This window comes from Rhinatrema bivittatum, chromosome 1 (genome assembly GCF_901001135.1).
Source record: "Rhinatrema bivittatum chromosome 1, aRhiBiv1.1, whole genome shotgun sequence".
Lineage (NCBI taxonomy): Eukaryota > Metazoa > Chordata > Amphibia > Gymnophiona > Rhinatrematidae > Rhinatrema > Rhinatrema bivittatum.
Window position 1 is genome coordinate 195,182,810 of NC_042615.1, and position 897,528 is coordinate 196,080,337.

Below are 897,528 nucleotides of genomic sequence, written 5' to 3' on the forward strand. Positions count from 1 at the left end.
ATAGTTCCGCTGGGCAGGAGTAAATTTCTTCAGGAAAAAGGAGCATGGGTGGAGTTTCCCTGAGGACGAATATTGACTCAGGAAGGCTCCTACTAGGTCAGAAGAGATGTCTACTTCCACATTAAAAGGATGTTGAGGATTGGGATGCTGAAGACAGGGTTTCGGATGAAAGCCATCTTAAGAACCTGAAAAGCTGCCATTGCCTCAGGAGGCCACAATTTAGGATTGGCCCCTTTCCAAGTCAAAGCCGTGAGTGGGGCTGCTAGCTTGGAATAGTTCTTAATAAAACTGCGATAATAATTGGTGAAGCCGAGAAATCTCTGGAGGGCTTTTAACCCAGTAGGCTAAGGCCAGTCTTGGATACACTTAAGCTTGTCAGGGTCCATATGAAAACCCTGCTGGGAAACTATGTACACCAAAAACAGGATGCTCTCCTTTTCAAATAAGCAATTCTTGAGCTTCTCGTAGAGTCGGTGGTCACGGAGGCTTGGAGTACCTGGGAAACATCTCTGCGATGAGAAAGCAGGACCTTAGAGAAAACCAAAATGTCATCTAAGTAAATGACAACACAGTCATGAAGGAGGTCCCTGAAGATCTCATTCATCAAGTTTTGGAAGACAGCTGGGGCATTAAAAAGGCCAAACGGCATGACCAAGTATTCATAATAGTTGTCTCTAGTGTTGAAAGCCGCCTTCCATTCATCACCTTCTCTGATCCTGATTAAGTTATATGCACCCCAGAGGTTCATTTTGGAAAAGACCCTCGCTCCCTGCAGGCGATCGAATAATTCCGAGATTAGCAGCAGAGGATAGTGATCCTTCCATGTGATGGCATTCAAACCATGATAATCGATGCATGGTCTGAGGGTTCCATCTTTTTTCACTACGAAAATGAAGCCTGCTCCAACTGTGGAAGTGTGAGCAATGGATGAATCCCTTGTTCAGATTCTCTTGAATGTATTCGGACATTGCCTTGGTTTCAGGTAATGACAGCGGGTAGACTCTACCCTGAGGAGGCTTAGTGCCAGGAAGCAGGTCGATGATGTAATCAAACTCTCTGTGTGGGGGCAGAACATCAGCCTCCTTTTTGGAAAAAACATCCACAAACTGTTCGTACTGAGACAGCAACCCGCCCAAACTGACTGGGGTGGAGAGACAGGGCTTGATCACTGTCAGTTCCAAGCATGACATTTGACACCCAGGCCCCCAGTGGGCCACCTACAGGGATGACCAGTCAAACCGGGGTGAATGTTGCTGGAGCCAGTGCAATTCCAGTACCAAAGGATGTATGGCCATGTCAAGCACATGCAAGGTCACATATTCCACAGTGCGCATCTTTACCGGAACCGTCATGCACATAACTCTCCCTGGGAGAGGATCTCCATGGATAGAGGAGAGAACCAGTGGAATTGGGCAAGGATCCATGACGATATGGAGATGCTCCACAAGAGCCTTCATAACGAAGTTCCCACCAGTTCCGGAATCGACCAGTGCTAAAGTGTGGAAGTCTTGAGTGCCAACCGAGAGAATTACAGGAAGTGTTAATGAGGGAGTAGGAGAGGTGAGGCCTAGGATCAGTCCCCCATTGATTTTCCTGGCCTTATGAGGCAACAAGCAAGTAAATGACTGGCTTTGGCTCAGTAGAGGCAGAGTCCGACCTATCGGTGCCGAAGGCATTCTTCCAAGGATAGTCGACCACGGCCCAACTGCATAGACTCCTCTGGTGGGACCCCTGAAGTAGAGAAACCTTCTGCAGAAGGAGAGGACCACCTTGGGTGGAGAACAATGGTTGAACGTTTCTTGGAACTTTGGAACTCCCGAGATGGTTCCTGGAGCCACTGGTCAATCCTCTCAGCCAATTCTATGAGGATGTGGGTAGTTCTCATGCCACCAACTCATCCTTAATTCTGGAGGATAGACCATCGAGGAAGATGGAGCTCAGACAGTCCTCTGTCCACTGGAGCTCTGTGGCCAGGTTCTGAAACTATAGTATACTCGGAGAGGGAACAGTTGCCCTGGTGGATGTGAAGGAGTTCCAGACCTGAGGCAGCCTGATGGCTGGGATCATCAAAGATGGTTTTGAAGACCGTCAAAAACTGGAGGATGGGGTCAGACTGCTCCCACAAGAGTGAGGCCCAAGCGAGAGCCTTGCTGTCCAGCAGAGACAAAATGTAAGTTGTTGTGGTGGCGTCATCCTGGAACAGCGAAGATTGGAGGCTAAAGTGCATATTGCACTGGATGAGGAACCCTCGACAGAACTGAAGCTCCCCAGAATAGCGAGGTGGAGCTGGAAGTGGTATGAATGAGTGTATCAGGGGTGCAGGATTGGGCTGCGCTAGCATGGATGGGTACAACCAGCCCACTGGGATGAGAGAGTTGAGGCAAGTGCTGAGATGCTCCGTGGAGGCTGCTAGAGCTTCAAGACCTGTTGCTGTTTTAATATTTTCTGGTCAAGCCTGGAATGGCCTGCAGGGCAGAAGCCTCCGCTGGGTCCATGGCCTTGGCAACCTGTTGTGCTGGTGGAGCCTTGGACTGAGGGGAGTTGGTGCTGCCTGTGGGGAGGAGCCCCATAGGCCCCCACTATCAGTTGGCAAAGAGAAAAAGGAGCAGAGGCCCTGCTGGAGCTTCACCACTACCAGCCCACGTTCCCCTTAGGTTGAGCCCTCTGTGCCAGGGCCAGCTGGACTTATGTGGGGCTTCTGCAAAGATGGGAGTCCAGATTAGAAGAGGGGCGAGAAGTAGCAGTGCAGGCTAAGCCTGGAGTTGGGAAAGGAGCCCAAAGTGATCCACGCAAGGATCAAAATGGCAGTGAACTCACAGGAAATGTCCAGGCAGAGGTTAAGGCAGGTGGCATGTCTTGTAGTTGGTATCCAGGCAAGGGTCGTGGCAGGCGGCATATCTCATAGTCCAGTCCGGTCCGAAATCAAATCCAAAGGCAGTCAGGCAAAACGAAGAGGGCAGGAACTCAGGAACTCAGGCAAAGCATGTCTCTGGAGAGAGAAGACCTATTGCCAAGGCAAAGGCTGGAAACAGGTTCCAGTCTTATATAGTGTTAAAGTGATGATGTCATCAGGAGGGGCCATGGGCATTTTCTCACTGCAGGCCCTATAAATGCCGAATAGAGACACGCAACCATGCCTAGGAGGATGCCAGGTGGAGGAAGTCGGTGGAGTCAGCAGTGCGGCAGCCAGAAAGGAGGGGGACCAATGGTGCTGGCCGGAGTCTGAGGACCACGGAGTCAGCGGCTGAGGCTCAGCGGCTCTGCGCCAGGAGGAAGGCAGTCGTGGCGGCGGTGACTCCCCACTGCTATCAGAAGGCCCGGGGCTGGCCCGAACACACTGGAATAGCATCGGGTGAGTGTGGCTGACTGCTGGGACCCAAGGCCAGCAAACGTAACACCAGGATATTCAGCAGGATAAATCTCCAGTTTAACAACCCAGATTAAAATTATCTGACTGCCTTTTGCCAGATAACTTTACACCTAACTGGATATCTTTTCAAAATCACCTGTTAGTTTTACATTTATCCAGGCTTCATGTGGTCAGATAACTTTAGCCTTAACTGGCTATATTTGGGAAAAAAAAAAAAACTCACAGGCCTAGTGGCCCAAATGACAGCCCTGTCCCACTCAAGATGTAACCATGGGCCCTGCCAGGCTAAGCATCCCTGCCCTCAAAAAACCCTCAAAGAAAATTTAAAAAGTAAAAGTTGAAGGACAACAGTGTCAGCCTCCTTACTCCCCTTGCCTGCTATCTAGTTCAATATAATTATGCCACAATCAGCCCTCCATGATCCTGGTCGGCACTTTCTGCATTCTCTTTCTGTGAATATCAAAACCGGTAACTTATGCCTCCAGCATTGTTCACATAGTGGCTCAGAAAGCGCCGGCCAGGACTGTGGTAGCAGTGTACCATAACCCCGGCTGAATATTGAAATTGGTAAGGATAACAGGAGAGTGGGAGGATTAGAGTTGGGATGGGGAGTAGGAGGGAGGGAGGTAGAGAGGGGTTATTTGTGGCATAATTATGTTGAAGTGGGGGGTGGGCAGGAGAAGTAAGGAGGCTGGCCTTGGACTCCTTCCACTTTTACTTTTAAGATCCTCTTGAAGAGTTTTACGGGGGGTGGGGATGCTTGGCCCTGCAGGAATCATCGTTTCATTTTGGGTGGGGGTGAGGGGTGGGGGGCGCTGTTAATCGGACCCCTAGGCTTATGAGATACTTTTTTCCTAAAGTTTGCATTGCCATTTCACTGGCTATATTCTTTTGAATATAACTACAAATGGCTAAAGTTTACCAGCGGCATAAACCTAGATAACTTTAAACCTGCTTGAGGGCACATTAAAAGTTAACTGTTTAACTTATTCTGTTAATAATATCGTAGTTTATTTATTTATTTATTTAAAAACTTTTATATACCGGTATTAGTATGCATACATAGCTGGATAAATTAATTGGCTAACTTACCCTGCCTTGGAATACCCTAAACAGCCCATTACTTATTTGACTAATATTTAGCCAGATATTATGACTTATCCAGCTAAAAGTTAGTCAAATAAGGACCAGCGATTTTGAAAACTTGGCATTAGTCAGATAACTAGTAAATAATCTAGCTAAATGCCTTTGAATATTGGCCTTGTTGTTTTTAGGTGAGTGAATAACCCTTTGTGGACAGGACTAGTGGAGAAGCAAAGCCCAATAATGAAGAGTATAGTTAGAATCCACCTCCTGTGCACTCCAAATATACATTTTTGGGCCCTTCTAAATAAATTTTGCAGTATTTCAAAATAGCCAGACATTTTGTTTTATAACAGTAGATATTCAGGAAATCCTGATATTCAGGCACTGTTTATTAGTGGTGGGCCAAACCTCCAGTAGTAAATTCACCCTTAATTACAACATCAGATCTTTAGATATGTCTTCTGTTAGGGTTAAAGTATGCTGCATCTGGCATGCTGAGATACCTATAGGCTCAAAAGTTCAGACCTTTTGCACTGTACTTTCAAAGCAAAAGTGTTAGCAAAAAAAAAAAAAGTGATTCTGATCCATCATTTGGTGGTTAAACTAATCAAAATCATTAAGATCCTTCTTGTTCATTTTTATTTGTATTTCTTCCTTCAGATGTCATTAAAAGTCTTTGAAAGCCTTTCCTCCTTAACCACAAACACTTTTAGGAATACAAGTAAATTGGGACACTGCTGGGCATAACTGCATGCATGCAACACCCTGAAAGAAAAACTGATGAGTGAATTCAGGGGGGGAGGGAGGGTCGGGGAGAAACAGGCAACATGGCCATAATGAAAATGGAGCACCTCTTGTTTCAAAACTGTGCAAAAATATAGACCATAAATGAAGTCAGAAAAATAAACTGATCTGGAAACTAAACCTGAAGCAGAAATACTAGATTCAAGAAACAGGCAAGCAGATATTTTGAAGATTTCCGCAAGTTTTGCGGATTTAAAATAGTTTGGATGAAAAACAGCGATGACCGCAACAATCCCGGAGGCTGCCTTCGATACAGCACACTCAGTGACATCATTGGTCAGCGACACTGTAATCCCAAACTGGGAAAGATCATGTTGAGCCGGCGGTGGACAAATATCAAGGGGCTGAGGGAAACCTCTTCCACAGCCAAAGCCAACTTCCCTCTGATAGACCCAGCAACAAAGATTTCATTTTCTATTGTCACAAGGGGATGCTGCCGATATTTCATCTTTGGATCTGGCTGGGTCATCTGAGGGTTCTGGTGCTGAGTTTCAGGCTTCTGTACAACTCTGAATGGCAAGTTTGATCCCCCTAAACCTGCAGTGGTTATGCTAGATGCATTATGGGACTTGGTGGCTTCTATTAGTTTGGTTTCTGTCAATTGCTCTGCTAAAGTTGATGCAGCCTCTAACTGCTTAGATATCCATATTTCTGCTTGTGAAGCTATGAAAAATAAATCTCAGGAGAGATTTTCCTTGATGGAGCTAGATATTTCTTCATTGAAATCTGTTCAAACAGCGATTATTAAGGAGAGAGGTATTCTTCAGAGGAGGGTAGAATTTGTTGAAAACATATTACTCTATCTCAATTTAAGATTTCCTAGAGTGGTCGGTAAGCCACCTAGAATTACCTTAAGGAAATATTTCCGTGAGGTATTAAAAATCCCTCCAGAAACTGTTTCTGCTTTGAATAAAGTTTAATGGTTACCCTCTGGGAATCAGCAGATGCAAGCAGAAACTTTAGATCTTTCAGCTTTCCTAGATTCTTCTAATTTTGACATTTCTGAAAGAATTACTTTACTGGTACCTTTTTTTTTCTGGAATGTGATCTGTTTCTAGGGATGTGCAGAACAAAAACATTTGTTTTGGTTCATTCCTTCATTTTGTGGGGACCCATATTCATTTCATTAGTTTCAAGACAAACAAATTTGTTTTGTTCATTCATTTCATTTGTTTTCTATTAAAACATATGGGAGAATTATTATAGTCTATAATAGGTTCTAGAATAGTGAATTTTATATAAATTGTAATGAAACTTGGGAGAAGAAATCATCAAAAGGGGGAAAGAGTTGCACGGTACTTTGGAAAATGGCAAAGTGGCATCAAAAAAGTGGCATAAATTAGCCTAAGGCTCTGCAAAGGGGTGCGAGGCTTACGGGATTGGCAGGAGTTCTCTAATGCAATGAAAGTGAAGCAAAGAAGCAGTAAGAGGATGGCTTCCCAACAATAGTGTCATGAACAGTTGATGGCAGCACAAGAGGCAAAGTGACACCAAAAGTGGCATCAGGACCCTAAGGCAACATGAAGGGGGAATGAAGCAGAAAAAAATCCCAAGGTACAGATAAAGGGACCAAGAATCATAAAGAGTGGTATCAAGATAACAAATTCAAAAGCATGGGAGAGGTGCATAGCAGCACCCCAGATTGGCAAGAAGTCTTCAAAGGGTAAAAGCTGGAATATGTCAGGAAGACCAGGCAGAAAGACTGCATGGCACAAGGATCTGAAGGTGTAGGACGAGGGGCATAGCATTAAGGCAGAGTGGCATGAGAGATATCAGTCATTCCGTTGGAGCACACAGACAATCATAGAGAGGGCAGATGACTCTTCCTGTTAAAGTATGGCTACACCATGTTGATCCACCAGTCCAGTAGGATATGTTTGTGTCATGGATTAAGCCACAAACGTCTTAGCTGGGTAGTAGGTAGGTAGCCAAATGCGCAGTACAGAGGAACTGCTAGTGGGCCATGAAATCAGTTATGGTTCATGAAGCGGTGCCACAAGTGTGCAAAAGAATGGATAGCCATGGCAAGAGCAAGAAATGGCAAGAAGAATGCCATAGTTGAAGAATGTTCTTAAAATCCTGAGGAGTGTTCATTAAGTTTGTAATATAATCTATGGCTAGGGCCTCAGTTGTAATATTTTAAACATGGCATGTATAACTGTAAGTGACAGACCTCAGTGGTTAGGGTTAGAAAATGGCATGCCATAGTTATGACAGGACTAATGGTTAATGTTTGGAACATGGCATGTCTTGGCTATAAGTGACAGGCCTCATTTTTAATGGTTGGAATATGGCATGCCATATCTGCAATGGACAGGCCTTGGTGTTAATGTTTGGAACATGGCATGCTGTAGCTGTAAATGACAGGCCTCATTGGTAGTGGTTGGAACATGGCATGCTGAAGATGTAAGTGACAGGCCTCAGTGGCTAGGGTTGCAGTAAGCCAGGCTGATAAAGGATAAGTTATTCTTAAGTGGTGGTTTTTGTAGACGAGGCAGAAGATCTCTGAGGAGTCATGCCCCAGTGGTGTTTACCAAACACTACCACTGATCCCACTGCCCTCCCTACTTGCTTCACCTCAATATCACTGAGGCCTGATTCCCCTGCCTCCTTCACCCCAATAGCTGTTGAGGAGAAGCAGGCAGGGGAAGACAATGGAGTCATGCCTAGGTGGTGGCATTTGGGGAAAGGAGGCAGAGGAGCTCAATGGAGCCATGCTCTGTTAAAAGGAGGCAGGTGAACTCAGCAGAGTCATGCCTTTGAGGTAGCATTTTTTGAAAAGAGACAGAGGATCTCAGCAGAGTCATGCCTTTGAGGTTGCATTTTTTGAAAAGAGACAGAGGATCTCAGCAGAGTCATGCCTTTGAGGTAGTATTTGTTAAAAGAAGGCAGAGGAACTCAGTGGAGTCATGCCTCAAAGGTTGCATTTGGGGAAAAGGAGGTAGAGGAGCTCAGTGGAGTCATGCCTCAAAGGTTGCATTTGGGGGAAAGGAGGGAGAGGAGCTCAGCAGAGTCATGCCTCAAAGGTTGCATTTGGGGAAAAGGAGGTAGAGGAGCTCAGCGGAGTCATGCCTCAAAGGTTGCATTTGGGGAAAAGGAGGTAGAGGAGCTCAGTGGAGTCATGCCTCAAAGGTTGCATTTGGGGAAAAGGATGCAGAGGAACTCAGTGGAGTCATGCCTCAAAGGTTGCATTTGGGGAAAAGGAGGTAGAGGAGCTCAGCGGAGTCATGCCTCAAAGGTTGCATTTGGGGAAAAGGAGGTAGAGGAGCTCAGTGGAGTCATGCCTCAAAGGTTGCATTTGGGGAAAAGGACGCAGAGGAACTCAGTGGAGTCATGCCTCAAAGGTTGCATTTGGGGAAAAGGAGGTAGAGGAACTCAGCGGAGTCATGCCTCAAAGGTTGCATTTGGGGAAAAGGAGGCAGAGGAACTCAGTGGAGTTATGCCTCAAAGGTTGCATTTGGGGAAAAGGAGGCAGAGGAGCTCATTGGAATCATAACTCGAAGGGTGCATCTGGGGAAAAGGAGGCTGGCTGTACCTATGGTAGTAACTGGCACAGACCTATTGCACTCTTTGTTGATGCACTGACATATCTAGGAGACACAGACACAGACAAAGAGAGTTAAAACAACCTCTCTATGTGGGATACTGTGGCAGAGTTCAGCTACAGCGCTGGTAGTACACTAGTAGCAACAGGTTTAGCATTTAATAAATCAATTAAAAAATATCCAGTACCAGCCAAGCAGGCCATGCAGCCTGGAGTGTCTTCCCCCTAAAGGGAATGGAATACTGGAGAAAACTGACCTTCCTTTGTCAGTAGCAGTGACAGCAGTGAGATTTAAAAAACAAAAAACAAAACCTGTGCAAATGAACAAAGTGTGACAGCAGTTAACAGCCAACAGGATTAGAACAGATGGAATATTTATAATCTTGAATCAAAGCATTGTTGATACAGAAAACTGTAGTAATACAGTAATAGAATTCTAAGACAACAGCAAAGCAGGATGTATCCTCCATGAGTGAGAGATAGAATCCAACTGCAAGCTGAAACAGTCAGGGATTGCAATACAAAGTATGGAATGTTCAGTGATTGGCTGGTTTAGAAAAATGCTTCCCTCTGATATGTTCCCTTGCTTTGTCAGTCTGGTTTCCTTGACAACAGATCCTATTTCTCCTCTGACCTCACACAAGTCATAGGCATGAGGGCTGGGTGCTATGGAAACTCCCACATGACTTGCCCAGCCTCAGAATCTATTGTTTTAATGCAGCTTTTCAATGGGAAAACAAACAAATAAGGCAAATGACATATGTTTCATTCATGGCACTTGCTCATATGTTTTGGGGGACAACTGAATCAAACAAATATGGAATATTTGTCATGGATAGGCCATTCATTTTAAATGAATGCACATTCCTATCTGTTTGTTATTAAGAATTTCTTTACAAATATAAATGTTCTGTTTATGGGTTCTAGTGTTCGGATTTTTTCTGATCTCTCTTGTACTACTCAAGAAAGAAGAGAGGGTTTTCTGGCATTATGCCAATAGGTCTTGGCATTAGGGGCTATTTTACATTAAGATATCCTTGCAAATGTTTTGTTAAATTGCTGGGGATAGTTATATCTTTTTTGTTCCAGAACAGTTGCAAATGTTTGTAAATTCTAGGAAAACTATTAGGGCTTCAAGTCCCTTAGCTTTGCCAGCTAATTAGAAGTCAAGTTTAATGTTCGCAGTTTCTTCCTTTTGTTTTCATGAATTTCCTTTATTCTCTCCTCTCTTTCCTGCTCCTCATATTCCTTTTTTGTGGACTAATGAGATAATAATTTGCTTTCATGTATTATTTGTCTTTCCAATAATGTACTATTCTCATGTTTCTGTGCAAAGTTTATTCTACGTAAAATAAAACATTTAATAAATATAAAATTAAACAAATAAAATAATTTGGATACAGTAATTATAATGCTATTCTTCATTATATAATCTACATGATAGAGATTTGGCTATTCAAAAATGCATATATAATAAAAACATCAGAAGGTAGAGCGCTACAAAGACAAGAAATAATAATATAATATAATATAATAATCGAAACATGAAGAATAAATCTAACGAGAGAATGTAAGATTCTCAATGCAATGCACTGACTAAGATGTGAAATTTATTATTTATTTATTTATGTATTTAATTAATTCTTTTCTATACTGACATTCATGACGTATGTCATATCACATCGGTTCAGATAGAACATGGGTATTTAACATTAATTTAATCGTAGCTAGGATGCTATTGATAAAGTTAAGAGAAGAGGTAAGTTATATTATTTTAATTGTCCATACTCCTTGCCTTATGTACTAGATCATTAATTAATATATAGCAGAAAATTTCATTTGATAGATATTAATGCCTGACTATGAATACTAACTCTGTAACCCATCATTGTTTGTTTATTTATAGCTATAAATGTCACTTTTGTAAACCGTTGTGATCTATATATGGAATGACTGTATATAAAATGTCCAAATAAATAAATAAAATACATGCTGGTATATTCTCAGCTATGGCTATGTGATCCTCTCAGCATAAAAAAGGGGCACCAAGTGAGGCTTTGTGATGCAGATACAGAAAGACGAACAAGGTTTGTTTTATACAGGAGCTGGGAACTTCTGCAGCAGAAATAGCTTCCCTGTATAGTCAATGAAGCATAGCATTCTTTTTCAAAACCTTATTAAATTAAAGAAAACGTACGCACCCTGTAAGCTTTTGTGAGTACTAATGGCTCGCATTGATGCAGTATCAGCAGTTAAAGTTGGAAAATAGAACCAAAGATGAAATTAACAAACCCGTATCATGTGAAAAGGGCAAAAATACAATTTCTGATAAAATCTGGCCTGCTTTCAAAAATGAAGACATGAAATGTTAGCCTGCATAAGCACGAGAGCATTCTTCATGCATTCTTAAATCGTTTCCTTAAAAACAAACATTTGATGGGAATGTATCAAAATGACAAAGGTACCAGATGCCGTGTTCACTGGTAAAATGAAATAAGACCATTCCTCTTATTGAGAGTAATATATGTCTGAATTCAGTGCAGCATTTCACCATAATATGTTTACCGAAAAAGAAAATGATGAATGATATCATATTTTATTTATGTTTGCTATGCTATAGTAAACCCAACATGGTTAACAAAATATGTTAAAATGATCTAAAGGATTACTAACTCATCCAATAGCAAGTCTTTGTATCTTTCAGCTTTCTAGTGCACAATTTAGCTAGATGTACTTCTATCTAAGTACTCTCTGTTCCTGTATAACCTTGAGAAGGCTATTCATCGTTATGCCAAAGAGATGCAAGAAAAACAGCGCAATGCAGTGCCCTTCCAAATCACAAGTGGATTGAGTTGGTTGGCTTTAACTCTTTCAGACATGAATTAGATTTCCATTGTTATAAGCACACACATATTTCAGTACATTTCATTCTGTTACTTATTGTTCAAATGAGCTTGCTCTCTAGCATAGGAGAGGAGGAGAGAGGAAGAAAGGGAGGACTGGTTCAGGAAGAGGCGGAGGGGTAGAGAAGGGTTGAAAAGCATTTGCCTATCATCATAGAGTTATACTATGTTTCTGGTCTTACATTCTGCTTACAAAAAATAGCCAAGTAAATAGGAAGCGCTCCATCAGTTCTTCAGGACTGCAGTGCCTTACTCTATGTACACAATCTTTGATGCCAGCTCATTAAAATAAATGACTTTCACATTTAGACAATTAAACCTATAATTAGTGCTGTTTGAATGAACTAATCATTTAATATCCTTTTAGACACAATTCTTTTTTCCTAAGCATCTTTAGCGTTAGTAAAAAACAAAAGTACTGGAAAACATATGTCGAACTATAACCATATATATATATACAGTCAAACTAGCAGTGAAAAATCATTCTTTTAAAATGTTTTCTTTTACAGTTCCTTTGAATATAAAATTAAGCATTTATCAAATATAATCAATGAAAGGGAAACATATGTTGGTTTATATGGCATTATGTATCATATCAGGTCTAGATATGGATACACACAATCTCGGACAAACATTTCTTTTACTTCTAGGAAGCCTTTACTCCACAGTTTGTTTTACAGCCTATCCAAGATCAAATTGAATGGTTCTCCTAGGGCTGCATGTGTCATGAATCGCGCTGCCCGCGGGTCCCCCCACGAGCAGGCACACTCACCACCATGTTGTCTTCACCGACGCAGCAGGACGCTGCCATCGGCTTGCCCACGCGGCCCGGAGGCCGCCTTGGATCCTCTTCTGCTCCACGGCCGGAGCCGCAGCCTTCTTCGGGGCTGGGACCACCTCCGACGCTGATTTCCTCTTCGCGGCGCTAAGGCCGCACCCCCGGGCTGGAGCCGATGCCGACGTCGGGCCTGCGTCCCAGGCCAGCCCTGCTTCCTCTGACGCACTACGTTGGTGCAGGCTGCTGTCCGCGGTCCTGCACAACTCCTGCACTCTCTCTAGGTGCATGGCCGCGTCTTCCTTCTTCATTTAAAGGGCCAGAAACAGGAAGTGTCTTGGCCCCACCTTGATGACTGTTTCCTGCTTCAGCCCTATAAAGGGCTGCTCCGTCTGTTGTTCCTGGCCTTGCATCTTCGGGAGTCTTCGCTCTGGAGGCTCCAGCCTGCCAGAGCCCATGTAAGGTCTTCTAGTCTTGTGGAGCTCCTCATCATGATGTGTTCTTGTCCTACCATGTCATGTCTTCATGCCTGAGGTCCTCGTCCAGGTGTCTCGTTCTCCTACATCCTGGTGTTCCTGCCTTCCTAGATGTTCCTTCCTCCTTCTCGACTTCAATGCTCTCAAGCCTTCTGGTCCGGTAGGCCGGGGGTCCTTCAGATGCAGTAATCCTGAGTGGACTAGCCTGCTGGTGGACGGTTGTCTTGTGCTCCTGAGCCGTCAAGTCCCGGATGTGTGTTCCTGTGCTGTCCCGCTCCCGTCGTGGTCCGTGACCAGCCTCTGGGGGCTGTGTAGGGCGCGTACTGGGACAGGGTGGTCCGCGACTCAGTCCCGCGGGTGGCCTGAGTAGGGCGCCCTGAGAGACAGTGCCAATGTCCATGCCTTGTGTTGCCTATGTGGATGTCAAGAGTCTTCGTGCCATGTGATGCCATCGCATCAACCCAAGTCTTCGCCATGGATGCCGTCGCATCAACCCTGAGTCTTCGTGCTGTATGATGCCGTCGCATCAACCCCGAGTCTTCGTGCCATGTGATGCTGTTGCATCAATCCAAGTCTTCGTGTCAAGGTCCGTCTGCCCTCAACCTTAGGCCAGGCCTGCTGCTCCATGCTGCTTGCAGCAGGTCCGAAAGGGCCCGGAATGGTCGGAGGACCATTCACCTTCCATCATCCTTGGATGTTGGCCATGGGAGCTTGCCGGCCTGGTCGAGGGCAAGCTTGTTCAGCCACGTGGAGCCACCGTCAACCCTTGGCTGGGTCCGGAAGGTCTGGGTCGGGCTGAGGCCTAAGGGTGCACTAAACCACCCGAACACAACAGCATGAGACATAGCCTCAAGAGGTTTCCTTGTGCTCCCCAGCAAAACTGTGCTAGCTTCTCTGAACAAGATGGGAATCCATCAAAAAGAAAATATTCTCTCTTCTGAGAAGCCTCCCCTACCAGCATTCCTGGTAAGGAACCTTGATTCTGCTAGCATAACAATCTGCATTTGTTAGCTCTCTGTATGTGTGTGTGTTTCCTTAGATTAGTCTGTTCATTGTAGACCCTGTTCTAATATTACTGTGTGTTCCTATGTTCAAACAGATGTGTACCCAGAGATAAAACTCAAGCTGGAGGTATAACACATGCATTTCTTTTGTTAATGAAGCTAGGTTTGCATTTATATCACAGAGAAAATAATGCATATGGAATTGGAATACCATAACTGTACATTTTTTGAATTACTCAGCATGTGTACACTGCATTACATACTTCTCTGATCAAGGCATAAAAGTAAAATAATTTTTGCCTACACTGCTCTCAATATTGAAATGTTTTTACTTTTTATTTTCATCTAGAGGCACAGAATAGGTAATTAAAGAAGTTAAGGATAACACCACAATTTGTAACCTTTAAATGCTATTGAATTTACTTTCCTATAAGAAAAGGCTGGAGGATATCCAAGAGCTAGCTACTTGCTATACACATTAAATAAAACACCTTATGTATAGATATACAAAGACTGGTAATTTTGTAAGATCATGAATAGGTTAGCTGGCAAATATTAGGGATATGTGCAGAAAAATTTTCAGTTTGATTCATTATTTCAGTTCAATTGTTTGGTTCAAACAAAAATTGTTTATTCTTGCCGTTTGTTTATTTGTTTCCCATTAAAGTAAATGGGCAAAACAATGCATCTTATTTTGGGTTCTAACATTGAGGGCTTTCATTCTAATTTTATTGAAACTTGCAAGTAGGCATCAGCCACAGAGGAACAGGATTTGAACTGTGTCGTGAAAAGACCTAGGCACCATGAGAGGGGCAAAGACGACTAAAAGTGACAAGAACAGCCTAATTCACTAAAAGAGGAGGAAAGCAGCACCAACAGTGGCATAAATAGCCCAATGCACCAAAAGAGGGAAAAGGTCACCAGCATCAATGGCAAGAGCTCACCAAGGCACTAAAAGATGGGTCAAGTGAACCCTCGAGCCACCATGAGAGAGCAAAGCAGCACAGACAGTGGCAAGAACAGCCCAAGGCACTTAAAGATGGGCATATGGCACTAATAATAGTGGTCATTAGAGATGTGAATCGGAACTGGAATGGGTTCGGATTCCGGTTCCGATTCACATGTGGGGTTTTTTTCATCAGGCCTGATCGCGGTTTTGTTTATCGGCTGCGCCCGAGCCGATAAACAAAAAACCCACCCCGACCCTTTAAAACTAATCCCTTTGCTTCCCCCACCCTCCCGACCCCCAAAAACATTTTACAGGTACCTGGTGGTCCAGCCATCGGCTGCCACTAATCAAAATGGCGCTGATGGCCCTTTGCCTTTACCATGTGACAGGGTATCCGTGCCATTGGCCGGCCTCTGTCACATGGAGAGAGCACTGGATGGCCTAGTACTTTGGCTCCGCAGGGGGCTCCTCCCCGTGGGTGTAGTCATCTGCCACAGTACCCAAGGATCCACCCAAACACCGCTCAACCATAACACACCCTCTTACAGTAGAATATATATAGCATGTCATATTGACTCTATATCAGTGATGGCCAACCTTTTGAGCTCAGTGTGTCAAAATTCATAAAAAAGCCGAGCATAACTCGAGTGGTGTGTCACTTCTAGAAAAATCCATAATTGTGATATTTGTAGCTCTAATTAATAACAAGTTATAATTTTAATATATGTACTGTATTTATTAATAAAGCAAAAACAAATAATTCTTTACCTTGCCTGCTTAGTGACTTTTTTGTTGCTGAATTTCGTCAGCTAAATCTTCAATTAAAACACTCTCTCCCCCTCCACCCCCCCTCCCACACAAACTCTTACTCCCCTGGATTTTCTCATACACACTCATGCTCTCACACTCACTGGCTCCCTCACATACACACAAACACACACACCCAGGCAGGCTCCCATTCATTTTCACACCACTCCCGCTCCATCCTCCAGGCAGGCACCAATTCATTGTCACACACACAGACCCCCAGGCAGGCACCAATTCATTCTCACACACACAGACCCCCAGGCAGGCACCAATTCAACACAGACCCCCAGGCAGGCACCTATGCATTCACACACATACACCCCCAGACAGAGTCCCATTCATTCACATGCACACACTAAAGGCAGACCCCCCTCTCTTTTGCCAGCAACCTCGGAACCTCTCTCATTCCTCTGCTGCCACTGTCACTGCTGCCACATGACTATTGGGGATGTTACTATTCTTGCACATTCCCAAAGATTACATGTGCCAATCACTAAAAATATATATATTTTTTTTAACCTTTGCTGTCTGATCTTTGTTTTCTAATTGATTGGTCACAGGCTTTTTTTTTTTCCACCTTCCCTTTCTTATTTTTTCCACCTTCCCTTTCTTATTTATTTTTTATTTTTTGCCAATTCCTTTTATATTGTCTTTTTTTCTGTTTCTTTTCTCTCCATCTTCTTCCCTCAAACACACAGTCAGGTTCTCATTCTCACATGCATTTCTCTCTCTATCACACACACAGGCTCTCTCTCACTCCCACATGCTGTCTTGCTCAAGCACAGGCTCTTACTGTCACATGCTCTCTCTCTCACACACACAGGCTCTCACTGGCACATGCTGTCTAACTCTCACACACAAAGGCTCTCTCTCACTCCCACATGCTGTCTTGCTCAAGCACAGGCTCTTACTGTCACATGCTCTCTCTCACACACACACAGGCTCTCACTGGCACATGCTGTCTAACTCTCACACACACAGGCTCTCTCTCACTCCCACATGCTGTCTTGCTCAAGCACATGCAGTCTCTGCAAACATTCAGGTCCTCACTCTCACACACAATCTCTCAACTCATCTCATACACGCGCGCACACACACAGACCCTCAGCCTCTCTCTCACCTCTGGGCCTCCTCTTCGCGGGTCGCGCAGGATGGGCTCTGCAGCGGCCCTGCTACCGGGCTTCTTCCTCTTCTCGGGCCGCTGCGATTTGAGATTCGCGGCGGCCCGTAAGTGCAAGCGATGCTCCTCTTCTGCACGCACTGATGCTTCTCCTCCTTCCTGCCCACGCGGCTCCGGCAACGTTTACTTCCGGGGCCGCACAGGGAGGAAGGAGGCGGAGCATCAGTGCGTTCAACACGATCTTTTTCTTTGGGCTGTGGTGAAGTGAGCCTCACCACGGCCCTGCCTGTCGCTGCGCCTCCCTGCGCCCGGGGGCATTGGGGGGGGGGGGCTGGAGGGATACTAAAAAACTAAAAAACTAATTTTAAAGGGTTGGCGCAGCCGAAAAAAAAAAAAGGCTCGGCACAGCCAATAAAAAAAAAAAAATCGATAGTCCCGAAACGCTAGGCGTGTCAGCAAAAACGGCTCGGCGTGTCACCTCTGACACGCGTGTCATAGGTTAGCCATCACTGCTCTATATAGAGGCTCTTTCTCTCCACTGCGATAACAGCTGCAGCAGTGCAAAAATTATCTATTCGATGCAATAACTCTACAATTTACCTAACCATGCCCATTTTTTATTGTGGGCGCTATTTCTGCTATATTTATAGCATTTTGATGAATCTAGGGGTAAATTCCCGAAAGTGTGGTGTCCACGACAGCTTAGTGTATTGATAAAACCAGCTAAAAATATATAAAGGATAATCATTCAAGCCCTAACTAAGCTGGACAGGAACAATAAGAGTGTTCATAAGTGAGTTTCTTCACTTATGCTATTTTTTTTATTCTTTTAATTCACTGGGGTATGTGTTCCATTGCAATTGAATGGGTGAGACAACAATTTGCCTCCCTTCTGAAGCAAGCTTATAACTCGTCTCTCTCTGGAAAATCTCTCATATTAGGCTAAGTGCTTTAACTTTAGCTTAGGGCTCATCTCTGTAGGTCAAACTTCAGGGAGTTTAATGTATTATAAGATGCCTCTCATGTATTATCAGTTGTCTCTTTCACACTGTAACAATATTCTGCAATCACACACTTTAATTATCAAGGCTGACAGTAAACAACAGCAGGTCAGTTATCTTTAGCATTAAATTTAACTATTCCTAAACCTTATCTTGGTTTTCTAGTTTGAAAGGTGAAGCTGCAAATGTTAAAAGTGTACAACAGGTGTGGACAATATTTAAAAATACAATCCTAGAGGCGCAGTCCAGATGTATACCATGCATTAAGAAAGGTGGAAGGAAGGCAAAACGACTATCGGCATGGTTAAAAGGTGAGGTGAAAGAGGCCATTTTAGCCAAAATAAAATCCTTCAAACATTTAAAGAAGGATCCATCTGAAGAAAATAGGAAAAAGCATAACCTTTGTCAAGTTAAGTGAAAACATTGATAAGGCAGGCTAAGAGAAATTTTGAAATTAACTTGGCTATAGAGGCAAAGCTCATAATAAAAACTTTTTAACATATATATGATGCAAGAAAACTGTGAGGGAGTTGGATGGACCATTAGATGACTGAGGGGTTAAAGGAGATCTTAGGGAAGATAAGGCCATTGCAGAAAAACTGAATTCTTTGCTTCTGTGTTTACTAATGAGGATGTTAGGGAGATACCAGTTCCAGAGATGGTTTTCAAGGGTGATGAGTCAGATGAACTGAACCAAATCACTGTGAACCTGGAAGATGTAGTAGGCCAGATAGACAAACTAAAGAGTAGCAAATCATCTGGACCAGATGGCATGCATCCCAGGGTTCTGAAGGAACTAAAAAATTAAATTTAAGATCTATTAGTTAAAATTTGTAACCTATCATTAAAATCATCCATTGTACTTGAAGATTGGAGGGTAGCTAATGTAATCCCAATATTTTAAAAGGGCTCCAGGGGTGATCCGGGAAACTATAGACCAGTAAGCCTGACTTCACTGCTGGAAAAAATAGTGGAAACTATTCTAAAGATCAAAATCCCAAGCATATTGAAATACATGGTTTAAATGAACACAGTCAGCTTGGATTTACCCAAGGGAGGACTTGATTCACAAATCTGCTTCATTTTTTTGAAGGGGTTAATAAATATGTGGATAAAGGTGAACCAGTAGATGTAGTGTATTTGGATTTTCAGAAGGCGTTTGACAAAGTTCCTCATGAGAGGCTTCTAAGAAAACTAAAAAGTCATGGGATAGGAGGTGATGTCCTTTCGTGGATTACAAAGTGGTTAAAAGACAGGTAACAGAGAGTAGGATGAAATGGTCAATTTTCTCAGTGGAAAGGGGTAAACAGTGGAGTGCCTCAGGGATCTGTATTTGATCTGGAAAGGAATTCAATGAGTGAGGTAATCAAATTTACAGATGATACACAATTATTCAGAGTAGTTACATCACAAGCGAATTGTGATAAATTGCAGGAGGACCTTGCGACACTGGAAGACTGGGCATCCAAATGATATATGAAATTTAATGTGGACAACTGCAAGGTGTTGCATATAGGGAAAAATAAACCATGCTGCAGTTAGTTACACAATGGGACTAACCACCCACGAAAAATATCTAGGCATCATAGTGAAATTGTTAGCTCAGTGTGCTGCGGCAGTCAAAAAAGCAAACAGAATGTTAGGAATTATTAGGAAGGGAATGGTGAATAAAACTGAAAATGTCATAATGCCTCTATATCACTCCATGGTGAGACTTTACCTTAAGAATGGTGAATAAAACTGAAAATGTCACAATGCCTCTATATCACTCCATGGTGAGACTTTACCTTAAGTCTCAACCTCAAAACATTCATTAACCAAACCACCAAAGATTGCTTCTACAAATTACATATCCTGAAAAGAATAAAACCGCTGTTTCACACTCAGGACTTCAGAACAATCTTGCAAGCAATAATCTTTTCCAAACTAGATTATTGCAACTCATTACTATTAGGCCTCCCAGCTTCTTACACCAAACCTTTACAAATGGTTCAGAACTCTGCAGCCAGAGTCCTTACAAATTCCAGGAAAATTGACCACATTTCACCTATTCTCAAAAACCTCCATTGGCTTCCGATCCACTATAGAATCATGTACAAAACCATTAACATCATATACAAAACTATCAACCAACACACGCAACTTGACCTACAAATACCACTTAAAAAATTCACCTCCGCCAGGCCTATCAGGGAACACTACAAAGAGTCACTCCAAATTCCAAAGGCCAAAACCTACCAACATAAATCCTTGAGTCTCAGAGCCTTCTCATCAGCAGGTCCAGCTCTCTGGAACTCGATCCCACCTGATTGAGACAAGAGCCATGCTCTTTAACATTTAGGAAAAGACTAAAAACTTGGCTTTTCAAAAAAGCATTTCCAACCCTTGAATAAAACCTCCTCTCACTAGCACTAACTCGTATGCAATAATGGAATGTAAACACGAATCAACCATCCTCAAACCCTCTCTCACTAATTCCTGCTGAATATTTATCATACTATTACCATTCACAACTGTCATATTTATTCATTTGATTACCTATGTACCGTTTCATAGTCTTATTTTTTCACTTGCTATTCTAATGTATCAATAGGCTGAAATGTAAATATTGTGCTGTTCAATTTCTCCCCTTCCATCCCAAGTTTATTTTCCTTGTTTTTTGTAACTTTCCCTCTCCCTTTTTCTGATTCACTGTATTTAAAGTTCAAGGTTCTTATTGAAAATATTGTTTTTTACGTTACGTTATGCTTTACACTCCTTGTTATTTGTAAACCGGGTTGATGTGATGCCTATCATGAAACTCGGTATAACAAAAACAATAAATAAATAAATAAATAAATAAATAAGTACTGTATCCAATTCTGGTCACTGCATCTCAAACAATATATAGTTGCACTGGAGAAGGTACAGAGAAGGGTGACCAAAATAATAAAGGGGATGGAACAGCTCCCTTATAAGGAAAGGCTAAAGAGTTTAGGGCTATTCAGCTTGGAGAAGAGACAGCTGAGAGTGGATATGATAGAGGTCCTTAAAATCATGAGAGGTCTATAATGGGTAGATGTAAATCGGTTATTTACTCTTTCGGATAATAGAAGGACTAGGGTGCACTCCATGAAGTTAGCAAGTAGCACATTTAAAACTTTTTGGAGAAAATACTTTTTCACTCAATGCACAATAAAGCTCTGGAATTTGTTGCCAGAGGATGTGGTTAGTGCATTTAGTGCAGCTGGGTTTAGAAAAGGTTTGGATAGGTTCTTGAAGGAGAGGTCCATTGATTGCTATTGATCGGGTTGTCTTGAGGAATAGCCACTGCTATTGCTGGCATCAGTAGCATGGGATCTACTTATTGTTTGGGTACTTGCCAGGTACTTGTAGCCTGTATTGGCCATGGCCACTATGGGAAACAGGATGCTGGTTTTGATGGACCCTTGGTCTGACCCAATATGGCAATTTCTTATGTTCTTAACAAAAATTAAATAATTTTCATTTACACCACACTCATTCCTGAGTGTTTATTATTGTTCCTTCCAGTTGTGATTACTTTCTGAGCACATTTTAAACATTTGGAGTGGAGCAGTAGGGTAGCGCTTCCATTTCGTCACACTGCAGCTCAGGTCTCTTTTCAAATTCTAATTCTGATACTGCCTTTTCTAGGCTTCTCATATCCCTGCTCTGTGATGTCACTGGGGCTTATTTTCTCCTTTTTCTGAACAGTATGTCACTCTCTACCAAGTGTCTGCCAACTCTCCTAAGGACCATGGGTCACTTGCTTGCGACTTTAAGAAATGTTCCTAGTCTTTTCTTCTTCTCAATGCTATTTGATGCTTTTAACGCTATCTGTAATTTAACTTTACTTTGTGTGACTATGCTGACCTCCTTCATGGTTGTAGCAAAGCCATTTCTATGGAACCCTTGGATATGACTTTGAAATTTTCTTCATTGCCATGGTGGTCCTAGTTTTTTCCTGGAATCTTTTTGACCAGTCCAACTAGCTTTGGGGGTGGTTGATGGCTAACACTGCTCATTTTTCTTTGGGCTTTTTAATTTAAAACTGTTCACAGAATTTTCTTTTGTGTGGCAATAATATTTCCCTTGCTCATCAATATATATTGTGTCGTTTCCAATTTTGAAAACTATTTTCTAGTTTGTAGCAGGCATTTACATTTTTCTTTTGTAATGTGCATTTTCTATTCATCGAATACTGTCTGGGCAAAGATTTTCGATGGCACTCCCACTCGAAATTCCCCACTTCCTGGCTATTTTAAGGAGTTTTTATTCCCATAATTAGTGGTGTGCCCATCGGGGTAAAGTTCCATTTTAAAAGTGGCTTCTCAACTGCAAAGTGGGATGAGTCAGATGGCAAGGGTCCTCTTACCTGGTCACCACCTCAGTTTTTCTAAATTTTATTTACTTCCTTTTCCTTTTATTAAAATTGGTGGCCCACTTTCACATTGCAGGTTTCCCGCTTACATCATCATTAATGTCATCGAGACCATGGCCTAGTGGTGCTCCCTCAGCATCGGGGCTTCCCCATAAATCCCGACGTCACATCTCCATTTTTTAAATTAAAACTGTGGCGACGTAATGTGGCTCGGATGCAAGAGGAGGAGGCTGCCAGCAGCAGAAGCCATTGCTAACACAGCTGGCCACTGCTGGTCCGCTGATTCCTCCTGCTTCACTACCTTTCAGCCTTTTCCCTCTCTTGCAGTCACTTCACACCCAGCGAAGTGGCAAATGGACGCCCTGCCTTCCTCTCTCGCAGGTTTCCCGGCTCCTTCATCCACCGCGGTCGTCTCTGCTTCTCCTCATGCCTGACTGCATCTGGAGGGCCGGAATTGCAGTGACCTGATCCTATTGACTCATTACAGTTCCTCCTTTTCAGCTTTTACTCTGCCCTTTTTCCTTATCAGTCCCTCCCTTTAGCAGCCCCTCTGCCTAGAGTCATGGTTTTTTTTCTTGGACTGGCACCTGCCTCCTTCCAGTGCCCAATGTCACCTCTGCCTCACCACAGCTGTGCCAGGATCTCTCTGCCATCTCTGGCAGTAACTTCAAGCCCAATGGAGGCTGCCTCCACCCAAGGGGATCCCAACATCTGAACCCAATATCATAATTCCGGCCTGGTAGATCCACAGGTAATCCATTTTTTAAATGTAATTGTTTGTATTTATCTAGGAGTACCCTATTTACAAGTACAATGAAAACTCCAGGGCACTAAGATAGAGGCAATACAACTCACAGAGAGTTAAAGCAGTATAAAGAATGTCATGCATATTTCAAGGCATTGAGTAAGGATAAGGAAAGATAACGAATCACACATACAGTAGCGTCAAAACCCTAAGGTACAGAGTAAGGATAAAGTAGCAAAAACATAACATAAGAACATAAGAAGTGCCATTCTAGGTCAGTCCAAAATCCATGTTCCATTCCCTCACATTCAGGCCGATGCAATACCGTGCGCTCGCCAAAGCGCACAGTTCAACTTACGATGGATGCACATTTTGGACGCGCGCCCATAACCCCCGATGCAAAACGGGGTTAGCATGTCCAAAACACGCATCCAATTGAGCGTATAGGTAATAGCACTCATCACATGTAAATTCAATTGACAAGGCTATTACCTATTTCCCCTCAATTAAAAAAAAAAAGTGTGCCCAACATGCACATTTTAACCTGCAAAAATTAATGCCTGCCCGGAACAGGCTTTAAGTCTTGAGAAGCCCAAAAAAATTATAGAAACGCAGAAAATATTGCTTTTCTATTCCTTTTTTTGGTTCCTCTGACTTAATATTGTTGTACTATTAAGTCAGAGGAACCGAAATAGAATTAAAAAAAAAAAAGTGTTCCAGGGATAAGGTTAAGAAAAAGGTTAAGAAAAAAGAAAATGGTTAAGAAAAAGATGCTCAATTAACGAGCGTCCATTTTCATAACCCATGGCTGTGCACAGGTTAGGAAAATGGACACTCATAAAATTGAGCATCCATTTTCCTAACCTGACCACCACCTCTCCTGGGTACCTGCTGCTGAGGAGGCACTAGGGTTACACACAATTTCCCCTAGCGCCTTCTTTTTACCATGCCACCCTATTTAAATATTAAATCAGGTGCCCGTGAGAGGTGGATCAGCATGCATTAAGGAAGGGGGCACTCAGTCATGAGCGCCCATTTAACACGCACCAATATTGCATTGGCCTGATTGTCTGGGAGAATGTAGCAATTGACTTTTATGGGCTTCTGAATAATGGCCTTTATCTACTTGTGATAGTTGATGAATAGTCAAGGAGGCCAGTATTCAAAGAAACATAAAAGAGATAAATTATCCAGCTAACTTTACCTGGATAAGTTATCAGGGATATTCAGCCAGATAAATAACCTGCTGAATATGACCAATAAAGCTAAATGGCTATCCATGGCTGGATAATTTAAATCGAACCAGTTGTTTTTTAATATCACTGGTTAAGTTTAAAGATATCCAGCTTTGGTTATCCGGGAAACTAGACTTAACCAGTTATATTCTAAGAATTATAAAACCCTTCAGATCGGTTATATGCCAATCTGAAATGTTTTGAAAACAAAAAAAAAAAGAACATGGGCTTAGTTCCCTATTACAAACCCCCTCTCTCCTGTCCCCAAGTTTCCAAATAATTGGCCATGCGGGTCTAGCTTGCAACTACTGTTGTGTGTCCCGGCCACGTGGGTGCCGTGACCAGGCCTGCTCACCTGGCATTACCATCCACTAGTGCAGGTTTACCCACTGCTGCTAACCCCCGGTGTCCCCGTCGCTCACTGCGGCCTCCCTCTACATCTCCATCCCTACAGGCCTTACAACGGAGCTCCCATCGGGACTCCACATCCTCGGCTGGCTCGGCCCCGCCCCTAGGTGTGCACGGCTAACCTCACTATACTTAAAGGGCCTAGGGCAGGAAACCTCCTGGAAGCGTGCCCCAATGACGTCATCAGCCTTCCATATATAAGGCAGGGCTCAAACCCCTGATCCCTGCCTTGGCAATCAGATTGTTCCCTGCCAAGGTCTTGAGTCATTACTCCCCTGAAGAGTTCGCCCCAGACCTCACCTCGACTGACCATCCCCGGATTACCATTCCACCCTTTGGCTCCTTCTACAATGGTCGGAGTCCCAGTCCGGCAGGATCACCACCGAGCACCACGTCGTGTCGACACCGTTGGTGTAGTGAGTTTGCCTTCATGTTCCAGTGTCTCCTATTCCAGTGTTTCCTGCTTCTGTGTCCTTCTCAGGTAGTACCTATCCAGACTGACTTCTTGGTACTGTCCTCTGCCTGCCTGACCATTCTTCTGCCTGCAGCCTGGAACTGACCTCTGCCTGTCTGACCATTCTTCTGCCTGCCACTTGGAACTGACCACTGCCTGGCTGACGATTCTTCTGCCTGCCGCCTGGAACCGACCCTCGCTTGCCATGACTACGCACGGACTGACTCTAGTATTGATCCCTGCTTTGGCTGACCTCTCTTGGACTGATATATTGGCTTTGACCCTTGCACTTCACTTGGACACTCTCTTCCGGCCCCTGGTGACCATCGAGCCTAAGCACTTGGATAACAACCACGGCTTCCATGTGGCGGGACCTGCAGGCGCTGCCTGTCTCATCCAGAGGACCTCTCTGAACTGTTGACTTCCCATGGTCTCCGGAGCTTCTGGATCTGGTCTAGTCCACTCACTCTGCATCAGCTGCGCACCCTTGCTCATGGTGGGAACACCTCTCCGGGAGACCACCGGAGGCCCTCCTAAGTCCAGGCGGTCCGGATACCCAAGGGCTCAACCTGCGGAAACCCCAGACTGTTATTGGTGAAGCTCCAGCTAGCCTCTCTTTCCTCGTGTGCTCCGCCTCCTGGTGGCAGGTGCTCTCTGGGTCTGACCAGAGGGCCGTACCAATCCTGCACCAGGCCAAGGGTCCACCTCCAGCGCAACAACTGCCCCCCCTCCAATCCCCTCTTTCTCAGTTAAATTTTAAAAAAATTGGCACCAGTCTCCTGCACCTCCAGCCTCCCAACTCCCATCTGCCTGTACCCAAGACAATCAACTCCTTGTCATAAGTTGCCTCCCGGGCTCCCCTCCCTCCCCTTCCACCCCCAGTCCCCATTCCTTATCTTTCCACCCTCCCGTTTTCTTCTGCAGTTGCTACGGGAAATAAGTTAGAAGCGTACACTTCCAGACTGCCAAAATGCAGGGTTTAAAAAGGAAAAGATAGCCAGATAAATCCTACTTATTTAGCTATCTGGTCAGTACTTATCCAGCTAAGTGGTGGTGGCTACCCGCAGCCAGATAGCAGGATAAGTCAGCAGTTATCCAGCTAAGTAGTAGCAGAGCAGCAAAGACTTCTTTTTTGTCATTTTATATGCCAGCACAGCAGCGCTGGAAATTTAATTCCATGTCGGACTAGGAGTTAAGTTTCCATCACTAAGAAAAACTGGGTTAGGCCAGCAAACGTCTTAGCATTGGGGAGTACTATATTTAATGCCTTCATTTGCATGGTATTTTCATGCAAGGGCTTTAAGCAGTAATCACATTTTTCAATGAACATTTTGTGACGGTAAAACCCCTTGCTGCATCAGCAGTAAGGTCTACGTTCACAAAATGTGTGATTAAATGAGGGTTAATTTGTGTGTTTGGCTAAATGCACCTTTCTGCATCGGCCTCTCAACCCTGCCCCAAAGTGCACCTAAGAAGTCCCATTCATATTCAGCTAAATCTTAGCCAGATAAAGACTTCTCCAGCTAACCTTTATTTGGATAAACAAGCGAAAAATTGAAAATAGCCATTTGAATGGATAGCTTGTGAGTGATTCAGCTAAATAACTTTGAATATTGACCTCAAGATATCAAATTGTGGATTTTATGTATTCATTTTCAGCTTATGCTCTTATACTTGTAGATTGCATTTTCACTGACATAGGTGTGACTTTATGTCCTAAGTCTGACAATGCTCCCCTATTCCAGGAACATGAATCTGCCAAGTTTGAACTCACTTTGGTTTTCATCACCATGGAGGTGACACCAGCTTGGCCCCAAGCCAATGGTCTTATGGAACGATTCATGGCTAACCTTAGCATTCAATAATTCCTCCACCATTACAGTGCAGTTCCACATCCTGCCACAGGGAGAACTCCTGCTTCTTTTGATATTCAGAGAACTTCTATTTATTGTTATTCAACAGGCCAATCATTAGAATGAATTTTCCAATTTACCAGAAGATTCTGATATTCAACAGTAGGATGCTCAGGCAAAGCAGAAAGCTAAATAATATACCGACAGTAAAAGATGGTTGATATTTTCTGACCTGGAACAAGAACCTATGGCTTGCAAACATGACAGCAAGTATTCTCTTGTCTCATATGGAATTGTTGATATCAAGAATTCTCAAATACCTGTAGGGCAAGAGGTCTGATGGAGGGGGAAAAACAGCAGCACTACTCCTGCACTAATAGTGCCAAGAGGCAACAGAAGACAAAATCTGTATCTATCTAGCACATCTGATCAGGACACTCCTGCTCATGGAAATGTTCAAATCAGAGAATTTATTCCAGGACAATATGTACTACCTGTTAATTCTCCTGACCTGCTCTTCTCTATGTATGGACATCACATTAAAAATCCTACTCATCTTTTTGAGCAAATGAACTAACACACCTACCTGCCCCAGTAACCTTCATGTGAACATCTTTCTTTCTTTGGAAAGCCTTTTAGACTACTTTAAAATGAAAATAAGTGTTCCTGTTATTGCTTTGTAAACTGTTTATGGTTAATGATCACATTATACGTTTTACATGACTGTTTTTTCTGCTTGTAAAAACGGGTTAGTTTTTTGTTGCACGTATAAAAAAGAGGGATTAATTGTTATATTGTATCTTTTACATACCTATAATATTGGTAATGCTGTGCCTTTAACGTTTTTAGTCCTAGCTAGCTACAGGAGATGGAAGGTCAAAAAAGAGGAAGCAGAGCATAGAGGTGGCAATTATGTTTTTCTGGCAGCTCATGAGTGTTCATGAAAAAATTATAAATAAAGAGCGTTATGTTACAGAAAAGTTTGCTGTGTGAACTAAAGCTGACAACATAACACTTCCCTTCTTCTTTCCTCCCGCTCCGCGCCCCCCCCCCCCCCCCCCCCCCCCAGTGCTTTTGTTCAAAACTGAAAAGCTTGCCCATAGCTTTCTGCTAAAGAACCAATGTGAACTTTGGCACACACACACAGCACAGAATGGCAGCTGCATTCTCTGCATATGCAGGTAATTTAAAGTTGGCATGTGGTTAATTAAAAAGGATGGCTTTTTTTAAAGATAAGTTTGTAAGTGTGGACTCAATTCATCCAGATTATATTCAGCCTGAATGGTGAAAACAGAAGATTATACTTGAAGCTGGCCTAATATCAGCAATTGCAAAATTAGGCCTGGATTTATCAAAATGCACTAAATATCGCCTGCGATAGGAAAAGGGGCATGTTTTATGGTAATAGCAGTTTATCACAAAGTGCACTATCTTAGAGCTTTGCATAGGTATTACCACAAACTGAGATAAGCTGCTGGAGATCCAGCCTCCTACAACCACTGGGAGGGGAGAGAGAGAGATGAAGATGAGGCCTACCTAGTCACTCGAGATGAGGTTTAGGTATTAGTGTGTTTAGGTATTAGTGTAGGGGGTTAGGGGCCACTTTGACATTCAAAGTGAGACATACGAACAGAACAGTTTGACTAGGTAGGCCTCATATAGAGGTATACATACCTACCTAGTATGAGGGCATTATGGCTAGGCTCTCTCTCCCCCCTCCCCCCCCCCCCCCCCCCACAGAGGTTGTAGAAGGCTGGATCTCCAGCAGCTTAAAATGGTCTCTCTCTCTCTCTCTCTCTCTCTCTCTCTCTCGTAGAAGGGCCCTGATAGCTAGGCTGGCTCTCCAGGCATTTGCTATGCAAATAAAAAAGGTGTAGTTAAAATATGCGTTAAAGCCGTGCGATATGGCTTCGCAAATCATGAAGCCAGCCCACTTGGCCACAAAACCCGCCCCAAACTCCTCACCTTTTTAAATTTGCATCGCACTATGCGTTATGGTGTTTTCGCAGGCGTTAAAGGCGTTTTTTGCATTCAAAAACGCCATATAGCAGTTTGATAAATGACCCCCATAGAAAGTTGCCATTAAAAGAAAAAGAATATTTGCCAAGCATCTCAGAAAAGATATTTGGGTCACATCTAAAACTGAAAACTCTGTAGACATGCCTTTAATAACCCTCAATTCCACATCCAAACTGCTTTAGCAATGTAAATTCTCCCAAAGTTGAATATGTCTTATAGAGGGCTCACAGAGGACACAGAGTATAAAAGATTGACCATTGCCTCAGAGAGATGTAAATCTGGTAGATTGCATCATCGGGCAGCACCAGTTATTAAGATTTTCACATTTTGTGATGACTTGATGAAGGGATTGTAGCTACTGTAAACCACTCACAGATAAATGAGGTTACTCCAAAAAAATATCACCAGCAACCTGTTTACTGTAATTGCAATGAAATTTGCTGAAAACTGATTTCTGTACTAATGCATAAATTGGAGGGATGGACTGGCACCGTTGTTAGTAATGCTCTCCTTACATAATCTGGAGAAAATGAAGGTCAAAAAGTGAAGCCTTTGTCCTGAAAACTATAGCGAGTAGATAGCCATATAGAAAACATGGGGGGAACACACTGACCATGGAAATTATCATGCTAGAAATCTGCTTCTGCTGGAATACAACTGTAAACGTTCATTTCTGCATAACAGCAAGAAAAGTTGCTTCCAGAGAAAATGTAGGGAAAATCCTGGGATACTGAAGCATTCAAAGAGAGTTGTAGATCATTATAATAACAGAAAGAGAGCATTTCTGCAGTGATAGCTTTGCAATAGTCCATTCCAACATCACTCTAGCATAGCTTTTGAAAATGAATTATCTTCATAGGTTTCATAATAATAGCATGTTCACGCAAGACCTAGAAATGCACCTACAGTAAATAATACCTTTTTTTCAGAATGCATAAAAAACAGTAAAATAGAGGAGGTCTAAAATGCTGTGCTTTGGGTTCAAATCACTTTACAATATTTATTGCTATACAATTGTGCTGTGACTCCCACGCTTTAAAAGTTCATATGGCTTTACTTAAAAACAACTATATTTTAGTAGGCGCTATTCATACCAAAAAGTCACATTTTGCAGGCAATATTTTGTTTTTTGCCTTACAAAGCAGGAAATCTAAACTAAATGTGCTAAGCTGCAGTTGTTATATCACATATACTAAGCCATCTTCAGCACCTATGCATCAAACTTTGAATTGGCTCTATCATTTCATTTGAACTTGGCAAAATATATTCTATTTGGAAATTGGTCGGTCTAGTTAATGACTGTTTAAGAAGTCACTGTTTACAAAAAGTGTAAGTCTTAGGGTCAAGGTTGGTTAGTTTCAATTTCCTTTGGTTTCGTTGCCAGAAGATGTGGTGCTTTTGAGAGTTTGTTCTTACGTAGAATTGTATAGTCCACAGCTTTCTTTTTGTTTTATTTTCTATTTATGCATTTCCAAAAAATATACAAGATGGACTCAAGAAACAAATCGGAAACCGATCCAAGATGCTGATAAGCGAAGGAACACAAGGTGATCGGTAAAAAGCAGTCTTTATTGGAATAAGCCCGACTCTGGCCGAGTTTCGCTCACGCAGAAGCTGCCTCAGGGGCTGATGAGGGCAATATATATATATATATATATATATATAAAACTCTTAAAACTAAAAATGATAAAATTCACAAATAAAATACACATACATGTAAAACATAAATAGGTGTAAATCAGCTGAAGAAGAACATGTGTATAACTTATAATACATACTGTGTAAATAAATTTTTGGAAAAATAAACGAATGACTAAAAACCAATTCAACAAAAACTATACACAAAGAGATGTGAATCAATATAACCAGTATAAGTGGGTAATTATTGATAACATACATAATGTTTTTTACCCAATATGTATATTGATGTAAAATAAATTATGGATATATATATGTATGTGTTTTTGTGTTTTTAATTGGTACAGTGGACTAAGACTCTATTGTTAATAGATAACATATGCGTATTGTGTTACGGATATGGATGTACCATGAAAGTGGGTGTCGGACAAGTCATACAAGAACACAGATATGTAAATACCTATCAATGATGAATGTCTTCAATTGTAAAAGATATAAAAGTTGTCTGAAATTCAACAGTTCAGATAAAGCAACCTGGTGTTATGATCTATTAAAATAAAGATAAAGAGTATGTAACCTAAGTTAGCAACCAGTTATACCATACAAAACAAAAAACAAAATAAAATCAAAATAAATGAAAGAAAGGAACATAGAAAAGTAAAACATAAAAAACACAAAAAAGAATGAAAATAAACCTAAACCAAAACCTCAGTGTATGTTGAAAACAGAAAGTGCAACCGTAAGAGTCCGGAGTGAAATAAATGTAAAATTGTAACCAGTAAACATTTGGGTTATATCAAGGGGTCTAAGAGATCACCGTCTCATCGCTACTTATGAAGACACTCAAGACAGGGATTCTACCATTAATTTGAAGAAAAATATAATGAGTGATATATACCTTCAATATTTGTGGAAAAAATACAATGTGTAAAACACTCTCACAGCGTTTTTTTTAGACCATTGCAGTACGATCAATTACATGACCATGGTGAGGCCACACTGTGTGTGTTCAAAATCTGCTGGAAACAAACTTTATGGATCCACAGTGTTTATCCCATGCCCCTTTGAAGTCCTTCACAGTTCTGGTCTTCACCACTTCCTCTGGAAGGGCATTCCAGGCATCCACCACCCTCTCTGTGAAGAAATACTTCCTGACATTGGTTCTGAGTCTTCCTCCCTGGAGCTTCAAATCGTGACCCCTGGTTCTGTTGATATTTTTTTGACGGAAAAGGTTTGTCATTGTCTTTGGATCATTAAAACCTTTCAAGTATCTGAAGGTCTGTATCATATCGCCTCTGCTCCTCCTTTCCTCCAGGGTGTACATATTTAGATTCTTCAATCTCTCCTCATAAGTCATTCGATGAAGACCCTCCACCTTTTTGGTCTACCTTCTCTGGACCGCCTCCATCTTGTCTCTGTCAAAAAAGGATCAAAAAAGCAAAATCTGGTAGAGTCAATAGTTATCCAATTATACACTGGAGCAGAAGTGCACTTAACACATCTGATGTATACACCACAAGTGCAAATAAAACTTTTCTTTGGTCGCAGTTTAATGCTTGTAATTCTGTGTCACAAGCTTTAGTTAGCTCCTGTGTCACAAGCTAACTAAAGCTTGTGACACAGACTGTTGTTAAAATTAGCCCCCCGAAGCAGCCGGACTGGTGAAACACGGGTTCGTGTTGGGGATTGTTGTTAAATAAATACTGTGTTTCACTGAAAGGAGTCACCACATTGAAAATAAAGGAATTACAAGCATTAAACTGTGACCAAAGAAAAGTTTTATTTGCGCTTGTGGTGTATACATCAGAGTCAATAGTTATGACACATTTACAACATAGGAACATAAGAACATAAGAAATGCCATACTGGGTCAGACCGGGTCCATCAAGCCCAGTATCCTGTTTCCAACAGTGGCCAATCCAAGTCACATGTACCTGGCAAGTACTCAAACATTAGATAGATCACAAGCTACTATTGCTTATGAATTACCATAATAGCAGTTTATGGATTTAAACTCTAGGAACTTATCAAAACCTTTTTTCAACTCAGTAACACTAACTGCTGAAACCACATCCCCTGGCAATGAATTCCAGAGTTTAACTATGTGCTGAGTGAAAAAGAATTTTGATTTGTTTTAAATGAGCTACTTGCTAACTTCATACAGTGTACCCTGGTCCTTCTATTATCTGAGAAAGTAAATAACCAATCATATATCACATGAAGTTCCTAAAGAAGAAACAACAGCTTTCATAGGCAGAAATTTCTTTCTTCATTCTTCCATCGCTCTAGATATATCTGGAAACATCCGGATCTTTTGGCTTTTAAACAAAATGTCTTTTTTACGAAAATATAAACGAAAAATGTTGTTGTGGTCTTGGATAAGGGCGAATGAGACCAAGAGAGTAGCATGATGTGTGACATTACCATCATCAGATTTTTCCAAGAAGTCCGTTAAATTAAAAGGAACTTTCACCGAGGAATTATCCACTGATTTAGGAGCAGGAAGAAAGAACACTTTCTAAATAGGAGGAAGTACATTTTCTAGAATAAGCAGAACTTATTTCAAATAAGAAGAAAAAAGGTCAAATGGTGTAATAAGTGGAATTTTTGGAAAATTAAGTAATCTCAGATTTAATGACCTGAGAGAATTTTCAATAGTCTCAATTCTACGAGAGGTAACAGACAGATCTTTAATGATGTGACATTGAACTTCTTGAACATTAGTTAAAGATGCTTCAGATTCCTTTTTCTCCAAAGAATTTAGACATTTCTCATGAGATTGAAAATGATTGTGTAAATCAGTGTTCAAAGAAACCAAGGCCAAACCAATTTATTAATTGATATCATAACTGTCCAGAGACTGTCCAGAGTGATGACTGCATGTTTAACAAAAACAGTAGAATCATGAAGTGCCGTAACAGAAGCTTTAGTTATTAGATTTGAATCCTTCATATCTGATTCAGGTGCTCTAGCTGACAGGTCAAGGAGTGGAATCGATTTTGCTGTGCCAACCTGCACCTCTCGGAGCTCTGAAGACTCCCCAGCTAAACTTCGATGCTGAAACAGCATCAGAATGGTGGATGACTCGAAGTCTGAAGATAGACTAGAGTCATCAGGAATCCCAGCCGCTTCGAATGAAGCACTGGGAGAGATGATAGCTCCCACAGGAAGGTGCAGTGTGACACAGCAGTTGGGTCTAAGTGAAACTTCCACCACTGACAGGCTGGCATACCCTATACCAGCCAAGCCAGCATCAGCCACTGAAACTTGGGGAAAAGCATGCTCAAGGATAGATGTTTGACAAAGGGCAAATGCCGAATCGGCAGTCTTGCCCTGTTGAATGGCTCCTTTGCATTTCCCCATAACAAAGAAATTAGTAGTAAAGTTCACAAGTAACGAAGAAACAGAAGAAATCTTCAGGAGCACTCGAGAACTCTACTACTGTGCAGCGGCCATCTTGGTTTTCCCCCTTTTTTGATATTTTGATTTATAAAAAGAACCATAAGCTGGAGACTAATATCTTCAAAAAACCCATGAATCACAATCAACTCCTAAGATTTGATAGTTTTCAGCCACCTCCTTTAAGAACCAATTTACCAGTCAGTCAGTTTCTATGATTACATAGATTAGAAAAGGAACAATTTATTTTTCATGCTCAGAAATTATGCACAACACTGCTACAAGATGGATATCCCATGCGAATAATCAAACCAGCATATAAAAGAGCTCTTAATGCCCAGAGAGATTGGCTTTCATTGAATAACCAAAAAAGATCAGAGGATTGGCTAGTATGCATACTGAATATTCACGTTTATCCAAGGAAGTAGGCAACACACTGCATCAGCATTGGAGAATATTGGGTTTACACACTATTTTTCAGCAGCATCCATTGATAGCATACAAGAGGGGATGTAACCTTAAAGATATGGTGGTCCAATCGATGTTATTTAATGATATTATGGACTCAAGTGACAAGGAGAAAGCACATCACCCACTATGTGCAATAATTCAGTTTCCACTTGCCTTGGGAAGATCCCAGATTGGGAGTCCTATTTAACATATATAGTTCCACCGACTGCACCTCTAAGAATGTTATTTACATGATCCAATGTCCATGCAAGCTCCTGATTATAGGGAGAACAAAGCATATGATTAGAACAAGTTTGACAGAATACAAAAGTTTTTTAACAACCTCCAAACAAAACACTCCATTGTTTCCAGAATTGAAATGGTGTGTCATTGACCAAGTTCATTTATCATCACAAGAACAAGAATGCCAAAATAAACTTGCATTTCGTGAGCAGCGGTGGATCTTCAAACTCAATTCTGTTACTCCTAATGCCTTAAATTCTGAATTAGAATGGTATTCTCTCATTTAAAAAAAACTGTGTGTGATTATTTCATTGTGGATACTTCTGACATCACAAGAAACTTTGTGATTGGTGATGCTATCAGCCACATATGTTTGGGAGGTATATAATTTCTGTGTTGCAGGGTACTTCCAGTAGCAGGTTTTGATCTTAGTGCTCAAATTTCCTTTCGTCCTGTAGTGGTATATGCAGCAGTTTATCTTTTGAGCTGAATACTGATTTTGCAATAAGCCTTGAAATTATGATCTTTTTATAGTTTGTAAATGTGAAGAAACTATAAAAAGAAACTCCTGACGCAGAGTTGATATTTCGAAACACGCATGTTAGGTGATTGTTACCAAGAATAGAGAATCTGCAGAAGCGCACATTAATAATAAGATAAGTGACTTCGAGAAATAATTTACAAACATTTTTACTTGCATAAAAAAATTGAAAAGAGTGATATATGTGGGACTGATGATTAAATATAAAGCATGAAGGTATTGTTACTGGTAGTGCTTATTATGATGGTCCTTTTTTTCTAAAAAAAAAAAACCCCTATACATCTCTATAAGTACCTTTCTTTTTTGTTTGGAGTGATTTGACAGTTGGTTCTATATTACTTCATGTCATTTTTTAAACAAAACAGTGGTAAAAATCACAAAATTTAAATTATATGAAATCCCTAATGCATAGGTTAAGATAAATGGAGGTTATCCTCATTCTTTTCCCACTGGATGGGCAATAGGCAAGGGTGCTCTCTACCTCCACTTTTGTTATGTTGACTATAGAGCCCTTTGCAGAAAGAATTAAGAGAAATCAAGGTATTAGTGGTATTCCAGTGGGCTCTAGTGAATTCAAAATTCCCCAGTTTGTAGATGATTTCCTCTTTATTAGGAGCGATCTTTTACATTTGTAGTAGATAAGATAGCTTTGTTTGGGAGCATTTCTGGATTCAAAATGAACATGGATAAATCTGAGATTTTGAATGTTAGTCTTTCCTCACATTTGGTAGAGCATTTAAAGGAACAGTTTTCTTTCATTGAACTAAGGGACATATAAAGTACCTGGGAGTACAAATTTTGGCAGATATAGCTCAACATTATTGGTTGAACTTCTCCCCATTGACTTGAGAACTGTTCAGGCTATTAGAGACCTTTTTTAAATTTAAATATTTTATTGTATCAAATACACAAAATACATACTTGATATACAACAAAAACTCCATAGATGCAAGCGTGAAATTCTTAATTTCTCCCCTCAGTACTCCCCCCCAAACCCTCCCTCCACCCCTCCCCTACAATACCCCAACCAATGCACTACCATCTCTTCATTACCGCATTTACATTACTTATGGCTTTAAGGCTTCAAGCATTCCATGCAAATGTGGCTTCCTGTCTTTGTTACCTAGTGTGACCTCATTGTAGCAATGATGATCCATTTAAAGAATCCTCGGTGTTAACATTACCATATACATAAATAAAAATTCAAAGGAGAGCTGTGACTGCACTCAGCATTAATAATACACAAAAGATAAGTGCAGAAAGAATTTAATGGTCCACATACATTTAGTCATTAGAGATTAACTATTTCATAAGGTGGCAACTCCACTGTATACACATACATCTTTAAAGGGTCCCCCGACACGGACTCTGTGTTTCGCCAAAAGGCTGCATCGGGAGGGACAGCAAATTTTAACAACAATCTGTAAAAAGATATAAAAACAAGTTACATTATAATGAGACCAAACAAATAGGGCAATACAGAAAAACATACCAATTTCCATAGCAATGCAGGTTTACAGGAAGCGCACTGGTAAAGGAAACAGAGGAAATTTAAACGCTGTCCCAATTGGAGCGAAAAACATCAACCAATCAGCAACAAGGAAAAGGATAGCCAATCATATCATGGCAGGCAAGATTCAGGTAAAGAAACTCCATTCTAACTCATTCAACCCATGTGGAGTCACAAAGAATTTTAAATCCGAAAGAGAATGAGATAAAGCGACCCAGGGATCAACTAGGGGAGCATTTTCACGGAGATTTTTTTTATATTAGAGCGATGTTCTATGATGCGTGTCTTGATCATCCGAGATGTTTTCCCCACGTATAACATCTGACATGAACAGATGATAACATAAACAATCCCTGAGGAGGTTCAGTCTGAGGTGCCAAATAAAGAAAATTTTTTTTAGAAACGGGGTGTGTAAAAGACAACATTGTGGATGTAAGAGGGCACACAGAACAGTGACCACACGACTTGTGCACTCCTGAAGCATGAGATCATATAGTACTGAACCGGTGTTCAAAATGGACCAACATGTCACGAAGGTTTTTACCCCGACAATATGTGAACCAAAGGGGACTATTGAAGGTGCCATTAAGTAAAAGTGAATACTAATGCTTACATGTAATGTTACTAATCGTGAGGCTAAGGGTTGAACAATCTTGTGGCAGAAACAACAATTCTCTGTTCATGTATACTGCTCGTTTAAAGGCCTTCTTCAAAACTTTAGAGGGGTACCCCCTTTCACTGAACTGGGCAGACATCTACTTAGCTTGTGATACAAATTCAGTTTTAGAGGAGCAGAGCCGGTGCAGTCTCAGGAACTGGCCTGTAGGAATGTTGTTCTTCAAAAGGAGTGGATGAAAACTGTCAAAGAATAATAAGGTATTGTGGTCAGCCTCTTTCCTGTAAATAGAAGTAGCGATACCATCACAGTTATGGGAAATCATAATATCAAGAAAAGGTATCTAATTCGTATGAATATTGAAGTTAAACTGAAGATTGGCATTGCAATTATTTAGCCCGTCCAGAAAAAGAAAAAATTGTAATATAACACTCTACATAAGAACATGCCATACTGGGTCAGACCAAGGGTCCATCAAGCCCAGCATCCTGCCTCCAACAATGACCAATCCAGGCCACAAGAACCTGGCAAGTACCCAAAAACCAAGTCTATTCCATGTTACCGTTGCTAGTAATAGCAGTGGCTATCCTCCAAGCCAACTTAATCAATAGCAGGCAATGGACCTCTCCTCCAAGAACTCATCCAATCCCTCTTTAAACAGAGCTATACTAACTGCACTAACCACATCCTCCGGCAACAAATTCCAGAGTTTAACTGTTCTAAATATGCCACATGCTAACTTCATGGAGTGCTCCCTAGTCCTTCTTCTGTGCCCCCATATGCAGTAGCTTATACAACTGTAAAAACAGTGAACTTGCACCACGGCTGTGGGAGGCATAGTCATTGAATTTCTTCTCCAGCTGCCGCTAGGTTCTGTGCAGCATGTGATAATTTGTTCTTCCATGAATGTGGAACAGGTGGACCTCATGTGCCACTACCAGGGATGCCAGAAGAGCTATGTCCCTGGTGGTGAAATTTTGCTGTCTCCTCCTTGCAGCCATCTTACACACACGCAGTGAAGAGGAACAGGAAGTCCCGTCCGCGTGTTTCTGTGTGTGCGCGTGAACATAGGCGCTCCATTGCTCGGCATGCGCAGGGATGCGCACAAGACCATGCACTGTGCACAAAGGATACATGCAACTCGTGCCCAAAACATGTGCATATTTTGCATAGCTCACACCCATATGTGCAAACTTTGCAAAATACTTTCCCCTTCAAATGCACTGTGCCATATGCATGTTTATAGCCACGCACACGCATGTTTTAAAATCTACCTTTTTATGTAGCCTATCTGGTGACAGATACCACCTCAGTAATACTTTATATCCATTTTCTATTAACAAGGATGAGATTGAACATTTGCTGTTGTTAAGAAAAGAGAAATCCCATTTCTCTTCTGAGATAATTTCACCAATATCCTTTTCCCAAGCTTGAAAATGGGTAGATGTGTTTAATGGTTCTTTATTTAAAATCTATATATTTTAGAAGTCGTTCCTGAAATAGTGTCAGAAAGGGTGTAATAGCCTTCAAAAAGAGATTTGCTTCTCAGCAAGTCCTCCTTGATCCTTACTCCACGCATGAAATGGGTCAATTGAGAATACAGGAAAAATTATTGAGATCCGGCGATAATCCCTCTCTGAAGTCTTCATAATTCTTCACCTCTCTCCCTTCCCATATAGTTTCATCCAATACATATTTAACCATTTATTTTAATATTACATTTGCATACCAGGAAGGAAGTCAGTGTTATGATATAGTGCAGAATTATGGAAAGTACCCTCTGTGACCCACTAATTCTACCTGTTATCTAACCCAAATACAGCATACCAAAAGTTTAACACTAACTTTCTTTAACGTCTACCATTGTTTTATTCCTATTTGATCAAACTATAAATTGTATAGGCGGTATATAAGAATTTTAAAATAAATAAACAAATAAGTTGTAGGAGGAAGAGTGTTCAAAGATCTCCGTGTGCATTTGGGTTGCCATATTAAAGCATGTAAAGGCATTTTACCAATTAAGTCCTGTTCTATGGATACCCATGATTTAATTTCTTTTTTCATGTGCTAATCAACCACTCGCAATTGAGAAGCCATGAAATACCACGTGATATTAGATTCACCCAATCCTCCCCTCAAGGCTATTAGAGACTTGGTCAAGCTTTCACCTTTCTTGGTACCTGATTCACTAAAAGGGTTTTTCCCTTAGACACAAAATGAGAGAAAAGCTTTAATGAATCTGGACCTTGGATGGACAGAATAGAGGCTGTTAAGATGTACTGGTTCCTTAAATTATGTTATTTCCAAGTCCTACCAATAAATATCCTAGATACAATTCTTAAGCTTTTGCATGCTTGCATTTATGGCTTTATTTGCAAATGCTGGCCACTGAGAATGGCTGGATCAGTATTATTTCAGAATAAGTTTTCTAGGGGGGTTGGGAACACCCAATATTAAATATTATTTTGTGGCTGCACAAGTGTGCATATTTGTGGATTGGCATAATCAAGCTAGAGGTAAACTGTGGGGGACCTGGAACAAACCTTGGCAGGTAATATCCCCCTTAAAGCTTTGTTGTGGTTACCTAGACAAGCTTTTCTTCCTGTTGCATCAGCTAGTCTTTTTACTTTATTTTCGTTGAAAGTTTGGGGCTGATGGAAATGTTTGTTTATTGGAGAAAATGATTATTCTCTTCTGACTCTTGCTTATAATAAATTTTTCCTATTTGGTCGGTGTTCATTGTTTAAGAAATGAAAACAACAGGGTCTTTGGTATTTGGGACAAATTAGGTCGCAAGGCCATTTTGTGGAACTTATGGACTTGATGAATACATTTTCTCTCAAGGATAGAGATAAGATTTACTATTTCCAAATAATGCATTATATCTCGAGAAGTAGAGTTTTAGCAGATCTTAATAAGGGAAAATTATTATTTGAAGTTTCGTGCTCTGTTTCCCAGACTTCCAAATGTCTCATTTAAATCTTCCAGTGTTTTTTCATATTGAAAGTAATCTTAGATGAAAAATTAGAATATTTCAAAATGCAATCATTGTCTGGACCATCTCTATTACCACCAGAATCAGAGTCAGTGTGTAAGCAGAGCCTGTTTAATGGTGCAACAAATCACAGGCATAGGAAACCCACACTGATGGAACTGATTTGAATAAACCTGTACCTTATATTTAAATTGAGAAGTAGATGCACATATCCTGTGATACCACAAGAATTGTGAAAATGGTAAGTTATTGCAAAAATTAAATGTGTGAAAACTAGTATAGTGCAAACCAGCATTTTGGTCAGTTGGTTTTGAAAAAATTGAAGTATCAAGACCACTTTTTGTTTTAACCATCCAAACCTTTAAAAAGTTATTGCAGTCAAAACATATGGGAAGGAAAATTAGATGGAGGGGTTACAAGAATTCAACCATCCACAAAAATCCTGAAGTGAGGCCAACGACCCATTCTATAGTAAAAAAAAATAAAATAAAAAAAAATAGCGTTTGCTTGCAAAAATACAAATGTGAGGACCAAGACGTTGAATATAGCCATCTAGATTCAAAATCAGCCATATACATATTCTCTATTGATGGAGCAAATGTTGCACCCATGGTAGTATCCAATACCTGCATATACAATTACTCTTTAAAATAGAAAAAAAATCTCCTTTAAGACTAAGGTAGCCAATGAAACAACAAATTCAAAAGGAACCTGAAATGGCCTAGGGCAATCATCTAGAACTTAATTAATTGACAACCCTAGGGCATCATCCTGAGGGATACATGTATAAAATTATGTGACATCTAAAATTGCTAGATCCAAACCTGAGATGTCACTATATTCTTGAGATAACAGATTCAAAAAATGAGTTGAAGCACATAGATAGGAGGGCGTATTAGAGACTAACGGTTGCAAAAATGTGACCATTATACACATACTGGGAAAATGATTCCAATACTGAATCATTCGATGAAATAATAGGATGTTCTGGTGGACAAGTAAGATTTTTATGAATTTTAGGTAAGATGCAAAAAAAAAAATGGGACCTGTGGCTGTGTGACATTTTGTTGGAAGTTTTAGAGCACGTTGAATTGTTTTCCTTGAAGCAGCATTTGAGAAACATGGCACACAACGGCGCTTTTTCAGATAACTACTGTTTTTGAAATGTGTAACGCAGTTTTTTCAGATAAGTACTGTATTTGGTATGCACAATCATTTTGTTTGAAAATATAATACTATTTTTTGAAAGCTGATGTGTTCATTAAAATTAACTTGAAAGGGTTTTTTCCCATGATGACAGTTATAACTGGTATATTGAGCTAATGCAGTGTTAGCTGTCTGAGGTTTATCCCTTTTAATATTGCAGTATTTTATCATTTTTTTCTGTGCTTCATTATGAAATAATTAAAAATAAAATTTAAAAAGTTTAAATGGAATTTTTTCTTTGGCCCTGCCGGCCTGGTGATCGGCTGTGCCGATCTTCTTTTCTTTGGCCACGTGATCAGCTAGACCGGCTGCGCTGATCTTCTTTCTGTGTGTGTGTGTTTCTGTGTGGGTGTATGTGAAGTGTATGTGAGAAAGGAATGGTGCTTCTGTGTGTGTGTATGTGATGTGTATGTGAGAAAGGAATGGTGCTTCTGTGTGTGAGACAGGGCCCTATACCACCAGTTTCCCGGCTGGCCTCCAGCCTGTGGCACGGAGTCTTCATATCCAGAGGCCTGTTGCCATGCAGGCCACCATAGAAAGAGAGACCCAACACTGTTTGTCCATGATCTATGGCAGTAGCTATTTAAGCGTACACCATCCTTACGCAGCAGGGTGTTTTGACCGATGACTATGGGAATAAAAACTATGAAATTTTATCCTAGATGGGATCTAAAAAAAAAGGGTACTATAATGGGAGAAACAAGGTACATAGCCCTTCTAGTAGGAAGACACTTTTTAACAAACTTGGGCCTGGATTTATCAAAATGTGATGTGTTTATGCTAATATACAAATTGCAATAATCACCTCTGCAAAGAGCTAAGTTAGTGCAAATTGCAATAACATTTTCAGACTTTGTGATAAGTGCCATACCTGATGTATTTCCTGCATTCAACCACTGGAGGGAGGGGGAGAGAGAGAGAGAGAGAGAGAGAGAGAGAGAGAGAGAGAGAGAGAGAGAGAGAGAGAGAGAGAGAGAGAGAGAGAGAGAGAGAGAGAGAGAACCTAGTCATAATGTCCTCTCCCTAGATAGGTATTTGTATCCCTATGGGAGGCCCACCTAGTAACTCGAGGTGAAGTTTAGGTATTAGTATAAGGGGTTAGGGGCCACTTTGACATTCAACGTGAGATGTATGAACAGAACAGTGGTCTCTTGTGAAGATTTGATGACCTACGGAGAGAGGAAACTCATCCAAAGATGAGATTTGTGCAGTGTTCTCTCCACCTAGCTTGATGTTACCCAGGTAGAGTGTCCATCAAGTTAGGTTGAGAGAACCTTGCACAAATATCATCTTGGAGTGAGTTTCCTCACTCCGAAGGTCATCAAACCTTCACAAGATTCAAGACATTGGCTTCTGAATTACATTGGGACTCTAGGTGCCTGAAGACCCTCTTCTTTGAAGGCCTGAACTCCTGGTTGAAAGATGAGCTGGTGGCTCGAGAGATGCCTGAAACCTTAGCAGAGCTGTTGAAGTTGGCAGCGAAGATTGATCGCCGAATTCGCCACAAGGTTCAAGAGGTCAAGAGTCCCAGAAGACCACTCCAGGGAGAGACTCAAGTCAAGTTGGTACCCCGGCCTACACCCCCAGGTCCTGTGGCTGGTAAAGAAGAACCAATGCAATTGGGCCACAGTCATTTGACTTCTAAAGAGAGACGAACTTGAAAGAGGTTGGGACTATGCATGTATTGTGGACAAGCTGAACATGCTGTTCAAACATGTCCTATATGTCCGGGAAACTGGCAGACCTATGTCCTGTGGGAGGATTCTTCTTAGGTCTAACTGCACCCTCTCCTCCACTCTCTCTTCCAGTATCCTTAATCTGTGGTCCTCTAGAATACCAGACCCTTGCCTTAGTGGATTCTGGGGCAGAGGGAAATTTTGTTTTGAAACGTCTAGTGGAACATTCACGGATCCCCACCACTACCATGACGTCTCCATTACTTTTGTCCTCAATTCATGGAGAGCCCTTGCTGGATGAAGTAACCCTGCTTTCAGAACCTGTGAGCTTACGTACCAGTGCTCTTCATACAGAGACTATTTCCTTCTTTATGCTAGAGAAGGCTATGCACTCTTTGGTACTTGGGCTACCGTGGCTGCAGAAACATATGCCACAATTCAACTGAGCCACTTTGGAGCTTTCACGTTGGGGTCCAGATTGCCATGGCAAATGCTTGATGGAAGTCTCTCCAATACCATGCATGCCAACTACCCCGTTGTTGCCTGCGTTGCTGCCTCAATATGCATCTTACCAAGATATATTCTCAAAAGAAGCTGCTGATGTTTTGTCTCCACACAGATCATACGACTGCTCAATCAATTTGAAGCCGAATACAGAACCACCCAAAGGAAGGGTCTACCCCCTCTCTGTAGTAGAGAATAAAGTGATGTCAGAGTACATCCAGGAAAATTTCCAGAAAGGCTTCATAAGACCATCCAAGTCTCCTGCCGGCGCAGGCTTTTTCTTCGTGGGGAAGAAGGATGGAACATTACGTCCATGCCTTGACTACAGAGGTCTGAATGAGATCACTATAAAGGACCACTATCCCTTACCACTTATCTCAGAGCTATTCGGCAGGTTACAGTGAGCCAAGATATTCTCCAAGCTTGACCTCAAGGGAGCATATAATTTAGTTTGCATCCGCTCTGGTGATGAACGGAAGACAGCTTTTAATACCCGGGATGGAAACTTTGAATACCTGGTGATGCCCTTCAGCTTGTGCAATGCCCCGGCTGTCTTCCAAAACATGATGAACAATATTCTGCATGATCTACTCTACCAATGTGTGTCTATCTAGACGACATCTTGATATTTTCCCAGGACCTGCAATCCCTTCAGGAAGATGTCAAAAGAGTTCTGCAGAGACTTCGCGAGAACCGCTTGTACGCCAAGTTGTCTAAATGCGAATTCCATTAGGAATCCATGCCATTCTTAGGGTACATTGTCTCCAACAAAGGCTTCCAAATGGATCTTCAGAAGCTTGATAGTATTTAAAAATGGACTCAACCCACTGGCCTGAAGGCTCTAAGACAATTTTTGGGATTTACCAACTACTACAGGACCTTCATCAAAAATTACTCTTCATTGACTGTTCCCTTAACAGCGATGACTAAGAAGGGAGCCAACTTTGCCACTTGGTCTACAGAGGCTGTGACAGCATTTCAGAAATTAAAAGATGCCTTCTCAAGCAAACCATGTCTATGCCATCCGGACCCTACATGACCCTTCATTGTGGAAGTTGATGCCTCTGACATAGGCATGGGGGGCCGTGCTAAGCCAGACCAATGATGCTAAGATCTTGCACCCCTGTTCATTCTTTTCCCGACGCTTCTCACCAGCGGAGAAGAACTACGGCATTGGGGATAAAGAACTGTTGGCAATAAAAATGGCTTTTGAAGAATGGTGTGCAACATCAGATCATTGTTTTCACAGATCACAAAAATCTGGAGTACCTCCGTCACACTCAACGCTTCAACCATAGACAGGCGAGGTGGTCCCTGTTCTTCAACAGATTTGACTTTGTGCTGAAATAGCACCCTGGTGATAGAAATGTTAGAGCAGATGCATTATCTCGCTCTTTTCTCTCAGAAGACGTACCTGATGAACCCCAACACATCATTGACCCGAAGAGAGTTATTCTCACAGTTACACATCCGGTACCGCCAGGCAAGACCATTGTACCCTGCGATCTTAGAAAGAAATTGCTAACATGGGCTTACAATTCGAAACTGGCAGGACACCCTGGTCAACAGAGAACATTGGCTAAGTTACAGAAATACTATTGGTGGCCCACCATGAAGTAAGACATTCTTGCGTTTGTAGCTTCTTGTGCCAACTGTGCCAGACAGAAACCTCTGCCTGGACGTCCTTGGGGCCTGCTTCAACCCTTGCCAGCACTGGATGAGCCCTGGACCCACATCACAACAGATTTTGTGGTGGTCTTGCCACTTTCTGGAGGAAACAATACCCTCTGGGTTACAGTGGATTGATATTCGAAGATGGCTCACTTTGTGGCTCTCCCTGGCTTGCCTTCAGCCATGGAACTTGCTAAACTTTTCATCAGTCACATATTTCGCCTACACGGCATGCCTAAACACATTGTTTCCTTCAGAGGAGCTCAATTTACAGCTAAGTTCTGGAAAGCCTTGTGCAAGAAATTCGACATCACACTTGACTTCACCTCTGCGTACCATCCTCAGTCGAATGGCCAAATGGATAGAATGAATAGACCTCTCTAACAGTTCCTCTGAGCCTATGTAGGTTCACGACAGAATGACTGAGCTGAACTGTTGCCCTGGGCTGAATTCGCCATCAATTCGCATCCAGCATCGTCCACTGGATCTACTCCTTTTGAAGTGGTCTACAGATGACAACCATTACCACCTTTACCTCTTCCACTTTCTGTGTCATCCCCGGCAGCTCAATCTACTGCCAAAGATATACAGCAGCTCTGGAAAGAGACTAAAGAGATGCTCCAGAAAGCAGGACAAAGAGCAAAGAAAGGCTATGACGCTCACCGCAGCAAGGCTCCTGAATTTCAGCCTGGTGATAAAGTCTGGCTGTCTACTAAACATCTAAGACTCAAGCTTCCATCTGCTCAATTTTCTCCACGCTTTGTCGGACCTTTTCCTATTCTCTGACAACTGGACTCACTCACCTATAGTCTGAATTTTCCACCAGCTATGAAGATTCATAATGCGTTCCATATTTCGCTGCTGAAACCGCTTGTTCTTAACGAGTTTTCCACCAAAACACCTGAACCTACTCCTGTTGATGCAGAAGAAGACATCGAGTACAAGGTTGATGCCATCCTTGATGTAAGAAAGAGAGGCAGAGTTTGGGAATACCTCCTGTCATGGCAGGGTTACTGTCCAGAAGAAAACTCTTCATTGGCTTCGACCTCTGTGCCTCACCTTTCTTCCTTATCTCTCCTCAAGCCTTAGAAAGATGGCTGCTGCCGCGTCTTCATGCCATGCTCTCCGGCATCCCCGGAATGGCAACGGCGATGATGTTCACCATGGTATTCCTGAGGGCCTCCTAGGGTGCGCGCGCGCACGCCACCCACGTCTTTATCTACGTCATGGCAGGAACCTCAGGGGCATCCCCTCCAAGTGACGTCATGCCATTTGGGTATTTAGCCTGCCCTTCGTTTGCTAACAAACTGAGTTAGCAAGGATCGTGAATGGATTGGAACGCCTCCGGTCTAAGCTGCTCTGCTGCTTCCTTGCTGCTGCTGGAAGCTCTCTCTGCCCTTCGGGGTCTTTCATCTCTAACCAGGGTACCCGCTCCTCGGGGGCCCTTATGCTTTCTTTCAGGTGCCTATCTGGGATACAGGTACTCGCTCTCCCTGCCTTGCTGCCTACAATTCAACTACTTCTGCCTGCCAGGATCTCCATCAATACAGCTATCTACTTCTGTGAGTTATCTAACCTTGTCAGTCTGTCTCACCTACAGTTCGGCTTCAGTTCCTCCTTCTGTGTTCCTGATAACATGGTTGAGATGTCTTGTCCCATCTAAATGGGTAGTTCTACTATTTTAAGATAAGTATTTGTTTCATCTTTATCACGATTTTTCTGAATCTAAAATAGTGATATTATTAATTTTTTAGGTTATTGACTCTTGGTAAAATGTTTTCCGTATGCCCCTGAAGAAACTGACAAAGCGAAACACTGACCGTGTTGGGCAATATAAATAATTCATTGTCAAGAGTCTGAGTCATCTTAAATGTTATGGATGGAGGACTATTTTAAGCAAAAAGTAAAAAAAAGCACATAAAAAATAATGTTTGATGTATTAAAGAATGATGAAGGTGAATGATTGAGAAGACTGGTTGGTGTCTTTTTGATAAGTCACACAATGACAAGCTTGCTGACACCTTCTTAGGCTACTACTTTAAATAACTTGGGTTCCACATTTTTTGATTTGATTTTCTGTTGTGGTGAAGCGACGACTCTTCTTGTATAAGTTGTGTGTCACTTTTTTGAGTCATGGAGGCTGAAGCCATTATCCCTCTGAAAAATTTAAGTTTCTCTGATGCCGACCTACAGGCTGTACTTGAGAAGCCATCTTCCTTTTCTACATCCACTGATTCAGCTTCACCCGACGTACAATGGTTTACTTTACAAAAATTGTTACGTCGATCTATTCGCAGTAATTCACACGCTGACACTCTACTGGAATATTGTCATGTGCAATGCATCCAGCGAGGTCTCTGAATTATAAAAGAACCTCATTTATATAAAGAAGACATCGAATTTGTATCGGATTGGAATGCTGTTCTCAATAAATGTAGTTTAGATCTCATGATCTTAATTATCAAGAAAGCACAATCATCTGATTTATTGATACATGAAGAAATTGAATCAACTAAAACCTTATTAGCCTCTACTGTAGATGCGGATCAATTTCCGGTTCAGATGAAATCTACTGAGGATTTAATGGACAAATTTCGATCTGATTTACGTAAATTCAAATATGAGAAGTTTTGTCGTGATGAATGAGACTACAATAAAGTAGGGATGTGAATCGGGCTTTGGACAATTGAAAATATCGTCGATATTTTCAAAATCGTCAGAAATCGGGGGCTTTCCAAAAACAATAGGAAAAACCCACGATATTGATCATGGGGCGTCCCTTATCGTTTTGGGGGAGGGCGGGAAAAACCGCACACAAAAATAACCCCTAAACCCACCCGACCCTTTACAAGTAACTCCTTAGCTTCCCCCACCCTCCCGACCCCCCCAAAACCTTTTTACAGGTACCTGGTGGTCAAGTGGGGGTCCCGGGAGAGATCTCCCGCTCCGGGCCGTCCTCCGGCTACCGGGCCGTCCTTTGCCTTTACCTTGTGACAGGGTATCCGTGCCATTGGCCGGATCCTGTCACATGGTAGGAGCACTGGATGGCCGGCACCATCTTGTGCTCCTACCATGTGACAGGGGCTGACCAATGGCACCAGTAGCCCCTGTGACATAGTAAGGGCAAGGCTATCGGCGCCATTTTGGTTCCTGGCACCCGACGGCACACATGCAGAGGATCGCTCCTGGACCCCCGCTGGACCCCCAGGGACTTTTGGCCAGATTGAGGGGGCCCCCTGACCCCCACAAGACTTGCCAAAAGTCCAGCGGGGGTCCGGGAGTGACCTCCTGCACTCGGGCCGTATTTCCAGTATTCAAAATGGTGCCGGCGCTAGCCTTTGCCCTCATATGTCACATAGTGAGGGCAAAGGTAGCGCCGGCGCCATTTTGAATACTGGCAATACGGCCCGAGTGCAGGAGTTCGCTCCCGGACCCCCGCTGGACTTTTGGCAAGTCTTATGGGGGTCAGGAGGCCCCCCCAAGCTGGTCAAAAGTCCCTGGGGGTCCAGTGTGGGTCCGGGAGCGATCTCCTGCACTCATGCCGTCGGGTGCCAGGAACCAAAATGGTGCCGATAGCCTTTCCCTTACTATGTCACAGGGGCTACCGGTGCCATTGGTCAGCCTCTGTCACATGGTAGGAGCACAGGATGGCGCCGGCCATCCAGTGCTCCTACCATGTGACAGGGTCCGGCCAATGGCATGGATACCCTGTCACAAGGTAAGGGCAAAGGACGGCCCGGTAGCCGGAGGATGGCCCAGAGTGGGAGATTGCGGGAGATCGCTCCCAGGACCCCCACTGGACCACCAGGTACCTGTAAAAAGGTTTTGGGGGGGTCGTGAGGGTGGGGGAAGCTAAGGGGTTACTTTTAAAGAGTCGGTGGGTTTTTTGTTTATTGGCTGGGCAGTCGATAAACAAAACGCGATCGGGCCCGATGGGAAAAAAACCCACATGTGAATCTGAACCGGAATCCGAATCGATTCCGGTTCCGATTCACATCTCTACAATAAAGGCTTCATTTATCCTTGGATGAATAAAGATCATACTGTCAAGACTTCAAGACATGTTACTTTCGACTCCAGTGGGGATGATTCTTCAGGAGATGATGACACCCGCTCTTGCCCACAGTGGTCTGAACCCTCATCTATTTTAAAATCCCCTGTACCTTTTTTAGGACAGAGCCTGCGAGGATCTCGTCGCCTGTATCGGAACCGATACAACCGCTATCAGTCGACAGGATATCAGGAAACTTACGAACCATGAGTAACGTGGTCACAACAAATCAAGGATCTTTGATATTAAATTTATCATCTTGGGAACTTTCATCAACTCAGTTGCAAGTTCTAGAGCGAGGGCTCTCATTTGCTCCAACCAATCGAGGTGACAAATTTTCTCTACAGGTGGCTTTATTCCGCTTTGTTCAGAATCTAAAGATCAAAAACTTTTTTGTGTCACATCCATCATCTGTATATTTATCAATTTTATCAAATCTATCTACATGGATTCCTCCCAGACCTGAAGATCCTGCATTGAAAGTTTTTTTATCAGCTTGTTTCACAGGATATTTCATCTCTTGATTTTTCTACCAATTTACCATTTTTCAGTCTGTCACGTTTGGAAAGAGTTGCTCTTCAAGAACTACAATCTGCTAAAGAATTGATTATAAAACCTGTGGATAAAGGTGGTAAAATAGTTCTGCAGGATCGGGTCAATTATGATAATGAGATTCGTCGACAATTGAGTGACACTTGCTTCTATATACATCTAGATTGAAATTCAACCACCGATATTCAACAGTTGATTTCTCTAACTGTTAAGAAGGGTATGAAGTCAGGTTTTCTGACCAGCAAGGAAGCTAATTTTTTGGTCAAGAAACACCCTCAAGTTCCTGTTTTTTATACGCTACCTAAGATTCATAAAAACATTGAACATCCTCCCGGGTGCACGATAGTGTCTGGCTGTGGTTCACTTTTAGAACCCCTTTCTCGTTTTGTTGATCAATTTTTTGGCTCCGTTTGTGCCTTTGATGCCTTCTTATGTGAAAGATTCATTGGACATGATTAAGTTTTTGGAACAATTGGAAATTGAGACCACTAATTTGAAGATGGCTACTTTGGACGTTGAAGCTCTACATACGTCTATACCACAGGATGAGGCTATTGAAATTGCAGAGGAATTTTTTGACAAGCGCCCCAGACCACATCGTATTCCTAGTGAATTTTTGTCTCAATTATTACAAATAGCTTTGAAGAAAAATTTTTTTGCTTTTAATCAAGATTTTTTTCTACAAATTTGTGGGACTGCCATGGGGGCAACCATGGCCCCTGATCTTGCAAATCTTTATGTGCATAATTTTAAGAACATAAGAACATAAGAAAATTCCATACTGGGTCAGACCAAGGGTCCATCAAGCCCAGCATCCTGTTTCCAACAGTGGCCAATCCAGGCCATAAGAACCTGGCAAGTACCCAAAAACTAAGTCTATTCCATGTAACCATTGCTAATGGCAGTGGCTATTCTCTAAGTGAACTTAATAGCAGGTAATGGACTTCTCCTCCAAGAACTTATCCAATCCTTTTTTAAACACAGCTATACTAACTGCACGAACCACATTCTCTGGCAACAAATTCCAGAGTTTAATTGTGCGTTGAGTAAAAAAGAACTTTCTCCGATTAGTTTTAAATGTGCCCCATGCTAACTTCATGGAGTGTCCCCTAGTCCTTCTACTATCCGAAAGAGTAAATAACCGATTCACATCTACCCGTTCTAGACCTCTCATGATTTTAAACACCTCTATCATATCCCCCCTCAGTCGTCTCTTCTCCAAGCTGAAAAGTCCTAACCTCTTTAGTCTTTCCTCATAGGGGAGTTGTTCCATTCCCCTTATCATTTTGGTAGCCCTTCTCTGTACCTTCTCCATCGCAATTATATCTTTTTTGAGATGCGGTGACCAGAATTGTACACAGTATTCAAGGTGCGGTCTCACCATGGAGCGATACAGAGGCATTATGACATTTTCCGTTTTATTCATCATTCCTTTTCTAATAATTCCCAACATTCTGTTTGCTTTTTTGACTGCCGCAGCACACTGAACCGACGATTTCAATGTGTTATCCACTATGACACCTAGATCTCTTTCTTGGGTTGTAGCACCTAATATGGAACCCAACATCGTGTAATTATAGCATGGGTTATTTTTCCCTATATGCATCACCTTGCACTTATCCACATTAAATTTCATCTGCCATTTGGATGCCCAATTTTCCAGTCTCACAAGGTCTTCCTGCAATTTATCACAATCTGCTTGTGATTTAACTACTCTGCACAATTTTGTGTCATCTGCAAATTTGATTATCTCACTCGTCGTATTTCTTTCCAGATCATTTATAAATATATTGAACAGTAAGGGTCCCAATACAGATCCCTGAGGCACTCCACTGTCCACTCCCTTCCACTGAGAAAATTGCCCATTTAATCCTACTCTCTGTTTCCTGTCTTTTAGCCAGTTTGCAATCCACGAAAGGACATCGCCACCTATCCCATGACTTTTTACTTTTCCTAGAAGCCTCTCATGAGGAACTTTGTCAAACGCCTTCTGAAAATCCAAGTATACTATATCTACCGGTTCCCCTTTATCCACATGTTTATTAACTCCTTCAAAAAAGTGAAGCAGATTTGTGAGGCAAGACTTGCCCTGGGTAAAGCCATGCTGACTTTGTTCCATTAAACCATGTCTTTCTATATGTTCTGTGATTTTGATGTTTAGAACACTTTCCACTATTTTTCCTGGCACTGAAGTCAGGCTAACCGGTCTGTAGTTTCCCGGATCGCCCCTGGAGCCCTTTTTAAATATTGGGGTTACATTTGCTATCCTCCAGTCTTCAGGTACAATGGATGATTTTAATGATAAGTTACAAATTTTTACTAATAGGTCTGAAATTTCATTTTTTAGTTCCTTCAGAACTCTGGGGTGTATACCATCCGGTCCAGGTGATTTACTACTCTTCAGTTTGTCAATCAGGCCTACCACATCTTCTAGGTTCACCGTGATTTGATTCAGTCCATCTGAATCATTACCCATGAAAACCTTCTCCATTACGGGTACCTCCCCAACATCCTCTTCAGTAAACACCGAAGCAAAGAAATCATTTAATCTTTCCGCGATGGCCTTATCTTCTCTAAGTGCCCCTTTAACCCCTCGATCATCTAACAGTCCAACTGACTCCCTCACAGGCTTTCTGCTTCGGATATATTTTAAAAAGATTTTACTGTGAGTTTTTGCCTCTACAGCCAACTTCTTTTCAAATTCTCTCTTAGCCTGTCTTATCAATGTCTTACATTTAACTTGCCAATGTTTATGCTTTATCCTATTTTCTTCTGTTGGATCCTTCTTCCAATTTTTGAATGAAGATCTTTTGGCTAAAATAGCTTCTTTCACCTCCCCTTTTAACCATGCCGGTAATCGTTTTGCCTTCTTTTGAAGTTTGTTGGCTGACTCATCATCCTTTAGAAGAAAATCTCATAGTTTGGAAACGATACATCGATGATGTATTTGTTCTATGGAGAGGAGATGAAGACATTTTTCAATCTTTTTTAATTTGGTTGAATTCCTGCATTTCACATCTTAAATTCACTGCTACCATTGAGTCACATTCCATTACATTTTTAGATATCCATATCACCATAGTCAATGGAAAATTTGTGGTCTCTCTTTACTGTAAACCAGTTAGTTCAAATAATTATCTACATTATTCAAGTGCTCATCCCAGAAATCTGAAAAGGAATTTACCTGTTAGTCAATATATTAGATAAAGACGTCTGTGCACAACTACAGCAGATTTTGAAATTCATTCACAAATTTTACGTGATCGTTTTCTAGCTCGAGGCTACCCGCGCTGAAGCAGACGTAAGGCCTATTTACGAGCAAAATATTCTCATCGTGAATGGCTGTTCCTTCCACATCAGGCAGATGACTCTTCGCGGCATACATGTATTCTACCCTATTCATGAGTCGCTCTGAAGATTCGTCAATCTATCCTGAAGTACTGGCATGTTTTACAGACGCATGACATTTTTAAATTACCTCCACGCATCACTTTTTCACATGCCATGAATTTGAGAGATTTGCTGGTAAGATCTGATAGCTCTGTTGATTCTAGATCATATGACACCCAGGTTGGATCACATTATCCCTGCCATACCTGTTCAGTTTGTATTTCTTCTATGACTATTCAAGATCATTTGATTGTTCACACGGGTTATAAGATTAACCTTAGATATCATACCTGTGATTCTACAATGGTTGTATACCTTAGTCAATGCCCCTGTCTGTTGCTTTATATTGGCAAAACAAAACGTCATTTGCGGACAAGAATGATTGAACATCGGTCAAATATAAAAAATAACAGGGAAGACGAACCCTTGGTTCTATATTGCATTGAACTGGGACACACCTTTGATGATTTAAGATTTTGTGTGATTGATCATGTTCCTGTGCATTGGCGTGGTAGAGATTGCGAATGTTTTCTATTACAGTCGGAACAGTGCTGGATTTACAGATTAAATACTGTTGCTCCATCGGGTTTAAAAAATGAGTTAGATTTACACACATTTCTTGGATGATTGCAATTGTTCACTGTGTTTGTTTGATTAATCCAGCAATGATACATCATGAATGATTTACCTGGTCACTGATGTCACATAAACTGCTGAGGATTTAAAGAGACGCGAGCCTCGGCTTCAGTTCCTCCTCCTGTGTTCCTGATAAGATGGTTGAGACGTCTTGTCCCGTCTAAATGGGTAGCTCTGCTATTTTAAGATAAGTATTTGTTTCATCTTTATCACGATTTTTCTGAATCTAAAATAGTGATATTATTAATTTTTTAGGTTATTGACTCTTGGTAAATTGTTTTCCGTATGCCCCTGAAGAAGCCGACAAAGCGAAACACTGACCGTGTTGGGCAATATAAATAATTCATTGTCAAGAGTCTGAGTCATCTTAAATGTTATGGATGGAGGACTATTTTAAGCAAAAAGTGAAAAACAGCACATAAAAAATAATTTTTGATGTATTAAAGAATGATGAAGGTGAATGATTGAGAAGACCAGTTGGTGTCTTTTTGATAAATCCCACAAAACATCAGGCTTGCTGACACCTTCTTAGGCTACTATTTTAAATAACTTGGGTTCCACATTTTTTGATTTGATAGATCAATTCCTGCCATGTTGGCACTGACAGAAAATTTTTCCTCTCCTCTCTGGATATAAAGTGAAGAGGCAGAAATCTGAACATATGCCACTAAACATTTTAGGTCATAGCTGTTCTTATAAGGGTATGACTTTTAAAAAGGTTTTAGATAGCCTTAAGTGTCTGGGGATCTGTTTTTATTCAGACTTAAATCTTATGATCACTAAAGGTTTGGAGTGTATTTTTGAGTAACCGTGTAACAGTATTACTGGTTGGTCTCCATTATACCTTTCCTGGTGGGATAGCTTAGATTCTATTAAAGTGGTGTTTACTCCCCAATTAATTTTATGTTGAGTATGATACCTTCCTTTTTGCTTTGCTTTTTTATACGAAACATAGAACATAGAAACATAGAAAATGATGGCAGAAAAAGACAAATCGGCCCATCCAATCTGCCTAGCAAGCTTCCACATTTATTTTCCCAAACGTATCTGTTTCATCAACCTTGTGAGTAAATGTTTGATTCAAATTTCCTGCCATCCCCTTTCAGTGATGCAGAGAGCAATGTTGGAGTTGCATCAAAGGTAAGCATAAGGCTTATGGTTAAGGGTAGTAATCGCTGCATCCAGCAAGTTACCCCGATGCTTATTTGCCCAGACTGCACAGACTGATGCTTTGTTGGATGTTGTCTGAATGTAAATCCTTTTTTCCTCATTTCCCCCTACCTTTGAAGCAGAGAGCAACGCTGTATATGCTTTCAAAGTGATGTATTAGGCTTAATTGGTTTAGGGTAGTAACCACTGTAATAAGCAAGCTACCCCCACGCTTATTTGTTTACCCAGATTATGAAGCTCAGTTCTTTTTTGTTATTGTCTGAATGCTAGAGGTGTGCATTCGTTTCCTACGTATTGGTAATCCGCAACATATAGGGCCATATTTGTTGTATTCGTGGGGAAGCGAAACATATTGCGATTCCCCGATGTTAAAAGAGGGGCTTCTCCTCTAATTACAGAATGAATACCAGCTTCAAACGATAATAAAGAGAGAGGTTTATTAATACAGATAAGTAAATAGAGGAAGGCGGATAATTCCTCTAGGAGCAGAAAAATACAGAAAGAATTTAGTACAAGCAAAGGTGTACAAGGTCTGTTTAAAATCTGCTCAGAGATCTTAACATGTGCATCAGCTTATAAAGGGTCTGGGGTCTGCTATTATCAGTCATCTGCATAATCCACACCCTTTACATTTAATAGCCAATCGATATATATGTTAACATGTGTACTTTAGCTTGCTCTTACTATAGGCCACAGGCCTCTTCTTATCAGTTAAAATAACAAACTTAGTTCCATCCTTCCAGGAATGATGTCATCTGTGCTGGATGATTCTCTGGCAAGTTCAATGATCAGTGCTTCATAGTGCTATAACTACATATGTGCAGGATATATGCAGTGCACTATTCTACATATCCCCCTGTGAAGGGTGATTGGCTAAGAACCCTTCATACCTATCTAAGTCACATATCGCCATGTCTTAGGCTGCCCAGCCTAGTTAAGGCTACTCCTTACTGGCGAGAGGCATTACCCGTCTTCGTACCGATATGCTCATTTTTCACAGATAGTCATCACAGGTGGTGGGGAATGGTACAGTGTCAGCATGAGAATCCAGAAGCATCAGGTTCAAGGTTTCAGCTTGATTAAGCATGATCCGAGTGCTAGTCTGTGTTACCAGCATTTCAGAAACTTGATCACGGCATCTTCTTAGGCAGATACAGAGACATGGTAAGCAGAGACAAACAACTAGCCCAAGTAAGGCAATTGTACACATGGAGCCAATTAGAATTTTGAATCCTGAACCTAAACTAGAAAACCATGAGCCAAGGGATCCAAATGGATCACTGACATCAAGTCATTTCAGGTTTGCACCGGTACATGTGCTATAGACATCATGTTCCGAGTGATTTCCTCAATCACTTCACCCTTGTCGTCTATTTGAAGACAACAGTTACTGAGGTTAGATTTACCACATAATCCTCTTTCTACAGCTAGATTATAATCTAATGCTAGATGAGTCTGATAAATAGCATTCCAAAAACCCTTTTGCTGAGTGGCTAATATTCTCAGTGCTTTAGCAGTTTCATTAGTAATTATTTCAACAACAGCTTGCAATCTTATAATACGATTCAACATATAAATTGGAGTTCCATAACCCCAGGAGCCATCCTAATAGGTTACAATATTGAGCCAATAAGAATTTACCATTTGAGCTTACATGGTATAGTTGAGAAAAGATTGAGATAAACAAGAAGAATTGCCTATAGCTATAGTGTGTAATACTGTGTAAGGTCTATGAATGCACTTTGTTGCAACAATGGAATGGGCCAATATCCACTGCGCTTTACATGAGATGGGATCGGTGCTTTTGCACATGGGGGTCACAAATATAGCAATCAAGAGGGATAACCTAGCAGAGCAGTTGGACATCCTTCTTAAAAGGTACAGAGAAAACATGAAGAGGTAATCCATTGAAATGGACAAGGAAGAAAAGGGAAAAACAACAAAAACATAAGGCATGTTCTGGTCATAGGTAGGAGTAGGTACAGTTGCATATCCTTGTGAGAGGAAGCCTCAGTTAGAATGGGTAAATTTCTACAAGGAGATCAATCTCAGAATAAGGACAAAGGCCACAAAACTACTAAGAAATATTTGTAAGAGGGTGTAAACAAACTCCAGGTAAAATCTGAGAGGAAGTGTTACAGGAAGAAATGTTCAAAAAGGTTACAGAGAAATCAGAGTATAAAGGGAATAGGATATTGGAATATAAAAAGCCAGCAAAGTAATTACTATAGGTACAGGCTGCAGAAGAAAGAATAAGTCAAAGAGATGCAGAGGTACCACCAGTAAGACGAGTGGGAAAATGCTAGAAATAGCTTACAGCAAATAGGACAGCATGAATGTAACGTACTCTGATGTAGCAGAAATATATATGCACATAAAAAAAGGAGAGATCCAGAGAAAAACCTGATAGTTAAAGGATAAGGGTGTGTATGGCCAAGCCAAATCATTACCACATCTATAGGTGACATCCCAGGATGCGGGTAGGGAATATACTTAAAAATTGAGGGAAACCGACCTTTCGGTAGGGAGTCAAAGGGCAAATGTCATAACTAGATCTTGAGGAGTGTCTCATTTATGGACTTGTATCCATTGTTGGGCAGGGACTTCAGTAGGGTCAAAACAGGTAATGGTTGTATGCACATACACTGTATTGTGTGGAATTATGAGAACGGTATGTAACTGTCCCTTCACAATCATAAGGGAATTTGTATAGCAGAGTAGAAGTTTTAGTCGTACCATCTATAGTTACTGTGATGCAAGCATTACAATTCGGGTCAGTGGTGCATACAGGGAGTATACCATTCCAAAAGGATAATACACAAAAAAGAATAAACATGTTAATGCAAAAAGTGAATACCAATCTGAAAATACAAAAGCAAACTAATAGTAACAAAGAAAAGAAGGCAAAGAAAAAGGGCTGTTGAAACATCAGGCAAGTGCAGTCATGTGACAAAGCATCTGTAGGCCCAATAGTGGATAAAACATTGTCCAGGGATAAGGGATTCAAGAAAACATTTGACCATACTGGGGCATATCTCGCTCTAAGAGAGCAATCAGTGGGATATAGTATGTGGGTAATGTAATCAAGGCAGCTTTCATAGACAAGGGTAATGGGTGAAGAAAAGCATATTACATAATCATATACGGATATAAGAGGTTGGGGGTTAGACAAGGAAGATACTATAAAATTTAATACAACAAATCTTTGCCAAATTATTCAGCTGTCTACAGGAGCGAGTTTAAACAAACCCCCCACCCTCCTGACCCCTCCAAGACTTACCAAAACTCCCTGGTGGTCCAGCAGGGAGTCCGGGAGCCATCTCCTGCACTAACACCCTTGGCTGCCAGTATTCAAAATGGCGCCAATAGCCTTTGACCTTACTATGTCACAGGGGCTACTGGTGCCATTGGTCAGCCCCTGTCACAAGGTAGGAGCACAAGATGTCATTTGGTGGTTGAACTCCATATGATGATATATAAATATGACTCTGTTACAAATGATAAACTTAATAGGGTGGCTAAGTGGGTGGATGTGTAGAGACCATTGGAACAATGTTTTAATTTGTAATAAAACTGTATTATTTTTGTTCTGTCAACTATGTTTCATCTTAATGTCTAACCTTATTGATAATTGTGCTTGCACTGTTATTGTATTTCCAGTTCAGAGTTTTATATTTTTGCTACTGTATTTCTTTGAAAGCAATAAAGAAATGTGAATGAAAGAGATTCTGTGTGTGGGTTTTTTTTAACTATTCACTGGGTATTCGGTCCTCCTCCACTATTAGTGCTATGTATGCAGGAGGATTACCATATTGGAGACTTTAAAAATGCAAGACTGTTGCATCCTGCAGAGGAGAAGAAATATTGGAAGAACAGCCTGTGTTTTCTATACTTCAATTCATTCTGGGGATTATGTGACCCCAAGGTACACAAACCAAAGAAGGTATGAGATGAAGGGCAGGTTCTGGGTGAACTTTGTGGACCACAGGGACTGGAGGAGTTACTCAGAGACACATGAGAGTATTGGTGGCAGCAGACATGGGCAAGCTTCCAAGATGGGGGCTTGATGCACCAGCAGAGGATCTTCCACCTTCTGCTCTGGCTCTGTGCGGTAGCAGCAGCTTTTCTTCCCATGTAGGGGAAGATGGGAGTAAGTGCACCAAACACAAAGCCAGGGGAAAGAGACGAAGGCAAGGAAGGGTACATCCTGAGTCTGTCCATCTGTTAGTCCTCACCTGTGAAGTCACATGTTATAGACAGACCGAAGGATAGACAAATGACCAAACCAAAAACATAACCATGTTTTGTTTTATAAAACAAAGCAAAAAGAAAAAGAAAGATAGTAAGTCTTAATTTCTTCTACAGGTTTGTGATTAGTTTCCTGATATGTAAAATGTTTGAAGAAAATATAACAGGTTGTTTTTTTTTACTGTAGTCCTATTAACTGTACTGAAAATAAGGAAATCTTTGTTTTCCCACTATGTATATTATATATTCAGAGGGACATGCATACTTCTGCATTGAGTGGGATCAATGCCCCTGAATCCACATAAGCAATCTAAAAGTGCATATTTTTAGCAATACAATTGTGCACAGTCATATTCATAGTCTGCCTTTGAAAAGTTTTCCCGGTAGAAATAATGGAATTTATAAACCTACTTATTAACGATCTTGAGGCAGTATCTCAAAGCAATCACATTTTTATTTTACATTTTGCTTTATGTATATTTTTTTGCCTTGCAATCATAATGTAAACTATAGCATTTCAACACAACTTAATTCACTCTAATAGATATCCTGCTTACTTAAAGTCTACAACACTGAGGGCAGGGAGGAAGATAAGATGTGACAATCAAAGAATTCCTAAAATGTCCTAAGAAATATTATCCATTCCCTCAAAAATGGGCACACTAATTGCAACACAAGAAGAGAAATATCATAAATCTAGAGAGATCAACTGAGTGGGTAACTCTTCATATTTTAAAATTTCATGAGTAGATGTTTCCTTTATGTCTGCACTCAGTCTACAGATCCTCTTTCCCTTTAATCTTAATTCCAAAAAGACTATTGCATCATTCAAGGTAGGGAAGGCATATGCAATCACAGGTACAAATCAAAGAAATGGCTTATCATTTTCATGTGTAAGGTAATCAGAAACTACCACCTGCACTTAGGATCCCTGTAGCACTTTCATGAAACTAGAAAGAAGTAACTTTTGTTATGGGGCATAGCAGCTTGTCCTCTCCCAAGTAAATTCCTGAAGTATTGTTTGAACAAACATATCATACTTCCCCCATCTTCTTGACTAGCACTTTATAAAATGGATTGCTTTATACAATTTCACAATTTTCAATTTTTTTTCTTTGGCTAATATTGTACAGAGGACTTTCAATTCATGCTTTCAGCATGCTAATAGCTAACAGTTTTCTTACAGTCACTTTATTGTAAGTGTATTGTCTCCTTACCTCTAATTTAACTATATTAATATTCATGTTAACTATTTTAGGCCTAGATTCTCTAATACTGCTGGGCTCTTTGAATCGCGCAGTACAGGGGGGCGAAGCGGGGGGCAGTCCTGAGATAGCCGGCAGCGATCGTACCTCCACGGTGCGATCACTGCCGGCTTTTGCACCCAATAGTGCCATCGTAAAAGGTGGTGCTATTGGGCGCAAAATTGGCAGCGAAAAGGGTTCTTACCTTTTCGCTGTCCGCGATGTCTTCACGGCATCCGTCCCGGTGCTGCCCCAACTCCTCCTGTTCCAGTCTTGATACCGCCCCGACTCCACCCCCATTTAGTGATTGCATGCAATCCACATAGAAAATGACCCCCTTAGTTTTAAGTCTCCATTATACTATGCTAAGTGTTTCAATGAATACATTTCCCATTCAAATATTTGATAATGTTCAACTTTAAACACTAAGTCTTCCTTATAACTTATTCATCTCACTAACACCCCACAATATTATGGATCTCTACCTTCAACACATTGGAATAGTAAACTTTTTGAAAAGGATCTAAAGGAATAGAAATCTATATATCCCACATGGCGTCTACTTGACTAACTCAAGATGTTTGCCAATGTCTTTCTCTTCCTCTTCAGAAATGTCTATTAAGTTCAAAATAATTACTACAATCTATTTCTGGTGGAGAACCCACAATAAATACCAAAATGTATCTTATTTATTTACAGGTACTTATATACCATCCCTCCAAACAGAGTATGACTGGGGTGGTTTACAACAAAAACATTCATGACATGTTTATCAAAGACTTTAACAGCATTTCCACAGTCTACAATTACAACATGCTAGCATATTAATGCAGAAATGCAAAAAGTCTGAATTTTCTCTCAGTGCATCCTTCCTTGATGCTATGTTGCTTCACTGCTTTTGATGAAATGTATTTGTGTTAAACTCTATTTCTGCATGCAGATGGAACTACTCAAAGTTTTATAAAACTGCTCAAAAAAATGTAGAGCTTTTACACTGAAAATCTGTAATAAACAAGCAAAGTTATAGGGGTCATTTATCAAAATGCTATAAGGCATTAACACATGTGATAGCACCATAATGTAATGCAAATCAGAGGAGTTGGTTTTCTGTTTTGCATGGCTTTAACTACTCCTTTTTCAGTAGTGTTATAGCTTGCATTAAGGCATGTTTTTGCTCATGCTGATTTTAGTTGGGGAGAGAGAGAGAGACTAGCTGTGATATCCTTGCCCTACATAGGTATTTATATCTCTATGGGAGGCCCACCTAGTAACGCAAGGTGAGGTTTAGGTATTAAGGTAGGGGGTTAGGGGCCATTTTGACATTCAAAGTGAGACAGAACAGTGCTCTCTTGTGAAGATTTGATGACCTTCGGAGTAAGGAAACTCACTCAAAGATGAGATTTGTGCAATGTTCTCTCAACCTAGCTTGATGTTACCCAGGTAGAGAACCACCAAGTATGCATTAAAGGTGGCTTATCGCACTTGATAAGCTTTACAAAATGACCCCCCCCCCCCCCCCCTTAGCCAGCTAGCATTGAAAATAGGTGGATTTTCATCTGAAAATTAGCTTCAGTTGAAAATTCATTAACTATAAATGGTCAGTTCCACCATTTATAGTTAATGAATTGCTAAAATGCAAAATCACGCAAAGCAGCTCCTTAACTATTAGAACATTGAAAACCTACATGTGAAATTGGCCAAATGTACTGTTACATATCAAGGACATAATTTTTTATTTACTGATCCAAGGACACCTTACAAATGTTTTCATAAGAAAAACTGGTCATTCAGTGCTGGATAGTTTATCCGGTATTTCTTGTAATGATGCTACTTTATTACATAAGATTATATAGAAGGATTTTTCTGAGTTCATTATGTTTTAGACCCATCCTTGGACCTCAAATTCTATAATTGTGTATCATGCATGGAATTAGACTATTCTCTTTTTTGTATATTTTTAATCTCCTTTTGAGGTTTTGATGTTTACTGTTTTTCTATGATTTAAAAATGTCTGGAATAATTATAAAATTATGAAAATAAAGAATAAAAAGAATAAAACATAAATAAAAAAAGATACAATGTGATATTGTAAATAATCCAGCTCAGAGGTTCTCAACTTTAGGTATTCAAGAGCCAGAAACAGAACAGGTTTTCAGGATAAAGAAAAAATGCAAATTAATTAGATTCCAAGACCAGTTAATTTTCTGGTCCTGATATCCAGGCATAAAAAAACAAATTCAAAATTCCATCGTAATGCTGCTTTAATTTAAAAAAACAAAAAACATTATTTTCAGGGACCCTTACTTTTCAAATTATCATTGGCTACAGTATAGTTCACTCTAAAATGTATTCAGATTGGTTTGCCTATACCTTTCTAACATAGCATTTCATATATTTCATTATAATGTAATTAAAAATGATAATGCTAAGTTATTTAGGAGGCAATATTTAAACAGTCTGGGTACTACATGATCTGTAAGCTCATTTGCAAATGGAAATTCCAGATACAAAGTTTGCATGGTAAAGTATATTTGCAGATTTTAAAATCAAATCCCTAGGCAAACCTTTCCTCCTCTGCCTTCACCCCCATTTTGGCCCTGCCCCTTTGTCCTGCATCAAATATCTAGCCTCTTCATGAAACTCAGCAACTGGACTTAACCACTAACTGGAAGGCAATTTTCAGCCATGGAGAATTCCCTTGGAAAATTGTCTTCAGTGGCAGACTACCACAAAATGAATCTAGTTGCTTTACAAGTATAACACATCCTTCTCAATTATGCATCAAGACATTGCTGTTTATCTCAGAACAGAATATAAAATTGCTACAGATATGATGTGATGGTGAGGAAAAGTATCACTTTTCCCTTCTAGTCCCAAGCCTTTACAAAACATATAGAGTAGAGCTACAATGGTCAAATTTGGCACATTGTGGATAAGCACAGAGGCCAAAGTGGTGTATACCACACTATGAGGGGCCACAGTCTTAAATCAAAGGGTGGCAGCAGCAGTGTCCGTAAGGGCCAGCTCAGTTTGGAAATTGTAAGTGGCAGAAGGGCAGAGAGCAGTGAGCAGCAATATCTCTGTAAGTTGACGCACTGCCGTCCAGCCAGACAGACGGGATGTGCATTTGTTTGAAACAAAGGCAAAAAATACAACAAATGAGGCTATTTTCAGTTCATTGAGAATGGAACAAACCAAAAATGGCTTCCTACAAAAATATACAAAATGTTTTGGGTATTTTTGTATTTATGGCTTTAAAAAAAACAACAGGTCTCCTGTGGACCTTGTGTTCATTACCCGAGGTCCGTATCTCTCGGGGACCTCAACACCTGAGGCCCATATCTCTCAGGCAGAAGGCTGGTACCAATGAAAACTCTCAGCCTTTGTATTACTATGAATCTTTATTAGCAAAATAGCAAGCAAGAAAGGATACAACAGTTTCTTGGGAGTAGCTGAAGCTGCCTAACAGTGGCGTGTTCCAAAAAACCTACTCAGTTTCTACAAGATACATTACTTTCTTATATACATATATTACTGACGTTTTTCTTTTTTTTTTTCTTTCTGGGACTGCTCCTTATTTGGAGTGGAATATTACTGAAACTTTTGCTAAAACTAAGGCTGCCTGGTGCAGTATCTGGTACACTACCTTCTTCCCTGTTCAGTAGTCAGGCCTTGAGACATGAGCAAATTTCTACACCATCTGTTTCAATTTCTCACTCAAGGTTATTTGCTCATATTAAACAAAAATGCATTCTTTACTTGTGCTGAGCTGTTCTTTTATTTTATTATTTAATCCAGCTTATTCTCACTGGAAACCGGAAACCCCCACCTAGCAAGCAAAATGTAAACCAGGGGCCCAGGCCTGCTTGGTTGGGCTTCTCTGAGCTCTTCTGATCCAATTTCCAGACCCCAAAATTCATCTAGCCTAGCAGAGGCCTATCTGGAGTCACCTTGAGATCTGCCCAGATCCTGCATAGGGCCAGTCCAAAGTCTGTCTGGAACTGGTCCAAAGCCAGCTGATGCCCCCATCCCCATTTAAATATTCTGAGGCTAAGGAGCTCCCAGTCTGCCCCCACTTAACTCTTCCAGGATTCTGAGTGCAGGCCCCCACTCATTTCTGCCCTGCTCCCAATCCTTTAAATATGGTGCTGTCCATCTGAAAGATGGCACTGAAATGATGTTACTTTAGCGTCTTTCTCCAGCACAGCCGGCACCATTACGGAGCACAGCCTTTTATTTGTACATCTCTGCATTATAATGGTGCCGGCTGCACTGGAAGAAAGCGCCAAAATGATGATACTTTGGTCCCATCCTCTAGGAAGTTGGTGCCATTTTTAAAAGACCCGAGTAGGAGTGAGTGGTCATTGTTTCTGCCCTTTTTTTGTAACTCAGGATCCAGAAGTGGGTAAGTGGGGGCTAGGGTAGGAACCCCCTGGCCCTGGCATGTTTAAATAGGAGAGGAGGTGCTGGGCCAGCTCAAGACAAGCTCTGGGGCAGCCACAGACAGGCTTTGGACAGGATCTGGGTCAGCCCTGAGCAGGCCCTAGGCAGGCTTTATGCCAACAATGGGCTGGCTCCAGATTGGGCATTTTCAGGCCCTAGCCAGGCCAGATTAGTTGTTTGGGCTGGGAATGAGTTTCAAAGGGGCCCAGGAGGCCTAGCTGGACAGGCCTGGGCCCCAGGTTTTCATTTTCTTGAGCAAGAGAGGGTTTCCAGGAGCACAGGAGGACCTTTTGTTAAAATTTGTTTTGTTTTTTCACATTTCATTTTTTGGGGTTTAGCAAATGAACTGAACTAAAAAAAAAAACCAAAAAAACATTCACTGGACAGAAAAACAAAATATCCCCCCCACGAAATGAAAAAACAAACCAAAATGAAACATTGGATGGCGTGCATCCTTAACAGACAGCAGAAGAGCCGGAAGCAGCAGCGTCTGTATGGGCAGAAGAGTGGGAAGCAGAAGGGTTTGCAATGTTCCGTGCAGCAGTCTGAAGCCTCTTCTCCTCCAGCAGGCTGGAAGCGTTTGCCACAATATTGGGGGTCAGGGAGGTTCTGCTGACTATACGATCAGTGCTAGCTGTAGGAGGCAGAATGTAAGAGAAACAACAGGAGTAGCAGCTGTGTGCAAACACTGCTTTTATCCAAGTCAGTGTCTAGATTAATCCACTAGATCCATTCCCTCCTCTGTCACTCCCTTTCCCAGAGAATTTCATGGTGGCAGTTATTGCTGCTGTGGGCCCCACCAGGTCTCCCCAGGATGAGCTGCTTTTCTGGCCCTCCCCTCACTGGAGGATCTCAACGATGAGAGCCATGTCTCAATGCCCTCCAAGAGAGGATATCATTGCTAAGGGCCTCCTGCTTTCCCCCGTCCTCCCCCACATCCCTAGCTGAAGGAATTCTGCAGCAGAAACAATATTTCAGTCAAAACCCCACCACCACCACCACCACCTACATACCTCTGCTTTTCAGCTCTCAGGCAGCCATCAGAAGCTGTTCATCCCACACCTTCTTTCACGAGCCTCTTACTTACTGGAGAAACATTAACACCCAGCAGGTTTTCTCCATAAACTATGCTTGGGTAATTTTTTGTCTAGGATTGTTTGAGCTCCTAAATGTCTTGTGTTTTTTTTTCCTTTTTATGTAGATTGCCCTTAGTTTACATTTTTTTATTATATAATTAATTACAAAATGTTTGTGCATTTGATTTCACTTGGGTGTGCCTTTTTTTTTCAGTTTTCTTGTGGTCTTTCATTTGGTGTGTTTGTGGGCTTTCCTGTCGGGTTTTTTTTTTTCTTTTTATTAGTTGACGGTTTCGATTTTCTTGGGGTTTTTATTTGGTTGGTTGGGTTTTCAGTTTTTCATTGTATGTACATTTTATGACAATCGCTGATGAATTAAGGGTCTTCTAGGAGGAATGGACTGAGTGCAATTTTTTCTGTTAAATTCAAGTTGAATCCTGTTTGATAGGTGTTAAATCAAATTCTCTTTTCAAGTAGCTTAATATTAAAAGACACTATGACACTAATCATGGATCCAAATTTGACAACATTCTAAGAACAAGTGTGAAAAGATAAAGTTGCAGAATTGTAAAAAAAAAAAACCAAAAAACTGTCAGATCAACAATTTTCTTTTCAAATGACAGACAGAGCTTGAGGCCTTCATAAGAGGAAGTTATGCTGTTGCTGAAATAATAGCTACAAAATTTCAAAAACCATTTTCAGATGGCAAGTCTATTAAGGAATGTTTTATATGGGGCAGATGGGGCTAAGTCCCTACCTGCCTAGGATAACCCGGGCACCAGGCTTAGCCTCATGCTGCTGCATACTGGGGAGATAGGGTCAAGTAGCTTACAGGCCCACTTGACGTGGGTGATCTATTGTCCCTGTAGTGAGTCTTGTTGACCTCTGGTTGGTATGTGAACCGCAGGGGAGCAAGGGATTAGGGCAGAGTTAGTGGGGACAAAAAGGGCATGTAATGGAGTAGTTCTGCCCTTTTTTCCTGGATGCTGCAAAGATTGTGTCACCTGAACTTGGTTGATATTACAGGGCCATCCAGGTTGACTGGATGGTCGGCAGTGGGAATTCTGGGTTTGTTGGGGTGCTGCCATGTCTGAGGTGGACTCCTTGCTGGGCTATGGCAGGAAATGTGCACTGAGGCACCAGGGGACTGCTGGACACCTACAGGCCAGGTGGCCAGGGGTGGGTTCATCTTGCTTGAGCATGACAGATGCCAACTGGGGCTTTGGGGCTATTATTTTGTACTTCTCAGGTACTGAAAGATGTACTGATTTGTAATAAAGCTGTGGCCTTTTGATTCCCAAGCATTGGAGTAGGTCTGCTGTGTTGTTTGTGGCTGATACTTGCAAATAGGGTGCATGCAGGGAAAGGCCAAACTTCTGGCAGTCCATTTATGAAAATGAAAAATATGTGCTCGAATAGTCACACCTGGTAACCAAAACAAATAGAGTTTGAATTAGCACAAGTTGGACTCTTGTGAGCGCAGTAGCATTCTGCTTCAAACTGTTATGTGTGATGAGTGCAGATAAATCCTAATAAATGCTAAATGCTAGCAGCAAGATAAAACTGAGACTGTTGCTGAAGGAATCGGACCAGAAAAGAAAGCCTATTTTTTTAAAAATAAGTCTTTCACATCAAGCTATAGCTAAACACGTGGAATTAGCTGGTGGCACTGAACAGAAGCTGAAAACCCATGCCTCGGGTTTTAAGTTTTACGCCTTGGTGCCTGATGAAAGTACAGATGTTAACCACGCTGCTCCTTGCACGCGCCGAGCCCGAGGGGAGCCCCAATGGCTTTCCTCGTTCCCTCCAAGGCTGCTCCGAAATCGGAGCAGCCTTGGAGGGAACATTTTTTTTGGTCCCCCCCATCTTCCCCTATCTAACCCACCCCCCAGCCCTACCTAAATCCCCCCTCCTACCTTATTTTATTTCTTATGCCTGCCAGAAGCAGGCGTATCTTGCACTCGCTGCCGTGTGCCAGCACGGGAACCTCCGGCACGGCCGCATGAAAAAGGCCTCGGGACCACCCCTGGACCACTGCCACGCCCCCGGACCCACCCCTGGACCCACCACCGGACCGCCAACACGTCCCCAGACCCGCCCCCTTCCCGCCTCTTTTTCGAAGCCACGGGACATACGCGCGTCTCGGAACAGAATATAAAATTGCTACAGATATGATGTGATGGTGAGGAAAAGTATCACTTTTCCCTTCTAGTCCCAAGCCTTTACAAAACATATAGAGTAGAGCTACAATGGTCAAATTTGGCACATTGTGGGTCAGCACACAGGCCAAAGTGGTGTATACCACACTATGAGGGGCCACAGTCTTAAATCAAAGGGTGGCAGCAGCAGTGTCCGTAAGGGCCAGCTCAGTTTGGAAGTTGTAAGTGGCAGAAGGGCAGAGAGCAGTGAGCAGCAATATCTCTGTAAGTTGACGCACTGCCGTCCAGCCAGACAGACGGGATGTGCATTTGTTTGAAACAAAGGCAAAAAATACAACAAATGAGGCTATTTTCAGTTCATTGAGAATGGAACAAACCAAAAATGGCTTCTTACAAAAATATACAAAATGTTTTGGGTATTTTTGTATTTATGGCTTTAAAAAAAACCAGGTCTCCTGTGGACCTGGTGTTCATTACCCGAGGTCCGTATCTCTCGGGGAGTTCAACACCTGAGGCCCATATCTCTCAGGCAGAAGGCTGGTACCAATGAAACAACACGCCTCCAGACCCGCCCCCTTACCGCCCCTTTTTCGAAGCACCGGGACATAAGCGCGTCCCGGGGCTTGCTCGCGCTGCTGAGCCTATGCAAAATAGGCTCGACACGCGCATCAACATATAGGGCTCCCAGGAGCTCTCACTCTCTGGATTCTCCATGGCTCCTCTGGTTTTGGGAGGACCCACTCCTCCCCTTGTGGCTAGGGGGAACCTATATTCTCTCTTATACTGCCCTGGCTTCCCACACCTGTGACACACACCAGAATGCTTAGTGTTTCTCGTTTCTGTATTGTCTGGCCAGTTCTTTCCCCCTCCAGTTCCTCTGCGGGGGGAGCATCCCAAATTGGAGACTCGAGTATGGTCTGAAGGGCCTCCAGCATTGACTCCAACTCATGGATCCCAGTCTGCTACTCCTTCTCTGGGGTTGAGGTGGGTTCATGGTGCCCTTCCCCACTCCTTTGTTCCCGTGGATTCTAAACCATTGCACAGGTTTTTGGATGATCCCGGAGGGTCTTAACCTCTGGTACTATTCTCTCTTCCAATTTGAGGCAGGGTCCCTCTCTGTTGGGGTAACTTAGAGAGCTCCTCATAGCCTCTTGGTCTTCCTCTTCCCTGATCCCCCTCATTACAATGGCAAAGGGAGGAAGGTCCCTTCTCTTTTCTGCTAACCCAATTTTCATCACAGTCACATCTGACTATAAGGCCCCCCCCCCCCCCCGACTATCTGTTCAATTTAATCCCTGTCCATTTCTTGTGCCAAGATTGCCCCCTTTCTCTCAGCTTTAGGTAGGACATGCTCTAGACGGAATGCATATTGAGAGAGCTTTTCCCCAGACCTCTGCATAGTAGTTTTGAAATGGATAAAGCAATCCACTTTGTCTTCTGTACTTCCATACATGCCTTCTAAAATGTCCAAGCAATCCTGGGCAGTATCATCAGGCTTGGAAAGGGTCAGAAACATTACTGCATCAAGGGCAGGGGAACGCAAATTCTCTACCACCCTCTTCTTTTTCTCCAACTCAATACATTGCCATTCTTGTAGCATCTGAATAACCAGGACCATTCAGTGGTCAAATTCCTCCTCTCCTGGTGGGGTGGGCTCAACTCCAACGAATACTCTCAACCTCTTCTATGGGCTGGTAACATAATAGGGCTGCAGGCATTTCTTTAACACCTTCCCCATGGTACCAATCAGTGTGTCAGGGGAATAGGCTGGCTGTCCCACCTGGGACATTCTGTAGAGTTTTACCTTTACTTCTTAAAATGTCCTGTAATTTTTCTTGCAAATACCAAGAGGCTGGGATAGAACATCCACCCTTCCACTGGGGCTAAAGTGAATGGACATTTTACTCCCCATAGTGACTAAGGGAACAAATACCATTTCTCCCAGCTCTCCATAGAGCAAGTACAAAAACCGTTTACATTCCCCTGTGCATCATCATAAAATCTCCCCCTAACCTTTACTTGCCCCAGTACCTGGAGTTCGTTTAGGGCATGCTCAATGGCATCTGACATCATATCCTCAGGGATACCATTCACCAATATAGCCCATGACAAGTTAATCCCTTCACCTCTACACCAATTTTTCAACACCAATACATCCTTAGCATCCATTTTTCCCCAATCTGCCAGTTCTGTTCACAGTAAGAAAGATCAAAATTAATCAAATTGATCCAGTGGTATGTCTCCAAAAATATATGTAATGTTCCCTTGACCGCTTTCCTGGGTCCGGGACTGACCTGGCGGGAGCAGACTCCTTTGATCCTCATGTTCTTGATGCCTGGTGCATCTACCTGGGGAAGAAGGTGTTAGTGGGTGGAATTTCCCTCCCTCCAAACCAGGAAACAAATGGGACTGTGAACAAGGCTTGCAGTATGTACAAATATATACAGGTTTATTAGACTATACAAGCATATACATTTCTACATGACTATTATGATGAGGTGCAAAGTGTGTCTAAGGAGAAAAACCCGGACCAGATCACCTCAGAGAAAGCCCGGGACAGAGCCAGACAACAGAGGCCATATTTCAAGACATCAAAAACACAATTCAGGAGAGTGGCTCTAGCCTCCCTCTCGACATGATTCATATACCAATGTGGCCTCTGCATCCCGCAGGGGCCCCACAAATTGACCCGAATAAAAATCACGGATGGTATTGTGACCTGGCTGTCTGAAGGTGTCACTGCTTCCTGAGCTCAGAACATGGGGGAGGGGGGTCCACTACTAGGTACACTCCCAGGGTAGGTCTTGAACAGGGGTTGGCCATCTTCATAGGCCTGGGAGGAGGGGATAGGGGGGCCTTAACCCTGGCAGGGAGGCTCTGAGGTTGCTCCTGTCTGCCCAAGTAGGACCCCGAGGCTTATGGTTGGCTAAGGGCGGGATCGCCTCACTCTTCCAGTGCACGCGCTCAGAAGAGGGCGTGCGCCATTGCCCTAAAACAAAAAAAACCCTATTCATCCTAGATGCACAAATCTAAGGAAGGCTGAGGTCCAAACGTTACCCTACAGTCCACCACCTATGGCCCACTTCCAGATGAACTCTGCAGTATTGTCCTTGGCCACAGCGCATTCAAATTCTGCTTTAACGCTGGACCGCACCATACTGTGAAAGAGGAGCCCGCAATCTTCTGGGGTACCACCTTCTAATGATTCATTCCTGGTCTTACATATTATGAGCTTCGCAGTGGCTAAGATGTAATTAACAAGGTGGTCTCTAGCCCTGGTCTGGGGCTCCTCGAGGTGGTGTGGCCATAGATGAGTAAGTGAGGACTAAACTGTAGCCAGAATTGCAGGAGGAGGGTCTTCAATTCTGCTAGGAAAGGTGTTATTCTGGGACAGCACAAGAAAATGTGAACCAGCATGTCCTCCAGACAACAGAAGCTAAAGGGGAATCAGAGGAAGACTACATTTCCCAGGCCAAGGATAAGCCAATGGGAGAAAGGAGAGAAGCTTGATTATATACCTGAGAATGGCACCCAGGGAATACACACACCTGAACCCATGATGACAGAGGAGGAAGTCACTAGAGGTACGTTGGAGTTCAAGGGGAGAGCTCGGCTCCTCAGAGGAGGAGGAAGTCATGGAAGAAGAGGTCCCCGCAGTGGAAACTGCTAGCATTGACAAGGAAACAGAGTAAGTGAGATTACTCTAAGTTTTCTTTGATTCTTTTGCCTGGTTTGTGTTTTTCTAAGGACTGGGAAGACCGTGGCTTGCAGCACAACAGAGGAGAGAAGGGAAATGTTGTACTACTTGTAACAGGACGGTTTGCTGGCTGGGAGGCTAACCACATTTGTCTCTCCCAATGAACTTAGGGGCTCTAGAACTTGTGTAGTTTTTTTCATTTTTTAACTGGAAAGGTGTGTTGGATACAAACTTGATTTTCTTCTTACATTGCTGTGGGATGGAACTTGCATGGACCTACTGCAGGGAACATTAAAGCACTTGCGTAAGGTGTGTGAGCACACCTGAAGACATTTCGGAGCTAGAGAACCTTAATGTGGAGTCCTGCAGGGTGAAAGTGCCTGGGGAAGTTTGATCTGGGGACAGCTATGCTGGGGCCTCGGAACACTACGTACATGACTAATAGGATGACAAACAGTACACTTCTCTATCGTGGTTAATAGTCTCAGACTACACAACTATATACATTTCTACAAGGTAGCAAGAACATATAGTATTTAGCAATTTGGGGTTGTTGGCCCCCATAGTATACCACCAAATAGAATAGAAGGAACCTCTTGCATTCCTGCTTACTTAAGCATTATTGTTATCCTTCCTCTTTTTTCCCAAGTCTCATCCATGTGACCTAATGCAACTGGGCTGGTGGGCAGTGTTGTCCTGGGGGGGGCGCTGTATCTAAACCGTCTCCTTCCCCTCTGCTCAAAGATCCGCGTCTGTTGCTGGAGTCCACGCCCTCCTGAGGAACCCATTTCTGCCCCCATGGACTGATGCTGGGGTCCATGCCTTCCTGGGGGAACCAACTCTGCTTTCTAATCTGCTGCTGGGGTCCATACCCTCCCGGGGGACATGACTCTATCTCCCGGTCTGACACTATGGTCCATGCCCTTCTGAGGGGCTTGACTCTGCCTCCCAGTCTGCTTCTGGGGTCCACGCTCTCCTAGGGACCTGACTCCACCTCATGGACTGCTACTGGCTCCCACCTAAGACCTGCCAGCTCCAACACCAAAAGGCTCAACCCAAGGAAAAGTGGGCTGGTAAAAATGAAGCTCCAGTTGGGCCTCTGCCTCATCTGACTCTGCCTGCTGATTGTGGGGACCCAGAGGGCTCCTTCTTGCAGGTTGTACCAACTCCACCTTTATCCAAAGGTCCATGAGTTCAACACACATTCATTGTGGATCTATTTATTTATTTATTTATTTATTTATTTAGAAAATGTATTAACTGCCTATCAACATTTCTAGGTGGTTTCCAATTAAAACATTCACACTTGCAGCACATATAAGTATACGATTAAACAATACAAGTTTAATCAAGTTCGCCCTAATAATCCCACTAGGACAATGAGAAGAGCTTATCAAGGCACTCTCTTCGTCCCTCAAGCAAAAACGTCGCTAAAGATCAGGGCCTTCTCTACCTCAGGACCCACTCAATGGAACAATCTCCCATCGGACCTCAGACAAGATCCTTGCCCAATATCCTTCAAAAAAAAATTAAAAACATGGTTATTCAACCTTGCATTTCCAGAATCTGCATTTTAACTAATCACATTCTTTCTTTGAATGCTTTAGGACATTTATGACTATGTATTGTAAATATTTTTTTCTCTGTTCAGTTACATTTTAACTGTGTTTGCCCAGTTTATAATGTATGTTCTTAGTTCCATGTATCGCCGTACAGGCAGTTTTCTTGTTCCTTGTAAACCGGTTTGATTTGTATTTAATGCAAGAAGATCGGTATATAAAAACCTAAAATAAATAAATAAATAAATACAAACATTTACACAACAAACACAATACCTAGTATTCAGTATAGCCATTATGCAGTAAACCCATCTCTTGCTGCTTCAAAAATACAATCACAGCTAATCGTAATCATATTAGCTCTTCACAGTGCTACCCTCATACTCTGGCCATAATCATATATCAAATGCCTGCTGAAAGAAGGTTTTTACCATTTTCTTGAACTTCAACAGCCCGATTACAGCCTTCAGACAATCTGGCAAAGTGTTCCAGATTGTAGGTCCCTTTACATAAAAAATTCTTTCACATGACTCGTCCAAATGTATTGTTTTGGATGATGGAACATCCAATTACATTTGCGAGCTAGATCTTAAAGCCCTTGTTGGGCGATACAGTTTCAGTACGGAATTAAAACCCTTAGAAGCCAGAAGTGCCGCTTTAAACATTCTCTAAACAGTTAACCAATGGTATTTTAACAAGTACGGTTTGTAGTAGTATATCGGGTCCTGCCACCTGGCCAGAAAATAAACCAAAGAAGGAGAATCCCACAGCAGCCAAGGTATCCACTTTCAAGAAGGAGATAGCAGGACAGTCCAGGGTTTTAGCAAACTTCATTCTAATGTATTATGATTTCAAAGGGAAGATACAGGAACTACAGATACCACACAGCTTTGGGTTGTAAATGTACATTTACGACTGGCCCAGTTTTCTTCCTTCTGGAACTGAAACACTGGTCAGCTCTGCAATAGGGTCTAGCAACAAAACCAGAAACTTTTCCCTGAGGATGTTCTTTCTCTTACCTGGATATTTACTTGTAACCATTGTCTAAATTAGTCCCTTTTTATTTCCTAATCCTTTTGTTTAACTCTTTCCGTATAGGACTTCAGCAACCCATGCACATAGGTCATGTCAGTAATATATTATTAATCTCTGCAATATGTATGCCTATTGCCTCTTGCCTTATCACAAGCCCACAATGTCCTCCCTTTGTGCCCCCTATCCCCACTCCCCACAAAACCCACTCATAACACCCTTTACCACACCCCAAAAGCCTCCTACATGTCTCCCCAAACCCACCCATAGCACCACCTATCCCCACACCCATTGCCCAAAGGCCAGGCACATGTCCCCCTAACATCCTCCTATACCTACAGCCCCCATTCATCTTCCTAATTCCCACAATGTACTTACCCCACTAGGGTGGGAAGCTCTGTGCTGGAAAGAGACCCTGCAAAGTCCTCCAGGCCTGCCGAATTCTTTGACTTTTCCTCCTGAACCCACACTAGCAGGGACGCTAGCCTTGACATGTCCCTGGTGGTAAAATCTGGGTGCCTTGCTGGAGGGGGAGGGGCATCTTGGAATGAACCCACCCAGCAAAAGAGCAAATGCGTGTGCACGTGTGTAAAAACATATATTCGTGCAAGTTTCAAGGAACACATGAACATTTCACAGTACATATGTATTTGTGCATGAATATAAAGCATACATGTGTAGTTTTGGGGGCTATAAATATGCATATTTTAGAAGCTGAGCAGATGCATTCATGCTGATTCTAAAATGCTATTGTAAATCTGCATGGACCCATAGATGCGCAAATATGGGGCTGCACAGAGACTTTGAAAGTTACCCTCATTATTTACATTTTTTTTTTTGGCAAATAGTGCACCCTACTCACAAATAGCGTGCAACATTTGCAAACAGTATGCACTACCTGCCAATATAGCACATGCTATTGGCAAAGAGAGGGCACTGTTTCCTGGAAATGAAAAAGAAAACAACAACAAAAAAATTAACAAAAAAAAAAAGGTTTTAGTGTGCACCTCCCTATTACTTTTACCCCCTGTCAGGAAACAACCCCAGGTGCATGAGTCACTTGGCCTTGTACTCTTAAGTAAGCCCCTTCATTAGACTAGCTGGTAGAGCATGACTATAGAAAGAACAATGGGGGAGGAATGAAGGAATAATGTGTGAGAAGCTCCTAGTTCTTGGATAAAAGGGAAGCACTTACATGACACTTCCTGGATATAAAACAAAAAGAAAGCAAGGTAGTGTATGCAGCTTGTGGATATCCTGAAAGCCAGACCTTTTGGTGGCACACAAGAACCAGAGTTGCCTACCCCTGTCCTAGATGAACTAACCACACTTCTCCAGGGAAAAGATCAACTTACCGTATTACCAGTTTCTTTGAGTATGTCAAATCATTCACAGATAAACTATTTGTGGGCATCACAATTGAGAGCTGGGAACTAGGCACAGAATCATGTCATTGATCCAGAAAATGATGCAAATCCAATATACAGAACAAGTTTGGTTTCAGATTTAGTGAATTCAGGGAAACCCCCTCACATTTCACTTTCTTTTTAACTCCATTCTCTGTTGCTATTGATATGGTGCCTGCAAACCTACAAATGGAGTGTGCTGACCTGCAGACTGATTTCTCACTACCATATAAATATAATCAAATAAGCCTGATAGATTTTTATAAGAATGTGTTAAATGAAAAGTATCCAGGAATCTATTGTCATGCGCTTTGAGTAAGTTCATTTTTTGACAGCTCACAGAGCTGTGAATATGCATTCTTCAGGATGAAACCATGAAGTCCAGAGCAAAATGTCATGGTGCCACTTCTTACTTATTCATAGTTCTTATTCTTATAACACAGTTCCAAGTATCTAATTGAAACATTGCAACATAAGCAAGGTACAATTTTCCTAGCATCATATTGCAAAAAAAAGATGCAAACCATGTTTTTCATGTTGCAATTTTTGGTTTGCATAGCAACAATTGCTATGCAACATGTTAATGTTCTGGAGCCATCTGCTGGCAAGAAAAGGGCACTTTTCCTACCAATAGGTGGCAGCAAAGAGGAAGAGAGATTGAAATCCAAGACCTGCATGAAAATAGAAACTGCTACAGCACACAGCTCTTGTGCACATGATCCTACCTAAAGGAGGACTTTTGACACCTTCTCCTGAGCATTTGTGTACCTGAAGTGATCATTTCAAATGTTAGGCATGTAAATACCACAATCCATTTGAATATAGGTTTTAAATCCCGGACTGACTCGAAGCTTTCTTCCACAAACCTGGCAACTCTATATGTGTTGTATATGTTATCTATAATTTTGATAATGCACACAGGGACAAGTGCTTGTTCCTTTCTTCAAGAAAAATTGTCATCTGTAGTATTTTCTACTACATTATCAGATTCTAGCAATTTTTATATGAATGTTATAGTAGATATGAAATTAAACTATTAGTTTTACTCCTTAACTAAAGAAAAGGGAGTTGAATGTGAAAAAAAGCAGAGCTGCTGTATCTGAAGAAACACAGATTGCACTGCTTGTTTTTGCAAAAATGCAACAATATGTATCAATTAAAAAAAAAGTTTCAGGAAAGACTCTCCTGAACGTTCTGTAAAAATTGATAGCTAAGGCCTACCACTTAGGAAATCCTGACTAAGTGTCTGTCCTGTAGGAAAATGACCCAGTAGTGTGTTGCATAGTCTTTCACAGGAAGCAGTTGAAGAAAACAGGAAACAAAGTCAGTACATGTTTTCAAAGGGAAGCATTTCTTAAGGTGAACAATATAAAGGTTTAGGCAGCCGAGGGCAGGTGACTGTGTCTGCTAGCATGACTGGGAGGAAAAGAGTTGGTGAGGACCCATCACATAGGCCTCTATCACAAGCATTTTCTCTTCCATGCTGTGGTAGAGTTGTCATCATCATAGCTTTATACAAGAACAACATTATAGCTTTTAACACAAATATGCAAGAAAGCAAGAGGAAACAGCTGATCAGGATAGAAACATGAGCAGAGTATCATTCACATCTCCGCAGAAGCCTCTGGAAGGCCTTTAAACATGATGCAATACGAAAATAAAGTCAACGATTTCCAGCATTAAAGGTTTCTCTTATTCTTCAAATTCTGTTTTTAGTATAGCAAAACAAAAATTTACAGATTTACCGAGCACACCGTTGTTGATGAATGGCAATAAATCTAATACCTTATCTCCTGCAAAATAAAAAAGAGGGAGATTATTTGCATTTTGTACAAATGGTTACCTAGATTTCCATGCTTCTAAAGTCACCTCTTAGAGTCTCACAATCTGTGAGACTCTAAGAAATGCATGTTGATGGCCCTATTAGTTATTCCCGCACGATACAGAAAGTAATGCCTGCCCAAAAGCTGGCGTTAATTTCGGCCGGCACCGGGGAAGTGTACAGAAAAGCAGAAAAAACTGCTATTCTGTACACCCTCTGACTTAATATCATAGCAATATTAAGTCGGAGGCCCCAAAAGTAAAAAAAAAAAGTAAAAATTAAAAAAAAAATTAAAAATTGGCCCGCGGCCCGCAGGTCGGAAGATGGATGCTCAATTATGCCGGCATCCATTTTCCGAACCCGTGGCGGTCAGCGGGTTTGAGAATCGACACCGGAAAAATTGAGCGTCGGCTGTCAAACCCGCTGACAGCCACCGCTCCTTTTACCGTGGGCCCTAATTTGCATAGGCCACCCTCCTGAATCACGCGCCTAGGAGAGTGGCCTGTGCGCATGCCAGGAGAGCCGGCACTCGCCGGCTCTCCCGCACGTTTTTCTGTATCGGCCTGTTAGTAAGCAATGGGAAGGGTGCTAGGCAAAGGAAATAATGCAATCAAAGGGTCTATCCTCTTGTTGACTATCTGGAAGATCCCTACTCCAAACACTAAATTTAGTATAGAAAACTAGAGTTTTAGCATTGGAAAAGATGTAACAAAATATGGGTTATCATACAGATTTTTAATTTACACAATTCTAAAGCTTTCATTGCAGAATGGCAAAAAAAGTAAACATAAAGGCAAGAACAAATGTGTGGTGCATCAATGGAGACAAAAATCTCTCTCTCTCTCTGTTTACATATATATATATATATATATATATATATGTGTGTGTGTGTGTGTGTGTGTGTCTATGTATATAGACCGAGAGAGAGCAATATTGTTGCAGAATTATATATATGTACATACATACATATTCACACACACATGTACACTAAGCCATATTAATGTATGGGGAGCATGAAAATGAAACTAGGGAAAAAACTACGGGAAAAAAGAAGAAACCCTGACACATATTGTACCACTTTCTCCTCAGGGTCCAAGACACCTAGAAGTCCATCTTGAGCAGTTTAATGAGCAGGAAGATACACAGGTGAAGTTACCAGGGCAATTTTTGCAGGGATATTCAGTGGAACTTAGCCAGGGAAGTCTGCCGCTGGAATATACCCTGCCTAAGGGATTTCTCAAACTGGACTTACCTAGTGAAATGTATCTGGATAGCGCTGAATAGTACACTAGCACCACCTGGATAAATGTAAGCCATGCCTCCAAAATGCCCCCTCTACGCTTGCTCTTTTCATTTTGGCTGAATTTTACCCTGGATACAATTTGACAGTCATTGGGGTGAGAAAGTTAAATCCCGGGTTTGTCCCGGTAACTTAAATGTTACTGGGAGAAACCCTTTTCAATATCGACCTCCTAAGCTTTTTTTCCCCCTGGATTGTTGGTTGTCAATGCAGAAACCAAGGGTATTATTCTCTTGCCTACAGAACAGTCTGCTGCATTGCAATTGTTGTAAAACCCCTAACCTCCCAGTTAGTCCTGTTTATTGAAGCAGTTTTTTCTAGGTCCAGAAATGAAAAAGTTTAAGAAACAACGATGTTGGCATTGTTGCCTTTTTTTTTTCCAGCCAGGGGCGATGGGAAAGATTAGCAAAAAATTGGAATTAAGAATTTAAGGACCTGATACTGTTCAGCTTTCTGTTTCATTTATGAATCTAAGATGTGATCAGTGAAATCTCTCAGTTTTATCATCCATTTCATTTTATTAAACTTGATAGTCACCAATATACAAAAGCACTCCTAACCGGGTACAACCAATAATTTCACTGTAGCGGAGAAAATGACAAAATTAAAAAAAAATAACCCAAAAATATAAAAAGGAAACCTATAAAAGAATGCTGGTAATAGTGCTGAATATTCCCACTACCTGGAGGGTTAGGGGTGGGAGGAGATGTCCTGAGGGCATGGATTATTCTAGAAAACAAAAAAATGTTTTCAGTATCAAATGTAGGAAAAATTATTCACTATTTTATGAAAAACAAAAACTTAATCCTCAAGATTTATACCTGCATATTTCAACTGTTCTTTTACTCTGTTGATTTTATTTGTGCTATCATTGCATATGTGCTAAATATAAATTATATTTTTCAGTGCAACCTATACATGTAATAATTATGGTTTCTTGCTTCACCAATACAATCTTTTGCTGTAAACTAAAAGAAGTCACAAAATTAATTCTTCAACTATAAGGACAAGTAGATTTGAACTGAATTTTACAAAAACAGGAGGATAATAGATTAACGTGTAAGTTTTACAAATATTTAATGCATTCTAGAGTCATTCCTCTAAGAAGATTGCTTATGAAAGTGAATTCATGGTTCTAAGTGTATGTATTTGCATTACTGTGTCCCGTGCTCTATGTTTTATAAAATATAAAAATCAGATTCCTGCTATTGTTGGAAGCATAATCCACTTACAGGGAGGCTGGCTCAGGCAGCAGTCAAAGTATCCATACGTTATCAAGCCCTGTTGCCTGCTTTCTAAGGGGTTTAGGCTAAGACAAATTAAAACCAAATATTAGACCTCTGTCAGGCTGGAAAGAAAATTATATTTCTGAGCTAGCCTACAGTGTGGACAGGAAATGACCCCTCCATATACTGCTTCTTTAAAAACAAGCAGTGGTGCCTGAAGCTATCCGGTCTCTTACACACACACACACGCACACACACACACACACTCCGCTCGCTCTCTTTCTCGCTGTTGGGTACTTTTGCTCTCTCTCCCTCTCGCTCTCGCCCTCTCGCTCTCTCTCTCAGTCTCAGTCTCTTGCTATAGAGGGCTCCAACAGCAGTTCCCAGTCAGTGTGATTTGTGTGTGTGTGTGTGTGTGTGTGTGTGTGCTTCCACTTTGCACTGTGAAGAGAACACGCAGCCCATGTGCTCTGTATGGATGTTGATGTTACCCCGTGCAGCTTGATCCTCGGCAAGCAGGCAAGAAGATGTCCAGCACACCACATGACCCTTTCTATTCTTCTCCTTTCGGCCCGTTCTATAGGAGACACACGCCGTACATGGTGCAACCAGAGTACCGAATATATGAAATGAATAAGAGGCTGCAGTCTCGTACGGAGGTAAGTCTGCTAAACCTCACTCTGCTCTGCATGGGCTCCTGGAGCTTTCTGGCTGAATTCAGTCAGAGGTGTCCTTGTACCTTACAATGAACGAAGCATTCTAATTAATGAGTTTAATCGGTCGATTCCGTATGGACCTACTGTTTCTATAGATGAGGCTTCAGTCTAAAATACAGCATAGTCCAGCACCTCAGCATTTATAATAGCGTTTAACAGCAAATGCCCTTACATCGCCTCTTTTTTTATTTGCTCAGCTTCTGTCATACTGTTTTAAATTAATATTTCGAGGTACCGCAAAGTCATTGCCATCAAACTTCTTTCTCAATTAATTATAACCTGAATAAGCCAGAATGTTGATTTTTTTGCTTTCTGTGGTGGTTATCACAGTTAAAACACAAAGAGCTGTAATGAAAAAATACAAACCAGTATTTGTTTGAAACTTGCTTTGGAGCCAGAGACGAATGCTTGCTGTATATACTGAAAGCACACGTGTTAGCAATAAGCTCAGGGAAGATATTGTAAATCTTGTAAGAAAAGATTTGCGTGCTGGATATGGGAAATGACCAGTTCCATTGCACACACTGATCAGAGAACTAAAGCATTTGGGCTTGTTGACACATTTTGCTTGCTTTCTCTGCTGGTATTTTGCACATATTTTTCTATTGTGCACTAATAACAACAACTCGTTCACCTAGCACTAAGCACGAATATGCAAAGTGAGAAGGCAGGATGAAGTGCCGGTACTTTTTTAAAAAGACCACCATTGCCTAATGGGAAGCAGAAAGGACTTCTTTACAATGGAATGTTTTGAGAAAGCTCCACTTTTCATTTGAGTAAAATAAGGGCTGCGTGTGTTTGTCTGTGTGTGTGTGTGTGCCGGATCAGGTTGCTTTTCTGCCCATGTGTCAGTGTTTTCATGGTAGTCATGCATGTACTGTAATCTTTTAGAGGTAGCTTTCAGGCAGCCTCTCCTCCCCCCCTCCTCCAAAAAAAAAAAAAAAGTTGTGCTTTCAAAAATACTTTTTGCAAACTTTTGCGTGCACATGATCAAGCAGACGTGTGCATGGATTCAGATTGATGGTTTCTGGAGAATTTAACAAGGGCTTTTGGTGTCTCCGAGCTCTTAAAGCGGACGGAAGATCATCAGAAAAATAAGGCACACATGTCTGAACTGACAGCTAAGCCAGGGTAAGACTTATAAACCAGACAAGATGTGACCTGCTTTTGGATTGGTCAGTTACTAGAGAAAAATCACATTTTTTCAAACCGTGTTTTGTGTAGTACTCTGTTTAACCTGCAGTTCTTTAGCACAGCTACGTAGTAACAAAAGTTGGCCAGAAGTGTTAGCTACTTTAAGATTGCTGACTGCTCTTCGATTCACTTCAAGTTGTTAAATGTTGTTGGCACTGAAAAATATTTGGAGATAGGCTGGGTGATGAGACTAGAAGGAGGAGGAACGTTTTCTTATTAATTCATCATATCCCTGCAGCTTGTTGCTAATGCTAACCTTAGATTCCTAAGCATTAACTAATACTGACAGCTAATCCTATGAACAAATAGTAACCAAAAGATGAAAAACAATGAAAATGTATTGCAGTGACTTACATGGTAAAGAGACTGATCCTTTTCAGTGATAAGCATAAAAATAAATACTTTGGTGATTACCAGGATGTGGGCAGTTAAAACTGTGATTTCAAATATTAAAATAGAAGATTTATGACTGAAGCAATGTTCCCCCTTGAAAAACATGTTCTCTGGAAGAACCTTTTGAAGATGCACAGAGGGGGAGGGTAATTTTATAACTGCACGCGGAGGGCTACAGTAAGTGAGTAAAAAGTACTCACTTACGTGTGCCAATCTGCTTTGAAAAATAGGGCTGAGAAAATCAGGGCACGCGTTCTCACGTAAGCTTGATTTTCAGAAGTACATGTGTAAGTTTACTGTGTACGTAAATGTATGCTGTATGGTGTTGATTTTTAGAAATATGCACATAAATGATTTCCGTCCCAACACCGCCCCCAGAACAGCCTCTTCTTTGTGCACCTAAAAATACAAATGTGAGTTGCTCGATAACTTTTACCCATACAACCCCCACCTGGGCAATGTTCAAAAGACCATTTGGCTCATGTAAAACCCAGTTTTATGCACGTAAATCCTTTTAGAAAGCTCAGCCCAAAGACTTTTGCCTCATCTTGCCTACCGATCTGAGTCTGACCAGGTGTATTGTATTTCCTCTTGCACTGATGCATTGCCTGAAACACAACTGGCGAATAAAGCTCCTGCAGCCTGCACTGTCCTCCAACATTCACTTACTCCAGGTCCAGGCTGAGCATAGTTGTAAGCACGCTTGTTTGCCGTCCACACATAATGCAAACCATACAATTGCAGGCTTTATTGTGATTAGTATTGGTAAGCGAATGTATTTTTTTTATGGTAAAGTGATTTCTGAATATTGCTCTCCACAATCATGCCTATTTCCCTGCAAAGGTATATTTTAGCAACCAGATCTGCCATTGCCCTCCTTGATGTCCCATTTCTAGAATGCCTGTTAGTAGGGATGTGAATCGTGTCCTCGATCGTCTTAACGATCGATTTCGGCTGGGAGGGGGAGGGAATCATATTGTTGCCGTTTGGGGGGGTAAAATATCGTGAAAAATCGTTAAAAATCGTTAAAAATCGAAAAATCGAAAAATCGAAAAACCGGCACATTAAAACCCCCTAAAACCCACCCCCGACCCTTTAAATTAAATCCCCCACCCAATAACTTAAATAACCTGCGGGTCCAGCGGCGGTCCGGAACGGCAGCGGTCCGGAACGGGCTCCTGCTCCTGAATCTTGTCGTCTTCAGCCGGCGCCATTTTCCAAAATGGCGCCGAAAAATGGCGGCGGCCATAGACGAAAAAGATTGGACAGCAGGAGGTCCTTCCGGACCCCCGCTGGACTTTTGGCAAGTCTCGTGGGGGTCAGGAGGCCCCCCACAAGCTGGCCAAAAGTTCCTGGAGGTCCAGCGGGGGTCAGGGAGCAATTTCCCGCCGCGAATCGTTTCCGTACGGAAAATGGCGCCGGCAGGAGATCGACTGCAGGAGGTCGTTCAGCGAGGCGCCGGAACCCTCGCTGAACGACCTCCTGCAGTCGATCTCCTGCCGGCGCCATTTTCCGTACGAAAACGATTCGCGGCGGGAAATCGCTCCCTGACCCCCGCTGGACCTCCAGGAACTTTTGGCCAGCTTGTGGGGGGCCTCCTGACCCCCACGAGACTTGCCAAAAGTCCAGCGGGGGTCCGGAAGGACCTCCTGCCGTCCAATCTTTTTCGTCTATGGCCGCCGCCATTTTTCGGCGCCATTTTGGAAAATGGCGCCGGCTGAAGACGACAAGATTCAGGAGCAGGAGCCCGTTCCGGACCGCTGCCGTTCCGGACCGCCGCTGGACCCGCAGGTTATTTAAGTTATTGGGGGGGGGGGGGGGTTCGGGAGGGTGGGGGATTTAATTTAAAGGGTCGGGGGTGGGTTTTAGGGGGTTTTAGTGTGCCGGCTCACGATTCTAACGATTTATAACGATAAATCGTTAGAATCTGTATTGTATTGTGTTCCATAACGGTTTAAGACGATATTAAAATTATCGGACGATAATTTTAATCGTCCTAAAACGATTCACATCCCTACCTGTTAGTAAATATACGACCATGAGAAATGCTTAAGAGGTTTTAAACATCCCAAAAAAGAACTATTAAGTAGCTTAAATATTATTTAGTCTATAATATTCTGAACTGATTGCATAGTATGTGTGTGTGTGAGTGTGTGTGTGTGTGTGTGTGTGGGGCCTGCAAACCAGCTGCAAGCCAATTTAAAACTGTAAAGGATCTGACTGCACTTATTTTGAAATGCAATGGAAAATGGTTGAAAACCAGTTTCAAATACATTGTGGAGTACAAAGTTCTAGCAGCCATCTTGGGCCTACAGAAAACTGGATTTCTCATAGGCCGTGATGCCTTTAGTTGAACCTACCCAAGAATAATCATAATAGATTGTAGTACAATGTATTATAATAAATTGGTTCTTTCTTCATCTGAAGAAAGGTTTTATGTTCAAAAGCTGATATAGTTAATATCTTTTGAATACTCTTATTTTATTTCAGTAAAAGAGTTTTAAGACAATGTGGAGAAGCTTAAATAAGGACTGAATTGTAAATAACTATCTTGAATTCTGAGGAAAGAAAATGACCACCCTCAAAATCTGTAGTTCTCAGCCTATGGATTAGAACACACTAATAGGTGGTGAACGACATCCAAGAGATTTACAAGATAAAGTACCATTAATAGCATTTAATTGTAAATGTTGGCAGAAAAAGACCCAAGTGGTCCATCCAGTCTATTTTTTTTAGAGTAATAACTGCTGCTCCATGCAGGTTACCCCATGCCTTCTGTTAACGGTGGTAACTAATGCTCATCCAGGTTACCCCAGTTAACAAAGGTTACCCCATTTCTTCATTTCTATCCATTAGCCACTAGGGATCCTCTGTGTTTATCTCACACTCTTTTGAATTCCATTACCGTTCTTGTCTTCACTTTCTTTTCTGGGAGGGCATTCTATGCATCTACCTTTTCCATGAAGAAATATTTCCCAAGGTTGTTCCTGAGTCTACCCCCCTTGGAATTTCATATCATGACCCCTAGTTCTACAGCTTTCTTTCCCTTGGAAAAGGTTTGATCCTTGTGTATTGTTAATGTCTTTCATGTAGGATGATCAAGCATAAAAATATGTTTACGGCCAGACAACTTCTGTTTTTCAAAGCTGGAAGCAAACTGTCAGCTCCAACTGTGGTCTCATTTGGAAATCTCCATATTATAGGCTTTAGAGTACTTGAAGAGCTGTGTAAAAATCTTAACCTTTGAGGGTGTGGGTGGGTGGGGGCATGATACTATTCTAGTCTGGGCCCAGACTATAAAAAAATGATGATAATGATAATGCCATGTGTTTCATTCCGAGAGGATCTTTACATGCTTTACCATTGTATTACTTTATATGCATGCAAACAGTTATGGGATGTTTTAGGAACTTTAGTTCAATGCATGGATACTGAATGACAACTCATGCGCTATATGCCTGGATAATTATATCATGCCTCCTCTCTGGACACGTTTTAAAAAAAACTTCCATTGGAGGTTGCTTTTAAATCCCAAACACTGGTTTTTCCAAGTTTAAGCCTTCTTGATATTAACCATGACCACTGTAATAAATGTATTTTCTGAAACTTGCAATTTGTCTTGTCTATGTGTCTTGGCTAGAGTGTGAGCTCTCGTATGTGTATCTGCACAGAGTTGTGCTTGTCCAGCAGTGCTGCAGAAGTGATAAATAGTGGTGGTAGTATTAGTATTTAGGGAGGAGAACGAAGAAGGAACAGCATTATTATTATTATTATTAGCCAATTGGATATAGTTATTACCAAGTTGGATATATTGAGGTACAAACTCAGAAGGAGGATTTGGATAAGGAATCCTTCCATTTAAGCCCTATTGCTTTTTATGAAGATTTGTAAGCTATGGAAGAAGATTCTACTCACATTCCTGGCTCATGGTGGATGAATGCAGGAAGAGATCAGGGGAGGTGTGAGTTTTCAGTTAGAATGACTATTGGAGATATCAAGGACCACATCTGGACTGACTTTTTGCTTAATGCCAGGCTCTGTAAGGGAAAGATCCTTACACACAAGTAATTATACCTTTCCCAAAACAATATCTGATTCACTTATAGAAGGGAAGACACTCTTCAGATACTTGTGGAGACAATGACGTATGCTGAATGAGGAATTCTTAACAAAATTCTGTTCACAAGATGTGACATTCCAGCATCAAAGCATTTGATCTAGAATTCTTGTCTTGACTGGAATTACAGTGTTTAGCCTTTTTGTGTATCTAAGCAATAAGAAAGCAAAATAGGACACATAAACAGACACATTTAGAAGAAATAATGTATAGCAAAATCCATATGCTATACGTTATTCTAATTATTGTAACATGCCAAATTTTATGACATTATGGGTCGGATTTTAATAGCTACGCATGGGCGTAGATTTGTGCGCGCAACCTGGCGTGCACAAATCTACGCCTGATTTTATAACAGCCGCGCACAGCCTCGCACATGTTATAAAATCCGGGGTCGGCGTGCGAGGTGGGTGCACACTTGTGCACCTTGCATGCACCGAGCCCTAGGGGAGCCCCAATGGCTTTCCCGGTTCCCTCCGAGGCCGCTCCGAAATCGGAGCGACCTCGGAGGGAACTTTCCTTCCGCTCCCCCCACCTTCCCCTCCCTTCCCCTATCTAACCCCCCCCACCCTACCTAAATCCCCCCCACCTTTATTTTGTTATGTATGTCTGCGGCAGGCGTAACGTGCGTGTGCTGGCTGGCTGCCGGCGCGCGATCCCCTGGCACAGCCGCTGTGCCGGAAGCCTCGGTCCCGCCCCCTGGACCACCCCCGGATCAGCTCCCCGCCCCTTCCTGCCCCTTTTTCAAAGCCCCGGGACATACACGCGTCCCTGGGCTTGTGCACATTGCCGGGCCTGTGCAAAATAGGCTTGGCGCGTGTAACCTCCCTGCGTGCGTAAATTCAGCTGGATTTATGCGTGCAGGGCTTTTAAAATCTGCCCCTATATGATTAGCTAGTTATTGTATCTTGCTAACTCAATAGCTAGATAGTATTAAAAGGACTCATTGTTCAGATTAAAATCTTGTTGATACAGTGACCTTAACCAGGCCTGAAATCTACCAAACTGATTTTTTATTATTTTTATTTTATAGGAAAGGGCAACATCCCAGAGAATATTAGTCCAGTTCTCCTAATGAGTCACATAAACCCAATGATTTTTCAAAACGTATTTAGCAATCATTGCCACTGCAATATCCTTATTTATTATTTTGAAATCATGTATGTGAAAACATGCTCAGATATATTTTATATCCTCAATGAGAGTCAAATGGTCTTCATGATTGCCTAACCCAAGTAGCAAAGTAATAAGCAATAAATCTGGATCTTACTACAGATTAATATAATCTATGTGTTATATTTTGAAGTATTCTATGCTATCTAGTCCTAAAGCATCTCTCTGCATATCAGGGATTTCAAAACCAAAGGGTATCTCATGACCTTTCACTTTATTCCATGTGGCTTTATTCAAAAATATCCTCTCCTCCTTGGTACCAGAGTCCCCAAGTTAAGTTAGGACAAAATTATGAACTTTTGCATGGAATGTAAAAATGTATTGTGTTGGTTTAAAAACAAACATATGGCAGCTAGTTTACATTACCAGGTTACCTTTATTAATATCACTTCATTTTTGAGCATTTTTATATTAACTGCTAAACTAATTGAACACTTAAAGCTGTCCATCTGATAGCAGCATTCCAACAAAAGAAAACACTGCACCATATTGGAATGTAAGTCTATGGTTTTTTTTTGCTTGGGCTTCCTTCAGCTTGCACAGTCATCTACCTCTTTGGCAACATGTTTTTAGGATACAGACTCTACATTTTTTTCCGTTTGTGACATCACATTAGCTCACAGAGCACAACCTGATGTCACAGAAAAATCACTGTCAAACATGTGCATGGTATTAGTGGGAGGGGATGATGAATTTACAGATGCAGTTGTAAAAATGCCAGAGAAAAAGCTGGGAGATGATCCATCTTCTTTGTAAGGGTGTATGGCTCTGTAATCTGGTATTTTATTAAAAAAAAAAAAAAAAAAGACGAAGAATGCAGATGCCGGTCATAAAAACAGACATAAAGAAGTATGAACCCCTCTAGGATCGGACTGTGAATAAAGGACGTGAATATAGATTTGGCTTCACATGCATTCATTTCTTTCCAAAAACAAAAGGGCAATATGCCAACAATTGAAGGTTTCTGAGACTAGAACCAAGAGAGTCACTTGCATAATGTTGCTGTTTTATTTTACTTAACTTTTTCTCCACTATATAATCCTCATATTATTCAATTGAATTTTTGCAGCTTTCAGTCTTTTAGATTTTTTTTTTTGTCACTGCACTACAGCCATAATACGCCCTTTGAATCTCACCCTCTGCCAATCAAACCCATTAGAGTTACTGCAGGCAGCTCAAGTTTGCATTGCTAACTTCAGGGGAGGGCTGGAGGAAGGATGGGGGGAAGGCAAGGAGGCCCAAGTGCAGGAAGAAATGTAAGTATAGTGAGCATTCCCCATTAGCAACCTGAAAAACAAAGCTACTAGCTAGCCTTTGGTACATGTTAGCTGGAAATAATAAATGTAGAAGGCAGCTGAAAAGAGCAGAGTGATGCAATTTGTCAATTACTCCAAATGAGTTAAAAAATATTAAACAATAAATTGCACATGCAATAAAGTCACATATCAATACATAAATTCTAACCATAAATATTTTGGCAGTTTTAGTCTGAGTTTTAGTGTCTTCACTATACTGGTCATGGTATTCTCTTTCATCCTGTTTCTTATCTCCTCAAATCTTTTCCTGGATTTCTTTTTTTTTCCTTGGTCCCAGCTGTTTTGGCTTCAAGTTGAATAGAAACTGGCTGCCTTTTGGTTAGGTGCTACGGCCTTCATTTGAAACTACCCAGACCCCATTGTATATTTTACCCAACTCACTCCTCAGCCAGCAGTCGCAGACTGCAATCTCTCTCTCTGGAACTTGGCAGCATGGATCCTGAGGATGGCTGCTAGATGTCATCACTTCTCCCCCAAGCATAGATCCAGCACTATGATGAGCACGTGAGCAGGCAAAAGGAAGACATTTCCCTGGCCCAGCTTTTGTACTGTGTCTCTCTCCCCTTGCTCCCCTTACTTGGTAGAATAAAGTTGCTCCCAGCTATGTCTGTGAATGGGTAGCAGAGCTGTCAAGACCTTTCAGAATGAGGAGGGTTTGGGTGCGGTTAGAGACCAGCAAAGTAAATGTTATGGAGGTGTGAAAGCAGATAGCAGAGATTTAAGGAGACGTTGCTACAGTTCGCTAAATTCTTCTGTGAAGGGGGCCATGCCTGTCCCGAAACATAATCCCCAGATTGTTCCCAGCTATGGGCAGTGGGAGCAAGTTTGCATTTTGAATCCTCCCCTTGCCAAACCTCTACCTTTTGGGGGAATCGGCTTCACATGGAGCATGCTCAGTAGTCAGTGTTAGGCACTGCTGGAGATGCCAGGAGGAAGGAGTTAGAGATTCCTCCCAGGATCTCAGCAGAAAGGATAAGGAGCTGGGGAGATCACCCCTTGATCTCAGAGCAGAGGTGAAATAGAGAAGGAGAGCTGGTTCTGAGATTCCTTCAGAGTCTAAACTGATTGTGAAGATTTGTCACTTCTTGGTCTGATGGGAACGGTTGCCCCCCCTGTATCCCTGAGGATTGGGATTGGATATCATTTTGCCCAAGTATTCAGTCAAGCGAGGATGGAGAGAGCTTTGGGACTCTGGAACAGAAGAACCCAGAGCTTCAACTTTGGAAGTTTGGATTACAGTTTAAGGTTTGGGAAGTTTGGAACCCATTTTTGATATTTTTGGATTGAGGATATTTTTCTACCAAATTGGCTGATGCTGGAAGCCACACTCTAGTTGTCCTGCCTCTCTGGCAAGGTTATATTGGCTGAAGATGAACGTGCAAGAGATAGGAGAATGGGGAAAAGGTTCAGCCTGGACAAGGAAACTCTATGTTTTATTTTGATTATCTGATGTATGCTGATTCTTAATTTTTGTGGTTTTTGCCTGGACCCTTTTCATTAATTTGCAGTAAAGGTTTTATATTGAACCAATTCTGAACTCATCTTGAACTATCTCCAGCTGATTCCAGTGAAATGACTGAATGGATGGACACTGGGTTGAGTCTTAATTTCTATCTATTCTACCTAGTTTCCTTGCTCCTTTTCTGTACAATATTGCACCTTGATTAGATTTTATACCTAGATTATGAGATGTGAGTAAGACAGAGAGTGATTGCACCCAGGGCCCCGAAAGATAATTCTTCTTCCTCATCTGGACTCAAACCCGGACCCATGGCACCCCTAGTTAAGAATAAAGCACCAGATGGGGGATCCCTTACACTTCATTCTCCAATAACTGTGGCTTGCAAAGGAACATGAAGGATAACAGTCCATGAGACATAACATTTATACGTTTTCTACGCTTTCTCGTTCTTAAGGTACTTAACCTCACTTCTTATACTCTGGAATCAGAATAGAAAGTTAACAGTTCAGGGTCCTGTCAGAGGTGTAGATAGAATGCCAATCAAGCATTGTTTATTTGTACACTATATAGGTGCAAAGTGATTGAAAAGCAAGCACTGGTGGTTCTTTGTGAGGCTGTCATGACTTGACATGTTTTTATAAGACTGCTGGTCTGAAAGGGAGGGGGGAGGGAGGAGGTAGTAGGAGAAGGGAAGCCATAGAGGAGAGGGAGCATGGCCGAAAGGAAGAATGTGTACAGAAAGACCAGCAAGGGAAAGAACACAGGAGAAAGAGAAGGGAACGAGTGCAGTGCGAAGGGAGGAGTGAAGACCAGAAAAGAAGAGGGAAAGAGAAAGGGGAGGAGGAAAAGGAAGGGAGCAAGAAGAAAGGAAAGAAGCAGAAGAAGAGAGAGGAACTGGAATGAAGATCTCTCTAAAGAAAAAAGAGAACGAAAGAGGCGAGGACCACCTGTATGTGAGATCCTTGGGCTATTTCCCATCTACATTCATAAAATGTAAAGATCAAGTGGTAATATATTTCTGGGACCACAGTTGTGAACCAAGAATTCTGTATGGATGGCAGGTAATCCACTTTAGGGATGTGTATTCATTTGATACAAAGGAGTAAAATGCAATAAATGAGATCATTTTCTTTTCATTCATGGACTCTGAAACAAATGGAGGCTGCCCATGAATTGAAAAAAATATTTTTCTTCCATTTGCTTATGTTTCCCATTCAAGTCTATGGCACGCAAGTCTATAGCTGTAATGAGAAAGCAGCAGATGCATGCAGGACTAATTGGTAACCATGGTTCCTTCTAAGCTGCATGCATGAGTGATTCCTCATATATTTTTGTGCATCACTCACATGTTTTTCATGATCGCTCACATACATTTTTCTTTGTGCTATATACAGAAATGCAATGCTAATACTGTCACTCAAAAATTGTTGGTTTAAAAAATTGTTGCTCACACACAAAACAATTTGCACATACCTAATCACTCCTTGGAGGGAGCATTGCTGGTAACTATAGTAATCAGCTCTTGCCTGTGTGACATAGCAGCTTCATCAAAACCATGATGGAAGAAGTTAGCAAGGAGACTGGAGGACAAATCACAGTGAAATAGCTTTTTAATTAGCCTATAGCTACCATCTGATGTCCTCCCACTGAAAAGTCTGAGCATGTGCAAAGAAAGTCCATTTGCTCTATTGGATTTTACAGAGAAGGATCTCTTTTCAAAAACTCTCTGAGAGTTAAAGAATAATTTTAAAAAGTAGGCATTGGCATAAGTAGAGTTTTTTTTTTTTATCTGATCTCTGTTGCAGTCAGTGGTTTCCCATCACTGTGACAGAAAAATAGGGGCAGTGGCACTGCTTTCTGTGTTCACTGGGGGCAGGGTAGATGTGGAGTGGATATTGAATGAGTGTCAGTGATTTTTGTGTCTATGATGAAGCACAATGCAGTGCAGTGTAGTGCAGTGAGGACATCTGCAGACAGACTGAAGGTTGAAGAGAAGCTCAGCTTTGTCATCTCTCTTGGTTCTAACAGTTTTTTTTGTATGTGAAAAAGGATCCAGTCAGTAGTGCACACACACATAATTGTATATGTATCTGTGTTTGCATGTGTGACAGGCATAGTTTTGCACACACTGTAAGGGTTAGCCCCAGAAAGACAGAGAATGAGTTTTTGCCACTACTAGCATGCTGTTGCTAACTGTGCTTGACAATTTGGCTCTGTGCTTGCTAAGCACTGATGTGAATTCAGTTTATGAAGTAGATTAAGTATGTGTGATAGACATAATCATTCAGTACTAGAGTGGTACTGTAAATGTTGGTAAAGTATCAATAAATTATATTGTGATATCAAAACCTGAGTAGGTACTTCAAATTATATCATTTTACTGTGAGGAAAGAGCAGAGGAGGGAATGGCAGGAGAGATGATTTGCTGCAGAGCCTGCCCAGCCTATGAGAAGTACAAGCCATACTAATAGCAGTGGGAAAAAAGGGAATCATGCCCCTAACATTAAAAAAGACTTAACTGTATAAAGTCAGTTCAAGTTATAAAAAATTAAAATTGTGAGACCATGAACCACCACTGCCTGTTATTTTCCCTCTTATTTTGGAACAGGTGGCGAGCCATTCAAGGCAGCATTAGCAGGACAGGGGCAAGGACAGAGCCAGCAAAAGTGCAATAACAACCCAGCAGTGCATTCCTCCATTATTACTGCTTCTGAGAAAATGGAGGTATTATTTTCAACAACTGATTCTGAGGAAGAATCTTGTCTGGAATTCCCTGAGTCAGAAGAAATTGAAGAGCTGGTAACTGAAAAAAATTTGGGAAGTCTAGTCAGTAGTATCTTAGCCTCCAGTGAGTTGATAGGGGAGATAGATGATACTGAAGGTGTTGAAATCAACCCCTAGGAAGAGCAGGTGGTGCAGGTAGAGAGCGTGAGTGATGTCTTATGGACATTTTGATGCTGGTCCACCCTGCCCTTCAATTCCAGTGCTAGCATGAGCCCCCAAGCATGCAAAGAAGCGATTGTGCAAGACATCCCTGGTATGGAATCACTTTAAAGTGAGGGAGGACCCACGATTTTGCTCAGTGTATTCACTGCAGTACAGCCATCAGTTGAGGGAAGATACTGGGGCATCTGAAAAATGCTAGTAGGCAGCATCAGCTGCAGAAGCAGCTCTTACTAGCATTGGCATCAAGGGAGGCTGACCATACTAGCCTGGGTACACTGTCTGCCACTCAAAGCAAAAGTTCTAGGAGAAGGGTTGAAAAGGGGAATATTTTTCCCAAAGCTGATCTCATGGCTCCTTCTACCAGTCAGGAAGAGACCAGCCCCCTGCCATGCATCTGCAGCAGCAACTCACCATAGAGAAAATCAGATTGCATTCTGTATCACTGTCCCAGGGGAAGAGGCAGGCAGCATCAAAAGTAGTAACAAGGTGTAAGAGGAAAATGATTACCTTGGTTGACAAGCTCTTGAAAATAGTGGAGAACCTGGGCTTTAAGCATCTGCTATACCTGTTTGCCCCCAGTTAAAAAGTGCCATCTAAGACTACATTTAATAGACAAGCTATCCCCACTGTACAACCAATGCAGTAATCTCATGCAGGCTCAGCTGGCTAAAACAGAGGAGAGTAGTATGCATTTCACCAGCAACATCTGGACTAGTATGAATGCTACACATTCTTATCACTCACTGATGACATACTGGTGGGAGATGGCAAAGGCCAACTCTGGTGGGAACCGATCGTTAGGGTACAGGTGGCCTATGCTCTACATGAGATGGTGGATAGCAGCCAAACCTCATGCCATATCCTGTCAGCCATAAAAAAAAGATGCTGGAGGATTGGCAGCTAGACTGTAGAGGCATGAGTCTTCATACAGGTTTTTTTTGTCACAGACAATGGTGCAAATATCATAAGGGCAGTGGAAGATGGGGGCTATCAAGGGATTTTATTGCTTTCATACTTGCTGCATTTAGCAGTGCGGGATGCCCTAGGGCTGGGGGCTCAAGGAACATGATTCCAGTCTGAAGGACTTAACAGAGAAATGCAGGAAAACAGCAGGGCATTTTCATTGAAGTGTGCGGGATGGGCAGGTTCTCAATGAAAAGCAGGAATAATTCAGTATGCCTTACAAGTGTCTGATTCAAGATGTTGGCATCCAGTGGAATTCCACCTATCTGATGCTGCAGAAATTAGTGGTGCAAACAGATAAGTAACCCCTTCATGATCTGTCTCTGGAAACCGACATAGGTGTGGTTCATCCACTGGGGCATCATGATTGGGTAGTGATGAGGAAGCTGATATAAATCCTGCAGCCCTTGAAGGATGCCATGGAGTATCTGAGTTCCAGAAGTGCCACACTGGGTAGGGTCATCCCTATATTAATTATTCTGGAGGAAACGTTAGAGAGTTTCTGTGGGCAAAAGGGAATGGAGGCAGAGGTGTTGCAGTTTGTGCACTTCTGAAACCTCTGACACAAAAACAATATTTACATGTCTGCTACATTTTGTGATCCATGGGTGAAAGGGATTCTCGCTCTCCAGTTCTAGCATTTCACATGCAAGAAGGAGATACTGGCAGCTAGGTTGCATGAACCATGGAGCAGAGACAGAGGCACGGTGGGGTTGTAGTACAGAAGCGAGTGGCCACCCCAGAGAGTAATGTGAGCACGAGCAGGTGAGAACGCTGTCAACTACCACATCTTCTCATGCTTTAATACACCAAAGCCACATTGCCCCACAGAACCATCTATCCTGACACAGGCTATAGCTAAAGCAGCCAGCAAGAGAGACCCTCATACTACCCCAGAAAAGGGAATTCCAGCAGAAATGTCTGTGACACGCTATATAACAAAACTCACTGAGGACATGGACATAGATCTGCTGTAATATTTGGCACAAAAGTCCGCCACATGGCTGGACATGGTGAAGGTGACTCATTTATATCTTTCCTGCCCATTAACTGGTGTCCAGTGAATATGTCTTCTCAATGTCAGGGGGACATCCTGAGCTCTCATCGTTCAAGGCTGGCACCAGTTGTTCTGTTTGAAAATCGGCCTGCCTTTGCTGGGGCTTATTCAGAATTTCCATGCCAGTGGTAAGATGACTAAAAGCACCTTGGGGGTCTTCTGCCAGTCTACCCAGCTGTTATGACCCTGATTTACCACCCTGGAAGTCTTGCTGCCAAGGCCCCTTATGTACCACCCTGGTGGTCTTGCTGTCACTCGGCTTGGCTGTCAAACTCTAGCCTTTGCATCTTGGGATCTTTCAGCCTCTATGCCTTGCTGCCATACCTTGTTTCCGTACCCCAAACTCAACAACTTTGGGGGGGGGGGGGGGGTCTTGCTGCTCTGCCTTGCTAGTATACCCCTCGTGCCGCACCTTTGGGGGGCCTTTCTGCTACTCAGCTTTGCTGCCATACCCACACTTTATATCTCGGGGTTTTGCTGCCACTCTGTCTTGCTTTCATACCCCAGATTCTACAACTTGGGGTACTTTTGCCACTGCAGGTGGCTGTTTTGCACCTGTCACAATGTCTTGGAGTCTTCATGCCACTCAGTGCCACTTTCTCCCTTTATTAGTGCCTGGGGTTTTTTTTCCTGCCATCTTTGCTGCTTTGTTCTCCCTTCATGGTGCCATAGGATGTTCATTCCATCTTAGTGCCACTTTGATCCCCTCGTGCTGCCTTTCGGGGTTCTTCTTGCCACTGTTTTTGGTGCTCTTTTTTGAAGCATTGGGGCATTCTTGACATTTTTGGAGCTGCTTTGATCTTCTGATGGTGCCTTCAAAATCTCATGCAACTTCTGGTACCCTTTTGCCCTCTTATAGTACTTTAGGTTATTCACCGTCCTGAATTTGTCAGTAGGCACCTTAAGATTTTCTGCCTCCCGATTTTGGTGAATCTCATTCAGCAGAGAACAGCCCTCTGCAAGCCTGTAACAGATCTTTACAAAAGGTGTGTGTGTGTGTGTGTGTGTGTGTGTATATGTGTGTGTGTGTGTGTGTGTGTGTGTGTGTGTGTGTGTGTGTGTGAAAGCACTAAAAGTGTCTAGGAACAGCAAAATCCTAGATCTGTCCCTCGCTATTCATGCCACTTTTGGTGCCACTTTGCCACATTCTTGGTGCCTTGGCACTTTCTTACTCCTTATGATGTGTATCCAAGTGGTTTTTTAAAATAAATAATTAGGAACCTCCGTTTTTGAATCTCAAAATAGGCTGCTTTGCTTCCCCCATTGACTTAATGTGAAATGAAAAAAAAAACAATGAAACAGTTTTTTCTTCATTTGAAACTATTGAAACAAATGGAGGAAATCTAGAAAACAAATAAACCAAAACAAAACTTTTGCCTCTGCACATCCCTAATCTACCTTTGCTTTGAAACACTGGAAGGAGAGGAGTAGTAGTAACAAAATACTCCTTTATTACCTCACATTGGAGTCACTCTCCAAGGCTTCAACTGAGCAAAATATGAATTGATTTTTCTCTCAAATCTGCAGAACAGATTTCTTTGAAGATTGTTAAATCTATGATAAAATATGGAACCATAACTGACTTTATTTACTGTTGCATAGCTACCCTGGAGTTAATTCTATATTACAGAACACTTTTGATGTCTTAATTTGCATATGGAGTAATGAAGTCATATTTGTTTATCAGCAGACCTTAGAGCTCCTGTTCCCTTCCACTAGAAAAAGCTTATTTTTTATATGTATATTTTGTTGTATTTTATTAAGGATTTTATGTGTTTGTTGGATTTTATTAGGGTGCATATTGGTTAGTTTTCAATAAAAAAGGTTTTATATTGCATTTATTGTAAGCCAATAGGATTTTACTTTGAGAGGTGGTATAATAAGATAAATAAACTGAACTCTGGCAGGGCCCTTCCTAGAATACCTGACAGTGACAGAGCTAGAGAAGAAACACAACCGAAATGGGCAAGAAAAAAGAAAAACAGACATCAGAGAGTAAAGCAATAAACAGAGGAGAAAAAAAGGGAGAAGCAGAGCAGAAAATACAACCAGAGACACTAAAGACTGTAAAATTGTTTTAGTTTATGAAAGAGAATGCTGATTCACTAATCAGTAAAAAGGATTTTGAGACCCAGCTAAAAGTAATATGGCGTGCATGTACATTTCATATAGAACGTATTTATGTTCTGAAAAAAGCTGAAATTGATGAACTGTTTTGGCTCTTTCTGGTATCGATTTTTCTTCTTGGCAGGATATATTCCAAAAGAATTAAATTGTGTCACTAATATTTTTTTTTTGGGTTAACAAAAAACAAACCTTCAATATGTTACTTAGATATCACAATGTTGCATAGTCGAGACTAGGTGATAAAGCTTTTCCCAAGGGGAAATATCCATAAATCTTGTATAAACTGCTCAGTCATTACATTCACTATGACTACCACCATAGGAACCAAACAGATGTTCCAGATTTATCTGCCCAAAAAATCTGGCAACCTTATGGCAGAAACAGAAGTGCTAGAGTAGCAATGAAAAGCCAGTGTTTGCATGGGCCAGCCAGTTAGGGGCAGCATAAAGAGCATGCTTGTGCACTGATGCTGTGATAACCCACCTCTTTCTCCCTGGTGGCACCTGCATGGGCCACTTCCTGTGTGAGTGAAAGCTTGGGTTAGCAGAGAGAGGACACAGAGTCAGGCTGTCCCCGTAGGTAGTTGTACAAATGTTCAAAAGACAGCCTGGTTTTCAGTAGGGTACCATGCTGAACCCACTGTCTCTGGGAGAATCAGGCTTGGTTAGATTCATGAGGTGAATGAAAAAAATGAAGAAGGGGAGATGGAAAAAGGATTGTAAAGGGCAAGAGAGAGGAAGAGAGAAGAGAATCAAAGGTCAAGCTGGAGAGGGAGAACAGATCCAGCAGTCAAACAGGAAGGAGAAAAGGAAAGGATGGAGTAGAAAAGACCATGGATTGAGCTAGAGGAGGAGGGAAGGAGAGAAGACTGGTTTGGGATTGAGCTAGAGAGAGAAAAGGATAGAGGAATGCTATTATATGGTGAAGCCGCATGGATCATAGAGATGTATAGGGTATGTTCACCTAGAACAATACACCTGGTTGCTACCTAGTAGCGGTACCTAATACACACTAAGCTAGTAGTTGCCAACTCAGCTAGTTGCCAACTAAGGGGGTCATTTTCTATCCCTATCGCACGCGAAAAGTCCCTTTTTGCATGCGATAGCTAGATCAGGGCAGAGTCAGGGCAGAGTCGGGACCGGAAGAGGAGGAGTCGGGGCGGCGTCAGGGTGGATGCCGTGGAAACTTCGCTGTCGGCGACAAAGTAAGACCCTTTATCACCGCCAGTAGCGCGCCCAATAGCACCACCTTTCACGGTGGCGCTACTGAGTGCGAAAGCTGGCAGCGATAACACCGCGGTGGTGCGATTGCTGCCGGCTTTCGCAGGCCCGCCCCCTGCTTCGGCCCCCCATTACCGTGCAATTCAGAAAACTTTGCAAAGATAGAAAATCCAGGCCTATGCTAGTAGTAGTTGCCAACTGGCTTCATTTTTCAGAACAGGATAATTGATTGCTGGTTTGACTTTAATTTCTGCATTGCCTCCATAGATATGGAGTTCTCATTTTACCTGAAAAAGCAGGACTGCAAGTCCATGCATGCAGCCTTATAAAACCAGAAGTGGATCAGCCTGTCCTGAAAAATTAGAACTAATTGGTAACCCTAAAACTTGTTAGTGTGATGGGTCTGCAAAGAAGGAGCTCATTTTTGTTGCTAAGAAAATCCTTGGAAAGGATTCTGGGTGGAGGATACTAATTAACTTCTACTTTGGGAATTCCAGTTGATGTTGTGGAAATTGATGGGAACTGTGGATATACTCTATGACATTGTTTCCCAACCAGTGTACATTGGCACATGGCTGCGCCTTCAGACCTCATCAGGTATGCCACTGCCTGATGCTCAGATCCAGACCAGCACCTGGGTCTGCTCTCAACACCTCTCAGTCACAACAGTCATCAGTGGTCACTCTTAAACATGTAGGACCTCCTTTCTGAGACTATGTGTGATCATGCATGCCTCTTCTTCCTAGCTACATCATGAGCCATAGAGTGTGATAATTAAATGGATAGCATGGAAGACACAGATAGCTAGGTCTAACTTGGTTTGGCACACATAGGGCCAGATTTTCAAAAGCATTTACTCGAGCAAAACTGGTTTTTGCTCGAGTAAATACACTTTACTCAAGTAAGTGGGCTTTTCAAAATTGCTACAATATATGCCTTTGAATTGTCCATAGGATTTACTCAAGTAAGTGCACTTTACTCGAGTAAATAGCTTTTGAAAATTGCTACGATAGTATGTCACATTTATATGCGTAACTCCTTTGAAAATTACCCCCATAGTGCATACAGCACCTTCTCAGCTTCCCCAAGCTGAATGAGATGGAGGGAGCATGCAAATAACACTGGACATGAATCATTCTGACTACTGGAAGAAGCAACAGTGGAGGAATTCTGGCAGCCCTGTGCGGCAGCCAAGGTAACTAACTGAACCGGTTGACCACATCATACAAGTTCATGTATCTCCACCCCCTCTCTCCCTTTATTTTAAACTTTGGAAGAGAGACTGATAGGGCCTTCAGTGCTTCCCTAACTCTTCTTTTGGCCATTCAGGTCCTTTCCATGTCTGCATTGCCTGTCCCATTGAGGACTGGGTGTACCTCACAATATTTTGGTTAATGTAGATAGGCTTGAAAAGGTTGAGAAACACTGCTGTAGAGTAGCAGAAGCTGTCAATTACTGCTAATTCAAATTGTAGTAGGTATGGTATCCTGAATAACCACTAGATGGCATCAGGTATGGTAAAATTACACAATGCATTTGTATGGAGTAAACTATGGGAAGAGTGGTTAATGGATCCGAATGGGATTTGTTCTCGTTTAAGATGGGGAGAGATGTCCTTTTAAGATATGGAGAGAAGCCAATACACTTGGCTGCTACCTAGTAGCTGTACCTAATACACACTATGCTAAATACATAGTAGTTGCCACTTGGCTTCTCCAGTATAAAATGTTAGGGATGTGCAGCAGGGACAGATATGTTCAATTCAGTATTCGTATTCCTCGGGACCCAAATCCATTACATCCGTTTTCGGGGGACCCCGATTCGTTCATTAGTTATGTATGGTATTTGTTTCCAATTAAAGTTAAAAAAAAACCAACCTATTCCAACCCTTTAAATTTAATTAACTACAACCCCCCACCCTCCTGACCCCTCCTTGCCAAAAGTCCCTGGTGGTCCAGCGGGGGTCTTGGAGCATCCTCCTGCACTCACGCTGTCAGCTGCCGGTATTCAAAATTGCACCGATAGCCTTTGCCCTTACTATGTCACAGGGGCTACCGGTGCCATTGGTCAGCCCCTGTCACATGGTAGGAGCAATGGAGTCAAGAAACCTTAGAAGGTGAGAGCCAGGGAGACAGATATCAATTGCTATTGTTTTGGTTGGGAGTTGGGAAGAAACAGTTGAATGTTTACAGAGTTCACTATTGGTACTAAAGAGAATTACTAAGTATACAGTGAGTAAGTACTGATATATTTTAAGTGGTAAACCTTCTGCTAAGACTGAGAGAACGAGGGTGTGCTAAGAAAAGGGAGGAATTGGGTCTGAAGTGAGAGGAAATTGCATTTACTGTATGTAATTTACACTGTTGGAGTGGAGAGTGGAAATGTAATTGGAAGGAGCTCTGCTAACCAAGGGGAAGGGGTATATAATTGTTAAGGAGATAATATTTAGCCTTTATTGTATTTTTTTCAACTGCTGCAGTCTAGCTGTGGAAGCCTGTGTATGATCAAATCAATGACTTTCACTTCTGGTTTTATACTCTGACTGCTGGTGGTAACTCCTGAAAATAAAAGTTTGTTTTTTTGAGTATATACCTACGGAGTAATTGACTTTTGGTTGCTGGAGGACATCGAGAAGATAGCCGTATAAGGGGTTATTTAAGGGATTCTCCCAAAGTGAGTTTCCTACCCAACTCAGGATGCTACATCCCCTTTGTTTCTGGGCCCAGGTTCACTACGCCACTATCCTATCTGTTCAACCCAAAACTGCTTAAATCCTACCCCTGCCCATGGGATTACATTTGTTTATCTGTCCACATAATTTCTTCGATAGCTATTTTGTAGAAATGTGCATGTCATACTGAGTAAGCCAGCCGAGTCTTGCTCATAGTACACATCAGACCAGACTGTACAATTCCCTGGGGGGAATGAGCAGAAGGTTATGTTAAAAGCTGGTTAATTCTCCCAGTTCAGAGAAATACAGGTTATAAACGTAGAAAAAAACACATGAACATAATAACTAGCTGTATCTGAGCACTCACTAGAGGGTCAGGTAAAGCCAGTTATTCCCAAAAAAAGATCTATTCAATGCAAGCAAATGAAATTCTCCCCCTCCCCCGTGGGTAATTTCCTTGTTTCTGTTCCCTTTGGAGATGAGACAAGCCCCGGGGTTTGGTCAGTACAGACATTTACTTCCTGAAGGAGGAGAGATTCTGAGTTTGCTTGTTCCCTTCCTCTCAGCTGAACACTCCCTTTATTACTCTCCCTGAGGTAGGATCTCTCTAATGACAGGGTGCAGCTCAGTCTCTTCTTCATTCCGGGCTCTTCCCCAGGGACAAACCTTTTTACTTTTCTCCTTTTTATTCCTGCTTAAGATGTATTCATCTCTCATTCTCTTTCATTTCTGGTCTCTCCTTTTCATTCTGTTTACGGCACAGATTGCATAGACCCAATCGCAAATATAAATCAACTTTGTAAAACTATTTTGCAATCCAGTACGATGAACCTGCAAAACATTTTAAAGGTTCACTGAAAAGGTATGCCAAAAATAGTCTTTCATGAAAATCGGAACTTACAGCAAAATCCACTTCTGATCCATGAGGAATCTGAAGTGGATTCAAGAACAGGCAGATCTGTAGGTGCATTTCTCATTTTCTGCAGCTCCACCAAAAAAAATCTAACTTAACATGCTCACGAATCCAGGGAAAAGCTGAAATATCTTTTGAAATTGATTGAGGCTGAAATCCACCTTCTTCAAATTGTTTACACACTTCTTGTTTTTGCTTTGGAAGCTGAGCACCAGACAGGAAGTGCCAGCAATCAGAGGACAGCAGAGTACACTAGCTTCTGCTTCCAAGATATATTTTTTTTTATCATTTTCTTTTCAGCTCCGCAGAATGCATTTAACAGTACACAGAGTGCAATGAAGGGGGGGAAATAAAAGCAAACCTAATTACAAAATTTATTAAATCAGCAAAACAAAATGTTTAATTAAAAGTAGTAGTCCATATTAGTTTGTAATCAATGATAGTGTGCTGGGGATTTTTTTGTACCCTGCATTTAATTACTGATTGCACATGACATGCCATATATTTTCTGGTCATTTAGAATCATATGTAAATTTTATTAAACTTACTGAATAGAATCTGTACCTTTCAGATTCTGTGCAGCATTTAAAAAGCACCCCTGAGGAGTAGCAATGCTCAGCCTGTGTTAATTTAAGAAGGTTCTTGTTGGGCTTAAATCCTTTAGAAGCATTTTCCAAAGTACTCATGGTTCCGCAGAACCTTTGGGAGCAGTCATGATAACAAGAGCAATTACAAGTGACCCTTGTACTCACTGGATCTAAATTGCCCAGGAAATCACAAACATCAAAAACACTGAATGAGCCCATTCGACGTGAGATAATTTGTGATTCTGTTCTGTAAGTGGCTTCTCCAAGATTTTTATTGTAGTTATGAAGGGGAGCTATAAAAAAAACTATAATGGCATAGTTAGATGTAGAGACCCCTTAGATCTCCACTATTCAGTTGGTCCCTAGCTCATCTAGTGCATTAGGATTTAAAAAGGGGGTAGGGGTTGGCAGACCATCCCTTGAAGGCACTTCCTGGGAGAGTGCCCTGACTGATCAGGAGCTTGCATAAAAGCAGGCAGGGCACGAGGAGCACTGTGGCATATTTTGCTAGTGAAGCTGGAGAGTTTTGCAGAATTCCCCCATTATAGGCCCCATAGCCTGATACCTGGGGAAGAGGCATATTTGTGACCAGTACCCCCTCGGTCTGGCAGGGATTTTCTCTGGGAGTGGAAGAAGAGGTTTTGTGTGGAGCCTGGTCCTACCTCAGGAGATTTTTCCCCTGGCCTGGAGGAGATCAGGATAAAAAAACTGTGATCCCCTGTCTGCTATAGCTGTGCTTTGCTAGTGTAAAAGTGAGTTGCAGTTTTTGAGAAGAGTTTTGTCCCTGTTTAGTTAGAAGGCATTTTTGTCACCATTCCTACCCATGAGAAGGAGAAAAGCTTTTGGTTTTTGCTGCCTGTTTTTGCTGTTTTGGGACTTTCTAAACCAGAGGTCCAGAGTAGCATCAGAGAAAGACATAGGATATACAGTCCCCAATAGAAGCCCATCTTTTATCACATGGGAAGTTGGGTCTCTGCCCAGTGACTGTAACTTGAAAGGGATACCAACTCAGCTGTGCAGATGAAATGCTAAGAGAAATAGGGAAGCTAACCAATTTGGCAGTGTAGTAATAAATGGGAGATTTCAATTACCTTAATATTGACTGGGTAAATGTAACATCAGTACATGATAGAGACATGAAGTACCTGGATGGAATAAACAACTGCATCATGGAGCAATTGGTTCAGGAACTGATGAAAAAGGGAGCTATTGCAGACTTAATTCTTAGTGGAACGCAGAATTTGGTAAGAGAGGTAACGGTGGTAGGGCCACTTGGCAATAGTGATCATAACATGATCAAATTTGATTTAATGAAGGGGACAATATGTAAATCTACAACTTTATCACTAAATTTTCAAAACGGGAACTTTGATAAAAATGAGGAAAATAGTTAGAAAAAGCTGAAAGGTGTAGCTGCAAAGTTAAAAGTATACAACAGGTGTGGACACTGTTTAAAAATACCATCTTAGACATGCAGTCCAGATGTATTCCACACATTAAGAAAGGTGGAAGGAAGAAAAAATGATTACTGGCATGGTTAAAAGGTGAGGTGAAAGAGGCTATTTTAGCCAAAAAAAATCCTTCAAAAATTGGAAAAATCCATCTGAAGAAAATTAGAAAATGCATAAGCATTGTCAAGTTAAGTGTAAAACATTCATAATTCAGACTAATAGAGAATTTGAAATGAAGTTGGCCGGGAGGCAAAAACTCATAAGAAAAACTTCTTAAAATATATCCGAAGCAGGAAACCTGTAAGGGAGTTGGTTGGACTGTTAGATGACCGAGGGGTTAAAGGGGCTCTTAGGGAAGATAAGGCTATTGCAGAAAGACTAAATGAATTCTTTGCTTCTGTGTTTACTAATGAGGATGTTCAGGAGATGCCGATTCCAGAGATGGTTTTCAAGAGTGATGAGTCAGATGAACAGAACCAAATCATTGTGAACCTTGAAGATGTAGTAGGCCAGATTGACAAACTAAAGAATAGCAAATCACCTGGACCAGATGGAATGTACCCAGGGTCCTGAAGAAACTTAAAAATGAAATTTCAGATCTATAAATTAAAATTTTTAACCTATCATTATCCATTGTACTTGAAGACTGGAGGGAGGCCAAGCTAATCCCAATATTTTAAAAGTGCTTCAGGAGTGATCCAGGAAACTATAGACATGTGAGCCTGACTTTGGTGCCGGGAAAAATAATAGAAACTATTCTGAACATCAAAATAAAGGGTCATATAGAAAGACATGGTTTAATGGAACACAGTCAGCATGGATTTACCCAAGTGAAGTCTTGCCTCACAAATCTGCTTCATTTTTTTGAACTGCTATTAGTCAAGTTGACTTAGGGAATAGCCACTGCTATTACTGGCATTAGAAGCATGGGATCTACTTAATGTTTTGGGTGCTTGCCAGGTACTTGTAATCTGGATTGGCCACTGTTCAGGATGTAGGGCTTGATGGACCCTTGGTCTGACCCAGTATGGCAACTTCTTATGTTCTTATATTCAGGTCTGAGACAAGTAGTACTTTTGGAATTTGTTTTTGGAACTTTTGAGATTTTGCAGCTACTTTGATTGAAAATATTTTTTGTTGCAGTAAACTATTTTGTTGGAACAACCCCCACCCCGCAGCATGGCCAATGCTTTTTGTGATTATACAAGGTGCCTCTAAAGCAAGGACATCCCAATTATGAGTACATTTGAGAGAAAAAAGACTGAGAAAATGTTAATAATGCCACCCTTATGTGCCTTGACCCTTGAGGTTGAATCCTCCTCCCTGCTAGAAAGAGGACATCCAGGGCCCATGGACTGAGAAAAAGGAGAAATAAAGTACATGATGGCATTTGTGGCCCTGTATTCAGGATACCCACCAAAGAGGGGGTTATTTAGAAAATAACTAATTTATAGAGTGTTACGATGCTGCTTGCGGCTAGGCCACAAGCAACCTTTCATCTCTCTGTGGCCACCGCTTCCGATACTGTTCTTCTGCGGCCTGGAGGCCACCACCATCTCTGCCTCTTCTCGTGGCCGGGAGGCTGTTGCCATCGTTGTTGCTGCCACTGTCCAGGTTCCCCTCCATGGCGGGCCAGACATCGCCGCCGCTCTCCATGTGGCCTGAGAGCTGCTGCCGCTTGCCCTCTTAGTGGCCTGGGGCCGCCCCTGCTCCTTCTTTGCAGCTAGGCCACTGCCAATGCTTCCTTCTTCCACGGCCAGGAGGTCGCCCTCTATGCTCCTCTTCATGGCTAGGCCACCACCAATTTTCCTCTTCTGCGGCCTGGAGGTCGCCCCCAACTCCACAGATTCTTCGCGGCCTGGAGGCCGCCTATGACGTCTTCTTCCATGGCCAGGAGGCAGCTCAGGAATTCCTCTTCATGTGGCCTGGGAGCTGCCATCATCTTCGTTCTTCGCGGCAGGGAGCCGCCGACATCAAAGCCTGCTTCCTCCTGTGTGGCAGGAAGCCACTCTACAAGGTCCTGCCTCCTCCCTCTAGGCGCGCGGCCGCGCCTCCCTGCTCCAGTTAAAGGGCCAGCAGTGGGCTGTCCTTCTGGGCTCCTCCTGCTGACATTCCAAGGCATTTCCTCTTCAGCCTTATAAAGAGGGCCTTCCTTCATTTCATCGTCACCTTCGCAAGGAGTTATTCATGGGGTCAGACTGCTCCTGGATCTTCAGTTCCATCTCTTCATTCCAGGAGTCCTCTACGATCCTTCCTCACTTCTTCAAGGCACTCTGTTCCTCATTGGTACTCCTTGTCTTCGTCCATGGTTCCTGAACTTTCGTCTTCATCTTCGTTCCATGTTCTGGTCTCTTGTCGGATCTCGTCCTCTTGTCTCCAGGTGTCCAGATGTCTTCCTGTCTTTGGATGTCAGATGTCTCCCTTTTCTTCGGATGTCCAGCCCTCTCCCTTGTCTTCAGATATCCAGACGACCCTGTTTTCTGATGTCTTCGTCCGTCATATTCCAGACGTCCCTGAGGTCCTCCTCTATGTCCAGATGCCATAGATGTCCAGACACCTTGATGTCCTGATGTCCTGAGGTATCGGTGTCCTTTCATATCCGATGTCCTACATTCCAGCCCTGATATTCCGAGTCCTGATCCTGAAGTACCATCAGTCCCTAGCTCCGGGTCCAGCTTTGCCTTGCCCCGGACCTTGTCTCACTGGGTGCACCTATTTATATCTCTATAGGAGGGCCGCTTAATAGATCGAGGTGAGATGTTAGTGGTGGTTTAGGGTTTAGGGGCCAGTTTCGCATGTAGAATGAGACGTACAACAGCACAGCACGCCTTGGTGAAGATTTAACATCATTTGGAGTGAGGAAAATCTCACAAAGATGACATTTCTACCATGTTCTCTCACACTAGCTTGATGGTACCCTGTTATAGAGTCCATCAAGCTAGGCTGAAAGAACATATTAGAAATGTCATCTTTGTGAGAACTTTCCTCACTTACATTTGTAAGTTACCACATGGTGTGGCTACTTACAAATTTCCCTAAACAGGTGTTATTAACTTTTTTGATGAATGATGGGGTTTCTTAGTTATCTCTGCCACTATTGACACCATGAATCTTGACATTTTGTTAGCGAGGTTAAAATGCTTGGCTATTTCTGGTGTTGTTTTCAGCTGATTTAAATCTTTTCTGTCGAATAGGACTCAACAAAACAGATTGGAGCATTCATGATCAGCATTGAATGTTGTAATGATTGGCATACCAGAAGGGTCTGCCTTGACAGCAACCCTATTCAATATTTACCTTGCTGGCATTTGCAAAATTTACACCGGCAATATTCAGTTTTTCATACCGTATTCATCTTTCTGGATGGTTACATTTAAATATGTTTCCTTATGCCTTCAGAGCTTTTTCATAACAAGTTACTGCTAAACATTGCAAAAACTGAAATAATCATTTTAAGCAAATTCCCACTGCATAATGTTCCTTCATTTTTTCAGTTCAGTAATTACAATATTCCAGTGAGCCATCAAATACATAACCGGGGGGGTAACTATCGATTTCAATTTATCACTTGAACCACAGACAAAAGCAGTTGTTAAATCCTCATTTTTTTAAGTTGTGGATGGTTAAACAATTGTGACCAATATTGGAACCCCAGGACTTTCGTGTGATCCTTCAGGCATTGATATTGGTTGGGCTAAACAATTGTAATGCCCTATATATAAGGGCTGCCTGCAAGTGCACTGCATTCACATTCAAATAGTACAGAATGCCGCAGCTGATATTCTGATGGGTGTGCAAATGCGGGAGCACGTAATTCCCATCTTGTATGAGCTCTATTGGATGGCTAACTATTAACTAGAGAATTTTATGTAATCATGCTTCTACAATCTACAAATTAATCCAAGGTGATTCTGACTGTTGGATAAATTCAGTCCTTAGGATTTAGAGGCCCTCACGATCCTTAAGGTCAGAAGGAAAGAGCTTTTTAGAGGGTCCCTCAATAAAGTTGGCACATTTGAACATTACAAGGGACAGAGCTTTTTCAGCAGCAGGTTCTCTTTTCTGGAAATCTTTGCATGACTCTATTCTATTGTGAGAGGTATTTCAAGAAGGCATTAAAAACTTGCCTATTCAATAAGGCAGTTAAAGACTCCTCTAAAGAGACTATTTAATAACGCCTTTATTATGGCAGATGTAGCTTGACTATTTCCTTTGCTCGTTGAATATTTTGTTTTATTTTATTATGTATGTTTCATTTCTTAGCCACCTCAAACTTGAAATCGAATATAGTGGTATGAGAGAGTTTCTCTTCTGCTTTCAACTATGCTCAGAAACTTATTGCTCTACAAACAACACATCAAACTCATTGAGTGAAAATAATAATCTGTTTACAATTTAATTAAGTTCTGTTTTTTGGAAGTAGTATTTTTGAAATTTTTACTGATAGACTATTTGAGACTGCTATTAGTTATAGACTATTTGAGACTGTTATAGACTATTTGAGACTGCTATTAGTCAAGTTGACTTAGGGAATAGCCACTGCTATTACTGGCATTAGAAGCATGGGATCTACTTAATGTTTTGGGTGCTTGCCAGGTACTTGTAATCTGGATTGGCCACTGTTCAGGATGTAGGGCTTGATGGACCCTTGGTGTGACCCAGTATGGCAACTTCTTATGTTCTTATATTCAGGTCTGAGACAAGTAGTACTTTTGGAATTTGTTTTTGGAACTTTTGAGATTTTGCAGCTACTTTGATTGAAAATATTTTTTGATAATAAGAGATGCTCACATTTAAAGCAACACTACTAGGAAGCATATTTTTGGTCATAAAGTTGGCAGTAAGACAAATAAAAATATCCTAAAATCTCATAATTTGTGCTGTTGCCTCTCATTTGCATGAAATGGAGTGGATTCAGAAAGGTATTTGCTTTAATGTGGGTGTGATCATAGGGGTACACATCTTTTTTTCTTAAAATAAAAAAATAAAAAAAATATAATAAAACATATTTGGCCAAACAGAAAGGAGACCTAAGAAGAAAAATAGAAAGAAGCAGTAGAGCAAAAAAACAAACAAACCCAAAACAGCCTATTTTGAAGAATTTAGCTAATATCCACTGCTGCTGTAAGACATTTTACTATGATAGACACATATGTCTGATGGGAGCACTGGGAGGAGAGGATCACCTTGCTGGTGGCTGAAAGGAATCAGTAAGTTTTTGCTTGGGACATTGTCTTTTTTAAAAGTATTGGGGCAAAGTTAACTATTTGGGAATATTATTTTGTGTGTTTGTGTGTTTGTGCTTTTAATAGTCAGTAAGGCAGCAAATAAACAAGTTAGACTGTATTTTCAAATAGTCAGTCAGTAAGACAGCTAGTAAGCAGTAGTTAATGTGTTTATTTTTAAAAGTCTGAAAGGCAGCTAGTAAACAGAACTGAGTGTTTGTATTAAAAAAAAAAAAAGTAGCCAGAAGCTAGAAATAAGCTAGGAGCAGTGTATAACTAAGTAAAAAGGTTGAAAGGTTCAGTTCAGTTACTCACCTTGGAAAGGTGTTGAGGTAGTGTGATTTGTTAATCAAGAGAGCAGTGAGTCACTCTGGCCGACTAACTGAAGTTAGACTGTTTGTATTTTCAAATAGTCAGTCAGTAAGGCAGCTAGTAAGCAGTAGTTAGTGTGTTTATTTTTAAAAGTCTGTAAGGCAGCTAGTAAGCAGAACTGAGTGTTTGTATTAAAAAAAAAAGTAGCCATAAGCTTTTGCATCGAGTGTCACATGTATGAATTTTACCCGCCGGTGAGAAGTTGTACATGTGCATGGCTCTCAGAGAATGAGTCAGATCTCTGGAGGCTACAGTGGCAGACCTGGAGGAGCTGAGGCAGACAGAGAGGTATATAGATGAGACCTTCAGGGACATAGTAGCCAAGTCCCTACTTCAAACAGGCAGCCCTGGTGCTACCTTGGAGGAAGAAGGTCTCATGATTGGAGAACATCAACCTGGTACAGCAGGAAAGGATCCTGTAGCAAGGACCTGCGTCACCTAAATAGGATTTTAGACAGTGCTGGGGAGGAGCCGGCTGTTGTGGTACATGTGGGCACCAACAACATAGGAAAATGTAGGAGGGATGTTATGGAAGCCAAATTTAGGCTCTTAGGTAGAAAGCTGAAATCCAGAATCTCCAGGGTAGCATTCTCTGAACTGCTCCCTGTTCCAGGCACAGGTCACCAGAGGCAGGCAGAGCTCCGGAGTCTCAATGCGTGGATGAGACGATGGTGCAAGGAAGAGGGATTCAGTTTTGTTAGGAACTGGGGAACCTTTTGGGGAAGGGGGAGTGTCTTCCAAAAGGATGGGCCCCACCTTAACCAGGGTGGAACCAGACTGCTGGCGCTAACCTTTAAAAAGGAGATAGAGCAGCTTTTAAACTAGAACAAAGGGGAAAGCCGACAGTCACTCAGCAGCGCATGGTTCGGAAAGAGGTATCTTCAAAGGATACTAATGATGCATTAGAATTAGGGCATCCCGACAGTGAGGTTCCAATAATTAGAAAAGTAGTCCAAGTGCCTGTAACTAAAAACTCATCTGAGCTAAAAAATTCTAACTTATCCCTATCAATTAAAAAGCAGAATGAAAATACAAACAAAAAACCAACTTTGAAATGTTTGTATGTTAATGCCAGAAGTCTAAGAAGTAAGATGGGAGAATTATAATGTATATCAGTGAATGATGACATAGACTTGATTGGCATCTCAGAGACATGGTGGAAGGAGGACAACCAATGGGACAGTGCTATACCGGGGTACAAATTATAAAGCAATGACAGAGAGGAGCACCCGGGAGGAGGTGTGGTGTTTTAAGTCGGGGATGGCATAGATTCCAACAGGATAAACATCCTGCATGAGACTAAATGCACAATTGAATCTTCAAGGGTTGAAATCCCTTGTGTGTTGGGGAAGACTATAGTGATAGGAGTATACTACCATCCATCTGGGCAAGATGGTGAGACTGACAGTGAAATGCTAAGAGAAATTAGGGAAGCTAACCAAATTGGTAGTGCAGTAATAATGGGAGACTTCAATTACCACACACTATGAACAGTTATATATTTGGACACAACGAGTGCAATTCTCACTAGAAAGACATCATGTAACTATGATTTTTCTTATGATTTATATTAATGTGCTATTGTTTATGGAGCCATCATAACACCTGCGGGCATACTAGCATATTTTAGCTTAAGGTTTTGCCACTGACCTGAAGTCGCAAAACCTTAAGCTAAAATATGCTGGTATGCCCGCAGGTGTTATGATGGCTCCATAAACAATTGCACATTAATATAAATCATAAGAAAAATCATAGTTACATGACGTCTTTCTAGTGAGACTTCAATTACCCCAATATTGACTGGGTAAATGTATCATCGGGACATGCTAGAGAGATAAAGTTCCTGGATGGAATAAATGATAGCTTTATGGAGCAATTGGTTCAGGAACCCAAGAGAGAGGGAGACATTTTAGATCTAATTCTCAGTGGAGCACAGGATTTGGTGAGAGAGGTAACGGTGGTGGAGCCACTTGGCAATAGTGATCATAATATGATCAAATTTGAATTAATGACTGGAAGGGGGACAGTAAGCAAATTCACGGTTTTCCTGGTAAACTTTCAAAAGGGAAACTTAGATAAAATGAGAAAAATTGTTAGAAAAAAACTGAAAGGAGCAGCTACAAAAGTAAAAAGTGTGCAAGAGGTGTGGTCATTGTTAAAAAATACCATCCTAGAAGCACAGTCCAGATGTATTCCACACATTAAGAAAGGTGGAAAGAAGGCAAAACTATTACCGGCATGGTTAAAAGGGGAGGTGAAAGAAGGTATTTTAGCCAAAAGATCTTCATGTAAAAATTGGGAAAAGGGTCCAACAGAAGAAAATAGGATAATGCATAAACATTGGCAAATTAAATGTAAGACATTGGTAAGACAGGCTAAGAGAGAATTTGAAAAGAAGTTGGCCGTAGAGGCAAAAAATCACAGTAAACATTTTTTTAAAATATATCTGAAGCAGAAAGCCTGTGAGGGAATCAGTTGGACTGTTAGATGATCAAGGAGTTAAAGGGGCAATTAGAGAAGATAAGGCCATCACTGAAAGATTAAATGATTTCTTTGCTTCGGTGTTTACTGAATAGGATGTTGGGGAGGTACCCGCACTGGAGAAGGTTTTCATGTGTAATGATTCAGATGGACTGAACCAATCACGGTGAACCTAGAAGATGTGGTAGACCTGATTGACAAACTGAAGAGTAGTAAATCACCTGGACCGGATGGTATACACCCCAGAGTTCTGAAGGAACTAAAAAATGAAATTTCAGACCTATTAGTAAAAATTTGTAACCTGTCATTAAAATCATCCATTGTACCTGAAGACTGGAGGATAGCTAATTTAACCCCAATATTTAAAAAGGGCTCCAGGAGCGATCCGGGAAACTACAGGCCAGTTAGCCTGACTTCAGTGCCAGGAAAAATAGTGGAAAATGTTCTAAACATCAAAGTCACAGAACATATAGAAGGACATGGTTTAATGGAACAAAGTCAGCATGGCTTCAGCCAAGACAAGCCTTGCCTCACAAATCTGCTTCACTTTTTTGAAGGAGTTAATAAACATATGGATAAAGGTGAACCGGTAGATGTAGTGTACTTGGATTTTCAGAAGGCATTTGACAAAATTCCTCATGAGAGGCTTCTAGGAAAAGTAAAAAGTCATTGGATAGGTGGTGATGTCCTTTCGTGGATTACAAACTGGCTAAAAGACAGGAAACAGAGAGTAGGATTAAATGGACAATTTTCTCAGTGGAAGGGAGTGGGCAGTGGAGTGCCTCAGGGATCTGTATTGGGACCCTTACTTTTCAATGTATTTATAAATGATCTGGAAAGAAATACGACGAGTGAGATAATCAAATTTGCAGATGATACAAAATTGTTCAGAGTAGTTAAATCACAAGCAGATTGTGAAATTGCAGGAAGACCTTGTGAGACTGGAAAATTGGGCATCAAAATGGCAGATGAAATTTAATGTGGATAAGTGCAAGGTGATGCATATAGGGAAAAATAACCCATGCTATAGTTACACAATGTTAGGTTCCATATTAGGTGCTACAATCCAAGAAAGAGATTTAGGCGTCATAGTGGATAACACATTGAAATCGTCGATTCAGTGTGCTGTGGCAGTCAAAAAAGGAAACAGAATGTTGGGAATTATTAGAAAGGGAATAGTGAATAAAACGGAAAATGTCATAATGACTCTGTATCGCTCCATGGTGAGACCGCACCTTGAATACTGTGTACAATTCTGGTCGCCGCATCTCAAAAAAGATATAATTGCGATGGAGAAGGTACAGAGAAGGGCTACCAAAATGATAAGGGGAATGGAACAGCTCTCCTATGAGGAAAGACTAAAGAGGTTAGGATTTTTCAGCTTGGAGGAGAGACGGCTGAGGGGGGATATGATAGAAGTGTTTAAAATCATGAGAGGTCTAGAACGGGTAGATGTGAATCGGTTATTTACTCTTTCGGATAATAGAAAAACTAGGGGGCACTCCATAAAGTTATCATGTGGTACATTTAAAACTAATCAGAGAAAGTTCTTTTTCACTCAACGCACAATTAAACTCTGGAATTTGTTGCCAGAGGATGTGGTTAGTGCAGTTAATATAGCTGTGTTTATAAAAGAATTGGATAAGTTCTTGGAGGAGAAGTCCATTACCTGCTATTAATTGAGTTGACTTAGAAAATAGCCACTGCTATTACTAGCAACGGTAACATGGAATAGACTTAGTTTTGGGGCACTTGCCAGATTCTTATGGCCTGGATTGGCCTCTGTTGGAAACAGGCTGCTGGGCTTGATGGACCCTTGGTCTGACCCAGTATGGCATGTTCTTATGTTCTTATGTTTAATGTAAGCAAGATTATTTCTTTTCAAATTCTGTAATTTCAACTGACAATGTCTTGTGTCCTGCAAGTTTGTGAGTGCATTAGTTAATGACTTCTATTTGGGAAGGAATGGGGATAATCCGAGATTTGGAGACATATTAGACCAAAGCTGTAGTTTTGGCAATGTAGTTAATGTAGTATCTTTGCTAAACATCTGTATAGCACATGCATCATCATATACTTTAAATTCACCTGGTATTTTGTTTGATTCCCCAATTTTGAATAATTTTCTGCTTGTGGAATGGATGCTGTGTTTTACGCCACCAATAACTGCATTTATGTGCTCAGTAAATAATTCACACTTGTGCTGTTTTGAGATCCATGTGGGAATGAGAAGTACTGTTTTAATATCAATAATAACAATGTGCAACAATCTGTGTACCTTGATGATATCAGTAACTGAGGCACTGCAAGTCAGATGCATGTTCCAAGGTACTAGATTTCTAGTACTTTGGATACTGGAGGAAGCTGGGTGGAAACAATACAAGAATTATCCAAAGGTTTTGTTGTACATGAACTTTTGAAGAAGAGTCCCAGTTAGTCTAGCACCGAGGCATAACATCTTTCCCTGGTTCCATAGCAAGATGGTAAGATAGTAGATGAAGGCAGAAGAAACCAACTGACTGTACTATATTGCAAGGATATATACTAGTTGTTAGCCATAAAAGGTTTGGGATTTAATTACTCACCTTTCCAAATCCAAGTTCAAGACAAGTTATGCATTCATGTACTGTTGGTATGTCCCAGCTTGTAAGATATCATTTTTATCCATGTCAGTTTTTGTTTTCTTCTTCCTTAGGCCTAGATTTATCAAAATGCAGCAAATATCACATGCTATAGGAAAAGGGGTATGTTTTATGGTAACAGTCTGTTTATAGCAAAGTGCACTCTCTTAACACTTCGCATAGGTATTACTGCAGAGTGCGATAACTTTTTTGCACTTTGCGGTAAGTACCACAATTGTTGCAATTCCTACCTACAACCACTGGGGGGGGGGAGGGGGGAGAGAGAGAGAGAGAAACTAGCTTTAAAGCTCTTATAGTAGTTAGTTATTTATACCTCTATAAGAGGCCCACCTAGTTACTCGAGGTGAGGTTTAGGTAGTAGTGTAGGGGTTAGGGGCCACTTTGACATTCAGAGTGAGATGTACGAACAGAACAGTGCACTCTTGTGAAGATTTGATGTCCTTCGGAGTGAGGAAACTCACCCAAAGATGAGATTTGTACAATGTTCTCTCAACCTAGCTTGATGGACTCATCTTTGGGTGAGTTTCTTCACTCCAAAGGACATCAAATCTTCACAAGAGTGCACTGTTCTGTTCGTACATCTCACTCTGAATGTCAAAGTGGCCCCTAACCCCTACACTTCTACCTAAACATCACCTCAAGTAACTAGGTGGGCCTCATATAGAGGTATAAATACCTAACTACTATAAGGGCCCTATAGCTAGTCTCTCTCTCTCTCTCTCTCTCTCTCACTCTCCCTCTCTCCAGTTTAAAATAGTGAAAACATTATTTGCATAAACATCACAAAGTGTAATAAAGCCATATCAAACAAATAAAAAAGGTGTAGTTATTTCCCACATTTAAACTGTGCAATATGGCATTACAAAGCCAGAAATCCCACCCCAAACTCCTCCCCTTTTCCAAATTTGCATCGCACCATGCATTAATGGTGTTTTTCACTTGCGAAAACTCCATAAAGCACTTTGATAAATGACTCCCTTAGTTCTCTACCATATTGGGAAGATAAGCATTTTGATCTTGTACTTAACAGAACACCCATCTTATCTCCAAGCTTTGCAATAATCTAAACAGCTTCCAAGGAGGAGTAAAAGGTTGTTTGTTTGCAATACTGTAACCTCCCAACTGTTTTTACCACTATCATAGAGCATAATATCAGCCAAGGACCTTTAAGCCCATCAAACCTGCTCCACCTGATTTCTGGAAGATTGCTACAGACCCCAGCATCCCCTTTGCCTTTTCACCACTAAAGATCCTCCATGTTCATCCCATGCTTTCTTGAATTCTGCTACTATTTTTGTCTTCAAACCTAACATTGTTTCACTTTGCTGATAAAAGGCAACACAGATGTTAGCACAAGAAAAGTGGAACCAGAGCCATACACAATGAAATAAGTATGAATAACTTCCAGAAATATCAACCTGCAAAAAAAAAAAAAAAAAAATCACAAAATAACCATCAAGCACTCTTTCTCTGTCTCACTCTATCATTATATCTAGAGTGTTTGACGGTTGTTTTGTGATTTGTAGGGATGTTAGTGCAGCCATGGTTGACTGCAAGGGGCTGTACAAACTTGCATTCAGTGATTATACCCACAGTGTCCAAAATGCTGACCTTGAACTCCCCAGGGCCGTGTGTACTGCGGACAGCATCGCTGAAGCTGGTTTAAAAACTCACAGAAAGGGGGTTTAGATGAGCACAGCTTCTGAGCTATATATTTTTTTAAATAGGATGTGATTATTTTTATTTGCCAAGGATGACAAATACTAGTTTTCTGCTGAAAATGTTTTAAGTCTAGAGTTGGCTTCTTTCCCCATCTCCCGTCCACAAGTCACAGAATAACGTCCCAGATTCTTTTAAGAGGGGACAATTACATTATATGGTTGGCTTAGGATGACTCCCCATCTCCTAGAAAAAAGCGCACATGTATAATGTACTCCTGGTAGCATATACGTAAAGGGAACTGAATTAGCTCGTTTAAAACATGCGAGCTGTTCTTCTAGATTTCATTCCAGCTGTGGACCATTTATGTAGGTCTCCTAAGGATTTATAACTCAGTTACTTCAAAAGAATACAAAGACTTCTAACAAAAGTAAATTTCTCATTTGATCATCTTCGATCAATAAAGAAAGCTGGATTATATACTGGTTTTGATTTTCTTAAGGACTCCCATTAAGAAATTTAAATATCAATTGGAGAAGGAGATTTGCAGGGTGATTCCCTGGGGAGGGGAGAATGCGCGCTAGGGAAATAGCACACTTGTCTCTTTATCTAAAATTGGATCTAAATGGTAGAGCAGAAAGGTGTGCACAACACCCAGTCCAGTCAGCGAAGAAAACGTAACATATGAAAAGCAATTTATCGACCAACTTTGTTCTCAGCTGTTTAAAACGTAAATGAGGAGCACACAGTAAAAAAGGTAAAAGAAAGCGCAAAATGGAAAAATTCTGCACGGGCAGGGGCAATTGACTTCAGGGCTTACTGAGCTGAAATTCATTCTCTGAGTTACAGATGCCAGTGCCCAAGCCCTACACACGTTTGCAGGAGCAGAGTCCTTCCCTTCAGACTAGCACAAATAGCTTAACCAGGCATTCTATGCCCAGAGCTCCTCCCAGAGAGGAATAAAGCAGGCAAGAAGTTAAATACAAAAATAACTCTTTCAGCAATGATACAGCCTAACTCATAAAGGATCCTGGCCCCCTGCTTAATCACTGGAAAGTTTTCTTTCACAGCTGAAACCACAAGGAGCATCTTGATCATCATCCAGTGGTGGCAAACAACACCATGGAACAAATGGGGAAAAGGCCTAAGATCTGCTATCGCCCGTCGTTCCGGTAGATTTGGGACCTCAGCTGGACCCTCAAAAGGATCAGCTGTGAAACTCCAGGGGACTTCATGCCAGCCTGTTCCGTCGTATATACACAGTACCAACCAAACCAGAAGGCTGCTGCTGCTCTAGCAGGAGCTGCTGTTCAGCAACTCCCCACTTCTAGAAAAATGCAGAGGCTTTATACCAGGGCTTTCCAGACTTTTAGCCAGTGTGACCCCATTTTACCACTTGAAAATTCACATGACCCCCAGAGGACGATCAAAACAAATTAGCAAGGGTGTGGACCCCCCTCCCAACAATTACTCATCCTTACCTTCCCCTGCACTTCATTTGATCCCCTCTCAACCTCCACTGCCTCCAGTGGGCCTCCTCTTCCAACTTCTACTCCTTTCCCAACTCATACCCTCCAGCCCAAAAAGCTTCTTATAAACGCCCCCAAAAATGTTCTTATCCCCTTCTTCGCACCTCCTCTCTTGGGGTAGGTTCAGTGGTGGGTGAGAAGAGAGGAGCAGTGGCAATCTTCACTGTCCCATGCACACTCAGCCTTCCCCTCCACCCATGGTTTGTTTATTTATATTTTTATATTTTGTGTAATTTTTAATTGAGCTTTATTTTATATTTTGCGTTTTTAAATGATATATTGTACACCGTTTTGACTAAACTTTGTTTGTAAAAGCGGTGTATAAACATTTTTAAATAAATAAATAAATGGCTGGTCCCAAGCCCGACAGTGATCTCCAAGCGGCAGCAGCAGCATTACTGTAATGAAAGTCAGCACGGGGCCTTTGGGCTAGCACAAGCCTATGGACCCTGCAGCAGCCCTGATCCCTTCTCATGCCAACTTTCCTGTTACCAGAGAAACTCATGCAAGGGCAGTGCCATTTCAGGGCCTCTGAGCACAGTTCCTTGCTGTCTTCCACCACTAATGCTGCTGCTGCTGGCACCTGAAGAGTGCTGCCATTTGAGGCACTCGTGACCCCCAGCTGAAGGTTTTCTGATCCCATTTGGGGTCCTCACCCCACTTTGGAAAATCCTGCTTTATACAATATCAAACTACTGAAGATTCCAACAGGAAACTCAAAGTTTCACAACGAGGACCTCACAACTACAACTCCAATCAATCAGAGCAACCAATATAGCTAACAAGAATTCTTTACATAACATCGGAAGGGTAACTGTCAATAGTGTGCATCATAATTCAGCACATTCACTTATAAGGAGGAGTGCCTAAAGTTATACTGCATTTTATAAACTGGGCAGTGGGAGCCAAAAGCACCTGCGCATGCTTCAGTACCTGTGCATTATTTTAATGCAGGGATCAGCTTAGTTTATACACCTGTTCTATAAAAGTACAACATATATATCTTATGCATTAAGTACTTGTAATCTGCGCGGAGGCAGGATTTTGTAAAGTCGGCTGATGTATGTGGGTATCTTGCTTATGAAAATACCTGTGGACTTCCTTCCAAGCACCAGTTCGCAGAGACCTCCACTAGTGGATCCAGACCTTCACCAGTTCAACCACACCCTCCAGCCAAAAACTGCTCCAGATCCCCCCCCCCCCCCAAAAAAAAAAAAAACGGCAGGCAAGAGAGAAGCCACGTTTAATATCCATGACTTGATTAGCAGGTATAAAAGATTAGCAACCAATGAGGGGCCCCGGCTTTTATGGTCTGTGGAAACAAATAAGTATGGGGGTAACTGGCTAATGTGGTGGTTACTACCTTAAACCAATAAGCCTGTACTTTTATGAACTCAACATTGCTCTCTGCTTCAACAGCAAGGGGTTTCGGGGAATTGGATTCAGATGGCAACCAACAAGGGCCCTGACTTTCATGGTTTGGGAAACTGATAAGCATGGGGGTAACCTACACGGCGCAGCAGATACTGCCATCAGCTTGCTGGGCAGACTCAATGGACCATTTTGACCTTTTCTGCCATCATTTCTATGTTTCTGTGTTTCTTAATGCACACATATTTGATGAAGTGTGCATGTATTCTGTTTTTAGAACATATAAATGTGCACATACTATCAAACCACACCCTTTCCGCACAAACTCCCACACTTTAAAAAATGTGCTTATTGCACACAGAGGCTATTTACACGCTTCTATACCAATTTTATGTGCACAACCCCTGCGTAAGTCTCTGAAAAGTACCCCCTAATAACACAGTAATGGTGCTCTCTACAGAGGGCCACCAGCTGTGATAGAAACGTCAGTGGCATGCCTAAAGCATTTGGAACCTGCGACTAATCATTCCTTTGGCACCTCCCCCAGATTCACTTCTCTATCCCTCCTCCCCCCTCCTCCCCAGAGATCTCTGGATCCCCTCTCCACAGGCTCCCTCTCTCTCTTGCACACACTTTTACACACCCCTGCACACAAGCTCCCTCCATTTCTCTCTCTCTCTCTCACATACACCCCCTTCACACAGCTCCCTGTCTCACACACAAACATGCATTCTCACTCCCATACACACACACACACACAGACACATACACACAGATACACACATACAGATACACACACGCACACACTCAGACGTGTTCTCACACACACGTAGACACAAACACTCTCTCACTTCCTACCCTGCTCCCCATCAGAAGCACAGCAGCAGCTTCCTCCTTCCTCCTCGTGACAGATGGGGACTCTTCATTTTTCTTGAGGCGGCATAAGGGCTGGTGCGGCTTTACTTCCTACATCTGCAGTGCGGGGGGGAGAAGCGCTATTGCTCTTCCTCCTGCCTTGGGCCACGACTGCATGACCTTTCCTTCTTCCTGCCCGTGCAGATCCACCACTTCCTCTTCCGGGCCGCGGGAGGTGTGAAGAAGAAAAGGCTATACAGTTGCCAGCTCCAGACCCGTGGCACTCTAGGTGGCTGCCCAGTGCTTCCACCACTCACAGCCTGGACGCCTCCCTCTTCTTCTTCTTCGACCTCCCGGCTGGCACCCCCCTCCTGGCTGTCACCTGGAGTGAACCGCACCCCTGCACCCCTCCTTAGTACACCATTGAGAAAGGTTGCAGGTTGAATTGACCCCATATATCCCAGTGATATATATAGGGCAGTAATCCAAGGGAAATTATGCCCATTCATGTAATATTTCTTAAATTAAACCAAGCTGGAGCACTTAGCTCACTCTCTCCATTTTTAGCATACTATGGATAGTGTATAGTTACTTTTCTGTTATGCCATTACTTAAAAAGATGGCCCCGCATTTCTGAATATCTTTGTATGTTTCAGTCTGATGTGCACTTAGGGCTTGATTTTCAAAAGCATTTACAAGCTTAAAATTGGGTTTTACACATGTAAATGTACTTTACCCATGTAAGTAAGCTTTTGAAAATTGCTACAATATATACCATTGAATTATCCATAGGATTTACTTACATGAGTGCACTTTGCTCGAATAAATGTCTTTTGAAAATTGCTAATTTTTTATATTACATTTACACATATAACTCCTTTGAAAATTACCTCCTTAGGGCAGTAACGGGGGGTGGGGGGGGCGGGCCTGCGAAAGCCGGCAGGGATCGCACCACCGCGGTGCTGTCGCTGCAGGCTTTCGCAAACCAATAGCGCCACCGTGAATGGTGGTGCTATTGGCCGCATTACTGACGGCGATAAGGCTCCTTACCTTTTTTGCCATCAGCGATGTCTTCGTGGCATCCGCCCCGGTGCCGCCCCGACTCCTCCCCTTCCGGTACGGACGCCGCCCAGAACCCGCCCCGCTCTAGGTATCGCACGCGAAAAGGGACTTTTTGCGTGCAAAAAGTCCCTTTCCGCATGCGATATCTTTGGAAAATGACCCCCTAGAGTTGTTAACTCTCCAGAATGGTTCTGGAGCCTGCGGGAATTAAACTCCATACTGCTGTAAGCAATCCTGAAGAAAACTCACAGAGAACATTCAATACAAGAGAAAATACTTGATAATAAATCAGATTTATCTTTACAGCTTCTCATTAGTTTCTTTTATACCTGATGACAATAGCCCAACTACTGTGTGCGGTGTCAAAATGTAAGGAGTAAGAAACCATAAGCATAGACATGTGGGATGTCTGTGAAATAATTTCATAACATTTGTTCATTTTTTTTTAAGTGTAATTAATGCTTTGTGGCTCTAGTGATGTGCGTGTGTGTGTGTACGTGTGTGTGTGTGTGTGTGTGTGTGTGTGTGCGCGTGTGTGTGTGTGCGATTACAGGGCTTGATTTGCGGGCAAATGGAAGTGGAACTGTGGAGTGGGCAGAGGGAGCAATGAGCAGGGCCCTGGCCATGGCCAGGTGTGACCTGTATGAGAGGGTGCGGCCAGGTGCTCGCTCCCAAACACTCCCCTCCCCCTTACCCCATTGTTTCTCCAGTCCCCATCCCCCAGCAGTGTTCAGCCTCCAGTAGTCCTTTGCCCACCAGAACTGATTTACCCCATTGGCTCTGCTCCACTTCCTCGGGTCTCAGAAAAAAGGTGGCAGAACACTGTTCTAGGCCTTTCCACCAGAAATGAAGACTGAGGTAACAGACGCAGAAAGGATTTGAATTGGCGCACGTTTGAAACTTGTAAGCCGTGAAATAGTAGCCAGGGATGAAGCCTTGATGATTGGCACTACTGCTCACGTATTTCAAGCTTCTGCTAATTTCAATCCCATTTTGTGTCTGCTTTAGGGTCACACTCTGTGCTACAGGAGAGGTGGGGGGGGGCAAAACAGCAGGGGCGGAGTGAATGCTGTCTGCTCCAGGCTCATCCCTCCCTTCCCTGCAGGCTGCCTAGCGGGGAGGGGCTGGTTGCTGAAGTCTGACAAGAAATGCTGGAACTGTGTTCCAGGCTGCACCCCCATAGATTAAGCCCTATTTTTTTTTCCCCTACCCACCATTAGCATGTCGAAGTAAACCCATCACTCTTTTACAAATAAAATATATAGATTTAGTAGAGATTTTGTAATTTTTAAAAAAAGAATATGCTTGAATGTTACGTGCACATGAAAAATCTGCCTCTCTCTCTCTCACACACACACACATACACCTGCTTGTTTACTACTGGAGGCAAACTGCACTCTCCATATTAAAAAAGCTTCAATAAGTCCAGTCCCTGAAGTCGTGACATCCAGTTAAGTAACGCTGTCATTTCCCCCTAACCCCCCCCCAAAAACAATGATGTGCCTGCGACCCGATTGTGAGCCTACCCGCACATAGATAAACAGTCCTGTCAAGCCCAGCGTCCCTCAGCCTAAAAAATGCCTAATCTTTCTCTCCCCATACCCGGAACACCTCCCACACCCCCCGGACTCCCTCATCACACCCCCTACCGCCAATGGCGAAAACCCATCCCTGCTGCACTGGAAGCGTAAACTATGCTCAGTTTACGCTTCCAGCACTGAAAGTGAACACTTGCAGCGCCGGAAGCAAAAACTGAGCATAGTTTACGCTCCCAGCACTGAAATTGAATACTTGCAGCACTGGAAGCAAAAACTGAGCATGGTTTATGCTTCCAGTGCTGCCTATTGGAAACAGCACTGGAACCACCAGGAGGGGGTGCGTGGTGGCCCTCGCTCCCCGCAGGGATGGGGGAAGTGATCCACTTTCTTTGGTGACTGCGGGGGGGGGGGGAGGGGTTCCATTGGATTCTTTCACATGTGAGACCAGATAAAGCTTGCTGTGGGGTGGGGATGGGGGTAAGGACTGGGCTCAACAAGGCCATTTATATATATATGTGTGGGTAGGCTCACAATTGGACCGTGGGCACGTTTTTGTTTTTTTTTGGGGGGGGAGGGAATTGACAGCATTACTTAATCGATATATTTGGAGGCCTGGTAACTTTAAGCCTCTTCTGGAGCAGGTCTAATGTTATCTGGGTAATGTAGCTGAATATACTGGATATTCAGCTATGTTACCAGATAACTAACCCCTCCCCGGGATGCCCCTTTTTTATCCGGCTAAATTATAGCTGTATAACTACCTATCGGGCTGTAATTTAACTGGATAAATGGCGGAATATGGCAAAACTGGCCATTTAGATGGATAACTTGTGAGCTATCCGTCTAAATAACTTTTGAATATGGACCTCTGGATTTTTTAATTGTTATAATGTTAATTTATGGAGTTTTATTAAAAATAAGCAACATGATAAGCAAAACTGAAGAAACACGGCTCCTGTAACTATCTGCCCTTTGTTTTCTCTGACCTACAGGGTGGGCTGTTTGCAATACTGCAGTGTTGCAACTCCATTGGTACTACTTTCATAGAATATGATATCAGACAAGCAGCATTAGGGCCATCCAATCCATGCCAACTCACTTCTGGAAGAAAGCCACAGACCTCCAGCCAAACCTCAGCTTCACCTTCCCCTCCTCGACACTAGGAATCCTCTGTCCTTATCCCATGCTTGTATTCTGTTTCTGTTTTTGTCATCTCCTTTCTCCTGCTCGTTATGCCCCTCCCTATGCATCCCTCTGGCTCTGGCCACCACCTTATCACATTGATTCACTACATTGAGGTCATCAGTCATGATCACCCCAGGTTTCCTTCATGGCTAGGGCACATCAGTATCTCACCCCCTGTGGTGACGTGCTCCCTTGGATTACTGCACCCCAAATGCATGACTCTGCACTGTTTTGCATCAAATCTTAACTACCAAGCCTCAAGTTTTCTTAGGTCCTCTTTGCATTATCTATTCCCTCAGGGGTATCTCCACTATGTTGCAGATCTCAGTGTAATCTGAGAAAAGGCTAACCTGTTGTATAAGAATTTTTTTTCATATCAATGGTTAACAAAGAAATCTCTTCCACTATTTTCTTCCTTCACTCAGTGCACATGCATCTTAGCAAATTACGCTGCAGCAAAATGCATTTAATATTTGGCACATAAAAAAGGAGAGTTTAAGAGAGAAACCTTGCATTTTGCTTATTTTTAATACAGTAAATGCCCCATTGTCTGGTAATTAATCAACCAGAAATCTCACCTAACCGGCATCCAGCAGCGAGGATGCCAAGAAGGTTTAAAAAGAATGCTATTCAACATTAGGGAGCAGATTAGCATTTCTATGCTCTGCTCTGTACTCTGTCCATTCCTGTATCACCCTTCCCCCCTCTTGTTCCCTGTAGCCTGCTGCCTAGAGCGGGAAGCAGTGGGCTCTCAGATAACCAGTACAGTCAGTTAAAAAGCATTGACCATTCCTCTTGCATGGGGCTTTTACTGTATGCTAGGTTATAGAGGTTTCCTAAAAATAAATATAAATAAATAAATAAATAAACAAAATAAGCAAAATTCAGATAATACTCTTTTTTTCAGTTTCAAACATTTTAACATGGATATGCGGTACTATTCAGCATCTATCAGGCTTTCCATCCCCTCCCCTCCAAATAAACCAGCAAAACACTAAGAATTGAGATTAACAAGGCCGCAGTTTATTGACACCAATCAAAACACAACCTGAGCCCAAATACAAAACGTCAAACAATGTATTAAACCAACATCCAAATCCCACACCTGGGATTACTTTCCCTCCCTTTTTCCCACCTAGTTTAAGGGCAGCCCTTCCTATCATTGCAATTGAGGCCGCCAACAGCCAATTACGGCTTCCAAAGGAGCACCAGCGGACCTCCGCCACACTAAGTGACTCCCAGCCACATCCCAACAGTGAAAGACTGAGCTTGGCTAGGGACCCTCCCACGTCGTTGCTGCCCTGGATTATTCCATGCCTCTGCTCCCTCAGGGGTAGATTTTATAAATCTACGAGCGCGTAGTTTTGTTTGTGCACCAGGCGCAAACAAAAGTACGCTGGATTTTATAAGATACGTGCGTAGCCGCGCGTATCTTATAAAATCCGGGGTCGGCGCGTGCAAGGGGGTGCACATTTGTGCACCTTGCGCGTGCCGAGCCCTGCGCGCACTGCCCGTTCCCACCGAGGCCGCTCTGAAATCGGAGCGGCCTCGGAGGGAACTTTCCTTCCACCCCCCCGCACCTTCCCCTCCCTTCCCCTACCTAACCCACCCCCCGACCCTATCTAAACCCCCCCCTACCTTTATTCGAAAAGTTACGCCTGCCTCCGGGCAGTAGAAACTTACGCGCGCCGGCTGTCTGCTGGCGAGGCAGGCCCCGACACAGGCTGCTGTGTCGGGGCACTCGGCCACGCCCCCGGACCGCCCACACGCCCCCGAACACGCCCCTGAGCTGACACCACGTCCCCCTGGCCACGCCCCCGACCGCCCCTTTTTGCAAGCCCCAGGACTTACGCGCGTCCTGGGGCTTGCGCGCACCACCGAGCCTATGCAAAATAGGCTCGGCGCGCGCAGGGGCGTTTTAAAAGGGTTACACGCGTACCTTATGCGCGTAACCCTTTTAAAATCCGGCACTCGGTGCATTAACCAAAATACATTGCTCAACTCTTGCATCAGCAATTTATACATCTTTGTCCTTAGGGCTTGGGTCCTGTGAGCTACGACAATACCAGGAACAATTATAAGAAACAAGAAGAGCCATGACAAAATGGGAGGGTGGGTGGGGAAGAAATGACTGGCATGGATGAGTAGGGGCACAGAAGTGGGGCGGACAGAGCACCTATAAAAGGACTGATTTTCCCACCTACTGGCACAGCCTCTGTGGGGACCAGCAACCAGGGGTGGTTCTGGCCCCTGCTTGGTTCAAATCTCTACAAGGGCATGCAATGCTCTAAGGGAATAAAATCAACAAAGGAGGTGGGGGAAGAGTGGACGGGTGAGAAGTGATGGGTTAATGGCCTCCAGACCGGCACTCATCACCCCTCCAACCATCTACTCCCCTCCTTCCCCGCCTCCAACAACACAAGGAAGGAAGAGAGGGCAGGAGGAGGGGAGGCCCGATTCCATGGGATATGCACTACACTTGCTCACTCTCCATTTACCATTTCCTTGTTTATTCCACTATTCACCAGACATCAATATAGATCCTTTGAAATTAATACTTTCGTTACCTTCATTCCATAGATGACACATTCTCCAATATTTCAAGATTTCAGTAGTTCCAGACTTCCAGTGTGTTTCCTTTTGGGGATATTTTTTTTTACTTCAAGTACCATGTAAAAAATATTTTATATCAATATTTTAAGTCCATTATAACAGTAGTTCAGTTTTAGTTAATGTGCTTAGAGGGCGAGAAGAAGGGAATGTATAGGCGGTCTATGATCTGTTTTCATGTGAGCTCGAAATATGGTAGTAGATGCAGATTGACATAAGATTTGATGCTGCTGTTGCTTCTGCTTCTGCTTGAAGGTGATTAGAGGATGGATGCTAGGGTTGTGCAGGACTTAAATTTTCGTTTGATTCATTTTCTCATTTTGGGGTTTGTTTGTTTTTCCATTTTTCGGTTCATTTAATGATTATTTTTAGTTTGGTTCATTTTGAGAATTGCAAAATAGATTAAATGGACAAAAAATTCCCTCAAACCAAAAAAATAAGCAGCATGTTTCTCACCGGAACATCTATGACTGCAGTCCACACTAAGTCACACTAAGTTTCATCTATCCTTTCCATCTGCCTCTTTTTTGAGGCCTTATACATCCCCTCCTTCCTAGCAAAAAAAATCCCAGGGCCCAGACCAATCTGGCTGGGCCTGCCCATGCCCCTCCAACCCCCATTGCTCATTAACATTTCCTGGACTGGAGACCTCCTCTGTCCCCACTTAGACCATCCATGGGGTCCAGTATGGTGGAAAGGGCAGAAGCAATGCCTACTTGCTTATATCCTTGCCCTTTGTGCTTGAACAATTGTGCCGTGGCCAACAGAATGACATCAAAGTGACCTCATTTTAGCATCCACTTCAGGCTGCTCGGCATGATTTTCTTGTTTGGCTGTCACTTTGGTACCATCCTGCCAGTCACCAGTACCATTTTTAAAGCACAGAGAGCATGGGTGGGAGTGAGTGGGCATTGCTCCTCCCTTTCTCCCATGCCAGAACCCATGGAGGGGTTTAGTGGGGACTATGGAGGTTCCTGGCCTGGAAATCTTTAACAGGGAGTAGTGGTTGGAGAGACCTAGGAGGCCCAGTCAGATGGGTCTGGGCTTCGGTCTAGATTTTTATCAGTGGGGATAGGGGTTAGAGTAGTCCAGCTGGTTAGATTCAAGCCTTGAGCTTCTCTTTGCTTAGCGGAAGTGGGATTAGTAGGCCTTGGGGACGCCCTTTTTTTAAAATTGTGCACAAAAACAAAAATACCTGAAAATTTTCAGATAGTTTCATAATAGGCCATTGTTTTATTCGTTCCATGCAGAATGAACCAAAAATGGTCTCATTCATCTCGTTTAGTGCATTTATTAAAAATGAATTCAAGCCCCTAATGGATGCACATTCCTTCTAAGTAAGTAATCCCATTCAATAAAGAAGCTCACTCTGGAAGTATGGTGCTAGACGAGGTCAGTCAATCCAGCAAGAACAGATTGAATGCTGACAGATTCATGCAACTCAGACTTTTAGCAGAGAGAACCCTGTGCTTAGTAATCAGAACCATGTGGTGCAGGATGCAAGGGGCAAGATGTAGTTTCTCGGAAATAGACTGGGGAGACAATGAGAGAGATGGCAAGAGGATTGAAGGAGACAATCAGGTTCAGATAGAAAAACTAGAGATTGGAAAGAAGGGATAAGTTAAGAGAAACATGTAAATGGTGAAAAAGAGGCAGATGGAAACGATCACAAAAGGATAGATGAGACTTAGTATGACCTAGTATGAACTGCAGACATAGAAGTTCTGGTGAGAAACATGATTTTATTTTCTGGAAAAGAATATTGTATCATTGAATATATCTAAACGCTTTATGGGATTTTGTGGTATGAAACCTTTAGAAATATGTTCTTCAGGTTGTAGGAAACTCCTATCTGTGAGGTTATTTTTTTTTATAAAACTTGTACAGATTCTTTAAACTTGCTCGCCATAACAGTATTTCTGATAAGAACAGACTTACTAGGCATATGGCTAGTCATGACTTAATGGGGAAGAGCCAAGATGGTTTTATCAAAAGGAAGCTACTAGCTTTTTCAAAGTTTTAAATAAGTTTTAAATAAACATGTGGATATGAATATGAATGATTTTTTCACAAGGCATTTGACACTAGAGATGTGAATCGTGTCCTCGATTGTCTTAATGATCGATTTCGGCTGGGAGGGGGAGGGAATCGTATTGTTGCCGTTTGGGTGTGTAAACTATCGTGAAAATCGTTAAAATCGTGAGCCGACACACTAAAACCCCCTAAAACCCACCCCGACCCTTTAAATTAAATCCCCCACCCTCCCGAACCCCCCCCCAAATGCTTTAAATTACCTGGGGATCCAGCGGTGGTCCAGAACGGCGGCGGTCCGGAACGGCCCCCTCAATTGAATCCTGTTGTCTTCAGCCGGCGCCATTTTGCAAAATGGCCACCGCAAAATGGTGGCGGCCATAGACAAAAATGATTCGACGCAGGAGGTCGTTCCGGACCCCCACTGGACTTTTGGCAAGTCTTGTGGGGGTCAGGAGGCCCCCCCAAGCTGGCCAAAAGTTTCTGGGAGTCCAGCGGGGTTCAGGAAGCAATTTCTTGCCGCGAATCGTTTTCCGTACGGAAAATGGCGCCGGCAGGAGATCGACTGCAGGAGGTCGTTCAGCGGGGGTTCCGGACCGCTGCTGAACGACCTCCTGCAGTCGATCTCCTGCCGGCGCCATTTTCCGTACGGAAAACGATTCGCGGCAAGAAATCGCTTCCTGAACCCCGCTGGACTCCCAGAAACTTTTGGCCAGCTTGGGGGGGCCTCCTGACCCCCACAAGACTTGCCAAAAGTCCAGCGGTGGTCCGGAATGACCTCCTGCGTCGAATCGTTTTTGTCTATGGCCGCCGCCATTTTGCGGCGGCCATTTTGCAAAATGGCGCCGGCTGAAGACAACAGGATTCAATTGAGGGGGCCGTTCCGGACCGCCGCCGTTCTGGACCACCGCTGGATCCCCAGGTAATTTAAAGCATTTGGGGGGGGGGGGTTCGGGAGGGTGGGGGATTTAATTTAAAGGGTCGGGGGTGGGTTTTAGGGGGTTTTAGTGTGCCGGTTTTCCTGCCCTCCCCCTTCCCCTGATTTACGATTTTTTAACGATAAATCGGGGGAATTGGTATTGTATCGTGGCCCTAACGATTTTTGACGATTTAAAATATATCGGACGATATTTTAAATCGTCAAAAAACGATTCACATCCCTATTTGACACAGACCCTCATGAGAGACACCTCAAGAAATTAAAATGTCATGGATTAATATACCATCTCCTATTGTGTATCAGTTACTGGTTAAAAGTTAGAAAACAGAGAATAGGACTAAGCGGCCATTTTTCCCAGGGATCTGTTCTGGGACCAGTGTTGTTTAACACATTTATTAATGATCTGGAAAAGGGATCAATGAGTCAGGTGATAAAATTTGTAGATGACACTACATTATTCAAAGAAGCTAAAACATGAACTGATTTTGAGGAATTGCAGAAAAACTTTGCAAGACTGAGAGGCTGGGAATGTAAATAACAGATGAAATTTAATGTGGACAAGTGCACCGTGATGTTCATAAGGACAAAGAATCGTTTTGTAACAGCACGCATAAGAAGTTTGGCAAATACATTCATAAGCTATACCAGTTTTTAAAGTGAACTTATGTGCATATGTTTGGTTTGAAAGTTATCTCAGCAAAGCTACCCACATACTAATTTGTGAACAAAAAATTGTTGAGAAAATGTGTGCCATACAATATTTCCCCATTCCAAGTCCATTTCTTGTAACACTTCTACTTAGTCCAGGTAAATGTATGCACATAAGGACATACCCATCTCCATTTACCCATATATTGGATGGTGTAAGATAAATTCCATTGACGCTAAGCAGGATGTGCATCATGAACCTTCGAGGCCTACTGCTATACACACAGGCTGAGTAAAAGGTGCAGGCCTAAAGCAATGCAGACATGGAGTTTTGAAGCCATGTGAAGATTTTGGCAACTTTATATGAGACTGTTTTTCACTCATAGGAGAAAAGACTGTTTATTTCTTTGTATCAGAGAGTTGTCATCAACTCCCAAATGAGAGGAGAACTTTGGACTTTGTATCCAGCCTGAGACCAGCTATGAAATGGGTACCTTTCTAACACCTGTTTTGCTGAAGGACTCTAATGAGCGTATGAGAATATACCTATGCATCAGGACCCAGATGACATCATTTGCATCCCACCAATCCTGTGTCTATAGGAGGTTGCAAAATCCAATCCAGATCATCATTGGAACTGAATATTCAACAGAGACTCTGAGTTACCCAGATGGACTTTGACATCTGACATTATCCTGGGGACATTATATGAAAGAGCCTTTGCTACGGGCTTTCCCCATGGCTTTTGCCACAGATTCTGCAAGCTCTACCAAGAGAGCTTTGTTAACAGAACTGCTGAGATAAACCTGAAAGCTAAACTGATTTTCAGGTACTCAGTACAGTCTGCTTTGTAACTGAGAGGCAGCTTTTCTTGGCAACACCCCTTGAAAGACTTTTGGCTAATTAGTATATCTTATCTTTTTTCTGCCATCACATCTCATGGAGATGTCTGTGAAATTTTGGGGGTTTTATCTGTCATACACTGCAAGGGGCTTCACCTGGACTTGTGCAGTGCTATAGAGGGTGAGAACATTGGCTTAATTACCTTTCAGTTGGGCTAATTTATCAAAGTGCTATATGGCGTTTTTGCATGCGTTAAGCACCTTAATGCATGGTGTGATGCAAATCAGAAAAATGGGAGGAGTTTGGGGCCAAGTGGGCTGGCTTCACAATTTAAGTAGCATGGCTTTAACTACAACTTTTTCATTTTTGTGATATGACTTTATCATGCTTTTGCAAATAGTGTTTTAAGCTGCTGGAGACACAGCCAAGAGAGAGAGAGAGAGTGAGCGAGAGAGCGAGAGAGAGAGAGAGAGAGAGAGAGAGAGACTAGCCATAATGGTAGGAGTGTAGGGGTTAGGGGCCACTTTGACATTCAGAGTGAGACATACGAACAGAACAGTGCTCTCTTGTGAAGATTTGATGACCTTCAGAGTGAGGAAACTCACCCAAAGATGAGATTTGTGCAATGTTCTCTCAACCTAGCTTGATGGACTCTCTAACTGGGTAACATCAACATGCAATATTTAGCGCATTTTGATAACTCCATGCCTTAGTTTGGCAATTGCATAATTCCTAATTGTAAAGATAGCATTTATGTTCTGCTTATCTTACATGACAGTGCATGCGCTGTAAAACTAAAATTGTAACAAACCAAAGAAATAATTATACCATATTACTCTTGTTTTCATATATACTGCTAATAAATTATTTGACTATCTCATAAAAAGTGTCTGTATCTGCTCCCTACAACTAATAAATTCATATCATAAGGGTAATAGTTAAAACTGATAATCTACTGTAAGGTTATCAACACCAGATCTTCCTACAGTGGGCACCTTTTTACCCATGGAAACTCTTTTAAAAATTGCCCTACCTATAAACACAATTCTAGGTTCTATATTAGGAGTTACTGCTCAACAAAAGGATCTTGGAGTCACTGTGAACAATAAATTGAAATCCTCAGCTCAGTTTGCAGCAGAGAGCAGAAAAGCAAATAGGATGTTAGGAATGCTTTGTAAGAAAATAAAAAATAAAAAAAATAGAAAACACCTTGAGAATTGAATGCATTTCTGGCTGCTCCATCTCAAGATAGTAGAGCTAGAAAAAGTACAGAGTAGGGCAACAAAAATGATAAAGAAGATAGAATGCCTTTCTTATGAAGAAAGTTAAACAGATTAGGCTTTTCACCTTGGAGAAGAGATGAGTGAGAGAATGTATATGTTTATAAAATTATATGTGATGTGGAACAAGTTAATGGAGAACAGTTAGTTTCTCTTTCAAGTAGTACCAGGACTAAAGGACACTCGATTAAATTAAATGGAAGCAGATTTAAAACTAAGAAAGTATTTTTGGGATATTATAGTTAATTGAACATCTTTAAAAAATGGAAACATGATTCAAATGAAGAAAACAGGATAAAGCATAAGCATTGGCAGGTTAGATGCAAAATATTGATAAGATAGGCAAAAAAGAAACTTGCCGTAGAAGCAAATACTCATAATAAAATCTTTTTCAAATACTTCTGAAACAGGAAGCCTGTGAAGGAGTCAGTTGGACCATTAGATAATCAAAGGGTAAAAGAAGCACTTAGGGAAGCAAGACTATAGCGGAAAGACTAAGGCCTGGATTCACTAATGCCGCAAGGCATAGTGAATCCCGGCGGTAACGGTGGGATGGGGGGGGCGAAGCAGGGGGTGGTCCTGCGCTAGCCGGCAGCGATCACAACTCCGCAGTGCAATCGCTGCTGGCATTGTGTTGAATAACTACACCATAAAAGGTGTAGTTATTCGGCGCGAAATAGGCAGCGATACGGAACCTTACCATTTTGCTGTCTGTGCCGTCTTCGTAGAGTTGGCCCCGGTGACATCCCGACTCCTCCTCTTCCAGGGCTGACTCCGCCCCGATGTAGCTAGAGCACGCGTGCGCTAAGCTTTCTAGCTATCGCACGCTTGCACCCCCTAAATGAATTATTTGCTTCAAAATTTACTGAATATGTTTAGGAGATACTTATGCCAGAAACAGTATTTAATGATGAAAATTTGGAGAGACTGAAATAAATAATGGTGAACCTGGAAGATAGAATAGGGAAAATTGACAAACTAAAAAATAGCAAATCAACTGGACCAGATGGTATACACCCCAGTGTTCTGAAAGAACTAAAAAGTGAAAATGCAGATCATTTACTAGCAATATGTAACCTTTCATGAAAATCATCTATTGTATCTGAAAACTGGAGGATGGCCAGTGTAATGTCAACCTTTAAAAGGGCTCCAGGGGTGATCTAGGAAACTATAGGCAGTAAGCCTAATGTCAGTGCTGGGAAAAATCATAGACACTATTCTAAAGAACAAAATTACTGAACATATATAGAGACATAGATTAAATCCAGATATACTAATTAAGTAAATAATTAATTATCTAATTCATAAATCATACAAACCCTAACAATACAAGTCTGAAAGAAGTAAAAATTGCTAATATACCGTCTGTATCTATATAGGTTGAACTATCTCTGACAGTACCAACTTGCTTAGACCCATAATTTTTATAACTACTCAAATTTAGACTTTTTATAAAATTATTTTAGATTTATATTCCACTTTTTGGCACTAGCATCTAGCCCATATTATAGAGAGGTATTATATAAAAAATTTTCCACAGTTTTTCAGATAAAAATTTAACTTATTAAATGCTTTGTACTGGTACCTTGATGCTATCATGAAACAGAGAAGGATTAGGGCCACGTGGAACATGAACCAAAGTGGAAGACATATTGCAGGAGATTTCCAGAACATACAAAGAATAAAAATCATTCATTTCAACTTTTTTTCTGCTGATTAGTGTGAAAATAGTATAGGATCTATTTACTGTTTGGGATCTTGCCAGGTAATTGTGAATTGGATTTGCCACTCTTGGAAACAGGATACTAGGCTTATTGGACCCTCAGTAGGATCTAGTATGGCAAGTTTTTATATTCTTATGTTCTTAACTTATCCAAACTGTTTTTAAGCCCAGCTATGCCAACTGCCTTTGCTATATCTTCCAGCAATGAATTGCAGAGCTTAATTGTGCACTGAGAAAAAATATATTTTCTCTGATTTGTTGTAAATGTACTGCTTTGCTTAGTAGCTTCATGGAATATACTAGTCTTTATATTTTTTGAAAGCGTAAACAACTGATTTTCGCATTTACCTATTCCACGCCATTCATGATGTTATAGACCTCTGTCATATGAAGAGCCCTAACCTTTTTAGATTTCCTCATAGGGGATCCTCTCCATCCCCTTTATCATTTTGGTGCCCCTTCTCTATACCTTTTCTAGTTCAGCTATATCTTTTTTGAGATGCGATGCCCAGAATTGCACACAGTACTCTAGATGTGGTTACACCATGGAGCTTTACAGAAGCATTATGATATTCTCTATTTTCTTCTCCATTCCTTTCCTAATAATGCCTAATATTTTTTAGACCACGGCTGCACACTGACCGAGCATTTTAATGTAATGTCCATGATGATAATCCCTACCTCTTTTCCTGGTTAGTGACTCCTTATATGGAACCCAACATTGTGTAACTACATGGATTTTTTTTTCCCTATGTGCATCACTTTACACTTGTCCGCATTACATTTTTTCTGCCGTTTAGATGGCCAGTCTTCCAGTTTTGCAAGCTCCTCCTACAGTTTCTCACAATCCGCCATTTGATTTAATAACTATGAATAATTTTGTCATCTGCTAATTTGATCACTTTGCTGATTTTTCCCTTTCCTATATCATTTATAAATATGTATAGATCCCTGGTGCACTTCACTGTTTACCATCCTCCACTGAGAAAACTATCCATTTAGTCCTACCTTCTGTTTTCTATCTTTTAACCAATTTGTAGTCCACAGTAGGACACTACCTCCTACACCAGGACTTTTTAAGATTCTCAGGAATCTTTTGTGATGGAGTCTGTCAAATGTCTTCTAAAAATCCAGATATACTAGATCCATGAGCACACCAATATCTATGTGTTTGGTTACCCCCTTCAAAATATGGTGAGACAAGATTTCCCTTGTGTAAATCTACGTTGACTGTTTCCCATTAATAAATCGCTGCCTCATATTTGCTCAGAGTAGTGTTCAGTGTAAACATATACAACAGGATTAAAAATATAATCAAATATCAAAAGGTAAATCTCTAAAATATTGATGAACTAAGATAAATAACATTATATATACATATTTGAAGATGAAGGATGGGTAGATTAGGGGAGGGATTTGATCTTTCTTTACTTACTTTATTTTTCATATACTTTTTCTAATTCCCACTAGAAGCATTGTAAAATATGATTTATATTGCTTTGTAAATATAGGTCAAAGTGGTTCTGTATGATTATTTTTAGATATATTTTGAAGTATGTTTGTATTTATTTTAATTTGTATTTGTATTAAATATTTTTCAAAAAATATTTGTTTTTGCCTTAGACAAAGCTTGGGAGTAAAGCTTTATAAATCGGGGCCTAAATGTATCAATATTTGAAAAGGTATCCTACTTTTTTGCACACTGAAAAATAATTGAATTAGCACAAGTTATGTAGACAAAAAGGTCAGCAAATAAGTTGTACAAATTTATGAGCAAACGTGGCAATCGTCAAGGTTTTTGCCTTAGTTACTCTAACACTTGTGTATCTTTCCTAAACAGTCGCATAGTTTTCTGTAGGTGCTATCAGGTGCCCGATATGTCAAAGGTAAACCCCAAGCTGTAAAGAAGGAATCATGGATGGCAATTATTTCCATACACTGATTTTAGGATATGTTTTAGAGCCAAAAGCATGCAGCTTAAGGATACTGAGGAGCTAGCTAGAAATGCTCCAAAATTAAAGTCCCTCAGATTTTGACAGGGTGCAAGATAGGGGACTACTAACTTAGCTTTAAAAAGCACTAATGCAGTTGTCTGCCTGTTCACTCTCGGCTCTCCTGAGGGTTCTTCCTTTTGTGACACACTTGCAAACTTTCCACAGCTGGTGAGTCTACCCCAGAGTAGACTGATTATATTGGACAGAAGAGTAAAATGTCTGCGATAAGAAGACACAAAAGCATAACCAACCAGCCAAAAGAAAAGCATGGTTTCTTTTACAACTGATAAAATAATGTGTTGTGACTTGTGGTATCTGCAAACAGTTTGTGCGTAGCTTCCAGAAGACTAGTGAATAGTATACTAGATACGGGATGTCAGGTACACACTTCTAGTTTTATTATTCATGAGATCAATAAAACTAAAGGTCACTGGGTAAACAAGCACTCAATATTTTCATTTAGCCAAGGAGCTGCTTGAAAGAAATAATACCATCAGAAGATTAAAGGTATTGGGATATCACCCTCTTTCTTTCTTTTTTTTTTTTTCTTCTTTTTTTTTAAGACTTGCAGATCATAAAAGAGTCGCAGATAAGCCTAGTCACTGGAGGACAACATATTTAAGACATCATCCAAAAGTCAACACTTGTAACCATGTAGCACAGATACCTTGTTTACTGCTGCAGAGTGTAAATCTGGTACAGTGAGTGACCTAAACAACAAACCATCGACCCAGAGAGAAGATCTAATGACTGAATCGCACTGACACCTTGTGGCAATACAACACACACATTTTTTTGTTAAAAAAAAAAAAAAAAAAAAAAAAAATCACAAGGCAAAACACAGACAACAGAAATGATGACTGTCAGTTTTGTCTAACTGCCAACAGCTTCTCTTGAGCAAAGAGGAGATGATTATACACGTGCAATATATAGCTATTATTTTTGGACTCTGATGGGTTTGTTAAATGACAATTATGAGATCAGGTCTAACGGATAGAACTTGAAGGCTGCATGCGTTCTAGTTCTGGCTTTCATTGTGGCATTGGGCCAGTCATATTACCTAAATATACCTCTTTACAAAGCTGTCGTTGGCAAAAGGAAAAATCATCATAATAATAATCACAATATTAGTCCTTCTCTCCTTTCTCTTTTGGAAGCTGTCCTGCACTATCTAAGCCAATATGTGTAACTATGGGCGCAAGGGATGGGCATAAATACTATGATTGCAAAACGTTTGGGGATCCTGTTTGGATATAAATGCAACATGTTAATGTTAGTCTTGAGCAGTATTTAATTGATTTGTTGATAGTACTGCTACTTCATTTATTTGCCATCATTCAAAAAGCAGATATACCATTGTACTACTCAAGGAATCTTGACTTAAATCCACTGTATGTTGCAATAGTGATTTCTTATTCACCGGCTTGATCAATAGCATTTCTTAGTTGACTACAATTAGGGGACCTATTTATTGAAGGGTATTAATCATAAAGCATGTATTTAGTGCCCATTAATGTCTGTGTTACTGCATAATGCAGGTAAAAGAGATATTAATGAGCGTTAAGAGATTTATTTTAAAACTAATGAGCAGATTATCCAGTTTTCACACACTAAAATGTAAAATATTTAAATGAGCTGCTAAAAAATAAAATTATGCAAAGCAGCTTATTTAAATATACTGCAACTTGCAATAGCACACATATTTGGAATTAGAACTTTGGTCCCAGTGGCAATGTCTCCCTCCACGTGACCTAGGCATATTGGGTGTTGGCGGGATTGATTCTGAGCCAATCGAGATCATGCTCAGACATATGAAGGATTGTGATGAGAACCGAGATCTCTCTGGTACAAAAGGTCAAACAACTATGTGATTTTTCTCCTGGAGCTGTGGAGAAATTGTCTGATTTGGAGTCTAAATTGGAAAAAGTTGAATCTCAGATTTCCTTATTTCCTACATTATAAGCTATCTCTACATTATAAGCTAGAGTGGATGGAAAATCGTTTGAGATAAAAAAAATGTAAGGTTGTTGAATTTCCCAAAATTGAGATTAAATCTCCTAAGGAGTTACTTAAAATATATTTTCATGAGATATTGCAGTTTGAATCTGGGAAAGAGATTTAGCTTTCACACTGTTTTTCTGTACCTGAGATGAAAAACATCTTGCAGATGGGGAAGGTGCACTAGGTGTTCTGGGGGAGCTACGTTTGGAAGTTTAGATCTTACTGGATTTCTCCAGGATTCACAAGATATCATTTCCACTAGGGCAACAGTGGTAATTTCCTCTACTTTGGAGTCAGACAAGGAGTTAATTTTGAGAAGTCATTTCAGAAGTAAGAATTTGATATTTTGTGGTCAGAAGGTATTAGTATTTCCTGATGTAGCAAGGGAGACCGACCCAGTTGAGAAGTGCTTTTTTACAACTTAAGCCAATAGTACTCTCACTGGGTGCTGTCTATAGCCTTAACTTTCCCTGTAAATGCATGTCATTTATTAGTGTAATACATTTATTTTCTTGGACCTATAACATTTGTAAACATTTCTTTTAGATAAAGTTGAGGTAAATGTTTAGGGGTACATTTTAAAACCTACGCACGTGCACGCACATGGACGCAGCAATTTTACAACACGCGCGCACCGGCACGCACAGGTCACAAAATACGATTCTCGCACCACCATGCGTGCCCGAGTTTTAATATCGGCTCACGCATGTGCAGGCGGGTGGCATCTCGCGCGCACACAAGGGGAGGGGGATTTTTTAAAAAAATACACCTGGCGATGCAATCGGGCCAACACCGGTTCCCTCCTAGTCCGCACCTTAATTGGAACGAACTAAGAGGGATCTTTCCTATCCCCTTTCCCACTCTGCCTCTCTTTTCCCCTCTCCTCCCTCACTCCTAAAACCCCCTTTTCCTACCTTTCTTTTTTTATTTGGGAACTTTCTTCATCTGACTAAATGAAATAAGTTCCACGCACTTCCCCATGACAGGGCCTAATGGCCGCTGTCCCGGGCGGCCATGCCCCCAGACCTCGCCTCCCCTCGCCCATCCCTTTCCTGGCACTTCTGCAGATACCAGGGGATACACGCGTGGCCGGGCTATTTTTAAAATGTTCTCGGCGCGTGCCCGGCCCGGCCACACACACATATCCCCCAGCCTCTGCGCACGCCAGGCTTTTAAAATTGGGGCTTTAGTGTGGTAGTAGAGTTAATGCATATGTTTTGTACATGTTGCTTGGATGGCAATTTGGTATATAAATATACTTAACAATTTTATTGTTCCCCCCTAAACGTGGACTTGGGTTAATATTGAAAAATATGTTTACTCCGTATTTGGTCCTTTGTTTTCTATATGTCTATGAATAATGGAATGCTTTTTTACTTCTTTCTGTATTGAGTAAATGCTAATAAAAAAAAAAAAAAAGTATTAAAAAAAAGAATTGTTGCAGGAAATCCATGGCCGGGTTGGTCAGCCAACAGCTGTTCCACGGCAGGAAGACGAGAGTAGCCATGGGTCAGCTGCATAATTCTCCTCTCCAGCTCTGGACCCAGCTGCTGCTTTGAATTACACAGGACTCAGTCTGTACAGCCATGCAATTCAACGCAGCAGTTGGACTAAGCGGCGGCGGAGGAGGAGGAAATGGCCTGAGGCACAACTGGTCTCCTTTTCCTGCTGGGGCCGCAGAAAGGAAAGAGAGTGAGGGGAGTAGGGGAGAGGGGGAGGGGGCGGGGCAGGAGAAAAAGAGAAAGCGAAAGTGGGGGAGCAGAGGGGGGGCAGGGAACGGGCAGAGCTTGGTTGGATTACCCCTCCCCCAACCAAACAGGAGTTCTGCTGCCCCTGCCGTATATTTGCTGCCTAAACAGTCTTGCAATGCTCAGTTCCCAGTTTATGTGTTATTTATGTCACTCCTCCCCCCCTCTTGCCAACATATGTACCGCAGGGCTCATCTTTCTTTATAATCCGCCTTTCCCAGGAAAAGATGGAATATCAAAAGGCAGCATATCTAAATAATAAAATAAACAAATTAGGATTCCGGAAGAATGAGTTTGTACCTTTATTGAGTTATTTCATCGAGTCTTGTCAGAGATTAGGTCTGGCGGCTGCTACAAACATATGGAAGGGAACTGCTCAGCTAAACCACAGTAGCTGCAAATGACTCTGAATATATCTTTAATTAATCTGTATTTGAAAATTCAATTGATAGATGTTAAGGTCTGTTTATGAATACTTCCTATGTAATCCAGCATTCTCTGCTGATTTCTACCTATGAATCTCATTATTGTAAACCGTTGTGATCTTTACATGGAACGTGGGTATATAAGATGTCTAAATAAATAAATAGGAATACATCTATAACCCCCTCAAACCTATGCTATAAAAAACACTTTCTAGAATGTACAGTAAAATATTCTCTCACAGTGCAGGAGGAAGGTATTTTTGCATTTGAATCCTCCTGATGAATGAACCTTTTGTTTAATGTAAAAGTTCCCTAAGTTGTGTCTTTAGGTGGAACACTCCCTCTTTTTTTTTGCTGGAAAAGATCTAGCCCTCCCCATTATCTCCCTACTAAAGCTCCCTTTCCATCTGATGGGTTCCAAGAGAAGATGAGGAGACTTTCCTCCAATGTCCCAAACTCTTTTGGGCCTCTGGTGGGCAAATATCAGGGAAGAAAAATAAACAGCTTTCATAACAACAGATATATGGGAGATGGTCCACAAAAAAAAAAGAGTCATGATGGTTTGATAAAATATATTCGGAGCACGGAGCAGGAGGAGTCATTGTACGTGCTCAGTGTGTGCTCTCCACCCCCACCCACGGACACACTCAGAAGCATTCTCGCCAGAACAGGCGCGCCTTGCAGTTAACCCCGCATCTGAACACACTTACTCCTGCCGGAAGCTGGCCTAGGACTGAAGCACAACACTGCTGCACCCTTGCAGCTCTCATTACCTCCCCTAGAAGTGAATTTTGACACTTTGAAAACTTTTTTTTTTTTTTTTTTAACTTTAGGGGGGAAACAAAAAAAAGAGAAAAGCAAGAAAGAGAAATAAAGAATTGGTTTTCTTCCATCAGTCAAGGCCCCTAATAAAACTTAACAACCTTCCTCTAGTTTTAATTACAGGCGAGTTTCCCTATATATGCATTTGTTTCTCAAACTTGAAGCATTCCTGTGAAATTCTCTAGAAATGGATTGCACTGAAACAAACAGTTTCCGGACATTTTAATGTGATTGATTCCATGGTCTACTTTTTTTTTTTTTTTTTAACATACTTCTAAGGAAGCCCAAAAGACAGAGTTACAGTCAAAGAAAACAGTTTGAAGCACTTACATTAAGAGGTTCATGATCTTTCAAACCAGCATTTATATATATGGTACAAACAAAAAGTGCAGTGTGTGTTTCTTGAAGTCTGTTTAGCAGCTGAACAAAGAAAGTTATTTTTGTGAAAGTTAGGCTGACGTATATACTACACGGACAGCTAAACAGAAAGTCAGACAGATAGTAATAGTGATGCATTTCTCAGTAGCTGAACAGTAGTGAAAGCCATTTCAGAGTTCAGACTGCAAATAACTTTTACCTACAGGGTCAGGAATGATGAAGGCTTGCAGGCTGACCAAGCAGGTTAAGCAGAGAAATGTTTAGACCCTACAGAAATTGGGTGTCATTCACTTGAAGTACACATCAAGTGATTTGAATTTTTCTGTGCTCGGATGTTTTCCGTAGCTTATCTCACTGCAGTGCTCATTGCTTAGCAGCCACTTTCCATTTGTATTAATGCCTTCTCTCAGATCTCACCAGGCTAGGCAGCAGTGATGCCCCCCTTGTTCTTTATTTGTTTGCACTTTGAGGAAATGCAGTTCAGACAGTGACACAGTACGTTGCAGAAGGCAATTTAACACACTGAGTGTGACCCAGCTTAGTAAAGCACAACACCCAAGCAGCAGTGGCACCAAAGGCATTGTTTAAATCATTCAGTTAGCAATAGAATAAACATAGTTATTGAAACACTTTTATTTGATTTCTTTTGTCATTTCTAAGCAAAGCTGTTCTGAAAATCTTTACTTGGTTGTGTCCATTGCATTAGATCCCAATATATTATACAGGTCTTGAATGGTATTTAGAGGTCAAAACATAGCAATGCAAACCTGATGGACCTGGCTTAGCTTCATTATTCAATATGCACCGTGTGACCTTGAGCAAAGCACAAACTCCTCCCCTCCATTTACAGGCTTCGGTTATTGAAAGATAAATAGTGACTTTTTTGTCTAAGTGGCTTCCACTGAATATCCAGCTATGTTCAGCAGTCACCACTTAGCCACACAAGCCATTTATCTGGCTAAGTAGATTGCCAGATAAGCGAGGGATGGGCATTAGCCAAAACAGGGTGGTGCCACTTATAAGCACATAAGAATTTTCCATACTGGGTCAGACCAATATCCTGTTTTCAACAGTGGCCAATCCAGATGACAAGTACCTGGCAAGAATCCAAACAGTAAATAGATCTCATGCTGCTATCGTGAAGTGATAACTACTGGCTATTTTTTAAGCATAATGTTAATAGGTTATTAACTTCTCCAAATCTTTTTTAAACCCAATTATGCTAACTACCTTAACCACATCTTACAGTAATGAATTTTGTATTGAGTGAAAAAGAATTTTCTCTGATTTGCTTGAATCTGCAACTTACTAACTTCATTGAGTGCCCCCTAGTTTTTGAATTATTTGAAAGAGTAAATAACCAATTTATATTTACCCATTCTATTCCACTCATGATTTATAGACATCTTTCTTATCCTCTTTCAGCCATATCTTCTCCAAGCTGAACAGCCCCAACTTTTTAGCCTTTCCTCATAGGGGAGCCATTCCATCCCCTTTATCATTTTGGTTGCCTTTCTGTGCCTTCTCCAATGCATGTATATCTTTTTTGAGATGAAGCAAAAGGAACTGCATACAGTACTCTAGGTATGGCCGCAACATGGAGTGATACAGACATTATCACATTTTCCATTTTATTCTTCATTCCTTTCCTAATAGAAACATAGAAACAAAGAAATGACGGCAGAAGAAGAAGACCAAACGGCCCATCCAGTCTGCCCAGCAAGCTTTCACACTTATTTTTTCATACTTAGCTGTTACTCTTGACCCTTATAATTCCTAATAATTCCTAACATTTTGTTTCCTTTCTTGACTGCCACTGCACCATGAATTAAGGATTTCAAAGTATTGTCCCAACCATTGTGGCAATCATAAATAAATCTCTCGAAGTTAAAAACTGCAACGATCAAACCAATAATAAAAAAAAAGAACCTCAATCCAGATGATTTGAACAACTACTGCCCAATCTCAAACCTACCTCTCCTTGCTAAAATGACGGAGAAAGCGGCTTTGAAGCAACTAAATGAGCATCTCAAAACCAACAACATATTACACCCCACCCAACACGGTTTCAGGAAAAATCACAGCACTGAAACCCTACTACTCAACCTATCAAACACCATAATAAGAGGTTTCGACAACAATCTAAGGCAGTGGTTCTCAACCTTTCTAATGCCGTGACCCCGCAATACAGTTCCTCATGTTGCGGTGACCCCTCGCCCCGCCCTCGCCCCATGAGGGTGGGGTGAGGGCGGGGCTTTGGTCATATGGGGGTGGGGTTATGGATGGGGTTGGATTTTAGTGCACACTTATCATTTAATTATGACATTTATAATGTGAATGTAACTCAACTCACCATAGGTTCTCACATGCATGGCACACTGACCCATGATCGTCATGGGGCTAGATGTAAAAGTACAGTTTGTATCCACAGGAACCCCCCTGACCCACAATAATGGATGTAAAGCAGAATTATGACATTCCCCATACAACTTACCCTACAAAAAAGATATTCTGGTTCTAGTGACATCTCAGTAACAGCAACTCAAACTCCTTCTATTTCCAGGCTCAATAGCCCTACTTATGAAAAGACAGCAGTTTACCACCAATGCATGTCCTCTGAGAAAACACAACAAATAAGACCGATACAAACGCTTACATGCTAGCAAAATATCTCATCTCGGTAACAGACACAGAACCGACCTAACATACTCCCAGGATCTGTAGTAATGCACATAAACTAATCCGCACACAGTTACACCTGTATTATGGAATACACTCAAACAGGAGCAACCCTATCTATGAAAAGGCAACACTACAAATATTAAATCAGGTCCTAAAAACCAATACACCTCTTATTAGGAAAACAGAACTAGCAAGCAGCTATAGATCCCCACACAGAAATAATTGTAAAACTATACTAATAAGCAGAATAAATGTTTCAAAACAGCTATGAACATCCAACAATTAAAAACGCATAAAAACTATTAAACATTCTCCAAACACCAATAAAATATTTCAAAAAAGCAGACATCAAACAATTAAAATGGCAGTCAAGAAAAATAAACTTAAAAAGCCACCCTTACTTACCCCCCTCCAGCAGCTCTCCTACTCCCCTTCCCTGCAGGCCGTGGCACTCACCAGAAGCAGCAGTAGAAGCTAAGCTCTATACTTATGGTCCTCTTCCTTAGTGCCCATGTCTCTCACACACACACACCATACCAGTCATGCCCCCATGACCAGTTTCTGTCTCTCACACACCAATCATCTCCCAAACAGTCTTTGGCACACACACACCAGTCACCTTCCTGAACAGTTTCTCTCATGCCATACACACACACACACACACACACAGGCTTCCCACTCCCGTGTTCTACTTACATATACGGGCTTCTCACTCTCATAATCACTTTCTCACACACACACACACACCAGTCACCTTCCTGATCAGTTTCTCTCATGCCATACACACACACACACACACACACACACAGGCTTCCCACTCCCGTGTTCTACTTACATATATGGGCTTCTCACTCTCATAATCACTTTCTCTGTCTCTCTCTCTCTCTCACACACACACACTCACTCACTCACCAGTCTCTCACTCCCATGCTTGTTCTCTCCACATGCACAGGCTTCTCATTCCCATAATCACTTTCTCTCTGTTACACACACACCAGTCTCTCTCATTTCCATGCTCACTCTCCACGTGCACAGGCTTCTCATTCCCTGAATCACATTCTCTCACATTCACACACACACACACACCAGTCTTTTTCTCTCACACACACCATCACCTTACCAAGCAGTCTCTCTCTCTCATGCATGCACACTCACCCTGGTTTCTCACTCCCATGCTTTCTTTCACCCCCACAACACCAGGCTTCTTACGCCCATGCTTTCTCACATACCCAGACTTCTCCCTTCCATGCTTTTTCTCTCTCTCACACACACACACATCAGTGACCTCCCTGACTAATGTCTCACACTCTCACACACACATCAGTCACCTCCCTGACTAATGTCTCACACACACATCAGTCATCTCCCTGAGCAATCACTTTCATTGTCTCTCACATACACACACACATCAGCTGTCTGACCAGTCAATCACACACAGGCTGGCTGGCTGCTTCTCTCTCTTTCTCTCACTCACTTCCTCTTCTCCCCCGAGCACAAATGGGAGCTGCAGCAGCCTCCGCTGGCCAAGAAAGAAGAATCCCATCGGCCGCGGGAGGCTCGTGCTGCTCTCTCCTTTCTCCATTACCGGCTGCTTCAACTGCTCGGGGGCCGATGCTGCAGCCGCCGCTGCTACTTTTTCGCGCGGCGCGGCTCTCTCTCCTTCCCGCGCACCACGATTCACTTCCTGTTCCGGGTCACGGGAGGGGGGGGCAGGCGCAGGAAGAAGAAAAGGCCCAGCCGCGGGTGCAGAGCTTCTTCTAGCGCCGCTGCCGTTCCCGCTGGGCTTGAACGTGCTGACAGCCCGGCGGCAACAGCAGCGGGAGAGACCGGGAGCGCGCGACCCCTGCGTTTTGGGCGTTCGACCCCCGCCGGGGTCGCGACCCATAGGTTGAGAACCGCTGATCTAAGGGGTAGATTTTCAAAGGGGTACGCGCGTAAGATACGCAAGTACCCCCCGAAAACCTACCCCAAACCCCCCCTGCGCGCGCCAAGCCTATTTTGCATAGGCTCGGCGGCGCGTGCAAGCCCGGGACGCGCGTAAGTCCCAGGGCTTGCAAAAAGAGGCGGTCAGGGGCGTGACCAGGGGGCACGGTTAGGGATCGGGGGCATGTCCGGGGGGTGTGTGGGTGGTCTGGGGGTGTGGCCGAGTGCCCCGACACAGCGGCCTGTGTCGGGGCCTGCTGCACCAGCGCGCGTAAGTTACTACTGCCCGGAGGCAGTAGTAACTTCTCCAATAAAGGTAGGGGGGGTCTAGATAGGGCCGGGGGGGGGGGGGGTTAGATAGAGGAAGGGAAGGGAAGGTATGGGGGGGGGTAGAAAAAAAGTTCCCTCCGAGGCTGCTCCGATTTCGCAGGGCTCGGCGCACGCAAGTTGCACAAATGTGCACCCCCTTGCGCGCGCCGACCCTGGATTTTATAAGATACGCTCGGCTACGCGCATATCTTATAAAATCCAGTGTACTTTTGTTCGCGCCTGGTGCGCGAACAAAAGTACGCGCGCGCGTATGTTTTTAAAATCTACCTCAGCGCTTCATCCTCATACTACTTGACCTCTCTGCTGCATTCGACACGGTGGATCACAAAAGCCTAATCTCCAGACTAGCCAACATAGGCCTCTCCAGCAAAACTCTTGATTGGTTTACATCCTTCCTCAAAAACAGATACTTCAAAGTTAACATCAACAACCACTCCTCAGAAGCCTTTCCTCTTGAAACCGGAGTACCCCAAGGGTCGGCACTTTCGGCCACACTCTTTAATATATACCTACTACCCCTCTGCCAACTCCTCTCAAGTCTCGGCGTAACATACTACATGTACGCCGACGACATCCAATTAATCATACCAATAACAACCACCATCGAAGATACTCTGAAACTCTCTGTCTCCCACCTCGAAACCATAAGAAACACGCTAAACCACATGAAGCTTTGTCTAAACATGGACAAGACCGAATGTATACTGCTAGAAAGAAAAAACTCAGGTTTAAATATGAACCAATCCATTCAAATCGACAACACATGCCTCAAATTAAAGGACAACGTTAAAGACGTCAGAATATGGATTGACCCAGAACTCAACTACAAAAAGAACATCACAATGAAAATCAAAGAAAGCTTCCACAAACTACAAAATCTCAAACAACTAAAACCACTACTGGACTACCACAATTTCAGAGCCATTCTATACACACTTATTTTCACTAGCTTTGACTATTGCAACTCACTTCTGTTGGGACTGCCCAAAATGACCATACGACCACTCCAGTTACTACAGAACGCTGCAGCCAGAATCCTCCCTGGCCACAGAAAATCTGACCACATCACCCCCGTGCTAAACAGTCTACACTGGCTACCTGTAGAAAATAAGAATAGAATATAAAACCCTAACCATCTTACATAGTACAATATACAACAATGAAAGCTCTTCCCTTAACAACATCATACAGAAACACAAATCCTAATGCAATACTAGAACCACTAGCAAAATACATCTAGACATACCATCGATCGCCACCGCCAAACTATCCACCGTTAGAAACAAAGCCATCTCCATAGCAGAACCTAAACTCTGGAATTCACTACCAAATTACCTAAGCTCACAAAAAAACACCAAAACATTTAAAAAAGAACTCAAAACATGGCTCTTCAGGCAAGCCTTCAAAGATAGTATCGGCTAAATGCACACAACACAACATAATTAACTCCAATAGTTAAATAACCTAACTGTTAATTATAATACGGATGATGGCAATTGCTATCTTTATTACGATTTAAAATGTTAGATATTTAATGTTAGTTATTCTCTTTCCCTCCACTCATTATGCTGGATGTTTCTTAATTTGTAAAATGCTGTTCCCTTTGTCTATAAACCTGTATTATTTTGTTTTTTATCAGATCGTTTTAACTTGTATAATGTTTATTAATCTGTAACATATTGTTCGACCTGTAAACCGGAGTGAAGGCCTCTAGCTAAACTTCAGTATATAAAAACATAAAATAAATAAATAAATAAATGTTGCCTAGGTCTGCACGATAACTCCTAATATGGAACCTAACATTATGTAACTACATTGTGGGTTACTTTTCCCCATGTCCATCACTTTGCACTTGCCACATTAAATTTCATATGCCATTTAAATGCCTAGTTTTCCAGTCTTGCAAGGTCCTCCTGCAATTTTTCATAAGCCACTTGTGATTTAACAACTCAGAATAATTGTGTATGGTCTGCAAATTTGATCACCTTAGTCATTGTTCCCCTTTCAATGGTCTCAGTACAGATCCATGAGGCACTCCACTGTTTACCTTTCTCCACTAAGAAAACTGACCATTAGTTCTACTCTCTGTTTTCTATCTACTAACCTGTTTGCAATCCACCTTAGGACATTGTCTCCTATCCCATGACTTTTTAAATTTCTTAGGAGTTTCTCATGGGGCATTTTGTCAAACACCTTCTGAAACTCCAAATATATTACATCCAGTGGCTCACTATTATCCACATGTTTATTGACCCCTTCAAAATAATGTAGCAGATTGATGAGGCAAAATTGCTCTTGTGCAAGTCCATGCTGGCTGTGTACCATTAAACCATGTCCTTCTATATGTTCAGTGAGTTTGCTCTTTAGAATAATTTCCATGATTTTTCCTGGCACTTATGTAAGTCAGATTCAGCTTTCTATAGTTTCCCAGATCACCCCAGAGCCTTAGAGCAAGTCTAACGTATCCAAATATTACTTATCTGGCTAAGTAGTGCTGAATATTTATTATTTATTTAATATATATTTCTATACCGGACTTCACGAATGGAATTCACATCAGGCCGGTTTACATGGAACTTAGGGGATTAACAAGTGTAACCAGACAAGAAGGCTGAAACAAGCAAAGTTACATAAAACAAGGGCATTGAACTTGGGGGCTAAAGTAGCCAGGAAGAAAGGTAGAGCGGAATTAGCAACAAATAAATAATATAAAACGGGTTATGAGATTAGTAATTATCTCATTCCTTGGGCTGAGTCCGAAGTGTCATTTTGACTAGGGGAAGGCTTGGAGGAAAAGCCACGTCTTCGGTTATATATATGAGGATAATCAGCAGCATAGCCATGATGTTGAATATCCCATGTAAGTTAACTTACACGGGATAAGGCAAAATTTAGAACAGGAGATCTGAAAAAATTGAGGAGTGCTGATATTGAAAGTAGGTACCAGAACATTAAGAAAATATAAAAATGTCTTTGGAGAAAATCTTTATAAGTTGTGATATCTTTGTTGGACCAACAAAAGACATGTTGTCGGATAAAAGCTTTGAGACCTCATAAGCCTCTTCTTTACATTAAAGACCAATGAATGATATAGAGCTAAAAATTATGGAAATTGAAATTCTGTGGACCATAGATAGCACAAATAAAACAAAGCTCTCCACAATATAGCATTTGTTTTATATAGAGCAATGACTGCCATCTAAATTACATCTACAATTAGGAGAAGTATATACTTCTGGCAATACACAAACGTGGTGCATGTCATAACTTTCTCGGAAATGCTTTCCCAGAACAGTTATTGGGAGCCTTTCCCATTCATGGACCAAATAAGGCAAGCATGAGAGAATCCCAATGGGACACTCACCTACAAAATTTCAGGTGTACCTGTGCACGGGCAGGTCCTCCGATCTATGTATACAGATGGAAGGACGTGGCAAAAGCAATAGACCCTCATCACCAGTGAAACACACCTAAATTAAATCTAAGCCATAAGTCTAGGAATCAGAACTAAAAAAAAAAAAAACCCAGGCAAAATGAAAACTGAAATCGAATCAGTAAGCAATTAATATATGTGCCACAAGCCACATATTATGTGGCATAGTGAAGAGCTCTTCTAAATTTTCAGAGCTAAAAGGATGAGATGGGAAACTGAGATGGGATATATAGTAAACTTGAATAGCAAAGGCAGGCTTAAATAACAGTGACAAAACTGGGAGAGAAGGGAAGGGACTATAAATTTAGACAGAAGGTACTGTATGTGTAGGGTACATCCATGGCAAGGTTGTCCATTAACCTGCATTAGGAAGGATAGCCCCTCATTTTGGATTTTAAAAACATTATGTTTCTATTTGATCCTTCCCAAAACTTTCTTTTGGCAATATTTTTCAATAAGGAACTGAAGGATGTCCCTTTTCACTCCAGTATGCCCAGAATGGGCTGCTGTCATCAGAGAAAAATAAGTAAAATGTAGGAGGTTCAGTTCCTATAATTCCATACTTAAAGCAGTTGGTTAGTTGTCAGGATTGTTATGGAAACAGGTTCAAATGCCTTTTGTTATTCCTTCCTTCCTTCTCTTCACTTTTCATGCTTCTGCAGTAAGTACCTACATGTTTCCCATAAAGCCTGATAATGCAGATATCCTGCTCTACAAAAGTGATGCTCATTAATAGATCATGTGAACTTGTTTTCAGTTGTTCTTGTACAGTACAATAGACTCACGTAAAGTACTAGCACAATATCAACTGATGCCATGTTAAACACTAGCCATTAGTTAAAAATCAAAGGTATACAATTACAGTGAGTGGCAACTAAACTGGGAAGGCTAAAGGGAATAGAAAAACATGATTCGCACTTGAAGAGTTAAAGTTTTATTATAAGGCCAGATGGGATTATATCTGACAATCGTTCCCTGTAATGAGGTGTCAGAAACAAACTGGCCTGGGCCTGGTTACTAGTATTTCTATTTATTAATTTATTTATTTATTTATTTATGTGATTTATATTCTGTCTTTCAGGCACTTCAAAGTGGATTACATTCAGGTACCTTGGATATTTCCCTGTGGGACTGATTTATTAAGCTTTTCCCATAAAGAAAGAATAGGAGAAAAGCCTTAGTAAATCAGGCCCTAAGGGGTAGATTTAAAAAACCTGCACGCGCGCATCCATGTGCACGCGCTACCTGGCACGCACACATGCACATGCGATTTTATAACATGCACGCACCAGTGGGCGCATGTTATAAAATCGGGGGTCGGCCCGCGCAAGTGGGGGCACATTTGTTCAACCTGCGCGCGCTGATGCCCACGGCCTTCCTCAGTTCCCTCCCAGTCCACTCCAATTTAGGAGCAGCCTGGGAGGGAACTTCCCTGCCCCCTACACAAACCTTCCTACCCCTTCCCCTAACCTTCCCACCCCCCAGCCCTATCCTAACCCCCCCAAATCCTTGTCTTACCATTTACTCCTGCCTCGGGGCAAGTTGCGCATGCCGGAACCTGCCGGCACGCGATCCCCTGGCACTGCAGCAAATGGCATATGGCAAATGGCCGCTGTGCCAGGCACCTCTAGCCACACCCTGCCCCACCCCCGGATCAGCCCTCCTCGCCCCCTCCCCGCCCCTTTCCCGAGGCCCCGAGACTTACACGCGTCCCGGGGATTTACGCGCCTTTGAAAATCGGCCCGGCGCGTGTAAGCCCGGGATTTGTGTGTGTAAGGTTTTGAAAATCTACCCCTAAGTTTGCACCTGAAGCATTGGAGGGTGAAGTGACTTGCCCAAGGTGCATGAATGGGAATCCTCCAAGGAGCACTGAGCTCTGCAGGAAGTTATGTTGATGAATCAGTGGAAAGGGGGCATCATTTAATCTGAACCAGTATGGAACCATTGTTCCCAGCAAAGTGTTGGGGTATACTGTGTGGAAAACTTCAGAGGTTCCAGCTTTGAATTTCTTTGTTAGTTGTGCAGACAGTTGTGATAAGGTTTGAGACTGCGCTGTTTAAACTAGGATTTATAGTAGAAACTACTTGGGTTTGGCACATATGACAAAGTAGGCTAAAAAGCAAGCAAACATACACCAGTAATTTAGAGGGATTCTCTGGTTAGCATCCCACTTGTATTAATTCATTGTGGCTGACAAGGCCCTGGATACACAGCTCGAAAAAGAAACTGTCTCTTTTCCTCATATAAGGCAAGGTAGCAGGGCACGCTAAAGGCTAGACAACCAAAGATGACCTATGGCTATTGCATGCAAGGGTTTAATTAAATAGATATTTCTTTAGAGGCTAAAGTTTTACCTTATTTAGAAATAAGTAAATGTTTACTGGTCAAATTGACCGATAGGACACATAGACAAAACATAAGTTTATGCATAGGTATTAGTTACAAGAATTAAGCGTAAATTCTAGGAATCTAATAAATATTGAGATATTTTGTTGCTGAGTGGTTGAGAGCTTGTTATCAATGTCTATGACCATATTTAAAGTGTTAATTTCATCTGCAATGCTCAGAGCTCTCCAGGTTTTGTCATTGACGTAACCTGTTTATTACTTTGCATGCAAATTAAGATCAAGAAAAGAGGAATTTCAACTGGCCTCTGCTGATTGCATGGTATTACAAATTTTTCTTTAAGCTTTTAACATACGACTTCAGCTGGGGAATACAAAGCCAATTTAGGGGCTTCTGGGAAATCCCCTGAGGGTTGGTCCCTTGGGATTTTCCACAACTCTGCTGCTGAGGACTTTGTCTTTTGGATACGATTTCATACTTTTATTTATTTTTTTCTTTTTACAAACAGTAGCAAAGTTCTCTCCAAATTTCCAGCCTAAGTCTGCCAAATTTTCCCCTGCAAAAAGAGCCAAATTAGTCTCTGCAAAATGTTATCCCTATTTCTTATCTCTGTATTCTCACGAGATTCTAATGTAGCCTAGGAGTACAATGAATAAATACCAGCAATAAAAAGAGTTTTCACATTTCAAGCTCTGAAACAACCTGTCCACTCTGCTGGATTAGCAGCAGGTCTGTTTTTCGTATTTGTATTCTCCCCGCTGTTTTGCGTCTACAGTATGTGTTTAGAGGCAAGAGCTGCCAAGTTAATTTTCCCTACACTTCTCTCTAACAGCAACAAGCATTTGGCGCACCACATTGCTGGGGGGGCGATGAGGAGCTGAATACATGAAATTCGTTAGCTTTCTCGTGCGTCGCTTCAGACTGTCGCTGGCAGCAGCAGCGGTTTGTGGCTTGGGAGCTGGCAGACTTGCAGCCTCCATATTGCCTTCGAGCATACACGTCCCGAGCGCTGTGCAGTCAGAAACTGAGCTTCCACAGGGCTGCAGCGTGGGCTCACTTTTTAGGAAGCTCTTCTGCTCTCCCCATCGCAAAGGAGGAAGATACCGTTGGAGTGTGTCAAAGAACCGGTTCGGTTCCCCAGCAAGCAGATGTACGGCAGTAAAGAGTTCTTGCCCTGTATTCCATTTGTTTTGCGTTTACTATCCTGGCCAATGTAGTTCTAGAATAACACCATGAATTCCTGAGCCTAGATAAATATATTTCTACTTGAGAGGGATACAAATCTTCCCCCACCATCCCCTCAAAAAATAAACAAAACAAAAGAGAGAACCTGGCATTTCGTTGAAAAAAAAGGGAGAAATGCAATTTATGAATCCATTGTCCAACTTTTTGGTTGATTATCGAACTTTCATCCCTGATCTAAGGAGAATCATTTGTAGTTCTATGAATTATTGCCAAAAGATGCAAACACATTGGACCATTCATAATTAGAATAATTTTCATTACATCCAGACCAATATATTGCATTCAAGGCTGATTCAGGTCCTGGCAATAATGTCTCAACTTCAGTTCATGGGTTCGGCACTTGAGAGAGAGAAGGTCGTTATATTGGGAAATAGTGGTAAGGAAAAGCTAATAAGCCTTCAGGAATGGACTTTCAGAACCTGGAATGGTGATCTATATCTTCTAAATGAATTAAAGATTGCCTGATTGTTTTTTTTTATTTAAATAACAAATATTATATCCTGACCCTTTAAAGGCAATCCTAATGTCCTACCAGGTGAGAGGCTTGGTATCTATGGTTAGATGCAAGGTACAAAAAAATAGTTTATCAAATTGACTGGCATGAATTTCCCAATTCTTTGCAGTTAGGCATACCTTTCCTGTGCTCAGCCACAGGAGCAACGATGTTAGCATTCCTGCTCCCTTCATTATAAAAGGCAATGAGCTAACATGATGGACTCTTCCTTCCATTGAGCTCAGGATGGATGCTGCCAGTTTACCAGCTAATTCATTATCTCTGTAACTAGCATCATCACAAAGAACCCTTCCCACCTGGCTGCACACAAGGGCAGCTTTGCTGGAAGGACATAATAGTTATTCTTTTTTTCAAGTCACCTCTGAATCAGGAAGAAGTGGAGGGTTTAGTACTCTACTGAACCATAGTCAAGTCTGTTCTTATGCAGCTCAGATCAAATCCAGGCATGATCAATTGGCACCACAGTATCTAAGCCAAAGCAAACTTGACCCTAACTCCTATGTTCACACTTCTTGTCAGATCAGGTCAACGAAGCTCTAAACAGGATACTCACTTAGGGGCCAATGCAATAAGGAGCGCTGACATTAGGACAGATTTTCACTCCTGTTTTAATGCACGTATTCCGCGGTAAGTTAACCTTGGTATTTTACAGGGATTTTAACTCCTAAAAAATGTGCATTAAAACAGGAATATAAACCAGCGCTAAAATTAGCTCGGGTGAATGCAAATCCCATGTGAAAAAAGGCATTAGCTATTCCCTAGCAATGCAGGGAGGTGTGTTAAAGGACAGACAGCTTAAAGCACATTTTCTTAATGTTGGAAATTTAGCTGTTTCTACCTGTGTGGCACAACAGTAGAATAACTTTGGCATTCAGAAATATGAGTTTGGACCTGGGAGTTTAATTTCCAGTGAAAGCTCTTGGAGCGAGCACCTACAGCTGATCAGTACACCGGTGCTGCACATCCCAACTTTGGAGTACATTTTAACTGTGGATGCCTTCCCCAGGGAGCTTACAATTTGTTCAGTTAGCTGTAGGTGCCAACCCCAGAGAGCTTATGTTTTGATTTACTTGCCATGCCTTGTCAAAATCATATTGCATGTGAGATTTATTTTATTTATTTATCTTCATTTGTCAATCGCTTTAGAGATAAAAAAAAAAAATCACCCAAAGCGATGTACAATGAAATCATATAAAACCTGAATTTCACGAACAAGTTGTCCAACTTTTGGGCACATTCTCACATCCAAGGCAATCTTGTCAAGGCATGGCAAGTAAAATTAGGCACCTACAGCTAGCTGAACAAAGCATAAAGGGCGCCTTCAGCTGAACAGTACACCAAAATCAAGATGCACATTGCCAAAATGCATTCTGTTCAGCTGAAGATGCCTACCTCAGAAAGCTTATGTTTTCTTCCACTGTAGGTGCCCATCCCAGAGAGCTTACACAGCCTTCCTTGGTTGGAGCTGCTGTAAACACATTTCTTTTGAACAATGTTATTCTATGGTTGTGCTCAGTGTGGTAGAATGCACTACCACATGGGTACAACAATGGCCACCAGAAATGTGAGTTAATTTTTAATCACATCCAGGAGTTAAACGTCCAGCATTGTGCCAGCAAAGCAATTTCAATTGCTTCAGCCATACACATGCACATAGATACATCAATCCCACCCCAACCTACAAAAGCCCCCCCTCCCCCCATGTAAACACATTCATATGGTGGAGGGAGAGTGCTCTAAAGTGGACAGAGGAAGGGGAAGAGAGAGGTGAACACACACACCGCACACACACAGACACAGACTCCGCACATTTACCTCCAGAAGCACAGTGCCAATCTTTCTGGAAAGGCCACTGTGCCTCACTGCCAGTGCATATTTTTCAGCTGTAGGTGGCTGCCTCATTGAGGCAAGGCATGGCAAGTAAAGCTGTAATGTAAGCTCTCTAGGGTAGGCATCTATAGCTGAAGAGTGCGTACTGGCACTGTGTTACAATGGCCTCTTATGCATGATTACATCTTGACTTGGGCATATACTTGCAAGTATGGCCATTTGAGCAGGGCATGCCAAGTGAAATGAAAAGGTAAGCTGTCTGGAGCAGGCACCTATAGCCATACAATTTGTACTCCTTTGTGCCCTAGTCAGGATGTACCATGCCAAAGTGCATACTGTTCAGCTGAAGGTGTCTACCCCAGAGAGCTTACCTTTGATTTCCCTTAGCATGTCTTGCCCAAATGGCCTTGCATGAGAGATTGTGCTCAAGTTGAGATGACTAAAGCCAATCTCGCATGCAAGGACATTTTGATCACACTTCTTCCAACTTCAAGCACTTATTTTCCTATTCCTGTTTTACAGCACTTTCTAAAGCACTTTTTTTTGCATTAGTGTGGACACTTAATGTTAACTCATATTTTATCACATTTTTTTTCCTTTAGCATACTTTTTAAAATCCTGCTCAGTTTGCATCCCATTAGCTTATTGCATGCTTCTTTATGCACTCCTTCATGTGCGGATACGTTTCGGATAAGCTCAGGGCTGATTATGCCTCTTACATGCCCAGGTTTTTGGCCGGGTTTCTTGTTGGGTTGGTTGGTTGGCTGGCTCTCCTAGGGTCTTTTTTGGTTGGTTAGTTTGTTAACTTTTATGTGTTTAGTGGAATCAGCAAATTGCCCTTTTGTGGGGCAGAGGTCGGTATGATCCGGTATGATCCTATATGCCCTATATGGAGGGCGATGGCAGGACTAAGACCTCATGTCTTGGTTTACCCACCCTGTAGTCCATTAATAAGTGAGAAGGCTAATGCTGAGCCGAAGATTGTTCCTTTGAGGCGCCAACAAGTATGGGTGGGGTCGCAAAGTTCAGACTGGTATGTATTAGACGTAGGGGTTCCACAAGGGTCAGTGTTATCTTTTACTTTATTTAGTCTTTATTTTCAGCTGTTATATAAACTGTTAGATTCCTTTGGTACTTTTTTTAGTGTCTTAACAGATGACATCCAATTATATTATGAAGCTGGCTCTGATTGGCAAGCAACTGATACTTTGATCTCCTCCTGTCTGTTAGCTGTTAATAACTGGCTCTTTGAGAATGCTCTTGTTCTTAATTTGGCAAAAACTGATGCTCTCTAGGTTTCGCAGAAATCATGGCCTGAAGGATTGCCTAACATTTCTATTGGTGACTTTAATCTTGAAATTTCTGATCGTGTTCAGAATTTGGGATTCTTTGGGAGAAAACAATTAAATTTGGTTCTTTCTTCGGGACACTTTAAGTTGAAGCAACTAAGACATCTTAGATCTTTAATTGATCAGGCTGATTTTGTACATTAGTTCAGCCATTTATTATGACAGTTCTGACTATGGAAATTCTTTGTACCTTGGAATTCCCAAAAATAGATTGTGCGCATTACAGCTCCTTCAGAATTTGGCCGCTAGGTTGGTATTGAATGTCTCCAGATATGTTCATGTGACACCATTGTTACGTCAGCTTCATCGGTTGCCTGTTGAACAACAGGTCAAGTTTAAGATCTTAGTGCTTATTTTTAAATCAGCTCACGATATGGCCTCAACATTTTAGTAAATTTGTTTAAGGGGTATGTTCCAAAACTAACGCTACATTCAGCTGATAAAAACTTTTAGATTTGCCTTCGGCTAAGGATATTTATTTACATGTCACAAGGTCTCGGGTCCTTTCTTTTGGGGGTGTTGTTCTGTGGAATGATTTACCTGTGCAGTTAAGGGAGCGCACTGATTTCAAACTGTTTTGTAAAACTGTCAAGGAAATTTTATTCAGAGAAGCTTTTATGTACTTTTTATTCCTGATTGTTTATTGTTTGTTTGTTTTATAATAATACTGTATGTGTTTTTTGTAATCCACTTAGTATGGCATTGCCACTATAGGCAGAATAAAAGTGTTTTAAATAAATATATAAATAAAGGCCCTCCCCCATTACTACTAGTATCTCCTGCTTGGGTTAGCCAAAATCTGTGCTAAAATGTAACACCTGTTTTAGTGCAGGTTTTATTACGTTGACCCTTTAATAACTAAGTACTGTAAGATTGCTTCCAAAAGTCAGTGATTAGTTAGGAGCGTGAATTATAGTCAGAAAAAAACTTCCTCCCTTCCCCTTTCCACACTGCTAGGCAAACCAGGAAATCTGAGTTGACCCAAGTCAAAAAGAAATCCAAGTTCACTTACTTAAATCATTCAAAATGAGGTGAGTCATACAAATCTCAGCTGGCATAGAAAATTCTGATTTTGGGCTAATTGATGTTGATGGTGCAATCTGGACAAGACTCCCATCCAGGACAATTCATCTAAGGAGGACTCTCAATCAGGTCACAACAAATTCACCCATCCCGAAACTAAAACTAAGGTAATCTGTGATTCTGCTCTATCCTTTCATACAGTGACAGATTTAGGATTTGGTTACCTCTAGACACAGTTGGTGCTGTCATCCTCACCTCCCCCCCCCCCCCCCCCCAAACAAGGGACAGCAGAGCAGAAGGTGTAAGGCACAGTGCTCTATGTTCTGTTCTGTCTGAGAGAAGTTGGATTGGAGAGCAGGGTTTTTCTTTGCTCCCTGCTGTGTTTTCTGGCCTCGACCCTCTCCTCCTGTTCCCTGCACAGGATGGTGGGAGATGTGTGGCAGGGGGAGGGGTGCTTCATAGAGAACAGAGCTGTTTTTCTTTTCTGTTCTCTGCACTAGGAGGAGAAGGGCTAGAAAAGGAAGCAGAAGACCGTTCTCTGCTGAGGGACATTTAGCATAGCTGGGAGGCAGCAAATCTTCAACTGTCCTACTGCCCCCCTCCCCCCCAGGATTTTGCCGCCTTAGGCACAGGCCTAGTGTGCCTATTGGTAAATCCAGGCCTGCTCATAGTAGAATATAACCTTCTGAGACATCATAGGTCTCAAATAAAACCTCATGTACAACCCCCACCTTTGGAGAATTCCTACGTTGGTGCTGTGAAACCCGCAAGAAATTCAGTTTTCGCTTGGACCAATACGTCTACTAAAATACAGAAATGCAGTGAAACAGAAATGATTCAGTTCTCAAATCCTGGAGCCTGAAGGTAGGAACAGCTGGTTTGCAATTTTTCCAGGAATTGTTAAAAAGAGGTTCTCCACAATCGTAATGCAATTATTTAATTGGAAGACAGATAATGAATGCGCTAATATTTTGAAATCCATTCTCACTGTGCCCTCTACATCATTTATGTATAATTTTGAGGTGCTATAATATGGCATCCATGGGAATACTTCATGGTTTAGAAGACAATGAAGCTTAATAATGTTTAAAGCTATTGCACATCTACCTCGGATAACTGGATATGGAGGAGTGTGAGTGTTGGCTCTGAAAATGGAAATTCAACAGTGTAATAATATTTTTATCTCTTCATTTTCTACAAGTGTGAAAACTTTTGAGGCACATATTTTTTTTTTCTACAAACAATTGCAAGAAAATCACAAACACAATTATGTAAGCTAATACCAGTCTGCCAACAAACATTTATTACTTGCAGACATATTGCATCCTTACAGTTTCCTATTGTACTATACAGACATATTGGTCATATATATATATTTCATTTTTTTATAATGTGCCCTAACCAGAATTATTGGTCTATCTTCTCAGTTCCTAATTACATAGTTGAAGGGTTCTGTAATAAACAGGACTTCTTTCATGTCCTTCATAAACCTTATAGAAAAGGACAGATTTGATGTGATTCCCAACCCACTCCTTGGAGACTGCCCATGCAGTCTGGTTTTCACAATATCTGCAATGAATATGCATGAGATATATTTGCATGCAGTAGTGGAAAATATATCTCATGCATATTCACTATGAATATCCTGAAAACCAGACTGATGGAGCAGTCCCTGAGGACTTATCAGAGAACCATAGCATGGTGCTGTGTAAAAATCATACGGGCCGATACAGTACAGTGCGCTCCGATGGAGCACACTGTTAACTCTTGATTGGACGCACGTTTTCGACATGCTAGTGTTACCCCTTATTCAGTAAGGGGTCGAAAACGCGCATCCAACCCCCCCGAACCTAATAGCGCCCGCAACATGCAAATGTATGTTGATGGCCCTATTAGGTATTCCCGCGCGATTCAGTAAGTAAAATGTGCAGCCAAGCCGCACATTTTACTTTAAGAAATTAGCGCCTACCCAAAGGTAGGCGCTAATTTCTGCCGGCGCCGGGAAAGTGCACAGAAAAGCAGTAAAAACTGCTTTTCTGTGCACCCTCTGACTTAATATCATGGCGATATTATGTCGGAGGTCCCGAAGGGTAAAAAAAGTTAAAAAAAAAAAAGAATAAAAAATTTGAAGTAGGCCCATGGCTTGCGGGTTGAAAACTGGATGCTCAATTTTGCCGGCGTCCGGTTTCCGAACCCATGGCTGTCAGCGGGCTCGAAAACAGACGCCGGCAAAATTGAGCGTCGGCTGTCAAACCCGCTGACAGCCGCCGCTCCTGTCCCTAAAGAGGGGCTAGGGATGAGCTAGTATCCCTAGTGCCTCTTTTTACCTGTTTCTACCGCCGGACCTAATTTGCATACTGTGTCGCGCGTACAGGAGAGTGTCCTGTGCGCGCGCTGGGAGAGCGGGCGTTTGCCCGCTCTCCCGTGGACTTTACTGTATCGGCCCGATAGTGAGCCCACATGCCTTACCCCACTGACTCAAGTACTGCAGAGAAGCTTTGAGCCAGAACAGGTTTTTTTTTCCACATTTCAACTGAAGTCAGATTTGAATTGCTGCATTTTATATGACAAAACAAATGACAAATTACATTAAGCTGAGGGCTAAGAGGTTAAATACCAGGACTGACTCAATTTGTCCTCAATGGATTGGAGTTAGTTGAGAGGCATGCTGGGTTCTTACTGCAAGAGCTTTACCTTAGAGACTGACACACAATGGGAAAATATCTTTTGAAATCAGGACACACTGTAGGCCGCACTTGTTTTAAAATCGACCCCATAGTGAGTTGCACATTGAAAGCTTTGATAAAGCATGCATTACAATTTATGCATTATAGTGCATATTTAGTACAAACACCACTGCAGCTCTAAAAGTGTAGTTGTATTATTGCATTAATAGCCAAGTTTATCTGCAGAAGGGCAACATAAAATGGATTACTTTTAGGTGAGCTGATTTGAACAATTTTGCATATTAATGAAGTCATTTAAATTTTCCTGTTAAAAAAAATCTTTGCTCACTGAAAAATGAGATGCTACCGCTACCGCTGCTTTAATGCTCGATCAGTGCTGACACAGATGTTGAAACTCAATAATGCCAGTTCTAAACAGGTCCCAGACAATGAAAAACACACATGATAAAGAGTTAGTTTCAAAATGCACAACAACATAATGCATTTGACTCCTGGTGTCGATTTTGAGATAACTTATTTATTAAAACATCTTATATTTTGTGTTATCTGACTTGGATAAATTTCTTATGTTGTCCTGGCCCTAAATCCATCCCTTTGCCACTAGGATTATGCCTACTACCTTAACTATATTTTTGTCACTTAGGGCCTCATTTTCTAAGGCTATTGCACGCTTGCACTACCAGCGCAAGCGTGTGATGGCTATAAATCATAGCGCACGCCTGAGAAGGAGACATCGGGCAGAGTCGGCCCCGGAAGAGGAGGAGTCGGGGCGTCACCGGGGCCGAGACGGAACCGAGAAGGGCGACCAAAATGATAAAGGGAATGGAACTGCTCCCCTTTGAGGAAAGACTAAAGAGGTTAGGGCTGTTCAGCTTGGAGAAGAGATGGCTGAGGGGGATATGAGAGAGGCCTTTAAAATCATGAGAGATCTAGAACGGGTAGATGTGAATCAGTTATTTACTTTTTCGGATAATGGAAGGACTAGGGGGCACTCGATGAAGTTAGCATGTGGCACATTTAAAACTTATTGGAGAAAATTCTTTTTTACTCAACGCACAATTAATCTCTGGAATTTGTTGCCAGGGGATATGGTTAGTGCAGTTAGTGTAGCTGGGTTTAAAAAAGGATTGGATAAGTTCTTGGAGGAGAAGTCCATTACCTGCTATTAATTAAGTTGACTTAGAAAATAGCCACTGCTATTACTAGCATCAGTAGGTGGGATATACTTAGTTTTTGGGTACTTGCCAGGTACTTGTAGCCTGGATTGGCCACTGTAGGAAACAGGATGCTGGGCTTGATGGACCCTTTGTCTGACCCAGTGTGGCAATTTCTTATGTTCTTATGTTCTAGCTCTATGCTCAGCTAATAAAATGTTTCTTGAATTTCCCTCCCCAAACCTGTCAGACCTATTAATAACCAGAGCCAAAGCCTTCTTTGTTGCAGGTCCCTGATTCATTGCGTACCATTTCTTGACCAAACACTTTTTAGAAAAGCTTTAAAGACTCATCTGTTTATTCAGGCCTTTGATGTACCATCAATAGCTCACAATTTTACCTCGGCACAGATGTCTGTTTTTTCTTTCCTGTTCATTTTAATTTCACATGCTTTTAAATTCTGTAAGTACATATATATAATCTGCTTTGGACAAAGGAATCATAACTTTTTCACCGGTGCAGAGCCATTGTATAACCTATGTACATATATGCGCGCATGTTATAAAATAGCCTGGCCATGCATACATGTGCGCCCAGTGGGCACGTAAATCCCGCTGCTACCGTATAAATCAAAGGATTTTTAAAGGGGCGTGCGCCGATGCCATTCCCAATCTTATCAATTTGTTCATCTGTTCACCCATTTACTAGCTTGGTTCTGTACGTTATAACAATAGGCTGGCTGTGCACACATGTGCACCAGGTTTAAGTGGGCACGTGCTTGTGCATGCAAATGCCACTTCTACCTCATAAGTGGGGGAATTGTAGAATGGGCACGTGTAGACGGCATTGCCACTAAAACCAATTTGTTCCTAGCTCACCCTGTTAAAAGATAGGTCTTCCAAATCTCCTAGTTTAATATCTTTCCTTCCCCCCAGTTAGCCCCAACCCCTAAAACCCAATGATCTGCCTAGTTTTCTTTATTTTATAACTTACACGGCATCCACAGCAGAAGTAAAATTACATGGCAGGGGGCACTGGCATATGCTGGACTGCATAAGTATTTATGTGCACATCTCAACTTCACACCCTAAAACGCCCTTTTCCAACCCAGACCACGCCTGGCCTTTTTTGGATATTTCAGAGTTGTGAGTGCTGCGGCATTTAGGCGCGTATCCAGGCGGCTTGTAAAATCCACTCGGCACACGTGAGCCTGGCATATTTGCGCATTTATATTTGCGCATTTTCTAATTAATGCATGTCGGTCTTTTAAAATTCACCTTTATAAGTGCAGAATAATCATCTTTTTAAATAATTAACTAACACAAATATATTCTAATTTGCTAAAACAGCAGCGGATTGCAAGGAACTGCAGAGGGACCTTGTGAGACTAGGAGACTGGGCAATTGAATGGCAGATTAAATCTAATATGGAAAGTGCAAAGTGATGCACATAGGGAAAAATAATTCCAAGTACAAGTACATGATGCTGGGTTCTGTATTGGGAGTTACTACCTAGGAAAAGGATCTTGGAGTCCAATACTTTGAAATCCTCAGCTCAATGTGTGGCAGTGGTCAAGAAAGCAAATAGAATATTAAGAATGATCTGAAAAGAAATGGAGAATAAAATGGAGAATATCATAATGCCTCTGTATTGAGCCATGGTGCAACCACACTCAAGAAAGACATAGTAGAACTAGAAAAGGTGCAGAAGAGGGCAACAAAATTAATAAAGGGGATGGAACATCTCTCCTATGATGAGAAACTATGCAGGTTAGGATTGTTCAGCTTTGAAAAAAGACGGCTGACAGCAGTTTATAAAATTGTGAGTGAGTGTGGAATGGATAAATAATGCATGGTTATTTACCCTTTCAAATAATACTAAAACAAGGGGACACTCCATGAAATTAACATGCAGCAGATTTAAAACAAATCGTACAATGTTCTTTTATACTCAGTGCACTATCAAGCTTTGGAGTCTGTTGCCAGAGGACATGGCCAAGTCAACTAGCATAGTTGACATGGATGAAAAGTGCATAATGCATTATTAGACAGGTAGACTAAAGAAAGCTATTGCTATCCCTGGGAGCGAGTAACAGTAATTAGATCATTATGGGATCCTCTGGGTACTTGTGACTTGGATTGAGTACTGTCGAAGAGCAGATGCTGGGTTCCATGGACCTTGGTGTGAGCCAGCATGGCAGTTCTTATGTTTTTATGTCATGTTCTTCCTTCAATTCTTTCATCCCTCTTACAGAAGTTAGTCTCTTCCCTTTTCTAGCTTCCCCTACCGAATCACTAGTTTCCAGCACACCATTCCTTCCCATATCCTTCATACTTTACATTCAGTATTGTTCCCATTCTCTCTCACTTCTTCCTGGCCATTGGCTTCTCTTCACTTCCTTCAAATTTGCTCTTGTCTCCCTAATCTTGAATAACTCTTGCTTGACTCCTCCTGATTCCCTAAGCTAGGATCAATTCCTTCTCTTCTCTTTGATCTCCAAATTTTTTGTGTACTCCCACACACTCTTGGTATCCTTTCTTCACAGTCTCTTCTTTGAGTTCCTTCAGTCTGACTTCATTGTTGCCCACTGCCCTGAAGCAACTCTCATTTATGTGTAAATGGGGTGCCCAAAGTGAATTAAAAAAAAATGGATTACCCAATTCAGGGGCTGGTGTGTTTGAGGAGCAGCGTCGGGCAGCCACTGTGCTCCCGACACTATGGTATCATCAGAAGCAAGGATCTCATAAAGAAAAGCCTGAAACTTAACTGAACAGTGCTGCTGTCATAGTGCTCTGTTGACAGGCCCTAAAAGTATATAAAAACACCAAAACAGGGAGATAGAACAATGTATACACTACGAGAGAGAATGTGTGGTGTGATTGAGATTATTTAGATAGTGTTTCCGGCCATGGTAAGGGAGACTTAGGGCCTTATTTTCTAAACGGATCGCACGCGATAAGAGACGTTTCACACGCGAAATGTCCCTTATCACGTGCGATACCAAAATGGGGGCAGAGTCGGCCCCGGATGAGGAGGAGTCGGGGTGTCACCGGGGCCGACTTCGTGAAGACGCCGCGGACGACGAAAAGGTAAGGCCCTTTTCGCGTCCTAGTTCACGCCCAATAGCTACTACACCTCCTATGGTGGCACTATTGGGTGCGAAACCGGCAGCGATCGCACCGCGACGGTGTGATCACTGACGGCTAGCACAGGCCCGCCCCCCGTTTCGGCCCCCGCCCCTCATTCCCTAAAGTATCGCAGGCCTGCGATACTTTAGAAAATGAGGCCCTTAGTGTAGAATAGTTGATAACGAAATTGCTGCACTGCATGAAATACAGAGCAGAATTTTATAGAGGCAAAATATGGGAAGTGGAAAGCCTGATTGAAAATAGATGGGCAGAACAAAATAAATAAAAAGATAAATGCTGTGCACATGAAGCATGTGAAAAGCTCCATTATTGGAGGTGTGAGTTGCCTTCTGAAAGAAAGCTTGTTTTATCTGAGGTGGTTTTTTTTACCATCATGAAAGAGGGAGGTTACTTAATGTAAATGCTGCATTCATTCTTAGAGAAATTTGGAACAGGTTCAAAGAAGAGAACAACATAATGTAGACATATTCACAAGGTAATATAACCTAGAAATGTTGTGCACTTAAAAGATACAAATGTAACAAATTTCCCTTAACTAGAGAGAGAAAGAGAGAACAAGTGTGACAGGGATGTCTGATCCTTCTCTAAGAGTAGGGACAAACTAATTATCCTTTCATTTGGTTAGTTAGACAAAAACAGTAGCAACAAGTCATCATAAAACATGTACACTTACGGGTTAATTTTCAAAGGCTGGTGTTCACCATGGGGCTTTTTAAAGGCCTGCGTCCACTCGTGTATCTCCTGGTATGAGTGGAAGAACTGACAATGCAAAAAATTGGTGAGCCGGGAATGGTGGGGAATGGGGTCTGGGTGGAGCGTGGGCAGGCTGGGACAGCGCCATTAAGCACTGTCCCGGTGAATCACACGCCAGCAGCCTGCTGGCCCGTGCAAGTTACTGTTGCTCCGGAGAGCAAGTAAGTATGAAAAAAGATAAAAACCTAGTTAGAGGGGGTTTTAGGTGTCGGGGAGGATAGGAGAAAAGGCAGGCAGGGTAGGTAGGGGTTAAAGAAGTTCCCTCCCAGTCCACTCCTTTATTGGAGTGGACAGGGAGGGAACTGGGGAAAGGTCCTATCGCGTTGCTGCGTGCATGTTACAAAATTGTCCCCCCCCTTGAGCACGTGAGTTGGCAATCGCATACACATGTGCACACCGATATAAAATAGGGCGCGCAAATGTGGACAGGTAGCGGATTTTATAACATGCGCGCATCAACGTGTGTAGGTTATAAAATTGGTGCGTCCATGTGCACATGACAGGAACAGTGCCCACATGGATGCCCACACATGTCTTTTAAAATTAACCTTTTAGCGAACATTACAGACTTATAGTTACCAAAAGAGACTCGGTGAGAGAGAGATAGTTTTCATTGTTTTTGGTTATTTAAACATTAAGGATAGTAAGTGAAAGAGAACAAAAAGAAGAAAAAGGATCCACTGAAAGAAGTGAGTCACCTAGGAAGAACCAACCCTTCAGGCACAGAGAGAGTGAAACACACTAGCAACCTACAGATAAGTGGACACTCTTTGCAAAATCACAGCCAGGCCTGAGCTAAGCAATTAAAGAAAAAATGTAAGGAATACACAAGAACAGAGAAAATAAATGAAAAAAAAAAAGAGAAAGGAAATCAAGGAAATTTATCGAAGACAATACAATTTACATTACTTACCTTGAAGAGGTTTGCTTTGGAAGGAGTTGTCAGCAGCACTGAAAGAAAAAATTAAACATAAAGCATCAATTCCTACATAATTAGAATAAGGGAGATAAAACAGTATAAAGTCAAAAAAATATATTAAGAGTTTTAAAACTACCTGATTTATCTGACAGTGTTGCTTGATAGAATTCTGGAACTCCGGACTTCTTTACTTTGTTGTATTAGAATATTAGAAGTAAAGAATGTAAAATTTTAGAGTTTATTTTACGTGTGCATTGAAAGTGATAAAAAAAGTATTGTTTTTTAAAAGAGGAAAAACTGTTGCTTGAAATTAAACCGTTAAATTTACTCCCCTGCATGCAGGTATTTATAGTCTTGTTTTTCTTAGGGAATGCAATAAGGAAATAAGAATAAGTCCCAACATGCAATGGGTTAAAAACAGGACTGGATTAACCTGTCCTGAAGAGCTGGAGCCAGTTGGCAACCCAACTTTGCTATCTCAACATGATAATTTTGCAGCTCTCAAATTTAACATAAAAGACTATGTTCCTCAGCCTACTTCCATCTTCAGTACCCTTCCTCAACCTTTTTCATTTCAGTATACTTTTTCAATATTATTCCCGTCTCCATGGCCTTCTTTCTTGAAGTCATCTTAAACACTTCCCTTTGCTTTGTTTCCCACACTTGAGTCCATATCAACCATTGCTACTTTATCTCCGTAACACAGTTAAGATATTCCCATTTTTCTTAACCTCTAGAGTGAAAACCCTAATTCAGGCTCTCATCACGTCTCTTCGTAGATACCGTAACATCCTTTTCACTAGTTTCCCAGTCTCCCATATTACCACTCTGTTAACCCACTAGAACACAGAAACAAAAGTTATTTTGATTTCCCCCCAACCACATGATTCCCTGTACTGCCTCCTAATCACCTTCTATATTAAATGCAAGTTTCTCATTCTTGCTTACAAGACTCTTTTGATCCTCAGTCCTTCCCTAACATTTCAGCCTTTGATTCTCATAATGTTCCCTCTCACGCCCTGTGCTCAACATTGGCCGCTCTCTTTCAGCCCCATGTCAACTCAGCTGATTCTCATTTTGCTTTCTATAAGGCTTACCTTGTACAACTTTGTATATGCTGCCAGTATTATGGAAAAATAAATTAATAATAATAATAATAATAATGACAGTAGTCCCACCTGATGCTGCTTTGCATTCAGTGAGTTGGATGGTGCTTTGTCAGTAGGTAATAGCACTCAGCAGGGTGCCTGGCTCTGCAGCTTATACAGATACCACCATGGATTGTGTGAACAAGACAAAACCAGCTTTCTTCAAGCTCAAGAAGTTCACACATATTGAGCATCAGTCACCAAAAAATGTAAATTCTCTTACAAAGGAGAATAATATTTATACTAAACAAATTGAATAGCTTAGGAGTTTAGGCAAATTTATAAAATACAAAATTTTCAGTGAAATTTAGTTAGAAAGTGAACTGCATGTCAAGCTGAATATATTCAATATATACAGTACACAGTTGGCTATCCTGCTGACCAATCACATTTAGTTATTTTATTTTATTTTTTTAAGAACATTTGCTATTCTGCCTTTTCCCAAGTTAGTCTCAAATTGGATTGCATGAAAAATAAAAGAACATTCTGCAGGTGGCAATGCATATGTAACAGGGCCATGTCTCTGCCACTAATTTTATCCCAGAATTTTCCATCTATGAAAGAGTTTTTGCATTTTTGGAGTCCTCCCCTTGCTTTTGGTCTCTTCCCTTGTTGGGATGTGTCTCTGGGGTATAAATTGCTCCAGAGCATGTGCAAAGGATCTTTCTACTTTCTCAAAGGATTGATCATGGAGATTTTGAGAAGGTGGTGTTTGGTGAGCCTCTAGGTTTTGTCAAGTGGAGGATTTGTGGAGAAGACATTTTGAGTTTTGAGAGTGGAGGAGATTTGAGAAGAGAGGAATTTTTGCTGTCTGGATCTTTTAACCAGTTCCTAATAGAAGGACAATTCTCCGATATCTTGAAGGACCAGATTTCAGGTTTTGTTTGTTTTTCATCTTTGTACCCAGTTAACAGTAAGGATAAAAAGAAATTGGGACTTTTGTGAAGGCATTTGTTGGAGTCATCTATTTTGGAGCAAGGGGAATTTTTCCATTCCACCCTTGTATCATGCTGGATTTTAAGGAGAATTATCCCACCCGTTGTAGTGAGGGCATCTTGGACACTGGTTTAGTTCCAAAAAGAAGAGTGATCAGAGGTTGCACTATAGATAAAGATACCATGGCCTTTGTTATTCTGATTTTAATTTTGTTGTTCATGATTTTTACAGTCCAAGCTTGGATCTTGATTTTTAAGTTAAAGTACATTTTCAGTTAAACACCATCCTTTGACTCCATGCTTTATTCCTTTCCTCCAAGAAGACATTTCTATTGTGAGTGTTTACCAAACAGTGAAAAAGCGAGAGAGTTGGGGTGTACGTTCATGACTAAGACTGAGTTACCCACTACTGCACCAGAGGCTCAGAAGGTTGGACGTCCCCCACCAGACGAACCCCGGCATTCCCAGAGGCTGGTATGGACAATGTGTGAAAGGAAGAGAGGTCTGGGATATAGAGGAGCTGCCCTGGGAACTGTGTGACCCCCTTAATCCAGTGTACCACACAATGGCGGGGCTTACACATAAATACAGATATGACTTAAAGATATAAGATAGATTTTGAACAAGTATCTTGGGCATAAATAATTGTTATGGCCGCCGGCCATGGCAAGCCGTGACCAGGGACAACTGTCATGGTCGCCGGCTGCGGCGGGCTGTGGCTGGGACCAAATACTCACCCGTGGCGTCGGGTTGGTCTAGAAGCTCCTGCAGGAGCAGGTAGCCTCCTCCGGCGTTCTTCCCGCGGCCATGGCTGCTGCTAGGTCGGCTGCAGGGCCCAGCATGGGTGGGATGACTCCTCCCCCTTCCTGGCTGCCTTAGAGCCACGCGCACGGCTGAAGATAAGATTTAAAGGGGCCACAACAGGAAGTTGTCGCGGCTCCCTCCTGAGACTCCTCCCTCACTTTGGGTATTTAAGGCAAGGTCTGCTCCTCAGACCTTGCCTTGGTATTGAGGCTCTGTGCTTGGTTTCCAGTGCCCGTGTTCCTGGACTCGCTCTGTTCCTCATCCCACTTCTGCTTCTCCTCTTCGTTGGATTGATTCTTTGGCTCCTGACCTTCGGACCGGCTATGGTGATTTTCTGGCGTTGACTTCAGATTGGCTTTGGACTCTCCTCCTGTGTTGCTCCTGGACTGGCTTTGGACCTCTCTCCCGTCTGTTACCGGACTGGCTCTGGACCACTCTCTGGACATTGACCCTTGGACCGGCTTTGGACTATCCTTCGACTTCTACTCCTGGACTATCTATGACCAGCTGGAGGCGCCAGCCATCTGGAACCCACGACCTGTAGGTGGCACCTGCATCCAGACTTTCATTAGTCTTCAGGGTGTTCCTTAAGTCCCAGCGTGATCCCCCCAGGCTCCTCCTGGGGGGATCACGAGCTTCCAGGATGAAGTCTTCTTTCAACACTTATCTCATCACACCTTGCCATCTGATGGTAGGGACCTAACGGGTTCTCTGTCCATTTGGGTAGCACCAACTCTATCTCAGAACGGGGGTCGACCTCCTGATTTCGTTACAATAATAGCTATAAGTTGATAAGACAAGGGTAATTTGGTATATTGGATAGCTATACAATAATTTAAAAATATACAATAAATAATGAGCATAATGAAAAGATAGACATGCATACATAGATAAGTAAGCATCTGAACCCATTGAATGGAATTAACCCAGTGATGGACAAAGTTGTGAGCTCAATTAAGAAAGATCTCCAGAAGCCGGATAGTGGAAGGAGGAGTCACTGTTGTAGAATCTAAGGTGAGACCTGGCTGAATAGCCAAGCTTTGATTTCTTTTTCTGAAAGATGAGGTAACAAGTTTCAAGGTGGAAGGCTATTGTATTATGTTCCATAATATAGGGAGGGAAAGCAATTTGTTTTATGACATACTGTGACCATTTTTATGAAAAAAACATAAAGGACTTAAGTCCATAAACATATCTCTGGCTTCTGGAGAGCAAATATCAGAACAAATCTTAATAATTGGTTTGGTAAACAAAACAAAACAAAAACCAGCAATTGGGCTGGTATTAAGAAAAAAATAATATTCATTATGGCCTGAAGATGATATTCAATGTGAAAAGTATAAAGAACTTCCATTGATTCTGCAGGTACATCCTCTGCTTCACTCACAGCCACACCCACATAAATTCATTCACCCCATTTCAGAAAAGATACAGCAGAATTAGAAATAGTTCAGAGAAGGGTGACCAAAATGTAAAGGGGATGGAACAATTCCCTTATGAGGAAAGGCTAAAGAGGTTAGGACTCTTCAGCCTGGAGAAGAGATGTTTACCTTTAGTTATATGCCATATTTAGAAATGTTATTAATGTAATAACAAAGAAATATTGATATGCACCACAGACATATTCATAATATATAAATCACATTAAATAATGCTAACTGATATAAATGGAATATATATAATTGCAAAGCACAACAATAAATGTGCAAGAATATACTCATATTCAGTAACTTATGTAGTGTAATTACAGGCAGCCACACAGCTGGATCTGTATGGATCTGGAGCAACTCTGGGAATGGATGTGAAGGGAGAGAGAGAGAGACAGACTCCTGGGTGGGAGAGAGGGATAGACTGGCAGGCAAGGACTGGTGGAGGGAAAGAGAGAGAGAGAGAGAGAATGTGTTTATAAATGAGGATGTTGGGGAGATACCAGTTCCGGAGATGGTTTTCAGGGGTGATGAATCAGACGAACTGAATGAAATCACTGTGAACCTAGAAGATGTAGTAGGCCAGATTGACAAACTAAAGAGTAGCAAATCACCTGGACCGGATGGTATGCATCCTAGGGTCCTGAAGGAACTAAAAAATGAAATTTCTGATCTATTAGTTAAAATGTGTAACCTATCATTAAAATCATCCATTGTACCTGAAGACTGGAGGGTGGCCAATGTAACCCCAATATTTAAAAAAGGCTCCAGGGGTGATCCAGGTAACTATAGACCAGTGAGCCTGACTTCACTGCTGGGAAAAATAGTGGAAACTATTCTCAAGAACAAAATTGTAAAGCATATAGAAAGACATGATTTAATGGAACATAGTCAACATGGATTTACCCAAGGGAAGTCTTGCCTAACAAATCTGCTTCATTTTTTTGAAGGGATTAATAAACATGTGGATAAAGGTGAACCGGTAGATGTAGTGTATTTGGATTTTCAGAAGGCGTTTGACAAAGTCCCTCATGAGAGGCTTCTACGAAACTAAAAAGTCATGGGATAGGAGGCGATGTCCTTTCGTGGATTACAAGCTGGTTAAAAGGCAGGAATCAGAGAGTAGGATTAAATGGTCAATTTTCTCAGTGGAAAAGGGTAAACAGTGGAGTGCCTCAGGGATCTGTACTTGGACCGGTGCTTTTCAATATATATATAAATGATCTGGAAAGGAATACGACGAGTGAGGTTATCATATTTGCAGATGATACAAAATTATTCAGAGTAGTTAAATCACAAGCAGACTGTGATACAGTATGCAAATGAGGTGAAGCGGTAGAATCGGAGTGGCGGCTGTCAGCGGGTTTGACAGCCGATGCTCGATTTTGCTGGCATCAGTTCTCGAGCCCGCTGACAGCCACGGGCTCGGAAACCGGACGCTGGCAAAATTGAGCGTCCGGGTTTTGGCCCGACAGCCGCGGGCCAAATTCAAATTTATTAATTTTTTTTTAAACTTTTTTTATTTTTCGGGACCTCGCCATGATAATAAGTCGGAGGGTGCACAGAAAAGCAGTTTTTACTATTCTGTGCACTTTCCCGGTGCCGGAAGAAATTAGCGCCTACCTTTGGGTCGGCGCTAATTTCTGAAAGTAAATTGTGCGGCTTGGCTGCACATTTTACTTTCTGTATCCCGTGCGCATTCCTAATAGGGCCATCAACATGCATTTGCATGTTGAGGGCGCTATTAGGTGCCGCGGGTTGGACGCGAGGAGGTGGAGGAAGCCTGGCTGGCCCGGAAGGCAGCAGCAACAGCAAGCTGGAAGCTGGAGGCTGGCAGGAGAAGGTACAGAGAAGGGCTACCAAAATGATAAGGGGAATGGAACAACTTCCCTACGAGGAAAGACTAAAGAGGTTAGGACTTTTCAGCTTGGAGAAGAGACGACTGAGGGGGATATGATAGAGGTGTTTAAAATCATGAGAGGTCTAGAACGGGTAGATGTGAATCGGTAATTTCCTTTTCGGATAGTAGAAAGACTAGGGGGCACTCCATGAAGTTAGCATGGGACACATTTAAAACTAATCGGAGAAAGTTCTTTTTTACTCAACGCACAATTAAACTCTGGAATTTGTTACCAGAGGATGTGGTCAGTGCAGTTAGTATAGCTGTGTTTAAAAAAGGATTGGATACGTTCTTGGAGGAGAAGTCCATTACCTGCTATTAAGTTCACTTAGAGAATAGCCATTGCCATTAGCAATGGTAACATGGAATAGACTTAGTTTTTGGGTACTTGCCAGGTTCTTATGGCCTGTATTGGCCACTGTTGGAAACAGGATGCTGGGCTTGATGGACCCTTGGTCTGACCCAGTATGGCATTTTCTTATGTTCTTATGTTCTTATGTAAGGAAGTCTTATTGTTTAACTGGGTGAACTGGGGATGGACTGGGGGAAAGTGTATTGCCATCGGCATGCATATCTTACAAAATCCCCCCACTTTCGTAATAGACGCGGCATTTGCGTGCACCCATATAAAATTGTGCGCACATGTATGTGCATCCTGCCGATTTTATAACGTGCATGCATATATGCGCATATGTTATAAAATGGACATTTCCATGTGCACGTGCCGGCAAACACATATACATGTGCGCCCGCGTGTCAGAATGAAAGTCATCAGCAAAATGTTTAGTAGTGCAGAGCATTTGTTTTACTGAGGTGAAACCAGAAGGTTTTATTTTTTTTTTTTTTTGCATGTTGACTTGTAATGTGAACTGCCCTATCTGTACCTATTACAAGTCTTAAGTTCTTATTGCTATTTTGATGTAGTTATATTCTCTGTCTTTCTGGAAAGAGGATTCATAAAAAAATACACTGATATTTGTTTTATTACATGATTGATTGGATCTGATGTTTCTGTTATGTGTTCTTTGCTTATTACATGATATTCTTGTATATTTATAAACTGCAGGAAATATAATATAAATTAATACAGATTAATAAGGAATTGTTAATGTTGATAGGTGCTTGAAATAATTGAGTTAAACTATTTTAAAGTGGTACTCATGCATGACAGCTGCTGCAGACTACTTAGAAATCCATTGTCAAGTGCACTCCAATGCATTATCTATGAATAAAAGTGCAACTAGTAGGGATCAGAGCTGTATGCCTACTGTGCACCCATGTTAACAGTGGGCCCTCCAAAAGAAATCAGTTCTGGCCTCACCACTGCTAAGGGGACAATGTTAGCATCTTTAAAATTTGATTATGCTAATGTAGAAACAGGAAAACTAGCTTGATCAGATTTTCTTACAAAGAACATAAGACCATACTCGTCTTCTATCACATTATTCTATCATTTCACACATCCAACAAATTTTAACAACATTGTCCTAGCTAAAATTCCCCATGCAAAAACTGAATTTAAAAACCTCTTTGACTTACACTTATTCCTACTTTAACCTATATAACAATTATACCTTCTCTCCTTTGCTATTCTAAAACTAGTTTTACTTGCATTCACATTTTTTTCTCCCTCACATACGCATTCCGTTGTACCTCATAACATTACACTTCTGTTCTACTCAGTTTACTTTCATGCAAAACCCTTTTGTTCATATACTGTACACTACTCATTGAGCCAAACAAATTATACACAATCATGATTCTATAGATCCCTGGAATATTAAGAATTATACAGTCATGGTATAGTACATTTCTACATTGGCAAGCACGACTCATTACTTCTGACTAATGACAGCACCAGCTAGCAGAACTACAAATAGTCATTTCTCAATTATATAGACATATATCACTTTCATGTCTCCCTCACATCGCACTCAGAATATCAGGTATTGGATGCAGTGACCAGACATCGTGAGTCCTACCATGATGCCCTGTGATAATGAACATTATACCACAAGTCATTAAGCTGCTGTAAAGGAATGAACGCCACAAGCAGAATATGGTAGCAATAAAGGAGGAGAAACCACCTGCAGGTAGAAAATAAATAATATTCAATTGCCAACCAACCCCAGAGAATGTCAAAAAATCAACTATGTTACGATTTGTGGGTATGTGGACCCTTGGACCGAGGTGTGAGTTATTACAGCCTGCAGGGAGGAGCCCCACAGGTTTGATTGGATCTGATGCTTCTGTTCTGTGTTCTTTGCTTATTACATGATATTCTTGTATATTTATAAACTGTACCGGTATCTCGCCAGGAGGCGAGATACCGGTACAGTGGGGAGCTCTAGGCACAGTGGTGGAGAGGTCCCAGGAACCAGGAGCTAACCCCCACAGGGTGGAAGGCTGTAGGTGGTTCTTGGAGAGAGAGGTGTCAGGCAAACCGTGGAGCGGTAGGTGCAGTCAAGTAGGAGGTTCTCCGGGATGTCAGCCCCAAGGGGGCAGAGCTGCAGCGTGGTGGACGTAGGTAAGAGACGTAGACCACCCACGGGGTAAGATAGTCCGGTCCCGAACCCAGCTGCTGACGTAGGCAGGAACCCAGAGAGCAGATGGTATTGCCAGCGGTGTAGCCAGGGACTGACCCGGGGAGCAGGACAGCTGACAGGAACAAGCTGAGGTCCAGCCCTGTAGAGCGGGGCGGTACTTGGTAGTTCTCTTGAATAGAAGTGCGGCCCAAGGAGTGGGCAAGCACAGCCAGTCTTGGTGAGGATACAGGTGTAACCCCGAGGAGCAGGGCAGGCCAAACGAGGAACTCACAGGTTGCCGCGGTGTTCCGATGGAGACCCGAGTAGCTGGAGCCAATGCAGAGTAGGACCCAAGAGGCGCAGAGCCAGTCCGAGGAGTGGTGTAGGCCAGGGGAGCGAGTCCCCGAAGGAGCACACACTGACCCCTGAGGAGAGGGTGCCAGATAGAGTCCAAGTGCGAGGCAGCAGGCGACATCTCAGGAACACAAGGCAGGAGTTCAAACCACGGATGGAACTTGTTGTCAAGTCGCTTGCTGGGGTTGAAGGTGGAGCTTAAATATGAGAGGCCGATGACATCATCACAAAGGGATGCCCCCAAGGTCCCCACCGAAGAGGCTTCAAAGGCGGGGCCTGTGACGCGCGCGCACATCTAGGAAGGCCCGGCGTCGGAGTAGGAAGTAGTGGCGTCCATGCCGCCGCGAGAAGTCCCGCAGATCGTGGCAATGCAGGCAGGCTCGCGCAGCGAGCAGCTCCGGGGAGGGCAGGAGGGCAGAAAGTGAATACTTGCAGTCGCAGCCGTCTGCGACCGACAGACTCAAAGGATCTTTGGGGCAGATATTCAGGAAGAGGGAATTCCCTACCACGCTCCCATAGGTACCTTGGAATGTAATCAAGACTAAATAAGGGATCTGACAGGAACAGAGAGACACTGGCTGTAAGCCTGGCAGGTTACAAACTAAAACCTAAAGACAGCTGACGTTTGAGGTAAATTTCTTTAAGAAACTGGCTGATACGTATTATATATTTAACTAGCTTTAGAGGACACTATTCATTAGGCTGTTTAGTGGACAAGTTCTCCAGCTAGAGTTAACTGGATAAATTGTCCTCTATATTCAGCGGGGTAAACGTCCTGCTGATTATACTTGCTTAAAGTTATCCAGCTACATGTCACTGGGTAACTTCAAAATCTAACCGGCAATGGGCTAGATTTCCTATTGTCGCGCAGCTCTGTGAATCACGTGGTACCGAGGGGCGAAGCGAGGGGGGGGGCGGGCCTGTGAAAGCCGGCAACCATGGCACCACTGCGGTGCGCTGGCTGCCGGCTTTCACACCGAATAACTACACCATAAAAGGTGTAGTTATTCGGCGAAAAACTGGCGACGCTAAGGGTCCTTACCTTTCACCGTCAGCGATGTCTTCACAGCGTCTGCCCCGGTGCCGCCCCGACTCCTCCCCTTCCAGTGCCGACGCCACCCAGAACCCACCCCGATTTAGGTATCGCATGTGAAGTCCCTTTTCGCGTGCGATCCCTTTAGAGAATGACCCCCTATGTTTGAATATAGCCAGTTAGATTTTGAAATTATCTGGCCTTGAGTGGCTGAATAACTAGCTACTTAACCGGATGTCTTCAAAGATATCCGACTAAGTAGTGATCTGTAAAAGGAAAACAAATATAAATATGTAAAATGTCCTGTGGTCAGTTTCTTTTGATCCCGTAGTGAAAGTATAAATGAGGACCTGTTGGCCTTCCAGAGGCAGGTTTAAAGTTATCCCGTTAACCTAGCCGGATCTAGCCGATATTCGACTAGGATAACCAGATATCTTAGCCCCTCCTTTGAATGCCTCCAAAATGCCCCTTTTTTATCCTCCTAAATTATAGCTAGATAGCCATTTATCCGACTATAATGTATATGGATATGTGGCTGATTATGCCACATTTTCTATTTAGAAAGATAACTTTTGAGTTATCATCTAAATGGCTTTTGAATATTGACCTCATAGCATACAACTATTCATTGGTAGCTCAAGGCGAGTTAATTTCAGGTACAGTAGGTATTTCCTCACAGGCTGATGCAGAAATCTGGGCATTAAATTTCAGCATGCAATTTTAATGCTCAGATTCTAAAAAACGTTTACTCTCTCGATGCTGTAAACTGATACTATGCAAATATACTGGGAGTTAAAAATGCGCTCTGGACTAGTGTTGTTAATGGGATGTCTTTGCAGGGTGAGTTCTGGTGAGCCTGTGTGTTGGTGAGGTGCTCAGAGTGTTTGTCGGTATGTATGGATTTTGTGTGAATGTGTGGATTGGGGGGGGGGGGGGGGGGGAGTAATACAGGACATGGGGGTAAACCCTGTGAAGCACCAGAAATAACTTGGACTCAATTTAGTTTAACTTTGCATTGTTTTCTTTTTGGTCATTGCCGTTACCAGATGTATGTTTTTTGCCCTCTGTTGAGGGCTGGTTATTGTGAATTCTGGGATCTTCGAATAAAGAGATATTTAAAAAAATGCCTATGGACTGCAAAATGTGCATTTGACCCATGCTGAATACACATTTTAACTCAGGATGTTGGGGTGGCATCCCTGAGATCACCTCAGATAACTGCAGCCATGTTAAGCCGCTGCTGCCACTTAGCCGAATTATGTCCTTATTTATCCGGTTAAATGTTCTCCATGTCATTTTTTCCTTTTTTTTCATGCCTGCAGCTTAACTCCAGTTCTGACTTGGAGTTAAGTTTCCAGTGCTAGGAAAATTGTATCTATTCCAGCCCGCCTCTCTGCCTTGGGAGGGAACAGCTAATGCCTTCCTTTACTTGGGATTTCCCTGCAGGAGCACTAAGGCCAGCGCACAGTTTTACCCTCACATTTTCCACAGGCAAAACTCCTTGCTGAGTCAGCGGTAAAGTTTACCTACAGAAAATGCTCACACAACTCAGGTAAAACCATGCATTCTGCTGAATGCACCTAGAGGGCTTACAATTGAAGGGGACTTTTATCAAGCTGTATTAAGGCTCTATATGCAGTAAACAGCATTTTCCATTTAGTAAATGCCTTGTCACAGAGAACGCACAGAATTACAAATTCATACATAGAAACATAGAAATGACGGCAGAAGAAGACCAATCGGCCCATCCAGTCTGCCCAGCAAGCCTCACACTTCTTTTTTTCTCATACTTATCTGTTTCTCTTGGCTCCTAGTAACCTTTGGTTCTATTTCCCTTCCACCCCCAGCTTTAATGTAGAGAGCAGTGATGGAGCTGCATCCAAGTGAAATATCAAGCTTGATTAGTTAGGGCTAGTAACCGCCGCAATAAGCAAGCTACACACATACTTATTTATTTACCCAGACTATGTAATTCAGCCCTTATTGGTTGTTTTACTTCTCCCCTGCCGTTGAAGCAGAGAGCTATGCTGAATAAGCGTGAAGTATTAGTTTTTCTTCTCCCCTGCCGTTGAAGCAGAGAGCTATGCTGGATATGCGTGAAGTATTAGTTTTACTTCTCCCCTGCCGTTGAAGCAGAGAGCTATGCTGGATATGCGTGAACTATTAGTTTTACTTCTCCCCTGCCGTTGAAGCAGAGAGCTATGCTGGATATGCGTGAAGTATTAGTTTTACTTCTCCCCTGCCATTGAAGCAGAGAGCTATGCTGGATATGCGTGAACTATTAGTTTTACTTCTCCCCTGCCGTTGAAGCAGAGAGCTATGCTGGATATGCGTGAAGTATTAGTTTTACTTCTCCCCTGCCGTTGAAGCAGAGAGCTGTGCTGGTCCGGATATGCGTGAACTATTAGTTTTACTTCTCCCCTGCCGTTGAAGCAGAGAGCTATGCTGGTCCGGATATGCGTGAACTATTAGTTTTACTTCTACCCTGCCGTTGAAGCAGAGAGCTATGCTGGATATGTGTGAAGTATTAGCTTTTCTTCTCCCCTGCTGTTGAAGCAGAGAGCTGTGCTGGATATGTATTGAAAGTGAAGTGTCGGTCTTCCTCCCCTGCCGTTGAAGCATGTGGATGTACATCTATTTTTTATACTCTGGGATGTCTGGGTCACCTCAAGTGCTTGCTCTGGGTTGACCCCCATTCAACTTCTTCTTTTTTCAATGTTTTATTTTGCATGGCCCGATAAATCTAACATGGGAGCTTCATTAGGCTCCCGGGGCTCCAACATTAGATTTAACAGAGAGGAGTTAATTTATCCCTGCTGACCACTTTCTCAGTCAACGGAGATAAATTATTAACATAGAATTGCCTAGTAATGAGCTACTTTGCATGTGATTTGCATACATGATTAATGCAAAGCAGCTCATTGTAACAGGGGAGGGAATCTGGACAGGGCTATGCAAAATATTGCTGTTTAACATGCATTGGAGCCACATTGTGACTTGCTGCTTCTCCCATTAAGTTTGTACCTGAGGCAACAGAGGTTAAAGTGATTTGCTTAAGGACACAAGGAGCAACAATGCGATTTTACCACTAGACTACTCCTCCAAGGAGCTCTAAATTGCTGTTCTCTTTCAAGATTCAGGAGGCTGCTGAACTTGATGCCATCCAATGTGGATAAATGCTCACCAACTATCAGTATGTAATGGAAGAATTCAATACTTACTTACTAGTGCTGAGACTGTGAGTCTTCTTAAAATTAGATTTTAAGAAAAAGCAGCTGTTTGAATTGCATCTGAAACTTTGATGTTAAAATCTCTTTGGGGCTGATGTAAAAAGCTACGCTGAACCTAATAGGTGTCGTAATCTGTGCTTTAGCATGGATTTTTCCACACCAAAGTAACCCCGGTATGCAATAGCATTTTTAGCATGGAAAATAACGTGCTGCATCCTGGGTTAAAATCCATGCTACATGCAAAATGCAGGATGATGAGTTTATTAGCTACGCAGGAAGGTGTGCAAAAACTTTTAACTCCTGCTCTGACTCCTGGGTCAGAGAGGAGTTAAACTTCCTGCAGTACTCTAAGGGCAGAGAAGCAGCAGCTGCAACAGATCCATGTCTTGCTCCTTGCTCTAGTCCTGGTTCCAGACCTGGTGTTGCAGAAAAGCATCCCCCCACCCCATGCAATGTTTTATGGGGATGGCAACCGATCGGTGCAGGGAGATGGGGGATGTTAAGGAGCCGAGTGAGAAGCAAGTCACCTGCTCAGGAAATAGCTTGTGCTAGAAAATAAAACCCAAAAAGTACAAATAAAAATCTTGATAAGGGGCGATGGTGGGAAACCTGCATGTTCAACACATTAGTGTACAATTGTGGAAGACTTCTGCACATTTGCACAGATTTTCAGTTTAATGGAATACAAACGCATCGCAATTAAAATGTGTGCTTTAGTCCATTTGTTTTCAGATCATGAGGCATTTGCATGCCATTATCTTACCTCATCCCACAGGACTGTGAGCTTCTATCGCAAGAGTAAATTAAAACCCACGCCAAAATTTTGCTCTGATTTTAGTATGGGCTTTCTTACATTGCCCTTTTATTTCTTTTTTTCAAAGCCAAAAAAAAGTACTAAACAGAACATTTGAATCCTTAGTTTTGAGAAGCAAGTTTCCATTTTTTCCGTAAAGGAGGAAAACGTTGTTCCATACTAGAGAAGAGCCATTTCCAGGAGTGCATCTGGTTCTGATCCTCAGGACAGAGTTCTGCTGAAGCCTTGTGCGACTGTTCTAAGGGAAGAGTGAAGTCTTCTTGTGTATTTATGTCGAGAAGGGATATCCTCTCATTCTCTGACTGTTAACTCCATCCTTATAGAAGACGAGCACTGGAACAGTACCCAAAGTTACTGAATACATTACCCATTCAGCCTCCTAGAATTATCTTTTGCTATGTCAGGCTCACCATAGGCTCTGCATTGCTGACTCCTGCCAAAGTGTACAATGTGCTTTAGACCTTTTTTTAAAACTATTTTTTTCTGACTTCAGCATACATAAGATACTTTCCTAACTCCGGGATTTTTGTGCAAGAAATGAAATATTTCTCTTTCCCCCTTCTTCATCCTTAGGACCTCATTTACTAAGCATTTCCCCCATAGATATAGAATGGGAGAAAGGCCTTAGTAAATCAGGCCCTTATTTTCTTAGGGCCGGATTTTCAAAAAGGTTACGCACGTAAATCTGGTGGATGTACGCGCACGGAGCCTATTTTCAAAAGGCCCAGCGATGCCCGTGTAAGTACCGGGGCTTGCAAAAAAGGGGTGGGGAGAGGGAGGGGCAGGGCAGTCCGGGGGGCGGGGTCAGAGGATCCTGGCACGGCGGCCATTTGCCGCTTGGCCGGTGCGCACAACTTACTTCAGCCCCAGGGCTGAAGTAAGTTTTACAACAAGAAAAAAGAAAAAGTGGGCGGGGGAGCTAGGGGAAGGGAAGGGAAGGTGGGGTGGGGGGTAGGGAACGGGGGAAGGCAGTGCGGCTCGGCGCGCACAAGGATCCTCGATTTTATAACATGTGCTTGCTTGCGCGTGCAAGTTATAAAATCGGGCGTACATGTGTGCGTGCCAGGTAGCGTGCGGACATGTACGCCTGAGCACTGTTTTGAAAATCTACCCCTTGTTGCTTCTGTAGAGTTGGGCTGTGTAAGTACTATTATTGAACACATTTAAAAGAGGCAGTTTGGTGACTGTAGTTTGGGCAAAAGTTGTAGTTTTTTACCCCTGTTTAAGCTGATATCTTGGTCAGCGCATATCCTTCCTTGGTTGTGTAGAGACCCATTGCTTCTCTACCAGTTCTTATTTATTTATTAGATTTATATTCTGCCTTTCAGCCACTTCAGAGAGAATTGCATTCAGGCACTGTAGGTATTTCCCTGTCCTCAGAGGTGTCACAATCCAAGTTTGCACCTTGTTTAGGGAACAGATGATATTAGTGTTGGTGGTTAGCTCCCCCATCAGATCTGGTGAGTGGTGAGTTCCTTGGATAGATAAACTCTGACTACTATGTTGCTTTGTGGGTTTTTCTTTCTGTTACTCTTCCCAGGGCAGCATGCCATGGCTGTCTTTGAAGTGTTAGTCCATCTTTAAGAAATGAGCCCTCCATTGTTTTATGGATATAGACGTTTTCCCTTCCATCCTCCCTATCCTGTCCATTTTTGGGTTCCTGTAGATTAATATAAGGTTTTGTTTTGGGGGTTTTTTGCCTTTGACCTGGCACACCTTTTGTTTAGTTTTCTTATCTTTGTCCTACACTTAGAGGGAAATAATCTGTATCTTTGAAGGAGGGATGACTTATGGTTGTCTAGAAAGAGAAGGAGAGATGAGAAGAGGAGAAGCCATCATGGATCCCTATATGGGTTCATATCCATCTGTACAAGAAGTGGGGTGAAGAAGCATTCAATGAGTACCTTTCAGCTACTGTGAGGAGACAGAGGAGTTAGCAGAAATTACTGGAAGGGAAGGAGAGATAAATGACTGTGTACCAAAAGAAATATCTGTGGAACTGTATATTTAACATTCCAACTACATGGAAAGGAAGTTCCACCCTGTCTTACTCCATGGGGAAAGGAGAGAGATGAATTGGGCACTATAGATTGAAAAACCTTTTAAGAAGTCACAAATGTGTTACGATCTATCTGTATAACATCATCACAAAGGACCAATCAGGCTGTAAAGGACATTCTATCTACTACACAGTGTTCCAGGAAAGGTAGTGTTGGAGACCAGCTTCTAGCTTAATTTTTGCGGCCCATAACATCTGAACACTCAGCAGTTCTGTATGCCTGACTTGTGAAATGGGTTTTGAGGAAGAAGGGCAATATTCAGGGCTTAGATCTCTCTCCCCCCACACCCTGCTGAGGGAGTCCTGGACAATAACTTGAAGGTAACAGCATGGAAAGGTTTCGCCTTAAAGATCACGGGTGAGATATGGGCCCTTGAGATTCAGATCCGAAACTATCTGCTCGGGGTTTATAGTGCAATTCCAGATGTTGGTGATGTCAGAAGAGCGACTCGGCATATCAGAAAAGGCATAAATGAAGACTTTAATGTATTATCTGACTCTGAGAAGGAAGGAGGTGGATTTGGTTTTGGTTTTTGCAAAATACATAGGGCTTCTGATTAGCATTCCTAACATGGGATTTGAATGTTTTCATTCAGCAAAGTCAACTAATATCTTCTCCTAGAAACTTTTTCCTGCTCTCAGATTTGGGCAAACACAAGTCCACAGCACACAGACAGGAAAACAAATTAATCTATTTTAAATGCAGTAAATATAAACAAAGCTACACTGAAAGTAACATTTTTAAAGTGATTTCATTTAATCTGATTGCATAGGGGAAAATCTTTTGAGAAGAGGGGCTACTATATATTGAAGTGAAGCACCAGCAGGTTTATGACGTGCGCAGTGTGAGTAATGCCAGAGTGCAAGTTAATTACAGCGATCTCAATTCTGCAAAATTCCTGAAGCATGTAACTAGATGAATATCTGGAGAGATTTGGCCCTCGGCATTTTCTCTCACCGCTGAAAATATATTTCAGGCCAGCGTGGAGGGTATTCAGCTCAGTCCCATCAGATTGCGTACAATGTTTTACCTGCAACTGAATTTCCTAGAATGGAGGCCAGGATCATTAGAGTTGGAGGGAAACAGATGCATTGCTCCCAGTCAATAAAAGGGAAGCAGCATGCCATTGTGACCTCAGCTCACTATTAAAGCTAAACCTTTTGCAGTCCCACAAAGCCCTGCCTCAAATCAGTTTATGGCCATTGGGAAGAAAAGAAGCTTTATCAATAGAAACCAATTTTACCAAGTAGCTATATGAGCTGCTGTCTAGATTTATTGGCGTAACAATCATTTTTTTAGTCATTTAATTGTAAATCATGTAATGAGTGGATAGGCATCGTTTTGGCTTGCTATTTCAAGAATGCCTTCATGTCCATGATTAGGCTATGGTCGGCTCAGCTTCCTCTTGCATTGTATGTGTGATGGAAGGTTTCTTTTCTGACAGAATTACACTGTTGGCACTTTACTTGGCATTTGCTTCTTAGCTGTTCACCTGAAAGGATTCCAGTATCAGACAGAATCCATCACACAGAACAGCCCTGCAAAGTGGTAGCCTAGACACCGGCTCACAGGAGGCTGCGTGCACAGCAGGCTTCAGAAGGGCAGACTGCTAAGAAAGAGCCTGCAGAAGTGGAAAACTCCTTTCAAACACAGGGATATCGCTTGCTGCTAGGGGGCCGCTCCCCTGCTTGCTTATTTATTTATTTATTTATTTATTTAGAGTTTCTTCTATACCGATAGCCGTTTGCACATCGTATCGGTTTACATACAACTAAGAACTTTTGGGCATGGCCCTTACATAGAACAATCGCAAAATATATAAAAATAGATGCAAGAGAAATATATGTCTTAAGAACAGGGAACTATATAAAGGGGTATCTTAGACAGCTACAATAAAACTAACTATATATTAATGCGTGAAATTACAATACAGGGCATCATGCCTCCCCCATTCCAGTGAGGTTGGTAAAACTTATTTTGCTTACCAACCTCACTGGAATGGGTGAGGCCCGGGGGAGCGCCACTTTGGATTCTCCGTTCATGTTTTGATGCTTTGAGAGGGTGTGGGAGATGTGTGTGTGTATGTGTGTGTGAGGTAGTGGTGGGGGACGGCTGATGTGGTATGGGGGAATGAGAGCCTGTGCCACTTGTGGGGTGTGCGACCTGTGGCAGCCGCACAAGCCACGATGCTCAAGGGGGCTCCTCTTCCCCCCCCCCCCCGCCCTCTTGCACTCTTCCATATGATGTCTGCAAGCAAAAACCTCAGGAACACAAAGTGGGAGGAAGGGGGGGGCTTCGGGGCGTGGTAGTAGGTGAAGGAAGAGCCTGAAAAGAGGAGGAGGAGAAAAGAAAAAACGATGGGGATGCTGCCGGGCAGGAAAGGGAATAACGAGAAAGAGAAGAGGCTGCTAGGGGGAAGAGAGAAGGGGACGCCCATCATTGTGAGAAGGGGGGAAAAAGCAGGGTAGAGAGTGAGGAAAGTGTGTGTGGGGGGGGGGGGGGGGGGGGAAGAGAGCCACTGCCACTGCTGAAAGAGCGTAGTGTCCGAGCTGCCGACCCGGGTGTGGGGGACCAGTTTCAGTTTGCACACAAGGTGCCAGTTAGCCTAGAGCCAGTCCTGAGTGTGAGGATGTGGGTGCTCTTTCTCCCCTTGCCATTTTTCCCACTCTCCACTCCCCACCCCCTTCCCCCAATCTTTGCACTATCCAGTTTCTGCCCCTTTCAATTCCCCTTTCTCTTCCCTCTCTGTATAGGTGGTGTTTGGGGGGAGTGGCGTAGGAGTGTGGAGGTGCACTTTTTTACCCTCCCATGCTCCACTTTGTCACCTCACCCCTGCTCTCTCCCCCTCTCACTGCTTTCATTTACATTCTCCGCTTTTTTCTCCTCCCGCTCTCTCCTTGTAAATTTTTACACAAAATGTATATTATTTTTGCACAAAAAATAGCAAATTCTGTGCACAATATTACAATTCTGCAGACTTTATGTGCTCAGATAATTGCTGTCTTTGAGTAATAATTAAGTTATATTGGGGTACAGAAAAAAGCTATTACTTAAATATGCAGATCTTTTTTATTTTTTGACCAGAATGTTCCAATCACAGGGCCTGGCCATCCAGATTGCTTTCACCTTCCCTCAGCCTCAATAATCCTCCCCAGCTCCCTTGCCCTCCCTCAGTCTCAATGTCTCTCCCCAGCTCTCTCTCTCTTATGACTTGAATCTCTTCACCATACTAATCTCTGCACCCCCGCACCCCCGGACCAATCCCCTAGTTCACTCACTACCTTCCCCTTCTTCCAGGGTTGACCCCTTTCCATCCCTTTCCCCCCAATAGCTTTGTCTCTCTGTCCCACTCTCAAATCCTCTCCCCCCCCCCCCCATTCTCTCTCTCTGTTCCCCCCACTCCCCAGGAAGACCTTCAGATCACTCTCTCTGTTCCCTCCCCAGGCTCAGACCCCCTTTCTTCCAGCTCTCTCTCTCCCCACCCCCAGCTTTCTCTCTTCTCTCCCAGGCTTGACCCCTCTCCCCCTCCAGTTCTCTATCTCTGCTTTCTCCAGCAAGACCCCAGGCCTTTTCTTTCTGCCTGCCCACAAGAATTGAACCCCTCTCCAGTTCTCTCTCCCTACCCCAGCTTTCTCTCTTCTCTCCCAGGCTTGACACCCCCCCCTTCCAGTTCTCTATCTCTGCTTTCTCCAGCAAGACCCCAGGCCCTTTATTTCTGCCTACCCATAAGAACTGAACCCCTCTCCAGTTCTCTCTCTCTCTCCTCCTCCTCCCCCCCTTCAGTCCCCTCTACTCAGCAAGACCCCCCAGCTTTCTCTATACCCTCCTCCCCCCACTTTAGGAAGACTTCCTAGCTTTCTCTCTTTCTATCACCCCATCTCTCGCCTACCTTCACCAAGTTCTCTGTCTACTTCTCTTGCTCAGGTTCCACCAGACCCCCCACTGCTCCCTCCTTTGGTCAGACCCAAGCAGAGCAAGGCTCATCTTTTCCAGCCTGCATAGGCCAATGTTGATTCTCCCTATTCTTTCCAGATCTGCATAGGGCAGCCCGCCGCTGCTGCTTTATCACAGCCAGCTGACACCCACACTATCACCTCCTCTCTTCTGGCCAACACAGGTCTCCACTGATGTAGCTGTTGCTTCCTGGGAGGGGGCAAATTCATATTTCTGCATGGAAGGAGAATTTTGTGCAAGTTCTTTTTAGCTGTGTAATGCAGAATACAACCCACGAGAAGCTGGTTATGATGAGATTGAAAAAAAAAAATAAAGGTAATTAGACAAGGGGCACGTCACAGAGAGCAGAAAGTGCTAACAAAATAGAAAGGAGAAAGCCCATACAGCAACACCTGCAAAAAGAGCATCTCTTCCATTCCAAGGTAAATCCCGGGTAATCATGCATGCACTGTTGCAAATGTGAATTGGAGGACTCGTGGTCCCTACATCATCTGCTGCATGGCATGAGCTGTCAAGGAGACAAAAGAAGAGGAAAGGGAAAAAACATTTATGTACATGAACATAGCATAAGATTAGAAAGGTCAAGTGCACAGAAGATGAAACACATACATCAATAAAAAGGCCAGGGCAGATTGTAGCTACATGACAAAACACTGATAATTGAACACAGAAATGTCACCTATCATTTACATGCCCTAGAGGACTGCATACAAAGCACATCAATGAAAGGATTCCACAGGTTACACAGGAGCATGTACTACGAAAACCTAGACCATGTTGATCACAGAAAACAGTACCTGTCACACAGGCATGCCAGACACTGTAACATACTTTGAGCCACACAAGGAGCTATGCAGGACAGTGACAGACGGGTAAAGGGAAATACCTGATCCTTCAATCCCTCATATCCTCCAGGAGCTATTACATTTGCAAACTGCCCCTCCTGAAACCCAAAAGGGAAGATACCCTTTTTTTTTTTCACAGCGGACGGCACATCCTGAAGGAGGCAACACCGGAGTCACCTGTAGGAGCTGGGAGAGAGGCCCGTGCAGCCGGCGCTTGAGCCCATCGGGGTAAGGCTTTTAACTCTCGCCCTACCTCCGTGGGCCCCTGCACCGGCCACGCGGGAGCAGCTTCTTCCTCCATCCTCTTCCCTCCGCTTCGTGCCGACCCGATCCAGCCCCCCTCCGGCCGATCGAGTAAACCAGGGAGGAGTTAATTCAGGGTTGGCCCTCTTTCTGCCGACCGACGCCGCCTCAGCACAACTAAGTTGCGCCGGTGACCTCACTCCAGCGCGACTACAGAAGATTTAAAGCGCCAATGCGCTCCCAGGCGCTGGGTGCCGGGCATCGCGTGCGACAAAGGGACCCGCCCCCTTTGTGTGCCCCTTCGTGCAGCCCCGAAGGGCCTCACTTAATCCCTGATTATACTCCTTCTAATTCCTTCTTAATCATCATTACTCTTCCCCGGCTCCCACCTGAATTGAGGTCTGCCTCCTCTTACCCTCCCTTGCTACCAGCTCCTCACGCACTTCCAGTCGTCCCAGCTGCTGGAGAACGAGTTAGAGAGAATCGTCTCAAGGAAGGGGAGGACCCCTCACCATGAGTTTGACCGTTCCCCCCTAGGGGCTCAAGGCCTATTGATAGCACCTTATATCATCAATTCTCAACCTGCACTCCAGTAGGAACGTGTTCTGAGGAGCCGGCCTCCCTGCTAATCTCTCATAACATTCTCATACAAAAGCATTCATCCAGCACTCATCTACACCATTCAACCATCCAGCATTCACCTTTTTCACCTTTTGACATCAACCTACGACCAATCCCCTCCACCAGCAACCTCCGAGCACCCCGCCTCCTCCAGCGACCATCCAGCACCATCCAACGATCATCTAACACCCGTCTCTACAATTGATTCATCCAGCACTCTCCCCCTCCAGCAATCGTTTCAGCACTCATCTATTCCAGCAAGCATCCAGCACCCTTCTCCGCCAGCAATCACTCCAGCACCCATTGTCTCCTGCACTCATCAACCACCCTGTTCTCATCACTCCCAGCAACATCCCATCATTCATCTCTTCTAGCAGCAATACTTCACTCCACGGTCCTAACCGTCATCCAGTATCATCCAAAAAGACAACATGCTACAAACCTTCCCTATTCCTATTATCCCACGCTCACTTCCTTACAGAGCTAATCAACCCATACTCAACCTAAGCTCAAAGAGATCCCTGATTCCAATCATGATCTCCCCTCTAACCCAATTCCTAGGCTTGTCTTTAATCACCTTAACCCTGCTCAACTCGCAATCACTCTCAAAAAAATCTCACTTGCTCAACGACTACCTTCTGGACACACAACCGGACATATGTGCCATTACCGAAACTTGGCTGAAAAACACAGATACTCCCCTAATCAACCAACTAGCAATACAACTATATGATTTCTTCTCTATCCCCAGACCTAAAAACAGAGGGGGAGGAATAATGTTAATCGCTAAAAAAGAACTGAGACTATCCCAGCAAGCCTTTAAATCGACGACCAAACTAGAAATCGGACTATTCAAATCCACCCAGCTTCAAATCTGCCTTATATACGCCCCCCCCCCCCCGGGGGCTACTAGAAGCCGACCCCTCTCCTCTCATTGAAATTATAGCCAAACACATCAACACCAACTCTCCTGCTATCATTTTAGGAAACTTCAACATCCATGTTGACTCCCCCTCTCCCTCATCCAATTGCGAAGTCCTTCTTTCCTTTCTCCAGGCTATGGGATTCAAACAAATTATAAACAATCCCCCACACAAGGCAGGCCACACGCTCGACCTAATATTCACGAATGAAACCATCTCGCCCATCTCCCCGCCTACCTGTACCCCCATCCCTTGGTCAGATCACTCGCTGATAGTTACTGAATTATCAATAAAACAAAAACAGACTCCCATTGTCAATAAATCTTCCATCCAAATCAGGAAACCATGTTCCATGGACACACTCAGCAACAGCCTTGCCAAAGACCTAACTAACCTGGTCCTCTCCGATGCTGACACCGCTATTAACTCCTGGCAAACTATCACACACTCAGTAGCAAACATAATCTGCCCCATGTCTTCAAAAGTTATCAACCCAGCCTGCATGAACAAAAAACCCTGGTTCTCAACCGAATTAAGAAAACACAAACAAGACCTACAACACAAAGAACAACGCTGGGGGAAGGATCCCTCCCCTACCTCACGGGCTTCCTATAAAACCTCAATGAAGAATGAACTATTATAGGACCTCCATTCTCCGCACTAAACGAGATTTCTATGCCAAAAAAATACACGGCTTCCTATACGACCCAAAAACTCTTTTCTCATATGTTGCAGCACTTACAACCCCTGTTCCTCCTACCTTCCCAGAAGAAGAAGCCCAAAACAAATCTACTGAGCTGGCAATCTTCTTTGACAACAAAATCAAAAATCTACTTGCCCCTCTGGCAACATCCAACATTTCATCAAATTCTCCGCCTCCACCCAGCCAGAATCTCTCATCAAATATCCACAAACAGATGCTAGAATCTCTTGAACCCACATCATCCCTGGAAATCGAATCGATAATCAAGAATATGAAGCCTTCATCACATCCTTTGGACCAAATTCCGACCAAACTCCTTCTCACCATTCCTAACACCATTGCTAAACCTCTGGCCGACATCATAAATTGCTCCCTCACGCAAGGATCTGTCCCTGACGCTTTAAAAATTGCTTCTCTGAAGCCCTTACTAAAAAAACCCAACCTAGACCCAGCTAACCCTGTAAATTTCTGCCCCATTGCAAACTTACCTTTTATAGCCAAGCTAATGGAAAAGCTGGTCAACATCCGACTCACAGACTACCTTGACTCTCACAACATTCTCTACCCTTCCCAATTCAGTTTCAGGAAACGCCTAAACACAGAATCCCTCCTCCTTTCATTAACGGACAACATCCTGATGGGCCTTGACAAGGGACAATCCTACCTTCTAGCTCTTCTCGACATCTCCGCGGCGTTCGACACTGTAAACCATACCATCTTCATCAACTGTCTAATGGAAATAGGCATCTCTAGCTCTGCACTGCTCTGGTTCAAATCCTTTCTGAACAACAGGCACTACAAAGTTAAAATAAATGACAAAGAATCGCACCCCATACCTTCTAAACAAGGAGTAGCACAGGGTTCATCACTCTCCCCTACCCTGTTTAATATCTATCTACTCCCTTTATGCCAATTACTTAATAGGGATGTGAATCGTTTTTTGACGATTTAAAATATCGTCCGATATATTTTAAATCGTCAAAAATCATTAGGGCCACGATACAATACCAATTCCCCCGATTTATCGTTAAAAAATCGTAAATCGGGGGAAGGGGGAGGGCAGAAAACCGGCACACTAAAACCCCCTAAAACCCACCCCCGACCCTTTAAATTAAATCCCCCACCCTCCCGAACCCCCCCCCCAAATGCTTTAAATAACCTGGGGATCCAGCGGTGGTCCAGAACGGCGGCGGTCCGGAACGGCCCCCTCAATTGAATCCTGTTGTCTTCAGCCAGCGCCATTTTGCAAAATGGCCGCCGCAAAATGGCGGCGGCCATAGACAAAAACGATTCAACGCAGGAGGTCGTTCCGGACCCCCGCTGGACTTTTGGCAAGTCTTGTGGGGGTCAGGAGGCCCCCCCAAGCTGGCCAAAAATTCAGCGGCGGTCCGGAACCCCCGCTGAACGACCTCCTGCAGTCGATCTCCTGCCGGCACCATTTTCCGTACGGAAAACGATTCGCGGCAAGAAATCGCTTCCTGAACCCCGCTGGACTCCCAGGAACTTTTGGCCAGCTTGGGGGAGCCTCCTGACCCCCACAAGACTTGCCAAAAGTCCAGCGGGGGTCCGGAACGACCTCCTGCGTCGAATCGTTTTTGTCTATGGCCGCCGCCATTTTGCGGCGGCCATTTTGCAAATGTCGCCGGCTGAAGACAACAGGATTCAATTGAGGGGGCCGTTCCGGACCGCCGCCGTTCTGGACCACCGCTGGATCCCCAGGTTATTTAAAGCATTGGGGGGGGGGTTCGGGAGGGTGGGGGATTTAATTTAAAGGGTCGGGGGTGGGTTTTAGGGGTTTTAGTGTGTCGGCTCACGATTTTAACGATTTTCACGATAGTTTACACACCCAAACGGCAACAATACGATTCCCTCCCCCTCCCAGCCGAAATCGATCGTTAAGACGATCGAGGACACGATTCACATCTCTATTACTTAATAGCCTCAACCTCACCCACTTTATATACGCAGATGATGTGCAGATCATAATCCCCATCTCAGATTCCTTCTCCACTACTCTAAACATTTGGGACAGTTGTCTACACACAATCAACCTCCTTCTTTCGAGCCTCAACCTGGTCCTTAATATGTCCAAAACAGAACTCCTGGTCATCTCCCCTAGCGATAACAACCCCTTCACCAACAATGCAATTATTCCTCTAGCAAGCCAGGTTAGAGACCTTGGGGCCACCCTTGACTCTAGATTGAACTTCAAAAAATTCATTAACTCCACAACTAATGAATGCTTCTTTAAGCTACAGGTCCTAAAGCAGCTAAGACCGCTCTTACACTTCCATGATTTCCGTTCAGTTCTTCAAGCCATTCTGTTTTCAAAGATTGACTACTGCAGCGCTCTACTACTCGGTCTCCCCGCCTCATCTACTAAACCTCTACATATGCTGCAAAACGCAGCGGCCAGGATCCTTACAAACACATGTCGTAAGGACCACATCACACCAATCCTAAAAATCCTACACTGGCTTCCCATCCATTACAGAATACTCTTCAAAACTCTTACCATCATCCACAAATCTGTCTACCAGCAACCCATACTCCAACTCTCCATTCCTCTCGAACTACATGTTTCCGCAAGGCCGATTAGATCCGCATACAAAGGCTCTCTCCAGGCTCCCCAATCAAATCCTCGGTTCACAACTCCATTCATAAACGAGCACTCTCAACAGCAGGACCGCTCCATTGGAATTCACTACCCCTGGATCTACGCCAGGAACAATGCCATCTTTCGTTCAGAAAGAAACTGAAAACATGGTTGTTCGCGCAAGCATTCAGCTGAACGAGCCTCAAATCAACCAGTACTGACTCTCTCACCCTCCCCCCTCCTTCCTACCAGTTTTCCCCACCACCTTGCCTCGCCTCGCTCCGGTCCCTGCCCTCCCCTCACCCACCCAGTTCCTCTCCTGCTCCTTTACCCACAGGAAATGTTATGCTTCTTTACCCCGCAAGAAATGTTATCCTAGTAACTGCTTATGATAAATTACCCACAGAATCAAGCAACTCTATGTTTATCTATATATGTACCGCTACTTAATTTAGTGTTCGCTGCTCAACTATATTACTCTCCAGTTGTATTCGTTTGAACTTCGTCTTCCTCTCTCCTAATGCCCAAGTTTATACTCCCTGTTTATTGTAACTTTGTCTTCTGCATAATTGTTAATGTGGTTTTTCCCCTAGTTCCATTGTAAACTGGTACAATAAGACTTGTCTTGAGCATCGGTATATTAAAAGAATTTAAATAAATAAATTAAATAAATAAATTTTGACCCCAGACCAGCAGCAGGATCTTCACATGTTCCAGATCAGTCTGGGAAACACTAGAAATACGAACATTCTTATTAGGTCACAACTTAAACAAGGTCAGAGCAACCTACATAGGCTCTATTGCACATCTCTTTCCCCTTGATAACATATATTAGAGCCATCAACAATGTATGAGAACCCTACATTTCACACTAACAGGGTCATTCATCAAAATGTATTATGGCGTTATCGCAGGTGTTAGGGCACTAATGCCCACAATAAGGCATGCATTATTTATCACATCACGAGATGAATATGCACATTTTTAAATTTTAGTGAAGGGGAAGAGTTTGGGCAGGATTTATGAAAATGAGGGACATTTAGCATTGCATGCAATCACTTAACACATGTTTTAATGCCAGAAATAACTACACCTTTTTACCTGGCATTAAGCTGTGCAATAAGCCTAAAACAGGATTTGCAATATTTATCAGAATCCCATTTGAGAAAGAGAGAAAGAGAGAAAGAGAGAGAGAGAGGGAGGGAGGGAGAGAGAGCACCTCTTGGGTGCACACACATATTACTCAACAATTTATACCACTGTAGGAGGGTCAACTAGTAACTCAAGGTGAGGTTTTGGTGGTGGTCTAGGGTTTGGAGGCCAGTTTTACATTTACAGTGAGAAATACAAACAGCACAGTATATATCAGTGAACATTTTATGTGATTTGGAATGAGGAAAGGTATACAAAGATACAAAAATTAAATTGCTACAATGTACTCTCGCCCTAGATTGAGAGTTCATCAAGCTAGGCCAAGAGTACATTGTAGAAATCTCATTGTTGTGTATCTTTCCTTATTCCAAATCACATCAAATGTTCACTGATGTGTACTGTGCTGTTCGTACGTCTCACTGTGAATGTAAAACTGGCCCCAAAAACTTAGACCATCAGCAAAACCTCACCTCGAGTTACTAGTTGACCCTCCTACAGTGATATAAATAGTTCATTTCTCTCTCTCTCAGAAATGCCTGAGTACTAAAATAGCATGCATTGCAGTAACTAAAAAATTGCCCTAACCAGGTGCCTTTTTCATCATAGGCACTATTCATGCAACAATTATAGTAAAATGATAGAATCTAGGCTTAAGTGATCTAGCAGAAGAAATGTGAACTTACTGGACCTGGCAGGGTTAATTCTTCTAGGTCCCACAGGTGCAAGTGGAAGTAGTGTGGTTGCTGTGATGGTGGTGGTGCTCCCTGCAGCTGCCATTTCTAAAATTCACTCAGGCAATGATCTTGAGCATGTGATATCTTTCTATAGTGTCCAACACCACTGCTAGGGTGACAACTCAGAGCTATTTAAGGGCATTATATCTGTTTGTCCTCTCTTGGCACTGCTTATACACATCTTCTGCCTCTTTGTGTCGGGGACCAGCAACCTATTGAAAGGCATAGCATGAGCAAGTGGCAGCTCTCCCCCATGTATCCGCAGATATGTTCATTGTTTCTTCCATGCATGATTTACATGATAATTGTCAGGTATCCTTACAAAAAGCAGGGAAGGAAGCAGTGAGTAGTGCTTTCTGTTATACAGGTTGGGTAGGAGAGAAGGAAGACAAGAAGAAACAAAAGAAACAGAGGACAGATTAATAAAGAGACAGGGAGACCGAAGACTGGGAGGGAAGGTAAGAGAGAAATGGTGGGAATGCTGGGAAAAGACGAAGGACAGTGTGGGATGGAGGGCTGGGAGAGGAAATCAGTGTGAGAGACAGAGGTGAGAAAGGGGGAGATGTGAGTGTAAGATAGAAGAGGGTAAACTTGAGAGATCATGGGAAGAGATAAATAGAAAAGGTAGAAGTGAAGAGCTATTTATGGAGGGAAGGGAGGCAAAGACCAACATATGGAGAGAAGTAACATGGGAGCCAGAGAATTAGATGATAGACAGAAGAAGGAGAAACATAAATGAAAGCAAAAGAGAACTGGGAGGAAGGATCAAATGACAGAGAAAAGCAATGGAGAGAAAGAGCAGAACGATAAAAAAAGGCAACTAAGGTAGAATAATTAATTTCTATTTAATTATAGGATTGGTTGAAATTTGAAAGCTTTAAATTAGATCTTATATGTATATATACACAATTTAAAATACTTTTAGCATTCCTTGTTTAATAGCTGTTATGCTACTGCTATAATTTTGTTAGCTCCATCTTCTGCAATATTTAACAAATGCTGTTTCTGATTTCTGCCATATTTTTCTGGAATTAAGAATGAGGAAGGAGGCTGTCTGCAGAGTACCTTCAGCTTTTCTCTCCCTTACTCTCCTGTCCACACCCCAGTGTTCCTGAAGTCAAAAGCCCAAACGTGGGCTGTCTGTTATAAGCTTAGAATTACATTTTCACAATTTGCCAGACCCGCCCCCTCCCCCAAATACCTGTTCATCACGGCCTCTTTTTTGGCCTCTAAATGGGCACGTCAAGCCCTTAATGAGCAATTTGTAATACTGTGTATTGAGAAACATAACTGTCCCCAAGTTTGATAGTTGAAATTACAGTAGAGGAAAGAAGTGACAAAGTACCCTAATAGCATGCACTTACGATAAATCAGCATGCAGTATATTTTGAATTAATGATTAGATAATGTAGTTGGAGATACCATTAATTACATACAAGACATGATATGTCCAGTTTTGGATGCAATTAATTATGTATAAGATGTTATCCATGTGCTTATGCAATCCCAAGAGCTTTCTAATGCAGAATTCAAGGAGACTGCCTACACCACCCCTACTCACGGAGGACACATATTGTTACATTATGAGTATTCATTTCTACTTAAATTAACAGAATAGAAGAGAATTCTTATCTAGCTTTGTTTCTCCTTAGAGCAGCAATAAGAGCCAGATTGTTAACAATATCAATTTGTCAGTTTCTTGATTCTGCTATGATCTCTTGAAGTCTTTTTCCTAGGTTTTCTTTCTTGGCTGTTCTCATATTTTATTTTATTTTTATTAAATGTGTTTCACTTCTTTTATTTTTTTTTTAGGTAAAAGTATACAGTTTTTGTTATGATCACAAGCTGTTTCAGGTTATTTTGTGTGTGCAAATCTCTTTCCTGCAGTTTATTCTTTAGCTGTTTATGACATTTGTTGGGGTGATGCCTGAATTGGGGTTCTAACAAGGATCGGTACAGCAGAAAACCAATTTATCTAGCTTAATAGTAGGGGTACAGGTTAAGTCAGATGGACATAAAAAATCTTTAAAACACATTTCCTTTTTTGAATTAAGCAAAAACAGAATGAAAAAGAGGTATACCCTGGTTTTGACCTGCCAAGAGGATAATCAGAAATTTCCTAGCATCATTGCTTTAACCACGTCATGCATGGTAATTCTCCTCCTCTGTTCAGTATGATTACATATGTGCATGTTTGGGGTAAATTTTCAGTAGGGCTTCCAAGTGGCACTCTACTCACTAAGGGACGGATTTTAAAAGCCCTGGATTTACGCGTGCAGGGGCTTGAAAAAAGGGGCTGGCGGGGGTGGTCCGGGGGCGGTCTGGGGGCAGGGCGGGGCATGGCCAGAGGCCTCTGTAGGGCCTCTAGGCCGGGGGATCGTGTGCTGGCACTTGGCCGGTGTATGCAACCCACGCCTGCCCAGAGGCAGGCACAACTTTAAAAACAAAGGTCAGGGGGGGTTTAGGTAGGGCTGGGGGGTGGGTTAGGTAGGGGAAGGGAGGGGAAGGTGGAGGGGGGGGGGGCGGAAGGAAAGTGCCCTCTGAGGCCGCTCTGATGTTATAAAATCCGGGGTCGGTGCGCAAGGGGGTGCATGCTGCCCTGCATGCGGGCATAGATTTGTGCGCACCGGGTTGCGTGCACGAATCTATGCCCGCACGTACCTCTTAAAATCCAGCCCTAACTTTTTAGTCTGCATGGATCCACCCAATATTCATAAAACAATGTATCAGTGTGCATTGTGTTTGAATGTTGACTCGTTATGCAGTCAAATATACGCACATATGTTTTTACTATCTAAAGTGAAGGTGTAAAGCAAGCATGCTAGTGGCTTAGCCTACCTGTGTATATCTTTGAAATATCTCCATGCACATAGTTTCCAACTACATCTCTGTTCAGCACCAAGACACATTCCTTCTGTCCGTAAGTGTGGGTTTTCTCACATGTTTATTTATATGGTGAGGTTTCCCTTCACCTTCGCCATCAGTGGATGACTATTCCAGAGACACACAAATTGATAATCAGAGCCGAAGTCCCACAGGCCATGAATTTTTTTTAGATAAATCTTAGTCATTCTCATTGTAACCCATATTCATATTTGGCTTGCCCAGTTCAGATATTTTGACTTGGTCAGAATGGGAACACTTTCAGATTTTTGTTTGAGGTTTTGTGCTATTTTTTAATATATTGAATCTGAAAATATTGATCAGTTTAAGTAAATATGGACTTAAGCAAAAATGAACTTGCCCTTATCATGTGACAGAGAATGCCTAATAGCACCGGTATCCCCATCACAAGATAAGGGCAAAGGGCGGCTGGGAGCAGAAGAATGCTCCCAGGCCCTCCTGCTAGACCACCAGGGCAGTATTGGTGAGTCCTGGGGGGGGGGGGGGGGGATCAGGAAGGTGAGCTAGGTTCTTCAGTAGGTGGGAGATTCAATATTTTACTAAAAGGGAAGGGTTGGCGCAGGTTCTTTCTTTTTTTTTTTTTTAAATAACATTTTGGTTTTTTTGGCTCCCATCCAAAAAAATGATAGAAAAAAACCCATGAAATTTCGTGTTTTATTTATATCATTTTTTGAGAGCCACGAAATGAAACAAAATAGGAAATATCAACAATATTTCCTATTTTGTTTCTAACAACTACACCCCTAGTGGATATCCTGAAAACCTGACCTGTTTGAGGCACTCCTAGACTTGAGTTGCTTACCCCTGCCTCAGGCAGTGAGGCAGCAAAGGAGACAAGAAGGATCTCTACATCAGAGATATCAGATGCCAAGAAGCGGGCGCAGCTGGTTATAGAAGAACTGGCACTTATGGTTCCACAGTTGGTCCATAAAGCACCATCGGGGTGGAATTCAAACCCAGAGCCAGCAAGGACTAAGTTAAAGAATTGGGGATGTGCACTGTGTGTTGGTCGTGACTCTGTCATGGGTAACCCTAAGAGATGGGGGTGAGTATGTCACTAAGTCCCTGTTCCAAAGCACAGCTGGTGGGAAGCCAGAGGAAGGGGAATGGAATGTCTTGGCCTCTTCAGGGTGGGATCCAGAAGAGAGTAAAGATGCTTGGCCCAATGGGTCCAAGCTGAGGAGAGGGGTATGTAAACAGTACCCCTAGTATACCTTATTTGCTTGGTCTACCTTAAATTCCTTAAAGAGAGTATGCTCTATGGGCAGGTGGGGCTCAGAGGGCATAACCAGAGTCTGAGGAATAAGAACTTGGATCCAGATGGGGATAACAGACCAGGCCCAGGTCTCCAGGAGGAAGGCAGCTCCTGTAACATAATGCTGTCCAAACACTGAGCTGAGATGAAGCTGAACTGTAAGTAAAGAGAGTACACTGCTTTGAAAAAAAGACAGTCTACTGTTGTGTAATTGTGAATCTGTAATAAAGATCAGTGTTTTAAGAAAGGCTGTAATCACACTAGTTTGTCTCCAGGCCTGTGGGAATTGCCACTCGTTCCCACATACACCAGTGTAAATGGAAGTGCCATCACACTTCTGTCTTTCCCCTTAGCATCTCTTCCTTTCCCCCACATTCACTATTTTTCAGTTACTAAGATATTGTTTTTGAGATAAAGAGCTTCTCCTCCTTTTTTACCCTATTTTCCTCAACAGATTATAGCCCAGGATGGCCATATCCCATTCATGATAGCTATAATATCCAAGTCCATCTCCACCATTAGGGCCTGAAAATCTGGAACTATGTTGCTCAGACTGTGAGCATTTATGCACATAGCTTTCCAGCTTTTGACTCATCTTTCTGCTCTTCCCAGTCACCTTTTCTGTGCTTTTTCCTAAAAGTGGACTAATTTTGTTTCTAATATCTCCCACCACTTCCTATATTTGTATGCAGTGACTTCCTTCTGCCATTCCCATTCCTTAGTTTAAATGCCTGTTGATGCATGTTTTGAATTTCTCACTTAGGATCCTTTTTCTTGCCACAGACAGAAGCAGACCATCCTTGCTGTATAGAGTTTTATTATTCCATATACTGCCCCTACACACAATGTATTCAAATCTTTTTTCATTGCACCAGGATTTGAGCCATGTATTGATGTTAGCTATACTCAAACCACTATAGAATTGACCTGGACATGTTTTTACACTCATTTAATAGTTAATCTTGTCTAAAAAACTGTTACCGAACCTTATGGCACCTATGTAAAATGAAAGATTATAATTGCATTACTTTTACGTGCCTTTATGTAAACCGTTGTGACAGTACCCACCTTAATGACGGTATAGAAAAAGATTTAAATTAAATAAAATAAATATACGACCTAACATTTCCCTTCCCTTTCCATGTACACGTCTGAAAAGACAAAAGTCTGTGTCATGTGCCCAAACTGCTTCCCCAGATTCTGGAAATCTCACTTTACTTCTTGGTTATTGGTCCCTAGATGGATGATAACATAAGTTTTATATTCCTTACTTTCTTCCTTAATGGTATTGACAATCTGATTTATATTTCTGCCAACTGAGGATCCTAGAAGGCTATTGTGTCCCTCAAACAGAATCCAGTTTCTCAGCAGAAGGAGCTTTCTGTTAGGGTGTTTGGCAGCATTTTGTGGTTTCTGTTGGACTCTGTTGTTACCCTGTCCCAGCAGAGAGAGTATTGGTATCGATGCTTGATGTTGATATCTGCTTTCAGCATTCCTTGAATGTCTCTTGTTTCAGGTACCACTTCAGCTTCTATTTTTGGAGCATCTTCATTTTTCAGTGTAGAAATGTTGTTTTGTATGGGCATCATTTGGGTGGGTAGCTATCGCCTTGTTGCACACTTCCAGAGCCCACTGTAATCCATTTATTCATAGGTTTTCAAATCCTCTGTGGGAACAGGGGCAGATATTCTGGATGTCACACAATTGGAGAGGAGTTTTTTAAACATGGACAATTTCTCTTTCAGTTGATTTAAATCCTTTTTTTTATTGAAGACAGCTGAAGGCAAATAGGACAAACCTAATGGTCTGCCTTAAGACCAAGGCACCACAATTGTTTCACCAAAGAGTTTTAATTGCTCTTATACATGTGCCCTAAAGCTATTTAAGAAAAACAAGGTAAGGGGTGGGTGGGAGACAGAGTAAGTGGAAGGGCTTTTAAGTGTCAGGGCACTTTAAACACCAAATTAAATTCCTTAACTGCTACTCAAAATGTGTTACGATTCTGCTTGTGGGATAGACCCACAAGCAGCCTCTCACCTTCTGCCAGTCAGCGTTCCTGCTCCCCAACACCGTCTGCCTGCTTGTTTCACAGCCGGAGCCGCCGCTGATGTTCCCCTGCGGTCCGGAGACCACTCACATTCAGCTTCCATACGGTGGGCCTTGCCGCCATGCCTCCATGCGGCCCAGAGGCCGCCGTGGCTCACCACTGCTGTCCTGGCCTGAAACCACCGCCGACGTCTCTCCTCCACCTCACGGCCATGAGGCTGCAGACGCTGTTCCTGTGCAGCCTGGAGGCTGCCCTGAAGCCTCCTGTCTTCACGGCAGGAGCCGCTGACATCCTCTTCCTCTTCGCGGCCCGGAGGCCACCCTGAAGTCTTCAGTCTTCGCAGCAGGAAGCCACTGATGTCAGCACCATCCTCCGCTTGGAGCTGCTCTCGTTTGGGTCCTCCCACGGCAGGGAGTGCCGCCTCCAGCTTCCTCTTCGTGGCTAGGCTGCCACTGGTGTTTCTTCAGCAACTGGAGCCGCCCCCAGTTTTTCTTTTGTGGCAGGAGCCACCTCCGACACTTTGGGCCTGATCCTTCTTCACAGCATGGCTGCTGTCCCTGGTCCTGCCTCCTACCTCCTTAGGCGTGAGGCCGCGCCTCCTCTCTGGATTTAAAGGGACAGTCCTTCTGGCTTCTCCTTGTGATGTCATCTTGGATGTTCCTCTTCAGACCTACAAAAGGGCTCAGCCTTCAGCTCCTCTTCATCTTCGCAAGGAGTCGGTTCTGGAGTTGGACTGCTCCTGGATCTTCTGTTCCAGCTCTTCGGTCCAGGAGTCTCTGATGTCATACTCCTCCGCTTCTTCAAGGCACTCTGTTCTTCGTGGGAATTCCCTTGTCTTCCTTTGAGGATCCTGATCATTCATCTACATCTTCGTTCCATGTTTGGTCTCTCGCCAGATCCTAAGTCCTTGTCTTCAAAAGTCTGCATCATCTGACCTTCCTGAAGTCCTCACCTTCAGATCTTCCTGAAGTCCTCACCTTAAGATGTCCTGTCTCTCCTGAAGTCCGTCATCCTGTTGTTCTGCCTCCCAGAGCCTCCTCGATGCTCTTGGTTGAGTGACCTGGGGGTCCAAAGTCCAGATGTCCAGATGTCTTTGATGTCTCATTCTCCAGTTCTCTCAACACCTCCTGGATGCTCTTGACTATGTGTCCTGGGGTTTGAAGTCCAGATGTCCTGATATTTCAGACATCTTCGTTTCAAGTTGTCTTCATCCTCAGATCCTTTTGACGTCCTCATCTTCAGATCTTCGCTGTCAAGCGTTCAGACCCTTTTTGGCTTCTTCATCAAAGAAGCCTTCAGACTCTTTGGCTCCCTCATCAGGGTAGCCTTCTTCTCGGATGTCTTAGTTCTGGATCTTACCTCCTAGTGGACTGTCCTCTCTTCAACTTCAGTCTTGACCTTCTGATTTGTCTTCCACACTGGGTCTAAAGCCGTTGTTTCTTCAGGTTGGCCTGCGCCAATCATGCCGGGTCTCCGAAGCTCAGTCCAGGATGGTTTGCTGCTATAAGTCTTGGCTGGATTCCTTCATACTGAGTGTTAACTCTTCTGTCATCTATCCTCTCAGCAAATGTCTTCATCAGTGTCCCTGATGTTCTTCTTTTCAGCCTTGCCTCAACCTTATCAAGTATCGTCTGATCCTGTCTTCGAGTATCATCTGATCATGTCTTCAAGAGTCCTCATCTGATTGTGTCTTCAGTGTTCAAGTCTTGTTCCAGTTCCATTGTCTGCCTTTGACCTCTGTCCATCCTGATGCATTTACGTTCCTGTACTGCAGGTACGAAAGGGCTATCGAGTGACCGGAGGGCTACCCCAGAGACCAGCATTGCATTTTTGTGTCTCTACTGATGCATCAGGTTCAGCAGAGATCTGAGTCCCTGGTCTTCTGCCTGTCCGCCTCTTCTTGGACACGTCTCGCCTGCCTCGGTGCTTCCATGGAGCTCCTTTCTGCAGTCATGTCATGGTCCAAGGGTAAACCACTCTTCCCGGAATCGGGATCGCTCTCTAATGCTCCCGCAACAAAATGTACTCCCCAAGCCTGCTTACAATAGATAAGAACACGCATCCTAGTTTCCTACAGCAAATTCTATATGAAGAAAGCCCTAGCTTTCCTGATACACTTACTTAAATTTATACAGGAAGAAGAGCAAGCTTTTCTAAGGTACTCAAAAAGCAGATTAAAAGGGAAAGCAGCCAACAGTTTTAGTAATGTTTACACAAGTAAACACAGATTAAGAAATTCTAGTTCAAAATACTACTTGATCACCAATTTTACATTCACATCCTAAAGATCCTTCGTATTTACTCCACACATTCTTGAATGATGATACTACTTTTGCCTCCACTATCTACTCAAGAGGCTTCTCTATGGATCTGCTACCCTTTGTGCGAAGAAATATTTCCTTTATCATGCTTGCATGCTTCTTGGGCATTAGTTATGCCTTTGAAGTATTTGACTGCCTATAATATCATATTCCCTCTCTCTGTTCTCTAGGTTAGGAATTTAAATCTTTAAGTCTCATTTTGCCCTGTATGTTTGGCTTGATGAGCTTGGAGGTACTACTGAGAATGGACTCTGCTATGGTTTGTGCAGTGCTGTATATGTCAAGTAGCACTGTAGAAATATTACTTAGTAGTAATTTGCTTTTACAATTTTATGATTGTTTTGTTGTAAGCCGCTCTGGTCAATTTTTGAATTGGATTTGTGAGCTATAAAATTATGTAAATAAATAAATTTCATAGGGCTTATGGACTAAGAACTACATGTAGTCCTTCTCTGGTCTTCCTCTATTCTGTCTATATCCTTTGAAAGGTACAGCCTCCATAACTGCACACATTATTCTAGATGTATTCTCATCAATGATTTGTAAATAGGCATTATAACTCCATTTTCTTCTGCTACTATCTGTCTGTGCGCAACGTGACTTTCTTCCGGTTCTTGCTACTGCTTTGTCAAACTGAGTTCATCAGACATAGTCAGCTTGAGATCTCGCTGCGGATTTGGCACAGCTCAGATTTTCACTCTCACTCATGAGCTGCTTTGTATGCCCCCAATTTTTATGCATTAAAACTTAGCTACCAACTCTTGACCAGCCCTTGAGTTGTTCTAAATCATTCTTAAATGTTTCAACTCCATTTTGATTGTTCAACCTGTGGCAGACAAACCTTTCCTTCCAGCTCCTTTACAAAACTTATGAAAATATTGAAACGAATCAGACTCAGGACTGATCACTGAAGCACTTCACCAATAACCCTACTTTTTTTTTTTTATGTTTAATATATTTTTATTGAGTGAAGCATATCAGAAAACACAATCCAGTCATCATTGAAACAGCAAACAGAAAAACATAGCATGATGACCCCACTAGAAAACAATGGCAGAACACTCTTTTCACCTTACACAAAAAAACCCCGCTACCCCCCTTCCCATCCCACCCCTAACCAACACCCCCGGAGACGTAATCCCAAACAACAGTGACCAGACATTTCCCAAAGTGGACGCTCAATCATTAAGAGCCAAACTGCGCGCTCTATGGGGCAGAGACTGTAAATATATGTCCCATGTATCCAGAAAAGTCTTCCGCCGCTTGGGTGAAGAGCGAGCATAAACGGCATCCATCTGCATCAATTTGTGGAAGTGAATTCTCCACACCCAGAAGGACGGCGGATCCGCGTCTCGCCAGTGGAGTAGGATAATCTTCTTCCCGATCAATCCAGCTTTTTGCAAGAACAACCGGGAGCCCAACTGTGCCACTAGGTGTCGCGTAATACACTGAAACAGCCAGAGATAAGGTGACATCGGTAGACTGACCCCCACCAGCTTCCCTAAATACTCAACAATACTGCCCCAGTAGTTGGCCAACAGGGGACAATCCCAAAAGACATGGGTCATACTGCCCAACTGCGCCCTGCAGCGTATACATTGATCGGTAGTGGCTATTCCCGCTTTATACCCAATCTGAGGGGCTATATACGCCCGAGACAAAAATTTAAGATGCATCTCTCGAAGGTACATATTACCAGTAAGAGGCAAGGTACTCCGTAAGCTATAAGAAATAATGCGGGAATTAAGCAGAACCGAACCATCCCTGTTCCAACGATTCGCCAATGTTTGGCACAACTCCACATGAGTGCCCCTTGCCAGTTTCGTATAATAACTGGAGAGGGAAGGCTCGTTGGTATGGTCAAAGCGCAACACCCCATTCAAAGCTTTGAATGCTGCCATGTGTTGGGCAGGGGGACCCAAGCTCCTAATATAGTGAATCAGCTGGAAATAACCAAAAAAATGTGTCCCCGGCAGCCCGTATAATTCTTGCATCTGAATAAAAGAGAGAGGACTTCCGTCCTCATCTATGGCATGCCCCAGAAACCGCACCTCTTTGCTCTCCCAAGTCTTAAAATGCGTAGTCGTGGATCCTGGGGTAAACTCCAAGTTCCCCCTAATAGGGGTTAGATATACGCATTGTCTAGAGATTCTCAAAATTTTAGTAAGGCACAACCATGTTTTCCTCAAGGGGCGGACCAAAGGATGATTAGCTAACAGGTGCGGGATCTTAGCGTCAGAGCACATCAGAACATAACTCAAAGCAAGCGGTCTCGTAAATGAGGCCTCCGCTGTAATATTAACGAAAGGTGACTGGCCCAAAAACCAGCCACGAATCAAGCGGAGATTTGCCGCAAGCCCATATTTAAACAGGCAAGGTACTCCCACGCCACCTCAACCCCATGGGTTTTGCAGGGAGTGCAAGGATATCCTGGCTTTTTTACCACGCCAGAGAAAGTGACGCAACATCCGTTCCACTCGGGAGATATCAGGAGTCGCTACCAATAGCGGGAAATTTTGGAAGACATACAACCATTTGGGCAAAATGACCATTTTAAACAAATTGATCCTACCCCCAAGGGAAAGCGGTAAGTTGTGCCAGGCCTGCAACTTCATCTGAGTCGCTCGCAACAGCCCTGAAATGTTGCGTTGATAGCAAAGGCTTAAGTCTCTGGATATAAAAATCCCCAAGTACTTAAGAGCATCTGTAGCCCACCTTAGAGGGAAGTCACCCTACTTTTTTTTGAGTAAACTCCATTTAATATTACTCTCTGTTGCCTATCATTCAACCACTTTCTAATAGTTTCCTCCCTATTTTCATCTTTATGTGGAAGAACAATGTCTGTTCATCTCTTCTACAACCTCTCATATCTCCAAAGAATGATTGAATAGTTGAACTGGCAGCACCATTTTAAACTTAATATTCTAGGATGTATCCTGTCTGACCCAAATGCCTTCTACATATTACATTTTGCTAGCTCCATGCAAATCTTCTCTTCTGTAAATGAAATAGTATCTACCGTTCTTTTGTTTGTACTCTTCAGTCCTTCTCCAACCCCCTTTGAAGTGAGAATTGAATAAAAGTATTTGTTCAGTATTGCTGCTTTTTTCATGTTACCTGCTACCATTCCTCCTTTTCTTGTGTCAGTTTTCAATCTGACCCTTACACTTTCTCCTTTTCATAATATCTATTAAAAAGTCTCAATATACATTCTAGGTTATATACCAGAGAACAGTTAAGAAACAGTAGGAAGCAGAGTCCAAGAATCACTACAGACACAGGTCAGTAAATCTTGAAAGATTATGAGAAATCATGGAATTGCCTATGACTGTATGAGGTAACTTGCATTGTCTTCATTGAAATGTTTCCTTTGTTTGTTTGGGGAAATGAAAACAGATCACTTTGCAGTTTGTAACTGGTTTAAATTCAAAAGCACTGGAGATTTTTCACATTGTGAATGCACCATGCTTAGAGAATGTGTGTAATATAAGTGATGACTTCATGATGGTTAACAGCCTATCTATTGTACATATATTAAAAAATATTTATTAGGGATGTGAATCGTTTTTTGACGATTTAAAATATCGTCCGATATATTTTAAATCGTCAAAAAATCGTTAGGGCCACGATACAATACCAATTCCCCCGATTTATCGTTAAAAAATCGTAAATCGGGGGAAGGGGGAGGGCAGGAAAACCGGCACACTAAAACCCCCTAAAACCCACCCCCGACCCTTTAAATTAAATCCCCCACCCTCCCGACCCCCCCCCCCCAATGCTTTAAATTACCTGGGGATCCGGCGGTGGTCCAGAACGGCGGCAGTCCGGGAACGGCCCCCTCAATAGAATCGTGTTGTCTTCAGCCGGCGCCATTTTTCAAAATGGCCGCCGCAAAATGGCGGCGGCCATAGACAAAAACGATTCGACGGAGGAGGTCGTTCCGGACCCCCGCTGGACTTTTGGCAAGTCTTGTGGGGGTCAGGAGGCCCCCCCAAGCTGGCCAAAAGTTTCCTGGGAGTCCAGCGGGGTTCCGGGAGCGATTTCTTGCCGCAAATCGTTTTCGTACGGAAAATGGCGCCGGCAGGAGATCGAGTGCAGGAGGTCGTTCAGCGGCGGTCCGGAACCCCCGCTGAACGACCTCCTGCAGTCGATCTCCTGCCGGCGCCATTTTCCGTACGAAAACGATTCGCGGCAAGAAATCGCTCCCGGAACCCCGCTGGACTCCCAGGAAACTTTTGGCCAGCTTGGGGGGGCCTCCTGACCCCCACAAGACTTGCCAAAAGTCCAGCGGGGGTCCGGAACGACCTCCTCCGTCGAATCGTTTTTGTCTATGGCCACCGCCATTTTGCGGCGGCCATTTTGAAAAATGGCGCCGGCTGAAGACAACACGATTCTATTGAGGGGACCGTTCCGGACCGCCGCCGTTCTGGACCACCGCCGGATCCCCAGGTAATTTAAAGCATTTGGGGGGGGTTCGGGAGGGTGGGGGATTTAATTTAAAGGGTCGGGGTGGGTTTTAGGGGGGTTTAGTGTGCCGGCTCACGATTTTAACGATTTTTCACGATAGTTTACACACCCAAACGGCAACAATACGATTCCCTCCCCCTCCCAGCCGAAATCGATCGTTAAGACGATCGAGGACACGATTCACATCTCTAATATTTATTATCCTTGCAATATAATTCTGCTGACTTCAATGCATTGACTGAAGATCATATTCAATTAAGATACTTTCACAGACTCAACCAAAGTCAAAATACAGAAACTACAATGTGATCACTCATGATGAAACTATTTCAGGAATGATGGTTTCTGATTATGCACATTATTTATTTGGTGCTTACATTCTGTTATAGGAATGTGTAATAGCCAGATTTTGTATGCACATCACAGCTCTGGAAATATTGTATGGTAAAGTAGCACTTATAGTTGTATATGCAGTACCTGAGTGTAGTAGCAGTGAAAGATTATTTCGTTTTTGCTATTAAACAACATAAAAAATATACAACAGTCTCCATGCCTTTTAAAATTTATATTAAAGACAGTAATTAATTCTCAAATAAAATTATCAAGTAATTAAAAGGTCAAATGTCCTTCCCTTATAAAAAGCCATATGGTTTCCACAATTAAGAAATCAAATCAACGGAAATACAGAAACATACAATTTGATGGCAGGGAAGACCATTATCATTCTTGATGCAGTCATAGACAACAGTTGATCTTTGATGTTCCCATCAGGTCTTCATAATGAGGATTTCTCTGTGCTTATCCTGTGCTTTTTTGAAATCCATTACTCTGCTTGGAGGCCAATCCATGCATCCGCCATCCTTTTCATGAATAAATATTTTCTAATGTTGCTCCTACGTCTAGCACCTTGAAGGCTCATATTGTAACCTCTTGGTCTAATTTAGAGTATTCTAAAAGGAGGTAGTCCCATTCAATAAATCTGGACCTTCAGACAAATGGGTTACCCTCTTGCGTATATTGTGTGCGCCGGCACGGCCGGAACGGAGGAGGGCTCTGGACACACCCCTGGACTGCCCCCGGACCACCATCACGCCCCCGGTCCACCCCCTGACCTCGGACATGCCCCTAGACACATCCCCAGAATGCCGTCACGTCCCCGGACCGCCCACTTTTGAAAGCCCCAGGACTTACGTGCGTCCCGGGGCTTGCGCGCGCTGTCGAGCCTATGCAAAATAGGCTCGGCACACGCAGGGGCAGATTTTCTCTGGTTACGTGCGTCTGTTACTCTCGTAGCCTTTGAAAATCTGCCCCATGTGAGCATAAGTTTTAAAATCTGCTCCATAATCTACAATCAAATAAACAAAGAGCTCCACGTTTCAAGGGCTCCGCATAAACTGAAATCTAATTTTGGTTAAGGAAAACCTTATTTGGGGAATAATAAATGACAATTAAATAGCTAAAAAATAATTTTGATATGGAATACTATTTTAAATATGATGAGATCTGAGATGCTGCTTTTTGCATTTTGCACATCATGTATCTCTATACAAAATAATCTATTTAATAATTTTGAGCATTGGCAGAAGAATGCAGTCACTAATATCCTATATATTCAAATCTAGTTATTTAATATGCTCCAACCAAAAGCCATTATTTATACAACTTACCTGATGACAATGACTTATCCAATAGGATATGGCTTTTCTTAAGGCAATAGTTGAAATACTTATCATACCAGTCTTGGCTTCAAGATTACTGAAAAGGTAGGATGTAGGCAGTTATAAAAGGCTATTCTAAAAAAGCATGCCAGAACTTTATGTAGTCTAGTACTTACTTATTACTTAACTACTTCTTGATTTATTCCAAAAATTTTATCTCTGAGGTTGAGAGCAAACTTTAGCTTGAAACATTTTAATTGCCATAGGAATAATGTTGTAGCCCAGTCTACCATGAAATCAGTGGTTATTTTAAATACTTGCTTCTGAGTAACTCAACTGGACTTAGGCAAGAGCAAGATCCCTACTGAGTTAATTTTCAAAGAGAATCTGTGCAGAAAAGCAGCTTGTACATGTATGCATGGTATACGCGTGCACATCAGATTTTCAAATCAGGTACAGTACAATGTGTACTGCTGCATTCATATGGAAAAGTAATGGTGCATAAAGTGGAAGTATTTAGATCATGTTGGGCATGGATTGCAAGTTTATGCATATTTTGCTATTTTATAAACAATGTGCATGTGAACATCATTAAGAATGCACGGACACTTATACACCAGCTAATTGACTAGGGCAAGTGAAATGGGACTTTTTGAGTGGGAGTTCATGATGAAGTGCTAACGGGCCTGGGTGAACTGGAGATGGACTAGTGACAGGGTGGACACCTATCAGCAAACTGGTGATTTCATGTACATGCTTAAGTTTTCAAAACAGACTGACAGTAACTTTCAAAAAGCCACGGTGGGTGTACTTTTACGTGCGTATGCGCCCAGAGATCCGACCATTTTATAACACACGTGCGTATATGCACATATGATATCAAATCGGCTGTATGCGCGTACATGTGTGCACAATTTTTATATGGACACGACCATGTGCGCGCAAAGGCCAGCTCTAATGTGTAAGTGGGAGGGGTTTTATTAGATATGGGCGCCGATACAATACCCCTTTTTCCCAGTTCATTCTCAGTTCACCCAGTTAACAGTTTGGATTTCCTAACCTCCCTGTTATTTAGCCTCTCTTTTACCCTTTTAACCCCAACCCTTAAAACCCCGCTGACTTGCCTACATTTTAAAATTTTAATACTTACACGCCGTCCGGAGCAGAAGTAAAGTTACATGGTAGGGAACCCCAGTGCGCGCTTGTGCATGTAAATACTTAAACATACATTTCAAAGTAACTTCCCGGAATGCCCATGTCCCACCCATGCTCTGCTCAGACCACGCCCATGCCCCACCCCATTTTAAAAGTGTTTTATTTGTGCACGTATCAGGAGATTTACTTGCACGCTTTTTAAAATCTGCGTGGCATGCGCCAGTCTGAGACATATTATGTATCTCCTGGCTTTGGCACATGTAGGGCTTTTAAAATCAAGCTTTTCATGCGCTTACTTGAAAATATACCTATCTCCACATATAAATCTGGGTTTTTTACAGTTGCATGTTTATAAACTTGGAAGAGAAATAAAGTGCTTTCATTGCATTGAAAATGCTCATGTATACTTAAACGTGTGTCCATTTTCAGAGCACGACTAAGCTGTATTTTATAAACTGTGCAGCCACCTGAGTGAAGCACTAGTACCAGTCATCTCATGAGCACACGGCAAGGTCATGGACAATGCAAAGCCCAATGACATAAGAACATAAGAACTTGCTATACTGGATCAGACCAAGGGTCCATCAAGCCCAGCATCCTGTTTCCAACAGTGGTCAAGGACCCAAAAAGCACAAAGGAAGGCGATCTATAAAAGCCGTCAGGATGAACAAAAGGATAGATGCCTATGGTCTTTTTCAATATCTTTATTGAAGTGGAGACACAAGAGTAGCCCGACTCTGGCCGAGTTTCGCCGTCTCAAACGGCTGCCTCAGGGGCATTCAGTGAATGTTTGACCTTTCTAGTGGAGATCCATTTCTGAACGCGACTGAAGCCCCTGAGGCAGCCGTTTGAGACGGCGAAACTCGGCCAGAGTCGGGCTACTCTTGTGTCTCCACTTCAATAAAGATATTGAAAAAGACCATAGGCATCTATCCAACAGTGGTCAATCCAGGCTATAAGAACCTGGCAAGTACCCAAAAACTAAGTCTATTTCATGTTACCGTTGCTAGGAATAGCGGTGGTTATTATCTAAGTCAACTTAATTAATAGCAGGTAATGGACTTCTCCTCTAAGAACTTATCCAATCCTTTTTTAAACACAGCTATACTAACTGCACTAATCACATCTTCTGGCAACAAATTCCAGAGTTTAATTGTGCATTGAGTGAAAAAGAACTTTCTCCAATTAGTTTTAAATGTGCCACATGCTAACTTCATGGAATGCCCCCTAGTCTTTCTATTATCTGAAAGAGTAAAAAAACGATTCACATCTATCCGTTCTAGACCTCTCATGATTTTAAACACCTCTATCATATCCCCCCTCAGCTGTCTCTTCTCCAAGCTGAAAAGTCCTAACCTCTTTAGTCTTTCCTCATAAGGGAGCTGTTTCATTCCCTCTATCATTTTGGTCGTCCTTCTCTGTACCTTCTCCATCGCAATTATATCTTTTTTGAGATGCGACAACCAGAATTGCACACAGTATTCAAGGTGCGGTCTCACCATGGAGCAATACAGAGGCATTATGACATTTTCTGTTTTATTCACCATTCCCTTTCTGATAAGTCCCAACATTCTGTTTGCTTTTTTGACTGTGGCAGCACACTGAACCAACGATTTCAATGTGTTATCCACTATGACGCTTAGATCTCTTTCTTGGGTAGTAGCACCTAATATGGAACCTAACATTGTGTAACTATAGCATGGATTATTTTTCCCTATATGCATCACCTTGAACTTGTCCACATTAAATTTCATCTGCCATTTTGATGCCCAATTTTCCAGCCTCACAAGGTCTTCCTGCAATTTATCACAATCTGCTTGTGATTTAACTACTCTGAACAATTTTGTATCATCTGCAAATGTGATTACCTCACTTGTCGTATTTCTTTCCAGATCATTTATAAATATATTGAAAAGTAAGGGTCCCAATACAAATCCCTGAGGCACTCCACTGCCCACACCCTTCCACTGAGAAAATTGTCCATTTAATCCTACTCTCTGTTTCCTGTCTTTTAGCCAGTTTGTAATCCACAAAAGGACATCGCCACCTATCCCATGACTTTTTATTTTTCCTAGAAGCCTCTCATGATGAACTTTGTCAAATGCCTTCTGAAAATCCAAGTACACTACATCTACAGGTTCACCTTTATCCACATGTTAATTAACTCCTTCAAAAAAGTGAAGCAGATTTGTGAGGCAAGACTTGCCTTGGGTAAAACCATGACCTCCTGGGTTTTCTGCACATGGTGCAAAAATTCATTCTTTTCAAGGTCATTATGGGTTTATACTCACAGGGGTCTTATGTTATTTATTTATTTATTTATTTAAATATTTATATTCCACATATTTTAGCTATGCCATGCTAGGCAGATTTTAGTAGAACATTAAACATCAACTCTTAAAACAAATCACATACAAACAATTAAACATAATAAACAACTGTCAACTGTACCATTGTTAGCTAAAATACTTCTGTAAATAAAATAGTTCTTAGTACCTTCCGAAATACTTTGTAAACAGATAAGGCTCGGATATCATTGGCCAAATTATTCCAGAGCATAGTCCCTCACCAATGAATAATGGCTGCTGCCTTGTATCCTAAAAGTGTACTGCTTTAACTGGTGGCAGCTCAAGAAGATGACTCCCAGCAGATCACAGGGTTTTTTTTAGGAACCTGTTCCTTAAAAAGTTTAAACAAAAAAGGAGCATTTCTCTGCAAAGATGTATAAACAAGCGTTAAAACCTTAAACTTGACCCTTTGCTCCACAGGCAACCAATGCAGTTCGTGAAGCAGAGGGGTGATATGCTCATGACATGGGGCCTTGAATACCAGCTGGGTTGGTATTCAAGGCCCCCCCAAAAAAGACTATGTCCAGACCAGTACAGTTCAAAATAAAAAGCTTTACTGACTGATGACAGGGAAATCAAATTCCAGAAATAGATACATTTCTGAATAGTTTTCCAACAATAACTCAATCTAAAAAGTCACTAAAATAAACAGTCTCTCTTCACTTCCTCACCCAAAGCTGGTCAGCTTTTTGGGATAGGTATCCTTCCACCCTGGGCCTGCCCAGTGCCTGTTAGGTCGCTGTAATCTTTTCCACCAAGGTCCTTTTCTCTTTCTCACTCTCTTTCTGATGTCTCAGGCTGATTGCAACTGATTCAGTCTTAAACTCTGGTGAACTTTCCCAGTCAGGATTCCCTTTTCTGGCACCTCCCAGTAAATTGGTCCACACGGTCTCCAAGCAAATCCTCCTCTCCTTAGGGATCCCAATTTCACTCCGGTAGACTTTCCCAGGCAGGCTGTTCTTCCCCTGACCCCTCCTAGTACACTCTTCCCCAACTCTCAGGACCCTCTTTCTCTCTTCTGGACTCCTAGGAACTCTTATTCTGGAATCCTTCTCCTCCAAACTTCTCTGAGCCTTCAGTGTGAAGAGAAAGGCCCTGGACCTACTTTGGGAATAGATAGTTCCATCGCAACAAGACTTCATTTCTTAAGAATTCTCTCCTTACTACCCCTCCTGCTTCATGTGGGAGCTGGGGTTTTATACTCTCCTAATACCCCTCCTTGTGGGGAGTGGTGCTCCTCCTTAGCATATTGACATTATACTGACAACACAGACAGGCAAGGCCGGGTGAGACCTCTGTCATACTGACCAGGCACATATTCCTAACGGTGGAAAATGGACATCGTCTTACACTACCATAAATCTCTTCACATCCACTTATGAATGCAAATGCAGTACCAGGAATAGGTTTAAAACTCAGACTCCCTGTGTGTATCACTCCTGGCTATCTCAGCTTTGGTTTTTTCAATCCAAAGCTTATCTTGGTATTTAACTGTCTGTTCTCTTTTTTTTAATACTGCAGTCTCCGCAGGCTCTGGATGATATGCACAAGATAGGTTTATAGGGCTTTGTATATTTTTTACTAGGATTTTTTGTCTTTAGCTTTTTCGGGCCTTTGGCTCCTCATGTTTATGCCTGCTGACGCTGTCACCTTGCCAGAAACCTTGGGATAGTTCTGGAATAGATCGTTCCTTTCCTAAACTTGCATACCTGCTGCAGCCCTGCTTTCCCATATCCCATATCCCATATCCCTTTCCTTTTCCGTATTTCGTTTCCTTTTCCCATTAGCAAGTCACTGTCCAAACTAAGTGTCCTGGAATCCTAAGAGTTTTCAGTTTAAAAATATTTTAAGTTGGCTTAAAAATCTATGTATTTTCCTTTTCAGCAGAATACTTATTTCTCATTTTCTTATCATTGTCCCCAGCTATTTCCATATCCAAATACTTTTGAGGCTGAATATTAGATCAATATCTGTTTAAATTAATTATAAAGCAATGCATTGTAAAGAATTACATCAATATACTACATGAAAGCAAACTGTCATGCATAACCATCAATATAAGTACTGAGGGTAATTTTATAACAGCCCATGTAGGACTCAAGTCCACATGTAGAAAGTAACTGCTAATTTTCAAAGGGGACTTGCACATAGAAAACCACTTTGAAAATTTGCTGTTATGCATCTATGCCTGCATGGCATGTGTGCATATGTTTACGTCTGCGTGGGACAGGTATAAAGGTGCATGCAGAGATTAACGTGCATTTTCTGAAAATCAGAAATCAGCACATAAATGGTTTCTCTTCCACAGCTCTATCCCTGGGAACACCTCTTTCAAATACACGTAAAAGTGCATGCAAAGTCCATGAGTGCATGCAAGTCCATGAGTTCTTTTACATGTACAACTCCTGGGGGAGTAATCAAACAGCACATTTACACATGCAAAACCATGTTTTGTGCACGGAAACGATTTTGATAATTACCACCCAATGTATCTATTTATAAATATTTGCAAAGTGGGACTAATAAGCCTATTTAACCATCCACCAACTATCCCAACATAAGATCTCAGTACTATCAAAAAGGCTAACATTCTGCTCTGCCACCAAGCCAGATGAAATTCAACTTTACTCTGACCTGGAATAATTCTTCAGAAAACGGCTCCTAAAGATACATTTCCACAAAAAAAAAAGAGAGAGAGAAAAGTTCCATTATGCTGGACTACAAATTCAAAGAAAGGAACCTTATCACTTCCAAGTGAATACTACCACAAATGAGAGAACTACATGGAAAGCTTTAGACACAGGGTAAAAAACACAGCTCTCCAATAAATAGAAGAAAAGCTTATACAACCTTTTCCCTGTAAAAAATGATTACAACTACACATCTGCAGAACAACCGCAACATCATCATCAAACCAGCAGACAAAGGAAGCTCCATGGTGGCTATGGACAGAGAAAAATATATAGAAGAGTGCTACAGGCAACTCTCAAATAGTACATATTATACAAAATACTTAATAAAGATCCCACCCAAAACTATTAAAAACAACTGAAAAATATCATCAACACGTCTCTGAAGCAGCTAGTCTCAGTTGGAAAACCCGATACCAATCAAGTGCCCTTATTGGAACCTTCTACATGTTAGCCCCAAATCCACAAACCTGGGAACTCTGGCAGACCAATTATTGTCTAGTATTAGCACACTAATAGAGAGAATCCTCAAATCCTAGTAAAAAACACAAACAGCTTCCTAAAGAACACTGCAGACTTTTTTAAACAGGTTAAACATCAATCAGCTCCTTGTCACAATGGATGATGAATCATTGTACACCAGCTTCCCCCATGCAGCTGGCATAGCCGCATGTTAGCAATGCCCAAGAACAACTGCCCTGGATACCAATACACTGCAGAAAAGGTTGCAAAACTAATTGAATTCATCCTAACTCAAAATTGCTTCAACTTTAATAATGACATTAACAGATTATGGGAACCACTATGGACACCAGAATGGTACTACAGTATGCCAGCTTTTTTATGTCACAATTGGAAGAGACATTCCTGAGTAGTTAGCACTTTTTTATATTGCTAGTACATTGATGACATCTTCATGATTTAGAGTGAAGGAGAAAACCAGTTTTATAATTCCTTTCAAGCATTCCATCCCACAATCAGATTCAAGATTGACTATTCCAATGAAAGAGTTAACTTTGTAGGCACTACAGCCCCAAATAGCAATCCAGCAGATAGATGCAGCTACCTTTACAGCTCCATTTTCCTTCATACACACCAAAAAAGTCCAATATACAAAGCCAAAGTATACAATAGCACCATATTTGTGTTGACCTAAAGGACAGGAGTAAATACCTGAAAGCTCTAACTCAGACCTTCAAACAATAGGGCTATTATCCTAAAATCATCACCAAGAAAATTCTTTCCTCACTCAAAACACCTAAGGAGAACCATGGAGCAGGTACCTCCTGTAGTATCATGCAATCCAGAACTAGAAAACCTATGGAAAATCATAAAAGGTCTATAACCACTACTACTGGAGGATGAATTACTGAAATAAATATTCCCTGTTCCCCAAGTTCTAGCCTTCCAACAATCACCTAATGTGAAACAAAATCTTATGCCTAAGCTCCAAACAGAAACCCAAAAAGATGAAAATGGCATAAAACCATATAAGACACCACAATGCAAGTTGTATTAACGTATATCACAGGACCCTACAGCTTCCCACATGGGAAAGACATTCAAAATAAGAAGTTCACAATCATGCAGCCCTATGATCCAATGCAGCAAAAATGTGAAGAGGGATTCATTCTACATCATTGAAACCAGCCAAATATAAAGGAGAAGAATCAGTCTTCATAGTCATAACATAAAACATTACAAAGAAAAACAGCATGACAGCTCAGACACTTCTCAAAAGAAGACCTTTCCCTTAACAACTTCACAGTGATGGTGCTTGAAGGGACCCCTTGAAGCACACAAGAATGGAAGAGATTTGAACCTGGGGAAGCCAATATTCAGCGCTACTTAGCTGGATAAGTAATGATTTATCCTGCTAAGTGGTAGCCACTGAATATCCGGCTATCTTTGGTGGCCACTATTTAGCTGAATAAGCCGTTTATCTAGCTAAGGCCTGGATTCACTAACCCCACTGGGTTTTCTGAATCCCCCGGTAATGGGAGGCGGGAGGGGCAGTCTTGTGATAGCCGGCAGCAATAGCACCACGGTGGTGTGATCGCTGCCGGTGTCGCGCCAAATAACTACACCATAAAAGGTGTAGTTATTCGGTGCGAAAATGACAGCGAAAAGGATGCGTACCTTTCGCTGTCTGAGAAGTCTTCGCAGAGTCAGCCCCGGTGCCCCCCGACTCCTCCTCTTCCGGGGCCGACTCCACCCTGAGCTAGCTATCGCACACTTGCACTAGCTTTAGAAAATAACCCCTTAAGTAGTCAGATATTCAGTGGGTGGGCAATGGTGTAGCAGGGTTGCACAACCTTTCTGGATAACTTTGCCTGATAAGTGCCGACATTTAGACTTATCCGGTCAAGTTAATTGGATAAGTTAGACCTGTCAGGATATAACATATCCAGCTAAGTAGTGCCAAATACGGGGATAATCAATAGCATAGTTTTGCTGCTGAATATCCCATGTAAGTTAGCCAGATAAAAGAATAAAGAAGCATGGTACTATCCTTACATTCTTCTTGGAGAAGGAAAACATTTCCAAAGATTGACCACTTGATCACTGAAGACCCGCATCTTTGAACATCGATCATGCATCCATTTTGTGAGGAGGCACCGTTGGTGCAGCACTGGATAGATACAGCTCATTCCCTTTCAGATTTCAAGATTTTCGCAATTGACCTGCTTACCCCTCCACCGAGAGCTGGCAATTTTTATGCACAACTTTTACAGTATGAGCAATAGTAGACTGTTGTTCTACAATCTCTGTCCCCTTGGGGATTACATTTAGAGATTGAGTGGTCCCGTTTTCTGTAAAGTCAGATACATTTTTCTGGCAACATTATCGTCTGTAATTTTTGACAATTTGCATTTTTCTTAATGACTGTGCCTTCCCAGGTGATTTACCCTCCCCACCACCACCACCTTTTGACAGCTTGTATCTGTATTCCTCGAGTAGATGTGTGATGTTATATGACTTGTTTTTCATTGGCTAGCTTGCTCCTTTCAGCACAAGAAGCTGGTTTCATTTGGTTTATAAACCTGTTTACTGTTCACATCTGTAAGAGCTCCTGTACCTACATTATCAGTGTGCCTATGATATGCACTTACTGTTTATTGTTTCTGCTGAATTGCCATTCGTTATTATGTCCTCGTATACTGATTTGAATCCTACTCTTTTGCTTTATAGCTTTTGAATTACTGTCTACTTTGACCCTTCCGACTCAGTGTTCAGGCACAACATGGGACCATGTCGGGGGGACACTTAAATCACTGAAGCATTCTAAGAACAGTAGGAGCTTTTCTAAAATAAAACAGAATTATTTGTGACTAACTCTTTGGAAATAATTTCATTCATCGAGAGGACTGTAAGGATAGTACCATGCTTCTTCTTTTTTTAATCTCAGAGTTTTTAAGCATGTTTTTTTCTCCCTATTGTTAGCAGGATAAGTCGAATCCAGCTAACTTAACATATCCAGATAACTCTGAATATTGAAGCCAGGATGATAAAACACTAAACATAAAAGGACTTCATAAGGACATCGGCTATCTTACTCATTATCAGATGTAGGCTGTTTCAACTGCAAAGTTTTACTGTCTCATCACCTCTGGCATTCACCCTCCCCCTTCCTTTATTAGATTGTAATGACATATGAAGATAGCCTAAGACCTAGATGGCTTTGTACTATTTAAACCCAGTGTATCTGCACTGTTTCTATACTGACCTGATGAAGACGAGATAACTCTCAAAAGTTCGTCATGTATGTATTAAATTAGTCCAAGAGAAAAATGTCACCCACAACTTGTTCATTGACCCTTAATTTTACATTGCCAAGTAATAAGAAATTTCAAAATGTTTGCAACATTTATAAACTGTAATGCTTAATCCAGATATTTTTTCTACTTCTTTTCTGAATAGCAGCATAAGGTAGTGCTCCAAAAAGTAGGATCAGTTCATCGCACTTGAAAAACTGCATTTCTTCATAGGCCTTACCACATAAGAAATCTCCTTTTCTTTCTCTCTCTCTATTAATCTAGTTGGTATGATGGCAGACTAAGTCAAAATGACTGACAACACTTTAGGGGATTTCCTGTATCGTGAGAACTACAGGCACATAAATGTTCAAATACAATGCTGTACTTAACTGCATGCTGCTGCTCTGCAGCACTGGAGATTTTCAGACTTGTAGCCATTTGGTAATTATGGCGAGTACTACTACTATTTGTCATTTATATTACACAACCAGACATATGCAGTGCTGTACAGAAAGGCACAAAAGACTGTCCCTCCTCCATGGAGCCTTGCAATCTCTTCATGACAGAGAGACAAATAAGAGGCTTTGATTAAATATCAACAAAGTTTGGTGAGTTTAACTAAGGAAAAGGACTACTAAACTAACAGAGTAAAGAAAAATACTAAGAGGCTTATATTCAAATGATAACTGGCTAGGGAAGTTAGCTGGATAAATATATTAGCTAACTTACGTGCCGATACAGTACAGTGTGCACTGTTAGCCCGCGTTTGGACGCATTTGGACGCGCGTTTTCGACGCGCTAGCTTTACCCCTTATACAGTAAGGGGTAATAGCGCGTCGAAAACGCGCGTCCAACCCCCCCCAAACTAATAGCGCCCGCAACATGCAAATGCATGTTGATGGCCCTATTAGTTATTCCTGTGCGATCCAGAAAGCGAAATGTGCAGTGAAGCCGCACATTTTACTTTAAAAAGTTAACACCTGCCCAAAGGCTGGCGTTAATTTCTGCCGGCGCCAGGGAAGTTACAGAAAAGCAGAAAAAACTACTTTTCTGTACACCCTCTGACTTAATTTCTTAGCGATATTAAGTCGGAGGCCCCCCCCCCCCAAAAAAATAAATAAATAAAAAATTTCAAATCATCCCGCAGCCCGTGGGTCGGAAGACGGATGCTCAATTATGCTGGTATCCGTTTTCCGAACCCGTGGCGGTCAGCAGGTATGAGAACCAACGCTGGCAAAATTGAGCGTCGGCTGTCAAAGTCGCTGACAGCCGCCGCTCCTGTCAAAAAAGAGGCGCTAGGGACATGCTAGTGTCCCTAGTGCCTCTTTTTACTGTGGGCACTCATTAGCATATTCTTCACCCCTGAATCGCGTGCACAAGAGAGTGGCCTGTGCGCGCGCCGGGAGAGCGGGCACAGGCCCGTTACTGTATCGGCCCGTTAGCCAGGATATTCTATGGTGCAGATGCACTGATGAATATACCCAGATAACTTTTTAATTAGTTGGATAAGTTTATACGGCTATCTTTAGACCTGTTCAATAACAGTAAATTAGCGTTCAGGTAGGTCAATCCCAACGAGTGGGTTATGCACCTCTGCCAGCAGTTGAAGACAGCGCAAAAGCTGACATCACAGCTATATATTTTTCAAGGGCTGGTCTGCTGAAGCGGCAGTTCCTACTAAGGTAGGTCTAGGCACTCCAAGTTCTCCTCCTCCTGTATCCACAGTCAAGTGCCATAGCACCATGCGGTCTGACAGAGCTCGAATGTAGGTATATCAGGATGATACCAATGATGATGGTAGGGGCTCTCCTGGTGAGGAAGGGGATATTTCCCCAGATTTGGAGCCATATAGAACTCTTCTACATTTCTTTCAGAGAGATGAGTTACCGGGTCTGATATCTCAGACCCTGAAGACCCTTGGAGTGGCTGGGCACTGACAACTTGGGGACGCAGAAGAAGGATCCTATTTTGGTCACATTGCATGAGGCTTCTTGTTTCTATCCCTTCTTGAATGCAATCCAGGAGTTGATTGATCTACAATGGAATGTGCCAGAAGTGTCCTTTAAAGAAGGATATGTCTTAGTGGGTTTATACCCCTTGGATCCGCAAGCTAGAGAGCAGTTCCATTTCCTTAAGGTGGATGCCTTGTTGTGTTCTGTCATGAAATGTACCACCATCCTGGTAGAAGGAGATTTGGCTCTGAAGGATGCTCAGGATAGGAGAATTGAGGCTATCCTGAAGCAAGTCTTCGAGGCAGTGACAATTAACTTGCAAATTGTTTCTTGTTGCGCCTTGGTAGCTTGGGCTACTTTGCGGCTTTGTCAAGAGTCTGGTGGCATTGGGTCCAATCTAGGGTCTATGGTAGAACTGGGGGCTGCCTTCTTTGTTGATGCAGACTGTGACTTGGTATGCACAGCTGCCAGAGGAGCTGCTTCAGTTATTGTGGCCAGGCAACAGCAGTGGCTGTGCAACTGGTCCACAGATACTATTTCAAAGTCCAATCTGACGAAGCTGCCTTTCAAAGGTTCACTTTTGTTTGGCAGTGAATTGGTAAAAATGGCAAGTAAATGGGGAGATACCCAGGTCTCGCGTTTGCCAGAGAATATGAAGCCAGTTTTCCGTTCTTCTTGAGTGAGTAGATGCTCTCAAGACTTCCGGCATTTTCAGCCTTCTAGGGGAGGTTCTTCCAGAGATCCTGTCTCTTCCACAGATCTCAGTCCTTTTGCCCCTGAGTTCCTCAAAAAGATATGGACTCCAGAGGAGGAGCTCCTTGGTCTTTCCAGTGAAGGTTTGTGGGTTCACCTGTTAGTACGGGAGATAGTTGGTCATCTATTCTGGGTTTATCACAGGTGAGCCCAGATTATTTTGGAAAAATGGGTTCTCAAACTGGTTTGGAAAGGCTATGCTTTAGAATTTCTTCACATTCCACCAGATGCCTTCATGAGTTCTCCATACAAGTGCCCTCAGAATAAGGTAGAAGTGGAAGTGACATTACAATGGCTTCTGAAAGTGGTGATCCCCCATTCCCAAATCACAGTGAAATACAGGCTGACATTCCATTTATTTAGTTGTGCCCAAGAAGAAAGGGTCGTTTTGGCCCATACTGAATCTCAACCATCATCTACGAATCACCCATTTCAGGACAGAAATGGTGCGCTCTGTCATACTGGCAGTAGAAATAGGGGAGTACAGGGGAGTACCTCACATCTCTGGATCTGATGGAAGTGTATCTGCATATTCCCTTCCAGCAAAAACATCAGTGGTTCCTCTGATTTGCCATCCTGGATTATCATTAACAGTTTCAGGCCTTGCCTTTTGGACTAGCCATAATGCCCAGGACATTTTCCAAGGTCATGATAGTGGTAGTGGTGGCCCTTTGCAAGGAGAACATTCTAGTTGACTCCTATCTGGATAACTGGTTGATTCGAGCTGAGACATTGGAAGAGAGTCTTTATATCTCCCACAGGGTAGTTTCCTTGCTACAGGAGCTAGGATGAATCTGGCCAAGAGCAATTTACAGCCATCTAAGACCCTGGAGTATCTCGGGGTTTGATTTGATGCAAGACAGGGCAGAGTGTTTCTGCCTGAATATCGAATCCACTTGATGCTGTGAGTCTGATCCCTGCTGTTCATCCAACCGTGTGGTATTATCTACAGGTCTTGGGGTTGATGGCTGCCAGATTAGAAGTGGTTCCATTGGCAAGGGAACATATGCACACTCTTCAGTGCACCTTGCTCTCCGGATGGAGTCCACAATCAGAAAACTATGCTCCTTCCGTTAGAGATGAAATCCTAGTTGGACTGGTAGTTACACACAGACTATCTCAGGAAAGGAATTTCCCTGATGATGCTGAATTGGTTGGTGCTCACAATAGATATGAGCCTCTGGAATTGGAGGGCTCACTGTCAGGAGCTGGTGGTGCAAGGGAGCTGGAATGCAGAGGAGCGGCAATGGAACATCAACAGACTGGAGTCACAAGCAGTTCGGTTGGTGTGCCTGCAGTTCGCTGAGCAGCTAGAGGCTCGGGTGATCCAGATAATATCCAACAATGCAGCAATGATGGCTTACATCATTCATCATGGTGGAAACAAGAGTCGACAGATGTCAGAGCAGTTGGATGCACTCATGGTATGGGCGGAGCAGTATTTCCTAAGCATACCCACCTCTCACATTGGTGGAAAGGACAATATCAGAGCCAATTTCCTCAGCAGAAGAAACTTGGACCCAGGAGAATGGGAACTGGTGGACAAGGCCTTTCAGCTCCTGATGGACTGCTGGGGCCTACAGGATCTAGACCTGTTGGCGAACTTCAACAACACAAAAGTTTGCAGTATACTCTCTATCTAGCTTGATGCACTCTCTACCAAGCTTCAGTCAAGCTAGGTAGAGAGTACATTGTACAAATCAAATCCTCTTTTAGCTTTCATCGCTCCAAATGACAGAAAATCTTCAGTGATGTCAACTTTGCTGTTCGTACCTCTTACTATGTATGTAAAACTGCCTCCCCAAACCTATCCCACCCCCAAACCCCATCCCGAGTTAAAAGTGTTCCCACTTACAGTGGTATAAATAGTAGAGATGTGCATTGGTTGCCCGATCGTTTCCACTTTCAGTTTCGTGTAGCCACGGGAAAAGGTTTTTTTCGTATAGAATTGTTTTTGGTTTCGCGTGCACTAACACAAACCCGATAGCGCGCACCCTGATCCTTCATATTTAATTATTTACAATTATTTACAACCCACCCCAAACCCACCCCAACCCTTCAGATCTTATTATTTACAATCCCCCACCCTCCAGACACCCCCAAAACTTGCCTAAATTCCCTGGTGGTCCAGTGGGGGGCCCGGGAGCGATCTCCTGCTCTCGGGCCGTCAGCTGCCAGTAAACAAAATGGTGCTGGTGGCCCTTTGCCCTTACCATGTGACAGGGGCTATCGGTGCCATTGGCCGGTCCCTGTCACATGGTAGGAGTAATGGACGGCCGGCGCCATCTTAAAAAATGGCACAGGCCATCCATTGCTCCATTCCCTTTATCATTTTGGTTGCCCTTCTCTGTACTTTCTCCTTCGCAATTATATATTTTTTGAGCTGTGGCGACCAGAATTGTACACAGTATTCAAGGTGCGGACTCACCATGGAGCGATACAGAGGCATTATGACATTTTCCGTTTTATTAGCCATTCCCTTTCTAATAATTCCTAACATTCTGTTTGCTTTTTTGACTGCTGCAGCACACTGAGCCAATGATTTCAAAGTATTATCCACTATGATGCTTAGATTATTTTCCTGTTTGGTAGCTCCTAATATGGAACCTACCATCATGTAACTACAGCAAGGGTTATTTTTCCCTATATGCAACACCTTGCACTTGTCCACATTAAATTTCATCTGCCATTTGCATGCGCAATCTTCCAGTCATGCAAGGTCCTCCTGTAATGTATCACAATCCTCTTGTGATTTAACTACTCTGAATAATTTTGAATCATCCACAAATTTGATAACCTCATTCGTCGTATTCTTTTCCAGATCATTTATAAATATATTGAAAAGCGCCGGTCCAAGTACAGATCCCTGAGGCACTCTACTGTTTACTCTTTTCCACTGAGAAAATTGACCATTTAATTCTACTCTCTGTTTCCTGTCTTTTAACCAGTTTGTAATCCACAAAAGTACATCGCCTCCTGTCCCATGATGTTTTAGTTTTCTTAGAAGCCTCTCATGAGGGACTTTGTCAAATGCCTTCTGAAAATCCAAATACACTACATCTACTGATTCACCTTTATCCACATGTTTATTAACCCCTTCAAAAAATGAAGCAGATTTGTTAGGCAAGACTTCTCATGAGTAAATCCATGTTGACTGTGTTCCATTAAAACATGTCTTTCTATATGCTCTATGATTTTTATCTTTAGAAAAGTTTCCACTATTTTTCCTGGCACTGAAGTCAGGCTCACTGGTCTGTAGTTTCCCAGATTGCCCCTGGAGCCCTTTTTAAATATTGGGGTTATATTGGCAACTCTCCAGTCTTCAGGTACAATAGATGATTTTAATGATAGGTTACAAATTTTAACTAATAGATCAGAAATTTCATTTTTGAGTTCCTTCAGTACCCTAGGATGCATGCCATCCAGTCCAGGTGATTTGCTACTCTTTAGTTTTGGATAATAGAAGGGCTAGGGGGCACTCCATGAAGTTAGCATGTAGAACATTTAAAATTAATCAGAGAAAATTCTTTTTCACTCAATGCTCAATTAAACTCTGGAATTTGTTGCCAGGGGATGTGGTTAGTGCAGTTAGTGTAGCTGGGTTTAAAAAAGGATTGGATATGTTTTTGGAGGAGATGTCCATTGCCTGCTATTAATCAAGTTGACTTAGAAAATAGCCACTGCTATTACTAGCACCGGTAGCTGGAATATACTTAGTTTTTGGGTACTTGCCAGGTACTTATAGCCTGGATTGGCCACTGTTGGAAACAGGATACTGGGTTTGATGGACCCTTGGTCTAGCCCAGTATGACAATTTCTTATGTTCTTATGTTCTGTTCCATGCATCTACCACCCTCCCTGTAAAGAAATATTTCCTAAGATTACTCCTTAGTCTACCCCCTAATGTGTAAGAAGGTTGTCATATTTCCATTTACTAAAACTCAGGATAGTTTCTTAGTAACTATAGCATGCATTTTTTAGATGTGAAGAAGGCGATTACAATTTTGTTTTATGATGTCCATTGTCTATTCATCACTTTTAAAAATGATATTTTACGCAGAAACCTGGGTGGTAACCTGTGGGGAAATGGCAAGCTACTGAGTTTAAGTAACAGAGCTGCCCAAGCCCATTTAGGCCAATTTAAAGTAAGCCAGAGTCCAACAAACAGGAATCTGCTTCTGCATAAGGTTCATGAACAAAAGAACATAAGAAAATGCCATACTGGGTCAGACCAAGGGTCCATCAAGCCCAGCATCCTGTTTCCAACAGTGGCCAATCCAGGCCACAAGAACCTGGCAAGTACCCAAAAACTAAGTCTATTCCATGTAACCATTGCTAATGGCAGTGGCTATTCTCTAAGTGAACTTAATAGCAGGTAATGGACTTCTCCTCCAAGAACTTATCCAATCCTTTTTTAAACACAGCTATACTAACTGCACGAACCACATTCTCTGGCAACAAATTCCAGAGTTTAATTGTGCGTTGAGTAAAAAAGAACTTTCTCCGATTAGTTTTAAATGTGCCCCATGCTAACTTCATGGAGTGCCCCCTAGTCTTTCTACTATCCGAAAGAGTAAATAACCGATTCACATCTACCCGTTCTAGACCTCTCATGATTTTAAACACCTCTATCATATCCCCCCTCAGTCGTCTCTTCTCCAAGCTGAAAAGTCCTAACCTCTTTAGTCTTTCCTCATAGGGGAGTTGTTCCATTCCCTTTATCATTTTGGTAGCCCTTCTCTGTACCTTCTCCATCGCAATTATATCTTTTTTGAGATGCGGCGACCAGAATTGTACACAGTATTCAAGGTGCGGTCTCACCATGGAGCGATACAGAGGCATTATGACATTTTCTGTTTTATTCATCATTCCTTTTCTAATAATTCCCAACATTCTGTTTGCTTTTTTGACTGCCGCAGCACACTGCACCGACGATTTCAATGTGTTATCCACTATGACACCTAGATCTCTTTCTTGGGTTGTAGCACCTAATATGGAACCCAACATTGTGTAATTATAGCATGGGTTATTTTTCCCTATATGCATCACCTTGCACTTATCCACATTAAATTTCATCTGCCATTTGGATGCCCAATTTTCCAGTCTCACAAGGTCTTCCTGCAATTTATCACAATCTGCTTGTGATTTAACTACTCTGAACAATTTTGTGTCATCTGCAAATTTGATTATCTCACTCGTCGTATTTCTTTCCAGATCATTTATAAATATATTGAACAGTAAGGGTCCCAATACAGATCCCTGAGGCACTCCACTGTCCACTCCCTTCCACTGAGAAAATTGCCCATTTAATCCTACTCTCTGTTTCCTGTCTTTCAGCCAGTTTGCAATCCACGAAAGGACATTGCCACCTATCCCATGCTTCTCTTACTCACCTGCAAATGCATTTACTCTGTAGCTCCTCATTACTTATCTTATCTCTCCCTACACCCTTCCTCACAAACTCCAGCCCAGGAAGTTGCTGTCATCTGCGCCCTTCTCCTCCTCTGACAAACCCTGCCTCCACGCTTTCCAACGTGCTGCATTATATGCCTGGAATAGGCTTCCTGAGTTAGTGCACCATGCTCTCTTCCAATCTTCATAACTACTTCAATCACCTGGTTGAGGCTCCTTTTAAATCCTAACCACTTTCCATTAATAAACTTTCCATAGACTTTTGCTTGTCAGTTACGATTGTCCTGATTAGATTGTAAGCTCCATGGAGAAGGGACTGCTTCTAATGTGTGTCTGTACAGTGCTGTGCACGTCACGCAGCATCTTAGAAATGCTAAGCAGTAGCAGTGGTAGTATAAAGAGCACTAAATTTGGTTATCAGCCAGGCTACAAATCTCCTCCCTTGCCAAACAGGCAACATATAACATAATTGAACTTTTCAGTACAGATATAAAACCAAAACTTGAACCTACTGTGCTAGGACATATGTAATCCTGTTAACAAAATCTTCTGTGAGATTTACTCCTGACTCATGGCTCTGATCATGCCACAATCCAGGATATGCAACAGCAACATCTATGTAATATTGCCGAAAAAGAAAACAATTTGAGGAATCAAACAAGCAGAGAAGGAGGGCACAAGTGATATCATTTTTGGAACATTAAAAATACCAGCATCAAGGTGCAGAGAATACAATTTATTATACCTAGTAAAACAATTTTTAAACTAGCTTTATAGATTTCTTATCTTCTGTCTAGTCAGTAGCAACTAGGAGCTCAAATCAGGTTTTAGTTTGTTTTATACGTGACACAATGAACTTAAAAGTAGACACAGTAAAGGAGGATATATATGAAGAGAAGATGCCCATTAAGCTCAAGTGAATCTATACGCTCAGAATTCAATGAGGGGTAAAAAAAAGTAAAGAGACAAAAAGAGCAGGATAAATGGAGTCCTCATCTCATTCAGTGCTGCAATCTGTCAAAGATGTAGAATCTTCAAAACTGGCAAAGTCCCTCCTATAAGAATGTGTTCCATCTTATTTAATTAGAGTTCTACTTCCTCTCTCCTGTTTCTTTACTAGGGTGCATTTCAATAGAGAAGGGGTGGCCAACTCCAGTCCTCAAAAGCCACAAACAGGCCTGGTTTCCATTATAACCACAATGAATATGTATGAGATAGATTTGTATGCATGGCCTCAATTGTATGAAAATCTTTTTCATTCATATTCATGCTGAATATCCTGAAAAAACAGACTTGTTTGTGGCTCTTGAAGACTGGAGTTGACCACCCCAATAGATAAAAAACAAAATGTGCCTGAATTAATTACATTTTATTCTCTAAACCATCTCTAAATATGTATATTATTTACCTGCTTGGTTCACGTTTTTCATCCCAAGTAGTTTATGTAATTGTGTGCCAACTTATTAAGAGAGGGGAGGAGAGGTAAAGGAGAAATAAACCAGAAAAAAGTACCAGAAAAAGACCTTAGCATAAAACCCAACCCTGTTATAGATAAGGATAGTCAGAACTTAAATCAGGAATGCACTGGAGAAACAGTAGCTTCCTCCTATCAATAAAAGATGTGAGCTGTTCTGTAACAAAAAAAATATAGCATTCATTCCTAAATTTAATGACACACTTGCAAGGATATCTGTTATGGTTATGAGGTGTTGGAGTGGATTCTTGGGTACTGCGGTGATGGCCACTCCCACAGGGAGGAGCCCCTGAGGAACCGCAGTACTAGGCTAGACTATATACACGCAGACCCAGAGAAGTTGTATTTATTGTACAGCTCAATGGTACTGCCCGGGGAGTGGGCAGCAGTGAAGGTAACCCAGTGAAGTAGTCCAGGGGTCCTCAGCTGAGGAGATCAGTCTCACACTCGAGTAGGTGATGGGCAGAGCGGTGTAGCAGGGACAGGTCCCGGATGTAGACAAGAGCGCTGAAGCTGAAGGTGAGACAGACTGAAAGGGTTAGTACTCACTGAAGCAGAAAGCTGTATTGTTGAAGGTCCTGGCAGGTAGAAGTTGTTCAATGGCAGGCACCAGATTAGGGAGAGTAGGCCCTCGAGGAGCGAGTACCCGGTATCCCAAGATAGGTACCTAAAATAGAGCAGAAGGGCCCCTGATGAGCAGGTATCCAGGTTAGTGAAGAAATACCCCGAAGGGCAGAGAGAGAGCTTCCTGCGGCAGCTGGGAAGTGGCAGAGCAGCTTAGACTGGAGGCAATCCAATCCTTGCTAACTCAGATTGTTAGCAAACGAAGGGCAGGCTAAATACCAGGATGTGATGACGTCACTCGGAGGGGACGCCCCCGAGGTTCCCGCCATGACGTGGATATAGACGTGGGTGGCATGCACACGCACCCTAGGAGGCCCTCAGGAAAATCATGGTGAACACTGTCGCTGTTGCTGATCCAGGGACACCGGAGAGAGCGGCATGAAGATGCAGTAGCAGCCATCTTCCCAAGGCTTGAGGAGAGAGAAGGAAGAAAGGTGAAGCACAGAGGTCGAAGCCATCTGAGACCGATGGATGCAACAATATCCAAGTAGAAATGAAGCTCCCAAACCCTGAACCTCTGAACACAGGGCCAAAAAATTCCTTCGTCTTTCTTGGATAGCCCTAGCAGGTCAGGATAGATCCTGACCAGAAGTCCCAGAAAATCCACTGACATAATGTAAGACTCATCATGCTCATTATAAAAGGAAACTAACAATGTTGCCCTTTCAATTATTTCAATAGAAGTAGATTCAAGAAACCTGAAGAGCATCACCCTGACTAGAATATCTCTTAAAAGGAAGGAAATACTTCTTATTTACAACAGGGACAGACTCTAAGGCAGATGCAATACCTACAGAAAGAACTTCCTGAAAGTCATTTGGGGTAATTCGCCCACAACCCTAGAAAAATTAGTAAACCACAGGTAATGAGATCTCAGTCAGTTTTCAAGCAGTTCCATTCTGCGAGCTAAAAATCCACATTCCTGAATCATAGTATCATGTACTGACTCCATTTTAGAAACAGCACTTTCCAGAAACCAAATTTTCTCTGAATGTTCAGACGCTGTTCTTTGATGGTCTTGAACAAGTGATCCCATTTCCAAGGACAAGGAGTCCTCTTTGGCACAACATTCAGAAAAACATAGTGAGGCTGGCAGTTAAATCCCACACTGCATCCAAAGTCACAACGGCTGGCTTAGTGGGTAGGGAAAATCTCTTACCTCTAGCTGACTTACCAACTGTCGCAGAGACTCCAGCAACATTCCCAACATTGAGGGAATTCACCCCCAGTGGATATTCAAACTGGGAGACCGCTTGCTCCGATAGCCCCGGCTCTTGGGTTTCTTCCTCGTAGCTCTCTCTGGCTTCGAATGCCAACAGCTCCCTCCACCGAGTCGCTCCTGATGACCTCATCATCCAGCGATACAGAAGTGTCGGTGGGGCCACAAACATGTTCACTGGGGGGCAGGCAACAATCCAACGGGCTCAGTGATGCCTCTTTCCCGGTCGAGGTAGGGGTTCCTTTTCCTGCCTCAGCAAAGGGGCTAATTACCCAAACAACTTCTGGTTTGGGGGAAACACATTTTACTGATAGTCAATTGCCTTAAAGGGAGAATAGGGTCTGGAGAAAAGACCCGAACTTGACCCTTCCTTTTCAAAGGCATGAAAAACATTTTTAAGATAGAAAGTCAAGACGAAACAATAGAGGCAAGCGGACAGGTAACCTCACACGTGGCCATTTTAACTCCTCCCCCCTATGATTCTTATATGCTGTCATAATCTATGCTTCTATGTTAGACAATGGGATGGAAAGAGGGAGGGAGGAACTAGAAAATAGAATGCAGTTGAGAGAGAGAATGGGAGGAAAGGAGAGAAAGAGAAAGGAGAAAAGGAAGGAGGAATGAATTGAGATAGAATGAGAGAGGAAGTGAAGGAGAAAGGCATGAGAAAGAAAATGCTGGGTAGAGGGGAGGGTATAGAGATAGGAGTATTAGTTCAAAGGAGAGGCAGAATGGTATTAGTGGTGGTTGAGTAATGGCTGTTGGAAACCCAGGATGATTCTCAGAGAAGAGTAAAGAATGCAGAAGGATGGGTGGAATCTGGATAATGAAAACCAAATAGGCAGCATAAGCAAACAAAGAGAAGTTGAAGATGAATAGCACAATGAAACAGGACCCAGCAGTGATGTTATTGTTAAACCTTCCTCTTGCAGCTTGGATTTTCTCAAGAGATGTATTTCTGCCATTTTGCTTAGATTACTAAAGAGATTTTCCCATTTTGAGTCTATGGGGAAAATGCTTAGCACATCTGGCTCCAAGTGTTTGTTAGAAAACATGCCTGCTCTTTAAAATAGCTTGTATGTTGCCCCACCAAATATGTGTAAGCGTAATGTTCAAAATGCACTTGAATGCTGAGATGCTTAATATGACATCTCTGTTTCACTAGTAATCACCCTCATAATAGTTCCCTTGGGGGATGGAGGGAGAGGTATTTGGGCACATAGGAAATTGGAACCCAGATTTCCGAAAACAAAAGTATTTCTCAGTAGCAAAGTATAAAGTAAGCTGTAGGATAATTTATTCTTTTTCAGGCACTGTGGATTATATTCAGGTACTGCAGGTATTTCTCTGTCCCCATAGTGCTCACAATCTAAGGACCTCATTTACTAAGCATTTTTCCCATAGACACAGAATGGGAGAAAAGCTTTAATAAATCAAGCCCTAAGGTTGTACCTGAACTAACGATGTGATTTGCCCAAGGTCACAAGGAGTGGCAGGAGAATTTGCACCCAAGCTTACCTGGTTTTCAGCCTGCTGCTTTACCCACTTCTCCACTCCACTTACTCAATTATAGTAGCTAGAAAAATGCATTTATTAAGGGCAAGCTCATCACAGTATTTATATGATTTTATGTAGCCACTGCGATCACCCACTAGTTACACTGCAAGCAAGACAAACGTATCTTTTTAACTAAACCTTTCAGCCCTGCTCCTAGTATAGAAAGAAGGGCACTTGTTGATGCAGTTTGCACAAGCCAATAAACACCACATCAGCTGCTGGTTGGAAAGAGGATGTTACAGGAATAATTATGGATGTGATGCGATAACCTTAGAAAAATAAGCCGAACAATACATTAGTGTTCTGGCCGGCAGGAAACACCAACAATGCTCCCACCTTTTTCCTGTGACTTACCCAGAGTTCCTTCCAGGCGACACAGATCACTGATAAGTGATAATACTGTGGACTACATTTTATTATGGTTAAAAAGAGAAGTATTCCTGTGACATTTAATCTGATTGCCAATGTGCCTTATCAGTCACAGTAACACCCTTGGAAAGGAAAAAACACTTTTTAAAAAATATACACTTACTGTATATACTATAGATAGCTAGATATGAGTCACTGTATACCACAATCAATGATATGACATTCCAATATTTCTCATACAATAAGACCCTATGCCTTATTTACCGGGGCTATTTGAATATCTCCACCATAGGTGCTGGTTATAGTTTACTCACATTTTCATGAACATGTTCCCGGAGTGGGATTAGGCTCAGGGAGGCAATAATACATGTAGTTTCCCATTTTCAAAACAGCACACATTTTTTTTTTTTGCTGGAAAAAGTGCAACACAGAAAAAGCAGATGTAACTTTGTGGGTGCTTTATCCTTGGGAAATATTTAAAGGGAAAGTCCATGCATACTGTTTCCTTGGGAACTGGTACACGATCTGCTGGTAAAAGCACCCGCAGTCTGCCATTTGCCCACATAGTTTTGAAAATTGCCCTGTAATCATACCTCAAAGGGAAAAAAAAAACAAACAGACAGCAGTTTGCATCTTTAAAGATTGTAAATTCCACCCTCACCTCATTACTCAGGGCTTGTAGTCTGATAAATGGTATTTAAAAAAAAAAAAAAAGAGCTGGCCATGCTTTCAGTATTAGAACTATTTAAACACTAATTAGAAAGATGTATTTAGCATAAATTAAGTGCAAAGACCTAATGAGGCTGGAAGTGCTGCAGGTTTTCATTTTCACACTCTAGGGGGTGACTAAACATGACGCTATGCGGTTTACAAGTTTTGCCTCACTAATTGAAGAAATTGCTTTACCTGTGTAATTTATCCTTCAAAAGTTAGTTGCGTGTGTGTGTGTGTGTGTGCATAAAGCATCTGTGAGAGCAGCAGAGGGGGTGGGGCTAAAATAGTGCACATACTTTTGAAAATGCCAACTGCACCCCCTGTTTTCATTCTCCTCTGTTCTAAACACCCATATACTCCTCTGTTCTGGGAATACCTCTTTGTAACCTAGCTGGATGTACAGGCACAAGTGAAACCTGTATGTATGTTTAGCTATGCCGAGGATGGCCATATTTCAGACAGGCCAATTCACCTGGGCAAATCACTAATTACCCAGGTATGTGACTTTGAAAATTGCCCTCTTAATGCACTCTTCATGCACTGAAACAGAGATTTGGAATTGATGTCACTGGCATTAGCAATGTGTAAATGAATCATGGGTAAAGTTTAAACAACCCTCATTATGGGGTCAATATTGTTGGGTCCGTGGGAATGGGTTTCTGACAGACGATGTCTTTCTCGTGATATTGGTCTATGCAATGCATGGCAAATTGTGCGCTAAATCAGACTTTAACACAGAAAAACTTAACTATCCCTTGCTGAAGGTTTAGTTAAGTTTTGCATAAAAAGATTTTGAGTACTGTATGTAATTATGTGAACATGGCTAATAAGCTGTATAAGCATACAAAGCATGCTCATTACCATTTCTGCATAGACAAAGTTGACAAATTCACAAGTGCTACATTTTGGGCACTAAAATTGCTGAGAGTGTGTTCATATAACTCTAGCTATCATGTTTGTATATTTGCCCTCAGAAGCTGCAGCTATAATTTGATCTGACCATTAACATTAGGAGAATTCATTTAAGAAAAAGTTTGACATATCCAGAAAAAATCGGCAACTTGTAGGCCAAAGGTTGCTTCTTGTTCTGTGGTCTAGAACAGTGATTCTTAACACAATACTCAGAGACCATCTGACTAGTTTGGTTTTCAGGATATTCTTTATGAATATGCAGGAGATAGATTGCCTCCAATATGCAAATACATCTCATGCATATTCAGTAGGAGTATCCTGAAAATCAGACTAGCCAATGGTCAGGCAGTCCCTGAGGACTGGTTAAGAATCTCGGGTCTAGAAGAGTTAAAGTATGCCTATGCCTGGCCAGTCCTTGGATGGGCAACCTCTGAGGATCATTAAGTGCTAGAGGAAGTAGTGTTGATGACTATGTAGGAGATACTTCAGCTGTCTTTAAAAAAAAAACCCAAACCTTACTTTTATTTTTTATTAGATATCAGTTTTGCAGAATTAAAATAAACACATGCAACATAAGATGAACAAACAAGAAAACATAACACAAATAGTTCACATAGATTTGTACTACACTGCTTAAACCTAACCCAAAATGTCAGTGTAAGAAAGATTCCAAGTTATAAAAAAACTAGCAAAAAGTGATTGGGTTGCTCTGATAGTCGGATCTATAACAACCTATGCATATGTACATATATGTGTGTGTGTGTGTGGGGGGGGTGCCTATGTGTGTGTGCATGTGTGTCTTTGTTTGATGAAGCCTGTGTGTGTGTGTCTGTTTGTCTGTGTTTATGTGTCTGTGTCTGCCTGTGCCTTTGTGTGTGTGTGTGCCTTTGTCTGCCTGTGTGTGTGTGGGTGTGGGTCGGTGTCTGTGGGTATATCTGCCTGTGTGTGTCTGTTTGATAGAGCCTGTATGTGTGTGTCTATGTCTTTGTGTGTGTGTGCCTGCCTGTGCCTATGTGTGTGTGTGCCTGTTTGTGTGTATATGTGTGTCTTTGCCTTCCTGCGTATGGGTGCTTGCTTATCCATGTACCTTTGTGTGTGTGTGTGTCTCTCTCTCTCTCTCTGGCTGTGCCTTTATGTATGTATCTCTGTCTTTGTGTGTCTGTGTGTGTGCCTGTATGTGTGAATGTGGAGCCTTTGTATGTGTGTGTGTGTGTTTGTGGGAGCCTGTGTATGTGTGTTGTTTGTCTGTGTGTGTGTGTGTGTGTGTGGGTGCCAGTGCCTGTGAGTGTGTGTAGGTGCATGTGCCTGTGTGTGTGTGGAAGCCAGACAGACAGGGCTTTGCAGATGGAGCAGACTGTTCTTCCACAGTGCACTTTTCACTGTTCCGGGTACCAGCTGGTGCCCGAACACAGACACAAGAGTGTGACTGACTGACTGACATGAAAAGTAGTGACAATATATTACCTAGACAAAACAACAGCATTCATAATTCTGTGTCAACAAGCAGAAAATGTTACATTGATTCTCCTAATCATTAAGATTATTAACACATTTGAATCTTTGGAAAAGGCTATAGTACTTATGTCATTGTAATTAGAATCTGATAGGGAAGGGTTATTTACATTATTTTTCCTAAAAGTGATTTATAGTTTCAGGGTCAGACTATTAGAACTTTTCCTGATGCTTCAAGAGAGACTCAGACAGGAAGAAACTGCTATGAGTGCTTTACTTTTTTTTAAAGCTTTTAAAATGAATATTCTTATTAGACAGATGGGTCTTCGCCAGTTGTCGCATAGCTGAACCTCTAAGTCCCAATACTTCCTTTAAATATCTCTTAAATAAGTCAGCTCCAAAAGCATTAGTCACTCTGAGAAAATTCACTAGCCTTAAATTTTTATTTTTTAAGCTAATTTTCAATTTTTCTTCTTAATATCATATTAAATTCAATTGTATTGAGGAAACCTTGGAGTTCATATCAGAAAATTTACTTGAAAAACCTTTTAATTCCCCCTCACAGGAAGCCCCTCATTCCTCAAAGTGAACCACAATTTCTTGCTACAATTCTGTTTTCTTTGCCATAACCACCACCAACAACAGATCTAAAGTTGGATTTTTAGACTTGTCCCAAAAGTATTTCTTCATTCTTTCCCAATACCAATATCTTCTTTGCAGTATCAGAATCCAGAAATTCTCCAAACTCTACTTCCCCAGTTGCCTCTTCTGATAGCATACTCCCTGAGATGTAGTTAAGTTGCATGGACTATCACCAATCTGCGCTATTTCCCATGTGAAATTTAACATTTTGACAAACGCTAATGAATTGATTTGCTTGAGTCTTCAGCTCACTGGCTATTTAGCATAGCATTTGCATTTGCTTTTCCAGATAGAAAATTCCACATGAAAGATTGGTAAATAACGTACAAAATTTCACAAATGTGATTACACATTATTTGCAGTTTCTCCACGCATTATTGTGTTTGCGAAGGCAAACGCACACTAATACATCAGCCTCCTAGAACTTTTATTTTGTGTTTTTTTCATTTGCTGATCTGAGTGAACAAAGATTTCCATGGTTGTACAACAGAATTAATCAAAGAACCTTAAATAAAATAAGTACAAACAAAATCAAGAGGCCATGCTCTAAAAGCGAAGGATTGTTTTACACACAGAGAGGTGAAATTATAGAAAATTCTGATGGCAGTAGTAGTAATGGCTACAAAACTGAATAAATTAAAAAATAAATCTGAACATTTTTAAAAGAAAAAAAATATCTGCGAGTGTAATGATACAGGTACATGTTAGGGGAAAAAATATGAATCCAGGAGTGTTAAACTGATTCCCATATCTGATGTCGGGATTGCCTACAGTCGCAAAGTGGGTGGGGATTTTTTCACTCGGACTATCATGTACAGTAATAATATAGAGGACAATTTAATAAGCTGTGCAGAGTTTCACAAAACCCATTTCACATTTAAAAATGCCAAGTCGTGTGCATAAATTACACCTACGCACACAATTTCCACTTTTAGGGGCGGATTTTAAAAGGAGCGCGAATAGCCTACTTTTGTTTGCGCTCCAGGCGCAAACAAAAGTACGCTGGATTTTAGTAGATACGCGCGGAGCCGCGCGTATCTGCTAAAAACCTGGATCGGCGCGAGCAAGGCTATGGATTTTGTATAGCCGGCGCGCGCCGAGCCACGCAGCCTACCCCCATTCCCTCCAAGGCCGCTCCGAAATCGGAGCGGCCTTGGAGGGAATCCTCTAACGCCCTCCCCTCACCTTCCCCTCCCTTCCTCTACCTAACCCACCCGCCCGGCCCTGTCTCCACCCCCCCCTTACCTTTCTCCGGGGATTTACGCCTCCCTCTGGGAGGCGTAAATCCCCGCGCGCGAGCGGGCCTCCTGCGCGCCGGGCAGCGACCTGGGGGCGGGTACGGAGGGCGCGGCCACGCCCCCGGACCGCCCCGGGCTGTAGCCACGCCCCCGTACCCGCCCCCAAAACGCTGCCGACACGCCCCCAAACGCCGCGACGACCGGGCCCGCCCCCCGACACGCCCCGACACGCCCCCCTCGGAGAACCCCGGGACTTACGCGAGTCCCGGGGCTCTGCGCGCGCCGGTAGGCCTATGTAAAATAGGCTTCCCGGCGCGCAGGGCCCTGCTCGCCTAAATCCGCCCGGTTTTGGGCGGATTTAGGCGAGCAGGGCTCTTAAAATCCGCCCCTTTATGTGTGAAGTGGATGCCACAAATTTTTTAGGCTGCACAATTAGAAACGTTATGGGGCGGATTTTAAAAGGAGCGCGAATAGCCTACTTTTGTTTGCGCTCCAGGCGCAAACAAAAGTACGCTGGATTTTAGTAGATATGCGCGGAGCCGCGCGTATCTGCTAAAAACCTAGATCGGCGCGCGCAAGGCTATGGATTTTGTATAGCCGGCGCGCGCCGAGCCGCGCAGCCTACCCCCGTTCCCTCCAAGGCTGCTCCAAAATTGGAGCGGCCTCGGAGGGAACTTTCCTTTGCCCTCCCCTCACCTTCCCCTCCCTTCCCCTACCTAACCCACCCGCCCGGCCCTGTCTAAAACCCCCCCTTACCTTTGTCGGGGGATTTACGCCTCCCGGAGGGAGGCGTAAATCCCCGCGCGTCAGCGGGCCTCCTGCGCGCCGGGACGCGACCTGGGGGCGGGTCCGGAGGGCGCGGCCACGCCCCCGGGCCGCCCCCAGAACGTTCCCGACACGCCCCGAAAACGCTGCGCGGTTCGGGCCCGCCCCCCCGACACGCCCCCCGACACGCCCCCCTGATACGCCCCCTCCGAAAACCCCGGGACCTACGCGAGTCCCGGGGCTCTGCGCGCGCCGGTAGGCCTATGTAAAATAGGCTTACCGGCGAGCAGGGCTCTGAAAATCCGCCCCACAGGGGTAGATTTTGAAAGGTCTATGCGCACGCTAAGGGCGCACACACATGGATGCGCCGATTTTATAACATGCGCGCACCGGTGCACGCATGTTCTAAAACCGTTGGGACATGCGCACATGCATGCCGGATTTTGTGATCCGTGCATGCATGTGCGTGTGGCACGTGCAAGGGGGGGACACATTAATGCAAACTTCGCGCGGCGATGCATCCCGGATTTTCCCAGTTCCTTCCAGTCCGCGCCAAACTGGGAGGGAACTTCCCACCCCCTACCCTAACCTCCCTTCCCCTTCCCCTCTCCTCCGCAACCCCTAAATCCAATTTTTTTTTTTTTACCTTTGTTGAGCAACTTACGTCAGCTCGGGAGCTGAAGTAAGTTGCGCGCGCTGGCACCCGGCCGGCGCACGAGGCTCCAGGACAGCAAACAATGGCGCTGCCCTAGCCCACCTTTTCCAAGAGGCCTGGCACATGAGTGCGTACCAGCCTTTACGCGTGTGGCCGGGCTTCTTGGAAAATTCGCCCGTCGCGCGTAAGGCCCGGCAACGTGCAAAAAGGCCAGAATTTACACACGCTGGACATTTAAAATCTGCCCAATAGTCTTTTACAGGCAAACTTTTTAAAAATGAATTATTAATGAACTGCGGTGATAAAAAAAAACAACAACTATGCAACGCAGCTCATTAATGATGAGTTCTGTGAAAACCCTGCAACAGAAACAGCTTCACAGGCCACTTTTTAGAAAAAAAAAGATAACTACACATCCCTGAGATATAGGCCTGGATTTTCTAAGGTCGCAGACCTTAGAAAATCCGGCGGGTAATGGGGGGCGGGGTGGCGAAGCGGGGTGCAGGCCTGCAAAAGCGCCATCATAAAAGGTGGTGCTATTGGGCCTCATTTTCTAAAGTATCGCAGGCCTGAGATACTTTAGGGAATGAGGGACGGGGGGCCGAAATGGGGGGCGGGCCTGCGCTAGCCGGCAGCAATTGCACCGTCGCGGTGCGATCGGTGCTGGTTTCGCACCCAATAGCGCCACCATAGAAGGTGTAGCTATTGGGCGCGAACTCGGACGCGAAAAGGGCCTTACCTTTTCGTCGTCCGCGGCGTCTTCACGGTGTCGGCCCCGGTGACACCGTGATAAGGGACTTTTCGCGTGTGAAACATCCCTTATCGCGTGCGATCCCTCTGGAAAATGAGGCCCATTGATGCTATTGGGCGCAAAACTGGCAGCAAAAAGGGTCCTTACCTTTTCACAGTAAGTGATGTTTTCGCGGCATCCGCCCTGGTGCTGCCCAAACTCCTCCCCTTCTGGTGCAGACGCCACCCACAACCCGCCCCGATTTAGCTATCGCTTTCGCGAGCGATCCGCATAGAAAATGACCCCCATAGTTATCTTTTTTGTGAAGTAGCTCATAAGATAATTTATTTATTTATTTATTTGAGTGTTTTTTTATACCGGGATACGTTGGGAACATCATCTCGGTTCACAGATAACTAAAAATAGCAACAAGCTTTTCAGTGAACAAGGAACAAAGTGAAGGTTAATAATAAAGGTAACAAAGAGAAATTCGAACAGGTAACACAACAGGTTTTGTAGCGAGCTATTTACAAAGTGTACATTAATATGAAGTCATCATGACTGATTGGAATAAGTAACAGGATGAGTTTTGCAGTGACAGTTATAATTACCCTTATAACTGTCTACCAGGATCATTTGTATACAAGACCCAGGAGAAACGTTAAGGAGTGAATAATCAAAACTTTACATATGCAAATTTTGCATATATGCCCGTAAGAAGCCTCTACTCATAGAAACATAGAAACATAGAAATGACGGCAGAAGAAGACCAAACGGCCCATCCAGTCTGCCCAGCAAGCTTCACACGTTTTTTTCTCTCATATTTATCTGTTTCTCTTAGCTCTTGGTTCTATTTCCCTTCCACCCCCACCATTGAAATATCTAGCTTGATTAGTTAGGGGTAGTAGGGGTAGTAACAAATATGTAGTCAATATTTTATAAAAGTAAAAAATAAATGTGTATTTTCACTTTTGTGTACACATAGGTGCATCTAAGGACTAGGGGCATTCTGGGTGGGACAAACACTTATGCACATCTCTGGGCGGCTTTTAAAATCCACTCTGTGCTCACGAGCCTGACATATTCTCGCATCCCCTAATTAATGCACACGTCAGGCTTTTAAAATTCACCTTTAAGTGAGTGAACTCATGACGTCTGCTTGAAAACTTTCGCACCTTAGTACATCAGCTTCTAAAGGAGGTAGCTGCAGAATTATGCAAACCTACTTTCTAGTTTTCATTTCTGGGTAGGCACATTTTGTACTAAATTATTAATAAGTACAAAAACCACTTTTGGCCAGATTCCAACCAAAATATTCAGTCATGGTACATGGGTATATTCAGTAGCAAAATATCCACAGCCAGTCAATGGGATAGCCCTGTTCAATTTTTCCAGACATATAGCAAAATATGTATGTATGAATTTGCCCCAAAAGATTTTTGCCATAGGAATAAATTAAGAAAAAATTTCTCTTCAGTGCACGTTGCATAAAAAGTCTTTAATTGACAGATAATTCATGGCTATTAACTGTGTATGCGCAATCAGAGACCAATTCAAATGTAAATTATAGGGAGTCAGTCACCTGAAGGTAAATGCTAATAATCACTTGTATTTGGACATAAGTGCTAATGTTTCCCACTTGCAAATTGCAAAAAAAAAAAAAAAACCCCTTAATAAAAAAAAGATGAAGAAACTAGAGCCTAAAAATATTGAAAATTTGGGCATTGAAGGCTAAGATCCATGGGTCCCTGCCTGTGAAGCATTAAGAGATGGTTTATAAAAAGTATCTTCCCTACAAAAAACTGTAGAGCTTGTAAATTCTATTCATTTATTGGCGAAGCAAAAAGGCTTAACTGTTAATTACAGAAGGTCAGAAAGAGTGTAAACATTTGTATTCGGCAGAGAAAGTAAAAAGGGTTTTAATAAAAGCACTGGGGAATTCTTATGATTAACTTTCAAGAATTTTCTAGGACTCTTAATGAAGAGTAAGCTTAATCCTAATAGCCACTGACATCCAGACAAGAGGACAAGGTTTCACAGCACTGGAGAAGGTTTCTCTTTACAGCCTATTTTCCAAACAAAGAAAAAAGGAGGCTAAAAAGATCACCATGTCTGTGTATGTGGGTGTCTTCCTCCCCAACAGCATGTGTGTTTGTTGTGCTATCCATACCAAATTTTTAGGCATGCTGAGTTTATTTTTTTTAGTGGGTGGAGGGTAGGGGAGCAGGAGGATAGGTGTTAGGTTTCCTTCTCCCATTGTGAGAGAGGGGGATGAGGGACAATTTTGGGATTTTTGTATTTTTATGTGTTAATTATTGTATTTTATGTGATTATATTGTTAATATATTTATTGTGTTTCCTATGATGTCTTATTATGATGTTATTGCTTGAATAGGTTATTATATTAGGGGGTCGATTTTAAGACCCGTGCGTGCATCCATGTGTATGGGGTTCCCGGCGCATGCACATGGATGCGGTGATTTTATAAAATCCACGCGCGCATGTCTAGGCCTGTGACTCTCGTGCGCGGAGGAGGAATTTTATAACTTACGCGCAGTGATGCAATCGGCCGATCCCCAGTTCCCTCTCAGTCCACTCCAATTAAGGAACGAACTGGGAGGGAACTTTCCTAACTCTAACCCTTCCCTTTCTACCTTTTCCCCTCTCCTCCCTGACCCCTAATCTAACCCTACCTAGCCCCTAATTTTTTATTTTAATGCTTACTGCTCCTCTGGAGCAGAAGTATCTTCCGCACACCAGCAGACTAATGGCGCTTTCTCGGCCCGCACCCCCCTCTCCGCCCCTCCCAGACCACGTCCTCGGCCTGCCCCTTTCAGTTAATGTGCTTTTCTTAGTACTCGTGTAATACGCAAGCAATTACTTTATGTTTATTTAAAGTATAGTTTTAATATGCATGCTAAAAATGTGCACTAATTTTATATTACTGTGATAACTTGGTGAGAGCAGCTTGGGAAACAGCCAGAAGGACTAAGGTGGCAGACAGACTCTAGCTGTTTCCTTTTGTGTAGTATTTTTACAGTGGAAAATGAAGTGCAAAGAAAAGCAAACAAATGAGGCAGCTCACCTTAAAGTTCAGGTAGCATAGAAACATCACACATAGCAAGTTTTCTATTAGAGTGGCTTCCTGCCTGCTCCTGTTTAATCTGTCTCGGCCCTGAGATCTTATACTCTGGTGTGGGGCCCCTCCTTTCACTCAGGATTCATTGTGGGTTTGGATCTTAAAGAAGACCGGGCAAGACAACTGTGCCAGGTCCCTTAAAGTAGTCTGAGGGCATTTCCTGTAGACTCCCTCACAGTCACCTTTACAAACATAGGTCACCCATGTTTGCATTGGCTTGGATTTAAAGAGTTGGTTGGTTTATAGTCCCCGGAAGTTAGTACAGTTTGTTGTTAATGGCGATGATGATGACAGTGAAATGTGGACATGAAAGTAAATAAAATGGCTAAAAAAGGGAGAACTGAGATAGAGAACAGCAAAAAGGGAAATATATAGGGGCGGATTTTAAAAGGGTTACGCACGTAATATACACACGTAACCCTTTAAAACCCCTCCTGCGTGAATCGAGCCTATTTTGCATAGGCCCGGCAACACACATGAGTCCCGGGACACGTGAGCCCCAGGACAGGGCTTGAAAGAGGGGGCGGGGTGTGGACGGGGCAGGGGTGGGGCAGGGGTGGGGCCGGAGCCTCCAGGCACAGTGGCCATTTGCCGCTGTGCCCGGGATTGCGGGCCGGCCATTGGCCGGCATGTGCAACCTATGCCTGTTCGGAGGCAGGCACAACTTCTAAGTTAAAGGTAAGGGGGAGGGTTTAGGTAGGGCTGGGGGGTGGGTTAGGTAGGGGAAGGGAGGGGGAAGGTGGGGGGGGGGCAGAAGGAAAGTTCCCTCTGAGGCCGCTCCGATTTCGGAGCGGCCTCGGAAGAAACGGAGGAAGGCTGCGCAGCTCGGCGTGCACAAGTGTGCACCCCCTTGCGCGTGCCAACCCCGGATTTTATAACATGTGTGCGGCTGTGCGCGCACATGTTATAAAATCAGGCGTAGATTTGTGTGCGCGCTGGGTTGCACGCACAAATATACGCCCACACCTAAATCTTAAAATCCGGCCGTTAATGTTGGAACCAAAAAAGATAATGGTTAAAAAAAAAAAACCCTTTATTTAATTTTTGGTCATGACCAGTTAAGACAGGGTTTTCTGTTATTTTGTTTAAAAAAAAAAAGAAAATTAGTTGTACTTTTATTTATTTATTTAAGTTTGTTAGAATTCGTTTTAATTGGCTATGTCATTCTAAGGGGGTCGATTTTTGAAAATGAGCACTTGCTTCCATGAGTGTGTGGTTCCTGGCGCGGCAATTTTATAACATGCACATGTCATCCTTATCCCCCTAACTACCCTTCCTTCTTTTTCCTCTCCCTGCCCCAACCCCTAATCCCTACCTAGCTAGTTAAAATTCTTTTGCTTTAATACGTACTGCTCCTTCAGAGCCGAAGTAACTTCCGCGCTCCTAATGGCCGCTGTCCCGGTCAGCCTCCACCCCGCTCCTCCCCACCCAGATCCTGCCCCCAACCTGCCCCTTTTGTATGGCCCCGCACTTCTGCGCGTCCCCGGGAGATACATGTGTGGCCGGGCTTGTTCTAAAATGTGCTCGGTGCGCGCACAGCCTGGCTGCAAGCATATCTGCCAGATTTTAGGCACGCGGGCTTTTTAAAATTCGGGCGTCAAGTGAGTAGGAAGTAATTATGTGCTGGCCATATAAGAGTACTCATAACTGCAAGCGTATCCTTGTGTATATATAAAATATCTAATAAAGTGGATCCGGGTCACCAACTTCAAAGCAGAACAAATCTGCTCAGCTCTATAAACAAACACCAAATCTAGATCCAGACAAAATAATCCTGAGTCTGACAGCTTTCATGCAAATAAATCAAACTGACCTGCCAGCTGGGATCTGCGCTTCTTATGAGAACTTCAGATTAAGAAATTGGCCACACTGTAACATGTTCTGCATCAGTGCTCTTTGTATGAAAAAAGCCATGACAGAGTTGGTGGCTTTATTTTAATATCATTGATTCATTGTGAGTTGTGATATTATTAGTGGACTTCCATCCTGTGATGCAGGGTTCTATGTAGTTTTGAAAGCTCGCATACATCTTGATAACAAATGGTATCAAAGAATCCTGTTTTCTCTGAGTCCCAGACAACTATTAAAATTAGACAATTTTCTATATAAGATTTATGGTCAACTAAAAAGTCTACCTGGAAATAACACACAAAACAATATTTCACCAGGAACAATATATGGTGATGTTAGTAGTTTTTGACAATTTATAGATATGGATAGTATTGACTTGGGTGATACAATAATTGCTGAAAGAAAATTATATTGCTCAAAATGTAAGGATGGGTTAATATTGTTATGGACAGGTTGGAAAAATCTCAAGTTGCCCAATTGGTACCAGCAGTTGGCTGGAAAAGCTGTGTCCAGGGCTGAGAAACAGCAGCAGCCACTGGGGCTAGAATGGATGGTGGCCACCAAGGCGAGGGACAGAAGGGCCTAGATCAGAGAATAGCCACTGAGACTGGGAGGGGCTAAAGAAGAAGGAAGTGGGGAAAGGGAAGATGTCAAGAGGAACAAAAGAAAAGAAAAATGAGCGTAAAAAATTGATTAAAATCAGCTCCTAAGAATTTTGATTGACACTTATGTTTTCTTAAAAATAAAATTCCCACCCTTGCTATGGGAAGTGACTAATTCCCTTCCAAGGGAATTATTTATTAATGAATATATCTGTCACTCTACATTACTTTTGTGAGACAACCCTACAGCTAGTTAAACTAAAAGTAGATAAAGTGATGGGGCCAGACGGTATACATTCAAGGGGGTTAAGCTCTGCTGGCTGAACTTTTCACTGCTTCTTTAGAGTCAGGAATAGTTTTGGAGGCATGAAGACAGATGGATGTGGTTTCTGTTCACAAAAGTGGAAGTAAGGAGGAGGCTGGGAACCACAGGGCAGTCTGAACTGTATGGTAAATGAATTAATGGAATTGCTGCTAATAAAAAGAGGAAAGTGCAGTATCTGGAATACAATGGATTACAAGATCCGAGGCAGCATGGTTTTACCACAGGTAGGTCTTCAGATGAATCTGATCGATTACTTTGACTGGGAGACCAGAAAGTTGGATTACAGGAGAGTGCTAGATGTAGTGTACTTGGATTTCAGTTAGGCATTTGACATGGTTCCACATAGGCGACTTATAAATGGGTTGATCGCCCTTGCTATGGACTCTAAAGTGACTGACTGGGTTAGAAATTGGTTGAGTGGGAGGTGACAAAGGGTAGTGGTAAATGGACTTCATACAGAGAAGAGGAGCGCTACTAGTAGTTTAGCTGCAGGGATTGGTCCTCAGACCAATTCTTTTCAACATTTTTAAAGTGATATTGTGGATGGACTATGAGGAAAGGTTTGTCTTTTTGCAGATTATACTAAATTCTGCAACAGTGTAGAGAACCAGGAAGATATAGAAAACACAAGAAGAGATCTAGCAAAGATGAGGAATGATTTAGAATCTAATATTGTGGACTATAAATAAACTCTAATACCAACAGCTAGAAGACAAGCACATTTAATAAGATATTTTATGGAGAGACCAATATAGCAATACACATTACCGTACAACAACCTCCAACCTAAACACCAATCATATAGTTATTCAGTTAACAAAACATGTCTTTAAGTGGCTACAACAAGCAAAACATTTATTTAAGTGGTAGATGCAAATTCCCTTTTCTTTAATATGCCAATCTTACCAGCCTGAAAGATTAGCTTAGAACTAGAATGGAATGCAGGCATCCCTGCATCTTGACCTTTATTACACTTTTGCATTCTTTTCAGTACTTTTCCACAGTAACCTTCCAGTACTAGCCATTTCTATAAACATCTCACACTGTCTGCATTTGGCAAATGATACATTCAAGACTAAGCTATATTATGTAATACATTATGGGGTAGATTTTAGGGGTGTGCATTCGTTCTCTACGAATTGGGAATCCGCAACATATAGGACCATATTCGTTGTTTTCGTGGGGAAGCAAAATGTATCGCGATTCCCCACGAATACAACGAATCTTCGCCGAATTATTTGGCCGCCTAAAGGAGCCAATTTAAACAAACTCCCCACCCTCCTGACCTCCCCAAGACTTACCAAAACTCCCTGGTGGTCCAGTGGGGGGTCCGGGAGCCATCTCCTGCACTCACACCCAAGGCTGCCAGTATTCAAAATGGTGCCAATAGCCTTTGACCTACTATGTCACAGGGGCTACCGGTGCCATTGGTCAGCCCCTGTCACATGGCCATCGGCGCCATCTTGTGCTCCTACCATGTGACAGGGGCTGACCAATGACACCGGTAGCCCCTGTGACATAGTAAGGGCAAAGGCTATCGACGCCATTTTGATTACTGGCAGTCGATGGCCCAAGTGCAGAAGATCACTCCTGGACCCCCTCTGGACCACCAGGGACTTTTGGAAAGTCTTGGGGGACCCTTTTGGGGGACCCTCCTGACCCCCACAAGACTTGCCAAAAGAGCAGCCTGAGAAGGAACTTCCCTTCCCCCTAGCCTGACCTTCCCACCCCTTCCCCTAACCTTCCTCCCCAACCCTACTCTAACCTTCCCCCGACCTATGTCTTACCTTTTGCGCCTGCCTCTGGGCAGGCGCAAGTTGCGTGCGCCAGCAGCCTGCCGGAACGCGATCCTCCGACACAACGGCAAATAGCTGCTATGTCGGAGGCCTCTAGCCCTGCCCCCAGACCGCCCCACCCCTGGACCGCCTCTTTTTGCAAGCCCCAGGACTTACACACATCCTGGGGCTTTACACTCGTCGCTGGGCCTTTTTTAAAATAGGCCCGGCGCGAGTAATCCCCCCTAAGGGCCAGATTTTAGTAGCTACGTGTGGGCATAGATTTGTGCGCGCAACCCAGCGTGCACAAATCTATGCCCGATTTTATAACATGCACGCGCAGGCGCGCATGTTATAAAATCGGGGGTCAGCACGCGCAAGGGGGTGCACAATTGGGCACCATATGCGTGCCGAGCCACGCTGCCTTCCCCCGATCCCTCCCAGGCTGCTCTGAAATCAGGGGATTTTGCGCGTCGCTGGGCCTATGCAAAATAGGCTCGGTGCACATAACTCCCCCCCCCCCCCAGTGCGTAAATCCATCTGGATTTACACGCGTAGGCTTTGAAAATCCAGCAGTATATATATAAGCATAATGACTTACAAAGGGGCTTATTCCCTGGCAGTTCTCTGCCTCTTCACTGCATTAACATATAGCTTTTATAGGTGCATTTTCATAGATATCATGTAGGATGTCCGAAAACACTAGCAGCTGATAATTAATGCTAAAAAATGCAGACATGCATTTGTACTGCAAAGACCCATGGGCACAGTACAGAATAGGGGGTGAAATTCTTCTGTGCATGAAACAAAAACAGGACCTGAGGTGGCTAAACAGGTGGATAAAGCAATGGGAAAAGCCAGTAAGATGCTTGGATCAACAGGGAGAAGAATGTTTAGCAGAAAAAAGAAGGTGATGTTCCCTTTGCATAAGTCCCCGAAGAGACCCCTTTCTGGAGTCCTCACCTTTAAAAGAAGCTGAATGAAGTGGGTCCAGAGGGTGGCTACTAAAATGGTCAGTGGTCTTCATTATAAAGCATATGGGGATAGACAAAAATATAAATATGTGGAGAACAAAATGGCGTCGATGAGAGAGGACGCGGTTAACTGAGCTCCTGAATAATCTTCGTTTTTATTGAAAAATTGCCTAAATGCCCCATACCAAAAGAAAGGGGAGGTTGAGGGAGGGAACCTCGACCCCACTCAAACCTACCCCAGTACAAACGAAGATTTGGGAGTTCTTTTCCGCAGCAGATGAATCCCCAGGAGGGTCGGCTGTAGCACAAGAGGGGGAGCAAACCTCTGTGTTCTTCGACGAAACATCTTTGAGCCCTGGGGTGCCGGTGACTCCTCCTCCCCCTGCCCTTGTCGGAATGCACGAGCCGGTGGAACCCCCAGAGCCGACGTTGCACTGTGAGGAGGAAACCGTCGAGGTGGATCTCGTTGCAGGCGCGACAGGGCAAACCCAAGGCGAGGGGTCCTTAGCCGCCTTGAGGGAAATCAACATCGGAAGAATGAGCGGCGAGGGCAGCTTGCTGCCGGTGGTAACCGCTCGTGAAAGGAGCCAAACGGAGCAGAGAGTCTTGGATACTACTGTGAAGAGCACACCGGTAAAACTACCTGATTCAAAACTTCTAAAAATGCCTGAAAAGGTAACCTTAGAAATTTTATGGAATGGATTATCAACTTTAGAAAATGCAATTATTACCTTGACAACTGCTATAAAGGATTCTCAAGAACAATTTAAATTGGTTAACCCGGTAGTTCCTGCAAATACTGTTAAAATTCAGGAAATGGATACTCAAATACATCAAATTAAAGAAATACAAACGGGTTTGATTCAAGGGGACTCCAGACTGGAAAAGAGAATGGAATATCTGGAAAATAATCTCAGATATAACAATCTGAGAATAATCAATTTTCCCAAGTGTAAATTGGTATCCCCCAAGGAGCAGCTTAAAAAATATTTCCAAGAGATATTGAACTTTTCCAGCGGTGAACTGCCTACAATTCAGCATGCTTATTTCTTATCTAGTCCAGAAAGGAGAAGTGGAGGAGAAATGGGGATTACTGAAAATCAGAGGGAGAATCCAGAGTCACTATCCCCACTTGAGAACGTGACTGGATTTCTTGAGACTACCCAAGAGGAGCAAGTTGAAAAGAGAGGTGTCCTGCTGGTTAAATTTTTGTTATCTGCTGAAAGAGATATGGTGTTAAAGAGATTTTTTTGTAATAGGATTAAGCCATACTTAGGGGGACAAATTTGGATTTATCCAGATATTGTTAGAATAACTCAATTGCGCAGAAAAAAGTTTCTCTCTTTATGCACTAGAGCTCGCCAGTTAGGAGCGAAAGTAGTGATAAAATACCCATGTAAATGTATATTAAATATCGGTAATGATAGGTTTGTATTTACTGAACCTGATCAATTGTTAATTTTCCTGAATTCAAGAACTCAAAATCAAGACGAAAGTGCTCCGCTTAATAACACTGGTATAGTCTAAACATTCTGCTACTCTCTTTTTTCCTTTTCTTTCCTTTCAGGAATTTAAGAGTATAGAGAATTGTTCCTATTTTTAGTTTTGTTCTCCCCCAATTGCATAGTAAAATAGGCAAGGAAAATTGAAAATAGATGTTGCTTTAAATGAAGTATGAATAATTTGGAAAACTATGGATAGTATATATGTAAAATTTGATTTATTTTGTTTTGGAAATATTTGTAAGTCCTGCCTAAATTTAAGGCGTGTAACAATGCTTTGTTAAATTTAAAAATCAATAAAGAGTAAATTTAAAAAAAAATAAAAAATAAATATGTATGCCTTAAAGGGAAGGTGAGATATGCGTGATGTCAATTACCTCCAAGATATAAACACACAGTAGGCAGGCCTTTTTCAATGGAAAGGAGGCTCTGGAACAAAGCGGTCATCGGATGAGGGAGAAGTGGGGTAGACTCAGGAGTAATCTAACAAAATATTTGTTTATTTAAAAAATGTATTACTCACATAATCCAAAGCCCTTTTACAATAAAACAATGCAGAGAATCAACAACAGTGTTCCTTAATCCAACTGTTTGCTGCATCTTAACAGATCCATTCGTATCCTAAGCCTCTAGAGAACACTTTCTACATCAGACTGTTCAATTATTTTATCATTTACATTTCACGCATATCAGAACTGAACCCAGATGCTGTAGTATTTTCAGAGAGGCTTTAAAATCATTATTCAGGTGATCCAAATGCCTGTTTGAAGAATAGCATTTGTAACTGCTTCTTAAACATTTGAATACAAGGTTCAGTGTACAGCTCATCTGGAAGAGAATTTCTGGCTACTCTAAAGGTTTGCTCACATGTTTCATCTGTATGCATTAAATGCGGTTGGGGGACATCCAAAACGTTATGGTTAACAGACCTTCGTGCTCGCAATGGCCTGCAATCTTTAACAGTGTTCTGATACATGCTGGAGCATCTTGATTTAATTAAGGCTTTATGAATAAGTATAAGGATCTTAAATTTAATTCTCCCTTGGACAAGCAACCAATGGAGAAATTATAAAATTGGTGGAATATAATCTGTATGTCTCATTCCTGAGTTTAGGATGACTTGTAAAGTCCTCAAAATTGTCTTTGGCAGCCTAATATAAATGGAGTTGCAGCAGTCTAAGCCTGTTAAAACAAGTGTTTGCAGCACAGTCCAAAAATCTTTATAGTTTAAGAATGGTTTACATTTTCCTTGCAATTGTATCCTAAAGAATATTCCCCTCACCATTGCTTTAAGCTTTTTTTTTATATTCCGCTTTTTGCACTTTTTTCAGTGCTTCAGAAGTGGACTACATTCAGGTACTGTAGGTACTTTTCTATCCCCAGAGAGCTTATAGTCTAAGTTTGTACCTGAGGCAATGGAGAGTAAAGTGACTTGCCCAAGATCACAAGGAGCAACAGCAGGACTCAAACGCTGGTTTCTTGGTTCATAACCCACTGCTCTAACCATTAGGCTACTCTTCCACTCCTATGCTCCTGTGCTCGTAGTGAAAGATTGGATTCTAAACTTACTCCAAGAGTTTTCACCTTTGTAGTAATAGGGACTACCCATGCCTCAAACTGGAGAAATGCAGGGATCAGAGGAGACTCAAACTTGCTAAGCACCACCACCTCCATTTTGCTGCCCGGGCGCGACCGTGCTCTCTCACCTTCTTGGGCATAACGAGTAGAAGGTAAGCTACTCTGACAACCTAATATTTGTTTTTTTTTTTTTTTTCAAAGAATGCCCAAACCCCCGAAACAAGACTGAAATAATACGGAAAATATATATTATTATTATTGTATTTATATATATATATATATTTTTTAAATACTTTAATTCCACCTCAAAGACACTAAACTTTACCCTATAAACCCCAAAAGCCTCAACCTGCTGCCTCAGCCGTTCCTCGCCAACTGAGCGCGAAACCGCTTCCCTCCAGCCCCCATACCTCCATTCACCAATCACAGCTTCCCTTTTAAATTTCTAACATTCTATTGGCTATCCTCTTCCCTCACACCTCTCTCCCCCTGGCTTTACCCAAACTGCTACAACTCCCGCTCGCTTGTCTCCAGTTATCTGCGCAGCGCGAGACAAGCTCGCTCTGCTTCTACTTATCAAACACCCATTGTTTTCTGACAATCAGGGAGGTTGAAATGTGAGCTAATGCATCAGACGGTGTTGTTGAAACTGTAAGAAAGAACTGGACATTATCAGCATAAATCCAGTAACTTACTCCCATTCCTGATAAAGTTTTCCAATTGGGCCAAGACAGATGTTAAATAAAATAGCCAATACTGCAGAACCCTGTTGAATACCTATTGTTAGTGGATACCAAGATGACACCAGTGAACCTATTCTTATCTGTTGGAAACAATTGGCTAGATAAAATGCAAACCAATTAAGTACTGTTGCTGATATCCCCAAATTGGTAAGGCAAGCCAATAAAATTTGGTGATTTGGGGGTCGATTTTAAAACCCACGTGCGCGCGGCATCCGGCATGCGCACATGTACCCGCCAATTTTATAACATGCGCGCGTCACTGCACACATGATATAAAATGCAGTGCCTGCGCGCACATGCGCACCAGAGTTTGTATCAGTGTGCGCAGGTGTCCCACTTGTGCATGCAGGGAGGATTTTTTTCAATTACGCACGGCGACACGATCAGCCTTTTTCCCAGTTCCTTCCCAGTCCGCTCCAATTAAGGACTTCCTCCGAGTAGAAATAAGTTGCATGCGCCAGCCAGCTGCCGGCGCATGAGTTACCGAGACGGCGCATCAGGAGATACGCGCGTGGCTGGGCCATTTTAAAAATGCGCTTGCTGTGCGCTCGGCCCAACCACGCATGTATCCACCGATTTTTACGCAAGTGGGGTTTTGAAAATTCACCCGTTTATGTATTGAAGGCTGCTGATATATCCAAGAGCTCAAGAATAAATTTTGGGCCACCATCAAAGCCTCGCTGAAAAGGATCTATGCTTGAAAATACTAAGATTTCTGTACTGTAGGCTGGACAAAAAACAAATTGGTAATTACTCAAAACAGAATGCTCATCTAAAATGCCAATTTAAAAATTCTTATAGTTGTTTTAGTTTTAGTTCTGCCATCTACATGCATTCTCCACCCTTTACAGAAAGGATTTTGTATTTTTTTAAGATGTGCTTTGATCCATAGTTTTTGCATTTTAGCTTACGCTGAGACAGATTTTATTTTTTAAATGAACTTGTTTTAAAAGTTATTCTCCTTTTATACGCAAATGTAGTAACCAACATTTGATTTATGTTGTAAACCGACGTGATATGTATTGACATGAATGCTGGTATTCAAAAATCATTAAAATAAAATAAAGGATTGTGGATACATGGAACAGCTGCCCAGTGGAGGTGATGGAGACAAGAAATTCTAAACTCAAGAAAGTGTTGGACAAGTGCAGAGGATCTCTCAGCAAGTGGAAGGGAGACGTTAGTGGGGATGGGTAGACTAAATAAGCCTTTGGTCTTTTTCTGCTCATATTTCTATGTTTCTATGTGCAGCAACAAAAAAGCTAGCAGTGTCACATTTTGACAATTGTATACTTTAGTGTCTTCATTGGGATCCAGTTTTTAAAATTCTTCCATATATATTTTATTACATTTAAAATGGTTGACTTAGTTTTCCTTGCTTATTAAACAAAGTTAACAGACAAATTCCACCTACAAAGTATGATCTGCATTGTGAATGACAGGATAGGATCACAAAATACAAAACAAGTCACTGGTCAGGAAGACTGTAGATCGTGATTCACCTTTAAATGATATTTTGGATCTGCCCACCCTTATTGCACATCTGTAATGAACCAAGCAACACTTGGTGGCAAGGATTATTTATGCAAAACATCTAAGAATTAAGTTAAGAAAAAAAGTACTGTGAGATAAAAGAGCAACTAGCACTCCCCACATAGCATAAATTCATAGCAAACATCGAAGACAACTGGAAAAGATTTCAGTAGAGTCACATTTTATCAGAACATTATCAGAGCTCTAGAAAAAAGTGATGAACCAAAAGATAGCATTGCTTCTCAGTGCAGCAGGTGCAGATAGATTTGATAGTTCCAATACCGAACAGCTTACAAATGAAAAACAAGAAAATGATCCTATGAATGTGCTCCAGAGATCACCCCTAGAATACGCAAAATCCTATGAAAGACACCTGTTCCATTCATGAGTAAAAGGGGGGAAAGTCAATAAAGGCATTGTGACAGCTTTCTCAGACTTGAAAGTTATGCAGTTTTGCAGGGTTAGTTAACTCTTTCATCAAGGACAAAATAGAAATCAAGGTCAGAGATAAAAAACAAAACAAAACAAGCTAGGGATTATTATAAGAAACAAAAACCACATGAAAGATGGCAAAAAATAAATTTGGCAGGCAAAGGAAATGACTCATGTACAGATTACGTCTGGACTAAGATGAAAGAACAGGATCAAGTATTTGATTATGTATGAGGTGTAAAAATCATAAACTGAGCATTGTCTAGTGTTCAGACAAGAATGTATGAAACATAGAAGTCCCAGTTATTTTGGATGGATATAGAAGTAGGAAAAGCAGGTGAGAATGTTATTTGAAGTCCATTACAATCTAAAGAACCAAGTATAATGCTGAAACATTGTTTATGTGTAAGTTGATCTGACTAAGAAATCCTCCTTCGAGGTCCAGCCCAATAGCTTAATGAAGGTGTTCTGTACTGCCACATGATGGATCATATTCAATTTCCAAACCCATTCCCTGCCCATCATGCTGTAATTGTCATCATATTACATCTAGTTTGTTTTTTTTAATTTCAATCAGATAATGATCTTGCTGAAGGCAGAGTCAAGAGACTGTGAAAAATTTCCAGAAAATAAGATGGATTCAGACCATTAAATTTTCTTGCTGATATCTTGGGCAACCCCATTAAGACATGATTTTGCATCATTATAAACATTATGATTTGTAAACTGCAGTCATATTTCCATGCATGTTAGTTTAGGATCAGGGCATTCTTTAGCTCATGATGAAATTTCTAAGTATTCAGGTCCAGTGCTAGTGGGTAGGCATACCTGGGGGGATGGGGGCAACAGAACAGATTGCAGAGTCAGCATCAGCTAGTATGGGACTTGCAGGCCATGTTCAGCACCTTCGGTTCAGCAGGTTCAATTGTAGTGGGCCAGAATGGGAAGATCAAGAGGGTGCTGGGCTGTGGCCCCTGAACATAAGAACATAAGAAAACAAGTAACCCTTCTCTACAGCAGCTTACTCCAAAGTTTTCTTAATTTCAGCACGTACATAGATCCTCAGCAAGACTAAACATGGTTCACTAACATGTCCTCTTCCATAACTTTTATAATATAACACATGCGCCCAATAAGATAAATTTTCGTTTTTCCCCCTTCTATTATGTTCCAAGTTTTTCCCCATGTACTCTGTCCCAAGTTTTATGCCCTGTTCTATGTAATTAGAATTCTCTCTTGCTTATTTTTCAGTTACAATGTAAACCGAGACGATATGCAAATTTTTACATGAATCCCTGTATATAAAAATGTTAAATAAAAAAATAAATAAGAAATAAGAAATTGCCATGCTGGGTCAGATTAAGGGTCCATCAAGCCCAGCATCCTGTTTCCAACAGAGGCCAAACCAGGCCACAAGAACCTGGCAATTACCCAAACACTAAGAAGATCCCATGCTACTGATGCAATTAATAGCAGTGGCTATTCCCTAAGTAAAATTGATTAATAGCCATTAATGGACTTCTCCTCCAAGAACTTATCCAAACCTTTTTTGAACCCAGCTACACTAACTGCACTAACCACATCCTCTGGCAACAAATTCCAGAGCTCTATTGTGCGTTGAGTGAAAAAGAATTTTCTCCGATTAGTCTTTTGAAGAGGAGCACAGAAAAATAGGCCATGCTATTAGAAGCTCTCACAAAGTTTTAAAATAAGCTTTCAAACTTTGGGATTTGGCACTGGTAAAGGCTGCTTCTGCTTTTCTCTGTGCTGCAGTGGTCTCACACACGCACTCTGCCAAAAAGAGAGGCAGTGCTCTGCTGCTGATTTCGATATTTCTCTTTACTGGGAGAGGATCAGAGTGTGAGACACTACACAGTATAGGAACTGCAGTTGCCCCAATGCTATTGATTTTTTTGTTTCTCTATCTGGACACTAGTGAGGTGAGGAGTGCACACTAAGAGACAGAAGAGAAAAATCTTTCCAGGTTGCCAGTCTTTTTTGTCTGTTACTGTTTAACAATTTTTTTTGTGTGTGGAGTTAATCAGTATTAGTGCACACAGCACAGCACACATACACAATATATGTGTGTGTCTGTGTGTGTGTGACAGAGAATTTTCCATAAAGAGAATGGTGCTATAAATGGGGGTATAGTTGCAGTATCATTTGTAATATCCAAACCTCCAGTAGGCAGTACACTTTAAAAAAAATATATCATGACAGGAGAAAGGAGAGGAGGGAATGTTGGCAGGCTGGAAATGTTGGCAAAGGCAGCAAAGGTCCTGGACCTAATTTGAAGAGGGATTTTTTTAAAGTCCAGAATGGCAAGAGAAGAAGGCAGCTCAATCTAGTAGAAATTGAAATTTGGAGAAAATGTACCACCACTGCCTGTTCTTCCTCTTGTTTTGGAGCAGAGAGAAAAGGCATAAGAGTCACCGAAGACTGGCAGAAGCAGGGTAGAAGCATGAACAGAGGCAGGGAGAGTTTAGAAGAGCTGCATGCTCTTCTACATTAGTTACTGCTTCTGATGCAATGGAAGCAATATTTTCAACAACTGACTCTGAGAAAGAATGTTGTCTGGGATTCCCCGAATCAGAACTTGAAGAGCTAGTAGGTAAAAAAATACTTGGAAGGATTAGTAAGCAGAATTTTAAGCTTCATTTCAGTGATGCAGGAGAGAGGATGCTATTGATAGTGATGAAAGCAACCCCCAGAAAGAGCAGTGCAGGTAGAGAGTTTGAGCAATGCCCCTGACTTTTATTTACCAAGGGTTCACCTTCTACTTGAACTCTGGTGCCAGCATCAGCCCTCAAGGATAAAGAGAGGATCATTTGAGAAGTCCCTGATATGGAGGCACTTTAAAGTGAGGGAAGATTGCGCTTTATTCAGTATATTCACTGCAGGAAGGATATTAGTTGAGGGAAGCAAATGGAGCATCTGTCAAGGTTGGTATGTAGCACCTCTAGCACTGGAATCTGGGGAGGATGGCAGACTTACCTTGGTGGCTCCTTCTGCCACTCCAAGTAAAAACCAGAGGAAAGGAGTTGAAAAGGGGAAGACTCTTCCCTATGCTGAATCCATGGTCTTTTCCAGCTGTCAGGTGGCAGGCCATCAGTCCCCAGCCATGCAGCCAAAGTGGCAACCCACAATAGAGGAAATGGGGTGATGTTCCTTAGCACTGTCCCGGGACAGGAGGCAGGCAGCATCTAAATAATTGCCATTGATGACCAGCCTTGCAGGTTGTGGAGAAGTGGGCTTTAAATGTCTACTGCATGTATTAGACTCCATTTAGTAGGAAGATCATCATTACCCTGTACAACCAGTGCCATAGTTGCATGCAGGGGCAGCTGGCTAAGGAAGGGGAGTAACATGTATTTTACTAGCATTATCTAGAGCAGGACGAACACTATGCACCCTTACCTTTCCCTGATAGCATACTGGTGGGACCTGGCTGAAGCAGAGGAGGGCAGCAGTTCTAGTGAGGATAGAATATCAGAGTGCAAGTAGGCATTGCTGCACACCCAGTAGATGTATAGCCCCTCATAAGAATGTAGCTCAGGAGTGGATGTTGTTTAAAAATACCATCTTGGAAGCCCAGACCAGATTTATTACACACATTATAAAAAGTGAAAGGAAGGCTAAACAACTAACGGCATGGTTGAAAGGTGAGGTGAAGGAGGCTATAATAGCTAAAAGAACATCTTTCAAAAAATGGAAAAGGGATCCAAAAGAAGAAAACCGGAAACAGAATAAGCATTGGCAAGTCAGATGCAAAGCATTGATAAGAAAGGCAAAGAGAGAATTTGAAAAGAAGCTTGCCGTGGAAGTAAAAACTTATAATAAAAATATTTTTAAGTACATTCAAGTTAAAAAGCCTGCGAGGGAGTCAGTTGGAGCATTAGATGATCAAGGGGTAAAAGGGGCACTTAGGGATGACAAAGCAATAGCAAAGAGACTGACTTAATTCTTTGCTTCAGTATTCACTGAGGAAGATGAAAGAGATATACCTATGTCAGAAATGATATCCAAAGATGATGATTCAGATGAACTGAAACAAATCTCAGTGTACCCAGAGGATGTAATGCGGAAAATTGACAAACTAAAAAGTAGCAAATCACCTGGACCAGATGGTATTGTTGTGTTTGAGGCATTGTGGACCCTTGGTTGCAATGGAGATGACTCTACCCACAGGGAAGAGCCCCGTGTGGAACCACTGCGATAGGCCGACATAGTTAGCAGACACAGAATGGATAGAGTCTTTATTGTACTGCTGTAAATAAATGGTAAAGCAGGAAGGTAAGGCACTGATCCATGAGGTGTCAATACGCTCAACAGGCTCAGAAGTATAGTCTCACCCAGATGTTCATGATAGGCAGGAGCCCGCAGTGCAGGTAACGCCGTGGCTGGTGGGTGGAGTTGGAGCACCGATTCTAGAGGTACTCACAGAGTGAAGGCGTCTTCCTGATGGTAGAATGGTGGGACTGAAGGTCCGTGGTGCAGGATATGAAGTAGTTAGGCCCTTGAGGAGTGAGTACCCAATGGTCCAATATCCTGGAATGAATAAGAGAAAAGACCCCCGAGGAGCAGTTGTCTAGGTTAGTGAGGACTCCGAAGGGAAGTTGGAAGCAAGAGACCCCCGAGGAGCGGGTGTCTAGAGCTTCTGCTGGAGTGAGGCCCTTAGCGAAAGGAGGCGACTAAGCTAGCAGCTTAGAACAGGCAGAGTGCTAACTCAAATTGGTAGTGGAAGAGGAAGCTAGTTATGCCTGGAGGTACTGACGTCATGTGGTGGGGCCGCCCCCGAGGTTCCCTCCATGACATGTATTTGAGCAGAGATGTGCGTGCTCATGCCCTAGGAGGCCCAGGAGTGAGCATGGCGGATGGGGTCACCCATGCTGGTCTGAAAACGCTGAGGCCCATGGCACTTGGCACAGGAGACAGCCATCTTGCCCAAAGAGAGGGAAAGAGGAGAAAAAGAGGTAAGGCAGAGCGGTCGCAGTCATCTGCAACCGACGGACGCAACAGTTCTTTCAGAGTGCTGAAAGAACTGAGAAATGAAATTATGGACCTGCTATTGGAAATTTGTAAACAATCAGTAACATCATCTGTGACACCTGAAGACTGGAGGTTGCCAATGCAACACCAATTTTCAAAAAGGGATCAAGGGAAACTAAAGACCTATGAGTCTGACATCTGTGCCACATAAAATGATAGAAACTATCATAAAGAACAAAATTGCTGAACTTATAGATAGGCATAATTTAATGGGACAAAGCCAGCATGGATTTAGCCAAGAGAAGTGTTGCCTCACAAATTTCATTTTTTTGAGGGCATAAATAATAGGGATGTGAATCGTGCTTCTGACGATTGAAAATATCGTATGATATTTTCAAAGTCGGCAGAAATTGGGGGCTCCCCAAAACCGATAGGAAAACCCCACAAAATTGTTCGTGGGGTTCTCTTATCTTTTTGGGGGAGGGCGGGAAAAACGGCAAACAAAAACAACCCCTAAACCCATCCCGACCCTTTAAAATGGATCCCTTAGCTTCCCCCACCCTCCTGACCCCCCCAAAAAACTTTTTACAAGTACCTGGTGGTCCAGTGGGAGCCCCGGGAACGATCTCCCGCTCTCGGGCCATCAGCTGCCACTAATAAAAATGGCACTGTTGGCCCTTTGCCCTTACCATGTGACAGGGTATCCGTGCCATTGGCCAGCCCCTGTCACATGGTAGGAGCACTGGATGGCCCGTGCCATTTTTAAAGATGGTGCCAGCTGTTCATTACTCCTACCATGTGACAGGGGCTGGCCAATGGCACGGATACCCTGTCACATGGTAAGGGCCATCAGCGCCATTTTTATTAGTGGCAGCCGAAGGCCTGAGAGCGGGAGATCGCTCCCGGGACTCCCACTGGACCACCAGGTACTTGTAAAAAGTTTTGGGTGGGTCAGGAGGGTGGGGGAAGCTAAGGGATCAATTTTAAAGGGTCGGGATGGGTTTTTTGTTTATCGACTCGGGTGCAGCCGATAAAATATAATCCGATCGGGCTGCACGAAAAAAAAAATCACGATGTGAATCGGAACCGGAATCGGAACCGATTCCGGTTCCGATTCATATCTCTAATAATTAAACATGTGGATAAAGTTGAGTCAGTTGATATAGTGCATCTGGATTTCCAGAAAGCATTTGAAGAAGTCCCTTATGAGTGAATTTTTAGAAAGTTAAAAAATCAAGGGATAATGGTCAGTATCCTATTGTGGTTTGCCAAATGGTTAAAAGATAGAAAACAGGGAGAAGGACTAAATGGTAAATTTTCCCAGTGGAGAAAGGTGAATAGTGGAGTGCCACAGGGATCTGTTCTGGGACCACTGCCTTTTAATATTTATTTATTTATTTAAGAGTTTTTATATACCTTCATTAAGTTATTCACCATCATAATGGTTTACAATAGGACACCAATATAAAAATATGGGTCGTACATTACATAGGTGGTGCCATTAGTATTCGGTAACAATAAGGTGTTTATTTGGGGATTGAGTGTTGCATAGCAATGGGTCCTGAAGGTTGCCTACAGTTAAAAAGGTTGAAATAATTCAGTAAGGATTGTTAAATTAAGTATTCGGTGCTTTATGCCACATATCTTTGCTTGGTTTCCTGCATCATTTTTCTTTCTTGAAGGCTTGTATGTAAAGCCAGATTTTGAGCTGTGTTTTGAAAAGTTTATGATTGCTCTGGAGTCTAAGGTTAAGGGGCATGGAGTTCCATAATATGGGACCGGCTAGAGACAGAGCTCGTTCCCTGACTTGGGTCTATAAATGACCTGGAAATGTAAATAACTTGTAAAATGTAAAATGTAAAATGTAAAATGTAAATAACTTGTAAAATGTAAATAACCGCTATCTGTTGAGCAGTTCTTCGTTTTATGTAAACCGGAGTGATTTGTAGTCTCTACTAGAACTTCGGTATATAAAAATTAAAAATAAATAAATAAATAACTTGGGTCTATAAATGACCTGGAAATGTAAACAACAAGTGAAGTGATCAAATTTGACGATGACAAAAAGTTATTCAGAGCTGTTGAATCACATGAGGATTGTGAGAAGTTGCATGAGGACATTGCGGGACTGGGAGACTGGGCATGCAAATGGAAAATGAAATTTAATGTGGACAAGTGCAAGATGCCTGGTCCCAAACAGCAGCAGCAGCCCTCTAGTTTTTCAGATGTTCACCTGCAGACATTCTTGACAAAACACTACTCCTTCACTCCTCTTCCCTAGTTGTCACACAACAGATGACACTCTATTCCAACAGTCACCAAGTACACTGCGGTGTCAAAGGGAAGTGCCGAAAGTGCAAAACAAAACTTGTCTATTAGATTCTTCAGCAGATATGGCTGCATCACCTCTATGTATGTACAGGGAACCTATTGACTTACATTTGACAGAAAGAAGATAGCTCTACCCTGCCAGCGTATAGAGAGGACAGAGTGAGTGTGAAAAGATGTGGCCTGGGGTGGCAGCCTCAATGTCAACTGTGCATGATATGAGCAATAGAGAGGAGGCTAAGGAGACCAGTGACTGGAAAAAGGGAATGTCAAATAGGATTGGCACCAGGCCTCAAGCACCTGCCAAGCAAACCAACCCCCCACACACAAACATACCTCTGCACCGGCTATCTCGTTACATTCTGCCACTAAACCGTCATCCAGACCATTAATTGGAATCAAGCCAACATCTATGCCATTTGAGGGTCCATGACAGTCAATGTTCCTGCCATCCCAGCAGCTCCAGGTTCAGTGGAGAGCTTCTTAACACCCACTTCTTCTCTCCATAAAGTGGCAGACTCAATGACAACTTAAGCTCTGGGTAGCCTGCACACCCCCAAATAACTGGACTATTAGGCCCACTCCAAGTACTAGGTGGAAAATGGCGAGGGTTGCACAGTATGCATTACAAGCAAATGTCAACTAATACACACACTTGTAAGACAGCATAAATGATGAGGCACACTGTCATGTTTCACACCTCTGCCCCTCTCTCTATACTAGGTATAAACAGAGGGGCGGATTTTAAGAGCCCTGCTTGCGTAAATCCGCCCAAAACCGGGCGGATTTACGCGAGCAGGGCCCTGCGCGCCGGGAAGCCTATTTTACATAGGCCTCCCGGCGCGCGCAGAGCCCCGGACTCGCGTAAGTCCCGGGGTTCTCGGAGGGGGCGTGTCGGGGGCGGGCCCGGTCGTCGCGGCGTTTCGGGGGCGTGTCGGCAGCGTTTTGGGGGCGGGTACGGGGCATGGCCGCGCCCTCCGTACCCGCCCCCAGGTCACGGCCCGGCGCGCAGGAGGCCCGCTGGCGCGCGGGGATTTACGCCTCCCTCCGGGAGGCGTAAATCCTCCGACAAAGGTAAGGGGGGGGGTTTAGACAGGGCCGGGCGGGTGGGTTAGGTAGGGGAAGGGAGGGGAAGGTGAGGGGAGGGCAAAGGAAAGTTCCCTCCGAGGCCGCTCCGATTTCGGAGCGGCCTTGGAGGGAACGGGGTAGGCTGCGCGGCTTGGCGCGCGCCGGCTATACAAAATTCATAGCCTTGCGCGCGCCGATCCAGGATTTTAGTGGATACGCGCGGCTCCGCGCGTATCTACTAAAATCCAGCGTACTTTTGTTTGCGCCTGGAGCGCAAACAAAAGTAGGCTATTCGCGCGCCTTTGAAAATCCGCCCCAGAGAGCAGACTAGGGGAAAGTTTTGAGTACAAGCCCTGAGGTCATGCATACTAAAGCCCATACAGTCGCAAAGGTGCCCCTTCTCAAGAGCGCAAGCACTCGATCAACCAATAAAATTAGCCACAAATTTTAAACATGATCATAATACTAAAAACATACAATTATTACAATTTTAAAAAAATCGGATAATTAACATCTCGTATACAACTTTTTTCTACTCTCCCAAATCCCAAAAATTTGTTTGCAAACTCATGATACTGCAAATAACACCTGAACATTAAAACTAAAAAGGATTTCACACAATCACCATCTCCAACCTGCAAATTATTTCTGATTTCCTGTTACCCTGGGATTGTTGTGGAGTAGTGGAAGTGGATTGCACTAACTTTCTCCTCTCTTTCTTATATACAGACACACACACAAGCTCCTTCACACATACATTCCCCGTCAGACAAACCCACAGGCATCTCCACCTCTTCTTTGGTTGGGATCCACCTGCAGCCCATTCTCTCTGTCTCTCTCTCTCTCTCTCTCACACACACACACACACACACAACACACACTCATTACAAGCAGCCTCCCATTCAGTCACACATACATGCAGACCCTGAAGTCTGGGTCCATAGGTCGTTCCTCCTCCGCTGCAGTTGCTGTCAGCCTGTTCTTTCTGTGTGGAGTAGCAGACGTTCTGCAGCTCCTCTTCCTGTCCTGGCCCCGAGCTAATTCAGCATTCCCTGTATTCTTTTCTCGCGAGAATACAGAAAGTTATAGCACCGCCAGTATTGAATACCACGGGGCCAGCACCGGAGGAAGAGCAGCTTCTCCCTGCTCCCAATGCCACCCCACCAGCTGTGCCGCTCTGTGCAATAGGACGGTTCCACACTCTGCCCTGATAACACATGAGGCACAGCGTAGAGGACAGCAGCTCTTCCTGATTCTACACAAGTCGTGACAGGCATGTGGATCAGCAATGGCCTGCAACCAGAAAGCTGTGGAAAAGTGTGGAGTGCCATTACCAATGGAAGTATCTGCAAGCAGTTTGGCGCTGGAGTGTTCAGTCTATGTGCTTTAAGGGTGTTTAAAGATTACACCTGGACTGTAAGAGATACTAACTATTGCTCAAAGCAAAATACTCTGCATATTTTCTGGGTACATACATACATACATACAGCTGCACCACATAACTATCAGTGAGTCAGAACGGTCAATGGCCTTGCAGCACCCTGACATCTCAATATCTCTGAAAGGCTAGCTGTGATGCCTGAGTTGAAGGCAAGAGGTTCAAACACACCTAACCATTGCCTTCTATGACATCACCTTTGATCAGGAGAGATTTGTGTGCTCTTACAATAAGGTGATGGTGACATCTTGGAGATCATTGGAAAATACAAGTGAAGGCAGGACACTATTGGATTCCCAGTTCTGCCTTCAGAGAGCTAGACATGCATCCTGGTGTAGGCTCGCCGAGAAGCTAATCGAACCTACAATACATCAAAATGGCCAAGGTCCTCACCTTCTGCAAATTATCATTGACTAATTGCATAGGCAAGTGTAGTACAGTGCATGTGTGTTGGGGTGCATGCAACCACTAAGATATATACTAGTTTGGAAGGACCTGTGCACATTGTGGGAATGGCACCAGGTAGCACAGGCGCTTTACTCAAGGCTGTGCTACTAGAGCACTCTGATGTCAGCAATAGGGTTGCCAGCTTCCTCCAATTTTCAGGAGAGGTTAATCCTGTCCTGGTTTGGAACACATTACATGCAGGGATTTCATCTTATTTGCCTATAGCTTTTCCGATCAAAACCAAGACTATCAATTCCTGCATGCATGTAAGACTAGGACTGGATTTACATATCCAGGAAATCAGGATGTAGTTGTAAAAGCTATTCAGCAGTGGCTCGGAAACTGGTGACGCAGTGGTGTCACTTGTGTGTTGCCATGCCCATGTGAGAGTAAGCCAACCCAGTACAGGTGTATAACTTCACATGCACACGTTTTTCAGCTACCGAATGAGGCAGTAAAATGGGAAATCTGTCATTGAAACCTTTAACTGTCAAGCTGTACCTTAAGGCTGTGCCTTTATGCATCAGAGAATTTGACATTTAATGCATTTTTTGAGCTGTAGCTCTCCATATGCCTCGAGCAGATGGGGTGCCATCACACTTGTGCCATTATCTCATCCACATGTTAGTGCTAGGATAAGGACCAGTGGGCAGGGCCGGCAAGCCACACAGCACTAACTAAGCCTCAAAATCTCATGCCACACATGCCTTTTTTACTGTCCCGATCAGGTAGAACAGATAATGGCACCCACATGTATGTAATTTTATGTTTACTTTCACCTCTTGTGAAATTGAAAGTAGGCACACATGTTTTCTGTTACACAGAGACTTACTCAGAGAAGCAGTGAGAGAAAGACAGCTGATAGCGAGGAGAGCAGCATCTAACAGTCTTCCTGGAAGGGGACGTGGTAGGTGAGGGTTGTCAGGAAAAGTAGCATTACATAGAAAGAAAAACATAGAAATGACGGCAGAAGAAGACCAACAGGCCCATCCATGCTGACTGTGTTGCATTAAACCATGTCTTTCTATCTGCTCTGTGATTTTGATCTTTAGAATAGTTTCCACTATTTTTCCCGGCACTGAAGTCATAGTAACCCCTTTGTCAGTGCAGACACAGTGAATATGGCAAGCCACCAACATGCACAGGACACTGTTTCTGGTTGCGGTATGTAAGGCTCAAGACAAACTGTGGCACACAATTGGCATGATACGTCAGTAACCAGCCACACGTGATCATGCACCCACATCAGTGCTGACACTTCAAGCTTGGCATTAACCAGTGAGACTGAAATAGCTCTGAATGAGAGGATAGGATTGGAACCATGTTGAAAATGAACACCGTGAAAGTATGTAATGGCTGCTCAAGCCCCAAGCTTGTTGTGGTACATCTCCTCTCTCTCATGGAGGACAAGGGCCACGTGAGTGCAGCCTATTGCTCCCAGAACACGGGGAAAGTTTGCGAAGGCATAAAAGCTTAAGTCCATCAAGCCCTGCCTGTCGAGAGGAAATGCTATGTAGTGATTAATGCAGTCAGAGACTGCTTCAGTCAGCATAAAAACATGGTTTGCGACATTCATAAGAAATTGCCATGCTGGGTCAGACCAAGGGTCCATCAAGCCCAGCATCCTGTTTCCAACAGAGGCCAAACCAGGCCACAAGAACCTGGCAATTACCCAAACACCTAGAAGATCCCATGCTACTGATGCACTGATGCAATTAATAGCAGTGGCTATTCCCTAAGTAAACTTGATTAATAGCAGTTAATGGACTTCTCTTCCAAGAACTTATCCAAACCTTTTTTGAACCCAGCTACACTAACTGCACTAACCACATCCTCTGGCAACAAATTCCAGAGCTCTATTGTGCGTTGAGTGAAAAAGAATTTTCTCCGATTAGTCTTAAATGTGCTACTTGCTAACTTCATGGAATGCCCCCTAGTCCTTCTATTATTCGAAAGTGTAAATAACCGAGTCACATCTACTCGTTCAAGACCTCTCATGATCTTAAAGACCTCTATGATATCCCCCCTCAGCCGTCTCTTCTCCAAGCTGAAAAGCCCTAACCTCTTCAGGCTTTCCTCATAGGGGAGCTGTTCCATCCCCTTTTTCATTTTGGTTGCCCTTCTCTGTACCTTCTCCATTGCAACTATATCTTTTTTGAGATACGGCGACCAGAATTGTACACAGTATTCAAGGTGTGGTCTCACCATGGAGCGATATAGAGGCATTATGACATTTTCCGTTTTATTAACCATTCCCTTCCTAATAATTCCTAACATTTTATTTGCTTTTTTGACTGCTGCAGCACACTGAGCCGACGATTTCAATGTACTATCTACTATGAAGCCTAGATCTCTTTCTTGGGTGGTAGCTCCTAATATGGAACCTAACCGTGTAACTACAGCAAGGGTTATTTTTCCCTATATGCAACACCTTGCACTTGTCCACATTAAATTTCATCTGCCATTTGGATGCCCAATCTTCCAGTCTTGCAAGGTCCTCCTGTAATGTATCACAGTCTGCTTGTGATTTAACTACTCTGAATAATTTTGTATCATCCGCAAATTTGATAACGTCACCCCCTACTATCCCTACTATTGTTTGGAAGGAGCCTCTTGCCATGAAATGCAGGGTGGCCAACAGTTTGGTGAGGCCGGGCACAGCATGGCACCTTTCTGTGACGGAATCCAGATTCCCTCGGATTTCTTCTTATAATTCCAGAATAGCCCTAGAGCTGAGGCAATACCTGCTAACCACATAGTCCTCTGGCATGCCCTGCAAGAATGTTCGTGGAGGAAATAAATGCTCTCTGTATCTTCTGCGCCATGGCTACCTTCGTGCCAGGCGCTGGGCTGGGCCCTCACTCTGCGGGGCCCTTGGCTCTGGCTGCGGTGCAGGGACTTCCCTAGGATGGCTTGGAACTAGCCTTGGTGGTTCTTGAGCTTGTTGTTGTTCCAATTGTTGTCTGTGGTAAGCCTGCCGTCGCATCCAGTATGCCACAATCATTACATTTGTCACAAACATTATGGCTTTATTTATTTATTTATTTATTTATTTATTTAGGGCTCTTATATACCGATATTCTTGTAACAAGTTACAAATCACTTCGGTTTACATTATAACAAAAACCTGTGCAAAAGAATGCATTACATTAAAACAAGGATGAGTAAACTTTGGTCAGTAACATGGTTTAACATGTGGGTTTAACATGGGGATAACTGGAAGAGATCGTCTGCAAAAAGAACAGAAAGCTAGAGATGTTGTTCTAGTGACGAGCAGCATAACTGACTCTAAGGTATAAAAAGACTATACTGTTCGTCTGAGCAAGAGAAGGCTTGGGTGAACAGCCAGGTTTTGAGTCTTTTTTAAATGTAATCGTGCATCTTTCGAGCCGGAGATCTGGTGGGAGAGAGTTCCATTGTGTTGGGCCAGATGTGGAAAGCGCTCTCTTTCTTACTGATGTTTTGATGAGGGGGGCATGGAGTGTGTCTCTATACGCTGATCTTACCGGTGGCCAAAGTGGGATCTTGAGTTCCAATGGTGTGATGTTGTGAATGGCTTTGTGAATGATCGTTAGAGTTTTGTATAAAATTCTGAATTTGATTGGGAGCCAGTGTAGATTCCGCAGGATGCGAGTAATATGGTCTCTTCTGTTGGTCTTAGTCAGAATTCTTGCCGTTGCGTTCTGCAGCATCTGTAAAGGTTTGATGGTGTTGGTAGGGAGGCCGAGGAGGAGTGAATTGCAGTAAAAAAGCTTTAGGAAGCTAGACCAGGTAAGAACAGGTGTTTTTATTGGCCAGGAAGGCCTGGTAGGTGTGTTCCATTTAATTGAACTTTTTATTGCGTGCAATCATCGCTGTGATATTACCGCGGTCCACGATATCGCCAGCAATACTTTTTTCACCCTACCGCAAAAAAAAAAAAAAGAGTAGTTATTTCCCGCATTAGATCCCACGATAGTGTGCGATACTGTATCGCATGTTACATCAGCAGACCCTCATTTCCATTAACCCCGTCCAAACTCCTCCCACTCGACTACTAATTTTGAATTTGTATACACAATTTGTGCTGCGGTATTTATCATGCACGATAAGGCCCTAACTCGCACAATAAGGCCCTAATGTGATTTCATGAATGACCCTGTAAGTTTGTTGGATATTTTAGATAACTGTGATATATCAGAGGAAAATGTTCTAGTGTTTATACGAAAGGCAATTTGCATAATAAAAAAGTGTATATAAATACAATGAATATCTGGTGATTCTCCTACCTTGGAAATGTGGCGTAACCGTATGCACAGTCTACTACTTATAAAAAGATTAACTGTGCTTAAAAGTACTATAAAAAATGTAAAAAGTTTCTAAATATTTGGGATCCATATCTAAAATCGATTTCTACTAGAATCCGCAGTATGATTGCAAATGCATTTTGTATATAAAGATCATCTGGAGGGGTTAGGGTGGGAAGAAAAAAAGGGGGGATAAAGGGGGGAAAATAAAGGCTTATGTTCTTTTTGAAGAAGATCCATAATATTTGTTAGATATTTAGCTTTGTATTATATTAATAATATTTATAATTGAAGAGTTGTATTTGTTAACTTTCTAAAGCCTTTTGCTCAATAAAGAGAATTTTCCTAAAGGTATACTAGGCATTGGTATTAGTAAATTCAAAAATATATAATGTCCATGTTTGATTTTTCTCATTGCAGAATGTTACTCTAAAACTGTTTTGCTGATTATGGATGTTTGCACTTGCATATGACTTTAACCTTTTTATGCACAGCTTGTAATGCAGTCCTAGTTCTTGCAATAATAAAAGCAGTGCTATTATTTCAGTGTGTTTGTTCGTTCACAGTTCCCCTCAGAAGTCTATTCACAGAGGGGGAATCCCTCACTACACAGGCCATACCCCTGGGTGGGGCTACAGATGATTTGTATTTCTTGATTTTATTGCTTGATGTTTTATGAGGAATGGTTATGTTTCTGTTTTTTCATTGTTGCATCGCATACAGAGTCCGGCTTTTGATTTCCAGTTCAGTTTTTGTCTGTATGTTTCTTTTTTTATATTTTATGGTCTCTTTATTCTGTATTGTGTGAGAATTTGTTCACTGCAAATGTGACGAACGTGAGGTATTCTGCTAGTGTGTAGTTTATGTGTAGGGATCTATATAGTAGTTTGGCTTGTTCGGTTTTCTTTATAGGAGATGTACTGGTATTTAAGGGACTGGTGTAATATTTGCATTATTGCCTTTTCATAGGCAATACTGTTGAGTACTAGCAATTAGGACTGTTTTGGTATGGGAGCTTTACTATATTGTAGTTGTAATTTAATGGCTTTCTGATGGCCAAGCCCAAGCCCAACACTCAATATAATAGCTCTAATACCATATGGGTTCCAAGTATCTCTTTTGCAGGATTTTCTGGTTGGCACCACAGCAGTGTTTGTAAATGTAATTACATGCTGTAAGTGATATTTTTAACTCAGAAGATGGTACCTTGAATGTTCTTTTTCATGAAAAATCTGTTATAAATGCATAATGTCAAAGTTTGCGTGTGTGGAAAGGGCCAGGTTATGTGGAGGAGGAGATGTGTGTGCAAGGCTGTAAGATTTGCCTAGGACACCTAATACCCTTCCACCGACCATGGTTCCATGAGGGGTGATATTTATTTTTATTTATTTAAAAATTTTATATACCATCGTTCCAAATCAAGATCACAATGGTGAGGCAGGAAAAAGCTGATTTCACCCTCTTATACCTTTGGAATATGAACCTCTGAGTCACAAGGGCTTTTCTGCTCTTCTGTATCTATGGGAGAAAAAAGCTTAGGGGCGGATTTTCAGAGCCCTGCTCGCCTAAATCCGCCCAAATCCGGGCGGATTTAGGCGAGCAGGGCCCTGCGCGCCGGGAAGCCTATTTTACATAGGCCTACCGCGCAGAGCCCTGGGACTCGCGTAAGTCCCGGGGTTTTCGGAGGGGGCGTGTCGGGGGGCGGGCCCGAACCGCGCGGCGTTTTCGGGGTGTGTCGGCAGCGTTTTGGGGGTGGGTATGGGGGCGTGGCTACGGCCGGGGGCGGTCCGGGGGCGTGGCCGCGCCCTCCGTACCCGCCCCAGGTCGCGGCCCGGCGCGCAAGAGGCCCGCTGGCGCGCGGGGATTTACGTCTCCCTCCGGGAGGCGTAAATCCCCCAACAAAGGTAAGGGGGGGGTTTAGACAGGGCCGGGCGGGTGGGTTAGGTAGAGGAAGGGAGGGGAAGGTGAGGGGAGGGCGTTAGAGGATTCCCTCCGAGGCCGCTCCGATTTCGGAGCGGCCTCGGAGGGAATGGGGGTAGGCTGCGTGGCTCGGCGCGCGCCAGCTATACAAAATCGATAGCCTTGCGCGCGCCGATCCAGGTTTTTAGCAGATACGCGCGGCTCCGTGCGTATCTACTAAAATCCAGCGTACTTTTGTTTGCGCCTGGAGCGCCAACAAAAGTAGGCCTATTCGCGGAGTATGAAAATCTACCCCTTAGTGAATCAGATCTAAAGAAATACGAAAAAACTTTAATATATGGAATATATATATATATATATGCATGTGTGTATATATATATATATATATATATATATATATACAGGCATATTTACATTTGTTGCTAAACATTTGGTGCGCCTACATAACTTAGCACATTGGAAAATATTGGGATGCACATATTACTTGCAAAAGAAGGGCCAGATTAAAGTTTTGGGCAAAAGTGGAGGAAAAAAAGCTACAAAAACTTGTACGTCAGTTTGGTTGCATAATTTATAAATGCTTTACAGCATCTTTTATCTGGAATGGTTGGGACCAAGGCCATTCCTATTAATGGGAGTTCCCCTCCCCCCACACAGACCCACCTGTATTAAATTTGGTGCTTAACTGTCTTTGGCCCCTTTTTCTGTTCTGTTCGTTACTGCTACAATTGCTGGAAATAGGAGAGGAGCAATGTTGCTGATCTGCAGGGGTTGAGGTTAAGATCTGGGTTATGACATCCATATGGCAGCAAATTCCAGATAAAAGTTTTTCAAGATAATGGAACTATGACTAAGAACCGCAATATTTTCCAGATATTTGGAGTTCTCAGGTAATAAATCTTAAAATGTTCTCTCCTTTAGTTCCTATTTTCCCCCATTTAATTATCTGCAATTTCTAGAAGAGGAAAGTTCCATACAAATTTTGCTCAAGAAAAAGTTTATATAAGAGCATAAGATTTGCCATACTAGGTCAGACCAAAGGTCCATCAAGCCCATTATCCAACAGTGGCCAAGCCAGGTCTCAAGTACCTGGCAGGATCCCAGGGGATAGAAGATTCCAATCTGCTTATCCCAGGCATAAGCAATGGATTTCTGCAACTCTACCTTAATAATGGACTTTTCCTCCAGGGAAAGTTTGCCCAAATCTTAACTATAATAGTTTCAGGTAAAGGTCTCACAATGCTTTCTTCTTTCACTGTTTTTCCTATGACTGCTTATTTTCCTTCCTGAAGTTACGTTAAATTAAATCATTAACCTAAAGATGCACAATTTCACAATTATGCAAACAGGTTCATTGCAATTTTTTTCCCTACTTTTGGTTCTTAAATGTTTTTTTCTCTACAGAAGTGCAAAGTAATAATATTTAAATCCCTTTAGATAAAAATAAAAGGAGTATTATGCTAAATGCTAGTAGTGTCCTTCTACCATTCAGAAATGTCAAACCAAGCTTAAAGAAGGCCAGAATTGAATTTTAACAAAGTCAGCATTGGACTTTTAATATGTGAAAAGCTGTTAATAAAGTAGTCTATGACTTTCCTACACAACATTGCACATAAAATAAAGGGATCCAGTTAACAAACTAACCATGCTATGCTGTGTACAGTGAAGGTTTTAAAGGAGCTTCCAGAACTCTACAAGTAAGTAAAAGGTGCCAACTTTTAACTAAAAGATAAGAACATAAGAAGTTGCCATACTGGGTCAGACCAAGGGTCCACAGTGGCCAATCCAGGTTACAAGTACCTGGCAAGTACCCAAATATTAAGTAGATCCCATGCTACTAATGCCAGTAATAGCAGTGGCTATTTCCTAAGTCAACTTGATTAATAACAATTAATGGACTTCTCTTCCAGGAACTTAAACCTAGTAACACTAACTGCCTTAACCATTCTCTGGCAACAAATTCAAGAGCTTAATTGTGCGTTGAGTGAAAAAGAACAGATCAAGATAATTGATCTGTTCATAATATGTAACACCCCCTGAGACCAGTCCTCAGATCTGATGGACAGACTAAATTCATGTGCATGAGGGTTGAGAAATGTGGTGAATTGGCCCCTCAGTGGAATTGGTGATTACTGACCACAAATTGCAGCAAACTCACTATCTTAGAATTCCAGTTGATTGTTTTTTTTTTTTTATTGATGTGGATAATTGTATAATCATACAATATGGGGTAGATTTTTAAAGAGAACGCACAATTTAATAAATGTGCAAGCTGGCATGTGCATGTTATAAAATCCTGGTCGGCGCACGCAAGGCGAGGTATAATTTAGCGAATTCTTATGACGCCGCATCGTCAGGCTTCCTCAATTCTCTCCCAGTCCGCTCCAATTAAGGAGCGGACTGGGAGGGAAGGGGAAGGGAGGTTAGGGTAGGGGGTAGGGAACCCTATGCTACCCACACCCTATTCCTATCCTAGCCTCCCCCCCCCCCCCCCTCCAATTTCTTAACTTACTTTTTGCTCCTGCAAAGGAGCAGGAGCAAGTTGCGCTGTACCGAGCACCTCTAGCCCCACCCCCCAGACCACCACACTGCCGAGGCCCGGCTCTTGTGCACGTAACAGGGGTTACATGTGCGGCTGGGCCCTTTTTGAAATGCGTGCGACGCGCGCAAGGCCCGGCCACACGCATAACCCCTGTGTTTTACGTGCACGGGCCATTAAATATTCAGCCTTATGTGTTCACTCGATCATGGTCTCCTTCAACTTGATCAAGGCAAAATATTTAGAATATAAGAATAGCCATACTGGGTCAAACCAAGGGTCCATCAAGCCCAGCATCCTATTTTCCAACAGTGGCCAATCCAGGTCACAAGTACCTGGCTAGATCACATACTGTAACCGTGCAGTGTTAAGTACTGGCTATTACCAAAGTCTGTTTGGTTAATAACAGTTTATGGGCTTCTCCTCCAGGAGCTTGTCCAATCCTTTGTAAAACCCAGTTACACTAACTGCCTTTACCACATCCTCCAGCAATGAATTCCAGTGCTTAATTATGCATTGAGTGAAAAATAATTTTCTCAGATTATTTTTTAATGTGCCATTTACTAACTTCTTGGAGTTTCCCCTAATCTTTGTATATTATTCAATTTCAGCTAGTTCTGGGATGCTCTGCAACATAAAAGCACTAGTAGTCTTAGAATACAGTCTATGGATAGAATTCCCAGTTCACATGGATAAATTAATTAGTGTCCTTTCCTTTGGCTGCCAGGCCACAGCAGTGAAGACTCCTTTTTGTTTTGACCCCATCAAATAGTCGGAATATTCTTTTTTTTTCTATCTGTGATATCTCCTTCCAGGGTTTCCTTGTCCCTTTCAGAAAATTTTCCACTTTTCCCACCTTCCTTCTTTGGCTAATAGTTTGCAGGGTCACAATAAACCACAGACACCCATTGTTCTCTCTGGTGTTTCCTATTTTCAAAGAGATATTCTTACTTCCCTCCCATGTTTTCAATCCTTCCAAGACTCCTTGGGCACACTGTACTCCTCTCCTGCTGCCTTTGATAGATCCAGCTCTCACAACAGTTTTCTCCTCTCTCCGAATTGTCACTCATTCTCTCTACTTCTTCTGGCACATTCTATTTTCTAGTTGCCTCTGCTGGGAGGAGGTTTAACATCTATGTCCCAAGACCATGTTAACCAAGGAGACAATTTACACGAGGTTTGTTGTTCCAAAATAAAAGATTTTACTGAAATAGTTCAAATGAAATTTGTAGTTAGAATCCACAATCAGGTACATAGATGTATCATGGAGTTTACTGCTCTTTGCTGTGTTTGAATTCCTCATTCATCTTCTTAGGGTTCATGCTTTCTTGGATAGTTGGAGGGCTACTTGCCTCCTGAAGACCCTGTTTGGGTGCCTGTTTCTCCAGTGCTTGTATCTAAGGCCTCATACTCCTTTCTTTCCTCCTCCTGGATTCTTTTGGCTACCTGATCACTGGCTATAAAGCACGATATGGGCAGTTCTCTTCTCTCCACTGCTTTTCCACACACCTAGCCACTTCTGGAGAGGCACCTGACCTCACTTCTCAATGTTCCTGTGAAGATCTTCATTCAGACACATAAATGGATCAGGGACCTCTTTCAATTATAGAAACAGAACATACAGGGTAAGCATTTATTTCCTCAGAGCAGGGATGCTGTCTAACCCACTGATAAAAACCAGGAATGGTTACTTATAATTAAGCTTCAGAAGCATCACCAAAGGGAACTGTCTCTGTGGCCGTCTATACTCATTAAACTGTAGCTGAAGAAAACTGGGACAGAAGGCAGGTTTTATCTCTTCCCATACTTCAAACTACTTCAGAGAAATGAGAGACTAGTATATCTCACTCTCAACTCCTTACCTTCTGAATAGAACATTCTCAAACTTCTCTCTCTAAACCTGATTGGCACCACTGTAGCCTCTTCTAGAGAGGATTGCCATAGCAAATGGTATAGTCCACTTAAGAACATAAGAACATGCCATACTGGGTCAGACCAAGGGTCCATCAAGCCCAGCATCCTGCTTCGAACAGTGGCCAATCCAGGCCATAAGAACCTGGCAAGTACCCAAAAACTAAGTCTATTCCATGCTACTGTTGATAGTAATAGCAGTGGCTATTTTCTACGTCAGCTTAATTAATAACAGGTAATGGACTTCTCCTCCAAGAACTTATCCAATCCTTTTTTAAACCCAGCTACACTAACTGCACTAACCACACCCTCTGGCAACAAATTCCAGCGTTTAATTGTGCGTTGAGTGAAAAAGAACTTTCTCCGATTAGTTTTAAATGCGCCACATGCTAACTTCATGGAGTGACCCCCTAGTCTTTCTATTATCTGAAAGAGTAAATAACTGATTCATATTAACCTGTTCTAGACCTTTCATGATTTTAAACACCTCTATAATATATCCCCACTCAGCCGTCTCTTCTCCAAGCTGAAAAGTCCTACCCTCTTTAGTCTTTCCTCATAGGGGAGCTGTTCCGTTCCCTTTATCATTTTGGTTGCCCTTCTCTGTACCTTCTCCATCACAACTATATCTTTTTTGAGCTGCAGCGACCAGAATTGTACACAATATTCAAGGTGTGGTCTCACCATGGAGTGATACAGAGGCATACAGAGGCACCATGGAGCGATACAGAGGCGATACAGAGGTATTTTCTACCCATTCATCCTCAAGTCCTCCCCTGCGAGAAGCATAGACTTTGTGAAGAGACCATAGGCCCCTTTACATTGTGCTCTGTCCATCACTATCTTTGTTAAACCTAATTTCATTTTTAATCAGAAACAATATTAATGGTAATATAGCATTTTAAATGTATGGTTACAACAACATCAATATATGCTCTATTCCTGTTTTGTTCTTAATTTTTTTAATTCTTTTTTATCTTGAGATTCTTCTTTCATTTATATAATCCTCCCCGTCTTTGTTATAACCTATTCAATGCAGCAACCATTCTTTTGGAAATCCACAGATTATTTCTCTCTTTGGAATATGGTGGGTGTGTGCTCTGAGCCTGACCAGTAGATGCGAATATTATGCAACTGCCAGTAATGGAATTCTAAAAGGTGTGGGATAAACACAGAGGCTCTCTACAGGCAAGTGGATGGTAATGAAGCACTGGAACTTGCATGAAGTGGTGGTTCAGCCCAAAGCAGCATTGAAATGACTACAATGTGTTTGCAAGAATGCATGGTGTGGCAGTTACATCTCCAGATACCTTGCTGGCAGATTGGAAAGGCCATATTGGCCTTTATCTGCCAGCATTTGCTATGTTACTAGTTGCTATGGAGACTAGAAGTAATAGGGAGGACAGTGAAGAGAGCGAGAATACATGAAATGGTGAGTAGCTTGTGTGATGAGTTGAGCCAGAGCGGAGTCTCTGTGCTGTAGAGCTCTGGGTGTTTTCCGGGATACCTGGCAGGAAGGAAACTACATTTCCCAGATGCCCCGGTAGTCAGCCTCAGGAAGGGTTGGGGGCAGGGAAACACAGAGGTGGTGTCTTCCTAGGGAGGGGCACTCTATCTGACATAAAGAGAGTAGCCCTCCAAAGAGAGGGATAGAGGAGAGCTGGAGGGAAGGCAAGTAAGATCCAAAGCCTGAGGCTGGGGCCCAGGCAGACCTTTTCCACTAAAAGCTAAGTCAGCTCTAACAGGGTTCCTTCACTTTTAATGTCTGTGTAACAAGTGGTATGCATAAGTATCTTCAGCAGTGCCTTGAGGGTTAATTAGAGGGATTAGCTCCAGTTGCGTTGAAGAAGCTGAGGTAGGAAGGCTTATGTAAAGGTGGGGAATGCTTATTGTGGGGTATGGAATGAAGTATGAGTTAAAAAGGAAGAATATAAAATGGTTTTAGGACTGCACAAGCCAGGGGAGCTTGTGACAGGGAAAAGAGTTGTTTTACTAAATTAAGGCAGCTGGAGGAAAAGGTAATTAGGACCTGGCAGCTGGCCTAAGGAGACATTCCTGCAGTGGGGGAGGTTTCAGTACTATGTTATAGAGATGTGAATCGTGTCCTCGATCGTCTTAACGATCGATTTCGGCTGGGAGGGGGAGGGAATCGTATTGTTGCCGTTTGGGGGGGTAAAATATCGTGATATATCGTTAAAATCGTTAAAACCCGCTAAAACCCACCCCCGACCCTTTAAATTAAATCCCCCACCCTCCCGAACCCCCTCCCAAATGACTTAAATTACCTGGTGGTCCAGCGGCGGTCCGGAACGGCAGCGGTCCGGAACGGGCTCCTGCTACTGAATCTTGTTGTCTTCGGCCGGCGCCATTTTCCAAAATGGCGCCGAAAAATGGCGGCGGCCATAGACCAACAGGATTTGACGGCAGGAGGTCCTTCCGGACCCCCGCTGGACTTTTGGCAAGTCTTGTGGGGGTCAGGAGGCCCCCCCCAAGCTGGCCAAAAGTTCCTGGAGGTCCAGCGGGGGTCAGGGAGCGATTTCCCGCCACGAATCGTTTTCCGTACGGAAAATGGCGCCGGCAGGAGATCGACTGCAGGAGGTCGTTCAGCGAGGGTTCCGGCGCCTCGCTGAACGACCTCCTGCAGTCGATCTCCTGCCGGCGCCATTTTCCGTACGGAAAACGATTCGCGGCGGGAAATTGCTCCCTGACCCCCGCTGGACCTCCAGGAACTTTTGGCCAGCTTGGGGGGGGCCTCCTGACCCCCACAAGACTTGCCAAAAGTCCAGCGGGGGTCCGGAAGGACCTCCTGCCGTCGAATCCTGTTGGTCTATGGCCGCCGCCATTTTTTGGCGCCATTTTGGAAAATGGCGCCGGCCGAAGACAACAAGATTCAGTAGCAGGAGCCCGTTCCGGACCGCTGCCGTTCCGGACCCCCAGGTAATTTAAGTCATTTGGGGGGGGGGGGATTGAAGGAGGAAGGATTTGGCAAGGAAATGTTTAAGTTATTTGGGGGGGGGTTCGGGAGGGTGGGGGATTTAATTTAAAGGGTCGGGGGTGGGTTTTAGCGGGTTTTAGTGTGCCGGCTCACGATTCTAACGATTTATAACGATAAATCGTTAGAATCTCTATTGTATTGTGTTCCATAACGGTTTAAGACGATATTAAAATTATCGGACGATAATTTTAATCGTCCTAAAACGATTCACATCCCTAGTATGTTATGCTTGGGGGAAGTAGAACGTACTGGGGGAAAAACCTACTTTGCCCACATGTTGTGCAGGGGAACGTATACTAGAAACTCAGAGTGAGAAGCTTGATGTTTTGGGGATTAGTAAATCAGGGTTTAAAGGGTGTCAAACCCGCAAGCTTACTGCTTGGTAATGCAGGTCTGGTAATACTGTTTATGTTGAGTGTTTTTCCTTTCTGTGGAGTTTGGTTTAATTAATAAACTTCAATACATAAGAAGCTTCTGCCTGAATGTAATATGTTATGTTCAAGGGCTGCCAGGGAGGTGACCCTTACTCTAGTGGAGAATGAGGGACGTTGGTCTCAGGGGCCTAGTTGTAAGAGAGCCTTCCCTTACAAGTGGTGCTGACCCATAGCCTCCTTGCCTTATGGTTATCCTCTACTCCTGTCTCGTGGGAGAAACTTCAGGAAGGGATCAGCTATAAAGGACTTTGTGGAAGCAGTCCTTGATAATTAGCCCTGCGCCTGAAGTCACCGCTGAGGACCTGCCACCAGGGGCACCATCATCGCCACACTTGACAACCAACTAGTGAGTAGCTTGACAACTGAACACACCAGTAAAATATCCTGGCTGAGGTCATGTTTCAGAAACGTGCAGTTCAATCACAATCAGACTAAGGTCCTTTGTATAAAAAGAGATTCCAGTATTCTAAACAAGCAAAAGAAAAGATAAAAGATAACAACTCCATGTTACAAGGTCAGGAAAAGAACCCCCAATTGTATAACCCTGACCCCATGGAGAAAAAACTGTGAGCCATGCTGACAACAGAGGTGGTTATTAATCTCACTGGAGATGTGGACATGGCTCCAAAGAGGCCTGAAGAGGAAGAAGAAAAGAGATATGGACCATGAATATACCTATTGGGAGACGGGGTGATCTACAAGATGTAGTAAAAGGATGAAAAGCTGCAGATTAGGTTTCAGACGTGACTTCTCCCAGTGGCACTCCTTGAAACTGAAAAATACATGATTTCCCGTTGCCTCAGATACCCATTTAGTTTGTAATCTTATTGGGCCAGGGAATTGAGTTATCTATCTTTCTATTTATATCAATATGCTAGATTTGTCATTAATTTATAGTGCAGAATTCAATAGAAGAATCTATTAGCAAGAATGTTATTGCATTGTTCTATTTAGATGTTCTTCTGTCCATCACACACAAAATTAGACCTTAAAAGCAATTATAAATGAGAAACACACATCGAAAAGAAATTCCAAAAGGAGGGACCTCAGTATTTACATTCTGTACTTGTACTTCATTGCAGCCTGAGGAGACCTTGCTTCTCTCTGCATTGGAGCCTCTGAGATTATATACAATCAGAAAAAAAACAGATGAGGAAGATCTGCAAGAAACATCACCTCAAGAGCTATAATCTGTAGAACAGAAGAGACAAGAGAGACCATTATATATCAGCCAGGCAAAGCAGCCCAATTTCAGACATCCCTTCCGCACCATCTTGCAGCTCTCTATTCTCAGGACCTCCCAAGAAAGAATGTCCATCAAATGGAGACACACATGAGATCAAAAACCTCATGGGCAGGAGAGATTGATGACCATTATCTCCAAAATAGTTAAGGCTGCTGAAAAATAGCTTGAGCACATGTGCAGGAGAGTGCATGTGATTGCCCAGATTCAGAGTGAACTTATTACCCTAAAACCCAGGTCATGACATCTGTGCAGGATTGGGCAAGCATCTTCACTTCTGGACACAGAGACATTGTCAATTTAATGAGACAGGGAATTGAAGCAGTCAGGCAATGGATTGACATCCCATCCCCCTCTACTGTTTATATTCCTACAGTTATGAACATGCCAAAAGATGCTGCCACCCCACCTCCATGATATGACTTCTAATCCAGGAGTGCTAGGGCATGTGGAACTGGTGACAAATGAGCATTTGGTAGCAAATGCACATGATTATAATATTGCATGTGTCATTTCTGTATATTATTTCTGTTATGTGAATAATACATTGTAATTAATCTTATTGGATCTGATATTCAGTGCTACTTAACTGGATAAGTAGCTACTTATCCAGCTAAGTGGCAACCACTGACTATCTGGCTACATCAGCGGTGAACACGGTCATCACTTAGATAAGATACTTATCCAGATTAGCCAGATATCTAATGGGTGGGTAGTGAGTGGATCGGGGTAGCACTACTTATCCAGCTAACTTACAGGGTCATTTATCAAATTGTGTTAGGGATTTATCGCACACGTTAGGGCCCTAATGCCTGTGATAATGCCATAATTGGCACAATAAATACCACATTGCAAAATGTGTATGAACATTTAAAATTAGTATTTGAATGGAAAGAGTAAATGGAAATGAGGGTCGGTTAATGTGCATTTGAGCATAAAAGGCAGGAAAGAGATAACTCTAAAATAAAATTAAAGAACAAATATACCCTTTCTCACAGCTTTGTCCACAATGGGAATGTCCACTGAAAGACCCTCTATATACAATTAGGCTGAATTGGGGGATGAACTGGGGGATGAAAACAATAGGCTGCAAAGAATGCACATTTAGAACAAGGTGTGCACTGCAACATAACATGGTGTTCTCTAAGCTGTGACTGCAAAAACTCAGAGTTGTTAGGAAGGGAGGGAGAAAACCTTGCAATACATTTGGACAATATACAAAATAATAAGATTAAAAACAAAATAGGGAAAACAGAGTTCTCATGAAGTATGGCAAGAGTGACAGAAATTCCAAAATAAAGCACAGGAAGGAAAACATTATTAGAAAGTAATGCTCAAATGCCGAAGAACCCCAGGTCCTCATGTTTCCCCTGCGGATTATGAGGAATTCTAATAATTATTAGTAATTCCTCAAGAGGGAGATGTAGAGATGTGAGCCCAAAGAATGACTGGTCCTTGTGTGCAGAGCCTGGTCAGCTCTGTTTCACTGAACGGAAAGACACTGATGGAGAGAACATAAGGTATAAAAAATTAATAGAACATATGAGACACTGAACAAGCCTGGAGGAAAATGTGCCTTGAACTGGCAGCTAGTGTGCCCCAGTTTACACAACGGGGGGCAGAATTTTGCATTCTGTGCCCACAGGAAAAAAAAAAATATATATAAATATAAACTGTTTTTTTTCCAGAAGATCAAAGCAAAACTAAAAAACAAAGGAAAAAAGGGAGCATATGGTCAGCAGTGTGAACAGGTTTGTTATTGCTGATCATATGCTGGACATTGGGATGTAAAAAAGGATTGCCAAGTGACTGTCCTGGCTGTCATGTACACACACACACACACACACATACACATATACACACTTATAAAAGGCAACTTGTAGCATTCTTTCCCCAGGAAGAGGGAGGGCTGGCAATAAACCTTAGCTATTAAACAGTAAGGGAGATTGAAACTGGTTTTTTCAGATAACAGTGAAAACTAAAGATCAAAGAATGGGAAGGATGTGCTTAGCAATAAAGCTGAATTGCCGGGAGTGTAACAGAGACAGGGCCTTGGAGAAGTATACCAGTTAGCCAGTCACATGCACAGAGAGTATTTAGGATGGGAGGATTCAAACAGAAACTTGTGGGACTGGTTCCTGGCACCCAGTACTTTGTGCAGATCCAGCCACTCTACCCAGGAAGAAAGGGACAGCTTTGCTTACTACTCTCACTCTCTCTCTCTCTGCTTGAGATTTAAATGATTTATTTATTTTTCTTTGTGCTTGCTGTCTGCTAAATAAATTTATTTCCATTTCTAAACATTTAAATTTTGTATCTATATGTTTTAGTTCTTCCTGTCATCAGAAGACTCAGTTAAGAACACAAAATAAAAGAAATGTAGACAAACCGGGGACAAACTTCCCAAGGTTTAGCCCTGATATATAATTGCCGAGGTTGTGAGTAAACAGGAGGATGATAAACAATCCACACTAGTGTTACTGTGTTCCCTCCCAGAACAAAAATGGTTTGCTCCTACATCTATTCCTAGTAGGGATCCAAGGGATCTCTACATAAAGTAATCAGGCCAGATTTCCAACTATTTGGAGTAGGCACCTGCATAAGAGTGCCATGCTATCCTGAACAGAGCTCCACATCCCAGTGATGCTCTGTTCAGGATGAGGAGCAGCTTCCTGTCAGACCCATCCCCTTAAAAGCACAGCGGCTCATCAATCCATCCCTTTCAGGGATGGATTGAGCCTTTCAGGATGGATTGAGCCTTTCAGGATAATTTTCAACTGAAAACTTACTGTATCTCCCAAATTTGAATAAAAATCATCCTAAATATAGATTCCTAAAATTTACTTCTATAATTTAGGATTTTTTTAAATTGGCCTCATAATAATGTCAGCAAGAATCTCTACTCACCCAGCAGCCATCCATGCCCAAATCTCCACTCCTCAAATTGCTGGAAGAATGTGCAGTGATAGAAAATTCATTGCAGAACACTGAACCTGGCTACTACTGCAGAATGTCATGTAAATAAACACCTTCCTTGCTACATGCTACTCTCTTTCCAATACTGACTATATGATCTTTTTCAAAATTTATAGGGCAGCTATGCTAATCTCATAAAGTCATTCATGTGACACCATTATCAGGTGATTCAGAATTCCTGCATGCTACACATTGATTATTGCAACGTTTAACTCATAGATCTCAACGGATAAGGAATATTGTTCAAGGTCATAGAAACATAGGATATGATGGCAGATAAGAACCCTTAAGCCCATCTAATTTATCCAATTTCATTCAAGGTGCAATGCCATAGACCCTGGTTGATCTCGATCACACTTCACACCTAACGATCCTCTGTGCATATCCCATGCTTTCTTTAATTCCATTATAGTTTTTGTTTGAGCCATCTCAACTGGGAGTCTATTCCATATATCTAGCACCCTTTCTGTGATAAAATATTTTCTGGTGTTGTCCCTAAGTTGATCACAAATGGAGCTTCATACCATGAGCTCTTGTTTCATGGTATTCTTTACTCTGAAAAATGTTTGCTTCTTGTGTCTGAATATTTCTATCATATTACCCCTGCCTTTCCTCTCAAGTCTCATAACATGTAGCTTTTAGTGTTTATCATACATCTGTCTATATCCTTTTAGAGATAAGGCCTCCAGAACCTGACAGAATATTCTAGGTAAGGTCTCAGTAGTGACCTGTAAAAAAGCATATCTCCTTTTTTTAACTCATCATTGGACCTTTCCCTATGTACTCTAGTATCCCTCTGGCACTGGTCAGTACCTTATCATACTGTAAAGCCATTTTTACAGCAGTGTGGTCAGTGGCCAGCATCTACCAACCTGCCAGCCATGATCTGGTTGGCTTCCAGGAGGGGAGGGGTAAAACCCACAAAAGTTCTCTCTTTCATATGTTCTCTCCTAGTCAAGTTGTGGTCCCATCAGTCTGTGCAGTTGTCCTCACCTACAGTGCTCAAGCTATCTGTTGTACTAACACGAGCAGCTGCAGAATATCCAAGTCAGCTTTGTTGTCTCCTTTTTCAATATGCATATACATTTCCATATCAAAGCCAACACACAGGCTCCCCATTTCTTTTACTCAACCTTTCTTCACCCCTGTTCTTACATTGCCCTCTGTGTCTGTCCCCCTCATACATCTGTCCTAAGCAACTAACTTGGAGAATCCATCACAACTAGTACAGGTTAAAATTCTTCAGCATCTTATTTGTTATTTTTGTTGTGACATACTCTTAGGGGTAGGTCTGGAAGCAAGGTAACTGAAGGTATTTTGATAAGTTTACTTGAGTGGCTTCTCGAGATGATTTATCTTTGCCCATTCAGTCTATTTGCTAGTTATTAAGGAGGGGGATAGTTGGATGACAGATTAGGATGGGAACTATTTATGATTTAAATTTGTTTTATCAAAGTATGGGTTTTGGGAAGGAGTATAATTCTGATGTAATATACATAGTAAAATATACATAATAATGGCAGCAGGAAAGGATCAAATGGTCCATCCAGCCTGCCAGAAATCTTCTTATGGTAGTAGTATCTGCCGTGCTGTGCAGGTTACCCCCCATGTTTCTCTCAAGGGAAGTAACTGATGTTACGTGCAGTTATCCCCAAGCCTTATGATAACCCATAAAAAATGTCTACTAGCAACATTTTTAATGAATGATGAGCCTTCTTGAAAATTCAGACAGTTCTGCTTGATGTGTTTTGCTTATTGACTTGCCCTTTAAAGCAGTCTTGTGCTTTTCTTTTCCCTATATCTGCATATCAGGACCCCAGACTGTAAAAGTCAAGGCCCGTGTTGGTTGACATCTGAATCCAATTCCCCTTCCCCCTGCCAATGAAGCAGAGAGCAATGTTGCTGTAGCATCAAAAGCATCAAGGCTTATTGGTTAAGAGTAGTAATTTCCATGCCTTCTGTTAAAGGTAGTAACTGCCACACCAGCAAGTTACCCCATTTATCCTTTCATTCAATTCTTAGTTTTGTTAAGTAGTCTGTTTCAGCTCTTTAATGAGATGGGGGAAGGGAAGATCAGATTGTAGTATGGATTTTTATTTTGATGCATTTTATAGTTTATACTTCTGATGTATTTGATATTGTTGTATTATGTATGTGCTGTTTGCTTTTTCGCTTAATGCAAAAAGCATTGGGTGTGGGCTTTGTCTGCAGAAAAGCACGAGTAATCTGAAATGCCACTACATTATGCCCTGTCCACCTTCCATAGATTTACTACATCTGGAAATCCTAACTTGACCCCCTACAATTCTCATATATGGCAGTTGCTTAATTGTTCTGTTGATAGTTTATAGAATGCATTGCCTGCTTTTCCAGTTCCTGCATTTCTCTTTCCTCAGATCTCATTATAATCTGCAATTTAGCCTTGACATACAATAAGTACAAAATTCTACTTCTCTCATAAGAATTATATTGCTACCTTCTGTCATTAATTCAGCCTTTATCAGTGTCGGCAGCAATTGTAATAACCTGAAGGATCTGGTCATTTTCGTAGATCATTCACTGTGTTTCATAAGAAGATCGGCATCATGCCCTTCACAAAGTCATTACCATTAGACTGTTCTTCTTTATTCCAATCAAGTTCACGGTTTTCCTTATCCTGTGTACTTATTGTTCAATCCACTGCCATACACTAAGGTACCAAATACTTTATGAGGTACATATTGAGCTGGAAAGTTATCCAGGTAAGGTTTGCCAGTAAACCTTACCTGGGTATACCCAGGAAAACTAACTTACGTGGGTAACCAGGATAATTATGATTTATCTGACCAGACTTACCCGGCTATAAGTGTATCTGGCTAGTACTGAATAACAGCAGGAACTGGATAAACTCTAGTCATCCCCCCCTCACCCACCCACAATGCACCCAACTCAGCTTCTTTTTTTTTTTTTTTATATCATTTTAAAACATATTTTCACAAGAATTACATCTTGATTGGCAACAGTAAGTTTACATACAGATATCCAATAACTAAGAAGTCCAAATTCAATATTAACTTCTCTTCTTACTTATAGTCCACAATAAAGGATCCAATACTCATAACATCTCTTATAATAGTTATACACTTAAAATAACTAAACATTATCACAATTCCAAGCGCACTACTTTAATTTTAATTGGGATATTCACTATTTTAAAGGAGTCAGTGGAGTTCAATCCTTAAGTCAATTTACTGTTGCTTTATCCTTTAAAAAGTGAATCAATTGAAGAGAAGAAAAAAACAAAGCAAAAGAATTACCCTTGTAACTAATAAGACACTTACAAGGGTGTTTTAGAAAGAAGGTTGCTCCTATTTGGAGCACCTTAGCTTTCAACAGTAAAAACTGTCTTCTTCTTTTCTGAGTTAATTTAGAAAAATCTGGATATACTCTCACACTCATAGTTAGAAATTTTTCCTTACTATGTTTGAAAAATAACTCAGCTTCTTTTTATTCAGCTAAATTTTTGCTGGGTAAATGACTTACCCAGATAATATTTCACCGGTGAGAGGGTGGGAAATTCAAATCTCAGGTTTTGGTCTGGGTAACTAAACAGTTATCTGGACAAATCCTTTTAAATATTGATCGCTGTATATTTTGAGAAATATAAAAAAAATCTGCACTCCCTGTTTGAACTAATATGCCATCTTTATAAAAAAAATATCTTCAGACTTGGGTCATATGACTTGCACTTTCTTTGAAAGAACTGTTGCCATATTCCAGGCCTCGCTTCAGTGCTTAAAGGACTGTAATGCACTGTTAACAAGCAAAATATTCTGTTTTTGAGCCTGTCACAATGCCTTATTCTTCTTAAACCATCTTGGAAACCATGATCAAGGGTTCCTATATCTGTCCTGTTGACCCCATAGTGTCTGATGCGCTGGAGTCCGTCCGTCCCCCCCATACACACATACACACACACACACACACACTTCTTCCTGCTGCTAGTTATGATGCTATATGCTCTTCCTGCCACTGGCTATGCCATGTTTCCTTCTCCTCTGACATTGGAAGGGGGGTGGGGGGAGGGTCTTCCAATTTCTGTGGCTGGTGGGGCCTCGGTTGCTCCTGCTCCTCTGGCTTTCAGTGGGAAGGGAATGAGGTTCAGTCTATGCAGCACAGTGGTCTGCCTCTCCTTCTCCTCTCCAACACCATGCATGGCCACGCTGACCCAGGGACAGTGCTCTTTGCTACCACAATCTGCCTCTTCTTTTCTATTTCAGCTAACTCCAGGGCCAGGCTGGGGCTGGAGCAGGGGCAGACTCTTCTCACTAGGGATGTGAATCGTTTTTCAACGATTAAAATTATCGTCCGATAATGTTTATATCGTCTTAAATCGTTATAGAACACGATACAATAGAAATTCTAACGATTTATCGTTAAAAATCATTAAATCGTGTTAGTGCGCACTAACTCGAGTTAGTGCGCACTAACTCCCCGTTAGTGCGCACTAACTCGATTTAGTGCGCACTAACTGAAAATGATACAAATAAACACTTTCCAGGTCACTGAAGGTCAGTTAGGAATGAATATGTGTTCCTATTGGCTGGCTGCCCTCTTATCTATTGATGTTACCACTGAGGTGATGGTTGGGGGGGGGGAAATGGAACTGGAAACTAACGAACACCAACAGAAAAATGAAACAAAGTGTTCACACTTCCCAGGTCAGTAAAGGTCACTTAGGAATGAATATGTATGTATGTATTCCTATTGGCTGGCTGTGCTCTTATCTATTGATGTTACCAATATGGTTGGGGGGATGTGAAATGGAAACAGTTGGAAGCTTGACAAAAAAAGTAATGTAATGATCAGCACTCACCTGACTAGAACTTGTTTGTTTATTATTTTTGTTAGCAGGCACCTGAAATGCTAGTGCATGTTGAATTTGCCAATCACTGTGCATTTTAGAAAGGTGGTCCTGGCTGGAACTGTACACAGTTCAAATATATGTAATTGATTGTTGGTAAGTGTATTTTTTAAGTAGCCACACTGGCACAAGTATGTTTACTTTTCCTCCTACTTAACTCACTAGCTCAGCTTTGTAAGAAGGGCTTCTCTGCTTGTGTGTTGTTTTTGTTTGGTGTGAGGAGAGCAGAAACATCAGATCTTTATTCAATCTACTACAGTCATCTCTTACAGTGCCCTATCCCTATTAATACCAGGAGTGTTGTGATCTTCCTGCACACAGTGCCCTAACCCTGATACCAGTCTGAGACAGCTCCCTCCCTGCATTACTAGTGAGAGGCTGGCTTCACAGACAGGGGGGAGCTGCCTGACCCTCACTCCTGACTTCCCCCATGTCCCAGCTAGTGAATGGTGTGTGGGGGGAGGGGGGGGGGAGAGGATGGTGAAGTCTGAGACAGCTCCCTCCCTGCATTACTAGTGAGAGGCTGGCTTCACAGACAGGGGGGAGCTGCCTGACCCTCACTCCTAACTTCCCCCATGTCCCAGCTAGTGAATGGTGTGTGGGTGAGGGGGGGGGGGGGGAGGATGGTGAAGTCTGAGACAGCTCCCTCCCTGCATTACTAGTGAGAGGCTGGCTTCGCAGACAGGGGGGAGCTGCCTGACCCTCACTCCTGACTTCCCCCATGTCCCAGCTAGTGAATGGTGTGTGGGTGAGGGGGGGGGGGGGAGGATGGTGAAGTCTGAGACAGCTCCCTCCCTGCATTACTAGTGAGAGGCTGGCTTCACAGACAGGGGGGAGCTGCCTGACCCTCACTCCTGACTTCCCCCATGTCCCAGCTAGTGAATGGTGTGTGGGTAAGGGGGGGGGGGGAGGATGGTGAAGTCTGAGACAGCTCCCTCCCTGCATTACTAGTGAGAGGCTGGCTTCACAGACAGGGGGGAGCTGCCTGACCCTCACTCCTCCGGGGTATTGTGATCTTCCTGCACACAGTGCCCTATCCCTGATACCAGGGGTGTTGTGATCTTCCTGCATGCAGTGCCCTATCCCTATTAATACCAGGAGTGTTGTGATCTTCCTGCATGCAGTGCCCTATCCCTATTAATACCAGGAGTGTTGTGATCTTCCTGCATGCAGTGCCCTATCCCTGATACCGGGATGTGTGCAAGAAGATCACAACACCCCCCGGTATCAGGAATAGGGCACTGTGTGCAGGAAGATCACAACACCCCCAGTATCAGGAATAGGGCACTGTGTGCAGGAAGATCACAACACCCCTGGTATTAGGGATAGGGCACTGTGTGCAGGAAGATCACAACACTCCTGGTATTAGTAGGGATAGGGCACTGTGTGCAGGAAGATCACAATACCCCTGGTATCAGGGTTAGGGCACAAGTTCTAGTCACATTGACTGATCACATTACTTGTTTTGTCAAGCTACCAACTGTTTCCATTTCCCATCCCCCATATACTGTCAGTAGGAAACTTGGTAACATGAATAAATAAGAGGGCAGCCAATAGGAATACATATTCATTCCTAAACTGACCTTAACTGACCTGAAAAGTGTCAAATTGTATCATTTTCAGTTAGTGCGCACTAACTCCCAGTTAGTGCGCACTAACTCCCGTTAGTGCGCACTAACTCGAGTTAGTGCGCACGAATCGGAAAAAAACGATTTTTAACGATTTTTTAACTAAAAAATCGTGCCTAAGACGATTTTCTTGCCCTGCCACACGATTTCTATCGTTAAGACGATATGGAAAACGATTCACATCCCTACTTCTCACCATCTCAGTCCCCCTGCCTTCTCCTGCTTTTCTTCAGCTACGCAGGAAGTGGATACATTGACTTTTAGGAAAAATTGACAGAGAAAGCAGAATTACAAATCTATGCATGCACTTTGGTAAAATCAGGACTTGATCAACCTTTACTGAAAAGAAATGGAGCCAGTTCGCAATCCTGTGCCAAAGGTTTTATATGCTTCCACTCCCCCTCAGTGTTATGCATATTTAACATACACATCAAATTAAGTCATTTGTTTTCTCTAATAATGCCAAGTCTTTTTAATAGCATATTTTTCTTTGGACAAATCCAGAGGCCTGTTACCTATGCAACATTTTAGCTAGAATTATAAAATAACATACAAATATTAAAAACAAATTTTCGTAAATCTCATGCTTCTTCAATGAAGAAATCATCAAATGTGTACTGTAAGGAGATATAGGAGAGAGAGGAGAGAGAGGAGATATAGGAGAGAGAGGAGAGAGAGAACCAATACACAGAATGTGAAGACAAAGATAACTTGCTGGCAGTGCCTGTGTGTTGCTATGCAACTTAGCATAAAAGGTTGCCCCAATTCTGTAGAATATATCTAGAATGAATGTTTTAACGGGCCTCTGTGAAAATTCTTTTGAAAACAAATACATGGTGAAAAAAAAAAACTCATCATGACACTGATCTGGGTGGGACACAAACCCAAGCAGTGTGGACTGACAAGCAGAGAGAGCAAGCTGAAGAGTTTGTTCACAATACATTTGTCACAGCCTCTAATAAAAGCATATCAAACAAAGCAACCATGTTTTTTTGCTACTTTTAATATACAGTTCTTCACATATTTCCTACATTAGTACTAGACAAATAGAGAAAAAGTAATAACCAAATGGTGGTTTTTGAGGTTGTAGCTTTTACCAAATAAAAATGCAGTGAGCAATGTTGGTTGCCACATCTCAAAAAAAGATATAGTAGAACTAGAAAATGTACAGGGAAGGGTATCAAAAATGATAAAGGAACTGGAACGGTTCCCCTATGAGGAAAGGCTGAACAGGTTAGTGCTTTTCAACTTGGAAAAGAGAATATTGAGATGGGATATGATAAAGGTTTATGAAACCATTAGTGGGTATCAGGTAAATAGGGAATGGTTTATAAAATCATAACATGATTCAGTATGGCAAATCTTATATTCTTAAGATATCAAAAATAAGTGAGAAAATCAAGTGCTGCAGTTATATCGAAGCTAAAGCACAGTTTATTTAACAAACCTGCAGTGCTGTTGGTATTGCAGTGTTAATTCTGAAAGCCTGAGAAAAAGACTAGGGAAAAAATACATTCTCAGCTCAACTGATTTTTATAATTGAATGAATAGTTAGACACTAGGCATGTGCATTAGTTTAAAATGAAATATAAAAATAAAATGAAAAAAGGGTCAATTCATTTATTTTGTGGGGCCTCTAAATAAATTGAGAGGGTCCCACAAATTAAAGAAATCATGTTCATTTCATTTGTTTGAAATAGAATGATTTCTATAAGTCCTTACAGCCAATGGACTCATAGAAATCACAGGAAAACAACAGGTGCATGTGTACAGTTAGAAATTGATACAATGTAGAACAGTTAGTCAGCAGGGAAGGGTAGGATGGGCATGTTGTCAAGAAGACAAGAGGAATGACATATCACAGTGAAGTAATTTGCCAGTCTGACCTATCACTACAGACCAAGTAGAATGACGCTGATCTTGAAGATTGAGCATGTCAGAGATTTGCTCACATTCCTTCTTAAAACATTGCTGCTACCCATTTTATAGTATCACTGTGCCAGTCACACATGAGAGGAAAGCAGTGATGCAGCGCTACATCACAATATCTGTGTTTCAGAGCAGATTTGTGTTGCTTGCTGTTCTTTTTTTTTTCCTTTCTGGTGACTAAAATCAGACTAGAGATATGCTTGAAGAGCTGCTAGTGATTTTCTGTCTGCCTGGGCAATGGGTAGTGTGGGTAGTGTGGGCAGTGGGCATAAGTGAACAGTGAGGGCAGGGCAGAGACTGTGTTGTGAGGCCTGTCAGTGTCAGAGATGTAGTGCAGACAGTGTGACACTCACTGCAGCAGTTTCTCTGTGTTCCCCACACATCAGCATGGTTCTAGCACAGTCAGTGGGCATTACAATTCTAATGCAAAATATCAAATCACTGAAATCTTCACATCCACAATGACAGAAAATCAATCATGTCAGGGATAAGGAAAGGCAGAGCAGTTAAAGGAAATGTGTCCAAAATTGACCATGTTGTCATGGGCAATGCCAGAAATAACCCAAAAAGTAGTCCTGCACCTACCTAAGCTGAAGCAGGATTTCTTCAAGACTACTAAGGCAGCAGGAGCCAGCTATATGCCATAGAAACTGACATATGGAGATGATCATGGGGGTTTTTTTCCCCCAAAAAAAGCCCTCAATCTGAAGGAGAAAATATTGGCACAAGACAAAAGATGCTCAAGGGAAACTATTTTGATGTACTGCATGTGATAACAGGTAGAGTAGTGCCAGAGATTTCATGCAAAACCAGGAAATGAACAGGATGGGTGCAGCTCAGTGTTGTGGGAAATGGTCTCTAAATAAAGCATCCTCACTACTTTCCTGGAAAACAACCTCACATTTACTAGAGAAACCATTGTGATATCCTAAACTGTGATAATAACCTTTACATTTGGCAAACCCATTCTACAAGAAAATCTAAATTTCACCTTGCACCTTGGAGGTATTTGTGCCACTTAGCTTTGCTTCCGTGCCCAGACCTTACATCATGGAGATCCCTTTGCTACTGTGTCTTGCTGACATACCCCAGACCTTACATCATGCCAGGCTGGGGGAGGGGGGCTGCTTTGCACCCTTTCTTGCTGTTTTGGAGTCTTGAAGTTACTGTTTGTGCTGCTGGCCCCTTTATTTGTGCCTGCCTTGGAAGTTTTACCTGCCACCTTTTCTGCTTCATTTCCCCTTCATCCTGCCATAGAATGTGAATGCCACTTTGGGTGCCAGTTTGCCACTTGAGATTCCATCAGGGGTTCATGTCAATGTTGCTGGGGCCCTCTTTTAAAGCTTGGCTTTTCTTCCCACTTTTTCTACTTCTTTGCTTCTCTTACAGTGACTTGGTGAAATCCTGCTGATGCTGGTACCCCTTTCCCTTTTTATAGAGTCATAGACTATTCATGTCAATTTTGGTTCCACTATCAAGTCTCCTTAGTCTTTCTAGGTACCTTGGAGTTCTTTCCCCCTTCTATTGATTTCTTCCCACAAGTTTTAAGACAATTGGTTAGAAAACCCTGTGCTGGAGCCCAATATAGGCTGCAAACGCTTCTCCCATTGACTTTAATGGAAAACAAAAATGATTTATTTTTTGTTTTTATTTATTTATTTATTTATGACTTTTATATACTGATATTCCTGTACAAAACTACAAATCACACCGGTTTACAGTAAACAAAACTTGCATTAGGAGCATTACATAGAACAATGTAAAAGACAAGAACAGCTTAAGAAACCAAAGTTAAAAACTTGTTGCTACACACAAACAGAGGCAATAATTCAACATAGTTAATAGATAAGTAAGTACTTTGGAGTGGGACATGATAAATAAAATACTTAATAGATCTGCAATTAACAAGATACTGATTAAGATAAATACTTAATAATATTAATAAAATAATAAAACTTAATAAATCTGAATAACCTCTTAAAAAGGCAGAATTAATCAATTATGGTGGACTTGATCAGGTAAGGACAAGGAGTCTAGCTACAAGGTGCGTCGTGATCTAAAAGAGATGATTCTCAAAGAGAGGGTTGGTTAAGTTATTGTGTTAGCTTAGTTTAATGAATCCCGAATATGAGGGATGACTATAAAACATGGTGCAATGCTTTGGTCTGACTGGTGATGTGTGACCTGGAGTCTTCAGTTTTGGGAATCTGAGCGGCAGTAATCATTCTGGGAATGCAAGTTTGAAGAGCCATGTTTTCAGTTTTTTCTTAAATGAAAGTGGGCATGGATCTTGTCCAACCAGGGGACTGAAGAATAAGGGACTGAAGAACAGTTGTTTTGAAACTAAAGAAATGAATTAGGGTCCCCTTAAAATGAATTTTAAAACAAACACATTTTTTAATTCTGCACATGCCTATTGGACACAAGGGGCTGAATTTTCAAAATTATTTACATGTATAAAACGTTTTATGTACATAAATAGCTGTTATAAAATTTCCCTGTGTCAGTGGACATAAAAGTATACACATAACCTCATTATGAACATACTTTTACACATTCTGGGGAGAGACATACCTGGATACTTGGTTGGGTCTTATATACATATTTGTGTATTTTAAAAACTGTGCCTGTATATTAACCCATACTAGTTACACCCTTGATAGAGCAGTTGTAACTTTGTGCTGGTGAGTTTGTGCATATACCAGACCACTTATGTCGAAATTTTCAAAGCAAACTTATGCATAATATAGATATGAAAACTCAGGGCAGTCTGCACATAAGAGGTACACACACACACACACACTTTTTACCTCGACTTCACGGTATTGAAATTACACTCAAGGAGTGCAATTTTCAAAGGCATTTCTGCAGGTAGAACAGGGCTTTAATGTCAGATTCCCCCTTGACAGGTACTTACAGGCTTAGGGCCAGGGTTGAGCCCTGGGTATGGGCATTCAGGTCAGGCCTAAGACAGGCTAAGAGCCTTCTGGGAATCAGGCAGGGTCAGAGCAGGAACAGGAGCTGGTAGTGAGCTGGAGTGGCAGGCCAGGAACCTGAGTCAGGAAGCAGGTCACAACGCAAAGCAGGTTCAAACAGTAAGCTGAGGTTGTAGGCCAGGAGGCAAATCATGAACTGAAGCAGGCTTGAATAATGAGCTGGAGTTGCAGGCCAGGAACTGAAGTCAAACTCAGGACATAAGCCGGAGGCAGGAAATTTAGTAGAAAAGTCCTGTTTCTCAGCAACCCCATTACACTGATCCCATGCAAATCCTGAAACCCAGGGGTGTGGCTTAAAGGGGTCTCTGAACCAGTCTTCTTTTCTGCTGCATCCACTTGCTTAAGGTTTCAGGTGGTCTGAAGGTTTGCACTCTGTCCTGTACTCTGGGGCCAACCTTCAAGCCTTTGGGATCGTGCTCTAGTATTTACTTGAAGAACTGGGCCTTTTATACAATTGCTTGTGTGTTTACCCTGGGCTGAATGGGAGCATTCCCAGGAGCAGAGCTGGAGAGGGTTTGGAACTTATGTGTAGACTTTTGCATTTTTTAAAGTATGTGTATACATTTTTCTGAAAAATGTCCATGCACATAATAGCAGGTATAATTATGTGTGGATACATTTTGGTGGGATCATTTTCAAAGGAGCCATATGCATTTTGAAAATTGGTTTAACTTTCATGTGTATTTGCTGCCTGATTTAGGTTGGCTATTAGGAAATTACTCCCAAGGTTATACAAGATGTTTAGATAGCTCCTGACTGTGGGGTAGCAGGGAGCATCATCTGTCTAGACAGAATTAAAGATCTCTGTTTTTGCTCTAAAACAAACTGTTGCTGAATGCTGATATGTGTGTATGATCTCTTCAACTGCCTTATCAAGCAAATTTACTGAAAAAATATAATCATAGACATAAAGTTATCCCAAGAAACCAAGCCCTTATTATACTCACTCTTTTCAGTTGAAACAGTGGCTCAAAAAAGAACATTTTAAAATAGTATATTTGGCCAAAAAAACCCTTACCCTGGCTTTATTTTTTAATAATTAAGGGCTCAATTTACCCAAATTCATGTTTGCATAGGGTGAATATCAGGAGACATTTGTTTTATCCTGAATTTCAACTGACATAAAAACAGATCATCAGGATGGATGAAAACAATTAAGCAAGGCTTTTCATAGAAACATAGAACAAGATGGCTGATAAAGACTACAGATGGCTTGTAAACACCTCCTGCATAGCTTTAAAATCCCTTCCTCTTCCTGAGAGATCCTGTGTGCTTATTCTGTGCTTTCTTGAACTCCAAAACTGTTCCCATTTCTACCATTTCCACTGGGAGGCCGTTTCATGTCTCCACCATCCACTCTATAAAGAAATATTTCCTTAGACTATTCATGATTTTACCTCTTTCCAGTTTCATCCAATGATCCCCCCTCCTTCTAGAATCTCCTTTCCATTGAAGGAAAGCTGCCTTCTGTGCATTTAATCCTTGGAGATATTTAAATGTCTCTGTCAAATTGTCCCATTCCCTCCTTTCCTTCAGGTTATATATATATTTAGATTTTTAACTGTGTCCCCATATATTTTATAATTAAGGTCCTTCGTTTTCAGTTTAAACCAATTTTCACCCTAATTCTAGGCTGATTAAAAATCTGCTCTAGAGCTGCAGATGCAGTGTTTCAGGGCATCCAGCCACTACTGAAAGCCAGTATAGGCCAAAGTGCATGCTGTTTTTTCAACTCCCTCCTTTCCCCAGTGAAAGCGCTCTCCCTCCAGTGCCACCCATGCCGAGTTTCAAGTCCTGGCTTCTCACCCCCGAAGCAGCTAAAGTGCCTGCTCTTTGGTGCCATGAATGCATTTCAAGGTAATACTACTAGAGAGGGTATTATCTTTCTAGTTTCCCTACATTCATATAATGACCCTACTCATAGAGAAAATATCATATTTAAATACAACAAAATGTATTCGTATAAATACATAAATCCCCATCTAACAGTTAAAAGCTATCTAGCACATTCATACTCTTCATCCATCCACATCATTAAAAAATACAATTCCTTATCATTACACTATTATCTCCAAACTTATATGTTCTTCATACAATTCAAGGTCATCTTCTTAATGTATTAAGCTTATTCTTATATATATATTCTTTCACCCAGTCCATTGCATACTATTGTAAACAATTCAATATCGTCTTCTAGACAGCCGAGGACTGTGGACAGTGTGACAGGACAATATAAGAGGAGAAGACAATATTGAATTGTTTACAATAGTATGCAATGGACTGAGTGAAAGAATATATATAAGAATAAGCTTAATACATTAAAAAGACGACCTTGAATTGTATGAAGAACATATAAGTTTGGAGATAATAGTGTAATGATAAGGAACTGCATTTTTTAATGACGTGGATGGATAAAGAGTATGAATGGGATAGATAGCTTTTAACTGTTAGATGGGGATTTATGTATTCATACGAATACATTTTGTTGTATTTAAATATGATATTTTCTCTATGAGTAGGGACATGAATGCATTTCAAGCAGGCCCTGTCCACCAGAAGCACTTTCTGGCAGGCCACCTGGCCCTGCATAAAAGCAGAAGTGCGGTACCGCAGAACGAGGGACCCTCAGTAGGCATGCTGCCGAGGGAGAGAGAAGATGCTTGGAGCCACCACCGATAAGAATGAATGCTGCTACAGTATGTGTGGGGAGGGGAGGGGAAATGAAGGGGGGAGGAGGGGGGAAAGGAGGAAGATTCTCGATAAGGTGGGAGGAGAGAGAGGGAGGGGTATGTTAGGTAGGGGATGGGGGTAGAGATGAGGATGCTGCTGAATGGGTGGGTAGGAAATCTGATAATGTTATTTTATTATCCTGGCTTCTGTCCACCAAAATAAGCTCAGATATTTACCTGAAATATAAGAGCCATTTTTCCCACTGATTTTCTCCTGTTTTTGTTCTTATCATAATAAACCCTGATAAATTCCTGGGAAAAATAAAGAAAAATATAATCTGAAAATGAAGATACCTATTTATCATGAAAACTAGTGACCACAGGATGGGGCAAGGTCTGGGGTTCGGACCTAGTCTATGTGGATTTTTGTCTCTGTGAACTCCCAGTATCTTTTGGTTGGGGGGAATAGGAGGGCCCGGTTGGTATACAGGTGTTGACACTTTTTCCAATTTCTCTACAGCCATTAAATGTTTTACTTACATGAAAGCTTTGTCCACCCATCTCCTATGATCCTGGTTTAAAGCCCTCCTAATTAGGTTTGCCAAGCTGTTTTGGAAGACACTTTTGCCCTTCTTTGACAGGTAGATCGCCGTCTCTGCTCAGCAGTCCTTGGAATATCATCCCATGTTCCAGGAGGCCAAAATGCTCTTGTCAACATCGTCTGCATAGCCATGAATTGATCTCCGGAATGCAGTCTCTTTGTCTCGGATTTTATCCTTCACCGGAATGACTGAAGAAAATACCACCTGTGCACCTGTACGCAAATTATGCATGTGCGGTTTTGCCTATAGGCATTCCCCAAATGCTCTCATCTCTGCTCACACATCTGCCTTCCAGTACTGATTACCAAAACAGAGATGTCATTTGCACACTCCAAGGGTTCTCCAAGTCAAACATATTTACTTCTGTCTCAGGCAGAACACCTGTTCTTTTAGCTGTTGTTACTGCTGGAATCATTCCTATAGGTGTTTTTTAAAAACCTTTAAAAACATTTTTTAGGCCTGGTAGTTTTGTTTTTTTTCCTGCCTCTTTGGAGTTCAGTTCAATCAGAACCAGCCTCTACAGCGTATGACACCATGAGCCTTCATTCACAAATACTTAGCCAAATATATTTCCCCATATTATTACTATAAGTCACCAATCATAAGGGAAGTTTTCAAAGACTTCCAGAACCTTCACAGATTCCTTTCTTCTCTCAAACTTATTGGAAGACTATTCCACAATTGTGAAACCACCCCAGAGAAAGATCTAGCTTGTAAGTGAGAGTTTGGAAACGCATTAACTGCATGGGCTTGTAATAAGTGTCTTTTAGTTGATCTTAAATTTCTAGTGCCCCTATACCATCTCAAATGCTTTTCCAGATGTTTTGGGCCTGTTCCTCTTAGTGTTTTGAATTCCAAGGAAAGGTTTTTTTAATTTACATCTTTCACGCACCGGGAGACAATGAAGATACAATTACAATGGACTACTGGCTGTCCTCCTAGTACTCCCCGTGAGAATACGGGCTGCCGTATTCTGAATCAGTTGTAATGTTTGCATTAACTTCATTGGAATTCCCAAAGCAGAGCATTACAATAATCAATATATGAGAGAACCAGAACATGAGCCACTTACACTGAGAAATCCAAAAAGGTTCTAATTTGCCTTGTTTTAATCCTCACTTAGCTATTTCTAACCGAGTGTTGAATCAAAGTTGAATCCACCTGAACTCCTAGTGATCTCACCACTTTCTTTGCTAAAACATCCACACCCAACAATTTCAAAGGAGCTTCCACCTTTCCATTTCCTAGGAATAAAATCTCAGTTTTTTCAGTGTTTAAAACCAGCCTATTATTATTTAACCAAATTTTCAAAGAATGCAAGCAATTCCCTAGATTCTGATAACAGTCATCGAAATCCGTCCACAGAGGGACCAAAATCTGCACATCATCTGCGTAAATATACGGTACAAAACCAGCATTTCGAATGATCTCACCCACTTGACTCATAAATATGAAACAAAATTAGTGAAAGGGAAGATCCTTGCAGTAAGGAACGATGGTAGATATTATACTGCGGATGTGTTTATTTTAAATTCTAATAAGCAAAGTTGAATTTATATTGTGCATTGCCTAGGAAGATTATATCAGTTAGGTGATTAATAAATGATTTTAAATAAATAAGTAAATGATTTTAAATAAATAAATACTCATGGATTTCTCTCTCCTCCCATTTAACCACAATGAGTCTTGGCCAAGGGCCACAGACTCCAACTTCCCCCATCCAGAAATCAGCGTCACCATTATGAGACTCATTCACCTTCCTCCCTTCCCTCCACAGCAATTTTGAACATTGTCTCTGCTTCTCTTGTACCAGCAGGCAGAGGAGCGGAGGTTATGCTCTGCAATCAAACCCAGATCTCCTGCATGCTAGCACAAGGCACTGCCACTGAGCCATTGTCCCAGCTACATTTATTTAAACACTTTTAAAATACTTCCGTGGTTTTTCAGAAATGTTTCCTTTTGTTCTACCCCTGGCATCTTTCTCATGCATTCTAAAATGCCAGCTTTAAAGATTATCGCACACTTGCCCTATCTGTCTCTCCTTTTTTTTTTTTTTTTTTCTCCTGCTCAAGCCACTGTTAAAGGACTGGCATTGCTTTCCTATGTAAATTGAGTTTCTTCAAATGTGATGTAATGCAGAATATACTTCCTGTACAGGGTTATGCAAAAATATAAAGAACTGGATTGCAGTGTGAGTCATGTATTCACTGAAAGAAGATAAGACAGTCGCTAGTGAATGTATCAATGGAGTATATCTCTCTAAATCAGGAAAGCCCCATAAGCTTTGAAATCTTGAATCATTTTATAAGCTTGATACCAGATATAAATTGTGACGTTTCCAGCAGAGCATGGACATGTACTGTTTCAAACAGAATACCACAGTCAGCAGGAACATAAATATTCAAAGACTGTTTTCCTGATAACATTCATTGAGAACATATATAGTTTGCCCAGAGATGATTTGACACCCATTAGAGCCTTTGTGAATTCTTTGAGCTGTTTCTACAATTTCTAGAGCTCTTAAAAGTGACAATAGCATTCACCTTGTGCATTATCCTTCTCTATTACTGGGACTTGGGACTATCACTGAATCTTCCCTAGACAATATTTCCTTTATGCTTTTTGTAGTCTAGTTTATAAATGAGGTTCTTCCCGTAGGGAAGTACAGTAGATGTTAACACCGAAAACGTGCTGTCTTGAATATGCAGTACAGTGATTTTTCCCAAAGTGGAGAACATCTGGCCTCTAAAAAAGGACCGTGCATGCTAGAAGCCACCCAAACAGAAGTGTGACTGAGCCTTTAAAACATATCAAGCTTACTATTTCATCAGTCTAGAATTACAGCGCAGTGTTGTGGTTCAAATGTCAGTCTTCACACTTCACTGAGCTCCTTTCAGATGCATTTAACTTGCCTATTTATATTTCTGAAAAATAATTTAAGAGATTAAAAAATAACTGCATTTTTTCATTCATTTCTGGCAGATTGAAAATTACCTAGGACAAATTACTTAGGACCTGCTTTGGACTTAGGACAAAGCTGTTTTCCTATATGGGGCAAAGAAAGCCTTAATCAATCAGGCTTTTCGACTGATAATGATGTGTATGTCTTTTTTTTTTCTTGTAAAAAGCTCTAGGATAGAAACATAGTTACTGAATTTACGTAAATGAAAAATAATACACAGGCAATAACCCATTTCTTAAAGAAAATGATCTCACTACCTAGTAGGATGCGAAGGAACGGCAGCAGAGATTTCAGTGCACATGACAGCCATTGCCAACAAGAAGTCACCTTTTCCACTTCCCAGTGAATCTGCGTATCCCCATTGCATGCCTCTGTCTGTTTATACTTCCATTCAGCTCTGAGATGGTAACTGAGCCCTCTAGCATTTTATCTGGGTGGATGAATCATTTGGTATTTTATTCTAAATGTTCTTAAATACCACAGCTTCAGTTTTGCTCCCCCCAACCTTGGCTCATTTTCTATATAGCTCAGAAAGTAATTAGCTTGCATTCCTTGTTTCCATGTGAAGTAGTATATACAATGGCGGTGACTTGGTTCTGTCCTGTGATGATCACCTTTATTAGTACAGCTTCCATGAAATTAAGCTGACTAGCCATCCATTAAAGAATGTTCACTACAGTTCCCTTTAAGGACTTATTCTGTAAGCAAAAGATCTACAATCCTCACAAGTGACCCCCCATACATACATTAATTTATTTATTTATTTATTTTGTATTTGTTTATTTAAAATTATTTATGTCCCACTGCTCCAACATTCGTTGGCAGGGTACAATCAATTATATACGCAAACACTGCTGTTAAGTAACCATCCTGCTTATTGCTACTGATATAAGATTGCACTCCAGAAGTGCAATTCCACCGAAGCTGGAAAAAGAGGATGAATGAACTTCAAGGTTTTCTTTTCACTAGAGAAAGGTTAGATGCTGATGATTTATAGCTACCCTGATAAAGAGTAGTCTACAGAACAGTGTGCAGCTACTGCTTTTCCAAACCAAAGGTTTTATATTGTCACATGATAATGTATTCCAAGAACAAATTATACAAATATGCATGACTAGCATAGGGATGAGGTGTGGCCTAGCGTGCTGAACTAAGAGACAGGAAAAGTATTAGAATGAGTCCCTCCTCAACCAGTGACTTTCTCTGTGACCTAGGGGACAAGTCATTTTATCTCACTCTGCCTCAGTATAACCAGCTTCATGAAGTAATAACAGTGTTAGGTCTGTTTTGTCAAGGCTTTTCACTCATTCTGTGCCTTTGGAAAAAATTCTTAATAAAATACAGCACCAACAGGTGAAAATTACCAGCAATCCCCAAATGTCTCTTGGATATATTGCAAAATCCTGCTGTAGATCCACTGTAGTTTTATATTTCTGGTACACTGGGTCCAGTGCTCTTTCATCTCTCATTATTTGGAAGCTTCCTTGCAACCAGGGTGGTGCTATCTGGCCATCCATCACACCTTCCCCCACATCTATCTGAAATATTAAACTGTAAAGTATATTCAGATAAAAGTACTTTTCATGCTATCTTTAGACTCACACAATTATATTATCTAGAAAAGATGAACTATTACGATGCCGTTAGAAGTTTAAGCTTCTGCATGTGTTAATGATGGGTGAGAATGTAAAATGGGAATAGTTTTGGCAGTGATGACGCTCCTTTCTCCAAATATATATTTGGAGGGAAGGCAGATGAAATCTATAAAATATAACTGTTTACACTAAAACTTTTAATTCCTAGACCAAGAGGTTGATTTTAAAATGAGCGCACATGTGCCCATACATACACATGTCAGTGCACAATCAAGGATACAATGGAATTTTTAATTGTGTGCGCACTTGCATGCATATATTTTAAAATGCACTAACCGCATGTAAGTATGGTTATAATTTTAAGAACATAAAAACATAAGATATGCCATACTGGGTCAGACCAAGGGTCCATCAAGCCCAATATCCTGTTTCCAAGAGTGGCCAATCCCAGTCACAAGTACCTGGCAAGTACCCAAACATTAGATAGATCACAAGCTACTATTGCTTATTAATTACTGCCATTGCAGTTTATGGATTTATCTTCTAGGAACTTATCCAAACCTTTTTTAAACCCAGTTATACTAACTGCTATAACCACATCCTTGCAATGAATTCCAGAGCTTAACTATGCGCTGAGTGAAAAAGAATTTTCTTCAATTTGTTTTAAATGAGCTACTTGCTAACTTCGTGGAGTGCCCCCTGGTCCTTCTATTATCCAAGTAGAGAGTCCATCAAGCTAGGTGGGGAGAACATTGCCCAAATCTCATCTTGGAGTTAGTTTCCTCTCTCCGTCGGTCCTCAGATCTTCACAGGAGACCACTGTTCTGTTCGTACGTCTCATTTTCAATGTCAAAGTGGCCCCTAACCCCCTACACTAATACCTAACCCTCACCTCGAGTTACTAGGTGGGCCTACCATAGGGATGCAAATATCTATCTAGGGAGATGACATTATGGCCAGTCTCTCTCTCCCTCTCTTTCTCTCTGTCTCTAACTCTCTAAAATACAACAGGCCTGGCACCTATCACAATTTGCACTAGCATAAACCACACCCCTTATGCAATACTTACCACATTTTGATAAATCCAGGCCTAAATGTTTTGTGATTTTATTGTTTATAATAGTTTGCACAATTTTTCCTGGCACTGAAGTCTGGCTCACCGGTCTATAGTTTCCCCATTCACTCCTGGATCCCTTCTTAAATATAGGGGTTACATTAGCCATCTTCCAATCTTTAGGTACATCGGATGATTTTAATAATAGGTTACAAATTTTTATTAATAGGTCTGAAATTTCATTTTTTAGTTCTTTCAAATCTCTTGGGGTGTATACCATCCAGTCCATGTGATTTACTACTCTTCAGTCTGTCAATCAGGCCTACCACATCTTCCAGGTTTACCTCCAGCACAGTTAATGCACATGTGTCTTCTATAGGAGCTTATCAACCTTTATGCGCATATGTCAGAGAATTTGAAAACATGCTCCCGAGAGGCACATTCCCAGTTTTGCAATTAGTCCACCAGTTTGTCCAGTTAATAATGAAGTCTTTCAGACCTCTCTAGTTCTTCATACTACACACCCCACCCAATTGACCCGTACTCCTCACCCTGTTCTATAAGCCCTAAAACTCAAGATCTACAGACTTGCTCCTCATTAGGAGCAGCAATAACGTTACGCGGATTTCTAGTGTACGTGCGCTGTGGGTTTTGGTTTTAAAATTAGGAGTTATACGTAAATCTTGGTCCCACCCATTCCCACTCCTTTATACCTTACGTGTGCATGGGTACATATGTGCATATTTTGCTGATTTTTAAAATATGCGTTGCTCACACATGGTCCACATACATGTGCATCTGGGCATTTTTGTGTGAGCAACGCTTTTAAATTCAACGTGCAGGTTGCTACAGCAGCTAGGTTCAAAAGAATTGCCCTCATGTTAAAAGACTACTGAACTGCCAAATTGTTTGACTTAGAATCTCAAGGTATTCCCATCCTTCAGCTGCAAAGAATGTGCTATAGGACTAAAATCTTTGACCTCATTTCTCTAAAATTTAGACATATGAAAAATATATGTAGAGCAGAAAATTTCCCAGTGGAGCTAAATATGAACTGAGCTCACCTAAATAAACTTTTTTTGCAATATAAGAAAAAAAATGCCACAGGCCAAATCAATTTGGTCATTTCCATGACAAAAGAATTTTACTGACTTGAAGCCTTTGAGAATAGCATGCAGATATTGGGAATAATATAAATTTATGCAGAAGAATTTACAGATTCACCAACTGCTTGCCTATAGAAGCAATAAAAGGTTTGCCCATAGGGCTCAATTCTCACAAAATCGGTGGCCAGTGAATATAAAAATGTGCATTCTGAGTTAAAAAATAAGGTGGAACTATATAGTACATCTCACCAGCCTTGTAATTGAGAATTACACGCCTTCAATGGCCAGCACCCGCTCTTGGTCATGAAATACATTAACTGTCTCATTTCATTCTCCCTTCCTCTCATTATTCCTTATTGCACATGCATTTGTCCTTCCTCGATAACATATGGAATGGTGCAAAGGAAGCCCACTATGGATGAAGGGCAAAAATTCAACTTTCCGACCCTATTTTCAACAAATTCTGGGGCTGAAGGGAGACATGAAAATCACAGCAACAAGGATGAAAGCAAGACTTTTCAGCTTCTTACGCAGGCACACACAGTGCCTTTCTTTCACATGTAGAATGATCCTCAGAGTCAGCACCCACTCACATATCTCCTCCTCAAATATTTCAACAATAGATCTAGGGAACAGATGTTACTGAAATAAAATCTGCTCCTCAGAGAACATTTCTGTAAACATAATTTGACAAGTTTGTGTGTCAGTCAAGCTCATGAAATCATGTTTGTGTTTCCTATTTAGGCTCTTTAATAACTGATTTTGTTTCTTTAGAGTAGGGTGTACTTGAATTATCCCATCCAAAACTGATCTTTATGAATCTCAGTTAATTAAAATTTATTTTGCCTTCTACACATTCCTGCTTCCGAACACTGACCAACATCCAGTGGTTAAACGTACATGAGCATACACTTCTACTTCCCCCATCCCGCGAGAAATAGTCATGTTGTCCATCCAGAGAGGAGAAAAGGGTTTCCAGGGGTGGCAGGAAGTTGGGGAAATGGGTCTGCATGCCATTTTTGCCACTGTCATTTCTAACAAGACTTTACACTAGTATATATATAGATATAGCTTTTAGGAAAATACACAACTCTCTTCCAGTAACCCTCTCACATGCCTCACATCCTCATTCCACACTGTTTGGCAGCTTGCACCTCTCCTCATCTCCCCTGACTAGGCTTGTAGGAGAACTCACACAGCCCATCACCTTATTCCTTGCAGAGACCACACCTGACACACTTCATTGTAGCCTACACGTGTTCTTCTGCTACAGGAAGTTGGACCCCACAACTGCCCTTATCACACACACATACACAGACTGTAATTCTCCCACAGTACATTGTTTCTGTATCAATGTAAATATAACATCATAAATGAAATCCTATTTTTTTGCACAAAACCTTTATTGTACTATATTTCTAGGTATTAATGTATGATTCCTTTGCAGATTTAATTTATTTTAACTTGAGGTTTCAATGGATCACAATGAAGATTAAAGGGTTAAAGCATTACAAATACAATAATTTCTCAAGTGAAAGTAACAGAAAGTTACATAGCGTAATCAGTTTACATTATTATTACAAAAATTTCAGAATAGCTAAACTCTTCTGAGCAGTGTTTTAATTTAAATAATGTTCACATGTCACCAGGCAGAGGTTGTGTACTCTCCTGGATGGCTAGGTTAAACCTTCAGAGGTAGAAATGTTTAGTCCAAGGCTCTGCTGGCTAGTGATTTGTGTTGCCATGCAGTGCTGATTTGATAGCGGAAGAGCCATGTTTGTTTTCAGCTGGCACCAAAGGTCCAAGTAATTGTTGGTGTTTTGCAGAGAGGGAGATGTGAATGCCACAAATCTGGTGTCACTACCCTGAAGACTCTGGGCCTTGTTTTCTTCACCCGGAGTGTTTGGAGAGGCAGATTGGCCAGATGTGGTTTTTGGCTTGACCACAGATTTCTGGAGGGATGATACCCATTCAGCTTCTCAGACCCAATAAACAGGGTCAAAGCCCTTCAGTGCCTTGAATGTAAGAGATTCTTCTGGCATCAATGCTGGAGGCTCACACTTCCACTGCACCTGTCAGAGCAATGCTGGAAGCCTCCAGGATTGCCATAGGAATTTACTGGAATCCCAGGGCCAGAAAGACCTTTGCAAAGGTACCGAGTGGGTGGGAGGGTAAGGAATAGGGGGAGGGTGTGGAAGGGAGGGGGGAGAGAGGGAGAAGAGGGAAGGGGGGGTTGCTGTCTTATTTGCCTAACAGGGGAGGAAATGGGAGGAGGGGTTTTACCAATGAGCCAACTCTCTGATTTTTTTATTTTTTATTTTTATTGACTACTTGGAGGAGTTTGGAGGGGCCTCAGACCGGCAGGGCCTATTTGTGTGACTTTGGGCCAGGATGGAGAGGGATCTGTGATTGAAGCCACCGGGCCTGCATGGGACTCCTTTTTTTGTTTGTTTTTTTTTACAGCTTGATCAGTTAATTGGCTGTATTATTTTGAATATAGTCAGTTAAATTTAAAGTTACCCAGGAGCATGTTCCTGGAAAAGTTTAGACCTGCTCCAGGGCACAGTTAGAGTTAGCTGAAAAACGTATTCAGCTACTCCTATTATCTGCTGGATGAGTTGCCCAGCTAACTTGTCTCCAGCCCGAAATGCCCCCCAAATGGTCATTACTTATTTGGCTAATGAGTTATCGGCTAAATGCCTTTAAATATTGACCTCAGTAGTAAGCAAAATAATATTCAATAAAAGAAGTGTACATACTTCCATGATCTGAGTGAGGCCTGATATATTAAGCCAGGCATTTAAGACTGTGTGCTGAAATTCAGTGCACAGTTTCTTATCGCATGCACTAAAAAAATGCAACTCCCAATGCAGTAAGCAAATGGTGTGCTAATACATTGGGAACTGAAGAGGCTTGCAATCAGGACACGTGCCCACAGACCGAAGTTAAAACGTGTGCTCAGCCTTTTTCATGTGGTGAGCGCCTATTTTAACTTGGGAAGCGGAAGAGTCTCCCAGACTCATAATTTATGTACACAAAGCAAGCACAAATCAAGTTTTGTGCACATAAAAATCTTCTACGCATACAAACTATTATATTACTTGTTTTGTGCAGATAAATCAAGAGGCAGTAGCGGGAAGCCTGGAGCCCAGGGGAGGGAGACCCTGACACATAGGAAGTGAGAAGCAGTAGGAAATCAGGGCACTGCGGCGGGCATTGGGGTGGGAGCCCTGGCAGAGCAGGGAGAGTAGAGCCTGTTAGCAGGTGGAGAAGGAGAAAGCCAAAATTCTGTCGAGGCTGAGAGAACGATGTTGGAGGGTCCTGATAGCTGGATTACAGATAAAAAAAAAAAGAAAAACTGGAAAATTAGAAGGCAGAAAAAAGACAGGAAAGAAGTCGGGCACTCGATAACTCCACTTACTGCTGCTGCTGTTGCCGCTCTGCAGCCTGCGTTCCTAACTGGACACTAGGATTGGAAACTTCACTGCACTGCTGCTGACCAGAAGTAAAATTTACGGTGTATGAAGAACACGAGTTCTTCATACACCGTAGGGTTGCCAACTGTCCGGCTTTTCTCCAGATGGTCCGGATTTTCAAAGCAGTGTCTGGAAGCCAGACAGAGGGTTAAATTGTCCGGAAATTGTCCAGATTTTAATCCTCCAGAAGAGCACAGCAGCTGTAATTCAAACCCGTGCCTGAAGTGGCTGTGGTACAACTCCATAGCCAAAGGTGGCACTACGCTACTATGGAGGAATTGCTAGCACATGCCCCTTCTCCCTGCTATCTTCAGCGGCTAAAGCATCTCCTTCTACTTGCAGCACAACAGAATGATGCATAGCGGGCCTTCATCATCTCTCCTCTCCTGCCTGCGGCGCAACAGTAAAAGGCCATCAGCATCTTCCTTCCCTTCCACCTTTCCTGCGGCACATCGTGCAACAGGAAGAAGCCCAGCAGGGCCCTTAGCATCTGCCCCCCACCTGCAGCACAACAAGGAGCTGCCCAACGGGGCATCTATACTTCCCATCCCACTGTGATGCAAATTCAAGAGGCCTAGCAGGGCATCTTCCTTCCTGCCCATAGCAGGAAGAAGCCCAGTGAGGCTGCAGGCATGCTGAAACAGAGGAGTCCTGGATGAAAGAACATGTTGGGAGGTGGAGAATAGAGCCTGAGGGAGATAGAGCAAGTGAGCACAAGAGCCTTTGTGTGTGTATATATGTGAGGGAGATAGAGCCAGTGAGTAAAAGAGTGTGCCTGTGTGTGTGTGTGTGTGTGTGTGTGTGAAAGAAAGCCAGTAAGTGAGAGCCCCTCTGTGTGTGTGAGGGAGAGAAAGTTTGTATGAGAGATAGAGAGAGTCTGGTGTGTGTTTGAAGTAGACAGAGCCAGAGAGTATGAGAAAGTGTGTGTGAGTGTGTATGTAAGTGTAGAGAGAGAGCCATTGTGTGTGAGAGAAGGAGAGAGAGAGCCAACAAGTGTGATAGAACCTGTGTGTGTCTATGAGAGAGAAAGCAGTGAGTGTGATAGTGTGTGTGTGTGTGTATTTGTGTGAGCATATGTGTGTATATGTAAGGGTGAGAGAGTCAGTGAATGTGAGAGACTGTGTATTTGAGGGAGAGAGATCTGGTGAATGCGTGAGAGCCTGTGTGTGTATGTGTGTATGTGTGTGTGTGAAAGAGACAGAGCCAGTGAATGTGAGAGAGCTTGCATGTGTGAGGGAAGGAGAGAGAGCGAATGATTGTAAGCGTCTGTGTATGTGTGTGTATGAGAGAGAGGAGTAGGCATGAGGGTCAACATGTGTGTGAGAGAGAATGAATATGTATGTTAGGGAGTTTGTGTATATGAGAGAGAGAGCATAAAGTGTGCACCCTCCCTTTCTTCCACTAATCCACAACAATCTTAGGATGACAGAATATCAAAAGTTCCCAGGTATGGAGAGCTGGAGTTATTTTTACCCCTATTTGCATTAACTATTGGATGTTATTTGATATGTCTGCTGTTTTGACATATTTTATTAAGGTTTAGAACATTTTTAAACATTTTAATATGAGTTATTAATTATTGGATGTTAGTCAATTTGTCAATTGTTTTGAAATATGTATACTTTTTATTTTTATGGTTTCACTATTAAGGTTTTTATATTTCTTGGTTTTATTTTTGGTTTTATGAGGAATGAAAATATTTTTTTTTCCATTTTTACACTGTATACAGCAGCTGGCTTTTTGCAGTTTCCAGTTCAGTTTTTGTCTGCATGTTTTTATTTATACTTTATGGTCTCTGTATTCTGTATTTCATGAGGATTTGTCTGTGTTCATGTGTGACCAAGTTGGAGTATTCTGCTAGCTTGTAGTTTCTGTGCAGGGATCAATAGCAGCTTGGTTTGTTCTGCTCTCCTAATAGGAAGTGTTTTGGTGCTTTTGGACCTGGTATTATATTTGCAGTATTGCATTTTCTTAGGTAGTGTTTTTATTTTTTGAATGCTGGTAGTACTCTTTTAGCTTGGTTGGAGTACTATATTGTAATTGTAATTAAGTTTATTTACGGCTTTCTGGTAGGGTTGCCAACTGGCTACAGATTTTCAGGACAGGTTGATTCAGTCCTGGTTTTACTCCCCTGCATGCAGGTACTTAGAGTCTTGCTTTTCTTAGGGACTGCAATAGGGAAATCAGAACAAATCCCAGCTTGCAATGGGGTAAAACCAGGTCTGTTTCAACCTGTCCTGAAAATCTGGAGCCAGTTGGCAACCCTACTTTCTGTTGGCCAAGCCCACACCCAACACACATTACAGTAGGCCTAATACCACATGGGTTTCAAGTGTCTGTTCTGCAGGGTTTTCTGGCTGGCACCACAGCAGTACATGTAAATATAATATGCGTATTGTAAGTGATATTTTTTCCTCAGAAGACTGTACTGTGAATGTCCTTTGCCATGGAAAATCTGTTACAATAACGACATAAAATTTTAATTGTTTGTTTGGGGAGGGCTGGGTGAAGGGGGTCACAAAAGGCTGTAAGCTTTGCCTAGGGCATCTAATACCCTTGCACTGGCCCTTGGATAACAGTGATGGGTAAAGGGGTATGATAATAGGTAAAAAAAAAGACATGGTTTCCTAATGGTGGGGGTGGGGGGGGGGGGGGGGGGGGGAGGGGGGCACGGGGCAGTTCTTAACTAATTGTAGTTTTCCTGATTGTTCTAATGAAATGTTATTGGTCATTTTTATATTTGGGGTCATTTGTTTGTACTTCTCTTTGTGCACAGTTTTCTAGTAATAAAGCAAGTAATAAAAGTTCAAAATTATTGTGTGAAAGTTCATAGGTGAAAATTTTACTCCATGCATCCATGTATTCTGAATTTTCACAGTTGAAAGTTGGCAATCCTAAGCTCGCTGCCTTGAGGGGTAATTCTCTAATGCCATCCTTTATATGGGATTTATATGAGAGGCCGCTAACCTGTAGGCACATTGGGGTAGATTTTAAAAGAAGCGCGTGCGGCCTACATGTTCGCACACTACCTGGCGCGTGCACATTTTGGCCCGATTTTATAACATGCGCGCGCAGGCACGCGCATGTTATAAAATCCGGGGTCGGCAAGCGCACAATTGTGCACCTTGCGTGCTCTGAACCGTGCTGCTTTCCTCCGTTCCCTCCCAGGCCGCTCCGAAATCGGAACGGCCTGGAAGGGAACTTCCCTTCCCATTAACCTAAACTTCCCACCCCTTCCCCTAACCTTTCCCCCCCCCCAGCCCTACTCTAACCCCCCCCCCCCAACTCTTCTCTTTCCTTTTGCGCGTGCCGGCAGCCTGCCGGCATGCAATCCTCCAACAGAGTGGCAATGGCCGCTCTGTCGGAGGCCTCTGGCCCTGTCCCCGGACCGCCCCTTTTGTAAAGCCCCGGGACTTATACGCGTCCCGGGGCTTTATGCGCATCGCCGGGCCTTTTTAAAATAGGCCTGACGCGCGCACTACTGGTTATGCATGTAAATCCTCCTGATTTACACGCGTAACCTTTTTAAAATCTGGCCCGTAGTGTTGTGCACATTTTTTGTGAAGAAAACTTCTTGTTGTATCAGAAGTAACATTTGCACACACACAAAAAAAAAATGCACAAGACTGCAGGTAAATCTGTGCTCTCTACCAAGCATAACTTATTACTTCAGCTTCTGGACTCGCAGTATCATCAGCACCTGCAATAGCTTGTAGTTTTCTCATTTGTCCCCTAGATATTAACAGCCACACTGGCCAAACGTACAACTAAATACGATATGTAATCTATGGGCCATATGTACTAAAGGGTTTTTCCTATGCTGTGTCTATGGGAAAAAAAAACTTAGGGCCTGATTTTCAAAAACATTTACACACTTAAAATTGGATTTTACACATGTAAATAAACTTTAAGTGGGCCTTTGAAAATTGCTAAAATATATTTTTTGAATTGTCTGTAGGATTTACTCTGATAAGTGTACTTTACTTGAGTAAATGGCTTTTGAAAATTGCTATGATAGTGGTTACATTTACATGCGTATCTCCTTTGAAAATTACCTCCTTTGCATAACTGGTCCTGTTTTGGTTGCTGCTCTGCTCTCTTTTGTTGAATTATTTGCCCTACCCCAAGTTGACGGGGTCTGTTTTTCACTGGTGAAAATCTAATTGGATGAGAGACAGTCAGTCAGCCTGCAGTATATTTTTGTTAATGCTGGCACTGCAGGAGAAAGAGAGCAACTGTTTTAAGCACAATGCCAAAAGACAAATTGATTCCATGTATGTATATTTTGTGATGGCTTATTGAGATGGTAATTATGTGGCCTTGACTGTGGCCATGGAATTGCAGGAGACTATGGTTATAATATTTATAAACGGTCTTTTAATTATAATGAGATGGCTTTTCCTTTTTTCTTTTAGTAGATAGAAATTCCATTATAACATTTAACTTGCTTTTGACTTTATTCCTATTCTGAATGTATTTGTTTTCTTTCTTATTTTTACCGCAGCAAATATTTCCAATATAACATATTACAGAGGACTTATGATTTTTAGTAACAGGTTTCACAATAATACCTTGCCACTTGCACTATGGTGGGCAGATTTTCATATTTTGCAAGACAAAAATGAAAACTGACATGCCACCAACAGAAAACAAATAGTGCTTGCTTTAAAAATCATTTACATATGCCAATAGCCATATAATATCGCATTGTTACACGCCAATTAACAGTGATGTGTATAGACTTTGCTGTAAAACACAGAACCTGGATCAAAAATTAAAAATATTCCTTCCAACCTTGTGACTCTACATTTCTTGAAACATGATCTTTCCCAATTATTACTAAAACATCTTTTGTGAATTTGGTATATTTCGTTTCAAAAGAAGTCAGATGTATATTGATGGGAATTTTTTGAACAGATAAACTAAATCAAGGTGTGAATTTTTTAGAGGTATCAAAACAGTGTGGTTGCTTTCACTTTGAAATAAAAGGTATTCAATTTAGTGCTGACCATTGTGACTGAATGAAAGTATGCCTGTGAGAAACTGGAAGGCTGGGGTCCCATGGATTATAAAATTGATAACATATGCATAGTATGAAAAAAACATTCTTCCCCTCCCCCTTTGGAATGTCAATCATAATACTGCAAAATGTGAATGCAGTTAATGATATCATTTTGCACAACTTAGTATTGACATACTGTCAGGCAGTAAGAGGGATGTGTCATGATGGGCTATAAGTCTCCTCCATTGCAGGGTTGCCTCTGCCTATTTAATGGAGAAATTAATTTGATTATCAGTAACCTGGTCTATTCATCTTATTTCAGGAAGGTATTTTTTCAGACTGCTAATTTGGTCCTTAAGCATCTACACCATACTAATTAGTACAGAAGTAAAAAATAAATTGATGAATAATTGACAGTTTTTATAAACAAAATGATTAAAAAAAAAAAATCAAAACACAATCGAGCATCCTGGGTCAGAGAGTAGCCTAGATAATCTTTGAATTCAGGAAGGAGGGTGTCAATGCATTCTGAAGTTCTTTCACTGTACCTTGTCAGTAGATCAAAAGAAAACTGAATGAGGTAAGGAATGTCAGTCATCGTCTTATGTATGTGAAACATTTTTACGAACCTTGCCAATCCTAAGAAATTTCTAAGTTGAGCTAACTTAGCACAATTAATTAGAATTGTCATAATGGGCTGAATTTTCAAAGTCATATACTCACAAAATCCTATGTTTTATGCATGTAAATGGCTGTTACAAAACAGCCCAGGGCTTGAGGTGCATAAAAGTATGCACATAACCTGGTTACGTGCACACTTTTACACAAATTGGATAGATGCGTTCCAGAGGTGGAGTTGGGACATAACATGCATACTTTTTTATTTTAAGAAGCATGTGCGTTAGTTAACCTGCATAAGGTATGCTCTCTGAAGAGGAAATGTAACTTTGTGCAAGTTAATCTGTGCAAATATTGTGGAATTTACCTCGGCAATTTCATAGTGAACTTATGCACATACATTTATTTAAAAAATGTTTCCTAAAGTCTGTGTGTACAAGATACACCCATTCTTTAGCCCTGCCTGCACAGTTATAAAATGACCCTCATTTACAACAACTGAAATATTATATATGGCTGTTTGTGATCTCCAGCTTTGTCTCAATTCATAAGTGACATCACAGAACATTGTGATAACAGTGAAAAATGATGATCATTTGAATGACTTGACTACAGTGATCAGATCCATTGCCATCAAGAGGGAGAGACAGAAACCATAGCAGGGAAAAAGAAAAGAAACAAAAGATCCACATAAAGCACATGGGGGCCTGATTTACTAAGGCTTTTTTTCCCCATAGTTACAGAATGGGAGAAAAGCCTCAGTAAATCAGCCCATAAACAGATTGTTGGGTTTCTTTTAAACAAATTGGATAGATGCATTCCAGCTCAATGCTATGATGTTGCAAGAAGCCCAAGATGCTTTTTAACAACCTTATGTAATCACGTATACTAATTCTGCATTTATATTAATAACAATTTTCAGCCAGTGGAGGAGAAGGAAAGAAAGTGAGAAATAATTAATAATCAAGGTTATTGCCCATTTTAAGTGACATAAACTAAGGCCCATGGAGATAAAGTCATCAGAAAAAATTAACAGGTGGCCTGAGCATTTGCTTCTATATCTTTAGAATCCTCCCTCCTAAGGCCATTCTCTAACCATAAGAACACTATTTCAATTATCCAAGAATATACTGCACTAAAGAAGGGTAGGGTTAAGAGATATTACTCTCCCTGGATTGATCATCCAGTGAAACAACCTAGGCCTTTTCTCAGATGTTGCCAAATCACAAGATCCAGGGTTCTGCAAGGTGGTGCATGGTTAGGACATATTTAAGAACGAACAGTGGATATGTTTATTGAGCGAGAGAGGATAGCACATGTTTTGAGAGTGACGGGAACCATGAGAGCAATATATTGCAAATTTATGACAAGTTGCAACTTAAAAACAAACCAATTGTTAACATGGGTTTGACAATCCATTTTTAAAGAATTAAAATGATAATTCCTGTGATGTGGCTTGTGTCATACAATGGAACTAAAAAGAAAGCATTTTGGGTGCTGGCTCAGTGACAGGGGGGACCTGGACTTAATTTCAGGATCACAATATCTGCTCCCCCTGACTGGGCCAGAGCCAGAGATGCTGTGGAGGCAGAGCTGACAGTCCTTGGTGGGAGGAACAAATAGTCATTGCACAATGCACAGTGTCAGCACCTACCGTACCTATTGGCCTGATTTAAGGTTCGTGATTGCAGGATTCTAGAAGGATCCCTAATGCCACAGCTTCCAGCCAAGGTCTGTCACTGCAATGTCTGGGCTAAATAAGATGGTAACTTTTAAACCAGCGTGCAGGCACACATGTGTACGCATTTGTTGGCCCGTGCTCAGAGATATGGCCATATTGGTAGATACACGCATATATGCATGCGTGTTATAAAATAGCCTGACAGCGTGCACGTGTGCGTGCAATTTTAAGTGGATGCGCACCTATGCGTGCAAATGCAGCTTCCACCGTGTAAGTGGGGGATTTTAAAAGATTTGCGTGCCTACTCCATTATTAGTTTTCTTAGTTCGTTCCCAGTTCACCCAGGTAAGAGATAAGACTTCCAACCCCCCCCCCCCCCCTAGTTTAATAGCCTCCCTTCTCCCCTGTTAGCTCCAACCTTTAAAACCCCGCTCATCTGCCTTGTTTTACAGCTTACATTCATCTATAGCAGAAGTAAAGTTACTTGATAGGGGGCCCTGGTGCACAAAAGTACGTGTAAGTCTTTACATGCAAATTTCAAGTTTGAATCCAGGAATGTCCATGCCCTGCCCAGACTGCACCCACGTCCTGCCCCTTTTTTAACTTTTCATTTATGGACGCAGTGGCAAGTACGCGCATATCCTGCCAGCAATTAAAATTGGCCCGACATATTCACCCATCCCCTATTTTCAGCGCACATCGGGATTTTAAAATTCATCTTCAAATTGGGAAGGGATATGAAATAGGAGAACATCCCTAGAAGCTTGCAAATGAATGCTCATGTTGACAGATCCTAGCCCTGATTCCAATTGATTTGGAAGCTCTAAAAAGCAAGTGGAAATTGCTGGGTCCATAAACCATTTTTCCATCTTTTCATCCATCTGACAGTTTAGCGAAAAATTAGACCCGAGACACATGGAGAATGAGAGTTTAAATGACAGTACTGGCCGTTATTATATCTAACAACTAAAGCTTTATAAAAGATTTAATTTATTAAAGATTCACAAAGCTTTATACCCATAGAAATGACATGGAAGAAAAATCTTAGGGGGTCGATTTTAAGACCCACGTGCAGTTCCTTGCGCTTGCACATGGACGTGGCTATTTTATAAAACTCGCAAGTTGGCACGCGTGTTCTAAAATACGATATTCATCAAGCACATGCACGACGGTTATCATTTTAACATCTTTCGCGTGCAGGGGAGGGAAATTTTAAAAGGCAACACAAAGCAATGCAAGTAGGGCTTCCCCAGTTTCCTTCCAGTCTGCTCCAGTTAAGGAGTGGACTGAGAGGGAACTTCCCTGTACTCCTACCTAACCTTCCTACTCTTTCTCCTCTCCTCCCTGACCCCTAACCATTTCCTAGCTACTCACGGTTTTTTTTTGTTTGATTATTTACTGCTCCTCGGGAGCAGAAGTAATGTCTGTACGCTGGCCGGCTGCTGGCGCACGCTTCCCCGGGACAGCAGCTAATGGCGCTGTCCCGGCTCGCCCCCCACCCCACCCCGCCCTAGCCACGCCCCTCCCCACCCCTGGTCCACCCCTTTTGCAGGGCCCAGCATTTCTGCACATAACGGGGGTTAGGCAACTGGCGCAAAAGGCCCAGCCACATGCATTATCCCCGTTTTTTACTCACGCGGACCTTTTAAAATTGGGCTGTTAGTGAACAGGCCTTAAGCACCAGTAGTTGTTCTCTGAAAAATGTGGATATCCCATATTCCCTTTTCTTTGTACAAGGGAAATGAATGTACCTCTTAATTTTACATATATTATGAAATATACAAAAACCGTATGTGGTGTGGATTCTGCATATCAAAATCATCTCTTCATGGAGTTATATGTAATGGTATATACCAAGTTTCACTGCTGCTATTGGCCACCAATGCAGGGGTGACCAACTCTGGTCCTCAAGAGCCTCAAACAACTTGGGTTTTCAGGATATTGAAAATGAATATGTATGATATAGATTTGCATGGCTGCCTCCAATGTATGCAAATCTATCTCATGCATATGTAATGCCCCTTGACCGCTTACCTGGCTGGGCGTTCCTGGGTCTGGGTCTGACCTGGCGGGAGCCCCCCAGGGCAGACTCCGTCAGTCCTCACGTTCCTAGCACCTGGTGCCTCCACCTGGGGAAGAAGGAGTTAGTGGGTGGGAATTCCCTCCCTTCACCCCAAGAAAAACAAATGGGATTGTGAACAAGGCTAGCAGTATGTAAAAATTTATACAGGTTTATTAGACTATACAAGTACATACATTTCTATATGACTATGTACATTGTTAATAGGATATCAAGCAGCACACTTATCTACTTGTGGTTACTTGTCTCAGTCTACACAACTATATATATTTCTACAAGATAGCAAGAACATTTAATATTTGGCAATTTGGGGTTGTTGGTCCCCACAGTACACGACCATATAGAATAGTAGGGACCTCTTGCGTTCCCGCTTACTCAAGCAATATTATTATCCTCCTCCTTTTATCCCAAGCCTCACCCATGTGAACAAATGCAAATGGGCTGGTAGACAATATTGGACAGGGGGATCCATTATATCGAAATCATCTCCTTCTACTCCATGCCAATGCTGGTGTCCATGCCTTCCTGGGGGAACCTGACTCCACCTCCTGGATTGCTGCTGGCATCCACATTTTCCTGAGGAAAGTGACTCTGACTTCCAGTCTGCTGCTGGGGTCCATGCCCTTCTGAGGGACCCAGTTCTATCTCCCAGACTGCTGCTGGGGTCCATGCCCTCCTGAGGGACCTGACTCTGCCTCATGGACTGCCACTGGCCTCCTCTTGCTCAAGAGGACACTCCACCTCCAGATCTGCTGCTGGAGTCCACGCTCTCCTGGGGGGACCCAATTCCACCTCCTGGACTGCCGCTGGGGTCCCCTCGCTCAAGGGGGACCGCTTGATCTCTGATCTGCCACTAGGGTCCCCACACTCAAGGGAGGGATCATTCCACCTCCAAGCCTGCTGCTATCCTTCAGTTCTCCTCCCTCAGTAAGAAGGTTTTCCCTGGCTTGGGTTTACACCTCCACTAGGCTCCTGGCTGTTTTAGCTTTCAGTGGTTCTGGCCCTCCGCAGTTTCAGCTTTCAGTGATTTTAACTTCGCTAAGCTGATGGCCAGTCATATGCTGTTACCCAGCCTGGATAAATCACCTTCTTTCAGCCTGGCTTTTGCTTTACCTGTTGTCTGACACTGTATGGGTCACTTTTTCTCAGCTAAGAGTCCAAGACCCAGGCAGGACCATGGAGAAAGAACATGTGCATGTTCCTCCTTCCTGCCTGACCAACCCTTGCTATTGTCTGGAACTCGGTACCCACGTGTCTGAATACCATTGTTAGTCAGAGTGAAAATCTCTTTGCATCCTGGGGCTGTTTTCCAGTACATTTCTCTCATAAATCCCTTTCCCAGTCATGGTTCTGGTATTTAGGAGTTTGAAGCCTCTTGATTTTTAGTGATATTTCCTACAAAATTATCAGGAGAAGTCCAGGGGCCTGTGAACTGCAAATCCCCTACCTGAACCTCTGACTAATCTATTCAATGGCCATTTCAGTACCTTCACAGTAAGGGGTCTGGCCAACTTTTCAATTTCCTGGGCTGGCAGCTCAAGTTACATAGTTGCATTGCCATCTTTTTTTTCTCTGCTGCAGATCACTTAAATGGTGGCATGCTCAAACCTCTGTCTCTTGTGAGGGGGCGTTTCACATATTTACTGTAAATATCCTGAGAACCAGGTCTGTTTGTTGCTCTTGAGGACTAGAGTTGGCCACCCCTGAACTATGGGTTATAAAAGTGGCCTTGCATCCCATCGAATGTGTGGGGAGAGGCAGTCTTGTCATGCCAGACAATCAGGCAGGTTCTGCACCTACCATTCTCTCCGTCAGAAAATGATACAAATCACATGAAGTATGCATAGGGAGAGCCTTAAAATGATCACAAGGATGGCAAGACAGAGGAATTGAAAGGAGACTTGTCCAATGTTTATTAGACAACATTTATAAGGATGATGGAATAAAGATGTTCAATAAATGACTAGCAAAATGCAAAACTTGTAGCTATAATGTGAATCCTATTCTGACTTATGAAAGAGGAAACTGTGTTAGATACACATTAGTTTTGGTCTGTAAGTAATCCTTCCCTTTAATGACCATTTCTACTGAGGTGAATTGAAAAATAAGAGAATGTTTAGTGCAATTATACATGTGTAAGAGCTAACTTGAAAATAGTGATTATCTACTAGCTTCTCTAAAAAGGATATGAGACAGAGGTGGTATTATCCTGTCCTTTGGTGAAAATATGTTAACCCCTTAATGGGTGCCATGTTTGTATACTATTTTACAGTACATCTAGGAAGACTATGGTTATATGCTAGTAAAGAGATGCCATTGAGCTATCATGAAATAGTCCTTTTGCTTATTGGGATGTTAACCTGAGAATGTTTGTCATGTCCTAGCCGGAGCAGATCTCTTTTCAAAATCCACTATACCTAACTTCCCCTGACTCCACCCCTAGCCTTCCTATTCTGTATTTTGCAGTGTATAGATGTGGCTGCTTGATATTCTGGGAAAACCGGTATAATGAATTCATCCTCCGAATTGTGCAAAGAAGAGGTGTATTTTTGTGATGGTAATAGCCCCCCTTTCTATTGCTAATGCTGTTACAAATGGAGTAAAAACTCAGCAACATATACAGTGTGGAATACAATAATAACTAGAGTGAGAAGTCTTAGTGGAAACACATGCTATGTTGATAGACTTTATTAGCAGCAGAGTCTATTTAGATGCTGCAAGAAAAGGTAATAACTGGAAGTCCTAGAGGAAAAGTCCTAGGAAATTCCATAGCCTTGTCTGTCTGGCAAGCTATGTGCACCTCGAGTTCTGGATCAATTCACGAGGTTAGTAGATGCAGGGAGCCATTCAGAAAGGTCACAGGAACCTAAAAGGCTAGATCAGGGGTTGGCAGCTCTGGATCTGGAATGCCACAGATGAATATGCATGAGACACTGTATATTTGCATACAATAGAGACAGTGCATGCAAACACGCCTTATGTATACTCATTGTAGATATTGTGGCACTCCAGGACGAACATTGCCTATCCCTTCTGAGCTAGATTTTCAGGTAACAACCATGCTAGTATTCATGGCTGTTTGGATTATTGTTGGACCTTACATTTGGAAATGGGAGGGAAAGAGTATTGATTGTAAATTTCAAAAAGGGATCTTTCATGATCAGCTACCCAGAAATGGTAGAGTATTATGAAAGAGACTTTAAAAAACAGTCTTAGATAAGGAGTGATATCCTTAAGAGAGTCACAGGCTTTGACTGTCAGCAAGAATGTATCCTTGGCAGTGTGAACAGAAATACTTGAGCAGACTGGATGCACCAATTGCCATTTTTTGGATGTCAATTACTAGGTTACTATATTACTATGAAGGTCACATTTTTGTTTTACTTGTACGTACATGTGAAACTTCCCTGGCTCATGTATAATATTTTTTTATATAAAAGTATCTATGTTGAATTATATTTTACTCTATATGGTGCATACATTTAGTACAAAAAAAATAAAGAACCCCAAATCAAACAGTCCTATCCAAAAATTCAAAAAATCAACAAAAGGACACTGTATATCATTTTCAGTACTGTGACATAATGTAAATAATCATATCTTGATAGTGATGAAACCGCATCGGCAAGCCTGACAACGGCAGTATATCAAACTGCCGTCCGGTCTAATCGTCACTTGCAGTGTTGTTCCTTTAGTCAAGGCACATTGCTATAAAAGTTATTTGGAATCAGTGTTCTTTTGTTGATTTTTTGCACACATTTAGTAGCCATATTAATCCTAGAAAAAAATCTTTGTATATTGTGATAATGTTTATTGGCCCAACATTCAGACCATATACTGTAATGAAGGGGCCAATGTGGACTTGAAATGTATGTATTACGACATCTTTTTGGTTGTTTCAGTTAGAGGTATCACAACCTACAAGAATTCATTTTTCTTCCTCAAATCCTATGAGTAGGGCCACTTAAGTGCTTTTGCTCATATTAAAATAAGAAAGTGTGCGGGCGAGCATTTTTTACTTTTTGCCATCACTTTGTGCTGACATTTTGGTGGGGGATATGTTCATTGCTCTTCTTCAACTAACAGAATTTAAACATGCTAGATGGAGAAAAGTGGAAAGAAAAAGGCTGAGAGTTTGGATAACAGACACAGGGGGGAGTTGGGAGCTGTTTATGTATGGACGTTTACTGGCTCATATTGCTCAACTATGGAACGTGGTAGAGAAGCAGAAAGGAAGAGGTTCAGCAGGGCAGACCAGGTGGGCCAATTGGTCTTGCTCTGTCGTCATTAATTATGTTTCTTTGCTACTATTCCAAATGTTGATGGCATCATGAAAGTGGTTCTTTATATTGAGAGAGTCCACAGGCTCTTTATCTCTACCCACCAACATTTGCACCTGATTTTTTGTGCAGGTAGTTTTTCTACAGAAAATAATGCTTGTAGACTTTAAAACACGGTCTACATTCATTATTCTCTGATCCCACCCAAAACAATGGAAAGGAAATCCTCCCCTAAATGTGTCGGGGGAACTTTCTGCATACTTTTAACTGTTTTGAGAGAGGACAAGTTGCATGCAGAAATTGCTATTTACCCGCATAAATGACCTTGAAAATTATCCTTATATTGTACTATTCAGAGTTAGGAATGGTTTACAATACATAGTCCTAGTATATGAGAGCAGAAAAGACCAATTAACCCCTCCAATCTGCCCAGCTGTTTCTGGCCATGCTGAAAGGATATATCCCAGCTGCCAGCTGCAGGAGTCTGGCTTCTTGTAAGATATCATTCCCTATCCAAGTCAGTTTTTTCTTTCTTCCTCCACCATCCTGGGTAGATGAACTTACAAGTTCCTATATTTAATCCAGCACTTGGCCCCCCTCCCCCCCCAAACCACATGTCTTACCACCAAGATCTGTAATAATCTATTCAGCAACCAAAACTAGTGAGGCTGTTGCCAAAACATTTGCCCTTCTAGATCCCCTGAGGCATTGCCAGACAATATCCAGCCACCACCTTCCTGACTGATTTCTAGAGAGCTGTAACCTGCTAGTTCCAAACCGGCTGCCTATGACCTAGAGCCTCGCTAGGTCATGCTTTCTTCATCTGCTTTGTTTTTCCTTATCACATCTCCCCTTGCCTCTGCTCTTGAGTGAGTGAAGGCTGGATTGTTTGCAATACCCTGTTCCTACCACTGGCCTAGCCTATAAGGACGATTGGTCCCATCCAGTTTGTCCAGTTTTATTCCTGGTACAGTACCATAGAACCCAGTTGATCTCTGGTTTTTTCCTCACTTCTTTGTAGCTAAAGATCCTTTTTGCTTATCCCATGTTTTCTTGACTTCTGGTAACTGTTTTTGTTTCCACCACCTCTCCTTGGGTTTCATTCCATGCAGAAACCACTTCTTCAGTGAAGAAATATTTTCTGATGCTTTCCCTAAGTCTACCACCCCTTTAACTTCACAATGTAACCCTTTGTGCTAGAGCACTTTTCCATGGCATTTCCAAAACAGCCTGGGTCTCTGAGCCCATATTTATTTAACATAGAATGTCAATATGTTTATTTACTGAAGTAGATGAATAGCTTTCTACTGGAAGTTTTTCTGAGTTGCAGATTTGGATGAATCAATCGCTATGCCCTTAGCGATCTCTATTCTTCTTGAGCATCCTAACATTCTAATAATGAGGAACATTTCTGTTTGATGTCGTATAATAAATACCCTTCCCTAGGCACAGTATCCAACCGTGAAAGTAAACAGCTTCAAAACAAATATTTTTAAACTCTTGTTTGAGCATTTCCATTTAGAACTTATGTCCAGCTGTTCATTTAGTTCATGGTCTCTTTGTCAATACTGACAATTAGTAGGCTAAAGATTCTATTGACTATGCTACACGAATCAATATAAGCAGTTCTTGCTAGTTATTTACCACAGAGTGTATTAAACCCTGTAGATTCCCCATAAATCCTTTAAGGCTGTCTTGCTATGATCTGTACTACAACATGCATTGCCACATCAATAAATCTTTTTGACAAGGGCGATATGTGGAAATCAATAACAGTTTCTCAGCTATTTCCATGAAGAGGTCTTTGCTAAGCCAACAAAGGTTTAAGACCATTTCCCAAAGCTGTGTAGCTGACATGGTATAGGGATAGTTTTTGTATCAGCTACACAGTCATGCTCTAACCTTGATTAAAGTCTTTCTAGTGAGGAATTTGATAAATCCCTTACAAAGAAAATTGAGCCACTACACATAGATTCTATGCAGTTCTCAGTTTCTCTCAAAGAGGAGTTCAGTCCTTTTATTTTTACAAAGGAAGGTAAAATCTTAGGGCTTGATGTTTCCCCTGAGTTTTGGCCCTCCTCTAGCATCTAAAAATCAAGTTTGTTTATATCCACTGTCATAAAATGGGATATATGCACTCTGTCTGGTATGTTTTGAAACACTCAAAAAGCTATTCAGATGAGAAGATATTTGAAGCTTGAAGGAAGAGGAGGTTGTCTATATTTTTCATTAACAGGTTTGACTCTACCCCCAGCCTTACCCCCAAAAGTTTACTCCCCCACCTAGATATGCAGCTTGTATTCACCATCCTGAAGCTTTTACCCCTGAATACATGTAATCTTTCTCAGAGCAGATGTAAGTCTAGGCTGCCTGCCTTTTTCTCCACACAGCTCCCATCAGTTCTTATAGGAGAAAAAATACCATCTTTGTTTTCTTTTCCTCCAACAGAAAAAAAATATGGGAACCAGTCTGTGCCACCATCCAATTCCTTTAGAACAAAATAAATAAAAAGACTGAGGAAGGAGTTTGGAAAAAGTCCATTCTTTGAGTCATTTCTCTGCACTTTTGAAAAGAGAGAACCGCCTCTGCACTTTGCAGCATTTGTCTGGTGAAAAACAGCTTTACTAAACCTTACCTATTTTGTAGGCATCTCACACTCTCCACACCCAAGGACAAACTCTCAGGGTAGATCTCCTTGAACCAGCCAGAATTGGCCTTTTGAGCCCTCAGACCCCTGAGGATTCTTCATTAGCCACCAAGGCACCCTTACCCCGTGTACTTCTGCCTTCTGATATCCAGGAGGCAGAACGACCTGCTCAAAATCTTAGACCAAGAGCATCAGCCTCATTGGGTGTGTGTTGTGTTGGGCTGAAAAGCAAAAAAAAAAAAAAAAGCTTTAAAAAAGAAGGATTACTAATTAGTGGACCGAGTCCCATACATGCAAAACAAAGTATTAGAGTAGAAACAAACAAAGACTCTTACTCTGGCGGCACACATTGGACCCATACACAAATCCTACGTTTCTCAAACAGAAATATAGGAGACAAGACATGGCAGGCCTACTGAAGTTGGCAGGAAGACCCATCTGGGATTGTCCTCCTTGTTCCCTTATTGGTCTGGAGGTCCAGATGGAGGAGGGTTGGTAAGTGGTGACCGGGGATTATGGAGGTGCTATCTATTCTTAACACTAAGACAGGCAATATGCATGAGCACCTAATATCTGCATGTTTATAGTGCATCCAAAACCACCATCACTGGCACTTAAAATGGACCACATCTGTTTATGCTGCACATACATTTCTCATGGACATCTTGTGTTCTTAGTTAATCATAATCAGCAGTCCTTAGCAGGGCCAGCGAAACCACTAGGCGAGCTAGGCCTGTGCCTAGGGCACTGAGACTTAGGGGGCGCCGCGGCAGGCAGCAGAATTTTGAAAGGGCAAAAAGTGCCCTTTCAAAATTCTGCCAGCCTTCGCCTCACCTAGGTGGAGACCAAGCGTCAAGATTTAGGGGGCGCCGCGGCAGGCAGCCAGCTCCCGACTCGCCCTGCCTCCCCCCGAGTGTCACCCTCCTGACACCCCCCTAGTGGCCCAGCGGAGGTCCCGCTGCTACTAAGCAAAATGGCGCCGGTTACCTTCAGCCCCTATCATGTGACAGGGGTCAACCAATGGCACCGGTGGCCTTCAGCCCCTACCATGTGACAGGGGCTACCGGTGCCATTGGTTGACCCCTGTCACATGATAGGGGCTGAAGGTAACCGGTGCCATTTTGCTTAGTGGCAGCCGAGGCCCCGGGAGCAGCAGATCGCTCCCGGGACCTCCTCTGGACCACTAGGGGGGTGTCGAGAGGGTGGCACTCTGGGGAAGGCAGGGTGAGTCGGGAGCTGGCTGGCTGCCTGCCTGCCGCGGTGCCCCCTAAGTCTCGGCGCCGATCTTCTTTCTGTGAGTGTGTGTGTATGTGAGAAAGGAATCTGCCAGTTTAAAAAATGAAATATGATAATACATATAGCTGAACTTTTGAAAAGTTGGATGAAAGATAAAATTACTAAATTTTAAGCATCCCTCTTCTGGAAAATAAAGTGGGTAGAGACATACTAAAGCAAAAAAAATTAAAGTTTTTAAAATGTTCATCTCAGCAAAATCACAAATTTAAGATACTGATGCCAGGTGGGGTTTTTTTTTGAAGCATAATTTAAGCATGAAGACTAGAATAGAATCTGAAATGGTTTTGCTTTTTTTTTTTTTTAAGCCTTTAGAAAATGTGTATTTTTAAATGACTAAGACTGGAATCTTCCCATTTAAAAGGGAAGCCGACTAAGGATGTCTTTCTGTTCCATATCTCCCACATGAATAATCATACGACTGATAGTTTGAAGAAAGACACTTGCTTTATTGCCTGGAAGCGTAAAACAAGAGAAGCTGTACTGTGTGGGTGGCTGTCTCTTGGGAGGACAGAACATGAAGGAAGGGTGTCATTTCGCCTTTTGATAGGAATGTGGTTTTCTTATTTAACGGTTGGGAGCATCATTTTCACTTTTAGTAAAAGTGAAAAATGCTGCAAGTCTGAAAGCAAGGTGCTTCTGTGAGAGTGTAATATGTATGTGAGACAGGGAGGGTGCTCCTGTATGTGTGTGTGGTGTATATGTGAGGCAGGGAGGGTGCTTGTGTGTCAATGTGTGTGTGCAAGAGAGTTGGAGCACGTTTTTGGCTGGTTTGTGGCTGTGAGAGAGGGCATGTGTGTGATTGAGCCTGTTTGTAAGTGAGATAGAACATGGGAGTGTTTGAGAGCTTGTGTGTAAGTGAAATAGAGCATGTGTGTGATTGAAAGCCTGTATGTAAGTAAGAGAGAGTGAGAGCATGTGTGATTGAGAGAGACTGGCCAGAGAGGTGACATATGTATGTGTGAGAACGGCTGATCAGGGAGATGACTGGTGTGTTTGTGTGTGTGAGATAGAGAGAGAGACTGGTTGGGGAGAGATTGGTGTGTGAGAGACAGAAACTGGTCCTGAGGGTGTGACTGGTATGTGTGTGAGAGAGAGAAGAGACTGGTTGTGGTCCCTAAGGAAGAGGTCTGTGAGGACAGCTTCAGCAGCTACTGCTGCTTCTGGTATGGCCTGCAAGGGAAAGGAGTAGGAGAACTGCTGGAGATGGTAAGTAAAGGTGGCTTTTTAAGTTCATTTTTCTTGATTGACTATCATTTTAATTATTAGGTAGTATGTGATGTGCCTGCTGTTTGAAATATTTTATTGGTGTTTTGTAAAGCTTTCAAAATTTGCATGAGTCTTTAATTATTGGATAGTCTATTCATCAGCTGTTTTGAAATTATTTTATTTGTATGATTTTATAATTATGATTAATGATTTATATATCTTTATTTTATTGATTTGTTTCACGAGGAATGGTGAAATTTTTGTTTTTCCATTGTTACACTGTATAGAGTCTGGCATGATGTGGTTTACAGTTCAGTTTTTGTCTGCACGTTTCTATTTATACTTTATGTGGCTTTATTCTGTATTTGGTGAGGGTTTGTGTTCTGCATGCAAAGACTGAGATGAAGCATTCTTTTAGCATGTGGTTTCTCTGTAGGGATCTGTAGTAGCTTAGCCTGTTCTGTTTTCCTGATAGGAGGTGTATTGGTATTTTAGATTCTGGTGTAATATTTGTAGTATTCTTTTTCACAGGTAGGGCTGTTATTCTTTGAGTGTTGGCAGATAGTACTGTGTTGATACGGGAGGACCATGCCAAAACATATCACAATAGGTATGATGCCATATGAATTCCAAGATGCAAAGGTTTCTTATTGGCATCACAACAGTGCATGAAATTATCACAACAACTTGTATATTAATTTTACCTCAGAATATCATTGTTCATGTAAAATATGTTATAAATGCATAATTTAAAATTGTGTATGGGGAGGGGGCGCCAGACTGTAAGGTTTGCCTAGGGTGCCAAATACCCTTGCACCGGCCCTGGCCCTTAGAGACGAGGCAAGAAGAGGAAGTGCCAACAAGCACTCTTCAGATTCCAGATATGTACTTTTGTGTGCACTTGGCATGGTTGCCGCCATCTTCACTAACTTACATCTTTGTTCAGAACAGTAATAGCAGGAAGTATGCAGGACATCTTAACCTAGAGAACACTATGCCAGTATATGTGGTGGATGTATGTAGAAGGTGACAGAGTGATTGTAGGAGTGGGATATATGAAGGCACAGACCCGTCTATTATGGTATAACTGCTAGAGATACAGGGTAAGTAATGCAATGATATAATCCTTATGAATGACAAATAAGGCTTTAGTGTCTAGTAGTGCCTCTAGCCTTTGCTGGCCTGTGCTAAAGTATGGAAGGGGGGTTGTGAGGCCTTGACAGCAATGCAGAGGTTGAGGATTACATGGCTTGTATAAGAGAAATGATCATGGCTAGTGTCAAGGGAATACTGTCCCTTCATGGAACAGGACAGTTGTGAGTGAAAGACTTAAGAAAAAAGAATGTGTAAATGGGAAAAAGTAGACTTTTTGTATTTGGACACATGATAGCCTTACATGCCAGCACTTCCTCATTTTATTTGTATTTAATTATTTAATTTTTATTCCGCTTTTCGGCACTTTATGCTCTGCAGCTTGCTAAGGTATTGATTTTTTTTTAAAATTCAATTGTATTAAGTGTGTTTTATATGTTTGTGAATGCTGGGGGTTTCCTCATAAACATCCCGTGGAGCTGAGACAAATAAGTGTTTCTTCAAAGCATATGCAAATATAGTAGTATAGCGCAGCAATAGGCAACTCTGGTCCTCAAGGGCTGCAAACCTGTCGGGTTTTCAGGATATCCCTAATGAATCTGCATGAAAGAGATGTGCATGCATACGGCCTCAGTTCTATGAAAGTCTATTTCGTGCATATTCATTAAGGTTATTCTTAAAACTAGATCGGTCTGTGGCCCTCAAAGTCTGGAATTGCCCATCCCTTGTGTTCAGCTTTTCAGTTCATGCTGATATTGCAGCTCATGCATGTTCGGTGCAGTTTCTCCACTTTTTACTATATGGGACCAAAATCACCTAAATGACTTGACTTGTCTGTAAAAAGATAATCAGGCTCATGCATAATGTAATAAAGGAACAAATGCATTAGGAAGCTCAGGGCGGAGTGGGCCTCCGGGCTCCAATGCTTCTTCATACTCATTATTGCCCAGTTTGTCATTATTTGTCCTCCTGAGCTGCCTCCATTCCAGCTTTGAGTTGCGACAATTTTTTAATTGCCAGCCTTTCTGGCTAGCTAGTCCTCATTGCTTCCTCCCGTTGGGTGAACTGAGCCCTTGGTATTCTTGAAGAACAAATTAAAATGTATTATATAATTTTTCTTTGACTGCCATACTCCATTAAGTAATACTAAATAAAATGGAACAATGTACAGTAAATATACTAACAAATATAAACATAGCTACTTTTCATCATACTGGTTCCTTTGCTTCCCTTCTTTAGATTTTTTACTTCCAAAAGGGAATACTGAAATCAGTTTCTGCATGCCCAATGAGCCATGTAAGAAATACGCATGCATAATATCAGTTATGATTCTTTTTTCCATCTTATGACTGATTTTCTTTTTCTGTTTAGTGTCATTGGTAGTGGTTTTTGATGATAAATTAATTGATTTATGTTTAACTTGGTTATAATATATTACATTTGGCCAGCCGTGGGACGGCCCCGCAACCAGCCACACTCACCTCGTGACACCACGGCAGCAGGAATACCGCCATACTGTTTCTCCCTCCCATAGCGACGCGCGCACAGTGCGAGCTTACCTTTAGGAGCCCCACAGCAAGAAAGCTGAAGGGTCGCTCCTTGATGATGTCAGCCCCGGCTGGGAACTTAAACCCAAGCTGTGCACCCAGCCAGTGCTTCAGCAACAGATTTTCATGCCTTGCAGTGTGTGTTGCTACCTCTCTGTGCCTTTCTGTGCCTTGCCTTGCATCTTGGTTGCTCTGCCTTACTGTTAGCTAGTCTTGCCTTGTTGCCTTGCCCTGCTGGTTCCTCCATGTCCTGGTCCCTCAGTGTCCTGTCCTTGTCTCATCTGTCCACTTCTGACTGATTCCTGGTTCTGACCTCAGAACCAGGGGTCCATTTTCTGGGGTCCTTTGTCCTGCTTGGAGTTGAATGTTTGGGAGCTGCCCAATTTTTCCTATTAGTTTCAGTATTTGGACTATTAAAGGTGAATTTTTAAAAGCCTAGCGCGCACCCTAATTAGGGGATGCACAAATAAGTCGGGCTCGTGCACACCGAGACCCCTGCCGTGCAACTTTACTTCTGCTATGGCTGGCATATAAGTTAAAATTTAAAGTAAACTAGGCAGATCTGCAGGGTTTTAAAGGTTGGGGCTAACTGGGGGAGTGAAGACTATCAATTCAGGGGCACCTGCAGGACTTTTCGCTTAACTGGGTGAACTAGGGCCGAACTGGTATAACTGGGAATGCTGTCGGCACGCACCGCTTTCAAAATTCCCCTGTTTACGCGGTAGAAGCAGGATTTGAGCACCCACTCAAAATGTGACACACGTGTGCGCGGCCAGGTTATTTTATAACATGTGCTCACAAGTTAGAAAATAGCCACGGCCCTGAGTGTGGGCTGATGCATGCGCTCACAGGTGCACCTGTGTGCACATGTTTGAAATTTACCATCCCTGGGGCAGATTTTCAAAGGGGTACACGTGTAAGATACGCCCGTACCCCCTGAGAACCTGCCCCAAACCTCCCCTGTGTGTGCCGAGCCTATGTTGCATAGGCTGTGGTGCGCGCAAAGCCCCGGGATGCGCATAAGTCCCGGGGCTTTCCAGGGGGGCGTGTCAGGGGCGTATTGCGGCCGGCACGTCATTGGGGGCGTGTCAGGGACATGTCGCGGGCGGCACGTCATCGGGGGCGTTCTGGGGGCTTGGCCGCGGCCTCCGGACCAGTCCCCAGACCAGACAATGGCGCGCCGGCAGCCGGCCCGGCACGCACAAGTTACGCCTGCCTTGGGCAGGCGTAACTTTCGCGATAAAGATGAGGGGGGGGGAATTAGGGCCGGGGGGCAGGTTAGTTAGGGGAAGGGAGTGGAACGTGTGGGGGGGGTGGAAAGAAAGTTCCCTCTGAGGCCGCTCCGATTTCGGAGCGGCCTCAGAGGGAATGGAGGGAATGGAGGCAGGCTGCATGGCTTGACGCGTGTAAGCTGCCGATTTTGTTCAGCCTTGCGCGCGCCAACCCTGAATTGTAAAAGATACGCGTGGCTACGCGTGTGTGTAAAACGTGTGTGTAAAACGTGTGTGTAAAACTTCAGCCTCCTACCTGTTCCAGGAGTTGGTTAGAATTTATATACATATACTGAATATATATGCACATAAATCCTATATAAATAAGAAACATTTATTTTAGACTAACAACTGTAGCATGATGCTAAGAATGATTGTTGCCTGTTTGACCATGCCTGAGAGCTTATGTTACTCTTTCCTGCTTTCTCTTTTTCTTGCTTACTTGTTCTCTTCCTTTGTGTCTCTCTCTTTTTTTTTATCTTGCTTTTCCTAGTACTGGTGCATGCTCAGAAAAGTTGGCTAAACCGCACTAGGCTTACAGACACAACAGGATTCATGCACTGTTCTTGAAAAGCTACTTGACCTAATTCATGGGAAGTTGGTGTAAGTCCTGGCCCTTCCTACAGACAGAATTGAAGAGATAGCACATGTAGGGCTGATTAGTAATTTAAGTACTTTGCCAAGAATTCTTAAGTATTTTTTTTAAATTCTACATCTGAATTGCTTGATTATTTGCTAGACAATGACTTGCCAAATGTATTTCTTAATAGATGTATAGTTCTCCACATTCATTCCATCTTGTCTGTAACATCTGTAAACCCCCCCCCCCCCCCCTCACAGAGAGCCACACTTCAGAGACTATTCACAACTCCTATCAGCATCTGGAAAAAAAACATGGATTTGTTCTATGGGGAACTGGATAACCTGTAAGACTCAGGGGATCACACTCAGCCATGCCAAAAAAAACAATCCTCACTTCAAGTATTGTGTTCTAAAACCGAAAAATAGTTTACTGATAACAAAAGTTCAGCAGTACAAAAATAGGCACAGTCCCCAGTGCAGAAAGCAGAAACTTCTTAAACAGTCCTCAAATCCCAAAATACACTCCTCACGCACTATGAATAAAAGATAACAGAAAAACATGGATTTCCATTGGCTCTCAAAAGGTCTCCTCTTACTCACCGAATTTAGGGATCATCTTTTCCCAACATACCTGGTTGTGCACGCATTCTTCCAGGCAAGTCTCTTTCTTCCATGGAACAGGAAAAGAAAGTCTCCAAATTCTTTTTTCCGTTGACTTCCTCCTGCAACTTTTCTCTAACCAGATGAGAATGCAAGGTGCACTATCAAAGTGAACAGGAGACTGAGCCGCTTGCCCTGGAGCCCAGAGCGCAAGCAGCCGCTTTCTGCCTCTCTCTCTCTCCAGCTCCCTCATTGATGACACCCTTAAAACTCCAGGAGTCACCTTTTTACACCTGTGGTCCACTGACCTGCCCTTTGAGGGACAGGCTCAATCACAATAGCCATTGACAGCCCTTGAAACTGCCACTGCTTGAATGCTCCTACTCTTTAACCTATAGTAAAGACTAGCCCTTTCTATACAAGAGTGAGTAAGGCATTTCAAGCCCATCTTCTTAGCCCATCTCCTTAAAACCTCAGGAATGCCTGGCCTGGTTGGAAGCCTGTTTACATGATTGCTCTAGAGCAGACAGATTAGCACTTGCCCAGAGTATCCAGGGCAAGGAGAGCGTGAAACGACAGACAATACAGTGTTGCCATAAAGTAAAGGGTTTGGTAGCTAATGCCATGAAGACCCACATAGGAAGAGGTTGGGTGGCTAGCACAGAGCTATCCCCACCATGTTAACTTTAGGCCCCCTCAAAAATTCACTTCTGGCTACACCCTTGATCCCAAGACGGAAGGAATGCATTCAACCAATGAAACCAATCAAGTAGGAAGTGGCAGAATCATGGGGACCACAATTTTCAAAAGACATTTGTTTGGTGTAAAACTGATTTAGCTGGGCATAAATTGCTACCTGAAAATTTGCCCTTCCTCTATGTGACTAAAAGCCCACTCAGTGATCCGCAATGCACACGCTTTTACCCGCATAGCAAGGCAGCACTCCCGGGCACGGGTTTAGGATGCAGATGGGAAAGAATGGACTTAGATTGAACTCTCAGATCTGTAGGTCACCCACAGGAAAAAAAAAATAGGTACATATTTCTGTGGATGCTTTTTCCTGTGGGAAGAGGGCAGGGGAAGTTTTCAAAGTGAAAGTAAGCACAGGCTTTCCCTTTCGAGAACTGATTTATTTTTTATTTATTTAAAATCTTTTCTATACCGTCGCTAAGTTATACACCATCGCAACGGTTCACAAGTAGGCACAAATTTAATGTAGGTAAAAGTGTATTATAGTACATTCTAACAGGTGCCGTCAAAGGTTCGGTTACAATATATCATTAGACAAAATAATTTTTAGAGAAGTGTGTCATGACCGAGTGTACTGAAAGTACTTTTGCGGGTAATTTATCATACATAGTGTTATCAATATGCTAGTTGTGATGTGGGGTTCATAGACTACTCTACTACTACTGATGCAAAGCCCAAACATAAAAATATGCCCACAGATTTTGTTTCCATGTGGGCAGTTAAAAAATTGCTCCCTAAATTATCACAAGAACTAATTTAGACCTTTACCTTCATCAAGGCAAGAAAAAAGTGTTTAGGGCAGCCTGCTTATCCTTCAAATTTTAGTGACTGGTGGCATGAAATGTCCCTCTCTCCTCCATATTGAGGGGGACGGGGGAGGGGAGATCTGGCAGGGGCTCAGGAGCTACCTCTTTAACTTTGTCAAGAATTTTAGCAGCAAACCTGGTATGGAAAATTATATTGTTTATCTTGGTTTTGCAAAAGGATTTGATATATTATGCCCTGAAAGATTGGCTTTCAAATTATGAAAAAAAAAAAAAAAAAGGATTCAAAGATAACATTTGTTTGGCAATAAAGACAGACACCACATCCAACTGCTACTCTTCTACTATTTATCATTTCACTATTAATACTAGACAAATGCTATGCTGCTAGTCAGAAGATACTGTATCTACTTCAATCTATTATGGAGAGCAAGAAAAGTGAGGACCAATACTATAGAGACTTATCACTCATCTTTCTGTTGCAGTTGCAGGCTTTAAATGATGTTCTGCAGACCCATTCCAATTAAAGCATCTGCAAGTTTTATTTTAAGGGAGTTCAGAGCAGCTGAAAAACATATGTTTCTAATTTTAAAAAGTATATATGTCCTCCTGAATAATCTACAGTAGATATTGATGCAAGTATGGAGATTGAAGCAGCTTCAAAATCCCATGTAATGGAAAGCGATCCATAGACTTCCCTATAGTGAAGCTAATTTTTATCCAAGGAATCAAAAGTAGGGATGTGAATCGGGCTTTGGACGATTGAAAATATCGGACGATATTTTCAAAATCATCAGAAATTGAGGGCTCCCCCAAAACGATAGGAAAACCCCACGATATTGATCGTGGGAGTTCTCTTATCGTTTTGGGGGGAGGGTGGGAAAAACGGCACACAAAAATAACCCCTAAACCCACCCCGACCCTTTAAAACTAATCCCTTAGCTTCCCCCACCCTCCCGACCTCCCCAAAAAACTTTTTACAGGTACCTGGTGGTCCAGTGGGGATCCCTAGAGCGATCTCCCACTCCCGGGCCGTCGGCTGCCACTAATCAAAATGGCGCCGATGGCCCTTTGCCCTTACCATGTGACAGGGTATCCGTGCCATTGGCCATTGGTAGGAGCACTGGATGTCCGGTGCCATCTTGTGCTCCTACCATGTGACAGGGGCTGACCAATGGCACCGGTAGCCCCTGTGACATAGTAAGGGCAAAGGCTATCGGCGCCATTTTGAATACTGGCAGCAGACGGTCGGAGTGCAGGAGGTCGCTCCTGGATCCCCGCTGGACTTTTGGCAAGTCTTGTGGGGGTCAGGAGGGTCCCCCAAAACTTGCCAAAAGCCCCTGGTGGTCCAGCGGGGGTCCAGAAGCGATCTCCTGCACTCGGGCCATCGGCTCCCAGTAATCAAAATGGCGCTGATAGCCTTTGCCCTTACTATGTCACAGGGACTACCGGTGCCATTGGTCAGCCCCTGTCACATGGTAGGAGCACAATATGGCGCGGTCAATCCAGTGCTCCTACCATGTGGCAGGGTCTGGCCAATGGCACGGATACCCTGTCACATGGTAAGGGTAAAGGGCCATCGGCGCCATTATGATTAGTGGCAGCCAGCAGCCCGGGAGCGGGAGATCGCTCCACAGACCCCCACTGGACCACCAGTTACCTGTAAAATGTTTTTTGGGGGGGTCGGGAGGGTGCGGGAAGCTAAGGTATTAGTTTTAAAGGGTCGGGGTGGGTTTTTTGTTTATCGGCTCGGGCACAGCTGATAAACAAAACTGCAATCGTGCCCAATGAAAAAAAAAACCACATGTGAATCGGAACTGGAATCCGAACCGATTTTGGTTCCGATTCACATCTCTAATCAAAAGTGCTAATATAATAGATTTAAATGTTTTAGGTAAGGAGGAAATAGACCTCAGACAGTAGAGCAAGGGCTGCAAGATGGAAAGAGCTATAATATCTCCAATCATCGATCAAAAATCCTCCTTAATTATACAAAATGGGGCGGATTTTCAGAGCCCTGCTCGCCTAAATCCGCCCAAAACCAGGCGGATTTAGGCGAGCAGGGCCCTGCGCGCCGGTAAGCCTATTTTACATAGGCCTACCGGCGCACGCAGAGCCCCGGGACTCGCGTAAGTCCCGGGGTTCTCCGAGGGGGGCGTGTTGGGGGCGTGTCGGGGGCGGTCCCGGTCGTCGCAGCGTTTTCGGGGCGTGTCGGCAGCGTTTTGGGGGCGGGTACGGGGGCGTGACTACGGCCCGGGGCGGTCCGGGGGCGTGGCTGCACCCTCTGTACCCGCCCCCAGGTCGCGGCCCGGCGCGCAGGAGGCCCGCTGGCGCGCGGGGATTTACGCCTCCCTCCGGGAGGCGTAAATCCCCCAACAAAGGTAAGGGGGGGGTATAGACAGGACCGGGCAGGTGGGTTAGGTAGAGGAAGGGAGGGGAAGGTGAGGGGAGGGTGTTAGAGGATTCCCTCCGAGGCCGCTCTGATTTCGGAGCGGCCTCGGAGGGAACCGGGGTGGGTTGCGCGGCTCGGCGCGCGCCGGCTATACAAAATCCATAGCCTTGCGCGCGCCGATCCAGGTTTTTTAGTAGATACGCGCGGCTCCGCGCGTATCTACTAAAATCCAGCGTACTTTTGTTTGCGCCTGAGCGCAAACAAAAGTAGGCCTATTCGCACTCCTTTTAAAATCCGCCCCAATGTGTATTTATATGCTGTAACAGTCAACTGAAAGCAGTGAATTATCTCCCCAGCCAAATACTGAACATAACAATTCTTACAGGAACCTAGATTAGAAAGTGAGCATGTGGAAAAATGTGCAAAATAATTTACTCATCTTTCATGAATATAGCTCACAGTTGGGCCGATACAGTAAAGCGCGGCCGCAGTTGCATGGTGTTCAGTCAGCTTTGGACCAGACAGCATCATGGACAACATGTATATATTGGCTCTGGCAATCTTTTTCATTCGGTTGAGAAACAGAATAAGAAATGCTCGGCAAGCGAATTCTACAAGGCAGATTGGAGAGGCCAACAGGGAAAGAGGCAGGAACGTCCATGAACGGAAGCCCCGACCTTGGACGTCCGGCCGGGCGCCCAAGGCAGCAGCCATGGACGTTGGAAGGCAGCGGGGCCTCTGATCATGGACTCCCGGAAAGAGGCGGGAACGTCCATGGAAGTTGGAAGGCAGCATTCCCGTATGTTTCCAGGCGTCCATGCTCAGAGGCCCCGACCTTCACAGACGCCCGGACGTCCTTGCACGTCCATGCTCGGAGGCCCCGACCTTGGACATTCAGCCGGGCACTCAAGGCAACGGCCATGGACGTTGGAAGGCAGCGTTCCCATCTCTTTCTAGGTGTCCATGCTCGGAGGCCCCGACCTTGGACGTCTGGCTGGGCACTCAAGGCAGCGGCCATGGACGTTGGAAGGCAGCGGGACCTTCCCTCCGATCATGGACGCCCGGAAAGAAGCGGGAATGTCCATGAACGGAAGCCACGACCTTGGACATCCTGCCGGGTGCTCAAGGCAGCGGCCATGAACGTTTGGAAGGCAGTCGGGCCTCCGATCATGGGTGTCCATGCTCGGAGGCCCCGACCTTCACAGACGCCCGATCATCCTTGCACGTCCTTAAGCGCCCGGACGTGGAAGGTTGGGGGTGGCTTCCAATCAAGGACGTCCGGATGCTTAGGACAGCGGCTCCGGTGTCCGTGCGGGGTCTGTAGAAAAGAACCATCCACTTACCTGCTGGAATGACATTTGAAATGACATTTGAAATGACAGGTATGGCGCCAGCGCACCCTGGATACTGTATAGGCACTGTATACCGCTCTATACAGTAAAATGGATTGCGAACGCCTACTGCTTCAGAGGCGCGCTTTTGATGCTCCTTTGCCACCGCTTGGATTTGCGTCTAATTTGAATACTGAATCGAGCGGCTTGCGAACTAAAATGTGCGCGCATCAAACGTGCTCTGCTGCACTTTTTTTTACGCGTCAGTACTGTATCGGCCTGAGTGTCTGTAAAATTCGAGATATGCCAAGAAACCTGAACAAACAGAGCCGACATGGCCCATGTTTCGTACAAACAGCTGCTTCAGGGAAACATTCTGAAACAACAAGGAGACCATAAAATAGATGAGTAATATTCACTTAAACATGGATGTAAGAAAGCTCTTATTTAATCCTGATGAAGAGCGAAAGCATCAAAGAAGCTGCATGCCTACTATTCTTGTGTGAAGAGACAGAGGTATGCAGAGTGGATAATTTTTTCAAGAAAACGTAAAGTGATAATCACAGGGCTGCCCTAAGAGGTCCTGCATTTGAATCTAATCAATCTATAATGACAAATGATTGAAACAAAGTCTACTCCAATCAGGTGCTTAGACCAAAAAACTAATGAACAAGCAGAAAAGAGAACTTTAAAGGAAACATCCAATCAAATGACAATGTTCCATATTAATCTTGCATAAAAATATGACAAATCAGAAAACATAAGAACATAAGAAATTGCCATATTGGGTCAGACGGTGGGTCCATTAAGCCCAGCATCCTGTTTCCAACAGTGGCCATTCCAGGTTACATGTACCTGGCAAGTACCCAAACATTAAATAGATTCTAAGCTACTAAAGGCGGTAATAAGCAGTGGCTATTGCCTAAGTTAACTTGATTAATAGCAATTTATGGATTTCTCCTCCAGGAACTTATCCAAACCTTTTTTATACCCAGCTAAACTAACTTCTTTAACCACATCCTCTGGCAATGAATTCCAGAGCTTAGTTGTACATTGAGTGGTCTGGAAAAATCCCTAATCATCAACCACCTGCCTCATGTCATTTTTGCTATGCCTCAATAAATTGGTTAATCTATAATGTGCTACCCACCTCGTGTCATTTTTGTATTTTTGATAGTTGACATACAGTTGAAGATTTTTGTTGCATTCAGTGATCTGCAGGCTACCCACGAGAACTGCCACACTCACCTCACCCAGCCGGGCCAACATAATTTCCCTTCAGAACAGCAAATGCTGCTGGTCAGCCACGTGCCATGCCTCCCTCTAGGTGCGTGCATGCATCACATTCGCAGATTTATAGGAACCTTAGCAGGGACGTCCCCACAGCCCCTAGTGATGATATCACCAGCACAGCTCTATAAAAGGGAAACTCCCAGGAAGCAATATTAGAAAGAAACATGCACCGAAGCAACAGGGCCTTCCCCAGTTCCCTCCCAGTCCTACCCCAACCCTATCCTTCCTCCCTCTTCCCCTCTTCCCCTCTCCTCCTCGACCCCTACACTAATGCTACCTATCCCCAATTTTTTATTTTTATACTTACTGCTCCTTGGGAGCAGAAGTAAACCCTGGGCACCAGCCGGCTGCCGGCGCACACTTCCCTGGGACAGTGGCTAAAGGCGCTATTCTGGCCCTCCCCACCCAGACCCCGCCCCCCTGGCATGCTCATTTCTTTAGGCCAGGCACTTCTGCGCGTATTGGTGGTTATGCACATGGCTGGGCCCTTTAGAAAATGTGCACGGTGCGCCTAGGGCCCAGCTATGCACGTAACTGCTGGTATTTGCGTGCGCAGGCCTCTTAAAATTCAGCTGTCAGCACATAGTTAAGCTCTGGAATTCATTGCCAGAAGATGTGGTTACAGGAGTTAGTGTAAATGGGTTTAAAAAAGGCTTGGATAAGTTCCTAGAGGAAAAATCTATAAACTGCTATTAATTAATAAGCAATAGTAGCTTGAGATTTATTTAATGTTTGGGTACTTGCCAGGTACTTGTGACTTGGATTGGCCACTGTTAGAAACAGGTTACTGGGCTTGATGGCCCTTGGTCTGACCCAGTATGGCAATTCTTATGTTCTTATGTACAGACTCCAGAGTTTTCATTGAGTTTGACTCAAGAATAGGCTTACAGGGATGGAAGGATGGATTCTTTTGTGATTCCTGGTTTCATCCTATGGTGATAATTTTGGCTTCCCTGCATCTTTTGGAATCATCAATACAGAGTATGAAGTGGTCATGGAGATTCGTGGTGGATAGCACCAGGGGCCCCAGAAGAGAAATCTTCCTTTCCACCTGGATCTGAATCCAGACCCATAGCAACCTTAGTCTAGGATAAAGCAAAGAAATGGGGGACCGGCTACATATATGTAAACTGACCACGTTTGCAGAGTCTCTTACTGGCAGCATCCAGAACTTGGCACTGAAGCAGGGAGGTGATGAGGGGACCTCCTCCTGTCTTTATGGGGCATAGAGACTAAGAGGATTGTGGGAAGGTGTAAGGATTAGCGCGGGGGTCATAGGCAAGCTGAGATCTGACACTGGGCTCTGGGTATGGACTGGAAAGGGGGGAAGTTTCTCTTGCCATTGCTGTCTTTGGGGGTGTGAGCTGGGCAGGGAGAGAGAGAGAGATTGGGGTTTGAAGGAGGGCTGATGAGTGCCAAGCTGGCTAGATTAAAGCTTGCCAAGTTAGGCAGTTAGCATTGAAAATCTGTTCTAGGTTCCTAAGTTCCTTCCCCCAACTTAACCCCACCCTCTGAGCCACCTATAATTTGAGCAGCTAAGTTTAGCCACCTAGTGAAGCTTGGAGGATATATGTAGCCACTCAGCCCTGATACATTTTCAAAGGCTTTAATCTAGCATCTAAGCCCTTAGGGGCCGATGCAATATTATTCGCGGAAAGCGGGTGCTGACTTTTCAGCGCCCGCAAGGGGGGTGTCATGCAGTACGCAAATTAGGGGGTTGCGACCTCACGCTTACCGGCGGTCTGCTGATTATGAACACCGACGCCGATAAACTCAGCATCGGTTTTCATAACGGCAGTCAGCCGGTTATGAAAACCGATGCCTAGTTTACCGGCATCGGTTTTCATTACTGCAGCCGGTCGGTTATGAAAACCGACCGGTTATGAAAACCGACCGACGCATATCTGCGTCGGTCTTCAAAGCGGCCGGCAGAGATTTTTTTTTCTTTTTTTTTTTTACTTTTAAAAAAGTACAGAAAAGCAGTTTTTTCTGCTTTTCTGTACTTTTTTTCAGTGCGCTCAGCTATTAACTCCAGCTCCAGGCAGGCAATAAAAGCTGAGCGAGAAATGTGCGTCTGAGACGCACATTTATTTTTTTGCATTTGCAGTGAATGAGTAATAGCCTCATTCACATGCATTTGCATGTGATGAGCGCTAACTCATTCACTCCGCGTCAGACGCATGTTAAATAGGCGCTAATCCCTCTATTGCATTAGGGGGTGGATTAGCGCCTATTTAACCTGCATCTGACAGCGGGTTCAACAGTGCGCTCAGCTGAGCGCACTGTATTGCATCAGCCCCTTAATTAGCCAGCTAGATACCTTTGAAAATCCACCCCCTGTGGTCAGTGTGAAAAAACCTCCTAAGAATCTGCCTGAACACTGAGCAAGTCATTTGAGACAGCAATTTGGCCCAGGTTTCCTGCATTGATTTTCATTTACCAAACACGCAGGACTTCAGTAATGTTGTCTATAAAATTGTAGTTAAGTCCCGTGATCCCTCCTGCAAATCTTTCACATGCTCCATTGTTGATCTCATCCTGCTTTCTTAAATCTGCTTTCACTTAGGGGTAGATAATCAAACTGCCTGCTTTTTTTTTAGCAAACCCCACAGATAGCTTTTACCCATGGGATTTGCAGGAATTATCAAAGCAGAACCATGCGGGTAGTGTTGCTTTATTACCTATGGAAAAGCATCTACACAAATTTATGCCTGCTTTTTGTGCTGGCAGTTTTTCAAGGCAAACTTAAGCAGTAGTTGAATGATCTAAATCTACCAGACACATCACGCTAAGAGATCGGGCATTCTCTACAGCCATTCCACCGTTATGGAACTCCATCCCCTCAAACCTCAGACTGGAAACTTGCATCTCAACTTTCAAAAAAAGACTAAAGACTTGGATATTCATACAAGCATTCCCGGACTCAAACTGACCTATCTCTCCCACGCCAATCCTTATCACCACCTTCACCATGATTAACCATCTCCTCTATTGTTTACATGTTTAAATTAATTATTTAACCTGTCCTTTCTCTTCTTTCTCCGCCAAGTTCTAATCACCCTGTTATATGTAACTGCCTTTTCCGCACCATTGTTTTAGTTGATGTTTACGATACACCCCTGTTTTATGTGAACCAGCATGATGGGACTGCGTTCTCGAATGCCGGTATATAAAAATCCTGAAATAAATAAATAAATAAATGATTTTTTTTTTCATCTTTTTTTTTCCATTTTGCTTTATGTTGTTTCATTTAAGCATGCACTAAATCTTTTTAGTGTGTTAAAACCCATTTATTGTTAACTTGATTTAACACGCGCTAAATTGATTTCGTGCACACTAAAAAAAAAAAAAAAAAATGAGCACACACTGAACAAAATGAAACAAATGACAGCACATTCCTATCAGAGAAACTGTTTTCCAAAAGCAATTTTCTGACAGCATTCAGCAGGGGGTGGACAGAGGCCAATCAGAAGCACAAAGTCCAAACGTGCTGAAAATTAATGTATGCTGGGCAAACTGCATAAGAGGATGCCGTAAAGGCATAGAATCTGTCTCATCATACAATGCTGACATTGGGTTATTTGTATTGAAGAAATTGCTGAAACCTAGTTAAGCATTTTGAATAAACACATGCATGCACTCTAAATTATTTACTGGGCTGACTGTGTCACTTATTTCCTCCGCTCTTCATGACTTAAGTTATTAATCAGAGCTATTGATAACCTATTTCCAGTCAGTCTATGCTGTCATTATAGCACGGGGTTATTTTATACTCTATAGTAAATAAAAAAAACTATACAATTCTGTTTTTATCTAATAAATTGTAATTGCCTTAGCTAGAAAACAACTTGATCATGCATATATGATGATAGTTATCAGTTTCTTGCAAGATATGATTTCTCTATACCTGACCTCCTAGGTCCCTGCCCAGCCTGCCAGACAGATCAAGTTGCTGCTGTCCTTGCAGCCTGGCAGCTGAATTCTTTCACCGCAGCCTAGTGTGTCATTGACTGAACATCCAGCCTCCTAGATTCCCTGTGTAGCTTGCCAGACAGACTAGCATTGCATTTCAGTCAGGACTTCAATTTATTATTGTATGCATGTCCTTTTCAATTAACATCTTATATTGGGAAGAAGTAGATTGTACATCATTCCACAAAAAAAAAAAAAAAAAATTCTACCAAGAGTCATGATTGTCTGGTCATAATCCTGCTTTCTTCGGTTGGATGAATAACTGCAAGAATGATCTGTAGTGAAGATTTTCTTTCTCCTAATTATGACAGGAATGTACAAAGATTGTAATTAGTGTTCTTAGTTTGTCAGTCCTATGCTTTAATTTGGAAGTAAAGAAACACCTTGGGAACATCAAGCCTGGTATGGTGATTGGTTTTTGAAAAGCAGAGTTTTGAACTGTAATGTCACTAACGGTAGGGCCTTTACATAAGTCTCCACCCCCCTCTACCCCACCATAAAAAAAAGACCCATCAAGTCTGTCTCATGTCCTGTCCCTGAGTGCTAGCAGTCCTCACTAAATAAAAGGGGAAGGGCACTACTCCTTTTTCACAGTAAAGCTGTGAGAGCATATGCAGTAATAGTTCAGTAACAAACAGTTTTTCCTTAAGAATCCGTGAAAGATATAGAATAGAAATACTGTGTAATGCAAGACTTCAAGATAGCCTCGTTTTAGAGAGGTTTTTTTCATACACACATCCTACTTGATCTCAAAGAATCAAGAAAGGTCTGCAGTATTGCACTAGGTAGAGAGAATAAGCAGAATGGAAGAGCTTTGAAATCCTTGTCTGTCACCATATTAGATGCTTCTATGATACTCACACATGTAAGATATAGGTACGGATTTAATAAAATATATTTTTTTAAATAACCTGGAATTTATTATTTTTATGTAACCCAGGTACCTTTTGCTGGTTTCTATTAAGCCCTGGTAATAGACTTGCAGTTCAGATAGAGAAAGGAATTAGGGGGAGGATCCATTCTGTGACAGCCCTCCCAGTGGTGGGGCTAAGACGGGAATCCCCTGCAGGAGGCTCCGCAAAGGGCTCTGGGGCAGTCTAAGTTGGAAGTTAAAGAGAGAGGTTGGAGATTTTCCTAAGTTACCTTTTGGCCTACCTGTTGCCTTGGAAACCCTCTAAGGCCCTCCAGGGTGGGTTTGGACTGCTATACTCTCCAACTGAGGTAGAGAGGGTTTTGTCCAGGAACTGAGTTAGATTTTGGACTTTTGAGTAAAAGAGCCCTGCTGAAGGCCTGGGGAACCCTGAGTCGAAGATGCCCAGGTTTAGGGACGTCCTGCCCCAGACGTGGTGGTGACCTGTTGCAGAGGACCTCCGAAGTTATCTATTTGAAGGAACAAAGAAGTCATTTTTTTTCCAACATCTTGGAGGGAGTGATTTTTCTGCCCCGCTTCCTACCCATCGGTGGCCCTGAAGATCCATTCAGGATCCCTTCCACCTGGGATCCATCTCCAGAGAAGATACAAATAACTGTGAGTAGCTGTCAGTTTAATAGGGAGGAGACCAACTCGGAGTCTTCGTACACCCTGGGGATAGAGACATTAACTAAATTAAAAGAGAACTGTAGAACTGGAAACATATTTATTCATGCCATTCAACCATACTGTTCACAGTAAAGTATTATTTTTGACACTAAATCCATTCTCCTTGTGTCTCATTTGGCACCCAGCACCAACTGTAGAAATTCACCTAACACAGTGAATTCAGCATAGGAAGTCAGACACCCCACACCGTGACCTGAGAGGACTTCTATCTACCCATGGTCAAAGGATCCACACCTTGTGAAGTCAGGGAGACAGAAAAGCTAGCGAGGGTCTCTTCCTCAGAGACTATAAATGACTTTATGGCCTCACCTGTGCTGGCCCTGCACACTGGGGTGGGGCAACATTTAATTCTGCCTTCCCAAATCACAAGAACACTCACATTTATTAACATGAAATTTTATTTTGAAAAAAAGAAGGTATTGAAAATCATATTTATGCATGGATTTTCCTGCATGTTTCAACTTTGACCCTATTGAAAATGACTTTACCCTTATCGGATCAAAGTTATTTCTAATGTGGTAGGTGCCCAGTCCATGCTCCACCTTCCCCACAACCCCCACTTCTCCCATTTCCCAAGTCTGGACCTGACTGGTGAATTTTATAGAAATTATTATGCCTTCAGGCAGATGGAAAAACAGATGCATTGAATTATTAGTATAGCACTTTCAGCCCTGGTTGAAAAGTGTTAACATAAAACCCCCCAAAACAAAATGATTTAATTGAACTCAAAATAGTACCACCTAATGGTGTGACCAAAAAAGTTATTGTTTCCTATGGCAAATTTACAAACAAAGGGGATCACACAGTATCAAACTCTGTAAGAAAAACAACTCAAATCAAATAGAGAACTACCTACCTTGGGCCTGGATTTATCAAAATGCACTAAATATCACATGTGATAGGAAATTGGGCGTGTTTTATGGTAATAGGCAGTTTATCGCAAAGTGCACTATCTTAGCACTTCACATGGATATTAGCGATAACTTTTTCGCACTTTGCGATAAGTGCCAGAATTGTTGTATTTCCTACATACAACCACTGGGGGGACCATTTTAAGCTGCTGGAGATCCATCCTAGCTATCAGGGCCCTTCTACAACCACTGGGGTGGGAAGGAGAGGGAGAGAGAGAGATCGAGATCCATAATGCCCTCATACTATATGAGATGTACGAACAGAACAGTGCTCTCTTGTGAAGATTTGATGACTTTTCGGAGTGAGGAAACTCACCCAAAGATGAGATTTGTGCAATGTTCTCTCAACCTAGCTTGATGGACTCTCTACTAAATCTCATCTTTGGATGAGTTTCCTCACTCTGAAGGTCATCAAATCTTCACAAGAGAGCACTGTTATGTTCGTAATTCTCATTTTGAATGTCAAAGTGGCTCCTAACCCCTACACTGATACCTAAACCTCACCTCGAGTGCCTAGGTATGTCTCATAAAGAGGTATAAATACCTACCTAGTATGAGTGCATTATGGCTCTCTCTCTCTCTCTCCAGTGGTTGTAGAAGGACCCTGATAGGCTGGATCTCCTCACATAGCATGATAAAGCCCTATCACACAGCTTTACACAAATGAAAGAGGCATAGTTAAAATACATGTTAAAGCCATGCAATATAGCTTCACAAATGATAAATCCTGCCCCATACTCATCCCCTTTTTCTAATTTGCATTGCACTATGCATTATGGCATTTTCGCATGCGTTAAAGGTTTTTCATGTGAAAATGCCTTAAGGCATGCAAAAACACCATATAGCACTTTAATAAATGACCCCCTGTCTGCAATTAACTTCAGTGTACCAGCTTTGCATTGGGATGCTTACTGAGGCATGTGGCCTAATAGCAAGAACATGGTGTGCACTGTAGGGTAGAGGAATTCATTATCTTTGCTAGATCATCCCCATGGGAGGTTGCTGCAATGGTTTATTCCTTCCTTCATATCATATAGAGTGACCCTTAGTGCCTATATAGAAAGTAAGAGCTGTATTTAATTTGCAGGTCCAAAACATTGGTGAGGAGCTTAGGGTTGGATGAGAGATTTGCTGCTAGTTCATACCCAGTGACTGGTGAGTTGTTTCTCTCTTTTGTGATTTTATTTCGGAAGGAAGTCTTTTGTCCACCTTTCCTTTCCAGCAGAGAAGAGAGAAAGGTTACCCAAGGCTTGAATGAAAGCCTCTAATCCTCTGGTTCCTAGAGGTACAGGGCCTGGAAGTATTTTCGTTAGTAAGGAATTTTCTTTGTGTGGCTGGAGGTCGCTCTGAGGTTCTTGGAACCTTTTTAGTCATCTCTGTGTCCCTCAGTCTGAGATATTCAGTGCCAACATGGCAGAAATCTGGAGGAATGTATACCCATTTGGGAGAAGGGAAAAGAATAGCTACTCATTCAGGGTTTGCCCAGCAAAGGCAGCAGAAGAAATCCCCACAAAGTAGAAGAAAGAGGAGAGGAGAAGCATGGAGTTGAATTCAAAATCAAAAAATGAATGTAAAGGTATGGAGGGCACTCCTCATTGGATAAGATGAGCCTTAGTAATCTGCCCAGGGGCAGCTCCAAATTCCAAGGGAGAAGAGAAGGGACCCTTATGGGAGAGATCAAGGGAATACAGATGCACTAATTTTACTGTTTGATTTTGCATTATGGATTCTACCAGAAAGAACTTTACAAAGTACCACATTATTCATGCCGATCAATACTTTGGTAAAGATTTATGTTGGAACATCAGCGAGGAGTGCTGACTAGTTATTTGGTACTCACAAGAGAAGAGCACACCTAATGCTTTTGGCCTTAGAGATTAAACCTTCTTTCCTCCAATGGAGAATGCACAGCAGGGCTAGAAGTGAGTGAGTCAGGGACTCAGCCTGGGTACTGAGTGCAAAGGTGAGGCCAGGTAAGGGGGGGGGGGCTGTCACATTTTGGAAAAGCTATACTACAAAACTCCAGTAGACACAATCAAACCTGGAAGTGTCTCATGTGGCCCTCAGTGAAACTAGGACCTGGTTTCTTTGTGTTCTGCCCCCTTCCCATGCACACTTCCACTACCCCTCCCTCCCATGCTTCCATCATATCTCCTCTTATCCCCCCTCAACCATTCCTGGACCTCCACCAACCTCTTACACCACACCTTCACCCATTCCTGCTATGCTCACACAGGAGCACTTTTCATTTGGCATCTCTGCTGCATGGCCGTCCAGAAACTGACTGCCGTCAGCAATGGCAGTCTGAGCATGGAGATCTTGATCCAGCACTTATCGCAGTCCCAAGGACCCTGCTCCGTCCCCTGCTGCCAGTTTTCCATTTGGGCAAGAAGCCCCCAGAAGGAAGGAAGGAGCCAGGGCCACTGCAGGAATTGTGAGGGGCCCCCGGTTTGCTGCCCCTTTGCTCATAGACTGACTGCCAGCATTGAAAGCAAATGTAGCACAGAAGGTCACTCTTACTCACATCAGTAGATATAAAGCAGAACAAAGAGAGGCACATGAAAGCAGTTGCTTAGCAAAAGACGTTTTTAGTCTGTGGTCAGAAAGATCCAAATGAGGGGAAATTGACTAGCTCAGCTCTTCATAACATAACACAAATGTATATATACATAGAACACACAACTTTATTAGCAGTACTTTGAAACAAAGAATCAATTTAATACCTCAATAGCTAATATAAAGACACTAATTAATAATACCCTGTAAAATCTTATAGACTCTTCTGAAAGTTGAAAATCAATATTTACACCATAGGACTGGTATGAATCCATCCTTTGTATCCAAAAGAAGTGGAAAAAGGCCAGATGACTGCTGGCCAGACTGTCAGCGAGGTGAAAACGGCTATTTTAGCTGTAAGAGCTTCTTTCAAAAACTGGAAAAAGGATCCAACTGAATGAAATAGGAAAAAGCATAAGCATTGGCAAATTAGATGTAAAACATTGATAAGGCAGGCTTAAAGAGAATTTGAAAAGAAGCTGGCCTTAGAGGCCACAACTGATAATAAAAACTTTAAAAAATATATCTGAAGCAGGTAGCTGGTGAGGGAATTGGTTGGACCGTTAGATGATTGTATGATTAAAGGGGCACTTAGAGAAGATAAGGCCATAGCGGAAAGACTGAATAAATTCTTTGCTTCTGTGTTTACTGAAGAGGATATTGGGGAGAGGTACCTGGGCAGGAAACTATTTTCCATGATAAAGATTCAGAGGACCTGATACAAATCACTGTGAAGCTGGAACATGTAATAAGACAGATTGACAAATTAAAGCATGGCAAATCACCTGGACCAGAGTTTTGAAAGAATAAAAAAATGAATTGCAGATCTGTTACTGGTAATTTGTAACCTATCGGGATCATCTGCCTTGCCTGAAGATTGGAGGGTGGCCAAGGTAACCCTGATATTTGTAAAGGGCTCCAGGAGTGAGCCAGGGCATTATAGACCAGTGAGTCTGACTAGTGGCAGGAAAAATTGTGGAAATGTGTATATAGGAGTGTCTACACACAAAATAGAGAGCAGAATACTTTAAACAGTCCAACACTTCATAAGTTGATAGGTAAGGTTCCTTATTTTACTTTTTCATTATTTCAAAGCGGCTACTCCAAAAGCTCAAGTGAAATACAGAGGTTTTCAACCAGGTCCCCTGAAACAGACCGTGTTTCGCTTAGAGCTGCGTCGGGAGGGACTGAGTACAGTGTATTATTTCAACCACTACAAACAAACAAAATACAAAGTTATACATTAGTAAACTAAGGACTGTAAAAAGGGCATAATAAAATATTAATGCCAGGACACATATCTTCACTCAGGTCCAAATTAAAGTTAAAGGAGAGCGGGCATTGCTTACAGAAACACTCATTTAAAGAGCTATATAATGGCGTGAAACAAGGGGCCAATCAGAAAGCAGCATCACGAATGACATCAACCAATCAGAGTAATCTACATAGAAATACAGTCAAAGAAAGTGGAACCATTCAATTTCATTGTTCAGCCCCTTTGGGGCTAGACAATCCAATCGAAAAATCCACTTCTGTTCCCTATGTGTTAAAATTTCAGCAAAGTTACCACCTCATGAAGGAGGGGAGATAATATCTATCAACTTATGAAGTGTTGGACTATTTAAAGTATTCTGCTCTCTATTTTGTGTGTGGATAATAGTTGGAGAGCAGCTGTCCTCCTTCTTTTGTATATAGGAGTGTCTAACATCTTAGAATAGCAGCAAAAGCCACATTATAACCATGTGTGCCTCAAGGCCTGACTTTAAAAAGATTCAATAATCAAGACTAATCTTGCAGAAACATAATAGAATACTAGTGATTAAACAGCAATACAGTATTAGTGACTAATTAAAAAATAAACAGCATCAAACAAAACTCTAAATTGTAGCAGTATTTTCAATACATTCCCGATGATGCCAGATGGTTTCCCATAGTCAATTTAGAAGTTTTGAGTTTCAGATATTAATGGCCTGGAAGAAGAACTAGGCTTTTATTTGTGTTCTGAAGTGGAAGTAACCATGTTTTTCTTGGAGCTCTTTTAGGAGGGAGTTCCAAAGGGCAGGTGCTGCTCCGTGAAGGATCTAATGTGGGTATCTGTTCTTCTGAATTCATGTGTCAATGGAATTGCTATTGAATCTGCTAGTTGTCTGCAGGGTATCCTTAAGGACAGCCTTTTTCTCAGGTATATAGGTCTGTCTCTTCTTAGACCTATGAATACCAATGTCAGAATTCAGAATTTTGTTCTGTATGATAATAGTAACCAGTATAGTTTGTGTAGGACATGATGTGGTCATGCAATCTGCATCCTTCTATCATTCATGCAGCACAGTTCTTTATTATCTATAGCTTGTTGAGGGCCTTATCTGTTAGACCCTTGTAAACAGCATTGCAGCAATCCAGCTATATAGTTACCATGGCTTGAACAATTACAAGTAGGTCTTTCTTCTTAATGAGTGGGCATAGTCTTCATAACTTACATAATCGAAAGTGAATGTTCTTTACTATTGCCTGGACAAATGGGAACATGGTTAGTTGTGAGTCTAGTAAAAGTCCAAAGATTTTAATCTGTGTTGTTAGTGGGTGAAAACCCAGATATGCTTAAATATAAATGTTTCAAAAAGGGCAAACCAAGAAAAGAGATAAGAGGGGTGGAAAAACTCCTATCTCAGGAAGCACAAACCATTAACAGAGTTCCAGACATGGTCTGCATTGTTCCAGACACAGTCCTTCAAATCCAATCTCCTTCAAGTCTCCTTCAAGTCCGTCAAGTCTCAATCCAAAGACCCAAGATGCCTTACTCCTTAAAATAAACAAAACCAGGGCGTGCTGTCCCTGGAAGGTCAACTTAAGATTCCTCACACTAAAATAGTGGCAAGGGTATATATACTCATAGGTGCATACCATTCAAGACTCCATATGGAGGAGCTACACACCCATAGTACTTCGATAAATTCCCCCACACAAATGGATCATTCCTCCTGTTTACTTGTAGAACTCTGATTCTGGAGACTCAGTAACTTCAGCGACATCTGTGACTATCAGTGATCTAAGGTTTAAATAAACTATTTTTGGATATTAAAAACATTTTCTGCCTTCTATACGTGATTACTATTGCAAAATGTGCATATAATGGATCTTTAACTATGACTACTGCACTTCTCATTGTTTTTCTGTTGATGCCTATGTGGTGCAGTTCTTCTCCACTTGTTTCATTGGAGTTTCTGGTAGAGCTAACAGGATCTCTTCATTTGGATCTAGGCTTGTCTTTTTTATTAGTGTTCATATCATGGCTTTTTTTTTAGATCTGTAGGAAGCATGCTTTCAGAGAGGAAGGAGTTTACAATTTTTGATGCCCAGGCTGCGAGGCCCCCACTTACTAACTTTACTAACTTGTTTGCTTTGTCCTTGGAGTATTTTTTTGGAATGACATTTTATGTATTGTTATTTTATTTTGTATGTTGTGTTAAACTCTGTTGTACATCACTATGGAGGATTTTGTTGTAAAATCTGGAAAGTGATTTATAAATTTTATAAATAAAATAAATGAATAAACTTGGATGGGCATGGATCAAGGATGCTGGTTGTTGGATGTAGGGCAGCCAAGATCTTTCCAAGGTCTTTTTCAGTGATTGGAAAAAATGATTCCCATTCTTCTAATGTTTTTGGTGGAGTTGAGCTTTCTTTTGTCTCTGAGTGAGAAATGTCTAGATGGTGTTGATGAAGGTCTTTGATTTTGTTCTTAAAGAAGGAGAAACTTTCATTTCCTATTAGTTTATATTTAGGGGAGGTGGCTGTAATAGCTCACTGACTATTTCAAATAGTTTCTTGGTTGGAATTGTGGCTTGCTCAATACAATTGGAGAAACATTTTTTAGGGTCTTTGCTATGGCCTTATGTAGGTGTCATGTGTAATTTGCACTGTAGGCTGTCCTCTTCTAGCCTATGCCTTTGACATTTTTGATCCCATTTCTTGGGAGTTTGAAGGAGAGCATCTGTGGAGGGGGCAAGGGACATTTATTTAGGGCAATTTTGCCTAGGCTTTTGCTAGGTTTTCATTCAATGCATGTCATCCAGAGAGGGGATATCTAGAGCATTTAGCAGGTTTTCCCAATGTCTCAGATTTCTTGTATTAGTTCACTTTCAAGGGATCTATTTGTATATGCCTGATTAAAGTCACTGCATAGACAGAATATAGTTAATGAGATTGGTAGTATCTTACCATCTGCCTGATGTTCTGGATTTTCCATTGTCTTATGGAAGATTAGATCAAGTATGTGTCACTTCTCATGTGTAGGTAATTTTACAGTCTGAGTGAGACTAATGTCATCATAATGGCGAAGAAGTTGGCTGGGTGTGATGTCAGATTTTCTATCTGTAAATTAGTCACCTGTGATCACTAGTTTGGTGAGTCTTAGAGTCAGATTTGTGATCAGTTCTAACAGTTCTTGAATGGATAATATCTTATTTAGAAGATGTCTTAAGACCACCAGGAGCCCTATACGGGGTTATGGAGGGAGAGGAGGATCATGGGGGAGATGGCAGGGAAAGGAGAGAACAAGGAGAGAAAAAAATGGAGACATGAAGCAAATGTGACAGAGAAGTCCCAGTTGAGTTGGGAGAGTATAGGAAGGAGGCTGCAGGAAGATGCTGAGTATGGGTAAGGAGAGATGTCATGTATGAGAAATGGAAATGAAGAAAAGTAGTGGACAGACATGGGCATCAAAAAGAGGAGGGATTATGTGAAATTGTTGATCTCTTACTAGCTCTGCAGATGCTTCATCACCCCCAATATATACATATTCTTCTTTTAAGGAATTTCAAAGCAGATTACATTCAGGCACTGTTGGTATTTCCCTATCCCCAGAGGACTTGTAATCTAAGTTTGTACCTGAGACAATAGAGAGTAAAGTGACTTGCCCAAGATCACAAGAACCAGCAGTGGGATTTGAATCCTGGTTTCCTGAGCTTATATCCCACTGCTCTAATGACTAGGCTATACCTCCACATTTCTCCTGTGTGCCTACTGATCAGGAGCTGAGAGCTACCATGCTGCAGGGAGTAGGGGAGGGCAGGCAGAACTCAGTTGGACAGTATTGAATCTCAGGCAGCAGAATCCAGTCTTCTGCTTCCTACTTCAGCTGCTCCCTTCTCAGATAGGGTGTAGAGAACAGGAAGGGAGGACTGAGCAAAGAGCAGACAGAGCAGAGAAAAGAAATGCCATTTTGTTCTCCCTAATCTAGCCCCTCTGTTCCTGTCATTCACAGATCACTGGGGGATAATATTTTTTTCTGGTCTGCCTGATGTGCTTATTCAGGGTAAGAACTGGGTGAGTTTTTGCAGCAGGGATGTTTACACCAACAGGAGAAACAGAAATGAGTCAGAGCTCTTTTGTGGTAGCAAGCAAGTATTTTTTTTTACTTTGGAAACTGAGATAGAAACAATAAACATTAAGAACATAAGAACATAAGAAATTGCCATGCTGGGTCAGACCAAGGGTCCATCAAGCCCACCATCTGTTTCCAACAGAGGCCAAAACCAGGCCACAAGAACCTGGCAATTACCCAAACACTAAGAAGATCCCATGCTACTGATGCAATTAATAGCAGTGGCTATTCCCTAAGTAAACTTGATTAATAGCCATTAATGGACTTCTCCTCCAAGAACTTATCCAAACCTTTTTTGAACCCAGCTACACTAACTGCACTAACCACCTCCTCCTTGTTACTACACAACCCTTGAAGCATTTACTGTACTTCCAAATTTTAAAAAAGGGGGCAGTGCAGCTATGAAAGCCATTTTCTATACTGTTACTCTTCTAATGCAAACTGAACTTCTCTGTGTACTGTATTTTTCGCTCCATAAGACGCACCTAGGATTCAGAGCGGGAAAATAATAAAAAAAAATGATGTGCTAAACCAGCTCTGTTCCCAGGCATCTGTGCATCTTATGGAGCAAATTAGGGGAGGGCATAACATTTTTTTGTCCCCATTTTCGGGTCTGGGGAGGGCCATTTCTGTCCACTCCCCGGATCAGAAAACTTTTATCGGTCTTTGTTGGAAACCCCCCCCCCATCCCAACCCTTTAAATTTAATTAACTACATTTTCTGTACAGATAATTGTACTGCAATATAATCAGGCAGGAAGAAAGATGGCAACTTCATTCACTAGAACAGGTTACATCCTATCTAGAAGCCCTTATAGACCCACCCTTCCCACACAGTGTCAGGTGGCAGGGCTGGAGGGACTGTTAACCCCTTCCTGTCTGTGCAGAGGTTGGCCTTCTGCTATTGGTCTGCCAACAGGGAGCAGGTGAGAATGGAATAGACTGTGGAGAACAAAGAAGAACACTCTGCCCCATAATTTTCTTTATAAACACAATCTTGCTACTGTAATCCATGCTGTTGTAGAATGTGTTCCCAGATGATTTGAAAAATATTGATGATTTAAAATTTCACAGGCAATTAAAAGCTTTCCTGTTTGTGCGAACTGATAATACCTGAAGAGGCAGTGTTTGGAAAATATTAATATTTTTATTGTTATTTTATGTTTGAGTTATGTTTTATTGTATTTTGAATTGTAATCTGCCTAGCATGGGTGACTATTATAGGCAGAATAGAAATAGTCTTTAAATAAATAAATGAATCATCAGCTGAATCGATTACTGCAATTCACTATATAATGGCATAATAGAATCTGAAGTGCCTCCAGCTTCCACAAAGTACCACTGTGAGAATTTAGGTAGATGCAAACACAACTGATCATATCAGTCCTATTCTACATCAACTTCACTGGCTCCTAATAAAAAGCAGGATGAAATTTCAAGCCCTCTGCTTTCTCTCCCAACTTCTCACCTCTTACACACCCTCAAGGAAACTCTGGGTCTGCTGAAATGGCTTCTTTTCTCTCCTTTCCTGACCACTTCCAGATTGCCCTGCATGAAAATCCATGCTTTCAGCTGTTACACACCAAACATTTGGAAAAATAGTAGCACTAATCTTGGTCCTGGAGCCTGGCTACCTTAAGTTCAGGGAAAAAAAGCTAAGGCATGGCTCTTCAGCCGGGCCTTCCCCTAAGAACTAGATCCTCGGCCCAACTTCCTGCACTCCCAATGAGGGACTGTTATACACAACAAGGGGTCAGGTTCAGTAAGCTTTTTAGTGGATAAGTTATCCTGGTAAAGTTAAGCAGATAACTTGTCACAGATATTCAGCTGGATAAAAGTCTCTATGAATATACTCGGCTAAAGTTATCTGGCTACCTTTAGCTGGATAATTTAAACCTAATAGTCCAGCTTTTGAATATGGCCAGTTAGGTCTAAAATTATCCAGCCTTGTGTGACCAGATAACTTGCTACTTAACTAGATATCTTCAACAGGTATCCAGCTAAGTAGCAGTGTAAAGATGTTTTAAGAAAGGAGCCTGCAGCCTATCTCCATTGCCCAACTTATTTTAATAGATGGCCCTGTTGGGTTATGAATCCCCCATCCTGTACATTTTCTAAATCAGTGTAAAATGCTGCAGGGGAATAATAACTTTCAATCTGGTTTCTCCAGGATCCTTCCCTACCAAAATCACATCCCTGTCAGGAATGAGGTCTAAACTCACCCACTCCCGGCGATTCAGTGCTTCTTCTGTCAAAAGCAGGCTGGAAGAGTAAACTACCAGAAGAGTAAGTTCTAGCCAGTTGTACCCACACCCTGGCCTGCCATGCTTTGGTTTATTCTTTTGGTTTTCTTTTTGACTGGAGGAACGTAAGGGGTTGAGTTGAGCACCCCCTAATCATTTTGAAAAGTTGATGCCTATGCCTACCTGTGAAATGTTCTACTTTTTACTAGGAGGGTCATTTGTGCAATACCTGTCAAAAATATAATAGTGAATAGGTCATTTATTAAAAAGGTGGAGACCCCTCTAATATATACAGATATCAAATCATAATTTGACCAATAAATAATATATATTTTGATTTTGTGTTTGATATAATAAAATAAAATAGAAATAATTCTCACAGAGAAATTAGGGAACCCTCATTTAATAAATATATTGACACATAAATATACTGTAATTCAAAGGTAATATTAATGTTTCAACTTAATAATCTGTATCAGGGATAACAATGATGAATAATTCTCTTGCACCTATAAAGGAATATATATTTCAGTAGTAATGTCATAAAACCAAAACAATTTTGTCTAAACATTTTGATCATATGGCAAGGAAATCTGGAGCAGTTGGATGCTTTTCAAAGTGTTCATATATTTATTTTAACAAATGAGTACAGAAGACAAACTCAAGTTAATGAACACTGGTTCCTTTAATTCAATATCATATTATTGAGAAAATGATAATGCAGATTATAAACCCCTTTTGTAGTCCAGCAAGACTGCAAGGGTAAGCAGTTTTTCCAACCCTCTTCAGCATGTACTGGAGTCAATATATTTGCTCTGTGAACCATCCATGCAAATTTGCCCAGAGTTCGGCAAAGGCTGTGCTTCAAGATTGTTGGTTTAAAATTAAAACAGTTATTTCACTGAGCACTTCTCCTCAGCACTACAATTTTCTTCCACTTTTCATTTTAATTGTGACATAAGTCACAATTAGGCAATTGGCCTGCTGCCTTGGAAAAGGACTGGCGTGATGTGATTACATTTTGTTTTTGGTTTTTTTTTAATGTGTGATTTGTAAAGCAGCCTGGGGACTATAGTTCCAAATAAATATCCACCGCGGGATATGTGACTCTACTACTGATCCTAAGCTCTCCCAGGGCCAGGATGCTAGGCTTGACTCCCCCCCCATGAAACTGCTGCCACCCTGGTTTTGTCCTGGTGCAAGATTGGGATAACAGACCAGCCCCACAGGCAGCTGCTGTCACTGCTGCTACCGTCCCATTGCTGGGCCAGCCTAGCAGAAGATGCTGCCACCCCCTCATTCCTGTGAGCAGGAGTGATAACAGCTGGATGGAGGAGGAAACATCGGTACACCTTGTTACAATTTGTGTACTCTGCTCTCACAGCTCTAGTTTAACACTGTTTACATCTATGCTTCACACACACACACACACACACAAGTGAATGCATAACCCACCACCAAAATACTAGATGCTTTAATTTCGTTTTCTAATTTATTTTAAGGCAAAACAGCTCAAACCTGTGAAATCTCTTCAGCCTCTTCTATCCTATAGTACCAAATTTGCAACTGTAGTTTATTCATCATTTAGCTTGAAAGACAATGCACCCAGAGACAGTTCCATCAGGAGGACAGGCTGTTGCCTTTTTTTAGACTTTGTAACTTTAAAACGGTAAAATTACATCACCGTGTCAGCTAAATATCCCTTTCAGCCTTATTTACATTTTGCAAGGTAAAAATATACTTATGTTAAGCCTGGTTTGTGCCTAGGAGCAAAATCAGATTGATTTACAAAAGGTTATCTTTTTAGGTGAGAAAGCCCCGGTGAATAACAATGAGACATTTCAACCTCTACCCAGGGATCTGGCTACATGATGATCATCAGCCAGAGCAGAACTGCAACTACAGCTCCATAAATATAATGAGTCGCGAGGAAACACCCTAGATGATAATGATAGGTACTTGTGCAAATGAATTGTTAAACCCAGGCAGCCAGAGGTGATAAGCCTCATATACACTCTGGTGAGTTCAGCTAGGGGAAAAGGAGACAGGAAAACAGCAAAAACATCTTTAATGATAAGATAGCAAAGATGCTGAGGCACATAAAAAAAACAAACCAGTATTGCAGACCACGGCAAACTCCAGATTACAATGGGGGAACCTACATTTGATTCCTTTGCCATAATGTTCTGGGCATAGTTAAAGATATTGTTGTAGAGAGACATTAATCTAGTTTGGCATAATTCAATCCAAGCTCCCTCATATGCTGCTAAGTCACTTCAATATTAACTTATAGATGTAACAATATTTTTTTATGAACCTAGGAAGCAGAGAGTCCAGAATAACCTGTCAGAGAAGGAAATCCAGCATATGCATCCAAACTGGAATTGCTCCTTATGTGAAAACACAGAGGCCAATTTTCAATAAAACTAGGTGACTAGATCCTGATGAGTGAAAAGTCCCCCCTCTCAGTGCCTAAAACAGGCCCCTAAAGATGGGCAGGCCAGGGTTAGGTTGGAAGAGATTTTCAGTGCTAGGTGCTAATTTAGAAGTCCCAAAAGCAATGCCTCGGGACCCTCCCTCTCCTTTATCCCCAATCTCTCCTTTATCCCCAATCTAAAATGACAAATCCCTCCATAGATATCAACTTTGTGGGTGCAGTGGATTTTCCAGCCTTCCCCCCTCTCCATCCCAATGAAGAACAAACTCCTTCACTGTGTCCAAGATGGAGTCATTTGTGTTGAGTTTAGCACCCCCAATCATTTTGAAAAATTGGCCCCCCATGATTCCCACTCCTGGTGCTTAATTCCTTTTCTCCCCCTCCCCCACCCACCAGAACCCCTGCCAATGTAATGTAAAACCCTGGCAGCCCCAAAATTCTCCTACCACCTGCCCCAATATCAAATAAAACATATCCCCTAGCAGCCCCATAACCCTCTCCTATCAACCTCACCTCCAGAATCACCCCAAAATTTCCCAGAACTGAGTTGGTAGAAGAACTCGCGTACATCCAATGGCCATTGTCTAGTATTGCTTTGACAGTGACTAACACAGGAAGGGAAATAACGGGGCTATGGGGTGGATTATTTAATTTTTGATATCAGGGAAGGTGGGAGAGAAGAATTGTGGGGCAAACAGGAGAATGACTTTTATCTGACATCAGGGCAAGTGGGAAGGGGGATTGCAGTGGGCCCAGGGGTTCATTAACTGTAGATCAGAGCTGGGGAGGGGGATCACTTGTTTAGGGGTGGATTCTAAGCTTAGGAACCAATTTTTCGAAAAGGCTGAGCGGCCTAACAAACCAAACACACCGTACTTATTACCACAACTGTCCAAACATAAGCCACATTATGACTTATTCTCTGTTACTTTTATATAATGATTTAACAACATTGTAATCTGGTTTAACGTGGTGGAACATAAATCACAAATTAAATTAAATTAAATCTAAGTGCATTACTTTTGTCTCCTAAATTTAGGAAATTTTTCAATTGAAAACCTAACTGCTTAGGATTATCCAAACATTTTCCTAAATCTAGGGGCCTAAACTTTAGATGTCTAGGTAGGGTTCTCAATTTCTTTGTAAAATTGACACCACAGTGAGTTCAACTGAGATACTTAAAATACTATTATAATACATTATGCTTGCTTTATTTCTTCTTTTGATGAGTTTATTCCTAGGTCATTTTTCTGTTATCTCAGCAGATTGTTACGATACTGCTCGCAGAGCCCATCCCGCGAGCAGCCTCTCACTCACCTCGGCCCACGCCAGCCCTACACCTTCATGTGGCCTAGGCAGCCCCAGGTCGCCGCCACTATCTTCTTTCTCCTGCGTGGCCCAGATGCCCTGATGCTGCGGTCTCTCCATGTGGCAGGAAGCCGCCACCTACTGTTTCATCTTTGCGGCCCTGGTGCCACCGCCGGGAAGCCTCTTCATGCGGCTCTGGTGCCGCCACTGTTGCTCCTCCTTGCAGCAGGGATGCCTTTGACTGCTCCTGTCCCCAGGCTCTGCATAGGCACGCGCACGCGTCTCTCCTCTGCAATTAAAGGGCCAGCGGCGGGAAAAGCCCTGCGGCCTGACGATGACATTATCAGGCTGCTCCTAGTCCAGCCCTATAAAAGAGCTCTCTTCCACTTCCTCAGGGCCTTTGAATTGGACTTCACAGTGGTCTGTGGTCTTCCTTCCGGTCAAGGTTCTCCATAGTCTTCTTGTGTCTTGATGGCTTCATTAGATGTCCCTGGTCCTGTTCCTTGTTGGAGCTCCTTCATTGTCTCTTCAGTGTCCTGATGTTCCTTGTCCTGGAGTCCTGATGTTCCATGTCCAGATGTTCCGATGTTCCTTGTTCCTGATGTTCCGTGTTCCAGTTCTGGTCCTGATGTCCTCATCTCCGGCTCTTCGTCCTGCTTCCAGGTTTCCTGCTTCTCCACCCTTCCTGGCATTCTACCTTCATGGTCCATGACCAGTCCATGGGGGACTGTGTAGGACGCTTTGTGGCACAAGGCTTGTCTTCATGGCTGCAGTGCAAGTCTCCGGAAGGCTCCTTGTTTTTAATTCCGAGGTCTGTTCCTGAATCCAAGTTCCGAGTCTTGAATCCTGAGTCTTGAATCCTGTTCCCGGTCTTCGGAGTACCTTGTTCCTGCTTCTGTCCATACCCAAGACTCAAGCCAGAACCTGCTCCACTTCAGCGTGGTCCACGAACAGCCATGGGCAGCTGTGTAGGGCACGCATCGGTGCAGGTGTCTCCGGAATCTTCGACATGTTTCCGGTTCCAAGTCTTCACTTTCTCACCTGGAGTCTGCTTCGACTTCGGTGTGGTCCACGACCAGCCATGGGTGGCTGAGTAGGGCGTGCTGCGGTGCAATACTCACCCTGTACTAGTGCCTGAATCCTGAATCCTCGCCTGAGTCTTCCAAGTATCCAGAAACCTTGTCTGAGTCTTCCAAGTTCCTTGAGTCCTTGTCCGAGTCTTCCAAGTATCCGGAAACCTCGTCTGAGTCTTCCAAGTTCCATGTATCCTCATCTGAGTCTTCCAAGTTCCTCGTATCCTCGTCTGAGTCTTCCAAGTCCTGAGTTCCATGTCTCATCTTGTTCCTGCCCTCAGCCTCCGTCTGGCCTCACACACCTGTTGTTCCCAAGCATCAGGTCCAAAAGGGCTACCGAGTGGCCGGAGGGCTACTCTTGAAACCAGCATTGCATTGCTGGGTCTCACCGATGCGTGCAGGTCCAGTGGAGGGTTAAGCCTGCCTTGTTCTAGTTCCTGCTGTTCCAAGTCTTGATCCTGGTCCAGCCTTGTTCCAGTTCCAGCCTGTGCCTGAACACTCTCACCTCCCACGGTGTGTGTCTTGGGGCTCCTCCCTGAGCCACGTCGTGGCCCAAGGGCTCATAATCTCTCTGAGCAAGCAACCACACCTCTGCATTCACAACACAGATTTTGTTGAGTTTCTTACTGCGTTTTTATACAGATGGTTAGAAATAAGATATGTATTATGGATATGCTACCTATTTAAAAAAAAAAAAAAAGATCTGCTGGTGAAGTTTTCACACTTATTACACATTTTGCAAAACCACAGCTTAATTTTTCCAACTGGCAATCTTAGGATTTAAAACTTTAATCTTCTTTCCTCAAACAAGGGACTTTACTAATGCATTAAAGAACAGCACCGGTGACCATGCTAAAAGGAGAACCCAATATTCTTTACTCAAGTTTCTCATATCTAATTCCTTATTACTCTAGCCTGATCAAAAGGATATAACTCACAATAACCCCATTAGACTCTGTCCAGAGTTGAGTTCAGGACCTCCATTTTGACACAACTTGTGACACATGACTAGGAGCTCTGTGGCCCTCCACTATTTAATGTTCTATGTCTCTAGGCCAAACTGGTTAAGTTTCTCTAATAACTGGGCAGCCCCCACCCAGCCAGGCTGGACTCCACCGATACAAATAATGAAAACGTGACACATAATTCAGATGAAATGGCTGCAGCCATTTATTAGAGTTCCTAACAGGGGAGTCTAATTCTGGTGCTGAGTCCAGTCAATAATGTTTAGAAATCGCCACTGGGCAGGTACCAATACCTCTGATTTCCGCCACAAGTGGAACTGTGGGGTCTTGCTCCCTGTGAGCCCCCAGACTGGCGTCGTGACCGACAACCACCAGATGGGATCTTGGCCAGAGCCGCCACAAAGCAAGCCCCGCCAGAGCCCATCTGCCAGAGGGGATCTCGACTAGGCTGCCACAGAGCAACCCTGCCAGAGCCCCTCCCCACGGCAAATGAGTGATGGCCCCTAGGCCTCTCTCACACACACAGGAACCTCCCAGCTTCCTTCTAAAGTCTCAGAATTTACAAATGATTTTCTGGACCCAGTTGCCGCCGCCAGGACAAAATAACAGATAGGCATAAACTCGCTATCTAACAATTAACTCTAACCAACACAAGGTGAGGTTGGGCGGGGAAACAGCTCCGCTCGGGGGCTGAGGAGGAAGAGGCCGAGCTAAAGAGAGCCAGCAGGTTTTAAATTGCCTGCTGGCCATCCCTTCCCCATTGGCGGTGTTGCACGCTCCCCAAAGACAATCATGTGTCCTTGCATGGGGGCTCATCTTGATTATGTCATCGTCATCGACGCTGGACTAACCCATGGGGAGCGATGTCATCAGTGGCATTGCCATGTCAAGGCACCCTGCGGTGCTGGTAGCATGATGCTGGCACCATTTATGGATCACCATGGGGGGGGGGGGGTTCGAGGATTGGACCCCCTCCCTCCCCGAGCGGAGGAAAGTTATCGGCACAGTGAGGGTGGACACCCACATGGATGCATGGGGTGCCCGGTTATTCATGGCATCCACACATCCATGCTGGGGGGCTGCCCATTAACTGGACAGCCTGGACACCTATGGCTCTATCCCACCTCCACCCAGCCAAGTTGGACTCCACCAATACAAACAATGAAAATGTGACATAAAATTTGGATGAAATGGCTGCAGCCATTTATTAGAATCCCTAACAAGGGAATCTAATTCAGGGGCTGAGTCCGATCAATAATACTTACAAATCGCCAATACCTCTGATTTCCGTCACATGCAGAACCGCAGGGTCTTGCTCACTGCGAGCCCTCATATTGGCGTTGTGACTGCCAACCACTGGATGGGATATCGGCCCGAGCCACCACAAAGCAAGCTCTGCTAGAGCTCATCTGCCAGAGAGATCTCAGCCAGGCTGCCACAGAGCAAGCCCTGCTGGAGCACCTCCCCACGGCAAACGAGTGATGGCCCCTAGACCTCTCTCGCATATACAGGCACTTCCCAGCTTCCTTCTAAAGCCTCAGTATTTACAAATGCTTTCCTGGACTCGGTCACCGCCGCCACAGGGGCTCGGCACATGTGGGCATGGTAGTACCTTTCTCCCCGCACGTGATGGGCTCCCCCCAAACAAACGGCTACAGCTCATGCATCAGATCCATGAAAAACCTCTGAATAGCTTGTAGGAACAAATAATTTCCCAAGTGTGACAAATATACTCCATCCGAAGCATATAACCTGCACATATAACTCTGCATAATGTCCGTACCCCCAATTATATCGCCAGTGATATCCGCCCTGGTATTGTATGGCTTTGACTACCTGCCAATTGTACTTGGCAGGGAATCTTCCCAATCCCCAGGGCAATTAATGATCAGTCGAGGTATGATTTCTGGCCAGTGGATTCTTGAGGACAGCCACGATGAGGCAAGGCGGCTCTAGTCTTCTGTGATTGATGCTGACGCTGTTACCTAAATTGTTGCCACCTAAATCTTCACCCTGGCCCACCAAGCATTATCTCTATATATGGTGAAGAACTGACTCGCGCAGCCCCAAATCAAAGAAATCTGAAACACAAACAAACTTACAACCTTACAAACATGTCTGTATGAACACTTTCACCTTGCAATTTGATGCTGGCAGCTTTAAATCCATTCTGAAGAGTTCTATCTTGTGTAGGCTACTGTCCCACAAGAAAGAACCAAACATATTCTTAGGTGCAAATAAGAAGAGTAGGGGGAAATACGATTTCCTTAAGAGCATAATTTGTTCTTCACCTGAAAACATTGATTTACATATCAGCAACTTTCTGTGGCTTTCTCAGCTCCCCCTCACAGCAAAGAAAGTTCTGAAACTTTCCCTGCTCACGGCCAAGTAATCTTAAAGTGAATGAAACAGAAAATGTTCCAGTATAAGTTTTCCTCTGCTGTACACCAACAGCTACTACAGCACTGATTTTGGAGGGAACTGATTTGGATTCCTAGAAACACTAATTTTCCACCGCCAATAACTTTCTGGGAGCAGAATGTCACTTTCTCTTTAAAAGTACTGATCTGCGCAGCCCATTTCCTGATTCGAGAAAACTAGAGCCACTAGGTGTGAACAAACCATGCCCTGGGTGATCCCTGAATATGTTGCTAATGAAGGACCAGCGGTTAGCAATGAGAAACGCCTTCGCTTTGTTGTAGTTGAGAATGCTGGGGCTCCATGAAGGTGGGACCAAGGATCATCCCAGCTGCTGTCCTATTCCCTTCCCCTGTCACACAATTACCAGCTGGAACTAAAAGAAAAGCCACCTAATAATGACGTCCCTCCTACCCTACACAGAGAAAGAATGCCAAACTGTAACGCTGGATGAGTTTGAACAATAAACTGCGCACCACTTGCAGATACTGTACATCTATGAAAGGAACTGTGAGCCAGCGCACAGAATCCAACAGCTTCACTCAAGGGCTGAGGAGGGAGAGGCCAAGCTAAGGGGAACTGGGTGGTTTTAAACTGCCCGCCGGCCATCCCATTCTCATCGAAGGCTTTGCACGCTCCCCTGAGCCAATCAGGTGACCCAGCATCGAGGCACATCTTGATGACATCACCGCCCCCGACACCAGATCAACCCGGGGGGAGCATGCTGTGTCAAGGAACCCTACGGCACTGGCAGCTCTATGCCGGAGCCATTTCAGGCCGCCACGAGGGGGGCGAGGATCGGACCCCCTGCCCCTCCAAGCAGAGGTAAGGCACCGGCACAGCGAGGGCAGCCACCCTCACGGGTGCATGGGGAGCCCGGTTATTTGCGGCGCCTGCACATCGTGCCGGGGGGGGGGGGGGGGGGGTGTGCAAATCTTTGCTCCCAATGTACTCCCAAGAAATCAAGTTTTAGAAGAAGGTCAGACTTTCCTCTTCCTCTAACAACCAGCTGGCTGACCTTTTCTATTGCCTTGATTACTGTTGCTGTCAGCAGGCCATAGCCAAGAGGCACCTCGGATCCACCCTCTTTCCCAGAGCTATTAACAGACAACCTAGCTGGCTTCTGCTGACCCATACTTACAACAGTATCTCTCCCTAGGGGCTGTTATCAAACCAGAAACATTTTTGGCTTTGCAGTCTCAAATTATCTTTTTTTTGGTGTAGGATTTGCTAACGCTGTCACACTCCTCCTTCATACTTCCTGTAATCAAACTTGTAATAGACCATTGTGGAGCTAGTATAACCCCCTGAAACAGGCTGTACTGGTTTGTTCCAGTTATCTGTGCAGAAGGAAATAGTCTAGCCAAATGTGTAGTGAGCATGCTCCAGAAGGTGGCAGGCTAGCTCTTGTGTGATTTTTGAAGAGTTGGGTTGGCATAGCAAAAGTTTGAGTTGAGTGAATGTAAGTTCTAGGAAGGCTCATTAGTAAGGATGTGCTGCCATTTATTTCATTTTGCTTCATTCAGTGTGCACACTAAATTGAATTAGCATGCACTAATTGAATTAGTGCACGTTGAATCATGTTAATGTGCACTAAATGGGTTTAAATTTAGAGCACGCTAAAACAAAACTACATAAAATGGACAAAACAAAAGCAAAACAAAACAATGTGTTGGCTGCATACTCCTACTTATTAGGGATGTACTTTAATTTGAAATGAAATAAGAAATGCAAAAGCATTTCCTGTTTGTTTGTTTTTTTGGTTTGGAAAAGAAGCAAACAAAAAATGATGAAATGTCATTCATTTTTTATTTATATTTAGTTTCTAAACCAGCCCCCTTTCCCACCTGCCACCAACTAAACACATCACCTGAATAAATAGTAACTGTCCCCCTAGCTTTCGCCCACTTTCCTCTCTGGAAATTCCCAACCCCCCCCCCCCCCCCCAGCTTACCCACATAGTCCAGGGTCCATACAGAGGTAGGCACTCCTATCCGCTGATGATGTATTTCAAAATGGCGCCAGCTGATCTAAGGCCAGCATCATTTTGAACTATGTCCATAATTCAAAATGGTGTCAGCCTCAGGTCTGCCAATACCATTTTGAAATACAGACTGGCAGAGCAGAGTTGTAATTGAGGGGTGTGTGTGTGTGTGTGTGAATGTGATGCTTTTTTGTGTGTGTATCCAAGAGAGAGCTTGAATTTGTGTGTGTATTTTTGTGTGGGGGCCGCAGATGCTGTAATTTGTGTGGGGTGTGTGTTTGTGTGTGAAATAAAGGATATCCATATGTATGTGTGATTGAACACGTGTTGGTGTATGGATTAGAAGAGAATTGTGTTTTGTGTGCTTGCATGAGACAGAAAGGCAATATATGTTTTTGAAATGGAAATGTGTTTAATTTTTTTTTTTTTTTGTTTCGTGGTTTGGTTCGGGTCCTCCGCGGGTAATTTCATTTTTTTCCGCGGTTCAGGATATTTTTTTTCATGGTTCCATAATTTCCTGTTAGTGTGCACTAACGGGAGTTAGTGCGCTAACTACCATTTGGGCGCACTAACCATAGTTAATGCACATTAACATTTTAAAGTTAGTGCGCACTAACATGAAATACAAATTTTCCAAAATTTCGGAAAAATTCCTTTCATTTTTGAATGCTCCCAAACCATGACAAATCAGACAATTTTGTTGAAGTTGTCTAATTTGTTTAAAATGAATGCACATCTCTGTGGAGTATATGTGTGTGCATACATGTGCTTGCAGATTTCCACCCACATGCTTATATTCATAAGTTCTGCGGCATATGAAAAAATATGCACTTATATAGACTCAGATGCAAGACAGACTTAATTTTACTGCAACCAATATTGTCAACACATCTGCCTATTTTTCTAATGCCATGAAAGTTACACATGAAATTTCCTGACAATGAAAAAGGCTATGGATGGAAATAGGTGCTGACATAAGATCTCCAGCATTTCCTGTAAAGAATGCCTGAAATCTAAGTATCAGAAAGGATATCCTAAGATGTTGTTTGTTCTGACCATTAGATAAGTTATTAACAAACTTGTTTGGATAACACTGCTGCTTTGAAATCTGACAAAACAATCAACATAGATGTTTCATCTCCTGGGAATATGCAGATATTAGTGATTCATTTTTCCCAGTGACCCTGAAAATATTCAGGACAACTGAATCCCATTAAGAGCGTTCAGGACAACTTAAAGATTGCTTTAATCCATTAAAGGAGAGATCTCACAACATTTTTTCTTGTCATATAGCATGTATTGCACACATAAAGGATCTTTATTTTTTCCTGATATTTCCTTAGTTTACTACTCTATTTAGTTAATTGTCTAAAAAATACTTGTCTCCAAGGTTTCAGTTAACCTTCATCTGAAAGTATTTTATTTACAAAAAGTATGCTACAGATCAGGGAGTAGAGGCACTAGACTTCCAAATACTGTACTTTTTAAATTCCTTTTTAAAATGTAGAGTCTTGTTATTTTGAATTCCTTAAACACTTGAATATAGAAACATGGATATATGGAATTCATTACGTTATAAAACTAAACATTTGATTGGACCCCTATTTGTTTTAATTTCAGGTACAACTCTTATAGCGGTCATTTCAATGCCATTTACCCGGATAAGTTAGGACTGGTACTGTTTCAGTATTCAGCTGTGTTTAGGTTGATAACTATTTATCTGGCTAAATAGTTTTCCAGCTAAGTGAGATTTGGGATATGGCATTCCAGGGTAGAGCTACTTACAGTATCTGGCTAATTTAACTGGATAAGTGCTGATATTCAGCCTTATCCTGCTAAGTTAACCAGATAAGTTAGACTTGATATTGATCAAGTATAAAGTTACCTGGAAAAATGTATCCAGCTGTTAGATAGCTGGGTATATTCAGCGATGAGACCGCACCACTGAATATCCGGGCCTAATTAGCTACATATATTTATTTGACTATCTTGGTCAGTCAGATATTGCCTAGGTCATTGTTGATTATTAACTACTTTTAATGGTATTATTCTGTATGAGGAGTACTATTTCAAGGTAGAAAGGAGCACTATTCCTAGCAAAAGCAGCATTGAGGAATGGTTTGCAATATCACAGTATTTCTCAGCTCTTCAGCCTATCTCATGCTTAACTTGAAGCTACAGTCCACTCTTCTATATAAATAACAGTGCTAAAACAGTTATTTCTGGTATTTTGTCTTCCTATGCTAGACATTCATATGTACCCTCTTTAAATCTGTACAAAGGCATCACCATTGTCATGCATCCTGGAAAATTTGAAGCTATTGAACAAAATAAGATGGTTACCCTTCTATCCACATTTAATTGCTCCTTACATTTTAATATTTTTATCAGTTAATTAAGATCACTAAGATTCCAAAAATGTAGTGTAAGTCTTTTTATTATTATGCATTCTAGCTTAAGAAACCTTCCATTTAAACAGAGAACTTTCACAATTCTGATAGATGAACAAATACTAGAGAATCCCATCATCTAGATATCTCATGTTTCTTGTTAGCATTTAGTCGTAAATTAGCATAGATTTGAGAGGATGATCATCATTCCATTTCTACTAGTGTTTGCCATAGTACACTACTTTTGTTTAGTTACGGACACATTATATTACTTTGCATGTGACATCCTTCCCATTCATGATCTCTAAAGAATGTTGTTGAAATCCTTTCATTTACAAGAACTTCATTTTTGCAGTGATCTATGGCTATACCCTAGCAACCACACTATTTTCAACCATTCTTAAGCATTTGTTCTAGATATTCCCTGTGAATATATGACTACAGTTTTGAGTAAGGACGTGCAGACATTTACCGCATCATTCTTCAAAATGTATTATGGCGTTAATGCACACGTTAACACCATAACGCATGCGAAAAATGCTGTAGTGCGCAACATGAATGCAAATTTTCTTGGGGGGTGAGATCAGGGAGGAGTTTTGGGTGGGAATTAGAGGACATATTGCACTGTGCAATAGCATAACACATGCTATCACATGGTCTTAACGCCAGAAAGAACTACACATATTTCCCTGGTGTTAAGCTGTGCAATATGCCCAAAATGGCCATAATACAATTTGCAATAAAATTCTGGGTGGGGGGGGAGAGAGAGCAGGGTACCGTCAAGCTAGGGTGAGAGAACATAGTACAAAATTTCATCTTTGTGAGACTTTCCTCACCCCAAATGATGTCAAATCTTCACCAAGATGTACTGTGCTGTTCGTATGTCTCATGCTACATGCGAAACTGGTCTCTAAACCCTAAGCCACCCCTAACACCTCACCTCGACCTATTAGGCAGCCCTTCTATAGAGATTTAAATTCTTAACTACTATAAACATCTTGTAGATAGTCTCAGTCAGTCTCTCTCTCACTCTTTCTCTCCCCAAAATGTCCTTAAACACACTCCCATTTTCTTCTCACTGCATTATTAAGACTTTTGGATGAATCTAGGGGTCTGTTTGTTTCATTTGCTATGCACACATAAAATCTGTATATGTAGAAAGTTGTAGTTATGTGCACAAGTATGAATTTATACATCTAAAACTGAAGTTATGTGCGTAAAGTAACACAGGAAATGTAAACAATTAAAAAACCATGACAAAATAAAAAGGAACCAAACAAGATAATTTTATTAGCTTTTATTTTAAGTGCAGATGACTTCTTTTCTGTTGTTTAAATTTTATGACTGTATCACTATACACTGACCAATTTGAACTGGAATAGTTGAATACAAAAATATATAAACAAATAAATGAAACAAACTGTGGCGTGCAGTGACATTTATATCAGGGAATTCAGTCTCACTTCCTCAGTCCCCTTCCACTCCCATACGTGCTGCCCATCTGCCCGCCCTCCCCCAGCCATGGTTTATAGCAGTCTTACTCCCTCTCCCCTAGATTCAAGAGACACATGGAACCTGTATGGCCCTCAGAAAGCCATAAATAAACAATTGCAATATAGTAAACTTCCTATTTGAAAAACAGCACTAACTGCCAGCACTCAAACTACAAACTTACCTACAAAAAAGCAACATTGCAAATATTACATGAGGCTCTAAAACACCAATATACCTCCTCTTTGGAAAACAAATCAAGTCAGGCTGCCTAAAATACCTGTAAAATTAAAAAAATTCATGTTCCTTAAAAATATCTTACAAAAACTTTTAAACTACTAAATCCCTTCTTCAGATGTCAAATCAGAAACATTCACATCTAAAGATAGGTCCTATATTGTCTCAATAACTCACATACAATATTTCTGGATAATACTTACAAGGCTCCAATAAAAGCTATCACAGCCTGCCAAGAATATAGTTTACCACAAGAGACAAATTTTCCATTTCAACACAACGCTAACTTCCAGGATTCAATACCAACAACTTTACTCAAGAAAGAGCAGCACTGCAAATATTATATCTAGCCCTAGAAGACCAATACACCTCCTATTGAAAAAACAACAAGACAGACTTCTACAGAGAGCTAGAAATTATAAACTATAAACTAGTAGAAACCCTCACCTCAATCACACATATAGAACACAGAAAGGCTCTTATGAAATACAAAATAGAGAGCAGCAAACAACAAAATAAAGAAATATAAAACATCAATCATAAAAATAAAACCATACTAATAAAAATAATAAATATATAAAAACTGAAGAATAGAATATCCAATAATCAAAACCTCATAAAAATTTATAAAATTTCCCAAAATACGAATATAATATTTCAAAACAGCAAACATATCAAATAGCCTCCAATAATGAAACTAATAAGGATTTTAAAAATCTCCCTCTCTTCATACCTGCAATATTTTGATTTCCAGCCACTCAGATTGTTGTGGATTGGGGGATGGAGAGCTGTACAAACATTTATCCTGTCACACACACACTCAGACCCTCATTCCCTCACATACATTCCCTCACACACAGGCTCTCCTCCACACACACATGCATTAGTTCTCACCCCCCCCCCCCCTCTCACATATGCATGGGCTCTCACCCATACACCCACCCAAACACACACACACACAGTCATCCACCCACTCCCAGACACTCACAGTCACACATACACACACATGCTATCTCCCACCTACCCTACACATGCACACAGGCTCTTAACCTCCAACACACATGCACAGCCTCTCACCCACAAGCATGCACCCAGGCTATCACCCATCCATCCAGGTAGTCATCCACACACAAACCCATAACCACACAGTCACACATACACACACTGGCTCTCAACCAGACACACACACACACACACACACACCCTCTCACCTACCCAGGCTCTAATCCCCCCACACACCCTCAGTCACGAACACAAGCAGTCATCCTCTCACCCCTACACACACAGCCTCTCTCACACACACAACCACACATTCTCTTACCCACACATACACAGAACTCATCTAGCCATAAACACACACCCAAGGCTCTCACCCACCCACCTAGGTAGTCATCCACACCCTCACAGGCAGTCACACATACACCCCCAACCCCACCACCCCAGGCTCTCACCCAGCCACACTCACCCACCCACACAGGCTGTCATCCCTCCATATACACATACACAGTCACCCAGCCAAACATACATACACACGCGCACCTGCACACACACACACACAGGACCTTGGCCTCTTCTTCAGCTGCCAGTGGGATGGGGGTCCATTGGTGGCCATCTTGTCCTCTTTCTCTCTTTGGTTTCCAGCGGGATGAGGTCCGCTGGAGGCCACAGCATCCTTCTCTCTTCAGCTGTCAGTGGGAAGGGGTCCGATGATGGCCACTGCATCCTTCTCTTTGGCCACCAGTGGGATGAGGTCCGCAGGTGGCCATGGTGTCAGATCTCTCTCTCTTCAGCCATTGTGGGACAGACTCCATGGTAGCCTGCTGAGATGTGGGATGGGCAACAGCAAGAGTCGCATTCATTCAAATGTCATCTTCTGCTGCTGTGAGACTGGCTCCACAGCAATAGGAGATGACTGGATAAACACGACTCCTGCTGCCCATTGGAGGGGAGGAGGTATAGCTAGATGTGACGCAATTGATCGAATCGAACAGGGTTTTGGTTTATCCCTGACCAATCCAATGAAAAATTTGGAATGACATTTGCCACCCTGAAGTGACACCTATGAGCTGTAGATTCAGTGAATCCTTGAAGGCCCTGATCGCACACCACTGAAAACAAATGAAATGACTCATATACAATTCTGCTCGAGTGCACCTCTATTTTGAGAAGGAAGACCAGGATTCTATAAAGCTTAAGAGGTGGTTCAACATGTTAATAACTAAGTTTTAATGCAAAAAAAGAATAAAGTTATACTTTTATGGTACAGAAAACAGAAAAGCAATACATAATTGGAACGAGGTATTGATGAGCATCAAACAAGAAAGGAATTCAGAAATGATAATATCTGCTGATTATACGGTTGCCAGATAGTACAAAAAAGCAATAGAGAGAGCTAATATAATACTAAGGTGCATAGGGGAGATGTAGCCAAAAAGTGAAATCATCTAGACTATTGTGTCCTATTCTAGAGGCTACATCTCCATAAAGATATAGACAGTGTAGAAACAGTCCAAAGGAGGTGTAAAGGACAAGACACCCTTAAAATACCATTTAGCCTGGTCTACTTTAAGGCACAGCCCAAAATGGAATTCTGGTCCCAGGGACTTCGTGTTCCCTCCTGGGCCTACTTTCTTATTTCTTTCCTTAGAGAAATGCTCTGTGACCAGAATTCCCTTCTGGGCTGTGCCTTAAGGTGTATCAGACTAAATGCCTAGTCCTGGTCTTTTAAAGGGGTCCTCATATACACTCTTTTATATACCCTCCTTCTCAGCTTGACCTTCCCAGAATGAGTGCAGATGCTAGCCAGGTTAAGTCCCAAGGAAGAGAATCACTGTTCCTTTTTTGGTTCTGAACTGGGACTGTACATTTCTTTTTCCAGTGGAGGCTAGGGCCAGGGTGGGGATCCCAAAGCCAGAGTTTACCTTCTCCTTTAACACCGGTGCATGCCCCTGGCCAAACTCAAAAGAACCAGTTTCAAATAAGGCTCATTTAACTCCTCCACCCTTCATGGGGAATTAGTTAATTGCCCACAGTTCCTCCTTTGTCTTAGTATTCTTCATATATTGTTCCTTCTGATCCATGTCACTATAAAGAAAGGTCCCCGGCACTCAACTTTTCCCCTTCAATTTAGGAATATAACAGCCTGTATTAGGATCAACATCTCATATAAGTCACAAAGAGTATACAAGTTCCAGTTCTCTCTTTTTAAATTTTTGTAGAGCTGTTTAATAATCCCAAGGGTCAAGTCTTCCTTTTCCACAAGAATACATTCTAAACTTCCCCAAGGACTCTTCTTCATTGTTGGCTAAGCCCACGTTAAGGTGGGCCCGCAAAATCTCAAATTCAGAAAATCACATCCCATGAGGACAACCGGTTATGAGGATTGCCTGAGTGTTCCCACTTCAAAGTTGGCCTACCCAGACATCGACCCTGGTGAGACCCGTATGTCAAGGTCTCCATAAGCAGAGGTTCATAATCAGTGCAGACTAGCTTAACTATTTCCCTTCAATGAGGGATTTTCCATTCTCAGAATAAGCTAGATGCTGTGCGAGGACACCATTCAGGTCATCTTGGACCACAAAAGCACCAAGGCTTCGGTAAGAAGTATCCACAAAGCTACAACCATGTGTTCTTCTTCAGTCCTGGGACCTTCTTTGGTGAAGTGGCCTCTCTTTCCCTACTAAAAGCACATCTGTGAGCCTAAGTCCCATGGCTATTCTTTCTCTGGGTCTTCTGACCCTCAGTGTGCGCATTTTCCTTTCTTTTTTTTATCATTCATAATAAACCTGTCTTGCTATTTCCAGCTTTTTTCCCCTCGACCTCCTCAGTGTCATCCACCTCCTTTTCTAGTCCCTTTCCTGGACCTATCTTAGGTAATGTAGGAGTACGAGGGGCACACCGGGCTAATACAGCTTGCAGGCCTTCTGTAATCCATACCAAGGAAACCTGGTACTTGTTTGAATCCTACTGTAGGACTTGCTGCTGGGGACTCCGGGTCTGTACCACAGTTTGTAGCTGTTGCTACCCCTCTGTGATGGCCTGGAGTAAACCGTCTATGCTGGTTTAGTACAAGGTCTGCTGTAGTCAAGTCTTTTCAGCTCCCAGAAGATCATCACTTTTCTCAAGAACACAGCATTAAAAATAACCCTCTACTTTTTCTTTTCTTTTGGAAAAGGGAGACAATCCTAGCTTGTCCGGCTCTGACTCACTCTGTCCTTCAGTATCTGGGCAGAGCTAGTCCTCTTGGCCCGCTATATGTACTTTCAGAGCTGCTACTGCAGCCAGGTCCCATAGAAAAAAATTATTTTTAGCACTGTTCTAGACTCTGTGATGATGCTTAGGGCAGAAGTCCTTTAACACAAGCCTTTTTTTCTGTGCAGATGCTTAGAATAGAAAGAAACTCTAAAGGTTTTTATGTCCTTTTCTTTAGCACAGGTCTCAGCTCTGTGCAGACACGTAAAACAGATATCTTATCTGACACCATATGTGATGACGTGCAAGCAGTCTGTTGCTTTATAATGGTGCCAGAGGACAGAATAGGGTGAACTTCAGCCTTTTCTCCACAGAATCAGCTTTATTATTTACAGCAATAACAGAAAACATATAGAAACGTCTGCTTACCTCAGCAGTTCTAAATCAAAATTTACGGCAATACACAATCTTGTCTTAGGAGCTACCTTCTCCTCATCTCCAGGGCCTTCCTGCACCCTCCTGGGCCTGCTGTCTTACTCCCCTGTGTAGACACATGTCCTGGGACCTGGAAATGTGTAGAGCAGGCTAAATTCCTGGCCCTGGTCTTTTAAGGGGGTTCTGATATACACTCCTTTACAGGAGGGTTACCAAAATAGTGCTGAGCTTGCAACATAAGCCCTATGAAATGAGACTTTATCTAAATATGTGTTCCTCACCAAAAACCTTACTAAGAGGTATGTCCCTATAGAAGTGTCATGCTATACAGTGTAGGCCTGAGGAATGTACCATCAGTTAACATATACCCCATGGGAGGTCGCTACAATGGTCCAATCTAGCTTCTATATCAGTGAGTGATCCCCTAGTAGTTTTTGTGAACTTATGAGTTGCAATTTGAAAGAGCAGGAACCTTTTACATTCTTCTTTCCTGCATTAGATCTGCAGGCCCAATATCTTTGCGTTTGATCCTTTGTGTTCTTTCCAGAGTATTGTTGCTAACCCATGAGAAGAGGTTGGTGAGCTAGGTCAGAGGCCTTGGTTTCCTGTGGCGGTTTTTTCAAGATTCTGTGGAAACAGGAAATTCTGTGGCAGAATTTTAAAATTTCTGTGGCAATTTTATGAAAACTTTGCATAATTTTGCATAGATTCACATCTTTGACTATGCAAAAAAAAGTCATTCTTTATTGACAACGTTCATATTATTTGTTTTTAAATAATATTTAAACTGTATACAAGTACAAAAATCAACTATTTACCAGTTACAAACATTACTGTGAAATGTCAGTTTTGTTTTTGAATTGAAATACATTGGAACCATCCTTTTTCCTCTGGCTGCAGAAACACAAGAGCCTGGGGGCACGGGGCTAGCTTTTTGTTTTGTATGTTTTGTCATGGAAGGAATTGTTCCACTCATTTCTTCCTTGGAAGAGGGGAGATAGGAAAGGCTTGCCTAAATCCTGATGAAAGCCTTTATTTCTTTAGGTTCTGGTCCCTTGTGGGAATAATCCTTGTAGCATTTGTAGAAGGAGTTTTGTTTTTGTGACTGGAGGTTGGCCCTGTGGGTGTTCTTGGGAACCTTGCAGTTCACTTCCTTCAGCTTGAGGGACTCAGTGCCAACACAACAGAAAACATTTGAACGAGTGTTCCCCCAGTTGGTATCACTTGGTAGGAGAGGAAGGTTGAGCTCTCCCCATCAGGTGCTCACCCAACAGAGACAGAGGAGGAGTCCACATGGTGCAGTGAGGAGAAGAAGACCAATTGAGACTAAGCAGTGGATGGATACCAGGTACAGAGGGGAATCCTTTTCAGGAAGGAGGAACCTTACCCATCTTGCCCAGGGTATGACCTAAAGTCCAGGAGGGAAAAGAGAGGAGTCCAGGCATAGATCCTCGGAACACAGATGCATCTATTGTTGATTTTACTTCTGCTTAATGGGTACTGCTAGAATGAAATGTACCATGTGGCAAATAATTTCTGTTGAAGGAATGCTACAATAATGTTTTAGGATGGAACACCATTGCAGAGTTCTGACATGTATCGTTTTATGCGCATATCTGCATGTGAGTATGGCACAACCCTGGAATTTTCAGTGCAGACTTACTTTCATAAATCCATTTTGAAAATATGGTCTAAAGTGTTGAAAATTGCCCTCTTCAATACAACAGCTGCTCTATAAATCCAGATTATGGAATTCAAATATATGCACAATCAAACTGAAGGAGATCTGATGCACAAGTAGGACCTTCCTGAATGGGCAAACTAGTCAACATGGCAATGCCTGAACCAAGTAGGGCATGCAACCTGGTAGATAACAAAATGATCATTATCAAACAGGACAATTCTAAAGACAAGGACATGTGCAATATACAGACCATGGAGCACCTGCCCCTTTGTAAACTCCTTGGGAAGAACTGTACAAAGGAGAGCTTTGCTTCACCAACAGATGGGCCGATACAGTAAAGTCCGCAGGAGAGCGAGCGGGCGAATGCCCGCTCTCCCGGCGCATGCACAGGCTACTCTCCTGTGCGCGTGATTCTCTATTCAAATGAGGCCCGGCGGTAAAAACAGGCAAAAAGAGGCGCTAGGGACACTAGCGCGTTCCTAGTGCCTCCTTTTGGACCGGAGCAGCGGCTGTCAGCGGGTTTGACAGCCAACACTCAATTTTGCCAGCATCGGTTCTCGAGCCCGCTGACAGCCACGGGCTCGGAAACTGGACGCCGGCAAACTTGAGTATCCGGTTTTCGACCCAACAGCTGCGGGCCGACTTCAAATTTATTTATTTATTTATTTTTTACTTTTGGAAACTTTCGGGACCTCCGACTTAATATCGCCATGATATTAAGTCAGAGGGTGCACAGAAAAGCAGTTTTTACTGCTTTTCTGTGCACCCTCTGACTTAATATCTGACCCGAAGAAATTAGCGCCTACCTTTGGGTAGGCGCTAATTTCTGAAAGCAAAATGTGCAGCTTGGCTGCACATTTTGTTTTCTGAATTGTGCGGGAATACCTAATAGGGCCATCAACATGCATTTGCATGTTGCGGGCGTTATTAGGTTCGGGGGGTTGTACACGCATTTTTGGCCCCTTACTGAATAAGGGGTAACGCTAGCGCGTCGAAAATGCACGTCCAATGGCGGGTATCGGCCCGAGAAAGAGCTATCACTTATGCACAGTTCTGGAAAAACATTAGTTTGTGACAAGGACATGAGAAGAAAGAGACATGTACAGTAAATGTTGACTCCCTTTATTGTACCTCAGAAGGAAGACAGCATTTAGACAACTACTGTAATCAATGTGTCAAATTATATTATTCATTTAATAGCAGGTGAGGCCCCAATGCGTCATAGGATCTCTCATGAAAAAGATTATCCCCAGAGCTGAATTTTTGTGTACTTAACAGTAAAACAGTTAATCACTATAGATATGCACAATATAATTATTTTGATAAACTGGACAGCATATTTTCAAAATAATTATGGGTAGCTGCTATAGCCTTAAATATATTCCATTCACTACCAGAATGTTGGTTTTCTTCATGGATTAATGGCCCATACTCTGAAGAAACCTCTCTTTGTTCACTCACTTTGGAGACAAGGATTATGTGGATTGTACTGTCAAAGTACAGAGAACACACTGTTCTTACATTTTAGAATATTAGGTCACTTCTCTGTTTCATGGATCTCTGCTTCATTAATATTTTTTTAAATTGTTATTGCATATCTGCTACATTTCTTGCTTTGGATTTTAGGTTTTATGACCGCTAGGCTGTTTGCTGCAGCCAAGTAACATTCTTTCTGGCTACCCTATGGTTCTCCAAGCAACATCGCTCACTTTTCCACAGTAGTTTAAACCTTCAAAGTATTTGAATATTAACTACATGGCGAGGTTGATGTTCAAAGACTCTGACAGGATAACTTTTAAATTTAAACTACACTTATTCCTCAATGCAAAAATCCGCTTGGTAGTCCCCAATACCAAATATCCCAATCGAACACAAGGACAGCAGTAATCAGTTTCACACGATCTCTATAACCTCATATATGCATTTCTGTATACTAAAACATTTATTATGGTTATTAGACCTAAATTTCATGTAAATTTCAAAAATTCTTTGTACAGAATTTTTAAAATATATTTAAAGCTATGAACTCGCAAACAACAATTTTCATTTCCTTTTACCATACATTAAACAATTATCAACATATCACAGACGTATTCAAATGTGTACGGATCAATGCTGTTCACCTTACATGTAATACAAAAGACACACAATTAACAAAATTAAAACATAAATTACCACATTTTAATTACATATATCACAATTTTTTGAAAAGGTTCACCCACATGATAAATCTACCACATTTTAATTACATAAACTGCATATTTTAAAAACTTTTTATTTATGCAATTTTAAATATTCAAAGCATCAAAAATCTTTGTACAAACAATACAGAGGTGATAAGCAATTACATATGAAAAAGAAACTGTTATATATCATGGCAATACAATTACCTTTAAATCAAATAAAACATTAAGGGGCCGATGCAAAAAAAAGCGCGGAAAGCGGGGGCTGAAAAGTCAGTGCCTGCTTTCTTAACGTGCGCGTGGCCCCCGCAAGGGGGGGCGCCATGCAATATGCAAATTAGGGGGTCACGCTAGCAATAACCCGCGGTGGCTTGCGGTTACGAAAACCGACGCCGATAAACTCGACGTCCATTTTCATTACTGGCAGACGGCCGGTTATGAAAACTGATGCCGAGTATACCGGCGTCAGTCTTCATAACTCAGCGGTCTGCAGAGTATTTTTTTTCTTTTTTTTTTTACTTATGAAGTACAGAAAAGCTGTTTTTTCTGCTTTTCTGTACTTCTTTTACATGCGATCAGCTATTAATGCCTGCTCCAGGCAGGCATTAATACCTGAGAGCTAAATGTACATCTGAGACGCACACTTTTTTTTTTGAATGCAGAGTGAATGAGTAATAGCCTCATTCACATGCATTTGCATGTGATAAGCGCTATCGCATTCACTCCGCGTCAGACGCACGTTAAATAGGTGCTAATTCCCCTATTGCAATAGGGGGTGGATTAGCGCCTATTTAACCCACTTCCGACTGCGGGTTATACAGTGCGCTCAGCTGAGCGCACTGTATTGTATCGGCCCCTAAGGAAAACAAAACATAGGATATCAATATTATCTTCCCCTACTTATAAGAAACATGAGAAGTGGGGGATGTAAATCTAGGGAGTAAATAAAGAAAATATAAAAGGTAAAGTACATAGCGAGTAGAGACCCCCGATATTAATTAATTAAAGACTCTAATAACTAAGGATTGGGTGGAACTGGAGAAGAAGTAATCATTTCCCTAGTATTAAGGAAAGATTGTAGCTGTTCAGGAGCAAAAAAACCCCAAAATTATCTGACTGAAACTTAAAGACACATTTGTATTAGGGATGTGAATCGTTTTCCATATCGTCTTAATGATAGAAATCGTGTGGCAGGGCAAGAAAATCGTCTTAGGCACGATTTTTTAGTTAAAAAATCGTTAAAAATCGTTTTTTCCGATTAGTGCGCACTAACTCGAGTTAGTGCGCACTAACTGGGAGTTAGTGCGCACTAACTGAAAATGATACAATTTGACACTTTTCAGGTCAGTTAAGGTCAGTTTAGGAATTAATATGTATTCCTATTGGCTGCCCTCTTATTTATTCATGTTACCAAGTTTCCTACTGACAGTATATGGGGGATGGGAAATGGAAACAGTTGGTAGCTTGACAAAACAAGTAATGTGATCAGTCAATGTGACTAGAACTTGTGCCCTAACCCTGATACCAGGGGTATTGTGATCTTCCTGCACACAGTGCCCTATCCCTATTAATACCAGGAGTGTTGTGATCTTCCTGCACACAGTGCCCTATCCCTAATACCAGGGGTGTTGTGATCTTCCTGCACACAGTGCCCTATTCCTGATACTGGGGGTGTTGTGATCTTCCTGCACACAGTGCCCTATTCCTGATACCGGGGGTGTTGTGATCTTCTTGCACACATCCCGGTATCAGGGATAGGGCACTGCATGCAGGAAGATCACAACACTCCTGGTATTAATAGGGATAGGGCACTGCATGCAGGAAGATCACAACACTCCTGGTATTAATAGGGATAGGGCACTGCATGCAGGAAGATCACAACACCCCTGGTATCAGGGATAGGGCACTGTGTGCAGGAAGATCACAATACCCCGGAGGAGTGAGGGTCAGGCAGCTCCCCCCTGTCTGTGAAGCCAGCCTCTCACTAGTAATGCAGGGAGGGAGCTGTCTCAGACTTCACCATCCTCCCCCCCCCCCTCACCCACACACCATTCACTAGCTGGGACATGGGGGAAGTCAGGAGTGAGGGTCAGGCAGCTCCCCCCTGTCTGTGAAGCCAGCCTCTCACTAGTAATGCAGGGAGGGAGCTGTCTCAGACTTCCCCATCCTCCCCCCCCCCCCTCACCCACACACCATTCACTAGCTGGGACATGGGGGAAGTCAGGAGTGAGGGTCAGGCAGCTCCCCCCTGTCTGTGAAGCCAGCCTCTCACTAGTAATGCAGGGAGGGAGCTGTCTCAGACTTCACCATCCTCCCCCCCCCTCACCCACACACCATTCACTAGCTGGGACATGGGGGAAGTCAGGAGTGAGGGTCAGGCAGCTCCCCCCTGTCTGTGAAGCCAGCCTCTCACTAGTAATGCAGGGAGGGAGCTGTCTCAGACTTCACCATCCTCCCCCCCACCCCTCACCCACACACCATTCACTAGCTGGGACATGGGGGAAGTCAGGAGTGAGGGTCAGGCAGCTCCCCCCTGTCTGTGAAGCCAGCCTCTCACTAGTAATGCAGGGAGGGAGCTGTCTCAGACTTCACCATCCTCACCCCCCCCCCCCTCACCCACACACCATTCACTAGCTGGGACATGGGGGAAGTCAGGAGTGAGGGTCAGGCAGCTCCCCCCTGTCTGTGAAGCCAGCCTCTCACTAGTAATGCAGGGAGGGAGCTGTCTCAGACTTCACCATCCTCCTCCCCCCCCCTCACCCACACACCATTCACTAGCTGGGACATGGGGGAAGTCAGGAGTGAGGGTCAGGCAGCTCCCCCCTGTCTGTGAAGCCAGCCTCTCACTAGTAATGCAGGGAGGGAGCTGTCTCAGACTTCACCATCCTCCTCCCCCCCCCCCTCACCCACACACCATTCACTAGCTGGGACATGGGGGAAGTCAGGAGTGAGGGTCAGGCAGCTCCCCCCTGTCTGTGAAGCCAGCCTCTCACTAGTAATGCAGGGAGGGAGCTGTCTCAGACTGGTATCAGGGTTAGGGCACTGTGTGCAGGAAGATCACAACACTCCTGGTATTAATAGGGATAGGGCACTGTAAGAGATGACTGTAGTAGATTGAATAAAGATCTGATGTTTCTGCTCTCCTCACACCAAACAAAAACAACACACAAGCAGAGAAGCCCTTCTTACAAAGCTGAGCTAGTGAGTTAAGTAGGAGGAAAAGTAAACATACTTGTGCCAGTGTGGCTACTTAAAAAATACACTTACCAACAATCAATTACATATATTTGAACTGTGTACAGTTCCAGCCAGGACCACCTTTCTAAAATGCACAGTGATTGGCAAATTCAACATGCACTAGCATTTCAGGTGCCTGCTAACAAAAATAATAAACAAACAAGTTCTAGTCACGTGAGTGCTGATCATTACATTACTTTTTTTGTCAAGCTTCCAACTGTTTCCATTTCACATCCCCCCAACCATTACCTCAGTATTAGCCTTGGTAACATCAATAGATAAGAGCACAGCCAGCCAATAGGAATACATACATACATATTCATTCCTAAGTGACCTTTACTGACCTGGGAAGTGTGAACACTTTGTTTCATTTTCTGTTGGTGTTCGTTAGTTTCCAGTTCCATTTCCCATCCCCCCAACCATCACCTCAGTGGTAACCTTGGTAACATCAATAGATAAGAGGGCAGCCAGCCAATAGGAACACATATTCATTCCTAACTGACCTTCAGTGACCTGGAAAGTGTTTATTTGTATCATTTTCAGTTAGTGCGCACTAACTCGAGTTAGTGCGCACTAACACGATTTAACGATTTTTAACGATAAATCGTTAGAATTTCTATTGTATCGTGTTCTATAACGATTTAAGACGATATAAACATTATCGGACGATAATTTTAATCGTTGAAAAACGATTCACATCCCTAATTTGTATGGGTAACACAATACAAAAGAAGATCCTACATCAAGAGTATCTTTCCTGAGAGCTAAAAAAACCTTTCCTCCTTAGCTGGGTAGATCTAGAGATATCAAGAAAAATACATATATTTTGCCCAAGAAAAGGAGAATATAAATTCCTAAAATATAAGGACATTACTTTAGAAAGATCTTCTGATACAAAAGACACAAGCAATGTGGCCCTATCTATTATTTCCTGATCAGATGACTCAAGAAATTCTGTAAGGTTCAAAGGGGGGAATTGATTCCCTGTTAGAGGATTGACAGAAGCTGGTGAAGGCAGAAAGGTTAATTTATTAATAGATGGAGATTCTTCAAGTGGAATACCCAGAACTTGATGGAAATATCTTTTTAAAGTAACCATCAGGAGTTTGCCCAATATCGTAGGAAAATTCAAAATTCTAAGATTCAACTGACAAGAAGAATTTTCCATCAATTCAAGCCTGCGAGATAAAACTCCAGTATCCTGAACGGAAGTAGATTGGACCACCTGAATTTTCTCAATATCTTGTTGAACAGCCACAAGTTGCTGAGTATGATCTTGAATGGAACTTTCATGCTGCACAATCATAGGATCCAGTCTAGAAATAACCAAGTCCAACTTAGAAACAGAAGAGGACAAAATCTTAGCAAAGTTCTCCATCAGTTCCCAAAGTGAATCCAAAGTTATAACCGCTGGCTTAACAGGCATCTAAAGACAGTCCTGCAGCAATGGAACCACTGGAAGACCAGAACCAGACGAAGAATAAACCTGACCTCTGGCCAAACCAGTATGGTCAAAGGAGGACAAAGAAGAAACAGGTCCTGGAGCAGTAGAATCTTCAGAAGGTGTCTGAGATGAAATGATAGATGGGACAATATCATCTGCTCCCACCTGCACTGGCTCTGGAGAAAGATCATTCGGCATACTGGCGGTGTCATCAGAAGGCAAATGTCTTACAGCCAGCGGAAGAGCCTGTTCTTGGGGGCTGAGCGCTGCAGTGGGGAGCTCATCACTTCAGGGGTCCACGATAGACGCTAAACTGGTGATAATCCTCTGACCTGGAGGTAAGGGTGGGGGGAGGGTCAATGGGAAAGACCCTTACTTTCCCCTTCCTCTTCGGTGGCATGAGTGAACACAAAACGAAAGACTTAAGGAAAAGGGAACGGTCAGTTGTGCGGTGTCTATCGATTCGCGGCCATCATGTCCTCCTTCATGAGCCATAAACTGCGTTTTTTGAAAGGCTGTCACTCGCTGTCCTTCTTTTGGTTTTCTCGTTTCTCTTAATTTAGCAAACTGCCCTACTCCTCAGGGAGCTTTTAAATTTACCTGGGCAAAAAATGAAAACTGTAAACTTTCCCTGTTTCCCCGGCTAAATTTTCTCCAGGTTGTGGAGAGAATGGTTTTCTGGGGCGGGGGGAGTTAAATCTTGGCAGTGAACAGTGATATTCAGCACTTGTTGGATAAAATTAGCCGGGTACGTCTGGTCTGAAAAATACCAGTCCTAAAGTTATCTGGGAAACTTTATCCTTGTATATTCCGTGGAATACTCTTTATCTGCGTATGTTCTTCTGAATATCTGGGTATCTCCGATAACTTTTTTTACTCATCTGCCTGTGGAATATTGACTTTGGTGTGTTTATTTTTCTGCACACAGACTGGCCCTCTTCTTTTACATTGTGCATACAGGAAATAAAATATCCAAAAACAAATAAAAAAAACCAAAAACAAATATAAACACTTTCTTCTTAACCATCTCTGGATTAAAGTATTAAGCAGTGCTTCTCCCTGCGTAAAAGGCTAGGCTTTTATTTATTTATATTTTCCTCATGCCTTTTCATTGGTTGCTCAAGGTATGTTACATTCAGGTATAGAAGGTATTTTCCCTGACCACAGGGGTCCATTTACAAAGCTACAGTATTTTTTTCAAGAGAAATTCACCTGAGTACTGTAGGTTTGTGAATCTCATGGTATTTTTCTGCTGGCAAAATACAGTGGGAGGGAAAAAATACCACGACTAAGCAGCCCGAGGCAGCAATGCACAATTGCAGTCCATCTTTGAAAGGAGCAGTTTCGGCTCAAGGGTCTTCCCCAGCAGGGTGTAAAGATTGCTGTGGATCCATTGAGATCCCCCCCACCCTCTGCTGCAGGATTCTGTGGCCAAAGAATAAAAACAGAGTTTACGCGAGGTTGAGGTACTCTCTCACCATCCTCAAGTCCATCCCCTTTTAAAGGTAGAAAGAATCTGGGCCCTCGGATCCCTTCTGGCCCCTGCAACTCCTGATACCCTTATGCACTTTACTTTTCTGCCTTGGTGGTCTAGCGGAGTGGGCTGCACCACATCCTATGCCTCTAGTGCCAGTGCCACTTTCCAAAAAAAGTGCTGGCCGGCCAGCCTCAAGAGCCCCATTGCCTCTGTCACATGATGGCAGAAAAAGGGGATGCCCAAGGCCAGCTTGTACAATTTGGAAAATGGCACTGACACCAGGGGCATAGGAGTGCTGCAGCCTACTCCACTAGAGCACCAGGGCATTAAACTAAGAGCACTGGGGTACCATGGATGGAGGGCCAGAAGATGCCTGGGGGGCATTCTTTTTACCTTCTCAAGGGATTACCTCCAGCTCATTTAAACTCTTATTTTATAATGTGGCTGCATAATCCTGTGGCAGGAGGGTGGGAGATGGGGTCTCAATATACCCTCAGTGATTTTCACACCTTGCCGGGGAAAGGAGCTCTGGAGCCACAGAGAGTCTTTTAAGACCTTAGCCTGGGGGCATTAGGACATGAATTAATATCCTGATCCTCCTGGAGAGAGTTAGCTACATCTCTTCTGAATTTTAAGACAAGCCATGTTATTTGATTTGCATTCAGTTTTACTAGCGACCAGGGCCGGTGCAAGGGGATTAGGTGCCCTAGCACCTTCTGCCTTGCACTGTCGCCCCCTCCCCCCCCCCCCCCAGTCATGCCGACACCCTCCCAGTCACACCAATACTCCCCCCATGGTCACACCGACATCCCCCCGCCCCCAGTCGCAGCCCAGACCCCTACCTCTTGTGAGCGGTGGCAGCAATGAGGAGTGGAGATTCGAATCCCATTCCCCTTTGCCGCCACCGCTGGCGGCCCCACATGGCTCGCGAGCGGCAGTGGTGCGGTGATGCCCCCTAGTGGTAGGCACCCTAAGCCCAGGCTTAGCTCGCCTCGTGCTTCCACCGGCCCTGCGAGCGATGATCTAAGTTGCATGCATTTCCATGGAAATCAGCTCATTCTAATAGTCATCTTGTACCTGTTTTTTTTTAGGGGTGGATCAGGTGGTGTATTAACACATTTACTGCATAATAAAGCCTTAACGCAGCTTAGTCAATAGGGTTGCCCACTGCCTGGTTTTGGACCGGACAGACAGGTTTTCAGACATGCTGTGCAGTGTCCAGTCAGAAGTACGGATCTGACGCTGAAAGTCCCGTTTTTACAGGTGGCTTCTCCTCTCTTCCACAGCACCCTAGTTACAGGGAGAGAAAGGCAAGGTTGGAATCTCTCAGCAGAGAGCTGTGCTGTGTCCCTTCCCCCCCCCCCCCCCCCCCCCGTCTCCTTTCTCATGCTGTGATTGGATGGCATGGGAAGAGGAGGCAGGGACACGGCACTTCCCCTCAATTCCTAGTGGCTTCACAGATCTCTGTAACAACTGCCTTCTTAGTCCCACACCCTCCCTCGCTGCATGCTGGGCCAAGACTCAAGAGAAAGGCTGCAGTCAGCCAGCTCAGACAAATACGTGGTGGGGAGAGGGGAAGATACAGAGGGGACAAAGACAAATAGGGAGGGAAAGCGAGATACACACATGAGGAGCATGGGAGGAGAGAGACAGAGGGGGCATGGAGGGAAGGAATGGGCCACAGTGGAGGAAAGGAGAAATACTCATATGGGAAGCAAGGGAGAGATATTGAAGGGTTATGGAGGGAAGTAGATGAGGGTGTGTGGGTGTGTGTATGAATTTGTGTGTGCAAGCTGATGTATGGGAGACCATGAGAGAGTGAGAGCTTGTGTGTGTGTGTGTGTGTGTGAGAGAGAGAGAGAGAGGGTGTTTGTATGAATATGTGTGCATGTGTATGAGGGTGTGTGTGTGTGTGTGTATGAGGGTGTGTGGGTATATGTGTGCCTGTGGGTGCGTATGTGTGAGAGGGTGCCTGTGTGTATGTGTGCGGTGGTAAGACTAATCATGTCTGAGAGATAAAGAGGAAGCGTGTATGTGTGAGAGAGAGACGGAGGAAACATGTGTGTCTATCTCTTTCACACACACACACTCAAGCTCCCTCTGTCTCTCACCAAGTGTGTATAGGTGTGAGAGACAGAGAGAGCATATTTTGTTTGTGTCTGTGTGTGTGTGTGTACCCCCACTTCACAACAATCTCAGGGTAACAGGTATGGAGAGTGGAGGATTTTTAAAATCCTTATTAGTTTTAATTACTGGGTATTATTTGATGTCTGCTGTTTTGAAATATTTTATCAGTGTTTAGGAAATTTTTAAAAATTTGTACAGGAGCTTCTAATTATTGAATATCATTCTATTCATCATCTATTTTGAAATTTATATTTTTTAGTATGGGTTTACTATTCTGATTCATCTATATTTCTTGATTGTACAGTTTCCAGGAATAGTGATTTTCTGCTTTTCCATTGATGCACTGCATACAGATTCTGGCTTGTGGTTTCCAGTTCAGTTTTAGTTTGCATGGTGTGTGTGTATGCCTGTGTGTGTGTGTGTGTGAGAGAGAGAGAGAGAGAGAGAGAGAGAGTGAGAAAGAGGAAGCGCACGTGTGTGTGTGTGTTAGCATGCGAGAGAGACACAGAGGAAGCGTGTGTGTATGTGTGAAAAAGATGGAGGAAGCATGTCTGTGTGTGAGAGAGGTACAGAGAAAGTGTGTGTGTCTCTCACACACAGACATGCTCCCTCTGTCTCTCACCAAGCATGTATGTGTATATGAGTGTGTGAGTGTGTGTGTGTGTGTGTGTGTGTGCACGCGTGCAACAATTTTAGGATGACAGATGGAGAGCAGGAGATTTTTAAAATCCTTATTAGTTTTAATTACTGTGTGTTATTTGATGTGTCTGCTGTTTTGAAATATTTTATCAATTTAGGACATTTTAAAATTATATATTGCGGGGTGGGGAGGAGGTGGTGCCAAAGAAGTATCCACCCCAGGTGCCAAATACTCTAGGTACGTCTCTGGATGAAAGTAGAGGAGAGTGAACAGGATGATTTGGGGGTGAAGGTAAAGATAAACATGTTTTTTTTTATTTCAAGTTAATTATCTGGTTGCATGAGTGGAAAGTGTTTACTTTTTTTATTCTTTTTTCTTTTTTAATTCTAGCTTAATTGTCCAACATCTGACATTGTCAGTGGTCTATTCTTTTTAGTTTTACGTCCTGTCATTTGGAAGAGGAGCATTGCACACAGTGTATCATTTGCTTCTCTCCCATCTTGCCCCACCAACCCCCTGTCTCCCAGAAATCTATAATTCAACCTTGGATTATAGAGGGGAGGAAAGATTTGGAAGGTAGAGTAAGAGAAAAGCCAGTGTGAGGGAGACAGAAACATGCTAGATATGCATGTCTGTGAAAGGAGGCAATGCGCTTGGTAGTATGTGTGTCTGTCTGAGAGAAAAGGCTGTGTGTATGGGATTGTGAGTGTGTCAGAGAGGAGGCTGTGTGTTTGGGAGTGTACATGTGTATGAGAGAGGAGTCTGTGTGTATGTCTGTATAAGAGAGGAGGCTATGTGTTTCTGGGGTAGGTGGGTCTGTATATGTATTAGAAAGGCGTTAGGTGTGATAGAGATCAAAACTGCATTTGAAAAGCTATGCTTGATGTGCTTATGAGGAAGTTTGAAATAAATTTTATAAAATAAACTATATGGAGGGAGTGCTTGAAAGTCAAGTGATGAGTGAATCGACAATTAACAGTAGTCTGTAATACCCCCATCTTCCCGCCCCTTCCCCCTAGTCCTAAAGCCTTAAAGTTAGTGGGGTGCCAGTTATGGTCCATGGAGAAGTTGGCCACCCTATTAGTCAATGACCCCCTAAGCTTTCTGCACTGGGTTCTTTAGGGGTGCATAATGTGCTCCATTAACATGTTTACCGCATGGTAAACCCTCAAACGACCCCCTAAGTTTGATGGAGCAGGCCATTGCAAAGCTTAGCCTTGGACATTTTCTGTACTTCTGGACAATCTCCAGTAGCAGCTTTCTTCCAACAGCCTGTCTCCTCTGGCTGTTTGCTCTTTCTTTAGCTGCTTTTTTTTTTTTTTTTAAATATAACTCTAATTTGTAGCAACACCTTGATTACAGTGGTATGGAGTCCTGCCTCGCTCACTGCTCAGGCCTTCTTTCTCAGGGACCCTTTTCAGACTATCTGTCTTTCAAGGATCTAATCTATTAATCCACTTGTTCTCCCTGATGTTGTAGTATTTCTCTTAATTACTTGTTGCCTTTAGTTTTGGGGGGTTTTTTTTGTTTGTTTGGCTACTTGCCTTTCTCTACTTTCAAAAATAGAGGCTCCTACAGCCTTTGGCAGATGCAAGACTCTGTTACACCTCAAACAAAGTTTGAGTCCTCGTCAATTGAATTCTTATGGTGTAGAAACAACCAATAGAATCCCCAAGAATAAAATTAATTCTGTTTTGAGCAATTTCTACTGATTGTTCCTATCTATCAGTAAAACAGTTGTCTCCATAATTAAACTAACATAGACTGGATACTTCAGCAGCACTAACCCATGAACTAATATGAAATTGTGGATATTGCAGCTAGTTGCATTAGAACAATGAAAAAATTCTTAAAAGGAATTGCTTATTTGATTGTTAGCTACAGTTTGATAGGCAAAGTCTTCATGTGTCTTCTGAGTTTTCACACAATCATTAAATCATAGCTTTTCTAATTGCTTTTCTGGCAGCCAAAAAACACAGCTGACTGAAATTATTTTTTTAACAAATAGAGATCTGTTACATATGTCTGCATTTCTTTTATTAAATAGTATTTCTCTGGTGAGTTTTCATTACTTTTATCAGATTTTTTAATTTGTTATGTGTAATAGCTAACTTCTGTAGCAGAATTGTTTTGCTGCATTCTTACAAATTATGTTTTATGGTCCTCTTCATTACTCTTGATACATCTGACTTTCAGCAAGGATGATGCCTTATCTATTGTGGGAGTGGACCCTTGGACCAAGGGAGAGTTGGCACAACTGCAGGAAGGAGCCCTGCAGGTCCTCACTATCGACAAGCGGAGCTGGCTGTAGCAGAGGCCCAACTGGAACTTCACCAATACCAGCCCTTGTTCCCCTTAGGTTGAGCCCTTAGGTGCCGGGGCCAGCTGGACTTAGGCGCGGGCCTCTGTAGAGGTGAAGATACATCATGTGGAAGTAGTTGCGGGTCAGCACAGTGAGGGAGAGTGGAGTCAGGTCAAACAGCAGTCAGGGCAGGTGGCAGGAAATCAGAGTCAGGCTCAGGCTGTGGTCAAGGTAAGCAGAGTTCTCTCAGTGTTGAGGTTCAGGTAGAGGTTGAGCCAAGTGGAGTTCAGTTGGTAATGGTAAACAGGCAGGTCCCCACCATTGACAGGTGGAGCTGGCTGTAGCAGAGGCCCAATAGTGGCAGGTGGAAGTCAAGTAGTATCAAGATCCAATCCGAGGTCAAAGCCAGAATTCCAATCTGGGGGAGACAAGAAACGAAGAGGAAGATGAGGAACCACAGGAACAGGAAGGGACGCTGAAGACAGATGAGGAGGACTGACCAGGAAGATAAGAATTCAAGACAAACTAGATTGCCAATGGAACCGGCAACCATACACAGGAACACAGGAACTCAGGAACACAGCAGGGTTCAGGAAGCAGGAACAGTAGTCAGGAACCAGGAACGCAGAGACAATGCACTTCTCCAAGGAGAAGACCAATTATTGAGGCACTGGAAGATACTCCATCTGAGCCCTTTATAGGGCTGGTAGGAAGACATCAGGGGATGCCCCCGGGGAATTTCCACCACTGGCCCTTTAAGTCTGGGGCAGGCATCATGTGCGCACCCTATGGGAGGGGGGCATGCTTTGGGGATACGGTAGCATCTTGCCATAAAGAAGAGAGTACTCATAGCATGGCTTCCCATTGTGCTCAGAAGAGGGGCTAATGGCAGAGAGCAGACAGGAGCTAGGAGGCAGGTGTGGCAGTCGGCAGTGTTGTTGAAAGTTGGCGTAGCATTCGGAGGGGAGGAGAGCCGGCTGGCTTGGCAGTAAAGGTGGCAGGCCACGGGATGGATCTATGGTTCGCTGAACACAACAGGACCCTCTCCTCTAAATTCTCTACCAAGGATTTGGGTTTTTGGGGGTGCGTGGCATAGAACTCCCTCAGAAGATTCTTGTCCAGTATGTTTGAGATAAGTTCCCATGTATTCTCCTTTGTGCCGTTTCCTTCCCAGGATGTAAGGTACTCTCATTTCTTGCCATGTTGCCTAACATTCAAAGTCTCTTTTAACTGAAAGGTGATGTCCTCCTCCGAGAAAACGTTTTGAGGTTCTGGGAGTCTCTTGGAGGGTCACGAGAGGATTAAGGGTTTTAGGAGGGAAATGTGGAACATGTTTTGGATTCCAAGGGAGGTAGGCAGCTGTAGCTGATGTAAAATTGGGAATGGGTTGATGTATTGGGAAGCTAGTGGCATGGATGGCATCCAGAGCCAAATATGGTGAGTACTGAGCCGGACTTTGTCCCCTGGCTTGAATTTTGGTACAGGCCTCTTGTGTGAGTCGATAGTCTTCCTGGTCTTTTGGCCACTTTATTTAGCTTCTCTGTGGTGTGTACCCAGAGATCTTGGAGCTCATGGGCTGTCAGTTGTGCTGCAGGTGAAGAGACGATCAACAGAATAGACAATGATGGTATCGGTTGCCTCCCATATATGACCTGGAAGGGCGAAGATCCTGTGGCTGTGCTGATGTGGAAGATATGAGAAAACTCTGCTCATATGCCCAGTCATCTTGGTGGTCATTGGTATAAACTCTGAAGAAGCTTTTCAGAGTGTGGTTGGTCCATTTCAACTGGACATTTCCTTGGGGGTGGTACACTGTTGTCCAGGGAAATGTTGGACTTTTTGCATAAGGTCCACCAGTATTTGGCTGTGAACTGGGCCCCACAATCAGAGACAATGTGCTTGGGCAGTCAAAATATGTGTTGCATGAATAGGTGGGCCAACTCTGAGGCCATGGAAAGTCCAGGGAGTGGAATGAAATGGACCATCTTTGAGAAATGGTCGATTAGGACCCAAATTATTTGAGAGAGGGACCAACGATTTGAGAGAGGGAGGTCCACCACAAAGTCGGTGGACAGGTGGGTCCAGGGTTCCCTAGGGTTTAGCAATGGCTGTAACAGCTCCCAGGATCATCCTGTCAGAGGTTTCTACTGTGTGCAGGTGGGACAGGAGTCCACATTGGCCCAGACACCTCTGTGCATTTGGGGCCACCAGTAGTACTGCTGGAGCATTGCGAGAGTCTGAGCTCATCCAGGGTGACCTATTACATGGGAGATGTGGGACTATAGTAACACTTTTTCTCGGAGCTTGCATGTTATGACCATCTTCCCAGGAGAAACGATCATGGAGGCTAGCAGGATCTGAGCAGGATCAATAATATGCCCGGGGGGGGGGGGGGAGGGGTGGTTCTGGGATGTCATCTGCCAGGAAAGACCAGGAGAGAGCATCTGCTCTAAGGTTCATGATGGCTGGCCAGAACCTCAACTCGAAATCAAAATGTGCAAAGAACAGAGATTAGCGAGCCTGGCGGGTGTTGAGCTGTTGGGTCTGATGAAGATGTTCTAAGCTTTTGTGATCAGTGTAGATGGTAGTGCAACATTGAGCACCTTCAAACCAATAGTATCATTCCTAAAGTGCTAGCTTGATAGCCAGCAGCTCTCTGTCTTCAATCTCATAATTGCATTCTGCAGAGGAGAATTTTCATTGAAATGATGAGCATGGATGAAAGACTCCCATATCAGAGTGCTGACTCAGTACTACTCCTACCCCCAGCTATGAGGCATCAATTTAGAGGATAAAGGGACATGTGGAATTAGGGTGATGGAGACAAGGCTTTTGAAGGAATGCATCCTTCAATTCTTGAAAAGCACTGACCGTCTCCAATGGCCAGGTTTTGGTGTTGGCTACTTTTTGAGTAAGTTCTGAGAGTGGAGCCACAATCTGGGAGTAGTTGAGGATGAAATGTTGGTAATAATTATCAAAGCCTGAGAACCTCTGCAAGGCATGGAGACTGGAGGTTTGCAGCCAGTCTTGGATGCATTTGACCTTATCTGGATCCATATGAAAGCCCTTACTAGATATGATGTATCCTAGGAAAGGAAGACTGTCTTTCTCGAAGTGGCATTTCTCCAGCTTTGTCTCTGGAGGACTAAGCGGACATGCTGGCGGTGGAAGTTCAGATCCTTAGAGAAGATGAGAATATCGTTGAGGTACACGACAACATAATCATAGAGGAGGTCTCTGAAGATTTCATTCATCATCTTCTGAAATATGGCAAGGGCATTACATAATAGGGATGTGCATCATTTTTTTGACGAATTAAAATTTTGTGCAATATTTCCTAATTTGCCATGTATCAGGGGTCCCTGAAAATGATAGGAAAAGCCCACGAAATTTCGTGTGGTTTTCTTATCATTTTGGGGGGGGGGGGGGGAGAGAAAGGGCACACAGAAAAAAACCCAACCCAAACCCACCCCAACCATTCAGATCTAATTATTCACAATCCCCCACCCTCCCGACCCCCCCAAAACTTGCCTAAAGTCCCTGGTGGTCCAGTGGGGGTCCCAGGAATGATGTCCCCCTCTCGGGCCATTGGCTGCCACTAATCAAAATGGCGCCGATGGCCCTTTGCCCTTACCATATGACAGGGGCTCTCAGTGCCATTGGCCAGCCCCTGTCACATGGTAGGAGCAATGGATGGCCTATGCCAGTAGTTTCCTGGCCTCTGTGGGCTTTATGCAAGCTGGTGCCCAGTCCTGGAGCAGTAGAAACAAAGCCCCAACTGACATTTGTGCAGCCTCTCTTCAGGGGTAAGGTGCCCATCCCAGTTGCATCAGCTCCCCCGGGTGTGCAGGGGCCGGGCTTGAGGCTGGTAGTGGAGAGATAAGATGCTGAAAACAGGGGTCTGGCATGATTGGTCTGCATGGTAGGTGGAACTCCCTGGCCCATTGCTGAAGGTGGTGGTCAATTCTCCTGGCCAAATCTATAAGGCCATCCAGGGACTCTGGGAGCTTGTGGGCAGCTAGTTTGTCTTTGATCCACGAAAACAGACCCACCATGAAAATACTACAGAGGCTGTCCTCTCCCAAGTTCAACTCCATAACCAAGGTCTGAAACTCAATTGCATAGTCTACCAGGGTCCGAGAATCCTGACATAGGTGAAAGAGATCCGAACACATCATGGCAAGTGGGCTGGGTTCATCAAAGACGAGTTTGAAGACCTTAACAAATTGTTACAGATCCTGAAGAAGAGGATCCGCTTGCTCCCATAATGGGGAGGCCCAGGCCAGGGCCTTCCTATCCAATAAGAAGAGCATGAAGGTGGTCTTGACCACGTCATTGGGGAACAGTACCGGCTGAAAAGAAAAGTGCATAAAGCATTGGTTCAGGAACCCTCAGCTTTGTTTTGGGTCAGCTGCATACCGGGAAGGAGCCGATAAGTGGATCATGAATGGAGTAATAGCTGAAGAAGCAGCGGATGTTGCTGTGGCATCTAGATGGGTGGTGAGTTGTTCCAAGGAGTGCACCAGAAGTTCAAGAAACTACTGCTGCTGCTGGATCCTCTGGGCAAGGCCAGGAATGACCTGGAGACCCGAGGCATACGCCAGGTCCATGGCCTTAGCAATCTGTTGTGGGAGTGGACCTTTGGGCCAAGGGGAATTGGCACAACCTAGAGGTCCCACCATTGACAAGTTGAGCTGGCTGTAGCAGAGGCCCAGCTGGAGCTTCACCAATATCAGCCCTCGTTCCCCTTAGGTTGAGCCCTCAGTTGTCGGGGTCAACTGGACTTAAGTGAGGGCCTCTGTGGAGGTAAAGATCCATCACATGGAAATAGTTGCAGGCCCGCACAATGAGGGAGAGCAGAGTTAGGTCAAGCAGCAGTCAGGGCAAGTAGTATGTAATCAAAGACAAGCTCAGGCTGTGGTCAAGGTGGGCAGAGTTCTCTCAGTGTCGAGGTTTACGCAGAGGTCAGGCAGGTGAAGTTCAGTCAGTAAAGGTAAACAGACAGTGGTCAGTGGCAAGTGGAGGTCAAGTAGTGTCAAGTTCCAATCTGAGGTCAAAGCCAGAAGTCCAATCTGGGGGAGAGAAGGAATGAAGAGGAGGACGAAGAACCACAGGAGCAGGAAGGGATGCTGAAGACAGACGAGGAGGACTGACCAGGAAGACAAAAACTCAAGACGAACTAGACTTCCAACAGAACCGGGAAGAAGACACAAGAACACAGGACCTCAGGAACATAGCAGGGATCAGGAACCAGGAACTGTGAGGCAATGCATTTCTGCAAGGAAACGACCTATTGCCGAGGCACTGGAAGGACTCTGTCTGAATCCTTTAAATAACTGGCTGGAAGATGTCATCAGTGGGTGCCACTGGGGAATTCTCACCACTGGCCCTTTAAGCCTGGGGTATATTACGCACACGCCCTACGGGAAGGGGGCATGCCTTGTGGATCCGGCAGCATCTTGCCGCAAAGCGGAGAGTACTCACGGTGCAGTTTCCTTCTGTGCTAAGAAGGACTAGTGCCGGGGAGCAGGCAGGAGTTAGGAAGCAGGCGCAGCAGTTGGCCGTACTGCTGAAAGTTGGCGTGGCGTTGGGATAGGAGGAGCACTGGCCTGACTTGGTGGAAAGGGCAGCGGACCACGGGACGGACCCGCAGTCCACCAAACGCAACATTATCTAGTTTGCATTCCTTTCTTTTGTTGCTTTATAGATCATTATTTTATTGTATATACGGCTTTAAAGAATGCAGATAGGTATGAATCCTTTGGTGGGAGCTATGTTTTTGCTCTAAAACAAGAGGTTGGCAACATTGTGTTATATGGCTATATACTGTATGGCTGTAGAACAAAATGGTGCTGCCCTTCGGCCTGGCTAGTGCCATTTTGAAAACTGGATCTAGTGGGGCAGAATTGACTGAGGATCGTTCTTACCCAGTGTGGACTACTGGAACCCCACAGATAGGTTAAGAGAGATTCGTAGAGGGTGGGAGGGGGAAATAGGGAAGTTCAATATTTAAAAGTCGGCTGCACAGGGTTTTTTTTTTTTGGTTACTGAAACGAAAGGAAAGAGCAAGAACAGCAACAACAACTAAAGAATTTCAGTGAGTGTTTTGTTTTTTTCATTTTGTTTTCTAAAACACAAGTCCTTTTTGTTGCATTTTTCATTTTGTTTGAAAACAAATGCACAGTCCTACTTGAAACCTGCTGTGTGATTCCCACAGTGAATGTAAATCTTCATGAAGCTAAATGTGCATTCCCTAACCTCCCTGATGGTCTGATGGGTGCTATTCTCTTCTGAGCAAGTAGATGGGTGTAGAAACCGAATTAGCAGCCATTGCCAGAGGGGATACTCATTGTCGTTTACATACACACAGAGAGGACTCATCACTGCTAATATTCACATTCCAATTTTTCCCATAATACTACACCCAAGGACTCATTCTCTTCCAAACTATCCAGCGGTGCATTATGCCAGGTCCTTATGGGTTTTGTAATGTCCATAGAATCCCATGAATCCATAATCCCAGGGATGTAGGCTTTCTGTTTGAGAAGTTGAAAGGTGTGTGGGGTGTGTCTTTCTTCATGCAAATGGTGTGCAGAGTTAAATTGTGAGTGTGTATGTGTGAGATGTGACAAAATAGGGGTAAGACAAAGAGTAACGCAGTGAATGCAAGTAAAAGTAGACTTGAGATGAGATAGGGGAGATTGTATGCATGTTAAATAGATCAAAGTGTGCATTAGGATATGCTGATGCAGTTTTAAAAAGAATGAGCACCACCGTTCCCTGGAGGAAAGGTTGCAATGACCCTTTAAATGAAGCTTTTGCCTGGGATACTTTAGCCAGTGTTTAAAAAATAGAGGAAAGTAACAAAAAATATTTCAGGGTGTTATCCGACAGAATCTAAGGAAAGGTATAGTTCTCTTACCATTTATTTATTTTTTATTTATTTAACGCTTTCATATACCGACATTTGTTTGCACATCACATCGGTTTACAGTAAAACAGAAGAAATATGAAGGGAAATTACATATTAACAATTTGAGTAACTATGTCTTAACAATTTGAACAGCTAAGGAGTTTAAGAGGAGAAAGGAGGTAGGAACCTAAGAGAGCAAAAACAGAAAGGAACAAGTAACTATAATAATTGTAACTGTAGAGGTCAACAAGTTGTAGAAGGGGAGGAGGGTTTTAGGAACGTGAGTTTCATCGGGGGAGGAGCTTGAGAGTTAGCGTCGAGAGTATGTGAAGATTATTTAGACTGTGATAAATATTTTTTTTTGTGCCAATATATCACCTGACTATCTGCTTTTCCAGAATTTCTATTCAACAAAACTCAAACATTTTCTACTGTTTGGTCTCTGAATACTAAAATGATTAGGGATGAATCAAGCCCTCTATGTGTACTTCTTAGGATCCAGAAGAAAAGGATAAAGAGGACAGACAAAATTGTCAGTAATTGTGTGAAACTCAGGGAATAGTTAAACTATTACTAAGAAGCACACATATGCTTGAAAAACTTGAGCACTTATAATGGACTGGAATGATTGTGTGTAGATAAGTAAAAGGTAGAATAAGAAATATAAAACCATGATATAATCTTATTCTTAAAAAAAAATTAATTATTGGAGTTATATATGTGATAGGGCTTTAAAATAAGCCCCGTGTTCCTAGAGTATTGCCTAGAAAGGAATCTGCATGAGAGAGTTCACTTAACCTCTACCCAGTGATCTGAAGGTGCTATTTATGGTATTAAGCATGGTGGTACTGTAAGAGGGCATTAGCTCACTAGTTCACTGTGATGCCAAGATCATGAAGAAGATAATGTCCAGAATGGCTTTCTAATGTTCTTTGAATCTGGTTACTTTTGGGAAGGAACACTATTGGGTGTATGTTAACTATGATGATGGAATGATAGTATAGATATGGTGGAATCTCCTATATGGGTTGTAGAAGTTTGCTTCTCCAGAGGAAGCATTTTTGAGTAATATAAATGTGTTCACAGTTTGGCATAAGGAACTTTATTGGATGGATCCACCAGAAGGTTGGGATACCTGGAGTGCCTTTCCTCAAGGAGAGGGATCGGCAGGGGCGTTCCCTCTCAAAGGGAAAGGCCTGAGGCTGCAGTCATGTTTCATCCCAAAGAGGAAACAACTAGGGTATCAGGATTGGTTCTGAAGATTGAGGAATGATCTGCGGTCCCACAGTCTACGGAAGACCTAGGAATGAAGAGGTACAGAGGGCATGATCTTAGGAAGCTGGGGAATCCCTTGCAAATGCCTTAGGGAGAATTCTGGAATCTATCTGGGAAGGATACTAAGGGCCTCATTTTCAAAGGAGTTTACCGCGCGCGATAAATTCGCAAATCGCGATAACGGCTGTTATCGCGATTTGCGAATGCAAATTTGTCAGGGGGGCGGAGTATATGCAAAGCTATCGTGTGCGGCGAAACAGCCGCAGTTTTAGCGCGGCTGCTATCGCGGATAATAGCTACAACCCTGAGATTTGCATTACGGGGCCACTAAAGGGTTATCGCGGTCCACGATAGTCCCGGACAGCCCGTTTCAGGCTCCGAGAGAGAGAGAGAGAGAGAGAGAGAGAGAGAGAGAGAGAGAGAGAGAGAGAGAGAGAGAGAGAGAGAGAGAGAGAGAGAGAGAGAGAGAGAGAGAGAACCTTACTATAGTGCCTATGCCCTAGACAGGTATTTTAACCCCTATGGGAGGGCCACCTACTAACTCGGGGTGGGGATTAGGTATGAGCGTCAGGGGGTTGGGGGCCACTTTCGCATTCCACATGAGACCTACGGACAGAACAGTGCTCTCTAGTGCAGATTTGCTGGCCGTCGGAGTGAGGACGCTCACTTCAAGAAGTGGTTTGGGCAACATTCTCTCCACCTAGCTTGTTGTTGCCCAGGTAGAGTGTCCATCAAGCTAGGTGGAGAGAACGTTGCCCAAACCACTTCTTGGAGTGAGCGTCCTCACTCCGACGGCCAGCAAATCTGCACTAGAGAGCACTGTTCTGTCCGTAGGTCTCATGTGGAATGCGAAAGTGGCCCCCAACCCCCGACGCTCATACCTAATCCCCACCCCTCTCTCTCTCTCTCTCTCTCTCTCTCTCTCTCTCTCTCTCTCGTTTGTGAAAAGATTGCCGCATGCAATGTTTCCCCACTGCACGAAAGAAGCCTCATTTGCATTGGTAATGCCCCCTAATGCGTTACCAATGTGATATTGGAAAATGAGGCCCTAAGTTATCTTGTGTGGAGAGAAGAGTCACATTGCAGCCAACGCAATATTGAAAGCGGGTGCTGACTTTTCAGCACCCGCTTTCTTAACGTGTGCATTGCGCCTGCAAGGGGGGCGCCATGCAATAAACAAATTAGGGGGTCGCGCTAGCAAGGAGGCACTAGGGTTGCTTGTGAGACCTTAGCACCTGCTTGCTAACGTCACCCGGTGGTCTGCCAATTATGAACACTGATGCTGATAAACTTGGCGCCGGTTTTCATAATGCAGCCGGCCGGTTATGAAAACTGATGCTGAGCATATTGGCTTCGGTCTTCAAAGCGGCCAGCAGAGGTATTTTTTTTTCTTGTTTTTCAACTTTTAAAAAAGTACAGAAAATCAATTTTTTCTGCTTTTCTGTACTTTTTTTCAGTGCGCTCAGCTATTAACTCCCTCTCCAGGCAGGTGTTAATAGCTGAGTGATAAATGTGCGTCTGAGACGCACATTTATTTTTTTGCATTTGGAGTGAATGAGTAATAGCCTCATTCACATGCATTTGCATGTGATGAGCGCTAACTCATTCACTCCGCGTCAGACGCACGTTAAATAGGCGCTAATCCCCCTATTCCATTAGGAGGTGGATTAGCGCCTATTTAACCCGCGTCCGTGGATACTGATGTAACTGAAGTTAACATGAATATTGAGAGGAATGTGAGTAACATATTCTACCAAAGTGGGGACCTGGGAAGAACTTTTGATATTTCTTTATGAAAGGATAAGAAGTATATAATTGAAAGAAAAATATTTTGTTAATCATTTATGTATTTTGTTTTTATTTTTGAGCTGCTACAGTCTTCCTATGGACACTTGTGAACCTTGATCAAATCAATGTCTCTAACATAATTTTGTAATCTCTGACTTCTGGGAACCCCAGAGATAAAAGTTGTTTGTTGAAGATACCTTTTTGTGTGATATCCTCCTTTATCCCAAGGGGTGGATCATTTAGATGCTGGTATCATACTTAAAGGCTGTTATGAATGAAAGGCAGCTGTAGAGGGGGTGTTGTAGGTACCACCTCCTGGAGTGGGGCAGGACTGGAACGGAGTGTGGATGGTCCAGTGAGGCTGGAGAGCTGGAACAAGGTGCAGGCTGAGCTGGAGCACTGGAACACTGGAACTGAGTGCTAGTAAGAGTGGAACTGGATCCACAGGAACAGAGAGAGATAAGCGTGGAACTGGATGCAGATAAGCATGGAATTGGGAGCTGAGTGCTGGTAAGGGTGATACTGGAATGCAGGAACAGAGTGAAGGTAAGCGTGGAACTTGATGCCGGTAAGCATGCACCTGGAACACTGGTGCTGGGACAGGGGCACATAGGCTAGGACAAGACAGGACAAACCAAGACAAGGACTACACAGAACATGGAATACAGAATGCCTGAAGGCAGCAGAGGCAAAAGGAGCCCTGAGGGACAAGGCAGGCAGGGCCTAGAAACAGGAAGAAGCTAAGGGAGCCTCAAGCAAAGCCAAGTCAGGAAACAGAGGGGCCTAAGGTAGGCCACCGGGCAGGGAAGGGCCAGAAGACCCACAGGCCACTGAGCAAGGCTTGGAACAGAAGGCCAGATGGCCACAGGACAGGCAAGGGAACCAGAAAACAGAAGGTCAAGGGCCAAGGAACAAGACTCAAGGAAATTAAAGTCAGTAGGCCCAGAGGCCACACAGAGATACAAGGAAAGGCCTTAGGAGGCTGCAGAGCAAGAGTGGCTAAAGCAGGGTGCCAAGAAGGACTCGATGCCAAACCAAGGAGGCATGGGAGAGATAGGACTAAATAGGGCTGCAGGGTGGGTGTGGTGCAAGGCAGCAAGAAGGGCATGGTCTGCCTGAGGGGTGTGCTTATGGTGATCCCCTGGTGGAGTGGAGGTAGTGTATAGCAGGCAGAGACAAAGGACCAAGGACATGCTGGTAGTTTAGAGCCAAGCTCAACTGGGGTCATCTGGTGGAGAGGAGGCCACGCAGTGGCTGGAATCGCCAGAAAGGCAGGTGGGGAACAGTCATAGGATTTCACAGAAGGGACAGTAATGTGCTTGGGGTTTCTTTTCCAGCTCAGTAACTGCCACCTCTGTCTCTGTGCCAGGTACTCTGCACCATCTGTTTGACCAATATTTTTAAGAACCCACAGAGATACTGATGCTCAGCTCACAGACCACAAATACCTCTCATATTTTATGCTCCCCTTTAGGGGGTTACATGCATTTTCTAGAACTAGAAGCATGAGGATCCTGTGTCCTGCACTCAACACACAGCCAGCTTCAATGCCCTGCTCCAGCTTGGATTCTGAAAGAAAGGGGTAAAAGGGTTCAGATGAAATCTAAATGCCTCTGGAACCGAGAGGGTGAGAGGTTGAAAAATCAGTTGAACCTGGACAGATTTGTATTTACAGTATATTCAAAGAGGTTGATATTCAAAGGCATTTATCCAGATAACGTCTGAGTTATCCAGAAAAATGCCAGCATTTGAATATTACCTTCCCTTATCCCAATGAATTTTTATCTGGATAAGTAGGAGATGTTTCGTGGGTGTTCTGGGATGGAGCCATAGATGTGGCTAAGATGTAGCTAAGAGCAGGGTGTTCACCGATAATTTTAACCTGAACAGGCTACATTAAAGAATAATATAGCTGGTTAAGTAGCGATAATAAGTTAAAAAGAAAACCTAGTGGGTCTACTGGCCCAATCCCCATCCCTCCCCAGGGAAACAAATCAGTCTCCTGCCTGCCAAGCACCCCCTCCCCCCCCCAAAAAAAAAAGCAAGTCACAAATGTTGCAGGCCTATAGGCTGGAAAACCCTTTTTTCCTCACCCCCAGCCCCCAAACAAAATCACTTCCAGCTTCTGGTGCATCCAGTTTTGTTATTAGAGTGATTTCGGTGGCGGAGGTGGGGGGGGGGGGGGGGGGGGCGGGGGCGTAAAGGCTTTTCAGGCAACGTTTGTGCCATATGTTGGATGGCTTGGGATGGTGGGGGCTCAGATGGCAGGGGCCTCATTTGCTTCAGTGGGGTAGGGAAGTGGCAGAGTGGACTAGCAGAGCCACTAAATTTGTTGTTTTATTTTTTAATTTACTATTGCTCCTTAAATGGCCAGATTATTTCAAACATAGCCAGTTAAGGTTAAAGTTAACCCGGTACATGTACCCGGATAATTTTGAAACCCAACCTGCAATTTTCGCAGGTTAGCTTTCAAAATGATCTGGCTTTGTATACCCAGATAACTTGCAGGACGTGTAGCCACTGATATCCCACGGTATGTTTATCCATTGACTATCCCTATCCAGCTAAATTTTGTCGGGTAAGTTATACATTGTATGGTTTTTTTTGTTTATATTGACCTCAAAGTGTTTTAAGATTAATACTCTCCTTGTGTATTTTGGATCTGAAAATATTAAAAATACATCTAAGCCAATCCAATTGAAGACCTTTTAAAAAACAAACTTGAGACAGATATATACTGCATCCAAACTGAGTCTAGAAATCTGAGGCAAAACCTTGGTGATATGAACATATGTTTAGAAAGGTCTCAAGAGGTTTGCCTATCATTAATTCCATTACAAAACTGCTTCTTGCATAGGCTCAGCCACAGGTAAGTGGCAGTGCTGAGAACTGACATTCGGAAGATCTTAGTTCTATTCTAGAGTCCGACTTCTACTGCGTGGGTTAAGCTGGGCCTGGGGATGCTGCAGAGGTGGCATTCGTAGCCCCTGGAGGGCTAGAAGGGGCCCCAGTCACCACTCAAGAATGACATCTGCTGAACAGAATCAGGGGTCCTGAGCAGCGGGTTCTGAAGGGAGCCACTCTCCCCGGTCCATGCTGAGGATTTACACTGTACTAGCCTGGAATGGGACATAAAATTTAAAAAAATATCCAGCTAGGCTTAAGGCATTATAGCCCCACGAGAGGCTGACTTCAGTTTAGCTAGAATTACAAAGTAGCAAAAAGATATTACCATACCTAAAGCCCCCAACTTCTTAAAAAAAAAAAAAAGTAATATATTTAATTTTACTTTTTTCTCTTTGTACAGTTCAGATAGTGTGTGAGTGCATGCGCGCGCCTATGTGTGTGTGTGTGTGTGTGTGTGCCATGTGGTGTGACAAGGAGGTTGCCATGGTAATTTCTCATTATTGTTGAATAGGAAAGTAATTACCCCGACAAAATCCCATATAATCTGTCAATGCACATGCTAAATCTGCCTAGGGCATCCTTTGACTTCTGCATCCTTCTTTCTTAGAAATTTTTCCTTTTTCTTCTCAAATAACCAGGCAGATTTTGGGAGCTAATATAGATGAATTCTTCTTAATAAACTAGCCTTTACGGATATAGGGGAAACGGCATTTAATGAAAAAGGATAAAGATGTTAACTAATAAATATGTATGCATTTTATGCAAAATGTGTACATTTCTTAATTTCTTTTTGTGAAGAATTATGCCAACTTAGCCAGAAATGCCCCAACTGATTCACCAATGTGTATATCATTGTTTCTATGATATCAAAGTACAGTATCATAATAATTCGATCTCCACATGTTCTTTTCCTTGGGGGAGAAGAAAGACAGAGGGAGCATAGTTTTATAACTGTGCAAATTTGGGTAATGTCTGTGGACACCTTATAAATGTAGGACTTTACCCAGAATTTTCAAAGCAAAGCTATATACATACGTTTGCTTTCAAAATTTGCAGGCAATTGGCCTGGCACGTGCACAACCTCACCCACTTGCATGTTTTTAAAAATATAAAGTAGTTACATTGTGGGCTGATGGGAGTTGTTTCCTTGTTTGTTCGACTGGATATTTTAAGGTTTTTTTTTTTTTCTTTTTCTCTTTGTAGTGAATGATATGAAAGGTTTTCCCTGAATTATTTTATACTCCTTAGTTTCTTGACAAGAATGTTCTAGTTTTGTACTTTTAAAAAATTAAATTAAAAAAAAAATTAAAGGATACACATGTTCCAGTTCCATTCCTCAGTTTGTGAAAAGGTCTGTGCTGGGTTACGCATACTTTACGCACACTGAGCCCCAGTGGTACTTTCTAACAGCCATTTCTGCTCATAAAATATGGTTTTATGCACATAAATGGCTTTGAAAATTCAGCCCATAATTGCCCTCATTAAATAACGATTTTTTTTCCCCATAATCACATGTAGATATAAATGTCATCAAGGAGTTTGTAGGCGATACTTTTTTATTTTGACTAACTTGATATATTTCTGACTAGCTTTCCAGAGCAAGGCTCCCTTTATCAAGTCAAAGTAAGACAACATGATACCGCACTCCCTTGCTTCATTGACACAGAATGGGAAAAGTTTTGTTTTTTGTTTTTTTTTTAATAATGATGTATGCAATACTCATTTCATCTGGCTTAATAATTGCATGTGAAGATGACACTTTTAGTTAATGACCAAAAATTTAACTATATACTTCATTAAAATGTAGCACTAGCATTGACGTAATCCCAACATACATCTCAAAGCACCTAAGATGGCGAGTTGGTCAGAAAAGAAGAATTTCACAGGAGTCAGAGAATTTTTAGGAGAGTGAGAGAAAGTGAAATAAATGTTGACAAAGTTGGTCATATTTAAAGGACCTCTCTTTCGTGATGAGGAGGAGGAGCTGGCAAGTCTGCCATTGGTCTTTCTAGTCCAGTGCATAGCTTTTAACCATTGTGTGTATGTTATATTTCTGACTTCTCTGCTTTGCTAATGAAACAGCATAAGTAAGCAGACACACACATAACAGCACATTCACAAGCATAGAAAGAGAGAGAGAGAGAGATTGTGAGAAAGAGAGAAAGAGAAAGAAACCTTTGCTGCTGACGAGGTGATCCTAAAATGAAATTGGATTCCACTGAGCTGATTAATTTATGTTTCTGTTGGCTAACCTTAGATCTCCTGGTTTGAAGATCAATGTGTTAAGTAGTAGTATATGTGGATGAAGAAGTATTAATTTTCAGGGTTCCGATAAATTTATGAACTCAACTACTACTTCCTTCACTTCAGGTTTCAATTGGATTTGAGTGAAATATCGATACACTTAGGTCTGTCACTTTTGTTTCAGGTCAAACCAGCGAGAGATGGAAGTAGGATACTGGTTTGGAATGGATTTACTAGGGATTCAAATGGTAAGGGGTGGTTGAGGAAAGAGTAAGAAAGAGGGTGGGAATAGATGTAATCTAAACTGGTTCATCTATCCCTACTCCATAGGTCTCTTTATCCATCTTTAATCATCAAATGTGCCTAAGAATTGTTTGATGTCTTAGAATACATTTTGGACATAAATGTACTAAAGATGCAAATATTCCGAGCAGAATACAGTTCTTTAATTCAAAATCTTTATTCAGAGTCTTTTGATGGTGAGGTAGTGGTGCACTGCTTACCCACCTTATAGCATACTTAGTTTAAAAGTCTGCTGTTGAAATTTAAGGCCCTTTATTTGTCAGACATACTGAGGTAGATCTTTAAAAAGTACCCGCGCGCGTACTTTTGTTCGCGCAACCAGCGCGAACAAAAGTATGCCAGATTTTATAAGATACGCGCATCTTATAAAATCCAGGGTCAGCGCGCGCAAGGCTGCGCAAAATCGGCAGCCTTCGCACGCCGAGCCATGCAGCCTGCCTCCGTTCCCTCCGAGGCCGCTCCGAAATCGGAGCGCCTCGGAGGGAACTTTCCTTCCACGTCCTCCCACCTTCCCCTCCCTTCCCCTACCTAACCCACCCCCCGGCCCTACCAAAATTCCCCCCCCCCCACCTTTGTTGGGCAAGTTACACCTGCTTGAAGCAGGCGTAACTTGTGCGCGCCACCTTGCATCCCCCGGCCCGCCCCCGACCCGTCACCACGCCCCCGGACCCACCCCGGACCGCCCCCTGACCCCAGACACGCCCCCGGACATGCCCTCCTGCCCCTTTTATGAAACCCCGGGACTTACGCGCATCCCTGGGCTTTGCGCACGCCGGCAGCCTATGCAAAATAGGCGCGCCGGCACGCGAGTGCCCTGCGCGCATAAATCCGGGAGGATTTACGTGCGCAGGGCTTTTAAAATTTAGCCCACTGTATCTTAAAGAACTATTTGGTGCCTTACCTGTCATTGAGACACTTAATATCCTCTCAAGTGACCTTTTTTTACTGATCTGGCTTTGAAGACTGCCCATCTTGTGTGCACCAAGCAGCATGCTTTTTCTTATTATCTCCTCAGTTGTGGAACACCTTGCCTATTGAAGATAGGATGAGATGGGATATTTCCCAGTTTAAGAAAATCCCTAAAACATAGTTTTTAAAATAAGCCTTTGGAATATGATATTTGACCTAAATTTTAGGGATGTGCAGAGGGATGCCATATGTTGCATTCGGGATTTGTATTTGTCGGGGGGCAGATACGTTGCATTCAGCAAGGGGGCCCCTGATACGTTTATACGTTAATTATTATTCGTTTCCCAGCTAAAATTAAATTAACTACAACCCTCCACCCTCCTGACCCCCCCCCCAAGACTCCCTGGTGGTCCAGCGGAGGGTCCGGGAGCCATCTCCTGCACTCACACCCTCGGTTGCCGGTATCCAAAATGGCACTGATAGCCTTTGTCCTACTATGTCACAGGGGCTACCAGTGCCATTGGTCAACCCCTGTCACATGGTAGGAGCAATGGATGGCCGGCGCCATCTTGTGTTCCTACCATGTGACAGGGGCTGATCAATGGTACCAGTAGCCCCTGTGACATAGTAAAGGCAAAGGCTATCGGCGCCATTTTGATTACTGGCAGCCGATGGCCTGAGTGCAGGAGATTGCTCCTGGACCCCCGCTGGACCACCAGGGACTTTTGACAAGTCTTGGGGGACCCTCCTGACCCCCATAAGACTTGCCAAAAGTCCAGTGGGGGTCCAGGAGCAACCTCCTGTACTTGGGCCGTCGGTTGCCAGTATTCAAAATGGCGCCGATAGCCTTTGCCCTCACTATGTCACAGGGGCTACCAGTGCCATTGGTCAGCCCCTGTCACATGGTAGGAGCACAAGATGGCGCTGGCCATCCATTGCTCCTACCATGTGACAGGGGCTGACCAATGGCATCGGCGCCATTTTGAATACCAGCAGCCGAGGGTGTGAGTGCAGTAGATGGCTCCCAGACCCCTCGCTGGACCACCAGGGAGTTTTGGTAAGTCTTGGGGGGGTCAGGAGGTAGGGGGTTTGTTTAAATTGGCTCCTTTAGGTGGCCGAATAATTCGGCAAAGATTCATTGTATTTGTGGGGAATCATGATACGTTTCGCTTCCCCACGAATACAACGAATATGACCCTATATGTTACGGATTACCAATTTGTAGGGAATGAATGCACATCCCTACTAAATTTATATATCAATTTACGAAATGCAGTTCCCTCTAATGGTTGTGAAATCCACATGTGGGCTTGGTCTGGCAAATTTATATCTGCTGCAAGAAAATGTTTAATTCTGTTGACAGATAATTTCTAGGGTTTGTTGTATCTTTTGTACATTTTATTTTATTAACTTCATAGTTGTCACAAAAAATTTCCAGTCTCTGTAACAATTTTTTTGTTGAATTAGATAGATCAACTTTTCTACCTGCTGATCTTGAGATTAAGTGGGACCAATTTATCCCAACTTCAGGGGAAGAAATCTCACTTATTATAACATCCTTGAGCTTTTCCAGCTGTCCTCTGAATGCATGTGATACATAGGGGTTAAAGGCCTTAAGCGATAGAATTAGTATCCTGCTAGCTTCCTTAGTGAATGCATCCTTGCCAGAGGGCTCTTTGCTGCCATTTCTAGAACAAGCATCAGTTTACCCAACCCTGAAAAAACTTAATTTAGATTGTATGGGCCGAACATTCTTATTCCATTTGTTGCTAAAGTAATAGAGTCAGATGTTTATAGTCAAGTTAAGAATTTCCTGGGTTTAGGCCTAAATATGGTACTGAAACTTTGATGCTATCTAGTTTGATGTTATCCAACATGGCTTTGACTCAGGCACCAGCTATTTACTAGTGCTACTTGACATCTCCACAGCCTTTGACACCCTGAGTCAAAGTATTCAGTTATTCTAGTTATCTCAGTTTAGTATTTCAGGGAATGTTTTAAATTGCTTCGAATCCTATTGGTTTGGCCATGTCAACAAGTATGCTATGGCTTCCAGATTTCCTCCTGGTATGCACTGTCTACTGGTGTTCCACAGGTTTCAGTTCTTTCAACCATCCTATTTAATATTTATATTAGCTCTATCTGCAAACTTTTAGCTGGGGTTGGCCTATATTACAAGATGTATATGGATGACATACAGTTCTTTCCCATTACCTCAACACTGTCAGATGCATTTGCTGCTCTAACAATGTATTTGAATTCCATTAAATGTTGCTTGAAGCCTAATAAGTTGTCTTTAAACATATAAAAAACTGAGGTCATCATTCTAAGCAGATTCCTTCCATCAAACCCTTCAGCCAGTTTCCGATTTCATAACAATATCATTTCCATTGTGGACCAGGTTTGAAATCTGGGAGTCACGCTAAAGTCTCCTTTCATGCATAAATGAAATGTGTTGTGAAAAGGGCCTTCTTCAAATTGAGAATTTTCTACAAACTAAAACCCTACCTCAGTCTGTGAGATTTTAGAACAACCCTGCAAATCATTTATTCTGTCAAAACTTGATTATTACAATTCTATTTACCTCGCTCTTCCAATGTCAGCATTAAGAGGATCTTCCCCCCCCCCCCCCAACACATACTGGGGTGGATTTTGAAAGGGTTACGTGTGTATATTACGCGCGTAACCCCGAAAACCCGCTCCTGCGTGCACTGAGCCTATTTTGCATAGGCTTGGCGACATGCGCAAGCCCAGGGACGCACGTATGTCCCAGGGATTGAAAAAAGGGGCGGTGAGTGGGCGGTCCGGGGTGGGGTGGGGGCGTTGACAGAGGCCTCCAAAGGCCTGCTAGGCCAGGGAATCGTGCGCCAGCACTCGGCCAGCGCGCGCAACCTATGCCTGCCCAGAGGCAGGTGCAACTTAAATAATAAAGGTGGGGGGGGGATTCAGGTAGGGCTGAGGGGCGGGTTAGATAGGGGAAGGGAGGGGAATGTGTGGGGGGACGAAAGGAAAGTTCCCTCTGAGGTCGCTCTGAGGCTGCTCCGATTTCGGAGCGGCCTTGGAGGAACAGGGAAAGCCATCGGGGCTCCCCTACAGCTCGGCGTGCGCAAGGTGCACGTGTGCACCCCCTTGCACGCGCCGACCCCGGATTTGATAAAATGTGCGCGGCTGCGCGCACATGTTATAAAATCAGGCGTAGATTTGTGCGTGCCAGGTTGCGCACACAAATCTATGCCCGCGCGTAGGTTAGAAAATCTGGCCCATTATTCCTTTGGATTGCTGCACCCCAAATGCATGACTCTGCACTTGTTGGCATTGAATCCCAACTGCCAAACTTTCGATGACTACTCCAGAATGTGACATGACCAAGAAAACCTGGAGAAGTGGTCGAAGGTTTGGCAATTGGGATTCAATGCCAAGAAGTACAAAGTTATGCATTTGGGGTGCGGCAATCCAAAGGAGTTCTATGTGTTGTGGAGACAAAAGACTGATGTGCACAAACTGGCAGAAAGACCTTGGGGTAATAGGATGAACTGAAAGTGGCAAACAATGTGACAAGGCAGTAGCTAAGGCCAGAGGGATGCTGGGCTGCATTCAAAGAGGTATAACAGCAGCAAAAATGAGGTGATAATGCCACTGTACAGATCCTTGGTGAAGCTTCTCGTCGAATACTGTGTTCAGTTCTGGAGACCTCATCTCAAAAAGGATAAGGACAGAATGGAAGCAGTCCAGATGGAGGTGACCAAAATAGTATAGGGTCTATATGGAAAGCCATATGAGATGAGACTAAAGGCCCTTAATATGTATACCCAAAATTATCAAATAAAGCCCTCTGGAAAAGAAAAGAAACAGAGGAGATATGATACAGACCTTCAAATACCTGAAAGGAATTAATGATGTGTTTGCAAAACTAGGGGTCATGATATGAAAGTCCAAGTGGGAAGACTCAAAAACAATGTCAGCAATGGTGGTGAAGACAAGAACGATTATGGGATTCAAAAGTGTGTTGGACAAATACAAAGGATCACTACAGGCTAGAGAATGGAAATGAATAAATGGTGTAACTTTACCATTACACCTAAAGTTTACATTTCTGCTTGTGGGTAGCCTGCATTCAGTGGCAGTTATTACTAGTCTTACCAGAAGACTTGGGGACAGCCTTCAGAGAGTGGCAGATAGTACTTTTCTTAAAAATGATACTAATTTAAAAAAATGTAACAAAAAACTTGCTGGGCAGACTGGATGAACTATTTTGGTTTTTGTCTGCCATCATTTACTATGATACCATGTTACAAATAATTCTGAATTCCACCATGCGAATATTGACTGGCACTACTTGTAATAAGCATATTACACCTGTTCTACAGTCCCTCCGCTGGCTTCCTGTCCATGAGAGAATACAATTTAAAGTCTTAACCTTGATTCACAAGGCATTCCTTACTTTTTATCTGGCTTCTTGAGCCCCTTATACTGAGCACTGTAATTAGAGGCAAATGATATTTAACATTTCCAACTGGCCTATCTTTAAGGGTCATTCATCAAAATGTGTTATGGCGTTAATGCATGCGTTAACGCCATAACGTTTGCATTGAGAACAATAACGCATGGTGTGAATGCAAATTTTTTGGAGGGGCAGGATCAGGGAGGAGTTTGGGTGGGATTTAGTAAAATGAGGGGCAATATTGCACGATGTATTAGCATCAGGGATGTGCAGAGCAAAATTTTATGTTCATATTTCTTATGTCCGAAAGGGGGTCCCACTTGCGGCCAATATGGACATAAAAAAAATCCAATGAGTTGGGTATATGTACATATGTGCAAAAAAAAAATTTAAACCCCCTCACCCTCCTTAATCCCCCCCCCAGACTTACCACAACTCCCTGGTGATCGAGCGAGGAATGAGGACGTCATTTCTGCAATCCTTGGCGAGAAGCATGTGACGTCGGCGGCACGTCGAGTGACGCCGGCGTCATGTGATTCCCGGCGAGTTCTTTTTGGGCCGAACGAGCCGTCCGGCGCGAACTCGCCGGGAATCACGTGACGCCGGCGTCACTCGACGTGCCGCCGACGTCACATGCTTCTCGCCAAGGATTGCAGAAATGGCGTCCTCACTCCTCGCTCCATCACCAGGGAGTTGTGGTAAGTCGGGGGGGGGGGGGGGGGGGGGATTAAGGAGGGTGAGGGGGTTTATATTTTTATTTTGGCTCAACAATCGCGATTTCCCACATATCCAACATATCTATGTTGGATATGTGGGAAATCCGATCGTTTATGTCGAATCAATTTTTTAAGTTAAAAAAAAATATGAGTAGCGTTTTACTAATGCGGTCAATCCGAATGCACACCCCTAATTAGCATTACACATGCTATTGCACGGTTTTAACACTGGAAATAACTACACCCTTTTTCCTGCTGTTAGGCTTTGTGATATGAATGAAATGGCCATAACTCAATTTGCAATACATTTTTTGAATTATATTTCGGCTATTTCTGGGCTTGGGAAGGGAGAGGGGAGAAGGGAGGAGGGAGAGTCAAGTGGAGTAGAGAGAGACAGAGATAGAGAGCCTCTGGGGAGGGCCTCATAGTGTGCAACTATTTATATCTCTATAGGAGGGCCATCTAATAAGTCAAGGTGATGTGCTGGAGGTGGTTTAGGGTTTAGGGGCCAGTTTTACATGTAGAATGAGAAGTACGAACAGCACAGTACACCTTGGTGAAGCCATCAAGCTAGGGTGAGAGAACATAGTAGAAATTTCATTTTTGTGAGACTTTCCTCAGTCCAAATGATGTCAAATCTTCACCAAGGTGTACTGTGCCCCTAAACCCTTGACCTATTAGATGACCCTCCTATAGAGATATAAATACTTCACTACTATGAGGGCCTTGTAGGTAGTCTCTCTCTCTTTCTCTCTCTCTGCAAAAATAGGGATGGGTGCAATAAGATGAATCTAGGGGTTTGTTTTATGTTTATTTTATATTTTCTGATGTTAGCCATCTAGAAGAAAGGATAGCACATTTTATAAATATTTTAATAAATTAGTGGAACTTGGACCCATTTTAGGGCTCTAAGTTCTAATTTTGATAAAGGTAGCTTTATGGTTTACTATTCCAATTTTATGTATATATTGTATAATGTGTTTGGTTGGTTCTTTCAACCATTTAAAATTTGTATATTGTATATTTATATTTGTAACTATGACGATGTGTTTGCTGCTATTAATATGTAGATACCGTGCTTAGAAATTATTTTTCAAACCAAAAAGACTGAAAATCATGTTTGAAAAACTCTAAACAGTCAACAAATGTATCCCACAGTGTAAACCACTCTCACAAATCTTATAGTGCTTGATATTATTTGGTATGTTGGATCCTAATACATTGGGAGTCACTTGATAAAATTTTCATAAGACTCTTAAAGGATAAATGGTCTTTCAAATTATATTTTGATTTTTTTGTGCTAGTATATGTGAAATAAACTTAGTGCTTATAAGAAACAAAAACAACTTAGCTGCTAGTCCCGAAACAGTGCCATGGACACTTTCAACTTGGGGCGTGTTTGGAGGGCTGGGGTGGGTTTGGGGGGGGGGGGGGTGTGGTTTTACGTACACAGTCATAGGAATTAACTGCAAATTTGATGTGACTGATGAATTTCTATCATTTGAATCAAGGAAAGGTACCAACAAGAGGAGCTGATTACTGGAAAGCAGTAGCAGCTCAAAAATAAAACTACCTAGTTACCCATCTTACTGAATTTTGTTTTAAATTAAATTCTTCTGTATCAAATCTGTGGTAAAGTTATAATGCTGTGCCTGTGGAGTCTAAAGCCTGTATAGATTGCATTGTCCTCTGGAGTTCACTCCTGGGGCTGCTGGGTAAGGTATACAGGGATCCTACCTGTCCTCCTCTTCTGCTAAAATCACCACACCCATGGAACCCTTCTTCTCAAGTCACTACATTGGCTCGGTATCTGTTTCTGCATAGAGTCAAAGCTCTTCTTTTCTACAAAAGCTTTTACTCTGCAGCTCTTCAATACTTTTACTCTCTTCTCTCCCTATATCTCTCTTCATGAACTCTGCTCCTATCTATGCCCTTCTCTTCCACTACCAATTCCTGACTCTGTGCTTTCCAGCTGGCTGCACAGTATGCTTGGAATAGACTTCCTGAGTTGGTGCATAATGCTCCCTCTCCTGCCTTATTTAAATCCAGTCAAAAAACCCACCTTTCTGAGGCTGCTTTTAAATCTTAACCCCCAATTATCCTGCATACAGCCTTATTGATTTTAACATTTTCTTAAATTAAATACCCAAAGTCTATTTCATTCTGTACATTTGTCTTGATTAGATTGTATGCTCTCTTATATGTTTTTGTACAGCACTCTGTGTCTGTACAGAGAGTAGTGCTATAGAAATGACAAGTAGCAGTAGTAATTGACTGGCTGGTTGGCTGGGAGGATCTGAGGCTGGAGGTTGTCTGGAGGAGGTGTTGTACAAGACAGGAAGCTGACTTGGTCTTGGTTGGAGGCTGACTGGGGGTGGTTGAGGCTTACTGTCTGTAGGAGGAGTCAGGCTGGGATTGGCTGGCTGACTGCTATGCACAGGAGAAGGAGAGAAAGTCAGGGAATACTGGTTCTGGGCAAAGTGATGGTGCTGAGCACTGGGACTGGACACAGATACTGGAGCTGGACTGTGGGAAGCAAAGCATTAAGGGAAGGGATGCGAGGTGTTATATTGGGGCCATTAATCCCTGTTGTTCTTGTGGGTAGTGGGGGTGGATATCATGTAACAAAACACCCCAAATTCTCCACAAAACAATGCCAGGAGCTTGGCAGCTCCAACATAATACTTCACAAGAATGATGATATGGGGGGGGGGGGGGGGGGCTTTGCTTAAGCATAGGAGGAAATGCATTTTTGTTTATGGTTTTCTGGTATTATATTGCATACAGAATCTAGCTTCTTGAGTTTCATTTCAGGTTTTTCTGCATCTTTGCAACTTGTGGTCAACTATTCTGTATTTGGTGAAGATCTTTCTGTGTTCTGCAGATGTGACTGAACTGAGGTATTCTGCCAGTGTATAGGAAATCTGTTGCAGTCTTGGTCATTATGTTTTCCCAACAACAGCTGTATTGGAGTTGTAAATCCTGGCATAATATTTGCAGTGCTGCCTTTTCATAGGGAGGGATTTTGTTGTTTGAGTCCTGTGAGTTAGTATTGCTATGGTATGGCAGGTCCTTAGTGCTGTTTTGTTTTTTCCAGGATTTTGTATTATTTCATAATGTACCTGGTAGTGGAGGAAGATGAAATCAGAATGTGAATATTTTTTCTATGGTGTTGAAAGCACTAGATGCACTCATTCTATTACACCCATCACATTTAGTAGGCATATGATGTTACAGAAATTCCTTCTTCTGTTTGGGATATTGAATAAACTTCCTAACTCATGGGCTTGCAGCACATGGTGGAAATAACTGGAAAAAAATAAAGCTTTACTCCTTTCCACCAACTGCAGCCAGTGTGATTTGAAAAGCCCCAGAAGCAAGATAATACAATGAACTCAACAATTTGAAAAGCTGAAATACAGTGTGAGACTGGACTGTCTTCGACTTAATGTTGAGTTTTAATTCCTCATATAGGGCCCTAATGGCCCTTGAGCTCAAGTGGTACATGCAGATCACTCTGTCAGTCATGTAAGGTGGTCTTAGCCCTAAAGAAGTTTGGCCACAGTTGACTCCTTGCTCTCCTCTGCTGTTGGTGCCCTCCTTCTGTACAAGAGTCTGTCTGGCCACCTCCTCTCCTTTCCCTTATCCTCTTCTTTATCCTCTCCCTCTCTCTCTCTCTTTTTCTTTCTCTGCCCCTAACTCCTCCTTGTCATGATCCACTATGCTGGTGGGAGGAGCAATCAGATAGGGGTGTCAATCAGATGTATTCCATAGGTGGACTTAGCAATCTGTTGTTATAGACTGCCGGAGATAGTAGTAAGTGGATTTTTGGGCCGGTGGCAGATGACCACGCCCCCAGGGGAAGATCCCGAGAGGGACCACCGGCTAGGCTTAGAGTATGGAGACAGACACACACTAGTTCTTTTATTAAACAGATCTTGAAACCACCAGAGGTGGCAGTAGTGAGCTGAAGTGCCCGGTAGGGCTGAAGTCCCTCAAATACTGTAACAGCAATCCCTGGATGGTTGAGCTGTTGAGAAACTGTAGATAGTGAGTAGGCAGGGTATGCTCATGAACAGAACTAGATGACAACACTCACAAATTGGTCTCAGGGAGCTCAGGAGCTGGAAAGGACAGGCCCTCGAGGAGCGAGCACCTGGTTCCAGGGAGAGCTCTGAGAGAGCAATGGTAACTCACAATGATGTAGATAATGATGACTTCCAGGCAGAAATTCCTTTTGAAATTCTACCATTGTTGCTTCTGTTTGGGATATTGAATAAAAGCTTGCAGCACATGGTGAAAATAATTGGAAAAAAAAAAGCTTTACTCCTTTCCACCAACTGCAGCCAATGTGATTTGAAAAGTCCGTAGATAGTCAGGAACGAGGGCCCTCGAGGAGCGAGTACCGGTTCCTGTCTGTAACCTGAAAGGCAAAGAGAGAGAGCGAGGCCCCCGAGGAGCGGGTACCTCTGGTAAGTCCGAGGAGGCAGAGTAGCTTAGGCAGGGAACCCAATCTGAACCTTAGCCCTTGCTAACTCAACTAGTAGCGATATCAGAGACCTTTAAATATCGGAAGCAGATGACATCATCTCAGGAGGACGCCCCTGAGGTTCACGCCCTTGCTGGTACTTCACTCAGAGCGCGCGCGCACGCCCTAGGCTTCAGTCAACATGGCTGATATGGTGCAGGCAACATGGCGCAGGCAACATGGCACACCCTAGGCTTCAGGCAACATGCGGAAATGGCGCAGGCAACATGGTGCAGGCAACATGGCGCAGATAGTCAGGAACGAGGGCCCTCGAGGAGCGAGTACCAGTTCCTATCTGTAACCTGAAAGGCAAAGAGAGAAAGCGAGGCCCCCGAGGAGCGGGTACTTCTGGTAAGTCTGAGGAGGCAGAGTAGCTTAGGCAGGGAACCCAATCTGAGCCTTAGCCCTTGCTAACTCAACTAGTAGCAATATCAGAGACCTTTAAATATCGGAAGCGGATGATGTCATCTCAGGGGGATGCCTCTGAGGTTCGCGCCCTTGCTGGTACTTCACTCGGAGCGCGCGCGCGCACCCTAGGCTTCAGGTAACATGGCGGATCTGCAGCGTTGAGCTGGCCTAGGGACACCGGAGAGAGATGGCAGGGAGATGCTGCGGCAGCCAGCCGTCCTTCATACCTGGAGGGAGTCACCACAGAGGTAAAGAGGGTGGAGTGAAGATGTCGGGCAGCGATGGTTGCAACAGTACCCCCCTTCAAAGGGCGATCTCTTCGGGTACCAGGCTTAGGTTTTGAAGGATGCGCGAGGTGGAATTGATGAAGCATCTCTTTATCCAAGATATTGATCTGAGGCTCCCAAGAGATTATGTCGGGGCCGAAACCCTCCCATATCAGAAGGTATTCAAAAGTCTTGCCTCTTTTATGAACATCTAGAATCTCTTTGATGTTAATCTCTAAGTCAACTTCTGCATCGATGACAGGTGGATCTTGAGTTCTGGAAAAAGTTTGTTTGTAGATATCAGCAGCAATGGAATGAGCTGCTGTGGACATCACTGAAGGATTCAGTGGAAGTGGCGGTGATAAGGAACGTCTAGAAAACACTTCAATTGGTGATTCTCCAGTAGATGTTGCTGGATGAGAGTTGATGGCATCGCCAGCGGATGCAAACTGGCTGGTTGCCTAGAGTATCTTCTTTAGGTCAATTATGTGCTGTGGCTCATCAGGCACATCTTCCGAATGGAAAGAGTGTGACAGAGATACTCTAAATTTATGATCCGTGAATACGGATTTTGATGTTGAACGCCTTCGAGCCAAGGTGAACGTTGAAAGCATTATGAATATCAGCAGCAATGGATAAAGCTTCTGGGGACGTCATAGAGATCTTCAGTGGAAGTGGTGATGTTGAGAAATGTCCAAAACCCACTTCAAATTATAATGCAATAATGGATCTTCACATTTGACAAAAGAACTCCTCAGGTCTTCCGCTAGACATCTGAGAATGAAGTTGCCTCCTGCCCCTGAATCCACCAAGGCAGGAGTCTGAACCGTAACTGGTCCATAGGTTAAGGAGACTGGGAGAGATAGAGGAGGAGAGGACGCGGTAAGGCCTAAGAACAGTCCTCCTGCAGGACTTAGGCCCATCCGTTTATCGGGAAAATGGAACATGTAGAGATATCATGGCTGGACTGACCACAGTACATGCATAGGCCGTGCTTCTTCCGAAATCTTCTCTCCTTGGAGGTCAAGTGTCCATGACCAAGTTGCATCGGTTCATCTGTATCAGCAACAGAAGTTGCTAGAACCATCCGAGGTGCATTGGTAGCACTAGCCTGTTTCAACCCTGGTAACACCTTAGGCCGGAGTTCCTTCACCTTGTCCCAGAGTCGATGATCAATCCAAGTAGCCAAGGCTACTAATTTGTCCAGCGAGTCAGGTGTCTGGTGAGCGGCCAGCTCGTCCTTCAAACGGGTATCCAGGCCTCTGCAGAAAAGTGTCTTGAGACATTTGGGGTTCCAGCGGAGTACTGCCTCAAGAGTCTTGAATTCTATGGTGAATTCAGCCAATGATCTAATGCCCTGCTTCAAGTCCACTAAAGCAGAACCGGCAACAGAAGTTTGCACAGGGTCATCAAAAACGGATTTAAACAAGTCCATAAATCCTTCCATGTCCTGCAAAATGGGGTCCTTGCGTTCCCACAATGTGGATGCCCATGACAGAGCTCTACCATCCAAGTATGAAAGGATGTAGGTGGTCTTAGAGAGTGCCATAGGAAATAAAGATGGTTGTAAAGTAAAGTGCATGCAGCACTGGTTCAAAAAGCCCCGGATCTTCTGGATTTCTCCGGAAAACAATTGGAGCTGCCAGTGGTATAGCAGTCTTCCAAGTTACCTCCTGTAACTGACCTTCATGGTTGGAAGCTGTGCCTTGAACCTTCTGTGTGTGTAGCTGATGAAATGCTGCAGTAAGTTTCTCCAAGGCATCTTGCTGCTCCGTGATGTGCAGGGCAAGGCCCGGTATGACCTGCAAGGCAGAGAGTTGTGCCGGATCCATGGAGGTACGCTGGGTCCTGGAGTAATCCCGGGTCCTGGAGTTAAGCCAGATCCACGGAGTTAGCAATCTGTCTTAATCCGCTATGCTGGTGGGAGGAGCAATCAGATAGGGGTGTCAATCAGATGTATTCCGTAGGCGGATTTAGCAATCTGTTATTATAGACTGCTGGAGATAGTAGTAAGTGGATCCTTGGGCCAGTGGCAGATGACCATGCCCCCAGGGGAAGATCCTGAGAGGGACCACCGGCTAGGCTTAGAGTATGGAGACAGACACACATTAGTTCTTTTATTAAACTGGTCTTGAAACCACCAGATGTGGCAGTAGTGAGCTGAAGTGCCCGGTAGGGCTGAAGTCCCTCAGATACTGTAACAGCGATCCCTGGATGGCTGAGCTGTTGAGAAACTGTAGATAGTGAGTAGGCAGGGTATGGAGAGTTCATGAACAGAACTAGATGCAACACTCACAAATTGGTCTCAGGATGCTTAGGAGCTGTAAAGGATAGGTCCTCGAGGAGTGAGTACCTGGTTCCAGGGAAAGCTCTGAGAGAGCTAACGTATTTATGTCTGGTCCGAGGTAGGTGTTACATTTTATGTGTTAGTGAGCATGGGGTAAATAGTATGTAGCAAAAGCATATCACATTATTTAGTGTGTCCACTAAGACCTAATAAAGCATCTGCAGTACTTCATTTACGCTCACTAATTTTGGCACATACACACTAATTTCTTCTTGGAGTGATTTAGTATGCATGTTAGGGCTTTTGTGCATAGCAAGCTATTGCACATTTGGGCTTAATGGACTAAGTCAGTTTCAATGCATAGACTTCTATATGTTTCTTTCTGCTACATTATAAATGAGCTAATAATCATAATATTTCAATTTATCATAAGTTATACAGAGAAGTTTGACCTCTTCTGCATATATCAACAATTGTACATGAGCCTAAATGTAAAACGTACTTTTAGATTTCTTTTATGTGGAATACTCAATATATTCTAACATTCTATATGTGTAGTAGTAGATAAGGCATGCCATATTAACAAGAAAACATGATTACTTATTATTAAAGTGAGTGATTCTAAAAGAAAATTGCTTTCTGTGTTTGGTGCAAGTCTTCAAAAGTGTACGTGGCAAGCAGTAATACTTTATCAAATGAAAATGTTATTTTTAAGCCATAACATAGTAACATAGTAAATGATGGCAGAAAAAGACCCAAGTAGTCCATCCAGTCCTAGCTTATCAAGTTTTTTAGGGTAGTACCTGCTGCTCCATTCAGGTTATCCCATGTAGAAATGCTACACCTAAAATTAGCCCAAGTTACCCCTTCTCGTCATTTCCATACTCTGGCCACTAGGGGCCCTCCTTGTTTATCCCAAGCCCTTCTGAATTCCATTACCATTCTTGTCTTCACTACCTCTTCCGGGTGGGTATTCCATGCATCCACCACCTTTTCTATGAAGAAATATTTCCTGATGTTGTTCCTGAGTCTACCTCCTTGGAATTTCATTTCATTAAAAGGTTTGATTCTTGTACATCATTAATACCTTTCAGGTATTTAAAAGTCTATATCATTCCAAGCAACAGCAGCATACCTTACAGCAGATTCATTTTGTATCAACAGGTGAGCATGGATCAATTAGAGTTAGTATACATGAAAAGTTCCTTTTGCTATGGTTATTTCATGTAAACTTGTAGGCCCCCTAGAGGAGAAAATTCTCCATCAGTAATAAAGTAAACCTGTTTGCACATAAATATGTAACAAAATGATTTTAGACTTCTTTTCCATCCAATTTATTCTCTATTTCTTCCCAGGATAGTGATAACCTTTGGTGGGATGCCTTTGCAACTGAATTTTTTGAAGATGATGCAACACTAACCCTTTCCTTTTGCTTGGAAGATGGACCAAAGCGATACAGTAAGAGAGACATTTTGCTACATATAGTATAACATAATGTCATATATATTATTCTTTTCATTGCATATGTAATAATTATCCAACATCTTGGAAAGTTTAGAGTGCTTAATTGACTATATGATCTAGTACTTCACATAATTCTGATCCTATGTATTGAAAAAGCAATATATTATTCCAGTGCATTCTGAGGAGACATCAATATAAGTACTATGGCTGCTATTATTTTTGTTACTTGTATTATTAGCCCTTTTATAAATTAAATTCAAAAACACCTACAGTTTAAAGTTAGTTACTACATTATAATGCATAACAGGTGTTGTGGAAAATATCTGACAACCTAAGACAGTGGTATTCACTCCCAGTCCTCAAGGCCACCAACAGGTCAGGTTTTCAGGATATCCATAATAAATATGCATGAGATAGATCTACATGCACACTACCTCCATTGTATGCAAATCTATCTCATACAAGACCCTCAAAGTCTGGGAGTGAATACCACTGATCTAAGAGATCAAAAGAAATTATTATATGAAGTTTGGAGAATTGTTAATCTTTGATTCATGGCTCTCCCATTTAACCAGACAACAGAGCTGTCTTATACCATGAGAGACATCTTAGAAAGCACTGACCTTATGCAAAGAGCAAATACTCTCTTCATATTCTATATCTTGTTTGGAAAATTAATAATATGGGTACCATGTATAATAGAGCAGTAAATGTTGCAATTAATATAGTAAAATGTTTTGAACATTGTATGTTCTGGAACTCTGGTTCACAAAGATGACTTGGTTTTTCAAGACCTAAGAACTGGAAAGATTAATTTAGATCTTTTTCTTGTTAGACAGATATTTTTATTTGCAGTTTCTATATAGAAATATATATTAAAGTACAAAAATCCGATCAATTATTGTATGTGTTTACCTGATAAATGGTAACTTGTCTAATGCAAAAACAACAAAAAACCCAAACAAACAAAGCAGCTGGAATGAGTGCATGCTCTAGGGCGAATGCTGACAGAATTACAGTCAGTTGCTTTTTAAACTAGTGATAACTCTGTAAAGGTCTTTAAGTTACAGCTTTAGTACCATCTATTACAGCTGATCTGTCCTGATTAGATTCAGTCAACTTGTCAAAGATCTGATCTGTACATCAATACAAAATACAATTAATGTCCAGTTAGATCAGCAGCAGCAGTGTTTCTAGAAAAGAGTGCTGTCTATTTAAGAAAATGTTAAGCGATAAAATATTTGTGTTACAAAGTTGTATACAAATAAATAGTGGTTTTTGGCCCAAGTTGAACAGAGGATAGTTCACAATTATCGTAACTATTGTTAGAAGATCACATTTACCAAGTTTAAAACTATAGAGAGGGGAAGGATTTTATTTTGCTTTCATATATATTCTTTAAATTATGCTTATATCACTGAAACGAGCTGGCCTGCAGTGTCACCATCATGGGCCCTTTTCATGGTTAGCATTGACATAATCATCTCTCTGTGTTACAAGGACACAAGAAGAAGAAGAAGATCAAAGCATATTCCTACCATTGCTAGCAATAACTGTATATTTACTCTAATGTTCCTGAACTGATTTTCATACTAGCTTTATTTACACTATTTTTAATGATGCGTAATCTAAGATATTAAAATGTCTTAGTTCCTACACAATACAATTAAATTGAAAGTGTTTTAGTTACTGTACCTAGGCTGAACCTTGTACTCTTTTTGCTGCTGCTAATCCATATCACATATACGGGCGGATTTTCAAAGCCCTGCTCGCGTAAATCTGCCCAGATTTACGCGAGCAGGGCCTTGCGCACCAGCGCGCCTATTTTCCATAGGCCGCCGGCACGCGCAGAACCCCGGGACGCGCGTAGGTCCCGGGGTTTTTGGAAGGGGGCGTGTCGGGGGCGGGGCCGAACGACGCGGCGTTTTGGGGGTGGGGCGAGGCATTTCGGGGACGGGACCGGGGGCGCGGCCCCACCCCTGACACACCCCCTTCCAAAAACCCCGGGACCTACGCGCGTCCCAGGGTTCTGCTCGCGCCAGCGGCCTATGGAAAATAGGCGCGCCGGCACGCAAGGCCCTGCTCGCGTAAATCCGGGCGGATTTACGCGAGCAGGGCTTTTAAAATCCGCCCCTTATTGTTTTTATATACCGACATTCGATCTCAATTGAGATATCACACCAGTTTACATTCAGGTACTGTAGGTATTTCTCTATCCCCAGAGGGCTTACAATCTAAGTTTTTGTACCTGAGGCATAGCTCCCTCTCTCATTGGCTCCTAAACCAATTGCTCCATGAAACAGTTGTTTATTCCATCCAGGAATGTTATGTCTCTAGCATGTCCTGATGTTACATTTACCCAATCAATATTGAATTAATTGAAATCTCCCATTATTGCTGCACTGCCAAATTGGTTAGCTTCCCTGATCTCTCTTAGCATTTCATCATATGTCTGATCATTTTGGCCAGGTGGAAGATAGTATACTCCAATCACTTTACTCGTACCCAACACACCTGGGATTTCTACCCATATAGATTTTACTGAGCATTTAATCTCTTGTATGATCTTTATCCTGTTGGACTCTATACCCTCCTGGAGATAAAGTGCTACACCCCCACCAAGTTGATCTTCCCTATCATTGTGGTATAATTTGTACCCTGATATAGCACTGTCCCATTGTTTATCCTCCTTCCATCGGGTCTTAAGTTGCCAATTATGTCTATCTCATCATTCGCTGCTATACATCTCCCACCTTACTTCTTAGACTTCTGGCATTGGCATACAGGCATTTCAAAGTGTGTTCAGGAAGGAGGTAATTGGGGCCCAGGGTGGGCGCTCCCCAGCAGTTTTATACAGGTTGAGGGCTTTGGCGCTGAGTCTGGCTTGGGCCTAGGCCTCAGCGCTGGCCCCAGGCTGGTTTTTAGCCAGTAAGGGCCATCATGGACTATGGGAGACACTTCTTTTTTTAAATCAATTCTTTTTCTTTCTTTAATGGTTTTTTTTTCAGTTTTGCAAATAAACCAAACTAAAAAAAAACCAAACCCATTAAACACACTGAATAAAACAAAAAAATAATCCCTGAAATGAAAAAACTAACCAAACTGAAAATTTTGAAGCTGCACATCTTTTATGTCAATTACTCTTATTATTGCAATGATTTCAAAAACAACATTTTAATTCATTTCAGTATGTTGGCATGAGGGATGCCATCTGGCTCTATTTGTGGCAGGACAGGTTGATCCAGCCCTAGTTTTACCTCAATACAGTTACAGACTTGCTCTTGAGCAAAACAGAACTTCATGTATATATATGCTATGTAGTAAAAGCAGAACAGAATCAACCCATTCGGGAAAAAAAATGTTTATTTATATGCAGCAATTGGCAAGCCCAGATGGCTTTCACCCATCACACATTCCTGTTCCCCCTTCTCTGTGAGTAATACTTCAAAGAAGTAATGTTATGATAAGGCTTACTGTATATAGTTACCATTTGAGGGGCTAATTTTCAGAGCCATTTGCATACATAAAACCCAGTTTTATGTGCATAAATGGCTGTTCTAAAATTGAACCAACAAAAAAGGAAAAAACAAAAGACACCATTCTTGTGCTCAGCAACACTCAAACTCCTTTATCATAATCCTTAGAGAAAAAAACTTTTAAGAAAAACAATTTTCTTTTTAGTATCTTAACCGCATCAGCAAGCCTGACGACGTGCAACCCCACAGCTTTTAAAGGGAAGCCGTCCGGTCTTCTAATCATTTGCGGTCTGAGTCCATTTAACTGTGCTAGACTCGTGAACAATTTTTAAATTTTCAATTTCCAATTTTTATGTATATTTTCTCAACTCTCTGTAGATCCCACAGACAGAAAGGTATCAGCTCGACACCCGGCCGATGTTTCGCTATGCTTCATCAGGAGCTATCGATGTTAAACCTTTCCCGCCATTTTTTTAAAGGGAACCCATCTTCAAACATTATCCTCACTTGTATTCAATGTTTACTTCCCAACATCCTGCATAAAAAATAGTTCAATGAATATCTATTTCAACCAAGTAATGACTTATCTGGTATTGGTAGGGCTCAGGCCGCAAATGATCAGAAGACCGGACGGCTTCCCTTTAAAAGCTGTGGGGTTGCACGTCATCAGGCTTGCTGATGCGGTTAAGATACTAAAAAGAAAATTGTTTTTCTTAAAAGTTTTTTTCTCTAAGGATTATGATAAAAGATTTTGAGTGTTGCTGAGCACAAGAAGGGTGTCTTTTGTTTTTTTCCTTTTTTTGTTGGTGCAATTGAACTGTATGGAAGAATATTAAGCTCTTTAATTTTTCTGTTCTAAAATTGACACAGGCTCTGTGTGCATAAAAGTACATGCATGACTGGTTTCACGTGTACACGCCACAAAGCGGTGTTCCTGGGGGCAGAGTTGGAGAGGTGGGGGTTAGCACTTACAAGCATACCTTTTGAATTTGAAACTATACGTACAAAAGTTATCCTGCGCAAGTTTCAGCCTAGAAAAAGTAGGTTGAACTTTTTGTGAGGTCATGTGTGCACACGCTCGCGCCAGTTAGCTGAAGCTTTTCAAAAGGAGCTTAACTTATGTGCATTGAGTCCACTTTGGAAATCTTTGAAGTCTGTGTGCATAGTGTACCGGAAACTTTACTGCTGTGCCTGCAGTTGGAAAATTACCCTCGGGATTAACAGTTTTGGCTCTACGGTACATAATTTCTTACAGCCGCAGAGCAATCATTTTGAGTTTAATAATGACCTCTGGACTTTCATTCCAGCCTGGTGCAATTCCTTTGTGTTCTAGCGATGATTTGCTTAGTCTCCAAAGTGAGGAAACAAGGTGCGACTGCTAGGAAACGATGCATGCTAAAGTAGTTTCCCAGCTTCGATTAATGCAATGACAGTAACTGTGCACAGAGCCATCATATGGTAGAAAAAGTGAGAGAGAAGGAACAGCAAACAAAGGTGGCTCCCACAAACGAAGAATGTAGAAGACCTCATGGTGTCAGAACCCTCAGATATTTTGGTACCAGGGCAAAACTTTAAAAAGGCATTTGTAGAGTTCTCTATTTTTACAGCTAAAACTCTGGTTGATATATTTTTGATCTGGTAAATAGTTGAAACTTAGCATATTTATAAATTCAGCAACCAAAGAAGGCATGTCCAGTTCTTTTTAAATTAATTGTGTTTCTCTTTTGTAGTCTAATGCATTGCTAATAGCATTTTCAGTAAATTCAAGAATTGTTTCTATTTACTGTTAATGCTTTTTATAAGTTACCTAGATTATTGTATTTGATTGTATTTTTTTTTTTATAAAAACAACATTTGTTGATAAATACTTTTAAAAAACAATTTCAATTAGACATTTGTATATGTGGAATAACACATTGAGTAGTTGTAAAGATGTATATACACGTCATGAGAGAAGGCAATCTGCATCATATTGGACACGTGTTGTGTGTATACATATTTGTGATCACATCTTGTCCTGGTTTTTTTTTTACCCTAATTAATATTCATTGCACACGATGAAAGAACTGTTTCTAGATTTGAAATCCAACCATGGGATTCTAGGAGAGTTCTAATATTTCTGAAGTTCTGATAGTACTGAATCCCCATAGAGCACGTTATAGTGACCCACACCTGAAGAAGGAAATATCCAACCAGTGCCACCAATTTTCACTTGCAGCAGAATCCAGGGAAAAACTGTCAGCTGGCTACACTCAACTGTTGCTGTTGCTCCAGTCCACCCTCAGGCCCATGCTGACTTCCATCCCCTGTAGCTACGTGGGACTGCTGCTGTCTCAGATCAGCCACCATTGTTTTCAGGCTTGATTCTCTTTCTTCCCACCATTGCTCAGACCCAGTTTGGCTTCCCTTCTGCTCCTACTGCCAGGGCCGGTGTTAGATATTTTGCTGCCCTTTGCGAACAATTATTGTGCTGCCCCCCCTCACCCCACCACCACACTTCATCCATTCTCTGTCTCGGGCCTGCCAAAAAAAAGCCCAGCTCTTTGCAGCAACCTAAACTTTAAAAACTGTCACCCTGCACCTTCCGGGTCTTCACCTCCTCCCCCGGAACCTTAGTTGGTGCAAGACTATTAGGTGCCCTAAGCAAATCGTATACCCTTGCACCCCCCCGCCTCCTGCTCGCTCCATATACACGGTTAAAAATTATGCATTTATAATAGATTTTGCATGAAAAAGAATTGCCAAAGTACAGTCTTCTGAGGTAAAAAAAAATATCATACGTATTTGCATGCACTTCTTGGGTACCAACCAGAAAACCCTACAAAAAAAATAAATCATTTGGAACCATATGGCATAAGGGCTACTGTAATGTGTGTTAGGTGTGGGTTTGACCCTCAGAAAGCCATGAGTAAATTACAATTACAATATAATAAACCTGCCACACCACAACAGCATTAACTGCCAGCACTTTAAAAAGTAACAACCCTACACCAGGCCCTAAATCACCAATACACCTCCTGCTGCTATAGATTCACCAAGCTGCTATAGATTCCTACACGCTAGCAGAATACTCCTGCACATCACACATGCAGAACCCAGGCAGACCCTCACCAAATACAGGAAAAAGAAACCATAAAATATAAATAGAAACACAGGCAAAAACTGAACAGGAAAACTGCAACAAATGAGACTCTATGCAGTGCAACAATGGAAAAACAGAAATCACCAATTTTCAGCCATTAAACATTAAAATAAAGAAATATAATAAATACATTAATCATAATAGCATAAACATACCAATAAAAAGAATATTTCAAAACAGCTGGTGAATGGAAGATCCAATAATTAAAAACTCAAACAATTTGTTTTAAATTTCTCAAACACCAATAAAATATTTCAAAACAGCAGACACAATCAAACAGCATCCAAAAATTAAAACTAATAAGGATAAAATAATTCACACTCTCCATATCTGGAAATGTTTGATTTCTAGTCACTCAGATTTTCGTGGATTAGTGAGAGAGAAATGCATACACTTTCTCCTCTCTCTCATAGATATATATCTATACATACACATGCTCTCTCCCTCATACATGCACATGTTCCCTCTTACATACACACGCTCACATGCATATGCTTCCTCTCTCTCACACACATTCTCACTCACACACATGCTCACTGATGCTCCCTTCTACATAGACATGTTCACATACTCACAAACATGTTCCCTCTTACATACACATAAACACACACAAGATCCCTCTCTTTCTCACATATACGTGCTCAGACACACACATGCTCACAAATGCCCACATGCTCAGACTCAAGAAGAGAACACCCTATGCTTCAATACCTCAACCTTTCCTGATATAAACTGAAGAATTTATTGCTCAAAAAGAACTTACTGTTTAGACCTCTTATTCCATCATCCATAGAGCTTGCATCTCAGTGCTCTTTCTCTCTCACACATACACACATGTTCCCTCTTTCACACACATGCCTCCTCTCACATGCACATGCTTAGACACCCACACAATTTCCACTTATGCTCAGACACCCACTCCCACACATACTCCACTTATGCTCAGACACACACACCCACACATACTCCACTTATGCTCAGACACACACACACCCACACTAAAACACTCACACACACAAACATGCTCAGACACTCAACAGGTTTCCTCCTGCTCATACATACACTATAGAACCAAGGCCTCTCTCAGCAGCCCTGACCCTCCACTTCTTCAGCGGGGCAGGTTAGGAGCGGCCTGGTGGCTTGTTTTTTCCTTCTGATCACCTAGCATGTGGTCCTGCAGTTCATCCTGACCTTGCAGCTCTGCAACTCTTTGCAGGATGGGAACTGCCGCATGGCCCTAGGGCTCCTCTTCTTTCCCGCGCAGCAGGTTGGGAACCCCACGTGGCCCTAGGGCTCCTCTTGTTCACCGCACGGTGCTACGGCTCCGTCTCTGCTTTATCATGCGGCCCTGCAAATCTCTCATCTTTGCCACATGGCGGGTTGCAAACCGCCACACTGCCCTAGGGTTTTTCTTCACCATACAGTGAAGAAGAGGAGAAGCCATAGGCCACACAGTCCTCCACTGCCACTCATCTTCACTGCATGGCGTGTTCCTCCTCTTCTCCACTACAACCTCATTTTCCTTGCAGGGTGGCAGCGCCAGCAGCTAACTCAACTTGGTTTCGGTTCTGAGGCTGCCGCCCTGTGCAAGTGCACGACTTGCACAGTGGGTTGTGCTGGCTTTGCCCATCGCAACTATTCAGACTCATTCTCTTTTCTCTCCCATAGTGCATGCTTTCCAAGTCCAACTTTTCCTCCCTCTCTACTGTCACTTCTGTGCAGTTCAAAGTAAACAAAAAACACATGGAGGTACATATTCAAAAGCATTTAGCTGGCTAACTTGGAAGTTAGCCAGCTAAATTAGGGGAGCGGGAGAAGAGAGAGCGAGAGAAAGAGAGAGAATGAACTTCTGTCAAAAAAAAATTCAACATGTTACTATTTATACCACTATAAGAGGGGGCACTTTTAACTTGGTGTGGAGTTTGGGGTGTGTGTTTTTATATACACAGTAGGAGATACAAACAGCAAAGTTGATATCACTGAAGATTTTCTGCTGTTTGAATTGAGGAAAGATACAAGAGGAGTTGATTTGTAGAATGCACTCTCTATCTGAAGCTATGCATATAAATTGTTAAAATAAATAAATAAAACTACATAAAGGTGGCATAGCAATGACAGCATCACTGGGTGGGGCTGATGGTTTGCCAGTCCATCCTTTTGTTTTTTACTTCCTCCCTCTCTTTCCTTCTCTCCATCCATTGAGAATATGATGGCAGATAAAACTGTAAAGCCTATCTTGGCTTTGTGCTGCAATATCATACTTTTCAGCAAAGGTCCATATTCAGACTTTGGAGGTATATTCAATAGTAAAACCAGAGAGAGACACAGAGCGAGAGAGAGAAAAAAAACCTCTGTAGAAAAATCAACATGTCACTCTCTATTTACACTACTGCAAGAGGAGTCACTTTTAACTCAGTATGGGGTACGAACAGTATGGGGTACGAACACTTTTAACCACAGTAGGAGGTACGAACAGCAAAGTTGACATAACTGAAGATTTTCTGCTGTTTGGATTGATGAAAGGTACAAGAGGAGTTGATTTGTACTCTCTACAAGTGCATTGTACAACCCCCCCCCCCCCCAAACCTACCTCACCACCCCCAAACCCCTCACCGAATTAAAAGTACCCCCTCTTACAGTGGTATAAATAGAGAGTGACCTTGCTTTTTCTAAAAGTTCTCTCTGTCGTTCTCTCACTCTCTCTCTCATAGTAACTTCATTGTGTATCATCTGGTCTTTGTACTTTTTGAAAGAGTAAACAACTGATAAATTTTTACTCATTCTACCTCATTCATTATTTTATAGACCTCTATCATATCTCTTCTCATCTATCTCTTCTGGCTGAAGAGTCCTAAACTCTTTAGACTTTCCTCATAGGGGACTTGTTCCATCCTCTTTATCATTTTGGTTGCCGTTCTCTTTACCTTTTCTAATTCTGCTGTATCTTTTTTGAGATGTGATGAGCAGAACTGAACACAATATTCAAGATGAGGTTGCACCATGGAGCGATTCAGAGGCATTATTGTATTCTCTGTTTTATTCTCCATTTCTTTCCTAATAATTCCTAGCATTCTGTTTGCTTTCTTGCTGCTGTTGCACACTGAGCAGAAGATTTCAATGTATTATCAACGACGATGCCTAGATCCTTTTTCTAAATGGTGGCTCCTAATGTGGATCCTTGCATTGTTTAGATATAATTTGGGTTACTCTTCCCCAAGTGCATCACTTTGCACTTGTCCACATTACATTTTATTTGCCTTTTGTAAACTTCTGTTGCTATGGTGATTGAGAGTCCAGATAGTAAATGTTGGCCAGTTTTTTTTTCAAGATTATGTTGGGGACTTGTGGAAAGAACTTGGATACAAATCATTGGTCCATAGGGCTGCAGTGAATACAGTACAGGGGGAGCAATATGATAATTATGCTTCTAAGAATATTTCACCTATTTTTCTTTTTGATTTAAAAATTATTTTGGGGAAAATCAGGTCCACTTATTGTGCCTTGCACCCTTATCCTGCTAAATTGCTCAGAGATTTTCCCAAGGATTATTTTATTTAGGTGAAAGAAATTGTTAATGCTTCCTTAAGTGAGGAAAAGATGCCTGAGTGTTTGAAATCTTCTATTGTAACTCCTGTTTTTAAGAAGTCCACTTTAGAACCCCCATCTGGCAGAAAATGTCTCCCTATTTCTTCTTTGACATTCTTATTAAAAAATTATTGAGTGTAGTGATAGGTTAGCTCAGCTCTTTTTGGAGATTTTGGCAGGCCTGGATAGTTTTCAATCAACCTGCATTACAGAGACCTTATTGGTCTCCATACTGGACAATGCCCTGCAGATGGTTGATCAGCTTTGAGGGTGTGTCTGGATTTGTCTGGTGGTTTTCATCTGGTGGGTTATGGTACTCTGCTAAAAAAAAAAAAAAAAAAAAAAGAGAGATATGATCTGCTGGATCTGAAAATGAAGGTTGGCAGCTGGATTTCTTTGTTTTTGTTACAGAGGACCCAAATAGTTTGTTTTGGTGATGGTTTTTCTGCACCAAAGGAGTGCCTCAGGCTTCATCTCACTCCCCATTGTTTTTATAGTATCCATTGCAGACTGGCTGTTGGTAAATAAGCTGATTTTGGATGGATGTTAAAAGGAAGTGTTAAGAGTGGGTGGCTCTGACTCAACTCTGTTTCAAACTCTTCCAAGGTTGGGAGATGGAGGGGTACGGAGATAGAGCCTGGTCAGGAGCTAAAATATCTAGGAGGTCATTTAGATTTTGCCCTTGGGCTGGAATCTCACATTTCAACTGCGGCTCATAAGACATATTTTAGCCTGTATGTAGTCAGACATCTGCACGCTTTCCTGGATACTAACACCATTTAATTCTGTGATGCACTCGCTTGTGACCTCGCAGTTGGATGACTGCAATGTGCTGTGAGTGGCTCTTCCAGCTAAGAGTATTCACAAATTCCAGCAAATGCAAAATATTGTGGCACAGTCAGTTACTGAAAGTTCTCGATGGGCGGCCCAATACTTTATCAAGCACATTGGCTTCCAAGCCATGTTAATCTTTCATGGCTAGTATAGGCCCTTCATATCTGGTGAATAAATTAACATGGTATGTGCCGGGTTGAGAACTGTGCTGAAGTCAGGGCACACTTTTAAAGATACCAACAGAGCAGGACATAGACCAAAAGGTGAATTTTCAAAGCTTTACTTGTATAGAAAAGGCCATAAATGCATATATGTGGCCCAATTTTATATATTGTGTATTTAAAAAAGGGGTCATGTATGTTTGTATATGCATGTTCACATGCAAAATATACATGCAAAAAAGAGGCATGATGGGGCATGTCAGGGCAGGGTTAGCAATATGCACATAGGGGCAGATTTTAAAACATACGCGTGTGGCCTACATTTGTGCGCGCTACCTGGCGCACACAAATGTACGCCTGATTTTATTATATGCGCACGCAGCTGCGCGCATGTTATAAAATCAGGGGTTGGTGCATGCAAGGGTGGGCACACTAGTGCAACTTGCGTGTGCTGAGCCCTCGGGGAGACCAGGTGGCTTTCCCCGTTGCCTCCGAGGCCGCTCCGAAATCGGAGCGGCCTCGGAGGGAACTTTCCTTTCCCTCCCTACATTCCCCTCCCTTCCCCTACCTGTCCCACCCCCCAGACTGAAATCCCTTCTTACCTTTGTTGTGGAAGTTACGCCTGCCAGACAGCACCTTGAATACTGTGTACAATTCTGGTCGCCGCATCTCAAAAAAGATATAATTGCGATGGAGAAGGTACAGAGAAGGGCGACCAAAATGATAAAGGGGATGGAACAGCTCTCTTATGAGCAAAGGCTGAAGAGGTTAGGGCTGTTCAGCTTGGAGAAGAGACGGCTGAGGGGGGATATGATAGAGGTCTTTAAGATCATGAGAGGTCTTGAACGAGTAGATGTGACTCGGTTATTTACACTTTGGAATAATAGAAGGACTAGGGGCATTCCATGAAGTTAGCAAGTAGCACATTTAAGACTAATCGGAGAAAATTCTTTTTCACTCAACACACAATAAAGCTCTGGAATTTGTTGCCAGAGGATGTGTTTAGTGCAGTTAGTGTAGCTGGGTTCAAAAAAAGTTTGGATAAGTTCTTGGAGGAGAAGTCCATTAACGGCTTTAATCAAGTTTAATTAGAGAATAGCCACTGCTATTAATTGCATCAGTAGCATGGGATCTTCTTAGTGTTTGGGTAATTGCCAGGTTCTTGTGGCCTGGTGTGGCCTCTGTTGGAAACAGATGGTGGGCTTGATGGACCCTTGGTCTGACCCAGCATGGCAATTTCGTATGTTCTTATGTTCAAAGTGGCCCCTAACCCCTACACTTATACCTAAACATCACCTCCAGTAACTAGGTGAGCCTTCTATAGAGGTATACATACCTAACTACTAGAAGGCCTTATAGCTAGGTGCTCTCTCTCTCTCACAAGTTTGCAATTTTCAAAGCCAGCCCACTTGGCCAGAAATCCTGCCCTAAACTCCACCCCTTTTCTAAATTTGCATTGCACCATGTGTTATGGGGCTTTTTGCATGCAAAAAGCCCATAATGCAGCTTGGAAAATAACTGTTTTGCACTAAGTGCCAGGATTGTTGTATTTCCTACATAGAACCACTGGAGGGGGACCATGTTTAAGCTCCTGGACAGCCAGCCTAGCTATTGGGGCTCTCCTACAACCACTGGGGGAGGGGGAGAGAGAGAGAGAACACCTAGCCATACTGCCCTCTCACTAGATAGATATTTATATCTCTATGGGAGGCCCACCTAGTAACTCGAGGTGAGGTTTAGTATTAGTGTATGGGTTAGGGGCCACTTTGACATTCAAATTGAGACGTATGAACAGAACAGTGCTCTCTTGTGAAGATTTGATGACCTTCGGAGTGAGGAAACTCACCCAAAGATGAGATTTGTGCAATGTTCTCTCAACCTAGATTGATGGACTCTCTACCTGGGTAACATCAAGCTAGATTGAGAGAACATTGCACAAGTCTCATCTTTGGGTGAGTTTCGTCTCTCCGTAGGTCATCAAATCTTCACAAGAGACCACTGTTCTATTCGTACGTCTCACTTTGAATGTCAAAGTGGCCCCTAACCCCTACACTAATACCTAAACCTCATCTCGAGTGACTAGGCGGGCCTCCCATAGAGATATAAATACCTATCTAGTGTGAGTGCATTATGGCCTCTCTCTCTCTCACACACACCCAGTAGTGGTAGGAGGGCCCTGATAGCTGGCTCTCCAGGAGCTTAAAACATTATGATGTGTGATAAAGCCCTATCACACAGCTTTATGCAAATGAAAAAGGTGTAGTTAAAGCCATGCAATACAGCTTCACAGAACTGTGAGCCTTGGCCAAAATATCCTTCCCTTTTTCTCATTTGCATCACACCAAACATTATGGTGCTTTCACACACATTATTGGAATTTCACATGCATTAAAGGCATTTTTTTTTTGCATGCAAAAATGCCATATAGCACTTTGATAAATGACCCCCTTAGCTGGATAATGGTCATCCACCTTGGAATGGCTTCAGACCACTATATAATAATTTTTAGCTGAATAACAAGCTATTAGGCCAATTAGGGTATGTCAAGGGTGGTCAAAATGGCAGGATTTTTTAACATGCTTAATATGGACTTCTCAGAGAAGAGGAGAGGAGAAAGGTGTGGGGGGGGGGGGGGGGGAAGAATGAAGGTGAGTAAAACTGATGAAGAGAGAACCGAAGCTGAGAAGAAAAAAAGGTTAGTTTAAAAAAAAAAAGAACATATTCAGAAAACGGCTGCTTCTTTTTTTTTTTTAAGGAAAATATTTTGTGTATATTAAAGATTAATATTCATTTGCATATAGTTTATCTGTCATAAACCATGACAAATACTTTTCTAACCCTTCCCACAAAATCTGCCACAATGAAAACATAAAAGCCTTGTATAGGACTGTCTTAATAGCCCACCCCTGATCAAGGAATGCACGTAGATCTTTCAAAGAGATTGAGTGCAGTGATATATAGAGTGCACAAGAAGAAGCTTTAAGCAAACAAACTTATGTAACCACTGGGGATGAGTTCTATACAATACAGAAAAACAAACTTTTGCAGCAGCTACCTTTCTTTACTGCGATGCGCTTCGTTAGTTTAATGAATCAATAAGTTCTATGCAGGAAGCATGATTTACACAGCATGCCCTATTATGGCAGACTCTGTTCGGTTATATATTAAACATGTTCCCTTTCATGTTAGGATCCTTGTAAAAGAGCAAATAATAGACTCACTTCCCCTTGTTGTCGAGGCGTATTGTTCCCTAAAGCTAAAACATTTCCAGCATAGATAGGAGAAACCACTTTTGACTGACAGCGCCTTGGTTAGAGTCTCCTTTGCCGCTGTGCAGAAAAGCCTGGTGACGCACACTGTGCTGATGTGCTGGGAGTTGGCATGTGATTGGCAGGCTAAGGCTTTGGAGACTGTAAAAGATGAAGCATGCACAGCAAGCATAAATGTGCAGTGTTTATGCAACACTGCAGAGAGCAGAAGCTTGCAGTTAACCCTTTCACGGCACGGCTTTCTCCATTCTGGAAAAGCACAGATATCCCTGGTATTTACAGGGACACCTTTGCATTTACCAGGAAATAATAAAAGATCGGTGTGTATTCAATGGTATGCATTTTCCAAATTTTTTCCTCTGGGTTTGGTAAATGTGTGGGGGGTATGTAGTGAGATGAATTTAGGTTTTGTCACCTTACGACCTTCCCTCCCCCACCACACACACACACACACACACACACACTTTTCTGCAACGCTCAGAAAGCCCAGAGCAAGAGCCCGTGGTAGTGACTTAGCATCCCCAGCCCTTGTATCACAGCCTCCACCTTGCAGTGAAAGCCACCAAGGAGGCAGAGAGGTCGATACTATCAGAAGCCTCCCTGCCCCCGAACAGACTGCTGGGGCTATGAAACTCTGCTACCTTCAATAGGATGCATATATGGGCTAGGGCAGGCAACCAGGAGACACGCTGCAACACTTTTATTTATTTATTTATTTTATATACCGACGTTCGATCGAGATATCACATCGGTTTCCAGATAACTAAAAGAATAGGGTAGGAACAGCCCTATTTTACATTATAACATTGTAATAAATATAATAAATTATAACATTGTAATAAAATATAACGAATTATAACAGAAATAACAGGATTACATGGAACATTTGATATAGTATATAACATATGTACATAAATGACTTGTTGATGAGGATATTTTAAGGTTAAGGTTGGCAAGGAGGGTTGAAAGGGGGGAGGGGGGGGATAGGTGGGAGGATGGTGGTGCAAGGGAGGGAAGAAGGTGATGCGAGATGCTTGTGTAGGGGACTTTGTGACCTTCAGAACTTTGCTGCCCCAAGAATGTTTGCCGCCGTAGTCCTGGATGCACAGGACTATTCTGAATAGTCTGTACATGACCTTCATGTTGTGCCTTGGGCTTTATGCTTCAAAAATGATCGTCGGGACGTCTTTGCTTTGTGAGTCACATGTACTTGGCCCTCTGCGAGCCTGCAAGGAATTACAGTGGATGAGTCATACATAAGGTAGTCTGAGCACTGATGGATGCCTCCCAGTGGGCTCATCGAAACTGCGTTTGCCACAGTTCGTGCCTAGCAAGTAGCATTGGCTTATGCTTTTGGAATTAGATTACCGAATCATATGTCTTTGCATAGCTTTAATCTGCAAAAAATTGAGAAATTTTGTGAATTAAAAATTTAAGCCAGGATTAATTCAAGTGTAACTAAAGGAATGTAAGACCAACAGGGAGCAACTGTAGTAGCTTTGGTGCACAGGCTGAAAACAAACCTTTCAAAGTTCCAGTTATCACTTTGGCTGATGGAAGAATAGTTGAACCTCTATGAAGACTGCTACCCGATGTGAAAAAGGAATCACTTCATAATGATTACAGCCCCATTTGAACCATGATCTGAAAAAAAATAAAATAAATTAGTTTCCCATTTGGGGGAACATGATAGCATGTCCAGCCTGGTGTCATAAACTCTAGTCCGAAAATCACAGACACAGGGCAGGAGGGAGGCCCCATGGCTCCAGATATCTTAGCTAAGGGACAGGCAGGCTGCCTGGAAGAGGACACTTGCATATTAAGAAGTAGGAAGGGGGACTGGAAGAGTGCTGGAGGGGAGCAGGGGTGAGGTCCACCCGGAGGGGGGGAGAGAAGTGAATGCTGGATTTAGGATGGGCAAAATCGTGGGAGAGTGCTGGAGTTGGGCTACTTTCACAGCTGAATTTTTAATGGGTTTTTGGTAAATTGTAATATAATGAGCATTAGCAAGTATCCTTTACACAGATATACACACCTTGAAATAACCAGACATTGTTGTAACACTGATAAAAATCTTGTAGACATTTTATTACGTAACTTTCCCAAGTTGCAATCTAAATTAAGATTACTGACAGAGTATGGATGATATCCATTATGGGGGGAAATTATCAGTAGCCGATGTTTCTGCAAAGTATGTGGATACCTATGTAACCATGAACCTTGCAGTTCATGTTCATGTCGTTTTTAATATGATCCCTGTTTTGTTTCTCCTTGTCAAGTGTTGCTTTTATAATCGTGTTCTGGCTTGCATTGTTGAAAGAGCAGAATATAAATCATTTGAAATGGCTGTGGGTGAAGTCGGGCCCTGTTTATCGTCCGTTCTTAATATTGTGTTGGTAGATATTGGGATCAGTAAGAGATCCCCTATGGATCAGGCTAAGTCTCTGGGTGTAAAACTCAGCTCGACCTCATCTTTGGAGAGTCATGTCTCCCAAGTAATAAAAGTTTTTTTTTTTTTTTTATAAGCTTCAGCAAGTGCGGCATCTTCATCCATTTTTAGACTTTGGCTCTTTTAGGATTGTGGTTCAAGCATACGTTCAGTCACACCTGGACAATTGTAATGGTCTGCTTATTGATCTTCTTTTGTGGCTAGTGCGTAGCCTCCAGGTGCTTCAGAAGGTTGCAAGAAGAGTGATCTGGGGTTGCCCTTGGAGATTGTCAGCTCGTCTTTTGCTACATCATATTAGGGATGTGAATCGTTTTAGGACGATTAAAATTATCGTCCGATAATTTTAATATCGTCTTAAACCGTTATGGAACACAATACAATAGAGATTCTAACGATTTATCGTTATAAATCGTTAGAATCGTGAGCCGGCACACTAAAACCCCCTAAAACCCACCCCCGACCCTTTAAATTAAATCCCCCACCCTCCCGAACCCCCCCCAAATGACTTAAATAACCTGCGGGTCCAGCGGCGGTCCGGAACGGCAGCGGTCCGGAACGGGCTCCTGCTACTGAATCTTGTTGTCTTCAGCCGGCGCCATTTTCCAAAATGGCGCCGAAAAATGGCGGCGGCCATAGACGAACACGATTGGACGGCAGGAGGTCCTTCCGGACCCCCGCTGGACTTTTGGCAAGTCTTGTGGGGGTCAGGAGGCCCCTCCTAAGCTGACCAAAAGTTCCTGGAGGTCCAGCGGGGGTCAGGGAGCGATTTCCCGCCGCGAATCGTTTTCGTACGGAAAATGGCGCCGGCAGGAGATCGACTGCAGGAGGTCGTTCAGCGAGGCGCCGGAACCCTCGCTGAACGACCTCCTGCAGTCGATCTCCTGCCGGCGCCATTTTCCGTACGAAAACGATTCGCGGCGGGAAATCGCTCCCTGACCCCCGCTGGACCTCCAGGAACTTTTGGCCAGCTTGGGGGGGCCTCCTGACCCCCACAAGACTTGCCAAAAGTCCAGCGGGGGTCCGGAAGGACCTCCTGCCGTCCAATCATGTTCGTCTATGGCCGCCGCCATTTTTCGGCGCCATTTTGGAAAATGGCGCCGGCTGAAGACAACAAGATTCAGTAGCAGGAGCCCGTTCCGGACCGCTGCCGTTCCGGACCGCCGCTGGACCCGAAGGTTATTTAAGTCATTTGGGGGGGTTCGGGAGGGGGGGGATTTAATTTAAAGGGTCGGGGGTGGGTTTTAGGGGGTTTTAATGTGCCGGTTTTGCGATTTTACGTTTTTTCAATTTTTCACGATTTTTCACGATTTTTCACGATATTTTACCCCCCCAAACGGCAACAATACGATTCCCTCCCCCTCCCAGCCGAAATCGATCGTTAAGACGATCGAGGACACGATTCACATCTCTAATATGCATTGGCTGCCGATGACATGTAGGAACCAGTCTAAAATGTTATCTTTTGTACATAATGTGATGAAAGGCTATGGACCCCCTCTATTTAAAAGATAAACTGTGCTGGTATGTTCCTGGCAGAATGCTATCCTGACTCAGAGGAAGGTGAGAAAGGCTACATTTGCAATAATTGTTTTCTTAGACTGCTCCACATCTATGGAAAAAACACCCTCTTGACATCAGGACTGAGCTAAATTACCAGACTTTTAGGTGCGGCAGTTGCTACTTCCCTGGACAGAAGGCTTGGGGGTAGCTTGCATGGTGTGACAGTTGCTACTACCCTTAACATTTATTTTTTTAAATAAAAATAAAACATTTTTTTTAAATCTTGCTGAGTAGACTAGATCGACCTTTTTGGTCTTTATTGCCATCATTCATTTAGTTACTATGTTACATGGCTCTATCAGTCTGTAAACTAATTGAGTCTGGGTTATAACTGCTGGTTATGTATTATTATTCCTTTTATTGAGGTTTTTAGTACTTTTTAATGTGAATGTTTATTTGTATTGCTGGATTTGTACTTTTTATTAGTATACTTCTTTGGGGGGCCAACTTTGGTCAGATAAGTAGAATAACAATTTTATAAATAAATAAATAAAACTCACCTATTTTGTATCTGCTATTTCTGTGGGAGGTGGAATGGGAGCAAAACACCATGTGGAGATATGAAAATTCAATTCTATGTGTATTGTTTCCTCCTCTACCCCAATCACATCCCTTGGGAACACCTCTTTTTAATTCAGCTAAAAGAACAAGTGTTATGAAAGCACACATGCACTTTTACCCACTGTCAGAGGTACAATTTTCACCCAGGGGAATCTGCTCAGGTAACTGTTAAGTTATCTGGTTAAGTCCCTTTGAAAAATGCCCTCTATTAATATAGGAATAATAATGGTCCTTGGGAGGTAAGCACAGAGAGAAAAGGTCCCCTGTGAAGGACTTTTACCTGGAGACACCTTCCCCACAGATGAACACCACTTAGCCTGGTTGGTTGGTCATGGTAGAGACCATAGCTGAAGCCAGATCTTTTCAGAAAAAAAACCCCCCATTAACTTTCGATGGAAGGGAAATTCCCAATGTCATGCAGAACCACTGGAAATCTTTTCATAACTGGAGTAGAAATCAGCTCCTTGTGCAGCAGAATACAACTGTTAACAATTGCAAGAAGAGAGGGCTGAAGAATTTAATTTAAATGATCTCACTGTTCCTCCGAGCTTACTTTGGGAACGTAACCTGTATTTATTTCAAATTGTTCTCAAGTCTTTACAATACAAATCAATACAGCAATCAGTAACAAACATTTCTCCATATGTAGCAATAAAATAATCAGCAGAGGGTATTCCTCCATGTATATAGCCATAAAACATCAGTAAAGTCATTTCAATAACTTAACCAGCGATGAGAAAGGGATTGTTGGGGGGGGGGGGGGTCATTTAATACATTTTGCCTAGAAACACCATGAACTGCAATCTCCAGATGACTTATAAGCTTTTCCTCAAAAGAAAACGAGGCTATATTCAAAATGTAAAGTCCAAATATCCTAATACCCTTTTCATTCAGACCAGGGTAAAAGAGAAAAACTTGATACATCCAAATGTCCAGCAGCCTCAAGGGAAAGCTAGGTTTTATTTACACCGAGATATTTCTGCTCTGTTGATTTGGCATATTCTAACTTAAATGCTATGCTGAATAAATAATAATAATAGAAGCAAACCAGCTCTTCAACTAGTACCAAGTCGTTTCATGTAAAGTCACTAAATCACCACTCCAGTGACTGCAGCACTTCGAAAAGCATTTTATGAGTGGGAGGCAAGTAGTACCCCTTGACTTAAAAATAAGAATAATTTAGCCTGCAGGTTTGAAAATAACATTATACAGTCATGCATCATCCTACTTTAGCCATGGCAAGCATTTTGTAATAATTCTATTTCTTTTTTTTCTTTGCAATTTTATCAGATATACTGAAGATAATTTTAAGCAGTATCAGCTACATTTACAGAATTTTATGGTTGAAAAGAAAATATATACAAAACGAAGGGAAACTTTCATGCACTGATCTCAAGTCCAACAAAATATAGGAGGAAAAGATGGTACAGATGGGCAGACTGAAGTTACTCGTCTTTTTAGATCAGTAGTTCCCAAGCCTGTCCTGCAGTCAGGTTTTCAGGATAGCCACAATGAATATGCATGATATAAAATTTGCATGCACTGTCTCCATAGCATGCAGCTTTTATCTCATGCATATTCATTGTGGCTATCCTGAAAACCTGACCGGCTGGGGGCCCCCAGGACAGGTTTGGGAACCACTGCTCTACAGGGGCAAGGGTGACTGCTGAAGTTGGTGGTGCACCAGAAAATTTGCTGTTGCTATGTGGCTAAATAAAAAACTACACACACACACACACACACACACATCACACACACAATTACACCTGCTATTTAGCACATTACAACTCAACATGAAAAAAATCTATTCAAATTCTGGTGACACCTCAGCAACAAGACTCCCTCCACTGCTAAACATTTTGTGAAGTAACATTTTGTGAAGTAAACATTTTGCAAGAAAAGAGATGCTTAGAACCTTTCCATACCATGCAATCACAGCACTGACTCTCAGGACTCAAGTAACAGCAACCTTATGAAAAAGCAGCAATGCAAATACTACACCTGGCCCCAGAACCTTAATACACCACCTACCAGTGGCGTAGCCACGGGTGGGCCTGGGTGGGCAGGTGCCCACCCAACTTAGACCCAGGCCCACCCAACTGGCACCGGAACTGCAAGGCTGTCGCGGGATCCCCGCGACAGCGAACAAGAGAACCCAGGCCTTGCGCACCATCACGGCACACATGGGGAAGCGCTGCTGCTGCCGTACGGCCAACCGGTCTTCCTGTTGAGGGGGGGAGCGGAAGCGCCGCGCGCAGCTTCCGCTTCCTCCCCCCAATGCAGGAAGATCAGCTGCCTCTCCTGCTGCCACCCGTTCTCCTGCTATCTTCGGACCAAACGGCCCGCCGAACTTCCTGTTTGGGGGAGCGGAAGCGCCGCGCACAGATTCCGCTTTCTCCCCCAAAGCAGGAAGATCAGCTGCCTCTCCTGCTGCCACCGGCCTCCTGCTATCTTCGGGCGTCGGGCCGTACTGCCCGCCGATCTTCCTGCTGGGGGGGGGGGGGGGAGGGAGGGAGGAAGCGGACGTTGTGCGCTGCGCTTCCGCTCCCCCCCACCCCCGACAGGAAGTTCGGCGGGCAGTACAGCCCGACGCCCGAAGATAGCAGGAGGCCGGCGGCAGCAGGAGAGGCAGCTGATCTTCCTGCTCTGGGGGAGAAAGCAGAAGCTGTGCACGTGCTTGAATGTGTATGTGTGGATGAGAATGGGAGTGTGTGTGGGTGAAAACTGGAGCCTGGGTGTGTATGTGGGTGAGAATGGAAGCTTGAATATGTGGGTGAATGGGAGCTTGAATGTGTGTATGTGTGGTTGAGAATGGGAGCCTGGGTTGGTGGGTGAGAATGGGAGCTTGAATGTGTGTATATATGGGTGAGAATGAGAGCCTGGGTTTGTGTGGGTGGGTGAGAATGGAAGCTTGAATATGTGGATAAGAATGGGTGCTTGAATGTGTGTATGTGTGGGTGAGAATAGTACCTTAAATGTGTATATGTATGGATGAGAATGGGAGCTTGAATATGTGTGGGTGAGAATGGGAGCATGGGTTTGTGGGTGAGAATGGGAATCTGGGTTTATGTGTGTGGGTGAGAATGGGTGCCTGGATGTGCGTCTGTGTGTGCATAAGAATATAAGCCTGGGGAGGGGTGAGAAAGTGTGAACTTGAATGTGAGCTTGTGGGGGGGGGGGGGAAGAGCATATGAGAGTGACAGCTTGAGTGTGTGAGAGGGAGTCTGTGAGAGAAAGCGTGTATGTGTGTGTGTGTGTGGAAGGGAAGAAGACAGTAATAGAAGAAAGACACTGAAAAGGAATTAGGAAATGAGCTATAAGGGAAAAAATGGGAAAAAGAGACCAGGACCAACTGATTAGAAAAATACAAAGATCAGACAACAAAGGTAAAAATATATATCTATATTTTGAGATGTTAGCAATTTAAATATAAGCAACACAACCGCTCTCTCAAAATTTATGGACAGGTAGGAGCCGTGTATAAAATCGTAATAATAAGAAGGCTAAAGTACCACAAATCACCGTGAATTATGTTTGTATCATTAAGTAAACCTCATACTTAGGCGTAGATGTGAATGCTATGCTGCATAATTTGGCATTATTTATCAGTAAAAAAACAACTAGTAGACCTGCATGCCTACAGCCCACCCATGTTAACCTTGTGCCCACCCAAAAAATCAATTCTGGCTACGCCACTGCCACCTACTGGAGTAACAGAACAAGCTGGACTGCTACAAATCCCTACAGAGAAAGTACACGCTAGCAGCAGTATTGCACCTCAGTCACACACACAGGCAGAACACAGACCGACCCTTACCTAATACACGGGCCGATACAGTAAAAATCGCAAGAGAGCAGGCAAGCACCCGCTCTCCCGGCGCGCGCACAGGCCACTCTCCTGTGCACGCGATTCAGTAAATTAATTTATTTAAATTAGGACCCGAGGTAAAAAGAGGCGCTAGGGACACTAGCGCGTCCCTAGCGCCTCTTTTTGGACAGGAGCGGCGGCTGTCAGCGAGTTTGACAGCCGACGCTCAATTTTGACGGCGTCGGTTCTCAAACCCGCTGACAGCCATGGGTTCGGAAACTGGACGCCGGCAAAATTGAGCGTCCGGTTTTCAAGCCGCGGGCCCATTTAAAATTTTTTTTTTTATTTTTAACTATTTGTAACTTTTGGGACCTCCAACTTTTCTGTACACTTTCCCGGCGTCGAGAGGAATTAACGCCTACCTTTGGGTAGGTGCTAATTTCTGAAAGTAAAATGTGCGGCTTGGCTGCACATTTTACTTTCTGAATCGCGCGGGCATAACTAATAGGGCCATCGACATACATTTGCATGTTGTGGGCGCTATTAGTTTCGGGAGGGTTGGACGTGCGTTTTCGGCAGCTATTACCCCTTACTGAATAAGGGGTAAAGCTAGCATGTCGAAAACGCGTGTCCAAATGCGGGTTAACAGTGTGCTCCGCCGGAGCGCACTGTACTGTATCGGCCTGACAGAAATAAGGGACTATAAATTAGAAATAGATTATGCTGCGCCAGGGATTGTACTTTCTTGGTAGCAGCCCCGATCCTGTGAAATGTCCTGCCAGAGGCTCTTCGACTGGCCGAAGGCCTAAAAACTTTTAAAACGCTGTTTAAAACTTGGCTGTTCAAGGAGGCATATGACTAGACATCAGGGGGTAGATTTTTAAAGGGGTACGCGCGTAAGATACGCGCGTACCCCCCGAAAACCTACCCCAAACCCCCCCTGCGCGCACCTAGCCTATTTTGCATAGGCTTGGCGGGGCGCACAAGTCCCGGGATGTGTGTAAGTCCTGGGGCTTTGCAAAGGGGGCGTGTCGGAGGCGTGTCGGGTGGGCGGCACGAATTTCGGGGCGGGGCGGAAGACATGTCGGGATCATGATGCCGGCCCGGGGCGTGGTCGAGGCCTCCGGACCAGCCCCCGGGTCACGTGATGGTGCGCCAGCAGCCCGCTAGCGTGCAGATTTACGCCTGCTTTCGGCAGGCGTAAATCTGCCAACAAAGGTAGGGGGGGGTTTAGATAGGGGTCGGTTAGGTAGGGGAAGGGAGGGAAGGTGAGGGGAGATGGAAGGAAAGTTCCTTCCGAGGCCACTCTGATTTCGGAGCGGTCTCGGAGGGAACAGGCAGCACACGCCGGGCTCAGCGTACGCAGGTTGCACAAATGTGCACCCCCTTGCGCGCGCCAACCCCGGATTTTATAAGATACGCGTGTATCTTATAAAATCCAGCATACTTTTGTTCGCGCCTGGTGCATGAACAAAAGTACGCGCGCGTAAATTTATAAAATCTACTCCCAGGAGTTTACCTGAACCACTTTTTCCTGTAAGTTTGATTGAACTGATCCTATTTTATGTATCTGTCATGACCGTGCTGTAACTTTTATGCTTGTTTTACTTGTACATCGCCTAGTGCTCTGTTTTAGGTGATTTATAAATCTAGATAAAGATAAAGAAATATGCGAACAAACCAAAATAAAAAGCCTGAGAAACCAGACTCTGAACAGTGGAATTCTAAAGAGCAAAATACAAAAATATAAGAAATACACATACCCAATGATGGGATATTCCAATCACTAAACCAATCACTAAATCCAATCACTAAACCAATCACTAAATCCAATCACTAAACCAAGCATTCTCCTAACTTCAGCTTTTATGTGTATTCCAACCTATGATCCCTTTCATTGGTAACCCCCAGAGAGCAATATTAAAAACCTAGCCTTATGCCCAACACCCGTTCTTAACTCCAGCCTACATTAGGCCCCATATCTTTTACCTTATGTTGTTAACCCCAATTATTTTTATCCAAGTTCAATCTACCTGTTTATTGTAAGACATCCTCTTGTCATGGTTATTGTTTAGAATGTAAACCGACTTGATTAGTAATTCTGTTACTGGAAAATCGGTATATAAAAGTGCTAAATAAAATAAATAAATAAAAAATAAATAAATACTCTTTTATTTTTTGTTTTACCTTTATTTTCTGATCTTTTATTTTCTAATCGGTTGGTCCCAGTCTCTTTTTTCAACGTTTTCCTTGTCAGTCTTTTCCTAATTCCTTCTCTAGAGTCACACATCTCTTTCTGTTTCTTCTCTCCCTCTCTCTCTCTTACACACACACACACACACACACAAACACACACACACACAGGCTCCCATTCTCACATACAAACAACCCAGGCTTTCAATCTTTTCATATACACAAGCTCCTATTCTTACACATTCACACCCAGGCTCCCATTCTTATGCTTGCACACACACACACACACACACACACACAGACACACACAAAACACCCAGGCTCCCAATCTCACAACTACACACCCAGACTCAGGCTCCCATTCTTACACACACACCTACTCAAACTCAGGTTCCCAGCCACAACTGTGCAAGAAAATGCCCAGAGGAGGAGGAAGGCTGTGGTACTGTGAAGAGCCTGCATGCCGCGAAGAAGAAGAAAGTGTATCATGGGAGCAAGGAGCAGGCCTTGTACATTTTCAGTTGTCCTAGCTCTTCCTATACATTCTCTTCTGTAAATGGAATTTTACCTCCCTCACCCTTATCTACGGTCTTATCAACCAGCAATGGTCCTTTCTCAAGCATCTTCTTTAATGAACACCAAACTGAAGTATTTATTTAATATTGCTGCCATTTCTTCATCTCTTTCTACATGGTGCTCCTCGTCATCTTTCACTTTCATTATACCACTTCGGACCTTCCTTCTTTCTCTGATATATCTGAAAAATGTTTTGTCACATTGCTTTACCTCTTGCCAATCCTTTCTTCTGCTTGACCTTTTGCTTTCCTGATTTCTTTCTTCATCTCCTTCACTTTTACCTGGTATTCTTCCCTGTGTTTCTCTTTTTGGGATCCTTTATACTTGCTGAACACTGTTCTTTTTGCTTTTATTTTTTCAGCCATCTCCTTTAAGAACCAAATTGTTTTTTTCTTCTTACTTTTGCTTACTTTTCTAACATAGAGATTTGTTGCCTCTGTGATAGCTCCTTTTAATTTTGTCCATTGTTGTTCCACCTCACCTATTTTCTCCTGGTCTTCCATTTCTTCCTCCAGATATGTCCCCATTTTGACAAAATCTGTATTTTTGAAATTCAAAACTCGGCTGATGATCATCACTGGTGCTCAGGTGGGCACCAACCTGGACATTAAAGACATTATCCCTCCCTCGTGGGCTCCACTACCATTTGTTTGAATAAAGCCCCTTGAAAAGCATCCACTATCTTTCTACTTCTCGTAGATTACAGAGAAGGGAACTCCAATCCATTTCCGACAGATTAAAATCTCCAACGAGCAACAATTCTCCCTTCTTTCCCACTTTTTGGATGCCTTCCATCAGATCTCTGTCCAGACCTCACCATTATAAATGGAAGCACCATCTTCTTTTTTTTAGGACATCCCATAATGCTTCTTCTCTTCCCCACATCCCTTCCATTTCAGCTGCTTGGATATTGTTTTTGACATAAAGAGTGCTCCTTTCCCTTTCCTGTCCTCTCTGTCCTTCCATAACAAGTTATAGTTCAGGATGGTCATATCCGAATCTTGAGACTCAGTAACAGCAAGAATGTCTGAGTCCACCTCCACCATTAAGGCCTGCATCTCTTGGATTTTATTGCACAAATTCTGAGCATTTATGGTCATAGCTTTCCAACTTTTTCCCCTTAGTTTGATGCCCTTCCTAGAACCTTTTTGCTTTTTTGAGCTAATTGACCTTATTTTCACCTCCCGCTTCCTGTATTGCTTTAACCTGCTATATTCAGTGGACCACCTAATATTCAGCACTCCACTGAATATCCCAGACAAGTTATCTGTCTAAAATTAGCCGGATAACTTGTCTGCTTCCCACGCTGCTGAGCATTGAACTCCCAGTCTCTACCCCACAGTGCTGGCTTCAGCCCCTTTGGTTTTTCCTCTCCAGTTTTATCTGTTTCACGGTAGCTGTAGACAGAGTGCCTGACCTTGCGCTGCTTCTCTGCTTTTTTTCCTTTCATGAGGTCGCACTCAGCCATGGATTACAGGGAGTCCCTCCTTGTTGAGTTTGCTATTGGAAGCGTCTGGCTGTGGCTTTATTTGTAAACCTGTAGTCTGAAGAACTGCCAAACCCTGCTTCCATTCCCAGCAGGGATGCATTTTCCTGTGAAGTCAGTCTGTTGCTGCTGACATCCGGTTTTTGTCACCTGATAACAACAAAGGCTGCAGCTTCTGAGCCATGCGCTTTTTTGCAGCTCGGAGTGCCCCTTAAAGAGACAGCAGCAGACATTTACACCAGTATATGAACACAAAATAAAATATTTTTCCCATGATTACAATATTTTACTCGAAGCAGAGGAAGAGGGAGAAGAGGCCTGTAGAGGCATGTGATACTGTGAGCTGAAAATCTTCCTCTTAAAAACTGTTCCCCACTTGTCAACTTTATGAAAGCCTGGAAGAGGTGAGGCCACTGTGAAGCCTCTGAGCACAGACTGACTCAGTCCCCACACTTACTGATTTCTTCTGATAGCTCCATCAGAACTGGAGTCCTGAGGCCTGCTGTGTACATTTGGTGGTTCCGGTCTGGGACAATCTTGATGTTGAGAGTCAGAACCAGGTATGTGCAGTGGGGTCCCCCGTGCCTCCCAGAGAAACAATTACTGTGAAGTAGAAAATAACTCAGCACTTGTCTGTGGTGGCATGCAAGGATACTTAACTTGGGAAACTGGAAGAGAAAAATAATAAACATTGAATAAACAGTGGCATGGTTCTATACATAGGGATTCTGCTGGTGTGAGTAGACACAGTAAGCAGGAAAAAGATGGAGACCCAGACTGACTAATACAAGTTACAATCTATCTAGGTAATACTCACAGCCCTACCTCTTCTTATGCAAGATCGGGTCACATATCTGGGGAATGTAACCCCTTGCTGTCTGGTTGAGAGAATAATCGTTCGCTTTTGGTCCTCCAACATTCAAGGGTTGGTGGGAATGAAGGTATCAGAGGTCCAGGGCAAGAGTAGGGGCAGGATCGGAGGAGGCAGCTAGCATGAGCTTTGCCACCTTCTGAATTTTGCCACTATAGACACAGGCCTACTGGGAGTGTGCATAAATCCAGGCCTGGGGAAATGGAGGGAGTTGTATGGATAATCTAGAAGCTGGAAGTAAAGTCAAGCAGATGTAGGGAGAAGTTTTGGGAAAGGGACAGATAGAGGTAGAAGGGGAAACTGAGGGAGGATGAAAAACTGTGGGAAAGACAGAGGGGGAGGGAACACAGAAGTGTATCTTAATTAAAATTCATGTATGTGAGCATGAGTGGGAGAGGAATAATCAGATCAGGGAAAATTCCAATTTGTGATTTGCAAAGTTAATAAGATTTGTTAGTTTATAGTTTGTACTTGCATATACGACAGATACTACTGTATTGTATTAAGCTACACCAACCCTCATTGATTTAAATAAAACATTTTCTGTCATATTAATATCTAAGAAATACAAGGGCAGCATAATCCCTCACACAGGGAAACAGGCATGTCACATGGAAACCAGCACTCAAATCATTCAAATCTCTGTATCTGAAAATATGCACTATCCCTTCTTTAGTGATCCAACAGGATCGATTTATAAATATGAACACAAAATATGTATTATGTTTTCATACCATAAAGTTGACAGAGAGGTGAATGGGAGGCCCTGCCCCTTGCACGGGTTTCCATGGTAACAGTAGGAGCGGGCAGGGCCTCTGGCACACAGCAGCTTACAAGTCCCTTGCTGAGTTTTCTTCACATTGTTACTGTTGATGCTGCTGCTGCCGGCCCCGTGGAAGAGGACAGCAGCAGCAATCTCTGGTGGCAAAGGGGACACAACATGGAAGGGCAAGGGATAGATCTTGGCAGGGGTGATCTAAGGGTCTAATGCCTTGTCGTACATTTTCTCTTTATTTACCAAACATAGGCTTAACTAGTTCCGTCATTTCCCACAATTACAGCTGAGCTATAATCCTATATATTGGTCATACAGCTTAACCAGTGGATACCAGTATGAAAACATAAAATAAAGCAGTCCTTCTTTACAACACCTTTAGAGCAAACCTGTGTTAATGCAAACTTAAGTTTTATCTAATCTTGTACAGTGTTTCCAATCAAATCCTGTTTTGTTTTGTTTTTAGCAGGTTTAATCCTCTTGCATATTAGCATCATGTTTTCAGTGGTGTTTGACATTGGAGTTTAATGCCCCATATTGTTCAAATTTTCACTTTCAAACAGTAGGCCAAGAGAGGATTGTCTTCAACTCATGGCTCTGACTCTGCTCTTGGATCTTAGCCAAAAGGCTGAGAATCATCAGCTCTTCATTCCATTATCTTTACCGCTGATGTGATATTTGGTCTTGGGAGACCTAATCAAATCTACTGTAACAGAAAATGTGATTTAATATAAGAGAAAAGGCAGAAAGGGTCACACAAAGCTAAATGCCCTGGATTTTTCGAATGCAAATTTTGTTAATCTAAGGGGGTACCTTAGTGTGTTTCCCAACCCTCTCCTGGAGGCACACCTAACCAGTCAGCTTTTCAGGATATCCTCAATGATTATGCATGAGATAGATTTGCATACCTTGGATACACAGGTATGCAAATCTATCTTATGCATATTCATTGTAGGCTAGATATGCCTCCAGGAGAGGCTTGGGAAACACTACCTTAGAGAAGCACTGACAGGGTAAGAGGGGAGAGATGTTCTAGTTGTCATGTCAGTAGAGTGGGATAAACCGAAAGGAGACATTTTCAAAGACAATAAATCTTTATGTGCGGAAAGTTTTTTGAAAAAGAAGGTAAAGGAAACAGGAAAAAAAGACCAGTATGGTTATCAATAGGGGTGGAAAAAGGTAAGTGCAATAATCTAGCATTGCAAGAAACAAGTGGTAACAGAGGAAGGGAGGAGTCAGAGAAGAGACAGGGAAAATATCTGTAAAGGCAGAGGGAAGAAAGAAAAGTAGTCAGGAGACAAAAGTACAAACAGAGGAGAAAATAGCCAAGGCAGTGAAATGGACTGCAAGGCTTATGCATTAATGAAAGGAGCATGGCCATAACTAGACATTTTTGTGCCTGGTGGAGAGTTAGAAATAAGCATTCCCTTTCCTCCAAATGTCCTGCCATAACTCACTAGTCCTCTATCAATAAATGCTGAACAGTGAGTGGACACTGGCTGAAGTCCACATAGTAATACCCCTTCCAGCGGGTATGCTTCCTAGATTAACAACCAGTTCAGTGATAGGCAATGAAGTGTGATGGGAACAGAATTGATGCCTAAGAAAAGAGGGCTGCTAAAAGATAGGGCAATATTCAAAAGCTAGGTGGCTAAATTTTGGAGTTATTTGCATAAAGCCAAGATCTGAATATTTCCCTCTGCCAACCACATAACTTATTTGCACAAAAGTTTTCCAGATAAAAAGGGTCATTGATGGAGGCGTCCAAAGAAGGTGGATACACTAGCCAGTGAACACTCATATTGAGCGCTCTCTGGCTAAAGCCATGCGCATAAGTCTGGTCAGAAAAATAGCTGTCCTAAAGTTAACCAGGTAAAGTTATGCTAAGCAGCAAACATACCTGAGTAAGTCCTGCTGAATATCCAGGGAAAGTTGTGCTCATAACTTTGCTTGCCGGCTCTCTGAATATTGACCTCAGAGTATCACAGAGATCTGTTCTGGGTGTATTTCTATTCAGCATCACCATATGCAGGCAATTACTAAACTGGAAACCCTAAGAGGCCAGACTCTGTATACAATACATTTCTTCCTATGCTGTAAAAAATACAAAGATATCAGAGATGCACATTTCCCAAAGCTGACAGTGAAAATAAAAAAATTTCCCACAAAAGAACGATCAGGAAAAATTCTTTACAATTCTGAAGGAAAGAGGAGAAACAGCAGCTGTAGCAACAAAATATGTGGTTAGCATTTTACTAGGCCAGAAATGAAACCTGACCAAGGACAGTATGGGTTTATTATTGTTTTATAATTTGTTACTTTCTTTTCCTATCCTATTATTTGAATCATTATAAATATATTACTTTGGCAATACATGTAAAAATTGTCATGCTAATAAAATTATCTGAATCTGAAGTGATATTGTAGAGGAGCTTTTAGGAAAGGTTCTACATTTTTAATAGATGATACTAAGATCAGCTATAGACAGTTTAGATGAAGTGGATGAACTGAAGAAAACTTAAGGAGTTATCAAGAATTTGTCATCTAACATTTAATAGAAAACAGTGTAGACTCATAGATTAGAGTGCAGAAATCTGAAGATGAGGTACTGGTGTACATCAAAACTGGAGAAGGTGCTTGGAGTGATCATATCTGAATCAATAGAATGCTAATGTAAAGCCCTACTGGGATAAGCCCAACAGAATAGGTAGAGATAAGAGAATTAGCCCATCAGGATAGGTAGAGAGAAGTATGTCATCTGTTTTTCCAGTCCCCCATGTGGGCTGTAGGATTGGTTGCTGCCTTCTGCTATGAAAATCACGCAGAGCCCCCTGTTGCAGTTGTGGATTTTTAGTTAAGCTGTTGAGAAGGCAGGAGTGTTTCTTTTAGTTCCTATTTCTTTATTTTTCTTTTCTTTGTTTTGAGAAACAGAAACTCTAAGACCCTGTTTCTCAGGGTCTGGATTTAGAAGAGAGTGGAGAAGATGTTCTTCCTTTTTAGGTAATGAGTATTAGTTCTAGGGTTACCAACTGTCCAAATTTTTTTCCGGATTGTCAGGATTTATACTTTTGTGTCCAGAAACTAGAGACCCCACTAAAAAAAACAGAAATTATCTGGATCTTCATCTTCAAAGTCCTGTTCTGCCAGCAGACTGCAGCGTGCTATAACTAATCCTGGTTAGCAGGAGCGGGCCAATCGGTCAATCGTCCAGGGTGCCAGTTGCCTCCCTCCAGATCCGATGGTGAAAAAAGGAGCAGGCTGCGGGGCCAGCTGGCAGAGTCCATCCTGCCAGTGGCTGAAGATGGCAGGAGGCCACAGGATTGCAGATGGAGTCCAAACTGCTGGCGCATGAAGATGGGAGGAGGCCACAGGGCCACCAGTGGAGCCCAAACCACCGGTGGCTGAAGATTTCTGGAGCTTGCAGTGCCACCGGCAGAGCCCAAACCACCGGCAGCTGAAAATGGGAGGAGTCTGCAGGGATGCCAGTGGTGCCCAAACTGCCAATAGCTGAAGATTTCAGGAACTTATATGGCTGCTGATGGAGCCCAAACTGCTAGCTGCAGAAGATGGTAGGGGGCTGCAAGGCTGTCGGGCATGGCACTGCCAAAGTGACTTAACTTAAAGATCATCTGGGAGGCCAGGAAATGTGTATGAGAGCTAGTGTTTGTGGAAGGGAGCATGTAAGAGTTGTGTGTGGGAGAGCATGTGTGTGAGAGCTTATTTGTGTATATGGGAGAACATATGATAGTACAAGCTTATGTCTGTGGAGAGCATGAGAGTGTGAGACCTTGTGTGTGAATGGGAGAGCTTGTGAGAGAGGGAGTGTGTGTGTGTGTGTGTGTGTGTATGTATGTGAGAGATTATGTGTGTGTATGGGAAAGCATGTGAGAATGAGTGTGTGTGTGTGTGTGTGTATGTGTATGTGAGAGATTGTGTGTATATGGGAAAGCATGTGAGAATGAGAGATTGTGTGTGTAGGAGAGCATGGGAGCTTTTATATATGTGTACGGGAGAGCATGTGAGAGCTTGTGTGTGTAAGAGAGCATATGAGTGAAATTTGCTTGTGTAAATGAGAGAACTTGTGAGAATGCAAGCTGGTGTATGGGAGAACATGAGAGAGTGAGAGCTTGTGTATATGTGTGAAAGATCATGTGTGAGTGAGAGCTTGTGTGTGTGTGTGTGTGTGTGTGTGTGTGTGTATAAAACAGCTGGTAAGAGAGAGGTAGTGTGTGTGCAGGAGATGGGAGGAAGGGAAGAAGATGGGAGAAGAGTGAAGAAGCATAAAGAGAAGAGAGACTCTGATAAAGGAATTAGAAGACCAACCAGGGGAAAGTGGAAAAAAGAGACTGGGACCAACTGATTGGAAATATAAGATCAGACAACAAAGGTAAAAAAAAAGTTACTTTTAGTTTTTAGTAATTGTGATATGCTATCTTTGGGAATGTGAATTATTATATTTTTTGTATTTTGCTCTTTCTTTAAAGTTCCACTGTTCAGTCTGATTTCTTAGGTTTTCTATTTTGGTTTTGTCTACACGTTTCTGTTTCTAATTATTTCTGTATTAGGTAACAGTCAGTCTGTGTTTTGCCTGTGTGTAACTGAGGTGTAGTTTCTCTGTAGAGATCTAGAGCAGTCCAGGTTGTTTTGTTTGGCCAAAAATGATATATTAGTGTTCCAGGCTTGGTGTAGTATGTGTATTGCTGCCTTTTCCTAGATAAGGTTGCTGCTGTTTGAATCCTGAAAATTATTGCTGTGATTGTATTGTATGGCAAGGTTCTAGGTATGGTTTTGTTTTTTTTTTGCAGGGGTTTGTGTTACTTCACAAAATATTTGGCAGTGGAGGGAGTTTGTATTGCTGATATGACACCAGAATTTGAAAATATATATATTTTTGCATGTAAACTGTCATAATTTTGCTCTGCATCTATTCTTATGATTATGATTATTGCTGTTTTATTGTAGTTAGGATGATCTCTGCCTTTTTGGAAAAAGAATTCATGAAAGAATACATGGATATTTGTTTTATTATGTGATTGAATCTGATGTTTCTGTTATATGGTCTTTGCTTTTTACATGATATTCTACTTGTGTATTTATAAACTACTATAAATGTAAACTAAGTTAATATATGTTAATAAGGGTTTGTTTTTTTTTACTGTTGTTAGTGCTTCAATTAAGTGAGTTAATAAAAATTTAAGTTCACTTAAGATGCATAACAGCTGTTGCAGACTACTTAGAAATCCAGTGTCAGCTGCACTCTAAGACATTACTGATCAATAAGAGCAAAACTAGTATTGCCCACCCATGTTAACCTTGAGCCCACCCAAAAAAATAAGTTCTGATTTCTTCATTGGTCTGAGAGAGAGAGAGACTGTATATGTGTATGAGAGAGGCCTGCATGTTTGTGTGAAAGCCTGCATTTGTTTATGAAAGAGAGAGAGAGTATGCATGTGTGTGTGTGTGTGTGTGAGAGAGAAAGCCTGTGTGCATATATGAGAGAGAGGCTGCATGTATAAGAGAGAGAGAGAGCCTTCATGTGTTTGAGAAAGAGAGTGAGCTTGCATATATGTGTGTGAAAACCTGCATGTGTATCAAAGAGAGAGTGAGTCTGCATGTGTATGAAAGTCTACATGTGTATGAGAGAGAGGTAGTGTGTGAGAGCATGTGTGTGAGGGAAAGAGAGGGAGAGTATGTGTGAGCATGTGTGTGAGGGAGAGAAAGGGAGTGTTTGTGTGGTAGCAAGTGTGTGTGAGAGAGAGCGGGAGAATGAGTGTGTGTGTGTGTGTGTGTGTGTGTGTGAGGGGAGAAGGAATGTGTGTGAGGGAGAGAGTGGGAGTATGTATATGAGATCAAGGGAAGGAGTGTAGGAAAGAATGAATATGTGTAAGTGTGTGTGTTTGTGTGTGTGTGTGTGTGTGAGAGAGAGAGAGAGAGAATAAAGTTTGTGCGGCTCTCCCCAATCTAAACAATCTCAGGGTGATTGGAAATCAAAAGATTCCAGGTATGGAGATTAGGAGATTTGTTAATTTATATTAATTTTCATTTTTGGATGCTGTTTTGCAATATTTTATTGTGTTTGGGAAATATTAGAAAAAATGTATTTGAGTTTTTAATTATTGGATATTCTAATCAGCTGTTTTGATATTCATTTATTTAAAAGTTTTTCTATACTGACATTCGTTAGATACATCACATCGGTTTACATTAAAACATAACAGTAGCAAAAATTAGTTTTTACAGAAGACATAGGAATTAAAACAGTAAGTTGAGGCTACAGGGGGGAGGGACAGGGGAGGAAATTGGGGTAAAACAATATACATGAACATAGATATCTGCAAAATATTAGGAGCTTGCAGGTTATGGGCTGGCTAGATATGGAGAGGGGTAGGTATGATTTTAATATTATTATTAATGATGATGCTTCTGTTTTTTCATTGTTGCACTACATAATATAGTTGGGTTTGTTGCAGTTTTTAGTTCAAGTTTGGAGTATTTGGGGGGAGGAGCGCCAAATTACTAGCCTGCCCTGGGCACCAAAATATCTCAGTCCAGTCCTGCCTAAGCTTGACACAAAATTAGCCTCACCTGCCCCTGACTGCCCCTGGTGCTCTCCCCGCTCTGCTGATCCTGCTGCCTGGCCGTATCGCTCTGACTGTCTCCACTTTCTTGCCTGGGCCCTGATCCCTGACTAGAGCATAGGAGCCAGAGACTTCTGTTGCTCTTAGCCCACTGCTGCCTGCCTGGAACCCATCATGTCTCCCTCACTTACTTAGTTCTGTCCTGCTCATGCTGACTTCCAGCTGCTGCAGCCACCAGTGCTGCTCGATCACACTGTTGAGAATCAGGAATGGACACTAGTACTGCACTAAAAAAGGTAAATAAATACTGTGGCTTTATTGATGGGATTGCTCCTCTTAACTGTTGAGTGTTGAAGTTCTTGGCCTTGGTTTGGGGGTATTGGGGGGGGGGGGGGGAATGCCATACTGCTGGGCTTTAATGGGTGGGTGGGGGGGGGCAGGGAAGCATTGGAGAGAAGTGTGTGCATTGGAATTCTGCTGGGCATGGGCCTAGGTAAGAGGAGGCATTGGGGAGAAGAAATGGGGGGCAAGGACAGGAATAATATATGTGTGTGGAAGCGGAAGGACACTAAATTTTACTCAGCCTATCCAATTGTTCGGAATTTTCATAGTAGAAAGTTGGCATGGCAACCCTAATTAGTTCCTAGATTTGAAGGTCTCTTGAAGAAAGTGTTTTATCCACCCTTTCTTTCTAATTCTTTGGACTTTTTGAGACATGGTCCTATTTTAGTTGCCTTCTGAATTCCTCTTTCCAGAAGAATTCAGCCACCTATTAGCAGAAGTTCTAAGGAGCCTGGGATATCCATCAATGTCCTTGAAAAGGAAGGGAGAAGAAAAGTGCACCCATCTGGTGTGCATCCACTTAAAATATCACTTATAATCTGCAAGATGAGTTGGGAGGTGCCATTCAGATATCGTGAGGGAACGAAAGAGATTGGAGATGCTGTAAGAAGTCTAATCAAGACATCTCAACTAAGATATGACAGATGGGAATTGAAAGGAGTCATCTAGCCCGAACAAGTATCATACTCACATTTTGTGAAGAAGCTTTATAACGGCCCCTAGGGTTCTGGATGGGAAGATCATGTATTACCAACTGTATAGAGTCACAGATTTACATAGGAAGTAATCTTTTATGTAAAGAACTCCCTGGAGGTTGGACTTGTAACATTATGTTATAGCTCCTTTTAATTAAACCATCTGTAGAGTTATATTGGAACTTTATTGTGGCCATCAGTGTGATTTTTTCTAAAAGTATTCATGGGCTTTCAAACACCCAGGGCTTTGGATAGAAATTTCCTTCTCCTCGCTACCCCTCCCCTACCCACCTCCTCCTCCACCCCCACCCCCACAGGAAATACTGGAGGAGTTTGGGGTTTATTGAAAATAATGGGATGTGAAGAGAGCTTAAGTTCCAGTGATTGAGATGTGTCCTTGGACTCCGATAGAGGACCCCAACCCAGGGGTTACACTAGAATGTATGGGGAGAGATATAACCAACAGAAAATAATTGGTGAGGCCTTATCTGGTGTACTGAGTCTCTGGAAGATATAGTCAGAATAGAGACAGGTCAGATAAGGGCTACTAAAATGCTGCAGTATCTGTACCTTAGGCCCTGTGAGGACAGATTTAAAACTCAAAAGATGTATACACTAGAGAGGCGGACACAGAGATATCATAAAGTCATTCAAACTCTTCATAGGTATAGATAATCAAAAGCAGCAAGCATTTTCCAGTGGAAAGGAAATAAAACAAGGGGTAATTTCATCCAAAAAAAAATCTAGAAACCCTTGATTTTTCTCCTCCACTTCCCACAAAAAAAATTTAAAACAGGAAAAAGAACATCAAGCTGCCAAGATAAAAATGTCGTAGCTTCCAGTCCTAAATAATATATTTACAAGTTTGTTATCCATATTGTCTCTATAAAAGCTTTAAGTCTCTTCTGCCTTTTTGTTCCTCTCTCTCTCCCAGGAGAGAAAACAGGAAAATTGAACTCTGAGGAACATTTATATTGTTTCTACTGCAAGGAAAAAATTGTGCTGTATTAGCCTGCTATTACATGCTAAAACAAAATTACCATTTGAATGAGCAGTAGAATTGTGTGTATCATTATTAAAATAACACCAAAGCTTAAATATCACATAACACACATTTATTTACTTTGCCTCAAGCTTGTATCTTTTTTTTTTATAAATCTGTTGACCAGGAAAATCAGACCTTGATGCATACATTTTAGTTGTATCCAAGAAGGCCACATAATTGCATTTGAATACTTTTGTGGCCTTTACTGTAACCTTGCCTGTGCACTGCAATGTTTGAAAAGTGCTGTTACATCTGTTAAAACCGTGGATGGAACTAGCCTTCTGTCTCCCTTGGTTTCTTGTTTTTACCACACTTTACTGGCTGATTTACTAATGTTAGATAATTGTGGAATGTTACCATGTTCAAGTTAACAACTTATTGTGTTAAAAGATCCAACTGTTATGAATATTTTGCCATATTACTGGGCATGTCATAGTTACCATGTGGTAACTATATCACATGGTAAAAATAAATATTGCATGGTATTTTAACCTAAAAAGAGATCTACAAAATATTGTGAGAAACCACAACCTCTCAAGAAAAAGAAAAAAAAATGTCAGGCCTTCAAAGACAGTTACTGTCAGTGCTACAAGGGGTGTGTGGAGAGCTACTGGCCCCAAGTGTGGAGGACAGAAAGCAGAAGGGGGCTAGGAAGATGCCTCAGTGGCAGTGCTGCATTTTGCCATACTGAAGGTTCCCAGTTTCATCCTCGAGTTGGGACTTCTGTTCCCCAGGTTGGCTGGGGCTGGGTATGCTATGAAGGCAGTATTAACAGCAAATGGGGGGCAAGAAGCTGTAGTCATTGCCTAAAGGTGTCACCTAGTGGCCACTTCCATTATTGCAGGCTTTCAGAGGAAGCCCTGGTGCCTTAGCCCCTGGCCCAGGAGCATTACTGCAACGACCAGACTGGGTACCTTGAGGAAAAGGGGGGAAATATAAAACAGGGGAAAAATTAAAATCCCCAGGCAATTGTGAATAAGAGTTCATTATGCTGAATCCTAGCCCTGGTTCGTACAAAGGAACAAGATTGAAAGAAAGCAGAAGAGGTGATATCAATTCTATTCTAAGGCAGGGGTCAACAGACATTTTAAATGAAGGACCGCATGCAAGATTTCAAATCATTGAGAGGGCTGGGGTGGGGGTGTGGGGTGTTGTCCCTTGGAATCTGGCCCTTTCAGTGATTTGAAATGCTGCAGAAGAGGGGAGATAGGCAGCATGGTTCCTACAGAGGTATGGCAGACACAGTAAAGATATTCCTAGGAAGTTAGCAAACCTACCACCTGCCTCCTGCCCCCCCCCCCCCCCCTTCTTCACCATCTGCATCTGTCCCCTGGAGATGGGGAAGGGATGAATGGCAGTGTTATGGTTAAGGGATGTTTGGGTGGATTCTTGGGTACTGTGGCAGATGAACACGCCCACAGGGAGGAGCCCCGTGAGGCGCCACAGTACTGGGCTAAATGCAGACGCACAAACACAGAGTTTAGTTCTTTTATTAAACAGCTTGAAGTGTACCACCAGAGGGGGCAGTAGTGAGGTAATCTGGATGTAGCAGTCTCAGGACCCTCAGCAGAGGGAACACGTCTCACTCCATTGGTAAAGGGGGATTCCGGTGTAGGTTTCCCAGCAAGGCAGTACTGTGGATGAGATAGACTGAGAGTTAGATTACTCACTAGATGGTTGCTATTAGTATGCGATTCCACCAGGTTGAAGAAGTTAGGTAGCAGCACCGAGGCAGGGAGAGCAGGCCCTCAAGGAGCGAGTACCTGATCCCTGTAAGGCACCTGAAATAAAGCAGAGGGCCCACGAGGAGCAGGTACCCAGGTTAGCAATACCCCAAAGGGCAGAGAGAGAGCTTCCAGCGGCAGCATGGAAGCGGCAGAGTAGCTTAGACCGGCTGAAACCAATCCTTTGCTAATTCCACGAGCTAGCAACAAAGTACAGGTTATATACCCGGATGGCGTGATGTCAGTAGAGGGGAACGCCCCCGAGGTTCGCGCCAATGCTGGAATAAAGATGTGGGTGGTGTGCGGGGACGCACCCTAGTAGGCCCTTGGGAGGAGCATGGCGGGGGCAGCACCATAGCCATTCCAGGGATGCAAGAGAGGTCAGCTGTAGATGCGGCGGCAGCCATTTTCCCAAGGGAAGTGGGAGGAGCCGTGAAAAAGGTGAGGCAAATGGGGCAAAGCTGTCTAGCACCAACGGACGCAACAGTACCCCCCTTCAAAGGGCGTCCTCCAGACTTCCTAACTGGTCTTGGTTTCTGCGGATGCATTCTGTGGAAATCTTATAGCATCTTTTTATCCAGTATATTAGCCAAAGGTGTCCAAGAGTTATCTTCAGGTCCATAATCTTCCCATGACAGGAGGTATTCCCATACTCTGCCTTTTTTTCTTACTTCAAGGACAGCATCTACCTTGTACTCGATGTCTTCTTCTGCATCTATTGGTGTAGGTTCAGGTATCTTGTTAGAGAACTAAGGATCAATAGCTTCAATAGTGAGACGTGGAATGCATTATGAATCTTCAATGTAGGTGGTAGCTTCAGACTGTAGGTGAGATTGCCTAGTCATCGGAGAATGGGAAATGGTCCAACAAAGTGTGGAGCGAAGCAAGCTGAAGGTATTTTAAGTCAACTGCTTAGTGGATAGCCAGAATTTAACACCAGGCTGGAAATCTGGAGCCTTGCAGTAGTGAGCATCGTATCCTTTTTTAGCTCGAAGTCCTGCTTTGAGAAGCATCTCTTTGGTCTGAGTCTAGAGTTGTTGAATATCTTTAGCGGTAGATAGAGTTGCCAGGGATGACATGGACAGTGGAAGTGGCAGTGGTGACAATGGTAGTCGTCTGTAAACCACTTCGAATGGTGTTGATCCGGTGGCTGTTGCTGGATGAGAGTTGATGGCGAATTCAGCCCAGGGCAACAGTTTTGCCCAATCATTCCGGTGAGTGTTCATGTAGGCACAAATGAACTACTTGAGTGTCCTATTCATCCTCTCTATTTGCCCATTAGATTGAGGATGGTATGCTGAGGTGAAGTCGAGAGAAATGTCAAACTTCTTGCACAATGCCTTCCAGATTTTAGCTGTGAATTGGACTCCGCAATCGGAGACTATGTGCTTAGGCATGCCGTGTAGGCAGAAGATGTGCATGATGAAGAGCTTGGCAAGCTCCATAGCTGTGGGTAACCCAGGGAGAGCCACAAAGTGAGCCATCTTTGAGAACCGATCTACATTTACCCAAATCATGTTTCCTCCTGAGAGTGGTAAGTCTACCACGAAGTCCGTAGCAATATGTGTCCATGGTTCATCTGGTACTGGTAAGGGTTGCAGTAGACCCCAAGGATGACCGGGGGGCATCTTCTGTCTGGCACAATTTGCACAGGAAGCAACATAGGAGAATGTGTCTTCCTTCATGGTGGGGACCCAAGAAACAGCAAGGTAGGCGATCCAATATAGCCATGAGGAAACAACAAAAAGGTGGATGCCACAAAGAAGTCTTTTCCAATTCTTTATTGGTGGAGACATGTAATATATAATTGTTCTCAAAAAACTTTTTAAGAAAATTATATATTACACGTCTCCACCAATAAAGAATTGGAAAAGACTTCTTTGTGGCATCCATCTTTTTGTTGTTCCTTCATGGTGGGCCACCAGTAAACCTTTTGCAGGTTAGACAGAGTTCTGCATTGATCAGGGTGTCCAGCCAGTTTGGAGTCGTGAGCCCAAGCTAACAGTTTTTTTCTGAGTTTCTTGGGTACGATGGTTTTACCTGCAGGTACTGAGTGAGTAGCTGCCAGCATAACTCTTTTCGGGTCAATGATGTGTTGTGGTTCCTCTGGAATATCCTCAGAGAGGAATGAGCGAGATAAGGCATCTACTCTAATGTTTCTATTTCCAGGGCAGTATTTCAGCACAAAGTTGAATCTGTTGAAAAACAGAGACCATCTCACTTGCCTATGGTTTAGGCACTGTGCATGGCGGAGGTAATCCAAATTCTTATAATCTGTGAAGACTGTGACTTGATGTTGCACTCCTTTGAGCCAAGGATGCCACTCCTCGAATGCCATCTTTATTGCCAGGAGCTCTTTATCTCCTATTCCGTAATTTTTCTCTGCTGGAGAGAAGCAACAAGAGAAGAATGAGCATGTGTGTAAGGCCTTGGAATCACCAGCTTGGCTTAACACAGCCCCTATGCCAACGTCTGAGGCATTGACCTCAACAATGAAGGGCTTAGTGGGATCCGGGTGTCAGTGACATGGCTTGCTCGAGAAGGCATCTTTTAGTTTCTGGAATGCAGAAATTGCCTCTGTAGACCAATTAGCAACATTGGCACCTTTCTTTGCCATAGCTGTAAGCGGAACAGTGAGCAAGGAGTAGTTCTTGATGAAAGACCTGTAATAGTTCGTGAAACCTGAGAAGCGTCTGAGAGTCTTCAGACCCTGGGTTGAGCCCAATTCTTTATGTTCTCCAGCTTCTGTGGATCCATCTGGAACCCATGGTTAGAAACTATGTAGGCCAGGAAAGGCACTGATTCCTTGTGAAATTCATACTCAGATAACTTAGCGTATAGATGATTCTCACAGAGTCTTTGCAGCACTCTTTTGACATCCTCCAGATGAGTGGTTATGTCTTGTGAGAAAATCAAGATGTCATCTAAGTATATGATGACACCTTTGTAGAGGAGATCCCTGAAAATGTCGTTCATTAAATTTTGAAAGACAGCCGGGGCGTTGCACAGGCCAAAGGGCATCACTAAATATTTAAAGTGACCATCCCGGGTGTTGAAGGCTGTCTTCCATTCATCGCCTGTTTGAATGCAAAGTAAGTTGTAGGCACTTTTAAGATCAAGCTTGGAGAAGATCTTGGCTCCTAGTAGTCTGTCAAATAGCTCTGAGATGAGAGGTAGCAGGTAACGATCTTTCACAGTTATCTCATTGAGACCTCTATAATCTATACATGGATGTAATGTTCCATCCTTCTTCCCCACAAAGAAGAAGCCTGTGCCAGTAGGAGACTTGGAGGGTCTTATGAAGCCTTTTTGGAGGTTTTCCTGAATATATTCGGTCATGGCTTTATTCTCTGCCATGGAGAGAGGGTATACCCGTCCCTTGGGTGGTTCATTGTTCAGCTTCAGATTAATAGCGCAGTCATAGGATCTGTGAGGCGGTAGTACGTCTGCAGCTTCTTTAGAAAAAACATCTTGGAACGATGCATATTGAGGCGGTAACCCCAGCATCACTGGGGTAGTTGGCATGCAGGGTATAGGAGCGACCTCCATTAGGCATTTACCATGACAGTCTGGGCCCCATCGTGAAAGCTCCAGAGTAGTCCAATTGAATTGAGGCATATGCTGCTGCAGCCATGGTAACCCCAGCACTATAGGGTGCATGGCCTTCTCTAAAACAAAGAAGGAGATAGTTTCAGAATGGAGAGCACCAGTCCGCAGACATACTGGTTCAGTGAGCTGGGCTACTTTACCCGGCAAGGGCTCTCCATGAATTGAAGATAGGAGTAGTGGAGATTTCATAATGGTAGTGGGAATCCGCAAGTGCTCCACTAATCATTGAAGAACGAAATTACCTCCTGCCCCTAAGTCTACTAGGGCAAGAGGCTGATACGCCAAGGGTCCGCAGATCAAGGACACAAGGTTGCTGTTGGTATGCGATTCCACCAGGTTGAAGAAGTTAGGTAGCGGCACCGAGGCAGGGAGAGCAGGCCCTTGAGGAGCGAGCACCTGATCCCTGTAAGGCACCTGAAATAAAGCAGAGGGCCACCGAGAAGCGAGTACCTAGGTTAGCAATACCCCGAAGGGCAGAGAGAGAGAGCTTCTAGTGGCAGCACGGAAGCGGCAGAGTAGCTTAGACCGGCTGAAACCAATCCTTTGCTAACTCAACGAGCTAGCAACAAAGTACAGGCTATATAACCGGATGGTGTGACGTCAGTAGAGGGAACGCCTCCAAGGTTCGTGCCAATGCTGGAATAAAGACGTGGGTGGCGTGTGCGCGCGCACTCTAGTAGGCCCTTGGGAGGAGCATGGTGGGAGACAGCACCATAGCTGTTCCGGGGACACCGGAGAGGTTGGCTTGTAGATGCAGCGGCAGCCATTTTCCCAAGGGAAGCGGAAGGAGCCATGAACAAGGTGAGGCAAACGGGGCGAAGCCATCTAGCACCAATGGACGCAACAGGCGGAGATATGTTTTTGCGGCATACTCTTTCCCATGCACACTGCTTATAAACTCTTGCTTTCTTCTTCCATCCCCTTTCTCACCCCTCTCTTCCACCCTCTCCCTTACACTTCTTTTCCCTCCTCTCACCCTCTCTCCATTTGTCTCACTCACATTCTGTCATCTGTCTCTCACCCCCTTTCTACTCCTTTCACATACCCACCACCTCCCTCTCTCCTGCCATACACACAGGCTCTCTCTCTCTCACATACAGGCTCGCTCTCTCTCTCTCTCTCTCTCTCTCTCTCACACACACACACACACGCTCACAAAGACTCTCTCATGTACACACCCACCTATTCAGGCTCTCAGGACTTAGACATCTTCTTCAGCTCACAGCATGATGGGGTCCCTTGGAAGCCACCAGATCCTCTCTTTCTCTTCAGCCACTGCAGGATAGGCTCTGTGGTGGTCAGTTGGGTCATGGCATGGGTAGCAGCAGGAGTCACGTTGAAGAGAACATCATCCCTGCTGTCACAGAACTGATCTCATAGTAAGAGCTGTAAAACTGGCCCCCATGGCATCAGGAAATAATGTTCACTTCAGTATGATTCCTGCCACTGGCTAGAAGTGTGCGTATGTGTGTGTGTGTGTGTGGGGGGGGGGGGGGTGTGGAAGGGAGATTGGTCACCAATGATCAGATAAGGCATAAGTTTGGTTATCCCTGCTTGATCCAATGAAAAAGATTGGATTGGCAAGCCCTTGACATCCCATAGCGATGCCTATGTCCAAACCTAAAAATATTTCTCTTCTGCTGGCAGGGATGGGGATCCTGCCAGTACTTCCTGTTTCTTCTGCCACCATCTTTAGGGATTTGTAGCAGTCTGGCTTGTTCTGTTTTCCCAATAGGTGGTGTATTAGTGTTCTAGGACCTGGTGTGTCACACACAGGCACTCACAGGCAGGCATGCTGGAGAGAGAGCCTATGTGTGTGAGAGAGAGGGAGTGTGTGTGAGAGCATTGCCATGTATATGAGATAAGCAATGTGTGAAAAAATGAATGTGTTAGTATGTGTGTGTGAATAAGAAAGAGAAAAGATAGTTTGCTTGGCCCTATCTCCTCAATCTATGATAATTTCAGAGTGAGTGGAAATCAAAAGGTCCCAGGTATGTAGAGCAGGAGATTTTTTAATCTTTATTTTTATTTATTGGGTGTTATTTGATGTTTCAATTGTTTTGAAACATTTTATTTTGGGGGGGAATATATTAGAACATTTTTTAATTATTGGATGTTTTATTCATCAGATGTTTTGAAATATTTTATTGCTGTTTTGGAAATATTAGAATAAATTTATGTAATTTTTTTAAATTATTGGATGTTCGACAGCTGTGTTGATATTTATTCTTTTTATTAACATGGTTTTAATATTATGAATGATGTTGTATATCTCTTGATTTTATTGTGTGATGTTTTGCGAGGAATAATAATACAATTGGGCTTCTGGTTTCCAGTACAGTTTTTGGTGGCACGTTTCTATAGGGTTTGTCTGTATCTTACAGGTCCAGTTTTTGTGTAACTTGAATTTTTGCTGTGAAAATTATGGTAATTATCATCACTGTCTTTTATGTTATTATGGTCCTCTCTTACTCATTTCTATTTTAAACTGAAGTTTGCTCTTTATTAATTATAGTCTTTATTAATCATAGTCCACCAGAACCATGCCATCCAAATTGACAGCGCAATCATCAAATTAAAGGAAAAAGTGAAAGATCTAGGAATATGGTTAGACCCAGAGCTGAACTACAAAAAACACATTACAATAAAAATCAAAGAAGGCTTCCACAAATTACTAATCCTCAAACACCTAAAACCACTATTGAATCACCCTGAATTCAGAACCATTCTCTTCACAAGATTTGATTATTGCAACTCACTCCTGATAGGCCTACCCAAATCTACCATACGACCACTCCAAATACTACAGAATGCCACAGCCAGAATCCTCACCGGTTGCAAAAGAACTGACCACTTCACCCCTGTGCTAAAAGAATTACACTGGCTACCTGTAGAAAAAAGAATCGAATACAAAACTCTAACCATTGTCCACAATGCAATACACAACAGTGAAAGCACATGCTTAAACACCATTATACGATGACACAACTCCCAACGCAAGACGAGATCAACAAACAAAGCACAGCTAGACATACCATCAGTCACAGCCGCCAAACTCACTACCGTAAGAAACAGAGCCATATCAATAGCAGGACCTCGCCTCTGGAACTCCCTACCGGAACACCTAAGACTACAGAACAACACTAAAATATTTTAAAAACTGCTCAAAACCTGGCTCTTCAAACAAGCCTACAAAGACGGGATCAGCTAATTATTCACACGACCACAGCAACCATGAATCTCAATCCCCATTAAGAACCTTACTAACCCCAACCACTTCAACCACCACCTTAGCTTTTATTCCAGCAACATACTCAGTTGAGCCTTCTAAACCCAACCGATATCACACTGTTGTATGCTATAAAATCACGAGACATCACCACGCGGAGAAACCACTAACACTAAATGACATAAATACCATGACAAACCCGACTGCATTAACATACACAGCTAGACGATTCTTCTGTCTCTAGTTTTAGTACCTCCCACAGTCCCTTGCTATTCCTCATATCTATCCCTATAAACATATGTTCTCTGTAATGTTTCTCCGGAGGGAAATCCTACGTCACCTCCCACAGTTATGAATGTAATAGTTAATCTTTTTGTAACTGATACTATACCCGTTGTGTTACGCCTGTAATCTGTTGCTATATAATCTGTTGTTATATATAACCTTTTTGTAACTGATGTTATACCTGTCGTGTTACATCTGTAATATGTTGTTATACCTGTAAACCGGAGTGAATGCCTTTCGCTAAACTTCAGTATATAAAAGCTTACAAATAAATAAATAAATACATAAATTTTATTTGCATGCAGAAAAATGGTTTGAATGTTCTTGCAGAAAATATTTTTTTCATTCACATATTTTATTGTAACTGATGTTAGTAGATTAGGCGATTATTTTAAGGGTTGGATTTAGCTAATTTTCCCTCTAAGGATTGGGTTGCTGTAAGCATAAAATTGATGGACTTTTTGCATCAAAGAAAATAATGCTCACAAGGTAATGTAGAACATAAGGGGAACTATGTTCTAGGGCACCTGACAGCAACAAATTTTCTGGTGCACCAACAACTTCAGCAGTCACCCTACGCCCCTGGAGGGAGGGCAGATTGCAGGTAGTCAATTTACCCTAGTAAACTACCAAATGTACCTTCAGAAATGGCTTTGAAAATCTGTTGTATTCAACATCATGCAAATTTTAAGGTAGTCTCGAGTTTCCACTCTCTATTATTCAACACATAAAATGTTCACATTCACTGTCCTTATCCATAGCTGGAAGAAGGAGCTTGAGGCATCCATATACACATACATTCACACACAGTAGTTTCTGCATAGTTACAATCTGAAGTCATGTTCTCTCACAGTCCGGAAAGATATCAATCATTTTGAAACATGTTTAACATTGAGATGGTAACTTTCAATCAGGCGCGTGGGCATCGGCGCGCATCCGAATACACAGCCGTTTTAGAACTTGTGCATGTATGTGTGTTACTTTAGAAAACAACCTGACCGTGCATACATATGTGCCCAATTTTAAGTGGGCACGTGCCTATATACGTAAATCCTGCTTCTACTGCGTAAGTCAGGGACTTTTATAGGGGCGCGCATGTATGCCATTTCCAGTTTCACGGGTTCATCTACTAGTTTGCCCAGTTAACAGATCCTCCAAATTGCTTACACTCTTCCCAGTTACCCCAGTCCCTTCAAACCTTTCAGGATTGACTAGTTCTTTTTTTTTTTTTTCAATTTACACTTTGACTCTAGCAGAAGTAAACTTACATGGCAGGGGATCTGGGAGTGCACATCTCTTGGCCACGACCTGAAATGCCCATGTCCTGCCCACACCCAGCCCCTTTTTGAAAACTTGGGAGATACGTGGCTTTTTAAATTCAGTGGGCGTGCACGAGCCCGATTTATGCGTGTTTCCCCCAATTTTGGCGCGTGCCGGGCTTTTAAAATCTACCTCTAAATGTTACAAAAGGGAATATTCGCTTTAGCCATACACACACACTGAATTGACATATGTAGAGTATATGCAGAAAATTATTATAAAAATATCATTTATCTAAAAATTCTGAGAATAATCTTGATTTTATAATTTTCAAACCTATTTTCCAAAAATGTGTCGGTAAGAGCCTTCGAAAATGGAATCTGATAATCCTTGGCATATAGGTAGCAATATGCTGTACACATATCTCACTCCTGAATATTACTAGAATTATAACAAAGATTCCACAGACCTTGATGCAGAGACAAAATTGCCATCATTAATCCTGGATTTTCTTCTGCAAAATGCAAATTAATTTTATATACTGCACAGCTAAAAATCAAAGGTAATAAAACCTGATAGCATACATCCAATCTTGTGCAGCATGTCTAGCCCCCATCACATTAAAATCTTTGGAAAAAAAAAAGTTTCCACTTCGACACATTGACTTTCTCCGCTTTTTATCATTTATAACCTCATTTTGTGAATTATTACCATGCATTCACATATTTTGAGTTGAGGAAGACAAAGCTAGCACAGAGGAATATTTTATATGGACCAATGATCCTTTGACTTGCTATGCAGAAAAACTGAACTCCTACACTCAGTTGCAAGCAATATTTTTCCTCTTAAGATTGGCTGATTACACAGCAGACCTTTTCACTAAAAACGTAACACCAAGTGGGTCTGATTGTACAGACTAAAACTGCAACTTCTGTTTATACTTGTGGCTTTAAAATTGTGCCTTTAATACCCTGAGGAGTTGTTGGTTTTACGTTTTAACTAGCTTTTTTATCCTTTAGCCACAGCATGGATGCTATCCAGTTGGGATCTCATTAAAAAGCTGAACACTAAATCCATTCCCCTAGTATCGCCTCATAGGAAGAGCTTTTCAAATACTGTAGTTGCTACATTTTTATCAGGAATCTTTTTTAGGTTGTGAGATCTTTTAAAGGACCAAGAAGAAAGGTATTGGCAGTGCATGAGTTTTGGAGGCCTCACATGCCTCTTCTTCATATGTGACTGTAGAGCTAGGGAAGAAAGCTTATATATCAAGAGAATACTATGGGAATACATTTCCAGAAGAGGTGTAAACCCCCCTTTCACAAGGGACCACACTTCAGAGACTGCTAAGCACTTTCAAACTTTGATACAGCCTCTGGGATCATGGATTCTGATAATGGAGGACAGGCTAACCTGCTACGACCAGGGAATCATACTCACTCAGTCACTTCATAATAATAATAATAAATAAAGTCCATATGCTAAGTGATGAGTTCCAAAACAATAAATAAGTTTACTGAGTCAATAAAACTAAATCAGTCCAGCAATACTAAATAAGTAAAGCAGGACACAAAGTTTTACAGTCCAGCAAAATAGAAAAAAATGGGATGTACACCCCAGTTATTGTCTCAACCCACCTGAATAGTTAAACAGGATATTGGGACATCTCCTAGTTCTCCAAAAGTTGGGGGGAGGTTTCACTCAAAACCCTCTGAAACCTGGAAAATCCACTTCTTCCACTCAAAGATTTGTAGCACACTACTGGTTGGTGACCCATTTTTTTGGACGAACTCCTTTATTCTTATGACCTTGAGACAAGAAACTCTTATGAGTCTGGAGGCAGCTGGCTCCCTTACTGAGTCACTCCAACCTTCAAGTGAAAAAGAGAGGAAAACACCCTCTCCCTTCCTGGAGCCCAGAAAGACAGACTCCTGCTGACTTTCCTCAACCCCTTTGTTGATTATTCTCTGCAGAGGAGTCCATGAATCCTCCTTTTATAATCTTCTTTCTCTAGCTCATATTGAACCTTCTCCTTGCTGGCAAAGTTTCTCTATTTCTTCTATGGGACAGCCTAGCCAGCTCTACACTTGAATTATAATTGTTGAATTTTATTTGCTTTTAGCTGCTTTGAGATGTATTTTATACTAGAAAGATGGGGTTTAAATCAAAATTCTGTTGTACAATATTGTATTATCCGGAACTGTACTGTTCACAAACTTTCATCAGCATTTTCTACTGTTCCTTATTCTCTATATCAAGATTGATAATTGCCCTGTAGAGTTTGCTTCTAATCAAATCATATGAGAAGATGCCCTTAACTTTGTATTGTCAGTGGTTGCACCGAGTTAATAGAGAAGGTCCAAATGAAGCAAAGAAACATCTATGGATAGATTTCCCTCCACTCCAGGTAGTAATTATTACAATGATAGTAATATTTAGTAAACTTAATTCATTATGGTTGGGAGCTAATACATTTTTTGAAATGAGGGTCTCAAGCAAAACTGAAATACTGTAATGAGTGAGAAACATTTTTGGAGAAGAAGAAAATAGACACTGTACAAGAACTGCCCAGGGAGATAAGAATTCAATTTTCCATAACCAAGGTTTGATATAAAGTGGATTGTTGACACAAAAAGGGGAATACAGGATGTGGTGCAAGAGATAAGAGTGTTGGAGCCACTTTGCAATAGTGATCCCAGCATGATCAAATTTGACTTAATAACTGGAAGGAGGACACTAAAGAAATTTACTGCAACAGCATTTAACTTTCAAAAGGTGACTATGATAAAATGAGGAAAATGGTAAGGAAAGTCTCCATTTTACAAAAATCCTGATATGAGGATCCAGTTAAATATCTGGTGATATTTGGCCTGCAGCATATTTTTTTTTTCAAATGCTCCATAAAAGGTCTCTAGATTGTCTTGGGAGCTATTCGTTTCTATCCCATGGAGATGTACTCCTGTGCAAATATTTTTGACATACCCCTGAATTTTAGATTACCTCACAACAGAGCAGGGATGTAAACAAAGTTGGGCAAGAGGAGCAGTGGTCCAGAGCACAAAGCCTCTTTGGGAATGGAAGGATGACTGACATGCAAACTGGCAGCAGATGAAAAGCTGTGATGGAGAGGTGAATGAGGGAAAGGGGACTGGGGATCAGCATAGAGGAGGTAGAGGGAGAAAGGAAGAAGGATCGGGGGAGGAGGGATACGGATATGCTCCAGATACTAAAACTCCTAGTAAAACACTGCAACAAATGTGTTAAAAGGTTTTGGCACATATCCTGCTGCATGTACTGTGACATAAGGTCAAAGGCTGAGTGCCTTCAGCACCCACAAAGGGCAATGAAACTCTTCAATGCATGCTCTGAAGCAGGATAGTTGCTTGGTATTTTATGATCAGGGTCAAGATGACCCCCCCCCCCCTCCCCATAAATATAAAATTATTAAGAGGCATTAGTTGGGATCTATGCATATAATATAAGGAGTTATGTAGGTAGATTGGCTGAATATGTTGAAATAGGTCTTCGGTTGTCTAAAGTATGCACCTACTTTCACAATGTGTGTACTTTTAGCCATATTAAAAAACAAATAGAAACTATTTTAGAAGGGGATATTCATGAAAAATTTGGCAATGAATGGATTCGTGTCATACCTGAAAAAATATATTCCTCAAACTCAGAAGAAATTACTATAAATGCTCCATTAATACCTCTATCTCACACAGAAACATTTTTACAAAGACCTATATCTAGAGATGTGCATTCTTTTATCATGAATTAGGCAATTTCAACAAAATTTCCTAATTCATCGTGGTTCAAGGGACCCAAACCCCGAAACGGATTTTCCCTGAACTTTGGGGAAAATTTGTTTTTCATGTTAGTGTGGGGGGAAGGGGCACATTTATTTAAAAAAAAAACAACAAACCACCCCAACCATTCAATTTTACTTTATTACAAACTCCCCCTCCCCCCCCCCATCCCGATCCCTCCCCAAGACTTACTAAAAGCCCTGATGGTCCAGCGGGGTCCCACGAGTGATGTCTCCTTCTCGGGCCGTCGGGCCATTGGGCCTGCCAGGAATCAAAATGGCGCCGGTGGCCCTTTGCCCTTACCATGTGACAGGGGCTACCGGTGCTATTGGTTGGCTCCTATCACATGGAAGGAGCAATGGATGGCCTGCACCATTTTTCTTATTCTATAATAAACAGAAGAATCTCACTTTCATGGAATTTTTTTAAAGTCCTGCTTCTTATAATGTCAATAATATCATGTCTTTGTATAGTACTTTCATCTTGCCGGATAGTCTCACATGAGTAAATATCGTTCATTCTATTACCAAGCAGTATATTAAGCTATTTTGGAAAGTTTTCTATAACAAACATCAATCCAAAGGAAAAAAAACTACCTAAAATTCTTAAAATTACAAATGATAAATGACTACTTCATGGAGCAACTGGTACAAGAACCAACAAATGGGGAAACTATTTTAGATCTAGTCCTTAGTGGAACACAGGATTTTGTACGAGAGGTAACAATGTTGGAGGCACTTGGCAATAATGATCACAACATAGTAAAATTAGATTTAACTGAAGGGAGGACACTAAAGAAATCTACTGCAACAGCATTTAACTTTCAAAAAGGTAATGGATAAAATGAGCAAAATGGTTAGGAAAAAAAACTGAAAGATGCAACCGCAAAGGTTAAGAGTTTAGATCAGGCATGGATTAAAAATACCATCTGGGAAGCCCAAACCAGATATATTCCACACATTTGAAAAGGTGGAAGGAAGGCTAAAAGACTACCAGCATAGTTAAAAGGTGAGGTAAGAGAGGCTATAATAGCTAAAAAAAAAAACCAACCCAAAAAACCTTCAAGACATGGAAAAAGGATCTGAATGAAGAAAACAGGAAACAGCCTAAGCACTGGCAGAGAGAGAACTTGAAAAGAAGTTTGCCATGGAAGCAAAAGCTCATAATAAAGACTTATATAGGAACATTTGAAATAAAAAGCCTGCAAGGGAGTCAGCTTGACCATTAAATGATTATGGCGGAAAAGGGGTACTTAGGGGCACTTAGGGGTGACAAGGCCATAGCAGAGAGACTAAATGAATGTTTTGCTTCAATCTTCACTACCAAAAATGATATTTTAAAGATGATGATTTTAAAGATGTGCTTCTGCCTCTGGGACTCCTATTAACACATCTTAGCTACCAGCATTTTCATCATGAACGTGAGATGCTGGGACTGGAGGCAAGACTCGCTTTCACCCATGGATCACAAGGTATAGCAAGCATGCATGTGGTTTTTTTTTCTTTGTGAGACATTTCAGTCTCTCTTGTACCTGCTGCTGCAAGCAGTTCAGAAACTGCGACACCTCTGTTTCCATTTCCTCTTGCTCATGGAAGCCCTCTAACATTTCCTCCAGAATACTAATGATAGACATGACCTTGCACAGGGTGGTGCTTCTGGAGCTGAGATCATCCATGGCATTCCTGAAGGGCTTCAGGATTTCTACCAGATGCCTCAGGGGGTAGTACATACCTACCTCTGTTTCCAGAGCAGGTCATAAAGCAGTGTCTATTGCTCCAATGACTTCCGCAGCATTATGTAAGTATAATTCCAGTGGGTGTTTGAGAGGCATCCCAAATTCTTCCTGTTTTTCATTGAGAAGCTGCCCCACCTTCATGCTTCTACGGAAATGTTATGCTACTTTTCTGCAATGTTCTATCAGGTTCTTCAGGAATTTATTTCCTTCATTTTTGGGCCTCAGCTCCAGGACATCCCTCACTGCCAGGTACAGAAATTGTGTAAAGCAATGGATACTCTGAAATCCCCTATCTTCCATTGCCTATACCATATTTGCATCACAGTCTGTCACAAAGAAACCTGCCTGAAGACTCCTGCCTCTCCAGTCTAACTGCCAACCCTCCAGCATCTTTCTTATGGCTGATAGGATATTGCACAAGATATGGGGTATATGTCAACTGGGTGTGCAGCAAAGCCCATCTGCACCCTGATGCTGCATTCCTCAGTGCTGCTGCAGGTCCCTGCCTCAACCATATCCCACCAGTATGCCATCAGGGAAAGATAAGTATGCTTAGCATTGTTAGGGGTGTGCATTTGTTTTCTCCGTATTGGCGATCCGCAACGTATACTGCACTATTCGTAGTATTCGTGGGGAAGCGAAACGTATAGCGATTCCCCATGAATACACAAATATTTGCCGAATTATATGGCCACCTAAATAAAAATTTAAACAACCCCCCCCCCACCCTCCTGAACCCCCCCAAGACTTACCAAAACTCCCTGGTGGTCCAGCGGGGGGGTCCGGCAGCCATCCCCTGCACTCACACCCTAGGTGCCGGGTTCATCATGGCGCCGATAGCCTTTGTCACAGGGGCTACCGGTGCCATTGGTCAGCCCCTGTCACATGGCCATCGGCGCCATCTTGTGCTCCTACCATGTGACAGGGGCTGACCAATGGCATCGGTAGCCCCTGTGACATAGTATGGGCAAAGGCTATCGGCGCCATTTTGAGTCCTGGCATCAGATGGCCAGAGTGCAGGAGGTCGCTCCGGGACCCCCATTGGACCCCCAGGGACTTTTGGCCAGCTTGGGGGGGCCTCCTGACCCCCACAAGACTTGCCAAAAGTCCAGCAGGGGTCCGGGAGCGACCTCCTGCATGCCGGCCGAACGATGCCAGGACTCAAAATGGCACCAATCGCCTTTGCCCTCACTATGTCACAGGTACCGACGGTCGGCCCCTGTGACATAGTGAGGACAAAGGCGATCGGCGCCATTTTGAATATGGCAGCAGATTTCTCTCTCTCTCTCTCTTTCTCTCTCTCTCTCTCCCGGATACTGAAACAGGCTGTCCGGAAATGTCGTGAACCGCGATAAACCTTTCAGGAAACAAGGCTGTTCGTGCAGTGCGATAATTCTTTGGTTGTTTATCATGCACTGCGAAGATGTTTCCGCGATTCACGAAAACATCGCGGCACTCGAAGTTTCCCCACTGCACGAAAAAAGCCTCATTTGCATGGGAAACGCCCCTTAATGCGTTACCAATGCGATATTGGAAAATGAGGCCCTCAGTTTGGACTCTGTAGTGAAAAAGTGACCATTTTCCATAAGGGGTGAACTTGCTTAATGCCCAGTATTCCAATCCAACGTATGCTTCCAGAGATGAATGTTTTTTTTGTAGGTGACCTCTGGGTCAGGCTGTGCTCCAAGTTCACCGTAAACCCAGGGTTTTTTTTTTAGAAGCTACGTGCCTTTTTTCAGGACAAAAAACCATCCTTTTCTGCCTATATTCAGCTACTAATCTCATCTGAAACCTGTGAACCTCTACCCTCAGAAATTTTCATTTTATTTGTTAATTAATTAATTCATTCATTCATTCATTAATATACCATCTCCCCATCCTTCAGAAGGTTGTCTAAAATGGTCTACAATGAAGGTGTTTGAATACCTTGTAAAATATCACAACAGCCTCATAATAAGTCCGAACTTATCCAACTAAATGATGCCGAATATGGACCTCTAAGAGTTTGTGAGTTGGGGGAAGAGGAAAGAGAAGTTATGTTGCAGAGTTTTGTCATCGTTTTTGTGAGAAGTGAGAACTATGCCTAAACAAAAGACAAAGAAAAACAGCATTGTATTTTCAGTTTTGTGATTGGAATATGTTTGCTTTGGGAATGAGTATCTCCTCAATATTTGTTTATTGGTCAGTATGGGAGGAAATTAATTTTAGTTTCTATTTCTCCGGGGTTGCATTGCAGGCAGAGTCTGGCTTCTTAGAGGTTCTTATTTTTGCTGTACATTTCTATTTCTAATGTGTGGTTCCTGATACTGAAGCACTAAGCAGCACAAAATTGTACAAAGGCTGCGTTGCACACTAAAAAGGCAAATTGTGCATGATAGCTGCCCTTTTGACATGCACAATTTAGCTATTTTCTTCACAAATACAAATAGCTGAATTTCGCATGTAGTTTATTGTATGCAAAATTGTATTTGCATTTACAGTTAATTAGTGACTACAATGCAAAATTATGTAGCTTACTAAAACTACATGAAAATAGTTTCACAAATGTGAATTTTGCAAAAGTTTGCAGTCAAGGGTGGTAAAGTTTTTCCAAAAAGTTCTGTAGAAAAACTGTATGTGCTATTTTTCACTGGGCTTATTTGCATAGAAGTCCCAGTTGAAAAATAGGGCCGGATTTTAAAAAGGTTATGCGTGTAACCGGTCTTACGCGCGCCGACCTATTTTAAAAAAGCCCGGCGATGTGCGTAAAGCCCCGGGACGCGTGTAAGTCCCAGGGCTTTACTAAAGGGGCTGGGCGTGAGCTGTCCGGGGTGGGGTGTGGTTGGGGTCAGAGGCCTGCAACATAGCGGCCATTGCTTCTGTGTCGCGGGATCGCGTGCCGGCAGCCTGCCGGCAGCCTGCTGGTGCGCGCAACTTGCACCTGCCTGGAGGCAGGCGCAAAAGGTAAAATAAAAATTTGGGGGGGGTTAGAGTAGAGTTAGGGGGAAGAAAGGTTAGGGGGAGGGGTGGGAAGGACAGGTTAGGAGGAAGGGAAGTTCCCTCCCAGGCCGCTCCGATTTTGGAGCGGCCTGGGAGGGAACGGGGGAAGGCAGCACGGCTTGGCGCGTGCAAGGGGCACAATTGTGCACTCCCTTACACGCGCTGACCCTTGATTTTCTAACTTGCGCGCGCTCACCTTTTTAAAATCTACCCCATAGTGCGCTCTGCTTTCTAAAGTGCGCTTGAAGTTGAGCAAACTTTACTACATGGCCCTAAATGACATATTTCTCATTCATTTTATAAAGCTTTAAACTTATATATTACCTGTAACATGCAGGAATTTCAGCTCCAGATGACAAAACAGTGGCAAAATATAGATTAATTATGTTTTTTTGTAACATTGGCCAATCTTCAGGCTAACCTGCATGTAAGCTATGTAGTATTGTTGCCAAAGTTTCATTATTACTACTTGCTGGATGTAGTAAAGACCCTTATAGCTATTAAATCACTGCTAACAAAACAATTCCCCACAATATAAAGAGCCAGGCTGAAGGGAAATAAAAGCTTTTGCTTCTAAGCACCAGGCAGCAAACACGTTGGGTACAAGATGTGTGGGGAGGCTTAAGTTCCCCCAAATAGTTTTATTTATTTATTTATTTATTTATTTATTTAGATATTTTAGATACTGTTGTTCCATGTATAGATCACAACGGTTTACAAAAGTGACATTCAAAGCTGTAAATCAACCAGTAAAGATGGGTTACAGAGGTAGTGTTCATACCAGGCATTAACATCTATCAAATGAAATGTTCCAATATATTTGACTAAAGATCTGGGACATACGCGAGGATTATGACAATAAAATAAAATAATATAATAACTTTCGAATTTTCATCGGCACTTTATATTGATTCTTACATTCTCTCTCTCTCTCTCGTTAAGTTTATTCCTCATGCTTCAATTAGTATCTCTTTGTCCAAAGCCTCAGCCTGAACCATAAAAAAAAAAAAGTTAGATGGAGATAGGAGTCCCTGGGAAGATGTGGGGAATCCAATGTAGTCCATTCAGCCATCCCAGGAAGAGGCCAGCCAAGCCCATGCACTTGTTTCTAAACAGAAAAATGTGGTGGAAGCAGCAGGCAGTGCCCGTCCTACTGGCTGTGAGGGGCTGGTGATTCTCTAAGCTTGCCAGCACTGCAAGAATAGTTTTACAACTTGCAGGCTGGTTGTGCTAGTTTCATGCCCTGAGAGATTAGCAGAAACAGCCTACAAGTTTCGTACATGGATGCAAGGTTAGACAGTCTTTGGCCCTAGGCCCTAGCAGGATGGGCTCTGCCAACTGCCCCAGTTCAGTATTTCTTTGTGCCCCATGTGTAATACAGCTCATTAAAATATATTATCTACTGGTTTATATGGGCATTTACAGTAACACAAGCGTGTGTGTTATCATAAAGGCATGTTAATGCAGTTTGGAGGTCTTTAATGCAGACATTTGCAGAGGGTCATTTTCAAACATTATACATACAGACTTTATTGACTATTTTCAAAGCGAACTTACTCAGGAAAATTCACTTACTGGCTGAGTACATTCACACATTACCATGCACAAACTTAGGCTTCCTCTATGCAAGGTGTAAGTTTGGGCATGGGAACTTACACACATACTTTTTAAATAAAAAAAAGTATACAAGTCACAACTCCACCCCAACTCTGCTTCTTGGAACACCTATTTAGTGACAGGCACATTTTCAAAGGTGTTAATGTGTGTAAATGTAAAATACGATTGTAGCAATTTCCAAAAGCCATTTACCCGCATTAACCGTGGGTAAAACCTGTTGACAATTCAATGGCATATATTCAAGTCTGGATACAGGCAAAGGCAACATAGGCAATTGCCTAGAGTGCCAGATTTTGAAGGTGCCAAATACCCAGACCAAAGAGCAGTGCAACTGTGACAAAGAAAGAGGAGCCAGTTCCAGTCATCTACTTCAAAGGGGCACTCTGGAGAGGAATAGTGACAGAAGGACTTTACCCACCATCTGATTTCAGAGTCCTCCCCCTACTCCCATCACTCTCCAATTCTGCTTGCAGGAGCAGAAATCCTAAATCTGGCCCCACATATATTGTAGCAAATTTCAAAAGCCCACTTACAGAGGTAAAGTATATTTACACATGTAAAACCCAGTTATGAGCATGTAAATGCTTTTCAAAAGCAGGCCCAAAGTATGTCAACATTTGCATGAATCTGGGTGATGAGCATAATTTTATGCACTTAACACCTGAGCTATTTTCAAAGAGCTACTTATGTGCAAAAAAAATGGGTTTATAATACATGTAAATAGCTTTGAAAATTACCCCCAAAGAGTGTAAATGTGCTTTAGCAAATAATTCCCTAAAACAAATTCAGCACTGAAGGGGAACATTTTATCCTCATCGGTATTTCTCAACCAATAAGTGATAACACTGTTAGGCAATCTCCCGCTCCACTTGACTCAACTTTCCTCATGGCTTGGCTTATTAATATTTTAATGAAGCAAGCCAGATGTTCAACAAGGCGCAAGGAAAGAGGGATCGGCTAGATTGAAATCTGTGGGGGTGGGGTTGCACATTTTAATAGAGTCTTCTATTTGCAGGGTTCTAGGAGCACTGATATAAATGTGTTTAACAGAGTCTGGTTGATGACTGGCAACACAGGGTCCAAAGATGGGACATTAAGTTCAGGTTAAGGCGTAATGACAGCCTCTTCTCTGCAGCAGGTCTCAGTTATTTGCCCTTGTAGAATGAAGAGCAGACAAATGGCATAAAAAAAAAAAAGGAGTAGCTCATGCTGCAAGGTCTTGGAAATAAATTACAACTGCAAATATTTGTCTTGAATGACCATGGCTATTCGTTGACTTTAAACGTTGCGCTGTTATCGAAATGGCTCCCTGGGTGCTAAAGAAAAAAAAAATCAATGATAACGATGAAACACTTTGCTCATTGTTATTTTACAAAATCCCTAATCAAAACAAGTATTAATACTAATGTGTGCTCAGTGGTAGAGTTTTGTCTGTTCTTTGGAAAGGCGATATTCCCTGGAGAGAGAGAGAGAGGAAATGATCGCCACTTTTTAAGTACATGAGGCTTGCTCATGTGTGTGGTGGTTCTGTATAAGCTTTTCAGCAAGAGCTTCATTTGATTTGTGCAGGGATGTAGATAATAAGAAGAGGCCAGTGAGTCGATTTTTTTATAACCTGTTTGCAGCTTAACCAAAGATCTGGGATTCTCATGATAAAGACTGCTTGAAATACAAGAGATTACAGAGCTTTATTTAAAAAAACAAAACAAAACAGAGTTGTTAAATTTCCTCTAAGATTCTCTTTTTTTTTCTCCCAAGGTTTTTCTTTTGCTATCCTAAATGGAAAAAGGTCTTTTAAAAAAAAAAAATAGAATCACTAGCAGGATGTTATCAAACATAGCTCAGTGACCTATTTGTCAGCAAACATTTCTCATGCTTAAGCAGCACTATTCTATTTATGATAAACTGAATTTGAATTTAGACCCCATTGCATTAGAAGGCCTTTTTCTTGCAGTACAGAAAAAGGATTTTCAAATACATGGGCGCAGAAAAATCCCACGTCCATTGTTGGCTAGGCAGGAGAACTAGGCCTCAACTATACCCACTGAGGTCTATATTCAAAAGCATTTTGCTGGCTAACCGGGTCATTCATCAAAATGCGTTATGGCATTAACACACGCGATAACGCGTTAATGCCATAATGCATGCAATAAGAACAGTAATGCATGGCACAAATGCACATTTTTGAGCAGGGCGGGGTCAAGGAGGAGTTTGGGTGGGATTTAGTAAAATGAGGGGCAATATCACACTGTGTGATAGCATAACACATACTATAGCGTGGTTTTAACACCAGAAATAACTACACCTTTTTTCCAGGCGTTAGGCCCAAAATGGCTATAACACAATTGCATTTTGGATATTTCTGGGAGGGAGAGAAAGGGAGAGAGAGAGGGTCTCACAATGTGCAACTAAGAGGTCGAGGTGAGGCATTGGTGGTGCTTTAGGGTTTAGGGGCCAGTTTCTTATGTAGAGTGAGATCTACAAACAGCACAGTACAACTTGGTGAAGATTTGATGTCATTTGGAGTGAGGAAAGTCTCACAAAGATGAAATTTTATACTATGTTATCTCACCCTAGCTTGATGGTACCCTGTTATAGAGTCCATCAAGCTAGGGTGAGAGAACATAGTAGAAATGCCATCTTTGTGAGACTTTCCTCACTCCAAATGACATCAAATCTTCACCATCTCACTCTATATGAGAAACTGGCCCCTAAACCCTAAAGCACCACCAACACCTCAGCTTGACCTATTAGATGGCCCTCCTATTGAGAAATAAATACTTGACAAATATGAAGGCCTTGTATATAGTCTTTCTCTCTCAAGATGTGAATTGGTGTGATAAGTTTACCGTACTACTGATGCAAAGTGGTAAGTTACTCTGTGGTGCAGTAATTCTAAAATTTCCCTAAACATGCCCCTTTTTCTTAACATGGGCATTAATAATGCATTTTGATGAATCTAGGAGTAAGTTAGGGGTGTTCCAGGGGCATATCTGGGAGGAGTTGAGTTAGCAGGTTAAGTCTGGTTGGGTCAAAGAGCTGTCCTAAAATTAGGCAACTATAGTTAGGTATGGTACAGTTTCACTATTGAATATACCTCCAAAGTTAGCCGGATAGGTTTATCTAGCTAACTTTGCTAGCCAGACTGTGTTTGAATATGGACCTCATTATTTTTTAAAAGTTTCAAAAGAAATGAACACGTTTTTATTTTTCAGCCTTGATAGTCCTCCTTATTTATGTATTTAATACACTTTATATTCCATAATACCCCACTATAGGCCAGATTTTCAAAGGGTTACACGTGCCGGGCCTATTTTAAAAAGGCCCGGCGATGCACGTAAAGACCCGGGACAAGTGTAAGTCCCGGGACTTTACAAAAGGGGCAGTATGGGGGTGGGGTGGGGTGGGGAGGTCCGGGGGCGGGGGCCAGAGGCCTCCGACAGAGCGGCCATTGCTGCTGTGTTGGAGGATCGCATGCCGGCAGGCTGCCAGCGTGCGCAACTTGCGCCTGCCCGGAGTCAGGACAAAAGGTAAGACAAGAGTCAAGTGGGGGGGTGGGGGGGTTAGAGTAGGACTTGGGGGGGGGGGGAGGTTAGGGGAAGGAGTGGAAAGGTTAAGATAGGGAGAAAGGAAGTTCCCTTCCAGGCCGCTCTGATTTCGGAGCGGCCTGGGAGGGAATGGAAGAAGGCAGTGCGGTGCACGCAATTGTGCACCCCCTTGCGCGTGCTGACCCCGACATGCACGCTCCTGCGCGCACATGTTATAAAATCAGGTGTGCATGTGCACGTGCCGGGTAGCTCTCGCACAAGTAGGCCACACATGCTTCTTTTTTTTTTTTTTTTATAATTTATACTTTATTCAATTTTTAAATTCAAAACAATAAATAAAATTAACATAAAAAGCAATAAACGGTGAACAATTCAGGCAAACTTATTACAAGAAGACTAATACAGTCAAAAGTAAATTTGATTGTCACATTTATCCAATAAATGAGGGTCTTTATACGGTAAAGAAAACTTACATAATACAATTAACCAGGAGGAGAGGGGTAGAAATCTTTATTTTTACAGACCTGTTTCTGCTGCTTCAACCTGATTTTCCTTTACTAACTCTTTATCTCACATGCTTCTTTTAAAATCTACCCCTAAATGTCTCAGTGCAGAGGGAAGGGAGGTAGAAGAAGTGGTTACCAGTATGGGAACTGTACTGCCCTGATTTGTCCCTCTGGGGAAATATGCATTTCCTCTCCTGCTCAAACATAGTCCAATGAAGGAAGTTCAGTCCTCCCAACAGGCTCTTTCATCTGCCTCTTCACTAGTTACAGCAAGACTAGCCTGCACGAGGCTTCCTGCATTCATTTGCTTCACACCCGACTTTTTGAACAATATCCCACAGGATTTATGCAAGGAAACCTGTTACTCTTCCTTTTGAAAAAGAATCAAAACCTGGTTATTCAGTCAGTACTTCTCCTGAGCTCTGCTTTTCTACCCATCTTGCTGTTAGATAACCTCTCTTAATTATGAAAATAGTACTCTACTTTTATGGGCCATGCTTGCTTATCTTATTTGCAAAGTATCCTACTTATACTACGAAATCAGCATTTCAATTCTCAGTTTTATGTTCTTACGTCCCCCCCTCCACCCCACCCCAGACGTATGTATTGCAGTGCACATCTTTCTTTGTAATCCACCTTGTGCCTTTCCTAGAAAAATATGAAATGAAAATAAATAAAGAGTCAGGTGACCCCAGTAGGAAAGAAGAACTGGGGCAGAGCTTTTTTGTGTGTTGATGCAATGAGAATGGCTGCTTTGAATCCTTCACAAAAAGAATTCCTTTCCTCTACTTGTTTATGCCATTCTCAAGAAAATGAGAGAGTTCTGCTGTGAACCAGGAGTACAAAGACACTCGTCTTCAGAGCTCTACTGCATAGTCCACGATGTGCCTTTCAAAAGCTGCAGAGTAAGTTAGAGAATTGTACATATACTTATTGCAGATGTCATTATTTTCTACATTTCAGCAAGCTTAGGAAGCAGTGATACAAAGTTTGTGTTTTGATTTAGAAAAGAAAAATCAATTTTAAACGATATGTTGACTGCCAACATTTCAAAGAAATGATAGGACATAATGTTCCTATCGCATAGGAACATACTATAGCACTTCATGACATTAACTCTTTCTTAATTTAGATGCTGCATTCAAACTCATAAAATATTAGTTTCGAATAAAATGAATCGGATTTAAAAATCACAAAAACTAGGATGTAGAACAATAAATTGAGGAACTCCAAACCATATACAGGACTATGACATATTTCTTTTACCTTACTTGAAGATATGCTAGTATACATTGCTCTCAGTTTCATTTATCAATGTCAACTTAAATTGAGCCTCTGGAAGTAACTTACTTTGTAATAATAAGAGACTTTTAGATTGCCTAAAAGAGACCAGTTGATGATTTGAAGGGCATATCTAGGTCACTTAAAAAAAAAAGCCCTTTACTTATTCAAGAACTGAGCAATAATATACATTAGTACATAGGATGATCTTTCAGAAACTGGCCTCACTGGACAATGGCAACCCTATTGTGTAAGACTGTCAGCTCCTGAGAGACATCAGGAGTTCTGCAGGCCTTTGCAATCATTTTAGTCACTGGAGAGACACTCTAAAGCCGTAATGAACTATGTAGAATTGCCTGCCCTCCTCTTCAGTGATGCTTCTGGACCTTGTTTTTCCTGAGAGACAGAAAAGTTAAGCTTAGATCATATATACCACAGTACACATCACTGATGCCAAGTTATTGAGCTACGCCACACACCCCTCATTTAAAAACTAAATGGGACTGGAGAAAGCATGGAAAGTCATTAGAACAGCAATTGGTTTTATCGCTTTTCTACCTATCACTGAAGCAAAAATTGATTTTTACCTGATAAAGTAGTTTGTCACTCACCAGAGGAGAGGTTGAAGCTTACAGTTCATTTTAAACAGGCCACACTGCATGGCATTTCTCAGAATACAGTCTACACTCATTCAAACAATGCAACGTGGAACAATAAAAAGGAGCATGAACAAATCCAGTCCCATTCTAAACGTGGACGGTTGTAAAGCCCCTGCAGTTTCCCCCTTAAACTAGAGCAAGAGGCAGAAGAGTGGATATCATAATGCTTTCAATATGACACTCCACCTTACTTTATCTGATTCACTAACTTTCACTTCAATGAAAGCAAGAATAAAAGGCCACGCAAATAGCACTGATTCAGTAGGAGAGAGGGTAGTTATTAGGGATTTCCATTTGTTTGGAGCGACAGAAGGCAATGACATTGTTTATGTCAGAGGTGGCAAACTCCGGTCCTCGAGAGCCACAAACAGTCCAGTTTTTCAGGATATCCACAATGAACATGCATGAGAGAGAATTGCATTCACCGCCTCCATTGTATGAAAGTCTCTCTCATGCATATTCATTATGGATATCCTGAAAACCTGGCCTGTTTGTGACTCTCGAGGACCCCTGGGTCTATGTCATTTCATGTTGTTTTCAAAATGAAATGATCGGAAAAAACCCATGAAATTCCATATTTTTAAATCTATAGTTTTCAGTGTGCACTATCTGGAATAGTGTTCACTGTTTGAAAAAATAGTGTACACTTGTAGGGGGACCCCCAGTTGGCTGGCTGGCTCAAACTGGGGTCTATCCGGGGGGGAAGCTTAACCTCCTGGGTCCTTGGTGTGGTGGTGGATGCAGTTGTCCTGATTAAGTCTCATTCCAATGATTCTAGTCACTGTGCGGCAGAGTCCTCTGAGGGGGAAATAGTAAAAATAAAACCACAGAGTCAAGTAATGGTGTTCAACAAAAAAAAATGTGTACTCGAGTTTGAAAATCAAAATCCAAGCAAGGACAGAAAAAATTAGGAACAATATAAAAAAAAATGAAAGTCATAAAAACCATTGTCTCTTTATCCATGATACTCCTCCCTGCACCAGCATCCACTTCCATGATCACTTCCCCTTGGAGGGAAGGGGAGGGTAATTCCAGCATGAATAAGGGCTGGAAGCAGGTGACAACACCCCTTGTTCAAAAATAGTCTTCAAAACAGATAAATCCAAAAGTCTCTCTCAGCAGTTGTCAGGATTTCAAAAAAATCTTCACATGTGGAAGGCTAATAGCAGAGAAAAAAATATAGAACCCAGCCCTTCCAGTATCTGGGGGTTTCCCTTCTTTCACTAACTGGGTCAACTCTAAAAGTGCACAAACGCTTCCACAAATCTTGTACTCTTTCCTCTCTTGTTCAGGCCACTCTATCAGCAGCAAAGGCCTCCTCCTGTTCACTTCTATTGGAGAGAGGGGAGGATTATAAAATGCAAAACCCCTCTGAAGGCTAACTCAGGCAGAATCATTAGTGACAGGAAAAGCCTGGCCACACACTATTTCTGAATATTCGGGTTGAGCCCTTTGGTGCTGGTGACTGGAAGGTCTTCTGGTTGGCCGTGCACTGAGTCAAGGACAAGGAACAAGGAGTGTACCCTGCAATCCAGGGAGGAAAATGAAAGTGGCATGCAGCCTTCAACAGGGCAGCTAGAGCGGGTCCGAGCTTGGCCCAGTGAAGGCCCCTGCTGGCCCCTGGGGGTGGAGTGCTGTCTTAGCCACATTCGTGACACTAAATGAATGGACTGAAGCAGGTTCCAAACACCTCCCACAGAGAGATGGAAAAATGAATGTCCTGCAAGAGGAAGCATACATGAGGTTACTCTGGCCTGTTTGTGCCCCCTACAAGGAGTAAAAAGATGAAAGATCCAGTGAGCGGTAGAGAATTTGATGATGGCACAGGAGGGAATATGTGAGCCATAGCTTTTAGGGATGTGAATCGTTTTTTGACGATTTAAAATATCGTCCGATATATTTTAAATCGTCAAAAATCATTAGAGGCGATATTTAATAGGAATTCCCCCGATTTATCATCAAAAATCGTAAATCGGGGGAAGGGGGAAGGGGGAGGGGAAGGGGGAGAGCGGGAAAACCGGCACACTAAAACATCCCTAAAACCCACCCGACCCTTTAAAATAAATCCCCCACCCTCCCGAACCCCCCCAAAATGTCTTAAATTACCTGGGGTCCAGTGGGGGGGTCCCGTTGTGATCTTCCACTCTCGAGCGTCGGGCGCGTTGATAGAAAATGGCACCGGTGCTAGCTTTGCCCTGTCATATGACAGGGCAAAGCTAGCGCCGGCGCCATTTTGGTTCCTGTTTCCCCGACGTCACGAGCGTAGGAGATCGCTCCCGGACTCCCGCTGGACCCCCAGGGACTTTTGGCCAGCTTGGGGGTGCCTCCTGACCCCCACAAGACTTGCCAAAAGTCCAGCGGGGGTCCGGGAACGACCTCCTGCACTCGAATCATGTTGCCGTACGGCCGGCGCCATTTTGCTGTACGGCAATATGGCCGGCGCCATTTTGCTTAAAATGGCGCCGGCCATATTGCCGTACAGCAAAATGGCGCCGGCCGTACGGCAACACGATTCGAGTGCAGGAGATCGCTCCCGGACCTCCGTTGGACCCCCAGGGACTTTTGGCCAGCTTGGGGGGCCTCCTGACCCCCACAAGACTTGCCAAAAGTCCAGCGGGGGTCCGGGAACGACCTTCTGCACTCGAATCATGTTGCCGTACGGCCGGCGCCATTTTGCTGTACGGCAACACGATTCGAGTGCAGGAGATCGCTCCCGGACCTCCGTTGGACCCCCAGGGACTTTTGGCCAGCTTGGGGGGGCCTCCTGACCCCCACAAGACTTGCCAAAAGTCCAGCGGGGGTCCGGGAACGACCTCCTGCACTCGAATCATGTTGCCGTTCGGCCGGCGCCATTTTCTATCAACGCGCCCGACGCCCGAGAGTGGAAGATCACAACGGGACCCCCCACTGGACCCCAGGTAATTTAAGACATTTTGGGGGGGTTCGGGAGGGTGGGGGATTTATTTTAAAGGGTCGGGGTGGGTTTTAGGGATGTTTTATTGTGCCGGTTTTCCCGCCCTCCCCCGATTTACGATTTACACGATATTTAAAAACACGAAACCGCGACGATACGATTCCCTCCCCCCAGCCGAAATCGATCGTTAAGACGATCGATCACACGATACACATCTCTAATAGCTTTAAACCTTTTAGTGTAAAAAATGACTTCCTCTGTTCATTTACTAGAGTGTCACTGCTTCTGTACCACAGTGCAGAATCTAGCCAAACACCTGTTTTCTGCTGGCACTATCTAGTAAGTAGCAGAAGAGCTGAAACACCCATGAGGCTAATATGCACAGCTACACTGTATACAACCTGCTCTCTGGCTATCCATCTCAAGCAACTACCGCATGCAGTGAGGCATTAGGATCTTGACTTATAATAGCAGGAGATCCTCTATAGAGAAAGGAAGACAAGAGAAACAATTCACAGTATGTTTCAAGAAGAAAGTTGTTGATTGCAATTATTTTGTTTTCATGTTTTCTCCTCCTAAAATGTAGTTAAGTAGGTAGAACCTACTCAGTATCATGTACATGGGATGGGTATTTCAGTGTACAATTTTATCATTCATTTTACTAGTTTGAACTTTAAAATGTTCATTTTACTTGAAAGACATGTTTATACTCTCTGCCAGAGCAACATAAGTAGAAAGGCATATCTCTCTCTCTCTCTCTCTCGCCCACAACAAGGTCACGCCTGTCTGGGCACTTTGCAAAGTGAAAATATCACGGGTGCAATATATTTTATGTGCATTGCAGTAAAATACCTATACAAAGTGTTAAAATAGCATGCATTGCTATTTACCCTAACCATGTCCCTTTTTTCTTTTTACCGCAGGCACTATTTATGCAAAATTTATAGAAAATGATGAATCTAAGCCTAAGAAAGCTCAAGGAATATGACTAATTGGCAGCTAAGTTTCAATAGTAAAAAAAGGAAAATTATACATTTTGGGCCCTGATATCCAAGGGAGTGGTACATAATTAAGGGTGAGTTACTGATCACCACAGAACAGGAAAATATCTTGGGTGATTATACCCAATAATTTCATGGGAGCAAAACAGTAAATCTAGGTGATAGCCAAAACCAGAGGAACACTAGGATGCATAGCAAGAGGCATAGCTAGTAGGAAAAGATAAAGTCATTATGTGTTTATACAGGTTGTTGGTAAGATCTCACTTGGATTACTTTGTCCATTCTACCCCTTTTTAACCTTCTCTGAACATTTGCAAAAACAAAAATGTTTTCTTCTGTTTGTAAAATCGTAAGTAATTAAGCAGCTCACAGGTTTCCAATGGGATCACATTCCATAGGATATGGCCAAATCATACACAAGAACTCTCAAAGCCCACTGGGGCACAGAGACTGATGTATTTACTCTGTTAAATAAACTGGGATTCCTCTATGAAGACATTTGAAGATCATCTCAATCACTTTAAACTGCATCCTTTGCTCCAATGAAGTTCACAAAGAACAGAAATAACACGATCTAAATGCCTATTATTCTTGATCAAATAGGCTGGAAATTTCATTACTTCAATCTCTTTTAGGGATGTGTATTTGAAACAAATGGGTAAAACATAATAAATGTGCCTATATTTGTTTCATTCATGGCCCTCCACAACAAATGGAGGGGGTCCCATGAATAAAACAAATATTCTTTGTCCTATTTGTTTATGTTTCCCATTCATTTCTATGGTCTATTGAAGTCTATAGCTATATACTGCAGAAAAATAACAACTGGTAATTATAAGCAATCAGTTCATACCTGAGTGACCTCACTGCATTGCCAGAGCCTTGTCAGAGCCATGGCAGGACAAGTTGGCAAGGAGACTAGCCAAAGGTCAAATCACAGTGTAGCATCTTTTTCTAGCCTATAGCAGCTATTGGATCAATTGATACTGACCTACTCCCATATAAAAGTCTGAGTATGTCCAAGAAGCTCTGAAGTTCCTCCCTAGGTGTTGGCAGAGACAGACATGCTACTAGAAGCATAACAGAGTTTCAAAAAAGCTTACAAACTTAGGGATTTTTACACTGGTAAAAGGCTGCTTTTGTTCTTCTTTTTGATGCAGTGGTCTCACACACTCATTGTGCTAGAAAAAGAGAGAGTGCACTGCTCGTGATTTAGATTTTTCCCTTCACTGAGGGAGGGTCAGGATGGGAGACAGTGTAGAAATTGCAGTTGCACCACTTTGAATGTTTGCTTTGTTTCTGTTTATCTAGACACTAGTGATGTGTACAGTGCATGATCAGAGACTGAAGAGAAGAATCCCACCAGGATTTTTTACCTGTTAGTGTTTAACAATTGTTTTGTGTGTAGTGTCAGTCAGCTCTAATGCATACAGCACAGTACACATCTGTGTGTATGTAACACAATTCTCCACACAGTGAGTAATACTGAGAGTGGGGATATAGTATCAATAAATTCATGTGTAATATCCAAACCTTAGTAGGCAGTACAGTACACTTCAACACATTCTATCATGTCAGAAAAAGAGAAGGGGGAATGTTGGCAGGGATGGAAGATTTGGCAGGCGCAGCAATAAAAAAAAGTCAGTGGTGCACTTAGATTGACGAGGAACTTCTTTATGTCCAGAATGGTAGGAGAGGAAGGCAACTCAATGCAGAAGAAACTGAAATTTGGAGGACATATGTCACCACCACCTGCTCCTTTCCTTCTTGTTTTGAAGTAGAGGGAAAAGATGGAAGAGTCATCAAAGACTGTCATTAGCAATGCAGGGGTATCAGAACTGCAAAACCAAAAAACAGCAGCTCACTTCTCTTTGGATCCTGCTACTGAGGAAGAATCTTGTCTGGAATGCTCTGAATCAGAAGATATTGAAGAGCTAGTAGCCAAAGATAATTAGGGAAACTTAGTAGCTTTTTAGCCTCCACTGAGGTGATGGGGGATGGAAATGATGCTGCAGGTGTTGGGATCAACCCCCAGAAAGAGCAAGCAGCATTGGTAGAGAGCATGAGTGCTTACCTCTAGCATTTTTCCTCAGGGTCCACCTTCTAGCTGAACACCAGTACTAGCACTAGTCTCCAAGGATGCAGAAGAGGAATTGTAGAAGAAATGCCTGATCTGGAAGCACTTTAAAGTGAGAGAGGATTCACATTTTCCTCAGTATATTCACTGCTGGAAGGATATCAGTGAGGGAAGGCAAGTGGGAAATCAAGAGAGGATGGAAGTACTAGCCTTGGGATCCCTTTTGCCACTCTCAAGTAAAAGCCAGAAGAAAGTGGTTGAAAATGGAAATACTTTTCCTCAAGCTGACCCCATGGCACCTTCCATGGAGTAGTGTTTTGTCGCACTGTCCTGGGGGAAGAAGCATGCAGCATCTAAAATAGTAACAAAGAGCATCAGGGAAATGTTTGCTTTTGATGACTTTTGATGACTGGGCTTTAAGTGTCTTCTGAATGTGTAGCCCCCAATTACAAAATGGCATCCAGGTTTACATTTATTAGGAAGGACATCCACATTCCTTTATTTGCATAAAATTAGTATGCATTAGCCACTTTGTATGGATTTGCAAAATTCATGCATGTAAGCTCATGTAAAGAAGCTAATTGTAATGGGGCATGTTTAGAGCCTAAATAACATGCAGGAGAATGAATAGTGTGTGATATTGTCAGAATATGGCCATATTGCACGAAAATTGCTGTTTAACATGCAATATAGTCTTATCGTAGTAAATGTACCCCCAATTTTGATGTAACTTTATGATAGAACATTTTTGTTTACTAAATATTCATTGGTCCTTTCAATCCTGTCCATGGGCTTTTTCATCCATTTTCAATAATTATGTGAATATCGGGTGAGCCATTATTTTGAAAAAGATAAAGTTACACACATTCATTTAACCATATCACAACAAAAATTCAAACATTTTATGAGGATAATTTTATAACAGCCCATGTAGAGCTGAAGACCATGTGCAGAAAGTGCACACAGACTTAAAAGCAGATTTACATGCCTAAGTCCGCTTTGAAAATTGATGTGTGCACACAGAAACCCGTGCAGCATACATGCACACATTTACGTATGCTTGGAAGCAGGTGTGAATGTGTTTGCAGATATTTACGCACGTACTTTCAAAAATCACAAGTATGCACATAAATGGCTTCCCCACAGCATCTTTGACCTGAGAATGCCTCTTTCAAGTACAGATAAAAGAACATGCAAAATCACTTCCATGTGTACTTTTAAGTGCATATCCCCGGGATAATTTTCAAAAGTTCATTTACGTGCTTAAATCTGCATTTTGCATGCATAAATGCTTTCGAAAATTAGTCCCTATTTGAGTCGCTTGTGTCTGAGAACTGAGTTGTTTTGTGTGATCTTAAAAGGGGGCATATAATTTTGTGGGTTCAGCACACCACTAACAGTGTCCTCATTGGTGATTAACACCCTCACTGTTCAAGTTAAAGACAATGATCCAAGCCCAGTCTGGGGGGTCCTTAATAAGCAATGTATTCTAATAGTCACAGCTCACATTAACAAATAGAACAGGTAATTCCTCATTCACTGGTAATCTTTTTTTAGAAAGATAACGTAGTATGAAGATAGCAGCACTAAACCTTTACCATAGGATCTGCAACCTCAATTAAATTAAACATTATTTTTTAAAAGTAGAAAGCATGGAGAATTTGATGAAACGTGGAGGTTTAGAATATGTGTGAGATGTAATATTTCTCCCGATCACTTTCTCCCTCTTGCCTGGTTTCCTCATTCTTTACTTTTCCCTCTCAAATGTCATGGTTAGCACCCGATAAAAATAGCTTAACATGGAAGATTGTAAAACATGTTTAAGTGAAATAAATGGGCAAGTGCGCTCTCTTCACACAATCATACTGACAAGGACTTTTCCCAAATGTACATGTTTAGCACTTGTGGCACAGCTTTTTTTTTTTAGGGGAATGGAAATTAAAACAGAGCTAATATTTTATTGTTAATTCCTGATGAAGTTACACACCTGATTCTTTGTGGATGGGTCTTTCGATGTACCCCCAGGTGTTTTGCTATATATGTATAAAAATAAAAATACCAAGCTTATATAACTATTTCCAGTCCATTTTTTGGAACATCCCTTCCATGCAGGCTGGTATGAAGCCAAGTGTTTGTTATGCTTGTTCTGGCTGCTGTGTCAGTAAGCCAAATCTGAACGGAAAACAATACTGCGGTATGCAAGCAAATCTTCCCCTGCTTCTTGGTCTCTGATTCTTTATTATTTCGCTGTGCACATTCTTCTCTTTGTCTTGTAGCACCATGTTATATGTGCTGCTCAGAATTAAAGGTCAGTACATAATTGTGCTGCACCAATGTTGCATAAGACAGAATTTCTCATGCTCGGTGTTGTTCTTCCCAGCATTTTTGAAACTCGGTTACCCAGTTCTGAGTTGAGCTGGAACAGCCACATGTAAGAATTCGCCTATCAAGCTGTTCACCCATCCGCAACCTTTAAATGTTTTGACAGTGAAGGAAAAGATTCAGTGTATAAAATTATGTACTGACCCTGAGAATTATTTTAGCATGATTGATGATAATCACGGTGCATGCTTGTGCTGGCAGATAAAATAAAGCTGGTTTAGAAGACTGCATAATCATATGCTAAAACAATTAATTCTGGGGATTAGTACTGAAAAAGTCAGTTTAACTTGCTGTTGAAAATAATATATATGGTCAATATGGGTATAGCCATGATGAACACAAAAAAAATGAACCTGGATTTTGGAAAGTTAGGCAAAATGACAATAATTGCCTGGATGTGCTAAAAAAAAAAAAGAAGCATAAGCTAGCTTGCTTATTTATTTCTGTTTTCACCAAAGAAATGAATGTTCATGGTGAGTTACAACAATATAAACCAGTAATACATTACAACATCATTCAATTAAATAAAAATAACATATAACATAAACCACACCCCCACTCTCATTCAAGACATTACATATCATAACATAACAAATAAAAAAATATATCATTCTTGCTGATATTTGGGCCTGGATAGTGGCATTGTTTCATGATAGGTAAGACCTACAGATAGTAAATACAGAAAATACAGAAGACCTGTAGAGATACAAGCAGAAGAATACCAAGAGAATACCAAGGTAAAACTAACCCCAATGGTCCCACAGTAGCAAGCATAAGTACAAAAGGATAACTGGCAGAAAAAAATATCTGTTTGTAAAAGATATTGCTTTAACACATCCACAAAACTATGGTGGTTAGAAGTTTTTAGCTGTGGGTATAGGCCAGTAGTAAAATAGATTGGGACATCTGCCTTGGACAGTCTAAATATCTTATTTTTTAATTACATATTGGCCAGCAAATGACTCATGCCATAATCCTAGCATAATACTAAGGAGTAATGATGATAAATAACTAACCAATCAGAGCTTTAAGTAGGAAAACTGCAAGGCTTACAGATATGAGTGACTAATTTATGTCTAAATCACAGAAATAATTAACTGTTTGTATGGCAAATTACCCCTATAGACACTTCACATATACACTAGACCCTTTGGATCCCTAGAACCAACCAGTCTTGAGCAGCAGCAAAATCAGTAAGTATGTGCAAGGAAAGAGGGAACTATGGAGAATAAAGAGCGGGAAAAGATATAATAACAGCATTATGGGCTTCAGAGAATAACCCATAAACCAGAAAGATATAGACTGCTGGAGTGCCCAGGTAGCCAGCTCCAGCCAGCAAAAGCGCTAGTGTGTTCCAAAAAAAAGAAAAGTAGAGTTACTGAAAATAATAAAAAGTTCAGCAGTACAAAATACAAGCAGATAAAACATTCTCTCCAAAAATACTTTTCACTAATAAGTCCAGAGGACATGTTCTATCTCATCAGTGCTATTCTGCTAGAATAGGTCTGAATTATATTTCTCAAAGGTCAAGTAGGATGACAGATGGAGCCTGGCATGGAAATTTGATTTCAGATTTTCTAGAAACTTTGAGCATGCTCCACACATCCACATGGGATCCTTTCAATCTCATCATTTATAGCTCAGAGTTATTTGTCTCTTCTCATCTTATGAAAGCTTTTGCTTCCTGAAATTTAAGGAATTGTCTTTTGTGGGGCCCCACAATCTTGTTCTATCTCCCTTTCGTTGCCTACATAAGCTTTTTGGCATTACTCTAAGTTTTCTTTATTTTTTGGCAGTCATGTGGTACACCACAATTGGTGCATGGAGGCAGTATTGGTCATGTTTTGTCTCAGATATTCAGTTGCTTGACTTTGCTGCTTTGATTTTTCTTCTAATGCACTCAAAAAGAGAAGAAAACCAGAGACTTCAACAAGTGCCTCCTTTGTGAGGAGGTTCATGTTTATCATGGACCTCCAAGATAGATATGTCCTTCGCCTGGGGGGTGACCATGATGTCCACTTTGTCAATTTCCAGAGATGTCCTTCTGTGTGTAATATGATCCCTATGGGGTGTCATTCCCAGCTCAACCTCATAGAAAAGCATTTTGGGATTCACAAGTCTGGCCGATTGATATCAGCATTAATATTGAAGGACCTGGGAGCTACATCGATCCCTGATGATGTATCGGCATTGGGAGGACATTGGACTACCTTGATATTGAGCACTAGGTAGGACCAGGGAGATGGACCATTGTCTTCCCCCTCTCACGCAAAGAGAATGGAGGTTTCAGTTTTTTTGGTTCCAGCATTGCAGAGCTCCAATGATGTGCATCAGGTGAAGGCCAATAAGTATCAGTCTCCATCAATGTGAAATTCCAGGAATGGGGGCATTCTGGCAGCAGCTTTGAATCCCCTGAAGAATTCTTGTGGTGAGGAGAGATGATCCTCGATGCAATCCTGGAAATCAAATAAGTCTGTAAGGGTCCAGGTGTTAGGCACCGACACAATTCTAATGTTCCAGGAAGACATGGCTTCCCCTCCTACCTCCCAGGCCATCTTGGCATTGGACATTTGAGGAACTGAATAGGAAGATATAAGGAGAGATTTCTATCAGCCAAGGAGATGTTTCCTTTCACTCCCTCAGCCCTGACAATGGTGGAGTCTTTGTGCTTGCCTTTGGCAGAGGAGGACCCCAAAACCACAACCAGCACCCCAGTCAAAACCTGGGATGGGATTTTGACTAAATCTTAGATATCAAAGCTGAGATCCTAGTACCTGTGACAGAGGACCTGCCTGCCTGAGGCATGCTTAGGTTTTACATAAATCATTGGCCCAGAATAACTTAAGACACTTGGGTCATTAGCATAAAATGAAAAGGGTATAAACTACACTATTGGGCATCCCTCTGAATTTCCCATCAAACTTAAGAACATACTGGGTCAGACCAAGGGTTCATCAAGCCCAGCATCCTGTTTCCTACAGTGGCCAATTTAGGTTACAAGTACCTGGCAAGTACCCAAACACTAAGTAGGTCCCATGCTTCTGATTCCAATAATAGCAGTGGCTATTCTCTAAGACAACTTGATTAATAGCAGTTAATGGACTTCTCCTCCATGAACTTATCCAAACCTTTTTTAAACCTAGCTACACTAACTGCACTAATCACATCCTCTGGCAACGAATTCCAGAGTTTAATTGTGCATTGAGTAAAAAGAACAGAGTTCTCGAGCTGGAGCAAGTAGAAGACAAATATGTAGGACCCTCCTTTCTTATGGCCTTGTATACCATAGAGAGTACCTTAAATTTCTCCCTTTGCACAACCACTAAACAGTGCAAATGAATCCGCTTGGGAGTACATTCTTCCTTATCTTATCCCCTATGATCTTCTCCCTCTTAGAGGCCATTGCACCAGGGGAAAAAAAGAAGAGGATTTTACTCCAAGCTTTTGATAATTGCAAATAAATCAGGAGTACTCCATACTATCCTAGAACTAAGGGTGTTGAACACATTTGAACAAGGAAGAAGTTCAAGATGCATTCTCTAGGCACCTTGATTCCCTTTCTGAATAAGAAAGGACTGACTTGATCTAAAGGATGCTTACCCCCACACAGAGATATTTCCAAGTCACAGGAAATATCTCAGATTTGTTGTACGGGAACACCACTTCCAATATTGTATACTGCCCTTAACACGGGCATCAGCGCCATACATTTCCACAAGTGTCTTGCAGTGGTGGCAGCATATCTAAACAGGTTGGGAATATATGTATTACCCTGACTGGACAATTGGCTGGTCAAAAGAATGTTTCAAGGTGGTACTGCAGAATCAATGAACAAAAACATCTGGGTGTTGGAGTTACTAGAGTTCATCATCAATTATCCCAAGTCCAACTTGAGCGCATCATCTCAATTGGAATTTAAAGGATCATTGCTGGATACAACTAAGGCAAGATCCTTCCTCCCACAGGAGAGAATTATCACATTGAAATTCACAGTGAGCAGGATAAGAACAAGTCAGTAGGCATCAGCATGGGACATGTTGAGGATGCTGGGCCTCATGGCATCAACAGTCCATGTTATTCCCTTGGCATGTCTTCACTTGAGAAGGACCCAATGAACTCTCAGATTGTAGTGAGATCAGGCCACTCAGGACCTTCAGGACAACATTCAAATTGCTCAGCCTCTGAAAGACTCCTTGCCCTTGTGGCTGATAGATTAGAGTCTGGCCCTTCCAAATTCTTCTAGTTCAAATTCTTTTCATCACAAATGCATTCAGCTTCAGATGGGAGCCCATGTAAGGGGACTCTGCATCCAGGGACTTTGGTGGCTTAGAAAAAACTTTATCTAATAAGCTCTAGAGCTAAGGGTAGTTTGGTATACTCTGAAGGTATTCAGATTTCAGTTGGCCAACAAAATTATCCTTGTCCAGATGGACAATCAAGCAGGGAGGAATAGGCTCATACCTCCTGTGTCAGGAGGCTGTCCAGATATGGAATTGGATCATCTCTGAGGAATGGTCTTCAGAGCTACATATCTGGCAAGTGAGGAGAATGTTTAGTATATTGTATGGTTTCTGATTTATTTTATTGAAATTGTGACCCAGCATGATTGATTACAGAATATCAGTATACACAACAATATAAATAAATAATTAAATTTGATAAATAAATATATAATCAGGCCGAGTCTGTTTCTGAAACCCCATGAATGGACAGAAGGGTAGCAACTAGATATACCATGAGTGGGGCACATCTATGATAGATCTATTTGTGTGCCCTGTGAACATAAAGGCCTGTTCTTCTGCTCCAGAAGGGTGACTCAATGTTATTGTTTGCAAGGTTTTGGGTGGACCCTTGGACACTGTGGCTGCTGACCACGTGAGGGACCACAGGTCAGGCTCAACTTAGGACACACAACACATATAGATCCTTTATTAACAGTATTGAGGAGCCACCAGCAGTGACAGTAGTGAGCAGAGTTGAAGCCCGGCTAGGCTTCTAGTCCTTCAGGGCTCTGGAACTGCAATCCCTCAATGGCTGTGCTGTAGTGAAGAGAAACTGAGATAGTGAGTACAATGAAGTATATGCAGGGTTCTGGAATAGAGCCTCGTTGGTTGAGTACTCACAAAGCGATTTCTCTCGGTAGGAAACACAGGAGCTGGAGTAGAGGCAGGCCCTCGAGGAGTGAGTACCTGGCTCCAGGGAACAGCTCTGAGAGAAGTAGATGGTAACTCACTGATGGTGTAGGCAGCGCTATCTTCCAGGCAGAAGTGAAATCCAGGCAGCGAGTCCGGGAACATGGGCCCTCAAGGAGCGAGTACCAGTTCCAGACAGCGACCTGAAAGGGAAGAGAGAGGCCCCCGAGGAGTGGGTACCCCAAATAGAGTAAGTCCAATAATGGAGAGGCAGAGTAGCTAGGTACGGAGAGCGAATACCATCTGTAATGAGTTCCTGAACGAATACCTTTGCTAACTTGATTAGCTAGCAGTAGTGTAGGCTTTTTGTATCTGGGATGCGTGACATCATCACAGGGGGACGCCCCAGAGGTTCATGACAAAGAAAGTATTTGAAACAGGGCCACGCAACGCGCGTGCCCTAAGGCAGCTGGACAGCATGAAAGGAGGCAGTTCCCAAGCTGGACCGAGGACGCCGGAGAGGACGGCAGGCAAACGTTGCGGCAGCCAGATGTCCATCAACAATGGGAGGAGTCACCAAAGAGGTAAGGAGGACGGAGTGGAAACATCGGGCAGCGACAGTTGTAACACTCAAGACAAATATCCGCAGATGGCATTGTCCTAAATTGGGGCCAGAGTTTACTATATGCATATCTTCCAATTCTTCTCATAGCAAAGACTGTTGAAACTCAGAATAGACTAGGGGACTATGATTCTCATGGCACCTTTTTGTCTGAGATAGATTTGGTTTTCACTCTTGAGGGAGATGTCCAAGAAAAACTGTGGAGCGGATCATAGAGGGCATCCGTCAGAAAGGCTGTGGTTGATTCCATACGAGCCACCTCTTCACTTTCCGGAAGCTGCTGGTTCCAGCACAGAAGAGATCACACCACCAGTTCTGACCATACCAAAATTTGAACTTCCACAGTTGCAAAAGTGAATAAATATATTAAGGGGAGCTCCATCTTCCTATCCTGAGGGTCCTTCGTGGATGTACTGCCCTCCACTGGGATGGTAATATGCCATATCCAAGACATCCATAGTAAGCTATTGGAAAACTTGCTGGACCATGGACTGAGGCAGTATCAGACTTTCACCTTAACCAATCAATTGTCCTTCCAACATTATTTCCCAGGCAACAAAAAGTGAACAAGTGCTATACATTTTGGACGGAAGCCTTTAAAAAGTCCACCAGATTTCTGTATATACACTCTATCAAATTGCCTAGTGGATTACATCTTCTTCCAATATGTCCAGCCATGTCTGAATCTGGTGGGTCATGTCAAGGTTCACAGTGTCAGAGCAGGATTGGTAGCCTGCCTAAGATCAGCCTCTGTGGAGGAGGTCTGCAAAGGCTGGAATATGAAGTTCTCTCCACACATTCGCATTCCACTATCCCAACACAATAATAGTTTTGGCCAGTCTATCCTGAGGAGTTACTTTGAGATGTAGAACCCATCTTCATTACCCAAGTCTGCCCCCATTACAAATAGAAAATGTAAAAAATAGTTTGTTGCCACCAAAAACATTTTTTTGCCAGTTGGTACTGTATTGGGCTTTTGCCCTTTTTCATATGGGACAGTTTGTAGCTAAGGATTCCCTATGTGTGCGGACTGCCATCCTGCTTGTCCTCAGAAAAAGCAGAGTTGCTTACCTGTCAAAGGTGTTCTATGAGGACAGCAGGATGTCAGTCCTCACAAAATATGCACACTGCCCCTTGGAATTGGTTTCCTCAATTTAAGCTAAATTATAGACTGAAGGGACCCAATGTGGATGCATGGCAAGCTGTACATGCCCAATAGGGCATTCTCAAAGTTTTTCAAAACTTTGAAATCGGATTTTCCTGCTGGGCTCCATCTAATGATATCACCAATGTTTGAGAACTGACATCTTCTTATCCCTGGAGAACATCTGTTACAGGCAAGCAACTTTGCTTTATCTAGTCCTGATTCTTCTGAATAAAGGCATTCTTGTCAAGTAATTCTGTGGCACACTTTTTTACCCAACGTGACAAGAATATGATGAGAAAAAGAGATTGCCTTAAATTTTTTAAAAAGAAGGTCAAGCGTTTGTTCTTTTTTCAAGTTACAAAACTGCAGGATTTTGTGATATTCAAAAAATGTGTCATTTAAATAGAAGCAACAAAAAAGGAACCGCTACTAAAGAATTTAAAAAACAAATGGTGTCCCATCAAAAATATGAAATATGTTTGGACATTTAAATGTTAATATATATAAGTATATATGCTGTATCAAAAAGCCAGGCGACATGTTCTTTGCACTGAAGAACCGTCCGGTCTACTAATCATTTGTGGCTTGCAGCTGTTAAGCTTGAGAATAATTTTTTAAACAAAGTGGATTTTTAGCAATGTCCTGACATAGAATAGTTAAACCCAAAGAAGATCAACATTCAAAACCCAACTTAGCTTTTTTGATGGGAAGACAACTCTTATGTATGGGCGCTGAGTCTCACAGAAGGTATCTGAAGGCGGGACAGAGACTGCATTGAACCAGTTCATGAAGTTAAATAGCCCGCGTCTGAACCACGGGATGACGTCATGACGTTTCAAAGTCTTGTTGCCTAGGTAACAATAAATAAAAGCAGCAGAATTACAGAAAGACATGGAAATCCAACAATGTATTATATCCAGCAGGATATAATGTGTTTAACCGGTAGATCCATCGCTGTTCAGCTTGCAGAAGTGACGCATTGAAATCACCACCTCGCCACTTAGGATGAAGTTTCTCTAAAACGCAAACTTTTAAAGTGTCAGAAGGATGTGCAGATTCCAAACAATGAGCTACTAAAGGTACTGTCAAACGACCTTTGTTTAAACATGAACGCTGTTCAATAAGACGTGTCCTCAGAGATCGCTTGGTCTTCCCGACATACCAAAGGTTACATGAACATTGTAAAAGGTAAACAATGCCTATGGAGGAACAATCAGCTCTGTATTTTAAAACTAGAGTGAAGTTGAGTCTGGAAAAAAATATAGCAGAAGTCTAAATCATTATGCCACATACTGAACAAGAACCACATGATGTATGTGAGCCAACAGAAGGAGAATCATGTCATATAGACAAGTCTGAATAGACCAACTGGTCTTGTAAATTAGTTCCTCAAGTGTAAGTAAACCTTGGTGTGTTTTGAACCTCTTGATGCAATTGTAAAATGTGCCAGTTCTTCCAAATGATGTTTATCATTGTATGAATCATTAAAGAAAAGGGTAGAACACAGGTAAGGATATCCATGGTGTCAGCACAAACCTAGCTCTAGTATATGCATGTTTAATGCAACATGGTGGATAACCTCTAGCTTGAAATCTAGTGCTGAGAGAACGTGCTTGAATTTGGTAGTCAGACAATGTTGTACAGAGGCGTCGAATTAAAAAAAAAATGACTCACAGGAAGGTTTTCTTTTAATGAGCATGGGTGTGCACTGGAGAAGTGTAAAAAAGTATTACTAGAAATAGGTTTCCGATATAAAGTGGTGATAACCTTTTCTGATGTTTTAATTATAGTGATGTCCAAAAAATGAATACTTGTTGTTTGAATGTTGGTGGTAAAGTGTAAATGAGAATTACACCCATTTAACCAAGTCAAAAAAGATTGAACATTTTCCACTGTATCTGACCATAAAATAAAAATGTCATCTATGTAACGTTTCCATGTTACAATGGATAGTGAAAAGGGTTAGCTGTATATATCCATTGTTCCTTGAAAGTGGCCAAATATAAATTTGTGAGATCGAGAGTCATGGTTCCCCCATCGCTGTTCCACAAATTTGTTGAAAGAATACTCCCTCAACAGCAAAAATATTTTTTGTGAGAGCAATCTGTATTAATGATTGAAGAAAGGAGGGTGGAATCCTGTGAGGACGTCATCGAGTTTCAAAGAAAACATATGCTAGGTCTAAAGCTTCATTCTGCAGAATGCTGGTGTAGAGGGCTTCTATATCAATTGTAACCATCATCAGTTGGGAGATATCTTCGGTATATCTTTCAAGAAATTGTATCATTGCTTGAGAATCCTTGTTGTAAAATCTTTGAATGGGAACATAAGGAGCCAGGAAATGGTCAATAAACTTAGACAAGGGTTCCAAAAGAGAACCTCTATTGGAGACAATGGGTCTGCCTGGAGATTGTGTGATGTGCTTATGTATGTTAGGAAGGATATAAAATACTGGAAAAACAGGTGTCTTCTTTAACAGAAAAGCCACTTCATGAGGTGTGAGGAAACCTGATTTCATGCCATCTGTAACTATTCAATTTCTTTCGACAATTCGTTTGTAGGGTCTGTGGTTAGAGGATAATAGAACTTTTGGTCAAGTAATAACCATTGTATTTCAGTGTTGTACTGTATACGGTCTAACAAAACTATCTTGCCACCTTTGTCTGTGGGTTTAATTATGAGGTCCTGATTTGACTGAAGAGATTTCAAAGCTGATGCTTCTTGTCGTGTTATGTTAGAAAAAGACCGCTGGAGAAACTTCTGCGCAAATTATGTATGACTTTCTGATGAAAGGTAGAGATTACATCATCAGGTGGACCTGGAGGAAACCATGTCGACTTGTTTTTAAATATGGATAAGTCTGGACCACTTGGTTGAGATACAAAAAAATGTTTAATGTGTAATTTACGAACAAACTTGTAAATCGCTACCTCTAAATTAAACAAATCAGCTTTAGGAGATGGAATAAAAGTCAGACCTTTTTCTAGTATATTAATTTGAACAGGAGTGAGTATCACAGAAGATAAATTCAAAATTAAGGATTGTGACGAGTTTGAGATCGAGTCTGTATGGTATAATGTGGATTGTCTTGCCAAGTTACTCCTCTCGTCCATGGTGGATGCCGGTATCCTCGGCCCCGGCCTAAAAAACGATTATCAGAACTTGTTTCTTTGGCAGGAAAACCAGAAGTGGTCTGACTGAGTACTTCATCACTGGAAGAGTCATCACTGCCAGAATCAAAGGTTGTTTTATTTGATTTGGACTTAGCTTTTTCATTCATCCATGGGTAGACATATCCTTGTGTGTAGTCATGCTCGTCTCTTTGAAATTTATCATATTTAATTTCTTGATGTCATTTTTTAGTTTGTCAGTGGATTCATTTAATGTATTTAATTGTTCAGTATAAACATCAGAGTTGAGAGTAGAGGATAAATTATCCTTAATAGTGATAATCTCTGTTTGTATCTCCCTATCTCGCAAATTTATATATGGCCACTTTCGAGGAACAATGGATATATACAGCTAACCGTTTTCACCATCCATTGTAACACGGAAACTTACATAGATGACATTTTTATTTTATGGTCAGATACAGTTGAAAATTTTCAATCTTTTTTGACTTGGTTGAATGGATGTAATTCTCATTTACACTTTACCGCCAACATTCAAACAACCAGTATCCATTTTTTGGACATCACTATTATTAAAACATCAGAAGAGTTTATCACCACTTTATATCGGAAACCTGTTTCTAGTAATACTTTTTTATACTTCTCCAGTGCACACCCGCGCTCATTAAAAGAAAACCTTCCTGTGAGTCAGTTTTTTCGAATTTGATGCCTCTGTACAACATTGTCTGACTACCAAATTCAAGCACGTTCTCTCAGCGCTAGATTTCAAGCTAGAGGTTATCATCTACATTGCATTAAACGTGCATATACTAGAGCTAAGTTTGTGCACAGGGATTGGCTTTTTCTACCACGTCTAGCTGACACCATGGATATCCTTACCTGTGTTCTACCCTTTTCTTCGATGATACATACAATGAAAAACATCATTTGGAAGAATTGGCACATTTTACAATTGCATCAAGAGTTTCAAAACACACCAAGGTTTACTTTCACGCGAGGAACTAATTTACAAGACCAATTGGTCCTTTCAGACTTGTCTATACGACATGATTCTCCTTCTGTTGGCTCACAAACATCATGTGGTTCTTGTTCAGTATGTGGCATAATGATTCAGACTTCTGCTATATTTTTTTCCAGACTCAACTTCACACTAGTTTTAAAATACAGAACTGATTGTTCCTCCATAGGCATTGTTTACCTTTTACAATGTCCATGTAATCTTTGGTACGTCGGGAAGATCATGCGATCTCTGAGGACACGTCTCGTTGAACATCGTTCATGTTTAAACAAAGGCCGTTTGACAGTACCTTTAGTTGCTCATTGTTTGGAATTTGCACATCCTTTTGACACTTTAAAAGCTTGCGTTTTAGAGCAACTTCATCCTAAATGGCGAGGTGGTGATTTCAATGCATTGCTTCTGCAAGCTGAACAGCACTGGATCTACCGGTTAAACACATTACATCCTGCTGGGCTTAATACATCATTGGATTTTTATGTCTTTCTGTAATTCTGCCGCTTTTGTTTATTGCTACCTAGGCAACAAGACTTTGAAACGTCATGACATCATCCCGTGATTCAGACGCGGGCTATTTAACTTCACAAACTGGTTCGATGTGGTCTCTGTCCTGCCTTCGGATACCTTCTGTGAGACTCAGCTTACATTCATATGAGATCATCTTTCCATCAAAAAAGCTAAGTTGTAATCATTTTATAAATATATTCGATGACTGATTATATGTTTAATTATTGTTACAGATATTTTTGAAATAAGTGAAATATCTTTACCTACCCCTGAAGAAGCTACATCCCATAGCAAAACACTGGCAGCTGTTGGGTTTTGAATGTTGATCTTCTTTGGGTTTAACTATTCTATGTCAGGACATTGCTAAAAAACCACTTTGTTTAAAAAATTATTCTCAAGCTTAACAGCTACAAGCTGCAAATGATTAGTAGACCAGACGGTTTTTCAGTGCAAAGAACACATTGCCTGGCTTTCTGATGCGGCATATATACTAATATTTAAATGACCAAACATATTCCATATTTTTGATGGGAGACCATTTGTTTTTGAAATTCTTTAGTAGCGGTTCCTTTTTTGTTGCTTATAGTTGAAACACAGGATCGCAGGAGAGCTCTTTGTTGTTTGTGTTGTCATTTAAATAGAAACATGACGGCAGAAAAAAACCTTATGCCCTATCTAGTCTGCCCATCCACCTAACTAATTTAGCTTTATAATTTCCATCACTCCCTCAGATATCCTCTGTGTTTATCTCATGCTTTCTTGAATTCAGATACTGTTTTTGTATCCACCATCTCTGCTTGCAGGATATTCCATGCATCCACTACCTTCTCTGTAAAGAATTATGTCCTAAGATTACAAGTGAGTCTACCCCTTTTCACCCTCATCCCATGACCCCTCGTTCTAGAGCCTCCTTTTCGTTGAACGAGGCTCACCTCCTGTGCATGGAAAGCTTTGAGATGTTTAAATGTCTTGACTTTCCTCTAGGGTATACATGTTTAGATCCTTAAGTCTGTCCCCAAATGCTTTAGAATGAAGACCACTGACCATTTTAGTAGTCATCCTCTGGACCAACTCCATCTGGTTTACATCCTTTTGCAAGGTGCAGTCTACAGAATTTTACACAGCATTCCAAATGAGGTCTTACCAGGGATGTATATAGGGGCAATATTACCTCCCATTTTCTGCTGATCATTCTTCTCCTTATGCACCCAATCATCTTTCTGGCTTTTGCCATAGTCTTATCCACCAGTTTGGCCACTTAAGTTCAACAGATAGGATCACTCCCTGATCCTGCATCTCTTTCATGCTTAGAAAAATTTCACTCATATACTATACCTTGTCTTTGGATTTTTGCAGCCTAAATGCAAAATTCTGTGAGGCTGACATTCAAAGTGCATTTAGTGCTACTTAGCTGGATAAGTATCCAGCCATGCTCAGCAGCAGCCACTTAGCTGGATACATATAGCTGATCCAGCTAAGGGGTAGCTGTTGAATCTCTAGCTTTGCTCAGCAGCAGCCTCTTAGCTGGATAAGTCACTTATCTGGCTATGATGACAGCCAGATAGTCAGTGGGCGAGCAGTGGCTGTAACGAAGTGGTGCTACTTATCCAGTTAACTTAACCAGATAAGTAGCGATATTCACTCTTATCTGGTTACATTAATTGGATAAGTTAGACTTGGCATAGAGCTGATCTAAGTTAACCGGATATAACTTATCCCTCTAAGTAGTGTCTTTTATGCAGATATTCAGCAGCATAGCCGTGCCATTGAATATCCTTTGTAACTTAGCTGGATAAGTTATATTAGGCTAAGTTACTTACATGGATAGCTTTAAATATTTGGCCCTTCATTTTTTTTTTTTGTATTAAATCTTAACTGCCAGATCCTAGAGCATTCTTCAAGCTTCACTAGATCTCCTCATGTTTTCCACACCTTCTTGGCTGGCTACTAGGGATGTGAATCGTGTCCTCGATCGTCTTAACGATCGATTTCGGCTGGGAGGGGGAGGGAATCGTATTGTTGCCGTTTGGGGGGGTAAAATATCGTGAAAAATCGTGAAAAATCGTGAAAAATCAAAAAAACATAAAATCGCAAAACCGGCACATTAAAACCCCCTAAAACCCACCCCCGACCCTTTAAATTAAATCCCCCACCCTCCCAAACCCCCCCCCAAATGACTTAAATAACCTGCGGGTCCAGCGGCGGTCCGGAACGGCAGCGGTCCGGAACGGGCTCCTGCTACTGAATCTTGTTGTCTTCAGCCGGCGCCATTATCCAAAATGGCGCCGAAAAATGGCGGCGGCCATAGACGAACACGATTGGACGGCAGGAGGTCCTTCCGGACCCCCGCTGGACTTTTGGCAAGTCTTGTGGGGGTCAGGAGGCCCCCCCCAAGCTGGCCAAAAGTTCCTGGAGGTCCAGCGGGGGTCAGGGAGCGATTTCCCGCCGCGAATCGTTTCCGTACGGAAAATGGCGCCGGCAGGAGATCGACTGCAGGAGGTCGTTCAGCGAGGCGCCGGAACCCTCGCTGAACGACCTCCTGCAGTCGATCTCCTGCCGGCGCCATTTTCCGTACGAAAACGATTCGCGGCGGGAAATCGCTCCCTGACCCCCGCTGGACCTCCAGGAACTTTTGGCCAGCTTGGGGGGGGCCTCCTGACCCCCACAAGACTTGCCAAAAGTCCAGCGGGGGTCCAGAAGGACCTCCTGCCGTCCAATCGTGTTCGTCTATGGCCGCCGCCATTTTTCGGCGCCATTTTGGAAAATGGCGCCGGCTGAAGACAACAAGATTCAGTAGCAGGAGCCCGTTCCGGACCGCTGCCGTTCCGGACCGCCGCTGGACCCGCAGGTTATTTAAGTCATTGGGGGGGGGGGGTTCAGGAGGGTGGGGGATTTAATTTAAAGGGTCGGGGGTGGGTTTTAGGGGGTTTTAGTGTGCCGGCTCACGATTCTAACGATTTATAACGATAAATCGTTAGAATCTCTATTGTATTGTGTTCCATAACGGTTTAAGACGATATTAAAATTATCGGACGATAATTTTAATCGTCCTAAAACGATTCACATCCCTACGCTACCCTGATGCAAATTTTGGTACCATCATCAAAAAGACAAATCTTTTCCGATAATCCTTCTGCGATGTTACGAAAATGTTGAAAAGAACCGGTCCAAGGACAGATCCCTGAAGCGCACTGCTAGTAATGCCCCCTCATCGGAGTGAATTTCAATGTGATATTATAGAAGTGAAGTTTTGTTACTGTCAAAATGAAGCAAAACTAAAAAAACACAGATGGCCTGGTTTATTGGAAAAATGCTTCGTACATCAGATCTCCAATATAGGAATATTCCTTGGCAAATGTTTAATTAAAAAGAAATGATCTTTTAAACAAACACTGATCACATTTATAAATATATAAATGTGTTAAAGGTAAATGTTGTAGCATTTCTAAAGAGAAATGAGATACTCTGAGTCATCTGACATCCTTGCCAGAGCTAAACCATTATTAATGGCAATAGTTTCAACAATATTTCACCAGTTTTATCCCAACCTCTTTTAAAGACAGTGATCTCTTTAGTACATCAGATAATCATTGCTACCTGATAATATGATGGTACATGAGACCTTTCAAATAGCTCATGGCCAACCAGTCATTTTCAGAACAACTGACACAATGAGAATGCCAAAAGCATTATTTTGTATTCACTGTCAGTTATATATAAAAAAAATAACAAAAAAAAACCTAGAGGTATCTTGGTACACTTTTTCTATGTTGGGGCTAGATATAAGCACACATTTATTTAACAAAGGAATATTTTAAAAAATTACAAATCTTAGTTTAAAAATATTTTCTAGGGAGTCACGTGATGCAGTGAGCTGGGTTTGCAGCATAACCGTAAGCTCCGGGTGCCGCCTCCTGAAAAAACCTTGAATGCCTTAAGATAACACAAACTTTTTCTGCTGCAACATCTTCCTGATAACTTTATTCACAGTGAGGATCAACTTCATAATTTGTTCGGGACTTTATATATTTGATGACCACCTGTTTCGCAAAAAAGGAAAAAGAGAATCAGTCCGAGCCGGAAGGTAAGATGGCTGCCACTAAAGACCCGACCCTTGTTCCTGCGATTTCTGATATAATGTTCACTACCCTAACAACAGCAGTGGTTGCGGCTCTTAATTCGCGATTCAAAGATCTCTCTGCACAGATGGCTGAAGTCAGAACTTCACTTTCTGAGTATCATTCTCAAATGGATACTGTGGAAGGCTGAATATGCGTAGTTGAGGATGATACTACAGCCTTGCAAGTCAAAGTTGCTAATTTGGAAAAACTTTTGACCACTCAAGATGCTAAGATCAATGATCTCGAGAACAGACCAAGAAGGTCAAACCTGACATTTGTGGGCTTTGCAGATCACATCTCTGACATTAAAATGCAGACTCTGAATCATGGCTGCCAGCAGAGCTAGGCCTCAGGGTTGAACAGGCGCATTGCATCGGAGCACCGGTGGCGGGGAGGAGTAAACCTCAAGTGGTGATCGTGAAAATTCTCAATTATGTGTATAAGGGTCTCCTGGTACAAGTATATTATCGCAAGAAAGAGCTCATGCATGAGGGATGAAAGATTTTAATTTTTCAAGATTTCTCCCTCAGGGTTTCCCCTTTGCGGAGAGAATTTACATCGGTTTGTGCGGAGCTGGTGAACCGACAGATCTGATTTGCACTTTTATACCCGGTCCATTTAAAAATTTGGGCAAAAGATGGCATCAAATTATTTTAATCATCTGTGGCTGCAGCAGAGTTCGCACACACGCTTCAGTCTCCCATGACTTGAACTATTTGAATCACTGTTGGATCTTTACCAGAAGTACCCATCTTTTTCTCTTTCTCATCGGTTTTTCTGAGTTGTGAGATTATTGGTACTGAAGACTCCCTATAGGGTTCTTGAGAATGTTTATTTGGTCAGATTGGAACCCCACAGCTCTTTATTTAGGGGTAGGTAGACAGGAGGCAATAAGTGTGAAATGGTCTTGCTGGACTGCATAGTTTTCCTTTTTTTTTTCCCCGGCATTCAGATATCTTCTTCTGAACTTTTTTCTTCTTCTTTTTGAAAGAGGAGAGGGGGAAGAAGGGGTAAAAAACAGAAGAAGAAGGCTACGAATCTGTTGTTAGGGGGAGGCACCTGAACATGTTAATTTGTCGCTAGCTCTCTCATGTGAGGAGCATATGTTTTTATTATTTAAAGATTTTATATATCGACGGTCATTGGGAACATCTAATCGGTTTACATGAAAACAGAATGCAGCAAACATGCTTTACATAAAACAAAGAACTGAAAATAGAAACAGAGAATATGAAGTGGCAAATTTTGGGCTAACAGGGCACTGTGAGGAGCAGTGTTATATTTCCACTCCTGAGATTGAAAAATGCTTGATGTGTTGATGAGGGGGGGGGGAGTAGTAGGATAGTTAGGGAGGGAAGGGAGGATTTAGTAGGGGGGTAATAGAATGGAGATTTAGAGTACTCTTTTTGTGTTCCAGGGGTTACATATCATGGGTATATTTTGCGGAATGATCCATAGCCTTCTGTTCTTTAGTATGGGAGACATATCTTTTTTGTTTGTTTGTTTGTTTTTCCATACTTTTTAAATTGATGGAAGCCCTTTCCCTTGCTATACTCATGTGGGGAAGCTTGATTGTTGGATCCCCCCTTTTTTAAATGTTTTATCTCTGCTTCCCTTATCATGTGGAATGGGCAGCACTATTAAATATGTAACTTGGAATGCTTGGCACTCCTGTGAAAAGAGCGAATGTTCTCTCTAATTTGAATAGCCTTAAAAGCTCTGTGGTTTTTCTTCAAGAAACTCATATGAGTACTAAAGCACTTTTTAAGTTGAAAAATAAGGGATTTATTCATATTTTTGCTGCACCTGGCACATCTCATAGTAGAGGGGTAGCGATTTTGATTCACAAATCTATAAACTTTCCAATGGCAACAGTCCAGGACCGACCCTAGAGGGCAGTATATTATTACTGGTTATTAGTTGGTAAACTGGTGATTTTTGTTTCAGTTTATGGTCCTAATCAATACGATCATGTGTTGTTTTTTTTTCAGAGATTGTGGCTCAGGTCCTGTCTCTTGAAAAAGCACTGATATTGCTTGGGGGGGGGGGGGAGGGGATTTAAATTATGTCGCTGATCCTATATTGGATCATCAATCTAGCTCTTAGTGCCGACCCCTTGGTAGGAATAAAGGAGTGTCATTTTTGTGTGATTCGCTACATGTTTTGGATTCCTGGAGAATTTCACCCACTGTACCCGGTCTTCTGATTCTAAATCCCGGATTGATTATTTGCTAGTGTCTGACTTTTTATTCTCTCAATTAAAAGGATCCACCATTGAATCTATGGTGGTATCGGACCACTGTCCGGTGTCATGTATTTTAAGCAGGCTAGGGGCTGTTCATGATTGCTCCAATTGGCAAATGCCTCTTTGGTTGATATCTGACAAACCATTTAAGGATTTTTTATCTAAATGGAAAGAGTTTGAGATGCATAATGGTGAGCATAAGTCTGAGCCGATTCTCTTTTGGGAGACATCAAAGGTAGTGCTCAGGGGTGAGATCATAGGCTACTCTATCCATCGTAAAAAAGAGCTAGATAGAGATATTCTAGCTCTTACATCTCAGTTAAATCAATGTAAATCTCCCTTGAACAACAAATCTACTCCGGAGTTACAGCATGAATTCTTGCTCTTACAGAAAACTTTAAATGGTAATCTGCATAGGAGAGTGATGTGTTCTCTGTTTTTGTTAAAACATAAATTGTTTTTATTTAGGAATTGTTTGAGTAAGCCATTAGCTAATTTGATAAAAGGGGAACATAAGAAGGTTTATATTTCCAGTCTTCGGGATGCAGGGGGACATGTGGTTACTTCCACTCCTGAGATTGGAAAGGTATTTCAACAGTATTATCAAAACCTTTATACTGCGGAGCCTGAGGATCTTGACACTTGGTCTCAGTTCATGGGCTGCTTGTCATTACCTAATTTGAGCAACTGGATATGTGCCCCAAAGAGTGGAAGAAATCATGTTAGCTATAAAGGGATTTAAACATTTTAAGGCTCCTGGCCCAGATGGACTGCCTTCCTTTTTTGATAAAGCACTAAATCCTGTAATATTGCATAACTTGAAGGGGCTGTTCAATGCTATGGTCGAAAGTGGCAAAATGATTCCATCCACCTAACGCATATAGTTGTGCTTCCTAAACCTGGGCGGGACCCTCTAGAACCTTCCGAATATCAACCAATATCGCTACTAAACGTAGACATAAAAATCTATGCGAAACAGTTGGCTAATCATTTAACTGATATTTTACCATCTATTGTTTCCCCAGGGCAAGCGGGATTTGTAAAGGGTAGAAGGTCTAGTGTAAATATCCAATGGCTTGTGCTGTTGTTAGACCTGTATAAAGGTTTTTTTACCATGTTTCTTGGTCATTTCTGAAATTTGTTTTGGATAAATTTGGATTCACTGGTTTCTTTTGCAAGCCATTCAGGTTTTATATGCTAATCCTGGGCGCCAAAATCTGGGTGAATAATAGCTTTTCAGATATGTTTTTGTTGTCTAGGGGTACCAGGCAAAGCTGACCCCTGTCTCCCCTATTGTTTATTTTGTCTATTGAACCTTTGGTGCATGCTCTCACTGATATCTTACAAGGGATCACGATGTTTAAATAAATGTCATTTTTTAAGTCCTATTTGCAGATGATATTCTTCTTTCTATCCCACAGGCAAAGGATCTTCTTCATGTAATATTGGATATCTTTCAAAGATTTTGCTCTTTTTTGGGTTTTAAATTAAATTTAGATATTGGGGGGCACTTGAAAACTTCTTAGCCCTCTTTTCCACTCAGATGGGTAGAGCAATCTCTTAAAATACCTGGATGTGTGCATACATAGGGGTATCATGTTAACTTTCCACTGCTTTTTAAGGATCTGCGAAAGCATATTTTGGGTAGATGCAGCTCCCTTCATCGCTTTTGGGATGTATAGCCCTATTTAAGATGTCCCTCCTGCCAAAATTGCTTTACGTCCTACAAAGGATGCCTTTGGTAGTTACCACAGGGCATCTTAGGGAACTTCACCAGAGCTGTGTCAGATTCATTTGGAATGATCATAAAGCGAGAGTTTTATTGGTCAAGCTAATGGTTCCCATTAGTGAAGGGGGATGGGGGTTTCCCAGCTTTAAATGTGATATCATAGCTTGTGCCTTAAGGAGCCTGGGAGATTGGCTCTTGAGCAGTCAGTGTTTTGCTGCTGTTTATGAGGAGTGAAGTTTCATTGCTCCTTTTAATTTACATTTCTTGCTCCTTGCGACTGCTATCCCCATATCTATCGTGAAATATTTTGATGAGATATATGCTGATTGGGTAGAAATATGTCAGACAGAAGATATCGCTCTCCTGGCAATATATCCCCTGGTTATCTCTGTGTGGTATTCTGAGATTTCGCCCCAGGATGGATGATAAATGTTTCTTGAAGCTCAGTAATGCTGGTTATCAAACTTTTTATGATTTTGTGGACTATCAATATCATGTAGTACATTCCTTTCCTTACTGTTAGGAAAGTAATGGGTTTTGAATCAAAACATTTTTTTTCAATATCTGCAATTATCCATGTTTATTCACAAATATTTGAACCTTCGAATGAGGTCATATTTTTCAGGGCCTTTCTAAAGAATGATGTCCATGTTTCAAGGGCGGAAACAGTCTTTGGCAGGGCTATATAAGTTCCTACATTCAATTACCGTTTACAAACACTTTGTAATATTGGCAGAGCTTTGGAATGTGGATGTTGATCAGGAATTGGAAGAAGATGATTTTTTGACTGGCATTACTGATTTTTATGCTAATGTATCTTTGACAGTGTTATGAGAACAATATTTATGTATCCTTCATAGGTTAGTTATTTCTTCAGAGTTTTTTAAATGAAAATTGTATTATCTCCCCATTGTTTAAAATGTACAACTATTCATGCCACTTTAAGTCATGGGCTGTGGGATTGCCCTCCTGTTTACATTTTCTGGGAACAGGTATTTAAATTTCTGTCTGAAATACTGGGGGTAAAAATCCCTATATTAGCCTCTTTGGGCATTCTGGGATTTCTCCCTGTTATCCCGTAGGGTAAACATGTTGGTAACCTTTTGATTAAAATGTACATGTGTAGCTAGGAAATGTGAATTGTTTAAATGGATTCAGACAGATGCTTCCACCTTTGAATTTTGGTTTGCGGAAATGCTAGAACTTTTACATCTGGAATTTAGATCCTGGAGCCAGACCCCAAGAGGAAAGCAAGTGATGTTTCCGAAAATATGGACATCATTCCTTCTACGCTTGCCGCCTTCGATACAGAGTAGATTTCAGCAAGTTGTCTCACCTGCGACCTAAAAGTCAAGTGGACGCTATATATAGTGCCTCCAGACTTTCTCATTGGAGGATTCGTAAGGGAGGGGATTGAGTCGGGTGGAGGATTAGAGAGTTGGGAATGTTGAGTCTGGTGTGACATATTTATTATTATCAATGACTAAGTTCTGTAAGTGCTGTCAGTGAGAAAACTAATAAAGACATTTGTATAAAAATATTTTCTAATTTAACTTCTAAGGACTGTAAAAATCTAAGATACCAGACTGCGTAGGCACTTAGGACCCTGGCAACTGACAGAAGAACCACCAGCAGGATCTGGGTGCTGGAGAACTGCAGTGGAAGCCACTGACATGGTCCAGTGGTAGAAAGCAATAGATAGTAAGTAGCTGCCATTAGTTTGGCCATTGATAATTGGTGGCTGCTGTTGATAGGCCCCTACTGCTGGGCTGAGGGGAAGAAGCTGGAAAGGAGGGATAGATTTTTGGTAGCAGGGAAATGGACAGGGAACAATACTGGGATTCAGGGGAATAAAAAAGGGAGGAAGAGTCTCTGGAGGGAGAAAGAAGAAAGAAAAGTGCCCAGACAAGGTAGGGGAGAGCAGAGGATAGCAAAAAAGTAAAAATAAAAAAATACTTAAAAAAAAGAAAGAGAAAATGAGGCATCAAATAGACAAAAGCTGAAGGGAAAAATAGCTAAAGGGAAAAAAGATGAAAAAAATAAATTTTCATAGCTTCTAAAAATTTTGGCTAACATCTAACTGGGTCATTCTTCAAGCCACATTCGGGCATTATGGCATGATAAACGGGGTCTAACATGCCATACCATGATAAAGCAGTACCAATGCACGATGCTTATTGCAACATGCTTTAGTATTTAAATATAATAATGAGTATGCAAAATTTTAAAAATTATGCAAATCAGGGACTCCTACCATATTGAGTGATAAAATATCGCATACTAACGCTAGATTTAACATTGGAAATAACACCTTTTTTATTGTGGTAGGGTGGCAGACATGTTTTTAGCGCACCATAGAGGCAGTTATTGCAGGACAGTGGCACTTATCACGCACGATAAAATGAGGCCTTCCCTCTGTCACACCTACACAGCCCTAGAGAGCCAATAGAACACCTTTTCTTGCCTGCCCTGTCTTCCTGAAGCCAGAATGTTAGGTGAAAGTGTACTAGTAGTAGAACACTGGATGCTTCAGGCTGCTCAATAACAACAACAGTGCAATAACAGGGAAGGGAAGTTCAAATGGGACCTAGGGAAGTACCTGCACTGGAGCGAGAGCTGCAAGCTCCACCGGTGGAACAGAATGGCATGCATCAGGGCTTGCCGGACATCTTTCATCCCCACACCACATTACTGGGGGATGCCAGAGGTCCACGAGGTTAAGAGGCATCACATGAGATCTCAGGCTATCATGAATTTATATCAAGAACTCAGAGGGTAGCTGGATCCAATCACAGAAAAGATCCATGCTATATCACGCCTCACCAAACCTGCCTGCCCTGCATTTTATAGTATCTGGCTCATTCCAAACAATTGGGGACAGTGGGGACATATTATCTAGGCCGAATCATAAGAGCTGTACGCCACTGCGTTCATCATTACATTCAATTCCTTCACAAAAGGCAGGACTTGCTGGACTGGAAGAGAGGTTTTTATGCTCTAACGAACTTTCTGCATGTTCTAGGAGCTATAGACTGCACTCACATAGCCCTCTTCCCACCCTGTCACAGGGAGAAGATTATCACAACTGAAAGCTCTTCCACTCCATCAATGTGCAAGTGGCCTGTGACGCTCTATTGTGCATCCTTGGTATAGTGGACAGGTTCTTAGGATCTGCACATGATTCTTTTATACTTAGCCAATCTGGACTATTGGAAGAATTTGAAGACAGCCTCTGTGGTAGCTAATAGGTAAGAGCTGTGCTTCTATCTCGTGTTATGTGTTAACAGCAAGTGTCACATGGGTGCCGTATCAGGTGTCTGAATGCATCAGTTATATCAGACCTGCCTTCCTCATGTATTTAAAGAAACAAGAGTGGTAGAGCCCAAGTTCTTCTTTCAATACTGTACAGGCCTACTAATGTCTTATGTGCATAGAATACAGATTCCAGTAAGGACGCTGTGTCCCAAGCACTAGAGTGTTTATACCTGCCAGAAGGTTTATAAAAACAAGTGGCTGTAAAAATCCTCTGATATTATAGAACCAAAAAATATTATTGTTCTCTTTTCTAACTGTTGAAATGTAACCTCTGAACCAAAACCTATTAGGGTTCACAGTGTGTGGACTCACTGGTCAGGTGTGCTCTGTTATAGCTATATCAGCTGCCCGAAACCAACAAAAGCCATCACCTAACAATGTTCATATCAGTATGCAGTCTGCAGTGCTTGTGCTCTGGCAGCTAGGATGTCAGGCAGTGTTTTGCCACTTACAACACTTCATCCCTTTACCATCAAAGGGGTACATGGTTTCAAACAAAGCTTGGGGATCTACACCTTGTGTATTTAGGGCCAATCCTCATCATTTTGTGATGTCTCATTAAAGTGTTTCTGTGGACATTTTCCATTTTATTCACCATTCCCTTCCTAATAATTCCTAACATTCTGTTTGTTTTTTTGACTGCTGCAGCACACTGAGCTGATGATTTCAATATATTATCCACTATGACGTCTAGATCTTTTTCTTGAGTGGTAGCTCCTAATATGGAGCCTATCTTCGTGTAACTACATCATGGATTATATTTTCCTATAAGCACTAACTTGCACTTGTCCACATTAAATTTCATCTGCCATTTGGATGCCCAATCTTCCAGTCTCACAAGGTCCTCCTGTAATTTATCACAATCCGCTTGTGATTTAACTATTCTGAATAATTTTGTATCATCTGCAAATTTGATTACCTCTCTCATTGTTTTCCTTTCCAGATCATTTATAAATATATTGCTCCTACCATGTGACAGAGGCCGGCCAATGGCACTGATAGCCCCTGTCACATGGTAAGGGCAAAGGGCCACTGGTGCCATTTTGTTTACTGGCCACCGATGGCCCAAGAGCAGGAGATCGCTCCCAGGACCCCGCTGGACCACCAGGGACTTTAGGCAAGTTTTGGGGGGGTCGGGAGGGTGGGGGATTGTAATTAATTAAATCTGAAGGGTTGGGTGGGGGGGGGTTGTTTTGTTTTGTTTTGTTTTGTTTTTTCACGAAATAGCGCAATAAAAGTTTTACGATCCAGGGAGTGGACCAAAATGGCCCTCCCCAGACCCGAAAACAAAACGGGAACGAAAAAAAATTGTAAGCACATCCTTATTATTTTTAACAGGGCTGGAAGTAAGGGGGCATGTGCTGTCAACTGTTCATGTTCACATGATAAAAGCATTATGGGAGGGATCTGGGACAGTGGGTTGAGGAGACCTGGGGGGGGAGCCAGGAGGCCTAAAAGGAACACCATTTTATGAAATGTTTTTCTGTAAGGAGTGCTACTCATGCACTCCTGCCAGATGCCAACAACCTGACCAACTACTGACCCATTTCCAACCTACCTTTCATGGCGAAAATTCTAGAAAAAATTGTAAACACGCAGCTCACGGATCATTTAGAAAAACATGAATTTCTCTCACCCTCCAATTTTGTTTTCGTAAGCATCTCAGCACTGAAGCCCTACTTATCTCCCTCACTAACTCCATCCTCACTGGGCTAGACAAAGGGCAATCTTATCTTCTAGCCATTCTTGACATATCGGCAGCATTTGACATCATAAATCACAATATTCTCATCAGCAGGCTTAGGGAAATAGGCATAGCTGATACCCCACTAAGTTGGTTTGAATCCTACCTGCAAGGAAGGCAATACAAAGACAACTTTGGAAACAAAGAATCACAATTATATAATATAAGCCATGGAGTACCGCAAGGATCTGCCCTTTCTTCTACCCTTTTCAATATATACATCCTCCCCCTCTGTCACCTCCCCCTGTCACCTCATGTACTTCATTTACGCTGATGATGTACAAATCGTCATCCCCATCAGTGACTCCCTTAACAATGCCCTCAAAGCATGGGACACAGCCCTTGCAACTCTTAGCGCACTCCTTATAAGCATTAACCTTGCCATTAACCCTGATAAAACTGAAATCATGATCATATCCCCTCAGAAAGGCAATAACACTGATTCCTCTGCACACGCTATTCCCCTCAGTCGCCATTACACAAAATGTAAAAAACCTCAGAGTCACAATAGACAACATCTTAACTTTAAAAAATACATTAATAATACTATAAAAGATGGTTACTTTAAATTGCATACCCTAAAAAAACTAAAACCTCTACTATATCAATGTGATTTCCGCACCATACTTCAATCCCTTATATTTGCAAAAGTTGACTACTGTAACGCCCTCCTTCTAGGCCTACCCAAAACCACCATCCTGCCATTACAAATGCTGCAAAATGCAGCAGCACGCATACTCACCAACATACGAAGATCAGAACATATTACACCCATTCTCAAAGATTTGCACTGGCTGCCCATTGCACCAAGGATTATGTACAAAACACTATCTTTAATACATAAGACCCTACACACTGAAAATATGATCTGGCTCAATAATGCCCTACACTTCCGCAAGCACTCCAGACCCCCCAGAACGCAACATGCTGCCACACTACACACACCCTCTCACAAAGCAACTCTACTCCACACAACTAGAAAGCGTGCCATTGCCATAGCTGGGCCTTTACGCTGGAACAACATGCCACGTGATCTCCGTCAGGAATCATGCCCAAAGAAATTCAAACAAAAACTCAAAACATGGCTTTTCTTACAAGCTTTTACATAAGGTAGTCGCAATCATATATCAGCAATTCTTTCCCCTATTAGCATTATAACTCCACTTTAGTTTAACTCTTATATCTGCACTCTTACACACAAATATACCCCCTTCCTCTTACTTTTCAACTCTTCTCTTCCAGCGTGTGACATGCCATGTCTTCGCTCTTCTATGTTCCTCTCTAGAGATTTTCCCCATCTACAGAGATGTTATTTCTGCAAGCTATTATTCATATTCGTTTAATTTTACCATGCGCTTTACCACACATTTAACCCTTTATCAAGATCTGTTATATGTGTCATACTCTGCTGCTTACTCTAACATGCAATCAATAATGACCCTAGAGATATTATGCCATTAGTATAGTTTCTAGGGATGTGAATCGTGTCCTCGATCGTCTTAACGATCGATTTCGGCTGGGAGGGGGAGGGAATCGTATTGTTGCCGTTTGGGGGGGTAAAATATCGTGAAAAATCGTTAAAAATCGTTAAAAATCGAAAAATCGAAAAACCGGCACATTAAAACCCCCTAAAACCCACCCCCGACCCTTTAAATTAAATCCCCCACCCTCCCGAACCCCCCCCCCCCAAATAACTTAAATAACCTGCGGGTCCAGCGGCGGTCCGGAACGGCAGCGGTCCGGAACGGGCTCCTGCTCCTGAATCTTGTCGTCTTCAGCCGGCGCCATTTTCCAAAATGGCGCCGAAAAATGGCGGCGGCCATAGACGAAAAAGATTGGACGGCAGGAGGTCCTTCCGGACCCCCGCTGGACTTTTGGCAAGTCTCGTGGGGGTCAGGAGGCCCCCCACAAGCTGGCCAAAAGTTCCTGGAGGTCCAGCGGGGGTCAGGGAGCGATTTCCCGCCGCGAATCGTTTTCGTACGGAAAATGGCGCCGGCAGGAGATCGACTGCAGGAGGTCGTTCAGCGAGGCGCCGGAACCCTCGCTGAACGACCTCCTGCAGTCGATCTCCTGCCGGCGCCATTTTCCGTACGAAAACGATTCGCGGCGGGAAATCGCTCCCTGACCCCCGCTGGACCTCCAGGAACTTTTGGCCAGCTTGTGGGGGGCCTCCTGACCCCCACGAGACTTGCCAAAAGTCCAGCGGGGGTCCGGAAGGACCTCCTGCCGTCCAATCTTTTTCGTCTATGGCCGCCGCCATTTTTCGGCGCCATTTTGGAAAATGGCGCCGGCTGAAGACGACAAGATTCAGGAGCAGGAGCCCGTTACGGACCGCTGCCGTTCCGGACCGCCGCTGGACCCGCAGGTTATTTAAGTTATTGGTGGGGGATTTAATTTAAAGGGTCGGGGGTGGGTTTTAGGGGGTTTTAGTGTGCCGGCTCACGATTCTAACGATTTATAACGATAAATCGTTAGAATCTGTATTGTATTGTGTTCCATAATGGTTTAAGACGATATTAAAATTATCGGACGATAATTTTAATCGTCCTAAAACGATTCACATCCCTAATAGTTTCATTAAATAGAGATCCATGAGATTTGTTCCTTAAGTTACAATAACCGTGTATCACATTGTCTTTTTCTGTTAATTTAAATTTAAATTATATTATGTTTTAATTATTTAGCTTTCTCATATGAAGTTAATTTCTACTATGTTAAACTTTTCATTTATATGGCTTTGTTATTATTCTCTTAAGTTGGAATGTTATTTGTGAAACACTGCTGCTAATCGCTTATTTAGCGCTGTTACGAAATATTGAATGTGAACCAATGTGATGTTACTAAATGAATGTCGGTATATAAAAGCTACAAATAAAATAAATAATAAATATATCTGTAGAAGATAGCCTGGTAAGTAGACAGTGAGCCGGCCACACAATGCCGGATCAATTTAGACATATTCAGTCATATTTATATGCTGCCCTACAGATACCTACAGATACCTACAGAGTTAGGCCTACAGATACCCAGCTATATGTAGCTGCAAAGCTTTATGGTGATTAGATAATGCAGCACATTTATGCCACTGAATATATGGGACAGGTTCTGTTACTAACTGCTAACTGTAGCCACCCAGTCTAATGAATATAGACCTCAGTGTACTTGCAGCCTCCTAGAACACAGAGTCAGTGTAACAACAGAGGAGACAAGGAGCTGTGAAGTATAGAGAGTACACACTGCCTATGAGCAGAAAGTGATGGGGCCTGCTGTTGCTTGTGACAAGACAGACATGCTCATATTTCCCTCACCCCGGCACTGTCTTTGCTTGTTGATATGTAGAATGTTATTTGCAAAGTCTCAGTGCTTTTTTTTTTTTATTTTCTGGATCTCCTCTCATTGTACTAGTTCCAGCTTCTAAATGGAGCAGCGTGCAGCATCTATTCTCTGACCGTTCCAGGCTCGATTCCCAGCATCTGCAACAATCTGTTGTACTATGCTGGGCTCTATTCCTGTGTCAGTTTTTGCTTACGTGAGCAACTGATAAGATCTACCCTTAACGACTATTCCATATTATCTGTCTCCCAAGGCCTCCATCTTATCTGTCTCCAAGAACTAATAGGAATTCTTGTTGTAATCATACAATGGGAGAAATCTCTGATGGGCTGAGGAGAGAGATGCTTGGAGCACATACCATAATACATGCGTTTTTATTTTCTTTTTGTATTTAATTACCTAATTTTATCTATATTTCATCTTTGATTTTTTTTGGGGGAGGGAGGGAAGAGAGAGAGAGGTTTCTACTTGTTCCTTAACATGCGCCACCATTGCTTCTGTGGCATCACTTTGAATCAAGTCATGAACCATAGACTACAGAGATCTAAAATTGTTATCCTGTGCAAATAAGTACCACTATTGTTGGACTAATTGGTATCCATTTGTTGCAGAACTCAGCACACAGAATCATTTAGCCGTAAAATTCAGAAGTTATCCAGCTAAATAAATATTTGTGATAACTTGTTATCCAGTTAAAATTTAGCCAGATAAGTTAGGGGCATTTTGGGGGTATAACTGGGAGGAGCTGAGTTAGTTGGATGAGTTATTCAGCTAAGTCTGGTTATCTTGTAAGCCTGCCTTAAATTTAGTGGCTGTGCCTCTGAATATGTAGGCTAAGTTACCTGGATAAATTTATCATGCTAACTTGCTGATCCATAGAGTGGCTGAATATGGATTTCATAATGTTAATTTATATTTTTCATATAGTACAAAGACATTCCTTACATCAACTTATATTAGTTCAGCCCAGCATTCATACATGTTGATAAATGGCTAGGTTCCCTGGGCACGCTGGTATGGACAGGAGTATGGGATTGAGGCAGGGAGAGGAGTCCCAGTGCACTGGAGCTGGAACAGGAACTGGAGCTGGGAGCTGGACTGGAACTAGAAGTCACAGCAGGAACCAGAATCTGAGCTGGAAAGTGGAAAGGGAACTGAGACTTAAGCTGGAATTGTAAATCAGAGCAGAAACTAGAGCCTGAGCTGTAACATGGAACTGAAAATGAAACTTGAAGCTGGAACCAGAACTCAAAGCAGGAACAGGAGTCTAAGCTGGAATGTGGAAATGGAACTTGGAGCAGCATGGGAATTGGAGCTTGACCCAGAACCAGAGCTAAAGCTTGACATGGGTACCAGAGAGCTAGAAGCAGGAAAAAGACTGAAGCTTGGAGCAGAGATAGCATCTGCAGACTGTAACAAGGACTGGATCTGAAACTTGGAGCAAGGAGTTAATCTGTAGCCTGGAGCAAGGGCAGGATCTGAAGAATGGTGCAAGGAAGGGCTGGCTGGAGGCAAGGCAGGGACTGGAACTGCACCTGAACTTAGATTAAGAATCAGATCTAAGCAAGACTGAAACCAAATAGGAACTTGAAGCCGCAGCTGAAATGATGTAAGAGGCAGAGCTTCACCATGGAAGAGGACAGGTCATCTCGCAAGAGATATTGGGTAGTGTTCTGGTTGTGGTGAACAACTACCTCTTCCCTGCAATGTCCTTTCAGACTGGTTTTGGCCAATCCAGTCCCCTGGGGGGACTAGTGATCATCTGCTCTATTTTTGGTCCTGCTTACTTCCAGGTCTCTGGTTGACTCTATTGCTAGGGCTCTAGTTCTTCATTTTCCTGTTGTTACCATTTCAAACCCCACTGCATCTTCCTGTGACATATACAGATCTTTTGCCTTGACATTGTCAGGTGAAAATAATCAGATTTTTAATAGGTAGCTCAATAAACTTCTGTTGTCCTAAATAAGTCTTGAATCTACAAGGATTGTGACTGTGTTACATTTCATGAACATATTATATCATTTGAAATATTATCTTAAAATGACATAGTAATAGTAGTATGTAATATTTATCTATGTTTCAGTGCATAGAGGGCGTTTATAGAATATGGTAATATCTGTAGGTAATCATTTTCAATTTTGAGGTGGATGTATGGTACGGTCTTCTAGTGGAAGTGGAGCAGGCAAAAACAATATCAGAATTCAAGAAAGCATGGGGTAAATGCAGAAGACCTTTAGTTGTGAAGAAGCGATATAAATGCCAGAGATCAGCTGGGGTCTATGGCACGGCATCAGAAAATTAATTAGGCTTTGCATTTCTTATCTACCATCATATGCTATGTTTCTCTGTTTCATTCAAGTGTACACTTATTAACACCACAATGATACAGTGATTTCTCTTTCTGCCAAATGAGCAAATTCCTTTATCATAACGAGGATTTTGCAGCTACTGTAGAACAATGTCGTGGGGAATATTACGTCACTTTGCTATAACCACTATTTCTTCTTAATAGGTTTGATATAAAGAGGAATGAGCCATCAAGAAGTATGCATGCATATTACATATTAATGTTGATTACAATCTTTTCTGAGTGAAATTCAATCATCTATTGCAAGTTTACAGAAACATTATATATCTGATTTGATTTAGTGGTTTAAATTTGCCATGTAAATCATGCAGTGATTAAAGATTTCCTTTTTGATTAACTGAATGTCATACAATAGCTGTTAAAAAGTGCACTGAAAGCAGTGTAATTCTCCATAAAAATGACATATGGGCAGCACTGAGAGACCATTCCATCCTTCTCTAAAATACCACTGTGAAAAGCATGCACTAACCTGCCATTTTTCCAAGGAATTCTATTTTGAATTTCACATGGCACCTATTAATAGTTCTCATTGAAAGGACATGTCAGCAGTACCTTAGCTGCCATATACAGCATTCAAGAAATATCAAGGATCTCAAAAAGAAGAACACAGGGGAAAATATCTGGTAAAACTGAAGGAGACAAAGAAAGTAATCAAGAAAGAAAAAGTCAAGCTGAAGAAAGGATTGCCAAAGAAGTAAAACAAAGTGACAAAATATTTTTCAGATACATCAGAGAAAGGTCCAAAGTGGTATAGTAAAATTGAAAGGTGACAAGGATCAATGTGTGGAGAGAGATGAAGAAATGGCAGAAATATTAAACAAATACTTCAGTTCGGTGTTCACTAAAGAAGACCCTGAAGAAGAATTGTCGCTAGTTAACAAGACTGTGGACAGGGATGGACTAGACGAAACTTTGTTTACAGAAGAGAATGTATGGGAAGAGCTAGGAAAACTGAAAGTGGACAAAGCCATGGGGCCTGACGAGGTTCATCTCAGGCTACTGAGGGAACTCAGAGATGTGCTGGTATGTCCGCTGCATGACCTGTTCAAATAGATCCCTGGAAAGGGGCGTGGTTCCGAGTGATTGGAGAAGAGCAGTGGTGGCCCCGCTTCACATGAGTGGGAGCAGAGAGGAGGCTGGAAAGTAAAGGCCGGTTAGCCTCAACTCGGTGGTGGGAAAATTAATGGAGACTCTGCTAAAGGAAAGGATAGTGAACTATCTACAGTCAGGAGGATTGCTGGACCCGAGGCAGCATGGATTCACCAGTGGAAGGTCCTATCAGATAAATCTGATTGATTTTATTGATTGGGTGACTAAAGAACTGGATCGAAGAAGAGTGATCGATGTGATTTACTTGGATTTCAGCAAAGCTTTTGATATGGTCCTGCATAGGAGACTTGTGAATAAAATGAGAAGCTTGGGAGTGAGCACCAAGGTGGTGGCATGGATTACATACTGGTTGAAGGACAGAAGACAGCTTGTAATTATAAATGGAACCTACACTGAAGAGAGAATGGTTTTAAGTGGAATGACACAAGGATCAGTGTTGGGGCCAGCCCTGTTCAATATCTTTGTGAGCAACATTATGGAAAGGATAGAAGGTAAACAGTTTGTCTATTTTCAAATGATTCGAAGATCTGCAACAGGGTGGAAATGCTGGAAGGAGTAGAGAGAATGAGACACGATTTAAGGAAGCTTGAACAGTGGTAGAAGATGTGGCAGATGGGATTCAATGCCAAGACGTGCAGAATCATGCATCTGGGGTGTGGTAATCCAAAAGAGCTGTATGTGATGGGGATGAAGGGCTGTTGTGCACGGAGCAGGATAGGGACCTTGAGGTGATAGTGTCTAGCAATGTGAAGATGGCGAAACAATGTGACTAGGTGATTAGTTAAAGCCAGAAGAATGTTGGGCTGCATAGAGAGAGGAATAACCAGTAAGAAAAATGAGGTGATGATCCTCTTGTACAGGTCATTGGTGAGGCCTTATCTGGAGTATTGTGTTTAGTTCTGGAGAAAGTATCTCAAAAGGGACAGAGACAGTATGGAGGCGGTCCAGAGAAGGGCAACAAAAATAGTGGAGGTCTCCATCAAATGACTTATGAGGAGAGATTGAAGAACTTAAATATGTATACTCTGGAGGAGAGGAGGTGCAGGGGGGATATGATACAGACCTTCAGATACCTGAAAGGTTTTAGTGATGTACAATCTATAACCTTTTCTGTTGGAAAGAAATCAATAGAACTAGGGGTCATGTAATGAAATTCCAGGGCGGAGGACTCAGAACTAACGTAGGGAAATATTTCTTCCTGGATAGGGTGGTAGATGCCTGGAATGCTCTCCCAGAGGAGATGGTGAAGACAAAATCAGTGAAAGATTTCAAAGGGGCATGGGATAAACACAGGATCTCTAAAGGTTAGAGGATGGAAATGAAGAAAAGAGTGCATGGAGGTAACTTGCTGGTGTGGCGGTTACTACCCTTAACCAATAAGCCAGATACTTCTGATGCAAGTCTAACATTGCTCTCTGCTTCAACAGCAAGAGGTAATAGGAAATTGGACTCAGACAGCAACCAACAAGGGCCCTGACTTTGACGGTTTGGGAAACTAAATATGGAGGTGACCTGTATGGTGTGGCAGATGCTAAGCTTGTTTGGCAGACTGGATGGACTGATTAGTCCTTTGATTGGCAGACTGGATGGACCGATTAGTCCTTTTCTTCCGTCATTGTGTATTTGTCTATGTTTCTATGTCCTTTTATAATTATTTTTTATCTAACTCTGAATAAATTCTGCTGCTATATACATCTCAGAACCCTTTCATGAAAGCCTCTTGAATTTAGGAGGCATCCATAGAAAGTATCCACTTTCATGACAAAAAGATAATTGGCCTCGGAGGGAACAGAGGCAGGCTGTGCGGCTCGGCGCGCGCAGGCTGCCAATTTTGGGCAGCCTTGCACGCGCCGACCCCGGATTTTAATGGATACGCGCGACTACGCGCATATCTATTAAAATCCCGCGTACTCTTGTTCACGCCTGGTGCGCAAACAAAAGTACGCGCTCGCGCTAATTTATAAAATCCGGCCCAAAATGCTTTTTGCATGACAAAAATTATGCACAGATAAAACCTAATGGCCGGATTTTCAAAAGCCTATTTTAATAAGTCCCATTTGTCCCGGGGCTTCAGGAAAGGGGCTAGAGGCGCAAAAGGTAAGATAACTTTTTTTGGGGGTGGGGGTTTGGATAGGGCTAGGGGGTGGGAAGGTTAGATTAGGGGGTAGGGAAGTTCCCTCCCAGATCGATCCTAAATTGGAGCAGCCTGGGAGGGAACGGGGTAGGCCGCGGGCATCGGCACGCACAAGTTGCACTAATATGCACCCCCTTGCACGCGCCGACCCCCGATTTTATAACATGCGCACCCCTGTGCAGGCATGTTATAAAATCGGGCGTCCATGTGCACACGCCAGGTAGAGCGCGAACATGGACGCACGCACGTCTTAAAATCTACCCTTAAGCTAGGTTCTATGTCAGCTGTAGTGACATTTTCCACATCATCAGTGAGAAAAAGCTAATTTTCCCAATGAATAGAAAGTTCCTGTCTTTACAGAATTCAGTTTGGGTACCACATATCAATCTGATTTTATCCATGTTTAACTTGCAGTGCTACCAAATAATTTCATGGATGGATGCCTTGATTGGTGTTTTCTCAAAAGTATTGCAGTACCTAGTGTACAACATTATTGGTAGATTATAATACAGCTTTATTCCATGGTTCCAAGCTCTTCATAGTTTCTTTTTAGAACTAATTTTTGATTAATAATTATAAAAAAAGAAGAACTTTGTTTTATGTCTGTATATTATTATGAATTATACTAGGAAAATCCTTCCTAATGATTGCTCAACTTGGTCTTAGACTTGTAACATTCTTATGTAGAGCGCTATAAGGTCTCTACTATGAGGAATATAACATCAGTATAGGTAGAAACTAGGCATGCACTTTATTTTACAACTCCCACATGTGGACTGCTGTAATGGAAATTATTTGCCTCTACAAAAACAAATTTATCAGCATTTATTACAACGACGAAAATGGGAAAAAAGTTCATGAAAAAATGACTCAGCATTTTTCTGGGCATTGTCAGTGTTTATTCAGTTTGGTGAACAGAAATATGAAACATAGCTTAGCTTTTCCTCCAATGCCAATAGGAGGTGTAGGTGTTTAGGGGGCATTGGAGATGGGATAGGGGTGGTGATGGTGGTGGTAGTGAGGGGAATATATTACACAGTTAGAGGATAACTTTAAAACAAGCACACGTGCGCCCATATACACATCTATGTAGGCGCAAATGCACATGCATTTGAATTTTATATTGATTCTGCAAGTGCATGCATATTAAATAAAATACCTATTTGCATATATGTGCGCTCCTAGTTTTAAGCATTTATACGAGGAAATGTTATTCGCGTGTTGCCCGTAGCAGTTGTTGGCTTTTAAACATGTAAGTCAGCACATTTTGCAACATGCGCGCATGAAGGAAATTACCAGTTTTACCAATTAGTCCACCAGTTTACCCAGTCTATCTCTAGGTCATCTAGTCCCCCCCTGGTTATTCAGCCTGCACGTCTCCCAGTTTATCCTGAAACTTTACCCTGGCAATATTTGGCTATAAAGGATTCTAATCTGACTTACACTTGATAAATAACAGAAGTAAATACTCGCAGGAAACAGCCATACGTACACTGAGTGTACAAGTTATAAAATCACATCTTATATGCATAAATAGTGGGTCCTGATCCTCCCCTAGCCTGCCCCATTTTTATGTGCACAAAGTTATTCATGCACCAGTTCTTGAGCGTGTATGTGCGAGGTTTATAAAATAGCACTAGCACCAATATGCGTTATTTCAGAGCACATCAGCTATTTTGTGCACACGCAACTCTTTTACAATTTTGTACATCATTAAAAACTGAATAATTTTTATAAAACTTGGTATTTTTTCAGTAAAAATCAGTTTAACTTAAAAATGAAGACCTAAAAAAATCAGACTAACCTCACTAGCTCATCACATTGTAATTGTCATATATTAAAATCCAAGATCCATATATTTCACTCCACAATGAAGTTCATTTAAGAAAATTTGTTTCCTTAAAGGCTCAAAATATCTATAAATAAAGGCTACTAGATAAATTAAGCATCCACTTATGGTTGTGTGTTGAAAGTGTAACCCCAGGTCTGTGGACCTCTTTCAGGAATTGGAGGGCATACCTCAATTATAAAGGCTTCAGATGTCTTCACCTCCCATACTTTCCATAAGCCCTGCTCTGTTCCAAGATTCCCTGTAGAGGGGGAGATTACTTTCCATGGCCCTAGGTGCTCTCGACCAGTCTCTAATGTTGTTGCGAGCATGGATGGGCATTCAAGAACGTGAGCCCCTGTGCCATAATGAGTCCAATACAACCCTGGGGCTCCCCGTGGTCCATACTGCTGGCCCATACAGGCATGGGCTGGCTAAAACGGAAACCAGTACGCACTTGACTTGGAACAGGAACATTTGACTTGGACATCCAACATGCTCCAGGAACAGAGAACCAACAACCCATGCTGGTCTATTGGGGTAGCCATCCAGTCACTTGAAAGCCCTTTCAGATTGCTGCTTGGAAGCGATTTGTGCATGAGGACAGATGGAGGCTGAGGACTCTGACAATGACTCTGGAGACATGGACAAGACACTGAAGACTTGGACATGATGAAGGCTTGGAACTTGGAACAAGATGAAGGCTCAGGACGGAACATGAAGAAGGCTCTGAGAGGGTCTGGTGCCACTGCACATCCTACACAATCCCAGGGCTGGTGCGGACCACACCAAAAGTGGCACAGACACTGGACTCAAAGACTTGGAACAAGATGTAAGTTGGAACAGGAACTCTGAAGACCAAGGACAGAACTCAGAATTCAGACTCAGGAACTCGGACTAGGAATTCAGACCCAGGAACTTGGACTAGGAATTCAGACCCAGGAACTTGGACTCAGGAACACGGAAAAAAGTCACACGTACCTCAGTGTCTTCCTACTCCGCCACATGGCAATTTCCTAAGGGTCCTTTGTGCAGCTGCTTCCACCTTTATTGTCCTCTTCCTCCTGCCACTCCCACTAATCTCATGTGTCTGTCTCCTCTCTTTTAATCCGCTGTACCCCTATTTCCCAGCCATGCTCAACTTCCTCTCCCTCTACCCTCTGGGAGTTGTAGTCCTCCCCTCCCCTGACTGAGGTTTTGGTCCATTCAGCCCTGGTTTGCATTCCCCTCCTGTTCAGCTGTCGTAATGGGATGTATCTCCCATTCCAAAACCCAGCTATACTAACTGCACTAACCACATCCTCTTGCAACAAATTCCAGAGCTTAATTGTGCATTGAGTGAAAAAGAACGGGACAAGACGTCTCAACCATCTTATCAGGAACACAGGAGGAGGATCACTCCAGGGGCCCCGATACTTTTTTGTTAACATTAAATGGGCAGTTTTAGGGGGGTGGCAAGTTTGGCCCCATAGGGCCTTTGCAACTTGGGTGGGATAGAGGTGCAGGACAGGCCACAATGTGTGGGGTTTTTTTTAAATGGAACCTTAACCGGAAATATTCTTTTTAGTTAAGTCTAAAGTTATAGGGCCACACGAGGCTAGATAACGTAGCTGGATATACCAGATATTCAGCTAAATTAGCTGGATAATGGGACCCCCTCCCTGGAATGCCCACAAAATGCTCCTTTTATAACTCGCTAAATTATAGCCAGATAACAACATATCCTACTATAATTTAGCCTTATAAGAGGATCAATATGCCATATTACACATTTAGACAGATAACTTGTGAATTATCCATCTATATGGCCTTTGAATATCTATCCCCTTATCTTTTCCCTCAAACCCATTAACCCTCTCCCCTCTTTTCTTTCTCTTTTCATAGCACTCTCATATTCCTAGTCGCCTCAGCCAGTAAGGTTGGGATCGTCTTTAATGTCTCTTTCTTTAACTTGCGTGGCTCGCAGTTTTTACAGCATCAGCATGTTTATGCGCATATGTACTCATTTTTTATAACCTGCACTTATCATTTGTCTGAGGGTTATAAAATACTGTAACAACTTTGCGCACACCCATATGCACATTTTTATGGGCACATGCGAGCAATTTTGAAAGTTATCCTCTAAGGGAGCTCAGATTTCTGGCAGGTCCACTGAAAGACATGTTCATGATCTTTGGGGACATGAGTGGTCCTGCGAGACTGGAGAAAGGTGGATTTTGCACCTCTGTATAAAAGTGATAGGCGGAGAGGTTGGAAACTACATGCTGGCTAGCTTTACTTCAGTAGCTGGAAAATTAATGGATGCTCTACTGAAAGAAAGGATAGTGAAATATTTAGAATCCAGTGGGTTGCTGGATCCAAGGCAGAATAGTTTTATCAAAGGAAGATTTCATCAAACAAATCTGATTGACATGTTCATTTGGGTGACTAGAAAATTAGATCTACGGCATGTATGGTTTGTGGTTTACCTGGATTTCAGCAAAGCTTTTGATACTGTCCTACATAGGTCACAACTGAGCAGCCCAAAGCACTGACTGAATTAGAAATTGGCTAAGTGAAATAAAACAGAGGATAGTGGTAAATGGAATTCACTCTGAAGAAAAAGAGATGATTAGTGATTGTCTCAGAGATACTGTATGTCCTAGGGCTGATTCTGTTCAACATCTTTCTGAGTGACATTATGGAGGAATTAGGAGGAAAAGTTTGGGGTTTTTTTGCAGATAACACTGTGATCTGAAATAAGGTACACTGCCTTGAGAAAGTAGACAATATGAGAAGTGATCTAACAAAACTTGCGGGGTGCTCTAAAGCTTGCCAGTTGAGATTCAGTGCAAAAAAGTACAGAGCCATGAATTTGGAGGGGTGCAGTATTGCAAGGGAGCAATGTACAATAGCGGGGGAGGGGGTGAAAAGCTGATATGCACTGACTAAACAGACCTTAGGGCAGGGGTCGGGAACCTTTTTGGCTGAGAGAGCCATGAACGCCACATATTTTAAAATGTAATTCTGTGAGAGCCATACAAGACCTACCAAATTAATTTACTACAACCCCCTACTCTCCTGACGCCCCCAAGACCTGCCAAATTAATTTACTACAACCCCCCACCCTCCTGACCCCCCCAAGACCTGCCAAAAGTCCCTGGTGGTCTAGCGGGGGTCCAGGGCTCGCAGATAAATCTTTAATAAAAAAGTAAAAATCTAACAAAACCCGCCACCCTCCTGATGCCCCCCAATACCTCCAAAATTAATTTATTACAATCCCCCACCCTCCTGACCCCCCCAAGACCTGCCAAAAGTCCCTGGTGGTCCAGTGAGGGTCCAGGGCTCGCAGACAAATCTTTAATAAAAAAGTAAAAATCTAACAAAACCCCCCCACCCTCCTGACGCCCCCCAAGACCTCCAAAATTAATTTACTACAACCCCCCACCCTCCTGACCCCCCCAAGACCTGCCAAAAGTCCCTGGTGGTCCAGCGGGGGTCCAGGAGCGATCTCCTGGACTTGGGCTGTCGGCTGCCAATAGTCAAAATGGCGCCGACGGCCCTTTGCCCTCACTATGTCACTAGGGTCGACCAATGGCAGCGGTAGCCCCTGTGACATAGTAAGGGCAAAGGGCCATCGACGCCATTTTGATTACTGGCAGCCGACTGCCCTTTGCCCTTACTATGTCACAGGGGCTACCGCCGCCATTGGTCGACCCCAGTGACATTGTGAGGGCAAAGGGCCGTCAGCGCCATTTTGACTACTGGCAGCCGACAGCCCAAGTCCAGGAGATCACTCCTGGACCGCTCCTGGACCCCCGCTGGACCACCAGGGACTTTTGGCAGGTCTTGGAGGGGGTCAGGAGGGTGGGGGGTTGTAGTAAATTAATTTTGGAGGTCTTGGGGGCATCAGGAGGGTGGGGGGTTTTGTTAGATTTTTACTTTTTTATTAAAGATTTGTCTGCGAGCCAGATGCAGCCATCAAAAGAGCCACATCTGGCTCGCGAGCCATTGGTTCCCGACCCCTGCCTTAGGGTAATAATGCCCAATGAACTCAAGGTAGCAAAACAGCAAAATAAGGTGGTGACTAGAGCTTGAGGGATGCTAGGATGCATTGGGACAAGTATAGCCAGCAGAAAAATGTAGATGATATTGCTTTTGTAAAGGTCACTGGTAAGACTATAACTAGAATACTGGGTCCAGTTCAGGAGGCCATTCCTCTGAAATGATATAGAGAGGCAAAGAACATAAGAAGTTGCCATACTGGGTCAGACCAAGAGTCCATCAAGCCCAGTATCCTGTTTCCAGTAGTGGCTAATACAGGTTACAAGTACTTGGCAAGTATCCAGAGTCAGACCAGAGAAAGGTTATCAAAATGGTGAAGGTTCTGCAGCCAAAGTCATATGATATGAGACTTAGGGATCTAAATATGTATATCCTAAAGGAAAGGAGAGACATTTGGGATATGAATGACACACAGGGTGGGTAGTTTTCAGCAGCCCATGTATGGGTAATGTCTACAGGTACAAACTTTCTGCAGACATTAGGCCGAATTTACAATGCTGACATGTGCGTAAGTCTGCTTTGAAAATTTACAGGTGCCCCCACTATGTACTTAAACACACACACACACACACACACACACAGAAGGAATTATAACTGCTCACAAGCAGGTGTAATTTTCAGTGTGTACATCCGAAGTCCAAATTCAGCCACTGTGTGGCTCATCTAGTTAGCCAGATAAACTTCTCCGGTTAACTAGCGCTGTATATTCAGTGGCACAACTATGCTGCTGAAAATATTCGACTTTCTTAAAGTTAGCCGGATAAGTCACCCGGCTAACTCTGAATATCAGAGTTAGCCAGATAACATATTCTACTAACTTTAATCCCTCCTAGTTATGCCCCTGGAACAGCCCCCAACTTAATCCAGATAATTTATCTGGCTAGAATATAGTTGGATAAGTGCCCACATTTTCATTTAGCCAGATAATGTCTCAGTTATCCCGCTAAATGCTTTTGAATATGGACTTCATCTACACACATACTTTTGAAAATTGAAAGAATGAGCATTAGTATTTTCCCCACTTTAATTCCACCCCCTAGATTGCCATCATAAGTTTGGGGAAAAGTACATATGTAATTGAGTTATGCGCGTATTTATCCCTGCACAACTCCCTGAATAATTTTCAAAAGACAATTTACATGCATTAATTGGGGTTTATGTGCATACATCATTTTGAAACTCGTCTCTGAAGAGACGTGATTTTCAAAACTGTGTGGGATGGTACAAAGTCCACAGATACTTTTACCTAAGGATCTTGTAGGGAAACAATAAACAGATTGGATGGGCCAATTTGCTCTTTTTATGCCATTACCTTTTGTGTTATTATATAAGTCCCCAATTCAATTATGCATAGTGATAATTTATAAAATTCATTTTAAACATCATTTGGATCTGAGTTACCTGCTTCCAAGGACCAAAACAATGCCTGCAATGTATATTTCGAATCTAGAGTAAAATCAAGGATTACTGAAGAACATAGACTTTAATAAAAGGAAGGTATTTGCAATAGTTCCATTTTAATACCTGTAAAATTAATGTAAGTGGAGCATGAAGAAGGAAGCAGAAAAGCTCATTGTTCTGATATGAATGTCTGATTAGAGATGACCAAAGAAGTCTAGTTTCACTTTACTATTAAAATAATGAATATTATTTCTACATTTCACTATGCCATAACTAGCATGGATATTAATAACTATGAATCTTGGGAAGCGTCTGCAGTTCATCAAATGTGATAACTGTTTTTGCAAATTTTTCAAAAGCAACCCTTCTAGGCAGGTTTGCAAATATTTATAAGTGAAGCTGTCAGCACTTATAGCATTCACTTTTCCCTTCAATTATTTGGCCAACTCTTTAGTGCTGCGTGCTCCCACCCAGTTGGGTTTTCAGGATATCCACAATGACTATACATGCAATAAAGCTGCTTACAGTGGAATCAGTGCATATTCATAGTGGATATTCAAAACCCCAACTGACTGGGTGTGTCCCAAGGACTAGGCTGAGAATCACTGCGGGGAACACTCAGGAGCAAAGATATATTGCAGATGTGAAAAATAAAAAGTATAAATACATGCAGAGCACTCAGGGGCTATAGCTCTTCATTTTCAGAATCTGGTATTGTTGGCATAAATCTTTGAATATTGACTGGTCAGCCTATAAAAATGGAAGACAAAGTATAGTGATTGAAATCCTATTGGATTAATGCAGTTTCAAAATATATACATCTCCTACTGTGAAAATTCATGTCTTTCATTTAACATACATGTAAGTGAATTGCAAAATGCAGTCAGCAGAACCCTAGGGTGTATATAGGCCTTCCAGTAGCAGTGAGGGAATGGGCAGACAGCTTGATTTCTCATGCTGTGAATATTTTTCATATTTACCGTAACAGAACTAGAGTAAGATTGTTTATCAAAGGAATGGGATATGAAAGTTTAATTAGAAACAGAATCTGTGCTGTTAATGGAATGACTCCTTTCCCTGTAAATGCTTTCATTGATACTGGGGCTTTGTGCAGTTAATCTCCATATGTCCTTACTATCTGCTAACAGCAGTAGCCTTCTTCAGCTGCTGCATAAGCAGTTTTTGCATTTTTAATAAGGAAAAAAGAACTCGTGGTTCTTCCCTGTAGTGTAGTTTAATACAAAAAAAAAAAAACCCATAGGTAAGCAAGAGCTGTCATAAGCCAACTGAGCTGCTCTGGCTGATTTGTAAATGGTGCCATTATGAATGAATATGTCTGTATGAATTTATACTCCAAAATGATATCATTAGGAAATAAGTCGTTTTGTTAAAAATGTTTTGATTAGGTTTTTTGTTTTTTTTACCTGCCAGTTCCCTCTTGCTCCTTTGACCCTCCCGCTCATCTGGAACCAATGCCGGAGTCTTTGATACCATGAGCCTTCAATTACAACTCTCTGGGGGGTTTTCTTCCCCTCTTTTAGCCACCCTCTCCTCTCCCAGTGTGCCCAATCTGGGCATTGCAGTGACTGTCCTCTGCCTAGGGCAATGAGCTAGGGCTTCTTCCGGAAACGTGCAATTGGGCCCTGAATCCGACAACTAGGTGTCACCCTTTAGCAGGGCACATGACTCCCTCTGCCTTCCCAGGGATTGCACATGCTAACTGCACAGCATCCCAGCCCCAGGTGCCCTGGGAAGCAAAGAACCAGACTTCAGGTTCAATCCAGATCGTCCCACATTTTTATTTATTGTTTTTTATTAATTAAATTATATATATTTATTAATATATATACTAATATATATATTAATATATATATTTATTTATATATATATATATATATATTAATATATATATATTAATTAAAGTATATCTATATATATATATATATATAGTTAAATAGTTTTACTTTAATTAATAAAAAACAATAAATAAAAATGTGGAAGCATATATATGCTTCCTGTTTTTCTTTGGGATAATTGTAAGCTAAAGCAAACCTATCATTTTAAACTAGAGCAAAGAATTATATTACACACAAACTGAAAGTATTAAATATTAAAAGGTATGCTAAGCACTAGTAATATGAATAAAACATACCTGGAAGAAACTGAAATGGATATACAAACATGTGGCAAGTTGGGTGTTATGGGGAAGACAGTTCTCAAATGGATCTAGCCAAGTAAGTAAGGAGTGACCCAGCTAGATTCTGCTGCATGAAACTGTCCTCACAGCAGGTAAATATTTCTAATCATGAACAAAAAAAAAAGGGTCATCCTGGGGCAAGCATTGGTCATAGATGAAAAATATGTCTGTAGTTTCCCTTTGAAATTTGGCTGCAAAATGCATGTGTTCAAAAGTGCTTATGTACTTTTAACTCTATGTTAAAATATGTTTACATTTCCGATTTGTTCCAAGTTATTCACCACTGTTATATGTAACTTTTCTTTTCTTTGCCTATTTAGCTGGTTTCCCCTTGTGTGATGTAAACCGGTGTGATAAGACATTGTCTTGAAGATCGGTACATTAAAAACTAGTAAATAAGTAAAATAAAATAATACTTTGCACCAATACAGACAAGTAAAAATTGCCCTCATAAAGAGGAACTCCATGCTCAGATTTTGAGACAGTACTCCTCTGACTGAATTAGAAGTTTCAGACTAAGGATGGTCGAAGCTCCTCTCACCTATAATAAATTCAAGTTTGAACATGAAAATATTTTATTTGATATTTGAAATATTGACAGTTTTTTAACCTGAAAATATTTGCTTAAAATTAACTTTATCAACTTGGTTTCAAATCTAGCTCCAATTTGCTTTCTAAATCTGGGTTTATTTGGATTGGTTCCTATTTCTGTGGATATTCACCAATTCCAATTATTCAAATACTTTTTAAACTAAGTAAAAAAAAATCCAAACTGGGTAAATAATAAATATGCAAATTTAAACCTATCTGTGAATGGTATAACTTTATCTAAGTCAGTTCACAGCCTATCCCAACTATACTCTCAATATTTAAACCATTCTTTAGTTTAATCTAAATCAGTAAGGATGTACAGAGAAAAAAATATTGATTTGGTTTATTCATTTGTTTTGTAGGGCACTTCCATTCATGTCATTATTTTCACACTCACAAAAAAAGTTTCATTACTTTCATTCGTCTTCCATTAAAATCAAAAGGGGAAGCAATGAAGCCTAGTTTGGGCTCTCAGATTGGGATTTTCTAGTCATTTTTAATGAAATTCATAGGTAGACATCATCATAAGGATGAAGGCATGCCTTTGCATAAAGACTATATCAACATGGCACCAAACGTGGCTTGAAGAGTCTATAGCACCAAAAAGGAGCAAATGGATATCAACAGTGGCAGGAGTTCCCCAAGGCATGGTAAAAGAAGCAAAGAGGTAGAAAGACTGAAAGAACACCCCAAAGCTTCAAAAGAACAACAGTGGCATGAGCCCATGAAGGCAGCATAAGAGGCAAAGTGGCACAAAAATGGAATCAAAATCCTAAGGCACCATGAAAAGGGAATAAAGCAGAAAAGGGGGCATCATGAAGAGTGGCATCAACACCAAAGCATCATGAGAGGTGCAAAGCAGCCTCCCAGAATGGCAAGAACATCCCAAGGTATAGAGACTGGGATCTGACAGCAAGGCAGAGTTGCACCAATACCCTCAAGGTGCAAAATACTTGGTAAATGGAAGAAAGACTCTTAAGATGAAGGATAAGGGTATAGCAGCAAGGCAGAGTGGCATTACAGATGTTTGTATTCCTTTAGAATCAGTTTCCACTTGTCAGATTTAGTACAAGGCAATGATCTGTTAGAATCATTTTTATGACATAAGCTTTTATTTCACTGCCTACTTGAACTTGATCTTGCTGCAGTATCATTTGTATGGCATAAGCTTTTATTTCACTGCCTACTTGAACCTGATCTTGCTGCTGGGTAGACTTTTGGGATTCATGTGAAATTTACTTTCTGATTGAAAATTTAGTAACAGTCAAAACATGATAATGGTCTTTCCTCAGTGTCAATTTCCTAAGGTTTGCTTTATTAAGAAAGCTTTTCACATATTCTGTAGCTGAATACAGTCTCTTCCCTTTCTTGATTTTCTGGTATTGTATTAGTTCTCTCTTTCTTCTGGACATTCAGAACATGTACAATTTCTTTCCTGAATATATTTTCTGTTCTGTCTGTATTTTTTCCTTCTGTCTGAGCGTTTTTTATGCATAAAACACCCCAGTATAACCAACCAACAAACATGGAAAGAGAACCAGGCTGGGACTGTAGAGAGGTAGAACAAAATGAAGAAATAGAAAAGAGTGGAGTGGGAGGAGAAATTAGTATTTTTGTCTTGTTTTCAATTGGTTTTCCTCAGGACCAAGAAACTAACAGTGAACAACACAGAAGCACAAAAACTCCCATGCTGACATAATAGGCATAACCTTCTATGGTCAACACACCTGCATGCCCTCCAAAAACTCAATATATATCACGCCACAAATCAGAGGTCCTAAAGTCATTATCCAAACTTAATTATCATTTATTGACAAAATGTTTCTTATAAATACATTAAATTTGACTGTTCTTATATTACCTACTAGGACCCTTACCAAAACACTCTAAAATCACACTTAGCATGAATGTGATTTTAGAGTGTTTTGGTAAGGGTCCTAGTAGGTAATATAAGAACAGTCAAATTGAATGTATTTATAAGAAACATTTTGTCAATAAATGATAATTAAGTTTGGATAATGACTTTAGGATCTCTGATTTGTGGTGTGAGACTTAATAGGCATGGCAGGTAGGCAGAGAAGTAGCAGTAAGATCCCTAATATGGGACATTGGGGGCATGGCAGGTAGGAATGTAGAAGAAGACTCCTGAGGTGGCACATTTGGGCCATGGCAAGTAGCCATGTGGCAGCAAGTTCTTCAAGTACTTTTGGTCCTCTTACCATTCTCATGGAAATTCTGAAAACCCAAGCAAAGGCAGATTGATTTTCAACAAGACCAGCTTTTCCATCAACTCTTTTAATAACCTTGAGTGATGAGGGCTCATGGTGTCTCCTACCATTGAGAAGAAACTTTCACTGAGCAGCTTGGTTAGTAAGCAGGAAAGATATTGCTAAGCAACCTTGACTAGGTCTGGCCAGACTGTAGATTTGTGAACTCAATAAGCCAGTGCATATGTGTGCATGTCCTTGATGGGCTGTATGAGATAGCTTGTCACAGATATTTGTGCTGGGGTCTCCTTTACTGGTGTGGACCAAGATTCTCTCTTGCCAACTGCTTTAGCTTTCATCTGTACCAAGAGTGATGGTTGTGGGCAACCTGGCTTTGACGTATTGAGATCGGGAGGAAGTACTAGTTGACAGGGTACTGTGCCTTCTTGCACTACTTTCTGAGGTGGCCAAATGTTCCTGTGCTTTACCCTCAATCTGCCTCTGCCTCTGGTACTCCTTCTCTGGTACTCCTTTTCACACACCTTAGCTACTAGCATCTCCTTCATAAATTTGAGATGCTAGGATTAGAGGGTGAGACTCCCTTTCACCCATGGTTTACAAAATGTAGCAAGCATGTATGTATCTTTTATTTTTTAGAGGTTTTAGTATCTCTTGCATCTGCTGCTATAAGGATTCCATAAACTGCAACACCTCTGTTTCCATTCCATGGGATCCACTTGAAGAAAATTCTTTTTCACTCAACGCACAATAAAGCTCTGGAATTTGTTGCCAGAGGATATGGTTAGAGCAGTTAGTGTAGCTGGGTTCAAAAAAGGTTTGGATAGGTTCTTGGAGGAGAAGTCCATTAACAGCTATTATTCAAGTTTATTTAGGGAATAGCCACTGTTATTAATTGCATCAGTAGCATGGGATCTTCTTAGTGTTTGGGTAATTGCCAGGTTCTTGTGGCCTGGTTTGGCCTCTGCTGGAAACAGGATGCTGGGCTTGATGGACCCTTGTCTGACCCAGCATGGCAATTTCTTATGTTCTTATGTTCTTAAGAAAGAATCTTCCCCTTTTCAACTCTTTTCTTCTTAACTTTACCTGGAGTGGAAAATTTGATTCCCCAAGCTAGTACTGCCACCTTCTACTGCTGCTAATTGTAGTGGGTGCTGCTTCTCCAGGTGATGCTGCATACCAGAATTTGTGAGATGCTGCATTTGCTTCCTGCAACTGATATCCTTCATGCAGTGAACAGTGAGGTCCTCCCTCACTTTGAATTGCCTCCAGATGAGGGATTCTTCCACAATTCCTTGTCTACATCCTTGGAGGCTGATGCTGGCACTGGAGTTGTTGAACATTGCCAGAGGCACCACTTATACTGTTTTGCTGTGCTGCCTGCTTGTTCTCCTCATCCTCAGTTTCCTCTGTCTCAGCATCAATAAAGTGGAGGCTAAAATGCTACTAACATATCCTCCAAAATTTTCTTCAGCTAGGAGCTCTTCAATTTCAGATTCAAGGAATCCTGTGCAAGAGTCTTCCTCAGAATCGGTTGATGCAAATACTGCCTTCACTGCCTCAGTAGCAGTAACTAAAGACAAACACACTGTTGGATTTGGGCATTGCTTTTCTGTTTCTCCTATTGGCCTTCTAATGCCATTCTTGGTTGGCATTCTCACCATTTACCTCTGCTGCAAAACAAAAAGGAAAGGAACAGTCAGCAATGGCACATATTTTCCAAAGTTCACGTTCTTCTGCTTGGAACTGCCTTTCTCTCCTGCCATTCTGGACTTGAAAATTTAACTCTTGAATTTAGGTGCAGGATTTCCTTTTTATTGCTGCCAATCTTGCCAACATTCCTTCATTTCCTTTTTCCTGACATGATGGAATTTGTACAGGTTAGTGGACTGCCTAGTAGGGGGTTTGGACATTACAAAACAGTTTTCAATTATTGGTACTATAACTGTGCCGCTGCTCACAACATGATTCTACTGTGTGTGTTAAAACTGTCTGTCTCTGTCTCACACACATACACACACATACAGACAGTGCAGTGTATGTGTGCTGAGCTGTGTGCAGTGATGTGCATTAGTGCTAAGAGAATCCACACACAAAAAACTGTTAAACAACTAGGGATGTGCATTCATTTGCAATGAAATAGGAAGTAAAGATGATATTTTCTATTTTGTTGCATTCTCTCATATATATTTTCATAATTCAATCACCTCTTAAAAGTACAAAAAACATCAAAAGTAAAACTTTCATTCATAATCTACATAGAGAATGACCAAAAAGCAGTACTAACATTTTTATTTTTTGATTTAGCTCATGCCTATTCATTGGAAACTCAAAGGCAAGTTACATGCAAGTATTTCCTTGCATTTAAAGTACTTAAAATCTAAAGCTGCATATGAAGCAATGAAGAGTGAAGTGACTTGCCCAAGGTCATAAGGAAGGTCAGCAGGGCTTGAAGAATAGTTTCCCTGATATTCAGCAGCCTGCTGCTTTAGTCACTAGGCTACTCCTTCACTTCCAAATGGAGAGTACCGATTAAATTCCTGGGATGGCAGGAGCTAGGGATGCTGCAGAAGCAAAAGTTCATCTTGGAGGGAAGAAGCCCCAGTTGTTTCTCAACAGAGACCCTACTGCCTGGTTTAAGTGTTGCCCTTTTGCTGGGTTCATCAGGGAATCATGGTCCATGTCTCTGCTACTGGACCAGCTAGGGAAGAGATTGAGCTAAACATTTAAGCAAACCTCCAAGTAGTTATGAATGAAGGCCATGTGGATCATAAATGGCAGTGATCTGGGTCAGTGCAGGTACTGAACGAACTAGTAAGCAGATGGAATTGATTCACCAGAAAAGGTGAATAGCTTTTTCAGATCAAACTGTAAATAAAAAAAAAAAAGGTATTCAAAGCAGGAACATAGGCTACCAGAGGACAAAATAGTGTGGTGACTAAGTCATATATTGAATCATCTCAGGCCCACCTTACTCCATGCAGCGGAATGCACTAACTGCTAGCAATGTGCATACATTTTGATTCAAACAGGGTATTTTCTATTTTGTTTTGATTTGTTTTTAAAATGAAATAAAAGAAGAGCACGCAAACATTTTGTTTGCTTTCCTTTGTTTTGTTTTAAAAATGAAAGCCATTCCTGCTGCTGCCAGAGCAAGAAACAAAATAAAAAAAATTCCCAGGCCCTTCCCCATTCATCTTCGCCCCCCGCCCCAGGACCATCTACCCTGCAGTACAACATTTTTTCAAAGAGAAGGAATGATTCCTCGTCGCTCCTGCCCTGCTTGCCACCATTGGAAATGGCGCTGGCTGATTGAGGCTGGTGCTACTAATTTTTGCAGTTCAAAACATCAGCATGACATTTAATTTCATTTTGGTTTGTTTTTTTTATTCATTTTTTCCTTTGGTTTGTTGTTTATTTATTTTTGTTTCTTTTTTGGCACCTGGCAGACAGCACACCTCCCAGGACAGCATGTCTGGTTAGCAGTGCCGCTGAGGCTGATACTGCCCGAGGCCCATTGCGGGCGAGAGACAGTGGATTAAAACGGAGGTACTTTAGTTCTGATACATTTGAGGGGTTTTTTTTTTTAAATAAGTTTGTTTTTTTGAATAAATAACTGTTTGGGAGATTTATATTTCCCTCTCCTTTTGTTCTGTTTTGTAAGATTTGGAGAGGAGCTTTGCTTCTGTGGTTGTGGTTAGCAGATCTGCCATTTGGATACCCAGTCTCACAGGTTCCACATGAGAAACTGCAGGAGGACTTTGTGTGACTAGAAAATAGGGCATCCAAATGTATGGCGGCAGTCAAAAAAAGCAAACAGTGTTAGGAATTATTAGGAAAGGAATGGAGAATAAAACACAGAACATCATAATCAGTGGCCATTATGAAATCCATGAAAGATAGAGCAGAAGTGACTGAGGATTTCTCTTGTCCATGGAAAGCCTGCAGATGGGGTAAGATGTGGCATGGGATTCAGGGACGAGGGGCTGGCTTTTATTCAATTTAACTTTCCCCGGGGTTCTCCATTTAAAAAAAAATGTGATGGTTTTTCTTTCATGCCATTTTAAAATTGAATTGAAATGAAACAGGACATTTCTTTAACATTTTCCATTTCCTTTCAAACAAATGCATATCACTGCTAGGTGACTGAATGCCAACTTGTAAGCAGGATTAGTAGTGGAGCGGATCCTGATAATGAAGAGCATAGGCAGGCTTCTCCTCCTGCATGCTCTAAATACCTTTTTCCCAGTCCTTTCTTCTGGACATTTTCCAAATAGACCAAGAGTTGGCCAAATACCCTCTTTCATAACTATAGATATTTGGCAAAACCCATTGGTTCAACTGTTATTTGCCTCCTCAAGGTCAAAACCATAGGGAGTGAACTGACCCCACAGAAGCCATTTAACAAAGAATTGATTCATGCTCTCGGCCACTGAAAATCTGAGTTTGTCCATGTCTAACTACCCTCCTACTATGCCTTGCTTTATTGTTCATATGCACTGAGTTTTAGTCCCTTTTTCATCCTTTCCCTCCATTTTTTCAAGGTATTGACTCCAGTCATGGTCCAATTACATCACCAAAGGTTTTTTTTTTCCTATGTGCCACTGAGGCTCATTACCACTGCAGGAATGGTTTTACAAGCATTTTCTTCAGTTGTTTTATACACAAATGATTTGGGTAGTCATTAAATCTTAATTGAAACCTTGATATGTTCTGTTATATGTTTTCTTAAATTAAAGAAAATGAGGGAGAGAGAGTGAGAGGAAGATTTATACAAAATGTCCCCATCCTGCAAGGCGTGAGATGCTTTGTCAGCAATAAACGGCCTCTAAGATAGTGATGTTCAACCAGGCTTTATGGCCCATAGTTGCTTCTTGTTCAAGCTGTGTGTCACAACAGTTACTTCAAGCACATTTGCAGAGTCCTTGGCTCAAACTGCTGGCAACATTCCTAAAGACTCTGAGGAAATAATTCCACAAAGTGGCATAAATTAATGTGACTAATTAACATGATGTTAATTATTTGTAAATTGTATGTTTGGATACACATTACTTGAGAGGCATATGCTACAGTTGGTGTTTACTGAAACAAGTGACTGCTAATCGCATCTCCTGAGTGTTGCTTTCAGAACAGAGTCAGCAAATAGAGGCTCCTCTAAAAATAAAAAGCAGTGTCCTCAGGGAAATGCATGAACTATACAGCGAAATGAAATGAGCAACCAAAGCAGCAATTTACCTTGAGACGTCAGCTTGAAATAAAGTTTCAAAATCAACTGTGTACATAAAGAACATTGTTACAAGAACACTTTAAGAATGCTGCAAGGAAAATATGTGGTGACAGTCTTTATGTTCCAATAAAATCAGTCACGATTCAGAGCTTTGCTGTTATATACTGTATCTCCCTAGTCCAAGCACTAGAGGATAACAACTTTTCACCCAAACATAGTTTAAAGGTACAGTTTTTACCATTTTGTTATAACAAAATAATAATAATAATAATAATAATAACGGTATTATAACATAAAGGTCCACATTTATTAGGACATGTTACTTTTATTTCAGGTATTGTTCCAGACCCCTTTCCATATCCTTCTTGCCCAGTTTAAGGCCAATGGGGATATGCATTAGAAGTGAAAGTGTAAAATGAGATGACTGAGCATGTTTTCATTTCAAACAAACCAAAAAAGAAAAATGTCACTATTTGCTAATAGTGTACTCTGTTTGTTGAAAATGAAAAAAACATGAAAAAATAAAAAAGTTAAAACCCCCCCAAATAAAAAAAAAGCCCCCCCCCCCCTCCCCCAATGAATTAAAAAAATGTACACAAAACAATTTTTCCTGCACATCCCTATGGGTCAAGGGTTCATCCTTCACAGTCTTTACACACAGTTTACAGATGGCAATTCTGCATGGCTGGCAAATTGTGAAGCCCTCCAGCGTTCATGATCTCATGACTCCTGGTCTTCCTGAGGCCAGACCTGCTTAGATCCTCCAGCTCTGCTCCTAGCACGCTTTCCATCTGTACTCTAAGGCAGTCTGTATCCTGCCATAGGTTAAGTGGTTCTCTCTAACAACCTGATTTCTAAACTGATTTACCGGTAATTACTGAATTTAAGGAGGTGCTCTGGAGCAGCCCTTATTACCAGAGCTCTGCCAATTGTTTTAAATGACAAAATTTCCTCACTCAATTCCAGATCATAATAATGAGATCATTAGCAAATAAGTATAAGATGGAAATGTTCCCAATATGATGAAAGGCTTCGCTCTTTTATTCCCAACTTTTATTGACTATATGATCATGATCTGAAATCATGAGCTGATAAACTACATTTAATGGTCAGTGCTTGGATTAAGAGCAGCAATCAAGGTTATGATTCTAGTGGTCAATGTACTGAAGTGTGAATGGCTTCCAAATGCGATTATGTGTGGACAGCTAACATGATAGCACTCATAATCGCGTTTATGAATTTTAATGCATGCTATTTTTATTTATTTATTTCTTTATTTATTTATTTGACAATTTTTCTATACCATCGTTTGGAAATACCATCACAACGGTTTACAAATCAGACAATAAAAGTATAAAATAAAATTATAATTCAAATTATTATTAAGTAATACTTAAAATTCAAATTAATAATAAAATAAAATAATATAATAACATCTAAAATAAAACTTAAAACAGCATTGCATAAATATAGAATTATTAAAAAAGCATAAAAAGAAAATAAAATACAGAGTAAAATCATAAATACTAAGAAAATGCCAACTATTTGCTCTTAGGATCACCTTCCATTTGTTTAAAAGCCTGTATGTATAGCCAAGTTTTCAGGTTCTTTTTAAATTGTCTGTAATCTTATTGTAGTCTAAGGGGCAGATTTTAAAAGCCCTATGAGTGTAAATCCAGCTGGATTTATGCGGGTAGGGGGGTTACGCATGCCAAGCCTATTTTGCATAGGCATGGCGATGCGCGCAAAGCCCCGGGATGCACGTATGTCCCAAGGCTTGAAAAAAGGGGCGGGGTGGGACGGGGGCATGGCCAGAGGCCTCCTTAGGGCCGCTAGGCCAGGAGATCGCGCACCGGCACGTGGCCGGTGCTCACAACCTACACCTGCCCAGAGGCAGGCGCAACTTGCAAATTAAAGGTTGGGGGCTGTTTTAGGTAGGACTGGGGGGATGGTTAGGTAGGGGAAGGGAGGGGAAGGTGGGGGGGGGAGGCAGAAGGAAAGTTCCCTCTGAGGCTGCTCCGATTTTGGAGTGGCCTCGGAGGGAATGGGGAAAGCCATCGGGGCTCCCCTAGGACTCGGTGCGCGCAAGGTGAATTAGTGTGCACCCCCTTGCACATGTTGCCCTTGGATTTTATAACATGTGCGCGGCTGTGTGCGAATGTTATAAAATCGGGCATACATTTGTGTGTGCCGGGTAGCGCGCACAAATGTACCCCACGCGCATAGGTTTAAAAATCCAGCCCTAAGGTTTGCGGGCATTGCATTCCAGATTTTTGGTCCTGCAAGTGAAATAGCCCTATCCCTGACCTGTGTGACATGTGCTATTTTATTGATGGAATTGGTAGTAAGCCTTTGTTTGCTGATCGTAGCGCCCTTTGAGGTGTGTGTAAGCATATTGTAGTGTTAAGCCAACCTGCGTGCTCATCATATATCAGTTTGTGTAATGTACTGAGAACTTTGTACTGTATGCTGTATTCAACTGGAAGCCAATGTAATTCAGCTAATACTGGAGTAATGTAGTCCTTTTTCCTGCTGCCGGTTAATACTCTTGCCGTTGTGTTCTGTAGAATTTTCAATGATCTAATGGTGGAAGCTGGTAAACCCAATAGAAATGCACTACAATAATTGGTACTGGCGTATATTAAGGACTGCTATTCACAAAAATAATTCAAAATAGTCAGTGTCTGGAAGAATCATACAAACCAGCTAATTATCAATTTAGCAGTAGCAAAATTATGTGCACTCAGAAAATCATACAAAATGGCAATTTTCCACAAAACTTAACTACAGATATGTGTAAAGTTTTTCAGCAATAAAGTCTGCATTTTTGCATGGACTTTATCACAAAGGAAATTCCCATGAAGCAATTTGCATGATATTTAAATTAGCTGCAATCACATGAAAAGCATCTTGCTTTACTGGCTCATGTCTACCAAGAATTTCACTGATTGACCTGTTAGATTGCAATATTCCAAACCATCTCTTCTGAGATTTGTGCAATGTTCTCTCAACCTAGCTTGATGTTACCCAGGTAGAGAGTCCATCAAGCTAGGTTGAGAGAACATTGCACAAATATCATCTTTGAATGATTTTCCTCACTCCGAGGGTCATCAAATCTTCACAAGAGAGCACTGTTCTGTTCATACGTCTCACTTTGAATGTCAAAGTGGCCCCTAACCCCTACACTAATACCTAAACCTCACCTTGCGTTACTAGGTGGGCCTCCCATAGAGATATAAATACCTTTCTAGGATTGGGGCATTGTGGTTAGTGCAAATTGTGATAAACTGCCAATTACCATAAAACACACCCCTTTTTCTATCACAGGCAATATTTTGTGCATTTTGATAAATCCAGGCCTATATTAGACTTCAGTATCTCTTGTACATCTTCAAGGCCCATCATTGTTTTTCAGATGATGTTTTCACTGTCGATTGGAACATTTTCTTTATGGACACTGAAAAGTTTCTTTCTCTTAATAAAGTTCTGACTACTGAGCCCTTCTCCCAATTGTAAAATCATGTTTCAGTTTTGAAAATAAGAAAAGAGCACCATCAAAACCCAATCTCCAAAAAGGGAGCAAGCTTTCATATGGCGGACAGCATTACCATTTGTGGACAGGAAATCACTGTGATCAAATAAACTGTGATATCATCAGCTCTGTGACAGCACTTTCATTCTCTTCCCATTTTCTGGTGCCACATCCAGTGTTCTTGATTCTCTGAAGTTCTGACATCAGTGTTATGGTTATTTGTTACTGTAGAGGTTCAGAATATGTGACTTAGATAAAAGAAATTAATTTTAAATTAGTTCAAATAAAAGATTAAGTAAAAATAGATCAATAAGTGCTTTTTTGCTGATAGGAATGATCTGATTATCAAGCTATATTATATGCCTGATTTTCAATAATTATGGAGAAAACAAATGTTGTTTATTGTTTTTAGCTACTTACATACATTGCTGGAAATGAGGGAAATGGGGACACGACAGGCACCTGCACATACCTAAAGAATTTAAAATAAGCAGAAGAGGAAAAGAAATTCTAAAACAAGATGTCATTATATGAAGCTAGAAGGATGTAGACTAAGGAAAAATACAAGGGTATATGGAACAATCTCCCAAGAGAGGTGGTGGGTCAAAAATGGTAATACAACTCACAGCTGGAGAAAAATTTGGGGGTGAATTTTCAAAATGTTACATGCATAAAAATTAGCATACACACTGTACGTCGCATGTACTTGCATATTCCCTATTTTATAAGCATTGAAATTACGCATGTAAATTATGCTTCATGCAGGGTTTACGCACGTGGCTGGGCCTTTCACGCACAGGGCAAATTCAACCCCGGGATGCGTGTAAGTCCTGGGGCTTAAAAATGGGGTGGTCCAGGGGGGGCGGGGCTAGAGGTGCCCAGCACAGCGGCCATTTGCCACTGTGTCGGGGGATTGCGTGCCGGCAGGGTGCCGGCACGCGCAACTTGTTCCTGCTGCTTGGCAGGAGCAAAAGGTAAAAAACATAAAAATTTGGGCTAGTTAGGATAGGATAGGGATAGGGGGAGGGCAGGATAGGGGAAGGAGAAGGAGAAGGGAGGTTAGGCTAGGGGGTTGGGAAGTTAAGGAGAAGACTGGGAGGGAACTGGGGAAAGCCTCGATGCGTTGCTGCGTTTATTTGCTAAACTCTATCCCCCCTTGTGCGCACCAACCCAGCATTTTATTACATGCATGCGCCAGTGCGCATGCATGTTATAAAATTGTATGTCTATGTGTGCTCGCCGGGTAGCATGTGCACATGGATGCACATGCGTAGGTTTTGAAAATCTACCTTTGTGTGAATAGGTTGCTATTCTAAAAGAGATTTCCATGCATAAATTTGGCAACTTGCTTGTGTAATTTTACACCCACTAATTATCTTGCATAAATGATCCTGTACTGCGTTGTTCCAAATGTAAACCGGAATGAAGGCATCTAGCTAAACTTCGGTATATAAAAACGATTAAATAAATAAATAAATAACATAATACATGTGTTTATTGTGTAATATTGACTGGGTGGGAAGTCTGGGTGAAAAAGGGGGGGGGGGGGGATTTCAGGTTAAAGAACCAGGAGGATCTTGATAACCTGGAGGACCTGGTGAACTTGTAGAAAAATTGATAAACTGGCAATTTCATTTATACGTGCATCTTTCAAAATATACCAACTTACGTGTGTAAATCTAGTTTTGGTAAACTGTACTTAATTTTTGCGCAGAAAATAGACGCATATATATTTTTAAAATAGGTAGGAAATGTACACACGTTGAATGCATTGAAATACCCACTATCTATTTCTTGCATGTATTTGTGCATAAGCATACATGCGCGTGTATGTTGCAGGATAGAAATATGCGCATTTTATATGTGCATATGTGGTACGTGTGTTATAAAATCCACATGCAGCCATATTCATGTGTATATGCTGCCCTGCATGGCTATTTAAAACTATCATCCCTATGTGAGAAGCAGAAAAGCTAAAAGCTTTAGATTCTGAACTGAAAAAATGCAATGGCTGCACTTAAACTGGTTTATATAATTGTGGAATAAAAAGAATTGATGATAAGGATTAATATGAAAAACTAAATTAACGGCCTAATTTTAATTCCCCAGTGCACAAATACCAGGAGATACACTCGTGGCCGGGCTGTACGCGTGCCAAGCACATTTTCAAAGCAGCCCGGCCACACGTGGATCTCCCAGTATGCACAGAAGAGCCAGGTCTCTAAACAGGGGTGGGTCGGGACAGGGTCTGAGTGGAATGGGAGCCAGCCAGGACAGTGCCATTAGGCACTGTCCCGGTGAAGCACACGCTGGCAGTCAGCCGGCGTGCAGAACTTCTGTCTACGGAGAGCAGGTAAGTTAAAAAAAAATTTGGTTAGTTAGGGTGGGTTTAGGGGTCGGGGCAGAGAGGGGAAAAGGGAGGAAGGGTAGCTAGGAGGTTAGGGAAGTTCCATCCCAATCTGCTCCTTTATTGGAGTGGACTGGGAGGGAACTGGGGAATGGACTAGACGCATTGGAGTACATTTATTAAAAAATCCCCCCTTGCAGGCACGAGTCAGCACCTGCGTGCACATGCACGTGTGGATATGAATTTGGGCATGCATGTGTGCATAGGTAGCCAATTTTATAACATGTGCATGGCAACGCACACATGTTATAAAATTGGCACATCCATGTGCACGTGCCGGGAACCACACGCACATGGACACCCATGCACTGCTTTTAAAATTGACCCGTAATTCTTTACTGAGGAGGATGTTGGGGAAGTACCCACACAGGAAACTTTCTTTGATATTGATGATTCAGAGGAACTGAACCAAATCCTTTTGAAAATGTAAGATATAATAGAGCAAATTGACAAACTAAAGGGTAACAAATCATCAGGACCAGATGGTATTCACCTTAGAGTTCTGAAAGTATTCAAATATGAAATTGCAAACGTGTCACTAATAATATGTAACTTCTCATTAAAAACAAACACAGTACCTGATGACTGGACAGTGGCTAATAAAAAAAAAACACCAATTTTGTAGAAGGGCTCTTGGGGTGATCCAGGAAAATATAGATCAGTGAGTTTGACATTGGTGCCAGTTGATATATGCCTTTGAAAATCTAGATGCACTATAACAAAGTTCCTCATGAGAGATCCCTCAAGAAATTAAAAAGACATGGCTTAGGAAGGAGAAAATGGTTAAAAGAAAGGAAAAAGTATAGGACTAAATGTTTAGTTTTCTCAAAAGAGAAAACTGTGACAAGTATTTAACTTATTCATAACTGATCTGGAAAAAAAAGCAACAAGTGAGGTGATAAAAGTTGTAGATGATAGAAAATTGTTACTCAAAGGAGGACTGCAGAGGGACTTTGTGAGATTAGGAGACTGGGCAACTGAATAGCTGATACAATTTAATATGGAAACATGCAAAGTGATGGGCTTAGGGAAAAATAATCCCAACCCACAATCAGCATTTCCGGCTTTTGCATGATTTTACACATGTAGGGCCATTTTCCGAAAACATTCACAAAATAGTCTCTTCATGCATGTTTAGTTCACAAAGCAGCTCATTATCTCAGGATTCTGCTAAAGCCAAAGTGTGAAAATGTCTTCACAAGCTGGTTTTTGTAAAAATGTATTTATTTTTTATATACTGACATATCACATTGGTTTATATTCAGGTACTGTAGGTATTTTCCTATCCCCAGAGAGCTTATAATCTAAGTTTTGTACCTGAGGAAATGGAGGGTAAAGTGACTTGCCCAAGGTCACAAGGAGTGACAGTGGGACTTGAATCCTGATCTCCTGGTTCATAGCCAACTGCTCTAACCACTAGGCTGTTCCTCCTCCCCTACAATGATAACTACACCTCAAAATATAATAACACAGTTACATGTGTCGAAAACATTCATGCAAACAAGGCCACTAACCCACAGGAAATCCCACTGGCAGAGGTTAGTATATCGGTCTCCTGGCTTTCTATCTAATATCCAAATGTAATGCAGTCCTTATTTTCCTGGAAAATGCATTGGATTGAGTATTATTAAATAAGGACTGGATTAGTATCTCATGGTGACATGAAGCAAAGTGGCAAGTCTATTTCTTGCCAAAATAAATGTGGTTTTAAGAGTCATTTAATTCAGTAAATAAGAATTTTCAGCTAAGAAGGGGAACACCTTAAAAGATAGGTAAAATACAAAGAAACTACTTTCGAAACAAGCTTGCTTGAATCAAAATTGCTTGTTTAGCGTACACTCCATTTCTGAACTTTTAAACGATAACACCTCTTATTACTAGAAAGCAGAGGAATGGAGGTCAGCAAGTCAGTCCACAGATGTTGCACATTATAGATATCTTGTAGCGATTTAAATCAGTAATGTTGCAAGAAAGCAAAATCACAAATTAAAAAATAAAGAACTGAACAAATACCAAAAGGGATATATTCAGGAAAAAAAATGTTGGTAGGGTCGTGCAAAAGAAAAATATTTATTTTGTTAGGACTCAAATTTGTTTCATTAGTTTAAAAAAAATTGTTTATTCATTTTATTAGTTCAGGTTTTTTCCATTAACATCAATGGGGGAACCAATGCAGCCTATTTTGGACTCCTGAATTGTGGTTTTCTTAAGAATTCTAGAATATGGCAAAGTGGCACCAAAAGTGGCATAAATAGCCTAAGGCTCTGAAAGGGGCAAAGGGGTATCCGCTTTGGCAGAAGTTATTCAGTCTATCACCAGAGGAGAAAAGAAGAAAGCTAGTGTGGGAAGAGTACCCCAAGGCTCTAAAAGAGGGCAATAACATTAGTGACATGAACTGTTGATGGCATCAGGAGAGGCAAAATGGCATTCGAAGTGGCATCACCATTTTAAGGTACCATGAAGGTGGAACACATCATAAAAGATGGCAGGAAAAGGTGCATGAAGGGGGAACAAAGCAGAAATGGTGGCAGGAAAATCCCCAAGGCACTGATAAAAAAAAAAATCAAGCAGCAGAAAGAGTGGTATCAAGACTTCAAAAGAACATGAGATGTGCACAGCAGCCCCCTAGACTGGCAAGAACAACTCACGGTGAAAGGTCTGGGGTATGGTAACAAGATACAATGGCAGAAAGAACCCCAAAGTGTAACGTCTTGGCATGGCAGCAAGGCTGAGTGGCATGGGAGATGATAGTCATTCTGTTCAGGCACACTTGCCAATTATCAGAATCAGTACAAAAGAATGAACTGTGATAAGTATAATTTTCTGGAAATAAGCCTGATTACATTCCCTATTGGAACCTGATCTATCTGCTGGGAGAAATATTGATTTTCTTGTATTTGTATTGTATTTAAAAAATGTATTAATCGCTTAACACAAAAGGCCTAAGCGATATACAAGATTTACATACATAATAAAAGTACAAAAATTTCACAAGACTGTGAATTGGGCTTGCTGAAGGAACTTGTTGAACATGCAGGACATCTAAATGGTTTCACCATTAAGTGTTGTGTAATTATCCTGGATAGCGGTGAGGGTTGTTCTGTTTAGAAACTGTTTCCCATATTCTGTAGCTGAAGTCTGACTGTTCCACTTCCTGATTTTCCGGTTTTGCTTGAGTTCCCTCTGCCTGACTGATACTTTTAACACTCAGAAAATATAAATGGTTGCTTTCCTCTATTTTTTCTGTTCTGACTGTATTTTTTTTTCTTAAGACTGAGGGCTTTTATTGACAAACCACCTCATAATAACAAACAAACAGGGTGGGAGAACCAGGCTGGGATCTTTGCAAAGGAATTAAAACAAAACAAAGATCCATAAAATAGGTGGAGGAGAGGAGAATTTTCTTTTTATAAATTTTGCATTTTTTTTTTCCGGTACAACAAAGAAAAACAACAGCAAACAACTCAGAGGCACCAAAAATCTCTTGCTTATACATATCAGGCAGACATAGCAGGAAGGCGCAGCAGTAGCACCAAGACTTCTGTAGTGGTATAAGGGGCATTGCAGGCAGGTAGAGCAGTAACAGTCAAGGGGCATGGAAAGTAGGCATATGGCAGCAACTTCCAAGTCCCTATGGTCACATAAGGGTTGTGACAGGTAGGCATGTACCAGCAAGCCCCCTATGGTATAATTAAGGGCTTGGAAACTAGACATCAGGGAGCAAGTCCCCTATGATGGTACTAGGAGTATGGCAGGAAGGCATCAAGCAGCAAGTCCCCTATGGTGGTATAAGGGGTATTCCACTAAAAATGCTACACAATCCATAACAAAGAAATTAATAAAGCATACTTTTACTGAATTTTATTTATCTCCATCATACTGCATAAATAGTCGGTATCACTTATGTCCAAATGAATGTAGTGGGTATAATCATTGGTCATACAGAAAGGCAATGTCTGTAAATTAAAAAAAAAAATTTGTATGCAGATAAAGCTTATTTAAAAACCTTAGATGGTAACTTTGAAACCAGCATGCGGGTGCACATGTGCGCTGTTAATCGGTCTGTGCCCAGGAATGTGGTCATTTTATAACATACACATGTATATGCGCACTTATTAAAAATAGCCTGAGTATGCATACATGTGCATGCAATTTTAAGCGGATGTGCCCCTATGCACACAAATGCCACTTCTACAGTGTAGGTGGGGGAATTTTAAAAGGCACGTGCACCAACGCCATTACCAATTTTCCCAGTTTGTTCCCAGTTCACTCAGATAAGGAATAGGACTTCCAAACCCCCCCTAGTTTAATAGCCTCCCTGTTAGCTCCATGCCTTAAATCCCTGCTGATCTGCCTATTTATCTTTATTTTATAATTTGCACGTCATCCATAGCAGGAGTAAAGTTACTCGGCAGGGGAACCTGGCGCGTGCCTGTGCGTGTCAGTATTTATGTGCTAATTTGAAAGTGAAATCCAGGAAAGTCCATGCCCTGCCCAGACCATGTCCATGGTGTTACGCACCCTGTCCATGCCCGGCCCGGCACAGGCCTGCTCACCTCCCTGGTTCCACGGCAGGTCCCAGGTCGGCCTTCCTAGCAGCAGCTGCGAGCTCTTCCAGGCCTCGGCATCCCGTGGCGGCGGTGGCGGTCGCTGGGCCTTCCACTACGCATCTGGCCTCACGCCAGAGCTCGGCATCCTCGGTGGCATTGGCCACGCCCCTACGCATGCGCGCACGCACCGCCCAGCCTCTTGTACGGCCAGGGGCGGGTCCTAGCTCCATGGCGCACCCTGATTGATTCCTGATATAAGGAAGTCCCTGCTTGTACTTCCTTGCCTTGGCAATCGGGTTAGTGTCTTGCTAGATTGTCACTGCGTCTGAACCTTGTTCCAGTCTTGTTCCAAGTCTTGTTCCAGGAATCTTCTGTTCCAGTCTTGTTCCTGCCTTGTTCCTGCATCCTAGTTCTCCAGTGTCCTCCTGTTCCTGTTCGTCTACCCAGGTAGTACCCTTGGACTGTCTCTCTGGTACTGACCTCGGTCTGCTCCTCGACCTGCCTGCCTGCTGCCTGCCTCCTGACTCCAGTCTGCTCCTCGTCCTGCCTACCTGCCGCCTGCCTTCTGACCTCAGCCTGATACTCGACGTCTGCATGCTGCCTGCCTTCTGATCTTGGCCTGCCTGTGACCTCGTCTGACCTCTGGAACCTGACCCCTGATTTGCTGACCACTCCTCGGACTGATCCCCGGATTCTGACCTCTGCCTGCTCGACCACGTCTCAAGATTCTGGCTCTGTTCCTAGCCTTATCATCACCTACGCTGTTCTGGTCCTCCTTGTTCCACCTGACCTCCAGTCTCAAACCTGACCGCGCTCCCCTCCTTTCCGTGGGTACGCCTGACTCTCATCTCTCCAGGAGACCCTGCGAGGCCCACCTAAGTCCAAGCGGCCCGGGTCCCTACGGACTCCTCCAGGGGGGACCTCGGGCTTCTAGTGGTGAAGCTCATCCTAGCCTCTGTCTCCTCCAGTGCTCTGCCCCCTGGGGGCAGGTGCTTCCTGGTCCCTACCAAGGAGCCGTTCTCCACTGCTCCAGGACAAGGGTCCACCCCCGAGCGCAACACACGGCCCATCCCTTTTTTGGAACTTTTCATTTGTGCACATAGTGGGACATACGCACAAACACGGGTGGCTTCTATAATACACTTTGGGGCGGATTTTAAGAGCCCTGCTTGCCTAAATCCGCCCAAATCCGGGCGGATTTAGGCGAGCAGGGCCCTGCGCGCCGGTGAGCCTATTTTACATAGGCCTACCGGCGCACGCAGAGCCCCGGGACTCGCGTAAGTCCCGGGGTTTTCGGAGGGGGGCGTGTCGGGGGCGTGTTGGGGCGGGATCGAGCGCAGCGGCGTTTTCGGGGCGTGTCGGGAGCGTTCCGGGGGTGGGCTCGGTGGCGTGGCTACGGCCCGGGGTGGTCCGGGGGCATGGCCGCGCCCTCCGGACCCGCCCCCAGGTTGCGTCCCGGCGCGCTAGCGGCCCGCTGGCGCGCGGGGATTTACTTCTCCCTCCAGGAGGCGTAAATCCCCCGACAAAGGTAAGTGAGGGTTTAGACAGGGCCAGGCGGGTGGGTTAGGTAGGGGAAGGGAGGGGAAGGTGAGGGGAGGGCAAAGGAAAGTTCCCTTCGAGGCCGCTCCGATTTCGGAGCGGCCTCGGAGGGAACGGAGGTAGGCTGCGCGGCGCGGCGCGCGCCGGCTATACAGAATCGATAGCCTTGCGCGCGCCGATCCCGGATTTTAGCGGATACGCACGGCTACACGCGTATCTACTAAAATCCAGCGTACTTTTGTTTGCCCTGGAGCGCCAACAAAAGTACGCCTATTCGCGGTATTTGAAAATCTACCCCATAGTGTGAGTCGGCCCAACTTATGTGCATATCTCCCAGTTTTGGCATATGACAGGTTTTTAAAATTCACCTTTGCATGCTTGTAAAAACTTCTTAACAATTATCTGTGAGAAGTCCAGGTATTGCAGAATGTTGATTGCTTGAAAAAGACAGTCAATGGAAGATCTAACAGATGATGAAATTGAAGTCTGATAAGGTACTAGAGGTATGGCAGCTGGGCATCAAGCTGCAGACAGGATGATGACTACAGAAGAAATGCACACGATGCACAGTAATTCTCAGACATGCTCAGTCTTCAAGATCAGTGACCCTGGATGTACAGAGCAATGATAGGTTAATTAAGGAAAATGTTTCACTGCAATACGTTGTCTCCTTGACAACATGTCTTTCAAAGTCTGACAAGGATACATGGCTCACTGGGCTAGGATGAAAATAACTATACTGTAAAAATTCCTTTCTGTATTGCATCTGTTAATCTCCCTAGACATCAATTCCCCACAGGGGGAAAAACTAATGAAATAAATAGGATTCATTCAATTTGGGGGTCCCTGTCAATTCATTTCAAGGACCCCTGAAAGAAACAAATTAGACTCTATTTATTTTGGAATGCCCATTCATTTTAAATCAATGAATATCTTTAGATTTTAGATCTTGGGGCATATAGAGATTCAGTAATTGCAACATGATTGCTATATATTTTGTGATTTAATCTTTCAGCATTTGGGCCAGCACTCATGTTGACTAAAAGTAATTTTGTTGTTGAGTGATATCTCAATATTTGATTCCAACTATGCAAGTCTGCTGCTATATATCTATGCCCAGTAAATTGCCCAAAAAATTTCACAACATCCTGTATTGCATTGTTTTATCTTTCCCAGTAGCTACTTTATTCACCTGCTTAAAGAAAAGAACCAGCAATATCCATGCTCTACTGATCACCATGACCTATGAAATTCTGCTACAAATTGGCCCCTCAGATAAAACACATTTTTCACAATGGAAAAATTCCAGAAACCCAGATCAAACTCTTGCAATCAAAATGTGACACCTATAGGATGACCAGCTTTCAAATACTATTTGGAGAGACAACAGCCGCGCGCATGTTATAAAATCCCGGGGTCGGCGCGCGCAAAGGGGTGCGCACTTGTGCACCTTGCGCGTGCCGAGCCCTAAGGGAGCCCCGATGGCTTTCCCCGTTCCCTCTGAGGCCGCTCCGAAATCAGAGCAGCCTCGGAGGGAACTTTCCTTCCGCCCACCCACCCCCCCAACTTCCCCTCCCTTCCCCTATTAACCCGCCCCCCATCCCTATCTAAATCCCCCCCCCCCACCTTTGTTTCTTTATTTACGCCTGCCTCTGGGTAGATGTAGGTTGCACTCGCCGGCCAAGAGTCAGCGTGCGAGCCCCCGGCACAAACGATGTGCCAGAGGCCTTGTTCCCGCCCCGGCCCGCCCACTCCCCGCTCATTTTTTTCAAGCCCCGGGACATACGCGCATCCCGGGGCTTGCGCGTGTCGCCGAGCCTATGCAAAATAGACTCGGCGACACGCGCAGGAGAGTTTTAAAAGGGTTACGCGCTTATATTACGCTCGAAATCCATTTAAAATCCGCCCCTATCTGCGAACTGCAATATTTTAAGCTGAGTCAGGAGAAGATGGAGTGACTTGCCCAGGTTGATGAGCAGCATCACTGTGGAAACTGCAGTGCTGGTGGAAGGGTGCCCAACCACCCTAGGTGGTGCTGTTATGTGTGCTCTCTCTCAAATCGTAAACAACCCCAGCTCTTCAAAAAAATACATACCCGAAAACGCCCCCTAGCTCCTAGCCTCACCCATGCCACTTCTCATCTCGCCCATCCTTTCAAACCTGCCACCCTTACTGGCTACTTGTCCACCCCGCCCACTTCCGGCATCCTAGGCCACCACCTAAGCCACCTAATGCTTCCAGCGGACCCTGGAAAAGTGAGATTTGAAGCTTAACTTCCTGGTTTTCAGCCCACTGCTCTAACCACTAGACTACTCCTCCACGCTATTTACTGTGTCCATTGCTGTATAAGAAACTTTCTATTCTGCAACAGGCTTCCTATCTGCAAAAGTTCAGCTTTATGTTAGAAATGTTAGAACAAATGGAGATTCAAGGTAAATTTTTAATAGGGTGCCTAATAACTTTTAAACCCACACAGAGAAAGCTGATTTTCAAATGCAAGGCATCCACACAAATTGTATTTGAATATTGGGTTGTTATGTGGTCAATGTATGTGCAAAACTTTCTATTCAAAATGATGGTGGGATGTGCATCATCATTGGTTCTTTCCATGCATAGTTTTTTTTTAAAGTAAAAATAAACATGTAAATTTATAACATCTCCCCAAAATGCCTCTCCTCTCTAGGAATGATTTATGATTTATGTGTCCAAATTTATGCCCATTATTTATTTATTTATTTATTTAAGGTGTTTTGTATACCGTCATTCGGTTTCGCCATCAGAACTTTATGAAACTTACACATATAGGAGGTCATTTTCAGAGAAATTACACATATAAATGTAACATACTATCATAGCAATTTTCAAAAGCGCATTTATGAGCAGGGACGATAACTTTAAAAAGAGCACATGTGCAGCCATGCGCCTGCAGGCGTACATATGCAGGAATTTTAAATCATCCGCACAAGTGCACAGGTACTAGTTAATATACACCTTTCCTTATATGGGAGCTTTTCATCTCATTTATCAGTTTTGTTACCGTTCTCTGTACCTTTTCTAATTCCACTATATCTTATATGAGATGGGGCAACCAGAAATGCACATGGTATTCAAGGTGTGATTGCGCCATATTATCTATACAGAGGTATTATGATATTCTTTCTTTTGTCCTTCAGTTCTTTCAGAATAATTCCTAACATTATATTTGCTTTTTGAACCACTACCAAACAGCACACACTGAACTGAGAATTTCAAAGTATTATCCACAATGATACCAGTACCCTTTTCCTGGGTGGTGACAGAATGGAACCCAGAACTGGAAAAGGATCTTGGGGAAGGAGGATACAACCTATCAAAAACACTTGTTTGTTAATTTACAGTGCTTTCATTATCACAGCATCCAATCCTGCAGAATTTTGAAGCTAAATTAAAAGATTCATTACTAAGTAATGATAAAATATCTAATTTATTGACCTCAAGAGATGATCCATAAGAACATAAGAACTTGCCATACTGGGTCAGACCAAGGGTCCATGAAGCCCAGTATTAGGGATGTTAATCGTTTTTCAACGATTAAAATTATCGTCCGATAATGTTTATATCGTCTTAAATCGTTATAGAACACGATACAATAGAAATTCTAACGATTTATCGTTAAAAATCGTTAAATCGTGTTAGTGCGCACTAACTCCCCGTTAGTGCGCACTAACTCGATTTAGTGCGCACTAACTGAAAATGATACAAATAAACACTTTCCAGGTCACTGAAGGTCAGTTAGGAATGAATATGTGTTCCTATTGGCTGGCTGCCCTCTTATCTATTGATATTACCAAGGTTACCACTGAGGTGATGGTTGGGGGGATGGGAAATGGAACTGGAAACTAACGAACACCAACAGAAAATGAAACAAAGTGTTCACACTTCCCAGGTCAGTAAAGGTCACTTAGGAATGAATATGTATGTATGTATTCCTATTGGCTGGCTGTGCTCTTATCTATTGATGTTACCAATATGGTTGGGGGGATGTGAAATGGAAACAGTTGGAAGGTTGACAAAAAAAGTAATGTAATTATCAGTACTCACGTGACTAGAACTTGTTTGTTTATTATTTTTGTTAGCAGGCACCTGAAATGCTAGTGCATGTTGAATTTGCCAATCACTGTGCATTTTAGAAAGGTGGTCCTGGCTGGAACTGTACACAGTTCAAATATATGTAATTGATTGTTGGTAAGTGTATTTTTTAAGTAGCCACACTGGCACCAGTATGTTTACTTTTCCTCCTACTTAACTCACTAGCTCAGCTTTGTAAGAAGGGCTTCTCTGATTGTGTGTTGTTTTTGTTTGGTGTGAGGAGAGCAGAAACATCAGATCTTTATTCAATCTACTACAGTCATCTCTTACAGTGCCCTATCCCTATTAATACCAGGAGTGTTGTGATCTTCCTGCACACAGTGCCCTAACCCTGATACCAGTCTGAGACAGCTCCCTCCCTGCATTACTAGTGAGAGGCTGGCTTCACAGACAGGGGGGAGCTGCCTGACCCTCACTCCTGACTTCCCCCATGTCCCAGCTAGTGAATGGTGTGTGGGGGAGGGGGGGGGGGGGAGGATGGTGAAGTCTGAGACAGCTCCCTCCCTGCATTACTAGTGAGAGGCTGGCTTCACAGACAGGGGGGAGCTGCCTGACCCTCACTCCTGACTTCCCCCATGTCCCAGCTAGTGAATGGTGTGTGGGTGAGGGGGGGGGGGGGGAGGATGGTGAAGTCTGAGACAGCTCCCTCCCTGCATTACTAGTGAGAGGCTGGCTTCACAGACAGGGGGGAGCTGCCTGACCCTCACTCCTGACTTCCCCCATGTCCCAGCTAGTGAATGGTGTGTGGGTGAGGGGGGGGGGGGGGAGGATGGTGAAGTCTGAGACAGCTCCCTCCCTGCATTACTAGTGAGAGGCTGGCTTCACAGACAGGGGGGAGCTGCCTGTCCCTCACTCCTGACTTCCCCCATGTCCCAGCTAGTGAATGGTGTGTGGGTGAGGGGGGGGGGGGTGGATGGTGAAGTCTGAGACAGCTCCCTCCCTGCATTACTAGTGAGAGGCTGGCTTCACAGACAGGGGGGAGCTGCCTGACCCTCACTCCTGACTTCCCCCATGTCCCAGCTAGTGAATGGTGTGTGGGTGAGGGGGGGGGAGGATGGTGAAGTCTGAGACAGCTCCCTCCCTGCATTACTAGTGAGAGGCTGGCTTCACAGACAGGGGGGAGCTGCCTGACCCTCACTCCTGACTTCCCCCATGTCCCAGCTAGTGAATGGTGTGTGGGTGAGGGGGGGGGGGTGGATGGTGAAGTCTGAGACAGCTCCCTCCCTGCATTACTAGTGAGAGGGTGAAGTCTGAGACAGCTCCCTCCCTGCATTACTAGTGAGAGGCTGGCTTCACAGACAGGGGGGAGCTGCCTGACCCTCACTCCTGACTTCCCCCATGTCCCAGCTAGTGAATGGTGTGTGGGTAAGGGGGGGGGGGGAGGATGGTGAAGTCTGAGACAGCTCCCTCCCTGCATTACTAGTGAGAGGCTGGCTTCACAGACAGGGGGGAGCTGCCTGACCCTCACTCCTCCGGGGTATTGTGATCTTCCTGCACACAGTGCCCTATCCCTGATACCAGGGGTGTTGTGATCTTCCTGCATGCAGTGCCCTATCCCTATTAATACCAGGAGTGTTGTGATCTTCCTGCATGCAGTGCCCTATCCCTATTAATACCAGGAGTGTTGTGATCTTCCTGCATGCAGTGCCCTATCCCTGATATCGGGATGTGTGCAAGAAGATCACAACACCCCCGGTATCAGGAATAGGGCACTGTGTGCAGGAAGATCACAACACCCCCAGTATCAGGAATAGGGCACTGTGTGCAGGAAGATCACAACACCCCTGGTATTAGGGATAGGGCACTGTGTGCAGGAAGATCACAACACTCCTGGTATTAATAGGGATAGGGCACTGTGTGCAGGAAGATCACAATACCCCTGGTATCAGGGTTAGGGCACAAGTTCTAGTCACATTGACTGATCACATTACTTGTTTTGTCAAGCTACCAACTGTTTCCATTTCCCATCCCCCATATACTGTCAGTAGGAAACTTGGTAACATGAATAAATAAGAGGGCAGCCAATAGGAATACATATTCATTCCTAAACTGACCTTAACTGACCTGAAAAGTGTCAAATTGTATCATTTTCAGTTAGTGCGCACTAACTCCCAGTTAGTGCGCACTAACTCGAGTTAGTGTGCACTAATCGGAAAAAACGATTTTTAACTATTTTTTAACTAAAAAATCGTGCCTAAGACGATTTTCTTGCCCTGCCACACGATTTCTATCGTTAAGACGATATGGAAAACGATTCACATCCCTACCCAGTATCCTGTTTCCAACAGTGGCCAATCCAACCTAAATTGGATTAATCTAGAAAAATAATTTTCTTTCTATATTGACTGATCTTCTTTTCAAATTGCCTTGTAAGATCACTAAGTTCTTGTCCTTATTTCTTGAGGCAGCATATATTTTGGCTCTCCTTTCCTATATTGTGTTTGTGGATAGCAAAAGTATCCCTTCCTCATAATTTCCCAAATTTTTGGAGTCTGAATTTTTTGCATCGAATTCTGCTTTTTTTTATGTTTAATATGTCTTTGCAATTAAGCAGTTCATATCAAATTTGCCTATTTCAGTCTTTCTTCCCTGCTTTAGCGTCTAACATACCCTAATATTTTATGGAAACAGAATATTGGCACCATTCTTACAGATAAAAACTAAACGGGATTTAATGCTCAATTCATGTATATTCAGAGAAAATATATAATAGGACAGGGCATAAAAAAGTTGAAATCTCATGGCTTATGAATGAAGTAAAAAATGAATAATGTAGGATCTTTGGTAACAAAGGGTCATATTAAAACCGTTTTCTTTGTTCTAGATATAGACTTGGATTGTGAAGTTCTAAAGGGAAACTATTGAGTAATTAGTAACTTTAAAATCAACCATGGAAACAAAGATCCTTACAAAATTGCACCAATGCACAGAAATAAAGGTCAATAAATGAAAACATATTTAAGGTTATTGCATCTCACTTTTCTGGTAATACAGCAAAAGTCAAACCGGTTTATATTTCTGAAACAGGTTCATTTATTTGTGTTTTACTTAATACTTTTATTTTAATTTATTTCAATATTTATGCTGAGTGAACCTGCCATTGAGCACGTTAGGCAGGATAGCTATGAGAAAGATGATACTCCTACCGAAGTTTCTGTATATGTTACAATTGCTACCTATAGCAGTTAAAAAGAGAGATTTGTTGTGCATACAGAAAGATTGTTCCAGGTTCAATTGGAAGGGGAAGAAAGCCAGGCTAACTTTAACAAAAATGGCAGCTCCAGTAGAAGGCGGAGGTTGGGGGTTTCCAAATTTTAGATTATATAATATGGGATGTTTATTAAGGTCATTGGGACACTGCATCCATATGACTCTAATATATATTCAGATGTATTATTAGACCAATTGATGGTGGCGCCTGTTGATTTATGATTTGTACTACAAGCACAGGTAGATATGCTACCCATACACATGCACACAAATGATATAATAAACAATATGCGAGTGGTATGGAAATTTGTGTGGCAACACGTGGCTCTCCCATGGAGATTCTCTCTTTGGTTGCTAATATGTGGCAACCCAGATTTTGTGCCAGGGCAACAGACAAACTGCTTTAGAGAATTACAAAAATGAAATATAGACACATTACAATTTTTTGTCAACCCTCAAATGAGGGTGATGTATGGATTTGATCAGTGTCAGGAGGCACTGGGCCTGAAGAAGTCAGATTTTCTGGCCTATAACCAGTTTTCAAGTTGTATACGGTCGATTGTGGTAAATTCTAAATTGTCCCTTACACCCAATGCTTTCCAAAAATTATTGCAAATATATCGAACAGGGAAGTACAAACTGTCACGAATGTATAGGTACTTACAAGATCAATCATATTATCAGATATTAGCCAGAGTGGCAGACAAATGGGCAAAAGACTTCAGTGAAAAGATTGGGAAAGAAGATCTCAATGAGAGTCTTCTCATGATGCATAAATCTCTGCTATCTGCCACGTTGTGGGATCAACATTTGAGACTATTACATAGACTGGTAGTGTCACCCATGAAAGCATTTAAGATAGGAATAACTAATTCACCCAAATATCTGAAGTGGTTTCATGTGCATGCCACATTATTTCAAGGATTAGGGGGAATGCTCAATGGGGCAAAAATTCTGTGATGTAACCTTGAAAGAAATGTCTAATTATCTACAACTGAATTTGCCCAAACAAGGCCAATTATGATTATTAGGGGGTGTTTAGCAGAGACATGTAGGGATTTAGGGAATATGAGATTTGTGATTAAAGGGCTGGCGATATCTGAGAAGTGTATTTTGATAAAATGGCTTGCAGCAGAGGCTGGGCTGCAGAAACGATGGAGCTACTTACACTGGAAAAAAGAAAGAGCTTAATGTATTTTCCACCCAAGAAAATCTACTTCCAAGAAGGAAAACCTCAAAACCAACCTCTTAGTCTCTTATCAACACTCAAAATGTTTACTATAATGGTTATTATCAGTGTTGTATGTGCCGAATCAGCAAGCCTGGCGACGTGCCTACCCGATGTTCAAAAGGAAGCTGTCCGGTCTTTTAATCATCTGTGGTTAGGATCCTTAAACATACATTCATATTTGTGATGAAATTTAAAAATGTAAACTTGTATTAAACCAATCACGGTGAAGTCAACAATATGTATGGTTTGAATACATTTCAATTTTATAAAATTTTTCAATTTTTCAGTTTTTTAACTCTCTGCAATCCCAGTATTTTAGACTCAAATAATATGGCATCAGCTCGACACCCGGCTGATGTTTCGCTAAACAGCTTCATCAGGAGCTGCTGATATTAATCCATTGCCACCATTTTTAAAGGGATCACTGCTTCATTCACACTTCGTTCACATACATATTCAAGTTCCTTTTGTCTGTTCAAAATCCTTCTAACAGAACGTCCATCGTCTCAACAGATTGGAACCCAACAGGACCAGAAGGCATGGTTAACAAAACTTAAGAAATCCCCTAAACAATTTCTGGAAATATAGCGGGCTTATATGGATAGTTTACCAAAAGAAATCTAGAGCAAATATCGTTTTTAAGATTCAGCATATCAATATTACCAGTTCATAAGTCTATAAATGAAATTGCTTGTATTTGGAATGTAAAGATTGGTCATGACATGTAGGTCAATATTAAAGCCGCTCATGATGTCTGCAAATTTATGAATATACGTATCAAATGAAGTTGCCTTTGAACCAAAATATTTGGAGATGAAATAATAATAATGAATATTTCAGCTTTGCCATAATGAAAGGGGAGGAAGAGAGGTGAGGGGGTGGATTGGGGAAAGGAGTTAACTGTCTATGTATCAATCTGAGAGATTTCAATTAAAGAATGTTAATGTTGTTAATTTTGTATATTAAATGCCGATAAAAATAGTTATAAAAAAAAAAAAACCCTAAACCCTTCTTTATCATGTATCCCCATGTTCTTTGAGCATTTTCACAGATTGAGTTTTATTCCTCCATGATAGTTCTAGGGCATCTGAAAAGCTTTTGAAAATCATTGGAACCCAGCAAATTTAATCTTACTTTTTTAGTAGGATTACCAAATGAGTCTAGATCATCAGAGACAGGCAGAGACAGTCCTAGTGTTACCCCCATTGCAAACATGTAATGAGGGTAAAAACAGGACTGGCTCAGCCAGTCCCTAATGACTTCTATCTCTACTACTTCTGTTTATCATTTCCAAAGCACTACTAGACATCCACAGTGCTTTACAGATACATATAAGAGATAGTCCTTGCTCTATGGAGCTTACAGTCTAGTCTGTGGTAACCCTACTTTTGGGAGTATTTTTATCCTGTACTAAGCTGTTAAATTACAATATTTGGGAACAATTTACTACACTACAAAATTATTTTCAGCATTGAAACTCTGTGATTCATTACTTTTCAGAGATATAAAGTATGTGTGTATGTGTGTAGATAGATAGATTTTATATCTGTGTATGTGTCATGTAAAACATTGTGACACAAACTGAAATTACAGGAACATAGAAACATAGAAACATAGAAACATAGAAATGACGGCAGAAGAAGACCAAATGGCCCATCTAGTCTGCCCAGCAAGCTTCACACATATTTTCTCTCATACTTATCTGTTTCTCTTAGCTCTTGGTTCTATTTCCCTTCCATCCCCACCTTTAATGTAGAGAGCAGTGATGGAGCTGCATCCAAGTGAAATATCTAGCTTGATTAGTTTGGGGTAGTAGCCGCCGCAATAAGCAAGCTGCACCCATGCTTATTTGTTTTACCCAGACTATGTTATTAGCCCTTATTGGTTGTTTTTCTTCTCCCCTGCCGTTGAAGCAGGGAGCTATGCTGGATATGCGTGACGTATAACTCTTCTCCCATGCCGTTGAAGCAGAGAGCCATGCTGGATGTGCATCGAAAGTGAAGTATCAGGCCCATTTGGTTTGGGGTAGTAACCGCCGTAACAAGCCAGCTACTCCCCGCTTTGTGAGTGCGAACCCTCTTTTCTTCTCCCCTGCCGTTGAATCAGAGAACTATGCTGTATATGCATTGAAAGTGAAGTATCAGGCTTATTTGATTTGGGGTAGTAACCGCCGTAACAAGCCAGCTACTCCCCTCTTTGTGAGTGTGAATCCTTTTTTCCACATTTCCTCTTGCTGTTGAAGCTTAGAGCGATGTTGGAGTCAAGCCTGTGTATGTTTATTTAATAAGGGTATTGACTCCAGGCAGTAGCCATCATTCTGGCGAGTCACCCACTCTTCATTGGCAGCCTCTTGACTTTATGGATCCACAGTGTTTATCCCACGCCCCTTTGAAGTCCTTCACAGTTCTGGTCTTCACCACATCCTCCGGAAGGGCATTCCAGGCATCCACCACCCTCTCCGTGAAGAAATACTTCCTGACATTGGTTCTGAATCTTCCTCCCTGGAGCTTCAAATCGTGACCCCTGGTTCTGCTGATTTTTTTCCTTAGGAAAAGGTTTGTCGTTGTCTTTTGATCATTAACACCTTTCAAGTATCTGAAAGTCTGTATCATATCACCTCTGCTCCTCCTTTCCTCCAGGGTGTACATATTTAGATTCTTCAATCTCTCCTCGTACGTCATCCGATGAAGATCCTCCACCTTCCTGGTCGCCCTTCTCTGTACCGCCTCCATCTTGTCTTTGTCTTTTTGAAGGTACGGTCTCCAGAACTGAACACAGTACTCCAGGTGAGGCCTCACCAAGGACCTGTACAAGGGAATAATCACTTCCCTTTTCTTACTCGATATTCCTCTCTCTATGCAGCCCAGCATTCTTCTGGCTTTAGCTATCGCCTTGTCGCATTGTTTCGCCGACTTCAGATCATTAGACACCATCACCCCAAGGTCCCTCTCCTGCTCCGTGCACATCAGCCTTTCCCCCCCCATTAAATACAGTTCATTTGGATTTCCACTCCCCATATGCATGACTTTGCACTTCTTGGCATTGAATCTCAGCTGCCATATCTTCGACCACTCTTCCAGTTTCCTTAGATCCCGTCTCATTCTCTCCACTCCTTCCGGCGTGTCCACTCTGTTGCAGATCTTAGTGTCATCCGCAAAAAGACAAACCTTACCTTCTATCCCGTCCGCAATGTCGCTCACAAAGATATTGAACAGGACCGGTCCCAACACCGATCCTTGCGGTACACCACTTAAAACCGCTCAACAAGTCAGACTGTTAATGCCTATGAAACTCTAATTCCAGAAAGCACTTAGACGAGTAACCAAAATCAACACTGTAGTGTTCAAATCTCTAATTCTAGTGCCAGCAAGGCACTTCCAAGAAAGGTTACTTGAAAAGAAAACAAGTATAGAATGAGTGCATTCACTGAGAGTATACATGTGGGAGTGATGTTGTTGTACAGTATGTGTAACACCTAGCTAACGTGTTATTGCAACTGTAATGCAGAAAACCAAAACCCAACAAAATGTAAGGAAATAATATTCCCAACAAAGCCTGTAATCATAAAGGTGAATTTTAAAAGCCCTAAGCGCACCAAAGCCAGGAAATGCGCGCAGAACTTGAGCCAGTGAGCACTGGGTATATTTTAAAAAGCGCGCAAGTACACACGCATCTCCAGTTATGCACAAAAAAATGTTTTTGGAAGATGAGCAGGGTGGGGGCGTGGTCTGGGCGGGGCATGGGCACTCCTAGATTTCTCAATGAAATCTGCACATTATTTAAATACACAAGCACATGCCAGAGTCCCCTACCACGTAACTTTATTTCTGATATGGATGGCGTGTAAGGCCTGAAACAAAAAATACTAAAGAGGTTAGCAGGGTTTTAAGGGTTGGGGCTAAAATGGTAAAAGGTAGGCTAGTTAACGAAGGGTGTTAGGAAGTCCTATACTTTACCTGGGTGAACTGGGAATGAACTATGTGTATCTACTAAAATCCCCCCACTTACATGGTAGAGGTGGCATTTGCACATGCATGTGTCTATATAAAATATTGCGCTCTTGTACGCACGTACAGCCTATACACCCATATGTTATAAAATGACCATGTCCATTTGCACGAGCCAGCATATGCACGTACATATGTGCCTGCGCAGCTGTTTTTAAAAACTACTGTTATAGTATTAACATCTTCTTAATAGTACATACCCAGGTGTAAATTGTAAACTATCAGCTCATTCTGTGTAGCAGTTTGTCTCCTGATACCAGATCATAGACAAACAGACAGATAAACATAATCTCTATATAAAGCATTCTTGCTTTATTTTATAAAAGAACACTGAAAAAACTACACTTAAGGAGTAAAGCAAATTAGTCTATTCACTATAGAAAAGCAAAATTCATACACTCGATAGTCACTCTGCTTTTGGTGACTTCTTACCAGTGTATATGCAAAATATTCCTGTAACCCTGACCTGGTCTCTCCTTAAGACACTGAGTCCTGGGCTTCCTTTTGCATAACCCTACTGCAGATCCTCTGTTGCGGGGAAGGATAAATCTCCAAATCCCTGGGCATTATGTGCCTAGGGATTTGGAGAGTGCCGATAAAGAAGTTGGACACTGTGATAGCATTCCATCATAAAATTTTAAAGAAGTAGTGGTTTAACAAAAATGATATGGCATTTCATAAAAAGTACCCTAGTTTAAGTTTAATAACTTCATAAAATTAAAGTGGTTCGTATAATAAAATTAAATACAAAAAACACAAGAATCAACATAACAAAATAACATGCATGAACTCAGAAGCAAAATATCATATAAGAAATACAAAATATCAATATCAACTACAAATAAATACCTTCCCTCCAAATAAAATCAGCAGACCATAAGAACATAGCAACCAGATTTCACAATACTTCATTTAACATATGGTAATCTTATACCTTACAATATCCATAATGCAACTAAAAGCAGTAAATCTGTACATATGTGGTCCCTTAATCTCTCCCTTAAGGTCACTTCTTTTCTCCTTGGAGCTAGGTAGAGAATGTATCAAGCTAGGTTGAGAATACATTGTACAAATCTCATCTTTGTGTACCTTTCATCACTCCAAATCACATAAAATCTTCATTGATGTCTACTGTGCTGTTTGTACCTCTGACTATGCATGTAAAATTGCCCCCCAAAACCTAACACATCAGCAAAATCTCACCCCAAGTTCAGAATGCCCCCTCTTACAGTGGTATAAAAAGTTGACTATTAGGCTTTCTCTTTCTCTCTTCTCTCCCCTTCCCCTCCCCCTCTTCCCTCTCCCCTCTCCCCTCTCCCTCCCCAAAATCCCCATCTGGCTGGTATGCACAGCTATCGCAGGCATAACGCCAGGAAAAAAGGTGTCGTTATTTCCAGCGTTAAATCCCGTGATAGAAGGCGTTACATTAATGCATGCAACGTTAAGCATCCCTCATTTTCATTTACTCTGCCCAAACTCCTCCCAAATTTCTCTTACTTGACAACATTTTTCAAATTTGCATATACATCTCGCAGTGTGTTAAATCATGTGTTAAGATGTTATCACGAGCATTAGGGCCCTAACGCCCGTGATAAGACCGTAACACAATTTGAAAAATGACTCCCATTGTATGCAAATGTGTCTCATGAATATTTTCTACTGGTAATCAGAACACCAGATCTGCTTTTTGGTCCTTGGGTACTAAGATTGGTAATTGTTATGCTAGCAGGTATTTATCCCCTATAGTTTTTCATTCTTACCACTTCCCACATATACTTATCCCATACATGCTATGGGCCATTTCTAGTCATTAAACTATAAGGGCCTATGTACTAACTTGTGGAATTTTCCATGTATTAGAGGGACCTCTAATACATGGAAGGAGGAATAGCCTCTAGTACAGGGAGGAGGAATAGCCTAGTAGTTAGAGCAGTGGACTATGAACCAGGAGACCACCATTCAAGTCCTGCTGTTGCACCTTGTGACCTTGGGCAAGTCACTTTACTCTCCATTGCCTCAGGTACAAAACTTAGATTGTAAGCCCTCTGGGGATAGGGAAATACAGTACCTGAATGTAAACTGGTGTGATATCTCAATTGAGATCAAATGTTGGTATATAAAAAAAATAAATATGAAAATGAGCTCATTAGCATCTGTAGCAAAGTTTTGTGAGAAGAATTTTGCTCATTCCCAGCCAAGGCAATGCATGATACTGGCCTGGAAACCTTAGAACTGTTGCGGTCAGTCAAACTTCTGTGCAGACTGTCTAAAGCCTTGCCTTCTCTTGCTTACAAATATCTCTGGTGGTTCATATGGACCATCCCACCTCGACTTCAAACCCCAACTAACTTGTGGGCTTGAAATGTAACAAAACAAGTATCCTTTATTAAGCCCTTTTCCTTCAAGCCCTACTGCTTCATCCACCTAAACAAGGGCAAGCTCCAATTTAAGGCTTACCCATGCCCCATCCTTGCCAAAACTTATCCCATAGATAAGAAGTCTTCTGGAGGAAGGACTGATCCCCATTCACTACTGCCCTACTGCACCATCATGGAGAATGCCTTTCTGTGCCCCCAGACTGCTTATTTGCACATTCTGGGGCACAGACGTGCATGGGGTTGGCCAGCACCATTTTCCAAGAAGGCACGTAGAGCAAGACTACCAAGAATTTTTAGAAGCGGGGGGGCAGGACTTCAAATAGACCAGATGACCCCTTTAATGCCATGTGCATGACTCACCACTGCCCTAGGCTGCAACAATGATAATTATATTTCATTAAGGTGTAGTTACATTTTCTGCGAAAACGGGCCTGCAAAACCTTATTTTCTCATGCCCATTTTCACATATTCACTCATTGAATTGCATTGCATTTTATTTCTTTAATGTGGGATTTAAATAAACATTCAATTGTAGCACACAACACACAGAAAGGACATGGAACAGCTGCCCTATGAGGAAAGACTAAAAAATTAGGGCTGTTCAGCTTGGAAAAGAGATGACTGAGGAGGGATATGATAGAAGGTAACAAAATCATGAAAGGACTTGAACAAGTTAATGTAAATTGGTTATTTATTCTCTCAGATAACAGAAGGACCAGGGGGAACTCCATGAAGTTAGCAAGTAGCTCATTTAAAACAAATCAAAGAAAATATTTTTTCACTTATCGTATGGTTAAGCTTTGGAATTCATTGCCAGAGGATGTGGTTACAGCAGTTAGGGGAGGATTTTCAGAGCCCTGCTCGCGTAAATCCGCCCAAAACCGGGCGGATTTACGCGAGCAGGGCCCTGCGCGCCGGGAAGCCTATTTTACATAGGCCTCCCGGCGCGCGCAGAGCCCCGGGACTCGCGTAAGTCCCGGGGTTCTCCGAGGGGGGCGTGTCGGGGGCGGGCCCGGTCGTCGCGGCGTTTCGGGGGCGTGTCGGCAGCGTTTTGGGGGCGGGTACGGGGGTGTGGCTACGGCCCGGGGCGGTCCGGGGGCGTGGCTGCGCCCTCCGTACCCGCCCCCAGGTCACGGCCCGGCGTGCAGGAGGCCCGCTGGCGCGCGGGGATTTACGCCTCCCGGAGGGAGGCGTAAATCCCCCGACAGAGGTAAGGGGGGGGTTTAGACAGGGCCGGGCGGGTGGGTTAGGTAGGGGAAGGGAGGGGAAGGTGAGGGGAGGGCAAAGGAAAGTTCCCTCCGAGGCCGCTCCAATTTCGGAGCGGCCTTGGAGGGAACGGGGGTAGGCTGCGCGGCTCGGCACGCGCCGGCTATACGTAATTGATAGCCTTGCGCGCGCCGATCCAGGATTTTAGCAGATACGCGCGGCTCCGCGCGTATCTACTAAAATCCAGCGTACTTTTGTTTGCGCCTGGAGCGCAAACAAAAGTAGGCTATTCGCGCGCCTTTTAAAATCCGCCCCTTAGTGTAAATGGATTTAAAAAAGGTTTGGATAAGTTCCTAGAGAATAAATCCATAAACTTCTATGATGATAATTAATAAGCAATAGTAGTTTGTGATCTATCTAATGTGTGGGGGTATTTGCCAGGTTCTTATGGCCTGGATTGGCCACTGTTGGAAACAGGATACTGGGCTTGATGGACCCTTGGTCTGACCCAGTATCTTATATCTTATGTAAAATTTTACTATTGCAAAGGAAAATAGCCCCAAACTGTTTATTTTTAGCACCTTTGCATGTTTCTAGGCATTTGAGGTTGTTGTTTTTTTAACAGAGAAAACTTTTTTCTGCTTAGTACATGAGCCTCCTTAAAATGGACAATTTTCAAAGCCATTTCCCTGGTTAAACAGTGCTTTACCTACAGAAATGGGCTTTTACAAAGCTGCCTGCATAATATGTGAGTAAAGTACATGCACAGGACTCATTTGCATGTACATCTACCCAAAAGTTAAGTGCTGATGTTGTCTTGTTATTAATTATCTGTTCTGTTTCTTTTTACATTTGGTTCCAATTTCTATGTAAAGCTTGGCTAGCTATAATTTGTTTTAATGTAAACCGATGAGATGTTCCCAACGTTCATCGGTATATAAATCTTCTAAAATGAATCTTCTAAAATAAATAAATAAATAAATAAGTGTTCCTATGGGCGGAATGGGGGACAGGGTTTGGAATTGCATGCATACTTTTGAATTTGCAAAAGTACATGCGTATTTTGCCCTGTGAAAAAATCTGCAAATGAATTAGCAGGTTGTAATTGTGTGCAGGGAGTTTTGGTGAGATAAAGTTCAAGAGGGAAAGTACATGTATACTTTCCCTTTGAAAAGTGGCATGAAATCTGTGGGAGCACAGTACCAGCCTTTACACCAAAATGGGAAGTTACAACCTTAATCCTTTTATGTCTTTATGGCCAATCCCTCCCCTTCTACTCCGTCAACCCCCCATCATCCTCTGTCTACTAGCTGTGGTTCACTAATGAACTACATGTATATCTGCCTTTCCTCCCACTTAAATTGTAAGCCCCAATCTCCTAACTACAAGATAAGCCTAGATTACTTATGTTTGTCATTTACATTACATTATATTTTTGATTTGTATGACCACCCCTCCCCCTAAAATGACCCAGGGTAGCTCACAACATAGCAAAATAACATAATCAAGCAAATACATCAGAAACACAATAGCTAATTTACTTTTTCTGCACAGCTATTAAACTGCTGCTTACACTGTTTTTAGAGTAAACTGTACATTTTGAATATTTGAACAAGCTCAGTAATTAGAAATATGAATTTCTACCACCTATCCTATTGAATACAAAGAAAATCTATCATTTCCATGGCCAAGAAACACTTAGTTAAAATAGTAGTTACCGGGAGCTGTTTGTATCATTCTGTGAAAGCAGCCATGAAAAATACTTTATGCTTTATTCTTATACTCAAGCTATTCTTTGGGCATTCACAGTGTTGATTTACCTGTTTATTCTATTTTATCTCACAGCAATTGGAAGGACCCTCATTCCTCGGTATTTTAGCACTGTCTTTGAAGGAGGTGTAACAGATCTGTATTACATTCTCAAGCACTCCAAAGAGTCATACCACAACTCATCCATCACCGTGGACTGTGATCAATGCACCATGGTCACGCAGCATGGGAAACCCATGTTTACCAAGGTAATAAGAAAGACTCAGTATAGATTTTTTTTTCTGTTAAAGGCTTCATCCAATACTTTTTTTTTTCCTTATGAAAGATGAGATTGATTTTTTTAAACCTCAGATACATTCACTACAGTTAGTAATTTTTATTTGTTGTGTCATTGAGAGAGCTCTGAAGTCCTGTATGATAAAAGGCATCATATAAATGGGAATCCATATAATTCTACCATATCCTTAAAAAGTATCATGAAGATAGAAATGGGCATACAGATCCCCAAATCTCTTAATTACAGATGCAGTATTTATTACTCTGCTTGGTAATCTTTGGATATCTTACCCAATATGTGGCTACTCTCTACTGTCCTGTCTTTTTTTAGAAGTGACAGATGCACCCTTGCTGCCCAGAAATAGTTCCTTTGAAAGCACTGAAACTTCCTGCTGTTTAACCATTGCTGTACCTCTGGCTGGCCATCAGAACTCTATATTCAAGAAAACCCAATGAGTACTATGGTACCTATGATAAAATATAATAAAATAATGAATTCTATCTGATACACTATAAATGAGTCTGCTAACTTTTTCAGGTGCACCCGTCTGCCACAGTATCAGAAAGCTACAGTGGTCCATTGTTTACAGTAGAGCAGGAGGGAAGGGTTACAACGGCCGTTATAGCTGGTGAAGCAATTATTAGGAAGGTTAATAGTTGGGTGGCTGGTGGGCATGAGGATCGCTTGGTGCAAGCCTGGGGCAAAGGTGACAGACCTCACTCATCAGATAGATAAGTGCTGGGGAGGAGCCGGCTGTCTTGGTATATGTGGGTGCCAATGTGGGTGCCAATGAGAAAGGAAAATGCAGGAGGGAGGTTCTGGAAGCCAAATTTAGAGTTTTAGGTAGAAAGCTGAAATCCAGAACCTCCAGGGTAGCATTCTCTGAAATGCTCCCTGTTCCACATGCAGGACCCCAGACGTAGGCAGAGCTCCAAATTCTCAGTGCATAGATGAGACAATGGTGCAAGGAAAGGGTTTTAGATTTGTTATGAACTGGGCTTCATTTTGGGAAAGGGGGGCCTTTTCCAAAAGGATGGGCTCCACCTTAACCAGAGTGAAACCAGTCTGCTGACACTAACCTTTAAAAAGGAGATAGCACAGCTTTTAAACTAGATGATGGGGGAAAGCCAATAATCACTCAGAAGTGTATGGTTCGGAATGATGTATCTTTGAAGGATACTAACAGAACAGGGAAAATCGGGCATTCTAGTAGAGAGGTTGCAATAAATGCCAAAAGGGACAAGGTGCCTTTCGGTAAAGTCAGAAAGATTACCAATTACCCCTGTCAGCTGATGAGCAGGTTGTTAATAGAAACAAGAAACATTCTTTGAAATGTCTGTATACAATGCTATAAGTCAAAAAAATATGATGGGAAAGTTAGAGTGTATAGCATTGAATACAGAGGTAGATATAATTGGCATCTCAGAGACCTGGAGGAAGGAGGATAACCAATGGACATTAAGATACCAGGGTACAGATTATATCAAAATGAGAGGATGGATCAAACTGGTGGAGGGGTGACACTATATGTTAAAGAGAGCATTGAATCAAGCAGGATAAAAGTTCTACAAGAAACAAAATGCAATGTTGAATCTTTGTGGATAGAAATTCCAGATGAAAAAAGGAATAAAATAGTAAAGGGGGTGTATTGACGGCCACCTGTCAGAATGAACTAACAGACAATGAAATGCTAAAAGAAATTAGGCAAGCTAACAAAATCGGCAGCACAGTAATAAAGGTGATTTCAGTTACCCCAGTACTGACTGGATGAATGTTACATCAGGACGTTCTAGAAAGGTAAAGTTCCTAGATGAAATAAATGACTGCTTCATGGAGAAGCTGGTACAAGAACCAACAAGAGGGGAAACTATTTTAGACCTAGTCCTTAGTGGAACACAAGATTCAGTGTGAGAGGTAACAGTGTTGCAGCCACTTGGCAAAAGTGATCACAACATTATCAAATTTGACTTAATAACTGGAGGGAGTGTAAAAAAGTAATCTACTATGACAACATTTAACTTTCAAAAAGGTGACTATGATAAAATGAGGAAAATGGTTAAAAAAAAAAATGAAAGGAACGACTGCAAAGGTTAACAGTTTAGATTAGGCATAGAAGTGTTTAAAAATACCATTTTGAAAGCCCCGAACAGATATATTCCATGCAATAGAAAAAGTGGAAGGAAGGCTAAACAACTACTGGCATGGTGGAAAGGTGAGATAAGAGAGGCTATAATATCTAAAAGAACATCTTTCAAGAAAGGGAAAAGGGATCCAAAGGAAGAAAACAGGAAACAGCATAAGCACTGGCAAGTCAGATGCAAAGCATTGATAAGGAAGGTAAAGAGAGAATTTGAAAAGAAGCTTGCCATGGAAGCAAAAACTCATAATAACAACTTTTTCAGGTACATTTGAGGTAAAAAGGCTGAGAGGGAGTGAGTTGGAGCATTGGAACATTAGATGAACAAGGGTTAAAAGGAGCATTTAGGGATGACAAAGCAATAGCAGAGAAACTAAATGAATTCTTTGCTTCAGTATTCACTGAGGAAGATGTAAGAGGTATACCCATGCCAGAAATGATATTCAAAGGTGATGATTCAGAGAAAAAAAAATCTTAGTGAACCTGGAAGATGTAGTAGCGCAAATTGACAAACTAAAGAGTAGCAAATCACCTGGACCAGATGGTATACATCCCAGAGTGCTGAAAAACAAGGAAATGAAATTGTGGACCTGCTATTGGAAATTTGTAAACTATCAAAAACATAATTTATGATTCCTGAAGTCTGGAGGGTTGCCAATATAATGCCAGTTTTTAAAAAGGGATCAAGGAATGATCCAGAAAATTACAGACCAGTGAGTCTGATGTCTATGCCACGCAAAATGGTAGAAACTATCATAAAGAACTAAATTGCTGAACATATAACATAAGCAAACAACTAATGACCCTTTGATCGGCACCCAATTTTTATTTGAGATGGGGATCAATTCTCTCTTAGCAATGTTATCTTAAATCCCCGCCACTCTAATCAACTCTCATTAACGGCGCAATCATTATATGACCTTCATAATAGGCATCATTGTGAGGCAACAAGAGAAGGTTAAAAAACACGCAGAAAGCCATGATGGTGGAAAATTGAAATATTGCCCTTGAGGAAGGACGACAACGTCCGAAACATCGTACAGTGTCGGGCACGGACACAGTAAGGCAATGTGGAGATTGGACACATTGCTATAGACCATCGGATGTGAAGAATCTTGGGCTGCAATATTAAGAAAAGCATGAATTCCAAGCTAAGTAACAATATGATTTACCATTGATAATCTGGGAAAAGTTAAACGTTTGTTGGAAAAATTTTAAATACACAGAGCACTTTACTTTCAAGCACAAAATAATGAAAAAATGAAATATGGACTGACCAATGATTAAAAATAAGGCAGAGTGAAAAATGGTACGTGTTGCCTCACAATGATGCCTATTATGAAGGTCATATAATGATTGTGCCGTTAATGAGAGTTGATTAGAGTGGCGGGGATTTAAGATAACATTGCATATAACATAAGAACATCAGAAATGGCATACTGGGTCAGACCACGGATCTGTCAAGCCAATCAAAGTCACAAGTACCTGGTAAATACCCAAACATTAGATAAATCACAAGCTACTATTGCTTATTAATTACCATAATAGCAGTTTATGGATTTAACCTCTAGGATCTTATCTAAACCTTTTTTAAACTCAGTAACACTAACTGCTGAAACCACATCCTCTGGCAATAAATTCTAGAGTTTAGCTATGCGCTGAGTGAAAAAGAATTTTCTATGATTTGTTTTAAATTAGCTAAATTAATCTGAATTTCCCTCCTGCCAATCTTCAACCACTTGATACATGATTAACCTAATTTATAGGAATTCTGCTAGTTAAAATTGTATATATTGTATATTGTATAAGTTATTATTTATTCAATTCAATGTTGTCCAAGTTCCATATTTTCCCTGTTCTCTGTAAGACATTCGTGTTAAGTCATTTCTAAGTTCTATGTAAACCGAAGTGATTGGTAACATTGTTACCAGAACTTCGGTATATAAAAAAATGTTAATTAAATAAATAAATAAATAAATAAATACTTGCTAACTTCATGGAGTGCCCCCTGATCCTTCTATTATCTGAGAGAGTAAATATTGGGGTAATTGAAATCTACTATACAGAAAACAGTTAATAGTTGACGTGCAACGAACCACACTTGTCTCACAGAAAGACGTCGCAAAAACCAAAAGTTTTTTTTAATTTTTGTGTGCATAGAATTTATCTAAGTTTGTGGACCATCATACCACCCTCGGTTGAGTCAGGCAGTAAGCCACGCTTTCAACCACAACGGGTCACATTTAATCATCGGTCCCATAAAGTCTTTTGAATACTTCAATTCACTATTTTATTAAATTACTCTTTTTTTATCTTTTTTTGCCCATTTATGATAAAAGTTTTGACGATATTGGGATAAATGTATTTGAAGCGGAATTTCCTTACTTGTGTGGAGCGCCGCCGCGCTTCCAAACCCTTATGTTCAGTACTGCCGTGCTTTGTAGGCGAAGATTTCCGATGAACATAAAGGTTTGGAAGCGCGGCAGCGCTCCGCACAAGTAAGGAAATTCCGCTTCAAATACATTTATCCCAATATCGTCAAAACTTTTATCATAAATGGGCAAAAAAAGATAAAAAAAAAGAGCAATTTAATAAAATAGTGAATTGAAGTATTCAAAAGACTTTATGGGACCGATGATTAAATGTGACCCGTTGTGGTTGAAAGCGTGGCTTACTGCCTGACTCAACCGAGGGTGGTATGATGGTCCACAAACTTAGATAAATTCTATGCACACAAAAATTAAAAAAAACTTTTGGTTTTTGCGACGTCTTTCTGTGAGGTAATTGAAATCTCTCATTTTTACTGCACTACCAGTTTGGTTAGGTTCCCTAATTTCTCTTAGCATTTCACTGTCTGTCCTACCTTTTTGGCCAGGTGGACGGTAGTATACTCCTATGACTATTCTCTTCTCCAACACACAAGGGCTTTCTACCCATAGAGATTCAATTGTACATTTAGTCTCATGCAGGATCTTTATCCTGTTCGACATAAAGCGCCATCCTGCCATCAAGATGCTTCTCTCTGTCATTGTGATATGTACCCCGGTATAGCACTATCCCATTGGTTATGCTCTTTCCACCATGTCTCTGAGATACCAATTAAGTCTATGTCATCATTCACTGCTATACACTCTAATTCTCCCATCTTACCTCTTAGACTTCTGGCATTAGCATACAAAAATTTCAAAGTGTTTGTTTGTATTAACATTCTGCTTTTCAGTTGTCAAGGATAAATTGGAATCTTTTAACTCAGGTGAGTTTTTAATTACAGGCACTTGGACTACTTTTATTGTTAGTAGAACCTCTCTGTTGGGATGCCCTAACTCTAGTTTATTTATTTTTATTTATTTGCATGATTTTCTATACCGACATTTGTTTAGTAACATCACATCGGTTCACAATTAACATGAAGGATAGCAACAGTGTTTTACAATTGAAACTAAGAAGACAAATATGAAACTGGTAGTGTTGGTAGTGCTTTATTAGTATCCTTTGTAGATACCTCCCTCCGAACCATATGCTGCTGAGTGACTGTCGGCTTTCCCTTTTGTTCTAGTTTAAAAGCTACTCTATCTCCTTTTTAAAGGTTAGTGCCAGCAGCTGGCACTAACCTGGTTAAGGTGGAGCCCTTCCCTTTGGAAGGGCTCCACCTCTCTCCCTTCCCTCTCCCTTCCCTTCCCTCTCCCTTCCCCCTCCCTTCCCTTCCCTCTCCCTTCCCTCTTCCTTCCACCATCGTCTCATCCATGCATTGAGACTCCGGAACTCTGCCTGCCTCTGGGGACCTGCATGTGGAACAGGGAGCATTTCTGAGAATGCTACTCGGAGGTTCTGGATTTCATCTTTCTTCCTAAAACTCTAAATTTGGTTTCCAGAAACTCCCTCCTGCCTTTTCCTATGTCATTGGTAGCCACATATACCAAGACAGCTGGCTCCTCCCCAGAATTAGAATGGCTAGCAGTGAATGATGACATAGACTAAATTGGCATCTCAGAAACATGGTGGAAGGAGGATAACGAATGGGACAATGCTATACCAGGTTACAAATTACATCGCAATGACGCAATGACAAAAAGGAGCATCTGGGAGGTGGGGTGGCCATTTTGTCCAAGATGGCATAGAGTCCAACAGGATAAAGATCCTGCATGAGACTAAATGCACAATCAAACCTTTATGGGTAGAAATCCCGTGTGTGTTTGGGAAAAGTATATGATGAGACAGTGAAATACTAAGAGAAATTAGGAAGATAACCATATTGGTAGTGCAGTAATAATGAGAGATTTCAATTACCCCAATACTGTCTGGGTAAATGTAACATGAGGACATGCTAGAGAGATAAAGTTCCTGGATGGAATAAATGACAGTTTTATGGAGCAATAGGTTCTGGAATCGATGAGAGAGGGAGCAATTTTAGATCTAATTTTTAGTGGAGCACAGGATTTGGTGAGAGAGGTAATGGTGGGGGGGCCGCTTGACAATAGTGATCATAATATGATCAAATTTGAATTAATGACAGGAAGGGGAACAGTAAGTAAATCTGTGGCTCTAGCGCTAAACTTTCAAAAGGGAAACTTTGATAAAATGAGAAAAATAGTGTGCAAGAGGCATAGACATTGTTAAAAAATACCATCCTGGAAGCACAGTCCAAATTAATTCCACATATTAAGAAAGGTGAAAGGAAGGCAAAACGATTACTGACATGGTTAAAAGGTGAGATGAAAGAGGCTATTTTAGCCAAAAGATCTTTATTCAAAAATTGGAAGAAGGCTCCAACAGAAGAAAATAGGATAAAGCATAAGCACAGGCAAGTTAAATGTAAGACAATGATAAGACTGAATAAGAGAGAATTTGAAAAGAAGTTAGTCGTAGAGGCAAAAACTAACAGTAAGAACTATTTTAAATATTTCCAAAGCAGAAAGCCTGTGAGGGAGTCAGTTGGACCGTTAGATGATCAAGGGGGTAAAGGGGCACTTAGAGAAGATAAAGCCATCGCAGAAAGATTAAACAATTTCTATGCTTCGGTATTTACTGAAGAGGATGTTGGGGAGATACCAGTTCCAGAGAAGATTTTCATGGGTAATGATTCAGATGGACTGAACCAAATCACGGTGAACCTAGAAGATTTGGTAGGCCTGATTGACAAACTGGAGTAGTAAATCACCTGGACCACATGGTATACACCCCACGGTTCTGAAGGAACTAAAAAATGAAATTTCAGATGTAGTAGTTAAAATTTGTAACCTATCATTAAAATCATCCATTGTACCTGAAGACTGGAGGGTAGCTAATATAACCCCAATATTTAAAAAATGACTCCAGGGGTAAGCTGGGAAACTACAGACCAGTTAGACTGACTTCAGTGCCAGGAAAAAATAGTGGAAAGTGTTCTAAAGATAAAAATCACAGAACATATAGAAAGACATGGTTTAATGGAACAAAGGCAACATGGCTTTACTCAAGGCAAGTCTTGCCTCACAAATTTGCTTCACTTTTTCGAAAGGGTTAATAAACATGTAGATATAGGTGAACTGGTGGATGTAGTGTATTTGGATTTTCAGAAGGCATTTTACAAACTTCCTCATGAGAGGCTTCTAAGCAAAGCAAAGTAAAAAGTCATGGGATAGGTGGCAATGTCCTTTCATAGATTACAAACTGGTTAAAAGACAGGAAATAGAGATCAGGATTAAATGGACAATTTTCTCAGTGGAAAAATGTATACAGTGGAGTGCTTCAAGGATCTTTACTAGGGCCTGTGCTATTCAATATATTATAAATGATCTGGAAAGTAATACGATGAGTGAGATAATCAAATTTGCAGATGATACAAAATTATTCAGAGTGGTTAAAATCATAAGCGGATTGTTATAAATTGCAGGAGGACCTTGTGAGACTGGAAAATTGGGCATCCAAATGGCAGATGAAATTTAATGTGGATAAGTGCAAAGTGATGCATATAGGGAAAAATAACCCATGCTATAGTTACACGATGATAGGTTCCATATTATGAGCTACTGCCCAGGAAAGAGATCTAGCCATCATAGTGGATAATACTTTGAAATCATCAGCTCAGTGTGCTGTGGCTGACCAAAAAGCAAACCGAATGTTAGGAATTATTAGAAAGGGAATGGTGAATAAAACAGAGGATGTCATAATGCCTCTGTATCGCTCCATGGTGAGACCACACCTTGAATACTGTGTACAACTCTGGTCGTTGCATCTCAAGAAATATATAGTTACAATGGAGAAGATACAGAGAAGGGTGACCAAAATGATAAAGGGGATAGCCCTATGAGGAAAGACTAAAGAGGTTAGGGCTGTTCAGCTTGGAGAAGAGACGGCTGTAGGGAGATATGATAGAGGTCTTTAAAATTATGAGAGGTCTAGAACGGGTAAATGTGAATCAATTATTTACTCTTTTCGATAATAGAAGGACTAGGGGGCACTCCATGAAGTTAGCACAATTAAACTCTGGAATTAGTTGCCAGGAGATGTGATTAGTGCAATTAGTGTAGTGTAGCTGGGTTTGAAAAGGTTTGGATAAGTTCTTGGAGGAGAAGTCCATTGCCTGCAATTAATCAAGTTGACTTAGAGAATAGCCACTGCTATTACTAGCAACAGGAGCATGGGAAATACTTATTTTTTAAGTACTTGCTTGATGGACCCTTGGTCTGACCCAGGATGACAATTTCTTATGTTCTTATGTTTTCTGCCTGACTTTCTGAGTAAATAACATACCCCAGTAGTTTAGCTCTCCCCAATACTTTTAAGTATTAAAAATATCTCCAAGCAGTACTTACTAGGGATGTGCATTCATCTAGGACGAATTAGGGAATTTCAACAAAATTTCATAATTCGTCCTGGTTCATGGAGCCCGAAACTCGAACGAGTTGTTCCCGAAATTTCAGGAAAAATGTGTTTTCGGGTTTAGTGCGCACTAATGCACAAACATAAAAATGTTAGCAAGCACTAATGGGTGTTAGTGCGCACTAATGGGGAGTTAGTGAGCACTAACCCCGTTAGTGCGCACTAACCCCGTTAGAGTGCACTAATCCGAAATTTGTATCCCCCCGAATTTAGAAGACCCGAACTGCGGGAAATACAAAATTTCCCCATGGCGGGCCAAAAACAAAGCCCAAACCAAAAGGTTCAGTCTTCGCACATCTCTAGTACTTACTGATTCTTTCCAGCTACCAGCAATAGGGATGTGAATCGTTTTTGAACGATTAAAATTATCGTCAGATAATTTTAAACTTGTCCAAAATCATTAGAGTGCACGATACAATACAAATGCCCCTGATTTATCCTCAGGGGCATTTGTATTGTATCATTAAATAGGGCATGGGAATTATTTGGGGGAGGGTGGGAAAACTGGCACACCAAAACAACCCCTAAACCCACCCCGACCCTTTAAAACCAATTCCTTACCCTCCCCCACCCTCTCGAACCTCCCCAAAATGTTAAGTTACCTGGTGGTCCAGTGGGGGGGGGTCCTGGCGCGATCTCCCGCTCTCGGGACATCGGCACCATTTTGGCTGCCACTAATTAAAATGGCGCCAATGGCCCGATAAAAAAAAAAACCCACCCGACCCTTTAAATCGACCCCCCACCCTCCCGACCCTCCCGATCCAATTCACATCGCTAGGGAGGCCCGACCCTTTAAATCGACCCCCCACCCTCCTGATCCAATTCACATCGCCAGGGAGGCCCGCGCCGCTAAAAAAACCCAAAAACCACCCGACCCTTTAAATCAACCCCCCTCCTGACCCCCTCACGACCCCCCAAAACCTATTAAAATTACCTGGTGGTCCAGGGGGGCCTCGGGGGGCCTCGGGGAGAGATCCAGGGGGGGCCTCGGGGAAAGGAGAGATCCAGGGGGGCCACGGGGAGAGATTTCGCGGCATCAGCTGTTCTAAAAAAAAAAAAATGGTGCCGATGCCCCTTTGCCCTTACCATGTGACAGGGTATCCTGTCACATGGTAGGAGCACTGGATGGCCGGCGCCATCTTTAAAGATGGCACTGGCCACTTTACTCATCAGCCCCTATTATTATAATAATAGGGGCCGGCCAATGGCATGGATACCCTGTCACATGGTAAGGGCAAAGGGGCATCGGCGCCATTTTTTTTTTTTTTTTTAGAACAGCTGATGCCGCAAAATATCTCCCTGAGGCCCCCCTGGATCTCTCCTCTCCCCAAGACCCCCCCTGGATCTCTCCCCGAGGCCCCCCTGGACCACCAGGTAATCTTAAAAGGTTTGTGGGGGTCGGGAGGGGGGGTCGATTTAAAGAGTCGGGTGTTTTTTTTGTTTTTTTTAGCGGCGCGGGCCTCCCTATTGTGAATTGGAATCATTTCCGATTCCAATTTACATATCTTAACGATCAGATTCCCCCCCTCCCCCAGCCGAATCTGATCGTTAAGACGATCTGGCACACGATTCACATCTCTAACCAGCAAGGTGATCCTCTCCTCTCATTGCTCCTACTGAATTGTGGGTTTCTGAACTCTTCCTTTGCAATATATCTTATGCTTCTAAGATAAATTAGTACAAAACAATTCCTTTGGAGATTTACACTACAGTTAGTTGTCCTGAATGATTCACTGCTGTTCTGATTAACAAATGTTTGTACCTAATCAAAATCAATCACAAAATCTTAACACTTCAGTTAGTCATTCTGAGTGACTCACTGCTGTTCTTATTAATAAATGTTAGTACCTAATCAAATCAATCACACTACTTTAACACCTTTCCAAGGTGAGTAACTGAACTTTCTTTCAACCTTTTTACTTAGGCATAGAATGTTCCTAGTAACAGAAATCCCAAAGGAACAATCTCCCACAGTAGCTCACAAGATATTACTTTTATAAAATTTTTAATTATTTATCAAAAATCTTAAAAAGAAAGAAGAGTAAATTACCTAATATTCCTCTTTACAATTTTTTGTAATTATTACCCCTCTATACAAAATGAATACAATATAGTGTAACCCCTCAATACAAAATGAATACAAAATTGGTTAACCCCTTAAGAAATACACATATCATCATATTCCACACATCCATTCATACCAAACATCCATTTATACACACACATACCTCATCCCTAATTCTTCACATCCCAAAATACAAATACATAACATTACCCACGACTCAAAAACAATGTTGTAAAAGTGATAACTTGTGAGCTACTGTGGGAGACTGTTCCTTTGGGATTTCTATTACTGTATATTTTGACAGTCTTTATATGGTTTCTGGTTTTTTTGTGGTTTATAGAATGTTTCTAGCCTATTTCTTTCCTCTTGCTACTTCTGTTTCTTCCCTGACTTTCTGACTACATATTTAACATGAAACACAGAAACGTCTGTTTGTTCCCTCACTTTCTGACTACCCATTTAAAATAAAGCACACAAACTTCTGTTTGTTGCCTGACTTTCTGATTACCTATTTATTTTATTTATTTATTTATTACTTTTATATACTGACATATGACATTGGTTTACATTCAGGTACTGTAGGTATTTAAAACTTACAGTATTTAAAGCAAAACACAACAACACACTAAATTATAAACCCCAATACTTATAGGTTTTAAAAATTTCTCCAAGCAGTACTTACTGATTCTTCACAGGCACCAGCATGGTGATCCTCTCCGCTCAGTGCTCCCACTGAGAGGAGATAGGCATAATTTAATGGGACAAAGCCAACATAGATTTAGCCAAGGGAAGTTTTGACTCACAAATTTGCTACATTTTTTTGAGGGTATAAATAAATATGTGGGTAAAGGTGAGCCAGTTGATATAGTGTATCTGGATTTCCAGAAAGCATTTGACAAAGTCCCTCATGAGAGACTTCTTAGGAAATTAGAAAGTCACGGGATAGGTGGCAGTGTCCTATTGTAGATTGCAAACTAGTTAAAAGACAGAAATAGAGAGTAGGGCTAAATGGTAAATTTTCCAAGTAGAGATAGGTCAATAGTGGAGTGCCTCATGGATCTGTTCTGGGACCACTGCTTTTTAATCTATTTATAAACAACCTGGAAATGGGAACAATAAGTCAGGTGATCAAATCTGCCGATGAAAACAGAGAGTAGGGCTAAATGGGAAATTTTCCCAATGGAAAAAGGTAAATAGTGGAATGGCCCAGGGATCTGTTCTGGGACCCATGCTTTTTAATATATTTATAAATGACCTGGAAATGGGAACAACAAGTGAGGTTATCAAATTTGCCAATGACACAAAATTATTCAATGTCAAATTACAAGTGGATTGTGAGATATTGTAAGAGGACATTGCAAAACTGGGAGACTGGGCATGTAAATGGCAAATGAAATTTAATGTAGACAATTACAAAGTGATTCACTTAGGGAAGAGTAACCCAAATTATAGCTACAAAATACAAAGTTCCATTTTAGAAGTCACCACTCAGGAAAATACATTGAAATCTTCTACTCAGTGTGCAGCAGCAGCAAGAAAGCATATAGAATGCTAGGGATTATTAGGAAAGGACTGGAGAATACAACAGAGAATATCATATTGCCTTTGTATCCCTCTATAGTGTGACTTCTTCTTGAATATTGTATTCACTTCTGGTCACCACATCTGAAGAAAGATATAGTAGAATTTCGAAAAGGTAGAGAGAAGGTCGACCAAGATGATACAGAAGCATATCAAGAAAGGCAAAAAGGTTAGGACTCTTCAGCTTGAAGAAGAGATGACAGAAGGGAGATATAATAGAGGTTTATAAAATAATGAATGGAATGAGTAAACCTTAATCAGCTGTTTACTCTTTCGAAAAGTACAAAGATCAGAGGACACACAATGAAGTTACTGGGTAAAACATTTAAAACTAATAAGAGCATATGAAGTTGACATAAGGTAAGACTAAGGGTCTATCTTATGTCAACTAAGGTTGACATAAGGTAAGACTAAGGGTCTATCAAGACCAGTATCCTGACCCCCCCAAGCTGGCCAAAAGTTCCAGTTGGGTCCAACGGGGGTCCTGGAGCAGAGGCGCGGAGAAGCACGTGACGTACGCGTCACTCCGACGTGACGCCGACGTCATGTGCTCCTCGCAAAGGAATACAGGGATGGCTTCCTGACTCCCTGCTGGACCACCAGGGAGTTTTGGTAAGTCTTTGGGGGGGGGGGGATTAAGGAGGGTGAGGGGTTTAAATTTTTATTTAGGGAACCGGTGAACATATGGACAGACCCTCAAATTATGGAATTCTCCATATGTCCATATTGAATGAAATCGACCCTCAACTTCAACTTATCAACTTATCATCGCAAACTTTTTGTCTGCACATCCCTATCAGGAGCCCATTTCCTATCTACTCTTGATCTCATAATACATATCTACTCTACTATCAAGTCCCAGGTATCCTGTGCTTACATCACTCCTTAGGCTTTCCAGGCTGACATGATTGATGGACTAATGTCATCAGTCTCTGACAGTGCAACAAGTCAGGGGGAGCTTCTCTGTAAGGTCAAGTCTATCAAGATTCCATCCCTTCTGAGAGACATCAAGATTGGGGGAGCTGGCAGTTCCACCTCCCTTACCAGCATCCCCACTGGAAGAATTGTTTATTTGGACAATGAAAGCTTCCATTGCTCCAGAATCTGCAAGGTCACAGACCCTACAGGATAAGTTCCGGGACTTCCTTTGCACTTGCCAATGAGAGCAATCAGGAAAAAAGAGGTTTTTTTTAAAGGAATAAGAATAATTTGTACATTTGTGGTTGTGCTCTGCTTTGCCCAAGTTATACTTGGAAAATGCGGCTACAAATAAGTAATTAAATTAAACAGGAAGAGAAGCTTTGACAGACTGATGCTGCCCCTAATCCAGAATCTTGGATTCCCACCCGCCCTCGGATTTATGCTTTTTTTCTGCTCACACTTAAACACTTAACCATCTGTAAGAAGTGACTTGTATTGAACATTTCATGCTTATTGCCTCTGAATAGAGTATTTAAAGACTGCGGTTTTGTTCAAAGTTTTTGATCCTCTGCTTTAATTTTGAAAGCAAAGAAACATCTTAGGAACCGCAAGACTGAATATGAACCTTTTTTTTTTGCAAAAGAGGAGAGAAATGTTAGTGATCTCAACCAGCCGGGCCTTGAAACATATGTTTCACCTGTTTGGAAAAGAACTCTCTAGCCCACTTCATGACCTTGAAAGTACAAACACTAGACTTAGTTTAGCAAAAAAATACCTGAAGCAAGATCTCCCGCTTCAACTGTCATCCAACTGTGAGAGTCAGACAGCAGAAAATAACTTTTGTTTCGGCTTTGGTTTGACTTCCTGGATTAATCAAACCTCATAATGGAATATCTGAATAGACTGAACGAGTCAACTGGTTTTTATCTAGCACCATTTACTATGGTGCCAGTTAAAGTGACTCCAAGCATCCTTCCAGTCAGGTTTATCCTTTTCTTCTCTAGGTAGCAGGCTAGAGAGAGTCCTTAAAATCAGATCTTTTTTTTTCTTTTTTTTAAATGTTTTATTTATAACAATTTTTAAAGCATTACTATCAAGAATACCTTGATACAGAATTTACATGGCTAATCCGGTCCACCACCACAGTCACGCTCTCAGGACACTCTCAACTTCCCGGTCTCCTAGGGAAGGAACAGTTTTTAAAGCTCCTCCGGTGTCACCCGCCGATGATGTCACTTGGGGGGCATGTTCTCGGCCCACATCGTTGGCTCTCCGGCAGCGCTCCAGCCCCGATGGGTCTCCGGTCCACCACCACAGTCACGCTCTCGGGACACTCTCAACTTCCCGGTCTCCTCAATCTGATCTTTTTTATTTTCAGTGGAGCCTCCAAACTAAAGCTACAGGGACCTCTTTACTAAACAACATTAGAAGCATGCCATAAGAATTATTGTCATGCAATTGGGGGATAATGTTCAAAAGCACTTCTGCTCATAAAATGTGGCTTTATGCAAGTAAATAGACTTTTTGAAAATTACATCAGAGTCTGCGTGCATAAAAGTGCACACAGAAGCAATTTCATGTGCACTTTTACAAATATTTGCAAGAGGCATTCCTGTCAGAGTTGACAGGTAGAGGGGGGGGGGGGACCATTTATGTGCATACATTTGATTTTTGAAAGTATATACAGAAATGTACTCTTACATATTTACATCTGCTTCCAAGCTTTCAAAGCAAACTTGCGCACATTGGTCCACTTTGAAAATTAGGGCTGAAGTCCGTATGTACTTTCTGCACGTGGACATCAGCCCTATTAGGGCTGTTATATAATTACCCTCTTAATGCTCAATTTACTAAAGGTTGTGTGTCTTTGGATAAACAACAAAGCAAAGCAATAACACACATTTAAAAAGTGCATTGCATCATGCTTTTAACAGCAACATTAACAACGATTTTTGCGGTAAAATCATCCATGGTAAATTTAAATGGGTCTATTGGCATAATTTGGTATATTAATTAGCTCACTTAAATTTCATTGCAGGAATGCATGTTAACATGTTGACAACATTTGGTAAATGGACTATTTGGAGATCTTACCATGCCTATGAAAGGCTGTGCATCTTCCTGGTTTCATAGAAAGTAGTGCAAGAAAGAGAGCTCAATGAATTTCTCCATGACTCCTAAATGTTGGCCTGAAATAGTAACATTTCCCCTCCTCCTCAAGTCTTATATTGTTTTAAATTTGTTAAAAAATGTCAATCTTATGAAACATGATCTGCCTAGAATAACTTGGGTGGCGCAGGGAAAAATATAACTTTTTAAAATAAATCTGTTTCACTACTTTCTTTGCCTTTGTGGAATAACACATGTTGAATGCTTGTGGCATATATATACTTTTCCCGTGAGAGACTAGCCTTTAACCTATTTTTTTATTTTAGAATACTACAAGATAGAACAGCACTGGGGAGCCTAAGATGAAATATACTCCTTCCAGCTAGCTCCCTTTTCCCAAATACTCTCTTCTGCTACTAGTGGGGCCAGAGGAAGAGCCTTTGGCACCATTGACACTGAAACTTTTCAGATCATCACAATCCAGCAATAATGTACAAGGGAATATGAAATAGCCGACAACCAAGACTAATGAATTTTAAGTCATCCAAATCCCAGCCCCATCCAAATAAGAGGAACTTGGATACTTGGAGATAAACTGAGAAATGTCATGTATTGTCTTGGATACACCCAGGACATTTGCCGCTTTACTCAATCCATTCACAGCCAGGATCAAATTTCCCTATTATCCTAGTTTGACTATAAATATTCTCAGATGTGCCAGTCTACAAGAAGTGTTCAAAGGTGCATGCATTCTTCAAATAGGTCAAATATGTAAATATTTGCATAATTCCAAACCAATTTAAGTAAATCTAGAGTCAGATGTCAGTTGAGTTATGGTGACTGACTGGTTGTCCAAACTGACAAAGCAGGCCCTGGCCTAGGGGATCTGGAGCCAAGGGCAAGTGTAATAGCATTGGGTCTGTATTAGGAGGAGTGGGAGGTGGGGGGGTAGTAGCCACAGAAGGATAGGTCTACAAGGAAACCAGAGGCAAAGGGCAAGTTACTGCCTAACAATAGCTGCTGCTTCTACCTCCTTCTGTGCATGCACACAGACTGCAGTATCCTGGTAGCAGGATTGTTGTTTTCATCTGACATAGAAAGCACAGGATTTCTGGATCGGGGGGGGGGGGGGGGGGGGGTTGCAAATCAACCCTTACCCCCCCTACACTCATACACATTCAGGTGGAGTTCTGACTTAATCCAATTGATTCACCTTTTCTTATTTAGCTGAAACTAATGTTTTGTTATGGCTAATAACTCACTGATCTTGATTATTCAAGTCAACTTGGGACAAATATTTGCAAATATTAACCTGGAGTCAAACTGGAGGTCTACTCGTCCCTTACTGTAGGCGGGTGCCGTGTTGCAATTAAACTGGGGATTCAGGGTAAATTGCAATCTTTCCAATGAAGTTTGGCAGCTTTTTATTTTTTTCACCTGGGACCTTTCCATTTTCTATCTTGCACTCAGACTTCTCCAGCATTCTAATCTAAAACCAGAGCATGCACCAGTGTATATAACATACCATGCGGTTTTCTACACTCAGAACCAGTGCTTTGTAACATTTTCTGTAAGGAACGTATTTGTAGCTTAACCCAATGTGAATTTTCTTTAGAGGGAATTACAACATTTTGATCAGAAAACATTTTTAATCTGCTCATTTTATTAGATGAAAAATAATACCAAATAGTTACTGTACAGAATTCATCATAATCAGTTACAAGTATTTGTGAAATATTATTACATTGTGCTGTATTTTATTTGGGTCTTACTAGTTTGTTCGGTATAGTCAGTAAACGGAGGAATTTTATTTGGCATTCTATGAGGAAAAGCATCCAGTATAGACTTCATGTACCAGTTCTAAATATCAGAGAGGGTCATTTTCTAACAACCCGTGTACCTTATTCATTCCAAAAATGCCCAAGTTACCCCGATTTTCAAAGTAAAATTGTGCACATAAGTCTGCTGTGAAAATTATCCAAAATTGCCCTGCATAAAATTATGCCTGTTCTTGGCAGTGTGTAACTTGTGCAGGTTAATTTATGCACCAACATTTAAAAATCATAAGTATGCACATAAATTCAAATGCCACCCAAGCTCCACCCCCCCCCACCCCCCCACCCCCATAATGCCTATCTTTGCTTTGCATAAAAACTATGCATGAAATCGGGCTATGCACATACTTTTATGAGCACAAACCCCAGGCAGTGTTTTAACAAGCCATTTACTAGAATAAACCTGTATTTTATGTGCATAAACAGCTTTGAAAATTAACTCATTGGGATTACATGGAAAATAACTTTTTTTGCTTTTTTTGACATGAGGGGTACTAAGCCTTGATCAAATGTACTCATCAAATATAGAACATTCTTTTGTTCTATCTGTGCTCATGTCTTACTCCAAAAAAAGAAGGAATTTTCTCTGAAAACATTTTGATATGAATAATGTACAACTTATCGCACTATATAAACTTTGTAGGTAAGCAATGTTTCCACCGGCAACCTCTCTGCAGAACTGAGTTTCCTGTGGTACATTCCCAGCAAGGCAAACTGAAACTCTTGCAGCTTCCAGTGGTAGCTAGAATGAGCACCTAGGTAACAAGGATTCTTAATGTGTCCATAAAAGCACTTTGGATAGCAGTGATCGACCAGGAGAGAGATATTATTACCATTACTATTAACATAAATGTGTGCATGACAAGGGTCTGGGTACAGTAGCTACGCTATGTAAAGCGCCGGGGTAGACTACAAACAAACAGCAAACAAGAGGAAAAAAATGCATTGCCTTGAATGCTTTTTATAGATGGAAGTAGTTGAATAACCCAGAGTTAACCAAAGAAAGGGAAGGGTTAAAAGAAAAAGCTATTGCTTAGTTCGAGAAATGTTCTTTTTTAGTTTTCTTTTTTTTTTTTTTCCTTCCTGGCCTAGGATGGAGCCTAGCACGTGATCTCCTGCCTGCCTGCCTGCCTGCCAGCCTCTTTCTTGTTGATCCTCCGGAGACCATCTGTGCTGGGGGCATTGATTAGAGTGTGTCTGCTGGGATTACATCTTTTCTGTTGCCATGCCAACTAATCAGCTGATTTTGGTTGCCACAGCAACAAAATGTCAGAGCTCACAGTACAGTAGCATGAATTCAGCACAACAGAAAATGTTTTCTTAATTGCAGACCCTTTTGATTTCGGATTCTGTGTGTATAAACCAGCTTTAAAACAAAACAGGCCAACTTTAAGTAAAAATTGCATTAATTACTGAGTAGGAGCACTCACCAAAAAGTCTTCTGTAAGGGGATAAAGATACCCCCTAAGTTTTTCCTGCCTTAGGTTGGGCACTTGTGTTTCTATGTGGACAGAGAGCATCTGTAAATGTGTGTTATAATGAGTATAAAATAAATATACTAAGCATGTGAGAATATATTTCCTCCTGTTTAACAGATGTACTACATATATGCCATTAAAAATGTATTTTGCCATTTGAAAACAATGAAAGGATTAGTAATATTGAAGGTGTTGTTAGCCTGTTTTTTTTAAAAGGGGCACAGTGGGGATTTCTAAAAATGGAAATCTGATCAAAGCCAGGACCAGAATATTGGGGTTCCTGCTGAAGAAAATGTGAAAGGACCCTATTTGAGCATTATCAATAGGCCAGAGGGCCCCTAGAAATTACGTGATCTCAGAAACTGGAAATGTTTAGCAGCCTTAAAATATTTATTGAGAAAAGTTATGTATTCCCATTCTGTGCCCATGAAAATAATCTTCCTTGAATAAGACACTAAGGGGGCCAGCCCACTGCCTCAGTGATAGTGTTCTTTACTGCCATGCGGAGAGATCTAAGTTCAGGTCCCAGCTCAGGTTTTCCCCTCCCTGGGTCAGCCAGGACTGGCGATGCTGCAGAGGTAGTACTCTTAGCTTCTGATGGGGAGGGAGTTATAGTCATCATACAACGGCAACACTTATGGGCCGGATTTAGGTCCCATAATTGCAGGGTTGTGGAAGGAGCCTTGGTGGGTGTGGCCCCCTGCCGAGCACCCACACTGCAATATCTGAACTTAAGTAGGTTGGGAGGAGGAAAAACATAAGTATACTGAGGAATTGCAGGAGAACTGGGGAACTGAGCATCTAAAATGACAGATGAAATGTAATGTGAAAAAGTGCAAAGTGATGATTGTAGAGAAAATGAATCCAAACTATAAGTACACAATGCTAGCTTCTATATTAGGAGTCACCAGTCAAGAAAAGGATGTTGGATTCATTGTGGACAATACAATGCAATACCAACCTAAGTGTACCCAGCAGTGGTCAAAAAAGCAAATAGAATGTTAAGAATTATTCAGAAAAGAGGATTAGAAAATAATACTGAGACCATAATCATGCTTCTGTATAAATCAAGTGTGTGGTTCTAGTCATCCCATCTCCAACAAAATATAGCAGAACTGGATAAGGATAATAGTATAGGACAGTTTAAAATAGGTTTGGACAGATTTCTGCAGGTCAGGCCAATTAAAAATGACCAGTCAAGCCAATGTGGGGATCATCACCTCTTCTGAGAGTGAGCAACAGCAGTGACTCTCCCTTTTAGGATCTGCTGGGTATTTTCAATAGATCTGGATTGGCCACGGTCAGGATGCAAGGCAGTGTGGACCACTGGTCTGAACCAAATGGCATGTCTCATGTTCTTATGGAATATAAAATAAGGGGAACATTCCCAGATAAATTCAAATGAAGGCTCATGGCATCAGTTGTTTGCTTTGATTATCATTGAGCTGGAAGCCGAAAGAATTAGGAGGACACTAGTGGGGTGGAGCTGGGGGGAAAGCATAAGATGTTGCTTCTGGTATTAATGTTAAAAGTAGATGAGCATGAAAATGTTGATTCTCTGTCATTGTGTAGTGTACAGGGCTGAAGTGGCAGTAGGGGACCATGAGCTACAGTGTTGCACCCGCAGGTGTTAGTCATCCTTCTACCTGCATCTCAAAACAAACCTACAATCCTAGTCAGGTTTATTATTACATAGCTTCTCCCAAATAATTTCATTTGCTGGCATGGTACCACTGTGGCATGGAGAAGTTGTATTCTTAGCCTACCAATGGATCAGGATTGGGGCTGTACCTGGCATGCACACTCTTTTGGATTTCATAATCATGTCCTTGGGTCTCAGAAGACCAAAACAGCATTACTTGATGGGATGTGAAGTACTGATGTTAAGCAAACAGAAGAGAGAGCTCAGAGTACTCATATCTCATGTCCTCAAGGTAGCAAACCAGAAGGATGAGGCAGTAGCAAGACTCTGAGGAACATTAGTGTGTTTAAGGAAAGGTATTGCAAGCAGAAAAAAGGAGATGATGGTATCTCTGTACAAATCATTGCTGAGATATGATCTAGACTAATATTTTGTGTGCAGAGTAGAATTAGTCCAGAGAAGAGCTGCCAGACTGATGCAGAATCTGCATGATAAGCCCAAAGAAATGAAACTTAAAAATCTAAGGGGCCAATGTAACAAGACCCTCACTAAAACAGGAGTTAAATGTTAGCACGGGTTTTGATTAACCTATGCTGCAGAAACCAGCAATACCATGAGATGCAGTAAGTTAACAGGGTGCAAATTAAGCAGGAGTGGGAAAAAAAAAGCACATGAAATGAAAAAAAAAGCAATAAAATATAGATTAACCTGAAAAATCCACAGTAATGGCGAAAAGCGATTTAAAAAGTACTTTAAACCAGAAGTATGGAAGAAAGCACTTGAAGCTGGAAGCAGTGTGGTCAAAATGGCCTTGCACGCAAGACAGCACTCGGCGACTCGACTTCAGTTCAATTTCACATGCAAGGCCTTTTGGGCAAGGCATGCCAAGAGAAATCAAAGGGTAAGCTCCCCAGGGCCTGCTTAAACCTTCCAGACCCTGAATTCTTAAAACGCTGGTGAGGGGCTCCTCCCTTCACCTAGGATTCCCTGTGGGTTTGGATTTTAAAGAGGTCTGGGTGAGACAGCTGTGCCCAGTCCTGTAAGGGAGTCTGAGGGATTTTTCTATATACTCCCTCAAATAGGGATACTGCATTTCTTTGGTTTCAGTCATTTCTGACTGACCATCAACAGAATGTGGTTCTAGGGGACTTTTGATCTTATGAGTAAGTTCTCAAAGGGGTTATATATGTAAAAAGAGCATATATGCATATAAGTAGCATGTGATTGCATACATGCTATTATATAAACATTGATAGTACATACATATGTTTGCTTTTCCACACACATTTACTGGTGCAAGAAAAGGGGTAGTCTAGGAGTAATCCAGGGCGGCATCATTTGATACACGCAGAAGTTGCTATTTTATAAGAGATTTGCATGTATAAATTACCCAATTTATTTGCAACAATTTTACATCTGCTAATTGACCGGTGTAAGTGAAATCAGATTTCTCTGTTGTCTGCAGTTTTTGGATGGGAAGTCTGGGTAAAGTGGGGGGGATTTCAGGCTGAAGTACTAAAGGGTCTAGGTGAACTAGAGATGGAGTGGGTGAACTGGCGGAGGCTTCGGAAAACTGGTGATACCAAGTACGTGCGCAAGTAAGTATTTGCAAAATGTAAGTATACTCACCTGCTTTAAATATACCTCCCTTCTCATATAAATCGGGGTTTTTATACATGTGTGTTATTTTTTTTCATGCATAAGATATATGTGTGTGCATGTTTATAGAAAAGGTAGAGAAAGTAAGAATTTTCATGGCATTGAAAACATTTGGATGTACTGAAATATATGCACGTACTTTCAGAGAATAACTTTGCTATATTTCATAAATTGTACAACAACCCACTGCAAAATTTATAAAATATTGGGATAAATCTTTGTACGCCCACTTGCGTGCACAAATCCAGTACCACAAATAGATTTGAAAGTCAGACTTCCTGGTATGATATCTCCTAATGGTCAATACTTTCACCACATTTATTTAATCTTATTTTTAAAACCCTTGGAAAAATTGATTACCAACCTGGGATTTTCATGTTTTTGTCATATTGATGATGAAGAACTGTTAATTCCACAAGTGCGAGAAGTTAAAATATTTCTGATATCAATTGAAGATTAGAGGTTATCCGTAAATGGTTATTTATGAATAAATTATGCATAAACTCAAGTAAAATTTCAGTGTTGTGGGTTGGGAAGGCACCAGACCAAAGTTTCTAAGCATCTTTGTGGCGTGGTAGTATGACCCTGATTCCTAAAGACTATCCAGAGTCTGGGCATGTTTTATTGCACTCTTTGGGGCAGATTTTCAAAGCCTACGCGTGCTGGGCCTATTTTCAAAAGGCCTGGAGGCGCGCGTAAAGCCTTGGGACACGCGTATGTCCCGGGGCTCGAAAAAAGGGGCGGGGTGGTCTGGGGGCATGGCGGAGGTGGGGCATGGGCGTGGCCGGAGCCTCCAGGCACAGCGGCCATTTGCCGCTGTGCCCGGGATCGCGTGCCGGCACTCGGCCAGCGTGCGCAACCTACGCCTGCCCTAAGGTAGGCGCAACTTAGTAAACAAAGTTTAGGGGGGGTTTAGATAGGGCTGGGGGGCGGGTTAGGTAGGGGAAGGGAGGGGAAGGTGGGGGGGAAGGTGGGGGGGGCAGAAGGAAAGTTCCCTCCGAGGCCACTCTGATTTTGGAGCGGCCTCGGAGGGAACAGAGAAAGCCATCAGGGCTCCCCTAGGGCTCGGCGAGCGCAAGGTGCACAAGTGTTCACCCCCTTGCGCTCACCGACCCCGGATTTTATAACATGCACGCGGCTGCGCACACATGTTATAGCTTAAATTTGTGCGCGCCGGGTTGCATGCACAAATCTACGCCCGAGCGTAGCTACTAAAATCTGGCCCTTTGTGCAGATAAGCATGCCTCTACTTTCTAGAGAGGTTCCTTTTTCCTGCAATGATCTGTTAGAAAAAAATGTTCCTTATTTGAGCAAAGTGTTCTGGTTACTGTTTAGGTCCACTTAGATATGTGGAATTAAGGGTGCTACATTTTTGTTAGACTAACTTAGTACATCTATAAAAAGTTTTCAAGCAGGTACCCTCTCTTCATCAGACAGGCGAAGAATGTATGCAGTCACGAATGTATGCAGTCATTCCTTATTTGACTAAATCGGCTTTAGTGGCAGTGATCTTGTGACAGTTTTATCTCACCTGGACTACTGTAACAGTTTCTTTACTGGTCTTTCAATGAAATTCATTTGGAAACTGCAGTTTATGCAAAACAGTATTGCTAGGATTTGTTCCAGAGACCATATAACTCTGGACCCGTTTTCCCTTCCCTGGCTGCCTATACATTGGTGCATTCAATTTAAAAATGTATTGTTGGCTTTTAAAGCTTAACATTTTGGTGGTCCATCTGATGTCCAGGAACTTCTCACATCTAACTTTCCTGTTAGGCAGCTGAGATCTTCACAATCTGCTTATCTTACTGCTCTTACTTTTATGGAGGTTCGCCTTGCCCACACAAAATATCTTACATTTTCTAACAGTCATATGGAATACCTAGAAATGAGGCTGTCTACGGATATTGTTCAGTTTAAATGTGGTCTCAAGACTTGGTTATTCAACCAAGCTTTTGGGATTTAGTTATTATATATTCTGATTATTGCATTTAATTTATTTTCTGTTTATTATATGTGTGAGGGGTAGCGGGTATGTGAGCCCTTTGTGCTGCACTGTAGTTGACCCAGCCTCAAGGGCAAATCCACAAGGTCTACACCAGCAACTTGGACTCTGGCGGCTGGGAGGACTTAGGCAGGTCCCTAGGATAGTGAAGATAACTAAAGTCCAGAAGCACACTGGGATCAGGGCAGACAGCAGACTAATGAAGTCAGAGACAAGTCAAGGTCGGGCAGGCAGCTAACAAGAATGGTTAGGTCCAGGCAAGGCGTCAGATCCAGGCAGTAGGCAATCATGGTCAGGTCCAAGCAAGAGGTCATGATCCGGAGAGTGAGGCCAAGGGTGGACAAAGACATACGGAAACAGTGGACAAGACAAACAGGACAAGTCAAGGCTGGATGAGAAAGGCTGGAAGGCAAGGCTGGACAAGAAAAGGCTGTTTGAGGCAAGGTTGGAAGGTACAGGAACCAGGAACACAGACACGAATCAGGAACCAAAACGCAAGAGCATTACGCACTACTACAAGAGTAGTGGACCCATTGCTGAGGCATCATAGGACTGTTCTGGGCCTACTTAAGTAGCAAGAGACAGTGATGTCAACAGAGGGCACCACGGGGGCACTTTGGTCGGGTGTGCATGGGCCTAGAGGAAGCTAGCCTGAGAGCAGTGCAGCGGCATTCCTGGCTGCTCATGGCGGTGGTCAATGTCAGGTAGTGTGTAGGCCATGCAGTGGAGCCAGCAGTACCAGGGTGAGTGATGACAATCATGGGCGGGTTTCACAACTGGTGAACATAACAATATGATTGTGTTTTCAGGAAAAATTTGTTTTATGAGATATTTATATTTCAATTTTGAATTATTTTAAATATTTTATTAATGCGATTTTGTGATTAAATTTTTTAATTTTCTTGTATTTTATTATGTTTGTACATTCAATGAGATGTTAATTTTAGCATATAAAAATTTTCTTATTTACAGTTTAAAATATAGAAATTTTGATGAGTATGTGTGAATGATATAAACTGTGCAAATAAATTCTATATTTTGATTTTTTGCGGGGGTTACTGTTCTGGTTGTGCAGCTGTCCTTTATCAAATCTTTTCCCTAGCACTCCAGTCTACTTCACTCAGGTCAATTTGCCTCTCCCTTTCCCAACCTATTCTACAAAATAGCACACTATATTCAAGGTCCCCAGTTTTCCATGACTCCGTAGCTGTGGAAATTGCTGCAGAATATGTTTCTTGCCAAGAAATTTTCCTGCTGCCATGGAATCACAGGAAACTGTCCACTCACCCATTGCCAGATGCCATCATCACTGATCATGCCTTCTCCCACTGGGACTTTTGATGCCCTCTCTCCCCATTGAGGACACTGATGGCATCTCTTTCCTCCTGGGAAACTGATGGTGTACCTTTCCTACTACTTCTGATGCTACCTTCCAGAGCTGCTGATAGTGCACCTCTTCCCCACCACACCAAGACCATTGATGATGCCTCTACCTGCCCTACTACCCTCTTCCCCTCACCTGATCACCAATTGTAGTCACTATTGATCAGGTTGTTGATAAATTCCAAACACTGCCTGTAAGAGGGCTGCCAACCAACCACCTCCAAGTTAAAGCACCTTAAGCTTTAACCCATATTCTTTATTGTATCATGTTATAATTACTTCCTGCCTCTACCTTCTTCCAGCTATTTAAGCTTCCAAGTTTTTACTCCTTGTTAAATGTAACTTTGCCTTATTCAGCTCTATTGTTAATTACTTTAGTTTTTGCTTCAGTTATACCCTTGTTCTATGTAAACCGATCCGATATGGTTATTACTATGAAGGTCGGTATAAAAAAGTGTTAAATAAATAAATAAAATAAATATTTGATTGAAGTGGCCAGTTTTCTAAAGTGGGCTGGCAGGACCTTAAGACTAGGAATGTAAGTGCTTGTAATCTTCCAGTCATTGACTCTCATCCTCAACCCCAGGACCCAGATATGCCCCTGTCAGCTTTCTTTAGCAACAGGATGTCAGTGAGCGCAGGCCTGTGAGCCCAGCCTGAACTCACAGATCCTGTAGTGACTTCGTCCCCTCCTACTGCAAAAGTTTCATACTTGAAAGGAAAATGAATGCAAGATGGAGCGTTTGTGCCCACATTGGGCTCATAGGTTCCATGCTCACTTACATTCTGCCACTGTTGGACTCTCCTAGCTGCCAATGCAAGAGAGAGCTTAGATAAAGGGATATGGGGTTTCCAAGATCCAGGGTGGGGAGGCAAAGGGGAACTGAGATCAGGGAGCTGAGGTCTGAGGAAGCTAAGGTGGGGGTGACCTTTTTTTCACAGACAAGAGTTGGCAACCCTATCAGGATGGGGGTTGGTTCTTTGTGGGCATAATGTGGAGAAGAGATAGGTTCATGAGAAGAAGATGGGTGTGCAGGAGAGAAAGTCTGTAGGAAGGAGGAAGGACTCTAACCATTACTTATAGACAGTATGCTATGGAGGGAGGGAAGAGTGACTGAAAATGTCTTTAGTAGAAAAAGAAAGAGTAGGGGAGGGAAGTTTATGTAACCCATTGTTAAAACAGTCCAAAGCATATCAATCTTTAGGTTCAATGGTTAGGTGAAAGGCAATATATAGGTCTATTAATCAATAATCATCACAACTTTAAATAAAAATAAATTCCAGATGTCATAAGGGATTGAAAACATGTTTAGCATATCTGCCCCAATACTGTATTCATCCATGAAAGTTTCATCATTATGAATTTGATCCATGTGGGTATTAAATTTGAGTGTTTTCTCCTAGGTGTGTACAGAAGGGCGTCTTATTTTGGAATTTACCTTTGATGACCTTATGAGAATAAAAACATGGCACTTTACCATTAGACAATACAGGGAATTAATCCCACGCAGCATTTTAGCCATGCATGTAAGTAAGACTTTTTAATTCACTTAATGAAAAATGCTGAAATTATTTATGCTATAATGAACTACAATAAATTTTGCATAAAGCATTTAACCAAAGGCAAATATTTAATAATATATTTATCCACAGTTTTGTGTATGAATTCTTTTTACATTTTCCAGTGTTTCAGATTTAGAATACTTTTGAGGTCTGTATTCAGTCTCTCACCAGATTGCAAGGTTAGCCAGATAAACCTATCCAGCTAACTTTGCTTGGATATTCAGCAGCTTGCCTGTGCCACTGAATATCAACAGCTATTTTTATATATATCCAATAAGCATATCTGGCTAATTTTGGACTGCTTTCATGCAGCCCTAAATTTATCCAGCTGACTTAGCCAGAAAACGCTGAATATTGGGATGTATCTGGAATAGATTAGCTGGATAGCTGACTCTATCCTGGGAAACCCTCATCCTGCCACCAGCATATTCGGCTAACTTTTTAACCAGCTAAGTCCCAGACAGTTTGCACAGCCAGATATTAAAAATGATGCTATTTATCCAGCTATGTCAAAATAGTGATGAAACGGACCTCATTAATTTTATATTCAAATACTAACTCCTCCAAAAACTTCAATGAAATGTGTGAGGTACTTATATTAAAAAACAACAACAATCAAAATGTTGTAGAGTGTAAATGAGTAAGTGACTAATTTACTCTCTCAACAGAACCCTCAAATTTGAAGGCTAAATGCATCACAATTTGCTTAATGGCAACTTTTGTTGCTAGCCCATATAAATATAATCATTGGTCTGGTTTGTGTTCAAGAGAAATTTTGTGTACATTTTCAAGTTGCAAATAAAATCAATGCTATTAGCTTGATCTGGAATCTTTGTGTTTCTACGTCACTCATATAGTAATATGCAAACATCTCAGCAATGGATGTCCAACATGCTGATAAATAAAGTTTGCTATGATGATTGTTGTAACCCAGTGTTGCAACCCATTTCTGCAATGATGTCCATGCAAGAAGATAAGTCTGAATCACTTAAACAAGCTTTCAGTTTTTATGATGCACGCATAGAAGCAGCATTAAAACAAACTTTGCAATTGTGTGAAGGATAATACTTTGGACAAATGTTCTGCAGCCAGGACCTCTTCGCTAAGCTGGGGTAAAAGGATTCCATTTTTTGTGTGATAATTTAAATTTACTAGACATATTGAGAGTTCTCCTCCAGAGGAAAGAAATTATACACATTATGCTAGAGCTTACACAACCAAGTTATTTGATCAAATTCTATTGGCTAAGGAGAAGCTTTAGTCATCTAAGATCACTGTCTAGTATTGTGCAGCATAGGCACTCGCCCATAGAGTACCTGGTTCATCTAGATCTGGCGTATGCCAGGTTGGCTAAGTAGTGACTAATTTCAAGTCATTCTTGGTTAAAAAGTGGCAGCAATTTGCAAACACTAATACTCAACATACAACTGAACCAATCTTATTCTGGGAAACTGCCAAAGCGGTGGTCAGAGTCCAGTTTGAGTTATGTTGCTGCTATGAAGAAGAAAAAGAGCAAAGACATTTTAGAGTTAGAAAAACAGTTAAGTATTATAAAAACCAAATGAATAAGTAGAGGGCTGAGGATTTGTTTATTAAATATAGAAATGCACAATGGGGCAGATTTTAAAATGTATGCGCGCGACCTACATTTGTGTGCGCTACCCAGTGCGCACAAATGTATGCATGATTTTATAAAATGCGCGCGCAGCAGCATGTTATAAAATCAGGCATACATTTGTGTGCCCTCAGGGAGACCTGCTGGCTTTCCCCGTTCCCTCCGAGGCCGTTCCAAAATCGGAGCAGCCTCAGAGGGAACTTTCCTTTCCCCTCTCCTTCCCCTCCCTTCCCCTATCTGTCCTGCCCCCCAGCCTGAAACCCCCCATACCTTTATTTCACAAGTTATGCCTGCCAGAGGCAGGCGTAACATGCGTGTGCCGGCCATCTGCTGGTGCGTGATCCCCTGGCCCAGTGACCTTGCAGAGGTCTCTGGCCATGCCATGCCCTGCCCCGGACCGCCCTGCCCTGCCCCTGCCCCATCCCTGAACCGCCCATTTTTTCAAGCCCCAGGACTTACACGCGCCCCGGGGTTTTACGCGTGCTACCGGGCCTTTTGGATTTACGCACGTAGGGCTTTTAAAATCTGCCCCAATGGTTCTTAAATGACCTCAGGTGCACTTTTTGCTTTCACTCAGCACATAGTTAAACTCTGGAATTCATTGCCAGAGGATGTGATTACAGCAGTTAGTGTTACTGGGTTTAAAAAATGTTTGGATAAGTTCCTAGTGGAAAAATCCATAAACTGCTATTATGGTAGCTTGTGATTTATCTAATGTTTGGGAACTTGCCAAGTACTTGTGACTTGGATTGGCCATTGTTGGAAACAGGATTATGGGTTTGATGGACCCTTGGTCTGACCCAGTATGGCATACCTTATGTTCTTATGTTCTTATAAATTGTTTCAATATGGTAACAAATCTGATCGTATGCTGGCCAACCTGTCAAAAGCTCAGATGGGCTCAAAATTCATAAGCGGCATTAAAAACAATTGAGAAGAGTGGGTTAATACCTCAGCAGAAATTGGGACTGTGTTCCAAAATTTTTTATCACCTCTACACTGAGGAACCACTAATGAGGAAGAGATGAAAGGTTTCCTTAATGATATCCAATCTACCTCAATTAACACATCAGAGGTTTTCAAATTGAGTAGAGGAACTAGACAAGGATATCTTCTATCGCTTCTTTTGTTTATCCTCATTTTGGAACCACTTATCCATAAATTAAAACTGTATAAACATATTAAAGGTTTTCCTATTGGATATCAAGATCTGAAACTAATAATATTCATGGATGAAATATTGATGACATTTACTAATGCTCGCAACACATTACCACTAGTACTAGACACTATAAGTAAATATGGTAGTTTCTCTGGACTAAAGTTAAATCTGACCAAATCTGAAGCACTGGATGTAGAAGGGAATTTGACAGCTGAGAATACTATTAAATATCTGGGTATTTGCATACATAGCAGGCTGCATATGTGATTTCATTAGAATATTTCCACCAATACACAAATTTAAAAAGAAACTAGAGGGTTGGAAACATTTTCCTTTCTCTTTGACTGGACATTTAACTCCGGTCAAAATTATCTTAATAGTGAACATTTTATATACTACAGATGGTTCCATTAGTGATGTTAAAAAAGGATAGGGATAGGGAATTATTATACAAATTGTATTTCTCTCTTACTGATTTTTATTTTATTTTATTTGTTGTTTTTATTTTATTTTACTTTATATGTTATTTTATATTTTACAATATTTTATTTTAATTTTACAAAATATATTTATCTTATTTTCTGATTGATTTTATTTTTGAAATATTGTAAACTGTCTTGTTCAATCTTGTATTGTTAAAGATAGTATAGAAATGGCATAAATCAATAAATAAAAATAAAACTAATAGAGAAATTGTGTGCATATTTTTTTCTGGAAAAACCGAAAAGACTTATTACCATTCCTAAGATTGATGGTTCCTAAGGATAAAGGAGGACTAGGCTTTTCAAATTTCAGCTTGTATTTTATGGTTGCTTAAAAACGGTTAGTAGATAGCTCCAGGATTCCTTTAGTCATCCTTGAAGAAGAATTTGTTGCACCATATAGTTTATCATATTTATTACGTGCAAAATATGCTTCATTGCCACTTTATGTTTCCCAGTCTTTGATAGTGGCAATTTCTTAGGAACCTCTTGGAATTTGATTGGGGACGGTCTCTCTGTTTACCTCTCCTCGGCAAGCCAAACTTCCCCGCAGGCTATTCAAATAAGAAATTTCAAATATTAAAATAGGAGGAGATTGTGAATTTATAGCCTCTTATTAAGTTACAGACAAGGGAGTTACTTTCATTTGACTTCTGTTGTCAAACTTTACACTTTCAGAGTAATTGTTTTCTTACATACTTACAATTGCCTAGCTACATTGCAACAATGAAGACTTCAGATGATAGAGAGAAAATACATGGCTCTTTTGAGCAACTTCTTTATCTGCATGGGAAAAATAAAGTGTCTATTACTAGAATGTACAAGTATTTACATGATAATTCTAAATATTTTGTGTTGCAACCCTTGGCAGACCTTAAGAGACAATGATATATATGCTTGCGGTAGCCTTATGGGAAGAGCAGTAAATAATATAAACTTTTGAGAATTACATTTCAGTATCATTAACAGAATAATATTTTGGCCTAGTAAAGCATTTGTTTTGCTAATTCTGACAAGTGTCTTAAATGTTCATATTCTCTAGTTCTTTTGTACATTGTGGGACTGTATGGGAGTGCAGTTATTCTGGCAGCAACTGCTTCAGTTCTTCACACCTATTATTATAGATTTATTCTCCTAGTCTGCGACATTTTGCATTATGAGCTATGTACACTCAAAACAATCACTCAGAAACAACTTTGAACTTCTTCTTGTGAAGGCCTGTTTAGTGGCATGGAAACTTAGTCTTGTAAATGGCTGGATAACACAGGTCCAGATCTTTGTACTTGAAGACTAGCCATGCTGGACTTGTACTTATTGGCCCGGAAATCTATGAGTAGTAGCTTAGCTAAAAAACAGCCCTTTCAGCAACAAACATGGGCTGGCTTCTTGAAATTTTTACTAGCAAAACTACACTATTAAGTCCACTGAGGCATTGTTAGAGTTGATCAGTATAATAAATAAACAACCAAAGACAGATTTTTATATCTAAAATATATCAAAATATGTGGAATCTTTTCATTTTGTTTGCATTGCATTGGCTCAAACTACTATTAAAAGATGTAATATTATTGAACTATTTATTCAGCTCGGGGGACTAAGGGGGGTAGGTTGGGATTTATGATTTATGTTTCATGGTTGTATTATATATGTTCAGAATGTGCTTATACATTGTATCTGAAAAACTTTTCTAATAAAAATATTATTAAAAAAAAAAGCAAAAAGCAACTTTGCTGTTTCAGTATGAACATGTTAGTAGCAAAGGCATCTTCACATGATGACAACAGTTACTTAATCACAAGAAAAATTCAGTTCGGTTTGAATTACATTCTACCGTATTAAAGCACAAAATGATACGTAGGGGATTTAGGATGATAAAGGAGCTGAATATGTGTAAGGTCAATGAACAATTTTTCAACAAATGTATTAGCATTTTGAACCATTACTCTCAGGACCTAATGTTATTGGTAGAGCAGATTCAAGCAGAAACAGCTACAATAAAATAAACTATTACATCAGTAGAAGTGAGAATAGCATCTCTGGAATCAGGCAATAAGAATGAAACAACCTTATGGCATATGGATGAAACCAATGAAAAGTATAAAACCAAACTTAGACAAACCAAGATTAATAAGTTCCATAAGGACAAGAAGATAGACTATAGGAGCAATACATTATATCCTTGGTTAAATGACACTTTAGCTAAAACCACACACAAAAGAGTTATATTCTATGACTTTTCTGGGTCATTGGATTTGGATCACAGTAATCATAGCAAGCATTGTTTACCAGCATGTTGGACATCCATTGCTGAGATGTTTGCATATTACTATATGAGCGGTATGAAAACACAAAGATTCTTGATCAAGATAAGTTCGCTGAATTTATTTGCAAGTTGAAAATTTATAAAAAGTTTCTCTTGAATACAAAGTGGACCAATGATTATATTTATATGGCTAGCAACCAAAGTTGCCATTGAGCAAATTGCACTGCACATAGCCTTCTAATATGAGGGTTCTGTTGAAGGAGTAAATTAGTGACTTACTCATATACACACTATGACATTTTAGTTGTTGTTTTTTAATTCTTATAAGTACATCAAACATTTAATTACATTGTTTGGAGGAGTTAGTATTTGAATGTGGTTTTCTTGTGTCTTCATCCACTAGACTGTATTAGAAGCCTCATGAATTTTATAACATTCGTTTTTATGAAGATTCATATTAACCCATTTTATGAACTACATTTTGCCAAATATGTATTCAAGCAAGTTTTGAGTTCATTTAGGAGTTGATTCACCTCCAGAGGCTTGAGCAAATAATGCCAAGTTCAATGTTTTTCTGACTATGTGGTGTCATAAAAGAAGATATTCATGGTGTTTTGGAAAACTGAAAAAGTTCTTAGGATGGGTCAAAAACAAATTTGGAGCACGTACGAGTAGGAGTCGCCCTATAGACTCCATTATCAAGTTCTGCTTTGCCTTGGGTTCCATTGTGAAAGGGTTATTCGCCCACTCATCTATGTGAGTTTTAATCAGCTCCCCATGGCTTCTACCCTAAATAGAATTTGAGCGGGTGTAACTCTGGGCTGCCTCCGTGTTGTTTCTTATGGGAGCAAAAATGTATTTTATCTCTTTTCTTCTCATGGAAAATCATGGGAGCCAGGCCATGCCACCCTTTCTCCTTTTATGCTGTCATATAAGATTAGACTGGGATAAAAAGAAAAAGTTTTGAAATGGATCTGTTTTGCAGTGGAGTTTTTTCACCATTTTAAATTTAATTTATTTGTTTGACCACTTTTCCATAATGAGATCAAAGTGGTTTATAAAAAAAAGTACATAGAAAACAATATAATCTGTAACTTAACAAAATAAATAATAGAACAGTTAAATAATTAGATGAACTAAACCAAATAGTAGAAAAAAAATTAAAACAGAGCAACTAATATTTTAAAACAGGGAGCAATATACTAAAACTCAGGTGGTCAAAAAATGTCTGGAAAAAACAAGTAATACAATTTAAAAAACAACAGAGGAAATAATGCAATAAAACAATCAAGCAAGATTACAATAAAAATTCAGACAGTCAGGAAAGCCCTGGACAAAACATAACCCACATAATTTAAGCCATGAAAAAGAAAAAAGTCTAGAATGGGTGATGAAATAAGAAGCATAAATACTAACAATCAGAGGCCTGGGGAAAAGTCAAGTCTTCATGCCTTTATAAATCTCAGGTAATTGTTCTCCTAAGGGAAGGGATTCCAGGGGAACAGTGCCTGATAGCTAAAGGCAAGGCAGTAGGATGAGCAGATTTCAATCTAACAGAAATATTTCATCACTTGTATTGCCTTTTGTATTTAAGAAAATAGTGTACTGCACAAACCTCAATGAGCATTGCACTTAGATGATCAACAGTTATTAGCTATACCAGGGTCAAATTCTGTTAGATTGTTGACAATCAGTAGACATGGTTTTTCTGAAGTTTCACCTACTCTCTGGAATACTTTCCCGGATGATATGCACTAGATTGCCAATTGCAAGTGTTTTAGGAAAACTTTAAAGATTTGTTTTTTTAATGAAGCATATACTTGATGAATGTTTGTTTAAGTTGTTTATTGTTGTTGTTATTTGTTGGTATTTTTACTGTTATCCGCCATGAACAAGACTTGGGAATATGGCGGACTATAAATTATTGTAAGTAAAAAAAATTAAAATAAGAGAAGGAATAGGGAATAGTTTCTACTGAGAAGTCCACAGTGCTCATGAGGGCTTGTATTCAAACAGGAGGTCTGACAGATATAAGGAATACCCATATGCAAACACTTAAAGATCATAAGCAAGGATTTTAAACTTTGCTCTGCTTAATATGGGAAATCAGTGCAATTAAAACAAAAAGGGAGTCACATGGTTCTGCTTCTTTTTTTCAAAGATGCTGCTGTATTTTGAAGAAGTTCAATATGCTTAAATGACGTAATTGGCAAACCTTGCTAGAGTGGATTACAATAATCCACATGGTTTAGGACAAGAGAATGAATAATGGTTTCAAGCTCTTTTTCTTCTAAGGATAGTAGTGAAGTTTAAAAAATTGAGAAGCAGATCACAGATTAAATTGGTCATGAATGGAGAATTTGGAGTCCAATTATTTTCCTCTGAGTCAAGATCACATCTTCAGTACCATGATCACAGCAGCACATCATATCACATCATTTTTTTCTATTTAAAAGCAGCTTTGCCAGACCTTTTCTACTTCACAAGCATCTCAACATATTAATCATATATGTCCCCTTCTCTCCCAGTTCATACCTCCTTCTCACAGTCTCTTCAACAAGCATGCACTATCTGAACCTACCCCGTATATATGCACTTAGACCCATCATTTGTTCACACACTCCATTAAGCCTAGGAAAAACCTCAAACATGCTGGTACTACAATTAAATATTTCTTTATAAGCACAAAATACATTTTAAGCTTACGTTCCACGCAGAGGCACAAGAGAGAGGGAAAGAAGGAAGGAGCAGGCACTGAGAAGTAGCTGGATCCAATGATACACACAAACAAGACAAGATAAAACATCAGGTGCCCCAACAGGATGCCAGAAGGGACAGTCATGCCTAGAGAAAATGCTCTCATTCTGACACCACACATTGGACTCATCGAAAATTTGAATGATCCCTTCCCCCTTCTCACACAGATATGTAGGACACAACACATGCCGTACCTGGCATAACTATTTGTGAGAAGTTCTGCTGGTCCCAGTACTGGTCCCAGAGAAACAACTGCAGGAAAGCTGATAGGCAGCAGCTGATTGAGGGTCACAATAGAGGACCTGGCCCTGGCTACCATTTTCTCTTCCATGAAAACAAGAATTTGTGATATCTGCATGTTTATTCAGTATCTAGCGCCACTGCATTTAATGAGCCCGTGTTTATGCTTCCTAGGCATCGCTGTACTCTTTTGTGATCATAAATAGCAGTCTTCACAGAAGGGACAAGCAAAGTAATTGGCAACAGTCACTTTTCAGCCTCCAGATGTGTATGCTTCTTTGTGTATTATGCTAACAAGCATGCTGTATCCCTGTATAGATTTGAAACAAAGAACATTTACTAGGGCTTCCCAACATATAGCCCACTATGCTAATGTGTCTGATGGTTATGGTTATGGAAGGTGGCAGAAGTGAAATATAGGAAGGCAAGACCCTCCTTTATTATGGTACGACTGCTGGTAGTATATAGTAGGGGATGCAGTGATGGAGGCCTCGTATATAACAGATAAGGCCTCAGAGCGGTTGTGAAGTGGGAAGGCCATAAAGAGGTTGCAGATTGCATGGTATGTGTAAGGCCAAGGTGTGCTTGGCAAGCGTCCTGTGAATTCTGTCTCTTCATGGACAAGGCAGCTCTGAGTATAGAATGGACAATAAAGAATGTGTAGATGGTAAAGGTGATTTTTTTACATTTCGATGCATGCCAGCAGTTCATTCTGCAATGTATCTTGCTAAGCCAGTCACTATATTCCTCACTGTAGTAAGGGATTTGGAATCTGTGAGAGTGCTGGGGATTTCCCCGTTGATTCCTGTGGAGTGATACAGAATAAGGGGTAGATTTTAAGAAAGTGCGCCTTCGCGTACTTTTGTTGGCGCACCAGGCGCCAACAAAAGTACGCTTGATTTTAGTAGATAAGCGCGTAGCCGCGCGTATCACCTAAAATCCAGGATTGGCGCGCGCAAGGCTGCCGATGTCGTGTAGCCGGCGCACGCCGAGCCGCGCAGCCTGCCGCCGTTCCCTCCAAGGCCGCTCCGAAATCGGAGCGGCCTTGGAGGGAGAAGTAAATCGGAGCGCCTCCCGGAGGGAGAAGTAAATCCCCGCGCGCCAGCAGGCCGCTAGCGCGCCGAGACATGACCTGGGGGCGGTTCCGGAGGGCGCGGTCACGCCCCCGGACCACCCCGGGCCAAAACCACGCCCCCGGGCCCGCCCCCGAAACGCCGTGTCCCGCCCCCAAAATGCCGCGCCGATCCGACATGCCCCCGACACGCCCCTGACACGCCCCCCTCAAAAAACCCCGGGACTTACGCGAGTCCCGGGGCTCTGCGCGCGCCGGCAGGCCTATGGAAAATAGGCGCGCCAGCGCGCAAGGCCCTGCTCGCGTAAATCCGGGCGGATTTACGCGAGCAGGGCTTTTAAAATCCGCCCCTAAGTGTAGCAGACTAGTGTATGCAAATAATGCAGACATGAAAGTGTGGGCAGATGGTTTTTACTTCTTGACCTGATGCCACGCCCTGCACATGCTCACTGGCATTTCTTCTCCATTTTCTACAAGGCCCTAATATCACCCCAGCAACTCTGCATGCCCCCAAAAATAAAGAGGTTCGTACATTATTAGTCTTATTATGTTATGCAATCTGCAACAGTGTGTAGAGCTGCTTCCAAATACCTCACCATGTGCTCATTATCACCCAGATTGCCACTATTCAGCCTCCTATGCAGCCTCTGCTCAAGCTTTGGACCCATTTTCCTCTTCCTTCTGACTTCAAACTAGGTAAATCGAGCTGTACAATGATATGTGAATTGAAGGCTTGCAAATGTGGAAGAACCCATTTCTCTTTTTGCAAATGTTTTCATCCTGAAAAATAAAAAATTATACCTTCCTTTGAACGTGCTTACAGTAGTTTTTATGGCAAAAGTCTGTGCATGAACCATCAAAAGCAGCAGGATCTGTGTCATTAGCCTCACTTTCACAGATGCAAGCAGAAGGGAATATGCAAAGCAATGCTTTACCTGCAAAAAAGAACTTTTAGAAACTTGCCCTCTGTAAACTTTTGAACCTTATCTGCACTGAGAAAAGGCAACCTCCCCAAGGATGGGGTTGGAGAAGGGCTTGCACTTGCATGCATGCTTCAGAAATTTCAAAAGTACGTGCGCATTTTTTCTCAGGAAAACTACTAAACAAATTATCAAGTGTAAATGTGTGCTTGTAGTTTTCCTGGGATCATTTTGAAAATGAAAGTATGCATTCCTTTTCACTTTGAAAACTTGGCAAAGGCCAAGGATAAAAGGGTACTAGAGGACTTTTGCTTGGCATCAGTGTGGGTATTTAGAAACTTACCCCAAAATGTAGGGGAGAGTAAGAGTAAAGGGAGAGAAGGAGAAGGCAATGGAGACAATACGATGTTATTGAAGCAACGTGCTACAAATCAGTAGACCATTGTGGATTGCTGCATACGGGCAAACAGCCCTTGAATTCATTTCTTTAACATGCTGCCCTCAAGGCAGACCATTATGTATTACAGGGATTGCCAACTCCCATTCTGGAGTGCCACAAACAGGTCTGGTTTTCAAGCTACTCATAATGAATATTCATGAGATGTATTTGCATGCACTGCCTCCATTGTATGCAAACCTGTCATGCACATTCATTGTGGGGATCCTGAAAACCAGACCTGTCTGTGGCACTCCAGGACTGGAATTGCCTACCCCTGATGTATTATTTGAAAGATCTGGAAATGAGACTAGTTTGATCTGTTTTGCTCAGGGGTAATTTAGTTAATCATTCAAATTTATCAAGGGTTTATTTCTCATGGTATGCCTTTGATAAAACATGGTTAAACCGGAACCTATTTATCTAGGGGCAGTAACTTTATAGATAGGCTAAGTGTGCTCTTATCAATAATTCCAATGAACTAGTATAAATCTTCTTGATATCACACAATATTTCTATATCTATCTTTATCTAAATCTATATCTATCTAGCTGTATATACTGTATATATTTCTACAGAACTGCAGAATATTTTAAGTTTTGTTATGTCCCATACAGTTCATGGTTTTCTTTCAATCTTAATATTATTTTAGGCACAAGACCCTCAGGTGCTGGAGCAGCTGTCCAAAAACATCACCCGAATGGGTCTAACTAATTTCACCCTCAACTACCTCAGGGTAAGCGCTGTAGTATTTGTCATATGAGAATACGGGGAGTTTGGAAACGTTGCAAGCATCTTGGAGACAACATGGCACAATAGAGTACAAACTAATCAGAGGAGGGAAATGAGTTTCTATTAGATTAATTAGCTCCTGATTGATCAATCAATAATGGCTTTGTATTAGCTAGCAATATGATTTTTTTTAAATATTTGTTTTGTTTCACATGCGGCTACATCTTCTAATGCTGGACACGAAGTTGCACCATTTCAATGCAAACTTAAGACTAAGGATTTCACTTTGAAAAATGTCCTCAGCAAAACTACCTGACACAATTACACTTGCTATTTGGCGGGGGTAGTTTTCCTGTGAAAATGTTAAGTGCATATTATTTAAGATAAAAAAAAATTATGTGCATAAATGAAAACCCCGATTCCCAGACCTGCCTCCTCCCCTCCCCCCCCCCCCCCCCAAGAATTTCTCTCCGGAAAGTTTGTAAAAGTATTACGTTTGCAAGTCTTAGTGCGCATTTTTATCGGTACTGGGCGGACAATTTTATAAAAGGACATTTCCACACTGCTTTACCTGTGGAAGGCCTTTTAAAATTGCCCTCGAAAAGTGGAGTAAATTTCTTTAAGATCACTAGACTCCCAGTCCTGGCAATGAGGATTGTCCCATTTAGGTTGATTTTCAGCAGACCAAGGAGCAGGAAAGCTCCCCCTGGTATATTTACCTGGTATTCAGCAGAACGTACCCAGGTAGGAAATCTAGAGAATATCTCTGAGTAAGGCTGTCCAGGTAACTTTAATGCAGCGACTTTTCCGAGCAGACTTCCATAGCTGTCTTTAGTGCTCGCAGCCTAAAATCTATGTCTCCAGATCACCTCTATCATCGCCCCCTTATATCCAGCGACATTTTATATGGGTAATGAGTTATTTGGACAATATTTAGGTGGGGAACAGACACATTTTCACATCTCAGGTTTTGTCTGGGTAACTCAAAGTTATCCAGAAAAACCCTTGTAAGATTATAAAAATGTAAACAAAAACAAAACAAAACAACTTTTCAATATGTTAAACTCTTGTGTGCCTATTTGAATGAATGTCTGCTTCTATGTCTTTTCATTTGAATATTTTTCTATCTATAAAGATGAATTCCCAAACATTTAGTTGTCAAAGTTTTTTAAGGAGTCTCATAGAAGCATTTGTAAGGAATTCAACAGAAACTGATTTACTCAAATTAGAAGTCTTTAATTAAAATTACCTGTAAAGATTCAACTAACACAAATCCATATTAGTATACAGAATATACTGCATCCCATATTTATCAAACATTTTGGATTTATTTACTAAGCAGCATTAAAATGAGGTGTTAGCTGCGTTTTTAACATCCAATTTACTAAAAGACATTGAGGCCTTAAGGAAAGTGTAAATTATTATATGCACAAAACATTAGCAAATATGGCTTACAAATGTGAAAATCAATCATTTTTTTCATGTATTTAAATTAGTATACAAATAAAGAAAATATCCCACGGTCTTTAAGGAATGCAGTCCACTTGGCAATCAGATCACTCTTTCCCCAGCTACAACAAATAATTTCAGATTCTAAAGATGAGACATAGTATCGTGTATCAGAACTGAATTCAGATTATGGTGAGGAAACAGTCATGCCAACAATTGTGTGGCAATGTGAGCGGTCTTTGGAGTAGCCAGAGAACAGACTCAGGCTAGACTGGCAAATCTCACATAAACTTCTTTATTTAATGCCAAGAAACAAAACAAAAGCAGCTCTTCACAGTTCACAAAACAAAGGCAGAAGTGCAACTAACAGTTTAACAGTTTTCTCTTTCTCTATGCTTCTGTCTCACCTCCTCTTCCCTCCAGGGCCTAGCAAGTTATACATCTTCCCAGGGACTTCTGCCTAGACCAGGATTTCCTGCTGACTTGACTGGGTCAGATCTCTGGTTCTGGTCCTTTAAGGTATTCTGGGGTTTTCTCCTGTGTACTCTTTCATATACCCTCCCCCTTACTTCAAACTTCTTAGGCTGAGCATTTGTTCTTACTAGGGGTATATGCCTAAGAAAACCTCCATTCATCTTTTCCTTTCCTGAGGCTGTTTAACCCATCTAAGGTTTCTCTTCTCCAGCCCATTTGGGAAATTGCTCAAGGATTCATGGGATGCCCACTGTTCCTCGTTTGTCACAGTAAATTCCTTTATTTTGTTTACTGTATATCTGGAATACTCCTGTTACCTTTGGCAAAGCTACCATCAGGTTCTTGGTGACAAGTCATCTGACGTAGTTCAATTGACCCTGAGCTGATCCAACAGTTGCACCCTAAAACCATTGGATATGGGAGTTTGGGAGATAGTCCCATGTCCTTAATGGTTTCCTCTGCAGGAGTTATCAGCAGAAACTGACTAGTTGGGTATTGCTGCCAGTCACCATGTTTGCAGGCAAATGTTGCCTTCCTTTTGTAATTAATCCATCCTTTCTGGGCTGTCTTTACGGATGAGGGTCTTTCTGCATCCTGAATCCACCAGGACCTGGGTGGGCACCTCATTCAGCAACACTGAAATTACAAAGTCTAAAAGTTCCCTCTGAGGTTCATCTACAGTTTACAGCTTTGCATTTTCACAAATGTGTTTCCCACTCTTGCTCCCATTCTTTGTTTTTATGTTGAGGATAATCCTCAATAATGTGCTCTTTTGCTCCACAATGAGAGCACGCCTGTGGGGCTTGTTCCATTGTAAATCCCACAGTTCACACAAAACGGTTCCTTTCCTTCATTTGACTGCTCTCTCCCTTGTGCTGCTCTGACAGCTTGTGCTCCCATTCTCTGTCCTCAAGTCATAGGCAGTTGCCATCAGTATGGTCTTCTGTCTTACAAAATGAGCATGCCCAGAGGCTCTGTTTTCTTTTTACTTCCACACTTCCTACAAGCACACAGCAATAATCTCACAACATACATGACATTACTTTATTAATGCTCATAACAACCATAAATATTACCGATGTACAGTACCGATGGTTCACCTAGACAGAACTTACACTACCCAACTATTGTGCCCCTTTTATGATATATTGTAATCAAACCTTTTGGCACCTGTTAGAATGTACTATAGTACACATTCACTTACCTTATTTTATGTGCCTATATGTAAACCGTTGCGATGGTACATATCTTAGCGATGGTATAGAAAAGTTTTTAAATACATACATAAATAAATAAATAAATGTATTCCTCATTTTCTTCCTTACCATATGGACAATGTTGCTCCTTATGCTGCCCCACATAAAAAGGGGAAAACATCCATGATTTCCTTACTTGTTTGGACAAGCACTTTCCAAACTGGCTATCATCCTTTCCTGGGAGGTTTTCTTTTTCTAGAGGGTACTTTAACTTTCAATGCTGTTTAGGTCACCAGGTTGACCTCCATCAGTTTACTCCTTTTGTGGCGACAATCCCTGGCCAAGTGGCCTCACTTTCCACAGTTGAAGCAAGAGAGAAGACTGATGGCTGTGCTCTAAGTACAGAGGCAGAACTGTCCTGCTCTGGGGACTCTTGTTAGAGTCCTGTACTCTCACTGCTATGATAAGAATCCTGTGTGGGTTGTCTCCAGCCTCTGTACTTCTTCTGGCACCAGCAGAGCCTGATGGAAGATATCTGCCACTTCCAATGCTTTTTCCAGGATGAGCCCTGGGTTGTTGAAATACCCAGTTCCATATAGGTCAGTCCAGCTCTTCCAGGAACTGCTCCAGAAGGACCTGATTGGCTACCTCAAGGCCTGTCTTTGCCTCTGGCTGTAGCCATTTCCATCCAGCATCTTTTAACTGATGAACAAGGCTGGGTGGAGTTTCCCCATGTTGTAGGTTACTCCTTTAGAAATGCTGCCGGTAGATCTCGTCACTGTTTTCAGGATGGTGGTTATGACAGCGGAATAGTTGGCTTTCCCATCAAGACTGGCCACTTGGAAGGCCATTTGGCTCTTAGTTGTGAGTAGAATTGCTAGATATATGGTCCAGTTGCCTTTTGGCTAATCTGTCAGTCGGGTAGTTCTTTCAAAATTCTTTAAGAACAAGTCTGGGTCTTCCTCCACCTTCATCCTAAACAGAACAGGAGGTGGAAACCATGCCTGCATCATGGTAGTATGCATTGCTTGTGCCAACTGGTTCAGTGTCGGCTCAACTCCACCAGCTGCTGGCCAAACTGTACAGTAAGGGTGTGTACTGCTTTCCAGATGTTCTGCTGCCTTTGAATGAGGGTCTGTATTACCTACTCCATGCTGTTCTAGTGGCTCTGGTAACACAAAAGGTTTCTTGAAGGGCATTTCCCTTTTTGGGTAAACCCAAACAATCATTTTCTTTCTCTTTGCAGGAAAATAATTGTAAAATAAATCCTGCCTGTTTGGCTGTGACTCACTATAGATATAAATCCCTTGCTCCAGGTGGAGCTATTCTCCTTAGCCTTTTATAAATCAATCCTATCAGCTGCTGTTTCAGTGAGGCCCAAGAAAAGGATAGTGGAGATAGTTCCCCCCTTTTTTTCCACTTTTGGCCTGGTTTCTCTGTGTGTACAAAGCTTAATGCAGAAATCCCCGAACTGACACCATGTGTAGGAACATGGATGGTCTTTGTGGTGACCAGAGAGCAAACTGAGGCTGAACTGTGGCAAATCTCTCATAAACTTCTCTATTTAATGCCAAGAAACAAAACAAAAGTATCTCTGCTATTCTTTGCAGGTCACAAAACAAAGACAGAAGTACAGCTTAAGTTTAGCAGTTGTCTCTTTCACTAGGCATCCGTTTCTCCCTGGGTCTCCTCTTCCCTCCTGCGCCTAGCTAGTTATATACCTTCCAAGGGTCCTCCACCTGGACCAGGATTCCCTGATGTCTTGGGCTTAAGGTGGATCAGGCTAGATCTCTGGATCCGTCCTTTAAGCTGTTCTTTGGTTTTCTCCTGTATACTTCTTCACAGACCAATATGACAGAGATGTTGCTTGCATGAGGACAGGATCACAAAAGTTTGACTACATCTTCTTAAGGTATAGTTTATTAGTGCTAATGAACTTGCTAATGTACTTGTAGGTTTTGCTGTGCTAATAGGTAATAAGCTGTTTTGCATTGTTTTGCATCTCATTTCTTCAATAGAATAGATTTTGAATAATACTACCACAAGCTAGTTTATTCATATTAATTAGCTTGTGCATGTTAACATTAATGTCCACTAAACTGGATAATACTTCTGTATATATTTGAGTAGTTACTCCCCATTTGCAAGCAAAAGACAATTAACTCAAGTTTTTCAAACTCAATGAAATAGGTTTTAAAAATTTTGGAGCCTTCTACCTATACTTTTAAAAAGATAAATTTGTTTCCAAAAATATCAAATGAAACACATGTAACTCCATTCAGGGCACATAAAGTAATGAGAGGATCCGACATGTGGAATAAGAGTTAGACTCTCTAACTAGTTTTTTCGATTTTGGTGGATCTGTACCACAATACCTCTGTTCCACTCTCAAGCTCAAGCTTTATGTGAACGGATCATTAATAGGGGCTATCCTGCTACTGTGCTTGGGCTTGCTTATTTAAGAGCTAAATTCAGCCATCGTGAGTGGCTGTTTTTGCCACCGCAGCAACCAGAAGAACAGCGTCTTACCTGGGTTTTACCTTTTTCAGGTTAATCATGTTCATGCTGCTATTTTGAGATACTGGCCACATCCTTCAACTATACACACTACATTTCGGAAACCCATGCATTTTGCATTTACTCCAGGCACGAATCTCAGAAATGTGCTGGTGCCTTTGGATTTCTCTAGGCAAGCCATTTCAAAGACTGGCGGGGCCTTAGTCAAGCAGTGGGCCATTTTCCTTGTGGAAATTGTTCGGAGTGCTGTATTTCGATGTGCACAGGCACGGTACGCATCCTGTCCGCTCAGAGAACTATCGTTCTGAGCAGCGCACCGCCTGTCAAACTTCTCATGTGATTTACACCATTTGCTGTTCTTGCAAGAAGCTCTCCATTGGGAAGATGACTTCAGCTCTAAATGTAAGCATGATCAAGTACGAGAACTCTTTGAAACACAAACAAGAGGATTCTCCTTCAGGCAGTTATGTCATCACACAGTGCATTGGGGATTTTCTGTTCCTTTTCAGCATTCCTTCATTTTTCACAGAGATTGATGAGGCTATGGTTTGAAGGGAGCACGCCTACTCAGATAAGTGATTGTTTCCCCCCTGAAGCAGTGGACAATGAAACGTCAGCCTTCGCCGGGCATGATGTAATTGCTATCTGTGCTACGTTTTCAGATGAGTTATTCTATTGACATGGACATTTGAGATTTGTTCCTTTGATGCTTTTTCCAGTGCCTTTCCTTGAAAACTCACATGAAAAAAAAAAAAGGACTTAACAGGTGGATGACAGAGAAAACCTATACCCAATACTGCCTAGCTTGCTGACATCTTGATGCATACAGTTTAGGTTGAAGTTTTGGTGTGCTGTTTTGTTTCGCCTTATTTCTTCAGCTGGACCCTATTGTGTATATTCCTCAATCAGCCACAATGCTATGACAAGAGCAATACCAGTGGTACTTTACCAATAATATTGCCATCATCATCTGCATCGCTAACTGCTCTCTGCACTGTCACATAACAACCAGAAGCTCAGTTGTCACTGCCTGAAGCTGAATTCATTTTTCAAACTGCCCCAGGGTATACGGTGAAGACCATATATGTGGCTATGAGAAATATAAGCTTCTCTACTTCTTTGGTAGCAAACATAGGGCCTCATTTTCTAAGGGAACCGCAGGCCTGCGATACTTTAGGGAATGAGGGGTGGGGGGCCGAAACGGGGGGGCGGGCCTGCGCTAGCCGGCAGCGATCGCACCATCACGGTGCGATCGCTGCCAGTTTCGCACCCAATAGCGCCACCATAGAAGGTGTAGCTATTGGGCGCGAACTCGGACGCGAAAAGGGCCTTACCTTTTCGTCATCCGCAGCGTCTTCGCGGAGTCGGCCCCGGTGACGCTCCAACTCCTCCTTTTCCGGGACCGACTCCACCCCCATTTTGGTATCTCATGCAATAAGGGACTTTTCGCGTGCAAAACGTCCCTTATCGTGTGCGATCCCTCTGGAAAATGAGGCCCATAGTTGACAATAGTTCCATCCAATCATGTAAAATATTCTGTGGAAACAGACACTGATTGGAAGACTATCGAAGCCACTTTGTAAAAGCTTAGTTAAATGTGCTCCTCTCTTACCAGCACACAAAGAGGCTGTCTGGGATATTGATGCTCCTCTGTGTTTTTGCCCAAATTTCCTCATAATATGGTAAAAAAAAAAAAAAACGGCTTTCAGTACAGCTCATTTTATTAATTTATTAATCTATTTTCGCATTCCCTTCAAAGATATGGAGGTTAATATTCAAAAGGATTTGTCCAGCTAAGTTCATGATCTAGCCAGACAAATCTCGGGATTAAATATTTCCCTCCACTTACTGGCTAAATTTAGGTAAGTGACTACCCAGCAAAAATTTAGCCAGTTATGAAAGAGAGAGGCATTCTGGGGAGGACTTTTATACTTAGCTGGGTAGCACTGAATATCAGTGCTATCTGGCTAAGTTTAGCTGTTTATGTTTAGTTATCCTTAGAGCAAATCTAAAGTTATCTGGGAATGTGTACCCAGATAATTTGGGCCTTAACCAGCTATGTTCAACATATAACCAGTTAAGGAACAAACTAAATAATAAAACAAGTATTCACTTGTACAAATTTATGTCAGTCCTACCCCCTATCCCACCCCTCGCCCACCCAAACCCCTGCATTAAAGGCCTATTGGCCTGAGAAGCCCCCTTCCTCTTTACCCTCTGGAACCCTTCTGAAATATCTGCCTTCTGGCCCCCTTCCAAATTACCCCCCCCCACACACACACACACAATCTCAACCCAAACTCTCCTGTGCCACCCAGCACCCCCCTCCAGATCCCACATACTACTGGGAGCATAGTACGATTAAAGTGCTCCCGGTGGCATCCAGAATTGTTTCAACAGCTATCAGAGTATTATCCGGATGATGCCAGGAGCACTGCAATCATGCTGCATTCCTGCTGGCAGAGCAGTAGAGTGCCAAGTGGGGTGGGAGGGTTTGGGCTGAGGATGTGAGGGAAGGGTGGGATTTGGAGGGGACCTGGAGGGCAGATTTAATTTCAGAATTTGGGGGAGAGGGGCAGGGAGACTCTTTGGGCCAGTAGGCTTACAACATTTTTCAGATCTTATGGGAGAGCTCAGGGGATGGAAGGGGGATTTGACTATTTTGCACGATTAAATAAAGTGGGATTTTTAGCAGAATGGGGTGGTGGGGGATGGGCCTCGAAGGCCTGCAAAACTGTTTTATTTTTAGTTTTATTTTGTAGCCTCTTAACCGGCTATTCTTTAATGTAGACAATTAAGCTAAAAGTTATCGCGTATATGTACCTGGATAATTTTGAGACTTAACTAGCTATATTCATACTTAGGTTTGAAGGTTATCTAGGTATGCATACCCGGATAACTTTAGGCAAGTAAATTCTGTGACATGTTTATCCCTGACAACTTCTCTGGCTACCATTAGCCAAATAAGTTTTCTTTTTCTCTGCTTTACTAAATATTAACCTCATGGTTTTTGGTAATTATTGATGAAATCAGGTAAGAGATTATTTTACTGCAGATACATTATCATGGCCTTGTTAATCTGGATTCATAAAGGAGAGCCCATTATCACTTAAAATTATATAATTTTTTAAATTTCAAAAACAAATTGCAATTATGAATGTTTTTATAATCTTTTAAAACAATAAAAACATAATATTAATTACATATTATTTCATGCCAGCTGCATATTTTCTTTTCCTGGAACTTCTTACTGACTCACCCACATTATATACAAACCCATGTACTTTGCTAGTTCCCTCTTGATTAAAATCACTTTTCTTCCAGGAATATGCAATTAAAAAGCACTTAAAATTAATCGAATAAAAGAAGAGTTCTGCAAAAAATATTGTCAGGAATACAGTACTTAAGATTATGCACAAACTACACAATAATTAAGCTTTTTTATCCAAAACCCGTATGCATTCTTATTCCAGTCGAGAGATTGAAATTATTTATCTATAGCCAAGAAAACACAAAATAAACTGGATAAGTTAACTGCAATAGATACCAAATGGAGTGGTTTCCTCAAACACAGCTAGAAGAGCTTTCTTAAATAAGTGAAGGGGCCTTCTCAGCTGAGTACTCTTGCTTTTTGGGTAAATTTATATTGTGGAGGTAAAATAGTATCAGTTAATTAACTACAAGAAGCAGATGAAAAAATCAAGAATAGAAATAAAAAAATTACCTACAAAGTTAACTGCAATCAGAGGTGGAAATATTTTTCCAACATATGTTAAATTATCTTTTATTTTAAAAAATGCACATAAAACCATGAGATTTGATAATTTTTCTAAACAGGTGCTTATAGCTTGCTGCATCTCCCTCTGTTCTCCACTTCTTGTGTTCCCTAGGGAATATATGCTCAATTTCTAAAACATTTTTCTGTATTTGTGATCGATTTATCTCCTAATACTAGAAGTGTCTTTAGATAGGCATATTGGACCCATGCTCTAAGTATATTTGACAGTGTCCTGAATCCGCACCAGACACTTCACAGCTCCCTGTTGTCACTGCACCCACTCCAGGATCCCAGCAGCACCCACCTCCGTTGGTCTCCAAGCTAACCCCGATATTGCAGCAGCTGGACATGCTCCTTTCCCTGGGATCTGGGCCCACTCCTCCCAGTACTAAAGGTTCTGGCCTTGCTCTTCTTTCTGACCAACATGAACCACTCCTCAGTGCCCTTCCCAATGCCAGCACTTGCCTGCTGGTCATGATCTGTCCCATTTCCCTCACTTCCTGCTCCATGACTCAGCTCTGGTGTTTCTAACTCACTCCTCCTGCAACTGGCACTAATCTCTCCCATGCTGTTCACAGTTCTGTGACGTGCACATTACCCTATAGAAATCTACAAACAGCTGAACTGTAAATTGTGCTATAAGGAGATGCCCCTGCAGCAAGAAGAGTGGGTTAGAAACATCAGAACCAAGCTCACAGAATGAAGGAGAAAAGCCCTAGGAGGCATTAGGAACAGGTTTGAAGCTCTGAAGGGGATAGTGTGAACTCAGCGATTGGGTATAGGGGAGAATGAGGACATAAGGATTAGGGGTTAGGAACATAAGAACATAAAAAATTGCCATGCTGGGTCAGACCAAGGGTCCATCAAGCCCAGCATCCTGTTTCTAACAGATGCCAAACCAGGCCACAAGAACCAGGCAAGTACCCAAACACTAAGAAGATCCCATGCTACTGAAGCCAGTAAGCGCAGAGGCCATTCCCTAAGTCAGCTTGATTAATAGCAGTTAATGGACTTCTCCAAGAACTTATCCAAACCTTTTTTAAACCCAGCTACACTAGCTGCACTAACCACATCCTCTGGTAAAAATACCGAAGCTTAATTGTACATTGAATGAAAAAGAATTTTCTCCGATTAGTCTTAAATGTGCTATTTGCTAACTTCATGGAGTGCCCTTTATCCAAAAGTGTAAATAACTAATTCACATCCACTCGTACAAGACTTCTCATAATTGTTATGGTTTGTGGGTATATGGGCCCTTGGCCCGAGGTGTGAGTTGTTACAGCCCGTGGGGAGGTGCCCCACTCGTCCGCACCATCAGGAGGTGAGGTACAGGCACAGCAGGGAGCTCTGGACACAGTAGTGGAGAGATTCCCGGGAACCAGGAAGTGACCCACAAAGAGTGACTGACAGTAGGTAGTATCTGGAGTGAGACCCTGAGGAGAGAGGTGCCAGCCAGACCGCGGAGCGGTAGGCCAGGATTAGCCGTGCTGAAGGTTCTCTGGGAGGACAGCCCCAAGGGCGGAGCTGCAGCGTAGTGGGCATAGAGTTGGAGGCGCAGGCCCACCCACGAAACAGGGAATCCCAGGGCCGGTCTCAGCTGTTGACGTAGGCAGGAACCCGGAGAGCAGAGGAGTGACGGAGGTCTAGTAGAGAAGCAGGTCTGGGAAGCGGGACCGCTGAAAGTCTTAGAACACACCGGAGCAAGCCCCGTGGAGCGGGGAGGCTCTAGGTAGTCTCTTGAGTAAAGAGCGCGGCCTGAGGGGTGGGAGAGTGCAGACAGTCTTGCTAGAACACAAGCACAACCCCGAGGAGCGGGGAAGGCTAGCCAAGGAACTCACAGGTTGCCGCAGTGTTCCAAGTGAGACACGAGTAGCAGAAGCTTGATGCAGGGTAGGACCCAAGAGGCAAAGGGCCAGCCCGAGGAGTGGGGTAGGCCAAAGGAGCAAATCCCCATAGGAGCGCACACTGACCCTCGAGGAGCAAGTGCCAGACAGGGTCCAGGGGGAAGGCTCGTAGCGAAGTCTCAGGAACACAAGGCAGGAGTTGAGGATTCGTACGGAACTTGTTGCCAAGTCGACTAGCTGGAGGTGAAGGTGGAGCTTAAGTACAGGAGTCTGATGACATCATCAACCAGTGATGCCCTCGAGGTTCCCGCCAAAGAGGCTTCAAAGGTGGGTCCGGTGACGTGTGTGCGCGCGTAGGAAGGCTCGACATCATAGAAATGAAATGACAGCAGAAGAAGACCAAACGGCCCATCCAGTCTGCCCAGCAAGTTTTGCACTTTTTTTTTTCTTATACTTATCTGTTACTCTTGGCTCTTAGTAACCTTTTAGTTCTATTTCCCTTCCACCCCCGCCATTAATGTAGAGAGCAGTGTTGGAACTGCCTCTAAGTGAAATATCTAGCTTAATTAGTTAGGGGTAGTAACCACCGCAATAAGCAAGCTATACCCATGCTTATTTGTTTACCCAGACTAAATAATTCAGACCTTGTTGGTTGTTGTCTGTATATAGATCCACTTTTCTTCATTCCCCCTGCCGTTGAAGCAAAGGGTTATGCTGAATATGCATTGAAAGTGAAGTATCTGATTTTCTCCCCTGCCGTTGAAGCAGAGAGCTATGCTAGATATGTGTGAAGTATCCGTCTTTCTCCCCTGCCATAGAAGCAGAGAGTTATGCTGGATATGCATTGAAAGTTAACTATGAGACTTTCTCCCCTGCCGTTGAAGCAGAGAGCTATGCTGGATATGTGTGATGTATCAGTCTTTCTCCCCTGCCGTTGAAGCAGAGAGCTATGCTGGATATTAGGGATGTGAATCGTTTTTTGACGATTTAAAAAAATTATCCGATATTTTTTAAATCGTCAAAAATTGGTACAATAGAAATTTTCATGATTTATCGTGAAAAATCGTTACTCCCATTAGTGTCCACTAATGGGAGTTATTTGGGGGGAGGGCGGGAAAACCGGCACACCAAAACAACCCCTAAACCCACCCCGACCATATAAAACTAATCCCTTACCTTCCCCCCCCCCGAACCCCCCCAAAACATTTTACGAGTACCTGGTGGTCCAGTGGGGGCGCGGGGACCAATTTCCCGCTCGCGGGCCATCAGCGCCATTTTGACTGCCACTCAAAAATGGCACCAATGGCCCGATTAAAAAAAACCCCACCCGACCCTTTAAAGATGACCCCTTAACTTCTCCCACCCTCCCGATCCCCCCAAAACATTTTTACATTACCTGGTGCTCTAGTGGTGGTCCCGGGAGCTATCTTCCGTTCTTGGGCCATCAGCTGCCACTCATAAAGATGGCGCCGATGGCCCTTTGCCCTTACCATGTGACAGGGTATCCGTGCCATTGGCCGGCCCCTGTCACATGGTAGGAGCACTGGATGGCTGGCGTCATCTTTAAAGATGGCAGCGGCCATTCTCTCCACTCCTTCCAGCGTGTCCACTCTGTTGCAGATCTTAGTGTCAGCCGCAAAAAGACAAACCTTACCTTCTATCCCGTCCGTAATGTCGCTCACAAAGATATTGAACAGGACCGGTCCCAACACCGATCCTTGTGGTACACCGCTTAAAACCGCTCTCTCTTCAAAGAGAGTTCCATTTACCATCACACATTGTCTTCTGTCCGTCAACCAGTTTGCAATCCAGGCCACCACCTCGGCACTCATTCCTAAGCTTCTCATTTTATTCACCAGTTTCCTGTGCGGGATCGTATCAAAAGCTTTGCTGAAATCCAAGTAGATGACATCGAGTGCTCTTCCTTGATCCAATTCCTTGGTTACCCAGTCAAAAAAGTCTATCAGGTTTGTCTGACAAGATCTTCCCCTGGTGAATCCATGCTGCCTCTGGTCCAGCAATTCTCCCGACTGTAGATAGTTCATCTACAGTCGGGAGAAGTAGCGGCGTCCATGCCGCCGTGAGGAGTCCCGAGGAAATCGGCAGTGTAGGCAGGCCCGCGCTGCAAGCAGACCCGGGGAGGGCAAAAGAGCGGTGCAAGCAGTGAGTACTCGCGGTCGCAGCCATCTGCGACTGACAGGCATAACAATGATTTTAAAGACCTTTATCATATCCCCCCTCAACCATCTCTTCTCCAAACTGAACAGCCCTAACTTCTTCAGCCTTTCCTCATAGGGGAGCCCTTCTCTGTACCTTCTCCATCGCAACTATATCTTTTTTGAGATGTGGCGACCAGAATTGTACACAGTATTGAAGGTGCCGTTTCACCATGGAGCGATACAGAGATTAGGAAGAGTGGGTCTCAAACTCAGGCACCGAGAGGGAGAGTAGAGACTTGGTGATTGGGTATGGAGTCAGGGATAGTGAGAAGAGCAGAAACTTAGAAACTGAGAAAGGACACAAGGTTTGGGGATCAGTGAGTCTCAGTGAATGAGTAAGGGATATAGGTGGGGATGTTAAATTGGCTGGGAGTTATGTGAGAGGTATAATGGAGGGCAGGTTGGTCAGTAGGTGGAGAGTGATGGGGGAATGAGGGATTAAATCTAGCTATGACTAGATAGAGAGGCAGAGAAAGAAGAAATGAGAAAAAAAGATGAAATGGAAATATCAATGTTATAGACAGATGTAGGGGAGGAAGTAAAGAAGACAGGAGATAGAAGAAAAAGAAAATGGAAAGGAGATCCTGGAAAATGAGTTAGGATAAGACTGACAAGTTTAAAATTTAAAAAAGAGCTTGGGACCAATGCAATCAGAAAAATAAAATGTCCAGATAACAAAGACAGAAAAATAACTTTATTTTCAGTTTAGGTATCAGGATATGTCAGCTTTGGGCTTGAGCATTGCGGTGTCCTAGTAATCCTGATCAGGATTTATTTCCTCTTCCTATTAGTTTATCATCATCATCATCATTTATTTATATCACACATTTCAAGTAGGAGAGTTCAAAGCATGTCACAATAGGTTAGGTTAAGTACAGATTCAGTGTTTAGATAAAACAGTTTATATAATACATATCATTAGCAGGATAAAGTGCATAATTTAGTCAAATTCAGTTTGTAAGTACGGTAGTGCAGGATTGAAAAGATGTGTTTCTATTGTCTAGCTGTAATAGTGATTGTCATGTGATTATACCAGGGAATTATTTACTGAGTTTCACAGGGTTCATAGTTGAGATGCATGTTAGTGAAGTGGGCCAAATGCAATAGCGTAGTCAGGCATAGCAGAGGTCTGGGTCTGGAGATAGGCTGAATCGTAGTCAATCAAAGCAAAGTCGATATCTGTAGAGTCAGTCCAAAACATAGGGCAGGAACGAGGAAGACAGGAACCAGGAACAATGAAGGTCTGGAACAGGAGTAGAGAGGATTCTCTAGCAGCAACAAGTACTCGAGTAGCGAGGTGTTACGACTGTCACTGCCCCGCGTGGCCCTGCTTCAAGTACCTTCAGTGGCGTGAACCTCAGGGGTGTCCCCCTGTGATGACGTCATGCATCCAGGATACAAAAGGCCTATGCGATTGCTAGCTAATCGAGATAGCAAGGTTTCCTAATGGATGGGATTCGCTCTCCATATCTTGCAACTCTGCCTCCTTTGGACCTACTCTATTTGGGGTACCCGCTCCTCGGGGGCCTTTCTCTCTTTCTTATCTTTCAGGTCGCAGTCTGGAACCGGTACTCGCTCCTCGAGGGCCCATGTTCCTGGACTCGTTACTTGGACTCCACTTCTGCCAGGAAGACACCGCTGCCTATAACATCTGTTAGTTACCATCTCTATCTCTCAGAACTATTCTCTGGAGCCAGGTAGTCGCTCCTCGAGAGCCTGCATTTACTCCAGCTCCTGTGCTCCACACTGAGAGACCACTGGGTGAGTACATTACCAACGAGGCTCTATTCCTGAACTCTGCATATCCTGCTACTACTCACAATATCAGTTCTCTCTATTACAGCACAGCCATTGTGGGATCGCTGTTCCAGAGCCTGAGGGACTACAAGCCCAACTGGGCTACTTTCCAGCTCACTACTGCCACCTCTGGTGGTTCACCAATCCTGTATAATAAAAGAACTAGTGTGTGTGTGTCTCCTACGCTGAGCCTGACCTGTGGCCCCTCACAGGACTTCCCCCCGTGGGCGTGGTCATCTGCCACAGGCCCAGACATCCACCCAAAACCCTTACAAATAATAACACGAGGAGACCTGTTGCAAAGGCAACGCTAGGGAGCAGAGCTTGAGCTTAAATACACTGGAGGGTTTGACATCATCATCCGGGGCCGCAGCCAGGTTCCCACCGCTGGACCTTCATAAGGATCAGTGATGTGGGCACGCCCGCCTAGGGAGGGGTGCGGCATGGGTAGTGGCATCTCTCTGCGGGCACGCTGAGAGGCCTGACGAGCAATGGCATTTTGACCTGGAGCACTGGGGACCATGGCAGAGCCAGAGGCACTGGGGGCGGCCCAAGGTTGGAGCCAGCGGCCCACCACCGCCAATGAGGAAGAACCAAGAGCTGGAGTCTATGTAAGAAGGTGAGAGGGCCGCACTGTGGGTAGTCCACGGACAGCACGCGTAACAAGAATGAGAGATGATAGACTGCCAAGAGGTTTTTCCTTATTTTCATAAAAAAAAAAACATTAAAAAACCTGTTAGCTAATTGGAAAACTTGCCAACAGTCTCCCTTTCCATTGCATTTGGGCAGCCCTTTCCCTTCTGGTAAGTCTCCTAGTTGTAGAGGAAAGAGATGATCTATACAGAGAGGTATATATCAGCAAGCATCAAATGGCATGCATGCCAACCAGAAAAACAACAAATTCCCTATAGATTCAGTTGTATTTACACAGTACAAAGTATTTGGGTCTTTATTAACTCAAATTCAGGACATAAAAAGTGAACTATCTCAGGGAAGCCAAATGTCACCTATTGTTTCTCATGTGCTATATGGGCATAATGAAAAATAGAAGGGTAATGCAGGCAGCCATGTCATTCAAAAAAAAAACATAGACATTTGGACATAGAACTTGGATTGATGCCAGTTGTATTTCCTCTGGACTCTAGGTGCTATCAAGCTAGGGTGAGAGTACATTGTAGAAATCTCATCTTTGTGTACCTTTCCTCATTTCAAATCACATCAAATGATCACTGATGTATACTGTGCTGTTTGTATGTCTGACTGTGCAGGTAAAACTGCCCCCCAAACCCTAGACTACCACTAAAACCTCACCTCCAGTTAATAGTTGACCCTCCTACAGTGGTATAAATAGTTAACAACTATGAGAGCCTTATAAAGAGTCTGTCTTTCTCACTCTCTCTCTCTCACTCAGATATTGTGGGCCCTATTCATGCAAAATGACAAATATAGGCCCAAGCGTGGAATACAAGTATACTATGTAAAATTAAGTATATAGCAGGTTGTACATAGTACAAAGTAGTGTTATAAGTTGTCAGTGTGGGAGAGCCATGTTTAAGAACGTAAGACCAGGATGCTGGGCTTGATGGACCAAGGGTCCATCAAGCCCAGCATCCTGTTTCCAACAGAGGCCAAACCAGGCCACAAGAACCTGGCAGTTACCCAAAAACAAAGAAGATCCCATGCTACTGATCCAATTAATAGCAGTGGCTATTCCCTAACTAAACTTGATTTACAGCCGTTAATGGACTTCTCCTCCAAGAACTTATCCAAACCTTTTTTGAACCCAGCTATACTAACTGCACTAACCACATCCTCTGGCAACAAATTCCAGAGCTTTATTGTGCGTTGAGTGAAAAAGAATTTTCTCTGATTAGTCTTAAATGTGTTACTTGCTAACTTCATGGAATGCCCCCTAGTCCTTCTATTATCCGAAAGTGTAAATAACCGATTCACATCTACACATTCAAGACCTCTCATGATCTTACTCTATGCTTGCTAAACAATTTTGCACTGTCTGTGTGTTTTAATCTCTAAACAGTCCTAGGAATACATAGTCACACAGGTATGTGCTTTGAGTTTGGATAGCTAAGAAGTATATGTGTGTGTACATGGGTTTGCTTGCATGTAGAAAGTACGAATAGCGTGAGTGTGGGGGAATGGGTTTGATAGAGATATAAAGGTAGAGAAAAATAAGTTCAGTTTAGCATAGGAGAAATTATATTTGAAGTTGCAGACAAGACTACATCCATTTGGGCAATTATTCCCAAACCACTAGAACCACACCCTAATCAGTCTGATTTTCAGATTATCTACAATAAATATGCATTAGATATGCAGAACCAGTTTGAGAATCATTGCATTAGTGACACATTCCAAGTAGATTTAAAAGTTGAGCACTGTAATCCCTAGCAGCAAAAGCAACAATAGCCTTTACAAATAGCCTTTGCATAGAAAATGTTAGCTAGGGTTTAACAAAACGTTTCACTGAGAACTAAAAGAGCATACTTTCTTTGACACATTCATGGATCAAGAAAAAAACACCCCTGTCAGAGTCATCATGTCCCTCCTCATATGTTCAGAAAATTTGCTGTAGATAGGAAACCAAATCAGAATGTTATTAGGTGGAAACACACACAGACAGTGATCTCATAAGCCTTCTTTTCCTTTGGAAAGTAAGTTAAACGAGGGTAAGGATGCTAAAAATATTTTAATGTGTTATGTGATACAGTGCAAGAAAGTGGTTTGTTGTATCTAGCTTTTCCATTTTTCCCCAAGGGCAAAAGAGTTTTAAAAGTGTCCAAATTCCTCTCAGAGAAATAGGAGATGCACAGCAGTGCTTTGGCCCAGATTTATGCCAGAATTGAGCAACAGTAAACATATTCAAAACTCAGTATTCAAGGTGAGGTCTCACCATGGAGCGAATCAGAGGCATTATGACATTTTCCGTTTTATTCACCATTCCCTTCCTAATAATTCCTAACATTCTCTTTGATTATTTTGAATGCCGCAGCACACTGAGCCAATGATTTCAATGTATTATCCATTATGATGCCTAGATCTCTTTCTTGGTGGTAGCTCCTAATATGGAACCTAACATTGTGTAACAACAGCATGGGTTATTTTTCCCTATATGTATGACCTTGCACTTATCCACATTAAATTTCATCTGCCATTTGGATGCCCAATTTTCCAGTCTCACAAGGTCCTCCTGCAATTTGTCACAATCCACTTGTGATTTAACTACTCTGAATAATTTTGTATCATCTGCAAATTTGATTACCTCACTCGTCGTATTCCTTTCCAGATCATTTATAAATATATTGAAAAGCACAGGTCCCAGTACAGATCCCTGAGGCACTCCACTTTTTACTCTTTTCCACTGAGAAAATTGTCCATTTAATCCTACTCTCTGTTTCCTGTCTTTTAACCAGTTTGTAATCCACAAAAGGACATCGCCACCTATCCCATGACTTTTTACTTTTCTTAGAAGCCTCTCATGAGGAACTTTGTCTAATGACTTCTGAAAATCCAAATACACTACATCTACTAGTTCACCTTTATCTACATGTTTATTAACTCCTTCAAAAAAGTGAACAAAAGTCCTAATTGATAGGATATGGAATCACTTTTCTTATCCTCTTAGATGTAAGTGCAAAGTAAAGTAAACATTAGCTAAGATAAAGAAGACGCAGTTTCTGATATTAAAGTGCATCATTCAAAAATGTTTGCACAAATAAGATAGAATTTATTAATGGTCTTTGTGCCCATAAAATTCAATTTTTGCAAATTAATTTTCCCATGAGCAAAAGCAATTTATTCTCATGGAAATATCCTGTTGAATATGCATATACATTGTTGGGCTTTAATTGTGCCAAGAAGAAACGATTTAGATGTATTTAATTAAAGATTTTAAGTGAACCCAAAGGAAAACAGACACTAGCTTTGACAATCTGTATTGTAGAATAGGTTTAGAAAGGTCTTCAATCTCTATAGGTAACAAATTCCAAAGATATATGACTTGATCTCACTAAAGAGAAAACTGGATATTTAATACTGTAGTGTCTAAGAATAATTTAGCATGGACACATGTTGTACTTCAGGAGAGATGTACTAAGCATTATTACCAAAGCCACAGGATCTGATTGTCTTTTAGGAAAGATCTTGATCAAAGAATGGGAATATATCTTTAGGGTGTGCGGACACATATATATGCGTGTGTGTGGGCACACGGCCAGATACCTGGCAATTTTATATCCTGCGTGCACATACGCACGTGTGTTATAAAATAGCCCTGACGTGCATATGTGTGCTCCCAATTTTACAAGTGTGCGTGCCCAGCCGTGTAATTTTGACTTTGAGCCACGCCAGTGAGGGAAATTTATAACAGGCACGCATCCACGCCATGACCAGTTTCATCAATTCATCCACCCATTTCCCAGTCTACAGCTAGGTCCTCCAAACTCCCCCTGGTTCTTTATCCTGCACTCCTCCCAGTTAACCCAGACCCTCTCAAACACTTCATAGGTGCCTGGAAATAATTTTATTGAGACTTATATCTCCTCCATAGCAGAAATAACTTTAGGCTCAAATATATCTGGGCACACGCCCAGGTATGTAGGTACTTGTGTGCACATCGCTTGGCCCCGCCCTGGAATGTCCACACCCCGACCATTCCCTTCCCACATTTTGCCTCTTTATTCCCCAATGCGAAATATTTACGCATCGGTACTTGAACGTGTTTGTGGACGGCTTATAAAATCAGGTGGACATGTGCATATGCTAGTTTTTTGGGGTTTTTTTAGAAATTGTTTCATGAAATTTTTTAGAAATTGTTTCATGCAGATCTCCTGATTTTGGAACACGCCCAGCTTTTAAAATTCACCTTTAAGTGAATTTGCCCTTTAAATAGGAAGCACTCTTTAGTCCATTTGCCCATTTTACTGAGATCAATATTCAAAAAAAGAAGGGAGGTCCATATTCAGACACAGTCCGGATACTATAATTAACCAGATAAACGTATCCAGCCAACTTTGGAGGTATATTCAATAGTGCAGCTGCACTAATGAATATAGCCAGCTATCTTAAAGATAGCAGGCTAACTTTAGGGCAGCTCTTTGGCCCGACCAGACTACACCGGCTAAGTCATACAGCTAACTCTGAGTATCAGAGTTAGGAAGTTAACTAGTCAGCTTACTCAACTCCTCCCAGTTACACCCCCAAAATGCCCCTAACTTATCTGGCTAAATTCTAGCCTCCTACCTTATTATCTGGATAGAATTTAGCTGGATATGTGCTCAGATATTCATTTAGCTAGCTAACTTCTTAGTTGTCTAAATGCTTTTGAATATAGACCTCTGAGTGCCTAAAATTAGGCACCAAAATTAAGTGCCTATTTTCAGCTGAACTTAGAGACCTAAGTTTCAGCTAAACTTTCTTCTAAATTTAGGTTCCAAAATCTCCAGTTTCTAAATTTAGGAATGCTATTCATTTATCTAGATTTAGTCTTCAAAGTTAAGTGCCTAGTGCTGAAAATCTTTTTTTCCCAGCTTAACTCTGCCCCTGTCATCCCTTCTCTCAATACACACACATTTTTAGATTCCTAAATGTAGTAGTCAAGAGAAGCTGGGAGCCTAAAATTAGGCAATCAGCCCTAGTAGCATTTCAAAAAAGTCACTTTAGGTGCCTCTCTCTCAAAGGGACTGATTCATCAAGGAATTCTCCCATAGACACAGAATGGGGGAAAAGCCTTAGTGAATCAGGCAAAAAGTTAGACCCTTAGAAAATTGAACTCTATGAGGTCTATATTGAATAAGTCAGGCAACAGAAAAGCTATCCAGAAAAGTTTATATGGGTAACTTTACCTGAATATTCAATGGAACATAACTGGGTAACTATAGGGGAGAATCTTCTCCAACTAGACTTAACCTGCAAAGTTTATTCAGCTAGTGTTAGCTGGATATATTTAGCTATGCTCCTGGAATGCCCTGCCTCTTTTTATTCAGTTAAATTATTTAGCTCAACTGTATCTGCTCAGAGGGTCATAAAATTTAAAACTTGGTGACCTCTATGTTACTGCCTTTTTTAATCAGAAAATACCAACTGTGATGGATTAGTAGTATTCATGATAGACCCTGCACAAATAATGCACAGGTAGACAGGATCGAGCCACCTGTCAAATGGGCCAATACAGTAAAAATCACGGAGAGCGGGCGAGCGCCCGCTCTCCCACCGCGCGCACAGGACACTCTCCTGTGCGCGCGATACAGTAAATTAATTTATTTAAATTAGGGTCCGCGGCAGTAAAGTCTGCTCTCCCGTGGACTTTACTGTATCGGCCTGCTAGAAAGGTGATTCCTTGTTCAGAATGGTTTAGAAGCTGTGCTGGGAAACTGCTTGAATGTCTGGCTGCAATAATTTATTCCCTGTAAACTTTAAAGCAACTGGTGAATGTTCTTTCTCTGATTAGAGTGGTTAATAGGGCTTAAGTCCCCTAATAAAAGTTAAGAACATAAGAAAATGCCATACTGGGTCAGACCAAGGGTCCATAAAGCCCAACATCCTGTTTCCAACAGTGGCCAATCCAGGCCATAAGAACCTGGCAAGTACCCAAAAACAGTCTATTCCATGTTACCATTGCTAATGGCAGTGGCTATTCTCTAAGGCAGGGGTCAGGAACCTTTTTGGCTGAGAGAGCCATAAACACCACATATTTTAAAATGTAATTCCATGAGAGCCATACAATATGTTTAAAACTAAATACAAGTAAATGTGTGCATTTTATGTAAGATCACACTTTTAAAGTACAATAAGTCTCTGAAAATATTACACCAGGCCTTAAGACACCAATACATCTCCTATTAGGAAAACGGACCAAGTCAGGCTGCTATAGAGTCCTACACAGAAACTACACGCCAGCAGAAAACCTCACCTGAATCACGTGCTGACCCTCACCTAACATAGAATAAAGAAACCAAACCGCATAACAAGAAGCATGCAGAAAAACTGAATTGGAAACTGCAACAAACCAGAGTCTCTGTATGCAGTGTAACAAAGGAAAAAAGAAACATCACCCATCCTTATAAAACAAATCAAGAAATATAAAATCATCAGCAGTAAAACTGTACTAACAAAAAGAACATATTTCGAAACAGCTGACACTGTTTCATTCACTTTCTCTCTCCCCCACCTCCCGGGGTGGGGGAGAGAGAAAGTGAATGAAAACCGTCATTCACTCTCTCTCTCCCCCACCCCCACCCCGGGAACTCGCGGCAGCAGCAGCCTCCTCCCAACTCTAACCTCTTCATCTTCAGCCCTCGCGGAGGCGGAGTCCCATCGGCCGCGGTTGAAGCTCTTCATTTCCTCCGAGCCGCGCTGCAGTCTTCTTTTCTTCGGGCCGATGCCGAGCGCACTAGCGGGGCCTCTTCTTGCCGCGCAGGCACCCGAAACTCTCCACTTCCTCTTCCGGGCCGCGGGGGGGGCGGGAAGAAAGAGAGCACGCCGGTGCCGCTGACTCCAGCTGTCCTGCCGCATTCTGCCTGGGCTGACAGCATTTTAAGCCCGGGCGGAGGAGGACCGGGGAGCAGCTGGGTCAGCGGGAAAGTGTGGCGACTGTCTGTGAGCCAGATGCAGCCCTCAAAAGAGCCATATCTGGCTCGCGAGCCATGGGTTCCCGACCCCTGCTCTAAGGGGTAGATTTTCAAACAAGGCGCGTTGGCGTACTTTTGTTGGCGCTCCAGGCGCAAACAAAAGTATGGGGGATTTTAGTAGATACGCGCGGAGCCGCGCGTATCTGCTAAAAACCAGGATCGGCGCGCGCAAGGCTATTGATTTTGTATAGCCGGCGCGCGCCGAGCCGCGCAGCCTACCCCCGTTCCCTCCAAGGCCGCTCCGAAATCGGAGCGGCCTTGGAGGGAATCCTCTAACGCCCTCCCCTCACCTTCCCCTCCCTTCCTCTACCTAACCCACCCGCCCGGCCCTGTCTACATCCCCCCCTTACCTTTCTCCGGGGATTTACGCCTCCCGGAGGGAGAAGTAAATCCCCGCGTGCCAGCGGGCCGGTTGCGCGCCGGGACGCGACCTGGGGGCAGGTACGGAGGGTGCGGCCACGCCCTCGGACCGCCCTGGGCCGTAGCCACGCCCCCGTACCCGCCCCTAAAACGCTGCCGACACGCCCCCTAAACGCCGCGACGACCGGGCCCGCCCCCGACACGCCCCCGACACGCCCCCCTTCGGAGAACCCCGGGACTTATGCGAGTCCCGGGTCTCTGCGCGCGCCGGTAGGCCTATGTAAAATAGGCTCACCGGCGCGCAGGGCCCTGCTCGCCTAAATCCGCCCGGTTTTGGGCGGATTTAGGCGAGCAGGGCTCTGAAAATCCGCCCCTAAGTGAACTTAATAGCAGGTAATGGACTTCTCCTCCAAGAACTTATCCAATCCTTTTTTAAACACAGCTACACCAACTGCACTAACCACATCCTCTGGCAACAAATTCCAGAGTTTAATTGTGCGTTGAGTAAAAAAGAACTTTCTCCGATTAGTTTTAAATGTGCCACATGCTAACTTCATGGAGTGCCCCCTAGTCTTTCTACTATACCCGTTCTAGACCTCTCATGATTTTAAACACCTCTATCATATCCCCCCTCAGTCGTCTCTTCTCCAAGCTGAAAAGTCCTAACCTCTTTAGTCTTTCCTCACAGAGGAGTTGTTCCATTCCCCTTATCATTTTGGTAGCCCTTCTCTTTACCTTCTCCATCACAATTATATCTTTTTTGAGATGCGGCGACCAGAATTGTACACAGTATTCAAGGTGCGGTCTCACCATGGAGCGATACAGAGGCATTATGACATTTTGCATTTTATTCACCATTCCCTTTCTAATAATTAATTCCCAACATTCTGTTTGCTTTTTTGACTGCTGCAGCACACTGAACCGACGATTTCAATGTCTTATCCACTATGACACCTAGATCTCTTTCTTGGGTTGTAGCTCCTAATATGGAACCCAACATTGTGTAATTATAGCATGGGTTATTTTTCTCTATATGCATCACCTTGCACTTATCCACATTAGATTTCATCTGCCATTTGGATGCCCAATTTTCCAGTCTCACAAGGTCTTCCTGCAATTTATCACAATCTGCTTGTGATTTAACTACTCTGAACAATTTTGTGTCATCTGCAAATTTGATTATCTCACTCGTCGTATTTCTTTCCAGATCATTTATAAATATATTGAAAAGTAAGGGCCCCAATACAGATCCCTGAGGCACTCCACTGTCCACTCCCTTCCACTGAGAAAATTGTCCATTTAATCCTACTCTCTGTTTCCTGTCTTTTAGCCAGTTTGCAATCCATGAAAGGACATTGCCACCTATCCCATGACTTTTTACTTTTCCTAGAAGCCTCTCATGAGGAACTTTGTCAAACGCTTTCTGAAAATCCAAGTATACTATATTTACCGGTTCACCTTTATCCACATGTTTATTAACTCCTTCAAAAAAGTGAAGCAGATTTGTGAGGCAAGACTTGACCTGGGTAAAGCCATGCTGACTTTGTTCCATTAAACCATGTCTTTCTATATGTTGTGTGATTTTGATGTTTAGAACACTTTCCACTATTTTTCCTGGCACTGAAGTCAGGCTAACCGGTCTGTAGTTTCCCGGATCGCCCCTGGAGCCCTTTTTAAATATTGGGGTTACATTTGCTATCCTCCAGTCTTCAGGAGGATAGCAAATTAGTTTCAGCTGTTTGCACTTGTTATCCAGCCAGTTTAAATTTGTACCAAACTATAGATGTCTGGGGAACTTAAAACTGAGAATTAAGCCCTGAGGATAGGGAGAATAGTTAGAAGGGCTCTCTAGGGCAGTTGTTCTCAGCAGGTGTGTCGCAGGGCCAGCAGGTGGCTGCCTCCTTATCATCCCGGGTGGGAGTTGGTTGACTTCTCTTACATTGGGCCTGATGGGAGGCTACTCTCACTTCCTTCTTTTCTTTCTGGCCCGTGGGAGGCTGTTTCCTCCTTCACCCAGATCAGAGCGAGACATTGCCAGCTCCTGCTGTTCTGGGCCTGATGGGACACAAACTTTATCTTCCCCTGCTGAGTCTGGGAATGATGCTGCTGATGATCTCTTCACCCTGTGAGGGTGGGGAAAAGGAGGTTGGGGATGCTGGGCAGAAGAAGGTGGAACAGAGAGGGAGTGTGGAGGCTGCTGAGCAGGAAAGGGTGGGAAACAGGGGGTCGGGTTAGCTGGGCAGGGGGGGAGATGGGATGAAGGGGGTACGGAGAGTCAAGCAGGGGAGAGAGGGAGCATAGGATATGGGGGGGGGGGGGTCAGGAATGCTGGGCAGGGATATGAGTGTGAGTGGATGATTGAAAGGAAACAATTAAGAAAAGTGAAGGATGATGGAGCCATGAAAGGGGAGTGACGGGAGCAAGAGCCATAATATGTCAGTTTTGGGAATGTGCATTTCTTCCCTGTATTTCTGTTTCTAGCTCTCTGATTTTGCACTGCATGGAGAGTGGCTTTTTTGAGATTTCCGTTCCAGTTCTTGTCTCTACATTTGTAATTTGTGGTCTTTTATTCTGTATTTGGTGAAGGTCGGATCTGTATGTGTGACCGAGGTGCGGTATTTTACTGGTAGGTAGGGGTTTGTATTAATCTTCTTCCTTGCGTTTTCTCATTCTCAATGCATTGGTGCTGCACTGCTGCCTTTTCATAGGAAGTTCTTGAGTTAGTGTTGCACTGGTATGGAAGGTTTGCTACATATGTGCTTTTTTATATAGCGAGTTGTATTTGAAATATCCTAGTTCTGCTCAGCAGCCAATGTTTGAGGATGGGGGTGGGGGTCGGGATCCTCTGGATGCAGAGTATATGTTTACGTTGAGTCAAGTGTTCAGTGTGTCACGCCTGTAAGCATTATCCGCCAAGTGTGTCGCAATAGAAAAAAGGTTGAGAACCACCGCTCTAGGGAAAGGTTCTGGTTATAAGCACTGGTTTGAAAATGAAAAAGGAATTATTAGAAGCTAAATAAAAGTGGTGCTTTGGTTGTACATTTTTTGTTCATGTCCCGCCCCTTTTGTAAATCTGTGGCAATGTGTGTGCTGCAAGAGATATGCGTGTATCCGGGCAGCTTTTATTCGTTCAGCGCACACAAGCCCGACTTATTCATGCATCCCCTAATTAATGTGTGCACCGGGCTTTTACAATTCACTTCGTGTGTCTGCTGTAAAAATGATCCAGCCAAAATTTATACCTGCTCATTGGTGTCCATAGATTTGCTGAGAGAATTAAGGCACATACTTTTGAAAATCAAGAGGTATATGCATACAGTAAGCCCCAACCCCTCCCAGACTCCACCCCCTGGTATGCCTTTCCCCCATGCACATAAAATTTCATGCAACTAATGTCACACAGTTTTCTAAAGGGTTATTTCTGCGAATAAAGCTCTATTTGACCTGCAGAAATCCCTTTAAAAATGATCCTCTTTGTGTAACCCGACTTCACATATGCACACAAAATTTGGTATTCTGGAAAATGGAGTTGGAATTTATGTTCACAGTTTTGATTTTAAAAAGTACACACACAGAAATTAACCCTTTCAACTGGTGAGGCCCACTCCAGTCCTTAAAAGCCATAAACAAGATTTAGTATCAGTCTATCCAACATGAATATGCATGAGAAAGGTCTACAAGCATTGCCTCCAATGTATGCAAATTTATCTCATGCATATTGATGGTGGACATTCTAAAAACCAGGCCTGCTTATTGCTCTTGAGGATTGGAGTTGACCATCCCTACTATACAAATTACACCCTGTAATAGATGTGTAACTTTGTGCCAGTTGGTTTGTGTACATTTTTAGGAATAATATTCAAAGCAAATGATTGTGCATAAGTTTGCTTTGAAAACAGGTTGTTCTAAAACAAAGGTTCCCAAACCTGTCCTGGGGGACCCCCAGCCAGTCAGGTTTTCAGGATATCCACAATGAATATGCATAAGAGAAAACTTGCATGCTGTGGAGACAGTGCATTCAAATTCATTGTGGATATCCTGAAAACCTGTCTGACTGGGAGTCTTCCTAGACAGGTTTGGGATCCACTGTCATAAAATTACCTTCCCTATGTTTGTCTTTGGACCTGTCAATGAGCTTAGAAAATATAAAGCTATACCTTTTATTTGATATTTAGTTTATTTAGCCCTTGATAATGCTGTGCTAGACTGTTTCCCAGTGTCCTGAAGGCAAACACTTATCTTGGTATCTGACACGCATGGAAGTTCTTCTGAAGCAGCAATCCATCCAAATCTGTAATCTCAAAAGGGAGGCGTAGGATGTGTTGTGTTATTCTGCACTGGCTAGAATTTGACTTGCACTCTGGGAATGCTGAGACTATGCATCGTTTTTCTTCTCATTAGCTGTGTTAGTCAGAGCTGCATGGGACTGTCAGAAGCATAAACTTAATAACACTCACCTCTGTGTGCATTAATAAATAAAACTGCATGAGTCTACAGTACCTATCACAAGCATCCCACTTGTATCAAAAATGCCTTCAGTACTAAACAAAACTCTATATTTTCCATGTGGGAGCTTTCTCACAAATGGCATGTATTGTAGGGGACTGAAGTAACCCATGATGATGAAACAATGTGCATTATGTTTACTTTTGTTAGGATTCTAAAACACAAAAATGAAACTTCACTGTTCCACTCAAATACAAACTGCATTATTGTTTTACTATATACTGCCAATCACTGAAAACTGGAGGGTAATCCACTGGCACATTTACACAAACCGGCAGTATATTTTACAGAGAGTGCTGGTGGATTGCTGACTGCCTACCACTGTTTAACAGTGTTCAATAAACTTTTTAAAGCTACCCCTCAAGTAATATTTGATCAGCCTCCACTGACATTTTGCAGAGCTGGAAAATTTGTAAAAGAAGAAAATGCTTCCTGCAAAAGCACAGTCTAATCAGCATCAGCTTTCTGTAGTACTGCTTCCTGAGAGCACTGCTTTGAAGGCAATGGAGAACTCCTCTTGCACCGGGTTCTAGAATTTTCCATCCTTCCATCTCACTGCTTTATCTCTTTTTTGGGGGGACTGGGCTTGTTTTGATTTTAGGATTCTGCTACTGATGCACTGATATTTATTTTAGACAAAAATGAAAAGGCTGGCTACATTTTCTAGCTTGCTTTTAGTGTAATACTTCCAAGATTGGTAAGAATGCCCAGAACTGCTAAGAAACTGTGGAAAAATGGCATGAAAGTTGCAGGAGAATTATTGGAACTTATTTATACTACTCTTTGTAGCATTATTATTACTGTTGTAGAGCGTGTTTGTCCAAAGTTCCATACAGTGTTTAATAGGTGTGCACAGTCAAAACAAATGTTGTTTTGTGTCATGTCATTTGGGGGTTGATTTTTTGTTGTCATTAATGTTTTTCCATTTGGGGTTTTTTTTGTACATTTCGGAAAGAGGGTGCACAGTTTCTGAATAGCGTGCACTAGGTGTGGGCATTCATTTGCAACGAAATAAAAAATATCATAGGTATTTCCCATTTTATTGCATTTCAGGAATTTAAAAAAAGGAAAAAACATGAAATTTCATGTTTTTCTTATTTGTTTTTTTTTTTTTGGGAGGGAACCAAAAAAACAAGCTTAAACAAAAAACTAGACTTGCCCCAACCCTTCCCATTTATTAAAATATGGAGCCCCCTAAACATCTACCAACCTGCCCACCCTAGCCCCCCCAGGACTCACCAAAGATCCCTGGTGGTCCAGCAGGAGGCCAATGAGTGACCTCCCGCTCCCAGACCGGCAGATGTCATTAGTCAAAATGGTGCCAGCAGCCTTTTGCCTCCATCATGTGACCCTTTAAGCCCCTCTAAAATGGCTCATTTTTGTTGTTGTTTTGACTTACACACTATCCATAGCAGAAGTAAAGTCCTGATACAGGGGGCCTTAGTGCGTGCTGGATCGCATAAGCATTTATGTGCAAATTTCTGGTGAAAGTCCCGAAATACCCATGTACTGCCCAGACAACGCCCACAACCCACCACTTTTTTGAGAAATTCTGAGATGTGCGTGCAGCTGCATTTTTCGTGTATCCAGACGGCTTTTAAAATCTGTTCCGTGAGCATAAGCCCAACCAATTCACTCATCCCCTAATTTCAGGTTACATCAGGTTTTTAAGATTCAGTTTCTAGTGCGCACTAAAATCGATAGAAGAAAAATCACAGAATTTTGTGTGTGTGTGTGGGGGGGGGGGGGTGGTTTCTTATTGTTTTGTTTCAAAATGATAAAGCCTTTATCATTTCAAAACAAAACAATAAGAAAAAAAACCACAATAGGAATTATATAGACAGTGTCATTGATATTCACTTTGTTGTTTCAAACGAATGTGCATCCCTAGTGCTTAACAAGAGATTATATATAATCAGAGAGTTATTATGTACTCCAGCTAAATAGTTTCTACAGGTGGAACTGTGGCAGGCTAGATTGTATAGCCTGCAGGGAAATTTAGCATGGAGCACAGAATTAGCATTACCATTCTAGAAAAGAGTGCTATGGGATTATTAATGTTCACCGATCTCCCTTTTAATGTTTAATCTGAAAGACCGCATTCTCAGCAACGCAGTACCCCTTTATACAGTGCTGTGTGATTGACTTTGTGCTGCCTCTGTGATTTCTACAGAGCTATCAACAAAACTTTCTATGTCACCCAGAACTCCTGAGAGGTCTTCGATTCAAGTACTAGCTTGAATAGAATAACAAAGCTGAGTCCAGTTTTTTTTCAGAATTGTTCTGGAATATCTTTGTTTCGGAACAGAAATTGCTCAGCTATGCTTCTTTAAGAAGATAAAGAAGTGCCATGCTGGGTCAGACCATGGTCCATTAGTCCCAGTCCCTGCCTCTAGCAGTGGCCAGGCAGAATCACAGGGTACTCATCAGATCCCCTGTACTTGATCTATTTTATGTATCTCATTCCCATGGATAAGCGTTGGCTATCCCAGGTCAACCTAGCTAACAACAGTTTAGGACCACATAAGTTCCTTCCCTGCATGTGATTACAGGGCCGAACAAAGGAAGCATTTATCATTAGAGAATGCTGTAAGGTTGAAATGTTCTTGGCAGAGGTCATTAGGAGTTGCAAATGGAGACTGAATTAGCATCAGTCAGTATCAATTATAAGAGATTTACTAGCTGGAGGTGTTAAAATTGAGTAGCATCTCATCTGAATTGAGAATAGAATAGAAGTATTACATGAATCAAGAACGCAATGTGTTTGTGAAGTCCATTATTATAAAATTATCTGATGGTTATATTTGAGCTTCCATGTCTTTCCTTCATGTTCGGTTTTGTTTTGGTTTTTTTTTAAATCACCTTTGCCAAGTTAGAGGCCAAGTGTCCTGGTTGAGAGAAATGCTGTTCCATTCAAGTAAGTTAATACTGGGATCAGATATAGTGTATTGATGGTGGTTATGCTGGTCTCTCCCACATACCATATGTTGGGATATTTCTTGCACTGGATGATGTGCCCTCATAACTGGATTTACAAGTGAGTGATCCATGTGCTTGTATGTGTTTGTGGTATGTTGTGGGGAAAGTGGTTTGTATACATGTAAGTTTGCAATTCTTGCATTACTTCTTCCTACAGAGTAGAGTACCTCTTTTCTTGTTAGGTAGTTCCTAATGAGTAGTCTAGAGAGTTTGGGAGTTTGTTTATAGGCTCTGAGAGGAGGTTCAGTGGATACATTTCAAAGTGTTTCATCTGTAATAAACATAGGTTGATGATTTCTTTGAGTACTGATGAAGTTTGTAAGAAGTAAAAAGGGGCATCTGGTCTGTAAATTTTTTTCTATTTGTATTAAAGCTGTTTTCTCTGGGTATTTATTTAATGGCATGTTCTGGCAGAATGACCTTGTTGGATGAAACTGCTTCACAGAGAAATAGGGTTGCCAATTGTCTGGATTTTCTCCGGCCAGTACTAAATTTAAAGGCCGTGCCTGGAAGCCAGACGGAGAGCTAAAATGTCCAGATTTTAATTCTCCAGTCCAGTGCAGTAGTTATATTGGCAATGGTACCTGTATTTCCTATTACCTAGCTCAGAGCTTCCCTGTGTGTGTGTGCAAGATTATTCCTAGGCTGCGGTATTCTCTCTCTATCCCACCTTCCTCCCCCGAGCCAACATGTGACACAAGGAGCAAGCACAGAAATCCCTGCTGCACAAGGCAGGAGTTACATGCAAATAAAGGAAGAGGGAAACTCTGCTTCCCGTACTGCAGCCACTGTTGTTGCTCCACCCCATGGACAGAGGAAGGAGGCCCGGCACTACTCATCCCAATGGAGGAAGGAGGCCCGGGAGTGCTGCAGCACCACCATACCTGGGAACTCTCCGGATTTAGCCTGGAGACTGGAATTCTGAACAAATTGCCGAGTCTCCCAGCCAAGAGTCGAAACCTTCGGGTGCCCTGCAGCATAAGGGCGGAAAAAAAAAACAACTGGAGCAGCACAGGCCCAAAGGAGGAGGAGTATCAGCATCCATGATGTGGGAGGATGAGGAGAAGTGCAGGGCCATGCAGCAGGAGCGAGATGAGCAGGAGCATAGCCCCCACCTCCCCCCTGTGAGGAAAAAGAAACTGCAGACACAGGAAGAGCAGCAGCGTTGGGCCTAGCACAAGAAATGAAACAAGGGCAGTACAGGCCTGTTGCTGCAGAAGAGGAGGAAGTGGCATATTTGTCTCGTGAGCCTGAGGAAAGAGACAGCTCCTGTGGCTAAATGAGGATCAGGTGAGAAGAGAAAATGAATGTGTATGTGTGTGGAAGAAGGAGAGAAGTAAATGAGTGCGTATGTGTGTGGAAAAGGAAGAATGAGTGCATGTGCGTGTGAGTGCATGTGTGTGTGTGAATGCATGTATGTGTATGGAAGCGGGAGAGAAGTGTGTGTGAGAATGAGCATATATGTGATTGAGTGAACATGTGAGTGTGTGAGATAGCAGCATGTACACAAACTTTCTATCAGGCCCCTCCCCCCACTCCACCCCCAACCCACTACCCTGTGACAATCTAAGGGTGACAGGAAATCAAAAGTTCCCAGGTATTGCCACCTCTGCCAATGGAGGAGGAAGGCCTTGGAGGCCTATTGCACTGCTAAGGGAGGTGAACTACTGGTAGGAAAAAATTGATGATGCTGAGATGGGCTAGGCAGGGGGAAGAGGAGATGATATTGATGCTGGTGCTGGGCTGGGGAGGGGGATGGTGATGGTGATGGTGATGAGGTTGGAAGGGCAAGGGAGGTTGTACTGGGTTTGAGGAGAAGGGGAAGAGGAGATGGTGCTGGTCCGGGGAGAGGGAAGGGGCCTAGCAGGGCCACCTGCACTTCCCCTCCTGTCCACAAAGCAACAAGTGAAGACTCAGTGAGGCTGTCTGCATGTTGAAGTAGAGGCCTGGAGCATGAGAGAACCTGGATTTGTGCGTGTGTGTGTGTGTGTGTGTGTGTGTGAGGAAGAGAAAGCCAGAGAGTGTGATAGAGCCCATATATGTGAGGGAGGGAGAGAGAGAATCTGTGTTTGTGTCACTATGACACCATCCCACCAGCAGAGGCTTCCAGTGAGAAATATTCCTAGTTACACAAACCATTTCCTCACTGGCCACCTGACTCAGCCTGTGGCTCAGCTTCCCCTTCACCAGGGATCCTCAGTGAGTTTCATCTTCAGACTTGTCAAGTTCTGACTCACTGCTCGCACCACACTCAAACTTGAGCCCCATTTAACACTACCTTGCCAGATCCTAGATATCTATTCATAGATTCACCATTTGCTCTCTGACCTGGCCACTCTTATCCTGCTCCATGCCTTGTGGCATCCGGGCCTTCCTGTATCTTGCTCCTTGTCTTGCAGCTTATCTAGGCCTCACCTTGACTTGTAACCTCCAGTCCTTCTGCCTCCTTGTACCTTGCTCTGTGACCTACTCAGGCCTTACCTTGCCTTGTGGCCTCAGGCTTTAAGTTTAGCGACTTACGGGCCTTCTGTATAACTGCCTTCAGGCCTCAGTGTTCTTTGTTCTGTGTTTCTTGTCTAGTCCTTGTCTGGGCCTTTCCTGTTCTGTCTTGTCCTGCCCTTCTCAGTCCAGTTCCAAGTATCCATTCCCTACCTTGCTATTGCCTTGCTTTGTCAAAGGCTATAACTAGTCCCTACTCAGTATCCTGCCTAAGCCTGTGTCTATATCCAGCCCCAGTTCCTGCTCAATGTCCTGTCCAAGTCCGTGTCTATATCCAGTCCTCATCCCTGTTTAGTACCCTGTCCAGTCTCTTCCAGCCTGTTCCAACATCCAATCCCTGGCTTTTTCACCCCAATAACGTCTGGCTAGTGCTAGACTTCAGTTCCAGCTTATGCCTGCCTTTTCTTGTCCAGCCATATCCAGCTGAACCCTACTGGTCTCCAGAATCCAAGGGCTCAATCTGTGAGATAGGGGGCTGGCTAGGCAGAAGACCAGCCCAGTTTCCAACCATGACCAGTCATGATGTTCTGCCACCGAAGTCAAGCCCTATTGGCCCCCAGAACCCAAGGACTCCATCTATGGGGAAGGGACAGGCTAGGCAATAGACCAATCCTTGTCCAGTCCTGCAGTCCTATACCACACCTAACCCCAGCCAGGCTCCCTATGACAGTCTGTGTGAGGGAAACAAAATCTAAGTATGTGAGGGAGGGAGACAGCCTGGGTGTGAGGGAGGGAGACAGAGATCCAGTATATGTGGTAAGAGAGAGAGAGAAACAGGGAGTGTGAGAGAACCTGTTTGTGTGTGGGTGTGTGTGTGTATGTGTGTAAGAGGAAAAGAGAGAGAACTTGAGGGAGGGTGAGAACCTGTGTGTTTGTGTGAGTGAGGGAGAGGGAGCATGCATGAGAGTGAACTTATGTGAGGAAATATGTCTCTTGTGTCTGTTGGTCTCAGACGGCTTCGACCTCTGTGCCTCACCTTTCTTACTTCTCTCTCCTCAAGCTTTGGGAAGATAGCTGTTGCCACGTCTTCCTGCCGCTCTCTCCGGCGTCCCCGAATTGGCAATGGCGACGGTGTTTGCCATGATTTTCCTGAGGGCCTCCTATATCCACGTCATGGCGGGAACCTTTAGGGGGCGTCCCCTCTGAGTGATGTCATCACATCCTGGTATTTAGCCTGCCCTTCATTTGCTAACAAACTGAGTTAGCAAGGATTGGATTGCCTCCGGTCTAAGCTGCTCTGCCGCTTCCCAGCTGCCGCAGGAAGCTCTCTGCCCTTCGGGGTATTCTTCACTAACCTGGGTACCCGCTCCTCAGGGGTCCTTCTGCTCTATTTCAGGTACTTATTTTGGGATACCGGGTACTCTCTCCTCGAGGGCCTGCTTTCCCTAACCTGGTGCCTGCCACTGAACTGCCTGCCAGGACCTTCTACGATATAGCCTTCTGCTTCAGTGAGTACTAACCTTTCAGTCTGTCTCACCTTCAGCGCTCAGGATTTACATCTGGGACCTGTTTCTGCTCCGCCGTGCTGCCTATCACCTACTCAAGTGTGAGACTGGTCTCCTCTGCTGAGGACCCCTGGACTACTTCTGCTGGGTTACCTTCACTGCTGCCCACTCCCCAGGCAATACCATCGAGCTGTACAATAAATACAACTTCTCTGTGTTTGCATGTATAGAGTCTAGCCTAGTACTGTGGTTCCTCATGGGGCTCCTCTCCGTGGGAGTGGCCATCACCGCAGTACCCAAGAATCCACTCCAATACCTCATAACCATAACAATGTGTGTATGAGAGAGAGAGGATAAAGTATGCACCCCCCCCCCTTCCCCACTAATCCACAACAATTTCCTTGTATCAGAGTTTGGAGTTTGGTAACATTTTAATCAGTTATTAATTATTGGATGTTCTGTTCATCAACTGTTTTAAAATATATATTTTATTTGTATGGTCTCACTATTTTTTTATAATATTTGGTTTATTGTGTGATGTTTGTGTTTTTCCATTTTTGCACTGTACACAGAGTTTGGCATGTTGCAGTTTACAGTTCAGTCTTTGCTCGTTTCTATTTATACATTATGGACTTTTTATTATTGGTGAGGGTCATTGTTCTGCTTGTGTGACCAAAGTGAAGTATTCTGCTAGTGTATTGTTTTTGTGTAGGAATCTATAGCAGCCTGACTTGTTCTGTTCTCCTAATAGAAGGTGTTTTGGAGTTTTTTGACTCTGTTGTCTTTTCTTAGGTAGGGTTTTTACTTTCTGAGTGCTGGCAGCTAGTACTGTTTTGGTTTGGGAGGTTTACTATATTATAATTCCGTTTATTCATGATTATCTGGTGGCCAAGTTCACACTCAACACATGGATTCCAAGCATCTTTTCTGCAGAGTTTCTGGTTGGCACAACAGTAGGACATGTAAATATACTATTAGTATACATGTTGTAAGTGATACTTTAACCTCTAAAGACTCAGGGATGTGAATCGTTTTAGGACGATTAAAATTATCGTCCGATAATTTTAATATCGTCTTAAACCATTATGGAACACAATACAATAGAGATTCTAACGATTTATCGTTATAAATCGTTAGAATCGTGAGCCGGCACACTAAAACCCCCTAAAACCCACCCCCGACCCTTTAAATTAAATCCCCCACCCTCCCGAACCCCCCCCCAATGACTTAAATAATCTGCGGGTCCAGCGGCGGTCCGGAACGGGCTCCTGCTCCTGAATCTTGTTGTCTTCAGCCGGCGCCATTTTCCAAAATGGCGCCGAAAAATGGCGGCGGCCATAGACGAACACGATTGGACGGCAGGAGGTCCTTCCGGACCCCCGCTGGACTTTTGGCAAGTCTCGTGGGGGTCAGGAGGCCCCCCACAAGCTGGCCAAAAGTTCCTGGAGGTCCAGCGGGGGTCAGAGGCGCCGGAACCCTCGCTGAACAACCTCCTGCAGTCGATCTCCTGCCGGCGCCATTTTCCGTACGAAAACGATTCGCGGCGGGAAATCGCTCCCTGACCCCCGCTGGACCTCCAGGAACTTTTGGCCAGCTTGTGGGGGGCCTCCTGACCCCCACGAGACTTGCCAAAAGTCCAGCGGGGGTCCGGAAGGACCTCCTGCCGTCCAATCGTGTTCGTCTATGGCCGCCGCCATTTTTCGGCGCCATTTTGGAAAATGGCGCCGGCTGAAGACAACAAGATTCAGGAGCAGGAGCCCGTTCCGGACCGCTGCCGTTCCGGACCGCCGCTGGACCTGCAGGTTATTTAAGTCATTTGGGGGGGGTTCGGGAGGGTGGGGGATTTAATTTAAAGGGTCGGGGGTGGGTTTTAGGGGGTTTTAATGTGCCGGTTTTGCAATTTTTAGATTTTTAGATTTTTCACGATTTTTCACGATATTTTACCCCCCCAAACGGCAACAATACGATTCCCTCCCCCTCCCAGCCGAAATCGATCGTTAAGACGATCGAGGACACGATTCACATCCCTAAAAGACTGTACTTTGAATGTTCTTTTTCATGTGAAATATGTTGCAATAACAGCATAATTTTTAATTGTGTGTGTGTGTGTGGGGAAGGCTGGGGGGAAGGGGAGGTTGCATAAGGCTATAAGCTTTTCCTAGGGCACCTAATACCTTTTCACTAACCCTCCGATGGCCGTGTTTGGTAAAGGGGTGATATCAGGTAAAAAAGACAAGTTTCCCTAATGATGACAGTTGTTAAGTAATTGCAGTTTTTATGACTGTTCTAATGGAACGTAATAGGTAATTTTGGGATCATTTAGTTGTACCTCACTTTCAGGTAGATTTTAAAAGCGTTGCTCGTGCAAAAACAGACCCATACATGCGTATGTGGGCCATGGGTGAGCAACAAGAATTTTAAGAAGCCGCGAAGCATGCACTTGCATACCTGTGCACGTGTCACAAACAAGGGGGTAGAAAGGGGGCAGGGCATGGGCGGAGCGAAGAGGTGCACACACAACTCCGAATTTTAGAAAAGCTGACCATGGCATGCATCGGTGTGTTATCCGTGTATCTTTACTGCTAGTCCTGATGAGGAGCAAGTTTGGAGATCTCAAGTTTTAGGGATTTTCAAGGGTCTGTAGCGCACCAATGTAACACCCGCACCCCCCAAATCCACCCTGAGTTTAACGTGCCCCTCTTACAGTGGGAGATATGTAGTGTCAGATTTTCTCTCTCACTCTCACTCTCACTCTCACTCGTGTGTATGTAAAAGCCACTAAAGCCCTGGTGGTAATGTGTGGGACATTTATGCGCGCCACCTCTTAAGATCACACGTGGCAGGGTATTTTAAATAATGTGTGCACCATATAAAATTGCAGTGTATCTCACATGCTGATATGTGTGTTTATGGGCGCATGCACATTCTTTTTAAAATTAGCCAGTTATTGTGCACTTTTCAGTAATAAGGCAAGTAATAAAAGTTTAAAATAAACAGTCGGGTGAAAGGAACTAGGTAAACATTTTACACCGCACCTCCAAGTGTTCAGAATTTTCACATTGAAAGTTTCCGACCCTAGAGCGAGTTGAGATCGCTCTAGTATCTTCATCCCAATAGATACAATGCCATCGGGAAAACTTGACTGTTGATAACAGATCTCTTTCTGACTCCAATGGATGCTAGAGTTAAAAAGAAATCTATGACAGATGTTTTTTGTAGATTGCAGTTTCAATGTTGTCATCTTCTTTTATACTCACAGTAGTGTCTAAAATGATGATCTTAGTGGTGAAGGATCACAAGGTGAGATCTATGGAAGAAGTGGCTGATGTCCTGATTGAATTGCTTTGTTTAGGTAAATGTTCATCGTTTTGAAATGAAAAGTATGCCATTTATTTATACAAGGAATATTAGGGGTTTGTACCATTGTTATCTGAGAGAGCCCTCTGCCAAGCTTCCCATAAAGAAGTTGGTCACCATTGTTATTCCATATCTGACCTAAACATCAACACACCTGTGGGACAGTATTTCTTTCAACTTGGACACTTGACCTCTGACTTATCTGTGTTAGCCCTCAAAGGCAATTTAAAAAACATGCAGGAAAGGACATGACAATACATTTATAGAATAAAAACAATAATGAGATTGATATTTAAAGCCACATGCAGCTAAATTCTAGCCACATAAGTCGGGGACATTTCAGGGGTGGGCAGAAGACATCTCTGATAGTAGGAGTTAGCCACTTTACTTATGCGGCTAATTCTGGTCACTCGATAGGGTTATCCTAAAGTTGGCTGGTAATATTTAGTGGTGTGGCCGGCTAACTTAACTAGACACTGCATGGCTGAATATCAATCTCAATGTATTTTATGAAGACATTGAATTCCTAACTCAGTATGGTAGCCTATAACACCTTCTGCTCTTGACTTTTCCTAAAATGTAAGGAGCAAATAAACTAATTTTTTCTGAGGATAATGTTTAAGTTGTTAATCTAAAATCCACTTTTTATATTAGCAGTTGTTTTTCTTGTATATTGCCCTTTTACCAGTTTAACTGCCTTTGGCGATGAAGCAATGAGGAGACAATTATTTTACATTTGACTCTCTTAATTGCAGCAAATCTTCCAACTGTCATGCATTAGAGAAAAATATTTCATTTTGGATACAAAAATTATACTTTTTAAAAAAAGAATTTTCCAGTAACTCAGTTCATTTTTAGTTGCGGGTGAAGGCATGTCTTCTTAAAATGTGCTGCCTCATTACTTTCAAACGTTGACAACTGCAATGCCAGTGATAGTCTAGAAAGTTCCCAAATCTGTCAGAGAAATCAGAGAAGCTAATTGAGGATTTAAATTTCTGCCATCATTTAATTAGACACAAATGCATTATGTTATTTTATGAAATCATTTTTGATATGTCATCAAGCACCCAGTCTCATATCTGCAGGGCTGCTCAGGCTGATCTACATTGTCTATTCCAGCATTCACCGGGATTCTGAATGAAAGTGGGTATTGTGGGGAAGCAAACATAATGAGTATTAGAATAAAAATACATTTCCTATATAGAATACAGTAACATTTTACTAGTCTAAACCTATAGAGTAAATTTTCAAAGCAGTTTTGCACATAAAAATAGCATGAGTGTATGCATATTTTCCATTTAATAAGTACATTTTACTGATGGGGAAAAAAAGGGTTGGGCCAGAGGCATTCTGGAGCAGGTTTCATAAATATACACTAGTTGCTACTTTGTAAGAAATATACATGAATACAATTCCAAACTTATTCATACACTTTTTGCACCTACTAAATTACTCATGCAAGTGAAATCAGACATATCTGTTGTCTGCAGCTTTTGGGTGGGAGGTCTGGATCAATTGGTTAAAGGTTCCAAGTGAACTGGAGACAGACTGGGTGAACTGGCAGAGGTATCGGTAAACTAGTGATTTCAAGTACACAGGCAAGGGATTATTTTCATAATGGTATATGCACATACTTTATAAAAAAAAACTTGCCTTTGCATATAAATTGGGGCTGTATTTTTTTTTTTTATGCACCTAAAATATATGCTCATATGTTTATAAAATGGGAAGAGAACATATTCATTTTCTTGCATTGGACATATTTACATGCACTGAAACATACATGCGTACTTTCTGGAGCAAAACTACATGGTATTTTATAAACTATGCAGCTGCCACCACACAGTTTATAAAATGCTAGAATCTTCATGCATCTACTTACGCACGAAAATGCTGTACCGTGGGTATGAAAGTTAGACTCCCTGAATCTTTGGTTTGAAAATTGCAGTTATACTTGTGATATAACAGCATATGAATTTTGAGATTGCAATACAAATTGTAATGAACTAATTTTAATACAAAAGACACTTGTAGGACCTACTTAATAAGGATTTTAGCAATAAGCAGAAAATAGGCCAAAAGCATTTAATAAAATTTGAGAGCAAGATAAATGTTTTGTTTTGCTTTGCCAGTAGCTCTCTAAACTAACATAAGCTCATAAATATTCACCAGATTCTAACCCATCAAAATATTTGCAAAGCATTGCAAATTTTTGTTTTGTTTTACTTATTTATGTTAACAAATTTCTATTTAGGAGCTGATGGTTAAAATGTTTCCTTCTAGTGCTCGTGTTTCAGCAATGATACCTGATGCACAGCTCATTAGCTGACAGAAAATGTCCTGTCTACGAGGGATTATTGCTATCAGAACTTAGTAGTTAGTAAGTTATTAACACATTTATCCAAAGGGCTGTACAGTGTTTAACAAGGGACACATATATCAAGTGGAGGGGGAAGGGTGTTTTCTAAGCCTAATTAGGTTGTTCTACAGGGAACATTTGACAGGCCAGAATGTACAAACTGCATTGGAATTTAGCTTATGGCACTGGGAATACAATTCCATTGGAACTTTAGAGGACAATTCTGAAAGCCATTTAGGTGGGTAAACGGCAATTTACCTGCATAAATTGGTTGTCTGAAAAACTGTTCTCCTTCAAGCATGGTGTTCCACAATGTAGGCATTTTTAGCCACCTATGGGGGAGATGTTCCCAGGGGCGCATTCTGGGCGGGATTGGAAAATAATGCGCGCTGATAACATTTGCAAATCCATGCAAGTTGTTTTTCATGAAACATTTGCCCTCTCAGCAAGCAAATGCAGTCCTCGGGTTTCAAAATTGACTCCTTGGTGTCTACTAAAGTATATAGAAGCTCAGCTTTAATGTTCCATCAGATACATGGTATCTCCATCCATAGCACAGTGCCCACTCGTTTCATGGTAGGGCAGGGAGTTTCTCTACTAACTTCTGCCACTCACTGTGATCTTGAGCAAGTCACTTTATTTCCCATTGCCTCATATAGCCTCTAAGGCAGGGGTCAGGAACCTATGGCTCGGGAGCCAGATATGGCTCTTTTGATGGCTGCACCTGGCTCGCAGACAAATCTTTAATAAAAAAGTAAAAATCTAACAAAATCCCCCACCCTCCTGACGCCCTTCAAGACCTCCAAAATTAATTTACTACAACCCCCACCCTCCTAAACCCCCCCCCAAGACCTGCCAAAAGTCCCTGGTGGTCCAGCGGGGGTCCAGGAGCGGTCCGGGAGCGATCTCCTGGACTTGGGCTGTCGGCTGCCAGTAGTCAAAATGGCGCCGACAGCCCTTTGCCCTCACTATGTCACTGGGGTCGACCAATGGCGGCGGTAGCCCCTGTGACATAGTAAGGGCAAAGGGCCGTCAGCTGCCAGTAATCAAAATGGCGTTGACGGCCCTTTGCCCTTACTATGTCACAGGGGCTACCGTCGCCATTGGTCGACCCCAGTGACATAGTGAGGGCAAAGGGCCGTCGGCGACATTTTGACTACTGGCAGCCGACAGCCCAAGTCCAGGAGATCGCTCCCGGACCCCCGCTGGACCACCAGGGACTTTTGGCAGGTCTTGGGGGGGGGGGGTCAGGAGGGTGGGGGTTGTAGGAAATTAATTTTGGAGGTCTTGAGGGGTGTCAGGAGGGTGGGGGGGTTGTAGTAAATTAATTTTGGAGGTCTTGGGGGGTGTCAGGAGGGTGGGGGGGGTTTTGTTAGATTTTTACTTTTTTATTAAAGAATTATCTGCGAGTCCTGGACCCCTGGTGGATCACCAGGGACTTTTGGCAGGTCTTGGGGGGGGGGGGTTAGGAGGATGGGGGGTTGTAGTAAATTAATTTGGCAGGTCTTGGGGGCATCAGGAGAGTAGGGGGTTGTAGTAAATTAATTTGGTAGGTCTTGGGGGAGTCAGGAGGGTGGGGGGTTGTAGTTAGTATGGCTCTCACAGAATTACATTTTAAAATATGTGGCGTTCATGGCTCTCTCAGCCAGAAAGGTTCCCGACCCCTGCTCTAAGGGGTCAATTTAAAAAAAAAATGCTCAGTGCTAGTATAGCCAACTGTAGGCATTCAGAGGCTTGAGGATAAAGAGCAGTCTGAACCTCAAAAGCTTTTCCAGCTGACCAGTTTTGGTTTGAGTGCACAGCTCATGTTTGTGAGCTTGGAGGTGGTAGCAGACTGTGTGGTATAATAATCGCAATGCTTGCACTACTTAGACGGGGGAATGGTCAGGTGCTGCTGCTCTTCTGAATCAGGGCAGCCAGATTCCTGTCTCTGTCTCTCTTCCATGCTCCCTTCTATCCTCGAACTTGTCCTCTCATACCACTCTTTGAAGATCTTTAGTCACAGATAAACAGAGGGTTCTTAAATATGCAGTCATGTCAGTTTTCTACCCCCTTAGTCCTCTCTGCTCTCCTTTGACCTCCTCACTTGGAATATACTACCTTTCCTACTTCTTCCCTCTGCACTGACAAGCAACTCTCATATAGTAGGCAGCAGAAGGGACCAAGTTAAAGAGAGAACTTAGCGTGCTCAGTTTAGAATGCTCATGCTATTTAGCGTGCCCTCAGTGAGTACGTATCATGCTCACACTATAGATGTACAGAGAGAGAGTAGGTATAGGTTAAGCCAAAGATGGAAGATTCGCATGCAAATCATCACACAGATCAAAGTGGAAATTCTTTTGCAGCAACAAACTGCAAAAGCCAAAACCTACACATACAGCTAAAATAACCTGCAGTTCTGCAAGTCAAGGTTTGCATCCTACAGCTCTAGAAATGATTGCAGAAATTGGTTTTGTACTGGTCACCTCTGCTATCTTCTCTAAGGCCCAGAGAATAAACAGCTACACCTTCAAAAAGATATAGGCACGTGAGAGGCCCTGTGCCTTGGCAGAGCTGAACATGACAATGATAATCTGTATGGAGAACATTCATTTGGTCGAGCAAGTCAGGAAGGACAGAACCATTTATGGGAGACAACGCAATGAAAAATCATATAAAGCCTGGGCCAGATCATCATTACTGTGGAAAATGCCTTGATATCCTGGTACCATACACATGTATAAAGAACTCTCCCTTAAAAAGTCATGGCCAGCCTTATATTCCAACAGCATTAGATATGGTAAAGTATGCATTCTTTTCTCTTTTCTATAGAGTAAGATCTCGGCTCTGAATAAAAGCAGCTTAACTGGTAAATGATTTATGTGTGACTGACATCCTCTAACGCGATTTAGTCAATTTTCAGGTTTCCATACATAGGAATAGCATGATCATGCTATTTTTTTTTTAATGTTTTTACTGTGAATGCACTAATTTTTTTTCATAATTTATTAAGTGGCTTTTTAACAAGCCCATTAATTTTTTTTTGTGAGCCCACGCTAAAATTGGTTTAGAGCAAGTTGTGGTATATAGGCCTTCATGTGTAATCTTATTATGCAGTGCTCTGCAGTCACAGAGAAGAGGGCATTGATTTCTGTTCATGAATTTTGAAAAATCTACAATTCTCAAAATTGTTAAATCTCGCTGTTTAGGCGGATGTTTCCCTATTCCTTCTCCAGTGGTTATTACATTTCTCACTTTCTTCCTCTTAAATCAGTGGTTTTCCTTCCCAACCCATGGAGGCCACAAACAGGTCAGATTTTCAGGAAATCTGTAATGAATATGAACGAAATATATGTGCATGCACACTGCTTCCATTGTATGCAAATTTAACTGATGCATATTCATTAGGGATAACCTGAAAACTAGACCTGTCGTGGCTCTCGAAGGCTGGGAGTGAATACCTCTGCCTAAAAAATCCATCAGTCGCATTGCAAATTTACATTCTGTTTTCTTCAAAACCTATAGTTAGAGCATATTGCCATCAACTATATTTCTGATAAAGTAGAAACATAAAAAGTAACTTTAAAATGAGCATGTGGGCGCCCATACACGCACATATTGGCATGTGAGTGCTCAAAGAGTTGAGTTTGGCAGTCCACAGTGTAAAGCCGCAGGCCTTTCACTTAACTCCAGACCCAAACAAGGTTTCCCAGTTCTGGCGCTGCCCTGGATGCCACAAACTGCGATGCAGAGGCTTCCAAGCTCAGCCTGATGCCACGCAGCAGGACGCCGCCAACTCTCCTGGGCTGCTCCTAGGTACACGAGCACCAGACTTCCCATGAATTAAAGGGCCATGGGGAGGAATTCCCCATGGTGCCAACAGATGACATCACAGACTGTGGCCCATAAAAGGGCTTTCTTCCTTCAAACCATGCCTCGACAAGAAGTCCATTACCGCAAAGTAGAGCACGTTGCCTCAGCGTTCCATGACTTTGTTCCTGTGTTCTTGATCTTCGTCTTTATGCAGTTCTTCATCAGGTCCTTATCAGTCTTCAGCTCTTCAGTGTTTTCCATGTCTTTACCTACCCGCCTGTGCTGCTCCTCACTATTCTGCCTACCTATCTGTCCCGCCTTCCCTCGGACAGATCTCTGGTTCTGGTTTCGCCTGTTGATACTTGACCACACTTGGAACTCCACTTGCCACAGACCACTGCTTGACTCATAACCATACCTGAACTATGTCTTCCACTGACCACAGCATAACTCATGACCACGTTTGACCTCTGCCTGACATTGACCTTTGCCTGCTCTCTGACTATGCCCATGCCTAGCCAGCCCCAGACCCTGGCTGTGACCCATCTCTACTGATCTCCAGCTCATCAGCAGATGCTCCTGCCCAAGACCTGTCAGCCCTGGCACCCAAGGCCTCAACCTAAGGGGAACATGGGCTAGTATAGGTGAAGCTCCAGTTGGGCCTCTGCCTCAGCCAGATCCACCAGCTGACAATGTGGATCTGCAGGGCTCCACCCTGCAAGTTGTGCCAACTCCACCTCAGTACAAGGGTCCATGCTCGCAACACATACGCTGGAATTTAAAATTGTGCATGCAGTTGTGTGCATATGATTTAAAATATTCCCACCGCATGGACGTGCACTTCTAATTTTAAGCAGTTACTCGAGCAAACATGTTTTGTGTATGTTGGGTTTAACATGTACAAATGAGCGAATTTTAAAGCATGCTCGCATGAAGGATATTCCCAGTCTAACCAATTTAATCCACCACTTTTCCCAGTCCATCTCAAGGTCATACAGACCCCTGTGGTTCTTCAGCCTGCACTCCCCACAGTTGACTGAGACCCCTCACCCAGTTGCTTTAGGCCTAAACAGAGATTTATGCAGATTTACACCTCATCATGAGCAAAAGTAAACACGTGTGACTACAGCCTGCCGCCTTCTGCAGCTACCAGATTTAAAATATGGATTTATACATGTAAATTTTGGCCTCGCCCTGGAACATCCTGACATGCCTCAACTCCACTCTCTTTTTTTTTTACTTGCACATTCATATATATGCGTGTAATTTGTGGCTTTTAAAATATGCATTGCTCATGCATATGGGCCTCTTAACATGAGCAACGCTTTTAAAATTCAACCCCCTTGGAATATGATGATAGATAAGGACTGTAAAGCCCATCGAGTCTGTGCAAACTTCCTTCCTTTTGCAATGCCATAGGTCATAGTTCATCTCTGGCTTTCCTTTCACTACTTTGCAATTAAGAATGTCTTGGGCTTATCCCATGCATTCTTAAATTTTGTCACGGGAAGTAATTCCATGCATCCACCAACCTTTTTTCATTTAGAAATATTTTGCAATAGTACTACTGAATTACCCACTTTGAGTCTCATATTGTGACCTCTTCTTCCTCAACTTCATTTGTACTGAGAAATGTTTGCTTCATGTGTATTATTTATACTGTACTTTTGAGGTATTTGAAGGTTTCTATCATATTTCCCTCTCCATCCTTTTCTCTAGGATAAATATATTAGGTCATTCTCATAGGGTTTTATGTAGCCACAGTCTGGATTACCTCTTTTTTTTTTTTTCTTTTGGAGATACGGCTTCCTAAACTGGATACAGTTCTCCAGGTGAGGTCTTATTATTGACCTGTACAAAAAGAATATGACCTCATCTTTGGTTATGCATCTTGCTGTGCACCCTAGCATTCCTCTGCCTCTGGCCACCGCCTTATTCCGCTGTTATGTTACCTTGAGATCACCAGATATGATCGTCCCAAGGTTTCTTTCCTACTTGGTGCACATCTTTTTCTCACCTTCCCCTCTCCTCATTATATATTGCCCTCATAGATTTCTGTACTCCAAAATTATGCTTCTGTACTTTCTTGTATTGAAACTTAGCTGCCAAGCAATTGACCACTCCTTGAGCTTTCTTAGGTCACTCCTCATTCTGTCAACTGCGCAACGGGGTTGCAGCTTCCTTCTCCAAACAACTGCACAGATGCATCAGTTTTTATGAGCTCCAGCCTTTGGCAACTTCTTCCACAAGGTCTCTGAAGTCCTCCAGACTCCTGAGCTTGGCCGCACTTTACACTTGTCAATATTAAATGTTGTCTGCCATTTGGATGGCCGGTTTTCCAGTCTTGTAAGGTCCTCTTGCAATTTCTCACAGTCCTTTTGGGCATAGGCAATGGAATAGGGTAGGCCACCGGGGCCATGACCATGCCACATTTTACCCCACATGGCATCAGCAAATAGGGCACTTGAGGAAGCAGGGAAAGACATTGGTTTCCTTGCTTCCCTGCCCCCCATGACCGTAAAAGTGTTCTGCTGTCCATACTTTTGTGATTTTGCAACCTTGAATAATTTTGTATCATCTGCAAATTTGATAATCTCACTCATTCCCATTTTCAGGTTATTCATAAATATGTACCACGAGTTGTGTTAAAGAATGTATGTGGTCTCTGGTAAGACCCAGTTCAGAGCAATATGATGATATCAATACTCAAAGCATTTTTTTTTTTTATCAGACACTGATAATGCAGTTTCAGTGGGAGGATAGCCTTTGACAGTAAGCATTAATAATTTTTTAAGACAGTAATCTCCACTTTCTTCAGATAACTTTAATTAGAAAGTTTTTTTGTACGGTAATGGCTATTTTTATGAAACAACAAAAGAAATGTTATCGGAAGCTCTATTAATTGCATGAATGTTTCTCATGTCAACATATAAAACATGGATAGGGCAAAGTGCTGCCGTAACCAGTGAAAGCTGGAATGTCTGTCTTTATACATATTTTTGAACTCTTCTCTTGTCTGCAGCTGTGCTTTGGGGTTCATGTTTTGGTGCTAAATTCTTTCAAAGTCAGGGTGAAAGACTATGGGAAATAAATGAAACTGTGACCAGCGGTAATACTCATTAGTCAAGAAGAAACAGCTCCAGTTTCTGCCTGTCAGACTTTCTACTTTTACAAAGGAAAAATCACCACCCTTAGTGCAGAGTCATCTATGCAGAGACCTGTGTCTCGGCCATCATGTCATAAGGCATTACAAACCCAACCAAATGTACATTTGAGGAATAAAGCAACTAACACAAAAAATAATAATAATAATCTGAAAGTTTTCAGTTTATTAATCATTCCATTGTAAGTAGTGTTTTTGCTTTCAATGCTCTGACATCCAACCAGAGCCTGCTGGCATCAGGCCAGGTTAGCTCTTGGGCTGGCACATTACCGTGCCGTGTAGCCTTGTGAGTCTCCTCCATTTACTGATGCTGCAGACTTCCTACAATTCAGACTAAAAATAGAACTGGTTCTCTGAAAAACACTGCATTTGTGCCTGAGCCACACACAGCCTGAGCCTCAGCAGTACAGCAGATATTTTATAGCTTTTCATAGAAGAGTCTTTATGATATAAAGGATTAGTCGATATATCTTTCAAAAAACATTTATTTTGAGGTCTGCTTTTTGAACAGAAAAATCTCTGCTGTGAACATGTGAGCTCACCCAGACACTGCACATTCATTGCTGCTGTGAAATAATGCATCACATGGTGTGCTTTGGCATGTTTCTTCTTAGTCTTTTTTTTTTTTTTTTTAATATATATATGTGGTATAGTAGGAATCCAAAGTTTGATTTTTCATACAGTGAGGCCACTTGGAGGAGAGTGGGGCTAAGTTTTACCATAATGATAGCTAACAACTTTGCACAATGTGGTATACAAAGAAAAGAATGAACCATTTGTGCCCAGTATTTTTTTTCCCCAGAGTGCAAAGCAGGAGCAGTCCCTTCCCCTGACCAAATCGTATGTTCACACACTGTAACTTCTCATAATACCAGTAGCTGGTGTCAGAGAGTCCCCTTACCATATAAATGCACAATGAATAGAATTTTAGAGAATCTATGACGACTTGGGAAACACAAACTGAGGTTTACCTACGCTGAAATAAGCAACATTGTTTCAAAAGCAGCTAGTTGTTGTTCCTAATATTTAAGTTGTGAAACTCGGTCATCTTTCAATTCCCACACTACCAGCTATTGGATGACCTTGAACAGCACATTTTGATTCTCCTAAGCTCTATCTCTCTCTCTTACAGTTTTCATGTTTTTTTATAAAGCTCTGTTGGGATATACTTGGCTTGAAAAAGGTGGTAGAAAACTAAATATCTTTTTCTTCCCTCCTTTAAAAAAAATAACATTAAAATCAATGACTCTCATATAAAATTAGTTACCTTTCCACCAGATGTATTCAACCATCCTTCACCTTACTGTGGTCCCATTGACTTTGATGGACCTGATCAGCTTTGTCCCAGCAATGCACTGTTGCAGGACTCGACAGACTGTCATCTGTTGATAACTGGTAGCACTGGGCAGCCCACTGCTGTCAAAAATAATAGCATTTTGTCTATAGCAACACATTGCCACAGCAGCTCATTAAGCCGATGCAGAAGCCCAGTGGGTTGAATTTCACTAGGTGACATCCATCCATTTTCTATAAAATAGTCAATTATTGCCAGATCCCCAAATCCTGAATATCGGCTGGGTGATCATGATATCATGATTTCTTGATCTTATGATAAAATATCCTAGTCAGAGCACCCTTTCAGAAATATCTAATCCTAAAACAAAATTACCCCCAAGATCTGATTTTTCAATCTAGTCTTTTGAGTATTTCCAATTCACTTTAATACGCTGGAATATACCACTGCAACTCTTCTGAATGCACCAGCAATTTAGATAGTATGCCTTAGATCAAAACTACTGTAGGTGGAATACTGCACACATTAAAGAATCCAGCTGAACCCAGGAAACTGCCAAGGACACAGGTGAAGAATGATGGAAAATGTATTCTGTATTCAAAATGAACAGCAGTGAAACTGATAAGGAATTACTGTTTAGCTAATAAAAGAAAATTCCAAGTTTGCATATCAGAAATGTCAGCTGCCAGGCCTTTTCTATGAACCGCTGAATAATACTGTGTTTGCCTTTTGGAGCTATCGAGAGGAAGGAAATGTCATGTAGCAACTTCACACATGATAGTGATGGGAGATGGCAAGTAGGGGAAATAGACCTTTCCTATGCTGTTTCCGAAAGATACTGCTTGGATCCAGGTTGCTTCTTCTGTAGAAAGTTAAATGCATCAGACAGTGACTAGAGCTAGAGAGAATATGGCAGTTGCAATGGATAAATATTAGTTATAAAAATACATTTAAAGAATACAATGAAAAGTTACCCACATCTGTACTGTAAGAGCAGGGAAAATAAATGTTATATATATATTTATTTTCTCAATGGTTATCATATTCATTTTTCATTGAGCAATCCTGGAAGCATTAAATAATCTTTTTGTTTGGAGAACCTGTATGCTTTTTCTGGAACTGAAGTAACCTAATATAAGAGCAGATCTGATCAATACGTTGTGAGACATGCCACTGCAGCTTCTTTGAAATGCGGAATGGATATTGAGTCTGCATACTACATATTTGTAGCCTTCAGCTTTTCTGGGGTGCTAAAACTATCTTCAAGAAATAATATGGGGCGATCTCTATACAGGTTGTCATCAGATGCTAAAGGCCCTTTTGTCAGGTTGGGGCTACTGTCTTTATAAGTTAAACTCAGAAAAAATATTGCAAATGAAAATTTATTCACAGATGCCTTGGCTTAATCATCATGGCCACAGGCTTCAATTATATCACTTACATTTAGGTGCATGGCTTTACCATTCCATAATCCAGTTCAGGGTCTAGCTACACAGTAACTATCCACATCATTTCAGTAGGTACAAGATGCACTTATACAATGCTGTAATTTAAAAATTATATATATATATATATATTTATAATTTCAGTGCTTTAGCATCTAAGAATAGATACGTTTTGGGTCTTCACTAGGCCCACACAGCTTGTTTTTCAAGCCCTCTAATTGCTGGGAGCACTGAGGTGTTGTTAGAGTTCTTTCTCAAAGCCTTAAGGACTAATTGGAGCAGAACCAGTGGATTTACACCAGGCTCTGTGCAAGACTGTTTGTTTCAGATTGCAGTCACCTAAGCAGCTTCATGGCTCTCAACGTCATACTCCAACCTCCAATTGACTAGATCCCAGTTAAAGGCCCACCAGAGACTTTTTTTTTTGCCTTGAAACCTGCATACTAAGCATTTTCTCCATAAACTCAAAAAGGACAATGTAATAAGGAATGTTGAAACTAGTTGTTAATTTTATTTATTTATTTAAACATTTTTAGATACCGAACATATTGTGTACACTTCAAGTCGGTTTACAATAGAGCAATGGACTGTCTTTAACGACATGTCCTAAAAACAAATAAAATATCGTAAAATAAAATAAAACGCTATAAATAATATAATATTTTTTTTATAGCTGTTAATGTGTGCATTAAAACCATCCATCGAAATGCATTACATTATCTCTCACAAAACATTGCATTAAATTTCTGTTGAACTAATGGGTGCTAAACCTGCTCAGTCTTACCCTTCTTTACCCCTCGACCTCCAATCGGAATGAGACTTCCCGATCCATCTGAAAACCTCTCCCAGTCCCCATCCCTCCATGCAGCCTGTTCTTTTGCTCTTGGGAGAGATTCATTCTGATTGAGGGGAGCAACAAAGGTTCAGGCAGCCTGGGGGGGGGGGCCTGATTCCGCCAGCAGGAAGGAGCAAAGGACCACAAGAGGCTGGCCAGTTCCATTTTGAAAGGTACAGCCTCTGGTGCAGGAGGCAGGAGTACTACAGAGGACGGTAGGGTTAATGGGGGGGGGCCCAGTCTGGGTCGAGGCAGTGGGATGGGGGTTTGGGGAGTCCAGCAGGGTCTCCTTCTGACAGGATTGAAGGAAGACATTACATCCCACATCAGTTCTTGCATTAACCCTTATTGCCTAAAGCAAAAACCTAACTAAACCTTAGAAGTGACGCATCAGTATTTTTATTAGGGATGTGACTTCTTTTGAAATGAATGTGCAAAACATGAGACATGTCTCAATCTTCAGTTTAATTCATTACAACCGATTTTTAAAAATGGAGTCATTCCAAAATATCCAAAAAACTTTTGGATATTTTTGTTTTTAACAACTATTTGCCAAAAAAATGTTTTGAAATGCTCCCCACCCCGCTCTCCCGGTGGCCTCCCATGACCTACCCAGACCTCTTACCCCTTCTGTGAGGGTTTCCATAGAAAAAAAGAGAGATTCACTCCTGCCCCCCAGCACCAAATTGAAAAATGGCACCAGCGAGCTCTGAGACTGGAGCCTTTTTGTTTTAAGGTCATATACAGTCATATGCTTTATGTCCATGTGATCTACAGTTGTAAAATATATTGGTCTCAGAGCTGGCCAGCACCAGCTTTCAACTGAGAGCCATAGTGCAGGAGTGAGTGGGGACTGCTTCTGCTTCATTTTGTTATGGAGCACCCCGTGGAAAGACAAGTGGGACCAGTGGGGGAAGGGATGTAATTTCTTTTCTTTGGTTTTAATTTAATGTGTATTTTGGTTTGGAAAATGTACCAAACTGAAATAAAAATTTAAATAAACTGAAAATCCAAATAAAAAAAAAATACCCTGAAATGAAATAATGGTTTATGGTTTATTATTTTTATATGCCGTCACATCGGCGAGGCCTTCACAACGGTTTGCAATCATATAAAATAAGAGGAAATACAATACATATAATCAAAAATAGTAACAGCTAAAATATGTTAAAAAGGTGAGTGCAATAATTTTCACTTTAGCTGTTAAAATAATAAATTAAATTAAATCTAAACAGAGTTAATATTCCTAAAAGTCAAAATATAATGTTAATATACATAAAACATAGCATATTATCAATGCTAGAATTAATAAAACTAATTAATATTAAAAGTAACAAGATAGAAGCCGAGTTGTGTTAATGTGTGCTTCTTACTCATTCTCTGTGTATGCATATTTAAAGAGCCAAATTTTTAGCTCGGTTTTAAATTTCTTCTTGTCCCCTTGTAGCTGTAAATGCATTGGTAATAAATTCCAAAGTTTGGGTCCTGCTACTGATACTGCTCGCTCCCTCACTTGGCCCAACTGAGCCGACTTAATAGTCGGGATTGTCAAGAGACCCTTATTGGCCGATCTCAGATCTTTTTTAGGGATATGGACACTTATTGCTGTATTTAACCATTCTGTTCTTTCTCCGTAAATTATGTTGTGCAGTATGCAAGCAATTTTGTACTGTATTCGATAATTTATTGGGAGCCAATGTAATTGAACTACAGTAGGAGTGATGTGATCATATTTTTTATTGCCGGTTAAAATTCTGGCCACAGCATTTTGTAATACCTGGAGAGGTCTTATTGTGGATTGCAGTAAACAGAGTAGCAGTGCATTGCAATAATCAGTATTTGCAAATGTCAAGGCTTGCAGAACAGTTCTAAAATCATTTGGTTCCAATAATGGTTTAAGTCTTCTTAGGGTTAAAACTTTAAAATATCCATCTTTTAATTTAGTAGCAGTGTGTTTCTTCATGCTGAGTTCTGTGTCAACTATGACTCCAAGATCTCTAGTATTCAAGGATGGGATTATTTTAACATTATTATCAAAAGTAAAAGGCAGAATATCATTATAGTTGCATTTTCTTTCAAGTAAAATTATTTCAGTTTTCTCCATATTTAAAATCAGTCTCATATGTTGTAACAGTTGCTTTATAGCGGCAAAGTAAACTGTAATTATTTTATGTTTGTTCAATTGTGTCTTCGATGGGAACCAAGAATTGTATTGAAATGAACATTTGCCCCATGCCCATCCTTAATTTTTATTGCTGTAGTCTACAATAACTCTGCATTAATGTTAACAGGACTAATAGATAACTACATCAAGCCTGATGCAGTATTAACATACTTTAAATCTGGATTTGGCATGCATTAACATGTGTTTAACATGCGTTAACACTACATTAATCTTAAGGCTAAATTAATTTGAAGCTCCAGGGAGGAAGACTCAGAACCAATATCAGGAAGTATTTCTTCACAGAGAGGGTAGTGGATGCCTGGAATGCCCTTCCGGAGGAAGTAGTGAAGACCAGAACTGTGAAGAACTTCAAAGGGGCATGGGATAAACACTGTGGATCCATAAAAGTCTAGAGGACATGAATGAAGAGTGGGTGGCTCGCGGGAATGATGGCTACTACCTGGAGATAATACCCTTATTCAATAAACATACACACGCTTAATGTGACTCCAACATTGCTCTAAGCTTCAACGGCAAGAGGAGATGTGGAAAAAAGGATTTGCATTCACAAAAACGCAGGGAGTAGCTTGCTTGTTACGGCAGTTACTACCCCAAACCAAATAAGCCTGATACTTCACTTTCAATGCATATCCAGCATAGCTCTCTGCTTCAACAGCAGGGGGAATGAAGAAAAGTGGATCTATATACAGACAACCAACAAGGACTGAATTACATAGTCTGGGTAAACAAATAAGCATGAGTGTAGCTTGCTTATTGCGGCGGTTACTACCCCTAACTAATTAAGCTAGATATTTCACTTAGATGCAGTTCCAACACTGCTCTCTATGTTAATGGTGGGGGTGGAAGGGAAATAGAATCAAAAGGTTACTAAGAGCCAAGAAAAACAGATAAGTAATGAGAAAAAAAAAGTGCAAAACTTGCTGGGCAGACTGGATGGGCCGTTTGGTCTTCTTCTGCCATCGTTTCTATGTTAAGGCCATTTTGTGCATTGACCATAAAATGGGAACATATCTTTATTACACCTGTCTCTAAGCTTGATTATAGTCTCAGAACAATGAACCATTTGGGACCAGATTTAAGGACTAGTCAATATTCCAGCACCAATTTTACTGGACAATTGCAGTAAATTTAAGCCTCATGCATAAATAAATTGTAACATTAACATCAAAGTGAAGAGTTGGGATTCTTTATGCAAAAAGGTTGCCATAAGACATTAAATTGAAACCACATCAGAGGAAGGTCATGATGCTGCCATTTCACTTATTGACTATTTTGATAAAGGAAGGCAATAGCGGTGGATACAAATAATTGAGAAATTAGGTTTAGTACACTCAACAGGAAAGATTGGTCCAGTATTATCTAATACATAATGGGCCGGATATTAAATATTAAGACCTACGCGCGGGCGTATGCTTGTGCGTGCACAAATGTATGCCTGATTTCATAACATGCACGCGCAGCTGCGCACATGTTATAAAATCTGGGGTCAGAGCGCACAAGGGGGTGCACACTTGCACACCTTGCGTGCGTTGAGCCCTAGGGGAGCCCCGATGGCTTTCCCCGTAGTGGCCTCAGAGGGAACTTTCCTTCGGCCCCCCTCTAACCTTTATTTTGTTAGTTGCGCTTGCCTCCGGGCAGGTGTAGGTTGCGTGTGCCAGCTGAGTACCGGTGGGAGGGGAAGAGAGAGAGACAGTCTGACCGTGTGTGTGTGTGTTTGTGTCCCTCCAGAGTTGCACCTCATCAGGACAATTGTTACGATGGCACACATTGCCTTGCAAAATTCAGAGTTATGCACATAAGTCTTGGCCCCCATCTTTGCCCCTTTTCTGCTTTCTTATTCTTGTCACGCATACAGGGATGTACGCGCGTACTTCCCGGCTTCTTAAAATTCACATTGCTTGTGTGTGTCTGGCATATGGGGCCGTTTTTGTGCAAGCAACGCTTTTAAAATCCTCCTTTTTGATTTTTGCAGCCTAAATACAAATTTTTATTTATGGAAAAAAAATTGTATTCCACGTATATTGACTTTGCCATGCTAGGTGAATTACTGCAAAAGCACATAACATCAAAATATAAAATATTTCATAAATACATTTTGAAATTATTAATCAACGCTTGTCAAGCTATACCATCATATGCCAGAGCCATAGCCAGAGAGCTTATAAAATTTCCAGAAGCAGATCAGGGTTTTTCTAGATCTGCCATTCAACATTTAGCTGAAGGAAGATGGGAACTTCCCTCAGCACATATGGATCTCATTACTGCTTTTCAACTCCCAAAAGTAATTGAGACTGTAAGCTCACTCAAAGCTGAGAAATCCTCTTGCTCCGATTAACCTATATTTATCCATTTTGGTGTCCCTGCCCTCACATTGCTTACAGTAACTCCAATTGCATAAGCCGATTTAAAATTCCTATCATCTGGTGAAATGCTAAAGTGGTGGCTATAAGCAAACTGAACAAATCAGCAGAGAAACCTTACAGATACCAATCTATTAGCCTCAATCTCAATTGCTTTTAAACTAATAGGCTAATTTAGAACTGCCTTACTGTCATTATTATTACATTATTTATATAATATGTATAATGATTATGCACTAGTTTTTAATCTGTGGAGAACAATTTGGATATGCAGAGTATAAATATTTATTAATAATGAGAGAAGGATCAAGTTCAAAACACTCCTCTGCTTTGTCTTCAAGTACATGAACAAAGAGGCCCCTGAATATCTCTCGCAACTCCTTCTCCCTTATAGCCCCAAGCGAGAACTCAGATCTTCCCAACTGGTTCTACTTTCCACCCCGCCTCTGACCTCTGCTAGACTGTGCTTCACCGGACTTCGGGCCTTTAGCTGTTACGTAATAAAGATCTGGAATATGCTTCCATTATCCCTGTGCTTGAAGCCCAGCTACCTCACCTTCAGGATGAAAGCTAAAGCATTCCCAACAGAGACTTCCTGTCCAACAATCTGAGAAGTATTCCTATTTCTACAGCAACAAAATAACTTAGCTATTAATCTCTTTAAATATATAGATGCTCAACCAATATTGTTTGTTGATCTAATACTGTAGTAACCTACTTTAAATTTATTGTAATCTGCTATGAGGCCATTCATGGTAAAAAGTGGAATATTAAATGTCAATAAATAAAATAATGAATAAAGATCAATATTCAAAGGCATTTAGCCAGATAACTTGAGTTATCTAGCTAAATGCTGAATTTTGAATATTCCTAATACACATTTTTCTAAATTTTAGCCAGATAAGTCATTATACAGATGAAATATAGCCAAATAATTAAGGGGCATTTCAGAGATGTTCTGGAGTGGAGCTGAGAGCCAAATAAAATATTCAGCTACTTGCAGATGTGAGCCTGAGGAGGTGTAATGCTATCTAGGAATATGTTGGGGTTTTTTTTTTTTTTTTTATTATTATGACTTATTAATTGCCTTTTTTTAAGAGATTCACCCATGGTGGTATACTGAAAGGTAAATTAATCTCAGGCAAATTAAAATAATACATACAGTAATAATATAATACTCAATGACAGCACGGGGAAACAATCAGATAATAAAATACAATGTAAGTACAGTGTACATTAATATCTAATGTCAGCACATTGGAATGATAATATAACAAGAGTATAAAACATACAGTGTAAGCACAGCATACACTAAAAGCATCGGCACACACATCTAAAGTAGAGATAGGACATTTCTTTCCTTCATAATAAAAAAAAAAAATGAAGGAAAGAAAAAATAAAACAAAAAATGGCAAGCCCTGTTGGAAAATGTTTAAAAAAAATCTCTTGATCACTGTTCCTTCTACGCTGCTCACGTCTGTAGCTGCGCAAAGCTTTTACCACCCCGCGCAGGGATCGGATTCCCCAGGAGTAAACCAAAGCCCTGCCTGATCTGATCTGTGGCATCACACCTCCTTCTGGGCAGCAGGAATAACATTTTATTCAAACGTTATCTCTTGCTGCCACGGAGCCGATCTCACAGCTCTTATCGCAAGATCAGCTCCGTGGCAGCAGGAGATAATGTTTGAATAAATACCACTCATGCTGCTACCCACCCCTCAATTTGGGAGGCCACCGTGGAGCCTGTCCTGCGGCAGCTGAAGAGAGAGAATGCAGTGGCTGCCACCGGATCCCATCTTGCTGGTGGCTGAAGACGAGGCCTAGGACCAGTGTGTGTGTGTGTGTGTGGCTGGATAAGAGCCTGGGTGGTGGGGTGGTGACTGTGTGTGTGTGTATGTGTGTGTGTGTGTGTGTGTGTGTGTAAGTGGATGTGTACCTGGGTGTGGGGGTGAGATCCAGGCTGTGTGTGTGGGGGGGGGGGGGGGGGGGCGGGGAGGGTTGACTGCCTGTGTGTGGGTGTGGATGTCTACCTGGTTGGGTGAGATCTTGTGGTTAAGAGCCTGTGGGTAGCTAAGAGCCTGGATGTGTGTTTGTGGGTGGGTGAGAGCTAATGTATGTGGAGGAATTTGAGAGCCTGTGTGTGTGTGTGTGTGTGTGTGGGAGTGGATGAGAGCATCTGTGCATGACTGCCAATGTGTGGGGTGGATGGAGGGAGGAAGGGAAGAAAGGTGGAGAAAGAGAAAAAAGAGACCCTGTAAAAAGGAATTAGGAAACGTGGGAAAAACACGGGGACCAACTGATTAGAAAAATAAGGTCAAACAACAAAGGTAAAAAAAAAATTATTTTGAATTTTTAGTGATTGACATATGTTATCTTTGGGAATGTGTATTACATATTTGTATTTTTTTCTTTCTTCAAATCGCCACTGTTCAGTCTGGTTTCTCAGGCTTTCCATTTTATTTTTGTCTCCATGTTTCTGTTTTTCATTTGTAGTCACTTATTCTGTATTGGGTAAGGGTCTGTCTGTGTTCTGCATTTGTAAATAAAATGCACAGTTTCTGCTGTCATGTAGTTTTTCTGTAGGGCTTTGTTCTGTTAACCCCGGTAGTGGTTACTAGTGTTCTAGGGCATGGTATAATATTTGTATTGCTGCCATGTCATAGATAAGACTGCTGCTGTTTTAGTCCCGAGGAGTTTGTGTTACTTCTCAAAATGTTTGGCAGTGAAAGGTTTGCAGTTACAGAGGTGTGTGTGTGTGTGTGTGAGAAGGTTTGTGTGCATACTGCTCCAATGTTCCCTCTAAGGATTGGGTTGCTGGGAATATAAAATTGATAGACTTTTTGCATCCAAGAAAGTAGTGCTCATAGGATAATGAAACCAAAAGTATTTGCTCAGGAGCAAAACGTTTTGCACAGCAATCCAATCCCTACAGGGAATCCATTTATGCAATATGGATACCACAAGAAATAAATTTAATAAAGGGGATGATTTTAAAAGGTGTACGCGTGGTTCCCGGCGGCACATAAATGCACCAATTTTATAAAGTGCGCGCATGTTATAAAATCCAAAGCTGTGTGCACATGCATACTGGATTTCAAAATCCGGCCTGCAACTCGTGCACGCAGGGGGGTGATTTTTATAACATACGCGCGGCGATGCAATCGGGCCTCCTCCAGTTCCCTCCCAGTCTGCTCCAATTAAGGAGCGGACTGGGAGGGAACTTTCCTATCCCTAACCCTACCCTTCCTACCTCTTCCCCTCTCCTCCCTGATCCCTAAGCTAACCCACCTATCCCTGCTTTTTTTTATTTTGTTACTACTCGTCTGGAGAAGACGTAATCTGTGCACGACGGCCAGCTGCCAGCGCACGCTTCCCCAGGACAACGTCGAATGGCACTGTCCCGGCCCGCCCCTTTCTTTGGGGGGTTACGCACATGGCCCTTTAAAAATGTACTTGATTGTGTCAAAGCATTTATGTTGAAGTATCTCGGTAAAGTTGTTTTATTTTGGATCCCCACCAATGAGTATCTATTTCTCTTGACTGAAAGATAGTTAATAAATTAACCAGTGCCTTGGGTCCAGTAGGTGAATCCTTCCTCACATCAAAGAATCCACACTAGGAAACTGGAAGACCGAGTCAGGGACTCAGCCCTGTTACTGAGTGAGTCCCTCATCTGTAATAAGAGTCCAGGAATGCTGCTGTATTGGTTCTAAGAAGAACTTAAGTACTGCATATATATAAATATAAAGCAGAACTGCGGCATAAACAAATAGAGAGTGGACACAAAAGGAAAAGGATTCGTAGAGAGTGGCCAGGATCAAAAATGCTCAGCTTGTTTCCCAAAAGGTTTTAACAGTTTACTAACTAAAGCATACTGTTATCATTTATATTCTGCCTTTTGGTATTTCAAAGAGGATTATATGCAGGTTGTGTAGGTATTTCCTTATCCCCAGAGGGCTTTCAATCTGACAGGTGAATTTTAAATGCCATGTGTGCACCAAAGCCAGGAGATTCGTGCACAAGTTGGGCCGGTGAGCACCGAGCAGATTTTATAAGCCACCCATGGCGCGTATCTCCCATTTAGTGCACAAGGCAAATATTTCTAAAAAGGGGCTGAGCTTGGGCATGGTCTGGGTGGGGAATGGGCGTATTGGGGGAAGGCCAAGAGAAATATTGCGTAAATACTACCGCTATGGATATGCGCGTAAATACTGAACACTGCCGCGTAACTTTACTACTGCTATGCATGGCGTGTAAATAATAAAATAGAAAAATGTAGGCTAGTCAGCAGGGTTTTAGGGGTCAGGGCTAACAGGGGAAAGGGAGATTATTATACTAGGGGGATTTGGAAGTCCTATCCCTAAATTGGTCAAACTGGGAAAACTAGCTATGGCTTCAGCGCACATCCCTTATAAAATTCCCCCATGCGTACATATTATAAAATGAACGAGAGCACATGTGCGCCCACATGCCAGTATAAAAGTTGCCATCTAATTGTTTGTATTTGAAGGCACTGGAGGGTAAAGTGACCTGATCTGTGCCCATTGTCACAAGGATTGGCAGTTGGATTTAAACTCTGATTTCACTGCTTTACAGTGCACTGCAAGACTAAGCATCTGAATGTTAGATTAAATTTTAATGTGGAAAAGTGCAAAGTGATGATAGGGAAAAATAATTCCAACTACAGATACACAATGCTAGGTTCTGATTAAGAAGTCACCAGCCAGGAAAAGGATCTAGGAGGCCTTGTGGACAATACAATGAACTCTTCAGCTCAATGTGAGGCAGGAGTCAAAGAAGCAAATAGAATATTAGGAATGATTCAAAAAGAAAAAGAGAATAGAAATAGAAAATATTATATTCCCTCTGTATCGATCCATTATTGCCCAATCTCAAAAAAGATAAAGTAGAACTAGAAAAGTTGCATAGAAGAGTGACAAAAATGATAAACAGTTCCTCCTTGGAGAGAGGTTAAACAGGTTAGGTTCTTCAGCTTGGAAAAAAAGACAGCTGAGAGGTGATATGATAAAAGTTTATAAAATCACTGGTGAAAACTCTGGCATTGTTCAGGTGATTCATAACTGATTGAACTTTTAAAATCAAACAAAAGTGAAAAAGATAAATATTTTATTTGATTAACTAATAGAAAACATATAGACACTTAGAGAACCTCTCTATAAACTACACTGACAATATATTAGACTTTTCCCGTTGCCCAATTCTAGAGATCAATACACCTACTTTGGGCTGAGGCCCTCTCGAAGAGGGATGCCTGACACTGGAAGAAGAGCTTGCAGCATGGCTATCAAGATTCCCATGCCACAGTGGCCAAAGAAGGAGAGGGCCACCATGGACCCCCATCCAGTAATGGCTGAAGAAGTTCTGGTGATAGCTGAAGAAGAGGCCCTGTGTGTGTGTGTGTGTATGTCTGAGTGGGAGCCTGTGTGAGTGGAAGACTGTATGTGTGTGTGCATAGGGGGAAGCCTGAGAGAATGAGAGCCTGTGTGTATGGGAATCTGAGATAGTGAGAGCCTGTGTGTGTGTGGGCATGACAGCATGAGAGCCTGCATATGGGTGTGTGAGCCTGAGACAGTAAGAGCCTGTGTGTGGGAGGGGGCGCCTGAGAGACTGAAATTGCAATGTGTGTGGGAGCATGTGAGTGTATAGGTATGTGGGAGCCTGAAAGAGTGAAAGCCTATATGTGTATTTGTTGAAGCCTGAAAGAGAGAGAGCCTGAATGTATGTGGTAGCTTGAAGGAATGAGAGCCTTTGTGTATGTGTGAGGCTGAGGGAGTAAGAGTGTGTGTGTGTGAATGAGAAAGTGAGAGTATGAGTGGGGGGAGCCTGAGAGAGTGAGAGACGTGTGTGTAAAAGAGAGAGAGAACCTGAGAGAGTGAGAGCCTATATGTGAAGGAGCCTGAGATAGTGAAAGCCTATATGTGTGTGTGTGTGTGTGTGTGTTGGGGGAGAGCCTGAGAGAGTGAGAGCTTGTGTGTGTGTGTATGGGGGAGCCTGAGAGAGTGAGAGCCTGTGTGTGTAAGCCTGAGTGAGTGAAAACCTGTCTGTGTGTATCTGAGAAAGTGAGGGTGTATGTATGTGTGTGAGCCTGAGAGAGTGATAGCCTATGTATATAGGGGGATCCTGAGAGAGAGAGAGCCTGTGTGTGTGTGAGCTTGAGAAATTGAGATTCTGTGTGTGTATGTGAGAGCGAGTGAGTATCTGTGTGTGTTAGGGGGGAACCTATGAGAGTGAGAGCCTGTATGTGTGTGTATGTGTGTGTTTGGGCCTGAAAGAATGAGAGCCTATGTGTGTGCTTCTGAGAAGGTTAGAATAAATGTGTGTGTGTGTGGAGAGGGATCCTCAGAAAAAGTGTGTGTGTGTGTGTGTGTGTGTGTGTGTGTGTGTGTGTAAGGAGGGCAGCCCTTGCTGGTGTCAGGGGAGTAGCCCTGGGACCACTCCATATGCTATTTCAGACTGACTGTAGGCGATGTGGTAAGGTAGCAAAAGGGCCACATGGGACGACCCGAGTGTCTACCAAGACAAAGGGCAGAGAGACTCCAGGTCCATGCACTGAATGGAACAGGCAGCAAGCAGCAGAGTCCAACAAAAGATCCAGGGTCCAAGCAGATGGCAGGCAAGCAAGATCCAACACAGTCCAGGACTGAGGCAGACAGCAAGCAGGCATAATCTATTATGGTCTGAGATCGAGATGGGCAGCAAGCAGGCAGAATACAGAATGGTCCAAGGTCCAGGCAGACAGCAAGCAGGCAGAGGCAGTGTCCAGAACCAGGCACACAGCGAGCAAGGCAGGTGCCAGGAACAGGTCAAGAAACCTGTTTCCAAGGCAAGAAGTCAAGCTCCAGGCAGGCTAAGTAGTCTTGAGCATGTGACATCATCATTGGGATAACTACCCAACTTTACCACTAGAATGTGCAGAATCGTGTGCACAGAGGCACATGGATGCCCTAAGCATCCTTTCTCTGGGTCCTAGTAACACAAGCGGCAGAGCATGCAATGGTGGCCTCTTGCTGCATAGTGAGTATACGAAGCAAAGGAGTCTGGGAAGGTGGCTGAATTCTAACAGTGTGTGGGTAAATGAGTGAGCCTGAGAGAGTGAGAGCCTGTATGTGTAAGCCTGAGAGAGTGAGAGCCTGTGCCCACATGTGAGTGTGGGAGCCTGAGAGAGTTAGAGCCTATATGTATGGAAGCCTGAGAAAGTGATAGTCTGTGTTTCGGTGGGGGGCATGAGAGTCTGAGAGAGGTGGAGCCCTTTGTGTGTGGGAACCTGAGAGAATGATATCCTGTGTGTATGAGAGAGAGAGAGAGAGAGAGAGAGCCATTGTGTGCATGCATATGTGTATATGTTTCTGAGAAAGTGAGAGCATAAGTGTGTGTGTGTGTGGAGGAGCCTGAGAGAATGAGTCTGTATGTGTGTGAGCCTGAGAGAGTGAGAGCCTATGTAGAGTGGAGGAGCCTGAGAGAGTGAGAGCATGAATGTGTGTGTGTATGGGTGGTTGGGAGCCTGAGAGTGTGTGTGTGTGTGTGTGGGGGGGGGGGAGTCAGAGAGAGAGTGTGGGCTTGTCTGTGTATGGGGGAAGCCTGAAACAATATGAATCCTCTGTTTATTTGTCTGTGTGTGTGTGGGGGGGGGGGGGGTGGGGGGGGGGTAGGTAGAACCAATATATAAAGGATGGTTATTTACCCTTTTAAATAATACTAAAACAAGGGGATATTCCATGAAACTAAAAACCAACATATTTAAAATAAACAATAGAAAATACTTTTTTACTCAACACACAGTCAAGCTATGGAGTCTTTTGCTAGATGGCATGATCATGGTGACTGCATAGTGAGGTTTAATAGAAATTTGGACACATTCCTAGAAAAAAGTCCATAAAATATAATTAGCCAGGTAAATTAGGGAAAGCCATTGCCATTCCTGGAAGTAACAAGAAAAAGCTACTTTCAGGATCTGCTGGGTACTTGTGACTCGGTCTGGCACTGTCTGAGACAAGATGCTGGTTTCATGGAATTTTGGTCTGACCCGCATGGCATTTCCTATGTTCTTATGTTTTATATATATAGCTGTCAAAAAATACTGCCTTTTTACCTTTAGATCACCCATTCAAATTTAACTCATATTGGCAATGACTAAAAATAATTCTGGGCTGAAATCCATTTGGTTACCTAGAAAAATGAGTTAGTAGCATCAGGCTGGCTCCTGGGGACAGGTATTCACATCACTAAATAGAAAACACAGCCATAATTTGTCACTTATATTGTTAGCAATCTTAGTAGTGTGCCTAAAGACTGAATTATCCTCTTGCCTATACAGGTGGACTCTCCAATGAAATGTAGAGGCACCTTGGCAAGGTAAAATAGGAACTTTTAACTTCTGCTGCCTGTAGTATGCGCATGCTCTGTGATAAATGGAAAACATTGATTCACAGTGCTGTCAATTCTGAATTTTTAATAGGCACTAAATTCACTATAACAATTGTTCTTCAAATTTGCAAAAATAAAAATTATTCAAAATCATGATGGTTGACATATATATGTCAACATTAATTTCAGTATTTGTCACAATCATAGTAAATTTGGAAACCACGACATTTTTTTATATGCATATATTATTTTAACTCAGATCATGCTTAAAATATGCATTAGAAGATGTGATAATCACAATTTGATAGGCAATGTTTGTGCACAGTTTCATAACAGTACATTTATTTTCACTAAGGTAATAAAAACTGTACACAATTTTTAAAAGCCCTGTGCAAGAGGCTTGGTTGGTAAGTGCTGCACTATCATTTGGAAGGTCCCAGAGTCATGTCATCTGCACCCTGGGTCAGCCATGACTGGGGATGCTGTGGAGGCAGCATACACAGCCCCTGCAAGAGAGGGAGCAATGGTCATTGCCTAAGGGTGACATCAGGAAGTCCATATTCAGCCGCTGTGCTAGTTAGTCGGATAAACTAGTTAACTGTCCAGAGGCATTCTGGAGAGGAGCTTAGTTAGCCAAATAAGCTGTCCGGCTAACTCCAATATAACTTATCTGATCATCCTGTATAGCAGCCGGATCAACTTATCTAACAAGTGTTGTATGTTCAATGGTGCAACCATGCCGCCGAATATGCCAGGCTATCTTAAAGTTAGCCAGATACATTATCTGGCTATTTCTGAATATCAGAGTTAGCCAAAATGCTTATCTAGCTAACCAAACTCCTCCCCAGAATGCTTCTGTACCACCCCAGGAATGCTCCTCACTTATCTGGCCAAATTTTAGCTGGACAAATAGAGGACAATTTTTCATTTTGCTGGATAACGTCTTAGTTATATGGCTAAATGCATTTGAATTTGGACCTCCAGGGATTCTGAACCCATAATTTCAGGGTTCTTGAAGGCATTGTAGTGCATTGCCCCTAGTCCAGGATAGTCACTGCAATAACCGACTAAATGTAACCTGGAAGGGGATATAAAATTAGGAGAGAGGAGGGGGATTCCCTGGTAGTTGGAAACAAAGACTCATGGCGCCAGATTTTAGCTCTGGTTCCAACTAGGTTGGAAGTAAAGAGGAGCAGAACGAATCTGCTTAGTCAAGAAAAAAAAAAAAAAAGAAACCTTTGCAATTAAGAACTTGCACTAAAAACCCTGCAGAAGCATTACCCAAAATTTAAATATGGCTTTTAAATATACATTTTGTAAAGGGAAAATAAACCTCTCAGACTTCTGAGGCATCAAGCATGTTTTAAACATTTGTGTCTATTTATTGCAGGGGAAATTCCATTACCCTTTTTATTTATTTAAAAAACTTGTATACTGCTACTTCCAAGAATATTCTGTCCAGGGCAGAGAGCATAAAAGCATTCCAAATTGTACATATATACATTAACTTCTCACATGACAGTCTGGACAAGAAGTCAATAAAAAATTAAAATATCAACTTAATTCCAAGAATTTGCAAAGGCCTCCTTAAAACGCAATGCTTTAAACTGTCATTTAAATGTTAAAAATCTAGTTCTTCTCTTTATTTTATTTGATTAAAAAATGTTTACAGTAGAATCCTTTGGTTTTTTTCCAGAGGTTTTCATGTATTCTTTGGCACCTGACCACTGATTTATCTGTTGCTAATTTATATAGGGTTCCATTTGCAGCCACTGTGCGGCTTGGCTAGTTGGCCGGAAAGCTAGCTACTGAATATACCCGGCTATCTTAAAGATAGGATGTTTAGCCAGTTATCTTTAGGACAGATCTGTGGCCTGACCAAAGTTAGCTAACGCCACTCCTCCCTGGAACACCTCCCTCTCTTCCAGCTGAATATGCCAGTTTTTCCATTTAGATGGATAACTTTTAAGTTCCATCTAAATAGCTTTTGAATATCAACCTCATGGACTGCTATGGACTTTTCTAATGTATTTAAGCTCCAAAGAGTTAACTTAAGCTCAGTTTCAGAAACTTTCCACTTAAAAGCATTTATCCAGTCTCACAAGCTTTCTGTAATACCTTCAGTACCTGATTTGAGAAATAAAGGGATAATTACCCACTTTGTAGCATTATTACAGAAGTCATAAGAAGGATTTAACAGATCCTAAAAGGGCAATATCAAATGTACTATTAGAATTTCTTATGTGACTGCAAATATCTCTCAGGAATTTGTGAATTCCTCTTGCCACATCTTCCAATTGTGTGTATTGCTAATTACCCTACTGCTGTGCTGTCTGCATTTTCTTTCCATATTCTTCCAGCAGACATAAGGATGATCCAGACCTGTTCCTTCTCCTTCTAGAAGGTAATGGTGAGGATTTAGGTCTTCACTGTTGTGAAAGCTAGGCTTCCTTTGCTTAGTCTTCCTCTTCTTAAAGGGATAACATTTTAATATTAAAACACATTCCTATTCTTGCTTCCAATATTTGGGCTGACTTCAGTAGAAACATTTAAGGTAATGAGAGGTTTTTTTCATCTTTTTTTATTCATTTTTGGCTTCTTTTGACTTTCAGATCCAGGAGCCAAAACTATGAGCCCTCATTCACAGCTAGCTACAGGTGGATTTTTCCACCTATTTTATCTCCTCTCCCACTTCACTTAATCTGGTCAGTGCAGTGACAGTCTTCAACCAAGGGTCATGCACCAGGGCTTCTTCTGAAACGCTGCAGTCATGGGCACTAAGTCCAGCTATTGCAGTCACTGGGACTCCATGCTTTCAGGGGCCATGAACACGTTCTTTGCAGCATCTCCAATTTCAGCCAATCTGGGGATGGGCAACTGAATGCTGGTCCTCCATCTGGCGGTAAACAGTACTGCCACTGAGCCATAAGACTGGTCTCAGAGTATTTCAATCAGAAGTAGTTTGCCCACTATATAACATATTTTAGTCTGACTTCTGTTCTGTCACTTTTAAGTAGGTTCCCTAGACTCATAAGAAATGGGGAATAAATCCTTGTGAGGTAAATAATCAAAACTAGGCACGCTGGTGTAAACTCCATGGGTAGCATTACCCACATGATTTGTACCAGTAATCAAAGCCAGACTACACAGGTAGTTTTGCTTTGATTACTGCCTAAGAAAAAATTACATGCAGGAATTTTGCATCTGCAATTTCTGCGCATAATATTTTGGCACAAAACTATATGCATACTTTTATATAATCAAAACTACATTGACGTAACTGAATGATGTGAGGTCCCTGTTTCCCCTGATAAGACTGTAAAAAGATATAAATCAGACAGTCCATCTCATAACGGTCAAATCACTTCCCTTTATTCAAGATGTGTGCACACACAGGCTCGCTGCCAAGAAAAAGGCAGGTAACAAAGCCTGACTTTGCACTTACAATTCACACTTAAATATACTTTCTTACTTCTGCTTTCTTACATATAAGGTAAGGCATTGAGAATTATCCAATAATATGTCAGCTACAGTAGTCTCTTATTAATTAATTAATTTCTCTATATATCTCTAGAAAAAGAGGAACTGTCATCGCACTGATTGACTGAGAAAAAGAAGAACTGCAGTACTTTGCTCATTAATATTCATTAATTACAAGTGCAGCTAAACATATGCAAACCTAACAGTCTGTTTAAGAAGTAAACAATTACTGGTTCGAACTGGTTACTTATTTCTATGTGTTTGCTTCATAGCCCTCTATCACATGTCCATCCTCTTGCACAGAAGGTGGACCCTTGAACCGAGGTGGGGTTGACGCTACCTGAGGGCAAGCCCTACAGGTCCCCACCGTCGGTAGGCGGAGCTGGCTGACTGATGGAGGCCGGCTGGAGCTTCGCCAATACCAGCCCTTGTTCCCTGCAGGTTGAGCCCTTGGGTACCAGGGCCGGTGGAGTTAGGTAGGCCTCCATCCAAGATCTTTTGATGGACAAGGAGGTGGTCAGACAGGGGCCAGCAGCGGTGAGGGTAGCGAGTCTGATCTGGACGAGGCAGAGTCCCAAAGACCCGGACACTAATTGGAACGAGAGGCAGATGGGCCGAAGCCTGAGAAGCCAAGTCTAGAAAGAGTACAGTAGAGGCATCGCTGAACAGGCTGAAGGCAGGGCAGGTGGCAGGCAAGGTAGGATGGTAAGGCAAGGCAATGGTCAGATCCAGGAGATAATCAGTAACGTGGTCAGGCAAAGCAGAGGTCGGGTCCAAGAGATAATCAGTAGCATGGTTAGGCAAAGCAGAGGTTGGGTCCAGGAGATGATCAGTAGCGTGGTCAGGCAAAGCAGAGGTCTGGTCCAAGAGATCAGTAATGTGGTCAGGCAAAGCAGAGGTTGGGCCAGGAGTCAGTCCATAGAACAAGTAGAGGAACAAAGGAACAAGGGAGAATACCGGAACTAGGATCAGGAACATGAACAAGACAGGAACCAGAAACACGATGGAGTCACCAGAGGAAGCAACAAAGTACACGACCAGCATGGAGACCTGTTGCAAAGGCAACTAACTGTGGCTGGGCCCGGCCTTATATACCGGGATCCAGTGACATCATCATCTGGGGCCATGGGTTGGATTCCCGCTGCAGCCCCTTTAAAGGGAGAGAAGATGTGAGCATGCGCACCTAAGGAGTGGCGTGGCGTGGCACGGGACGGCGGAATCTCCCCGCGAACCACACAGGGAGGCCCGCCGCGGAGCACGGACGTCCGTGGCAGAGACAGGAGCACCGGGGGTGGCCCGAGGTCGTAGGCAGCCACCCATGGCCATGAGAGAAGTGAAGCCAGATGGTGGAGCAGGCAAAAGAGGGTAAGAGGGCCTGGCCGCGGGCCTGCCGCAGCCGGCACACGCAACACATCCTTTAGCAGTTTCTGCATTATTTAACTATACAGAAGAAAAGGAACTTAAAACTTTATGTCTAAACTGCATAGTCCTGACCTTGTCAGCCTCAATGATCAATACAATTGGGATCTTAATCACAGATTCCCTTTAGATCCAACAACTCCTCCCTTTTGAAGCATTGAGGTTGACAAGAAATATAAATGTTTATGGATGGAGCATTTTGCAAAAAATGGATTTCAGGAAGCTCAGGAATATCAGGAAGGCAATGTCACATGATCTAATCAGAGTCTGTAACAAGAATTGCCTCTGAGTAAGAGGGTTTTCGTTATCGAGGCGGGTACAAGGTGGGGTAGAAGGGTAGGTAATCAGAGACATGAGGTTGACAGTTGTCATAAGGGCACTCTTCCTACAATAAGACAAAAAGCAATGGAGCAAGAAACAACATGACAAAAGGTACACTATAACAGCAACAATAATGAAAATATAAGCAATCCACTTTACCAGACTCCAAATCAAGATTCGATTCCCAAGAAATACAAGTTCCACGCTCCTGTCCCTCCCTTTAGGCTTAGTTCATGGGTCTGCTTAGTCAAGTCTTTTAAGGTGATGACTCTGTGCTGTATTTCCCCACTTTAGTGCACATAGGTGCAACAGGAAGTATTGATAACTTGATAGAATCCTCCCTTTTTGCCCAGTAGGATATCAAGGGCCATATGATTCTGCAATACTTCTCCTGATAATGAAATAATCTCTGATTATAAGGTCTGGATGGAAAAGATGGTTTCACTGGCGATCTTTTCTACCACTGAGGACAAATTAAGCACAAAATGTTTCAGTTCATTGATTCCAACTGAAGGAAAAACTCTTCAAAAGAACCACATAAACCAACTCTGTTGCAAAGGAGGATTTTTGTATTCGGCTATCACTTCATGGGGGCTCATTTCTCTTAATGTTTCTATATGGATGAATGTTGGGATGCTTGGAGTAAGTTTGGTGTTTTTCAACAGGGTGAACAGTGAATCTGGGAAGGACATAAGCAAAAGTGAAGCGTGAGGTCCAATTAGCATATAATCTTTTACTGACTATATTTCCAGTCACATAGAAGACACCAGGATATTGTCATTCAATTACCCCAATATTGACTGGGTAAATGTATCATCGGTACATGCTAGAGAAATAAAGTTCCTGGATGGAATACATGACATTTTTATGGAGCAATTAGTCCAGGAACCGACAAGAGAGGGAGAAATTTTAGATCTAATTCTCAATGGAGGACAGGATTTGGTGAGAGAGGTAACGGTGGTGGGGCCAATTGGCATTTGGCAATAGTGATCATAATATGATCAAATTTGAATTAATGACTGGAAGGGGGACAGTAAGCAAATCAACGCCTCTCGTGCTAAACTTGCAAAAGGGAAACTTTGATAAAATGAGAAAAATTGTAAGAAAAAAACTGAAAGGAGCAGCTACAAAGGTAAAAAGTGTGCAAGAGGCATGGTCATTGTTAAATACCATCCTAGAAGCACAATCCAGATGTATTCCACAAATTTAAAAAAGATGGAAAGAAGGCAAAACAATTACCGGCATGGTTAAAAGGGGAGGTGAAAGAAGCTATTTTAACCAAAAGATCTTCATTCAAAAATTGGAAGAAGGATCCAACAGAAGAAAATAGGATAATACATTTAACTTGCCAATGCTTCTGCAAGACATTGATAACACAGGCTAAGAGAATTTGAAAGAAGTTGGCCATAGAAGCAAAAACTCACAACTAAAACTTTAAAAATATATCCAAAGCAGAAAGCCTGTGAGGGAGTCAGTTGGACAGCTACATGATCGAGGGGTTACAGGGGCACTTAGAGAAGGTAAGGCCATCGTGGAAAGATTAAATGATTTTTTTGCTTCGGTGTTTACTAAAGAGTATGTTAGGGAGATACCCGTTCCGGAGAAGGTTTTCATGGGTAATGAATCAGATGGACTGAACCAAATCATGATGAACCTAGAAGATGTGGTAGGCTTGATTGATAAACTGAAGAGTAGTAAATCACCTGGGCTGGATGGTATACACCCTAGGGTTCTGAAAGAACTCAAAAATGAAATTTCAGACCTATTAGTAAAATTTTGTAACCTATCATTAAAATCATCCATTGTACCTGAAGACTGGAGGATAGCTAATGTAACCCCAATATTTAAAAAGGGCTCCAGGGGCAATCCGGGAAACTAAAGACCAGTTAGCCTGACTTCAGTTCCAGGAAAAATAGTGGAAAGTGTTCTAAACATCAAAATTACAGAACATATAGAAAGACATGGTTTAATGGAACAAAGTCAGCATGGCTTTACCCAAGGCAAGTCTTGCCTCACAAATCTGCTTCCCTTTTTTGAAGGAGTTAATAAACATGTGGATAAAGGTGAACCGGTAGATGTAGTATACTTGGATTTTCAGAAGGCTTCTAGGAAAAGTAAAAAGTCATGGGATAGGTGGCGATGTTCTTTCGTGGATTACAAACTGGCTAAAAGACAGAAAACAGAGAGTAGGATTAAATGGATAATTTTCTCAGTGGAAGGGAGTAGGCAGTGAGTGCCTCAGGGATCTGTATTGGGACCCTTACTTTTCAATATATTTTATAAATGATCCGGAAAGAAATACGACGAGTGAGGTAATCAAATTTGCAGATGATACAAAATTGTTCAGAGTAGTTAAATCACAAGCAGATTGTAATAAATTGCAGGAAGACCTTGTGAGACTGGAAAATTGGGCATCAAAATGGCAGATGAAATTTAATGTGGATAAGTGCAAGGTGATGGATATAGGGAAAAATAACCCATGCTATAGTTACACAATGTTAGGTTCCATATTAGGTGCTACCACCCAAGAAAAAGATCTAGGCATCATAGTGGATAACATATTGAAATTGTCGGTTCAATGTGCTGTGGCAGTCAAAAAAGCAAACAGATTGTTGGGAATTATTAGGAAGGGAATGGTGAATAAAACGGAAAATGTTATAATGCCTCTGTATCACTCCATGGTGAGACCCCACCTCAAATACTGTGTACAATTCTGGTAGCCGTATCTCAAAAAAGATATAATTGCGATGGAGAAGGTACAGAGAAGGGCAACCAAAATGATAAGGGGAATGGAACAGCTCCCCTATGAGGAAAGACTAAAGAGGTTAGGACTTTTCAGCTTGGCGAAGAGACAACTGAGGGGGCATATGATAGAGGTGTTTAAAATCATGAGAGGTCTAGAACGGGTAGATGTGAATCAGTTATTTAGTTTTTCAGATAATAGACTAGGGGGCACTCCATGAAGTTAGCATGTGGCACTTTTAAAACTAATCTGAGAAAGTTCTTCTTCACTCAACGCACAATTAAACTCTGGAATTTGTTGCCAGAGGACGTGGTTAGTTCAGTTAGTATAGCTGTGTTTAAAAAAGGATTGGATAAGTTCTTGGAGGAGAAGTCCATTACCTGCTATAAATTAAGTTGATTTAGAAAATATCCACTTCTATTACTAACAACGGTAACATGAAATAGACTTAGTTTTTGGGGACTTGCCAGGTTCTTATGGCCTGGATTAGCCACTGTTGAAAACAGGATGCTGAGCTTGATGGACCCTTGGTCTAAACCAGTATGGCATGTTCTTATTGAGTTGTCAAACCTTTTTATACTCTAGCATACATTACTTTTGCTCTGTATCCGAATTGCCCTTTCTCTCTTGGCTTGAAAGGAATTGATGGGTGACTCGTACAGTCCCAGTGACCTGAAAAGGGCTGAAGTGTATGTTAACTGGCATGGTACAGATCTGGGAAGTCATGGTTGTATTGGGCATAAACAAATAATTGGGATAGTTCTTTCTGGGTAAGTAAAAGTTATTAAAAGTGGAATTCTGATAAATGTCAATTGGAATATGAGTTGCAAAATTATGTAGTTCATTAATTGGCCATTAGGGAAACCGCATCATGCAGGTAGTATTCTTAGTCCATCCATCAGAGTATATAGTAACTATAGGCAGTGTAAAGACAGGATGGATAGTTATCAAAGAAGTTTGACAAAGTTGAAGGAGACTGAGTAGCATTTAAGGGGTTGAAGCACCATTCGGCAGTCTCTAAGATTTCAGCCAAGGTGATTTGGTTCAAAAGGAACAGGTTTTGGATATTTCAGGCCAGCATATCTCTTATAGAAGTTTCCCCTTGGATTAGGCAAGGAAAGTTTAAGAGGACAAGTAGTAAAGGAATGCTGAGGCATCATAGGAAATCTGGTACAAATCCAGCAGTGGGTGAGATTAAGGCCCCACCTGTTAGATTGGGTTAGTTAGACAAACTCACACTCTGACCAGGGCTTTCCAAAGGCATAAGAATCAGGGGTAGAAAAACCAGACACAGTAATATGAATCGCCACATCTCGACTCCAGGGGACACTTGGCTATGTCAGGGAACTAGTGAGGACTGGACGACACTCTGGGGGTCCAGGTGTGCCTCACTTCTGTCAATGAGAATGATTTGTAGGCTTTTTGTAATGACTGGCATGCACCCAGTGATCAAGTCTTGGCAATTTTAAGGCTGAATGACTTACCAATAGTATTTGAAAATGAACTTTCCACCCAGGCCACAAACAGTTCTTTCGCTGAAATACCTTGTAATAAACAAAATCTCTAGGTTGAATGTCTTCTAACCTGTTAGTGCAGCTGGGAGACAAAATATAGAATCAATTCATCTTGAGCAAAGTTTATGTCAACAGATAGTTTTGGCCTGGACAGCACTGGCATGGGTTGTCCCATGAGGATTTCATGAGGAGTAAGTCCATGTTTACGATTTGGCATATTTCTCATACTCTAAAGGCTAAGGGAAGAGCATCAGGCCATTTCAAAGAAGTCTCATGGGTAAGCTTGGCCAATTTATTTTTCAATATTTGATTTAGCTGCTCTATGAAGTCAAAGGTCTGTATGCACAATGAAATTTTAGATTTATCCTCAGAGCTTTTCCCACATCCTGCATCACCTATCTGGTAAAATGAGTACCCCTGTCACTTTGGTAGTCTCTGGAATACCAAATCTTGGAATGACTTATTTCAACAATTTCTTTTCAACAGTGACAGCATTATCCCTAGCTGTTCCACCCAGTAAACATATATGCAATGTGTAAAATATATTTCCACTGTAATATTTATTTAGATTTTTATATTGCACTTTTTGGCACTTCAATAGATTACATTCAGGTATTTTCCCTATCCCCACAGGGCTTACAATCTAATTTTGAACCGGAGGCAATGGAGGGTAAAGTGACTTACCATGGTCACAAGGAACAGCAGCAGGATTTGAATGCTGGTTTCCCTGGGTCATAGCCCACTGATCTAACCACTAGGCTACTCTTCTACTCTTGTGGCATCACAATAAAATCAATTTGTAATCTCACAAATGGTCCCCAGAGGGAACCAAATATGAGGGTGCAACCAACAGACCTTTTCCCATGTTATAAACTAAGCAGATACCACATCTTTGTCCAAGAGCTGAGGCAATGGGTCCTAAATTGGAAGCCCACCAGTAGGACTGTATCTTCTTCATTACCTCTGTCTTGCTTGAGTGTGAACTAGAGTGAACCAAACAAGCAAGGTATGGAAGGAGCAATGGGAAGATCATTGGGGCCACACCAGAGGCCAGTCGGAGAAGTTATGTGATTCTGATGTCTCCAACATGGGTGTTCATCTGTTGCAGCTGCCTGTAGGGAAAGAAGGTCAGAATGAGAAACTTGGTCTGAGATCTGTAATGGAAACAAATAATTAGAAGGAAGAGGAGATGATGAGTCTAATGTGGTAGCACAACAGGCAGCAGCATCTGCAAAAGCATTCCCATGAGCCTCGAAGGTATCTGATGAAGAATGAGCTAAACATTTCACCATTGCAACCTGCGAGGGAGAAAACAAAGAATATAACAAGGCCTGAAGGAAAACATGGTGATGAATCTGAGACCCAAGGGAGGTAAGGAAGCCTCAACTCTTCTAAATAGCACCAAAATGGTAGATTATGCCAAAAGCATACTGAAAATCAGTATATATGAAATCCGACTAGGAAGAGGCAAGGAGGCAAGTCCGAGTTAAGGCCACAAGCTCTGCAACTTGTGCAGAGGCATATGAAGAAGGAAGGGGGCTACCTCACGGACTTCAGATAGGGAACAAACAGCATACCCAGCCTGCCCTGAGGGAACTCCAAAGGATCCTTAAGACAGGAGCCATCAATGAAATAAATCAAATCAGGATTAAGAAGAGGAATTTCCATAACAGGGTGAAATCTGGCATCTATTAGAACAGCAGCATCATAATCATGGGGTTCTTCATCATCTGGCAAGGCAAAAAAGGAAAGCCAGATTGAGAGGCAGAAGAGAGGGCCTGTTTAAGAGCAATAAAAAATGCCTTCCTTTCTGCTGCCTTTTGTGCTACCACATTAGACTCAAATTCTCTTCCTTCTAATTATTTGTTTCTGCATTCCATGACTAGAGGATGGACTTTGAGGCCATTGTTCCATTCAGGAGATCATAGAGAGGCCTGGTGAGGGTAGAAAAATTAAGGATCCAAAGTCAACAGAAACTTACTGTACCCAAGAAGGAGTGCAACTCTTTTGATGTTGTGGGACAGGATCATAATCGTAGATTCCCTCTAGATCCAACAATGTATATAGTTCCATTCCTGGCTCTAGCCCTGCCACCGGGACCACCTCTGGAGGATATGGCTAAAAGTACATGCGTTGCTGAAATACGCACATACTTTTACCATGTACAAGGTGGACAATAATCAAAGAGCCCATTCACAAGTATAAAACACTGTTTTACCTGTAGAAATTCCATTGATTATTTCCTGTTTCACTCTGGAACTCATTTTCTGGGGGTTTCATTTGCTTTTAATCAACACATATAGTTCTCTCATGATCAAATAAACCATACTAGAACAGGCTGGAATATAATTATAAAATGGTTCAGACAACTGGAACCATGTGACTGGCTAGGGTCATATCACAAATTAATATTTTCATGATTGGAAACTGCTTTCTCTCGTATCTAATTGCTTACTATAAAACAGCATCAGTTTGGAGAAAAATAAGTAGTTACTAGTAGATTACATAGGCATGCATGGTCTCATAACACTAAACTATCCAAAATGCTTTAAAAACACCACAATAAAATTTAGAAACTATTAAAAATAATCTATTAAAATGTGTTGAAGTAGTCATTTGCATACGTGATGGCAAAGAGATAACATATGCACACAGAAGGATCATATCATGATGTGTAGGCCATATAAGTTTTTGTGGGGGTGGGTTTCACACAGCGTGTACTGAAACAATGCCGCGTGCATTATTTACCTATGCAATGCAGCAGGTTGAAAATTTGCCAGCTATGCCCTTTTTTTTGTCGTGGGCACTATTTTCACTATATTTATAGCAATTTGAGGAATCTAGGTCTAAGTTTTCTTAAATTCTATTGCATTTGAGTGAATTAACACAATGAGGATAAATTTCAAACTGTGCATGGCAGCATTTATTTGCGTATATGGTCACATGCAGATTTATGATAGTGTTTTATAACTTGCGTATATCAGATACATGTGTATTATAAAATACATATATCTTTACCCCACAGCATATGTGCTTATGTATACTTACATGCAAATACAGTCAATGCATTGAACGCTTGAACTTTTTCCTACCTATTTTTAAAATATATGTGCATCTATTATACACGCAAAAATAAAGTAGGACTTGCATAAGTCCGTATATTTTAAAACATGTACGGGTAATTGACATGACCAGTTTCACCAATTACTCCACCATTTGACCCATTCCTTCTCCAGGTCATTGAGACCCTTCTGATTCTTCAGCGTGAACTCCCTACAGTCCATCCAGACCTCCCACCCTGCCAACCGGGCATCATAAACCCGTTCCAATATCACTTACAGAAAATAATTAGCAGGTGCAAAATTACATGAGTAAATTGGCACATCTGTGGGTGCCTATTAAAATAGCATCTTATATGCAATACATGTTGGCCCCACCCTGGAACACTTCTAGACCGCCCCTCTTTATACATGTGTATATGCACGGCACGTGGGAAACCAAAAATATGTGCGTGTATTTGTTTATAAAATAGGATGTATATTATTAGCTGCTACTTACGCATACTGTTAAACGGCGCTTTACCACCGGGTGCCCGCGAACAGGGAGGCCACCCTCCATCTCCAGGTATCCTGCAACACATCTCCACCACCAAGAGAAAAGAAAAGAGAAAACCATCAGTAAATGAGAAGGAATAGCGATGAGAGAGAGAGCCCCAATCAGGAGACCCGCCCCCCCCCCGACGTCATCAAAGGCAGCACCGACCGTTAAACAGCGCCTTACCACCAGGCATCGCGCGCCATGCGTCGCGCACCAAAGGGGCACGACAAAGGGGTATTCCCCTTTGTGCACCCCTTCGTGCAATCCGTAGTGCTAGTTTTATCTAATCTTTGTAATAGATGTCTCTCGTTGTTAACAGCTGCCTCAGGGGCAACTAAAAACAAATGAACACACATATATAAATGATAAAATTGTACACTCATGAATGTTTTTAAACATCAAAAGTAATGCAAATCATAAAATGTAAGTGTGTTGACAACACAATGGATAACAAAAACAGTATTGAAAAAACAGGACACAGTCTGTGTGCAGGTGTCACAAAGAAAACCAAACAATGGTTGTGAGAACAAGTAAGAACACGCTGGAGAGGATTGACTTGGTGTTAGTATAGAGCATAATGCAAATCTAGTAGTTAAAATATGATAAAGTATCATAGAAAAAATATTTTTCTATGATCTTTATCAATACTGTTTTTGTTATCCATTGTGTTGTCAACACACGTTATGATTTGCATTACTTTTGATGTTTGTACACTCATGAATGTTGTTTTTTAATTTTATCATTTATATATGTGTGTTCATTTGTTTTTAGTTGCCCCTGAGGCAGCTCTTGACTATAGAGCGAAACTCGGCCAGAGTCGGGCTATTTTCAATAAAGGGCTTTTTGCATATACACCGATCTTCGCTTCTTTTACTGCTATACAGCTAACTGGATCGGCTTCCGATTTGTTTTCTGGGTCTCTCGTTGTTAACAGTTATATTAATATGTTTGTAAACTTTTCATGTTTGTAAACCATTATGATGGCTTTATAATGAAGCCGAATGATGGTATATAAAACCTGATAAATAAAATAAATAAATATGTATATGCCATTTTTTATGCACGTAACTCTTTGACAATTCATCCCTTATTGTATGTCATAATTATATTAATGTGTTTTTTCTACAACATAATCTTGTGGCACTTACTTCTCTCTGTTACCTACAGGAAAACCCCTTGTATTGTTAATAATCACAATCGAGAGAAGTGTTCTTTTATGTGTGACTGCCACTGGAGGAAAAGTGAGGGAGAGAGGTTATTTGGTTTTGCCCCATGATCATTCTAAAGCTCTCCCTTTTTTGTTCTGCCTTTGGGAATTGTGTAAGCAAACTGACTTTTGGACTGTTGTACTTTTTTGCCCCACTTTTACCCCAAACCTAAGCCTGGCTCAGAGGATTCTGTTTTCAGAGGAGGGTAAAACAAGAGCTTGAGCGTTCATCTTGACTATTTTGCACACTTGTTTCTGATAAGTGTGTAGTTTCTAAAATAAGACACATACTCTAACAGTATCACAAGTGGAAATATTAAAAAGAAATTCACAAATAGACAAGATTATGGAGCAAGTTGGCAGATTACTGAAGCATTTGTTTTGCTCTTTTGTAAAAATAGAGCCAAAAATCTTTGTCCAAAATGAACAAGATGAGAATAACAATAGAGCAATAATAAATAACAGGAAATGGTATGGTACAGTTGATTTAAACATAAAAAAATCCTGTGACTTATTTAAATCCAAATTCTCCTTACTTCCAGAGGCATCTGTCCTTTCCTGTTATATCTCTATATCTTCTTCTCAATTTCTGAGATCAGACTTGGAAGAGAGCTTTACAGCAGCCCTGTTATTTGTCCTTTGCGATTTTAGCCACCTGAATTATGTAATAACACTGTCACTAAAAATGGGCCATTCTATAGTTGTTGGGTTTGGCAGTGCACAGGCTCCTCCCTTGGACTGCCACACTTATCCCTTGGGCCAGGCCTTACCTCTCATCCTCCCACACCGCTGGACTGTGCTGCCCTCTAGTGCGGTGGGACACCACATTTCAGCACAGCAGGATGCCGCCAATGAGCTTTGCAGTGGGATGCCACCAACTCTCACACCAGGCTCCCCTAAGGCATGTGCATGCCCAGTGTCTGCGGCGAGAAAAGGCTGGCTGCACCCCTTGATGACCTTACAATGCAAGGCCTATAAAAGGCCTCCAGTGAATCCCTTCTTTGCCTCGGCAACAAGTCTCCTTATATCCTTTAGTGTGAGTTGCCTCAGTGTTCCTTGTCTTCATCTCCAGTGCCTGCTAGGGGTGTGCATTCGTTTGCAACGAACTGGCAATCCGCAACGTCTATGCCATATTCGTTGTATTCGTGGGGGTCACGAAATGTATGGCGAACCCCCATGAATACAACGTATCACTAATGAATAAACCCCCACCCTCCTGACCCCCCCCAAAAAACTTGCCAAAAGTCCCTAGTGATCCAGTGGGGGTCCTGGAGCGATCTCCTGCACTCGGGTTGTTGGCTGCCGGTATTCAAAATGGCGCCGATAGCCCCTTTGACATAGTAAGGGCAAAGGCTGTTTCTATTTATACTTGCCAAAAGTCTCTGGGGGTCCTGGAGCGATCTCCTGCACTCGGGCCGTCGGCTGCCAGTATTCAAAATGGCGCCGATAGCCTTTGCCCTTACTATGTCACAGGGGCCGACCAATGGCACCAGTAGCCCCTGTGACATAGTAAGGGCAAAGGCTATCGGCGCCATTTTGAATACTGGCAGCCGACGGCCCGAGTGCAGGAGATCGCTCCAGGACCCCCGCTTGACCACCCAGGACTTTTGGCAAGTCTTTGGGGGGGGGGGCAGGAGGGTATGGGGTTGTAGTAAATTAAATTTAAAGGGTTGGGATGGGGGTTTTTTTTGGGAAACTAATAAATATATAACTAATGAATGGATCGGGATCCCCCGAGAACAGATGTAACGGATTTGGGTCCCTACGAATACAAATACGAATACCGAATGGGACGAATCTGTCCCTGCTGCACATCCCTAGTGCCTGCATTCTGTGTCTTCCGTTCCAGTGGTCCTCATCATTGTCTCCAGTTCCTGTGATCAGTTTTTCAGTTCATCCTCATCTGCCCGCTTCTTCTGCTCCTTGCCTCCCTGTCCTGCCTATCTGTCCCGCCTTTTCTTTCGGATGGATACCCGGTACTGATTAGAACCTGACTCCTGGATACTCTCTCGAATGCCCCCTGCCACTGACCACTGCCTGAATCTTGCATACTCTCTTGAATGCTGCCTGCCTCTGACCCTGGCCTGCTTCCATGTTCACCTCTACTCTGACTGTGATTTTGACAGATCTCCATCCTATCAGCAAAGGCCCCCACCTAAAACTGCTGGCCCCAGCACTCAAATTTTGAACCCGAGGGGAATATGGGCTCATAAAGGCGAAGCTCCAGTTAGGCTTCTGCTTCTTCCGAATCTACCTGCCGATGATGGGGACCGGCAGGGCTCTTCCTTGCAGGTTGCATCAACTCCACCTTGGCGTAAGAGTCCACAAAATCAACAACAGTAAGTTATTCAAAGGCTTTCAGGTACCTTTTTCACCTTGTGCACAAGTTTTATGTTGTTCCAGGCACTACCACAATTTTTGCAGCTCCAGAGGCTGCTTTTCTTGCTGCCTTTATCAACACCCGCAGATTCCTTATCCCCCGTGACTGGTTCAATCGCAATCCATTGTGATTCTTCCTAAAATATTTCTTGCTCCTGCAGTCCTGCTTCCTTCCCTGGCCTCCCTGTAGCCTTCCTGGTTGTCACAGATCCTGCAGACAAATGACAGTCTGCAGAAATACCAAGTGACCCAGGTCAAAGAGTGAGATTATAGGCCCATCCTGGATTTCTGAAAGCCCAGCCCAGGCTGCTATAAATCCCTACATAGATACAAGCTAGCAGAATATACAACCTCAGTTAAAGATGCAGAACACAAACTCACCCGCACCAGAAAAAAAGAGACCATAAAATATAAATAGAAACATATAGACAGAAACTGAACTGGAAACTACAAGTTAGTTTGTATGTAATGCAGCAATGGAGAAACAAACATCACCAGTCCTCATATATCATCAAACAATAAAATCAAGGCATATAAATCAATCCTATTAGTAAAAGCATACTAATAAAAATCTTTCCAATGAGCTAAGGAATAGAATAACATCCAATAATTAAGAGCTCACATAAAATTAAAAACTATTTCCAATAATTAAAACAATAAGGATGGAAATATCATCGCTCTCCATCCCTGAAAACTTCATTTCCAGTCACCCTGAACATGTTGTGGATTACTGGGCAGCACAAATTTTATTCACACACACAGAGACAGGCTCACATTCACACATACACACTTCAGACAGGTTCCCATTCACACACACACACACACCCCAGTCAGGTTCCCATTCTCACACCCACACGCACACCCAGGCTGGTTCCCATTCACACACACATCCAGTTAATCTCTCATTCATTTACACACACACCCAGTTAGTCTCTCATTCATTTACACACACACACAATTGGGATCAGATAGGGGGGGCCCATTCTGCTGCTCCTCCTTGTGTGCTGATTCCTGTGCTAGTCAAATCTCACAGGGCTAGCACTTCCTCTATGCTGATATTGTGCATCGTGAGATTAGAATAGAGTAGTGCTAGCTGCATGTGGTTTCACCACTGAATGCAGGCATAATGAAGGAGCAGGAGAATGGGCACCCTCCTCACGGTCCTCCTTTTCTTCCAAAGCCAATAGGATGGAGTCCACTGGTGGCCTCATGGGTCTCTTTTCATTTTCGCCACTGGCAGCCTTTCAGGCCTCCTCTTCTTCTCGGGTGCCATTGCCCCAACTTGGCTGTGCACATCCGATAGAGCCGGACTGGGCCGTGGGTCTCTTCAACCTCTGCGGCCAGGTGGGATTGGATCCCCTGTTCCTGAGTGCTCCCTACAGCATTGATTACCACTTTGTCAATTATCTGGTCTCAGGGGAAACACCAAAAGGCTCTCTGTTCCTGCTCCAACTTCTTCTTCAGTAAGCCTGCAGATAGGGGAGGGATAAGCCTAGAGCACACACCTTGCAGGCAGTGTGTGGGGAGAAATTACAGCTGTGATTCCAGGATTTGTGAATCAGCTGAGGGTAGAGAAAGGGTGCACAAGTTTGTAAGATATCACTAATAGCCATGGGGGTGGTGGGGGGAGAGACCAAAGAGAGTGCTGAGGTTAGGGAGCAAGGATGGGAAAGAATGTTGGGCTCATCCCTGGAGGGGGGAAAGGTGATGGTGGTGGTGTTGATGCTGGAGAGAAATAGAGTGGAATATCAGAAAGGGGATAAAACAGAGAAAGTTGATGGGATGAGGGTGAAAGGGGTTAGACTCAGGAGTAATCTAAGGAAATATTCCTCGCTCATATGACATAGTGAGGGCAAAGGTAGCGCCGGCGCCATTTTGAATATTGGCAATACGGCCCGCGTGCAGGAGGTCACTCCCGGACCCCCACTGGACTTTTGGCAAGTCTTGTGGGGGTCAGGAGCCCCCCCCCAAGCTGGCCAAAAGTCCCTGGGGGTCCAGCGGGGGTCCGGGAGCGATCTCCTGCACGCGTGACGTCGGGAGCCAGGAACCAAAATGGCGCCGACGCTACCTTTGCCCTGTCACATGATAAGGGCAAAGGGCCACCGGCGCCATTTCTCTTAACGCAGCCATGGCCAGAGAGCGGGAGATCGCACCGGGACCCCCCACTGGACCCCAGGTAATTTAAAATATTTTGGGGGGGTTCGGGAGGGTGGGGGATTTGTTTTAAAGGTTCGGGGTGGGTTTTAGGGTTTTTTTGGTGTGCCGGTTTTCCCGCCCTCCCCCGATTTACGATTTTTAACGTTTTAAAAAACAAAACAAAACACGACGATCAGATTTCCCTCCCCCCCCCCAGCCAAAATCGATCATTAAGACGATCGATCACACGATTCACACCCCTAGTAAAGACAAGGACGGAATATGAATTCAAGAAAGCATGGGATAAGCACAGGGGATCTTAGGAAGTGGTAGGGATTGTAGAGCTGAGCAGTTGGTATGGATGGGCAGACTAGATAGGTCATAACACTTCTTTGCTTCTCTGAAACGCATGATTCCTTCCTCTTACCTCCCTTCCTCTGTCCTTCTCTGCGCCCTCACTAATCAATAGCAATCTCAACTCAAAGGTTCCCAGGTATGCCAATGATAGATGCAGGAACTGCAAATACAACTAGAGTCCCTGTTCTGATGTTTTAGACTAGAGCAGTGGTTCCCAATCCTGTCCTGGGGAACCCCCTTTCCAGTCAGGTTTTCAGCATATCCACAATGAATATGCATGAGGGAAAATTTGCATGCACTGCCTCCAAAACATGCAAATTTTCTCTCATGCATATTCATTGTGGATATCCTGAAAAGCCAACTGGCTGGGGGGTCCCCAGGACAGGGTTGGGAACCATTGGCCTAGAAGCTAGGGGTACACAGGTCCTGAGGCAAACTCTTGTTTTTTCTCGCAATTCCACAGCCTTGGGGTGCCAGGTTCTTACCAATGGGTTGGGGGGGGGGAGAGAGAGAGAGAGAGAGAGAGAGAGAGAGGAAATATCTCTCAAAGGTGACTGTATTTCACTTTTTTCGAGGGAGGTCTCTCTTCATGTTCAGTGGGAGGGATGTGAGTGCCAACAGAATATTTGGGACACTCATGTTTGCTGTCCGAACAAAACTTTACTGTCACAATTGTTCAATAGGAAATAGTGGCAATTTACACACCAGTTCTTGGACAAATGGATTATTATCAGAATTCTCCAATTTTCTTTAGTTGTGTCTGTCAATAATTGGGACAGGCGAAGATCTCACTCTCCATGGCATGGACAAAGCAAGGCTTCTCAGGAGGATAGGGTCTCTTTTATGTTGGGCAAAAAAAATCCCCTTTCAAGAATACTGGCAGACAAAAACAAGCTTTTAGTCTCTGCACAACTCCCACTTGTACATCTCCTCTCCAGGGTGAAGAGTCCAGATAGGAGCTTACAAGTGTAGCAAAAAAGATCTTATTCATAGTTCTCTCTTTCCAGAAGACACATGGGAATCTTTTGGATAAAAGGTCTAGGAGGCAGGAATCAAGCCACTCCTGTAATTGTCCCCAATCTTTTATAAATAAATAAATCTAGGTTGAAGGAAGGTTGACAGCAAAAGATTTCCTCCTAGTTCCTCAACACAAGTTCTTCACTCAGGAGACCAAAACTCTCTGGAATTCTCTTGCAGCAGGTCATCATTGGCTCTGTAACTTCCCTGTGGTCTCTGTTTCACACAAAAAGAATAGATTATGTTGTGTTGGGCCCGTCTCAGCAAACAAAGTTCATTTGTGAGACCTGTTTCCAATTGTCTCTTGCCAAATCAATGCCAAAAATCTCTATCTCTGTAATTGTTAGAATTTTGGGAGGTAGCCCACACACTCTTCTTAACATGGACTAGTCTTTCTCTAACTGCTAGTCCCATTCACCTTTTTTTAATTTCCAGGTAAAGGGGCGGATTGAATTATTGGGTATTTGGGCATGCTCCAATATTTGTTAGGTTACTTGGTGCAATACTAAAGTGATATAGTGTAAAACATTTGACTAATTATAGTAATCTTACATTTCTAATAGAGTAAGGTGGGACAAGCCTCTCAGAATTGAAATATATCCCTTGCTAATATAGTCAAAGCACTGGAGCCTGGTTCTGCTTCCTCTGCTGTTGGTCAGCGAACACCTTGCCCCCCAAAATGCTACTTTCAAAGAAACAGAAATCAGAACAGGAGTAGAGGGAGGGGAGCTAAAACAAGAAGGCAGGGTGGTGTACTGATGGGAAAAGGAAGACAAGGAGGTGAGACTCAGGGGCAGAAATGTATCCCCATACAGCTAAGGGTACAGCAGGAGATAGGAACCAGAGGCTACTCCTGGCTCAGTTCTGCCAGCCATTGAAGCACATGCCTGCACAGAAAGCAATAAGAGGGATTCAGACAAGGGCTAAGACAGGGGATAATGGAACATTTTTTCTCCAATTTTGCTATAAATTTGATAAATCATGGCAGAGGTAGGCAACTCCGGTCGTGGAGTGCCACAAATAGGTCTGCCTTTCAGGATATCCCCAATAATTATGTATGAGGCACATTTGCATACACTTTCTCCACTGGATATCCCAGAATCCAGACCTGTTTGTGGCACTCCAGGACAGAGTTGCCTACCAATCCAGTTGGCTACCAGTCCAGTCATATGTCCAACACAAAGTGGCACTGTTTGTGCATTCTTTTCTAAAACTGAATTCTTTTCCATGGGTGAATTTTGTTGTTGAAATCATAACGTCCACCGAAGCAACTGAGATCATCCCAGAATGCCTTGCTTGACATTCCATCGCTCAAACTGGATCGCTTGGTCAAGACATGGGAACGCTCCTTCTTTGTTGCTGCATCGGTCGTATGGAACAAATTTCCTGACAGTTTGCATTTGTTCTTGAATGCACTAAGACAGTCAAGATAATGCTTAAGACCTATTTATTTAAGAAGGCTTTTGTTTTCTTTTAATTATAAATCAATTTTAATTTTAGCCAGTTCTTTTATTATTTTACCATATTAAATCAACCATATCAGATATTAGTTGTTTTAAGAGAGAGAGAACTGAATGTTTCTGACATATAGGAATTATTTTGTTACTTAATGCATATGTGTCGGACTTTATTATGTTTGTTTTAAAATGGAAATTGCTTAGAGCTTTCGTAGTAAGCGATCAATAAATGTAATAAATAAATACCTCATGAACTACAGGGTGGTCCATGGAAAAGTAGCCTGACTCCAATGCACTGGTCTTGGAGGCGGGTTACTTTTCCTGGGCCACCCTGTAGTATGAATATTTCCTCATTCTCATACTATCCTACAATCCACCCCAATCTCAGATTAACCAATAATACTTATCTGCTCCACAGGATCTACTCCAAAGGATTTGGGATACAAATAAAACTATTGAACTAGTACCAGTCTGAAATTCCTGAGAAGCAGAGCTACAGAATTGCTGACAAGTTTCAGACTGGTGTTAATTCAGTACGTTAATGTTCTTTTTTTTGTCTTGGGCACTGTGAAATGGAAAGGCAAATCAGAAGTAAAAATGATGATGATGATGATGATGATATGCCCAATATAAGCATGTACACTTTTCAATAAACTAGACAAAAAAAAGCAATCTGACTGTCCTCGCCTCGGTTGTAAAACAGTGTCTTACAGGCTTTCACTGCGAACCCAAAGGAAAAGATCTTACTCAGCTATTCAGTGAAATCCTGCTCTCTAATAAAGCTTGTAAAGTGCTTGATCTAAAATGATGTTTCTGCTGTGCAACACAAACATTGCAGTGTGTATAGGAACATTGGAAATAATTGCAGATAAGGATTGAAAGCCCATTTAGTCACATTTCATATTTTCTTGAATTCTGTTGCTGCTTTGGCTTCTGGGAGGCTGTTCCATGCGTCATCACTCTTTCTGTGAAGCAAATTTTTGAGAGATTCTTGTTCCTTGTGCATTATTTATACCTTTGATGTATTTTATTGTTTCATATCCCTCCCTCTCTCTTCTAGGATATACATATTTAAGTTTAATTTCATTGGGCTTATGGTGCAAACTGCACCATTTTGGTAGGCCTTCTTTGGACAGCCTCTATTTGGTCTATATTTTTTGTGATATGGCCTCCAGAATTGGCTACTAATGACCTGTACAGAAATATTTTCATCTCTTAATCTATGCACCTTAGCATTCCTCTGGCTTGTGCCACTGCCCTATCTCATTGTTTAGCTGCTTTCGGGTCATCAGCTATGATTATCCTGAAATCTCTGTCCTGTTTTGTGTTCCTCAGTAACTTAACTTTTATGAGTGCCATGAGCAGATTTCATAGCTCACAAATGAAAAAGTTACAAGGTAAGGATTTGCATTTGTTGGTCATTCGTTTCATTGTATGCACATATCTCTAGTATGCGCATAAATGTTCATACTTGTACAATGGAAAACGTATGTGCATACTAGATACATGCATACCGTAAAATGAATTAAATGAATGACCAATGAATGCACATCTTAACTGCCAAGCATTTGACCACTCCTCCAACTTTCTGAGATCGCTTTTAATTCTCTCTGGTCCTTCCAGGATGTTCACTATTGCATATTTTAGTGTCATATTAAAAACGTAAACTTACCAAAGAAGTCCTTAGAGGAGGACCACTGCTGATTGCCAAGAGTAAAAATGGGAGTGAAGTATATATATTTACAAAATAGAGAATTTAAAAAATAAAGTGATTGAGTGGAACTAGCAAAATTGAAAGTGGGCAAGGCCAATAGGCCATAGGGCCAGGATACTAACGGAGCTCAGCGAGGTGCTGGTGGGTCTGCCTAAAGTAATGTTAGATAGATCCTTGGAGACGGGAGTGGAAATGTAAAATTAGTGGATGGAGATTCTGATCCCGCTTAATAGAAGTGGGAGCAGAGAGGAGACGGGAAACTACAGGTCTATTAGCCTTACCTTGGTGGTGGAAAAAGTAATGAAAACTTCTGAAGGAATGGATAGTGATCTACAATCCAGCAGGTTTCAGGATCCAAGGCAACATGGTTTTAGCAGAGGAAGGCTGTGTCAATCAGGAGCGGGCACTTGATGTGATTTATTTGGATTTCAGGAAAGCTTTTCAAACTGTGCCACATAGGAGGCTCATGATTAAAATGATCAGCCTGTGTGTGGGTGCCAGGATGATAGAATGGATTAGAAATTGGTTAATTGTCAGATGGCAGCTAGTAGCAGCAAATGGAAGTCAATTTGAAGAGAGAAGAGTGATTAATGGAATGCCTCAGGTGCCAATTCTATTCAATATCTTTCTCAATGATATTACAGAGGGATAGAAAGAAAAGTTAGTTTTTTTTGCAGATGATAAAAAGATCTGCAACAGAGTGGCAGTCGTAGAGTAGACAGGATGAGATGTGACCTAAGAAAGCTTACGGAATTGCCAAATACTTGGCAGTTAAGATTCAATGCATGGAAAGATCAGAGTCATGCATTTGGGGTACAGATGGGTATTTGTGACCCGGATTGGATACTGTTGGAGACAGAATGCTGGGCTTGACGGAGCTTGGTCTGACCCAGCATGGCACTTCTTATGATTTTTTTTTTTTTTGCCTATTTTGTCTTTTCTGAAAACCTAGCTGGGTAAGGCTATATCCCAGTCATGGGACTCACTGAGCCATATTTCCATGATAACCATAATATCTATATCTGCCTCGGCCATTAGATCTTGTAAGTTTGGAATTTATTATCTGCGCTATGAGCATTTGTGTTTAGAGCCTTCCAAGTATTTCTCCTTCCCTTGTCTTCCATCTGCATATCCTTATACCCACCTCCTCAGAATGGAGGATAGCCTAGTGGTTAAAGTAGCAGGCTGCAAATGAGGAAAACCAGCCTTCTTCTCCCTCTTCACCCACTGATGGTTCTTTGACTTTGAGCAAGTCGCTTCACCCTCCGTTTTCTCACATACATAATTAGACTGTAAGCCCTTGAGCTCAGACTTGGGAAGACGAGAAATTAAATCCAAATCCCTGTTCTTTACAGGTGCCTTGTAGCGCACACAATTTTGTTTTAACCATTAATTTTATTTACTTTTTGGGAATGACAGCCCGATTTAATCTGCTTTCATCCATCATACCTTTATATTAATCTATGAATGTGCTTATTCACATTTGAACCCACATTGCTTCATAGAGTGAACTCTAGTACCAGCTATAATGTATGTAGCCTCACCCAGGGCTATGGCCTGAGTTGACCTGGATTACCCCTCTGTGAATACACTACTGAGGGGAACTGTCCCTGCAAGCCAGCAAACACACACAGAAATAAAACACTGTTTTTATTATTACAGGTAGCAGGGCTGTATCAAACTGTGCATAAAGAAGCACGATTAAACATTTCAAATAGTACTAGCATTCATAAACAATGCTAATGTCAATAAGCAGTACAACAATTATACCACAACTACCTTTTCCTTAAAATACTCATCCATGAATATTGCTTTTATATTTAATGGTACCAACACCTGGCATAATTTAAATTATTAGTGATCTCATTTATCCCTCAAAGGAATATCACAATCATTTACTGGGCCCCGTATTAATCACACATAAGCAAATCCACTTATCCCTCTTTTCCTCCCCAGAGATGCACTGCAGTGTGCAATGTTCCTTGACTCACAGGATATGCCTTTTGACTTTTAGAGGGGCAGATAATACTGAAGCACAGTACCACTACCAACGCAACTGGGGTAAATAAATACCCTAAATGCTCTCTCCACCCCAGGGTATGGTGATGTGGTCAGGAGTTCAAAGGCTGATGTTTAAGCCATTCATAACTAATTCGGGGCCTGATTCATCAAGGCAGTTTCCCATAGACACAGACTGGGAGGAATGCCATAGTGAATTAGGCCCTTGGTTTATAATCTAATGGTTTGTAAGTGATGCAGATATATAACTATTTTTAAAATAATGATAAATGTCCCAGTAAAAGAACTAGCAGTTAGGATATTCACAGAGTCCTGATTCACTGTCCAGCTATTATTAATACTCATAAGGCTGCTAAATAGTTCTCTGGTCTCCCCCAAGCAAGGATGCAGCCAAAACAGCCTCCAGCCAGCTCCAGATTCTCAGTGATTTTCTTTCTTAAGCTCCCTCTGTTCTTTTATTTAGACTGTCCAAACCCAGCAGGAAATCTCACTGTTCAAATACCTGCAGTGACCAGCAAATTTCTCCTACACAGAGACTGCTGGTTGTAAACTTTCTGATGTTCTTCAGCTGTTGCAAAAAGCAGAAAATTCTCAGAAACAAATCTCCTGCAGAAAGACCCAAATGAGAATTTTCCTATTTCTGTCTCCCAATTGATTTCCTCTAGCCAAAAAAGGAAAACAACCCAGCAGGCTACTTTCAAAAGATTCTCCTCTTTCTTACTGATTCATAAAATTAAGTCTCCTGAAGCATGGTGCAGACTTATGATGCAGTGGTAGGTTAGAGCTGCCATGTTGAGTGGGTTAGCAGCAGTGACGCACTTTGACCTTCCTTCTGTGTCAGAGCAAAGTAGGAGGGTACTACATGTAAAAAAGCAAGTGGTTTGTGAACATACTGGAAAGTAATATATTTTCAAGCTTTGCCTAGGGTGAGGGCAGAGGAGAATCTAAATTCCATTGCTTCACTCTGTCTCTGAAATTCAGGATTCTAATATTCTGTTTCCTCTGAGTCTCCAAATATCATAATTTTGTTTTCTGAGAGATTGAAAAACATAACTAGTGCAACTCTGATTTTGAAACACACAGAAATGGTCAACAAACAAGTGGTAATTAACATCTGTTTATTAAACTAATTTTAACACATTGGTGACAAGCTTTTAAAAACTATGCTCCTTTCATCTGGGTATAACCTGAGATTGGGGGTATGCTAATTATAAGGGTATTAAGGTTCTTAAATAGCAGTGGTTGAGCAGATGTTGTAGCGGACCTTTGGGATAAAACTTCATTGTGGAAATGTTGACCAGACTTCTCTAAGAATGAGAGAGCCTTTTTTTTCCTTGTATATTGTCAGAACACCTCCAGAATATGTGACTACACTGCACCTTTCTTACCATGCGGAAACCAGACACAATGTGCACACCGATGCTGTTAAATAAATGTGGTAACAATGCATCTGATTGATTTACAGATCAGATTACAAGGTATTTACAAGTGCACATCCGCAAGCACTTCACAGAGGACATGGTCAAGGTAACTAGCATTGCATGTTCTAAAAGAGGTTTGGTCAAGTTCTTATTCAGATAGACTAAAGAAATCTATTACTATCCCTGGGATTAAGTAACAAAGAATAGATCTAATTTATGATATCTGTCAGGCACTTGCAACCTGAATTGGCCATTGTTGGAGACAGGATGCTGGGTTTGATGGACCTTAGCCTTTGCAGCATGTCATTTCTTATGTTCTTCACATAGTATCAGACATGTGACAGTAGCAGAAATTCATAGTTTCAGGAACACAGATGGATCCTTGTTGAACCCTGAATCCTCAAACTGAATTAGTAATCTGGGTTCCTAGCCCCTAGAACTTAGAATAATTACAGGCTGGAATTACCTCCTTGATGAAGAGAATCTGTTTTCTAATGCCAAGGTTACTCAAAGTTTTAATGTTGAATCCAGAAGTTACTCTTGGGAAGGAGGGAAAAGATTCCATTGGATTGTGTTGCATTCTTTCTCCTAGGTGCATGGATGGGCCTGAACTAGGAGATTGCTTAATTTTCACAAGTTTCCATGCTGCAACTGGAAGTCATTTGGCTGAGTCTAGATTCTCTTAGAGTCTTCTGAGTTTTAGCTGGGATTGACTGATTCTGGCAGGATCAGAGTCAAAGAAAATGTCAGACCTATATACATTTCTTAGTCCAACACTAGGAACATCCTAAATGGGGTTCTACCAATAATGGGGTAGATTTAGAATAAACGCATTCATATTACCTTTAAAAAAAAATGCCTCACACCAAGCGCAAGGCAAAACTAAGGGAGATTTCTACATCTTCTCCATTGCCGGAGTCAACTCAGCCATGGATTGAATCCTTTTTCATGGCGACATCTGAGCCAACGAAGGAAGAGAGAGCCGCTGTGGACGCCAACACGGAGCAGGTGTCAGCACTACTGGCTGAAACAATATTGCTAAGTCCTAGTGCACCGAGCACTCCCTCTCCACCCCAACCCACGAAAATACCAACAGCTACGGTGGGCCTCAGAGAGGAGGAGAAAAGAAAGCTGCAGTGTGAAATTCTTGCACTGAGTTTTTACCATTGGCAAGGCCTTCTCCCTATATTACACCTGGGAACTTTGCTACCTCTGAAGGAATTAATAACCTGGGGATGAGAGGTATAAGCCTGGCTGGAGTGGGAGAAGTGGAGCCCAAGACCGTCATGGTTGCTTTAACCCCTCTAGTAAAGCCATCTGAGATTACAATGGATTCTTTATGGTCGGCAATAAAATCATTGGAAACTGCAATTTTGGAGCAATTGGAATCTCTGGTTGATACGGTGGAGTCCTTTCAGCATAATTTTGTTCGAATGGATGTAGTGAATGCAAAGAAATTGGAAAATATTGAAAATGCTTTGAAAATTTTGAACCTATGGGTTCTTAATTTTCCTTATGTTAAACTGATTTCATCATGTGAGATGTTTAAAATTTATCTTACTCGTATTTTGAAATTGTCAACTGAAGCATTACCAGTGATTTCAAAGATATAATATCGTCCCTTGAAGGAAGATACTTCAAGGAGGGATTTGACAAGCAGATGTATCATTAAACCTGATAGAAGTACTGGAATCATCAATTGATACTATAATAACAGCAAGAGTGATGCTTTTAGTGTCTTTTGCACTTCCAACTGATCATGACATGGTATTACGCTTGTTTATGTGGAATCGCTTATCACAGTTTCACGGAGAAAAAATATGGATGTACCTGGACTTATCCAGAGCTTCTCAAGAAAGAAGGAAGAAATGTCTTAGTATGTGACCAGAGGTATTGGCCAGAGGGGGCAATTTTCTTCTGAAATATCCTTGTAAGTGTGTCCTGAACTACTTAAACTTTAAATATGTTTTTCTTGAACCATCGCAACTCTGTGCATTTCTGGACACACATACCCAAGTTGCTCCTGTACTGGGCTCAGAAGAAGGATAATGTACTCTGATGGATCTCAAACGTTTCCTTGATATAAAACTTTGTTTATTTTCTTTTTTGTAAACCACTTAATTACACTTGCTCTCCCAAATTACTTTAAAAATTGATCAGATAAGGAAAGTATTGCTTATAGCTTGTTTCAGTTGATAATTTTGGGGTTATCAGTAATGGTACAACAGGTATTTCTTGTTATAATTAATGAAAATGCTTTAAAATAAAAAATTAATTGAATAAACACATTCATATGCAAACCTAGAACAAGACTACCCACATACATAACATAACCAAAGTACATTGGAACAAAACTCTTCTGTCACCAAATCACACTGTGGATAGGTTTACTTGGTTAGTGCAAAATAAACTGAGGATGAGGATGTCTGAATTATACATGTAAATTCTAAGCTGGATTCCAGCATCAATGTTTCTTTCAAAGCTGTAAAGAGCTGAAAAGTGAAAGGAAGGAGGTGAGGTGCCAGGGTGTCCCTTCCAGTTATTTCATATATTAAAATCTGTTTGTTTAGATATGTAAAGGGCTTAGAGAGACATTTCTATAGAAATTAATAGGGGTTCATTACTACTTTATTTAAAAAAAACACTCACCAAGATCAGCACTAATTTTATTAGTTCAAAACAGAAACACTGAGTTATTTGGTAGATATTTTGACATGCCTTCCCACGCTCTAGTGTGTGCTCTACACTCACTGCAGGTAAAGTACTGAAGCCCAAGGAATGAAGATAATGCAGCAAGAAGTTAAAAGAATAGAAAAAGGCTCTTTTTCTGCTATGGTACAGTGCTAATTTTATTCTGCCAATATTGCAAGCCAATTAAAGTAGCCCACTGTGCATTTCCAAATGACAGCTTTTTCCAGAATGCCTAGCATATTTATGATGCTATCATAGAAATGGAGCTAATCTTAATTTTATCTATTTCATTCAAAGTGTGTTGACTGGGAAAGCTAGTTAAGACAAAAGCCTTGTTTTAAATTGGGTCCTTAGGAAAATAGGAGGAATGGCAGGGCACATGTTAGAGCAAATGAACACTATATCAATTGCATGAAAGCTTAATCAAAACACATACAAATATAGAACCTGTTTCACTAAGGATTTTTCCCATAGACACAAAATGAGAGGAAAGCCTTAATAAATCTGGCCCATTGTTAGTTGTTAGATGTGCATCTAGAATAGTGGTTGTCAACTCTGTCCTGGAGGCACATATTGGAGACATAGATTTGCATGTTCTATCTCAAGGATTTTCATTGAGGCTATCCTGAAACCAGATTGATAGATGAGTCTCAAGGATAGGGTGAACTAGAACAAATTTGAAGCTACTAAACAGGGATGTGCTTTCATTTTTAATGCATAGACAATGTCAACGACATTGCCTCTTTCATTTCATATCGATTCTAAACCGAAACAATAAATAAGTTCACAACTTCATATTTTTTAAACTTTTTGTTTATTGCGCACGATTTTCAACCAGTGTGCACTATTACACATAACTTGAATAGAGGTGAAATTTAAAAGAGTTGCTCGCATTAAAAGGCCCATATGCACGAGGGTATATGGGCCGAGGATGAGCAACTCATATTTTAAAACTGGCAAATTACTCACTTATATATGTGCATGCGCAACAAAACGCACAATAAAAAGGGGCATTCCTGGGTGGGGCAAACATATACATGCATAAATCCTGATTTTTAAAACTGGCGAATGAGGCGCACATCAGACTGTTTCCTGCGCATATTTACTTCCGCTCTTCTTCAGATGTCAGTCTGAAAAAAAACTCATCATAGCCAAAAGCTAACTGGGGGAGGGCAGGCTGAAAATCCAAAGGGGTTTTGACCTAGAGATAGACTGGACAAACTGATGGACTAAGTGGTCAAACTGGTTATTTCCTTCAAGCACTCCTGTTTTAAAACATGCTCATTTGTAGGTGTGAAAGCTGACAAGTCCTAAGGAAAAATACGCGAAGAACATTTCCTCATGTAACCACTTAAAAGTGGAGCGCATATAGGCACCTTGGGTGTATTTTAAATCATGCACGCACACTTGTGCAGACAATTTAAAATTCCAGTATATATAGGCTCGCATCCACATACGTGCATATATGGGTGCATGCAAAGTTACTGTCCCTGTGCACACTAAATGAAATAGCATGCACAAACTCTAAAAAGTGAGCACTAAACAAAATTATTTTTAAAAAGGGAGAGAAAAAACAAACTGAAGCAAACCAAATGTTTTATCTACGTACTCTCCAACTACTAAGGATAAAACCTTTCTACATGTATGGTAGAGGTTCATTTGGATATTCTGGCCAGCATAAGGAAAAGGACATTTTACCTAATTCAGTATTTCTTCGGGGGAAATTTAGCTTTTCAAGAAATGCCATCCACAGGCAAATACTGAAATTATAAGTGGGATTACAGACCCAGCTACAGACCAAAGTGGTCTATCCAGTCTGCCCAACAAGATGTTAGGATTGTAACTGCTGCTCCATACAGGTTACCTCCTTGCCTTCTGTTTAGGATTGAAACTGCCACTCCATGCAGGTTATCCCCCTTGCCTTCTGTTTAGGGTTGTCAGATCACCCCTCACGTTCTGTTTAAGGTTCTAACTGATGCTCTATGCAGGTTACCCCATGCCCAAAAATTACCTCAATGCTTAAGTTCCATCTTCTTACCACCAGGATCTTCTGTGCTTATCCCACCCCTTTAATTCAGTGGCAGTTTTTGTCGTCTTCATCTCCTCTGGGATGACATTCCAGGCATCTACCACCCTTTCCGTGAAAAACATATTTCCAACCATTTCTTTGGAGATGCCGCTCCTGTAGCTTCATATATTGATCTCTAGTTCTACAGCTTCATTTCCATCAGAAAAGCTTTGTTTCCTGTGCATTTTTAATACCTTTCAGGTATTTAAAACTCTGTATCATATTCTCCTATCTCTCCTCTTCTCTAGGATATACATATTTAGATCCTCAAGTCTCATCTCACATGTCTTTTCATTCAGACCCCACACCATTTTGGTTGCCTCTCTCTGTGTTAGAGGACTAAGAGAAAAAAATGTTACTGCTAGTATTATATTTGGATATCACCTTCTTCAGACATAGTCATGCTCCAGAGAAGGCAGCCAAGAGTTAGCATTCCCAGGCTTTTTCATCTGACTCTGTATGAAAAGAGAATGGACTGTAAGGGACAAATGGTTAGTATATAACCTGTATTAGTGAATCTGATTCTCAATCTTCCTCTCTATTATCATACCAGCACAATACCAATGTACAGAACTATGTGACTGCATATATAATGTTTATTATTTTTCTATAATAAAGGAGGGTGTAAAGCCAGTTGGTGATACTGTTCCAAGTGAAATGGAGTAATGACATTCCAAAGGATTTCTCTGAGCAACAATTTAATATAATAAACTTTAAAGGATTGTCAAAAAACACTGCCGGGTTTCCCCGTAGGGGGCTGCGTCAGGAGGGACCCATGAAGAACAAGTTCCAAAGGTAGTTATCCGAGTTGAGGGTGTAAAATTTCAAAACATTTTTCAAAATGGGAGGTGGATGTTAAATGCATTTAACACCATTGGTACACCGATCTCCTTACCTGACAATTGAAACTTTGCACCACTTTTACGTACGCTATTGAACTTGCAGACTTAAGTCATAAGAACATGCCATACTGGGTCAAACCAAGGGTCCATCAAGCCTAGCATCCTGTGTCCAACAGTGGCCAATCCAGGCTACAAGTACCTGGCAAGTACCCAAAAACTAAGTCTATCCCATGCTACTGATCCTAGTAATAGCAGTGGCTATTTTCTAAGTCAATTTGATTAATAGAAGGTAATGGACTTCTCCAAGAACTTATCCAAACCTTTTTTAAACTCAGCTACACTAACTGCACTAACCACATCCCCTGGCAACAAATTCCAGTGTTTTAATTGTGCATTGAGTGAAAAAGTCATATGTGGATGCCTCCTATTTTGAAAAGCTTTTGCTCTACTAAGCGTGTGCAGGAATTCCTGCTCAGATGTTCCCTTGTGAGCCTCCTCAGTCAATTTTAGAGCTAATTCTAGCTAGGTAGTGTTGGATTCGTGGACCCTTGAGCCGGCTAAAACTAATGATGGCGCACCGTGGAAAGACCCACCGTGGAGGTTGTAGCCGGGAGGCGGTCCAAGCCAGGAGACCAGTCGAATTTTCACCACTGGAAGCCTGAGACCCCCCCCCCCGGGGAGAAGCCCTTGAGGAACCGGGCCACTTGGACTTACGTACAGTCTCCTGAGGGCGAGTATCCGAAGAGAAGTCCAGGAGTGTTGAGGAGAGGAGAAGCTGGAACCAGGAGGCCAACCGGAACTTCACTGGAAGCCTGAGGTCCCCCCAGGAGGAGCCCGTGAGGCCCCGAGCCTCTTGGACTTAGGCGAGGCCTCCTGGACGGAGCGCTCTGGACGAAGAAGAGCAGAAGGAAGGAACAAACCAGGACAGGGCAGGTGGCTGACAGCAGAAGTGAAGATGATCCAAGGTTGAGGCAGGCAGCGAGCAGAATACCAGGAGATGAGCCGAAGTCAGAAGGAAGAGCAAGACAGGAACAGCAACTAGCATACTTCAAGGAGGCAATCTCGTTGCAAGGCCAATAGTGTAACTAGTTACAGGGTTTTAAACCCTGAGATTATCTGACGTCATCCTCGGGGCAGTGCTGAGTTTCCTGCGCTGGCCCCTTTAAATGCTGACCCCCTGCGCGCGTGCTATGGGGGCGGGGTCAGCTGCAGCACATCGGCGGCATCTCCCTCGAGGAGGAAACGCCGCGGGCAGGAGCCAGGTAGGCCAGATCAGGCCACAGCGACACCACAGCATCTCAGACAGACCGACCCCGGGTTGTAGGAGGAAGGACCGGGGTACGGCCTGGGACCGCAACAGGTAGTTGACTCTCCATGGATGAGGTGGGTATTTAATATAGCTAATTCATTCTTCTATCTAAAGAAAACACCATTTATGCCATTTAAAGCAAACTGGCTTTTTTGTCAATAAGCAGGGCTGAATTAGCCATTACATGTGAGGAGTCCCTTGCTAAGGGTTGCATTTACTGAAGTATGCAACCTGGACCTCACCCTGGAGAGTAGACAACTGGGTGAACACAATATGCAAAATTTCTTGTCCAGATTTACTGTCATTCTTTAAAAGATTGTCCAGACAGAAATGGAATACAAAGATGTATACTGATGACCAAGCTACAGCTTTGCAGATGCCTTCAAGTGGTATGACTTGAAAATGACATACTGATGCAGCTATGGCTCTAACTTGATGAGCTTTATGGTATATGTAATTTGTAGACCTGGTCGTATATAGTAGTGTGCAATGTAGTCTTCTGTCTAGTTGACCACTGCTATGACCAGTCAATTCAGATCATAAGACAAATAATTGTGAAGCCTGATGATGGGGCTAAGTCCTTCCTTTGTAATAATCCAAGGTCCTTTTACATTCTAATGGTATGAAGGGCCTTCTCACCTTCATGTGGCCGTGAGAAGAGCATAGGTAGCATGATTGCTTGATTAATATGAAAAGCTGATACTACTTTTGGGTGCAGAGCACCACACTATTATGAAAGAATTGCATATAAGAGGATAATAAACTAAGCCTGAAGTTTGCTGATTCTTCTGATTGATGATACTGCTACCAGGAATATTACTTTCCACATTAGAGAGAAGCTGACTCTAGTGGTTCAAAAGGCAGCTTCATCAGTTGTGCCAGAACCAAATTTAGGTCCCATGGAACAGCTGGCTTCACAACTAGAGGTTTAATATTCCATAAGTCTTTCATGAACTTCAAAACTAACAGATGAGTGGAGCTAGGCTTACTCTCGATTTGAGTGTGGTAAGTTGCTATAGAACCAATGAGGTGCTAAGTCTCAAAGCAGAAAGAGAGAGAGAGCAAGTAGTTCAGTAATTTTTTAGGTTCACATGCAAAATACATCCAAGGTAATACACTGACACCACATAGAGATTCTTTTCCATTTAAAACCATAGGCTCTTCTAGTTGATCATTTTCTGGCAGACACTATTGTGTCTTCAACCTGCCTGGGTGAGGATAATGCAGCAATTATTGAGCACTCGACATCCAAGCTCTAAAGCTGAGGGAGGGAAGGTTCAGATAAAATAGATGTCCCTCTTCTTGAGTTAACAAGGATGGCTCTGTCCCAAGAGGGATTGAAGGACTGCTAGACAACTGTACTAGATACGCAAACCAAACTTATCTCGGCCATGCTGCTGCTATGAGGATCAGACAGGCCCAGGCTTTGAGTATTTCTACACCATTTTATCTATCACAAAATTGATGGAAAAGTGTACATAAGATCTGCATTCTAATCAAGCAGAAAAGTGTCCTGAGCTGATCTGTGCTTGCTGAAAAGAATGGAGCAAATCTTTTCCAGTTTCCTGTTTTCCTCTGCCACAAATAGATTGATTAATTGCTGGAAATCCCCTTAGACTGAATAATCTGTTGGCTGTTGACCTCTGTAGAGACCATTCATGTCATTGAAAAATTCTGCTGAGGCGATCTGCTAATGTGTTGGAAATCCCTGGAAGGTAGGTTGCTTGAAAGTGAGATGTTTGCATGCTGCGTCCCCTATCTTTATCACCTTGTGGCAAAGAGACCATGAATTTGTACCCATGCTTGTTCACATAAAACATGACTATTTGGTTCTCATATTAAATGAGAATGCTCTTTCCCTGGAAAAAGTGAGTTAGTGTTGTTAGAGCATAACCTGATGGCTCTCAGTTCTAGGAGGTTGATTTGAAACTGACTTATAGAAACATAGAAATGACGGCAGAAGAAGACCAAACGGCCCATCCAGTCTGCCCAGCAAGCTTTGCACTTTTTTTTTTCTCATACTTATCTGTTACTCTTGGCTCTTAGTAACCTTTTGGTTCTATTTCCCTTCCACCCCCACCATTAATGTAGAGAGCAGTGTTGGAACTGCATCTAAGTGAAATATCTAACTTAATTAGTTAGGGGTAGTAACCATTGCAATAATCAAGCTACACCCATGCTTATTTGTTTACCCAGACTATGTAATTCAGTCCTTGTTGGTTGTTGTCTGTATATAGATCCACTTTTCTTCATTCCTCCTGCTATTGAAGCAGAGAGTTATGCTGGATATGCATTGAAAGTGAAGTATCAGACTTTCTCCCCTGCCGTTGAAGCAGAGAGCTATGCTGGATATGCATTGAAAGTGAAGTATCAGGCTTATTTGGTTTTGGCTAGTAACTGCCATAACAAGCAAGCTACTCCCCGCTTTTTGTGAATGCAAATCCTTTTTTCCACATTTCCTCTTGCCGTTGAAGCTTAGAGCAATGTTGGAGTCGCATTAACCGTTTCTATGTTTATTGAATAAGGGTATTATCTCCAGATAGTAGCCATCATTCCCGCGAGCCACCCACTCTTCATTCACGTCCTCTAGACTTTATGGATCCACAATGTTTATCCCACGCCCCTTTGAAGTCTTTCACAGTTCTGGTCACCACTTCCTCTGGAAGGGCATTCCAGGCATCCAGCACCCTATCCGTTGTTAAAAGAGGGGCTTCCCCTCTATCTAATTACAGAATGAATACCAGCTTCAAACAATAATAAAGAGGTTTATTGATAAAGGTAATTAATAGAGGAAGGCGGACTGTTCCTCTATGGAGCAGAGAATAAAACAGAGAGAAAATGGTACAAGCAAAGGTGTACAAAGTCTGTTCAGAATCTGCTCAGTGTTCTTAATGTGTGCTTCAGCTTATAAAGGTTTTTGGATCTGCTACTATCAGACATCTGCATAATCCACACCCATTACCTTTAATAGCCAATCAATATATATTTTAACATGTGTATAGCAGCTTGCTCTTACTTATAGGCCACAGGCCTCTTCTTATCAGTTAGAATAACAAACTTAGTTCCATCCTTCCAGAAATGATGTCATCCGTGCTGGATGATTCTCTGGTAAGTTCAGTGATCATAGTGCTTCACAGTGCTATAACTACATATGTGCAGGATATATGCAGTTCACTATTCTACACCATGAAGAAATACTTCCTGACATTGGTTCTGAGCCTTCCTCCCTGGAGCTTCAGATCGTGACCCCTGGTTCTGTTGATTTTTTTCCGATGGAAAAGGTTTGTCATTGTCTTTGGATCATTAAAACCTTTCAAGTATCTGAAAGTCTGTATCATATCACCTCTGCTCCTCCTTTCCTCCAGGGTGTACATATTTAGATTCTTCAATCTCTCCTCATAAGTCATTCGATGAAGACCCTCCACCTTTTTGGTCGCCCCTCTCTGGACCGCCTCCATCTTGTCTCTGTCTCTTTGGAGATACGGTCTCCAGAACTGAACAGAGTACTCCAGGTGAGGCCTCACCAAGGACCTGTACAAGGAGATAATCACTTCCCTTTTCTTACTTTATATTCCTCTCTCTATGCAGCCCAGAATTCTTCTGGCTTTAGCTATCGCCTTGTCACATTGTTTTGCTGACTTCAGATCATTAGACACTATCACCCCAAGGTCTCTCTCCTGCTCCATGCACATCAGCCTTTCTCCCCCCATCGAATACAGTTCATTCAGATTTCCATTCCCCATATGCATGACTCTGCACTTCTTGGCATTGAATCTCAGCTGCCATATCTTCGACCACTCTTCCAGCTTCCTTAAATCCCGTCTCATTCTCTCCACTCCTTCCGGCGTGTCCACTCTGTTGCAGATCTTAGTGTCATCTGCAAAAAGACAAACCTTACCTTCTATCCCGTCCGCAATGTCGCTCACAAAGATATTGAACAGGACCGGTCCCAACACCGATCCTTGTGGTACACCGCTTAAAACCACTCTCTCTTCAGAGCAGTGGCGTAGCCAGAATTGATTTTTTGGGTGGGCACAAGGTTAACATAGGTGGGCACAAGGCATGCAGGTCTACTAGTTGTTTTCTTACTGATAAATAATGCCATATACTGCACCCTAGAATGGCTTTCTAAGTAGTTTGCAACAGCCATTATGTGTCATGTATGAAACTTTAAAATAATTTACTTCAATTATTTCAAGTATAGAAAACAATCAAATCCAATCATATAATAAAACAAAAATTAATGTATTCTTTCATGAACCATCTTTGCAGAAACCCAGAAATCTTCATAAATACAATAAAATATAATTAATCATCAGAACAGGTGCAGCGCAAAGCTAGGGCAATTCACATTACAAGTAACATGAAAAAAAAAATTCAAATTCTGGTGTAATCTCAGCAAAAAATAACCCTCCACTGCTATTTTGTGAAGTAACAAACTCTTGCAAAGAAAGAGGCATCTGGAACTTTGCCAAACAATCACAGCACTGACTCTCAGGACTCAAACAGCAACCTTATGAAAAAGCAGCAATGCAAATACTACACCAGGCCCTAGAACATTAATACATCACCTACGGGAATAACAGAACAGGCTGGACTACTACTACAGAGAAACTATATGCTAGAAATACTCATTTCTGTCACAAACAGGCAAAACTGAGACCGACCCTTACCTAATATAGAAATAAGAGACTATAAATTAGAAACAGAAACATGTAGATAAAGCCAAAATAGAAAGCCTGAGAAACTAAAATGTCTGAACAGTGGAATACTTAAGAAAGAGCAAAATACAAAAATATAAGAATGCACATTCCCAAAGATGACATATTTAAATTGCTAACCTCTCTCTCTCTCTCTCTCTATATATATATATTTTATTTTTTTTTTACCTTTGTTGTCTGATCTTTGTATTTTTCTAATCAGTTGGTCCTGGTCTCTCTTTCCCATTTTTTCCCTTGTTGCTCATTTCCTAATTCCTCTTCAGTGTCTTTTCTACTACTGTCTTCTTCCCTTCCACACACACACACATATATATACATAAATGCTTTCTCTCACAGACTCCCTCACACACTCAGGCTCTCACTCTCATATGCTCTCCCCCCCCCCCCCAGCTCACATTCTCTGCAGACACACATACAAGCTCTCACTTTCTCACCCCTCCCCAGGCTTATATTCTTATGCACACACAGACGCACATCCAGGCACCCATTCTCATCCACACACACAAACCCATTCTCCCATTCTCACCCACACATACACACATTTAAGGTCCCATTCTCACCCACACATACACACTTTCAAGCACCCATTCTCACCCACATATTCAAGCTTCCATTCTCACCCACACACACAAACCCAGGCTCCCATTCTCACCCATATATACACACATTCAAGCTTCCATCCTCACCCATATATACACACATTCAAGCTTCCAACCTCACCCACATATTCAAGCTTCCATTATCACCCACACACATTCAAGACTCCATTCTCACTCCCATACACACCCAGGGTCCGATTTTCACCCACACACACACAAGGCTCCCATTCTCATCCTCACATACACATTCAAGCCTGTGCACAGTTTCCGCTTCCTCCCCCCAGAGCAGGAAGATCAGCTGGCCTCTCCTGCTGCCACTGGCCTCCTGCTATCTTCGGGCCGTATGGCCGACCGATCTTCCTGTTTGGGGGGTGGGGGGAGGAGAGCGGAAGCGCCGCGCACAGTTTCCGCTTCCTCCCCCCAGAGCAGGAAGATCAGCTGGCCTCTCCTGCTGCCACTGGCCTCCTGCTATCTTCGAGCCATACGGCCGACCGATCTTCCTGCTGGGGGGGGGGGGAGAAGAGCGGAAGCGCCGCGCTTCCGCTCTTCTTCCCCCCCCCCCCCCCAACAGGAAGATCGGTCGGCTGTATGCAGGAGGCCAGTGGTAGCAGGAGAGGCCAGCTGATCTTCCTGCTCTGGGGGGAGGAAGCGGAAACTGTGCACGGCGCTTCCGCTCTCCTCCCCCCCCCCAAACAGGAAGATCGGTCGGCCATACGGCCCGAAGATAGCAGGAGAGGCCAGTGGCAGCAGGAGAGGCCAGCTGATCTTCCTGCTCTGGGGGGAGGAAGTGGAAGCTGTGCACAGCGCTTCTGCTCCCCCCCCCCCCCCCGCAAACAGGAAGATCGGTTGGCCATATGGTTGTAGGACCGCTTCCCCAAGTGTGCCGTGATGGCGCGCCAAGCATGGGTTCTCCTCTTCACTGTCGCGGGGATGGGATCCCGCGACAGCCTTGCAGTTCTGGTGTCAGTTGGGTGGGCCTGGGTCTAAATTGGGTGGGCAGCTGCCCACCCAGGCCCACCCGTGGCTACGCCACTGCTTCAGAGAGAGTTCCATTTACCATCACACATTGTCTTCTGTCCGTCAACCAGTTTGCAATCCAGGCCACCACCTTGGCACTCACTCCTAAGCTTCTCATTTTATTCACCAGTCTCCTGTGCAGGACCGTATCAAAAGCTTTGCTGAAATCCAAGTAGATGACATCGAGTTCTCTTCCTTGATCCAATTCCTTGGTTACCCAGTCAAACCAGACTTTCTATAAATGACCACATTCCTTGACTTCAGAAGGGTCCTATGTGTCCCTCCCAACCTTTTGTAAAGGTATCTGTTGCCAACATAACTTGGTGAGAAAGTAGACAGAATGGAGATCCCTCCTGAAAGATATAGGGATCTAGCCACCAGCATAGATCCTGTTTCTATTGATGTGAAATTCTCATGTTGGTTGTCAAAGGTTGATGAGCTGTTCCCACTGAGAGTGGAAACCCCACTGCAGAAGCCATATGTGAAGGTAAGTTAATGAACTACATGAATCACCATTGCCATGTGGCCCAGAAAAACTAGAACTTCTTTGACCATTTATTGATCAATAGCCAAAAGTTTTACACAAGGGATCTGAGAGTATTTACCCGATTCAACAGGAGAAAAGCTGTCTGGGAGGGAATTAGAGTTAATTTCTCAAAATTCAATAGGAAACCTAGTAATTGTAGCAGTTATACTGACTTATACAGCATGGTTAGCACATCGTCCTTGGAGTTTGCCATCACAAGCCAGTCATCCAGATAAGGGAAGGCTCAGATGCCCTGACCCTACAGATGCACTGTTGCTATAGGCAGGCAGTTGGTAAAGATCCTCTGTGCTTCTGAGAAGCTGAAGAGGAGCACACTGTATGGATAATGGCAGGTAATGCCAGTGGGAGAGAAGGATGGGAATATGATCATAGGCATTCTTTAAATCCAAAGCACAGATCTACTCCCTCTTCTGGATAACAGTGAGAATTATGTTGAAGGAATTCATTTTGAATTTCTCTTGGAGTATATTCTTAAGATTTCTTAAATCCAGAATAATTCTCGGTCTCCTAGATTTTGGGGGGATAAGGATATAGCAAAAGTAGAACCCCTGGGCATGGTAATGGGGAGGATCAGGATCTATCACCCACTGTTTGAGGAATGACTCCACTTCAAACTAGTGCTACATCAAGTGAGATGGATCCAGATTGAAGGTTCAGTGATAAGGAAGTGTGGGAAGCCAGGAAAAACACAAGTGGTATTCAGACTCCACAATTTTGAGAACCCAGTGATTTTGATGATCTTGCACCACTCTTCCAGGTAATGCTGTATTCTCTACCCATTGAAGAGGATTGTTGCTGTGTTGGAAAAGTGGTCAAAAACTTGGTCCAGGCTTTGGTTGGACTTGTAATGTTATCTTTCACTGACAATGCCATTGCTCAACTATCAAGCATGAGTCAGAAATTGTTGCTATTGCAGTACTAGAGGTAGCATCCAGTATTGCTGAAATTGCCAGTAGAGATGTTTGTGGAAATACAGTCTTTTAAAAGCCTAGTAAGTGCCCTGTGCAGAAGACTGCTGTTCCTGTCCTGTAGATAGTGACTGGACCACCACTTACTGTTCTTTTATTTAAGCAACTCTTTCCCTGAGCTTTTCTCTGAAAAGGTGATCACCCAGGTACGGGGTGTATTTGTCATGGACATCATCGCAAAGACTATTCACTCTTAACCAAGCCATTTGGTGTGCCCAGATGGCACAGCGGCTGTTTCCGCTCATCTTGCGCTTCCGTCCATCAGCTCCGGCTCTCTCTCGTTGGCATCCGCAGCTAGCTCTCATTACCTGTGGCACTCCCAGGTATCCCCAGGCCCATTGGAGCCTTCCAGCTCTCAGTGCTTCTCACGCCGGGGCTCGGCGTCCTCCATGGTGTCGGCCCTGCCCCTAGGTGCGCGTGATTTAAAGTGTCCAGTGCAGGAACTCGGTCCACGGCGCCCGGAGATGACATCACATAGCCCTAGTATATAAGGCAAGGCTCTTCCCCCAGAGCCTCGCTTTGGTAATCGGGTCGACACCGTTGGTGTGATAGTTTGCCTCCTGTTCCAGTGTCTCCTGTTCCAGCATCTCCGTGTTCCTGTATCCTTCCCAGGTAGTACCTATCCGAACTGACCTCTGCCTGCCTGACCACTCTATTGTCTGCCGCCTGGAACTGACCCTCGCTTGCCTTGACTTCACACGGACTGATTCTGGTATTGACCCCTGCTTTGGCTGACCTCTCTTGGACTGATACTCTGGTTCTGACTCTTGTGCTTCACTCGGATACTCTCTTCTGGCCTCCTGTGACCATTGGGCCAACCAGCTTGGAAACAAACCACGACTTACGCTTGCCTAGACCTACAGGTGCTGCCTGTCTCACCCGGAGGACCTCCCTGAACTGTTGTCTCCCTGAGGTCTCCGGAGCTTCCAGTTCAGGTCTAGCTCATCCATTCTGCATCAGCCACACACCCTTGCTCGTGGTAGGCACACCTCTCCGATACCTCTCCGAGAGACCATCTGAGGCCCACCTATGTCCAGGCAGTCCGGGTACCCAAGGGCTCAACCTGTGGAAACCCCGGACTGTTATTGGTGAAGCTCCAGCTAGCCTCTGTCTCCTAGTGTGCTCTGCCTCCTGGTGGCAGGCACTCTCTGGGTCTGACCAGAGGGCCGTACCAATCCTGCACCAGGCTAAGGGTCTACCTCCAGCACAACAGTGTTAAGGTGCTTGCTGTAGTATTGAATGTCTAGTAGATGGATCGATGAAGATGACGTATACACTCTTCTGCGTCTAAGAGTAGCTGAGAATATACAATCATGTAAGATTTGAACCATATAGAATTGGTTTGTAGAGATCCTTGCAATAATCATGGAGTTGTAAAACACCTTCTTACTGAAATTGTCCATTAACTGAGGATCTTTTTCTGGTGCAGTATTTGAGTATTTCCTTGTTTTCTTTGCTATTTTAAGAGCAGATTCTACTGTGGCTGATTGATGGAGCAATTGCATTATCCCAAACCCCAGGGATTTTTACACTCTATATTTGAGGTCTAGCTTCCTTGCCACTGGGGTACAGGAAATAGGATTTCCCACATTTTCATTTGCAATTCTTGTAGGATATCATGGATTGGAATAGCTGCTGGCTCTGCCAGTGTGTCCTGAATTTGGAAGAAACTAAAGACCTTAGTGCAGAGATCTTTATCCTTATGTTAATTCTGGAGTAGGAAAGGTCTTCTGGTGGTGACAAGTGTTCTCAAGGCTCTGGAAGAGAGTTGAAGGGAATCCCTGTTGAGATAAAGAGGTCACACCATACTGCATACACACACCATTCTCACCTTCTCCTGCTTCTTCTCTCTCCTCTGAGTAGACTGAGAAAGGAAGAAACCATCAGAGCAGCATGTTTTTCTGTTGCTCAAAACATGGAGAAAACACAGCAAGAGAACCAAAAAATAAAAATTAATAAAACAAAAGGATTGACCAAGCAGGCAGGGATGTCTTAAGTTTTCATCTTTTCCGCCTCTTCGCTCTTGGAAGCATTCTGTCCCCTCCCTCACCATCACACTGGCTTGCTACTGTCAGCAGGGAGTCTTAAATGAAACAATGCTGCTTTGGGGAGTGATTCCTCCTTAAGGCTGCCATCCTCAGCTGAGGCTCATAGTAGTTTTCCTCTTCTCTACCTCCTGCCTCTTGGAAATACTCTAGCGCCCTCTCCCACCACCATCACGCTGTGATCCCCTCTAGCCTGCTACTCTCAGCATGGAGTCTCGGATGAGTTTCTCAGGCAGGGTAGTCTGGCGATTCAGTCCACCTTAAGGCTGCTACCCTGGTCTGAGGTTCATGGCAGTCACTGGAGTTGCCTGACACAGTTGCACAGTCTGCAGGAGTTTCTTCACAGTGTGCTGGGCAAGAACTGGAATAAGTTCCATCTTCAGTTCCCCCTCCCCCAATTCATCTCATCCCCCTACAATCCCTAAGGCTCTGGCAGACCCTTCTTTTGAAGCAGTTCTCTCCTTCTCCTTGCCACTGGGGGAGCAAGGGGGTCATTACAGCAGCTTTTATTAAATGCAGCAGCAGGCAGCACTACTCCCTGGAGGCTTGGTCAGGTCCCCCATTGGCGCGCTGCTGGCACCATTCAGTGGCACATTCCAAGGCAGGAGGCGGATCCAGCAGCAGGAAGAATTCTCCTCCTGTCAGCTGATCCAGCAGGGGGACTAAGTCAGGGTGTGTTTGGCTGGTTGGTGAAGCGGGGTGGGAGAATGAAAGGCCATGGGGAGATCGTGCCAGGATTTTATACCGGAGGGGGTAGGGAGAGATTCAGGGCTTTTTCTTCCTGGGGAAGAGGGTTTCCCATACCAACCGGCCCCTTTAATTTGGGCAGTTAGTGCTAGGATGCCAAGTGGGCACAGACATGCAGTATACATCTGCACCGCAGTGACTGTCCTCACCTTAGTGCAGTAGCGTTCTTCTTATTGTTAGCTTCATATGTAGCATGTTAGTAGGAAGTTTAACGTGAGCATTAAAATCAGTGTTACTTACAGCAACCTTCCTGTTTTAACACATGTTAGTACATAACTTAAAGAATGGCCTAAGCTTAGAAATATATATACACTGTTGGAAACACAGTAGCTATGGGGGTTTCTCTTTCTCTCTGTCTAAAATTGGAAATGATATGTTCCAAGTTTTTGTTTGTAAAATATTGTAAATTGGGCATGGATCCATCATCTGATTTTTGCTAAATTGTGATTAATTAGTAATCACCTGAGCTGGCTTGGTCCATTGGCAATACTTTGAACAGCACCACATATATATTGACAGCATGCTACAAAAAAAAATATGATGTACATCAAGATGATTTTATTAATAACCCGTAATGCCATGAATGAACCACATGTTATCTCCTAGAAGTCATTCATCAATGGAAAATCCATGTCATTAACCAAATAGCTTTTAATTTTTATTTGTGACCGGATACTACTGGCACCTCCATTGTAAAATGTTTGAGCTAATCTCCTCTATATGTGCCATTTTGTAAACCGTTATGATGGTAAATATCTTAATGACTGTATAGAAAAACTTTTTTAAATGAATAAATAATAAATGGGGTCCCTATTCTGCAGCAGGCAATCAGTGTGAAGTTGTATCACTATTGCCGCTTCAGAAGCTGTACCGTGAAATTGGAACAACTGGAAAAAGGGAACAGGAAAAGTATCTAGAAATGCTATAGAGCTCATCACAGTCAGACTTATTGTATAATGATGCACAGTTTAATCACCTCTAGTGCAGATTACTGCACTAGCACTAAATGTATGACAGCAGTTAACCCCATTATTGTGACTGGAATTTCTGAGATGTCACAGTAAATGGAACTGTACCTTTGTTATTAATGCCTATAACAGGCAACTAAGCCATGTATTTATTTTTCCCTAGTATACTTTTAAACTTTAAACTGAATATTAGACAATGAACAATACAAAAACTGAAATGGCGATGATGTTAGTTTGCTTGAACCTATATTGTAGGCTGTAGGAATATTGTGATCAAAGTTAGATATTTTAGTTTGCTTATTTGCATCCCTAACACCAGATGTACTGTTGAGCACACATGCCTCCACTGTGGCTGTGCTGATCCTAGGCTTCGGGCCAAATTGGTGCATGCAAATTGTCATCTTTTATGCACTCCAGTCTGTTAAAGTTCTGTTTTGCAAATGGTGGAGGCTTTTCTCACTTGTTAGTCATCACACCTTCTTTGTGTCTGGGTTGTTTCTTTTATGTAGAGCTATAAATCTCCAAGAGAGCTCGCACAGTTCTTACCTTGTTTTTCATTTTCTGGAGATTGATGTGTTCTCTGGTGGAGGATGCCAGATATCAGAGGCTAACTAGTCTGCAGTGTAGCTCACTATAGATTCAAGGAAATCTGTTCACTCTGGCCATCTCCTTGATAACTGGAGGAAAAAAAACTGCAGGTAGAATATATCACTTGTATATATATTCAGACTTGTTTTTAAAGGCAACTTTTGCGATTTGACTCCTGAATCCAGACAGAATATTACCTGCTACAATGATCCAGCAGGGGACACACCACCATTTTGCCCCTCCATCATCACTCTGAATGACTTTTGCACCTAAATATGGAAACAAACAGTTTCCATTGGGGCAATAATTCTCTGAATTAGAGTAGACAACTACATCTACTTTACAAAGGGTTACAGGACTACTAAAAATTTTAAGAAAACTGTATACCCATTTCTTAAGGAACTTCTCTAGAATTTATTTTTTTTTTTTGTTTAATTTAAGGCCAGAAACACTCTTCTTCCCCTTCTCAGTATTTGTGTCCTTAGACTCCCTAGCAATCTTTCCAGTTTCAGTAAGGAGAAGCACACACAGTTTAGCTTTGTGTGTGTGTGTGTGCTACTGTGTGTCCGTTTTATGTGAACATATTTTTCAGAAAAGGGAGATACAGCCTGAAACCTTATCCAATACCGTGGACACTGGAATTGAAAAGGAAGTTGGGGAGTCTAGGTCCACCAACACTGAGAGCCAAAGAGGAACAATCCTGTCCATAAAGAAAGACTCCGGTACCTCATCTCCTGGTGATAACTGAACACCAATGGGGACATAAAAGAATTTATATACTGCATCTTGGGACTCTTTCCAACTCAAAACTCTCTCACTCAGTCTCTCTGACGCCAGGGATGGGTTCTTTTATGTATTTATTTATTTAAAAACTTTTCTATACCGTCGTTTAGTAGTATACCATCACAACGGTTTACAGATAGGCACATAAATAAGTCTGGTTAGGATTATAAATTAGCTGGTAGGTGCCAATAAAGTTTCGGTTACATGATTCAAATAATATACGCTATGGGGCGGATTTTCAGAGCCCTGCTCGCCTAAATCCGCTCAAATCCGGGCGGATTTAGGCGAGCAGGGCCCTGCGCGCCGGTGAGCCTATTTTACATAGGCCTACCGGCGCGCGCGGAGCCCCGGGACTCGCGTAAGTCCCGGGGTTCTCAGAGGGGGGCGTGTCGGGGGGCGGGCCCGGTCGTCGCGGCGTTTAGGGGGCTTGTCGGCAGCGTTTTGGGGGCGGGTACGGGGGCGTGGCTACGGCCCGGGGCGGTCCGGGGGCGTGGCCGCACCCTCCGTACCCGCCCCCAGGTCGCATCCCGGCACGCAAGGGGCCCGCTGGCGCGCGGGGATTTACGCCTCCCTCTGGGAGGCGTAAATCCCCCGACAAAGGTAAGGGGGGGACTTAGACAGGGCCGGGTGGGTGGGTTAGGTAGGGGAAGGGAGGGGAAGGTGAGGGGAGGGCAAAAGGAAGTTCCCTCCGAGGCCGCTCCGATTTCGGAGCGGCCTCGGAGGGAACGGGGGTAGGCTGCGCGGCTCGGTGCGTGCCGGCTATACAAAATCAATAGCCTTGCGCGCGCCTATCCAGGTTTTTAGCAGATACGCGCGGTTCCGCGCGTATCTACTAAAATCCAGCTTACTTTTGCTTGCGCCTGATGCGCCAGCAAAAGTAGGCCAATTCGCGCTATTTGAAAATCTACCCCTATTTGGATTGTGGATTGGAAATTCCATTTATATGAATAATAGGATATCCATATATGAGAATACTGTACTCTTAAATTAATCTTTAGGTATGGGGGGAGGAATCTCTGGGGGGAGGAATTTCTCTTCTACGGCCCTAAGTAGCAGGGGTGAAACTGTTTTTTGTTTTTACCTGGTATAGGTTCCCTTTCCACCTTTAGAGATATCACACAGGAGATTCTGGGTGAATGTCCAAAAAATAAAACTTTACTGAAGAAGTTCTTGCATGAATGAATGACACAGCTCACATCACGGAGTGGCATAATAGAAGGAACACAGTTTTCAGCCTCGTCTCTATCTTGCAGCAAATCACCACCATACCCCTGCCTTCAAGGAGGGTGAAGAGGGCGAGGCCTTCCCTATCCTGGCCCCCTAGGGAGAGACTTCCCCATGATCTCTCTCCAGGCCAAAAACCAGGGATCTTGCAATGTATCCTACCAATAAAACTGGGAAAATCCCAAAACAACTCAGAAAGCAAAACAAACCAGCCAAGGAGTGGACTGGAAAGACAGCTTCCTGAGCTTTACCCAGGAATTCCAGGCAGGGTGTCTGAATCAGGCCCAAAAAATCAACCGTGGCAGAAACTCCTATACTTCTTCTAACTGCAAAAATCAAATTCATTTTGCACTAACACGTTGGGCGGAAAAGCTAATAAATGATGGCAGAAACATTTGAATGGATTGTTTGGACTTTATTAGATTAATCCAATTAAAAGATGTCTTCTGCAACTTGTTTGCTGACTTTCGTTTCTAGAGCTTTGCAGAAAATGTATTAAATGTATATGAAGCTCAAAAATTGTAAAAGTCAATATTCAGCTGAGTACTGTTCTGGCAAATTACCTGGACAACTTAAACCAGCTATTCAGTGGTGCATCTGCATCACTGAGTATAACCAGTTAAATCAGTTATCTGAATAAATGTATTTCAATAACTTTAGGCCTTACCCCAATAACTGTGAAAATCAGAGTTATCTGGATTAATTTGGCCCATCCTGTAATGCCAACAATTTCTCTGGATAAAATGCTTTTATCCAGCTAAAAACGTACCCAGATAAATTGGACCTGGTCAACACAGCAAGATTTTGAAAGTCCCTAATTTGGCTGTACAAAGTGCCTCAATGTCGACTTCATAGAATTTAGGATTTTATGGGTCCAGTATGTAACCTCTGGGCTGAGATCTTCCCTGAGGAGTGCAAGGACTTAACCTTTCCAAACTTACTATACTGTCTAAGTCCCTCTAGTTCCAGGATGCCCTGTTGGGGGGGGGGGGGGGGGGAGTGGATGGAGGACTGATCTTCAAGGCCCTGAGTATTAAGATTTCCATTTATTTTTATGCTACATGATGAGGCAATTCTAACATAACTTCACTGATAATTAATACAGAAATGAAATGATTGACAATATACAAGTCTTTGTTCCATGAAATCCTTTACATAATTCAGTTCCAAAAATCTGTAACTCTTTTACTAAAACGTAGATTTTAAAACAAATGCGCAGGCGTCCATGTACGTGCGGTTCTCGGCGCACGCACATGAACACGCCCAATTTATAACATGCACGGACCGAAGCGCGCACAGTATAAAATCGGCTACATGCTCGCGGATGCGCACACAAGTGCTGACTGGCGCATGCAAGGGGGTAGATTTTAGCACAAGCATGTAGCGATGGCCTGACCTTTCCCCAGTTCCCTTCCAGTCCGCTCCAATAAAGGCGCAGACTGAGAGGAAACTTCCTAAAACCCCTATCTACCCTGCCTGCCTTTTCCCCTATCCTCTCCGACCCCTAAAACCCCTCTAGCTAGCTAGCTTTTATTTTTATTTTTTGGTTTTTATACTTGCTTGGAGCAGTAGTAAGTTGAGTGCACCAGCCAGCTGCCGGCGCGCGCTTCACCAGGACAGTGGCGCTGTCCCAGCTGGCCCCCCTGCTCCACTTCCGCCCAGACCCCATCCCTGGCCTATCCCTTTTTGTTGAAGCCGGTCTTTGGCGCGCACCAGGAGTTACACGCATGGCCGAGGCCATTTAAAAATCCCTGTGCCGCGCACGCAGCCTGGCCATGCGCATATCTCCCTGTTTTTACGCGTGCCGGGGTTTTAAAATTTACCCCTAAGGTTTTAAGATACCTCTTGTGTTTCCACATCCCTTTCCAATTGCAAAGATCGTATTGGAGCTCCCTCCCAAAATTGTGGAATAGAATTCTTCACTAAATTTAGATGGCATACAATACAATCCCTTTTATCATACTGTGATCCAGATGACTACTCCTTATCTAATTTCCTCTGGTATATCCTGATAGATGCCAATGTTCTCACTTCCTCCATTTCTTTTCTTCTCCCAAAAATGAGTGGGAATCCACGCCTCAGGTTGACCTTTCATGAGTCCTTGGATGTCTCTGAGTGAGAGACTCAATTAAAAAAATGTTTCTGCTTAAATGACTAAATTCTCTAGGCCCTGAGGAATTTAGTTGCTGGATCAAAAATAACTTCCAAAAGTAACAAAAAAACGAAGGAAAGTTGTTCAAAACTGCCTCCAAAGTAAAGTCCCAAAAGGAAGTGAAACAGTTTCTCAAAAGAGAAGGCGAGTTACCCTTTCTTCTTTCCATTCCAGATCTTATTGCTTAACATCCCTTCTAAATCAAAAAGGGACAAAACAGGAGCAGTAAACCTCCAAACTGCCTCCTCAAAGAGCAACTCAAAAATTCACATCCACTCTAGTGCGCTCAGCCGTTGGACGCGTCCACAGCCCCTTATGCTATAAGGGGATTAGTGCCTCTACAACGCATATCCAACATGTCGTAAAACTAACAGCGCTCAATACATGCAAATGCATGTCCATGAGGCTATTTTCACCCCACATGAAAACAAAAAAACAGTGCGTCCAATCCACACATTTTTACACTCAGAAATTAACACCTGCCCAGAGCAGGTGTTAATTTCTGGCACCCCAAAAAGTTGCACAGAAAAACAGAAATTACTACTTTTCTGTACATCCTCTGACTTAATATTGTGGCAATATTAAGTCGGAGGAAGGAAAAGTTTAAAAGATTAAAAAAAAAAAAAAAAAAATTGTGCCAGTGTTCAGGTTAGGGAAACAGATGCTCAGTTAAGCAGCGTCCGTTTTCCAAACCCGCGGCTGTGCGCCAGTTAGGAAAATGGACGCCGATAAATTCAGCATCCGTTTTCTTAACCTGCGGACAGCCGACCTCTCCTGGGTGCCCGCTGTCAAGGAGGCACAAGGGGTAAGCAGTCGACCCTAGCGCCTCCTTGGCAGTGTGACCCCTAATTTAAATATTGCATGGTGCTGCCAGGAGAGGTGCCTGGTCAGGCGTTAGGAAGGTGGGCAGTAAACTCTCAGCGCCCGCTTTCGGCTCATTTTTATTGCATCAGCCCCTAGATATTTTGTCTTTTTATAGTAGTAAGGAGTAAACAACACAGTAGCCCACACGGGGGAGCCGTACACCAACTAAAGATGTTTCTCTTCTACCCACACAGTTGGTATATTCTTTCTTGTAGAGACCCAGTAGGGCTGTCTAAGTGTACTTTTTCTGTATCTGTGGGTTATGGGGCATAATTTTCCATTACGCTGCCTAGTGGCAGGGATATACAGGCACTTTTTGTATTTGTGGTTTGTGCATTTTTGACCCTGCTGCATCTGTGACTAGGGTTATGCAGGAAAATGTATGTACTGTGTGTAGATTTGAAATTTTAATATCCATGCATATTTTAGTCCCCTGATCCAACCCTGCTTCCCAGTTCACCTTTTGTTTTTGTTTTTGGAAATTTCACTGGTCTGCTACATTTAGCCACTTTGCAAGAGGCAGTTTTCACCCTGACAGATCTAGCAGGCTTCCTGCTTGGTTAGCTGGCTTGATCCATTTTGAAAATTGTTCACCAAAAAAAATGCAAAAGAAATATATTTGAATTAGGATTCCAGACTTCCCACTAAGAATACTGTACATTTGAATTATACAATATAGTCTATTTATTTTATAATACATATCCAAACAATTATTTTTGCACTTATTTGGTCAATCTTGATTACTAGCCTTGTCATTTCAGGATCCCCAAGGCAAGTTTATTTAATTATATATATATATTTTTGTATCTCAGCCAAATCAGAAGAGTCACTCTTTACATATGTGTTGACTAAGTGTGATTCTTTACTGTACCACCAATTATGAGCTGTTGAAAGAGTCCTTTTTCCCACCTGTAAATTGCTTTAAGCTCCTAAATCAGAGATCATTTCTGTGGCACCAGAAGGTACTGGACAGAGTCCAATCAGGGCCTGCTTTATACTCTGCAGCAATATAGTGGTGAGCAGAGGGCACTCGCCAGTTAGGTGAGTTAATTCTGCCACCTGCAGCTCACATCTGGCTAACCTAAAACCCACAAAACCTCAGACTGCTATCATAAGGGCATGAAACAAGAGTTTGTTTCATAGAAATAGCATGCATCAGAAACTCAAGGGTGGAAATTAATGATATATGAAGAAATGTCATGAAGTTATAGTGAAAAGGTCCCTCCCTGATGATGATTTTCTTCTTCTAAGATGCTGTGTGATAAATATCATGCAAGGAAGCAGTAAAGGGTAGACAAAAGTCTATTTATCTTAAAAAAAAAAAAAAAGAAAAAAGCTAAACATGCTATGTAGTGAAGAAGAAAGCAGAGAAGCCTGACCAATGTGTGCATTCTTCCTGGAGCATGTCCGCCTGCTGCTGGGCAGAGAGGCTGTTTGAAACTGATGCATTTCAGGCACCTGCCAGTGAGCTGGCAACGGGATCCCCCTCCTCCCCCACAAATCTTACAACCTGAACTGTCATGCTCATGTCAGCATGCAGACAGCGCTTGGCATTCACTTGGCTGTAATCTATTTAGCCAAGAGAGGCAGCACACAATGGAGACAGTCCAAAAAAACTTACAGTGGAAAGTTGAATGTACATAATGTCTCGTTGTAGTCTGCGTTTAGAAGATTTTTAGAAGGGACAGCGGTTTAGAAGCGATGGGGCTGGGATTGTTGGCTGTCTGTGTTGACAACCATTACTGTGGGGCTCCCACGTAGAAGCATCACTTGGAAAAGATTAATGAATGAACATGACACAGACACAACACACTTGTTACTCTACCACCAATGAAAACATTTCCCATCCCAATCCTCTGTATAGAAAGTACACTTAACATTTATGAGAAACTGAAGAAGCATGTGTGACTGAGGTGAGGTATTTTGCTGGCATGTAGTTTCTGTGTACGAATCTATAGCAGTCTGATTTCTTCTGTTTTCCTAATAGGAGATGTATTGGTGTTCCAGGGCCTGGTGTGCAGCGTTGCCTTTTCATAAATAAGGTTGTTACTCTTTGAGTGCTGGCAGTTAAGAGTTGTTTTGGTATGGGAGGTTTACTATATTGTAATGGTAATTCTGTTTATTCATGGCTTTCTGAGGACCAAGCATACATACAACACACATTAAAATTCTAATTCCATATGAGTTCCAATAACTTGTGAATAGAAGACTCGCTCGCTCCTTGCATCCCTCTAGAAAACAACACTCTACACCATGTGCTGGGTTTAAATAGGCCACAGTTTATTGCTACAACTGAAAACCCGAGCCCTTACAACAGTATATATCTCGCCCCCTCCTCCCTTCCCCCTTTTTCCTTCTCCCCCTTTCCTTCAGCACCATTTCCCTAATGGTGAAGTAACTGTACCCACCCCCATCCCCCTTACTCTGCCTCATACCAGCGAGAGTAAGCTACCTGCCGAGAACCAAGCCCCTTCGTTCATCGGCCCCCCGGTGCAGCGCCCCCCCCCTTGCTACATGGGGCTTGCCCCCTTTTTCCCCCTTATTTGCCAACCCCTCTTTACAAAATCCGCATGGGCTTGGGTTTTTCCCGCCACCAAACAAGTTGGAACTCAACTTGTTCCCCCCCAACTGCGGCCCTACCATCTTGCTACCTCTTTTTCTAACCCCTCTTGTATGGAGTTGTTAAACATATCCATACCTATTTCTGACAATGAACCCCCCCCGTCTCCTGCAAACAACCCCGCTTCCTCCATCCATGACCATTGATGCCTGACCCAAAAACCTTCCTGCCAACCCATCCATTTGCCCATCTGTCTATTCAATTTCTTGATTCCTATTCTCCATATTGCCTCCTCCCTGTTCCTGAAACGAATAATGATGTCCGACCAACCGATTCTCATTCGTGGCCATCTGATCAACAGCTGTGAAAAGTCCTTCTTCATACACGTCAGCAGTTCTCTGCACGTTTTGTACCCAACATCATTCCCCCCCAAGTGAATCAGAAGAACATTAGGCGCACCCCACATATCTATCCTCTCGTAAAGGAAAGGCAAAAGTTCGTCCCAGGTCATGCCCCTTTTACTGAACCAAGCTAGTCTCCATCCTTTCGTGTTCAATTCCAAACTTTCGCCATAAGGCCATTTCAGCGCTCTTCGCTGCGCCCTGTGAATATATGAATGGCCCACTAGCCAGGCACATCCCACGAAGTTCCTGGACCCCCCGTGATCTGCAAAATAAACACACATCGTTAAATCTCTCCCCCCACCCAATCTCCCACTTCGAGAGACCCTTATGGACGAATATAAGACCTAAAAGCTGTGGATTTCCATCTCCTGAGTCCTTTTATACAGCTTTCTGAAAAGCCCGCTTCTGCAGCTCCGATACGAAAGGAATGGGCACTATATATACTCTCATCTCTGCCCATTTGGCCAAGTGCCGCACTTAGTACACTGGTAAATTGATATCTCGTCATCGGTCTGCCATTCTCATGTATTAGAAAGGCTCCCTCCTTGTTAGGCCTTACTTTGAGGTACCGTTTCGCTAAGCTTACGGGACATACTCTCCGATTAGCCTCCCTCTCAAACCTAATAATAGCTCCATTCCCCTTTTGATCTGTTTTTGAATGAGCAATGAACACTCGTATCCCCGAGTCCCCAACTTGAACACCTTGTCGCTGAAGCTCTAGTCCACCAATACTGTGGCAAAATAACGCAACCAACTCGCTAACCCTCAAAGCTCTGAAAAAGGCCCATGAGAATGCAACCTGAAACAACCTGATCTCATATGACGACCAACAAACTTGATGCAACCTCACCATTAACGGGTCCAAGTCCTCGTACCTAATTGGTCACCTGGTATCCAGTATTCTACCCTGCCCCCTCTCCCATCCCTGCAGCAACTTCTTAACTCAAACTGCAGATCGGACTGCCCCATCCCCTTAGCTTCTGAAAAAATGCAAAACCAGCTAGGTGTGACCTGACGGACCCCACCGAGTACCCTGCACTCCTCGCCCCAATGATAAACTCCCCTACCAATCGCTCCGGTATCGGCCCTGCCCTCCACCCCTGTCCTTGTAAAAAACCTAACACTGTCTTGGCTCCTTGTATGTAGGCCTTCCAGGTCGCTGGGGTGACTGAACATCGTATCAGCTCCCATTCCTCGTCAACTCCCTGACCGAAGATGCTTGCTATAAGCTCTTCTTGGCTCCTCGCATACCTGCCACCTCCTGCAAGCAGACGAATAACGCCCTATTGCCATCGCATAGACTCCTATCAAATCGAATCTCCTATCGTACTCTTACCTAAAAATTTTTTTTTTTACACCCTCTCGCACTGTTATCCTCTATTGCCTCCCCTCCCCTCTTTGTGTTTTTTTTTTTTTTAACTGCGCTTAAGGATCTTGGATGACTTGTCGCTCGTAACCGACTGGGCAACTGTACATTTGACAACCGGATGTGCTCCGCCACAAGTGGAGCATGCGTGCCGAAACTTACACTCTGGAAACAGGCACGACGACCGATTAAATCTCCAGCATATATCTGAATGAGGCCCTGTCTTTCTCTCAATCCCCTTTGCTATCCCTCCTGAAGCTTTGCCCACAAAAGCAGTACCCTCACCTACACTGACCCCTTCATTACCCCCCGCCCCACCTACTTGCCCTCCCCTGCCTACCGCCGAACCCTTGTTCGTCATTTGCATCAACCATAAATTAATGTCCTGTGTGCCCCACGACATGAATCTGTTACCTGCCATCTTTTCCCTGAAACGCTCATCGTAATTTAACCAGGCCCAACCCTCGTAGTCCTTAAACGCTCCCAGGATGCTATCACAATAAGGTAACAGAACAGTGACCCGTACTGGTCCGGCTGGTAATGTCCCACCACACTCGCTAATCTTAGGAAGCCTCTCACCCAGTTAATAATATTTTTGGGGATTCACGTGCCCGCCCCTGCACTACTTTTCTTCTTCTTGCCCTTCTTCCGCAATTTCTGGTCACCTCGCCGTCCTTCTAACACTCGAAATATATTTACAAAGCGCCGTTTCTTAATCCTTATGCGCAATTTTTTGGGCACCTCTTCCCAAAGCTCTGTCAAAGACGCTAACGCCGGGTGGCCCATGTCCTGGCAAGGTCCGAACCCTGTGAGTCTCCTGTGCTGCCCCGCATCACTACTGTCTTCGCTAGATGATTCCGAGGAATCCGAGCTCTCACTGGAGCTCCTATTATGCTCTTTCTTCCTCTTACTAGCCTTAGTGCCTGAACCTTTGTTGTTATGCCCTTCATTCTTACCTACTAAGGGCCTGGGAATGGTCGACGTTGCTGGTTCCGTCGCTTCTCTACTTGCAAACCACGCCTGCAGACCCTCATGATGTGACCTCTCATCCCTGGGCTGGACTTTCTGCACCTCTCGGATTGGCATCTCTCTCTTGCAGCTCCTCATGCCCTAGGAAAGAAGACGCACCTTCGACAGTCTCCCAATCCAATAACGCTTCCCTCCTTTTACCTCCGGAATATCCTGGCCCCTCTCCCCGTCTCGGTTCTCCCCACCCTCCTACCTCATCCCTTCCGTGTTCCCCTATTAGTAAAGTCCCTGCTGTTCCCATGTCTCCCCTTCCTCTGTCATGCCTGCCAACCTGAACCCTCCCACCCCGCTGTCTGCATGAAGCAGGCGCCGCTCCGCCGCTTCCGAGCCTCGCACCCCTGCTAGCTATAATAGCTCTCTTGCTTGCCTCGATCGCGGCTCCACAGTCACCACATTCATGCATCGCTGCCACCTTATGCCTTCCGGACCCTCCTTGCTCCGCAAATGTTACTCGCTGTGTGCCCCGACTTCGACCGCGTAAAGCTGGGCGATCCCCTGCTTGCGCTCTGCTTCGCCCTCTTCCTGGCCTCCTCTCGTCGGCTCAGTCATCACCTGCCTCTTCCCTCGCTCCGTACTCCTGCGCCATCTGGCGCGCACGCGCTCTGCCCGAGCCTCGTGCCGCTGCTGGAATCTAAGCCTGCTACTCCTCCAGCACTCTGACCGTTACCGTCTTCTCCCCAGAGGGCTCACCGTCTTCGCGGAGTGCGGCTCCCGGTAACGTATGAAAGACGGGAGTCACGGGTGAATCAGGCCCGCTAGTAGGCGAAGCTTGAAATTCGCTCCCTGAGGCGCTTAAAGACAGCTCAGCTTTCTGAGGAGTCGCCTCGTGGCTGCCCGCATTCCCGCTTGCTACTTCATCCTCGGACGCTGCTTTGGGCCCGCTTTCCCCCGAGCTGGCCGCCATCACATGAGCATCCTGGGGGGCCCTGAGGCTCTCATGTCCCCTGTCTCCACTATTGGGTGTGTCAGGCGCGGTGTCCCTGGCTTTGTGCCCCTTCCTGCCCTGTTCCATCGCGTTATGGTCAGGCTTTCCCCTTTTTTCCTTGCCGCGCGGCATGGGCCCGAGTACGCTTTCCACTCCCTCCTCCCTGACCCGGAACACCGATATCCCTGGTCGGTCTCCCGTCGCTCGCCCGACTCACCGTTCAACGGCTTGATGGCACTCTGGGTGGCTTAAATTAACCGCGGGCCTTGCAAAATCACGCGGGTGACCTCCGGATTCTGCCCAGCTGCACTGGAGCCTCGCTGGCCTGCTAATTGCTTGCTCAATGCGACTGATAAGAAAAACAGGACTTGTCACCTGCCTCTCCCTGGCTAATGTGCTGTGCACCCCTAACATTTCTTGTTCATACTCTGAGCCTTCCTCCTATTGGCCCATTTGCTCCTTTCCTCCTATCTTATTGGCCTTCCTTCCCCACCTTGCTTCCCCCCTCCCCCTTTCCCTTGCCCCTCCTTCCTTCTCGCTGCTTCTCTCCCAGTTATCTGCGCTGTGTAAGACTCGCTTCCACAGCTTTCTTGTGTTTTTTGTTTTTGGTTTTTTTTTTGCAGAGTGCAGTGCATGTAAATATAATATGCATGTTGTAAGTGATATTTTTGCCAAGGAAGACTGTACTTTTGAATGTTCTTTTTCATGATAAATCTGTTATAAATGCTTAATTTGTGTGTGTCTGTCTGTCTGTAGAGTGTGTTGGAGGAGGCGAGTGTGTTAAGGCTGTAAGTTTTACCTAGGGTACTTAATACCCTTGAACTGACCATGGGGTCTGTGGGGGAGGAGGGCAGTGGGTGTCAGTTATTGAAAATATAGATTGCTGGAGGGAGCTGGGCTTTCTTTGACAGGCACAGAACAGTGACTGAATGAATCAGGGCAGGGAAGAGGGCAGCACAGTTATTGTTCTCACAAGGCAGCAAAAAAGCTAGCACCAGCTCTGTCTGCTAGGTAGTGGAAACTAGAGGTGGGAAGGGGGAAAATATTGTTTTGTTTTTTTTGTTTCATTTTTGGGGGACTTTTTCCCTACCAATTTTGCTTCAGGTAATGTTTATTTAGTTAATTTAGTTAAAAAACAAAAACAAAATAAACATCGGAAAAAAATACCAAATGTAAAAAAAAAAAAGCAATGCCCCCCCCACACACACACACCCATCTCTCCCACCTAGAAAAATGCCAGGGCCAGGATCATCCTTGGCGCCCACTTACCCTGTCCGGGGGGGGATGGGGGGGCATCTGCAGATGAGGCCTAGGCACTAGCTCAAGCCAGGGCCTTGCAAGGGGTCTACGAAAATGTCGTGGTGATCTATCATGGCCTAAGCCTTTGCAAATCTGAGGCTTTGGCCTGGGCCAAGGCATCAGGGCCAACTGATCCCAAAGCCTCAACCTCGCGTAGGCCTAGGTATCGGTAGGTTGAAGCTTGGAGGCCTGGACCTTCTTACAGCTTGGAGGCCTGGACCTGATGCCTAGGCCAGAGCCCAGACCCAGGACCAATGCCACGGCCCAACCTGAAGGCCAGGTCCTGAGGCCAGGCCCTCAACCCAAACTTGGGTCCAATGCTGAGGCCCGATATGGAGGCCATGTCTTGATGTTTTTGCCATGGCACAGGCTGGGGGCCTGATGCCAGGGCACAGTCCAGAGGCCAGGTTCCAAATCCAGGGCCTCAGACTGGAACTAGGCCTGATGCCAGGGCCCAGCCTGGATCCAGGCTCGATGCTGGGGTCCAGCCCAAAGGCCGGGTTTGATGCCTGGGTCTTGGCCTTGGGGCCCATCCAGAGACTGGGTCCTGATGCCCAAGCCTCAGCCAGGGCCCAGGCCTAGGCCCAAAGTTTGGAGCCCAGTTCTCAGTGATCTTCTGTCTTCTTCTGTCTTTAAAATGACAGCATCTGCTGGGGATTGCTCTGACATCAGGCCCAGTTCTAGGCCTAGGCCTTGCCATTGGGACCCGGCCTCTGGAGAAGGATCTGGGTCCAGTCAGAGGCCCTTGCATCTGGACCCAACCTCTGTACTAGGCCCCAGTGTCAGGCCTGGACCCGGGCCATGGCCTAGTCTGAGGTCCAGTCAGCAGGACCCAGCCTTTGGACCAGGTCTCAGCTTCAGGCCTGGGCCTGGGCTCACCGATATCTGGACCCGGCTTCTGGGCCTATGCATGAGCCATGACATTGGATCCCCAATGGAGCAGGTAAGTGGGAATAATTTTTATGTTCTCAGCCAGGCCTAGGCCTCGGCTCCTGCATTGGTGTTGTGCTCTGGCATAGGCCAAGGACCCTGCTTTGGGCCTCAACCTATTCCCTAGGTGAGGCCTTGACCTCAGAACTAGGCCTAGGTCCAACTAATCACTTTTTAAAATATATTTTAATTTATTTTTTCCAGTAGTGAACTGGGTCTGTTTGAGGAAGTCAGATACATTCTCTGCCCTGCTTGGGGAGAACAATGATATGCTCCATTTTTAACATAACTGGCATTCTCCAAATGGTAGCCAATAAGAGAAGGAAGGACATCGAAGGTTTAACAATCTCCATCAAATTCAAATCCTTTTTGTAATGCTGAATTTGATGGACATTGTTATATCTTCGATGTCCTTCCTTCTCTTATTGGTTATTCATCCTTGATGGTTGGACTATCACCTACTATTGTTCTTTGCTCTTTCTATTTTCCCAGTGGTAACCATTGCATCAAATAACTTCTTAAGACTTGATAATACTACTGGATTTATGGCCTTATAAAACAGAGCAGTCATGCCATCTGGTCCAGGAACTTACCACTGAAATCTCTGAAGTCTTTATCAGAGTATTCAGCTTTCCTAGCTGTTGTGGGGACAAGACAGGCAAATGGATTCCCTCTAGAAACTTCTCTCTTGCCTCCTCATCCTCTACTTCTGTCTTATATAAATGTTTATAATATTCTTGAAACAGCTCACTAATACCTGAGGATGATGTAACTACTGTGTTAGACTGATTCTTCAATCCAGACACAAAGAACTGATTTATTTGTATCCCCATCAGATCAGATAGCATTTTACTCATTTTGTTCCCAAAAAGAAACAATCTGTGTCTGAAGAAGAACAACAATAACATTGATCTCTGGTGTAACATCATTTAACATTTTTTATGTTAACAAAAATTGTTTTTGGTTCTCTGCAGTATTTCTTTCATTCCACTTACGTTTATGAGTAGTCAATTGCCAAGTCAATTCTACAATGTCCTTGTTCAATTCTCTCTTCTTACGGATGGCATAACTAATATCTCCTCTCAGAGTGGCCTTAGCCATCTCCCAATAAAGCACTACATCTCTCATATTCTTGCCACTGTGAACTTTCTATCTTGTACTAATTAGACTGGAAGTTTCCAATTAGAAAACGTACTCTGTGCAGTCCCCACTGTAACTGAACATGTTACTGGACAATGATCCAAGATAATCAATGGCTCAATAGTAGAACTATGAATTGAAGAGAACATACTTTCAAAGACAAAAAAAACATCTATTCTGGTTTTGAAGTTATGGGACCGAGCATAGTGTGGTTGTCTTTTGTACATGGATTGAGTACTGTTTTACCAAATCAGAATATGTGGTATTCCCAGCAAAGTTATTTGAAAAGATCACCTCGGATCTGTAGAGTCCCATTACCAGTGCATTAACTGTGCCACTAATTTTTGCAGAAACATTTGAGCTGCAGCCACTGTGTCAAAGAGATTTTAAGCTTTTCAGGATATATCAATGCACAGTGTATTTGACACTTGATGAGATCTGAGCATACTGGCACAAATTCCTTTACTGAGCTGAAACTTGGACTGAAGTACTACAAAATTAAGACTCTCTGATCCTGAAATCAGACCTCTTTCTTCTTATGGTAAGCTTGCAATATTGTGGATTTATTCAATATTTTCATTATGACCACCTGTGGTTTATTTTGGCTCACTATCAGGTTACCTGGCCTGTGCGCCTGCTCAACATGACTGATAAGATCTTGCAGGCCTTATTCCACAGGATTCCACTTTTCCAGGACTTCAATTAGCTTCAATTAGCTTTGCTTCTTCAATATGCTCTGATAAAACCAGAAAAAGCAAATTTGATCTCCTGGTTCTGTTTTCAAGATCTTCTAATTTCTCGTCCTATGCTGCTACCATTTTTTTCTAATTTAGTAACTTTGGAAGCTAGGGCTGCAGTATCATCCTTCACGACATCCATCCGATTTGAAGTAAGTGTTAAATTTAATTCGGCACAGAAGTTTTGACATCTGCAATTTGCTCCAAGATGTCCTCAAATTTATTATTTAAAGCTGCCACCACTGCTGCCATAAGCTCAGACACTGCAGATTCATCTACTTGCAATCATCTTTACCTCTGACAAATATGGCTTCTCTTTCTCCTTTCTTGTCACACAAGTGGACATGACCCTTGGATATTTTGTGATAAATCTGTCCATCAGCTAATAATGTTTGTTGGGAGGAAAGCTTAGTTTTCCATGGGCCATATTCATCTTGATGTTAGTAGATGGAGCGGAAGGCACCCGGAGCTCAGGAGAACACGTCCTCCCCAGCTCACCACATCACGTGACTCCCACGGATCACTTTTTTTTTTTTTTGCTTTCTTAACAAAACGTGAAAACCAATGAAATTTTATTGAAATTTCTTATTTCGTTTCTCCCAAATGCACATCCTTAATCTCCAATTTAAGAACCTATAGCCCGGATTTTAAAAGGGCTACGCGCATAAATTTGGGGTTTACATATGTGGCCGGGCCTTCCGCATGCATTTTACAATGGGTCTGGCCACTTGCGTAAACCCCGGTATGCGCAGAAGTGCCAGCCGAGAGAAAAGGGGGTGGCCGGGGGGCGTGATCTGGGTAGGGAGGGGAAGAGCGGGGGGCGGGCTGTGATAGCGCCATTAGCTGACCAGCCTGCACAGATTACTTCTGCTCTGGAGGAGAAGAAAGTATTAAAATAAAAAAAATTAGGGATAGTTAGGGTAGGTTTAGGGGGCAGGGAGGAGAGGGAAAGAGGGAGGAAGGATAGAGTTAGGTGTAGGAAAGTTCCCTCCCAATCCGTTCCTTAATTGGAGCAGATTGGGAGGGAACTGAGGGAGGCTCGATTGCGTAGCCGCGTGTCACTTTATAAAATCCCCCCCCCCCCCCGTGCATATGAGCTGCGGGCTGCTCGCAAATGTGCGCGCGGATTTTTAAATCTGGCGCGCATGTGAGCGCAGCCATAGGATTTTATGACGTGTGCACCGGCACGTGCATGTTATAAAATCGGCATGTCCATATTTTCATTTACGGCTCAGTTTTAAAAGGGCCATTTGTGTAAATAAGGAGGGTTACGCGCGTGGCCAGGGCCAGGCAATGTGCGTAACCCCCGATATGCGCCGAAGTGCCGAGCCTCTCCAAAGGAGCGCGCCGGGGGCAGGCTCTGGGCAGGGAGGGGCGGGGGTGGGCCGGGGCAGCGCCATTAGCCACCGTCCCGGGGAAGCGTGTGCCGGCACCCGGCTGGCGCAGAGATTATTTCTGCTCCAGAGGAGAAGTAAGTAACAAAAAAATTAGGGATAGATAGGGTTAGGTTAGGGGTCAGGGAGCAATGGGGAAGAGGTAAGAAGGGTCAGGTTAGGGATAGGAAAGTTCCCTCCCAGTCCGCTCCTTCATTGGAGTGGACTGGGAGGGAACTGGGGGAGGCCCGACTGCGTCACCGCGTGTAGGTTATAAAGCCCCCCCTCGCATGCAAGTCATGGGCCGACCGCACATGCATGCGGGGATTTTAAAATCTGACGCGCGCATGTTATAAAATTGGCGTGTCCATGTTTGCACACCGGTAACCGTGTGCACATGGACACACGTGCACAGTTTTATGAATCTACTTTTTAGGGTCCTATATTCAGCCTACATAGGCTCCTATCATAGGCACCTAAATTGAGGCACAAAGTGCCCTCTGAATATTGGGCTCAATGAGAACATCGCACTGCATAGACAAGGATGCTCTGTGTTACTGGTCACATTAACCACACAGCATAAATGTGTTAGGATATGGAACTATTCTTTCAGGCAGTGATGTCCTCAGAAAGTAACATTCCCTTTGTCTGATGTCAATTCTTTTTTTTTTTTATTAGATTGTTATATTCTTTTGTAATCACTGCCTTCACCATGTGGCCTCTTTAACAACACAAAACAAGACAAAACTTGCCAACTACAGAATGCTTTTGTGTACACAGTAGCTTGGCTTCCCTATTAAGGATATAACACCAAGTTCAGTCACTGTCACTGTTGCACTATAGGATCTTTCATACAATTTGTCCTGCCAAGTGCCTTATGAATATTGTTAATACTACTTCTACTTGTCACTGATATCAAGCTACTCGACAAACGCAGAACCGTAGAAAAACACACAAAGTCCTTTCTCAGTAGCGCTTACAGTCTAATCAAGACAAACATACAAGCAGAAGAGACTTTGGGAATTTCATTTATGAAGAAAATGGTACTAGGCTTTTACCATGTCTTAGGGCCTTATTTTCCAAGGCTATCACAGCTAACAGCGCAAGCCTGTGATAGCTTGCGAAGGTAGCACACGTCTGCGCTACCTAAATTGGGGCGGAGTTGGCCCCGGAAGAGGAGGAGTCGGGGCGTCACCGGGGCTGACTCCACGAAGGTAAGGGCCTTTTCGCGGAGTCGTGGCATCACCGGGGCCTACTCCGCGAAGGTACGGGCCTTTTCACGTCCTACTTCGCACCCAATAACTACACCTTCTATGCTGGCACTACTGGGTGCGAAACCGGCAGGCCTGCGATACTTTAGAAAATGAGGCCCTTAGTCTGTGAAATTTTCAGTAAGAGAGTACAGCAAGAGGAGCAGAGTTGGTGGAGAGTACTGACCTCTTCCATCCCCACATTGAGGGTCCTTTCCTTCAAAGTTCTAAAGGAGACTCAGTGAGTCACAAGGGTGAATCACTGAGAGGAGCTGGGTGAAGCAGACACGCTGGCTGGCTCTCTCTGGAAAAAACCAGCCGTGTTCTCTCTCCGGCTGTGCTTGGAAGGCGAGTTCTTCCAGAGGACAGCGGACATTCTAAGGAGTGGGGTGCAAGGCATGAACCTGCTACGTTGTGCAAGGGAGGCAGTTATTCCCATTTATGAGTTACAGGACCTTTCTGAGGAGCTGTGCACCATCCAGACGTACAATCACACTGCAAGGAGGGATTACAATTTTTTTTTGGAGGACAGGTAAATTCAGGTTCCTTGAGGGGGAGCCCAGAACTAAGCCCAAGGGAACCCACAGTTGGAACTCCCAACTTGTTCACTTTAGACTGGTTCCATTCTAATGCCTCAGGCTCTGAAGGGTTCATTCTTTCTCCATAAAAGAACCTTGGGCGCGACGTATGTGCATGAGGGCTCCTCAGATCCCTGAAAAGCCATAGTAATTTAGCAGAGAGGGAAGCAAGGGCTGCAACAGGAAGATGTGGAGACAAAAAGTGAATCCACTTCTAGAAGGGAGGAATTTCCAAATGTCAAAGCTTTGTGCTTTAGCTAGCATTTTCCATTCTTTAGTGAACAAGATCTGTTATAGAGGTAAGCATGGCACATTCATGAACACATCTGTCATAAGATAAATGTAGTAATCATTTTTTAAGACATACCTTACAATTCTATTGGGTACAGAAGTACAATAATATCGTTAAGAAAGTAGGACTATTTTTAAACACATCTTTTAAGTAAATTCTGATCTAGAAACAGGTGGAGGAAAAATATATGCTTTTTCCAGATGATGTGAAGGGCTGGAAATTGATTTGTCATTGATTCATAATTGTCAACCACAGCTTCAGAATCAGGGCATCAACACGCTGCTTTTTGCAAGTATCCACAGTCTGAGGTCCTTCACCTTTATGTAAATGAATGACATTTTGTGGCTTTTCATAAAGCATATTTGAAAAAGAAAACAAAATAGCTGAATATAATAGTACATTAGAAACAAAATGTTCCTCTTACTGAAATTACCTAAGTAGAAAATTGCATATTGCCAAACTGAAAGCTCACAGGATGCAGGATGTGCTAATTTACTATTTTTTTAAATTCATTATATAAAATGTATTTTATTCATATCTCTATTTTTAGTTGTGTGTAATACTGGAGCCAATGCAGGAACTGATGTCAAGACATAAAACATACAATCTAAGTCCTCGGGACTGTCTGAAGACATGCTTATTTCAGAAATGGCAGAGGATGGTGGCACCACCAGGTATAACTGACTAAAGAAATTTTACTGTTTTACCTTTGCAGTAATATGTTTCACTCATACTGAATTATATTATGTGCAGTAGATTGACACCGTTGTAAATTCTATTTAAAAAATGGCAGCAAAATATACTACTAAATTTAAAATACCTTTCCTATTAAACCTGACTATTTAATCTAATTTAGAATGTAAAACTTTAACCATCCATGATTTGATACAGCTTAAAACAAGTCATAATTATGCAGTACATTTACCATGTGTTAAAGTAAATTGAGCTAGTCAGGTTGAATTACATTCAGGTCCACTGGAATGCCTAAATTAGTGCCTGCATTGATGTGAGGTTTTACCGTGCATATGGTACAGTAAATTAATTAATGCTCAGTTGGATTCCCAGTAATCTGATTGGTTGGAACAAAAGGGAATAATTCTTCAGCTAAGGTCCTGTTTTGAAAAGCTCAATATTTGGAATGTTTGAGTTTTCTGCTATTTTCTTTCTCTCTTTCTCTCTTTCTCTTTTTTTTAAGAAAACATTGCCTTAAGTCTAGAATAGCAGGACAACTTAAGAGCTGATTTAATGGGTGCCAGAAATAGAGGGACCACGTGATGCAGCCACACAATTCTAGACATTTTTTTATTGCTTTTTTAATTATTTTATTGTTTAGACTATATATATTTATTTATTTATTTATTTTTGCCATCTCTCTTCAGCTGCTCTGCAGATTCATCATTTCTTTGCCTCCCAGCTAATAACATAACATTTTAATTTATGACATGCCTTTCCACCAAAATGCCCAAAGTTAGGTATAACAATCCATTAAAGGGTAATTTTCAAATGGAGCACAAGTCCAGTTTTATGCACATAAACCCTACTTTATGCATGTAAACTGTCTTTTGAAAATCAACCACAGAGTTGTACAGGGAAAAGTATACACAAAATATAATTTTGAGCATACATTTCCCTGTCCTTGCTGTAGGCATCTGGGCGGTGGGATGGAGTTGAGAGGGGAAAACCTTTAGGTGCATACTTTCAGTTTTTGAAAATATGCACATATATGTACACATAGGGGTAGATTTTCAAAAAATGCGAATAGGCGTACTTTTGCTGGCGCATCAGGCGCCAGCAAAAGTACGCTGGATTTTAGTAGATACGCGCGGAGCCGCGCGTATCCACTAAAATCCTGGATCGGTGCGCGCAAGGCTATGAATTCTGTATAGCCGGCGCGCGCCGAGCCGCGCAGCCTACCCCCGTTCCCTCCAAGGCCGCTCCGAAATCGGAGCGGCCTTGGAGGGAATCCTCTAACGCCCTCCCCTCACCTTCCCCTCCCTTCCTCTACCTAACCCACCCGCCCGGCCCTGTCTACACCCCCCCCTTACCTTTCTCCGGGGATTTACGCCTCCCGGAGGGAGAAGTAAATCCCCGCGTGCCAGCGGGCCTGTTGCGCGCCGGGATGCGACCTGGGGGCGGGTACGGAGGGCGCGGCCACGCCCCCGGACCGCCCCGGGCCGTAGCCACGCCCCCATACCCGCCCCCAAAACGCTGCCGACACGCCCCCTAAACGCCGCGACGACCGGGCCCGCCCCTGACACGCCCCCCTCGGAGAACCCCGGGACTTACGCGAGTCCCGGGGCTCTGCGCGCGCCGGTAGGCCTATGTAAAATAGGCTCACCGGCGCGCAGGGCCCTGCTCGCCTAAATCCGCCCAAAACCGGGCGGATTTAGGCGAGCAGGGATCTGAAAATCCGCCCCATAGAAAGTTACACCTGTTCCCAATCATGTCCAGCACAATCTAGGAATTTTCAAAGCGGACTTATATGCATAAGCAGACTTATGCAGGCTGTTGAAAATCACCCTCTAAAAACAGTAAACTAAGACCATTTTAAAAGATACTAAAAAGATATAAAACATTAATAAACCAACCAATAAAAATCAAACTAAAAATCTTAAGGCCCGATTTTAAAGGACCACATGTGAAAAAACTGGGGGTTACGTGCATGGCCGGGCCTTGCGCATACTGCGCACATTTTAGAACAGGGCTGGCCACGTGCATAACCACTGTTACCCGCAAAAGGGGTGGGCCAGGGGGTGTGGTCTGGGTGGGGCGGTACAGCTCCATTAGCTGCTGTCTTGGGGAAGCGCGCACCGGCAGCCAGCTGGCACGCAGAGTCTACTGCTGCTCTGAAGGAGCAGCAAGGTAAAAAACCAAAAATATTCTCATAGCTAGGAAAGGGTTAGGGGTCAGGGAGGAGAGGAGAAAAGGTAGGAAGGTTAGGTAGGGGTATAGGGACTGGGTGGGAACTGAGGAAGCCCTACTCGCGACGCCGCACATTGCTTTTTAAAATTTACCTCCTCCCGCGCGCGGAGGAGGCCACCTGCCCATATACGTACGTTCGGACATTAAAATACAGTGCGCATGTACACACAGGAAATGTATTTTATAACATGCGCGCACCAGCATGTACATGTTATAAAATTGGCGCTTTTTTAATTTTTATCTACCTTTTAATCAATAAAACAAAATAAAAAAATTTCAGCAACTGAAAGCCTGGCATAAAAGTCATGTCTTGACTTGTCATCTAAAGATGAACAAGATGGTTGATATGTGGTCTTGGAGATTCTGAGGATCTTGACTATTCAAAGCTTTAAAACTCAGGGCTAGAGCTCTAAATTGCATAGAAAACTTGAATAGGGAGCAGATGTAAGCTCTTCAGAACATTGTTATGCTGTTCCTGTACCTAGATCCTGATGGTACATTAGCAGCTTCACTTTGAACAATCTGCAGTTTCTGTACAGTCTTTAGTGGAAGACCCAGATAAAGGATGTTGCAGCAATATAAGCATGAAATACCCCTCATTCTAGAACCTAATATGACACCCAGGTTCCAAGCCTGGTCTTTTACAGGGAGAACAATTCCATCGAAGACAAGCAGATGTTCCACATTTTGTAGTGCAGCCTTACCTATGGGGAGAACAATTTTCAAAAGCCGAGCACTGATTTATCCATTTAAAAAGGACTGTCTGAAAATTATTCACCCTCAACCCAGATAAAAATATGTGTGGGATTCCACAGCATGTTTAATTTTAGCTGGGTTAAGGAGAGGCATTCCTGGGGTGTGTTTTATGTAAGATTAGGAAACAGAATGTGTCCATTGCTTTTTCAAATGTGTGTGTGCTATTTTCTAATCAGATTTAGTTCTTACAAAGAATAGGTGTGAAATCTGTGGGCTTGTTAAACCTATAGTAATTTTCAAAGAGAAAGAATGCCCTTTGAAAATCTGTACAGAGTCCATGGGTGCAAAGTACCCGTAGACTTCAACTGAGTCAGCTGTTTGAAAACTTGCCCCAATAAAGTACTTCTGTGTAAGGAGAATTTAATAATAATTTATTTGCAGTCATCCATTTCCAGATTTCCTCTAAACATTGGTTCAGTAAGCTCATGGTTCCAATGATATATAAAGTTGGACGTCGTGACATACAGGTGAAAGTGAAGACCAAACCCTCTTAACTATTTCAGTTAAAGATTTTACTTAGGTATTAAACAATAGTGGAGGAAAGAATGAAGCTTGGGAAACCCCATGGCTCAAAGGACATAGGGAAGAGTAGAATTCACCCAGCACTACTTTTTGGGATCTCCCCTCCAAATGGGATTTAAACAGTTCTTCCAATCCCAATCCCGTGCAGCAGTCAAATCTAATAAAATTAAAATGGGTGAAGTGCCCCTTTCAGAAGCCCACAACAGGTCAGCCATTAGGGCTACCAAGACAGTATCTGTACTGTGACCTGACCTGAAACCAGATTGCTGCTGGTCTAACATCTCCGAATCATCCAAGAGCTTGTGAATTTCTGAGGCTGTTACAGCCACTAAAGTGTCTGCCAAGGAGCATGGTGGGAAATATACAGATTGACAGAGACCAACCGGTAATATTCCAAATGTATTGTAACTCTGGTATGTAGATAATAACACAATAGTTTGCAGTAAGCCAGTTAACACATTTCCTAGCTACCAAATGCATAAGATGTCTTTCCACTATTAGCTGGTTCCTTGCTTTGACCAGATGTGAATGAAGGAAACAAGAATACTGCTGCTTGGACCTGGTCATCACCTGCTGCTGCTGTTTTTATAGCCCTTTGTTACATAGGCAAGATGTTCTGTCCTTGCTTTGCCACATTTTTCCCATCTCTTACAGTTATCAGTAGAGACCCTTTGATCAATCACTTGCCTGAGCTGGTTCAGCAGCTGGCTATTTCTGCAGGCTTCTCACGGCTGCCCATCTCTAACTGGGAACAAACTTTGGCCTTGAGTTAGTCGTGGATGAGGATTAGCTCATTATTTCTGTGCTGATGGGGAGTTTCTGCAGGTGGCTATTAGATCTTCATGCTCAATAAAATTCTTGCCTTGAAGTAGTTTGTATGTGTGCAAAGATATTATTGCTAGGCAGATTTTCTCCTGCGGGAAAGTTGGCTGTCATCATGACGTTAACAGAAGTGTTTCTTCTCACAGGCGCAAAGCAGGGAAGATGCTGAGTACTCTTTGTTTGACTAGGCCTAGCTATCCTAGACTATTCTTCAACTCTGGTATTCACTCCAGCATTATATTAACCCTAACAAAACCCACCTTTCATTTGGTTAATTTCCCTAAGAAAGGTATATTTTGAAACAAGCCTGAAATTATCTAGGTTATTCAGGTCTAATGTAAGCTTCTTTAAAGAATCTGGGAACCTGTTCTTACTAAATGAAGCCTTAATTATATGGGTGATCCAACCTTTCCAGCCAGTTTCTGTGGTTTTAAACAGACACAATGGCCAAGGAGCAAGTGAGAAAGAAGCTGAATTCGAATCAATAGGATCCTGTTTCCTAACCAGCAATCACTGAAGTAATTAAAGGAACAGAAGAAAATAAAGTAAATGGCATAATATTACAGTTATGCATATTTTCCCTAATACAAGAGATTTTGCCTGCATAATGCCTAGCATTACCCTTACATCTTTGCATACAATGTTGTACAATTTCTAGTCAGGAGGGTTACTTTAGTAAACTCCTTACTATCCGAAGCAATTTCTTAGTGCAAAGGAGTTCCAAGATCCCCTTAGCAAAAATATTCTACTAACAGCTGACTTGTTATAGGTTAAGGAGAAGGATCTACATAACACTTTATTAGTCTAAATAAGATTTCCTTCACTATCACTTTAGGAGGCATTTTTCCCATTTTCTGCTGGCAGAGTTCCTCAGAGAGCCATGTGGCAGCTTTCAAACAAAATTACACAGTCACAATGACATCAGTAGTTCTTCTCAGTTTAATATTTCACATATTGACCCAGGGCTTTCCTTGGAAGTCCATACAATTCCAATGGTTGGGCTGTTAAAATACAGACAATTATCAGGTTCAGTTTTACGCTAAGAGCGAACTTTCTTAAAACCTGCTTGTTATCCCTTCATTAATCTTAAACTTCATCAAATACAGAACAATTTGCAAAACTATTTCCACACATAAAACAGTGTTTTTCATGCAGAAATGGGGGTCTTTCAAAATGATCTACCATATTTGTGTTGCGGTCCCGGTCGCTAGCCTAGCGACCGGGTCCTTACCTTTCTGCTGCCTCTCCCGGTCTCGCCGCGTTCCGTTGCTCCTGGGGCCTGCAAGGCCGCATGGCAGCGTCTCTCTCCACGTGGAGATGCTGCCGAGGGACGACTCAGACTCCTCCCACTGCCAGGCAACGCGCGCGTGAGCAGGGGGCTCTTAAAGGCCCAGCACCCGGAAGTGCTGAACCGCCCCGTTCCTGACGTCAGACGCTGGCCGGCTATTTAAACCAGCGTCTGACTTCCTTGCTTTGCCTTTGCAACGAGGTCACTCTACTGTGTGCTTAGTTGCTTCCCAGCGTTGCTTTCAGCCTTGGTTCCTGCTTGTTCCAGCCGTGCCTTGCTTCCAGCTCCGGTTCCTGCTTGTTCCAGCCGTGCCTTGCTTCCAGCTCCGGTTCCAGCTTGTTCCAGCCGTGCCTTGCTTCCAGCCCTGGTTCCTGCTTGTTCCAGCCGTGCCTTGCTTCCAGCTCCGGTTCCAGCTTGTTCCAGCCGTGCCTTGCTTCCAGCCCTGGTTCCTGCTTGTTCCAGCCGTGCCTTGCTTCCAGCTCCGGTTCCAGCTTGTCCCAGCCGTGCCCTGCTTCCAGGTCAGGTTCTGTTTGGTCCTGCTGTGCCTTGGCTCCAGCTCTGGGCTCTACTTGCTGTCTACATATCCTGACTCCAGCTCCGGTTCCTGATTCTCTTTGTCTTCAGCCAGCCACGAACCTTGGTCGTCTTCACGATTCTCCTTTGTCTTCAGCCAGCCACGAACCTTGGTCTTCTTCACGATTCTCCTTTGTCTTCTGCCAGCCTCGAACCTTGGTCTTCTTCACGATTCTCCTCGTCCTTCAGCCAGCCACAGACCTTGGACTCATTCACGATTCTCCTAAGTCCCAGCGACTCGGACCCCTACGGGCTCCTCCTGGGGGGGTCTTGGGTTTCCAGGGTGAAGACGCCATCAGTCCGCTCCAGCTGAGTGCCACCTCCCGGCTTATTAACTCCTGTGGACGCTGTCCACCTCAGCCGGCCCAAGGGTCCACTATTGACTTTACTCATAACATAACAATTTGCATGTAGTGACAGTACATACATACTTGTACATGCAGAGAGTGGAGGCATTTCTGGGATGGGCAGGGTTAGCACGTGCATACATGCACAATTTTGCTGGAAAAAGTACATGCAGAAATAGGTGGGAAAAGAGGTTCGGCAATAGGTTTGATATAGCATGTGAAAATTAAGGCTGATGTATTTAAATCTATTTGTTTTTATATGCACTGCTCTGATTGGTCAATTGATCAGAAAGCGGTATATATAATACTTACTATACCTGAATGCAACTCTCCTTGAGCTACCATTCAGGCCGATACAGTAAAGCATGTTCAGCTGAACACACTGTTTTACCCGAGGTTGCACGTGCACATTGAATGCGCATCCACTATCCCTTATTCAATAAGGGGTTTAGCGCATCCAAAACGTGCATCCAAACCCCACCAAAACTAATAACACTCATTACAAGCAAATGCATGTTGAGGAGGCTCTTGGTCATTAACCCCAGATACAGAAAAAGAAATGTGTGCTTAAATCTGCACATTTTACACTCAGAAATTAACAACTGCCCCAGCCTGAAAAAGTGGGGGGGGAGAGAGAGAGAGAGCCATAATGTTCTTACACTAGATAGGTATTTATATCTCTATGGGAAGCCCACCTAGTCAATCGAGGTGAGGATTAGGTATTAGTGTAGGGATTAGGGGCCACTTTGACATCCAAAGTGAAACGTACGAACAGAACAGTGCTCTCTTGTGAAGATTTGATGACCTTCAGAGTGAGGAAACTCACCCAAAGATGAGATTTGTGCAATGTTCTCTCAACCTAGCTTGATGATACCCAGGTAGAGAGTCCATCAAGCTAGGTTGAGAGAACATTGCACAAGTCTCATCTTTGGGTGAGTTTCCTCACTCCGAAGGTCATCAAATCTTCACAAGAGAGCACTGTTCTGTTCGTACTTCTCACTTTGAATGTCAAAGTGGCCCGTAACCCCTACACTAATACCTAAACCTCACCTCAAGTTACTAGGTGGGCTTCCCATAGGTATTTATATCTCTATCTAGCATGAGGCACTTTTCCTATCACATGCAATATTTAGTGCATTTTGATAAATCCAGGCCTTAGCTGGATAAGTACCAATATTCTGACTTATCCAGTTAATCTGATAAGTTAGACCTGATGGCTAAGTAGTGCTGAATATAGGGATGTTCAGCAGTATAGCCATGCTGTTGAATAACCCATGTAAGTTAGCCAGATAAGTTTAAGCCATCTAACTTATTGAAATGTTATCTTCTGACTATTGGGCCCTCAGAGTTTTTTAATACTTTCTATAACTCAGTTTTCAAAGTACCAGCACACTTTATACACAATTTTCTTTATTAACCACTCCCTAGTAAGTAGGCACTCTTTCTAGTATGCAGATCTCTGTAGTCTAGTTGCTGAACTGGAACTCTCTCCTGAACAGTTACGTTGGAGCTTTTGCTGACACATTGTTGAGCAGCAAACCAGAAGTAGACACTCCCAATCTGTCAGTCCTTATTCTTTGTTTTTATTCATTAAGATTATCAAGATTTATAAAACAAACCATAATAAACTGCAATTAAACTTAGAAAAAAAATTGAAAGAAATATCAAGGAATACCATAATGTTAAATTCAGTCCACATAATATATAGGGGGACAAGAAAGATAAGTAAATAGAAGTAAAAAACTTAAGGCTGTCTTTTATCCTAACAAACCATGAAATTGTTTGTCACAGACCCTTACCTCAGCACTACATACATAAAAAAATCCTTGGGGAACTTTATCTTGCAGAAACCTTTCAAATTGAGAAGGGTCACAAAGGTGCATTTATTTCCTTGAAAATTCACTATGCACTTACATGGGATCTTCAAAAAAAAGAAAGTACCCAATGCAAGTACCTGGGATTTCTTCACCAAAAATAAAAGCTGCCTCCTTATTCTGACTCCTACCAGAATTTCATGTTCACAATCACAAGGCAAATTTTGAGTAAACCACGGGGAAAATGCAATTAACTTCCTCTTCACTATTCTTCGCCTCTCTTGGTTCTCGGAATCTTAGGATCCTCCTTGGACCCGAAGAAATCTCCCTCCACCCAGAAGGCCTGAGGGCTCCAACTTGAGCTTCAGCCACCTTCACAGGATGGAAGGCTGTGAAGAAAAAGTGGGTTCATGAGGTTTGTTTTCAAGCACACTTGCTGCCAGACACCTTCCACAGGAGATCGTACTCCTACTCTCTCATCCAGCATCGGTGAAGACTCTGTCTGTAGCAAGGAGACACATTGGTGACACCTCTGCACAATTGGCGGGGGTAGAATTAGGGGCTGCCCCCTGGTTTAGAGAATTAGCTCCAGTCAGACTAAATATAATTCGGAGAGCTGCAGTGGGATTAAAGAACAGAACAGCAAGAAGCTTCTCTGCTCCCTGAATGGCTTCTCCCATAGAGTAAGTCGGACTTGTTTGAAGACTGAAAAAGATGCCTTGATGAATAACCATAGTCGGGATAGGCGTAAATCATACAATACCTGATTATAGACTAGATATTGGTTCCTGAAAGAGGATGCGATAAACTATGTGAAGTGTAGAGGGAACAATGTCCTGGTTGAAGATTGAGGATTACGTGAGGACAGAGGATGACGCGATGGAAGTTTGGAGTCGATCAGCTGAGACTGACGTGGAGTACGACGTGACAGAGGACTAGTTCCCGGAGTTAATATAGAGAAAGCAAGACTTAAAAATACACCATGTTGATTAATAATAGCCGCAACAGATGTAAGTTTCAACAAGATCTGATTGCAGTTTGGAAAATTGTTCCTGAAAGAGGACGTGATGGAGAACTATAAACCATGTCAAGTGTAGAGGAAATGAGCTTTGTTTGAAGACTGAGGCAATTGATTTCGCACCGGGGTTTCAAGATGACATCACCTCCGGTTTTTCGCTAAGATACGACGTGTTAGAGAACTTAGGTAAAGGAAGTGATGGTCCTACCCGACCTGATTGGAGACTTCATTGATTGATTGGGACAGATTTCTGTGGGAGGAACTTCCGTTTCTAGTAGTTGAAAAGCCACTCAGTTGAGAGCCATGTTTCAAAGAACGGCGAGTCCAAGGTGTGACCGCATCTACATTATTTGATGGAGACAGCTATTGGAGATTAACCTTTTGGTTGTTTAACGATTGCCCTGGGAGTGTCACGGAATAAGAATGGATATTGTTTCCCCTGAAGCAGGACCTTAAAAGTGGGGATCCGAAATGCGATCATGTTGGGCTACGCAGATAAGTATCACTGCTGAATTACTTTGAATTGGGATTAAGAAAGTGACAGTTAATTTGACTGTAATTTGAAATGTCATCTTGGAGCTCTCATTAGGGTGATGGAAAGAAAGAAAGAAAACTAAATATTAAAAAAACATAAAAAAACATATACAAAGTAAACCGGACCCAAACCACAAAAAGAGTCTGGTAAAATACCGTGACCTTATGAGTAGTGGTCCTACAAAATTATATGGTCATTGGATGGGATAATAGCTGGTATAAATTAATTAAAAAAGAAACCAGGTTTACTGACATTTGACGTATTGTTTACAATTTGGTGCCTGGAGTACAGACGGTGTCTTGAGAGCCACAGGTTGTGATTGATATGTTGATGATATACAGTTATTTATTCCTGCCATGTCCACATGGGCGTTCACCTTTAATATGGTTTTGATTTGTCTCTCAGCAGTTAAGCAATGGCTGTTTCACAACAAACTGTTCTTGAAGCTGCAAATATCTGGAGTCAGTATTCTTCAGAGATCCATGCAAAAAGTCTAGAGGTTGTTGTCCTAGATTCAAATTTGTCCATGTGCGAGCATGTGAAATCCATGGTCAGAGCTAGATTTTTTTAAGTTGCACGTGTTGCATAGACTTAAGCCCTTGTTAGGCACAACTAAATTCAAGACAGTACTTCAATCTAATCTTTAATATTGTAACTCAGTATATATTGGGATCCCAGCTAATGCTCTAAGAGCATTTTAGATAATTCAGAATCAAACTTGGGATTTAGGGATCACATCACACCAATTTTGTGTATTTTGCACTGGCAATAGCAAGTCAAGTGGCAGATTAAATACAAGTGCAATCCGGGCACTTTTCCAAGTTACCATTGAGCCCTGGGAATAGATCTGTAAGTGCAGTTAGAGAAATATAATTAGGGGGAGGATCCATTTAGTGGCAGCCCTCCCAATGCGGGGCTGTAATGGATATCCCTGGCAGGACGTTTTGTAGCCGAGCTCCAAAAAGGGCTCTGGGGGCAGTCTAAGTTGGAAGTTAGAGGAAAGGTTGGATATTTATCCTGAGTTATGTTTTGGGCCTACCTGGAGCCTTGGAAACCCTCTGAAACCCTCCAGGGTAGGTCAGAGCTTCACTTGCTGTTCTCTCCACTTGAGGTGCAGAGTGGGTGCTTGGGGATTGTTTTTGGATTTTGGACTTTTGAATAGTAGGAGCTCTGCTGAAGACTTGGGCCTTTCTGAGACTCAGGGACTGGGGAACCCTGAGTTGAAGATATCTAGGTTTAGGGAAGACCTGCTCCAGAACTGGTGGTGACCTGTTGCAGAGGACATCCAGTGTTATCTGTTTTCTGAAACAAAGAAGTTATTTTAAAGACCTGGGAGAAAATGATTTTCTGCCCCTCTTCTTACCCATTGGGGGATCTGTGGTTCCATCCTGGATTCCTCCCACCGGGATCCTCATACAGATAACGGACAACTAACTGTGAGTAAATGTTAGATCTAACAGGAGGACACCCATCTGGAGTCTCCAAAACTCTGAGGAGATAGAGACATTAACTGTGCCAAGACAGATTTTTGTTGCCATTCGGAAAGGGCTTCTGCCCACAAAAGGGACCTAAGGGACCACTGCTCAACCTAAGCCAGGAGGATGGTTGTATTCCTGGCCTTACCTAAGACTCTTGCACAGATAGAGGCTGCAAGAATTGTACACTAAGTGAGAGAAAGAAAGAGAACTGTGGAGCTGAAAATCACATTTATTGTGCCACTAAACTAAGCTGTTTACTGTAAAGAATTATTTTGAACACTAACTCAGTTATCCCTGTATCTCCTTTGGCACCCAGCAAACAGCACCCAATATACTAAGAAAATTCACCTGACTCAGGGAATTCAGCCTAGGAAGTTAGTCACCCCACACTGGGACCTGAGAGGTCTCCTTTCTATCGGTAGTCAAAGAATCCACACCGGAGGAAGTAAAGGACATTGAAGAGCTAGTCAGGGTTCCTGCCCCAAAGAGTATAAATAACTTTATGGCCTCACCCATGCTGGACCTACACACCAAGGTGGGGTTACAGCACACTTGGGTGGGGGTTACACAAGGTAGCCCTGGTGGCTCATAACGTCCTGAGAAAAAATTCTTTCCTATGGATTAATGCAATGCCATGCCATGCACGCACCCAGATTGTCTCAAGGAGAGGGGTTTTTTGGGGTTGTTTTTTTTATGTTCCATTATTGTGCTTAGCTCAGCTTGCCAAACCCAGAGAAAGGGCAGACTAAATGGCAGGCCCAATATTTTGGAACTCACTCCCAGAACATTTACATTCGTTTTAACATGTACATAGATTATTCACAAGAAACTAAAATCTTTCTTGTTTCAATAAGCTGTTGATTAAATTGTTAAGATGGAATTAGATTTATGAGCGACTGGGAAAAAAAACTCCTATTTGTGTTGTGCAGACTATATTTTATTTAATATGGTTTAAGGCAGTGCCTAAGTGTGGCTTTTCTAAGTTTTTAATCTGTTCTGTATTATTTCGTTTTTATGTTATTTTATGATTGTTTTCTTTGTACACCACTTTGAGAAGTGGATCGAAATATGGGTTATAAATGTTTTAAATATATTAATAAATAAATGCTTTAGAAGAATATCTCAGCCTAAAGATGAACAGAGATTCCAAAGAATGTGTGCCAAGGAGAGTCTTTGTTAAATATACATTTATTAGGCATGGAAGCTAATTGTTAGGCATGGCAGAACTAAATCAGCTGTCAGGCAGGAAATGTTAAGGCTTTCCTTCAAAAGTGGAATGAGCAACATATCAGCTGCAACAATAGCACAGCAACTAAGGCCCAGCTTCAGACACAGCAGTCATGAAACACCTTGGCGGTGTGCGGTCATAATAATATGGCAAGCTGGTTTGGTCTCCTGGCATGACTGTTAATGTGCAGATTTAAGATGCTTGGTGCATCAGAGCAATCTAGTGAGGGGCCATATGCAGGACACAGTCCAAGGAGCATGAGGTGAAATAGCCATATTTTGACCCTGAAGTGCAAGCATTGGAACCGCCATAACTAATGCGCACAGAGCTCAACAGTGCCCCTAGCAATGGAGGAATAGGCCTCAGGCAGCCCCAGGGATGAAAGCGTATGCCTCAGGACCACCAGAAGGCAAGAGCACAGCACAGAATCTTAATCTTTCCAGCAATAGCTCCAAGGAGCTTCATACCAGGCAGATTACTGCAGAACTATAGGCTTCAGATTATTTGACAGGAGCACAGTATCCAGCGGTCTATAGTAGAATTATGGTCTCATCAGCCAGTCTGGAAGGGGAAAACAGACTGCACTGTCCCTGGAAAGGAATTCCAGCCAGTTACACAGCCTCAGGGTATACAATCTGCATTGATTCCATTGGGAAACATAGTGCAGTATTGAGAGTTTAACAGCATGAGGGTGAATGTGATCTGAGGAACTGACTTCCTGAGGGACACGTGAGCTGCGGTTCGCTAAGCAAGTCCAGGGACGAGGGCAGCCTGATATTAGAGTTTCATTCCCTTTTGCACTGGGAGAGCAATCTGATCTGAAGAAACAGACTCTCCCTGAGGAACAAGTCACCCACAGTCTGCTGGGCAAGTCTGGAGAAGAGGACAGCATCCCTGAAGGAGGCATGTGATTCCGCAAACAGCAATGATGAGTCTCATCCGAAAGAAGAGAACATTTTAGATAAATGTAAGAAAAATATTTTGGAAGGTTGGTTTTACAGAGCGGTGAAGGGAAGCTCGGCAATTCAAAAGTGAAATAAAACGATGGTTTTGGCTGGTTGCTGGCAATGGGGATGCCTGGTTACTTAGCCAGCAGTTCAAAACTTTGAAATTCCAAACTGTCAATTCTGGGAAGATGGGGGGAGGAATCACATGACCCATCCATGTGACTCCATGGAGGATGCTTGTTGTTAACGAAGTACTGTTATGTTTCCTCACTAGATGAAGTTCATCCCATATACCCAGCCTCCAGCCTCAACTCCCTACCCCATTCTTTCTGTCCCTCTCTCTCTTTCTCCTTTGCTCTATCTCCCTTTTTTTCCTTTCTATTTTATTCTTTTCCTTGTTGCATAGATTCTAGCTGGAGAGCCAAGTGGCAAAATACATTTTAATATATTTAATCTTGGGTGCTTTCCTGCCTCAGATTAGGGTGCTTGTTACATTTGTTTACGTGTTTATCAGACCCCCTCCCAGTCACAGGAGCAGCAGGAAAAAGAGGCAGGTTCAAGCACTGCCAATTGCTACAGCTATGGGCCAGAAGTTCATGGAAAAACAAAATGAAGGCTTTCAGCAGAGGTGAAGAACATCAGAGCCCTTGGTACTAGAGAAGGGGTGACAAATGTTTTAATATGGCATAAACTTTAGTAAGGGGCTGGAGAGGCACAGGCTAAAGAATATTAAATGGATTCCCCCTCCCTTTTCTCCCCTTCTCCCCTCCCTGGCAGGGGCTTGTTACTAACAAACATGGCACCAGAGAAAGACAGAAAGAAATGGGAGAAATCAAGAAGTGGGGAGGGGAGAGACAAAATAAAAGGCAGAGACATGCAGAGAGAAGGAAGCAGACTGACAGTCAGACTTTCTACCAAACTGCTTTCCACAGCAGAAAGATATGTAAAAAAAAAAAAAAATTAACAACCTAATTAGAAATGGTTTTAATATGTGGTTCATAACAACATAATGCTCTCTAGGTATCCTAAGGGACAGATGCATGAGGCACAGGATGACATGTGATGGAATCCCATGGTAAACTGTACTTGTCATATATAGTATTATGGCTTAATCATAAAGGAGAACTTTGAGTGCTCCTGTTTTAGTGCCTGTTGCACGAAGCAATCAGATGTGTTAAAATGAATTTGATTCTTTGAGTTCTGCGTATTCCTGCAAAAGCAACAAAAATAACACAAGTGTGCATACTGCAATGGAAAGGTTTTATTCATATAAGACCCACGATTGAGGTACTGTAGCATGAAACCGTATTATCTTTCTTTCTGATGAATGAACCTGCTGGGTCAATGGCGGTGCGTAACTCAAAAATGAAAAGAAAATTATAGTGCTTTTTGCAGCCCCATGAAGTTCAGAATCGCAGGCTCCTAATGAAAAATAAAAAGCATACCTATACTTTTGAAAAGGAATAAAAATAAACTGATTTACTTATAGATCACCTCTTGCCATTATAAAAACAAGTCACCTGTCATCTGTTGTAACCTCTGTATCTTTCCTTAACAGCAGAGCCCACACGACAGACAACAACCAAACGGAGGAAAAGGAAAAATTCCACCAGCAGCACTTCGAATAACAATGCTGGAAACAATGCAAACAGCACCAACAGCAAGAAGAAATCAGCAGCTGCTATGGCAAACCTCAGCTTGTCAAGTCAAATACCTGTAAGTTTCACATTACTTTTCAACAGGGAAATGTTTGCTTTCAGTAAAAGACAGTGTGATGAGTTAACTGCAACACAACATATATCAAGAAAGCCAACAAAATAAGTGAGTTAGAGCAGTGTTTCCCAACCCTCTCTTGGAGGCACACTTAACCAGTTGGGTTTTCAGGATATTCACAAGGAATATGCATGAGATAGATTTACATACACTGGGTTTCCAATGTATGTAGATCTCTATCTTAAGCATATTCTTTGTGGCAATCCTGAAAACCCAACTGTATAGGTGTGCCTCCAGGAAAGAGTTTGGGAAACTCTGAGTTAGAGGTAAGGCTAATGAATATTTAAGCTTTCAGGACTTCTAAAACCCTTTCTTCTGCCACAAGTAGCCTATCATCAAAATAGTAACTGAAGTAGAGATAAAGAGGCACCAAGCAACAAAATTAACCAGCTAATTTTAACCAGTTGACTTTGTCTGGATATTCAGCCATAGTTAACTGGCTAAAGTTGAGGCTCATTATGTAGTTACATCTAGCTGCACAAAATTTATAAGGTTAGATTGAAGGCAGCCATTGTGTGGCCGCAGATAGGGAGACAAATGTAGCTGAGTAGTAGTGAATATTGTACTAACTGGCTAAATTGGAAAGTCCTATCCTGACCTGGCCCCTTTTGTGTCCAGCTAAATATGTGCACACTGTGATTTTTTTTTTTTTGTGTGCATAGATTTTAGCCAGACAGGGACAAGCGGAATTTCTAACCTGTTAGATGCAATTAAAAGCTGATTTGAACCGCATAAATCTTTTGAGCATGAACCTCTATTTCTCCTACCTTCTCCAGCCCCACCCCAACTATTTAGGATATGAAAAACTGTAACTCAGGTACAACATAATGGATATCAAGGATGTACATTAATTTAAAACAAAAGCGCAAAACATAATGAATACGGTCAATGTGTTTCATTCAGGGATCCTTAAAACTAATTGAGGGCCCCCTGAATGAAACAAATTTTATTCATTGCATTCATTTTAAATGAATGCTTCGGGCCAGAGCCTCACCTAGGGCATAGGCCAAGGCCCATAGCAACGGACACCCCGCAAAGAATCACTTACTTGATCCAGTGGGTATCCGTGGAAGCGGCCAGGCTGGGTCCCAATGCATGGGCCTCCACCCGGAACCAGGCCCAGGCCGATGCCAGGGCCTCGATCTGGACCCAGGCTTGACACTGGAGCCTGGCCCGGAGGCTGGGTCCTAACTCATGAGTCTTAGCCCAATGATGCGGCTTGGCCGGGAGGCTGGGTCCTGACACTGGGGCCAGCCCCTGAACCCAGGCCTGATGCTGGGGTTCAACCAGAACTCGGGCACAGGCCCGTTGCTGCAGCCAGGCTTGGAGGCTGGCTCCTGATGCTGATGACTCAGCCTAGACCCAGGCCTGATGCCAGGGCCTGTCCTGAAGACCAGGTTCCGACACCTGGGCCTCAGCCTAGGATCAGACCCAGGCCCGGACCCCAGGTATCATAGCAGCTTCAATAATGTCCTCTTCTTTTCTTAAAATGACGCAGTACTCTGGGGGTTGTGCCGGAGTTAATTTACTCCAGTGCATTCACCCCAGCGGGCAGCACTATTTTGATGTACAGCATTGTGTGACAACTGGTATCTTTTGAAACCTGCCCTATCTGTATGTGCATAAATTTATGCATACATAGAGAGTTGTCTGGAATAGATTTGGGGTATGATCAGGATTTACAGATACATTTTTAAGTTTTAAAAAAAAGCGTGCACATAAATTCTTCCACAATAGCAAGTGGAAGTCTGTGTAGGTACTTTTTCTCTTCAATATTCAAAGGGATTTTTTTCCCTTTGAAATTTGACAAACTATATAGGTAAAAAGTACCTGCAGATGTTACTCTTCCCCATGTAGTTTGAAGGTTGCCTCCTTAATATCTGTATCAGGCAGTGACTGAATCCAGGCCTTGAAGGATGCAAAATGGGCTGGTTTCAAGATATCCACAATAGCTATATTTGTTCTAAGAAATAGGTTAATTTCGATAAGCTATAGGGATGTGCATCATTTTTTTGATGGATGAAAATATCGTACGATATTTTCTAATCTGTCAAGTATCAGGGGTCCCCGAAAACGATAGGTAAACCCCACGAAATATTCATGAGGTTTTCTTATCATTTGGGGGGGGGGGGGGGGAGAAAGAGCACACAGAAAAAACAAACCCCAAACCCACCCCAACCCTTTAGATCTAACTATTTACAATCCGCCACCCTCCCGACCCCCCAAAAAACTTTCCTAAAGTACTTGGTGGTCCAGCGGGGGTCCCGCTATTAATTGGGCAAACTGGTGGACTAATTGGAAAACTGGAAATGTGGTTCGTTGATGTTAATGTTATTGCACCGCTGTTTATTGTAAACCGATACGATATAAAGCCCTAAATAAATAAATAAATAAATAAATAAATAAAATATTTTAAAATCCGCTTGCATATGCGTATAAAAGCTGGCAAAGTCCTATGGAAGACATGCGCTCTAGCTTTGCTTGAGTAACCTTTTAAAATTAGAACCATACTTACACACTGTTGGTGTATTTTAAAAACATATACATGTGCAAGTGCCTGCATGATTTAAAATTTCAGTGTATCTTTGCTCACACACTGATATTAGCGTATATGGGTGCATATGTGCTCATTTTAAAATTATCAGCCCTAACAACTTGGTTAATAATGCTCCTCCGGGATCTTGTCCAAATCTTTTTTTAAACCCAGCTACACTAACTATCTCAACCACATCCTCCAGCAATGAATTCCAGAGCTTATTTATGCATTGAGTGAAAAAGAATTTTCTCCGATTTGTTTTCAATGTGCTACTTACTAACTTCATGGTTTGTTCCCTAGTCTTTGCATTTTTTTAAAGAGTATATAATTGGGTAAATGTAAATCAATCTCTTCACTCATGATTTTATAGATCTTTATGATATCACTCCTCAGCCAACGTTTCTCCAAGCTGAACAGCCCAAACCTCTTTAGTCTTTACTCATAGAGGAGCTGTTCCATCCCCTTTATCATTTTCGTCACCATTCTCTATACTTTTTCCAATACAAATATATCTTTTTTGAGATGCGGCAACCAGAACTGCACACAGTACTCCAGGTACAGCCTCGCCATGGAGTGATACAGAGTTGTTATGATATTATCAGTTTTATTCTCCATTCCTTTCCTAATTCCTAACATTCTGTTTGCTTTTCTGACCACTGCCACACCCTGAGCTGAGGATTTCAAAGTATTGCCCACTATTTCCTATTACTAACTCCCAGGGTCTACCTGATTAATAATATATTATGGACTTTTCTTCCAGGAATTTGTCCAAACCTCATTAAACCTTAACTACTTCCTCTGGCAACTGATTCCACAGTTTGATTGTACACTGAGTGAAAAAGTACTTTCTATGATTTGTTTTAAATCTGGATTGTCTCCTTGTTTTAGTATTTTTTGAAAGGATAACTGAACATCCAATATTTACTTATTCCTTATCACTCATGATTTTATAAACTACTATCATGTCCCCTCAGCCATCTCTTTTTCATGCTGAACTAGCTTGCTTAGTGCTCCTCAACTTGCAAAGTCTCTCATCATAGGAGAACCATTCCATTTCCTTTATTTTTGTTGTCATCCTCTGCACCTTTTCTAGTTCCACTATGTCTTTTTTTTTTAGATGGGGCAATCAGAATTGCACACAATACTCAAGGTGCGGTCCCACCATGGCTCGGTGCAAGGGCAATATAATATAATATTTTCCGTTTTATTCTCTGTTTCTTTTCGGATCAGTTCCTAACATTCTATTTGCTTTTTTGACTGCCAACATGCACTGAGCAAAGGACTTCACCCTATTGTTCACAACAACTGTAAGTTCCTTTTTCTGGGTAGTGACGTCCAATACAGAACCCAACATCGTGTACCTGTAATTGGGATTATTTTTCCTATGTGCATTGCTTTATACTTTTCCACATTCATTTTCATCTGCCATTTAGTCTTCTTGTCTCACATGGTCTCTCTACAATCCGCTGCTGTGTTAACAAATTTAAATAATTTTGTGTCATCGGCAAATTTGATCACCCCATTTGTGATTTCCTTTTCTAGATCATTTATGAATATGTTTAACAGCACAAATCCCTGTGGTACTTCACTAATCATTTTAACATTTGTAAAACTGACCATTTAGTCTTAACCTCTGTTTCCGGTCTTTTAATCATTTATCAATCCACAATAAGATATTGCTTGGTATCCCATGACCTCTTAATTTCCTGAGGAATCTCTCATGAGGGACTTTGTCAAATGCGTTCTGAAAATCCAAATACAGTATATCAACCAGATCACCTTTATCCACAATTTTATTTACACTTTCAAAAAAATCTAAAAGTAATGGTAATGTTTATTTTGATAGCCCTATTTTCAAAAAGACTTCAAAACTATGTATAATGAAAACATATTGCAATTAGACTAGTCTACTGGTATATCCTTCAAAATATTTCTTCTTACGTATAGCCACGCTTTATTTATTTCATATAAATATGTATTTTTATATTTTTATTTGATATTATTTATGTAGGACCCACACTTAAAGAGTTTTATATCAATCGAACCCAAATTAGTACTAGGTCCCTTGTCATTATTATCACTATTTCATCAATGTTTTCTAAAAATTATTTCAATAATGTCTCTCAACATGCTGACAAACTCAGATATCAGTGATCATTTTTTTACAATCATAAATTGGTAAATACTCATCTCTCCAAAGCTAGGATTAATGCTAAAAAATGATCACTGATATCAGAGTTTGTCAGCATGTTGAGAGACATTATTGAAATAATTTTTAGAAAACATTGATGAAATAGTGATAATAATGACAAGGGACCTAGTACAAATAAAAATAAAAAAATATAAAAATACATATTTATATGAAATAAGTAAGTAAAGCGTGGCTATACGTAAGAAGAAATATTTTGAAGGATATACCAGTAGACTAGTCTAATTGCGTTGTGTTACTATCAACAGTATCTGGAATACATTTTTGTAGATAGGGCAGATTTTGTGATTAATTAAAACATATAGCAGCATATAAAAGCATAAATAAAATTATATAAAATAATCATAAAAAACACCCAAAATTAGAAAGAACCATAAATATCTTCAAATCATTTCCTTTATTCAAAGCATGGTAATGCAAGACTTCTCTTTGCTAAAACCATGTTGAGTCTTCCCTATTAAGCTATGTCTAGCTGTATGGCAAGTGATTTTGTTTTAAGAATGGCTTTTACCATATTGCTCAGTAGGAATATCAGGCTCACTGATCTAGAGGTTCCTGGATCACCCCTAGAGCCCATCTTAAAAATCAGCATCACAATGACATCATTGTCAGTAAAAACCAAGGCAAAATATTACTTTAGTTTTCTGCTATTTCCTTTTCTCCCTGTGCACCCCTTTTGCCCCTTGGTCATATAGCAGCCCAGCTGACTCCCTCACAGGCTTTTTGCTTTGAAAGTAATTGAAATTATTTTATTATTAGTTTTTTCCTTATGTGTAATCTTTTTCTCAGTTTCTTTCATGCCCTTACTACTGTTTTACATCTATCATGCCAGTGCTTATGCTCTTGCCTATTTTCTTAATTTGGTCTGCTTTCCATTTTTTGAATGATGCCTTTGCTTTGTCTCCTTTAATTCACCATTAAGCCATGCTGGCAGTAATTTGGTCTTCCTTCAGTTTTTTTTAATGCAGAGTATTCATTTTGTCTGGGATTCCAAAATAGTATTTTTAAAGAGTGTCACATGTCATGAAAACATTTAACCTTTGCACTGACATCACTGCACAAAAACAGTCTGAGACCACTGATTCTAATTTCCCCCATCATTCATCAAAAAAAGTTAATAACGCATTGATTATCAAAAAGGGGCGTGTTTATGGAAATTTGTAGGTTACTGCACCACACAGTAACTTACCGCTTCACATAGGTATTATCGCATGGCGCGGTAAACTTAGCACGCCACTGCGAGAATCCCTATTTTTCATATCCTGCACTAAGGGAGAGAGAGAGAGAGGACTCTATAACAGGGTACCATCAAGCTAGGGTGAGAGAAAATAGTACAAATTTCATTTTGTGAGACTTTCTTCACTCCAAATGACATCACATTTTCACCAAGGTTCATACATTTCACTCTACATGCGAAACTGGCACCTAACCCTAAACCACCACCAACACCTCATCTCGACCTATCAGGTGGCCCTCCTATAGAGATATAAATAGGTGCACACAGTAAGGACCTTCCCAGGTGAATTGTGTTACGGCCATTTCAGACATATCACACAGCTTAACAACAGGAAAAAAGCTGAAATTATTTCCAGTATTAAAACCCTGTAATAGCATGCACAATGCTATCACACTGCGTGATATGGCCCCTAATACTTTTTGCATGCATTATGGCATTAACACATACAATAACATGTTAACGCCATTACACATTTTGATAAATGATCCTATTAGTGGTAAGCTTAAAAGTTAGGGGCAACTCTGCTAGTGAGAGGCAGAATTGGGGGTCTCCTTATATAAGTATCATAGACAACCTGGGGACAGTTTTCAAATAGCCCATGCTTTTGTAATGTCTGCAGGCTTTTTTTAGTATGCATACTATATGCTAATTTTCAAAGAGAACAATATGGGTAGTTTCTCTTTGAAAATTATAATATAAAATACATGTGTTAACAGCACCTGCATACTTCACATCTGCTCTTTTGTGCAGGCAGCCAAAAGAAGGGAAATAGCATGCATACTTATGAAAATATCATTTGATTTGCCATTTTCCTCCCCCAACCTCTAAGAACACCTTGTAGCCCACACATACTATGGGAGACCATGCATACTTTAGCCAGAAGGAGGGCAATTTTCGGACAGAACAATTCACCCAGGTAAATTGCTTTTGAAAATTGCCTTCATATTAGGTACATTTTCAAGGGATTAGTTTAGATCTATGCATATATAGTTGTATGCAAAACTTTAGGCACCCCTAGTCAAATTGTATGTTTCAATGAATATCTAAATGAAAAGAAACTGACACAACCTCTACATGGTACACTTTCTGCAATGCGTATTGCAAAAATACAATTTATTTGATGATTTTAACAGATTTAATGTAATAAAACTGTGATTATGGCATGTGCAAAGGTTTAGACACCATTCCAGTTGAGCCATTACTACTTATTTTAAAAAAGTGTTAAGGCCCAAGAATTTAATTGACTCGTTAGGTCTTCAGTTAATCAAGTGAAGACAATTCAGTAGTTGAACAAATACTCTTACCCTTCTAACCACTTAGATTGTGATTGTGTTCTGTCTACATTCAACAACCAAGGCCTCTTCTAAGCAGATGTCTGAGCATTTGAAAATGTACATAATTCACTCTTACAAAGCAGAGGAAAGCTATACAAATCTTCAATTACTTCTAGCTAGCAATTTCAATTGTCAGAAACATTGTTAAGAAGTGGAAGTTACATGGAATTGTTGAAGTCAAGACAAGATCTGGAAGCCCAAGAAAAATCTCTAATAAAAGTGCCAGAAAACTGGTCAGATCTGCAAATCAGAACCCTGATCAATACAAGTGTCTTGCTGAAAAGTTTCATAGCTCAATGTTGCTTATGCTTTCATGACATTTATCTACATGGGAGAACTGTCAGAAGGAAACCTTTTCTACAGTCTCATTGCAAAATCATTATCTAAAGTATAATCAAGTTACAGAAAGAGACCCAGTTGTATATTCTACAGGAAAACTGGTTGTTTAATAGATAAAAGCATAATTATACACACATATAACCCAATTATTGTACATCCAGTTATCATAATCAACACTAACCTAATCAGCATACAACTGTTACAGTGATAATCCCCTACACAACACAGCATGCATATTTAAAATAATAAATCCATCAAATGTTAAGAAGCATCTCGTTTTTACAATACTAATTGCATATATGTTGTTATTTTAATAAGTAATCATACAGTCCATCCCATATTGTACTGTTTCACTCTTAACAGATTCATCAGGGGACTATTGACTGAGAACAACAGCTTGGTCAGGAGACCATTGACTAGAAACAATCAATAAGAATTCAAAATAAAATCATCAATATAAATTAAAGTTTAACAGATTGTGGAACTGTATGGCATTGTCCCAGAGCATACGTAAACTTCCAAATGTGCTTAATTGTAACTACTGTTGAACTTGGGTAACTTGCTGTACATCTTCAATATCCAAATTTATAAATCGAGACAAAATTGCCTCTTAAGTTTATAAATTACACTCATAAATGAGCCATTAAAATATATTCTTACATGATTAATCAGCATTCACTTAAGAACCCCATACTAGGACAATGCCATATCCTTTCCACCTAAAATGAACAAAATATTTCCATTTATAGCATTATTACCACACTTACATACAAGTTATAAATCTAGAAATTCAGAGTTAAAGATCTAGAAAATCTTTAACTCAGCCCAACCTAACCCTAAATAACTATATTCTACATCCCAACTTATACTCTTTTCAAGTGGGATATTAGCTAAATAATGCAACTCGCCTTAAATGAGGCCAACCTCTCTCACACAAAGCATCAAACACCATGCATGCATGCATGTTAACCACAGCATCAAAGCTTTAAAGAACCGTGTAAAGCCACGCCTTGCTTATCTGCTTGTCAATCATACTGCACCCACGTGATAACTAATCATAATATTCATGAACCTCATACATACAAATAACTCAAAAGTCTCCTATACCCTATCTTCACAAAAACCTATGGGTTTTTACGCGCTTAGGTGGGCCTTACATGTGCCGGGCCAATTTTCAAAGGCCCAGCTACGTGTGTGAGTCCCGGGATTAGTGAAAGGGGCGATCTGGGGGGCGGGGTAGGGTGGGGCTAGAGGCGCCTAGCACAGCGGCCATTTGCTGCTGTGCCGGGGTTCGCGTGTCGGCAGGGTGCCGGTGCGTGCAACTTGCTCCTGCTCAGAAGCAGGCACAAAAGGTGAGTTAATGATTTGGGGGGGTTTAGGATAGGGATAGGGGGAGGTCAGGCTATAGGGGGTTGGGAAGTTCCCTCCCAGTCCGCTCTATAATTGGAGCGGACTGAGAGGGAACTGGGGTAGGCCCCGATGCGTCACCACACATAAATGCAAAAATATTCCCCCCCCCCCCCTGCATGTGCCAACCTGACATTTTATAACATGCGCGCACCAGTGCATGCATGTTATAAAAACACACGGCCATGTGTGTGCGCTGGGTAGCACGAGCACACGGACGCGCAGGTTTTTAAAATCTACCCCTATATATAGACATAAAAAAGATGCAGAATATTATTGCATCTACATATTTAAACAACAAATCCCTTATCTCTACTTGAACCTATTTTTACACCTGAAAAGGACATTAAATGTTACAGTCCAAGACCCAATGTCATTAAGAACATAAGAAAATGCCATACTGGGTCAGACCAAGGGTCCATCAAGCCCAGCATCCTGTTTCCAACAGTGGCCAATCCAGGCCATAAGAACCTGGCAAGAATTAACTGATATCATATTACTTTCAGTAAAACCCAGAACTTCTGTTAAGAATCTCTTAAAAGAAACATACGGAATTTCCCCAGCTATTCTGGGGAAATTCATAACTCTTAAGTTTAATTGTCTTGTATTATTTTCAATTGTTTCTAATCTCTTAGAACATACAGCCTGATCTTTTAATAAAGCCATATTGACAACCTGTATGGATTTAATGTTCCCTTCTGCTATATCAATTCTTGAATCAAGTTCATTTACTTGCTGTTGTATTCCGGTAAACTTCTGAGATAAATTTGAGGATACTGTATCTATCTTTTTCTCCAGTCTATTGACAGTCACATTTAACCCGCTGACCAGGTCCCATAGTGACCCCAATGTGACCGTTTCAGGTCTAGGTGTTTTGGGCCTCACAACCTCAAACTGTTCTTGATGAGAAGAGTTATGTTGTTCCTTAGCAGACACTGCTGCTAATAATTCTACCTTCTTTTGGTCCAATTCTGCTGCAGAAGCAGCTCCCTCTAAAGCAGACGGATAACTAACCACTTCGGTAAGTTCCGTTGCTGCTGCTTCGTCAGCAACACGTTGGCCTGGTGGAGGCCGCATAACAGGGCTAAGGGAAGCCTCGTCCTGGGGAGCCTCTTGTTCTTCTACCAAGGGGCTTCCAATGGATTCACTGGAGCCCTTAAAATCCAATTGTTGCATAAATCTATTTCTAGCTGTAATAAGGGAGGTAGGGGTTCTGAGGGAAACACCTTCACTTTCCCTTTTCTTTTGGCAGGCATTATGACTAAAGAAACAATTCTATTCCATGTAACCATTGCTGATGTCAGTGGCTATTCTCTAAGTGAACTTAATAGCAGGTAATGGACTTCTCCTCCAAGAACTTATCCAATCCTTTTTTAAACACAGCTATACTAACTGCACTAACCACATCCTCTGGCAACAAATTCCAGAGTTTAATTGTGCTTTGAGTAAAAAAGAACTTTCTCCGATTAGTTTTAAATGTGCCCCATGCTAACTTCATGGAGTGCCCCCTAGTCTTTCTATTATCCGAAAGAGTAAATAACCGATTCACATCTACCCGTTCTAGACCTCTCATGATTTTAAACACCTCTATCATATCCCCCCTCAGTCGCCTCTTCTCCAAGCTGAAAAGTCCTAACCTCATTAGTCTTTCCTAGAGGTGTGAATCGTGTAATCGATCGTCTTAACGATCGATTTTGGCTGGGGGGGAGGGAAATCTGATCGTCGAGTTGTTTTTTTTCTAAAAATCATTAAAAATCGTAAATCGGGGGAGGGCGGGAAAACCGGCACACCAAAAAAACCCTAAAACCCACCCGAACCTTTAAAACAAATCCCCCACCCTCCCGAACCCCCCCCCAAAATGTTTTAAATTACCTGGGGTCCAGTGGGGGGGTCCCGACGCGATCTCCTCCTGCTCTCTAGCCACCGCTGCGTTGAGAAATGGCGCCGGTGGCCCTTTGCCCTTATCATGTGACAGGGCAAAGGTAGCGCCGGCGCCATTTTGTTTCCTGGCTCCTGACGTCACGCGTGCGGGAGATCGCCCCCGGACCCCCGCTGGACCCCCAGGGACTTTTGGCCAGCTTGGGGGGGCCTCCTGACCCCCACAAGACTTGCCAAAAGTCCAGCTGGGGTCCGGGAGCGAGCTCCTGCATGCAGGCCGTATTGCCAATCTTCAAAATGGCGCCGGCGCTACCTTTGCCCTCACTATGTTATACGGGCGACCCGTCGTCCGTTTGACATAGTGAGGGCAAAGGTAGTGCCACTATTCAAAATGGTGCCGGCGCTCCCTATATGCATCACCTTGCACTTATCCACATTAAATTTCATCTGCCATTTGGATGCCCAATTTTCCAGTCTCACAAGGTCTTCCTGCAATTTATCACAATCTGCTTGTGATTTAACTACTCTGAACAATTTTGTGTCACCTGCAAATTTGATTATCTCACTCGTCGTATTTCTTTACAGATCATTTATAAATATATTCAAAAGTAAGGGTCCCAATACAGATCCCTGAGGCACTCCACTGTCCACTCCCTTTCACTGAGAAAATTGCCCATTTAATCCTACTCTCTGTTTCCTGTCTTTTAGCCAGTTTTCAATCCACGAAAGGACATCGCCACCTATCCCATGATTTTTACTTTTCCTAGAAGCCTCTCATGAGGAACTTTGTCAAACGCCTTCTGAAAATCCAAGTATACTATATTATATACCGGTTCACCTTTATCCACATGTTTATTAACTCCTTCAAAAAAGTGAATCAGATTTGTGAGGCAAGACTTGCCCTGGGTAAAGCCATGCTGACTTTGTTCCATTAAACCATGTCTTTCTATATGTTCTGTGATTTTGATGTTTAGAACACTTTCCACTATCTTTCCTGGCACTGAAGTCAGGCTAACCGGTCTGTAGTTTCCCGTATCGCCCCTGGAGCCCTTTTTAAATATTGGGGTTACATTTGCTATCCTCCAGTCTTCAGGTACAATGGATGATTTTAATGATAAGTTACAAATTTTTACTAATAGGTCTGAAATTTCATTTTTTAGTTCCTTCAGAACTCTGGGGTGTATACCATCCGGTCCAGGTGATTTACTACTCTTCAGTTTGTCAATCAGGCCTACCACATCTTCTAGGTTCACCGTGATTTGATTCAGTCCATCTGAATCATTACCCATGAAAACCTTCTCCATTACGGGTACCTCCCCAACATCCTCTTCAGTAAACACCGAAGCAAAGAAATCATTTAATCTTTCCGCGATGGCCTTATCTTCTCTAAGTGCCCCTTTAACCCCTCGATCATCTAACAGTTCAACTGACACCCTCACAGGCTTTCTGCTTCGGATATATTTAAAAAAGTTTTTACTGTGAGTTTTTGCCTCTACAGCCAACTACTTTTCAAATTCTCTCTTAGCCTGTCTTATCAATGTCTTACATTTAACTTGCCAATGTTTATGCTTTATCCTATTTTCTTCTGTTGGATCCTTCTTCCAATTTTTGAATGAAGATCTTTTGGCTAAAATAGCTTCTTTCACCTCCCCTTTTAACCATGCCGGTAATTGTTTTGCCTTCTTTCCACCTTTATAATGTGTGGAATACATCTGGACTGTGCTTCTAGAATGGTATTTTTTAACAATGACCATGTCTCTTGGACATTTTTTACTTTTGTAGCTGCTCCTTTCAGTTTTTTTCTAATAATTTTTCTCATTTAATCAAAGTTTCCCTTTTGAAAGTTTAGCACGAGAGCCTTGGATTTGCACACTGTTCCTTTTCCAGTCATTAAATCAAATTTGATCATATTATGATCACTATTGCCAAGCGGCCCCACCACCGTTACCTCTCTCACCAAGTCCTGTGCTCCACTGAGAATTAGATCTAAAATTGCTCCCTCTCTCGTCTGTTCCTGAACCAATTGATCATTTATTCCATCCAGGAACGTTATCTCTCTAGCGTGACCCGATGATACATTTACCCAGTCTATATTGGGGTAATTGAAGTCTGGTGCAGGCAAAAACTTGTCACCACCAAAACTTGTCAGTGAATCTTATTTTAATGTTATAATGTTCCAAAACACTTTACACTTTCATTTAGAATGGCAACTCCGTAAAGCATCAAATTTCAGCAGTCCCCCGACACGGTCCTGTGTTTCGCTAGGCTGCATCGGGAGGGACCAGAGACATGATTATATCTATAAACACAAAACAAATATACATAGTCGATTGGTGGAGAAAGGCTACATCAACTACAAAGAAACTTTTAACATGTATTTCACATACCTGTGATAGCGTTATACGGAGCGCGAGCGCCCACACAGGTGACAGGTATTTAAAGTAGGGATGTGAATCGTTTTAGGACGATTAAAATTATCGTCCGATAATTTTAATATCGTCTTAAACCGTTATGGAACACAATACAATACAGATTCTAACGATTTATCGTTATAAATCGTTAGAATCGTGAGCCGGCACACTAAAACCCCCTAAAACCCACCCCCGACCCTTTAAATTAAATCCCCCACCCTCCCGAACCCCCCCCCCATAACTTAAATAACCTGCGGGTCCAGCGGCGGTCCGGAACGGCAGCGGTCCGGAACGGGCTCCTGCTCCTGAATCTTGTCGTCTTCAGCCGGCGCCATTTTGGAAAATGGCGCCGAAAAATGGCGGCGGCCATAGACGAAAAAGATTGGACGGCAGGAGGTCCTTCCGGACCCCCGCTGGACTTTTGGCAAGTCTCGTGGGGGTCAGGAGGCCCCCCACAAGCTGGCCAAAAGTTCCTGGAGGTCCAGCGGGGGTCAGGGAGCGATTTCCCGCCGCGAATCGTTTTCGTACGGAAAATGGCGCCGGCAGGAGATCGACTGCAGGAGGTCGTTCAGCGAGGGTTCCGGCGCCTCGCTGAACGACCTCCTGCAGTCGATCTCCTGCCGGCGCCATTTTCCGTACGAAAACGATTCGCGGCGGGAAATCGCTCCCTGACCCCCGCTGGACCTCCAGGAACTTTTGGCCAGCTTGTGGGGGGCCTCCTGACCCCCACGAGACTTGCCAAAAGTCCAGCGGGGGTCCGGAAGGACCTCCTGCCGTCCAATCTTTTTCGTCTATGGCCGCCGCCATTTTTCGGCGCCATTTTGGAAAATGGCGCCGGCTGAAGACGACAAGATTCAGGAGCAGGAGCCCGTTCCGGACCGCCGCTGGACCCGCAGGTTATTTAAGTTATTTGGGGGGGGGTTCGGGAGGGTGGGGGAGTTAATTTAAAGGGTCGGGGGTGGGTTTTAGGGGGTTTTAATGTGCCGGTTTTTCGATTTTTCGATTTTTAACGATTTTTAACGATTTTTCACGATATTTTACCCCCCCAAACGGCAACAATACGATTCCCTCCCCCTCCCAGCCGAAATCGATCGTTAAGACGATCGAGGACACGATTCACATCCCTAATTTAAAGAGCAGAAAAGGCGCAAATCTAGAGGATCTCGCGAGAGCTGTCAGCCAACCTATCTGTCAAAACGTCAGCAGTTCCATACACTCAGTCAAACAGGAACCATTCTATGTCTTTATTAAGACCTTTTGGGAAAACTGTATCCAAAGTGAAAATCCATCTCTGTTCCCTCCTTCCGAGAATCTCGGGGAAGTTGCCACCCCAAGGCGGGCGGCGAACCACCTCAATTACCATGAAGGAGAGATCAGAGATGGAGTGGCCCGACTGGGCCCAGTGAGACACCAGGGGCTCGTCCATCCGCAGAGAACGAATGTTAGAACAATGTTCTATCATTCTGGTTTTTAACATCCTAGTAGTTTTCCCAACGTATAGAAGTGGGCAGGGGCAATTGACGACATAGATGACTCCTTTAGTCATACAGTTGGATTCAGAGCGAAACTTAAAAAGCCGGCCAGAGGTGGGATGTGTGAAGCCGGAGGAGACGGACGTATGACTGCACATAGCGCAGTGACCACATGGTTGATGAAGGCCGCCTGTGACACTCTTCCTGTCAGTGGTGGGTAGTGCAGTGTGTACTAGATGGTCACGTAGGTTTTGTCCCCGTCGAAAAGTGAAAGGAAAGGAGCTGTGAAGTAATGATGTGAGTCCTAATGAGGACCAGTGGTGCCGGATCATACTAGCCACAGTCCTGCCCATGATTGAAAAGGGTAGAATACAATTATTGGCTCCATCCTCCAACTTCGTGGGTGAAAGAAATAGCCAGTCCCTGTGGGTATACAGAGCCCTCTTGAAGGCTTTCTTAACCACTCTGGTGGGGTATCCACGTTCCAAAAAACGGGTAGTCATATTATGTGCTTGCGACAAAATTTCTACTCGAGTAGAACCAGGCGGCGTAACCTTAGAAACTGACCCATGGGAATATTGTCACGCAAAGCTCTAGGGTGACAACTTTGGTAGGCTAGAAGGGTGTTACGGTCAGTGTTTTTTCGGTACAGCGTGGTTACAAACCTTTCATCTGACACTGAGATCAGAATGTCTAAAAATGGAATTTCACGTGGGTGGATACAAAACTTAAACTGTATATGATTACTCAAAGAATTAATCCAATCAATAAACATATAAAATTGTACATCCGTCCCGCCCCAGATGATAAAGACATCGTCAATATAACGCCGCCACAAGAGAATAAGCCTAAACCAGTCAGAGGAATAAATAAAATCTTTCTCAAATTGATCCATGAATAAACAGGCAAGGCTGGGGGCCATTGTGGCCCCCATAGCCGTGCTCTTAATTTGTTGATAGTATGTGTCCTGAAACTGAAAGAAATTTTTTGTGAGGGCCAGTTCGGATAGACACAGTAAAAATGATGTGGGCACCCGATGTGGCAGGGGACGAGTGTCTAGGGTGTTTTGTATTACTCGAAGGGTCTCATTTTGGGGAATATTGGAGTACAGTGAAACCACATCTAAATGGATGACTCAAAAGCCATGAAAAAAGGTCACCTTTGCGGAAGATTCTTCTTCCTCTGGGGACTCTTCAGCCGAGGACACGCTATCACAGCGCAACCGCCGTCGAAATCGCGGACCCTCATCTCAGGAAGTTACCCAAACAACCCAACCAATTCTTCCCCGAGATCTTGGAACATCTGCAGCTCAAGACGTTACAGCCTCAGTGCCTTTTGTGGCCTCTCGTTACTCTTCAATTGCTGCGTCTTTTTTGGATTCAGGCCAGCAACGGGACACCCGAGCCCTATGCCCCCATGGAGCCCCACCAACACAGAGCACACAGAGACCTGCCCGGATCACACGTTCACAGACCGACCCATGGCTGTAGCTCCAGAAACAGTATTTAATCTATCATCACGGGCATTAACTGCATCGGAATTAGGGGTCCTACGGCGGGGTCTCTCATTTGTTCCCACGATTAAGGGTGACCTGTTTGACTTGTTTGTGCACTTACATCGTTTTTTTCATTGCCTGAAATTGAAATTATTCTTTATAGATGTTCCATCCACAACTGATTTCTCTGTTGTCCATCCTAAGTCCCGTTGGATTCCCCCGGGTCCCACCGATGCACTACTTGGTGCATTTGAACGTGTAGTGTGTAAGGATGCATGTTCCATTTTTTCAAAAAAACAGTTTGTTCGTTATAATCTTTCTAAAGAGGATCTCCGGGCTATTGACGATTTAGCAAGTGACAGTTCAATTATTATAAAATCAGCGGACAAGGGGGTGGGATCGTGGTACAGAACCAAATAGACTATGAAGAGGAGGCATTACGACAACTACAGGATACTACTTTTTACAGTCCCTTACCTTCTGACCCCACCCCATCTCTAATGGTGGAAATCAAAGATATAGTTCATGAGGCACTAGACCGACATTTCATAACCAACAAAGAGGCTAAGTTTTTGGTTGCCTCTAACCCTATAACGCCCCTCTTTTACACTTTACCTAAGATCCATAAAACTTTGGTACATCCACCTGGCCGCCCCATTGTCTCTGGGATCGGGTCCCTTTTAGAACCACTATCCCAATTTGTGGATGTGTTTTTAAAACCGTTTGTCTCACAGATTCAATCATATGTTTGGGACTCATCCCACCTTATTTCAATATTATCCGAGCTGGCTGTCCTTCATGAACTTTTCTTTTTTGCCACCTTAGATGTGGTTTCACTGTACTCCAATATTCCCCAAAATGAGGCCCTTCGAGTAATACAAAACACCCTAGACACTCGTCCCCTGCCACATCGGGTGCCCATATCATTTTTACTGTGTCTATCCGAACTGGCCCTCACAAAAAATTTCTTTCAGTTTCAGGACACATACTATCAACAAATTAAGGGCACGGCTATGGGGGCCACAATGGCCCCCAGCCTTGCCTGTTTATTCATGGATCAATTTGAGAAAGATTTTATTTATTCCTCTGACTGGTTTAGGCTTATTCTCTTGTGGCGGCGTTATATTGACGATGTCTTTATCATCTGGGGCGGGACGGATGTACAATTTTATATGTTTATTGATTGGATTAATTCTTTGAGTAGTCATGTACAGTTTAAGTTTTGTATCCACCCACGTGAAATTCCATTTTTAGACATTCTGATCTCAGCGTCAGATGAAAAGTTTGTGACCACGCTGTACCGAAAAAATACTGACCGTAACACCCTTCTAGCCTACCAAAGTTGTCACCCTAGAGCTTTGCGTGACAATATTCCCACGGGTCAGTTTCTAAGGTTACACCGCCTGTGTTCTACTCGAGTAGAATTTTTGTCGCAAGCACATAATATGACTACCCGTTTTTTGGAACGTGGATACCCCACCAGAGTGGTTAAGAAAGCCTTCAAGAGGGCTCTGTATACCCACAGGGACTGGCTATTTCTTTCACCCACGAAGTTGGAGGATGGAGCCAATAATTGTATTCTACCCTTTTCAATCATGGGCAGGACTGTGGCTAGTATGATCCGGCACCACTGGTCCTCATTAGGACTCACATCATTACCTCACAGCTCCTTACATTTCACTTTTCGACGGGGACAAAACCTACGTGACCGTCTAGTACACACTGCACTACCCACCACTGACAGGAAGAGTGTCACAGGCAACCTTCATCAACCATGTGGTCACTGCGCTATGTGCAGTCATACGTCCGTCTCCTCCGGCTTCACACATCCCACCTCCGGCCGGCTTTTTAAGTTTCGCTCTGAATCCAACTGTATGACTAAAGGAGTCATCTATGTCGTCAATTGCCCCTGCCCTATACGTTGGGAAAACTACTAGGATGTTAAAAACCAGAATGATAGAACATTGTTCTAACATTCGTTCTCTGCGGATGGACGAGCCCCTGGTGTCTCACTGGGCCCAGTCGGGCCACACCATCTCTGATCTCTCCTTCACGGTAATTGAGGTGGTTCGCCGCCCGCCTCGGGGTGGCAACTTCCCCGAGATTCTCGGAAGGAGGGAACAGAGATGAATTTTCACTTTGGATACAGTTTTCCCAAAAGGTCTTAATAAAGACATAGAATGGTTCCTGTTTGACTGAGTGTATGGAACTGCTGACGTTTTGACAGATAGGTTGGCTGACAGCTCTTGTGAGATCCTCTAGATTCGCGCCTTTTCTGCTCTTTAAATACCTGTCACCTGTGTGGGCGCTCGCGCTCCGTATAACGCTATCACAAGTATATGAAATACATGTTAAAAGTTTCTTTGTAGTTGATGTAGCCTTTCTCCACCAATCGACTATGTATATTTGTTTTGTGTTTATAGATATAATCATGTCTCTGGTCCCTCCCGATGCAGCCTAGCGAAACACGGGACCGTGTCGGGGGACTGCTGAAATTTGATGCTTTACGGAGTTGCCATTCTAAATGAAAGTGTAAAGTGTTTTGGAACATTATAACATTAAAATAAGATTCACTGACAAGTTTTGGTGGTGACAAGTTTTTGCCTGCACCAGTGCTCTTGGTTACTTGCGGATGTGCAAGGGATTGCTTCTGTTTCGCTTGGTAATTGAAGTCTCCCATTATTACTGCACTACCAATTTGGTTAGCTTCCCTAATTTCTCTTAGCATTTCACTGTCCATCTCACCATTTTGACCGGGTGGACGGTAGTATACCCCTATCACTATAGTCTTCCCTGACACACAAGGGATTTCTACCCATAAAGATTCAATTTTGTATTTAGTCTCATGCAGGATGTTTATCCTGTTGGACTCTATGCCATCCCGGACATAAAGTGCCACACCTCCTCCCGAGTGCTCCTCTCTGTCATTGCGAAATAATTTGTACCCTGGTATAGCACTGTCCCATTGGTTATCCTCTTTCCACCATGTCTCTGAGATGCCAATTAAGTGTATGTCATCATTTACTGCTATACATTCTAATTCTCCCATCTTACTTCTTAGACTTCTGGCATTAGCATACAAACATTTCAAAGTTTGTTTTTTGTTTGTATTTTCATTCTGCTTTTTAATTGATAGGGATAAGTTAGAATTTTTTAGCTCAGGTGAGTTTTTAGTTACAGGCACTTGGACTACTTTTCTAATTGTTGGAACCTCACTGTCGGGATGCCCTAATTCTAATGCATCATTAGTATCCTTTAAAGATACCTCTCTCTGAACCATGCGCTGCTGAGCGACTGTCGGCTTTCCCCTTTGTTCTAGTTTAAAAGCTGCTCTATCTCCTTTTTAAAGGGTAGCGCCAGCAGTCTGGTTCCACCCTGGTTAAGGTGGAGCCCATCCCTTCGGAAGAGACTCCCCCTTCCCCAAAAGGTTCCCCAGTTCCTAACAAAACTGAATCCCTCTTCCTTGCACCATCGTCTTATCCACGCATTGAGACTCCGGAGCTCTGCCTGCCTCTGGTGACCTGCGCGTGGAACAGGGAGCATTTCAGAGAATGCTACCCTGGAGGTTCTGGATTTAATCTTTCTACCTAAGAGCCTAAATTTGGCTTCCAGAACCTCCCTCCCACATTTTCCTACGTCGTTGGTGCCCACATGTACCACGACAGCCGGCTCCTCCCCTGCACTGTCTAAAATCTTATCTAGGTGACGTGTGAGGTCTGCCACCTTAGCACCAGGTAGGCATGTTACCAGGCGATCCTTACGCCCACCAGCCACCCAGCTATCTACATTCCTAATAATCGAATCACCAACTATGACGGCCGACCTAACCCTTCCCTCCTGGGCAGTAGGCCTTGGGGAGATATCCTCAGTGCGAAAGGACAATGCATCACCTAGAGAGCAGGTCCTTGCTACAGGATCCTTTCCTGCTACACCTGGTTGGTGCTCTCCCATCATGAGACCTTCTTCCTCCAAGGCAGCACCAGGGCTGCCAGTCTGAAGTTGGGACTTGACTACTATGCCCCTGAAGGTCTCATCTATATACCTCTCTGTCTGCCTCAGCTCCTCCAGGTCTTTGTTAAAAATGAATAACGTGAATAAACAAAAAGAATAAAAGCTCCCAAAAACAAAAAACAAAAAAAGGGGAACAAAAAATGAATGGACAAGCCGAAAATGAAATCTTTGACTGTGCACAACCCTAGTATTTGTAAACTACATATGAACATTTATGTTTCAAAAATGTATGCACTAAAGGCCCAATTTGAAAAGGCCTACCTGCACCTATATTGGGAGATACGCACGTGGCTGGGCTGCGCGCACACATTTTCAAAGGCCCGCAGACACACGAGTATCTCCCGGTACGCACAGAAAAAAGACCTGTCGAAAAAGGGGCGGGCCGGAGGTGGGATATGAGTGGGGCATGAGCGAGCCGGAAAAGCAACATTTAAGGCACTGTCCCATTGCCTTGCGTGCTGGGAATGCCAGGCTCACGCAACTTGCTGTTGCTCTGGACCACGGGTAAGGAATAAAACAAAAAAATGTAGGGTAGTTAGTGAGGTTTTAGGGGTCGGGGCAGATAGGGAAAAAGGGAGGCAGGTAAGTTAGGCCCTAATCCAGAACTTCTTAAAACCCCGATTGTGTCACCGCGTACATTTTGTAAAATTTCCCCACCTTATGCATGCGAGTTGGCATTCACGAGCACATGCATGTGCCGATATAAAATCGGGCACACGTGTGTGCCGGTAGTGGACATTATAACCACGCACATGTTATAAATTTGGCACGTCCATGTGCGCGCACCAGGAACCATGTGCACATGGACATCCGTGTGCTGGTCTTAAAATTTCCCTTATACTTTATCACTTTCTTTAAAGCAGCTTAAAGTATGTGCACATTTTTTTTTAATCTGCATAGCAATCCAATATTCAAATATAAGTTATGCAAGTACTTTGTGTATGAATATCAGATTCGTTTCTTGAGGGATGTTAAAAGTACACACAGGGAGGGTAGCTTTAAATGAATTGCGAGAATTAAGTGTTGCAGTATATACACAAGTATGTGGCCACAAATTATTTTACTTTAGTATTTTATAACATGTGCATATCTCATACGTGCATATTATAAAATACATGTATGTTTACCTCACAACATTCATGTGTATACAGGTCAATGAGCAATTATCTACAAAACATTGAAACCATGTATTTCAATGCATTGAATGCATCTATTTTACCCATTATTTTTTTTTAAATATACGTGCATATATTTTACATATGAAAATAAAGTACGACTTTTCTCGCATGAGTCGGGATTTACATGTGTAAACTGGTGGATTTTACAACATATGCGCATGAGTGAAATAAACCGTTTAACTAATTAATTCACCAGTTTGCCCAGTCCTTCTCCAAGTCATGGAGATCCTCCTGATTCTTCAACCTGAATTCCCTCCAGTTCACCCAGACCTCCCACCCAGTCAGTACTACACAATAAACACCTATCGCCACTTAAGCCTGATTGTTAGCAGATCTAAAAATATGCAAGTTGGAAAATGTATGCATGTGTTTTTTAAAATAGCAACTTTTGCATGTAACTGTTGTCCCCACCAAGGAATGCCCTTTGACTGCCCCTTTTTACATGCATATATATGCACACAAAAGTGAAAATTTGCATATAATTTGGACATATGTTAAATATGGAATATTTGAGTAGCAGCTACTTACACACATAGAGGTAGATCTTCAAAAGATATGCGAGCGCGTACTTTTGTTCGCGCAGCAGGCGCAAACAAAAGTACGCTGGATTTTATAAGATACGAGCGTATTTTATAAAATCCGGGGTCGGCGCGTGCAAGGCTGCGCAAAATCGGCAGCCTGCGCGCGTTGAGCCGCGCAGCCTGCCTCCGTTCCCTCTGAGGCCGCTCCGATTTCGGAGCGGCCTCGGAGGGAACTTTCCTTCGCCCTCCCCCCACCTTCCCCTCCCTTCCCCTACCTAACCCACCCTCCCGGCCCTATCTAAACCCCCCCCTTACCTTTGTTGGCAAAGTTACGCCTGCTAAAAGCAGGCGTAACTTTGTGCGGGTTGGCCGGCAGCCCCGCTCCGTCCTCCGGTCCCGGGGGCTGGTCCGGAGGCCTCGACCACGCCCCCAGGCTGGCGCCACGCCCCCGGTCCCACCCCCGAAATGCCGCATCACCCGGCCCCGCCCCCGACACGCCCCCTTCAAAAAACCCCGGGACCTACGCGCGTCCCGGGGCTCTGCGCGCACCGGCGGCCTATGCAAAATGCTTGCGCCGGCGGCCTATGCAAAATAGGCACGCCGGCGCACAGGGCCCTGCTCGTGTAAATCCACCCGGATTTACGCGAGCAGGGCTTTTAAAATCCGCCCCATAATGTTCATTTGCATGTGTATAAAGTTTAGAAAATTCACCTCACAATTTTGAAAATATATCTTGTTATGATTTTCTTCTTTCTATATTCTTGCACTCAGATATTTTCATCTGAACTTTCAAAACTATCTGTGGTTCACCTTTTGCATGCATAAATGGGCCCATGGAGATTTATGTCAGTATTTTATAAACTGTTTGGTGGGAGCTGCACAGTTTATAAATAGTATACTACATATTTCTGGCCTGAAAGTAAGCAGGTATATTTCAGTATGTACACATATTTTTAATACTAGCCCATGCATACTTTCTTTACCCATATTAAAAATGCACACATCTATTTTACAAGCATATTAATTGTAACAATTCACACTTAATAACCCCAAATTAAACTAGCAGGCAGATATTTTATAAAATTATGCATGTATTCCACTTTTGCAAATGCTTACTTGGAATCACCAGTTTGCCATAATATCTACCAGATCATTAGGACCTTCATCAGTTCACCTAGATCTTCCAGCACTTCACCCTGAACCTTGCCAGGACATTCCCATCCAAAAACTGCAGATAAAAAAGTCTAATTTCATTTGTGCAAGTTAATTTTCAGGTGTATGTTGTGGAAGTGGACTCTTTGGGGTAGATTTTAAAAAGATGCACGCACGGGTCCATGTGCATGTGCTTCCTGGTGCACACACATGGACATGCAATTTTATAACATTCGCACGCCGGTGCGCGCATGTTATAAAATCGGTGGTGGTGCACGCAAGCAGGGGGGTCAAAGTTGTCTACATTCGCACGGCAACACATCGGGGCCTTCCCCAGTTCCCTCCCAGTCCGCTCCAATTTAGGAGCGGACTGGGAGGGAACTTTCCTACCCCCCTACCCTAACCTCCCTTTCCCTTCCCCTCTCTTCCCCACCCTCTAAAACCCTTTTTTTAAAATTCTTACCTTTTATTTTGCAAGTTACTTCAGGGCCTGACCTGAAGTAACTTGCATGTGCTGGAATGGTGCTGTCCTGGCCCGCCTCGCTCCAGCCCCTGGACCGCCCCCTTTTTAAAGCCCCGGTGCTTACACGTTTCCCAGGGTTTATGCACATGGCCGGGCCCATTTCAAATGGGCCCGGCATGCATAAGGCCCAGCCACGATTGTAAACCCCAGGGATGTACATGCGCCGGGGATTTAAAATCCGGCCTTTAGGTTTTAGGCTGAGGCAGGTTTGGCGCAGTCTGTAGGGAGGAGCCCTGCAGGTCCCCACCATTGGCAGGAGTTGCTGGCCATAGCAGAGGACCAACTGGAGCTTCACCAGCTCTTGTTCCCCTTAGGTTGTGAGTTCAGGGGCCAGGACTGGCTGGACTTAGGTTTGGGCTTCTCTGGAGGTGCATATCGAAGCGTGGTAGATGAGGCAGCCAGCACAGTGGAGCACACAGACAGGTCAGGACACAATCTGTACAGGCAACTGGCAGCAGAGTCTGAATGAGGTAGAGATCGAAGGCAGGCAGAGTTCAATCGACGACGAGGTCTAGGCTGTCGTTAATGGCAGGCGGAGGTCAAAAAGTGTTGGGGTCCAGTCCAAGGTCAAACCCAAAGATCAATATGAGGAGGATGACGAAGAGGAGGAAGACAAGGGACCACAGGAACATGAGGAGGTGTTGAAGATAGATGGGAGGAAGACTGACCACAAACGAAGAAGTAAAGAGACAAACCAGATAGCAGGAACCAAGGACAGAAGACACAAACTCAGGAATGCCACAGGAACCAAGAAGCAGGATACAGGATCAGGAACACTGGCCAAGCACTTCTCCAGGAGGAGTCAACCTATAGCTGAGGCAAAGCTGGAACAGCTCAGGAGCTCTTTTATAGGCCAGAGCTGCTGAGGTGCCATTGGGAACTTCTCGCCACTGGCTCCATAAGTTCAGAGCATATGCATGCTCATGTCCTAAGGAGGCTGGGCCCCATGGCTTCAGTGCCCTCCGCCTCATGGGGAGAGGATGGCCTGCAGAGGCAGCACAGCGCAGCTTGTCGCATGCAGGAGAGACATCCTGGCGATGGGAACACGCTGGGATTCCAGGAGTAGACGCTGCAATTGCCTGAGCCCACACTGGGAGGCCAACTGCGACACCAGGAAATTGTATGGTTGGGCCCGAGCCGGAGGTAAGAGCAGCGGGCCATTGCATAGGACAGTGGCCCGCCAATCACTACATTACCCCCTCCCTGAGGGTTTGGATTTACTGGGATGCGTGGCATGAAACTCTCTTAGAAGGCTTTTGTTCTCTAGTTCTTGCAAGTGCAGGGTCTGAATATTTTTCGCAGGAGAAAGGATGGTCACTTCAGGTTTACTTGGACAGAGAACATGCCCCAAAATTGGAGTGAGCTTAACTTTTCCCTTCTCAGGGTCCAGATAGGCAGGATCAACAGAAAGTGAAGATTTCTTTTCCCTTTCTTGTTGCAGAAGGGCATACAGGGTTTGTATTTTTGTCCTTCTTGGTAACTAATTACTCAAATCTTTTCATAGCTCAGTTGTGTTCCTTTTCCAAGTTTTTGTGTTTCAATCTCTCTTGACCGAACTGGACTTTCAATTATTCAAAAACTATCCTAAGAGTATTCTCCCAGAGGTGGGATGGTTTGAGCCTCTCTAGACTCCCTTCCAGGGGTGAGAAGGTTCAGAAGGGTGGCAGCCATGATCAACGAGCTGGGGAACTCTTCAGACCTCAAACAGGATCCTATGCAGCCTGGTCCCCAGCGGGTGAATTCCATCGTGGACCAGTCAAATTGTGGTTGGTGTCTCTGCAGCTCAAGATGATTGGGCTCATGGCTTTTGGAAGCGCTTGAAAGCAGATGACTTCCATGTGGATGGGTTCTACCCTTAACATGAGTGGTACAGTGGTATGATTCACCAAACCGGGAAGGGGGGTCTCCATGGAAGGAGGAGAGGCCAAAGTTGGTGTTAAAGGAATAATGGGAATTCGGTACCAGTCAATGAGCTGCTCTTGCACAAAATTTCCCTTGACACTGGAATCCAGTATGACTTGGGTGGTAAAGCCCATGGGGGTTTGTTGGAGAGATGGGGTAGCCAGACCAAGTGTCACTTGCTCTGGTGCCTTGGGGTGTAGGACTGTTCTCCCTTCTCCCCAGGCTCTGAGCCAATACGTAACCAGACATTCCACAATAAAGGCAGAGACCTAGTTGATGGTGTTGAGTCCTCTTTTGTTTGTAAGATGGGAATAACCCAGTTGCATGGGCTGCTCTGATAAACCCATCAATGGTGTGATGGAGTCAAGTATAGCAGAAACTGATATCCTGGAGAGACCCTTTTGAGCAGAGTTTATCTCACGAGCTCGCACCTGGAGCTGTCAATCTTCCCTGTGAGATCGATGAGACCTTCAAGAGAGGTGGGAAGTTCCCGCACCATGAGCTCATCTTTAATCTTGGGAGTCAAACCCTCTAGGAATATTGCGTGTAAACCTTCTACCTGCCAGTTCAGTTCTGTAGCCAGTGTTCATGACTCAATGGTGTGATGTATTAACGGTCAATTTCCTTGGCATAGGTGCAGGAGGTCCAGGCCCATTGTGAGCAGCCAATTAGGTTTATCAAAGACGTGCTTGAAGGCCAATATGAATTATGGAGGTTTGTGAGAAGAGAATCTGAGCACTCCCATAGCGGAGAAGCCCAGGCCAGGGCCTTCCATCAAGGAGGGAGAGAACAAAGGTCATCTTTGTGATGTCATCAGGGAACAGTGCTGTCTGGAGGGAGAAATGCATGTGGCACTGGTTGAGGAATCCCTGGCACTGCTTTGGATCCTTGGCATACCGGGGTGGAGCTGGTAATGGAATTATTGGTTATCAGGTTCCTGGGACTGGTGCTGAAACTGTGGCAGGCAATGGTGGGGCAGTGGGTAGGGTTAAGGAGTTCAGGCATGCAGCAAAATGATTCGTATCTACCTCAGCGAGTTCTAAGGATGACTGGAGGGCCTGCAGTTTCTGGGATAAACCTGGAATGGCTTTCAATGTGGCTAGATCCATTGAGTCCATGGCCTCAGTAATCTGTTGTGGAAATGGACACTTAGGCTGAGGTGGGGTTGGCGCAACCTGCAGGGACAAACCCTACAGGTCCCCACTGTTAGCAGGCAGAGCTGGCCGAAGCAGAGGCCCAACTGGAGCTTAACCAATACCAGTCCTCATTCCCCTTAGGTTGAGCCCTTAGGTGCCGGGGCTGGCTGGACTTAGGCAGGAAATGCAAATGGGTCAGGCCACAATCTGGACAGGCAGCTGGCAGTGGAGTCTGGATGAGGCAGAGGTCAGAGGCAGGCAGAGTTTAATTGAAGATGAGGCACAAGCTGTAGTCCGTGAAAGGCAGAGGTCAAACAGCATGAGGGTCCAGTCCAAGGTGAAGGCCAAAGATCAATCTGAGGAGGATGACAAAGAGAAGGAAGACAAGGGACAACAGGAATATTAGGAGATGCTGAAGACAGACAGGAGGAAGACTGACCACCGATGAAGAGATACAGAAACAAACCAGACAGCAGGAACCAAGGGCAGAAGATACAGACTCAGGAATGCCACAGTGGAGACAGGAAGCAGGATGCAGGATCAGGAACTCTGGCAAAGCACTTCTCCAGGAGGAGTCGACCTATTGCGAGGCAAGGCTGGAACATCTGAGGAGCCCTTTTATAGGGCAGAGCTGCTGATGTCCTCAGGAGGCGCCACCGGGAATTTTTCGCCACTGGCTTTATAAGAGCGGAGATATCAGCGTGCGTGTGCTCTAAGGGGGCTGGGCCCCATGGCTTCAGTGGCCCTCCACCTCATGGGGAGAGGATGGCCTGTAGAGGCAGCACATCATGGCTTGCCACGCGCACAAGAGACAGCCTGGCAATGGGAACATGTGGTGGGGGACTGGAGGTAGGCTGCCATCGCTTTTGCCTCCACAGGATGGCTGGCTACAACGCGAGGAAATTGCCTGGATGGGCCTAGGTCAGAGGTAAGAGCCACGGGATAGGACTGTGGCCTGCCGATCTCTACTAGGGATGTGCATTTGTTTTTCACAAATTAGACAATATCAACGATATTGTCTAATTTGTCATGGTTCAGTAGCACCGATATACGAAGTGATTTTTGCCGAAATTTCGGCAAAATTCGTATTTCATGTTCATGCGCACTAACAGAGTTACTGCGCACTGCATATCTCTTAGTGCACAGTAATACCAATTAATGCGCACTGTTTTTCTAGCTAACGAACTCCTCTGAATTGATACTTTTTAATTTTTAAGTAGCATTTTTTAGTGCGCACTAACATTAGTTACAGCGCACTACTACATACTTAGTGCACTGTAAGTTCTATTAGGGCGCACTAACTAACCTGCATTAACATCTAGCTAGTGCGCACTGTCTCGTTCAGTGAACTGCGCACTAATTGGTTGTTAGTGCGCAGTAAGGCCCATTAGTGTGCACTAATGCACTTCATCAAAAATTGCCAAAAAAAAAGTGGGAAACCGTAATTTTCCGCGGAGCACCCGAACCAATATGTTTAAAAGAAGCACATCTCTAATCACTACAGTGTAAAAGTATTCAGATAAGTACAGTAATGTATGTGTATAACCACTTGCAAAATAGCAACTTCATTACACACTTCTGTACCCCACCCTGGAACATCTCAGACCACCCTTTTTTTCCCTGTTAGCAATTACACACAATACTGCAAATATGCACATTCTCTCGAGGTTTATAAAATAGCATAGACGTCCATACATACTATTTACATGCATATATGCTATTGTTATGTGTGCAACCCCCATGTAATTCTTTGAAAATTACCTCATTTTATAGACAGAAATATATTTAGCTTATCTATGGCCCTCTTTAATAGTTCTAGGATGTCAAGTACACTCCTTATCTCCTTTGTTTCTATATTGAAGATCCCTTTTCCATCTAGTCTTTGCTGATATGATTACTGATTCACAACCATTGCGAACATTGCTATATTTTTATAACTTTTCTTCAGTCTTCACGATTACTGAATTGACCAAAACTGTCCATTCCAAAACTGGAAGGCAAAATATTTAACTAAAAAGGAGTTGGTTCTCTGTTAATCTCACAGAAAGAGAAACATTTTCCCCAATCTTTATTAATTCAACATACTCACAGATTCCTAAATAAGTCCAGCCAGCCCCGGCACCTAAGGGCTCAACCTAAGGGGAATGAGGCCTGGTATTGTAAGGGTACAGATCATTTTCTTAATTGAGGTTTTTGATCTCTTTTACCCCCTCACCTTCGCTATGCTGGCATAGCAGGAGAGAAACTCCTATCTGGTGTTGCTGCCATGCTATTCCTTTATGCTAATTACAGAGTGGCCCTAGTAATTACCTCACAGTCCAGCAGAAGAGAACAGTTTTCTGCTGGATGTTTCCACTGCCTCTCACTAGGCCAGTGCCAGCTCCTGGTATGGCCAGAGATCAGTGCTGCTTTTCTATCCCATCTATGCACACCACATCTACAAGAGAAACTGTACCATCAGTTGAAGGAGACCATGGGAGATGACACCCAGTATTCTGTCCCTTCACTATCACCTAGTCCCTAGTGTTCCTGCATAACTAGTAGCAAAACATGATAGCTGTTCAAGCTCCTTGTCATGCTATCATACCAACCATCACTTTTTAATAATACAATTAAAAGGTATGCAAAACCTGGTGAAAAAAGGGAGTAGAACACTCAAATCTAGCCACAAATGTATTATTAGTCTAATAAAAAAGATTCACCTATAAATTGTTTGACCTTTGTTACTATATTTTCATTGCTATTTATATGTATGATTCATTTATTTAATGTCACTGGCAATTTGCTATATTATAAATTACGTTGAGTATTGTGAAAGGCAATCTTTAAGTGAAATTGAAATAAATCAATAAATACTCTCATTTTAAAAATACCATGAAAATGAAATGAATCATTAAAGAAACAACATATCTATAGATAATAACCCTCTGTACATACGGCATTTAGTTATTGTGAAAGCCAAACCTGTCTATCCTGTTTCAGACAAGTAAATATTGATCTTATTCTCATCCCTCACCTTTCTCTACTTGCTTAGAGATTTGAACTGGCTTCCAACGTTTGAGCCATTTTAGAACTGGAATAGTTTTGTAAGACCTATCCTGCATGTTTTACCATTGTAAAAACTCCTTATTGATCAGGCTGCAGAAATAATGCAGAACTCCTAAATGGGGTTGCTTTTCAAAAACATTTGTGTTATGTATGAAATCAGATTGTATGTGTCTAAATAGCCTTTTGAAAATCAACCGGGTGTCTATGTGCACAAAAGTGTATACAAAACGTGATTGTGCACCTACTTTTTTACATGACTGCAACAGGTATTTTGGGGCAGAGTTGGAGTGGGGAAAGAATTTACATGCATAGTTTAGATGTTCTGACTGGGGACAGATGTAACTTTGTGCATGTATATCTTTGCGCATACAGGACCAACTCAGAAATTTTCAAAGCAGACTTATGTGTATAAGTCCACTTTGAAGCTTCAGAATGCAGTTTGCAGATAAAAAGTACCTACAGACTTTAGCCCTACCCGCATTGTTTTAAAATTCCCCTCCTTAAGTCTGAGATACTTGTCATTAAAAATGGATGGGGCAGTTTCCTACGGGCCAGTCAAATTTGTCTGCATCTAAAGCATACCAAGACTTAATTTAACCTTTGGTCAACCTTTAAAATCAGAAGCTGAAAAAAATAATTTTGCAAATAAGCATAACTGTGCAATACAGAAAAATCTCTCTAGAGAAAAGAATGCCTTATTAAGTGATACATGTATTGAATACACTGTTTAAACTAACCCTGCTTTATTTTCAGTGCATCACTACAAAAAAATGCTTAAGCCATACAACACGCCTCAGAAGGAATTATCGTGGAATACGGACCGGTTTGGTAAGTAATGGGCCGTGGCGAAGCCGAGAGCCTATTTTACCAAACCAGTTCATATTCCATAATAACCTCTGAGGAGGGTCAAAATGCTGTTATATAGCAAAATTTAGGTATAAATTATGAGAGAACCATTTTTTCTCTTATTGGGGTGAGGACTCAGAGAAATTATCATGGAATACGGACCGGTTTTCATGCTGAAAATTTTAGATTTATTATCACATGTATTTTAAACATTTCAATAACAAAATATGTTTGCCAGTATCAGCAGAATTTTATGATAGATTGTATAACGTTTTGTAACTTAATCAAAATGTAATGTCACACTGAAGAGTCTGACTGACACCATTATAGAATATCTGCTTTCTGGCTGGAACTCCTTGCATTTCTGGTATTCCTACCAGGAAAAAGTTACTTTAATTTAAAACAACAGTTGTACCTCTGTTTGTTCTCAACAGTGGGTCAGTTCTACTACCTGTCTCTTTTTATCACGAATAGTCCTTTGTTTAAAAAAAAAACCAGTCATCCCCCTACAACCACTATCAGTTTGAGGTTTCAAGACAGCCACATTTGATGAATATATCAGAATAATAATGGGTGGAAGGGGTGAAGGAGTTGGCCTGGCTGATTCCTCTTCCTCATTCGGACGTAGCCTCCAATGGGCATCAGCACCATAAGCCTTTATTCATAACTGCCCTTTAAGTTTCCCCTAATTTTATATCCCCTTCCAACTCACAAGTAGACTCATCTACTCAGAATGGGAAAAATCCTTTAGTACATCAGGCCCTTGGTCCAGATATTACAGTGACAGTCCTGAACTGGAGGTTGTGTACTATGGCTCCTTCTGTGCCCTAAATTCATCCAATAGGAATCACCATTGCACGACTGGAAACCCCCCCCCCCCCCCCATGCTCCCCATGAATACTTCTTCACAGCATCCCATCCCATTCCCCAGCAGACCCAGGGAGAAGATGGCCTGATCAGGGGTTCAGTGTGTGTATGATTATCATCATCATTATCCAGTGTAATTAACTAAATGCTGTAATAGCTGGAATGACAAAGTAGTAGGAGATTTCTAAAGCTAAAGAATAAGATATGTAAGGCAATCCTAACAAATATGCTTATGCCTACTAAATCAGACAGCATGGTCTGCTTTAAGGAAATGTCGCATGCTGAACTGCCAGTACCAAGTTCTAGAAAGTTCAGTTATCGCCCTCTAAAAGCTGGAAAGGCTGTCTGTGGAACCTGTAGCTGTACACATTGGTTTCCTCACCAATTTATAATGAGTGGCACTGTTCAAAGCTCCTTTCACAGGACTTGCAATCCATATTTAATGAATATTACAGATAGAACGCAGATTCCAGCATAGCACAAGAATTCACATACTAGCTTTCTCTGATTATAAGACAATTCCTAGATCTTCTGTACACATTAAGCACTCCACGCCACATTTATCCAGAGCTTTGATTGAGGACTAGCTTTATATAACTCTTAATATTCAGCTGGCAGTGCTAAAACTGGGCATATTACACATTTTCATTCTTAATTACTAATAGTCTACCCAGCTACCTAGGACATTGATGAGAAACATTATTCAATATGGCATCTTTCAAGCTGATCACTGACAGTTATTGTGGTGCTGCATTGTGCCACAGCAGAGATAATAAAATATCACAAAGGGTAATGACTGACTCCATTGCAGTTCCCACCTAACCCAATGAGACTCAAAGCTAGTTCTACAATTTAAAATCATATGCAAATGTATTCTAGTTCACACAGACCCATTTTTTTTTAAATGTGGAAAAAAAAAGTTACATTGCACAGTGTCATTTACTGATGTTCAATCTGACTTGCTCTCCACTTAACCTGTGCTGTTTTGTCTTATTTACAACAGCAATACTATGCTACAGTACAACTGGCATTTAGCTTTTTCTTGGAAGAAGGAACTGTAGTTGAAAGTACTAATTAAACAAAAATTCATATCTTGGAAATTCAGATTTTGATGACTTCTGGGTTTATCAACATAATTATAATTAGCGCTCTACATTTTTGTTGTATACCAGCTGGACAGACTAGTCCTCTTGCTGCACAGATTGGCACAGGGATGCCTGCACAGGATAGGTGACAGGCACCATGAAATAACAGATGGTAAATGCAGGGCTTGTTGGCAATCAGCAGGTTTTTGCTAATGACTTAATTAGCTATGCAAATTGTCAAATCAGTGTGAACATTGTTTTTATTGAAAACTTTACCTAAATTAATTACCACAATTAAGTAGCAAAATGTCAAGCATAATGGTTACAAATAAGGGCCAGTCTGACTAGGGAGAGCCTGGTTCAGGCTTTACATATGCAGGCTTATGATCTTTAGCGTAGTGCTCTGTGCAGATGAAACGAAGCGCGTGTTCAGAGAAATGTAGTTAACTTGTTAAAAGAACTGACAGCAACTTCTATGCAGCGTACTGAATGTTTGCCAACCTACACATGTAGAACACCCCAAGGCAGTGTTTATTTCAGAAAACTAATAAAAAAAAAACCAAAACTGTAAGTGCCATGGCACCAATGTCATTAACACAGAAAAAAAAAAATCCAATAATTTCCCAGTTAGTCTGTACAGTCTGTTCTTGTTTTTCAGAAGGACACTACAAAGTTAAACAATAACGGTCTCTGCTGTTCGCAGGATGTGATGGTTGTTGGAGAACCAACGCTCATGGGTGGAGAATTTGGAGATGAAGATGAAAGGTTAATCACCAGGCTAGAGAACACACAGTACGATGCAGCAAACGGCATGGAGGATGAGGAAGAATTCAACAATTCACCTGCACTGGGGAACAGCCCCTGGAACAGCAAACCGCCCACTAGCCAGGAGACCAAAGCTGAAAACCCTACCCCACAAGCTTCCCAGTAGGTTTGCATGCTCCTTCCAACAGTTATCAAAGGGCACTGTGTCCTCGGGGACAGGCTGAACCAGTCCCACCTTTGCCCTGATTGAAGATATGGATGTTGAGTCCTGCTTCCCTCAGTCAGACCATAACTGTAAGTTGATAGATACAGCTGGACAAACCCAGGACTGGTTCATCTTGTCGCTGATGGCCTGGAGTCATTTGTTAACCCTAGGCCAGTTCAGAACCTGCTGTTATGTACAGCAGTGGGTTACTGCTATCTCACAATATTCTGTAATTAAAGGAAAACTCTATACAGATAATCTATTTCGGAACTATAGTTGTCCGATTGTTTTTTGGGGTTTTTTTTGTTTGTTTGTTTCTTTGTTTGTTTTTTTTTCATTTGAGACGTATTATGCATAAGCTTCTATCTCCATTTTTCGGAAGCCTTCATATTGTATATGATACTGGCATTGGACTTAATTCATATAATTTGAGAATCAGTTATCAGTCCATGATAAATCGATGAAAAATAAATAAAGCTTTTTCCCCCTTCCAAATTAAGGCCTTATTTGAAAAAGCTCACCAGTGCTCGGGCTCCTTTTTACTTCAGAGCCATATTGTGAGCACACCAAACTTTGAAATACTGTAAAGTCCTGTGTGCTTTATCTCATTGCACTTGTTTCCTGTTTTAGAAACCTCAGCTATTGAAAGTAATTTTAACAAAATCAAATGTAACTGCAGTTCTTTCTTTACTCTTTCTTTTGAAGAGATTCAGCATTTTAAGTTGTGTTGCAGGTTCAGGGTTATTGATGCTGATGTAACAAAGTCTTGAAATGCCATTTTAGCATTCAATACAAATACTGAAACCCCATTTTTGCACCACAGACAAATATTTTTTTATGTGGGAAAAGAAGGAATCCTGATCCTGTCAGGGTTTTTGCTTTGTATAACTGCTGTTGATCCAGACATTTTAAAGCCATGTAATCTAGTAATTTTGTGGGGCAGCTTAATACATTTAAAGATTTTGTGTTTTTACTGTATTTTGGTTGCTTATGTTGATATCTCTTTTCATAGTACTTTTCTTGTATAATACTTTTGTAAAGCCCTCAATTGTTTTTTTTAATTCATGGGTATTTATGTGAAAATTAACGAGAACTAATTTTTTTCATTTACATATTAACATGCTCAGCACATGTAAAACACAGTGAGTCAGTGTGTTACAATACAGCTGTATTTTATGTATGCTTTACCAATTAGTGTGCCAATAAACTGTTAATAATAGCCTCTTATATTGTCTTTTCTGCATCCATCTTAACAAAATAAGCTTGTTTAGAGCTATAAATATTGTTCTAAAACAATGCTACAATCCAGTCATGGTCCTCAGCTGGGAGTCATGCACTAGGTGTCACCATTATATGGCAACTATGGCTCCCTCTTTCCCCTTGGATTCTGAATCCTACCTCTGTGGCATACCCAGTCCTGGGGAATGAAAGACCCAAGCTGGGAATCAAACCAAGGTCCCTCCACATCAATAGTTCTCAACCCACTCCATAGGACACATCCAGTGACCCAGCCAATCTTGGTATCAGGATATCCTCAATGAAAGTGAATAAGATAGATCTACATACATCTCATGCATATACATTGTGGATAATATGATACCCATACTGATTAGGTATGTCCCGAGGACTAGGCTGAGATCCACTGCTCCACGTGACAATGTGCAGTGCTGCCCCAGCCCTAGCAAGTATAAAATTGATTTTTGTGTGTATGTCTGTGGAGCAGAGTAAATGACATTAATTGAACATCTATGGTGGCTCCTCCCTCCTGTAAGCTACAACTATGTTTTGCAGACCATGCAATTATTGTCTCGCTCCACCCCTCTTCCCAATTATCTCTCAAATATCCACTTTTATGGCAATTGCTATTTGGAGGTTTTCTACTATTCACCCTCCAGAGGCCAAGAAGTATTGGATGAATCAAATTCATTGACCTACACAGAAAGTATTCTATGTAGTAACTATATCAAAATTGTGCAACATAAAAGATGAAATTATATCCAGCAAAAATATTTCAGTGTGGACAGCCAGGAACAAAGAGTACAACTTCAGTCTCCCTTAACAAGAGTTGAGTACCTAACTGTATGTATTGCAAGGAAACTTTACACCAGTCTTTTCTTAGGATTTTATTAGCATACCTCATTTTCTGCACCCTAGTAGGGGAGCTGGTGTGAAAATCAAGAAGATCAGGATGTGTATATAGAACTATACTGAGCTGACAGTTTAAAAATAAGCTATCTCTATTGTAATACAAACAGAGTGTGAAAATAGAGGGGTCAATATTTAAACCTGGCCATTTAGATAACTTAGCCATATTTAACTTATCTCGCTAAGCTACAAGGTATATTTAGCAGCACAGCTAAGCCGCTGAAAATACACATACATGTGTGCACTTAGCTGATTAAGCTATATATGGCTAAGTTTAGACTTGCTATTGAGCATGTCTAACTTAGCCACATAACTTATGCGGCTAAAACTCAATATCAGTAGTTAGCCATATAACATCTACAGCTAAATTGTTCCACCATAATCTGCCCACTACACACCCACAAGTTATGCGGCTAACATTTTAGACATATGAGGGACTTATGCAGCTAAGCGGCATATTCAGCAGCTGCTACACTTAGCCACATAAGTCCCACTTATGGAGCTATATCACTCAGAATGCATTTTGGATATTGACTTTGGAATGTTACACTTGTTCATCTGTGTTGGGGTACATTAATGAAAACTTTGCATTTCGATTGTAAGACACTGAGGGCCAAATGTAATAAGACAGGAGTAAGAAATGTGCACTGTATTTCAGTTCACATTATATTAACACTCATTAAAAAAAAAGTTATCTCCCCATGTATTAAGCTAATATGTAGATGTATGGGGACTTAAAAAAGCACATAAACCTAAAAATGTGTACAAAAAAGTAGAGTTCACTAATCCAATTTAGTGCACACAACCATGGTTCATGCTTATAAAATATGTTCACAAATCATGATTTGGTGCATAAATCATGATTTAATAGACACCAAATAAATAATTTAAAACCCGCACTTTACATGTTAGTCAAAGACAGATTACACAGCAGAACATGCATAATTAAAATTCATAAAAACAAATACATGAGAGCACATAGACAAAACCACATATAGCAAAAAACAATGGCCAAAAAGGCAAGTTCACTGCACTGGATCCACAAACTTAGAATTAATGGCTGAAGAGAAAAGGTAAGTTTTCAATGCCTTTTTGAAAGTCTTCAGACAGGAGACATTTTGCAAATGCTCTAGGATGGAGTTCCATGATCAAGGCCTGGCCACAGAGATAGCTCTGTTTCTAGTGATATCCAATCTAGCCAGTTTTGGCTTTTGGTACTTCCAATAACTTCTTAGTTGCAGACCGCAGATGCCCTATGGTCTTGTGCTGCTTTGGAGGAGCAATTCCACCTGGCAGGAGACCCACACCTTGGTGTGGCAGGAGATGATCCTGTAGCTAGCACCTGTCCTCCAGGGAATGTTTTATCCTCTCGCACTAAAGATGTGTCTCCAGGGTCATGTGCCCAGGAGGAAAGGTTAGGACGGCCATTATAGTGTGTGATTTGATCATTAGGAATGTAGATAGCTGGGTGGCTGGTGGGTATAAGGATTGCTTGGTAACTAGCCTTCCTGGAGCGAAGGTAGCGGACCTCATGTGCCACCTATATAAGATTTTAGAGTGTGCCGGGGAGGAACTGACTGTCATGATACATATGGGTACCAATAACAGGGGAAGTTGCAGGAGAGAGGCCCTGGTGGCTAAATTTAGGGTCTTAAAGGTAGATTTTAAAAGGGCCAAGCGTATCTTGCCGTGAAAATACATGCTATTTTATAATCTACACATGTAGGTTATAAAATATTCTTCACAAGTGCATGTCTACAGCTGCATATCTACATGCAGCATTTTGCTACAGCTCGTGCAGGAGTCTGGTGGGAGGGAGAGAGAGAGAGCCTTACTCTATATATGGACCATTGTAAGGGGGCATTTTCATTCGGGGTGATTTTTCGGGAGGTGGGTTGGGGTTAGGGCGGTGTTGACAGACACATTCAGAGGTATCCATTGTAAAAGTCACATCATTAAAGATTTTTTGATTGTTTTGATTTCACAATCTGTTTCTTCATTTTAGCCGGATGGCCAGTAGTATACACTCACTGTTACTCTCTTACCTGTCACACATAGAATTTCTATTCATGAGGATTTCACAGTAGAGATGTGAATTGGAACCGGAATCGGTTCTGATTCCGGTTCCGATTCACATCGTGAATTTTTTTTCGTGTGGCCTGATCGGGTTTTTTTTTTAATCAACTGCGCCCGAGCCATTAAACAAAAAACCCACCCCGACTCTTTAAAACAGCTCCCTTAGCTTCCCCCACCCTCCTGACCCCCCCCCCCCCCAAAAAAAAACATTTTAAAATTATCTGGTAGTCCAGTGGGGGTCCCAGGAGCTCTCGGGCCGTCGGCTGCCACTAATAAAAATGGTGCCGATGGCCCTTTGCCCTTACCATGTGACAGGGTATCCATGCCATTGGCCGGCCCCTGTCACATAGTAGGAGCACTGGATGGCCCGCGCCATTTTTAAAGATGGCACCAGGCCATCCAGGGCCATGATCGAGATCATGTTGAATCAAGGTTGAGTGAACAACATAGATCTGTGTTTAATTTGTTATCTAGAATGCTTACTAAGGCTATGGTTGATGTCTTGAATAAAGGTTTTTCTTTTGTACCTTCATGTAAATATGACTCCTTCCAAAGTTGTATAGAGTTACAAAATTTTTTTAGAAGGTTGCATATTAAGGAGCGGAAGGATGGAGGGCTGCCATCTCCAAAAAAACCCAAAAAAACAGGGGTGGGTAAGAGTATGGGGCAGGGGTGTGGCCTGCTTGTTGCAGCTGTTGCTACCCCTAATTGAGCTGGATGTTAACTTGGATGCAGATCCGGCGCTGCTCTCTACATTGGTGGTGGGGTGGAGGGGACTTAGGGCTGGAGGGTATTGGAAGCCAATAGTAACAGGTGGGTGAGAGAAAAAGATTAAAAAAAAAAAAAAAGATAAAGTGCGTAGCTTGCTGGGCAGACTGGATGGGCCGTTCAGTCTTCTTCTGCCGTCATTTCTATGTTTCTATGAATCCTCCCACAGCTCCTAGCGCCTTACTGCAGGCTTTTCAGACATTAGTATTGAATGAATTAGAACATATCGATAGTCAAGTTGAACATTTAGCTTATAATCTGTCCAAGAAGGAATGGGAAGCGATTAAAGAATTAAGGGAAGATCATACAATTAAAATTGTGTCTGCAGATAAAGGAGGTGGTATTGTAGTAATGGACGAGAGGGATTATACCAAGGAAGTGTTTAGACAACTAAATGATGTCCAATTTAATTAAGAACTGGATAAGAATCCTACACCTGCTTTACATTGTAAGGTTAATAGAATTTTAGAAAATGCTAAGAAAGACAGGGTAATTTCAGGGAAAGAATATAATTTTTTACAAGTATCCCACCTTACCACTGCATATTTTTACATTCTACCCAAAATAGATGGCGCCAACCGTCCATTGCTCCTACCATGTGACAGGGGCTGACCAATGGCCCCGGTAGCACCTGTGACATCGTAAGGGCAAAGGGCTATTGGCGCCATTTTGATTCGTAGCAGGCCCGACAGCCCAACGGCCCAGAGGGAGAGATCGCTCGCAGGACCCCACTGGACCACCAGGGCTTTTAGTAAGTCTTGGGGAGGGATCAGGATGGTGGGGGGTTGTAAGAAAGTAAAATTGAAGGGTTGGGATGGTTTTTTTCTGATTCTTTTTTTTTCCCCGATTTTTTATTTTTTTTCAATTCAATTCGTTTTCCGACTCATTTTCCCGACAAAAAACGATCAGCCGAAAAACAAAATTTTCGACGAAGGGTCCGAACCAAAATACATCCCGATACGAAAAAACGAAGCTCATCTCTAAAGTCTATGAGGGAACACGTGCCCCTTGTAGAACATTGGACTGAATTACAGCATACTGTTGCAGATATAACATTTTTTGTCATTAAAAAATTGCGGTTGAAGAATGGTGGCAATTTATGGGCTGTATTAAGAAAGGTTGAACAACGCTTTATTTTTAATTGGCATACGGTAGCACCTTGGGGCCTTAATGGTCCAATAGAATGGAGTGCTTTTTTGTGAGAACTGGAGAATAAGTTGGTTGTCACTATTAGTACATGATATTTTAGTGATTTCACTGGGATCGATATATTTATGAGTGTCAGTGTAAGGAGAGAGAAGAATATTATCTGCTTTTGTCATGAAGAAGTGGTGGGTTAGGTGATTATGCAGAAATGAGACTCAGGTGTAACAAATTTAAATGGAGTCTTGATTAGTACCTCTTTATAATGAGTTAGGTACGGCTACGAATTGACGTGTAAGGAATGACGAGAGTGGACGTCAGTTCCGGGATAATGTGAGTATGGAGTAACATGGCTGTTGTAGTAGACTAGTGATGCTGCTAAGAAAGTTAATGTTGGATATTTTTTTTGACTTTTGAGTATTATATGTTGTTTGATTATAGATGCTGAATTTGATGTTCATTTGGTGAATTGAAAAAAATGTTGAAAAATCGATTGGAATTTGTAGGACATATATAAATCTTGTGGAATCACATTGATATATATGTGGTTTTCGCATATGTGGTAAGTGGATAGATTATTTGGAGAGAGAGTAGATAGTTTTGAATATTAAAGTATAATTAGAGTTTTCTATTTTCAGAATGAGAACGAAAGAAGCTCGTTTTATGAGTATTCGGGTTAGTCCCTGAGGAAGCCCTTATTGAAAGGGTGAAACAGAGATATCTTTGTTGGACTAGAAAAAGAGACTAATATCCGGAGAACAAGAATAAAAATAGAGGATAGTATACAGAGAACATTGAATAAGTGAAGACAACACACAATATCATATATGTGAAAAGAAGGAAATATGAAGAAATATTGTTGATAGAGAAAGTAAATTGTATTAGTGCAATATAATTATAATTAAGGTACAATATAACATGTTTTTATTGGATGAATGGAGTATGTTTGAGATAGTTTTTAATTGTCTAGACAGGATTCTGTATTTTTGATACAATAAACGTATTAAAATGTATATTAAATAGTAGAGTTTCTCTTTATGTGTAGAGTAATTTGAGTGGTAGAGAAATTAATATTATTACCCTCTGTTTCTGTGATACATTCTAACTCACCATTCTAACTGTTCAGAATTCTGGGATTTGCATACAGACATTTGAAAGTATGTTTTTTATTTGTACTTTATTTATTTATTTATTTTTATTCACAACCTGCTTGTTAACAAATGATACAGGCAGTATTGAGTCATTCACATCTGGGTGCTCTATCTCTATGTCTGTCTGGGTACATTAAACACATGTTCTCTCCTGGGATATTATAAATTCCTTGTTTTACAAGTATCTTTGAAAGATACAACCCTCCAAACCATGTGTTTCTGAGAGGCTGTCAGCTTTCCCCCATGGTCTAATTTAAAAGCTGCTTTAACTCCTTTTTAAATGTTAGTGCCAGCAGCCTGGTTCCCCTCTGATTAAGGTAGAGCCAATCCCATTGGAATAGGCTCCCCTTTTCCCAGAATGTTCCCCAGTTCCTAACAAATCAAAAACTCTCTTCCATGCACCATCATCTTGCCCGCTCATTGAGACTCTACAGCTATAACACATCAACCCAAACAAAAAAAAAAATGAAGAAGTATAATTAGATTCTGCCAGCAGTATATTCACTTTCAAACAACTGATATCTAGTTAAATTTTGTTGTTTAAAAAGCACATAAAAATAGAAGACAATAACTGCATTTTTTGTGAATTAACATACAGAAAACACTCATTAGGTTGATTCCTGCGCAACCTCCCCTGCCTCCCCCCCCCCCCCCCAACACACACCCACATCTAGATGGGATAAGGGGGTATATTAGAGAGTTGCTGGGCCTTCATGCAACCTAAGAGATTCCATGGATCCTTCCAGAAGGGGGAGACTTACTTCAGCACCCTTGGCACTTGGAATGCTCTCCTGGGATCCAGGAATAAAAGATACTTGAACAACAGATCAGTTCTTTCCAGTCACATGTACTGATGATGAATATTAATGGGTAGATTTTCAAAGCTGTACGCGCGCAAAAACGGGAACATATGCGCGTAAACGCCAGTGGCGCGCACAATCCGAATTTTGCATAGAGGTATTTGTGCGTGTAAGTGGCCCTGCGCGTGCAACATTACGCCAATAAAAAAGGGGCGTGTCGGGGGCGTGTCAGGAGGCATGTCTGGGCGGAGACCGAACCTACGCGTGTAAAACGTATTTTATAAGCAACACGCATAACTCCACTGGCGCGCGCTTCCTAGTTCATGCTCGTATATTTACTACTGCTTTTTGTGTGCGCAAGGTATGAGTGAAGGGTCTGCGGCTGCTGTCTGACATCGGTAAAGTGCCAGACATCCGGCAGAAGGTGGAAAGGAGAGGCCGTGGGGGAGTAACCGGTGTAAACTGGGACAGTAGAAACGTTTCCCATAGCCAACGTTAATGTGCGTATAACGGTAGGCGAGAGAGCCTCAGGAGCGTCTAAAGCCAGCCATTCCTTGGTAATTCCCTGTCTACACATGTTCACAGCAGCAATATGGCTCCTGCAATCTATAAGGCTCAGAAAGGAAAGAGAGAGGAGGAGGAGGAGAAGACAGCTGAGACAGAGGCGGTACCCGTTACACAGAGTCTACAGGACTCGCACCCAATTTCTCGATCTGTCTGAGGAGGAAGTAATGACCCATTACAGATTTGATAAGGAGACCATACTGTCCCTCTGCCGAATGTTAGAGGGTGACCTGCAACCCCGCACACAAAGGGGCCATGCCTTGCCTGTACACATCAAGGTGACTACCTTCCTGGCATTTCTGGCTACCGGCACCTTCCAAACACCGCTTGGCCTGACGTCTGGAATCACTCAGGGTGCCACCTCAAGGTGTCTGGGAGCAGGCCCTGGCTGCCCTGCTGCGACACACACACAAATTTATCTCCTTCCCCATCGGAAGAGAGGAACAGCATGAAACCATGAGAGACTTCTACCAAATTGCACGCTTCCCCTCGGTCTTGGGAGCTATTGATTGCACCCACGTGGCCCTAAGGGCACCAGGAGGAGATGAGGCCATCTACCGCAATCACAGGATTCCACTCACTAAACATGCAGGTGGTGTGCAATGCCAAGGGCCTCATCAGGAATGTGTTGGCTCACTTTCCTGGATCCACCCACGACGCCTACATTCTCACCCAGTCCAGGATCTATGAAGAGTTCCAGCTGCGACACATCACTGGGGGCTGGCTCCTAGGTAGTACAGCAACCAACAACAGCACCCACCTATCTTAGTAGAATCACTATATGTAGGGTGCCACAGTAGGCATTCGGTTTATAAGCCCTGTGAGCTGTACCCCAGTGACGCACAGACGTAATATAACCTTCTGGTTTTCTCTTATGCTACAGGTGACAGAGGCTATCCACTGAAATCCTGGCTCATGATTCCCATGGCCAGCCCCAACACTGCAGCTGAGACTCGCTACAACAGGGCACACCGTAGAACCAGGGCTGTCATCAAGAAAACATTTGGCATCCTGAAAACACGCTTCCGCTGTCTGGACAGATCCGGTGGATGCCTCTTGTACTCCCCTTCTAAGATGTGTGAGATATTCCTAGCCTGCTGTATTCTACATAATCTGGCACTTAACAGACACATCCCTGTACCAGAGGAGGCCCCTGAAGAGAATGAGGGCAGTGAGGACATACAGCTGTTCATGGAGGAATTGGAGGAAATACATCGCTTGAGCCAAAGGCGGGTATTACGAGAAAGGAACAGTCTCATAGATAGCCATTTCCATAGGTGATAAATGTGCATTTATTTACAAGTGTGAAAAACGTGATAATTAAATAAAAGTAACAAGGAACAACTGAAAACTTGTCACAGTTCATTTCCTCGGCCGTCCTCTCCTACGACCATCAGGAAGCTTAGACTGGCCCACCCGGGTACTCTGGCGCAGGGGACTCCTCCCACTTCTTACACTACCCTCAGAGGGCAGAGGTGCCTGGGGCACATCCAGGGCATGGCTACAGGAAGGAATAGCCAGGGGCAACAGCTGTTCTGGTGCTGGTGGTGGAAGCATCACAGGAGGTGCAGGCGGGGGTGGTGGTGCCATCCACGGATAGCCTGGAAGAGGCTGAGGCGCAGGTGGCGGTACCACACCAGGCGCCTCTGCATGGGCAGGTGGCATCCATGGGTATGGAGGCCCATAAGGTGGAGGGTAATGCATGAAAGGCCATGGAGCCGCTGGTGGCTGCGGCTGCACGGGAGGCATCCGCTGCAGCAGCTCCCTCCAAACCTCCGTCTGCTGCTCAGTAGCCCGGGAAAGGTCTTGGAGGCGCGCCTCAATCCCCTCACACCCCTCCCTGACAGTATGACGGAGGGAACTGGCTTCCTGCTGCACCACTTCAGACAGGCCAGAGATGGCGTCCAAGAGGCCGGCGCCCTGCTGTAACAGTCTCTCTGCCTGCCTGGTATACGGGTCGGGTTCTAGCTGGTCCGACGCACTGCTGTCCTGCTGCCAATCAGGTTGCATTTCAGCCAGTGGATCCTCCGGTTCCTCTCCCTGCCGCTGCTCCTCCTCCGCAGGCTGTTCCATGTGTTCACGGTCTTCCCCCTCCTCCTCTTCCGATGAGTCAGGGACCACCCGCAGATGCCAGTACAGCCTTTGGGGTCGTCTAGGTGCAGGTCCGGGTTGCTCATCATCTGGCTCCCCTAAATTGAAAAGCATATGGGAATTAGCACACTGACAATAGGGGTGTGATGTACTTCGCTCCATATGTGATACATGCTACAGTTGCAGCCCTGACTAATACTCCAGTGGTAGTCACATAGGACTTGTCATGACACCCCTGGGGTATCATGTGTGGCATAGTGTGGCCGTCAACCACACATTGTAGCACCTGCCTTACAACCCCTTCTGGACACAGAGGGTTGTCAGTGTGCTGCATGGAATGTGGTAAGTTACCAGACAGAGCTAGAACAGAGAGCCCTGTCGTAGGAACTGCACTTTAACCCTCTACCTAATCGAGCCCCACTGTTTATGCATTCCATGGGCACATGACCTGTGCAATATGCTATGGAACCTGTGAAGTAGGCATGTCTGGTACAGGAAGTTGAAAGGGAAACAATAGGGGAAAGGTAGGAAGGGGCTGAAGGGGGGACATGGGGAATGGGGGGGGGGGGGGAGAGTGAGAGGCCCCCTTTGCAATGTTGAACCTGCAATACTGAGCAGGTGACAGTGATCATATGCCTCACATCAATTCCCATAGAATTGCACCCTCCCATTGCTGACAAATGTTGAAAGCCAGCATTGTGTGCCTGCTTACCCATGTGCACCAGCAGACACTCGGACAGTCAACATTGCCCATAAGAACTAACATGCACTAAATATTGTAAGACAGTCTGTACACTATACTGCCTGCTGTATGACCACATATATACTGCATCACCATACACACCTAACAGAGCAGTGCACACTGTCCTGCTAGTGTACTACCAAAAGTGGAGCTGTGCATTGCCCTGTGCTGTCTTGGTACATACATCAGTACAGCAGCCCTGGCTGGAATCCTGGATACTGAGTGCTGTAATCAGTAGTTATAGGTACATGAAGACATATGCTGCTATACTGTGAGTAGGTACATGGATAGGATTACAGGGAGATTGACAAAATTGTAGTTCTGCTTACCTTGCTGCCCTACACGGCGCATGGTGTCAAGGTGGCCTACGCCACCCACAGCTGCCTCCGAGATGGTACTCAGTATCAGCTGCTCAGAGGCTGAGAAGTTATGTGGCTCCATTCTCCCTCTGCAAGTCGCCTGGCCTGCTTGCGCTTCACCAGTCTCCTCATGTCCCTCCACTTATGCATTAGTTCCCCAATACTGCGATTGTGATGGAACTCGGAGTTCACAGCGTGCCTGGGTGGGGGTGGGTTTAGGGGTTATTTTTGTGAGCCGTTTTCCACGCCCTCCCCCAAAACGATAAGAGAACCCCCCACGAACTCCTTGCAAAGCTAGTTTTACCAGAAAAGAGAAAAAGATTATCTCAGTCCAATTTTTTGTCAATGGAACGGACAATATAATGCAGCAAAGTGTTCTGGAAAAATATTTTTTCTTTCTGAAAAACTATAAGTCAGTGTGCCTGATTTATCATGCAATCATTCTCTTTTGAGCATGCTTTATCACTGTTCTGGCCAAAAGTGAACCAGCTTTCTTGCCTTACTCATAGAATTTTAATTTAGCATATCTATTCCGCCTGATAAACCTCAAGGACTTACAGCTCCTGCCTAACAGTTTTTAGGCCTGCGGCATCTGAGTGGTACAGTCCTGCTTGTGCTTTCATTCAAACTCACAAATCTTTGCCACAAGAGTATTCTGTTTAAAATATTTTTCTTCCACCTGGAACTAATAGAAATTATGATTTGACCTCTAAGCAGAGCTTTCCAAGTTTCCCACCATAACATGGGCTAATTGTTAGAAATAGGATTATGATTACTAAACTTGTTAAGTGCTTGGTAATAAGGTTCTGAAAAGCAGTCTCTGAGAGGCTTACAATCTCCAGGAACTTCCTCCTTGCTCCAGGCACTTTCAAATTTAATGCAACCATACAGGATGGTAGTCAGAGAAAGAGCACATTAGAATATAACATATGTCAGTATAATCCAAAATATTCAGGGAATGTTAGAAAAAAATCAATGCTGCTGCTGCTGCTGCTGTGCATATTCTGACAGGAAGAGTAAAAAGTATAATCTCTATTAGAGCGATATCTCAGTATTCACACATCTTTCAGAGCAAAGAGATTGATTAAAGCCTTTAATCCTGAAACTGTTGAAGTACCTGGTGCCAACACAGCACTAGGCGTATCAAGATCCTGATCCAAACAAATGTTACAATCCCTACCTAGTCCTATATACGCTTTAAAGCAGAGGTATTAAAGCAATTTATCCAAAATTACAAAACACCCATCTAGGTCCGCTTATCATCTATTAACTATCAGAGCCACTACAGTGCCTTATGAATGAGTATACATACATCTCTGGTTCTTAAAGTAGAAGATGCATAATGTCTCTTCATGCTCTGCTTTTGTTAAGAAGGTTTTCTGTAACATGGTAAAATGTGCACAGAACATTTTCAACAATTGCATGACACATTTTGTTTATTTGGAGACGTAAACTCATGTTTAAAAAACACAAATTAACCTATCTACTCATATGTACTCTCCTTTACCTCAAGTTCCAAGTTCCTACAAAGTTAGCCTTGTTATTCTATACCCACTTGTTTGATGTAATTTTCCAATATTGGTTCTGTGTAAACCGAAGTGGTATGTACTAGTACATGAACTCCGGTATATAAAAGACTTTAAATAAATAAATAAATAAATATGTTCACATTAACAGAAAAATAATGAAGCACAATCTCTTGGCACAACAAATAACCTGCATATATATATATATATATCCACAATAATTAAAGCAATGTAAACCCAAATGAATCCAGATCTAAACATGACATATATATAATTGTCATCCCAAAAAATTGATATCTGTTTTGAATCTCCCTTTTTCCAAAACCAGTCTAACACCTTTATTTGCAAACAACTCAACAACCAAACAAAACGCTCACATTATTTCTACCAGTTACACAAATGTTTAATATATGCAAAGAACACAGTTATCCCTGCAACATTTTATAAACAGGAATAGCAACGGTAAAGAACATCAAACCTTATGGTCAACCAGCATCTCTCAAGTGGGAAACTAATCAATAGGGATGTGAATCGGGCTTCGGACGATTTTCAAAATCGTCAGAAATCGGGGGCTCCCCCAAAACGATAGGAAAACCCCACGATATTGATCATGGGGGTTCTCATCATTTTGGGGGAGGGCGGGAAAAACGGCACACAAAAATAACCCCTAAACCCACCCCGACCCTTTAAAACTAATCCCTTAGCTTCCCCCACCCTCCCAACCCCCCAAAAAACATTTTACAGGTACCTGGTGGTCCAGTGGGGGTCCCTGGAGTGATCTTCCGCAAAGGCTATCGGTGCCATTTTGAATACTGGCAGCCGACGGTCCGAGTGTAGGAGGTCGCTCCCGGACCCCCGCTGGACTTTTGGCAAGTCTTGTGGGGGTCAGGAGGGTCCCCCAAGACTTGCCAAAAGCCCCTGGTGGTCCAGCGGGGGTCTGGGAGTAGGGATGTGAATCGTGTCCTCGATCGTCTTAACGATCGATTTCGGCTGGGAGGGGGAGGGAATCGTATTGTTGCCGTTTGGGGGGGTAAAATATCATGAAAAATCGTGAAAAATCGAAAAATCGAAAAATCGCAAAACCGGCACATTAAAACCCCCTAAAACCCACCCCCGACCCTTTAAATTAAATCCCCCCACCCTCCCGAACCCCCCCAAATGACTTAAATAACCTGCGGGTCCAGCGGCGGTCCGGAACGGCAGCGGTCCGGAACGGGCTCCTGCTCCTCAATCTTGTTGTCTTCAGCCGGCGCCATTTTCCAAAATGGCGGCGAAAAATGGCGGCGGCCATAGACGAACACGATTGGACGGCAGGAGGTCCTTCCGGACCCCCGCTGGACTTTTGGCAAGTCTCGTGGGGGTCAGGAGGCCCCCCACAAGCTGGCCAAAAGTTCCTGGAGGTCCAGCGGGGGTCAGGGAGCGATTTCCCGCCGCGAATCGTTTTCGTACGGAAAATGGCGCCGGCAGGAGATCGACTGCAGGAGGTCGTTCAGCGAGGCGCCGGAAGCCTCGCTGAACGACCTCCTGCAGTCGATCTCCTGCCGGCGCCATTTTCCGTACGAAAACGATTCGCGGCGGGAAATCGCTCCCTGACCCCCGCTGGACCTCACATGGTAGGAGCACAGATGGCATGGGCCATCCAGTGCTCCTACCATGTGACAGGGTCTGGCCAATGGCACGGATACCCTGTCACATGGTAAGGGCAAAGGGCCATCGGCGCCATTTTGATTAGTGACAGCCGACGGTCCGGGAGCGGGAGATTGTTCCAGGGACCCCCACTGGACTACCAGGTACCTGTAAAAAGTTTTTTGGGGGGGGTCGGGAGGGTGGGGAAAGCTAAGGGATTAGTTTTAAAGGGTCGGGTGGGTTTTTTGTTTATCGGCTCGGGCGCAGCCGATAAACAAAACCGTGATCGGGCCCGATGAAAAAAAAACATATGTGAATCGAAACCGGAATCCGAACCGATTCCGGTTCCGATTCACATCTCTACTAATTAATAATGTATAGTAGGTTGATAGAGCTGCTAAAGTTGTTTTTGGGTCTTTGAACTGTATTTGAGATTAATCTCTGAGTTTGATTTTAGGCTTATTTGTTGTGGGATTTCTTAAAGTTATGATTTTTAGGTATATAGTCTCCTGTCCCAGTCTATTCTTGGGCACATGGGCTCATGGAGAGAGTAACAGCCTAGCGCAGGCTCCATGACCTCCCGCAGGCTCCATGACCTCCCGCAGGTTCCCGCACAGGGAGGAAAATTTCTTCTTTCCAAGGCTGTTAGGGTTTTTCTTCTATGATGCTCTTCTACTCATCAATCCAGTCCAAGTAAAAATCACCACACTGAACACCAAAACTGTTGTTCAAAATAAAAATACTTTATTAACATTTATAGCAAGAACAAAAACAGTCCAAATAATGATACACCAGTTGATAGTGCACTACACAGCAAGCAAAGTACATAAATCAAATCTCAGTTTCTGTTAGAAGCATTGCTTTTGTCTAGATTTTTAATTTTAATTTTATTATGTATGTATCATTTGTAAATCGTCTAGAACCTCGGTTTAGGTGACTAACAGGGATGTGAATCGTTTTTTGACGATTTAAAATATCGTCCGATATATTTTAAATCGTCAAAAATCGTTAGGGCCACGATACAATACCAATTCCCCCGATTTATCGTTAAAAAATCGTAAATCGGGGGAAGGGGGAGGGCAGGAACTTACTTACTTGCCCTAAACCAATGGCAGGAAAACCGGCACACTAAAACCCCCTAAAACCCACCCCCGACCCTTTAAATTAAATCCCCCACCCTCCCGAACCCCCCCCCCAAATGCCTTAAATTACCTGGGGGTCCAGCGGCGGTCCAGAACGGGCTCCTGCAATTGAATTGTGTTGTCTTCAGCCGGCGCCATTTTGCAAAATGGCGGCCGCAAAATGGCGGCGGCCATAGACCAACACGATTCGACTGCAGGAGGTCGTTCCGGACCCCTGCTGGACTTTTGGCAAGTCTTGTGGGGGTCAGGAGGCCCCCCCAAGCTGGCCAAAAGTCCCTGGGGGTCCAGCGGGGGTCCGGGAGCAATCTCCTGCCGCGAATCGTTTTCCGTACGGAAAATGGCGCCGGCAGGAGATCGACTGCAGGAGGTCGTTCAGCGGCGGTCCGGAACCCCCGCTGAATGACCTCCTGCAGTCGATCTCCTGCCGGCGCCATTTTCCGTACGGAAAACGATTCGCGGCAGGAGATTGCTCCCGGACCCCCGCTGGACCCCCAGGGACTTTTGGCCAGCTTGGGGGGGCCTCCTGACCCCCACAAGACTTGCCAAAAGTCCAGCAGGGGTCCGGAACGACCTCCTGCAGTCGAATCGTGTTGGTCTGTGGCCGCCGCCATTTTGCGGCCGTCATTTTGCAAAATGGCGCCGGCTGAAGACAACACAATTCAATTGCAGGAGCCTGTTCTGGACCGCCGCTGGACCCCCAGGTAATTTAAGGCATTTGGGGGGGGTTCGGGAGGGTGGGGGATTTAATTTAAAGGGTCGGGGGTGGGTTTTAGGGGGTTTTAGTGTGCCAGTTTTCCTGCATTTGGTTTAGGGCAAGTAAGTACTTCCCTCCCAAAGTTGATGAAGTATTAAGGCATTTGGGGTGGGGGATTTAATTTAAAGGGTCGGGGGTGGGTTTTAGGGGCTTTTAGTGTGCCGGCTCACGATTTTAACGATTTTCACGATATTTTAAACACCCAAACGGCAACAATACGATTCCCTCCCCCTCCCAGCCGAAATCGATCGTTAAGACGATCGAGGACACGATTCACATCTCTAGTGACTAATACAATTTTATTAAACAAAACAAACAAAAAACACATCCCTCTGATATCAATTGAGCAAGATAATTAGCAGATGCAAAATTGTGCAAATATCTTTCCATGTACTCTCATAAGTCTCTTATAAAAAAATAAGCAACTTACACATGTACATATTGGCCTCACTACAAAACGCCCTTAGATCACCACTTTTTTCTGAGTACAAAAGCAAAAATATATGCGTAATGTTTGATTTTTATAAAATGTCATGTACACAAATACAGGCTCCTCACACATGTCTATGCTAATTTTTATGAGGGAAATTATTTGAAAATTCTCCCCAATGGTTATGTTATTGCATGCCATATGCTGTTCTTCTACATCCTCTTTTCCATCCTTGGAAATACTGCCTCTTGCAAGAATTCATGGAAAATTTTGCTATTGTGGTAAAGCACTTCTCTAAGCTTAAGAAAAGCCTCCATGATATGGTGTCTGTCTGTTCTGTCCCCAGCAGTGGGTACATTTTGGTATCTGTATATACATTGCAGTTTAACTGTGCCTAGTACAGTCTTTATTTCTAACCCATGATAAAAGCCTGTGAGCCCTGCCTTTAAGGGGAGTTTTGCCTTTAAGAAAAACTCCCTCCCTCCCTGCTTCTCTCATCTGCATGCCCTCTCAATCTAACTTGAGTCTTCTTAAGTGCCTTATTGGCTCAAGGAACTGCCCTTCATGCCCCCTCTGTGTCACATGGATCCTAGGTTCGCTACCATTGGATCTCACCCTCTAGCCCCAGCTAGTTGGGACGTTTCCTGTAATCACGTCCCAAGACTGTTAGTCAGTAGGGATGTGAATCGTGTCCTCGATCGTCTTAACGATCGATTTCGGCTGGGAGGGGGAGGGAATCGTATTGTTGCCGTTTGGGGGGGTAAAATATCGTGAAAAATCGTGAAAAATCTAAAAATCTAAAAATCGCAAAACCGGCACATTAAAACCCCCTAAAACCCACCCCGACCCTTTAAATTAAATCCCCCACCCTCCCGAACCCCCCCAAATGAGTTAAATAACCTGCGGGTCCAGCGGCGGTCCGGAACGGCAGCGGTCCGGAACGGGCTCCTGCTCCTGAATCTTGTTGTCTTCAGCCGGCGCCATTTTCCAAAATGGCGCCGAAAAATGGCGGCGGCCATAGACGAACACGATTGGACGGCAGGAGGTCCTTCCGGACCCCCGCTGGACTTTTGGCAAGTCTCGTGGGGGTCAGGAGGCCCCACACAAGCTGGCCAAAAGTTCCTGGAGGTCCAGCGGGGGTCAGGGAGCGATTTCCCGCCGCGAATCGTTTTCGTACGGAAAATGGCGCCGGCAGGAGATCGACTGCAGGAGGTCGTTCAGCGAGGCTTCTGGCGCCTCGCTGAACGACCTCCTGCAGTCGATCTCCTGCCGGCGCCATTTTCCGTACGAAAACGATTCGCGGCGGGAAATCGCTCCCTGACCCCCGCTGGACCTCCAGGAACTTTTGGCCAGCTTGTGGGGGGCCTCCTGACCCCCACGAGACTTGCCAAAAGTCCAGCGGGGGTCCGGAAGGACCTCCTGCCGTCCAATCGTGTTCGTCTATGGCCGCCGCCATTTTTCGGCGCCATTTTGGAAAATGGCGCCGGCTGAAGACAACAAGATTCAGGAGCAGGAGCCCGTTCCGGACCGCTGCCGTTCCGGACCGCCGCTGGACCCGCAGGTTATTTAACTCATTTGGGGGGGGGGTTCGGGAGGGTGGGGGATTTAATTTAAAGGGTCGGGGGTGGGTTTTAGGGGGTTTTAGTGTGCCGGCTCACAATTCTAATGATTTATAACGATAAATCGTTAGAATCTCTATTGTATTGTGTTCCATAACGGTTTAAGACGATATTAAAATTATCGGACGATAATTTTAATCGTCCTAAAACGATTCACATCCCTATTAGTCAGTCTAAGTCAGGCGGCGTTAAAGGCTAGAAGTGCCTACAGACTTTGAAATACAATTAGCCTTTTTACACCTCTCCTCTAAAGACTAATCAGCTTCAGAACCCCTTGCCTTCTCATCCTGAATCCCAAGAAACTCCATCTCCCTTCTCCTGCCTATCTCCAGCTACAAAGATCTCTGCCTGGGGGATATATATGTTTGGAAGCAACAATTGTGAGTAATTGAAAATTATCTGTGCAATAAATATTTTCAAACTGAAAAGATCTTTGCCTGATAACTGATTAAGGGGAAGAGTCAGCCGTCTAGATGAGGGAAATTTGTATATTTCTTATTGAGCCAGTACACTGTCACTATAATTGTGTGAAGAGTATTAGGACTGCCTGAGGTCTACCAGCATTTGTATAAGTAAGTGTAAATGCTCTGAACATGGTCGACTTTGAAAGCATCATGTTTAACATCCATATTTAATGCTGTAGGCAGTCATTTTCTAAAATGGTTTACCAGGTCACTCCCTTTCTGATTTTTCTCAGAATCCATGTCTAATATTGATGTGTCTCAATTAATTCTCCAAATTGTCTTATTGGCCATAATATTGTTTTCAATAACTTTTCAATTTTTTTATTCAAAATAATTAATGAGTACTCAATGTCACTGACTCTCCCCTCCTCGTCCTCTTTCCTGACTGAGTTATACTGTACAGCAGACACCAGTTTGTTTATTTATTTATTTATTTGAAACTTTTAATATACCGACATTCATAGGACATATCACGCCAGTTTACAAAAAACTGAAGCAGGCAGAAAATACAAAAAACAGGGAGGGGATAGGGGGAGCAGGTAAGAAAGGGAGAGAGAGGAGCAGGGCAAGAACAGCGAGAAAGGATAGGGCAGGTAGAGAGAGAGTAGCAAAACAATAATTTAGCAATATAAGAAGAAGCATAACTGTAACTGGGTTCTAAACTATAAAATACGGCGGGGTACTTATATACATTAAATCATTATTTGTCTTTATATACTGCCAATTTCGAAGCCCAAGGCAGTGTTGCGCGTCCTGGACACGTTGGTGCCATGGGTGGGCCCGCTTATCTTGGGCTCCCCTCGACGAGGCCTGGGCCGTCCTCCCTCACAGCCGCAGCCAGCCCCCTATGTCCACGGCATCCCTCGGCATCCCCAGGGCCTTCAGGGCCTTCCACTTCGCACAGCTCATCACGTCGGGGTTCGGCGTCGGATCCGCCCCTAGTTCGCGTGCGCAGATCACCCGGCCCTTTAAAGGGCCAAGTGCGGGAAACTCCTCTGCGGCACGTGATGATGACATCACCTGAGCCCTGCATAAAAGGCAGGGCTCAGGCTCCAGTTCCTTGCCTTGGCAAACGGGTCTTTCATTCGTGAGAAGCTAGTTGCCGTCCTGTGTTCCTGCCTCCTTGATCCTGTGCTTGTTCCAGTGTTCCTGCATTCCTGTGTTCCCGTGGTCCTTCTGGTATGCCAGCGTCTGTTCCTGATTCCTGCTCCGCTTCCCAGGTTATACCTTCTCGGACTGATTCACGATACTGACCTCGGCTTGCCTCTGACCACGTCTGGACTGATACACGTTATTGACCTCTGCTCGCCATTGACCATGTTTGGACCGCTGCCTGGAACTGACCTCTGCTCACCACTGACCATGCTCGGACTGATACCTGGAACTGACCTCTGCTTGCCACTGACCACGCTCAGACTGATACCTGGAACTGACCTTTGCTTTGGCTGCCCACCCTCAGATGAATACCCTGGCTTTGACCCTTGTGCTTCACTCGGACACTCTCTTAGCTTCTCCTATGACCACCAGGTCTGCCTGATCTGACGCTGCCCGTGGCCTTCTACCAGCTAGACCACTAGGCGCTGCCTATCCTGCCTGGAGGACCTTCAGTTCCTGTTCCCTTTCAGTGGTCTCCGGTACATTCTGATCCGGTCTAGCTCAGCTCTTCTACACTAGTCGCGCACCCTTGCTCTTGGTGGGCACACCTCTCCGTTACCTCTCCGGGAGACCCTCTGAGGCCCACCTAAGGCCCACCCAGGAGGCGGTCCGGGTACCCAAGGGCTCAACCTGTGGAACCCCTGGACTGTTATTGGTGAAGCTCCAGCTTGCCTCTGTCTCCTCGTGTGCTCCACCTCCTAGCGGCAGGTGCTCTCTGGGACCTCCCTGAGGGCCGTACCAATCCTGCGCCAAGCCAAGGGTCCACCTCCAGTTGACATACATAAGTCATACAAATGATAAAACAAAATAAAAGAACAAAATAAAATCCAATACTTCAGCAAGTCCCTTCATCAAGTTATGAATTAATCAAATACAAACCTAAAAAGATAAAAGGTGAATTTTAAAAGCTGGGCATGCACTAAAATTGGGAGTTGGGTGTGTATATAGTACATGAATGTGTCCACTCAAATTTATAAGCCACCCACATGCGCACACAAGTCCCAATGCACGAATATTTCACTTTGGGAAAAGAGTGGAATGAGGCCATGGTGTGGGCAAGGTGTTGGCATTCTGGGGCAGGACCATGAGAAGTGCGCACATCAGGGCACATGTCTACTTCTGCTATGGAGGAAATGTAAGTCTATAAAAAATATTTCCAAGCATCTATGAAGGGTTTGAGGGGTCTGTGTTAATTGGGGGGGGGGGGGGGAGTGCAGGCTAAAGAACCAGGTTTGTTTGGAGGACCTAGCTCTAGACTGGGCAAACTGGTGGACGAACCGGTGAAACTGGTCATGGTATGGACGTGCACCTGCTATAAAGTTCCCCCACTTGCATGGCTCAAAGCCGACATTAGGTGGCTGTGCATTCACATTTGTAAAATTAGGAGCATACAAACCAGGGCTATTTTATAAAATGTGCACATATGCGCACCCATTTGAAAGTTAGTATCCCTGTCTTCAGGTGCAGTTCTATAATGAGGTAGGGTGAGGTGGCTGCTTCAGGCAGCAGAATTTTGAGGTGGCGAAAAATGCCCCTCTCAGAAGGCCACTATGGCATCCGCCTCACCCTGCCTGCCCCTGCTGCGGCGGCTGGCCCAGGCCGGCAGCTGCAGAAAAGAGGAGGGTCACTACCGCGGGACATTGCCAGAGGCCAGGCCAGCAGTGTGGAGGTGGGAAGGAGGGACACCGCCACCGGAGGCCAGGTCAGTGGCATAGAGGAAGAAGGAGGAACGCTGCCACTGCCACCGCTGGAGGCCAGGCCGGCGGCAGCTGAAGGAAAGAGGGATGGGGGGACAGATTGAGAGGGGGCGGGGTGAAGCTCATCTCATCTCTAGTACTCAGTAGCAAGTCCGGGAACGAGGGCCCTCGAGGAGCAAGTACTGGTTCCAGACTGTGACCTGAAAGGCAAAAGAGAAATGAGGACCCGAGGAGCGGGTACCCCTAGTAAGTCCATGGAGGAGGAGTAGCTTAGGTAGAGTATCCCTTGTCCAGTAAACCTTATCCTTGCTAGCTCAATACGTTAGCAATTTCAGAGACCTTAAATATCTGGTGCGGATGACATCATCTCAGGGGGACGCCCCTGAGGTTCGTGCCACTGCTTGTACTTCAGTCGGGGGATGCCAGAGGAGGATGGCATGAGGACACCACAGCAGCCAAACTTCTCACAGGCAAAGAGGGAGTCGCCAAAGCGGTAAGGTGGGTGTAGTGGAGACGTCGGGCAGCGATGGTCGCAACAGTATCCCCCTTCAAAGGGCGATTTCCTCTGCGGGTATCAGGCTTGGGTTTTGAAGGATGCGCGAGGTGGAACTGACGAAGCATCTCTTTGTCCAGAATATTGGTCTGAGGCTCCCAAGAGTTTTCTTCGGGGCTGAAACCTTCCCACTTCAGAAGGTATTCAAAGGTATTGCCTCTTTTATTTATTTATTTGTTTGTTTATTTATTTATTTATTTATTTATAGGCTTTTATATACCGAAGTTTAGCTAGCCGCCTTCACTCTGGTTTACATTTAAAACAACTCGTTACAATTGTGAACACATTTTTGCATAAACATTTAACTGGCTTGCAACAGGGGGAAGAATGGGTTGGTATAACCATATAACTGGATTAACACGGGGGGGGGGGGGAGGGGCAGCAAGTTAACACAGTTTAAGCAATGCGGGAATAATCGGCAGGATATTCAACAGGGATGGGAGATCATCAGTGGTGCAATTTATTTATTTATTTAACACTTTTCTATACCGACCTTCATGGTTGAGGACCATATCAGATCGGTTTACATCGAAAGGGGGAACTGTAACAGGAACCATAGGTAAAAATAGGAAGAACAAAGTTACATTCAACAGGGGTAGTAAACTTGGAAGCAAGACTGCTAGAAAGCAAAAAAGTATAAGGAACGTAATGATTAAGATATTAACAACAGTTCAAGAGTCAGGGTAGGCTCTTATTCAGAACTTGAAGTTAGAATGGAGATCCTTTGTTCACAAAGGGTATTTGGTCGTCTAGTATGTGTCTGAGGGATTTGTGAAGGCCTGGCGGAAAAGCCAGGTCTTGAGTTTTTTTCTAAATGTTAATAGGCAGGGTTCCAGTCTGAGGTCGTATGGGATGTTGTTCCAGATAGCTGGGCCTGCTGTTGAAAAGGATCGATCTTTGGTCGAGGTGAGTCTTGTAGCTTTTGTAGGTGGGGCCTGTAGGGTTCCTTTATATACTTCTCTGGTCGGTCTGTTGGTAAAATGGAGATTGAGGGGGAATTTGAGGTCCAGATGCAGATGATTGTAGATGGATTTGTGGATTAAAGTGAGTGATTTGTGAAGGATTCTGTATTTCACCGGGAGCCAGTGTAAGTTATGAAGAATGGGTGATATGTGTTCTCCGCGGCTGCTGTTAATCAGAATTCTTGCCGCGGCATTCTGTATCAACTGTAGGGGTTTAGTGGTTGAGCTGGGGAGACCCAGGAGGAGAGCGCTGCAATAGTCTATTTTAGCAAATAGTAGTGTTTGCAGAACTGTCCTGAAGTCTTGGAAGAATAGTAGCGGCTTGAGTCTTTTTAGAACCTAGAGTCTATAGAAGCAATCTTTGGTTGTGGTGTTGATCATTTTCTTTAGGTTTAGGCGGTTGTCGAGTAGAACCCCAAGATCTCTTACATGGGTGTGCGTGAGCTGAATGTTGAGGATGGTCTGTGGGGGTTGGTTAAAAAGGAATGAATTCGTTATTCGTCAGGTTTATTAGCATTTTATCGTGGAATGTGAGATCGATTGTGGTGTTCATGTTTAGCCGATACCGTCTTTGAAGGTTTGTCTGAAGAGCCATGTTTTGAGTGTTTTTTTGAATATTTTAGAATTGGTTTGTAGACATCCAGGACCTCTTCGACTTTGAATTCTAAGTCATCTTCTGCATTGATGACAGGTGGAACTTGAGGTTTGGAAGAAAGTTTGCTGAGTATGAGTGGTTCCAGAAGTGAAACGCGGAAGCTTTATGAATATCAGCAGCAGTGGAATGAGCTGCTGGGACGTCACTGGTCGTCAGTGGAAGTGGCGGTGTTGGGGAACGGCCATAGCCCACTTCAAATGATGACATAATAGTGGAACTTTCAGCTTGATGAGGGGACTCCTTAAGTCTTCCACTAGACTTCTGAGAATGAAGTTGCCTTCTGCCCCCGAGTCCGCCGGGGCAGGAGTCTGAACCGTGACCGGTCCATAAGTCAAAGAGACTGGAAGAGACAGCGGAGGAGATGACATGGTATGGTCTAAGAACAGTCCTCCTGCAGGACTTAGGCCCGTACGTTTTCCGGACGAATGGAGCATGTAGAGACATTATGGCCGGGCTGACCACAGTACATGCAAAGGCCGCGCTTCTTCTGAAGTCTTCTTTCTTTGGAAGTCAAATGTCCATGACCAAGTTGCATTGGTTCATCTTTATCAGCAGCTAGAATTACTGGAACCATCCGAGGTGCGGATATAGAACTAGCCTGTTTCAACCCAGGTAACACCTTAGGCCGGAGTTCCTTCACTTTGTCCCAGAGCCGATGATCAATCCGAGTGGCCAAAGCTACTAATTCGTCCAGCGAGTCAGGTGTTTCACGAGCAGCCAGCTCGTCCTTTAAACAGGTATCCAGGCCTCTGCAAAAGAGTGTCTTGAGACATTTTGGGTCCCAGCGAAGTTCTGCCGCAAGAGTTTTGAACTCGATGGCAAATTCAGCCAATGATCTGCTGACTTGCTTCAATTCCACCAAAGCAGAACCAGCTACAGCAGTTCGAGCAGGGTCATTGAAGACGGATTTAAACAAGTCCATAAATCCTTCTATGTCCTGCAAAATGGGGTCCTTGTGCTCCCACAAGGTAGATGCCCAAGACAAGGCCCTACCATCCAGGTATGAAAGGATGTAGGTAGTCTTGGAAAGAGCCGTAGGAAATAAAGATGGCTGTAAGGCAAAGTGCATGCAGTACTGGTTTAAGAAGCCCCGGGCCTTCTGAATTTCACCGGAAAAGCGGATTGGAGCCACCAGTGGTACAGCAGTTTTTAAGGTTACCTCCTGTAACTGACCTTCATGGGTGTAAGCTGTGCCTTGAACCTTCTGTGTGTGTAGCTGATGAAACGCTGAAGTAAGTTTCTCCAAGGCATCTTGCTGCTCCACAATGCGCTGGGCCAGGCCTGGTATGGCCTGCAAGGCATTGAGTTGTGATGGATCCATGGAGTTAGCAAACTGTTAGTGTTTGAGGTAGTTGTGGGTGGATCCTTGGGCCAGTAGCAGATGACCACACCCCCGGGGGAGATCCCAAGAAGGACCACCGGTCAGGCTCAGAGTATGGAAACAGACACACACTAGTTCTTTTATTAAACACTATATTGAACCACCAGAGGTGGCAGTAGTGAGCTGAATTGCCCAGCTGGGCTGTAGTTCCTCAGATACTGGAACAGCGATCCTGGATAATTGAGCTGTAGAGAAACTGAATATAGTGAGTAGGCAGGGTATGCAGAGTTCAGGAACAGAACCTTGATGGTATCACTCACACAATAGTTCTTGGAAGCAGCCCAGGAGCTGGAATGAAGTAGGCCCTCGAGGAGCGAGTACCTGGTTCCAGGGAACATTCTGAGAGAGAGAGAGAGAGTAACTCATTGATGTTGAAGGTAGCGAAGACTTCCTGGCAGAAGTGGTATTCAGTAGCAAGTCCGGGAATGAGGGCCCTCGAGGAGCACTGGTTCCAGACTGCCACCTGAAATGCAAAAGAGAAACGAGGCCCCCGAGGAGCGGGTACCCCTGGTAAGTCCATGGAGGCAGAGTAGCTTAGGTAGAGTATCCCTTGTCCGGTAAACCTTATCCTTGCTAACTCAATACATTAGCGACTTCAGAGACCTTAAATATCCGGTGCAGATGACGTCATCTCAGGGGGACGCCCCTGAGGTTCATGCCACTGCTGGTACTTCAGTCGGGGCTGCGCCGCGTGCGCGCCCTTAGGCTCCATGGAAACATGGTGGTGTGCAGCGTCTAGCCGGTCCGGGGACGCCGGAGGAGGACGGCATGAGGACGCCACTGCAGCCAAACTTCTCACAGGCAAAGAGGGAGTCGCCAAAGCGGTAAGGTGGGCGTAGTGGAGACGTCAGGCAGCGACAGTCACAACACATAGAAAATAGTGCATTTAAACTGCATGTAAATGAGCCAATTAGCTATTACTCCCTGTGCAGTAATGAGCACCCAAAACTAGTGCATCCATATCAAGTTTTTTTACAAAAGACATTTAGCACCATACCTATCCTTGGCGTTAGTGTAGTGGTGCTATTGGTAGCAGATGGTAGCAGATGTTCCTGAAAGATTTCCGTGCATTTCAACAATAGATAATATTCATTTTCTTGTCCTGCTCACTTTTCTCTTACGAGTGCAAGAAAGAGTAAGGCAAAGGAGAGCAATTATTCAAGCAATCTGAAGAACATAAAACAACAGGACCGTGTGGTAGCACAGACACAGGTAAGCAAAAAACTCCGTTAAACATGGGATAGCTGTATGTTGACGAATGGATGCCCAAGTCCTGGACGTCCAAGCAAGAAGCAGGACTCAAGTGACCGTTACCAGCCTGTACTCGAGCACCCAAGTCCTGGATATCCAAGCGAAAAACAGGACCCGGGTGACCGTTACCTGTATTTGGGCACCCAAGTCCTGGACATCTAGGCCAATAGCGCATGTGGTTTGTACATGGACTCACAAATAATCCACATCCTTCAATTAAATGTTGGTTTTCCTATACTATCCATATGTGGCCTATTCCTTTATCCTTCTATTCCCTCCGTGGGTTGAGAGAAAAATGAAAAATTTCAAAATAATAATAATAATAAATTTGCTATTAACACTAGGGATGTGAATTCATTTGGGACGAAATAGGAAATAGAGACGATATTTCCTATTTCGTCGCAGTTTGGGGGGGCGACGAAATGATAAGAAAACCCACGAAATTTCATGTGGTTTTCTTATCGTTTTTGGGGACGGGAGAAAGGGCACATTAAAAAAAAACAACCCAAACCCACCCCAACCCTTCAAATTGAATTAATTGCAACCCTCACCCTCCAGACCCCGCCCCCCCCCCAAGACTTACTGAAAGTCCCTGGTGGTCCAGCGGGATCCTGGGAGTGATCTCCCCCTCTCAGGCCGTCGGCTGCCACTAATCAAAATGGCGCCGATGGCCCTTTGCCCTTACCATGTGACAGGGGCTATCGATGCCATTGGTTGACCCCTGTCACATGGTAGGAGCAATGGATGGCCCGTGTCGGGAGGGTGGGGGTTGCAATTAATTAAATTTGAAGGGTTTAGGTGGGGGTTTTTTTGTTTTTGTTTTTTTTAATCTGAAGGGTTGGGGCGGGTTTTGGGCATCGTTTCGGGGGCAGACGAAATAAATTCGGCCCGAACTGCGGGAAAACGAAATTTCCCATGGCGGGCCGATAACGAATGCCGAACCAAAAGGTTCGGCCAAATCACATCTCTAATTAACACCTCTATCATTTTCCATACACCGCATGTCCTTTTCACAGATATGCCTCTTTGACAGAATTTCGGCACACGAACGATGCTATATGGACATCCTATACAATAAAATTGGTAGTAGTAAGGACGTCCTTTTTAGACCACCAGGCGCGTTTTGGATGCCCTTTTCATTTGTGTTTCATTTAAATACTGCATCGGGCGCCCAGGAAAGGAGTCTGTGAATGCATTGAAACTGCAGGCTCCCAGTTTGGATGCACTGTTTTAATGCGTCTGTATTGCATCATCCTAAAAAAGTCAAAATATTGTGATTACCTTTGAAATTATTCCTGTGATTTTGGAAGTCCAGATATCCAGGCAATACTATTATTTTGAACTGTTTTCTTGAAATTATATTGATCCACCTTATTTTGCCAGAATTTAACATATAATTTTTAGATGTTAATTACATTCAAATTGAAGCAAGCTAGTCAGCTCAATCTACACTCAATGGAAATAATTTTTTTGAGAGTTAAGAGTCACAAGTCAGAATTGATTAAAGTCTGCTCTACAGGTAACTATTATATAAAACTGGAACACAGTAGTTGTGAATTGAAGGCTTCTCTTCCATTTCCTTAGGGGTTCCCCTCCTCTCCCCTAGAAAAGTTGCTATATTAACTAACACTATCTCATTAGTCTAAACAAAGTACAAAAGAACAAGCAGGCCAGATAATCTAACCCAACAATGTAATTCATGGGGCTCCAGCCAATATTTTCACTTAGTATATTAGAAATGTTATTAGGAATTTTTATATTAAGAAATAATTTTTGTTATTTCCAATATTTGATATTCCTGTTCCTTTAGTCTCCGATGATACACTTCTTTATTCCACTGAAATCTCCCACTTAGTTGCAAAACTGTGTGGTTTAATATATTTGCAGCCTCAACCTTAGAGTAATTAGAAATTATATGCTATCCTTAGTGTACTGTTTGATCACTTCCTGATAGCAATATCCCCTTTGAAAATCCATTTAGGAAACATTATCAGACACCTGACTGGAGGTGGTCATTTAATAGAGTGCATTTTACCATTCCGTTTAATTTGAAATCCATTTTTCATTTTGTTCCTCAATGTTTCAACTTCCTTGCTAATCTCTGATGGCCAAGGGATAGCTACTTCAAAACATATTTGCAATTATTTCTATAGGCTTTTTATTTTTTAGTAGGGTAGTTACTAGGGTTGCCAACTGCCCAATTTTGGATCAGACAGTCAGGTTTTCAGATGTGCTGTTCAGTGTACAGTCAGAAGTAGTAACCAGACACTGAAAATCCAGTTTTTGTAAGAGGCTTCTCTTTTCCACAGCTTCCTGGTTATAGGGGAAGACAGAGCCAAGTCTGAGCTGTGTTCCTGCCCGCTTGCCTCCTTTCCTGTGTTGTGATTGGATGGGATGGGGAAAGAAGGCGGGGCACAACACAGCCCACAGTTCCCAGTGACTCCACAGAACTCTGCAGCAATGCCCTCTGGGTTCCTCCCCCTCCCTCACTGAGTGCTGGGCCAAGACCTAAGAGAGGGGGCTGCAACGAGCCAGCCAAGGGATACAGGAACAGAGGAGGGGAAGTTGGAGAAAGAGACAGTCAGAGTCACAGGGTGGGGAAAGGAGAGAGACAGAGGTGACTCAGAGAAAAGGGGAGGGAAAGGAAGATAGACACATACGGATCAAGGGAGGAAAGAGACACAGAGGGGCTATGGAAGGAATGAAGGTCACAAGGAAGGGGAGAAGCACAATGGGAGCATGAGGGAGGCAGGAGACATAGATGGGGAAGGGAAGAAAGAGACAGAAAAGGCACAAAGGAGACAGGGGGACACAGGAAGAAAGAAGATAGAGATAGAGGAAGGCACGGGGGAGGAGAGGGAGACAGGAGGGAAGAAGGAGAGAGAGAAAGACTAGCATGGAGAGGGAGGGGACTAGAGACAGGAGAGCAGCACATGAGAGGAGTACACAGAGGAGGGAGAGGGCATATTGAGAGACAGATGGCACAAGGGAGACACAGATGACAGGCTGGAAAGGTTTAAGGACAGGGTCAGCGAACCACCTGTGTCTGAGACAAAAAGCTATGTGATTGGGAGTGTGCATGTGTATATAAAAGAGGAGGCTGTGTGTTTCTGGGGAAGTAAGGAGGTGGGTGTCCATTAGAAAGGCTTTAGTTGTGATAGAGAACAAAACTGTATGAGAGGCTGATGTGTTTATGAGGATAGTTGAAATAACATTTTATAAAACAAAGTATATTGAGGGGGGTGCTTGAAAGCCAAGTAATGAATGGATCGACAACTGACAGTAGTCTGTAACCTTCCCTCCCTCCTCCACCACCCTCCATCTCCCCACCTCCCCTCCCAAAGCATGAAATTTAGTAGAGTGTCCAGTTATGATCCATGGAAAAGTTGGCCACCCTAGTAGTTACTGACTGATTACTACAAATAAAGAAATCCTGATTATTTTGAATTTAATAGCTAGGTTTTAACTAATTTCGATTTAAATACTTTCTTTCCAAACTCACGGTGAGTTACAATTTGGGTATAGAAGGTAGGTCCCTGCCCTAGAGAAATAAAGTGACTTGGCTGAGGTCACAGGGAGTATCAGCAGAAAAAGTGGGATTTGAAACCAAGCTTCCCTCCTGTTCAGCTTGCTCCTCTAGCCACAAAGCCACTCCTTCACTCTGGATTCCTAAAACACCAACACTTAAAAGGTCCTGCCATTAGTTGACAGAATGGAAAAGAAGGACATCAAGTTTAAATGATTTTTTTTCTTTGTCTTTTTTGGGTAACATAAATAATGGCAGATAAAGACCAAAATGGTCCATCCAATGTGCCCAGTATTGTGTTTAGGGTTGTAACTGCCACTCCATGCAGGTTACCCCTATGCCTTCTCTTTAGGGTTGTAACTGCTGCTCTGTGCAGGTTATTCCTGTGCAGAAACATTACTCCAAAAATTACCACAGGTTACCCTGTTTCTTCATTTTCTATCCTCTGTGTCTATCTCATCCCCTTTTGAATTCTGTTTCTATTCTTGTCTTCATCACCTCTTCTAGGAGCACATTCCATGTATCCACCACCCTTTCCATGAAAAACAAATATCTTGACATTGTTCCCGAGTCTACCCTCTTGGCATTTCATACCATGATCCTTTATTCTACAGCTTCCTTTCCATCAGAAAAGGTTTGATTCATGTGCGTTATTATCCTCTCCTCTAGAGTATACATATTTAGGTCCTCAAGTCTCATCTCATATGTCTTTCAGTGCAGACCCCTCATCATTTTGGTTGCCTTTCTCTGGACTGCTTCTATCTGTATTCTTTTTGAGATACGGTATCTAGAACCGAACACAGGTGAGGCCTCACCAATGACATATACAGAAATGGAGAAGAGAGAGAAAGACCCCCAAGGAGCGGTTGTCTTAATTAGTAGAGGCCCCGAAGGGTAGTTGGAAGTGAGAGACCCCCGAGGAGCGGGTGTCTAGAGCTTTTTGAGGAGTGAGGCCCTTGGAGTGAAAGCGGCATCTAAGTGTGCAGCTTAGAGCAATCAGAGTAGCTAAACTGAAGTCCTTGCTAACTCAAAGGTGGTAGCAAAACGGAGGCTTGATATACCTGGAGGTATTGACGTAATGCGGTGGGGCCGCTCCTGAGGTTTCCACCATGACATGTATTTGAGTGTAGGAGATGTGCGCGCACGCGCCCTAGGAGGCCACAGGAGTGAGCATGGCGGACTGGGACGCCCATGCTAGGTTGGAGATGCCGAGACCCTCAGCACCGGAGGCAGCCATCTTGCCCAAGGAGAGAGAGAAGGGAAGAAAAGAGGTAAGGCAGAGTGGTCGCAGTCGTCTGCGACCGACATTCGCAACATGCACTTTTTGGCATTGAATCCTATCTAACAAACCTTCAACCATGCCTCAAGGTTTCTTAGATTGCTCCTCATACTCTCTTGTCCTTCAGGGGTGTCCACTCTGTTGCTGATATTACTAAAAACAAATGTTCCTTCTAATCCTGATGAAATATCGCTCCCAAAGATATTGACCAGAACCAGCACCAAAACCAATCCCCTAATCTCCTCAGAGTGAGTTCCATTTATCACTATTCTCTGTCATCTGTCAATCCACCAATTTCTAATCCATTCCACCACCATGGGACTCACTCCCTGCTGCTCATTTTATTTATGAGCCTCCTTTGCGCCGGCGCCATTTTGGTTCCTGTCCCCCAATACTCGTTGCAAAATGGCGCCGCCCGTATGGCCATATTGCCATACTGCAAAATGGCACCGGCCGTATGGCCGTATGGCCGGCGCCATTTTGCATTACGGCAACACGATTCGAGTGCAGGTCGTTCCCGGACCCCCGCTGGACTTTTGGCAAGTCTTGTGGGGGTCAGGAGGCCCCCCCAAGCTGGCCAAAAGTCTCTGGGGGTCCAGCGGGGGTCCGGGAGCGATCTCCTACGCTCGTGACGTCGGGGGACAGGAACCAAAATGGCGCCGGCGCTACCTTTGCCCTGTCATATGACAGGGCAAAGGTAGCGCCGGCGCCATTTCTATCAAAGCACCCGTGGCCCGAGAGTGGAACATCACACCGGGACCCCCCCACTGGACCCCAGGTAATTTAAGACATTTTGGGGGGATTCGGGAGGGTGGGGGATTTATTTTAAAGGGTCGGGGTGGGTTTTAGGGTTGTTTTAGTGTGCCGGTTTTCCCGCCCTCCCCCTTCCCCTCCCCCTTCCCCGATTTACGATTTTTGACGATAAATCAGGGGAATTCCTATTTCATATATCGCCTCTAACGATTTTTGACGATTTAAAATATATCGGACGATATTTTAAATCGTCAAAAAACGATTCACATCCCTAGTTGGTATTGATGATGATATTGCTGTAGATAATGCAGGTGACAGTGTAGATTTAACTGCTCTTTTACAGACTTCACAGCTAGAAGATAGACCATGTGTAGCTCTCTTAGGGCCTTATTTTCTAAACGGATCGCACGTGATAAGGGACGTTTCGCACGCAAAATGTCCCTTATCGCGTGCGATACCAAAATGGGGACGGAGTCAGCCCCGGAAGAGGAAGAATCGGGGCATCACCGGGGCTGACTCCATGAAGACGCCGCGGACGATGAAAAGGTAAGGCCCTTTTCGCATCCGAGTTCACGCCCAATAGCTACACCTTCTATGGTGGCGCTATTGGGTACAAAACCGGCAGTGATTGCACCGCAACGGTGCGATCGCTGCCGGCTAGCGCAGGCCCGCCCCCCATTTCGGCCCCCCTGCCCCTCATTCCCTAAAGTATCACAGGCCTGCGATACTTTAGAAAATGAGGCCCTTAGTTGTGTTTGTTTTAGAAGCTGATAAAGAGTGTACATTAAAAATGTATTTTTGTTCAAATTCCTGTTTATTTTTAGGACAAAAAAATGACTATTTTTCCTGATGTTGCCAGATCCACTCAACTTAGATGTAAAATGTTTCTTGCTTTGCGACAAAGAGTACTAGCACTGAGTGCAACTTTTGCCTTGCGATTTCCTTATAAATGTCAAATTAAATGGAATGACAACAAATATGTGGGGGGGGTTTTCCTCTTTTCAGTTAGAAAGTTTTCTTTAAAATAGAGAATTGCCAGCAGCTATTAATTAGAATTCTTGAATTGTATATCCAGCAGTAAAATGTAATTTTTGGGTTCATTTTTTGTTTATTTTAATTTTTTTCCTAAGAGTCCCCCCCCAAATTTTGGGGATCTAGGATTATCTGTTTATATTTCATGACATTTTTTTTCTTTATACTGTATGTGTATTGCTTAAATGTCAAGTGAATTTTCTCTGACTTTTAAATCTACATTTGAATAAATAAAGAGTTAATAAAAGCTTTGCTTAAATCCAAGTAAATCACATCAAGTACTAATCGGTGATCTAATTCTAGTCACCCAATCAAAAAAATCTGATTTGTTAGACATGACCTTTTTCTAGTAAAATGATGTTGTCTCAGATGTTGTAATCCACTAGATACTGCACACAAAAGAACCCAAAAACTCCTGAATGGGAATCCATACAATAATTAGTCCTGGGGAATTCTGCACTTCTGCAGAGTGCAAAATGTGTGCAGAATTCTCCTCCTGCGCAGAAATTCCACTTTTCTGCTCAGAATTTGGCAGGCCCCAGCATGCCACAAGTGGAACCCGTCCCACTCATGGTGAAGATGAAGAAGGCCCAGGCGTGCCGTGAACAAAGGCCATCCCGCTCGCAGCAAAGATGGAGTAGGCTCTGGTGAGAATGAGTCTGTTTGTGTATGTGTGTGTGTAAGACTTCAAGCCTGGGGAGTGAGAGAGTGCTTGGGTGTGGATGCCAGAGAGAGGAAGCCTATGTGAGGAGATTGTGAAGGTGTGTATATGTGTGTGAGAAATTGGGAGCTGGTGTGTGTGAAAACGGGATTGTTTTTATGTGAGTGCTTATTTGTGAGAGCAAGCCTGTGTGAGGGTGTGTGTATGTGTAAGAAAGATGTGTGTGAGAGAGAGGGAGCCTATGTGTAAGGGGCTGTGAACAAAAGAGGGAACCAGTGTGCAGGGGTGTGTGAAAGAAAGACACAGGTAGCCTTTGTGAGGGTATATGCTTGAGAGAGAAAGGGAACCTGTGTGGGTGTGTGTGCAAGACAGAGAGGGATCCTGTATGAGGGTGTGTGCATATGTATGTGTTTGTGTTTGTGTGAGAGAGAAAGAGAGAGAGGGAACCTACATGAAGGAATGTGTGTGTATGCGTGAGAGGGAGCCTGGTTGAGGGGGTGTGTATGTGCACAAGAGAAAGGGAGCCTGTGTATGTGTGTGTGTATGTGTGTTTATGTGTGAGAGAGGGGGGGGGGACATAGGGAGCCTGTGTGAGGTGCAGTACTGAGAGAGGAGTCAAACTCTGGGCGTGGAGATAGAGCCTAGAGGGGGAGGGGAAAGAGAGCGGCAGGTGGTTGAGTTGGGGCCTGAGAGGGCAAAATGAAAGGAGACTGGCCAGGGGAGTAGGGAGAGATGGTGGAAGAGGCACTCTTACAATGAACTTCTAGGGAAATTCTGCTCAAAATATTTAAAAGTTGGTCCTAAAAAAGCCTAGAGCCCAATCTTGGAAACCTCTTGAGGATCTTATGAATAATCTGTCCCTTTAATTATATATTTTTAGAATTTTTTTCTGCAATTGTGTCCATCTTGCAGACATATGTATGGACATGCTACAGGAAAGAGATTAACCAGGACCCCCTGAAGCAGAATGGACTCAAAACATGGCACCATGTCGAGGTTTTTCATTAAAGGACTATATGCAGCTAAGTTGACTTTTCCGGATTTTATTAGCTCCTGGATTTGATTTTGAACACAATTACATAAAAAAATTCTAAAAATATATAATTAAAAGGACCTTCAAGAGATTCCCAATAATGGGCTCTAAACATTTTTAAGACTGACAAACTTAATAGTAGAAACACCTATAATTACGAAGATATAATTCTCTGAGAAATGTACACTGTGGGATACTTTTGGCAACCCACCAGATTGCAGATAGCTCACTGTTCTTTCCTTCCACAGGGTCTCCATTAATTTTCCCACCACTGAGGTAAGGCAAACTGACCTGTAGTTCCCAGCCTCCTCTCTGCTACAACTTTTGTGAAGCGAGAGCACAACCACCCTGGCCTTCTCTAATCTTGCAGCACCATTTCCATTTCCAAAGATCTATTCCACAGATCTTTCAGTGGACCCAAACCTGCATTCAGTGTCCTCTTGCTCAGAAGAAGTTGGTGGCCCACTAATATCACAAGATCCAGGTTCAAAGACTGGACTTTCTCAGGCTGAGTGGGCTGCAGAGACATCAGATTTTAACAAAAACATGTCAGGAAGCATGTAAGGTCCTATTGTCTTCATTGGACTGATAAATGACCATAGTGGAGTATCTTTTTGCTATTAAAAATTGAATTTTAGTTGAAAAGGAAAAAAAAAAGGGTAAACAGCATCTCATTCCAAGAAATTCTCATCAACTTTCCTGGATTTTTAATTTTCTCTTTTGTTTTTGTTCTCCACTTGCTGATGCTTTAGTCTCACAATTTTAGCCAGACTCATTGAATCAACTCTTTGTTTCCTGCCATAAATATTAATCAAACTGATTTCACAGCTATTTTTCCTTCTTTTTAACCCTCATCTGGGCTGATTTTGTCTCTCATTTTCAAAAATCTCACTAACCACCTACTCCTCCCCTTGATTCTTCTACCTTCTCTACATGCTTTTCTTTCATCTTATTAGCTCCTATCTAACCCTTGTTATTTCCCACCATCAAGTAATAATTAAACCCACTTTAAGACAGTTTCACTTGACCATTTCCTGTTTGGTGAGTTGTAGACCTATTGTCTGCTCTCCCTTGCAAAATTAATTTCACCCAGCTTTTTGTCCACATCTCCCTGCATTATTTGCTTTCTCCCCTGCAATCTGGCATATCTGCTTGCCATTCATTCCTCTAAATTTTCACTACTTCATGTACTCTAATTTGTTCATACTTATTCTTCTTGACCTTTCAGCAACCATTAATTTGTATGTAATACTCTTTGTCCTTCTTCTTGCCTTCTTTCCATTCTATCCTTATTTTTTTTTCAAGTACTAAAATATAAAATTATAGCAGTCATATTTATTCATAAGAAAACCAGAATCCTTATAGTTAGTGATGCATTTTAAAGGAACTATGATTTACATTTCATGATACCTCTTAGACACTGTGCTTGATCTACTAATCTTCCTTTATTCCAGTTAACTATCTTAATCTCATTATTCAATATATCTCACCACCCCTACGGTGTAATGTTAATATATTTTTCTCTCCTGATATTTTCCACTACGGTTTCGGTCCCTTCAATCGTTCATCCTCTAGGAATATATGACAAACCTTTTGAGTTCACTATGGACAAGACCAGCTTCATTTTCCCCCAACCCTTACTCTCCTATTGCCTTGCACATTTTTAGGTGAATTTTAAAAGCCGGGCACATGTCGAAGCTAGGAGATGTGCGAGTATGGCCGGACGGCACGCATCTCGTGGATTTTAAAAGGCGCCCATGTACGCACGTATCTCCCGGTATGCACACAAGTGAGAAGGACCAAAAAGGGGAGGGGCATGGGCATAGTCTGGGTGGGGAATAGCAGGCCTTGGGCATTCCGAGACTAAGCACATGCTGGGCTCCCTTGCCGTGTAACTTTAGTACTAAAATAAAAAAAGCTAGGCTAGTCAGCAGGGTTTTAAGGGTCAAGGTTAACAGGGGGAAAAGGGAGACTATTAAACTAGGAGGGGTTGGGAAGTCCTAACCCTTGCCTGGGCAAACTGGGAATGAACTGGTGAAACTGGAAATGGCATGGATGTGTGCCTCTTTTAAAAATCCCTCCACTTACCCGGTGGAAGCAGGATTTGCGTCCATATAAAATTACACGTACGTGTATGCATGTTCAGCCTATTTTATACCATGCACACATATTCGCACGTATGTTATAAAATGGCCATGTCCTTCGGTGTGAGCCAGCACCCGCTTGACTGTTTAAAAGTTACTGTTTTACTTTTCATTTCCCACTACTTTCTGCTTCTCACATAAGTCTTTCAACTTTTTCTTAGATCAGAAACTTTGGGGGCTTCTGCAACCATTCCCCCACATTTCCTCTGGGCTTATGTTCCACCAGTCTACTCTCATGAATCTTTGTCATATTTGCCCCTTTCTTTGCACGGGGTCAGCTTTACTTCATGCTTGTACTTTTATGATGTTCAGAATGGACTATTAGCAAGACCTCTTGTTATCTGCAACAGAATGAGAGTAGATTATATGACAAGAAATCTGGAATTCCTCAATCAACATTTAGAATACTTCAACAAATCAGTAGTATGCCTATAATACAAAATGGGGTAGATTTTTAAAAAGTACACCCGCGCGTACTTTTGTTTGCGCACCAGGCACAAACAAAAGTATGCTGGATTTTAATTGATAAGTGCATAGCCGCGCATATCCTTTAAAATCCAGGGTCGTGCGCGCAAGGCTGCCCAAAATCGGCAGCCTGCGTGCGCCAAGCCGCACAGCCTGCCTTCGTTCCCTCCGAGGCCGCTCCGAAATCGGAGCGGCCTTGGAGGGAACTTTCCTTCCGCCCCCCCCCCCCCCCCCCCGCACCTTCCCCTATCTAACCCGCCCTCCAGCCCTACCTAGAACCCCTCATTACCCGGCAGGCGTAAGTTACGCATGCTGGCCAACGGCCGGCCCGCGATCCCGGGCACAGTGGCAAATGGCCACTGTGCCTGGAGGCTCAGGCCCCGCCCCACCCCCCGGACTGCCCCGGGCCGCCCACGCCCCGCCCCTTTTTGCAAGCCCTGGACCATACGTGCTTCCCAGGGCTTGAGTGCGCCGCCGAGCCTATGCAAGATAGGCTCGGCGCACGCAGGGGGAGGTTTTCGGGGGTTTCGCGCTCCGATTAAGGAGCAGACTGGCAGGGAACTTTCCTACCCCCTACCCTAACCTCCCTTCCCCTTCCCCTCCTCTCTAAAACCCTTTTTTAATTTTTGTTTTGCAAGTTACTTCAGGGCCTTACCTGAAGTAAGTTGTGCCCGCCGGCAGCTGGCCAGCGCGTGAGGCTCCGGGACAGCGAGGAATGGCGCTGTCCCGGGCTGCCCTGCTCCGCCCCCCCCCCCCCAGATGGCCCCCTTTTGAGGCCCTGGCACTTACACACGTCCCGGGGTTTACGTGCATTGCCGGGATTCTTTGAAAATTGACCCGATGTGCGTAAGGCTCGGCCACATGCATAAACCCCGGGATTTACATGTGCCGGGGTTTTAAAATCCGGCCTTAAGTGTATTATTTTCTTCCCTCAACCTGAACATCTCCATGAATGCCTCCTTGTATTCCAGCTAAAAGTAAATGCACAATGCACATGCTTTTAGCCAGATTGAGGATGGGCACTTTTCAGACAGCTAATTTATCAAAGTAAACACCTATTTACCTGTGTAAATGGCTTTGAAAATTTCCTTTCACCAGAATGCTATGTAACAGATGATATATACTGTAGGTACAACAAGCTTCAACCTCAAACAGCTTATATCTAAGTGAGAGGAAAAGGGGTCTACATGCGATAGACAGGGGTCTAAAGTGCGATAAATTTGTAACAATACTGCAGGTGACCCTCCAAATTTTAACGCATGTGCTACACTAAGATTTATCATGATGCAAGGTAAACCTAGTGGTCTAGATACATCTGTAAAGTACATTAAGTGATCTATATTTTCTTTATTTCAATATATGTATTTTTTCACTTTCTATATGACACTTAAGACTACTCAGTCTCACATAGATGCAGAAAATTAGCTTATACGTTTACACAAAGATTATGACCTTCCTAACAGGAAAAAGTGCTAGGATATGTGTAAAGGGTAATTATTTTTTTTATCTCTATGGAACTGAATTGTGGAGTCTCTCAGAAGTCCTCACTGGCCCTGTTTTTTTTTTATTTTGTTTTTTTTAATTTATGCAAATTTAACAATTTGTATAGATAGTACGTTCAACTTATCCATGATTTGGTCTTTACAATACATAATTTAACGCATTTATACAAATGCCGAAAGAAAGAAAAAAAAAAGCAACAAATCTATAAACAAACTTGACCAGTTATAAGGTATCTGGATATCCTAGATATATATCACTTTCAAGGAGCAGATAAAAAGAAGAAAAAAAAAAAAGCTAGGTTATAGGTGTGATTTAAATGCTTATTTCTCTAGCTATCTATGACCAATCTGAAAAAAAAATTCAGCTAGAAACTCTAGAATCCAAGAATTTTCTGAGCTCTGAAGGCTTGTAGACCCATTCTAGCCCTGTCTGATAGAGGTCTACAAAATCATGAAAGGACTAGAATGGGTAAATATGAATTGGTTACTTACGCTTTCAGATAATACAAGGGCTAGGGGGTACCCCATGTGTTGTGATGCTGCTTGCGGGCCTCTTACCTCTGCCAGCCTATCCCCGATGCTGTCTCTCGCAGCCTGGAGGCTGCTGCCTGTTTTCCGTGGTGGTCGGAGCTACCGCCGTTTTGCCTCTGTGGCCAGGAGGCTACCGATGTCTTCCTCCCATGTGGCCCGGAGACCGCCTCTGACCCAGTGCCCTTGTGGCTTGGAGCTGCCGTTCAACTTCCCTCCTGCAGCTGAGGAAGCTGCCGCCGACACTGGAGTCTGGCTTTGCGGCCTAGTGCTGCTCCTGCTTCTTCTTCATGGCATGGATGCTGCTCTCCATGGTCCTGACTCCTAGGTGCACAACCGCGCCTCTCCTGCTCATTTAAAGGGCCAGCGGCGGGAAAGGTCCCGCGGCCCTGACTAATGATGTCATCTGGATGACTTCTCTTCAGCCCTATAAAAGGGCCCTTCGCCAGTCCTCCAGCACCTTCGCAAGGAACCTGTCTGCTCTTGGACTTATCTTCAATTCCAGCTTCTTCAAGGCACTCTGTCTTTATGGGAATTCCCTTGCCGTCTTCGTCCATGGTTCCTGGTCGCTCACTGGATCCTGTCTCCTCGTCCCTAGCACTCCCTCAACACCATGAAGTTAGAAAGTAGCACATTTAAAACAAATCAAAGACAATTCTTTTCACTCAATGCACAGTTAAGCTCTAGAATTTATTGCCAAGGGATGTGATTAAGGCAGTTAATGTAGTTTGGTTTTAAAAAGGTTTGGCCAAGCTCTTGGAAAGGAAGTCCATAAACTGCTATTAATCAAGTTGACGTAGGGAATAGCCACTGTTTCATTTACCAGCATTAGTAGAATGTGTTGCGATCCCTCCTGTAGCTGCGCCACAGGAAGCATCTTACCTTCTCCTCCGGAGGCCGCTCCGAAGCCAGGGCCTCGCCTGCATACTATCCAGAATTTGCTCCAGGGCCTGGGAGGCCTAGCTGTTCTTGAGGCCTGCCTGTGGCTTGCTTGTGTTTGCTTGGACTTCCTGGCTCGGCCACGCCCTTCTCCCTAGGGGCCGGCCCGCGGCACTCCACCTCAGTTATAGGGCCAGCGAGGGGTGGTCCAGGTGAACTCCTCCCAGGGAGTTGCCTGCATACAGCAGTATAAAAGGACTTTCACTTCAGTTCCTGTTGGCCTTCGGATTGGGCTCCACAGTTGCCTGTGACCTCTCCTGATCCAGGTCCTCCGTTGTATTGCTTGTTTTGATGGCTCCCTGTTTCCCTGATGTTGGTTCCAGATGTCCCTGGCCTTCGGATTGGGTTCCACAGTTGCCTGTGACCTCTCCCGATCCAGGTCCTCCGTGGTCTCGCTTGTCTTGACGGCTCCCTGTCCTGCGTCTCTGCCTGTTGCCTTGATGTCTGTTCCGGATGTTCCTGATGTTTGTACCTGATCCAGTTCCAGATGTTCCTGCTTGCTTTAGGCTGCCAGGAGTGCAGCATCCTGCTTTAGGCTGCTAGGAGTGCAGCAACCTGCCTTAGACTGCCAGGAGTGCAGTAACCCACCGCTTCCTCTTCCCTGCGCTCTTCCGTTCTCAACGTGGTCCGCGACCAGCCTTCCTGGGCTGTGTAGGGCGCATAATGGGACAGGGTGGTCCGCGACTCAGTCCCGCGGGTGGCCTGAGTAGGGCGCCCTGAGGGACAGTGCCCATGTCTTCCTTACCAGCCCTCGTCTATGATGTCTCTGCTCCAGCCCTCGTCTATGATTCTCTGCTCCAGCCCTCGTCTATGATTCTCTGCTTCAGCCCTCGTCTATGATGTCTTCTGTGTACTAAGGACTCTGTCTGCCCTCGTCCTCTGTTCAGCCTACCGCCCTATGCCGTTACCCAGCGGCAGGTCCGAAAGGGCTTGGAACAGTCGGAGGACCGTTCATCAATCAACATTGCGTTATTGGTTGCCATGGGCGTGCAGGTCCAGCTGAGGGTCAGACTCTGTTCCTTATTCCTGCTTCAGTACCTGCCTGGCTCTCCATGCTTGCATCGGCTCACCTCCCACGGTGTGGCTTGGGGCTCCTCCCTGGGTCTCGCCATTGCCCAAGGGCTCACACCACCTGCTCTAGAGGCGACTGCGCTCCTCGCGCCTGCAACAGAACCCGGGGACCTCCAAACCCTCGGTCCGTCAGCCGCGTGGTGGACGCGCTCGCAACAGAATGGGATTTATTGACTGTTTGGGTACTTACCACATGCTTGTAAACTGGATTGACCACTGTTGCAAACAGGATTCTGGGCTTGGATGGATCCTCGGTCTAATTCAGTATGTCAATTTCTTATGTTCTTATGTTTTTATGAACTTATGACTTCTACCCAGCCTCATGGAACCGAGAATAAAGAGACCATAAATATGAATGTCCAGACAAAAACTGAACTGAAAACTGCAACAAGCCAGACTCCATTTGCAATGCAACAATGGAAAAACAGTCATCACCATTCCTCATAAATCAGCTACAATCAAGAAATATAAGTCATAATTATATTAAAAACATAATAAGAAAATGCATATTTCAAAACAGCTGACAAAAAGAACATTAAATAAGCTCATATAAGAATTATTAAAATATTCCCAAAAAATCAAATAAATATTTAAAAAGAGTAGACACATCAAACACCCAATAATAAAAATTAATAATGATAAAATAAATGCATCACTCTACCTGTGAACTTTTTATTTCCTGTCACTCTGAGATTGTCATGGAAGATTGGGAGGAAGGGAGCTGCACACAAACTTTGTCCCCTTCATTAGCACACACACTTGTTCATACTCTATCACACCCACTTATAGAATTCTTTTATAGAATTCTTCTTGACTAAACTATTAACAAACCCATCATCATCTTAGGTGACTTTAGCATCCACATAGACACCATCCCCCACTCCCCCACATGTACCTCAATAACAGATGCTCTCTCAACCCTAGGCCTAAGTCAAATCATCAATAGCCCAACGCACAAAGCAGATCACACACTAGACCTCATCTTCATCAATACTGACATATGGGCTAATTACCAAACAAGTATCACTAATATTCCCTGGTCGGACCACTCTCTAATCCATGCCAATCTGACTTCCAAATGTAAATTTACAACATAAAAAAGCCCACCCAAATCCTTCTCCTACCGGCCACCCTTTAACATCGAGACACTTCAAGATAATCTACAAACAGAGCTAACAAACATAGACCTATCTAACGCAGAAAACACCACTTCCTCATGGCTCACCATCACTAAAACAATAGCAGAAAAGATAAACCATATGATAAAGAAAACAATAAAAAACCCAAAACACCAAAACCAGTGGTACAATGACAACATCAGATCAGCCAAACGTGAACTCAGAAAAAAAGAGAAAACATGGAGGAAAACAAAACAACAACACTACTTAACGCCTACCAATCACACTTAGCAGACTACAAAAAACTAATCCACTAGGGATGTGAATCGTGTGCCCGATCATTTTAATGATCGGGTTCAGCTGGGGGGGGGGGGGGAATCTGATCGTTAGAGATGTGAATTGGGATCGGTTCCGATTCCAATTCACATCACTAATTTTTTTTAGTGAGGCCCACGCCGATAAAAAAAAAAAACCCACCCCGACCCTTTAAAATTACCCCCTTAGCCTCCCCCACTCTCCTGACCCCCCCAAAACTTTTTACACATACCTGGTGGTCCAGGGGGGCTGCGGGGAGCGATCTCCCATTCCCAGGCCATCAGCTGCGCTAAAAAAAAATGGCGCAGATGGCCCTTTGCCCTTACCATGTGACATGGTATCCGTGCCATTGGCCAGTCCCTGTCACATGGTAAGGGCAAAGGGCCATCCAGTGCTCCTACCATGTGACAGGGGCTGGCCAGTGGCACGGATACCCTGTCACATGGTAAGGGCAAAGGGCCATCGGCGCCATCTTTATGAGTGGCAGCCGATGGCCCGAGAGCGAGAGATTGCTCCCCGCACCCCCCCCCACCCCGGACCACCAGGTAATTTTAAAAGGTTTTGAGGGGGGGTCGGGAGGGTGGGGGAGGCTAAGGGGGTTGGTTTAAAGGGTCGGGTGGGTTTTTTTTTTATCGGGCCATCGGCGCCATTTATATTAGTGGCAGCCAAAATGGAGCCGATGGCCCGAGAGTGGGAGATCGCGCCGGGACACCCCCACTGGACCACCAGGTAATTTAACATTTTCGGGGGGTTCGGGAGGGTGGGGGAGGGTACGGGATTGGTTTTAAAGGGTCGGGGTGGGTTTAGGGGTTGTTTTGGTGTGCCGGTTTTCCCGCCCTCCCCCCAAATAATTCCCGTGCCCGATTTAACGATTTTTGACGATAAATCGGGGGAATTTGTATTGTATCTCGCACTCTAACGATTTTTGATGATTTAAAAAATATCGACAATTTTTTTAAATCGTCAAAAAACGATTCACATCCCTATTATCCACAACGCAAAAAAAGACTTCTACTCAAACAAAATAAATTCCAACATAACCCAAGAATGCTTTCCAATATCGTACAAAGCCTAACCAAATTTTCCAATGACCAGATATCATCAACCTCCAAGATTACAAGCAACGATTTCGCAGAATTCTTTAATGAAAAAATCAAAAACCTCATAAACAACAACCTTAACAACAACACGCAAGACCCGAAAATACAAATCAAACACCAAGCTGGCCCAACTTTGATTCAGCATCTTCACTAGAAATCCAAACTATCATCAAAAAAGTGAACCCAGCTAAAAAAAAAAAGTGAACCCAGCTATTGATAGCAGACACATACCGATGATCAAAGCCATTGAACCATGAATTACCAAAACGTTAACCGACATCGTGAACCTATCCCTCACAAAAGGAAACTACCCCGACTGCCTAAAATCAGCAATTATCAAACCCATACTGAAAAAGACCAACCTTGATCCATGAAACCCACTGAACTACCAATCCATATCAAACCTACCATTCATTGCCAAAATTATTGAAAAAATCGTCCACTCCCAACTCAGTGACCACCTGGAAGAAAACAACATTCTACTCCCCATGCAATTCAGCTTCAGGAAACACCTGAACACTGAGTCACTACTCCTATCATTAAACGACACCATGCTCAAAGGTTTTGAAAATGGCCACAGCTTCCTTTTAGTCCTACTTGACCTATTAGAAGCCTTCGACACGGTAAACCACTCAATCATGATTGACTGTCTCTCCAAAATTGGTGCAAAAGAAAAAACCCTACAATGGTTCACATCCTATCTATGACAAAGAACCTACCAGGTGTCGATCAACAACACTCTCTCAAAGAAAATAAACCTTGACACCGGAGTTCCCCAAGGTTCCACTCTATCTGTGACACTCTTCACATTTATCTGCTCCTGATATGCCACTTCCTCTCAAACCTTAAACTGACCCACTTCACTTAAACTGACCCACTTCAGGTGGAAGACACCTACAAAAAAACAGCCACTTACCTCACCAAAATAAAACAACTACTAACCAACATGAAACTCATCCTAAACTTCTTCGATAAGACAGAAATAATCATACTGAATAGAAAGTACAACGCTCCTCAACTACCACCACTCAACTTAAAAAAAGCGGCAATCTCCCCTGTCACCCATGCCCGCAACCTAGGAGTCATAATTGACAATGAACTATTCTTCAAGAACCACATCACTACTAAAATCAAAGATGGATATCACAAACTCCTAACCCTACGTCATCTAAAACCATTCCTTTCCCACAATGACTTCAGAACAGTCCTTCAACTACTTATCTTCTCCAATCTGAACTACTGTAACTCCCTACTATTCAACCTACCTCTCACCACCATCCAACCACTACAAATCCTCCAAAATACAGCCTCCAGAATACTCACTGGAACTAAAAAACATGATCACATTACTCCAACACTTATATCACTACACTGGCTCCCAATAAAATTCAGGATAGAATACACAATTCTACCCATATTACACAAAATAATATACGAAAAACAAACAAACTGGCTAAGTACATCTATAAAACTACACTCTCCAAACCGAAACCTCCGCTCAGCTAACAAAGGTCTATTAAAGATTCCACCTACTAGTTCCAAACAACTTACCTCAACTCGGAAGAGAGCCATATCCCTAGGAAGTCCCAAACTCTGGAACACACTCCCAACCGAACTTAGAACACAGAAAAATCTAAAAACCTTCAAAAAAGAACTAAAACTCTGGATGTTTACCAAAGCCTACCAAAACACCCAATGACTCTCTGATATTACTTCCCTCCTACCGGCCATATACAAACATGTGGAACCAATGCAAGCACGTAATAGAACACATAATTGAACTTGTATAGTATGACATCTGAACTACGTCTATAAAGCCAACAATATCTATGTTAACAATCTATAAAGCCTATAATATCTATGTTAACAATCACATGAATCTTTTTGACACCCTGTTAAACATCGAAACTTTGTAAACCATTGCGATGGCGAAACCGGACTGTATATAAAACTCGATAAATAAATAAATAAATCACATGCTCACACACATACACACACACACACACACATTTCCTCCCCCTCTGGAATGCACCAGCTGTAGCAACCTCCACCTATACCCCAGTCAATAGGACTACTCTTTCCCTTGGGCAGAGGCTCTCCTGTTTTCTTCTGGCCACATGGGCCAACACTGCTCCTGCTCCTTCTGGCTGCAGTTATTGTGTCTCTTCTTCCCACCCACATGGGTCCATTTGAAAACTTCCTATGCCGGGCCCACATGGACGGGAAGAACAAGGAGCTGTAATCATCACAGTCCTGACCACACTGTACCACAACCAAAACTGTGGCACTCTAATCTAGACAGCCATCTACTTCTACTGGCCCTGCATTCTCTCTTATTCATATCCCCACAAAACATTCTTGCTCTTCATTCTTCCCCCTACTCACTCACTCACTCCTACCCCCTTCTTCCCTTAATAATCTCATGTTACTCCTTTTCCGCTTACTCTCACCTACCTTCCTCCTCACTAGCCTCCCACCCCTTTCCCCCTCGCACTAATCCCCTTCCCTATCTCTCCCATCTTCCCTCTTAAGGAATCCTCTTTCTTCCCTCTTACTCGCTTTCCATTCCCTTCTCCTCTAACCCCTCCCCTTTCACTCATTCAGCTCAGCTCAGCTCCCCTTCCCTTCCCTCCCATTCAGAAGGGAAGGGGAGCTGAGCTAAGTGAGGGGAAGGGAAAACATAAGTTCTCTCATCTTCCCTTTGCTGCCACTGCATCACCTCTCCTCCTCCCTTTGTCCTAACTGCCTGTGGGGAGGGGTGTGTAATCCTGAAGGTAGCTATCTTTGGTGCCAGATGGTTTAATTTTGGCCTGGGGCACATTGCCAAAGTACACTGCTGCTGCCATGGTCCTTTTCATCTTGCCTGCAGGGGTGGGGGGGGGGGGACCCCCAGGCATGTCAGTCGAAACCACGCTGCCTCTCTGGTGCCTTTTTCCTGCCCACAAGGGGTGGGAACCCCATGCATGGGCACATCATTAAAGGTGGCCATCGTCAGCTACCAGTTCCTTTCTTCTTGTCCACAGGGGATGGGGACCCCAATGGCCTGTCATCAAATTCACATCACTGCAGGGGTTTTTTTTTCTTCCTGCCTGCGGAGGATGGGGATCCGTCAGGCTTGTTTGCAGAACTGTGCCTAAAGGCAGGGTGAAGCGGCCGCAGATGAAGAGTTTTGAGGGACACTTTTTACCGCCTCAAAACTTTGCCGCCTGAAGCGATCGCCTTACCCTGTCTCATGATAGAACCGCCCCTGCCTGGGCGAGGGAATGTGTATGTGAAGAGAGATTATGAAGGAGTGTGGATGAGTGAGAAATTGTACATTTTTTGTGTGAGAGAGAGGAATTGTGATTGTTTGTGTGAGAGAGAGGGAGCCTGTGTTAGAGGCTGTATGAGAGAGGGGTCAAACTGTGGGAGTGGGGGGGGGGGGCTAGGGGGTGGAAATAGAGTGAAAGGAGTTTTTCCTGGAGGGGGAGGGTAGAAATATTGGAGGGCAGAGGATTTTGGACCTGAGAAGGCAGAGTGAAAGAGGTCTGGCCAGGAGAATAGGGAGAGAAATGGAAGGGCTACTATTACAGTGTACTTCTAGGGGAATTCTGCTCAAAATATTTAAAACTCTGCATCTTGAGTAATAATTTTTCTGTTCTTATATTCTTATGTATTACATTTTAAATTAATAAACTCAAACTGTGATATACATTTTGTGTTATTTTAACCAATATAAAGTATGCAGAATTTTACATTTTTGTGCATGTAATATTACATTTTTGTGTGCAGAATTTCAAATTTTTGTGTGCAGAATTCCCCAGGAGTTACACATTAGCTACTCCAGGTTTCCTGTAGTAGTCTTCAGTTAAACAAAAGAAACTTCTCTGGTAGTAAATATTAAAGGCTGTTTGTTGCAGTTCAAGGATGACTTTTCAATTCCAAGAATAGTCCCAGGGGTCATGAATCACCTGATCTTCTAAGACACAGTCTGCAAGAATTTGAATTTCACTTTAATTGAAATGGAAGATATTTCAACTGTAAGTTGATGTGGCTAGGTCTCTGAGTCCTGGCTGTAACTGGATTCTTCTGGTCCTAAGAAGGTTCAATGCTGGTGGGCATGAACTTCAGAAGTCTAATATATATGGTAAATGGAGACTGAAAGGGGGTTGCAAACAGTTCTAACATAAAACATACGCGTGCAAAGCAATAATTTAACTACAGGTGGCAAACTATCAGCCACCTGCAACTGACAGAAATGTATAGACTTTGGTATTTCCAGACAGGATTTCACATGCATAAAGGCTAAGTTGGTACAAATCTGATCCACAGTCTTAAAAGCATTAACTCGAGGGGATCAAGCAAAATCTAGGATTACTATTCTGTGATCTTGTTAGTTCATGGTCTCAAAGGCCAAAACCCAAATGAAATTCCTTCTTCTTTCTCTTTCTCTGCACCTCAGGCCAGGTCTACAGCACAGAGGAGCTATTCTAGTGACTGGTCTGTCTCTATCAGTCACAATGATTGAATCAATCAGGTCAGCTATCTCTCTCCTTCAGTCACAGGCTGAATCTGAACCACAGTTAATATACTCTAACACTGACCTAGCTATTAGCATTTTCCTGAGCTATGGTCTCCCTGCCTTAATCTCCCTTTCTGCAGAATCGCTTACTGTGTGCCACCACCTCCCTGCTTGTCTCACAAGCAAAGGAGTGAAATTGAAAGAGTAGCAAGGGCCTTCAAGTTTCGGCAGCCATCCAGGGAGCGGTTGTATATATTTATTACTCCCAGGCACCGCCTCGCCTCTCTGGGCTAGGAATGATGAGCAGGCAGCACTCACAGTCTCTGGGGAGAGGCAGTCTCAGCTATTAATCATCAGTGACACACCGAGGCTACACTTAGGGGTCCTTAATGGCCGAATTCCAGAGGAAACTGCAGTTCAAGGACTCTGGCCAAGCATTGTCGCAGTGATGACTGGGCTGAGTTCAGAAAGGAATATGCATTACAAATATGATAGTTGCAAATGAAGGCTCATGGCATCACAGCACCAGCAGGGATTGTTTCCAGTTGAGCCAGAGATCGAAAAGAACAAGAGGAAACTTCTGGGGCAACAAAAAGGGCCAAGAAGAAAAAAAAATGATAGCAACAAACCTTAGCAACAGCAAATTACTAAAGCATCTTTGTTGCAATTCAGAATATCACTTATGCTCCACAGTTTTAGCAGAAGGATTCAACAAAATGCTTTTTGAGCCAAATCTTTACAAGTTAAGAGTTTTCAGCCTAACAATAGACAGAATTGATCATTCTTCTGCTCTTCCACTGAACAAGCTGATACCAATTCTTGCGTGTGCAGTTTATGTATGCTCAGGATGAAGTTATACTATTTTTTTCCTCTTTCTCAGGAGCAATAAATGCCAACCTAATGATTCACAGCCTTTGGATGATTTCCTGTGTTTAAATATAATCTAAACCAAGATTTTCAAAAGTCTCTGCATATAAAAAAGAGAAAAAAAACAACTTAAATCATAAAAAGTATCACAGCCTTCTAAATACAAATCACTTATGCAGTAGAAAGAAAGTATAATACTGAGTTAGAATATATTAATAAAGTAGGGAAAACAGTAGATTTCAGCTTTACTGAAGTCATAGCTCCATCTTCTGGATTATTTATGTAACTCAGGTTGCTCGTTTTTCCTCCAGCAATTAATTTATAAGCATTCAAAACAGTTTATCCCACAGGCATACAATGGGTAACAAAATACCTTTATAAATCAGGTCCATTAAAATCTGAATTATTGTTACTAGCCTGTGTTTGGCAAATGAGACCAATAACCCAAGAGGCCTCAAGAAACAGCATTATTTTTAGGTTATGCCTTTTAACTACCGTATTTTCATCTACTAACAAAGTAGACTACAGAGAAGTGTTCAGTCCCTCTGAAGATGGAAAGACAAGCTCTGCAGAACTGACTTGGGTTACCCAGAGAGGGTCTATGTTTAGACGGCTTCATGCATGTGTCTGATTTTTCATTTGAATTGATCCATTTTGCAATTCTTGAAACATTATCAGGTTTTGGTCTCTTTCATTTCTGAATAGTCCTGAATGCAATGCTCCCAGTTCACCTCTAGCCTTAGATTATTTGCACATGTTATTAAAGAAGCATGTCAATATTGCAGACTGAAAGTCAGTGAAGTTGCAATAATCAGATGGATGTATAGTGGTTCTGTGCAATAGTACTATAAAATCTTCAGAAGAATAATAACAATTTGCAAATCATTCATTTCTCTATAATTTCATTACAAGTTCCTTAACCTCTGAATTCCTATGGGCTCTATCAGGAGCATGCTCTTCTGTACAATGCAAGAGACTGTGATGAAGAATCTGGGCTGGATGAATTATAGAGCAGTGGTTTCCAAACCTGTCAATTTGTATACATTGCCTCCATTGCATGCAAATTTATCTCATGCATATTCATTATGGATAGCCTTGAAACCCAACTGATTTGGGGAACCACTTTTATAGAGTAACTAGAAGCACTGCAAGACAAGAGTTGCTACAGATGCTCACCTTAGATCTAGCACAACCCAGAGATAAAAGGTTAACACATTAGTGAGAATAAAGAAAATAAGAAAGAAGCCTTTGCCTAGTGACCTAAAAGGTTGTGTGAAAGATACTGAGCAGAAAGTGAGACACTTACCAATTGTATTAACCATGGATGTCATGCAATTGGTCAAGATAAGAAGTATCATCAAGGCACCAAGTAGACATATTGAACAATGTTTAATAAAACTAATGTTCACATAGAAAGACGCAGTAGTGATAGACATATTACACAACTGGAAAAAATACATCATCAAATAGAAACTGAAGGGAATATTTCCAAGAAAATGAAAACATGGAAAACAATATGCAGGCATTAAATTTAAGAGTAATGAACTTCCCAATAATTAAATTACTGAGCCCTGTGGAACTTTGTGTTGAAAATTTATTTATTTATTTATTTAGAATTCTTATATACCGACATTCTTGTACAACTGACAAATCATATCCGTTTACAATCTAACAGAACAATCGCGGTTAAGGCGTTACATTAAAACAAAGCTTCTAATAGAGTAAATAGAACAACATAACAGTGGCAGCTAAGGCGTTACATTAAAACATAGGGTCTAGTATAAATATGAGAATAAATATGAGAATAAAAATGAGAACAAGTGAACAAGTATAAATATGAGAACAAGTGAACAAATCAAATGGAGCGTAAAGGGGACCCTGAAGGACTGAAGGAAAATTCCAACTGAATGTATGCCAGTAACTGTTAAGGCATTCTATACTGGGCAAAAGACAGATAATATACAAGTTCAAACACAAAGGGGAGAAAATGAGGAAGAAGGACCACCACTTGTGGAAACTTCCATCAATATCTTGGATCTACTTCAAAACGCTCAAGACCTGGTAGTTAATTATAGAGGGACTCTACTAGTTAATTTCGCTTTTGCGACTGATAGAGAAAATGAATTAAGAACATTCTTTCGATCACGATTGCTCATGTTTTATGGACAGAGAGTCTGGGTATACCCAGACTTAGGGCCTTATTTTCCAATATCGCATTGGTAACGCATTAGGGGGCGTTACCAATGCAAATGAGGCTTCTTTCGTGCAGTGGGGAAACATCGTGTGCGGCGATGTTTTCACCATTCGCGAAAACATTAGCACCACACACGATGTTTTCCCTATCGCGGTGCACGATATTTCAATAGTCTCAGAGAGAGAGAGAGAGAGAGAGAGAGAGAGAGAGAGAGAGAGAGAGAGAGAGAGAGAGAAGAGAGAGAGAGAGAGAGAGAGAGAGAGAGAGAGAGAGAGAGAGAGAGAGAGAGAGAGAGCGCCTTACTATAGTGCCTATGCCCTACATAGGTATTTTAACCCCTATGGGAGGGCCACCTACTAACTCGGGGTGGGGATTAGGTATGAGCGTCGGGGGTTGGGGGCCACTTTCGCATTCCACATGAGACCCTACGGACAGAACAGTGGTCTCTAGTGCAGATTTGCTGGCTGTCGGAGTGAGGACGCTCACTCCAAGAAGTGGTTTGGGCAACGTTCTCTCTACCTAGCTTGATGGACACTCTACCTGGGCAACAACATGCTAGGTGGAGAGAATGTTGGCCAAATCTCCGCTTGGAGTGAGCGTCCTCACTCCGACGGCCAGCAAATCTGCACTAGAGACCACTGTTCAGTCCGTAGGTCTCATGTGGAATGCGAAAGTGGCCCCCAACCCCCGACGCGCACACCTAATCCCCACCCCGAGTTAGTAGGTGGCCCTCCCATAGGGGTTAAAATACCTATGTAGGGCATAGGCACTATAGTAAGGCACTCTCTCTCTCTCTCTCTCTCTCTCTCTCTCTCTCTCTCTCTCTCTCTCTCTCTCTCTCTCTCTCTCTCTCTCTCTCATGTATCGCACGTGGTAAAGTGCTTGGAAAATGAGGCCCTAAGTCCTTTAAAAAAAAAAATCACAAAAGAGGGGGCAGTTTAAATTTTAAAAATTTGCCCAGCACCCCATCCTCTTCCTGCCCCCCCCCCCTCCGAAGCCTCCCTTTTAGAAAAGAAAATGGCCTGCCTATTTCATCCTCTTCCTGATGCTCTCTTTTTAAAAAATGAAACTGCCCCAACCCCCCCCTCAAAAAAAAAATTTAAAGACATGAGTGCTCAGTCCCCATCCCATTCACCCCATCCACCCAATACATTTTTTTCAAAAAATTAAAAAAGGTGTCCGGTGATCTCCATCCTATTCCCCCCATTTTCATGTCCTTTAAAAAAAAAAAAAAAAGACGTGAGCCCCTAAGGAGGGCTGTCCAGCTTTAACCTCCTTCTGATTCTCTTCCCCAGAAAATAAAAAACAAAGCTGGAGGGGAAGCTCAGGGATCCCATGCTACTCCACTTCAAACAAAGGTAGAGAGCTGGCCTGGGGATTCTTTTCCCTGCCCTCCCATTCAAAAAAAGGAGAGCCAGAAGGAGGTTAAGGCTGGCCGGCCCGCTGTGGGATTAATTTCCTTTGCTAAAAGAGCCACAGGAGGGTGACAGCATGGGATGGGGATTGTGGGGTTCACTTCTTTTATTAAAGGATATTAGGAGAGTATGGGGCAATGGGGATGGGATCTGTGTGCATCGGAAAGAGGATGGGGTCAGCAGGACTAATTTCTTTTTAAAAGGGAGCATAAGGAGGTTGGGAAAAAGAGGATTTGGCCAGCAGGACTCATTAAAAAAAAAAGTACATTGAGAAGGTGGGGGAAAAGGGGATGGGGATGCCAGGTGTTTATTTCATTTTATTTTTTTTATGAGGAAGGGGGTTTGGCCAGCCAGCTTTAGAACTGCTTTTGAAGTGCCTAGAATTAACCGGCCAAGTTAGGTGGCTAGCACTGGAAATCGGTGCCAGCCACTTCAATTTCTGGCCTTGCCCTAGCACCACCCCCAGACCCTCCCAGAATTTGTCCAGCTAAATTTAGCCACCCACTGAAATCTAGGTAGATAAATGTAGTTGGTTAGGCTGTCCAGTTTTCAAAGACTTTGATCTAGAAGGCTAAGTCCTTACTTAACCAATAAAAGGAGGAAGGACATCAAAATTTCCACAATATCCATAAAGTTCAAACAAAGTTTTATTGTACTTAGACAAGCAAAAAGGTTCAAAATATCAGCATCAAGCCAGAAACTTCATATCATGAAATCAATGGTCCCTCAACACGGGCAGTGTTTCGTGAAGACTGCGTCAGGAGGGAGCCCATAGGTTAAAAGGAACTTGGGTCAAATTAAAAAACTGTAGTCAAACAACATTGAATCCCCAAAAGCCCAGGAAGGTCAGAATATTTAACAATTTCATAGACAACTGCTCAGTCCAAAAGAATTTTTATCAATTTCATAAATGACTATCCGGTCCAAGATTCAAAACAGAGCAGGCCCTTATAACCTATGGGCTCCCTCCCGACACCGTCTTCACGAAACACGGCCCATGTTAGGGGACCGTTCATTTCTTGATATAAACTTTCTGGCTTGATGCTGATATTTTAAACCTATTTGCTTGCCTAAGTACAATACAACTTTGTTTGAACTTTATGGACATTGTGGACATTTTTATGTCCTTCCTCCTTTCATTAGTTATCTATCTTTGATGGACAGAACTTTGCCTATTATTATTATTTGCTTAAGTCCTTACTTAACCAGCTAGATCCCTTTGAATACTGACCCCACAGTATTTTCATAAACTCCATCCAAACTCCTCCCTTTGATTAAAATTTAAGAATTTGCATACACATCTAGCAATGCAATAATTAATACATGCATTATCGCAGGTGTTAGAGCCTTAACACTCATGAAAAGAACCTAACGTGATTTGATGAATAACCCTGTTAAATATTTATTTTCACAGATTTTTTACATGCACGTAAATGTTTCAGGGTAAATCTGTGCATAGCTACATATATGTGCATATATAGGTGCATGTGCAGGTCTTTAAAAGTTATCCTCCCTATGTTTATAAAAAAAGTGTGTGTATGTGTCAAGCTACTTATTTAGACAGCTTCTATATGTTAATTCTACACACATAGCTCCTTTGAAAATGTACCCCTTAGTGAGTAGGATGCTTAACAATAAATACACAGGTGTTCCATAGAAGAAATTTTTCATAAACTCTTATTCAGAGTAATAATTGTGGATCTCTACTCCAAAAGCAGACCATCTGGACATTTAGAGCTTGTACCACCTGTCTGCAGTTCTCTGCACTATCAAAAGAGTTGGCTGATGTTAGAGAGAAATTGGCTAAAATTAAGGAAACCTCCACTAAAACAAAACATCCAAAAAATCTATCATTCCTACAAAGGATTAAAAAAAACAAAACAGAAATAGATGTATCCCAGTGGTCTCTCTTAGGACAAGATCCGTGAATGCAAACATCCTCCTCAAATCATACCCACACAAACTGTCCTTCACAGCATTAGAAACAGATAATACTATACAAAGTATATCTCAAGTGGTAGATGAGTTGGAAAAAAAAGCATCCACTATTCACAGAAACCTAAAGGTAATGTTAAAAGATCCCAAAACAGAAAAATATTTTTCTTAGGGGACTTCATTATTAAAGGCAATAATTTTGGGCAAAACTTGGAGGATATAAATAATGTCAAATGCCTACCAAGATCCTCAGCTAGATGGAATACAAATCAGATTCTTTGCACTATAGTAGAACAGAACGTTAACACTGAACTTATAATCCATTTTGGTATCAATGATCTGGCAATAAATGAAGTCAATAGTGATTTCCAGACTTTAGAGAATGGGCTCAAGCATCAGGCAAGGATTGTAGCATTTTCTGAGGTACTGCCTGTTCATAGTAAGGGAGATGAAAGGCTTGGTTGTGTTGCCAACTTTAACAATTGCAGCCCAAGGCAGCAGTAATATGGCTACATTGTAAGGGGATACAATGGCATTGAAGATTAGTTAAGTGGGAATTTGATCTTCTTAAGGAATATTGCTTAAAATCACTGCTGGGCAGACTAGATGAGCCATTCTGGTTTTTATATGCCATCATTTATTATATTATTTACTATGTAACGTCTGACTTCTGGAATCCAGGAGGCAGGGTGCCCCACTCTGCTACTCAGATCAGCAGCAGGCACCTCAATGAAGGTAGCGTCATCTAAAAAAAATGTCCAAAAAGATGACACTCACTCACTCAGTAGTTTAGTTTAGCTTTAGTTTATTAAAATTTCTTAATCACTTTGTGGGTAAGCTCTAAGTGATTTACAAAATAACATATATAATAATCAACAATGAAATAAATAAATAAGTAAAATATAATAAATAGACTGCGTCCAACAAGTGCAATATGGGGTAGATTTTCAAAGGGTTACGTGCATAATATACGCGCAATATATGTGTGTAACCCCCGAAAACCTACCCCTGGGCGCGCCGAGCCTATTTTGCATAGGCTCGGCGGCACGTGCAAGCCACGGGACACGCATATGTCCCAGGGCTTTGAAAAAGGGGTGGTCCGGGGGCTGGGCAGTTGTCCGGGGGCAGTCCCGAATCCTCTGGCACAGCAGCTGTGCCGGAGATTCGCGCGCCGGCAGCTGGCCGGCGCGCGCAAGATACGCCTGTGAGAGGCAGGCGTAAAAAAGAAAATAAGGTGGGGGGGATTTAGGTAGGGCTGGGGGGGTGGGTTAGATAGGGGAAGGGAGGGGAAGGTGGGGAGGACCGAAAGAAAAGTTCCTTCCAAGGCCACTCTGATTTCGGAGCGGCCTTGGAGGGAACGGGGAAAGCCATCAGGGCTCCCCTCAGGCTCGGCGCGTGTAAGGTACACAACTGTGCACCCCCTTGTGCGCGCCGACCCCGGATATTATAACATGCGTGCGGCAGCGTGCACATGTTATAAAATCGGGTGTACATTTGTGCGCGCCAGGTAGCGAGCACAAATGTACCCCGCACACGTAAGATTTAAAATCTGGCCCAATATGTTTAGAGAAAATACTCGATTTCACTGTTGACGCATATATGCCAGCAGTTCCTCATGTCTTCGCTTGCTGAGGCAACAGTGGTTTGTTTTCTAACTGTAAAAAGCAATTTTGTTTCCTGTGTGTGTGTGAGTGCTGGGGTTCTCCCCACTGATAGCTGGTTTCAAAGAGTATGTTAATGAAGTAGTGTGGAGACTGAAGTGTGGGGAGGCATTTTTCACGTCTTGCCCTTAGTTCATGCTAACATCACAGTCCATGCATACTCTATATGGTTTCCCTTCCTTCTTCTACAGTGGAGCAATGTAACCTGAGCAACTTTTCATATCTGAAAATGGAATTATTAGGCTCATGCTTAAGGTAATGAGGCAGCTAATGCATTATATAGTTTGGAGCAGGATGCACCCAAGGTGCTTCATTATATGCTCATTACTGCCCATTTCACCGTGATTTGGTCTCCTCTTCAGCCTCTGCTCCAGCTTTGAATAGCAATTTTATTTAATTCGCTGGCCTTCCTGAAATACTTATGCACTACGCTCTCCTCTGGTCTCACATAAGGTGACTTGAGTCCACAGTTCATAAGGTAAGTGAAAAATGTATAATGAATAGATTTTTCAGCATAAATAAATGTATGCATATGTAGGGGACAATTTTTAAACTCATAGAAGATCTTGGTCATGTAGCAAACATAGTAATATTAAGTCAGTCCCACACTTCCATAATATAGAATGAGCTCTTTATTTTGTCATGGCGGCTTACTCCGTTGCTCATAACAGCACAAGTTTCAACAAAAGGGGTCCCCCGACACGGACCCGTGTTTCGCCAAACGCGGCTGCGTCGGGAGGGACAATAATTTTTTGCGGTATTCACATGCTTCAAAACTCAGCATTTGAGTTCTGAAGCTCCCCATAACTCACCGTATCAGATATAAAATCTTATCTACCATTCACAATCTACTATATAACGTTGACTCGGTTTGGCTCTGCTCCATCTTACGCATATACAAGCCCTCAAGACCGCTATGATCCACGGACAAATATTTGCTAGAAGTACCAACAGTCAAAACAGTCAGCCTGGCTCTAATCCACAAAAGAACTTTCTCCGTCGCCAGTCCAATCTTATGGAACTCTCTCCCCGAAAACCTCCAACTTACATCAAACCGTAAGGAATTTAAGAAAATGCTAAAGACATATCTATTCAAAGAAGCATACAACATACCATAAATCCAATAACACAATATACCGATAGACCTTTATTATTATGTCTAATTTAGCGCAGTGTTTGTCCATTTTAACCTTCATATGTAAATTTGCTGTGCTTTACTTTTAACTTATGTATGTATATTTGTAAACCGCCTAGACGGACATGCAAATGTCTTATTGTTTGCGGTATATAAACATTTTTAAATAAATAAATACCGAGCCATAGTTTTTCACCGAACCCTATTACTGCAGCGATTCAGTGAGTCCATATCTCCCCCAAAATTTCTTACTGCTATCAATTGAAAATACAACAGCAAATCAATCATACTTTACTATTCCATTCCAAAAGTTTCCACAAACACTCACCATTCGAAATTCAAAATACCAGCGTACCTCTCCTTCTATCGACAAAAACGCCGCGGCTGCGCACAACCTAGGCTACCCTACCACTCTTTAAATAAGTGTACGTCATCACGTCATTCAACAATTTCAAACCTATTGACTGAATCGCGCAACTACGTATCAACCCACTTAACTTCATCCAACATCTTCATTAACCTCTTTCACCATGTATGCATTGCGATCACCCCGCCGTCTATCAAAAATGCACACGTCATTGCAATATCCAACATCTTTCAAACAAAATCTCCCAATGTTCACTATTACCCTCTGCGTTTCATATGTACACAGACCCATCCATCAATATTGCACAGAGCTCCCTGTCTTAGACAATTCATATAAAGATGTTCCACTCTATTTCTTGGTTTAATCCCCCTGGTTCCACTGTTCCCCATTTATATATAAATCGCTGTTCTTTTTGCGTCAAGACCTTTGAAATGTTACCACCTCTTTTCAGGGTCATTTGATACAAGACACTAAATCGCACCTCTTCTAATTTGTGACCCTTCTTATACCAGTGATTAACCAATGGTGCTTTATCCTTTTTGATCCGGATATTACTAAGATGTTCCAATATTCTCACCTTGATGGTTCTTTTAGTTTGTCCTATATAGAACAATCCACAGGGACACATGATCACATATATCACTTGCTCAGATCTACAATCAAACCGTTTCGGTAAATAATATATTTCCCCTGTAGATGGAATATGTAAATATTTTATTTGTTGTACATAGGGACAAACTATACAACCCTCACATGTAAACTGACCACTCTCCTCTTGATTTACACCTTGGCCTGGTAATACTGATGAGGTTAACATGTCTCTCAACGACCTTTTTATCCTAAACGCAAAAACTGGGGGTTCCCGGAACACCCCATATGCATATATGTATATGTGTATATGTAAAAATTTATTTTTATGTTTCCTTTGTTAACTAAGCTGTTTCATTGTATTCGACTAAGGAATTTTTTCCTGCTTTTTCTGTTTCACTGTAAACCGGCATGATTTGCATTTAATGCAAGAATGTCGGTATATAAAAGTTAAAAATAAATAAATAAATAAATATATGTGCATGCGATACAATGTGCACATGCACATTTGATTTTACTAAAATACAAAATACGTGAATACATACTGCTTATGTACATATCTTCTATTTTTGTACACACACATATTTTGAAAATTCAGCCCTATGTGGTTCTGCATAGGTGATTGTGCTTCCCTTATATACAGTTTACAGTTATATGGTACTATAAAGGTGGCTGTGCTGGTACATAACCAGCACAACAGGCAGGGATAAAGATAGAGACATGACTCAATAGTATAGATTACATCCTATCTAGAAGCCCTTGTAGACCCACTTCTCCCATACAGGGTCAGGTGGTATGACTGGGGGGGGGGGAGGGGGGTTAACCCCTTGCTGTCTATGCTGGAAGATGACCTTCTGCTATTGGTCCTCCCACACTGTATTTTAATGGCTGGTCAACCCGCATGATCTGTTCCTTCCAGGACGATCCTGTGGCAGTCTTTGTCAGGAATGCCACTACAGTCCACACTGTGTCCTCATGGAGAGAGCCTTTTATTTCTCATACTGTTCTCCTCCAATTCCCAGTCTTACGTCTAGGCAGTCTTGCAATGTCTTCCCAAGTTAATTCTGTACAAGAGTCTGTGAGCTGGTTTTTGGGGAAGTGGACCCTTGGACCGAGGTGAGGTTGGTGCTACCCACAGGGAGGGGCCCTGCAGGTCCTCACCATCGGTAGGTGGAGCTGGCTGGAGCAGAGGCCCAACAGGAACTTCGCCAATAACAGCCTTCGGTCCCCTTAGGTTGAGCCCTCGGGGCCGGGGCTGACTGGACTTAGATGCGGGCCTCTGTGAAGAGATGAATCCATTGTGGAAGGTATTGTTGGCCAGCAGGAATGGAACAAAGTCAGTCCAAGCAGTAGTCAGGACAAGCAGCAGACATCAGAGACAAGTGCAGGCAGAGGTCAGGGGCAGGCAAATTTCCACAAGACGAGTATGAAGCAGTGGTCACAAGGCAGGCAGAAGTCCAGCATCATCGAGGAGCAGTCCAAAGTCAAGCCAGGAATCCAAATAAAGACAAAGCCAGGGACCCGAACAGAGCTCAAGCCAGGAAGTCAATCCAAGGGGGTAAGGTAAGGGAGAACAGCAAGATGAAACACTGAAGACAGATGAGGGACCACAAGACAGGAATATAGGTATCCTGAAGACACAGGAAGAAATCAGGAACACAAAAACAAGACACTGGAACAAGAACAGGAACCAGAACCAGGAACAAAGAGGCAATTAGCTGCTCCAAGGAGTTTGACCTATTGCTGAGGCGTCTGAGGCAGGACAGAGCAGGTCTTATATTGAGGAAGGCCTGTGATGTCATCCGAAGGTGCCTCAGTGGAATTCCCGTCGCAGGCCCTTTAAATGTCCCTGAGCTGCGCGTGCGCCTAGGAACACCCCATTCAGCTGAATTGCGTTCCTAGCATGGTGCATCAGGACTGCATGGTGGCTGGCCACATCTTTACCTGGGGCCCAGCTCTTACCTCCAGCCCTTGAACCCAGGGCTGGAGGTAAGAGCGGCCTGTCTTGGAATGGACCCATGAAGTCCTGGTGTCAGGCTTTGGCCTGGGACCTCACCTATGCCAAGGTCCAGGTATCGAGGCCCCAGGGTCAGGACTTGGCCTCCAAGCCAGGGCTCTGGCCTAGGCCAAGGCCAAGGCCCAGGCATCAGGATTCAGCCTCCGTGCCAGGCCCTTGTGTTGGTCCTGGGCCTGGTCTGAGGCCCAGGCAACAAGACCCAGTCTGGCCACTTCCTCGGATCCCCAATGGATCAAGTAAGTGTTTGAGGGGCTCGGGTCTCAGCCGAGTCCCTTGCATTGGCCCAATCCTAGGCTGCGACCCCAACATTATGCTCGGGCCTAGGTCGCCAGCCTTGCTTTGGGCCTCAACCTATGCCCTAGGTGAGCCTGCACTTAGGCCTAGGCCCAACCGGACGTTTTAAACAAATTATATGAACTGAAGGCTCCCTGAATGAAACTAATTGCCCTTATTTGTTCATTTTGCAAATTCATTCATTTATTTATTTATTTATTCATTTATTTATTTATTTAAGTGTTTTTATATACCGGGATACGTTGGGAACATCTTCCCGGTTTACAGATAACTGAACATAGCAACAGGCTTTACATAGAACGACTAACAAGGTGAATGTTAATAAAGATAACCACGATAAACAAGAGCAAGTAACAATAGGCTATAATGAGGACTAGTTACAACTTAAGCGTTGGTATAAGGAAGTCATGCATAATTAGGTTATTAACAGTTTAAGTTTTACAGCGAATAAAATTTTGACAAGAGGGTTAAAGGAGGGTAGCATTGAGTGGTAGACTAGTGATATAAGTATAAGCCGGGAGAGGGAGGCAAAGAGCACAGGAGAACACCTGGCAATAAGGTGGCTGGGAATGATGGGAGAGGGGGAGAGGAGGGGTATACTGGATAATTTGACAGCGTTTCAAAGGAGCGAAGTGGAAACAATGAAATTATGAGGGGGGTTAGGTGAAGGCCTGTTTGAAGAGCCAGGTCTTGAGGTTCTGTTTGAATCTTTTATGACACGATTCTAAGCGAAGGGTTGGAGGCATTTTGTTCCAGAGGGCAGGTCCGGCAAGGGAGAGAGCACATGCCCTGGTGGATTTAAGTTTGGTCATCTTGGGAGAGGGAGTTTGCATTGTAGCAAGGTGTTGCACTCTGGTAGGTCTGTTGTGAACGCGGATTCGGAGGTGATCTTGGAACCAGGACATGTTGCGATTGTGAATGGTTTTGTGGATGAGGGTGAGTACTTTGTAAGTGATCCTGGAGTTGATTGGCAGCAAATGTAGGTGCTTGAGGACGGGAGTGATGTGATCCTCTCGGTGGGCATTAGTGAGAATGCGCGCTGCGGAGTTTTGGAGTATCTGTAAGGGCCGTAGGGCGTTTTTTGGGAGGCCGAGGAGGATGGCATTACAGTAGTCGAGCTTTGCAAGAATGGTGGCTTGCAGGACTGTGCGGAAATCATTGATGTGAAGCAGGGGTTTCAGTTTTTTGAGTGTGTGGAGTTTGGAGAAACCCTCTTTCAAAGTAGAGTTAATTAATTTTTTCAAGGTGTGGTGGTTATCAAGGACGACACCAAGGCTTCGCACTTGTTGTGTGAATGTGGAGGGGGGAGGAGGTGTGTGGAGGGTGGAGTATGGGTTGCTGCAGGGGGGTGAGATGAAGAGGAGCTCCGTTTTGGAGGCATTGAGAGCTAAATAATTGTTTGCGAGCAGGGTGCTGATGGCTGCAAGGGCGGTTTCCCAAGTTTTTAGGGCCATGGGTATGGTATCAGTTACAGGAATCAGGATTTGAACAGCGTCGGCATATATGAAATGTGGAAGGCCGAGATTTGAAAGCAGTTGGCAGAAGGGTAAGAGGTATATATTGAACATGGTGGAGGAGAGGGCGGAGCCTTGGGGGACACCTTGTAATAGATTGACAGGTTTCGATTGGCAAGGTCCGCTTTTTACTTGGTATTGCCTGTTGGAAAGGTATGATTTGAACCAGGAGAGAGCGGCATCAGTTATACCAATTTCTCTTAGTCGCTCAATTAGTAGGGTGTGATGGACTGTGTCAAAGGCTGCAGAGATATCCAGAAGGGCAAGGATATATGATTGACCTTTGTCAAGGGCTTTTAGAATGTGGTCAGAGAGGGAGGTGAGCAGGATTTCAGTGCTATGGTGCCGGCGAAATCCGAATTGCGATGGGAATAGGATGTGGTGGTCATCAAGATAGGTTGTAAGTTGCCTGTTGATGACTTTTTCTAGTATTTTTGAGATAAAGGGTAGGTTGGAGATTGGGTGGTAGTTGGCTGGGTCTGTTGGATCCAGCGTGGGTTTTTTCAGGATTGGTTTGATTATGGCTTGTTTAAGTAGAGTTGGTACTGTGCCGGAGGAGATTGAGCAATTAATAATATCTGTGATAGGTTTAGAGATGATGTTTCCACCCCACCGACATATTACCTACTAAGACTCTTCTCACAATACGTTCTACAATAGCAAAACCTATTGCAAAGATTCTTAACAAATCCATCACCACAGGCATAGTTCCTTCTATACTTAAACATGCTATCATTACTCCAATGATAAAAAAATCTAACCTAGATTCATCTGATCCAGCAAACTTTCGTCCAGTATCAAACCTTCCCTTCCTCTCAAAGATTATGGAAAGAGTCATCAACAAACAACTATCTGATTATTTAGATGATCATCAAATACTCTTTCCATCTCAATATGGGTTCAGAAAGTACCACAGCACGGAAACACTTTTGATATCACTTTCTGAGGTGCTACTAAAAGCTTTAGATGCTGGCAAATCATACCTCATCGCCCTTCTTGATATATCAGCGGCTTTCGACACGGTAAACCACAACACTCTTATTACCCGTCTTTCTGAAATAGGTATCTCGGGATCGGCTTTACTATGGTTTCAGTCATTCCTGAGCAATAGAACATACAGCGTTAGATGTGGACGAAGTGAATCCAAGCCAAGAAACCTCTCTCAAGGAGTCCCCCAAGGATCTTCTCTCTCCTCCACATTGTTCAATGTTTACCTTACACCGCTATGCCGGCTACTCTCTAAATTGGGTCTTCAACACTTCATCTACGCAGATGATGTTCAAATACTCATACCTATAACCAGCACAATCACAAATGCACTGAATACCTGGAAGGTAGCTTTATTAGAAATTAAAACAATCCTCACAGACAACCAATTGGCTATAAATACCAATAAAACTGAACTTATCATAATTTCACCTCCGAAAAATACAATACTGATCAACTCTGATATTGCTCAAAACAACTCCACTATTTCACAACAAGTACGCAGCCTTGGTATCATCATTGACAGCAATCTCACATTTAAAAAATTCATCGTGGATACGGTAAAAAATGGTTTCTTTAAGCTATTTACGCTTAAACGGATTAAATCTCTATTATACCAATATGATTTCCACACAGTTTTACAAGCAACTATTTTATCAAAGATTGATTACTGCAATGCTCTGTTACTGGGTCTACCCAAAGCCACCATTCAACCTTTGCAAATGCTGCAAAATGCAGCTGCCCGCATTATCACAGACACAAGCCGCCATGATCACATCACTCCAGCTCTTCAGTCTTTGCACTGGCTACCTGTGGCTTACAGGATAATTTATAAATCTATGTCGCTGATACACAAAGCCATTCAAAACAGAGAAATGCTCTGGTTTACAGATGAACTACAATTCAAAACGTCTTCCCGCCCAAGAGATTCCAGAATTTAGCCAAACTAAATATCCCAGCACCCAATCTGACTAAACTCTCTAGCACAAAAGATCGATCTTTCATCATTGCTGGATCAACAATATGGAACACCATGCCCTCTGAATTACGCCAGGAACTCTGTCACAAAAAATTTAAACAAAACCTTAAAACCTGGCTATTTAAAAAAGCCTACTATCAATGATCTGAATCCTCAACTACTCTTCCTAACTGCCACAATCTCTCATATATTGCTGATATTCTATTAATATAAAGTTATATACTGTATTGTTTTTCGTTTAGTTTCCTTGTTATATTGTAAAGCGCAATGCTGAATTACTGTTTGAATGTAAACCGAGGTGGTGTTATTTACGTACCCCGGTATAGAAAAATCTATAAATAAAATAAATAAATAAATAAATGTTGAGGATTGAGAGAAGGGTTTTGGTGGGGATAGTATCTGTAGGGTGGGTTGCAGGGTTGATTTTTTTAAGAATGGTTTCTGTTTCCGTGTATGTTATGGTTTCAAAAGAACTGAGGGTGGCAGGTTTGTTGCTTAGTTGTGTGGTATTGTGGTTGTGTGAGGGGACTAAGGGGCAACTCGGTGTACTAATGGGAAGAGTTGTGTGGGGGGGGAAGCGTGACATGATTGTGTCAATTTTTTTGTGAAAGTATTGTGCGAGTTCTTCACATTTAGCTGGGTGATTTGTGTCGGGAGGGAGGGTGGAATTGGTTTTGGTGAGGGAGGCAGCAAAATTGAAGAGGGCCTTAGCGTTGTATTGGAGGTGGTGGATCTTCTGGGCATAGTAATCCCTCTTGGCTTTGTCAGAGGCCTCTTTATAGGAATGGAGGTAGGATCTAAAGGCAGATTGGAGGGATGTGGATTGCTCCTTGCACCATTTTTTTTCAAGTTTTCTGAGATGGTGCTTCATGGCTTGAAGTTCGAGGGAGTACCATGGTTTCTTTCCGGTGTTAGTGGGGTTGATTTCTCGTGTTTGTTCAGGGCAGAGGTTGTTGGCTATGTTGCTAGTTATCTGGTGCCATGAGGAGAGTGCGGATTCTGCATCAGAGAGATCTAGGTTGGATAGCTCGTCAGTGAGGGCAGAGATGAGTTCTTCCGTTGGGCAGGATTTTCGGAAATGAATGGTTTCTTTGGGTGGTGTGAGGGAAGGAGGGAGATTGATGGAGCATGTGGTTTCAATGCGGAAATGGTCAGACCAGGGAATAGGTTGATAGGAGGGGGGTTCAGATTGAATCTTATCACTGGTAAAGAGGAGGTCTAGGGTGTGTGGGGTTAGATATAATTTGTTTGAAGCCTAGGGCTAGTAGTGAGGTGAGTAGGGAGTGGCATGCTGGAGAGAGGGGGTCTTGTCAACGTGGAGGTTTAGATCGCCGAGGATGATGGTAGGGGTACGTAAGTCCAAGTTCTTGGATATATATTCAATTAGGGGGATGGGTCATTTTCAAGGAGCCCAGGTGGGGCATAGATTAGACAGATTTGCAGGGTAGGTGATTTAAATAGGGCGATTTCAAGACGGCGGGGGGGGGGGGGAATGGGCTGGAGGGTTAGGTTGAATGTTTTTTTGGCAGCGAGCAGGAGTCCTCCTCCTCTTTTTTTGATTCTGGGAATGGAGAATATGCAGTATTGGTCTGTAGGGAGTTGGTTGATGAGAACAGAGTCGGACTCCTTTAGCCAGGTTTCCGTGAGTGCGCAGATGTCAGGGCTGTCATCGGTGAGGATGTCATTGAGTAAGCTTATCTTCTTGACTATTGATTGAGCGTTTATGAGAAGTATGGTGAAGGTAGTGATGCCAATTAGTTGTGTGAGAGGGGAGGTCATGATGGGAAGAAGGGATCTGCGGTGTTCGTGAGGGTAGTAGAGATAGGTGGGGTGGGAGTATGTAGTGTTGTGTTTGAGGATTGGAATAGGGAAGGACTGCATATTAGGCTAGGTATAGAGTGGAAGAGCTGGCTTGGGAATTTTGTGGTGGGGGAGTAATTGGGAGGTGAGGGGGTTGTTCGGGCGAGTGGGAGGGGGGGATAAGATGAAGGTTTTGCGGAGGGGGGTGGTAGGATGGTGGGTGAGGAGTGAAGAGGTAGAGTGTTTGGTTCCGGGGGTCCAGGGAGGTTGAGGAGGGCACAAAGTCTGCACAAAGGGGAGCACTAAGGGGCAGGCCCCTTAGTTGCGCTCCTTTGGCGGGAGACGCCTGGCGCGAGACGCCAGAGGGTGGTTGGTGGAATATGAAGGGCTTCCTGGCCCGGAAATGACGTCGTCCTTCGGTCAGCCGGGCTTCCTGGGCTAGCGGGCAGGTAGACCGCGTCTCCCGCAGGGTGGTGGTCTCGGTGGGGCTCGGGCCTTGATAGGCCTCCCGCGCCGATGGCGTCGAGCCGGTTCGGGGTCGTTGCGGTCGGCTGTCGGGGCAGCGAAAGGCCGAGTCGGGGCGGCGCTTACTTTTTAAAGGGCCTCCTGGCCCGGAAATGACGTCGTCCTTCGGTCGGCCGGGCTTCCTGGGCTAGCGGGCAGGTAGGCCTCGTCTCCCGCAGGGTGGTGGTCTCGGTGGGGCTCGAATGCACATTGCTACAAAATACCGTATTTTTCTTATGTTCTAGCTCTTCTATATCCCTAAGTGCTAGGGACTGTAAAGTATTGATCAGTGGATGTACAAGTCCTGGGGCTATCCATTTGCAGTTTCTTTTAGCCAAGGAAATATCTATAAACTTTGCTGAATCCTTTGAAAAGAAATGCTGTACCCTAAGCAGTGAATTTTCAAAGGAGTTGCGGATGTAGTATTAGCATATATGTGTGTTACGTTACTTGTGCTTGCATATATGCTATTTTATAAACATTAAAAATACATGCATATTTTTAGTTTTGTGTACACATTTATCTGTACAAAAAAAGGGGCAGTCTAGGGTGTTCTGGGGTGGGGCTAAGAAGTATGTGCAGTAAGTTGCTATTTTCTAAGACAGTCACATGAATACATTAGGCAACTTATTCGTGCAATTTTAAACCTGCTAATTATCTAGCAGCAATTGATATCAGACTCATCTGTTATCTGCTGTTGGTTGGGTGGGGAGGTCTGGTTGAACTGGGGGTAGTTCAGGGTGAAGAACTAGGAGGATCTCAATGAACTTGGGACGGACTGGGTGAACTGGTGGAGGTATCAGCCAACCCGTGATTTCACCTTGCATACATGTTTTAAAATATATCATAACTTCCATGAGTTTTATGCAAGCAAGTTATGTAATTTTTTTCATGTATAAAATATGAGTTGCATCTAATGGGTCCCTGCCACGATATCATCTTCATGGCAAGACTCCATCATCACAGTCGGCACGGCAGAATTCTGCTGGTCTCTCTTAGCGCGCATGCGTACCAAACTCAAGACATTTAAAGGGCCCATAGCCGGAAAAATCCCACGACGCCCTTAGATGACATTATCAGCCTTCCCTACATAAGACTGTCTCAGATGCCTCTATGGTGCCTCAGCAACAGGTCCAACAATCCCTGGTAGTGCATGTTGCCAGCATGTTCCAGTCAGCCTAGCCTGAACTTGCCACATCTACCTAGCTAGAACCTACCTCAGCTGCCCAGCCTGAACCTGCTTCGACCTGCCTTACCTGCCCAGCCTGTCCTTCCTCCTGCTTTGCTTTTCACTTAATTAGCCCCTCTAACTGATACCTGGTTTTGACCCTTGCTTTGACTTCCACTCTTATCTGTCTGCTGCCTGCCACTAACTCTTGCCTGGACCTCCACTCTCACTTGTCTGCTGCCTGCCACTGACCCTTACTTGGATTCTGATTTTGTCTGTTTTTGACCCTTGCCTGGCCTTGTTCTCCTAAAGACATGCTGCTCCACTCCTTTCAAACCGAGGACCAGTCAGAAGTTCCTAGACATATCATCAACCCGACCAAGATTCTCCTGGACACTGTGTTACTCATTCCTCCAGGGAAAGGCCGTGGTACTTTCTAGATTGCGTAACAAAGTGTTAAAATGGGCCATAACTCCTGGGTTGCAGGACATTTTGGCATGGCATGCACCCTCAAGTAGCTCTAGTGCCATTATTGGTGGCCACAGGTTAAGCATGATGTTCAAAACTATGTCAACTCATGCCCCAAATGCACTCAGGAAGAAACATTGCATGGCTGACTCTGGGGGTTGTTACAGCCATTGCAGCCCCCAGGAACCTTAGACACACTTGCCCACAGATTTTATCGTTGATGTGTTTCTCTCTCACGGCAACATGGTAATATGGGTGGTGATAGATTGCCTTTACAAGATGGCACATTTTATCCCTTTGCCTGGTCTTCCTTCACCTCCTGAATTGGCACAGCTTTTCACACAACATATCTTCCGCCTGCTCGGATTGCCAGAGCACATTCTCTCAGACAGAGATGTGCAATTTACTGCTTGCTATCGACAAGCACTCTGTAAGAAATTTGGAATCATTCTGGAGTACACCACCACATATCATCCCAAGGCAATGGCCAAGTGGAACATACTAATCAGACATTCATAATCTTTTTGCACTCTTACGTGAATAAATGTCAGGATGTTTGGGCCTCTCTGCTCCCATGGGCCGAGTTATCCCATAATAATTATGTCAATGCAGCTAATGGTTCTTCCCCTTTCCAGATTGTCTATGAGAAATAGCACCGGATTCCCATGCCACTCCCACTAACGGCATCCTCCCCTGCAGTTTTAACCTCCACAGAGGAACTTCTCAACCTATGAGAACACACTAATTGGCTGACTGACAAGGTGGCCTCCAGAGCTAAAAGAGTTGCCGATGCCAAAAGGAGGCCAGCTTCTCAATTTAAAATGGATGACAAGGTATGGCTAAGCACTAAACATCTATGCCTTCAAGTCCCCTCATTGTGATTGGCACCTTGCTTCCCGATGATGCGCCAGCTAGGCCCATTCACCTATCAGTTGAAATTACCTACCGAACTGAAATTTCATAATACTTTACATGTATCCTTGCTCAAACCATTGGTACTCTCTTGGCCTATGTGTTATCCTGGAACCTAAAGAAATAATCTCTGAAGAGGACATGGTATACAAAGTCCAACAGGTTCTGGACTCTCACAGAAGAGGCAACAAAGTGGAATAGTTGATTTCCTGGATGAATTATGACCCAGAGGAGAATTCATGGGAGCATTCTACCAATATATTGGATCCCAACTTCCTAAAGGAATTCCACCAATCATATCCCTCGAAACCCAAACCCTGGGCTTCAAAGAAGGGGCCTAAGAACCATGAGCCATGTTCCTCACCTGATGCCATCTTTCTCTTCATGGCAGGATGCCACCATCGTGGCTGGCACAGCAGGATGCTGCTGGCCTCTCTTAGCACATGTACGTGCTGAACTTGAGACATTTAAAGGGCCCACAGCAGGAAAATCCCTGCAGTGCCCTTAGATGATGTCATCAGCCTTCTCTACATAAGGTTGCCTCTAGCTACCCCTGTTAGTTTGTTACCAGAGTTTTCCTGCTTTGTCTGCCCAGACTGAACCTGCCTCATCTGTCCAGGAAGTCCCTCCACCTGTTTTGCTTTCTGCGTAGTTAGCCCCTTGGACTGATACCTGGTTTTGAACCTTGCTTGGACGTCTGCTCTCACCTGTCTGCTGCTTGCCACTGACCCTTGCTTGGATTCCACTCTTGCCCTTCTGCTGCCTGCCTCTGGACCTCGCTTGGACTTCAGTTTCGCCTGTCGGTTGCCCACATTTGACCCTTGCCTGACTCTGGAATCTGCTATGTTGCCTATTCCCAGAGACCCTTGCCTAAGTCCTGCTGGCCCCAGCACTCAAAGGTTCAACCCGAGGGGAATGAGGGCTGGTATATGTGAAGCCTCCAGCCAATTTCTGTCTTACCAGGCTCCGCCTGCTGGCAGTGAGAACCCACAGGGCTCCTTCCCATAGGTAGAGCCAATCTCATCCCCAGTCTAAGGGTCCTCAGACAAAGCAATATGTCTGTTTATAAAATAGACAGGAAAAGTTGATGCTTTCAATACATTCAAGTATTTGCACGTAACCAAACATTTGTGTGTCTGTGTGTTTTATAATCTGACCATATCTGTCTGAATACGGTTATAAAATAACTGTAGTAGATCTCATGTGGTCATATATGTGCGTATATGGGGCTGCTTGAAATGTTTTGAAAGTTATTCTCAAAGTTTCCTAGTGAATTTAAATAAATCCATACCTGTTTGCTGGGCATTAAATTTGCCGGTGGGAACAAAAGACAACCCTTTACCCAAACAAAATTTCTCAAATGCAGTTAATACTGTAGATAGGTTGATAATCGATAGACCTGTCAATATACTTGTCTCCTGAATTGCCCTTTCCTCTCATATATCTGTTCTCCCTTTGTTCTCCCTTTATTTGTCTCCCTAAATCTGTGCTCCTTTTCCAAAAACTGTTGTTTTAAAAAGGGGATTACTCATAAAGAATCACATCATGGGTGGAGAGGGGGGTCTCTATTGGTAATGCTGAGATCAGGTGATCAATACTCTTTCTTACTCTTTTTCTACTTCTTTCACTTTCAAACTTTGCTTTGTCTTGCACTCTATCTTCTATATCCACAAAGGATATTCTTTTATTATGAGATTATATCATTTTGTTTCTGGTCCAAGGATAAATCAATCCTTTCTTGTAGTCATAATTATCTCTCTTAAACTTCTCATATTTAATTTTCTTAATTTCCTTCCTAAAATCCTCCATTTTCCTATTAACATCATCAATTAGAATGTCATAATTTTGATCATGTTCTTTGAAAATCCCAGCAGGGCGATGCCATCCTGGTATCCAGAGCAACAATACCAGGCTTCTAGGTCATTCCCAGTGGCAGCCTAGGGGGGTTATGGACCATTGTGGTCTCTTGGGAAAGTAAAGGAATTGTGAGCTGTATTGCTGGCACAAAGATCCTGTGAGAGCATTTGAGTACTGATAAGATTATTGGGACCAAGCCATTACTGATTAGGGATGTGAATCGTTTTTCAACGATTAAAATTATCGTCCGATAATGTTTATATCGTCTTAAATCGTTATAGAACACGATACAATAGAAATTCTAACGATTTATCGTTAAAAATCGTTAAATCGTGTTAGTGCGCACTAACTCGAGTTAGTGCGCACTAACTCCCCGTTAGTGCGCACTAACTCGATTTAGTGCGCACTAACTGAAAATGATACAAATAAACACTTTCCAGGTCACTGAAGGTCAGTTAGGAATGAATATGTGTTCCTATTGGCTGGCTGCCCTCTTATCTATTGATGTTACCAAGGTTACCACTGAGGTGATGGTTGGGGGGATGGGAAATGGAACTGGAAACTAACGAACACCAACAGAAAATGAAACAAAGTGTTCACACTTCCCAGGTCAGTAAAGGTCACTTAGGAATGAATATGTATGTATGTATTCCTATTGGCTGGCTGTGCTCTTATCTATTGATGTTACCAATATGGTTGGGGGGATGTGAAATGGAAACAGTTGGAAGCTTGACAAAAAAAGTAATGTAATGATCAGCACTCACCTGACTAGAACTTGTTTGTTTATTATTTTTGTTAGCAGGCACCTGAAATGCTAGTGCATGTTGAATTTGCCAATCACTGTGCATTTTAGAAAGGTGGTCCTGGCTGGAACTGTACACAGTTCAAATATATGTAATTGATTGTTGGTAAGTGTATTTTTTAAGTAGCCACACTGGCACCAGTATGTTTACTTTTCCTCCTACTTAACTCACTAGCTCAGCTTTGTAAGAAGGGCTTCTCTGCTTGTGTGTTGTTTTTGTTTGGTGTGAGGAGAGCAGAAACATCAGATCTTTATTCAATCTACTACAGTCATCTCTTACAGTGCCCTATCCCTATTAATACCAGGAGTGTTGTGATCTTCCTGCACACAGTGCCCTAACCCTGATACCAGTCTGAGACAGCTCCCTCCCTGCATTACTAGTGAGAGGCTGGCTTCACAGACAGGGGGGAGCTGCCTGACCCTCACTCCTGACTTCCCCCATGTCCCAGCTAGTGAATGGTGTGTGGGTGAGGGGGGGGGGGGAGGATGGTGAAGTCTGAGACAGCTCCCTCCCTGCATTACTAGTGAGAGGCTGGCTTCACAGACAGGGGGGGAGCTGCCTGACCCTCACTCCTGACTTCCCCCATGTCCCAGCTAGTGAATGGTGTGTGGGTGAGGGGGGGGGGGGGAGGATGGTGAAGTCTGAGACAGCTCCCTCCCTGCATTACTAGTGAGAGGCTGGCTTCACAGACAGGGGGGAGCTGCCTGACCCTCACTCCTGACTTCCCCCATGTCCCAGCTAGTGAATGGTGTGTGGGTGAGGGGGGGGGGGGGGAGGATGGTGAAGTCTGAGACAGCTCCCTCCCTGCATTACTAGTGAGAGGCTGGCTTCACAGACAGGGGGGAGCTGCCTGACCCTCACTCCTGACTTCCCCCATGTCCCAGCTAGTGAATGGTGTGTGGGTGAGGGGGGGGGGGGGGATGGTGAAGTCTGAGACAGCTCCCTCCCTGCATTACTAGTGAGAGGCTGGCTTCACAGACAGGGGGGGGAGCTGCCTGACCCTCACTCCTGACTTCCCCCATGTCCCAGCTAGTGAATGGTGTGTGGGTGAGGGGGGGGGGGGGGAGGATGGTGAAGTCTGAGACAGCTCCCTCCCTGCATTACTAGTGAGAGGCTGGCTTCACAGACAGGGGGGAGCTGCCTGACCCTCACTCCTGACTTCCCCCATGTCCCAGCTAGTGAATGGTGTGTGGGTGAGGGGGGGGGGGGGGGGGGAGGATGGTGAAGTCTGAGACAGCTCCCTCCCTGCATTACTAGTGAGAGGCTGGCTTCACAGACAGGGGGGAGCTGCCTGACCCTCACTCCTGACTTCCCCCATGTCCCAGCTAGTGAATGGTGTGTGGGTGAGGGGGGGGAGGAGGATGGTGAAGTCTGAGACAGCTCCCTCCCTGCATTACTAGTGAGAGGCTGGCTTCGCAGACAGGGGGGAGCTGCCTGACCCTCACTCCTGACTTCCCCCATGTCCCAGCTAGTGAATGGTGTGTGGGTGAGGGGGGGGGGGGAGGATGGTGAAGTCTGAGACAGCTCCCTCCCTGCATTACTAGTGAGAGGCTGGCTTCGCAGACAGGGGGGAGCTGCCTGACCCTCACTCCTGACTTCCCCCATGTCCCAGCTAGTGAATGGTGTGTGGGTGAGGGGGGGGGGGGGGGGGATGGTGAAGTCTGAGACAGCTCCCTCCCTGCATTACTAGTGAGAGGCTGGCTTCACAGACAGGGGGGAGCTGCCTGACCCTCACTCCTCCGGGGTATTGTGATCTTCCTGCACACAGTGCCCTATCCCTGATACCAGGGGTGTTGTGATCTTCCTGCATGCAGTGCCCTATCCCTATTAATACCAGGAGTGTTGTGATCTTCCTGCATGCAGTGCCCTATCCCTATTAATACCAGGAGTGTTGTGATCTTCCTGCACGCAGTGCCCTATCCCTGATACCGGGATGTGTGCAAGAAGATCACAACACCCCCGGTATCAGGAATAGGGCACTGTGTGCAGGAAGATCACAACACCCCCAGTATCAGGAATAGGGCACTGTGTGCAGGAAGATCACAACACCCCTGGTATTAGGGATAGGGCACTGTGTGCAGGAAGATCACAACACTCCTGGTATTAATAGGGATAGGGCACTGTGTGCAGGAAGATCACAATACCCCTGGTATCAGGGTTAGGGCACAAGTTCTAGTCACATTGACTGATCACGTTACTTGTTTTGTCAAGCTACCAACTGTTTCCATTTCCCATCCCCCATATACTGTCAGTAGGAAACTTGGTAACATGAATAAATAAGAGGGCAGCCAATAGGAATACATATTCATTCCTAAACTGACCTTAACTGACCTGAAAAGTGTCAAATTGTATCATTTTCAGTTAGTGCGCACTAACTCCCAGTTAGTGCGCACTAACTCCCGTTAGTGCGCACTAACTCGATTTAGTGCGCACTAATCGGAAAAAACGATTTTTAACGATTTTTTAACTAAAAAATCGTGCCTAAGACGATTTTCTTGCCCTGCCACACGATTTCTATCGTTAAGACGATATGGAAAACGATTCACATCCCTATTACTGATGAGTAAGAGCTTAATTAAGATCTGCAAGAAGTGTTACTAAAGGAAGAGCAAATATAAAAGAATATTTGTTTTTGCTGTGTTGCTTATCTCTGCTGTATGATTCTTGTGATTCATCATTGTTGGTGATTTTTACTGTTATAAACATATATTGACTGCTAGTAACCCCAGAACAGAATTTTGATAAATCTTGTACTAAAGCTCTTTTATATAATATTAAGGAGCTGGAGATCTGCTTTGTCAATTGAACTCCTGTGATATTGGTTCTATTCTACTGTCTGATCACGCCCTGGTCAGTCTATGATTAATGCAATTTACTGAGCATTATTCTCATAGATCCTGGGGTGATGAACAGACATTTGCTTACCAGTTCTGCATTCCCTGAGAAATTAATAGTGAAATGGAATGATTATGTAGCTCTTAATTATGGTAATGGGATGGATGTAATGGTAGTGTGGGATGCTGCCAAGACTGTGATAAGGGGACAGTTTATAATCTTTGTCTGCAGCTTTCAGAAAGCAAAGGCAATTTAAGCTAGATTCTCTTTTGGCTGAATTGCAATAGCTTGAACACTCTAACAGCATAAGGAAAGAGATTCTAAAGAGATTGCTTAAAGTCAAAGAAACTTACTGGAAATGCCAGTAAAACAGAATATATGAAGTTTAACAAGTGGTTTTTTTAAAAATGAAAATCTAAATAAATTCAATAAATCGCTTTTTTGGTTACTGAAAAGAGTAGAATTAGCAGGCATAGCTATAACATTAGAATGCATCAAGGATAAGAAATGTAGCTTGGTTCAGATTGCTGGATAGTGTAACGCAGTATCTATACTAAACCTTCCAGGTTTCATTGGTAGATCTGAAACAATGGTTGGGAATGTTGGCTTTGCCTAAATTGGATGAGAAAACTAGGGACTTGCTAGGCAGGCCCTTTACTCGTTTTGAGAATCATAAGGCAATTGTGGATCTCAAGAATGGTAAACCTACTGGGCCAGATTCTTTACCCAGATTCTTTATAACAGTTGAATGGCCAAATTACACCTAATAAAATTATTTAATGATATTTAGGGGAAAGTCCAACTATTTATTTATTTATTTTATATCAGAGTCATTTTATAATGTTATAATCTTGGTTATCCTTAAAGAAGGGAAGGATCTGATATATTGTGCTAATTACTGGCCCATTTATTTTTCAAATACAGATTTCAAGATTTTTGCAAAATTGCTATAGAATCATATTGAAGAGTTAGTTGCATGCTTAATTCACCCTGATCAGACAGGTTTTATAAAGAGTTGTTTTATTTTTGATAATGTTATATTAGAGAATAACTTTCAAACTCTGCGCGGCCCCATATATGTGTGTATATGGCCATGCGAGATGTACTACAGTGATTTATAACCTGTGCATACCTAGTGCATGCAGAATATAAAATACATGTATGTCTATCCCAATATACATGTGTATATTTGGTTACATGTGAATATCAGCAATGCATTGAAAGCGCATACTTTTTCAGCCTATTTTATAAAATATATACATATATTTTATGCACAGAAACATATATAACTTGCTCATGTAAAATCATGATTTTTATACATGGAATTTGGTATATTTTAATACATGCACATGTAAATGAAATCATCAGTTTGTTGATACTTCCATCAGTTCACCGAGTCCATCTCCAGTTCATTAAGACCCTCCTAGAACTTCACCCCCAGCTCATCCAAAAAAAGCAGACAACAGATGAGTCTATCAATTGCACTAGATAATTAGCAGGTGTAAAACTGTGCAAATAAGTTGCGTAATGTATTAGTGCAAATCTCTTATAAAATAGCAACGTACGCACATTCCATTTGGCTTTCCCCAGAATGCTCCTAGACAGCCCCATTTTTGTGCAGGTAAATGTGCGTGTGAAACCAAAAATATGCATGTATTTCTGCTGTTTATAAAATAGCATATATGTGAGTACAAGATACTTCTTGCATAACTCCTTTGAAAATTACCTTCTTTGAAAAAGTAACATATATCATAGCAATTTTCAAAAGTCAGTTTATGCAAGTAAAAACATTTTAAAATTCAGAACAATTTCAAAACAATTGCATGCATAAAAGGATATATATCATAGCAATTTTCAAAAGACAATTTACACAAGTAAAAACTTTTGAAAATTCAGTGAAATTTCAAAGGAGTTAAGCACATAAAAGTAGCAATTTTCAAAAATCTATTTATATGGTTTATGGTTTATTGTTTTTATATACTGTCACATCGGCATGGCCTTCTCAATGGTTCACATTCAATAACATAAAGGGAATACAAAACACAGTATTCAAGGTGAGGTCTCACCATGGAGCGATACAGAAGCATTATGACAATTTCAGTTTTATTCTGGTCGCCACATCTCAAAAAAGATATAGTTGCGATGGAGAAGGTAGGCGACCAAAATGATAAAGAGAATGGAACAGTTCCCCTATAAGGAAAGACTAAAGAGGTTAGGACTTTTCAGCTTGGAGAAGAGATGGCTGAGGAGGGATATGATAGAGGTGTTTAAAATCATGAGTGGTCTAGAACAGGTAAATGTGAATCAGTTATTTACTCTTTCAGATAATAGAAAGACTAGGGCGCACTCGATGAAGTCAGCATGTGCACATTTAAAACAAATCGGAAAACATTCTTTTTCACTCAACGCACAATTAAACTCTGGAATTTGTTGCCAGAGGATGTGGTTAGTCCAGTTAGTGTAGCTGTGTTTAAAAAAGGATTGGATAAGTTCTTGAAGGAGAAGTCCATTACCTGCTATTAATTAAGTTGACTTAGAAAATAGCCACTGCTATTACTAGCAACAGTGGCATGGAATAGACTTAGTTTTTGGGTACTTGCCAGGTTCTTATGGCCTGTATTGGCCACTGTTGGAAACAGGATGCTGGGCTTGATGGACCCTTGGTCTGACCCAGTATGGCATGTTCTTATGTTCTTGTCTGAGTATCCTGAGCCTTCGTCCTCATCTGACTATCCTGATTCCTCGTCTGAGCATCTTGCATCTCCAATCTCCATCCACGTCTGAACCTCCTGAACCCTCATCCAAGTTTCCAAGCATTCTCGTCTTCAAGTTCCAAGTATCCTCGTCTCTCCAAGTATTCTCGTCTCGTCCAAGTTGCAAGAATCCTCATCTTGTTCAAGTCTCCAAGTCTTGTCCAAGTCTCCAAGTTCCTATGTCTTGTTCCAAGTTCCAGTACCAGTACCATTGCCTGTCCTCGACCTCTGTCCGTCCTGTCGCATCTGCCGCTCCCAGGTGGCAGGTCCGAAAGGGCTATCGAGTGGCCGGAGGGCTACCCCAGAGACCACATTGCGTTGCTGGGTCTCTCCCGGTGCTTTCAGGTTCGCCAGGGGTCAGGGCTCCGGTGATCAGCCTGTCCGCCTATGCTTGGACACGTCTTGCCTGCCTCGGTGCTTCCTCGGAGCCCCTCTGTAGTCATGCCATGGTCCAAGGGCACACCAATCTCCCCAGAATCGGAACCACTCTCTAGCGCTCCCTCAACAGAGACAGAGACATTTTAGATGGTGAAATACTTTTATTTACAGAGTATGCAAATATTGTTTAGAAGGTAAAGGTGTATTTAGTTACATGGAGTGCTCAATGTGATGCTGAATAAATTCAAATATTTCTGGACTTCCTTGGTAGGCCTCTTTTTCAGGGCATTCTAGGCTGTGTTGCCTTGGCCTGCCCAAGTCTTGTACTCCTTCACAATGAGGTTCTATCGCAACTTATTTTGCCATCAGAGAGCCTGGGACCTGGGAGCATTGGCTTATCAAGATATCTACTGGAGAGGCCTGGAAGACTCTGAAGTATCTGTGAGGCTGGGCCGCCAGCAGTAGTGGGCCTATTCTCTTCTGCCACCTGTTACCTCAGAGAGGGGGGAGCATCTCTCTCTGGTGGTGTTCAAGGTGGAGGTAGTAGTGATGCTGTTGGCTTCCTCGCTGCAAGTGACTGCAAAAGTGGTGGTTTAACCACTATTGGCAGTGGTGGAGAAATATGTGACGTGAACTGAGTGGAGGGCAGGTGGTGCTCCAGCCTAGGGAGGCACCATCCAGTGTGGTGGTGCTGCCATGGCTAGAAAGGGCTGCATTTATGGAGGCAGCATGTAGTATGCAGCTGGTGAGGAATGCGGCTGGTGGGGGAGCATTCTGTGAAGCCTCCATCTTCTGGGCCTACCTCTGCTTGCAAGTGCCCCTTAGTTCTTGCTGTAGACTCTGCATCCCTTCTTTTACATCTCTCAGGCCCTGCAGGTCATGTCTTAGGTCAATGATCTCCTCCACCACTTGAGCATTCAGGTACATTATGCATCTCTCTGCTGGAGTGCCCTGCATCTCCTCTTCCCTGTGAAAGCTGATGGGTTCCTCAGCTGATATACCCTCCTCTAGCCAAGCTGCATGCCCCCTGAGTTTGATGTTTGTGACTGAGTCAGAGTACACTGTCTGCTCCTGGTCCTTCTCCTCCTTCAGGTGTCCATGCAGTGTCACTTATTGCCTCTCTGCTGCTCCATCCTTCTCTTCCTCATGCTGTCCATGCTGTGTCACTGGGTTCTCCTTTACTGCTAGCTTCTCCTCTTCAGTATCCTCTTCTGAGTTAGAATGGCATGGGTATCTCTCTTACATCTTCTTCAGTGAATGCTGAAGATACATTATCGAAAGACGTTGCCATGAGCTGTGGACTAGTACAGTGGTTCTCAACCTTTTTCCCATCATGACACACCCGACAGACCATGCTCACAGGTCTGACACACTGCTCATTACAATTCATGGCGGAAATAATGAATAAAGGCCCAGTATTATTTTTATTGTTAAGAATGACACAAGGGAAAGATACATATACTGTCTGAACAGAAATTGCATAAATAGTAAACATCCTACACCAAAACAGCACCAATTTCCAGTACTCAAACAGTAAACACCTTACTTAAGAAAAGGCAACACTGAAAATATTACACCAGGCCTTCAGACAACAATACACCTCCTAATAGGAAAACGGAACAAGCCAGGCAACTATAGAGCCCTACACAGAAATACATGCCAGCAGAAAACCTCACTTGAATCACATGTGCTGACCCTCACCTAACAAAGAATAAAGAGACCAAAACGCATAACTAGAAGCATGCAGACAAAAACTGAATTGGAAACTGCAACAAGCCAGGGTCTCTGTATGCAGTGTAACAAAGGAAAAAGAGAAACATCACCAGTCCTTTTAAAACAAATCAAGAAATATAAAATCAATAGCAGCAAAACCATACTAACAAAAAGAACAGATTATTTTGAAACAGCTGATGAATGGAATATCCAATAATTAAAAACTCATATCAAAATTTTCTAGACACCAATAAAATATTTCAAAACAGCAGACACAAAGGCCCAATAATGAAAAATAATAAGGATACAAAAAATGTTTTATTCTGCATACCTGGGAACGTTTGATATCCAGGTGCCCTAAATTGTTTTGAATTAGGAGGGATGGTGTTGCGCTGGAGGTGGACTCTTGGCCTGGTGCAGGATTGGTACGGCCCTCTGGTCGGACCCAGAGAGCGCCTGCCACCAGGAGGCAGAGCACACTAGGAGTCAGAGGCTAGCTGGAGCTTCACCAATAACAGTCCGGATTTCCGCAGGTTGAGCCCTTGGGTACCTGGACTGCCTGGACTTAGGTGGACCTCAGATGGTCTCCCGGAGAGGTATCGGAGAGCTCATCCATTCTGCATCAGCCACGCACCACGAGCAAGGGTGCGTGGCTGATGCAGAATGGATGAGCTAGCCCTGAACCGGAAGCTTCGGATACCTCAGGGAGGCAACAATTCATGGAGGTCCTCCGGGTGGGACAGGCAGCTCCTGTAGATCTAGCCAAGTGGAAGCCACAGTTGCTTTCCAAGCAGATTGGCTCAATGGTCACAGGAGGCCAGAAGAGAAGTCGAGGCAAGCGAGGGTCAGTTCCAGGCAGCAGACAATAGAGTGGTCAGGCAGGCAGTGGTCAGTTCCAAGCGGCAGGCAAGAGAATGGTCAGGCAGGGAGTGGTCAGTTCCAGGTGGCAAGCAGAGAATGGTCAGGCAGAGTGGTCAGTTCCAGGTGGCAAGCAAGAGGGGGTCAGGCAGGCAGGGGTCAGTACCAAAGGTCAGTCCAGATAGGTACTACCTGGGAAGGATACAGGAACACGGAGATTCTGGGACTGGAGACGCTGGAACAGGAGACACTGGAAACACGGAGGCAAACTATCATATCAACAGTGTCGACCCGATTGCCAAGGGGAGGCTCTGGGGGAAGAGCCTCGCCTTATATACCAGGGCTATGTGATATCATCTCCGGGTGTCGCGGACCGAGTTCCCGTGCTGGGCACTTTAAAGGGAAGCGCGGCCCGCGCACACGCACCTATTGGCAGGGCCGAAGCCATGGAGGACACCGAGCCCCGGCGTGAAGAGCGCTGAGAGCTGGAAGGCCCCGATGGGCCTGGGGATGCCTGGGAGCGTCGCGGGCGATGGGAGCTGGCCGCGGACGCCAACGAGGGGGAACTGGAGCTGGTGGATGGAAGCGCAAGGTGAGCGGGACCTGCCTCGGTGCCGGTGCGGTTGGGAAGCGAAAGAGATGGTTTGCTTGCAACTTTCTCCTCTCTCTCTCTCACATTGGCTCTCAATCACTCACATATACACATGCTTTTTCTCTCTCACTTATATTTAGGAATTGAAAATGTATTAGAAGTTTTATGTAAATATTGTAAACCGTTATGATGGAACCCACCGAATGACACTATACAAAAATGTGTAAATAAATAAATAAATATAAGCTCTTAATTACACATTTACACACATGCTTTCTGTCTTTTCACGCTTACACAAGCAGGCTTTCAATCGCACATATACATGCTGTCTTTTTCTCTCACACAGACTCTCATTCACATGCTTACATACATGCGCTCTCTCTTTCTCTCATTTACACACAGGCTCTCAATCACATACTCACATGCTCCCTCACCTAAACCAGGTCTCAATCACACACAGACACACATGGTCTCTCTTTTACACATAGGCTCTTAATCATACATACACATGATCTTTCTCACACACAAAGGATCTCAATCACAACGCATACTCTTTCACACAAACAGGTTTTCAATCACAAACTTACACATTCAGGTTCTCAGTCATACACTTCCATTCATGCTCTCACACACAGGCTCTCAATCAACACACATACTCTCTTTCACATATACAGGCCTCAATCATTCACATACATGCTGTCTCACTCACACACACACACACAGCACCTCAAACACATATGCTTGCTCATTCACTCCCCCACCCCAAACTAGCAACAGCAGCAGCCTCCTCCACTTCCAACCCTAAAGGCAGCAGCAACCTCCTTCACTTTCAGCCCATGGGGGTTGACGTTGTTCTTCTTTTTCCTCCGAGCCGAGCTGCTCATTCCTCAGGCTGTGCCTCTCTTCTCTTCTTTGGGCCGATGCTCCCCACACTAGCATGGTCTCTTCTTCCCATGCATGCACTCGCTGCTCATCACTTCCTCTTCCGGGCCATGGGAGGCAGGAAGAAGAGAGCTTGCCGGTGCCGCTGACTCCAGCTGTCCTGCTGTGTTCCGCCCAGGCTATCAGCGTTTTAAGCCCAGGTGGAGAACCTATTTTGCTCGGGTAGGGGGAGTAGCTGTTTCAGCAGGAGACTGGGAAGTGTGGTGACACACCTGTGTGTGCTTAGCAACACACTGGTGTGTCGCGACACACCGGTTGAGAACTTCTGGACTAGTATACAGGGAGGTGCTACAAATAGGGCATGTTGTCAGGGAAAGGTCACCAGAGCCTAAGTCAGTTACCATTACAAGCAGTTCTAGACAGGGATTGAATTCCACAGCCCCAGCTTCCAAAGGCCCCGCACCCTTTGCAGTAGAAGAGGACCGGAAGGCTCATCTGCATACTGCTCCCAGCATCCCCTGGGAGAGGAGTCCAGAGATGACCGCAAGCAATCCAGGGATTGAATTCCACGGCTCCAGCTTCCAGAGGCCCCGCACCCTTTGCAGTAGAAGAGGACCAGAAGGCTCATCTGCATACTGCTCCCAGCATCCCCCAGGAGAGGAGTCCAGAGATCACCGCAAGCGATCCAGGGATTGAATTCCACAGCCCCAGCTTCCAGAGGCCCCAGACCCTTTGCAGTAGAAGAGGATTGGAAGCACGCACCATTAGGCCTGCGAATCTCAAACCCTTCAATTAACTGAATGAAGATCAAGTTAATGGTGGTTAAAGAGGATTGGTAAGTATTGCTTTGGGAAATCTTTGGACTTATAAAAGTTTGGTGAAAGGTGAAAGAGGGATATATTCTTCAACGTTTGTGTGTGTCTGAGGTAATAAGCAAGACAGAGATAGTTAATTCTAGTGTCTGTCTTTCCCATCCACTCAACCCTTGATTTTTAGGCAAGAGACACTTTCTCATAAAAATCAATCAGGGTCTTATCTAAATCATACTATTGTACCAGCAGTTATTGAAAGTTTAACATTTTAGGTACCAACGATCCACAACTGGAACATTTTTTTCATATACTTTTAATTACTTGCAAATTTTTTTATACCATATGTATACCATATTTGGGTCTAGTTAACTAAGATATGTAAAAAGGGGCATCAGGAAATAATTCCTTCAATGAGCAGGATTTAAAAGGTTAATCATCCCCTTGTAGGACATAGCAGATTAATTAGTAAATTCACCTATGAATTTAAAGTACTCTAATTCCAACTCCCTTAGTATCCTAAACTTAAATAGCAGATTAATTAGTAAATACTCCTGTAAATTTAAAGTACTCTAATTCCAACTTCCTTAGTATTATAAACTTAACTAGGAACTCAATAAAATTAAGATGAAGGCAGCAGTCCAGCAGCAAGAGGGGGGCTTTCCAGTCTTTTGCATTGAGTGTCACATGTATGATTTTTTATCCGCCGGTGAGATTTTCTATGTGTGCACTAAGTGCAAAGAGCTCCTGGCTCTCAGGGAACGAGTCCGATCTCTGGAGGCTAGAGTAGCAGACTTGGAGAAGCTGAGGCAGACAGAAAGGTATATTGATGAGACCTTCAGGGACATAGTAGCCAAGTCCCAAATCCAGTCTGGCAGCCCCAGTGCTGCCTTGGATCAGAAAGGTCTCCCAGTAGGAAATCAACATCCTGGGGTAGCAGGAAGTGATCCTGTAGCAAGGACCTGCTCTCCAGGGGAAGTATTGTCCTCTCGCACTGAGGACAAGTCTCCCAGGGCTACTGCCCAGGAGGGAAGGGATAGGCTGGCCATCATAGTTGGTAATTCAATTATTAGAAATGTAGTTAGCAGGGTGGCTGGTGGACATGAGGACCGCCTGGTAACTTGCCTGCCTAGTGCGAAGGTGACAGACCTCACACATCAATGACATAGGAAAATGTGGGAGAGGGGTTCATTGGAAGCCAAATTTAGGATTTTAGGTAGAAAGCTGAAATCCAGAACCTCCAGGATGGCATTCTCTGTTTTCTGTTTCACGTGCAGGTCCCCAGAGGCAGGCAGAGCTCCAGAGTTTCAATGCGTAGATGAGACGATGGTGCAGGGAAGAGGGATTCAGTTTTGTAAGGAATTGGGGAAACCTTTGGGAAAGTGGGAGACTTTTCCTAAAGGATGGGCTCCACCTTAACCAGAGTGGAAACAAGCTGCTGGTACTAACTTTCAAAAAGGAGATAGAGCAGCTTTTAAACTAGAACAAGGGGGGAAAGCCGACAAGTCACTCAGCAGTGCATGGTTCGGAGCAATGTATCTTTGAAGGATACTAATGAAACAGGAGAGTTAAGGCATCCCAACAGAGGTTCCAATAAAAGAAAATGTAGCCCATGTGATTATATGTAATAAGTCACCGAAGCTAATGATTTCCAAATTATTCCTAACAACTGAAAAGCAGGCTATTAATACAAACAAAAAACACACTTTGAAATGTCTGTATGCCAATGCGAGAAGTCTAAGAAGTAAGATGGAAGAGTGAGCGTGTATAGCAGTAAATGATGAGATTGTCATAATTGGCATTACAGAGACTTGGTAGAAGGAGGATAACCAATGGGACAGTGCTATATCAGGGTACAAATTATATTGCAATGATAGGGAGGATCAACTTGGTGGGGGTGTGGCACTTTATGTCAGGGAGGGTATAGAGTCCAACAGGATAAAGATCATACAAGAGACTAAATGCTCAGTAGAAATCCCATGTGTGTTGGGTAAGAATATAGTGACAGCAGAATACTACTGTCCACCTGGACAAAATGGTCAGACAGATGATGAAATGCTAAGAGAAATCAGGGAAGCTAACCAATTGGCAGTGCAATAATAATAGGAGATTTCAATTACCCCAATATTGACTGGGTAAATGTTACATCAGGACTTGCTAGAGACATAAAGTTCTTGGATGTAATAAATGACTGCTTCATGGAGCAATTGCTTCAGGAACCAACAAGAAAGGGAGCTATTTTAGAATTAATTCTAAGTGGAACGCAGGATTTGGTGAGAGAGGTAATGGTGGTGGGGCCACTTGGCAATAGTGATCATAACATGATCAAATTTAAACTAATAACTGGAAGGGGGACAATAAGTAAATCTACAGCTCTAACACTAAACTTTCAAAAGGGAAATTTTGAGAAAATGAGGAAAATAGAAAAAAACTGAAAGGTGCAGCTGCAAAGGTTAAAAGTGTTCAACAGGCATGGACATTGTTTAAAACTACAATCCTAGAGGCGCAGTCCAGATGTATTCCACACAATAAGAAAGGTGGAAGGAAGGCAAAACAATTACTGTCATGGTCAAAAGGTGAGGTGAAAGAGGCTATTTTAGCCAAAAAAACATCCTTCAAAAATTGGAAGAAGGATCCATCTGAAGAAAATAGGATAAAACATAAGCATTGTCAGGTTAAGTGTAAAACATTGATAAGACAGGCAAAGAGAGAATTTGAAATGAAGTTGGCCATAGTGGCAAAAACTCATAATAAAAACTTTTTAAAATATATCCAAAGCAAGAAATCTGTGAGGGAGACGGTTGGACCATTACATGACCGAGGGGTTAAAGGGGCTCTTAGAGAAGATAAGGCCAATGCAGAAAGACTAAATGAATTCTTTGCTTCTGTGTTTACTAATGAGGATGTTGGGGAGATACCAGTTCCGGAGATGGTGTTCAAGGGTGAAGAGTCAGATGAACTAAACCAAATCACTGTGAACCTGGAAGATGTAGTAGGCCAGATTGACAAACTAAACAGTAGCAAATCACCTGAACCAGATGCTATGCATCCTAGGGTACTAAAGGAACTAAAAAATTAGATTTCTGATCTATTCGTTAAAATTTGTAACCTATCATTAAAATCATCCATTGTACCTGAAGACTGGAGGGTGGCCAATTTAACCCCAAATAAAAAGGGCTCCATGGATGATCCAGGTAACTATAGACCAGTGAACCTGACTTCAGTGCCGGGAAAAATAGTGGAAAATATTCTAAAGATCAAAATCGTAGAGCATATAGAAAGACATGGTTTAATGGAACACAGTCAACATGGATCTACCCAAGGGTGTTGCGCTCGGAGATGGACCCTTGTCCTGGGGCAGTATAGGAACACCTCCTGATAGGGATCAGAACATAAAAACATAAGAAATTGCCATGCTGGGTCAGACCAAGGGTCCATCAAGCCCAGCATCCTGTTTCCAACAGAGGCCAAAACCAGGCCACAAGAACCTGGCAATTACCCAAACACTAAGAAGAACCCATGCTACTGATGCAATTAATAGCAGTGGCTATTCCCTAAGTATAATTGATTAATAGCCATTAATGGACTTCTCCTCCAAGAACTTATCCAAACCATTTTTGAACCCAGCTACACTAACTGCACTAACCACATCCCCTGGCAACAAATTCCAGAGCTTTATTGTGCGTTGAGTGAAAAAGAACTTTCTCCGATTAGCCTTAAATGTGCTATTTGCTAACTTCATGGAATGCCCCCTAGTCCTTCTATTATTCGAAAGTGTAAATAACCGAGTCACATCTACTCGTTCAAGACCTCTCATGATCTTAAAGACCTCTATCATTTTTATTTTATTTATTTATTTATTTGAGTTTTTCTATACCGGCATTCACGGAGATTCGTATCATGTCGGTTTACATAAAACAGGGGTGATCAATACATTATAAACGTGTATAAATATAACATGAGTATACATTTTATATATTTACAAATTATAACAAGTTATAACAGTGCGCAGAAAAAATCAGTTACAATAAAACAAGGATGGTTCTAACTGGGAAAAGAAGAAGAATAAGACGATAGAAATTTAACAAGAATAAGAACGTGTAGTGTTTGTTCATATCCCCCCTCAGCCGTCTCTTCTCCAAGCTGAACAGCCCCAACCTCTTCAGCCTTTCCTCATAGGGGAGCTGTTCCAACCCCTTTATCATTTTGGTTGCCCTTCTCTGTACCTTCTCCATTGCAACTATATCTTTTTTGAGATGCGGTGACCAGAATTGTACACAGTATTCAAGGTGCAGTCACACCATGGAGTGATACAGAGGCATTATGACATTTTCTGTTCTATTAACCATTCCCTTCCTAATAATTCCTAACATTCTATTTGCTTTTTTGACTGCTGAAGCACACTGAGCTGACGATTTTAAAGTATTATCCACTAGGGATGTGAATCGGATCCGATATTGGATCCGATTCACATCCGATATCGGATCCGATTCACATCTATAGAGATGTGAATCGGAACCAGAATCGGATCCGATATCGGATCCGATTCACATCCCTATTATCCACTATGATGCCTAGATCTTTTTCCTGGGTGGTAGCTCCTAATATGGAACCTAACATCGTGTAACTACAGCAAGGGTTATTTTTCCCTATATGCAACACTTTGCACTTGTCCACATTAAATTTCATCTGCCATTTGGATGCCCAATCTTCCAGTCTTGCAAGGTCCTCCTGTAATGTATCACAGTCTGCTTGTGATTTAACTACTCTGAATAATTTTGTATCATCTGCAAATTTGATAACCTCACTCATTGTATTCCTTTCCAGATCATTTATATATATATATATATATATATATTGAAAAGCACAGGTCCAAGTACAGATTCCTGAGGCACTCCACTGTTTACCCTTTTCCACTGAGAAAATTGACCATTTAATCTTACTCTCTGTTTCCTGTCTTTTAACCAGTTTGTAATCCATGAAAGGACATCGCCTCCTATCCCATGACTTTTTAGTTTTCGTAGAAGCCTCTCATGAGGGACTTTGTCAAACGCCTTCTGAAAATCCAAATACGCTACATCTACCGGTTCACCTTTATCCACATGTTTATTAACCCCTTCAAAAAAATGAAGCAGATTTATTAGGCAAAACTTCCCTTGGGTAAATCCATGTTGACTGTGTCCCATTAAATCATGTCTTTCTATATGCTCTATGATTTTGATCTTGAGAATAGTTTCCACTATTTTTCCTGGCACTGAAGTCAGGCTCACTGGCCTATAGTTACCCGGATCGCCCTTGGAGCCTTTTTTAAATATTGGGGTTACATTGGCCACCCTCCAGTCTTCAGGTACAATGGATGATTTTAATGATAGGTTACAAATTTTAACTAATAGATCAGAAATTTCATTTTTGAGTTCCTTCAGAACCCTAGGATGCATACCATCCGGTCCAGGTGATTTGCTACTCTTTAGTTTGTCAATCTGGCCTACTACATCTTCCAGATTCACAGTGATTTCGTTCAATTTGTCTGAGCACTGGAGGAGACAGAGGCTTGGATGAGCTTCACCACTGGAAGCCCGAGGTCCCCCTGGGAGGATCCCATAGGGACCCAGGCCGCTTGGACTTAGGTGGGCCTCGCAGGGTGTCCTGGAAGAGTAGAAGGCAGGCGTGCCCACAGACACAGGGAGAGCTTGGTCAGGTTTGAGAATGGAGGTCAGATGGAGCAAGGAAGACCAGAATAGCGTAGGTGATGACAATGCAAGGAATAGAGCCAGAATCTAGGGACGAGGTCAGGCAATCAAAGGTCAAAGTCCAGAGGTCAGTCCATGGGATGGTCAACAAGGCAGAGGTCAGATACTGGAGATCAGATGAGATCACAAGCAGGCCGAAGTCAGAAGGCAGGCAGCAGGCAGGCAGGTCAAGGAACAAGCTGAGGTCTCGAGGCAGGCTGGTCAAGGAACAGGCTGAGGTCTTGAGGCAGGCGGCAGGCAGGTCAAGGAACAAGCTAAGTTCAGTACCAGTTAGACTACCTGGGGAGACGAACACAGGAACAAGATGAGCAGGAACTAGGATGCAGGAACAAGGCAGGAACAGAACTGGAACAGAAGGATCCTGGAACGAGACTAGGAGCAAGACAAGAGCAGGAACAAGCGCGGAGGCAATCTAGCATACAAGCCGACCCGATTGCCAAGGCAAGGCAGCACAGACAGGAACTTCCTTATATCGGGAGATCAATCAAGGAGCTCCGCGGAGCTGAGACCCGCCCCTGGCCCTACAATAGGCTGGGAGGTCTGCACGCACGTAGGGGCATGGCCAACATCAGTGAGGACGCCGAACCTCGGCGTGGGGCCTGGTGCGCAGAGGAAGGCCCGGCGACCACTGTTGCGGGACGCCGAGGCCTAGAGGGGCTGTCAACTACTGCCAAGGAGGCCGACCCGGGACCTGCCATGGGCCCGCGAAGGTGAGCAGGCCCTTGCGCGGGACGGCCGCGGACGGGGCACATAACAAAGGGAAGTCTTGCATAACAAATCTGCTTAATTTTTTTGAAGGGGTTAATAAACATGTGGATAACGATGAACCGTTAGATGTAGTGTATTTGGATTTTCAGAAGGCGTTTGACAAAGTCCCTCATGAGAGGCTTCTAATAAAACTAAAAAGTCATGGGATAGGAGGTAATGTCCTTTCATGGATTACAAACTGGTTAAAAAGACAGGAAACAGAGAGTAGAGATGAGCTTCGGTTTATTCTACTGGGTCGTTTTTTGAGTCGGTCGCTTCGGGGTAAAGTTCGTTTTTCCTCGGTTAGTTTTTTGGAAAAACGAACAAAAACTAAATGGGGAAAAACGAAACGGGCCCAAAAAATGACGTGGGAAAACGAAGCTAAAAAAACCCCACCCCAAGCATTAAAATTTACTATAATACATTAAATACAACCCCCCCCCCCCCCACCAACCCGATCCCTCCCCAAGACTTACAAACATCCATGGTGGTCCAGCGGGGTCCCGCAAGGGATTTCTCTTTCCGTGCCATCGGGCTGTCTGGCCTGCCTCGATCAAAATGGCGCCGATAGCCTTTGACCTACTATGTCACAGGGGCTACCAGTGCCATTGGTCAGCCCCTGTAACATGGCCATTGGCGCCATCTTGTGTTCCTACCATGTGACAAGGGCTGACCAATGGCACCGGTAGCCCTGTGACATAGTAAGGGAAAAGGCTATCGGCGCCATTTTGATTACTGGCAGCCGTCGGTCCGAGTGCAGTAGGTTGCTCCCGGACCCCCGCTGGACTTTTGGCAAGTCTTGTGGGGGTCAGGAGGGTCCCCCAAGACTTGCCAAAAGTCCCTGGTGGTCCAGCGGGGGTCTGGGAGCGACCTCCTGCACTCGGACAGTCGGCTGCCAGTAATCAAAATGGCGCCAATAGCCTTTGCCCTTACTATGTCACAGGGGCTACCGGTGCCATTGGTCAGCCCCTGTCACATGGTAGGAGCACAAGATGGCGCCGATGGCCATGTTACAGGGACTGACCAATGGCACCAGTAGCGCCTGTGACATAGTAGGTCAAAGGTTATCGGCGCCATTTTGATCGAGGCAGGCCAGACTGCCCGACGGCACGGAGGGAGAAATCCCTCGCGGGACCCTGCTGGACCACCAGGGATGTTAGTAGGTCTTGGGAAGGGATCGGGATGGTGGAGGGGGGGTTGTATTACAGTAAATTTTAATGCTTGGGGTGGTTTTTTATTTAAAAAAATAAAATGTGCCCCTCACCCCGTACAAACCCGAAAAACTAATTTTCCTCGTAGTTCAGGGAAAATCAGTTTTGGGGTTCGGGGCCCCCGACCCACGATGAATTAGGCAATTTTGTTGAAATTGCCTAATTCATGATAAATGAACCACATTTCTAACAGAGAGTAGGATTAAATGGTCAATTTTCTCAGTGGAAAAGGGTAAACAGTGGAGTGCCTCAGGGATCTGTACTTGGACCGGTGCTTTTCAATATATATATAAAAAAGATCTGGAAAGGAATACGACGAATGAGGTTATCAAATTTGCGGATGATACAAAATTATTCAGAGTAGTTAAATCACAAGCAGATTCTGATACATTACAGGAGGACCTTGCAAGATTGAAAGATTGGGCATCCAAATGGCAGATGAAATTTAATGTTCACAAGTGCAAGGTGTTACACATAGGGAAAAATAACCCTTGCTGTAGTTACACGATGTTAGATTCCATATTAGGAACTACCACCCAGGAAAAAGATCTAGGCATCAAAGTGGATAATAGTTTAAAATCGTCGGCTCAGTATGCTGCAGCAGTCAAAAAAAGCAAACAGAATGTTAGGAATTATTAGGAAGGGAATGGTTAATAAAACGGAAAATGTCATAATGCCTCTATGTCGCCCCATGGTGAGACCGCACCTTGAATACTGTGTACAATTCTGGTCGCCACATCTCAAAAAAGATATAGTTGCGATGGAGAAGGTACAGAGAAGGGCAACCAAAATGATAAAGGGGATGGAACAGCTCCTCTTTGAGGAAAGGCTGAAGAAGAGGTTAGGGCTGTTCAGCTTGGAGAAGAGACGGCTGAGGGGGGATATGACAGAGATCTTTAAGATCATGAGAAGTCTTGAACGAGTAGATGTGAATCGGTTATTTACACTTTCGGATAATAGAAGGACTAGGGGGAATTCCATGAAGTTAGCAAGTAGCACATTTAAGACTAATCGGAGAAAATTCTTTTTCACTCAACGCACAATTAAGCTCTGGAATTTGTTGCCAGAGGATGTGGTTAGTGCAGTTAGTGCAGCTGGGTTCAAAAAAGGTTTGGATAGGTTCTTGGAGTAAAAGTCCATTAACTGCTATTAATCAAGTTTACTTAGGGACCACCTATTTACTGCACTGCCAGGTGAGTGGGCAAATCTTCATTGGGAAGACCGAGGGGCTCCACCTTCGAAATCCACTTCCTTTTGAGGTCCCCGGGGGTGAAAAGACTGAGACTTGTGGAATGGACGGTATCTCTGGGAAGAACCTCTCCTATAAGGCCAAAAAGTCGATAGTCTCGCGAGCGACCAGTCACCTGAAAAGAGTGGGCAACAGGTTTTTTTGTCCTCTGGCAATCGAGGGACCTGGTTCTCTCCCCATTTAATTGCCATTTTTTCCAATTCATTGCCTATCAAAACTGAGCCTTTGAAGGGCAGCTTAGTAAGACTGGACTTTGAAATAGTATCTGCGGAATAGTTGCACAGCTACAGCTGCTGCTTTACCACAAAAATTGAAGCAACTCCTCTGGCTGTGTGTACCAAGTTACAGCCCGCATCAGCCAAGCAGGTGGCCCCCCAGTTCTATCATAGGTCCAAGATTAGACCCAGCGCCACCAGATTCTCGACAAAGATGCAAGGTAGCTCGAGCTACCAAGGTACAAGAAGAAGCAATTTACAAGTTCATTGTCACTGTCTCAAAGGCTTCCTTTAGGATAGCTTTAATCCTCCTATCTTGAGCATCCTTCAGTGCCACATCTACCTGTACCAGAATGGTGGTATGTTTTGTGACAGAGCACAAGAAGGCATCCAGCCTTGTGACATGCAACTACTCTCTGGCCTGTGGATCCAAGGGGTATAAACCCGCCAAGATGCATCCCCCTTTGAAAGAGGCTACATTGACATCTCGTCTTTCCGATATCTCCTTTCCAACTTCTTTTTCTTTTACTCACAGGCAATCCCCTGAAGGAAAATGCAAGTCCACTATTTGCTGGAGCCTGAGAATACTGGTGGGCTGATGTTGGGGTGGGACTACAGAGCCATGGCATTTGTTTTTGCTTCATCTCCATCTGCTAGCAGAGGCAGATCCGTAGCGTGCCTATCACCAATATGGCCATGGCCATAGGCCTGCCACAAAAAAGCACTGCTACCGCTGCCATGTGCCGAGGAGAGCAGTGTGGCCGGCACGTACATAGCAAAAGAAAAAGCAGTGCGGCCTCGTCGAAATTGAAGGCGTGGTCGGCGCAGCCTTAGTAAGTGGAAAAGCAGCATGGCCTCACTGGCAATGCTGCTGATTCTGGTAGGGCCGAACTGCTTTTCCATTTACTATCACCGCGCTTACCATGCCGTTGATTTTGGCGGGGCCGCACTGCTGAGGAGGAGGAAGAAGAGCGCACTTTGCTCGAAGTAGTCCAATGCCCCATGACCGGAAGTCGTTCCCTTGGCCATGGGGCTGAAGCAGGAGACTGCTGCTGCCTGCTAAGTAAAGGAGGAAGTGAGTGAGAGAATGTGCTTGTGTGTGGGAAAGTGAGAGAGCATGTGTGCATGTATGTGGATAGAGGGAGAACATGTCTGCTTGTGCAGGAAAGTGAGAGAGCATGTGTGCTTGTGTGTGGGAGAGTGAGTGACAGCATGTGTACTTGTGTGTTGGTGAGAGAACGTGTGCATGTAAGTGGAAGAGAGAGAGCATGTGTGTTTGTGTGTGGGAGAGTGAGAGCACATGTGCTTATGTGTGGGAGAATGAGAGAGAGCAAGTGTGCTTGTTTATGAAAAGTGAGAGAATGTGTGTGGGAGAGTGAGAGAGAGCATGAGTGTATATGAGAGGAAGCATTTTTGTGCACAATTACCCCATTTCTTCTCTGCCTGCTAATCCATGATAATTTCAAGGTATCTGGAAATCAAAATTCCAAGGTATGGATAACGGGGAATTTTTTAAAATCCTTATTTTAATTGTTGGACGTTATTTGATGTGTCTGTTTTGAAATATTTTATTGATGTTTGGAAGATTTTTATATGAGTTTTTAATCATTGAATGTTATTCTATTCATTGTTTTGAATTATTCTTTTTATTGGTATGGTTTTACTAATTTTGTTTTATGAGGAATGATAATGTTCCTGTTTTTGTGTGTGCTAAAAGCCAGTCATAATACTGGCAAAATTTGCCTTCTTTTGCCTTATACTTAGGGGTAGATTTTTAAAGTTATGCGCGGGCATAGATTTGTTCGCGCAACTGGCGCGAACAAATCTATGCCCGATTTTATAAAATCGGAGTGGCCTTGGAGATAACTTTTTTCAGCCCCCCCCCCCACCTTCCCCTCCCTTCCCCTACCTAACCCACCCCCCAGCCCTAACTAAATCCCCCCCCCCCCACCTTTGTTAAGAAAGTTACGCCTGTCCGAGGCGTCCCAGGGCTTTGCGCGCGCCGGTGGCCTATGCAACATAGGCGCGCCGGTGCCAAGTCCCCTACGCATGTAAATCCAACTGGATTTACGCGCGCAGGGCTTTTAAAATCTGCCCCTTAATCATTGGCTTTTTTTACATTTTTTTAGAATTTTTTGTGACTGGCGCCAAAACTCTAAGACACCGAAACAAATACATTATTGTGCAAAATTAAGAAGCGTGAAAATGTATTTTCATGGCCCCCCTGAAGTAGTTTTCAAAACACGGCCAGTGTTGGGGCATTCTGATGGAATTTAAGGAGAACATTTAATACCAAGGAAGAAACCTAAAGATAAGTTTTATTTGCACAAAAAATTCTAAAAAAATGTTGTAAAAAAGCTGATGATTAAGTATAAGGCAAAAGAAGGCAAATTTTGTTGGTAGTTCCTATTATGACTGGCTTTTAGCACTCACGGATGTGTTTTCATTTTGGGAAGAGGGTTGTTTATATACTGTATTGATTGTTTTCTGACCTCAGATGTGACACTCTTGACAACAGCAATGTTTCTGTTTTTTACATTATTGCAGTGCATACAGAATTTGACTTGTTGCGGTTTCCAGTTCAGTTTTTTGTCTGTACATTTCTATTTATACTGTATGGTCTCTTTATTCTGAATTTGAGGGTCTATCTGTGTTCCGGATGTGTGACTGAAGTGAGTTATTCCATTAGTGTGTAGTTTCTATGTAGGGATCTATAGCAGCTTGGATTACCTGTTTTTTCTAAATAGAGGGTTTATTACTATTTCAGGCATGATATCATTTTTATAGTATTAACTTTCATAGGTAGGGTTGTTGCTCTTTGAGTGGCTCTCAGTCATGCCCATGCCCAAGATGCATTACAGTAGGCCTAATACCATATAGGTTCCAAGCTTGCTTTGCTTTTTTGCAGGGTTTTCCGGCTGGCACCTCAGCAGTGCATGTAAATATAATATACATATTGTAAGTGATATTTTTACCTCAGAAAACTCTGCTTTGAATGTTCTTTTTCATATAAAATCTGTTATTATAAATGCATAATTTTTGTGTATGAGGAGGGTGCAATGGGTAGGGGGATGCAAGGCTGTAAAGTTTTCCTAGGGCACCTAATACCCTTGCACTGGCCATAGGCATTGCTGTACAAACATTGAACAGAGTCTCCCAACTTGTGGTGTCATGTATTTATTGTGTAATGGGTGAAGGTGAAGTTTTTCACTTGGCCATAGGTGCCAAATTGCCTGGCTACAGCTCTGGGCAGAGGTGCATAACCCACTCATTGGGATTAACCTGCCCCAACGCTGAAGAACTTCCTTTTTGAAAGGTTTTACTTGTTAAGTGGGTAATGAGCTGCTGTGGGAATTTTTATGGATATTGTTAATTTATTATCCTAAAACTAGGGCTTAAATACCTCTAAATGCCCTCAATATTCAAAACAGTAAAACAAGCACTCAGTATAATATTATTTTATTAAACACCACCCTGTAATTAGTCAAATAATCATTGTATAATAAAGGACCATCAAATACCCACGCTAAGGTTACTTAATAAATTTTTACCTTTACAGCGTATTAAGGTCTGTTTTAATCATAGGTCCAAGATCCATTCACTTTTTATAAGTTTTTCATCTTGCATATAAAACTAGAAAAAATGCAGCAACTTTCCTGTACATTTCAGGGGAAGGAGTAAGTTCTTTCTATCACAAGTTAACATGCCTGATATGACATCATGTTTCGTCAAATACTGCTTCAGGGGCTCAATTTGCTGCACAGAGTGTACACGTTTTCTACCTTATTAAAAAGCGTACACAATCTTCAATATATACAATATAATCCTGGGATTACTCTTGAATCTTTCACAGCGTTTCATGCAAACCATGGTCCCATTCCATGGAAAACTTAGAAAAAGTGAATGGATCTTGGACCTGTGATTAAAACAGACCCTAAAATGCTGTAAAGGTGAAAAGTTATTAAGTAACATTAGCATGAATATATGAAGGTCCTTTATTATACAATGATTTTTTGACTAATTGCAGTGTGGTGTTTAAGAAAATAATATTATGCCGAGTGCTTGTTTAGGTGTTTTGAATATTGTTAATTTATTGACATACTATTTGGGTTAGAGAGAGTATGTTAGGATTTTGCCTGCTATGCAGCCTCATCCTACCTTCATTACGCCTCCTCACCAGCAGAGGCCCCCAGTGTGCCTAATCATTAGTCTTGCCAAGTTTCTATTCACTGCCCTTGCCATACCCAAGTCCTAACCCTATGTAAACCCATCTTGCCATAGTAGCCTTGTCTTCTAATGGTGTCCCTTCTGGCTTCGTGACTTGACCCTTGTTCTCACCTTGCCTTGTGGTCTATGCGCCTTGTATTGCAGCCTATGGGCCTTCTGCCTTGCCTTGTTGCCTACAGTTCTTCTGCCTTGAGGCCTTCAGGCCTATTCTCTCTTGTAATCCTGCCTTGGGGCCCTTGGGGCCTATTCTGACTATTCCAAGCCTTGCTACCTTTGGGCTTCTGTGTTCTTTTCTCAGTATTTCCCTTAACTGCCTTGTCTAAGCCCTGCCATAGTCTGCCTTGTTGATCTTGCCTTCTCTGTTCCAGTCTCGTTTGTACTAGAATCCTCTCCTTGCCCTGTCTAGTTCTAGGTCCTGCTTAGTATCCAGCCTTGCCTTTGTCCTGACAGCAAAGCCTGCTTGCTTTGCCCTGCCTGCCTGCCTCGTCTTGCCAGCCAAGCCTGCCTTTGTCCATGCTTTGACTTCAGTCAGCACTGTCCAAGCATTATCCAAGTCTTAGCATTATAAGGTATTGCTGACACAGTATCAAAGGGCTCAATCTGCAGAGGAGTGGGCTGGCTAGGTGGAAGACCGGCCCTTGTCTTGCTCTGAGTCCTGCCTTGCAGTCCCGTGCCACTCCCCAGGTGGTTTTCCCAGACTCTGGGGCCCCTCTGGTTGCTTGGTTTTAATTGTGATAAATTATGATGTGCTATTTGTACCATCATGGAGATAAACATGGGGGTATCCTGCACAAAGTAGCAGATACTACGTAAGCAGCTTGCTAGGTAGACAGGATGGACCATCTGTGTTCTTTTCTGCCATCATAATTATGTTACTATGTATATTTAAATGTTCTAAGTTTTTGTACATTGCTATGACCTTTTATATATTAGCATTTGCCACAATCCCACATCTGCCCTTCCTCTATCACTGACAACTCAAAATGTCTCGTCACCTCACTTTTGTTTTTAGCTGTTCTTCCACTCATGCCTTAGCAAAACTATTTTCCCTGCCTTTTTCAGCTTTATCAGATATTCTTCACTGTGCTCTTTCTAAAATCCTTTATACAGTATGTTTTCATTGCTAATCTTTGTACCCATACTTTTTTAGTCTCATCATTTGTAAACCATAACGGTCACTTTTTCCTTTTGTAGCATAAAGATTTGTTGCTCTTCCTATATCTCCTTTCAATTTAGTCCACCTAGATCATCCTGCCCTGCTAGCATCTCCTTAAAGTTCTTCCCTATTCACAAAGGAGAAATTACTACTTACCTGATAATTTTCTTTCTTCTACTGAAGGCTTTCCAATTCACACAAGTGGGTTTTGCATCTCTACCAGCAGATGGAGATGGAGTAAAAGCTGACGTTACAGACATATAGCCCTGCCCCAACATTAGCATGCCAGTATTCTCTGAAAAAGCCAAACTGTGGATGAACTGATTATACTTGAACATAACTATCAATAATCAACCACTCTTGCTTCCAACCAATAGGGAACACTGAGCTCAGACAAAAGAATGAACATTCACTAAACTGAGGGACTGGTTGAGTCCTCCAACAAATAGCAGTAACAACACTTTGTATTGTCCGCACCTAGAGCATGAACCAAAGAAAAAATTGGCAGCTGAGGGCAGTAGGGATGTGAATCGTTTTTTGACGATTTAAAATATCGTCCGATATATTTTAAATCGTCAAAAATTGTTAGGGCCACGATACAATACCAATTCCCCCGATTTATCGTCAAAAAATCGTAAATCGGGGGAAGGGGGAGGGCAGGAAAACCGGCACACTAAAACCCCCTAAAACCCACCCCCGACCCTTTAAATTAAATCCCCCACCCTCCCGAACCCCCCCCCAAATGCCTTAAATTACCTGGGGGTCCAGCGGCGGTCCGTAACGGCCTCCTGCAATTGAATCGTGTTGTCTTCAGCCGGCGCCATTTGCGCCGCCATTTTGCAAAATGGCGGCGCAAAATGGCGGCGGCCATAGACCAACACGATTCGACTGCAGGAGGTCGTTCCGGACCCCCGCTGGACTTTTGGCAAGTCTTGTGGGGGTCAGGAGGCCCCCCAAGCTGGCCAAAAGTCCCTGGGGGTCCAGCGGGGGTCCGGGAGCGATTTCCTGCCGCGAATCGTTTTCCGTACGGAAAATGGCGCCGGCAGGAGATCGACTGCAGGAGGTCGTTCAGCGGGCCGCTGACTGCAGGAGGTCGTTCAGCGGGCCGCCGCCATTTTGCGCCGCCATTTTGCAAAATGGCGGCGCAAATGGCGCCAGCTGAAGACAACACGATTCAATTGCAGGAGGCCGTTCCGGACCGCCGCTGGACCCCCAGGTAATTTAAGGCATTTGGGGGGGGGGTTCGGGAGGATGGGGGATTTAATTTAAAGGGTCGGGGGTGGGTTTTAGGGGGTTTTAGTGTGCCGGTTCACGATTTTAACGATTTTCACGATACTCTAAACACCCAAACGGCGACGATACGATTCCCTCCCTCCCAGCCGAAATCGATCGTTAAGACGATTGAGGACACGATTCACATCTCTAGAGGGCAGGTCATGGATAGGCCTGCCTTCCTTAGAGGAAAGGAAAGTATCAGGTAAGTAGTAATTTCTCCTTCCTCTGCACTCAGGCAGGCCAATCCATACAAGTGGGATGTATCAAAGCTACTCCCAAACAAAGCAGGAGGCTGTCTGTGGTCCAGTCAATACCACCTGCGCAAAGGCAGAGTCCTCCCGAGCCCGAATATCCAAGCAGTAATGTTTGGATAAGGTATGCGTAAGGATGACTATGTCACTGCTCGGCAAATCTCGACAGGAGACAATAATTGAATCTCCCCCCACGAAACTGCCTGAGCCCTTGTAGAATGTGGTCTAACCTGCTTCGGCAAAGGAATCTCTGCATCCATACAGGCGGCCGTGATGATTTCCTTAACCCAACAGGCTATAGTTGCCCGCGTCGCCAGTTCACCCTGTTTACCTCCACCATGGAGCACAAATAGTCGATCAGACATCCAGATAGATTTAGTAACCTCCAAGTACCCCAACAGATGACACTTGACATCCAAGGTACGCAAAAGACAATACTCACACTCGTTTCGATCCCTATCCAACGTAGACAGGGAAATAGACTGATTCAAATGAAACTCAGAAACCATGTTTGGCAAACTGGAAGGCACAGTCTGAAGTGGTACCGCCCCTGGAATCACAAGCAGAAAAGGCTCATGGCAAGAAAGAGCCTGCAGTTTGGAAACCCAATGTGTAGAACAGATTGCCACAAGAAAAACTGTCTTCAAGGTAAGCAGCTGCAAGGAAAGGCCATGCAATAGCTGACAGGTAGGAGCTGCCAAGAAATTCAGGACCAGATTAAGGTCCCACAGAAGTACTGGCAGCCACGAAGGAGGACACAGTTGCTTAATTCCCTTCAAGAACTGGGACACATCTGGATGGGAAGACAAAGGCCTACCATTGACTCGCCCCCTATAACAAGTGAATCTTCAAAATATTAAGGGCCAAGCCTTTATGCAATCCTTCTTGTAAAAATTCCAGAATTAAAGGAATTTTCACTTTAAGAGGCTGAGAACCTTGCTCTTCACACCTGGCCTCGAAAACTCTCCAAACTCTAAAATAAGTCAGATACATACAACATGTTCTGGACCAAAGCAAAGTGGAAATCACTGTAGAAGAATAATCACACTTCAACAAATAAGCCCTTTCAAGAGCCAAACTGTAAGATAAAATCGACCCAGATTGTCATGTAGAATGGATCCCAGCCACAACAGATCCTCCCAGAGCAGCAGTCTGAGAGGACTTCCTACCAGCAGCCTCTGCAGATTGGCATACCACGGCCTCTGGGGCCAATCCAGAGCCACCAAAAATATGGTTTCAGTCTGACTTACAATCTTCTGAATGATCCTGCTTATAAGTGGCCAGGGTGGGAAGGCACGTAACACCTCGCCCCACAGCTACACCTGAACAAGAGCATAGATACCCAGTGCTTTCGGATTCCTTCTGTGACTGATGAATCGTGGAAGTGTTTCATTGCCGGAAGTCACCAGCAAATCTAGATACAGGTGACCCTAGCACTCTACTATAAGCTGAAAGGCTTTGTCTACTATCTCCCATTCTCCTGGGTCCAAACTCTTCCTGCTGAGAATTGGCCCTTACACTGTCCTTTCCGGTAATGTGAGAGGTGGATATGTCTAGAAGGTGTTTCTCTGCCCATACCATGAGCCCATCTTTCTCCCTTCGACACTTGTTGGCTTCTGGTTCTGCCCTGATGATTGATGTAGGCCACTGTCATCGCATTGTCCAACATTATCCTCACTACTCAAGCCTCTAGCTATTCGGCAAACCTCAAGCAAGCCAGCTGAACTGCCCGTGCTTCCAATTGATTTGATGCTTCGTTGCCATTCTTTGGCATTCCAGCGACCTTGCACCAGCAACTCCTGTCAGTGAGCCCCCCGAACCCAGAAAGTTCGCATCTGTTATGAGCACTAACCAATTTGGGGTCTCCAAGGAAACTCCCTTTCTGAGATGATCCACCTGTAACTACGACTGTAATTGGATGCTCATATCCAATGCTAAGTGAAGCCTCACCATGTAGTCCTGTGACTGCGGACTCCACTGGGAAAGCAACATGCACTGGAGAGGCCGCATATGCGCCCTCGCCCAGGGGACAACCTCAAACGTGGCTGCCATCAAACCCAGGACCAGTAGATAAGGCCACACCTTCGGGCGAATAGTCCTTCTCAAGGTTTGAACTTGAGCAATCAACTTCTGAATATGACTCTCTTGCAGATACACTCTGCCCTGCTTCATATTGAAACAAACGCCGAGATACTCCAGTGTCTGAGATGGCTGTAAGCTGCTCTTGGCCATGTTCACCACTCAGCCAAAATCTTAAGAACATAAGAACATAAGAAATTGCCATGCTGGGTCAGACCAAGGGTCCATCAAGCCCAGCATCCTGTTTCCAACAGAGGCCAAACCAGGCCACAAGAACCTGGCAAGTACCCCAACACCAAGAAGATCCCAATCTACTGATGTGATTAAAAGCAGTGGCTATTCCCTAAGTTAACTTGATTAATAGCACTTAATGTACTTCTCCTCCAAGAACTTATCCAAACCTTTTTTTAACCCAGCTACACTAACTGCACTAACCACATCCTCTGGCAACAAATTCCAGAGCTTAATTGTGCACTGAGTGAAAAAGAATTTTCTCCAATTAGTTTTAAATGTGCTACTTGCTAACTTCATGGAATGCTCCCTAGTCCTTCTATTATCCAAAAGCGTAAATAACCGATTCACATCTTCTTGTTCAAGACCTCTCATGATCTTAAAGTCCTCTATCATATCCCCCCTCAACCGTCTCTTCTCCAAGCTGAACAGCCCTAACCATCTGTAATAAATCGGGCAGCTTTCTCCCACTTCACTTTCCATAAAAAAAATAGTCAGCTATTTCACCTTCCTACCTCTTCTTCCCCCAACCCCTGAATTATAAAAAAAATTATTAGTAAACAGTGGAACCCCCCTCCAGACCCCACAAATTCATAAAACAATCATTGGAGTCTAGATGGACACCGCATGGGCCTTCCAGCCCTAAAACCTCCCTTCATGTAGCTGTCTGGGCTAAGGATACCACAGATGAGACTGGTGAGACATTGCTCTTGACAATGAGGACCCCACTGGGCTAACTGTAAAACAGTCCAAACAAAGTGGGGCTGATGAAGGGTAAACCATGGTAATCTCAAGATGACAGCATTAACTGCCTTGGGCAGGACTTAGAACATAAGAACATAAGAAAATGCCATACTGGGTCAGACCAAGGGTCCATCAAGCCCAGCATCCTGTTTCCAACAGTGGCCAATCCAGGCCATAAGAACCTGGCAAGTACCTTGCAGTAAGGAGACTATCCTGTGAGAAACCAGGTGACTCTCCTCTATGCTCCTGGCCTGAATCAATCAGTCATCCAGATATGGGTGAGCCAGGATGTTATCCTTGCGCAAGGATACTGCTATCACCACCGTGACCTTAGTGGCCAGTCTGAAGGGTAGGGCCTCAAACTGATAATGACATCCCAGAACAACAAACCGCAGAACCATTGATATTCCTGGCAAATGGGAATATGCAGATATGCTTCTGTCAGATCCAGAGACGTGAGATATTCCCATAATTGTACTGCCATTATTACAGAGTGCAGAGTCTCCATTCAGAAATGAGTCACCCGCAAATGTCATTGATTTCTTTGAGATCCAGGATGGGTCGAAAGTACCCCTCTTTCCTGGGTATGACAAAACAGATGGAATAGTGGCCTGTATTTTCTTGCAGTTTGGAAACAGTAATTATGGCCTTCAAGTTCAATAGCTTCCTTAAGGTAGTCTCCACTGCCACCTTCTTCTGTAGGGAGTTGCATGGAGAGATCATAAAGGCATCTGGAGGAATGCGAAGGAATTCTAGAGCATAGCTGTCCCTTATCACTTCCAGGACCCAGGTCTGATGTGTTCTGAACCTACCTCTGATAGGTTCAGAGGTAGGTTCAGAACACATCAGACCTGGGTCCCAGATAGATGCCTGCCTATCTCCTGCACCAACAGGTGAGTCCACACACCTTCATTGTGAAGATCGAGAGGCTCCGCTTACAGAGCCCACATCTTTCCAAGGCTTTGTGGGGTGAAAGGATTGAGACCTACTGAAGGGACAAGGTCTCTGAGTAGACGCCCCCTATAAGGATGAAAATGCTTGTAGTCTTAAGAGCGGTCACTTGCCTAAAATGGACATGAAACTGGCTTCTATCCTCTGGGAAACGAGGAACTTGGGTTCCTCCCCATCTATTTGCCATCTTCTCCAACTCACTGCCAAATAAAAGAGAACCTTTAAAGGGTAATCTTGTGAGATTGGATTTAGAAATGTTGTCCGCCAATCAATTTCACAGACACAGCTGATGCTTAGCTGCTATCACGGAAGTAACCTTTCTGGTGGCAGCGCGAACAACATTACAGCCCGCGTCAGCTAAGAAGGTGGCTTCTGGTTCCATTACTGATTTGCTATCTGACCCCGCTTCCTCAGACTCCTGAAAGAGACACAAGACTAGCTCGAGAAACCAGAGAACAACAAGAAGCAACTTGCAAATTCATCGCCATGGCCTCAAAGGCTTGCTTAATGATAGTTTCAATTTTCCTACCCTGAGTATTCTTTAGCGCTGCCCCCTCCTTCAACCGGAATGGTGGTCTGCTTAGTAAGAGAACACACAAGCGCAACCAACTTTGGGAAATGCAACTGCTCTCTTGCCTTTGGAGCCAAGGGATACAAACCCACTAAAGCATACTTCCCTTTAAAGCTTGCCTCTGGTGCACTCCATTCAAGGTCAATTAACTCTTGAATCGCATCCAAGTGGGATGCTTTGTGTAGGATGACCAATATGGTGTCCTCCTTCTGCGCACTTGTAGAGTCATTCCCAAACACACCAAGCATCTTCAGTCTGAGATAACAGACCTGGCAACTCATCTCTATTAAAGAAATGGAGCAGAGTTCTATGTGGCTCTAGATCCGGGGGAATTTCCCCTTCTTCCACAGGGGAGAAACCCAAATCACCATCAGACTCATCTTGATCCATATCCTCCTGAACATCATCAGGGACCACTGCACTGCGCCATTTACACACTGTGGCGAACAAGAGGGGATCCTGCATATGCGACTTTGATTTAGATGGCATCACTATCTCTGATGGGTGCCCCTACAGAAAACTATGCAATCCCTGGAAATATTCCACCCAGAAAAAGGAGGATGGATCCATACCAGGCCCCACAGGACCAAATCTGACATCCGCTGAGTATCCCTCTCTGCCACTGGATCAACCGAAAAAAGGGACACCCTCGTTGTGTTGCCTACAGCCCCACTCACCTCTGACTGAGGGCATGGACCAGCGTTGGCAAAATCAGTAGGAAGCTAATCACCTCATAAGAACAAAAGGCTTGCCATATTGGGTCACACCAAGGGTCCATCAAGCACAGTATCCTGTTTCCAATAGTGGCCAAGCCAGGTCACAAGTAAATGACAGGATCCCAAAGGGTAGATAGATTCCAAGCTGCTTTTGGCATGCTAAGCATTCATCATCCCTTCCATGAAAAAAATATTTCCTGACATTGTTCCTGAGTCTACCAGCCTGGAGTTTCATGTCATGACCCCCAATTCTACAGCTTCTTTTCCATTGGAAAAGGTTTGACTCTTGTGCATTTTTTAATACCTTTCAGATATTTAAAAGTCTGCATCATATCTCCTATGTCTCTCCTCTAGGTTAAATTATTTGTCTTTAACTCTTCTCTCTCATAAGTCTTCTGGTGCACCATTTTGTTTGCCTTTCTTTGGACCACTTCTAACCTCTCCTTATCCTTTTTGAGATATGGCCTCCAGAAATAAACACAATGAAGCCTCACAATGATTTGTAAAGCAGCATGATCATCTCCTTTTTTTCTGCTAGTTATGCCTCTCTCTATGAAGACCAGCATCCCTCTAAACCCAGATACAGCCTTGTCCCACGGCTTCTCTACCTTGAGATAAATTAGACACTGTTACCCCGAGGTCTCTCTCTTGGTCCATGCTCATCAGATTCTCATTTCCTATCAGACAGATCATTTGAATTTCTGCACCCCAAATGCATGGCTGTACAAATTTGGACATTGAATCTTAACTGCTAAGCCTTGGACAACTCTTCAAGCTTACTTAGATCATTTCTCATGCCCTCTACTCCTTTCAGGGGTATCCTCTATCATTCATGAAGATATTGTACAAAATTGATCCGTTCTCTTTTCCAATAGTTTATGCAAAATAATCACCAACATGCCAGAATACAAAACAAGAAGCTTTGGGGCAGTTCAAAGGGGAACATACAGATGTACGTGCATCATGCACTACAACAGAGACAATTATCATCAGGCCTGGATTTGTCAATAGGCCCACTAGGCCTGTGCTTAGGGCAATTTGTTGCATTTTAGCTGTGCTGAATCTCACTCAGCCTTCTGTTTCCTGATCCAGTCAGTCCCTTCTGTCCAAGTAGCATTCAGGGAACAGGAAAGCCTGCAGGAGACAAAGCAAAAGGGGATCATTTTCCAGAGATTAGAAGAGATTGTGTAAAGATCATTGGAGGATGGGAAGAGAGGCTGGGAGATGAAATGGGATTGGCTGGGGGGGAGTATATTTGTGTGAGGGAGAGAGAGGGGAACAAGGGTATACTGTGTACAATTCTGGTCGCCGCATCTCAAAAAAGATATAGTTGCGATGGAGAAGGTACAGAGGGCAACCAAAATGATAAAGGGGATGGAACAGCTCCCCTATGAGGAAAGGCTGAAGAGGTTAGGGCTGTTCAGCTTGGAGAAGAGACGGCTGAGGAGGGATATGATAGAGGTCTTTAAGATCATGAGAGGTCTTGAACGAGTAGATGTGACTCGGTTATTTACACTTTCGAATAATAGAAGGACTAGGGGGCATTCCATGAAGTTAGCAAGTAACACATTTAAGACTAATCGGAGAAAATTCTTTTTCACTCAACGCACAATAAAGCTCTGGAATTGGTTGCCAGAGAAGGTAGTTAGTGCAGTTAGTGTAGCTGGGTTCAAAAAAGGTTTGGATAAGTTCTTGGAGGAGAAGTCCATTAATGGCTATTAATCAATTATACTTAGGGAATAGCCACTGCTATTAATTGCATCAGTAGCATGGGTTCTTCTTAGTGTTTGGGTAATTGCCAGGTTCTTGTGGCCTGGTTTTTGGCCTCTGTTGGAAAAAGGATGCTGGGCTTGATGGACCCTTGGTCTGTCCCAGCATGGCAATTTCTTATGTTCTTAAGGGTAGGGGGCAGTGTTTGTGTGCATGAGAGAGAAGGGATTGGTGCCAAGTTTGTGTGTGTATGGATATGGATATGGTTGGATGTTAGAGCGGGGATGCAAGGGAGAGCAGAAACAGAGCATGTTAGGGACACCTCCCTCCTCTCCTCTCCTCCCCTTCCATTGCAATTCAAATCCTCCCTTCCTTGATCTTGGATTCTTTCTCTGCCAGATCCTAGAACATCCCTTCTCCCCTGATCCTGGAACCCACTCCCCAACTCTGCCTACGTCCTCCTCCCCTTCTTCAAGAACCTCCTTCTCTATTCTTGAACCCATCCAAGATGTCTAATCTTCCCCAGCTCCCATCCCTAGTTATCTACCCTT

General features: G+C 42.7%; 1 protein-coding gene across 6 annotated transcripts; it reads left to right on the plus strand.

Annotated features, from left to right (window-relative positions):
- The first annotated feature begins 80,634 nt into the window (after positions 1–80,634).
- Positions 80,635–791,807, plus strand: LDB2 (LIM domain binding 2). Of its 6 annotated transcripts, XM_029590560.1 has the most exons (10): positions 80,635–80,780; positions 80,978–81,053; positions 419,879–419,981; positions 573,208–573,380; positions 600,490–600,612; positions 612,248–612,331; positions 741,559–741,682; positions 756,817–756,974; positions 787,574–787,648; positions 790,277–791,807. In XM_029590560.1, the coding sequence occupies exons 2-10, from the start codon at positions 80,994–80,996 to the stop codon at positions 790,547–790,549; spliced, it is 1,173 nt and encodes a 390-aa protein (XP_029446420.1). In that variant the 5' UTR covers positions 80,635–80,780; positions 80,978–80,993; the 3' UTR covers positions 790,550–791,807. The 6 variants fall into 6 exon arrangements, with proteins under 6 accessions (XP_029446420.1, XP_029446404.1, XP_029446412.1 ...); XM_029590544.1 differs by having other exon boundaries at positions 80,635–81,053; XM_029590552.1 differs by having other exon boundaries at positions 80,635–81,053; positions 790,322–791,807.
- The last annotated feature ends 105,721 nt before the right edge of the window (positions 791,808–897,528 follow it).

What these genes read in the sequence shown, in the direction of transcription:
- LDB2 (XM_029590544.1), top strand. Translation starts at nt 80,922, where the DNA reads ATGTCCAGCACACCACATGACCCTTTCTATTCTTCTCCTTTCGGCCCG. An exon ending in GCAGCATTTTAGCCATGCAT is followed by an intron (nt 600,613 to 612,247) that starts GTAAGTAAGACT and finishes ATATTATTTTAG; the next exon opens with GCACAAGACCCTCAGGTGCT. An exon ending in TCACCCTCAACTACCTCAGG is followed by an intron (nt 612,332 to 741,558) that starts GTAAGCGCTGTA and finishes CTCTATTTTTAG; the next exon opens with TTGTGTGTAATACTGGAGCC.